We start from the raw sequence: 1153433 nt of genomic DNA, 5'->3' as shown, positions 1-1153433 counted from the left end.
TTCTATTACAGAAGCAATGAAGAGAAGAAAATGGGATACTAGTGGGGAGAGGCTGTAGTGAGGAAGAACACATAGATGGTGAAAAGATTGGAATTTTGGGGTTTCCTTTCTTTATACAACTCAAGCTGAAGATATTGAATGGGTAAGAATGAGTTTTGTCATCAGCTGCCAATGAGATGAAGATGCCTGATTTGATCATAGTGTTTTTAAAAATCTAATAACACGGTAGAAAAATTATACTTTTGAAGCATTGATTTGCAAGTGTATGAATTTTAACTAGAAATGTCCTTCTGAATGAGAAATAACTAGCCACCTCCCTTTGTGAGACAGTTCTGCTCGTTCCACAGAGAAGCACAGCTGCAATTGTGGTCCATTAGGGCATTTCCAGTTTAATAGCTCTGTCTTCCCTAATAAAGTTCAAATACCTGTCCTTGATAGCTGCTGTTCACAAACTTTTTGGGTGTGTAGGCAGAACATCCTCACAAGACTTAAACGTAAACTCCTATATGCTGCTATAGGAAATCTGTAGCAATTTTAGACTTCAGAGTCATCTCTCTCTGTTGCACACCTGTAGCTGCGCAGACCTCCATACTGTGAGCAGGGATGACACTGCTGTTTTAAAGGCTAGTGTCTGCTCCTCTGTTATTTACACTGCAGGTTAAATATTTTTCAGTTCAGCAGAATACTGCCAATATCACATACAGGAGTAATAAAATAAGGTGAATAGCTTATGTGTCAATCACTGTGAGTGTCTGGGGGGCAGATATGTGTCTGACTATCTCCCTCAGTAAGCATTAGGAAAATTAGCTTATTTTCTTGTAGTTCCTTCCTAAATAGATAAATATGTATGCTCACACTGTTTAGCATTTCTGAGTTTCTCTCTGCTGTCTGCCCAATTCTTTCTGAAATTATTGGTGAGCTTGCACCCCAACTGACAGAACAGTGTCAAATATGAATCAGTTTCTTTGAAGTTCAAGTATATTATGAAACGACACTTTAAAAGAAAAAAAGTCCAGTAAATGGAAAGCCTTTTCTGTTTGTTTGTTTCAAGACAAATAACATTATTACTGCAATAGTTATTTTTAAAGGACATCTTGCATTTTTACTCTAAATTTCTCTCAGTGTCTCAAGCTGTAATTAGTGCTAATCATCCTCTACTCCTGGTAAAATAACTGAGCAAAATTCCATTACCTTTCCAGCCAAAAAGGGTTTCTGCTTGCCAGCTTCTTTATACTAATGCTTTCAGCCTTGTAAATGGAATGGAAGGCACATAAATAAAGTGGAAATCTGAAGAGAGCACTTCTGGAAATTAAGGGTGGTTTGAAGCAGTTCCATAAATGTTGGGGCATGTCTCCATGGGCAAAGGCCCTACTCGAAACTTAAAAGACATAAACCATCACAGGTACAGAAGCTGTGTAGTTGCATTAACACACTGCAGTAACCAAGATACTATGTAATTTTCTAGGTACCAAGCTATTGCAGTGAGGAGGTTTTGAGTCAGATTTGGCTTCGAGCCAGTCATCTGGGACCAAAACCAGCTACTGCACAAAGACTTTCTGCAGCAAGCCATGGAGCCATGGTCTTTGTGGTTGGTTTTTCTCATGAGAATATGCAGGAAAAATAAGGAAAATGAACAATGTCTATCAGGGTAAAGCACATAAATCATGGTAGAGAGTTGCTTGGCTTTGCAAAGATGCTTGTATTCACACAAAGCTTCCATTTCCAGTGGTATCTTACCCTGCTAATAGAGAGTTTTTTCAGCAAAGTAGAACCTTCTGAACTTGTTTCCATGTCTGCCTGGCAGTTTAGTTCAACACAAATTGCAGCAATTGTTAAGGCCATTAAAATGTCTGATGATCATCACAGCTCTGAGTGCTGTATCTTAGTTTGAATCCTTCCATTTTCTTTAATCTCCCTTATTGCCTTTTGATTTCTAAGAAATGCCATTGATTTAAAACCAAATAAAGCAAGTGGAAAAGTTAAAGTAGGCTTTCATAACAGTTGGATTAGGTTCTTATTTCAAATTTACCAGCAGCATTCTGCAAGTTTACATTAGAGAATGAGAATATATCTCTTTGGACAGCTCCAGGAACAGTGCTGAAAACTTATCTGAATGGAAAATGTTAGATTTTGTCCAAGGCAGGACTAGACAAACCTTGTTTTTAATCCAGTTTGCAAATTCCCATGTTCCAAAGAGCGTGAAGAATTCCTTAAACATACAATAAATAATTCCTATTTTCTTTTTTCCTCTTTAAGTACTATCTTTCCTGAGATCAAATATTCACTGCTATAGAATCCTGAAAATCGAAATCTACATTGCCACGTCTGTGTCCTTGTATAAATCCCCACTTAAAACTTAACTTTTTTTTGTGATGCCTACAAATCACCACCATCTAGTATTGTTTAGAGATCAATAGAACTGTGGCAGTTTAAGGAGTTATTGCTTGTCAGCTGAGCAAAGTAACTGTTTGTTCATATATTCTTAGCCTGCTCCAAATGAAAAGTGAGTTAACATAACTTTCTTTGGTGAAATGAAAATTAATTGATGTTACCTAGCAATTTGAGTGCACAAAGAATACAAATTTTAGGTACTTACCAGAAATAACAATGTTACTTTACCTTTGGTGACTCAAACTGCTGAATAAATCCACCTATATTGGATTCCTAAATCTGGTGCTATTTACAACCACTTAGACAAGCAAAGAATTTAAATTAGCCAAATCCTTTTTCTTATTGTAACGTATTTTCCTCTCTCTGGACCTCATTTGATGCTTTACTTACTTGTTTGATATTATTGAAAACTTAACTTAAGAATTTTAACAGAGCAAGGATCGGTTTTGTGTTTGCTGCTTTGTTTGGTAATTATGCTTCAAATCATTAGCAAGGTAAAGAAATTTCCTAGTAATGCACAATTAAGAGGGAATGCCAAAGCAGAAAAGTCACTATTTACCATCCAAAAAGAAAGAGATGGCCTCAGAAACTGAAGTAATAGAAATAACACAGGATTGGACATTTCATGCTGAAGGATTAAAAAACCAAAACTTTACAAAATGCCAGGAATTTACTTATTTGCTAAAGTACAAAGGAAGAGAAAGACTTGCTTGTCTCACTTGATTACAGCTTGACTTCAAAGCATCCATGTGGCTATGGAAAAAGTAAATGCAGTCCTAACAGATGTGAAATGAATTTTCTGTAGTAGTGGTAAGGAAGAGCTAATGTTGTTATACAAGTCATTTATGTGGTCTCCCCTAGAATATTGAATTCCATCCTCGCCACTTTTACTAAGTAAAAGACTGGGATACAGAAAGAGGATCACTAGTGCAACAGGAAGAGTGTTTAAATAAGGAAAGAGAAGTTTTTGAGATTGGAAAGGAAATCTCTGAAGGGACCACAGAACATAATGGGCATCACTAAATGCTCTGTACCTCTACTTCCAGTTTCTGGAATTAAAAATTAACATGTTGATTCCATCCTGGATATTCAGCACCCAGGTAGGTAATTCAGCTCACAGAAGATACTTAAATCTCTGGGAGGATGCTTTGATGGAGACTACTGGGCCAATGGTTCTCCAGTAGACACTGCCCAAACATAGCTCTCCTGTAATCTGGATTCTAGCTTCTATTCCAAAATACTATGCAGCACAGCTGAATGTTGTTGAGTAGCTGCAATATTAACCTTTCAGAAAACTCAGCCTATTCACTAGGTGAATAGAGGTGCACACATAAACTAGAAATCTTTCCACGGAAACCAATTAAATTACATCAGTGCAAGACGAGGAGAGAGGCATTCTGAGGCTTTGTGCATCCTCTTTGTATGCAAAATTTCAAATATCGGCTAAAGGGAACATGATGAATCTGATCCTGTCATATAATTCTAGAAGCCAGGGCCTTAATCACAAACTGACATTCTTTGTACCTGTATCCAACTGAAAACTCAATGCAAGGGAAAGCTCCAGAAGTACTCTCGTGATGTGCGAGGCTCCTCTTCCCTGCAGCTGTGACAGTGTTAATAGCCATGCCGCTAATCCTTTCTTGGGCTGCCACGGCACAGACCCTGACTTCGCACTCGCCTGTTTCTTCCTTTGTCTTTTTTAATTAATAATCATCAAAATGCGTCCGGATGGTTGTCCCCTCTCTTTGCCACTCTCCCAACACCCACACTCACTCACTCAGCAAGGGGGAGGGAAGAAAGAAAGGTGGGATGGGGGTGGGGGGCGGGGGAGATGCCAGCTTGAAATTAACGGAGACAATTGCAGTTGACATAATGATACCACATAATCCTAGCAATTAAGTCACAGAGCAGCACAGCGAGTTCATTCTCAATGCTCACGGCACTGCTTCCCTCTTCCCCTCCCCGCCTTCCACTGCGGGTAGGAAACAAGGGATTACAGAAGGTGCCGTTCTCTTTAAGGAGATCGTTGGTAAAGACTTTAGCCGTCCTGGCTGTCATGTATGGATGTGCAAGCTAGATGCAGCCATCCATCCATTCAGTCCATTGGCTGACAGCGGATGACTTTGCACAGGAGTGGCACTTGGATTTACCCCGGGGGGGAGGGCTGAGGGGGAGGCTGCACACAGCTGTGCCATCTGTTCCAATAATACCACATTACTCTCTAAACTCAGTAATGAAGGCTCTTGAGTAATCTTTCATCAGAATGACTTCACGGCATTAAAAATGCATTTCAATACATAGCTTGTTTAAATATTTAACCCTCTTTGGCTTTGAGAGATTGATTCAGATCCATGGTGTTTATATGTGTAAGAAACATTGATTTTCATATGTAGGCCTGCATTAATTCATGAAGACATAAGCATGCACAGAGAAAGTGAGCTGTGATAAATGGACTCTCAAACTTTGGAATGTGATTGGGGACAATTGGTCTTCTGGCTTTGATTTTCCTCAGTGTGAACTTTTCCTTCGGAAGAGATTTAGGTTGGACTAAATAAGCCAAGCACACCATGGACTGGTATCCAATTAGCTTTCATGGGAGTAGTGTCATTCTCATTTACCTGCCACCTCCTTTTTCTTTCATTCGCTGTCTGTCCCTTGTCCTGATTTTTGACCCATCTGGCATTGTCAGTTCAAGCAGTGTAGTTTTATTAATACTTTTTTCCTTTCTTTTTTTTTTTAAAGTGCTTTCCTGCCAAAAAAAAAAAAAAAAAAGGGGGGGGGGGAAGGGGGGTTCACAATTTCCTTTTAGGTTCTGACATATTTAGCCAGCAGAAATGCACGCTGTTCTAAAACTGTCAGGCTTTATTATGGCATGAAGGACCTAACGCATACAGGGCTGTCATCTCTGCTATTGCTGTGCAATGATCTGATGCTGTGCACAATGCTAAGGCTTCCCCCACTTGTTAGTAAGTTGAGGGTGAGAGGTTCTTGGTACTGTCCATGGCTAGGCTAGCAGTGATTATGTATGATACATTGCTCTAATCATCCCTTTGGCTCTTTGGCAAACAAGTTTTGGAAAGATAAAGCACTGATATTTGTGGGGAACACTGTGACAAAGATACAGTGGAAACATGAGCTGTGACAAAGATGAGATATTCTCTGAGATATGCTCTGATTAAATAGGCATTATGAGGATCAGTGAAGAGAAAGCTGGTCAAAATTATGGAAGTACTTGCCATATAGTTACTAAGATTAAACAGGATGTATCCAAAATAATTTTACTTAGATGTCATCATCAGTGTCAGTACTCATTTATCACTTAAAAGTTTCTTGCATTTGAGTAGTGGTACATTGCACTGGTTTTGACTGGGATAGAGTTAATTTTTTCCATAGTAGCTGGTATGGGGCTATGTGTTTGGATTTGTGCTGAAAACAGTGTTGATAACCCTGGGATGTTTCAGTTACTGCTGAGCAGTGTTTACACAGAGCCAAGGTCTTTTCTGCGACCAAGCAGTCTGGGGGGGGGGGGGCACAAGAAGTTGGGAGGGGACACAGCTGGGACAGCTGACCCCAACTGACCCAAGGGATATTCCAGACCATATGATGTCATGCTCAGCATATAAACCTGGGGGAAGAAGGAGGAAGGGGGGATGTTCAGAGTGATGGCATTTTTCTTCCCAAGTAACCGTTATGCGTGATGGAGCCCTGCTTTCCTAGAGATGGCTGAACGCCTGCCTGCCCATGGGAAGTGGGGAAATAATTCCTTATTTTGCTTTCCTTGTGTGTGTGCCTTTTGCTTTACTATTAAACTGTCTTTATCTCAGCCCATGTGTTTTCTTACTTTTACCCTTCTGGTCCTCTTCCCCATCCCACCACGGGGGAGTGAGCAAGTTTCTGTGTCGGGCTCAGTTGCCAGCTGGTGTTAAACCATGACATACATTCATTGTATTTTTAGGAAACTGTATGAACTCTTTGTTCCCAGAATTTGTGAGTATGTTAACCTGTATGAATTTGTGTACCAATTATATACCAATACACTCTGCATGAACTTAGAGCAAAAAGCTTGAGCTTTATGTTCTCTGCTTTTACCAAACATGAGCCAGCTCCAGAAAGGAAGGTAGGAGCTATGATTAGTATGACTTTAAGTCCAAACTAAACCCTGAAGTCAGTTAAGAAGAGTCTGGAAAAGCCCACCTAAAGGGCAATGACGGGCTTGGAGAGGTACACATATTACTGTATTAGATATGTCATTGTCTTGCAACAACAGCTGCCACCATCTACTGTATATAGAGACATAATGGTTGCAGAGACTTCTCTTTTCACTGCTACTCCATCAATGCTATCCTATGTTCCACTCCCATGACATGCAGTTTGGAATGTTATCTTCTGGTGTACATGTTATCAATGCTCATCAAAGACATTGTGAACGGTAGATCCCTTCCTCTGCCCTTTCTTCATCTGAAACATAAGTGATAAAAAGCATCAAAAAGATAAAAATCATGGGCCAAACAGCTCAGATTAAAGAGTGAAAAAGACGTGGGAAATGACAAGTAAAGATGTAATATCTTAAGGTTATTGCATGACTGTTTCTGATAGAAACAGTGGGCTTGCTATTTAATAGAGTGTATTTATCCTTTAACAAATCCAAGCAGAGGTTTTCTTTCATAGGTATATATATATATTTCCTCCTATGTGCTCACAGACACACACACATATATATGCATACACATGCACTCAGACACACATGTAGGAGATACAGATATATGCATGTGTATCTATCTATATATAAAAATCTAGATATAGCATTATCTATCTCCATGAACCGTCTACCACAATTGCCCTATATCGGCAAGTGCCTGCTGACTCCCATTAAACATTCTTCAGTGGGACACATACCGTAGCTTCCAGCTACAAGGGGTTAAGAAGGCATTTGTGGGAAGGCAGGCTGCTGCATAATTTGGTGGACCAGCACTGATTTTTAACAGATATTAAGGCAGATTCTGCAGGAGGTATCAAGATTATCTGACATGCTGGTGTTTTCCTCAACTTTTTTTTTTTTTTTTTTAAGTGTACATTACATATATATTTCTAATTACAAAGTGTTGGCAGTTTTCTTACAATATTTGCTGTGCTGCATTTTAATTTCACTTTTGCTCATGTGTAGTTTTTTTCTCTTCTTTTGCTCATCCGTTTCCTATGTTGTACAAGTGCTAATAATAATAATTCAATTTAATAACATCAATCCTTGCAGAGCACTTGAGACCATCCGCTCCTCAAGGGCACCTAACCCTTCACGTCCTCAACTTGCAGCTGCTTTATCACACTTGAACCACCCTCATAAACTACATCTTCTTCAGACCTTGTCAGGGAGGGCGAGTCCAACATCATGGAAATGAACTGAGAAAAATACAACCTTCAAATATGTCATCTCTTGATATTACAATTTCCCTTCTTTTTTGCTGTGGGGACTGAAACAGGTGTTCTTGTCTTTCCAGTCAGGCTCTCAGGATCTCAATTTTACTGTCACTCTTCTACCACAGTTCGAGCTAGGAAAATGTCCTTTCTTTCTGGAGTTAGGGGAATTCTTTGAAAGCATTTCACTTTGCCCAAACTTCTGATATGAATCTGATCAAGTTGCTGATATGAATCATGTGACTTTAGTGATTTTAGATCAGAGAAGCGGCTGAGGGCTTTGTTGTTGTTTTTTGGGGTTTTGTCTCTATTTTGTCTTCATGTAAGAGAAGCTTGTGTGCAGACAAAGACTGGGACTGTCCATGGTACAGATCTAAAAGAATTAAATTTTGTGCCAAGCCTTACACTTTTTCCACTTCACTCAAAAAAAATTTTTGGATACTTCATTAATGTAGGCAGTACATGAATCTATTAAGTCTGGAGAAGAACAAAACTGAATGGATCCCAACTTGTCCTGCATTTTTTGTCTTTCTTGTCTGTTTTGGCAAATGTGTGAAATAACCTTATGGTGTAAAGTTAAAGGCAAAGGAGCTTTACAGTAAGAACAATTTGGACAACCTTCATTTTGCCTACAAGTGTAAGCTGCCTGAAAAGAAACACTTGCTCTACCATTATCACTAGCCCCTTTTAAAGAACCCCATCTTTTCCATTAAGAAAAATAATCAGTCAAAGGCTCTAATTTACTTCCAAAATCCTGGTCCGAGGAAGATCCTTATTATTTATGGCTAATTGGGATACTAAGGTATGACTCAGGTAGCATTGTACTACTATTTAAACCTCTTGCTGCAGCATGGTTGGACCATTTCTGAGGATGGCAAGTGTGCAATCCCGTAGTAAATTGTGTTCAGCCTGGACAACGATGTTAGGATAAAAAAGGTCTAAGAGAAAGGGGCAACATCAAAATCTTTTGGAGTAGCCACAGCAACCTAAAGGTAAATATTTATTTTAAATTGTATATGGATCTACCTGTCTACTGTATATAAAAAATAGTAAGAACTCCTCCCAAAAGTAAAAATTTCTCCATATCTGTGGATGGTAATGTTCTAGTTCATTCATTTTAACTGATGGGTGATATTCCAGCTAGACTCCTTGAGTTTAGTATTATTCTCTGTTTGGTTTGGACTTCCCTAGGGATTTTATTTTTTTGGTTGGTTCAATTCCTGATTTTTTCTTTCTTTCTTTTTTTCTTTTTTCTTTCTTTCTCTCTCTTTCTTCTTTCTTTCTTTCTCACTTTCTCTCTCTTTCTCTTTTCCAAATTAGACAATATTCACACTGAAATCTAGAAAAAAGGATTTAAGGTGATGAATTACTGTGTCTTAATGCAAATATCCTTTTTGAAATATACAGTTAGCACTGTTGATTTAATTTAAGTGTCTAAAAGTTAGATGTGTAAGTCTGACCAGCAGTCTATGCTCCTGTTACATTCGATGGAGAGAAACCTTCACTTTTCAAGGGTAATAGTGACTGGATGCACATGACAACTGTCATCCACCTACCTCAGAGAATAACCCAAAGTTATGCAAGTTCTCATTGTAAGAGAGTGACTTGTTAAAAAATTGTGCATTGAATTAATGAAAGAATAAAACCCAGGTTCCTTGAATTCTACAGCTGTATCATAGTCATTAGGGCAGGCAGCCTAATGACTACTTAGTAGAATAGAATGCATTACCAAACAGTCTTATGCAGACAAATCTGTTGTTCAATTAAATTATTAAGATATGTTCAAGAGTAAGGATCTGGAGCAGAAAATTCAAATAAAATTCATAAGCGCCATTTTGCTTGCCTGAATGAACTCAGGGTTCTGCTATATGTAGCTGGTTTAATCAGGTGGAAGATACGGCAGTGTTGTTAATTGTGTACATTTGGATATGTCTCACCAGCAAAATTTCTGAGTGTATCAGCTACTTCACAATGTGTAAACATATATCCATTCTGTCAAGGAGATGTTTGGGTTTCTTATTTGTTTGTTGTAATGGTATATATCACTATAATGAATAAGAACACACATGATGGAAAGAGATCTCTATCACAGAATCCAGTCGCCTGTTGTCATAGGAGACTGAGGTATATAATGTCATCAACAAACTGGTCACAATTAATCTTGGGGGTAAAAAAAAAAAGCCAGCAAGCAAAGAAGAGCAAAGAAACCTCTGATTACCTAGATCATTTGCGCTCACTCTTCCTGCTGGAAGGCTCTTCCAAAATAACACTTCTCTGATGGTTAGCAATTTCTTTAACTTCCAGTAGAATTATCTTTGTTTAGTCATTTGTATTAAAGAACTCAGTTTACCAGGACATTAGTAAAATTAAGTGAACTACTATGATAGTGTTTATTCCTTGAACAGTTTATTCCCTCTCTGCCTTCATTTTGCTAATCTAAACAAATCAAATTAATTTCATAAAATAAGTTCTCATTTCCTAGATCATTCCTGGAGCTTTTCAACAGCTTGATCTAATCTGGTATATATGTTCCTTGGACAAGTGGGGTCACATTTGTGGGCAGTTGTCCTAAATGCTGTATGTGTTGCATTAGTATTCTCTCCACTTTGATTTCACTTCTTTGATTACAAAAGTGTCAGCTCAGCCTCTGTCTTTGTCTTTTCAGAACTGCCTAACACTGTTTTGGGATTGTTGTAGATATCTTCTCAGCCCCTGGATGGATGTGACCTTAGACCATACTGGTCTTTCCTTCTTCCCTAAAAGAAGTCTGGTTTAGACCATACGTGATGCAAACCAATAAAAGAAACCCATTTTGATCTCAGTGAAGGAAGTAAGTTTATTGGGAATATGGGGTAAATTTTTAGGACCAGGCAGAACGATATTAATGAGTTTCAGTAAGAGAGTTTGGGGGTTTTCAGAACATCAGTTGAGGGCTAGAAAGACAGCTGTGACTGGAGAGGCAGTTCTTCCAGCATTGGTGGAGCCAGTCAATACAAAGTTCCTGAGGCTACCTAAAACTTTGTTTCTATCACCAGCATGGTTATCACTTCCTCCTTCAGTTTAGGCATTTGCAGACTTGTGTGAGGGTAGCCAACATCTTGTGGGTGAAGCCAATATCCTCCTCCCTATAATCATGAGCTCTTTTTTGCTGGTGCTAAAGGACATTAAAGACAAAGTTTTGTCAAAAAAAAAAAAAAAAAAAAAAAAAAAGTAAGTTTTTATTCCCTTATTAGAAACTAAGACATACAAACCTTACAGTAGGATGAAGTAAGGAGGAAAAGGGATAAAGCAAGCCCTTTAAAGTTTCCTTGTGCCTTAGACAAGCTTGAAATCTTGACAGGCCTCCTCCACTCCTGACTGCACAGGGATGGAACACCTAAACACTAAGTGAAACCCTACACATGTTGGATTTTTGCAGGGGATGTCTGCTATTTGCAGGTACCTGATTGAATTTCCAGTGGATGCCTAGCAGGTCATTTCAGTTGTCAGCCCCAAGCAGGTAATGAGAATTTATCAGCTCCTCGTTCACATTCACAGCTGATCTCTCACCAATGCATTTCTATAAATATTGCTCTTATTTATCCGGATGTATTTTGAATTAGCAGCTTATTTTATTTCATAGTATTTGTATTTCTATTTTTTTATTTACTTGGTTTACACAGGCAGGCTAAATAACAAGATAGTGTTTATAACACTGTCCTCACAAGTGACACCATGAATGGAGACCTCAGCATAGCCAATGCTTCCATTGACGTCAACAGTGATAATAGCATTAATAGCGAGTCATGGCAGTCTCATCTGAAATTTGCCCAGGAAATATAACACAGGAGCTGAGAGCCATTGTTTCATAAAAAATAAAGAAACCTATAATTTTATTGAAAGCAGAAGGGCACAAAAATGATATTGTTTAGAAACTACTTGAAATAATAGCCATTATGTCACCAGGCTTGTCAACCTTTATGTCAGCTGAAGAAAGCTGCAAAGAAAAAAAGATCTATACATGCTCAGACAATTATAACATTGGACTTGAGAGGTTACACGGGGTCTTAGGAAAAATCTTAAAGCTGCTGTGTTTTTGTAACACTTCTTCCAACTAAGTTTCATTTTAGAGCTGGGCTAGGGAGGAAGTAAGAAGGTTGTTAAACGGTACAGATTGGCTTACCAAATAAAATTAAATAAAATTAAATAAAATTAAATATTTTAGATTGGTGTTTCTATGCTAAGGAACAATTTTAATTCTCAAGTCTGCAATTCTGTTTCTTGGCCAATCTGGAAGCATATTCAGTTTGCCAAAAGAAGGATCATTTCACTTAATTCTGCTCAGCGAGAATTTACTTCCTGTGAGAGAGGTAGGTTTTCCAGGCTATTTCACATGAAGAATATGGCTTGTGCACAATGAATTCTCCAAACATTTCAAAGGTCACATTTGATTCTGTTCTTCAGAGTGTGATATAAAATGCCTGGGATATCTAATAGATTTTTCCGCTCTCCTGTATGCTGCGCTGATATTTTGAATCTAGAGATTAACAGAAGGGAAGAATCTACTTTCAAATGAGTGAAGAAACAAAACAGGAATAGAGGTAGGTAGGAAGAATTGGAAGTATTGCTTAGTTTTAATTCAAATCACATTAGAAAAGAAGAAATGATGCCTTTTAGTCTTCATGCTCATTTGTTTTCTTTCTTTGTTGGCATTAGATACATTTTAATTGGAGCTTTAGAATCTTTCTGTCTGTTGACATGGATACCAGCCACAGGTTTTGGCTCTATCAACACAATCTTTACCTGTTTCTTAGCTGCTGCAATGACTGGATGGGTGTTTACATTGTGTTGGGGAAATGAAATCAGTGTTTGTACTGTTTCTATCTAAGCCAAAAGATTAGCTAGAGTGCACTTCAGGTTCACTATGAACTTGGCCTTGAATTGCATCAAAAAAGTATTTTGTTGTGACTTACACTAAATCTGATGGATTTTATGGTTTGGGATATCAAAAAAAAGACATAGGGGATCTGCTAAATTTCTAATACTTCCCATCACCAAAAAAAGAGGAAATAAAAAAATAAGAGGGTCAGTTTATGACTGACCCACTTTAATAAAGCAGAAATGAAAGTGTGGCGTGTCTTCTCAGAAACACAGAAACTAGAAGAGGACTCAGAATCATCAAGTACTATCTCTTCCCACTATAAATGTAACATTACACAATCCTTTTAAACCAGGTTTACTTTTCTTTTAAATGTGTTTAGGTTTTTTGTCATTGTCTTCTATCCTCATATCTCCTATTTGAAAGCTGATTGTCAAAAACCTTCTTTTAATGTCCAATTTCAGTGGATTATTGCCCTTACAAAATGATGGATCTCTCTCTGTGACCCACCAGCACATCCCAAAGCCTTGGTAACATTTACATACCCAGAAATGCTTGCCAGGAAATCAGCATAAAACTGAATGATGGCTGCCATGGAACTGTTGCATTGATGTAAATCAACAGCAGCACCAACAGTAATTGTGATATGTCATTCTCAGCCCTTGTTATTAGAGTGGTGTCGCCGTATCTGCTGAAACTACCTCCAGGCTACTGTGGCTCCATGAATTGCTACTAATTCCATTTTGTAATGATACTGGGACAAATTTAATCACTTCAGAGGCTGAGGATGACAAAACTTTATTTAACCTAGAGGCACAGGGATCTGCATGTCGCAACCTCTGGCTCTCAGAAGAAGCCACATAGCTTTTTCCCAGCTTTGAGACATCCATCTGCCTACATGTCTTGCTTTTGTGTGCAAACAAGAATTAGCACCCAAGGGTCCCACTCTCCTACTGCCCTCTCGTCAGTGATGGTCAGTGTTTGATACTTGAGAGCAACAGACTCTGACATGCAGCCAGAAGAACCAATTGTTCAGTATTATACTTCAGGGAAAAAGGGGTGAAAATGCCTTTCATCTTTCTTAAACAATTCATGCCCTGAAGCAGGAGGGTTGAGGTCCCCTGTTGTTTTATCCTTGCTTGTGTCACTCATTCATAACTACTGGATTTTTCATGATGCTTCACCCTGTGAGATTACACTTTGGCTTCCTAGAATACACATCCTATTCTGGCAGAGTCAAGTGTTTACTTTGAGCACTCAGGCAATGGCTTTACTGCAGATGACCCAGGCTCTCACTCAAGTATTGATCCAAATACCCCTTATTCCAATCACACACAGACATTTCTCATGCAACTTAAACTGCGAAAGTTTTATTCTTTCAACCTTACTCTGTGTATCAGTTTGGTCTATGGCTTGCTTTAACTTGCATGTTAGATCTTGGAAAATTCACATGTTCTCATCTATCAAACTTGATCTGCATCTAGAATTGTTTCTTTGTGTATGTTCCAGCCTGGTTGTCTAAGTAAATGAACCTGATAAAAAACACTCCGTATTTATGTCAATGTGTGCACATTTGTTTGTTCCTCTATGTGTCAGTCTTCCCTCTTCAACGGCTTGTGAACCTGTTACTTTGTTTTGTGCACAACTAATAGAGAAGACATATACAACTATTGAGTTCTAATATGTTCCATGAAAATAATGATTAAAAAAAGAAAAGACATCTTATTAATTCATATCATCATCTGAGGGGTAGGATAATGAAATCTTTCCTTAATAGTCACAGCAGAGCTTACATGAGAAAGAGGAGCTATGAGACTTTTTTTCCAAATTTCAAAGAGTTTTCTTCCAACCCGTAGCAATAAAACCCAGCAACAGGAAATACTGCAATCAATGTTCATACTTTACAAGACATCAGAAAGTCCAGCCATGAAATACAAAGCCATAATTCACAAGGCTCTATTACTTATGCTGCTCACGTTTCCTCTGTATTAATTGATGCAGGATTCAAGACCAGATCTTCGCACTCTTCCTTCAGAGATCAAGAAACAGGAGTGTGGTTGGTACTTTCATAGCTGTGTAAAGGGAAATGAGCAAGTTATCTGAGCTGTCATCCTTTTTTAGCCTGGTTGAGAACAGACCCATTATAGTCTTGGTCTTTATATAGCACTTTTCACTCTTAAATTTCACAGCACTTTTCAAGGAAGTAGAAGAGTCTTTGACAAAACCATATTCCCATCAGGTATCCACAGTTCACTCAGAAATTAGACACTTCAGAAAATTGGGTCAGATTCAATATAATATTGTTCTGAAGAAAAATGGAATAAAAGCTCTCACAATACAAAATACTACATTTTGACATTGTTGAAATAAGCTATTTCTTTCTTTTTGGCTCTTTCTTCTGAAATTACTTTCCATTTCTGTGTTTTAATATTGCATAACACACCATACAATACCATTCCATAACATACTACATCATAATACAAATGATAAAAAGTCAATTGAAATGTTTCAAATGTGTCGTAACGATCTAAACCAGATTTTTTTCTTGATGAGATATTAACAATTTCAGTTCTCCTTTCAAGCCATGTGCAGCTGAAATTGGCAATTCTGTCAGTTTTCATTAAGTTGTAATTACATCTTCTGTATAACCAGAGCAAATATACTTATTCCTGTTTTACAAATGAGAAATTTGAGTCATGGAGAAGAAAAGAACTGAAGCTCAGAAAATAGTTATTGGCAGAGCTGGAGGTAGAAATTCTAGTTCTGCATAGAACTAAACATCCAGGGGTTATCTGTGCAGACAGACTTTTTTTCCAAATGTTGAACATTTTTCTTGGAACCCATAGCAACAAAAGCAATATTTATTTCTTTCTTTTTTTTACTCAATGCCTCGCTAAATGGATCAAATCCAGAACCTCTAGGAGCCCAAAATTTGGAAAATTGATCTAATAAGTCAAAGAATAAAAGTCCACAGAAATTCTGTCTGGAACAAAGAGGATTTGCCCAAAAGAAACTTTACAATAACGCCAAGGTTTTTAACTTGATGTATCAGCATTTTCAAGTGAAAAACAATTTAATCTGAATATTTCCAGCTATATTCCTATGTCTTAGTACTTTGTTCCCTGAAGGATTTAAAATCATGACTTCTCTACACATTCATGGAAAGCAATAAGGTCATTGAGTGAAATATGCAGTAGAAGCTGATTTGAGGGTGGTATAGCAATTTCCAAGAGCAGAATTCTAATCCATGTTGATCTGATATGATAAGTTACTTACATTTTAAGAAAATCCAGGAAAGTAAATCAAGAACAATAAAGAGGGGTCATCAATATTCAAGAGGTGTGGCTGAGAAGCCTGCTGGTTAAACCTTGGTGAACTTTTTGAACTCATATGTTAAGAAGAGGATTCAGACTGTCAGTAGTAAACTGCATTGCCATCATTTCACTTCAGCTTCCTCACTTTGTTATTTCCTTTTTTTTGGAGAAAATCTAAACCTTTTTCTTGATTTTTTTTTTTTTTTTTTTTTTTTTATATCAATGTTTTGGATTTTCCTTTTCAAAAAGCCTATTCAAATAAAAAACATATTTCTAAATAATTTGTTTAAAATTTTATTGTTGAAAAGTGTTGAAAAGGTGGATAAAAAGCAACATTTACTTAAAATTAAAAATATATTCTTAACATTTCAATGTGCCAAAATTTTCAAGCAAAAGCTATATCTGGCTTACCAAATACATTTTCTTTTCACAAGCTTTGTGGAAATATTATCCAAGCTAAAAATAAATCCATTGCTTCCATTCTCTTTTCAATAAGTTCATTCCATCTTTCTATACTTGCATGTTGTCTAGAATGTCTAAATTGCAGAGGAACAAATCTCTCACTTTTTAAATTTTAAATGATATATAGTTTGAGCTCTTTAAGCATATTTCTGCACTGTGAGTCTATGTTCAATACATGGAAAGTTTATATGGATGTTTTACTGAATGTCTCTGACCGTGTGTAAAGTCTAGGTGCAAGGGTGCAGATGTGGATGTCAGTTTGCTTTTTGTCCATCCCATATCTAGATGCAGTTCCTAAGGTGGAGGCTGCTATGTGCTTACACAATGTATAGAGAAAGACCTCTAAGAGTCTAAGGGTAGTGTCTCATCATGTATAATTTCTGGTGAATAGACTACATGTTTGTGGAGGTGTTTGGGTGTGAGGTGTAAGGGGACAGGTTTCATTCTGAATTCTGTGTATGCAAGCAAGATTTTCCAGCAATTATTTTTAATTCATCTACATGTGATGTGTAAAGGCTATTGGCAAAGTTTTGCTTTACACCTACATTTTTCATTGCAGCATAAGGAAAAAGAAAAAAAAAAGAGATGTTGTCCTTTAGATGATAATAAACTCCCTGTGTTAGAAAGGAGCGTTAAATCTGTCCATTTTAAGACATAACCTTACACGTGATGTAGATGGTATTTACAGACCAAAGAATGGTGACATTTACAGAAGAAAGATGTTTTAGCCATAGATCAAAGCCTTATGTTGGAAGACATTTCTCCATTCTGAAGTCACTATGGACCGTATCCAGACTGCCTAAATTCAATTTCAGTCCCAGTCTTCTTCTTTTCTCCACAATAGGCATACAGCCTTGGAAACAGATGTAGCCTTCTGAATACTGAAAAGATAGTGGTGCCTACAGGGAAGACTTAATTCACCCTCTGGTTCAGACACTCTCAGGCCTTAAGTATCTTCCTATGTAGCGTTCAGGAGCCTAGAACTGTCTGCACTCCTTACATAGTCAATAAAAAGAAGCGAATATCTCAGCCAAGAGTTTTGAATTACTTGTATGATGTCTGCTTTTTAAAGGCTGCAGAGTCTGAATAGGCAGCTAATATTTTCCCTCCTAATCATAACTTATCTTGCAGACTCCCTCATGAAAACAAGATTTTTTCATGTCAAAATGTCTATACAAAGTAAAAGAGTCCCATATATTAAGCCAGTAATTACTTCTAATACATGGTCTAGGAGCCCAATTGAAATTTCATTTTTGGCATCTGTCAGATTTTTCTCTTTCTTCTGCCCAGCCCGTGGAATCAGATTTGATTCAACACAGATTGATACAGAGGCTTAATTTTAAGGTTTTCTGCAATGCCATTCCTACTCTGCTTAGCTTGTTAAGAGCTGAATATGTAAACTTCAGCTGAGTGTACACAAAACTTAGAGTTGTTGAGTCCTCTAAAGTCTGAAAACCCACATTGTGCCAGGTCTCTGTGCTGGTTACCCTTGGACATTAATGTGTTTAGGAGAAAACACTTGCCTTTACATTTTCACTAAATGACTTTGTTGCATGATTGCTTTGCTACTCAGGAGCACAAGGCACTCTGCTTATGCGATCTGTCAAAGCGAAGGGCTGAGCTTGGGTGAGAGTTTCCTCACTGAACACTGTTCTGAGGCAAGAAGGATCTCAACATAGAAAAGCCACTGCTGATAGGCTCCTAAATTTAAGTTTCTTAAGAGAGGAGAATAGGATCAATCTGTGTCATTCTTTAAAACACTTTTAAAATGGTGTATAGGACAAGATGAAGCTCCATGATCTTTCACTAAGGTAATTCCTTATCATTGCCTTGTTACTTTATCATCTTTTCTTAGCTAGCCATATGGTCTTCCTATATAAGATACGTCGTATAAAACCTTACAAACTGAAAGCTAGGTGAGTAAGACAAGCCAAGGGTCTTTCAATTGTTGGAGGAGAGTGATAGTGACATCCAGAAAGCCATTCATCCATGTTAAAATAAATTTCTAAATTATATCATTTTCTGGAGGCATCTGGTTAGCTCCACTGATCACATGCGTAAATGGTCTTCTATTTGCTAATACTAGATATATAACTCTGATGACTAAATTTAGGTGAGATGAAACATGCCTCCGAGAAACTCTATGATAATTCTGTAAACCATATCCTTTTGTGCTCCCTCTCTCCCCTGCTGTTTCTTTTGTTCACTTGTCACTTCTCATTTCCCTGTCATGTATCTAAACTTAGAAAGTAAGCTCTTTGAAGCAGAAACCAGGCCTGAATATTTGTCTTACATTGAATAACCGGCTTAATCTACTACTAGGATAGGCTGTAGAGTGCCTAAGACACTCTAAACAAATTAACCATGTATGGTTAGAATTTTATTAGAAAATATGCTCCCCCTTTCCAATACACCAGAGGAAATTCCACTAAGACCAGTAGGATGTACTGAGCTTTAGTTTTTAAAACTGAGTACAGTTTTAACTGTTTAGTTTTTTATCCGAGGTGTTATAAAACCATAGTTTTATATCGATGACAGTAATAAGCAACAAAGGACTCCTGATCCTTACAACTCAACATAACACCCCACTGCAACTGAATGAAACCAGTGACCTTGAGACCATGAGGAACAGTAAAAGGGTTAACATAACACCATGAAAAGAAGTAAAACCTAAGTGTTTTACAACATTGTAACTCTATTGTCATTATTGCTGAAACTTTTTCTGCACAAAGTTACTCTTTTTCTGTAATAATTAGATCTGAACTAATAATTAGAATACTAATAAGCTTTCAATTATACTAACAATAAATTCTTGGCTTTATATATAGATAGATGTAAAGAAGACATGACCTTCTCAGTGTTCAGATTTTCTTTAGTTAACTGAAAGTGTTGCTATAAACAAAACTGTGACTCTAACCTAGCTAATCACTGGAGTATTTACCTGCAAATTCTCAGAACATCCAGCAAGTAACATCCAAAAATACTGAAACTTGACCTAAGTGCAAGGTCTCACAGTGTGTTTAGGCATTTCCCCCCCCCCCCCCTCCACCCCAGTATTATTTTTACTGTAAGATTTATCAGAGACCTGTAAAGACCTGCCCTTGGTTCAGGTAACATCTGAATATGAATGTAAATGTCTTCTTTTTATCTGTCAGGTATCTTTATGTCAACATTTTATACCCAGAAAATCCCTTCAGGACATACACTTTGTTTAAAGAGCAAATGAAGAAACAACACTACCTTTCTAGAGAAAGTTTTGTCATTTTTCCTCTGAATACAGAACTTTTAAATCATCAAGACTGTTGTGTCTCTGCTAAACAGTTGTAATATTCTTATTCATGGGAAAGAAGTCCTACACAGTCTTCTGAATCCATCCCCCCCATACCATAATCAGGGCCAGGCAATGTATTTTATATCGTGATTAGAAGGGGAGTCTAGGATGATTAGTTCAGCATTAGCCAGCACGCTTACGTGCCTACATTTAGGTGAAAGGAACTCTAACTGAAGTTTATGAGGCTTTTTCGCATTGTTCCATCTGTCCTGGATTCTCAGTTGGACTAGAGGGGCAAAGAAAACTACCTCAACTATAAATGGGCCTAGATAATGGTAACTGCTCTAGAGATCAGCAATAATATTTCCACCAGAGCACAGAAACTTTGTGACCTTCTGTGAGATTTAGATTCCAGACATAACTTCAGGTATGTAGTTAAACTTTGTGTGCTTCTTAGGAATAGGTACATGTTCCTTCCACCATAGTTGTGTTCATGCTTTCTCTCTCGAAATACCCTGTTGGCATTTCTTGCTGCCAGGGACCACAGATAAATAGAGAGATATTTTGTTAAGGCTCAAAAAGCCCATAATAAGCATCCAATCTGACCTCCTATGTAACATAAACCAAAAAAATTTACCAAGTAATTCTTGCATGAGGCCTTATTCCTCAATGTGCTAGAGGCAGTCTTTTAAAAAGACATCCAGGTCACATTGTCACCAGTATTCCCTGAGGCTTCTCACTGAGTTTCACATATCTGACTCCCCAGAACATCAGCAGGGGCTTTGCAAAATCATCAGAGAGTGCTTTCAAACCTAGATGCTTGCAGTGTGATTATAGCTTCCAAAAACAGCGACGGAGACAGCAAGCAAGGGGAGCGGATCCACCCTTATTGTCTGAAAGTCTTGCAACAGAAATATTAAGTCTTACAGAGTCCCTTCATTGAAGAACAAGGGATATAATTTAGCATGTAACATTCCCAGGAAGGCAAATGACTGAAAACTAATTGGTTTTCCCATTACAGAGAACATCAGTGATTGTACCATTGTCAGTCTCTTTCAGAAAACATTTTAGACAAACATTATTTGTAATGTACAGCAATAATAATAGTAATGATACATCGCATTTGTACAATGACATCCATCTTGATGGATACCAAAGCGCTCTAGAATCTTGGTGACCTGTTTCTTTCATGTGGCTGACCCAGACTGGGTATTTGGATAACAAATTGTGATCACAGCTAGCAAAGAACTGAACAAATCTCCGTAACTTTCCTGACTTGTGTCCAAAAACTTACCAAGGCTCACTTGTTTATCTTCTTCTGTCAAGTATTTCCCCTGGTGAAAGCATTAATACTTAAAAACATTCAGTATCCAAATCTTCCAGGATTGGAGAAGAGACAGTTTGATTAGTACCGCCTGGGTTCAGCTCTAAGTTTTAGCATAGCATGATTATTTTAATTACTACTGTCAGTGGTTACTCACAGCTTTGCTACTATGATATACAAAGATCTTTGTTATTATTTTGACAATTATTATTGCTATTACTTGACTTAGTGTTTTAATTCTTGCGGCTGTAGTGTGAATGTTAAAACTAAAATTATGATAAAGCTAATGGTAACATTAAAGATGAAGATGATGATAAGGATGATAATAATAATAAAATAATAATAATATATGGAGGAACATGCTTCATTAAAGAATCCTACTGTACTCTGTTTTAATAAGGGTTCCTAGCAATCCAAGAGGTAAGCATGCCCTCAGCTTATGATAAAGAGATACCTAGATTTGGGCAGAAATATAATAAGTTTTCAAATGCCAGTGACAAACTCCTACTAATTTTAATGTAACACTATTCTTTAATAATGTCAATCACCAATTATATTTGGAAAAGGAAAGGAATAACAAATCAGTTAATACATAAGGTGGTATGTACCTTCTGTAGGTGAACCAAAGAAGTCAATTATGTGTTTCATCTCACCTACTTAACTGTGTAAATGCTAGATGTTGAGTCTAAGTTGGTCATATAGGCTCTCTATTTGCCATGGAGACATCCCCTCCTAAGAAAGCTCCTTAAGATATGTGAGCTGAAGCATCTCTGAAGGTTCCTGCCTCTATCAATTTGCTATGGACAGAGCCTATGTATACATGCCTCACTTCTGCAGAAGGAAAGTTACAGAAAACAGTTTGAAAGTCTTCTCCTGAGTGACTGTGTTCTTTCATGTAGATTTAACAAGTGTGTCTATAATTTTCCTTTTTACCCCATTTTTGGTTTACTACCTAGCGGCAAATTACTATGAGAAGGTACATGTTCCTTATGCATCTCAGAGGTCCAAAATATTTTATGGGATGAGGTAATGGATTGCAGGGTTTCCAGTTAAAGACAATGGAGTCACTAATCAAGGAAGAGATCTCTAGAGGATATCGCCATCTGAAACATCCAATACCACATGGTCCTTAATTTTTTTTCCATTAAAGTACTGCTCCCACCCACATTTGAGAATGAAAAGGACCAGAAAATGTAGCAACATGACCTCAGTTCAAGGAATGAGTACATTTCAGATTTTGTAGCATTTGAGCTTAGAGGGTATGATCACCGCAAGAACCACTTTGAAATAAATTTTATACGTGCACATTGATATATCTGCATTAGACAATGTTAAACAGAAGAGAAATTGTTGAGATAAAACTCAGTGGGTGTCTCAGGTGGCTTGACATAGGACAGACCCAGAGAGTTTCATAAGACTGGGTCCAGATGCAAAGCTGCTCTGTTCATTTGATGTTGCAGTCTTTCTTTTCAATTTAAGATGGTTAATAAAGACCCAGTTTTGTTTTACCTTCAGTGAGCTTTCATATCCAGGAAGGACTACACCTAATTTTGCTAGGGAAGGGCTATACCAATTTGCAGTTTTGCAGTACTTAGGAACCCATCCTACCAGGAGCACCAAGTAGCATGAACCACTATCTACCCATCACCCTACCAGCACTCAACCTCCTGTTTCACTTGTTCCATGTGCTTAAATTTTAGAGTTGTCAGGATCACAGTAGAAATCACTTGTTCCCAGGTAGTTAAGAAGTCTGTAGCTGAAATGGAGGCTGAAATTTGCCCTATATGTCATTCCAGCCACAGCCCTTCTGCTGTGCATTAGAGCAAGATGGGCAGGAAGAAAGACAGAAGTTGCAAAATAGGCAAAAGAGAAGGAATAATTATTTCTTGAGATTTAAAAATGAAAAAAATATGAAAAGCTAAGTGAAGAAATATTGTGGGTTTATACCTATACTAACTAGGTTTTAGAAACAGTGGAGAACAAAAACAAAAAAAAAATTATTAAAAAAAATATAATTTCATTAGACAGTCTTTGCTTTTCTGCTAACATTTCTGGATTTTAAATTTTAGTTAAATGTGTTATTGTTTCAGTTTAAGTCTTGAATGTGAAATGTACAATTTAGGTTAGTTAAATGCACTGAAGCCTCCAAAACATCACTGCCAGAGCTTTGAATGGAATTAACAAGTGCATGTACAAATTACATCTTATTATTCAGCAGATGAATTTTTGCAAGGTTGAATTTTCAGTTATCAAGGTTATCCATCTTCCTGCCTAGACTATTTGTGAGGGAGATATAGAGCCCCTATTCTCCAGGGATTAAAACTTTTCTGATGAAAGGAACATCACCTCTAAACTCAACTAACATAAGAATGTTGTGGTCTCAGGTTATCTTGATGCACAGATGAGACTGAGATTACAAAACAGAATATGATTAGGAAAACCTCTTTTTTTTGGCTGCATACAAGCACAAGGAATAAACCAATGATGTCTGAAACTCACAACTTCATCTTGGAAGAAAATATGAGTTTAAAAAAAAGAAGAAAAAGTTTACATGTTGGTTTGAAGGCAACGAGTTTCAGCACTTCCTGCAGAAAGGACTATTCTACTTTAGCAATTGATACTCTGCCCTCCTAAGGTGGCTAGCTTAAAACTAGAAGCTTAAAAGTTTTGAGACCCCGGGATTAATTTGGATCTCCCAGACACATAGTTACCCAATGGGAAGCCTTGAAAAACTGAATAGCTATCCAAAACTGTCAGTAAGAAACAATCACAATACCCTACACTTAATTTAGTTTCCTGTTATGTTTATGTGTTACAGATTCTTAAGGAGAAATTGAATTGAGTGAGACTACTGTGATTTTATGCAATTATTTTTAAACTACATAATTGGTACAACTAGATAAGCTGAACTGTGGATTGTCTTAGGATGCACCAGAGAGATGGGAGAAACCAAGCCTTTCAATTAGAGTGTAAGAATCAAACAAATAGCCCAAGCTAAGATATTTGCATAGCCACTGAGTTCTGTGAGTAAACAGGTTCCTTGGCTTGCTTTGATGATTAGTTTTAATTAGGTAAGTTTGAAATCTGATTACTGTGAGTGCCACTGAAGTTACGAGTGAAATAATAGAAAGCAAAGGGGCATTTTTTGGTCACTCAGCCCTGAGAGGAAAGAAAGTTGTATGTTAGAAAGTCCTATTTAGAGTTCTGATGCATGTAAGCAGGGCTCTGAGGGATGTAGTGACCATAATACAGTTTAGAAAAGCATGCTTCTGACAGAAGTAGTGGTTGTTAGCATTGCCATCAAATTTAATGGATGAAACACACTTTTAAGCTGCAGGCTCAGTTGTCAACCTCCAAACAGAAGTCTGTCCTTGTGCAGCATAGCAAAAGAATTTGGGGAAACTTTGTGAATGGAGCTTGTGTCCTCTGCTGGGTGACATCCCACTGAAGGAGATCGTCTCTGACAAGAGCGTTATGAAGGAGATTGAGTCATTCCTCAGTGAGAGGGGCCTCAAAGAAATTAATGACAACAGGCCTCACTAATGTTGTGCAATCAGTGTAATTATCAGATTTACTTTTGAAACCATCTCAACAAACATTCAAATCTTCCTTTAACCTTTACTGCAGACAGAATCAAATTAATTAATCATTTTTTAACCATGGCTGGTGATAAGCATGAACTTACACAAAACTGACATATGAGGAAAATTAGGTAGTAGACAGTCTGACATCCTTCCTGCATGCCTTCCCCACAGCAAAGTTCATTAGGATTGGGCAGACATTTTAAATGTCACTACACTTTTGGGGACTGCGACAAGAATATCTGTACAGACTGGTCTTCATGATTGGATCCTCTACCACATCCTTGAATGGACACCGAGAAGAGTATGAAATAGCCTATGACTTAAAAATTAATTTTTCTTCTCATACCTGTGTTCTTTGCTCCTGGGAATCCTATTTACGATCATAGTAACAGAACAGGTCTGCAGGTAGTAAAAGTCTGATGAAGAGAGGTTTCCATTAAAAATTTTCTGGAATGACGTGACTCCAGAAATTGGTGCCCAGCATATTGATAGAGCTAAGAGCAACACTTCGTTTTAAATATTCCCTAGAAGCCGGAGACAATCCAGACCAGTTGTACTATGAATTGTCACATAAACATGTGGTAATATAGAGAACTTCAAAAGATAGGAAGGTCTTCAACAAAATAGATTTGTTCAGAGAGATCCAGAGCTGCTTATCATTCAGCTAACTAAAAAGGCAATGCCCTAGCAAATAAAGTGAGGACACAGGTCTAAGGAGCTATTGCTTCCTTTGACAGCTTGAGGGAGGTTATTAACAGAGGAAATTGATACATTCTTTGTTGAAAGAATCCTGCACATTGGAAGTTAACCTGAAGAAAATATTCTTACCTTTTCCTCCAAAAAAGGATTCAAATGCATACCCATTTTGCCCCAGATTTACTTTTAGGCATATAACTTATATGCTTACGTTTTGGGTTTGTATGGTGGAAGTTTTGTAGCAGGCAAGGGGGCTACAGGGCCAGCTCCTGTGAGAAGCTGCCAGAAGCTTCCCCGGCTCCAAGTCAGACCCGTCTCTGACTAAAGCCAAGTCCGTCAGCGATGGTGGTTGTGCCTCTGGGAGAACGGATTTAAGAGGAGGGACCTGCAGTGAGTAGGGGATTGGGATGTGAGAGGAACCCCTCTGCAGATCCCGAGGTCAGTGAGGAAGGAGGGGAGGAGGAGCGGGGGAGCAGGGGGATGGATGCCCCCCAAGATGGCCGCCGCTCCCTGGGAGAGCCCGCGCTGGAGCAGGCCGTGACTGGAGGACTGCGGCCTGCGGGAAGGCCCCACGCCAGGGAAGCTCATGGAGGACTGTCTCCCGTGGGACACCCCCCACAGTGGAGCAGGGCCTGAGTGCGGAGTCCTCCTGCCCTGAGGAGGAAGAAGTGGCAGAGACAAGGGGTGAGGAACCGACCCCAGCCCCCGTTCCCCGTCCCCCTGCACTGCCACGGGGAGAAGGGAGAGAGAACCGGCAGTGGGGGTGAGCAGGGAAGGAAGGGAAGGTGTTCTAAGATTTGGGTTTACTTCCCTTTATCCTTGTTTTCGTTTGATTGGTAGTAATTAAATTGATTTCATTCTTTCCCCAAGTTGAGTCTGCTTTTTGCCTATGACCATAAGTGGTGAGTGATCCCTCCTGTCCTTGTGGTGACCCACGAGCTTTTTGTTTTATTTTCTCCTCCCCGTCCCACCGGGGTTGGGGGAGGAGTGAGCGAGCAGCCTCATGGTGCTTTGCTGCTGGCTGGGCCTAAACCACGACAACTTAGCAAAGTATAAAATCATCTAAGTTCCTTTAAAAAGAAGATATTTCAGGGGAAGTTTAGTGTACCGAATCATCTTCTACAGGTCTTTTCCTTTCTGTCTCTGTAGAAAGAACTTAGATGACTTATTTAGATTAGACACCACTAGACAGATCTTGTTCAGACTTGACTAAACAAAGTCATCAGTCTACAACATTAAATACAGATGGAGGCCAGAGTAACAGTGTGTCTCTGTTAAACACTTAAATTCAAACTCTGAACTTTATGTTGATTGAAAAAGTCAGCTTGGAGACCATGGTGAAAACAGACATCCCCCGAACTGGCAAAACATGCCCATCAAAAATGCGGTGCAGGTACCAGCATATAGGTCATTCCCGCATATTAATATGCTTATACATATGTAGGTACTTAGATAAGAGGGTTATGAGCATGGGATATAATCATACCCAGATGCACTCATAACACTATTCCTCCTAGGCAGTGAGTATATATATTAGTCAGAAATATGCCTTTTGTTTCTCCACTAAATTGGTAAAGCTTTATCTACATTTAGGCAAGCATAATGAGTTTATAGGAGCTATAGTGAGTGTAGAAGAGTGAGTGTGTGAGAAGACAAAGTCAGTGTGTTGCATTGTCAGTGTGCATGTGTCAAGCACACCAACACTTGTAAAACAGAGAAAGTTTTTGTGTGTCAGTGTAGGAGAGGGATAGGTAGTTCCTAGAACTACATATGTGGAAGGAAGTCTGTGATGAGCTAATGTGTAAAACCTGAGGGGCAAGTTGTTTGTGTTTGACAGTTTGCTCATGCATAAAAAACCAGTTTTTTTAGGGGGTTTCTTGTTGCAAACAAAAGCAAGAGCTTCTGTATTAGTCTGTGAGCACGAGAGAGTGTGATCATACATGTGTACTCTACAGAAGGAAGAAACAGCACATGTGAAGGAAGGAGAATCTGTGTATTTCTATGTGCACATGCACATCTTTGCCCTAGGCAAGTTCAGCTCTTAGTTGGAAACTTGAGAAATTGACTTTACTGGGATTTGAAAGAGATCTCAGGTGAACTAAATTTGTCTGCTTTCTTTTCCCACTAGTGCAGCCGAAATGGATTCTCAGTCTAATAAGGTTTGACAAGACCTGGCACTGGCGGCAGGTGCCAAGGAATCCAACTAGTCGAAAGCATTAGAGACACCATGGGCACCAGAGGATAGAGGTGTTGCCATGGGAACAGAGCGAAAGATGCTCCATGGTGGCTGGTTAGGAGGTTTGTTTAAGAGGGAGCCAAGCAGCTGCAGCATTGCTATCACCCTATGCTTGAACAACGGTAGGTAAATTCCAGCCTCCTCCCTGCTCTGCCAGGAGCAGAGGAATTTAATTCTGCCTCCTTACGTGAACAATGCTGAAATTGCTGACATCTCTGGCACCTCCTGAAAGGTATCTGCTGCAAAAGAAGATGGCTGGTTCGGTACTCAAGGCTGTGAATGTCTGACCTGCAATAGGCCCTTGAGGGCATGAAAGATATTTTTTAAAAGGATTTGAGGACATCATTCTTAGTTACAAAGCTATCAGCTTCCCTTCCTTTGCCTTCGTCTCCCTCTTTCCCCTGCAACCTCTCCCCTCGGTCCCTGAAACATGTGTGGCCCCTGCCGAGGAGCACTGCCAGAGAAAGAAAAACTTATTACAAAATCAAGTACTGCTTCAAGGGGGATTTATAAAAGTATCGTCCCTTCCAGAAAACAATCACAAAGGCTTTTTATTGTTGTTTTCATCTCTTCTTTACATCTGCAAATCTATAAAGATGGAAATAGGGTGTGAAGAAAGGAGAGGAGAACTTTTTTGGCTCCAAACTAAATTACCATCTGAGCAGCTGCAGTACTGTAATTATCATAATTTGTGTTTCAGTAATGTCTAGAATCCCCTGATAATACCACATATCCATGGTGCTAGGTGCAGTACATAATGTAATAGGAGACAATGGGTAGCCTGCAATGCTTGAAAGGAAGATTAAGAAGAAAACAGCAACATAAAACTAAAAACTAAATCTGAAAAAAATTCATCCTTATACAAGCTAAGAAAAAGGAGGCAGGGAATTTATAGGGAAGGGATTGAAATTATTTATTAAAGAGCACTTAAAGATCATGTAGCAATGTTAAGCAAAAACCAGGCTCTGGATACAACATCTCATCCAAGTTGTCTCTGTTTGCCAGCAGCTAGAGGTGTCTCAGGTTAATGATCATGATACACATACATATATAACCACATCTCTATCCCTCTGTGAATGTGTGTGTGTGTTTCTGTCTATCTGCCCATTTAGTTTCTGATAAACGCTGCCTCAGTACTGACTACTGCCAAAGACAAGATAACTTGTGTCCAAACTAATGCAAATATTCTTAAATGGTTGTAGCTTCTGTTGAGGAAGCCCTACTCAGTACATCATGTTGCCATCCTCATTTAAACAGATGTTTCTAAGTGGGCATAGGACCTAGAAAGGCGTGACTTCAGTAACAAGTAAACCATACAATAAAAGCATGATGTTGATCTATCTATACATTTAAACATAAAACTGAAAAGTTGCTCTGAAGAGAAAAGGGTGCATGCACTCATAAATTAAAAGCATTTGCCCCTCAACACAGTTTATCTGGTCAAGAGGTTTAAGCATATTTTTGGGTTTTTTTAACCATTTATAGGTCCTGAAGCCTTACGTGATTTCTATTGCCTTGTTCTCTTTAGGTCTGCTGTTAATGGTCTTTACAAACCTAGCTTTCTCATGGGTTTCAGTTGTCTGACCATAGGGAGAATTTTTTGCATTAATATTACCTTTAGGAATGACATTTCCAACGGTGTTTAAGGCAGGTAAATGTCCGGTATCTCTTAAATGTCAAAGAAATTTCTTTTTTTTTTTTTTTTTTGTTTTTTTTTTTGTTTTTTTTTGTTTAACCTAAGCAATAAACTGTAAATTAAACTCTATTAATAAAGGTAGCCAAGTTTGCATATGTTGGCCACATCAAGTAAGTTGCCACTGTAGTGCCAGTACATACAAGACAGACTAAAAAAACCCATCAGTGACATAGAGAAGGTGAATAGAAAATAATTTCTCATAGTCTTTCTAGCTTACCACACCTCATATTAAAGTCTCAATTATATTTTACATAATACAAACCTGAGAATTTTTCTTCACATGATATGCATGTAAGAAGGAATTAATTAACAATAAAATTTTACATGGTTTCAAAAGACAAAGAAATTAATGAAAGAATAATATTTTTTCAGGGTATGAAATACAAAGATACAACCTCTCTCAAAAAAAATCCTGTAGTCCCCAGTTTTTGGAGGCCAGAAGAGTACTGTGGTAAAGTGCCGTTCAATGACTGACTTATTCTTATACTCCTTATCAGCCATCTACGGTTCACTGCTGTTGGAGACAGTACAAATGGATTGTCTGACTTGGTAGAGCTGTCTTTATGTTCATTTTGTTTGTATGACCTCCTAATATATATTGATTCAGACCTTACATACAGTTACTGTGATTATGCATGGCTGCAAGGAAGTAATAGATCTCACTGCAGACCCATCTTTATGAGCTTGGCAGTGGACAGCAATTTCAGGATTTTCTAAAGATTGGTTCTTCCACAGGAAATGCAGACAGATTCAGTCCCTTGTCTTGAAGAGTCCACGTCACTGTTTTTTCTTGAAGAAACCTAAATGTAATCCATTTGCTGACATAGGATAGGGTCATTTTTGATCCATGAAGTTCTCTCCATAAACATTAGGCAACATCTCCCTAAAGGGCCAAATGGCCCAGGCTCCTCTTTTATGTCTCTGAGTGAACTTCTTTGATAAAATTCAAAGTTGGCAAAATAAAGAAAACCTCCCCAGTATCAAAACTTGTAAAATAGTTTTAAATAAAAGCAAGCTGTTTGCAAGTCATTTCCTGTATGTGTTTGGGGAGAAGGGGTGGGAGGAGTGATCCAGAATTAGGTTTATAATGAACGACTAGTTGCACTTTGGTAGTGGAGTCACTACTTCATCTCCATCCTAATGTGGTGACTCAGTGTCTGGGTTACATTATTTACTGCTAAATAATGAATATGCCTGTATCTGTGATAACATGGAAAGGGTCCGGTTTCCATTTGCATTTTTTTTTTTTCTGGTTTTGGAAGCCTGATTCATTAAAATTTCATATGTCCTTTATGTAGCCAGTATTCCATAAATAACAGAGAATTCATATCTCTAAAAAAAACAAAAACAAAGAAAAAAAGCTGATGCACTAAAATAACAATTTAAATTCATTTTTGTTCCAAAACAAGTTCCAGCTCATTCATGTACCACCCTCACCCTTTTCTCATTATTAGTCACTAAGGCTCAGTGCAGGATGGTATGCAAGCTCTGAACTTCAGTAACGGGTGCCTTTTAGTCACCAGACTGAAGAGAGTATGAAAGGGATGTAAGCACATCATTTGCAGGAATAAAACACGGGTAACATTGCCTACGAGTAGTTCAAACAGCTTGCCAATGGACCCCAGGTCTCAGAAAAGAGGTTAAGGGATACGTATAGGATTTTTAAGTTCTGGGTCAGAGAGAGAGAGATAACTGTACAGTTAGTTATTTGTCCTTTGAAATAAGTGAATATAACCACTGGCATCAATATCTACTCTATTTATCCATTCTATCCAGTCTATTTGTTTCATAGAAGTAATTAAAGAGTTCATTTAAATTAACCTACCACAAATATTTAGCTAAATATACTCTCAAAATCTCTTTTCTAAGTATTTTTTTCCTTTTTAAAGGACTTATAATTTCTTATCTGTAAACCATTGATAATAATGTATTGATAATATTTCTTTGCACAGCTAGATCTCTTTATGAATATGTAAATACAGCCTATTTTCAGGCTGAGTAGGTAGTTATAATAGTTGTCACTATTTCATCTCTCCTGGCTCTTCTGCAGCTTCAGTCACCACTGTACTGGACGCCCTCTCAGATGCTATTTCATCAGCATCTTTATGGCCTGACAAACCAGGGAATTTGTATTATTTTATGAAGCTGAGGTATGAAAAGATGAAAGATAATTGGTGCAGGACACACAAAGTCTGGGAAGAGATGGAGATTGAATTCTTATTATGAATGCTCACATTTGTGCCTTTATCCCCAAATGTTTCTTCATAGGATCACAGCAGAACATGGCTCGCAATGATGTCGCAAGGTCAGACTGGCTGACTCTCTGGCCCAGGCATGTGCCAAATCTGACCCCACCTCTACTGTTTTGAGTTAATAGTTGTCTAAACTATTCCGAAAGTCATTCAAAGTTGGAACCCCCACCATTTCCTTGTGAAACTATATTCTGGCCCCTAACTAGCCTCACCATTGGAAAAGTTTCTTCACTCACAGTTGGTACCTCCCCTGCAGCAATTTAAATGAGCAATTCTTGTCCTGTCTGTCATAACAGGAAGAAGGGATTATTTCCATCTTTTGTAGGACTTGACAGTGCTATCACACCCAAAAGACATATTTCTAAGCTCTCCAATAATTTCTTCTTCCAAAATCTGTGCAGATGGTGGACATATTTCCTGAAGTATGTTACTCAAAACAAGGTGAAAGATTCAGCTAAACTGCAAACTCCAGCATTACAGAGAGAACATCATCTACGTATCTGAAGTTTCCCTGATACATGGCATTATGAGCAGGTGTGGAAATCACGAGATTCATACATTCTTTTTTTCACAGCATTGGCACAAGCATTAATTCTAATACATTTTCTATTTTTTTAGAGCTTCGTTTTTCCTATTTCATACAATTTCTTGCCAGAGTACTAACTAAAAATGGGGTGTATTTTCCTACATGGAACTCATCAAGTATTTTGACTTTCTATTAAGGAAAAAAAAAATAATAATAAAAAAAAAAATAGATTGAAGCAATCAAATCCCATTGTTAAACTTTTATCCAGGCACAACAATTAGGTAGATGGAAAGGATGGAAACGGCCTTAACATTTTGTTTCATTGTGGTTTTGTGGTTTGTTTTTTTTTTTTCCCTACTAGAAAGAGTGGATCACTGAACATATTATTGCAAACTCTTTAAAACGAAAACAGAAAAGACCTACCTCATAACAGACAAAATGCTTAACCAAAGCCTTCATTTTTTTTAACAATTACTGTATTTTGCCTTTCCATAAATGTATGTTCTAGGTAAAAATGTTTATCACCTTCAACAGTATATTTGAAAATGTGATTAAAATATTTTGTAAAAACAGATTTCTGAGAACAGAGCTTACCACTGGCTTGCTTTGGCATTCTACTTCACCTTGTTTATTTCTGTTCTTAAAAGAAAAATCAACAAATACAAAGTTTTCTGGTGTTAATTTTTATGTGTTTTAACGAAACCCTGGGAGCCAAGCAGGTATTGAAGGAACTTCTTGTGCAGTAGTTCAGGGTCACAGCAGATAAATTCATTTGAAATTAAATTCTAGGCATCCATTCACAGCAACACTGTAAAATGTACACAAGATTTCTTAGTCTTTTCCCTCAGTCACCATTCATTGCAGAGCTGGTCCATCGAACCCAGAAAGGCTCTCTGCAGAGGGACCTGCATGCCAGGGACACGTTACAGAGGTTATTTCTGGAGCTACGCTTTGTGCATTTTCTCCTTGTTTTCAGCAGTCTCCATGCAGAACAGCTGGAGTGCTCCGGAGAAAGCTCACACTGAAGGAAGGCTCCCAGTTTATGTGGTTATCAGAGGAAGGGAGGAGAGAGGCAGAGACTGGGAATTATTTTTTTTTTCATTCCAAAAGTCTGACACATATTTTGCTATTGCTATTGATTTTGGCTTGGATTCATCCTAGTTAGCTATGGGAACCTAACTGAGATGCCTACGTTAGAAGCACAGCCACAGTAGGCTCCCTCCATAATCAATGGAAAGAAATAGGTGCCTCTGGAGGGTAGACTGGCTCACCCAGGAACTGAGAAGCATTTCTTTCTCTCCAGTGACAGTAGGAAGAACCTAAAGTAATTACATTCTGAGTTTAAATTCCTCAGACATTTTATGTTACGTCAGTCAAAGCTGGGTCTTTATATACAAGTTGCTCAGACAGCAAAATAATGATGAGCTAAATAAGAATCAAGGCAGTGTTTGAAGCATAATTTAACACAGAACTGTGGAGTTTTGAGCTTCACTTTCCTCTTTTTTTTGTTGTTGTTTTTTGTTTGCAGGTTACATTTCTCACCCAGAAATGATTAGTTTTTTTGCTATTCCCTCATAGCTTAAATAAAAGATTGGACAACTTGTTCAATTATATTTGCATGCCAATTGAAAAGAAAAGCTATAGAACCAAGGTCTCCTTGAGTCTGCTGGGTTTGATTTGCCTACTCTAGCACTTTTTAGGTGACAAATGAGAGTCAATGAGGTTCCCTGCCCCACCCCCCCAAAAAAAAGTCAATTTTCAATATGAACTTACAGGAATCCAAGTGACCTCCGCAGGTTTTTGCTGGTCAAGCACGTGATGGAATCAGAACCTCCTACTTAATGTTTTATTTTTCTAGTTTTATACTTATCATCACACTGCCCCTATCTTCTTCAGGCTTTTGGACATTGCTGGAAAACTATGTCACAAATGGCTGAAAAAAATTGTCACAAAGTTTTTCTCCAGGATTCCAGGGGGGAAAACCAACCAAATAAAAAAAAAACAGAGAAAACATATCCTATCTTTGTCCTTCTCCAAACTTTATACTTTTATAAAATTTAGACAATTTTCCTTCTGTTTGTTTGCTAATTCACTCCTTTTATTGAAAGGATAAAAAAACCTCAGTGAAAATGATGTTTTAAGAGATTTTTGATTTCTATATAAAAATCAATAACGAAAAAATGTATACTCATATTACAAATTTGACTTTAGATAAAGAGAAATCACTGTTGAATTCTGGGTCTTGAAACTTTTGCAACCTTCTGTGAGAATTTTATGAGTCTCTTCTACTGGAAATTCAACAGGCTTGTGTCTGCAGGGGTGTATCCCTGACCCTGATCCATTAGGAAGCTGTACGTTTACACATTTAAAATCAGAGCCCAAAGTAAGTCCCCAGAAGCAAATGCAAGAAATGAGAACCAAAAAGCTGAAAAGGTCACTACTTTTCTCTCCAACACCCTCACAAGGAGCAGAGTATACCAAAGACTCGTTTTCTTTGTGGAGAGCCCCATGTCTCGGTGCAAGTCATACTGTACTCGGGATGCATTCACATATCGTTAACGATAGGCTTAGTGCGGACTGAATGAAGTGAGACAGAGAGGAAGGGGAGAGAGAGGATCTCAAGGTGGGAGGGGGGCTTTACCATTTGTTTCACATACTCTAGGCTCAATTAACACATCTTGAGGATTCTTATGACACTGCCAACAAGAATTAATGCAGAAGTTATGCATTTTACCTTTTATCTCAATTGCGTTGCACGAGTCTGGCAAAGTTGAAAAGCTGCTAATTTAGTAGTCAGCAGTGTCAAATAAAATTTCTAAACTGTATGTCTATAAAAGAACATCTTTGCAATAAGGCATAGCAAATATGCTTGCAAAACAGTTCAGTCAGCAAACCTGTTTTAGGTTTTGAAATATTTGGCAATGACATTTATTAGAACGAAACTATAATATATCAGTGATATAAAGAGCTGTCTCTTCATCACTGGCGCTTTATTGTAGGCACTAATTTTGTGCAAAATCCTTTAGATTCTTTGCAAAACACCTGCTGAACTTAAAGAAATATGGTTACTGCTTGTGCTGAGACAGATGTAGCTTAATCACATAATACTGAATTTGACTTTTCAGTGCCTCACAATAAATGAACTGAACATACCAGTGCAGGAGATTTAAATCTTCTTCTGATTCAGATATTGTGTTTGCTGACTGGAGAGCCTGAGCTACAGCCAGCTTCCCCAGGTCTCTGACACAACATGAAGCAATTTTGTTTAAGCCCCTGTAAGTCTACTTCAACTAAAAAAAAAAAAAAAAAAAAAAAAAAAAATTAGCTCAAACTGAATGTCAAACATCTCCTTTTCAGATTATTTTTCTTTTCTTCTCTGTTATTTATTTGCCTGTTTCAATCCAGCCAGGTATTGAGCTTTCTTCTAGCTGTACTCTTTCCTTTAGGCACTGTTTGTCAGAGCTTTTTTATTTTTCTGGGATTTTTGGAGATTCCATGTTTAAAAGGGATTTTGCTTCGGAGTCAGCTGCGATGGACATCTTTAGCCAAGAATGGAGTAAGACAGGCCATTTTCTTACTCTGTCATCAACTACACATGATTAGTTTTATATGTTGATTGATTTTTGGTGGTAGGATAGGTCGATTTCTATAAATTTCAGTCACCAGGTAGTGCCCAGATTGAGATCCAAACTTGTTTAGTCTTTTCTAATTCGCTGTTGTATTTATGATTGATGGAGATTCTGGGCATATGTGCACATGTGCTTTTGAGTGCGACAGTTTCATATGTTGTGACTCCGTATATACTTGTAAAAGCATGTCTAATAATCCAACTATAAAATGTCTGTACATAATATAAAGAAGTACATAATACAGCATACAGCACACACATTTAAATGCACAAATACCCATGAACATATTTACAGAATATGTATGTTACATTTTACTGTGCATATATTTTTGTCTCTCTCTATTGAGTCTTATTTACACTGTAATGTTAAATAATAGTACTTTAATTTTACTTCTTCAGATAAGCTGTGTGCTTCATAAAAAAACATAAAACAATGAAACCTCATGAATATTTATATCAGTGGCTACATAGCATTATAGTCATAATCTCTGGAACTGGTTCTCACCGGTTCAGAATTAATTATCAAGTTCAGTTTTAATTGCATTCTTCTAAATTACAACCAAAAAAAAAAAAAAAAGGAAAAACCACCCATAATGAATTAGCTCACAAGTACTCTGCTGGGCCTGGTGAGTCTGAGACTGCTTTCTGCAATCCCATTCTTAATGTGTAATGATGAGCCAAAGCCATGTGATTCAGAGGCTCCTCTTGAAACCAACTTACTTAAATGTTAATGTTTCTCCCACTTTAAAGATAAAATAAAAATCCTATTTCTAGTTGCTGCAGCAGACATGTTGAACTGGCTATTCCTTTAGATAGCCTCTTTTTTTTCTTTTTAGCTAGTTTTGAATTATGATTGCATGCTACCTACACACAAAATATATGGCTGAAAAAAATCTGGGGCAAAAGCATCTTTCTGGAGACAATCAGCTTGAGCTCTGTGCATCACTTGTCTTCTGTATAAAACTCCATAGGATCTCTTCACTCAAATATCTGAGATGTTAGTTTTTCTTTAGATTTAATTCATAATGAAACAGTGAGCAAAAATGTCTATCAAATCCTTTGGTACAAAAGACAAAATATACTGACTTCCAAGATTTTGGGAGATTCCCAGACAGAGGAGGAATCTGTAAACATGCGCCCCCCCCAGCTCCTGACCACCCCTCCAGGACATATTCTATCTGATAAACCTGGGAGTCATGTGTCCTCACCACTCCTTTTTCTTTCCCTTGCCCCATCCACCCACAACCAGTGATTACCCCATCCTCAAACAAGACTACTAAGCAGCCTATAGCAATGTCACAGCCTGAATTAGCTGAATTTCAGCCCTGCACTTTATCTTCTCATCTTCCTGCTGTCCAGAGAAGGAATATAAAGTCTTTCTTCCTTTAATTTATCAGCTGCAGTGTGCACACATGTAAGCATCAGTAAAAATCAAATGCTTTTTTAGTTCTCCATGGTTCAGTCATCCAAAGATCCTGTGGCCTGTTCCCCAGCTGTGTAATCACAGAAAGTTTGCTACTCTCATCATTTCTTGCAGATGAAGGTCCTGACAGCACCTCAAGCTATTACCCTGTTCAGGCAGAGTGTGAAATGGAAGATTCAAGATTCATACTCTCTGTGTATAGTTGCTGATCTGTATCCAAAAGTCTTGCAAATGATCTATGCTCAAGTCCATCATTTAAAGAAAAGGGGCGGGCGGCAGAGGGGGAGGAAAAAGAAAAAGAAAAAAAAAAAAAGAGTATAAAATAAAACCAGGAAACATTCTGGATCTTTCCTCTCAAGTATCTATTTACTTTCTAAAGTCAAATCCTACCCCAGAGGAGTCACACTCCCTCCTGACTGAATACAGGGAAATTATATTTTTTTAAGCATTAGCAAATATTTTTGGAGATAAATCTGGAGATCTGTTCTCAGGATGTTCATGAGCCATTTCACTTAGCTGCTCACTAGGCAGACAGTGTAACCAGGTGCCTAATTCTAAGCATATGAGTAACACGCTGATTTGATCAGGGCTGCTCTGGCACCCAGGATACCTGTTCAATCCCTGCATGGAAAAAGGATGTAAATTATAAACAGTGGAGCAAGCACTAGTCAGTTTTAATTTTAAGAAAATTTGAAGGAAGCTGAACATGAGTTTATATATTAAAATTCAGACCCATATAGGAATACCCAAAATAACGCTAATGCTGAAAGAAGTATCACCACTGAAATTGTAGAGTTAAGGAAGGACAAAAGTAACTCAGAGAAATAACTGAGTAGTTGTTGGCAGGTTCTGCTGATCAGAAAAAGAACTTAGGGTAAAGCCCCAAACCATTGGTCTACTTGTCTCAGTGAAGTACCATAAGAGATAGCCAAAAGACTCCTTATCGTGGAAGAAGTCTGGCAAAAGACAGGTAGAAACAGCATCAATATCTAGATTCTACTGCAGTCTAATGATCCGAAACAGAAAGGGCTATGAGTCTTACTTACTTATTTCCAGCAATAGCACAGCAACACTTGTTTCAAACTTCCCTTTAATAAATTCACTTTTCTTCACTAGCGTAGTTTCTATTTTTTTCCCCAATTTTAGATTGCTCAGGCTGCTTATTTTTTTCAGGTTTATTGGCTGTTATTACAATGTAAGGTACTTTTCAGAGCAAGACAGAGGTATTCTTTACATTCTTGGAAAAACACTTGTTGCACATATAACATAACAGGACTTTTTCTAACTGCCTGAAATTCCCAGGTACTACCACAGTAAAAGGAATAATCATAAAAATGGAAGGACAGGAAAAGAAACTATTAGAGAAAGAGTGGAAGAAAAGTCCAGAGTAAAACTATATATGAAGTTGGATACAGGCAAGTTGTGTCCCAGGAAGAATCAATAAAGGCAATCATGTACAATCAACACTTATGTGGATTTAAGTCACATGACTCTAAAGCTTAAAATAGAGATGCATTACAGCAGATGGCAGCTTGTGGAGGAAAAGCATAGGTGCAAGGAGTGCTGTCCTTTGAGGAGATTTCACAGAGGTGTTATTGGCAGGGAGAACAATTTTTTTTCTCTCCTCCAGAAGTGAAAGAGGCAGGTTTCTGAAAAAATCATAGTCCAAGACAGAAGTTGTAGGGGGGTTTATGAGCAAGGCATTTCAGAGATGTTTAAGTGCATTTATATGCAGTATGGCTGAATGAGGAGAAAAAAAAAGGGGGCTGAAGGCCTTCTGTCAAGCAGTTCTCCTTCCTTTCTTTCTCTTTCTTCTTTTTTTCCGCCTTCCTTTCACAGTCAATTTGCTGCAAGTTGGATCTTGAAAAGCACACGCTGACATCTAGCAGTGTGGCTAACCTGTTAGGGAGGTTTTCAATATTTATATACTATAACCCCTGATAAGACTGTCTTCTTCTGAATAAAGTCCTGTGTCTCTCCTTGGGGACCTTTTAGAACATTTTTATAACTCAAATCTGCATTTACCTTTACATTTTTGTTTCTATTCAGTAGTCACTTTCTCTCACTTTCTATCTCCTTTTTTAATGCTTGATATTTCACTCCCACCATGGAGTTTCATTTACCCAAATAGATTTAGCCTGTTGTTCTCTTGCATTTTAAATTTGAAGAAAATAACAAAATAACTTCATCATGGTGGGGGAAACTCAGGGCAGTGCGTGTGCGCCTCACAACCACCTTCTCTTAGAGCTAAATGAGGGAACAATTACATGGTCTTTTGTTTAGAAGCAGCTGAAACAATGGGAGCCACTGCCCCAAATAGAGGTCACACATAAAATAAATCAGGGATCTGGTCTACGTGGGTGAAAAAATTCACAGTGGTCTGAATCAGACTATAACAGTGGCGGGGAAGGAGGGAGGGAGAGTGGATTTGTTTACAGCTGTGCAGAGAAGGGGCGAGAAGAAAAGGGTGAAGGGGCAGAAGCAGAAATAGAAGTAAGATAAAAGGGCCAGACAGCCAGAAAAGACCTGAAAACATAGCTAAGAAAAAAGCGGAAACAAAGGTGGAAGAATGGGAGGAAGAATACGACCATGCCCTGGTGAAAGAGAAGAACTATCAAAGTTTTTTCTGTGACTTAAGTCTTCCTGTGTTCCGAAGTCAAGTTTGTGCATGTGTTCAAGTCAATAAACAGGAAAAAATTAACATCTTATTCCTTTTCCTCTCTGGAGTTATGCAAGATCCAGACCCACTCTGTTTCTTTCCATGCATGTCCTCATGAATAGTTTGGGTGAGAGGAATTATCTTTTTGATGTCTTTGCAGAGGAGGGATATGTGGGCTCTGTCTATAGTGTAGTTCAGTAACCTGCAGAGACCCAGCATAGGCTAACACATTGGGCTCCTTCCATCCCTGAGATGGCTCCGAAGGAAAACCAAATATCAGCATTATGTGGTGAAATTCTCATCCCGGGTAGGTCTGTCTGAGTTTGCCTGTTAACAATGGACATTGAAAGATTTACCCCAAACCAACAAAAGCAGCTCTTTATTCATTAAAGTCATAAAATTGGAGAGGACCTTCTTGGCCACTAAGGTCAATTCCTTACTTTCCTTTGTTTTTTTTCTTAATTAAATTGTTAAAAATCCTCATGACCTGCTAAACATGGTTGTCTGGGCTTGTTTGCTGCACTGGTCTGGCTGTGACACAATTTCCCTGCTTTGATGGTTTGATACTGTTCATTTTTGAACCTTGTTAATTTTTCAAGGTTTATCAGTAAAACAAATGGAAGCGTTAGCTATTTACTTCTCCCAATGAGTTTTCCAGAGATGAACGGAATCTTTTCATTTGGAGTCTGAATGTAATTATGCCATTTTATGGATATCACTTTTCATTCTTCTGTCCTTAGATCTGATGATAGTTTCTTTTTCCCTCTTTTTTTTATGTTAAATGAGAAATTGCTCACTTTTGTCACTGGGAAAGAAACTGCCTCTGTGTTAGTTTCTGACAACCAGCTGGTATTTAGTTTTGGCTGACATGCACTGTATTCCTTTTGCTCTACTGAAATTTAAATTGCATTAGAAACAAAGAAGGAAAAAAAAAAAAAGGAAAAACAAAAGTAAAATAATGCCCCAGAAAGTTTCCAGCAAATTATAAAGGAGAGTTTCAATATTGCATGGCATCATTGACAATATCTGAGAGTTACTTGTAGTCTTCTTTTAAGCAGTTAGCATTTGATATTGAAAAGCAAATGTCAACCTAGAACACTGAGAACTGAGCAAAACTTCCTATTCATCCTACCTTCAACTTGAGTTGCTTGGTTTTTCTGTGATATTTTTGAGATCTTTATTCCTCAAATAGACACCACCCCCCCACCCCCCACCCCCCCGCATTTTTTCCGTCTGCATTCTTTCAGTCTTTTTTTCTTCCTGTTTCCCACTTTCCTCTTAATTGTATTGCTATGGGGGATGGAAAGTGAGGAAGAGTAAATATTAGGAAAGCACAAGTGGAAAGAAATAAAAGAAAGTTGTTCATACGCTTGTTTATTTGTCTTTCAGCAACACCTCAGATGTCACACTCTTCACATCACATAGCTCAAAACCACAAGCAAGTCCCAAACCATTCCTTTAAACACTAAAGAGATACCAAAGGTGAAGAAACAGACGCAGTATTCCATTTAATCGTCACAAAATGCTCAAATACCAGAGAGCTGTAGGTTAACAACAGTATGGCTGGTAGAGGAGATACCGCACACTGAGCACCAGCTCAGGACACTCTCCGGCTGGGTTTTCAGGGCAAAGAGTGGATACATGTGACGAAGAGCCCTTACAGGAGGGTTGCTTCTTTCATATTTAAACAGCTACTTCTTAATAGCCCCCTCTGTGTAACGTGGAATCAATGCCTCAATCTCCTTTGAACCTTCAGGCAAGCACTTGCGGTGCTACATTGGCTATCGTCTTCCTCACGGGAGCAGGAGCGAAGAGCACAGGGAGTCCTCAGGGATATGCTTTCTCTTCAAAGGAAGCATTTTCCACGGCTAGCCCTCTGCAACAAGCAGGAGCTGTGTTTCTGTTTCACTGCCTAGTTGAGCAGACACTAATTCATAGTACATTTCCCCTCCCCACTCACCCCTTTATCCAGAGCATGATAGATTTATTGGGCCAGGTCGTCATCTGGTGTAAATTGGCATTGCTGCATTGATTCCTGTGGGTCTGTGTTGATTTATGCCAGCTGAGGATCTGGTCCATTTTCATGATATTTGAACATCAATCCTTGCATCCCCTTTTCCCATCCATAGGCTTTTTCTGTCGTGCCTCTGAGAAGAAAACGCAAATGAGTTAAGGGGCTGTCACCAGCCCAGGGAAGAATTTGCTTTTCTTTCTTTGTGACTAGGGTCTCTCCTGTTAATTTCCATGGCAGGTCCCTCACAAGTTTCTCCAAAACTTGTTACCATGTCCTCCTGAGGATGTCAGCTCCTGTTGCAGACTGAAACATTAACAGGGGAAGTTATTAGCTATTCTCTTTACATACTGTCTTTCTTTATATCTGAATTATTAGAAGGATGAATGCTGGTCATCAAAAGAAATAATGAGTTTTAGAAAGTGAAAATGAAACTGACAAAAACAAAAGAAATCTGATCTCAACAGAGGGGTCCACAGAGAAGAGGAACAAAGAGGTAGAAGATAAAAAAGAAAAATTGAGAACCTAAAAGGAAAAGAAAAGAAAGAAAGGAGGAAAAAAAGAAGAACAGAAAAGTAAAGGAAGGTTTGGACTGAGAAAGAGAAAACTAGTTCCTCAGCAGAATTGAAAGCAATCATGGTACAGGCAGAAGGAAGAGAACTTATCATCAGACCTTGAAAGACTTTTTTTTTTTTTCCCCCTCCCCTTTGACTGAATAATATTAATATCTGTCATTAAATCTCAATACTGGATAGTCTCTTTGCACATGTGGCTTTGGTGGTTCCAGGCTGGACATAGGACTTTGCACTCAGAGGCAAAAGGCCATAGAAGCACAATGTCCTATAGCCACACAGAGCCTCGACAGCCCCCTTCCTTTCTTCCTGCCCCCCCCGCAACAAAAAAAAACACCAAACCCTGCAGAGAACAGCTGTCAAAATTGTCTAACCATGAAACAGTGCTGTACATCAGGTGTGCATTTGCTGTGGCAGAACTGCTCCTGGTTGAGGAAGGAGCATAAGAGCAAAGAGAGCGAAGGAAGAGTGAAGGGGGCGGGGGGAACAACAAAAAACCAACCTGCCAAGTGTTCTTCTTGCCCCTGTCTTTCTTGGTTTATAATTGATGAAGCCTTGTTACAGCTTTTTTGGGAAAAAAAATCTTTTTGATCACTCCTAATACAGAGACATCTTTTTCTTCCCCCCCCCCCCCCCCCTCCTTTTCCTCCACTCTGCTGATAAAATAAAAAGCTGAAAGGAGTTAATAATTAATGTGAATATTTTACCTATACTTATCCATTTGCTTTCAACAGTTTCAGTAATTGATTTCCTCACCTTGAGCCCATGCAGACTCCTCTTAATGCATTATGTCTCTAGTTTACTTGGTTGATACCTGTCTGTCTGCTGTTACAGGCAGCAGAGCCAGTTAGATTAGCAATGCTGTAATGGTGAGATCCTCATCCAGGTTCCTGCTTTGCCACATATCTTCTGTATGGTAGTGGCTATGTCACTTATTCTCTCTGTTTTGAGTTTCTTTTTATTCAAAACATCATGGTACTTTGCTACCTTCTAGGGAAGTGGTATGGAGGGTACATGTACCACAGGGGCATTCGAGTTAAGACCGCTTTATAGAACCTGCACTGACCATTGCACTTCTGAACAGGCAGGTGTAATTTGATATTCCTCTGGCAGACTTTTTTTTTTCCTCCTCCTTTTCTGCAGTGTTCAGAAAGGACATGTCTAACCTATATCATAGTATATGACTATTAACATTTGAATGGTTAATGTGGAGACCAGATACGATAATGGAAGACTTTCAGTGAAAATGGCAATGCAAAACTGAAAAAAAAAGTGTACTATTTTTTGCATGAACTTGCTGTGTTACACTCCCTGTCTTAAACTTTTACACCTTTACTCACCTTAGCTTGGCACTAGGGACATTTCAAGCAGTGGAGCATGAAATTTCTTGTTCTTCCCTACTTTGGGATGACAGAAATTCCTCCTGGAGGGCTACCCATGTGTAGCTATCTCTGTCTATGCTACCTTTGATTGCTTCTACGCAGTCTTCAGCTTAAAATATCAAGCTATTAAACTGTAAATCAGAGACTATACATTTTTAAATCTTGGGTTGCTTGTTTGCCTTAGAGAGATAGGAATACACTGCACTTTGTCTAAATATCTGGACCTTGAACCAAGCTTATGGAAATATCCCTCAGCGGCATCAGAGACACTCAGAGGCACCAGTGCTGTCTCTTGCATGGTCATGGTTCTCCATTACAGCTTCATAGTTCTGCAGGGTAATTCAAAGAGGACACTAATGAATCTTGAGGAGGGGTCATTTTGGGTGGTTTTTTTACTCCCCTTCACAAGCTACCAGATAGTTCTGGTGTCTGAACATGCTAATTGATGTAAATTTGTGTGACATCCTCCTAGGAATCACTTACCTTGTATCACAGATGGTCTCCTGGGAGATGTGGATCTCAGCTGCAGTCCTGTGAAGAAGAGCTAAGTGATCCTCTACCTTAGATGAACTGTGATCAAGACACTCTATAATACAAAGAGAAAGAATCTCAGGACAGCCTGATACAAGCTGCATAGAAAAATGAAATATGGAATTGCAAAGTAACTAATGTAAATGATAAAAAATACACTCTTAAGACTGTTTGATACCTCCCTTTGAAGGTTTCAAATGAATGGAGATAAAAGCTTGTTGGGAAAGTCTGCATTTCAATATGACTGATTTTGAAAAATAGATATTTTATTATACTTTTCATCAAAAATCTTCTTCAGAATTGTTGTCTGCAGTATGTTATGAAAAAAAATCCATAAACCTGCAGTCTTTTTGAATGATCAGGAACTGAACAGGTAAAAATAGCTGGGGTTTTGGCAACCAAAAATCATTATTTTGACAAAAAAAGGACTAGTGTTCTTTTTATAAGTATTGAACTTGTAAGTAACATTTTCAGAATTTTAATATTTTAGAAAAAAATAGTTTTGACAGAAAGGGATTTTTCTTCATTAAATACATCTTAATAACCTTAAACAATATTGTGAATAAAGAAAAAAAAAAAAAAAAAAAAAGTCTATCTCTTGTTGGGTCTATTTCAAATCATAGTAAACATATTTGCATAATCATAGGTCAGTTTGGCTACCTTCTTCCCATCATAAGGCAATGACCATCAGCCATTTGGAATTCAGACCTTTTGACTCTATATTACCCTTTTCCATCCCCAAGCTAAATGACCTATATGCAAAACCTATCAATGCATTTCAGAGCAATGTGTACTGCACAAACAAGAATTATGTTGATGGCTGCACAGTTCTCCTTTGCCTTTGATAGGGCTATTTCCATTTCATTTTAATTATTACTGAAGAAGTCTTTCACTGGATGTCTTACTGAGATTTTGGCTCTTAGCTTGCAAACAATGTATAATTTTTTTTCATGTTTGGTAGGAGCTGAGATCATCAAATGAGGCCAGCACTGACTTCTGACTTACTTACTTCAAGATATATGATAAGTTATTATGATGTGTCACTTACTTAATCATACTCAAGGGTGTTAATATTCTGTGACATGCCATGAATGATAAGGTGCTGTAAGTCAGAAGTTACCTTCTGTCACAACTGTCAAGCAGGACATGAAATCTGGTCCCACTGGTAAAATTTACTTATCTACCTACCTAATTTAGGACCAAGACTTCAATATGCCATTGCTGTACTATCCCAGGGAAGTATCATGTTAATGGAGCAGAAGTTAAGGAAATCTTGTTCAATTTCTTTACACATCACTTGTGAGTTTAACCACTGAATTTGAGTGTGCTGTTCTATGCATCAAATTTTTTTTTTCTTCACCATTTAAAGAAAAAAAAAAAACCAAACATTTGTCAGAGCAAGAAAGGTCTGCTTCCACACACTCCTCTTGAAATCAATGAGTTACAGATTTCACTGACACCAACAATGTCAATGTGGCAGAGAAGTACAGACAAATGTGATAATATTAGATCTACACAGATAAGGGTGAAGCAGCAGATGTCTTTAAAACAAAAGTGTTACAGAGGGGTATAAAAAAAATAGTATTCATCCCCACAGTACAAGAACAGTGGAGCAAACAATGATGTTATTAGGCACTGGGGTAAATATATTTTTTTTTGTCCATGAGTAATATACCTATCTTGTGTAACTCTTTGCCACAGAGTGTAATAGAAAACAAAAGTATACATTAGCTACAGAATAATTTTATTCATTCCTAAAAAATACATTTTTTTGATAATGTTAAATTGTTGATGAATATTGTTATAAGTCCTATTAAGAAGACCTAATTTCTACACCATTTCAAAGCAACTCTGGACAGTGCCAATGGCTGATCTAATGATTGGGTGCTAATCCAATAAAAGCAAGACAGAATCTCCTTTTCCGCTAAAATCATCATATTTTCTGGATGGGAAGGATGAGGGTATGTGACGTACTAATACTCTGCATTAAGAGGTTACCAAAGTTTCTATGATCTCAGGGTGATGAGTATCTTTTGGATATAAGTTCCTTGGTTCAGCTCATGGCATTGGCAAATAGCATTAAGTACATGCCAGTCTGTATGGAACAGAAATTAAAAACTCTGTGGGAAAGAAATGGATTCTTCTGAGCATCCTTCCAAGATCCACCCTAATACGACAACATATATAGTAAAAGTGTAAAATAATTTCATGAAAAATTACTCTTTTAAACAGTCAGTTGTCACTACCCAGACCAATGACTGCTATAGAAAAGGCAAATATTTTGAATCGGAGCAAGCCTTAATCTCAGAATTAAGGGGTCCAATAGAACAACCTATACCTGTGACTGTGGAGAAGATCCTGACTTCTAAACTCAATAGATAAGTTTCAGAGGGAGGGGGAAGGTGTGATTGACATAAAAAATATGTATCTTAGAGAGTCATGGATTCTGTTTCTCTGCCAAAACCAGTAAGAATATCTGCTCAAATATCTTTGAGCATCTAACCTGCTCTTCTCTGTTCTTCCTCCATAAAGCAGGGATGGTGACAAATCCCAGCCTTCTTGGATGGATCTGCTAAGGTTTGGCAGCGTTCAGGTACTATAGCAGTGAATTCCAGGTAAGTTCCTCTGATGGAAATCTCTGTACTGCTCTGAGCTACTAATGTCTCACTATTACCTTTGTGGCTAAGGGGAGACCTCACTTCAGTAACCAAGTAGTTGTGGCCAGGTAAATTCAGTCCAGTTCAGCCAATCCTTTTTGGCTTGCTAATGTAGACAATTTGATCAACCTACATAACAATTCTAGTATAAGGGAGCTTCTTTAAAGATGGAATGCTGTTCTAACTTCTACATGTGGCTTTTAACCTTACTGTAGGTCAAACAGAAGTCCCAAGGCTTTATGTTTTCCTGAGGCTGTCAGGACATTAGGTTATGGTTCCACATTTTCTAGTCTACACCCATCTCTCTTCCAAATACATAAAGAATAATAGAAGGAGGTCAGGGGCCAATTATTCTAATTAGTCACCAAGGTCAGAACAAGAAGTAATGGGATGAAGCTGCAACAAAGGGGAAATTTAAGTTAATGATTAAGACAAACTTTATAACTATTAGGATAGCTAAAGCCATGGAACAAACTGCCAAGGGAGGTCACAGAACCACTTTCACTTAGAAGCTTTCAAGGGCGGACTTATAATCAGTCTAACAGTAATGGCTTAAGGAAAATGAATTCAGTCTTGCTGTGAAGCACAAGCACAAGATATGCCACCCACTAGGGTCCCTATTCCAGCCCTAATGATTCAGAGCTGAATCTATAGGAAAAAAAAAAATAATTCTCTGTTCTTATAGAAAAGAAGGTTGAAGAGAAAAGGTGCTGATGTATATCTTGACTAATACTCTATTAATGTTCTCAGTATGTCTCACTGGGTGCCACTATACCTGAGAGGTTTTAAAGAACATTAACAGTGATTTCACCCAATACTTACCACTTTTATCCAAGCACCTCAAACCCCATTGCAAGTTTTGTGAAGCTCGATTAACCTATCAAGTTTCACAACAGGAACATGTTGTGCTCAGGTGATTATTGTGACAAAAGCAGCTGTGTCATGAGACTTGAGGATTTATTTCTAAATCATAATAAATAGCTTGAAGCAGTGCCAAATTCAGGATTGAATTGAAAAGATTGAGTGTATCAGGGAAAATAGGTGCTACCTTAAAGGCAGATAGACAATTAATAGTGCACCCTCGGTCCTCTGGGCCATGTCCACAGAGCTAGGTGAATTGGGCTTGGTGTAAAGTACATGTGGGTAAATGCCTCACGGTCACTTTTCCAGTCGGGTAAATCTTGGGCCAAACAAGGCATTGCTGACAGTATCATTTCTTTCGCACTCTGGATAAAGGAAAACCTCTTTCCAAAAAACAAGCCCTGGGAGTTCCTTATATTAATTCCTACACTGAGTCCAAAATCCATGTTTGAAGTAGGAAAAGAATAGCAAACCCATTTTAAGAACACCCAGAGATGGAAAATCTATCATCATCAGTGGTAAATAGTTTCTGTAGTTAATCATCTTATCGTTTAAATCTATGCTTTATTTTCAGTTTGAATTTCTGTAGCTTAAACAACCAGCCTTTGAACATTGTTACAACTTTGTCCACAATGTTCTTTACGGAGATCCTTACAGACTAATCAAATCTCCACGTTTTACCTCTGCCAAGTCAAATCATATGAAATATTGAATTCATATGGAGACACATAAGAAAAAATTATGTCTGAACCCTGATGTGAAAAAGATTTTACAAAGGGAATCGGAAAGAGCAGCAGTTATAGCCGTGTTTAAAAAATGGGTCACTACTTCCTTGCATTATCCTTCTGTTTGTATAGTCAGCTTTAATTCTTTTTCTTCCCTGGATTTGTAATGGCACACTTGGTCCCAATTGTTTGCTTACACCCAGCTTACCAAGCAATCTAGAGAGCTCCAACTAAGTCATCTATTTTGCTCATTATTTACTGCTATACCCAAATTTATGTCATCTCAAAATACTCTCAATAATGATTTTCTGTTTGTTTTTCTTTTTTTTTTCCCCAGGTCCTTGTTAAAACTATTTAATAATGATAGGTATGAACCATGACCTCTCTGGAATTCCACTGAAAGGAGTTTTTGAGGGCTGAGTGCTCATTTTATGTGATATTTTGGGATCCAATGCTCAGGGTTTTTTTTGTCTGTGCAAAGTAAGCTATATTAATTATTAAAACCCACACTACCAACTCCCTCTTCCCCTTCTTCTTAGAGAACTGTTCTAACTTCTTGTTGCAAGAATGTTCTTATAATCAGGCAACCCTTGTCCAGGACCTTGAAGTTTTCATTTGCGTATCATAACATCAGTCTTTCCAAGCTATAATGACTGATGCATTAAAAATGAATTTAGTCTACTTCACAATGTCTGATCATAAAAATTCAGTTATTAGTTTATTTTATATGGAAAAAAGAAAAGGCTATTTGGCACCTATTTTATATGATTTTTAGCTTTCTTCAAATGCCTTTAGTTTTCCAGAACAAGTCAAATGCAGATGAGAATTATGAAAAGTGTCAAAGGACACTTTTATCCTGGCTATTTCATAGCAGGAGCAAAAAACAGGGAGGGAGTATCCAGAAACAACAGTTCTGGTAAGCATTGATGGTAGCCCATACAAAGACAAGGCCTGGAAAATATAGGCCATCCTTAGACCAGAAGAGGCAGAAATTACTTCCTTCCCTGTCACTGTAAAAGTTTTTATCTTCTTACGGTCAGTTCAATCACACCAAAAAGGTGCTGCAGCTCCAGGTCAGGGGGAAAAAAAAAAAAAAAGAAATTACATTAAAAAGATAGCTACAGCAACCCTTTGAACAGAACAATTATGTCAAACTTGAGAGACTGGGCACCAATCAGCAATGTGACAATTGAATCCATTGCTGCAGACAAAATGCTGTAGTAAACGTTCAAGAGGCAGGGAAGGGAGAGGGGAGGAGGAAAAGAAAGAGGGAGATATTCAATTTGATCACATTAGGATTGATTTAAAGATTGTTTGGGAGCTACTTTCATTTTCATTTTAATATTATTAGGAGATAGCAGCATGTAACAGGCTTTGACACTGAATGCTGTGCTTTGCATCGGTTGCAGAAGTTGCCTGGGGAAGCAGGGGGGAGCGGGAAGGAATTGATCAGATTCTTCCTTTTTTCATATGGGAGGGAAAAAGTTGTGTGACATTTACAAAGTCATCTGTCACCTGAACAATGGGCTGGAAGACAAGTTCCTACGTTTCATGCTTTATATCTTTTTTTAACCCATACACATCCACTTTCATTGGCCTGAATTTAAAGGGAACACTCTATTTACTTCCAGTGATGAAAATCAGTTCCTTCTACTTACCCATCCACTGTTTGTCTCTCTCACCATTCATTCATTCATTCATTCATTCATTCCTCTTGTGTATTGTTCTCTCTCCACCTCAAACCCATTGTCTGTAGGTTTTCAGATGAAAACATGGAATTCATACTATTACTAACCTACCAGCCTCTAATAAAACCTTGTCAATAGATGTTAAAGCATTTTATAAATCATTCTAATAATGGGATTTGAGATTTACGACCTGTCCTTTTTTGGGGGTTAGATTTTCCTTTTGATGAAGAATCTGACAGAAAAAGTCATGGAGTGTGTTAACTGTTGTTAAATGGTGAAATAACAGTCAAACAGGAACTGCTGTATCCCAGGTCTGTGCTCTGCGTCAGAGTTCATGAACAGACGTGTAAAAGTTATCTAACAGTACTATGGTTTGACTATATGTTTTCAAGAAGGCTTCCATTAATTTTTTTTTTTTTTTTTTTTTTTACTTTTTTTTTTTACTAGTTCCTGATCTTTTTTCTTTCATTTCATCCCAAATCGCAGGACAGACTGTCTAGTGATTCAGCATTAAAGGCTGATCAGGGTTACACTGCTGGAGGAGGAAAGGAGGTGACTAAGAATGTTGGTCAATATGTGAGAAGGTTCTATCAGAGCAGAGTATTACAGGAGAACCTAAAACATTGGGGGACCAGCCCAGGTGTGAGACATGTGTCACTATGCAGTACTTCAGGTTCTCCACTATGTTTTAATTAGCTGTTCTTCATGTCTTCTTAATGTAGAGGGTTGTCAAACTTTCCCTGATTATTCACCTGGACATAATTTTAGGCTTTACTGTTTGGACTGAGGAGTGAAAATTTCACTTCTTCCTCCATTTGGACGCTACAGGGAGTAGAGACGGGATGGAGAAGAGGATCTGGGATGGAACAGCCCTTCCTCTGCTTCTCTTCATAGCTGTCGAATAGTTGGGAGAGGGCATAGAATTGATGGACCCCACAAAAATATTGCAATGAGAACAGCATAAGCAGCTGAAGTTTCTGAAAGGCATTAATCTTCTCTCCTTTCCTCAAATTTGGCATCTAGGATATCAGATACACTCATGACCCCCCACAAGAGCTGGTCGGCAGTGGCTTCTTGCTCTAAATGCGGAACAGCTTCTTCAGCGATAACACTGTGCATGGCAAGCAGGATAAGAAATCAGTCAGTTTACGGATCGATGGTACATTGCCAGTCGCATCCCAGCCTGGGGGAACATGCATGTTTCTGTTAAAGTCAAACACCTTCCCAGAGGGAGCCTACATGTCTCATTTTCTTGTGGAAATCATAGGTCTCATCAGTGCAGTAATTCAGTATGTCTCAAATATTTCAGATTAGACAGGACAGCTATAATCTTTTTCTTTTTCTTCTTTCCCAGAGGAGGGAAATTGCTTGATTCGCTGAGCTGTATCTGTGGCTGTTTCTCTATAGGTACTTACGTGAAGAAATTATTGAGGTAGAGTTGAGTTTTGCACTTGACTTTGAAAGTGGTCTGTCTGAAAGTGTTGGCCAGCATAGAAAAAACGCATAATTTGAAGGAATTCACTGGTCAGACAAGATATGAATAGAGGCACTTTTTATGTTATTATTGCAATGACTGGTGGAGAGAAGGTTCACTTCTTAATTATTTCTGCATAACCCCAATGCCTGGGGATCACAGAGAACACAACTCAAGACCCAATCTATTGCTTTCTGTTGCTGACAAGATATACTTTTCCTGGGTGGATGACATTGTTACCAGGTTGAATATTCATGTCTAGTTTCAGCTTTCTCCCACTTAGTTTAACTAAGAATAGACAAGCATTTATCTATCATCTGGTAAATAATGTCAAGTCTGGTATTGCCAATCAACTGATAGGGTGGACTTCTTCATGTAAGTAGGATTTGCTTTGAAAGTGTCATTGGAAGAAGGAAGTATGGTGGGAGCTATGCAGGTCTAACCACTGCAGTAGAGGGGAATGCAGCCTGCACTGGTTGACTTCTGAATAAACAGGTTTTCCCTATTCTGACTTTGAAACAAGTGTTGATGCCTTACCTGCCTGCCTATAGCAAAGACTACGGCATTCAAGTCCTGGCTGGGAGGACCCCTGCCCTTAGCAGTTTTTCAGGTAGTTAATGTGTTTTATTATTCTGGGTGGTGCTGGTACCTGGTGCTGAAGGTACTTAGTTTTCTATGCCAGATGTAATACCAGGGATCATAGCTCTGGGCTGTGCTTCCACTGCAAAGGACAGGCACCTAATTCTAATTCCACTGGATCTGTTAGGATAAACCATGCTGCCCTGCTAGCTACTGCATACTGCACTAGTTTGAAATCTCTGGCCTAGGTAACGTGAGTAATTTGGTGTTAACTATTGTATCTTTAGAGCAGCTCTGTGATCAGTATAAAACTGAGCAAGTGGTAAGAATCATACCCTGGTCTTGAATGAGATCTAACATCTGGCTGAGCCACAGTGAGCTCTGATTCAAGCTCTACCAATGCACAAATAGTTACATCAAATTTATGCTCTTGTAACTCAAACTGCAGTCTATCCATCTGACTTTATTCTTACAAGACTCAATCCTCTTTATGTTTACATTTCAGATGACATCTTCCCCACCTGACACCTTTGTTTCTGCACTGAATTATTGCCTTTCAGTAGAACAGAATTAGCCAAGATTCTCTCTGTCAAAGCTCATTGCAATTGTTACAAACCTTATCTGCAAACACATCCAAGTAAATGTAATCATTTATGCTTCTAACACTTGGAATTTAAAACCGCTATAAATAATTATCATTGCACTAAATAACTAGAGCAAAGGCTCTTCAAGCTAAGTTTTTACAGTGTCGGGTCAAATCTGTTGTAGGTGTAAATTGATGAATAGAATAAGAATTACACTAGCTAAATAGTGGACCCAACCTTGCCAGTGAGCCTCGTTCCTAAGAGCAGCCACAAAAGCCTCAAGCCAGCTGTTCTGTCTGGTTGATCATGAACCACTGCCTTTGATCAGAAAAGAAGGGCTGAGATGTGCTGAGGTTTATTTACTGCAGGTGTAACATCCAAGTGTGCTCTCCCCAGAGGAACTTCACAGTCTGTGGTGACACCAGTGGGATTATAGCAGCGATCCGTGTGGCCCACCACCTTTCAGAGCCATCATGTAAATACCAAATTTCATTTCCACTAATGACACTGCAGGTAGATTGCTAAAATGGTTTACCCACACGGGAGGACCAGGAGATGTTTATAACTTCACATCTCTGCTTCTAGCCCATGTTTTTCATGCTCTTTTATCATGGCTACACACTTTCCATTTGCTGCTTCTCCCTGTAGTACAAATCTCTTCCCTCAATTTACTCCCTTGAACCTCATTTTCTGCTATTTTAACTTCTACTCTTAGCACTATCTATGCTTCATCAATAAATCTCTCCTCCTCATTTATCTCCCTGAGAATCTCAGTTCCTATTTCTATCACTTTTGCTCTCTACCAAGAAGTCCTTTTCTAGTTTGACATCCCAGCCCACTTAATCACAATGTGGAATAGGGAGATGCCTTCCTTCAGCGTGGTTGGCACAGCACAGAGAAAAATTTGTTGCCAACAATGGCGATGAATAAACCTTTCCAATGATCATTATCATGATGAAGTGATATATTTAACACATCCCAGAGGCTTTAACCCACTTCAGAACACTATTAAGGAACTGGTGAAATTGGAGGTGGCACTTGGGTTGTCAGACTCAGGTTCTCTCTGCTCTGGGGGGAATTTTTTTAGAAAAGTAAACAGCTAAACCTGCTGATTTCTACAAAGTGCCAACCCTGTCTCCTTCCTATTCCGGATATCACTTCCCATTTGGACCCATAGGGGACACAAAAAGACAGCTACAGATTGAATAGCTCCTGAAGTAAACGTGCCATTTTATTCAGCATACTGTTCAGGTTTTCCTTTTGTTTTAAATTGTATGGCTGTATCTAGCTCAGGTCCAGAGTAATTCCATTTTATACACAGTTTGAAACTCACTGTAGATGGTTTTGCAAGAAAAAAAGCAGCAAAGAGCTAGCCCTTCTATTTACACACTTACACAAAAAATAAACACTTCGAGATCTGCATGCATGTGTGTATAAGTGCATTTTGCTTATCATCAGCACTCTGGGCTGGAAAGGCTTGGCCTATAACATCATGTACCCCATTTAGGAAAAATATGTTGTATATTGTCTTTTCTGTCAAAAGCTCCAGGAGAGTTTAGACGGGTGCTGCACTCTATGCCTTCAACTGAATTTGGCCAGTACGTCGTTCTCAACTGTTTGTTGCACATGCATGAAAACTACCTAGGCATTTTCAGTGAACACAATTAGTATTTATTAAAGACATTTCATTAATTAGCTGGCACATTTGTAAAGAAATAGTGTGGGTTTGGGACAACACAGTGTTGTGTTTTGTTAAATTGATACAATAGCTACCATGTGGAGTCTCAGACTTGTTGTCATTTACTGTAAAAAATAACAAAATACTTATTTACACAATCTGGAAGTCACAAGAAAGAGGAGAAACACACCTGGATCTTTTGTCATAAAAGGAAGTTTGTATATCTGAAAAATTGATATGGCTGTAATATGCAGGATCATGGATGTTTTAAAAGAACGATATTTATCTAACACAGCAAATGCAAGTTGAGATCGACATAAAAAGCCTTCCACACCTCTTTAGATCCACTTTTGTCTCCTTTGTTTACCAGAGACTGGATCGGCCTGAAACTGTGTGCAATAATCAGAGACATCTAGTGGCTGACTGATAAATTGCAAATAAACACATAATTACATGCAGTTCTTTCGTAGGTGCTCAAGACACATAAAGAGCTGTCTTGAGGTTTTAAGGATCCCTTTCTCCCAGTCCTTTCAAGTGGGATACTAGGGATTCGTCTCGTTGCAAGAAACCTTTCCCCACTCACTGAACTACAGGTGATGCTTCAGAGCTCCCTTCCTTTAATTCTCTCCTGTGAGAAAGTTTAGGGATCCTCTTTTGCCTCCTCTGTCTGTGCTTTGCTTAATGTATTCCTGTCTAATCACTCCCAATGCATTTCAACAAACAAACAATTAAAAAGAAAAAGGCTGCACTGAAGAAATTGATGCTTCTTTTCTCTGACCCTGAAAGAACAGTGGAAGTTTCTCACTGTGGAGAAGTCATAGGGCTAAGGTTAGTCCCATAACAATAAAAATATCTTTGGTTTCCTATTCTGTTTTACTTTGGTTTCTATTACTTTGAAACTTCCCTGGCATTTTACTGCTGATGAGAAGAGCTAATAGAAACAGTGAGATTTTTTTTCTTCTTCTTCTTTTCCTTCCTCCTCCCCAACCACATGCCCCCCCCCCCCACCTCCCCCCCCCAAAATGTCCAGCTTGTGTGTCTGGGTTTTGTTAGGTTCTGAGTTTTTGTTTGTCGTTTTGTTTGGTTGGGTTTTTTAATAAGGAAATTTGCTCGTTACAAAATAGGGTCTTCCCTACCCTTGGCAGGCTAGCTGCTGATATAAACCTTTAGTGTATATATAATTAACCCTAAATATTCTGTTTTTCTGTTCTAATTTGCATGTTCCTCCCAGGAAATAAATTTGTGGCTGTTTGTTCAGTTTTAGAGCTGCTGTGCTTATATCTAAAATTATCAAATTAATGTATCCAGTTGTTGTTTTGGAAAAAACATCACCGAGTTGTTTAGAAATGATCTTAAAGGGAATTTTCTCCTTCCATCCCGAAGAATTCCTTTTGCAGTGGCCCTGAAACAGGGAATAAAGTGGTGACCCCTTTTTGCCCGAGATACCCCTGCTTGCACAGAGCAAAAATAAGGGCAAAGCTCCAGAGAAAGTGCTGCCCCAAGGGAAGAGAAACTCCTTGTGCAAAGCAGCTGGCGCAGGCACACTGCAAGCTTCAGTCTAGATAAATCCCCACTTTCCTTTAAAGCAAACAAACTCCAAAATCACTCAGAACAAACACACTCCAGTCCAAACCAAGTCAAGACAGCAAGCAAATACACTCCAGAAAACACCAGGCAATTAGACTCGTAAAGTCAGTTTAAACACAGGCACAGCAGATCAGCAAACACTCCCTTCCCTTTGTGGAAAACAAACACAGGAGTCAGCCCCGCTGCTCTCGCCGGTAGTCCTGGCCCCCGATTCCCTGGAGGAAGGAGGACCACGTCTCTCCCCTGCTGTATCGCGCTCAGTGCGTCTGGCTTCCTGACTGGGAAAGGCAATGTTGATATAACTTTGCTAATTAGAGTGGTCTGTATGCTTTTCCTATTATTATAATTGCTATTTTATTTGAAGGGGGTGGGCTGGGTAGGAAGCGGCTTTGCCAAAGAAGGACCTGGGGTGGTCCTGTTCGACTAGTTGACCATGAGACAACAACGTGCCCTTGCAGCAAAGAAGGCCAACGGCCTCCTGGGCTGCATCAGGCAGAGCATTGCCAGCAGGTTGAGGGAGGCAATCCTTCCCCTCCACTCAGCGCTGGTGTGACACATCTGGAGCGCTCTGCTCCCCACGACTCGAGAGGCATGGATGGATTGGAGAGACTCCAGCAAAAGACTGTCAAGATGGTCCAGGATCTGGAGAACAAGATAAACACAGAAAGGCTGATGGAGATGAGTCTGTTCACCCTGGAGAGGGTGACATTTTTTTGTGTGTCTTTGACTGCCTCATAGGTACTTGTAGAAATATGGAGTCAGATTAGTCTTGGAGAGGTCCAATGAAAAAAAAGAGAGATTACAGGCAGAAGTTAAACATCGCGCTCTCAATTTCTCATCAGGGTAGAGTATTCATCTTGACTTTCAGACTCTCTCCTTTCTCCATGCTGAATAACTGCTGAGCTAAATAGATGGGGAAGGCAAGGGCCAGGAGCAAAAGATGGGCCCCAAACTAGGAAGTGCAAAGTTAGCAATGTGGGTTTCCTCAGTCTGTCTAGTGCTTTGCCTGCTACAATTCCATCTTCGTGTTCCAGATTAAACTTTCTGAAGAAAAATGTGTTGTGTGCAGACACCACCAGCAACATGAGAGCTTCTGTACTGGATGTAACAGGCTTCACTTTCTAATAGCATGTCACGCGCAACAGTACCACTTATTTACAATGGAAGCTTCAAAAAATCTTGCATGAGCTAACTGAAATATTCCTGCTGTCCTACAAGAAGCAAAAGTGTGTCTTATAAGCAGGCAGGGCAGGGCTCCGTTTTATTTAACACATTGCAGTCCCAAACGTCTACTGAAGTTGCTAAAACCTCTTTTTTTCCAGAATGAGCACTGTAGGGTCAGCCATTAAGGCTGAGGAAGAAACCTTGTGTCTTTATTTTCCAAATTCCTTTTCTCTGTCCTTTTCACAGGCTTCTAAAGATCTGCGCTGTGGCAGAACTCAGTTAAGTGAACATTCGCAGAGCTTTTGTACTAGATTTAGACCATACTTGTCTCATCTAAGGCTATTTGTAGGAATAATGTAGCTGTGAGTAAACATGTAACAGGAGTTTGCATTTGTGGGACTACTTCTAGAGATACTTCTTCATTATAATTTGGAAATCATACTCGAGCCAGAGGACACAGGCCATCTCTAAACTAGGAGAAAGGAAACCATCTTAGTTATTACGGTCCCATAAAGATCTTATAAACTTGAGCTCAGAAGCGTGCATGCTTAATACAGCTTCCTGCCATCTCGCCTTGCTTGTCTGTAACTTCCAGAAGACAATCGTGTGAATAAATCTATGATGCATTTACATCCTCATCCAACCAGACAAGGTGCTTCACTATATTGAGCATTAAGCATGAAAGCAGATTTTGCATGTATGTTTTGTCCTTCAACGTTGCAATATCCTGTTTTCAGCAGAGGAAAATTCACATTAATTTTAAGCATGAGCTGAATTATCTGTCCAAATGAGATCTTCCTTTACATGTCCTGGATGGTGTGGTGGTTCTGATGGTCACAGACAGCAAATATGGACACTCATGTTGTAATGAAAATAGCCAGGTTTCCTAAGAGTGCAAACCAATACCTGCAGTGAATTTATTGGTTCCTTCTTGTCTTTTGTTTTTTTTAACAGATAAACTAATTTCTCCAACAAAAATACCAAAGAAAACTTTGGAAAGAGGTATTGTGGTGTGGTTTATGCAGGAGTAAGCCTTTCATGCTTGCCAGCTACAAAGGGATAAACAGTAGAAAATGTGAGTTGCAGTTATGATGCATATTATTTCCTTAAACAAATTCAGATGACTTGTGTGTAGAAATTACTCTCAGGTACTAGCCTGATAACAGTGTCCTTTTCCCTGCCATTTAAATCACTTAATGTGGAAGGTGCTGGAAAAAAAGAGGTGGTAACTTAATAGTCCTTGCCTCAAAGAACAGACTATCAGACCTCTAGGGCACCTCAGCTGTTCTGTACGATGAAATAAAAGTATAAGGCACCTCAAAGAGTGTTTTCACAAAGAAAAGTCAAGGGATGAGAAAGAAGAAAAAAACCCCACACTGAATACCGGGGTTTGTCAGAAAATCTTGGTCATATGTTGAGCTCAACCTCCTGATCAAGACTGCAGGTAGCAGCCTTCAATCATTTGGTATCTAGTAGCCAGGACCCCTCGTCAGGGGCCGTCTCATACATCTCGTCTTTGAATTAAATGCATATGGCTCGCTTCTTTTAAGGGAGGCGAGAGGTGTTTTACCACACACCTGTCTTCTGATCTCTCACTGTCTATGACATTCTCCAGGAGCCTAAAATCTCTGTTCCTGTACCCTGACGGAGTGCAGGTCCCTGCCCCTCGGGCTGTGCTGGGTGGACTGTGAGGGTCCCGGGGCAGGAGGTGTGGGGTCTGCAGGATGCTTCTGGGGGGAGAGCTCTGGAGCTTAAGGCTGTACACTTATTTTCTAATTTGAATGGGAAACCGAGGCAGTTCTGGGGTAGAGACTGGAGCCACAAACCACCACACGGATTTATGCAAGGTGAGCTCCCCGAGAGAAGTGACAGCACTACAGCTGTGTCCTTTGCGGAAGAGCGGGATGGGGGGGGGGGGGGAGGGGGGGTCAGATATTTCCAGCATTGCTTCAGGAGGATGAACAATCTGTCTGCCTAATGTCCTGGCCGTGTCTGTTGTGGAAGAGGAGAACGCAACTATGGGTGATCCTTCTGGTCAGAGAGGAAGGTTCTGTGATTTTACACATTTGAAGGCAGTCTTCTACCGCTGGGTAACAGCACCAATGCTTCTCCATCCCTTCTGCACAAGTTGCTCCATTTTGGTGAAGCTAATTGGTTTAATGTATGAGCAGAATCCTCTGGTCCAGAGACTGAGATTAATGTCAGAGTTTTCAATGATTTCAGGGATGTCCAGGGCAGAAACCAAGGCTAGATTCCCTCCTCTTTTCATCAGTCTGTTTTAGGGACCTGTCCAACATGCACTGAAGTCAATAGCAGGCATTTCATTAATTTCAGTAGGGAGTAGTTTGAATCTCACATGTTTCAAGAACATTAATTAGCATTGTATCCATCACCCTATGAAGCAAGTAGGGATGGTTTGGTGTTATACTGAAAAGTTATTTACATAGAAAACTTTCCCTTTGAGTGAAAATGTTCACTTTTATACAACTTTCCTGGTTTTCTGTAGGGGAAAGGGGAGACAAATAAAAATAAAACTTTAAAAAAATAAGAACTTTTATGAAATTTAATGAAACTTAAAAACCAAAACAATATACAGCAAATTAACTTACTTGTTTTCCTGTTCCAAACATTTTTTTTTGTTTTGTTTTGAAAGCTGTGTATTATTCGTATTTTAGGTTTAGATGAAAGTAAAATGGGATTTTAGTATACAAAACATTTTTACCAAAATCCAAGGGCCCGAAGAAAGAGGTCTCTATGCATTTTGGTTTAGAAGAGAATGCCTATGTCAGGAATTTACAGGAAAATTTTAAACAAAATCCCATGAAAATCAATGGTGGTTTTGATTAGCTTTAGCAGCAAGACAGATGTGTATATCTTTTTTTCTTTTTTCTTGTTTCATTTTTTTTCTTCTTTTTTTTTTCTTTTTTTAAAATATGGTTTGTTAATGAACTGTGTTTTTTGTCTTTACTATTTGGGGCAATTTTTGCTTAATGTTTCACTCTTTTTTGTTCTACCTGATGTGTCTGTGGTCTGCAGTGGCAGTGACTTTCTTGGTTTGTCTGCAGCTGTTAGTGCCGTTACTGTAATATTTCCAAATGACGTATCAGAACCCCACTGTGCTACATGATGTACAACTATTGAATCAAAACATGGCCCCTGAAATATGAGGCAGGAGAATACAGAGAGGGGAGCACAAAAAGAAAGCAGAAAAACCCAAACCAAACCACAGCAAAAAGAACAACGTTGGTTGATATGATAGACTGCAACCTCATTTAGCTCTCATGCAATTCATTCCCAGTATTAAAAATAGAATGTAAAGCACTAAGTTCTAGGAGAAATGTTACACAGCATGATAAAAGCAAATCAAAATGCTACTTTTGATTAACAAACACTTTTGCTACATTTCATGGGCCACATTCATGCAAAGAATGGATTGTTGTGGCACTAACGGGATAGCACCCATTGATGCCTCAGTAGGATCTGGCTGTCAGGTGTTTCTATTAGAACATACATTAGCCTTGTGGCATGCTATTTAACTCAAACTCGGTGTTTTGACAATCAGAGTTGTATTGCCAGCGAATCACATAAATTTGATTCTCAGCAAGAACAAATAGTTCAAGCACCACTACCATAGTGAGCTATAAGATAGATTTACACCAATCTATATCTAGTTCGACTTGCCTTCCTTCAGCAAAGACTGTAGTTAACTCTCCATGCCAAATTCATGGGCTTGCCTTTCCCCTTCTTTTTTGTTCTGATATTAAAATGGATTCAGAGAAGAAGTTCTACCTTAAAATTACAAAATAAAAGGATATCTTACAATGGATTCTGTACTGATGTCTTTTATGTCTTACTGGGGGAAAAAAAAAAGAAAGAAAAAAATATTTCTGGGCCTTTTCTTGTTTTGTTATTCTCTTTCCTTTCTTTTCTTTTGCTTTGAGTATCAGCCCAAACCAGTGATAGTGCTCTGCTTCCAGGGGCCAGAAGGGTTAAATTCCTCCCACTTCGCTCAGTCTCTGTTGAAGCTGGAGTTACACTCATCAAGGATCTAGCATGGGGAGGGATGGATTTCTTAAGACAGCCTGAGGGCTCCAACAGCAGCCTTCGCTTTCAATCAATGTCGAGAGGCACGAGTGGAAATTCATTCAGTGAACAGTCGGAGGTCTTCGCCTGTCCATACAGCCGCCTGGCACACAATCCCAAGCACAAACTGGTGGCGTCTCAGCTGGAGATCTGACATTTTGCCGAACCACCGTTTGCTTGAGAACTGATAATTAAACACTCCTTCTCCTTTAAAAAAATAATAAAAAGGTAGATAAAAACCTAAGTCAACTCTGCTGGTAACCTTGGAGGCTTCCTTTTGTCAAGGTCTCAATACATGCCAAAATGTATTCTGTTCAGGATCGGTCCTGGCCGTACAATTGCCTTTTCTGTTACCTGAGCGTATTATTCTGACTGTTTTCATTTGACTTGCCTCTGGGATGCTGTGCTGCTCTGGCAGAGAGATCTGCGTGCTGGCAGAGTTCATGAACTCACGCTTGCAAACTGATCTTTGCCCTGTGTGTTTCTAAATATTTTGGTGTGTATGTAACATGACAGAATGTGACTTTGCACTGAAAAGCCGAAAAGACACGAAGAGGAAGAAACATCTCACATCCTCTCCTTCCTCCGCATCTCCCCCCTCCTCCAATCCTGTCAAGTTTTATTATGCTCAGAAGGCAACCAGGTGAGTCATAATATTTAGCCAATACTGGGGGAAGGGAAAGGGTTTAATTAATTTCATTACACATTAACAAAGTCCAGCTCATGACTCAGTGGAAGTCTATACAGTCTTTTGCAGACAGATGGGAGCTTACCCTCTCTGTCCTCTGAGCTTCCTGGATGAGGTGCAGATGCATTAACACAGCTTATTAGCTGTTCTGCAGTGCTGCTTAAAGTCTAATGCCACTGTAAAACAGCCAGGCAACCCGTTGCTTGAAGTTGGCTTGGGCTTGGTCAACTCATATTGAAGGCACTGGTTTTTTCACTTCTACCCACAGAAAAAAAAAAAAAAAAAAAAAAAAACCGTAAGCATATCCGGAGGTGTAACTTAAAGCATCAGAGAAACAGCCCTGGTGTCCCGTACAATCAGATGTCAGCTGGTATCATTCACCTATGGTCAGACGAGGCATGAACTCTGGTTCTAGTGCAGAAAAGTAATCAAGCCTAGGTACTAAAAGGGCAGGGGGCAACTGATATACTCCATAGCTTCATGTCAGGCAAGGAATAGATCACAGTCAGAGCAGAGGACTGGAGAAGAGATTCTGCCCTCTGAATACACCTCTCATTTGTGTCATAGTGGACATCCTTACCTAAAGGTGGTCTTGGTCCACTGATTCCAGCCTTTGTTCTAACACCAGTTTTTGTTTGGGTTTTTTGTTGTTTTTTTAGTTGGTTGGTTAGCTGTATTTTTTTCTTTTTTCTTTTCTTTCTAAATTTGTGCAAAAAGAGCAAAAGATCTAGTTCCAACAAAGTCACCTCATAAGCAGCAGGCCTTATACCTGCACTCCAAGTTTCTTAGAGGTGCCAGGTGAGGGATAGCTCAGTTTTACTTTCTCATGATACGGAATTTTTATACAGCACATATGCAGCTGAATCCCAGTTTGCAAGAAGGAATTGCACTGATATTGCAGTGGGATATAAACAGAAGCAAGGACAGACTAAGCAGAGGGGCTGGCCTAAAAGTTTTGACAGAAAAGAGTTTTAAGGTGTATAGTCCAGTCGTCCCCTTTTATGTAAGAAAATATTTGTAGGTAAATGAGCACTGAACTGAGATTCCTGTTACTGTTTCCACATCCCGCCTAATATTCCTGTGTGCTTCAATGTCTCTTGTTGCATGAACAAGCCCAAGGCCAGGCTAAGTATTTCTAGGCCTCTGCACTACCTCTGTAAAACTCACCGCACAAAAAACTTCAGAGTCAAGCAATGGAGTCCAGCTTTACAGTCCAATCTCATACCAGGAGTCATATTAAAATAAATAATGAAATTAAAATAAATAATTAAATTAAATTAAATTACATTAAATCCTGCTTAAAGGTTCCTCTCTCACTGTCTTGATTCTCAACTGGCAGAGACAGGAGGAAGGGGCATGGTTTCAGACCTGTCCAACCTTTGAACCCAGGCTGCTGCAAAATCTCTGCTGTTGCTCTCTGAGACATCCAGAGGCAGCAGTAAAACTGAGCGAGCAGAGAGAAATGGGAGTATTCATCCACACTGCCAGTTTGGGGTTGAACTAGGTGGGTGGTGGGCTTTGCTTTTCCAGATAGGAAGTTTCTCCTCTTCCATTTACTCTTCCACTTGGCAGATGAAGCAGGAAGCATTGGAGAGACAGTGCTTCAGGGAAATGTCTCTGGGGGTCGGTGTCTCCTGGGTCAGGAAAGCTTGTCCACACAGCATTTTCCAGGGCAAGGCCCTGAGGTGTTTAGTCAGCAGTCAGATCCCCTCCCCTATAGTTTTCCAAGACTGCAATCTACTCCCTAACCCTTTATTTGGGAGACCTGGAGGCTCTTATTAAGGAAAAAAGGGTTAACGAAGGTGAACAAATAAAGCCAAAAGCACATCATCAAGGAGCAAAACAAAGAGTAGTATTTACGAAAGATACAATGACCTGAGAAGTGACTACCTCTATTTATTTTTGGTTTAAACCAGCATTGGGTACCTTCAGTATGTCACAGAGCACTAAGGGCAATGGAGTCCTTCCCCACTTCACCACCCCGTTGCGCAGCCTGCTCTCTCTGTCCGTTGTGCATACCAACGAGCTCCTCTGTTCCGTTTTCTTACACATCACATCCCTATGTGATGCTGCACACAGAACAAATAGCAGCAGTGCACTAAGCCAAACATATCTTGTCAAGTGAGTGCCATTACAATGTAAGGATTGATTTGCTGGCGGAGATCTTGCATATAAGCAGACATAGAAGCAACAGCCAGGGTTAACAAGTTTCCATGTGGAGAATTTATTAAGAGCACAATAACAAAAGGACAAGCCTGTTGTTGCCTTTTTAGATCCCAGCTACTGCAGATTTGGGTTGGCCTCAGAACTTTCTGGGATGAGACAAGGAGAGTCTTACATTTATACAGGCATTCCCCTCAGTCCCTGCACCTCTTCCAGGCAAGTGCTTCCAGCAGGTAGCTGTCTTTTGGGATATTAACGTTCACATACCCTCATTTTTGTTGTCAGCTGGGGCCTCTAGCAACCTGCCGCTGGTGCTAACCTTGTCAGTTCTCCCGGGATAAGCTGGGAGGGTCGTTTTTTGACTAAGAGCTACAGTGACATCCCCCAACTTTGTGGGAAATGCTGCTGGTGACGCACATGTGGAATCCACTTCTCCCCTGCCAAATACGTCTGGCACCAGCGCCAGAATCTTGAGCTTTGAAGAAACACCACCTTCTAGATAAGACATTGAATAATTACTTGTGTTAGCAACAGGTTTTCTGGCTCTGGCAAAAGTAGAACGTCGTTAGGCACTTGACCAGCTTCTTGTAATTCCATCTGAATGCAAAGCTGACTTGAGATCTTTGCCACATAGTCCGTATCTCTCAGCACGGAGACTGCCTTTTTTTCTCCCTTTCCAGAAGCAAATGGAAGTTCACATGAGTATTTGACCAAGTTTGCATAAGGTATTGTGTAATGGGCTCATATTGGATATCGACGGTACATTTGCAGGGAGATGGATTGAACTGACATGACAAACCATTTGCAGCCTTCATAGCTATTATTCTAGAAGACACCTTATGGTTAAGTGGAAGCTGAATTGACTCAAGACTGGGACAACCCAAAAATATATTATTATTTTCTTCTTATTATTTTTTGGAAAGAAAAAATAGGATCTTGAATTATTATGTTTTTCTTTTGCTTTTTTGAAAAAGGCACATGACATTTGAATTCCAAAGGGCCCCACGTCCTTGGGGAAATATTTCCAAGTTGATATATTCAGTTTTAAATGAAAACCAAAAAAAAAAAAAAAAAAAAAAAAAAAAAAAAAGTTGATTGATATTTTTCAGAAATTCTACTTCTTAGGAAAGTATAGGATTAATAAACTTTTTCTTTTCTATTTGGCTCCTTACAGATAGGAAGCCTTCATATTAATGCCAATGTGATAAAAAAAGTAGCATTTATGAGACACTGATCTTGGTGCTGTAAAAAGGGGTAGGAGTAAAGAGTTGTAATGTAAGACTTGAACTGAAGAAACAAGCACATTTTGTCAGTAGTGGTCAAAACAAAAATCACATTTTTTAATGTAAAATCACAGTGTTAATTTTCTTATCATGGCTACACTAATTTCTTTGGGAATTCTGTACTTATTAGATAGAAAACTCTCCCATAACTTTCATCTGTCTGCAATCCTCTTCATCTGCCTCTGAACAAACATGCTACATAGCCATGCATTGGACTCTGTGGGTAAATATTTGTCACGGTCCATCTTATAGCAGGCTTCAAATCAGAGCCAGGTTAAACAGCATTATTCACTGTGGTCCAATTCTGCAAAATACTCAAGACACAGTAAACATGCTTCCCTGATCAACAAAGTGTTTAAACCTGGTTTACAATTTTATAGGTGCTCAAGACTCTTGAAGCTAAAGGCACCCCAGAATTTTTTTGTGCATAAGTATAAGCTTAGACACTTCATTGAAAAGGCAGTGCAGAAGAATTGCCATCACAGCATAAGGCTTTGTGAAAACATTAAACAATTTACAGTCATTACTTTGCAAACAAATTGTAGGTCATTCATGGGGATTAAAGGCTATTTCAGATATTATTATTTTTCTCCATATTTATTTATTTTTGTCATTTTTCTGAAAGCTCAAACTAACTAGAGATCATTTAGTCTTCCAGGCCTGGGGGGAAATATTCATAGGACATCCCTTTCAAAATATTAAGAGCAAAATTGTATGAAACCATTTTAATGCAAGGGAAAAATAATCATTTCTGAGAAGAAGTAATGTTGAATGTTGAAAATTATAACAATGTTCATTATTCTGTTGGGTTTCAGAATGAGTAGCCCCTTTGCACATATTTACCATTAAGATATAACCATGTTGTTTGTTCTTTAATTAGTTTTCTAAACACATAACAAACTAAACTGAATAAATCAAAATGACCTTTAAATTCCCAGAATTACAGCCTATTTAAATGGCCATAATAAGGTAATAATAACCCAAGCTAATAGCAGTTCTACTTCCCATACTCTATGACCGGCCATGTGATATGCGACATTACTAATTTCAGTGTGATTACAAATTATTCCCATAGTTCAGGTTTAATACAGTATTGATGTTGTTATTAATATTGATTTGTCAGTAAAGATACAAAGAAAAGCCAGTCCACTTAATGTCAGTTGACAAAGTCAAAACAACTAAAATAAAAAAAAAGGGGGAAAAAAACCCCAAACACACCACCTTACAGCTTAATCCACACAGGGAGAAGGAAGTACAAGTGAAAGATAGTGATTTAATTTCATTAAAGGTGTACTTAATCTGAATTAAAGAAGATAAAGGGGAAGAAATGATACACACAGCAAGTATCCGCTATTAGGGCATTTCTAGAATGAAAACAAGTATTTGCTGTTCCTGCTAAGCACTTGTGGTTGATGTTACACAATCAACAATTTTGCCTGTGTGAATCCAATAAAATTTAATATACTTCTCTTGATTTATATCATCTACTCAAGAGCAGAATTTGATGCAGAGGTATCAGATTATATGGTTACTTAATCTACTAATTATATAGAAAACCACAGCAGTTCTGTATACTTTGTGTTTGTCCTGGGCTTGCCTGGCCCTTGGTCTAACTAGTCTTGTTACCTGCTATATGTACAGCACACACGTCTCTAAACTGAAATACAGCTGGCACCATAATCTCTAGAAAATGATGGTTTTTGTTGCTGGATCTCAGCTGAGATGTAGCCGGATGTGAAAGCTTGACTCTCCTGTCCCATTCTAATTTGAAGACAAACAAGTTAATGCAAAGCACAGATGGTTTGAGATAACCTGCTTGACTTTGCTCTGGATCGGAAGATAAATGTACACACATCCATTTACCAGTGCAGAAAAAGTAGTCATTGTACTGATTGTCAGCTCTTACTTCCCCAAATTTCTGCCTATTCCATCAACATTCAATTGATCAGAGAGCAAAAGCTCCTCTGGAGGAACTGAGTTTCCTGCAATTTCCTTATCCCTGAAGTATTCCAGGGGCAATAACAGACATTGCTTAAGCATGAGTGAGGAGCTTTAATTATCCTCCAAAGTCAAGTCTAGTACAACTAACACTGTAAACATGCCTTACTTTACTAAGAGCATTATAATCAGGTGTGTAAGGGCTCAAACATGTGAACAAGAAGAAGCAACAAATGAACCTGTGTCAGCTCCTCTGGGACAACTCACGTGTATTTAGCCTGCAGCAAATATGAGGTAATACGTACTAAGCCTTTAAAAGAAAGAGAATTTACTCTACTTACCTTATATTCATCCTGGACTAAGAGTGTCTACATGGATTTGTTATCACAGTTTAGCTCACGTTTTAACTGATTACATAAATAAATGATTTGTGCACCTGGCACACTAGGCCAGATGTTGTTCATATGCATAATAAAGAATCCTGTCTTGCCTGCAGAACTTGCTGTTTAAGCAAACAAGGCGAAGGGTAGTTTTTATTCCCTATTTTGGAACAGGGAGAACAGAGATGCCATATGATTGGAAAGCTGACTTGTCCCAAGTAACACAACTAATCTGTGGGAAGATGCAGGACTGAACTCAGATATGAAATAAGCTAGCTGTGAAATCATCTTTCTGATCAATAAGTATCTTTTCCCACCAGACTAACTGCCTGTAGTACTTTTCTCACACATACATCCCTGAGCCCATAGAAAGATTTCAGTCCTGATGTCTCACAACAGTCCTCTCTGAGATACATCATTCAAGCTCAATTTAGGGATACATCATTCAATGGGGTGTATGGACCCTCTTTTGCAAATGATGGGTCTTATGTCAAAGGGAAAGGAAACTCTCTGTTAGCAGTAATCACAGCACAGCTCTCCTTACAGGTGTGCTCAGCACCTGCTAGAAAAGTGCTTTAGGGACAACACTCTGAAGTATGTCTACTCTCATTCAGGCTTCTGCTTACACAGAATTCAGAAGAACTCAAGGAAAATGTCAAAAAAGGATCTTGTTTTTATTGTACATATTAAAAATGCAACCATAAACATCCTCTGCAAACATCACCAACAAAGCCTTTTCCAGTAAGGAGAATCCAAGAAGCCTGATTTCCAGCCCTCTGTGCTCACTAGTGTACAAGATCCCCAGTTTATAAAACAACTGTGCATTAATGTGATTTTTATTTACACTCACGTAGATCACTAAATAAGCAGAAAAGGCATGGGAGGAATGCCCAGTAGTTGAGCATGTGTCAAGTGACCCAGAAATTTTACCTAAGGTTGTTTGAATCTTCACCTTGTTTTGAAAAAATTAAATAAAAAAAAAAATAAAATAAAATCTTCCAACAGAGTTTAAGAGCAATACCAGGAGATGTCTGGGGACACCATGCCAATTAGCTTTGAACTTAAGGGAAATTCTTTGAATTGATGTTGAACATGCACTGGATTTAAAAGACATGAGAAATATTGAATGACTTTTTTTTTCTCCTCCTCCCACCCCAATGCCACTCTTTTCCTTTATCCCACACATGACAAGTCCCTAATAAACATGCACACGTGTACAAAACAGGCCAAGCTGCATGTCATCTTAAACCTACCACTCCTTCGAAGACTACAAATAAAAGTACATTCAAATTCCCTATACAAATATCCCATAGGCGAAGTCATGAACGTTGCTACTCCCTCATTCAAAGAGCACTGTAACAAAACTTTAGAATGGGTATTTTTCCAGAGGGTAGGTTTTTATGGGGCTTTTCCCCCTTACCTGAACATCTATTTGCACATAGAAACCTATGCTGATGAATCCTATCCATTAGAATAAAGAGAAGGAGAAGGGAATTAAATGAAGGGAGACAACATGGCCTAGTGAATAAAGTGACAGACTTGAGGGGATGAGGAGACCTAGATACTCTTCCCTGCTGTGTGACTTTAGCCAAGTCTCTGAGCAAGCTTTACCTCCCCACTCTGTTGACTGTTTATATTTGTGGTGGGTTGACCTTGGCTGGATGCTGGGTGCCCACCAAAGCTGCTCTATCACTCCCCATCTTCAGATGGACAGAGGAGAGAAAATATAATGAAAGGCTTGTGGCTCAAGATAAGGACAGTTTAATAAAGCAAAAGCAAAGGAAAACAAAAAATTATATTCTCTACTTCCCATTGGCAGGCGACGTCTGGCCCCTTCCTGGGAAGCAGGGCTTCAGTACACATAGTGGTTGCTCCAGAAGACAAATGTAAAATAACGAATGCCCCTCCTTCCATCTCCCTTTACTTAGCTTTTATAACTGAGCTGACGTCATATGGTATGGAATATCTGTTTGGTCAGCTTAGGTCAGCTGTCCTGGTTATGTCCCCTCCCAAGATTTTGCCCTGCCCCAGCCTGCCTGTGAAGGGGGAGAAAATGTTGGAGAGACAGCCTTGATGCTGTGCCAGCACTGCTCAGCAGTAACCAAAACACTGGTGTGCTATCAACACCTTTCTAGCTACCAATACAGACCACAGCACTAGGAGGGCTGCTATGGGGAGAATTAACTCCATCTCAGTCAGACCCAACACAATATTGTAGACTTTTCAGAGTAAGTACCATCCCTCGCTGCATGTTTATACAGCCCCAAGTGCAAAGGGTCTCTGTTCTCTGTTGGAACATCTGACAAATAATAATTGAAACAAACCTCCAAGATCCACATCAGAGATAATGTTAATCTACCTTTCTGCAGCCAGTGTGGCTGCAGATGATTCTGGGTTATATGCAGTATCTAGATCATAGAAATAAACAAAACTATTCTCTGGCAACACAGGATTCAAGTGGCATCAGCAGTTCCAGTGCAATGCAGCACTGCAAAAACCTGGGTCCTGAATAAAATATCAATATAAGCTTTAATAAGAGTACAAGCGCATGGGCTTTTATCTAGAGGTAAAATACATATGAGTTCCAAGAAAAAAAAAATTAAATAGAGCAGACTGGTATTCAAAAAGCACAGTATGCCTGAAAGATAGGAATGGATTTCTTCTGTGAAAAGAGTTGAAGGGAAGGAGGGGATCGAGATCCCTTCTGTTAGCACCTCCCTATGTACTCTGCATGCTTTTGCCTCAGATAATGCAGTGGTAGCTGTGTTCACCCTACTACTTCATCCTTCCCTAAAGGAAATTACTACAGCCAGAGAGTGTGAAATTGTGTATTTACTCCTCACAGAAACGGCTGAAAATAAAAGAAGATGGAACCTGGAAAGAGAGAGCTATCTACACAACTCTAACGTCCAGCACAAGGACAGGAGGTTAGACTCTTCTGGCACAGCACTTCAAGTTGAAATGTGGGAGTTTTCATACACAGGACACAGTTGCAGATGTTCTCTGCTGAACTCTCAGAGAAGTACAGGGCTTGAACTTCACACAGCAGTGCAGATAGAAAGTTAAGCAATCCTGAAATACTGTCTTAAGGGTTTGTCTTTAACACAGTCACTTCTGACATCTACCTCTGTAGACGATTCTAGTTTTAAATTAAAGGTAAAGACTACATTGTAATTTAAGTACAGATCTGAACTTATTCTTAATTCAGAGTTCAATCACCATTGACATAGAATTTTTTTCTCACCTTAGTGAGAGTGGGGCATCTCAGTGTAAGTTTTGGAACTTGGGTGGAGCGAATACTGGATGATCTGAAACCCTAAGATCACACCCACGCATGCACCATGAACTCTGACCAGAGCAGGCATGCATGGAGCCCAACATATGGCAGCTTAGCCCTACAACAAGCGTTGCCATCGTTGCTCTTTCTAGGAGCAACGTGGATTTATCAAACCCAGGCTGCAGATTGGTGACAGCCAGCATGTGTCCGAAAACAAAAGGGTCCTGAGACTCGATATTTATAACTCAATGTTGATGCTGTAGGTAGACATAGCCCAATGGACTCAGGTACTTAGAGTACTTTTATAATAGCATTGAAATCAGCCCGGGCTAGTCATCAAGCACTGACTCCCTTCCCAGCTGGATTTTGCAGCCCTTGCTGCACCTGATGAACATCCATGGTGGGTGGACCATGGTCAGCAAGTAAGCACCCACCAAGAATCTTGCTCGCTCCTGTCCCCAGCAGGATGGGGAAGAAAATAGGAGTAGCAAAAGCAAGAAAAACTGATGGTTCAAGAGAAGGACAGAGGGGAAAACCCAAGTGATACAAAGGCAATTGCCACCTCCCATGATGCCCTGCCAGTCTCCAAGCAAAAGCTAACTTGGAAGACAACCCACACACGCACTCCAGTTTTATTGCTGAGCATGATGTTATATGGTCTGGAATATCCCTTTGGTTAGTTTGGGTCAGCTGCCCCAGCTGTGTTCCTCTGAACTTCTTGCCCACACCCAACCGACTCACTGCAAAAGTCAGAGTAAGAATCAGAGAAAACCTTAGCACAGAAAACACTGTTGCTGTGTCAAGGTTGGTGTGTTACCAACACTGGTTTAGTCACAAATCCAAAACACAACCCTATACAGGCTGGTGTGAAGAAAGTTATTTCCATCCCAGCCAGATCCAGTACAACAGCCGAAGTTAAATTTCAGTTTGATATATTTGCCCTCATCACCCATTCTCAGACTGACCCTTCAAATACCTTGTGCTTGAAAGAGAGTCAAATACAATCTTGTGACTAACTCACAGTAAGTTTGACATAATTGTTGAATTTCTTTGAGATGCCTTTAATACAAGTGTAATTCAGGAAAATACATAAAACAGTGACTTTCAATGTAGGATCTAAGAATGGATTTCAGAGGAGTCAACAAAGTCTGAGGAAAACAAACTTGCATAACTTTTACAAAAATCTAATCATGCCTCAAAAAACTTCAGGAGTCTGAAAACGGGGAGTGGGGAGGGGGAGAAACACTGACTTTAGGAGTATTTCAGAATCATGCTGATAATGAAAACTATTTTGAATTAGGATAAGACTTTCAGTTTAATGTCAGAAAGAAAACAATCAAGGACATTAACAATGCAGATGCACAAAAAGTTCTTACATTCCCAGTGAAGCATCTTGTCAGCTTCATTTAAAATTATTTCTTTCCATCCTTTGACATATTTATTTGTCTTTGCAATTTTTTTAATTTACTTGTTTAAAAGTTTTCTGCCTTCAATAGCAGCTGGAATCCCAAAATGAAATTAAAACCATGTAGGTGCCAATATATATATTCAATAGATATGAGACTAAATTAAACTAATTGACATTTTATTAATATTCTGCTGTTTGTTCCCGCAGAGTTAAAACCGTACTCAAGATCCTATTATATGAAGATATACTCTGGACCATCTGGTAGCCAAACATTTCTGATTATAAATAAGTCATTTTTTTTGTTAATTATTTATTTGGGAGTTTTTGGTTTTTATATAAAAATCTGGAAAGAGAGAAGAAGTAGGAAAATGTGCTGGAGTTTATATTACATTTTTCATAACAAAAATATTGTTTGCAGAAAAATCTGGTTGAGACAAGAGAGGACCCTGAATATCCATTTGAATTAGAAAGCAATTTCTGAAGTGATTCTTTTTTGCAGCCCTTTTGGCTTCACTTTGTGTGAACATACAAGCGCTTAGTCTTAGCAGAGAAGACACTCAGAAGTAGTAAATGTTTAGCGGTAATTTTAAACTCTAAAAAGAAAGGAAATTATCAGTTCATCACAGAGGGAACACAAGAGGACTGAGACACTTTATGAAAAAGAAGAGGAAGAAAAGAAATCCCTGAGATAAAGATAGTGAAGTTCTGGGATTATTAGTGAAGCAAAGCTGTAGGTTCTTCATCACTGGAGATCTTCAAGAAATTATTAACTTCAATCAGTAATTATGTGGATAGAATCGATCTTTTCTTGAGGAAGTAGACTTGAGTCCTTGTGATGGACTGCTTGGTTTGCCAACATACCTTCCAGCTTTGTTTTCTGTATTAGAGATTACTGTCCATACATTACTGATTACTGGTATAATTTTTAAGCTTAGCCTTCAAGCACAATCCTTAACACTGCAAGACATAAAAAATCATGAGATTTGACTAGTCATCAGTTTCAAAAGAAATTAGAAAGCGACTATCAGATAAATAAAGACCAAAGTTCCTTGGGTTCATTTAAAACACTGAATTATTTGCTTTGTCAGATAGCCTATATGCCCATCAACTTCAAAAATATACATGCTGGAGGAAAAGAAAAGACTACAATGTCCAAGAGACCTTAATAAATTGGACAGTTATTTATCATTGGTGTTTGCAGCAAAGGGAATACTCATTTCTAAGCATTTGATAAAACCTAGATCAACCATAACCATCCAGGTATGGATGCTTTGATTTTAGAGCCTTTGGATCTAGGTAAATCCCCAACTGGTTGCAAGGTTAACTCTATCCCAGCTGAAACCAGGACAGGTCAACATGTTACAGGTTTAAAAAATTGTTTAGTCATTGAAGCCAAGTCATTGAAGACACTTTTGAAGGAAAAGCACAAGATACAATGGTAAAACTGAAGAGGACCTTTGTAGGCAGAGACAGAAAGCTTAGCAGAAGTGCTGTAAGAGTCATAAAGTTTAAAAGATAGTATTCCTCTTAGCAAGTAGGAATGGCAAGCAAGTAAACTTTTTTTTTAACGAAGGTTTCTATTCACTACTTGGTAAAACAGACTGTCAGAAATAACCCATGCTATCACTGACGATCCTCAACCACATAGACTAGAGGAAACGAATATCTGCTAAGTTGCTCCCAGTCCTGTTGGGAATTGGCTTGATGAGAAAGGACATGGGTCTATGGAAAAGTTGTGCGAGCAGAGTTGTGTGTGAAGGAATGTCAGCGTGGGCAGCAAGACTAGGCCTTGGCCGAAGACTGCTGGCCTTGCTGATATCAGGAGAAAAACAACAGCTGGTCTCGCTGTTATCAGGAGAAAGACAGGGACGGTGTGACCTTGGCATAGTTTCATAAGCAACTTTTGAATAAGTTCCCATGAGAAAGTTACGGAACACGCATAGCTGCAAATCACAAGTGGGTGTGTTTTAGTAATGAATAAACATTAGCAATGTACCAATCATATTAGGACTAGTAGGCATAATTATCGCAAACTGTATAAATATGAGCTATCTGTGCAAATAAAGTTGAATCACTTCTATCACTCATATTGGGTCGACTTACGCGCATCCCTCCGCTGCTCCAACACAGTCCTTCATCAGGGTGGTGGTCTTCCTTTAGGCTGTTCTTCTGGGCTTCTTCCATCTCAGTTTTGATCTCCCTACATGGGACGGATTTCATAGTATTGTTTGTCTAACTACTTTTAATCCTAATGGAGCTTACTATCAGGAAATTACTGTTCTTACTCCAAATGAAAAGATTTTCTTCCACTTATTTCTCACATTGCTCAGAGTTATGAATACAGGTGGCTTCTTTTGCTTCAGTGGGGGTAGCATACAAAAAGTGCCTGATGGACTGAACAGTGTACTGTACTCTAGATGTACATACATCTGATCCTGATGTATGACTGAGGTTCCCAAGCAATACTGAAGTATAATGCTATTTATCATTAATAAAACATTCATAAAAATAAACATGAACAGAAGTTTAGATATTTTTTCCCACTGTTTGGATTACATAGGATATCCTAGAAAACAGGATACCAAGATTAGTAGAAAAAGGGAAAGAGAAGGAAGTCTGCTTCAGTTTAGGGTTTTTTGCCATTTGGTCTGGCTTGTCAATGGGCTTTGGGGAAAAGCTGTACTTTGGTTGAGGGACACAAAGAATCTCACATCACTTTAGTAGGTCCCCAGCTTCAACGGTCTTGTAACAGTCAAAGAAACCAGTCATGGCAGCCATTAAAATCACCCTCTGTTATAAACCTTTACATGGTTTATAATGTAAGCAGGCTATTGTAGTCATGCAGCACAATCTTCTATAGAACATAGAATCCGCTCATGAAGCTTTGAGTTAATTCGTCACAGAATTAGAATAGATAGTAAATGAAGAAGAAGAAGAAAGAGAAGGAGGAGGAGAAGGAGGAAAGAAAAAGGAGAAGGGAATCATATATTTCCAAATTGCCAGCACTACAGAGTTTACTACTGCCACTATAATTCTATTTTTAATGCTTTGGGTTTTTTTCTTCAAATTTGTTACTGTTCAAGTGGTAGCCACTGGATATTGCCAGTCCTGTGTTTGTTAAATGGAAGAATCATCTATTTCAAATTTTCCTGTGAATGCTTACAGACTCAGTTGTATTCTTCTTCCTAGTATCATCTAAAATTCTTCATTATTTCCTGCAGAATTTGAAAATAAATAAAAAATTGTGGTAGGGACTGGAATAAAAATGCGACTGCAAACATGGAGCGGTTTAGGGGCAATATGAATTGGTAATATGAGGACTGGGAACCCTGGCAGAGAAATAGTTGCCCTCCCCAGGGAGGTGAAAAGGGGAATAGCTGATATGTACATTTTCCCTGGGAAGAAGTAAAGGACAAGAGAGGAAAGCAGGAATGAGGGAACAGAGATTTGAAGTCATCTGAGTGGCAGAGCATCCTTGCTTGAGGGGGAAAATAGAAGAAAATGAGATGTGAGAGTGGAGAATTAGAGACACACAGAAACCCTGATGCAAAGGAGTATGAAAAGATTTCCATGCACTAAAAGAGAAAAAGGAGCTGCTGCAGTGCAATGCACTAAGCCAACAGGAGACATGCCAGTTGTAATGCTGGCTCCAATGGCAGAAACATCCCAGTGGGCAGGAGTGAGTTGTGTGAACCACGAAAAGAAAAAAAATCCTAAACAAAGGAAAGCCTGTGGAAACGCTCATTGTTTTGCACCATTGCATGTTCCAAAAGTTTTTTAGAGCAGTCTGACAACCCAGCTAACCCATTTCATGGGTGTGTGTGTGGGTGTGTGTGCGTGTAAAATAAGCTGCTAGCTCTTCATTACAGGGGTGGTAGTTTTCATAGAATAACGTACTAAGTGCAGAACTGGGGACAGCCAATATTATAGATCTCCCCCAAACAGCTGGGGATAAAGTGACCTGCTCTTTATCTACCAGCGATGAAGCTTTTTCAGATAACATTTTCATCTATTTCGTCCCACATTTTTTCAAATTCTGAACTAGATCTACCAGTCCAGCCAATATCACAGGGAGGTATTGTTTAGGATTTAGGAGTATTATTCTTCTCCCACAGACTGCAGAGCTGGTTCTGCTTCCTCCCTACAGAGCTAAGAAACTAATTTGCATGATGTTGAAAAAGAGAAACCTTTTCTGATGGTTTTTCCCTTGAATGCTTTATGTGTAGAGCTGTGTTCATTCCCTCCATGGGGGTGATTATTCAGGAAATCTGAGCGACTAACTGTGCCTAAGTATTTACATTTCAATATTTTATTAAATGATCACTTAGTATTATCCACTCAGTACAACAGGAGCCAACTATGAGCCTCCCTTAAGACTAGGAGAGGCAAATCCACAGAAGGCTGAATCCCTTTCTTTAGGACAACATCTAACCATTTAAGTGCATAAACAGACATGGGCCAGTTATGTTATATGAGCCTTGGAGTAAAAACAAAACTAACCTTCCTGTTTCAGCAGAGCTGAAGGATAATGCTGCTGGCGTTTGGGTCTGGCACAATTTTGAGCGATGCTGTTGCTAACTCAGGGGAAGGAGAAATAGCAGATAGGAATTTGGAAGCATTTTTGTCTCACCATATTCGGTTTCTGCATTGCTGGTATAGTTTGGTGTGACTGTGGTTACAGACAACGAAGTGGGTATACGTGTCAGTTTTTTAAACACTGCATGAGGCCAAACATATTTCCATTGCCTGCCTTCAGACATCTAACAGTTCAGCTCATGGATTTCCTTGTATCTGAGGTGTGTACAGTGCCACATATACTATGGGGCTAGCCTTTGGCTGCAATATGTATTTTAGAAGCCCTAATGTTCATTTCTCCTAATCTCATCCTGGTCAACAAGAACTGCCTGTCCTTGACAGGGCTGGACTGGTTTGGTGAGTTATTTTATACTTTCAAAGAGCTGTGTGCATAGTGGATGTCATTACAAAGACTGTATGCTTGATCATACAGAATAGGAAATAGTAACCAGAGCTAGAATGAAAACCTGGTCCTATCACTTCAAAGGAAAAAAGAAGAAAAGAAAAATAAAGTTACCTTCAGAGAAGCTTTTGTACCTGCACACACTAAGGTTAATCAAATCTTATGCTTCGGAGTATATGGTTGATTAGCTTGTGTATCTGGAAGCGCTTCCCCTTATTTGCCATTCTACTCTTAGCTGCAGAAAGAACAGAGTTCATGTTGGTTCTAGCATATTTTTGTTATTTTTTCCATTATTCACTTGACACAGAAATTTCAAAATCTAGTGGTAGTACTGAGAAGTTCTCTATGCAGAACAGCTCTATTTTGACAGAGAGATTGGGAACCCTGCAAGTTTTGATATGTATTAGAAAATAAAATTCTTTTCTCCTTATTACTCTGAAGTGCCTGCTTTGTCATGAAGCTTTATAACTGAAAATGGATTATTCTTCTATGAAAACTTGAGGTAGAGAAGTTCTCTCCCTCCTTCCACCTATGGAATGTGACTATTAAGGTATCTTTGCGTTGTGATTTAACTCATGGAGAAACTCAACTGAGGCAAGTGTCACATGTTTTGTTTTGGTTTTTTTAACCTTAATAGTTAATTAAGAACAGCCAGAAGGAAGTCCAGGTTCTCAGGACTCCCAATCCTGGGCCTTCTTCCCTCCCTCCTTCCCTCTTTCTCTCTCTTATTTCCATGTGAGAACCTCTTCTTTCTGTTAATCTTCAAAGTCCGACGTTAACCTACCAATTCATTTTGGCATTCATTTTCTCTTCTTTTTAGTTATTTTGACTTGCAGATTCTGAGAGGCACTAACTCTGTGCATTCAGTATAGCTCCATCAACCTCATTAGTGTTCTGACAATTTACTCTTGGTCAAGACTTGGTCATGGGGCCCGTAAGAATTTATGATGGAAAGGTCATGGAATTACAGGCATTTGTAATTTCATGAAGAGTTTAGGGGGCGAGTAATCTGCAATGTAATTATTAAAGATATAAGCACCTGTGTGCATGCCTGGCCTTACTGACTGTCACAGGGGTGAAGCACATACCTGCGCTGTCCATCACGTCAAACAACATGTCATTCCGCATCATCGGCAAGACATGATCTGTTGAGAGCTCTTCTTCACTCTCCTTCTCATGTTGTGACCTGTGTCCAGCCTATTTCAGGTGATTCAGGTTTTGAAAAATTTTGGAAAGTAGATTTTTCACTCCAGAATAATATCAAACAGGAGACTGAGTTGTAACATAACCTTAAAAATGAAATGGGCAAAACTAACCTTGAATTGAGGGCATGGGGAAAGTGAGGTTCATGTGTCAGAGAGAATATTAGGCTGTGTGTGTTTTGTAGCTGTGGATATCAAGCAATCTTGAACTATATCATGGATTAATTATACTGGCCTGATAGTCATGGGAAGGGAAATGTATTCTGGCTTTCTGAAGGGCACTGTGGAATATAGAGGGAGAAGCATTAGGCAAGGTACAGTTTTCCCCACTCAGGTAAACTTCCATATTAAACGTCTTGAGGAAAACAAGTTTTAGGTAATGCCTGACCCTTGTCATTTGCTTCCCATCTGCTTAATAAGAAGCAGAAATTAAATGTCACGTTGCAAAGGCCAAGTCCTAGTGAATTTACAGGGAATTTTGGCAAAGGATTGTTGGATTTGTATCCTAAACTACTAACCTCAAAGGATCTAAAAGACCTGTAGCCCAAAGTGACTTTGTACAAAAATTACACAGGTGTGGTACCTGCTCGATGTGTTGCCATCACACACACACAAATAACAGTCATTAGCTTTATATTTCTTGATGAAGTACCTAGAAAAAAAAAAAAATGCTGAAATTGTGAAGAAAATTAGTCAATGAAAAGTAACTACTCAGATAGCAATACGTGTCATCTTCTCAGGCTGACCTTACTGCTTTGCTAAAAAATATATACAGATCATAGGCATTTTCTGGTTATAGTTTGTCATGATTTTATAGCTTTATTCTTATACCTTGTGGAATAGAAAACAACTATTTCATCTAACTTGTACAAAGCAACACAGAGAACCTTTTTAGTTCATTTTCCTTGGTAAAAATGTCAGTCATAATTCTCTCCGTTATGAACTATAAGTTTATTTGGATTAAAGAATTGGCCTTAATCAAATTACATTTCCAGGTTTTAATATGCTTAAATTTTTATTGCAGTGACAAAAACAGCAGTTCACTCTCAACTTATGTGTCTGCTTGCAACACTTTCTCAGCTACCAGAAAGATGAAATTTGGTAGAGCATAGGCATTTATTTTATGTTACACCAGATTTTCAGAATAGCTTTTTGTATTTATTTATAATGTTTATCAGCACTCTAATGCTAATTTAATCTCTTTGAAGAAAAAAGTGTCATCAGGCTTGTAATGAATGATACATTGGGAAATAGGGAATTGATAATGTTTTGCCATTTCAATATGGTCTGAAATTCTAGTTTAGATCTACACTTAGGAATTATTTATATCCTCTTATGTCATATCAATTTAAATAATATTCCACTCATCGAGGCATAAAGAATAATGTTAATATTAAAGTTTCTATTTAAAATTTGCTAATTGCACATGAAGGGGTTATATCTGCTGCATTCAGGGTTTTTTAAATTTAATTTTATTGTATTAGAAAATCTATGAGGTTAAATCTGCAGAAATTATTGCTTTTAAATGTTGTATAATAAGAATCTTGCTGCTGTTATGAGCACTGAAAAATGTGCCTTCATCTCAAATAAGCCTTGTTAAAGCTACAGTTCTGGAACTGCCAGGATTTAATACTAAATTTGGGCCCGATCCAAATCAGCTTTACTCATGTGAGTAGCTCCGTCTCCCCTGAAGAAGTCTGTGCCTGAGCAGGGGTTTCTGCAGATGTGTCTGAACAGTTATTGATCTGGGGCAAGGCTTGGAATGGGGAAGAGAAAGGGGTGAATGTGCAATCCCCATCTCTTTCGGCATTGGCCCCCAAAAGTTTTATGTCTCCGAGACGCCCCTTTTAGAGGTGATCTTGGTCAGGACTGGAATAACAACCTGAAGTCTCTGCCAAGCTGTTGAAGGAAGCTGAAGGCATATTTTGTGCCTTCTCCCCACACCTGGATCAAGCAGACAGTATCGCAGGCTTGCGAGAGGGGAGAGGACTCTGCAGCTCCACACAGGCGAGAGGAGACTCCTTTGCCCTCCAGCCACTCTCACCTCCTGCTCCGTGCTGCTGAGGGCCAAACTTGGGAAAGCACATTGTCGATAACAGTTTGCTTGATTAGATTCCTTAGGGGAAGTCACCAGAAGCAGTCTGGTCCCCTGGGAAAGAAAAATATTAAAGCAAATATGAGCCTATTGACTACTGAAGTCATGTGGAAAACACTCATTGACTTCAACTTCAGCAGGAAATGGCCCAATATTACTGTAAAACTTATGGACTTAAGGGAGTGACACTTTGCTAGTTGCAATGCCAAACAACAAATCAAATTATCTTGCTTTTTGCTCTAAACACAGCAAGAGTGTGTTTAGAGACTGATTCTCTTCCCACTTTCATACAGTGACATAAATCTGGAAGAAAGCTCTTGATGACAGCAGGATTACATCATCAGTGAACTGATGAGGGAGCAGAATCAGTCCCATTTTTTTGCGACTAATATTTTAAAAATACAGAAGCTGAAATTTTTCAGATTCACAGTGTACAGGTCCACCTTTTACCAATGCATGCTTTTAATTCTCAGACCTAGATGAATCTGAACAAATTTAATAATTCATTTTAGATAAACATCAAAAAGTTAGGTTTCTTATCCTAATTTGAAGGTCCTGAGTTTGAGCCATCTGGCTGGGAATCTTCCCAGAACAACCTACCACAACAGATCAGTTTTGTGCCATGAAAAGAAACAACAATGAATTAAGTTGTCAATTAAGTAACAAACAATTGCTCAGTTTCCAGAGAGGATTTCTTAAAACATGAAGTGGGATATTTTACATAATTTCCAAACAACAGATACATTTTTGTGTATACATGTGTATATGCATGCACACACACACACGTATAATTTAAGGTTCTCCTTAATGATATTGCAGTTATTTCCCTCCAATCTTTAGTACTCCTTCGGAAGTAACACTACTGAGCTCCAACGATGACACTGATAGCTGAGAGGCATTTGTTTTGCACTGGCTAATTAAGCATGTGAAGGCCATGTAGAGGATTGGTTCTATCAGCACACACTCACCATCAACAGCCTGTCCCCTGCAGGGTTAAGAAGAAGACGTTAAACAATCACCTGTCCCAAACACCAAGTGACAGTTTCAAGGTAGTAGACGAAGCCTGAGGTTATTGAGGGATAAACTTCATTTTTAGCTTTGCAATCAAAGGAAGAAAATAGTTGAGGAAAATCACCTTTTGAAAGCTTGGAGAGGTCTAAACAGAATTTTGCATTGCCCCTTTTTATGTGTTTGCCATAGATGCTCCTTGGGAGAAATTCTCATTTCGATGAATGTTCAGGCTATGCAAATCTTGAGCTCACAGCTGACACCCCTTGCAAGCCCCGCCTGCCCTCCTCTAGGGATGAATTACCCCTCCGGTACAAATTACACATGCACACCAGATGGGGTGAATTGAATGCTCTAACTAGAAACAGAGGGAGGATGATCTTGTGTTTAATATGAAGGTCAGGGACTCAAGAGACTTTGATTCTATTCCTGGCTCTGCCCCAGACCTTGTATAACTTTGGGTGACTTGTTTAATCGTTCTGCCTTGGTTCTTCTCATCTATAAAATGGGAATGGTAATATTGTACTACGTTGTCAGGGTATTACAAAACTAAATGACTGCTTATAAGATGTACTGCAATCTATAGCTGAACGAGAATGCAGACAGGCCATTTGTTACTGCTAATAATCATTTGGGGCAGGAACTTCAAGTTTCTTTATGTCTTCTAAAATATATATATATATATTCAGGCTTATGAGTTTATTTTTAGGGGTGCTTTAGGGTAATTTCTCTCTAAGTCTGAAAATGAGATAGAAAAGCTGTGAGAATATCTATGTGTATAGGTACATGGGTGTGAATATAAATATATACAAGGAAATACTAGTTGATTAACTTTAAACATCTAGGTGGGGTTGTGAGGAGGGGAGAGTTGCTTTGTGGTACTGAAAGTTATTTTTCTCTTTAAACATTACCAAAACCACAAGACAAGGAAGAAAATACTATCTTTTGGAATATTTTGTCTGTGGTGGTAGTATGCTTTTTGCCTTTTGAAGACTGTACTATGTGTAGTTCAATTCCAGAAAGAAATATCTTACTGATCAAGTAGGGATATTCCATACACACACACCCCCTTTTTAAGAGAATGTCTCAGCAAAGTATTTGACTGTTTCAGCATATTTATGTCACATTTTGTTTCTAGACAGACCCATCGACCAAATTTTTTACTGGTTTCATTCCCTCCCCTGTTCCCAGACTTCTGCTTCTATTGTTGGAGAGTTTAAACCCTAAAAATATCTCTCTGCCCTAATGGAAGGAAACGAGCAGATTTACTAAATTATAATGATTGCATTCTGGTATGGATGAATGACAGCTCTCTAAATATCTCTCTGGATTATAATGCCTCTTTGCCATTATATAGGATCTTTACATCAGACGATCTCAAAGTGTTTTCTGGAAAGTAATTAATTAATTAACCCTAACTATCCTGTCTTGTCTCTGCTGGAGTCAAAGGAAAAAATTTTTCACTGATTTCAATGGCAGCTGGAGGTCAGGCTATATGATTAGTACTCTTGTAATTTGTCCACTGCCAACTCTCACCAGAACAAAGAAGAGACACAGCTCTCTCTTTCATAGACTCCACTGTCTAACAGCCTTATCCAGGTAACTTTCTGCATACTGATCTGCTCCTGAATTCAGTAAGACACCTCTGAGGGAGGCTTAGCAGGATCTGGTCCTGCGTAATCAAATGCCCTCTCTGGCTTGCTCTTGTTGGTAAAGTTTCGATTATCAAATATTCTGATACAAATTCTCGCCTGGATTGAGAAGTGATTTATTTTAATGGAACAGTATCAAAGCCCCCTTTTGTTCCTCCCCCCGTATACCTAGGAAAGAAAGGACATCCTTTTTCTCCCTCAATGAGCCTGCAAATCACTATTCCCCCTGGAGTCTGAATATCTATTCAAAAAAAGTAGCTAACTCAGAATCTGTTCTCATCTTCTCGTTCCTATAATTAAAGTTTTAAATCCTCAACTGTAGAGGTCAAATAGCACATGTAGAACATTTGCACTCCAGCTTACTGACTGTCAGCACAGGGCCAAATCCTTAAGTTTTTGTGCAGTCAATGGAGTTGACAAAATTTTTCTGGAGTTAGGGCCAGGTTCAGCCTATTCCCATTTTGCAGATCAGTAAACTAAGGCACAGAATTGTTAGATATCTACTTGTGGCATAAGAATGAGCTTCCTAGACAGGCCCTTTGAAACTTCTGGGTGTAAAATCTGGGGTTTCAAGTACTGAAACCACCATCGTTGTTTCCAAACTGATGTGTGCAAAGGTAAAATAATTCACTTTGTGGCAGCAAAAAACCTGTGACTGAAGAGACCTGGGTTTACTTTGTTGATTCTGCCAAAGATTTTTGATCCTGATGAACTCAGCTACTTGTCTGGTGCTTTAGACTCCCAGTATGCAGCAGGATAAAAAAATGGATCTCCATAAATATTCGCTGAAGACAGGCTCTTCAAGTCAAAATGAACTTGCCATGAAGAATGCCATTTTTATGCATGTGCACATACGTATAGACATGTATCTTTCTACGGCCTCAGAGAGAACTCGAATATATGCGAGTTTACACGCTTGAGTTAGTTCAGCAAATTGTGCCCCACTCATGCCTGCTGAGGTATGCAGCCTGCGGATTATGAGCCTGCCATGTGATTGGGAGTGGTAGGGGTTTGTGTGTAAAACTGCTCCTACACCCACCCATCAGCTACGGTGTAGAGCCAGTCAGTGCTTTGCATCCTCTGCCTGTCACCTCTGTAGACCATAAAATGTGAAAAAGTTTTTTATTCTGTATATTTACAGCACAATGAGAAACAGAGGGGTTCTGAACATTGGGAGCTATTGCATATTGTAAACTGCAGACAAAAAAGTAGATTGAAATAGAGCGAAGTTTGAACCTGGGTATCAGTATAACAGGATGCGTCACAGCTTGGTCATTGTTACTCCTAAAAATTCCCTTTTAAACCTAGAAGTTAAAAACTGGAGAATCATAAATAAATCAGATTAAAACTTTTAGGTTAAAGCCCCGACACCACTTCAACCCTTATCTCTACTAACAGTGAGAACAACATATTTAATTATTGTTGACATATATTACATTGTTACCAAATGAAATTGACTTTGAAATGTTATGTTAGAGGTTTTATTTTGTTTTCTTTTCCCCATGGTCTATACGGAGTTTCCACGTCTACATAAACTAACTCTTCTAAAACCTGACTTTCTACTGGCAGAGCCTTGTGGTGAACCAGATGTTGTACCTGTTGCACATTATCATTAATGTTGCAGCTACTGAGCATAATCTGCTAGTTGATGTTGAACCTCACATAATCTTCTCAATGTATCTTCTGCTGCTTCTCTCTCTCTTGAATACGGATATGTTTTCTGGGCTAACAGCCTCTCCCTGAATATTTGCTGGAAACGCTGGTCCAAATTCTTTCCATTTGTCTTCATTTAACTACCTAAGGATCTGAGTAAGGGATACTTTGCAAAGTCAACTGAGAGGAAGTCAGGCAGCCTTGAAGGTGCTGAAGATTTTAAGTGGCCATCACTGTCTTAATATGATTATGCTTGTAACGAAGCTCTCCTGTGAGGAGATATATAACCTTGTATGTGAGGAAGACAGGTGATTGCAGCAAGAGACAAAAAATAAACAATATGCCATCACCTCAGTTGAGTAGTATAGGAGTAATTTAACTTTACTCACATGAGAATGTGGGCTAATGCAATTTGGGTTTTAGTTTCTTTTGCACTTCATTTTGTCCTTCCACATCATTATTAACAAATACTGATGTGCTTGATCAGCATAAGACAATCAATATTTAGCAAAATTCTCCAAACAGAAGTGGGGGGGGGGGGGGGGGGGTGTGGAAGAGATGTTTTCTTTGCTAGCTTAGGTATAGATGAAATCAAAAATACAATTTCTGCAGACTTCTGAGGAACAGGAACAGGCTTCAACAATTGTTCTGCCTTTCATATTGCAGTTTATTTAAGTGCAAAAATGCAGGCAGGATTGTAGAGACAATCTACAAAAAAACAGCCCAGGATTATACTAAGTCTTACTATTAAAAAAAAAAAGAAAAAAAGACAAATAATCCCCCCCACTGCCACCACCTTACTGGGAATCAGAACACAAATCTCTGAAGAATAAAAGCTTTTCAGTTCACTGTTAAGTAAAATATGCAATGCCGAAATTCATTATACACATCTTTTTTTCAGCCAAGTGGTAACACTTGTGTTATACAAACAAGGGAATTTGTAAGGAGGAGGTTTCAGTCAATACAATCAATATCCATAAGAAAAATTTAGTTTAGCCATATATTTTATTCGGAATTCATATGGAATAATCTATTTATTTTCACACAGATGCACAACAAACATCATAAATAGGACAATCCTGTCACTTTTCTGCTTTGTAAAGCCCCTGGAAAGGAAAGGAAACTTTGACTCATCGCACACCAAAAAAAGCACATCAGGTCATTTTCCATTTCTTCCTCCTTCAGAGCTTGGCTGTTGGCACTACTTACAAATGGCCAAAATAAATCTCAAAAGTTTCCCCATAAACAGAAGTCTCAGTTTCTACTACCTGCTTGAGTTCATTGATTAAACTGTTTTATAAGATAATAAAATAAAATAAAACCCCCCACAAATAGAAAACATCGCTTGCCCCAAGGCATTCCAGTGCTTCACTCTCCTGCAGAAGTCCATAAGTCATAAGTAGGGGCGCATAAAAGGTGCTGGGCTCAGGCTACACTAGGATTAGCAAAGTCTGACTGGGGTGAGAGGAGGAGGGTGTATGTAGCTCCGTCCCAGACAGATCTGCATTACATTAGGCAGACGCAGAAGCACCCTGCAGATCATGAGATACACTAACAGGACCACAACCTAGGTATCACAACTCGCATTGCACCTGCATTCAAGTCTGAGCTGCGAGAAAACGTATCTCCATGCCTCCTGTGGAAAGCAGTAGTAGAAACCTGGATTACATCACCAGAACAGCGTGAGGACAACATGTTGAGGGCAGAAAAGTTCTATTCATAAGCCTTTTGGGAAAGTGTCTGCACCTGTAGTGACAGCTGAGTTGGATGAAGAGAGGAAAATTCCCTCATCAGTTATGTCAAGAGCAAGAAGAGATCCCCACTGAGAGAGACTGGATGGACAGTGGCAGTGTCTAAACCATGATCCACCCAACCGTCCTGCTCAAGGATGTATACTGGTAGGTATTTCAGGAGGGATGCTAAGACTCAGGATCTCAGCTAAGGCTGATGGCAACATTTTGGGTTAAATTTCCCTTATTATAGGCACAATATGATCAATATCTAGGAGTGCCTGATTTCTCATGCAAATCACCCTTTTTTTTTTTTTTTTTTTATCATTATCTTTTATACTTTGGTCTTTAAATAGCATATGATGGCCCATAAATACGAATATATGGCAAATACCACACTGATCTCCAAATGTGACAGAAGATCTGCTTACAAGTCAAAAACCCCCCACATACCTACTTCTCTGAAGTATCAAAGCTTACATGGACAAACTACAAAAAAGAACATACAGATAAAATTAACACCATTTATAGATAGAGTGTAGATCAGGACCTCTTCTCAAAAATAATTTCCCAGCTTATCAGCAAAACCCACTCAGATATTGAAATTAATATTTTAACATGAAAGATTCTGCTTATATTAATTTTTCATTCAAAAAGTTTATGTACCTTTATGTAGTTTATATATTAGTTTTAACATATATATACAGTAGATTGAAAATTAAAAAGTAAAGTTTTTTGAACTGGGCAAAATACACTGGGTCTTAAAATATTATTTTTTTTTTTAGATAAAAATGTGTGCTTACAGTAATATATCTATTTAACCACTTTGTAATAGTTAACTAAAATTAATAAAGCCTTTTCTCTTTCATCCCACCAAGGATTGTAGGCTCTCACAGGTGTTTACAGCAGGAGAATGTTTCAGGCCCAATGCTAGAACTGCAGTACAGAGAAATCTGGCAACTTTTCCAAGGTCATTCATGAAATGCAAACACTTTGTTTTCCCATTATCTATTATGACTTTTGAATTGCTGTGAAAGCACAAAGAAGGAGATAGCCCAAGACAAATGATTTTTCTTATTTGCAAAAGGTGTGTGCATATGTTTGTACTTTTATTATCACATAAACCAGTGTAATCAATAAGCTTTAGTATGTATTAGAGACTGAGACTTCTGCTTACTGAAAACTTTGGTATTCTATATTTTATTATCATAACCAATGGCCTGAAATCATAATAGCTCAGCACTAATACTCTGCCTTGCTATTAGTTAAACTCTTCTACTGCATTAAGTATATTGTAATATTTACCTAAAAAGGAATGCTGGTGGTGGGGATGTGAGAAAAGGAAAAGGAAGAGTTTTTTTCTTGTTTTTCATCCTCCTTGGCAAGGTTTTCACTGGTACCATGCTTTACATTTTTAACATTATTACACTTCCAACTGATATGAGGACCACTAAGTATTCCTGATCAAATCTTGTTCTGTGCTGCTGCTCCTTTTGTATTTGCATAGAAACCTTGCCTTGATGGATACATTTGCCATTCTCAGGGTGTAAACACAGTCAAGTCCCTGCAGCTCATCAGATAACCGAGCATCAGCTGCGATTCAGTTGTGTTCAATGTGCACATTATGAGTCTGTAGCAGATGAGTCATAATGGAAGTTATCTTAAAGCCCTTTCATTATCTCACCTTTGCTAAGGACTTGCATAAACAGAGATACAATGTGTGTTAACTTGTTAAACTTTGGTAACTTGATTATTGGTCTGAGCCTACAAACCTTTCCATTCCTCTCATACGCACCATGCTTGCAGCCCAAACTTCTTCAGGTATGGAAAAGCATATAAATAACTGATATAGGCTTACAATGACTCTATACATAACATTTTTCTCAGGTCATAATCAGGTCATGGACTGTTTGAAATAGAGATTGACTGTAGTGATGCAGGTTTAAACAAGGAGCAAGTCTCAATGCTGTTGTTTTATTTCCACTGCTCTAGTGTCTTGGTTTAAGCCCAGCTGGCAACAAAGCACGACGAAGCCTGTTGCTCTTCCCCTGCTCCAGCGTGGGGTCCCCCCACGGGAGACAGTCCTCCACGAACTTCTCCAGTGTGAGTCCTTCCCATGGGCTGCAGTCCTGCACAAACTGCGACAGCGTGGGGCCTTCCCGCAGGCCGCAGTCCTCCAGTCACGGCCTGCTCCAGCGCGGGCTCTCCCAGGGAGCGGCGGCCATCTTGGGGGGTATCCATCCCCCTGCTCCCCCGCTCCTCCTCCCCTCCTTCCTCACTGACCTCGGGATCCACAGAGGGGTTTCTCCTTCATTCCAACTTCCTCCTCCACTCCTCCTCCCTCTTAAATCTGTTCTCTCAGAGGTGGTACCACCATCACTGACGGGCTCAGCCTTGGCCAGAGGCAGGTCCGACTTGGAGCCGGGGAAGTTTCTAGCAGCTTCTCACAGGAGCCACTCCTGCAGCCCCTCCCCGGCTACCAAAATCCTGCTACACAAATCTAAAACATCTAGGAAGCTGCCTGAAAGGCTGATAAGCCTCTTAGCTATTCAAATCTAAATGATAGGGAGTCCAAGCAGAGGTGTAGACCTATTTTTAAAAGTAATTTTGGCAATTAAAGAAGTTAAGGTTACACAGTAATGTGATAGGAAATTTGTCCAAGTCCCCTTTGAAATTAGCATTTGAACTCCTATATTTTCAGTTACTTCTTTACATGTGACTTTATTCCAGGAGTTTTGCAAACTTGAAAGGGGTGTACTGCAGTAACTGCAGTTTAGTGCTTTAGTGGCAGTCTAAATATTGACTGACAAAACTGGTTCATCATCTCCCCAAAGTCCAGTCACAGTGTTTTGGGATCTTCAGAAATTTCCCCTGCTTTGAGAAGCAATGTCAGGGCCTCTAGAATAAAGACCCAGAAAATCCAGCAGTTTTTGACCGGACATGGGAAATCACATGGCTGTTGTTAATATCATTCTGCAAATACACACACAGACCTCCTCTTTTTAAGAGACTGACACACAGAAGAAGACTTGATCCTTTCATTCAAGCACCTTTCCCTATAATTCAGAGGACTGCAGTATTGGTGGCAAAACATCACAACGAAAGGCAGGGGGAGCGTTTCATCTCTGGAATTTCAGTGGGTGATTTTGCAACATGGAGGGAAGGAAGAAAGGATGTGCCAAGCATAAGTAAAGAAAAACAAACCAACCAACCAACCAACCAAATCCTCTTTAGGCAACATATGAAGGAAAGAGAAGGCAAAGAGGTTTTGAGGAGACTCAGAAAAATGGGAGGAAGGCTTCAGATCAACTTCTGGGACCAGAATTTTCAGCAGTATGCCTCAGCTACTATGCAAGCATCTCTGTCTCCCTGTTGACTTTAAAAGGAGCTGAAAGGGTCTAATTCAGACTTAGACATTTAACTTATAGCTGCCTAAGTTCAGGCAGATATCTTATGGACAGAGATAGCTTACTACAGTTTTACTGACAGAGATGCCCTTTTTGAGAAGCAGTAACAAAAAATGTTCTTCAGCTTTGAAGACTCATTATTCCCCCTTACTGCTGGGACATTCGTGTGTGCATCACAACAACGTTCATATAGCTGTAATTGGAAAGGAGTAAGTCTTAAGCATGGGCCATTAAAGTTCATGGACTGGCATGGAGGCCTTGTCCACTTTGTCCTACCCAGTAGCATCCTTTCTGTCTTCTGTCAGAATTTTGTCCACTTTCAACTCCCAAGTAAGTGTGGTCTCGTGTACACATATGAATAAAATACTGGGCAATATTATCTGCTCAGCATAGTTGACATAATTGGAAATATATTGATTTACACCAGAAACTGGGCCATTAAATCTGTGAGAAATGTTAGGGAGGTAAAGGAATGATAAAATAGCCAAAAGAAGTTTTCTGGCTTTTAAAAATGAAAGGTAATCTTCTTAAGTTACTAATTTAAAATTGATATTTCATGTAGAAAGATCTTAACAAGTCAAAAAGATGCATATTTGCTTTTACCTTTACTCTGCATCAACATTTCACAAGGGAAACAACTTTGTTTTATTTTATGGCATTTTTTTCTTCTTGAGATCTGTAAGTTACCCAGCAATATTTAGTGAGGAGGAAAGATATTGCAGACATAGTGTGTCAATTTTTTTTTTTTTTCCCTTGGTTAGCTACCTTCACCTTTTCAACAAATTAGTGTCTTGGAATTTAACCTTCGTCTCTAATCCATCTGAGGCTTCTTCTCATAACTCACTTCTGGAGGAACATTAGCGGATTCAAGTTTTCTCCCAGGGAGGGATATGCCATCCTTCTATTTTAAATCAAAAACAGTTTTTGCAAATTAGCCAAAGGAGACTGGCTTTAAGTGTCCTGCAAAAATCCTTCAGTATACTTTCTGGATCTTTTGCTCTGCTTGCTTTAAGGTAGGTAGGGTAGAAGTGGACTTAAAGGGAAAGGAAATAGCAAAAGGAACAGAATACCTATTGTGGTGGGTTGACCCTGGTTGGATGCCAGGTGCCCACCAATGCTGCTCTATCACTCCCCCTCCTCAGCTGGATGGGGGGGGAGAAAATATAACAAAAGGCTCGTGGGTCAAGATAAGAACAGTTTAATAAAGTGATAACAAAGGTCGCACGTGCGAAAGCAAAGAAAAACAAATTATGTTATTCTCTACTTCCCATCAGCAGGCGACGTCTAGCTGCTTCTCGGGAAGCAGGGCTTCAGTACGTGTGTGTAGTGGTTGCTCCGGAAGACAAAATGCCCCCCTTCCATCTCCCTTTACTTAGCTTTTTTATCTGAGCTGATGTCATATGGTATGGAATATCTGTTTGGTTAGTTTAGGTCAGCTGTCCTGGTTATGTCCCCTCCCAAGATCTTCCCCTGCCCCAGCCTGCCATTGAGGGGGGGGGGAGCAAAAATGTTGGAGGGACAGCCTTGATGCTGTGCCAGCACTGCTCAGCAGTAGCCAAAACACTGGTGTGCTATCAACACCTTTCTAGCTACTGATGCAGAGCACAGTGCTATGAGGGCTGCTATGGGGAGTATTAACTCCATCTCAGCCAGACCCAATACACCTATGTGTTTCAGATCTTTCAGTCGCAACAGAGTTGGACAACAGGCATAGCCCACTCTTCACTGAAATTATTATTTTGACCTTACAATAAAATGAGCTGGATATAGATAGGAGCAAAATTAATTGACCAAGCCAATATCCAATAATGGCAATAATGACCAGTAACTCCGCTACACATAGAATTATATATTGTCATCTTTCTATCAGACCCATTTGAACTGAAAGTTGTAATTTCTAATTCTACATCTAGATTAAGCCTATACAGACTGAGTTTATGGCCTGTTTTCAAAGTCTCAAACTTCTTCCTGGAAAAAAAAAAAGAATAGTCTAACTATGTGTAGGGAAAAAAATAAGAGTTACAGACAGAACTGACATGCCCACAATTAGAAGAGCAGAGTGTGACAGACTAGGTGTGAGCACTATGCTTGGAACATTTTCAAGTCCTTGTCTACAAGTCACCATTGCTAAACCATCATTGCCAAGCAAAGATATCTTTCGTTGCTACCACCAAGAAACTGCATTGGGTATAAGTCACTTTTAGAAGTGCTGGGGAAGCTACAAAAATGGGAGATGAGGATGGTAGGATGCCTGGTAGGACTTTTCAGATAAGTAGACATGAAACCATGTGGAAATCTTCAGGCTAAAGAGTGGACAGATGGAAAGACATATGCTTGTTCTTTACTATTCACATATAATCATGAATGGCAGAGAAACTAAAATCAGGAAGATCATTCCTCACATGAAAAATAATAAAAGGTACCCGGTAAAATAACCTGACATCACAAACAACTTTCTCGTACAAGACACTTTTTTGTGAAACTCATTGTGAGAATGTCATGGTGCATCCAAAATTGTAAATTATAAATCACAAATAGATTGGACAAACTTATGGATGATAGGTCCCATCACTGACTATCGTCTCATGCAACCTGAGGTTCATGAGCATTCTACACATTGATAGTGGGAAACTACAAGAACATATTGAAAAGCAAAACACTCTGTATGTCTTTGCTTCCTGTATTCTTGCCTTAAGCATCTTATTTCTGGAGTAAAAGTTGAGCCAATTGTTTGGAAGTGGCACACATGGTACAGATGATAGTAGCCTTTTTTTTTCTCTACTTGCACTGTTAATTAAATAGAGGACTTCCATCTGAAAGACAATCAGATAAGTCCACAGGCTGATCAATATGACACTTTAAGCCAAGCCAAAAATATCTGAAAGAAAATATACTACAGATAAAAAATAAAACCAGTCTAACAAAAAGTCACAACTACCAGGAGGTATGTGGAAATGGAATGAAACAAATTGCATGAAATTTCTTGATTGTTCAGTCCAGTTGATTACAATTTAGGAAACGTCCACTGTATGCAATTGTGCATAAAATATTTCTTCCATTTCTACATAAAACTAAGAACTTTGTTACTTTTAGTTATTTTATCAAACACACTTAAAATAGAAAAGAGCATATTTTTTTTATTTTTTTTTTTTTCTATTTAAATACCATCTTGAATGTGAAATGAAGGCCTTTACTTGAAAGTAGGTGAATTTATCTCTTGAGGCTGAAGGCTGGCTTCTTAACTTTGACAACATCCAAACTCTTTTGTTGGTGTTTTACAATGGAAATAAATCTTACTCAACTTAACTGCCTATTTGCATAAGTGGGAAATCTGTGGGTTTTTTTATTTGAAGTTACTGACTGGACTTTCAATTTTGATGGGATGCATTCTTTCCTACCATCTCATCTATTCTATAGTGAAAGTTAATATAGATATATAGGCTGATGGATGGACTGATGACTAGATGAATATTTTAGATAGATGAATTAAAGTATTGAAAGTTAGATACTGTAGATAATTTTTTTTAATTTGTTTTAATTTTTTCTCTTTTCTACCCTCTCTCAAATATTTTTGTGATGATGAGAAGTGGATTTCTGCTAAATTTTAGCAGTGGAAATATATGAGACCAATACAGAAGAGGAGAGGGCCAACTCCTTAATTATAATGCAGAACTCTACAAAATATTATAAGTGGAAAGGAAGGGCTAACCACAGTCCCAAGTGAAAGGTGAGGGATTTGATTAAATATTTAACAAAAAACTCTTCATGAGAAACTGTTGGCAGAGAAATGGGAAGTTGTTTTGCTTTCAGCTGACTTTCAGCTGGTAGTGGACAACTCTGTGAAAAGTGCTTTTCTAAGAACGGCATTAGTTATCAAAACTCTGATTATCACAGTGTCCTAAAAGAAAACTGAATCAGCTCTTCATAGGGAATAAAAATGAAGTATAATAGTGGTGTTAAAGGTAAATAGAATATTTGTCTGTAGGGGATATGAAATACAGAAATCCGGGTAAGGAAATGCAGTGAAAAAACAACCATGTCTACAAGATTACTTCTTTTCTTATCACTTCCATGGGAGAAACAACCAGGGACTTTCCACACTGAAAATTCTTCAGTCACTATTCCCATTAAATAATTCTCAGTTTTGAATGAAGACATGATTTGGATCATAATATGAAGCGGGCTAATTTTCTCCAGAAACTGAGACTAGAGAAATTCTTTATTTTATCTACAACAGTTACACCTTGCACTGTTTGAAATCCCAGTATTCCTTTCTGTTTCTAACACACAAGAAATGAAACTTATTCTTTCTGACCCCTGTTAATTATAAAGGATCTCCTCAAGACCAGATCTGGTCTCTGCAGTACACCATGCTTCATGGTGCTCCAAAACTCGATCAGCAGCTGTCATAGCCCATGCAAAATGGAATACAGTCATTTTTATTTTAAAATGTATGCATATATAAATGATAGTGGAAAGCTCAAGTATGTTTAGCTGTAACTTCTAAACACTTTTCAGTCTTAACTTCTAAAAATTGTTATAACAAGCAAGGATAGACTTCATCTACAGTTTATTTCTGATGACTTGGAACTAGCTATCTTTCAGTTTCAAGTGTCCCTCACCCCTTTTATTTTGTCTTCCTCCTAATAGCTAGTTAACAAATTGAGGAAGGAAGGAAAGAGACAGTGAGGGGAGAAAATTAGATTTCATTTCTCTAACCAACATTCTGCTACTTTGCACAAACTGCTGGTGGCCATGCTATGCAGATTTTTGTAGCAGCTCTAATGGACAGTAGGTTAATGTTCAGAATTCTGCTCATTTATTATGTATTGCTGTTTATCCTTTGTCTAATAATAGCAAAAATAGAAAGGATGCTTATCATGATGACTGTGGATAAAAAAAAAAGAGAGAAAATAGAAAGGTAATTAATCTCTTCTTATTTCTCTTTGCCTGGGTAATTTTTTCACTTCTAACTTTGCACTGTGTTTCTGGTTAAGTAGAAACTCGATCAGGGAAAAAAAAAAAAAAAAAAGAAAGAAATTCATCATTAAAAAGTATATATAGGTAACCTGAGAATATAGGCTTATGTTTCAGCTGGCTCAAATTATAGTTGGTGGGAGTATACATGCCTTCAGTCCTCACTTGCTCCAGTTTCAACATACCAATAAAGAAAAGTAGTAAATTTTTAATCTGCTGTAATAAACCGTGTTTGAGTGTGTATCCATATCCTACCTAGATTTGAGGCCAGGCGTTGGTATTAGATTACTCAAGTATTCAGATGCTCAAAAGAGAACACACAGATACAAGATGTTCTACAAAACCCAGAGACTCTTCAGCATATTTCTGAGTGTCTTGTGTATGAATCAGCTCTTTACAAACATATATTAATTCAAAGCACACTTGCAATATTATTTTTTTCTGCAATCACAGTAGAAACCATAGAGGAACGAGCAGAATCAGACATACTCAGTTTGTTCAGCTGAAAAATAAAAACATAGTTCTCAGCTCTAATACAATAGGAAAGAAACCCAGAAGAAAAGGGAAAAGTGGCACTGGTGTTTGAAGGGCTGATTATTAAAGATTTTTTTCTTTCTTTCAGTTACAGATTTTAGCCCCTTAGGAAAGCCAGTTTATTTTTCCCTTAATTCACTGGTCCCAAAACGATAGGCTACAACTTTTGACAGGCCAGGAGCTATGGTCAGGAATCTCTGGTCACTACACAGAACAATAGTATCCTTAAGAGCATTCTAAATTGAATGCTCACTTGAATGAAGGTAAGCATCCATGCTGATGTGTAACAAAAGTTGCAAACAGCATCCAAAGTACTTGATAACCTATTTTGGAGGTATACAGTGAAGGCAGTAATGTCCTGCTACTGCAAAGAGGAGATGAAAATGTAAGTGTATATTTTTGTGCTTGCATTCCAGGGCAGATCAAGCTTAAGTGTCTCATGCAGTTCTGGTTCCTGGATTGAATCCTGCTGAAGTCCTATTTCTATTAAAGAATATTATATCTTTCTTGTTTGGAAGGAAACTTGGGTGACAGCATAAGAAAAAAATTGCAGCAGTTTCTCTGGTCAGGAGCTTTCGCAGACCAGGACTTAAGTTCACCCAATGGGAAGAACCTCTCTCAAAGACAGTCAAAGCCAGTAGTGATACACTATATTGACCTAATTTTCAGAGAAGCTTAGCTTTCATATACATTGCCCTAAACAGGATAAGATGTTTGTACATTTCGTCTTTAGAATATAATTAAAGATGCATGCAGGGCACAAAACTCCAAATCCTTCCCTACCACTACATTCTTTTGAGCGTCATTCAAACCCATCCCTGAAGTATATGTTTGTATGGTGGTTTTGTTCTGTGCGAGCATATTGTACATCAATTTTATTTCATTATCGCACTACAACCTGTACTGACTGTAAAGTCACAGATGCTTGTCTAATCATACCAAAACTTTTTACTGTTCAGATTATGAGTACTTTTCTAGTTTTTTAAATATCTCCCCACTATCTAAGCCTCCTTTTTTATATAAACTCTGCCATTTTATTGTATATTACAGAAATCTTTCTCTAATTTGATGTCATTCATTTTTTTATTTTTATTTTTTTTCAGTTTAACTATTGTGGCTAATTATACAGCAGATCCAAATCTGCATGAATTTTGCAGGCTGCTGCTTGCCTCTCCAGTTCTTTAATTTTCTATTATCAGGCAAATTACTCTAGTGTTGATTGTTAGTCCCTTTCTCCCCTGCCTTGGCCTCATATGCAGATTACAATCAGCCAAGGTCCATCCACTGGGTCATTCTATAAATCCTTTCTCAAAAGACATTTCTTTATGCTTGATGGCTTCCCATTTAACTCTTCCTTCAATGTCCACTGTGACCCATGCTACAAAAATCATTAAGAACAGTCCAACTTCTCTCACTAGCTATCAGGCAAGTCTCTACATATTCTGCAGCTTTAGAGTTACCCAGCACTCTAAACTGGGGAGACTGGATCTGCTTAGTACAATTTCAATATTGTCATGCACCTGAATCACTTGGCATCTGAATCATAGCCATATGATCTTCTATCTTTATAGTTCTATATATTTATATAGGGAGAGATAGACTTGTTTGGTGGAGTGCAAATTTGCTGATCCACAAGACAACAGGAAAGCACTTTATCTTTTGGAAGAGTGATTCAGCCTCTCTATAAACTCAGGCAAATGTTACCAGAAGTTATAACTATTTTACATTTCTAAGATCTTTGTAGAAAAATAAAAACCTTGACAATTCTGCAGTATTAATATGCCTCAAAAGCCATATGATCTCTCTCCCACACTATCCCTCTGTCATTATCACTTGGATCATAACTTTGAGTTCTTAAAAGAAATACATAGCAGGAAAGAAGCAACAGTGCCATGAAGAATTTGAGCACTATGTAAAGCTTTCCATAAGGTCTCTTCCTTTCAGTGTTACTGGGGTTTGCTCTTTATGTCTGATGCACTTGATTCTTTATAATCAAGAGCTCTTGGTGGAGAACCAGCAAAGGGCAAAGCACATCCTAGCAGCTCTTCCACTCGCTATTCAGACTGTTGGTTTGATAGTAGATTTAAGTCAAAGTAGGTATGTTGTCTTACGTGCTCTTGGAAACCTGACCATCAGCTCTAGTGGCATGCTGAGAGCTGTGTGTGCATGCATGCTGAGTTTCTGGTCACAATAGCTGATTCTTTGACAGGTGCACCCATCCAGCAGCAACAGGACTGAGACCTGCAATTAAAACTGATAAAAAAGCTGAATACTCATTTTTCTCATTTCAGTGTGGGAAATTCTCAAATAAACAAATTGTAGCTTCTGGATCAATGCAAGGATCTATTATCCTTGAAGGCAGAGCAGTTGCCTCGAGCCAATAAATTTTGGACCCACTCAGAACTCAAATTACTGTAAATGAGAGGAAAAAAAATATACCATGATGATATTTTACAGCTAATTCTGGGCTTGGCTATATAAAGTTCACAAATGTTGAAATAAACCCAATGTACAAAGCTAAAATGAATCTTGCAGTGGTTCATTTTTCTTCCAACCCAAAATATATTATTGTCAAGGAAGCCAAATGTGTTTTGATGTGCACATGTTATACAAAGCCCTACAGGATGTAACTGCATCACACTGAGAAAAATGAGAAGCATGTTTTTCCCCCCATAAAGTCCTCACTGAAAGAAAATTGACCAAAGTGCATATAATCAATATGAAGGCATAGTTTACATTGGCTGTTAAACATGTCAAGCTCTATTAAAACTGATGCTTGTTTTGCAAAGTTAATGGAAAGACCAACTTACAGTGCCATTCTTGAAAGAAGGAAAGAAAATAAAATAAACAAAAGAAAACATGTATTTAGGCAGGCTCTGTCCAGATCCATCTTGTCTCAGGGTAGCATCAGACTTGTGGGACACTGGGCTGTGCTCTCCCGCATGAGGGAGCATAGTGAAGGTGCTTTGCCAAGCTGGGTTGTCTTCCAGCAGTGCGCCTGCTTAGTTAAACTTTACCACGTTTCGGTTCTGTCATCACTGAAAGAAAGACAAAAACACCTAGTGCTGAGCAAATCTTGTTTTCTGCTGAGCTCATCACTTGAGACTCCTTTGTAGTCAATGGAGGGAAATAGGCACTCCTGGGAGGTGATTTGTTAACTTTGCATTAGGTCTCTGAAATTGCTCGCGTGAGTTATGCCATAAAAATTCTATTTATTTCCACTACTGTCTTTGGGTATGAGCTGTGATATCCACGAACAGGCTAGTGCCTGCGTTATGCTCTTTGAGTGTAGCATCTACACTGGGCTAAAATATTTTGATGAGGCATCACTGGGCCAAATCTCCATCTGGGGCAAGCTGGATTGTTCACAAACTTCAGTGCTTTTAGCAGAGGAAAATCTGTCCCATTTTTCTCAAAGTCACTGGCTTTACTTCTCCACTTCTCTTATTTTAACGGTAGAGATGGTTTGAAATGTAAAGGTACTGTTGGGCCTATGTTTGTTTAAAGAGCACTCCAAACTGTTTTCGAATTATTTTGAGAGTTGCTAGTTTATAGTTGGAATATGAACTCTTTGTTTCTGCACTCCATGTAACGTAGAGGTGTATGTCTTCCTCTTTCCTAGATCTGCAGAAGTTTGGCTTTTCAGATCTGCAACCAGATATTGGAGAAGCTTAACCTGTAGCTCTGCTTTGGAACATTGGAGTTTCTTGCTCTTCCAGATTTGCCTGTTTCATTCTCTATGGCACTGACAATGATGCTCACCACCTTAGAAGAGCAAAAGCACATTATTCTTTGCCACAGCTGTTTTGAACGCTAAATGCTGACAAGGTACACATTTTCAAGGGAGACTGGAAAAGTTCCTGACAGAAATCCTTCTCAGACTGCTGAATACTGAGACATTGCCCCAGTTCAGGAATGTCTTGAGCCCCAAGTGGGAAGGAGCTCAGAAAGGACTTAAGGACAGTTTCCTTTACTTCATCCACTTGTCCTGATCTTTTACCCTCCACAAGACATTTGCTTTACACCTCTGTCAGAGACAGGAGACTGAGCTGGGCAGACCTCTAGTCTGATTTATTTTAGCTCCTCTGATGTTCATAAGTATTCAGGTCACAGGTTGTGTTTGTATGTAAGCACTGACAAACATGACTATTGTCTCTGAAGTCTGGAGAGAACATCTCCAGCCTTTTTGAGCTGCTTTGTCTTTTTAGAAAGGCTATAACTTTGGGAACATACAGAGTACCCATGTCTACCTGCATTTTGACAGTGCAGAAATATTAAATAAAGAATTTGGTTGCTAGTATAAGAGTTATTTGTATACTATGAACTTCAAATCTTAATCAGAAGATTAAACTCAGCTATCCTGATGTAAAATTGGTGTAATTCCATTTCACCAGTTTCTCCTTTCAATTACACTGTTTCAAAGCTGGTGAGTTGGACTATTTTGTCGCCACAGTTTTATACTACAGAATTAAACTAACTGTGAAAAAATAGACCATACCTCAGTTAATACTCTATCAGGAAGAATGGATTTTTGACGTAATTTAAAGCAGTACTTCTGCATTGCAAGAAAAATGTTCAAGGGTGGTTACACGCATAGGGATTCATAAACACAGACAGAATGGAGGAAGGGAAAGAAAGGAGGAAAAATTCGGGTTCAGGGGTTATTGACAATTACAGGTATTTGATGGGAAAACAATACGTGAAAACTGCTTTGAGATAGCATTTTCACTATCAATGTCACTAGTGAATCTTCAAGGCCACTGGATTAAGGGGTCTAAATTTTTGTACACAATCTGGAGAAGAAAGTGATCCTCTCTGACACTGAGGATTCAAGAGTCAGAGCTCTGAATGACATGAGTCCATGAAGATCCACTGAAAACAAAGAGGCTCCTCTGGTTACCTCTGAGTAAGATTTCTTTCAGCAGTGTTAAAAATTCATTAATCTAGACGTTAATTTTATTAGCAAATTGCAAATAATTCTATGGGAAAATATTTCACCAGAGTGGTATGGAATTGGACTTATGAAGGGGATTTTAGTATGTTCAGAGTACCAGGAAACTAGAATCACTGGATCATCAGGGGGTCCATTCAATGTCATATTTCTGCAGAAATGAAACATAAGAATGTATGTAATGCAATTCATGCAAAGTACTGAACCATATTTCTATAACTATCCCCTTTTCTCTGGGGAAAAAAAGAAAAAAAATCAAATCAATGCCAGTGTTTCAGCAACAAAACAAGCTGTATGTGTATATGAGCAGTACAAAGGAAGATTTACCCCCTATTCTTTCTCCCGTCATCACTTCCTTGTCTTTGATTCCCCCCACCTCCAGAGCCTTATTTCAGTTTCCATAAAGCTCAGCTTCTTCTGATTTCAATCTCCCTGCCTTGCTTTTGCTGATGTTATTTTAAAACTTATTTACAAGGTCCTCTATACAGCTTTTTTTTTTTAATGAAGCAGAAGTTATATATTTGTAAATATAGTACTTTTGCTGAGAAACATTGAGTATTTTCTTACTAACTCAAAGCAATTCTTTGACGTGAAAATAATACCTAGGGACCAGAAATGACAGGATTAAAGTTCATTGTGGAACATGCCAACATATTCAGACTGTTCCAATAACTTATTGGGAGAAGAGACCCTTCTTTGGACACATAAAATGAGACAAGATCTTGGTACCTTCACCCACATTGTTTCCTTTACTACTGTCATTATGTTCATTCAGATATGGATCTGCCTTTGATTGCAAGATTTTTGGAATAGCTTCTATCAAGCAGAACTGCAATAGATACTTTTTTTTTTTTTTTTTTTTTTTTAATTAGGGTTTCCATCTTATGTTTGCTTATTTTTTGCTCTAGTCTTTCTGTATCTTTGACTGCACTGGTGAGGGAGGGAAGTTGTGGTGTGCATACCATGTAATACAGTTAGTGGTAAATTACAGAATAGTAAACTTCACTTATATGTGACAGGAGTGAGGTCATTGTGGTGACTTGACTGCTACACAGGGGTTTATTTGCTTTTTTCTGCCTCCTGAAATACTCCAAGGGACTTGTCTTTCACTACCACTGGATAATGGCCAGTTCTGGAGAAATAAACCCTAGACGGGGAGATGTTCCATATTGATTCTACTAGAATTGAGACCTAAATCAGATTCTTGCATATAGTTGCTATGAAATGCTGCAAATATTCCCTGTTTTAGCAACATTTCAGTGATAAGTGAGTAACAGTAAATTACTTCACCAAACCTGAATCTGAACTATCTATAACTCTCCTTGTAATTCATAAAGAAAACAAGGAATTTTTACTTTGAGATTATCTAGACCTATGTAAATTGCGTATTATTGGATGACACTTATGCACACGATAACTGAGAGAAATGTAGTTTATAAGAACTAATTTTAATTTTGTCCAGAATCCTCCGTCCAACACAAACCATAAATAGATGACTAGGGTCTTCACTATGGTGCACTTGACCCTATGGACTTCTCTATGTTAAGCTATGCAAGTAAGCATGATAATTTCTTTCAGTACTTCTTTGACCTCCAAATACTTTAAGCTCAGGCAGTTCCTCAGCAAGAAGTGCTTTTGAGGTACTTAGTCTGTCTCCTTTTTCCCTTTTATCTTTTTTTTCTTTTCTCTTTTTTTTCTTTTATTTTTTTCTTTTATTTCTTCTTTTATTTCTTTTTATCTTTTTTCTTTTTTTTATTTTCTTTTTCCTTTTTCTTTCTTCTTTCTTCTTTTTTCTTTCTTTTCTACTTTTAATTTTTTTTCTTATTTTCTTTCTTAATTATCTTGTCTCATTTTTTTATTCTTTGTTTTTTTTTTTGTAAACCTGTCCAGTCTTCCCCATGAACTTACATCAGCTTTTATGAATTACAGCTGCTCTGGTTTGGTTAGAGGATACTTCAGTTGAAATACAATGCATCTACCCAGATGTATCTCACTACCTACACTAGATGAAGTTCTCTAATGCCTCTTTGTCTCTAATGTCCCTAATTCTTAGAAGCATGAAAAAAGATTATACAATGTGTCAATAGATCCTTTTAGCAAGAAAGCACCTATCAGCTAATGCTTTTACAGCAATTTTGGATAGTGTCATTCCACCAAACCCAGTACAGTTATCTCATTTTATACTTACTGAGGGTTCATCTGTATTCTAATCAGGAGATAGTTAAATCTGCTCACCCATAGCCATGTCTGTGTCTCAGGAACCAGGAGGTGAAAATCTACCTAGGGCCTCAACAGTTTGAAGCAACCAGAGTGTTTAATTGCTTAATGTCTTTTACACCAGTGATTAAACACTACACACCAAACCTTTAAAGGTAATTAAGAGCATTAGTGTAATCATAGAAACTCATTCTGGTGTCTATATTCAGTAAGAAGCATCTAGTAGCCAAGACTACATTGGTGGTAAATGGATGCAGGGACATATTCAGCCCACTTAAAGCATCAATATCTAAAATTTTAGGTTGTCTGACTTTCTTACCTGGAGTAGAGATTGCTTTTATGAACCATAGTCAGTGCACTGAATTTAGCTTCAGGTTCTGTTGACTCAATGTGAACTAGGTTCCAAAACACTTTTTGAAAAAAATGGATATACCCAGTCAATGGGCCATGTCTTTAATTATATTTTTTCCCAAACCAAAGGAAAGATTGCATTTACAAACAAAATTGACGTCAAGGTGATCTCACTGCAAAATTACTTGTGCTGCTCTAAGATGCATTGATCCACATACGAGCACTGTGATTAGACTCCATACAACTATATAAATTTGTAAAATTCAAAACAGAAATAGCTTGTGAAGGAAGATATTTTTTAAAGTTTGTAATCAAACATCCCCATGAATTGAAAGCAAATTACATAGAAGTTACATGTGATTTTATGATTTTCATCTTGTTTGAGCCTATCATTGAAGCCTCACTGCTACTTCCTTCTGGTATCCCATAAAATCAAGCCCAGTTCACATTTCTGTTGTCCACAATCAATTTGCTGTCTCTCAGTGATCTTGCTTTAATATTTGCATGCAGCTGTTGTTCAGTCTTCATTCTATTAAGCTGATACATATTGACTTGTTATCACAGAGACAATAGCAATAAGATCTTATGCAAACAGAGTTCTTGGACCTTTCATGATAGCATCTATTAGCAAAAACAAAAGTTTTAGTCTTAAAGTAGGAAGTGATTTTTTCTCCCTGTTACTGTAACATCTCTAATTTGTCCTTGTGGATACTTCATTTCCTCTAAGGAAATCTGAAAAAAAACCCAACCCAAACCCTTTCAGTGTGGTGTATTTTTGTTTGTAAATGCAAAGAATTAGATTGTATACTATTTCTTTTGTTCTGTTTTGCCTTGCCCTCTTGACCTTGATTGCCGTGGCACAGGCTGCAGGATCAAGGCCCTGGCTTCCATTTGTCTGGAATTATTCTTGACTTTGAACAACATGGGTTTGAAATAGGAAGAAATTATGGTCAGTTTGAGGCAGTAGAAGTCTTGCACAAGACGTGGGTCCACCCAAGATATATCAATATTTTGGAAAATCACTTTCAGCAATCTTCCCCCCTCCTGTCCCCAGTTGCCTTGAAGGGTGCATTTAAATTTTCAGACTGTCCTAAAATAACTTGTGCTATGTCTGCCTAATTTACTTCCTTCCATACACAAACAGACACACAGACACAAACATATCACTTTTTTTTTTTTTTCATGCTTAGAGAAAACAAACCAGTGTAAGCTGTAATAGAACTGCTAATGAGCTGATGTTATCTACCAACCTATTTAAAATTCTGTTCTCTTTCTGGTTTGCATTTGGTGGGGTTGTAATTTTAATTTTTAAGTGCAGTCTCTTTCATTCTCCTTAGTCTTTCTTCAGGTTTCCTATACCACCGTACGCAACCCACACACCCATATATACACACAAATCACAGTGCCCTGACTGGAAAGAATCATTTATGCTTCAGTGCTCTGTCTTGAGTTGCTTCCATTTGATGGTACCTGGTGTATGTTTGTTTTTCAGAGGACAGAGACTGTAATGTCTTCTAGAAGCCTAGATATGGCATAGAGACATGAAAAACCAAGAGATTTGCTGAGGTAAATGTTGTAAGGATATGCTACGTGGAGAAAGACAATGTGAAGTGGGCAGGTGAAATAATTCCTCTATTTCACTTTGTGTATATATATACACATATATATTTATAAAACGTTCAGTATAAAGGTGATTGACACCAGTGAACTATGTCACAATCTGGACAATGAACTCATCATAGTACTGGTTTAATAATTCTTAGTTAAACATCCAAAAAGTATCATCTACTGACAAATTTGAATTAAATCCACATTCCTACTACTTATCCCATTTGGTAATGTCTGAAGAACATACAAACAAGTTACAAAGAATTATAGGGTACGTTAGGATCATAGCAATAAAATATTTAATATTTAATAAGGCACATGGAATCAGTTCATCTGTTCCAATGGCAATCTCATCCATTTTTTGAACGATTATTCACTGCACTTGCTTTTCTATTGCTTTTCCTAATCTAGTTTTAAATGTCTGAACAATGAAACATCTGCTGGAGAATATCCCAACATTCCCTGGGAGAATCATACAAGCCAACCAAATATTTTCACAGTATACATTTCAGCTGATTATTTTCTCTGTGTAATGCTCTGTGTCTTCCATCATGACTACACTTCTTTATCTACCTTAATCTTTTTGACTTTTTTGGCATTGCTCTTATTTGGCCAAAAATTTTGTTCTTCGGTAATATAGGTAACCATTTTCTGTAAAGGTTTCCTTCTGGTTTTGGATTGGAGCAAAAAATTTAAAATTTTCTATGATTTCTAATGCTTATAGTTCTTAAAAAAAATTATCATTTACTCTAAACAAAACACTACTAGAGAGACTTTGGAAACCTTCCTCACCCTCATAGACACAAAGACTGGCTTTCTTTAATAAAACAGCAAGTGAAATGAATTCTCCCTGAGATGGGATTTGTTTGAGTATTTTGCAATAACTCTAATTATAGATGTGCTTTCATGAGAGCTACACACAAATGAGGGATCATTTCAGTGCATTGCAACCAAAGTCAACGACTGATGTTGGAATTCAGGAATCTGGTAGAAAGCTGGGTGTAGCTGCAAAAGGACTTTAATTAAAGTAACGGATTCAGCTTTATTTAAGTAATAGATTTTCTTCTGTGTACCAAAAGGTAGCTATGGTGCGGAGAGCATGAATATAATCTTTTCATGTGTGTGTGTGTATATCACTTTCTTAAATTCTTCTGCATAGGTGATTAAAAGATAGGACTATAATCTCAATCTCATGCAAACCTTTGGATGAAAAAAAAGTAACTGCAATGCAGAGCCTAGAAACTGAGAAGGTCAAACACGGAAGGGAAAAAACAGGTGAGTGATGGTGGTGAAATAATCAATTTGCAGTGAAACATATGGAAAATTAAACAAAATGGCCTGACTAAATCTATCAAAAAGATAAATATTGAGTGCTTGGCACTCAATCTATAGTAACTTCAATAAGTCCTTATGGAAAAGACTTGGCTTTTGAAGGAGACGGATGGAGATGAAAAGAAAGTCCATCTCATTATAATGATCTTAATGGTTAATATTCTCTTAAGCTGACAAAATTTCTGCTTTAATGCTTTCCTCAGAGAGTGAATCCAGTCTGTACACAGCAGTCCCCTCGACAGCAATGCCTGTCATATGAAGATACTTCAAAATGTGGGACTTTGGAGATTTACCAACACTATAGTCTAGTCAGGGAACCACAGCTTCATTTCCACCCTAAACCACAAGGTGCAGCATCAAACACCTTGGTTCATGAGCAGGCCATTTGTTTCCAGTTAGTGGACAGGGAGGATGGGTAAAGTTCAGAAACTGAAGGCCATAGGCAGGGTCAGTACCTTAACTGCTGATTTACTGAAGGACTACTTGATCCTGGGAAAGGTCTTAGAATAATAGGAATGATTAAACTTCTTTCCAGCTAACCAAGGGATAAAACAGAAAAGAGAAATCCCCTTGTGTAGAACATCAGGTAAGGTTGTTGTCTGTCATTATTGCCTTTCCTGTTCTTATATTACTTCAGCACAAATGCATGTTCTTGTCAGGGAAATGTTGCTGCTGCACACACTCATTCCATCATATCCCGAGTGAGACTTAATTCGCTTCGATATATGGGGTGGGATTCAACTCACAGACTGAAAAGCTAAATGTAGATATTTAGATGTAAAGGTCTACCTCTAAAATAGGTTTTTAAACTCCTGTTACAGTCAAAGGAAATAAGAGATTTGACTAAGCTGTTTAAGAGACATGTCTAATGCCATTCAATATGCTCTAGATTATTGCTTCTGGCTTCCAAATTCCAGTCCAGAGGGGTATAGGCATTGTGTAGTCCTGCCAGACCCATGTGGATGTTTCATACTCTCTCATCATCTCAAATGACAGTAGATGTTTCATTTTAGACAGCTGAATCAAACCGCTAGTTTAAAAACATAATAAAGCCTACAGAGCTATTCAGCTTAAGGAACTTAGATGCATGTTTTAGGACTACATACATAGCTTTCTGGACTACCCGTATTTAGATCAACATCTGTTGACTACTATGGAAACTTAAATGCCTACTTTCTATGGGGACAGCTTAACACCAATGTCTTCATCATTTCTGTGGTCCTTCACTGAACTTTATCCAGTATGCCCATATCTCTCTTGTACTGCAGAGCCCAGAAACAGACACCATACTTCAGATATCTCACCAGTGCTTAGTGGAGGGGCAGGATCACCTCCCTCGACCTGCTGGCAATGTTCTCCCTAATAGAGTCCAGGATATTATTGGCCCTCTTTACTGCAAGGGCACATTGCTGGCACATATTCAATTACTTGTCCACCAAGACCCCTAGATCCTTCTCTGTCAGAGCTGCTTTCCAGCCAGTTGGCCCCCAAGCATATATTGGTACCTAGGGTTATTTTTCCCCAAGTGCAAGACTTTACCTTTTCCTTTGTTGAACTACTCATGCTGTCTCATGATGCCTTCTGCTTATTCTGGAAATATTTATTTTTCTGAACTTCAAGGTGGCTATCTTCCTAACTCGAATACCTTTGTGAACAGCCTACACATCATCAGGCTCATTTGAGGGATCAGAGTTCTCTTGCTGCTTGTGCCAGGAAATGTACCAGTCTTACAGGCTCTTTACCTTTTTCATACTTCATAGAAGCAATATCCCTTCCATAAGTCCTTTGAAGAGTTTGATGTGTTAAAAGTACTCCTGTAGTCTATTGAATGGAAAAAGAATCAAATATCTCGAAGCGTTCAATTACAGTTACAGAATACCAGTTTTATAGCAGCATAATGACCCAGAGGAATTTCTCAAGATATGGGAGACCTTGATAAAATTTCTTCTTCACCTAAGCTCCCTCTTTCCAGGAAAGTGCTCCAGATGCTTCAGTTCAGGGCTCTGCATTCCACAGGGTGGTCTGATGGGGAAAAGCTGGGTGATGTGGCACCAAGTTACAGAGATTTTCATCCTTTATAAGCTCTAGCCTGTTCATTCTCTCCCTTAGGAATAGCAAAAGTTATTGAATAATGATGTATGCATTTCCTGTGTTCTGAACTGTGCATGTCCTCATCAATTATCTTCTTATGACAATACACAGATGTAGTTGGTAGCCTGTTAAAGCGGGTTTTTTTCTCCCTTTTTCCCCTTTCATTCACTCTCACCTTCTGCTGCTGCCTCTGCACATGCTTGTTTCCTTCTCCTTGTCTCCTCTCAAGGCATTAGAGCCAAGAAAGTCTTAGATTTATAACAACAGTTTGATACCTACTCTACCACCATGTCAATTTAATTTGAACCAATTTGACAACCCTGATACTAACGCAGGATTGGAGACCACAATGATAGTACAACATCCGTCTCTTGTTAAGCTTCCTGCACCTGCTATTGCTTCTCTCTGTAATTGCCCTAGATCAAGAGACCAATTGTAAATGCGTTAAGTTTTGCTGACAACACAAAGCTGGGGAGACGCAAGAACTCAGGCTTAAGAGGCAAGGAAAATTCAACAAGATTTGCTGGGCTCTGAGCTGTTATGCAGCAAATGAAATTCAGTATTGACAAACACACATTAATGTAATTGGCCAAGGGAAGTGTGGGACTAAAAGAGAAAAACTGCTGACTAGGAAAAGGAACGGTTTAAAAGGGACACTAATATAGCGTTTATCTCAAGAGCCCGCACCAAAATCGCTGTGCAAGTGTAGAGAAAGTCTATGAATGTAGAATAGCTCTTTACCAGCCTGAGAGTTCTACATATTCCCCATTTCTGAAGTATTTCACAACATTTCAGTAGGTAAAGCTGTTGCCTAAATGGGAAACTGAGGCCACATCACCTAAATCTTATAAAAACTCACAGAATGTTTGCAACAAATAACTTTGGTCACTTGCAACCTGAGCACCACTGCTTTCTGTGGGATTTATGCTTATCAAATCAGCATCCATAATGGTAATTAATTATTAGATACTCTGTCGAGCAGCAAAACAGTTCAATATATTTCTCTTTTTGATAGAGTAACCCCCATACCCTTGATTGTGCTATTACCTGAATGGGCTGTGTGTGTCCCTTTGAGCTGGATTATTTGAGGACTAGTTTATTACAAATAAGTGGGGATGTGATTCATCTCCCCTAACTTTGGTTGTCTGAAATTTAGAGGCCTAAGTCTGATCTCATTACCTGAGACTTCCTTCATGAGAGTCCAGAATAGAGAGAAAAAGACATTTCCAGAGATTGATTCATATTAATCTAGCTTTGATGTATACCTTAAAGTGAGCCAATCATTCCTAGAAGCATTTATTGATCAGTTCATCTATGTTCGGACAAACGAGTCCCACCTAGTAATCCAAACTGTTCCATCAGAAACATAGCTTTTTAATTATTCATTTTTGCATCCTTTCTCTTTCTTCTTTCCCAGCATTCACTCACATCAAATTGCCATTTTTCTTCTAACATGTATATGTCAGGTGAATTTCAGTGCCATGAATCCATTGGATTGAAAACATGAAGCCATGCATATCACCTAAAATGTAAGAAAAATTACTTATTTTCAATAGTGGGCTGCAGTTCATAAGGATTAGTGACTCTCATTCTCTTTTTGAACTGGCTCACTTTTCTTGCCACTTTGAAAACTTCAGATTTTTGACAGTACTTTGCTATGATATCACAAGCCCTATCATGTAGCTGTTTTTTATTTCTTTTCTAGTCCAGTGCCTGGACTAATCTTCTCCTGCATGCTCACATGAGTGTGTTGAGTTCAGTTTATGTTTTGCTAAGGGTTTGTATGTTCACTGCAATGTTTCATACTTGCTTGCAGGGATGGTCATGCTCTCCTTTACATGTGTGTTTGCAGTATTGGTCCTGAGGTTCATGTATTATTTCATTTCCCTCGTGCCCTTGAACAAGGGCATGTATATGAAATGAAAAGGAGATGATTATTTTAGCCTGAGTGCAGCACAGGGATATGAGAAAATGTTGAAAAGTACAAAATAAGCTGTGATCCTACAGTCTATGAATGAAATCTCTACAAGCAGAGAAAGTTTTTGTTCTTTAAATTCAAATCTAAGGGACTGAATTTGGGCCATCATTAAAAGTTAGCTATGCAAGCCGACTTCTGTTACTCAATCATGTTTGCATGCTCACAGTGCAGCTCTGTTTTTATGCTTTCTTGGTACTCAGGCTCACCCTCTAGACTATACTTATTAGTTATTCACACTGACAATGACTTGATTCACATCTAGAATAAGCTAGGAGGTCAGCCAGATAGGAAAATTCAGGCACAAGAATCAACCCAGATCATGGAATCATAGCATCGTAGAATGGTTTGGGTTGGAAGGGACCTTTAAAGGTCACCTAGTTCCAACCCCCCTGCCCTGGGCAGGCACAACTTCCACTAAACCAGGTTGCTCAAAGCCCCATCCAACCTGGCCTTGAACACTGCCAGGGATGGGGCATCCACAACCTCTCCAGGCAACCTGTTCCAGTGCCTCACCACCCTCACTGTAAGGAAGGACTTCTTGCTTACACCTAATCTAAATCTAGCCAATCTGCCCTCTTTCAGTCTAAAGCCATTACCCCTTGTCCTACCACTACATGCCCTTGTAAAAAGTCCCTCTCCGGCTTTCTTGTAGGCCCCCTTCAGGTACTGGAAGGCTGCTAGAAGGCCTTCCTGGAGCCTTCTCTTCTCCAGGCTGAACAACCCCAACTCTCTCAGTTTGAGATGCTGGGTATCTGGATGCAAACTCTTACCCCTGTTGGAAGTATGGACATGACTGATGAGAGTTGAGTTAGTCTGCAGATCAAGCTCAAGCCTCAGACCAGCATTACAGTTGGGTAAGCATAAAGGAACCTGGTGCATCTCTCCAGTAACATTAACATCATGGCCTTAATCGTCTTGCACTTCAGACCTTTTCTATAAAGCATGGCCAAAGCCCCATGATATGAATGACAGGATGGCTTGATATGGCCTGGCAATTCTTCCCTCATATGAATAATGGAGCACCTAAGGATGATGTTAGTAAAGGGAAAGTAGAGAGAAGTTTCCTCCTTCTCCTGACTGCTCAAAATTACTCCATAATGGTAATACTTGTTTCAGACCTCAATGTTTTATAAGGCCATCTTTAAGGGTGTGCAAAATAAGCTTCTTCCTACTTCATGGAAAAGTTAAAGGTGAAAAAATAAAGTAATTTAATAAGCATGAAACATTCATTGTTCACAAATGGTCATTTTTTGCTGAAAACACTAGCAACTTATCAAGGCTGGAGATTGTCATTTTCTTGGCATTTTAAATGGGAATGATGAAGTTAACAGGGGAAGTGACAAAATATACTTCTATGTGCCTCTAGCAATTAGACTCAAGACTGATGGGTTGGTATAATTTGAAGGTAAACTCTTATATCATAATCTTTTTGAGGACTGTAATCCTAACTCTGACAGGTTTTATTAACCCTATCATGATAGATTGGGAGAATAACTGAAATGCAAACATAAAATTGAGTATTACAGGGATTCTGCATGCCTGCATGGTATCTTCTGTTTCATATTCTCAAAACCTTTTACAGAAATAAACCTCAAAGTCTCCACTCACTCCTAATCCATTAATCAGTACTTTTGCTCCACTTACTAATTTGGTCAGTTTTGGTTTCAGAATAAACAGCAGCAGCACAGGCAAGAGTTTAGGACAGGAAGTGCACTCCTTGGAACACATTAGCAAGCTGTGAAAATCAACTTTTTGGCCTCAAGTAAGAGTTTACTTTTCTAATTCTCATTTTATATCACGGAGGGAGGTGAGGCAGCATTTCCCCCAGAACAGAAGAAGATAATTTATCAGCTGGATTCCTACCGACTCTTCAAACAGCCTATTGTGACCTTTGGTTATTAAACCTTTTGACTGTTAGTTAATTTCAGCAGTGGGGAAGCTATTAGCTGACCGGCTAGATTCCCTGCCCAGCATCTGCTAACCAATGACCTGTGATCTGGGCAATAAAACTGAAATTACATCTGGACAATAAATATATTTTGGCTTCTAACACAATGAGAGGTCTCATCCTGCCTTGATTTCTTGATTTTTTAAAGGTATGCCAGAAGACATTTTGCTGTGTCCTAATGAAATAACCTGATCTTGGCCTTTATCCATCCATGAAATATCTTTTCACACAGGTAATTGATGTCAGGGATTTGTGGTGGTCTTGGGAATAGAAAGGAGGGAGGTGGGAAGAAATAAATAGCAGCAGCAACACAATGTGCAAGCCAAAAGAATAAAAATTATAATTTCAACCTTGTTACTAAAAGAAGAAAACTTAGCTTTGGAAACAACATGTGTTTATCAACAACTATCTTAATGATTATGCCCTGAATGTGCACTTGTGTATAAAAAAGTGGGTGTAACTTGGTCATCAGAAGGGACTCAAACCATCTGTTCAATACTGAAAGAATAGTCCTTGAGCAGTAGAACTAGAAATTATTCCAGTAAACTGCAAGAGACTCATAAACTGTGATATCTCTTCTAGTGATGCTGGTGGCTATCAGGAAGAAGAATAGGGGGCGAGATACAACTACTTCCTAGGACTGGTGCGGGAGCATTCTTGTAGGAAGAACGCCTCAGGTGGTTGCTCACATGGGTTTGATTTTAAGATGCAAATACTTATTCAACAGTCTGACGTGTTCATAGATCTGTAAGGAGAGCTCAGAAATTTAAAGAAATCTACAGAAGTGTAGTGATCTAAATCCTTTTGAAATCCAATGTGATTTAGCAGCCCATTTTCTTAAAACTCTTCCTGCATGCTTAACTACTATAAAATGTGCCCACAATTATCTCTAAGTACTCAAAACTGACAACATTTTCTGGTACCGTCCGGATGACGAAATTACTTCAAGGAAATTTTTGGCAAAATTTACACCCTCAAATGAACACCAAAAGCACCCAAACCAGAAAGACCCAAAGGAGAATCAATGTAGACTGAACTGAAATAGAAAGGCTCTTTTTCTCTTTTTTGCTTTGTAAGAAAAATGAGATATGCACACAAAAGTTATTTAGGCCAACTTGTTATTATCCCTAAACTAAGTATTCCGTTCTTCCTGCAATCATTTGGCCAATTTTCTCCTATCTCTGAATTTAGTATTGTTAATTTTTATTACTACTTCAAAATCAAAACTCAAAACTTGAGTTTTGAGACAGCTAAGAAGCCTACATTAAAAAGAAAAAAAAAACAAAAAAGCCATAAAATTTCAAGGATCTCCTATGACTAACTCTTGACTCTAGATTTATGAATGTTCGAGGTTTTCAAACTGTACCTTTGTTTAAGAAAAGACAAGGTAAAAGCTGGTTTTGAGTATTATAATGTATTTGCTCAACCATCTCAGATAAACCAAACTTTTCTAAGACTTATTCAGAATGCAAATGCCACAGAGGAATTGAGCAGCTCAAGACTTTAAATCAGGGCCCTCCAAAATAAGTCTGACTTTAGAAAAAGAAAAAAGAAAAGTGACTGCAGGTTTCCATTCTACATTTAATAATCAGTGCTTAAAACTCTGCAGTCTGGTTCCTCTTGTCTAATCTGTTTGTCAAAGTTCTCCTGGCATTTACAGGGCACAGAACGAGATAGCCTTCAGTCTAACGAGTTTGTGGTTAAACTTAGAGGTAATGTATTTTCTTTTCATTATAGGAAGTAAGATTGGATTCAAACACAATAGTGACAGGCATGGGCACTGTAGTCCAAAGTTTTTATAACCCTTCACTCTTAAGGTTTTAAGGAGCTGGGGGAAAAAAGCCAACAACAATCTAATCCAAACCAAATCAAACCAAACCAAACCACACCAAACCAAAATAAAACAAAACAAAGAAAGAAAAAAAAAAAGAGAGAGAAAAAAAGATGTTACAATGCTTTCTCTATGCACTTTATGATTCAGCTCTGCCAATACTGTGGTTTAAAGTCAAGAGCTCAGTATAAGTAGCAGGCTCTGAAGATGAATAAGCCTTCACTGCGTTTCAACATTTCAGAGAAATGCCTAAGACCTTGCTATGTGGTTCTTTGTTTGCGGTACGTGCCTAGCTATACATCTTCCACTGAGACCTTCTTGTGGTATGTTTAAAGTGTGTTTATTTAGCTGATTTCATTAGAGTTGACTCCTATGTGTGACAGCAGGATGAAGCTGTAACCTAAATTCAGGCCATGTAAGTTCAGGCTTTTAAAGACATGGTCTAAAGTAAAAGCCCAAACTACTGAAACTCCTTCAATCCATGCTGGAGGAAAGTCGGAAGCTCAACCAGTTCAGCCAACCTAAGATCTCTGTGATGCAGCAAGAGTACAGATTTGTCTTTCTATAACGAGAGCCAAGATTGCTGGCGCTTTTGATTAAAGTGTTTCAGGTAGGCAGATGGATATCTCAAGTTAGAGGACATGATTTTGGGCCCCAGTATAAAACCAAACTAAACCAAACAAACCGAAACAAAACCAAAGAAAGCCTCCGAAACTAGGAGTTGGATTTTATCTATTGTATTTCTCATAGAGAACTTTTCCCCTCCCCATTCTTTCTCTGGTTCATATTTTGCAGACTTTCCCCTAAGTTGAAGGTTGATGATGTAATTGTGACTAAAGGAATTGCAGCATTTAGCTTCTCTTTAGAGGCTTTTTTGGTAACACACCACATTACATTCTTTGCTTGTCATTACGTCCTGCCAGATTTTTGGCACCTTTTTTTTTTTTTCTTCAAATTTACTGGTATGCATTATTCATTGGAGGGGAAAAAAAAAAAAAAAAAGGTAAAAAAAAAAGAGGGAAAAAAAAAGAAAGGGAAGAATAATTTGCATTTCCTGATTGGAAGCCAGGGATTATTCATCATTGCCCTGTACATCTCTTATAAAGATGATAAATGAATGTATATTAACTGAACCCTAAACCAAAATAATGTGTTTTTCTAAAAGTTTTGCAGAGCTGCATTTCCATTGTAATTAGTTTACTTTTTTTAATCAAATGCAGTTAAACCACCATCAAAATGAAAGCTGAATTCTGAACTGCTTAAAGGAGGTGGGAGAAAGTAATGGACTATTCAGTGGGGTTTTCCTTCCTCTTTTAGTACTGCAGAAAATAAATAAATTTAACCTCTATGTTTAAAATGAAAAAAACCCCAACAAACCAAACAAAGAAACCGACCCAAAACCAAACACACAAAACTCCCCCCCAAACCCTCAAACCCGACACACGTAAACCAAAACAAACCAAAGCCAAGAACAATAACAACAAAAGCTTATGGAAGGAAATAAAAGGCTTTGTTGATGAAGAGTTATGAAAAAAATTCCTTACTCTGGGACAACTGGATGACCTCAGTGGCTAGAAACTTGCTACACAGATTTCCTTCACAGGGGGCTTCATCATCATTTATACTCCTCAGAACAGAAGTGAGGACGAGATTGGTCTTATAATTTTTTCGTTGCCTTGATTTACTGAGCCTGGTCAAGGTTCAAACAAGACACTTGGCCTCCAGCACAGGCAGGACCCCACAGTGCTGTTGTTCCCAGCCACCCCTTCTCCTCCACTGTGCCTCCCCTACCATGCTCTTGAAGGTCTTTTCCAACCTAAATGATTCTATGATTCTATGCTGTAGAGCTGATTTTTGCTTTAAGCTAAACAGGTAACTATCCCATAGGAGATGTGATCTTCAGTGAAGTAAAGCCCCTTTGTGGTGCTGAAATTTTGATGGAGAAAATTGGACCAAGTGAGACCCCAGGGGCAAAAAAAAAATAATGATTTTTTTGTGTGTGTAAATGTTTTGAAGAGATATGGCTGGTTTACTCTTCAAAAAAATGTGTTTCCCATATAAAATTTAATGTTTCCTAAATGTTCTCATTTTCAGCAAACCACAACTAAAGAGATCAAAGAAACTAATCAAAACAGGGCCACCGAAATGTCTTCAGTTTATATTTTCTGAAAGTACTCTCTTGTCTGTCTTTGCATTCCCTTTTTTTCAAATCTTTCCTGTTCTTACCTTCCTTTTTCTGTAACACTTCTTTTTTAAAAGGGAGAAAGTAAAGGAGAATATCTAGTTTTTAAATGTCTTAATAATTGATTTTTTTAAAAAATGAAAAATATTTTTATTATAAAAACTACGTCAGAATTTTCATTGATATTTTTTATCAGTCAGTACAGATCCTGAATTACTTCTTCTCAAATCGTTATGGCCAACTGCTGTCATTTATTTTTCTTACCATGATACAGCAATTGCATCCTTGAAAGGAAGAATTGCTGAGAACTTTCAGTGTCATTGACAGAATTTTGCTATTTTCATTGTTTTGCAAAGGATAAAAGGGGACTCAAAAGACTGGGTTCCCAGCACCCAGAGAGAAAAATCTCACTTGCTATAAATGGTTCCTTGAAGAAGCTCAGCTCAGTGCTCTCACAAAGCAGGACACTGGAAGACTATTATTTCCATTAAACACCAAATTAACTGCCTGTAAACTTGTTCAGTTATTTGTTTTTACTGGCCTGTAAAAGCATAAAATATAAATACATAAATAAATATTTATAATGCATGGATAACAGTGCTAACACATGCCATAAGCCACACCAGGAAAAAGGAAATAAATCAAGCTTCGTGGCTGAGAGATGTCATTTGGCTTGATTTGTCATAAACAACTTCACTTATCATTATGCAGCTTATTACAGTGTATTATTTTGTATTACAATTTTACTCAGCCCTTTTCATTGTGCTAGCCACTCTTCAAGGGACAATCACAATCTTTAAAGACTAGATTCATGCCATCCATCCTAATTTAGGCACTTAACCGAAGCCCCTAAATAAGGCTTTCTCTGTGGCCATTGCAAGTCATTTAAAGAAGCCAAAGGCAACTATGCTCCCAGACATCAGTCAAATCTGGAGTTGAAGTCTTAATGTTTAGATGGACAAGATGTCAGCAGGAAGGTAAAACAGGAACCATCCTCTTATCATGATAATGCCAGAACTAGTCACCTCTTCAATTAGTCAGAAACCCAATTAGTTTGGATAGATCATATAGACTGGAAGACCAATGTAAACAGTTGTGTTTCTCAAGATGGGTATGAGCTTATTCTCATATCTTGTGTGGGACAGCTAGACTACATGTTGCCATGACCAAAATATCTTTAACAAAATGAACCTTTTCTAAGTATACAAATGGAACTTTCTAATTATAATTCCACTTTTGAAACTATCTGGACCCTTCTAAAGGAGAGACTTCTAGATTGCTTGAATCTTTCATTTCCCCAGCAACTCAATTTAACATTTTTTCCTCTTTGGTAGGCTCTCCTTCAAATATGAAGCCTTCTCATAAGAAATTGCAGTCACAATCCTGCTAAGGAAATACCTAGCCAAGACAAACCTGGAATAACATGCCATGCTGCTCTCAAGGGGTAACAGGGCTGCAATAAGCAGGGAGTGTCAGCTCAAGAAATGTGGTATCGAGCTTGCCTTTCTGAGAAGACTGTCTCTGGAGAACACCTAAAGGCACTCTGTGGACTAACATTTGAAAAGCCATGGTTCAGAGGAACCCTCAAAAGAAAGCAATTATTAAACCATTGAGCTCTGTTGCCAACTCATTGTATGACCTTCAGTAACTCCTCCTCCACTGTTCGGTTTACTTCATCTCTTCCCTCTTCTCTTCCTAATTCCCTAGGGCTCAGTTTGCAGCATACATCTTCTCTTACATCTGTAATCAAGGAGTGGGCAACGCATTGGAAGGCATTCCTTCTTCCTCGCAACCTTTCAGCCAGGAAAACCTGAGTCCAGCCCTGGATTGTGATCAGTATGGCTGACACTCACGGCAATTTAGCCTTTGTGTGCAGTAATGTTTGCAAGAGGTGGATACACTATTTTCCTGCAGGGGCATTTGCAATGATTCATTCCTTCGTAAGTGTGGCACGTTAGGTAATATAGCCTGAGTACTTTTATTATTACTTCCATGGGAAAACATCAACTGATTTATCTGATTAAAATTTGAGGTGGCAGCCATAAATAAACAAAATACTCAATAAAGTCTCATTAATTTGGACACTTGTTTCTTGTGTTAATTTTAAAGCATTTCTTGACATTGTGTAATGTCATTGCAAGTAACACATGAGAGCTTTGAAACATTTTTTTTTTTACTGCTGCTTAGTTCAGAATAATTTACTTTGTCCCATAGCTAGCAAGTTTCTTCCAGTATTATTCCACACAACTTGCAGAGGTCTCTAAGCATCACCTGTGGTCATTAGGTCATTTCTTCCACAGCTTTTCTGGTAGTTACTCACAAACTGATAATTGCTACCAAATAGATGCACTGCAGTGTTGGGCTGTCATTTGTTTGTACTTCCCTTCGGCTTATAGCCCTGTGGTCCTCTCTTGGGCTCTGTCTACATGCCAGAATGCTGTAATGATAAATAACATTATCGACCTATAGGTATGCATAAAACATTAGATGGATCATATGTTTTCTGGACTGCTCAACTTTCATGAACTGCATTTCAAGTTACTCTGATCAGGTGCCTTAGCTCTGACACCATAGGTTTGGAGTGGGTAGAGGAGTGCCATGGACAGAAGTAACTCAGGAAAAAAAATAATAAATCTCTCCTGTTTCAACACATTATAAACTGAACAGTTATTTCAATTAAATTCTTGGACAGCAGTTAGAAAACTGAATTAAAAACTTGTCTTTAAAAATCAATGTATTTTGACCAGTTTAAAATGTAAAATGCTTTTTTTTTTTTTTCCTCCTCATTTCATTAAACAGGTATAGTCAAAGCATTTAAGTTTAATAATGGAAGAGCTTCATTTTAAATCTTTTCAACTTGTATAAACATATGCACATTTTAAAGGATTGAAGGGTTTTTTGGTTTTCAAAATGCATAAATGATTTAGGAGCCTAAATTTAATTTTCAGTAGTAGCCTAGTAATCAGAAGTATAAATCCCTTGTATTTCAATTAAAATGAGACTTTTAAGCATGAAAGACACAAACGAAAATTAAATTGGTCCCTAAAGCCTTTAAGTACCTGACTTTTTAAACATATAAGTTCTTTGCACCTAAAATGTGTTTGTTTTATCTCAGGCTGGGGGCTTGTATGTATTTCTCTGTGTATGTGTGTGTATATATGTATGTGTATATATATGTAAACCATATATATCTGTAAGGGGGTGTGTGCGTGCATAAAGTTATTAGAGGGATTTTTTTTTATTTTTTTTTTTTTTGAGGGAGAAACAAAATGTTAAGTTATGCTTTAGTTTTACAAAAGGTGGAAAATGCAATATAGAAAAAATGTCCAATTTATTTTTGTCCAGTTGCAACTCAAATCAATTCCTCTCATGCACAATGCAAAAATCATTCAAAATTTAATGATTCAGGATCAGGCCCTTATTTCTTCCCAGAATGCTGCTACTGATGATAATGAAATTAAAGGAAAAGAAGTAATAAAATGAAAGAAAATAGGTGACAAGGCTTTAGATGAAAAATCTGCCAAACAGGTAGAATAATTTATGTTGGAGGGGTGGGAGGTCATCTGGCCCAACCCTTCACTCACAGCAGGACCTTAACATATTATGAGTTCAATATAACATGAGGTCAGTAACATAATTTTGTATTAATTCCTTTTGAAAAATAAATTAGATTGGTCTAGGAAAGAGATCTGCACAGAGCAAGTCTTGCATTTGCAACTGCAGATAGCTAAACTTAGTCCTAAACTGACATAATAACCATTCAGAAATTAACCAAAAATCTTATTTGTGTAGTTTTCTACCTTAAAAAAAAACATTAGATTAAAAACTTATAATCAATTCCTATGGCAAAAATATTGTTAAGAGATAATTAAGGTGGAGAACAGACACACAATTTCTTATTTAAAATTTCAACACCAACCCCAGCAATATCTTCCTTGGGTATGAATTGAAAAGGCTTTGTTCATCACAAATTCATTAAGGAACTCACATTCAGCTACTCATTCTTTGGAGATATATTCCCTGTCCCTCATGCAGTAAAGGAATTAAATCTTCTTACTTTTTTACAACTCTGGAAGTATTTTGTGTGGAATCTGAGCCCTTCTCCTCTAATCAAAGGATTTCTTTTTTAAGTTTTTGTTTCCCTGAAACCAGGAAAATTGTGTAGCTCACGTTGAATTTGGAATTCATTCAAATACCACCTTATTCCCCTCTGTAGCCTCCTTGCTAATCAAAAATACTATATGACTCCTTTTCAACTGAAGAATCCATCAGATTATATATATATTCAAGCCTAAATGAATGAAAAGAGACTTATGCCTCACATTGGTATATTAGGTAAATAGGAACAAATGTTGTTTTTTAGCTTTGTTGTTTTCCTTCTCTTCCTCTCTCTCTTTTACTGCCAAAGCCCCAGTAGAGTATGAACACAGAATATCAGCCCATCTTCTAATATATGCAGCATAATCTTCTTAAAATGAGTTTTCACTTCAAGGAACAGAAGGGCTTAGAGATGAGCAGCATGGCTTTTTTGTATTTGGCATCTCATTATACTTAGTACCATTTTTTTCTTCACAGAACAATTGAATATCATTAGTGAAGGAAAATCCTCCTTATATATTAATATTTTTTTTGTTTGTTTCATTTTGTTTTGGGGAGCATGAAGAAGGAAGTGAGAAGCAGAGTAAGGCTTTTTGTTCATTCATGGGGAAGTTGGTTTTGTATTTCACATTGCTTCCTCCCAACATAATGCTTCCTTATTACTCAGCACCCAACCCCAAATAATTCTATTAAAACATTAACAAATGGACATTTCCATGAATTCAGGGTGTGGAAATAGGGAAGTAAAAATATTTTTGTAGCAAATTTATTTATTTATTTGTTTATTTATTTAAGGCAAATGGCCTGAAATGCACAGACATATGAAGAACTGAGAAAATCCTCAGTATGTTTGAGTATAGATTTAATTCATCATGGCTTCTTGGCCAAACTCAAACACAGCATCAGTTTAAAATCCAACACCTTCCCTTGGGAAACCTCAGCTGAGTTCTTTACTGATTAAAGCCAATGAAGCTGGACCAGCAGACAATTTGCCCAAATAACTATTTGCATGGATAGTTTGTACTACATTAGTGCCTAGTGGAAATTCAGTGATCTAACATGTTTCTTACATGTTTAATTATTTCTTTTAAATAGGTTGGTTGGAGAAGGTAGGAAGTGTACTCATGTCCAGCATGGTATTGTTTGATTGCAACCACTATAAATGTAAGGAGTTGATACTGGTAGAGCAATAATGAATTCTTTCATCCAATGTACAGTGTCATAATCTATATCATGAGTGCTCCAGGCCATTGACCATCAATTAACTTGTGTCGTACCTAAAAGAGATACAAGGAATAAGGAACAAGATATAAGAGGAGAATGCTTAGGAAAAAAGCTAATTCTCAAATCCAAGGCTGTACCTTTGGGTTACAAACTATCATTGTAAGAATGGCCACACAGTTTTTCTCATTTTCTGTTGTGTCTCTGATAAAGATGGCATTAAGACACAACGCTGAAAGACTTTAGCACCGACATATTTTAAAAATAAGATGACACCGGAAAGAATGGGAGCATTGGCATGATTGTAGAGATCAGCACAGAAAGATCTCCTTGCTAACAGATTTAGCTAGCGGAACACTCCATTTTTGTGCTTAATCCCTTCAACCAAATGCATAGCCTTCCTGTACTTTGGAGATCTGCAAGCTGTGTGAGACCTACTGCCATCAACCACCACCAGATGCTAGGTTGTGCTAGATTCCAGTTCAGCTCGGCTTGATTCAAATGGGCAGCTAGCCAAAAATGGCCCCAGCTTCATTTTAGAGCCTGAACTGCATTACTCACTGGTCTTGGCACTTGCTTTACAGTCAGCGAACATGTGCTCAGATGGTAACGGAAACCATCTCTGAACTAACCAGTTTCGGTTTAGTTGTTTTTCCCAGCCACAATCGCCTGTGTTCCTCCCTTCAAAATGCTGACATCTAGCAAGTTTGCTAAGCTAAAACCTGGTTACCTAGGCAGCTTCCTAAAGAACATTACCTCCAGGGAACGATTCTTTAGTCTTAGTTTTGATTCGCCATTGAAAAATGTGTAAATTCCCCAGTGATTATAAACACGGCATGCTTCTTTTATAGGGGTGAGATTCAATTCACAGCTTAAACCAAATTAAGACAGTGCATAAGTGCCTACATGTGAACTAGAGTTTTCAGTGGAGCTCTAAATAGTACATTCAGCGAGTCTTGCTTCGACTTTTAAAACACAGGGCATAGAAACTACCATGGTGCCCTAAGGCACCCTTATCTGGTCTCCAGCTAATGGTCTGGAAAGCCAAGCGTATTCCATAGTCCGACAACATATCTACCAGTCCCATGTGGATAGCTCTGATTCCCTAACACATCTCAAATGCTACTAGATACACATGTGTAGTTAAACAAAATTGATGCCTGTGTTGAACAGACCTTCCAGGGACTGTAACAAACGCATAGACACCTACGTTCCATCTAGACAACTGAGCTTGAATATCTTAGTCTGGAAGCCCAATCTCACTCCAAAGAATAACTGGGGGTTTTTTGTTTGTTTGTTTGTTTTTCCCAATGGAAGATAAATCTTATTTGGGAAATAAATTTTAATTTTTCCTTCCAATTCTTGCACTATTTAGACGTCCAGATCAACAATACACAAGTTTCTCATTTCTTCATCTTGTGTGCTAAATAAGGACCATCAGAAACAAACTGCAGTACTGCAGTCAGAGATTATTGTATCTGATTTAATCCATTCCACTGTTGGAGGCCATTTCCATCACATACCATTCAGTGGGGCATGCCCCATTATCTGTTGCATAGGGCAGAAAGGGAGAGCTCAGCTTCTCCTTCACTGGAGAGTGGGAGAAGGCTGCAGAGGTTGATTTCTGCAGTATAAGGTAAAGAAGATAATGTTTTTAAAATATCCCTCTATCTCCAAGAATTCTCTGCATGCAGCAGAAAGGAGGAAATTACACTCAGGAGCTGACAGTTGGATTGCAGTAAAAACTCCAGTAATGATGCGCTGTCCATGGAGACTTTACCAGCCTTTGCTGTAATTGAATGTTCTGACCTTCTCAAGCCCCATTCTATAAAATAAATAAATAACAAAATAAATAATCCTTCTATTTTGACTTTACGAACATACTGAAAACAATATCAGTTAAAATAAAAAAGGCATAATTTAAAGAATACATTAATTGGAGAATGTTTCTCTCTTGCCAGTCAAAGTAAGCTGCATGAAAATAAGAGATGGAAAAGAACAAAAGAAGTAAAACAAAATGGCAATACAAAACTATCTCTTTTTACTTCATATTTTTCCCCTTTGGTGAAATTCTAGGGGAAAGAGAACTGACTAGTTGTATGTGATTAATTTAGAGAACTGCTTACTAAAAATTAGTGTTTGACAGGTTTCATAAGAGGCTACAAGAGTAGCAAATTACATGGAAGCAGAAGGAGGACTAGAAGGAACAATGAAGAGAGTAAGAGGCACAGTAATTTCTGTATGTAAATCTTCCTGGACTTGTTTCAGTAGTTGCTTTATACAGTCAAGAAACACTGCTTGAAAATACTGGCCTGGAATAACAACAACAAAAAAAGATGCATACATCTGGAAGACAAGACTGAAGTAAGATCAGAATATCTTCTTTGCAAGAAATACCACTATTTTCATATATTTCTACTCGTTCCAGATTGGAAAAAAAAAAAAAAAAAAAAAAAAAAAAAAATTACTTGATGTTTTACTTGAAACATTTTTCCTGCAATTAGTTTCAAAAATATTTAGTTTCCAGCCAAACTGTAAGCTCTGTTTTGATTAAGGCAAAGTGATTCCTTTTTTGTTTAACTTTTCTCTTTCAGTAAATAACACTAAAAACCCTTTAAGAAAACCCTGAACATTCAATGTCATATTCTGAGTTTTTTTAAATACTTCAGCATTGCATCCTTCTGTGTGTTTTGATATCAACAGAAATTTGCAAGAAAAATGCCCAGTATTAATTTTTAATGTATATGAGCATAGATATAAAAACATTCTCTTTTTTAATGAAAGACAAAATCCAACCTATGTTGACATTAGTCGAGATCTACCACTGCTTTCAACAATATCAAGTTACTCCAGGCTAGAGCAAGTCCAGCTGTTAATAGACTTACCTGTAGTGAGCCTGTTGGCAACTTAGTTTCTAGATGTCACATGCAGTTTTAGAGGCCGGGAATGGCATTTTATTCTGGAAAATGAGACCTTCTAGAGGGCTAAATTGCCATCCAGTGATGCCCTTCTCTGCTTGTGTTGAACAGGTAGTCTAGAACAGCTATCTCCTAACATAGGCGCTGCAGGTCCACGTGTAAAAAGGTTTGGTGGAGCGAATGAACGTCTCTAGGATGGGTTTAGATGGTCAAGCCAGTTCATTCCTGCGTTACCCAGGGTCCTCGTTCTGTGTGTATGTCAGCTTGCTCTCAGGCTGGGATCTGCAGAGAATTAGTTTCTCGAGTGCTAAAACTGCTCAGAGGACTAGAAAAGGTGAGTGGTAGAGTCAAGAACATGTGCTCAACGTCACCCACCCCACTTGGTCTGGGAAGTCAGCCACTCTTGTTTAAAAACAAAGAAAATGCTAATGAAGTCTCATTTCTTAATTTATCCTTAAGTACTGAGCTGTGGTCTTAGGCCTGAAGACTGTACCAAGGAAAGTAAACCTCCATTTTCCCCTTGGTGGTTCCAAAGATCTTCTGTGCAGCTGTGAGAATATCAGTTCACTTTTTGTACATTTTTCATTGGTCTTAATTTTTCCTTTTTTTTTTTTTTTCCCCCTTTCCCCCCCCCCCCCCCCCTCCCTATGCACACAGTAAACTTTTCAGGATGAGGACTGACTGTATTTTTATGTGCCCTTCTAGACTATGTAACATAATGGAGCCTCTGGGGCTTACAGTAGAATGAACAATAATTGCTTTAATTCATTGTGCAAATAGAAAAGAGCTTCTCAAAATGGCTGTCAGAATAGGATGAAGTCTATTATGCATATTTATTTCTGCTAAGATTTGTAAATATTTTAATAGGCTTGGGTTTTATGTGGGCAAAATTTAGTTATCAATTACTATAGTTCATGTGCAAAATATTGTCCACAATATGTGTGTAGGGCACTATTAGGCCCTCTTATGAAGAATGTAAGCAAAGCAGTTGGAAAAAAGGATAAACAGGAGTAAGGGTTATTTTTTTATTTTATTTTTCTGTACTATATAGTATATAATTTCTCCAGTTATATCATTTGCAACTAAGACTGTGACCTAAAGTTAATCCTATTTTAGAGTCATTGCTATTGGAAGATGAGCAAATTGGTTTCGCTAATAACAAAAATAATTCCTACTGGTTCTGCTCAGATAAATATGTTTGATAACATTGGTTTTCTTTTTAATTTGTTATTTTCAAAGTGTGTTTATTTTGTTGGGGAACTCCTACATGAAACTGCTCTTTAAAAAAGTTAATTACAAATTGGAAAATAAGATTGAAACCTTATGGTTAAAGAAAAAAAAAAAAGTAACAAAAATATCTTTTCCATCTTTCTAAAAAACCCAGTCCAAACTGCAAGTAGAATTGTAAGGAATTTTAAAAAATACCGATTGTAATGTCATTCAGATTTCAATAGGTACATAAATAAGGTTAATACTAAAATTTACAGCTTCTTTACTTCTAATTCAATCCTAACTATTTACATTTTCTAGTTTATAAGTTATACAAAGAATTCGGTCCATTATAATAATTATACTTATTTAAAAAAGAATTTAAAGGACTTTTTCATAGTGTTTTAGGATCATGTAGACATCTAAGACCCACTTCATCATGATGTGTCTAACTTCTGTAGAAACCTGTCCAATTTATTCAGTGATCATCAAAGGGAAATTACACATTACGTTAGGAATTGTAGTTATATTAAAGTATTTTTTGAACATTCCAAACTTCTCTTCAGAATTTTATAAGAATTTCATTCATTTAATTTTAAGAATAAATTGAATAAGTTAAAATAACATTTCTGTGTATTTGAAAACTCTATTGCAGCTATTTTTTGATACATACACCAGGTTAGAATGATAAAAAACTAAGTTTCAGAAAGAAATTGATACAGAAGTGTGAAGTAGCTTTATTTTTTTCAATTAAAACAAAATATTTTGACAGGTGAAAATGAAACATTGAATAAAAATGTAGATTGAAAAGAAATGTTTCATTTTGAAAAGTTGATGTGAAGCATAAATTCTGTATCAAATTGGCATTATAAATTGAAATGCCACTCAAATTCTACTTTAATTCAAATGCCAATTCAAAAGGAAAGGGTTAGGTCTGAACTGAGATTTTAAAAGAAATATATTATTCTGTTCCAAACTATTGCTTTCCAAAATCAGAAGGATCATGAAAATGGACAGTCCCTACATACAAGTTTGAATATAATGAACACTCATTTTTCAAAGGGAAAACATACAAGCAAGCAAACATTTTTCATCAGAACATTTTATCTCTAGCCTGATTCCTTACATATCCATCTTGGATGTGTCTGAACTAGGCTCTCTGGAGCAGAGATGTATTTTTACCAGAGTTCATATGATAATAACACTCCACAGAGCTCTGTTTCATAAACAGCTGCCTCGTTAAGGAGATTGTTCTTAGAATGTCACGAACAGGATCAGACACCTAAATACCAGGAGGAAAAAAAAAAAAAAAAAAAGATAAAAGAAAAAAAAAAATAAAAGAAAGAAAGAAAAAAGTGGACAATAAGCAATTAAAGAAAAATGCTAGAAATTGTTTGGTGTTGGAAAAAAAAAGGATGGACTCTAATAAAAAATTGCAAGTGTACAAAAGAAGAATTATTAGACCGATCTTAAGTGACTGTAAAGCACTCGTACAGAGGAAGGAATATTTGGGCTGCATTTCAATAATGATTATTTAGGTAGACTAGTTTGAGAAATCTCAGAAACATCATTGCCTATTAAACATTTAATTAAACAAGCACTTGGGTGGCATTTGTAAACTGACTCTTCCTAGTGTGTCAAGAAGGAAAAGGAAATAATGGTAGACTAGATTATATTTGGGAGGTTCTGTATGATGCTATTGTAGGGTGCTTTCACTTGTTCTACACATTTGAACATTTAAGAGCTGTTTCCTGTGGAAATGCTCACAGTCAGCAGTACTGCTACTTTTTTTTAAAGAAGTTACACATATCATCAGAAATATTTGTATTTTCCTAAATCTCTCTCTGATTGAATATCATTCTAAAATCCAAAGCTGTTTTGAATGAAGCTTAAAAAAAAAATTAAAATAAAATAAAATAAAACCAAAATACCAGCCCTCTCTGTCATAACATTACAGATAGTATTTAGTCAATCTTTTCCTTTGCTAAGTACTATGATGGTATGATAAATAGGAAATCTACTATGATGAAGAGGAAAATGTGATCAGTAAAGGCTGGTATATTTGTATATAGCACACACATCCATTTTTCTAATGTGCACTGCTCTGTTTATATATTATCCAGTTATGTCTAAGATTATTAGTTACAAATAAAGAGAGTATTTCTTCAGATAAAAGGAACCTAGTTTCAGAGAGTTCTCTCTTCACATCAACTTAAATCTGTGCTGCTTTCAAATAAAATTACGGCGGGAAATGCAGGAAAAATGACTTGCCTATTGCTAGCTCTGTTACAAAATGAGTCAGGTATGTGGTGGTGGAGATAAATGCCTAAATGGAAGTATAAGGCAGACAATTTAACCTCTTTCACTGACAGCTGAGCAGTTAATGACTATAATAAGTACATTTTCCCAAGTACCCTATAGAAGCAGTGTTAGAAGTAAAAGAAGATTCCTTGATCTTTAGGGATCCACCTGGAAATCAGCACAGAACTTGTAACTTTTAAGTTTATTTTTAAAGTTGTTTTTCCTTTTTCCTAGGGCCATTTTCTGTACATTACTAATGTGTAAATCAAGAATTTGTTTCTTTTCTTTTTCTCTCCACTTTCTTCTTTGGTTTTGTTTTTGTTTTAATTGGAAGATAAGGATTTCCTCTCCAAGCATGTCTATATTGTATTACAATGGGGCATCTCAACCATGCAGATCTACATGAGGTGGGTTTAAACTACATAATTCAGACAGTAACAATAATACAGGCACAAAGCCGTGGAGATGCTTGGCCTAAACACATTTATCTTCACTTGAGTTCCTGGCCACATTTTCACATTCTGCACTGAAACCTTGGCTCCTATGTGTTATTTTTTCAAAGTAATTAATTGAGAAGTACGCTGACTATGTCTATGCAATCTTCCACTGCAACTTAGCTGAGCTGTTGTTGAAGATGAGTGTTTTCAGTGCACTGAATTTGGCCCCTATTTATTTGCAAGAACCCTCTACTCTCCAATGTGAGAGGAGTATAGAAGAAATACCACACTATGAAAGACAGGAATCCATTGATCACCCTAGACTGACAGTTACCAAGAAGAAAATGCATGTAAGGTAGTCCCTTATACATGTTGGAAAAAAAGAATGAGAGCAAGAGAGGCAAAGAGGGAAACAGAACAACTTAGAGTGTTAGTAAAAAGAGACACAAGCAACTTTTAATATATTGTTGGAGAGACACTACTTTTAAATACTAAAATATTAAAATTTATTGAGGTTGTACTAGAAGTGTATGAGTTAGTCCTCTGTGCATTAAAATTAAGTTTTCATCTTCTTATCTAAGCAGCTTCCCTATTGGCTTTTGCTGAGCATTCTTAATATTTTATATGCTTAAGGGAAAAAAGCTGCACTTTGACATCTCAACATTCCTGAGAATGTTTAACTTTATTTTTTCTCCTCTCCCATGCAAACGATTTTCAAATCATGCATGAACAAGGGGAAAGAGAAAAAAAATAAGCATAGTTTTTCTGCACCATTCTGGGCTTTATTTCCCATATGATTGTGTATGCAAGTGCTAAGAGCTCTATTCTTTTCTACATTATTATTTTTCTCTTCTTTGTTTCCCACTATCTCACTCATGTGGCTTGCATCATGCAGTAGCCCCAGCAACGTTGAGAACATCAATGATTTGATTGTAACTGAACAATAATAAATGATGAAGCAACTTCATCTGAGCTGGAAGATCTGGCCTTAACCTTTCTCTATTTACAGCTCTGGAAGGCTTGTATTCAGGAGAATTTAAATCAGCAGAGACATGCCAGTCCTCATGTACTGCAGCACTGACATAAACATAGCAAAACTGCTGCTATTAGGAGATAAGTTCTTATTTTGTACCCCCACAAACAAAAGGTTTTAGTATATCATCATTGGTGCTAAAAGCAGCATAGGCAAATGGCCCTGGATAAGGCAAACAAGTGCTTAAATCACTGCAGCTTGGTCTCTGCCAGGAAATTAAGTATGTAAAACCTTCAATATTATGGTCCTTATATTCACATGCTGAGGCTGTATCATTTGATACAGCAGTGTTCTATGCCCTAAGGGCTACTCTAGCCATGGCTGTTCTTCCAGTGAAGCTATAATTTTGTACCTTTCAGCACAAAGTTATACGCAGATCTGTGTATTCTCCTGAAATTGTACCAGTCCCAGTGCCTTGGTCCTTACCTTAAGACTGACGTGGGTGAATCCTCACATGGATACAGATAACTAGGTATGGACTCAGAGACATATGTGCATAGTCTTTCTTGCAAAGATTAGAGATCTTGAATTGGCTGTCACAACTCTGCTGAAGAAAAATTTTGAAATAATATTGTCTGCTCCCTTCCCAGGGAAATTTAAAAAAAAAAAAAAAAAAAGAAAAGAGAGAGAGAAAAAACCTGAAGATTCATTTTGCCCATTGGATCTTTCATCAGCAGTAATTCCCCCTTGTAAGCACTCAGTTCTGTGTGGGAAACTCAGAGCGGCTGGGAGCTGTGGCAGGGTGAACTGAGGTTAGTAGAGTTAACCTAATTTTAATAGACCAATATTTATATGAATAAAGTTTTGGATTCTTCTCACCTGATTTTAAGTGCAGAACTGAGTCTTTGAGGTAGAAAATGGATATCCTAAGCTCCCTCTGTAACTGATGGAGAGGGACGGGCATCTCCGTATCTTTGGAACCATAGGCCACTGCTTAAAGGGAGGTGAATCCAGCTTAGCTATCGACTGGTTCTTCTCCTTTGTTCTCTAATTACTTCACAAGACTTGCATGTGTCCCCTTGTTCTACTTGCTTCCTTGCCCCCTTCTCCCCATGTCAAAATGTAACTGTCCTGCAGACTGCTGCAGGAACTGACATACAGATGAGTCCTTGGCCATTTTGTCACTTTTTTCTCCTTGGCCAACTGTCAACAGTGGAGAACTTTTTCTACGGGGGTTTTGGTTCACCTGGAGTAATGGGTGTCAGTAGATGGAGTCAATTATATGACACTTACAAGATCTCAGGATTTCTTGGAGGGTTGGGGACTCCTCTGGTCCATTTTTAAATATGCTCAGAAGATGCGTGGACACATTTTGTTGCCATTATTGACTGTTCAAACTTAGATTGCTTGCATACCCTTCTTTATCTGGCAGCAGACAAAGTTGAGATCTTGCTAAAAAAGGTACCATACTATCAATCCATGCTCAAGATTAAGTGCTACTTAAGTTTGCTTTTGAAAACCACAGCTGATATATAGAAAAGGGCTATCATTACAACTTAGGGCAAAGCTGTGCATATATTGTGAAATCTAGTGAAATACTGTAAAATCCACTGAATTACTGTAAAATCTGTTGAAATCATATTGCGCCTAAGATCTCTAAATCTACCCTCACAAGCTCAAACAACTCACAAAAAATTAAACAAACCTACTTTCTTAGCCTAACCAGTAACAGATTCCTACTGTTCTATGTGGCCTATTTAGGTATGAAGAGGAGGAATGGTTTCAATCTGCTCCTAAAATGTGTCTCTGAGTCTGTGGCTCAAGTGCAGTACTTCTCTACAGCTAGAATCTCTTGATTTATCCAGCTAAGTTGCCAAGCTAGAATCCTTATGATCCCTTTATAATGAATGAAAAATTGTCAATTTAGAGACCAGAGATCCAGAAAGGATTTAGACTAAAGTCTGGCTGTAAACTGGTCTCCAAACAAATGTGTCTTTCAACAATGACCACAGAATAGACGAGGGAGATTAGCCTCATTTATGAATGAAGTATAAAAAATCAAGGCTGGTGGAAAATGATGGCTTTTCCTTCCTTATTCTAGTACTCAGAGCTCTGTGAATTCAATAGCCTGCCTCACTCTTGCTTCTGTTTATAATTTGTCTTCCTTTTCTTTCAGTGGCTTTTAAGTTACACATTTTGACCCACTTCTCTTTTTAAGAGCTGTTTCTGAAGGCATTTTTACTCTTTGGGTATCCTCAACCTCTCTTTGTTCCTCTGGAGGAGCAAATAAACGGATGGCACAAAGTAATCCCATTTTCCCTTTCCTCTGCTTTACAACTGTCCCATGCAAATTTAGATCCCTCTCCTAATGCTGAAAAGACTGCTGGATCCCCTAAAACTGAAAGGGACTGTAGAATTGTGTAAGTTATTAAGGTGGTCTCCATATGATCCCAAATAAATCCTGAAATTACAGCATGAAAAATAGAAGGGATAGAAGCCTCAGTGAGCACATCATCCAAAAAACCCTGATACCAGCCACATGCCTCCAACTATGGACACTTGATGGGTAAAGTCATTTTTCCCCAGAGTCTTCCTGGGCTACATTGATTGTATCACTTTCAATATCTCTTCTTTGGTTACAGGCGACTCAAGAGATTTCTCTCTCTAAGTTGCCTAGCTTTGTCAATTCCAATTTATCTAGATATTCTTTTACCTTTTTCCTCGACAACAAAGGTTTGTGATCGATAGTAAGCCTCATAAAAGCCCTGGAAGGTATTGCTAACCCTTCTTTCTTGCATTACCAATTCTCCCCTCGGGTCTACATAGGAGTGCTATCAAACAGCTTGACTTGTTGGCAGGTACCATCTATACCCACCATTTACTTGGCATTCTTATTTCCCTCCTAGCACTGGCTTTGTTTAACGTAGGTTTCCTTTTTTGTTTTTTCCCCTTCTCGTCCTCTTTACGCATTTGGGAAAATTAAAAAGTCTGTCTTGGTGTCTGGGGAACAGGCCAGTGGCATTTTAACCCTTAGACAATACCTTTATTTTTTATTCCCACAGAAATTCATATATGAACCCTGCCTGCTGCACCCATTTGGTTTCAAAAACTGCTTTCTTTTTGTTCCTTTTAGACTGAAATACTCAAAACCCCTATGGATAATCAACAGATAAATTATCCCCTTGAATTCTGTCTGAGTTTGGAATTGCTATGGCTAGCAAATCTTTTCATTAGCCACATTTATGTTCAATGGTCCCCAGTGCATTCAGTTATTCAAGAAGTTCCAATTTTGGATCAGTTGTAATAAGAATAAGCCAGGAAAATCAAAAAGATGAACTCCCTGTGGTATACACTAGCTTTCATGCACACAAATTCAATTGAGCAGCTCAAACACTGTTCTGCAAAATTTGGTGCTCCAGAAGTTATATGCAGGTTAAATGAAGTTTACACTTCTTAAACCTATGATCTGTAGTTGTTATTTTGGCATTAGTGAATGGTTTACTTTACGTGACAACACCAGCATGCCAGAAAATCCCCTTTCTACATTATGGCCTGAGAAAGAGCTAAAAATCTAAGTTTGGAGGAGAGCCAAAAAAATGTTTTGGATTGGTATTCCCCTGGCAGAAAAAAAAACAAATTAAGTTATTTCAGATCAAGAGCTCATAAAACTATTGAGATTTGACCAAAATTTTGTTAATTTAACTTCTTAAAGTGAACTAAATCAAAAAAAGAGAAGTTTGTTTTGAAATGGAGGGAAATGAAACAAATATTACCCTCTTTGTCTTGGGCCAGAAAAAAAAAAAAAACAAAACAAAACATGGAATTTCTACTTCACACCTACTTCCTATGCACATGCACATTATGCTCCTAGTCCTGTCCTCATTTCATATAAGGCAAACATTTAAGGCAACAAAATTTGTTGTGTTTTATTATTATTGCAGAGATATAATTGTGAGGCTAGGGGAGCAGTGGGAAAGAGCAGGGGCTATCACCCACTGTGGTTTGGAGATCCAGTTGCTAGGTTTCCTTTGGGAAATGTATAGTACTCAACCACATATGAGGCAAGAAAGGAAATGCAAGTGAGAGGGAGCTGCTGGCCAGCACTGGTTGTTAGGTTATTTAGTCTTCGCACATTTAAAATGGAAAGTGTAAACCGTTTTCTTTCTGTCGGCCTTAACCACTGATCAATACCGACAGCTTCTTATAAACAATGCAGTTGTCGAAGAAATGCAATCTTCCTTCTCCCAGAGCAGTTACATCTTAGGAAGAAAAAAGAAAAAAGAGTGAAGGTATGTGTGCATGCATGAGTGTGGGTAAGACAGAGAGACATTCATTGTGTTCCAGTCATCCAAGGATTTAGGTTATATAAATTTTCCACCATAAAACTGGGGCTAATAAGCCTGTTTGTTCTTTCTCCAGTCATTGGCAATCAGTGCAATAAGTTGACGTCTTCTCCCACTTTTCTTCCTGTGACCGATAGGTCTGATCCTGTAAGATTCTTGCTCCTCTCCAGTTAGAAATGACAGTCCTTTCAATCTCCAGCGAAGTTCTTAGTGCCTGGTGTACTCAACTTTTGTTTACCAGCTTCTGCTTTATTACTATCTCTGGGAATGGAGACTAAGAGCTGTCAAGTGCTGACACCTTCATCAGCAAGACACAGATAGGCTGAAAGTCATCAGATGACAAGAACATGTACACATATGTACAAGCACTTGTCATGATTTCCAATTATGTTTTTATTCCATGCAAACTGAGACCTTTTGAATTTGTCCTTTAATGAAAAATCTTTGGAAAAGGAGACAGACAAGGGTTCTGTGTAAGGAATGCCCAGTAAGTTCAGCCCCTGAGTTGCTTAGGCTAGCTCTGTGTTAATAAACCCCACTAAGGGTGAGTACAGCCTCATGATTGCCCATTCAGGTCATCTGTCAGCGTGCTCCCTGGTACTTGGCCCCTGAGACATAGTGCTCTTCCAGACAGAGCTCAGGAGCATGTCAGGGAGAGCATGACAGTAACCGGTACTCATAGCAGGCATGAAACTTAGAAGACTGAACCTCTGTTTGTTGTATGCAGCAATTCATCATATGGATATCTTAAAGCTGCATTTTTCTCAATGTTTTTTCCGAGTCTAACCTGACAAAGTGTTTTAGCCAAAGTTCCCAAGTGACTTCAGCGTGTATTCCCAGCAGTCTGAAGGTAAAGCTACCAATTTTGGCCTGTAGTTATCCAGAAAGCATAAAAAGTTAGATGCTTTCAGGAGCTCTGTAGCCATTTTAAGCATTTCTACATGGATGGGAATTTTGGACAAAAGGTGAAAACTCTGAGACATTACTCAACAAACATTCTTGAAAAAAAGGACAGATAGAAAAAAACACATCAGTCTCTGGGACAGCCCTGAGTAAAACAACTGATACATGACTTAAAGCTTTTGTAGCCTTCAGAAAAGCATATTCTGTGGTAAAGGTTGTTGTTTAAGAAGTCTTTCACTGAATTCACAAAGTATGTTAGTGTTCATGCCACTTTGTTGCTGCTGTTTCAGCTGGGATGACTCATGGGTCATTTTGCACAAATGTAATTACACACCTTATAGAAGAGTTAAGAATTAGGAATTCATTTTCAAGTTCTATATGGATTTTCATTCTGTTAATTATACTATTAACTAAGGTTAAAATTATAAACCAAATTAGTATCATTTTTTGCTTTAGGAGTTAAAAGTGGAGCATAGGAATATGATATCTGGAGATGATTATTTCTTTCCACCAACTATAGTAAAAGCCAGAGGGCAAATATGTTGATAATTTAGGTAGCTCAGCTAGCTGCCAAAAGTCAGATGGAAGGAATTGTTATTCAGCTGTGGCTAGAGTCTGCTGGGAAAAGAGCATCTAATACCTTTCAGGGTCACTCTCATAAGTCCTGAGAAGGGAGATGAAGCCAAGGAAGTTGGGTTTCTTCACTCCAAGCCACTTTTGCTGCTCCCCAGTGGGAAAAGAAATAGCCTTTGCATGCCATTGAAGAGCTTGAGGCTAACTTTTTTCTTTTTTTTTTCACCCTCCAGTTAAAGCACAAATAAAATATCCAGGATAACTGGTTGTGTTCTGTTATCAGTGGAAAATTTCAATAACTGGTAAGCTGTCCAGTGAAACATGAATTTGCCACAGGGAAAAGCTGCTGATCACTAACTGGCTATAGCTGTCACTCAACAAAAATCTTCTAGAAGGATCCCAGTGAACTCTGAGCATGCAATAATATTAGAGTTTTGATTTTGTTAGGTTATTTCCCCCCCCCTCAAATTTCACTCAAGACTCAAATCTGAAATATATTCTTCCTCCTCAAACAGAAGATAACCAGAGCAGATGCATTAAGAGGGACAGTATTCTCAAAAGTTAACACTCCATCTTCACTGACTGAACTGTGTATACACATCAGGATGTCTGGTATTCTGAACACTTGTCATGATGCTACAGGTCCCGGTTTTTGGATATGTGAAAGTGCAGTTCCAAACTGAAAGCTCCTGCTTTTCACCAAATAAAATTACATTGGTTCTGATTCAGATGTTCTTCTTTGGCCTTTGAGTGAAGCCAATTTCATTAGCCACTTTTAGACAGACAGTTCTGGCTCCAGATTCAGAGATAAAAGTAGCAAGAAAAAATCCACCTTGGGGGTCATATCGGTGTTTACGCAGGTTCTAAACATCAGGAAGCGTCACAAAATAGATATCTTGAGCTAGGTGTGGCAAAGAAGACTACCTAAAGACATGAGACTCAAACCAGAAAAGACAGCTACTGGTCTTTTAGGATCCCAGCAAAAGCTAAGGACTACTGCATACCTAAATTTCACCTGGGAGATAGCCCTTGGTATTAGTATGCTTTAGATATGCAAATGAATGAAAAATACTTAGTGGCAAATAGTTTGGTAAGGGGAGTGAAAAATGCAACATGAGATTGTGATTTATAGGAAAACAATTTTTTTTTCCCCCCCTGATTGGAGGATGTCTACTTGCCATTTGTGATTTTTTCTTAATTTATTGTGATAGCTAGAAGTGGAGATAACAGAAAAACATTTGGGCTTGTTCACTAACTAATGAAAAATACAATTCAGTATAAAGCTGGTTCATTGTACTTTTGGATAAACCAGGACTCTCGCTCTCTTCCCCCCCTTCCTTCCTTCCTTCCTTCCTTCCTTCCTTCCTTCCTTCCTTCCTTCTTTCCTTCTTTCCCTGATAATTTAAAGAGCAATAATATAGATGTATCAAGTATTCTTCAAAGTTGGAGAGAGTTCTATTGATGGTGAGGTGAAAAAAAGTATGAGCCAAGGGAATCTTCACTGTCGGGTTAGGTTCTCTGGAAAAATGGGGATTCTTGGATCCAAACGTGTATTTATTCATTGAATAAAATTGTCAGTATGTTTTTCCTTCTTGGGAGTCTTCAATTACCATCAGTGGACCCCCCATCTACGTTCCTATTAGTGTTACTTAGTAACAATGAAAGAAAACTTTAGCTTCCTTCAGATTTTTGAATTGAAATGCAAGCCACAGATTTTAACCTTCCACTGTATTGTCATTGGATGAAACTCACTGATAGCACGAGGATTTGGGACCATGGCTGTCCTCCAGAGAAACACTGAGTTGAGTGAAGATGGTGGTATATCTGATAGGTAACCTAAAAGCTTAACAATTTTCTGATTAAATTTCAGAATTGATCAATCATACTTAAGTAGCTCAGGAACAGGAGAAACAGACGGGAAGAGGGTTTGCATACTGCTTTTTTAGACCTAGATGGCTTTCATGTTGCTCTGTTGGAACTAGTTGTCTAATATATGATATAGGTGCCCAAGTGCCTTTATGAGCCAAGTTCTCAACTGAGTACGGAGTATTGAAGTACTTGTGCTACACAGCAAAGGGTACTGAGTTGTGCTGCAGCCATACGCATGGATTTCTTCCCAAATGTGTTACACCATTTCTAAAATTTAAGGATTGCATCTGGAAAAGCACACTCAAGGAACTTATCTAGGGCATCATCCTCTTAAAAGTTAACTTTACTGTGTCCAATGAATGAAATACTGAACAGCAGGTATATTATTTTTAAAAGGGATATAAAACAATAGCGAAGCACTGCCTGATTATATTACAGTGTCTATCTTCTCATGTATCAGCAAAAACTAGCACTGAAGTATACCTAATTATCATATTTACAGTGGTACAGGTAGTAAAACAGTTATGTTTTGCATTGCTCAGGATGTTCAGGGCTGAAATAGATAAACTATGTGGGAGATTAGTAATAGGTAATTATTCTCTACTTACATATTCAGCTTCATATTTCTAAATTAAGGTAAGTGGAAAAAGCTTATAAAATATTCAGGGCTCTTTTATCTTTCCTCCTCCCTCTTATTAGAAACTGTGCATGAATTTGCATAGAATAAACTGAGCCCATAAATCATAGCAGAAACTGCAAGAACGCTCTTTGTAAGTTATAATTTAAGGTTAACTGTAGCACATTTTGCTTACTGTATTATTAATGACTTTAGTTCACTCATGACAAGATTACATATTAAAAACTGTTGGTAGACAAAACTCCAGTTCATAATCAATTTGCTTGCTAACCTTAGAAAGCCACTCACCATGTTTTCATACTTCCAAAGAAGAGACCATCAGGAAGAAATGTTACATTGGCCCTGTTCTTCAGTAGCTCTCATGCATTTGGTCAATATGTTTAGGTGCAAGTCCTTGCATGGAGCTTGAACTGTGGCCACGTGCCACACGGCAGGCTTGGAAATGACATATTCTCTTCTGTGCTTCGGAACTTATAGCTATACCCACAAGGCAAAATATCAGCAGAAACACCTGGAGAACTTGGGAACAGAAACTGTGATACCTGAAGAATACCTGCATGATTCTCTGCTTTGGCTAACGTGAAGCACTGAATGATGACATGCCCATAGTGAATTAGCACCTTTGTATGACGCTAACCCTGTTATACATTTTCAGATGGTCAATGTTAAAGGAAATCCAAATTTGCTGGGCACCAGGACTCCCATGGGAGGCTGGGACTCCTTCCCAGCCTGCTACAGCCAGGCTGCTGCCATCCCCAGACCCTCTGTCCAGCCAAGAGCAAGGCTGAGCGTGCCTGTAGTCAAACAGGAACTAATCAACACAAACACAAGGAGAACACCCTTATGGGCACCACACAGAGACAAACGACGCTCACACAAACATGAATAATACATATGGTTTGATCCTGTTTGTGTTTGCTCAATCAGGCTCAATGTTTGCTATCAGATTTTGCACCCAACGCAAAGAAATCTCTGCCATTGCTGTGGGAGAGACCCGTGGTGCCTCCAGTAGCTGACTCTCAGACCCCTGATCTCTCTGGTAGCTGCTCTGGTAGCAGAACTCCTATTATTCTAGCTACTCCCCCTTGAGATTCACTATCCTCACACACACACAACAGCAAGCACTCTCACCAGGATAAACCAGTAGGAGTAGGGTTAGATAAGAAGATATTAAGACCAGACTGGTTATCAGGTGGAGGGATTAGCTAGGCAAGAACACACTGATCTGTATACCTTCTTTATGTAACATTTTTATCCCCCATCTTGTCCATTTTCCATGTTTTCTCCCTGAGCCACCTTGCTCATTCTCTTTGCCTACCCTTTGCCCTTTCACTAAACATCGCACATTAAGTCTTGCGCAACACCGCAAGCCTTTTCAAATATCCCACAATAAATTTGCTCTTTCCCCTGAAATTCCTGATAATCTTGTTTCCCTCTTCTTATCAGTTGCTGATGGTTCTGACTGAACTTCCTCAGGGCTTCAAGCAGCCCCTTCAACGGTCCATCAGCCAGTGAACTGAGAGCTGTGGTTGTTGGTAGTGCCTCCTTTAACTCCTTTTTTAGGATTTGCATATCTGGGTGTTTAATGTGTTACTTCTCCTTCTCATTCTAATCCTCTGTGCTGAACAGGCATTCTCAGAAACTACGTATATTTACATTCCATATATTCTCACAGTAGGTTCTGTACTATCTGCTAAGGGAAATCACTGGTACCTAGGCAATAATTAGTACCATTAAATGTCCTGCTGAAAGCCAGGAGCTGTTGGGTTCAACACTTCTTATGCTTCAACATTATTAATAACTGTTAGACATTCAAAAGACTTGGACCACCAGCAGCACATATGTCTAAGTTTGAAGCCTACATAACAGCATGTTTTTCCTTTCTGCATATTGTAGAATCATTTTAAAGGAATTCTGTAACATTAATTTGGTAGTTTAGTACATCATCATAGGTTCTTCTTCATGGCTGGTTACTTTGCTTACAACTGATGATTCTGAAGATCTTGGATTTGACTTTCAGGGAGTCAAAGGGGTAGTTTCTAATGTCTAGATCCACGTCCCAGCACATGGTCTTCCAAGACCCACAGTGGAATAGCAGGCTACCAGGTAGACTAAAAGAAACATTCCAATGAGCACGGGCAAAGAGTTTACTACATGTAATCCTGTTAAGCTGATTTAGCACTAACTTTCAGATAACAAGATCTTCGCCATAGTACATTTTGTCTCATTTTTTTTGATTTGTTGTTGTTGTTGTTGTTGTTTTTATTATTTACTATGCCTTCCTAAGCAAACCATTTAGTGACTTAATACTTGAGTCATGAGAATAGTCTAACCAAGCTTTTAGCAATGCAAGAATTTGTTCTTGATACTGTCCAGAACAGCTTCCTGACGTCAATCAAAATACTATTTTCTCCTTTGAATTTTACGGGAACTCTCCAGTTTGTTTGATAAACCTGAAAGGAAAGAAAATATGTGATTTTCCTTTTGGAGATACTTTCATTATCAAATAGATATTAACACTTTATGTCCTTGAACCCAAATTTTTTACTTACCAAATTTATTTTAAATACAATATCAGAAAATTATCTTCTTTGGAAAATACATACTCTAATAATGATTTACTTGATGCTTATCGTACCAAGATGTTTTTTTTTAAAATCCTTTTTTTCCTATAGATACCAGAGATCCAGAAACAGTCTTAAAAAAAAAAAAAATAAAAAAAAAAAAGGAAAGAAAGAAATGAGTGTTTAAACTTTCTTCCCTTCATTTTGTTCTCCTTCTCAATTTTTATAGGGAACAGTCAGGATTCAGATGAAATTTCTTGGTTAAGTACATTTTTGAAAACAAATGTTTCAAATGTACCATTTTGATGTTGCCAAACTGGAAAATTCTTTGTTCCAGATAAGAAATTGCTTTTATTCAAAAATTAAGTGAAATATTACAGAAAAGAACTGAAGGTCAAGACAAAGCATTAATGTTTAAATAGTTTGATAGACACAAGACCTTTTTATCTGCACATTTTAAATTAGGAAAAGAGCTCTCAAAATGATGACTTCTTAGTATTATTCAGGACAGGAAATGTTTCAATATTTTTCATTTTTTATAGAATACAAAAAAATGTTGATCATCTCTTGTTTATCCAGACTAATCTTTCCTTCTAAAAATCTGTATGTATATTTCGATTGTTTTAGTTTCTCAATGCCTTTAATTATACATTCCTGCAATTTTTCTGTATCTTTCTGATGTCAGGAAAGCACAGAGTAACCTATCCAAGTCAGGTGCCTTCAAAAGTCTTATTCCTTTATAGGGAACATAGGATTTTAAGTCATACACTGTGGTCTCAAGAAAATAAATAAATAACTGAAAGCTTTCATCAGTTACACAGAAAAAAATAATATAACCACCCACTAAAATAAAAATCATCACTGACCTGCAGACAAGTTGTTTAATGTTTGTAACACAGAAAACGGACATCAAAGAATCAATTACACTGCAAGTAGATTGGAAATTGTAATATCTTTAATGTCTACATTCCAGACGAAAAAAATGGTCTCGTGAATAAGATAAGTGTCCTTCATACTACACAAACAGAGTTGCAAGACTTTTTTTTTTTTAAGTGCCTTTTTTTTTTTCAGAAAACAGATTTATTTTACAGACGTGTGCTTGCTTACTTAATAAGACAACATATTTTTATATGTATTTTTTTTCACGCCAAAAGGGTGATGAAAGTGGTTATTCAATTGCATTCTGATAGTAAATCATCATTGCTCTTGTAAGGTGACACATTGTTTTACTTGTTCCTGATTAGCCCTTGTTGTATCTCACATTAATGGTAACCTCTTCAGCAATCACTGCTCTGTAGAGTCAAGCCAGGTAAAGAATCTTTCATATTACTAATTAGAATGTGGTAGCTTTTAAAATATTCCAGCTCTAATATACAGGCAATCACCGGTGCATTTTGAACTACACATTAATCCCAGAATGTGGTAGGTTCTTTACAGGCAGATAGTGGTCTTTGAGGGGGCATTTGAACAAAATTAGCATAAAATAAGAATAAGGCAAACCACATTCTTTCATACAAAGTGTTACCCATTACTAAAGAGTAAAGTGAGAAAGGATTGCATTTATAATGGAATGTGTGCATAAGAGTAATGTTGATTTATGTCAAATAAAAACACAGAACATGGTAGAAATTTGATTTCCAGCCCTATTTATTAAATTGCTCCATAAACTGAACTCTCCTGCATCTGTGGCAAGACAACAAGTTTATTACAGAAACAAATACATTGCCAAAGCTTTCTTAGTACTGTGAAGAATGAATGACTTCTTTTTTTCCCCTTTTTTTTTCCCTTAGGGAAATACCCACCTTAGTCAAAATTTTCAATATTTTAATTAGCAATCCAAAAATAATATTATATTGCATTTTCTATGATCTTGCTGTTCTTTCAAATAAAAACAATTGTTGAAGATATTTTTTTACTGAAAAATGTTGATAATAATAAAAAATTGGTTTTAATGTACAAATAATATTTTGAAGCAGGTCTATTCAGAACTTCTTCAGTTCTCTATCTTACTCACTATCGCCACTATGATTAATTGTGTAATAATAATGCATCATAATATAAGCACAAATCATACAGTGAATAATAAAGATGCTATGTTATTGAATAGCTGAAGGCTTACAGTCTGGGGAAAAAGAAAGAGCTGTATTTTCTTTTCTTATTTTAATAAAGCGTTCAATGATTGAGTTTCTGGACAGAGATCTAGATAGACAGACATGTAGAGTGAACTGGCAGAGCTTCAGCAGTCGAAAAAGGCCACATTGTTTTATTCTTGCATTAATAATTAAAAGGTACAAGTGGACCTGAGAGTTAATAAGCTGAGGAAACTTTGGAACTAGGCATTACTAAATGGATTGGTTAATATAAGAAATATTTCAACCTTTCCTCCAGCACTGAATGTAACTTGCGATCAATCTTTCGATTCTGAGGTGTGTCTCCCCACTATTCTCATGAATATGGGCCTCTGCATGTTTTAGTATATCAGGAAAAAGCAATACTGAAATAAGGTAACTAAGTCAGCTGTCAGGAGCCTTACCAAAAAGAATGGCACATTACCAGTCACGGTTTGTGAAAGGTCCATGACGGGACACCAGTAGGCTATACACATATCAGCAGTTTCCCTGTATATGAGGAATATTTATTAAATCTATATTTCATGTACATACACTCGCCTCCTTGTTTGTCATAGTGAATTTATGAGTGATGGTTTATTCAGTCTGGAGAATTTAGGCTTTGGAAAGGAAAATGAGTTGAAAAACCTCTTTAGCATTACAGGAAAATATAAATTTAGGACCCTCAGAGCTATTTCTGTGGTATATATCCTGTCTTTGGTCTTCTTTTCTCAAGTGAATTTACTGTGGCCCATTAGATGACAGTCGTACCAACTAAATTATGGTAGCTCTCCATTAAATAACAAAGATATGATTGGTAGTGTACTTTACATTCTCAAGGCAGTTTTCTAACCCCCTAAGTGGATAATTGCCAGTTATTGCTTTTAAACAGTAAGCCTTGCCTGACTTTATTAAAAGTTTCTGAGATCCAAAACATTAATAAGGTAATAGCAATATATGCAGGAGTGGTATACATACCACTCTGGTACAGGGAGGAACAAAATCCAGAAAATGTTTGGAACATGCGTCAGGCTTTTAATAGGGTCATACACATACCTTCTTTTTCAAGTGTTTCAGCTTTCAGATGTCTGTGGAAGGGGCAGAATTTTAGTTGAAAAATCCTGTTTATATTACTCCTCTCTTTCCTCACTAGATTCCTCCAAAAATGTTGACTACAAGCAAATAATACCATCTATTCTTAAGTAGCTGTTTTAAACTGAACATACATATAGTTGATTGGAACACAAGAGACCTGAAGACAAGAAGCAAAGAGGGCAATTCATAAGATAACTTTATCCTAAGAAGGGAAATTATCAATGGTCCCTTACAAGAGCACAGCTGACACTCTGTTGTAGGTGTTAGCCATTCAGGGACTCAACAAAACCAGAAGGACATAACCTGCTGCTGTAAATTCAGCTACTTAAAGGAGATTTCCTGTTGACTATTCATGTCAAAACTACTCTGAACTATCCCTCTCTGTGTCTTAACTCACTCATTTAAATAAAAAGAGCTGCTCTTCCCTCAATCCCTTCGTTACTTGTTGGACCTCTTTGGAAATCTGTGTTAAAGTCTAATTACCAGTGTTTATACTTTTCTTCTCCCAGATGTAATGAGAGGAGGGGGTCATCTTGATTCCTTTAACTTTTTTTGTAAGAAACAGTCTGTTGTGCATTATAGAAATTATTATTCCTCAACTGTAAGAAACTATCACCACCTGCTGTTACATATGAATATGTGGAACTCATTTAAGGCTCAGCTGTGGGCAGAAGTTGCATCAGGGAGATATGCACAATCATAAAATGACATAACCATAGAGGTTGGAAGTGATCTGAACAGGTCAGCTCAAAGCAAGTCCAATTAAAGCAAGTATACAAGCAATTGTTTGTCAAAGTTTTGAGTGTCGTCAAGTATGAAGCCCTGTGGGCATCTCTTAATAGGGAAGAAAAAAAAATTATCCTTACATCTAGTCAGAATTTCCCATGCTCCTGCTTGTGTCCATTGCCCCTCATCCTTCCACTGTGTACCTCCAAGAAGTGTCTGGCTCCGTTTTCTCTACAGCCGCCCACTAGGTAGTTGTAGAAGGCCTAGTCTACATATCTCTCCTTAAGCCTTCTCTTAAGGCTGGAAAAATGCAGTTCCTTCAGCCTCCCATCCCCATGAGGTTACTATTCATCAGTAAAATCAGAATAGGCACAATAGGAGGAAGCCAGCAAGAAAGGTAGGAGAAAGGCTATTTTTTTTCAGAAATCCAAGTTTTTTTCATGTAAGGTAGTCATAAAAAGAGGTGATGATATATATCATTTGGGTTGTAGAGTTGTAATCAATACCTGACTATGCAAGAATGTGACAAGGGGCAAATGCGATTATTTTGGAGTCCTATATAACAAATTTGAACAGTAAAATGACTGCTTTCACTAATGCAATATCCTCTGTAGCAAAAATTTTTATTCAAGAGAACTGTTTTGGCATGGTGAGATCATATAATTTTAGACATGTATTGAGGAACAGTGGCTTCAGAATACCCAATTACGGAGACTATCCTTAACAGACTTGCAAAGAACATTCTCCATTTAAGAAAACCAGCAGATCTACAGAATTGATAGAGAATTAATTTTTCTCTGAAAATTACTATCTTAATGTGTTAAAAGTCCAGACTTTGCCAATATTTCTCCGGAAAATCTTCTAGAAAAAGATATTTGTGTATAAAAGTATTTTAAAAGTTATTTGTTTGCCAGCCAAAAGAGAGAAAGACAGGATGAAGGGAGGATGTGAATATTATCATGTAGGCAACAATGCAGGGAAACAATGATTCTATATTTCTCACAATGTAAAAATGAACCAATGAAATAATTTTGAAGCCAACTGAAAACAAATAAAAATAAGCATGTCATTAGAGTATGAAAATCATTGCCATATGATGCTGTGGTAGCTAAAGCCAAAAAAAGTATGGAACAAATTTGTAGAGGATGGAGACATTAGGGGCTATTAAGTTAGTCAACTTGTGTAGTTTGTCAGAAGAATGATAGCAGCTGAAGTGTTATGGCAAGAAAATAATAATTCTGAACTTGCCCTGTCTTTTATCTCTTTCCATTTATACTGTTTCTGCTGGTCACTTTCAGAGACCAGATACCAGGCTAGAAGGGATTTCATGCAGGGATCAGAATTATTCCAGAGATATCATTGAAAGATTACCACCTCCAGGCTTGGCTAGGGCAATGTGTCCCTAGTTTGCAGTCTGTGGCTGTGTAGGCCAAAGACTACTATTTGTTCTTCTGAAGACTACTAAGGATGCCAAGGCATGGCTATGAACAGCAGTGCATCCTGGCAGGAGACACTGCACAGCATAAGTATTCTACTAACAATCACTGACAGACTTGGACAAGCATTTGCCTTATTCGCTCCCAGTGGTGTTGTCATCAAATTGAGTGAATTCTTGTTTATATTGCCCGTAGATGATGGTGAAAAAACATTCAACTATATTTTATGCTGTGTCACCTGTGTGTGTGTCCAGGTAAATACAGAAGAAAGAGGACAAAAATGCAGAGCTCACCTTTTGAAGAATGAGCATGTTGACATTAGAAAACCATGGCTTCTTTTACTCCTTTACCTCATACATGCAGCTAACAGATTGGTGTGTATTTTGTACACCCATTCTAAGCCTCATGCATGTATAAAACCCTTACACCTGGTGAGCCTAATGAAAACATGCAGAAAACTCTGGAAAGTCATGATTTGGTCCCTGACAGCCACCACAACCACATGTTGCCTCAGTTCTCTTCGTAGTAGCCAACATCAAGATCTACCTGACTTTGAATGCTACTGGTTTCCTATCTAAAATGTGGATCTTTAAAAAAAAAAGGAAAATTAACCTTGCCAAGCATCATTACATGACAGAGTTACTAAGAAACCCTCCAGAGTCCAACATGCATGATTTATGAATCTAGCTGAGTTCAGACACCTGGAAAATAAAAAGCATCGTGGTTAGGTCTTGTACAGTTTGCTAGTACATTAGTTATAATATTGTTGTCATTGAGAACCACATGTGTAGTTATGCTGTGGAAATGATACTTATTTCTACCAGCCAATTTAATTCAAATCCTAAATATCAATAAAACCTTATGAATTATATTATAGATAAAGGTGGGACAAAATTGTGCTGTAACTCTTTGGCCAGAAAAGATTGCCTATAAACATGTGAAATTTAAGTCGACAGCAAACCAGAAATCTACCAAATCCAGCATGCTGGTTCTTTTCTATTCACTTTAATTTCTCTTATCATTGTCATCACAGCTGTATCCAAGATCCTTCCAGTAAAACATTAAGTACATCTTGTCACCTTCTTTTTCTCATTTTATATCTGTGCAATGTTTATGGTAAATTATATGGCACACTTTGATCTGAGAAGTGGTAGACAACCTAAGATAAAATCATGTCAAGGAGTAGGCTCACAACCAAACAGGCTGGACAAGTGTGTGCAGTGTTCCTGCCTATATCATGACCATGCATTTAGTGAAAACTGCCTCTTGCAAATAATAGCTAAACCCTTAGATTTTGTCTGTACACTACTTACCATATTACAGAAAGCCAGGCTGTATGACAGGTCATGTTTCTGTGCAGACATGCTTCAGATAAATGGGCGATGCAGAGTCTTCTAAGCATTGATGTTGTCATTCCCAGATTCATAGCATTGTTATTTATAATCTGTTTAAGAAAGAGAAGATTTTAAACTTCTAGAACAGGATGGGCTATTTTAAACAAACAGATTAGAGAAAGTTATTCATAAATGCTGGAAAGAAACGAGACTTTTGCGTGTCTGAAGGACCTAGCAGAAATACTGAACTATCGACTTACCTTACATGACTGGCTGCCAAAGGGGACTTTCCTGAGACAATTCTCTCTTCAAAGTATTTTCTTCTAATACCTACATGTGTTCTAGCATTCAGTCATCAGAGTAGCCGCATTTCAAACAGTGACCACAATGAACTCCAGTAGAGAAAAAATGCTCGAGTCAGCTTTTACAGGTCACTTCAGTACTCTAAGTTCTGTGGGAGATCAAAATGGATAATGAGAACACTGTACTATGATAAAAAATGTTTATAAGTTTTTTTCAAATGGAGAAAAATAAGAATAATAATTCTTTGAATAAGAATATGTTCAGGTCTGGATATTATTTGAAACTATTTTTTCAAGTTCTTTGTCCATTTACATTTGGACATAATTAATTCTACCATCTCTTCTGTGAAAATATTTCATAGAAAAATTATTGTGATGCAGTTAAACCTCACTGACATTTTTCATTCTATTTAATTTCAGTTTATATGGATCAGTTCTGTACCAATCTTCATTTTCCCTATAGCTTTTCAACCTTGCTATATGGTGATACTTTCAGTCTTTCCTCAGAGGCTCAACTTGCAACCCTTGGTGACAAAGAAATGTTGCCCTTGATTTCTCTGGTTGAGAAGGGTTTGTGTAAATCTATAAAAGTACCCTTTTTTGCTATGTAGAAATTTTAGAAATTGCACAATATATAAATTTGGGAATTTTACTCATTTACAGGCTAGCACCTGCTGCGTTTTCAATATACAAGTCATGAGTTCCCAGCAAACTCCACAGAATTACTTAGTACTCGAGCTTTTGAATCTCATCAGAGCACACAAGCACCTAAGTGATCATTGATGCTTTAAAGAGTTGATCACAAAACATTGCAAAGATGATTCATATTTTTGCAAAAGCAGTACATTCATTGATTGTCCATCATTTGCATTACAGTCATGGGCAAATTTCACACCTCCATCCACCTTTGACTTTCAGTTTAATATTTTGCACCAGATATTTAAGTTCTGGGAATACTATCTGGGAGATGAATTTGCCCTACAAACAATTACTGTAAAAAAAAAAAAAAAAGTTGGCGATATTCCTTCTGATTTTCTGAAACAATTATTATGCTTTTCTTATATCTGTGCAAGCCAATAGGAGCTGTGAATGTGTATAGTGTGTTAAACCATGCTCCAGCAAAATTCATGCTCAGAGGACTCATAGTACATTCGAGATTGTGTGCTACAGGCCTCCTTGTGTGCTCAATCTGCAGATGTTCTGAGCCTATTCCAGCCCTAACAAAAGAACCCTGGAACTTGTGCTCAAGCTGTAACAGTTTACACTTTCAGCTTGACTATATCTAGTTCAAGCCTTAAATGTCAGCCAAGATGGCAGCTATTATGTAAGTGGGGATTGAAACAAAGACCTTTTACAATCAAAAGCATAGGCTTTACAATTCTGAATAAATCAAGCTTTTTAGGAGAACCTTGAATGTACGTAATTATACAGTGATACATATAATTATTTGGCACCATGCTAGAGGGGAGAATTGCATTCCCATTTGCAAGTTTGTCCCTTTATAACAAGGTGGAGATGAAACTTAAAAAAAAAAATAAATCTCTGCTCTTTCTTTTCTTCATTAAAGCTATCGCTTTTATGATTCACCTTGGCTATATCTCCCCACTTTATCTACAAATAATCCCTCAGAGTTTTCAGTCTTTTCAGAAAATATTCTTCCCATTCAATATGGAAAATTTTGTCCAAATATTTTCCATTCCAAATGCCTTTGTCTAGCACTTAACTAATTTTACTTGAAAAATACAATTCACATCCAGAGGTATAGCCTTAGAAGACTGGAAGCTTGCACTGTGATAGGTTTCTTGTGCAAAAGAGATCAGTTCTCAATAGAACATGGCTCTGGATGAGATGATCCGTTTAAGCCAGTTCATAACAGAGAAACATAAACCTATGCAGACTGATTAATTTCCAGTCAAATTACAAATTTCAGTCAAGGTCTGTAACAAAGGTTCAATTAACTAATTGATTTGGTGTGTGTGAGCACTTCCAAATTGGGTCGCCATACATTTAAGACAGCAAAAGTTGGCATGAATGAGTCCTTCACAGTTTCCTTTCTGAGGTAAAAAATATTTATTTGGGTGGGTTTTTTTAATTATTTTGTTTAGCATCTACCATAGAGAGTCATTGAATTCTAAATGAGCCATTTTGGGTACCATCACAATCCATATATATGGGGGGTTTTTCCTATGTAATATTCTGTTTAGATCTAACTCAAATTTCTGTACATATGTAGACAAATTAAGACAGATCATAGAATCATAGAATAGTTCGGGTTGGAAGGGACCTCAAAGATCACCTAGTTCCAACCCCCCTGCCATGGGCAGGGACACCTTTCACTAAACCAAATTGCTCAAAGCCCCATCCAGCCTGGCCTTGAACACTGCCAGGGATGCGGCATCCCCAACCTCTCTGGGCAACCTGGTCCAGTGCCTCAACACCCTCACAGTGAAGAACTTCTTCCTTACATCTAATCTAAAACTGTTACCCCTCGTCCTGTAACTACACTCCCTGATAAGGAGTCCCTCCTCATCTTTCCTGTTGGCCCCCTTTAAGTACTGGAAGGCTGCTGGAAGGTCTCCGTGGAGCCTTCTCTTCTCCAGGCTGAACAACCCCATATCTCTCAACCTGGCTTCCTATTGGAGGTGCTTCATCCCCCTGATCATCTTTGTGGCCCTCCTCTGGACCCGCTTGAGCAGGTCCATGTCTTTCTTACGCTGGGGGCCCCAGAGCTGAATGCAGTACTCCAGGTGGGGTCTTATGTGAGCAGAGTAGAGGGGGAGAAACACCTCCTTGACCTGCTGGCTACACTTCTTTTGATGCAGCCCAGGACACAGTTGGCTTTCTGAGGTGTTAGCACACTTTATCAGCTCATATTCAGTTTTTCACCCAAGTCCTTCTCCGCAGGGCTGCTCTCAATCCATTCTCTGCCCAGCCTGTATCTGTGCTTGGAGTTGCCCTGACCCGTGTGCAGGACCTTGCACTTGGCCTTGTTGAACTTCATGAGGTTTGCACAGGCCCACCTCTCAAGCTTGTCAAGGTCCCTCTGGATGGCATCCCTTCCCTCCAGAGCACACCACTCAGCTTGGTGTCATTGGCAAACTTGCTGGGAGTGAACTCAATCCGACTGCCCATATCCCTGACGAACTTGTTAAATAATACTGGTCCCAGTACGGACCCCTGAGGGATACCACTCATCACTAGTCTCCACCATCAAGCTGTTGGCTGCAACCCTTTGAGTGCAACCATCCATCCAATTCCTTACCCACCGAGTGGTCAACCCATCAAATCCATATCTCTCCATTTTAGAGACAAGGATGTAGGACATTATCAAATTTTTTGCACAAGTCCAGGTAGATGATGTCAGTTGCTCTTCCCTTATCTACCAACGCTGTAACTCTGTCGTAGAAGGCCACTAAATGTCAGGCACAATTTGTCCTTCATGAAGTCATGTTGGTTGTAATCAGTAACCTGCTTTCCATGTGTCTTAGTGTAGCTTCCAGGAGGATCAAGACTCTGTGAATTGCCTCACAGCTCAGGATTTGATGATTTCCTTAAAAGCCATGAGAGAAGATTGTTCCTGTATTAAAACAAACAAACAAACAAATAAACAAACAAAACCCAAACAAACTATTATTCTCCCCTTTATGGCAGAGAAGATTTTGTTCAGTCCCTGTGCACTCCTTAAACTGAAATGTTCCACCAAAGCTCAACACCAAGTCCTAGTTTGTCTGCTAGTGGTAACAGATTTGTTGACCTTTTAAATTCCAAAATTAGATGACCTAAAACAGTAGATGAAGGAATGAACAAATATCTTTCTTATCCCTTTTTACAGAAGAAACAAGAAAGGTTAGCTGGATAATAGAAGGTCTGCTTTCAGCAGCTTTGAATGTTTTTCAACATCAGCTCCTCACATAAACACCTCTATAAATTCCAAAATGCCTCTCATCACCTGTCCTCATACCTCTATCACATCAGTATCTCTTGAATATCCACTGCAAGGTGGAAGAAGAGATTTCTGAAGAATCACAGCTATTCACAGTTCTTCCAGCTTGATCTCAGTTACTTCGTCATTGCTAGGGAACATCATGAGTTACAAATTGAGAGAAATGTTTACTCAGTCCTAATCATGAGTGTAGGTCAATGACTGAGGTCCTCAGACAAATCAATAGCACTGGAATAGGGCAAGCACCCCCTTCTGGGCTGCACATACTTCAGGACAGTGAAAGCAAGGATGAAGGAGCTCTTATTGGTTATCTTTCCAGCATGAAAAATCAAATGCAATTTGTCCATATTAGTGGGCTTAGTCTCTTTCTGATTATCTGGTGCCACAAAGATGTGACCCATGCCTATGCCTCTGATTTTTAATAAACACATTTGCTGGGTCCAATAGTTCGGCAATTTGTACAGAAAATTAGATGTAATTTGCCCTGAATGCCACTGGTTTCTCATATAGTTCAAAACAATGCCAGGCAGCTGAGCAAATAACTGCAGCATCTCTGCAACTGAATCAGGATGGAGACCTGATTTCCTTGCTGAAGCCCTCTGCTGCCTGCTTAAAATCCAGGCTCTCCACCATCTCCAAATTCCATAGCCTCCTACTCACCCTTTTCAGCCCTCCTCCACATTCCTCTTCCCTTTCCTAATACTCCCTTTCTCCCTTCTCACTAGTCCTTTGAAACGTTTGGTACAAAGGGTTTGATGCAATGATAATTGGGCTTGTTTTTCCCATTGAAGTCAAGGATGTCAGTGCAGACTTTCCAACGAGAAGCCTTGCCATGAAGGCCTACACCTGCTCTCTCAGACCTACACCTATCCTTCCTTGCATCTCCCCTAGCATTTCCAGAGGTGCCAATGGACTTAGGATACCTGTGACTTTTAGTGATCTGTCCTGAAAGCCTAATAAAGAGATGGAAGTTGTGCTTTTTTTGCTGTTTGCCATTTGGCAATCTCCTCCTCCCCCTTGCTGTCCAGCAAAGGACCCAGATGGCTGCTGCCTGTTCCAGTTAGCTTGAATAGCCAGTGCGAGCCTTTGGGGCTCTTAAGTAGCCACCTTCTAGGCTGCACTTCGTCCCATCCCTAAATAAAATTAAATAAAATTTTGAGATATCATAGAGAAAGGTTTCTCTGAGGCATCCCAAGTTCATGCAGGACATTTGTGACCTTGTTCTCCCACTCCTGTCTCTACTCTTTTTCTTCCTCTTTTTCTTCCTCCTCCCTCCTCACCTCCTTTTTACCCCCCTTTCTTTCCTTTCAGTTTCTCTTATTCCTCTGCCATCTGCTCCTGGCTTTCAGTTTTGTGTTACCCCTTCTCTAGCAGCAGGGATATCTCCCCACCCCCTCTGAGAGCAATGCACTGTTGTGTAATATGGGTTTTAGTTCTCTGGGAAGTGTTGTAGCAGCTTTCTGCAGCAGCTTAAAGAGAAATTATGAGAATAATATAAACATTAATATTAAAAAAATAAAAAGAGCATCTCACAGAACAGGCATCTTTTAGGGGTAAAGTTTCGTCGAAGTGGCACTTCATGGTATAGGAGCCCCACAACATTTCCGTAGACCTGAATAGATGGGGAAGAAGTAAAAAAGGCATCCCACCCTTTTTCTAGGTTATTTTTTTTCCTATAATTACCAATAACCCACTATTAGGCTTCAAGGACAAAAATAACTCTTACACTGTCTAGATATCAGATCAGAACTAGTCTTTTTCCCCCTGGCAGCAGTTTGGAAAGATGATTCCTCACAGCACCTGAAGTCTATAATTGTCAGATCACTCATTCCCATGGAGAAGTCCAGGCAGGTGGTATCTGCCCTGTGATTATTTCTTTTCTTTTTTTTACCTGTTTTCTACACCATCCCCAAATGTCAGATGTGGTACAGAGGAATATCTGTATTTTGGGGAGGGAAGAAGAAGAGTATTGGAAGGGGTTAACTCTATCTACGCTGGTGCAAGCAATGCCAACTTCTGTGTTTAAACTCTCATTTCCAAACGGTTGCGGTGTGGTTTTTGTGATGTATAGAGGCCCCAGGTGGGAGAGGGGTCCCCATGTGAGAGGTGCTGTACAAACACATTAAATTCCCTGACTTGAAGATCTTACAGTGTAAGTAGAGAAGACCAGGGAGAGGCTGGAGGGTAGAGGCAGAATGAGCACAATCTTTGTTTTACAGCAAACAGCTAAATTAAATGGTGTCCCCAGTGGGCTGAAAGAAATCTGAGGTAGAAATGGACATTGAACATCGATTACCTGAACCTCAGTGTTTTGCTCATAAAGCAGTTTAGTCTTCAGGCAAAATCTGGCCTCAGGTTTGATCTTTCAATAACATTCTTTACTTTCTTATCATTTTCAGAAGCAATGGGCTTTCACACAGATGCATTGTAAGGTAGACCAGGCACAAAGGAAGAGCAATTCGCTGCCCATTCATATGCAGCCGTCTCTTGTGCAGAGCACAGCAGGTATATAACAGCTACCTAGCCATACTACTGAGAATAAAGAAGACAGTGTTTAGCAGATACCTGGGCAGAATGACTAGCAGGTGGGGTCTAACCTTCATTCTTGAACAGAAGTGTTATCAGATTTTTAATGATCACAGAGTAGGCAAAGGACATACACAGATTCCCTCTCTCTTTTTCTCTGTGTGCATCTGTGTATGGGTATAAGATCACGGCTGCCTCTTGCAGCTGGGCCATGCCTAGGAGAGTAGAATAAGTTATCTGCTAATAGAGGATAGTAAAAAGCTCCTTAAGATCAAAAGATAACAGTCTGTGCCTTTTCTTTCTCTCTCTCTTTTTTTTTTTTTTTTTTTTTTTTTTTTCCCCCAAAAAAAGACCCGGGGTTCTATTCTCAGCTTTACCGTTGAAGATGGGTGATTTGTCTCGTAATTGTGTTCGCTGACTGCAGCAGATGGATTCATTATTAGGGCTGGTCAGAAATCTTTCAACACAATGTGTTTTTTTGTGTGTGTGTGTGAAAATGATGAATCATCAAAACTGAAACTTTTCATGAAGATATGGCAGTGCAGAGGAAACTTTAGTCACTGAAGTTTTCTCAGCTCCCCACTGGGGCTTGTGATTAAAACCAGATAAAGGAAAAGCTGCTCATCTTGGGGTAGCCCAGAAGGTAGAATACATGGGCATTGATGATTTGAGTTTCTTTTCTGCTTATTCTGAACTGTTTCGTTTCTGAAGGAAGTGTGTTAGTTACTTTACTATCAAATTGTTCGGCACATTTCCTTATATATGTATGTGTACATAGAGAAATGTAAACAGAGTAGAAGAGCTTTAACAAGAAGAATTGAGAGAAAGATGATGGTATGCTGAACACTGTTAAGTGAATGCAGGTCATGTCCCCTATTAAAGCCACCATATGCCTTTTTGGAGTGAGAAAAGCATTTGTGATCTCCAGAGGGAACAGCTTGCTCATTACGGACCCTTCCACCCAAATCCACCAGATTCCATTCCTTTTGTTTCAACAGAAATTACCAAAAGAATCCAGAGGGACTAATGCTCAAGGAAAAGTCTTGAAGGCAAAGTCACTTAGCTCATGACCACAGCTGAAGAGTAACATTTTACAAGGAAAGGAGGTCATGAGCCTAGTTATCTGCTCATGTTTATACCCCGTAAAGCCTTTTCCCCTCTGAGTGTTTATTTAACTTGTATATAAACTATTGCTGATTGTACTGCTGCCTTTGGGATCCAATCTTATGCATGACTTACCCTGTGCATAAAGAAGTTTGTCTTGGACCTCCTTAGCAAATGTTCAGTCTAGGCTCTAATCAGCACAGAGAGAGACACTTCCAACAGGAGCTACAGCCAGCAAGAGGCCTATTTAAAAGACAGGCAGGACACCAAACGCCTTTTTTAAATAGGGCAAGGCAGCTTGCTAATGGGCAGGAATTTGGCCCTGAGGTTTCGGCGTATGACAGTCATGTAAATGACAATCTTGCTGTAGCAATGGGAGGAGAAAATCAACAAGACTGTCCCATCAGTGGGAACAATAATAGGGAACAAATAAAGGACCACCGAGCAGTAAAACATTAGACCGGGATTTATGTGGAGCAGAGCAGAAAGGAAGAGAAGGGAATGATGTCAAAACTTCTTTCCTAAAAATAGCATGGGAGTCAGTAAAAAGGCATCTCAGTAATAGAATAAGAGCAAGAACACTTAGACGTAGTTGGCAGCAAAGGTGAGATAAATCTCACCAAAGCAAAAATACAAACAGTCCCAAACTACTGCAAAGGTCCATTCTATCTATTAGCAGCCCTACCTCTTCCTTTGAGTTTTTCTTCCATGCCAGCCCTAGTGCAGGTGAGGATTTTACATTTCTAGAGTCTTTCACTCCTTCTGCAGTGACTTGCTTCTGATTTAGAAATATTTTCTCTTTAAGGAAAGTTAACCCTGAAATACATAGTCAAGAAATCTCCTTGCAGGACATTTGACAAATAAGCATTTCTTTTCTAGACAAATTTATGACGTGCAAATTGTAGTAAGCCTGTTGTCTAAGTCAATTACCATATTGCAGTCCACAAAGGTCCTCATGTCTGTAACATTGTCTAAGGTGAATAAAATTAAACTAATAATTCTTAATTTGAATTGCAAATAATATTTGCCTCCCATCCAGTTAACTTCTGCTCCTTCCTACTGTTTTTTTTGAGACACTGAAGAAAAGTATTATCACTGCATCGTGAAAGTTATAGGTCCACTTTTTAGGTCATTTACACCAGCTTTTTCAACATTTCTTTAATTTAAAGACCATTCATCCTAAAATTGTGAGACAATTTATGCAGAGTTGCTACAATGGTTTTCATCTTACAAATAAAAAATGGGTTAAATTGTGAATGTTTGATTATTGTTCCCTCACAGCACCTTGTTTCTTACTTACATGTGTGTACATGTTTATATGATGCAATGATAAAAAATGTGAGGTTTTCGTGGCCCATCCTTTTGATGTTTTATGAATCAGCTCAGATCACAGACAAACACTGACTTACTGTTGTTCTTTATCTTTTACCATAAAGTCAGTGCAGGATTCCCACCTACACACCCCTTCTCCCCCAAGGTATATTTTTATAGCTATGTCCAAATTTAAGTGTCACAAGGTATTTGGCTTTCATCTATGTTATCTTTGTGCTATCCTCTATACAGTTAAGGGTGCCATCTAAAGCCTGATTCTCTTCCATAATTTTATGTATTTATTTTGGCAGAAACTTATTAGTATACTCTGTCAGGACAAAACTTTGCAGTATTTGATCACTCCTTATTTGCATTTTTAATAGTCCCCATTAGACAGACTCTGAACTAATTAGCCAAGCATCTGTAGTAGAAAACTCCTGTTTCCTATTTTCAAAACTAAGAAACTAATGGCTAAAGCACTACTACAACACTTAAGTAATAAGAAAAATACTGTGTTAAGATTGGCAATAGAGCAGCTGCCATAAATCACTGCAATAATGACTTACAGCTCAAAATGTTGAAGTAGATAAAAAATTAACCTACACACTATTTCTGTGGTCTACAAAATAGAGATGTCCCAGATTAAAAAAAGAAAAGAAGAAAAAAGAAGTATATATAATGTATATGAGTTTATTCCACTTTTGTTGGTTTGGGGCTTTTTTTTAGTATTTAATGGGACAAAAACTGTCCTGAGGACAAATAAACCAAAATTCCAGCCACCAAATTTTCACTGTATTTATATAACTTATAAATGTATGGGTTAAATATCAGTGAAAAATTATGAAATATAGGTTTGTTAGACTGATCTTTAAAATCCTTTAAGTGCTGTGTTCCCTTTGATTTCAACACAGACATTTGGTGCCTAAGTCACTTCAAAGTCCTGCATCTTAGGACTGTGATTCAGTTGCCCAAACACTAATCTATTACTTTTGATATCCTAAATTATCCCTCCTCCATCCACCTACTGATGGAAAATAGATTAAAGGGCATTAGACATCCATATTCAGGCAACTGATTCTTGCCCCAAGTAATTTCCATTACCTCTCAGAACTTTATTCGGCATTTACTTTTAATTCTTCTGTCATCCAGAATGACAGAAGTCAAAAAAGATTGTTTTTTTAAGCATCGATATCACTTTTTTTCTTTGACAAGTTGAATACATGATACATTAATTGGCCAGCACAGTCTTTTGCAAACATATCCATTCTGAGACACTACTTCAGTAAGACTATCATTGGAATGGAGAAATTCCATATAATGGATTGAGTGATTAATGATGGCAAGTAGCCAAATGGAAAGTCAAAGTAATTTTGTTGCAAATTTTCAAATAATTTTTTTCTTTTTCACTGGAACTTCAAAATTCCCAAACAGTGAAAAATTAACAAAAATAAAATCCACACTTTCTATTGAACAATAACAGATGGTCTAAATTCCTAATCAGTTTGCGAAAACATTAATAGTTGAAATGGGTTTTTCTGGCTATAAAGGTTTCTGTAGGAGTAATTTCCATAGCAGAATTAAAGTAACAAGCTAACACTGGCAAATATGAATGAAAAATGGCCTTCTTTGAAAGGCTTCGGAAAGTAAATCATAGAGTCACAGAATATCTCAAGTTGGAAGGGATCCATAAGGATCATCAAGTCCAACTCCCTGCTCCATGCGATTCCTCTAGGGAGGCAGCAGAGGGGGAGGTGCTCATCTCCTCTCTCTGGTGACCAGTGATAGGAGAAGAGGAAAAGGAATGAAGCTGCATCAGGGGAAGTGCAGATTGGATATTAGGAAAAGGTTCTTCACTGAAAGGGTGGTCAGTCACTGGAGCAGGCTCTCCAGGGAAGAGGTCATGGCACCAAGCCTGTCAGAGTTCAAGGAGTGTCTGATTTTTCATTTTTCAATCTAGCCCCCTCAAAAGTGTTGTTGCTATTTTAATGTATTTGCTTTTTCTTGCTATCTTAATGACCTCCAAAATTCATTACCACTACCCAACGAAGTCACATATTTACTTATAATATTAAAATTTAAACCAAAGTTCATACTTTTTGTTTTCAGTTTTTAGAAAATAAATTGAAAAAAAAAAAAAATGTCCTCTACAAAAATAAGTTTAACTACTGAAACAATCTTTCAGTTTTTATTTTTAACTTCTACTAACTGAATTACTAATTTACCCAAGCCATCTAAGATTACTTTTTTGTACAATGAGCATGGGAATTTGGTTCCTAAAAAGATGTAATATCTTGCTTTACTTATGTCCATTACTACTATGAATTTAGTTAACATTGTAATAAAACTAGTAATATGCTTAAAGCTATGGAACTAAATAATGATATATTTATAAAAATAATGGAACTACCTAATTACTTGATGCTAAGAACATGTACAAGTGGTTTAAAAATGTGGTCCTATTATCTATCTAAGTACCAGCAAGAGATATAATATCTTTAAATACCCTTTACTCTAGAAATAGTATCATCATACTAACTACATGTCTATATAACTTCCCACTAAAAGTACTCTAGGACTTATTTTGCACCTAAGTTTTCTTTAAATTGTTTTGTTTTTCTTCCTTGTCTCTTTGTAAATTACAAGATTCTTCAAAAGAAGCATGAAAAATCCTTTAAAGAAATTCAGGTTTCAGGGTACATGATAACATAGCTAATCCCCTGATATTCAAAAACATTCTCTGAAGGACAGACCACAGCTCTGTGCTACAGTAAAAAGAAGAGAGAATAATTGTTTGTTTGTAATTAAGGAAGACTTTTGTTTCTGACCAAGCTGTAAAACATTCTGCCCATTCTGAAAATCATATTGGAGAGATAATACACTTCAGTCCTGATTTATAACTCTCTGCTACGCCAGGACTGCACACTTGCATATATATTGTTTTTTATACTCAAAACTTGCCCGTTGGTCTCTTAGTCTGGCCTTTGCCTCTTCACACACTGTGCTCTTGATACACCTCTGTCCTGGCCTTCAGCACATTGTTATTCTGAGACTCTTTTTGAGTACCTCAGCAGCAACCTGAGGCAAACTTCACCTGCCTGCGCCAGCCACTGTGGCATTGAAATAAGTATAAATGGGGATGTACTGAAGTCATTCTGAAGAGTGACTAGAGCCAGAATTTGAGCTTGGGTTTGGAGATGAAAGGCTGGTGAACTAGCACATTGTGCTTGCCTATTATACCGCCTGCTAGGAGACAATAACTTTCCCCAAAACTTGCCTGATGCAGCCAAAAAAACAATGACACAGAAGCAGTCATGTTTGTTTCTTATCAGCAGGGATCCTATTGCTGCAAGCTCCACAGTGTTTTGGACTCTAGCTCTACTCATCAAACCATTCCTCTTGCTCTACTCGCCAAGCAGCTTACAGAAGGCAATTAACTATTGCATAGGCATTTGACTGTAAACAATTATGGAACTCAATGTCCTGTAGCTTGGAGGGGGAAAAAAGCCTCCTACACTGGCTGAGCTGATAATCAGTGACTTTGACAGTGGAAAACTCTGGCTCTGAAAGACTAATGGAGCTGTTTGAACAATTACCCCATCACCATATTCCACCACAAACCGTCTTCAATTGGGAGATTATTTCTTTTACAGGGTCTGGCAGACAATGAGATCCAAATGCCAGAGAAGAACTGGCACAGACTTTTCACTGTTCAGCTTGACCACTGCAGTCTAAGCAAATGCAAAAAAGCACGTCGTGCTGTGTGCTTTTTTGAAGCTGACGATGAGAGCTGAACCACGGTGGGAGGCGAGCGAATGAGCGATGCGGCATTATTCAGATAGCCCATGTGGTTGCATTGTACTACACAGTGTACCAAAGATGGAGTCCAGGCAGTTAAGCTTTGGGCAACATGGAAGCCTCATATCAAGAAATAGGAGTCTCAAAAAGCAGGCCAACAGTCTGCTGAGTTTTAATAACAGCACAAACTTTATGCTCATAGCTTTGTGGAGGAAAGTGATGATGCATCATTTGATGCAAGAGATTCAGGCAAAACTTAAAAATCTCTCAATTAAATGTCATGATGCCTTTGGAGCTCACATCAGAGGATTCTTTGCTGTGACAAGAAGTGATCTCCTGGGTCAGAGCAGCTGCATTATTTAGTCTTTTTCAAAAACCTAACATTGTTTATAGGTACCAGTTATTAATTTGTATGGGCATTGTTTATTGCATTTCAAAATGTTATTCTTATTACGTGGCCACCAATACCCATCTTTCACTTAAACTAAGTGATCAAGTGTAATCTCTGGGGAGAAAAAGAAGCTCCATCATCACCTTAGTGGTGAAAAATATTATGTTGCTTTTACTTAGAAATCATAAATCAAGCCTTAGTATGGGGTAGATGGTGTTATTCCTTCCTTCAGATGAGTAAAGGAAACTAGAGATGGTATCTCAGACTTTCATTTTGGTCCAGATTTGCCTTTAACCACCTAAATTTCCATGGCTACTATGGTAATATAAATTCTTTCTGTGAAGAAATACTTCCACAGGGTGATCCATTCCATCCTAAGATAGGTATGTACCTAAAACAGAACGAATCACTCTTTTGTCATTTATTCTCATCACCTATAAAGGAATCTAAAAACAAACAAACAAACAAACAAACAGGCTAGATGCCTGAAGCTGGGGGAGACACATATACTCCATAGTGACTAATCCAGTCCAGTGAGATCATTGAACAAATAAATATTAACAACGGGGACCTCTGGATTAGCAGAAAGTTAAGCCAATGCCAGTGCCTGAACAGAAGCTTAGGATGAGATATTGGCTTCTGATGAGATCTGAGCTCTCCAGAAGTCAACAACACTCTGCCATTTACTTCAGCAAGGACATGTTTTCATGCAGACCTCTCATCTTCCAGACCTAATCTGTTAAAAACTAGACAGATATGCACACCAAATCACCAAGGCTAGGGAAGGAGCTCTCCTTGGGGTCAGAATGTGGGGTGTCTGTTGTGAAACATGTCCCTTCAATGCCCCCTTCCTCTCCAGAGACACCAAGTGTCCTTCCCACAGCTCCAGACCAGCCCAGCAAGATGTGAACAAAGCAAGTTCTTTTGGGGAAAATCCCTCAAAAGCACTTTCCCAGGTCTCTGAAATATGCTCAGAGTTTGTGTCATTTTCTCTCCCTTTCCAGTGTGCATGCTGTGTCACCAGGCAGAGCATGACCCGGACATTTACAGGTAGAAAGGACAGGAGGACTGTCTGTGTCCATAAGAATTTCCTGATGAGCTTCCCTGCGGCTGCCTCCAGCTTTACCCTAGAACGCAGCCCAGCAGAGCCTGGTCTCTCCAACCCCAGCCAGGCAGGGTCAGGGTGCAGGGCTACAGTGGGTCCTGTAGGAAATCACATCCCAAGAGCTCCATGGCTGTCAACTCCTTTTCCAAACACCACCAGAACACCCCTTGAAATCCCTCCCCTGAGCTGTGCTTTAGCTCTCCTTGTCTACACCAGCTTGGTGTCTGCTCAGCTCTGCCAGGCTGGCCAGCTCTTTAGAAGCTGCAGATGAAAAAACTGCAAACAGTCAGTAAAAACTGTTCCAGCAGATGCAGAAATGGTCTTGCAGGGTAGTCTTCTGTACATATTTAAGAAAGTTAGGAGAAATGTACATAGTATCAGGAGTGATGGATCTTGAATGGTCACACAGTGACATTGTGGGTGTTAGTCTCTTCTCCCAAGTAACAAGCGAGAGGACCAGAGGAAATGGTCTCAAGTTGCACCAGGGGAGGTTTAGATTGGATATTAGCAAAACTTTTTTCACTGAAATGGTTGCCAAGCCTTAGAACAGGCTGCCTACGGAAGTGGTGGAGTCACCATCCCTGGAGGTATTTAAAAGGAATGTAATGTGACACTTAGGGACATGGTTTAGCAGTAGACTTGGCAGTACTAGGTTAACTGCTGGACTCGATGATGTTAAAGGTCTTTTCCAACATAAACTATTCTATGATTCTAAGGCAGCACAGGTCAGCTGGATATGGGATTTCATCTTAACAGTCTTAAATAATAGTAACAAAATGGTGAACATTATATTGCTTTAACAGCTTATTTAAATGATAGTTTACAAATTCTTTTTTTCCCAGTCAGTCTGTAATATCTGAAGGCATGCACCACCTGCTAAAAATTGTTTTAAAAATCCTAGACATTTCAGAACCTGTTTTGTCTTTTAGAGCAATGGTCTAGGTACACTTGCGTGATGTCTATTGCTTTTAGGATGAACTTACATTGTGTATTTGGAAAACTATTATGCATCCACCAAGTTTGACTGCCATTGTACATCCACCCCTGGTTGAGGGAACACACACAGCATCAGCCTTGGCCACCTTCTAGGACAGATCTGTAGCTCTTAGGCATGTTCCAGCATGTTCATGTCCCGCCTGTCAAATGACTCATCCACACCTCTGTGAACTCCCACCCCAAACATGGCAGGGTTTGTTTAGGAGACTTGCAAACCGGTGGGCCTCAAACCTGCTTTTTACTTTTGATTAATTGTTTTCTATTTACATTTAAACTTTAATTATTAATTTCACTGGCTTTTATTAAAGAAGGTTTTATACGTTATGTTGCTACATTTTTACTGATATATATATATTTAATTTACAAATCTTTATGCATGTATCTACACATATAGGCTATATATACACAAATATAAATATATTAAAAGTATAACTATGTATAAATAAATTATATGCATTTATGTATATTTGCATACACACACACACATATATGTGTGTGTAAAATGTATATGGTTTTATATATGAGCATTTCATGGTCCAAAAGAAGTGGGAGGCTAATCAAATGGTGCTCTGAGAGCATGTGACTATGGCATCTTCAAGAAAGGCCAACCAGCCAATGATGGTGCAGTATGAAAACACATGGGGGTATGATGTAAAAAAATGGCAGCCTCCGTGTATGTAGTGGGCAGGAGCTTCCTGCTTTGATGCACTGCTAGGGAAAGTGGAAAGGAGTGCCTGGTCCTGCCAGCCAATCACAAGGCAGTATGAAAACATGTGTGTCATGACCTTTTCAAAAATGGTGGCTCCTTGCCATAAAATGGCAGCTGAAACAAAATGGTGGAAAGGGGTGGAGTGCAGAGACCATGTGACTAGAGGGTTGGAGGACACTTCTGGGGCAAGTGGGATAAGTGGCTGCTGGAAGGGGCCAAAAGTTGGGGACCAGGTACGTGTTTTTACCTATCTTGAATTAATATTGTTCTCATAGTCCTGAAGTGCTTATGAGAGCTACCACCAAAAGTAGGAGAAGTCTAACGTATTTAGAGACTGGCCACACAGTCTAGGAAAGGAAGAGTGGAGATTACAGGGAAATAAGGCTTTTTTTGAGAGAGATCTGCTGGTAGAGCAGAGACAACAACGTTAAGATGGACTGGAAAAGAGGAGTCCCCTTAGGGGGACTAAGTCTTTGCTGAATAATTATTAGGATTTTCTGAGAATCAGGAATAGGTTAAGGGAGAGACTGGGTTTTCTGGATGACAAGAGAGAAAACTGTTGTGAAGAGGGAAGGTTATACTTTTTCAGCAGTTGGTAGGAAAATACCATTCTGATATTCTTGGTTCTGGATGATTGTGACTTGTTCATGGGCTGAGGGGAGGCTGAAGAAAAAAAAAACTGTGATGCACTGAAAGTCTGACGGAGCAATAATAAAAACAGGAAGAAACATGCTGTCTTCATTAATCCTTTATTAAGATTCACCTAGTACACCTGATAACATTAAGTAGCTGCCAATAAGACGTGAACTAGCATCCACATCCCTGGAAACTGTAGTATCTCCTTCAAGTGCTCTGTGTTCAAAATGGAGGAAGCAGCATGCATACCATTTTCAGAATGCTGTAAATCTGTTAAAGCAGCTGCACAAGGCAAGCCCGGTACTTGGAGATAATTCCTGGTTCAGATCACTGTGAATCCTTAGTCATCCTTTAGCCCTGCAATCACGTTGTGTAATGGGAAGTTATCATTAAAAAACTAAAGCTTAGAGAGATACCATGTAAGTCTACATTGATATACAAAATTAATTCTATGATTGCCTCTAAAGGATTGAAGCTACATGAACTACTCTTCCTAGTCCTGTAGTCAGGACTTACCCTTTCCCAACCAATTTACAGGCAAACCAATCTTACCCACACTGTGGTTCTTATTTGTGAAGGGAAACATTTCTGGAAATTAGTCAATAGCTTTTTGTTAAAATTGTTTTATTAGCTTTTTTTAGATAGACAAATTGGAAAGCAGAGGAGACATAGAGGAGGAAAGGAAATTAGGAGTAGAAAAATATATATTGTTGATGAAGGGCTCTCTGCTTTCTAAGATTGTTGTGAAGAGGAAGGTCACAAGCACAGTTCAGACAGGGAAGAACTAGAAGAAATATGGGAATAGGACCAGCAAAGTAAAGCAGCATTTCCAAGATCATCAAGGACGGTTCCTGAAGATAAAAGTTGAACATACAGTTTAGATGTTCAGGAGGAATGATTTTAGGATCATATTAAGGTTAGCTTTAATTTCTGGTGTAAAATTAAGCAAAGGACCTTATCAAGTTCATCTAACAAGTTCATGAAATAAAATCCTTGCTCAGATCCTGATCTAGCAGAAAATGGCATAGAACAGAATTACACTGACCTCAGTCAGCTACATTTCTGCCCCAAAATCAGAAAATCAAACTTACATTTACTGGATGGAAAATTCTATCTTGAGAAGTTGTGATCTTGTAAAAGACTTGAAGGAGAAAACGAGAATCAGTTGTAGCTCATTAGCAGAAAATAGTATCCAATTAGATGTTATGTTGCAGAGGACCAATATGATCTTTAAACACATAAATGAAAATGTATCAAATAGGAGAAAGGAATCTTTTTATTAGTTTGTACTTGGCATTGATATGGCCATTATGGGAAAACTGTCCAGTCTTGGTACCTGCAGATGAGAAAAGATACTGAAAAAGATTGGAAAGGGTTCAGAAAAGTTCCGTAGGAATGATTACGGGTTTGAAAAAACTGTGCAATGAAGTACTCCATGCTCTATTTAATTTTTCAAAAAGAAGATAAAGGCGTGACTAGACATGGTCTATAAATATCCACTGAAGGAATAAAAATGTGATAACACAAGTTTTTTTTTGTCTCAGAAGGAAAAACTTAACAAAATCCAGTGGTCAGGAATTGAAACTTGGCAAACTGGTTCTGCAAAGAAATATCCATTTTCAGCGAAAATGATAGAGAAGAGTAGAATGACTGGTGAAGAGCTATGGTAGGTTTTTCATCATCTGGCACTTTCAAATAAGGAAATAAAGTTTTTGTTTGTTTATAGAATTTACTGTACAAGCATAGATCCTAGAATTAAAACTGGAATTTCTTCATGGAAGTCATGTCTTTATCCGAAGTGCAGTTAAAGTTCAAACGCAATTAACTTATTTGACTATCAACTGGAAATTCTAAGATGGTTATGTAAAAAGAGTTTTCTGCATATTCAGTAGAGAAACAACTAACACCTTCACGTGGCTATTCACTCCTCCTTTCTTAGACATGGATCCTCTGAATGTACCTATTTCTGTTGATTGTACAGGGAGGTTAAGGGTAAGAGTTTTCTGAACAAACATAGGTATCTACAGTTAGTCTTACCCTTAGTCCGTCTTGTAGTCAAAACCAGAAATTGGTATTTCTAGTGCATAACTTAGCTCATCCTAAGGTGAACTTCTAAATAGGGCCTAAGCAGGAATCTTTCCCTAAAAATGCCTGTTTATTGTACTGAATTGAAAGTGCTATTATCCCAGTTGCCGAAGTTGTAGTCTTTTGAAGCTGTATGAGATTAATCCCATCCTAAATTAATACAATAATTTCTCATGCCTTTAGGGTAACAGGAAATTCTATGAGTAATTAAGAGTTTAGGTATCACAATGACAGTCAATTTTACAATATCCATGAAGATTCCTAGCTGGAACTGAAAGAAAAAGTTGGTCTTTCTGCCTCATTTAAATTTTGCTGAGTAACTGACGTCTTCCTACAGCAGTTCTATTTTGTCATTGAGTGGAGCTTTATTTTAAAGGACCAGGTCGTGACTTTGGGTTATAATACCTTATAGTAGGCAATCTCAGTTCTACCCAGAATGCTTTATGTGTCTGAGGTCAGACTCGTAGACACTTCATTAGCATCTTCTTAATTTAAAGATGCAAAAATCCCATAGGTAAGGTGAGACTCAGCATGGGTGAAAGGTGGGAAATCAGGAAACTTAATAAAGATTTAGCAATCATGTTACTGTCTCACGCCTTGCATTCTATTACCCTAACAGCTGCCTTTGGTACCATAAATTATATACCTATTTTGACTAAAAGGAACTGCATGATGCGTTGTGAGGCTTATAAAAATCTAGTCAACATTAGAGGAAGTGTCTGAATGATAGACAGAGAGACAAAGTATAATCTCCGTGATTCCCTGATGAAACATACACTGAGGCTTAACCTAATCCCTGAAGGAATGACAGCAAAAATAAGGTGAAAGACCAATTAGCCTTCTCCCATACTAATCCTGGTTAGAGCAGCTTATTCTTTTTTATGCTTGTAGAGACATTCCTAGCACTGTGGAAAATCAAAATTGTACTGGCCATACCTTTTCTTCAGAATAATTTCACTGTGATAGCATATCGGTCCGAGCTACCTACAGGTTTGTCACATGCCAGAGTTGAAAGATTTCTGATCCCACTGTAAGATTTGGTAGTGGTAAGTCAGGAAGATAAGACAGGCATGAAAATTAATGTTGGGTACAATGATTTTAAGTCGATTCTATTCAAATTAAATGAAAGGATGAAAGTAGGTCTGTAACTAAGGTTTTCATTGATAAAGGACAAAAGGAAATTAGGCAGAGAAGTCAGCTGGGTAGAACAGATCCAGAACATGAATATAAATAAGGCCTGTATATTTTCTTTTTCCAACATAGGAAAACTACTGAAAAGTTCTATCTATCATCTCAAGCAAAAGTTAAACTTGAATAAAATGTTGCTAGACTATACTGAATGAAAAAGGATAACAAAAATCAGTAAGGGAAGAAGAACCACTACTAAGCAATAGAAGCCAATAAAATCTATAGATATAGTAAAACTGTGTTGGACATCGAAAGGCTGACAAAAGAAGTATTCTTGAAGTTGTTCAAGACTCATTAGCAAGAGAACAATAGGTATGAAGTGAAAGAGATAAAGGTTAAGGCAAAAATTTATCAGGCTTCAGTAGTAAATATATACTTTAGTTTTCAAGGGAAATTAAAATACTCAAGCAGCACTGAGGAAAAGAAGTAGAATAAATATAAACCCAGAATTGTTTTGATATATTTCAGCTATACATTTTACCAATTCAGCCTTACTCTGTGGAGAGAATACTATTTCCTGACTTCAAAAATAGTGAAACGGCAGAGGATAAAAACCAACCAAACAAACACAAAAACTACTTCAATAAATTCCAGCTGATATCAGTACAAAGATTTGGGGAAAAGAGGACAATCAAGTGTATGTATCTGAATCTTCAAAAACTTGTGATGGATTTGATTTATGATTGACATGAAGTCTGACAGAAGTAATTTTGATATGAGTCATTTGCTTATTTGTCAGTGAAAATCTATAAAAGGTGGTGTAATATTTACATCATCTCTTGAAGTCTGACAGCCATCTTTTTTTAACTATATGTTTGCCATACCACCATTTGCTACCACGACAGCGCACCGACGGCAATATCGCACCAACCGAGACTCTCTGATTCCCATCCACAAGTTGATTCACCAACTGGAGAGCCAAGGAGTGATCAGCAAAACTCGCTCACCCTTTAATAGTCCCACATGGCCAGTGCAAAAGTCTAAGGGAGAGTAAAGACTAACAGTTGACTATCGTGGCCTGAATAAAGTTACGCCACCGCTGAGTGCTGCTGTTCCAGATATGCTAGAACTTCAATACGAACTAGAGTCAAAGGCAGCCAAGTGTTATGCCACAATTGACATTGCTAATGCATTTTTCTCAATCCCTCTGGCAGCAGAGTGTCGTCCGCAATTTGCCTTTACTTGGAGGGGTGTCCAGTACACTTGGAATCGATTGCCCCAGGGTGGAAACACAGCCCCACCATTTGCCATGGACTGATCCAGACTGCACTGGAAAAAGGTGAAGCTCCAGAGCACCTGCAATACATTGATGACATCATTGTATGGGACAACACAGCAGAAGAAGTCTTTGAGAAAGGGAAGAAAATAATCCAAATACTTCTGAAAGCCGGTTTTGCCATAAAAGAAAGGTCAAGGGACCTGCACAGGAGATCCAGTTTTTAGGAATAAAATGGCAAGATGGACGTCGTCAGATCCCAATGGATGTGATCAACAAAATAGCAGCTATATCTCCACCAACTAATGAAAACGAAACACAGGCTTTCTTAGGTGTTGTGGGTTTTTGGGTTGTGGGCACCTCCTTGTAATGAAACTTTATCTAAAAAATCTGCTTTAAACAGAAAAGTTCATTAACAATGGATCCTAGGAAGCTTGTTATTCAGAGTTTCAACGTCTACACTGATGAGAAGCAATAGTCTACATAGGACTCTTTAATCTTTTGCATGTGTTGAATACTGTAACAAAGTTGAAACTGCCTTGGTCAAACAATGCAATATATTTCAGTTAATAAATGCATTTAAATTAATTATGTAGTCATAACTCTATAATCCATTATTCCTCACAGGCCAAAATAAACAAGACATATCATAGCATGCCCTTTTTTGTGAGAAGAACCAGTGCATCATGGCATTCATGTGATCACAAGAATGTCTTCAAGCTGGGGACAGAATAGAAAAGACTCAGAGTATGCAGCATCCAAACAATAATGCCTGTAGTAATAAGAATAACATTATGGAATTGGATTGTTTAGAGTTTGGAGTAAAAAATATGTCAATGGCTTGCTGACATTTTTAGCATAAAATATTCACTCCTATGAAAAATTTTGTGTAATCAAGATATTTGCAAGGAAATTTTTCAGCTGGAGCAGTTAATTATTCCGTCTTCAAAGAAGAAATCAATATGATTCTGGAAGTGAAAAAGAAATAGAAAACTCATCCCACCCTAAAGCAGATGCCTAAGACTGATAGAACAAGTCACCTCTCAAAATATATATCACAGTCATTAACTGTACTCAAAGTCTAGAGGACTGGTGTGCACTAGATGTTAAACCTCCAGATGGGTAAAGGCAGTTGAGCTGAATACCCCTCCTATCTTCTGATTTTGAGCAATAAATCTATAAATAATTTTTTTTAAAGTTAAAATGAAAGAATTACAGAAACTGTTAAAGTCACAAGGAAACTAAGCAAGCTGTTTCGTTGTATGTCATTGCTGCTTGAAAGATACTGTTCAGCCCTTGAAAAAGTTCTACATTTATTTGTGATACTAGAGTAGTGTCAAGAGAGTGTCTTTTTGGTGCCCTGTGCTTACTACTGCAGAAAATATAAAGACCTTAAAGATTTCTATAATAAAGAGTATATGCTGGAAAATTCTTCCAGATTTGCTTCTTTAGGTTTCAACAACATACTTAAGCACATACAATTTACTATCCTGCCTGACTAGTACCTTAGGTATCAGTCTCAGAAAGTAAAATTCCATGAAGCAAATTTAGTAGGTGTTAGACTTGTTCAGCACTTCCCAAAGTCCACATGTGAAGACAGCCTTACTGCAAGGCTCACTGCTATCGTTCAATACAACAGCAAAAGTCAGGCATCTGCATGAGTTTTAACACACTTTGCTATTTGCGTCTGTTTTCCCACAGTAATTGCCACTAGATCAGAGTCACAGAATTGAGATGGCAGTGAGAACATCAACACAGACAGGATACCCACTCATTGAGAGTCAGGGTATTTGTGGATAACACAAAATAACATGGATGAAATGGGGATCTAAATGGTGGTAGCTGTGTATAGTATTGCTGGCACTGGTAGAAGTGAACTGGTGTGAAGCCACAGAGCAGAACAATGTGGTATCCGTCGGGAGGGACCTCTGGTAGTCCCTTGCTCCAACCCTCTGCTCAAAGCCAAGCCAATTTAGAATCAGGTTGCTCAGCATCTTGTCTGCAAAGCTTTGAATATCTACAAGGATGGAGATTCTAAAACCTCTTTGAGCTTGCAATGAGAAATGGAAAAAAACCACAAGTTAGAAGAAAATTAATAGAAGAAAAAAACCCAACAACAACAACAACAACAACAAAACAGAGTGAAGAGGAAGGGCATTAGAACCAAATCAGAAAGTGCATGAAGGAAAAAGGCATACCCAGCTTGGTTACAGCACTCTTACTGGCTCTAGGGTGGCTGAATGGCTGTAGCAGATCTTGATCCCAATATGATCTTTGGTTTAATACACCATTTTATTTTATTTGAATTGAAGCATACAAGACCTGCTTCAAATGTCTAGAGATTCACTCCCCAGAGTACACATATCAGTTTTGTCTCACTATATACGTGCTCTTTAGTCAAAATGGGTCACTGTTTTGACACCAGCACGTATAACGGTGTACTGAGTCTGGCAGGAATGGAGTTTAACTTTCTTCATGGGAGTCCATATGATGCTGTGTTAAGGATTTGTGACCAAAACAGTCTTGATTACCCACTAATGATTTGTCTATTGATGAACAGTGCTTGCACAGCATCAAGGCTTTCTGTTTCTCACTCTGCCCCCCTACAGCAAGTAGGCTAGCGGTGAGCAAGTGGGGAGGGTAAAGAAGCAGGACAGTTGACCTGAATTGACCAAAGGGATATTCCATACTATGCAATGTCATGCTCCACAATTAAAAATTGAAGTGGGGAGGGAAGTGTCTTCCAAGGTTGCTGTTGCTCAGAGATGGGCAGGGAATTAGTCTGGTTGTGGGAGGTGGTGACTGATTGCTTTTGCATCACTTGTGGTTGGGTTTTATTGCCCTCTTTTCTTCATTAATTAAAGTGCCTTTATCTTGATCCATGAATTTTCTCACTCTTGCTCTTTCAGTTTTCTCCCTTGTCCTACTACAGGAGTAGGAGAGAGTGAGCTCCTGTGTGGGTACTTATTGCTGTCTGGGTTCAACCCACCACAAATAGCCAGAAAATTGGACAGAACAACAGCATGAAAAATTGTCTTTTTTTTTTTCTTTATCTTCCCCTTCTATATAAATATTTCTGAACAGTCATAGCCCCACTTCTCCAGCTGAGTTTTACCACTCCCTCCGTATAATATTATTTCTTTTCCTTCACTGACACTCAGAGACCTTAATTATAAGATCTCAAAAACAGGCATACTTTATTCTATTGATATGTGTACTGTTTGAGTTTGTACATTTACTTCTTTGTGTCTAAGTCTTGCACAGCAATTTCTTTACAGGAGAAAAAGTGAAGAGCTGGTGTTATATATGAATCAGACAGGTAGTGTTTCACTCAAGGGAACACCTCCTCTAACGATTATAATTTATAAAACAAAATATCCTGAGTATGACACTAGTCAATTTAGTCTGATATAAAACAGGGCCTATGTTTTCTTTCATTTATATTTTTATGATACGTAATGTCTTTATAATTTCCACCACTCACATCAAAGCTGCCAACTGCTGAGTGTCTAAATAAGTAGCATGTGAAGAAAATGAATGAATTGCTAAATGTCCCATTACGTCCATGGAGAATACACTTGCATTTGGAGTCAGGAATCTTAAAATTGAGACAACAAATGAATGGTTTTCACTCCAGTGGAGTGAGGGTTTTGGCAGTGGCAATTCTATTATGCTCTGTTTCTGAATGGAAAGAGAAAAACAGAGACAGAGAGAGGAATGAATAAAATACCAAACCTATGCAAACCTATTGCAATACCTCAGCTCCAGGACTGAATGACAATTACTTCAAGAGAAAGAGAAAAATAAATCTGGTAGAACTTAATGCATCTAGAGGTATGTTATCTCAAAAGGCTGAAATTATGTTGGATATACTGGGGTGCAGATAGGAGTGGGGAGATGGGAAGATGAGAATTTTTACCATTTCTATTGTCTAAACCAGGAATGTTTATCTGTTAATGCCTACACATGGCTGGATTCCTAGGCACTTCAGCTATGACTGTTAAATGAAATAATGCCCAGAAGGACTCTCAGGCATGTCTGACCATATTAGTGAGATATTAGGACTGTCTCTGGTCCAGTTTTAGTTCATAACAGCTGACACACTGCCAACACCTGGGAGCATTTTAGGAGTTAGAACTACCTACTCCCAATAACTACTCCAGGTGCACTCACCCTTTGTGGAAGCTTAGAGAATTCACCAGCAGAGATGCAAATATATTTTGCTGCTTGACCCCAATGACCATAAATGTTCCTGGTCCCATTTAATTTCTCAGTATAGATATATCCTTAATGATTGTCATAAATTACACACTAAGAATAAAGTAAAATTGCCTAGACATAATTATCTAGCGTCATTTGAGATGCCCTTGGGTGTCCCTTTTGGTTGCCACTCCAAAAGAATGGAAGGATTTTACCCAGGTATAGGTTATGTCACATCTGCCAACCCCACACAAATGTTTTAGATACGCTGCAGCATGTCTAATGCCATTACACACTTAAATGTCTAGCCAACTAGATTGAGTAGCAAGCTACACATGGCAGATAGCTCACACATGACACTTGCAATGCAGACACCTACTTTTAAGTAACGGAATTCTATGTGGCTAAGACAACACCATCTTGGCTCACCCTGTAATGCTGTCACTACTAATCAAAGGCCAAACAGGTAGTGGGTGAAATAGTTTGTATAGCAAGAAAACAACACCAGAACTCCACGAAAAGGAAAACCTGACTTAGCGAAGCTCTCAAAACTCTCCCATCTTATGCTCTAGTTCGGAAGACTTTCCTCCTTGTGAGAAGACAACATTAAGCTGTCACACTATGATTGAAATTATTTAGTCCTGTTACACAGTATCACAGTTGTGATGAATGCTACCAAAAAAAGTCAATAGGAAAGAACTGCTTTTTCTCCTAAGACATAGGCAAGTGAGTATCTTGCCAAGAAACCTGGAGAAAATCCCTGAACATACTATGTTATAGTAAGTAACTATCTGATGGCTGAGAAAAGTCAAGTCTTAAATAATAATTCATGAAGTAAAACCAGGATGTCATGTTGTGTTAGGATACTCTGGGTTATTATGTCTTATACAGTGTATCTTAATGTGAATTGACACAAGGAAGCACTCATTGATTTATGTCACTAATTTCAGGACATGATGGTTTTTGGTTTAGCTGCTGCTCTTGTTTTTACTATTATTGTTACTGTTATTGTTATATTATCCTTGATCTATTACTGCTTTTTTTCACACCAAGATTTGACAGGTGGATAATGAATATTGTCTATTGTGCCCTTACTATGATTAGAAGTGGATAGCAATTGTTCTGCTATTGACTCATTTCTGCTATTGACAAGCTAATTCTGATTTTTTTTTTAGCTTATCAAGATCTATTGTCAACTGAAGTGTATGCGTCTTATGGTTAGCAAGCTGATCTTTTACTAAAACTGTAGGATCCGGCCCATTAGTTCATCAGTCAATGCATATGGTACTTTTTATTCTATGCAACTATTTACCTGTACTGTGGTAGCATTCTAAGTCATCAGTTGTGATCAAGGATGAGTGAGGCCCACACAAAGAAAACATCTTGGAATAATCATGTGATCTTCAACTAATCAGTAGCTGGTGTAGTCAAGGTGAAGTGCCTCACCATACCACCATTTTTAGTCATCTGTTAATTACCTAATCCAGGCTAATCTTCTGCGTTCCCTCTATAGTGGCTCCAGAGTGCATTTCTTCCCACTTGTAACTGACATTTATCTTTTACTGATGTAACCTAACTTCTGTAACTGTCTCTGTCTCTCTGAATGCAGAAAGAGCCTGTATAAACTTTTAGAGTGATTGAGTTCATAGGATCATAGGAGAATTCAGGTTGGATCTCAGGTGGCCATCTTGTCCGATTTCTTGCTCAGAGTAGAATCAGACCAGGTTACTTAGGGCTTCCATGAAAATCTTTGAGGATGAGAACTGCACAACCTCTCTGCGCAACCTGTTTGGCTGATTGGAACAGGCAGAGCTAGCCAAGATAAATACCAAGGATCCCAATCCCACACTAAGGATGCATAAATGAGTAGTAGTCAATTTAAGATTTAAAGTCAACCTCAAGACTGCTGGCAATGTCATACAGTATGATAGATATGTAGGTGGTATCCCTTTACATCTATATCCAAATGTGTTATTGACCATTTCTAAAATTAAGAAATTTTACTGAGCCACTCAAGTTTTTTTGTGTTTTTTTTTTAGTATCAGCTATGGTAACATAGGATATACTACTGCTGAAGTTCCAGCTTCTGTTTAAAGCACATTTAGGGCAAAAAAGTCTTATTAAAGTGCATAGTAAAATATATAGTGAGCCTAGAGTTTTCAGTTTACAGGGCAAATTATTGTCCCTGTAAATGAAAAAGTAACCTCCAGTGGGCAATAATGCCTGAAGCTGAATTATATCCACTTTTTCATCCCATAAGTCAATAGCTTTCCACTATAAACATCAGCTCTAGTCAATATGATATGCTGCATACTGATATATTGACTAATGGTACTATTAAAAGCTCACAAAATGTCAGCAGCTGGGAATTTCTCATGCATATACTTCTGCATTTCAGTAAATAAGGGTGCTCTGTGAAACTTATAAATCCATGCCCAGTTGGGAATGGTCTTTGTAATGCTCCCCTTTTTGTTATCCTAAAGGATGCAAAAGTTCCCCAATGCCTCCACTCTCCCAAAGTTTTTTTTTGCTTCTTTTTGTAAAGCAGACTTTCTCATTCTGTAAAAGAAGTCATCCAGAAAATTCCCTGTTGCAAGGTAACCATAAGAGGTAACATGCAATTATTCTTTCTCTTCTTATAAAACATGCCATAGAGTGAGGTTTTTCTTTTTTTCTTTTATAGTGAAGACACTGACTCATATCTCCTTTGCTGACAGAGTGTCTCTGAAGAATGAATTTAGATGGCAGGTAAATGAAAAGTAACCTCCTAAGTTTTCAAGATGTGTTTGTTTAAGCAATAATGATCAAGGCCAAAGGTAACTTCTGGGGATTAGTGAAGAGCTGAGACAAGCTGGTGGCTTGGTGAACACCTAGAGAGCATTATCACCAACCAGTCATTAATTCCAAATAGATGTGCTATGTCAAGGTGATCTCTTCTGTCTAAGGCAGAACAGAAACAAACCAGCTATTCTTTATGGTCAAATAATTTACAATTAGTTTGTTCTGAAAATTTCTAGGGAAGTAAAACGTTTTGGGCATTTTTGGTTGCTTGGTTGGTTGGGGTTTTTAAATGTTTACCCAACTAAGAAAAAATAGGGGTGCGTAGGAGCCCATTGAATTGACAAAAGAATTCACATACGTGTGTGAATCAGGTGTTTCCAGCTCTTAGTACACTTTTGGCGTGCAAGTGTCTCATTTTCACCTACAATTGTATTAACAGCATGTGTAAATTAGGAATGAAAATGTACATGCATTTGTGAACCTGGCCTGAAGTGCCTGACAGTTTGTCAATCACTACTTCAACATCTTGCAGTCTTGTTAGTCAGACAGATCATTTGAATTTTGTTCAGCTATACAGATGTCACTTTCCATCCCACTAGTGGCTGCTCACTATGCATGTCATGTGACATCATTTGTTGATAGTCTGAAAAGTCCTTCAGGATTAAGAACAGCAACCAAAGGAATAGTGATGTAGGTTTTATTATTAACCAGATTTGCTTTTCAGAAATAACTAAAAAGTGTAAACCAAGAATAGCATTCTCATGAAAAAATGAGTTCATTTCTCATTTATTAGAATTGTGTTTTTTTCTCCAGTTATTTCTGTTGCAGATTGGAAAACATCTCTCTGTGTGTTTTTAGCTCTGTCACTTTTCCTACAAGCAGATCATTTTTCCCTTTCATGGAAAACATCTGGGTTTTAATAGCATTTATTTATTAGAGTACAAGATTTTCATGCAAACCTTGGACCTAAGACCATGTACCATTTCAGAAACCTACATACACCATGTCAATTCTGACAAACCTGTGTTAGAAAATCTTTATCCTGTGCTTTTTGTGCATTGACAAATTAACTTTAACAGACACACAAGAGGGAATAGCAGTTCACCACAGAAGTTTTAAATTGGATGATCAGTGTCTTGGAATGTTTAACAGAAATAGCAGCAGTCAGGAAAAAAGTGTTTTATCCCTATGACACATTCAGAATTTTTGACACCCCACTTGCTGAGCATGGTTCTTCATGGGAATGCATAAGTATTGAGGATTTTGGGAAATACCATCCATTTTCAGTACTCAGCTGGCAGAGAATAATGAAAAGGTGAAGAATATGAACTGTAAATCCTACTAGGTGATGCGCAGATTTTTTCTAAATGCAAATTCTTTCAGGTTTAGCTGAACATTTTTTAAGCATTAATTTTTGCTTTTTTTGTTTTGATTTGAAATGTACCCTTTTCACTTCTAAAAGTTAAAATGTTTATGAAAGGAGGATCAGCTCAATTTCTTTCAAAAAAACAGCTTAATTAAAAGTCCAGTTTTCTATCAAAAGGAGATTAGATAGAAATTTTTCAATCTAACCTATAAATAGCCATGATTTATCCTGATGCATTTAACCTCACTTTATTAGTTGAGAAAATATATATAATGATAATTATTGCTATTCTCATAGGAGCTGTGAGCATGAATGGGCATTCTTTAAGTACGCTAAGATGTGAAATGACAGATAATGGATATGTCCAAAGTATGCTTGCTTTGGGTTATACCTGCCAAAGGCAAAGGCAGCTATGGGAATTATTATACACAATATCTCACTTTGGTATCAAACTTTTCTTATCAGCATGGTTTATAAAATAATTATCATAGACTTTAATTTTATTAAGCAAGAAATATATTAAAAATGTAGATCTTTTATAATTTCTTCAATTAACAGTAGACACTTCTTGATTACTTTCTAATTAAATCATTTCACTCCAAGACTTGGTAATTACAACAAGAAGTTATTAAAATTAGAAAACATTTGCTAACTCAGTACTTTTGATTATTAAGCCTTTATCGCTTAATATCGCCAAACAGTCTATGAAGATATATGAGGTTGGAAACTGATTTTAATGTATGCAGCTATGGTAATTAACCACAGGTGTTCCAAACAATGCAATGCCTCTTTTCTGTCACATAGTTTCCTATGAAATCTATTGTTCCTGTCATTGAACGGATTTTTTGTCTTATTAAGGTATCTTTCTATCGACAATATATTATTGTTCCTACTACAGGGAAGAATACTCTTGATACTACTCCATTCATCTGGTAGAAATAGCAATTAATAATATAATCTGTATTAATGGGTCTCTATATAGGAGAAGATACTTTCGATGTATTTACATACAGCATCTAACTATGGTGTGTCCCTGCACGTACATGAAAAGGACTCAGGTAGAGTCAATAAACAATGTGCTTAATAACAATAAGGTCAAGGACAGTATCACAGAAAATGCTGTATTGAAGTAGGAGTACTATCCAGTATTCAGTGTGCTCAGAGAACAGAAGGGTCAGCAGTTTTCCAAAACCTCACAGTAAAAAGAAAGGGAAAGAAAGAAAACCTACAAAATAAACTGCTGGTGTACAATTTAACAATCTCTTCACTTGGGCTGAAGAGCTGAAGAGACCCAGGCCTGTTTGAAATGGGAGTCTCCACTAATAAATGAGGTCAAATCTTGGCTCTACAACAATTGATAAAATTTCCTACTGGAAACAGAGTAGCCACGTTAACATCTTAGGTTTTTAATGCTACTGTCATCTTTCTAGGTAAATTCTACTCAATCAGAGTTTCCATTGAGAGAACTGTTATTTTGACCATCACTCAAGTTGTTTTCAATTAGATACTTACACTTTCAAGCTGGTTTTCTGAAGGAAATTTTATATGAATGAGTCATCCACACATAAAGACTTAGACTTGGATTAATCCTGCTAATTTGTGAAGCATCTGAGGGCTTTTAAGTTGGAATATAGTTGCCTTCAGATCCCTGTCTAGTCAATGAAGAGAGATAAGTCCCTTCACCAGATAACTGAGATCAGAGGGAGGTGGAATTGACCTCTGGATTAATTAAGCTCCTGGTTTTAACATCATGGAGTATTTTGTATAATTGCAACCAGTCAGGTGCTTAGGGAACAATTAATCTAGGCCTTTGTGAGTGTGCTTCTCAGTGTTTCGTTACACAGCCTGGACAGGTACTTCATTTTTACAGCTTTTTTTTTTTTTTTTTTTTTTTTTTTTTTTTTTCATTTTTCCACCCATGGACAATGAAAATTAGAATTTGCTTGTGTTCAAAATGAAGAATCCTGTAGGATCTCAGGTAGCTTATCTTTCCCTTTCTATCATCCATTGTCTGATAAAATAGTCCCAGAAATTAAGGAACAGCAATTTTGGAAACAGTCATTTAACAAAAAAAAAAAAAACCAAAGGGGGGAGGGATAAAATTCATAGATACTTTGTTTGCTAGAAATTTGATACAAACCTCTGGGTGGGTACAATCTAATCAACTCACCTTTTTAAAACTATCTCAGAATCTTAGAGTCATTGATTTAACTTCCTAACATTCAGAGACTGTCAGCAAGTATTATCTGCCTTTTCTTATGGACCTTAACAAAGAGTCGTAAGGCTTAATTAATGTGGATCATTTTAAGAACCTTAGATTAAAAGTCATATGCAAGTGCAAAAGCACTGCCATTAATGTTTATGTCCAATACTCTGCAAGCTTGCCAGATGGCTTTATTTATTTATTTAGTTAGTTATTTTTATAGGAAATTAGTCATAGCAAAGAAAGTAAATAAATGCTACCATCATGGTTCATTTCTATATGTCACAGATTTCACATTGCTTCACCTGGTGATCAGAATACCTAAATGACCTGACTATTATGCACCATCCTTATGATGCCTGTTTTCCAACAATCATCTTTACAGTCCCACCCCTGCAACATGAGTCTGCAAATATAGTTGAGTAGTTTCTCTTGTTTATTGTCCAGTATTAATTCCAGATCATTTATAAGCTGTTCTGCAGCAGAGCTTTGATAACTTCAGCAGAGCTATGTGATACTGTGGCTGAGAAAGTAACTGGTTGTTTCTGACATCTACTCATCAGAACCCACAGAAAATCACGTCCTGCTTTTTGCTTACTTGTGCATTGTCATCAGCAATCTTGTCCTAAGCAATAAAACAATAAAAATCTTTCAAAGTGTGAAAAATGTGAGACAAAACCTTATATGTGAACTTTCTTTAGAAGAAAATCCAGTGTTGCATTTGGGTTTTATCTTTTTTTTCCCTAAAACCATCCATTTTGCCATACATTTTGTGCTTTCTTCATCATGAGGAAATGCAGAGCTTCCCCTGCCCCCCACATTTTAGAGGTTACCCATAACAGCAAGATACTGCCAAACAAAAAATGGCAATTAATAAATTCCTTATTTGCATCTCTCTGACCACAAGACACGTAACTAAATGCTTCTTTTTTGAACAAAAATATTGGTGAATTCACAGGATGAACTTTTCCTGTTCTGACATCATTTAGCTGATAATATTTGTGCACTTGCTACCTGAAAATTCAGAAGGCAATTGGTATTTCTGAAAGAAGCTACAGACTCCTGCTTGATGGTGAACCCTCACTTGCCTACACGTGGGCATCCAGGACTTCCCCTTCCTTTCCTCTTAGCTGAAATTTGTTGTGGAAGAGTTAGATAATCACACTCACTTTTAGTATGATCCAGCAATCTCATTGGGTCCCATAGGTCAGATCTCTACAGCTACTTCAAGAGAACGGCTTCTGGATCACCTAGTAGAGCACCAAATCTTGCCTTCTACCTGCCATCTCTCTGCTTTGACGATCTCACTACTAATAGGCAACCTCTTTGGGAATGGCTTGAGTGGGCCACGACTGTAGTCTTACTGAGATCCACCTTTGTCTTGCAGACAGATGCCCTCATTGATTTCAACATAACCAGACATTTTGGAAGGTCTTGCTGGGCATGCATGTTCATAACACCTGTTTGAATTAAGGCTTTGTAGTTTCACCAGAAGGTTGAGATTTCAGTTCAGGAAACAGTACTAGACACTGATGAGATGCTTTTTATATGTCACTGAACTCGCAGCAGCGCTTAACACTGAATTCAGAAATTCTAGGGGAGGGGTGGGGGAAAGCAAACTGAAACCAGATCTAGAACAGGGGAAAATTAGGGTGCTTATGTGTGTGACATCCATTCTCAACAACCATCTGTATACACAGAAGTACACCATGTTACCCTTGTTTCTAAGATAACATTGCCTTTAAAAATCTTAAGTGTGGACTAAATTTCTCATTTTCTCCCTCCCATAACAGTCTCTTGCTTAAAAAAGTGTCAAAACCCTGCTGAGTTGCACTTGATGCCTCTCACCTGTCTATAAAATACTCTGCCCTGCTCACCAGTTTTTTGCAGCCAGATGCTCCCTTGTGTGATTATTGGAGCTGATAGGAAATTTTCCAGCATTTGTTGTCATTGCTGTCAGAAAAGACTGATTCATTGAAATGAAAACTTTTCACAGGAACTCAGCATATTTAGTGAATCTTACCTACGTCAGGATAGAGTCCCAGCTGCCCCATAAAATTCAATATCCCAGTAATGATGGGAGACTCAGATTCAAATGCCTGGTCTGGTTATTTCCCACAAGAGACTGTTTCTCCCACATCAGAGAAGGACTTCATACACAGTAAGATCCTTATAGTTGAGTGTACTTTAGAAACTGAAAATATGCATCAGCTAGGATGGTTGGTTGCTTTCTATCCAGCTCTTGTCATGAGTGACTCTCAGGACAGAACTTCTACACCTTTTATATTTTGCAGTCAATTTTTCTGATACGACATTCTTGAAAAAAAGGAGCAAGTAAAACCGTGGGCTAGATCCTGACCTCAGGCTATACCTTAAACAATACCAGTAAAATCAATAGAATTTCTCCAAATTTACGCGAATGTAATTGACAACAGAACTCAGCCTGTTATCTCTCCATGTATCATCACTCTCGGCACCCCCCAAGTGCTAGTGCCACCACACTGCTACTGAGGCTAGATCATTGGGGTGAAATGAATTTCCCCGCGACTTATTACATGATCCCAGCTGAAATACAGCTCTCTGGTAGAAGAATGGAGCTTCCTTTCAGAGCCACAGATCTCGGCTGTGGTGCTGTGTCCTCCAGACTTTCATCAGTCTAAATTATTTGATACAATTTAATTAGTCCAATCAAAAGGCCCAGCAGTTCTTATAACTCTGCTCAGGAAAGAGGAGAGGGAAAAAATCAGTGCTTTGTTTACTTACAATGTTGCTCCTGACGCATGAAGACACACCAAAATAACTGCTGTTTATTTTACAAGATGGAAAAAATATTGAACGCCCTCTGGTCATAGAAGCCATTTTCTTTTGGGATTACAAGTGCAGAGATGAATTAGGTACACTTAGGATCAATATCTGTTTCTCTTCTCGGCTCAAGATGGGATTTGTCAAAATTCGAGAGCAGCTTCTATTGAGTGTCAGCTACAAATCCTTCCAGTACTGAGTCATATACTCATTGAAAGTTGAAATATAAATGGCAAAGGGCTTTTTCAGCTACAATATCCGAGGTCAGAATGGTAGATCACCTTTCTTCCTTCTTTTTAATGAGCTTTGGTTTGATGAAGTGACCTTGCAGGTCTGGAATCTAAGGACGTAAAGGGTCTTTACAAGCTCTGGCTATGTAAGGTTCTGTGTAGCACAGCTCCAGGAAGCAAAAAGCACCACGGAGTATAATGGAGGTTTCAGGACCTGGTTATTAGCGTTGATAAGTGAAAGATACAGCACATGCTGAGAAGATTTTAATTGAATTTTGAATGTGGTCTGAATACAAGGGGAGGAATTAACTATGGCTACCAGGTTTCAGCATGGTCAACAAGTGTTAATCAGCTGCATGCCATTCCTAGACATTGCATATGAAAAATGAGGGTGTGTTGCAATGTTGAGAATGTTAATGTCTATGTGAATATCTTCATCTTTGGATGAGGTGGGGTCCTAGTCCACAGTCCAGAAATCCAGGAATCTTGAAAGCAGATCATGCTCCATCACCTATTTGGAAACTGAAACAACCTCTGAAGACAGAATCAGGATGGAGAATCAAAGAGGTTCATCCTTCAAGATTGGATTTTGCTGTGTAGTTTGGAAAAAAAAATAATCTTTTCTAGAAGAACAAACTACTCCCAGATTCCAGCTGACAGTAGAAGCTAGGTCTTGACATTTGACTTCTTGGCCAGGGTAAAAGCAATAAAAACAAGTACATATCATCTAGACCCAAGATTTTAAAAAAAAAAACAAAAACAAAAACAACAGAAGAATTAAAATTACTCAATTCCTTAGGAGTTTGAAAGGTTTCAAATTTATTTTACTTTCTTTGGGATGCATGTTCAGTACTGGCTTTATAAGAATGCCTTCTGGCTTTAAATATCTTAGTTTGAGGGCAATCAGATGCTATAGTGAGGGTGAATATGCAGAAGAATAGGTCATTACATAGAATGATGGACAGACAGACAGTTTTTTAAGGGCACATGTGACCATCAAGTTATGTAGTCTGATGTTCTGTGTAATACCATAAATTCACCCAGTTCTGCCTGCAGATGAAGAGACAGAAAGATACTTCCCTGTAGAGCACTTTGCATGATTGAAGCAAATGCTGAATTGCCTTTTCCATTTAGGAAGATAGGATTCATACCTGGGCTATCTGTGTGTCATGAGGCACTCAATTTTCAGAGGAGACTAAATTTTCAGCAAGTGTTCTAGGTTGGCATACCTCTAATTGGCAAAAACATCGAGTCTGTGTCTTATGTATGCTTTATTACCTTAAAGAAATTAACTAGGGAATTTGGATTGAAGGAGCTGATTCTTTTTGCTAAGTGGAAAAAATACTGTATAATTAATATTGAAGCCAATAACAAAGCAAAACTAGGCTTCTCATCCTTGAAACTTCACTGACTGGAAAAATTAGCCTACTCTCCCTCTCTCTCTCTGTTTCTTCCTCTCTCACTCTTTTTTTTTTTTTTTTTTTTTTTAATTATAACTTGCTGAAGCACTCAATAATACCCTTTAATCTCCTTTAATAACTACCCTATCCTAGATTTTCCTAAGCATCCTTTTGCACAGCATCCACAAATCCAAGAATGAATTGCTCTTAAGATTGACTGACTGGCTGATCTCTGAGTTCTGCCAATTTACTGATCCATGGCTTGTTCCTGCGGTTCCTCAGGTTCCGTGTAGACTGAAGGGTGGGAGGGGAATGGGGAAAGGCAGTTACTCTCTCCTGTAGAGCCGCCACCTGTACTCAGCTTATCTGACTCAGCCTTGTGACTTGACAATAGCACTTTAAGGAGTCCACTGAACTGAAAAGCAGGCTGACCTTGCAATGTCCAGAGGTAGTGGAAGATTTTTGCATCTTCATAAAGGTGTAGAGTAAGATAATGGAGGCAGAATGATGAAATAACTGACTTTATGGCCCTGGAGTCCGCTGACTGCAATTTACCTCCCTACATTTCAAGAGGTGCTTGAAGAAAGAAAGAAAGAATTGATATTTTTCATTATTTTCTGTCTTAACTCATCAGATAATGGTCAGATAACATTACTTAAACAGCCCTCAAAAACATCATTCCTGATGACTTTCATTCTTTCTGATTACTCATATTAGCTAAGGTGTCTCTGCATATGCAATGACTAAGATATGCAGTACTGGTTTTGCTGTATTTTGACTCCACATTGTGTTGATCAGGATGTGTCTATATTTATTGTTGGTCAAAATTTCCTTTTCACTTACATTTCTTGTATCGTTTTCTTGGTGGTTTTGTAAGAGAGACATTTTCTAGCAAGGATCTCACTGAGTTTTCCTCATCCATTTCTAGCTACTATGTTTACTAGGTAGAGCCTGCTTATGAAATGAGCTGAAACAGAACCCTACCAAAAATGATCCATATACAAACTTCTGTCCATAGCTGTACTAGAGTTATTAGTTGCCAGTAAACCTGTAATCTTCAACATTTTTGGATCTGATTCAATACTGAGTTCTGCCGGAAAATGCAGCAGTAAAATGGTAGCATATTGAATGTTAAGTAGTTAATACTTGCCATAAAGTTTTCTTTGCAAAAATGTAGATGACAGGTGGCTCAAGACAGTAGAGAAGCAAGCATGCTAAAATCAAGATATATAGCCAGAAATTACGGTATATGCAGACAGTCCAAATAGGTGGCCTTTTTTCAATTTCTTGCTTATGGTCTCTGATAAAAAGAGCTTTATTTAAAGCATTGAGTGAGTAAGGAAAACACAGCATAAAGAAGTAGGAGGGGATATCTGAGCTGACAAATCCTGTCCTCTGATACTAAATGCAATTACACCTTATAATCCAATCTATACAATTATCAGGTCCCATTTTAAAATTAGTCCATTTTCCACCCCCATTCCTTATATTGTTAACATTCTATTCCAGAATAATTTTTTTTTCTTATTGTTAGAGTATTTTAATAGCCAGATTAAAGGGATCCATGGTCAGTAGATCCATTTTTTTTTTTAAAAATCTTTATTTTTTCCTAAGCAAAGGAAATGTGATGCTTTGTTCAGCTAGGAGTTTCAAATTTTGCTCTTGTCATAACAGTCAGTTGACATTTACCCATGGAAAGGTAAAAAAATAAATAAAAATGTACACAGGACAGAACAACAACAACAACAAAACAAACCAAACAACCTGTTCCCCTATTGTCTTAAAATATTACAATAGTTGTGGGTAGAACATGAGGTTTACAAATCACAACTTTGGTCATGTGTCATTTCATTCTCTGCCAGATTTCTTGTCTGGTTAAGCCAAAGGATATTTGGCACTGGGGTATTCAGTGCCTGTACTTTTGATTATGTTATGAAGTAAAGTTAGTTGCCAGACAATTACAAATTTTTTTTCTGTAGTCCATGAAATATTAAAATCTTGTCCAGAAATTATATCCGGATGCATAGCTGCAAGGTGAAAAGTAAACCTCATGAGAATGTGAACAGTTATCTAGTAAATAGACAAAGTTGCATGCTTGGTAATCAGAACCAAAAATGAAGAAAAAAAAAAAAAATATTGCTCTCAGACCAAATCGAATTGGTATATCATCTCAAGTATTTGACCAACCCCAACACTGCCTCAGGAGTAAGTTAGATAGTGTAGTTCTGGCTTGAGCTGTGTCCAGGTTTTTAAAACAGTAAGTTTAAGCCAGTCACACAGCTGACAAAGAATTATGCTGCCCATTTAGAGATATTTAACAGGGATGCCAAATTAGGAGGTTCCAAATTAGGAACTTCATCAGGTTAGGTTTTCTCTGTAGTTGACGGAAGAAGAAAAGCAGCTTCATAGACTCACTGAGCACACCTGAGATTTGAGGGACCTGCACCTGGTGGTTATTTTTTTCCATTTTGACCAGAACAGGAAACAAAAGCAACTGTTCTTCTAATTTCACCATCTAAAATGAAGTGAGAGGAAACCAAAGCATACAGGGTTTTTTAGTTTACTTTTGGGGTTTTTTTAGGAAATACTATTTTTAAAGCAGTGTGAGATATGGATATGTGCAAATGTTTAAGGGCAAAAAAAACCCACAGAATACAAGCTTATTAATAAATAAAGAAATCCTTTTCCTTTTCAATAACAACTGAAAAACTGGAGTTCTTAATTTAGAAAAAAATTAGTCCATATGTTGCTGAAACTTTGTATTAGAAGTGTACAGGAATAATGATGATTTCAATCACCAAATCTGTTTCTGATCATGGACTGAAAGTAAAAAAAAAAACAACAAACATTAAAAAATCAAAGAATTTCAGGGCCTTTTCAGAAGTTTACAAAGGGTTGGGTCAAACTGACATTAATTTCCAGACATAGTCTGAAAATTCAGGGAACCAGGCAAAGAGGAATGGTATTTTCAGAGGAAGAGATAAATAAACTTAATCAAACAACAAAAAAAAAAAAAACAAAAAACACCGTCTTAATGTATTAAACAAAATCCTGAGCATTAATTAAAGAACAATGCAGTACAACTAAGAGATGACGAATTTGTATGCAACTGCTTCAAGACTTTTGTGATTGATTATATGGATAATTAATGACAAAGAAAATTGATGTTCAGTTTATATATACTTGAGAAGTACATTTCAAGGGAGGTTTTTGGGACATCTACACGTGTAAACCACAGTGCGAACAGAGGTTCAGTGTTAAAGAAACACCATTTCAAAGCAGAAAACTTAAAGAAACCCTACAAAATTTTTAGCATGAAGAAAAATAATTTATTTTTTTTACTAATTCTAAACTATCTTAATGAAAATGTCTAACAAACTATCTTAAAATGTGTGTAACTGTTGCTAGTACAAGATTGTCTTATTAAACAGAAGGCAAAATATGGTTTGTCTTTAAGCACACTTTCTGGTCACAGCCCACGGAAATTTTCTAGTCCATTTCTCAGTTCTGAGAAATTTCTCTGCTGAATTTTCTTATCTTAAAAAGCAGTCTTCTTATTTTACATTACTATGACTAAAACCAAGCAGGCCATATGCTGCCTGTAGTTTTACTCTCACTTTGCTAATCTATCGTCTATATTGTTGGCTTCAAATAGTTTTAATATTTTCTAATATTGGATAATTGAATATCACCACTACAGTAAGTGGCTTAAAACAAAAGAGTAGATCAATAATAAAGGTGGGGATTTCTTTAAAAAGTGTTAAGTCTAGCATAAAACAATAACATTTGAGAAATAGTGGAATTACGTGAGTCAAAAAAAACTGAATTAAAGTTTTACATAGGTGGAGGGCATGGGATCCATTGACTTGCATCCTAGACTAAAAGAAAGGAGACAGATTTATTTCCTTACTTTTATTGTTGGGTGTTAATGGACAAGCTGCTTCACTGGCTCAGTTGTCTCTCTGTTTGACTATATTCAGACTGGCATTCTTCAAGGACATGCATCAATTCTGTATCTCTATAATGGCACCCTGAAACCAGTCAGGGGCTTTTAGAAATGACTGAAATACAGATAATAAGAAAAAAAGGAGACTTACATCTGAGCTGTAGTGGAGTGGGTTTAGTGTTCTGCAATGCTTGGCTGCCTTATTATTAATTAACAAACAGCAGCACTATGTTCCTTCTTTCTTTTCCCCTCCTTGATATGAGCTGCAGCATGAAGGCAGCTCCTACCAATACCACTTTTTAATTTCATGGTATAAATTGGGGTTTTTACGCTAGTTAGCAATAAATAAACAAAGACTTTCTGAATGATTGAAATGGAATTTCTGAAGGAAAGAGCAACAAATAATTAGACTTCTATATCACTAATTATTATTGGAGGCTTGAACAAAATTATGTTTCTGGCCTATAGAATTTCTAATCAGTAAAGTCAGAGCATCATAATATGATCTCTTCAAACAGATTTATTTTTCAGATGACTGGTTCCTAATGCCATTTTGACATTGCACAATTCTGCTATTGGTTATATTTGTCTCCTGCCTTTAAATATATTGTTTACTACTACTACAAATTATTATTTGGAGCATGGTAATGACTAGAAACTATAGTCGTGGGTTAAGGCTGCACTGTGCCCAGAATTGTACTAAAGTGGAGTCAAAGCCTGTCCCAGAGAAAATTTCATAACATTTAGATATATTACAAGCCCTCATGTCTAGCTATCCTCACCTATTGCACTGATTCCATTTATTTGTAAATGTTTATGGAAAACAATCAAAGCAAGAAGCTTGTTCTTGGGGGCATTTTTCCACTCAACAACAAAGTAAAGAAATTGCATCTGGGGGGTCACTAGTATAATTAATGATATAAGCCTGGTTTCATCACAGTTAGCTTTAGACAGTTAAGACATCTAATTTAAAAGCCTCGTTACCACAGGTCATGAATCAACCTTAAGGAGTGTCCATGGACTGTTAGGTCTTTTCTAAACATGAGTGATTCAACATTAAAGGTTTCACTTAGATGTAAACATGGAAAAGCTTCAGGGATTCATATCAAAATCATCCTTCATATTAAAGATTAATGGAATTTAGAAAGGTCAGTCAAAAAGCTAAATGTGGTTTGTCTCCCTTGATAATGTGGTTCAGCCCATTTTAGTTGCAACTGGAAACTCAAGAGTTTTTCCTTGATTCTACTGAAACAAAAAGCTGTGTATCTTGAGTCTGGGCCTCTTATGAATGTGGAGATCAGTGCAACCAGAGACCATTGAAGCAAATAAATAAGAAAACAGATTTTGAGATGGTGAATGATGATATGTCTTGGGATGAAAAAACCCAAATATTTTAAATGTAAAGCTTGTGTGCTTAGACATTTATAGAAATTACAAGGGACCCTTTTATTCACCTTCATCCAGGACTGTTCAAGAAAGGGACATCAAACACTAAATTAGGGTGAAGTGATGAGTGACAGATAGGTGGCAAGACACGGGCATATTAGCAGGTTGTGTCCTTTCAAAAGCATGTAATGAAGCTATGGTATTCCTCACTGAAAGATGATACAAAGGCAAAAAGATGACACAGATTGAAAGACTCATTAGACCAATTATAGAAAATATTCATTAAAGTCTATCAACTAAAGGCCATATCTGTGGATGAGGAATTCCCTCAAAATGTTGGCGAGTAGGAGACTTTTGCACAAGTTTTGCTACATGCTCGGAGAATACTTGAGAGAGTATCAAATGTAGTTGTCCTGTTGCTGTGTTCTTCCCTAGGCATTTGCTTTTGGTAACTCTCAGAGAAAACGTACTGGCCAAGCTGGATACTGGTTGAATCCAGTCCTGTTATTTCACGTTTCTGTGGTCTGGGGATGCATGGGGTGGAAGAGTAGAGCCGAAGAAAGCTGAATGCACATGGGGTCATGAATAAACCCTTTTACTCAGAGGTCCTACTAAGGAGGTGGAGATGGGGCCACATGGGAGTGCACTGCTATGCTGTCCTGGTTTCAGCTGGGACAGAGTTAATTTTCTTCCTAGTAGCTGGTACAGTGCTGTAGTTTTGATTTAGTATGAGAATAATGTTGATATTGCACTGATGTTTTAGTTGTTGTTAAGTAGTGCTTAAGTCAAGGCTTTTTCAGTTTCCCATGCTCTGCCAGCAAGCAGCTGCACAAGAAGCTGCGAGGGAGCATGGCCGGGACAGCTGACCAGAACTAGCCAAAGGGATATTCCATACCATAGGATGTCACGCTCAGTGTGTAAACTGGGGGGAGCTGGCCGGGGGGTACCAATCACTGCTCAGGGACTGGCTGGGCGTCGGTCAGTGAGTGGTGAGCAATTGCACTGTGCATCACTTGTTTTTTTCTCGGGTTTTATTTCTCTTTTTGTTATCCTTATTATTATTGTTATTATTACAATACTCCATTTTATTTCAATTATTAAACTATTCTAATCTCAGCCCACAAATTTTACTTTTTTTTGATTCTCTTCCCTATCCCACTGGGGCAGCAGGGGAGGAGTGAGCGAGCAGCTGCGTAGTGCTTAGTTGCTGGCCAGGGTTAAACCATGACATATGCCCAACATGGAAGGAACAGCACAGAGGGCTTCATGTCTCAAAACGTGTGGTACGGAGGTCCCACCAGGTGGAAAAGCCAGCACTTGCACCAGTGCAGTGGGTGCTATAAATACAGATTGCAAACTCAGAATCCTTTCTGAAGAGCCTCCTCGGAAAGGAAGCAAATGCTTCCAGCCATTCCCATACAAATGACTGTACCTGGCTGGGCTACAGTATACTAAACAACTGCAGAAAGCAACAAATCACCAGTCTGTTTATGACAGGCCATCCCAGCTAAATCAAGTTGTCATTTATTTTTGACTTGCTCTTGCCCCAGGATCAGTAGCTGTTTCTTTCAGGTTGAGAATGGAGCAATCTGAAAGTGCAAAAGCCTATTAGAAAAAATGGCATGAAGGGTTAGTTATAGCAGTGACGGTTGCACTTTGTCATCTGTAGTTAACCCTTTTGCCCCAGGGCTTCAGAGACTTTCTGTATAGTTCACAGGTCACTCAGAATCTATGCTGCAAGTAAGCATTTAAAGGTGAAGCCTGGGAGCAAAAGTGCCATGAAGGCTTGTGTGTGCATGTGTGTGGCAAAAGGGAGTTGCTAATCCAGCTAATATTTTAAATGCAAAGCAGCTACCTAGAAAAAAACCCCAACAAAACCCAGAGCAAATTTGCTTCTTGTGTTTGGTAGTAACGAAATACCAATCAGTTAGGGAAACTAGATGCTTTCAAACAGTAAGTTTCAGATTCCCTGCATCATTGCTGCCCTTTGTAGTCTTATACAAACCAGAGACCTCTGCTGAATCCTGAACTCAGTTGTATCAGGGTCTATGATTAAAAAAAAGCCACAAAAATTATTTGTATGAACTTCTCCCCATTTCTTCAGAAACAAGAGGAGGCAAGAGGAAGTGAAAATAATTGCTCTGTAAGGAAACCCAACAACTCTTCTATTCATCCAGACTCGTATCCAGAAAACCAGTATCTGATGTCTGTGTATAGAGCCAAGTGTTTAAGGGAAAGGTTACTGAAACTATGGCTGAACTGTTTTGATTCAAACTAGGCTTTCTGCAGAAGATGCTGTTATCTGTTATGTTTCTTGTTCTGCTAACTGCTTGTCTCAATACTTTGTAGCTTGACTATATTTGCCTCATACCAATGGCAATATTAGGAGAAAGATTTTCATCAATTTCTCATTATTCTACTGAAGAATGGCCAGCCAGACATAGTTGTGCATTTGGATGGGTGTGGGTGAAAAGCAGTATTTAGGAAGGAATGAGGTCTTTCCTTCATGTGATCTGTTAGCCACTGAGCTGGCATAGATATATACAACTGTAATGCCAGCCTCAAGAAAAAAAAAAAAAAGGGGGGGGGGGGGGGGGGGGGAAGGCTTTTCTGCATTTGCTCAGACCTGTCAAGATGGTATGTGTATCTGAGATGCATATTAAGACTGAATAAAGCAGTTCCAACTATTACACTATTTGTTTATTCAAACATTTCTGCAAAAGCACATGTCAGAAGGGCTTACCTTAACAGTGCTAGTATGCTATTCCCTGTTAAGGGATGCAGCTATTCCAAAAGACTGCATGGCAGTAATCACTAAGAGTGTCAGAATAATTACAAATTTGCCCATGATCAGTGTTGTGGGCTTTTTTGCTTTTTTTTTCTTTTCCCCCAGGCTTCTTTGGTCTGCATAAGCGTGCAATTCTGCCTCTTACTCTGCTAGCCTGGGATACTGGTAATGTCTTGGATATCCTAATCTGAAGAACTAAAACAGTTCCTTTTCTCTCTCCTACTATTCCCATGAGAACATGAATGCCTACACTGTGACAGTCCAAGTGTCTATACTGTCCATTTATGGTCTCCATACAAGTTTGCTGTAGCTTTTCTCATCCCTTTAAACTTGGCTTTTCTAAAATTCCTTAGGCATCTTGAATTTACTTTCAAAATAAAACAAGGCTGACAGATTTGGACTTATCTCTGATATTGTGAGGAAGCAATAGGAGATAGAAAAGAACCTCTGACAATTCAGAACAAAGACATTTTTTGTTGCAAGCTTGGTAATGGTGTGAGCTCAACTTTAGTCTCTGCTGAATTGTTAAAATGTAAAAAGCAACTTACCTAAATGGGCAGTGAATGAGGGGAGCTGGATGCACCGTGCAAGCAAAGTGAAAACTATCAATCACCATCTATTACTCCGCTCTTGGTATTTGAGCAGTGTTTCAGATGTTCTGGAGAGATTAGCTCAGAATGAGTAAATGCCAAAATGGAAGCTGTCTACACATATCCATCCAGTGTGTCAGCCAAGCTAATCACACTGTGCTTTATAGACTGACCAGTTCAGTCCCAGCTCTATCAGGGATCTCTCAGACATAAATTTAGCAAGGTAGATGAATCTGATGTGTCTATGTAGAAAGTTCCATATCCTTCAAGCAAGTTGTCATGCAGATACAGAATGAAGATATCTGACTTGGAGATTTGACCTTCTAAATAGGCAAAGTAAATGAGAAGCTATGATGATTTCCTGTAATCATTCCACAGATTGTGTTTTGATTTCTAATTCTTCATGGATCACAGGTTGAGAAGGACTGAGCTAGCTTAACATGATAGCTATCATCTGTAAGCAAAACATGGGCCATGAGCCCATTCTCTGGATTTCACACATGATTAGAGGGGATATCCTCAGGCCATAAAGTCAATTCCCAGTCATTTTACAGAACCCCTTTAGTAAACAATTCCGGATTCCTCATATTATATTATAGCTTTGAAGCAAATGGGACCTCCCTTCAGGACAAATCATTGCAATGTTCCAGCTTGACTCAAAAGGTTCTCACCCCACCCAGTTCCCAAGGATTGAAATGATACCTGGTTGCTCTGAGCTCTTCCAAAGCAATGCTCCTTTGGATATCTCATTCAATGAGGAAAGCTTGGTCACTGTAATCACCCAAATGTAAAACAGAAGCAGCATGAAAACTATGAGTTCTCCGATCTTGACAAAGGTGCAACTGGCACATAGTAGGCGGAGGAGTCACAAAAGGTCAAAGGCAAATGTCACTTGCTAGGGCATGTTTTCTCATGCTGAAGAGATGCCACGTACAAGCAATCACAGTGACAACTCTTAGCAGGGAAAATGTCAGTGACTAAACAGCATCCCCGGGAGTGCAGAAGAGACCCTCAGGGCTCAGGTGAGATTCACTTCCCATTCTGAAACAGAAGAGAAAACAGCAGCAGTAGAAGAGAGACCATCAATTGAAGCAGATGTTGCAAAAATAGTCCTGGAGGCAGAAAGCAGGAGCAATGGTGGTGGAAGCTAAGACCTGAGAGGGTACCAGGGTTAGAGGAGTCATAACGTGATAGCAGAAGTGGTAAAGGGTAGGCAATATCCACTTACTAGGAGAAGAATGACACAGTTTTATAGGGAGAGGTGTAAGAGAAGCTGAAGTGAGGTAGTACTTTTAGCTGTAAGTACTCAAAAGAAAGAAAAGAGAAAAAAAAATCATAGAAAGCAGCAAGCTACAGCCATGAAAAGGGGGGAGATTTTCTTCCTCAGAAAGGATAAAAGTATTCTGAGGTGTGCAAGATGGAGGAACTGAACTAGAAGAGGAGCAAAAGAAAAAGGCAGTGAAAAAGCAGGACCAAACCTGCACAGGCATCCACTTCAGGGAATTGTTCATGTTCTTCTTTTTCTCCAAATTATCATAACAACCACATTTATGATGTGAAGCATGAGTTCATAATTACTATCCAGCAACTTCTATAAAGTAATATGTGACAGCTAGGAGAACCCCAAGCTGTATTTTAGCAACACATGTACTTGAGTCTTCCAGCCTTTATCAAACTTCCTTTGCAAATGACTCTGACATCACTCATTCCTTTAAAAGATGGGGAAGTGGAAGAATGAGAAGCAGGAATATACCTTGCTCAAAATCAGAAGTTTTAGAGTAAAGACAAGAAAAAAAAAGATTATGTAAACCCAAAATCTACAGAAAACCTATATGCATCTCACAAGAGAAGCAGCAAAGAACAGAATGCAAAGAGGAAAAAATGTGTTCTTTAAAATATTGCTCACAGCCTATCTTTGGTTATGGGTTAATAGTTTGTCAGTATTTCCCCACAATGGGTTTTGTTGTCTGAGCCTTTAAAATATAGAACTTTGAAAAGCTAAGGGCAAGCAATGGTGACACAAGCATAGCTGTGAAATGTAACTGGAGATCTGAGGCCATGATGAGGCCAGTCTCTGGATATTCGGTGCACTGCAAAAATAATTTAGTGACTTCGTTTTCCATTTCAAGTTGGTCTTATTCACTGAATGTTGACACTTGACAATCACTCTGCATGATTTCTGCACTGCACCGTTATGTGAAATATCACATTTCATTACCTTCCTCCCAGCCAGTCACTCTCCATAAATGTAAGCATTTTTACCAGGTGAATACCACTCTGGAGCAGTGTCCTTACCTGCAGGAGGATTTTGGAGAGTCAGTGGGGGGGAGATTCAAGGGTGGGTGACTCAGTCCTGATGCAGCCAGAGCTTCCCTTTGTGTCTTTTCTGCTTTTTCTATTCTGTGCCGCTCTGATCCCAAAGATTCCAAACTGGTAGTTACATCACATTACATACATGTATAGCACATGCATGCATTCTCATATGCGTGTACAGGCACACACAGACACACGCACATGTTCACATACAGGGTTAAAAAGCATCTGAATTAGCAAGGTGATGAACTGGAATGCGTAACATGAGGCAACAAGAAATGAGAGGCTATGCTTGCATTAGTCTTGCACTACTGAGCCAGCTGCCTTTTGTACTACACTGGTTTTTAGATTTTTAAATACTATTGCTCACAATGTAGTCATGCTTATTATAGCTGACTAGTCAAAATTAGTGGGGAACTAGGCACATCAGCATTAGAGATGTTTAAAAAAATATAAGGTAATAATTTTTTGAAAGAAAGTTGAAGTTTTAATAATGTAGAGATTTATACTTATTTTTTCCCCCGTTGGTTTTTAATATCTTTTCCTTTTCAGTTTTCTAATATATTTTTTCTTTAGTGTTGTTTACACTTCCTGGAAACTGTTTTTCTCACTGGTGTCATTTGTTTGTTGACTTCTCAGTAAGAAACCTAAAACCTATTGAGTGGTAAAGACAACCCTGTGTTGTCAGCTTGCAGTGTCCTGTGGCTCAAATCCTTTTAAAAGAAGAGGACTACATAATAGGGAGCAAAGCTGCCATTTGCCTAGTTTCATCTCTTATGGTGGAACATAGTGAAGAAATAACTCATTCCTGAAATCTAATTGATTATGTTAATCTGGAGAAGCTTCTAAAGCACAGGCTAGCCATTTAGAAGAAGCCTTGAGACAGGCAGCTCTGGAGATTAAGAGGGTATATAGACACAGCCAGGCCTAAGAAGAAACAGAAGGATACTTTCCTGAGGATCCTGATACAACTACATAGAGATTGTTGAAATCCAAGAAACCACAAACAATTGAAGAACTGGAAAGGTTTCCATCCTTCTTGAGAAAAAAACACTCATCCTACAAAGAAACAGGTTTGCTTGCACACTGTTTGGTTTTTAAGCAGCCTCACATTGAGATTTCTTTTTTTAAATGACATATAACTCTAGTATGTGCCCAGCTAAGGCTTAAATCAGAACTGAAAAGCTTTTGTGTGTTTCTCTGCCCACTTTAAGAGCCCCCCTTCCCACAATTTAGATGAGGGATACAGGGAGATGGGAACTTCTTGCTCAATCTTGTGCTTCAGGACTCTTTTCTCATGTTTAGATGATATATTTTTTGCCTATTATTTGGACAAACTATATTATTTCTCCACCTCTAATCTGTGTGAGGCAAATCTGGGAGTCAATAGAAACATCCTGCATTTCTCAAGAAATCATGTGCACATGAAATCTCTTGGTCAGTTTTACAGAGCAGTGATGTTTGAAAGAGAGATTTCACTTGTGCATTCAGATCTTTACAGATTTGTGTTTAAGTCAAAGTTAGATTGGTTTTGAGTCCTACACACATACAAATCCCTACATAGCCTCTTTCCCTCTCTCAGGCACATGTGAGTGTATGCATGGTGTTTGTATGCCTAACTGTGGGCACAAACAGACACAGATTCATATGTCATTTCTTTGGCAAACGCATAGACTTTATATACAAATGTCGTAGCATACAGGATGTGACAATAGTTCTAGCTGGAACCAAGCCAGATTTTTTTTTTTTTTTTTTTTTTTTAATCTGTGTCAGCTGTGAATATATGAAAAGGCAATCTTATCCCAGATAAGGAAAACGGGATTTTTAAAAATTGATGCTCAAAAAATTGATTGAATCCCAGTTTGTCCTTTTAGTTCCAATTCTTTTTCAGTTCATATTTAAAATATGTTCTAATGCATTAACTTATGTCCTGAAAAGCAAACCACTTAAACCAGCTCCCCCAACTTGGGGTTTTTCTTTTGTTTTGGTTTTGCTTGTTTGCTTATTTGTTTGGTTTGAAAATCAACATGTTTTGGCAGTTATGCATTTTTCTCCACTTTGGCTTTCAAGCTGATAGGCTTCTATGTTTGGAATGAACTCTTTTTTATGGACAACTTTAGTTATGACAAACTGGTATTTGCAGAAAACAACTTTTTAAAATTGACCGTTCTCTGAGCCTTACTTCTAACTGACAACTTTCAGGACTCTATGAATAAAGTTAAATAACTTTTGTTATTATATTTATAGCTAAGAATATCAGAATATTTGTTTTCTAATATGCAGCTGCTCTAGGAAAACACACTATTTTGTGACCATATTTCCAAATCTAAGCAATGCAAATGTTTGCAAGATTGTTTTCAAAACTGATAGAAGATGAGTAAAGATCTTCAGGGCACAATTAACCGGTTGAAACAGTTGGCATTTCTTTCAGTAAATTTCTCTGAAATGGAAAACACTGATTTGTCCAAAACAAAACTTACTGTGCAAACATATCACTACAAGAGAACTTCAGCCCGGTCCAGGATGAAGTCTGCAACACTGAGTGACAGCTCTTTGCATAGATGGTTCAGTGCATCACCTTTCTGGAATTAATAAAATCAATTTCAAGTCCCTGATCATATACCAAGACAGACTGGAATATGGGTCCCTTTCTTCTCAGGCAGATACGCTACCTGTTATGACATAGAGTCTCATTGCCATAATAAGTTAAAATGTATTCTGAATTCTCAAAGGATCGGAGATACAGCTGGGATGTAGAATGTCTTTCTTTCAGGCAGTGAGCGGGGTGCCCCACTGCCAACCTACTGGCTGCAAGAGGTAGGCATCTAGTCTGTGCTAGTTCCCTGGGCTCCCTTGGGCATCAAGGGGGAGAGCACCTGTAGCACAAGTGGGCACCTCTCAGGGTTCAAAAATCCCACCTAACAGAGGTGACTAAAAGTACTAGCCTACTTGAGAAAAGATGCCTCATTTAGCTAATGATAGCTGAGTTTAATCCCATGCTATGTTTTCTCTATTCTGAAGACAGTCCCCCCAAATCCTTGGTTGGAGGTTCAGAAGGTTAAGGGTTTTTCTTCCTCATCTTAAACTGAAAGAGGGTGGATTTCTTTCTTAAACTGAAAGAGGGTAGGTCAAACTGACAGACATGTTTGGGGTTTCCCTTCTGGAGCCCTAGTAGATACTACAAAAAAATTCTTCAGTGAGGGTGGTGAGGCACTGGAAGAGGTTGCCCAGAGAAGCTGTGGATGCCCCATCCCTGGCAGTGTTCAAGGCCAGGCTGGATGGGGCTTTGAGCAACACGGTCTAGTAGAAGGTGTCCCTGCCCATAGCAGGGGGGTTGGAACTAGAGGATCTTTGAGGTCCCTTCCTACCCAAACCATTCTATGATTCTATGATCTTCTTCATGTATCACCTCATTTTCCAGCAGTAGTGAATATACAGAAAGGCTTAGCACACTAGAAAGTACAACTCCGTGCCTCTTGCTCCTCAGCAACCATCATGTTGCCCTATGAGATATAAATATGTGACCTTATTTTGAAAGGAAAAACCTTCCTAGCTGCTTTGCAGCTCCATCACTTATGCATTATAGACTTTCTACTCAATTGCAGCATAATCTCATAGGAATTTATTATGCATCCTGTATATAAAACAGTATGTACCCTCTACAGAGAACATCAAAAGGTAGTTAATAGAGATGTTAAATTATTATTGGTTGAAAGGAGCCGATGCCCTAGAGTAATCAGATTCTCTCTTTCTCTCTCTCGCTTCATATACTATATATAATATATACAATTAATAGTGCACATATATCAGTCTCTGAATAGATCTCTATAAAGTCTGCTTGAATGTTAGAGGAACTGATGTATAAAACATGTGGAACCAAGCAAAGATGTCACAATAGGGCACATTACAAATACTAGCAAAAGAGTTGATGGATAAGGCAAAGGAGACACTGCGAGTCCCAAGGAAAAAAAAAAAAAAAAAGCTTTATGTTATTTCCTGCTCTCACCATTTATTTGTGGGGGAAGACAGTCAAGGTGCTACTGACTGGAATGAATGGCTGCGCTGTTTTTTATTAATGGTCAGGAGAAAATGTCAGATGCTTATACTAAACTAATTACTTATTGCTAAGGATCAGGAAAAGGTGTAATATGGAACTTACTACCCAATGATTAGATTAATTGAGATGAGATTGAATTAGAATTGTGGACTCTCCAATAAAGCTCTGAACTAGGAACCAGGAAATTTGTTCCCTGCTATGGGTATATTATGAATTGTTGCTTAAATCCATTCATCCCAGTTTATGATATTCTCCACAAAGTCTAGTCTCACCTTTTAGAGAGATGACTCTTTCCATGTGTTTATTCAAAACACAGTGACATCTCAAACAAGGCTAGTACCCTAAAATAATATTTGCATTAGTAGTAAATATCACTAATAACAATAATAAAACTCAGAGCAACTGGTGAAATCTAAATACTTAATACAGATTTTTAAGTGTTTCTCTAGGAGGTAATTTAAAATTTGAGAATGAGATTAGCTTAATCCAAAATGTAAGATGTGTGACAGTGGGAAATGGAAGATAATATGTTAAATATGTATATTCCTATATACACTTAATGTAGAGAAAATACTGCAACCCAGTATTTGGATCCCGGTATTTTGGAGCCATCTGGCTCCCCTAATCGTGCACTGGTCTATAGGAAGATGTACATTTGCCTGGGGTGTTGCACTGTTCCCTTCTAAATCAGCTGGGGATATCTCATACCTGAAGGCTCATTCCCATGTAAATCACATTGCTGTAGTGAAGAAACATGCCCACAAGAAGGAAGACAATCTTGCAAAAGATTTCCTGCCTGCTTTACTCATGTCCGAACACAAACATCAGGCTTGGACTCAAATGACATCTCTCTGTTAACAAGGCCTGCCACAATATATCATGATAAATGACCAGAAGCTATGTCCTACATCGAGACTTGAAGTGGAAAAGGTGTATTTGAACTACCATCTTAGATGACAGTGATCGACTGTCAGTGAGTCTCTAAAGCAGGAGACATTGAATATTAGAAGATGAGCTGGCAATGACTCACAATACACACAATGCCTCTTCTTACTAAGAGAGTCCAGCAATACAATTTCACCTTTGATTTGGACTGAAGGTCCCAGTTCAAACCCTATTAATAATCCATGTTGAAGACTGATGGAAGGTGGGTTGATCTCATCTAGCTTAAGACTTACACAATGCAGATGTCTATATTTGACTGCATATAAAGAAGTAGGCATTGGCTTATCTGTTCACTTTTTTTGAAATCTGGGTTAGAATAAAATGAAACACAGTCAGTAGAAGCTTATCTCCAGCTACTAAGATGGACAATAAGGTTAGACAATAAATTCAGCTGCAGATGTCTACCTTGCAAACTTCTAAATGATTCTTGTCTTCTGTATCAAATAAGAGCGTGTTCAAATGACTTTGTCCAAAAGCAGCTGAAGTATGTTTAATTGGTGTTAGTTCCACCGACCTTCATTTTGTGTTATATTAATTAAAAAAGCAAAATAAAATCAACTCTTGAAGATCTGAGAATTGCTAAAACTTCTGAATCATATTGGAGTTCTGTTTTGTTGTGGTTTTTCTCTTGTATATGTAACATATGTTTGGTGTCTTTAAACACAATTACTTTTGTATAATAAAAGTGTTGATTTGATGATGCAACATTTTCTGCAAGTGTGTTTAAGACAGTTTATGTTTTCATAAGTTGCAATGAAACTCAATTATGTATGTGTAATAAGGCTCTTGATTGTTACACTTCTACTTTTCTGTATAATGAAGCCAGCAATTAGAATTTGGTTGCTCTATGGCATAGGAAAACATACTTGTTTTGTAGACAAAAGATCTTAATGAGCATCTTAAAAAAAAAATAAAAAAAGTGTTCCAAAAAAAAAAAAAAAGGTCAATAACTCAAACATGTAATCAGATTTCTTAACAAAAAGGATTTGTTTCCTGACAATACAGTAACATAACTTCAAGGGACAAATGGTCCAGATTACATAAATGTACTTTTTACTATGGACAGAGAAATGAGTAAGAAAATATTTCACCATTAAGGTTATGAGGTTATGGCCTTTACATTGTTAAATTACATCTGTAAAATATGTCTTCTTGACTGCAGGTAACTGCACACAGCTTGTATAATAATAAGCCCTAATCACACTTATTAGCGGATGCATCTACATCAGTGTTTTACTTTGGACCAGAAGTGTGCTTCTGAAGCAAATTTTCCAATTGTCTTCATTTACCATGCCTTGGTTTGCGTTACATGGCAGTCTCAGAGCATGCAAACTGTATTCCTTTTAGATTAAGTTAAACCAGAAGATATATTCCAGGAGTTCTTCAGATGCATTACATCTGCTAATGGGACTGCAGTCTGTGGGTTCAGACTATGGCTAGTCCCAAGCAAATACTCTTGAAGTGTCTATAGTGTGGCCATCAAGTGCTTAGCACCAGCTGTTTTGCTTATACAGTTACATTTCTTTCATACAGCCCTATTAGACAGTATAGATAAAGATAATGCCTCATCAGGGAGCCGATTTACAATTTACCAGCAGCTCTCCCCAAGAGAGGTTTATTTTTAATTCTTAGCCTTTTAGGTGCAGGGCTATGGAGTCAAACTGAGTCCAAACCAATCTGCTGAAATCATTCGGGTTTCTTGTACTGTAAGCCATACCTGTGCCCATTTATTGACTCTGTGTTAGACATGAACAACCAAAGCAAAGCAAGTTTCAATCACTTCTGAAGACTGGCACAGATGAAACAGGTCTGGGAAAAGAGACTAGTCATCTTGGAGTGAGGTGGCTGAGACAACAGAAGAGTAGGGCTCACTGAATGTAATTATAGTTTTCTGAAACTGGTAAACAAACACTGTTCCAATTCTCCTAGGGTCTTGTACAGTCAAGTAGAGAAATGAGCAATTTTAGGGTATGGTTCATCTGAGAAATTTTAGACAGCTACTTCAGGATGAGACGGACTGTGGCCAAAGAGTTTTTCTTTCTGTCCATTGACTGCAAGGGAGCGTAGATGACTAGCTCACATGGAGATGTATACATTTAGTCCTATGAACGATATCCAAATGTTCTCATCCTTAGCAAACTAGAAAAAGCCACGAAGATTTCCACCCTCCGGTGATTGAAAGGGAACCTTAAATTGAGAAGTCTGACAGGTAAGCATCCACTCGAAAGACTGAAGGCAGAAAGAGTCAATGGCAAATCTTCCTTTGGTTTTAAAGGAACTGATGTTTTACTATTAAAATTAACACAGAAAGTACAGATAAAATGCTGGCAATGCACATCGTTGCAGTATCACAGTCACACACAGCAGCCAATGTGAATTCAGATGAACCTACAACAACAGGGTCTCAAGGGCTATACCCAGGCGTTTGGATCCATTCATAGCAGTTAGAAATTACCAGGCATTTTACAGGTGGAATACTTATGTCAAAAATCTGCTTTAAAATGTTTTTATTTCTTCAAATACTAAAAATAAATAAATAAATAAATAATAATAAAAAAAAATCAGTGCTGCTGATATCATAAGGCTTTTTGTTTGATAGTTTTGACATCCATACAACTTTTTTTTAGAACTTAGTAAAAATACCAACAAAAATATACCCCAGCTTAGGGTTGTCTTTGGGGCTTTTTTTCAGTCTGTGAAATGCAAAGTACTTCCAAATCCTGAATTAACTGGTTTTAAGTAATTTTCCCTATTTTTAAGTAGTTTTATAATTGTGCTTGCATTTAATTATGGTCCAAGAGGAACAAGCTTTTTTAATTATCTTATTTTTCTTAAAAACATTGCTGAACCCACTCTTTTTCTGTAAAGGCCAAGTGCTTTGATCTTTTTTTTTTTTTTCTTTTCATATCACGCTACAGTGCCTGACATAACCATCCAGGGTGGGAGTGTGTCATCACACTCTGGTTCCTTTGTGCTTGGTAAAACACCCAAAACAGTGCAAAGGAAACCCCAAACCCTGTCAATTGTGATGTGCTTCTTCTACCTGTTCGGGTTTTATGAACTTGCGTCTGAGATTACACCAAGTAGCACCCTGCAAGTATTGGTGGAGTTGTGCATTGGGATGGAGGGAGAGGTGAGGCTGGAGGAGTGGAAGGTGAGTTTTTTGCCCCCCTTCTTGCTGAGATTTGTGGCAGCACGAGGCAGCTCTCAGGTATTTCCACAAAGCAAGGTGTTACTGTATCATGGGCAGATAGCCCAAGATAGCTGTAGGCTAGCTACCTCAGGGAAGCATCGCTGTGAAACTTATGCATCTCATGCACCCAAAACATGCTCTGGGTCCCGGATAGGTGTCTGGGTTATTATTGCTTGAACTGACCAAATAAACCTGATCATGTCTGCATGTGTGCAGCAACTGACCCACCATATGGCAGTGTCATCTCAGTCTTAAACAGGTGTTTGGGCCTGACTAAATTTAATTTGGGTCCAATCCAAAAGATATTTTGGAAGCATAAGCATGTGTTAAACTGCTTAGTCCCTTTACACACATCCACACACATGAAGAACGTTGTTTTCTTCGCTGTGGCTTTTACATGATGAGCGCGGAACTTTACACGCTGGTTTTAAATACAGTGTCTGCCTGCTCTTTCTCGAAGAAACACAAGAAACATATTTTAGGTGGTGTTGTTGTTTTGTTTCTCTTGTTTCATCTTCTTTTTTTTTTCTTTTTTTTTTTCCTCCCCTGCCATCTGGGTTTCCACAATTAGAGATAGGATTCATCTCAACTAACCTTCGCTGTCTGAAAGGTGAATGGCCTAAAATAATCACCTAGGGTCTCTCTGCAGTCAGCAGAGAAAAACAGACAACTCCAAATAGTGATTTGTCCCAACTTAAGCCAGATGTCTGACACAGGCAGGACAAATCAGTCTCTGAGGGTGCCCATTTCTCTCCACTGAATATAAAGAGTGTCCAGCTATCTAGCTTAGAACAAGTACCTATTTTTTAGGCAACTAAAGGTAGGTGAGATAAATCCTGTCCTTAGCATCTTATGATACTATAGCATGTTATTCTTTATACACCAGAGTAAAGTACTTACGTGAAAAGCACTACTTATAAAGGGACTGTTCTAAGAATGAAATACAACATTCAGTAATAGAGAAAATGGAACAGTAAATGCAGAGATTTAGAATGAAATTGCAAGATTAATTATCAATGACTGTAAGACTGCCTGTTTGGCTCGGCAATACAATTACACAGCTGCAGATTAATACAGTTAAATACTTTACACCTGGAAACATACACGGTTTTTGTCAGCTTACAGAAAAATTCCATTTTCCATTTCTGTGCACTTGTCCAATTAGATATATAATGATAGTAACATACAGTATAAATTTTGCACGCAGATTCTCATTAAAGAAACATCTTAACAATATATTTTAAAGAAATTGCATACATACTTTGTAAAAGTAATATTTTCTAAAGACAGTTTGAGGTTAGGTCACATGAAAAAATAAAGTAATTATGCTTTTCCATACTGGAAGGGACATGGTCAAACAAGAATTAATATGAAAAATTATTCCTTTTTAAAATTGCTCTGTATTTCTGAGAAACAGCTTCTGAGGTACTGTAATAATAAATTACTGTTCAGAGCAGTATCTGTTTTAAAAAAGGCCTTCTAAATGTACAATAAGTGAACACAGAGGACATCATTGAAATTGCATACATATTACGCTAAGAGAATATTATCAACCTGCAAACTCAAGTACTCAAAAGTTAGTACTCTGGAAAGTATCTGAACAACAAGGATTCAGCCCCCTTGTGGGGACTCAGAAAGCTAATGTTTAATTAGGCGGTCAGCTAAAATTATTTTTTACAAAATCAACACTTTTACATACCTAAGTAGCAGAAACTCACATTCAGAGGAATGCTGAAAACAAAGGCTTACCTTTAGGAACATGCTTAAATATCAGTAAGTTCAGTGGATTTTTACGACATGCAGAAAAAAGTTTAATATAGCCTAACCCATTTTCTAATAAGAAATGCTCAGTCAGTCCTGAAACAATGGCAGAGCTTGTCCCTCTTGTATCAATATATAAACTGATCAATCATGTGATAAGCAACACAGTTGCTCAAAATGTTCATCACAATCTTCCCTTAATATAAGAAATTTTCCCTTATAGTAAGAAGAATTTTGGGTGTGTAAAGGGATAGGGTAGGAGGGAAAGGAGGCTTAAGGGAAACATAATTAATTTGTATTCCTCCCAACAAGTTTTCATTGAAAAATTAACTCTGGCCCTTTCCTTCCAAAGTGTCTGTCATCTTTCTGGTTTGGGTTTTGGGTTTTTTTTTGTTTGTTTGGTTTGGTTTGGTTTTTTTTGCATTAGTTTAAAGAAATCAGGTTTTAAAAAAGCACATTTCTACTACACCATTTTATACATCTACATGATCTAAATGTGTTTCCGTTCATTGCCTGTAAGGAAATCCTGAACTGACCACCTCATGTATAAACATCTACATTTTGTGAAATGAATTACACCCTCTCTCCTGGCACTAATGATATTGTGATGTGGCTATTTGATTAATTAATGGTTGCAAAGGACTAAGTCACTGCAGTGAGCTGGAAGTTACAAAAGTCTGCAGGTATTTCCAGTGCTGAGAGCCAGCCTGAGGAGGATTTAGGAACTCTGCCCAATACATGGACATGTATGATCGTCCATTCGCAACAACCTCAAATAAGACACCAGCTGCCTTGAACAGCTATCAGCAGCAGCTTCCTTTCTATAAGGTATAAAAATGAAATGAACAGCTGGGGTAAGTTTCTGTTTAATGAAACATTTTACATTTTTTCAGTATCCTTCCCCAAACGTACGTATAAATTGCCCTCTTATTGCATCTAGAAAAAGGGCAAATGCTCCTCAATCCTCTGCGTCCCTAGTGCGACACTTCAGAAATTAAATAATAATACCCTCCAATAAGTAAGTGAATGAATAAACAAGCTTCCAAATCTTATTCTAACAAGCAGTTGCACCATTAAGTGAAGGCCAAATGCTCCTTAAGGAATAATTTCAGGTAAAACAGTGTCATATCGTATGTATTTTACCTTTTCATTCGTTATCCGATGTTACAGAGAAGCTGTTTTGTTTCCTGATGCCTTGATTTTTCAAGGCACGATAAAGTGGTGAAATGTTTTGTGGGATTTTTAGGTCAGTTAAAGGGGTCTATGTGCTTGTATCTGAATCAGCCTCAGAACACGACAGATCCTCAGGTTTTATCTCCGCAGAGCACGCAGGCATGTGCTTCAGAGCCATTGGCTTCAATAAGAGCCGAGAACAAGTGGGCAGTTCTTATTGAAGTCGGTGGCTCTGAAGCACATGCCTGCGTGTTTGGGGAATCAATGTCTCCCGGGCACCCAGCCCTGCCCCCGAGCTGCTGGATATTTCACCTCCTATGGACTCTAGTGGGAGCAGAATGGTAATTTACCATGGGAAACATGTGGAAGATGAAAGGACATTTTTACCTCTCCAGACCCTGTTAAGCAACTTGAATTGTATCTCTGGAAACTATGGTTCCTTCAGACATCTGCCAGTTTGCGGCAACTGAATTTAGACTGTGCATGCATTTCCCTTATGGCCCCATGACCTGTAAAATATGACATGCGATGAAACCATCAAGAATACAAAACCTCCGGAGAGCTTCTGCATGCTTGTGTGTACGGACGTTTATTTTGTATGTATATATGCGTGTGTACGTGTGTGTGCACATTTTTATTCATGTCTGTGGTTTAGTGTTCTCTAGCACCTGCCTTCTTGGGCTGTTTTAATTAGTATCTGATTTTCAAGAGCACTGAATTTATTGAAAAGAACTGTTAAAGAAGAAAGCTGGAAAAATAGTGCTGAGAACACTAACAGCAGAAATTACCTAGTCTCGCTTAAGGATATAATGGCCGCAGGGAGCATTATTTTATAATTATTTCAGACTAATGTTAATGTTTAAAAGTTAGTATTTTAATGAAAATGTTTGATCCTGATGAAGCACAGAAATTGGCTGTGGCTTTTAAGTTGCCTTGCTCATACACCTCACATACAGACAGTAGACAGGCAGCATAATCCTCTCTGGGGCTTCAGGTACAAAACAAATCATTATAGTTTTCCCATGTATGCCAAGGTTAAATAAACACCTGTAATGCTCAGTAACTTCAGCTCCTCCATACACTGTATTAGTGGCAGCTTTCCTTAAGGATTTGACTAAGCATATGTCTACCCAACAAAACGGAGACATGATTTCAGAACAGATTGCCTTTAGCCTACTTGATACAGGTAAAGATAATAGCAAAGACATGTTGACACAGGCTAGAAAAACTCAGATGCACCCACCAAAGGCCCTGGGTAAATATTCAGGTTCCTAGTCCTCACTTAGGGACAGGATCAGCGACGACTGACAGTGAACAATTGACACAGGTTAATGAAAGGCAATCTAGCGAGTCCTGCGTTACAGGACTATGAAGGTTTGTGACCAAGTAAGGACAGCGTGATTCAATGGCTTTGATACTGTCTTCCACTCGTGCCTCGATTTGGCCACATAATCCCTTTGTATCTTTTCATCCTTTCACCTGAGCTGTCTAGCAGACTGCAAACTCTCCGGGGCAGCGGCTGCCTCTTATGGTGCGGGGTCATGTTCACTTTGCAGCCATTGTTAACAGGTCGGATCTATCTTTGAAATTAGCAGTAAAGGTTGATATATTTACTAACAATACTACCTGTAAGCCTTTCCTGCTATACAAGGCCTGATATCTTCTTATCTATATTTATGATTTTCTCTTCATTGCAATATCCAAGGACCTTCTAATCGCCATCCAGACACTCCACCCTACAACAGGTTGTCTGATTAGACAGGCTAAAATTTATCAGCCAGGCCTGCCTGGACTGTCCCTTCTCCTGTTCAAATCAATAGCAAACTTTCTGTACATTTCCAGGAATCACCACCTCAGGGTTACTGCCTTTTTCTTCATATTCAGTTCTTTCTTTCCCCTTATACCTTTTAGCCCTTTGTACCCATCTGTAGCAGCTACACCGAACCGCCCTGCAGACTCACCTGGTTCAAAGTTGGCAGAAAACATTTGAGTGTGAAGGCTGATCTTTTGCATAGCTCTGGTGGAAGATTTTTACATTGAATTTTGTACATCCACCGCTTTTTACTTTTTTTTTTTTTTTAACAGAAAATTATTTGGGGAAAGGCACAAAAGAGCACTACTACACAAGTAAGAACTAAACTTCAACTCCTTGCTTACCTTCATAGTGCCTATCACAGTAGGCTCCTGATGGGGGTTGGTAGCAGTATCAGTGATAATCAGCGTACAAAGGAACTAACGTTCTATAAAGAAAGAGTCATGCCACAATTGTTGTACCAGGTATTTACTTTAGAAGAACAGCTCCAGCTCCAGTGACTTCATTAAAGCAATAATCGTTTACATCACCTAAAGGTCTGGTCCCCTGGCAGACTGACCTATTTATTATCCAATGGTGTCTTTCAGTCTCGCTCTCACTGTTCTAGCCTGAAAAGATCAGCCCGCACAGTTTATCTCCTTTTTATTTACCTTGGTTCTGGTAGTGTTGTCTAATTTAATGATCGAGTTGTTAAATTTTCCTGATTGGGCTGTATCTTCCCCTGATTTAGTGACGCCCTTCTTGAGTACAGTTGTTGCACACTTTGCTGATTGAGATGCATAATTTAATTTAATAAATGGAGAGAGTTTACTATCATTTTTGCATATTTTATTATTAGGGAAGATTCATATTTTTCAGTGCTGGTTTATTCATTCCCCTTATTTATTTATTTTTGGCAAAGCCAGCTGCACAGACAACGCTTGTTCAGCTGCAAAACTCCGCTGACCAAGCTGTACAATTCAGGCATTGAACTTTTGAATCTTTTCCTTATTAAGGTGCATATTCTAGCAGTAGAAATTCCAGATGCTTTTTGCTTCAGCAGCCTGGGCTTATGTGCTAAGCTGTTGACAAATCTGTTTGGGATATCATTTGTTTTAAGACCACTAAAGTGCATTTTCTATAGTTTCAGCTATGGTTTTAGATTCTTTGATAAAGCAAATAAAGATGCAATCAGTTTCTTTGTAAATCTCCCTATTTTGCATATAGTAAGTGGCACAAGCTTTCCATAACCAGCAGCTTCAATCTTTGGAGAAGCATTTATCCCACTATTTGAAAGAAAACCTAAGCATTTTGCTATCTTAGATTCTGAAGACACAGCAGGTTGGAAATACTGTAATTCCTGTTCAGTTTATTTTGCATAATATATTGGGGGAAAAACAAGCTTGAAACTGGACTGGCAAACGCAGAATGTAATAGCTATATAAACAGTGATAATAGGCGGCTCAATCAGCAAAGAATGCAGCGTGATTATGTATAAAATTTCATCCACTAAAGTTCACAGCGTGATCAGGAAAGGAGGCAGCCAATCAACAGAGCATAGAGCTCTACTGGGAATGAATATGTTTTGAAAACTCAGCTACCCAGAATATTCAACGGGATCAGCAAAGTTCTAAAAGGGGCATTTGAAGATAATAATGGATATGGCATTATTAGTGAGTAGAATGACAACCCCTTAGCATGTCCTGTTTCCAGTAGTGTGTTCAAAAGAATTTAAGTATTAGGTTCCTGGGAATACGAGTTAATGTTGTGCACGTCATTCATGGTGAGAGCCCTTGGCAGGACGTGTATAAAAATCTGTTACTGTTACATGCCGAAGAATTCGCTTCATTACATCCCTACTGTGTTTTTCCTCTGTTCATATTCGCAAAAGCTGCCATCTTGACCAGCACCCTGAGAATCAAGTGAAGAACTAAAAAAGGAGTATATGAGACCTAAATTTTTCTCTGTGAAGCAATAACAAGTTCATCGTCCTTGAGGAAAGGGCACTCAGAAAAATTGCTGGCAGTTATCTGTATGTTACACAAGGTACATCAGTCCCACTGAATGCTTAAAGCCTTGGCTGTCTCACAAAGCGCATTTCTCACAGCATCAAAATTTCCATCTATGTCTTCCTAGCCTCTAGTGTATGTAGTTTGTTCAGTATACACGCCCAGATGATCTGGAGATGAACTGATGGGACCACCAACCAGGATATCAGCTTGGATGCATATCCCAATATCCTAAAAAATAGAGTCAAGAAGCACACTCCCTATCGACCACTCACTGACCACTGAAATCATGGCTTTAAGATACCATGAGATTGAAAATCTCATTCTTTTCTGGGTTTCTAAGACACCTAACCTTTCATCTTTCACTTTTTTAATGTAAAAAGCAGATATTAGAAACAAATTTCTGAGTACCCCAGGACACTGCTAGTCAGTGCCATCAGGTTTTAATCTGGAAAAACAACTTCACACCCTCTAGATGTGTGTCTTCATGCACAAGATAAGTGGAAGTACCTAGCTTCCAGTCTGTGACACAGCAATGGTGAAGACATCGAAAAGCTGAGGGTAGAAAGGTACCACAGCAAAAAATTCAGCTTTCATTTACTGATGAGATAATTATTCAGACTGTAGATAAACCATGCCCTGTGGCTGACTTCAAAGCACGTTCCTCCCAGTGCAGGCTGAGACCAACAAAGCCTACTGGCTTATAGATAAAGTTAAAGGAGCAATTCTGGATCGGGGCTGACTCTCACTGTTTGCAAAGCAGTATGCTTAGCCTTAGAGCCGTTGCACAGGGTGGGGTGATGTGGAGATATCTGAGGATGCATATACATTGGCAAGCACAGTGATGCGACTTCAGTAGACATACAGAATCAGCTGCTGCTGAGGGCCCGGTGTCCACACTGTACATCTTTTAGTTTTTTGGGGTTTTTTATTCAGACTAGCCCTAGGCTGGTCCCAGAAATACAAGCTACAGGAGCACATCAGCTGTTCTATTAAAGCTCATCACTGGAATCAGTTCTGTCCCAAAAGGATCCCGTTCACACTCCAAACTCACTCTGTGCAAAGTGCAATAATTGGGGAAGATCCAGAAGGTCATTTCAGAAATATACTCCTGATCCAAACTGAATTGTCAAGGTAGACATACACTGAGCCATGCCAAGTCCTCAGGCTTTTCAGTCAGCTAGAGCATGGAGCACACTATCTCTCCAGAACACAGGAATTGTAATGTAGAAGATAAGAAAAAAAAAAGAAATACAAAACAAATGTAAGACTTAAAAACCATAAGTGTCCTGGGATGACATAACCAAAGAGCCGAGTACAGGCTAGGATTTGTGTGGCTGGGGAACAACGTTGCTGAAAGGGGTCTGGGGGTTCTGGTGGACAACAAGCTGAACGTGAGTCAGCGGTGTGCTGCTGCAGCAACAAAGGCAAATCTAATCCTGGGTTTCATCTGCAGGTCCATTACTAGCAGAGATAAAGATGTGATCATCCCACTTTACTCAGCTCTTGTAAGGTTGCACCTGGTCCAGTTTTGGTCCCCACAGTTCAAAAAAGATATGGACAGATTGGAAAGGGTCCAAAGGAGGGCCACGAAGATGACCGAAAGGAATGGAGAAGCTACTCTATGAGGAAGGACTGAAAGATGTCTGTTCACCTTGGAGAAGAGAAGACTCAGAGGGGACCTCATCACCATATTCCTGTACTTAAAGGGTAGCTACAAGAGGACAGAGGCTCTCTTTTCACAAGGAGCCACATGGAGAAGACAAGGGACAATGGGAACAAGTTGCACCAGGAGTAAATTCATCTTGAGATAAATTTTTTACAGTGAGAGCAACCATTCACTGGAACAACCTCCCCAGGGACATGGTAGAGTCCCCATTGCTGGAGGTTTTCAAGATGCAGTTGGACAGGGTGCTAGATAATCTTGTCTAGGCTCCCTTTCCCACAAAAGGTGGAACCAGATGATCTTTGGAGGTCCCTTCAAACCTGGCCTGTTCTATGATTCTATGTAATATATATATATATAAGGAATATGAAATATTTGACCTTCCCTTAAAAAAGAAATGCTAAAATATATGTTATTTCACAGCCATTTCGATAACCACTCCCAAGTTACCCCCAAACTGATACTGAAAACAGTTGACTCATGTAGGCAGCACCAAAGAAGTCTAGCACTTTTAGTAATGGGCTGTTATGCATCTCAAGATATTGAGCCCCAGGCAAGAATTACTGGCTAAAATTCCATGACTGGCGCTATGCAAGAGTTCAGAGCACATAATCATAATATTTCCTTCCAGCCTTAAAATCTATTAATCTAAGGATTTTGTTCTACTGGGCATTGAACACAATTTGCTACAACAAATACTGAATTCAATTCACCCAGGTCACACAGAAAAACAGTTGGTTTTAAGATCACACTTAGAAAATTTCGCTCATGGTATCAGATGAGTTCATGTACCAAAGGAAGGACAACAGCAATCTTCTCTTACCTTTTGGTTGGATCAGCCTACTTTCCAAAATCTCTGACAAGTTCCAGTGACTTCAAAAGCTTGATGTTTTAGAAGGAAAAGCCACTTGTTAAAGCAAAGAAATGTAGATGGACCCTTTTAGGTTGATTTTTTGTGTTGTTTTTGTTTTTTTTTCTGGATGGCTGAAAGGGCCAGTAAAACGTAAGACTCATTTCATCCCATCTTTTTTTAAAATATGTTTGGATGTATCTAACTTAGTACTGAAAAACAGCCTAATTTTAAAATTATCACCATACAATATGAATAAAACATATGCTAAATGGATTAACAACTGGCTAACTGTCAGATCTCAAAATGCAGTACTTAATGTTGTATGATCCCAGGATTTAGAAGGGAGCCCTTTCTAATGTGGCCTGGTAATTGGTGCAGCATTATTCAATCTTTTCATCAATAAGTAAATAAGAAATCACTACATCTAAAATCTGCAGATGGCGCAGAGATTGACAGGCTGGTAAGTAATGCTGGGGACAGGAAAATCATCTGGCTGTCTCAAAAAATGGCAGGCGTATAAAAATAAATTTAATTGCAACACATGCCAAGGTCATACCTTGAAAAGGAAGGTCCAAAACCTCTTTGCCTCCTTTAGAAAGAAGACCCTGAACACTTTTGAAAACCAGAAACTCATCATGGATTCCCATGTTGATTTTTTTAAACACAACTGTTAATATGTCTACCTAAACTTTCATTCAGTGTCTAAACTGCAGAATGAGGAGTAGGGATTGGGAAATGATGATATTTTCCGTAAATGGTACCGATGAGATTAGAGTCATGACAGTCCTGGAAATGAAGGTTGCTGACATAAAGCAATGGATAAAGAAGTCTTAAAAGTTGTCGTAAGTATTAAAAAAATGTTCTTAATGAAGGATTAAAAGAACTCAACTCACTTAATTTTCTGAAATGAAAGCCAGGAGGTGACTTGATTACAACATACGTGGGACAAGGTAGGATAGGTACTTTAATCTAATGCAATATGACAGAACAAGCACAAGTGATTGGACACATTGAATCTGGCAGACAATCAAATTTGGAGCAAGGCACAACTTTTTAATAGTAAGGGTCATAAACTATTGGAACAAATTACCCAAGTAAGTAATAGATACGGTGTGTTTTGAGGTCTTCAGAAGTAGTAGGGGTGCCTTTTGGGAAGGTATGTATTCAAATAGGTTGAATCAAATGCTGAGTAACTCAGTGACATTTAATAAATTGTGATATGGAACTATCCACAGTAAGAGTAAATGTGAGTGTCCCTTCTGGCTTTGTCATCTCTGCATGTATTATTTCAGATTATAATGGACTTCCCACAGGATTATTGGCTGGAATCCGACCCTCCTTTTAATGACAGAAGGACATGCTGCAGACTAACTTAAAATAATAATGACAATAAAAGGAATCTAAGTTCAAGGATTCCTTTTATTTCCATTTCCTCCATCCCTATCCTTCACAGCCAAAATGGGACACATCTAGGTGTGTGTTACCACAAGATAACTCTCATCTTGGGTCATTGAAGGTGCTCCTCTTTGCCTTGTGTTTCACACTTCCCCAAAGGTATGTGTTATCTCAGCATAACACACGCCTTGTCGTGTCTTATTTCTCAGCTCCAGGAGAAACCTTGAAAATAAATAAATAAGTCACCAAAGAGTACGGGAGGAATTGAAGGGTATTTTTCCCCCAGTGTTTCTTTGTGTTTGTGTGTGCATGTGTGTGTGCGTGCACATGTGTGTATGTGGTGTATGCCTTTTGGGCTTCTTCAGGGGAGAGGAAGGAAGAGAGGAATGTTTTGGAGAAAAAGAGAGAGAATTAAGAACTGAAAGAAGAACAGAGATAAAGAAAAAAAAAAAGCCGTTGAAACAACAGCACGGCTTCGTTACATAGCAACAACATAGGTTTGGGATAATAGGTTCTGATGAAAGAGTCCGAAGGAAATTATAGACACGTTTGCACATGCACACAAACTAACAAAAAATATTCTAAGATAACAAAACATACACAAAGAAGAAAAAAAGAACAAGAAAGCAAAGTGAGAACAACCAACACCTACATAGAAAAAGAGTGCATATAAAACCCGGAAGCAGAAGAAAATAGAGATTTTGGAAAAAGCATGATTAGAAACCGCAAGCAGAGAACACTGGCATCACATATTCAAGGAATGCCCTCTTTTTCCCTCTTTTCATATGCTGTGTTTCAGTTGTGACAATGAGGCAGACTGGATCATACAGGTGAGCGAGAACAGGAGTAGGAGGGAGGTACTGCAGTGACAGATTAATTTACATGGCTAAAATAATGAAGGCCAGAAGTGTACCTGCAGTTCATTTCTTAACAGGCCTTATTTCTTAAGCTGGTTAGAGATGCCTTGAAAGGTCCCGATTAGCAAAGAATAGTTGGCAGAAGCAAATGCTATCTAGGAAGAAACTGTCTATCAAAATCATTAATTGGTTTTGAAAATACCAGTACTGTTTTCACAGTTGGTTTTTGTGGGGTTTTTTTCATCTTTGACTCAGCCACTAACACTCTCCATGTCAGTAAATCAAGCTCTCTGTATCAGAGGGCTCATCAGCACTCACCAATAGGGCATGATGAGGAGAGCCTTGGGCTACTGGTGGCCACATCAGCTCCAGATCTGGGACTAATCTGGCTGTATGAACACATGTCTGCCTTCAAACTGCAAAGCTGAGCAGCAGAACATGTTGATTGGGATACAAAGCCATGCTGACACAGTGAGCCTGTTTCTGGATCCACTTGAGCATCTGCACGTGTTCCTAGGATGCACAATGTAAAGAAATCAGTTTGGGGGTGAATGCTGGTTTTGCTCTGAATAGATAGTTGCTCCAGCTACTAAAACCTTGTGAACTACAAAAGACAGAGTTTTTCTGGAGGAGTTGAAGCTACCATTTGTGTCCTAACAAGAAGTGCAAGCAGATTTGAAAGATCACCGAGTTGGACCTTTGAGTGCACAGTCCTGTTCTTCTCTTCAGACTGGCAAACACAGGAGCCAGTCCCATGTTTACAATGCATCTTAGCTGACCCTAGAATACCAGTTTGGAGCAAAGCCCATTGCTTCGTTCAATGCTTGCAAAATGCCTAGAACAAAGCAGTCCTGGCCCATAAGTATTATTTCTTGAGAATTGGTGATAGCTTACATACATCTCTTTAAAACTAGTCCACTCAGAAACCATTTCTTCCCTTTTAGAAGCATAAACAGGAGAGCATGATGAAGAAAAAAGGGCTATTCTCTTGCTTGAAAGGCTGATCCCCATTTCAGACTGGTGGCAATGACGAAGCCCTTTCTCCCCTGTTTCATCTGAGAGCAAATGACAAGTTGGTGTCAGGGTCCTGAGGCACCCACAGGCCTTAATGTCCTTGACTAGCCTCCCCTGGGTGTCCCAGAGAGAGTGACCTAGGTCACTTCCAAAAGGTAAATGCATGGCAAAACTTATGAGCAACCATTTGTCTGCAGGACTTCCAAGCCTTTTGCTTACATCACTCAGTGTGACTTGCTCCAGCATTAATTTCATGCATGATTTAAGTCAACATAAGCTACTGCTTTCACAAAGAAGCCCCATGGCATGCTCACCCAGCCCCTCCTTCCACCTCCTGTAGCATATCGTCCCCATCCTATACTGAAACAAACCTTGGTGTGGCCACACTGGGAATCAATTCAAGCAGCTGTTTTGGTTTAAGATAAGAAATGCATATACTTTATCGAGTAGATCTATCTCTCTATAGCACTATAGGAATATTTTCTCCAGAGCTAAAGAGGGGAAGACAAGGGAGCGGGAAAGAAAGGCTTAGAAGAGTGTGTCTTCTTTTTTCCACATTAATGTTGTCCTGACAGCATCTTAAATTATAAATGAATCTGCAGCTTAAGTCAGCCCTGGCGTCCACATACAGCTAACAGCAGCTTCATGTGTGACCAAACATACAATCACGTTCCTATAGACCAGCTGTATGTCTGTCAAAGCTGTGGTCAACAAGAATTTGCTGAAGCCACAGGGGAAAACATAATCGTATTTGTCAGCTAGATCCACCAGAAAAACAGGATAGCAAATGGCTGTGCTCGATGCAATATTTGGAAGTAGAAAGTGATAATGGATAATGAGATCCAATGCAAAGCTTACTAGAGATAATAAGGTGTCTTTCCACATGTCTCTGTTGGCTTTTGATTGTGAGCAAGCATATCCCCTGCGTATTAACTGTTCTTTTCTAACTAGCACATAGCCGCACAGATCAGCTCACAGATGAGTTCATTTTCTGGGTCTTGGCAGCAGGTATAGTACTTCTGGGTACGAATCACCTGGTTTCTGCAGACAAAGAGTTCAGATGTTAAGGCTGTAGAGGAAAATGTCATCCGTTTCAGGCTCCTCACAAGTTTCCATAAGTGCAAGAACTGGAGGCTCAGAAAAAAAAAATAAAAAATTACTTGCAGTCTGGGAGATTTCCTAGCACTGGTGGAAAAGCGCTCGCTTCGGGCCATTGTAGACCAATAAACAGTTCATTTTTTCATTGTTCTAATTAATTTAATTAAGTTAACTTCCAAGGTGTGTTAAGAAGCAATGCCTTGGGTGATTAACTGTTCCCATATCAAGGTGTTTTCACAAACACATTTACCTTGATTAGTGTACACATTATTATGTAATTAAATACCTCACACAGAGGAATTTATTAGTGCCTCCTTGTCTCCTAACAAATAAAGCAGCCCTTGAAATTCTCTCTGAAAAGAGCTCTCCTAAGCTAGGTGAGAAGGACAAGCAGAAATGTGTGGAGAGAAAGATAATCATGGATTCATCATGCAAGCAGGTCCCTCATTGTCTCAGCAAGACTCTGCATCTCTGTTATTGCAAGGACTGTGAATGTCTGCCTGGGTCTCCAGGAAACTTTCTGGCTAATTAAACCACTTTTTATAGATCTAATGTACATTTCTTTGGCCAGCAGAACCTCCTGTTCACTTGCCTATCATCGCTGTCCCAGTCCTGTGGGTCAAATTTTCTATTCAAAACTTAATTCAGCTAAATGAAAAACCTTAATTTAAAACATATACTTAAGAACATTTCAAATCTGAAAAAAAATTCTTATGAAGGAGACTTAAACAGTGTTTAAGAGCACTTGCTATGGGCTTTAGTAAAAGGAGTGAAATGGGCCATCTTGTCCAGTTTCACTGAGAGTTTGCTCCTACTTTCTTTCATTTGTAGCCTGTAGTCACTCTAACCACAGTTCTGGACTTAAGCATGTGCTTAAATATTTTGTTGAACTGAGGCCAAGGTTACTCCCATTGGCTTCAGTAAAGATTAGTGCATGAAGCTGAGATTAGTCTTTGCCCTATCTGCAGACTGTACCTGCTATTTTATTAGGCGTGACCACAATATTTCAGCATTCTCTGCTGGGTTTGTCAGTAGATCATAAATTGCACTCACCATCTGATGAAGCAATAAGATTTGCTTTATGCCTCATTGGTCACTTTCCCAAGCATTAAAGCTTAGAATGAACAAAACTCGGATGGTTCAGAGGTTTGGTTTAGAGACTTGCCCAAACTTTATATAAATGTATTTTGAAACTCTTGTGTCCATAAAGATAAACCTGAATTTTTCATTAAATTCTGGTATTACTAATTATTTATTCCAGATCAGCAAAACAATTGGAACCAAAATTCTTCTAGGCAAGTGAAATGTGATTATCAAGTTCCCTGTAGACCAGAAATTTAGTGCCGGAGTAACAAGGTGCAAATTCACCATCATTACTCCAGTTTATCTGTGAGAAGGGAATTTCAGACCTATATGAACAGCGCACACAATTTTCCCATGCTGTGAAAGTCCCACTTAGGCTAAATTTTGAAGGCTAAGTTGCTGCCATTATATTCCTTGGGTGAATTTCATCTAGATTGAATATGACCTCTTTAATACTGCCCCCCCCCCCCCAAAAAAAAAAAAAAAAAAAAAAAAAAAAGAGATATTCTAGCTCCACTTCAGTATATCTTACCTTGAGAAATGACAGCAATGGAATCTGGGTTCTTTCCAGTGCTTAAATGCTCAAACTTATTATTATTTATTTGGCTTATTCCCCATCATTCCTTTAAATAGTAAAAATAAATAAATAAATAAATAAATAAAAAGATTTTCCACAAAGTGGAAAATGGAAGAAATGGGCAGCAGGGTTAGACATCTGGCCAACTGTCCAGTAAAGAACAGTTTGGAGAACTGTCTAAAAAAACTTTACATTGCTTTGTACTTCCAGCAGTGTTTGAAGTTGTCAAGACCTCTGATCATTCCCACATCCTCTTACACAACCCACTTCTAAACGCATGACTTTGCCAGTCTTGGTTAGACAGTAACTCAAGTGTGGGCACTGTCATTTCATGATCTAAGGCAGGCTGTGCCCGAAAGAAGTCAGCCATCCTTCCCCTCCATCCCCATTCCTGACCTCATGTCAGATTTAGCAGGTTGGTGACTACAAAGTGAGTCTCACCAGTTTGCTTCTCTGACTGAAAATCAAACATTTAGAGGGTTTTTTTTCCCCTGAATTCATTTTCAGCCAGAGCATTGAACTGCATCATCTCACTCCATGGTTGCATGGTTTCTGGAACTCATGTAAGGTAGCAGCAGGAGATCAGAGTCAGGAGACGAGGATGGCTGAGATAACCCTTTCAGCCTGTAGCACAATGTTAGATCAGTTCAGGCCAAGTGGAAAGGCACATTTGAGGAGAGGAATGTAAGCTCCTGAAGGACTGTGTGCACTGGTGATTGAGACCGGTTTTCATAGTGGAGGAGATGTGAGTCCCTACAGCCCCTAGCGTGGCAGGAACATTGAGAAAATCTTCCGTTTTCTAGAAAAGTGCTCTCCCTAGCAGGTTTTGAGTACCAGCTCCGCTTCTAATGAGAAAAATGTGATGCAGATTCCTAATTACTAGTGCATTTCTAAGCTCCAAACACCAGCTTTTAAAGAGGTCCTAAATTATAATAAGAACTTATGCAGAAGAGAGCACTGTAAATGCACTCCTTTCTTTCACATATAATTAGCTAGTTACATATTCTGGTGCTTGGAGCTGGCTATTCTGTCACCTTGTCTAGGACTAAGAACAATTTAAGGGGAAAAAAAAGAAGAAGAAGAAGAAAAAAAGATGTTTTTTTCCTTTGTCCAACAAGTACAGCAACTATGCTCCTGAGTCAGCACTCCAAATTCCTGGAACTCAGTGGGCTTACTTACCTTGATGTTTTTCAGAACATTTTGGGCCATTAAAAAAAAAAAAAAAAAAAAAGGGAAAATAAAAAAGAAATTATTGAATCTAAAAGTTAGGGTATAAGCTTTAAGTATGTATGGCCCAGCCTTCATTCTGTGGTTAGTATTCATCCTGGCTCCAATGGTGTCATGGTCCAGAATGATGCTTTTGAGTTACTATTGGAATACAAGTAATAAGGCTCACTGATTAACCTACCTGCTGACAGACACAAAAAGCTTGACTGAGTTAAAAGCACTCAAAAGCTTTTAACAGCCCTCCTTGTGTGTCCACCGTTCCCCTTTCTCAAATCACATGCACAAAAGGCAATACGGGAACCAACAGGATCTTGTTTTCCATTCTGCTCTTAGAGTGTAATATACTACTGGGAAAACAGGTATTAGGATACTCTAATATACAAGCATCACCACCCCTTTTAGAGACGATGAATTAGGTGACATTTTCTGGGAATCTGGAAAATACTCCTGAATGCCAAGTGAATCAATGTTGAAATAAGAACAAATACACTCCCTACAAATGGGACAAGAGCTATCAGGTCTGTGGCAGTGAGAGAGAATTATGTTTGCCTGGGGCCAGCTCCTCAGGGAGTGAAGATTGATTCTTTATGATTGATGACTCGGCACTTGAATGCCAAGTCATCAATTCCCTGTGTTCATGGCATTGACTGCATCAAGATAACTTTTCCCTTGTGCCTAAGCATGGATATGGTCCTTGCCTGGAGTGCAGCCTCGGAGGACTCAGGTACAGAACCTGAGTCAGTTGCTTTAAATAAGAGCCAGACACGACGTCCACGTGTCTGGATGCAAAGAATAGGCAATACTGAAAAATGAAGTGGGAATGGTGTATGGAGGGCTTGGTTTCCTTTTTGCTGTAACAGGTTCAGATTGCATTTCCTAAAATGAATGGGCTTACATTATGAGGTTATGTACTCGGAAACACAAACCAAGTTTTGGGGGGTTTGTTGACTATATATCACCAAGGTTTTGTCTGGGAGAACTGTGTGACAACTCAACACTCATGTCACTGTGACACTGTAAGCTGTGCAGCTCAAACTATAGGTGAGAGTGGCAACCAGAAATATGTACCTTTATCTGTATGTCTGATGGGGCATTGTTAAAATGCACTTTTCCTATGGGTCTTGACACCTACTGACAAGCTTTGAAAAGCATGCGCAAAATAACCTGCCACTGTTAAAGGAGGGACTCTAAATTCATTGTCAAAAAGAATCTAAAAGGAACAGCATCAAAACGACACTTCATGTTTGAATGGAAGTCCGTTCATTGTCCCATTTGCTCTGTCCGTAAAGTCCAAGCAAACAAGCTAAGTTTTCCAAGTAAAATTTAGGACAGCCTTGATTAACCCCCCCTTTCCAACTGCTGTAGTGTTTTAAAGGATATCTCCAGCTGCTTTAAACTGGCCACAAAGGATTTCCCCATAAGGGAAGGCTCCCCAGCTGACATAAAGTCCCCTCAGGCTGGGGGACATGTCAGCGGTGTAGAAAGGAGGAGGAAGTAGAACAGGACTGCGATGCTTCTTAGTTGAATCCAGGCTGACAGAAATGTTCAATCAATCAGTGTACGTTAGAGGAACTGTGTGGCTGTTCTTTCACAGGCTGCAAAATGTTAAAGCCTGGATAAGCCACCACCGGTGGCAGGGGAAAGAACTCCTCTGCTATAAAGTCACTGTTCGGTCTCTCTTCAGGAGGAACCATCCCACTTTTTTTTTCTTTTTTCTTTCTTTTTTTTTGACTTGCTTACCTTTAATCCTGAAGAAACATAATGTATTTTTACTAGGTGCATGGAAAGTGTTGTGGGGTTTTTTTAAGTAACTTAGAGAGTTTGCTGAACTCAAACTTTGAAACCACTTATTCCAAGTTCAGATGGAGTTTTGCAAATGTTAACATGAAAAAATAGAAAAAAATTCTTATTCAGAACATTTTTCCATCCCTTTTCATTCTTTACTTCTAGCACGACTAATATGTGATGCCTTTAAAGAAGGTGTTAAAAATTTTGCAAGAAATAATTACGAACTTCTAAACCTCACAAATCTTACTAGTAACGTTTTCATTTTGCTCTAATACAAAGCAAAATTTAAGCAGAAAACCCAATTCTGTCTTCCACTTCCCCCAATCAAAATTAGAAAAAAAAGCTCCCAGAATGCCCGGTGATGCAAGCCAGTCAGAGAGGCAGAGAAGTAATAACAATAATAAAGAAATATGATGCAGATTCCAGCTCTAGCCACGTGTGAGAACACGCTGTTCTCTCCCATGTTTACTAACACTCCATGATCACTATTGCTTAATGTTTATCTAGTGATTCCTCTTCCTTGATTAACATTTAATAATGCTGATGTCAAAACCGGTTACCAGGGAGCATTTGTAATGCCAGCTTATTAATGTTTTGGGACATACAATATTACAATCATCCTTTTAATCACATCACGTTGCATTTGTCCTATTCAAAAGCACGAGTTATTTCACACCTCGTGCTAGAATCTTTTTGACTCAGAGGTTATGTGCCATATGCAAAAGGGTCTAGCTATAGAAATAGATGTGGGCTATTTCCAGCCTTCCCTCAAGCCTAGGCTGTTTGATTTCTGCTCCTGGCTTATAAATATATGATGTGTTGTACGTTTAAGTTGCTTTCAAACTTGTTTTTAAGTGGTAAATACTTGAGGATGAAAGGCTGAGAGTTACACAGTGTGTTTTGCTCTACAGTGGAATGAAAGGGGTGATACCTTTTGAAGGTTGTGAAACTGCTGCTAATGATTTTCCATGAACTTTTGATGTAACGATAGAAGGAAAAATATATAACATTATACTAAGAAGAGATGACCTGGTTCAGAAAAACTGCAGCCAGGCAACCGAATCTCCTCTATAGTCATCCAAAGCCTGGCCTTGCATACTAGCCAAACCCAGTCCAATTCCTTGTGAAATGTACTAATTCCATAGTTTCCCTGGGTTGGACTCTTGCTGCAAATAAATCACCATAGATTTTTTTTTTTATTGGATTACACTTTTTTACAGAGCCTTTAAAAGACTTTGAGATCCCTTCCGCTCCCATTGCGTGAATGTAATTTTTATCTTATATATACACAACATTGATGTTACACATCAGAACTTGTGTTTGCTAAAGCGAGACATGTACATAATGAGCTTTGTATTGGTAGACTGAGATATGGAGGTGCTTAGGTATCTATACAAACATACACAGTGGTGTTTCAGCCCAGAGAAAGTTCAGTTCCTTTGTAGGTCAAAAAGTATCCAGAAGTTTTAAAAGCTCGGACACTTGCACAAAGTCTTGATCAGCAAGTCCTGAAGCTGTGTATTGCCAGGGGAAGCAAAGAGGCAACGCATCACTCTGTGCTTGCCTAACTTCTTATATGCTTTCACAAAACAGATGCAGTTGGCCTGAGGTAGACTTAATGCTTTAGGCTAGCAGGACCTTTAGCTTGACCCTGTATATGGGAAATATCCTAAGGGAAAGGTCATCCTGAAAGGAGGCAATGCTTCTGCTAGTGGCCTTGGTGTACACACAGACGCTCCCAGCTCCAGTTTCCTAGCAGTCGTAGTACAAGTCACTCAGAGTCTTTGTCAATTTGTTGACAATTTTAATTACAACAAGACCTGATTATAACTACTTTGCAGACTCTATTCAGCACTTTTCTTCATTAACATCTTATCAGCAGCATAATTGCAGTCTGGAGTGAACTCACATTGTTTTTTACCTCCTTCAAAGCTTCATTCAAAATGTGGAGATGACTTCCAATTCAGCTTTGTGAGGCTCAAGCAGGTACGTTTCTTCAAACATTTCTTCAAGCTGTTGTCAAAGCAACAAAACCAGAGCAAGCACCCTTTGAAATGCCAGGTTCATTTAAGAATTGTACTGGTGAAAGCACTGCACTGATTTAGAGAATGAGAATTTTTCCAGCACTTTAGCAACTGTTTTTGCAATGGGAAATGGGACTGAGTTTTGTTTCCTAGAAGAGGACACAGTTCAAAATTTTACTGTTCCAATTGGAGTGGAGACCAAATAGAGCAAAAGATTACAAATCAAAAAGTTCATTTTCTTTTCTGAAAATGAATAGTAATGATTTTTTAAAAATCCTTGAACCAGTCAGCTCCTTTTTTTTCCCTCCATTTAAAGCAAATTGCTTCACTCTTAATGGCAATACATATTACCCTGGTGTCCTTGGAGCAAACACATAATGTTCTTCAAAATTACATTGGAGGATACCAAGCCTAGCTTGTTCTGAGTGCATAGAACAGGACTGAGTCTCACAAGCACACTTTCTCTCTGAATCCCATGATGGTTAGTGACAGCATAATCTGTAGCCCTTGTATGTTACCTTCATGGTGGAAACATCTCTCATCGTGTCTGGAGGTGTGTGCCATCCTGAAGGATGTGGAAGAAGACATTCCCTTTAGTTTCTATCAGCCACAGGGAAGGTCCCAGGAAAAGAAGAAAATAAGTGGATGTCCCCTGCTACAGCTTCCCTGAGAAGACATACAGACCCACCCTGATGAGTATCCAGATGCTGTCTCAGTACAGTTCACCCTACTTGACTAAGCAGGGAGATGCTGTGATGATGACAATTTAACAACAAATAGTCAAGTTATAACCTGGGATTTTTCTATTCGAATGCAAAGAGCTCTAGTTAGAGCAAAGGAGCCAAGCCACACTCTTCCATCTCCTTCTACCACTTTGTCTACCTAGGTCTGCTATTCCTCTACCAAGAAGTCAGATTCTGATTCAGGATATTTATTTATAATATAGTAATTAAGTATATGCCTAGCTAACTGCACTTTAGGTCACTTCTTAGCAATTTAATTACAAAAGGAAGTTAATCAGATTTAGGCAGGCTCTCCCAAGCTTTTTTTTTACTTTTTTTTTTTTTACGTAAATCATTTTTCATCTGTGTTCAAAATTAATTAGTGCTAGTAAAAAAAAAAAAAAAGGTACTAGATTGACACCACAGTTTGTTATTCTTCCTCTATTCATTGAACAGGCACAGTGTGTGCAAGGCAAACTTTTTCACCCAGGCATTCATTGTTATTGACATTCTTTTTGGAAGTTTATTTGTGAAGATGTATTTTATGTGTACAGATTTTGAGGCCATTAGATATTGTTGTGCTTATCGACACTGCTCCCAGATTCAGGAATATGAATACCAAAACTCAGCCCTTCCTCCTAGCAAATCATGAAACACATGGATAATAGTGAGGGTGTGCTGACAAACACTTTCCTGGTTCTCTCTGGTTGACTCAGGGTGTTTTTAGGATTCTTCTCATGTCATGTCCATGAACTTCATTTTGCGGCCACAGGGACTACAAATTACTTAAGAAAAGACAGGCATAAAACCAGATATTTTCCAAAACACATACCTCTAGAAAGTAGGTGTTTGAAGAAAAATGAAATAATTAAATAATTTAAAAATTATCATGGGAAACAAATGGAAATTTTGCGAGTTAGCAATCGGTTTGCAGAGTACAGCCAGGGGAACTTCACCCAGTAATTCATGTACAACACCCAATAACCTGTGGTAAACATGTCTTCTAAGACAAATGCCTTATTCTGACTGAACAGCGGGTTTGCCCGCAGATAAATCCCCTGGAATCCGTAGCCCTGATTCACGCCAGTGGGAGACAGGGGGATCAGACCTTTCAGATCACTGCCATTTTTCACAGCTTCTGGGATTGTTACTGAGGGTGCCAGTCAGAAAGGTTTTGTTTCTTGTTTCTGCTTCAGATGCCTTCCCCTCTAGAAGGACAGGCACTTGCAATCTGTTTTCATGCAGGTGCCCCTTTTAAAGAGGAAATTTCCCAGCAAGGTACCTCTGTTTTCTGTTTCTTACAGGGATTTTTATTTATTTATTTATTTTTATCACCTATCTTAAATTCCTGCCAGATTTCTCATGTTAATTCAAAGATGTTTGAATCAAACCTTTTTTCTTTTTTTTTTTTCTGCATAAGAAGGATGTAAAAATATTGCTGAAAATATACTTAGAAAGTCTTCCTCCCCTTCTCCTCCGAAAGCTGCTCTAAGTCTTTTCCTCCGCTACAGAGCATTGTGTGTGAAGGTGAGAAAACACCACTTTTAAGTCTTCCCTCCAGGGTCCTTTTGTCCTTTGTGTTCAAACAATAAACACATAGAAGAAAAAAAAAAAAATAAAGGAAAAGAAAAGATGAACAAGAAAAAAACCAAAACAGTACACTTATTTAGAAAACACTCTCTAAAAAGCCTTTAAATTGTATAAGGAAATTCTGTTTCATATAAGCTGTTTTGACACAAATGCACTGCAAAGTCACTGATACCTTTTAAACACCCTGCCTTTCTTTAGTAGATAAATGGTTCTGGTTAAAATTGTAACACTTGTCAATTATTTGGGTAAGAAAATAACTCACCAATATTCACCTTTATATTTTTCATTAGTACAGTAACTTGACCAGTTGTTAGTTCCCTATTAGTCAGATAATAACAAGATTATGAATATCCTTAATAAATGTTCTACTCAGTTATGGCAATTCTGACTAAAATATCTAAGGAAAAAAAATCCAGTGAAAGGAAAGACAAAAAAAACCTAGTTGCTATGAGTGTGTGCTGTGCATCTGAAACTTCATCAAAAAGCAACAGGCACAGATCCAGAAAAAAAAAAAAAAAAAAAAAAAAAGTTATAAAAGCTATAAGAAATATCAAAGGACACCTTTGTTGGTGGAAGATTTTTCATTATATCTTGACATTACAGAAGGCAGGACGATGATCAGTAAAAATGAGTACAAGTATGAAACAAATAGAAAAGTCAATGAACACATAGAATGCATCAGGTATATTCAATAGATCATCAGCAAAGGAAATCAAAATGCATTCCAGAGTATTTCAAACTCTCTGTCAGTCCATTTATGTATATATTTATCCAAACATTATTCAACCAGAACAGGAAGGTCAAGAAGCCCAACGGATTTAAAAGGAAACCCGTTGGATGTACAGGGGTGCGTTAGTGATATGTATGCCAGCAGTGGCAGACAGATAGATTCAGTGAATCAGTTGGTCCCTTCACTTCCTTTTGTCTCTGTTTCCCCAGGTACATATAAGATCCTGAGAAATGCCTGGTAACACTAAACTCATTTTGCTCAAGAGATCCAAACGCATTAGTCCATATCAGGATGTAACATCCAATCACTACTAGCAATAATGAGTTTCTTAGACTGTAGGCTCTTAAATGATCAAACACACCACTGATTATAGAATTAACCAAAGGGATAAAATCCCAATGAAATCCCAAATGTCTCAAAAAAAAAAAAAAAGTTTTAAAAAGTAGAATAAAAAAATTAAATTTGTAAATTGTGGGAAAGCAAATGGAAAAACAGGTCTGTACTCTAAAAAAATGTCCTCAGATCCCCACAATGAATGTTGATTTTTGGCAGACTAACTATTTCAAATTGGGAAATATTTCATGAGAAATCTTCGGGTTTACTCTGCTCTTTTGTATTTGTGCCACAGACAGCATAACAAATGGAGTAGGGTCTTAACCAATGAACAAAGGGTGAATAAAGTCTCCTGAGATAACCATTCATTTCTGAAAGCCATTCATAATGGTGAATGTCTGTGAAGTGCACTGTAAGGGGAAAATTTCTCATTTAATCTCCACCCCTGCTTTAGACAACATTCTTGTTGATGGCAACAATAAAGAGATAGTAGGGAAAATTGAAACGCATGGAGAACTTGAAAGTCTTTTTCAAGGTTCCTCAAATGTTTGCTACATTGTTTTGGGTTAGTCTTTGCCTATTACTATGCAACTGGTAAAAAGAGAAAAGAAAGGTGGTTACTTTCTCCTTTTCTAAAGAGTAAGAAAATGTCCTGTCCTTATGATGGAAGAGAGAACATGTAAATATAATCTGCAGTCATAACTATATAAATTCAGATCAGTGATGAGGTGGAGCCTATCCCTCACTGAAGAAGTGTCTTTGCCTGTTTCTCTGATGCCGTTGTTAACCACTCCTTAGTGTGGGCTTGAATTTTCTGTTACAGGTTTCCTGGGTCAGTTAAATCCATCTTGCCTGCATGGGAGTTAAGAGTTCAAACCATTCTCCGTGTCCTCTTCTTTTCCTGTGCTTGATGTCTCTTGCCTGGAAAGCCTTCATTTACTGATTCCCAGTTGGTATCAGAGCTGGAGCAGAACAATGTGACCTCAGGGACCATCAGTCAGCCCTGGTTAATGCTGAAGCCCTGACATGATAGGCCTTGAGGTTTTTTCTCATTTTCCTTTTAGTTTATCATGCTGAGTATGGCTTAATCTTTGCTGCTGCTGGTTCCTTCTTGTCCTTCTGCCACATCAGGGAGATTTTCCTATCCATCTATCTCTAAAAACAAACACCTGTTTAACACCTTTGTCAGCGACAGTGGGAGCAAGGGCACCCTCAGCAAGTTTGCCGATGACACCAAGCTGCGTGGTGTGGTCGACACACTGGAGGGAAGAGATGCCATCCAGAAGGACCTTGACAGGCTTGAGAAGTGGGCTCGTGCCAGCCTCGTGAAGTTCAACAAGGCCAAGTGCAAGGTCCTGCACATGGGTTGGGGCAATCCCAAGCACAAATACAGGCTGGGCAGAGAATGGATTGAGAGCAGCCCCGAGGAGAAGCACTTGGGGGTGTTGGTTGATGAGAAGCTCAACATGACCCGACAATGTGAATTTGCAGCCCAGAAAGCCAAGCCAAGCCATGGCAGGGGGTTTGGAACTAGATGATCTTCAAGGTGCCTTCCAACCCAAACCACTCTATGATAAAGAGAAAAGCATCAGGATGCACATGATCCACACATTCAAGCCATTCAGCACCCCAGCCAGAGATACTTGTGAGGGGTTGGCTGTGCTAATTATTGTTGTTTCCAGCACCAAGGAATGAACCAGGTACCATCCAACCTGTGATGGAGGTGTCTTCAACAGCTAGAGCAAAAGAAACAGTCACTTGACATAACCAGGGATACATAATACCTGCTGCATGATGGGAAATCCTAGTAAATGTCACAGTACAATGCTAGTGCATGAGAAAACAAACAGGTTAAACAAACCAACTTGTCTGATTTGATAAATAATGAAAAAATTGTTTTCTTTCCAAAGCTTTCCAAGTATATTTATCTAAGAGATTATTAATAATTTAATGGACTCTCATCTCCCTCCTGTCTCAGATCAAAATTTCAGGTTTTATAATCAGGGCAGTTCTAGTCACCTTAAAACTACCCATCAGTTGGAGAGTCTGACACCTCCAGACAAAAACCAGCATGACTTTATCTTTAAAAAAAACAACCCACATACGTACATATCAAGCTTTCCTCTTTCACTTTCCTGTGAATTAGTAGTGGCAAATTAATAATCTTTTTTAAATTCTAGATTACTCCAGCTTTAATCTAGTGCTTTGTACCATTTTGTCCCAATATACCAAGACCTCCTTAGGAGACTCAGTAGTGATGGCTGTAACAAGAAGCTTCATTGATCATACCTGGACTGTGTGAGAATTCACGAAACATGAAACAAACTACTCTAGACCTTTGCCAACACACACTAGTCAATGAAAAGTCTTGACTAGCTCATGAAAAGTAGTCTTCTGGGAGGTTATTTCCTTCCCATTTTTGGCCAGATATTTAGGAGAGTTATTTCTGTGATATTGTTTTGATAGTGTTTGGTACAGACATCTAAGATTACCATTCTCCTATATGTTTTATTAGTAGATGTTGTATTCAGTTAGTTGAAGTGTTAGAGAAAAATATATCATGCTGGATCCAACAGCCCGAGAGACGTGAGACTGCTACAGCTCCTCATCCCCTAGTCCAGCCAGTAGCAAGGATGGGGATGTATTCCCAGTGGGCAGCACACACACACAGCACACACATACACCACATATATATACATATATAAAAATATGTGTGTGTGTGTATATATATATCTGTCTGGCCACACAGATCACAGGCAGGGACTCAGAGCACTCACTCAAACACAGACAGCACCAACAGCCTCGTGCTGCTCCCCTCTCTGCCTGAGAAGAATGGAGGTTCACTAGTGAGAAGAAACGTTTGTGTATACGTACATATATGTACAGGGTAGATCTCTCCAGCAACTGGCCTCAGACACTCAATCTGCCCAGTAGCTGTCCCTGGATCCCAGTCTTCCCAACTGCTGGCACCTGGACATATGAGCCCCCGAGGCCACAGCCCTACTCCAGGTACTGATACAAACCATCTCACACACAGAGCTGGCTGGGATTCCCCTGGTCCCATAGCTGACCCCCCTGTGCAACTTCACCTACTCACCGTCCCATCCAGGTTGATCGTTCGGCATTCACCACCTCAACCGCACACCCACACTTGCTCCAGTTGCTGTCCAACTGGCAGAGGGGGCCACCAGTGGTCTGACTCCAGTTGCTGGGCTCAGAGCCCATACACACATGCACACACAGTACAGACGGCCTTCACCCAGGAAAGAGAAAGGAATTTAACCAGACAACAGGACACATTGTGCTGTAAGTGCCGGGCACAGCCAGACAAGTGTACCGGCCAGCAAATTAGTTACATCTGACCAGCCATTTGTAGCCTTTTATCCCTCTATTTTCCTGCACTTGTTCCTTCCCAGATCACCTAAAACCTTCCTTTTTCCTTCCTTTGGTTCCTCCCCTAAATATCTCATAATAAGCCCAGTGCAGTACCAAAATATTTTTCGTCTGCATTCTGTACCATGTCCCACGCTGCTGGGCAAGAACTCCACCTTCATCCGAAAGGTGATCTCAGGAGCTGCTCCTGATGGTTTGTGGTGATGGGTGTTACACTTGTAGAGTGGGGTGAAGCCTTTGCTGGACAGCTTGGGGTTGGAGGGGGGGATTGGTGTTTCTTTCTTAGGAGTCCTTGACTTGTGTCCCTGTCTGGCATTGTATCCCTGTGCTCCTCTGGGCTTCTGGACTTGGGCCTTTGATGGGTTGATGGCCCCTGTGGTGGGCATGGAAGTAACCTGGCAGTGTATTATTTGGGTTCCCCCACCTGCTATTTTCTCTCCATGCTCCTGTGTGGGTGTGCAAATGAGCTTTTGTCATATAAAATAACAATAAGTGCTAAACTTAAGCCTCTGTAACTGTAATTGTCCCAGCAGTGTGTGTGCCTCCAGTTGTGGGTGAGATCTGTTTGGTTTTTCTTCTCCTTTTTTGAACTCAGCCAACATGGTTCATTATTCCATGAATGAAGATAGGAAACAAAAATACAGCATGCCTTTTTTTTTTTTTTTTTTTTTTTTCCCTGAATGATCAGTTGATCTGTTTTAGAAAAGATTAAATGCCCCCCTGCTTTGGTAAAAGCATGGCCAAAGCATCCCCATAACAGTGATAGATCTTCTTCTGGACAGCAAAAAAATTCCCCAATGTGGCAAATTCACATGCTTTTGAAAACATCAGGTTTTATGTATTACATGGGAACAGGAACATGATATGTTTTGGCAAACAGAATGAATGGGATAAACCTGAACCAACTTTCGAATACCAAGTGGACGGGGATTTGGAACTGATAGGGCACGGCATCCCTTTGTATGGACTGGGACCAGGAATGAGGCAGACAAACATCACTAAAGCTTTAACATGACTGAAGAAAACAAATGAAACAAATGATTGGGGATGTGAGTTGTAAAAGATACTGTGAGAATGCAGAAGAAACAGAAGACAGGGATAGACACACACACACAAAAAAAAAAAAAAAAAAAGCTGCCAGGACATGGAGGATACAACTATATTGTCATTTCTACTTGTGTCTGAGTTTGTGCTGCATTCAACTTACGTCCATTCTTCTCAGACACTTGCTCACCCTCAGCTGTAAGCTTCAGACTGGGACAGTCTGAGCCTGTGGGCAAAAGAGAAAACCAACAGGTTGACAGCATTACAGGGGCCACAGATCTGCTTATGCTATACCCGACAGAATAAGAAGGGAAGTTGGCATTCTTTTTATCAGTTTTTTTTAGCTTAAAAAGTCTGCATGGATGTCATAAGAAGGCCAAGGGAGAGAATTTCTCTTTGGTTTGAGGCCTTAAACATCTCTGCTTCATTCTGTTCAAAAGGATGGATATATCCTGATGGTTAGACAAGATTGTGAAATAAAAAAAAAAAATCTCATCCTCATCTGTTGTAAAAGGACATATGGAGTTAAAAGACAAGACGCTGACCTGTTTTAGAGATCAGGATTATACTTTGTGTGTGCTGCAAATGAAGATCTGAACTTCTCAGCTGTGGTCACTAATGGCTTCTTCCTCATCTTCTGGTGCCTGACTTCAGGCTCTGGGCTCTGATTTGTGAAGGTGTGTGCTGGGCCACAGCCATAATGAAAGGGAAGAGGGACTGTGCACTCAGCATGTAAAAAGTTACGTGAAGTAGTCTAACAAAGGAAGTCCTGGGTGAAAGACTTATTCAGTTCACTCAACTTTAAGCACAGAATACATCCCCGTACCCTCTCTCATGAGCCGATGGAGATTTTTTCTCTGGAGAGGACTCTCTCCTTCCTTCCATTGATTATCGATGGCATGAGGTTAGATGGTCTCGATAGCTCTGCTAAGCAAACACTAGTGCTGGAAGCTGGGTGACTGGACCCCTTTCGCCTACAGTGTGAATGTGTTACAGGAATCATTCGGGTGGTGTTACAGGGACCACCAGATTACCCATAAGGCTGATAATATCTCTTCGTTTGGAACAGGGTTTAAAGACTACGTGCTAGATAACAGCTGGGGTCACATGCATTGGGATGCATCAACAGTGCAGAGGGCTCTATCTGAGGTAGTCAAAGTCTCTTTATAGTCAAGGGAGAGAAGTGCTTCTCCTTAGGGGGTGATTCATTTCACTCTAAAACACACATTTAAAATGGGTCAGCTCTTAAAATGCCTCTTTCTTCCTCCTGTTTAGAGGGGGAGCCTGGAGCAGCTGGCTTAGATATAAACATCTACTTGTGGGATCTCTGTAAGGAGGTGAGGTGAATCCCATGGTTGGTAATCAACGGTGGGAAAGCACGTACAGGATCATTATGTACAAAATGAGGCCTATTCAACCTGAGTGTTGAATGAGGTAGGACACCCATGGAGTGAACAACATGTCTTCATGTAATTAAAAGTGGCTTCATAATCAACAGCCACAATGAGAGAAAAGGCAAATAGCACTGGCAACCTTATTTCTGATGTTTACTAATGCCTGAGTGCTCGACTTTATAAACTCAATAAGCAATGTCTAGGTGTACATGTATATATATGTAAATAGATGCAAATATCTGAGATTTTTGTTCAGCTTTTTCTCTGCATTTATCATTAGCCAGGCCTTTCACTGATGTAAACAAGGGTAGTTCTATTTTCTTCCATACATCTGTGACAGTTTCCCCTAACTGAAGATCTGGCCTAGTTTATGCTGTATGTCTTCTTTTTTTAAGTACCACAGACAGAAAAAGTGAATCAATATTTGTGCAGTTATGCTGATGCACCTCCACTTATAATTGCTGACAAGATCCAAAACTAAGTGGCAATCTCCTGGTGAATTAGATTATTTATTTTTTTTTTTCTGTTTTGCCTAAGCCTGTGTGGCTCAAAAATAAGTTCAGACTGAATATAGTAAAACCAACTCTCACTTGTATTGGAGAGCTGACTGACTATAAGCGGTGCAACTTCTGCATAGGAGATATTGTAGTTAATACTATTTTGAGAGGAAGGAAGGAATTTTCTTGCCAAAGGACTAAGAGAGTTGGATACCATCATGAAACAACTGTTTGGTACATCTGTCTTGCTGAGTTTCAGAAAGTAAAACCTGGAAGTTCTTTAAAGCCCCCAAAACTGAAGGAATGTTATTTAATGCTTCCAAGCAGCCCTAGGCAGAAAATAGAGTTGGACACTTAAATGTTTCCCTGGAGGACATTATGTGATGTATTTTACATGCTGTTTCTCAAAGTCATGAATCTCATGGACCTAGAGACAGACTGCTTGGTTCCCGGCTTTCATCGGACTTCTGTACAGAGAGGACTACACAGTGCCAATTTACTTTTTGGTGGCTTTATTTAGTATATTCTTGTACTCTTAAATGTGACAGAGCCTTAGTTTAAAAGAGGAGCACTAACCTGCCCTGTAGCTACACGCTTTATGTGGCTTTATGGTTCTATTCCTAATTTTGTCTCTAATTTTTTTTTTTTTTTTTAAAAGGGATTTGCTCATTTCAGCCCAAGGTCCAAATACTGTCATTGCTCAAGGGTCTAACACAAACAAATTAATGCTAGAGATTTCTTTGAAAGCTTCTGGCTGCAGAAAAATCAAACCTCTAGCAGAACCAGGTCATGCCACTGCTAATAGACGCATCCTGAGTTTGTACGGGTGAATATCTAATAGTGGGTGGGAGAGACAGGGAATACTGTCTGTCTTACATGTCCTAAAGGTTGTTCCCAGCAAAGGGATAATGACGGGCAGTGTTGCTAGTGACTAGAATCAAGTGCAAACCTGATTCCCAGTGAAGCTTCAGTCTTCCATTTCTAATCACAAGGTAATAACCACAAAGGATATGGTAGGAAGAATATTTACTCAACTTGGAGAAGGAGGAGGGAATAGTAGCAGTATGGTGGTCAGGGGAGTACTTTGCTTTCTCCAGTTCACATAGGGAAGGGAAGTCAAATCTTTAATAATACTTGAAATACATTGTCATCCTTCATGAGCAATGCTTGTAGAAAACAGCAACAAGATCCTGTTGGAAATATCTAGCCTCACTCTGCCTTCTCCACATGTGAGACAGATCCTTGGAAGACAAACCCCCTTATAACTCAGCCTGGACATGCTGGTTTTAATCACTGAAGTATTCCAATGAGTTCAGTCTAGAGAGCTTCCGTCTTGAAGAATCAGTGTGATTTTGTCCACTGGCATCACATCTGCTCCAGTATGGAACTGCACTCCTCCAAGTATGGCCTTTAAAGGCAACTCACAGTACTACTCCTGCTCAGAGAGTGTGCTAGTGCTATATAAGACAAAAACTCTCCTAGCTTCTTGGTCCAGTGCCAATCTACTTCAAAGTGCCACTTTATTTCTTGCACTCATAATGTACATTCAGCAGGTCTTTGCATTTTGTTCCAAATAATTTCTCCAAATCCTCTATTATGATTTATTTTCCCTTTAAAAAAACCCTAAAAAGCAGAAAAAGAAAATACCAAAGCCCAACTGTTTTCTTTCCCAGGGGCTCCATTGAAGTTATATTTTCAAATGCACTTTTCCTTCCCCCCCCCCCCCCCCCCCCCAACAAAAACAGGTTTTTTTGCCTTTGATCTGAAGCTTTAGCCCTCTTCAGCTTCTCCTGGGAAACTTTCTGCTGTGCTGGGAAACTTTCTGCTCTGCTGGGAAAGTGCTGAAAATTAATGAAGATTTATAGGTTCAGTTTTGTTAAATATGGTCACACCTAGGTCTGTCTTATTCTGTACAAGAAAGAATTGGAAAACAAGAAGTTTGGGGGCTTTTGTAAAGGGTGCCATAATAATCTGTGTTTCTTCATATGGAGTCTTCCTTCTCTGATGAATGGTGGAATATTTTGAGAAAGGAGCAAGAAAATCTGCAGTAGTAAGACAGGAAAAGAAAAGTTCCCTAACAGCCTTCAGAGTTTAAGTTTAAAAAGAATAGTCTGACCATTTGCTCTTCTTTCCACTTTCATTCTTGCTGGAATTGGTGCCACTGTATATCTGTGGTATCTCATTAATGGAAATGAAAAATGACAAGTTTTGATCCCAGTAAGGTCCAGGGAAAAATCATTCATCTAATTCAATTAGCTCAGGAATTCAAGTTACACCTTTTGAGTATGAGATCCAAAACTATCTTTTGCTCTGAATATAGCGTTCTTAACAAAGCACACTCTGGGTGATTGAGGACAGGAGAAAATAAGCTTCACGCTGCCTGTTTTGAAAGTGATAGGTTAAATACTCAAAGATGCTGCACACCTACAACTCCCATTGAGGTCTCCATAGCAAAAAGTTTTTTCTACTAAATGCTTAGCTTCTTCTAGTTTCCGGGGTTTGGACCTTTCCTTCTATTTTAGAGAATCCATGCTGGTAATGCTAGCTTTAATTCTACTGAAAGGAAGGCAGGCACTGTTTAAGCCTGGAGGCCTGAATACAGGATGTTTTTCTGTGTTTCGGTGTATGCAAAATAAGGATGATAATACCTGTGAGATTTTGTGAGGATGGGTGCCTGAGATTGAGGTGTAAAAATGTTATGAACAATGGGTTCAGTATACACTCAGATCCCATTCATTTTGTGTAATTTGTTTATCATATCCATCTATGTAGGTTTTTAGCTACATCCAGTCTATTATACATTTACCAATGGGTTGGGTTTTTTTTCCCTTTCCACTAGCAGATTTAACATCAACTGCTGTGTTGGATACATCTTGGTGTTATGGTTTTCATTGAAGTTCTCTTAGTGTGAATTCTTATTCCCTTATCTGGGATAGGATTTGCCCAAGAAGGACTTCTCTGAAGCACTTTTCAGTGATTTGCTCTCACATTCTATATCGGCAGTTTATCCAGTTTCCAGAAATGTTGGGCGGAGAAGTGGAACCATGAAAATTCACTAGTGGACAATTTGTTGCTGTTGCTGTTGTTATTTTTGCCTAAGATCCTATTAGAGTTAAATTTGCTATGACAGCTGGAGGTCTAATCTTTTGGCTAGAAACTGCCAGATTTGAATATAACTACTGTAAAGAGGGAGACGAAAATACAAATCTGAGGGTTAAATCTCTGATGCTGTATCTTATCAGTGGCTGAAGGTGTCCATAGTAGCCTTGTGAAAATTGCTTCACTTTTCTTGTTAATCAAAAAACAAACAAACGAAAAACAGTGATGACGGGGAATTGAATGCTGAAATGATTGCCTTATAATAATAAAAAAGTAAGGAAAAAAGCTCCAAGCTCCTATTAAAATCACAGGTTTAAAACAAGGCTAGGATTTCATGAGGGCAATCAGATCTGAAACTCCAGTTTGTGACTGGTATGCCAATATGACAAGCTCACTGTTGAATGGACCTTCCTATTGTTAAGTTCTACATGCTTAATTAGAAAGGTCTATTATGGTACCTAAAGCCTCTTGTTAATTTGTAAATTAATTTCACTGATGAAAGTCCAGTAGAATTATTCAGTTCTTTACAAGGAACAGAGAATACAGCATCAGCATCCCATGCTTTTCAAGGAATCTGAGTGGCTGTTTTTAAATAGCCATGCCAGCTCAACACTGGCATTAAGTGTGATTAGAGGAAAAAAGAAAGAAAAAAATATATTTTTTCCCTCCGTCCTTTTCCTTAAGGGTCTGGATAGATCACAGCAGCAGCTTTCCCCTTGTACTTCTTCATGACAGGGCAAGGATGGAGGGCTCTTTAAATCCTCCAACTGCTGGAAGAAAAGAAGATAGTCAAACAATAAGATAAATAGAAGCCACCTAAGCTAAAATATCCAAAAAATGAAAGAAATAATTTTTTTATATTTATTACACTTAACAAAGATCAAATTAGAAGAGTAATTGATGGATTGAAATTACCAGTATTTTATACCATGATGCATCAAACTATTTAGGATGTGTGAGATCATTAAACATAGCTAGTTTTAGTGAAGTCAATGGAACTATTCAGATAGTCCTGCTAGTTCAGATAGTTGAAAATATGTGGCACAGTGGTTTGCTAGACTGAGTGGTGCATGTTATGATAAATGGAAGAAAATGTCTAGTGAGTGGAAGATATCAATAAGGCATAAAATGCAGATATAAACCCAATAAAATATATATACATATTGGAATTTTATCTGAGCCCAAATCTTCCCCTGTGGTTTTAGGCAGTCATTTCAATTACCCAGCCTCTCATGTGAAAACAGGGATAATAATTTTCCCATAATCTTACAATGTTCTCAGGATAAAATCCCTTGATGTCCAGATGCCATGTCGATAAGAGACCATGTGTCTATTGTATTTGTGATTTTCTTTTCACCTGACAATGTTCTCTTTCATTATGTTTTTCCTTTTAAAGTGAAACATTCCCAAAACAGTCAGCATTACCTCATATATGTTTCTTTTTGACATTTTTAAAGTTCTTCAAATTCTGAGTTTTGTGTGACTATAAAATAAAAGTGATCCATTTAATTTTCTTTGTAAACCCCTTTCTTTTGTATCATGTTCCAAATATAATGAATGGTGCATTCTGAGTTTCAAAGGTTCTGCTTTTAAATGTAGTACTTTAGGTTAGTAATCAGAGTCTATTTTGAATATGTGGTGCCTACAGTACATATGAATATGCTAATCAGCTAAACTTAATAGTTCTCATTTGTATTAATGCAAATTAGGTGGCTGTACTTTCCACCAAATATTTTCCTCGGTATTTATTAGAGAAATCAAAATCTCTTTCCGCCCATAATAAGTTCTAATATTTCATCTTAACACTTTAAAGGGCGTGTTTTATTTTAGCTTAATCTAATTTCATTGAACAAAATTGCATCTAAAGGCAATATAAAGTTACAATTTGTTCCATGTCAAATAATAAAAATGGCCTTTAAATTTTACATGAATTTGACCTTTTGGTTTGTGCGTTTCAATTAAACCTCCCTTGTAATCCAAACGATATAACGTACTTTGTGTGCATTTGGCCTTGTATAGAGGTATCCAGCTGTATTCCCGTTGCCTTCTTCCATGTAGCGGTTGGCCTTTCTTGACGCTCAGTCTCATCCTACTGTCATTAGTTGGGAATTTTTTCTGTTTACTACAAACAAGTCTGCTGTGCATCTTGCCCTAGCTGGAGTCAGAAATGAAACCATGTGCGATCAGATATGTCCATCTTTTCAAAAGAAGTAAGGAATAGTAAACGCTCCAAAAAATCTGGGCTTTTTCTTTGCAAGGTGGCCTGTGGACCCTGAATCAGTAGCTGTTAATCCTTCAAGTTACCTTATTGAACTCCAGGAGGGCCCTAGAGTTGAGGTGAAGCCCAAAAAGGCAAATTATAACAACTGTGCAAGCGCAACCATCTCTGTTGTTCTGAGCACAGAAGCATGTCAGACCATGCCAAGGTCTCTTATCATCTTTGGCCATATAAATAATGTTTATTATTAATAGCAAAAATATTTTTGGTGTTAGTAACTTTCATTTCTTCATGGAAGAACTATAGGAAGGCACCTTACTATATCATCCTTCAGAATTAGACTAATTTTATTTCAGGGTCACACCCCAGCCATTCTTTTCCGAAGGAGAAAAGTAAAAGGAACTTCACCATCCAATATGCAGAATGTTTCCAGCATACTAATGCCCTGTATGATGAAAGGAAGGATCTGAGTTGAGGGTAGCTACCTCCATCCTCAACACAGATGAGATACAACTTGCTGGGGACGCCACCGCTGCCACATCCAACTCCGCGTTTTCCAACCTCTCCCCATCCTCATATGTGACCTGTCTGATAAGACTAAGAAGATCTCCAGGGCTAGGACCAGCTACTATTCAGTGTTTATTCAGTGTCTAATTGCACAGTGGAGCCCCATACCTGATTGGCCCACAGGCACTGATGTAATTAACATGATTAATAATATGCATTCTGTAAAGAAATAGCTGAGAGTAGTTTCCAAGGCTTGAAGCCTTCAACTTCTGTTGCAGCTTTAAATGTACTTTGAGACTCAATGGCTTAAAACCAACTCATTCTGTGCTCAGTGGAACTAATGAAGCCTGGGTTTCGCTGGCTTTGTGTCTCGTGGCTAGACTGTCCATGTCAGGGAAGGTGCAAACCCAGATCCTGTGGCTGAGATGTTCAAAACCGCTGCCTTCTCTGTGGGCTCTTTTCTGTCAGAGTGGGCTTACACTGCAGCCTGCCTTTAACGGCCATGCTCATAGAGCGTTTCTCTGCTCCTCAGATGCCTCTTCTCTGAAGCTTGTAGTAATTTAATATCCTTGACATCTCCAACCCTCAGCTAAATTTGATTGAAATGAGCTAATCAGTCTGTAAAGTGAGATAGACAGACAAATAGGCAGAGGCACGTGCGCTCTTTGACCATAAGCCTCATTTCCTTCAGAAACCAGGGTGAAAAGGAATAAAAGCCATGATGCTTTTGGTTTAATTTTCCTTTGTTGTTTTTTTTTTTTTTTTTTTCCAGGGCAAACTAACCCAGCATTAAAAGCAGTGCAACCCCCAAGTCAGAGTTCGGGGGAAAGAAAGGGGCAAGTTATTCCAGGGGAAAAAAAAAAAAAAAGAAAGGAGATTTTGTTCTAGTTTTTGTTTTGGTTTGTTTTTTTGTGTTTTTTTTTTAACTGCAGTAGAAATCAAACTCCAGAGCTTTAATGGAAAAATGTTATATTTTTCTGGGAAGAAGGAGAAGATGGGAGAGAGGAGGGAGGGGGAAAAAAGCTAAGTGACTGTCAGATCAGCTCAGGATCTCCATTAGAATGCAGAGTGCTCCAGAGTAATTACAAAACAGCTGTAATGGAAAATTGGTAGTCAAACCCATTTTCCACCAACTAGAACGGTGAATGGGCTCCATTATGTTCCTAATTCTCATTAACTTAATTTGCATAGGAAACAATGAAGGAATACCTAATGAGTTAGACTCAGCTAGCAGCAGATCGATACCCCTGTGAACAGGGGTTCGACCCATAATTACAGGACATGTGGCAAAGCCAGAATGTTTCTCCTCTTGCATAGGGGAGATAGAAAGGTTGGCCTTGCTGTTGTTATTTATTTAAAGGCTGAAAATGTGGCGCCTACAGAGGTGGGAGTTTGTTGCTATTTGGAGGTGGTGGGGAGGGAGGTTTAGTTTTTTTCTTTGTCACTTTGTTCTGTGGCTTTTAGGAAGAAATGCATTCTTCCACTTTCTCTTCTACGGTAAAGAAGCAAATTCTTAAAAGCTGTTCTTGTGGCCAAAGTTTAAGAGTTGGGATGGGCTGATCCTGTACGCTGAGGGCTGCGGCAAGTGCTCTTGCTGCATATATTCCGGGCCAACTAAAACCTGTATAAATACACGTCGTGTGTCAGCATGCCTGAGCCTCCGAGCCCAGCCAAGAGGCACAGCCTATTCACCTGGGCTCAGCTCTGTGCAAACACAATCACATGGTATTAGAGGACCAACAGATGTAAATACCGCTGGCTCAGAGCGCGTGTGTGTCCTTTTGCAGTGTAATCCGGGGAAGGTCTGGGTTCAATTCCCATTCTTGGCAGCATGACTGTATTTGCGCTCTTGGGCATGTGCTTTCAATTCTCTGGCCTTTACCTTCTGTCTGTGGAACAAGGCTAGCAAACCCCTGCTCTGGTTTAGACACTAAGCTTTCTGGGGAAGGTTTTGGATGATCCAAAAATTAAGGTAATCTGAACGAGGAATATTTTCTCCGACAAGTAAAGACTGTGAGCAAGGTCAGATGCTACTGCTTCTGTAAGTTAGGACAATTTTTCTGTTTTTCCTGATTTGCCAATCCTGTACCACTGTAGCTAGATCATGCATATAGATATCAATACTGTTACTCGAAATGGTTGAATCTCTCCCAATGGTCTTGCAGTTTAATTTAGTCTCTATTGTTCTTTCTGAGTGAAATTTCCCCTGTGAAGATGACTTCCAAAAAAAAAAAGAAAAAATCCAAAACCAGCATTATGCAAGTCCTCAAAAGAGTTTTAAATTAATGTTACCGTATTTTTGTACGTACTGCGGTTGTGCAGTCCTCACAATGCCAGAAGGAACATGCTGTGGCAGATTCTGTAAGAAATGCATGAAAAGAAATAGTGCTTGCCTTAATGAGTTCACAATCCTCCCAGATCAGGCAAATAGAGGAAATATTCTTATCCCCCTTCTACAGACAGTGACCTGAGTTACTGGGTGATTCAGTGACAAGCCCAATGTCACACAAGCAACCTGTGGCAAAGCTAGGACATACAGAGCATGTAGTTCAATCCCAGGTTGAAGCATTTATTACTGTAACATCATTCATATATTATATAAGCAAAATTTAAAAGATGCATAGATTTTGGTGCCCCACCGTGCCAAATTTTTTTCCAAATTGACAAAGAGAAGAGGTGGTACTAGGAAGGTATACCCTAGCTGCAGGAAGCTCTAGGAGACATTGTGTTCATAGGAGCTAAAGAAATCTTCAGGCTCATGTCAAGACAGTAAGAAAAGCTTGGGTGTTGGAATAGACTTTTAGATTAAAAAACAATTGCAGCATAGAGTGGGTGCATGATTGTATAGTTGTGAGGTCTTAATAGGTGGGAATAACTGGGAAAGCAGCTGCCTTAGAAAACGTATCACATTATGGGGAAGGGTAACAGGTTTGCTCTCAACGTGGTGGAGAGCATTTGCAGACCCAAAGGAACAGTGAGGAGACCAGTGGGGTTTTGCTTTGTTTTCCCATGGCAGGGGTCAGCAGATGGCACTCACACACAGCCTCAGGAGTTGCCAACACCACTGGAGTAGTGGCAAGTTTCTCTTTTTAGAAATGCTGCATCATCCTTAGATCTTTGCTGCAGTTCCTTTGTGGGGAGCTGTGGCAAACAGCTCAGGAAGGGTTTTCTCCGGCATAGCTTTTCTAACTTAACACAGAACTGCATACAGGGAAGAGGGTTGAAGTTTCTGAAAGTGCGATAGTCCAAATTCTGATTTGATCAGTTCTGTTAAACAATTAACATATATAATATCAATGCATTACACAAGCTGAATCCTTATATGGAGTCATTGATTTCTCCTTCAGCAGAAGACTACCTAGAAGACTACCTAGAAGACCAAGATATCAGCCTGCAAGGGGAAAAGAAGTGGCACTGTTTAATCAATAACTTCAAAAAACTTTATATTTTTTCTTTGCAAATACATATTATTGTCCAATTTCTCAGCTGTTTTGAAACAGAGAATCCTCCTGGAAGTCAACAGTATTTTTCTTCCCCCCCCCCCCCCCAGTTGATGAGCTGGTCCTACGTGATTATTGTAAGTTTATAGCTTGGTCAAGAGGGTAAAACACTACTCCGGGCCTCTAGAGAACTGAGGTCCACCTCCAATGTAACTGACTTAGTGAAGGTCCTTGAGCAACCAATTTTGTCATTCTTTGCTCCTTTTCTCCTTTCCAATTGTTTTTCATCTTCTCAGTTCGGATGTCCCTGCTTTGTGTTTTTATTCATCCTTACTTCATCTATTTTCACCACTGCAAATAGAAAAATAATAATGATAATTTTAAATACATTATTCTAGACTTTACCTCGGGGCAAAAATTTTTTATCTGGCTTTAGACTGTTGGCTTTGATTTGAAGAAACTCCAAGCAATCACCGCTGCTAAAAAGTTTATGAAAACTGAAAGACCAATTTTTTCTGTAAAACTAAGCCTTGAATTCACCCTTCACTCATTAAACTCAAGTCAGGATCAATGGCCAGTGCTTGAGAATTTTGTTCCAAATAAACATTGCTCTGTATGACTAGCTGCATTTGTTTAATTAAAGTAACACATCTGTACAGTAAATAGCCTGTGATCGGGCAGTAACATAATACTGTACAAGCACAGCAGTAATTGGATAATGTAATGAAATGCATGGTGGGTTTTTTAAAGAAAATATAATGAGATTTCATCATTTTATACACACAGGTAATTAGTTCTTAGAAATACTGGGAGACTAAATTATCTGCAGATTTGAACTATCAGCAAGTATTTTAAATGGCCCAGCTGAAGAGGTAAAAACGTTCTAGTTTAAGTCTCTTTAAATGCAAACCAAAATGAGGCCAGTACAAAACTAAGGTACTAATAAGAACTGAAAGGATTTTGGGAAATTAAGACCACCAGGCCATCTGCTACAATGACTGCCAAGCTTATCAGTGAATCTGTGTAGGAGTAAGCATGTTTCCCACTGCTTGAGTGGCACTGCACATGACTGTAAGCCATCACCCATCCACATCACTGTGTACAAACTTCCTTTGCTTCGGACTTTCCAGGCTATCCTTTTTTTAAGACCATTCACCAAATGTGCCACAGTTTGGAGTAACCTCCCATAACCAGATTTTTCAAAACCTGATGTATGTGGCAATATGTATATGGTGGAGGAGTACAACTACCTAAAGTGCTTGTGTTAGCTGATCATGGGTTTATCTATGCGTTATCTAACACATAACAGCTAAACTAAGCTGCGTAATTAGAACAGTTAAATGGAGGAGCTCCTTGTCACAGGGTGTCATGGAAGTCAGAAGTTCACATGCATTCAAGAAAAAGCAAGTTCATAGAAAATAAATCAATTAAGAGTTACTAAAAACATAGAAAACACTTTACATTCAGAACATAAAAGAACAATAAGTGTGTGTATATATATATGAAAAAATATTTGTAAGAAATAAATAAGTGTGTGTGTGTGTGTATATATATATTCTTTTTTTACACCTACCCCTAGGCATCCATTATTGGCAGCACTCAGAATTTGGGGCTGATGGATCATAACTCTGATCCAGTATGTTATTACTGTAAGTAATAGTAGGTAGAAAAAGTCTTCCAGTTCTGACTGATCAGAGGTTACTTCCTGGCTTTGGCACAGGTTTCCTTTGCCACACAACGAAGGCAGGATCCTCAGCAACTATCAGGTTGTTTAATTTGCACTCATGAAGACTTATTTCGTGTGTCTCTTCTACTTTGTGCAAAACACCTGACAGCTCAGGTGGAGACCCTGTAGAAGAAAGGAGCCAGATTCTGGTCTGGAGCTGCAATCAACTCAAGTCTGCTTCTGGCCTAATGTCGTGGTTTAACCCCAGCCAGTAACTAAGCACCACGCAGCTGCTCACTCACTGCCCACAACCCCCCCCAGTGGGATGGGGGAGAGAATCAGAAGGGTAGAAGTCAGAAAACTTGTGGGCTGGGATAAAAACAGTTTAATAGGACAGAAAGGAAGAAACTAATAATGATAATAATAACAATAATAAAATGACAATAATAATAATAAAAAATGGAATATACAAAACAAGTGATGCACAATGCAATTGCTCCCCACTTGCAGACTCATGTCCAGTTAGTTCCCAAACAGCGATCCCCCCCCAGGCCAACTCCCCTCAGTTTATACACTGGGCACGACACCATATGGTATGGAATACCCCGTTGGCCAGTTTGGGTCAGCTGTCCTGGCTGTGTCCCCTCCAACTTCTTGTGCCCCTCCAGCCTTCTTGCTGGCTGGGCATGAGAAGCTGAAAAATCGTTGACTTAGTCTAAACACTACTCAGCAACAACTGAAAACATCAGTGTTATCAACATTCTTCTCATACTGAACCCAAAACATAGCACTGTTCCAGCTATTAGGAAGAAAGTTAACTCTATCCCAGCCAAAACCAGGACACCTACTATTGAATCGCTATTCCTCACTTTTGGAAAATGAACATTGTTCCCTTTATGTGTCGTAAGCATGTCCTCATAGGGAAGGGTGGGGAGGGAGGGAAGACATGTTAACACAGGTTAACACTCGGAGGGTTAAGCAGCCAGGAACAGAAGCCACGGTACGCGACTGCCTGCATTGTGTCACGAAAACAATCCATCTCCCTGCTCAGACACTCCTGATGTTTAATTGATACATTTCTGCCTCCCCCCTCGTTGTTAATATTTAAGCAGGTGAGCACAGCGGGCAATGGGCTGCTTGCAGTAGCCAGGTGGCCCTGCCAGCAGCCTGCCGCACTAAACACCTCCCCTGAAATTTGCATTGCTTTTGTTCTTCTCCTCTGAATCTGCACAAAGAGCCCCAATTTGAAAATGCAAACAAACAAACATATATCTAAACTTTCTCTGAAGGAAGACTAACTCCCTTGAAGAAAGTTCCCCAGGGCCATCACTATCTTCTTTTCTTTTTCTTTTTTTTTTTTTCCCCTCTGTCTTTTTGTTTGGCTTTTACTCTTATTCTCAGTATTGCTTTCTTTCCTTTGTACTTTGATGTTTCTTTGGGGACTTGAGGAAGAAAAGCAACAACAAAACAAAACAACAACAAAAATGAACAAACTCTAAGGCATTTACAGTTTGTTTTCACATGGACTAGACCTGCCAACAGTCATGGGGGAGTGTGGAAAATGAAAGGAAGAAATAAAACCAAGAAATCTAGAGACAGGAAGACGGGAACAGGGAAGCATTATCCTTCCCTAGGGCCTCCGCCCTGGGAGCACAGCCTTCCAATCTACCCAGAGTGAAAGACACCCTGCCTGACTTAGTGGCTGGATCATTTGCTCTGCCCCATCCCACTCTGGCTCTCTTCCAGAGCAGCAGCCAGGTTGCAGGCAAATGATATATTTGCTCTTGTCTAAGGGACAGCTAGTTCAGGCTAAGAGCCTCCAGCACTCAACGGTCAGCTGCTTGATGCAGAGTTAGATTAATGAAAGGAGTTTGTGATTAGTCTTTGCCCAGTTATCACTTAAGTCACCTGGGTCCAAACTCACTGTCATACAACACTTAGACCCATAAGTTAAGAATACGTCCTATGCTTATCTCCTAGGACTATAGCCCAACCGCAGTGGCTTTGGGCACTCTGAGCAGGCTTGAGCTCAGGTCCTCTGCTAGAAACCGTTTCATTTTGTACATATTTTTTTAAATATTGAAGGGGCTAAGAAGGTACCAAAAAGGGCAGTGGAACTACTGTTTATCCAGGGATTTTCATTAATGTCTCTTCTTTGCCAGCCTACATAAAAATGAAAAGACTGGCCTGAAGCTTTCTCAGATCATTGGACTTTTTCAGTTCATTCATGAACACCTCTGAGAAATTCTGGGCACAAATATAACATTTCCATGCATGAAACAATGTATTGTCTTGAAGCTAGTGCAGTCATCCACAACTGAGAAGGTCTGAATTTAAATCACTATAAACACAGAGGGAAGCTAAACTGTGATCCAACTACTGAAGTGATGGTAAACTTATAGTTACCAACTCAGCTAGACTTGAAAGAGCGTTTGTGGCTATGAATGCCAAATAGAAGGTGGCAATTATTCTGGCAACCCAGAATTAGGCACCTGTCTTCGTGAGAACAACAACTTTAAATCTACCAACTAGTTTATATGCGTCCTGCTCTGAGAACACGAACTCAAATATTCATCTTTCTTCACATATTCATTTAAACTTATTAAACCCTGTACCCTCAATGCATGCTGCAGTTTCATGTAAAAGCTATGTCCTGCTGTGCTCATCGCTCCAGCAATTGTATCCTTTGAAGCTCCAGAGCCCTGCAGAAAGCTAGAATTAGTTTTGAAGAGTCCCAGAGCCTGAGATCTCCTGGTATGAGGGCAAGGATCATCCAAAGACCTGTGCATACCCTGGGTTACAGACAGCTAGGTCTATTTCTTTTTCTGCTGTGATATATCAAGTATCCTGGTGAGTCCTTGTCCTGAATTATCTATTGATGTGAAAGTATTATTCTACTGGTTGGTTTGTTGTGGTTTTTTTGTGATGACATATAGCTTATTATTTAGCAAAACATGTCCCAGATTTCCTGTCCTTGTTTGATATAAGACACAGTTTGTACAATATTGTCCTACCCAGTTCTGGGCACCTACAAGGAGACAAAGACAGTTACACTCACCCATCTGTTCTTGTGGCATGCCAGAGCATGACAAAGATGTTCCCATGGGTGTATGAAAGTATATAAACCTTGATCAACTTAACTGTGGGAGGTTCTCGCTTGAAACAATGTTAGCTGGAAAAATCCCAAGTTTTAATCTTCTAAAATATTTCTTTGCTGTGGGACGCAGAGCTCATACTGTTAAGGAGTTGGGGAGTACTAACAGATTTGCTCTGACCTCTGTGTTTCCCTTGATGGGGCCACACATGGTTGAGAAGCAGATGAGCTTGGGGAATTAACTTTCAGAAAAGGTGATTGATCAATCCCCACACACCCCCCCACACTTTTGAATTTTCATAAGAAAACTAGAAACATTTGGGATGAGAATTTGGAAACATTTTTATGAAAAGCAGACACCATCTAACTAAGAATGTCCACTGAACTGGACATTCCCAACCTTCTTACATATTAGCCAGTGATGACAACTGCCTCTCAAGCCCTTCTATACAACAGTTATGATTTTATGTGTTCACTGATCTTATACCAAAGAGCTCATGATTTTATGTGTTCACTGATCTTATACCAAAGTGCTCCACACCTGAATCTCAAAACATCACTTTCACCGCAGATCCATTTTACAAATCAGGCACTGGACAATCAAAGGTTCTTTTGTATTCACTTTATTGCATCTTTTGTATTCTGTAGTTCTTTGTGTGATGGTAATTTTGCCTGCACTGTGTGCTTTGTCTACAGTGAAGCGTCTTCCCCCATTCTTATGTTGGGCTACAGAAGGCATTTTAGTAGCCCCATTTCATCCACAAACAAAGAAAAGAAATAATAAATGGCAAGTGATTTATTTATATGGACAAAATGATTTGATGTTGTTCCTTGTTGACAGACTGATCTGGCCAGAATTACATTCTATTGATAAAACTGTGAAGGAATGCCATTCATCGACCACATGAAGTTAAGGGGTGGGGGAAAATGAATTTGTCCATAGAATTTTCTTTCCCAAGCTGTCAGTTGTTTCTAGAGATTTGAACAACCTCATGCTCACAGTTGCATTCACATCTATTTTATCTTTCCTTTATTTATTTAACCATTTTGTTGTTGCTGGCACACATTTCTATAAATGTAACAAAATTTGAACAGTCTTTTTTAGCAGCCAAAATCTAATATTTGAGTTTTTTATCTCTGTGGGTCTCCAGAATGTTTTGCACTTTCCCTGTTACTAAATAAGTAAATCCCTGGAGAATATAGTAGTGATTTTTTGAAACTATGCAAGCCGTCCTTTTCCGTGCACCAGAATACACAGTTTAAAGATTTCTGACCAGTTGCTTCTACAATAAATTCTTTCCATGCATACCATCATTCTCCATATCCCGTGTGATTCTTATAGTTACTCTTCACTATTCTCCAAAGCAGACTGAAAGGTAAAAGACATCCTCCCACAGAACAAGAGGGACAGATGCATTTCAAAAGAGTGGGAAACTAAAACAAGACTTAGTATCTGAAACCATCCATTACATCTTTTTGTTACTATTCTCTACTTCTCTCTTGGGCTCAGTTCATGATCCTTCAGTAAAACATTTAGTCTCACAAACACACATACTCAGGAAACTGTCATCTTTAAATAAAGGGTCCACAGGGAAAGGAAAGTAGTTTTAATTTAGATCTGTCTTAACAAGAATTAAACTGAGCTTTAGATCCCATGTGATGATGTAAGCTTGACATTTGCTTCTTGCTTTTTTTTTTCCAAACTAGCAAGCACAAATGTGCTTCCTCTATAAAGTAACAGAAAAACTAAGATTGAATGTAATTAAAATAAAATACAACAATATTAAAATAATATTAAAGGAAGGAAATGTAGTGCATAAACTAGTCATTAACCCCAGCATCCTCAATAGATTTAAATTTGAGTAACTGCTGGTTGATTTGCCTACTCATAATTCCCACTCTAGTTTTAGCTGGATATTATATTCTTTTTCATTCATTAAAGCTTTGCAGCTGCTTCCCACTCCAGTGAGGGGTGCACTGTCATGCCGAAGGGAATGATTCTTAGACAGAAAGAAGTTTTCAGTCCTTTGGGAATTTCTACATTGATTCCAAAGGGGCCTAGGATTTTACCCATAGGCTCATATCTGTGCTATAGATTAACCTGATACATTGCATCTAAATTCCTCTGAATCCTAATGAAGTCAGTTAAGTGAACTGTTAGTGTAAATAAGTGCACAGAGTATCAGAATACCCTGAAGCTGGGTCTTTTACAGATATGACCCAAATTTGGATCGAAACAGTGCATTACTGGCCTTTCTTCTCTCTCTTATTGTGTGTGTATATACATAAATGTATATATGTGTATGTACATATACATACAGCCTAGCAAGACATCCTAAAACGTTTCAGGATGAAAGGTTCTGGATAACATGTAGTCATAAGATCTTATTTATGCAGTTTCCTTGGAGGAAGATTAATTGGGCTGAGATACGTACACTAATGCATGAGTCAGCTGTGGTACCATCACTGCAGATACACGGCTGATTCAGATGATTTAAAACACACAGCAATACTACTACAAAGCAGCTCAGAACGGGAAGTTAAGAATGATATCAAAGCCAGCAGATACTGCAGGAGAAATCTGAGCTGGTAGAATATAATTACACCAGTCAGCATGTTGTCCAGACAAGTGAATGAATATTCTTCTTTCTGTGTGAGAGCCAGAGGCTTCTTTCAAATATCCATAACTTCAAGTTTAGACGCAATTATGAGGATACTTTGGATTTAATATTGATTTAGAGAGCACAAGATACTGGACGGAGTCCTGCAAAGTAAATCTAAGGATCTGACAATCCTGGTGAAAGCTCTAGTCACTTGAATGAGCTCTGAAATCTAGTCCTGGAGCTGCCCTCCTGGTCTATAGGCTGTGCACCTGCAGTCAGGCACTTGTCACAGTTACAGCACTTCCAGAAACACAGCTGTAGCCCAGCAACATCCAGAAGCTCAAGGGCAGAGCTGTATGAAGTGTCTTAATCACTGTTCCTTATCATAAAAACTGTACTCTTTAACGGACAAGGCAGACAAAGAATTTGTAGCCCCACCTTCGAGAATGAAGGTCGTACAAAGGGACCATACAGTACTGTCAGCGATCTGGAAACATGCTTCTGGATTCATCAGCCACTGGTAGAGCAGAGAGAAAACCTGGGGCTCCTGACTCCCTAGTGGTTTAGTCATGAAAACATCCTTCTTCCATGGTTTAACACAGAAGTACATTTAACGAACTCAGGCTGAAAATCCTCTCTCACAAGTTTACAGCCTGAATAGATAGGAGAAACCACCATGGGAGAGGGGGGACAGAGGGACAGGGAGGGAGGACAGTTTGTGCAGGGGTGCAAAGTTCATTAAGGAGATCAAAGCCCAGCCTGAGGATCCAGCCCTCTCAGCTACTTGACCTATCAAGTTGTTGCATCCTTTTTATTTATTCCTTTAGTTAACAGGAAGGCACCCATACTCTTCTCCCCTCCCATCACACACCTTGCTGCCAGCCCCTTCTTGCTTCATTTCATACCCAATCAATATTATTTGACAACATACAGGTCAGCAATGATGGCAGTTATATCAGCAGCATGGAAATTACAAAAGAAACTATTGTTTGTCTTGAAATTAAGGGCTAGTGAAATCAATAGTACATTTGAAAATTGATATCGATCACTCTGCGTGTGTGTGTGTGTGTATGTTTGTATGTGTGTGCGTGTATTTGCATGTTTATGTACAAGAAGAATTTGGGGGGTTAATTCCTCTTTCAGCTACATAATTTCTGTTTCTTTTTGACAAAGCCAATGAAATCAACCTAAAAATTATACACATATGAATCTTTTTGAAGCAATTGAAAGGAGAACAATATTGACATCTCATAATTGGATTTCCCCACCTACAACAGTAACAGCCATTGTTTTTGTGATTATTTTCCAGGGCTTGGATGTTGGTTTATTGTTTTCAAGGTTTGCTCTGGGTTTTGTTTTATTTATTTAAAGGTTTCTGCTCAAGTCATATCAAGGAGAGGGGAGGAATAATGTCTGCAAATGCCATTTGGATCAAACAAGCCAAGAATAGTAATAGTTATTGTTTGGCATGTTTGAGAGCTATTGTGTGACAAATAGATTTGGAGTCATCATTTGTTTAAAAAGGCAGTAAATGAAATTTTATGAGATGGGGACAGAGTAACGACACAAAATTACCCATCCAGAACTCCTGATGGTGATCAGTAAAATGAAATAGATTAACTGTTTGTTTTTCCCCCCCCCTCCAAGACACCAAGAAAATAAGATGCAATCAAAAATATTTGTTATCCTTGACCCACAGTGAACCAAAAAATTGCATGGTAGTGGCTCATGACAGCGGAGTTTGATGGCTAATGACTGGATAACCAGAAGCAGATGAGAATGTAACAAAAGGCCAACCAAGTATTGTCACAGTCAGAACAACAAGGGTTTTTTGATGAGAAAAATGATACTGGCAGAAGGTATGGCAGTTGTCTCCTAGTATATGATAATCCCATGCTTCATGGTTTCTTCTCGCTACCTGAATGAGTAAGGAAGGATTTTTCCCTTCACCTTTTTCTCTACTCTTGCTTGATGAACAATTTAGTTTGCTCACCTTCTTCAAACATCAGCTACAAATCATGAGTGAGAACATTTGTATGAAAACTGTGGGGGGTGCTGAAGTACCTCTTGGCTGGTTTACTCTTCTTACAAGCTGGGTGTCAAACTCAGCACCAGATCTGGAGCCAGGAACCTTTCCCCCGGAAGGTTGCCAGGGGCCACAGAAGTTCTGGGTTTTTTTCTCATCTGTTTCTTGTCTCCATTGGTTTTTGCTTAATTAGGGGAAGAAGATGGAACAAAGGGTGAGTTTTAGAAGTCCTTGGAGAGGAGTTGGCCTGTCTCAATTTCCTCCGTCGATGAAAATTGAAAGATAATATCAGTTGAAACTCACACAACGGCTTGGGGATCAGGTCATTTAAGATGATCAAAGTGTTCCAGAGACAGTGGGCAGAACTTCTGTACTTTCAGCAGTGGGTCAAATATTGCACTGTGTTGTGCAAAGGATCTGCAGACAAATTCATTAAAGGGGAGATTATGGCAAATTAAGATGTTTCCCCTTCTCTTTTCTTAGTCTGTGTTTTTTGTTCATTTCTCTGATTTGCTTGTATTAACTTTCACTGGATGGAATTTCTAGAACTTGGTTATTTCTCCTGGAAATTCCACAAATGCCACTTTCAGACTGTTATCCCTCCCCCCTCACCCTTTCACCCACCGTCCCCACCCACCCCCCCAAAAAAAGAAGCTACATTCAATCATTAATACTGGTGCAACTGATCTGTTAAACCTGACTTAGGAGAAATGTTTCTACTTATATCTTAATTATAAGGCAATTCTTTTCACAGATGTTGTAAATATGGTTATTTATTGATTACATAGCATGTGTCACCAGGCTAGAAGCACTTTTCCCTGAATTATAAACTACCTGGCCAAATTTTGATGTCTCTTACACCTTGATGTTACAAATCCCCAGATGGAAGACACTATAAAAAGAGTGCTAAGTTTGAAGAATATTCGTTTGAACATTGACAGACAGCAAGAAGACTCTTTTCCAGGCCGTGGGCCAAACTGTGCTGTGAGACTCACTGCTCCAAGTCTAGTGTAACTCCCCTGAGTCATCACCACTCGCAATGTTTTGAGTCTTGAGTTTTTCCCTGCAGGTCTATCTGCTGCTTCAGCCTAATGAAACCTTTTCTAGCTTTTCTTTGCCTTCCTTGGTAATCCCAAATCCTCATCCTTTCCCTTCAGGTTAAAAGAAAACCACACAAAATATTCCCTAATCTGAACAAATATCCATCCCCCCAAAAAATGAGATCCTCATTTAATTATATAAATATAATGATTTCAGTTCACTAAAATTTATGTAACTATTCCAGTTTGCACCAATAAGAAATCTGGCCCATAAACAAATCTAATAATGCTGCAGACCTATTTTACTGAAACACCAAGGAAATGCTTTTTCAGTAATCTACTTCAAATATGTTTATGTATCATATGGGCCTGCTTAATTCAGCAATTCAGTATTTGCATCTTTCTGCTCCTCTATGGTTTTTCTACAAAACAACTTGGTTCATCTTGAAGCTACACATTTATTCTAAAATTTCTGCTGAAAGCCATGTGGACATTCCTAAAGTCTACTTTTTAGTTAAACTGTGATTGAAATATGAAGATGTACCGATCATTGCAAATCTGGAATATGAAGTAGGACACATATTCTAAGAAAAACTTTTGTAGCTGTAGGAAATAAAACACGTTTCCCCCCCCCCCCCCCCCCCCCCCCCTTCCCTATTCAGGACCTCTTTTTCCATTCAGGATCTATTGTCCTGTTTGAAGGAAATTGAATCTGTATCTTGGAATATGAGGCCACAATTTTCAAGCTTTCCCCTTTCAAGCCCCTAACCTAACAGATTTAGGAACCTGGCACTCCTGATGTGACTTAGGAATAGATATGTCTGCTCTAACATTTAGAGTCTAAAAGGTGGAGCTCTACCCTGAAGTGGTTGTATAAGTCCTCCTGGTTGTCAGTGAGAAACGGTAAGTTCTTCTTTTTTAGTGTCCTCCCTGTGGAGCATACAATGGAGGCAGGGATCTCCTGAGATAGGAAATCAGCTGAGAATTGGTATCCACATATCACACAGCTGGGCCAGCTGGGTTAAGTAAATCCCACATCTAGGCCTAGTATAGCAAGGAATTCCTGTCTTTTTGATTTGCAATCGTACCTTCTGACAGAGACATTTTCCTGCTGTATCCTGAAGAAATACTTTCCCTAACAGGAGATATAAACTGCTTACATAAATTTCATACATATTGCCTTATGGATTTTAACGTAAGTAAAAAATAATGTTACATTATTGTTCATTATGACACATTTCATTTAATATTGTATCCCAAACAATATTGGCTTGGGAAAGCCTAATCACCTTAAAAAGTATGCCTAAATGACATCTGGAAAAATCAGAAAGAAAGATCAAGCCAGGTAATGGAGGCAGTCTAGGATTTTTTGGTCGATTGTTCTTTTTATCTTTATTATTATTATTTTATTTTTAGCTTGAAGAATTCAAGCTATAGAAAAATAATGGAACATGATCCAACTTCCAAATAATAATAATAATGATAAAAATAAAAATTACGTGGGAGAATTGGAGAACAAAAATGTTCAGCAGAAATGAGCGAGCAGCAGATTGGAAGTATGAACAAACCTGTCCAATGTCATAGCATGCCAATTTCTTGAAGATGACAGATGGTAGAATTTTCTTTTACTGCACTCCACAGAAATACACAATAAAGCAAAACACACCTTCTTCTCCTCCATACTCTAGCAGGTCATTACTAGATTTCTTGAGACATTACACCCATCCTCCCTTAGTTTTCCTTGACTTATTTTATTTTGCATCATTTCTCTTATCAATGATTCTGTATTTCTTTTTTCTCCTCCTTCATTTAATGCCAAAATGTTGATGTTTTGATTTTGTTCCCTGTTATGAGAGGTTATTTAATATATTCAAAAAAATTAGGTTTTTAATGAAAACTTTCATCAAAATGGTAAAGTCAACAGCTAAGGGAAAGTGCTTTAATTTTTAATGTGGTCCATACTAATATTTTCATATTCCAGAGGCTACAGAATCTCTTTGGCAATAACTACCTTAGTCACATCCCCCCACTACCAATCTTTTATTATCTTTCTTCTCAGATGGTCTTACTCATATGCATTTAATAAAACTCACCTGTGTGTTGATGCTTTTTCACTGGCCATCATGCAGCTCCCCTGAGGGGACAGATAGGGAATGGCTATGTTAATGAATAAAACACTGTCTGGGAACATTCACGAGCACTAGAAAATGATTACTGATATTACTAAATAGTTAGAACAGTTCCTGCTATGGTTTTGGCTTATGACAATTATTGGTCTCCAAAGCTATTTGTTGGCATGGTTTGGGTCATGGTTTGGGCACCTTGTATGGGTCAGGGAGCATTCTTAATAGGCAGTTAAAATATTGTTTTAGAAGCTAAGAAAGTGTTATAGTATGGATGAGGGCCATTTCATGACATTCAGACTCAGTACCAAAGAATGCATGAATAAATGTTTAATATACTTGTATTGACATGGCCACAGAGTCTATTAGAAGACAATTGACTAAGAAGCATTCCGGAAGTGTTCCACATAGAAAACTATGGGATATACCCACAAACACACAGGGGTGAGAGCAGAGAATAAGAAAACGGTTGCATGTCTGTTCAGAACCAGTTCATATCCTCCAATGACTATTTTATTGAGTGGAAAACACCCTTTCTTTTTGCTCTTCATGCTGTTTCTCAATTTTGTCTTTTTTTCTGCCTTTGAAAAGTAAGCTGTTCAGGTCAGGGACTATCTTTCACTATGTTTATGACTAACTCTTAACACAAAGCACCATACCTCTACTGCGGTTAATGGAGCTATGACAATTCTCATTAACTTACAGACCTTGATCTTGACCTCTCATTGCCAAAATAATGCAAGTATTAATACAAATAAAATGATCCTTCTGAAGATATTTATGGAAAAGTCTACATTAAGACTCATCTTACAGTTCTTTGTCTTGTTTAGTAAGAAAACACCACCCTTCTCAAAAATATTTGTTAGATTTTACACAATGACTAATTTGAAGAGCTCTATAACTCCTCCTAATAACAAATAGCTCTTCAGGATGGATTGCCAGCTCTTTCTTTCAGTCAAATAACAAAAGCCTAATAAAAAAAATCAGGGAAAAGGGGGAGAGAGAACACTTTTGCTGAAGGATTTCCAAAAATATAATCCTGGTAAACTTGTTTTGGGAGAACGAATGAAGCATAGTGGTACGACAAACACATTAAAAAGTTGCCACATAAACAGAGATATTTTTTATTTGTTTGTTTCTCTCCTTCTTGTGTCATCCGTGGCCTGTCCGGAGGCAAAGAGACTGACACTTGTAATATCCTCCCTCTCAAGCCGTCTGTCGGCTGGGAAATAATGAAGGGAATTGAGCTTGTTTCAGCAGAGATCAAGATTTCTAATGGGAAACTGGTGATGGAGATTGTCTGAGTGCTTGTGCCCTGAGCATGGATGAGTTAGTCAATGTCAAAACATAAACCATCGCTCAGGGAATGTGGATAAGCTTGTTTGGCTCCACAGCTGCATGCTGTGTTGGGAAAACTCCATCATGTGCTATGCTTTTTTTTTGCTATTATTTATTTTTAAAGGCATCATTTTCTTTTGTAAATATGCAGTGAGACAAAACTTTCATGTTAGGCATAGAAATCTTTGTCACCATTTTGAGATGTGAGGTCTGGTTTATATAGGAGTCCCACATGGACTTTTTTTCTTTTCTGCATATTCTTTGTGCAATCTGTGGTGCCTTTTGTTAACTCCAGTTGTGGTCAGCTGGAGGTTTACTATTAGCCTCAAGAAAAGATGGATTGGGCTAACGCTAAAAATTTAGAAATTCCATATAAAATAATGACATATTATTTCTCCTTCCCTTGGCTGCTTTGTCTACTGAGACGGAAAGGTGTTTGGAACTGGAATTGCTGCTTCTTATATGTTTGCACACTGTCAGCAAGTAAGACTTTAATCTGACCTGTACTCTCCAAATTCTGGTGTAATATATATAAGTACCTGGTTTGCAATACATCACTGGTCATTATTGAGAACAAGTGATAGACAATCTTCTCTTGCAAATGGCTTAAGTAGTTGATCCTGCCTTGGAGAAAGAACTGCATGGATTATACACCCTCTTAAGACCCTTTGCAATGCTATTTTCTGTGATTATATCTAACACATACTCCACTGGCATTAAGTCATTTGGAATCTAAAGTAGGACTCCTCCTTCAGCATAGGGGAGTGGGGGTAGGTCCACGTGAAAAAATAAAATAACCCTCTGTTTACGGATTGGTATTATTAAAAAAGAAAGAAAAAGGTTCCTGAGTCACACGTTGTTCAGAAGCAGCCTTTTGGATTGGATCCGTTTCCAATTGTACATCTGTTGTTCTTTATTCCATAGAATATGTTTCAGATAGATATAAAAATTACTTGCTGTGCATTTGGGTCGGAAGGCATGTGTCAGAAAGAAAAGCACAGGGGAAGCACACTTGTCTTTTGAAGGGAGTAATAATACCTAAAATCATCTGTAAGTCACTAACGTCACTGTCATCGTTACAGAGATGATTTTGTCTGTGTTCTGTCTCTGGTCTCCTCACATGCTTTCCTTCAGTGTACTGCATGTGTTCTGTAGTTTCCAAGTGGAATTTTGTCTTTTTCCAGCTTTAGACCAAGCTGAAGACACAATATTTGATTTCTGTCAACTACCTGTTGCTTTCCAGTTCTGTGTGGAGACCAATACATTTTCTTTTAAATTATCTAATCAGAGTTATATAGTGATGAACAGGTATCTTCTGAACAGGTAGAAGGAAGAATTAGAAAAATAAATATAAAAACTTACAGGTATGTCTAGATCTGCTTAAGCTCTTGTGTTACCACTTATCTGTAAGTTACTAACTTATAGATAAGTTAGAGGCCACCACTTTTAAGTTATAGGAAAAAAATAGATGTCCTTCTCTATTCCTTGAAAAAAAACAGGAGCTGTGGTGGACCAGCCTTCCAGAGATCATGCTCCCTCCTTAACATCAGACTCCCTAAAGATAATTTTTCTCAAAGCGCCTTCCTCCATTTTTGAGCTTTCATTATCCTACTTAACAACAAAAGGCTTTGTTGCAAGTCTAAGATGCAAAATTGTCTTTTTGACGAGGACAGTCTGTTGTGCCGGTCAGACTATGCTATGACCTTGCATTGTCTTGGGTCATTATTTTAAGCTGTTTGGTATCTGAACTCAGTCTTCTCCTACTGGCTTGTGAGCTCCGATTCTGCATCTGCAGATATAACGTCTCTCTCTTATCTTTGCTCTAGCTCAGAAAACTTGCATAACAGTGCACACTATGAGCTATGGTTATTCATTCAGTACACCTGCATCTTTGTGACCAGGCATTTCTCTGTCCTCCAGAAGAGATAAAGGACATCTTCTGCAAAAAATTAAAGTGTATCTCATGAAATTATCAGATGTTAATCAACCTCTGTATTCTGGATTATTATACCACCTACTATACTGTTGTTTTTTTTTTATCAGCCCCCCTGGTGTGACCTTTTGTGTAAGACTTCCAGCAAGGTACGAGATCTTTATATTTATTTATTTATTTTCTGTGTCCATTTAGCAGCTGCTCTTGCTAAGTACAATTCCTCTCTGTCAGGGGCTTCTCACTACACAGAGGTCTGAAAGTTCAACCACAACCCCTGCAGGATAAGGCTTACATCGTCTTCTGTGCTTTGTGAATTGCTGGAAACTCTCTCATCCTTCATCTAATAATAAATAATTGCAATAATTAGTGTTATTAATAATGCAAGATCTCAGAGGGCATAAGCACTGGTAAAACAGAGCATCCAAAAGATTTCTGTGAGCATAGAGACACCCCCCCAAGGAAATAAAATAATCAGAAGGAAATATCTTGAAACCAATGTAACTTTGGGAGAAATGTGATGTTTCTAATAGGCTTTTGTTGCTCTATGGAACAACAAAAAAAATCACATTAATTATTATAATTGTTGATTATTTGTTAGGCACTAAAACTACAGTCAGGTTAATTAATGATTTTTAATTTTCAAAGCTTTAGGATACCTAGGTGAAAAGAGTTTGCTGGATTTCAGTCAGTCGCAGACTGGAGAGGTCACAGAGCACAAACCCAGCACAGTGAACACTTCTTTCCACAGTGCTATCTATAAACTGTAGGCGAAATAAGACTGAGCAATTAATTTTCTCTATTTTGTTGCCTGCCAGGAATACTTCAGCGTGGAACTCATTCTGTCCAGACTATCACTGTCCAGACTATTTTGAGCATCTGAGTATAATTGGTAAGCTTTGGGCATCTATTCCTTGAATAGATGTATTTCATCCAATAGAAGCAGGTACAAAATTTTACTTTCAAGGTCAAACCAATCATTTTTAGAAAATATCCCACAGGATGTTTCTCTCCTGAGGGAGACAGCAACCCTCTGGATTTTGGTGAGGAGCACAAGTGTGTTGCTCCTCCTGCTGAGCAAGTCACCATCATGGCTCACGAATCAAGGAAAACTCCACAGCAAATGAAAATCCTATCTTTTGGGGTAAATATCCCAATTTCTTCATGTACTTATCGAGTCACCTCCCAACCTCTTCCAAACAGCACAAGGAGAACATTTTCATACACAAACGTGCATTTTCCATTCAGTGATGAATTGTACCCTTAGTTCCTCAGCCTCTTTATGCTTTGATATCATGCTGCATCCATGAATCCTAACCCCATGCTGCTTCTCCCCTCTTCTGACCTCCTGGGAAGAGGTTTTTTACAGTAGAAACTCCTGTTTCAGCTGGCAAAGTGGTAACACTGGCCCTGATTGTCAGCCTTTCTGGGCTGGTGAGGTTTTTATGAAATTAGACATATTTGTCTTGATGTTTAGTAGAGAGCATGAAATTCAAATCTGTGTGTTTGGCATTCCGCAGGCCAGTGCTTTAATATTCAATGACATAACTTCATTGCGGTTTTGACAACACTATATAGGAGTTGTGCTTACCATTGAAAATTAAAGCCACTGAAAGAGTTGACAACAGCAGAATTGTGAATGCTTCCAGGCTCCTGAAGTGATTGTTATTCCAGTTTGTCTAGAAGTGCTTATTGTGTTTGTAATACCGTCAGTTCCACTTAAGGGCTACTTGAAGTCAATGCAATACAGGTAAGTATTACAGAAATCTTTCTTTCTTCCTGAACATTTATATCTCTGTGGCTCATTTGCATTTTCATTTGCCCATATGTTTATTGATTAGATTATTGCTTTAAATCTTATCCAGGGTTAGTGTTTATATCTGTCTATCCTATCTACCAAGATTCTTATCTGGTCATATTTTTCTCCCTCATATTTTAGCACCTCAGAATCACTCACAGGCTTTTATCTTCAGCTCTGAGGGAGGGAAGTGCTGTCTGTGTTCCAGAAATTGGAGATTTGTATGCAAGCCCACGAATTATGAAAACTCTCTATCCTAATTTCCTGTACATGATAGTTACACAGACTGATCTTGCTATGGTTTCTGGAGTGAAAAGGGATTGTGTACTGAGCATCCAAACTGTGGTCTAAAACTAACAGCAGTTGAAAACATTATAAAAATCAACCTTCAAATCATAATAAATTCAAAATAATGCAACTATAGAGCTACAAAATTGATATACATAGAAGTCAGGCAATTAAGAATTTTGCTTTTCCCAGTGACTTTAACATGCACATCACAAAGCAAAATTGCTCAGCTCTACTCTGCTGATCTCATTTCTTCATATTGCATCATGTAAGATCTCTACACTGATATGTAGAGACCAAGCTTAAATTTATCCTTATCCAATTTGAGGCATGTGAAACACCCCACCTTATCTCCATCACACATGCAGTTCAATGCAAAGCTTTCTTGACAGAGCTTGTTTCTCAAGAGTGGCATTAAGATATAACCCATGATCCTTTGAGTCATACAAGCCTAAAACTTTTTAGAAATGAATCTGCAGCTTGATTTTCTTATTTTCATTAAATCTTCTCCCTGCAGGCCTGGAGACCCTCAAGGGCAATGGTGTGATGGCATATAGTAAGACAGTTATCCAGAGCCTTCTATTAGGAAAGGTGGAGCTTTCAGTTGGCTTGGCAGCCCTGATGGCTTGTACACACTGAGGCTCCTGATTTTGAATGCTAAAGTTCTCACTAACTTAATTTAAACTCTTAAAAAATTTAGTGAAAATTTTTACTTCAGTTAATGTAATATGGTACTCTGCCTGACTTTGTTGCCATTATATAAACATTTAAACAGTGAAATAAAAGCAATATATAGTGAATATTCACTCTAATGAAGAAAAAAAGAATTAATTCCTGTAAGATGTGTGAAACACATAGAAATAAATTTATCTGAACCAAGTTCCACTTGCACTATCAGTGCCACAGGAAAGTAGGGACTTTCTTGTCATAAAGTGCAGGCACTACCTCAGAAAATTGCTTTCATTATATATTGAGTTAAAAAAGAATTAGGTTTCCTTTTCCTGATTCTTGTATTACAAAGCTGGAAGATCCATGTTCTGAACATCATTTAAAAATAATTTTTTTTAGGTTAGGAATTTTCTTTCCTTTTCCTCATTTACTCATTGCCAATTTACCTCCAGATACTCTTGCGTCAATGTTATCCTTTAACCTAGTGATTTTTTATTCCTCCCTGGTGCTTATTTCCCTTTCCTTTCACACCCAGGCATTCCAGAAAGCAGCTAGGTCTCTTATTGCCCTCCAAAATGAAGTCATTCTTGGTTATACACTTATGCAAGTTTTGGGGTGGATTTCATGTCACTAGCAGTTTAGCCTGTGCTAAATTTAGTCTGTGTCACTTAAGCAGTGATGATATCAATGGAAGGAACAGGGCAAAAGCGATAGAGGATTCAACCTAGGTTGACACCACTGCCCACAATTGAAACTGCAGATCACCGCCTACATCCCTGTATTGGGTACTAGCAGAACCTAGGTGAGCCATCTTAGAGATGGAATTTAAATGTGAAAAGGTTAAGTGACCTGAATCCAATTCTGAAAATATGCCCTGTTCCACTTGCAGAGCACAGATGATTGTACATGCTTTTCCATGCATTGACTTTATTTTGATGATCCATATGAGCAAAAATAGATAACGCATAATAGAGGAACACAGGACTCATTCTGCTGGGTCAGAACAAGATTTGATGGGTTCAGTGTCCTGTCTCCCATAACGAGAAGCTTGCCTGCCTCAAAGAAAAAAATATAAGCATCAACACAAGACAGAAAAGAAAAAAAAACACAACAATGAACAAAGAAAAATAAACCTAAATCCAAATAAAAAAGGCTATTGCAGGTTACTGAATAGCCCCCTCCCAAGAAAATATTCTTTCTTAAACCCTCAAAGATGGTAGTTGGCAAATACTTATTATAAGTCCTGGTATTCCTCTTATCTGAGTATGTGTCTCATCTTTTGAGTTATGACATCCTCTAGGAGAAACAGGCTATCCAGCCCTGTGGACTTAATATTTCCATTTTTGTTATTTCTAGTCCTTTTGTTCCTTTCCTGAAGAAGCTGGTCTCTTGCTCCTTGCTGCGGATGATCTCCATGCCAACTTTTTGCTTTCCCAAACATTGAATTATTTGTGCAGAAGCAAAGCATCTGAAATGGTCTTCAGGCATGAAAAGTACTTGCAATTCCCCAGCCACAGAAAACTCAAACCTAGAGATTTTAAAGCATTGGGGGGGGGGGGGGGGGGGGGGGGGGGGGGAAGAAAACAAAAGAAAACAAAACCATTGAGCTCAGAGAGCAAGATACATTTCAGCCTAGAGAAATCTTCCCCATCCCCAAAAGTTTTTTAGACTGCCAAAGGTGCTAAGGCCACCCTGTAAGAGTCTTATTCAGAGTTTACCCAGACAATACTCTCATGAAAGGCACTGGAGCTCTCTGCAGCAAATGATCAAGTTCACAGCAGCTGAACTCTAGGTTTACTGCTCATGAACGTTCCTCTGCAGACTTCAAAAACCTGGAAGCCTCAGATATCTTGTGTTTTCAATCAACTTCTTTCCAAAAACATTTTAACAGAAAGTGGACACTGTTTCCCCTTGTTGATGTAAGAGTTGCTCACATGGCTTTCACTTTCTCTGTCAATCTCTTCCCAGTGGTTCTATTGAATTATTTTAAATCACCCTGATAAAAGCCTATGAAATCTCGCTCCACAGTTTTTTTCCTGTTCAGAGACCTAATGTGGTTCTAGTGCAGAAAAAGGAAGCAGACTCACATCTGGAGTGCTGGGTCCAGTTCTGGGCTTCCCAATGCAGAGACATGGACATAATGGAGCAAGTCCAGCAAAGGGCCACAAAGATGATGATGGCTCTGGAGCATTTGGCATACAAAGAGAAGCTAAGAGACCTGGGACTGCTCAGCCTGGAGAAGGGAAGGCTCAGGGGGATCTTTTATCGTTGTTTGTAAATAGCTTAGGAGGGGTAGCAAAGAAGGCCCAGTGACAGGACAAGAGGCAGTGGACACAAATGGCAACACAGGAAATTCTATTTAAACACAAGAAGAAACTTTTTAACTGTGAGGGTTGTCAAAGACTGCGACAAGTTACCCAGAGAGGTTGTAGACTATCCATCATTGAAGGTGCTTGAATCCCAAACGGACAGGGACCTGAGCAACCTGCTCAAAGTGACCCTGCTCTGAGCTGAGGATTGGACTAGGCGAACTCCAGAGGTGCCTTCCAATCTCACCGATTCTGTGACTTTATGATTATTCCCTGCTTTGAATCCCTAACACACATGCAGAGAGGAAATAGGTTTCAGCCTGCATTTCTTTCTTGGCATCATGCTATTATTCGTCCAGAATGGTTGATCCTGTCCTTGGCCATTCATCCCAGTTGCCATACTGTTCAGAAATATGGTAGCCCCCAGCTGTCAAATCCCAACTAGTCAACTTTTTCCTATGTGACTTTGCTGACAGTTTTTCTTTCTCAAAATCAGTGTCAACACACTTTTCCTGTTGGTTTTGTTGTTTTGTTTTTAATTATTCTTTCAATCAGTTTTAGATCCCACTAATGCTATCAGAATTTTAGTCTTGGTACTTGTGCAGGGCTTGATCCTGTCTGTTGCCTTTAATCCTGTGAGTCATTCTCTCAGCATTAATGATTCCTTCTCATTAGTTCACACAAGGTATGAAGGATTCAACTCAATTTGAAACTCAGAAAGAAATCCTGAATTGTTCAGAAAAGAGTCCTATGAATTAGCAGAATGTATTTCACGAGTAAAGGCTGAGTAAATGCTTAGTGAATATATGAGAAGTCTTCCAGGAATATCTGAGCAGTCTTACTGGTTTCAGACTGTTCTCACAGGAGCTACTTGTCATGAATTCTAGTCAGCAAGATTGCATTTGTATTTCATGTTGGTACATGCATGGTGCTTATGGAAGAAAAAGATCCCTCTTCTGACACCAATCTCCAAGGCTTTGGTTTCCTGTCCAAACACTGACATGTTGACAGATATAAAGCTCCCCATTTCTCAGGCAATATTGTTCTGATCATGATGGTTTTGACGAAATTCCAGCTTTATCCCCAATCCGTTTTATTTTTTATCATGGCGATCGCTTCCTAGTTTCCCTCAGATTACTTAGTAGCTCAGCATCAATAGACAGTGGTACTAAAGGGAATACACTTTAGTGCTTGTACAAAGACCATCCATCATGGGGAGATGGATTTGGGTATTTTTATAGGATTCTCCTCCATGGTTGACTGAGTGCTGTTCTGCTGCTGTCTAACATGGGGGGATTATAGGTGTCTCACTTTTGTACCTGCTGCTTTCATATTGCAAAGCAGGGGGTTATTAATAGCGATTGTTTTCAGCTGGAGCTTTTAAAGCTTGTAATACCAAGACATAGGCTTGAAAGTTATTAAATGAACTGCCAGTTCTGCAGCAGACATGACAATGTCTAGCTCTGGGCACTTTTTTTTTTTTTGCCTCAGTTTCTTCTTTTTCCCTGGGTAAGCAGACTTTATGTTGAAAGCTTTTTCACCATAGTACTCTCCTTTAGCAGACTGCTTTCTAGACATATGATTCCAAATAATGCTCACCTTTCTTTAATTCCTTTTTTAACCTTTCCCCATCATTTATTCTCTGACAATTTATACCCTTGGCATCAGGCTCTTCATCATCTTTCAGCTCACTCAGCCTTTCTTGTAGATAAGAGCTTTCTATGAGGGTCTTCACCCTGAACCTCTTGCCTTGGGTTTTTTCTGGAGGTGTTACTATATCCTAGAACTTCTTGTTCCTTCTTTTCCTTTTTCCTCACATAAAGAACTCAGTCCCAGGTTTCACTGATGAACATGCGAACAGAAATCTTCACTTTATTTGTGCTACGATGGGCTCAGAACTGTTTAGAAATGAGGTCTAGGGATGATAAAAGATAGTGCTAAGAAAATACCAGTTCACCCATAGTTAAATTTAGGAATGCAAGAGAGAGAAAAGCACTGCAAATCTGCAGTGCCCCTGCACACAATGCTGTGTGCAGTTCTACTTTTCCTCATCTCTTAAAGCAAGTAAGAGAACTGGAGAAGGTACAGAAAAAAAAGCAAAAAGAAAGATCACAGGTATAAAATAGCATCCATACATGAAACTCCGAAGCCTAAAAAAAGAGATGACTGAGAGACCATATGATAAGAGTATGAAATCATTGTTCACTGGATCTTTCAAAATATGAACTAAGGCATGAAATGAAACTGGCAGATGGGAATTTAGAAATGAACAAAAGGAAGTACTTCTTGGAACTCCTTGCCACAGAATGTTGTGTATGCTAAAATTCCTATGGGTTTAAAAAAGAGATGGAATGAGATAAAATCCATTGAGAGTTATTATGCCAGAAGATACTGTCTTTGGACCAGGAACAGCCTGAAACAAGAAATCCTTAGGGAATATTCTGGAGAAATAGCAAATAGCACTACATGCTTACCCTCTTCTCATGCAACATTTCTCACCTTCTAGCTCTTCAGAAAAAAATGTTGAAAACTGATTTCCATCAGAAAAGTTATTTCAATAGAAATACTCTTGTGTGTTTCTGTGTATGCGGGCACATCTGGATTAAATACTACTGAAAATTTTTGCTTGAAGTACATTAGGACAAACTTTGAGCACAACATGTAATGTTTGAACATCTTAATGGAATATTTAAATTTAACATTTCAAAATACAGTTGAACAAATAAAATGGCTATATTTCATATGAAATACATGAATGAGTGCATAAACAGAATGATATTTTTTTTTTAAACAAAATGTTTTGACAGACTTGAATAAAGTATGTTTATGGATATTTGTAGTGGGGCATTCCTAAATGTTTTTTTCAGGTCTTGTATTGCTATTATATGGCACCGTTTCTCCACCATGACATTTTGTATAGTAAAGACTTTGCACTTGTTTCTGCATCAGAAAATATTATTACCATATAATCTTAGCAGGCAGAGATCATAAGGACCTCACATGATTAAAATATTCCATTTCTCTCCCGGGGTAGGATTATTATCCACACTTACATTGTCTAGTGATTTTCTTCTATCTCTAGTTTTAAAAATCCAAGCAAATGGGTTTACTGAAAAAAAAAAAAAAAAAAACCAACACAAAACCCCCAAAATGAAATAAGCCATACAACTGCTCAAACTATTTTTATATAACTTTTTGCTGCTTGAAAATGCCATTTAAGCAAAACCAAAATGTTTCTGGAATGTGCTAATTTTGATAAAATTCTCCATAGAAATTTTTCTAAACAGTTCCAGGTGGTAGTGATAGCTGTGTTTACTGAGCTTCTGACATTTTCCTCTGCAAATACTCTCTTTTGCATGAAATTCCAGACTACATTTCATTCTAAATTAAAACTAAAAAAAAAAAAAAAAAAGTGTTTTAAGACTTGGAATCTTTCTGAAAATTCCATTTTCTGGCCAGCTCTATATATCACTTAAAGAATAAAGGATGTTTATTAAAGCTTTCCTTTTCCTTGATTATAAAGCATGGTGGGAAGATGAACTGGTCAACTGGTACAAATATGGGCAACACCTCCACTTGATACCCATGAAAATTCCTTTCCAGAAGGTTTCATCTTCTTATCATTACCAATGCTGTGTAGAAGCCAATTCCTTTCTTATTTCTATTTATGTGTTTGTTCTTATTCTTTTTAAGCAAATCCATTCCACCTTTGCCACTCAAGCAATTTGCCGTGCTGTGCAACAAGTTCACCGGGATTGTGGAGCTGTGCTGAGCCAGACCAGAGACCCAGGTTACAGGACATTGCTCAGTGAGGTTTCAAGACAACAACACTCCAGTATCTCACTGACCTCTGAGCCTTGAATAGAAATATTCCGGTACTGTGAGAGACTGAAGGAGTTAATGTCTCAAACATTGTGGTGGGGCATGTTCTGCTTAACGATGAGCTCTGCATAGCAACAAACTCTGCCTAGCAAGGAACCCCAGGTGAAAAGAAGCCGAAGGGGATCAGCACCCATCAGCAACAGGACTGGAGGGTGCACAGCTCCCTGTTCTGCTATGCTGAGTAGGGCAGCTCACAGTGCATGACAAAAGATCACGTCTGCAGGGAAGGGAAAGTTATTCCCCAAATGACCCCCATTTCCCAAAGGCTCACAAACCACTCATGATACCTAATTGGCCTAATGAGTTTGAGTGCCCACCCAAAGGAGGGAGCAGGGATGATAAAAGGACACAAACTGAAGCCCCAGGTGTGTGTACCCACTGGAACCAGACCCCTCGGCTGACTGGACCAGCGCTGGACCCAGGACCGGTGAAATCGTTCTCTCTTCCTTTTTCTCTCTCTGTCTTGTCTTCTCTTTATTTTTCCATAATCCCTACACCTCATCCCTTTAAGACATAAAACCGTTGACTAAGTCTGGGACTAAGAGTGGAGCCTAGAAAGGAGCGGGTCTGCTCTGACCCTCCTGACCCAACGAGAGGGATCTCCTTATTCCCTGAATTGATGTATATGGTTACCATAGGTTACAATGTTTACAGAGGTAGTCTCATGCTAATTCCTGTTGTGAGAGACCCTGCCACCTGCTGTTATGCCTCCCAAGTTCAGTTGGCTTCTGTCATAAATAAAATGTTTAACTGATTGTTTGGTGTTGTTTCACCTTAATTTAGCCTGAGGGAATTCCTAATTGAACACGACTCCCTGGTCTGTCCAGCCCGGGTCATGACAGGTACTCAGGCAAGATCAAGAAAAAACAACAGGGTGGCACAAATTATATGGGTACAGACTATAGGTTGTGCTAGGAGAGAGGATACAGTCATAGACTCAGATCCCAGAGATCCTGGCCCAATGCCTATAACATGAGGTGGTTCTTCCATGGAAATTAAACCTCTCTCAGAAAACAAAGAAAGAAAGAAGGAAAAAAAAAAAGAAACGAGGGTGTTGAGAGGGGAAGTTAAAGCTTAAACAAAGGTGTACCTGCAGCTACAGAATCACAGGACACAAACCTAGCTGCACCCAAGGGAGGATAAGCAATGCAGTCTGGTGCTGACACTGTCTAATCTCTTCTTAAAAAGTTCCAGAGCAACAAAGTTTCACAACATTACGTCTCCATCACAATAAATAATGACCTGACATTCACTGAATGATTGTATCCCCGTTCCCTTTCCCTTCCGATCCTTCATGTGAGATAGGGAAATGCTGTTAGCCTTGCTTTAGAGGGGGCACTGAAAAAATAAATGTCTTGGCCAACATCACACAGGAAGGTAGAGCAGAAAGCTGAAGCCATTTCACCTGAGTCCTACCCTCTGACGCTCCTGCCCCTTCACAGCTCTCTGCCTCTGAAACAAGACTATTATTATTACATTTTCTTCTTCCCTGCTGTTATCAGTCGCTGCCACAAAAGGAAGCATTCATTTGGGCATCCTCACCACATTCCAGTCCGAGTGCCCAACGCCACAGCCCAGAGGGACCCAGCAGAGCAGGAGTTCAGTCCTGGGATCGGCTGGGAGACACCAGCCGCATACAGCGGCATCGGGTCTCGGGCAACAGCTTCAGAATTAACTCGAATTCCTTTCCAATCTTCAGCTGAGGAATTCAGTGAAAGATGAAGTATCAGGATAGGGGGAGGGGAAAGGTGAGGCATTTTGTCATTAACAATATAGCTTCACTTATCACTTACAACTGGAAGTGCAGATAGCAGTTATTAAAAGATGTACCATTAGTACAAAAGCTCATTACCACGCTGTAATCCTTGTAAGTATTTGTGACTGATACCAATGGGGTTGGCAGTGTGTAGAGGTTTTTCTTTTTCTCCCCCCCCCCCCCCCCCCCCCCTCCCCCTTTTAATTTTTTGTTAAATATGTCTGGGATTGAAAAATGAACCAGAGATTCAGGGATTGAAATATGCTTAAAGAAAATCCTGGTTTCAGCCTAATTAAAAAGAATGTTTATGTGTCTATAAAGGGTCTGAAGAGTAATGTGTGAATATTTTTCCCCATCCTCCAAAAAATGGGACTGAATTCCCCTTTCTAATAAGAGGTAACATCACCTAGAATGGTGCTTCTCAGATTTTTTTGTTTCTATATCTGAGTTAATTTCTCCAACCATTTTTGTCTTTCCCTTGGGTCCAGAGTCTTTTCTCTTCCTGCCTGTTTATATGATACTTCCCCTTCACCCATAGCCCCATATTCTTTCTTTTCACCTGAAACAGAGATTTTTGGTTTAAAGAACAATTCCCAATATAAAATGGGGCACTTTTCCAGACATTTGACAAGCTTGCCCTGGAAACTGCTTTTTTACCATGTTGACCATTGAACTATTCCTCATCTGACCTATGGTTTGTTTCCAGCCACACCACTGATCTCCATTTTAACTGTTGGCGAAGTATTTCATTTTTCTGTGTGTTTCAGTGCCTCAGGAAAGCCAGGATAAGAACATTTCCTTGTTTTATGAAGTTCTTTAAGAAATATACAAGAAAAAAGAGCTATAAAAAGCTAAGTAGTACTACTGGTAGTAATAATAACAATCATAATGGAGCCAAAATGAGCCTGTGTTCCAAACTTGGATGCTTTTTTTTTTCCCTTTAAAATATCATTACAGAAATGGAAGGAGAAATAATGACAGAAAGGAAGATGGAAAAACAGCACGGAATTGTATATTTCCTTCTCTTAACCCAGAAAAGTAGATCACCATGAGACTGGCTGCCCAAAGTAACATTTTGTTCAGTCCAAGAGAGTATAGGTGGCAGTTAGTCTCAGTATTCAGACACCTAGATTTAGGTGTTACAAAATGAACAGAAACATCTTATATGTAAGTTTTATCTGCACATAAGTCACTTAGAAAACAGAGATTTCTTGGTTTCAAGGGTTCCTCTGCACTTCAATTTAAGATCAATGGGTCAATTGAGTAAAATCATCTTGATTCAGGATTAAAAAAAAAAAAAAAAAAAGCTGTTCTTTTTTCCATTCTGAAGCCACAAATAGGACCAAGAAGAGAGATACTGTATGACTGATAACCAACTACTTGCTGCCGGTTGTTTCTCTTGTCTTCAGGAAAAGAAAAAAAAAAAAAAAAAGCATTTTCTTGGTTATATACAAGTGAACTCCAAGGGAATATTTAATTCATGTCACCTTAATGGGTAGAAACACTCTTTACGAGCTTGAATTTCAAACAAACAGTCAAGAGCACAAGGCTGCCAACACCTGACTGAAAGGCTGAAAGGCCACCACGGGTGAATTTTGGATGCAGATATAAATCTCATTAAATGTATTGATGTATTAAAGCTAATGTTTTGGCCAAAAAATATCCTTCAGGCTCAGCAAAAAGAGGAAACAAGCTGTTCTTTGCAGTATAACAGCTGGATTGTGTCAAAGCCCTGAAACTAGATTACTTGACAGGTTAGGAATATGTAAAATGGAGGCTTCCCTGTAAGTAAAAAGAGTACCAAGAGTGGCAATCTGTAGTGCTCTTAAAACAGAAAGGAATAAGCCAAGAGGCTGTGAAAGTGAGTCCAAGAAAAGGCAGAGAGACAGTGCTTCTTGCACAGAGGGCTTCCCAGAGTGCTGGACATACAGTATTGACTAAGGCAACTGACTTTTATTTTTAGCCCTATACTGCTTTAGGAAAAGCCTGTGGGTATTGCATGTAAATAGTCTGCTCCAAGAGTTTACCTGGCTGTGATCGCTGAGGTCTCAGCTCGGTCCTGAAAAACACTGCAAGGCCCCAAAGGCTGTCTAATCCCAGAGGAAGGGTGTGAGAGGTGAGACTCATGCTCTGCTCTGATGTGGCCCTGACTGGCAGTAATGAGAGGTTCACCATGGAGATGGACCCACCATGGGGAAAAGACTCCAGGGCTCCAATGACATCAGCAGTGGTCACTGCTGAAGGAAAATAAATGGCTTCAAAGACACAGCATTGGGCAGGTATTCAAATAGTCCTTGACAGAGAGCAAAGCCCAGGGGCAAGCCACTGGATGCTCCTCATCACCCAGCCTGCTAGGTGTGCTCACAGATCCCCAAGAGCTGTCACGTAGCATCCTACCTTCCCTACACAGATGGCTCAGCAGCTCTTTCTGCCTTATCATCAGATCCTGCAGCTCACACTTCTAATAATTCTTATGAGAGTCCTTCTCTTTCCCTCCCTTCAGTCTTTCCCTTCCTCCCCTCATTCCTCTGAATGATTCATGTTGAAGTTAGAAGGATTAAACAATATGTTATCTCAAATGCTGGTAATAGCTTCAGGTTAAAACCATGCAGTCTGCAAGAGGCACCTTGTTGCTTAAGTTATGCAGAGACCAGAGGCTGCAGAGCAATAGAATCTTTTTGCAGACTTTTATCATGCCCACTCTTATAATGTATTATAAATCATTACCTTCCCACTCAGCATCCTGGAGCCACCAATATTCAACAGCATGCTTTTCTTTTCCTAAAAATAAATTAATATATGTTTAAAAAAAAAAAAAAAAAAAAAAAAAAAAAAAAAAAGCTGAGTGAATTTACTGCTCAGAAAAGTGAGCGTCTGAGAAATGGTGTGAATGGATGTTGTGTGAACTCACACACAGAGCTCTGCAGCCACCTCACAGCCCTGCTGCCTGCTAGAGCCCAACTTCCTTCCTATTATTTCTTGCTATTGGAGTCTACGTCATTCACCCCAGTACTGCTTTATTCTTTATTATTCTGTTCTTTTTCATCCTTTCCCCGCAGCCCTGTCAAAGCACTTGAACTCAAAGCCTAATTCGAAGCCCACTGAAGTTAATAGCAGTTTTTTCATTGACTTCAGTGGACTTTTGATGAGGTCTTTGGGGCTGATTGCCCCAACTCTTTTGCCAGCACCCCCTATAACCTGTTTGCTCCTTATCTCCTAGGAACTACAACAGCTTTTAGAGTGGTAACAAAGTCTGTTCCCCATTGCTGTTTCCAGTTCTCACTTTTTTTTAGTGTTTCATGAATCTATAAGACATGGAATCTTGGCAACATCTATTTATGTTTTTATTATTAACTTAAATACTTAATGATTGTGCAAAAAGCAAAAACTCTATAGATTTCTCTTTTCAAACAAGAAGAAAATAGTTTGTTGGGGTTTTTTTAATTCAATCTCATAATAATTTGAAGAGTACTGTTTGGCATTCCAATATCAATGTTTACTTGTGTTTTTTTGTCTTATAGATCCAATTAGTTTTGAGATTTTTGTGTGGTTCAGATATGTTAGGTCAACTTTTTGTCTTCCCCCCGCCCCTCTTCTGTCAGAACTGAAAAGAGAAATAATGGTTACACACAAGGAAAATAATTCTTAGATCTTACATTACTATAATTTCAAAACGCTTGGGAATCTCATGAGGTAGTGCTGTTATTAAACTGCCAAAATTCAGTCCAGGTAAAGGAAGTTCAGCAAGTTTGGATATAGACTGCTTAATAAATCCAAGCTGTGAAACATTTTAAGCACGCACACACGCACACACAAAATTTTCCATATTTGAAATACTGACTAGCACTTGGTGGTACACAGTCTTAGTCCATGACCAGTTTTTCTACCTGCTATGGTCAGAGATGTAACACATTGATAGTGGACACATTGAATGTGCTGTGCTAAGCATTAGTGAAAGAGTGAGGAATTGGAGGTTTTCTGTCTCAGACAGATTCACTGGTGTGTGGGCTATCACAAAAGTCTTTAGACTGCGGGGGGGGGGGGGGGGGGGGGGTTAGAAGAGCCTATGAGCTAGTCCTGTTTATTCCAGACAAATTCAGCATACAAGGACTGTTTAATGAGCCACACACAGTGGAAGGAGCAGCACTTCTTAACCATTCCTCAGTGAAAATCAATTGTTTCCAATATCTGAGACAGGTGTCTATAGGAGGCATAAACCTAGCTCTATCTGTCTTAAACTGCTTCAGGATTCCTTTACACAAGGCAACTTTCCAGTCACCTTGCTATGTCCCAAGATCCAGTGACATTACTGGGTTTTCTTATTTCTCTGTTACAACACAGAAGAGGAGAAAGACATGAGGAGGCAAGCAGCTGAAACCAAAAAAGAGAATTAAGGTCCACTCCAGAGACTGAGAAATTGTGGCATAACTTGAGGCTCATCATAGTTTTTCTTTTTAATTTTGGGTAATGCCCTTGGGCCTAACTCATCCTGTTTAGTTTTAAATATTTGTCTTCTTTAGTTGATGTACTACCTGTAACTACTATTTCCCCCGAAACCTAACAGAGAGAGACAAACCTCTGGAACATGGTCCAGATCTGGGCTGGACTCTCAAGTCCCACCATTATCTCTAAAGAAAACGAAGGACAATCCCACTCCTCATGTGGGCACATTCTCAGATGAAGTGGATGGCTCCCACCCGCTGCCCCGCAGTGCTTCCATTCCCCTTCTGTGAAAGGGACTGCCGGGCTCCTGCCTGTGCTCAGGCTCCCTGACAGCACTGGGGGTAGGAGGATTATAACACCATTCTGCGGTCCCCCTGTGGTTCTGCCTTGCCCCAGTGTTTTCTACAGTGTTTTCTTATTTTTTTTTAAAGTGCTGTTGCATACAACGCTGAGAAAGGATTATTCCTTGTTATGAATTCATACAGCGCCCTAAGGGTCCCTTGATTTGTACTGTAGAGCGTCTCATGAATAGATCTCAGCTGGGACCTGAGAGCTATGAAGCGAGGCTGAGCAGTTCACTCTCTTCTAGATGAACTGTGAACAGGGGACTCCAGTGTTATACAGAGAGAAAGGCTCACTGCTGAGGGGAAGACTTGCAGGAGTCTCTTCTTAAGAGACCAGCCGAGAAAGTGTTCAAAAAATAATGTGCGTTTCTAACCTTTTCCTTGAGCAAATAACCCCCCCCCCCAAAAAAGACATAATTCTCTGCAAACTAGCCTGTAAAGTTAAGGAAATAGAGACCTACCACAGAGAGCTCAAATGGTGGTCAGCCGTTCCCATTCCATACGTACATGCTCACCAGCATATAACCAAGGACTATGGCTGAGAGGGTGCCCTCAGAGATCAGAGAGAGCTTGTGGCTGGGAAGATGATACAACAGTTGATGGCAGAGGCTTGTATTTGCTTCCTTCCTGTGTGACAAACCAAAAAAGAATAAACCCACTCTGCTGAGCCACAGCCTAACACTGACTGCAAGATAGCAAGCCCTGAAAAGTAAAGCTTATCTATTTGGACTCTTTCACACAAAGTTTAAGTTACACAGCTTCTGAATACAAACTAATGGAAGTTTATTCTCTGAAGACATGCCCTAAGTACTATATACAAAAGCAGTCTTGCAGTGGGAGTCAGGCAAGTGAGTTCTTCTTCCTGAGTCTCCTCTGTGTGTAACATTATGTCCTTATTTACTCTCTGTCTCCACTGTCTAACGGGTCTCTAAACCCTTGAGGACATGGGCTGTCTGCCTTGCAGCTGAGCTTGGTTGTCTTCTTTGGATATTGATTTTCCTGTAGGCATTCCTTGCTAACATCTCACAGACAAATGAAGATGCAGAAGGCCAAAATAGGTATATAATTCCCTGAAAAATTACTGTTTGGTGAGACTAAAGTCATGCTCTCTTCCACAGCTGTTAGGTAGCATAGGAAAGGTGGTGGCACCTCTCAGCAAAGTGTTCCCGGTTATGGATTTTGTTACTTTGAAAAGCTGAGACTTAGATTCACATATTGTAATCGCCACCCCTGAGTGCAAAAAGCTTTGCTAATAAAAGGACCAGGTTAAACAGGACAGATAACAAGACAAACAGATAGTGGAATTTAGGGGGTTTTAAAATTTGTTTGTTTGGGGTTTTTTGGCTGTTTGTTTATGTCATTTTTAATTATAGTAGAGGTTTCTGCCAGCACTTGGAGGGAGAGCATATTTCATCATACTGGTAGTCAGCATAGCTGGCATAGACCAAGTTCCCTCCTTCTCCAGGGAGAAAGGAATTCACAAAGCAGTTAGGAGAAAAAGCAAGAAACTGAATTAAAGTCTCTGATATTTCAGATGCAACCAGCCTGGGCAAATACCAATCTACCAATCCCACTACATGGAAAGGTAAAGGGGAAGTATGTCGCATCCTCCCCTCTAAAAGATGGCAGAAGGGTAACCCAGGGTTTCTGTTTCTGAAAGGGCTTTTGATGAATACCAGGAAACTTAAAAAGGGGAAAAAAAGATGTTCTTGGTGATACATTAGAATGAGAGTGTCAGGCCCATGTGTTGAATATATTCTGGCACAACTATTATCCTCACTAATGATGTTTCCATGAAAACATAAAGATCAAGGAAAGGAAAAGGAATAACAACAACATCTTTCATTGTGTTGCTGTGTGTCTGATAAAGTCATTAGGGAAAACAAGAAAATGGCTTTTTGATGCTGATGCTGCATAAACATGTTTTCTGAAGGAAAATGTTTTCACATTATCCTAAGAGGTGAAAAAGAGGAGAGATTAAAGTCCCAGGCCTCCTACACTGAGGGGTGATTTCCCTTAGCCCCATTGACAGAGGGGCGAATGGTTTGGATAAATGACAATAGAGGTGGGTAAAAGGGTAAAATAATCCTCTCTGTCTGGAGGATGTACAGAACAGGGCAGGGAATGACTTCGAAGGCCAGGGAAAAGCAGAGTTTATGAAAGTTGCTACAGAGAACCCAGACAGCTGAGCATTTCACCTGGAGTGATTATTTGAACAAGAAAGATTGTCTTATCATCATGAGACTGGTACATCAGAGAGTTTGCTTCAGTTCCTGAGACTCACACAAAGATACCTATAGTCCTCTGCTGGGAAAGGCTGGGTTCTAGCCCAGACTTTCCATTTTACATACAGACTCCATGCAGTCATGGACTGAGGCCAAGGTTTGCAGTTCCCATGCTAGGGAGCATCCAAGAATGTTTTGCTCTCTCAAACCAAGCTCTCAGAAGACACACTGGCTGAACAGAAAAGATGCAGTTGGAACCAAATGCCCTGCAACCCATCCCTTCCGTGCATGTCCTGAGTTCAGACCTTTTTAGTCAGTTTATATTCTTTGAGCTCAAGCTACAGATACAAACCAGTTGTAGGAAGACCAACTGTCCCAGTGATCAGTGTGATACAGGACACTACTGAGACAGCAGTTCTACGTGAGACCAATTTTAAGGTTATGTAGACTCCTTCCAGCTTTATATATCTGATCTTTTGTTATTCTGTGACAGAGACCAGTATCGTGGCCTTCGGAATGTGGAATAAATTTGCTGAATAGTTACCTTGTACGTTTTTTATGTGCAGAGACTACTGTTTGATGCATGTACTACAAAAAGGGTATCTTGGCACATCTCCAAGCAATGCAGTCATCCCCTTTTTTAACTCCATAGCTTGCATGTTTAATACATTTTGGACGTAAGAGTTGACTCCTATAACACTGAAGCTGTGTCTCTTACATACATAAATGAGATCATACCACATCGTGAAACAGACGTGCCACTTCTCATTCTATGTCTGCTTTGCTTAGAGCTGCCTTGGAGAACCTTTGGACCTCACTAGGAATGATGGGACTTCACACTAAGAAAGCTGATAGATTTGAAAGGTTTGCTATTTATGGAAATTTATTACCAAACCTAGATTTTGAATAGCAATTAAAATGCACACACCCCCTCCAAAACAAAACAAAGAAATGGATGAAAATTGACCTTCATGTTTCAACAAGTTGGCCTAATTCTGCTACACTGAGTAATCCCAAGGGCAAGGAAAAAAACCCAGCTATCAAAGCATTGGTTGGCCAATTAAACTCAACCAGACATTTTTTGTTTGGCTGGAAGAATGAGGTGTGGATGGGGTGAGGTTGAAGGAACTCTTTTAGGAGATCCTAAAAGAGTTGATCTCATTAACTTTTCCATGGGGGACAGAAGTTTTCTGTGTTATGTTATCTGATGCCTACAGTCCATGCCAGAAGTAACCTCTTTGCCACCTGCAGCTAGTAGGCTCTTTAGATCTTTGAAGGCACAAATTAGCTCTGTCACATTATAGGGGGCTCTAGGAACAAATTTTCTTTAAAGGTATTTTACCTTTCACTTTCTTTTTTACTCTCCCCCACCCCCTCCCCCCCAAATCAAGCCTTACTTTCCTTTCTTTTCTTCCTTTTTTTTCTTCATCTTTAACCCCTTTCTTTTGCCTCTTCTTTCTTTTTTTTTTTTTTTTCTTCAACCTCATTTCGAAGGTCTGGCAGCTGAGATCTGTAATGGGTTTTCCTGCTGGACAGCTTTATAATTGGGACTGCAGAGTTCTGAAAGCATGCCAGATATGTCGTCATCAAACAGTAAAGCCCTCATTAGAGCCCAAGTTGTAAGTGCATGTGTATGTTTTCAGAGGAACTTTCCCATTAATGGCTAGTAGGTGTCCAGGAGCAAAGATCATTGTCTCTTTTGTAGCTGGCCTTTAAATAAAGGTTTTTACCTCGTGAAGCGAAATATTTTCCTTTGTCCCACTGTGTTTTCCATTGTAATAGGGACTTGTCTATATCATTTGGCTTCTGAAGTGGTGCTTGATATGACAAGAAAACACTTTCTAAATCCTAATTGTCCTTGGGTTGCATTATTTATGCAGGAGAAGCAAAAGTGGGATGTTCCACTATTTTTTTTTCCTCATGAGTGTTTCTTTGATTCTCAACATGATAGAGCCACCTCTCCCTTCACACTGCACATGGTTGAGCTTTTACCTTTATCCACAAAAGATTAATTTTCTTTTATTTTATTTTTAAATAAGAGAGGGAGGGGTGCCTAATGGTGTTTAATGTGGCAATACCTCAACCTGGACCCTGCAAAAGTTTCATTTTTGCAAATCATTTAAAATCTCTATATCTTAGCATGAGAATCGGAAAATAAGAACAGCTATATTAGACCACCCTTTGGAGCTGTTTTGAGAATAAAAGTTTGTATGTAAGTTAAAGAACCTTGAATTAAAAAAATATTCTTTAGGTACAAAGAAATTAAATCTTTCCATGGAAGAACCATAGTAGACAACTCTCTAGAGAGAACACAAGTGAACTGATTAGCTATTTTATGGTGCGGTTGCTTTTTTTTTTTTTTTTTTTTTTTAATATAATACAAAGATTTTTAAATAAAGCCAGCAGGATGTCCTCTACCAACCTTTTTTTCTTTCTTTCAGAAAATGCTTGTCAAAACTGCATGCTTGTGTGAAAATCTATCAATTTTAATAAAATTTCATTATGAAGACATCTGAGAAGATTGTTCTGATGAGCTTGTAATGGAACAGAATGTTCAGATATTTCCATTTCAGTACAACCTTTTTTGTATCATTTTAAAGCTGCTTATAGTGTATAAAATCAAACAAGAGCCTTGCAATGAATCATTTCACTTTCTTTGAAAAAGCAAGTTTCAAATAAAAATCATTATTGTTTTATTTCAGACTCTCATTCCCGAGTAAATTTCACATTTGTTCTATTATTATTATCCAGTTAAAAAAAGTGAAAACTATGGAAATAATGTAATTTCCTGTGAAACAGAAAATACATTCGCAGCCAGGCTCTACTTTTAGAAGTAGATTGGTCAAAATGTAAGTGGACAGTTTTGTAGATATATGAAGTGGGGTTCATGTCATCTACTGTTAGACATGAATAGTTCTAAGAAAGTAGCTAGACTATCTCTGTGATCCGTGGAGAAAAATAGGTGCCACCAGAGGATTCATCTCAGAAGTCTTAGAATAGAATGAAGTTCTGGTGAAAGGAAGCTCACCATCCTGCTACCAGGTATATATTCTGTTTCTTCAGCACAGAAATGCATAGAAAGGATAGAAGTGAGGAAGATTTTGTTTTAATAAGAATATAGGACAGGAAAGGTTCTGGGTATTTTATTTTGGTTGTTTTCTTGTTATAATCCTTCTCAAACCCCAACAAGCTTTACATTATTTGTATTCCTGTGTATCCAGTGCTGCTGTTCTGGACCAGACCCCTCACTCTGCTTGGTGCTGTATAACAGAAATCAGACTGCTGTTACCCTGTCACTAAAAGTGTACAATGCCAGATGACAACTGCATGAATTGCCAGGTAGTAGTGTCAGTTTCAGAAACCTCAGCTAGATTTAGTTTTACCATTTAGTACATATTAAATACAAATGAAAATGTCACTCCTACCCTCATCCAACAAAGCAGGCAGAACAAGAAAGAGTCTCAGTGTACAAGAGGACATGTGTCATTCACTCCTCCCACATGATCCTGATTCTGACCTCAGTTGTAATAATACAAAACTACTCTGTAATGATTTTGGATTCACACAATAGCAAATAGGACCAGAAACTAGTCTATATTGGTTAATAAAATCATATGTATAATTCACAGCACTGAAAGGTACAGTCCATTGCTTTTGTTGTCATTGTCCTTTATCTCTTTTCTTCTCTTTTCTGTCCTTTCTCTCTCCTCTTTCTCTTCCTCAATCCAGCTGTGATTTACATCATTATAATTGCATGTTGTCTCCTGGCTACTAATAATTCCAATAACCTGTCCAGCAATACAACAAAAATTATTAGCTGTAAAATGTTGCTCAATACAAGGAGAAACACTCTTTATTTGATTTTTTTTATTTTTTTTTTAAACCTGGTTTTTTGAAGGCTTTCTTGGTAATGATGCCTTTGCCACATCCCCTGAGGAAACTAACAGAAAAAAAAAAAAAAACAGAAGCAAAAAACAAATGCCTACACAAAGGAAGAATGAAAATACAAAGAGGAAATCCAATACTGTGTATTAACTCACAAAGAGAAACAGTGAGTAAAGTGCTGGTCTTATCATTGACTGGAATGAAGATTACCCAACAAATCTATCCCTTCTGTTGATGCAGAGCTTTTCATAGACTTGCACCAGAAATTAATCTGGACCTGCAAAATTACTTGTATAAAAGACACACTAACAGGAAAACCAACGAACCACTTCAGGATGGGATTGTTTCTTTATTTTATACCTACATAAGTGCCAAGATTAAACTTCTTGCATTGTATTTACTCTTGGCATTTTTTGTAAGGAGTAGCACTTTTTACCTTTCTTTTCTGTTGAGAAGTTCAGATTTTAATGATGGGAGAGGTGTCCAAAAAGCATCCCAGATTTCATTCTTTTTAGAAAAGTAGGTTCTTTTAACAAGCGTAAAACACTGCAAATTTGGCCCACAGTGCCATAATGGATTGATCCACAGGTCTTTGGTTTATACATCAAAGTATAAGAGATTTCCTAAAATGAATTTGTGAGAGCGGAATCCCAACTCCCTTGAAAACAATGGCAAATCTCCCAGTCATTTCAGATATTTCCCCCCAAGCACCTTAGAAGTTTACATCAGGACTCTGTGTGACAATATTTTGGCATACTGGAATCCTCCAAACTGAGTATTCTCTCTCTAATACTGACAATTTGTGGATGCCCACGTAAGGTAAACATAGTGGCATTTTTTCAGAATACTCTTTCAGTCTCCAATGCTAACTGCAATTTGCAGTGCATATTTCTAAGATAAGGAGTGGCCTTTTTATGTGTTAGCCTTGATGGCTTTTTCATGAAGGGCTTTTTATGAACCTATACATACATTTTATCTCCAAATCTTCCTGCAGCAAGGAGTTCAACAACTCATCAAGCTTTTAGTCTTTATAATCAGAAGAATACCCTTCATTTGTTAGATTTGCGTTTCCCTTTTACTGATTAAATTTGATGTCCTCTATTTTTTGTGTTGAAAAAATGGTCATCAAATGTAATCCATAGAGCATAAAGTCTGAAAATCTTCTTGTTGACCTCCGTGTCCTTTGGATCAGACTCATAATAATTTCTGCTATAGTATCTCAGGAGAGGTCCAGCATTAATATACAAAAGAAAGCTCAGTACTTGTCATTCATTGTTGCTAAGACTGACTCTTCAATTATTAGAGAGAGGTAGACACTAGCTGAGGAATAGTACTACACTTAAACAAGTGAAGGTTGGGGGGAGATTGACTGCAGTGACTATGCGATGGTGGAGTTCAGGACCACAAGAGGAGGTAACAAAGCGAACAGCAGGATCACGAGCCTGGACTTCAGGTCAGCTGACTTTGACCTGTTTGGGGACCTGCTTGGAATAATCCCGTGGGATACAACCCTGGAGAGAAGATGGGTCCAGGAGAGCTGGTTGATTTTCAAAGACCACCTCCTTCAAGCACTAGAATAGTGCATCACAACTAGCAGGAAATCAAGTAAAGGCGGCAGGAGGCCTGCACAGCTGGACAAGAACCTTCTGACAAAACTCAGATATGAAAAGCAGGTGTACAAGTGGTTGATGCAGGGTCAGGTGACTTGGGAGGAATATAGGGACTGAGTGTGTAGTGATGGTGTTAGGAAAGCCCACTTGGAGTTGACTGGCAAGAGACACAAAGAGCAACAAGATGGCCTTTTTCATCAATGAAAGGAAAACAGAAAATTTAGGCCTACTTCTGAATGGGGCAGGAGACTTGTAGCGTCGTAAAGGCTGATGTACTCAATAATTTATTTGCCTTGGTGAGATTCAACACCAGGAATCCCAAGGCCCTTGAGGAATCCCCAGAAACAGTGGGAAAGTCTGGGCAAGGAAGATTTGCTCTTGGTGGAAGAGGATCAGGTTAGAGAACATTTTAGTAGACTGGACATACACAAGAACATTGGACCTGATTGGATACACCCACAAATGTTGAGGGTCCTGGTCAATGTCATTGTTAGACCACTCCCAAATAATCTTTGAAAGGTCATGGCAATTGGGGGAGGTTCCTGAGGAAGCAAACATCACTTCTGTCTTCAAGAAGGGCAATCAGGAGGATTTGGGGAACTGTAAGATGGTCAACGTTACATCTATCTTTAGGGAAATGATGGAGCAAATAATCACGGAAACTAAACACATAGAGGCCAGGAAGGTGATTGGGAGTAGTCAGTGTGGATTTACAAAGGGGAAATCATGCCTGACAAACCTGATAACCTTCTATGATGAAAAGACTGTCTTGGTGGACAAAGTAAGAGCTTGCTTCTCTTGATTGTAGCAAGGCTTATGACATTGTCTCCCATTGACAAGATGATGAAATATGGGCTGGTTAAATAGACAAAGAAGTGGTCTGAAAACTGCCTAACTGGTGTTCTTAAAGGGTTTGTGATCAGCAAAGTCCATGGAGGCCAGTTACTAGTGGTGTATAGCAAGGGTCTATAAGGAGGGTCAATACTGTTTAAAATCTGTACTAATTAATTGACTAATGGGACAATGCACCCTCAGCAAGTTTTTACATGATAAGCAATGGGCACAAATGGAAATACAGGAAATTCCATTTAAACATAAGAAGAAACTTTTTAACTGTGAGGGTGATCAAACACTGCAGCTGCCCAGAGAGGTTGCATAGTTTCAATCCATGGACATACTGAAACCCCCTCTGGACATGATTCTAAGAAACTTGCTATAAATGACCCTTATTTGATCAGGGGAGTTGAACTGGTCAATCTCTAGAGAGCCCTTCCAACCTCAGCTACTTTGTGATTCAGTTAAGTTTCCAAGTGAGTAGGGGCTTGTGCTACCAATTTTTTTCTACCTATCTATCTCAGACATAGGTTAAGGGGTTGGGCAGGGGATAAACAGACCACATAATACGCTCTGGAGTGTTATTAATCCCCAGTTCATAAATGTTAATGACTTTCCTGCTCATGGCTAATCCAGACAGAGAAAAGTGGTTCTGAGATTAGAAGATAAATTCTTACCTTCATGGCAAGCCCAAAGGACTCTGAAGCATTTGGGAAAATGACATGTTAGCATCAATACCAATTCTGCATCACGATGCACCAGCACAGATTTATGTTCCTGAGAGGCATCCCATTTATCACATGATCTGTGCTGCAAGATCCCACTTTGCATAGGTTTTTCCACAAAAGTTCAAGCCATGTTAAGGTTGAGAATGTAAAAAGAAAAAATATTGAGAGACTCTGTAAGGCAAAATGACAGATACCTCCTGTACCTGTTCTCTCACCGCCCATTTCATAACCTTTCATTTGCTACTTTGCCAATCTGGACCATGTTCTTGCAGTCCCTCAGCCAGCCCTTCATATGGACCAAGACTGTTTGGAAGACACCCAGATCTTTTAGTCGTCCCTGAGCAATCTGAGAAACCTAACTGATAAAAGTTCATTGAGGAAAACAGATGTGTGTCTACTCATATCTGAATACACATTTCAGTAATAAATAAATAAATAGAGGTAATTTTAACCAAGAAAAGTTAAAATTTCCCAACAAATCATTGAGAAAAAGGAAGAGAAGGAGACAGAGATGAGAATGATGCACATTCAATCGGTACTTATTTACATGTGTGTACATATTTTTCTATGTATAAAAATACATGCAGATACATATAAATGTGCACATGTATGCACATAATGAATGAAGAAATATGCTGGTTTGTGTTTGTGTGGTGGGGTTTTGGTAGCAGGGGAGGGGCCGCAGGGCTGGCTCCTGTGAGAAGCTGCCAGAAGCTTCTCCGGCTCCAAGTCGGACCCGCTGCTGGTCAAGGCCGGGCTCATCAGCCACGGTGGTTGCGCCTCAGGGGGAACAGATTTCAGAAGGGGAACCTGCAGTGGAGAAAGGATTGGAATGTGAGAGGAACCCCTGTGTGGATCCCGAGAGATCAGTGAGGAAGGAGGGGAGGAGGAGCGGGGGAGCAGGGGGATGGATGCCCCCCAAGATGGCCGCCGCTCCCTGGGAGAGCCCGCGCTGGAGCAGGCCGTGACTGGAGGACTGCGGCCTGCGGGAAGGCCCCACGCCAGGGAAGCTCATGGAGGACTGTCTCCCGTGGGAGGGACCCCGCGGTGGAGCAGGGGCCGAGTGAGGAGTCCTCCCCCCGAGGAGAGGAGGAAGGAGCGGCAGAGACAAGGGGTGAGGAACCGACCCCAACCCCCATTCCCCATCCCCCTGTGCCACTGGGGGAGGAGGGAGAGAGAACCGGGAGTGGGGGTGAGCAGGGAAGGAGGGAGGGGTGGGGGTGTGGTGGTTTAACCCCAGCCGGCAACTAAGCACCACGCAGCCGCTCAGTCACTTACTTCCCCCCCACCCAGTGGGATGGGGGAGAAAATCGGGAAAAGAAGTAAAACTTGTGGGTTGAGATAAGAACAGTTTAATAGAACCAAAAAGAGGAAACTAATAATGATAATGATAACACTAATAAAATGACAATAGTAGTAATAAAAGGATTGGAATATACAGGTGATGCACAGTGCAATTTCTCACTACCCACAGATCAACGCCCCGTTAGTCCCTGAGCCACTATCTCCCTGCCCCCACCTCCCAGTTCCTATACTAGATGGGATGTCCCATGGTATGGAATACACCGTTGGCCACTATGGGTCAGGTGCCCTGGCTGTGTCCTGTGCCAACCTCTTGTGCCCCTCCAGCCTTCTCGCTGGCTGGGCATGAGAAGGTGAAAAATCCTTGACTTTAGACTAAACACTACTTAGCAACAACTGACAACATCAGTGTTATCAACATTCTTCTCATACCTAACTCAAAAACATAGCACTGTACCAGCTACTAGGAAGACAATTAACTCTATCCCAGCTGAAACCAGGACAGATGGGAAGGTGTTTTAAGATTCAGTTTTACTTCACACTATCCTTGTTTTGATTTGATTGGTAGTAAATGAAATTGATGTTGTTTCTTCCCCAAGTTGAGCCTGTCTTTTGCCCATGACCATAAGTGGTGAGTGATCCCTCCCAGCCCTTGTCTTGACTCACGAGCTTTTCTGTATATTTTCTCTTTATCTCACTAGGGCCAGGGGGGAGGAGTGAGCAAGTAGCTTTGTGGTGCGTTGTTAGTGGCTGGGCTTAAACCACGATGTATGCCATGCAAACATTTCCAAGAGTTATAATTAATGCCTATTCAGACTACTACTTATGTGGTTTTATGCATGTTTGAGCATGAAGGATAGGGGGTTTCAGTACTTTCATATTTTACCTTCTCCAGTCAGAATCATGAACATTTTGTTGGGACAAAAAAAAGAAGTATAAGAAATTACCACAGCAAAATAAAGGCATCACAAAAATCTTAAATGCCCAGGTCCAAGAACTGTTAACATAGGACAGGATTTGGTTCACCACACTGCAATTTTATGGAAACATACTGTGATAATAATAAGAAAAGAGGTCAAATTCTTGTGCGAATGGCTGTATTTTCAACATGTTTATCAATGCGATGTTCATGCAATGTTCAGAGTTGTTTCTGCTTTTGGGCTGCCAGCTAATGCCAATATTTCCTTTTTTTTATTATTTATACATGAGCCTTAAGGGAAGCTGGGATGATGAAGACTAAGCATCAAGTAGGGATCTAGAGACATTTCTGATTTAACCAAACTGACTTAGCATCGGGGACAGAAACTGAGACTGCTTCCTGCAAAATGCCATGAGTAGATCAGTTACAGGTTTCCACATAGCCTTATAAATGGCTGTTTCCAGCAACCCAAGGCCATTGCACCCCATCAGTAAATGTTAATTCCCTAAATCTTTTGTCTTTGTTGTTTTAAGCAGGAAAAATTTGCCAGCTATAAGATGAAAGGTTGGTAAAAAATAGAAATAAAAAGAGATTTGTTAGCCATAAAATGTCCATATCATTTTTTAATTTTAGAACATGGTTTGCACTATAGAAGCATCACAGTCAAAATCCATACCCTTCTGCACGTTACAATATTTATTAAAAGAAGTGATATATTAGCAATTGAAAAGCTTGAAAGCAGCATATCGGGAATGGCTTAATCCTGGAGTCATTCCCAGTGCTTGTAGAAAACTGAAGTTCATCTGAAACAGGTAAAGCCAACACTAACAGTATGTTAACTCAATATCCCAATTATAAGTATTCTGGTTTGTCTGGAATAGAAGCTAAAATGTAAAGAAAATTCATAAAGGCCTCAAGGAAAAATTATATTGCTTGCAGGGCTCAGAACAATAAAAAAGAATTTTTCAAGTGTAGTAGGAGTAAAAGAGATCCTAAGAGTGGAATATTTCCATTACTAAATGGTAATAGACAAAATGATAATAAGGATGCCCAAAAAGAGACATTTTCTGTGAAAAGTTAGCTTTCATATTTGAAAGAGGCAATATGAAGCACTTGTATCAGATGAGGTCAATGAAGTACTTTTCAGTCCCATAGTAACTAATAAAGATAGAGAAATATTATTCCTAGACATAGACATCTACAAATCAGGGGGGCTGAAGTCCTCATCTCAAGAACCTGAGCGTCAGCCTTAAGTGCCCATCTTCTTGCTAATGTGAATTTGTAATAGGGTTTTTTGGAAAAAAAAAAAACCCACCCTAATGTTCTAGAAAGTTAACACTATTGCTCTATTATTAAAAAAAAAAAAAGTTAGATGTCAGTTTGGGGTAAGACAATGGAAAATTTTACAAGACACTCAGCAAATAAAAAAATTACAGTGGGACAACATAATCAAAACCAGTAATAATAATGATTAAAAAAAGGTTTTATGGAAAATAGGTCCCATACAGCAAACCTGGTTTTATGTTTGGAGGTGGTTAGAAGTTGCTTGGTAAAAAAAATTCTACTACTATGCTATACATTATAGTATTCCTTATTTTAGCACACAATTTTGATTAAAAATATGTGCTTCAGAGTATCAATAAAGCACACACAGTTCTCTCTACTAGCCTAAGAGCTGGTTAACTGACAGCTGTGAAAAAAAATGTTATCAATAGACAATCACTAGTGAATACTAGAAGTTTAGAGAAAGGCTTAATGCTCATCAACATTTTAAACAGGGAGCTGGAAGGAAATATAAAATCATTACTGATAAAATTTGCAGATGACACAATATTTATCCTTCCATTAGCTGGTAGAGGGATAAATATTAATGATATCCAAGCAGCCATGCAAAGGCATCTGGGTTGCTTGGTAAACAAGTCTCTGCCACCCATGATATTTCGTTTTTCTGTGTTTGGTTCTCCAAATGCAATTATGTATATGGGAACAACATATGCACCCCAGACACAGGATGAAGCACAGGATGCTGGAAAGTTTGAAAAGGGTAAGTGTAATGATGGGTTTAGGAGTGGCACTGATAGAAAAGAAGCATGTGTGATCCTGGGCTTCATAACTAGGGAAGAAGGGGGAAGGAGCGAAGAAAATATTTTATTTCAGCATTCAGCGTTCATAGGACTGATAGCAGAATATAATTGTGGCATCGGCATGAATAAAAATAAGGAGTTTATTAAAAAAAATGAGCTGGGTGCAGAAAAGAGCCGTGGAAATGATTTCAGGTCCAGAGAAAATGCTTCACAGAGAGAGACTTAAAGAGCTCAATCTGTTTAGCCTATTAAAATAAAGACTGAGAGGTGTCTGCAGTACAGCGTATCAGTACCTTCACAGGGGAAGAATGCTGGGTATTAATGGGCTCTTTAATCTAGCGGGGAAAGGCACATCAAGAACTAATGGCTGGGAGCTGAAGCCAGACAAATTCAAATTAGAAATTAGGCACAACGGAGGAGATGATTAACCAGCGGCACAAACTACTGAGGGAAACAGTGTTTTCTGCATCTCTTGATATCTTCAAAATCAGAAAAGACTTTTTTTCAGATGTGTTTTGGCTGAAGTTTTATTTCTTAGGGAAAAGGCATAGCTCAGCATAGGTTTGTGCATGGTTGAGGTGGTACAGGTGGTTGAGAGATCTCTCTTGACACACACTGAGATCACCAAAAGCTGCATGAACGTAGTCAGCGCAGTGACAACTAAGCTAATGAATCTGGCCCCTTTATTACTGCATCAGTCTCAATAGCTTCATTTTTGTGCTTTCCAGTTGGCACAAGGAAACGCAGCTTGTCTTTTTTTCTGTGAAGCACCCTACAGAAATAGCGTTTCTTGTAAATGAGGAGATGTTTTATACCCCTAAAGAGATACAATATTAACATAACTTTGTCCTGGTACAGCATCAAAAATTTTGTTTCAGGGTTTACAGTTCACAGAGCTCAGCCTGCCAATTTTAAGAGCAAATATTCTACTTAAAAAAAACCCCACAAACAAGCACCCAAAACCCATGTGGCATTAAGTAACTGAGTTCTAGATCTCTTTTCTGAGTTTTGGTTTTTTTTTTTTTGCTTTGTTTTTCTATTTTTTTTTTAATGAAATTCAGAGAAAGTTGGGAGACAAAACACAAAAGAACTAGAAAATGAAAGTGTTACAGGTGAACGTTTCTTAAAATTCATCAAAGACCATAACAGACAGAGCTGCCTCCTTTATGAAAAGCTTGACTAGATGGATAAAATGTTAGCTGTGTTGCTAGAGTTTTGAATTTGTAAACCCCAGCTTCCTAAATAAAAGGACTATGGCCATTTTCTCAACCAGTTATTATATAGGAAACCTATATAGTCCCATGCACAAGTGTGGCATGAGTTTTAATATGCTACTAGATACCTGCTACATTTCTCTTTACAAGCAGACACTTCACAGAAGCTAAGACATGCACTCAGCATACCAGCCTGGAAGCTATCAGAGATGATGCTGATTACCTACAGACTATGCCAGATGCAAGGTTAACGAGGAGTTGAAGAGAACTTCAATTCAACATAAATGACATAGTGAACTCATCAGTCACAGCTCTTCATTGTCAATAAACGAACAGTAGCTGCAGTCCCTTCCTTTAAAACTGGTGGTCTATATGGACTGCATCTTGTGAGGTTTTGTAGTTGCTGTAGTTATTCTATGTAATGTCTTCTCTTACTGTTATTTCCAGGTGTTTTGTTTTTTGTTTTTTTTTTTTTTCTTAAAATGATGATGGAGATTAGGGTATTTACCATGCCAGATAAGAACCATAGTCCACATATATCAAGCACTTCATACCTATCTTTTAGAAAAAGTCCCTTATTCCAGAGATCCTGCAACTGGTAGCGGAAAACAACAGGTTATTACCTGTTGAAGAAATGAAATGTGCAGAAGGAACCAATGGGATTATTTTGATTAATGTAAACAAAAGTGGGAAAGCATCGTTTGGCCTTTGTTCAGGCCATATCAAATTTTATTTATTAGTAATGTGTGCTTTTTTTTTTTCTTTAAGCACAGCCCCCTTAGTATCTGGATTTGCTATTGTTGGAGTTGATGACTATACTGCATCTTCCAGCAGATCTGATTCGTTTTAAAAAGGACAATATAAAGAAGTAGAAATACACAAACATGTATGTCAAGTTTACATGTATTTCTTTGTGCAAATTTAAAGAAGAAATGTACTCCTGTTTGAAAGTTGCTTAAAAATTCATTCAGTGTATTTGTGATTTAGTCCAGCTGTTTAATTAGTTTTTTAGAACTGTTCACTGTTTACGGTTACCATTTCAATGAATGGCAGTATTTGTTACATTTCAGATTTGTGGACAAGCAAAGTGTAAATGAATCTGACCTCTCACTTCATTAGAAGGGATTCTGTCTTGCAGAATGGCCTTTTAAGATAAATAATGTGTTTTCCCCATTTTTTTCCAGTATTCATGGTAAGCCATTTGAAACAATTGATGTCAAGGTTATAAAGAAATGGTAAACATCAGATCATGATGGCAATATAACTTTGTCTGGAGAACCTAGTTTGGTCTCTGTCTCCTCTGAGCTGTACCCAGACCAAACACATAATGCGATGGTGGCACCAGAGAGTTTACAGCTGAAGTAGAATTTACTATAAGACCTTATCAAAAGGCCAGCAATTTCTGCAGGAACAAATCTTTGATATAAAAGGGTTTGGATCAGGATTTCAATAAGAATTTACAATTACAAACTTTACTTTTGTGAAAAGTCTTTGTACCACATGGACCCTCAAGAATATATTTTCAAAGGACTAAAGCTTAGACTGAAGAAGTGAAAAAAATGTAAAGGGTGATAAATGTTATCAACATTTTTTTGTTCAGTTGTCTTGAAACGTCTCAGGATTTTCAGTTACACTGGAAAACACTTAAATCAGTTTCTCCTTGTTTCTAGCCTGTTTCACTTTATAAGCTCTCAGGAGGTACATTTTCCAAGGACTAAGGTGCACCCAATGTATTCCTGAAAAATGAACAACTGGTTTAATTCTGAGAACTTCTGCCTGAGATTACCTATGCTACACCAATCTGATATAAAACCCTTTGAATTGCCCCCCAAAAAGGTGACAAAACCATATACACTTCAGTAAAAATTTGCCAAGAATGCTCAATTTTACATGCTTTCCAATCAAATAAGAGAAAATTTTATAATAGCATTATGATTTTATTCTTAATTTATTTTATTTTATTTTAACATAGCATTCACTGTATAAAATGCAAGAGCATTGAAGAACAGTCTGTATAGGGGATTATGGAACTACGTCTATTAACCTTAAATTTTATTTTTAAAAATATTAGAAAATATTAACAAAGTAAATTAATTACAGTAATTTGACAAAGTTTCTTTTACAAAGATGAATTTTTACTGGAAGTAGCAGATATTATAACAAGCAGAACAGCTGCACTGTACAGCTTGGGCAGTTCAGGCTAGACAGCGGGCAAATGTTCACTATTGGGGATTGTGCAGCCCTGGAGCAAATCACCCAGGAAATTGGAGGGGTGTCCATCCTTGAATGCTTTCAAGACCAGGTAGATAAAGCCATACCTGATCTAATACAATGCTGGCAACTGTCCTACTTCAAATAGGCAGCTGGACTAGAGACCTCAAATGCTGTCTCACAAACAATATTTTTATGATTCTATAGGTAGCTAAATAATTGCAACATGTAATGGATCACTTCTTTTTTCAAACTAAATCTGTTAATCAAGGCCTACTAAGTGATCCAAAATGTTACATAAGAACACTATAATTTGTGCATCGAAGACTCTAAGCCCTTTCAATTCAGTACTCCATCTCTTATATTGCTTCACAGAAAGCATCAGTATTTTTTCTGAACAATTACTAAATAATCTGGATTGACAAGAAATTTCTAAGACCAGTAAAAAAACTTTTTATAGAATCATAGAGTCATTTAGGTTGGAAAAGACCCTTAAGATCATCAAGTCCAACCGTAAACCGAACACTGCCAAGTCTACCACTAAGCCATGAACGCAAGCACCACATCTACACGTCTTTTAAACACCTCCAGGGATGGTGCCTCAACCACTTCCCTGGGCAGCCTGTTCCAATGCTTGATAACCCTTCTGGTGAAGAAATTTTTTCCTAATATCCAAGCTAAACCTCCCCTGGCACAACTTGAGGCCATTTCCTCTCATCCTATCACTTGTTACTTTTACATGTGCTTGTTTTATTTTATTTTGGTTTTACAAAAAAAAAAAAAATTGTCATCTGAATAAAAATAAAGTTTTAGTGTCAATTTTATTATGATACCATATTTTGACATATTTGAGAATGAAACATTATGGCTTTCCATTTCCAAAATATCATTTTCTGTAATTCCCTTCGAAGATTAATCCTCTCCTTCCTGCTGCGTCTTCAAATGAAAGAAAAAGTTTAACTTTTTTATTTGAATATTTTTTTCAATCTTCAGTTTGTGGTTCTTTTCATTTTGTGTATGTATATATGAATGAAAATAAATGAAAATAATGAAACAGTTTCACACTGATACTTTTTCCTCCTTTCCAACTCTGTAGTTTTCTATTTCAACCTTCAAGTAAAAAACAAATAAAGAATAATGGGTATTCTTACTCTTTTACCAATCAGTTACTGATTGCATTAATCCAAAATACTACTTATTGACCTAGATTTCACAAAGACTAGTTTTTTTTACCAGACTGACTCAGAATGTGACCTTAAAGCATCTGTATCCATATTTAAAAAAAAAAAAAAGAAAAAAAAAGATGGTACTTTCCTAGTACAACCTTTCAAAATTTACACATATAGAATGCTTAATGCTATATAGAGTTATTTCTAATTTACAGCAGTAAGACTCTCCTAAATACAGTGCTTTTACTGTGATTTACACCACTATTGCTGAGCTCTGAATCACAACCGCGTCTATATTTATGGCTTACACAGTCCCTGTGGTTGTATGTAATTTTTACAGTTGAATAAAAATAGCAGATCCCTACTTAAGGACCTTATCATCATAGATCCTTAATTACAGCTATGTTAAAGTAACCTCCATGGTGGCCCATGAGCCAAAGTAACAATAAATAAAAGGGACTGTAAAGTGAGGAGTTCTTCCAAAGGGAAATGTCAACCTGCACATGGAAATGTCACCAGTGTAATAACATTTCCTGCTGCAGCACAGGGCACTGAGTGGGAACCGAGCAGAAAGAAGAGCTGGTGTCTTTGTGAAGGGTGCGCGTGGTGTTAGGCTGTGGACAGACAGAGCTGTCTGTCCTCTGGGCAAAGGAGGAGAAGCTGCCAGGTGGGTCATCAGAGCTACCCACGGAGGAAGGGGACTTTCCGAGTGAGCCGAACTGCAGACCCTGGGCTTGACCGCTGGAATAAGGCTATTGCATTGCTTTGACGTCGGTGCCCCTTTTAGGAAGTATTTATTTTAATTTAGAGCCGGCACATGCTTCTCTGGAAGCAGGAGAGCTTTTCTTTCCCCAAATGAGTTCCCGTTTCTGCAGCAGTTGCCTCAGTGCTGTCAATCAAAAGTGGACTTACAAGAACTTCACATCCCTCTGTCTTCTGGTTTAGGTGGTCTCAGGTGGTTTTGTCTGGTAGGATTAGAACACAGTGCCAGAAACCAGTTATCCTGAAGTGGAAGTCTTGTACAAAAAAAAGGAGCAGGAAACCTCACTTTCCTGCCGGCAGTGAGTGCATCTGCAGTATTTTGTTTCTTTCTAAAACCCTGCTTGCATCTCCTATGAACCCTAAACTCTGGGTTTGATTTTGCTCTGGATCCAGTTTGATTTTTCCAGCCTCCAGCCACATGGGCTGCACCCACAACCCTTTGGTCCTGGGTTTGCAGTAGAACATCATCCTAGGCCAGTCAGCTTCCCCCTTTTGCCTCTCATGCATCCAACTCTTGGGACTTTAGATCTCTAATCCTTTGTTATTTTTATTGCAGAAAGAGGTCTTCTTGCTTCATTTGTTGAATCTGAAAGACCATGCCTAACACAGTGTCTGGCTTTAATGAACTCGGTGATTATCTCTGTTCTGAGAGCAGCTGTAAGAGCTCTTGGTGTAGTAATGCCAACGTACAAACCACTCAAACCTCAAAGAAAAAGGCAATCTGCTGATTCTAAGCATTCATTAAACTTAATACCTGTAAAAAGCAGTAACAAGGCAGGTGAAATTTAGAGAACCATCTATGACATGGACTGAAACATGCTCAGCCACAACCCTAGGGATGTCTGTTAGTTTAGCTAGTATGGGGGAGTGGGGCTTACACAGGGATTTCCAGGCTGAAGATATGAATCTGCATAGTGAAACCTAAACAGTATTGCATTATACACCACACATAAATGACAAATAACACAACCCAACCTCTGAGGAACTGCATATGATTCCCTCTGCAGGTGGCTTTAGCAGCAAGTGTGAAAAGGTTTGCTGGGCCTTCCTTTCCTTTCCCTCCACTAGCCGAACTGGTTCAAAGGTGCAGTGAGAATCAGACCCTGTGCTTAAGGGGAAGTCAAAGGGGAAATCAAATCCAGCAAATGCCTCCAGCCCTACCCCTCCAGTCTGTACCACATCATATTACTAAAAGATCTCACATTATATCTGAGAAAAACTAACCTTTTGATGTTGCTCACAGATATCTGCTACCAATGTCTTTTGCTAATTTTTACTACCAGACTGCTAACCCAGAAAAAAAGGCTTCATTTTCCCAGCAGAGGTGAAACTCTTTTTTCTGCCTCGTCCTCCCTCCCCCACCCCAGCTCCTTTGCATCTTTTCAATTTACAAAATGCTTTGGGATCATTCTGGGAGAAAAGCTCCATGCAGTATAACCACATTAGCTTGTAAAGCAAACATAGAGAAAAATGGCCTGTTGGTCATAAACAAGCTGTCTGCAAATTTGTCATGTGCAATCTATGCACTGGATCTTATTCAGGACTGCAAGATGTGGTGGTTTGTTTTATACTGATGGGCACTGTTGCCAGGGATTCCATCCCAATATAGATGTTTGTAATACATATCGTGTGTCAGTCTCTTCAGTCAGTTGTCGGTAATAGAGTTTGAAAGGCATATAGTGACAGTATAAATGCATATGGTATATCTGAGTATTTTGTTAGAAGGCTGATGGGTCCTGGCTGCTTAGGATGCTACATGGACTCCCATGCAACCTGCACTTTTACCAACTCTTTCTCCCAAACTGGAAACAGAGACTAATCATACTGGGCACCCTTTATTGTCAGCTGAGAGAAATCTGGAGGGCAATTCACTTTCTCTCCACTGGCTGTGAAAACAAGCCTCAGGCAATTAGCTTAACACTTAGAGCTCAATTCAATTGCTTAAACAGAGGCCGTAGGCTATTCTGGCCGACCTCTAGCTTCTGGATGCAGCATCCCTTTGAACCTACCTGGTATCTGCCAGCCCTTTTTAGCTGTCACAGATACTCTAGAACATCTCAAGTGGCACTAGACACTTGTGCATTGGTGGCTGAAAGTCCTAGGACTCCTCTAGGCTAAGCTCAGTGGCTGGCGGACTTTTTCAGTAGACCACAAAGAGGCAAATAGTGTCACTTGAATTGTGGTAGGGCATGACATATGGCCTCCAGTGGCTGATGTGAAAAAGCAGGCATCTCCCTAAAGTCCTGTGCTGCACGGGCCAGCTGTGTGTGGATGTCTCCAAAATGCAAGGACACTTCAAGTGTTGTCAGACTTCTATTTTCAGGCAACTGACTCAAGCCACTATATGTCTAAATTTAGGTGTTTATATATGAGCTAGGTGTCTAAGCTTGGAGAGCTATTGGTTGACCAGATATAGACATTTTCTTCATCTCTTTCTAAACCACTAATTGTATTGACTAGACCTCTACTCTCTATAATGGGAACTTGGGCATTTATCTCACATGCTGACATCTAAAATTAGATGTCTTAATCCCTGAGCCAAATCACACCGCTAACTTCTAGATTCCTAATTAGGATAAATTAATTGAAGACTACAGGACCTTTGTACCATTTTTGAGCCTTTTTATGCTTTCATCTACCCTTAGTTGGAAAGGGTAGATGACCATACTGCTTTCTTCTGCCCAGAACTTTGATGAATTGCAGGAATTATAAAAAAAAATCAGGAACTGTTCCTGGGCTTCCTTGAAAAAACAGCAGTTTCATATACATGGAGATTTGCTTTGCCTTTCTGAATGGTCATGAAATACCAAACAAAACTTCAAAATGTGGATTGCTCTGTTTCCTTGTCAACGGTGGCTAAGTAACCGAAGTATTAAGACATAGCTGCAGAATAATAGCAATGGTGGCTCATTTACTTCACTCAGCTAACAGTACTGGCCAGACCTGGCTGAGGATTTGGGTAACCTTACTACCAGAGGTTCATGCCAACATTTAGAAATTCTGCCAAGCTTGAGCAATAGCATCTGAATCAGATCTGCTTTGGCTGATCTGGCACGGAGGGTGAGCAAATGTAATTTCCAGCTCTTTGCAGTTACCTGTGTGGATTTTGACTTGTTGAAAATGTTTGCTAATGCTTTGGGGTTTTGGTTGGGGTTTTTTTAAGAAATACCAGGAGATCATTTGTTTTCTTATTAAATAAGGGAGATACTATTGGATAAGGATTGATTACCAGCTACAGATAAGCCTGGTGAAGTTGAAAGACTGTAACTGCCACATGAATACTAAAAATGTGCAGAAAGCAGAACATGCATGGGACAAGATAGGATGGAAGTGGCAAAAAGTTTTCAAAAGATTGTATAAGAACTGAAAATGCTCATTCTTGCTTGATTTGAGGTAAATTTTATCTCCATCCAGAAGTCCTCTGGAAATTGGTGGTGTAAAATTGGAACAGTGTTTATCTGTGTAGGTTCTTTATGTTCTCAAAAGTATATGATCTGATTTCTTCAAAGTGTCACATATTTTTCATTTCAACAGCTATGGAAGGTAGTGAAAGTACATCTGTCTGCATTTTACATGAAAGAAACTGAGACAGAGAGGGCCAAACCAAAAAGGTATTTAACCTTCTACTTCCTTTTGAAATCATCATATAGTGGTATCTTTGGAGACATAGCTATAAAGTTTAAAAGCTTTCACTTTTGCATCATAATGGCCAAAAATCAATTTAATTGATTCTATGCTGGTCGTTGAGCAGGAAGAGCTCCTGATTCTCATGTCAGAGGCTCTGTGGGAACTGTTCAGTAGTCACCTACCACCTGTAGACTTTTTTAAGGATACATCTGCATTGTAAAAATGGCTTACTCCTTGCATTGGGACCTAGTCCCCCATTCATCACACTGAGTATACGATAGTTTGGTCCTACCTGGAGGGAGGTGAAAGGCCTGTCTCCAAGATACCAAAAATATTACTGAGAGGACAGTCCATTCACAGGCCCAGTTCTTAAAAGCAGAATGATGCCGAACCTTCGAGGTTTCATTCCAGGTGATAAACTTAGTGGCCACAGCCAGACCTCTCCAGAAAATAGAGGCACAAGCCAGTCTGCACCAATTAGCTGAGGACCTGGTTTTGTGGTTTTTTTGTTGTTTTTTTTTTTTTTTTTCCTGTGATATGGACAATAACTACACTTCAAGTTGTAACTTGAATAATGGAGTGGTGAGAGACATTTCATGTTTACCAATTTTTTGATGAAATCTGTGTAAGTGATGGGCCTGACTGCACTCTAATGCCTCAGGCCAGGCAACTCAAGATTGTCCTGTACTTTCTGAGTTCAGGCATCATGGAAATTTGCAGTGAGATTTGTGTGGCTCTAAGCTTAGACAATCCCTTGAAAACAGCTTCCTGGAATTTAAGGTTTTAAGTTCATTCAAAGCCCCATTTGGACACTGAAATAAACACTCTGGACCACATCTCAAGTGCTTTGCTCAAGGTCATCTGAGAAGAGTTCAGTGGAGCTTGGAAATGAGCCCAGATCTCTGCTTAACTCTAGCCATAGATCCATCTATTTTCATTCCATAGCAGCATAATAGGGATTTGGAAAACTATTCTAAAACCTTGAGAACTGAATAGATATCAAAATCCTTCTGTATGTATTTGGAACCATCCCACAGATTTCAGTGGAGGAATATATTCTTTCTTATAACAAATTGAATTATTAAAAACCTATAGAAATCTCTCATTACTTGTTAAAGTAAGTACAGCTTTCTCATAAATATTGTACAGATACATGCAGAGGGTTAAAAGTGACAGCTCAGTGGTCTGGAATTAAATCTGTTGCAGGTATATAATTTAGTGTGACGTTAATTGGGTAGTGGGGAAGCATAAATGAGGAACACAATACATATACATTGGAATTTTTTGTTAAAGAAGGAACACTGCAAATGCTAACCTCAGCAACCCAAAATCAAAAAGGGCGGGGAGAAGCGGGAGGAAGGAAAAAAACCCCAACAAACACCACCACCACCACCACCACCACCCCCCCCACCCCCCCCCCTCCGCAACAACATACAAAACACAGGACAGCCAAACAATTGTGTCTCATTTCTTCAGGAAGAAGTTTAAATTAGTTACCAGGGATTAAGATTTTCAGTGAAAAGAGATCAGCTTAGTTCTGAAGCTGTAAGTTTACCTCATGCTAAGTTGCTGCAAATGAGGTCATCTTTATTACTGTCTGTGTGCTCTTCTGATCGGGGGAAGTAGAAGGCAATTGAACTTTATGTGCATCAGTTGTGGTCTTCTGCTACTCACCAGCCAGGGAAGATGACTGTGGGAAAACCTGCGCAGACCAGTTGGTACTTACATGAGGTGGGCGAGGGACTCTGCACAACCAATATTCAGATAGATACTCCAGCCTACCATGACACTTCAAGGAACAAATAGTGATACACTATGTCACAAGTCACCCACTGTTTGACTTTATTCTCAGTGTGACTGTATTATCAAAAACTACATGACATGCTGAAATATCTCAGCATCTGTTACAAATAAGCAATGTTGTAGATTGTGAACATGCAAGGTATGATTTTCATGCCATCTCAGGGGACCCCAGGCCCTCCTGTCCTTTCTTGATGGTATGCTGGATGTTGTTCTTTGATGATGTTAGGTCAGGTTCCATTTGTTTTCCTTTCCACACCCCTACTCCCATCAGACATCCATTGTAGGCTATGGATGCTAACATGAACTACTTCATTCCATCCAGTTACAGGTTTTATCAGGGTCACCACAGACAAAAAGCCTTCATTTCATATTTCTTCCTATTTGTTGCAGTCTTCAAGCTTGCCTAATTTTGTTTGCATTACCAATTAATTAGTTAAAATGCAAGTAACCATTTTTTGTTACAAGATCCACTTCTTTTTCCTAGTTTGCTGCCCATCAGCTCTCTGTTCAGGTTGTTTTGAGGCCTAGAAATGCCTTCCAGTGGTTATGCAAAGTCCTTTTCAACAAATGTGCTGCAAAAGACCTTGGGGAAACTCTACCTGTGCTTGGGTTTCTGAGCTTAGGTTTCTGTACAAGATTGTATCACCGATTCACACCTGCTTTCATTTGCCATTGTGTAAGCTCATGTGGCAACAATCAGTTACTGAAGTTTAGGCATCTTGTGGTTAAGTCTTAACATTTTGTCCATGGAGACTGAATCCACTGGTGATCAACATGAGTAACAGAGCGGTCTATGCCAATTCACAGTCACTGAGAGTCCAGATACACCTTACATGACTCGGTGAGGTGTTGCTGGTGCACCAGGAACATCTCTCATGATATTCAGCAATCAGCACTCTTTAATTTTCCCATTCTCTGTTTCATATTCACTGGCTAACCAATATTGACTTGCAGTAAATATATGATGCATAGATAAGAGTTAGCAGAGTGGGTGAGATCTTATGGGAATTGAAGTGTCAACAGGAACACAGTAACTGGGGAGCACAGGCCACACGAGGACCATGAGAGACATATACTTCAGTCACAGATATACACTTCGTATACTTGTTTCAGGAAACCTTGTTCTAGCCACTTACATCACAAGAATTAACAAAACATCTACTTCAAATGGAAAAAAAGGTACCAAAACCTTCCCAGCACTGCACAACATCCTTATGTAGCTAACTGGATCCCTGCACCACAAGAAACCAAAAGATACAAATCATGGAATTTTCCACCAGAAAAGAGCAGAAGATATTAAGAATACTGCCAGTGCCATAAGTCTCTTCTGCCCTAATTGTATGTTATCCCTGGCTTAGGATAGGGCTTGCTGTGCTGTTTGTGCTTCTCTCTCTTTTCCTCTCTTACTCTGTTTTTTAAGGTGTTAGAGATAGAATGCTCTGGTTTGAGTATTCAATAGGATATTCAGCCACTGACCTGGGTGATTAAGTCATTTCACCCATCTGCTATGCCTCTGGGTTCTTTCTTGACTGTTATGTTTGGGATAGGGTCTGGCTCATAGGTAATAGACACTGCTATGGGACCTTGGTCTCTGCTATGGATACTAAATCCTGCTACAATACAGGCATTAAGTTTGCCTGCAGTTAGGTATGGGTAATCTTACACTGAAAAGTAGGAAAAAGAATAAATTCAATGCCCTACCATATTAATTTGCACAGTTGCAGTTTTGGAGATTAGTCTTAAATTATTTTGAATTGCAAATTCAACTGTACTTTAATTATGATTATGACCTCTACTTTATGGCACACAATTCAATCTATACATCCACAGTCTATGGTAAATTACTGCAATGGTGCTGTAGATGATGCACCATAGCACAGATCCTTGCTCTATATCTGTAGACAAAGACATGCAGGCACATGCACGTTTTGACTTGCAACAACCTCCTAATAATACAGATTTATTCTCCTTTGGTTTTGCTTTTTTGGCTTCCCTTCTCTCTCCAGATAGGGAAGCAAGGACTCAGTGACTTGCTGGAAGAAATCTGTAGAGTATGTTAATTTCTGTGGAACTTAGGCAGCCTCATAAGTCTTAGAGATTAATAAGAATCTGGGAAGTATCTATCTTCTGGTGATGCTTTCATTTGCGCAGTAATAAAGCTCGCCTTTCTTGTTTAATAAAAACAATGAGGAAACAAATGGGTGTGCAGGCATTGGAACTTTTGAGGAATTAATTCAAAAGCACGGAGGAAAGTTTTTTATCATGCTGTAAGCACCAGAAAGGTGAAAATTACTCTTCCCTGGAGCGCTTACCCTCTGTGTGCCTTATCTCCGAGATACACCAAACTTAAGGCAAAATACTTACAAGGTGCTAAGTGTCTCTTGGAAAGTGCTGATCATTATCCTGAAAGGTGATGGGCATGTTTCACTGAGACCATCAGAAGCTTGGGAGAGTTCTGCATGATTCATTTTCTTCCCTTGCCCATTGAAATGATTTCCTGGTTGAACATGCTCTCTTCATCCAAATGAAATTTCTGTGGAAATTTTCAATGTCAGTGACAATTTTGAGTCTTTCCCCCCCACCCCCCCCTTTTTTTTTTTTTTTTTTTAAATCTTTTTTTGGTTTTAGAGAGATGGCACTGATTTTCCCTGGCTGTTCCCTTTATCGTCCCCCCCTCCCAAAGGTTCTTGTCAATTTAACTTTCGATGCACAGACAGGCAATTGACAAAAGTGGGAGCCTTGCAGCAGGCAGGAGGCCAGCGGCTGAGCACCCAGCTCCCGCCCGGCTACCAGCCTCCCTACAGCTCCAGCTGCCAGGGAGGCACAAGCCCAAGTTGCTTAGCATCCCCACATCTCCTGCAACTCTGGCTGCCAGAGAGCTGGAGCAGAGTGAGAACTTGTAAAAGCAAGTTCTTACCCCTTAAAAAAATAACTGTGGAAGTTAGCACAGTTTAATTTCGTTTAGGCATCAGGATTTGGAAAAAAACTGTTTCAAAACTTTGTTTTCCCTAATATCCATTAATGCACTTATTGTATAAAAAAAATGGCTTTGATTACTCAATCCAGAGAGAAGAGGAAAATGACACAGATCTTCATTCAATACTAGACTGTCGTTATATCTAGGCAGGTATAAACAGGCTGTGTTCTCAATTTCCCTGTCTTCCAGTGGATGTATTCCTATGGCTGCCATAAGGACTGTGCACCTCTGACAACTGGCGATACACACTGAGACAGTCCTCTGCCTGTGGCCAAGAACTGCCCAAGTGTCTCTGCAGCCACCAGTTCCCAAGCTCAGTTTCAGGATGAACACAGCTGCCTACAGTGGCCGTACGCAGTGCCAGGAATGAAAAGATGGTGCAGCAGTTACTTACTGAGGGTCCTGAGCCTCCTTGCGTTGCTGCAGTGGCACTTGGCTGTCTCAGGAAATGCAACTGCTCTTGGGTTCCTACAGGGGGAATTTTTCTTAGAGAATACTTTCCAATCTGGTATTTACCCTTCTTCAAGCAGTCCGTTATTTTCACCACTTATTACCCACATAGATGGGACTATAATATACAGAAGGTTGTTGCTTGATTTGTGCTGTATGCAGACATTGCTGTCTTTCTGGTTCAAGGACGGCCTGGATGCTTGGGTTCGGCTTCTCTCAGTGGCAGGTCATCTAAGCTCCCTGTCCCTGAACTGAAATTTCTCTAAGTGACAGTAAAAATTCCTGTTTATTTCGTTGTGGGTAACACACTGACAACCTGAGAAGTTAATTCACTGGGATATTAGTCTTCCCTGCAGCAGCTTCATCCAGCCTTGCTTTGTATACCTAGAAAAGATATCTGATGGCGAGGCCTATCCTGTGCGTTGCTGAGATTTGTTCTCATTTCTTTGTTTTTGCAACTGGATCCCATGTTACCTGCAGTGTTTATCCTCCCAAGTAATTCCTTTTGTGGCACCTCTAAGGATGCTCCAGCTTTGTGTGGGTGGAGAACATGCAGAACTCTTTACACTGGTAAGAACACAGTTACAATCAGGAAGCATTGTCTCTGCTTTTGTTTTGGAGCTGATACCATGACACAGGTCTGGGTCAGGATATTGTGTTTGTAAGCATATTGCAGTGGATCTGTTTTGGCCCTGACTTTAACCTTCATTTAATAAAAATGTGTTCTAGCCACAGGCTACGAGTTCTCATGACTAGTAAAGGTAGGGACCTTTGCAATGCAATAAAACAGGGAGGAAATATTGTGATAGATATAGCACAGCTTCTGCTTTCCCTCTCCCATCTTCTTGCACCCTGAAGTGAAACCTTTATTTTAAAAATAAACACTTTGAAACTTAAATCAGTTTTTCTTTAATCAAGGCCACTTTTAAAATATTCTTAAATAAAATACTACTTAAAATGGGTAATTTTACATGAAGTGGGAGAGAGAGAGTGCAAGAACCTACAGTATATCAGACTGAATTAGTTTTTCATGCTACGAGATGTAAACAAATCTATTTAATTAGAACACCTTGTTCTTACTGCATCCAGAGTCATTTTTTATACAGGCAGAAAGAAAAAAAAAAAAAAAGTTTTGGCAGTAAATTTCTACAATACTACAAAAAAAGATCTAAACTGTGTGTTTCCCTCATTAAATTGGATATTTTTTTTTTTTTCTTCTTATTCTTGTTTGAACTGGGATCCCAAAGTCAGGCCCCCCCATCACAAAGATGATCTGTGGGCCAAGTAAGCACATTCCTAGATATCAGTTTTGATTTGAAACCCTTCCTTTCTACTTCATCAGTGGAGATAACAGATGTGTAGTCATACAGGGGGAAGCTGGTCCTTGAAGTAACATGTTTAGGTCATGCATACCAAGACCAGAAGTCCTGCCCCAGGATCTCTTGCCTACACCAAGGCCATGAGATCCCCATTCTTGCTCAACTCTGGTGCACTCTGTCAAAGTTTCACCGTCATACCGTCTGTGTAACCCAGAGACATTAATAAATTTCACCTCTTTGCTGTTGTTTTCTCTCCTTTATAAGGTAGAATGAAATCTGGAGTACCGACAGGAGGAAAAAGTGAGGCTGTGTGCTCAAGGGCTTTATTCAACCCCATAAACTCTAAGATCACCTTTCTCTTTCCTCTCTGGTAGCCATGCAAGGAGCCCACTTGGCTCTACAGGCTTATTAGTCACAACAGTAAGGCAGCACAAGGTCCCACAGTGCCAAGCTGCCACCTCAATCTAGGTAATGTGCCGTGCTAAAGTGCTGTACACTAGCTTGCAGTGGGATCTCAGATCCTTGCTAAGGTGATGTTTCCATTTCTTTCTGAATTCTAGACCTGGATTTACCACCTTTGTGGGCCATCCCTTCCTGGATCTGCATTTTAAAATGTGTAGTTTCCTTGCCACACATATCCAAAGCCTCAAATGGGCAGTAGAGGCACACAAATGGTACCTGGGGATATTATCCATAATGCCAGACCTCTAGATCCAGTCACCACATGGAGACTCTCAGGCCAACATTCAGGTAGGTTGAGCTATTAAACACCAATGTGGGCACCTCTCCTCTCCTCTGTGCATAGTAACCAGTTCTGTCCCACCAGACTACTGCTAAGAGCAAGATTCCTTGACTGTGTGGTGGTGGAAAGGACTCATGATAGGATTTGGGCAAAGAAAGGGAAGAGCTTCACTTCCTGAAGAATAGGAGCTCCAAAACAGAGTTCATCTTGGAGTGTCCCTGAGCTGCAGAAATGGCAGCTGTACGCATGAATTTGGGCTATTCTTAAAACAGTGTCATGTTTCCTCTGATAATCCAGCTGCCCAGTAAAGACCCCAGATGCTGCATACTGTGGCTCTGATTAGTGGTGGGCAATGTCAACATTCTTCAAAAGGGAAGATGATAATTTTGAATTCAGACAAGGACTGGCATCTGACCTTGGTAAAGTGCAACCAGATGAGACCAGTGAAATAACCATTTTTACTGGAACTGACCAGGGCTACAGGATCCGTCTTGTCATTTTAATCAGATCCCTCAAGTCATTCTTGTGCCCTGTATTTTCCTATAAAGCATGCAGGTTTTCCCAGTCCTTCCCTCTCACATGATGACCACCCAAACTTACCCTCTAGCAGAAGAGCCCGAAGAGAAGAAGTAATCTGACCAAGTGTCTGCATGAGGCCGCACAATGCAGTCGAGGAAGTATGTCTTCATCCCATAATGCAGTCCTGATTTTTTCCTAGTATGCTAGACAGTCATGCCAATGCCAGAAGTCTGTGGAAGTAGATTAAATAGCAGTTTAGTAATCAGGAGATTTGAATATTGTTCCTCTCTTGGCCAGAGACCTGCTGTGCCTCCTGGAATGAATCTCTTCTCTGCATTTCTTTTTTTCTCCTCCCACCTTTCCTTTGCCCTGCCCATTTATATGACCGGCTCTTCGAGGCAGTCTGTTTTATTCCATACTGATCACCAACGGACCCCAGTCTCATCTGAGCTGTCTAGACACAATCGTTGCCGAAATAATAATAATCACGCTGAAAGCAAAATGCCAATATTTTTGTACGGATGTGATGCCTGTTCTGTATTCCTCTGGCTTTGTCCCCTACATTAGTGATGCTTAGAGGCAAAACAAAAAGCTGATCATCTTACCACCGTTAAATGTTATTAACGACTTTTAAACAATTGTCAGCGAACTTAAGTGCTTGTGTAAGTGAGGGATTAATAGTGCCAACCTAATAAATATCTCAGACGCTGGCACACCACTTATGGGCAAACTGTCAGTGACGCCTGGCCTCAAAAGTCTCCATCTGGAGAAGCAGCCAAGCAGCACACAATGACACTCCTGTCTGAGCTATCCTCCCCGCTTCCACCCAGGACCCACAGCTCATTTTGTCAGTCCTCCAGTCTACCCTCTGTAATGCAGCCTTCTCTCCTCCCCCATTCCTATCCCACTAATGTTTTTCCCCTGGTTGCCTCATATGCTTCCCAAAATATGCTGTCCACATCCTGCCTAACACCTGCCCTTTTTTTCCTGCCTCCTCTATCGGATACATTTTCCAGGGAACACAACCATAGCACTGCTCTGTGCATCAAGGACAGAAGAGACTTAAGGATCAGTATGATATGGTCAAACAACACATTATGCCCAACTGCAGTCCTGGTAGAAATAGAAACCAGCATGAGCTTATGGTGAAATCTGGGGCCTGAACAGCACACTCTATTATTCATGTGACCCAGCATAATAAGGCAATGATGCCAGTAGAAAAGTGATGCCCCTATATTAGATTTTTCACATTTGTGTGCCCTTTCTGAACTCTGGAAAGGTAAATGAGTGTTGTTACACCCATTTCACAGGTCTCTACCTGTGAAAATTTGGTGTAGAAGGTTGAGTTATTTTGTCCAGATTTTAAAAAGATGCTTGTAGCAGAACAGAGACATTAATTCAGGTCTTTTTCCATCTTGATCAGTGGTCTTTATTACCTTGCTCTCTGTGATTGCTAGTCTCTAAATTTTCATTAATTCCCAGGAGGTAAGATTTTTCTGTGAGAAAAAAGCTCAGTGTTTTTACTGGCTGCGTGAGGAACATGGTTTAATCAGATGATTTTCAAAACAAATCCCAAATGCCTTCCAGATACTTATTACCTTCCCTATGGTCTTACTTCTGAGTATTTGCCTCAGAAAAAAACCTCATTTGCTCTTTTCACTGGTATCTCCAAACCTTGGCCCGTGCTGCCCCTTCTGCTTGGACCACATCCCTGAAACGTTTCTGTTGTCCCTGAACTACCTACCCATACAATGAACTCACTTCTGCATTACCCCCAAGGAAGAAAATTTCCTTTCTTATAAGCACAGCAAGAAATAAAACCCAAATCTGAACAAAAACAATGGCCCTTTCCTACTGTGATGTGCAAAATACTTTTCCCCAGGCTGGTATCGCCTCCCTCCATTTAAGTGAACCTCATTTGCAGGCGCTCGTATATTCATAGTGGATGGGCAGTGAGCAGAGCCAGGGCTGCCTGTCACCAAGATGAATAGACAGATGGCAGGGACAAAAATGGTCACATTTGGTCCGAGCCAGGGGTGCCATTTTTAAGGTCAGGCCTTCATCTTGTACTGGCCAGGAGGAGGCCTGTGATGATGATGATGATGATGACAGTGCATTTGGAATGATACTGCTATTTGTTTATCATGGCTTTTGCACAGGAGGTACCAATTTTAGCAAACACAGGAGGAAAGCAATTGAGTTATCCCCGCAGCAGCATCTGAGGATCTTCTTATCTGCATGGATGACTCTCTTTTTACCCACTGCACATCAGAGTTTAGATACTGAAACAAAAGCTGTTTTCTTTCCTGGGGAAACAATGAATACTACTTAGACATTGCTGAATTTCTTTCCATCTCTTGTTGGAAAGAAGAACTACCCATAACTCCATCAGAGATTTACCTGCAAGTTTAAGCCATGCATTAATGACAATGTCTGGATCCTTCCCTGGTGCTTATCCCAGTGTCAGAGATCTTTTATGGAAGTAGACTTATTTGGAAGTTTTGCAAGCGTCACTATCCTCAGATGACTGGACTTAGTTTTCCCTAGTTAAACTGAACACATCACAAAAATGGCCTCCTCCCTCTTCTTCCCCATTTACAGCCCTGTGCAGACAGATGTTAGACCACTAACACATTCTTCAGGTGTTGAAAGTTGATGCAGGCTCTCAAAACATAAACATGATATGTCGGTTTACCTTGACTTGAGACTCTGGTATAAACAAGTTCTAAACTTCTCCAGCAAGTGCAAAGACCAGAATATAATTAGATTTCACTATATCAACAAGCCTAGAACAGTGCATGGGTGTTCAACACATTTTCCTCATTAATTGGAGACTAAAACTTGACTTGAACAACAACAACAACAAATATTTACAAGTTGGAGATATGCTTTAAATAGGAAATTAAAAGCAGATAGCTGTATAATCTTATAAGAATAAATGAGGAGGAAGGCTGATAAAAAAGAGAAAAAAAAATTTCTCGCAGGTGTGTTTCACATATGACCTCTTCAGAATGTGATTAAGAAACAAAAACAAACAAAGAAACCCTTCCTTTTCATATATGTAATGTAGTTCTACTCATAAATAAAGAATAATTTGGATTAGTGCTATGTTAGCCCATTGCAAAATGCAGTTCTGCGTGCATGTGTGTTTGGTTTTGAGTATCAGAAGTTAAGGTCAGGAGCGTGATGTCAGGAAAAGTCTCTTTCCAGAATGGGAAATAAATTGAGTTATTGTGGTTCTGATGTGATCCTGGTGCTGTGGCAGGATAGAATTCGAGGCTAGAAAGAGCCAAAAGGTTGTGTGACCATTTATACTTTATAACACAGAGTAAAGAAGGGAAAATAAAACATACTGCCTCTACCTCATCATATGCATATGCATCCCAATGACTTGTTTTACTGGACAGGTACCTACAGTCTGTCTTTCTGTCTGTCATGACCAGAAGAGGAAAGAGGAACACCAGCCTGCCCAGATAATACTTAAACTCATTTCTGGAGCTCATGGGAAGTGGAATAAAAGCGAGAACACACTTCTTGTGCCTTACGGAGGACCTAGGGATTCATTTCCTCACTCTTCTGCAGACACAAGATGTAAATAGGAGAGTGGACTGAGTCCATCTCTGCCTCCTCCATGTGGAGCAGGGAAATACATTTCCTTTCTTCTAGTACAAATCTATTCCCTTTGTTTGTGAGCTCCTTCTCATGAGAACTCCCTCTACCTGTGCCACACTGCGTTTAGCCCAATGGGCAGATACTGATGGAAACCTAGAGTGATGGGAAGCAGGGGCACCCGCTCCCTGTTTAACCGTTCACTTCCCAAATCGTTAGATATTGCATTTCCTTCCCTTCATCCTTCCTCTCTAGTGAATGACTTCTCTCAGTGATTTCCACTACAGTTCTTCCTACGGTTTTGGGCCGCTTCGGGCGTCGTGACAGCTTCTCCAAGGCAGGATGAGACTCTCTGGCTGATGTTGTCACGACAACGAGAGGAAGACCACGAGGAGACCATCACCTCTGCTCTGGTTGCTAAGGAAAGGATGGTGTCACCAGTGAGGTCAGCCTCACCTGATGCTCCGTGGCACCCATCCCCATGTGCATCTTGGCTACCACCTCCTGGTGGGAAAATGTTTTTATACGGAGTATAAACCGCTTCCTGGGGAGAGCATTATTGTCTCGTTGGACAGAGTCCAGTACCGGAGGAGGCTGCAGTTTATCAGCTCTGTCCTCACCACTCCACTCAAAGTGTCTGTGCCGTCAAGGGGATTGATGGAGTTGGGAAAGCCCCCAAAACCATATAACTTGACATTAAAGAGAGGCTGTGAAGCTCTCACAACCAAGAGTACCTTTCAGGGAGACATGCAGAGAAAACTGCTCTGTCTCTTTGGTGGATGACTTTTATCCTGAAGCTGCACAAAGCCATTACTGAAGAAAGGCACAAATTTGCTGGAGCTTGGAGGGGGGAGGAAAGGGGAAAGAACCAACAACAATAAAAATAAGACACATGCTGCTCTCTTTTCTCTTTAGAGGCTTTTGGAGAATCTCCTAGGGCCTGGAGGCAGCTGCAGAGGTGTTGTGAGGAAGGGACAGTGCACAGGACCCACCTATAAATTGACCCAGAGTGAACACCGCAATGGACGGTACTCCTGGGGTAGCACTACACATCCCACCCTGATAAATTCACCTGCGTATATCTTCCAAGAGTCCCTATATTACGAAGCAGTTTATTCTGTGAGGCTCAGGGCAAGACAGCAAGGAGTAGGGACAGCTGGGATCTCATGTAGCTCAGCTAGCGAGCTGCAGCATGAACTCCTTTCTGGCCTCTGAAATTATAAGCAGAGCAGAGCAGGAACCAGCTCGCACTGCAGAGATGACAGAAGTAACGTGGACGGAGCTATACTGGCAGTCTAGGTTGTTCCTCGGTGAGGTTGGGAGTGCTGTGGCTGGCTTGCTAACCCTGTAAGAGCTTGCAGCCTTCTCAGTTATATCTACATGGGAGTGCTGCAACTGCAGCAGGTGGATCTCGTGGCTTTGCAAAGTGCCCTGCGCCATGGGCAGCCTCACATGGAAATACTCACTGTCAATAACATTGTGGTGCAGTGGTGTAGGTGAGCAAGGGGGACTGAAGGATTTCTTTTTTTTTTTTTTTTTTTTTTTTTTTTTTTTTTTTTTTTTTTTTCCCCCGCTGCATAAATAGAATCAAGGAAAATATAATGTAATATAAATAAAAACAAATGGCTCAGTCAACTCATCTTTAATGCTTTGCAGTGTGACATCTATTTTGTCTAATGGAATACGACTTTCATACACCAACTGGATATTTAACCTTGGCCAAAAGTTATGATGTACATTACAATACACTTTTATTATGTTACACTGTATTGTTGTTGTTTTTTTAATCTATTGCTAAGCCCCTAACAGTATGTCTGTGTCGATGAAACCCATCTGTCAAAAGCACAGTAGGGACATTATTATGTAAATGTAGCTGGGTCTTCCTTTTGTGGAATTGGGGGCGGGAATTTAATATACTGTCCTAATATTCCAGCCAGAGGGAAAAAAATGTTTATGAAAAATCTTTTTTTTTTTTTGAAGTAAGAAAAAGAAGTCTAGCTGAATTTGGCTTTTAAAAAGTCAGATCTTTCTCCCTGCCCTTCCCAGTAAGATCCTTTAGAGCTAATGATACAGTTTCTAATAAAAAAATAAAATAAAATACATAAGAGACTTTTTTAAGTGCACCAGGAGACAGATAGGTCATTAATATCAGCACTGCTATCTTTTCTATATTACACTCATATTTCAATAACCTACATTTTTGGGTTATTCTTTTTTTTTTTAACAGGTGCCATTTTGGATTATTTCTTTATTAAGGTTTGTTATAAAATATGCACAAAGGTATGTAGATTTCTGGGGGAGGCGTGAGTGAGGAGGAGATTATTTATTACAGTTCTTAAATATCAGCCAAAATCTATCCATCTAAATTGTCTTGGCTTAGATGCATTCTGCCATTATTTGCAAAATTAAGCCATTTGTCCCTGTGCAGGAAGGGGCTAAAATTGAAATAGCCACTATATGAAATGAAGTATCTGCACAGCCCTCCCCTGGGCAAGCTCCCAACCTGAGGAACAAGCATCAGGAGGTTTGTCCCAATGTGATGCATGAAATGAAGTGTGTGTAGGTCTCTAAATCCAGATTACCAGCTGATTTCCTCCCTTAAATTCCAAGGCACCATCTGTTGAAATCACGAAGGCCTCCACTATCAGGCTCTCAGAGATGGGAAAGCGTCGTCATCTCCATCTCTGCAGATGGGGTGCTGAGGAGCAGAACAGCTGAGGGTGTGTTTGCACAAAAAAATTAAGGTATATTCACAGCATAAGGAGAGGCACACACATGCTGGCTACATTTCCTGAGCACAGGTAATGGTAACAAGGAGCATATGACAGCAGAAGGTTTAACATGGACAACAAGTATTTATGGCCCCCTCACAGTCTGGATCATCCTTTGGATCCTGAGTCTTTCCTCCTGTTTCAGTGAGGTTCGGTGAAAGCTCCTCCTGTTTGGGAATCCCTTCTAATTTCTTTGCAAGGAAAACCATGCAAATGGCATGGTTTTGTTGAGAGACCTTACCAAAGCACATAGATATGAAAAAAGGAAGACCCGTGGAACTACAGGCCAGCCAGTCTCACCTCTGTGCCTGCCAAGATCATGGAGTGGATCCTCCTAGAAACTATGCTAAGGCACATGGAAAATAAGGAGGTGACTGGTGACAGCCAATATGGCTTCATGGAGGACAAATCATACCTGACAAATTTGGTGGCCTTCTGCAGTGGGGTTACAGCATTGGTGGATAAGGGAAGGGCAACTGACATCATCTACCTGGACTTGTGCAAAGCATTTCACACTGTCCTGCACTGTCTTTAAATTGGAGACACATGGATTAGATGGATGGACCACTCACTGGATAAGGAATTGGCTGGATGGTCACACTCAAAGAGTTGTGGTCAAGGGCTCAATGTCCAAGTGGAGAGCAGTGATGAGTGACGTTCCTCAGGAGTCAGTATTGGGACTGGTGCTGTTTAACATCTTTGACAGTGACACGGACAGTGGGATTGAGTGCATCCTCAGCAAGTTTGCCAATGACACCAAGCTGCGTGGTGTGGTCAACATGCTGGAGGGAAGGGATGCCATCCAGAGGGACCTTGACAGGCTTGAGAGGTGGGTCTGTCCAAACCTCATGAAGTTCAACAAGGCCAAGTGCAAGGTCCTGCACATCGGTTGGGGCAATCCCAAGCACAAATACAGGCTGGGCAGAGAATGGGTTGAGAGCAGCCCCGAGGAGAAGGACTTGGGGGTGTTGGTTGATGAGAAGCTCAACATGACCCGACAATGTGTGTTTGTAGCCCAGAAAGCCAACCGTATCTGGGGCTGCATCAAAAGGACCATAACCAGCAGGTCGAGGGAAATGATTCTCCCCCTCTACTCTGCTCTCATGAGACCCCACCTGCAGTATTGCTTTCAGCTCTGGGCCCCCCAACGTAAGAAGGACATCGATCTGTTGGATCAAGTGCAGAGGAGGGCCATGAAGGTGATCAGGGGCTGGAGCACCTCTCCTATGGAGACAGGCTGAGAGAGTTGGGGTTGTTCAGCCTGGAGAAGAGAAGGCTTCAGAGAGACCTTCTAGCAGCCTTCCAATACCTAAAGGGGGGCCTACAAGAAAGCCTGAGAGGGACTTTTTACAAGGACATGTAGTGATAGGGCAATGGGTAATGGCTTTAAACTTTAAAGAGGGTAGATTTAGATTAGATATAAGGAAGAAGTTCTTTACTGTGAGAGTGGTGAGGCACTGGAACAGGTTGCCCAGAGAGGCTGTGGATGCCCCATCCCTGGCAGTGTTCAAGGCCAGGTTGGATGGGGCTTTGAGCAGCCTGGTCTAGTGGAAGGTGTGCAGGCCCATGGCAGGGGGGTTGGAACTAGAGGATCTTTAAGGTCCCTTCCAACCCAAACCATTCTCTGATTCTATGACTCTATGATTCTATGATATCATTGTTGGCCAGAACCTTTCTAAGGAAGTAATAGCCAGCACCAATAACAGATGCGGGCATGCCCCATAGGACTTACAAGGAATTTAGGTGTCTAATTCCAAAACTGCCAACAAAAAGCATGACTCCACAGCATCTTTCTTGTACAATCTGTTTCCTTGTTTGATGAGAAAGTTATTAAAGTATGTGATGAAAAACCTTTTATTTGATGCATTCACATGGGCACCAGGAAATACCATGTTTTCTTCATCCAGAGTGGACTCAAGGCCTCAGCTACCACCCAAGACAAAAGCACCCTTATCCCCAGGCAAGCTTAGTGGAGGAAACATCCATCTCTGGTCCCAGATGCACAAAAAGGAGTGTAACAAACACAGGTGATGTTAGTACCTATTGTCATTTTTGGTAGAAAAGGGAAAACATTTAACTTTGGAAACTATTCTCTCAGACCTGGAGATCTTGGAAGTCTTGGAAGGATCCCGTTCACTAATGTAAAGGGTCACTGGATATCTATATATGTTCCTAGACTTGGCCCAAAATGTCTAGTTCCTATGGATACTAAGCAGCTGAATGTCTGTTTCATATCTAGGTCACCTTCAACAGACATCCTCAAAGCATTTGACAAATTCTCATGCAGTAGCATAGGGTAATTGGAGATAGATGGGACACCTGGTGTCCATGATGGAAATATTCTGTACTCTAGGGACTGAGAAAAAAAATGAGAAAAATGGAAACACTACTTTGTAGCCCTTGTCTCTATTTATTAAGTTATTGTGTGGGCAAGGATTTTATCTCAGTATTTGCATATTATGGTGCAAAGAAATGGCAAAATCTTTATGTCCAGGTCTCAGGTCTTGAGTGTAAGTTCAGCCTTTCTCTTATTTAAAATGTGTTATGGTGAAACAGCCTTCAGGTGAGTGACAACTTACACCTGTTTTCCCCATGTTGACAGTGCTTGCTAGCCTGACTGTATCTGATAGTGAACATCAAGGTTCTGGTTTAGACTGATGACATCATAAAATCATAGAATGGGTTGGGTTGGAAGGGACCTTGAAAGGTCATATAGTCCAACAAGATACCAGGAAGGTGTTTCCTATGAAATAGACTTTCAAAGCATTGTCAGCCAGTCCTCTCCGCTAGGCGCTTCTGCTGTGTGTCATACTCTCTGCCAAGGGAAGGTGAAGCATAGTGCTGAATTAGGATAAACGTAATGACTGGGCTTAATTGGGCAGCATAGAGTGGAGACACACATCATGACTTTTCCTCATCCATAGCTAAGTCTCGCTGCACTCAGCCAGTAACGTACTCAACTTGGTCTGTACATCAGCAGAGCTAATTTTCATTAGCTGATTGAGCAGACTTACAGCATCCTCCAGCTTCTAATGCTCCCAGCTCCCTGCTGAAGGAAGCGCAGTGTGTACATGTCCCGTCTCAGAAGGTTCAGCTCAGAGGGGAGCTGTCTCAAGAGAAGGCCAGATAACCAGTGTTGTTCCTTGTGCGTGCCTTTCTCCCCTGCTTTCCGCAGACACCTGCTTCTGCAGATATTTCTTAATTTAAAGTTTAATCAAAATTTCTTTTAAAATCTAAGCCCTTATGTGACATTAATATCTCTAAAGACCAAAATCCAGATCTATAGATATCTCCAGGTCTAAAAATACTTAACCGTTGTTAGTCCAAAAAGTTAAGTAACTATTAATCCTCCTTCAGGGCCAAGTATTAAGCCAGGCTGTAGAGAAGCATTGTGTGAAGGAGGATGTGAAATACTGTCACATGCCTCTCATGGACATGGCACAACGCAGAGAAGATAAAGCATGCTATTTAGTAGTGGGAATACTCTGAACACTGACTTGTGAATCTTTTAAAACTCCCCACTAATTGACTGGGAGCCATTTGGCAGATGACAGTGACAGAAATAGCAGAGATGGCAAGATCCCTTTGCTACTACTGAAGCTGGTAAGAAAAATAGTTCATATTCTGGGCTTTGTGGTTTTGCTTTGTTAGGGGTTTTTTTCTGCAAAAGTTTTACGACTTTTTAAAAATAAAGATTTGAAATATTTTGATTAGACTGCCCCCTGGGTGTTTCATGGAAGTCACAGGTTTCACGGAAGTCACAGGTTTCACGGGGTTTATGAGTTGCTTCATGCTTTCATTTTCCTTCATTGGTTGAATTGTCTGGTAGAACTACATTTCCTATTGTACCTTAGAGCTTCTACATGCTGAGAGAGGAGATACTAAGGGACAAGACTCTCTGAACACAGCTAACCATGGCGGACACAGCCCAAGAGAAAGATTTGTGAATGAAGGTGTTTATGTTTGTTGATATAATAGCTGGGGGAGGAGGGAGGGGAAAGGAGTTATTCCAGCGAATTATTCTTGATGAATGAAAATTCAATATTTTCTTTGGAAAAAAGACTGCTTTTATAAAATATTATGATACTCCATTAATTGATAGTTTATTATTAATATTAAAATTAATATTTAGTAGTAATAGTAGTAGTAGTATATCAATTTTTTAACCACTGCCAGACAGCAACTTTACTGCTACTCCTGTACTTCAGATGGGAAATAAAATCTAAAGCCTTGCTTATAGAAGCCATTAGAGATCCCTGGGTGAAAAAATCACCCTGGTGCCCAGCTGAACTTTTCAGTGGGTTGCTTCTCCATTTAAATGCGTTTTGCACACCCAGGTAAGTGCCACCCATCCACAGGTCGTTGTGTGATGCCATCCTGTGGTGCCCAGTGATGCTTGCCCAGTGGTGACGGGTAGGGAGGGATGGTGGAGAAAGGTTTCATCCCAAAGTGTGTGAAGTTTTCTGGGCTGCAAAGGGTGCCTCAAGCACTTTTGTATTTACACGTGGGAGAGGAAGGATTGTGCTGTCTCGGTCTGGGGAGAGGGGACAGCTGCTGTGGGTTGGCAGGGGAGAGGTGGCAGATTGAGAGGCTGGTCGGTTTGTGGGGGAAGCAGTGCCTCTCCAGTGGTCCTGCCTTGCAGACTTAGGAAGATTTTTCTGTACCCAAGCAAGCTGCAGCAACCAGCGGCTGCTGAGTGCCCCGGTAGCCCCCTGTCAGAGCAGATCCTGATGACAGCATCTGCACATCTTTTTAAGCACTTCTGAGGCACGTAGGCCATAAGGAGGTGGTACAGGGACAGCGCTAGAAGCAGAGATCAGCTTTCATAAGGTCAGCTGTGCTCCGTGATTGGCAGGGCAGCAGTTTCTGATCAATAACTGCATGGGGTTATTGATTCAGCCACCAATCTGAACTCTTAATTACTGATATTAAATGTCAGAAACTTTCAGAGTTTAAGTCATATGACTGTAATCTCTTCTTCCAGAAGCTCTGTGGTGGCAAACTCTCATCAAACTTCATGTGGCAAGGGTCTGCTCTCAGCTTGGCTGTTGTACACAGAATGATGTGGCTGGCTTTGGTCTGTCAGCTCTGGGTTTTCTTGCGGGGAGGGAGATTGCAGTCTGGCTCATTGCATCTTTCTCCTGCGTGTCACTCAAAACTAAAGAAGAATAAAAAAGAAGAGCCCTTTTCTCCCAGTAGCAGAAGCTGGAGTTCTCTATCCAGTGAAATCCCTGCATTACATACCTCAGAGGGTTGCTGAAGTTAGGAACTGAATCTTTCCTTGGTAGACCCAATATAAATACATGCATGTACAAACAAAGACACCCAGCAAGTGTGCATTTCAATAGATAGATATTATTCTTATGTACGTATTATAAGCATTTGTGCAGAAAAGGAAAATATGTCACCATCATACTTTATAGGGACAGGTGCATGTACGTTTGCATGGGTTAGATGCAAGGATTTATAGCTCCATACTGTTATAGTCTCTAGTAACTGCTTAACTAACTTGTATTTCTGATGCTTAGTAAAGGTTTGAATCTTTTTTCCTGATCATATAATTTATTGCCCTCTATTTTTTCCTGATCATCTAATTTATTGCCCTCTATGTCCAATATTATGAGAAACATTGAGAATTCATGCTCATTTTCCATTCTCTATGCCACTCAGGGTTTTCACCCTGAATCTTAGAATCATTTAGGTTAGAAAAGACCATTAAGATCAATGAGTCCAACTGTAAACCTAACACTGCCAAGTCCACCAACTAAACTATGTCCCCAAGAAGAACATCTACACAACTTTTAAATAGCTCCAGGGATGGTGACTCAACCACTTCCCTGGGCAGCCTCTTCCAATGCCTGACAACCCGTTCAGTAAAGAAATTTTTCCTAATGTCCAACCTAAACTTCCCCTGCCGCAACTTGAGGCCGTTTTCTCTTGTCCTATCTCCAGTCACCTGACAGAAGAGACCAGCACCCAGGTAGTTGTAATGCGATCAGGTCTCCCCTCAGCCTCCTTTGCTCCAGTTCCCTCAGCCACTCCTCAGAAGACTTGTGCACTAGACCCTTCACTAGATTCATTGCTCTTCTTAGCATGTGCTCCAGCACCTCAATGTCTGTCTTGTCATGAGGGGCCCCAAGAGTGAGCACAGTATTCAAGGGACAGCCTCACCAGTGCCAAGAACAGGGGAACAATCACTGCCCTGCTCCTGCTGGCCAAACTATTTCTGATACAGGCCAGGATGCAAGTGGCCTTCTTGGCCACCTGGGCACACTGCTGGATCATATTAAGCTGGCTGTCCACCAGCATCCTCAGGTCCTTTTCTGCCAGGCTGCTTTCCAGCCACTCTTCCTCAAGCCTGTAGCGCTGCATGGGTTTGTTGAGACTCAAGTGCAGGACCCAGCACTTGGCCTTGTTGAACTTCATACAATTGGCCTCAACCCATTGATCCAGCCTGTCCAGATCCCTCTGTAGAGCCTTCCTGCACTCCATCAAATCAATACTCCCACCCAACTTGGTGTTGTCTGCAGGTACTGAGGGTGCCCTCAATCCCCTCATCCAGATCATTGATAAAGATATTAAACGGAACTGGCCCCAGTACTAAACCCTGGGGAACACCACTTGTAACCGACTGCCAACTACATTTAGCTCCATTCACCACCACTCTTCAGGCCCGGCAATCCAGTCAGTTTTTTACCCAGCTGTCCTGGTTTCATCTGCGGATAGAGTTAACTGTCTTCCTAGTAGCTGGTACAGTGCTATGTTTTGAGTTCAGTATGCGAAGAATGTTGATAACACTGATGTTGTCAGTTGGTGCTCAGTAGTGTTTAGTCTAAAGTCAAGGATTTTTCACCTTCTCATGCCCAGCCAGCGAAAAAGCTGGAGGGGCACAAGAAGTTGGCACAGGACACAGCCAGGGCACCTGACCCAAACTGGGTATTCCATACCATGGGACGTCCCATCTAGTATAGGAACTGGGGGGAGTGGGAGCAGGTGATCGCCACTCGGGGACTAGCTGGATGTCGAACAGTGGGTGGTGAGCAATTGCACTGCACATCATTTGTATATTCCAATCTTTTTGTCATTTTGTTAGTGTTATCACTATCATTACTAGTTTCTTCTTCTCTGTTCTATTAAACCGTTCTTATCTCAACCCACAAGTTTTACTTCTTTTCCCTATTTTCTCCCCCATCCCACTGGGTGCGGGGGAGTGAATGAGCAGCTGTGTGGTGCTTAGTTGCTGGCTGGGGTTAAACCACGACACCAACAAAGAGTACGCCCATCCAAGCCATGAGCAGCCAGTTTCTCCAGGAGAATGCTGTGGGAAACGGTGTCAAAGGCTTCACTAAAGTCTAAGTAGACAACATCCACAGCATTTCCCTCATCCACTGAGCAGGTCATCTTGTCATAGAAGGAGTTCAGGTTAGTCAAGCAGGACCTACCTTTCACAAACCCATCCTGACTGGGCCTGAGCACCTGGTTGTCATGTATGTGCCACGTGATGGCACTCAAGATGATCTGCTTCATACCTGTCCCCAGCACCGAGGTCAGACTGACAGGTCAGTAGTTCCCTGGATCTTCCTTCTCGCCCTTCTTGTAGATAGGTGTCACATTTGCTAACCTCCAGTCAACTGGGACCTCCCATCTGTGCATGGTACATCTGTACCATAACTGCCTTATCAGAAGGGAGAAACCCAAAACTTCTTTCACAGCTTTTACCATTTCTAGTTGCCCATCTCTTTCCCTTCTTTATTTACTACATCCTTTCTTAGCCTGGAGTGGAGAGGAGACAGAAATATGCACAGGACTCAGAACATAGGTGCACTTTATATTGATAATGCCATAATGACGTTTTCTTTTTATTTGTTTTTTTTTTTTATCCTCTGCCGAGCAATATGCTGATGTTCTGGTGGTACTTTTTGCTGTGCTTCCCAGAACACTTTTCTGAGAGATGACGGCCTAGTGCAGTGTCTGTATAGTTAGGGTTTTCCTCCCCCTTTTTCATTATTTTGCATTGAATTTCACCTGCCATTTTGTTGCCTGATCATTCAGCATCATGAGGTCCGTGCTCTTTGCTGTCAGATTTATTTTTATTACCCTGACTACCTCAAAGCCATCAACAGATTTTGTTTCCACTGCAACAGAAAGGATCTCTGTGGGGTTCCCTTGATCACCTCCCATCCAATAAGAAAACTGACCATTTATTCCTACACTTCACATCTACTTCTTTAAGCAGTTATTAATCGCCAAAAAAGTCTTTCCTATTTCTTTCTGCAATACCCTACTTTCTTTCCAAGCCTTTGGTAAGAGACTTTCTGAAAATCCAAGTGCGCTTTCATCCATATGCTTGCTGACTCTTTAAAAGCACTCTAATAAATATTGTAAGGGATAACTACCTCCTATAAAAGTTGTGTTGCCTCTTTCACATTAAATTATATCAATCTACTTGTCTGCCAGTTGTGTTCTTGATTACAGTTCCTTCCAATTTGCTTGATATTGTGCCACACATGCTAGTTTACAGTTCTCCATTTCTCAAACTGAAAAGAAATCCCTGATTAAAAAAGCTCCTGTTTAGCAAGAACTAATAATCAAATTAAAGATGACCACAAAGTACTCTTAGTCGCTAATAATATCGTGAGGCTAGAAGGAGTTATTTCAAGTTACTGAGTGCCATTTCATTTTATTTAAAAACTTGTAGTCTATTTATAATCTGAAGAAATTATAAAAGGTAGAAGCTAAATCTTAATATCTGACTGTCTGGATGGTGAATCAGGGTTGATTCTCTTTATTTAGTCTCTTAAACTGAGTTCTTTGTCATGTCATAATTAAAGGCAAAAAAAAGAAGAAATGGATGATTCTTTGCTATGATCATTTTATTGTCAGAAAAAGGGAACTAAATTAAAAGCAAAACAGTACACAAACAGTGATTACTTCAGTCTCCTGCATATTTCTCTTTAAAGGGTTTTTGAAAGATATTACACCTTGGAGAGTCAGCTGACTCTTGAGGGAACCAAGTACTCTATTATCAAAATTAGTAGCAGACAAGTAATACTGTATCACAGGTAATTAAAATAATTTATAGATGGGCAAAATTCATTAAAGAGTTGGTGAATCCTATTTGGTATATCATGGAGAAGCTAAGCAATTTATAAGTGGGCAAATGTGACTAATCTTAAATAAATCCTATGAAACCAAAGAAAGCCTTTAAGTCAGTTAATCAAAAGAAGCCAGTCACGCAGTTGTCTTGAGACAGGCAAATCAATGAATATCAAGAACCTTAAATCTGTATTAAATCCCATTACTTATCTTTGTTTACCAAATTTTAGCCTCAGTGTCCTCTCCAGGAATATATATTCTAAAAAAGCTGGCATTCAAGAGTAGAAGCCCTCAGCCATTTACAGGACAATAGCATTTCAACACCCTGGTAAAATTGTTCAAAGATCATTTAAATTAAGTTGTGTGGCAAAGCTTCCCAGCTGCACATCACCTCTTTTAATGTCATCTCAGTGATGTCATCACATGGTAGGAATAATGCTGAGTTATTGAATACTGCTGTTTTATGTCAAGTTGTACAGTCTTTTGTTCTCAGTCCTTCTTCTTAGGCCTCTGGCTGCTGCAAACTCCCAGGAGTAAACTGGAAGAGCTGCTGGCCATACTGTAAAGCTGAGCAGAAGGAGAGCTGCCTCTTTATTTCAGAGGTTTTTGTAACCTTCTCTCTTACTTTAGGCAAGGAAAAACGTGCATCTCTTTCAGGCTTGGCTGGATTCATAATTAGCTCTTCTCATCCACTCCTTAACACCTCCATGGACTTAGAAACATAGCTCAGGACTATGCAGTCAATTTAATGCGTATGTGGTACACTTCTAACTGGCTTTTGTATGTATGTGTAGCTGGTAAGAATGACTCAGAGTTCTTTTCAAGGCAAGGTTTTAACTTTTTGCATTTATTCAGGCCATTTAGTTTCATAAGCCTTAATACAAGTTGAAATTCTGCTTCAAGTAAATTGCAGTGAAATTCCCTTGTATAAAAGAGTAAGGAACAGTCTTCCATTTCTCACAAAAGTATTTTTAAGAGTTGGTCTTTAAGAGGGCTTTCCAAACTGAATGACCAGGAAAAAAACATTGCTGTTCTCCTTCATAAGCTGTATGCATGAGATTTAGCTTCTTTTTTTTTTTTTTTTTTTTAATTCATAAGAAAAGCTATAGGTATAACATAAGTCACAAGCAAGAAGAATAATTCAACTTTTCTGCTAAGTTGATCAGAACATGTAATAATTTGGTTATAAGCCACAAAGCCTAAATAAATAAGCAGTACTGAGAAGGAAAGTTAAATTTTGTTCAGTAGTTCAACTTTGCGATACATTGCTGCTATGCCTCAGCAATGGGTACAACAAGCTCTCATCAGCCTGATCTTCAGCATAGATATACCTTAATTGGTACCTCCAGTGTTAAACAACTACAGGCATACACTATGTAGACACTATATAACAGTATACGGTCTTATATTTCTAAGGTTTCCTGTTGTTAATGACCAGTCAAACTACACTATTAGAGTCCATTTTTGTCCATGAGGCCAGACAAGGCTTCATAAGTAAAGATGATGCAACTAAACTTTACATGTCCCTAAATTTGTTTGCCTCCTGAAGCAACACACTGAACAGTCTCTCATTTCTCTATTCAAAAGAAAGAAATAAGCCTCTGAAGGCTGTCAGGGAAAGGTAATGTCTATGGCAGTTTAGGTGTTTAAGTTAGCTGGAGACAATCTCTGCTCAGAAAGAACCCTATGAAGATATCAACTTTTTCCTATTGACTTGCTGGAAGATTCATCTCTCTTGTCTTCAGCTGTGTAAATTTTGCATCTCATTTGAATTGGTCAGTTAAGATGTCCTCCTTGTCAGATAGGTAGTTGCAGAAGATCGTGCTTTGGTTGGCTTCATTTTATATGCCACACATCTTAAATGACAAACATAAGGGATGAAAGCATCAGTATTCCTGTACTCACTACAGGGGGAGCCTATGAGGCTAGTTGAGATTAGACTCCTTTCTGCTAAGTAGTAAAATGTGGTAAAATGAATCACATATTTATTTTACAATGACTGCCTCAGTTACTGCTACAGGTTAGGCTCATATCATGTACAAACTAAAATCTAATATTTACAGACAGATATCTCAGAAGAATTTTACTCTTTCATGGTTATCAGGAGATCAAAAAAAAAGCATCTATAAGATTAAGAGAAAACACAAGTAGTACAGAAGTAATCACCTTCTCCTCCAGAGCCCTTTCAAGCCATAAATATACGTTTCTTCAAGTTCAAAAGCTTAGAGCACTTTTAGAAGAAAATGTGTTCAATAAGAAATCATCAGGAAGTTTTGATTTGATTTCAACAAGAAGTTCTTTTAGAATGTGAAATGAGAGCTGTTTATGATATATTCTGTTAACATACCCCTACATTCCTCTTTGCTCTTTACATTTTTGAAAGTCAGGATTCTTTCTAAAGCATATTTTATAAAATCTGTTTTTGTGAGATTATGATAATGTCTATACCAGCTGGATGTCTAGTACAAGGAGTCTTGTTCTTTGAGGAGACATTCATGTTAGTTGCTTGATTCTTGACCAAATGGTTCCTAGCTTTACAACTGCATTGCATTTACAACTTTCCAATTACAGGCTCTTATAAAATACTCTATGCAAAGCACAAAATGTAATACTTACATTATTTCTAGTTTAAGCTCTAGTTTAAATCTACTAAAAGATGTTAATGATTTTCTTATTGAAAGTGTTTTCTTCCATAAGTGCTATAAAATATTCAATGTTTATAAATATATTGCCAAGTATAGCTGAAGACAGTGAAAGCTAAAACATGTTATAATTATAAAAGCTGATTTTTAGACTTCATATAATACTGGCTGTTCTATAGCCCGTGGTATTATCTCCTTTAACATGTACAGCTGATTCTTGGATGAAAGAAATAGGACCAGTGTGGACTATTTTTAATTAGCTTGAATATTTGAATAGCCAGAATATTTTAGTAAAATACACACCCAGATACTTTTAAACCCATTTTAAACATAGGAGATTTAAAACAATTACAAAGCTATCTTAAAATTTCCCAGCAAACTACTAACCACCCAGAGTAAATTCTGCTAAGAATATGTTCCAATGCTATCTATAGGTATTCAAGGATAAGTAGTGATTGCACTCCCCCTCTAGCATTCTGCTGGAGGCTTGTATATCTCAATGCCCTTTAGTACTGTTTTCAGATTTATTAGGCACAGCTGGGAAAACAAAAACACAAGGAGAGAAATGACTTGCCAAATGGAAACCAGAGGCAAACCTAGAAATTTCCTCAAGACTACCCCCATGTCTTGATGACAAAGATAGATTAAACTGTTTGCATGGGGTCACAAAAGAAGTCCATGGTGGATTTAAACATTACAGTGAAGTCTGTAGGAAGGCAGAAGTAGTGGTTTAACAACATGGCTGTTGGTTTCCCCAGTGCTGGGTAAGGAACTGGAAGTGTCATTCAGGGTTGTGCAACAACAGTAAAACAGTGGTACCCAGAGAGTAAGATTTTACTTATTTAAATATCTATTAAAAGACAAGAAAAAGTTACATTTTTTTTTTATTTCCTGACAGTTCAAAATTTTTATGCATTCCTCCTCTTGGATGGGATTAAAAGTATACTAAAGTAATAGAGTAACTTGGAGATCTAGAGGTGATTATTCTGTTTCTGGAGAGAAAGAAGGAAACACAGTAGCTAAGGGGGATGCAGAATAGTAAAACTTTGTGTTTGTGTGTTTGTTTGTTTAAAAAAGAATGTCAGTTCAAAAAATCAAATGTATGTTTTGATGTTTTTAGTGTCTGCCTCAAAGAAAAAGCCACTAGTGCATATGGAAACTTAAACAGATATGCCACCAATAATGGTATTCCTAGAAATACCTTTTCCTCTTGTATATATGTACCTGATATTATCTGAAGCATCCAAAAATGTGTTTGTGTACAGCAGCACTATAATAGGATTTTGTGAATTGTTCTTATCTAAGCGTTATGTATGCATCCAGAGGGAAAACTTTACTTTAACCAGGTACATTATCAGAAAATAACAATCTGGGGCATAAACATCCCAAGTGTGCACCTTTTTTATGATGTCAAACAGAGCAAACAATACACATATTTTCCCATTATTTTATGTTTGATTTTTTTCATTATTATTATTATGTTAAGCTGCCTGTGTTGGATTTGTAAATGGGCTATGACTGTTACATTGTGGCATCTGCTTATCCAAACAAGTCTCTCCTGAAAATAGTGCCCAGCACTGCAGGGCAGGCAGTGGCAATGGGAGATGAAACAGAGGGTATGTCTCTGCCAGTGTCCACACGTTTCACCTCTGGCTGATTTACATGAATGTAATAAGCAACTCAGCACTGAGTTTTTCAAAAAGCCATTTCCAATGGGAGAGCATGAATACAGTCCCCCAAAGTGTCCAAAATTAAGGCCAGAGAGAATACTCAAGACTCTAATGGCAGTGGTTCCCTCTGTTAAAATTCACAGTCCTGTGAGAGCAACTGACTGGAAAAAAGGAGCAGCAGGAATCAGCAATGCGAGTAGGCAAAGGTAACGTTCTTCATATTCTTGCTATGTTCAGTAAACTTTTTTTTTCCTCTGACTTCACTCCACTGCAGTGTTACGTGTATATCCCCAGCTGTAGAAGACAAGCAGTCAAGATGAGCTGAGCGAGTTTTCATCAAAAGAAAGTTTGCAGGACTGCAGTTGCAAAGAATTGAAAAATGGATCTAACTACTAAGATGAAAGACACATTTTTTTAGAGCATTTATGGATAAGCAATTATCATTTTCTCAGTGACCATGTCTGTGTTTATCTCTTTTCCATCTGATCTTGGATTAGAGGTAGACTGGTCAATAGCTTACCTAAATACCCCTTAAAAAAAAAAGTGATTTATGTGAGTTCCAGTAAGAAGACGCTGGAATCTGCTTGATCCAGATCGTGACAGAAAAGAAATATAAGGAGATGTGAATGGTCAAAAGTGGAAAGGAAGACCCTCAAGATCATGATAAGCATTGTTTCTCATTTAACATTCTTGCTAGAAAAACTTTATGCTTGGCTTCAACCAGACCTGGCAGAGCACCACTGTGGCATTTCTTTTCATTAGTTGTAGGGGAAAGTTCCCCACTTTTCAGACTGAAAGTAGGTTGAACCCTTCTGCAACCCCAAGGGGTAAGTTTAGTGTAAGAAATAAAATAAAGATAAGATTCCCCACATTCGAGAAAGCATCTTTTTTTTCAGTTAGCTGAAAAGCAAGGAATACAGTAGAATAACTAGACAGCCCATGTCACAGCTTCAAAAAGTACCTATTTCAATGCATGATAAGGGTGTTTATAGTCGTCCATTCTTGAGACTCATGAAAATTAACAAGTATTACTGGAAAATTCTGCAGTCCAGCCTTTTCTGAATTTGTAGAAAACCACACAGCATAAAGGTTTGCTACCTGGATTGATTATTTTCTTTCTCTGCCAAAGAATACTTCTGCATATAACTACCACTGGGTTAAGTGCATGGACATTTGCAGTGTAATGCTACCTGGGAAATGATTTAGGCAGTGCCATCAGCTATGACATAATAACTTTATAATGGCCTGATCTTCAAAGGTGCTGAACTACCTTCACTTTCATTGAATTTGATTTTCATTATGGCAATTAAAACCTTTTTAAAATCAGTCCTCAACTACAGTAAGAGCAGTGAAGATATAAGCTGCAGACTATTTGCAGAAACTAAGTATTGATGAAATGATCATGATAATTTAAAGACCAGATGATGACAATACCAATTTTTTTCTCTATTTTTTTGTTTTGTTGGTTTTGGGTTTTTTTTTTGTTTGGTTGGTTGGTTGGAGGTTTTTGTTTCTTTGTTTGTTTTGTCTTCTGAAATACTCTAAAAATGAAGAATCAATTAATTGAGGAAACCTTTAATTTCTTGTCCAACTCACTGTACAACCTCAGTTGCAGCTGGTGTTTCCTTCAGAGTCCACTTGTCATGGCAACTTCATGGTAAATTCATCACCTTACCACAGCAGTTGCCATGATAGGGAGCATCACTTGGGAGAAGATGCTTCATATTCCTCCTCTCCCTTTGCAGTGGAACACTTGGGAAGCGCTGTGAAGCAGCTGCACATGGACTGTTGAGCAGGAATTTGCCACCTTTGCACAGTAACTCAGAGCACTACACAAATGCAAGGGTAGCTGGAACCTGCTTTTTCAAGCCCCCATGATTGTTCAGTCCTGAGGCTGAGGAAAAATGTGAAGGTATTTTATTATTTCTCATAGTTTTCTTTTTCGTGAAGGGGAACTTTTACTCCCTCACACTGGTTTAAGGTACCTACCACTTCTGCCTGTCCAAAAGCAGAGTTAAAACTTATGTGGTGCTATCCAGAAATGAAATCCTTTGCATCTAATAAGAGGGACTGCAGTTGAACAGCACTCAAAGCATGATGATAATACCTGGCATGAATCATTAGCTCTGGAGTGTAGGACCACCTTGAGATCTTCCACTGCATGTTAATAAGTCCTCTGGAGTCAGTAAAGTAGTTTGGCTACCACAGGTTTTGATTCCACGAGCCATATTCATGGCATAGCAGCATCGATGCCTCTGTCCATTGACTTCAGTAATGCTGCTTTCCCAAGTAATTGTTATCCAAGCTGAATAAAATCTGCAGAATGTGATCAGTGGTTTGTGAAGCTACTAAATGCTTTGCAGTGGAGTTTTAATATAGCTAAGACAAATAATGTAACAAAGTTATCTATTTATATTTTAAAGTGAAACTGTAAATAGTTAGGTTTCCATTTAATGCATTGCAAAGTTAGGTAACATGGAGAACAACCTGATAACAGGCAGGCTTTCAAATCCATTAAGTGTGTTTGAATATTGCATCCTAAATGTCCATGTCTATTACAGGATTTTATGTGAGAGCACAAGTATATAGGACTTAAAAGAACCCTACGCTGAATAAAAAGACAGTAATAAAATGGAAGCTTAGTGAGTTTCTTCTTTGACTACTCTTTCTTCTTCCTTTTAATCTTTATTTGACACTTTATTAAAAGTCCAGAGCTCAGAATTTCAACCCCTGGTTAATCACCACTTAATCACTTGGCATACGTTAAATACACATCTCTTCTGCATTGGTTTTCCCCCTATAATACTCTCCTGATTAAGCATCAGGCATTACTGTTCATTAACATTGGCTAAATCGGTTCTTTGAGAGGTGTCCCAATAAGGCATCTGTCTTGACTTTAACATATCTCAGTTAAGTGAAGAACAGCCCCTAACAAAACCTGCTTTAAAAAGAAGCCATAGCAAACTTGTTTGGTGGACAATGATTACTCCACAGTCCAGATACTGAAAAGGGCACTGCTTTATTTCCGTCACGAATGAGAACACTTTTTTTCCTAAGCTCCCAGATCCGTTGATGTAAATCTGCATATTTTTTTAATTGGTATCTCTTCTGCTGCTCTGCCTTTTTCCCAATCATGTGTCTAACTTAGATGTGGGCAATCTACCTTCTGAAATAATGCCAAGCATAGGTGTGAAAAAAATGACATGGAAACATGGGTCACCCTTGAAACAGAAGTCACCCTAAACTGTTCTGTGAGCTCCAGAGCAAGCATACAGGGATGGACTGTGGATAACTCAGTGTCTAATCTTGCTCACAGCACCACTACATGACTAAAAGGCTAAACTTTAAGGAGCTGCTTTGTACCATGATCTGTCTGGTGACTGAGCTGGAGAAATTGGGAAGCTGTGTGAGACTGTGTGGTGTTTCAAAACTGCACAATTACATCTTGGAGTAAGTTTTCAGAGATATGTATTTGGTGCCGACCACAATTAATAGATGGATGTAAAGAATCGTGTTTTCCCACAGCACTGCAGAAGTAGTGCTGGAACCAGTTTTCCTTCCACCTAACTTTTATTGCCTTCTCTACCCAGCACTTCCTCTTCCTGTGAATTACAGAATTAATCACAGCAGCGATATGCAGGCAGAGACGTACGAAATCTTTGAGCCAAGATGGATGCTTGGCATAACGAGTCATACAGCGACACCATGGAACCCGTCAACCACGATCATTGCCTGGGCGCTGAGAGCAGCCTGAGAGTTTGGGATATTTTCTGTAAACACGCACATCTTTATTTTTCCATGTGTTTTGCAAACCCGTATGGTGGAAGGCTTTTCGCACTTTTAGCCTGCAGACTTTTATTGAGTGTGGAAGCAGAGTTTATAAATAGGCCTTTTTTTTTCTTTTAATGCCATTTAGATCTCATGTTTGCAGAGTTTATAAACAAACTACATTTGTTCTTTTTATTGGCTCAAGAGGACAGCTGTCTATCAAGTGTTCCTGTTTACATGATCTTCTATAGTAAGCCATGCTTAGAGACCTTCTGTGGGTTATCAGTAACTGTTATATAAATCACAGTGTATTGGACAAAATCTGTGATATTATTTCATGTGCATTTTCTTGCCCTGCACTGAAGTTCTCTTGTAGGCAGTGGTCCAGAACAAGATCCATTCACCTCTAAAATGTCTCCCAAGTCCTCTTTGAAGGCCCTGTGTTAGATCCTGGCAGACAGTGCCCTAGGGTTGCACAGATCATATGCCGGCAATCTGTAGAGGACTGTATTTCAGCCATAATGAATTAAGTGATTTCTTTCCTCAAAAAGCCGGAGATGTTTGACAGAAAAGCTAAGAAACACAGTGCCAAAGAGGGAGGTCTGTTCTGTCAAAAGGTGTCAAACTGACAGAGCTGGAGACCCAAACCTTCTGTTCCCCAATAGGGAAAAACAGATTTCAAACCACGTCACACACTAGAAGCACTGGCAGTGGAAGCATTCATGTATGTTAGCCACGATATAGAGGCACCAGATGTAGAGATGTGAGGAGATTTTAGCTGCCATCGCAATTCCAGCCTCAACTTTAGAGGTCTGGAATTTAGTTCCCCAGAATTCCGTAACGCTCTCCAACACTCATCCCCAGAGCTCATTCCAATACACGATTTTGGTTCCAAAGCAGTTGAAGATTCACCTGTCCATTGCCCAAACATCCCCCAATTATACAAATGAAGGAAAGCTTTCAGGACATGTTTAACTCCATCTTTTATAAGTAGTAAATGCTTAAATTCTTATGGGCACAGTCCAAGTGAAACATATGTTTAACTGATGTCCTGACTCAGTTGTTGCCCTGTGTGTGGGGGCTCTATGAAAAATAAAAAAAGAAATCCTGATTGTAATCCGGAATTTGGGCCAGGATTTTATTGCAATATTTATAAATAAAGACGTGATGGCATTTAATTATTTAAGAAACAAGCTGGTTGTGGAAATTTCACAGAGATGTAAGGTCCTTGGGCTTGTACATGAGATAAACTTGGCCCACTTTCCTGTGACTAATATATATAGTACAGAAAGAGAGAAGGGTGAAGGAAAAGCCATTTTCTTTCATAACAGGAACATACAATATTAAGGAAACTGAAAACTACATTTCTAAAATTGTTTCCATTTCAGAGTCCTTCTGCCTATGGAGAATCAATACGCCAGAAGAGCATAGCCTTAAACGTTAATATTACAGAATAAAATTCGTTTTTGATGGATTGATGGGCACATTTTCTTAAGGCCAAGAAATAATGAATACAAACTTTTTTTCCTGATAGTCTATCTTTCCCCTCTCCCTGCACAGAGGATGTAGAGAATAATAGGATACCACTTGCCTGTATATAGAAACATCCATTATTAGGCACCAAGAGGTTTCACTAGGATGCGTGTCCTCACCCCCCTATATCCATTTGTAACTGCAAGGGGAAATCAGAATACAGGAAAATGCTGTTGTTTGCTCTGCTGCAGCCTCAGAAACCCAGTCAATCAAGAAAAGGTTGGCTATTGTGATGTTGGCTAATAATTCCCAGAGGATTTTCCTCTGCCCTAACTACAGAGTTCCTAAGTATGCTGAGCTTAAAAGCAAATCCATGTACACCTTAATTTCAACAGGCAGTTTTACATCATGTCACACTTGCTTTTCTTTCTGAATCAGCAATAACTAGCAAATGCTTTCCTAGTAATTCTGATGTTACATATGGACTGAGTTTGAAAAATAATCATTTAGTTATTGTCCTGACATTCAGTGATTCTTTGCAGGGAGGCAGCATGGGCCCATTTTTCTGGGGTATCGCTAAATTCCTATGGCTCTAAGAGGTGCTACTAAGATCACAGGGTAAGTATTTAAGCTAAATTTCAAATTGAGTGTGTTTCACTGTGAGATACTTTTTTATTCACTTTTATACTTACAGAGGGGTAATTCTGATTCCACAAATTCCCCCTTTTCCTCCCTGTCTCTTTCCCACTTATCAGTGATGTATTTAGCACCTGAGGTTAAATCCCAGTATCCTTTAAAAGAGGGAGAAAACACTACTGGACCTAAGTAAAAAGAGTTTGTCTTGAGGCTGTTTACCTACTCAAAATATTTGTACAGAGGGACTTGGTTATGTGGAAAAGCAATTCTGCCCTATTTTGGATAAGCCAAGTAGGTAAAAGACATGATGTTTGTATGCTTGATCATACCCAGTTTTACTCTGTCATGACAAGGTTATGCAGAATTTAGAGAAAAGATTGACCTTTCATTGGATGTCACATTGTCACAACCCACAGTTCAACCTAATCAGATTTTTAAATGAAGAGCAGGGAAGAGTATTGTCAGTCTGACTCAGTAGAAAAATATGGAGGCTCTGTCTCAACTCCCTTCAGCATCCTTAGTTTCATACAGCCACTCCTCTGACAGAGCCAAAATCAGTGGAAGAAAAAAAATGGAAGAAAAACCTTCTAAAAGCAAAGGTTAAAATCAGTGTAAGAGTTCAGTTAGAAATCAGAATTGTACAAAGTCTGGAGCAACTTTGCCATCCCCTGAGATTCTTGCCAGCTTATCTAGCATCTCCCAGGATTCATGCTTGCAAGTACCAAGCAGAATATTGTGGTCATTGATTGTATTTTATTACTATGTTCTGAGTGCTGGCTGAGGGACTGCATTAGTGCGGCAATGAAACCTGACTTATCCAAAACTTATAATTGTCTTGGATGGGGCTAAAGATGTCACCCCAAAACTGTTTGTGGTATGCTACTGCTGAAAAGCCCCAAGCCTTTGGCAAACTCCAGTGTGCTGGCTTGTGCACACAACAGAGTAAGAACTTGCTCCCCTGAGCTCCAAAGAGCTTACAACCTTAAGATTCCTTACAGAACCTACAAGCTAAAACTTAATGCTACAGTATTACATGTTGATTTGCAATAATATCAGCATTTGCACATTCTAATATGACTTAGGGATATGTTATTGATTTTCTTTCCTAACCATCCAGTGATCAACGTTTCTACTAAGGCTCCTCCATCTTCCATATGTTGTATGGTAAGTCAGTGTGCCTCTACAGAACTGATGCTTTCTTACTTCTTTTTTAGGTTATTGCAGCCCCCAGACTGTGCCAGGTGCTTCCCAAAGAACAAAGCTTAGGAAATAGCTTTGAGATCTCTATAAAAGCTCATTATCATTATATTTTTTTCATTCTGTTTATATCGAACTGTGTCTTTCAACTAGTGTAAATCAGCAGAGTTAGCAACTTACACCAAAGACTGGTCCTTTGTTAAACTTTGTCAAGCTTTCTTTCCTCCTTGTTTTGAGTGGAGGAGGATAGAGGTTCATTCATTGGTTGGTTAATGAAATTCTCTTCATTCTTTTTTCTTTTCTTTTTTTTTTTTTTCCCTGAGAAGAAACAGATGTCTTTGTAACTAAAATTAAAGTGTAACACACCTCTTGTCAAAGTCTTCTGAAACATATTTTCTTTTTTTTTTTTTTTTTTTTTTTGTACAACCATAAAGATTCCAAATACTTTACAGGAATCATAGCTAACTTACACCTGGAAAAGGGAAATGAGATTTAACTGGATGTCTTTGTAGGTCTTTCTATTCCTATCTATTTTGACTTTGAAGTTCAGAAACTCAAAACTAAAATGTCTCCTACTCTCTCTGAGCTCCTTCCTTTGAGACGTTTGTTGCCAGATCTTTTAGCTAAATGGCTATTTATGTTCATGAAAGAGTAATTTTCACTTTCAGTCCATCTTAGACCAAACAGTTTATCTATTGTTAGCAGTTGCTTATTTTCCATCCAGCTTGTAATGCATTTCCTGTACCCCATAGGCCCATCATACACTGAAATGCAGCTAACCATCCAAGTGGAGTTTCTTATGACCTTGAAAATTAATTGAAAAGTAAATGATTACTTTTTTCTTACCCACAAACACATAGGAACAGAGTACATCTTAATCAAAAAGACCTTTCAACCAAGTACGTTCCCACTGTTAGCCAGTTAGCGTGGATGGAGTTAAAGCAGTAGAGAAACCTCTGCTTTGGAAACCCCAAAATCACATATATCCATATGTACAGTTAGTTATTTATTTACTTATTACTATATTCCTAAGAATCTTTGCATGCACATAAATTTCTTACATTGGGAAATGTTAATCTTATGTTTAAAGAAAAGGGCTGGAAATCATTTCATCTAGCTTCTGCAACCAGGATGTATTCTATGACCTTTAATAAATCAATTCCTGATGGCTCAGTTTCCCCATTTGTGAGATTTTGATTAATAATGACCCTTAATAACACTTCTGTAGTTCAGAGCAAGGTGGTGAAAGTGAAGGCCTAGTCCTGACCACTTTTACTTCAGTAGGTAGCACTTAATCCTGAGAATAATTTTATCAACCTCAGTAGAATTACTCAGCTGAGACGTTTACATGATTAAGGATGGCTTGTTTAATATCTGTAAAGCTTTTCAATTCTTGAGGTTTAAGATGGCATTTAAGTGAAAATTGTTTTTTTCTTTATGAAGGTCTCATTTTAGGCCAGACTGCTTCTTGCCAACCCAAATAATTAAGCACTCTCTATGAAGATGGAAGAGTTGCAAAAGTTTGATGCCACTTGGCTATGGTTAAGGTATTTTTTCATTTGGAGGTAGAGTGGAGAAGAACTTGTTGTATATGTGTCGTTTTTGCCAGCATGGGTTTACACCTTCAGGCAAAGACTCAGGTTGACTGATGACGTTCTCAGCTAAGGTGGACAGCAAAAGCCTCTCTAAAATCTGGCTCCTATACAGTCATATACATCCAATGTGACTCATTCTTTATTGTAGTGGCATGCAATAATGTTACAAGAGCTATGGCAGTGTCCAAAACTGATGATGCACTCCAAATGAATTTCTTGGTGAGCGCAAAACAACATTCTGGTGAAAATTAAAAGTCTGAGAAACATTTGTACAATCTCCTGGCTGTTTTCAGCACTTCAGATCTCCCTTTTTATACCAGGAACCCAAGACATTTTTCTTTAGCATCTGAACAATGACACGCCTCAGAAATTGTGACACACAAGTGCTCTATCAAAATGCATAGCAGAGGAATTTTCATGTAGGTTCCTCCCACAGCTTCAGGACACTTCCTGTGGATGGCTCAATAGGCAATTTAGAGAAAACTCTTGACTTACTAGTGGCAGAAATCTGTTTTTCTCTATCTTTGTGTAGATACTGGAAGCTATATTAGGTGCAATGCAGTGAGGATTCAAGCTATGAGTCTCTCCAGTATTTTTCTTTGATAAGCCCACAGTGCTTATTGTGTTCATAACATTATCTAGAAGTTCCCTAATTAGTATTTTGTACCACTTGATCCATTATTTCAGTGCAGTTTTCAGCTGGGCCTAGGAAGTGATAACTACCGTGATCATTCTTTTGCTTTTTTATTTTAAAAAATCAATACTATAGTCATTTTCTGCCCTTTCTGTTACCTCCTCAGATTTTCAGTTACTTTTCCAAAGTATTTTTCTTGTATAAAATTAAATCAATTACTGTTGATCTTGACAAGTAATGACACATGCCCTATGAACTAGTAGTTCTTTTTGTGCTCTGAAAGCAGTCTTTCATGGAGCAACTGTGTTTATTTGTTCTTTTAATACTGCTTTCTCCAGGAAATAGTAAATGTAACTACCATGCCTTTTGATATACCAGAAACCTCTTCTGCTGAGCTTTCAGTACAACTTTCTATCAGATTGTGCTCATTACTATTACATTATACTACTAGATATTTTTTTTAATTCCACCTTTTTTTTTTTTCCCCTAAAATTCTTTACCCAGCAAAGATCTTAAGCACTCCCTTAACTTAAATCATATAAATGCTAGTACTGGTAATACTATCTCACAGGCTTTGTATTATACATATATGTAGATGCTTTCTGAAGCTGAAGTTAGTGTCTTTGTCATGTTGCAATCAGTTAACCCAATATATACCATCATAAAATCACCTACCAGCTCTTTTTTTTGTTTTTCGCCATGATCTGGTCCGTGGTGACAGGGCTAGGGTGAGCTTATAGGTGGGGGGAAGGATGAGGCTCAGAGGGAGTAGCCAGTGTCAGACACAGCCCCAGGATGTCTGGGCAGGACCCTGGGGACAGGATGGGATGTCAGCCCATGGGCTGAGATGCTGCGGTACATGAACTGTTTGCACGCTGAATCATAATGAACCAAAAGAATTTCATGCCTCCTGAACGGTCAAAGTCAAGTTATTTCCTTTCTGTATTTACAAACAAAACTGAAACTTTCATTTTTTCAAAAACTCCTTCATTAATTTCAAACAAGTTAAGAGAGATGAAAACAAAACAAATTGGTCTTTTGCTTCTCTCCAAGTTTTTGTTTCTGTATTTTTCCAGTGAGGAAAAGAAAAATCTTTTTGGGTCTACCAGCCAAGTGAAAAATCAATTAGTGTCTATTTGTTAGGATTAGCTGTCAAAGAATGTATGCATTTGGGTGTTATTTCTTCCCCAAAATAGGACATACCATGGACTACAATGCCACTGGATTTTTGTTTACACTTCTCCAATCAAGGTAGCATTTTTAGCACAATTTCTCAAGATGCGGGGGGGGGGGAGAAGAAAAAGAAAAAGGAGAACTAAGTCCATCTACATTTAAAGGAACATACATATAGCTTTGAAAAAAATAGTGATTTGAAGATAATCCTACAAAATCCAGGACTTAGAGTTCTTTTTACATGAAACCTCAAAGTGAAACTTCATTTGACCCCCTCATTTAGTGGAATTCTGTTTGGCCACTATCAAATTCAACTGCTCACACATAAGTTGGACTGGATTTATTCCCCCCTCCCCCACCCCAGATAAGAAGCTAATTAGAGGGTAAAGAATATCATATTGTCTCCAGACAGAGCTTGGCTAAGCATTGTGCATGATCTTTCTCTGCCCCTCTTTTTGTAATAGCTATAAATTCCCTCTCAAAACCTTTTGTGGTTTTTTTTCTTCTAGTATACCTTTAAGCTGCAGCCTGTTAAACATTTTAGTGTCAATACATTCAAGTAAACACTAAACAAGGAATTAGTCCCAGTTACAAATAGGAGTTTGCTAGGTGAAGAAGTAATAACATGTGGCCAAACCATGAGCTGCTATGAAGTAGTCCAGCTCTACTGAGTTTCTGCTTATAACAGAGAAGACACTGATGCAAAACCTTCTCTGTTGGGAGCCACTCAAGAAAAGAAACCTGAGAAAAAAATGCATATTCAAGAGTAGCCTAAGGAAGGCAGCTTACAGGTAAAGGATCAGATAAAAACCCCATCATCTCACTGCTGCCACCTGAGCTGTTCACTATGGAAAAATAACAACTGATGCACAGGAAAGTTGCCAAGGAAGACAGGAAAGCACAGCTTCTTATGAACACTGCCTTGGACTAGTTAATATTCATCAGCAAAGGTCAAGGCCTTAAACAGAATGCATACTTCAGGAAATTGTATGGAATACCAAGAATCAGAATAGCCCAGAAGTGTTGAACTTGGAATTCAAGGGTCGAGGTTTCTAACACCTGAAATTTCATCTGTGACTGGATGTTCAGGTGTTAGATTGGTTTCTAATTGCTCTAAATTTTCTGGGTTTTTAATCTGTGCACATAAACCTAAGAAGCTGCATGTCTGAAAAGCATAATTATTAATTACCAGGAATCCAATGTATTATTATTTTGTTTAATGCTGATGGACTGAATTGTTTGATGGGTAAAGACAGTCAAGTAGCAGTGATTGGCAGGATTAAACCAGTTTCACTGAATGGGGACAGGAAGGATTTTACTCAAGGAAATGGCAGTGAAACCCATTCTAATAAATAACTGAGCTGAGTTGACTTAAGCACTTATAATGCCAGTGTCTGTGATAAGCAATGGAAACATTAATATAAAATGCTTCACCATAAACGAATACGGTAGGGTTCAGAATGATATATTGCAGCACAGCCATCCCTAGCATGGCATGCTTTTAAAGTGATGTTTATAATCATTATTATTTTGGTAACAATAGGGGGAAAAAAGAACAGAACAGCAAAAATTGTTATCTGCTAAAGAGGAACTGCAATAGCAAAGTTTCCTGATAAGAACCTACATAAGGATTTAGCCACAGTAAGAGAACAACTGTGCTCAGATACAAATGCAGTAACTAAGAACGTGGTTGTAGCTTGTTCATTTCTAATTCGAGCTGTATGATACAGTCAGATGGTGAAAGCAGTCATTTCATGAAATAACTGAAATTTTCAGACATTTTGAGAAATGACCAGCATTATGGCTGTTCTATTACACTCTTTGACTCTTTCACTCCATCATTAAGTTAAATGACTGGTGTTATTGTGAGAGTCATATTGGTGTGATTTTTATCACTTACATTTAGGCATCTGAACTTAGACGTACGGGTCAGTTTAGGCTTTCACAGTCACTGAAGGAAGGGTGACATGTCCAGATGGCAATCCAGCTGATCTACCTTAGCTACCTGGTTTTGGATGAGATGAACCATCCTTTGGATATACTGATCTCTCTTTCCCTTAATTATAAAAGGAGTCTAAGGTGATAGGTTTGGATAAAGATGCTTACCCATTGATTAATCCTCATGACTCCTATTTACTGTGTTGCTTAGCACTATGGATGCTCACAACTGCGGTGAAAAGTATTTCTATTATGACATACTCTTGGAGACATTCACCATCTGCACCCTGGGCCCTTTGCCACAGAACACCTAAATGCATTGGAGCCATTTGCGCCTTCATTTTGGCTTGCATTTCCCTTTCCCAGTGTGCCATGTGGCCTACAGGGTAGAATTAGTATTATATTCATTTTTTTTTGTTTTGATCAGAACTAATAACTTGACACATCTTTCTTTACCCAGTCTGGGACATTTATTAAACATCTCCACAGTCAGGGCTTTCCTAAAATCCCTAGACTTAAAAATTTGCCCCTGTTGTGACAGTCAAATTCTAGTGACAGATGAGCATGTTAAATGCCTTTACTGCCTTGAAGAAATTCTGTCTCATAGTCCTAGTAAATGCAGCATTTGTTGGTCCTTCCCCTTCCAGGCCAAAAAAGACTAAGAACCTGTCTTTATAACTGCCTCCCTGGGAAGTAAAAAGTTCTGTCTTCAGACAGCCATGATAAAGTGGTATCATTCACAGGGAAGACAATATTAGTTGAAGTATGGATGTGGTGAATGTCCATGAAGCTATCTGACAGGTTCACTCTTTCCTAACGAGAATCTGAGAGCTGCCAAGGGATTCCGCACATCAGATTAGCAAAGTCCAATATGGTTCTGATAGAACTGAGAGGCTGGAAACTACATCTCAAAACGAGTTCCCTGGATGTGAGTACATATGATAGCAGGGGAGGTGCAGTTGTGGATTTTTCCGGGTCCTAGGAGGAAGGCAAAGCAGGCACATGCAACAGAAAGCAGAGCCTGTTTCTCCCAGAGACTTACCATATCCCCTGAAATTATTAAAAAAGCTGTCCTCGTCCCAGGGAAAAGCATCATTTAAATGGATAGGGTTGAAGTTCTGCATGGGGTTGAAGATCACCTGCCAGTCTTGGCCTTTCAGCCTTACTAGGCTGCGATATATGGATAGGGTAAATATTAGTTCCTATTTCATCTGCATATAAAACCCAGAGCACGTCAGAAGGCACTGACCTTCACATCTGTTCACACAACTGGGTGCTCTGAATTTCTTAGGAACAGGCTTTTTAGTATGTACTCCTGTCTGTTCTTTTGGCTCTGAGATATTACACTGAAGAACAGCTGAGAAGATAAGCAGGACTCAGCTGTAGAGATCTATTGCTCTTCCTGTATAAAACCTTCACAAAGTCATACTCCAGAGGGGAGTGGGGAAGAGCTGTAGTGACATAATGAGAGCCCAAATGAGACTATTAGAGCATTTCATGACTTCTTAATGGAAACTCTGGACACTGAGACCTAGAGAGTACTGGTCACTGGGTGACAATGTTTCTCATTCACCTTACTTCACACTCTGTTTTGCAAGATACAGGTTGCTATTGTGAATATGTGCAGGTATCCCAGAACATTTTTTAACCAGTGAAATATGTATCCATGTCAGCAAATGTTATACAAGCAGTAGAGCTTTGCAACCGAATGGTCCCACTGAACACACTGCCCACTAGACAGTGCAGAAACAAGTCAAAGTCACTTGGGAGAAGTCACATAATTCTGAGGCAAAACACAACCCCTTTGTGTTCTTTCCTGGTCCTGGTCCCCAAAATCTCCAGAGGTTCCCCCTTTCCATAGTCTAAAAATGTAAAAAGAAATTTCCTTCTGATTTGGGTCCTCTATTCTTTTACAGTCTGCCTTGAGAGATAAATGATAAGCTGAAATATCCTTTACAGGCTTCATGGTTTTTTATTTATTTGACTATTGCTTTAATTTTATTCTGATATGGATGGAATTTATCCATACGGGGTTTATGGTTATTTTTATGGTTATTATGGTTTTCAACAGAGCATCTACAATTAGACCTTTGAATCAGTACCTGTGAGGCTAGATAACTTGATTTTTTAACTCCAGCTTCCCACATTTAAGATCAGAGAATCATAGAATAATCTCAGTTGTGAGGAATTCCTGAAGGGCTAGCATAGCTCAAGGCTGGGCCAATTTAAAAGTTATATCATTTGTCTTAGGCCCTTGTTCAGCCAAGTTTTGAGCATCTCCAGGAATGGAGATTTCACCTCCGGTCTGGGCCTCTGCTTTAAAGTTTGACCACCGTGACTGTGAGATTTTTTTTCCTAATTTCTAATCAGAATTTCACTTTCTGTAACCTGTGCCCATTGCCTCTTGTCCTTTCTGTGACTACCTCCAAAACAGTCTGGCTCCACCGTCTCTTTAACTACCTAATACATATTTAATGACATTTACTTATTCTGCTTTTCTTAAGACTGAATAAAACCAGCTCGCTCAGTTTCTCCTTGTATGTCTTATGCTCTGGGCATGAATACATCTTGGTAGCTGGACAAGCTTAAGTTTTTCAATATCTTTCTCATATAGAGGAGATGCAGTGCTCCAGGTTTGGTTTCACTAGTGTTGAATGGGATATAATAATCACCACCCTCAGCCTGCTGCCAATGCACTTGCTAATGTAGCCCAGTATGTGGTTAGTCACCATCTCCGCCAGGGTGCATTACCGGCTCATGTTCAACTTGGTGTCTATGAAGGTCCCCCAAGTCCTTTTCTGCAAAGCTGTTCCCCAGGCAGTCAGTGCCCAGCTGGTGGGACAATGCAGAATTGCCTCCCCTTTCATTGTTAACAGTGACTAGGAGCAGAAAGCTCTTGACCTGCACAAAACCCTTCCAGTCTTGACAGCATTCGGTGTCCCTGCACACCAAAGCCCAGAAACACCCTGTAAATAGAAGTGGCTACACCTCTTTCAGCCTAATGAGCAAGGCACATCCACCAGATCAGGGGCCAAGACAAGGCAGTGGAAGTTTTATTCCTTCAAGGTACAGCTGCCTCGGGATGAGATGAATTGAGGATGACGATTTTCTTCACAAGAATTTAAAGCTTTAATATTGAGCTTCACTCACAATGAGAGATTGAGTGAACTGGGATTGGGAGAAAGATTTGCGTCAAAATAAACTGAAAGTGTGACAAAACAGTTGTGCATTTCCAGATGGTAATGAAATGCAATTATAGATTTGTACTGAACGGATGTATTACGCAGGAATTGTTTTTAATATATTAGAAATTTTTCAAGGTAGTAAGATGAGCTTAAGCCCCAACTTGTTTTGCCCAAGTGCTCAATAGTAACATCACCAAAAACATTAGCTCTCCTTGGCTATCCTCAATGGGTGGAAAAATAAACTTTCACTAACAGGTAGTTAAATTATCTTGGAAATTAATTCCAAAGGTAGGATGTATATATTTTATGAATGTTGGTATAGTTTTGCTAACTTCCAAATAACCCAGGAATTCCATGATAACACTCTCTGCAGCTAAATTGATGACCTTCAATACTGATCCAAACCCAGAATAAATCACTGGGAATCTTTAAAACATGATATAAGGATCTTATATTCTTCTTACCAAAGGTTGAAGCCTAAGCAAGGTTTTAAATTAGGAGACTAGATGGTCAAAGTTCCACCTAGAGTCAACACAGAGAGAGTGATCTTACCTTGTATCATGTGAATTGCTGAATGATGGTCTCAGTGTGTCCAGTGAGAGAGCAGGCATGGGTGAAAGAGCCTCTAACTGAGACATGTCATTTACCTGCAGTAATGTCAGATGAAGTAAAATCTTAGCTTCTGTAGCTGGCAGAAACAGGACATATTGAGTATGTGTTATGACTGCATCTGGTCAGAAATTTGTTGACAAATTGTACAAAGTGAGGGTACAGGGTTCCACTGAAATTGAAAAGCTTTAGGAAATAAGATTGATTTAATTTACAGTTCAATTTAAAGTACTATGGGAAGGATTCTGATGGCCTTGTAAAGTCTCTTTTCAATATTTGTGGAACAAAACTTGATATTTGTGTTGTAATATAATTTTTATGTTGCTATAACATTTTGTCTTAGATTCTAATATATAGGCAAGTTTTTAATGACTTGAATAAAGATAGAACTTCATTATTTTGTTAAAGGAAAGTACTCTGAGATGAAATATTATTTTTTTCCTGATAAATATTTTTTGGTATATTTTATCCAGTTCAGAAAAAAAGCCAAACTTAATCATCTCTGAAGTTGTTGATGAAATGGAATTTGCTTATTTTTTTGCACCTTTAGGTTAATATTATCCATTTATTGCACTATTATTCATTTAGCATCTGGTACCCATTTTCAGTTGAAAATTTCATTGTTGTGATGGTTGATTACTCATACCAATTATTGCTGTTCTTCTGGTTGTACTCCATTTCAAAGAACAGGCACAGCAAACAAATGCATTATTACCTATTGCAAAATTTATTATGATTATTTATATGAGTAGGGAATATATGCAGATCATTATTCATATGGCAGTTAGATGGTTCCAGAATCTTGAAATTTGCTATCTTTGTTAGCAGGCTACACCAGTTTCCCCATTTTATGTATTAGAGATAGAAGGAAATAATGATTAAATATCTCTCCCAAAGTTAGGGAGAGAAAATGAGTTGGAGCAGGGACAAAGTCTTCTGGCTCTAATTGTTTCTAGAGCAATATGTTTCATTGGATTAATGAAACTAAACAGAACTAAGAGTGATAGAAGAAAAAGTCTCAATGGTAGAAATTTGGCTTAGTCCTGCAGACATGTCACCAAAATAGGTTGTTTTCCAGATCACCAGAGTTGATTTAGGTAATATTTGCCTGAAATCCAGAAAGCCTGAATACATCAATAAATACAGAATAAGCCAGTTCTCAGGGAATTCAACAGGAGCTTTCCAGACAATTTCTTTGGGTTGCAGGGTTGGTGATTTTGCTTTCTCTTCAACTAAATTAAAATTGTTGAATCTGAGGGCAATGAAAGAGACTTGCTAATATTGAAGATGAGGGGGAAAGACTGTGTAAACTGCAGCAACATTTTTCATATAAATTTCCCATATTTTCTTAGTAATCTGGGATCCACATTACCACAATGAAAGCACAGGGGACTGATGGGATAGTCATGCCATTACATGTTAAACATTGCACTGAAGAAAGGAGTATAAGCTCCCTCTGTAGCTGATGCCAAAGGAAGGGGTTATAACTCTTAGGAAGTAAGAAAGACACCCTCAGCAACTAAGAAAAACAAGAGTCTCTAGTATGTAATTCAATCCATACAACTTAGGCTCCTTTTTGGACCTTTGGAAGTGCTTCTCCCCCCGCCCCTCTCCCTCCCTCTCTCTCTCCTCAATCAAAGATTGGGTTTAACTTTTAATAGGTTAAGTTAGGAGAAATGGATCCCGCTCTACAGTCTAGTTCTGGATGCGAAGGCTCTAAGCAGGTCACCAATGGTGAAAGAAACAAAGACTTGGAACTGGGTGAAATCGGGTTTAGGGGTAACAAAGACAGCAAAGACCAAATATCTAACATATGTAGGACACACTATCTATAGTAAACTGGGATGTAATATGAAGCTGCAAACAAGGAAGAAAGAGCAAGGTGTATAAGGATGATAGAAAATTCAGAAATAGCCCGTGACACTCCCCCCAGAAAGGAGGAAGAAAAAAGAAACCCTGTTAACATCATTTTTTCCCATTGGAGAGTTTGGAACACTGATGACCTGGTCCAGATGTTCCTTTGCTTGAGGAAGACTGGTGTCGTAGGATCCAGAGGGACAGTGGAAGGGTGACCATAATGCTCTTAAAAGCGATAGGTACTACTGTGTGTATAACAATTCTAACTGCTTTGCTATATTACTGAGAAATTCTTTTCTTGGTAAAAGTATTATTTATTTTCTTTTTCTGTAATAAATAAATCTGAACTAAAAATATTTGTCTAGTTATACTGTTAAGATTTCAATTTTATTAATAATAAATTCTTGACTTCACATATTTACTACATTTCCCTTTAGCCCATAACAAGATTTTAAGCATAATAAAAGGCTTAAAATTTTAACAGAAGAACAAGTTCCCACTTGACTAGCTTTCATACAATAACTTCAAGAAGCAGCTAAGACAACCAGTAATGTTTGTTTTGTCTCATTTTTATTTCTTAGTGGAATTTACTGCTAGCTAGCTAGAAGAGTTTCTGATCATAGTCAGTTACCCTGGAAAATATGTTTCATTACTTTCAAAAAAACCCCAAACACTTAAATGAAGGGAATTATAAAATCATTTTTACAATAGTCTTTGGATAATAAATTGTCAAGTCTTAAATATCAGCAGATTCTTTTATCTGAGTTTATCTTGTTGAGATGGATCAGAATGCTGTAATCAATCACTCAGCCATAAAATGGCTTCATCATACATGTGTATTCTCTTCAAAATCAAGTTGTAACATTTGCACATAATAACTTATTGGGTTGCAAGGTTAGTCCAAGCCTGTGTTCAATAATATCTGACATTTTATTGGCTACTACACAAACTTTTGCCTAATACAGTCATTTTACTTAGAAAAGTTAATTGAAAGGTTGCTTCTAATAAAGCTTTTTTTTTTTTTTTTTTTTTTTAATGTAGAAAGAGTAAGATAAAAGTACTTGATGCACGGAAGGAAGAGGGGAGACAGTAAAATGTAGGAGAGAATGAAGGAGAAAAAGAAAACATTCTAATGAGAAATGGAGTTGGAAGAGGAAGTTTCGTAAGGGTGAATTCATTCCCTAAGGGAGGTTAGTCTGCATTCGGTGCCTGGATCAGCACACATTCCTAGATGAAAAGTATAAATCACACAGTTATGTGATGGATGATGTTTATTTAGAACGAGGCTTGTTAAAGAGGTGCTTAGCAGGAAACAGGCATTTTTTGTTCTTTCAAGGAATGAGGCCTTGATGCAGGCTTTTAGAGAGATAGACGAGAAGGCAGAAAGTCTTGGGCTGGCAGGGGAAAACCTCAGCAGAGTGGAAAAAGGGCCAGCCTCAATTTCTGAGTATCTGGGCTTTGTCAGAGGGATATGACAGCTACAGACAGGCCTCCACAGGAGGTTTCAGGCAGGGTATGGATCTAGTTTACATGTGGAACTTATATTGACTTGTTTCATTTCAAAGGAATGGGGCTTTCCAAAAAGTAAAATAAGTCTTGGTCTGCCTGGAGCTGCTTAAAAATCTGATTGATGAGTTGGCTGATAGACATGAAAGAGGCAACAATCTAAACAGAAATATAATAACAACTAAACCCTATTTTTCCTCATGTAGGTGTACTTTTTCCTTTTTTTTTCTTCCTGTGTCTTTAGACGTCTATCATTCTGGCAAAGAAACCTTTATAAAGCCTATTTTTAGAAATCCTTTTCTATCTATTCCCAGTTGTACATCTAGCATAGAAGGGAGCCACACTCCCTTCCCAGTTCTGAAAAAAAAAAAAGTCATCGTCTGAGTCTGCCTCGTATTGACATTGAATGTATATGCTAATACACGTAGATGCTAGTAAAAAATTGTGAAAAACACACTAAAGAATGAATAAGCATGGAAAGTATTATTAAAGCTGGGTCTCCTTACCTCAGGTGGCCCCTAAATTTATGTTTAGGCAGTTTACATAGAATAATAAAATAAATAAAATAAAATGAAATAAAATAAATAATAAAATAAAATAACATAAAATAAAATAAAATACAATAAAAGCCTAACCTCTGGAAGTGCTGTATCCTCATTATTTCTCATTGGAAACTCCCCAAGGAATGTTATTTCCTCAGGAGGTGATGATTCATAGAAATATAAATGTCTTATGACAACTGTCGAAAGTTGACAGAGTTGTCTTGGAATCTATGACTGGGTTTCATTAAAACAGTTGTCTTCTCTTTGGTCGCTGCCTCTCTCCATTTTCTCCATTAGTTGACTATGACGATTGCTTGGGATCCCACTGTCCCTCTTTACATGGAAGGGGAGATGAAAGCTCTGAAGCTAGCTGAGCTTCAGTTCCTAAACACCTTAACCCCTCCTCATTTTGCTACTCATCAAAGTGACTTTCCATTTTAATGTGTAGGATAAGAGAAACAGAAAATTTGTGGAACCTCTGTACAACCACCCTCCAAGAGCTTCCAGTATTCATACCTTCAGGATGGCTCTTCTTGTGGGTTTCCTGAGGACCATGACATTTTTTCTTTTACACAAAGAATTTGAAATGTGAGGTTCTCCTTCAGTTCATAAGAAAGTCAGCTATTCTGAAATATCAAAGCCCTTTGTGAATTGGAATGACCTTTCCCTGGTTAGCTCCTGCCCTTTAGCAATGGGTGTTGCTGGTTGCTCGAAATTCACATACATGGCCACTTTTTGCAAAAAGGCTATGAGAGGGCAAACTTTCTCCAAAAGGCCTTTAACTTAAAAAAAAGTCAATCCCAGGCATGAAAAAAAGAGAACAAGTTCTGCAGGTTATTCACCTCTTGGCCTCTTTACTGAAATTGCCAACAAGGAGAGGAGCTGCGATGAAGACTATTCATTTATCTCTGAAAATAATGTTGAATATCTGTCACTGCTTTGGGAAATGATTGACCTGATAATGATAGGTTTTATATCAGCAGGTCCTCGAGTGCCATTCTCAAAGTCACTATATGGGGTTTGAAAATTGACTGCTTAATGGTGACAATCCTGTGGAACAGAAAGGGATTGCATTGCAGATGAATTTTCTGATACAAGTGCATTGACTTTCCTCTACCCAGACGGATGCCTATGTGCTAAGTATGTTGCCAAGAGCAAAACTTAAGGGAATTATAGTGCTATAACATTACATTGAGCCATATACATTTCATGTCATGCAATAATTTACTCTTAAACTTTTTCTTATGATGGCGAATATAGTTCTCACTGAAAAAAAACTCTAAAACATGCTTACAGAAGAGTTATATTTAAACTTACGAGTATATGGCTTGGCCTTAAGAAAAATATATCTTAATTTACCTCTTGTTTTCAAGTTTCATTACAGTCAAAGTTTCCTTCCAGAGAGGCTTCTCCCAAAGGTCAATAGAAATTATTGGAGATTAAGGATGGAATTTTCAAAAGTGATTACTGCTGGCCTAAGTCTGATCTCACTGGCTTCAATGAACTACCGTTGACTTTAGTGTGAATAGAGCTAGTCAAATGTCAAGAGCTTTTTGGAAATCCAGTATAAGTGATGTGGCTATTCAGCTGACAGTGAGATAAAAATAGAATACAGGACCCTCAAAGTGGGTTATTTCCCTCTCCTGTCCTCTTTCTTTTCTATGAAGTAGGGATATTCATTTCTTGGAAGCTTATAAATGCAATCATACCAAACAAATAAGCAAATAAAGAAAGAGAGAAAAAACAAAATTATTGAAATTGAATGGCCAGGAAAAAAGGGGTTAACAAGGATAAATATAGATAAAAGTAAACAAATACAAATCCAATGAGATATTGCCTTGGAAAATTGCTACCTAATTTATTTCCTCATTAGCATTTTTGAAACTTAACTAGGCCCAATTTCATAGTAAACAAGAAAAATGAATTGCAGATCCCAACTCTGTTTATGTTCAATTTCTATGCTGTGCTTTGTTTCCCCTGAATTAAAGAAAAAAATCTATCTTGTTGGTTCTTGAATTAATATTATAATCAATGCAACTTTCCATGGTGTTTGCAGTTTGTCACTATTATTTATTAGATACAGTATGATAACACCTAAAGAACAACCTAGAGAGGTATTCCATTATGATAGGCAAGACTGAGACACTACCCATTCCCATTTTTGCCTGTTTAAATGATTCACTTTTAATGAGCAAAGCAGGCAACAGATTTAGGGGGCAGGGGAGAAGAATACATATGACACACATGTGAAGAAATCAATGTCATTATTTGTAGGCTTCAAACTATTCTTACATTTTGGGGAAACTTTGAGGGATAGCTGCAGCTTTTCAGCAATATTCTAAGGAAATTCAATGCTTATGATCACAAAGCGTAAGTGTCAGATTTTCAGTCTCTGTTTCAGTAGTTTTTGAATCCATTAGCTAATTTCAACCAATTTTGCCAGAGGCATAGAAGTAACAAAAATTATTAGTTTTCTGTACATTTAAAGAAATTGTTGGCCCAAAACCAAGAAGGAGGCACTGCAAGTGAAAACTTAGTAATGCCACCTCTCATTAAACACCAGGGAATCCACACCAAACAAGATACAGAGCAGCGGCCTTTATCAGATCTAGTCCTCTTGAAAAAGCTTTAGTTGACCAATGTATTTATTCAATGATGGTAATTAAAGAAATATAAACTTTTTCAGTCAATGGCTTTATCACATATCACATATTGCATAGAGATTTAATAGAAATGAAGGTGGGACTTTCCCATGGAGAGGTAGATACCTCCGTCTCTGTAGGTCACAGGACCACTGTCAGTGCCCAGATATAGGCAATTATAGGATGTTCCTAACATCTAAAATATGACAAAGTAATCACACCGTCAGCATACTGCTGTCTGTTGACTATACAGTCTGTTTACATGAGTGGTTCAGATGGAGTAGCCCATATTGTAGACACTAGCAGTTCAGTGAAATAAATCCTACTTGCTGATTCTTTTTTGCCCTGTAAAGCAGGGTTAGTATATGAACTTAGTGTGATTGGTTATACTAATACATGGTGTTGTGCAAAAAAAAAGGTATTATTTAGTTTTAGCAAGTATGCATTACATTGGGGGTATACGCAGTTGTCTTTGCAAAGTGAGCCAGGTAGAGGAATGGCTGCATCTTTATGCAATAGGAACTCCCTGTAAGAGAGAACCAGCTCAGCAATCCAAACTGGAAAAGTCAGGCTGTGCTTTGTAAATATCCCAAATCTCTTTTGTTCCCGCATCAGCCATATACATTTTTCATTTAGCTGGATACTTCACTTATGGACTACAGGGTACAAACTGAAGTTTGTGTAGTACAGAAGATCCTACAACAGTTGGACTTTATGTTCTAGTTAGGACAGCATGTAAATATGATCCTGCTCTTAAGTGCTTGAGTCTATTACACTTGTCTTGTGGTTTTAGGTCACAGTCCTGCATAGGTGAGTACGTATGTATACATGTAAATTAGTAAATTACATTACATTGCCCAATTAAATCAGCTACATCAGCTCCCGATGAAAAAACTCAAGCACCTATCTAATCTTTTCAGCATCAAAGCTTTGGGCTGAGATTCACCCCAGCTATGCTGCAAATAATTCTCAGTAGATGACTCTTGTTCTCTGATAGCTGTGGATGTTGTCTAGGATAATGGCACTGCTAGCATGGATGCCTTAGTACCTAACGCATGACAGCATGACACTGTTCTAGAGAGACGGTTGTGTGTTAAATTGTTGTAGACTTCTGTGTATGTTTTGTTTGTTTGTCTTAGTCTAGCATATTCCCTCTCCTGCACAGCTAATCTGTTTTTTCTGTCATGGTATATTTTTTCTCCAATCAAATCCATTAGACCAAACTTACTATAAGCACTGCAAAAATATGTTTCATTTAAAAAAAATCAAAATAGGGTCATAATCTTTTTGCTGAACTGTTGCACATTAAATTTAAAGTAATTCATTTCCATAACAATGACTTTTACTAAATATAAATGGAATTCTGTTCCAAAGATTTCAAAGCAAATGTGTTTGTGATTTTTTTTTTTTTTTTTTTTTTTTTGCATAACACAAACATTTATTCTCCCAAATATAGCAAGTCTGCTTACAAGCACTCATCCCCTGTATGATTCACTTACACTGGCATTAGCCTGTCTAGAGTCTGTCATCCAAACATGTTAAAGCACTGAAAAATACCAGGTAATGACTTATAATTGCCACTGCTGACTGGCTATGGATTTTGTACAATTCATTTTGTTCCTCCTTACTAACCTCACCTCTTTATTAGGACACTTTTGTTACATATTTTCTTTCAGGCTTCAAATTCTGTGGAATAGAAATTGTACCATTTGATTTATTTTTACAGCATCTAACATGATGTGATTCTAAATATGTTTGTATATAATCAGTGCTATATCAGTGTTAATAATAAATAATAAAATCCTTGTGAGATTATTACCCACTTCTCAGGCAACGAAACATTGAAACAAGTAAGTAGGCAACTGCCCTAGGATCCTCTGCAAATCAACCAAGGCCAGAAACAACCTTCCAAACCAAAGCAGATTAAGATTTACTTTCAAGACATGACAGAAGGATGTCTTTCTTTAAAAGCACTGTTAAGAGGTTGACATCATCCCACATATGCAAGCAAGGGTGGGTTTCACAGCAGACCACTTCAGCTGTCTTAAAAGTTAGGCATGCAATTTTCCTTTAAAGCGAAGGATGAGCAATACTCACCTCCCAAAGCCAATTCCTCCCAGCTCGCTCTCCTTGCTGACTCCAGAGGGAACCAAAACAGCTCAGAAATTTCTGGACACGTAGGACTTAGTTACATGGACTGACAACCGGCAATCCAAGGCATCCTCGCTGGACCAACAGATAGGATACAGGACTTCCAAGTGCCTTCTGTCCTGCAATATGAGCTTAGCGCTTAGGATCTTTTTCCAGGTACAGCCACTGTATTCTGGAGAATAATCGAGCTCTGCCTGAAGCAGGCAGAGCATTTGATCAGAGGAATCCCTCTGTGGAGTCCCCTGATCTTAGCAACTAGAGCTCAGAAAACCAGCTCATACGTAGACACCCTGCAGATAACTAAAATCAGGTGAAATGAATCCCGAATTCATAATTTTTAAAAAGCTATATTAAGTGCAAATGAGCCACTGAGCTAGGATCTGCAGTAATTTCTGATCAAAGATTCCAGAGTTAGGCTGGAAGATGATGGCTGCTAAAGTTCAGGAACAGGCTATAAGAGGAGATTGGGGACCTCATACAGGACTTAAAATGGTACAAGCAGACACTTGCAATAGATGTGCTTCAAATCTATGTGAAGGAAGGTATTTGGGGAGTATAAAAACTTTATGTTAGCACCAGGATTATGCAAACAGGACTGTTTGATATTTTGCATATTTTCAGCTTTTTTGGAGCACTGTGTATCAGATTTCCACCCTTGAAAATGCTTTTACTAATTGTAGAAAGGAACTCTTTGTACTTAAAAATCAGATATGTTCCTTGCTCCAAAGAGCATAAGGCAGAGATCTGGATCAAGAAATACTTAAAGAGATTATTTTTAAAGAAGACTGAGAAAGACTGTCAGGCTGACAGGGCCTTGCATGTGTTCCATCCGTATGGAATAAAGTATTGAGCAGCAAAAAATATAATACGCATACATGAGGAAAAAAAACACATACATAATAAAAAGACATAATGAGGAGCATTAGAAAGAGCCATGGTGCCATTCAGAATGCTAGTCTGATGCAGTCAAATAAAGAAGAGAGGAAGACAGCATTTGGATGTGCCTCAAGGAAGAAATTTTTGCTTTAAGCTAGTTGCTTGTCAGCAAAAATATTTTTTTTCAGTTATAACTGGCTGAAAAATGAATAAGCACTGTTTACAAGCAATGTAAAATGGCGGGGGGGGGCTGTGTGTATGTGTGTTTCTATTTTTTCTTGGTAAGCGTAACTAAGATAAAAATGTTGAGTGTACATTTGCAGGTAATGGGTTTGAGTAATAAAAGAAAAACCCAACAGACAAACCCACAGACATTACTTAAAAAAAAATAATAATTGGAGGTCATTTGCACCCCAAAACATCTGTGGGTTGGTTGGGGTTTTTTTCCAAATAAAACTTGCCTGGAATTGTAAAGTACAACAAATGGCGACTACCTATAAATAACCTAGATTTTTGATTTCAACACAAACAATGAGAACTCGTGACTTCCTCCTGTATTATTCACTCTAACTGTGAATACCCTGAAAAGGAACAATCGCTTTCAAGAAAGCCATAAAAGCTACAGGTCTAGTTTTCTTACTTATGTAAATCACTGTGACACTTACTGACTTTAGTGGAATTACAGCAATCAACATCAGCTGAAGATTTGGCTAAACTGAATCTGCAGTATATCTGCTTGGTAATCCAAAGATGTGGCTGCCTTTCCATGCATGTAAAGTTAAACAGCTTTGTGCTAAAAAGGATCACTAGAGGCTCTGAAACCTAGTCCAAACCTGGATAACTAAATATTTGAATGGCTAGTCTACTGGAGATGTATGCTGTTGTTGTTCAATGTCAGTAAAGTAGTTGCCTATAACTGCAAAACTAACTAATGTCACGCCTTGGTGTTACAGAGAAAATATAAACCTATAGGTGAACTTCTACAGATATTTCCAAGATGCAAAGAGTAGAAAACTGCACTACACGCAATAGCTACTACACTTGGCCCCATGTACTGCTGTGACTGCTGCTATACATAATAAAAAAAGGCAAATGAGAAATGAGATAAAGTCATAAGAACAGATGTAGCCAAAAAAAGAGATATTTCACAAGTCTTAATTACAGTTAAAAATATTTCTATGATCCCTGAGTGAAGAATTTCTGCATCACTAAGATATAATTTTAGTCATCTTATACCTACACTAACAGAACAGCAGTTCCTGACTATCTAAAGGTAGCAGAAGCCATGCTTTCCTAATCCTGGAGTTGTTTTTTCCCCCAGCAAATACAGTTGAAATAATAACAAAGCAGCCTCATTCCACCCCTACAACCCAGCAGCAAATGTAAATCCATCAGGGTGACAATAGGATTAAACTGTGGGCACTGTTTGCTTGTTAGTCTTCTCCCTTAAATAACTTCCACGTGAGATGGGAAATTAATGTTGCAATAAGTTGGTTCCTGTTGTGGGCCCAACAATAGAGCCGGCAATCCTCTTACCGTGGAGCATTACTTTTGCCTGTATGTCAGCTGGCTAAACTGTTCAGTCACCTTTTGTCTCCACAGGAGTACAATGTGCTTGTTGATTTGCCAAGTCCCAAATCCTCTATTTAATACAATGCCTTGATGTCATGTGGAAAATAAAGAGTATGACTCTCCCTGAATACCATTAAGAAAACTGAAGGGGAGGGGGGAGAAGTAGGAGCTGGAGGTTATATATAAAGATTTCCACATCCAAATCCCAGACAAAGACCCAAGCTGTGTCTCTAGGAGGAGGGAGGTGTGAACAAAAGGTAATGTATTAATTGCACCATCTCAGGAATAGGTCTTAAGTTATCATGGCTCACCTTCTTACACTGCTTTTTCCTTGCTTTAATGTAAGACCCTTTATTTGCTGCCAAGCTACATCAGCTCTGAAGGCCAGTGGAGAAAGAGGACAGAGCCAAGACTGTATCTTTTCCTAACTAAGCAAACTTTCCTATACCTAAATGCAACTGTGTTGGGTTTTACTTGTCCTAGTTATTGAATCCAAGCCTGAGAACATCCAACATATTTAAGTCCATAAGGACTATCTCTCCTAAGTCTTCACGAAGCAAAGGGCCATACTGACAGAGTAGCCTAGAGTCTTCGCTGTGACTTGAGCAGCCAAACCTTTGTTGGTCTTCACCTGGTTGGCCAAAACAGTGGTAGTTGTGGAGTTCACATGGGCTCCACGTGTCTACCACATCCAGTAGATGTGTGTGTGGTAACCGAAGCTTGTATTACTATAGCTTCAATTCTGCCGGTGTGACCGGAGGAGACTGGAGAGTCAGATCCTCCAGTATGAAGGTCCTCCATATGGAAGGTCCTCCATTGCTTTTTGGAGATGTCTCTTTCTCTCCCTTGACAACAGAATCCGCAGCAACTTCACTCCTAGTTTAGATGCCTTAAATTGGGCAGTGTTTCAGAGCCAGAGTCACTGCCATTTAAAGCTGTTCAAAGCAATGCTGTCCGAATGCCTGCCTGGTTATGGAAATGACATCTTTCAAAATGCCTAAAAATGTATTGTTTTCAAGCAAATTTCATGAGAGGAGGAAAACAAATGAAACACAATGATGGTGACAGAGTATTCTGTAGCAATACTTTCCACATGGGATACTTCTTTTAAAATTTCAAAATAGCTTAAAAAATAATTTGTTTAGTGCATTAAAAAAAGTCATATATAGGTTTACTCTGAATAAAATGCTCTGAATTTATCACAGCAGAATGTTTGGTCTGACCTTCACCTCGCTCAATTTTTTTTTTTCCTCCAGGGAATTTTGCTTTGCAGTAAGAGGTTTATTTGTTTGTTCTCCAGGTTTGTTTGTATTTTATGAATGGACAAAGAAAAATCACAGTTTTAGACTTTCCTATCATACAGGAAAATCTGTGTCCTCCCTCCCCAGGTCTATCACCATCTCACAGCTTTTCTGTGGGAAATTATTCTGGTGCCCTCAGTTTGTGTCCCATGGGGCAAAAGTAATGGTCAGAAGTGTCCCAGCATGCAATAACGAGGAAAGATGGGGTTTTCAGTTGTGTAATTGTGAGGTTTACCTATGTTCCAGTAAACTCCTTGAAATGTCCATACACAGAACTGGGCTCCATGGGTATGTTACTGCTCAAAAATTCCCCTGAATTTAGAGTCTAGATGCCAAAGAGAAAAGAGCAGGACAGGTGGGCAAGTCAGGAACGAGGGTAAGAGAGAAAAAAGTCACACTCCAGCTGGAAAATGGTGAGCTTTTGTTGATGATTGCATGACCAGTAGAGTTACAGATACTGCGCCCTCATCTGAGGCCATCCCTTCAAGTTAGAGCTCCTGGGACAGGAGGGAATCTTGGGCTGTCACTGCCCCATGCTAGAGATAAATACATGAGTTCAATTACCAGGGCTGTCAATCTGCTGCATCTCATCAACACTAAATTTACTTTAAAGAGAGAGAAAAAAAATTGCATGTAATTTATTATACAGAGGGGGTGAGGAATGCAAGCAGCATGAATCTCAGCCCAAAGCGCAGGAGATAATTTCCAATGTGAATAAACAGAAGGTTTCTGGAGCAGAGGTTCATTCTCAAAGTGACTTTATAAAAGCTTTCTCCTCACTCCAGCCTTCTCCCCCGCTCAGCAGCCTCCTTGAGATCTCATGTATCATTGTTTTGTGCACACCGCTTTCCATGAGATGAGTTTAATAGCATTATAAAAGTCACATTGTGCACAAATTGGGAACTTCAGCGCCTCGGTAACTGCTCTGATGCATACACACTTGCAAAGTTTTCAAAGCAGAAATGTTGAAGGCACTTCAAGGCACAAAAACATCCTTGGGTAAATTACTTCCTATTAGTATGTCACATATATCTTATATATGACTCTGGTTTCATGAAGTGACAGCCGCGCTTGACAATAAAACTTTGCACTCTTTTTTATTTATATTTTTCCTGATTTTTTTTATTTCTTCCAAGTATATAATGTCTGATGCTAAACCACTCATCTTCCTGCTACCAGTGAGAGCAGTGCTGCCGACTTTGCTTACCAATAAGCTAGAGCATTTCCACCCCACACCTCTGCCTGAAATATTAAGCAATTCTAATCACTGCTGGTTATCTCAGGCAGCAGAAGGAAGCAAGGATAGTTTTAAAACCGGGGTAGGTTGTAAGTCCTGTGACCCATTTAACATTAAAGGGGAAGAACATGAAAGTAAAGCCGAGTATCTAAAAAAGAGATGTTTCCTTGTCTGGATAAATTCCACCTTAGATCACAGAATCTCACCCTTTTTCCAATATCATGAAGCTATACAGCAAGAAAAAAAAAACACCAAGCCTTCTCTCTCACCTATAAAAAGGAAAAATAGGTATAGCTTCTCCCTAGATTAATCCTCCAAGTTGTCTGCAACATTCCCCCTTGCCAGATAGTGACTCCAGGGTGAGTAATTTTTTTCTCAATTTCTTAATGAAGAATCTGATCTTCTTTTTTGTTGTGTTTTATGCTTCTGCATAATGGGACACTGAAATTGGAAAATCAGTTTCAGTTCAGGTTTACAATCTATTTCACTTCCTCATTTCCAATGACAATTTTGGAATATTTTGTTGTTTGCATTTAAGACATCATATGGAGATATTTAACACCTTTTATCTAGTAGGTTAAATGAAACTTTTAATGTACTGTTAGGAAAGTTCAGAAATATATAAAAACTAAGGGAAAAAAAATCTGGGTTTTTTCCACTTTTCTGCCCCACATCTCATTTATATATCACTTTGAAACAGAGAAATCACATCTCCTTAACAAGTTCTGATCATTTTGATAGCCCCTGTTTAATTTCCGCTAGAGAATATTTCTCAAATTTTATGGCTGAGAGAAAGATGGATTAGATATAGCTAAATTACAGAAAATAGCAAGTGTATCAAACCTACATATTAATCCTGAATTAAATTTACAGTGTCCATTCAATGGAGCTACAAATACTGTTTTTAAAGCTATGGGAAATGTTTTCTAAATGGATGTTTCCAGTTAAACATCTAAAAATGGTCACATCTGGTCAGAGGAGAGTATGGGAGGGGAAGCTCAGTACTTAGTAAGTTTTTTTTTTTAAATGTAGCTGCAAAATCTTATGTTTCAGACCTTCAGAAAAGCATTCAAATTTTAATCAAGGACTGAACTTCACAATTATGTTTCAATTCCAAATGCACCTTTTCCATAAAAAAACTGTAATTTGGACACCACTCAAAAACTCATACTTATTCACATTAATCTTAAAAAAAAAATTTCACCACCTTCAATACTATCACAAATAGAAATTGCAAAGAGATTTATTTTAGGCACACAGTGCTCTGTGTTTATACTGGCTACAGAAGAAGTAAAGTATATTATTTATATATGCTTTATATTTTGAACGGACAGTTTTAATATTTTAACATACTAACAAAATTTAAGACCATTAGTACTCAGTCAAGTAAAGAGTTCAATTTAGAATTAATGAGTTACAATTTTTTAAACTATTAATTTATTTTATTTTTAAAAAATAATCTTTTTTTAGGAAGTAAACAGCTATTTATTTTCAGATCTTGCCCTGTTAGAATCTTATTTTTTCAAGATTATATGACATCATAAATCATATATAAATGAAATATCTGAAGCATAAATCTCCTCATAGTTATACTGGACAATATAACTTCCTTCATTTAAGCTTCAAAGATTTAATCATGACACTTTTACTAGAATTTTAGTTCTGATTTAGATAGTAGATGTCTAAATAAATCTTCAATAAATTTTTTGAAAAATCTTGTTTTGAATGAAGGTAGGAAGACAAAGAAAGAAGAAAAGAAAAAGTGAAAGAGAAAGAATAAGAGAAAGAAAGAGAAAGAAGGAAGGAAGGAAGAAAAGAAAGAAAGAAAGAAAGAAAGAAAGAAAGAGAAGGAAAGAAGGAAAGAAAAAAGAAAGAAAGAAAAAAGAAAGAAAGAAAGAAAGAAAGAAAGAAAGAAAGAAAGAAAGAAAGAAAGAAAGAAAGAAAGAAAGAAAGAAAGAAAGAAAGAAAGAAAGAAAATCTCAGAGGCAAGATTGAATCCATGGGGACTGCAGTGAACTATAAGGCTAAACCTCATCAGAGAAAGCTTTATTCCCAATGGAAGTTGCATTGAAAGGGAATAATTGACTACAGAATAGAAAGAACTGGTTCATGTTCTTTGAAGTCAAATCAAACTCCTCATCCTGAAAACTTCCCTTCACAGATTAAGGGCCAAGTTTTCTTCTGCATTCTGTGGAGTACAATAAATTACCCTGGTATGAATGAGAGGAAAACCTGTCTACAGGCATTTGATTCTTAAATCAAGGAAGCAGTATATTTTTATATGCATTGATTATTCTGCTCACCCTTTCACTGTAGCAAATCCGTATGTCACAATTCCTAATCTCTATTTTTCAGCATATTTATACTTATATTCCCCCCTCCTCTCCCCATAAGCATTTTTGTTCATTCCAGTAGAAGCTCAAGGAATGTGGCCACCAGGGTTAGTTATCTCTGGGTCTTTCTTACTGTCTCTCCTGATAAGGAAATTCTAATTTTTTAAGTGACTATCTTATATCAAGGCAGTGTGAGCTGTTTGTAAGAACAGCAGAAGGAATCCAGAAGTGCACTTGACACCCAGAGTGGAAAGTGTTATGATTTATACAATGGCTCTTTCTTCTTACAGAAATTTGTTCCGCAACCACAGTGTGGTTTTCTAAAGTCCTGTCTTCAGTACAATAAACACCTCGCAGTATGAAGTGTCTGTCTTCACTGAGGACAGTTCCTTCTTTCACGAGGAGAGAAGTTTTTCCACTAATTGGCTCAGGGTGTTTGTTAGTGCCCAGTTTACCTTTCCAGAATTTATAAAGTTCAAGACTCTGAAGTTGACGTGGTGTGTGTAAGAAAGCAGAGTAAAGAAGAGAGGACGGAACAGATTTACTTTCCTTCTCTATGAGTGTAGGCAGTAACATCAAAAAGGAGTAGCTTATAGATTCTTGAAACGAGGCAGAGTCTCACCCACTTTAACCTGGCACAATTTCCTGCATTGACTTCATCTGGGCATCCAGTGGTATGGGACGCTGCTCTCTGTGCAAGCACGTCAAAATCTGGGCCAACACATCACAAGGAAAGAAAGGGGAGACAGCTATCTTGAGTAAAGCCAGAACAACATTACCAAGCTCTTGTCTTTGGGCAGTTCAGTCCTTTTCCTACTGTTTGTGTGGCCTTTGATGATACAGGCTCACCTTGCAAAAGACATTTTGCAGCAGACACTTCAGATCGCTGTCCTTTAAATCCAGACATTACAACCAGCTGGAAGTCTGCAGTGACCTCTTCCATGGCAGAGCAGAATAAATCAGTGACAAAGTGCTAGAATCATTGCAAGAACAAAAGAAATCCCTCCCTCCTGGAGCCTATGAGAATTTTAACCTCTTTAGATGAGACTCTTGTTTCCTTATGTGGTCATGTAGAAGTTAGACATCTAAGTCTAAGCTAACCATTCAGGATTCCTTAAGAGTCAACAGAAGGAAACACATACCTCTAAAATGGCAGTTCACCTCGTCCTAAAATAGGCTTCAGGAATGAGTCAGCAGTACTGGCCTCTCCATTACCCATATCTGTCCTTTGACTGTAATGGATGGTGAGGACACCTCACACCTGTGAATTTTAGACACTGAATTTATATGCGAGGACTCCCACTTTCTTTATGGTATTCCAGTTTTCATTCCTGCAGAATTATGCATCAAAGAGAGGGAATGATGAAGGCCACATATTCAAGTCTTACCTCTTCTAAGTACTTGGCTAGGTAACATAATCACAATATGAGTTGAGGACTGATTTGAATGGAAAAAAGACTTATGTTGGTCACCTTAGTTATTATGGAAAAAAATGTACCATAAACATAAAGCAATAATATCAATCTCACTTTTATGTTCACACACACACAAAGAAAAGGAAACAAGGTAAATTTGGTCTCAATTTACGTAGATGGATAATAAGACTTTCAATTATTGTTGCATTATTTGTTAGTATGTGGATGAAAGATTAGGTGACAATATGCAAAATATATTTTCTGCATATTATAATATTTAGTAATGTCATTTGATTTTTTATATGTTTCATTAAATTGTTTTGTGGCTTTATTATCTACCCAGATGCACAGCTCAGAAATACAATTATTCAGATTTAGAAGCAATAAAATTTGGCATGCATTTACTTGTATTCAGAATTCCTGCACGTTAAAGAGAAATTACTGCATTCTCCCCACATAGCTCTGTTCTCATGCCTTCGCCGAACCATTCATTAGATGGAGCACATTATAGAAAATACACCATTTATGTTAAGGAACCCTCTGATAACAGATGTATTTGTACAAAGCAAATATTTCAATATATCATAGCCTTTTGATCATGACTATAATAGAAGCAAACCTATACACATTTTCTGTAATGCATATCTCTGTTATATGGTTATTGGGGGGGGGGGGGGGGGGGGAAATGAGTGCTATAGATTATATGTTGTAAGAAAAGGTACCTGCAACCTGCAGACAGAGGTTGACAATCCTTTGAAAACATTATTGAATACAATACAAATTGTTCCGTTTTATAATAAACGTTTTGAGGTAGCATTTAAAGGCATGTCTCCTAGCTGAAGCACAGGGAGTTTTCCTATGGACAAGTTGTTCCAGCTTTGCTTTGCCTTTGCTATGTTTCATAAATCAAGCACTCAAATATACGACACAATGTCCCGAAGTCGTCCCCTGTCCCCTGTAGTTGCGACGGAGTCTGTTGCTGATGGATAGCAGGGCAGAGAGTAAGTCAGCGGTCGTGTCCTAGCAGGGGAGGTTTCCGCAATGGTGTCTGCTGTGCTCTGTGAGGCCACCCCTGGACCTCGGGTCCCTGTTTGGACCACAAACAGTGATCCTGGGCAAAAGCATCCCAGACTGCGTAGTATAGACCTACTGGGCTGAACTGAGCCCTAACTACTTATGAACACACAAGTAAAGACGCTAAGGGGAGGGCATTATTATTCCACGTGCATCCCGTTCCTTTCAGTCCACCTGCCAGCAGGAACAGCAATACCAGTGTTGAGTAAGCACTTTCCTTCACCAATGCATTGGTCCTCACAACATCCCCGCAACCTGGCAGAAGAGCATCAATGATCTCCCATTTTCTGCCCGGGAGTTAGGGCTTGGGATGCTTTTCCATTGCCTCAGTCCCCGACCATTACCTCCATACTGGGTCAGGTCACACTGCCTACTCCCTGTTCTCTCTCTGTGGTCAGCTCCACTCTGAGGGGAAAACCCAACATTTTGTATTTTAGGCAGTCCCCAAAGGCACTCTCGTGGACTACGCTGAAGAGCCCCAGGTCTTTGGTCCTTCCTTCATGCTAGCAGGACCGTAACATGCCTGGTGTTACTGCAGAGGGATGCCTCGAAGTTACATGTCTCTCACGGACTCAGCTGTCTGCCGTCTCTACCTACTCATCATATACATAGACAAACTGTACATTGTAAGTATATATATAAGAGTAGAGACAACGTATGCATGTGTAATTTAAGTTTCTAGTAACTGAGGCACAACATGGCCATCCCCAAGAGACTATCCCTAGTGATGTGAGAAGTCTACAGAGCATCAGCAACTGAGGATAAAGGAACTGTTTGTTTTTTCTACCACTTCCTCCGAAAAGAAGAGGGGCCTGCAACCAACAAAATTGGTCTGAATATCTCTACTTTGCAAAAGCCACAGAGCTGGTCCTTCCTTTTCTTTTTCTGCTAGAAGTATTAAAATGTAGAATAGCAATTTTTATTTTTTTTTAAATGAATAACTTCTGCTTCAAGGTTTCTGATTAAGGTATAAGAGCTTTATTACATGAATGAAATCAGTATAAGCTTTTTTTGCCTGAATTTACACACATAATACAGATCACTTTACTCCTATTTCTGCACAGGTATAGAATTTGTATTCCTTTATCCAAATGGATAGAATTTCAGGCAATTATGTTGTTTATATTTCATAGGCCAAATTCTATTTATTTTTTTATGTTAATTTCGAATAGCTCTATTGACTTGAACACAGTTACACTGGATTTACATTACTATAAATGGCAGTACATGTTGGTCCTTAAATGACTATGGGGGTTTTGGATTACCCACTGGATTTGGAAAACCACACTCAATAATTCTGCTAAAAATGTCTTTATTCCTGAGGCCATTTAATATTTATGCACTTGTTTCAAGCTTGTTTCTAAAGAGTACAATGATTTATTATGAACCAACACACTTACACAATAAACTATAATAAAGCAACTATATAGGTTTGCTCATGTTTACCACAGAATCAGTTCAAGGTATCTGAGAACCTTCCTCAGTTAAAATCAAGTATGTCCAATATAATGGAGAAATCTGACTTGATATAACCCACAAGTTTGCAGGACTGACAAGCTGCCCTGGTTTGACAGATGCCAGTGGATATTCTTTGCCCATCATATTTTCCCTCCTTAGTACTTCCTCTTTGCTCTTCTCCCTCCAAATACATTAGCTTTTGAAAGTGGGGATAAGTCCTACCCACAGTGAAGAGGAAGCGATCTCCCTCTGTCTTGGCACACAGCTGAGTTAATTTATTCAAGGGGGAATGTTCTGGGTGTTTCTAAATTGTAAGAGAAACAGATGCCTGTCATTTTTGTAAGCTTTTCAGTTCCTACATTATAGTCTTTCTATTATTAATTGAAAAAAAAAAAAATTCTGAATAGCTCTCAACTTCTTCATGAATCACCTCTTTCAATGTCTCTGCAGCTTTCCTTGGACAAGTACATTGTCTCAAGGGAGAAGAAGCCTTGCTCTTCACACATGCATCGACCCTCCACTTACGTCACTGAACATTTACACTGGATAACTGAGTGAAGGTTGAATGAGACCCTTAACACAGGGAACACAAAGTTTTAGAGATCTTTGTCTTTTTTTTTAAAGAAAATTCTGAACCTAAATTCTATAGGTTCAGAAAAACATCATATTGATGCTTGATATTTAAACTGAAGGCACTAAAATCCAAGAGCTCCCAGATTCCCAATGTCTGTCCCTACTGATGAATGCTGGTTTTCAGTAACCACAGATGCCTTTGATTTAACTTTTCACTGTTTTACCCACCCTATTTTGTTCTCCATCAAGAAAGAAATGTTAGTCATCACTCTATCAACAACAGAAAGAAATGGCTAAAAGAAGTAGAGGCCTTGATATATATCAGCTGGTGTTATTTTTGTTGCAAGTCAAAAGAATACCATTTCCACAAGTTTGCTCAGACTCATAACATCTCAGGGATACAGCTGGGGTTTTCAAAGCCACATCATGGCATAAGCCCTGTCACTGCCATGAGAGGAAAAACATAGCACGAATCATCAGCACCTGCATCATGTGTACCCACCTCCCTCCCTTTGACGGCAGCAACAAGATCAAAACTGATTCAGCTTTCAGAAAGAACTGTTGTGGTTCAGCCGTAGGTGTTTGAGCCAGGTAGAGCAGTCATGGGGAGAAACTCTCCGGCTTCAGGCTATGCAATAAGGCCACATGGCCAAAACTGAGTTTGCAGCTTTTATATATGTAAATTAGTATTTCTGAATTTCTATACTGCTGAGAGGGAAGAATTAGCAGGGGCTTATATGTGTGGTTAACCAACAGGACTTGCAAGATTCTTACTTATTGACATATACCTGTATGAACCACACTTTTTGTTTTACACCATTTACAATGATCAAGGAGGGAAAAAAAAACCCAACACCCAAACAATAAAAAGCAAGTATTGCTTCATCTTTTCTTTAACGTTTTCTGCTTTCCATGAAGTCACACAAGCAAAAGATTTCTCATTTAGCAGAAATCCCTGATGTATGGGAATTGTCATATCCCCAGAAAATAAAAAAAAGCCCACTCACTATTGGGCTTAAAATTCAACAAGATTTTAAAGTCATCAAGGAAGTATATAGAGCACAGAAGTAGCAGACTGGAACGACTTTGGAAATGTGTGCAGGAACAGAGAAGTTCTCAGAAGACAGCTGAACTTCAGGGCCCCTACAGGCCTCAGGAAACAGAGTTTTTTGTTAATGAAGAGGCTAAAAGAAAAGCTGAGGCAGCCTTATTGCCATGAGACTCCTTGAGTAAATAAAGGGCCAAATGGGGATACTGGGGAGAATTAAATCTTTCCTGTTTATAGATGTTTCCAAACTGAACAGAAATGTGAAAAGAAGATGTCTCCTACTATCCTTAAAGAGAAAAATAGCAGTGTTTAGGGCCAATGTTAAATATTTTCTGCTTGAGAAGTCAGAACTTGGGCATGTGACTATACAAGAAATGCCATACATCTCTGCACATTCAGCATATCTTTTTTGGAAGGAGCATTCCCACACTCTGCCATTTAGGTTGGTTCCAACAACTGACCCAGCTCACTACAGACAAGCCTCTGTGGACAGCAGAGAGGTCTGCATAGCTGGCAGTGATAGCTCTGGGATAGGACACTAGAACAGCATAACTAAAGGCTTTGGGCAGCCTCAAAAGATTGTGAACACAAACCCAAATATATGATTTGATTCAACATGGTGTTTAAGTCAATCACGTCAGTCATCAGCAGTCATCCTGCTGCAAAAGAAAGGGAAAATGCAGAGACGAACAATATAGAAAAGTACCCACCAGTCTAACTAGCCAAACCAGTGACAGGCAGAGATGCCCCCTGGATGCAAATGTGATGCAAATCTCAGTAAAGAACTGCAAACACAACACATACATTTAAAAGGGCCCAGCCAGAAGGTGCTATTACAGTAACTGTAAAATGCAGTTGCTCAGGGAGGGCACCACTAATATCTTTTACAGCAGCATAGTGAAAACCAAAGGTGAGCGGCACAGGGTTCATCACACTGATGCACTTAAATGGAGAATAAGGCTTTAGTCTTTGCATACAGATGTAGTAAATAACATGTACTTATTTATAAGAGGCAGTTACTCTCCATCTTGACCGTAAACCACATGTAACCATCTCATGGCCTCCCACCACCATGCTGAAAATAGGGGTTTTTTTGGTTTTGATATGATTTGCAAGCTAAACCCAAACTTTGCAGACAGCTAAAACTTCAGTCCCTCTCTCTAGAACATCTACTGGAAGTGCAAAGGAGTACAGTGCAGTGATTTAGCACAAACAAATGCCTGACAAAATTCATACTGTACTTGCTAAAGCAACAACTCAGAAAAAGAACCTGCACATCTGTGGAGGTTTAACATAATATCCCAGTCCTGAGGAGACACCACCAGGGTGACCAAGGTAGGTGAGCTGCCTGGTGATGAGCATGTAGGATAAAAGTAACCAGCCAGACCACTTTCCATTCATCCCAGTTCATGGCTGCACCCAGACATTGCAATTAATTCTAGGGAACTACTAAGGCCAGTTAAGAACTGAAAAACCTAAGGAAAAGCTCAAAGACCTATAAAAAAAAAAGCTAGACAAATATAAATTGACATTTAAGAAGTTGTCAAGACTTGCTATACATGCCAAAAATATAAGCCCGGTCCAAGTCAAAAAAATCTGATGTCAGTGACTCAGGAAAAAAAAAAAAAGAAAAGGGTCTCTGGAGCAAAGCTGACATAGGTCTGATTATGCTGACAGGAAAAAAATGTACTTGTTCTAGAATATTATTCTCACTTCTCTGAGAGCTTACTAGGAGACACTATGGCTAAACAGGTAATCAGGCATGCCAAATCTATTTTGGCTAAATATAGTACACCTGCCAACAAAAAAGTCTGACAGTGGGCTATAGTTTAGTAATTTACTGATGGGAATTAGTTGTCTCAAACAGTAAAGATTCCCCAAGTGTCCATCCTGTGGTTTAATGAAGCTGCCACCTTGGGAAGTCTGAGCAGGAGACATTGGCAGATGAAGGGGACAGGGGAGAGAGAGGAAAGAAAAGGGACATTTTGCCAAAGAAAGCATCACAAAAGCACCAAGCAGCAAAGCAACGTGAACCCAAAAAGGCATCTCTCCCAGGCCAGCTGGATCAGGTATCTCACAGTAACGATAGCACATGTTAAGGGAGTCAGTCCTGGTAATGAAGAAAGACTGGCAAAAATAGCACTAGTGAACAAACATACTTTCTAACTCCTGATGAATGTCCCAATAGCACTGATATCTCAGGAGAAACTCAGTAATTTAAGCAACTAGAGAGGAACCCATTAATTTAAAATTGTTAATAAACTGAATATGATGGTTACAGATATTTGTGACTGCATGTCTTGTGCGTACATTTTATAGTTTGTCTTATTTTTTTGCTAGGACAGGAAAGGAGAATGAGTGTTGGGAACTGTGCCCTGCAATGGCACTCACGGGAATTGATTTATACCACCTTAGTTGCTTAAAATTAGGGCCAAAATCTAAGCGAGTCAAACAAGAACCAGTTTTGGTTAGTAGGTAGAAATGGCCACCTTCACAGGCTGCTTTGTCACACCCCAGGTCAGGAACCTAAGCCTGGGCAACGTATTTTCTCTCTCTCGAGGTCTCTGTCTCCCCACAGTCTATACAGCAAATGCAGATGGGAAATCAGGCTTGGGTGTCTAACTTTTTGACATTTAAAGTCAGGGGCATTGAAACCTGGTCTCAGCTTCCAGGATGATCCTCGACTAACAGTATCCATAGTACAGGACTGTTCTCGGTGACCTTAGGCCAAGCCTTCAATAAGAAAGCTTTTTATCACTTCACCAAGGACTCTTGCATGCTACAGGGGTCCGCTCTATCACCCTTCTGCCACATCGGATCAATTTCTCCGAGAGTCTCTACCACAGTTAGTTTCAAGGTCTCAAGTTAATTTTCTTGCTACTTTTATTTCCGCACCCCTTAGAGTCCTTCTTTGCAGCAAACCAAAACCTAGAGAACAAAACGAGGGACAGGACATCTGCATTTCCCTTGGGTTTCATCTGTTCCCTCATGCATGTGGCTATTGGCTACAACTCTGTGCATATAAGATCAGATTGCTTTACATAGTGTCTACCTCAGCATTAACACTCAGATCTGCGGCTTTCGTGTCCTCCGAAATGCTAACATCAGGGCACTCTCGAAAGGCGACTGGGTGGCTGCAGGGACTGGCAATAACGGCCTTGATTTCTGCATCCCAGTTTGAATCTAGTCCATGGTAGACAGCAAACAAGCATTGCTACCATCTGATGGTTGCTTGGGGAAGTGAGTTTAGATGCTGCAAATGTTCATCTCAGAAAAACCACCACTCCCATTGCATCAAGAAGCACCGTGCTGGCAGCTTTCTGGCTTGTAACGGAAAAGCTTCACAGACTTAGGTTTTATTTCTAGCTCCTCTCACATGACTCTAAGGAAAACAGGCAGCATATAAGAGTAGAACTGAAAACTGGAGTCTTTTATATAATAAAATACTTGTGTGAAGGACAGAGGTGTATTTTTTAACTTAGTCAGATATTTTTCTCCTGGGGAATTAAAAAAAAAAACACATTATATTAAAACTTTATATTAATAACAAAGTTAAAAGGTCATTATTTTCATAAAACAACTTAATTGGGGGGAAAAAAAAAACACAAAAAAACCCTTTTCTTTCTTTTAAAAAGTTGGTTTTGTTTTGTTTTTTAAATTGCCTTCTTTTTCAGTGCCTGGGTAGAATAGTATTTCCTTTACAACTTCAGTGTTTTGATTGCATGTCCTACATAGTGAGAAACTGAGGCACTGAGACATTAAAGTTTAAAATCACAGGTACTTTATGGAGATGGCTAGTACCTGACTTTCCAGTGTGGCTCACTTTATACTGCATTTTGCATGTTCAAAATCCAACCTGTAGTGAATTCATCTGTCACTAAAGACTCAGCATTTTTGTCAATGAAAATAATTACCCTCCTTGCATATCTTCTCTGCCTGCAATGGTTTCTGCCTCCAGCACAGCATCCATCCTCAGACCCTTCTTGTCTTCCTGTCCCACACTTTTTTTTTTTTTTTTATTAGAGCCATCTTCCTATTTCCCTCAACTGTGCAGTCCATTTTAGTTTCCCTCCAATCAGTGCCTAACTGCAGTTTCTTTTTCCTTTTTTGTTCCTTCTCCTCCTCTCTTCCTCCTTCCTTAAAAATTCCTTGTCCTGAGCTGCTTTTACCATTCTCAAGCCAAATCTCTTTTCCACATTTGCACCCAGCAATTTCCTCATGTCTTCCAACAAGAACTACCTGAGGAGAGGAGAAAGGAGGGATACCCGGGAAAGCACGGGAGAGACATTGCATTCAGGTACTGAAATGGTGAAAGTGTCACAGCCCACAACGCTGAACTGCAATTGGAGCTGAAATTGAATTTAGCAGCTGAAATTTAAGATAACTCTAAGAGCTTAGCGTGCTTGTGAATTTGAGAGGCCTGTACATCAGTCAAGTTCTGGTCACAGCAAGGGACACATCTCCAAACCAAAGGCCATCGTCTGAGATGTTGAATCTTTACTACAGCTTATCAGAGCTTTAGAGCTTAATTAACAACATATTACCAGAAATTTGTAGATAGGACAAGCAATGTATTTTTGTCAAGTCTTGTTGTCCAGAAAAGCTAGTGGTTTAGGTTTTGGGGGGTTTGTGTTGGTTTGTTGGTTGGGGTTTTTTTTTTCCCCTACAAAGACAAGCAAGCACCCAAGATGTCAAAACTGTAAGAAATTGGATTGAGGGCCTTATAATGGGAAGTACCATGAATCTTACGAGGAAACAGAGCAACCAGAGCTGCTTATCTGGGAGGAATGACCTATTTTATAGAGGTGACAAGATCCAACAACATCTAATGAATCCATTATCTGGGACTATTATCTGCTTTACAAAATGCCAAACTCTCCACTTAAGGAACATTTAAAGTCGCAAATTGCCATCGTTTGCATAGTTTACAAATCACATAGTTTAAAAATCCTCCTTATTGAAAGCACTGAGACTTCCACATTGCCGACAAAATAGACAAAACGTATGAGTCATGTTAGTTATCAAGAAAGACATTGAAAGTAGTGCTACAATAAGAACCCTTTTTTTTTTTTATTTAGTTCTCATCCTGATTTTAATACCTAAGTATACTCTTTACAAAATAAGAAATGTGTACTGTATAAATTCATCATAAAATTAATAGGTATGTGAAATATCATTTAAGGTAATCTGGCATGTATTTTTTATACATATAATGATTCATTCCTGGAGCAAAGGCCTTTGTTTATGAGTTAAACAGTAAAAGGGACAGTCATTGTAATGTATTCCTTTGCTTTTGTATATCTAGATCTTTGTGCATAATCTGAAAGGTGTCACTGCTTCACAGTTTGTTACAGAGTGGTTGTTCTTACTGTAATGGTACTTATGCATCTTCTCTTTTTTTTAGTACCATTATACAGTTTTAAATTCTTTTCTTCTCATGAGGTCAAGAAACCTTTTTCTCCATGTTCAAGAGAGAGGAAATCTAGACAAGAGAAAACTTAGGGACTTACCCACAGTCATACAGGTAGCACAAAAGGTAGCTGAACAGGGTTTTCTGTGTAATCTGTCCATGGCAATGCAGACAATAATTGTTCTCTGCTCCATAAGTCCTAGAAATAAAGTGTTTGCCCACTGGCAGGTCTCGACACTTTTCAGGGATGCAGCAACGTCCTCACTTACTGGGTGCCATAGCTTGGGGTCTTAGACTGTAGCTCTGTCATGGAAAAGCTACAGTCACTGTGCTGAAACCTACAATTATTACACACAGACTAATGCACAGCTCCTAAAGTCCTCACATCTGCTAGTGCTGGAGTTACAGAAAGAGCCATCACTACAGATATCATATGCTGTAATGTCTTCTCTAAACTATGGTCAGATGGCAGAGAGAGACAATACAGTTATAAGCAATCAAGGCAAAATATAAAATCATTCCTATTTACATTGATATGTGAAAAAGGAATTAACAAAAATATCATCCTACTCAGAAAAGAATAGAATGGAATATTAAAACGAGGCCCATGGACATAAATATGTTGCTACGTGGTTAAAATATACCTGTCCTGTTTGTCTGCAAAGAAAGATCAAAGGAACTGGTAAAGTTTGTCTAGAAAAGAGAAGACTAGTTGGAGGTAAGGTAATGGTTCTTCAGTTCAAGAGCTGCAAAGGCAAGTGTGATGAATTATTCTTCAGAGTCACTATGGATAAGAAAAGAAGGCATGGACTTAAATTACAGCAAAGAAGATTTAAATTAGACACCAGGAAAATGTTCTCCTGATGGAGAATAGTTAAGCAGCTAAGTAAATAGTTTGGAAAACATGTAACATCTCCATTGCCGTGTTCTTTAAAACACAGTGAACAACTATCAGGCCTGAAACAGGCAGAAAATCTGCCTCAGAAGGACAAAGGAATAGGTTATTTCATGACTCTACATTGACTAGTCTAACTCTGAGTTAGCTCCCATGTGTTACGAACCAAAATCAACTTTTTGTTTCTTCTTAAATAGAAAAGCTTCATAATATACAAAACCAGGACATAAGTGTATTCCAGAAAGCAGAAAGAATGACTACACTTCATCAAAGAATAGCTAGTTGCTTGATTGTTCTGCCTCCAAGTTATCATTCTCCAAAGTAAGGACTAGCAAAAAAACCCCACCCAAAACCCAAACCAGACAGTTCCAAGTAATAAAATGATCTAGTAAACTGAAGACCTAATTTGGAAAATATTCATAAGATTTCAAGGCTAGGGTATTTGAGGAAAAAATAGAACCATTCTCTTCAATGATTTATAAGATTGCTTTAGAGAGACAGGGTAGAACATATACAGTGATGTAGTGAGTGAGAACAGAAGTAATTGTTAACATGTTGCATTTTAAAGAGTAGCGGCACCATTTGCCCTCCTGAATTTTGTATCAAGTACTTCCATGAGCACTTCTGATCAGCACAGATGTGACTTTGGTGGGCATGGGAAAGGCATGACCTCAGTTCTTCCCTTGACCTAGAAATGTCAGGGTTAATCTGATCTTCCACTTAATATCTAGGTTGCCTGCCCTCCTTCCTGGGAGTACAGCTTTGAAGACAAACACTAAGTAACCATGATCTAACCACTAAGCTTTCAAATCAAAACTCTCAGCTGCTGTCTTATCCTCTATTTGCCAAACTCATGAGTTTTTTATGAATGTAAGTTTTACTTTGATTTTTGCCTACTGCATCAAGTCCCTCAAATTAAGGGTTACTATTTCATGAGACTAAAATAGCCCCATAGGATATAGGTCTCCAGTAGCACAACACAATCAAAATGGCAACCCTCTTCCACATGTCCAGTAGAAGAAATAGGCTTGCCTCAGCACATTACTGTGAGATGATTATGAACTACTAGGTAATAAAATTAGATGATGCCTCACACTACCTAAAGCAGTTAAAAAATTTGAGGATTTTTCATCTTAAATTAATGGTCTTAACTTCCACCTAAGTCTCTCCTTTGCCATTTGAACAGTAGTTTGGTATTATCCCAAGTGAGAACACAAGTGTCACTGGAAGTCAATAGCTTTGTGTTTTGAAAGCAATTGGAACCATCTGAATATTCGAACAACTAGTAATCAAATTTCCTCATTGTAGATACACAAAGGAGACCTCTAAGATTTCTGAAACTCTTTGCCAAAGGGCCTTCAGCATTTTGGGAGGACTTTAGGCCAGCTGTAAGTATGTGGGAACTTTTCTTCCATAGGTCCAAGCAACATTACAATAAGCCATACAGTCCCTACTACAACCTTGAGAAGGAAACGGAAATTTGGCCAAATGTTGTTTCCACTGGTTTGAAAAGCAAGACTGGAAGAAAATGTTTTCTGCTGGTTCTGTCCCCCAGAATTTCACATGTTTCTTCTTGAGCCTATTTTCTCTACAAAAATCTATGACTTTCTAAGACTCAGAATAGGCCCATTTCTAAACAGACATTTGAAAGAATTGTTGGCAAGGACTAGGAAGGAGAGAAACATCAGGGGCTGTTTGGTTACTTTCTTATAAATGTTAAATCTTAGTGCCAGTTGGGAGTCTGCAGCACTTACTTAGAGTCTCATGTCTTGCCCATTTTTCTTCAGTGGTCAGTTAGCTGTGTTGTCCCTTTACCCTTCTTTATCTTTCCCTGAATTTTCTTACTTGCCCTACATCAGCCGTACAGTAGTATCCAGCACCTCAGATGGCTCAATCACTTTGGAAACCCTGTCTCATGCTCCCTCACAGCTCTCTGTGAGGGAGACCGAAAACATCTGTCTTCGGTCAACAGTTCTTCACTGTTGAGTTCCTTCTTATCTCGTCTTCTACAACCTTGTAATTCATCAAACGTTATTTATTCCTTTCACTGTTGTAGGGTTCAACCAAGAGAAGAACTTCACTGAGCTGTCTGAAGAGTGTAGGAGAGTTTCTGTTGCTGAAAAAGTTTATCATCGACAAGAGACAAATAGTGGGGGAAACTCAGTATTTTTGTCATATTTTACTGAGGTTGAGTGGGAACATCAAACTATTGCCTTCTGTTCACACAAGAAATCTCTGGTATATTTAAAATACTCTGAGTCCCTGCCTAGACTCTAAAATCACCTTTCATTTCATCAAGGTTTTGTATTATGCAAATTACACATATTTAGAAGACAGTCATATTTTAGAAGTTCAATTTCATTCCCAACCTTTAACTTTAAACAGATTTATTTGTTGGGTGGGTTTTTCTGCTTTCCAAAATGGTTTGCTTTGATTTCATGTTGTCAATAAATAAATAAATAAATCCATGATCACCTTTGCATGTGCTCTTAATTTGGCTGTATCCTTTGTGTTTTCACCACTAGAGGGTAGCACAAACAGCCTCCTGGAGAGAAGGTCCAAGTACCCCCAGGAAGACTGTGGGGGACAGATGAGGCATAGCAGGGTGGCAAAGCAGCAGTGTGGGGCTGTGAACAAGAGATCAAAGTTCACTTCTTGCCTCTGTGCAACTCAACAGTGAAGACACCTCTGAACTGATTGGATCTAGACATGGCTGATAATGCCCATTAACCAAGCATAAGTGTGGTTTGGGAGAGCTAAAGAAGGGTACATAAAAATTTGTATTAATGATTTGCAGTAGAGGTTGGTTTTGTTTAAATATGCAACTGTATATGTTTAACCCTTTGAGCAGCATACATGTGGACCTGCATGAAAGTGCACAAAATACCAATCATAAAGTTTACAGGAACAGACACTGGATAAAATCAAAGATGGTGGAATTAATCAGTGGTATATTGAAAAATAAACAAAACAAAACAAAACAAAACAAAAAAAAAACCACACATGAAAGAAGTAGGTGTAACAACGGCGTACCTCTGTAAATTCACAAGTACAATAGCCTGGATCCTCAGAATTGTTGAGAAACCTTACTCCCACTGCTAACCCTTTGGCTTATAAGTCATATAACTGCCACTTGACTTTGCCTTGAGAAATCCATTAAATTTCAATCCAAGAGTTTCACTGGATGAAAGGTTTACTAGCCTACCTAATCCAGACCTGGAACATAACCCAAGACTGAGAACAAAGACAGGAGATAGATGTTCTGTAGATAGAGTAAATTTCATGTGCAGATGCTAAGAAATAGATCAGACCTGGTGTAATAATTTCCTACATCCTAAGGAAAATGAAAGGCAATAAACTGTAACATCCGAGCTAGGATTCTAGCTACATTGACTGTCCAGAGCAGAAAAGAGGGTGGAGAAGCCAAATCAAAGAGGGTGAAAACGCAGCAGAGCTATTGTGCCCGCTGACCTCCAGCTAACGTGTAAACTGTAACTGCTGTACAGAAGTATAGAACACAGCAGCAAAATATTTAAGGAGTGATCCAGTACAGAACAGGATGCAACAGCTGAGGAAGGCCTATTATAAAGCAATTTTCATAAAGCCTCTACAGTAGGCCAAGGAACTGGAAAAAAAAAGATAAGAACGACAGACGGGAAAATTATATAACAGGTTGTAGATCATCAGTGATTTTTTTTTCTTCTCAGCAGCAATGAATCTGGTAGTAAAATCAGCAGAAAAGCAGTGTACAGGTCCACTGATGGCAGGAATAAAGCAGACCCAGGGGAAAGCCTAAATGGACAATAATTGCAGGTTATTATATATTGTGCTACAGTACAGTGGAAAGCTGGTCAGCTATTAGCAAGGTTGGAAAGAATAACCAAGAGGACAGAGAAGAAAGTTTATAATCTTTCAGGTACAGCAAGGCAGAGGCAAGGCTCTGGACCTGAGAGGTGGGGAAAGAAGCCAGTGCTATGGAGAGGGAATGGCATTATACACCAGGGTTGTATCTCCACCGGTGAGGAAAGAATTGGTTGGAGTTTCAAAATATTTTTTGTTTTTATAAGCCACTGTGGCCTGCACAGCTGAAACTGAGCTGGGGTAGCTAGGTTGGGTGCAGAGATGTTGTACGCTGATGGAGGCAGCATCTCAGGAAAAGAATTCAACCCACTTTAGATCTGAATCACTGGCTGGGTCTTTGTGTCTCTCTCCATTGACTTTGCAGGGACCATATAGCAACCAACCTATTAATTTAAATTTCTTAAGACCTGCAACCATCTGAGATGAGGGGGGATGTTCAGAGGCTAGAGCAGTGAGGGCCATAGATACACCTACAGGGAGACTAAGGTGATGAATGTCATGCTCAGGAAATGTTGGTAAGGAGCACCTCCGTGGCATTTCCAGGGAAGGTCTTTTCTACATGGTGTCTTTGCTACCTGTTAACAGCTGCAAGATCACCCTTACTTTCACCAGCACAGTAAAACCTGCTCAGGGACAAAGCTATGCCCATGCACACACAGAGCAGCCACCAGTCTGATAACAGAGGTATAGAATACACCTCCTTCCAGGTTAGTTGGAAAATATCACTTCTCTAGCACCCCATTAAAAAATCACATGTAATGTAACATAGTGTCACTCATTTAATCTTTTAACTGTCCTTATTCTTAACTAAACTTATAGCTAACAAACAGTTTAGGTGAAACTGGAAGCTGAAAGAAGAGGAGAAACAGAACAGGAAAGGTACCTTTGAGGCTCAACACGCTTTCAGAGGTAGTCACAATATTCTCTCAGCAGAAGTTTTCAACTGGGTGTTTCTACATCTAACAGAGTTTCCCTTTTTAACTCCTAAATGGCTTTCACTGGTATTGTCCTGGAGGCCCAATTTATTTACCTATGTTAAACACTTTGAGCAAAATTCACTTGGTTCAGCATAGACATCCACTGTCATGGAAAGAGCTGTAGGATATCCCACCCTGTCCTGGAAGTCCTGTGTCATATCTATCTGCCACAAACACGTGTCTTAGCTTCTGTAGGGCATTTGAGAGATCACCAGATACCTGTGTTCAGACAACTGCATCCCATCCCTAGATACATAGTTGCTGTGGGTTCAACCAGAAAATGATAAACAGTTCCTGAAGGTGACTCACATCTCCAGCAGGCTGAATCGCCTTCCGCAGATGTCCATCTTTCTGCCTCAACTTTATATATCCTTGAATAAGTAAACTTCTTGGTTTCCTCAGACAGGTGTCAGAGTTAAGTGGGATGAGTCTGGACCTGAGTGCCTCCCAGTCCTCAATGTATTTATCCTACCAACGTTCCTGTGAAGGAAAGAGATGCTATAATTCTTCCCTGACATATGGGCAACAGAAACAGTCACGCAGAGAGTTCGTGCTTGAGGAGGAAATTGATTCTCCATCTCCTAGATCATAGCTGTTGAATTATCCCCTCTTATGTTGTTAGAATTGGTTGCATCTGCAAGAGCCAAAGGTTTAAAAACAATATTACTATTAATTTCATTCTGCTGCATTCATTTAGTGTAACACTGTAGCTTATTTGTAACGGGTTTTTTTAATGCATCTTTGTCAAGTCCCTCATTTTTCCTTGGCATATCTTGATTCAGTTATGACATTAGGGGGAAAAAAAATTAAAAAGAGACAAGAGCTCAACTTTTCTGCTGATTATTTCAACTCCCACTACACAGCAGATGACTGAGAAATCCTAAAGATGAGTCAGAGGGTGAAATAGGAAACATGGAGAGTTTGTCTTAAATTAATGGGGGCGCTGAAAAAATATCTGAAAAAAACAAAATTATATATATTCACATTTTTAGATAAGTTGTCTTTAAAGGTTTTCTCAGTAAAAGCATCATTATATTTTAATGGGGAAGAGAAAAATATGTCAGAAAATTTATTTTTCTTTTGATGAATTTGAGCCAAAAACTGGATCACTAAAGTGTAATGCAGGAGAAATTTACATTATAAGGTATCACAACTCAGTTTTAATTACGGCATTGCCAGTAATGCAACCTTAGAATAATGCTTAGTTGGAGACCTGCAAGGGAAACTCGAGTGACTCAGGAAATGGGAATGAGTCAGTACAGTAAGAGACCTCTTTCCTTTTCCACTTCATGCCAGTTACCAAGCAGGGCTCTGCTGAGGTCATGAAGGATATTGTGATCTTGCAGATACCTTCCTTCAAACAAGATATCAAATCCAGTCCTGCCTACTGATAGTTATTGAAGATCCCACAGCCTGTCCTACCCCAAATCCAAACAGAATAATCACAGTGACACTGTGTATCGATGCTGCATTATCAGTGAAGGAGAGATTTTTCCTTCACTTCCCAATCTAAAACCTTGCCGGGATGCTAGCTGCTGTTAAACAGACACTGTTCTCAACAGTCTCTAGCCTCTTAGGACCACAATTTTACATCTCATCTGAGAAAGACATGTCTAGCATTGCACTGCCATCTTAACATACTTCTGGGTTATTGATTCAACACAGGGAGCTGCTGAGGAGATTTTCCAAAGGGCCTGGCGTGTGAAAGGTGGTGGTTTGCATATGAAATTCAAACATTTCAAGATGTTCCTTTTAGATAATCAGAAGCAATAGTTCAGTACAGAATTTTAGTCCAGGCTCAGATGCACGTAACAGTGGATGAGGGTGGATGAGAAACATTGTATTATTCATGGGAAATAGGGATACGGTGTGTAGTTTGCCAAAATACTCTCTGCCAAGAGAGTGTTTTTCATCAGTGAGTACCTGGAAGAGTCTGGGAGAGGCTAGGAAGTGGGCAAGTATAGAAATATACTGCTGCCAGTTGTGGGAGGAGTGGAGGATTTTGTAGGCTATGTAGTGTGATGTTACGGAGCAAAGTCTCAGAAATCTTGCTCCCAGGTGATTGCTTGTTGCATGGCTTGGGTGGAATCATTTAGCCTACCTGGCCTCTGAGGAGAATCACTGTCCTGAGCTATTTTGCCTGGATGTTTTCGAAGTCTTCTTTCAGAACTGCCTTGTCACACGCTTTGAGTTTTTGAATTATCCACTCTGAAGTGGACAGCCTTTGCCTGCTACTGGATTCAAAGGAGTTTTGCTTGGGTGGGGGCTGGTAAGATAAGCTGATAAAAAGACTAGATAACTAGATTAGGGCAAATAGGATATAGCTGATAATGACAGTGAGAGAGAAGGCTGGCAACTGGGCAGGGATAACAGGATTTATTGGGGAAGTCAAATGTGAATTGAAATGGGTTTTGGCTACCAAATGAGCTAAAACAATAAAACAAGAAACACCAAACTAGGCCTTCAGACAACTGAACTACTGGGCCCAAGGTAAAAGAAAAGAGGAGAAAGAGAAGAAGGAAAGATTGGAAAAAGACTTAGCATAACAGAGGAAAAAAAGAGAGGAAAAAAAAATCAAACCAAAACCAACCTACACCTTAGCAGGGGATCGGGAAGATAAGATGAAATGATGAATGCTGAGCAGGAAAGGAAGAAGTGGAGCAAATCCTTTTGCTTGGGTTTGAGGCCAGGCTATGGGAAACAGGTAAACACCATATTGCTTAAACCTGAACTAGCCATGCTTCATTATCTGCAATTTTTCTTGACCACAGTCATGCTGAAAGTAAGGGATGTGTATGAGAATACTATTCATGTATTCATTTAATGAGAAACCCAAAGAATAAAATCCAGTTTTCTTCTTCAGCTTTGCACAAATAATTCTTCCTTGGGGGTCACCTCAGTCCACTGGTTCTGGAGCAAGAACAGTTGATGTCATTTTCCTTAGCACAGAGAGAAGATGGCAGGCTGCAACATGTGCTTTATATGTGTTTGTCATTTTGTAGGTTGAGAAAGGAAAAGTTCAGTTTCTTATAGACTGTTTTACAGAGGTGAGTATTGCTAGTTTCTTCTTCCAGAGGCGCAATGTATTATGGTGGTACTGTTTGGGTAACGAGGGTGATTTAAGAAGAAATAAGGTGAATTGGAGTAGAAAGCAGATAAATATTTTTGTTAATCCAGCCATACTGCTGAGTAAACAAACAAAACAAAAACCTAACGTTAGATACTTCCTCACCCATCAGATTTCTTCAGGGCCTTCTTCAAGCTCATACAACTGCGGTTTTTTGGTTTGGATTATGGTGGTTGGTTCGTGGGGGTTTTTTCCAGCTACATCCGTTGGTGTAATATAACTTCCTCTGATTCCAATGTTACAGGGAAGACCACAAAACTGGAATCCAAAATAAGCCATCACATTCAGAGAGAGATTTTTCATGCTGTGTGTGTAGGGCAGCAGATCACAGTCTGGAGACAATCAGTGATATTCCATGGGCAAGTATTTGGCCTTGAAAAAGACAATTGTTTTCTATTAAGATTTCTTGAAAGACTCTGTGTGTGGGAGTGAGGTAAGGAGGAAATAATGCTGTTCCCATTTTAGAGCACATGAAACACAAAGTGGCCCATAGCCACGCCAGAGATCAGAACCAAGGAGCCAGTCCAAATCATCAGACTCCAGGTGTGAGACAACAGGCTGTATTGCCTTGTCCTTTTACTGAGACTGTTTCTCTGGCATCTCTCACCAGTGCTAAATGCATAAGGAGAAGGATAATAAAGAGCCTAAGTGGAGGGAAATAATGAAGACTTGTGAGGTTTTGTTCAGTTGTAACAATCTCACATGTTTATTAATAGAAGATCGCCATGTATAAATATATAATTTTAGCTGGATATGGGCAGCATCTCTTTAATTATCTGAAGAAAGAGGGTACTCATTATGTAGATAGTACAGGAACATCATTCAGCAGAAAAGCAATAGAAAATTTCAAGCAAAGAAAGGCATGAACTGATATTTTTTTCCCATCTCTTGCTTTTCATTATGAGTCATTTCTACAGAGTCTGTGTATGTGTAAGCATGTATATATTTTTACACATAAAAACATAATATCTGTATGACTTACATAAAATCATGTGTGTGCTTCCTCGGTAACTCTGAAGGCAGGCAGGAGCTGTAAATTCTGAAAAAAAGAAGTTAAATGAATGCAGAGCTGACCCGGCTCAGTGTGCAGTGACTGAGGGTAGAATAGAATTTGGTTTCACAAATTGAACTTCCTTTCACAGCCAATGTGTCCCAAAGTGCTTTACATACAGTACAATGAGAGTGATGCCGGGAGTGGAGGCAAACACAGCAGTCATTGTAGGCACAAAAATAGCTCACATGTAGCCTTCTGTATTAGAATCTGTTTCAGCAGGAGAATGCTGGCCTTGGGAACATTATTAACTCTATATTCATCTGTTTCCTTGTTGCCAAGGGATGCTGAACTTCCCCCTGGACAGTCTCTGAGAAGGTGGTTTCAAGAGTGTCATACCTTCCATCCTTCTTAAATACCCCTGCTGTCATCATGTCCAAGCCCTCATATTGCACAATGCATTTCTGACTGTATTGGTCTTTTCTTTCTTTTCCTCTATTTGGGAACTTGGCTGATTGATTAAGTGTGTACTGGATTCCAGACTGTTCTTCAATCAGAAAACTGGATAAGGGGCAACAACAGCATTACATTCAGCCCTTTGCATTCATCGTATCTACAAGCATTGAGTTGCATTGCGGAAGAGTGTTTCATTGTTGCCAAGATTCCCAGGCACCTCAGTCCATCATCATGCAAATTATCTCCAAGGAAATTATTGTGTCCAGGGAAACTGCTATATGTCATATGGTATGTACACACCACATGGACCTTTCCTCTGTGCACTCATGGACCACGTATGAACTTAGGACTGAAGCTTTCCCACCTAGTTTTAGGAGTTCAGTTGAGTTAGTGACTAGTTGTGAGTCTTGCCATGTGACAGTCTGTGTTTGTTGAATAGACAAAAGCATCTCCACCAGTTAATTTTGACTTGTCAGGAGTGAAAATGCCATCCAGAGATTCAATTGGAGGTTCACCTTCTGTTTTCTGGAGTCTTGTATAAGCCAAAATCTAAATTTGTCAATATTAAAAACACAGAATGACTCTTCATTGCTGAGTCCATTACTCAGTTCAAATGGGAAACTGGAGGTCATCATAGGTACATGATGTACCTATTGAGAGCAGTGTTAGACTCAGGAATGAAACTCAGTTCTTAACATTCACATGCCTCACTTCCAGCACAATGCAAATGTGGGGAACCTTGGAAAGACTACTGAGTGCTTTAGGGTTCAGATTAGGCTAACTGACCTAGGTTAGGCCCAAATTGACCAGAAAATACTTTTTCTTCTTTCTTTTTTTGTTTTTTTTTTTTTTCTTTGTTGTTAATTCATCATTGTTCTAATCCCCTGATTGCCCAAACCAGAGGGATCTGAAAAAAAGCACGCAATAGTTCCCATCCAGACTGCATGTCTCACTTTCCTTTCCATGGAAACCATGGCACAGGAGTCTTGATACAGACCTGAATCTCATCCTGATATGAGCTCAAGAACACACAGAAATCCTGTTGGATCTACAAACTCTTCTGTACTCAGTTAAGTTTGGGAACTAATACTGCTCAGCCTGCCCCCAACTCACATGTAAATCCATTGATAACAGTGTCTTTCAGTTTACACAAGCTTAAGTACAAGAATAATATGATCCCACTAATGTCACAACAGAAATTAAAACCATTGAAAGCCGTATGTAACAGTAATGTCCCAGAATATTAAGGTCAGTATTAGGGTGCACGTTGAGATTGTTCAGCTGATGAATTGATTTATCAGAAGGCACATTGCCCTCCCAAGCTCACCTGACATTATTGAGTTCTGATTTTCAAACCTTCAATATGCTCTATAGCAAGTATAGAAAAATCACTGAGATTTGATAACTGGGGATGATTTGGTATATAATCTCGTGCTGACCAAGTTGAGTGCTTTGAAAGAAGGAAAAGGGGATATGACAGCCGAAAGAGTTCTTTAAAAATGTATACTTATATATTTGAAGTGTATATTTGAGAGATAGTAATAAAGAATTTCTTGCCATTTTCAATGCTTAGAAACACATGTGGTGAATCTTAGTGTTTTGAAACGGAGGTGCATGCTGGGGGCTATGGTGGCTTTCAGTCTTATAGGCTTAGGCAGAGGTTTCCCCCTCACACAGTTCTTTTATTTTCAAAAAAAAAAATGGAATAGAGGAATTGAACAACAGCAAGGTTTCTTATTGAATTGTTTGGCATGAAAGAGCAGATCCTTACCCAATAGAGACAAAGATATTTTATACCAATCATTGAGAAAGAATTCACATTTGCTTGAAAGAGATCTTGCTTTCAGATCAAAAAGCTGAGGTTTTCTGGGACAGGCTGTGAAACCTGATCTAGGTTTTCTGCAAAGCTCAGGAGAGGCAAAGATAGAGGGAAATGATGGCCTTTGGACAGCAGAATTTGCTCCCTTGGGAAGCAAATTCCCTGCAGAATACAGTCAGCAAAAATTGTACCTACATCTTCAGTTAAGCATGAACTCCTATATGTTCTGAAGCCCAGGGCAGTCCATTTTCTGTAATGGAAACTCACAAGCCACCAGCAAGGCTCATGCTTTAATTTGACCTCTTGAGATGATTGTGGAAGACAACCAAGCTTTCAGGCTCTTACAGCTTGACTGGACCACATGTCAGTAGGACAAGCTTGCTCACGCCTGAGGCTCACAGGCCATATGGAATTACAGAACTTCAACTGATTCAGCTGTGTGGATGGAAAAAAGATCACCTAGAGACAGACACCTCTTTGTTAAAAATGTTCCATTTCATAACAACGGAACCCCAAAAATACTGAATATGCTGATATGTACAAGGGCATAATCTCATTGCATAACGTTTTTCAGCCATGTAAAATCTTTAAGCTAGCTGGTTTCCCCGTGGCCTGATCCTGGTTCTTCAATTCTCCCTCAGGTGCATTGCTAAGGAAGCCTCTCTCCCCATTGATTTCATAGGCAATAGTAATAACACATACGGCTGCCATTTGCTATGCATTTCTCTCTCTGATGAAAGAATGGTGTAGCCTCACCTTCATGTCCCACTCTGTGGGGTCTTGGTTCTCTTCAAGTTGCATTGCAAGCAGACAGATGCCATGCACCCCTTTGCTTAGTCAGTCGGACATTTCCTGCTGTTAAAACCAAGAAGAAAGATAGTATTGTCTTTCCTCTGCACAGACTGGGAAGAAGACAAAGCCTTTTCTCTTCAAAATCAATTGCCCCTGCAAAGCAAGGTGTGATTCTGTCAGTCTGGGACTCAGCAGGGCTCTGCTCGGTCTCTTCTTACTGCCTCTCTGGCTGCACACCAGCATGAGCCAACACATGGAAGCAGAACTACAGGACAGGAACTCTCCCGTTTTGACTCTGAGTCCTCAACTGATCTTACTTTAGATACCAGGATTTCTTTTGACTTCTTCCATGTACTTGAGATGACTTGTTGTTTATATTGATGGAAGACCTTCCAGTCAGTCCAGTGCAAGGAAGTTTAAACTCGTATTTAAACTTGCTCCATGATTTCACAAAAAAAAGCTGACTTCCAACTGTTTGTGAAGCTAATACTGAAGCTAATGTCAAAATATGTGTGTAAATGAATGTACAAATTTCTCTGTTCATCTTATGTACTTTTGTGTGTGTGTGTGTGTGTGTGTAAATACACAAAGGTCATGACGTCTTTACACTCATTGCATTATTTCCTGTCACAACATGATAGTGATAGAAGGTTTCCATGAGAAGCCACTGTGGATGGAACTGCAACATTTTGTCAGTCTCCTAGATGAATCTGAAGACTGTGGAAGTATGGCAAGATTCAGAGACCTCTTATTCCATTATGAACTCTGGAAGAGCCTACACTTCTTTGCCATTTCTTCCCATGCTCAACCTCTTTGACTTTATGCCTTTACCCCTCCAAGCTGTTGCATCTGTTTTCCTTAAGTGCCTGTTCAGACGTTCCTCAGCAAGGCCTCAGTTTCCTTACCTACCCAGTTCTTTTCTGATAATCTCTAGATTTCTTACCCCAACCCATTTCCTCACCAAGGCTTTTCTAGTTATTCCAGGAAACTGTAGCTCTTTTGCCTTCTTCTGTCTTCCCTGTGACTTACAGTTTTGTCTTCACCTCTGCATTCCCTCTCAATTTGTCTCTCTCCCTCTTTTCCAGTTTCTCTTTTGACCTTCTCTAAGCATTTTTCTCATCTGCTGCCTCCTAGAGATCTGGCACTTCTGCTTTCTAAATTCAAATCTACCATTTCTTCTTCAGCTAAAGGTCTGGAGGGATGAACAGCCCTCAATAACACCTACCTTTCAGCATCAACTACAGAGGTAACTGGGGCTCCTAAATTAAATGGATACATGCAGAAAGCACAAAGGATGAAAAATTGCCTGTTCTAATTTCAGGCCCAGCACAACCCACCAGCTGAAAATACAGGAAAAGACCTCTTCACCCTCCTATTGCAGTCAACAGAACAAATGGAGCCTGAATCTTTGTATTACACTGTCACTTGTACTATAACTATTACTTTAAGATCATGAGGAGGTACATGCAATGTGCAGCCTTCCTGAGATGCTGGAAGGGTATCTGAGACAAAAACAGCTCCCAGGTGGAAACGTGATTCTGAAGTGACCAAGACCCCATGCTTTCCTAGAGAATACACACCTGTGTGCACCCACAGCAGCCAGATCATCTCTTGTATTTGTTCCATAAGCTTATTAAAGTGGGCTTGGCTAAACAGTTATCTAGAACCATGAGTAGTCTCTCCCTTTGCTGTTGAAGCCCTGGACAGTTTATGTATCCTTGTTTATTTCCTTTACAGCCTCCATCTGCATGTCTGGCCTTTAAAAGAAAGCCCACGGTATAGGTGATTTTCTATCCTGGACAAAAACAGACAAAAATAATAAGAAACAGAAGTTTAAAAAGGTATAAGACCACATCTAAAGTTTATTACATTCATAAATTCTAGGATGGATTTAGAAAATTGACCATTAAGGAAACTGAGCATATTTGCAACACCAGTAACAAATAATGCAGGTAGAGATATCGTCTATCAGACAGCAAAGAACTGATAGATTTGTAGATATATAGATAGACAGATAGGAAGATAGTGAAATAGGCAGAGAGACAGAGGGAGAGAGAGGTAATTTAAAATAAGAAAAAAATATATTTTCTTTAAGGATACTATGAAATTCTAACAGAAAGTCGATGAGGAGTATTTTTTGCACATTTGGCTGTAGAGTACCCTCCTTCTCAGTCTACAGCATTTCCATACATGTGTATGTGTGGATGCACACATGCATGTGCGCACCACACCCTCACCCCCCCCCACGCTGTCAACACTTGGTCATCTGCCATGCATCTGCATTAGAATGAGGTACGTGAAATCAGCAGCGTTGATGCTGGACCCTGACTGACATTCCCTCCGGCTACTTGGAGAATAAAATAGAAGCAAGAACGGGTTTTGTAAAACAAGTATTCATTCATGCAAACAAATCCAATATTGAGACTGTGCCTACAACATACATCGTTCGAAGTGAGACTGGGCATAGCTTCAGAAGTAAAACATGCCACGGGATATCAGGGTGTTCCGAATCTGAGCACTGACTTTCTCATTTTTTCCCCTGAGTCTGTAAAGCTCCCTTTGGAAAATGACCACTGACTTGTGATGCTAACGTCACACACCTAATCTCCACACTTGGTTCTCTCTAAAGTTCAGCAAGCAGCTGGGTGCCCAAATATGAATTAGCTGCTTAAAGTCCTTTTCAGAGTTAGACCTGATTTTCAGGAATGTGCGCTGACTGTGACTACAGTTCTGGGAGGATAACACTCCCAAAAAGCTAGCTTAAAATCCATCTTTAACATAAATTATGTTTAAGTCCCCAAATCCCAAACTGGAGATAAAAAAAAAAAAAAAAAAAGAAGAGTTAATTTTTTTCCTTACATCTCTTTGCCTCATGTTCATCATCTTAATTAGTAAACATAATTGTGAGCACACATATGCACACACATATATGCAAGTCCACATACACACACACACACACACACACACACAAACGTGCACACAAGCCCTAATTAAAAGGAAATTATTCTGGTTGCAAAGACAAGCACTTAAATATTAAGAGCCCCCAGAATTGAGGTTACGTGCACAACCTGGATTTTCCTTTGTTGTACAGATGCATTCTAATTCAGCCTTTAATTACATGATCACTCACAGAGTAGATGGCACGTGCAGTGCCGTTTGTTGACTGCAGAGGACCGGGGGATTCTGCCTCCCATTTCAAGCACATAGGAGAGTGGGCTTTGAGGGGTAAATATTCTCCTCCAGGCAAGACCTCTTGTTCTTTTAACTCATCCCTGTCTCAGATCTACCCCTTCTCACTCTCACTCCCTATTCCCCCTCCCAGTTCCAGTCCCGTATCCAGTTTCACTTTTTGGCTCTTTCTCAATCTGTCTCTTTTTCCTGCCTTAGCTTTCGAGCACCCTGTCCCTGAGTTTACCAGTTCCATGAGCTCTCAGATCCTCTATGCTTTCCCACAGTTTATTCTCCAATGTTTTCTTTACATTGCATTCTGTATATTAATCCCTCCCTTTTCCCCATTGTATTTATCTCCCCTCCCATTTCTCTCCATTTTCCCAGATTCTTCCTACTGAGAAGCAGACCACTGTGTCTCAGCACAACCTTTCCTCCCAGGCTCTCTGTGGCTAACTGGGTCAATGCAAATAAATAACTGGAGAACTCTTTAATCCTGGGTCCAAATGGCATGACACCATACACCTGTATGGCTAAACTCTCTTTTTCCAAAAAACACATTATTCTTCCTTGTCTGTAGTGCCTACTGGAAACACCTTACTGGTCTGTGATGACCTCCAGACTGCACCCAGAAGGTGCCTGGGGGGCTGGTATGGGCCAAACCCATGACAAAGACTGTGCTAAGATAAAGGCAATTAATAAATTTCTCAAAGCTATGCTCTGAACCTGGTCCATTTTCTAGAACAGATACTACCTTTGAGTCTAACCCCGGTCTGTTCCCTATTTACGTCTTTTCTCAATCCATCCCAGTGTACTCCAATTTCCTTTGTCTTTCCAGCTTTCCTGAATTCCGCCCCCCCGCCCCCCCCCCCCCCCCCCCCCAGCTGTCTCTTTTTTAGTTTCTGCTCTAGTCTCACTGTTGGATCTCCCTGTCAGTCCCCGAAAGCAGAGGGAAGACAGCCTCCCTGCTTTTGTCTCAGGTGTCCAGACTCCAATTTTTCCTGGCCTGTCCCAGGCCAGTGCTGCAATGACAGGAATAACTCTTGTCTCTGCTGGAGCGTACCCAGTGAGAGCAAGTCACTGGGGAATCTGGCTTTGGAAATCTGCATCTCTAGTGATCGTGTGAGAACTGCCATTTTCCCAAAGCTTTTAATTGGCCACTTTGGGGCAGATTTTCCCCGAGATAGCAAAAAGACTTGAGAAAGAGCTTCACCTCCTGTCAGCTCTTAGTATCATGCTGTAAAGCATGGGGACAGGAGAGCTTTACAAAGCATCTCATTTGACTTAGTTCAAACCAGCCCAGTTCTCCTCTGGGTTGTTCTCAGGGATAGACAAATAGCTCTGGCTGAAATTTTCCAGAAATAATTAAAGAATCTGAAAGGAATGCAGGCACCCAACTTAAAGTTTCAGCCAAAATACATGAAGTTTATCAAATCTGAACAGGATTTTATTATAGGAAGTCTCAGGCAACTTTTGTAATTGGCGATGCTACCAGATCTTATTAAACTGAAATGTCCCTTCCTCACAGGGGCGCTCTGAGCATTAATTTGTTAATGATTGTGCAATGAGTTGATGATGAAAAGGACCGTATTAACAAGAAGCATTATTGTCCCTTCAATACAAGCTTGCCTGCTTTCATTACTCATTATGTACAGGGACATACATATTATGGAAAAGGGATGGGGAGATAATAAACATGATATTCTTTTCAAAAGACTGATACAACACATTGACAGTGGTCACAGCACAGTAATAGGAATATTCTGGAGAGCTGTGTTTAAACAGCAGAATCCTTTGGGTGGAATGTAATGCTGTGTATGTATGTGTCTGCACCAATCCTGTGTCTGAACATACATGCGAACACATGCATACACGTTCTCTTCTATTTTGCTGTCCTCTGTTAACCCCCAGGTTCTATGCAGCCTTCACTTTAACACCTGAAACTCACGAGTGCTACTTTAATAACAAAAGGCCCCCATAAACAAAGCTCCCTTTTTATTACAGTGATACCTTTTGTTGCCTACATTGACTACAATCCTGTACTAAGCTCCTTTGGATGCAAATAGTTTTTCATTTTTCTCCTCAATCAACCTTCTTGATTCTAACTAAGGCAGAGGAAAAAAAAAAAAAAAAAAAGAACAAAAAAACCCAACCCAACCCACACTGATTCACGCATTAATTCAGGGACCAATCTTGCAAATGTTCACATGAGTAATCCTTTCTGAGATGAATAATCCCTCTGACCACAGCAGATTGATTAACAACAATGCAGATTAAGGTTTTCAGGATCGGGCCCATCCCCTGATGCTTGGGTACTCAACCGAAGTTTAGTGGATGATGGTCCTTCTCCTTTTGTTAGATGTATTAGAGGCCCACATGCAGCTCTCAATTATTTTATTTGATTACGTAGCTAATAGGCCCTGATCTTGTCAGCACTCCCTAGAAAGCCGAACAAGCTGAAGTAAACAATCCCAGCTGAGTTAGAAGACTTGGCAGGATTGGGCCCTATAATAGTAGCTGAATCGTGACCAGAACGTCTATCTTTGCTACAAACAGTCTCATGTTTTATTTGGAAAAATCTCAATAAACTAAGCTAGCAGAGAATCTGGGAGTATATGGGCTCATATAGCTACTTAGATCTAAAGAAGGATAAATTACTGTTTAAAAACAAAATTGACACATATTGTTTATTTATTTGGAACAAAACTATTTTCTGTCATTCAGTGAATGATGGTTCTGTGTGCTATGGATCCAGGGTTTTGAAGTCCAGCAGAAGAATCCCCCTCCAGCAACCTTTCAGCCTGTTCCTGCCTTTCTGTCCTGGTTTTGGCTGGGATAGAGTTAATTTTCTTTCTAGTAGCTGGTACAGTGTTATGTTTTGGATTTAGTATGAGAATAATGTTGATAACACTGACGTTTTCAGTCGTTGCTAAGTAGTGTTTATCCGAAGTCAAGGATTTTTCAGCTTCTCCTGCCCAGCCAGCGAGAAGGCTGGAGGGGCACAAGAAGTTGGGAGGGGACACAGCCAGGGCAGTGACCCAAACTGGCCAAAGGGGTATTCCATACCGTGTGACGTTATGCCCAGTATATAAACTTGGGGGGAATTGGCTGGGGGGGGGGAAGGGGGTGAGGGCAGATCGCTGCTTGGGACCTAACTGGGCATTGGTCCTTGAGTGGTGAGCAGTTGCATTGCGCGTCACTTGTTTTGTACATTCCAATTCTTTTATTATTATTATTGTCATTTTATTATCATCATTATTATTTTATTCCTTTCTGTCCTGTTAAACTGTTCTTATCGCAACCCATGAGTTTTCCTTTTTTCCCAATTCTCTCCCCATCCCACGGGGGGAGGGGGGTGGAAGTGAGCGAGTGGCTGCGTGGTGCTTAGTCGCCGGCTGGGGTTAAACCACGACACTTTCTTCTTTACTTGCTCGTTTCCTAGAGAATGAAGATAGTGAGGAGTGATGTACCACTGTGCCCCCCTTCCCTGCACCACACGGTGTTCATTAAAAACTTGCTGCTAGCAAGGGCCTGATCCAGCCCTCCTGGAAGTCATTGGAAAGCTGTCTATTGACGTCATGGGGACGAGGAGCATACTAATGCATGCAAGTACCTTTACTAATGCGGGCAGTCCTGTTAACAACACCGAAGTTGTTCACAGGATTAACAGCAATCAATCAAGCCCTTTGAAAGGCACATTAAAAGCCAAAGCCTGGTCTGCAAACCCTTTCTCACAGGAGGTGTGTGTATACCTGTGGCTGGTCCCACTGCATCTCTCTGCTCCCGGCCTAGAAACGTCAGTGTATCTTTCTAGCTGTACTTGATTTGGGGTAGCATTTCTTCTGAGGAGGTAAAAACTGCTGGCAATCTACCCCAAAATAAATATGTTTGTGTTCCCAAAAAAAGACACTAACCAGACTGAGGAGCAGGAGCAAACAGGGTTATAAAAGGGGTTGGGAGGGGGTTGCTTTTTCCCTGCAAGCAGACACATTAAAAAAAAAAGGGAGCAGGGGGGAATTTCAAGTGCTTTCTTTTAGTTCCAAGCAGATAAATAATTTTTACTCTCTAGGAGAAACTAGAGCCTGTTACAAAAGACCTTATTCTTACAAAATTCCTGTGGCCTCCCCTGCTTATGGATTGCTGAACTGGACCCACTGTGATTACACTGGGAACATTTCTCACTTGGGAACTGTTCAGCAAAGGCTGGTTTATAGATAACAATTTCACTCCTCCTTTGCCTGTATCTGTTTAAAATCCAGTACAGCCCCTTGTACATGTGTAAAGGTGCTTATGGGGTATTGCCTATTTCCATCCACAGCAGCAGCTGTGTTCATCTCAGAGCCCTTGTAGCAATATTTGTGTCCGTATTATTTCATCCTGCCACCCCTCACAGCTGTGCCTGTGCACCAGGGGGCTGTACTTGAACAGCATCCATTTCTAAATGACTATACTTACGGCTCTGTGAAAACGGGGCGTGGACCAGCTCAAAGTTTCAAAAAATATATATTGTTATAAAAGGGACACCCTCGCTCAGCAACAAAATGACTCTTTTCACTGCCCTGTTCTTTTAATTGGCTTTCTTTTGGGATAAGCTGTGACTGCAGGCGGAGCGGCCTGCTCACGGACAAGGTGTTAACAGAGCTATCCCTGGGATGGATCGGTGCCGGATGCTGTTTCACTTTTCGCTGTAGTGGCTATTCCTTCCTGAAAAAAGGTTTAACAAGTCTTCTTTCAGTGCGCTTTCCTAGCTCTGTCACGGGTGAGGTTTTAAGGTTCAGAAAGAGCGGATATTAAGATTTTTAATGTCCTGGTTCAGGGCGGGGAGGGGGGGGGGGGGGGTGCCAGGAGATTTTGTTTCATGCGGGTTTTGTTGTTGTTGTCATTCTTTTATCACAGTCCAAGGCACAAGGCAGGATTTGAAAGCAGGTGAGTCACGGGGCTGTGATTTGGGAGAGGGGCTGTCTGAGGGTTTTACCCTCCCTGCAGCTCGTAGGCTGTCAGATCTCCGTGTCTTTAGCCTTTAAACGTTGTAAGTGCGTGCTCGGGAAGGGAAGACGGGCAGATTCCCCCCCTTAGACCCCAAGAAATAGCATGCCCGGTCAGACAGCAGACAATGCGCGGTGCCTGCCACCAGCCCGGCATTAGGCGGCTGACAGCAGCTGCCTCCCCATTAGCGGCGAAAAAGATTTTAAAGAGCCGGGAAAGGCAGCGAAGGCTGCCGGGGGCTCTGCCCGGGTCTCGCCCCCAGGTGCGGACCCCGGGGGAAGGAGAAAGGGGGGGGGGGTTGGAGGTGGGGGATCCGGCGGCGGGGCGGCTCCGCGGGGTCGGGCCCCTCCGCGCCCCACCGCCCGCCGCGCTCCCCTCCGCGGGGACCGTGGGTAGCCCAAGGGGAGGGGAGCGGTCCTGTCGCCCCCATCCCCGCCCCGGACCCCCGTCCCAGGATCGGGCCCCTCCGCCCTCTCGGCTGGTGGCGGGGGAGCTCGTTTAAGGCACGGGAGGACTCGGAGTCGCGGGAGTAGTTGTACGAGCTGAGCCACCTGCATTGGGTTGATTTTTTTTTTTTTTTTTTTTTAAATAATTATTTTTATTTTTTAAGGTGGGGTGGCAGGACACTGCCTTGCTGCTCTGCTATGAAAACAAAAGCCAAATAAAGTGAAAACTGCTGCAAAGGTGTAGCGGGTTTGTTCTTTTGGGGTTTTTTTTTGTTGTTTTTCTTTTTTAAAAAAAGAGAAATAAAAATAAATTCCGGTCAATAAAACATGCAGGAACGTTGCAAATTTAAACTAATAACCTCCCTCCTCCACGGCTGCCCCTTCCGTCTACAGTCACACGTGTTACCGGCGCCCAGCCCGGCGTTCCCGGGGGACGGGCTGCCGGTGGCGGGGTGGGGGGTGGGGGGGGTCCCGTTCCCAGCCCGCCCCCCCCCCCCCCCCCCACCCGGGGCACCGCCGCCGTCTCCGCCGCGGGGAGCAGCCGGCGGCGCCGGGAACAATGGCTGGGAGCCCCCGCGGTCCTGGGGGCGGCCCGGGCCGGGAGGGGGGTAAGGCGGCGGGAGGGGGACGCTGGCAGCGCCCCCTGGGGTAGGGGAGATTGTCGGGCGTCGTGTGGTTGCAGCCTGACCCGGGGGGTGTTTGGGGGGGGGGGGGGGGGGGGGTTCAGGCCAGGTAACTCGCAGGCTGCTCCCAGCTCGCCTGCTGGTGTTTCGCCGAGCTTCCTCCCCGCACAGCTTGCACGGGAACCAGGGGAAAGGAGGCGGGGGGGGGGGGGGGGGGGAGGAAAAAAAAGAGAGAAAAAAATTGCTCTGAGTACACGCAGAGCCTTGTTTTGTTACTGTCCGGATTACTGTTATCGTTATTTGGGGGACAAGGGGGAGTTGTGTCCTTAATCCGAGGCTCCCTGCCCTCCCCACCCCCAGATGCTATGAAAGGAGAGCTGATTTCATTTCCACCATACAGTACACTTTGTCTAGAGAGCATTGTTCGGACAAGCAACTCCCGATCCCTGATGACTACAAAATACGATTTATGTTTCCATCAGAGAGAGACAGAATATACTGATGGCTTGAAAGTCGGGAAGAAAATCTTATCTAATCAATCCCTTTCCAATACGCACACACACACGCACACACACACGCACACACACCACACGCAGCTAGTATAGGAGATAACGCCCGCACTGATTGTACGTAAAATAAATATCGGCAGCATGAAAATTAACAATAGTCATCTCCGTATTTTTCGTCTCCCTCCAAAGAGCTACAATAACACAGCTTGCGCCTTTCCTAGTTTGATGTCATCATCGGCAGCATAATTAAAAAAAGAGCTTAAAGAGCATGCATGTTTTTTTTAGATGCAACAAGAACAGATATAGTAAAGAGAGCCTGTAACATCACAACCACAACAACAACAGCAAAAGCAACCTCTGAGCCCGAGGATTCGTCCGTATCTGAACTGCTTTTATTATCAATTGCGAAATCATAATAAGAGTAAATAATAAATAAGAGACATCATCATAATAGGAAGAAGTCAGAACACCTTGGGATTGTTTTTTTTCCCCCTCTCAAACAAAAAGGCAGATTTCCCGATGATCACTGAAATTATAACGACAGCGATTGATCGGAGGGCTTGCAAAGGAAAAGGAAGAAAAAAAAAAAAATCATCATCATTGGTCCTAAAAACGCAACCGTTCCCCTTTGCTCACTTGGCACAATAGAAATTGACTGTCTCTCAAAGAGCCATGCGCCTAGTGCTATTTATAGCCAGGGGCTGTGTTGGAAGATACCATTAAGCTTCTCCCGGGCAGACAGACAGGGGGGTGGTTGGATGGGAGGAGGGGGTTTAGCCAGAGTAGAGGCAAAAGCAATCCCCCACCCCCAGCCTCCCTTCCCCGCACACACACACATCCCCACACTCACACCCCACCCCCTAGTCTGGCTGGGAATTTGAACCGATCCAGCCTGTTTAAACGGAAAGGACACAGATCTTCAATGTAAAAAAAAAATCAGATCAGACCCAGAGAGAGAGAGAGACGGAGAGGGAGGAGTGTGTGTGTGTGTGAGTGTGTGTGTGTGTGTGTGTGAAAGAGGGAGAGGGAGCGAGAGAGCGAGAGAGAGGGAGAGAGGGAGAGGGAGAGAGGGAGGGAGAGAGAAAAGAAGAGGGGGAAAAAAAGGAAAGAAGATTTTCTCTATGTATATAAAGATGGCCACGTTAGCAAACGGACAACCAGACAATACCAGCCTGAGTAGCAATCACAGCAACCCCAGCACCAACGGGCATATGAACGGATTAAACCATAGTCCCGGAAACCCATCCACCATCCCAATGAAGGACCACGATGCCATTAAGCTCTTTATTGGGCAGATCCCCCGTAACCTGGACGAGAAAGACCTCAAACCGCTCTTCGAGGAGTTCGGGAAGATCTATGAACTGACGGTGCTGAAGGACAGGTTCACTGGCATGCACAAAGGTGAGTTACCTCCTGAACTTTCCCGGGAGAGATCGGGAGAGGAAGGCAGGCTCCCTCTCCCTCTCTGGGTCTCTCTTTCTCTCTTTCCTTTCGATTTCATTTCATTTTATTTCATCTTTGCTTGGCTCGGGGGCAGAGGCGGCAGGCTGGGGGGGCAGGGAAAGAAATAATAGACCCTCCTGGAGAGAGAAGAGAAAGAGGCAGGCAAAGGAGTCAGCTCCGTCTGGTTTATTTAGTAGTATTTTTATTTCTTTCCCCCCCCCTTTTTTTTTGGGGGGGGGGGGGGAGATGCAGCCACTTGCGAAAGCCGGGGCGCCCAGGCGGGCGGCGGGGCGGGCGGCGGGGCTGGCAGGCAGCTGTCCGCACGCCGGTGGTGCTGAAAACGAGGAAGAGGATTTCTTTATTTATCTTTGGGAGCCGCACATTTTCCACCCAGGGGTGTGTGTGTGTGTGTGTGTGTGTGTCTGCCCGTGTGTTTGCGCGGAGCTGGGAAGCCCCTATTTTACAACTGTTGTGTATCTGGCACGGCGCCTTTTCTTTTTCTTTCTTTTTTTTTTTTTTTTTAAATTTATTTTTTATTTTTTTTATTTTTACGGCTGTTACAGTTATTATTTGTAGTCCACTCCGAAGCCAGAGGTGGAGGAGAGTGACTTTCTCCCGGGGGGGGGGTGGGTGGGTGTATTTCATTTTGGTTTTGTTCAGCGTGGGAACAGGGATATAAACAACAATAAAAAAGCCTACCTCAAGCGGGGCGGGGGGGTGGGGGTACGAAATCACAATGTGTCTGTCTGTGTGTGTGTGTTCGAGAGGGCGAGCCAGGAGGGACGGGTGGCAGTTTAGTTCCAGAGGGGAGAAGTCTCTGAGCAGGCATATTCCAAGCAGTACTTTAATGTGCCCAAAGTCCATCCCAGGAACTTTTTAGGTTTTCTTTAAAGGCAGTGGAGATGTACTCCCCATGCGACGCCTCGCTCACTCCATCTCTGCCCGCTCCTTTCCCTGCTTAGCTTAGGCTCTCCGGAGGTGCATTTCAGATTAGATGATGCTACGTTTTGGGGGTGGGGGAGGGTGTGTGTAGTGGGGGAGAGATGCTCGGATCCTCGGGTAGGAAAGTAGGACTTGCAGGGAGGAAGTTGAAGATAATTTGCATGGTAGCCCCACTTTGGAGCAGGAGAGACCCAGGAGCGAAGCAAGCCACTTTATTAACTCAGGTTCTGTATATATGTGTTTGTGTGTGTTTATTTCATTAGATATGTAGTTATAAAAAAAAAAAAAAAAAAAAAAAAAGAAAGGAAAAAGATTAGATCAGAAGTGATTGGGGTGTGACTCCAGATTTGGTGCAGGAGGAGAAAGGGTCTTGCACGGGGCCATGGGGGGGAGTGGAAGTTGCATCTGTTACAAGAGAGGTTCAGTAGCAGTGTCTACTCCAGCTTGGTGGACTCCTGGCAGGGAAAGTCACTGGTAATGGCATTACTGGCTTCCCAGCTTTCCAGATGCCTTGGCGAGTTGTAAATCTTGAACTTAACGGCATGTTTCGCAGGCATCTCTTCCCCCTTCCCACTCACTCCCATCCTCTCTTCCACCCTCAGGAAATGCGAATGAAAATATACCCTGACAGTGCAAAGTACCAGTTTTGCACAGGCTAGAGAAAATGTTCAGGGCTCAGGGACTGGGGACTCAGTCCAAGTTATAGGATATTTCTTCCTTTCTTGCCGGTCGCTCCAAACACACTTCTCGTATTTACAATGACCAGTGTAGCCCTTTCGAACCTTGCTTTCTTTTCAGACTAGCTTCCTAGAAACCACATCAAGGTCTGTTGGGCATCATTTAAACATGGCATCCATACTATAATAATTATTAATAATAACAATAAAAATAATAGTAAGAAGCACAGGGAAAGAAAGGTCCTGGGAGGTTTTGTCTGATAGATGAGGCATAGTGAGAGTAGCCACTGAGCTCATGTGTGCACGCGTGTGTTTGCAAAAATTATCTAAGGTTTCTGTAAAATAAAAATAACAACAGTAAAAGCTACACTGAAGAGAATCACTCAACATAGTGTAGAGGAAATCTTTGAGCTAACACCTTAATAAAGGATTTTTGTGGTGGTGGGAGGTTATTTTCATTTGTTGATGAGATTTTATTCTTTTGTTATGTTCCTTCTTAAACCTGTAACTAATCAATCTACACGTTAAATTTAATTTCTATTTCATAGATGTGAATTATTCGTCTTTCAGTTCAGTTTTGCTTTTACTGTATGCCTGTATTCACAGAGACAAACTCCGGAAGGGGGGGAGGGAGGCAGAGAGAGAGAGGGATCATTTATCTTGCTTGGATGTGTTTAACACATATTCCTGAATTAAGCAAGATACTAACTTCATTTCCCTTCATTTCATTTCTGTTCTAAAGCTGAAACCTAGGAAAAAAGCCAGGTGGGAAATCTTGTCACCTCATCAAACCAAATTGCATGAGTTCATCTTGAAAGAAACAGTCATTTTTAACCTCCTAGAAGTTTTGGACTTTGGAAGGAAAAATGATGATGATGATTGTTATTTCTCAGGTTAGGGTTTGAGTGAAGCTTCAATAGACACCGAGTTGCCAGCGTTTCAGAGATCGGTTTTATTTAGTACATCCGAGAAGAGTTTGAACTCCTTTCTAGCGATGCCGCTGATTTATTAGCTAATCCTGATAAAAATGTGCCTCTGGCTACCTGGAAAAAAATTACTTTCTTGCCAGTAGTGATTAATTACTATTAAGTCAAAAAGCATGATAGGGCTTTGAAGGATGAGGATTGTGTTTGGCTTTTTTTTTTCCATTATTTTATTTCATTTTCTTTCATTTTTAATTTATTTTTTTCTTTTCCCTTCCCTAAATGCAGTCATGTGAAGCATAGTATTCACTCAGATCTCCTTATTTTGGCTTTGCTTTGCAGGAATAGGTGAAGAATTGCATAAAGATAGCCCAAGTTGGCTCTCAGGGGTAGGTTGGCAATATGAAACCCCAAGATGCTTTCCATAAGTGATGCATAATGCTTATACATTAATTGATCCATCACTCTCAGTTGATTTCATTCCTAATCCAGGGGATGAGCCTGTGGCTGTAGTATACCCTGAAGGGTTAATAGTGGGCTGTAGTTTATTTAAGTGTACGGAGAGCAAACCTTGGGTGTGGAGGGGGAGAAGGTGGGTTTGTGTTGGGAGGAGGGAAGGGAGACGGAATTAGCTTAAAGTAAAAATGTAGAAACCAGAGTAATTTTGGGTGTAAATTCATTGAAATGAGAGCACAGGATGTGTATTCTTGAAAATATTATGAAGAGATCCTATTGTGGTGCTCCTGTATAGCAGGAGGAAATAGAAAATTAAGAACCTAGAGTACAGGACTATGCCCCTCTCCCCAAAAAACTATCACAAAAGGAGAGTGAAGTCCCAGGTTCTCTCAGCAGCAGCCCTGGCTGATACCAGGCCAGATACCAGGGAAGAGACAGGGGAGCACAATTCTCTTGCAGACACGCGAAGAGAGAAAAGGGTACGGGGGAAGCATCGTGTGAGGGAAGGCGGGAAAGGCTTGCCAGATCCCCAAGAAAACAAGCTTTCATGGCACGAGCGTAGCTGCTGCATATTTCCCCCGTCCTCGCTTCTCTCCACACGGGGCAGGAACAGGCTCCTGCTGTGGTACTTTGCTGTAGGGCTGGGAAGAGGCTGTGTGCTGAGATCCACGGGTCGAAATCTACGGGGGCTGAGCCGACCCACCCATGCGCTCACACATACACACACACACACACACACACACACACGCACAGAGTTAACTAATCACACTTGAACAATTTAGCAAGCCATTCATTCATAACTTCCCCCCTTCTTATCTAGCAGTGGAGTATGCTTAAAGGCTGAGTTACTGGGAGACATAAAGGTTAGTGCTCTCAGGACAGCCATATTATAATGCATTATCTTTGAAGTCATTTAAGGCCAATTTAAGTGGTATTTAGTATAATATTTATGAATTAATGTAATCTAAATATAGGACTGTCCCCATAGGTTTAAACAGCCTTTTCTATCGAAGCTTGCTTGTACCCAAGGCCTGGAATGTGTTTTAATTTAAAACACACAGGTCTCCATAATATTCTATTTAAGAAGTCAGAAGAAATCAGCATTCCACACTTAACTGAGATTTACTGAAATACATGCGGGTGAGTGCACTTAAAGAGTGGAGATAGCGTGCAGTGGGAAAGCAAGAGTCTTCCATAGACCTGAGAGCTACAACATTCTTTCAGCCCTTATTTGGGGGGAGGGGGGGAGGAAGCACAAAGCCCCCAAAACCTCCTTGAAATCCACCATTGCAGTCCTGTGGTTAGGTTGGTGTTCCTACCTGACCCGAACCTCACTCGATAAGCATTCAATGCAGCTAGAAAAATGCAGTATGAAAAGAATAGTTCAGTTCTTTTGCTGCTTTACCTTCTCAAAAGTAGAGATAATTTTGAAATTTAAGACACCTCGGGGGTAGGTAAACAAGGCTTCCATTCATTATATTCTGTTCTGTTTGATTACAAAGATAGATGATAGAAAAATTAAAACCTTGTTAAGTCTAAGGATGTTTATGAAGGCTTCGGATATCTGAGAAATTCAAAGGTGCAATGAAAATGAGCATTCAGTTAAGATGATTTATTTCTATATATGTATAAATGTATAGATTTGTGTGTGTGTATACATACAGAAAAAAGAGATGTATACACATTCATGCATATAGCCTTTGGGAAATGGAAATTTAGTTGAAAAGAAGCACAACGCAATACAGGTGCTGAATAAACTCCTCCATAATTGAAACATAAGGCTTGCCTGGCTGAAAGCAACACATACAGCATTTAGTGTGGTAGTAAACCAAACAAGTTTTAGGGAGGTAAATGCACAAATAAACTGGAATAAAACAGAGGAGGCTTTATGCCTTAGGTCTAAAGAACAACCCCTTAAAACAATCAAAATGCAATTGGATAGCTTGATGGAAGAGAGAGGAAAAAAGCAACCCCCTGTACATTATAATCTCCCGTACAGATGAGCATGTATGTGTTTTGATAATGTCAAACAGATAGCCCAGATTGCTTCATAAATTAGAAGGCTATATGTTAACTCTTTTTTTCAGGGGTCTGGACATGGATTCTGGTTTATAAAAGCAGCTGCAGCCAGTTATGATGCTGTTGTTACGGTTGTGTCAGCATTTCCAATACAAACTCCAATTTTCTGGGATCTCTCGCTTGGCTGTTAAGTTTTGCACTGAAAGCTGTTCTTCAGCTAGCCCCACTACCATATCAACTAATCATCCTTACAAGAATGGATTTGTTTTAAAGTTACGTAATGCAGAGGAAAGAAAGAAATTAAAGTTTGTGTTTCTAGAGCTTTTGTTTCTGCTCTTACCTTTCCCCAGGTTAGACTTAGATCTCCTTCGTATTTATGGATTACTACTGTCTTTGTCCCTCAATATCTACATATACCAGTGCCTTTGGGCTTTTTAGGGAAGGAAAAAAAGGTACTTCTTTTTTTCTTAAAAAAACCCCAATATATTAGCGACAACAACAAAATTTCATAGTATTAACTTGGCCAAACCAAGGTTTTAATTAAAGGTGAATCAGAAACTTACTACTCTCTGAAGTATAACAACAGAAACAGGGGCCAGGGTTTTTTTTGTTTCATTTTATTTTTTTCCTGTATTCAGCCAGAAGAGATTGGGAACATCAGCACTCAAGTAGGGGGAAAAATTGAGGATCCTTGTCACCTTGGATGAAAAGCGTGGTTCATCTGGTCCTGTATCCTGCATCGGCCAGTGGCCAGTGCCACAGACAGGGCTTTCTTTAACAGAGGATTCAAATTGCATAGTATAATAAAAGCCAGGCAGCTGATGGAATAGTCTTTTGAAGAAAGTTGTCAGAGAGTATCTGGAAATTTTGCCTGGGTAAAGAGTGAGTGAGATTGCAGAAAGTGTCTTGTGCTCAACCGAAAAGTGGATTGTACCTGTCAAGGAGGGCAGGCAGAGGACTTTCTGTGCACGGTGGTCAAGAGCAAGGGACAGAGGGGGCTGGATGATCGAGGAGGGCCTCCCTTAGCCTTAAGAGCTGGAAATATGCAGCCACATTTTTCAGCAAGACGTCAGGGTGTTTTTTATCATGCATACCCTGTGCGCATGCATACCAGCCGCACTGACCCGACAGACCATAACGACACTAAAGGAGCTGTTACCGTCCCTCCCGTCAATCAAGTGTGAACCGAGGCGGGTTTATGCGACAGGCAGTAATGGTTCCAAGGGAAAAAAAGTGGGGGAGATGATCTAGGCTGTTGGGCCTCTTACCTGAATTTAAAACAGAGAGAAAGCATCAGATGCCCAAAGGCTCAGGTAGGTGTTGGCTATATCCTTAAAATAATATTCCATAAAAGCAGGAGGCTGCAGAGCTCAACATGACCTGCCCATCAAGTGCTGTCTGGTTTCTGCCCCACAAGAGTTTGCACTGGGCAGGTGAGGTGTTAAGTGAGCTAAGTTGAATCCTGTCCTTAACAACTAGTCTGGTATTTCATATATCCTAGCATCATCTTTACTTAGGGAGCGAAGGCCTGTTGCCTGCTTGTTGGGCAGAAGTCAGTGAGATTTTTGCCATCACGTCGGTGGGTTCATGTTTGGAAATCCTGGCACAGGCTTGAACTTATTCAGTGTTTCACATTCCCTTTCAAATTCTGGATTGTGGGTTTACATAACAAACCACAACACTTGGAGTTAATGCTACCGGCTTCTGCGCTTACTGGCTTGTCCCTTAACTTAGCTTTCCTTCTGTAAGTGAAACTAAAACTAAAACAAAGCTGAGGAACTGACAAAAGCCTGACCTCTGCCACATTTCTCACTCACTTAACTGCTCCACCGATGCCCGTATGACTGTTGCCGGGGTTTGTCATGGCGGACTGACCCTTATGTATTAAAATCTGCAGCGGAAAAAGGGAAAAATAATAACCATGGCGAGTTAAAGTTATGGCTTTTCTCCCACCGTCGCTTCCCTGACTGAGCTGGGGTATATATTATAGGGGCCTCTCGCTCTCTTTAACTCCTTGAGATGCATCGTTGCATTTTGGGGATCGCAGGATCTATTGAATCACTTTGTCTGTGCTGCATCGCTTGGTGTGGGTTGGAGTCAGGATGTCACCACAGATATTGCATTTGTTTGCTTTTGTCACCGTAAGCCACAGCCTGAATGAACACACAGGTGAATGCAGCTTTTAATGTGCATTCATTATATCCAACTGACATCCCCTCGAAGGAAGAGAGGGCTTATTATTGTCGCTCCTTAAAATAAAGATGGATGAGAGCTCTAAACCTCTCAAATAAAGTGCCTGACCATACGTAGTAGCTAAAAATAAATCATATACGGCCATCTATTCCATGTAAATGAATGGCAAGACATATAGATATAGACATTGTGTTAAGTTTGTCAAGCAGAAGCAGCCAAAAATATTGATCAAGGCAAGGGGGGAAAATTGATAATGAACTGGACTCCAAGAAGACTTTAATTGACAGTGACTTCTGTGAACCAGCTTTGGACAGTATATATAAACTGACCACGATGTAACTTTATTGCAATGCACTCTCCTTTAATTAATTGTCACCTTTGTTAAGACTGGCTACAGATCAAAGGTTTAGAGATACTTAACAGGTTCTTAGTAACAAACCCTTCAGATGCATTAGAAATATCCGACAGTTCAGCCAATGAGGCATGCAGATTTCGATCTACCTCACCCTTATCTGTTTATTTCTCCCTCCTTTGTTGAACATGAACAATCATTGTTTAACATTAACTATTTCATAGACGGCTTTGTTGGCAACGTTGATGCCTCCAGGGATATATCGTTGCGGGTGACAGGGACCGTCACTGTTAGGTGTCTCAAAGTATTTTGCTGCCACAAAGTTGCTTATGGTTTGATAGACCAAGATGCAGTGCAGACGCAGTTTGTAACACAGGCTATTCTTTCCCCTTTATATGGCTGAGGTCTGTAATTCCCTTATTTAAATCTGGAAAACATAAACCCACAAAGTCTGCATGAAAGGTGCAGCCGAGAATGAACTTTTCTGTGAGAAGTGCATACGCAGAGAGATAGAAGTGTGCCTGCCATGTTTGTATATCACACACACATGCAACCATTTATTATATGTGCATATTAATGAAAACATGCATTCAGTACAGACAGGCTGATATAGGTTTCCAGATAATTCCTTTCGAAAAGACAGTACAGAGATCATAGTCTTGCGTGAAAGTGGCAGGTGACTTAACAGGCTATTCCTGGAATTATATGCAGAGTTTAATAGGATACATAGCTGTTTGTTCATTATACTAATTTAATGATACAGTCACAGTTAATTAATCTATCTCTGGTTTATTTGTACATTGTGTCTGAGTCTCCAAAATATTTTAGAGGCAGCCCGGCTGACTTCCCAGTGCGCTGGGGCAGATAACTCTGGACATGAAGCTTCTTCAAACAGAATAAAAATGGAGCTTTGCAGATAGAGTTGGTCTGATGAGATCTGACTGCATATTTGGCCTGTTTCTAATTCAAATGCCTGTGTATATAATACACAGAGACTGTGTATGCACGCATGTATCGAAAGGGCAGACTTACATTTGCACATAGTTCCTCTCCTTTTCAGTCCCTAAGGATAGATTCGCATCACATAATATGCATCACTCACTGCAAATGTACACAAATATCTTTGTTGGATTCGGTAGCTTCTTGCAGGTAGATGTATAAAGCAGCATCAGCCTAATAATATCCCTATAAAACAGTGCTTCTTTCCTAGGATCCAGAGGGATGAAGGTTGTCAGAAGATCAAAAGATATATCACAGTGTGCTTGTAGAAATCCCCTGATTATGTTTCCTCTCTATAATGCTCTAATTCACTATTTGATCAATTGTAAAAGGGCCAATGCTTTAGGAGGAAAAAAAAAAAAGTATTCGGTTACTAGATGCTTGAGGGTGAGTGAAAATCACACCTAAAATTATATGTAGCAATACAGTAATGAGCTTATCAATACTTCTTTAAGGAATCTGACAGCCCTATAGGAGAGATTCAGTTCTGTGAGCAAAGGTCACAATATAGATATTGCTTATTAAGACTGTCGATAGCCTGGTTGACCAATCTAACCAGAGACTGTATAATGTACCTGTTGTTAACAGGCAGGGAGGAGAACTATGAAGAATTTACAGAATTGCCCACATGTAATATTAATAATATTGATTGATTCTAATAATATAATAAGGTAAAGATGCACTTCTTTGAAATGGTGCGGGGGGCGGGGGGGGGGAGAGAGGGAGATATCTTTGCTGAGTAGATTGAACTGGCTTGCACCTCTTTGAAAGCTAACCCAGAGAAAACTCAGTTTTCTTGCCTCTTGCAGGCAGGGGTCTGTTTCTGGCCCACTATTTCACCCGACCCAGACAGGAACGGAATACCTCTTTCTCTAGGATCGGGTCTTTGCCTGGCAGCTGTAGAGAAGCCCGGGACCTGAGAAACTCAGAGCAGCCAGGACCATTTTGGTCAACCAGTTCAGTCCCTGTCAGAACAGGCTTAATCCCAGAGAGCTCTTTTTCAACACAGCAGTGCAAGGGAAGTGCTTGATTTATTTTATTTTTTCACACCTTTAGCAGCATTTAAGAAACAGGGGGAAAAAGACGGTGGAAGTAACGTATATTCTACGATATGCATAATCTATAATTGACAGGTAAGGACTTTGCAGAGCAGCTACAGACCTGCTCCAAAGCCTGCTGAAGTCTTCAGGAAAACTCTACCTTGACTGCAGCAGTGTTTGGATTGGGCCCTAAGTTACGGGCAGTTCTGCAAGATACCGCTTGTTGAAGCAGGAATGACCGATAATACGTAATGTGACTGCCTTAAGGTTGTTACTCATCTAAATCCAGATACACAGACCTGCTTGCTTCTGAATTTCCTAACTACTCCCTCTTCAGCAATAGGCTGCCTTATCTAGGTATGCTAGTTCACTCCTTCCACTATACGATTCAGCTTGAAGTGTCTCGTTCCAGTTTCCGTATGGTAGTTTCGAGATGGTTTGCATTTCATTATGCCTTCTCTCAGTTTACAGGGCAAGTGTTTTTCTTTTGTGAGCATTTAATTGCTTTTAAAAGCGATTTATTTGATCGTATTCCATCTTCAATAATACATGGATGAGGATGCAATTTTTCACCCTCTTTTATAAAGATATATTGTTATTCAGTTATGCTATTCTGCGGGTTTTGTTCTGTTTTGTGCATGTGGAGGGAGTCTGGTCATTTTTTTGCTTTGTTTTCCTTCTTCCTATCTTTTTTTTTTTTTTTGGATTATGGATTTTTTTTTTTCTTTTAAGAAAAAGAAATCTCATTCAAGATACTGGCAATAAATGAGAAAAGTAGGAGTGGAAGTGAGGAATGGGCAAGACAACCAACAAAAATCCTTTGGCAAAGTCTTTAAAAGCATACCATTGCTGCATTTTTATTTGCAACAGTCTGGATCCAGCCAATTTTGATACCAAAGAAAAGAGTATCTTACAAATGATTTAACTCCAAGTTTAGTCATTGACAGAGAAGGGGGAAAAAAAGCAAGCTAACCCATAGAAACATTGGAATGAAATGCACATAAAGATCTTGCAGGAGATAAGGGTGATGATAGAGTGGTGCTCGGTTTTACATTCTACTATTGGGTTAGTAAAAGTTAACACCAAATTAAACAAAGAAATAAGTAAAAAGAAAAGCAAGCACTGCCATTCCTTCTGGGTTATTTGCTAGTGTCTAATACACCTCCGAGCTGCCCCTTTTAAATTGCTGCCTGTGCCTGCAGCTTCATTCAGAGGAAGGGCATTATCCAGTGGGTGAGGGCGGGCAGTGAGGACGCCTAGGCTCTAATCACGGCGTGGATAATTACTCACCAACAGTCTCTGATGGAGTCACTTAAGCTCAGTGCCTTCAGGCCTGATCTGAAACCTGTTGAATCAATGGAAAGATTCCCATTGGCTCCAGTGAGCTATTGATCTTTCATTTCCCCATCTTCAATATTAGGCCAGTTGGATCTAATTTTTTTTTTTTTTTAGAAGGGAGAAGTTAATGGCATAAATATGACATTTATTTTTTCTCAGTAAAGGTTTTGGTGCATCTCTGATGACAAATGTGTTACATCAGAGCCCCTTTCAGCACAGATCAGGAAAACATGCTTTCAAAAAACATGCAGCGGGGAGGTGGAAAATTAGCTTTGCTCATTTCACTTGTAAATACATATTTGTTCCTGCTTTTCCAAGAAAGGGTCAATGGCAATTTTGCCAGTTTTCTTTCTGTGAGTAGGATTCAGCCTTTGTAATTTCTCTGTCTACAGGAATATCATCATTCACTGATTCAGGATCTCGATTTTTTTTTTTCTTCTTTTAGTGAATCACATATATACTCTTCATTGTTATGGCAACTGAGGGAGCTGCAAAGCTCAAGGATTTGACGAAGGGCTGCATCCCACCTTTCTTCTCTAAGGGCCTGATCCAAACCTATTGTTCGCAATATGATTTGGATCAAGCCGAAGGTATCTGTCTTCACCGGGTCAGTAAAAAGAGCAAGTTCCCTCTAGACAAGTGTACTCCTGCCCTCAGTATGGGCAGATGGAATTGGCAGTCGTTGTCCATTTGCTGAGGACCGACCCAACACTCTCTGAAGTCAATAGTTAGACTCTGACCCAGACTCACAAACAACAGACAGACACCATGTGAATCCTTAAGCAGCGATGTGAACGTCCCTGACTTTGGCAGAGCAAGGTAGCCCAGAAGGGAGTTTTCACTGCTGCTACCCAAGAAGTAGCTTATTGTGGGAAATAAACAAGATTCCAGTAACCTTAATTATCCAGCCACAGCAAAATTAATTTAGAAACCTTCTCATTTAAAAGGGGGGTTTCCGGTGATCTCCTGCAGCGAAGATCTGACAAGCAAATGAAGCACCCTCCCTGTTTTGTTTATTTTATTATTTCAGTTGCAGTTTTAGTTAGTTCATCAATAGCAACGTATGGGGGGGGACGCTGTGTGTTGTGTGTCCATCCCATCTGTACTTATGTCTTTCATGAAATAAACGGAGGAGCTGGAGTGTGCATGTGTGTACGTGTGTGTGTGTGTAGAGTCGATTATCTAACCCCTAGTCTATTTGAAATCATCACAGTGCACTCAAGTCAATGATATTCTGTCAAAGGTGGAGAGGAAGCGTGCGTGCCGTGTGAGTGTGTGAACGTGATGCTGTTTGATTGCCTGAAATCCAACTAAGTCTCAGTTTCAAAGGCCTGGGGGCGGCAGGGAAAGTATTTGTTTGTTTAATTATTTATATATTTACTCAGCTTTACTGACAGTGTTTGCAGATGGGGAAAAAAAAAAAAAAATGAAGAAGGAATGTTGGGTTCTTGTTTGGAGGGGAACGTGTGTTGTATTAGCCTCAATCTGTTCTCCCATATAACGGCTGCTTTGTGCTGTTAAATGATCATTTGTTACTGACCGGCTCATTGAAAAAGGCCAGAGAGGTGCTGGTAGAATTAGATTTTACGAGTTTATTTATAAAAGGAGTTGCACAATAGGTGTGTCATTCCCCTGTCTTCTCCCCAATGCTGATCCAGGGACAGGACTTCTGGCAGCAGCTTCCTAAGCGAAAAAGAAATAGCCGAGCCACCAGCGAGCCCAGAGACCATGCTCCGTGCTATCCGGCAAAAGACATCGGTCCGATTGTCGGGCGAGCAGCTCGCTCCCCAGGCTCAGTTCTCCATCGCTGGCCCCTGCGTTTGCTTTCCAAGTGCTGCGCCTGGGATCTTGCTGGTTGGCTTTGCGTCCAAGACCAGCTCCTCATCCTCCCTTCCTGAGCTTCCTTCCCTGGTTGCAGGAGCAAACGTGTGTGTGTGGACCACAAGCTCCGACCTCTCCCAACAGTCAGGTCCCTTCCCCAGGTGCCGCTCTAGGCTCACTGCCCATTCCCCACAACGTCCTTCTCAGCCTACCTGTTCTAATGAGTCGTTTATTTTCCATAGCCAACCTCTGCTGCCACAGACCTATTTCCCCGGCTCTCACCATCGCTGTTCACACTCCTCTTCCCCGGTTCAGCTCTGCACCACCGTTTTGCCCTCGTGCTGTTGCTGGCTGTCACCCCTGTAGAGAGCACTTCACCGGTTCATATCGCGAGTCACCACTCTGATTCTCTCAGACCACATTAACTATCTCTCCTCTCCTTTCTCAGCTCTTCCCTGAACAGGGTTTAGGAAAAGGGAGCCATACCGCCCAAGTATTTTCAAAAAGAAAAAAGCCATGGGTGGTAGCAGAAAGACCCACACCCACAAAGTATACACGCATACACAGATACACAAACATACGTCTTTCTGTACATAAACTACTGAGAAGGTGGCTTTTTTTCTTTTGAGGTTCAAAGCTCGATGTCTTTTTTCAAAGACTAAAAAAATAAAACAGTGCAGTAAGTCTATAATTTCACCAAGGCAATTGCACCTTTTTTTTTAACTTTTCTTGTTTCATTAAATCAGCAGCAGATTTCTCACACCTGAACAAAAATCCTGCATACATTTTCCTCTGAATTCTTAAAATCGTGATCTTATTCTTAACTATTCCTGGCAGTCCCTTCTGGGACTACAGTTCAGCTTCTTGCAAAAATATTTTCCCCTGCTGTTTTGAAACATAACTACCCCTCAGCTCCATGACCCTTCTCTAGCAACCCCAAATTAAAGGAAGAAGGCAAAATAAGCCTTTGATGTAGTGTTGCACCAGAGTCTTCTTCATTCAGAGGCAGGTAGGAAGGGATTAGGAGCCTATTTCTAGCCCAACCCTCTTACTAACCTTTGTGTCCTGACAGATCCCGTTCCTGGACCTTGCTCTTCCTCAGTTTGCTATGTGTAAAGAGGAATTTATGATAACCAGCTTTGCAAAGAGCTTTGTGTGTATTTAAGGTAGAAGTCGTGCTGTAGCTTTAGCGATGATGGTCTAAGGTTATAAATGAGACAACATTTGTAAGGAGAGGTAATATCTTTTATTAGTCCAGCTGATATAGCTGGGAAAAAAACGACAGACTTCCTTGTGTGCCTGAAAGCTTGTCTATTTTTTCCAACTATATCAGTTGGTCTAATAAAAGATATTACCTCTCCCGGCAAGCCTTGTCTCATTTGAGGTGTAAAGCATGTAGGCTGATTATCTAGGCCTGTTTTTTGTCTGTGTTGAGGTATTAGACGTTTCCTCACCTAGGTGGCCAGCGGAAAAGCAGCCCGGGTTGGTGTCGCCTTCTCTCACCTTCTGTCATCAGCAGCAGTGGCCGTCTCGTAGGCATTAAGAGGCACAGAGAAGCTCTGACAGTCCCTATTTTCTGATCCTGGAGATGTCCATCCTTTTTTGCTGTTCTGCTCCCTTATGAAGCACCACATGCCCTCTCCTCACCTCTGTGACTGTGATTTATTTATAAAATTGCTGCGCGTATGTGTGTGTGCATGTGTGTGTGGGCAACCACACAAACATCCCCAAGCTGCCGAGCAAGCTGATGAGCATTTTCTAATGTATTTAGCAAGTAATAATGCAAACCACAGGCAAAAAGTACAACAAGAAGAACAGGTAAAATACTTAAGCCAGGGAAGACTTAGGAAGGAAGGGATTTTTCCCTCAGGTACAAATAAATTGCAGCCCCCTCCATGTCTGGGAGAAGCATTTGGGGGTTTTTCATTTGATTTCATAAAACACAGCTGAAAATACTGAGCAGCTGAAAAGAATCCAGAAGCAGGTAGAAGCTTTTCAGACGCGGCAAAATCCTACTCGTATGCATAAGACAGCAGTAGTCAGAGGACAGCTATTACTTATGCTTGGCTTTACTACCAGGGAAAGCATCGGATCATCTATTCAGATCAGGATAGTCAGCTATGCCAAAGGTTTAATCAAATATTAAACATGGTCAGTAAACTTAAACCAACGTTGGATGTGCAGGAGTTCTGCACCTTTTCAAGCAAGCACTCTTAAGAGGAGAAACTTTTCTCCCATCTCTCTCTGTTTGGGATTTTTCGTGTCTGGAGGGATCCTTTTTTCAGACAGGGATCCACACTGGTCTATGTCTTGGTAAATACATGTGCATGTGGGTGTTTGCATGTGTGTCTCCTACCTTGTCAAGTAGAGACTGAGTTGTTTTCTTCCTGCAAGTTCACATCTTTCTCTCTCAGATCATTTCCCGTACGCTTCTAATCGTTCACCCCATACACTTTTCTGTGTCCATCTGTCACTCTCCAGATACAATCCTTTCTCTCTCTTGGTCCCTCTCATATTGATTCAACACACCTAGAAAGGCGAGTGCATGTAGATGTGTATATGTACGTATTTGTAAACCCATGCAGGTAGCTGTGCCTATCTGGTTGCTTATTGCTAAATAATATCCCTACAAAGCCACATCTGTCTCCTTCCTATATACGTTTGGGCTGTATTTACACCATCCAGCCCTTATTTTTTCTGACCGGGGCCGCTCAGAGGTAGAACATTTTGCAGGACTTATGGTTTACGATGTTACCTCTCCCTTCTATTATTCATTCTCTCTGATTTTTATCTAATCTCCCTTTGATTGTCCTGGTGCAGCTTAAGAGACAAAGTGAATTTTTATTACATCATCAATATAATCTCCAGCTAATCAGCATCTGTGTGCATTACCATGCCCCCTTTGGCTTTTCATCTGTGTCCATAAATAATAAGAATAATAATCGGGCCTGGTTTTGTGTGCGTGTGTTTATGTGTGTGTGTGTCGGTATCAGGCGGAGAGTCACAGCTGCACTTTTTCATTTCAGCCAGCTTGTTTTAGCAACATTGGACCCAGCTTTGTGCAGATTGTCTTGACTATTGCCCAGATTAATTTCCTGGTGCCCAACGCTTAAATCATGGAAACAATTAAAGCCGATGAATCCATACACATCTTCTCGCAGCGATTGAACTTTGCTGTTAACTTGTACACACATTTCCATGGTGTTACAGGCAACATGCCCAGTGCCAGCGGAGTGTGGAGCAGTTAACATACCTCCCTATACGGGTGTTTAACCTCTAAATTTTTAGTGCGCACTTGCTACTCTTTCTTGGTTAGGATGATAGTACATCGCATGTCTTTGAATGGGAAGCTCGGAGACCAGATTTTTGGCTTTTGGTTGCTGATGTTTTTCCACAGCTTGCTGTGTAGCACTTAGCCTGCCACACAGATCCACAAATTTTGCAGAGTTGAGCTCCTATACATTTTTTTTCTCCTCCCTTTCCATCTCCGGAAGAACAATGACAATAATACTTCCCCATAAAGTAAGACTTGTGCTGTACTTTGAAATTCTCATCCTCTGTACAGATGTCTTGTGCATTTTAAACAGAATTGCTCTGCTTTGTCTTTAAAATACCCTGCTTTGGCAGAGCAAGGCAATGGCAGTGGCTCTCTGTTAAGCAGGCAGACTTCAGGTTGCCTTCCCAGCGGCTCAGGGTGAGGCTCGCATCCGATACACAAACTGTAACGCTCGGGTCCCATCCTGCAATGCCAGGATTAGTCCTTTCCGAGTTGTCCAAGACTGATCACAAACACTGTGCCAGAGTTCAATCCGATACGACAAAGTCTTCAATAAAGAAGTCACATACACTCATGGACAAATTTTAGACCGATGAACTAAACAGCAGCGAACCCCTTGGGAAAGGGCCTGTATCTCTTCCAGATGAAATGTAGTTATGGTATAGAGCCGTCCATCCAGCAAAGTGTGCACTTAATTCATATCGTGGAAAGCCTCCCAGAACGCAATAGATTCTTAAAGTTGAGCAGGTGCTTAAATGCTTTGCTGGATCCGTGGAAATCTGCAGTTCAGATGAAATAATTAAGCGTAGGGGTGTTACAGAAGCCAAGTGAAAAGCATAATTCTGTGACTCAGAAATAACATTCTATAGCTGTGGCAGAACACTGAAATCATGAAAGAAACACCATGTACCTTGAACACCGTGCAGCGTGGCTCGGGCTGAGACCCTTCCTATATTTTGAAATATTTCCTTCCTGATTTTTTTTTATGGACAGTTTCTGATTAGATTTGGCCTGGGAATGGGATTTGCTCCAAGCAAAGAGAAACACAGAATATTTTCAGTTCTCATCTTCAGTTTTCTTTTTTTATACCAAACCCTTTACCCTGGCCCCTCCAGCTCACTCCCTGTTTTGACAAACCAGCTCATTCATCAGATGGGAAAAGAGGAAGGGGTGAACAGGAATATTTCTGGTTGCTTCTGTTTTGCATGATATAATCCCCCTCTCCGCTTCGCACCTCCGTAAATAGGAGCTCCGATCTGAAATTGGTCACAGTTTATCGCACTCAGGACTAGACCAGATTGGGTCCTGAGTCTCTGTCAACCATGTAATAAAGAGACCAGAGTTTTACACTTTAGACAGATAAAGTTGACACTTTATAAACCACCTCTTGATCTTCCTGGACCCATTATTGTTTTGCCTTTTAATTTTGGAGGTTTATTTGCATGTGTATTACTAGGCCTCTCTTTATTGTTTCACTAGTTATTTACGCCCTCTTGCCCCTCCTTACACCCATTTTTGCCCAGCTTCCACAAACCCAGCAGCTAAATGCCGTGGGCAGGTATGAAACCAACATCATTCCCGGATAAAAATCTACGTTGAAGGATGAAGAGCATCCCCCGTTTGTAACTGGAAGGCATGAAAAAGAACACATCACTTATCTGAATTTGCTGTTCATCCAAGCACTGTTTATGGAGATTTACAGTACCTTGCCTGTGCAAAGAGCTCTATTGCATGGTGACTGCTGGAGGATTTTAGGTGGCGGTATTAGCTGAGGTATTAAAAATGCATCGGAAGGCACGGGGTGGGAGATTAGTTGGATAGAAAGACCCATGAATGAAGGGTTAATTACATTCAAAGAGGCCATCGTATGGAGCAGAAGAGGCAATAGGTTTCTTTTCTTCAAAATTTACTAAATAGCTGGAAACATGGTTTAATGAATTTTAATGGGATCTTTCTGAATCCTATGCATATTGCATCTGCTGACTGTAGGAAGTCAAAGTATTGTTGAAAGGGAGGGTATTGCCCTACTTTAGGTTTCACAGTTCAGTATTTAAAAAATATTCTGCAACAAGCACTTTATTCAATATATATTTTTCAGCTTATTTAATTCCCCCCCTTGCAAGCGGAAAAGACTTTCAGGATCTGTGAGCCCTCAATACCATAGATTATTCTACTGTTATATAACACGTGCTTTACATTTATTGAGCCATCTTGTGCCGTCAAGATAAAGGAGGCCTTAGTATTTTTCCCTGCTTAGGAGCCATCTACGAAGACGTGGTGATGAATTGTGCTCTCAGTTATACCCATGTAAATCTAGAGAAACTGACTCCTGTGAATTTCTTCCAGGATTACTGTGATATGAATGAGATCAAGGTTTGGCCCAGTATGGTGGGAGAAAGAAAGGAGAGAAAGACCCATAGTTCTCTTTTTGTCTTTGCACTGTGTATGGGCTGGGCTGGGATCGTGTGGGGTCCAGCAGGGGCAGCAGAAAAGCCAATCTGTTTGACTCCGATGCAACACAAACGAAATATTTGCACTTCAGAGGGAGCGGGTCATTTAGCAGCACGTCAGAAATCTTGACTGCAACATCTTCATCATGTTGATTAGCGGTGAGCCAGCATCATCTTCTGCCTCAAAATCAAAGGGAAACTGAGGCAGGGCATGTAGTGAGCCTGTCTCAGAGCAGCTGTGCCTGGCTCCTGCCCATATTTTTATGTCTACAATCACCATGTTGAGGTTGCCCATTGCCTTGGTAACTTGAATTTTCTATGTCGCTCTTTCTCAAAATGCCAGGCACCCTCTCAGACAGCTGATAGTATAAGGCTGCCCTACTTTTCATTAACCTGGGGCCCAGTTCTCCTCTGGGGTACAGACAGAGTTGCTGAGACCCTCTCAAAAGAGGCTTTGAGGTTCCCTTGAAGCCAGCAGGAACTGACAGGGCTTAACACTTTGCAGAACTGTGTTTAGGTCTGTTGAAGGAGAAAAACTGCCCTGTTTTAACTGCAGCAGCATGACCAGGATGGCAAAACATCTCTATTAGAGGCATTACGATACCTGTGTAGAAATGCTTACACCGACATGTAAATACACACATGCACACACAAATAGCAGAAGGGAAGAAAAGCATGCGGGCATCAGGCATTTTTACACCTGTATGGCTGTGCCCACCCGCCAGGGTCTACTGGGATAATGTTTTCCATGATAAGGTAGCGTTACACTGGCTCAGGGCTGCGCACCTGGAGGTTATCCCAACGCAGGAGTCAGAGCTTCCTAAAAGCAGAGACAACCTCAGATCTGGATTTGGAGTGAGACTTTCCAGACTGAGAAAAGCAGGAGGACTTTGCACCCAGACTTTTGTAAAGAAGCCAGACAGGTATTTAAATGCACTTCTGCAGGACTCGAGACTGCACCTTTCCCCGTATGGAGTTGGTGTTGCTTTTCCCCCTTGTCTCCCCGTCCCTCCCTCATGTGTTTCAGATCTTTCTCTCCTTACAAGCAGACAATGTGATGCCTGCTTGAATGGCACAGATAAGTTAGCCATGCAGCTCGGAGCACCAGCCCTAAACCACCTAGCCTCCCTTTGATCTGAAATCAAAACAAAAGACGTCGGCATCAAAACGATCCTTTGCCAGGTAACGGTTACTTTGTACGTGTTGCCTTAATTCAGCTGCAAGGAGCTCTCATCTCTTTGTATCGTGCCCAGATCTGCGCTCGTCTTAATACTTTATCAATGTGCCAGCAGGCTGCTTCTATCGTGGATACAGCTGTGCAGAAGCTGTCAGCATTTTTAAGTAAAGCGTTAAACAATACTTCAGGTGACAGCAAATTGTTATTTCCTTACCCCCCCCTCCAATTCTTCCCTCTTCCCCTCCCTCGCCAAGCCCAGATGCTGAAGCCCTTATTTTTATGTCAGCTTCGTGCTCAAATTATACAACCCAAATGCGTTTTCCCTTTTTTTTTTTTTTTTCCTCCTGATGGGAGCCGTTCTCTCTCTAAGGGGTGGAGAAAGAAAGGCACAGAAATCCTTCTGAGGAGCTGCAGACAAAATGAACCTGATGATCAAGCAGCCTGTCTTGGTGGCTCATTCCCTTTCTGTTTCAGGTGAGCTGCTGGGGTGAGCCCAGAAAAGCCACCCACCTCGCCTGGGTACTGCCATGAGGACAGGCTTTGATTCGTAGCCCTATCTAGGCTTTTAACATACCGTTACGGTGTTGTTGAGAGCTGGGAGTTAGGAGAGATGCCTTTTTTTTTCCTAGCTCAGCTGTTGGTTTACTCCGTAGACGCTGAGCAAGTAATTTCTAGAGAAAAATTAAAACTGGCTGTCACTTTTTTTAGTGCCTACTTGTTTTGCATGCTTGTTGTGTACATGCTTTGGGGAGGGGGGGTCCCTACTGCAATTGGCATTTCAAGCTGGACACTGTAAATTAGGGATTAATTTCAAAAAATCAAGATTCTTAACTTGTCGGCATTGCGTTTCTGATGCTAGCTCTACAAAAGTGGATAAATAAAACTTACCGGTGAAGAACTTACTTTGAGATCTTTCAGAAAGTTAACAAATTGACATTCACTTGAAGTATCAGGGATCAGACCTTGTTGGACTTGCACATACTGTGTTAACAGATATTTCCTAACAGGCAGAGCTTTACCAGATCCTTGCTCAAGGGAATCCAGCCTGTTTTGGTGAATAATAATCAAGCCACCCCAATTTTTTTCTTCTTTTTTCTCTTCTCCGGAGAGGGGCAGTTACTGAGGCACCGGTACCTGAGAACAAACTTTACTCCTCCTCTGACTCCTTCAGCACTGACCCTCTCCTAATAAATCAGCTTGGATTTGATATAGGCAGGACCAAGGTCAGCCTAGCTTGACTCTCGCTGTCTCTTCAACACACCAGATACAATGCTGCCACATTGTGGCTCGTTCCTATCTGTTCTGCCGCACACACTCGCCCGGCGCTCGGATCTTGCCGGAGAGCATCCTGGCTTTCTCTCCAGGGAGGACTCATGGCACTCCCAACTCCCACACTGCACGGTCGGGGATGTCACCCAGCCCCACTTGCCTCCCCAATAGGCAGAGACCAAAAAAAGACCCCCCTGCCAGTGGTTATAAATTACAAGCCCCTTGCGCGCTCCCGTAGGTTGTCTCGCGTAGCTGCTGGGGCTTTGTACAAAGACGCTCCGAGTTGGAAGGGAGGTTGTAGGAATGCCAAACTTCATTCCTCTGATAGACACCTCCTGCTTTATGTTTTAACCCCCTTGCCGGATCCTTAGAGAGGTGGCTGATCTTTTTGGTGCAAGGAAAATATACTCATGAAAATGCAGGCAGGATCAGGCCGCTCTTTCCCTAAACATCCCTTCTCTTTATTGGCTGTCAAGTTTTTGATTCTCTTTATTTTTTCTCCTACTGCTTTTTTCTTTATTTCCTTCCTTCCTTTGGGGAAAAGAAAAACACACACACACAAAACCACAGCAGGGCAGGAAATTAAACCTTTCCACAAAGATGCTTTGGTAAGATGCCGGCTTTTCACTCATTTATTTTGCACTGATTATTTTTTATAGGGGAGAAAGGAAGGAGTGAAAGCAAGGGATGTGACAGAGAGGGCAACTGAGTAGAGAAAAGCAAGTCCTTTAATTTATTTGGAGAGCTCTGCCGTAGGTTGTTTTTTCCCCACACACATGAGAAAACCAGAAGAGCTTTAAAACCATCAGCAACACTCACATGAATTAAACGCCAGGTGGAACTGCTCCCATTTTCCTGGATACGATAAGGATAATGGCTTCCTCCTGGTGTGATTCTCCCCATTTCCTCCTGGTTATGCAAGTCTTAGGTGTACTGCAACACCACTAGGCGTTCCAAGGCTCCTTTTAATTCAGGAAATCAATTAATTGCTTTATACCGAAAGGTTGTTTCAAAATAAGGCCATAACATCCCCCTCAAATCCCTCTTGCTCTTTTAGGGTGATATGAACCATTACAGCCAGGAAGCACTGGATGTCTCTGGTTCCCCGTTCATCCTCAGTGCCCCCCAGACTGCGTGGTTTGCCTCCGTGCAGTGAATCCTCAGAGACGAGCTGGCCCTTGGGGATATTGATATCCAAAGAGCAGGAGGGCAGTGCCAAGAGTTTAGGAACTTGCACTTTAAAATAATGCAAGAATATCAAGGATTCCAGTCGCTATTTCTGGGAAAATATGCCTCAGACAAGAAGAATCCAGTGCTCGTCAATGGAAGTGTCTTACCCTTCCTGGAAACAGGCTTAGATATTGAGGTTGGCTTTTCATGTTCAAGTGCGGTAACACACAGCTATGCCTGAGTCCCTGCAAACCCCAACCATCGAAGGCAGGCAGGGAACTTCCCCACATCTCCTGCACAGCATGGGGTAGCCCAAGGGAATGAGAATGGAGAAAACTCTCTGTCATTTCTCCATCTCTCCCTGGTGGCTATTAGCAAAGGATACACCTGCAGTCCTCGTGCTGCGCAAACACTGCCAGACACCTCATGGTGTATCTGGTACAAGGTTTAAAGCTTCTTATTCAGAAAGACTCCACAACCCTGAAAATAGTATGTTGTCTGCGGTGGCTTGGTTTTGTGTTCCTACTGGCATAAGATCACAAGCAGGATTACACGTTGCCTGCTCTTACTGAGGGAGAGGGACAACCTTAGAGTGAAGAATGTTGTTATTAGAAGAACAAACCTAGTGAGGAGCAGGAGAATGTGGCAGAAAAAGAGTCGTTTAGTAACTAGAGGAGTGGAACTGGGACTCCCATCCCCAGATACCTGGTTAAAGTCAGGCTACTTGTAACTCTGATTGAAACAAATGACTGTGGGTCTGTTCCAGGGAAGCATTTACTTGGACGTTTTGCTGTTTCAAGACCTAATTGCTTATTTACGTACCTTTTGTTTGGGGCAAAGTTCTGTGACTCAGTTTCCTGAGCTGCAAAGTAAGCAAGGTAATAAAGCCATGTCTGGAAGGGTAGGATGCAAAGTGTAATTCACATTTGTAAAATAATTTAGGTGTTTTGAGGAAGGGTCACTAGAAGGGCTGAATAATTTAAAAGGCCATGGGAGATCAATGCACAGCAAAAGACATGGGGTTTGCTAATATTTTTTAAAGCACAAGAGAACATTAGAAAACAGACTGTAATTTTAAGGTCCTTAGATTATTTTCTTGCAGTTTAGCTCTCGATGCTTTTTTTTTTTTTTTTTTCTTTTTTCTTTTTTTGGTAATTGTGATCACATTTGTATTATATTTTTCCAGCAAAACCTGAGATGAGATCAGGACCCCACTGTGCTAGATGCTGTATAGACACATATAGATCTACTATATTCCAAATGCACACAAACAAGCACACATCCAGTAGGAGAAAAGAAGTGCCAGACTCTGATCTAATAGGTTTGGTTCCTAACCCTGAGTTGCATTGAGATTAAGACTCAGATCCTTAAAGGCACTTAGAGCCCAACTCCCATTGAAATCAATGGGTGTTAGATACCTAAATAGCTTTATGGATCTGAGCATAAGTGACATATCCAAGGGCAGAGCAGCAATCTACAACTGGGTTGGGAATTAAACACAGATTATACAAGTCCCAGTCTGATTTCTTAATCACAAAATCATCTTTCCTCTCCATATTTTGTGCAATAAATCCCTGGCATTCACATCACAACATGGATACCTAAAGCCCATCCCATAAAATCACTGGAAACCTGCAGTGACAAAAATGTTTTTCCTCAGACCATGTCCAGCTACAGACACACCAGTACACTTTGCCTGCACTTGGGGTTGGCTTCTGCTCTCCCTTACACCATGGAAACTGCTATGGCCTTCACAGTTCCCTCCCTAGGTTTACACCCAGGTGACAGAAAGCAGAATCCAACCCAGAGCTACAAGTTCAAACATTTTTCACCTGGCTCCAGGGAGGGGATGGATTAGACAAACTGAACTTTCTGAAAAGATCAATATGGAACATCTCTTTCAATTACTCTCCAAGGTACTAAGCCTGTGAAGTCGGTTATGGTGCATTTATAAATCTTTCCAGGAGGGGCTGTCTGACATCCTCCTCTTCCACCTTTACTCCTCTCGAGCAATCCCTTATTGCCTGGGATGGGCTGGCAGGGAAACCTTACTCATAGCGACTGGCAGGGAAGGATGAGGCCCGAGCCTCTCAGAATCAGGACAGATGGGGACCTTTTTGATCTCCCTTCCCCAGACACTAACATTCACGTAATCAGAGACGCAGCTACAGAACAACAGGAGGGGCCAGATCCAAATCTTGAGAAAGCCACTGCAAAGTCATCAGGGCCAGAACACATTTCAGAAGCTGAACATGTGCATTTTGCACTCCAAAACGATCACAGCCCGGACAGATTGCTAGTTTAGATGCAGTTATATAGGGGGATGTGGTGGGGGAGCCCTTATGCCGATACAGCTCCTTCAATTCATGGAACAGGTTTAAAGCCTACCCAAAAAATTATGCTGAAGATGTTGATTTAAGTTCAGTCATCTCCTACAAGCCTGCTGGCTCCTCTCTGATACTGCGGGGTTGAAGTGAGAATTTGGAGCATGCAGGGAGAGTTTTCTATAGGACCATGAGTCACTGTATCGTAGCTGTGTTTTTCTGTGCATTTACCTGCCAGGACGATAGGAAACCTGCCAGTTAAAAGAACATCAGGGTCACTTGAGGTGTAATCTGTGCCCCTAACTCTCCCTTTCCGAACACCCCTGCTTAAGATCAGGCTGTCTAGAGTTTTGTTTTGTTTTCTGTCTTGGTGTCTGGTTAGGACCTTCTCTAGAAGCATTAGCTGAAAGGCAGTAACAGGCTCGGGCAGCAAATGCTGTGAGTGTTTAATACGTATAAGCTATTTAGACGTTGCTTCAACAAGGCTGCAGGATTAATGCATGTTAATTCCCATCTTCCAAATCCTACCGCGGACCAAGCCGAAAGACACCACTGCCGGGGGAACTGGCTCCATTTCTATGAGGCTGTTTCTTTCCTGTAGGGTGCAGTGAGCCAGCTTTTGGGGTGCACCCCAATGCCCAGGGTGAGCCCACGGCTCCCCTTAGGGTGAAAGAAAATCCATGCAATGGTGTAAAGAGACCAAACAGAGGCAGGGCAGCTCAGCCTCCTCTCTGCACTAAATGCACCCTCCTGCTTCAAGCGGCGTGGTCGCATCTTGGGATTGCTTTGGCTCTGGGCTAGAGCCGTCCCCCACGTCACCCCTGTTGGGGCTGGGAGCCCCCCCCTGTGCTGGGTGCTGCACAGATGGGGGACAAAAAGATGCCTCCTGCCTCAAGGCGCTGGGACACCGAGCAGGGGACGAGAGACAGCAGATGGATACCGGCAGACGGGGGAAGTGTGAGGAGACGCTGAGACGTTATTCGGCACCGTGGCTGGCAGCCATCTCAGCGGCCCAACTGCTCCAGGTGCCCGGGCAAGAGCCAGGGGTGAGGAAGGGCTCGGCGGCAGCCGGGGGGATGGCTTTCAGTCTTGGCTAATTAACCCGGCAAACGTGACAGCCACCCTGGGATGGCTCCCACCGGGTCCCTTCTTGCCTTTCCAGCTCTTCTTTACGCCAGTCTGAGAAAGGGCAGGAGGGAGAGGTGTCCTTGGGTCTTGGCCACTCGGACAGGAGGGTGGGGGAGATACGTGGGTGGGAGGATCTGCTTTACCCACCTATCTTCACACGGTAGACACCTCTGCAGCCCTTTGCCTTTGTTTTTAAGGAATCAGGAGTTACAGATGTACACCAAGAGGATGGGGCAGGGAAGAGGAGGGAGAGGGTAGTGTGTGAGCAAGGCTGCAAATACAGCTGGGGAAAGCGTTTTTCCTCCATTTCTTTGCTTCAAGATGACCAAACCCTCAGCAGGTAGAAGGGTGAAGCTCTCGCTTCTCCACCCACTGAGGATTTGGCCCCGTGAGGATAGCCAGAAGGGACATTTAAGCACCGAGGTGTCATCCTTTCCCCACCAAGCCTGGAAGCCGTGGCAGCCCAGAAGACATCCTCTGTGCCTCCAGGTGGAAATAACACTGCGGGGCGGCAGCGGGGAAGGCACTTCAGAAGCAGCTGCTGATTACGGCGAGTAAAACTGTCCATAACCTGATCCTAACTGCAGGATCAGTCTGCAGCGTGGTTGAAAAGGATTTGGCATCCCCGGTGACAGCATTCGGTATAAGTGCCAGCCTTATTTTAACCCAAATGGTGCTGTTAATGAGGGGATGTATAGGAACCGAGGAATATTTGCATGCAGTGACTGTGTAAGGATTGAATCGTTCGGAGTGAAATTCCTAGTGTGAGACAGCTTTGGTACATGTTATGAAGAATTAATATTTATAGACAGTCTTAGCTGGGAATTTCTATATGGAGGTACATTTGCATTTTTGGAAAAAAACTTTTTATGAACTTTTTTTTTTTTCTGACTAAGTAGAAATAACTTGTTGATATACAGCATATCAGACAAAAGCGTGTTACTGTCACATTTACAGATATTTGAGCAAAGGGCATCTGAGAGATGTATTTTTACATCATAGCGGTAACATTATCTAGAAAAAACAGAGACATGCACATGACTACATTAAAGATTTAGGGCTCTATCCCGATCCGTTTAAGTCAATGGGAGTTTGTCACTGATTTTAATGGAAGCTAGATAGGGGCTTATATGCCAATGTAATGCAGCTGCTAAGGAATAAATATCGACACAAATGGGTCAATACATTGGTGTCTTTTAAGTGCTAGACCTGTACTTTGTGATACCTATTGTAATTTTTTTAAATGTTCATTGCAACTGCAGTGCAGCCATCCTGCTGCTAAAGAACAGGCCGTGGAGGGGACCAGTATTCATTGTGTAGTAGTGACACCTTCAGGTCGCTACCAAAACCAGTCCCCTCTGTGCAAGGTGCTGCACATGCATGTGTGGAGAAAGAGAGCTCTAGTGAGAGATTTGATGACTTGACCAAGGACATAGGGCACATCAGTGACAGAGGTGGCTGTGAAAGCCAGGGACTGCAGCGCCAAGGAAAAATCAGATCTACGGACCCGCAAACAGTTAATGAAGTCTGGCTTGGGACGTTTGGCATACTTTTTACCTGTGGGGCAAGAAAAAGAAAAAGAAAGAAAACCAGAAGTTTAGATTAAGCTCAAATATTAATTTGTTTTATTTTCTAAGTAAAAAACCCCAAAATCTCGAGGTATTTTACTTTTGGGAACTTTCATGCTGGGGCATCTTCTATACTTTTCTTAAAAAAATAATAAGAAAAGCAAGTCCTGGCTATTTAAGAAAAGAAATTATTCCCACAGATAAACTTTTTTTTTAGATAATCAAAGAAAATGTTTTGACTTTATCCTTTTTATGTCCTGCTTGAAACAACTTGCCAAATTTCCTCCAAATCTGTGAACAGCTTTCCTTCCTGCCAAGCTATTTTTCCTCTACAAATATCAGCTGACAAAAAAATCGTGCAAGTCTAGTCATCAAGCTAACTGTCTGCTCTCAGTCTCTCCAAACTAAGCAAAAAGTAGACAAAATAGAAAAGAAATTAGGAAAGAGCCAAAGAGGCCAGAACAAAAGCAAAAGGATTTTGTCTTCTCTTAAAGCGGCAGCCTGGAGTAAGGGGATATTACTCCGAGATGCACAAGAACCACTAGAAACAGGCACCTCCATACGAACAGAGAGAGTGCTGTACTCTGCCTCCATCTAATACAGGAGATTTATAAGTGCTTCAGCTCCCCAGAGGCACTCAGGCATATTGCTATATATAGGACTGTTCCCAGATTACAGAATGCCTTCCCTTGACTGTAGCGTTATCAGACCACGGGGATTTTTTTCTTCTTTCTTTATTTATTTATTTTTTTAAACCAGCTCACTCCAAGCTATTTCCCTTTGTTTGCTCCACCACCAGTGTTAATCATTGCATGGAAATGGGTTCAATGTCCAGTTCAAAAGCAATCCTATGCAAATACAGATAAATAGCTCCTCCTAGGAAGCAACAATATTTGTGGGACACGTAACGCGGACAATAGATTTGTTATCTGAATGAGTTATGTGGAAAACCAGTTAGGGCTCTACCTTGCATTGACCTGTGCCTCCAGTGGGGCCAGGGCTGAGCAGCAGCGGGGACTGCAGATGCCCAGCTCGGAACTGGTGGAGATCCCTTCAGGTGGCCGGCATCACCCGTAGCTTGGGGTATGCTGCGTGCGTTCCGTCTGCACCAGATCCAGGGAGGATGCCAGTCTGTCACGGCTCCCAGCTCCCACTCAGGCTGTTTAGCTCAGGAGGTCATTGTTTGAATCTGAAGCATTCCCAGGGACACAGCAACCGTCATCACCCCTGCAGGAACAGTGAAGAGGGGAACTGGGTATGGCCTGCTACTACTCCCATCTAGGATGTGGGTTTACACCTTTTGGGGAAAGCACGGACAGATACTGTAAGGGTGCTGAGTCCCCTCTGTGCGGAGCTGGTTTCTCTTTCCCTTTGACCTGTAGGGAAATTAGGGTCTTTGCCCTCCTTTACTCTTAAACCAGTGAGCGATTTCATATGCCTCTGCTTCTACCATCACTGGCCCCTCCTCCAGTTCTTACTTCTTTTTTTTTGTGTGCTTTCCTTCCCTGTCATTATTTTTGTCCAACAGCTATTTGTTCAGTAATCTCCCCCAAGAGATTAGCACACTAATAGGCAGTCAACAAAACAAGAAAGAAAGAAAGACACAGTACTTAAAGGATGAATACTTGGGAGAGAGCATCAGTCTTTTGATGTCCTGATTCCAGTCGGGTTTATTTGCTATATATATGTCTATAATAACTATACATCTTCGTACAGCTGTCCTACTGCTCAAACAGAGATTTCCGACTGCTTTGCAAACCTTATACCTGTCCTTCGCTTGCAGAGAGGAAGAGAGGAGAAATTCCCAGTACCCAAAGGGGTACCCCAGGGCACAGAGCAGCACACGTATTTTGGGCAGTAGGATGGCTTAGCTGCAGAGTCAGTCCACCCATTACACACATTTTCCTGCCCTCTACGCCAGCAGCTCCCATCCTGAAAACATCTCCACACCTTCCACTTTAACCCTACGGTTGTTCCCGTTCGAGGCAACAGGAGTCCGTGTCTCCTGATGGTTGGATAAATAACACGGTGCAGAACAGGGGCCCCGTCTCCAAACGCAGATGCTGTATTTCGCTCAGTCATGGCTGGCTAAAAGAATATCATCTGATCTTTAGTGACCCTACTGCGCTGAGTGGATAACAGCCAGGCATTTAATACACACACAGAAAAAGGGAGGGGAATTCAAGGGGGAAAAGATGGCTGTGACTGTGTCGCATTTTGCAGCGTGGTCTGGCAACAGCTGCAAGTACGCTTTTTAAAGAAAGTTTGGGTTTGCAGGCATGCTCCTTCTTTGGTGGCTGCTTTTGCTTTCTTTTTCCTCAGACAAATTCTTCTTTTAAACTGGCAGCAAAGACTTACTTAGGACTGCATTAGGGGCTCTTGAAAACACCCTTTTTTTGTTCCCTGGAAATTGATACCACACACTTGGGCGATTTTATTTTTTTTAACAGATTGGTAGGCATTCTTTTCATTTCCCCCTTGTGATTTTGTACAGAACACTTTTTCAGGCAGATCTTTTCACACCCCTCCAAAGTAGTCAATGAAACCATTCGCGTGCATACAATTAAGCACAAAGGGTGGGGGGAAGAAAAAGCTACAACAGCCTAATAATTTCATCTGAAAAATCCTCCAGATTGTTAATATTCTGAAGTAACAAATCCTTTTGAACAGAGTTTCAGAAAGTCATGCATGCCTCTAACAGTCATTTTAAATACCTACAAATTTGGGAACATATGGAAACTAATAATTTTAAGGTGATAATAACATGATACATTCTTCCCCCAGTTCGGCCCTGATCCTGCACAGTTGAAGCCAGTAGGAGCTTTATTATTGACTTTGTTGAGCATATGATTAAGTACTTAATGGGGTGCAGCATCACTCAAGTCAAATTGATTGCATGGGTGCAGCAGAATTTGCCCCCGCATTTCTGATAAAGTGTAACATAAAAAACACCTAGCACACTCCAATATCCAGAATCCATAGAAGGGCGATAGGGGGAACTGTACTTGGGGAGTGAAAATGCAGGAGGGTGGATCAGCAGGAGTAAAACTTAAATCCTCACAGTAATATAGGTATCTTAGTTATCCAATACCCTAGGATTCCTGCCAAAAGATTGGGGTAGCATAGTTATACCCTGTGATTCCCAGTGTACACAGAAGAGGGAGTTGCTCTTAGAGTTTGGAAGGCCACGAAGGCGCTACTTTTGATTTCAAAGAAAACAATAAATTGGAGTTTAAAGGTTAATAGAGCTTTATTGCCAGCTCTGATGCCTTCAGAAAAATGGAAAAGACCCTCCAAAATTATAATATTGGATTAAAAATCTTAAGACAAAAGACATTCAATCATTTTAGCTCAAAACAGTACATTTTGAGATTTCTAATTGTTATTTTGCAATATTTCAAACTTTCAGATTTTCTCAGTTAACACACAGGCTAGAAAATGTACCTAAAAAAAAAAAAAAAAGTTGAGATTCTCATATATTCTCACACATTCTGGAGCTGGTTGTGAGGAAGCACAGCAAAGCACACCATGCTTGTAGAAACTGGAAGAGATAGCAATACCAAAAAAAGAATACCAAATTGGTTCTTTGAGTATGCACATGGTGCATTTAGTTATTTTGAGGGTCAGGTCTCAATATTATTCTTTAAATTTTGCTTTGCTTGCTATTCATTCTCATTCACCTTCTCCTAGAGTCCAGTGAACACAGGTACCAGCAACATTAAAGATGTAAAGGGAAGAAGAAAATAAAAGGAAAGAAAGATGTTGATTTCTTAAGAACATAAGTACAACCGTACTGTTTCAGAGGGATCGAGAACACAAGGCCACTCTGCACCCAGCAGTGGCCATAAAGACATGCCGAGAACAGTAAGAACAGGGCAAGTGTACAAAATACCTCCCTCAAACATTCTCCCAGCGTCTCCCCATTTTCAACCCAAGGGATTTCCAAAGCCTAGTGGTGTTCATTGCTTCATGTCATGACCTATAATGAGCAATTGCATCATTGTGTGGTTCTGATCCACAATTCTTGAAAACTTAGTACTGTATGTGTACTATATATTCCACCTAAGTCCATGCATCTGATCAATAAAGAGGAGAAAAGTAATTCAGAGGGCACAATAAATCCTTGAGCAGAGTCTTTTGGAAGCACCCAAGAGGAAATACCAGCCCAGAGACCTAGCTGGAGCATACGACATTTGAATGTGCCTTTTAGGACTGGCCATAAGGATATATACCCCTAGTATAAGAAAAAAAACCTATCGCATAATTCTTTGGAGAAACGGTACGTCTGGAACCAGATCAAATGCCTGCAATAAAAGCTGAATCCATGTAAAATTCACCCCTGTTTAACGTTTCACTCTAAGCTTCAGGCTCAGCTAGATTAGATTTGAAGTCCATCCAACCTTTCAGATGAGTCTGGAGGTTGAGAGAAACAGGGAAGACACTTGCTTTTGCAACATTATCCTGTGGATGAAACACTGGCGAGTCTTTCACTTGGAACCAGCTGCCAGTGCTGAAAACAAAGCTTGAGCAAGTGTGACTGGAGAGAACAGACAAGGATTTCTTTTCTTCATATTTTTGTCATGACTGTACAACATTTCCCAAATGAAAGGTTGGGGTATTAAAAGTAGTGACCATATTTACCAGCACTTTTGTAGCAAGATCTTTACACCATTTAATATCTGACAAGGAAAGATTCATTTCTATCGTTGCCTTCCACAAACTGCTTGTTTAAAAGTTTAATTCCCACTTTGTGCCTGTGAACGAAGCAATAACGTCCTCTTGCTATTTGTGTTTTCTGGCCCAGGCCAACATCAAAGGCAGCAGTAGGAAATTAAGGAGTGCTTTGGATTTCTATTCAAACCACTCTGTATTCCAAACCTGAGCCCCTGCCTCCCCTCGTCCCAGGTAGACATTTGCATCCTTTAAATGATCTTGTTTATTCTATGTGTCGGAATATAGTTATCTGAATATTAATTATGGTTTTAGTGAAGTTCATCGGTTGAGTACAGGAATTGAGAATTCTTCCTTCAGTTGCAGCCACCTGCTTAGATTTCTGTGTTTATCTGCTTCACTGAGTTTAAATCAGTTTCTGTAAGTGAAAGTCTGTTGCTTTGAGCAGATGTTAATGCTCAGAAATAGTGTACAGTCTGCCATTAGCATATGTAGCATAATGCTAATAAATAGAGGCATGTACCACCCTTGAAGGTGATTCTGATTTCGATGGAAGATCTCCCCCCCCATCCTGCTAGCCCCTTTCCTTAGGGAAGCCTCCGGCATATACAGCTGTTATAAGTGAGGGACCTTCCTCCCACCCCCGGCAAGACCTTAGCAAATGGTCCATTCTGTTTATGCTACATTTGGATGATTAATGATATTGTATATTGTAACTAAATTGTACTGCTATTATCATCAGGTCACTGCTGACAATTAGATATATCATCTCTGGGGTTCATATACAGATAACAATTTCAACTACGTGGATAAGTAAAGGCTTGATGGTGTCCTAATGTTAATGTAAATATTACCGCATATTGGAAGTCGGTAATGCACCGTATATGGGGATTGCATTACACAATAGCAGCCATCGGGTAGCTGAAGCTGGGGTGATTGTTGCAACAGTGGTTTTCTACTTTATCCTCCTTGTTCATTTTTTTTCCTCCCTAAGGATTTGGAATAATCCATCTGTAAAACATGACAACCATTTAGGCTCAAAGGGACCGAGCAGCTTTCAAGCAAAACTGTAATCAAACTGATTTGGGATGTCTTGGGTGTTGGGAGGAGGGAGTTCAGTTGCCTCGGTGCTCTCCTGGCTCCCTGCTCAATGCGGTGCTTTGAGCTCCAGCACTAAAGCAGAGTCACTGGAAGAAAAGTTCTTGTTAGAGCATGGCCAGCTTAGCCACGCTAAGCTGAGAAAACCAGGTCCTGAAAGTGTCTTCATGTTTTGTCTCGAGAGCAGATCAATGTTCCTAATCCTGACAGCTACAGGTAACCATTTGAGAGAGAGGTCATATTGAGTCAAGATGAAAAATTTGAGAAAGAACTTATTGCAGAAGTGCAACATTACCGCTCTTGGCTAAAGTTGAGAGTCTGTTGAAAAGGTTTGGAGGAGCAAGAATTTAAATTGAGCAAAGCCTCTGCCCCTTTTACTATTCATCCATCAATAACTGGCACATGCCATGTTAGGGCTCAGACTAGAAATTAATTATGTTCGCTAATATTGAGGAACCTTATTGCACCAACCCTTATCTTCATAAATCCCGATATATACCGGGAGCAAAGAACACGGAAGTCATTGCAATAATACCAGCAGAAAACTGGAGTGTGATAAGAATCAGCTTTACAGGCCTTGCATTTCCATGAGTCTAATTCCCATTTCATAGGGAGGAAAACATAGCAATCTGCACTCAAAAAGAGACGAGAATAGCTGGATCAGAGCCCCCAACTGATTTATACTCACAATTTCCTTCTGAGATAGCAGCAGCAGATGTGAAAAGCAAAGTCTACCAATAATCCTGTTCCCCCACCAGCATGAGAAGGGAAAGATTTTCCTAAACCCAAGAAATTACTAGAGTCAGATTTCATTGGACAGTGGTTATTCTTAAGTGGTCTGAGCTCCCCAATTCCATCATTTCAGGTGGGTGATGTTTCCTATTTTCCACAGAGGAATGTGTTAAAAAGGAGAAAGTTTTTGCGCAGAAATAAAGGTACAAACCTGAGTTCCCAGCTCAGTGATTATAGCACACCTTCTCTGCTAATTAAATGATATTTTTTTAAAAGAATAAAACACAAAAACCAAAACCAAAAACCAAGCCAAGAAACAATAAAAAAATGCAAGGCAATGATAGTTCATCTTCTTAGAAAGCCGAGTTCATGATGCAGGAGCAGATCTCTTGTTGGCAGATTTTTACAGATACCCAGGACCTGAAAAGAAAACCCCAAAGCAGATCCCAAAGTACCCAGGTCTGTGCTATATGAACAGAGAGGTAGTGGCAAATGGAGTCTTGTGATATTAGCTCAGTACTAATCATTACAGATCAGAGCATCATTTCACTCAACAGCCTGCGCCTTCTGGGCAAGGGATTCATCTTCAAGACAGCATTTGGGTCTCTGAGCTGGAGCACCCAATATCTGCGGGCCCCAGAGCAAAAAAGCAGAATTGCTCCCTCCGCTCTAAGCGCACCTCTGCTGTAAAATCAGCCCATTCAACAATTTAAGAGACATAAAATAGGGACTGAGCTGTATCAATTCATTTTTATTCCACTGATGTTCCTTTGCCCACTGTTTGCACTTATTGATCTGCAACTAAGGGAGAAGGCCAGAAACAGGAAAGAATAAAGGTAAGCCCGAAAAGTGCTGCTGTTCTAGAGCAACATAAAACACCACTTGAAGCTGGAGGGCAGAGGAGGGACAAGGAAGCAGAGCAGCAAGAGAAAAGGAGAATAGAGAAAGGAAGAGAGAATTAGAGACAAAGCAAACAAGATTAAGTTTCATCTGACTTATTGGATGTACACTCAGAAAGCAAAAGGCAGGGAGAGGAAGGGCAGAGGGAGAGAACATGAACTGCAGCAAGTTCTGTCCTCAGGCTCCATGCAATGGTTTTGTCAGAGACTCTCTGAGCTGGTGCCACTTCGTATGATGTGTAGCTTTAATGAAAGAAGGAGGGGGGCAGGAGCAAAGGGAAAAAGAAAAAGCGACTGAGACTCTCTGTCTCTTCCTCAGTCTCCGTTTGCAGAGACCTATTGGCCATAACTCTTGCAGGGCAAATAACAAGCGTTCCCCATCCAAATGTAAGCACATTGGCACTTAATCCTATTTTATAAAGGTTATAGTTTTACATAAATCACTCGCTCTAAATGCACTTTAGTCATCCTCCTCGTGTTAAGTTTCCCTTTAAGCCTAACTAGGCAAGGAGGATTTCTCCCACTGGCCCTCTGGACATGACGCCACCAAGATTGAACTATGCTCTCCATCTTTAATATCCCTGGAGGGATTCGTCTATAATGATGTCAGGGGCTAAGCATATTCCCTTGCCAGGGTGGGGGAATTAAATCCGTCCTTCCCCTGTCTCACTCAGGTCCAGCAGAGCTAAAAACAAGTTGTTCGGAGAGCACAGAAAACTGGTGATGCTTCACTTTTGATGTCTCGCTCTCCATGCAGATTCCCTAATGTCTACTAAAGGGTGAGCTTAGTAGCCTTTTCTTCAGTGATTTCACTATCAGTCATCCCTTTAATGAAGTTTATAATAGTCTCTGAGACCTCTCCTCTCTATCATATTGTGCTGAATTTGCCCAGTGAGTTTCAGGGTGACACAGGAAGGACAGACTGACAGACAGAGCCACCCCTAGGTAAGAAGACAGCATAGGTGCTTGAAAAAACACATTTCCTTAAGAAAACAGCTTAAAAGGTACTCACTGCCATAATTGCTGCAAGTCATCTTTTGTGCGTTTTCATGTAGATGCATCCCTGATGGAAGGCAAATTCCAGCTCCCGTGCAGAGTTCAGTGTTTGTCTCCTAGCAGGGTATGCGAGGCGTTGAACTATCAAGCATCCAAGGAACTTCATGAGCTTGGACCAAGTTAGATACAATGATTTTAGGAAACTCAGGGCAGAGATACACTGCTCCGGCTGCTGCCTTTGTTTTTTAGAGAGGCCAGCAGGATGAACTACCGTGCCACTGACACTGGAGCTTCATGTGGTAATTTGGAGTCAGAGGAAGAATTTAAAACAATAGGCATGAGAGAGTGAAGGAAATAAAAGCAGAGCTTGTGCTAGGCAGGGGGTGACAGTGAAACATTCACACGCCCAGGAGGAGAATGTAGGCCATAGGGTGCTTTTTTGTTTCTGTAGATGAAATCCATGCTAGTCTCTCCAAGCTCACACACAATCTCATCTGGCCACCGGCCCAGCCATTCCCAGAAATGTCTAAGTTAAGAGTGAAACCATGACTCTTGCTGCGCTAGGAGGTACTTGAAACAGAATGAGTTGAAGCACTGTAAGAGTACATGGCACACTGTCACGTAGACAATCCCTACCCACGCCTGGTCTGACCTATAAAGGGTATGAATTTGACCCCTAAGTATGCAGTATGGACAACCAGGGGCCTGGCAGAAAGCAGGGCTGGCTGCACAGACTTGTCACTGGAGTCACCCAAAAGCACCAAACTGTCTCCTTTCTTATTCTTCGGAGCCCTTGGTATGAAATGCCTCACTAAGAGCATTCCTTCAACAGATGCTATCTGAGACAGCTAAATGTGCTGGGAAACACATAAAACCTGAAAGGTTTTTCCACCAATAGAACTTGAGTTCTTTCAGCTAATATGGTTAATCCATGCCTGTGGTCTCTGTCTAGGGCATCTTTAATTTAAATAACTTTTCTTTACCCAGACACCCATTTTCATAAAATTCCTTCCAGTTTAGTCACTCAGATTTTTCACTTAGTCACGTTATCTGAGGTTGGATAATAGGTTCAGAAATCATTAGAGTGGAGAAGTGGAGAGTCAGAGGCAGTGACACCACCATCACATAGGCCTTGTCTTCTGAAAACTAAGCTAAAAATACACCCTTGTTCCATGGAGAGAAGGTGAGTAACACCAGCTGGCAGGTAGGTTGCCCCATTCAAGCTGTCTTAATCCCTCTCCACAGAACAGTTTCTGGTAGTCTGCAAGGATACACAGTACCCTGAATTTCCTGTGAGCAATCCAGAAATCTTTTTCAGTTTTGCACTAGCACAGAGTTAATCTAGCCTTTGGGTTTAGGATAGGACTAATGAGGTCTGGTTCTAAATGAGTGCCTCTGTCTGGCACTAGAAGAGAAGCTGATATGCAAAGGGAAACAGGTCTTTTGGTCTGTCTGGCCCTACAGCAGGCAGGAAACAGTATGTGACTTCCAGTCATCCAATGCAAAACCAAAAGTCATTGAACTAAATTCCCAGTGTCTTATTCAGGACACTACAGTAAATTGACGATGCTCCGCTGAAATTCAGTGTTGTTTAACTCTTCACATCAACTCTGATTCTAGCTCCAAACTCCAGATGATTTGAAGAGACTCCAACATCCTCAACACATAACCCATCTTAAAGGAAAGCTAAGAGCAGATAGGAGATGAAAAACTTGAACCCCTCTGTAGAGAGCAATTGCACACCTATGCAATCCATAAGCCCTCTACATCAGCCTCAGCTTAAATAGCTATATAAGCCTAAATAGAGAGGAATGAATTTCACCCACAAACAAGCATGAAGGAAAATTCTACTTGCCAGTCAGTGACGATTCATGCATTAGCAAATTCACGGGAAGTTCAAAGCTCCCTAGTTCTGTCACCAGCTTTGCACAGCTGGGAGAAACTCCATTTCCTTGCAGTAGTAATGACATTCTACTACAAGAGTAAGAATAAATTTGTTTTCTATTAGACAACCAATAGAAATAATTCATAAGTTTGCCTTATGCGATATGGTTGTGTTTGGAAAGCTCAGCTGCAATCAGTGCCCCACCGTGCAAGGTGCTGTTCATGCTTTAACAAAAATGCAAGCCAAAAGAAACAGAAGAGAGGAAGTCATACACTCAAGACCATGCAGCAACTCAGCAGCCAAGGGAAAAAATGAACTTTTTGACCACCAGCCCAGTGTTCCTTATGCTGCACCATGCACCGTGCCATCAGTGAGGTCAGCAAGAGTTTTATATACTTATACACTTCCCATCATCATCATGCAAGAGCACTTCACAACCTATATTCTTATCTTGCCCCTAGAAAGTAAAAACTGCTTCTGTTCCCAGTTATGTAAGAGGAATTGAGATATAGGAAAAAGCTGGAGCTACAGCCACAAACAAATAAATAAGTAAAAATGTCTAGACCAAAATTTGTGGTGCTTATGTCCCAGCCTCAAATGCCCTGCTTAGTTGCTGCTCAACCCCAAAAGCACCTATTCCATCAGCATAAATACGCCTTCTCTAACAAATCCATATTTTGGAACAGGGCCCAGATCTGAGGTCTCCTCTGAGTCGCATAAATGCCCTTACCATACCAGAGCATCATTTTCTCAAACTCTCTCTGGTCCAGAATTAAGATACAAGAAGCAGCAAAACAACTTTATCCCCTGCTAATGCAGCATCCAAAGCACCATCTTGATTCTTTTTGGTGCACATCGTTTGCTTTGGGAACAGTGGTAGCTGTCACAACAAATCACTGCCATGTACTTGGTGGGGTACTCACTCACCTGTATCGGTCCAGAGAGCCATCTCCAGCACCAACATCTCCTAGCTATGCTTAGCACTCCCAGGTCAGCTGCCTGCCCTCCTTATGCCTGAGATCCCCAACCAAAACCACTCTCTCTCCACATACATCCATGAGATAAATGTTCACCTGAAACATTTAGGGCATTGAGTTTTTTGAGGATTTTCAGTTAAAATCTCCTTGGCACTAAAAACCAGGCTAGGTCATGGAAACACAAAGCTTGTAGTTTCTCTAACAGTTGACAGAAAAAACATTGCTTCTTTTCAGAGGAAAACAGGCTGAGGTCAAGGACAGAGAAGCAAGGTGCTATTTTCTAAAACATTGATTTGAACCTGCCTTACACTTAAAGCAAAAAAGAAAGACAATAAATCCTATGAAGGAATCAGCAAAAACACACACCTATCATCTTAAAACTTTTTTTTTTTTTTTTTACAGTAAATCTAAACTGCTCACATTAAGGTCCTCCTTCTGCTGAACCAGCCTGGGAGGACTTTTCTCCTTGAGGGAATGCCAGAGTCACCAAGGTTAGTTTATCACCCTCCTGCAAACATCTCTGCAAAGCATCACAGCTGGAAGGTTGTCTTAGATTTGAGACAGATACACACACTGGACTGCTCATGCAAGAGACCCCACGCAGTTTTAGTGACATGTCACACCTGCTCCATCTTTGCACGTGCACGTCCCAGACTGCACCTGAGCCACATGGAGCCACTTCCATGTTCTGCTCCCATTTGGCTGTACAGCTACAGCTCAGAGCCACAAGGCAGGGCAGAGCAGTACATATGCTGTTTGGAAAACAAAGCAACAAACCCACAATGTCATCAGTGAAAAGCAGAACATTCTTCAACACTACTGAAAGGTGAGTGATAAGAGAGTCTTCTTCCTTCACTCTGTGCCAAAACAGCACTGGTGCCCTCCACTGCCACCACAGCAACCCAAGAACAGGGAATATCAGTTTTATGCAGTCATAGAATAAACACCGGGTTTAGAAGGCATTGTCCACACGCTGTCAACAGATGCTCCATGTCCATGCTCCTTAACACTAAACACCTGCACAGGCCTCTCCCATCAGATATCTCCTCCAAGCCAGGTGTACCCAACATTTAGAGTCAACTCCTTTTTTTTTTTTTTTTCTTTAAAATCTCCTGGTAACCTCATCTCACTTCTGGGAAGGTACCAAGGTGTCAGTCAGGCAATTGCTGTTTTGGCTACCCAAGACTGTTTCCCCTAAAACCCACCAAGTTATTTCCTCAAAATTTCACTTCTCTCTACTAAGATTACCTAAAGAAGGTTATCAGTATGGGGTTTGGACAAAAAGGGTTTCTTGCACATAGTTAGAAGAGGGGTTACACTTTTTTTTTGCTGAGAAATGAAAGCAGACAAGCCAGACTCCTTTGCAAAGCTCTGCTCCTGTCCCTGACAGGTCTGCAGGCTGAAGTGGGTCCACCTGGGGGCAGGTGCTAAAGATCAGACCTGGCTCCCACTTATTTCATTTGTCATGCAGGTTCTCAGCTGGTGTAAATTAGCATTACTTTACCAAAGTCAATAAAGCTACAGAGCTCTCATACAGCTGATGTGTTGGTTATAAGGCTATTTTCTCTTTCCTCAGCTGTTTCTCTCTAGAGCTGTCCTATGTTAATGGATGATCTGTACACAATGAGGGTGATGTAGAGTTGCATCTATAAAGTTATTTAGGTAGTAGACCTGTTACTAAAAATCCCTTTGGAGATATGCACCTGACTCTGGTTTTAGATTTAGCTCTTAGTCACTAAGAAGCAAGTACTTTCTGTTTCTTCATTTATAAATGTAAGCTTATATACCAAATATGCTACCTAGAATGTAGTATTCTAACTTCTTTCTTTCAGGAAGAATAGGAGCTTCCCTTGGTAAGTTAGAGCTATCGGGTAGTAGTTATTTTAACTGCTATGGATTGTATAAGCTTTGAAATTCATTTTCAACAGAAGCAAACAAAACATCAGAAAAGTTAGCAAGTGGAAAAAGTATTTGCTATTTTACTGGCAGTAGTATTTAAAAAGCTTGGTTCCTAGAATAGCCCATACCTGCTTACAAGCCTTTAACTCTCTCTATGTAAGAAGTTAGCAGAAGTTTTAGAAAACTGTACCAAGCAAGCTATTGCTGTAAGCCTTGCTTATAAGCTTAACAGACTTGTTTGTTCTTTGAGTCTTTCTTAGCTTTGTCACTACTGAAGTATCTATTTGTATTTCATTGGAAAAAAAAAAAAAAAAAAAATTTAGCAAGGCCCAATTAGGGGAAAAAAAAAACCCAGAACCAAATCCTCCCCCTTTATTTTTTTTATTAGAAGTAATAGCAATCATAGCAAATGCATACTGAGAACACTTAAAAATAATCTTTGCAGTACTTACTAATTGTTTATAGTTAATTTCCCCTAAAGACACTTGGAAAAAGAATTTACTCAAAAAGCAGGAGCACACAAGTTCAGGACAACCCCAGTAGCATCATGTAATAGCATCTAAACAAGCCCCCAGTGTTCTCTTTTTTTTTTTTTTTAATCATTTCTTTCCCCCAAGCTGTACGTTGTTAAAGTTGCCCTTCAATGAGAGTACTTTCTAGGCTGCTTTTTGGGGGGATGACCCTTTAAAATAAGGGGCAGAAGCATGGCAAAGGCCCTAAAGGGTCCATTTTGCAGTAGGTAGTAGACTGCTAAATCTCTTTGTTCCAGATGGTGAGTATCCTTAATTCTTGTTTGTGAGCTTTGAGTTGGATTGTGTGTTCTCAAACAAAGCTAGTTATGGCTTTTTTTCCCCCTTCTTTAAAGCTTAGAAGTTCTGTTTTTCTTTCCTAGCTGAATTTTTTTCTCCTGAAAATTGTTCCTACCCACCTCTCTAACAAATCATCTCTGAGCAGACTTCAAACATGGAATTTTTTTGTTTTCTGAAAGCTATAGATAGACCTGCTCTTGCAGAGTGGCTTGAAAGTAATTCTCATTAATACAATATGTTAAATCCTGATCTTGTGAAGACTTTGATGTGTGGGCTTAGGAGCTCTTCAGGATGGGATCCATCCATTAAGAAGGGCTTGCCTGGGACAATGAGTTTGTGTATTAGGGCCTAGAGCTGTTAGTTTAAACACAAGTAATAAGATGAGGTTATTCCCATATGTAAGTTTCTATATAGGACCACATTTTCAGGCTTATGCCTTTACCTATGCAACTGTTTTACTCCTAAATCCCTATGCCCCGTTCCTGCACAGTTCTGGGGCACTGTTTTATCCCTCTAGGATGTTAATAAGCCTCACTGGCAAGGAACAGAGCATTAGTCTTTGATGGGTAGGTAGATTAAATATGCACACATAATAGTAAATATTTATTTAGGTACCTGAGCTATTCTGATTAATGGCTGCATTTTTCTTTTAAACGATTTGAGTACTTTTTAATGGCAATTAATTAGTATTTATGGCATGATTATATAATTTATTTCACTCTTCTGCTGCTAGTACTGTCAGAGAAGCTGGAAACTCCAGTTTTTTACAGTTTTCTCAGGTTGGTAAATATTAGAGTTTGCTTCTGTCTTCTGTGTGCCTGGGGATGCACAAACCAGCATGTCTCTGCCCTATTTCCTGGCACTTATTTACCAGCAGCAGAACTACCATCCAGGGAAATAGGACTCTGATCCTGCAAGCACTTCATGAAGTTTTTTAACTTTAAGTACACAAATAAACTTGTTGTGGTCAGCAGTGCCATAAGGATTACATGCATAAGTTTCCAGAATTGGGACCTCTAGGTCTCTCTAGTGACCTGCTTAGCTTGCAGTAATAACGGGGCAGCTCTCAATGGACTATGCATACAGATACCTAATGCCATAGTCTGGCTTTGTAGGTCCTATGTAAATAGTGGCAATACGATTTATTTTTGTCCCCGATTGTTGAAGTGCAAGGAAAATAAACAAGGCTTTCATGAAAAAGGAAACAAAAAAAAGCCCCTCTGTATCAACTGTGGTAGGTATGTCCACTGCAGAAAGTATAAAAGAAGAGGATATGGCAATAGGTACCTCCTTTTGGCCTGAAAGGTCAGCTGTGATGATTGCTGGCATCCATCTCTTGGTCCTGCCACCATTGTGCAGGGACCTTGTCTTGACCATTGAGCCTGGAAAGAACCTCCAGTGTTGTTATCCTCACAAAAACCTACTGAGTTCAAAAACTATTACCATTTCTACTTTGGGTGAGGATCTGCAAGACAGATGGGATTTGCTGTTGGTCACATAAACAGTTTGAGTTCTCCCTTGGCTTGAGGCGTGCTTTGGCAGTTTGACTTTTTTTTACTTTTTTTCTGAGGCATGTGCGTTTGCAAATGAGACTAATACAGTAGGAGGTCAAAAATTTGTAGAGCCAAGTCCTGTTCCAGATTTTGCTGAGGCAACTTCAGAGATGTAGGGCTCCTGAGCTTATCAGGCTACAGAAACTGCTAGCAGCTGTGGGAAAAATTTGTTTCCCTACAAACAGTAAGGAGGAGCTCAGCACCTTGCCTGGATCAGGCAGAGTTGGAGGCTATCAACCGGGAATGAGTTGATGGGAGAGTTCCTAATGAAAGAGTGGGTAAGACAATTAGTGCCAAGGGATAAATCTTACACAGACAGATCTCTTATTCTCTCGTTCCCTACACTCCCCTCCCTCGACAGCCCCGAGTCAAAGCAAAGTAAACAGATGGGGAAAAATACGATTAGTTGCAGAGCCACCAGAAATCCAAACAATATTCCATCACGGGTTCTAGGCCAGCACACTAATTTATCGAGTGCGCAGTGCTATTGGAAGTGGCCCGGTGTGCTAACTCGGCAATAGATCATGATAAAAAATGTAAGTGATCCGTTATCGCCAGGTTAATGCGCTTTACTATGCAACTCTGCCAGCTCGACAAAAACATCATTACATAATGATAATGATGCTCTGCAAACAGAAGCCAGAGGAGGGGAGGAGGGAATGAGACCTCAGGCTCTGGGATATTGCAGAAATTCCTGGGCAAAAAGGGCTAGGTTTTCAATTCATTGAAAAATAAAAATAGGAAACTGAAGCGAGTCAAGTCTCGAAAAGCAAAGATGTTAAGGAATCATTAGTTCAAAGTAATGAATGCTTTTTTTTCCAGTTCATCTGCCTGATTAGGAGTGTTGATAACCATGAAATTCACCAGATACTTGCTATTGTTTCATTTCTCAAGAGCTGACAGGGCTGTTCAGATCTGGATGCACTTTGCTGATAATGTGGATGAATCAAAAAAACGTCTTCTAGCCTGGCACATGGGCTCTTGGAAGAGAGACTGATGTTGGCAGGCAGGAGGAAGGGAGAGGAAGCGCAAATCGCACACAGCGCCTGGGACACGGATGCAGGGAGAACACATCGGCGTGTACAAGTGTGACAGGCAGAGTCAGGAGGGGTGTTGGACACCAAGACGGTGACACAAACGGGGAGAGAGACAAGAATAGAGTATGGGAGCGTGGTGCTGATGGAGCGTGTGCGAGCTGAGGGTGAGGGAGTATGCCCAGGCAGTGCCCTGGGTGAGATGACGTGCCTCTGCATGGAGTCCCTGCGTGTCAGGAGGAATACATGCGTGACGGAAAGCAAGCCCACCACCTGCTCTGAGGGACTGTGCAGGTGTGGTGTGGCGAGTGACGTGGGTGATGCTCACGTGTGAGATGGCACAACCATGGTGCCAGGGGAAGGGAGTGTGAAAAATCATTGCATGAGCAGAGGCCAAGAAGGAAGTTCTCCTGCCTCTGCCTTCTCCTTCCTTAGGTCCTGGGTGCAGTATAGAGACCCTGGTCTCTCATAAGCTGCATTGCTTTACCCCCATCTTGCTTTGAATTTTCTGGGTGCGACATGTTTGTCTCTGGTACTGTAGAAAGCTCTTGCAGTTGATATGCTTGCCTGGGTATTTTTAGCAGGTGCTTTGCATTATAAATCCTGCCGGCTTTAACATTGCTGGGTAGACTTGGTATAATTTACCTTTGGTTTAGCAAGAAATAGGAGCTGACTCAGGGATTAAGGCGTGTCAAGTCAACACAAATAAAAAATAAAGCAGGGGAGGATTAGTCAGAGATGAATGCGACACAAGAGCTGAGTGTTAATTGTGAGAATGGTGCAGGGGAAGAAGAAATAAAACCTCCTTTATTTGCCCCCTCCTTCTCTGAAGACACAGCCTGCCTTGGGGTCAGCATTGGCAACGTGTCCTATGGATATGCGTCTCTGTAGTTTGCAGAGATCGCAGCCCTTCCTGCAGAGCTCACTTTCTTCATGCCTCAGGTTTTGGAGTTGTATCTCGTAGCTTAGGAAGTTTCTGCTTTGGTTCCTAGCTGGCAGGCAAGGTGGCAGCCCTCAACCGCATCTCGTGGTTTGCAGCTGCTGCGTGTGGTGTGGCTGTGAGCAGAGGCTGGCTGCTGACAGGATGAATTGGGAGATGCCTTATTTGACACAGATTTCCTTCTCTGGCAGCAGGATTTCCCTTACAGGCTCAAAAAAATGTAGCCATACTAGGAATTGGAGTTTCTGAAGTACCAAAACTCTCCACGCAAGCCTGTCGTGGGAGGGAGGATGCTGTTAAGTAAATCTAGATGCTTTTTAAATATAGGTTCCTGTGACTCTAGTGAAAGGTGAGTAGTGGTGGCTGCAAGGCAATAGTGATGTGGCAGCACTGAAAAATCTCTGGAAAAAGGGGCTGGTCTTCCCTGGCTAATCCCTACTCCTTTTTTTGACAATAAAAGACCCTGAAGGTTTCAACACCTGAACAAATTATAAATCTTCTGTCTTCCCTGAGGGTGAAGGGGGTTATTCTCTTCAAACTGCTGGGGTTCATGCTTTTGCTATATAGTAAAGTCTCAGCATTTAATCCTTCCGTGAGTGTAGGGTAAGCTGCCTTGAATTATTATCTCCTGTTCAGCACAACCATCCATATACACGTATGGACTCTACAGCAAAGCCCCTATCGCACACTTCAGGCTTTCATGTTGCCCGGTTCATATCCCACATTTCATGGCCAGTGTCAGGCTTTGGCCAGAAGATAACAGGAGTAAAGATGGCTCAGTGTTTTTGATCTTTTTTTTCCTGTTCTACCTGTGCCCTGCCCTTGTCAGGAATAAAAGGGTATAACAGACCTTGAAACAATAAATTCCATAGCCTCGGGTTGGTTTCTTATGAATTATTGTCCTCATTGAAAATCTCTTTATATTTCCTTTCAATTCTTTTTCTACTGACAAGAAGATGAGAGAACTAATTTAGAAGGAGATAATGAGAGCAGTTGTATGTGCACATGGACATGTACACATTCTCTCTCAAGGTAGTGTAAAAATTGTGATTAGTTGTTTAGATTAGTCATGCTTCAAATTCCCAATCAAAATTAGATGTTTGTTGTGCTAGTCACAGCAATTTCACGTAACAAAACGCTGTTCCTGCCACTGTTTTCTGGCAGCAGCCTCTGATAAGGAGCGTGGAGGTAGGAAAGGGCTGAGGGCTCCAAAATGCATTAAAGTCAGTACAGGACAGTTGGTCTGGATCTCTTCACTGTAAGTATTGTATTGCAGCCCAGGAGTTGCAAGGCCTCACGCTGCATGTGCAGAGTCCTAGCAAGCAACAGGGTGGAAATGAAGAAAGATCTTGGTGCCAGAATACAGAAGCATGAGATGCTGTATACCAGGTTATATGATGGAGTGGATGTCTGTGGGTTGGGATTGTGTGACTATTAGGCAGGAACAGGCAGGGTACCTCTCCGAAATACTGTTTCTAAATTCTCTGTGCTGTGTATTTGAGTGGGGCGGCACTGTACAAGTCTGAGGTGCCCTCACAGAGTTAAGGACAGATGGCATCCTCTCTATTAACTCATTTAATTCCTTTCCTGGGTTAAATCCAACCCTCCTCTGTGGAACCATTTCTTCTAGTAGTATATGTGAGCCTAAGGGAAGGCATTGCTAAGATTCCTTCAGAGAATATGTTGGGGTTTTTTTTAAAGTCATTTTCTGTAAGAAGAGCAAAGAAAGAGTGGAAACACTTGAATTTTTTTCCCCTACTGTGGTGTCATGAAGAGTAGACAGGAGGGAGGCATGATGCTGGTGCCAATGGAATATGAAGCCCCTATCATTGTGCTTGAAGACTAAACCAATGAAAATCTCAGTCATACAAAATGCTTTATATCTGATCTTTCACTGTAAATGTCATATAAAGAAAGGATCTCTCTGATATTTCAAGGAGCAGCAAAGTCTGTGATGACACGCTGGTATCAAGTTTTGCATATTTATTATAGATAAGCTGTCAAAATGTATGTTGTCAATTTCACCTTATACTCAGAATTTAATGATGCACATAAAGGACAGAAAATCTTTAATATTAATATTAATATGATTTTAGATTATAAGACTTCATTGTGGATATCAATCACCTAACCCTTAAGGACATGTCACTCAAGTTGATATAGTTTATAGAAAATTAATGTAATCCATTCTGTATGATCTATTGCAGGATCGGGGGGCTCAGGAGGCGGTACGGGGAATAGGTAGGGGGTTGGCCGTTCTGAGGTACGTTAAGTTCTTTGAGTAGATTAACTCTCACTGACCTGGGACTTGTTTGCTGTCTTTCATGGAACTGTTGAGGTGTTTTGCAACCTCTAACCTGAAGGAGAGTTTGCAGCTTGGCTGATGGCCCTGTGTTGTGCCAGTGTTTGCATAAGCAGATTGTATTGCATCAACAAGAGGTGCTCTTGGAGAAATCATTTTACTTCTACTTGCTATTTAATAGCTTTAAAGGGGATAGGCATTACAGCTTCCAAGTGTCTAAAGGGGAAGAGAATGCAGGAAAGTAGCTGAGAAGTGTAACTCCTGTGATTGATATGGCTGGAGGTAGCTGCAAGGATGGGAGCTGTAAAAAGAGAGCCGAGTCCATCAAGTTTCTTAAATGTGATTATTGTTATATTATGCAAAAATCACCCTGATAGTTGCAGGAAAGCTTTAAAAAGCAGGAAAAGGCCTTGTCTTTTTTCATATCTTCTTTGTCAAGAAGCCTTGTTGAAAAAGGCTCATTCATCCAAAGCATTGCCAAATCAACCTCCTTACACTTCCTTTGCAAGGGCAGAAGTTTCCAGATAGTGTTCAGATAGGAAGATCAAGGTTTGGATCTTTTACTAGTATGTGGGGTATTAGTTGCTGCAGTTCATAACCTATGGCAGTTGAAACCAGCAGTTCCAGTAGAGCTGACATGCAGGACCCTTAGGAAAAGACAAAACTTGGACCAGGCTGCAAAAACTAAATCTGTTTTCCTTTGAGCAGGGGGACTGAACAAGATCATTGCCAGCTCTCCCTTGCAACTCTTGTACGACTAGAAGAAATAATTTGTGGCTGAACAGATCTAGGACCAGTTTCAATCTCTGTCACAGATTGGGTAAAAGTTTAATAGCGTAACAATTGTGTTCCTCTCTGTGTGCAGCTCTGCTATCCTGACCTTTATTTGCAAGCCTTATGTTCAGACTGTAATTGTGCTGGGACATGGCTATCTTTCATGGCAAGTATTCACAACACCTAAGTATAGCCCCTTGATCTTATTTCAACTTGCTAGTGATTGTGTAGCATGTTTGATCATCTCCCCTGATATCGGTTCACAGGCAGGAGAGTGTTAAACCTGCTGATGAAACCATGTCTTCAGCTTTTTTTAGTGTTGCTGGGTTGATTTTTCTATAGGCCGAGAAGAAGCTGCCCAACATTAGATACGATCTTTCATTTGGATCCCTGTGTTGCATTAAGTAACTGATGCTAACTGTGTTTGGGACTTCAGGAAGAAAAACACCCATCACCCACCTTTTGTGTTATGTTGTAAGCTGCAGGTTCTCTAAGGGACACCTAAATTTGTAGAAGGCATCTGGGCTCTGACACCATGGTGGGATGGGGGAGAAGGAACTGGAAACTACCACGCTAATATTCCCACCAGCAGAGAATCAAAATGTGAAAATTCAAGCATGAAATGAAGACAATGTGAATCTCTCTCCTTTTTCCACTTCATAATACCTGCAGCAAACAGGTAGGGGAGCTCTTATATTTAGCACGTGAAAGTACCAGAAAACCCTGGCAATGGGGACTGGATCGATGTAGCTAGTTACTGCTGGAGTTTATACACATACATACTCCTCTTATCTCTGAAAAAGACAGCATGCACAGGCTCAATAAATAAAAATAATAAAAAAAGGCAGGTGGGAATGAGGAGGGAGGCAAGGATGGTCTGAAAGAAGTGTAGTGGCAGTGCTTTAAAAAAAAACCCCTCCCTTTCATCATGGCTTTTAAAGGTGCTGAGTTTCCACAGATCTTGTGTTAGCAGCTTGGTTTCTGTCTGATATAGGGGTGGGGATGGAGGGATTGCATTGCATCTTGTTTATATAAATTAGTTAATGGTGAACACCCTGAGCATGCTTCATTCTTTTAAATAGTACTAAAGCTTCACTAGTACAACCTTCTCTGCACGTTGTCGAAATGCTGAATAGGGAGATCTTTCTCAACACGTTCATGTCTCTAGAGCAACTACGAAAACAATAAATTCCAAATTCTGTCCTATTTTGACTGCTGTTTACCTCTTCTTTTTTCTCCCCCTCCCCCTCCTTACCACTTCTCTCCTGCTTGCATATTTAGGACACTTAGTCATCTGTATAACTGTTTCATCTATTTCCTGCAGGCCTCTGTCCTGGTTTTGGCTGGGACAGAGTTAATTTTCTTTCTAGTAGCTGATATAGTGTTATGTTTGGGATTTAGTATGAGAAGAACGTTGATAACACACTGACGTTTTCAGTCGTTGCTAAGTAGTGCTTATCCCAAGTCAAGGATTTTTCAGCTTCTCATGCCCAGCCAGCAAGAAGGCTGGAGGGGCACAAGAAATTGGGAGGGGACACAGCCAGGGCAATGACCCAAACTGGCCAAAGGGGTATTCCATACAATGTGATTCATGCCCAGTATATAAACTAGGGGGAGTTGGCTGGGGGGGGGGGAGGAAAAGGGGGTGAGGGCAGATCGCTGCTTGGGACCTAACTGGGCATTGGTCCTTGAGTGGTGAGCAGTTGCATTGCGCGTCACTTGTTTTGTACATTCCAATTCTTTTATTATTATTATCGTCATTTTATTATCATCATTATTATTTTATTCCTTTCTGTCCTGTTAAACTGTTCTTATCTCAACCCATGAGTTTTACTTTTTCTTTTCCCCAATTCTCTCCCCATCCCACTGGGTGGGGGACAAGTGAGCGAGCGGCTGCGTGATGCTTAGTTGCCGGCTGGGGTTAAACCACGACAGCCTCCTGCGTAGTAGTATAAGCAATGAAATAACCTAATCAGCCAAACACGTGTGCTCTTTCTTGCCTTGTGCATTTTCTCCTAGTTGTATCTGTTTATCTCCTTGTCTCCAATATCTGCTTTTATCTATTAGTATGTCTTCTTTCCCATGTTTTATCCGTTAATACCTCTTGTTCAGCTGAGGATAAACTCAGTAATAATTGCACTATAAAATGAAGAGTACACTACATGTCTCTTATTGCTCAGGGGTCTGTTAATTGGAATTTATAAAGTTCAATAAACAGTAATCCAATAAGACCTAAACTCTTATTCATTTATCTTAGAGGTAATATCCAGGCTGCCAGCAGCAAGCTGGAAGTGGCTGAGCCACAAGCCTCGGTCGCACATGCAGAATGGATTTGTCTTTTTACCTCTCTGTAGTAGGTATCTGCAACTGTGAGTCTCCCAGCAACCGTGTCACCTTGGTGGAGCCTGGTGGTGGGAGATGTTTTTCTCTCTGTCTGGGAGGCTTTGGAGGAACATGGTAATAAGCAACTAACGCAAAGCAGAAGATGATAATGTTTTCCTTCATGTCTGGGCCTGGCTAGCAGATCCATGCAGAGGTAGTCTGTCCTGTGACTCCAGGCATTTTCCCTTTTTTCAGTTGGACACTGCTAACTTAGGGCTAATTTAAAACACTATTTCCCCCTCCACACACACCCACACCCCCCCACACCACCCTGTCCCCCCCAGTTCTGCCTTTTAAACATTAGTCGTCTACTAGTGGATTCTGGTCTCCTCTCACTCTGGTCTAAAGCACTACCTATGAACCACACGAGCCATCGCTCTGATTTTTGACTCAGCCTGCATTTAGTGGAGGGTGAGGACATGGAGCAGCTCTGTGATATTTTTTCAGTACTGTACTGTGAGGCCTGCGCGTACAAGCACTAGGTTTTCTGCAGTCTGCTGAAGTTGCAGCTAGTACTGGAGACCAGAAGACACACTGCTCAGGTCCTGGCCCTAAAGCTGCCTGGGAAAGCAGTGCAGATGTGGGGGGAGATAGGGTCATGTTTCAAGGCCTCTTGTTGACTAGCTTGGGGCAGATTGAATAGCCCTGCATTTTGGTAGCAAACAATTAAGTGTCCTGTAATGGAATCCCTGCGGATGTTGTACCAAATATATCTTGGTGATAATGCAACTTAAATAGCAATGTATTGACTGGACGGGCCAAACAGATAACATGATACCTGATTATTGGATCAGTGTATCAGTTTGGGAGCAAAAAGCTGTAGGACCTGAAAGTGTTTTACATGGGATGCTGGGAATTGTAGGCAGCACACAGGAGGTGTCTGGTTGACTCACTACAAGCCTTTTGAAGAGCAGCACAACTCTGTGTTTGCTGCTAGCTGAAAGACAGACTGTGGAAAAAAGATTTGTAAAACAACTCTTTCTGAAAGTATTCTGGGGGCTTTTTAACCTTATCATAACTTTGGGCTTTTAAGCTGAGTTTATAAAGCTAACTATATAGCTTAGAAAATCCCTTTGAAAATAGCATTTCAATATCTCAAAGTGTTTCCCAGGAAGCCCCACAGAAACCTTTCCAGCATGCAGCAGTGTCTTTGCTCCTGATAAATAGTTGCTGTAGGTCTGACAGAAGATGCCTGGACTGGGGATTACACAGCTGAGCTGAGGGTCAGGAGTCGCATTGTTTCCTAACTGTTCTGCAACTTGAAGCAAGACACGCTGTCAGTCCCTCACTAGCAAAATGAGACCAATGCTGATGGCTTCTCTTATTAGAAGTGCCTGTAGTGCTTCTGCATTGCTGGGTTACCTGGATGCTCAAAAAGTAGTTTGATCTTGGTTCTGTGGCATTTCTACCTCTGCTTCCAGAGGCTGGAATTCCCCTGGATGTTTTTTACTGATGCCTACTTGTATCTTGCAATGGGATAAGAGCATCCTCCTAAGATTCTGAAGCAGTGATTTCTACATCATTGCATATGCACTGAAGAGCTCTTTGCAGCATGATGGGGTTGGCAGAAGTATTCCCCAACTCGAAGTGACTAGGCAAATGTTCAGACAACCCCACTCAAGGGTTTTTTTAGTCTAAGGTTGCTACCTTGGGGTCAGCAAGTCTTTGAGATACAGATAGCAGAGGTTAAGAGAGTATACTAGAGAAAGCACACATATTTGTCCTGTTCTTGTGCTTTTTCACTTAATAGCCATTACTGATCACTGCCAGAGGTAGGATACTGGGATAAATGGATATTGGGCCTGACCCAGCAGGTTGTGGTTATAAACAGCCCTCCCGAGACCCCTCTCTCTGCATTCACTGGCTGCATAAATAACTTTGGGCCATCACACTCTGTTCTGAAAGCCTCAGCCATGTATCTAAAGTGAGGTGGGAGGAACCTCTGTCTCCAGGTCTATTCTAGTCCAGTAAAAACTAAAACCTTAATGGTGAATGGCAGATGCTCTCCAAAATCCAGAAGTGACGTTGGGCAAGGCAGTATATTTAGTGGTCTTTTTCTTTGGTTTTTCATTACCAAAAGGGAGCATTTACTGAAGAAAATCAGACTTGCATAAACCCTTAGTTCATCAGTGTGGCAACTGCAGCAATATATTCATTACTTTTGTACTTCAGTGTCGTACAGCTTGATATTAGGTGTTAGAACAACGTATGTGTCTGATTTAGGAGTACTCGCTTTTTTAGGGCTGTGGAAAAAATGCAGGCTCGGTGGTGAGGAGAGAAAAGGGACCTCAATTTTAGCAGCTTTAGTACAGAAATGGACAAAAATCCTCCCCTTGATTCAAAGCTTCAAAGGTGTAAAGTGAAGGCTCGTTATGACCTGTTCTGTCAAATGAAGCACGGTAGTTGTTCAGAGGTAATATCCTCATATATTATCATGCTTAAAAACAGGCAATGTCATAAACTTTTTGAAGCACCTAACATACTACAGAAGCTGTGCAGGCTGGTAAAGTCACTAGTTAACATCTCTAAATCATGTAAAGCTGCCAGTGCTATATCCTTATGTTTTCAAGGTGACCTGCCATTCTCACTATAAACTGAATTTTTTATTTTTTTAGGAAGGGAAATGCATTTACTCTGGGGTGGTGCATAACAGCTTTTTAACCATGTTGGGGCACTGTTCCTTAGCTAGTAGCTGAGGTCGTATGGCCTGACCAGAATAAAGGACTGAAGAATTTGTTGTTGACCATCATCTCAATATTGACACTTTTTTCAGTAATACAGGCGGGGGCCTTTGTTTCCTCGTTCCTTCATAACCATGAAGCATTTGTTCAGCCTAAACACAGGTAGGCCCGTGGTATCTTTCCACAGTTTTTACAGCCAGAGCAAGAGATTGAATGCTATACTTTTGAGGAGGGTGGTAGGATTTGAAATGCCAGGGGCAATGCTGGCCCCCATGGGCTTCACTTCTTTTCTCAAAGATAATACTTCCAGGAATAAAGGTTGAAATTTCTGTAACTTATTTTTAAATAGGTGCTTAAAGTTAGACTTTTAATGCTATATATAGGCACCTAAGTGTGTGGCCTAGCTTTCAGAGATACCGAATCCACAGCAGATCCCACTGAAATCAATGGGGGCATCTCCGTGCTCAGCAGTTCTGAAAAATCATGCTGCTGTTTTAGTGGGAGCATTGATTTCTAGTTCCCATAATGTGTCATGGTAAGATAGACCTAGGCCAGGGACATACAGAGCTCAGTGTTTCAAACAGGAGCTTCTCTCCTGTTTGTTTTATACTCAGCATGCTGTGGTTTGCACCAATCCATCCCCCAGACCTCCCTCCCGCTCTAAATCGCAGTACTGCTTCACTGACCATGTCAAAGGTTCACTTTGTTCCTGTAGAAGTCTTTTGCAGCCTGGTTAATGTCACTTAGCGTTTGGCTACAGTGTTTGTTTTGAATCAGATTAATTAGGTTTTCCATGACTGGTGTTTTAAGAGCTTCTTGATACATGTGTTCTGAATATTGTCTCTGGACGTGTTTTGTGGACAGTCTTTAGAAATGTTTGTGCTGTGGTGGTGTTTGTTGCTAATTGCTGTGATTTGTTGAGGCATGGGACAGCTGACTGATTTCACTGGGAGCTAGGGCAGGCAGGAAAATAGTAAATTTTATTCTGAGGGGAAAAAAAAAAGTAGGAAACAAATGCATTGCAAGTTCTAATGAGATTTTCTTTGTTAAATAACAAATAATTATTTTGAAAGGCAACTAAACAAAAGAAACTGTTTGAAAACCAAACAAAAATCATGTCATATTTTAGAAATAATGAAAGAACGTCTCAAAGAAACATAGTTGTTCCCTGCAGCTATGTTAAGCATGAAGGGTGCCTTTATAAGGAACTTGGAATGCTTAAACAGGGGTGTCCAATATTTGACAATGTTATTGTCTTCCACACTCCCTAAAAAAACCCAAATCTTCTTGACAATTCATTTTTACTAAGCACAATATAATTTCTAAAAACTCCAATGACTTCGAAAACTGTGTAGCTAAAAATGTAGATCATAGCAACCCTGTTGCTCTTTGCTAAACTTAAATGAATCTGTGAGAAGTCATCTATTCCGTCTCCTATTGAGAATGCCTTCCCTTAAAGATTCTGCATGTATTTAGTGGCGACTTTTCCTTGTACTGATCAGACTGTCAAAACTGTGCCTGAAGCTGGGTTTTATATCCAAAAATGTGTTCTTTTCCATCAGTAAAAGGAATCTAGTTCTCTGACATGATTTCTCTCCATGGATTTCCTTAATACCTGAAAGCTGATGGCTTGTGACTGAAGGTTTGGGATATAATCTGGATTACAGTGCAGAGAAATTGGCGGGAAAAGTGCTATTTATGGAGCACTGGGATAAAGAGTGAGGCTTTCTTCCAAATACTGAGGAAAGCAAACCTTGTATGTTCCAGCTGCTGATAGTCATAGAGATCATGTTCATAATATAATAGATACAGACATGGAGTTGAATATCCGAAGAGTCCAGAATTTCAATTTGGCAGATTGCTCTGTATTAGTAGCTTTTTAATTTTGGTCATATTGTTGTCTGCTTGATGTATGTAAATTTGATAGCATGCATCTTTCACACTCTCTGCTAGCTCAGGGCTGCTGCCAGTGTGGTCAGGGTGATATAGTGCAACAATGTTCTGGGATAGATGCTCTTCTGGAGTTGGTGCTTTTTTAGCCTGTCAGCAATTCTTGGGGTTCCTGGTCTTGGCGTCTTGCCTAGGCTCCGTCTTTTTGACTGTTGAAATATCAACTTTGTTCAGAGATGTGTTCATATACCAGCCGTTGTCTGGAGACTGTTTTGTCTGAATTGCATTGCATGAGCACTGCTCAATTTTGAGCAAGCTTAAGCTGTTTTATGGGTGTCCCTTCTCACAATGTGAAAGAGGCTTTTCTCTTCCCTTTGGTGGCAAGAACAAAAGATGTTTAATGGTTAGGGACTTTCACACCAGCTAATACACATCAAGAGAAGGAAAGGAAAGCGGGAATCCTGTCCTTTACGTGAATAAGCTTTTTGCCATATTATAAAAGGTACGCTAGCTTGCAAGTTGACTGCTTTCAGCAAAAATGTAACTGCTCTTCCTCTTCCTCCTCATCTTCTACACGCTCCCTCTAGTGTTATCAGGTACGTATGGCATATACTGTCCGCTGCTCAGGTAAGGGTTGTTACACTAGAATAAGCAGTAAATGTCACCTGGGTTTTGTCTCTGGAAGAAATTCCAACGGTAGGATTTGCAAGTGTGCTGGGAATATGGTGCCAGCCATCTTTCCCTTGCCTTTGCTGCACACCTGCATGAAACTCACCCTACCCATACCCAGATAATCTGCAACTCAAATCTCTTTTGTGTATCTGGAACAAATTGTGCTGGCCGTTTGCCATGCAGTGAAATCACACAGTTTTTCATTACACTCTCAGAAGCCTTAATTAGTGAATAAGGCAGCTGTATGCTCTCAAAAATACATCTATCAGTACAAACTGCTGCCTGATGGTCCAAAATAAAACATGCCAAAATTTTTTCATGCTTTCCGTTCTCTTAGAGCTCATGGGCAGGTAATTGGGGGGGAGGGGGAGCACCAAGGATTCTGTTACCTTTGTGATTTATGTTCATTTCCAATAAAGAAGAAAAGACAAAATGCATCTTTAAATTGTCTGATTAGAATGATCTGTCTCTGTATGAAATTACACTCCTTTCTGTCTCCTTTAGTTATTCACCTAGTATCTTGTAATTCCTGGTTTCATGGGACCTTCCTGTTTAGAGGAAAAGTTTTTTGATCTTCACCCATTAGTTCCATGTTTCTGTTTGTCAGTGGAGTGGAAAAAGAATGCTTGTCTCAAGATATCTCTAAAGAAAGGAAGGTTCTAGGGTGGTCCTTACCTGTCTTAGGGAATTGACCAGAATGTACCGGTTTTCTAAAAAGGGACAAGATTTAAAAAAAAAAAAAAAAAAAAAAAGAAAGAAAGAAAAAGAAAAAAGTGTTAGTATGTGTCTCTTCAAATGGCTCTTGGTCTTTTTTGTTGAACAAATTGGCCTGGGGACACACACACAGGTGATAGTGTTTCTTTGCCTGGAACTTTTGCTGGAATCTTTCTTTCTCTTTTACTGAAACCTTAGAAATGAGCATATGGAGCTTTTTTACTACTTTGGGGGGCAAAATAACTCCCTTGCCCCAGTCCCACAGTATTTCTAATAAAAAATTTCTACTAGCTTTGAATTTGAGCTGCTGAAACATCACTGGGCTTTTATCCTCACAAATTCCATGTGGGGTAATGAAATGCAATGCTTGTTTTACAAAGGAAAATAACACACGCCTGTTATCTAGGAAGCTTGTGGTGAAGATGGGAATTGAACCCACATCTTCCACATCAGCAGGCAGCATGGTGTTGGTCTTCTCATGCAGTGTTTGACTGGCACAGCTTCCAGGCAGGAGAGTGTTGGTTTAAGATGACATCAAGGGGATGCAAATTTACATTTATTCCTCTCATGTCCCTTAGCAAGGAAACTACCTAATGATGTGAACTCACAGAAAGTGACAGAAAGCCCGAGGGAGGGGTCTAGATTCAGTAGAAATATTTCAAAGTTTTATATAAAGAACTGGAAGAGTGTGAAGACATCAGTTGTATTGTGTTTTGTCTTGTTTGTACTGTTTTCTACAGCAGAGGCTGAAACATCCTGCTTGAAACTCGGGGAGAAGGTTTCTTCTGGGGACAGGGGATGATGTGTGGTGGGATGATGGAGTCTGACCTTGCTGCCTGTCTGCATCTATCATGTACTTGTTCACTATCTTATCCCCCTCTGCACCCTCAGAAGATCCATGTACCTCTGCTCCCTGGCTCTTCCAGATCACTTCTGATCCATCTTCAACAAAGTTCTAGTACAAATCTTGGCCTCCTGTGACGGTCTCAATGTAAGATTCAAGGGTGAGGCAGACATCCATCTGGTCACTGTCTGGATCATCTGGAGAAGACTCAGGGTTCAGCATATGAGTCTTACTAGCCTGAGCTGGTGGTATGCCTCTTAGCTAGTCTACACCTCGGATTTCCTGATCCTTTTGGAGATTTGTAGTTGGAAAAATGTTCACTGAAAGAGTGCTAGTAACAAAAGAAAGTTCAGCCCTCTTTCTTTCTTTCCACCTGTAATAAGTGTATATTTCTAGCAACTTCTGAGTTGCAGATGCTGGGAAATCTAGTGTTCTTTTGTAGTACCGTGCAGGTAGAAAGACATCAAGTATCCAGGTGAACAAAACATCCCAAAGAAGGCTAGACCTTGACTTCCCCCACGTCCATTTCTCATCTTTCTCCTTTCTTCCCGCTTTATCCGGTACTGTGAGATTTTAGCTATGGTTATATGATATGAAGATAGAGATTTGGTAGTCAACAGGGCTGATAGAAGGCACTGATAATTGGAAAGTTCTTACCATTGAATTAAATAGTAAATTCGGCTCATCTGAACTTCTCAATGTGAAAGAAAAACAGCTGTCTATTCTGGTTTTCTGTCCCTTGGCAGACTGGTGTTATGCTCAGGTGTTATGTTCCTGCTCAGAGGTCTTCAGTGATGCTGGGAGGAGATATGCAAGTAGACTTCTCAGACTTTTATTTTGCCTGCAAATTTGATCCTCCTCATGCCTGAAAAAAAGGCAACATATAAAATCAGGGTTATTCATGATGGCAGTAATACTATTAATTGCTGCGTTAATAGCCTACAGGAAATGAGTGGGAGTATGTAATCTTACTATTTATGGTGAGCAGAGGGACACCATGAAGAAGCCTTTGACAGCTCCAGTGGTTTCTGCGGTTTGTGTTGTCCATGGTGTTCATCTGACCTCAAAAGGCACTTTGGCTGGGGTAAAAGCTGAAGGAAATGTGCTATCTTCTGTGATGAAGGGGAAGGGTGGGCGAGCTGGGCAGAGGGCTGACCCTGAGGGAGTTAGATTGCATACACAGCTTTGCTATGGCTCTCTTGGTTGACTTTGGCCAAGTCAGTTCACATTCCTCCAAACCTCCGTCTTCTCAGTGGCAAGTGGAATAAAGATACCGACCTCCTTAAGTGCTTTGAGATTTACCCACGAAAAATCCTTTCCAAGGGCGCAGTAGGATTAACGTGGTAGGTAGAGAGCTATGGCTTCCTGTACCCCTCTTCTGGATAAATAGGATGTCATTCTCTCAGGTTGTCAATCCAGTAGCTGCTGCTTGTCAGAAGCACTAAATTCAGATGCGAAATGTATAATTGTAGAAAAAGTTAAATGTACCAGGGTCAAAAGAAGGGGGTGGTGGGAAAACGAGAGAAGTTGTTTATGTGGAGAAGTGTTTGGTGAACTTCATAGACCACTTCTTCCCTATTTCTGAGGGATGGAATTGCTTTGCATGAAGATTTCAACTGCTAGCTTCTAGCAAAAAGCATTAGCTGCAAAAGAAGCAAAAACATATATTATGGAGCAGCACTTTCTGTAATTTTTTTTGAGGCACTCATTTGTAAACACATCTAAAATTAGAGTTCAGCATCAGAACAATGAGTACTAGCTCTTCATATTCTCTGCTCTCAGGGATTTTGATGTTTTTTTTCCCCTCTCTGGATCATAATATAAGTGTGTGTGTGTATGTAATTTATTTATTTTTAAAAGGAACTTTCTATATTTCCATCTGTTCCAATTAAACTGAATGGAACAGCTTTTGTAAGTAAATGGAGGGAGGGGAGGAAGAGAAGGGAGTAAAGAGGAGAAAATGGCTTAAAACACAAACCTTGAATGGAAGAGGAGGAAACATTTGTTGCTTAGCACCAAGATGAAAAATATTATCTTCACTGTACTAAAATCAAGAAGCAAAATTCTTGTTCCACCTCCTCCGCCTTCCTTTCTCCCTTAAAGCACTTCCAGCCATTAGCAAAGAATTTGGTTTAAGAGACTTGAGTACACAGTGTCACTTAGGACCTGAACATAGCATTGCTTCTGTGGCAGACAGCATTTTCCTAAATGGAGAATGTCTTTGGAGTTAGAACAGACCCTACATCACCTCTCCATGTTTTGAATGAGCTGATGCAGACCAAAGAGAGGGAAAATCTTGGTCATCTTGGACAAGTTGACCTCCAGAGGTCCCTTCCAACCTCAACTATTCTGTGATTCTCTGAAGATGGTCATCAATGTGCGCACTTCTTCAGTTCTGAGAAGGTTTAGTTTTCCTTCCTGCCTCGGTGACTTGCTGAATTCCCTCTGCTCTGTGGAAATTCCCGGCCAGAAACTCTAATGGTGAAACATCTAAAAATCAGTCAGTCCACTTGGCTTGTTAAATGATGATGAGGCAGGCCAGCAGTACTCTGAAAGGAAGTCTGTTTTTTCTAGCTTTTTCTTCTGTGGATTTATTTTTCTTTCCTCTAAATGGAATGCTTTTGAGTAGTTCTGATTAAAAACTTGTAGTTGTTTGTCTCCAGGTTTTTTGGCTGCTTTGTAGCTCCACTTGTAGGTGAACTGAGGTTTCTAGAGCTGGTAGCAGCTTCTCCGCATTTGTCCCTTTTTACCCTTTGAGGGCCTCAGCAGAAAGCTGAGCAATAAGCCGGGGTGGAGACTGCTGTCATCCTGTTTCTCTCCTGGGGTCCTGCCTTGCAGTATGGTACCCTGAAGACGGAGCCATGCTAGATTCCCCGTTCAGCCAAGGGAGAAGCCTGTCTGGGCTGTCCAAGCCCCTCGGTCACTCCAGGAGAGTGACTCAGGCCTCTTTAATGGCTGGAAGTTGTATGTAGGTGGGAACCTGTGTGCTTTTTAGGTCCGTAACCCCCTTCTTCCCCCCACCCCCCCTTCCCATGGCAGTGTTTTGTTGCCATGGAGACAGTAATTACTCCAGGAGGTTTCTAGACTCTGCTGAAGCTCCCATCAGTCTCGCCTCCCACCTGGGGAGCTTCTGACATTGAGTTAAAGGTCAAGTCCTCATGTAAATGTTTTCCTTTCTGAAATGAAATATTTTACCTATTTTGGGTGACTGTGGCGGCAGCACAGAAAACAATTTGTCAAATCACTTACAAAGCCAGAGCTGGGACACTTAAATTCTATTCCCTTCAGGTACGTGGGAGTAGGGGTGGAAATGAACAGCCTTGTAAGTCATATTTTAGTCCAAGTTGAACGCTTGCTTTCCCCGCACCGAACATCACGCGTGTGCTTTGTCGTTCTCTTCCACCCCCCTCCCTCCAGCTTTTCAGAGCTTCTTGTTCTCATTAATTTGTTGTTTGCTCTCCTGCCTACACGTAAAAGCTGGGATGAAATCATTTTTATTGACGTTAGTCATAGGCTGACACAGTCCTAGAAAGGAACCCCTGGGTCACTGAGTCTGCCCCCCTGCTATTGCAGGCGACCACCTCATTTAATTCTTTTCATAAACTACCTGTTAAAAGCCAGAACAATCTCTTTTTAAGTGACTGTGAGGAAGGAGGGGGGAGGGAAAAAAACCCTCAACCCCTGATGTTTCTTACACAGAGTGCAAAGAAATGGAAATGTATTGTTAGAGTGCTTAGAATAAGAAGCTGGAAGATATGGCTCTCTTGGTTTCCTTTCCTCAATTAACCCATGCAGTCACCTGCTTGGAGGTGTTACATATGGATCAAAGGACATCTGGTGCTGAAATACCAGTCCTTTCTCAAGAGAAGGCCAGTGTTATAATCTAAGATGGTGCGCTGAGACTCACATGATCAAGTTCTGATTCTGGCTTTGTCCTGGACTCTTCCTGAGTAACCCCAGTCAAATCATTTTCTTGTCAAGGTCTACACTGTCAGTCCATCCATGCTGCAGATTACCTGCAGCTTTTCAGGGAAAGCAAGGCAGACGGAAGCAAGTTTGTGATGACTCCTTCAGAAGGAAAAGCTTTGCTGAGCAGTCCTCCATCCAAGCTGCTGCCTGTGCTCTGCGCCGCTGGCACGAGTGACACTGAGGTCGACTGCACTCTCGTCAGAGGCAGACTGGAAAGCAGCAAGTGTAATTTATGAAGGCTTGGCATGCAGTTAAGTGTAAAGTGATGGAAAGTGTGGTGGATCACTGCACTGGTGCACTTGACTTGTGCATCAGGCACATATCTATGCAAGTTCATGTCCAGTTCAAAGCCCGTCCTGAAAGCATAAAAAATGGCAGCACTCCCAGCTACAGCATTGTCAGTGTCAGATGATGCCATGGGGTTCTGCTCTTGATACCTTTCAGAGCTTCTCAGCAAAGCACACAACTGTAATTAGTTGACAAGCTGGCCGAAAGGAAACTCTGGGCTTTTATAATACCCTTGCCTTTCATTTGCACCTTTGATCCTGAAGTGCTTTACAAAACTGTGCATACGCACAGAGGAAACCTTTAGCCTTGGCACTGACATTCAGCCACTGCTGGGGTGATGTGCAGTAGGTGGGTAAAAAAAACCCAGCAGGGCTGCCCAGCAGCTGTGGTGGGTGCTGGAGAAAACAGCAGCAATGCACTGAAGGATAGAGGAGTTTTGGGTAGGCAACTCAGGTGAGTTTGAGTAGCATGCCTGAGTGAATGCCTTTCACTCGGAAAAATCTGAAAGGGCTTTCAAAGTATGTTAGTGCGTTGTTTCTTAACCAGTGTGTTGAGCTAGGAAGCTTACGATCAGGAAAGGTAATTCTGGAGGATCAAGTGTACTTTGCTAGTTTCTTTGAGACAGTGACTCAAAGAACAGAAGGCTTTTTTTAACAGCTAAAGCTCAGGATACAGTGTAAGCTCAGCCAGTGAAGTTAAGCTGCTGGAGAAAACAGTCTGCAAGCAGATCTAGGCCGGGCTGCATAGACAGTCAGCAACTTGAGCATTGTTTGAGTTTAAAATGTATAGGACCAGACCTCTAAAATGGTAGCTGTTTCACTTTTTTGGTGTCTCTTTTCGCCTAAGGCCCAAACTGTGTTTTATAGGATTGTGTAGTTGTGTGTTGTGGCTTGTTTTATTTTTATTTTTTTTTTCTTTTATTTGGTTGTAGCTCACCTCTAAACAGAGCCTCCTCATGGGGGAGTGTTTACCCTGGAACATAGCAGCTTCCAGAACAGTTGTGACCAGTTTAGACCCCTGTTCATATCTGCAGACCCACATCTTGCATCCATTTGTTCTGGGCACAAATAGACATGGTACAAAGCAATGTTAAAGAGTGTGCAAATGTCCATCTTGAAGTCAAGATGTGGCCTGGCCTACAGATGACCTGCTGTCATGAAGAGCTTATGTTGCCAGGGGTCAGGGTTTGCTGGTCCAGTCAAGCAGACTTCATGCGTAGCAGTCAGGGACAGACTATCTGACCTCAGGCTTCTGACTTTTTCTCCCTGGTTTTTGAAGTTCTTTGAGCTGTCAAGGTAGGACATGAGTACAGTAGCTATGGATTCACCTCCCCACAACCTCAGCCCCTTGTGTGATCTTCGGTGAGCTTTCCAGTTAACACAATACCTTGGTTTCCCCATTTAGCAAGCTAAGATAACCTCTTGTCTTGCCAGCATGCTCTGAGAAAAGAAAAAGGACCTTAGGTATGAACAAATGTTTCCATTGACTTGTATTGCTAATGGAGAGCATCCTTTAGCTCAGTTGAGAAGGCCTGCATTTTGGAGTTTAATCCCTGAAGGCTGAGCCATAAGATTAGTTAAAGGCCTGAGCAGTGCTGCTGCAGGGTAATGCCACTTATTGGTACGTGGATCTAACGCTTTGGGGAGGTGGGCGCTGAGGTAGATTGCAACTTGCCTGGATTCGGAGGATGTAATCAGCAGCATTGCTGGCTTGGAGATTTTTGGGTTCCCAGAGCTGCACTCTGAAACCTTGGTCTCTCCCTAAACACAGTGTAAAGTCATTGGACTGGACACAATATTAAACTCTCCTGCTTCACAAACCGTGATCTTCTCCGTGGTGTGGAGCCACAGTGCACCACAGCAGCAGGCTGCTGTGTTGTAAATTCATTGTGTATTGTGCAAGGGACCATTAGTTAGCTTATTATTAATACATGTGTGGGCTTTAATATACCGGTACTGTATCTGTCAGCATCTCTACCAGGTTTGCTTTTGTCCTTTGTGTTTTCCCCAAACAAGCTTATACAATTAGTTTCTTCTTGTTTCCTAAATTATTTTTGCTGCTCCTAATTATTTCACACTCCATATAAAAGAATTATTGGGGTGGGTAATGGGAGGCGAGGGATCACCTTGCCATTGCACTGCAGGCAGTGTGACGTTAAGGCAATTTGGATTTGGTTTTGTACTTGTTTATATTTGGTTGGCTGCTTAAGAAATAGGAGATATTTGGGATCTGATTTTGGAGGTCAGGATGTGGGCTTTTCAGTAGAGAACTAGAGTTCTATCAGGTTCCTATTGGTCTTTATGCCTAAGGAGGACATTTGTTGAAATAGGCTTAGACTAAATCACTGGCAATTCATTCAGAGATTAATGTTCTTGTCTGAGAATGTGGAGTTATTGGATATTTCCCTAATTTCTCTTCCTGTATAGACCATCCTGCTCTCTCCCCATCTACAGATATGTGTAAGTAGCATCTCCAAACATCCATGGCTATTTTCATCATGGACAGAAGAAAAGACAGGCTTCTGTTGAGGACCGTCTTCTCAGCCTCATGTAGATATTTAGTGGAGAAGAAATGTGTGAGGAGGGTGTGGGTAGGATGAAGTTTACAGCTGGGCAGTTAAAACACATCTACATTCCTGGTTGCTGAGAAGACAGTCAGCCCCTCAAGTACTGGTTGGTAGAGCTTGTACGGGCCAAATATTACTTAGATGCTGATGCACCCATTGGTTGGTTAGGATTCGGTGTGCACACCAGCAATCGAGAGTGTCTGGTGAGCTTGTGTACAGAGTGCACTGCCGAATTTGAGCCAGTGCCTCTGGCCCATCTAGGGTAGTGATCCCTGCCCCTCACCAAGCATACCTGTGCTTGAAAATTTATACCAGAACTGGAGTAGCAGCTGCACTGTCCAAAGCTCTAGGGTAAACAAGGCCTCTAGTATATTCATTGCCAAGTCATGCTTGGATTGCGGTGGTTAAATGCTCAAACACCATCTGCTTATATACTCTTGCTGCCTTCCACAGAGCAGCACCCTTGCTAACGTTTGCTTTCTGGTAGAGATAAAGCTATGAAGTGCGGCATGTTTGCCTGTTCTTCCCAGGTTGAGCTAGATCAAATACATCCATTTCTTTTCCAACAGCCATTGGTGTCACACAGATCCTTCCTTAAAATTTGAGGGGTTCTTCCCTCAATGGACCCTTCCCTTCCAGTGATCATATCCTGTCTTCCTCCTGCCTAACCTCATGCAAGACGTTTGAAAAAAATCTAGTTACTGGGAGGTAGGTTCTGAATTAGGGTTCGTTGAAGAACAGGGGGATGAAACTAAACAGGGGAAAAACTGTGTTGAACATTATAGAGGTCGGGGAGAACATACTAAATAAATCTGATAAATGTATTACTCTTAGGAAAAAAGCATGGCAAGATTTTTTTTGTGGTAGGTAGGGATGTCTTGAGAAAGGGGGATGTAGTTTACGTGACTATTCATACCACATTTGAGGGCTGTGGGGAACAGTTCCCCACTAGAAGGGGGGTGGTTTGTGCTGGGTGGCAGAGCCCTTCCTCAGCAAATGTCAATAAAACTCTCATGTCCCCAATGTGAATGAGCCCTTGCTGCGGGGGAAGGGAACACCACAGGAAAAACAAGGGCATAAGCAGCCAAAATCTCTCTAAATAGAATATTTGTCAGTTTTCCATGAGGCACTGGTGGGTTTTTAAGCTCTTCCAAGCTTTGAACAAATTAAGACTGAGTGTAAAGTGTAGATATATTTATATTTGTTCCATCTCTTTTGGGTAAGTTGAGGGGCTGGAGGAAGACTCATCAATTCAATACATGTTCCATTAGAAACTTCTTGGTATTAGACCAGGTTAATGAAAGGAATAAATAGGGCTTTGACATGTTGTTTGGTTTTACAGGACTGTATTGTTTTATGATGTTTTATGAGAAGCACTTATACTACTCTTCAGGCGAGAGATTATTGCACCTTTTATAAAAACTAAAAGAAAACCCACTTCTCTTTCTTTTTCTTTCTGTTGCTAAGTAGATGCTATGTTTGTTTGCAGTCGTCATTTCCCAGTAGAAATGCTATGTTCTGGAGCACTGCCTAGAAAGAAATGGCTTCAGATAACAGATTACAGAAGCAAAAGTGGTGGGGGGGTGGGAGGTACCCAAATCATGAGCACCCAACAAAATCTTGAAGTCAGTAAGTTGTCTTGGAGAGATGATGAATGACCAGAGTCCCAGAGGAATACACCCCCCCCCTCCCCCAAAAAGTCCCCTCAGGCCCATTCTGATATATTGCTCTGATAATACTTTCTGCTTCTTTAGAACTCTAGTATCTCAACAAACAATTGAAAACATTATTCTAGCACCAAACCTCTGGCCCTGCAGAGCACATCTGTAGTGATATCAGTGTTCAATTTGAATAGGTTAAGCTTAAGCACTGAAAGGTTAGAATGGCTACTTTCAGAGCTGGTCCTTAGTCTTTTAGTATCCTGGTTAAAATGGGACAATTGACCTTTTGATTCATTTTAAGGGTTTGGAGATCATCATCTCGAATCAACAGAGTACTCGTTAAGCTGTTTTGCCTCTGACATCGTACTGTTCTGTTAGGGTTTTAGTCTTTTCTGTTAGGATTTTAAATGAAAACACAGTGAAAGTGTAAAACTGCATCCTAAGCTCCATCTTCTCATGCTACTTTACTCTCCAGCTCAGCTGCTGCATCCCAGTTTTCATACACAGTGACATCAGTATTTTAGATAGTGTCATTTCCACTTGTAATATCCTCTCCCTTCCCCCATACTGACAATCCCCAAGCATTTGGTTTAACTTGCTAATCCTTCCAGCACTATGGAGATGCACAGGAATTACTACTCCCTTGCAGATGGGAGGCAGAGCTAAAGAAAGCAGCGTGCTCAGTACCACACAGGGTTTGGGGCATGCACAGAATTGAACAGGGTCCTTTCATAACTTCACCTTTATCTGAGGCTCTAGGTTGTGCTTGCAGACTGTCACTGGTTTTGTGATATGGACAAATGTCTGTTAGGCCTGTGTGACCCACTTATGCTTGTAACCTAATGAAGCTTTGAGTACAGACCTTTCCTCAGAGGCAAAAGGCCAATGCACTCGCCCATGGAGTCTCTTCTCACTCTCCCATTCACCTTTAATATTTTGTTGTTAATGGATCATGCTAAAAAGGATTAGCCATTTCAATTTACATTCTGCTGCTTTCTGCATTTAACATTCTCACTGTAAGTGATGAATTATTGACTATTTAAATGTGACTACAAACAGCCTGAAAGAGAAGGTCTGCTTTATCATTTGCAATGCTGAACTCATGTCGAGGTTCTCTTTTCTCTTTTTAGTTACCCATCGGTGGGTTGCCTTCCCAGCTTTCACCTCCTATCCCAGTACCCTGGGCTGGTGTACTGTCTGGTGTTTAACAGCCCAAGAAGAGGCCCCAGGGTTAAATATTGTTAAGCATGTGAAATTTAACCTATATTATTGATATTGGGTTCAGACCAAAGTGTCTGCAGAGTGGCTTAAAAGGAAGAGTTCATTATAGAATAAAGCACTTTGGCAGAAGACCAGATCCACATGGCCTTAAAATTGCTCTTGATTCCCCCTTCATATTTAAATGTACATAATTACAGAATTTGCCACTGTTCAGAACCCAAGATCTGTCCTTTGGAAATAAGTCAGAAGAGATCTAGGTGCAAGACGGGGTACCGTTATTTGGGTCTTGACACGCTGTCTCCTGAGAAGCTATAGCAATGCAATGGGGCTCAGAGCTAGCCGTTTCTCTGGGGCTGGAGTAGTCTGGTAGTGACACAGAAGGTACCCATGAAAGCAATGGTGAGTGCACAGGCTTCAGGCAACAGCTTTTATAGACCATTCAAGCCACTTGAAATTAAATTTTTGCCTTCCCCAGATCTGCTCCCATAATTGTCCTCTAGGCTCTGCACCATGGGAGACTGCCCATATCTTGAAAGCAGCCACTGAGAAGAAGCCCCAGCTCAGGTGGGCAAAAACTGAAACATTTTTACAAAATAAGCTGCAGAAGCCCCAAGGTAACAGTAAGAGAGAGGAGTGTGTTGGTGGCGTAGGCAAGTATTTACCCTCCAGTGTATTCAGCCATTTAAAAATAAAACAACTTTCCCAGAGCAAATCCCCGTGTTGCATTATGGCACTTATACATCTGCTGCTTTTGGAATATCTGTGTAAGGGGTGCAGGGAGCGTGGAAAGAAGGCACACATCAGTATGTCAAATGAACTTTTTTCATTTCTTCATGGCCTTGGAAAAGGAGCAATGCATAAATGCATGCTTTAGTTTTTAGACTGGTTTTATAAGACCCCTTCTGAGTGAATTGGGCAGGCTGGGGATGTGAGAATAATGGGAGGGAAGGGGGAAAAAGAGCATTGTATTGGTCAGAAGAGCACGAAGTGGTTACGTACTTGGTGAACTCTCTAAGTGCTCACCCTTGTCTGTTCTCATCCTCACACATGTACTTGAGAAACAAAAACTCCTGGTTAGAGAAGGTGACTGGTGGACTGGTGTGCACACAACCGTACCCATCAGATGGTTGAGCATGACCTAGCAGTTAGCACTGAGCATGGGACTTTCGGCTCCTCTTTCTACCTGTGATATTTATGCTCTGATGTTTTCTTTAGCTTTGGAGAGCTATTCAAAATTTTTGACTAAAAGGCACTACGTAAGTGCTAAGCATTAGTGGTTTTGTACAGTATTGCATATCTGTGTTTCTGCACGCATTCATATGCCTGGAGTGTCATGCGTATAAATTCACAGGCATGCAACATTACACAGTACTGTTAATAGTAATCATGCAGATTTGTGCAGGGTCTTTTGTCTAAGGAAATCAGAACACTTAAAGCTTCTCTCACACACATAGAAACCTGACATAGGAAGTTACAAAAGTGTTGATGGAGTTTGAAATAACTGGATCCTGTCTCTGGCAAAGTTTCTTTTAAATTAAAGAAATAATCTCCCATGAAAGCTAATAATGTTTCTTGAAACCCAATGTAATCAGATGTTCTGAATACAACAAAATATAGGGAAGGATTTGAGAGACTGTGCTTTTGTGTTTGGATTTTCTTAATGTATTAATTTACCACTTGATGTAGTAGTGCACAATCTGAAATCAGTGTGTCCATTGTACTAGCTACTAAAAATAGTTGTGTAAAGGGAAGAGGCAAGGAAAGACTGGTCAGAGACATTGCTCAAAATGTAAAGTGATGTGGGAGTGCTTATTGTAATAGGTTAATGGCAGAAACTGCTCTTGTTGCTGCAGGTTTGTTTTTAGTCCCAACTGTAACAAACAGTAGTTAAAAATGAAGGTGAGAATTATCTACATGGATAGACTATTTTTTCTGGAAGAGGAAGTGGATCTGCTGGAGGAGGGAGATCATTATTTTCAAGAAACATGCTGGCAGAAATGACTCAGTTCTGCAAATTTCCTTTTATTGCTTGCTTTTGAAAAATCTAAGTTCTTTGGGTAACGGGGAACTTATTTTAAGAATTTTTACAGTTGTGAGAAAGGAAAAATGACAGACCTTCAAATCGTTTTGGGCCTTTCAGACTATGAAGCGTGATTTTTTAGCATATGGCTACAGGAAGAGGGTCTGGATGTGCTCTGGAAAATAATTTTCCACAAGCGATTGCCAACTCTGCAGAAGGACTTCCTGAACGGAGACTGAAAAGATGCTTCTGATTCCACTCAGGGTGTTCTCTTTAATGGAAATGTCTAACTTGCTGCAGTAAACCTTGAAGTCCCCATGAAAAATTCATGGAGGAGAGAAAGAAAGACTAAGAACTTGCGTAGTGCTGCAGGAAGAGACTGGCACTCAGGCTAGGTGACATAAGTCCTGTGGTTCTGCCAGGTGGTGCCCTGGAAATAGCGAGGAGTCCAATTCCCATCATGCTCTTGAGCACTGCTGAGTTGGGAGCGAAGTATTGCAGATGAGCCTAACCAGGCCTTGCAATTTAACTGCCTTCCCTTTCTTTCAGCCTTGCTCTCTGTCTTAAAGTTCAACAACGAGTAGAGCTCTGACAGTTGATGTGAGTAGTTTCTTCTCCTTTTGGAAGATGGACAACAGTAGCTCCTAGCTTCTAACCACAGACACTTCTTGTGCCTTGGAAAGAAAATTGTCTTCCCTTTCTTCCTAGACAAAATCTCAGTTCTGGATCTGCATTCAGTTGAATTTACTCCTGATGGAGGTGAAGGGGAGACACATCTTTGTATTGGAGGAAAAGACAGGCAGTAGTTGAATTTTAGCTGTTCTTTTCCTTATGTAGAGTGACTATAGCTTGCTCTTTTTCTTAGAGATGGAGTTGTGAAAACAAAGTAATGATGCTGCAAGGGCCACTGGGTAATGGTATGCAAACGGCAATAAGGCAATAAAATTGCTGGAGTAGCAATTTGAGCAGTATGACCCTTACATTAAGGAATTTGCCTTTAAAACTTAACCTAAAGAAAATAAATCTAGTTGTCAGACGAGGAGTGGAGTGAGATTTGAGAAGAAGTTTAAAATAAGTAAAATATTTGCCTTCCATCTTCATTTATGGGCAGTTGTGGGGCCTGTGTAGGGCTTGCTTAGGAACAACGCGGTTGGTATGGACACTGGTATCCAGAAGCAGGAGGAGACAGGTTTTGTTTGTGGTGTTCTGGCACATGAGAAGTTAAGAATATCCCTGAGGTCTAGTGATTGACATCATCAAATGCACTTGCTGTTCCTAAGCTCTTGTCTGTCTCAGGCCTGTTTGACAGCATAGCCAAAGGTCAGAGAGAAATTAATCTGCTGTAAATGAAACTAAATGGATTGCACGGTGCTGTTTATGACAAGAGTAAGTGGTGGAAGACTTCAGCATGCAAAGGGCTGCAATTTAGACCTTGCCAGTGGACTGGGTCATTCATCTTTCCCATGTAAAATGAGATGAGCCTAATCCTTCCAACAAAATAAGGATAACAAGCAAGAAGGGTGTTTTTAGCAATTTAACCCTGGGGCAGCTACTGTCTAAATAACTAACTACTAATGTGCCTCTCCTGCCCCCTACCAAAAGGAAGAAGAAGAATGCTCATATGAAAAAAAAATAATAAAAAAAAAAAAGTAATTGTTGTCATTTTAGATACCTCGGTTCTAACTGAACCCCTGGTAATCTGTTCTTTGTTCTCCAAGAAGATTGATGCTTGAGTGGCAATAATACTTGAGGGGTACTGTGGATCAGTGCTGGGTAACAGAAAACCCAGGTGCTGTTTCCCTGATGGGTGACTTTGGGTGAGGCATCCTGTTTCTCTCATTACAGGACCTGGTGCAGGGATTCCTCAAGTTTTTGGCGATGGTCTAAGGTCACACCGTGTATGACTCAAGCCTTCTTGTGTCCTAAGTGCTTCTTATTCAATGTCTCCCCTTCAGTATTTTATTTAGACCTCTGAAAAGCAACTGAGACACACATAGATATAGGAACAAGCTTTGTGTTTGACCTATCTGAATGTGGTCCCAGGTATGTATATGCCTCTTAACGTGAAGAAAGTACTGATTCTGGTTGGGATTTCTAGGTATTAGAAGGCATAAATAAGCTCTTCTTGCAATGAAGTGAAATAAATGGGTGTACTTGTAGGGGAGCTAGCTTTCTATTGAGAAACGTATAATGATCTCAGCTTCTGTGGCAGCTGAGCCAAAATGTGTGTGTATATAAATGAATGTATATCTCAGTGCTTAGATACTTGTGTGATGAATGCTCCGGGAGAAGGTAAACTGGCCAGAAAGGTATGAATAAATGTCTTGCTGGTGCCTATCAATAGGCAGCGACTGCTGCTGACATGCTGTGTCTCAGTGGGCAAACTGTAAGGGCTTTAAGTAAAAACAATTATTGAATGTATGATGTCTAAGTCTATTAGTTGTATACTATTATTGACTGACGTTAGATTAAAAAGCATGTCCTCATTACTCTCTCCTGTCATTAATTTACCAGAAAAGGTCAGTCAAGAAGTATATTATTACTAAATTGTAGACTCACACATTTGTAGCTGCAGCAGGAATAAAGCCACGGAGGACTAGAGCCAAACTTTGGGCAGGCCCAGAGCCTGGATTTGTTCTCACTCCCTACACTTTGTAACAAGGCCAACTGCTCCCTATCCAGATCCACTGTCGCTTTGTCTATATTCTGTGCTGGAAGCAAGAGGATTTGTCTTACTGTAGCTTTTCCTCAAATGCCTCAGGGTACCTTTACACTGTGTAAGGAAGCTGGATCTAAGCCTGCACTCGAGTCCCAACCTGCTGGCCATCAATACTAGGCATATGCAAGCCCATGGTGTGCTTGATCTAAGGGACAGAGGGAAAAGAGAGGGAATAAAGGCTTTGTGCTCAAAGTCCACATTTACCTGTGTCATGCATGGAGGGACTGGTCTGCTGTGTCTGGCCTGTCTGTCTCTGTTATTTAATGTTTCCTGCAGCCATGCTGGTTGATCAACACCAAACAGTGGAGAAGATGCTGCCAAATCCTTCCTGAAAGAGCCTGACATCTGCTGTTGCAAAGCAGATAGGATCTGTAAGCAACTGTCCTAAAGCATATCTCTGTCAGTGGACATCAGGAGTCAGCCCCAAGCAAGAACATAGAAGGGCAGAGAGTGGGCAGGGAAGGAATTGGCCATCAACCTCTTTGCTGACCCAGACATCATAAAGGCAAACCCATAATTTCAGTGACAGAAGATCCTTGTATCTTCACTGATTTCAGTGGGAGTTAGTCTGAAATGCCTAAATGTAAGTGCATGAACTCCTTTCACAGAAACAGTATTGAACTACATAGAATGCCACTGTGCAGTGACTTAAGTATTTTGGAATTCTTTATTTGATGTTTCGTGTCATTGGCATAAAATTGTAAGATTGGCGATGGGTTAGACTCCACTTTTTCCTTTTCCAGAGCTTTCTTGGAATGGCCCCTCAGCTGCTCTAAACTTAACACTAAGATTTCAGCACAGATCAAGCTCAAAGGTGAAAATGGGAATTATTCTTTGACCCACCATTGTAGAGTTACAGATGCAGCAATAGGTTACTGACACACACAGAAAAATGACGTGCACTATAATGAAGCTTTGTTTAGAATTTTCTTGGTCCCTCTGCCTCCTGCCTTGGAAAAAAAGGCTCATCACAGTCTTTTGAATCAGAACAAAGCTCCTTATGAACTTCAAATTTGGGACTTTTCTTTCAGGAATAATGTCATTGTTTTGGCCTTGTACCTTCTTCCACCCTTTTTTCCCCATTCCCAAATAACCTCTCTGAAATTGTCTAGGTTAGCATATGTTTTTATTCTTTGACCCTTGCATGCCTAAGGGAATTGAGTCACAAATGGCTTATGCTCACAAAATTGGTGGAATAAAGCCCAAGCTTTAAAGATGCAACTTGGCAGCTTTTAAAAGGGCATAAGTAAAGGAATAAAACATTGGGTGACGTTTCCAGAGTGATTTGAGAAAGTGATTCCTAAGTGAGTTAGGAGAATTTAAAGAAGGTTCTGACATTCATTGTTTGTGTCTTTAAGATACATAATGATGAGCCATTGCGTATACATTTAAGCATCTTTGTAAGCGTGCTTCAGAATATATGTTATTCTGTTCCTGCAAGAATGGGGGGTGGGTGTGTGTGATTCCAGAACAGGCTCATCTTCAAAGTAAATCTCAGGAGTATTGTGTAGCAGAAGTAAGAGGGAGCTAGGAAAACACTTTGACGTTGCAGTGGGAGGGAAGGAAGGAGCTGTTTACCTTTCACGAAGGAGTTTAAATGTTCAAGAACTGTTTAGGTATTTGGAAGTATCAGCCCTGTTGCACAGGTCAAAATCAGAGAGACTCGGTTGATCTGCTGAATGAGGGCTGGTCATGCATCGTGAACGTGAGCTGGAGGACCGGGTTTACAGAGGAACCCACTTCTCTTTCTTAATATGTAAAACTAAAGCAGGGGAGACAAGGTGGGAAGACGTTAGTGTCTGCCACTAGATCATTCTGGCTACTTTACATCCTTCCTACTGTCTGTGTTTCTTTCCAACATATCTGTATTTCTTTTGGTCTCAAAACTCCTCTTCCTAACAACTTTGAAAAGTTAAGTTTTTGAAGCTACTCTTAAGGATTTTTATCTCTTTTAAATATCCTATCTCTAGTCTGCTGTGTTTCAGAAGTGTCGCACCAAATCCTGAAGCAAAGACTGAGAACACCAAGCTCTGCATAATGCAGGTGCCCAGGAGAGCAGTAGGCAGGCTGGTTGCTATAACAGCTTGTAGCTGTAGAACATCTTCCATTCCAGAAAAGATCCCAAATCTCTTTATGGACTAAGTCGAGAGAAGGTAAAATGCACTATGGACAAGTTGGGAAAAGCTGAAAGAGGTAAAATACTGGTTTTAACTTGGTATCCTAGGATAAACAGCCCTGACCTACTAAGTATTCTGTATGCATAGATGGGAAAGGTAGTCAGTTTTTCTGCTTTTTTTAAACATTCTTTCAACATCTGTGAAATGCGGATAGCAATTTTTACCTTTTCTGTAGCATTGGTTCAGAAAAGGAATCAAAATTGCAAAAGAGGCTTGCAACATGGCTAGAAAACCCTATGGTTTGGGAAGTTTAATACACTACTCATCATCTATTGTGTTTCTGTATAGAGGACAGTTATGTTAGGTGAAGGCTGAGATGAGAACTGACACCCTGGACCGTGACTGTGCAGCCTGGTTTCCTTCTGGTAATGATAGAAACGGGGAGGTCTGTCCCTATGGCTTTAATAGCCACAATTGCAGTGATCTAATTCAGGAAACATTTAAGTGTTGGAGTGGTCAGGCAAAAAAAAAAGCCCTGTGAATTGTTTGGTGAATCTAAGACACCGGTGAGATCTCTCAAGAGTCCAGAGGTACTTGCTCTATATTCTTATCAGAAAATAATTTCCCTTGCAGTGTAAGACTGCTTTGCATATCAAGACTGATCTTTCCTGGGAACCTTATCGTTATCTTAAGGAAAAATAATGGCTAATATCAAGACTACTGTTGGGGTAATCCCGGGACAGCCTTAACTTTGCAGAAGTACAGCATAAGGTTTTTTATTGAAAAAGGAGGAATGGTTATATTTGAAATCTCCTCCAGCTGCCACCTTAATGCTCAATAGGATTCAGACTGAGGCAATGTATATTGCATTATGACTCCAAAATACAGATACTTTTTTTTGAAGGCTTCTAGGAATGGATTGGACAAAAAATGTTAAATGGTTTACATATGCGTTTTGGTAGCTGGTTGGATGAGCTGACCTCCCAAGCTCCATTTCATAGTAATTGGTGTGAATTGACAGTTCTGTGATTCACCTACTACTGCTATGCAGCCAAGAGTGCTGCTCTCAATTTGTAGAGTTGAGCAGAAAATATGGTTTGCATGACTAATATGCTTATCTAGATATGCTCTCTCTTGCTACACAAATTACAAATATATGGACTGATTTTTATTAAATATCAAAATAGTTTTCTGCTTATATGATTATTTCTCAAAATAATGGAGTACTTTGCCTGAGTTTCCAGTAGAAATAATCTTTCCCTTCTTCCCCCACCTTAATTTCAATGACAGGTTTCCAAGTTTCTCATTTCATACCTTCTATAGCGCTTTCTAGGAGTGTCCTTGTGTGTCGTTCCCCCCCCCCCCCCCCCCCCCCCCCCCGCTTTTTTTTCTTGCATTTTCACCCTAGTAGTAAATGTTCCTTTTCAATGTAAATTGAAACCTATGCTTTTTGGAAAACAGAAGCCCGTCCTGGTTTAGAATAGGGTAGTCTCTGTGATGCCTGGTAAATCACTGTGCTGCAGCTGAGAATTTAGGTTGACAGGATGTGGCCTGGAACACAGGAGTGGGGGGAAATCCTGGCTCACCAGGATCTGTTCCCTACTATTGCAGGCAACCGCATTGTATAATCCCTTTCATAAGTTTATCGAGCCTCATCTTTAAAGTAATTAGGTCATTTTCTCTCACTATCCTTCTTGGAAAGCTGTTCCAGAGCATCACTCCTCTGATGGTTAGAAAGCTTTTTCTAATTCCCAAATCAAATTTATTCATGGTCAATTTATACTTATTTGTCCTCGTGCAACATTGTCCTTTATTTTAAATGCTGCTTCTTTTCTCCTTGATATTTACTGCGGAGATGTAGCTAGCAATCCTATCTATGCTGAGCTTTTTTCCATTTTGCTAGACAGGCAGAGAAAGCTCTTAGTTCTTGCATAAAACACAAACTTGGTAATACCTTTCTGGCTCCAAGTTTTGTATTCCACCTCTTGGAACACAGGTGTGGGGAATGGTACCCCCTCTTCATGCTGAGGCCTCTCAACAGCCTTGCTAATGGCAGTGGTACTCTTTTCCCTGATCTTGAATATTCCTCTTGGCACAGGCTTTGGTTTTAACTGCTGGAGGCAGCATTAGAGCAACGCACTGACATGAAGCCACTGTCTTTTCCTTTTTGCACTTGAAGGAACGAATGCTATGCGATCTTAAATGACCAGTTTGGAATAGTGACACCCCTGGACGTGCATTTCGAAGTGTCATAACGTGTCCCGTCACGTATTGCTCGCTGGATGACCACTGACTTGCTACCTTTGCAGGCAGTCTCTGACCTTGCAGAGACCTACATGGATCTTGAATGCTGACCAAAACCAGAAGAAAGAGTAGCTGTGAGTTGCTCTGGCTTGTCCTCTCATTCACAAAAAGTAACACACAGTGCAAAACCATGTGTGAGTGGAAAGACCCATGTCCTGTAGTCCTTCCTGGTGTGGGATATGAGCTGTGAGTAAAGGCTTTACAAGTGGAGTTCTTCTGGGGACACAGAGTTTCATGAGTTCTGCAGGAATCATAGCCAAAGGGGCGGTGATATGGCTGCAGGGCATTCGCTCAGGAACTGTGAAAGTCTTAGACATGGTAATGCAGAGCAGATGAGAGACTTTGTGGATACCTGGCTGTATTCCATGGAGGGCAAAGACAAGAGGTAGAGTAACACGGTCATTATCTATAAAGATCAGCCCCTAGTCCAGTGTGTCAGTGGGTTGTCACTGAAGAATGCTTTTCAGCTGGACAGACCTAAGCATGAATTGTCAAATGTCGTGTTATCACACTGCTGTGTTACATCATAATATACGGATATCAAAGCAATATAGATACCGCATGAGCTATAAATGCTAAATTTTGTTTATTTAGCTGTTAAATTTATTAAGACACTTAAAATTGAAGCAAGCATCTACAAAACATGTCCTTGTCATCTTTGGGTATGAAATTCTCACAGGATGCATTCTTGGTAATGCATCTCTGAAATCTCTTTGTAGAGAGAGGAGAGGAAAAAACCAAAGTACTGCATGAGCAGAGTCTGAGTGATGTGAAGAAGTGTCCTACTCATGTCAGGGCTTGGGAGGAAAAGGTGGGCCTTTCAGAGACGTCCAGTATTGGGGCACTTTAATAGTAGCCTGGGACAAGACGTTTCTGCTTTTCAGTCTTTTGCCCCTTTCCCAAGGTAAGGAATCCTGCCTTCTTAGCTAGAGCGTAACATTCTACGTATCCTGATAAACCTAATCTGTTGCAATTAAATCATGTGGTGATCGTATCACATGTTTCAATTCAGGCAGTGAAATACTTAAGTTATACTGGAGAAAGTGGCTGCATGCATTTATTTTGATGGGGATGCTGATCTGCTAGGATCTGTACAAGCACAGAACAAAGACAGTCTAGTGACAGAAGCTAGAGTACAGACAATGGAATAATATTGTGTAATCATATAACTGACAACTCTTATAAAGCATATATATATTAGGGTAGTCTTGCTATAGGGACAATTTAAGTTCTAATGTTTCCTGACTTCTGATTTGAATTTAAAGAAAAATAACTCAAAATCTTGTATTTTCACTCATAAAAATGTAAGGACAATGCAATGATTTTATAGCATTGGAGGTGGGGGTGGGAGGGTGATGTTATATATAATCTTTTTTTTTTCCTTTTTTTTTCCTGGGGACTGGGGGAATATTATTTAATATTCCTGTGGGTATTCTATTATTATCATGCAGAAGGTATCATCATGAGAAATCTGGTTTATCAGCAGAGGTAGAACTAAAGAAGAAATCCTGTGATAAATTAGTTCCATATTGAGCAATGTTGACTTACTGGAACCAAAATATTTAACTAAAGCTTCAACTCAAGGCTTCTGCCAGCTGATCTACTCGGGTCTTGAAAGGTTCCCTGGCTGTCTGTAAATGGGTTGGTAAGATGCTGGGAGCCCTGTGGGTCACACTTCTAAAGCTGTAACCTCTTGATTTGCCTTTTGGACTGCTCAGTGAGATCAGATTATAGATGGTCTTGGAAACAGGCTCTTGTGGTGCCTGTTTTTAAGACTGCAGCTTGCTAGGTAGGAATCTACTACTTTTCCTGGAAAACTCTTTCACTGTAAGTGATAAAAAAAACCACAAAACAAACAAACCAACCCCCTTAAATCTGTTTACAGGCAAAACAACAACTGAAATGTTAAAATGTAATAAATGGCTGTGGAAAATGAGAGATTCGGTTTCATCAAGTGATTACTGTATACACAGGGATCGCATTTGGCCCAGAAGTCCCTGAGCTACAAGGCTGGAGACTGAGAATACCCAGAGGAGGTATTATGCACATCCTCTCCTTATACTCTTCTTGAGGCATCTGCTTCTGACCACCATTGGAGACAGGATATTGTATGAAATGGACTTTGTCTGACCTAGTACCATCATCCTTATATAATTTTCTAATCCACCCCTTTTGAAGACAACACTATTTGTTTGGGTTTTTGTAAACTCATTAAACTCTACTCTCCTACTTTCTGACATCAGCAGGGATTCTCCAGTGAGTTTCAGCCTTCCAGAGATGCTCAGCAGCTGACTTACTATTTTTAGGTTTCCTGATGGACAAAATAATAAAGTGAAACAACATCATTAATGTGTGTTTGTTTCCAGGCATTCACTAGCCAGTGATTCATAGGCTGGTAACAGGGAAAGTTTTGGCAGGCCACTGTATTCAGGAGGTATCCTAGAAAGTTTCTTTCATGCACCTTTTCATGTCTTGGGCAAAATGGCTTCCACTAGTCCCTTTTAAGGAGATTGCTCTACAGTCTGAATACTTTCCCATTGGGAACTGTTTGCTGGTACTATGTTGGTACAGACATGCCTTTTTGTTCATTCTTGGTTTAGAGCTTCTCTCATCTATATTAAATCAGTGGAAAAATAAATATCAAGCAAGATGTCATATTATATCTTAAAACAAACAAACAACTCCCCCCCCCCCCCCCCCAGCTAGTAGAATTCTAATTGCTTTTTTTATAATTGACTCTCTCCCCCCCCCCCCCCCCGAAATTGATCTTTATAAAATAAATAAAATACACCACTCAGAAAAACTTGGTGGGTGGCTGGGTGCTCAGCTCTGTCCAACCCCTTAATGATTGCAGGCAATTGCCCAGCTGACCATGAAGGGATCGCATTTTAATACAACTTTCCATCCCAGTCAGTTGACGTTCTGATTTCTTTTCACAAAGAATAGTTATTGAAACAGGTTTCTTATAATAATGGGCTTTCTTTTGGGTTAGACAATGTGTTAAACTGTTGGATAGAATCATAAAAGTTAGAAGTAGGGAGAAGGAAGGAAATGGATGCCCTCTGAATGCATTTGCTCTTGGATCAGTATTAACTTTTGTTTATGGTTTCAAGTAACTTGAGTAATAAAAGTTCCATGAAGGACTGATTTTCTCTAATGGCTGGGACACGCAGTAATGTTTACCTTTACCTTCTGTAGGGTTGTAAATTTCCATCTTATAACTTACAATTGTCCTAAATCGCATAAGAATCTGTGGTCGTGATTCTGTTCTAGGGTTGCAAGCATTTCTCACTCTTTATGCCTCACAGTGGCATAGGGAGACAAAAAGCTTACAGAACTGTCAGATTGAAGGGACATGAAAGATGTTGGAAAATTGATGAGTTAAAAATTTGTTCTAAGAGGCACCCCCCATGTTGATTTGACTCTTCTTTCTGCCTTGTCCCTCCCTGCATTTTCTGCAGCCCTGCCTCCAACGCTCACACCTACACACCCCTCAACCATGCTTAAAGGATTATTCCACTATTGTCCCTGAACTTGTAAGATCTGGAAAACCTTAGATTATGTGGTCTTTCACTACACCCATGCATGTAAACTTAAATAAAAATGAAATTAAATGACTTGACTAACAGATCAGTTAGATGTAAAAGCCACCTTGGGTGCTGTGCAGGGGGAGCGAACACCAATATTCCCAACAATTAGGAAGCATTCCTGATGCTCAGCCTAAATGTTCCGTTGTTGAATTTTGTGTTGTTATCCCTAGTTATTATTCTCTGGCATCATCCTGCCCAACCTTTCTCCATACTTTGTGTTTACACCTTCAAGGCTTGTAGCTGGTTATCGTCTATCCCCCTGAGTCACCATTTACCCAAGTTGTACATATTCAGTTCTCTTAATCTTCCCTCATAAGTGAGTCCTCACAGTCCATTAAGTATTTCTACTACTCATCTCTGCATTCCATTTTTATTTTTTCCTTTTTTCCCTTCCATGTGTTTCTGAAAACTTCCAGGTGATCATAGGTGACAGGATCATTTTTAGATGTGGATTTTCTATTGGCACCAAAGGAAGGAGATGTCTTTGATCTGGAAGTGACATACATACTATTGTATGTGTTATTGTCCACTATCATCTGAAAGTGTCTTTTGACATTACTTCCTTTCAGCTTCATATGTCCTATTGAACATTCAGATGTTTGCCTCTGTGGCTATTCTCTATCTGTATTTTAAGAGCTGAATCATGTAAGGTGCTAGGCATGGCTAATCCTCCCCAGCAGGGATTCAGCTGACTGGGCACATTATTAAGGGGCTCAGCACCCTCTAGGATCTATCGCAATTTATTCTCCATTCCTTTTCATGTGTGAAATCTTCATTGCTGTGCTGTTTAAATTTAAGATCAGATCTTCTACTTTGTTAGATAGCTCTTCCATCTTGATGTAACTGGCGTTTATCATGCACATTCCGCCTGCCAGTTCTCGGTGCTTTGAGGGCTACACTGTTCATCCAATCTAATATGAATTCAATTTTCAAAGCAAAAATTTCTGCTAGAAGCTCTTTCAAATGTTTAACTGATACAATCTACTATACACTCATTGTTCACTAATTTTTATGTTGATCAACAAAAAAAAGTGATCAAAATATCTCTCTGGTAGTGATTGCTACACACTTTACCTTGAGTTCTTTATTCATCAGGAAATTGTACTTCCTTCACTTCACACTGACAAGAGCCCTTTTAAACCCAGTGCACTGAAGCCTTGTAAATTACACAGATCTTGCTGCAATTAATTTCACTGTTTCTTTTTCACTTCAAAGATTACATCCTTATACCTTTTGTAAAAATTGGAAGTTTTAGACTTAAATTCACACATTGTTTGTTTTTAACCTTCTTATCCAGGAACTCATTCCCACAGCAGTGGATGGAAAAGTGTACCTGGATGCAAGGGACAATAGTGTTTCCAGTTTCCTTTTTTGAGAGAATCTACTTGGGACATAACATATTTGAGTCTATGCGGGAATTTGTCCATGTTTAAGAAAAGCAGACTGATAGGTGTTTATAGCTCTGTGTAGAGTCTTGGGAGGTTTAGGTTCAAGGCTGACCTTTACTACAAACTATTTGTGTGGCTTTGGACAGGTGGTTAAATCTTCTTCCAGTCTTTTTGTGCCTTGTCTTGCTCCTAAATAATTTATGCTTGAGCCAGGTTCTTAAGGCAAGCTTGTACAACGTATTGATGTGTCAACTTAGAGTTTTTTGCCAGAGAAGCAGTGGAGGCCCTTGTCCTTGGGACCTACCTCTCTTCCGTTGTGCTATAACAGATAGGATGTTTGAGAAGCCTTTGCCATCTTTCTCCTGCCATAATCACAGAGAACCTCATTTCACTTTGCTTTTCCTCTCATGCACACGCACCCAGAGTATATGTCTTGTGAGTGACATCCCTAAGTAGATAGTGGTCTGTTGATTAAGAAGATTACTTCATCTCTGGCTGCTTACAGAAGAACTTGATCCTACTTCATGCTATTCCACTGCCTATAGCTACTGAACAAGTCAAACCAAGAAAGAAGGGTAAGGAGAAAGAAATAGGAGATAAGAGGCAATACTTGTTTGCTCCGAACATCACTTAGAGGATAGAAGAAACTGTTCAAAGTCAAAACATATGGAAAACAGCATCTGGTTATGGGAGCCTGGATGTTAATTGTTCTGACAGCTGAAATTTGTCTCCAGAAATCTCATGAAGCCAGCTGGTATTGTAGAGTTTTCTCTGGCTCATATTGTGACTCCTACAAGTTTCTGGAGACTTCCAGTCTCAGGATGATCATCTTGCAGGAGCAGCTGCTGCTTAAATTTTTTCATTTCTGTATCAGATAGAATCAGGAAATACATTCTTTGTGCGTTTGGATTTGATTTGTAACATAAAAGTCCTAAGGTGGTTTCAGGTGCACTTACCTGAATTTGAATTTAACAAAACCCTGTAGAACTTAGCAAAGAGATTCTAATGTTGTCCCCTCTACAGTTCTTGTATACGAGGTGAGGAGAAAAACTTGATTATAAGTAACAGAAAGGTATTGAGGTTCATTTTGAGATGTCTTAAAGGTTCCACTCTGAATCTGAACTTCTTGAATTGGAAAAACGTGGGCTGGCAAACTTGGTAAGAACAATAACTCTAGAGAGATAATTACAATTGTCTGTTTCTGAATGGGTTAGAAGTTGTCTAATAATAGCTCTTTTCTGCAGTTGTTTTAGTGCCTTTTGCTTTCAACCTTGAGCTGGAAATGTCAGAAGTCTGTATTGACACATGTGCCTCGTCTCAGACAAGAAAGAATATGAAGCTGTTTGGAGCGCATACAAGTTTGTATTTAGAACAGGCTACTTGCATGTTTCTGAGAAAAAAACATAACTAACTAATCATTTGACAGTGCTATCAACAAGATGTTCACTGCATGGCCCTGGCATTTTTTTTAAGGGTGAAAATACCAACTTCTCTTATGTTTTTAAGTACAAACACATTTCCTGCACCCAGAGTTTATGTTATTTTCCAAGAAATGTCTGTTCCTCATCCTGGTGAAAGATAATGAGCAGTAAAAAAACAAAAAACAAACAAAACCACCCCACCCCACCCCAACCCTATGTGGATGCAGAAAGGCAAGGTTTGGAAAAAGTTGTATGTGGCAGAACAGTCTAATTTCTTTAGAGACGATTTTGCTATAAGTTTATTTTGTTAAGATTCAAGGCATTCAAAGTGAATGTTGTTTAACAGTAGCATAACCTCTGGAGCCTAAGTGAGAATTCTTGAGAAGTCTCCCCAAAAGAAGATCCAAAAATCAAAATAAAATGAAGAGGAGGGGGAAAAGTTTCTGAAACACCAAAGTGTTTTAGAAAATCCACTGAGTTATTCATATGCTGCTAACAATAGAAAGAACTTGAAAGGCAGGACCCAGAACAGCAGGTACAGAGTCTAATTAATGCATGTACTCTAAGGAGGCTTAACCCATAACTGTCTAAATGCAAGCAGGAGTGTTTCAACAGCAGGATTGTTTCTAGCAATATTCCTGAGTTTCACCAATGAATCACAAGGCAAAACCCCCACCTTCTATATTTCCTTTGTTTATCACCACACTGGAAACAAGAAATCTTAAAGATTTCATGATATTTTTTTTTAATTATTGTTAATTTTTTTCTGAGGCTGCAATATAAAATGGATAACACAAATACGTTGGATTTTTCTTTGAAGTAATAGGTAAGTTGACATGAGCCAAGCTTAGAGATGATCAGGATTTTGACTTAAACTGGTGTTTCCTTACTAAGGAGAAGCTGGAGCCTACTTGTTCTCATCCTCACTTGGGTGATCCTTAGAGTTTGGCCATGGCTTCCTCATTAGTGACTGAGTTCTGAAATACTGGGAACACTGCTGCTTGGTCCAGGAAAACACTTGATCATGAGTTTCACTTTAGAGTCAGCCTTTTTATACTTTAAAATCAAAAGCATGCCCTAATTGTTTGATGGATAGGGCCTGAGGGCATGCATCTCTCCTTACAACATGGAGTCCACAGTTATTAGGCAACAAATGAGAAGCTGAAGTGAGGCTGGTCTGTTTAACAATAAGCTTTCTATTGTAATTCAAAGCATCAAATATTTGCAGGCCCTATTAGGCACACAAGCACTCTTTGGTAGACAACTACCTTAACCAGTAATCTACATTCTTTTTTCTCTAATGGGGAGGCTGTTCATTGATGGTTTGCTGTGTGTATGGAAATTAGACACCTGTTCTGGAAAGTAAAATGTTCTGGATGGCTAGACTTGCAGAAACTTGAGCAGTGAATCTTGGGCTGACTTGGGCTCAGGTGATCAAAAGTATCTCAGAAGTTTCAGGATGAAATTTAAAGCTAAAATGTTGGCAGTTATAGGAAAACAGGACCTGGTATATGCTATGTCATATCAATGGTTCATTCTGTACTTCATCTTGAGTGTACCAGTCAGCAAAGGATGGTTCAAAGCAACTTCCTTGTGTGGATTTAGCCAGAAACTGTTCCTTCAACATAGGGGAAAAAAGTTTGAGACATCAAAATCTTTCCAGTTCTGCAGTGGGATGGAGGCAAGGTAGCTATGGAGTTACTTAAGAAGAAATAGAGATGGGCCCTCAGGGGTGTGCCAGTGGCAATGCACTCTGCTCAGATGTGCAGAAGCCCTGGGCTCAAGACCCTGCTTTCCTGATTCAGATTAGAGTCTGGACTACTGACTGTCCTGGAATAAGTTTCTCTTGTTTTAGGTTTTGATCAGAAAATGTATCACAGGACTGAGAAACACTTCTTGCTGAAATATTTCATTGAAACTTCCTATGAGAAATTTTGGCTTTTTAAAACTTCTGTTTTCATTAAAATCCTTCTTGTTATCAAAAACCAAGATGAAACCATTGTTTGTGTTTTGTTGAAGTGCTTACATACACTAACAGTTACTCAAGTCTCTCTGCTGTCTGCCTGGATATGGCTAAATGTAATTAAGCACTGCTTAGTCTGAGGAAGGACTCTGATTTGGATTGTGAATATCCATGTCTCATTTTGAAATATCATAAATGCATTTTAAGTGAGCTAATATTCCGTAAACATGGTTAACTTCTGCATTTCCAGATTTGGACTCTGAGTTTGTTTTTTTAATGTTGTTCATGGTGCTATATGAGTGTGCCTTATGCATTCTTTTACATACAGACCCCTATCAAGTTATCTATAGTAGGAAAATGACAGCATCATAATAGTTAATGGAAAAATAACATAAGAGGAAAAAGAAAATTAGCATTCCACACAGCAGGGCATTTCGGATGTTAATCTGCCTTGCAATATAATTGACAGGGAAGCTGATATCTGAGAAGATTTTTATTCCTATCTTTTTCTCTAAACAGTTAGTGTTCAGTAGTTGTGCAGCAGGGGAGATGGAGAAAAAGAAAGTTCTAGCCGAGTGAATGTTCTTTACCAGCAAAAGATGTTAACTTTCGTCAGAAGGTAGTTAATCACTGAGAGAGAAACAGATGAAGAAATTGGATAAAACATTTCCAGTTCCAAAAGTCTTTATTGATTGTGTCCCCCTCAAGAAAATTCAGCTCAATCTCTGAAACCCTCAAGTGATTAAACCTTGGGCAGTCCACTGTAGACAGAGCAAATGAGAATTGTTTCAAAACCAGACATGTAGAGCTAGGATAGTTAAAGGGAAAAAAGATTTCTTTTTCACTTTGAAATCCTAGCTGGGAGACGTAATCTGAGATGTTGATTTTAAGGCAGGAGCTTTCTTAAGTGTTACAATCTTTCTCTGCGTAACAGATCCCTGAACCTTGAAACAAGGAACTGTTTTATTTTCAGAGGAAGAGCTCTCTTAAGCAGAAACCTAGAGCTTGGAAGATGGAGGACAGATCTCTGGTCCATCACAGATAACTTGCACACATTGGTCTAAATGTTTTAAAGGCAATTAGGGCACAGAGAGACTGAAGCATGGCTAAATGAGATGGTCAGACCTGTGACCAGTTGAGAGTTCCTATTACCCAGAGATGCAAGTTTTTTTGATCTCAAAGCAGCTCCTCTACAAGACTAGCTATTTTTAAGTGGCAACATGACGACTAGTATGTGGTCTAAGGCATGCAGTATTATTATTCTCCTCCATTTTCTGTATACAGCATGAAGGTCTTGAAGAGCTGTGCTTGAATTGCCGTGCTTGAATTGCCGTTTGCTTTCTTGAACTCCATAGCATACTGCTGGAGTAAAGCCCTTGGCTTGTCTGTCTTGGGGTTTTGGGAAGTTAGGTACATTAAAGGTGCTAGGGGAAAAAGTTCTGCAGCAGTAGACGCTATGAATTGATTTCTTTCTTCTTTCTTGCATAACCGTTAACAGAACAGTATCTTGTACACCAGTTCATGCACTATACAGGAGTCTAACATAAAATAACATAGGAAGGCCAATTTAGGAAACCTCACTGTTAAAGTAACTAAAAGCATGAAGCTAATTGACTTGAAGAAAAAACAACAAAAACCTGACAGCCTTGTGATAGTTTTATCTCTTCTTGGGTAGAGATCCAGATTTTGGTTACATGTACAGGTATCAGACGGTCTGTAGTTTCAGTAGTTATTGCCTGTCAGCTTAGCTGTAACAACTGGTTGAGTGCATGCTCTACAATCACAAATATTTGTGAAAAAAACCTGGCTTAGACCACTTGAGCTAGCCTTCTCAAAACCTAGGGTTATCCTAACTGTTCTAGATTATCACCAATTTAGCTGAAATCAGTGACTGAACCAAGGATTCTTCCAAGAGAGACCATAGATGATAGGTCAAATCCTGAACCTAATTTTATGTTGGTGTAATTGCATAGTTCTGCTGAGTTGCGTGCAAGTTGTCCCCTTGACTGGATGTACACCCCTGAGCTCACGGAATCTGCTTTAGCTCTTGGCTTTCATCTAAGAGTCTTAAAACACCTAACAAACTTTATAATTTTCCCTCATAATGCCACAGAGTAAACAGGCCCAGAAAGATTAAGGGTCCCATTTTGGATTTGTGTGGTGGGGTCTTGGCAGCAAAGGAGGGCCTGCAGGGCCGGCTCCTGTGAGAAGCTGCTAGAAGCTTCCCTGGCTTCAAGTCAGACCCGTCTCTGGGCAAGGCCGAGCCCATCAGTGACGGTGGTAGCAACTCTGGGAGAACGGATTTCAGAAGGGGAACCTGCAGTGAATAGGGGATTGGGATGTGAGAGGAACCCCTCTGCGGATCCTGAGGTCAGTGAGGAAGAAGGGGAGGAGGAGTGGGGGAGCAGGGGGATGGATGCCTCCCAAGATGGCCGCCGCTCCCTGGGAGAGCCCGCGCTGGAGCAGGCCGTGACTGGAGGACTGCGGCCTGCGGGAAGGCCCCACGCCAGGGAAGCTCATGGAGGACTGTCTCCCGTGGGAGGGACCCCACGGTGGAGCAGGGGCCGAGTGAGGAGTCCTCCCCCCGAGGAGAGGAGGAAGGAGCGGCAGAGACAAGGGGTGAGGAACCGACCCCAACCCCCATTCCCCGGGGAGGAGGGAGAGAGAACCGGGAGTGGGGCTGAGCCGGGAAGGAGGGAGGGGTGGGGGGAAGGTATTCTAAGATTTGGGTTTACTTCCCTTTATCTTTGTTTTAATTTGATTTGTAGTAAATTAAATTGATTTTGTTTTCTTCCCCAAGTTGAGCCTGTCTTTTGCCTGTGACAATAAGTGGTGAGTGATCCCTCCCTGTCCTTGTCTCGAACCACAAGCTTTTCTTTATATTTTCTCTTCATCCCACTGGGGCCAGGGTGGGGAGGAGTGAGCCAGTGGCTTCATGGTGCTTTGTTACCAACTGGGCTTAAACCTCCACAGGCCCCTTCCCCAAATCCTGTTGAAGAGTGTAAGTATCTTTTCATTAGATTTTGACAGGACCTTTAGCATCTTGTTCAGACAGACAGCAAATACCTGGAAGTTATCATGGTTATAGTCTAGCTTTTAGACAACATCTCTGGATCTAGGTATATGCAAAAGCTAAAGGCATGTTTTCTGTGAGGTTATGTAGTTCTAATAAAATCATAAGATGTCACCAAAATACATCATGCAAAGAAAGGGTCATAAGTCACTAAGCACTTGTTCTTTGATTTAAACAATGGGCAAAGAGGAGAAACTATACCAGGATACCTGTGGCTGCCTGCCAGAATAAAACAAGAAAGGGGGAAAAAGCCCTTAATTACAGTTATTAATAGATCTCCAGTACGCATCACCTTCATTTCCCACCTTATATAACAAGGATTAATTGGGGTACAGATAATGCATATACTTGAGGTAACTGGGAGGTTAGAGGTGGCAGGTGGAATCTGATGCTGTGAACATGCAACCTTGAAGCTAAAAGCCTGCACCTGAGATAGCTGTGCGTGCTTTTTATACCTCATATAGAGGATAGGCCTCTCCAGAGGTTTACTATTCTCCTGTATGCTAGGTCAAATTAGTATCTTGTCATTGATGGTAAACCCTAAGATAACTAATTTTAAATAGGTAAATTTGAGTTAGGTGACCAGTGCTTTTCAGGTGGTCAGAAGTACTTATCTGGTTTAAAGTGGCTGAGAGTCACCTGATTCACTGAAGCAATAAGCACTGAGTTGTCAAGTGAGAAGACTCTGTTTTCATTTGTCCCAGGATGAACTGGTGGGGTAAAATAGTTCTTTGTTTCCAGAATTATTCTGTTCAGCTCAGAATGTGTTTCTGGACTGTTTTGCCTCTCAGGCCTGTGCAAAATCTTCAGGAGGCTTACTGTGGGGTTGAAGCTGCTGTAAGTGTGATCATTATCCATCTGTATTCCATGCAATTATTATTTATGTTATTGAATTCCCTGGAGGTAAAATTAAAATAGAGCTTTTATTTTTATTTTTTTAAAAATCTCAAGCTCTTGTTTTTGTTTCCCCCTTCTCTTTAACAACCTTGTTTCCCAGGAGACCACTTGATATGTCCTCGTGTTTCCAAGAGACTGAAGTTCAATAGGTTGAGAGTTAATTGCCAGCTGGGAGTTTCCAGATGTTTATGCGGTAGCCCAAAGAGCTGTCCACTGGTAGCAAATGAACAGCTGGAAAGACACAATCCAAACAAAGCATCTTTTAGCTGATTGACATATGTCTGGAAAACTTGGCATGTTTGAGACCAATGGAATTGAAATTAGGAACAGCTAGGAGCAAGTGCTTCATTATCAATAATTAGTCAATTAGATATTTTTTTGTTCAAATTCAGATATAATTCTCAAGCATTGTACTCACTCAGTCATTATCACCCATGCAAGTAAACGACAGAAATAATGCATAGCCTTCACTCTATCTTTCCTGGAGATGTGTTCAGAAATATTCATTATACTGTTGAACATAGGCCATTCCAGGGGGCTGAATCGTGCAAATGATTTGTAATGGAATATGAAGCCTTTCACCCAGAAATCAGATTCACATCCAGTCCAAACAGCTGATAGCAAGTGAACAGTTAAGTTGAGCTACTTAAGAGTTTACTATCAAAATGCTGGGGTTTGGTTTGTTTGGGGTTTGGTTTGTTTGTTTTTTTGTTTTTTTTTGTTTTTTTTTTTTTTTCAATGAAATAATTGGTTCTGTACACATTCAAAATTTTCAGTGGGGAAAATTTATTATTCTGAAATTGTTTTCCATCTGGGAAACAAAAGTGGGAAAAAAAAAACTTTTTTCACCAGCTTGACTTTTCTCTGTAAAACCTATAATAGCTGTTTCATATGACATTATTTCAAGACTCAGTTGTTTAGGGTGTTGTATCCTGTAGTGTTAACCTGAGTGTTCAGTGTTCTGTTCTTTAAGCAACGCTCTCCAGGAAGGAAGAATCCTTTGGAGGGGTCATATGGATGCACATTGGAAGATGTAGCCTAAGAAAAGTAACACCTGAAAGAGGTGATACAGTTGTAATTCCTTTAAGCATCACAAAACAAAGGACAGATCAAGTATTTTGATGTTCCTAAGGAAGGGGGCAGGAGGGGCAAGAAATCTTACTGCCTTTTGTCCTAATGCACAAGGAGCTGAAATGGGGAAAATTTTTCAGGATGGAATAATAGATATGTATTGTTACATGACAAGACACATGTTCATGTTTTTGAAAAATAATACTCTAGCTGATGCTGGCTTTGTGCCTTTTAGAGTGGTCTTGTAATAAGTAAAGGCAAGACAAAAAAAACCATGAACTAGCCTTTTGAAGTTCAAGTTTAAGGCCTATTATGAATATTAAGCTCTACTTTATATCAGCTGGCCATTGCAGGGGTGGAACTTCTTACCAGGTTTTACTTAAAATAAATGAGGTATTATTTTTCCTAAATAAATTACTTTTTGCCCGACAATAGTGGAATAGAGTGTCATTCATGTGCATGACATTTTTAAGGAGCAAGAGAAAAAGAATTACCTCCACAAAACATTTTTTTTGTCCCTGAAAAACACGTTTTTTCTTTTCCTGGCCATATGAGAGACTAGATTTCTTCTGTTCTGTTCGAAGTCTTTCTGTCCTTAACACCTTGTTTGGGAAATCAGTGATGTTTGGATGCATTCTACTAAGTAGCGTTTCTGGGAATTTGGTACTTCTACCACTTTCACAAACACGTCTGGAGAGGACTTAACAGAGGTTTCTCCCTGATGAGAACCTGTCCCCCACTTTATGTGGATCTTGGAAGGAAACTTTGCTCCTTCAGAGAGAAGTAGTCTTCTGTCTACTCAGTCTGAATTACAGTCATATGGTAGGAGTTGCAGGACATTGTTACCCTGAACTGTCATCATGGCCATCACAAGGAGGAGAAAAATATAGCTATCATTATGGGAGCTTTACACTGCATAGTTTATCTCTATAACAGTGCACTATGATGTGCCTAATTAGACTGTATCAGCTGCTCCATGTCTGCTGCTGAAGGAAGACTTTCTTATTGTGTCTAGTCAACAGAGAGCTCTCAGCCTGTGATTTAGCACTCAAATTAAATTTAAGCATAGTTTCCCATTTGATTATCAAGCTATGGGTGACTTTTAAGGATCCTTTTCAATCCATTACTTCTCCTAGCTGTAAACTGTCTGTCACAATTTTTTTTCTCCTCTCTGGTAGATGCAGACTGACTGAAAACTCATCCATTTAAAGTTAGAGGGGAATGAATCCAAATAATTCCAATTAGAGTATGCAAACTTTTGCTGTTGTTCAGTCTCCTTCCTTGCTTGTCAACTTCTGCTTCTGAGTCTCAATTATTGAGACATAATAAATGTAATTGGTTTGAATAAACTGAAAGGAACAAGACCTTCAGAAAGCAATATAGGGTAAGAAATAGGGCAAAAAATAGGTTTTCTTTCCATGCCAAATTGGAACATTCATCCAGCTTGTGGCTTCATTGTGAGAGGCGTAGGGTAACTTCAACAAGGCAGTCTTTAAGAAAATATATATATGTGTGTTTATAGAAAAAAAAATCTCCCTAGTCTCTTGTGCGTACTAATCTGTTAAAAACATTGTAAAGAAGAAGAGAACAAGTGTCTATTTCTTCTGTAATATTGTCTAAGGAACCAAATTGGATAAAACAGTGAACCCTGTATGGACAAAAAGACCGCAGTGGTGATCAGAGCTGAAAGAAAAAGTTCAAAGTCTACTGTTTACTCACCTGTTGCACACTTTTTTTATATGCATGGGGTGAAGGTGGGTTGGTCAAGATGAGGTTATGGGACATGTTTGTTTCTTCAGCAGTCTCTCTGTACTTGTGCTGCTCTTGGAAGATGCCTACAGTTTGATGGACATGCTGCCTGAACCTTGAAAGATATGATACCTCCATTTCAAGGAGCTGGCAAGGTTGCAGACATTCTGTAGTAACTTCAGAGAAAATGTCCTCTGCATAACAAGCACTTCTTTTGCTGCAGGAACTGGCAGGTTTTCAGTATACTGCAGTAAGAAGGAATAACCTGATCATATCAGACACGCACACAACTGGTGTAAGACGTTGCAACATTGACCAGTTTTACCAGAAGGTGAGCATGGAGGTAGGGAGAGAAGGCAGAGCAGGGTTTTTGCTCTGCTTTACCATGACAGGGCTTTAGTCTTTGTAGTTAAGACAACTTTTTGGAAGAATCAAAGACATGATCCATTGGTGCATTGCTGGAGTTCTAATGATCTGTAAAGCAACATGGATGTTTTGGATTGATTGTTTGGGCTTTGCTGTGATTGTCTTTGTATGCATGGCGGGAAGCCAATGACCCCTTGCAGCAGCAAGTGCAGGGTGGTGGCTTTCTGGTGTGATGCAAACAGGGAGACTACTTGTGGATGCAAGTCAGGCTAAACAATAGGCGTAGTCCTCTGCAGTAGGAAGTCCCAAGTCCTTGTATACCCTTTACTTGAAGTACTTGGTACAAAAGAAGGGCATGAGACCTTCAGTGTGATATGGCAGTAAGGGGCTTGTTCCCAGTGCTACTGCTGGAGCAGGATTGGGAGCTCATGCCCCACCTTGCCACTATGTGGGTTCATTGAGGTCACTAATCCTGTACAACACTCTGTATCTGACACTTAAGCATGTATTCAAACAAACATAAACACTCATAGCCACACTGTTGTTCACTCTTCACCAGGGCTCAGAGGAAGTGTTGCTAGCTTCATTTCCTGACTCTTTGCTACTGACCTACTAAGGAGAGATTTTTATGATTGTTTTACACAGAATGGGGTGATGATGGGAAAGTGGTTTGCTCTGTCTCAATTTTAAACAGATCCCCTCTGAAGTGCTGCTCTTACTGAGGTTTTGCCTTTTGTTTACAGGCTGTGCCTTCCTAACATACTGCGAAAGGGAGTCTGCTCTAAAGGCCCAGAGTGCACTGCATGAACAGAAGACACTGCCAGGGGTGAGTCCAGATTGCTAACTTTTTTCTTTTTTTTTTTTCTTTTTTTTTTTTTTTTTACATCTAAAATGGGTTACATATGGACTTCTCATCTTCGGTTTGGAGCATAATGTCTCTGGTTGCTTGGATGATTCACTATTTGCATTGTGCTAATAAAACGAAGACACTACCAACCCACCCAAACAGTTTCCAGGCACAAAATGAAAAGCTTTTTGCTCTTATCAGGAGTCAGGAAAACAGTAATTAACTGGTTATGGGCTGGGTTCTACCAGCCTCACTCAGCTGAGGAAAGGTTTTAGGATTCTGACTATTATAATGAAATATTTGAAGTGCTTACCAGGTGCTACCTCTTACTATTTTTCTTTTCTGAAGCAAGGTGTGGCAGCAAGAAATCAAGGGACAGATCATATTATTGAGTTATCACAGAATGAAAACATATTCCTGATGACAAAGTGGTTTGACTCAGTTACTTTAGTATTCAAGCAGCTGTAGCAGATTGGAAAGGCGGTGAGACAAGGAGAAAAGAGAGAGAGGAGAGACGAACACAAGATAATGAGGAAAATTATTCACATGAGCAAGATCTAAGGTTCAGACAACACAAGCAGAACTAAAAATAGAATCAGCATTATGTGGGGAAGACCTGCCCTGCTGGGACGGGTTTCCAGTTTAGCAGTAACCGGGAGGAGGGAGAGAGAGAGACACTATTTAGATTCAGCCAGGGTACATGGATTGGAAACAGCCGAGTGCAGTACTCCTGTGGCTAGAATAGGGCTAGTTTCACAATGACACAAAAGTCAGTGATCAAGTAATTACAAGTGGGATCCTGAGGGTTCCAGGCTGCATCTAAACTGAGAGGAAATTGATCCAAAAGTCTGCCTTTATTAGTTGTTGTTGACTGACTGAGTCCTGTGTACCCATAACCTACCTTTCTACAAAACCTAAGACACGTCAGTTGCTCTATGTTGCTGAAGGAAGTGTTCATTCTGCTCTGCTTGTTTCCATCATCCTGGGTCTATTTACCTATCTTTATGCCACCTTGCCAGTATGGAGATGCCCACGCAGTTGTTCATCTACATCTATCTTTGCTTTAAAGGCCATACCTTATGTAAAGATATACATACTTCATTCCCTAAAAATACATTTCTGTCAGCTGACAACTCCCTCTGAATTATTTTTTTTTCTAGAAAATCGTTAGCCACAGATTGAGACTAACTTGAGTCTTGTTGGGGTTTAGGTTTTTCTTCCCCCCACCCCCACCCCACCCCACCCCACCCCCGACAGGTGTTGTTTACTTTTTACTTCTCTCTCCTTGGAATGATAGAAGTGGATGTACAATAATTGAAAATATTTCAAATAAGGATGTTTTGGGTAACATTTTACCTGAAATTTTCTGAAATATGCTTGAAATCAAATATGTATTTATCAAAACTAGAGATATGCTTGTGATGAATAGGGTGTTTGTGTATTTAAAAGATACTAACTGGAATTCCAGGATTTTTCAGTGAGACTGTTTGCTCTCTTCATTAGGAACCAGACCACTCACTTGCATATGGAACTCATATCTACTCTATAGGGTTAAAATCTCATCCTGAGGTTGTATGATGGGAATATCTTCATGAAGACAGTGGGTCAGTGAGACTGAGGACTCAGAGCTGGGGAGGGAGGGCAAGTGACAATTTAGGATTTCTTTTTTTTTTTTTTTAATTACTTCTTTATATGTCTACAGTTCTGAATCTCAGTCTGCTTTTTAAAGATTTTAAATCACAAAACTCTTGAAGGCAAAACTGTTGTCTTGGACAGTGACAAAATTCAACCGGCTTTTGCATTAAGATCAAGACTTCCTTCAGAGGTTATACTGACTGGTTCTAGACCACAGGCAAAACATTCCTTCCTTGGTTTACGTCATTTCTATCACATATAGCCCATACTGACCATGCTGACTTCAGAAGGCTTTTTTGTTTTGTTTTACACTTTGAGGTGACACATCAGGATCTGATTGAATTGGGAACAGTGAATCCTCTGTCTAAAATAGCTATGAGGTTTTTTGAGAGTTCTGAGCACTGACTTCTCCCATGCCTTTCATTTTCAGTTCTGTTTGTCTCAGGATAAAGGTTTACTTTCCACCAGCAAACCCTCTGCATACAGCTTTCTGCCAAGTTTCTGAACTCATCTTCTGAATGATGTCACTGTAGTTTATTTAAGGAAACCAGCCTTGCCTCTTGATAAACTATTATGCCTGGATACTGTTTTATGGTTCCTATGTGAGTAGCAGAGAATTATTTATGACTTACCTGACTGTTCTTGATAACATGCACCAACAATACCAAGCATAGTTCATCACCATAAAATAAAAAGCACTCATAAGGTCAGGGGTCTAAGTCCTCATCCACATGAGTTCACAAATGACACATATATAACACCTTCTCTTGACCGTCCACTGTCTGTGACACAAACAGTGCTACGGAGGAGGTATCAAAAATAATTAACAATGCTGGTATAGAAAAAAAGAAAATATTACTACGGTGAGCCATTGAATCAAGACACTTCTTTCCCATCCCCCAGTAAACTGTGTATTTGCCTGTTCTTGCAATATTACTGTTTGTGTTCTTTGTATTATAAAACACAGAGTTGAGTCATTTTTAATAATATGCACATGAATGCTAATGTATTGAAATAGTGAGGCATGAGGAGTTTGTGTCCAGATTCAGACACCTTGCCTCTTAGCTATGTATCACTTTGGTTTTAGTGGAGTGGCTACATGCACATATTTTACAGTAATTACTTTCTGGATGTGCTTTGTAAGATGACAGAAATATGTTTCACATATTTCTATGTTATATGTGGGACATAAAGTCATCTTGTGGAATAATCAAAAGACTTCCAAGCAAGTATGTGTTGATTAATAAAGTCTTTACAGCACTTTGTTTTGGGGCGGGAAGGAATCATGATAGATATTTTGAAGTAACTAGAATGGAATGTAAAATATAAAATTATTAGTTGGATCCTCTTCATCTAAATGAATTAGGCTGTTTTGGACAGTTTGAAATTGTCTTGCCTAAAACAGAAGGTTAACGTAGCAGGGTGTGTATGTATGTGTAAAAAGCACTTTGTGAGTGTCGGACAATTCAAATTCTAGCATTTACTTGTGATTGTTTATTTTACATATAATAGAGTAGCTGGATGATGAAGTATATTAGTTCTTTAATAATTTATAGAAATGCTTTGATGTTGCAGTAATTACATTAAAGGTCACATATCAAAGGTAATTTGGTTGAGCAGCTGTGATGGTTTCTCAGAAGCAATCAATATTGCTGTCCGTGGTGCTGATTTCACCAAGGGGACTGCCAGATTAAAGGAGGCTTATTACCAGCCAGCCAGACACGGGGGAAATCAAGAACAGATTGGAGAGATGCACTATTCTCTTTCCCTACCTATAATTAACACTGTTCACCATAATCTGCGCTAATCCTTCATAGTGGGAAACCACTTCCCCCCCCCCCCCCCCTCCCCCCCCAAACATTATAAAAAGCAAATTAGGCAAGGAAGAGTAATTTGGGGGAGCAGGAGAGATAAAGTAGAGAAAGGAAAAGTTGGTTCACCCTTGGGATTTCTGATGCCAATATATCTCTCAATGATAATGTAATATCAAAAAAACCAGCCCAAGGTCTTGGGGAAAGCATGGGGAGGGGGGGAAAGTGATCTAGACAATGACAGCGCAGGGGATGTGAGAATTATCTGCCTGAAGATTTGGTATAATATTATCTATTTGCCCCACAAAGCTCCACAGGAAATGAAATCAGAGAAATAAAATTATGTTTTAAGCGTAGTCATTTTGATTACAAATTATAGTGAACGCAACTTTTTCTCCCCTTTCTTTTTTCTTTCTGAAGCAAATGGCAGAGGATAATGCTGAGAAATGTAATTACACTATCAAGATCTACTTTTATTTATAGCACAAATAAACTGAGCTCATGTATGATAAGCACAGAGGCATTTTTTTCCTCTAGTTCTTTGTGGCTTTCTCAGGCAATGGGAATGAATAGTCCATGTATACTTGGTTGGAGGCACTGCCTCTTTGCATAATGTTAAAACCTCCCTGTAAGACTTGCAAAGAATAACTATGAAATTAAGTAGCTAAGAAACTGTTAACCTCAGCAATCTGCAGGGCTTATTCAGGCTGGGAAATAGACTGGGTTTTCTTACTGTATGTGTTCCTCTTGAAAGTGGTACTACTGGTATGCTAAATTTCTCAGTCCATAACATAATTAGTTTTCTTCCTAACTGTTCTGATATCCTTTGTCTCTTCTGCCATCTAGAAAAAATGCATTCTGTTTTATTCATTGTATGCAAAAATATGCATCTGTAACATTAGAAGACAGGTGAGCTCATAAAACTCATATTAAACCCAGTTTTAAACAAACAAAAAAACCTTCTCTAATGCAAATAAAGTTATGCTTAGTTAAAAAAAAAAAAAAAAAAAAAAAAAAAAAAAGACTTTTTCAATGTTATTGGTCTTATCTGGCTCAAATTTGTATGTATATGTGAGGAAAGACACCTGAGCATGCCAGGGGAGGGGAGAAGGGTGTCTTGCAAAATCTAGCCCATCTTGAATCCTTGTAATAAGTCTTAAATAAGATGTAAGTGTCATGTGGACTTCAGAAGTTCTGCACATGTAGCATAGATTTCACTATTCAAGCAGACCTTGCTGTAATTTTACAGTATTATTGTCTTTTTTTTTTTTTTTTTTTTAATGTTTCAAAGCTTTTTCCAAAAGCTTGTTAGAAAACCATTAAACCACCTATCAGCCTGCACACTGTTATGCCAAAAATGGTATTATATTCCCACACCTTCCCATTTCAAAAGTTTTCTCTGCCAATGTAAATTGCAATTTGGTCAGCAGTGGCAGGCTGGATGGGTTCCATTGATTAAAGTAGCCTGCTTGAACACACAGCCTGCTCACCATGCCCTTTAGATTTTGAAAGAAAACACATTTAATTGTTCCCTTGGGAGAAACATGTCTGTTTTCTGAAGTTAAAAATGAAGATGAAAAGGAATAAAAACAGATTTGAGGTAAGAGACTTGCAAAAACCAGTCCTGTAGAAATTCTTCAGTGCTTTAAAATCTTTGGGTGTCAATGTCATGGTTAAAAAGATTTATTATGTTTTTTAAAACCCCTTGTTTCCTCCTTCTGGCTGACCAGCCCGTAAGAGGACTTTTGAATCTTGCTTTAGGGAAAGGAGGGGACAAGAGAGGGAGGGAAACTATATGCGCTTTCCATTTGCTAAAAACCCCTGTAGTTTGACAGTGCTGTTCTGTTCACCAGATGAGATGAAACACCTGGGTCCTATCTGCTTGGTAAACATTAAAGTTCCATTTCACTAGTTAAAGATTGGCTTCTGTATCCCTATACAGCAGCCTCTAGAATACAAAGTAAACTCTTTCTGTGCCACCCAGTCCAAAGAGCTTTGGAGGAAAAGGATACAGTGCAAGCATTCTGATAGCACCAGTGTGTTGGATGCATGCTGTTATCTCAGCTGAGACTGGTGTATTCATCACATTTGTGGTGGCTAACCAAGCTTGGCTTGATATGCAAAATGGGAACAAGGCTTTTCAGTTGTGTTTCAGACTTGGTGGCAATTAAAAAATGGTGTGCAAAAAAAAATAAATATTAAGGTAGCATTATCTTGTCTTTCTAATTTGACACCTTTTGGCTCTCAAAGGACGATATCCAAGTTATTCAACAAAAGCTTTTGCTGGACCTTCATTTGCTTTATGTGTTATTCAATGACAACTTTTCTCTCTGACGTGTCTGCCATAGGAGGATCAATCTAATTTTATGTACAACTGTAAAGATGAATGATAAGTAGAAAGGATTCAGGCAAGTACAAGCTGAATAAATTATAAAGGGCAAATGATGACAGGACTGGGGGTCCCAAGAGACAGTGATATGATAACAGAAACTAAAGACGAATTTATGATGGATGTAGTTAGCATGTACTGAGGCTGTTAATTCTTCAGGGTAGTTTTACAACTTCTTGTGATTGGAGCAATCAAAGTATTTCATTTTAAAGAGATGCTGTATATTTTCACTTGTCTGTTCTGCATATTTGTATGTATGGCCTCATTTATATGCATAGCAGTAAACTCCCATAGGCTAGTCAAGCTTACCTCCCATCAAAGGGCCCCTATTCTCCAAACCATAATGCCACTGTTTATGCATAAATAAATAGATAATGTGTAACGATTTGAGGGCAAACCTGGATCTCGGAGAAAAAAAAAAGTTTCCATTTTCACAGAACACAGCAATCAAACCTTTTCAGATCCTGCAAGTAGCTGAGCACCTTCAGCTATCTTCAAAGCCAAGCCTAGGGATTGAGTTAGCTCACAGATCCCTGATGAAAAATTATATATAACAAGTTTCAGGTAGGTCAAATTTGGGGCTTAAGCTACTTTAAGAGCAGCTGATGCAGCATCATAAAGTTAGAAGCAAATCTGATCTCAGAGCAGTTCTTGATTGCATTTCATTCATACTCTTATTTCTATCTCTTGTTCCTTATTATTAAGGATATTTGCATGAAAATGATCTTTTTTTCCTTCCTCTGAAGGGTTGTCTCTTGTCTGTGAGTAATGCTTACTCTGGCCTACATTTGTGAATGCCATGGGTTTGATTCTGACTTCATTTACACAAGTGTAAATCAGCAGTGATCTGATTGAGGTCAAGGGATTTATGTGGCATAGGAAAAAGCAGACTCAGCTATATTTGTCACTGCTGAAATGATGTCATCGTGAACAGTACCATAGCTCTAAATGAGGAAACATATTTCTACCAAGAATCTTTGCATCCAAATATCTGATCTCACAAAACGCTGAGCATCCCTGACACCTGCTGGGCCATTCAGTAGCTCCCACAGGCTTTTTACTAGAGAGAGGTCCCAGCTCCTAACTACAGGAAAGAAAGATGGTTGGTGTCTTGGTGTTTCAACAGTGTTGGCCATTAAATACTAACTAACCCTAAACACTGGGGTTTCTAGTTGCATCACCCTACTGATTCAAGTGGTGATGGGATATGCCCAGGAATAATTTGCAAGCAGTAAACCTTCATTTCGTATCCCATGTCCTCAGTCACAGAACAGAGGAAGAGAAGAACAGGTACCCTTTAACAGTCAATTTACTTGTCATCTGTCCAGTCATATGGATGATACCATGTGACATTACCTAGTTCAGGGGTCATTGTTCATAGGCTAACCTTTCCATAAACACCCAATTCCCGTATTTGCACTGTATAATAATGGAGAAGCATGTGCTGATTGTGATCTGTAATGCAAGTATAATGTAAGCTTTCAATAAAGCACTTAGATGAAAATGCTGTATAGTTATATGATTTAAACTTCCACCTTTGGCAATATGCCCACCTATACTATAGGTTTACCCGTGGCAGCTGGACTACTCATAGCTTACACTGGGGTAAGCTGTCTGCCCTGTGTTTCTTTGTGTAGTGTGTACATGTCTTTAAATCCTTCAGATACTCAGTGAGACAAAAGTAGTTTGGGTGGGTTTTTTTAAAGTACAAGGGTTGAAGACCATACACAAGAGTGATGGATCAGGTATGTATGTCTGCCACCAAAATTATTGTCATTGAAGCCCATAGAGGTGTGTCTTGGTCTAGTTTAATTTAAATAGCATGTATAATAGAAACATAAACATGAAACCACAGGCTTGAATGCTGTGCAGCAACTGTATTCCATGACTGTAATTCCTTAGGGGGTGATTATACAATAAGGACTTGAATCTTGCCTGAAAGAAACATTATTTCTGTTAGTGCTACTTATGCTATGTAGGTTAGGAACATCTATGCATGTTGAAAACAGACTTTCAGTTGCAGTGTAGACAAGACTGCAAGCCTTACCATGTGTAATCTAGCCACTGGCTGCAGATATTTTAAAAAAGCTGTGTATCCTGTATTAAATAGTCTAAGAGCATGATTCGTGCATTAAGCTTAATTCTGTGCTTAAAGTTAAGAACACCTTTTAAAGAACTAGCTGAGCTGGAATGCTTTTGGGAGTGGCAGAAGATGTCCCACCTCTCCACTTACAGATAACTTTTGATAGGACTTGACATGATGTAACCCATTTAGCTTCTGTACTTCACTTCTGCTGTGCTCTTACTTTGGCAGGCAGAAAGTAGTGGGGAATGACTGACCATGAGATTGCACTATCAGTTCAGGCAAGTAGGTATCTGAAGTGACTTTGCTCTGTTGAGTAGCTGCAGTGAGAGACTTACAGTGGCACTGCATGTACGAGTTGCTGCACTTGGCAGGTTCCCAGCAATGTCAAATCTCTCTGATTAGTTTCTGTAAGTACAAGGACAAAATTAAGCCTAACCTATTTTTCAAAGAAGAAATGTGCATTTCCCATTTTTCTCTTTAATGGGAACTTCTTATATCTTGTTTCCCATACTTTTTCTCCCCTCCCCTTTCCACCATGTCACCCTTTAAAAAAAAAAAAAAAAAAAAAAAAAAAAAAATCATCTTTTTAAAATACAGTTCCTTTTAAAAACCTGTGCCTTCAAAATCCTTTGAGTTCTGTACCATATTTTGACCTTGATATGCATACATTTTCAACACCAAATTAATCCTATGGTGCTAGAATGAAGCTGTTCCTTTCCTTTCCCCTTAGGTATGGTAAATTACAATCCTCAATGCCTCTGCTACTTTCTAGTGCATGTTTTCTTTGGCATGTTGCAAAAAATTACTGTTTTGATCACTGGCTTTGTAGGCAGGTTTTGGCAGAGCAAGTCTTGTCCAGCTATAACTAATCCATTCCAAGCTCAGGTTGTTCCTTCAAACAGATGGAGTGAATTTATTTTTCTCTTGTTCTGTGAATGGCTCAGTCATTTCTATGCTACTATAGTGACTTTGCATGGTAAATAAGTAACTTATAAGACATGCTGGCATGAGGTTCTGATTTCATTTATAGCTTTGGTCAATGGAATAGCATTCTGGGTCTTTTTATTTATGGCTGACTTACTGTCAAGATCTTCCTTGGTAAACATCTGAGAAATTGCTTCTGTCTTTTGCACTACTTTGTGGTGTCCTTTCTCAATAAAGTCACACTAGTGCCTCATTTCTGGCCAAACAGCATTTTCTCCTTTTCTCCTCCATCCCATCTCACTCTGTGCATCTGTCCTTGTCATCTCTTATCTCCTTTGTAGATTTGCTGGAAACATTACCCTGTGTTCATGTAATGCCTGCCTGGTGAAATGAGTTGAGATTACAGCTGCTGAGGAGGAACACTGTGCTTCCCAACTACTTCTGCCTGGGAGATCACATATTTTTTCCAGACAAAGAGAGAGACCTGGGTTACTGTTCCTTTTCATGTTTTGTGACACTACACATACATAGGTAGCATAGTTGGCTTGTTGTAAATCTGATGTTTCTTGAAATTAGGAGGCTTAGTGTATGTAAGCTTTTCAGTGTATGTTCCTGTTGTCCAAGAGAAACAAGGCAGCCAGGAAAGGGCTGTTCATGCAGTGTTATCTTGCCAGTTCTTCCTTAGAGCAACTAGGGAGTGTCTAGGGGTTGATTTCTGTGCCCATGCTTATCCTGCACAGGGGAAGGGAAGTGAGGGCTCTGTGTGGGAGGGTGAGGCTTGCAGGCTACCTGTTTTGGTGGTAGCAGCCTGCTGCTCCCAGCTTGTTATTTTTTCTACCACTGCACCTTCACATTGCTTGATATTACACATATTTTCACCTGGGAGGGTAGAGGCTAAGACACTCCTGGGGAAGCTGGGCACAACATGTCACTAGCATCCAACAAGCAGATTGCTGCTGAGGGGATCCTGAGAAAATACATATATTTGGGGGGCTCTGTACGGTTTTTGGAAACTGTAGTACAGGCTCTACAAATGTGGATACACTACAAAGAGTAAAATACAGATGTGGCACCCTTCAAAGACAGCACCTCATGTCCCAGTGGAGGTCCCAAATTTATCTATATTGCTATGTGTTTCTCTTTTATTTTATTCTATTGAGCCTTAAACCTTTTCCATCAGCACTCTGAACCCAAGCTGCCTTAGCACAGTGGTAATGCCTCTAAAGTGAGCCTGTCCAAACTAATTTCATTGTCCTTGTTGAGTGAAGTGCAACAATTAAGCAGACAGCACAAATGGGTCCAGATAAATCGGGTATTTACAATTATTTCAGTTTGGATAATCTAATGTGATGTTCATTGTGCAGCTAAGAAATATGCTTCCAAGTGAGGGGGAGCTCTCATTCTGTACTCTTGTCTGTTGGGTGTAAATTCAGAGTAACTCTGTGGACTCTTGCAGAGTTTAAGCTTCTTTACATCAGTGCAGCTCAAATGAGAATCTTAGCCTCTTTCTTTAGATGCCCTGTAGAGCTGCCTCCCTTCAGCTGTGCTTGCACTTTAGAGATACAGCCAGGGGAGCTGGAAGGTCTCTTTTTTTTTTTTTTTTTTTTTTTGGCCAGGGTTGTGTTGTTGAACTCGTTCACTTTGGGGAATCCAGTTTTCTTTGAGTGCCTCTTTGCTCTCCAGCACTGAAACTCTGACTGACAACTCAAGTTTCTCTCCAGATCTGGCAATGCTGCTGACTTTCTGGATAGCATTCCAATCAGATCCCCTCATTACCAATGCCTCTCTTTCTTGGTATTAGTACCTTGAGGCTGTATTCTGGCTTTCCACAAATTCCAGCCAAAAACTCAGCAATACCAGTTGAAAGGCACAGGATTTATGCCAGCAGATCAACACCAAAAGGCAGATCTCTGCCACTTTCTGCTTCATTTCTTTGCAGGATACATTGCTTTTCTTTCCCTCCTCCTGGTCCCCTCCCCAAGCTCAGCAACACACTGTGTTGCTGGGCAGTCTTCACCAACTTAATCATATTTGGGCCCAGTGTTTTTTCTGCAGACCCTGGAGTGTGCAGTGCTTAGGCCTTGGTTATTAGTTTACACAATAAATGAAGCCCATTAGAAGAGGATAATCAGGGCTCGGAGAAGGCCACCTCACTCGTTATCTGAGGAGGTTATGTTAAGCCTCTGTAGTTATTAATCATACTTTCCCATGCAGATAGCTGAAGATTAAGAGTCACATTTATCCTCTTTGCTCCTCATTCTTTCGCACTGATGTGCAAACACTCTTTATAATCGTTGTTATTATGGTTATTCATAGCCCATCCAGTCAGCCAGGACTGCATCTGAGAAGTTGCTTGAAGTCTTGCACCTATCCGTGGTGGCTTGATGATACAGATCAGAGCCACTGGAGGTCTCTCCGTTTATGTCTCGGAAAACATCCTTGAGAGTCCTAGAAAGTCTCTGCTAGCTGTTATTGAATTGCAGTATCTTGTCCAGAGGCCAAGAGAGTTCTGAACAGAAGCCGACACTATTATAAGAGCCAACTTTAACAGCAACCTTCTTGATTTCACTTGCTTTGGCTTTTAATACCAGCTCTAACCTTGAACTTAGACTAAGATGATATGCTACCCTGTGGCTTTTTGAAATCTAGCCTAATGCCCTTTTAATTGAAGTGAATGACCCTTTTTTTCTTACTTCATTTTTTAAGCACTTAATTCAACCGGGATAAAATCAGATCTGTACCAGGTGGACTCAACAGCGTTTAAAAAAATAGTTTAAAAATGGATGTATTTATTCCATTAGAGAAAATTATCTTTTTAATTTTTTTCCCCTCAAAATATTTCTGTTTTCTATCATCCTCTAGAAAGTAGCCTGTGCATGCTTGCGTACACTCACACACAAACAAAACAACTCCCCAGAAAAATTTCATCAAAACCCAGGTACTTGGGCAAGACAGCTGGAGATTTTTCTCCACAGAAAAACTTTAGTCATGGAGTATTTGCTTCAATAAAATTACGATTAAAGCAACAGTTAGCAACTAACTTCATTTAGTGTATAGTGACTGTGCAGCCATCCATTTGCAGATCACATCAATGTACAACTACTTTAATCTGCTTGCACACCCATTCCTTTTCTTTCTGTCCACTATCAGATTTATAGAAGCTGTGTTCCAATTTTCTTCTTGTTCCACTTAAAGAAAACTGCTTTTCTGTAAGTGGGTTTAGCTTCTGAAGCAGGGGCCAGGTCAGTGATATACAACAATCCTAAACCAGTAAGTCCATAGTATCTATCACACAAACTTAAAATCACTAGTTCATCCAGTTGTGAAAACCTGGATTCACTTTTGAACTTGGAGTGTGAGTTACCACGTATATCAGTTTGTCCATCCTAAAATTACTTTTCAACCTGTAAGGAAAGGCACATTTTCCGAATGAAGAGTTCATACCATTTCTCTTTTGACTGAAGCAAATAAAACTCCTAACCCTGATTTCTCCTTAAGAAGTCTTAAGTGCTCTTGGGTCAGTTTCCCTCACACTTGCAATGATAACACTAATATGCAATGCTTCTGCTTCCCAAATGCTGTGCTTATATACTGATTCTGCATATCTAGAGGAAAACAGCATTGCTGTCTTGGCTCAGAGGTCTACTAGTCTCCGTCATCTCATGACCTGGCTTCTCTTTTCTCTTTTCTTTTCTTTTCTTTTCTTTTCTTTTCTTTTCTTTTCTTTTCTTTTCTTTTCTTTTCTTTTCTTTTCTTTTCTTTTCTTTTCTTTTCTTTTCTTTTCTTTTCTTCCTAGCCTAGACAGTGTGTTTGATAATGCATAAGAGTCTTTCTAGGGCCTTATGTTTGATTTTTTTCTTTTTAATGAAAGTATTTTCTCTAGAAAATGTCAATTCAAGACCTTTCCATTTGAGGGTTCATGGTGGTTTTGGTCATGCATTTATTTGAGACTGAGTTTTTGGAGGGCCAGTAAAGCAGAAATCAACCCAAACAGGCAGGCATGACATTTGCTTGACATATGGAGCTTCCCTGATACAAATTCCCTGCCTTACCTAATTCAAACCAAGAAGAGAACAGATACTGGCTTTCCTCTTCCCACCCCAATTAAGTTTCCTACTCACCTGATTCTTGGCTATTTGAAGACAACATTTGCACATGTGCTTCCTTTATTTTCTCCTCCCCTCTATTTTTACAGATATTACTAGGTAATTTACCTGAAATACTGAGGATTTTTTTTTAAGTGGGTGAAGATTTTTATATGGATCCTTGAGGCAAAATACCAGACTTGATTGATTTTAAGATGAATATATAGGGTCTTGACATGCTGTAACAAGAGGGGACTAGGCATACAGACTGGGAGTTTACTGTAGCTGACCTCAGATTTCATTAAGAAGTTGGCAGCTCCTCAGTTATCTATCTCAAAACTGGCCTCCTTTGTCGTCCTTTAGATGGGAAAGTGAGGCTGTGAGAAAGTGTAGAGAGAAAATACCTACAATAAAATGCGGTTTTGAGGGCCGAATCAGAACCAGGATTTAAGAAATCTAGATTCAATACTTGCCTATGTGACAGAAGTCAATGAACCCACCTTTGCCTTGATATCCTACCTACAAAATGGAGCTAATTACACACACACACACACACACATACACACGCTGTTATCTCTTTGATTAGTAGACATTTAGAGTTCTCCAGAGTAGGATTTTTCTTTTCATATGCATCTGTGTTTGTGTACACTGCTTAGCAGTGACAGCTCCTGCTTTTGACTACAGTGTCCTAGACGTTCCTGTGATGCTGACAAAGGATGATAACTGTTGGGAGGGAAAATCTTTCTTCCAATATAAGGTGATGGCTCAGGATGATTCTTGCCTTTCAGAAAGGGGCTGTCTCTTTTCTCTTTCTCATGATTGACCTGAAAATAAATAAGGGAAGAGTGACATTCTTACTATTGCTTTCTTTTAAAAAAAAAAAAAGAAAGAAAGGAGAATTTCTCTTAGACTCATGCTGTACTTGTCTATACTGTATTTGACATCTGTAATAAAATTTGGGTCAGATATACTTTTCAATAAAAAGAGGCATCCTACAAACAGCCCCATGCTTCTATTAGGGTCATGTCAAGAATAATAGAGACTATTGTCACTGCACTGAACCTCTGCATTGTATTAAGTATTCCCCATTTCTCTCTTCTCTGCTTCTCTCCAAGACATAATACAAGATGCCTATCATGTTCCACCACATGTCACCAAAGGGCACAGAAAGGGAAACTGGTTAACAGGGAGCAAGGCTCCTCAAAGTTACTCTAGCATCAATGAGCACAGGGAAAAGGTGGAACATTCACATTGTCTTGCTTGATCATATGTGTCATCTTCCCTATCTGGATGAGAAGGGAAGGAGGGTTTTTGTCAAGGGGAATTTTATTTTTTTTCTTCCTATTACTTCATTGGGAGGTTGCATGTTGGGGTTTTCTTGAAGGAACAGTGTCCTGGGGAGAGATGAGGGAATGGCACATTTGCATATGAAAGAGGTGGATCTAGGTAACTTCCTTTCAGTGCTGTCTGCTCAAGGCCTCTCATGCTGCTGTCTGCTCAAGGCCTCTCATGCTGCTCACAGGTGCAGATTTTAGGCACCTGCTTGTATGCAGAATAGGTCCTATCTGCATTGTCTTAGCACTGAGATTCCCTGCCATGTCTGTACCCTGTCCACCCACACCAGAAAAGTTCATGTGCTGTCACAGACCTGCACCCACCCCTGACGTGTTCACACTTGGGGATGGCTCTTGGCCTTGACTGCCTCATGAATCTTGCCCTACCAGTTCTGGATCAGTGCCCAGAGCAGTGTGGTGGCCCAGGAGTCCTGATGTGCCTACCCTTTTATAGATCAGCATCTGTTTCTAGCCCTCAAGTATAGTTTCAGCACTGAGCCTCAGTCAAGTCTCAGTCGCTTCTGGTGAGACAACTGGAAACAAGGAGGAGACACCCCAATTTCATTTCACTTATGCCTCACAACAGGCTTTAAAGTCAGGTCATGTAGGTAAAGGAATTATTTGCTCCAAATTCCATGCCCAGAGCTGCTCTGAGATGCTCTCACTGAATCTTTTCTGTTCTGAATGGTGTTTTCTGGGGTAGATGGTGAAATCTACTTCTCTCCAGAAGTGTGACACCTGCTTTCCTCTGTCTGAAGCCCAGCTTCAGTTGACCAATGCATCAAGAATTCAATTTCCTTCCCTTTCCTTCTCTCCTCTCCCTTCTTTTTCCAAAGCCTAGTGACATCCTTTGCTATATTTGAGGTGCTAGCGTAGATCAAAGTCCTCCCAGGATCAAACAACATGCTGCATGCAATCCTTATGGTTACAAACAAGGTCTTTCACTGACAGAAACACGTTTCTGTGCTGCATTTTCAGCAGCCTATCAGACTTGATTCAAGGGTAGCTTTTGATTTCACAAGGAAACTCTCTTCTGCCCTTCCCCCAATTCTTCACAAGGAGGGGGAGGGGGAAAAAAGGCTCAGTTGCACTGAAAGAAAAGGAAGAACAGCTTTCTTGAAACTTTGGAGAAAGATTTAATATTCCTATGCTGTACATTTTGTTTGTTGTATCAAGTAGAAGAAGATAGAGAACTTCAATGGTGGATAAATGTATCCAATGTAAAAAGGAAGAAAGAGATGACTGAGAAACTTGCCTGAGTGTGTATTACATCATTCTGATTGTATTTTACAATATCTTGTCGCCCTCACTCTCCTATGAGATTCTTGCTGTTCAAATAGCCCTTCAATATAACCTTTGTTGTTTGAAGTGATAGGTAGGTCCAGAATGTGTTTTGGAAGTTGGATAAATGGTTTTCAATACAGGACACTGATTACTATGGGCAACTATTTCCTATGGGTCTTTTGTTCGTTCAGCTTCAAGCAGACCTTCAAAGGAGATGCATTGAAAATATAAGTATTAATGTACAGTTTTCTGACTAGCTTGGATCTTTTGTATTCTATCTCTTGGGGCTTCTGAAAAGCTTTCTGAAAATTTAAGTGACGTAGACACTGAAAATTGAATGCAAATAATAATTTTGCAAATCCCTTTAGTAGAGGTTTACATTGGTTTCCAGTAGTCTGAAAACACTATTTGCTGCACAACTTGGGGTTTTGTTGTGTTTTATTTTTCAGAACATTCGATAAAAATCCTTTTTCAATTATCTTCAAAAGACAATTCTGCTTGGACCTTGGAAAAAGAACCCGACATTTTTTCTTAGCCACTTTCTTCTTATATAGGCAGGAAAATGCAAAAGTAAAGTGTAAACAACAAGTAATACCCATCTCCACATTAATGAAAGGAAAAAAAATCTATATTTTTGCTAGGGAAAATAATTGCTGATTAATATTTCTGAACAAATAACCCTTATACCCCATAATTCACATTCTGTTGTTAAAAATTAGTCAATAAAAAGATCTTTTTAATAATTAAGATCAGGGATGTTGCTATTTACTCATAGCGTTACTGGATTTGGTACTGTTCTGGTTCATCCTGATACACAGAGATGGAAAGAAGCACTTACTTATAAGTGGCATACAGATGAAACATATTGCTTTCAAGAAGAAAATTAGAAATCCTCCCTTGATGCCCACTTCATCAGGGTCTGTTTATTTGCCAGAAGAGTCTTAGTTTCATTCCTAGCTGGTATTTCTTCTCTAATTTTGAGCATCCACTCTTCTTAGGGTACAAGTAGTTGGCACACAGGTCCTCAGAATTTAAGAAAAAATGCAGATGATATACTCTGAAAAACTGTTTGTCAGGAAGTAAAAGACACAAACCCATCTCAGTCTGTGATTACTCGTTATGGGATCACACACTTGCTGGCTTGCCTCAATGGCCTCTCTTCTAGAGTGCGTGCAGGGTAAATAACTGTTAATTTCCCTGCTGCATAAAGTGTATTTTATATCTTGTCTGAAGTGAGGAGATGCTAGTCCCCCTCTGAAGAGTTGTTTTGTTTATTGGTTTGGATGAAACGTTCAGGAGACAAAGTTCTGTGATCAGCACATACTGGAAGTGAGAGAGCAGCATGCCTTTCCCTCCCACAGTTAATTCCTTCAAATTCTTTCCTCATGTGTCTTGCAAAGTAAACTACGCTAGGGTCTAAGTTTCTTTCACAAGAAAAATCCCCACTGGTCATTACAGATAGCAAATGTGGTAACTCAGATTTGCAGCAGCACAGGATAAAAAAATGTTAAAATAATTATGAATTTACATTCTTGACTAAAAGCCCAAACTTTCACAAGGTATGAAATGGTTGCACAAAACAAATAGGACTGTGGACATATGCACTTTAATATGAGCAAATGTGTGTAATACTCGGGAAGCACAGAGGGATTTGATGTGAACTCAAATAAGTTTATCTAAATTTTAACAAATTTTCAAATCTGTTCTATAGATGACTATCCACCTCTGGATCACAATCTCACCTCCTTGCCTACCCTCAAAGAAATACATTTAACAGGAAATATGAAAGCTGGTATGGTTAAATGGAGTTAAAATTTGTCTTTTTTTGAAAGAAAAGCATTCATAGTTTTTCAGATTCTCTGTGAAAATGAGCATTATAGAAACCTCCTTCAAAAGTACACTGAAGCAATTTCATGTAATGAAAACAGCTTAATTTAAATGAAAATACTGCTTGTAATTATGATTAAGATTTAAATTTACAAAAAATAAGTAAAAGAATGATTTAAAAGTGATTTAAAAGAAAAGGAGGGCCCTTGCTAAACTGGAATACATCAGGAAGTGCTGAAACATCTTTCAGTGGGGAAGGGGAAGACTCTAACAGGAAGAGATTGGTAAAATCCTGTTATATTAAGCTCTCTAGATTATGACCTGGACTGTGTGGATGAGCTCAGCATAGTCCTCAAAGGGCTGGCACAGTAAGCACTGACTATTTTCCACCACACACTTATTCATCACCACAGGCAAATCTTTCCACTGGTCAGACCTAAAACTGCTCTGCACAACTGAGGTTGCTGAGGCATCTTTCTCACTAGCTGCCAATTTCCTTGCTGAAGCTCAGGATGCTGGGCTGGGTGAATGGTTTCATAACGCTTGGCACTGTTCCCTCGGCATTCAGCGCAGGTTTCAGGTGATTCAGGACTGAGATTACTCTGCTTGGCCTGGTAGTGAAACCAGCCTTGGGTATGGCTGTAATGATGTAAGGGACCACTTCTCTCTGGGGTGGGTGGGGAGCTCCGTGAACATGTCAGAGCCTGCGAGATCTACTAGAGGAAGATGATACATCCAGTAGCATATGGCCTGTGTGTACACATAGTATATCTGCTCACTGCTGACTCACTGGTGCCTCCGCAACCAACGCTCACGTGTCTAGGAGAGGTCGCCTCTCCACATGGTGAAGACCTGCTGGTGTCTGTTTGATGTCATCTTGGGAGTCCACAGGATTAAGCAGTTGTGTAGAAAACTAGAGGCTTTCTGAAGTCGGAATTAAAGCACAATTTTACTTTTCCACAGAGAAGACAATGAGGAGGCTCTTCAGGCTTTGTCTGTTGCTGGTTTTGATATCTCTCTGTGGATTAGTCAATTACAAATGACTCACTTCTGTGCAGAGAACCAACTTAGTACTGGGGGAAGGGATGAAGTAGATTGGATTTTCTGGCAATAGGTGGGTAGGTTTTTCTTAAATATATGTTCAGTATCTGTTTTGTTCTGCTCCCATTGCAACCAGTGAAAAAACTTCATCTGAATTCCCTGGCAGTAAATCTAAGTCAATGGCATGATAAACCCCTCTTTTTATGTGAGCTATCCCTAGTGTCCATTCTCAGTTCATGTGGGAGGAAGTGGAACAGGGTTTAGTGAGCTTTCTCCAAGTCTCACTAATGATAGTGCTCTTTTATTTCCAAGGAAGCTGTTTTTCTTATACTGGGAAGCTGGTGGGAGTTGTGCAGTGAGTTGGTGAATACAATTCTCAGAAGCTGGCTTGGTGGTGGCAGACATGCAAGTTAAACTGGAAAATGCAGTCATGTGATTTAACTTTTAGACTAAGCCAAAGCGGGTGTGATATTCTGGCATTGCAGTGTTTTTGTGTGAGCTCACTGATCTCAGCCTTTTTATCCAGCTATTACCCTTCCCTCTCTCAAAACCTCTTTCCCTGGGATTTAGTACTTTAACTCTAAAATAGCTGGTTTGGCTGTCAAAGGCCAGAGCGAGTGCAAAGTAAATTATAGACATACAAGGCCATCCTACAGTTTCCTGGGTGTATTCAGCGTTGGCTTTTTCCCATGGTTCATTGACTCTTTTATAATGTAGAGAGCCCTGACGTGATCTTATAGGTTATGGCCAGTTGTCCTCTGTTGGACTTGAGTGGAAAGGGTGAATGAGATCATTGCCCATTGGTTCTGCAGTCTCACCTGAATGTTCCCAAACTTGCTTTGTGCACCATTATCTGGGTGGTTGAAGCTATTTGAATTGCTGATTAGTACAAACCTGATTAATCTGAGCCTGAAAGCAAGAATACTGCCTCACTGTGCTGTAGAAAGATGCACAGGTGACTCCGGCATTGCTCCTGTAAGCTGGGTAGGGCTTTGTAGTTTAGATGCTCACCTGTAGCTAGGCTGGCTAGATGTGTCTCACCTCAGGTACTGCAGACATTTGGGTAGGCTTTTACTATTCTCTACATCTACAGAGCAGGTATTAACACTTTGAACTCCTATTCTCACACCTAATAATCCACCTTGACATATGACAGTTTTTCTTTTGTCAACGTTCATCTTATTTCCCAGGTGGCCTTCTGCAGGGATGGGAAAGCAGGGAGCAACGTGGACGTAGTATCCGTTTGCAGCACCTATACACGGGCTGCTGCGTGCTATCTGGAAAAGAAAGATTTAAGCCAGACTTTCAGACAAACACTCCATGGGAGATGGAAATAAAGCACTGGGAATTCAGCATTTCGCCTTGTGCTTAGCAACTTAAACCTCTGACCATTCCCGTTTTGCAGTAAACAGAAGCAGTAAACCCATCCGCTAATTTGGTTCCCAGTGATCCTGGGAGGAAATACAGCCCCATCCCGGAACTTGAGGTTTCAAGTTTGTTCCTAGGTTAACCATTAGAAATATGAATGATACTGGGCAAATCACTTTGCCTTTCTGAGGCTTGGGCTTCCACCTATAAAAGGAAGACAAAGCTCTTGAACAATTTTGTAAAGTGGCATAGAAAGATCAAGTATTTGTTACCAGGTCCACTGCCCCTCCTGCACAAGAGAAATCATGGGTTTCTGCTTAACCATTTCACTATTGTCAGCTACTGGCAAGAACTGCTAAAACACCAACTGTTTTCCCACCTCTTGGCTTTTAAAAACTGTAAGCCCTTAAAATAAATTTGAAAAACACCAACCAAGCAAAAACCTGAATTTATCATCACCTGGTAGGTCTGGATAGGGCTATTCATGAAAACAATCCAAAGGCCTTCACCTTGACTTCCCAACAGAGTTTGATGTGATTTTAATCTGATTATTAGACTCTTGGTACATCTTGCAAGCTTGTAAAAGATACATTGCTGGCAGAAACATTTTCGTTACTGGGGAAACTTTTTGTTGCTGTTGATGTATGTGTTGCCTGCCATAAATACTCATCTGAGAGGCAAAGGTCATTTGGTAGCTGCTTAGCAGCTTTACTTTCTGAAATGAAACTCGTGTGTTGGATCTGCAGCAGAAAGCAGGGGGTGTAAAATAGATGAGGGAAAATCTGTTCCTTAGCATTGCAGCAGCCAGATTATTTTCTGGCTTTTTTTTTATCTTGGTGTGGTGTTTCATTGTTTTTCACCTTGTTTTGTTTTTTTTTGCTCTTAATGTTCAAGTTCCAGTAAGAGGTGCAGAAGGGATAGCCTTGGTAACTAAGCCCCCTGTGTTTATTTACAGGGCTGCATAGTACAGCCTGTGGCATTAAGGGATGCACTCCCAATGCCATGACCTTCTCCTGTGCCAGCCCAGGGGATTTATCTGCAGAGCAGCAGATGCAAATTTGGGCTTGTTTGCTAGGCTAACCAGAACAATGTGGTAACCAAGGGCAGTGGGTAATCAGGCCTTGACTTAGGAATTTCATTATGTGTACGGAAACGAGCCTGAAGATCAAACTGAGATTCTGGGATATGCTTGGTGTGCAACCTCAATGCACCCTGAACAAAAAAAATCAGTTCAGCCCCCGTGATCTGTTCAGTTTTCACTCTACTTCTGTGAAGTCTGCTTGCCTAGGTACCGATTTCTGCTAGGGCTTGTAATATCTTTACAAACCTCAGTGGCCTATGTGACACAGTAAAACAGATTGTGTGATTTGGCAGCAAGTGCTTGCTCTAAACTTCTTTATATATTTTATTTGTGGCACCAGCTTATTTCTCTGTAGATCTCCTAACTAACCTCACTATAGGATCAGATCATCTTGTTTCCAAATCTTCTACAAACTTGTTTTGGGGTCAATATTGGGGCAAAACAATTGCCATTGTTGTAGCCAACAGACCTGTTTTGTCCTTGGTGCTTGAATGGCATTCACTTCAACTGTATAGGGATTCATTCAGACATATATATACACACACTCCCAAACAAACAACAAGAACAACAACAACAAAACAGAAGAGCCTTAAGTCTGCCATTTAGAGCAGGTTTTCATGAAACATTTTTGAGAATTTAGCAGTTTTGGTCATGAAAACAGGTGCCATCAGCAGCAGTGACAGAACTGCCAGAGTAGTAAGAGCACCTGGCTACAGGACCAACCATCTACCGCCTTCCAGCAGTAAGCAGCAAGTGGCCTGTGACAGGTGATTGCAGGAGCTACCTGTGTGCAGGATCTGTAGTGAAGTCCAGTTCACTGCTAAAATTGTGACTATTTCCTTTCCTGTTTAAAGCATAGGTTGCTGCCAAATCTTACAAGCAGAGATGATGGAAAAATAAGCAAACAAAACTTTTTCTTCTCCTGGAAAGCACTGAAATGTTTTCTGAAACAATATTGCTTTCAGCGTATTTCTTATTGTGATGGTGTCTCAGATCCAGGACAGTATTTTGACCAAGCTGTTCTGTTTATCCTGTTTTGATGACATCTGGGATTAAAAACCAATAAGTAAACCTGCTTTGAAACTGGTAGAAAACTCTCCTTTAAAATCACATCTAATCACTGGATAATATGCAGTGATATTTCTTCTCTTAAAATGTCGGTCTCTTCACAGGAGAGAAATACACCTCAAAGCCTTGAAATGTTTGTTAAATGGAGTGGTGTTTTTCTGGCCAGCCCTGGTCATGAGTGGTCACACAGATGATCTGTAGCAGACTGACACTGGTAGGAAATTGTTGGTGCAGCTCCTGTGCTGCACACCTAAGCTGCTGACCACAAGGAAAACTCTGCGTGTAGGTGACCTACCATGACCCAAGCTGGCATTCTGATGCCAATGGACAATTGGTGCCAGCCAGCTGCTAGAGCAACTCTCCATCTAGACTTTTTTCTCTATGGCACAACTAATGAGCTGTGCCTAACTTTCTGGTTGCGTAAGGAAGTTTACCCCATCTACAATTACTACTTTACAAAAGGAAGTGGATGCCTGAGTCATAAAGTGACATTTTGTGACTGTGGGTATGATTCATCTGCCCTGACTTTGGCCTAATGAAGGTTAAATGTTTGGCTTTCTTCTACAGCTGTTGGAGAGCAGTCGTTGAACGTGGCCAGTCATCCCACCTGTTCTTTTCCATTGAATAGAGAGTGACCCAAGACCAATGGCTTAGGCTGCCTGAGTGATGTTAGGTGAAACTGCTCTGACAACGTGGCTTGTGAATTAAATCTGATCCCCTGGTCTCATGCAAACCAGTAGCCAGTTCTCCAAAATGAAGCTAGTCAGAAAGTGGGCTTTCATCCTATTAACCCACATGCTTAGAAGACTTAGCATTATGCTGCTTGTATAAGCTCTTCACTGTCTTTATTAAACTATTTATCTGAGGCAACTTCATATTTTCTTTTAGGATAAACTGGAGATAATGCAATGTGCTTGTTTTAATCTGCAAGGTTAACTGATCTAATTATCTGTGTGTGTTTATTTAAATCCTTTCGAGCACTAGGCCCTTGCAGGTGGCTGCTTTGTTTTCCACCAACAGGAAATCTCTTAAAATGAGATGATATAGCTCAGTGGGTCTTCTTGTATAAAGGATTTTCTAATAATGTATGAATTTATTAAAGACAAAGATAAATAGAGGGTTTATTTACATTAAACAAATTCACAAGGAACTATTTTTTCCTTAAACTGAGAAGGCCAAATGACATCTACTTTTACTATGTTAAAGAATTATCCATATTCTACAAAGACGTTACACGCCAGCATGTTGGGTCAGAGCTTTTGACAGACATTTCCATTCTTGTGTCAGGCAAGTTGTTTAGTGTTTATGAGTTAATATTTATGCAAAGCCTCTGAGATGTGAAGACCTGGAGACTTCAATGGTGCAACAAGCAGCATCATAGCACTAAACTTCTGCTTCTGGTTGAATGGGTGCAAACTTTCTGTTGCTATATGCCTAGTAATTTGAAGAAAAGAAACATGTGCTCCTACAGATGTCTAGATAACATTTAAGCAAAACTGAAAGAAGGGGGTTATTTTTTCTCCTCCATTCCTTACTCAGGTGGTGGTGATAATATCCTCTTCTAGCTTTTACATAGTTTGATGAAACCACAAGCCTGGTGGCTAAGTTCTCACCTTGTTTTCTTGCCTTTCACAGACCTGAGTTCTTAATGCTGAAGAGACTCCTACAATAGTTAACCTAGGCATTCTACTTACAAAAGCTGGTTTACTCTCTGGTATTTAGACCAGGTAGTTGCAAAACAGAATACCATCCAGCGATCCAGCTGACAGAGTTAAACTGCATGGAGTGTTATCTGGGGAGAAGGGGGGCTTATTAGCTCAGGTGCTGCATAAACATGGCCAGACTGCCTCCAGATCAGGGCACGCTTTACATCCATGCTTCTTGCCCTGGGACCCCTTGATCTTTCAGCTCTAGGATTAGTTTGAACAGAGCCAGCTTGTGCCTGTCTGCTCCTGACATTGTAGCGTCACCCAGGTCCCCAGATTTTGCAGGGCCAGTAAATTTCTTTTGTTTGTGCTGCAGAAGGCTTTCTCCTAGTAACTGTACACCGACTCTTAATACTTACCATATTAACGAATTACCACGTTCCTCCTATCAGTTCACAAAGCCACCTTTGCTAAACAGATGGAGACTCATTTGCTCTGTTTCCTGAGTGAGCGTTAGCTCAGTGGCCCAGCACATCCATCTTATCTTTTGGGAGCTTTGTTCACTTTAGCAGAGCTGATATCTTGCTTCACTTAAGCACCTGCCAGTGATAAACAGAAGAGAGACAGGTGTTAATCTCCTTGGGTCTGCCACTCCCCAGGGAAAGAGCCCATTTGACCACAGATATGAATTGTTGATGGATCACTCTATTGGTGCCACATCTCACCATAAAGGGAATTGGCAGAAGCCCTTTCCCAATTTGGGATGTTTTTAAAGCTTGGCTGGCTGGGGCACTGCAGACCATGCTGCAGCAAACAGTCATGTTTTGGCTAGCGTGAAAAACAGCACTGGTTTCAGAGTTGTGTGTGTGGAAGGGCTTACTTTTGCTGATCCTGCTTGTGCTCCAGCCAGTCTTCTACAGGCTGTCAAAACACAGAGCCAAACTCTGAAGTCTTTCCTTGGATTATATGTGGTCTTTACTTGAGCAGAGCCTGCACTAAGTGCGCAAAATCTAAATAAGGCTGTCAAGGCTTTGACCTAGAGTATTTACTCACACCAGTCCCGGTGAGAATTGCAGACTTAATACTATGTTGCAAATGTAAGCGTTTCAGCGCGTTCTCCTGTGCTCTGACAAAGTTAATTGTCTAATCTTGACACCAAGTGCCCTGTACTTTTTTAAGAGGTTTATGCATGAGACTAATTATGTGCTGTTAATTTGGCTGCTAGCAGCTTTCTGCTTTTAACATCCATTGGATTCGGGAACCGTACAGTGTGGCATTTTCATGTAACTAGTACAAGGGCTGTGAACTGGATGCTAAAAGACAAAGGCAGCAAATACCAGTGGAATACTCTGAAAGGGAGGGAAAGCGTTGATTCCCTCAACCTTTGTCCTGGTGACCAGAAATACCAGGAGGCATGATCCACAAGTGTGCTGCATAGAGATATTTTGCCAGTATGTAGATGCTCTCTTCATGTAGATAGAGTGTACAAACGAAGATTACCATTTCTGGTAAGAATGTGCAAGTGCAAGAAGAGAGTACCTGGGTATGGGGGGAGGGGTAGGGAGGTGTAAGTTGGGACAGGCTAGTCCCATTAGCATACTTGAAATTTCAGTTGTCTCTATGCATTGGATGCATCTTTAAAATTACTGATATCTTGACATTTAAGCTTTGAAATGAGGCAGACTAGTAAGTTATCTAAATTCTTGAGGCCATACTAGTCTGTCTCAGCCAAGGTGCCTCAAAATCTGAGCAAAGCCCTTGAACAGCTTCTGGAGATGCTCAGCTGTATTCTTCACTTTCCCAGTTTTCATCAGATCTTTCAGTGTCTGCAACTGGCAGGGAGAAAAGGGGCTTTGCACAGAATGTGCTTTTGTTGTCTCTTTCTAAAGTGCTGTGGAAAGCTAATCAACTTTCTGCCAGAGGACCTTTACTGTACTGTTTCCCCAAAGTACCAATTTCTCAATGGTATAATGAAGAATGTCTGGGCACTTACCTGAATTTCCTAAATTAAAAAAAAAGGGAGGCGGGGAGGAAACTGTTGAGGGAATCAGATTAATATGTTTATCATGTCGTTCCTATCTTACGTGAAATGGGTGTCAAAGATTTGAAGACGACATTGAACTAATACAATGCTTTGTGAGTAGCGGAAGGTGGCTGTCCAGATGCTTTTAGTTCAAAAGTGTATAAGTAGATCAGAGCATCTGTAATTGTTTTCAATTAGTAGCCACAAAAATATACATTAGGATTTTGCCAGGACAATCTCTGATTTGTAGTTCAGGAACTGGAAGACCATAGGCTGTCCCATCACATAACATTGATGGGATGTTTAATTCTGGGTTTGGGAATGATGAACCCTGGTCTTGGGTTTTCAGCTGAAGTTCCCTGGGACTCAAAATTCAGCTTCGAAACTAGCATTGATCTCAGCATGATGTAGCTCTGAGGCAGCTGGTCTTTGTTATCAACCTCAGACCTTCACACAGCAGGCCAAGACCTTTCTGAAATCCAAAGCAACCCAAAGAAAGCAGACTTCTCTGCAAAGAAAAGTGTAAAAAATTTCTTAGGTGCTCCTCTGACACTGTAGGCCTGATTGTTAAAAGGATCTGTGACTGTGGAGTCTCTGAAATGACTGCTTTTTATATGGCAATTTCCCAGCTGGCATAGAAATCAGGCTGTCAACAGAACTGTTTTGATTAGAATGAAAAAAAAAAAAAAAAAAGAAAACCAGGTGCCATTAGTAAGGTATTAGGATCTCAGATGTTTATTAAAATCTAGGGGATGAAAGGTGAAGAATATTTTTTTCCCTCTGAGACACTGTACTGTCTTAAGTCTGACGAGTTATCACCAAGCACCTGTGAGCTCTTTAGAGGCTGTAGGTGCAGCTTTACCTGAGCAGGGAGGTAAAATAAATGCATATGTTGATGGATGCATAGCCAGTGAGTTTCTTTAACGGAGCAGGTTCTGCATGAAGTTAGAAAGCAACAACTGAGGAGGCTTGGTTTCTGAAGATGGCTCTGCTGGGCGGGCGAGAAGCGTGAGCACGGGGGTGGCTGGTACCCCGTGCTGAGAGGAAGAATAGAGAGGAGCCTCCGAAGAGGACAGGGGAGTAAGTGAGCCTGCTCGAGCTGAGCAGGAGACAGCAGGAGGAGGAAAGTTCATTGCCTGCTTAATTGCAGGGGGTGCCACAGTCCCACTGTGTACACAAAACCCTGTCAATAGCACTGAGGCGCCAGCGTGTTAATTAATGATTTACTTACACTGACCCTTGACCCTGAGGCAAATAAGGGGGATTTGTTTTGCTTCTATTAACTCCTCAGCTTGCTGAGCAGAAGCCCTGTAGTCCCCAGCATCACATGGCCACACAGGAGCTACGTGTGTCCTCTATTGTGCGAGGGTCCAGCTTGTGACGGAGGGGAATTCGCTTCTGCTCCATCTCCTCATCCCTTTTCCCGTGGAGCAGCAGCTCCACCTGTTTGGCAGGAGTTGCTCTGGGTTACACCACAAGAAGGGAATCGGGCTTGTTCTTAAGTTACAGTTGCAGGGTGGGTGGTTCCCTTGGACCACCTATCTCCTTGCACAATTGCATATACCTATGGGCTTCCATCCGTCTGTGTGTCTCCCTGCCTGTTTGCACTGTGAGAAATCAAAATCTGCCTCTTTCTTTCCATGCACCCCACGTCTTTTCCTGAACCACCTCTTCTTATTGAATCTGAACTGCCCAGGGCTATCCAGAAAGGCAAGCTTGAATCCATATGTGTGCCCGCTGTCCTGGTCCTTGCTTTAAAATGGGCCCAGTGAGCGTAAAGGCAGGGCTGCAGAGAGTGCGAGGAGGATGGGGAATGGGAGGGGGTCACCACAGTTCCTCTCCAGGCATCCTTTGGTGACAGAGACTCCTAGGTCTAAGCCTAAACACTGGAAGAGGCGGAGAATGACAGGGCAAGGGACTTCTCACAGGGTTCAGCATGAGAACAGGGGGGTCTGGGCCTCCTTTCCCCCATGTTTAGCCTCAAAGTGCTTGCTGATGTGGCAGTGAGGGTGGTGGAAGAGAAATGTGTACAACAGCATCTGCGGAGAGCTGGATGTCATTTCCTAGCAGTAGAAATGGAGATAGAAGTCCCGATACACCCTCGGGGACACCTGCTGTAATTATCACACTCCGTTTGACCAAATGGCTTCCAGCCGAGCCTGGAGTCTGACCTGTGACTGGTGTGAAAGCCAGCTTTCAGCCACAGCAATGTCTTCCCACATGACCATGACCAAGCCTTTTAGCCTCAAGCCCACACTGAGATTCAGGTCTCCAACTCCCATGCAATAGGAAATTAAGATCTAAGTAAACGTTGGGAAAGCAAGAGGAGCAGCACTGACCTCTCCTTCCCCTGGGTAGTAGGAGGATAAATACATTACAGAATGTAAAGAGCTTGATACTATGGAAATAGGAACTCTGTAAGTTACTTAGTTCACACACATGCAACTCCCAGAGGGCGTGACTAGGGTTGTTCTGGTTTTTTAGTATTATTGCTTCAGGCATTACACCTGAAAATGCCAGATGTACTTAAATCAAGTGTGATGGTGTCACTGCATAGTAATAGTGTTTTATCAGGGGGATGGACTGGTCTGCTTTCTCTCTCAAGAGCGTTTGGAAGAGTATGATGCAGAGTGGATTGGAAGGCAGATGGGTTCCTCTCTACTGGAGGATTACATTTTTATTAAAGTAGCTGGTTGTTGCTTCAGTGGAAGGCCAGTGGCGGCTGCTGTGATCAATAGAACCGTGCTTTTTATGTAAGATTTACTCTTGCTCATCCCGGTTTTGCCGAGAATGTTCAGCTTGCAATCGATAACGAGCCATGATGACAAAGTAGCTCGTTTCAGTTGAATTTGATATCATTAAAAATGTTAAAAAAAACCATTGTCTTTTCTACCTTTTTATAGAGAAAAGCTTTTTGATGAGAAAATTTGGTGCTGCCCTAGCAACCCAGCAGGGTGAGAACGACTGCCTGTCTCAATCCTGCCAGTGCTGGTCTAGGGTTAGCATGGCTAAATTCAGCATCTTGTAGCACTGTAATTAGGCTGGCCACCGGGCTGGGTTGTGGGCATAATTTCCCAGGGCCTGGTACATCCCAAGCACTGACCTGTGCAGCAACCTCTCTGTATTGCTCAAATTTCCTTTGAAGAAGAAAAAGGCATTCTATTTTCAAATGAAAAATATTGCTAGAGGGGAGGGGGAAAAAAAAAACCAAACAAAAAATCTCTCCTTGGTTGCAGATGTTCTTCCTCTGTCCACACAGAATTTGTAATTGAAAATTATTTCCTACAAGTTTCAAAATGTGAAAAAATACTTTTTACTTTGAAAAAGGAGCCTGATGTTGAGGGGAAAGAATTCCTGATGGTGGGCTGGGTTGAGATACCAGGCAGCTCCCAAGGTAAGCTTACCTGATACACGCTGCTCTTACCTCTAGGATTTAGCTCCTTTTGGCCCTTGCTCTTAAGAGTCTGATTTGTAATTAGAAGAATGGCATTATGATAACTTTAAGCTCTGGAAGGTAACTGCTGCCATATATCTCGTAATTTTCCATTTTCAAAGTCAGAACACACTAAGTAAATATCCCTCTGGTGCCTGAAATGGGCGATTATCTTCCATTCTGATTTGAAGCAACCCTGATGCGGGGACTAACTTGCTTCAACTTTTGGAGACCAGCCATCCCTTCTGATGCTGACTGGAACGCAATTGTGTTTACTGGGCTTGTCTTGTGCATTTCAGCTTGTTTAATTTCCTAATAAGTTCCTTTCTTGGGCAAGGGGGTGAAATGACTTCTTGCTGTTCCAGGAAGCAGTATCATCCCTGGCCCATTGTGGTTCAGGTCAGAGTGACGCAGTGTGGCGGGATCCCAGCAGTAACTTTTACCGTCAAAATAAGTGGCTGCAGAATTTAATTTAACTGGGAAGTGTTCCGAGTTGTAGATTTGCCTTTTCCCCTCCAGTCTGCAGAATTGTTTCTGCATTTACAGCACCTGATATGTACCAGGGAGAGCAGTCCTTAGAAATTAGCCTCCAACTGTGTTTTTCTTTTCGCTTTTTCCCACATCCTGCTTTGAAAACATCTTTGCACCCAGAATGTGTTTCTGCCAGCAGAAACAGACATTTTAACATCACAGCCAGGCAGAAAGAGATGTGTGTGCTTGCAGGAGTGCCCAGCACCGCCTCCTAGGTGAATCCATTGGGTTAAGTATCTTCTCAAAGCAGGTGGTCCCTCCTCCGAGGGCTTCCCAATGAGGGGCTGCAAAAGCAGAATAAGGTGAAGTGGGACGGGATGAACAACCCGAAGCTGCAAACCATCACGCTACCTGCAGTCGGTACGGGAGCAGCGTGTTCTTCGGATGGGCTTAGAGGTGGATGGAGCTGAAGTCTGACAAACGAGCTCAGAGACCCTGCACCGCGCGTGGAGAAGAGGGGAAGGCGGGATGAAGCGACTGTAGGCCAAGCTGACAGACGGACTTTGCACTGGTTGCTAGGCAAAGGCAACTCGTGCCTGAGCCAGCAATCCCCAGCCTCTCCCGAGGTGCACCAGGGCTGGAGACGAAGGTTGCTGCTATTCCAGTGTCAAGGAGTGACGCTTGCTTTTGTTAAGAGCGTGGTCCCATTTTATTTGTTTCCCCTCCAGCTGCTGGGCATCGGTGGCAAGGTTAACTCCGCCATGCGTGTAGAGAATTCTTCGCCACGCCCTGCTTCACATCTTTTGTTTTCTTCTGTTATAATTTCATAACCTCAGCAACAAACTTCTCCCCCTCCTCTCTCCTTATTCCCCCTCTCTCCTCCTCCCCTTACTCTAGTGGTTTATGAGTTTTGTGCTCTGTGGCCTATTAAGGTTCAGTTCCCAGCCAGTAAAAATGAGGAATTGGTTCCTGCCATTCCACGCAAGGAGTTTTAATGCACTCGGTCGCCTGGAAGCCTAAATGCAATAGTTTTGTATTGGTGATAGTTGTGTAACATAAAGCCTTAATAAAGGTTTATAAGGGAAGGGATATGAAATGGAGCATACGGAGTTCAGCTCCATGTGCAGCTCTGTCGGGGAGTTAAACAAGGGAGAATGTTTTTGCAAAGGAGCTGGGGAACTGCACTGTGCAGGGACACCCACTGCTGTGACCTCCCCCCATCCCAGCTGTACGGCTCCTCCCTGTGAGAAAACACTCCCTGTCCTCTGGACCCTGCACAAGGGAACTGCAAAACACTGGCCCAAAGAGCAACAGTTGTGGTAGTCGGGTGGGTTTCCAGGGAGGATGCCTGTGTGTCTCATCCTGAAGCTGGAGAACAGCCTTTTGCTGTTCATGTCTCCAGAGTACCCAGGGCAGCGCTTCCCTCTGCAGGTTCTCCCCAAACCTGTGTGTGCAGGGAAGGTGCCCATGTGTAGAGTTAGCAGCTAGAGAGGCACCGTCTCTCTCTCTACCTTACTCAAGGGCTCCCTTGGACTGAGAAGTTGGATTTTGCTTCCACTTCCTCTTTTGCTTGACCTTTTGTGTGTGATCCTCGAAAGGCCGCTTGCTGTCACGTCCTTTTGCTGTCTTACGTCTTTGGGTTGTGAGCTCTTAAAGATGCTGTCTGCCTCTGTGCAGCGCCTAGCACAATCTTTCTTCAGTGGTCAGTGAGGCATTTAATACATGTATTTAATAGTCTTGTGGGACTCAGATGGGAAATACAGAGCCAGCCTCATACCTATTTCTAATCCTTTCTCCTGTTTTGGGGATGGTGGCACATGCAGTTATAACTGGCCTGCCTCTCTCAGCTGATACCGTACAAACTTTTTATGAGTTTTTCCATCAAAAGTCTTGAAAATAGGTGCGTGGTAATGCATATAATAGGGTTTGAGGGGTGCCATTTAGCTTCCTTATGGTATGTATACCTGAAGGTGTTTTTTGTGGTTTTATTCTTCAGCAAAGTATCAAATCTTTTCCTCTTGGTTTTACTGAAATGTCTCATAAACATGAGCTTTTAAAGGGGTAGAGATGATAGGTTTTTGACACATGGGGGGTTTGGGTTTTTCCCCCCAGTTCTTTAAACAAATAGAAACAAACCCATGAGAATGTATTTACTTCTCAGTCAGACTTCTGTTCTTAGTGTTTTAAAGCTTAGCTTTCCAGAAGACTTAGGGGACAGGAAAGGCACAGGAATTTATTTTGCTGTTTCTGTTGTTTTCTATCTTCTGACCTCTAGACCCAGTCCCTGTCCCAGTCATTCCCAAATTCAAATCTTAGTATGGCTTCAATTTTTTCTGAAAAGGAGGAGACAGAGGTATCTTACTTGAAAGACAGGAAGAAAAGTTTTGATGATTTTGGAGAAAGTTTATTGTCTGTTCCTAGGGTTGGTTTCTTTTTTCTGCAATATTGTTTTCACAAATGTTTCACAACTTCAGAAATTTAAATTCAGATCTAATTAGAACTGCTTTTATTGTCAATTTTTAATATACACATTTTCAGGCTTAGATTGCAAAACCAATAAGGTTTAAATATAAGTATGGTGATTTTATTTGTTGGGTTTTTTTTAACAGGGTGGGTGAAGTAAATATCTGCAAACTGTTCATAAGGATTCTCCACTATTTCCAGTCTAGTTCTTAATATTGCAAGAAAAATGCAGGAAGAGTTTAACTGAGAAAGACAGTGAACTGTCCTAAGTGATTAGAAATGGTGCTTCTGCAAGGTGTGAATTCCCCATAAATGCATTAAAGGATATTAACCATAAAGCCTAAAAATGATGGATGAATATTGCAATGAACTTTTTCATTGCTGATCAGGTTAATAGATGGGGTGAAGAGGAAGGCTAGTATGAGGCCTTCTAAAGGTCCTCAGGAGTTATTGCAGAGGACAAAAAGTAGAGAGATGAAATACAGAAAATAGATATGGATAATAACTGTGCTTCTGAACAGGTGCAGTTTTCTCCTGTGCTACAGAGGTGACAGAGTAATAGCAAGTGATAACTAAATTGGTGTTTCAGTAATTGCAAAGTCTTGGTCCATGCCTTAGCATCCCGCTGCTGTCCTTGGGTTTCTCTGATGAGAGGACGAAGTAGTCTTAAATGAATATACTTGTCTAATGATCAAACCCATGAAAAGAACCTGGGGTTTTGTGAATGTTGATAGGCTGCCTCGTGCTGCAACAAGCACAGGACAGTTTTAGCTCATCCAGTTTCATCTCTGGAGCTGTCCTAAATTATGCCACTTGTCTTACTGTGCTTCTCAGTATTGAGGTTGATGTCCAAAAAAGTTTCAACTGTTCATTGACCAGTTTTCTCTGTTGGACATGTTTCTTTGGTTTGCTATAAACAAGGACACCGTACCATAGGTTGGGTTGTATTTTGGTAGAAAGGATGGTGACCTTAAATACCATACCCAAGTTCACTTCCACTCCTCCAGCAAACTTCCTGTTCGACCTTGAGTAAATCACTTAAGGTTACATTCAGGAGAGTATTTTAGATGTGTAGCTCATATTGAAATCAATATGGATCAATTGTAGATATGAGCTCTAGTTCCCTCTTTGCTTCATTTCCGTGTATGTAAAATGGTGAGAATAGCAACTTCTACATCACAGAGCAGGACAAAATACATTAAATACTGAAAGGAGCTCAAATGCCATGGTGATGGGGAGGAACATAAGTACCAAGTTGCGAATGGTTCAGGCTCAAATGCCAGCAGGAAGAACAACTTCAGCACTGGAAGTAAGTCATCAGGGTATCTGCAAAGGGAAAAAAAAAAAGTGCTTGAAAGAATCCCCTGAACAAATTAAATCTTGAAGCCTAAAGACAAAGGGAGAGAGAATTAATTTTTCTACAGATATGAAATGTTCTGAATCAGATAAGTCTTGTCATTAGAAAAGGCACTAAGCAGCAAACGTCTGGATAATACCGCCAGCTCCAAGCTTCTCTTGGAACCTCTAAATACATTAAATCCATAAAACTAAATGAAAGCAGCTGCAGTTTTATAGAAATAAAAGGCTCTCATATTAAAAAGCTGAGAGCTTATGAAATGAAAGAAAAAAATAATAATAAAATTAAAGGAGGGGGGGAGGAGGGGAGAGAGGAGTAGAAATTAGAAACATAGGTTCCTAGGAAAGGATGATGCAAAAAGCTCTAAGTTAATATGTGAGAAGCTTTCTGAGACAAAGTAACACATTCCATGCTCAGTAAAAAAGAATAATATTTTTTTTCTGAAAATAATTTTTGGTTTTAAAGGGTGGTTTTAATGCAAAAAAATGTCATCTTACAATAAAACCTTTTAGAGAGCGTTGTGTCCTCTGAAATTTTGGGGGAGGCCCAGAGGGTTTATCTCTTTTCTCATTTCTGCTTCAGTTCTCTTCACTATGAGAGTGGTGAGGCACTGAAACAGGTTGCCCAGAAGTTGTGGATGCCCCATCCCTGGCAGTGTTCAAGGCCAGGTTGGATGGGGCTTTGAGAACAACCTAGTGAAAGGTGTCCCTGCCCATGACAGGGGGGTTGGAACTCGACGATCTTTAAGGTTCCTTCCAACCCAAACCATTCTATGATTCTATGAAATGAAGCATTTTGACTTTCCACTTTGAAATACTATTCTTTCTACTTTTTAAGTTACAAAAAAAGGATAGGTCTTTTTGTCCTCCTTACTTAAACACATCTATGCATAGAAATAGCCAAGTATGTTTTGTGAGAAATTCTGCTTTTTTTTTTTCCTCTCTGTGGGAAATGGAAACAAGGTTTCTGTCCAGCAGTAATTCCTCGTGTCTTATGCATCCTTGAGGTTCTGAGAAGAGAATGAAACTGGAGGTGGGGGAATAGTGTATACAAAAATAACTTTCATTTGTATGCAAATTTGCTTTCATTAGGATTTTCAGTTCTTCTTTCTTAGATGTATTACAGTAGTGTTTGGAGGCCTGCTGTACAAACACATGAATTCTGTATTGCTAACATCCTTTTGTGCAAGAGCAAAGTAAGGCTGTTGAGCCACATCTGTGTGATTTAAGCAGACCTGCCACTGACACGCTTAATTCTATGTTGGCTTTCGTAGACATGCTGGAGGAGATTCATCTTGCTCAGTCTCCAATGTCTGAAAGTCAACTGTCCATGCCTGAGTGGGCTCTCCTGGGCCTATTTTTATAGCCAGGAAAAGGACGGGCACCTTCAGAGACACATTCCCCTGTGCCTGTTGTTCTGCATTACGTATAGAAGAAGTCTAGATTGACTAACTCAAACCTGAAGTCACCTTAGCTTCAGAAGTCAAAGTTCAGATCATTGACTCCCAATCTGTGCTTCCTGAACACGTTGAAACCACTCTCACCAGCTGGATGCTTAGTGCTGAAGTAGCGCACCATGGTGCTGCTTTTTTGCCAACTAGTGGAAAATGAATGTGCATGTAAGCGAGATGAATTAAAGATGTCTTGATGTGTGGTGCTTTAGATATATGATATTTTCTTCCCTTCCCCTCCCCCCCCCATTTTTAAGACATGGGAAGGAAGGAGGAGGGGAAGCTTGTTGAGCATCCTATTCATAGGAATTATTACTTTGCAATTCGTTTGAAGGGGAAACAAAGAATTATTTGATTCTGAGAGAGGGAAAGGCAAGAGTTTTGCTTTGCCACTTGCTTTCCAGGTCTCTGCTCTAAAAGGTTTTGTCCTTAATATTTAGTATTTCCTCAGCAAACTACTACTAAAATAAACAGTCCAAGTGAATTCTTGTTTTTTCCCGAATCAGATCCATTACTGTTGGGTTATTTTTTTTTCCCTAGCTTTGAATGTTTTCAAATGCTATTCTCCTGAAAAGCAGAATTTATTCAGAAATGCTGTGAGACATCAATGAATGCATATTACAACAGCTGCCCTTAAGTAGAGAGCATGGACTTGTCATTAGAACAGACTTAAGTTCCCTTCTTGGCTGTGTCACTGGTTTGATACAAGATGATGGGTGAAATGAGTAACATCCTCCTTCTTCTTTGAATAACAGCAATAAAAGCTCAGGTGTTACCACTGTTGTACAACACTTATTGACATTAATGATGTCTTATATGTGTTAAAAAATAACAATGATAATGCTTTGAGATCTTAGGCTGGATGTTAGCTCTCAGCAAAACGAAATATTTGAAGTGCCAACATCCTTTAAATTCCTGTATCATTTTACTCTTGCCTTGTTCTGATGTGTCTGGCCTGTGGAGCAATATTATTTCCCAGCCCTTTTGCCTTGGCAGGAGGACTCAAAGGCCAGGGAAAGTTGTGTGATTTATTCTAATTTTCCTTAGAACCTCTCTCTTGGTACACTGAAACTCCAAGAGGCCAAACGTTCCCATCCAGGAAGGCAAAGCTTGTCAGATGTTACCATGACAACCTGAGTGTAATTAAGGCCCGCTTCAGCTGCTAACAGCTGTGTGCATTTTATCTGTCTTGAAGATTTTATATATACATACATAGATAAATATATATCTATATGCAAGTGTACTGTGAGGATATCTGCATGTATCTATCTAGCTGTACAGAAACCCACACCTAAATTGCTGCCCCTCTGTACGTCCATATTGAGTTGGATATGACGATTTCCAAAGCTCTTGCTGTACTGAAGGATGCTGAAGCACCGGAGCTTCTCTATTGCCGTTCCTTTCACAACCACACATTTTAATGAAGTATGGAAAAAAAACCATCCAAAACCAGAAAAGGAACCCCTGCTCCAGGGTTAGAGTTTCCAGCATCTTTTCAGGTTACTGATACAGACTGTAATTTTCCTTCCTATTAAGGAGGAAATAGGAGCTGTTTCCTAGCGTTAAATGTCTCTTGCGAATGCATCAAGTTCTGAAATAAGTCACTTAACCTTTAGGTAACTCTTCCTGTCTTCCTGCAGGCAGCCATCCTCACTCACACATTGCTTCTGGACTCAAAATAGTAAGCGTGTACTGTGGTGGGTCTTGACACAGCACTCCTTGGAGTGTCACGTCTTCAGACTGGATGTGGACTTTTGCATCTCGGAGCAAAGTCAGTGCTGCTCTGCCTGGTAAAGAACCAGGAGCCTCAGTGCAGTGGGCAGGAGTGCTCATAAATAGCTGCAGATAGTTCACCGGAGAGGGAATGGGAGCTGGGTGAATGGATACTCAGACCGCTCAAATATAGGTGCTAGTCTGTGGTTGATGTCTCTTAGTAGTTAACAGGGACAGGACCCTTTCAAGAGCTATTCAGAGCAGATATGTTCACTCTCAGCTTTGAAATCACTCGTTTGAGCTAACTAGTTTTCTCTGCCAATGCAAGAAGTTGCATTGGGTCTACTTGGATGGTGTGAAGACCTTTCACTGTGTCCATGTAGGTTACAGAATTATCACCTAATAAATGCTGCTTTGGTTCAGTTGGTTGTGCTGAAAGTAAACATGTTTGCTGCAAGTTTGATTCTTAAAGAATGTGGGTTTTTTTGAGATACCACACATAACTTGTCTGAGGCTGTGAATATACTAGACTCCCACACAAGTTTAGCTACACATCATTTCTAGCCGAGGAGTTTAACTCTTCATGGAGCGTGTAGTAAAAGAAGTCTAATTAATATCATTCTTATCTGATATCTGTGTAAAGTCCCACAGATTACACTAGTTTTGGTGGGAACCAATGCTAAGGGGCTTAAGCCTCCCATTTGTGGAAAAAAGAAGAAATACGAGAAGGTAAAAATGAAGAACTGCTCTTCGGAAAGATGATTCACAAAGTAAATGCAGTGTAATGAAGGCAATGATGTTACTCAAAAGACACTAAACTGTGGACATATCTTCTAAAAGCTAGATTTCTTTTTTTTTTTAATGGCCTCCAGCTTTGCATCTGCCATAAACCATATAAATGTGGATGTCCAGAGAGTGTTTGGCTGGCCTTTGTTTTTTTTATTTGAAATTATAATAATCTGTGCTGGTGAATACAGCTGTGTTCTCCTGCTCTTTCCCTTTGTGTGTGTAAAATTATAGGTGCCAGGGGACCCTGTGAACTTTCTGGTTTGGGAAGGAATTTCATTGTGATCTGCATTTTTGGGAATGCAAAATTTCTCCTGAGTAAGTGAATGGGGTTAGGTCTCTGAACGCTTTTTGCCTGGGGGAGAGGGTAGATGGAGGCTGCAGGCAGAGAAACCAGCAGTATGTGATTATGTCCATAAGCTCTCATGTCTAAGGCATGGTTCTCAGAGGCCAGATAACTCTCTGCAGCTCTGTTTCTGAGCGCCTGACTGCTGAAAGGCAAGTCACCTGGCATTACTTTGCCTGAAATTCTTTATTTCAATCCTGCCCTCTCTACTGGTCTCCTTGGTCATAGTGTTCCTGTTTCCACTGTAAGTGATCATGTCAGGCAACCCCGTTCTTTCTATAGGAAGTTATTCTGAGGTGATCATAAGATGGCATAGAATAAGATAGGGACTTTGATTAAAAGATATTTAATAATCCACTTAGAATGTGTTGTGTATGTGTGAATACATGGGCATACACCCACAGGCATATGTAACTTGGTATGTGTTCAGGCTTCTATACCATAGTGCCTGCATCCCGGGTGTAGGTATCCTACACTGAGCACTGATAGGAGTCTAGCTAAAGCTACGAGGTAAATTTGGGAATGGTGTGCCATGAGTTAGCCTGAATCCAGAGAAACTAAAACCACCTGAATGCCATGCTGTACCTTTAGCAATGGTCTAAAGGATTCCTCAGAGAAAAATATGTTCAGCACTTTGTGGTATTTATGTGAGGGAAGTACTGCTCAGGGAGAGGGGTGAGATGAAGGTTTTGAAAAAAATAAATGGAATTTCCTAGGGTCATTTAATGTAAAAAATAAATGGAGTTTCCTGGAGTCATTCAAGAATGTGGGAAGATTGGGGTGACAGGGAGTAGGAAATCTTTGTGGAGGGTGGAGCTTGCTGTTAGAGGGATTTATATTGTTTGTGTTTTAAGGAGCTCTGTGAATGATCAAAACACACTCCTGCCACCCTTCCCCTCACACTTCCCCTCCCCCCCCCCCCAAAACAACAAAAACAAACAAACAAACAAACAAAAACTGATTATGACAACTGTGTTCATTTTTGTTGAAATAATTCCAAACTCAAGATATCAAAGAATAATTTTTGGATCCAAATCTTACATGTGAATAGCCCCAATTCCTAATTTCAAGTTGGCATATGCTTTATCAGACTGGAAAATCCATCTCTGAATGGAAGCAGAAAAAATAATAAACTGGTAATTAGGATGATATGACAGCAAGATTAGCTTCCTACATAGCTGCAATGCCTGGAGTCGTTTACTTGGGACTATGATATACCCAGCTATATCCAAGTTTATTTTGTCTTGATATATATATATTATGCGTTTAAAACCTTCACTGATGTTTTTTATAGCTGAGTAGCCATTTTGTGAACTAAAGCAAGTACCCTCAGAGGAAAACATCAGCACCACTACTTTTTGTGTACAATTTTTGGTTTTGTGCTGCCCTTCTACCCCACAAGAGATGACGTCATCAGGAAGGTGTTTTGCTGGCATTTTGTGTGGGGAGACGGAGGAAGGTGAGGATGGGATGTGCAAGGGATAGAGAGGTCAAATATTTACAGAACTGGGTCACATTTTCCAAGCTCAACTTCTGGATAGCAATCACAAAGAAAAAACTCATTCCTTCAGAAACCAGGATGTGCCCTGAATAAGGAGGAGTTGGTAAGAAAATGAAAAACATGCTCATCACACAGTCAAAGGATCTACTTGGAACTGGGAGATTCAGCAGTTTAAATGTGCCTTTGGACTGTAAATAGACCCAAAACCCTATCTACCAGTCAAACAGACTCCAGTCCTTTTTAACATAAGATTTGCTTTAATTACGAAAGCATATTATCATTTATCATCGCACTTTAATCCCTAACCATACACCTCCTTAGCCTCTCTTATCCGGTAACTTTACTTAGCCTATCTTAACTGATATAAATCTACATCTACATATCAAACATATTCATGAACCTCTGACAAAAAAAAAAAAAAAAAAGCAAACACCCCCGCCCCCCTCAAGCGCAGGCTTAAGCTAGTAGCCCTGTGTCTGTGCTTTTAATGCTCAGCCTTACTTTGCTGCTGCTGCAGCTGTAGCTCACCAAAGGTGCCTCTGTCCCACAATAAGGGACAGTCTCCCTGCCAGTCTTGCATGCTAGCCCATAAATCTCTTTTTTCAGTGTGTAGGTGTTTGGTGTCACGGTGCTTTACGCATCTCCTCAGTTGCTGCTGAAGCTGCCTGAGGTCTGCCGCGATGGATCAGGGTTTTGATGTTGGTTTGCCTGTCTGTACACTTCGCTAATTAGAATAACAAAACTGGTAGCAAATCTTCAGGCATCAGCCATGCATGCATCAATTAAAAACATCAAAAACAGAGTCTCTCCTGGTTCCTCTCCTTTCCACTTGATCTCTTACTCCATGGGATGGTGTAACTGTTTCCCTAAGTCCTTCTCCTAATTACTGTGTTCCTTCATTTCTCCGTGAGCTTCCTTGCAGCCCCAATTCTCTCCTGACATTTTATTTGCTTGCCCTTTCTTTCACTGCTAGGGGACACTGCTACTGTAATAGGGGAAAACAAGCATTTGCTGAGCTTATGTACTCTGACAGAAATGTAAGCGTATGATTTTTAACTAAATTTGTCTTCTTGTTTAATTTGATGCTGACTTTTTATTTTCTTTAAAGTACCAATTTTTGCAGCATTTCTTCCAAAGGATAGATAAGTATTGTTATCTTAGTTGCATGTGGGGTAATTGAGACATATGAGTTTGAGTTAGATGAGCTCATATGTTCTATTGGATAAACCCTAAAACACTGAGCAAGTAGGCTTACATCTTAGGTCATTGACAAAACATGATTGTATGGAATTTGGATAAAAAACCCTGACTATGAATTTTGACAGAGCTTGGATTCAGTTTTGAACTGTGCGCATCTAAACTCACTTCTCTTGTTTAACTGATGCAGAGATATAAAATACGTGGAGGAATACAAAGACACTGCCCTAAATTTCTTCTTAGGCAGTTTAGTATGTGCAAAACAAAAAGCAGAGGGAGATGTCTCACTCTAAAGATAATTCTGTGTGCAGAGTCTGAAAAATGAGATCATGGTATAAAGAGGCTACTTCCGTACTGATGTAATTTCCTTATGCCCTTCTAATATAATTGTTTATTTTGCTTAGATTAATGTAAAAATAGAAAGAGTGTACTGAATATTTCAGATGATCCATAATACACACTGTGGCTATTTTGGTCTTGTCACCTCATTTTGTCCAGCTTGAATTATATTGTGACATGCAGTGGAAAAAAAACCACCTCAGTGGGATTCAAGACCCAATGTGCAGGCATGAATATAATCCCCCACACATTCTGATATGTGATGACCCAAAACTCAGACTGTTAATATTTTGTCTTTTTTTCCCCTCCTCATTTAATCTCTCTTTTATTTTTATTTTGTGTATGAGTTTATGCTTTTGCAAATGCAAACTGGAATAGAAAATCTCATGATAGAGGCCACTGCCTCCCTGCCGTCATCTCCCTTTTGCTGATTCAGGCAGTTCAGAGAAGCATCTCAAACACCGGGATGTTTCTGAACCTGAACTCTCAGCCTTTTGTGCCTTACTTTTCAGTCTCCTTGCTCTGCTTTCACAATGTTTGTTTGCTTGGCACCATCTTAAAACCTACCTTCAGTGGGATTTCTTCTTAAATTTCCCTGTCCAACGATACCGATGCACCTACTTCCCTTTCCTCCTTCCTTTCCCTGTCTTTATTTGTGAATACTTGGAGCTGCTGTTGGGGGAGTGACTTGTACCAGGGCAAACTGCATTTAATTCAAGTCATTCCTTACACCTACAGAGCTGCCTTCCTGCTGTTCAGCATATGTTATGCGTCCCCTCTCCGTGCCTGGTCCGTCCGCCTTGGCAATTTAATTCAAGTTGCGCAGCGTCATGCTTAGAGTCTCCAGTTTAGTCTCAAGTGTCAGCCAAGATGGCTGCTGTCATATTCACTTAAACATCCCATGTAGATGAGCCCTTCGTATGACAGGAGAAGAGATTTGGTGGGTCAAAACCAGCACAGACCAGGAGATGCAGCATTTCCTATTTCTAACTGAGTTATCCTGACATTTCTGACTGGGCTTCACATGCCACAAAGGATTGACTGCAACATGCACTTTCATGATGAGTGTCTCTCTTTTTAATGAATTATTTCTCCTCAAAGAAGTTGTGGGGTTTTGGTATATTGACACATGGTACTTGCAGTTGGCCCAAAGTAGTGCTCTGTCCTGAAAAATTTGTGAATGTGTTATTCAAAATGGCTGGAAGCAAAGGAAAAGCCCCAAAAGGTTGCAGGCCCTATAAGCAAAGCACTAGGAACCAGAAAAGGCAAAATGTGAGCAGCGTTAATTCATCTGACAATGTGTGGCAGGATGCCTGTTCTTCCAGTCCTTTGGTTAAATCAACCCAAACTTACTGTCTAGAAGAAAAAGAAAAGAAAGGGGGAGGCGGGGGGAGGGTGGGGGGGAGAGACAGAGGATGAAGGCAGATGGGGAACAGGGGGAAAGAAAGAAAAAGAAAAATCAATTGAAGCTGAGTGAGATTTTGTTTGCCAAGTTTCCAGCTGCTGCTCAGAGTGAATTTTTATGGCCAAGTTATAAACCTTTGAAAATAGGAGTTTCTAATGGAAATGCTGACAGACCCTTTATATGGTGACATTAACACTGGCCGCTCTGCAATTGTCCTTGCCTGCTTTTATTTATTTATTTTCCTCTCTTTGTCCTTAAGGTCCTATCACACTTACTGTGATCCTGGTGAGGAAGCAAGGGGAGTGAGGTCAAAATCCTTTAGAAACAGGAACTCTTTCTAAGCTGATGAAGCAGGTTGGGAAGGGCGGTTTGGCTGTGGGGGGACAGAAATGCTGAAAGTTAATGTACCCTCCCACCCCCAAGCTTGTTGTGATGCAAAATAGTGTTCAAGCTCTCAATAAATATTGCTTTATCTTTCTTTTTTTTTTTTTCTTACCCCCAGTAGCTAAATGTCTTGTGAATGGTGTTCCTCCTTGCAACCAATTAATGAGGTAATTTTTTAAGCTAATAACAAAAGTTAGCTTGAGAGGAGGAAAAAAAAAGCGAATTGTACATTGAGTTTTCCTTTAGGTATTTTGTGTGTGTTTCAAATATTCAGGTCTCTTTTTCAGCTGAAATGAAAGTGGTCTTTTAGGGGAAAAACAGTCTTTCCTGCCTGTTTATTAAGAGACTTGAATATATTCCTATAGGCTTTGGATTTACTTGGGAATTTTAAATTTCCTTGTGTCTGAATGGCCTAAAAATGAGTCTCAAGCTGTATTACTAAAGGAGGCAGTCACCTCTGGGTTGCTGAGATTGGAGTGGTCAGGAAGATGACCTTGTCCATATTTGCTGCCACAAGCTCTTCCTTTGCATGTGCAGGTTGGGATGTGGAGAATCCAGTGACCTGCAGGAAACACAGTGAGCTCTGTGTGGAGCCAGCAAAGGGGTTAACAGCACTGGGGGCACTTGGGGACTTTGCAAAAGATGTGAAACTCCCCCTCAGGAAAGGGAGGAGGGGATGTGCAAGGAGGGAAATGAGAGAGTCAGTCTTGGCCCTCTCGTTGCCTCTTTCTGCGCCTTTGACTTGTCAGACAAAAAAGAAGTTTCTACATCACCTGAGATTTAGCCTGGCCTTATCATTCTTAAAGAAGTTAAGCACAAAAAAGATCTTTAATTAGAGAGGATAAAAAGCATCTCTATTCTTGCTTTTTACATCCTGATACTTTTTCTGGGCCTTGCTGATTGCACTTCTCCATCAGCAAGCTGTTGTATACGCCAGTGCATTACAGGCTATGAGGAATTGGGATGTCACATTTGTGAAGAGAGCTTTCTTACAAACTTTGGGTCTTATGTGACTTCCTTGCCTGCAAAGGCACTTCCCTGCTGTGGTGGATGGGACCTAGGCTAGTCCCAGAGTGAGAGAGACAAAGGTGTCCGGTCGAAGGATGAGCACATGTAGCATCTCTAAGCATCCTCACCGAGAAAGGTTATGACACCTTCTCCCAAGAGATGATGGATACTTCTCTCCAGAGGAAAAGAAGGCAGAGTGTTTGCCTGGTGGGACGACGCTTCAAAGTCTGTGTGTCTGAACTTCAGGGTTTGTGCCCTGACGGGAACTGTATGCACCTGCGGAGCATTCGGCCATCACTGGATTTAACAGATCTCAGTCATGCCTCCCTGCACTCCCCAGAAGGTGGAAGTCAAATACATGCCGCATGCTTCAGTGCTTCTCAAACACATGTTTAGCATCTTAACTTTATTTCTTGGTTTCCATTTTGATGGTACACAAAGGGTTTGATGTTTTCATTGTTATACACAGTAGCTTAATTTTTTCCTTGTAGCCTCTGGGCTGTTGCACCACTGTTATGAGATCCCTCCTAGGAACAGCAGGCCAGGAATGTTTTTTATTATGTGCTTGAATTTACCTTCCCCCTCCCCCCCCCTTCACTCCCCCCACAGTTTCTTTTGCCTCTCTGGTTTTAATTAGCATTGCTTTTCCAATTAACATCCTGGTCTGCTGCAGTGAGGCCAAAGGAGGGAACCAGAAAGGCATGGCAAGAACCCTCTTTTCTGAGAAAGACTCGTGGCTGAGGCTTGGAGACTGATTTTCCCAAGGTGCATCTGCATTGACTGATTCTTAATAAAAGGAGAATTTGGGGCCCAGCGGCACTGTGGGTTTGTAACGGGCATTGTTCCTTGAAAATATTAAGCTTGGTAGGAAGTACGTTCCCCCTTGGCCTCTCCTAGTCTCAGGTAGTGATATGGAAACTATCATCACATTTGGACCCCTTGCAACCTGTCCCTAGGTGGTAAGGCTTTATGAATAGCACTGAGCAAGCAAAAAGAAGAAAGGGAAAAAAAAAAAAGAAAAAGAAAAGATTAAAAGCAAAACCTTTTGGCTTGTCCGCCAGCACAATCATCTCGGCATTTTCAATAAACTGAAAAAAAAAAATAATAATTCCTTAATTATTCCTTAGTATTCCTTAATAACTCCTAAAAAATAAAAATTCCTTAACTGGGACTTAAAGATTTTTTCAGACATTTGCTAAAAGTGTCAGACTGTTGTTTAGTGTGTCATCTAATGTGATAACTTCATCTTCTCTAGCCTGGCACTGGCTTTTTATGAAGGAAGTCTGGATTCACCTCCCTGGTGGCCCTTCTCTTGCACATGTCCGGCAATTGGTGGGGCATAAGCATTGTTGCAGCTTGGTCCCCTTAACCATCAGGCTTCCCAACAAACTGGTTCTACTGGTCCCAGACCTTCCATGATGGGCCACAGCAGGTCACAGTCAGGGAAAAAGAGGCCTGGATCTGGCTTGTTCCCTGGAGTGAAGAGTAGGGAAAGACAGTAATGGTGACTTCCAGCAGGTGACCCTCTGTCCAGCTTTCCTTTCTCTATCCAGCCTACAATCCCAGCTTTTTCAGGAAGGAGATCTGGGGACAGATCTGCAGTCACCAAGCCTTTGATCCTAGTGCAACTTAGCAGGAATCAAAGCTACTGGTGGTGGCTTTTTAGAAAAGAATTGTGGCCAGAAATTATATACATGAGTGTTTGTATTCAGACTGGGTATATTTGTGTGCATGTGACACTTCTAGATAAATACCATAATGAAAGAGTATCGCTTTCTAGAGAATATCTTTGGTCTGATGCAGCCAATATCTACTCATTGGCACAACCAAAGTGGTGAAAAATGGCTTTGATCAGGGTAGAGAATCTACCTAAATCAGGACAAATTAACATTGCAGAGAACATTTTTCCACTGGTGTTCCTGGGCAGTTTAAACTATCAGAGCTTTAATTTTTTCTCCCTGTCCCTCTTCCTGTCTCTGCTCATTTTGCTAGCTGTGATCATGCATCCTTAATTCCATTCAGATTTCTTTCCTCTGAGAAGATGAGATATTAAATAGCTTTGCTGGAAATAGAAAAAAAAAAAAAGTAGCCAATAGGTAAAGCACCTGAAGATTTAACACTTTACTGAAGAAATTAATAATTACAACAATATGAATCTTATTGCTTTGCCCAGCCCTCCAAAAAATTAACAAGTCTTTCTCCCTCTAGAGGTAAAAATCTTATTTTGATCTGTCAGGAATATACTTTTGTTGCTCTTGCAATATCGTTGTCAATGCGGAAGGGGGAAGGGGAAAGACCCTACTTAATGTAATAGATTTTGAATCTAAATCTTTAATCACATCATTCTCTGCTGGGATTTTTTTTTCCTTTATGTTACTTCTAACAGTTTATTTTTCCCTCTTCCCACTAGGATGGTGTAGCTTTAGTCACACTTCCAGAACAGCTCTGTGTTAGACCCTGGATTCAGCCCTGGAAGTGTTATTATTAATAGTGCTGTTTCTCAGTAAACTTGCCTCCCAAGGTTGCTCTAGCCAAGATTGTTTAGGAAACTCCACTGGGATACTTGTAAGGGACACCTTGGGTCTAATGTACTAGCGTTTAATGGACAAATCTATTTAGGTCCCTGTGTTAATATAAAACTGTTTTGTTAGTTGTGAAGTAGACACAAAGCACTACTAATAACATCTGTGAAACAGAGCTAATTTGGGCATCAGTGGCCACCTGAATACAGGAAATTCAGGGCACTCTTAAAGCCTCTCTGTTCTTGATGAGTAAAATTGTATTGATGTACATTTCATTATTAAAACAGAAATGTTGTCTTCCCATGAAATTTCTTTTTCACTTCTTTGAAAGCAAAAATTACATTTTGCTTGAAAGAAGAGCACAATTTGACGGCTAGGGAGAAGTATATTCCCTGCTTTTTCATGACTTGTTTGAGAAGGCTGATCCCAGGCTGGTCTTGTAATTCAAAAGGATTTGGAGCCTGTGCTAATGTGATAATAAAAACATTGGTGCTATTAATTTTGTGTTTCACTCTACCTTGTCCTGCCATGTTCTGGTTGTACAGACGTTGCTGCTGCTCTGTGAGGAGAAGGAGAAGTCACTGAGACGATGTCCCCATCTCATGGTGGTACTTATTTTCCCTACCAAAGTGCTGCAGTGACCATACCTGCAACAGAAGTGAGGAGTTGATGGAGAATTTCTGAGTAGAGAGAGGCATTTTGTACCTTCAGTGCTGCAGCTCCCAATGTGGGATGAAATCGTCGTGGAGTGCAGCCAGGTCCCCAGCTTGCCTTGGGGTGACAGAAAGAAAGCAGGTTGCTGAGAGGAGGGAGGAAGAGAAAAGAGAGACCCTCAACCCATGAACCAGCCACTTCCTTCCCATCACCTGTCTCCTGACTTTGTTTCCACCTATCCTACTCCTTTTAAAATCACCTTTCCCACAACAGGTCACAAAGGTGGTCTTTGTGTCTATCTTTTTCTTCCCACATTGTACAGTGTAGCAGTTCCAGATTACCTACTTGCAAGACTAAAACCTCAAATGCTGTAGTTGGTTCTGGTTCAGGATCTGGCCCAAGAGTTGGTTTGTATTCACTATGGGAGGGGAAGTATTTGGAGAGAAAGTGTGTGTGTGGGGAAATAGAGGGCCTTTTTCTGAAATATTTCTAAAAGAAACCTTGTAGAAGGGTAGCAAATTTTAGGAGGCTTAGTATTTTTCTCTGGGACAACTGGCTGGAGGAATGTTTTTGGATAACAGGGAGCTAGAGACTATTAGGATGTTGATGGTATATAGGTGTTGGACAGCAATGCAGCAAGAAACAACAAAAGGAGCAAAAGGTCAGTTGACCAGTGCATCTCCTGTTTCTGCACTGCTGTGCTTTTAAATGATGCATTGCTTTGGTTTTTCTTTCTGGGGTCTGTGGTGGATAGTACCTATTGGTTGCGTGCTGCCCTGGTAACCTGTGTGCATCAGCGTAGCTCGCTCTCGCCATGACCCTGTGAATATCACTTTCAGTGGCACAGATCCATCCTGTTGCTTTTGCCTCTGCAGTGCCACGTAGGCTCTCCTATAACTGACAGGTGCATTTCTCCCGGGACCTATTTGTCAACCTGGAATTCCCCTTCCTCTGCTTTAGCAAAATCTGTCGACGCGATTAGCATGGGGACTGCTGATTCACCAAGTGGGAAACAAGAGGAGATTGTCTATTTGCTAATGTCAGACATCAGTTCAAGGTAATTGCTGACCCTTGGTCTGGTCTCAGGAAATGAAGCTAAGTGATACCTCGGCCAGTTTACTTTGACAGAAGAAGCAAAAAATAATTATAAACTATATAGAGGTTTTAAAAAAAAAAAAGAATATGGAAAATCCACCCACCTAGGGACAACTGTTAGCAAGGAATCTCAAGTGTATTATCTCTTTGAAAGTCTCTTCATCCATCTTTGTGACTTTTCGCTTAAAACACTAACCTAATCCTAACCTAATCCCTTTCAATTTTCAAGGAGAATTGGAAGAGGAGATAAAAAAATCCCACCACCAAAACAACAGAAAGCCTTAATGCTAACAGATGGGTAAAAAGTATGTATAAATTACACTGCCAAAAGACCCTACTGATGGCAAGTTGGTATTTCCCTGACAAAATAATATGAAAGGTGTTTCATTTGTGGGAGAAATTAATTGTTGGCAGCATGAAAAATCCATACTGTATACAATATCCACCAACCCTTTCCTCTGTTGGATTTGATGCCACATATTGATAATGAACAAAAGTGTTGTGCGCTTTTAACAGTGTCTAATACTAAGCTTTTACTGAGCTGATTACATTTTTCATGCTGTCTGCTCTTTACATAAACTGGATGAGACTGGATATATTCTAAAGTCTAAGCCAGAAGATGACTGAAGTATCTCCTTAAAACCCTCTGACTTTTGTGGATACATTAAATTGTTTCCTAACATAGGGTCCTGATAAGTCATTGGTGCAAATGCCTAGTGAGCAGATGCCTGCCTGATCCAAACCTCACTGATGTTAGCAGGAATCCTTCTATTACCTTCAGTGGGTTTGGATCCAGACCCCACTTTTGTTCCTCCCCAAGATGTTTTTGGAAGATCTGAACAGCTCCTTTCATGGTTTGATGACAGCCTCCCAGGGAAAAATCTGTTTGGCCCTAATAGATTTCCTTCTTAAAGTTTTTGAAATATTGTTGGTCTTGTGAGTTGTATTTTGCCTTCTGCTTCCACTCTTATCTCCCTGGACACCTGGCACCTACAAACAGTTACAGCAGAGGCTCCAAACAACTGTGAACGGCCTATGAAAGCAAGTAGCCTGGGATTTTCCTTCCCAGCCTGAAACCCACATGAAGGGGCTAGTGAAAAATATCTCAGAGTGAGTTTCCAACTGAAGACAGTGTTCCTTTCTTAGAGAGGGTTACTCCCATCTCATTTTTCGTGTCTCTGGTCATCCATGTATACTTCTGACTTATTGCCTTCCTATGCTACCCGTGAATGTTCAGACCCTAATGGGACCTCAGTCTCAGAGCAGAATCTCTCACTGTAGCAGGTAGGAGTAGAAAAGGTCTTGGGCAGAAAGACAGTGGCAGAATTTGAGATAAATGAATCCTTGTCCACTACAGTTCCCTCCTAAATTTCCTTACTAAGCATCCTGGTGAGATGAGTCTCTGCTTCTGGTCCGATGATAGAAACAGATGATCTTTTAATAGTTCCAGTGGTGGGAATGCTGTTCCCTTGCCTTCCGATGAGGAGTTTAGAAACCGACAGGTAATTAGCAGGAGCAGCTGTTCATATGAATAGGCCTATGTCCAGGTTTCCCCTCTTCAACTGTTATGCTCTGTGAAAACAGGGGGAAAAAGGATAGATCGGTGCAAGGGCAACTTCATTTCATGTTCTTTTTTCCCTTCCCCGTCACTTACAGTAGTCCCAGTTCCGGCAATACCGCTGTGGTGGCCCTCCTGTTTAAAGCTGAAACGTGCAAAAGAATAAGACCTTTGACATTTGTGTCAATGTACACAGAAGTTGCCCTTTTGTTGTACTATAAGGCACATAAATGCTTTTTGATCTATTACTTGAAATCTAGAATTATGACATTTTAGTCTGCAATGATTTTTTAGTCCGGAAAGTGCAACTAAACAGGTTAAAACAATCTGTTGCACAGACAGCTCCAAGAAGAAGATGAAAGCAACTCTTTAAGAGTTTTTTGGGGGGATTTTCTGCTTTGCTGTCTTCTATGTCAATGTTTTGTGAGGCGGGTGGGAAAGGAAAGAAATACACTAGAGGATTCAGTGTAAATTAAGACGTGCTTTCCAAATCATTAAGGGGAACTGTTAATATTCACAGACACTTCCAGGGGTCAATTCAGCCTACCTACGATCTGAATTGCCATCTGGCTATGCCAATCTCTGTTCATTCAATATATAGTGAACTTAGGGACTAGACTCCTAGCACTAAAATGCTGTTTCCAATTCTACATTAATATTCTACTCAGATGTAGAAGATTGTACTTCCATTAGAATCATCTAATTCGGAGGGTGGTTTTTTTTAATGTGTACTGTTGCCTTGTCAAAGAGGTTCTGCTGGTGATGTAGTAATACAGATTGTAAAGTTATGCATCAATAATTGCTGCAGGTCCTGGTGAAAGTCAGGACCCTGCAGGGTTTAGTGTCTCACAAATGTGCAGAGATGTCCTTTGCCTTTGGGAGCTTTCCAGTCTAGGGAAGGAGCAGAGAGGGATGGCAGAGAAGTAAAGGAAGGCTTGTTCACCATTAGCCAGCAGCACAGCTGTGAAGAGAACTGGCAATTCAGTCTTGTGTCTTTGACTGCTGGTCTCCGATTCACTTCAGCTGAGGTGTCAAGTTAAGAGCTAATCTCCTTCAGTTCACTCTGCAGTCAATGAAATCTCTTGAAGCATTTCTGAAGGACAGGTTACTTAAGAACCTGAAGTTAATGAGATAAATTGAACAGTTGGTGCCCCTTTAAGTTGCTGTCAGTTTTGTCCATTGAAATCTCCAACATGTATTTGATGTGCCCACATGACAAATCCTAAACAACGGTGATGGTAACTTTAGTCTCACCAGTACCAGTTAGCCACTATAATATAAATGTGTTAGTAGTATGGGTTGTATTTTGGGTTAGATATGCTATTTCTCTAGCTGGGTGAAGTGCTCCATGCAGAGCTCCATCAATAGCTCTGGAAACCCTACTCAATGTTGCTAATTGGATCCTCTGCATTTTCTAAATTGAGGGAGAAATACTGGAGCTGAGGAAAAGGCTGGAGCACCTCTTTTCCCTGTTCACCCTGTAGCACTTCTGCAGCTGCACACCGTTGTTTTTACAAGTAATTTCCAGGAACCCAGACAAATGAGATTATGTGAGCACTACAGTGGCCTCTCTGAAGAGACAGCGTGATTAAATGTGTTGATTAGAAATTTGCTGCTCACCTCTGATAGCAGTTGCAGGGACCAAAAAAAAGAAAGGCATAGGTGAAAAAAAGCCACCTTTTAAGAAGAACTGTAAGTACATTTCTGTCAATTGCTTACAAGAATATAGCATAACTAACAAGTAAAGCAATGAGTTAATAAGTTGTCTAGAGAAGTTATTTAACATATAAAAAACATATGAATTTACATGTTCCATGTCTATCCTGTGCCTGGACATTGTGGTAGCCACTGCCTACTGTGCTGCTGGCTACAGATGCTTAGGTACATCAGCCGTCCTAGCCCTGAGCAAATTTTTGACCTTCATCTGTTCTGCCCCACCTAGCAATATGGTCATTCTGGCAAAGTGTGAAGTAGCTTAGTTTTTCCTTAAAGAGGAATGTCTTTTTTACACTAAAGTGCATATTTAGGTTTTTATACTGTCTAGAGCAGCAACATGGCTTAGGTGTGACAGAGAACTGAGATGAAAACTAAAGGTCCCTGTAGCAGCTGCAGAACACAAGAATTAGATGCCCAACATGGAAGGGCTACTCTCTTTGCAACTTATAAGGGATGGTGGAGTAAGAGGACTGGCTGCTGTGTTCAAAGCTTGTACCTTTGGTCTTACGATGCACAGTACTTGGTGTGTTTTCCAGAATTTGCAAAATCTAGAAACAGATACATCTTTTCAAACACCTCATTAGCAAGAGTTGAAACTATTTGTATTGCTTAGGTGTTGTGATCTGTTGTGCTTGTGGCTCTGTAAGCATTCAGTAAGAGATAATGTCTGCTCTGAAGCCTTCTTTTTTTTTTTTTTTTTAATATATATGACACTTACAGCAGCATGGGAAGGGAAATGTTGTATACATAATGTGCTCTTCTGGCATTGTTTCATGGTTTTTCCTTACTGTTTATCTTCTCCTGGTTTTGTATCTTGGACTCAATTTGTAAACTGTTCAGGGATTGCAAGTATGTTTGCATAGTGGAGTTCCAGAATGAGCCAGAGGGCTGGACAAGCTAGCATATGATGAACAATAAATTACCTCACATTATTTACAGAAAACTTGTGATGAAGCCAAGATTTTTAACCATATTTTCCCATGTCCCAGTGATTTAAGGGCAGAGTTGGACATTTTTGTTAAATCTTTAGCTCAACAAGAAGTGTGTTCGGGCTTAACTAATTTGGGTCAAATCTGATGGCTACTTCAGATAATAACATGATGTGAAATGTGATAAAAGGCTGCACTTTGAAGGTGACAAAATTATTGCTTTCTCCCTTTTTAAAAGTTAAGTTTATAATTTTATTTCCAAAAGGTTCTTTTTCATTTTTTAAAAAACAGTTACAATTACAAGATAACTTGAAAATAAGTCAATACTTTAGATTTCTGGCTGAATCAAAATGAGTAATTTTGCTACAACAGAAGGGTCTAAAATAATGTTTTTACTTTTTCTTTTTTTTCATTGTCAGCTGCTCTTCTTTCCACACTGCCTAGGAAACTCAGCCTGGTACTAGGGTGTCCATCTTGCAGAATATCATAATTTTTTGGCACTAGGTGGCCTCTGTCTCAACAGAAACTTTGCTGTTCAACTACCTGTGAATAAAAGAGTCTTCTCGAGATCAGCCGCTCAGACCATGAGCTTTTGAACAAGACCATACTAAACTCAGTCCCTTGGGCCACTGAATAATTGAGCAGACAGGAGATGTCACAAAAGGTGACAAAACATAACTTTTGAGACAGCTGTCATTTTTGTTACACTGCACAGGAAAACAGTTTTACTTGAAGAGTTTTACTGAGAGAAGACAGGTACAGATAATTTTTATTTCTTCACATGCTGCATTAGAAACAGCGGTTTTGCTTCCAATTCAGTGTGAAGCACCTATAGGCTCAATCCTTCCCTAATGTGTCCCCACCGAAACTGGGAATTAAGCTGTCTTCAACAAGTTAAACCCCATTTGGCATGGCAGGTCTATACATAGCACTTTGAACTCACTGTGTATGGCCAGAGGCTCTTCTGTCTTGAAAGGAGCTGGACTTCCATCTTAGGTATACAGGGCCTTTTTCATCCTAGGCAGGACACAGACCTCCTTGCTTTAGGGATGTCTTGACTTTTCCTGTTGCTCTGTGTCTACACTCCTGATGCTGTTTTCTTGTGTTTCACAATCAAGGGCAGGAATAGCCATGGTTACCTATAATACTGCTAGTGGTTGCAACCAAGGCTCAAGAGCTTCAAAGGTGTTTCAAAAATATGCCAGACCTGGAAGATCAGTGTGTACCATAACAAAATAGGTGGACAAATACATAAGAGAGGGTATAGGAGACCGAAGACTTCAGTGTCAGGATTCAGGAGCTGGCAATGCATGCAGTTTAACCAGCCAAAGAGTGTAACCAGATTTATTGTTTCAACTTGCCATCCATTTTTCTTGCCCATGGTTTTAATCTATTTGCTTTCCCTATTGTTTATTTTTTTTAATCAAAAATGAGAGCCAACATTATTAGTAGTAAGTATGTGAAGAAGCTGCATCTTTGAAATCACCAGAATACTTTTCAATTCTTTCCTAAGCTTGCATTTCTAAGAACACAAGTTTTAAACTTTTGTATTGAAGCTTTATTTTCCATTCTTGCCTTTTTTTAAACTTTTGAACTGAGTGGCCAAGTTGCATGTGTGCTTGCTCTCTCTCTCTCTTTTTTCCTTCTTCTTTTTTTTGGTGTGTGTGGAATAAGCCCTCTCAAAGTTATTCAGTTCCTACAAATTTAATGAAAATAGGACTGTGGATAGAGGAGGGAAAGCCTAATTCCCACTGAGTGAAAAGCCTCAGCTGAGATTAAGCATATTATTTTGACACCAGAGAATCCAAATAGGGAGGAAGACGGGGAAAATTAATGTACATTAGTTCCACCATTTGTGCACTTACTTGCAGAATTCTTAGCAATCAGCTTCTTCAGAGAAGTAATATAATTTAAATAATAAATAAATAAATAAATAAATAAATAAAAAGCCATGGGAGAGATGAGTAAAAACTGTGCACTAATTATAGACAGAATTTCACATTTTTCACCTGGATGTCCAGTTTAGCCTTGCAAACACAATCACAACGTGGTTTTAAACCAGGACTTTATGCAAGCATTTCTACGAGGGCAGGTCACTGCACCTTTCCTCAAAACTCTCTGGGGCTCCACAAGATGGAGAGCAGGGACAAGCAATTTACCAGTACAGAAAAACACTACTATGAAATGCATTCTTCCTTAAAAAAAAAATGGGGCTTTGTCGCTCACTTGAGTGGTTGCAAGAGTGTTTCCCACAGGAGCTGACTCTGCAGGGGAGCCTGTCAGCTGTGAGACCAGCACCCAGTAATCTGCACAGAGGTGTAGGACAGACACCCAGGAGCCCACCCAAAGCTGTGGGTAAGGGAACTTGTGGAGACGTGATGTACCTACCATAAAGGGGACAAACTTGGATATGTAACATGAAGGCAGTTCACTGAGGTCCCATGCACTCAATGTGCCCTTCTCAAGCAATACTCATCCAAACAAAAAAAATAGCTTTTCTGTAGGAGTTGCTTGGCCCTCTTGCATCCTAAAACTTCACAGAGAGCAGATCTGCTGATCCGATCTGAGTACAAAGATACCCTTCACTGCTGCTGCAGCAGGGCTGCCAGGATATAGCTGCTTTCAACAGAGCCATCTATCCAGTCCTTACCGGTAAATTGGAGCGCAGATCACAAGTTTTTTGAGGCTAATGATGATATAAGGGAGTACGATCCATGGGTTGCCACTGCAGCAGCTCCAGGCAAACACAGCCTCTGTTATTCAAACAAGAGGGAGGAGGGAAATTTCCAAAGCTCACCTAGTCTTTGCCCATCACAAGTGATCTGTCTCCTCCTGTGGCTTCATATGTAATATGAGAGCCAGGTACTGCTGCCACCGAGACTTGGTAAATCTGGTGTAGCACAGCTCAGCTTTCATTTAGTATCTTGGGACCCTCATTGGTATAGCAAAAGGTGGGAAACTGTCTCACATTAGTCTGGATGTCTCTTTGTCCCTCAGCAATCTGTCCAAGCAATGTAGCATCAGCCCGTCCAGGCAGGGAAAGAGCAGTGCAGGATTTTGTGACTGGTTGAGAGGTACATTGTGAATTTGAGTCCCTCTTGTGCTCCTGTTGAAGCTAATGGGAGTTTTGCCTTTAATTTCATGGAAAGCACAGTTGGGGTCCTGGCTGATAGAAAATCAACCTTTTAAACAAAAAGGAGTAAGAAGTGAAGAGGGATTTCTTTTCAACAATGTTCTTGCAACTTGGAGGAAAAGTATTCATCTGAATTATGGAACTGAAAGTCATCTTTTCAAGGAGTTCTCTAAATAGATTTGTGTTTTCCTTTCAAAAGATCATTGCTGAAAGTTAAGGATTCCCCATAAACATTAAAATTTATTTACTAAGTTATAAGTGTTAATGTGAAACATAAAATGAATATTTAATATACGAGAGCCCTTACTTAATATGTGCAATTGATTCTTTTTTATTATTCTTGTCATACTGATCATTGCTTATTTCACACTGAAATGTGTTTCTGATGATTAGTTCTAAACAGACACTTTTTCTGCGATTAGCATCATTGGACATCTCATTACAGGCAATCAAAGATTTTGATCTTAAATACTTTTTGATAATTAATTTGATGTTTTATTGAGAGTTATTGGCAATGTGATAGATGCAGGAGACAAATTCTGCATTGTACGACACCAGGGAAAACTTGGACTAAATGACTTAGTACAAAGAATATTTACCATTTGGAAAAAAACAGCTATCTTTACAGGAAAAGTCTCTCTAACTAAAGGTTTTTCTGTAATGTGCAATTTAGGATTGACATGCCATCTAATCTATAACAGTGGATTACACCACCTTCCTTACTGCTGCATTCAAATATTGAACCTAGTTTGAAGTATTGATTCAGCTGCCTTCAGTCACTAGAAATATGACAGTTTATACCAGCTATCTGGTTAGTAATATCTCCATAAAGTGATACATTTAAAAAAATACACACTTAAAAATAGTACTTTAATTTTTGCTTGCTGCTTAAAAAGACCATCATAGTTGTCATTAAATGAAAATAAAGTGCTCTAGTTCTGAAGGACAATGTTTATAATTTTTTCCACTGCAGTTGATTGGGTCAGGTGTAGAGTCCTTGTGCAGCTGATACTCTTGTAACAACAAGCGTTGTGGACATCTTCATTTTATTTTCATTTTTAAACAATTTTGCTCAAGGAAGCTTTGCATAATTGGACCTATATCCCATCACTGTGCTAGTTGAGATCTGTGCTCTCACATCCAAGGGGCTGATCTGTTTAAAAGCTCCTGTATGTCAAAGCAGAGGAGAGAAATAGAACCGTTAGGAATTATTCATACAGTGACAATGAGATTTCAAGGCGAAAAAAAATCCTATCTTAATTTTTGCACTGTGAGGTGGAGGCCAAGCTGACCTTCCCACCAACGGACATGCTGCCTGCTCATATCTTGTTTCTGCTGTAGTTCTTCTGGCATCATGTCTTGCTTCAAGCTTCGCTCTGTCCCACCCCACAGAAGATAACCCAGAGGATACTCCATCGCTGAAGGGAAAATCTCCTGGGGGTGACACTATGCTAATACCAAATAAATAACAAAATCAAACCCAAACTTGTTAGTGGGTAGGTCACCCAGCCAACCCTTTTAAGATGACTTCTTGATGCTAGGGGGAAAAGAATATGAATCAACAGGCAGGACAGAGACCTTGCTGCTGCTGAATGACTCATCCTGGGAGTGAATTGTCTTCATTAACATAGTGTCACCCATTTATTTTCCTCTGTGGAGGGAAAGGGCTCCAGTTTCCTCTCTTTTTCACATGACCTTCTTCAAAGTTATTGTAGAAAATCTTTTGGAGATCCAGCACCAGCTCTGTTGCTTGGCTGCTTTTTTCTTTTCTTTTTCTTTTTTTTTTACCCCTTCTTTTTTTGTTTTTTTTTAGGGTGACAATAAATGTTATTTCAAAGCAAAAGCTTTGTAGGCTGCTTACTCTATTCTATTTAGCTTCCCGTATCAGGGCTACATTATGACATTCTAATCAGGTTCCCACATCACACCCATCGCTGCTGAATCCAAGTGATTTTTATTTACTGTTTTTTCCCTTCTCTCTTGTGCCCTCCTTCATAAGAAGGACATAGGGGCTCTCTGGGAAATGAAATGACTCACTCAGCGAGAAATCCATTTGTATCATACAGGAGGGGCAAAACAGATTTGCTCACAGAACATGAGGGCAAACCTTGGTGGCTTTCCACTGTCTTCTCTTGTGTTTCTAGCCTGGGAAACAAATAATCTCAGAAATTGCCTTTTCTAACTTGGTTTAGGTGTTTTCTCTCACATCCGTTTCTAGGAGGTTACTTCCTAGAGAGGGAGCAGAGGGAGAGGGAGGTAGCCAAGGGGGAGATGATAGAAGAGTAGGATATAGCCTTGGACAGAACCTGATGAGGTTATCCAGCCCGTCTTTCTTATGCCAAAGAGGGATCAACTGTTCATTTCTGACTAAAGAATTTGAACGGGAGGTTTTGTTGAATTCTGTAGAGCTGAATTCCTGGTCTGTTTATTATCTAATCCCAACACATGAGATTAAAATTGATAGTCTAAAACTGAGAAATACATATGTGAGGAATGCAACTTTTAGCTGTATTGATCAAACTACCAGTTTTATATGAGAATTAGTTGGTATTTAATCTATCTAACAGCATATATCAAAATTACAACGTAAGGTTTGTAATACTTACAAAAAATTGGGAGGGGAGGCTTGGGGAGTAACAAATCAATGGGATAAACTGTAATTAGCTTTTTTTCTGATAGATTACAGTTCCTTTCCCAAATGAGAACTTAGTACAGTCACTATATATATATTTAAATTGCATTAACTATCCTAAGAGCTGTAAAACACCTGGAGCATGGGAGATGTCTAATATAATAAAGTAAATAGTAAGTAACAATATATAAGTAGAAGCCAGTGTTGAATTTTTATGGGTCGGGTTGTTTATAGGTTTATAACAGTGGCACTTGTTTGGAGCACGCACTAAGGGATACCTAACTAACAATCAAGGAAAGTACTCTTTCAGAATATTTGCATGAGTCTTTTTCTTTTATAAACTCTATGTATTAAGCATGCACTAATGGTAGCCTGCTCATGGAATTTCAGGTCCAAAAAAAAAATTGTCAAAATATAAATATATTTTATTTTCCTTTGGTTTAATAGCTTTCATTACCGAGTTATACAAAGATTTGAGAGAATTGGTTCAATTAAAAAAAATCCAGAAACTTTGCATTTTAATTTTTCATGAATATTCTGCAGAACATGCAAGTTCTCACAGATGAATTTTGTTGTAAGAGAACCTGCATTTTACTGGCAACAGAAGTTGTGGCCAAAGAGAATGCAAACACATGACTGGAGAATCAGGTTTTGAAGAAACTTTTTGGCATCAATCAAGCTGACATCTTTAGGATTTTCTTTCATACATTTTCTCCATCACTAACATTCTCAAGGCTGTACTGGAGATAGTTCAGGCTAGTTCAGTAAAACTAGTCGATAGCAATCACTTATGGCATACACTTCACCATGCTCAGTAGTTTTATAACTGGTGGTTGACTTACCGGGTTGTCCCTCCTCTTCATTGCCGAGTTTATTTGGCTTTGGATCCTGAAAACCTTGTTCCCTAGTTCAAAGTGACTGTGTCAGGGTACTTATATGTGACTTGGTCTCACACCTGGACCTATTTGAGGTGCATTTAGTAACACCTCTTTAAATCCTGGTACAGTCATAAAACCTTCCAAGAAGATTGCAGTTAGCTCATCACCTTCTAATGGATGTCTTATCCTGTCCCTGAAGCAAAGAAAGCACACATACTGTTCTGAAATACACCTTGGCTTTGCTGTGCTTCTAGTCATCAAACATTAACACCAAATGTTTGCAATTAGACCGCCTATTGTAGAAACTCAGGAGTTCTTTGAATATAGAGCAGCAAATTGCTCTGAGATGATGGTAGGTATTATCCCCCATAGGAGAAATCCTATTTTCAATGACATGCTAACTTAATTCTGCTTTACAGCTGCTATGCAGAAGAATATGATGCTGGGTTTCAGTGGAACTCTGGACATTTGGCTTTTGGTCTGAACCATGATAGTTTTCTTTCCCCCCATTGCTGCCTTCTTTTCTTGTAATGATGCATCTAACAGGATTCTTTAGCGAATTTAGTGATCTGCCTGCTTACATGATTGTTATGAGTCTCAGTCAAGCCATCAAGTCTGCTTCAAATGTAGAGAAAGCCTGGGAGCATGTGGGATGTAACGAAAATAAGCAGCTTTGTGACCAAAATGGAGGAGGGAAAGGGTGGATGGCAGACAATAATAGGCAGAGGGAAGTTTATATCTTTGTACTTTTTTTTGCAGTCCAATGAACAGAACTTCAATTCCACAAAGACTTGCGTCAACTCTGTTGAATTCCCTGGCGACAGTAGACATCCTACATGACTTTAGAAGTTACTTAGCTTCTCTATGCCTCAGTTCCCCTTCCTTCTCACTTGCTTTTAGGGAGCACATTGCTGATGGTAAGATACTTATCATTAGTGCCAAGGTGATGGTAATAAATAGGAGTTGAACAGAGGATCTGAGAGTGGTGACTTACCCCAGGGCCATATGCCAAGCCCTGGACAGTGCAGGGATGGAATCCAAGTCCTGTGAAGGTTGGTGGCTTCCTAGTAAGCCCTTCTGCTTTCTGATTGGCAGGAGAAAGGGGCCATATTGGTTTATGTGTTTCTGAAACTTGCTTCAGGATTGACTAGTTTATGTACATACACTCACCCCCACAAATCAGTTTAAAACATATCTTGTTATTTTCATCACGTGGGTCTTGATGCAACAGTGGGTGAAGGCATTGACTAAAAACATTGGATGAAGCATGCTGGACCAGAATTTCTGATCTGAAAACTGACCTTGGTCTTGGAGGCTAATCCTGTTTGGTGCTCAGTGTGTTCATCTCCCCACCAACTTCACCAGAATATGAGCAAGCTGTGTACCTCTAAGGATCAGTCTCCTTTAGTTTGTATTTTAGCCTTTGGCAATGCATTAATTAAATGAGGATAATGCTTACTTTTCCCCTGAGGATATTGTGAGACTTGGTGTAGAGAGATATTTTGAGCCCTTCTCATGAAAGACACTGCACAGCGTAAATGCCAAGCATTATACACCTCTTGAGAATCAAAAGGTCACCCACTGAAGACCAGGCTAAATTCCCATTGATTTTGATGAGAAAACATGGAGGAGCCCAGAAAAACAATCCCAAAGGCATGGACTGATCCTTCTGGCCTAGTTCATGCTGGGCTCACGTAAGCTTTGATACTTTCTGGAATTAAATAATTCAATTCTTCCTTAGTTTCATCATCATTAATTTAGCCTATCTTGAAGAGAAGTGATAGGTCAGTTGGATGGGGGGTGAGGAAGCCACATGGAACAGGCGAGGAGGAATTAATTAGGTATGCTGCTGGCAATGCACTGCTACCCTCTGTGGAAACCACAATGCTTAGAGCTATGGAACTATCAGGCAATGAAAAATAAAATAAAATAAAAGGCTTTAGATTTACAATTCCCGCTCTTATGTGTTCTTGCTGTCGTTCATATGGATTAGGACTTAAGTTCAAACATTCCCTGTGGAAACTAGGGCTTGCTGACTTAGAACAAACAGCATTAGAAATACAGGTTAGGCAAACCCAGAAATATTCAGGTTCAGCTTAAGTTTCAACTGGAGTTGGGCAGAAATGCTATGTTTAATTTTTGACTCTGGTGCAGCAATATTTCTGGATAAACAGAAACTGTGGTATCTATATCAGCCTGTGTTTTTCAATGCTGTAATGGGAGAGCTATTTAAACTAATCATAAGACTCCGAATATTTTTATAATCCCTCTTCCTTGTCTGTTTTTGTTTCTAGCTTCTTCCAGGACCTTTTTCTACTGTCTCCTTTTGGTGTTGATCTCTAGGTTATTTCATTATCACCCACTGGCCAGTGTTAATGTTGAGAAGTCCAGGTGTACCAGAGTGACCAATTCCTTCTTGAACATCCATCTGACTTAGATGATAAACCCAATATGTTGGTGTCCAGCACTGAGGCAGTGCACAGAGGTCAAGAATCATGGCATCCCCATGAAAATCAGGCATTATATAAAAACAGAAGGTGACAGTAGAAATTGTACGAGTTAGTCAGATGAGGGAAAACAGAATCATTAAATATAAGGGTAGAGTTAAGAACTGAAAAAAAAAAAGGATGATGGAGAAACAGACTGGTGGCCTCTATAGCGTAGAAGTCAGGCAGATGTGCTTCTATGGAGCTGGTTAACTTCTGTGTTTGGACAGTTACAGCTACCACTGGGAACAGTAAGTTTCAATATATAGAAATATATATTCAATATATAGAAAAAGAGCTGCAGAAAGCTATGATGATGTGGAACTGGCCAGCAAAGATGTTAAGCACGAGGGTGTTGTTTAGGGTTGTTGTGTTGTCTCAGTCCATAGAGGTTGTGAAGATGATATTAGACAATCATCCATGAACAGTTGGATGTTAAATCTTTCCTTTTGGATCAGCTGATCTTTCGGGATTCCTCACAGCTCTGTTTACTAGCTTTAGAAAGAGCAACACTGATTTGAGACCTGAACTTTGAAGAAAAGGAGAAGGAATTTTTCTGTACCTAGTAACACCATTATGATTTTTGATCTGGGCTGGAACCAAAGTCCAGACTTAAAATCCTTTAACAACTCAGAACTTGACTCTTAGCCTAGGTGCAGAGTTCAAATTTCCTTCTTGTCTGAGGCTGAGACCATCCCCAGGGCTATTTGATTTTTGTTCTGCTTGATCCTGAGCATCTCTTCCACATTCTTCATAAATCTAGAAAGCAGAAGAACAGATTATAATGAAAGTGAGTCCCATGTTCCAGAAAGCTAAAGGGCTAGAAGGGATCATAAATTGTAAAACTGCTCTCTAGCTGCCCCGCTACTTAGGTGGCTCCTCCTTTCCCCTTCTCACTCTGCCTTGCACCCATTCTGACCATAGGTTTTGGGCCAGTCCCAGCCTGTGTTGATAAAAAGTCAGCAGGAGGCAGTTTCTTTGTCTCCACATCAGGCAAAACATTCACTGGTGTCATTAAACAGGGAGCCTCTTTCTACAGCTTAGCTCCTCTGGAAAGAGCCTTCTGATTTCTGCTTTGGGGAATGCATTAATGATGCCGATAGGGAACTCACTTGCAGGTTGTTTCTTGCAGCGTATCAGGATTTTGCTCTATCAAAGAGTTTCTGACTGTCTCTTAGGGCCCAGGCAGCATTGCTGCTCTAATTCCTGGGCCTGGTTTTCATCTAGTTTTGTACTACTTCTACCCTGGTGTGACTCCACTGACCTGCAGAACCTTTTTCTCTGATTCATGCTAGTGTAGCAGATTGTAGTTAAGTCAGAGATCCAGAATTCACTCTTTCCTATCCTACCTCTCTGTTTCAGTCCTAATGGCTAGATCCTGATCTTAGTTTCAACACCAGCCTGAAATAACTCTTAATGTACACCTGTTGAATATATTTGGGGAGAGGCCACCTTGGACCCTGTCCGTGTGAAGGGGCTCAAACGTCACCATCAAGCAGGTCTGGTTGGGAAGACTTCTGCATAAATTTTCAGTTGTGTTCTGTTTTCAATTTCATCACCTCAGTTGCAAAACCTTTCCTCCAGGGTCCTGGTTTAAAAGTTTCTACCACAAAAGAAGGTCAAAATGATGATTTGTGCATATGTGCAAACCACCAGATTTTGTCTGAGAATCTTGATACCAGGGACATCACCTTAAATCACTTCCTCCTTTGTACAAGACTCCTAATCCCTCTTTTACCTGACACAACACAACCAAAATGTTTTTCTAGCACATGCTATTTGATGTGAGGAACTCCATCCTAAGCACTTATTTGCTCAGATGCTGATTTAGAAGTTGTGATACCTGGCACCTAATCCCACCTCCAAAGTGCTGTTACATGGACAAGGTTATTGGAACTCTGTGCCTCAGTTTCCCTGGTTATAAATGGGAATAGTTGCCATTTTCCTATGCAAAATACATTGAGGATTGGGCAAATTACATAAAACAAAAGACCTGAAACCCAAATGCTGTTAATAAGAGATTATTCTGTGTACTGCTTCAAACTCTCAGAAGCTAATACAAAGTAGTAGGTGTATTTGTATGTGTGTGTGTGTTAAGAAGGGAAGTAGTAACAGCATTTATGGAAAAGATGAGCAGGCTTAAGGTGACTTTACCTGAAAAGCTGTCATAAGCATAAGGGGTGGCTTGAATTGAATGACAGAACTGTGAGTATGTTTATTTGTAGAAGTAAATGTAAAACATCTGTTGGACCCGTGTATTTAATCCTCCTGGGAGCAGCTTTGAAGCTATATCCCTCTGTGTCTACATATTTCCTTTTTCCAGGTTGGTGACTAAAGATGAAAAGAAATCAAAATATGCCTAAAACAATCTCACATGCTGATCAGACTGTGGTGTTTCAGGCTTGTACAGATTGTAAGACTTATTTATGGTTTATGTTGTCACCAGTGATCTCCAATAAAAACCCTGGCCTTTTATCGTACATTTGGTTCTTGTTATATACTAGGCAATTAGACAGCAGATCCAGGTATTGAACACACATTCCTTCACTAGCTATCTAAAATTAAAGGTAATCATAAAGACATTACAGAACACATCGAGATTTCCTTTATTACGACATTAATGTGACATTATGCATTGCACCCCATTTGATTAGCATATGGTGCCTCAGAGCAAATCAGTTAACACTGATGCATCTATTAAAGTGTCCAAGCAATATTCTGCATCTCCTAAGTGATACACGATAAATATTCTGCTGTGCGACTGCCCTCACCCAGCCTCCTTTAGTCTGACACAGCTGTAAATCTCTTGTGATGAGCTGGGTGTGTTGCTGATCCAACACTGGGATGCCATCACAGGGGTTGGAGGTCCCCTGCCAGAAAGAGGGGACAGAAACTTAAGGGCAGATTTAAAGCCTGTGTTACCTAGCTAAGCTCTACCGGTTTTCAGAGCAAGGTTCTTTTAAACTGTGTTATGGAGCGATGAAGGCTTTAGCCCCTCAAGACACTGCTGTTAATTACCTGATTCTGCTGCATCCCAGTAACCATCTAAGTATAGTTCTCTCCTGAAGTTAGCTATGTAGCTCGGTGCCTTCCTCTGCTACTGTACAAGTGAAACAGTTCCTAACCACTCCTCATACCTTTTGTAAGGGAAAGATGGCACACTTAGTAGCGCACATTTTGTCCTGACCCTTGTTGCAGGCTATAAAGGCTGGAATAAATATATTCATTTTATGGTTTGATAAAATTGAGTTTTGCTTTGTGGCTCAGTGGTCAGGTTTCCATCTGAGATTTGGACTCACTTCTTCTCCTGCTCTTGGAGTAGAATTCTTATTGCCTAATTCTGTCCTTTTACATTTTTAATTATGCCTTTATTTAGAATTTATTTCTCTGTTTTGTAATTCACAACTTCTATTATTAATTCTGTGCAATATTGGAGACATATGCGGAGTACTATATAAAATTCAATTTTCCTTTAAAAATATACATTGTTGTGGTGATAAAAGAAACAGGAGTACTAGTCCTTGTTTGTAGAGTTCAATGCATTTAAAGATATTCAAGTATCAGAATAAAGGCTGGGGTGTTTTTCAGAAATCAACCACAGTTCTCAGCAAATTCTACTAGATTGTATCCACATAAATTTATTGTGAGACTCAACCAAAACTAAATGCATTAGCCCTGTTTCCAGGATGGGAAAACTGCATCACAGGATAAGTTATATGACATAACAGAATAACGGTAATAGCCTGGATATTAAATGCATAGTCTTGTTTGCCCTAGATACGGTCCCTGTACATCTCTTTTTAAAGATTGTCTCTTACTGAGCAACTCCTATTGTTCACATGGATATTCTGCCTGCAAGACTTCAACAACTTGTCACTTACTCTAGATAGTAAAGTAGGAGCTAAATGCTTAAAACATTTGCTCTTTTACCTGTATCAGTAGGGCACTTCAGGAACCTAAGGGACCATTTATAAGCATGGCACATCCTATTTCTTTAAAAGAACAAATCAAAACCTCTCGTGCTTTTGAACTTTTCCAAATTTCACACTGCACTTTCTTTACTTGATGATTCTTAAGCTGTGACAAGTTGGGGGAAGGTTGCCTGAGGTCAGCTGAATCAGACAGGAGTGAGCAAAACTATTCATTGGCTAGTCTAGAGAGAGAGATCACCCCGATAAAAGAATGTGTTAGTCATGTGTGACCACTGGGCTATTCTGTTCTGACTTGACAACTGCCTGTCTTCCTCAAAATCAGCTTCTGTAGATTTTTTTTTTTTTTTAAGCAATAATAACCCTTCCTGCAGTGCTAACATGAATTTTTTTTTTTTTTTAATGAAATCCCTATTGGCAAGCAAGAAGGATTATCTGGGAAAAGTTCAGTAAACTGAATGCTGCAAATACTAGAGATACCTGTGAGTGTGGAGGCCACAGCCAAATGGGGAAGAAAGAGGAAGGTGAGAGTGGAGAACAGAGGAAGAAAAAGTAGGTACTTCAGTTTGATGAGAAAGATTTGAGTTTTTCTTGATGACCCTGCAGTTCTGCCTTCCACTGGTGTCTTTCATCTACGAAGCTCCTTGAACTGCGAGCATGTACCTAAGTGTTTAGGGCAGGGACAGTCTCAGTGTGTGGCACATGCTGTACATGCGTTTTTCTTAAATCCAGTCTAAAAATGCACATATTCAGACACACATACGGGCAGCCCATTCTTCAGCTTATCAAACTCCTTGTTCTTTTACAGCTTAAAGCTTGTGTGTAGCTTGAAGAAAGATGGAGAAAAGAAAATACCTTTTTTTATAGAAAGCTGTAAACTGCAAAGTATTTATTCAAGAGACAAGAGCTGTTCCCAAGAGCTATTCCAGTTGCTTTTAGAGCTCTCTCTATCTTTTTATTTGTGTGGAAACATTTTAATATTTGTCCCCTTCTTTTTACTTTTAAATATAATCTAAGTGGATCTGTAGACAGTTTGAACTCTCTACTTATATTTTCCCTGACTGAAAGGGTTGCAGGAAGATAGGATAAAATTTAGAGGCATGGGTCACGGCTTTGATAAACATGCTTCAAGAATTGCTGCTACAAGAATGCTATCTGTTACGGCTGAGATTCTCACAGCTAGTAAAATTTAATCTCAAATGCTTTTGCTTGCTCTGTCCAATATGAAATTCATCAAAACGGGCTGAGATCTTAATCTAAAAACAAGGAAAAAAAGATGATTGTCAGAAGTGGGTACAAGATGGGATGAGTTGATGGGGCAATCCCAAGCACAATTACAGGCTGGGCAATGAGTGAATTGAGAGCAGCCCTGTGGAGAAGGGCTTGGGGGTGGTGCTTGACAAGAAGCTCAACGTGACCCAATAATGTGTGCTTGCAGCCCAGAAAGGCAACCATATCCTGGGCTGCGTCAAGAGGAGTGTGCCCAGCAGCCCAAGGGAAGTGATTCTCCCCCTTTACTCTGCTCTCGTGAGACCCCACCTGGAGTACTGTGTTCAGCTCTGGGGCCCCCAACATAAGAAAGACATGGACCTGTTGGATCAAGCCCAGAGGAGGGCCACAAAGATGATCAGGGGGCTGGAACACCTCTCCTATGAAGACAGGCTGAGAGAGTTGGGGTTCAGCCTGGAGAAGAGAAGGTTCCAGGGACACCTTATAGCTGCCTTCCAGTACCTAAAGGGGGCCTACAAGAGCGCTGGAGAGGGAGTTTTTACAAGGGCATGTAGTGATAGGACAAGGGGTAATGGCTTCAAACAGAAAGAGGGTAGATTGGGTAGATTTAGATTAGATGTAAGAAAGAAGTTCTTTACTGTGAGGGTGGTGAGGTACTGCAACAGGTTGCCCAGAGAAGCTGTGGATGCCCCATCCCTGGCAGTGTTCAAGGCCAGGTTGGATGGGGCTTTGAGCAGCCTGGTCTAGTGGAAGGTGTGCCTGCCCATGGCAGGGAGGTTAGAACTAGATGATCTTTATGGTTCCTTCCAACCCAAACCATTCTATGATTCTATGAGTTAGTTATTTCCCCACCCCACAGACTCTCCTGTAACATCTTTAACATGAGACCGAGTGGAGCATCCTAGTTACCCACTCCTCTTCCCTCCTAGTTCTGCTACCACATCACAGCCCTTGATAAAGCTGTGTATTAATTAACTCATATTCTTCAAGAATTTTACTCCTCTGTGAGTCACAAACCTTCAGGTTTAAAAATGTTTGCAACCCATTTACACCTATTAGTTTTTTTCTGATGTATGGTATTATGCATGACCAGCCCCATGAACAGCAGCACCCACCTGCTTTACTGTGTCTGTTTAAACAGCCAGGGTCTCTTCTGATGAGGCTATTTATGTTTGTGTGTAACTACTCCAGCTATAGAGGTTTCACTGCCATCAAGGTTGCAAAATGCACATTAATGGTGGGGAATAATGCTCTAATGGTAGGGAACAGTAGCCAAGACTTTAGCTGCAGGGTGGTTTATTATACAGGATGCGAGCTTGGACCTCTGATTCTTTGCTCTGGCACTGATTTCTCTGAAACTATGAGCAATTTGTTTTACCTCTGAATCCTCCTTCCTCTGTATCACAGTGCTTACCTGCTTTGAGGTTTAATCAAGGAAGCTGTGCAAGTGCCAGATACTGTATAAAAGCAAGAGGCAATTATTAAAAGTGGGCTTTGACTTTTTAAAGGTAGGATAACAGATGCTGGGTAATAAATCTCATTAACAATGATAGGAAAATTATCTTATTTTTGAACTCTGATGGTATTTTTTTCCTAACTTTTGTTACTGGTTTCACTGTTTGTTTTCCAAAAGTGCTGGAAACAATTAGATGACACAAAGAGCTATTTTTTTTCTGTAGGGTGTCCCACCACTTTCAGATCTCTGTTTATGTTTACAAATTAGTGAAGCATATTGTTTTGATATGGCTTAAGCAAAATGCTTGACTTTCAGATTTTAAACAACGTTGACATTTGAAATCTGTTAAGTGAATAAAGTTGAAGTTTTTTTAACATAATTTTACATTTTGAAATTTATACAAGAGAGTTCACCAGCCTAACGTATTTGTCATTATGTGTGTGTGTCTATTGACATACAAATTATTGACTTAATAGGTTCTGATTTCTCTCTCTTGATTTGGGATGGGGAAAAAATGTCTCCTGTTTGCTCATGATGGGAAATCTGCTTCCTGTCCACTTATATCAACAGCTCTGAACATGGAGCTGCAAATCCAGTCTGAACTTGATTGCTGTCAGAAGCGTTTTCGCAGCTAAGAAGCTTCAGCGTAGCACTCTGTTCCACATGAGGAGAATCAGATGTGCTTTAGGATTTACTTTGCTCTGCTGTTGAATGTGCCTCAATTCTGCTAGTTCAAAATAACGATACATTTAAAGTTAGCTGCTGCATTTTACTCATCTGCTGTTCTTGGATGTAGTCTGTCTAGCAAGAAGCAAAGGCACAGAAAATAAAGATCTAAGTTTGGGACATTATTCGTTTTGGGATGATGGGTAAGACATTCACACTGAGGTTTTCAGAAAAGCAGAGCACAAAACTATTGCTTGAGTAGGAGGAGCCAAAAGTCTCAGTGATAAATTAAGCCGCTACCTCAGTTTCCCTTTCCTACACAGTTATGAATTTCATAGAAATGCCTTCATGACGTGCTTGAAAGAAAGAAGACAGCTCTATACAGAAGGGAAATACCCTTAAAAAGGGTCATGAGAAATACTAAAAGTCCAGTGAAACAGAGGTTTGGGAGCATCTTTTTTTTTTTCTTTTTTTTTTTTTTCAAAACAGATGTTGCCATTTCCTGCAGAGGGAAAACTGTGATAGATATAGGTGCAGATTGTGTACTCGTGTAGTCTTCGGCTTGTTGGAGATTCTGACCCACCCAGACGTGGGCACATCTATCTGTCAGGCAGCTCCTCTCTGAGAACTGTCCTGTGCTGATTCCCTGACTCATATTGTAAAGAGAGAGACCGACCAGCCTCGTGCTTAGGATTTTATGATGGAGCGTAAATCAGGTCTGCCTGTACTTGACCAAGGTTGAAACCCACAGTGCTGCATGGTAATTAGATTTTTAAAAGATTTTTTTTTTCCTCTGGTTTATTTATATAGCAGTAATTACCTCCAGCACACAGTCGCAGTGACTGCTTGTCTTTCATGACCATACTTTTACCCTTTCATTTGACTGTCCTGTGCTTCTGTGGCTAATATAGAGCTTCATTCATTATCCCTGAGCCCCTTCCCCTGCCAGCCCTTGCGCAGTGGCACAGCGGGGAGCACAAGGTTATTCTGTGGCAGCTTAAGTGGGAGTGGACGTGAAATGCAGAGCAGGAGACATGTCCCTTAGCACTGAGCCGGCAAGATTGCTCCCACACCTTCCTCAGAGTCATGGCGTACATGGGGGGAACAGGGCTTACCTGGGGCTTTGAGACTGTATTTCCTCTTCTTACTGATGTTTCCATCTTCTGGTGATTCTTCCAGCCCTGGCACTTTCTGGGATAACCTAGCAGTTGTGCAGAAATGCTTCTTAATAAACATCTCATTTTCCAGCACTCCTTATGTCTCTCTTTGCCTCTCCCCTCTTTCCATCTCTTCTCACCCCCCCCTTCCCATGCAATAGCTTTTGAACTTGTTGCTGGGTTTGAAATGAATTTGAGAGGACTTGCTTTATTGGTTTAAAAGATGTTTAGTTCCTACACATTTCATCTTGGTATGAGAAAGGGACCATCAGTTAGTTTTCTGAAGAAAAAAACAAGCCCCAGCTTGACCTCATTGTTTCAGACATGTAGGAAAGCAACTTTTTACATTGTCAAACTCCTGGAGCTTTGGTTGCTGCTGCTGTTATCTTTGGTAGACATCAAGAAATCCAATGATTAAATGCATGGGTACCAGGAATCAGGATTTGTTAGTTCAAACCTTGTGGAGATATTTGTTTGTACCTTGAGGCCATCATGCAGAGACCAACTCTTTTGGCCTTGCATTTGGGCCATGGAGAGTCCAAGATGTGCTGCATGGTCAGAACCATGCAAAATGCACTGGTCAGAGAGTGGTGAGTGGACCAATGGAAATGAGGCCAGGTTTTGGGCCTAGAAGTCTAAGTGTGGATAGGCAGTGACCCTTGTTCAGATGAAGTTATGACAGCAATGAAGACAAGACCAAGACGTTTGCCTCATTGTCCTTCAGCCTCACATAGACATTGAGGAGATGGAAGAAAGAACAGGGTGTCATGCCCAGAGTCTCTGTAGTAAGTCATCCTTCACATTACTCCTGTTTGCCCACAGGCAGCTTTACAAGGTGTTTGGGGGTGTATTCATCATATTCTTTCCTTTAGCTCTAGCAGTAATTTCCTCTGCCTGCCATGGACACCTAGCCACCTCTAAGGATCTAAGTTTCAGGGCTATATTTTCACTACATCAACTGAACTGAAGCAAGTGTGTGGGGATAAGAGCTCTCTGAGTGGGGAAGTGAACCACAGAGACTTGGGGTGCAGGATTCACCTCCTTGAGCTCTAACCCCCTAAAAGCTGGGATGTTATCTAGTCTAAGTTAGTCATCTAGACTGCTCTGTTGTCTATGGGGAGAAACACATGGAGTGCAGTCCATTCTATCCAGAAGTGGAGCAAAACATCTCTTGAGGTGGCTGTCTGTCTGTATTAACTTCTGAAAACAGTTAGATGACTGCCTTAGAGCAGAGCCTAACTTCTAGCTGCCTGCAGTTAGGGAAGGTGATTCCCAGGTGAGTCAGTTTGCCTGAGGTCATACAAGGATCTTAAACCCAGAGTCACTCCCTGTAAGACCAGTGTTTGAGGTAGGAAGAGCTTAAGTGGATGCCTGCTGCAGCTCTCTGTGGCCGTGCTCAGCAGGACAGGCTGCAGAGGGACACTGTCTACTCTCCAGAGGCTCCCAAGAGTGCTGGGTGTTCCCAGTTACTATTGCTCAATGTACAACAGCCTGCTCCGGGGCCAGCAGAAGCATGGGGTTTCCAGGAGATGACTTTATAGGGGATGTCAGAAGGCTTCAAGTAAAACACCTGTGCAAGGGAGCGTTTTCAGTACCCAGACAAGGGAGAAGGAGCATGAGTAGCCACACAAGTGTTGATGCTGGCTACATCAGACCAGTGCAGCCAGCCAAACAAATGCAACTCCCTATACAGTGTGAAGAAAAATAGGTTTTAAAAGCATCACCAGCCTCCCCAAAAGCAAACAATGTTGGTGAGTCAATAAATGATGGAGTTCATAAAGCACCATTTACTTCCCCCTCTGTCTGCAGCTGTAAATTCAGATCAGACTCTCAGTAGCTGTCTGGGCTCACAAGGGTCTTGATTTCTTTTTGAAAACCATGGATTACAGTCACTTGTCTTCCCCAAGTTGTCAAGAAAGAGTTGATATGACTGTCAGAGGCACAGTGCACCTGATGTAAGCAGTGGTTCTGTTTCCACCTTGCAACTGTAGACATACTTGCTAATGTTTGAATTCAATTCATTTCTAATGATTACAGTAACACTGAGCTGGCTTCCTCTTTTTATGGAAAGTGCCACTTATATTTCATCATTTACAGAGTTTCCTGTCAGGATCTTGAGTGAACAGGGTCTGTCTGTAGATATTATACAAGTCCTAGCTTCTGGTAGAGAAGGCCAATGAGAAGGAGGAAAGATACTGATGTTTTACATCTAGGGGTGGGAGGCAGAGAAAGCACCTCTACAGGGTGTTGGTGTCAGCATCTAGACCTGTGATCATCAAACATACTGCCCAGCTGCTGCCAAATCTTGATGTCACTTGTTTGACCCATGAGCTCAGCTGCTCCAGAACCATCACACCCACCTGGACCCTGTCAAGGCTTGTGGCTCTTGTGCCTCTGCTGGCTGAGTTACAGCACTCAGAACTCAGGAGGAACCAGGTCTAGTTCCTTCTCTTACTCAAACTTATCTGTTTCATCACCTTGCCATGGACCTGACCACCACACTGCACGTGCACTGTGCGGTACAGATTGATCTGGGTCTGAGCAGCGATACACAACTTCTAACCAAGGTATAGCTGTCAGGTTATCTGAGGAGCAGACAGACGCATGGCTCTCAGCACACCACTGACCTGTTCCAATGCTACTTTCTGATAGTGATTACAGGCTGTGCTGGGGTTTTTGTTTTGTTTTGTTTTTCAAGGTGCTAAAAGTACACACAATTTGAGTTCCCAGTGTCATTTTCTTACCCTCTGTAAAACCATTTTTAACAACTGCAGATCAGGAGTCTGTTTTTCCTTCCCAGCTTCAGCCCACAGGGATTTTCATGGTAACATTTTGTTTCAGAGCTGTGTGCTCTATGGAGAAATGTGATTCAACAGCTGCCCTTCTTGAACTGTGCCCTTAAAGTAGAAGCAAACCTTTTATAAAGCCAGGGGTGGAGGGGAACAGGTTTGTGTGTATGTGGATGGGTTTATGTGTATGAATAGGTGTCACACATACAAACAAAGTTTTGCTCTGTTTCCTCAGCTGGCTTCTGATTTCCAAGTACCGTACAAATCTTGGTCTCTGGTCCTTTTTCTGCAGAACCAAGCTGTAAGTGGTGAGGGTAAGCAATGACACTTTGATAGCTGCAGGCATTGAGAGTCAAGGTGCGGGTGAGGAGAAGGGTGAAGCACATCCTATTCTGCATGAGACTGGAGATCATTTCACATTCCCACACCCCAGTGGACTTCTGCCTGTTTCAATGCCAGGGTCCAACCTGGTACCTGCCCTGGCAAGACTACTTAAGTGTGAAGGCACTGAGGATGGAAAGCAGGTGGCTCCTAGATAAGCTGAGGTACTGCCTAAGTCATGCAACCTGGGCTGTTATTCAGCCAGTTTTCTTTGTCTTTTTGCTCTCTCAGTCCAAATGTGTGCTGTCCCTCTTCTGTTTGGGTTGGGGGGGGGAGGGGGGAAGAGGCGTTCCTAGCGTCGTCCTTTCCACAGATTTTCCTTGTATGTGGTTTTTTTTAAAGCTAATTTGTTTCCTGTGCATCCTCCATCTGCCCCCCTAGGGAGGAGTTGGACCTATTCCCTTTTCACCCACAGACTCCACTTCCCCTCATCATTTGGTATATGAGCGTGTTTAGGGTTCTTTTTAATTATCATTATCGTCCTGAAATGACCTACACACAAAAGCTGCTTTGCATTCCTGAAGGCTGGCGTGCAGTAATGCCTGGTCGGCTCCTCTCGGGCTGGGTGGGAGCTCCGTGACTGATCACAGCTCAGCTCCTCGCCTCCCTCTCTGCCCTCCACCCACATGCCTGTGCCCCGGGGAGCCCAGTTAGAGCTGCCTTCCCCTGTCCCGTCCCCCCCCCCCCCCCCCAGCTGATTGAAAACCTTGCTCCGTGGATTAAGACACAAAGGTCCTAAGCGAATTAAATTGCTTGATCTCAGCTCTTTCCTTCAATGAGAGATTCTGGAGGACAAAAACCTCCGCAGGTTTTTTTCACGTGGTTCAGCACAATTGGGACATCTTGCTCTGAACAAAAGAGATGTGAGGCTGAAGGGAAATTGCAGGGTTGGTTGTTGGACCCTGTCCTCCACCCTCCCCTCCCTGCTCCTCACCAAGTGCAAAGAGCTGAGGAGATGCTCTAGTAGTAGAAATGGAGTGGGTCTGCATGGGAGCTTTTTTTCCTGCACCTTGGACTGAATGTACAGAGGGGCCAGAACTGCCCTGGCCCCACATGTGTATTCCCTGTCCCTACTGTCACTTGCATTAAAGATGGATGATTTTCACATCATTCCTGCCCTGGCAACGTTAATCTGATGTGGCTTTCACAGCTTTAGTTGCAAATCCAATCACTTGATGGATGGGAATGTTTACCCACCCCAAATCTCAACTTTCCTGCCTTCCCCGCCTCCTAGCTAGTGTCAGCCAAGTCAGCAAGATCTCTGTCTATAAAATATACCAAGCAAGCTGCAACTTTGCAGTCTTACTGAGATTTATGGGCAGGCTTAAATGATAGGGGATTTTTTTTTTTTTTTTTTTTTTTATTTTTGTCCTTTTAGGCTTTTATAAACAAACGTTTTCCATGAGTAGCTTTGTTTTCCTGAGGTCCATGTCAAGCCAGCTCAGCTGGTGCAGAGACCTTGCCTGTCTTTCTCAACCACTTTAATTATAATGAGAATTGTGGAAAAAGGAGAGGTGAATTCAGTTTCTGAAGCAGGGAATAAAACTCTTGCAAATGATTTTCAAGACTGATATCACCTTTTCCTTGTCAAAATGAGAGAGAACTGAATATTTGAGAATATTGAAGCAGGTGTGCGGAGGCCAAGCATGAGACGAAACTTCGACAAAAAATTGACAAAATAGGCAGCCAGATCTTGATCAGTTTGGCCTGGAATAAGACTGTAGAGGGTTGAGCATTATTTCTTTTACCATTGACTTCCTCATGTGACTGTAGCAAGTACACTCTTTCTCTGAGCAAAGCAGGCAGTGCAATGTGTATTTGTGTTTCCATGTGAATGTTAACCTGTGTACCACCTTGTACAACTGCAGGACATGTGGGACAGAAGTCATTGGTTGTGACTGCTTGAGAAGATTGATGCCACACAGAGTAATTAATCAAGGCCCTTTTAAGATCCTCTTATTAGACAGAATGGCTCATATTGTCATGACCGGTCCCTTTCTCCAACAACTACAGTGGCTTGGTGGCATCCTCCCTTTGCTACATAACCGTTAACCATAAACCATTTGCTTTTCAATACATTAGTATCCTCTTTATAATCTCTGTCTATTCCCCTCTCTGACTTTCCTTTAAAGGACAATGTCAAGATAAAAATCAAATATTTACTCTTGTGCGTGTAGACAAATCCTTTCTGTGTTACTTATAATGCTTCAGATTATGAAATCGGACAGGATTTCAATCCTCTAATTGACCTGTCATCATTTAGGCTATTTACTTTAGTTCTTGTGGCACTCCCAGCTTGGGCAGTGAAATTGCACGGAGGATGGGGGAAGAGAGATTTTGTTCGTAAGTTAGATGCTTTTACTCCTTTCATGGCAGTAGAAACTTTTATATCTGCTGATAACACTGAAAGGAACAACCTGACACCATCAGGTACCAGCTGTGAGTAAGCATGATGTAGAATCACCTCCCTAAAAATGTTATCTTGTTTCTCTGGTCTCTCATTAAAGAACTACAAAACATAATTTGAGGACATTTTTCACTTAAATACTATCCTTGCAAACCTGGCTGGTAAGGTTTTGTAGTGACCCCTGATGTACTCTGTACTGTGAGAGAAAGGCTATTTGGTAGTAAGGATGTGAGTCATGATCCCCGAAAGCTTCATTTGTGGTAGCAATAAAGTCAATTGGAAGATCTCTGTTGATTTCAGTGTTATCTTTCTAGCTTTATACTGATCTGTGTTACTGGGTAATTCTGCTAATCCAAAAGATACTAGGATGTTATTAAACAGAGGCTGAGTCCTTTTGTGACAGATATTGGAAAACCCTCCATTTTCAGTCACCACTGCTGGAGGATGGCCTTATGTTGATGTGCTTCAAACTTGTGATATGGAAACTACTATTCTTCTACCTTCTGAAAACCAAGTTCTACTAAACATACCCAAGTGCCTTTGAGAGGTCTTGGCTTAGGTTTTACACCAAATCATTTTTCCTTGCCTTGAAACTTATTGCTGCTGAAACTTTACTGGGAAAGACTGAGAAGGGCAGAGTAATAAAAAACTAAAACCCTTCATCCTTTCCCAAAGGTTTGGGAGGTGAAAGCCACTTCCCTATCAAACAAAACCAGCAAGTTTCAGCAGGCATGTTGGTATGGGGTCCAGGGTACTTGGTGACCATGCACATCCTTTATAGCACTATCTGCAAATTGTGCTGTTGGAGCCTTCTAGGAGATCCATGAAGAACACTCTTGGGATACTGCAACATTTTCCTTCCCTTAGGGCTGGACATTGCTGTTTGTTACAACGGGCAGGTGGCTACATTTGCATCACTCGCATGTATGATAGCCATTTCTTTGGTCAACACTAGGGGCTGGCTTATTGCCACCCCGAGCTGACACAGTCTGATCTGGAAGACCAGGAACGCAGCTAGGGATGCACCTTGCCTGCATCAGGCAGAGATCAGCTGCTTAGAGCTTGCTCCAGTGGACTGTATGAGAAATTCGGATAAGCACTAGTCCTGGCCTGGAGCTAGGTAGCTTACATTCTTCTGTCACTGTACACATGGGGTTTAAGCACAGCTTAGAGCTTAATCACAATATATTTCATTGACAGTAGTTACTGTTAAAATGATTGTTTTTACCTTCTGCCTAATGACCATTGATAGGTAGGCTGTGCTTTGCACACGGCAAGGAGTAACGACTGTCATTTCAATTGCTTATAATGGATATTGTGAAGATTTTAGTATGTTCCTTTTTCTTTCTAATGGTTTTTTTCAAAGGCAGTGGGGTGACAAAATTCAAATGTGACCGTCACTGCCCATAGCAGTTAATCAGTGACGGAGCCTTGATTACAATCCAGTTCTTCAAATTTGTTGCCTGGTTCTCTAACTAGCTGACAGACAGAAGTTTAATAGCTGCAAGTGTGAGATTGGATAGTGTGGGTATGACTTGTATCTTTGGTTCTCCTTTGGCTGATGGCCTTGATTGAGTCCATGAGCTCGTCTGTTCCTGTATCTCACCGTTGAAGAATAAAACCTGCCATCCGCATGTTTTGTGTAGCATGCTTTATATCTTAGTGACCAAACACCTTGAACCATTTAAAAGTCTTGCTCCTGCAACTTCAGTGATGGGAACCTCAGAAGCTTTTGAGGGAAGATGTCTTCATTTGACTGATCTTTTTAACCAGTTTCTTTCACAGATCAAGTCTTGCCCAATCAGTTTCTGAGACTGCCTCCTTGGCCATTTGGCTACAAAGTTGGTGTTTCAAAAGAGGAGCTTTGCAGGGGAGAGATTCACAATTAAAAGGAAAACAGGGGCTTTTGTCAAATGGCTTTCTGAAACGGAAAGCATCATTTTGTTTCACTATGGATGTGCAGGGAGGGGAAAGATAAGAAGGATCACTGAAGGGGAGAGAAAACAGAGTTAAAAATCGCAATCAGTATATAATGGGCACGGCCAGCTGAAGAGTTAAGTGACAGAGCCTTATTCACTCATATGAATTAATAATTGATTCAGTAACAAATCACTAATGTTGCAGTAGTCATGGTGAATAAGATAATAAATGTGTCCTGTCCAGGGAATGCAATGTTGTTAGAATTCAGCTGAAATTATTCATAAATGTGCTACTTTTCCTCATCTCCAACTAGTGCTAGTTTAGCTTTTCTTTTTAATCTTCCTAAGCTGTCACATTAGATGGTGGAGCTAGTCACATTCTATATACAGTGGAATATTAAGGGGAACTGTGGAGACATTATGTCAAATTTCAATAGATAATAGACACAAATTGAGAAACAAAGTACCTCCATCCCTTTTTGCACTCCTCGTCTAGCTTAATAAATAAATAAAATAGAAGCCAAAAGGCTATTTAATAGGATTCACGTGTGACCCCTGCAGATTTTCTGCCCCCTCCCTCTCTTTCTGCTTGCACATGAGGCCTCAGAGCTGGGTGAGATATGGAAGGAGCTCCATGGACTTCTGTAACCTTTTGGTGAGATGTGCAGGCTCCTGTCTGAAGGGGCTCCGAGATGCCTGGTATCTGGCTTGCAGAGGGGATTCACAGCCCCTACACACCAGTCTGAAAAACCACCATAGGTCCTTATGTATGTAAACCAGGGCACCTGGGTGATGGGGGACAGCAAGTGAGGGTCTGTGGTGGTATCTCGGACATCAGGAAAAAGGTGTTAAGAATGGAGAATCACTCAGTGAGCCATGAAGGAGAAGGTGAGGCAGATGGAGCAGGCTTGCAGAAGATGAATAGTGTTTAGGAGTATCATAACTTAGATGATGTGAACAACAAAATTACTCTAGCTTATCAGGGCAAGTGACACCAACAACTAACACCTGTGAAAGGAAGCCAGACAAAAATTATAAGTAAGGTATGCTTTTTTTGTAATCAGTGAATGTAATTGCACTTTGTCATAACTTCAGATTGGTGAATTTGTCATTGCTTGAAGTTTTCAAATCAACATTTGGATGCCTTCCTAGAAAAGATGCTTTAGCCAAGAGCAAGGTGTTCAGTAAGTGAGTGGAAATTGTGGTGTGTGATGTCAAGGAGGCAAGATAGAGAAAACTGGCCTTTAAACTCTTTGAACACAGTCTTTGAATACATCTGGAAAATGACAATGGTACAAAACAAAACCCATCAATGTCAGAATGAAAAATGCTGGGGAAATTATCAAAGTAGTCAAAGACTGCAAAGGAAGATAGGAAAGGCAGTGCAGAACTGAGGGCTAATGGTAAGCTATCTAGAAGAAAGGATAGGAGGATAATTTGCAGGACAACAGAGGGATAAGCTGTAGAGCACAGGAGATCTCATGTTAAAATGAGGAAAACCTGAAGAATTCACATGCCTGCAATGTTTAGAGCTTAGTTGGAATTGCAGTGGACATCTCTGAACAGGAATGTAGGTCAGGAAGTCTTCAGTTCTGTTTGGTTCAGGTTCTTGGTACACAGACAAGCACGTCCCCCTGAGCCAGACAGATGACTACGGCTGAGCTACAGACCAGAGGCATCACCAGAGGACTGCTCAGTACTCTAGGAATACTGTGCTGAGAAAGTGAAGGGAGCATGGGAGAAACAACTGAGCTCTTATGAAACTGATTTCAGCTCTCCCTTGTTAGACAGGCATACTTTGCTTATCTATAGCAATTCCATCCAAAGATCTCAAAGCTTGTTGCAAATTTGTCTTTCCGTGCTCCCCCCCAAAAATGATTAGTCTTGACTTTTGTCTTCTGCTGAGATGTAGTTTGCACCAGGAGACTACTGTGCAGCAACAGAGCGACCGGTCTCCGCCTGGAGACGCAGCAGCCAGAGCGGGTTTATCCATGCAGTGTGTGATTTCCCAAGCTGGATGCCAGCCAAGATGACGTTGTCAGATTGCTTGCTTTCAAAAAACACTGCCGTGGGGTCCACAGTGATCACACAGTAAGAGGACCTCCCACCTTTGCTTCCCCTTCCCTGGCTCCCTGGGTGCTAGCAGAGAACACTGAAACCCAGCAGAATGAGCATCACTTCTCCTGTAATCACAGAAGAGAAGACATGCTGTCTCTGCCTCCCCCCCCAGGTTACTTAACCAGCGTGGTGGAAGGAGCAAGGGAGCTGTACGTGCCTCTCTGGGAATGACGTCAGAGCGAGGCGTAGGGGGCTGGGGTTGGTGCCACATGGCAAGTCACATGCAGCGTGGCTGTCTTCACATCCTCCTCCAAAAGGCTCTGTGTTTACTCACGCTCTGCAGCATGCTGCTTCTCTGTACAAATAAAACACATCTCACTGGGATGCTCGGGGCTTAGGGACCACGGTTTACACATGTGTGTGCACATGCCTGTGGATGGGTATGCATGTATGTATAAGTACAGGCTGCACTAGACAATGCTTTTCTCCCTCCTTCGTTGTTTTAGTATCCAATTATGGACATGCTCTGCTGCTGAGGCTATGAGGTCCCTTTAAGTGAAGCCTGGGCTCTTTTCCATGCAGCAAGAGGGACAAATAAAATGAGAGTGGAGCTGGAGGGAAGTGGAGAGGACCAGAGTCCTTGGCTGGCTATTCACCCTATCCACTCATCCCTCCACTTCTATGTTCCCTCTTTCTCCTGCCGCCCAGCCCTCCCCCTTCCTCCATACACATACACTCCTTTTATTCTCAGTAAGTTATTAAAAATGTAGACATCACCGGCTCCCAGGGTCAATATGTTGTTTTTAAATTTAAACATGAATTTCCATTTCATTGAGCCTTCAGGCCTAATGAGATGTGCTTTGACAGGAGCAGCTAGCTGGAAAAGGCATGATTGAGGGGCGAGCCAATAATATTAACTCACAGCAGAGTGTGCACACACAGCGTTGGAGCCACGAGCCTTGATTCGCTACTATCCGGGGCTCCAGATACAGCAGGCAAGGATTTCTGCTGCAGGCCCTGCAGTGAAATGTCAAATGCATTTAACCATCTGTGAGCTCTGCTTGCTCGGGCTGGCCCAAGTTGGACAGCCTGAATGGAGTTTCTTTCAGCTGGGATGACAGACGGGGCCAGGAGGGCTCTGGAAGTTGGGCTTGTCAGTTTAGAGGGCATCAGCTAAAACAAAGGGAAAAGCACAAAGCTGTGGAGAAGGCACTGGGATGGGACTCAGAAGACATAGGCTTCCATTGACTTACTGCATGACCTGGGCAGATAGCTTCACCTTTCAAGGAGGATCAGGAAGGGGTGTTTGCATAGCCTGGCATTAGAGGTCCCTCCTTTCCCTGCACGGTCAGTGGAGAGTGTGAAGTTCTCCTGGGGAATGCTTTCAGTGCACAAACTTGATGATGTTTCCTAAGGAGAACATGATTTGTCCAACTGAGTTTGTATAAAGTGTGTGTGGGAGTGTCTGTCTGGATTGCACAGTGGGAAGAGGCAGTAACCCCAACTGCTTACTCACACGGAAGACCTACTCCTTGCTGATTATAAGGTGGCCCATCTCACCAGTGCGTTCTGAATGTTGACAAAGGTCCATAGGATCCTCAGCCTGGCACTGCAAATGACATTTTCCTCTATTTCTGAAAGAAGTCTTGTTTGAGAGTATCCATTACAGATAGTACCCCTTCCCCCCGCCCCAAACCTGTGTTCTACTATTTCTAAGCTGTGTAAGACCATAGATCAGCTGTGGCAGAGCAAGAAGGCATGCTTGAGAAAACAATGAGCACCTGTCCTGGTTTAAGGCCAGCTGGCAACAAAGCACCGTGAGAACGCTCGCTCACTTCTAGCCACCCCTGGTGGGATGGGAAGGAGAAAATATAAAGAAACACTTGTGGGTCGAGACAAGGACAGGAAAGAATCACTCACCACTTATGGTCACAGGCAAAAAAAAAAGGCTCAATTTGGGGGAGAAGACAAAATCAATTTAATTTACTATGAATCAAATGAAATCAAGGATATTAGGAAGTAAACCCAAACCTTAGCACACCTTCCCCCCACCCCTCCCTCCTTCCCGGCTCAGCCTCACTCCCGGTTCTCTCTCCCTCCTCCCCGGGGAATGGGGGTTGGGGTCGGTTCCTCACCCCTTGTCTCTGCCGCTCCTTCCTCCTCTCCTCGGGGGGAGGACTCCTCACTCGTCCCTGCTCCACTGTGGGGTCCCTCCCACGGGAGACAGTCCTCCATGAGCTTCCCTGGCGTGGGGCCTTCCCGCAGGCCGCAGTCCTCCAGTCACGGCCTGCTCCAGCGCGGGCTCTCCCAGGGAGCGGCGGCCATCTTGGGGGGCATCCATCCCCCTGCTCCCCCGCTCCTCCTCCCCTCCTTCCTCACTGACCTCAGGATCTGCAGAGGGGTTCCTCTCGCATCCTAATCTCCTTCTCCCCTGCTGTGGGTTCCCCTTCTTAAATCTGTTCTCCCAGAGGCACGACCACCATCACTAACAAGCTCAGCCATGGCCAGCGGCAGGTCCGACTTGGAGCCGGGGAAGCTTCCAGCAGCTACTCACAGGAGCCAGCCCTGCGGCCCCTCCCGCACTACCAAAATCCCACCACACAAACCCAAACCAGCACCCATGCAACATAAATGAGGTAGGTCTGATTTTTCCAGCTTTCTATTAGAAAAGGCATCAGCTGGAAAGAGTGAGAAGAGGACCTCAAAAAGGAAGCAGAGAATTATTTGTAAGTTGTGTCCAAATAAGGATTATGTTGTGGTTTAACCCCAGCCAGCAACTAAGCACCACGCAGCCGCTCACTCACTTCCCCCATCCAGTGGGATGGGGGAGGAAATCGGGGAAAAAAAAGTAAAACTTCTGGGTTGAGATAAGAACGGTTTAATAGAACAGAAAAGAAGAAACTATAATGATAATGATAACACTAATAAAATGACAACAGTAGTAATAAAAGGATTGGAATGTACAAATGATGCACAGGGCAATAGCTCACCACCCACCGACCGACACCCCGCCAGTCCCCGAGCGGCGATTCCCTGCCCCCCCCCCCCCCCACTTCCCAGTTCCTAAACTAGATGGGACGTCACATGGTATGGAATACACCGTTGGCCAGTTTGGGTCAGGTGCCTTGGTTGTGTCCTGTGCCAATTTCTTGTGCCCTGGCTGGCCATGAGAAGCTGAAAAATCCTTGACTGTAGTCTAAACAATACTGAGCAACAACCGAAAACATCAGTGTTATCAACATTCTTCGCATGCTGAACTCAAAACATAGCACTGTATCAGCTACTAGGAAGACAGTTAGCTCTATCCCAGCTGAAACCAGGACAGATTAGTAAAAATGTTCTGTCAGGGCTGTGTTTGGGAATAACAAGGTATTTGACCTAGCTAGGTTTTTATGAAAAGATTTTTTTTTTTCCTGAAAATAGTGATTTAGCATTGATAAATTAAAAAGGGGAGGTGGAGAAGAAAATCAAGTTTGGCCAAAATATTATTTTGATTTTCAATGAAAAATTGATGTTTCCCGTAGACTGAATCCAATTAAAATGCTATTTTTTTCAGCATTTCTTTATCTGAGTATGTAGGAAAATCCATTTCCCAGCCAGACCTAATCCAGACCCCTGGTGACTAAAAGTCACTCAGAAGGCTGGTCTCAGGTGTGATCTGTAGGGCTTCCTGGATTTTGTTGATCCAGACTTAAAATGGAGAAGAGTCTTTCTCATGATAGTTTATTGGGTTTGCTCCTGCTGAAATCCACAATGGCAGATGCTGATCTCTGTGTGTGTGTGTGTTTATAAAATACGAAGAAGAAATGCAGCATGATATTAAATGAAAAGTAAATCGGAGTGATAATTAATAATAAAGGCTGCTGAATATTCTGAATCTTTGAAAAGGGTTGCTTTTTTCCCCCCTGGATCCAGTGAGCACTCACTCGTATGAATAGCATTACATGCATGACTAATCCCTTTGAACTCAATGAAACCCAAGTTGAGTATGTGCAGGAGGCCCATGCAGGATTGGGACCAGGAGCTTTAGCACTGAGTTAAGGGAAGCTGTAGTATTATGTTTGTACTGTTGCTTAATTGTAAAGTAGATGTAAATAGTAAGTCTTCCCAGTTCTAGTCTGTCTGGGCTTGGCTGGAAGAGATACCCTCTTGGTGTCTAAACCCTTCTGGACTTGTGCATTTCTGGCCTTTAAAATGTGATATTTAGCTTTCAGAAAGCAAATAACAACCATTGTACTCTTTTTTACACCTTTCTCCTGAGATTCTTCCAAAGCACTTTTGACAACATTAACTGTTGAGACCTGACAACTCCTCTGCTGAGGACAGACTTTCAGATTTGCCATTTCTCCTTCTCCCTCTCTCTGCTTCTGTATATATTTTTCACCTGCATGATGACATTTGGACCTTCCATAAAGCGTCACCTGCTAGAAACATGATTATATAAGAAGCTGAGTTACCATTTCACATCTTTTCTAGAAATAAATTTCTAACCTGTACGGTCTTAAAATTAAGGAAAAAAATATAATTTATAAAAATCTTATGGGTTTTGAGAGAAGCAGTTCAGTATGTCTCAATGTTTGTTTTTGAGAGTACTAGGTGCTCAATTCTCATTTTATAGACAACTGGGTAGATAAAGAGGAAGTCTAATTTAGAGTATTGTGCCCAATATCACATAAATCATCAGTGTTAGAAGCAAGAGTAAGAAACCAGGAGTACCAAATCCCTTGCTTTATGTCCTGGCTGACACTTGTAGTAAGAGAGACACGAACATCAGCAGCAGAGATGGTGTGAGGATTTGCTGCCTTAACATATAGAACGTTTTCCATAAGCTGAGTTTCATGAGTCAGCATTTCAGAGGGCAATAACTTACAGTAATAAACAGGGAAAGAACACCAAGTTTGTGTGGGTAAATTTGGTTCTAAAGTGAGTGATGTACTTCGTGGTAATCAGGTACAGTTGTGATTTGAACCCTTTAAAGTCAGTGAAATATGTTCCCTGTAGGATGATTCAAGCTCCACCCCCCCCACCCCCACCCCGCCTTTTATTTTCAGGGTTTTTTTCTTTCCCCCCTCCCCTTCCCTCTACCTTTAGCTGTCTTTAAGGACAGGTACCTCAGTGGGGTATTTTGCATTGCCACTACAGAAAAAGAGAACAGGGAGTGCAGCATGGAGAGGAAGAATACAAATTTCCACATTCAATATTTATTTTTGTGAGCTGCAGAGGGAAGCTGCTGTGGCCTCTATAAGGAGGCTGTAGGTAGGGAAGAGGGGGGAAATGATAAAGCAGATTCAGGAACAGCAGTTCTATGTAAATTTTTTCCCATCCCGGTGTCTTTCTGCTCAGTGGAGTCTTGGATCGGATTCAGGCTTTTCATGTTCACAGAGAATTGGAAGCTTAGATCTCTGACCTTTTTAAAATCCATTGCGAGTCTCATCTTTCAGAGATTTAAACAAAAGATTTTGACCTAAAGGGCCATTGTTTTACACTTTCTGATAGAGGGGATAAGAAAGACTGAGAGGAAGGAGGGCAGAAACAGATATTATCTGAAATGGGACCTGCCGATTCTGGTGGTAATTTTGCAAGTGGGAGAGCGAGGGAGAGACCCGTAAAGGATGCAAGCTGCTGCTTAAAACCTTAGCAGCAAACGAGGCAAGAAAATTTGGGGTACAGACAGAACCACTGTTAGAATAATACTGCTTTCCTTACTGTAGTCAAGCTCAGTGTTAGAGGAGAAGGATCCTCCTGATTCATCTTTGCCACCATAATCAACTACTTTTATTGTTTTCATATTTAGATTCTGAAGAAAATTCTTAAATAGCAGAACGTCGGAGAAGGACGGGTCGTGTAATCCTACTGTTGGGCATGGTTGGGGCTCAGACCACTCAGTATCTTGGCTTGAATTTGTGACTCTTGATGGTGATTTTCTTTTTCTTGCAGTCCTTTCATCTTGAACATTAGTAATAGCTATGAAAAAGATCCATGCACAAACACACCCCAAGCCTTCTTTACTTTCCTTCTCTCTCTCCCCCCCCGCCCCCCAAATATGTCTGTTTCTGTTTGGAGGAGATTTAGTGTCACTTTTTGGCAAACAGACAAGATTAAATTCTTCACACCCCTTCTTTTCCCTACTTGACCCACCCAAATATCAACCCACTCAAAGAATTAAAAATGGAAATACACTGATAGGGAATCCTCTGTAGTTGGGAACATTTGAAGGGGATGTGTCCTTTCCCTGCCCACTCTAGATGGACCTTCGTGATGAGGATATGTGCTATCATTGGAGTTTTATCGCTGCTCTCCTCTTCAATAGGAAACATCAGTGGGTGTAGAGAGAGGAGACATCTGACATACCAGATGCATAAGGGGGAGGAAGGATTTTCTCCTCAGTGAGGCCATGTGTGAGGGGCTCACCCCAGGCTGCCGAAAAGGCTGGAGCTCTGCTCCCTCTTGCTCGCACTTGCCCAGCTGCAGTAGCCTCTAATACCTAGGAGTGCATTCAGTAAACACTCAGACTGGCTCCAATTGGAGCGGTCTGGTTGGAGGAATGGAGTGAGGCAAACCTTCATTTTGCTTGGATTTGAGCAACGCTTTTGGTCTTGTTTCCAAAGAAAACAGAGCTTATTCAGTCACACAGTCCACCCACATCTGTTTGTTCACCTGCTTCTGTGCTGCTCCCGTTTCCTTCTACACTCCCCAATGATATTTTTGAAGCTATCAATTGGTTTTGACCACGTTTAAAAAAAACCCTAAAAGTTTTGACAATAATTGCAATTCCACTAGTTGTGCAAAAACTGGTGGACAAAAGGGATACAAATGCATTTCCCTGCTGAGGAGGTGGCGGGCAGAGTTCAGCCAGGGCAGCAGCTGTCCCATCTGCACCCACGTACCGGCCAACGCAACTGGCACACACAGTACCCTGCGTTAGCTACAGAGCTCTCAGTCTTTTGGACATAGTGGAACCCATGGAAAATAGTGGTTTATTGAGATGGGAGAACATGGGAGGCCTAAGATACAAATCTGTAGCAAGCCAAGCTTTATTAGTTTGGCTTCATACTTTGCAAAAGCAATTATTATATCCAAAGCTTTCACAGTATATGAAAGATGTGCCACTTAGCTTAGAAAAATGCCATGTTCCTGAAAAATACCAGTGTCATTGAAAGACTCAGGATATGCTGTCAGTCCTGAGTGCATTGAGGCAAATGGAAGAAAAGTTAGCTGGGCTCCAGCAAAGCAGCAACTTTGGGATAGTTTGGAGTAGAGACATTAAGTTCTAAATATAAGGGAGACGTTGCTCTATTGAAAAGAAGAAATCTTCCCCAAGCAATAACCAAAATATGGAACTAGTTGTTGCAGGACATTGTGAAGATCAAAAAATATTCCTGGAGTGGGAGGTTTAAATAAATAAAAAAATAAGCGTACTAGGCAAATTTCCAGAGAAGGAATCTATGGTGACTCTTAGACATGATTCCCCACATAACCTATTTCTGAGAAATTACCATAATTGCTCATATCCAGAGGATAAGAGTCTCTGGCTAGGAGGGATTGACTTGTGCTCTTTCTTATCCTCCATCCATAAACATCTCCTGATTACAGTCTGAAATAGGTGTTGGATTTGAGGAATTGTTAGCTGGGTTTAGCACTGCTGTTTTCATTATTTCATCCTCCTTTGTCGGGTATTCTGAGTGCTACTAAGGCAAGGAATGAAGCTTGAACCAGGATTCATTGGGAGGGAGCCATGGACAGATTGACAAAGCTGCTGCGGGACAAGAAACTGATAATTGTAGCAGATTTATGATGACCTTTATAAACGGGCATTGGAACCTTGAATTCAAGGAGGAAGCCATTAACCCTTTTGCAGAGATTAAAAATAATTTCATAGGGTATTTTGAAGTATGCAAAAATTTTCCCCCTGTTGACATACTTTCCTTTGGGTGTGATTCGAAAAGCTGTGCATTCTCTCAGGGGCTAAGCTTCACATAATAGAGAAGCGTGCAGGGGAAGAAGCTGCTTTCACACTTCATAAAAGCAGGACAACATTCCACCAGGGAGACAGCAAGCAGGGTCCCTACAGGACCTGCAAAGGTGTGTTTAAAACAAAAGTGAGGTGGGTTAAGAGAAAACTGCAGTGATTAGATCCAAGGGGCCAAGCATTTCCTATGTATAATAATTTGTTTATTGCAACAGTGTCATCAGCAGAGTTTTGCTGATTTATTCTGTCTGTGGTTCCACCCAGCCTTTTCTTTGTGAAAACAAAAAAAACTTGGTAATAAGGTATTCTCACATCATAAAATATTTCAGAACTGCAAAGCTATCTGAACATCTCAAAGGTTTTGGAAAATATGGAGTATTTTGCTTAAGAGAGTCAAAAATACACAACTTCATGAGAAGAGTAGCAGATTTCCTTAGGGTCTGATGGCAGTTGTAGTCTTTGGTGTACTGAAGCTGCTAAGATTTTGGGGAGAGAGTGGAAATTGTTACTTTCTTAGTGTGTGAGTGGGGAAACTGAAGCAAGGAAGGTTGAAAGAACCTCCTGGAAGAAGTCTGTGGTGAACTTCTGAGCTTGCCTTTAAAAAAAAAAACAAAAACAAACAAACCCCAAACTTTTACTGTGTTTAGAGTTCCCTCTATCAGTGCTGTGCCTAAATATATTTTTCTTTTCACATTCAAGATGAAATTATTTTGCTAAGAACTCAGTGGGAGTGTCTTACCACTTGCTGCACACAGTGATGAGGAACTTCCAAGTAACTGATCAGTGGTATCCTTAGAGGCTTTGTATCACCCAAAGTAAAAGTTCCACCCACTGTGTTGCATTTGTGCAGGATGGTGGTCACAACTCCCTATAAGCTTTGAAATTAGCCTCCCTTAAAATCCGATGGTCCCAGCCCACAGATTCACCAGGTACCATTTATAGTCAGGATGACTCGTGTTCCTGTGGCGCAGCATACTTCATCCCACCTTTCAGCACACAGTGCTGGTGTGAAAAGTGCAGATATTGCCTGGACAAGATGAAGGAAGGATGATAAACCCTGTACCAGACAACACAGATTATATGACCTAATATGAACAGATAGGTAGATGTACCTGCTACAAGGGTCTGTGTTGGTCAGATGTCTGATATGAAGAATAGAGGCTGGCTCATCTCCATTGCTCTCTTTCTGAGCAACAACTTCTACTTGACCGCAATGGACCTAGTGTTCTCTCTTGTCTCAGCATCCAGGGCACAAAAATTGTACTTTGCCCTTGCAGGTAGGAGCAGGAGAGCTGATTTTCCCCACTAAGGTTCTGGAGTCTGGATAACTGCTTTACCCCGGGATGGCTGATCAGTTAGTAGGATATTTTTTCTTCCACAGCTGGCCATGGAGGTGGTGGGGGAAGAGGAGAGAACACCAGAGAGTAAGCTCCTGCCATCTCCCTGTCCTTTCCTTGCTTTCCCCAGATACCACCCAAGGCACCTCGATGTAGCTGCTGGAAGATGTGCAGAGGGACAGGGAGGGGTCCAGGCACAGAGGGGGCTGCCCAGAGCTCCCCCAGACTATGTCAGAAGAGCCATGTCTTTTCTTGTCCCAGCCTAGATCCAAACACAGCTTGTGCATGGCAAGCGGAACCTGTGGCGCTGGGGTAGAGGGGATTTTGAGAACAGTACTTTTTCTGGGTTTAAAGTGAAAAATAAGCCATTAGTGTGGGACACTGGAGTTTGAAACAAGAGCTTATCATGAACACAAAATGAAAGTGGATGACAGTTACTTTTATCTATTTGTCTTCATTTCAGTGGATTCCCCCTTCACCCACTCCCACCCTCCTCCCATCCCTTTCTTTTTGGGTGAATAGCAGGTTTTGAACAATCTGTTAGTAGTTGCCAGCTCAGCTCCTTTGCTTTTGAGCCATATTTATCACTTGTTTCCTGACTTCTTACAAAAGAGTTCTGCTGCCTTTGAGTTTTACAGAGGGGTCTCTCTTTTCTGCAAGAAAAGGAAGAAACACAGGGAAGCTGTTTGCTCAAAATCTGGAAGAGGAAAGAGCTTCCCCTCACCTTGTTGCTCCCACTGACCTTTTTCCAGTTCTCATTTAAATTAAAATAATTTTTTTCTGTCTGTCCAACCCTTCCTGCTCTGTATATCAGCTCTACATCACAGATAATCATTATCGAGAAAATCTTAACACAGTGCACTGCTTGGAAGGGATCTTGAAAGGGCGTCTGTTCAGCTGCAAGGCAGGACCAGACATATTTAATTGATGGATAATTAGAATCCAGCAGACTATGAGTGGGTCCATCAGGAGATTTGGGTTTCCAAACTGCTGATGCTGATGCTGAGCTGTCCTTAAGAAGGACTGGCTTCAGCTACTGCAGCTGCCACCTCAAGGAATGCCTTGTCCAGACCCACAGTCTCTGGCTCAGGCTAATAGTTGTTAACCCAATTGCTCTGGGTTTTATTTCCAAAACATGCCACGTTTGTTTTTGACAGTTGGCCTGCCCTAAGAGGACCAGGCAGTGCCTATTAGTGGAGCGAGCCATGGGATTCAAGAGAGCACAGTGCACAGCGGGTTCTTCTGCTGGCTGTTGTAGTATGGAAGCTTTTATCCACCATGACACAAATGCTAGAGCAGCAGTTCCCAAATGACAGTTTTTGGGGCCACAGCTAAGGAGGACATCAGTGGAAATATGTAGTGACTTCTGATCTAAAGAGTAGTGTGAACTGTGGGTGTAAGTCCACGATGACAGCGTGGGAGAGGGTAGAAACATGCAGACCCCAAAAGGGACCTGGCCATCCCTGTCAGTGGGAAATTTAACCCAGGTGCAGAAATAAGCCCTCTCCTTGTTCTGTGGCAGGTGTTTCTGAATGCATCTGAGTCCCTAAAAAGTCCTCATCTGGGCCAAGGAAGAAGACAGAGAGGCAGGGAAACACAGGTCATTCATTTTCCTTTCATCCTACTTTCTCTAATACGTGTGATTTACCTCCCCAAAATTCTGTAGAGGGAAGATCTGGCTCTTTAGGTGCAGAAGACCTGCGTCCCAAAGATGGTAAATGACTTAATATTATCACACAGTGACTCAAAGATGGTAAATGACTTAATATTATCACACAGTGACTCAGACGTGAAAGAACCCAGGTGTCCTGACTTTCCCCAACTTTTCATGCTTTTCACCCTGTTCTCTCCATTTCTGCAAAGCAGTTGTGCACTAAACTGTGCGGGAACTGCCACACTTTGTATGCACTGAATCCAGCTTTTACATTTGGGCCTGGCTGGTAGACCTTCCTCTTGAGTCCCTGCAATTTACAGTCCCTCCTCTCCACATTGAATTGTGTTTGTAAATAACCAGTATATCTTTTGGTGGAAAAATAAAAATGCAAAGGATCTGTTACAGGATAGATTTGTAAACTAAATCTTTCTTCTGCAAAATAGGGATAGAGGGGAGGAGTCCTTTGGTGGTTTATTTCCTGCACAATTAAAAAGCTCTCATACTGCTGTAAATAAAACTCCAGTAACCATAGTCAGCTGGAACCATGCGGAAATCACTGATTTTCAGGCTGAACAAAACTGTCCTTTTGTACACCTCTGCCATGTATTGGCACTGAGCCAAAACAGACTTTGAGTATGTGTGAGGTGGCAGCTGGCTGTTTGCTCTGTGCCTTGCCTATACAGCACCCAGCACATACATTTTCTGATTCAATAGGAATATTTTGAGGACATTGCAATGATAAAAATATACAATTATGTGTTGGTGGTAGGTGATTACTGTGCTGACTGCATTTGTTCTTTAAGTAGCCAGAGAGAAGCCAGTATATCCCAATAGCTAAGAAAGGATTTGCACGCCTGGCTGGGGATCTCGGTGCTTTATCTGCTCTAGTGAACCAAGTCTCCAACTCCCTAAAATGCAGAGAAATGTAGTCACTCAGAACCTTTTCCTTTGTCACTGAGTTGCACGGTCCTGGACCAAAAGGGAATTTACGGGTAGAAGGGAGAAACAGAGCCTAGGTCTGGTTGTTCCCTAAGACGACAAGCTCTTTAGTTCCTATTCCTAACACTAGATCACCCTTTTTTGATTGAGTCAGATATTGATGAAAGTATTTTGTTCTCTGTTACATCAATGTTTTCAGATTTTGATTAGAAACGTAGAAAACATTTTTTTTCCAGCCACGTTTTTTTTGTGGCTGAAAACAGGAAAAAAGTAATGGGAGGGGAAAAAAGTTATCCATGACTGGTATAAGGCTAGGATATCTTTATTTTAGCAAGTTTCAGAGCACCATTTCCCATCAGCTGAATATCATGATGGAGGAACCAGCCTCCAGGATACTTGCTGTGTGGGCTATGGAGGGATCTTTGCACAGTGTCAGTAGCAAGTTTGCGACACGTATAGTGGAAAGTGGCTTATTCCATTTTTTCCATTTTGGCATGTTCTCACCAGTAAGATGTGGCAAGTAGGAGGCAGTTCAGACAAGAGCCACAAAAATGATGAAGGACCTGTGAAGAGTTGACTTACGAGAAGAGATTAAAAGAACCAAATATGTGTAGCTTGGCTCAGGAGTGACTGAGAGGAGGGGGAGGAAGGGAATGTGATATTTATCTCTATATATTTGCAAGGATGTAAATTCCAAGGCAGGAGATGAACTGCTTATGATGGTACAAAGGGAGATTTACTAGAAGTTGTAGTAGGAAATTAAGCAAAGGAAATTTTCAGCTGAACGTCAGGAGAATTTTGTTAAGGGTAAGATAACGATGATAAATATTTATATAGCATTTTGATAGTGTGAAGGGGAAAATGGTGGCACACTGATTCCTGCATCAAATGTTTCTAGGCAATAGGGAAGGATTGCTTTCTACCCTGTCTTGCTACTTGAGAAAAGGCTTAGTGCAGAGAAGGGAAAGTTCTCCCTCCAATACATGAAGTAGAGATGGGTAAAAGTCTTTGTCTAAGCGTAAGTGGCTTTGGTACTCTAGCAGTAGCTTGGCTAGACCTTGACCAAGTTGCCTGGACACGTGTTGAGTAAGTCAATTGTTGGTCATCTATTGCTGACTTTTCTAAAGACAAATAGATTGGTAGGGCTTTTTCCTAGGCAGCTCAAGCACAACATGTGGCTGTCTTCTCGTGGCAGTGGTTTATATTCAGAATAACATCAGAAAACTTGCCTTTTAGTTGCTAAATAAACTGAAGCCAACATCTCTGCTTTCCAGCCTGGGATCAATTCACTACACAGCTTCATATTAGTGCTCGCTGTAGTTAACAGGAATTTTCCAACATCAGCCCAAGGAAAGACATCTTCTTAATAGCGTGGTGGAAAGCCAGTAGTTGAGGACCTGGAGGCCTGATGTTGGAATGCCACTATTCTGCTGAGAACACCAGAATGTGCTTTGCAAGGGACAATCCCATACGCGTCTGGTGGGAGTACATAGGATAGGAAGCATTGGTGTCTTCTGTCTCTTATATAAATTACAGTGACCCTCATTTGATGCCCACAAAAGCCACATTGGAGTCTTTCAATTGACTTTGTCAAGTAATGGGGAATCCCAAAGATCTTCTGACCTTTACGCACTCTGCCAGAAAAATATTTCACATGACTCAAGATGAAAACGGGGTGGGTTTCTCTTTATCTTTTTCTTTTTTTTTTTTTAATGCAGTGTTCAGTGTCTGGGACCAAAAAAAAAAGTATTGTCAGATGTGTAAATGCAAATTTAATGAGTGCTTAAAAAAATCCCTTCAAATCAATGCAAAAATATTCCACTGTGGAGTCATTTTGATTAAAAAAAAAGGGGGGGGAGGGGAGGAAGAGGTTGCCTGAAATAAGCAAAATTTCAAGCTAATGGGAATCTCATTCATTATTTAATCCACTCCTTATCTGAAATGTACAAAAAATGGAATCTAATGTGGCGTATGTATGTTGTTGTCTTAGCGAAAAGACAGGGGCAAAGGCCTGCAATTTCACTTAATATATTAAATCCTACTGCAGGCTTTGAGCCAGATTAATAACTCTAGCGAGCTAGAAAATCCCAATATATATTTTTTCTAGCTCCATGCATGATGCGGCTTGATTCATAAGCAGCTCTACCGCTGGGCTTTATTAAATACAAATAAAATATCTCTTCTATTGCAAAAGCCCACAAGGTGACAGAAAGAGGAGAAGCAACTGTCCTTGCTAGTTAAAATGTATTTTCTTTGGCTTCCTCCTCCTTACCTCAGCCCCCAAGTCCCAGGTCCCTAGAATATTTATACAGTCATAACCCTGTACATAGAATCCAGGGGGATAGACTGAAAGGAAAGAATTTGTTCCCGATCACTGGGGCATGCTTGTGAAAAAGACCCTGCAGTATTCCTACCCTCAAGTGGACACGACTCAATTTTATGCCTGCTCAGGAGAAGAGTTTCAGCAGCCCAGCACGCTCCCTTACAGTCTGGGACAGCTGGTTTGTGGCTGATTTAAGTGTACTACTGAACGACTCGCTGGCAGCTCTGCCACAAAACCTAGGCTGGTGCTTTGTTTGCCAGGCAGCATATTTGAACCCCAGGCTTGGAAAGCAAAAATGGTGTCAGGGAACTCAGAATCACCAGGCTGGTTTAAAAATCATGAGGTTGAAACTGGAAAGTACTGGAGAAAGACTCTATATATTTTTAAAGCTACTTTGGAAGCCTTTCCTTGTACATGAAGTGACAGTAAAACAAATGATTTCGGAGAAAAAAGAAAATCAAAATTACATGGACAGCATAGTCCTGCCTATAAATTGCAGCACTAATTTGGGAAATCAATCCTATTTTGGACAACGCTGAAACGCGTGCTGTATGCATAGCTAAGGATATGCTTAAGCGTTGTCCTGAAAGGAAAGGTTTACTCAGGTACTTACCACCTTTTCCTAAATCTGGGCTGCTGTGTACACAATATTCAAGGCCAAGTTTTTGGGGTCCATACAGGGACAGGGCTTCCTAGAGAGTCAAATTAGATCCCATTGCAACCCATTGCTTCAGTATCTTACAGTGCCGTAAAAAACATGAATATGCCTTGAGTTTTACAGTGGTAATCCCTGCATGGGACACCAGTAAAATTCTGGGAACACGAAACTCTTGAAGGTAGATCTGCTGGGGTAGATACAGTACAAATACGTAGGAGATGGATCCTGCTCCGGAGAGATTAAGATCAAAGTAGGCAAGTGAAGTAGTGGAGAAAGGTATTACCTGTTCTCAGTAGGCAAACAGAGCTGGCCTGATGTAGAACAGGAGCGAGGATACCAGTTAAAGCACTTTGGGGGAAAATGGTGCCCTCTTAAGGTCTGATTTAAGCCATCACTTGAACTTTCTAAAGCAAACAGAAGAATTATATCTTATTTGTTTTATTTCTCTGGAGAAAATGGAGCTTTAAGTGTACTGGAACAGGATAAAATAACCTTCCCAATGTAATTTCCTAACTATTTTTTTTTCTTTTTTTGGTTTTCCTTTTTTTTTTTTTTTTTAAATCATGGATGACCAAAGAGAGTTGTTTTGTTTTAATTAAAAGGAGAAGAAAAATGGGGACTTAAGCTAGTACTGCAGGTTATCAGATATCTGGCAGTGAAATAAGAAAATAGCAGGGTTTATTGCTGCTGTTGGTTTTTTGTTTGTTTGGGTTTTTTTTTGGGGGGGGGGAAATACATGTAAAGTTATTTTTAAATCCACATTAGTAACTTGATGGATTTTTCCACTTGCTCCTGGCACAAACCCAAGGATTCCAGTCCTGGTTGCGGTGAGCTGATGGAAGCAGTGTCCAAAGGGACCAAGGACAAGGGCATGGTGCAGAAGGAGGGACGGTTTTCTTTGTGTGTCTGCAAGGCGTCTGTCATGCTTCTGGTTGGGGGCTGCCCATGGAACTGCTCTGGTGTCACTGCAGCATCTCTGCCGTGCGGTGAGCAACAAGTGAGGAGTGGATAACCTGAAGGGGTTTGAGGCTGACACAGGCTACTCCAGTCCTACTCCATAGCTGGGCCAGTCCTTGGGACTGTTGTTGGTGATTTATTATAACGTGCATTGCTACCATTTGAAGGTAAAAGACCTGGAGTACTTAGTGCTTACCACATGCGAAATGAAAAGATGGTCCTTGACCCGAACTGCTCGGAGATGTGAACGCCTGAGAGAGGCCACAGCAAACAGATGGAGGGAGAGCAAGGTAATATAGAGCGGATTATGATTTGGTTGGGAAGTTGCAGTGATAGCACACCAGCTGCCTCGTGGGTGTTGAGTGGTTTGGAAGTGTCACCGCAAAGGTGAGTTTCAAGGAGGGATGGCAAGGCGGACTCTGTAGTAGACACCTCTGTTGTTGGCAGGACTATCACATCCCTGGTACACAAAGGTCTCTGGACAGTAGAAACAGCTGACATGGCGTTGGGGTTAAGCCAACACTATCATGCTGTTAGGATGTTTATCTGAACCAACCGTTGCAAAAGGCTCTCCCATGCCTACCTCAATATTAAGGACTCAGAGGCTTTTGAGGACAGAAGGCATCATTTCTCCTGACCTTCTGGATATAATAGAGGCCATGGGATTACAGTGATTCCTGTACCAGACCCCTGTCACTTGAGCTGAATCACAGCAGCTCTCTCGGAAGGGCATGCAAGCCTAATAAAGAGCCTTCAAGGGAGCTGGTGTCTCACTTTTGTAAGGCCTGTGTATGTGGTTGCACAGCATGTGAAATATAGTAAGTATGTATTCTTGCATTGTTTTTTGATTGTTAAGTGGGTATAAGGGCCTTTCTGAAAAGCTCAGGGTTTTTGAGCACAATCATGTGTACTGCAGAGGCAGCAACTGAAGGCTAATTTGAAAAATTCATGCTGGACACTGGGCTGAGATGTGCCCTTTAAATGATGGTCAGTGACCCAGGAAGAATTTCCTGAGTGCAGAAGGACCTCAGTGGAATTGTTTCATGTCTGCAAGTGTGTGGCTAAGCAGTTTAAATGGAAATAGTACTAAGGGTATATTGCTTTCCTTTGGCTTGCATTTAAAGTGCTTATCCTGTGCTTCAAACGCTCATGATTTTACAGAAACTTAAGTTCAGCAGAGACATTTCCAAACTTTAAAAATAAAAAGTCAGTAAAATTCTAAATCCTTATTTTAATTTATGGTTTTGTCCTCTTGGTGCCCCAAATGCCGTGTTACCTCTTCCTCTTTCATTTGCCTTATATAGTCCACTACATTCGAAGGGTCCACAGATGTTAAAGCTGGCTGGGAGCATAAGCAATGAGATTTTAGATAAAGAAATAGCATTCAGGAGCTGAGTTTTGTTTGTGCCAGAGAGTTGCTTTAGGAGCCCTGAGTGGGACATGAGAACTTTATGAAAAGGATGAGTTAGAGAGAGGGATGCTATTTGGTTTCACAAATTGATTAGCGATCTTGTCTAGCTATATACTAATGAATGGGAGGAAATATGCTTTCTTCTGGAAACAGTGTTGAACACACCACCGTCCTGATAATTTTTAGGCACTCTAAATGGAACTGGAAAATAAAAAAAAAAAACAACAAACATAAATAATAGGAAAGTTTAAATTATCCCCAGAAATGATGGGATGAACTGAGCCTGCAATTGTTGTCAACATTCTTTTAAACTTTCCCGATCCATTACAACCCCTTTTCTCTGTTGAGAACATGCCTATCTAGTTTGTAAACTCTGAGTATGCAGCCCAAACCCACACTATTTCAGACACTGCTAAGATATCGTGGTAGGACTAGGACTGAAAATGGATTAGTCCATTTTCTCTGTTCCAACTTAAGAGTGAAGGAGTAAATAGCGTTAATGCTGAAAAGTGAATTAGATTTCTAACACTGTTTCTGATTGAATAGTTTTTTCCATTTGCTAATAGCCCAGATAATAGCACATGCCCTTCAGTAACATGCGGTGTTTTGTTTGTATCTTTCTTCTGACAGCATCTTTTTAAAACACCATGTTACAGCTCATTCATGAAATAGTTATCAATTCTGTGCTTGTTTGTTTCTTCAGGCAAGCTAAGTATGTCCTTGTTAACACTGGCTGTCAGGCATTGTGCACCCGCAGGTTGTGCTTAGCTCCCTCCTTTTAAGGGTCTCTCAGTCAATTAAAATGGTAGATACAAATTTCAGGTCCTTTGGAATAGGGCTTTCAAATCCAAATGCTGATTTCATACTTTGTCGGAAAGCAGAGCCGCACGGGACCGGGGATGATGGCTGCTTTTTCCATGTGCTAGCTGAGCTGCAGGCAGGAGCAGGAGTGTCTCTTGAACACTGAGGATGCTGAGCCAGGTTGGAGTTTGAACTCTACAAGCAGGATTATTTTGGTATCTCCTTTTCTAAAGCTGCTATCTTACTTATCTCAGAAATACCTCCTTAAGCGTACTTTTACCCTCCACGCTGTTCTTGTCAATTCTAGTTTTCTTAGGTCCTCATTGCTGTATCTAAACACTTTCCAATAGTGTCCTAACCAGCTGGGCTATTATGTCACCTCTAGCTAATTTTTTTTTATCATCATGCCCCCTGCAGAGTGAGTGGGGTAGTGTTTTGATAGTGTTTCATTTGTTTCTGCTGTTGCAATGCATGTGCTGCTACATGTGAGTATAAGAGGGAGCAGGTTAAACTGGCTACAATAAATTGGTGTGTCCAGAATGCTTCTTTGCCCCTGTGTTAGTTCCAAAATACTATATTTGTCTTGAAAATTATCGTTCCCAGTTAAGCTATACGTATGGAAGAAAAGTCTGTCAGGTTTTCAGAGCTTGTCAAATACAGTCCATAATGTACAACATTAGGTCTCTTCCATATGCATCATCCATGCCTTTGAGGTGTTTCCCATGTGTCCTTTGATGATTAAGTGACAATCTGTGATTTGGGATTGCCTAGCAAATTCCTTTTCTTTCACTGTGCCAATCTTCCTAGCCTACCCCATCAGTCTGCTTTATCCAAGTATTTCAATGTCTAAATTATTAGCAAACTAGGGCAGAGATCATTTACTTTGGGGTGTCTATTCAGTACTTTTCCCAAGTATTTAATCTCAGATTGGTGACTGTAAAGCTACAGTAATTTGTAATTGCAATTACTGAGTGGTGACAGTTAAATGGTATGTAATAAGAGCCTTTTAGCTACATACTGAGTTTTATCCTAGTTTATCACTGACATTTCATTCAAAGAATAAATCTCATAAAGTTTTAGTTTTGTAGATATAGTCAGCTAGACCAGAAATGTTTGCAGATGAGTGCTACTCAGCTACTTCTGGCATGGTATCCTTGGAAAAATGCACGTTTAATTGTAATATGTTCCTTTAATGTATTTGGGTAGTTCAAAGACCTGTGAACTGTTTTTTTCAATTGCTCTAATTCATTTAAGATAAGTGAATGTAACTTGGAATTGTTACTTATTTGGATCTCAAAATATCCATCTAGGTTTTTGTTAAATGCAATGTACTAGTTTGAATTTGTATCTTTAAAAAAGAAACTGATGAAATTGATGTGGAATAATTATTTGATTAGTGTGTCCTCAAATCCATTCGAATAACCAAATTCCTTGTTCTGCAACAGTGTGCAAAGCCTCTACTTAAGCCCTGGGTGACAGAACTCACAATTGTCTAAGTGGAAAAGATCCCTTGCCAGGTATCCCTGGGAAGCACTCCTCTCCCCTTCGCTGTAAAGACAGTTATGATTGTTCAGTATTTTTGTAAGACTGGCTTACACTACCAGTGCACACAATTCTCACTTAACAGATGCTTTGACTTTCTGGTACTTTCACCCTTTTCAGGTCTGAATCTCTTCCTTTGATTGAAACTTTTCTGAGTTGGGAAGCAAAGACTGCTGCTGCAGAAAGGCCTGCTTCTCCTATCCTCAAGCAAGCCATCCCTTCCACATACTGCAGGGAAGCGAATAGAGCTTGGCAAGGAGATGAGCATGGGAAAAAGTTACTGGAGTGCAAGTGGGATGTTTGATAAATTACTGTCGAGAGTATTATTTGCTGTACTGTGATTGTGATTAGTCCAGACACCACCCTGGTTTCTTCTGAGGTTATTTCCTTGAGATTAAGCAAAGCATAATAGTGTGATGGAGTTGAAGTTTATAGGGAAAGAGATTAGAACATTCATTAAACTTTTCTGTATTTATCTCACTCTTCTTGCAAGACAATTTCTTTTAAAGCCAAAGCCAGATACTTGAATGAAAAATGACCCATCTCTTTAACTCTCCTATCCACCACATTTCATGAAAATTGACCTCTCCATTAGATCAACTGATCGGTGGAGCATAACCCAGGTTTAATGGCCATCAAAGAGAAAACCAATTTAGTTTCGGATGCTTTGACAGGATTGCATCTGCAGGACTTTGAGCAGACTGGTCAGATGGGTTTTTTTCCTAGTTGTTGTGCCAAGTCTTTGCTAAACTTCAAGTAATGATCTCTCACAACTGTTCCTTTACTACTGGTGATTTGTGCTAAAAATAAGTTACTGGGTGTTTCACAGGCAGTGCTGTCAAAGCCTGGACTTATATGTATGCATGAGGACTATCATGTCACCCTCTTGTGGTACAGATAAGGGATCTATCCTTTCTTCAACCTGCTGAAAGTCTTGCATTTGTTTTCAAGTGCCAAAGAGGCATCACCGATTGAAATATGACAATTTTCTCAAACTATTGTCTTCTGGATATATAATCTGTTTCTATCACAGAGTGAATTCTAGAGTTAAATAAGATGTTTCACATGCAGTAATTTATTTATTATTATTATTATTATTTTAGCTAGCTCTATGTGGTTCTGCTTCTTTCTGAAGTTGATCTTTGCTAATGGGATCCAGTCTTGACTGTATGTGAGAGTGACAGTAATATGTTTGGGAGGTAGGTTGGTGGGTTTCTTTTTTGGTAGAGTGAAATACTTATACGTGGATTCAAGAGGAAGGTTTTAGAGCCTCCAGACTGGTATGATATGGATAGATCAAGCTGTTAAGGATTCCATTTCCCTGTGGGGTTTTCATCAGCATTTCTCAGGAGTAATCTGAATATACCCTGACCTAGAATTCCAAGCCAGTGTAAGGTAAGGTTCAAAGTACTTGTTAATTCACATTAACCTCAATTCATAAGAGCTCCTCTTTGTTTTTTTTTTTTTTTCTCCTTTGTTCCTTCTACTGTTACATCTCTTTCAAATTTCCAGATGTATTCTGCAACTTCTGTGGCTTTGGGACAGGGTACAGGTTAAAAAAAGAAAAATTAATAAATTGGTATAATTCATTTGGAACCTAGCATAAACATGTTCCCCATTCTTGTTCCAGGGATATTTGTGTCTTTCCAGACTCTGATCCAGTGGAACTCATTGCCATATGAGTATCACTGATGAGAATAATTTTTATAGGCTTTAAACACAGAAAATAAGAGAAAAATGCCTAGTAAATAAAAGAAGGAAACATTTTAAGACAGAGTAATGCAAAGCTTCTGAATGCATGACTTAAACCAACCTTTTAATGATTAGGTGTTAGGAGGAAAGTTTCCATGGGAACATATTATCAGTCTCTATCTAATTCAGTGTTCCTTGTGTCCTCAATTGAAACAGCTGGAACTAGCTAAATTATGCCATTTTGTTTGTTTTCCACTGTATGAAACTTTTTTCTGTGTATGTTTCAACTGCAACACCAAAAAGTCAGTCTCTCTCTCTCCCCTCCTCCTTCTTTCTTGGCCCAATGAATGTTTAATTATTTATACAAGTGGAATATCTCCAAGAGAAGAGAGGGAGAGAAAGAGGGAAGGAGTAAAATGGAGAGAAATTGTTTGAGCTTTGCTGGTGTGGAGTTGATCCCAGTCTTGAAATAAAGATCAGCCTTTTTGGACTTGATTATTTACCAGTTAGGAAAAAAAAAAAAAAAAAAAAAAAAAAAGAAGAGAAAAATCATGAACCTCTGATAAATAATTCAGGCTCCTCCATCTGTGAAAATGTTGGATTTGGCCTAATTTTCCTTATAAACAAAGACCATCATCTGCTCCAGAAAATAAAATCTGCAAAATTTAGGTTCTGAAGGGGCATTTTTTCCCTGCCAAGATCTGATATATTTTTTCCCCACACGCATGCAATTAAAAAGCCAAACCAGGAAATTATAACAGAAGATCAGGCAAGCTACCTTTCATCTCTGTTTCTGGTAAAATGTCATCTGCTTAGGGCTATGTTGTTGAAACACAGGTCGACAAGAAAGGAATTGTTGAGCTTTGCCAGGTCCTGCTATTCAGTGCCTAAATCCTTTCAGCAGCAAATGTTAGATAGCTGGTACTGACCTGGGAAGGAGACTCCATCATCAAGGGTTGTGATGGAGCTTGAAGAAGGACAAGAAGAAACTCCACTTTGGTCTGTATCTTGTGTTGCACAGAATGAGAATCTCTTTCAAATTTAAAATCTTTATGATTAATAGTTTTGGCAATTCCGCCCCTCCCTGGGCATTTTGTCTTCAGAACTGTAGAGAGATCCCTGGGTGCAAATATGTGTTATTATTTGCAGGCCACCTGAAATTAATGAATTCATAGAGACTAGCTGCAGCCCTGAGACAGAGGTTTCAGGTGGTAAAGGTCTGAGGATTAGGAGAGCCTGAAGTTCGAGTGAAATGGGACCTCACCATGGGTCAGACTATGACCATGAAATGGATAGTCTCATCTTCTGTCTTCTACGTCTGAAATAGAAGTGGGAGGGCAATGACATGCAGCTGACTTCTCAAAGTTTTAAGAGATTTATATGCTCAAGGGTGTTTAGATAACAGGGGAAAGGCCTGTGGGAAGCTGAGGTGGGAATGGAAGGAAGGTCTGCCAGGCCACAGACCTTGATATATAGTCTAGGAAATAGTTTTCAGACCTAAATTTATAGAGATTGGAAAGACAGGGAAGTTGCAAGGAAGTGTGTCTTTATCCACAACTTAGCAAAATGCAGCAAGAAAAAATTGTGGAGGGAACTCTGAGAGGCCTTGGGTAGAAAATGTAGTGTGATGCTGGTGAGCACATCAGAACCATGGCAGATGTTTCTTTGCATTTGGCTTGTTCCTTTGATTTCACAGAGGTTCAGGAAAGAAAAAAACAAACAAAAAAAAAACCCCCAAAACACAAACCAAATTTGATCACAGCTTGTTTGGCAATTATTGTATTCATGTATGCATGAAATTTCTGGTGGGAACTTCTTAGGGAGAGTTTGTGGCTAAATTATCATCATTTCTCTCCTAAAACTCTAAAAATGTTAATGAGGGTTGGTGCAAAAACTTGTAACTTTAAAATTAGATAGTCCAATGGAGATGTCCTGAAAGTGAGGTCCTTCTGAAAAACAAACCAAAAAGCTCATGAGAGCAGAATGGCAGTTTTCCTTCAACAGTTACAGTGATGAACTCAGCTTTGCAACATCTGAATCAAATCCAGCTATCTAGCTCTGTCAAACAAGTGGGATATCTATCTGCCTGCCACACGTACACATGTTTCTACTCAATAATAAACACAAAAGACATAGAGGAAGAATCTATCATAAAGTGTTTGGGGAAAAAAAAGAAACAAAACCAAAACAACAGGCGTTAGTGGTTTTCTTTTGGGTTCCAATAAAAAAAATAGCCACATTATGAAATGAAATTAAATAGATGTGGACTCTTGGAGTATATCCAGCTTGCTGGACACTGCTTACAAGGCTGTGCTGAGCTGCGACATTACTTTGGAGAAAAAAGAAAAAGTCCATGTTACCATTTCTGATATGTTTTTGATGCCTTTACGAAGTGGCCTTTCCAGTACAGGGTGGACACAAGCTGTGATGCCCAAAGGCCATGCAGCATTTCTAAGGCTGCTGTGGTTAGATGGAGTAAAGTTGTTGTGACTGAGCACCAGGGTGCTGGAGGGTGTGCACAAGTCATGAGGCTCACCCAGAGGAGCAATGTCAGGGCTGAGATGGATAAAGTGAAACCAAGAAGTGGAGATAGGGGAGGATAATCAGGATTTTTTGGTGGAGTTCAGCCAGGCCTGCAGTTTCGACAGCTCTCCCTAGCTAGCAGGTTAGCCTCTGCACACCCCTCCTGCTCTGTGGAGGTACAGTGAGCACTGTCTGGAGCTGTTGTACCATGAGAAGAAAGTATTTATATCATGTGGGTTAGAGCAACAAACCTGACCGAATTCCCTGAAGGGAACCGTGCTTTCTGAGGCTTTCAAAACTGTGTTTGGATTTTTTTTTTCTTTCTCTTTTCTTCCAATATTCCTCACAATCTGAACAGCATTTTAAAGATCATTACACAGACTGCACAGAAAAGAGGAGAGGCTTTCCTCAGGGTGCACCTTCCACCACAGCAGAGCAGCCACTGTGCTGGTTTCTTTGATGGGGCAAGAGGAGCGGATGGCGACCTGCCTTTCCCCTTCCCTCACCAAGCCAGACCCAGTCTTGCAGGGAAGAAAGAAGATGAAACTCGCTTTTGGGGTCAGGGGAGTGAGATGGGTATAACTCTTCTTTGCAGTTATTTCCAGCCCGAGATTAGCTAATTTCTGAGTGATGATGCTCCGTTAGGCATTGGGGAATCGGGCTGTCCAGCCCCACACTGCCAGAGAATCAACCCTTTCACAAGGATCAACCTATTTTTATTTCATCAGCAGCCAAATCCTGGGGAACAGCTCTGTGTGTGCGTGTATACGTGTTTGCGAGATAGTTATGAAAGACCTGTCTTTGACCTCCTCACTTTCAGCAGAAGGTTATTGTCTTAAATAGCACATCCAGCTCTCAATTCCCTTTGATCCTCTGAAACTTCAGCTCAGCCACCTGATATAATTTTCATCCCCCTCTCCAACTCCTTGCAATCCCTCCTCCCCATCCGCCTCCCCCCAAACATTCGAAGACATTATAGCAGGAACTAATTTTGTCTGGACTATTATTAGATCATGAGATCAGGGCAACATAGAGGTCGTAAAATGTTTCATTCTCTCTGAATGGCCATCGTGCCCCTATCAGGTACCATAACGTTAGGTTTGCTTATTGTGCAGATTGCTTGAGTTGCAAATTGCACATTATCCAGCTTAAACACCTGGCATTTACATTCATTATAACCCTGACACCCCCCCTTTATGGCCTCCCGTGAGGACCTTCCAATTGGTCAGAAGCGCAAATGAATGTTTTATGATTATGATGAATAATGTGAGGGGCTGTGGAGGGAAAAAAAAAAAAAGAGAGAGAGAGAAAGGAAAAAACAAGAAGGAGATGGAGACAGAGGGAGGACTTTATAGAGCACTTTGACGTCGCGGGGCTTTTTGTTGGAGGTGTGCAGTGATCTCTGTGGCTGGAAAAGGACTCAACAAAGCCGACTGGAGCTAAACCAGAAAAAAAAATAGCTTTCAGGAAGGGATAAAGATGTGTCCTGGCTGAAGGAAGGGGAAGGTGTTGGCGTCCAGGCACTGAACAAAGAGTTGGAAAGAGGGGTTAGGTTCCTGGTGGTGTTTTTTGTTTCTCAGTGATTTCAGGCCAATACCTGCACATATTTCCATGCCTCAGTTTCCCCATAAGAACACATCAGGAGTGGATTTGGCACCTGCTACTCCTCCTCTTCTGCCCCATCCCGCACCAGCTCAGGGCCTTTGCACTGAAACAGTCTCTTCCCCCAGCCCTTCCAGACCTCATGCTTTCCCTGACATAAGGGACTTGGAGACTTGCTGGTAACTTCAGGTAGAGCTAGATGCTGTTTTGGAGCAGGTGACTGTAACATCCAAATCAAGAGCTGTTCTCTCAGTGTTTTCCTGCCTCGTTTGCTGGCATGAAGAAGGGTCATAGCTTTGAATTAGGAAGCTGCAAACTAAATGTATGAAGCCATTTACTGCACTACTCCTTGGGTCTTTGGCTTTTTATCGGCTCCTTCGTTTCTGCTGTCAGTGGCTGCTGGGCCAACTCTATCTCAAGAAGTCACGCTGTATTTTGAACCTGGGTGTTATATTTTCTATTTTATTTCTCAGCCAAGACCTAGTTCCACTACCCTAATGCTGTTATGCCTCAAGATTGTTTTTCAAGGGGCAGCAGAAGGTGGACAGAGTTTATCTCTTGCTTCTGAGGCCATCTTTGAAGCTGAGGAGCACTGACTATAATTTTTTTTTTTTTCAGGGAAGCTGTAGCTATTTTGCCATTGACTTCAGCAGAGCCAGAACTTCAGGGCTTATTTCATAGGCCGTGGTCAGACAGAAAAGTTGAAAAAAACAGACGCTCTCTTGTGGGTCTTTCATGGCCTAACAAGAGCCTGAAAATTGCCTCTGTCTTTGCAAGTGCCACGTCTCCCCTCAGGAGGCATGCAGAGATCATTCCAGGATGCTCCAAGCAGGCGGGGGGTGGGGGGGGAGTCTAAATGAGACTCCACGTCTCCAGAGATTGTTTCCGTGGCTTAAATGATTTTAATTAATAAATAAATAAATGGGATTGAAAGTTGCCTGGGAGAGAGGCTGAGGTTCTGAGATATTTTTAACCCTTCATTCCTTCTTCCCCTGATTTATTTTGCTTCATGTCTAAGCAGGATCTGCTGGCTGCTGGGTGCTGTTGTGTGCATCTCAGTCTGGACTAATGAGACTTTACTGTGATGGAAAGCCCACGGCGAGGGCAGAGATGGATTTGGCTGTTGCATTCAGGGCTTCTGTACATCGTAGGGTACCAGCTGGGCAAGGGAGGGCAATTTTAAAGGCCAGTTTTGTTACAGCCTCACAATTTAGAAATAATCAAGTAGCATACTGATAATGAGAGTTTTTAAACACAGTCTTGGGGGCTGCGCAAAACTGAGCTGGTGGAATGGCAAATTGCTCTGTGTTGCTTTCTCTCACTTTGTCTGCTATGGTTCACTTATTTACAACATGCACTGAGCTCAGGGAAGCCACAAAGCCGCAGTGCTGGGTCCTACCTAAATCCATAAAGAAAAAGCAAGTCAGTCTTAGAAGACGCAAGCAGAAAAGACAGGAATACATGCCAAAGATTAGCATGACATTCAGTATGGATAGAAAAGACATTGCTGGGGACTATTCTGCCTGAGCTCTTTAAAGCAACATAGAAGAGAGCAACACGTAGGAGGACAATGGGATAGATGTGGTCTATTGTCCTGTAGAAGGACACGTATTTGTCAGTAGCCTTGTAATCTACTGGTATGTAACCTAGGATCTCCCTGCCTAAAAGCATAAATCTTGCTTGATTGCAGTGTGTATTTATCTCATTAACAAAATCAGAAGTGAACTCATAAACCTAGTGGCTGGTCCTCAAAGAAGAGAAGGAGATTGAATCAGCAAGGAAGCCCAGTGAAAAGTCTTACATGGTTGTCAGCATGTTACAGCCTTCAAATCTATTCATGGTTTAATTTTTCAGAATAGTCCTTTAATTGAATTATCAGCCATTGATGAAAATATACCCTTTGCCTACTACAGGCATAATGAGACCAATTCAACAGTACTCTTGACATATCACTTTCTTATGGCAAAATCCTACAAAACTCAATAGGAATGAAATCATCAAGATTTTATAGAAACAATTCTGAGAGGGCATATAATCTATTTGATAATGTTTTGATCTATGGATAGCTATGAATGTTTTGATACATCCTAAAGATTTTTCTTAGATCATACTCAATTCAATTGTACAGATGTGTATACAACCAAGTTACCTCTCTCACGTATCTGTGGAGAGTATGGATATCTGTTATACACAAGATAGCTATGTAAGTGAAAAAGATTAATCCAAGTAAGCAGGGGACCTTGTGTGTTCACCAGTGGCTTGAAAATTATACTTGTATAATTGAATTTTGCTAGAACTGCTTGACTGAACCAATGGTCTGTATCTACCTCCAGATAATGCTCAGCTTTGGGTGTTACAGAACAAGTGCCAAAATCCACATAAGGGATAAGTACAGAATAAACTGAGTTTCCTCTCAACTTTGTTCCTATGCATTGACTTATGCCTAGAAACATGAAGGTTATTTCCCTATTATTTCTTATCCAAGACAGTGCAACTGTGGACGTTCTCATTATGCATATAAATGTCTAATCCTATTTGGACTTACGGTAAGGTCTTGGCTTTTGTGGAACCTTGTGGCAATTTGTTGTACAGTGTAATTATGCAGTGTAGTTAAAAAATAAATAAAAATCTTTTGTCTGCTTTAAATGCATTCTCCCATTCAGTTTACTAAGACTCTCCCTCAAACTGGTAATATATGCATATATATTTCATGCAGGGATTTCACAGAAAGCCTGCTGATCAGGATAATGGTTTCCTGGAAGAAAGAAGACTGTGCTTTCTGATCTCAGGAATTTCTTTCTGGGTACCTGTTTCTGCAAATTTTGAGCATATGTGTTTGCCTGAATATTGCTACCACACGAAAAAAAAATAGATGTAGATACACATTCAGTTTATGTAACAGGATTCTGGAGTTGCAGGTTGTGATTAAACAAAAAAAAAAAAAAAAAAAAAGAATTTGAAAGAATATGCAAAAGGGGATGCTGCTGGGCAGCATATCTGGGAACATGATGGATCTTCCATCAGTAGGGGATCTTCACATGAAAACTGGGTTGTTTTTTAAGAGGTGCTGTAAACTAGACAAAATAGAGGGACCCAATGCAGAAACTATTGTGTGAGATTCTATGAGAATGTTTTGTATATGAGGTCAGACTAGAAATCACAGTCTCTCCTTGTATTCCTAGAGTCTCTGAATCTAGAAGAAATGGTGAAATATTTTTTGTTACTGTTGTTAATGAATTTTGTTAGACCAATTTTATGTTCATCTCACGTTCCATGTTGCTGAGTTGGTTTTGTCCTAGTTGTTAGAAATTTATTGGTTGATTTGTTTGGGTCATATAATGGTATTTTAAATAAAAGTGTTGCAGAAGTTGTTGTTTGGAATAAATTCCCTTTGAACTGAGTAGGATGTTATCAAATTGTAAGTGTTCTATAGAAAATGAGTCAATAAAACTGATGCCATAAAATAGAAAGTAAGATCTTTTCAGGGGGAGTTTTCACTATTCTTATAGGACATGAGAAACTGGGTGTGAATCTCTCTTGAATTTTACTATGTGGATCAAAATATTTAGGGATGGCTGATAGTTTTCTGTTAAATTCTAACAGGTTGACAAATGAGACAAAGATGGGGCTAGTGGAAGGAAGTGGAGGTCTTTTTCCCTTGATGATTTATGCTAGCTGATATTTTGGTCTAGAGTCTTTAATTATAATTTGAATTTGCCATTTCCTCTTAGCTGTTTCATAGAATCATTAACTTCAGAGTAACTTTTGCGTGACCACGTATAGGGCAGTTCTCTGACTCAAATCCTTTTTTAAAGTTTGCTCTTCCTTAGCTATATTTTTCCCCCACTATCAGATTTCCCCCTTGGTATCTGCAAGGGGCTAATGTTGTGTGAAGCTACAGGAACAGCACAAAATTGCCACTCATAAAACAATTTTCAAACATGAGAAACAGAGCATTCAATTTCCCTGTCCAGAGCTGCATCCTTAAGATGGCATTGATAAATCTGCTCTTTTTTTGGTGTCACAAAAGCCAAGTCCAGAAAGATTTCCCAATGCTTCTGGATCTCTCCCTTTCAATCTGCATGGTGGTCAGATCCCTTCGTGCTCTGAACCATGAAAAGGTTCTGCCACAGATGCTGGGGACTGGCACGCAGCTGGTCATATAAACCAGTTCAAGTTGGTGGAACCATACCACTTTATGCCAGTTGAGGGTCAGCAGGGAATGGTGGACCCTTGATGGGATTTGCACTTTGGAGAGGCTCAGCTCTTTTCTCCCAGACTTTCTTGGCATCCTTTTATTTCCTTCTCCCTTCCAAAAAAAATATCCCAAACTACCAGAGTGATGGTCCGTCTCACCCCTTCCTCCTCCTCCTTTCCCAACTAGATCATGCTGTGAGTCTGCAAAAGTTTAGCAATAATTAGTGCCGACCTCTAGCTGCTCACTGCTTGCTAGGAATCCAGGTTGTCAGCTCCTCCTGTCAGAGGGCTGCGAGGAAATGAAGCATTTGGAGGCACAGAGACGTGGGAAGGAGGAGGAGAGATGTCCCCGCGCTACAAAGCACATTGCTATTAAAGTGTCAGTTTTTTGGTTTACTGTTGCAGTTTGTGTGAAGAGTTTATGGATCAGCAGATAACAGTAATTATCACAGAGACTTTTCTGCTAAAGTCTAATCTAACCTTTTATAGTTTTGTACCACAGGGCCTCCTTCTCCTCACCCCCCTCCCCTTATTTTTTAAGAGCTTATTGGGTGATTTTATTATTTTATTTTTATTTTTTATGGTCACTAAATCATCAAAGTTGACATCAGACACCTTCACACAAAAAAAGGATGCATAGATTAATTGAATGAGGGGGTGGATGGTAGGGTTTTATTAATAATACTAATCTAGAGAGTTTATTGTAGCAAAACCCAGGAACAGATTAACTGTATTAAAAGGAAAGTGAGGGAGGAGGAGGGAAGAGTGAAAAAGCCTCAGAAACGTTAGCCAAGGTGAGATGTTGTCCTCAGATTTAAAGCACTTGAAAATTTATTGAATCACATTCAAGCCTGGCAAATACTGGTCCCAATCCAGAGTCATTCTGTCAAAGGCAATGCCTTTACTCTCAGCTGGGGAACAGAATGGGAGGGCTTATCCAGAACGTGGCAGAGCGAAGAAAAATTAAAAATATATCATCACCATCGCTACTACAAGGGATTGAAAATAAACCACCAGGCAACTTTTTAACAGTTCTAGTTTTTTAAAAAAAGAAATTGTTTGGAATGGAAGTGTTGCAAACCTTGTTGAGGTGTCTTTTGCTTTTCTTTTGTTGAAATACAATTTTTCAATGAAAATGTTTGAAATGCTTATAAAACATGGTGTGTCATTTCAACAGAGAGACAAAGCTTTTCATTATTTTTATTGCTGCTGCCACAGAGTTTGCTGTGCAAGCATTATAAAGAGGTCTTGATGGGGTTAAACTCTCACTTTATAATACTTTCTTTTCCCTCTCTCTCCCCACTTCCATTCCTCCAGCAGAAAAACAAGAAAGAAGAAGTAGCTCTAGAAACTAATAATGCAAGAGCAGGGGCGTATTTTCCTTCCTCTGCCCCTTGTGTTTTCCTTCAAAACACTTCAGAACTGTCAGCACAGGATTTTATTTTCTTTGTTCACAATTTCATAATATGGTAAAAATCATCCCAAAAAGGAGTATTTACTTCTGTTTGTTTCAAGTACATGTGTATGTTTTTGACAACCTCTTGATTCACAATTGTAATGAGGTGGTTTGTAGAGAACATGCCAATGATCAGAGCCTCAATACAGTGAGTGCTATTCATACGTCTAGGATGAGCTGGGAACTGCTCTAAAGAGCTTTCAAATTCAATGCAGAAGGCTGGAAAATCTTTGTTTCCAGGTAGAAAGTTGAGACACAATGGGCGAGACATCTGATCAACTGTTGAAGCTTGGAGCATGGATTGCACTGACTATCCTAAAGATGGTCAGTGCACAACATGGTTGTAACTATCTGAAGCTCTTTAGATGTCACAGTAAACCACAGCCCAGCTCTGCCAAGTCTTTGGGACCCTTGAGTCTCTGGACTTTTGGAAAACCATCTCACTCAGCTTCATTTCTGATCACATTTCTAAATAGGCAGTTGATGATCCTAAGGATGAATAGGGTAGGAATTGGAGTAGTATCTTTTGCATGTAGGATTTCAAGGTCTTCTAGTCATGTGTAAGTTTTCTTGCTGTGATTCTGCCAACATAGACTACTTGGGGCTGGGGGCAATTGCTCGTTATTTCAGTGGGGAAAAGGAGAGATAACCCAGTTAGAGGTACACAGTTATTGTCCCCCTGTAAGAAGTTAGTTAATTATACAGAGGGAACTAAGAGTGCAAGGGTGCTTGGTGTGACAGTAAAGCAGTCTTAGCTAATGCTTTCCACATGCAACAGAAGGAAATAAATCTCTTAGCCATCCCCATCCACCAGCACAAATGCTGGAAGTGAAGTTGCTTAAAGAGAAGATAAAGCCAAACCAAAGTATTATTAAGACATCTGTGTATCTAATGAAAAGTTACTAGGCAGGAGAGAGGCACAAATCATTATGAATCAATTTAACCTCAGCCAAAAGTATGCAATGTATTTCATACCAGAGTTTGAGTTAACCATGAGCATTTAAAATATAGTGGAGCACTAGGGATGTCTTCTCACTGGGCTAGCCTTTAAAGAGTTACCGTATTTCATCTGCCAGTCTAAGAAGCATTCATAGCAGAGAATCCATGCAGTCTATAGCTCTGTATATTCAGATTTACCATGGATGACTGAGGCAGTGGTGAGATATGTGTGTGTGTGTGTGTGTGTCTTCTCCTGAATCGGTAGTTCTGCTAGTGATGAACAATGTGGTTGGGTGAGCTTCTGTCTCTGTTGTGCCATGTGTTTGAATCACAGCTGGCTTAATTCAGGGTTTTACTATTCTAAATCAAGTTCCAAGAGCTTTCCTCTATGGAAATGCCAAAACTCCCATGAGGGTTAGATGGTTTTGCAGTTAAGGTACCAACCTGAGATTTGGGAGATCTGGTCCCCCTTCACCTTTGTGCTTGGTTCTTATAAAATAAGGAGATGTTTCACCACAGACATATTTTGATGTTAATGCACTAAAGAGCAAGGTTTGTCTGGACACAGTAAGTCCATATGGCCAACTCAGGGAGCTTCTCTATTTTGTGTTTTGTCTTGTCTCCATGCTAGGCAGGTAGGATTGCAGGTCTCCAAAGCTGTTGAGGTACAAAGTACCAACTGAAATGTAACTGCCTGCAGGAACATGAAGGAACAATCATGAAAAGGAAAATGTGGTTAAGCAATACCGAAACAAACAATAGGCTCTGGAAAACTATGTGGGGAAAAAATTTTTTTGTTTTTAAAGAAATAGAATGGCATTGGACAACAGTCACTTTTCAGGATATAAAACATGCCTGGGGGACAAGGTGGGTGTTATTGTTCCTGCCTGATCAGCAGTGCAGGTATGTACAGCCTTGGTGCAGAAACCCATCACTGGTGCAATCCACCTGCCATGTCGTGCTCACAATCTAATTGATGGAAAATGTCCTCAACATACAGGCCTGTTTCTGGTGCTCAGCCCAGGGATAAACTCACCTTGGAGGGATATTAGATGCCTAAGTGTAATATCTTCCTGGATGCCAGGCATATTGCTTCTTTACTTGTTTGTATCCTATTCATTCAGAAAATTCTGGTTCAGCAAAAATAATTTTAAAAAAACACACAACAATATAGCCCCCAAACTCTAACCGTCCTCTTTAAAGTCTATGAGCCTGGGCCTCTTCAGTCTAAAACGACAGAGGAATGGCACAAACCGTGAACATGAAATGTAACAGTTCACTTAGCAGGAGAGCAGACTCCTAGTGTTTGAGGTCTCTGAGAAGCCTGTGTCAAATGGCAGATGTGGCACTGGTGATCAGGCTTTGTTCTTGCTGGATTTAGCACAGTTAGAGGATTTGGACTGTTCTAGTCAACTGCAAAAACAAAGTTTCCTTTTTTTGTTTTGTTCTGAATCTGGGAGAGAGAGGAAAAGAAAATGTCCATTTTCCAAATACACTGAAAGGCAGTTTTATTTATGTCGTAATAGGAAATATTTTCATCTCGCAGAAAAAAATTTTAAAAAGGTTTTCTCGTCTTCCCCAGACACTTAAGATTACTTGTCTTTTCTCTTCTCTGAGTGCCTCAAATTTTGACATTGTTTTAATAATCTCTGTCCCCTGTCTTTGGCCCCCAGCAATATTCACTACTGTTTATTTAAGGCCTTCCTCATGCACCTGAATATATGTTTTAAAGATTGAATTTCTTCCCCAGAAGTAGCCCTATTCTATTTTCTCCAAAAACTGGAAGGAAATTGTTTCCAAGAGGGTATATGGCAGCTTGGATTGCAAAGGCTACCAGCATCTTTCTCAAGCTCCACACCACATAGCCAGCAACGCTGTTACTGCTACTGGTCTTTTCATTTCTGAAATTAACTATGTAACCAAAGGCAGCAGCTTATTTCATGGCTTTGCTGGAAAGTGAAGAAGCCAGGGACAGACACCCAGGCCTTTTTACTTTGGCTGCAAATTGATTTTAGCTCTTGCTGTGGAGTTTGCAGCTGGCCTTTGGCATCTGAAATAGCATTTGCTGAGGAGTATCCAGCACAAATTAAGGCCTGTAAAAACTTTGCTTTGGACACTCTCTTTGCAGAAGTGAATTTTACTCCCAGAGAGTGCAAAGGAAGGGAGGGAGGTTGACTTCTCAGACCTCTTGGCACTTCCTCCAAAGTCCCTTGTGAGCATCTTAGCTCTGTGCAGTAGCCCTTTGGGAGTACGTACTTTTAGCCTCCTTTTAGAGCTGTGGAAGACAGAGCTGTCTAGAGGTGGTATCAGAGACATGGCATAAATGCCTTTATTCATGGTTTGACACTCACAGGGCAGCTAAAGGCCTTATGTTTGATTATTTCAGACCTTGGAAGACCTATGGAGGTGTCTGAGTTTAAGCACTCTGGTTTTGAAAGTTTTGTCCTAAGAGATTTGACAAAAGTGGTGCTGCCATGTTGGTGATGGAAGAACACACAAAACCTAGGAGTGTGGCTCTCCAGATGCCTCCCTTAAACATCAGTTACATACATTCCCTCTCTTCTATAGTACAGCAGAGTATGGCAGCCTACAGGGTTATGGAAAAGTGCAGAGATTTCTGCTGATTTTGGTTAAGAGGAATTACATCTTTGGAAATCCAGTAGATTAAGCAGGTCTTTTTCCCCTTTTTAAAGATCATGATATCTGCTAACATCAAAGAAGTCAAAATCACTATTTTTTCCCAGGGAAATTGGTTTCTTTGAATGTCGAGATGGGACAGTCGAAATGGAAAAAAACCTGAAAGTCTGAAGATTTTGCTCCAGAAATATTTTTAAATAAAAAAACTCCATCACCAAAAGGTCCACTTCAGCTCTGTTTCCCAGAGCTCTGGGGAATCTTTGACGTGAGCTCAGCTGAGTAACATTAAAAGCAGGGAGAGGTAAGCCCTATAGTATGAGTCTCCCCTCTCATTGTCAACTCTCTTCTCTTGCAAAAGCAGAAAGCCATACAGCATCTTTCTGGGGAGGAGGGAGTATAGTTTTCTATATATAAACACAGTGGTTCAGGAACCTCCCTCTGCAGTGGTACTAAGGAGCTGGAAGCCCCTTTAAATACCAGTGCCTCTGGGGACCATTCAGTCTGCAAGCAGCAGACAAACTAGTTAACTCTTTGCTTTGTATTCACATGCATCCCATTTAACACTCCTTTGCACCTGCAGCTAGGAAAGCACTGAGAAATGCTTAGCTTCACCCTGCTTTTTCTGCCATTGCTCATACATGAATCATCCTTCCTAAATCTGGGATGAACCACAATTTACTCAGTCACAGTGTCCAAAAAGCTCATTGGGTTCTCCAAGGCTGGTTAAATTCATTCTGGCATTGTTGGGTGCAGATTCAATGCTTCCCACCTGACTACACCTTAAACGTTTTATCTAACTCTGATGTCACCCTTCTGTCACCATCTCCACTAGTTCCTCCTGCAAATTTCCACTGCGAAACAGAGAATTCTTGCTGTTAATGTTATTTACTGTTGAGGCCAATAGGCTGGTTAATTAACTTCTGGCTGCAGGTCCTTATTTCAGTTTAAAGACCACTGGAAAATACTACAGACTATGGGGAAGTCTTGGAAAGGAACAGGACTGTTCCAGTTTGATTAGATAAAAAAAGATCTTTCAATCCTTTTCTGTCATGCTAAAATTTTCTGGAGACAGATTTCATTCAGCAAAACAAAAAAAGAGGAGGAAAATTCTTGTTTGATTCTTTCAAATGTGTCTGTTGTAACAATAGTGCACTGGGGGAAAAGGCTTTTCCATCTCTCCACACCTCTTGATTACTTTGGATTATCAATACATCCTGATTATCTACATGGAATTGCTTCAAGAATTATCAGAGGTGGCATTAAATTGATTAATCTAGTAAAGCTTTTCTTGCAATTAGATACATTCTCTTTCCAATTACCTAAGTACTTGTCCACTCTTTCCTGTGGTGGAAGAGGAATCACTGACATGTTCTCATGTGCTGGGGGGAATTTTTCCCCCTTTGCAGAGGAGTTTATTTCAGAAATAGAAAAATCACAATTCAGTGCTGTGTCTCCAACAGTGAGAGGTCACCGCTTCCAGACCTTTCAATTAGAGGGGCAGAGAGTTGAAAAAAGTACCAGCTCCAAGTCAAAGTTGTAGAACAGTCAAAGTTATCTTTTGACAAATCTGCTTATGTTACCTTGGTACAGCTGGTCCTTTTCTTATCTTGGGGGGGGTTGTTACTGATAGTATGTATTTTAAAGATGGTCTTTTTGGTAATTTCCTCTTGGAAATTGGACCAGGCTCTGGGCTTTCCAGAGCACTGTTTGTAAGATGGTCACTGTTGCTTCATACCAGAGAGGTTCTGCGTTTCATTCACTGGTTTATGATGCAGAAGATTTCTGTCTGCTCCCAGGACAGTGATTCCATGTGAATCACCCTTTTCTGACTCTGCTGTGCCATCTGTAAAATATGGATAACAACTTTTCCAATGTTTGCATGCTTTAATCTGGTCCCTCTTGACAGTAAATTCTTTAACTTCAGAGGAGTGGTACTAATTTACACCAACAGAAAGTCTGCTTTTGAAATGTTATTGACCTGTTCTCCATCTCTGTGGGTGAAGAACATGCTAAGTTTCCCTGAAATTAGAGATGAGGGTGACTACTTGGCTTGGTAAGAGCGGACTTTTTGTGAGATGCCCATCTCTAAGGGAGAAGAGCAAGCTGTTTTGCCACAACCCCATGCTGTGTGTCTCTTGTATAAAACAGGACCTGATAAAGTGAGATGCTTATCAGCTGCAGTGAAAGAAGAGGAAGAGCAGTGGAAGCAGTAGGAGGGAATCTTCACAACAGCTTTAAAGGAAACATGTTTGAAATATAATGAAAGGTCTCATTGGGCTGTAGAAAAAAAAAAAAAAAAAAAGAGTGAGAGAAAAAAACAGCAACCAACCCTGGCTGTTGTATTGTCTTGTTAACAGAGTGTCAATGAATTTAGCAGAAGGAAGCTTCTCCCACACATCTCCCCTCTCACAAATGCAACTGTCACAACCTCCTGAGCTCTGAAGCACGGCTTTGATCCTGTGCAGCTCTGCCCCAGTTCTGAAATGCACATGAAGGAGAGGAAAGAGGAATTACCTAGCAGATTTTCTGGGGGAATGAAGGACACCGTTGCCAAGACAGGGTTAATTGCCATGACGACAGCACTTCCCCACAATCTTTCCTTTCTCTGTTAGAAGGCCCCCCCTCCTCGTGTCCTCCTCCCCTCACTGCATGTGTTGTGTTAATCTAATTTGTTCAGCTCAGTGGCTAAACAAATAACTGCAAACCTGGTGCTTATTCAGATGCATGGCAAAAGGGGGCAGCTCTCTGAAATGATATTTACTTGGTTATCTGATGATACACAAGTTGTGTAAGAAAGGACAAGGCCTGGGAAGGGAGCAGACGGAGAGCAAGGTGAGATAAAAGAGAAAGGACTCCCTAAGTGCTGACTGATTTTTGACTGCGTCCTGCTGCAGTCGGGCAGATTGTGCTGAGCAAAGTTGGTCATTGGAGTGTGATGTGGAAAGGCTGTAGAGGAAATCTACTTCCAAGGATTTCCACCGAAGTTCCAGCAGTGACTGGCAAAATTGCTAGGGAAAAGGAAGAAGTTGCCTGGGACCACTGGGTCCCAGAATAAGGTCTTATAACAAAATCTTCTCCAGGCAAGAGCTGGGCCCCTGAGCAACTTTGCGAGATGTCTGACCCAATGAGGTATTTGGCCTCTTCAATTTATTTCCCGACCTAGTAATGCCACTTGTGCCTATGAATCCTGTTTCCCTCTTTTTATGTGATTTTTGAGTTCTCAGAAATCCTCAGGGTTGCTTAGTCTTTCACAGCTAGGTCATTTGGTTGGCCTAAAAATTGAGAATTGCCAATGAAAGGAAAAGGGAATTTCTTCCCACAAAGTGTTTTTTACCTTGATTTCCAGAGAACATACACTCTCAGATTTAGCTCAGAAAATCAGAAGTAAGCTGTTGGAGCCCAGCCTACACATGGTCCAAACAGTCTGTGGCCATATGCCTTCCCCTATGTGCATCTTTTCTAAAGCATTAATGTTGCCTTTTGGATAGAGCAGATTCCTCCTGGGAAGCGAGGCAGAGAGAGTACAAGGGGGGAGTTCTGGGCATGGAATGGGGCACCTACATGCAAAAGTTGTCTTGCAAGTTGGTGAGGACCTTGAGCATCTGTTGCTAGTGGGGAATGTGCAGGTAGATCCTCATGTCTCAAAGTCACTTCTTTGTATTTATTTGGTACAAGGACTTTCCCAATGAACCTGAATTTCCTTATAGATTCAATAGCACCAGTTATATTTCCAACCAGACTGACAAGCCATGTTTGTAACCAATCCATCCTTAGCATTCGAATAAGTCTCCCAGTATGTTTGTGCTCCCTGGATGCAGTGCAATCTGAGGGACAGGGCTCAAAACCCTGCGAGTGACCTACTCTACAACCTCAGCCTCCCCTACCTGCATTTTCTGTGTATCTGTTTCTCCTTCTAGCAATGCCTGCTTGACTGTTACACTCAGGGTGTGCGTACACTGGGGTCCCAACAGGTGTTATAGCACAGGGTTATGTATTACTAGCAATAAATAGCAGATCACTGCTGCAAAATGCTAAATATGCTTTGTTTCCCTTAGCTTCACTGAGGACAAGGAACACCTATCAGCTCAGGACTGTTCAAATCTGTAAGCAAGGATTTTCTTAATTTTACGTTAATCTGAAGTCTTCTTCAGTTAAAAAAGCTGGCTTGTTAGAAACACTGCACATGCAAGATTCAATGCCTCTCTAAGGACTAGCATGTCCACACAGTTACACCAGTCTTACATTTAAACAAGATTATCCCCTCTGTGTCATTTTTGAGAGAAATGAACAAGTGGTAAAGCTTTTGGCCTTGGGATGGTTGTTTGTTAGTGCTTGCGTGGGGTTTTTTTCTGCCAGAATTACAGCTGTCCTCTCTGAGACCCTACTTTGGAGCTAGGTCTCTTTTCTGGGGGAAGAACCTTGAGATGATACTTCAGCAGTCCTCCTTCCTTTCAGCTCTGTTTCATGTTGTGCTTTCATTCTCTCTGCTTCCAGAGTTTCTCCAGTTATGACACATTTTGGGAAGATATAAAAACTTCCTCTTCAAACCTCCTGCTCCCCTCCCTCCTTTGCAGCATGGGATTCTGCCATCTCTGGCTTCATATGGAGAGTGGTGACCAAAACATCAACATGCTAATCTCAGAGCCCCGGGCCATTTTTCTTACTGTTGCTAAAGAACACAGCCCCACTGGCTGTGCCCTGAAGCTCTTATAGCGAGGAACTGAATTCTGATACTCTCTTTCCTCTCTTGCCCTTTTTTTTCCTGCCTTATTTTATAATTATATTTATTTGAAATTGAATTTTAAAGGTTTAGTCCCTAAAGGCAGTGAGATGTAATTTCTGGTGGATATTAAAACTGTATAAAACTGCTCATATATCCCCCTGTGAAGAACAGCTGGTACTCAGAGAGGAGGAGAGAGAAAGAGACTGACTCTAACCTTCTTGCCAGCTATGCAAAAAAACAATAATAATAAATAAAAAGTTATTCTTTTCCCTTGAAAAAATAAAGCTGAAGTTACATGAAGCATAAATGTTTGCTGTATAGATTATAAAAAGGTATTCAACCATAAAATTTAAAGTAGTGCCATTGATTTTGGTGCCATTACAGTGCCTTGTGCTGGTAAAAGGTCTGGCATGGAAAAGCTCAAGCTGCTATCGTCTGAGTGTGCAGGCTAAGGGACAGCCGTGAAAACAGGGGCCTCACTGTGTTTTGTACAGTGGAATCAAAGACAATATTTCTATCCAGGGTCCAGATTCCGATGCCTGTATTTTTAGTTCAGCTTCTTTCTCAGAGAAATACTGAAACAAAAGGATGCAGATAAAACTGTATAGTGTTAACGTGCATGGATGTGGCAATAAGGCCTGAGGATTTACATAGAGCCACAGAGACAAAATAGACAAGAACGCGAAAGACTGGGTACCATTTACAGCTGGAGAACTGGGACACAGATAGATCAGTGGTGGTATTCATTTGATCTACCTTTAGGGCCATACAGTGTAGGCTTCCACTTCTCAGTTCACTTCATAGTTAACGGAGAGGTACAAGAGACAGATGGTGTGTTTTAGGGCATGACTCACATTGGCCTTGAGCAGATACCTGTGTTTAGTTGGATGAATTGCACTCTAGACTGGTGGGGCTCTTGGTCCTGTCCCTAATGGTTGTGAAAAGAGACGTGGATGATACCTGCACAGGCTGTACACTCTTATTGCTGACAGTTAATTACATTGGCTAATACAGTCAGTGACCTGTTCAGTGCTTCAGTGGCAGAGACAAGAAAGGAGCTCAGGTCTTCTGAATTTGACTCTTGTGTTTCTCCTTCACCCACTTCAATAATGGGGACAATATTTTTCTGCTTTGGAGCAGTGGATGTAATATTTATCCTATACAGATGCATAGCTTTGGCTTTTTTCCCCATTTCTGTTGCTTTCCACCTAAATTAATGAGGTTTAATTTGCAGGAAGGCACTGAGAAAGCAATAGAAAAACAACAGTGGCCTCAGCAGCCAGGTACCCCATTACCGTAAAGGCTGGAACATCTCCACTAGCCCTACTGGGCCAGGGGGGAGTGAACGTGACTTAGAAAGGACAGATTCCTAGAGGGTTGTGCAGAGGGCTAGTCACCTGATCAATAATTCATTAGGTACAATTTGTAAATAACCGAGTGGAAAATATCCTTTCTTTTCTTGTAATCACTCCAGCTAATCTGCTGATCCAGAGAACAGACAGCTTGCCAGGGAATGTTATCTCACACTCCTCATGTGTAGGAAGAAGAGGTAAGGCTTCTTTTTCCAGTCTCACCTCACAGCCTTTGGATGGATTTTGGTCCAGGAGGTGTTGCCTAAGCCAATCACTTGTCTCCAACCACAGCCTGATCTCCTTGACAAACTGCTCCCAAATCACTGTCCTGAGTGTCGTGCATCTTTTTTATATCTCAGCTCTTAACTCTTGCATAGAGGCCTGTAGATACATTATATTCAATCCAGTGCAACCATGGTTGAGGTATTAACAGGTACAAAATTCAAATATGGTGAAGGAAAAGTCTGTTTAGTGTAGTGGGTGAGGGTGTACTCTGCCACCGATCCACTTTATGGCCATAGTCACATCTCTTAGCTCCTGTTTCAGCTTTCCCTTGCCTCATCTATTTCAGCTATCCATTCTTGGACACCACAGCTCAGCTACCACTACTGGCACGATACTGAAAACACGATCTGCCCCATGCTACCCAGAAATAGTATGAGTCTCTTCCTCCTCCACATATGCATGCCTTTTCTGCTTAAAATGTTGATATTCTGCAGAAACCCATCTGTTTTCAGACCAGTCTTGTAGGATTTCATTACTGTAGGACAAAAGGGGGGGGGGGGGGGGGGGAAGGAACCTTTTGACTCTCCAGCCAATAACCTCTAGAAGGAAAGTAGGGATGGGGATTTTGTAGCTCAGTGTTGAAGACAAATGCTCACCTTTTGGCCATTAAGGTAATAGTCCCAACTTAGATCAGAGGAGAGCAGTAGGATCTTCTGGGGAAGATGTCTTTCCTGACATTTATGTGGTTACTTGTTGCCACAAAAGCTCTATAACAGAGCACAACCCAGTTTTTTGGCATGTTAATACTTCTGGCCCACCAGTGTTACTTCTTACCCTGTCTTATAAGGAGGGAGATAATTTAAATTTGTGTGTGGTAGTGTCTTTCTAACCTGACATGGCTATAAATAGCAGCCTGTGACATTCTTCACAACTTCCAAGTCCCCTGGGAGAACTGGTTTCCTCCTCCATCTTTGAGGTCAGACTGGGAGATGCAAGGCAGTGTGAAATCTTGTGTCTCATCCTCTGCTACCAAACAGTAAGACTGAACAGTATACGATGTACTTGTGCTTAAATATCTGTGTGTATTTCCATACACATGAGCGAGTGTATAGTGATACAGATAAGGCACTGTTTGCCCTTTGGATTCTGGTCCTCTGACCTTCTTTTCCATTCCATTGACCTATAAACACATAATATTATTTAATGAGAAATACACAGGGAGAAGACCATTTTCAGCATCAACAATAATACTAACAATATCAACTTGCTTCTTTATTCCCTTTGTTTTCTTGAAGAAGTTAAACTGTAAATTAAGTCTGATTTAGCTTTTCTGAGAAATCTTGCCCCGATGCAGATCTCGCAGTGACCTAAAGCAGCTCACATTGGTTTGAACTCTGCAGTCCCCGGTAGAAAATGTTTAATTACCTTTATTTTGCCAAAAGCTGACTGGTTTATCCTGCAGTTCTTGGGGATCTCTTGGACTCCCTCTGGTGGCTAATCTACCACAATGTGAAAGGAAGGAAAAAAAAAGTGGTTTACTCGGTGCATTACATCTGGGTGCTGTTTGTGCTGCCGCTGTGGTTTGCATTAATCTCTCTTACTATTTCCTAGGGCTGTGTCATCCTCTCTCTGCCTAGTGCTTTTCAGTTGAAACTCAGTAAGGGCATGATTGGCTCAAGGTATTTTAATGCCTGGTTAGTGGAAATAACAAACCTAATCCTCAATTCCCTATGGCATTAAAAAATAAAGAAATAAATGTCAACATGCACACAAACACCCAGATGTTTGCATCAGTGCCTGGGGAAATCAGCTGGGTAGCAAAGCTGTAAGGTGGGACTCCAGGTTATTCTTGCACTACACGATCTCTCTCACTGCCATTGTCCACAGCAAGATACTCTTGTGGCTCTAAGGTTTAAAACCCAAATGGAGAGTGTTATCCAGGTACTTGGAGAAGCTAGGAATTCATCTTGAATAAGGATACAGACAAATACATATTTTTTTTCTTGTTTTCTTGTTTTTATTTTATTTTGCTGAAAGAAACTTTCTGCATGAAAATGAAAAACACTGTGTTACTTGCAGCACAGCTGTTTTGCTTTGTTTGATATTTTTCCTTCCTAGTTTTTAAGTCAGCTTTTTTTGTCATTTGTTTGCTTGGTTCGTTGTTTTTGTGATTTTTGTTTTTCTTCTGGCTGGTTTTACTTGAAATTGGATGCAGTTTTCTGTCAAACCCATCCTGCATTGTGTGCCTGAGCTCAGATGCTGGAGAACTTAGCTTGAACCTGGACTCAAAGCCGGTGTATTCAGAGACAGATTTAAATATTCTAGTGATAACTTCTTTTCTTCAGATCTATGAATGCCAGTTCAATCTCATCCATGATAGGAGCCTTTACACATCTCAGAAACTAGGATAAGTTTTCCTGGCGCAGACACAGATGCAACAGTAAATCTGTTCACGGTACAGGGACAGCCAAAGACTCCCTCCATGAGCACAGCGAGCTCTCAAGCTGGCTGGAGTAGCTTCATCTGCGTCACACTGAGGATTGGGGATCTTCTACTGGTAGCGTTGTCCAGAGAAGTCTGCAGCACAAGTCAAGCCTTTTCCACCTGCACTCAAGCTGAGTTTCAGGGATCAGATTTATTTAAATGTCTAAAAGATAGATGTTTAAATCTGAGCTGATTATCTCCACTCCTGTGGTCAACGGGGGGCGGGGGGGAGCAAACAGCCTGTCTGTCCTTAAAATAATCATCTTAAGTTCTTGGGTCCAGTAACAATTTATTCAAAATTAATTGTCTGTAATGGGATGACTCTCAAATTCAGATGGCAAAAGTTTAGATGCCTTCAGCAGAGTATCTCAGATGGGTCTGATGCTTGTATTTAGGAAAAAAACGTTACTTTTGCTTTTTGGTTCAGGATGAAGTAGAATGTGTAAAATGCATTTTTCATTAAATCTGCTCTTTCTTGCCAGAATTTGGCATTATGTGATCCACCCTTCCTTCACAGCATGAGATGGTAAAATAGCATGGGTTCCTGCACAACAGTGTGGAAAAAGGGACCTGCTCAGAGTGCAGTTTCCTTGATGATCCATTTAGCAAGTCTGACAACACCTTAAGTGCAGAGGAAGGATAGCAATCTGATATCAGGGCCTGTGATAACCCACAGAGGACTCTACAGGGGACTTGGGTCTAGGCACCAGAGTAACTCACCCAGTAACTGACATTTGCAGCACCTTGAATCAGTGCTATAAAAAAGGTCAGACTAGGCAGTTAAAAAATGTTTAGAGGTGTGGCTTTTGCATATCAACATCTGTATACATGTCCATCTGACTTGAGCAATTTGTAACATATTTTGTTATATTAGTGCAACAATTGCTTTCTTTTTTTTCTTTCTTTTTTTTTTTTTCTTTTCCAAAAGCAGAGAAATAAGCACTTTACAAGTGAAGTTCACATATATCTTAAATGATCCTTTTTGAGATCAAAATTGCACAAAGAACTTCCTGGAAGGTATTGGGAGATACAGCAATGGCTTGACAGAACTTGCAGTCCAGGTACTGCATCTTGTTGCATTGTTACAGGGAATACTGTTTTCCTCCATTAATGGAATCCTGAAATAGGTCTCCCTTAATGTACTTTGGCCTCGCTTCGTGACAGTCGGTGCCATTGCACTGATTCGTACCATCAAATGATCCAGTCTACTGGCTGTGCTGAAGATGACTCTTTATGGGCCTGATCCGAAGCTCCTGAAGACAGAAGGAGTCTCTCCATTGGCTTCAGTGGATTTTGAATCAGGTCCTCGTTAAGGTGCAGCTCATGATAAGCAGAGCTGGAAATACCCAGCCAGGTTCAGCTCTCACTTCATGTGAGCAGGAGCATGTGCAGGATGGGAGGTTGGGACAAGGGTTGAGGTTCGTGCCCTCGATTACTAACACAGATGATCTGGTGTCCCTTTCTGCTGTCACAGCAAACTCTACAACAGGGTGTCTCCTCTCGGAGGGAGTACACTCCCCCAGGTCAAGGAAAAAATGCTGAAGGGAGGGTGGAGGAGCAAGCCCCGCATTTGTAATCTCTAGACAGAGAAATGCATTTCTGTTTAACACAGAGTGAACAATTAAAGCGTTGGAGTCAGCTGGAAATGCTGCTTGCAGCGGTTCCTGGTCGCTGGCCAGTTGGTGGATTACTAATAGCCGGTGCGGCGTGCTGTTTACCACTCACAAGGCTCCCTCCCTCACAGAGGGAGGGCTGAGAAGGGCCAGGGAACAAACCCAGCTCCCCATACCAAAGATCTGCATAACAATCGTCCAGATATATGGAAATGCCAAAATTGCACATGCAGATGCGATCCCTGGGAGCGGGCCTGGGGAGGGGAGGAAGCGGTACAGAGCAGCCACCCTCTCCGCCCCACTGTCTGCTACATGGCAGACCTTGCCTGGTGAATTTTAAAGCATCTGCTGCCTTCGGAGAGGGAGACGTGAGGGGATTATTTTTCTCTGTTTTCATTTGCTTTTTGGTTTCTCTTGAAGGCACTGAAAAAGGTTTGCCTTGATACTCGCTGTCGAGGTGTTCCCAGTGGATTTCTTCCATGGCACGTACCAGTGAGGTGACTTTACATACCTCCCTATTACCACAACACAGGGCATCTCTTTGGTGGCTGAGGCTAAATCAAGAATAAGGAGCCCAGTCTTTTCCTGCATAGTTATCAGAAAAAAAGATGGTGGGCAAAATGTCTGTATTTGCAGAGGCATTGGGTGATGCTTGGCCTGTTCTGCTGAGTGAGGGATACAGAGGACACTTATTCAGTCTGGGAATTGCTGACTTAAATTCTGCTATTAGGGAGTCCAAATAATAATCAGAATGGTCCATTCTGGCTTGAAACACAACACCCAGGACTCATAGCTTGTGCATATTAGAGATGTAAGATCATAGCATACCGTCTGTGCAAGGCTCTTAGGATCATTCAACATCAGATTTTCTATGTGTGGTTTTGCATCCTTACTCTAACTGAGGTTGAAATGATCCCTCTATCCCTTCTCTTTTCAGTCACCAAAAGGCTTACATCTTCACCAGTCTGGTCAGATGTCACTGGAAATACTTGTCAGTCTTTTAACATATCTGACTTAATTACAAATCTTTAAGAACCCCCCCAAAGTGAGAAGGTCATGGTCTTAAGCTATCCTGCGTGCATTTCATTATGCTTCTTGTTATGAAAAGAATTGCAAGGGTCTTTAGATACCTTTATGATGAGCATCGGTACTGATTCAGACATGCACTTAATGTGGGATATTTAGAGGTATTTAATTGCATCTTTGGAGAACTGTTTATGTGTATCCCATATACTCCCAGCCAAAGCAGGATTCGCCAAGCCAACCTTCTTGTCCCTCTGAGTTGTGCTCGTGTGCCAAGAGCCTCCAGCCATTCAGCATCTCAGATAGTTCAGGTGAATGAAAACTACAAGTACGATTCAGCCTCAGGTGATGGAAGGGTCAGGACCTTCCCGAGGATCCCTGTACACTGGTAAATTATAGGCACAGGCTTGAGCACTGACAAGTAGGTGACCCTGCTTGAACAGAGGGGTTGGGCAAGATGATCTCCAGGGGTCTCTTCCAACCTCAGTCATTCTGTGATTATGTGGCAAGGGTCTGTCTCTTATTTTGTTGTTAGCACACTCCCTGCCGTGTTTTGGGCCCATGTTAGTAGCAGTCTGCCATGGTCCCCAGGTACAGTCTAGGGGATAGCATGGACTGTTTCAGGCAAGTGGGACTCAGTCCACCCAGTTTTGGGGAGAAGGTACAGAATTTAACTACACATGTGCAAGGTTTTCATGCCTGCAAGGGTCAATGAACAGGCCATGGCCTGGTTTAGTTTATTAGCATAGATATATGGGAGCCCAGAAAAGCAGTTTTGAATGGTTTCTGCTGGCTCATTTCTTCCTAAAGCCAGGAATTCAGATTGCAAAGAGGTACAGGTGGGGGCACAGCCTCGCGGTCAGGACCATGAAGATACGGAATGTGGCATGTGGGATGTGTCACCTCGAGGGGTGTAGAGAAATTACAGCTCAAGACAGACAGTTTTTCACCATTGTTAAAGCCCATTTCAGGGTATCTGGGGAAAAAGAAACTGTCCTGTAACATACCTTGCAAGGGCAGTGGGAAGCTGGAGACCTCCCGTGTGCCTCTGCACAGAGGAGGGCAAAGGAGGGGCTTATCAAGTGCTTGGATTTCTGCTCCTGAAGCGTGTCTCCATAACTCAGCTCCTCTCCCCTGAGGAACTCTGTCACTGTATACATGCAGATAGAAGCCTGTTTATCCACTGCGTGCCCTTCTTTCCCTCTTTCTGGGACAAACATATGTGCATTTACATGCTCTGCTTTCCTGCATCCTCCTCACAGCCCCTGCCCTCTCTCACACCCACACACTATAAAAATCTGCCTCGGATCCAGTTAGTAAAAGGTGACTTTTTCCTGCCATCTGGGTGTTCGGTGGCACAGATTCTCTTGGCCTGCCTACACACACTCGCAAACGCGTTACGCCCTCCTCTTTCCCCTTCCTCCTTCTCTCCCCCTCCCACGAGCTGGCAGCAAAAACAAAAAGGAAATCTTCAAAACCACAATGTCAGCTGCCTGTGTCAGTGTGGGTTGAGAGGACGGATCACAGCGCACTCATCTCCCAGTAGGCAAAGGGGACTGTATTTCAATAAATTTACATACTACAGAAGACTGTGTAAGAGATTGCTTTGGGGAGCTCTCTGCCGAGTTGCTTTGGGGACGCTGAGCCCTTGACTTGCTCGGGAAGGGTTTGATGCCACCTGCTCTAAAACTCTCATGTTCTCCATATCCTTTCCATTTCAATACCGAAGTCCGTTGTTTGCTTCACAGTACGGTTTTGTTTTCTCCCAGTTTGAACAAAGGGCTGTTGATTAATAGATCTGGAAATGTTGGCTGTGGGCTTACTCTCAGGGAAGAGCAATGTGAGCTTTCCTCTGTGTAACTCCTGTACACTCCTTGCTCCTGACCTGCTTGGGTCTCACAAATCGTGACCTGTCTTGAGTGAATCACTGAACCTCTCTGCCTTTCTTTAATCTTTTGCTTCTTTTCTGATTAAATCCATTGGAAATATTCTAACTTAGGAAAACAATCTGTGAAAAATATAAGGTTTCACTGAAAAGAGCATTTATGTGTTCATTTCACTTTTCTTGAAGATTATGTATAATTTTTCCCTGTGAAAAGATAATATTGAAACACTTTTTGCAACTGGCTGTTCAGCACAGATTACATCTTTTTGTTCAGAAGGGAAGTAGAAATTTCCTTTAGACATTTCTTCATTTAAACATTTCTGAATTGCATATTTCCACAAGACATGAGTTGTTGCCTTTTTTTTTTTTTTTTTTTTCCTGGCTTCAAGAGAAGGGGTAGATGTAGAAATAGCAGAATTTCCTGTGTTTTTTGAATCCCTGTACCCCTCATGAAAGGTCGCCTCCACTAGGAACTTAGCTGGACTGATCATTGGCCTAAATCCCAGCCCAGAGCAGTGCAAAGCATCGGGGCTGCCTTCCAAATGGCTGCTGCTATTCCTTATTGAAGGGGGTCCATGTGGTTCCCAGAGTTATTGTGGTTAACACCTCCAGGTAGCTCAGAAAAGACCATGACTATGCAGTTTGCTGAAGGGTAAGTCACCTCTAGGCATAAGATAGTCCTTCTCGGGGTTATTGTGAGCTCAGACTGATGTCATGAAAGAGCCATCCTGCCATACACTTCAAGCAGATGAAGAGATCTTTTTCACCTAGTGACTGTCTTGGAATTTAGAGCTGAGAGAAGAAGGTTGGTTTGAGGAACATAAGGAGAGAGGAGCTAGTCAACATTTCATACGCCTGCTGTTGACATGAAAGAAGTGCCTTCAAACTCCCTCTTATTCATGAGCTTTCTGTGTGACAAGTCAATTAGCCTCCCTGTGGCTTCATTCCCAGTCTATACAATAAGGATATAGCACGCACAGCAACGCACTGAAGCAAAAGTGCACAAATATGTGTGAGATGTGCCATGGGAAAGGGGATGGATGCATTGCTAAGAGCGGGTAAAACAGGGGTGAATGGCAAAGAACCATGTGAAATCATCCTCCAAACAGAAATAGTGACCTGCTGCTTCGGTGCTTATGTGGCTCTGGAAGTGCATCTCGCTCCCAATCCATGAGAGGCCAAGGCCTGGAGCAGGAGGGTCTGAACCGGGTCATTTTAACACTTCCTGACAGAGGAACATTCATTTAATGCAGAGAGGGAACAGCTGAGCAGCCGCATTCAGAGAGAAACACCGTAATCTATTACAGGGCTTGGGCCACCATTGATCAATATGGCAAAGTCAATAATAGCTTTTGATTCCAGCATATTAGGCTGACTGTCAGATTCATGTTTATTGGAAGTTTTTACAAATAAGTCAGGCATGTGACTTGAAGGAAGGAGAATATGAGTCAAAACTCCAGGTGGAAGGATGATTTTTTTTTTCCTCAGGGTTGTATTTAAAGAACTGCACAGCTTTTTAAGGAGGGAAAAAACCCTCACCTTTCCTTATACAGAATGAAATGGAAATGAAATCCATTAAATTTGGGGTTTTTTTCAGTAAAGGAGAATGAGGATTATCTGAGGGTTAAACTTGTAATGACCGAAGCCTCACAATATATCTAATTTTTTTCCCCTGAAACTTCCATCTCTGTAAATCAGACGATTCCATCAGTATCTCAAACTCTGCTTGAAAAGAGATACAAACCGAAAAATACTTTAGGCATTCCACATAACATCAAAGAAATCTTGTAACTTTGACATGAATTTATTTAAAATTTTGGGAAAACATGAGGACTGTTATATAAATAATAATCCAATTAAAAAACTAAAATATGTTTTAAAAGAAGAAATTTAGAATGCTTTTTAGATCCATCATTTAAGTTTCTATCTCTTAGATTTAAAACAATGAAGTTAGAATATTTGGACTGAAAAAAATATTGTTAAAATACTAAATACATAAATACTTCAGTTATTACAGATATTATACTATTATACTGACAGAGAAAAGTGGAAGTACCAAGATAAAAATACAGAACTGCTTGAATTTAATCTTCTCTATGTTTTTTAATCAAGCATGTCCCAAAATACTTCCTGAGAGTTAAGCGACACCGGTACAGAGCCAGTGAATTAAAGAGAAAGGAGAATTAAAAAATATAAGGAAAGGAAAGAAAAAAGCTATAATAGAAACTAATTGGAGTAGACAAGAAAAAAGGGAGAGTTTGCCTGGTGTCAGGAAATATAGAATATAGAAACAAGGTCTGAACATAGCAGTGGCAAGAGTGTTTTGGAAACATACACAAAAGGTCTGTCCTGGATGAAACTAGAGCGATAAGAGCAGAGGCAAGTGATATTTGTATGATTGGTGGAGAAATGCACACAGCAGCATTTTGATTTTTAGTTCTTATTTTTTAATAATCAGTGGAGCTCAGCAAAATGAAATCTCTCCATTAGAAGATAAAGGCTCTTGAATGAACAAAGAGGTGAGCAGACCTGTTGGAGAATTGGTGAGGCTGTGCGTCAAAGTTCAGGCTCAAAGGAATATGTAAGAAGAGTTACTTGTGTCCTTATCTGAGTCTCCTCTGAGATGTTAGTGCATCCGATGCATTTTAAAATTTGATGGATTTCTGTGGGCCTTATCTTCTTTGTTCTGCTGGCGCTTTGCCCTTCTGCTTTCCTTTGATCACTGCTTAGGATCAGTTTTGTGTAATGCTAGTGGGGTAGAGTGCATTGGCCGCCTTGCTAGTCGATGACCCAGCAAGAGTGGTACAAGGACAATTACATGGGCAAGAGTTTTTCAAGAGATGCTGGATGAACAGGTTTATCATACTTTATGAACTTTCAGAGAGCCTTGAAATCTTCCTGCTCCAGTACTGTACCCAGCCTTTCAGCATGTAATCTGCTAGGTTCGTGATTTTGGTATGATCTGATGCGCATGGAGCTTGAATGGCATCCCAGAGAAAAATGACATGCTCTCCCTATATGCCAAATATGGTTTTAGTCAAGGACCTAAGCCTGTTTGGAGTAATATTATCAAGCTGTCCATTCTTCATTTATTCTTATGACAGAGAATGGTTTTCACCAGTGTGCATCAGCAATGCCTGACTTTACTGGTGTATTTTATAACTTTTTACATGCAAACCTTCTGAAAGCTTTGGAAACAAAAACCTGCAAAGTTTCTAAACTGCTGATTGCAGACACGAGAGTGTGGTCAGGGGAAAGATCACTCTGTAATTGCCATGGTTTTTATACACTTTCCCCAAACATCTGTTACAGGTCACTGTCAGAAACAGGTTATTTTGTTACAGACTTTTAGTCTGACCCAGGATGACAGTTTTTACGTTCTGATTAATAGCATTAATCCAACATCACCCACACAAGTCCTATAAATCCTCTTACTTGTTCTTCAGCTTTTACCTACCAGAATCCCAAGACCGGGGATGCTACAGAGAAAATTCTCCTTTCACTTGTGGTCAGTATCTTCAAATCCAACCCAGTCTACCAGGTTTATTATTCATTCTCCTTTAAGCCTAACCATATATGTTGTCATTCCCCCTCTCTGATCCAGAGACTTTTTCTAAAAGGATAGCTGTTTGAAACCTAGAGTGAGGACCAAGATGGTTGTCATTCCATCAACAGAGGAGTACGGAGAGACTTGCATAGCAATACGGCACATAGTGTTTTCATTCCCATGCTGTTGTCATAGCACTGTTCAACAGAAGATAAATTCTTTTTTTTTTTTTTTTTAAAGAAAACAGAGAAATGCATTATTTTTCAGCCTGCCAAACACATGTACTGAAGACAGGAAAGAGAACACATTCATAACCTTACAATGCTTATGAGGGTACAACACATATTTTAATACCGGAATAAAAGTTACGTTTGCATCCAAGGCTTAGCCGAATCTCTGTCAGGAAGTTTTGAAGCACGTGTCTTCTGGGCATAAAACTGTGTTCTGTAAAATTGGTGAGGCAAAGTGGGTTTAGTGTGGTTTTGTCTCTTGTGACTCAAAATTGTTCTCTACATTTGATGGACATGCATGAACTTGAAGAGAAATCCTTTCTGTGTTAGTCTTTCAAAATGATTAACGGGAATAGCCTAGGTTCCACACTGTGCTGCAAAACAAGATCTGGGCTTCTTTTGTTTGCTTTAGTTGAAATTCTTTTCTAATATTTTAGTAGAAAGAAGGAATATGATGTTTTCAATGGTTTTCTTCATGATGTTCATGAGTTTGATTGGTATATGTTCATATGCCCTTTCTTCTTTTCTCCAAGTTCTCTAACCATCTACATGCAGAACTTTTGTTTTTAGAGCATTTTTCATGTGTTTAGCATGACCTAGTCTCTGTTTAAGGTCCCCAACTACCAGCCTTCAGGCAAGAATGAGAGAGAGAGAGTGAGTCCTTCTTTGTGGTAACTAACTCTCTACATAATGAGCCCCTTGCAAATTCTCCTTGCATACTTACTGACACCCCCGCAGTTACTTAAATGGGCATTATTGGTCACTGGGTCCCAAGGTCATCCAACAGAATGGGGTTGTTAAAAATAGGAATGAGGGTTCAAGGCATAGGGTCAAGAGAGATTAATTGAAAAATCTTCCGCACGCCTGACATCATCTGTGGAATGGCAGTGCCCAGACACCTCCGGCTGCTGTTGGGTTCCTTGCGAATGTAAATGAATGTCTTCCTTTGTGGCAGTGGGGTGGTTTGCAGGCTAGGTTGTTGATTTTCTTTATGTTCTGTTCCTTTTTTTTCCCCTCTCCTGATCATCTTCTTAAGAAATCTTTCTCTCAGTATTTGTTACTCTTCCTTTCTGCCTTGTCACCAGCTGTAACCTTTGAACTTGTTGGACAGTTTCAATTAAATGTGAAGTTCTGACCAGCTTTGTGAAACCAGGCTCCTGAGTAGTGTTTCTTTTATTACCCCACTTTGTGAAAGGGGTGCCTTAGTAAACCATGGAGAATGCCCACCTTTGCTCACATTTGAAACAAGATATCACAAGAAGTCAGAGTGCATTGCTTCCCTTGCAGACAAAATTACTCATATTTAGAGGTGGGTGGGTGTTGCTTTTCTTTATCCTATGGAAGAAATTAAAAATTGTTGCCTAAAAGCATCTGTAAATCTACTCCTCATTTCATCAGTGCTCATCTTATTCCTATTCTAATCCTCTGAGTTCTAGCAGATCATGGCAAAAACTGGGCTCTCAGGGGAGTCTCCATAGATCAGTAAGGATCCCATGCTTGAGAACTAACCACAAGCCCAATCATAGAAATTCTAGGTCCTTTGAGGAGGGTGTCTTCTGCAGGTGGTCACAACTTGGGATTAATTGATAAATATAGATAATGAATACGCATCTGATCTAATAGCCTAGACTCTATACACAGTCAGTGGAGAGAAATAGGCAATTCCAGAGAGTGATTCTTCTGACATCTACATTTGAATTAAATGGATTGTGCTCTAGAATTGACTATTTCTTGTGAGTTGTGAAGGTGACCTAGATGGCTATCTCAGATGTAAATGCCAATACGGTAGATGACTAAATCCGTACTGATGAATCTAGTCCCAGTGTTCTGATGAAGATAGGCCAGTACTGAATTACTTCTGGCTATTTATGCTTTAGAAGAGCCTAAGACCATGGGCTTACATGTCAGGAAAACCTCCCTTCCCAAAAATTGTTTTTGTCTGAAGAAACAAGACAAGCAAAAGAACATGCCCATTCAACAAATGTGGCTTAGGTTATGTGACTTGCCCAGTGTGACTTTGAAATTTTGGTACAGAATTGGTAACAAGCCTGAAGTGTCCTTAATCTCATTCCAGTACCTTACCCCTAAAATTTGCTCTTTTCTATAGTTCACAACATGTTATTTTAGGAATTTGAAGTCAGGATCCTAAAAATTTGAGGTTGCTCACAGAGTTGGATGGATTTTAGACATTGATAGCTTTGAGAGGTGCTGAATTTATGCCCTCATCTAGTCAGATAAGAACTTTACCAGGGCAGAAGTCATACTGCAAATGCCAAGTTCCCATCTAATTAGGGTTATGGTGCTGAATCTGCCAGTCCCAACTTTTATCAGTCACTTCCTCCTGCTACGATCTGCTGTGGATGATCACTTTTCTCTCTCTCTTTCTTCTTTAAAGGAAAATATTATTAGGCTTTGAGGGCCTAAAACTGTTGCTGCCTGCACATCGCTAAAAATAATATAAATCAGTGCCGAGGGACCACTTGTATTTTGGCTGCATGAGGAAGTTTAGCAGCAAAAGAAAAAGGGGAAAACTCATCAGTGCATAGATGTCAAAAACTAGGATGCTGTGTCTGCAGCCTCCCAGAAAGTTCAGAAACCCATTAAAAACTTTACTTCTTATTTTCTTTCCTTTGGCTTTTTCTCTCTGGTAGATTATTCTGCCTTAACACAGCTTTCATTCACACTTTTCGCCAGGCTTGTACTATAGCAAAGAGGACTGCCTCATTGTGACTCCTCCTCTAGAAATAGACATGAGGCAATTGTAGGAACAGAGATACAGAATTTTAATTCTTCTTTGAACTCTGGTTTCACACTCATAGCTTACAATTTAGATATAGATGGCAGTGATACACCAGGTAGCAATAAGTGTGGGAAGGATAAATTGTGGTTATTGGCATGTGAAGAGGAATACCAGAGAGGCTTGTTGAGGAGTGGTGGAGAGGCAGAAGAAAGTATACCACCATCACCAGGACTTGAAGTGTTAAAAAGAGGTCCATTCATTTCAGTCTTGACCTCTTCAGCCTTCTGCATTTTATCCATAGCTGATGTGGCCATTGAAATTCACATGGAAGAGCTGAAAGGCTCTTCCAGACATCTTCTTCATAGAATCATTTGTAAACACACATTTAAAAATTTCATGCTGTTAATGATTCCCTTGATGAGCTGCTTGCTGAGGCAGCAGAGGATATTTAATAAATTAGAAATATCCCTTTATCCAACTCCATCCTCAGATGAAATTATTGGCATTCAGGATCAAATGTGACCCATGATCAGGGTCTATTAAATCCAACTGTTGAAACAAGTTCTCTGCTGCTGCCATACCAACTGAATCAGAGGAATGAATATGTTTAGCATGTACAAGTCCATCTAGCCATTAAAGGCACAGAAGATGCTCTCTGACGTGCAAGCTGATGATGCAGAAACAGTGATACTGAAAAGCTAAACAATCCCTGAAGGTCAGATAGCCAAAAAATGGAAGGAGCAAGAACAATACCCAAGTTGTCCCAACTGCCTGCCCTGTGTCTTACCTGCAAGACAGACTTACTGACTTGATTTAGAAAGCAAAGCCATTCACAGAGCTTCTTAGGGTTGTCTTAACCACACTTCTTGAATATCTTTTCTCATGGCTCCTTGAACATCCCCCCTTCGTCCTTTTTTTATTCAAACACATGGACCGTAAATCTGTTTAAGTAACATGATAATGACCAACGGAATGGTTATGATGTCACTAAAATGAGCTATATATAACCAACCTAGTGTATTAGTGGGAGCAGACAAGACAAGGAGATGGGAGAAAAGAGAGGGAGGAAAAGTGCTTGGAGTTAAATACAGATGTTTATTAGCTACCTGCTCAGAGGCGCTACTTGAAAGATAGCTGATCTGTTCCCTTGCAGTTCTGCTGCCCCTTCACCTTCTGTTGCTGATGTATTAGAGGTTTAATTTTGATAGCAGAAGTGTTCCCCCCCACCCCCCCACCCCCCCGCCTTCTTGGTTTACACTAGAGACCTACACTGTCTGATCTGTTTCACTGACATAGCACAATGGAGATGCTGCTAACAGATATTAAAGTCAGGTATTATCAGCTCAGTAGCGTAATATTATTTCCATCTCATCCTCAATAGATTGTCCGCGTAGTGACATGCTGCCAAAGTGAAAATGAATGAATGAACCTGGAGAGGTTCATTGCATTCTGAGCACAGGAAATGAAATAAATAAAGAAGAGAGAGATCCAATGTCAAGTAGGAAAAGGGACATGGGATTTGGGAGGGCTGTCTTCTCTCTTCTGCTGGAGATTGTCCTAGTGATGGCATGGGGTTGGGTTTGTGTCTAGAGGGCACAGGGCAGAAGTTGAAATTTTTCTTACACGGTGGAAGTGGTCCTGTTACGTGGGTGAATTAATGAGAGAAAAGTAATAGCACCGCTCCTGCTGTAAACCATCACTTGAAAGATCCTAATGTGGTTCAAGGGAAACAAAACCATACCAAACACTAGACTCAGCCCTGGCTGAAGTACTGCAAGATTGTACCAAATACCAAATCACAAACGTTTAAAAGATGGGATATCATTGCAAGTACTAAGCTGATATGTGGGAGATAAAGGTAGTTTTATGCCACAGCTTTTCTTCATTCCTTGAACAATTCATGTAACCCATTTTTCCCTTTTCCTTCATTTTACTGTCTGCCAGTTGGGGTTAAAAACTAGTTCCTTCCCTGGTGCGACTGTGAAATTTCTTAATGTTTGCCAGACACTTCCAAACATTATAGGGGACTACTCCCTTATACACATGGGCAGGGTCTGACTGCATGGTGGGATCAGACCCCCAGAGAGGGACAGTTGTTGGAGAGGCACCAGGTAATCAGTTCAACTGAGGAGTGGTCATGATAATTTTATCTCAATCTGCTCACTGGACAGATGGTATCATACTGTTATGGAGATCCTTAAACAGCTCTGACAATCTAAAATTATAAATCTGGCTTCAAGGGGAAGGAAGACTATATGATCACAGCCTGTGTCTGTCTTTCAGCTTTTGAAATCTGAGCTTGTTTAGCATAAATTAAGCAGTGGGGGTAAAAAGGCTCAAATATATTCCGTTCTAAGATGAATTTTGGAAACAGGTAGAATGGTGGGGAAAATGCACTATCACTGTTTTCACCGAAGGAACTAATTGATCTTATCCTTTATTAGACATCAGAGAATCCAGTCATGAGCAAGCCATTGGCAAACAGGCCTCATTAATTTCACAAAGTCTGAAATTACTTGTCCCTGTTTAGGAACTAGGTTAAAATATTGAGGAAGGAGCTTCCAGCTCTGTCTGTCATATCAGTAAACTAAAGTACACTACAGAAAATTAACAGCATTAACAGTCAACCTTTTGCTAATGACCAGCACTGTAGACAACTGATTTTATGGGCCTCTAGGCAGCACCTGAAGACCAGCTTTGCATATGTACTTGATTATGCTTTGTGATGGATTTAGGCTGAAGATTCTCACTTCAAAGCTTTTCCAACATTTTCTCTGCCTGACTCCCTCTTCATCACTCTCGGTACAACTCCCACAGCCCATTAGAGAGAGTTGTCCCTGGTTCAGGTTGCTGCACTCAGCCGGGATCGATGCAAGCCAGTCCCATTTCCCTCTTGTTTTCACAGTCCAGTCTGTGCACCTGCTGTCCTCAGCTGGAAAAACTCATCTATCTGCAGACCCTGGGCTTGCTGCTTCAACTGAAACCTGGCAGGAGTAACCCATTAAAGATGCATCTAGTGGAACCTGCACCCAGAGAGGTGCCAATTGGTGTTTCATCCATTGCCTACAGGTCTTGAACTTCATCAGCCAGGCAGAGAAACCAGCAGAGAAAGGACCCACTTATCTGATTAAGTCTTCATGAGCTGCTCTACAAGCTTCAGACAAGAAAGCCTTGCTCTTGTAATCCATCCAAAAAAAAAGTAAACAAACAGCAAAGTGTTCAACTCCACAGTCGTACACACTTTTGCATCCTGGGTTCCTTTGTGATAACTCAGATTCATATTTTCATTTTGTCACAGATGTAGAACCGGTGAATATCTCAGACTGCTCCCCAGTCCCATGAGATACTGGTCTCTACTTCATTTTCATTTGATTGTTGGAGATGAAGCAGAGGCAAAAGCAAAGCTGCCTGTGCTCTATAGCATGAGTATGATGGTCCTGGGTTGCAAATGTCTGAGCTTGTTAGAGGAGCTGTTAGATGTAAAGTTTTCTTTTGTCTTATAGTGACCTCCTACAGTTGCTTTCAAATTAAGTGTGTTTAGAAAGTAAAATGAGAGGCCTTTTAAACAGGAGTCTGCAGATAGCTAGAGGATCCATCAGCTGTCCCATATAGGTGTTTATTCCTCTCCTGGTCAGGTAATCCTCTATTCCTACAGCAGTTCAGTGTTGTTTCTTAAAGCCTAATTTTGACTGCAAAGAAACAGTTCTGTTCAGGGTTGTTTCTTAGAGCCTAATTTTGATTGCCAAGAAAGAGTTCTACCTAATGACAGATTTTTGAGGACTCAACATGTTTTAACTATTGTTTAGAATAATGCTAAGATCTCTCATATTTACTGGCCTCTGGGGGGTGAGGTGGAGAAGATAAATCCACCCACATGAGAGAGATCGAATATAGTCCAGTGGCTCACTGCATTTGTCTAGGTGATAGGAAAGACTTTTACCTGCTCTTTTCTTCATTTGGTGAAGAAGGATTTGAATCTGTGCCTTCAGTTCTTCCTAAATGAGTCCCCCAATGACAGAGCTTTCATGCTGCACCCCCTTTCCCTACAAATGTTTCATTATTTATACAAGATGAAACTCTTCCGACTGTAAGGACTGACAGGTTAAGGAACATAGGATGTTAAAGCCTCAGGCAAAAGTTTGTTTTGTCTGCTATCGAGGCTTGAACCCAGGGATCTCATGTGAGTACCTTAACCGTCTGTCTGTTCAAGGTCTCTCTGACTGCTATCCATTTATTCTGGAATGAATAAAAGCAAACTAGACATCAGACACCAAATACAAAAATCCCAGGAGATTTAAAAACAAAACAATACCTGACTGATTTTAGACATTTGTGTTTTTCTTCTCTACGTTATTGAGGGGGGTAGAAGTAGGAGCTGTTTGCTTTTCAATTGATCCTATTGACCATGACAGAAAATTAAAACTGCTGCTGAATTCTATAACAAAGACTTTAAAATACATGCACACATCTTGCCTTATAGATTATACATTGACTTTAATAATTTATAACTCTAGAATTGTTTTTTAATTGTGTTAAACTCTTCAAACTCTGAAAGGACTTTTTCTTAAATCAAATGGTTGAAACTCTTTTAAATTTTGTAGATCTTCTCCATAAGGTTAAAGGACAGATTTCACAGGTTTAAACCTCTTAAGAGTGTGGAGACTTGCCAGTGGGAGCTATTTTTGTGCTACTAGAGCTTGTCCTAGAATAAGAAGCACTAGAATAAGACTCTGTGACTTCATTCATTTTCGTTGCCTGCTGCATTATTGATGCAGGGATGGGAAATAGTAAGGAAGAAGTGGGGAGTTAAATAGGGATGTATCAGTTGGTCCTGATCTCTTACAGCCTGTCTTTCTGTCTAGGACTTTCAGCACCAGTCACATACTTTCAAAGGTTTTCAGAGCTCTTTTCAAGGACACTCTACCACAGGATAATTAAAAAAAAAAAAAAATACAACCACTATTCAGCACTTTTAGTAGACTTCTGGAGTCACAGTACTTCTAGGAAGTCATGGGATAAATTGAATTATGTTTCGTCTTGCAGACGAAGCAAATACTTATTTTCATGCTGACAAAACCAGTTACAATTGGTGATCCGCTGGTGCCGAGAGAAGTACCTCTTTCTCCAGAGCAGAAACTCTTCTAGGACTTGGGAACTTCAGTGGAGGTAGTGATTGCAAATACCTTGCCCTTGATCCCAGTAAGGTGAGGTGTCCAGATAAATGCCTTGGGAAAATTGAGGATCATTACTTGAGGCCATGCTGTGCAGAAACAGGAGAGACTCCCACATTTCACAGGGCTTGAAGAATTCAAATTCAGTGCAACTCTGAAAGAAAACGTCAACAGAGAAGCAAATAATAATTTTAAACAAAACAAAACAAAAACCCAGAACCCCCTCAGAAATCCCTTCTCCAAACAGACTTTGTTGATGAGGTGAGTTGGACGGTGGTAGGCTGGATGAGGGTGGTTTAAAGAAGAGTCTGCTGCCAGTTGTTGATCATCTGATGGAGTTGATGGGAACATTGGCTGAGCCTCTGCCCTCATTGTGTTCATTAGCATTCACACCATTCACTGGCCACCCCCTTGCACCAAAGACATTTTCTGAGCTTGCTAATTTTCATGAAAGCAAGTGGGGTCACTTTCCACCTTTTTTCCTCATCTCAACAAGGCTCGTCCCCTAGAGAGCTGAGAAGAAAGGCGCTTTCTTGTTGTCATCTGTGCAATTATCAGCTTTGAACACGATGGCAATTTGTTGTTGTTGTTGATTTCCTTTGTTATGCAAATGTAACAGCTCATTCTCTGAGTGCTTTTTTTCCCCCACACAGCATAAAAAGGAATATTACACATTTAATTTCATGTTATCATTTGTTTCCCTCTGAGATTTCCTCCAGCCATTTTTTGGTCTTCTTCAGGCTAGTGGGAGCTAAGCAGTGGCATTTTGAATTCTGACTTTGTCACTTCTATTTACTTTTTATCATAAAGGGGTATTGTCAATAGGTCTTATGTGGCTCCTATAAAACCCATTTAGGAATTTAAATCTCCACTAAAACACAGAATTTATGCTTCCTTTTATGATTTATGAGTCTAGAAGCCTAAATTCTACTTTTAATAGTCTACCCATTTATATTCAAAGCAATCAGCTTACATGCTGCACGAACCTTAAAGTTGTTAGTGCACAACTAAAAAGAATAAAAGCAAGAGGATGTAGACAGAGGTCTAAGCCAGGAAGTACAGAATAGAATTCAAATGAGGACTTCTCCAGGGATTTAAGATACCGTATCTCTCTGGCTCTTATTATGGTCCACCTCCTGTATGCATCCTGTATTTCACCTTTTGGGAAGAAAAACAGTATTTGAAATCAAGAAGAAGGAATCTCTTTTTTGATCACATAACCAAACCTCAGCTGGTTCTCTCACAGGTTTAAATCACTCAGGAACTCCAACACTTCTCTGACTGAATTGTTCAAAATTTACCTGTCTGTACAGCTGAGTTGGAAACTGGTCAAAACCAGACTCATTTATGATTTCTGTTCTTATCCATTTTCGGCCAAATTGAATGGGTTTAACATCTAATTTTTTATTTCTTATTATTTAAAAAATCAAAGTGAACAATAACACTGGTAAGACTTGTCTGTAATAATGCTTAGGATAAATGAAAGAGACTGATGAGTCTTTGGTGTTTTCAGTTTTTTTTGATTCATTGCATTTCTTTGCTCTGAATTTTGAGGAAGAGTAAGTGGAACAGGACAAAACTCTTACCTCGTCTGGCCAATTACTGGTAATTTGTACCTATCAATAACTGCAGATTTGTATCATCTCTTGATGTACGTATTTGGAAGGCTATTTGTTGGATGTCAGTTTAATTTGTCTTCCTTTTGATCTCATTGGGATAAATCTAAAAGTCTTCAGATAAATGAATGACTCTGGAATCACACTATCATAACAAAAATTAAAGTATGTGTAAGACATGCATAAAACAAACCATACCCCTGAAGGGTTAAAGTTTTAACTCAATTTTTCCCCACAACATGACATCTTTTGCTCTGATGCTATCATCATTGCATGCAGAGGCAATCTCACAGATTGTACATCAAAAATGGGACCCAGAAGTTATCTACTTATTACAGAATACTTTTTGCTGACAAACTCTGTTGCAAATGGGTTTATGCCTGGTAGGTTTTAAAGGAGTTCTCACAGATCATTATTGAGGTTCTGAGGAATGAATATGAGAGAGGATGCATCAGAACGTGGCCAGTTTAAAAATATCTTCTACTATAAGTATTACTACTATCTATTGATGAGCATTGTAGTGTGTATAGCAAGGTTTGTCCTCACTATAGATTTAGCAACATGCTATACTGGAGTTGAAATAGGTTTCTTGGTGCAACTGTAGTGTATTCAGTTGGCACAGGTAGTAGTCTGGTCTGTCTCCTGATGTTAAATATTTAGAGTAGAAGCATGTAGCAAGTTAGTCTCCTAAGTTCCTTTCAAACTCTCTGCATTTCAGGCCCTTCTGAGAAACTATTCAAAAACTGCATATGGAACTATCATGTGGGCAGCCAGGTACCCTTGTGCTGTTTACTGCTAATGACACCATTCTATTTGTGTTTTATTTTGGGGAGTGAGCAACAAGGTCTATGGGGAAACAAATGTATTGTTTCATTCATGCCCTTTGATGCCTTTGTTTAAAGTGGGGGTTTTGACTGTCTGCTCGGGAAGAGATGATAGAATTCAGAGATGTACCTATTTCTTTCCATACAGAACTGCCAGTGCTGTGAATGTGGACCACAAAGGGCTTTGAGGTATTCTCATTCCTTAGGCATAGTAATGGTGCATGAACCAGGTGAAAAGTTGTACTTCTGGACAGACAAATGCAAGGCACAGAGGGAGCACAGTGGCCAGCCTAAATCCTTGAGGGGAGCTTATAATGAAGTTGTTTCGTAAAAAGAGGGTAATGGGGAGCCCACCTATAATTTGGCTAGCAGAAGCTCAGAGCAGTTCTTTTCAGTGGATTACAAGACTGCAGTTATGGACAAGCTTCCACCTGAGGGACAGGTGTTTTGGGTCATTCAACTTCATTAGCAGTAACAGATGGCAGAGTCTGTTCCTTTCTGGATTTAAAAGGGAAGTACAGTTACTATGTACAGCCAAATGGGCTGACTGTGTAACTCTGTTCTCTGCTGAATGTCTTTTACTGGGATCATGCCAATGATGACTTTGACCCAAGTGCAAAGCTTGAATAGATCCTAACTTACTGCGTCCATTGCTCTTCACACCCAAGCTACACCCTTCCCCACACCTGCAATAGAACAAGGATGGGGCTCACTATTTCCAGGACTCATGAAGGAGTAGACGAGGTCAGGATTTTACTCATTCCTCATTCCCAGTCATGTACTGGTTACCAAAAATAGGTCATAACTGCTACCTTATTTTTAGAAAGAGGATTTTTCTAACAGCATAACCAGGACTTCCCTGGTGAATCCCTGTTTTGGATCTATACGCTTACTCTTCCAATTATGAGTGCTATGATAAAATGTCTTCACAAAGGACAAGCTATTTCCATAACATCAGTCAGTATCATTTAGACTCCAGTGCCCTTGCTGACTATGTTTATAAAAATGACAGCTACAGGTCATCCCAAACTCTTGGATCAGAAGAAGCAGCTGCCTCTGAGAAGGGCCATTTTTTTTCTTATATTATGTACAGAGTGATAAACAAAGCCTCTTTTGAAATATTCATGCCACTGGCCCACCTGGGGTATAAAAGATCCAGAAGATAAATAATGAGCTAATGTTTCACAAAATATCTCCTCAGTCAGAAGCCAGTATGGATCATACTGATTTCTTACAAAGTCCCAGAAGAATATCTTCCTTAAACTTCCTCCTACCATGGTTAACAAGGTGTTTGCAGGAGCAGGGGATTTGACTCAGTGTCCCAGGAGATAGTTAGTAGACCTTTGACCCTCGAGACATGAGATTGTAATAAGATAGACCCATGAAATATTTTCCAGATAGATGTTAGTTCTCACACAGCTTTGAGCTGGCCAAGTGCAAGTCATCTCTAGGCTGCAATTGCATTAGCATGGTACTGAGTTTGGCCTTGTATTCCCTAATTTTCAGTATAGCTGTTTAGCTTGGAGTAAACTCCTGATCAGCCATGGCTACATGGCTTTTGATTCAGAACTGGCATGTAGGCTCTGCCTTAGAATATGGGCATAGAAATCATGTCTGTCATCAAAGTAGGACATAGATGTAAGAAAATAAGAAATGCCCATTGAATCAGACCAATTGTACATCTACCCCGGTGTTTAGTCTGCAGCAGAAGCAGTAAGAGATGCTATTCAAGGAGACTATGCAAAACCTGCCACTGCCTGCAGACTATTCCTTTTGTACTCCCATGCCTCGTCTCCATTTTACAGACATACCATTTACAAATGTCTAGTGCTTTTATAAACCAGCTGATACTGTCCTTCCACACAATCTGCCATGGTAGCAAGTTCCAGAGGTTCACCATTTACTGCATAAAGAAGCTTTTTCTTTTTTCTGTTTTAAACCAACCTACTGCCACTTTCATTGTTCCCTTACTTCTTTTATTGCATGATGTGTTGAACATTTCCACATTCAGCTCATCCAGTGCTTTCACCTTTTGTAAATCTTCGTGATACCTCACCTCAGATTCCTGAGTTGTCCCAGTCTTTCAATTTCCCCTCAGGAGGCAGCTGCCCCATCACCCTGATCATTATATTTGCCCTTCATTTGTGCCTTCCCTAACTTCAGTATGTCTATCAATATGTGGAAGCCAGAAAAGAACACAGTGCTCAAGATGTGGGTGCACCACACCTTTTAGGAAGAGGCAAAATTATGTATCCTGTCTCATTACCAACACCTTCATGATGGTCCCCAGTATCTCATTGGCTTTTTCAACTGCCACTGCACATTGAGCCAAAGATTTCAGACACCTGTCAACACAAAGCCGAGGTTTCTTACCTGAGCTATAACTGTCAGTTTGGTGTTCAGCATTGTGAACCATCAGTGGTGGTTTAGGTGTGGGGTTGTTTTTTTTCTTAGTTGCATTATCTTAGGTTTATCCACATCAGAATTAATTTGTCAACCATTTCTATAGTTTTATGAGATCTGTCTGCAATTCCTTGACAACAGGAAAGCATTTTGACATTCTAGAAGTGATTATCATATCTATAAATTTGGATATTCTTTTGCTTATTTCTTCTCCAGGTCATGGACAAAGACATTGAATAGAATTGCTTCCAGGACCAATCCCTCTTGACTTTTCTCTTGAAAAGCCTCTTCTCTCGAATCTTGCTAGTCTTTTATCCATGTTTTTACCATCACCCTGCTAGAACTCCAGTTAGCTGCTGAGGTAGGGTTTCCCTTTGCAGGAGCCATGCTGACTATTTCCCAACAGAAAATATGTTTCATGTACTGTATGATTTTATTGTTTATTATAGACTCTGTCATCTTACCAGGGATGGAAGTCAGACTCACCAGTCTGTAGTTCCCAAGATTCTCCCTAGAGTCCTATACAACCTGAATGAGGTCAGTCTTTGATTACAAGTTACAGCCTGTCAGTATTGGTTTTGATGGCTAGGTTAGGAATCTTCTCCCATGGACTTTCTTGCACAGTTAGCAGCAGAAGTAGAGTGAGAGAAATGTACTTACATTTGGAGAAAACTGACATTTCACTCTTCCCCAGTTTTTTTGAATGAGTGAAATAATATACTAGCACTGATTTTATCATTAAAATAGAGTGAAACAAATGTAGCTTTGTTCCATGTAAAAGGCGGGGGGGACATACCACAAAAAATATGCAAAAAGTCCCCTCGTAGAATATCATGCAAGAATTTGCTCCCGGGTTTTTTTTTTTTTAGCTTTGTAGAATAAGGATGTCATTCCTTATTCTGTTTCTGCTTTAGAAATAGCATATCTAGGACTTTCAGGCTCTTAACACAAAAACCATCTCTGTAATAAGCAGACGTGAAATATGAATGAGTCTTTTTAGTTGATTACTACTACAGGGATGAAGAGCTAGGACAGTCCAGAAAGACTGAGATGTACCAGTCCCTTGCTAAGTATCTCATTTTGCTGATTCAAATGTCTCTGTAGTCAGGGTTGTTTGAACAGAATCAAATTTACTTGTAATGAGCCATATAGTGATTCTCTTGTCTTTTTTTTTCCTTTTCTTTTCCTCTTGTCTTCACATTAATTTCCGCAAAAAAGCACATCTGATTTTGTAATGAGCTAAGCAACTGTTTCTCAATTACACCAAATTTTACTGCTCCTCAGTTGAAGTTTAAAGGCATGGCAACTTCAATATTATCAAAGGTTCTCCTCACAATAAAATCTTCAGTAATTCTTCACCAGTTTCATAAAACTTTCAGTACCAAATTACTCAAGGAATACTTGAGTAAGGAATACTTTCTACCAAATTCTTAGAGTTGTTTCTAGAACATCATAGATCCATGGCGATGAAATCTAAATTGCCCACAATGGTAAGCTGCTAATTGCTGAAAACATGTAAGTTCTGTTTTATAAGTTTGCTTTTTCCAATGCATCTTTGTTAATGTATGCCTTGGAAAGTGTGCTACAACTAGCAAGTGGCACATGTATCTTTGGACTTAACTAGATCAATAGTAAGATATGGGAGGTCTGAGGAGAGGAATGCTAAAATAGGAACTACTTTATTTCCAAATGTTAAAAAAAAAAAAAAGGCGAGTGATATTTTGTTCTTTCTTTTGGTTTTCCTGTAACCTGTGTCCTTTCTAAAGCAGCTGTTTTGGGTCTCTCCTTTTCTTAGCCCCTCTCTGTCTGTCCATCACTCAGTATGTGTTTTTTCCAGCCAGCTCGTTCCAGTTTCTAAATCTCTCTCTGTCCTGTCCTTAACCCCCTGCCGCGATATTTCCATATGTATGAAGGACACAACTTTATTCCTATGGTTTCGGTCTTTCTTGTGCTTTTTGAGAATCTGGACTGGGAACTTTTTTCCTTGCTGAGGGACAAAGAAGCCTTTAAAGCACCGTGAGATGTTTATATATGAACCAACATTTGTGCTTAAATACTTGAGAAATGTGTATGACAGGGATGATGGAAGGAAATCCCATACAGTCATAGACCAGAAAGAAAATGTCGTCATGTGTGAAAAGATCTCAGCATGTCCTTGATTCATGTCAAGGTCAACAGAGACAACTGATATTGTCTAGTTAGGTTTCTGTGCATCAGAGGCTATAGAGATTGAGTTCCTTGTTCCTGCAGCAGGTGGACAATCCACATGGAGCAGTCTCTGCATTTAGGAACGGTTCCATCATTGTACTGATGACCATCAATGGTAACAGCCACAGATTACTTTCTTCTCCTCTCTCCAGAAGGTATCTATCCTGAGTAAAATGAGTTTTCCTCTTGAAGCCAAAGTGAGATGTGTTACTTATAGGCAGGGTTGTCTTGCACCTTTGAATTTCCTGTTTAAGCTGGAAGGGAACATTGCCAGCAACCCTGGCACCTTATGCTTGTAATTTTTCATAGCCACCCACCTTCAAACCTTACACTGTCCTTCCCTTCTGCTTTTCCTAATATTAAGCCTCTATTTGCTATGATAAAAAGAGGAGGTATAAGAACCAGGCATTCCTGTTATTGCTAGCAGTATGATGACCTGTTCTCTGACATTCAAGATCAAGGCAATATGCTCTGGGCTGCAGAATCTTCCCAAACACCACCAGCCATTCATCAAATGTCCTGTGGCAGAAGCACTGGCATGAATCTCCACAGCTGGCTGAATGTAGTGCCGTATTCAGTTATGCTGGGTCTTAAATTGGTTTTCAAAACATCTCTGTGAATCATGGGCAACTGGAGAATCAAAAGTTTCTGTTGGAAACACCAAGGCAAAGAAACCTGAGTTTCACATCATTTTTGTTATTTATTGGAGGACTAAATTCAGCAGAGACCCAAGTTCTCTAAATTACAGCCTGAGACATGTTTGGAAATAGTTTACACTACCTCCCTCATGACTTCTCCCCTTTCTGGGACTAAAAGGGACTTGGTGGCCAACATCAGTACCTGTTTTACTCTAGGCGGAAATTAAAATCCTGTGAAGCTGCCAGAGTGGGAGGCATTTGTCAGTGGATATACGGTATAAGAATACAGCATTTTGCTGTTCCTGGACACATAGCCCCACTCAGCTGTCACAGGAGTAACCAATGCAATGAGGTGAAATTCATATCTCTCACCATAAGCTGAATAATGAGAGAGCAGATTCCTGTGAATTCTTTACATTAAGAGTTAGGTATGACCTGTCAGAGCTTAGATGGTACTTTCAGTGCAGATGAGTTCACCTGGTTTTCAGTGCTGAGACACTTTCTAGAATATGACAGGAACTTTCACCATCACAGCCTGGTTTCAGACCTTCCCTGTAGATGTCTGTCAACTCCCTCTATGGCCATGCAGGCTCTGTCTAAGACTTTTGCAGTCATGACAGTGTTGACCATTTTGACCTTTCTTAAGTTATTCATTCTTCCTTTCAGAGTTCCTTTCTTCCAGTTTACTGGATTGGTTGCTCTTTTGGTTTAATTATATTAATGCTGTGCAGTGCATCAGTTGAATAGAGAATGGGTCCTTCTGAGAACAACACAAGAACAAGAGCTTGCAGCAAATCCTTCACTGTAGAAATAGATACAAAATTCCAAACCTTGCCCAGAGGAACTGTCAATGTGACAATTTTCACTTCCCCTACAACTCATGAAGAAGGTGTCTTCCTGATGCAGTTGATGGCTAGAGGAGCTGTGATCTTTGAGTGCAGTTTCTCTGCCAAATACATGTAGGGAGACACTCCTTATAGCAGAAAATACAGTGTGGTTTATAAGCAATGCAGTAAGGGAAGCGATCAGGAAGCGACAAGAGTGTGGACCTTGTGTAAGCTCCTATCTGACTTGTCAAAATGTGAGAGAAGAAATGAGATGCAGTTGTGGCTGAACCTTAACTAACATAGGAGGAGAAGATGGTAGCACCTCCAACTTTTTTAATTGTTTGGATTTTTACAGCTGGGACAGAGACCCAGTTAGGAGAAAGTTTCTGAGGAGATTTTCAGCATTTTAAACACCTCATCAAGCTGAAAGCAATGTGAAAGCAGTGAATTCTTCTGGCGGTCTGGTGTTTGGTTGCAAAGAATAGTCAGGAGAGATAAAGTTGATCCCAAAAAATTACATGTAATGGGGGGCAAGAGGAGAGGTTGGGAAGTCAGAGCTAGTACAGGGGCCTCAGAGCTGAGTATGAAAGTGCTTGTTGTGAGTGTGAAGTGAAGGTCTTCTCTGATGTTCTTTAGTCCAAGACGACTTCTTTTTTTAACCTCCTCTGCTCCTCCTCTGCTCTCCTATTTACTGCTTGAAATTTCTCATGGGAAACGACTTCCCTGGTTGCAGCAATGTCATAGCAGCATAGCTGGGTAAAAAAGGATGGGAGTACAGGAAGAATGAAGGCGGTCTTTTTCTATCCCCTTTCTTCCCTCACCTCTATATTCCTGTAAGTATTTGTTCAGGTCTAGTGATAGTTATGCTAGGGCTTATGTAGGACAGCTTTTTAGAAGTCGAAAGGATGTTGCCCATTTACAGCAGTGCAAACACAGTGAATGTCTGCTCCCATACATGCAGTCTTTCTAGGAGTTCAGGGTTTCTTTTAAGCTAGTAAATTTTCAAGAGAAATGCAGAAGTATACAGAAAGCCTCTTCAAGGGGTATGTGTCACAGAAAATACTGAGTCTCAGACTTCTCTGCCTCATGTCCTACTCTTCTGTGCAAAGCAGAGGGTAAATGATAAAAGGCTAATGATGATCAATTTGGATGGGGATGTGTAGGATGGGGAGTGGAACAAAACCTTCTGTTAATTTGAGGAAAAATTGCAAGGCCTCACCTAGCAAAGTTCCCATTTACTTCACTGACTCCAGCAAGTACCTCCCTATGTTCAAATCTTAGATCTTCTGAGCAGACCAGACACCTTTCAAGCCTTAAACCAATCTTCTTCATATAGCAAAAAATTGTATGGCAGCTTAAAGCATTCACATGCACCCTGAGAGTGCCCCAATGTTTTCTGACAGCTGACAAACTAAAAAGGACGAGGCTGTCAAATGCAAAGAATGGGTCCCCTCCTTTTGGCTGCTGTCCCTCTGGTCTATTCAATTAGGATTGATCAAGCTGTGTCAAAGGTCCCTCCTCTGTTTCAGTGGTCACCGAGAGCTTTCATGATGACTAATGATAGGCTATCCTTAAAAAGAAAGGGGGAAGAAATAGAAAGAATAATACAAGGGTTTCTTTTTTCCTTTTTTTCTTCTATCCTTATGTTCCAATTAGGCACATTACCTTTATGACCTACTAAATGAAATTCATTTAATTGTCATTGTTCAATGATACATCAGCCCCCTCTGCCTTCTAACATCTGCCCCTCAAACAAAAAACACAACTTACTCAAGCAAAAAGATTTAATCGTGTTTTGGTGAAAAACTACATGGAGGAGAAATGTTTTTCTTCCTCTGGAAAATATCTAAAATATTTGAATTCAAATATGGATAGTAAAGGGAAACTGGATAATAAAGGCAAACTGGATAGAAATGCTGATAAGAAACATACACATTTCTTGGGTATCTTGCATAAATTTAAAAACTGCTGGACTGTTCCATTTCAGGTACTAGAATTGAGCTAGTAGTAGATGAGCCAATCATTCTCTAGAAGTTCCCAGACCTGTTCAGATCTCTCCTAAAGACAATATCTCTGCCCTATTTGGCTGTTTAATACTGACATTCAGGTACAATTTACGCTTCAAGGTATATGCCATAATTTTCTTTTGGAGTATATGTCAAGTTTTTGGACCATGGCAGCCATTTCCAGATTTTTGTCATCTGTCAGTCCTAAAATTGGGTGTGAGTTGTAACAGATATTTCCCAGATGTTAAATTAGACCAGCACCAGAAAGACAGAACGGTCTGTGCCAAACAGTTTAGATGAAGGTGATGGGATGACACCATGAGCAGAATATAAATTTATGAAGATAATTATTATTATTGCAATAGCAATATAAAAATTGTATCTATCTCTTTATCCTAGAAACTAGACAAAGACTGCCAAAGGCTTCACGCAAGCATCAGTTACATACAGAATTTAGGCCTCTATCTAGTTATAAACCCTTTATTTATTTTTAAGGGTGAATTTTCTCCTAAACATAAAATACATGAAAGAAAGGAATGGGTAGATCTTGAGAGATTTGAAAACAAATAAAGCCTGTGAGCCAGAATCTGTCAGAGTAACACAGGTCCAGCGATTTTCCTTTCAAGATCATACAGAACTTCCTGATTTTCCCAATGCCAACTCCTATCTAGAATAGATCCTTGGCAATTTCTGCTTGGTCGTAAGAATGAATTATTAGCCTGGCCATCTGAGTGAGTTTCAGTCACAACATGCCAGAAGTTAATCAGGAATGAGTGTCACTACTCTAAAGATGCCTGAGCCAGTGTTTGCATCCTGTTACTTAAATCGTTCCTTGGGATTGGATAAAAGAGTGCATTTTTTAATATGGTCATGTTTAAATTGTAGCAAAGCAATTTTGTGAAATTCAGCTGTTTCATTTCACAAAGGGTTATGACACTTGCTGCTAGGATTTTGTCCCTTCTCTGACCTGAAGGAAAAAATCACTCATTTATTGCCAGAAAGTTTTATCTGATTTACCAGTCCTTTTGTAATACTTAATAGCTTTCCAAAAGGACAAAAGGTGATTGACTTCCCATCTTCCAATGAAACTCAGTGGCAACCCCCTCTCCACCTTTCCTTGGAGCATTGAAAATAGGCTCCTAGATGCAAAAGAATCCACTAATGTTGGAAACATAAGTGAAATTAAAATAATGAGGTTGTGCAGTATTCTAATTCTGTAACAACATGACACTGCATTTATCCTGAGCTTTTGTACTGAAGGATCCTAAAGCATGATACAAACACTACAACTTCAGTCTTCATAGCCTTGAGGTATGAACTATTATAATTGTTCAGCCCATGAGAAACTGAGGCAGACATGGACAGAATTAATCCAGGTTCACAGACAGTCAGGAAGGGTCCTGACAATTTTGATAATCAAAGGCTACTGGGATCATGTGCAGAGACGTCCTCAGAAGGTGAGGGAGAGAGACAGCTACCTAATTACTTACACAGATCATCACTTAAATCACTTATTAGAATTGTTACTAGGCCCCCAGAAGTCATAAGAACCACCGTCAGTGAGAAGATGTCATTGCTGTGCATAACCAGAGTAAAGACTCTGTCTCACAGAGCTTGTAGTCTAAATCACTGGCTCCTGATGTTGAAATGTAGCTCACTGACATTAAAATGAAGTCACAGAATCCAAGCTAATGAGATTTTCTGGCATTATTAATATTGACTCCTCAAGGAAACAGAACTGCCAGCCCCACGAGCAGGAGCTGAGGAGGTGGTGTTGCAAGGCAAGCAGGTTTTGGGAGCAGAGAGAAGTCAGGGAGTAAGGAAAAGGGGGAGGAGGAGAAGACAGTGGCAGGGAGGTCCAACTTAGAAAAAAGTGGGGAACAACATGTCCAAATGCACAAACAGATGAGGAGTGGGAGGGGTAACAGAGACAGAGGGGAAGAAGTTGAGCGCAATTACATGATCACAAACAGTATTTTTGCCACTGAAGAAGCCACCACGACCCTGGTGAGACACAGCAGACAGACAGCCATACTATTATTACACAGCAGTCACCAGCTCAGGTCTGAGCTGAAGGCACATGCACAACCCAGTGATGACTTGATACGTAATGCACTGACTTCTTAGCTCATGACCATGTGGCCAGCACTCAGAAGGAAGAAAATACCAGGTAATAAAAGACTCTTCAATCTAAAGGAGCAAACATTGCAAGAAACAAAGATCAGAAGTTGAAAATAGAGAAACTGATTTTTTTTTTTACATAGTGAGTAGAACTGGCTATTGAAAAAAAGTGGTGTCTCTTCTATTAGTTTCTTCAAAGAGACTAGAGGGCTCTTTCAGAAGATAAATTTCAACTTAAAGAGTCATTGTACTTAATAAAAAGCTAATGGGAAAATTCAGTGCCCTATGCTATGTAGAGGGTCAGACAAAAGCAGTGATGGAGAACCGTTGGCATTGGTGCTATGGCTGGCACTGATGAAGACCTGGGCTGACACCAACAAGTCTGTGCTGCCATGTTTTAAGTAAATTTGGCAAGATGGTCCTGAAAAAATTGCAGTTGCAGTTGAAGGATCGAGAGGTTTCAGAATTTCTGAATGAATGCACTTATTTCTGGAAACATAACTATGGTGTTTTGGTCAGGGTTACTTTGGAAGGGTGTGGGAAGAGCAGCAGGCCTTAATGACAGTCCAACATCTTGTAAACCGTATATCCAAACCCAATTCATTTGCAATTATAGGGGAGACATCCCATCTGAAGATTTAAGTTATATTTATGTGTCTGTTGCATGACTGTCTAGAAAGATTCATTTCTAGCTACCGCCAGTATTGTGGGGTAATTCTAGGGTTCACTGTTCCTAAATAAATAAATAAAGAAAGAACTTTTACTAGCTTTTGTGGCAGCTAACGCTTCTTGGCTATGCTTAGCTTTCCATTTCTGTGTGTCATGGTTTTGCACTCTGTATAATGTCAAATGCCTCTAAAATATACATCAGAAAACTGCAGATCTGTTAAGATTTCTAATCTTTACTGGTGAGAATCAACTTTTCATCACACACAGAGAAACCAATTCCCGTCTCCTCTCCCTCCAGAAATTAAACTGTACAGTGGAAAGGCTCCAAGTCTCTGCTGTTTAATGGTAAATTGGCTTGGGGCACCAGCAGTACTAGTTCTAAAATCATTAAGCGAACTGCCACCAATACATCTTTCACAGTCAAGCTGTAGATAAATGGATGGTGAGGTTGTCAAAGATGGGATTCAACTTTACCAACGAGTCCTATCCTCATCTTCTTATTTTTTGGAAACTAATATTATTTCCTTCAAGTACGATGTATTTTTTCCAAGTGTAAAACAAGGGGCTGTGATGGGAGAAAGCAGAGAATAATTTTCCTCTCTAAAACAATCAACTTCTCTCCCTACTCCCCCTTCTTCAAGACCAAACTCCATTAGGAGTTTGCTTTGATGGGAAGGGGTAAGATATGTAAAAGCTTCTGGGATGAGCAGGAAGGAGACCTGAAAGGAAAAAAAATGATGTGTGATTTTGTTGAGGGGAGGGCAGGATGGCAGAGACATTTGTGGCACCAGCAATATTGATCCTGAGGCAAAGGTACCCCTCATAATTCCCAGGTTACAAATTAACATGTCTTTCCCCATCCTCACACCCCATTAATCGAAATAAGCACTCTCCTTGAATCACAGGCTTGCTTCTGCTGCAGGTCAGTAAAAAAACAGTGACAGAGGGTTCGAAAAAAATCCTTCCATGGGAGGTGTGACATGTGCTCACCTCTCTGTGGCCGCTGTGGGTCACAGTCTGAGTGAGAAAGATGAACAGATTTTGTGAATGGGTGGTACATGAAATGATGATTCTCCGTGTCTATGATGGCATGGTTTGGTGGCAATAGCTGTTGGAGGGTTTTCATGCAAATTTTGTGCTTGACATTGTGCAAATCACATGAAATCTCTTGTCCTGAAGAGGTTGTTTCCTACAAGACACAGTGGAATGAAAGAGAGACATTCATGGAAAGCATTGTTGTAGGTGCCTTTCTGTTTCCCTATGGCAACTAACCTAGGTTTTCTGCTTACTAAAGAGGCCAAGATGATCATGTTCTGGTTACTTGCTATAGATGCCTAACATTAACACTATGGCTTATGCAACATCTGAGTTCAAAGGAGCATTGAACAGTTGAATCTTTGAACATTGGACTGCCAGATTCATGGTGCCTCTGCTGACAGGAGATAGTAGGTTCTCTTTAACCATCTGAAACCACCTAAACCATCTCTAACCATATACCTAATATTAGCTATATTTCTAAGATACCATCAATTTTAGGATGGAATGAGTGTCTTTCATGGAGGTACAGATCACTCTTTATTGATTAAAGTATTGGCTTAAATGACTAGCTTAGAGGCTAGGCTTAAAATCTGGATAGCTTAGATGAGACACTCTTCCCTGTCTTCTCTGAATCTTGTAAGAGGAAAAAACCCCACCCCTCTGCTTCCCCCCAGGGAGGTTCATAGCAAGAGAGTAATTGGTGATTTTATGCAAAAAATAACTGTACCTATGGCATTTTGTTACTCAATGAGGGAATTTCATAGCCAAACATATGGGTGAAATTGTCACTCTGCATTAGTCACAGGCATAGAAGATAAATATCTGAGACTGTCAACAGAGTGGTCATTTCATGTTCTTACAAATATTAACTCCCACCATAGTTAAAGTCATCGCCTGTATAGAAACACTGTTTATTGGCAGGAAGCATGTGGAAAGTCTGAGTCATTGTACAGACTCCCAACATATGTAAGGTCCATGAGGGATAGCAGAGTTATAAAAGATGATCCACTTCCAGCACAAGACATTTTTTATACCATGCATTGCATATCACAGGTTCTCAGCACCATCCAGAAGTCTTCAATGGTGATTTGTGACTTTTTTGAAAGGGATTCTTATTTACTGCAGCAAAAAGTTTTTCAACTTTCTGTAAACTACAATACATTTCTGATCTAAACTGCTCCAAAGAGGTAACCAGCTTTTCAGGAATATGACATTAAACTGTCAGGTGTCTTTTTGCATGATCTTTTCTTATAAGCCTTTGGGATATTTAGTATTTACTCCACATGTTTTTATTCTGTTTTATTTTGTTGTTAACAGTTGGACTTGATGATCTTAAGGGTCTTTTCCAACTTGAATGATTCTATGATTCTATGATTTTATTTTAAAACTGTCCTTATGCTTAATTGCAAAAGGATGTTAGAGTACAGATTCTTCCCTTCCTTCATTAGTCAACTCTACCTATGTCAGGGAAACAAGTGACTCTTCTTTTACAAGAAGATAAAATTATGATGGATGAAATATAAGGAATAATTAAATTAGTGTCATAACAGCAGCATAGATTTCAATTAGGAAAAAATATTTCCATTGTGATAAAGTTCTGGCTGTAAATTTCAGAAATCATACATTTTGTAGCCTTATATTTCTTTGCTCATGGACTGTGTCACTGAGAACCTGAGTGTGACTGTAGAAATGAAAGGTCTCTCTTCATAGAAGAGCAAAGGGAGGAAAAAACCTGTCCTGTAAATGGGATACCATTTTTAGCAATCAAGTTAAAAGGTAAATGATACCTTGCTTCCCAAGCATGTGACTGTTAAGTCAAGGTGGTTAGTTTCACATGACAAAGAACAAAGCATGATTCTATAGCTCTGTCCCATGTACAGTGCATCTATGCCATCCTAACTAGATTAAAGCATTTTCTCCCATAATCCAAAAAGGAGGAAGAGGCTAGAAATGAACAAATTTTGAAGGGACCAAATAGTGTAACATCTGAACTTGTTTAGATCATTGCTTAAAATGTAACAAAGCAGTGGGTATGGGTTTGTGCTGAAGGTTATCAGTATCATGTAGTACACTTTTCAGCAAGGTCCCTATTATTACCTGGTTTTATCTGTCCGACAAATAAAAAGGGGAATGAGCTTTTCTGATGGCAATGTGGTGTTCTACACATAATCCAAAGTCCAAAGAGATTGGTATAAGAGTGGACTAAGCTGCAGCTAACCAGAGTTCAGTGAAGCCTTAAAAAACTTTTGCAAGTGTTTATGTGCACATACCTGTGCATTTTGGGACCAGAAAGTCGCAGTGGTTAACTGCAGTGTCAGCTGATCATGGAAAATTAGTTGCAGTCAAAGATGGCTGACCTAAGTGGTAAGAAAAAAAAAACCAAAACATTTTCACTCTGTTAGTGTTTCCTTTTCTTGTACATACTAAAGTGCATTTACAAACAGAACAGCTTAAATTACTTCAGGCAGCAGCCAAGTCTGTAGCTATTGGGATGGGCCAGTGTATTTCACAAATTTACTCAACAGCATTATTCCCCTTGTCTCCATGTTCCTTTCTCAAATTCTTTCACTGAAAAAAAAAAAAAAAAAAAGTCCATTTGTGATGTTTCGGTCCTGTTTCATCATGTACAATAGCAATTATTTATATTTTTGTCACTTTCAGCTGGCAGATATGGAACAGATGCTCTGGGTAGCTACTGAGAGAGGACCTGAAAGGACTGTACCCCCTTTTTGTCATACCATTGCCACTGTGCAAGCACACCATGCAGCCCTGGCATTGCTAGGAATAAGTGTCGCTAGTACCTCTTATTAGTGTTTATTATCATAACTGCTCATTGTATTGCCCATTATGTTAATGAATTAGAACAACAGACCTAAATGTTTGTTGTTGTATAAAGCTCATTAGTCTCTGAGAGGAACTCAATGCAACATGAAGGTTGAGGAGCTGGGTTGCAGGAATATTACCAATTAAGTCCTATATGAACATGCAATTAGGTAGGATGACATGCTTGATTTACGTTGCTTTATGGCTAAGCTGGATAAACAGCGTATCGCTGAAGACTAGCAACCTGCTCCCCCTTTGCTCATCCCCACCCTGCTGGAACCTATTCTAATGTTCCCAGTGGGAGCACAGCGCACAAGAATGGCTGGGCAAGGTTATTGGTGCCATCCTGAAGCATATTTAACTCTCCACCGAGCTAAAAGGATGGGGGCAGCGTGTGTTCATGTTATGACACTTGTTAGTTTAATTGCTCATCCCTTTCTCACTGATTTTTGGTCTTCATGGGGCATCTTTCTTCAGTACCGCATGCAGGTCTGCAGTGATGGTCAGTTTACAAAAGGCTTTACATTGCATCATGCTTCTTCATATAGAGAATTGGACTTAATTTAGATTTCTCTATCAGTCCTTTTCTTCTCTGAGAACACATGAATTATTTCACTCTATTATGCTGCACATAATACAGCATACACCATTGTACATCAGCATGCACCATTTGTTGTGATTCTTGTGTAACAGCACTCTTCCTTAAGTTTTTTTTTCCTAAATACATGTTTACATCATTACATACATTTATCACAACTGAGGGGAGATGCAATTGAAAGGCACTTTCAGAAGTTGTCACCTCCAGCTTCTCAGCCATAAATTGTTACCTCCCAACTGAGACTTGGTAACTGATCATATGAGCGCTCCTAATTGTTTCAGAGCAAGGTGAAACTTCAATAATGGATTAAACTATAGAATCAGCAACCATTAAATAGCGACATGTTGATTTTTTCTTTTTTTTTTCAGTGTAAGGCATTTTATTTCCAAAATTAGAGGTTACATATACAGGTAGAAACCCAACGGGAGCCAGGAGACTGCCACTGAAAGACACACGCAGCTGATCAGCAGTATCTTGCTTCTGTGTGAGGCACCTGTCTCTCACAAATGTGTCTTTCAAAAAGCCATGTCTCCCCACTCTTATGGCTTACTCTGTGCCATCTTTGGCACCTGCACAATCAGTTGTTGACCTCTGTTTTCAATGACGCTGGCTTGGCACTGAAATAAAGCAGGAGGGATGGTGAGGTACAACTGAGATACAGTTTAAGATGCTGTCTCTTACTGCCTGAAATGCTGCACACAGAAAGCCTAAATAGTGGAGCTATACCGAGGGCTTGAGTTTGCATCACTTTTTTCTAGCTGATCTAAGCAAATAAGGTGTTGCTACATACCAGGACGTTTGTTGTGTGGATATCCAGTGCCTCAGAAATCTAGTTTGCTCTTGGCTTTGTATTGACCAGAACAATATAAACACGTTAGGAGGCAGCTTTGGGTATGGGAGTAGGTGACTACACACTTTTTGCCCCTAACTGTTCATGCATACACAGTAGTAATGCACCATTCGCCGCTTCAGCTGCATGTTGGGCTTTTCCATCCTTTTTGTTAAAATTGGGATGGAGGAGTCAAAGTCCTGTCCTGTTCTAAATCACTGATGAATATCATAGCTCTCTCATACTCTTTTCCCCAATTCAGCACTTAGAAATGTGGAGCTTCCCCCATTGCATTGTTTTAAAGTGTAAAGTTTTGACATTTCTGCTGAAAAAATACTTAAAATAACAACAACAGACTTGGATTCATAAGTGGAGAAAAGAGTCTGCTTTAGAAACAAAGGTAGCAACCAGCTTGGAAATAGAGTGAATACTTTAAAAGAAACCCGAGAGGCACAATATGTCAGTCTTGAATGTAAGGGAGAAGTGAGTCTTAAGGAGACATCAGAAGTATGTTTCATTATTGGGAGAAAAAAACCCCAAACCCACAATCAAACCACACAGCAAGAACCAAAACCAACACCTTAAATGTAGAAGTGGGGGGACACCTGCATTTGGAGTAAAGGGGAAAGCATTGAAGAGAAGCAGAGAGTGACAGGTAGCCCTGATGTGATGGCGTGTTCGGAGAGTCCCCTCCAGGATCTTTCACGGTGCTAGCTTGGAGGCAGGAGACGAGGGCCTCACAGGAGGCGGCTGTACAAACTTCACCTAAGTTTGACACAAAGAGTATTGCTGGGGCGATTTCTAAAGAATATTTTTTACCGTCCCACCTTTTGCTTTCCCAAATATCCTACCTGAGCATGTCCTTGTTGATGAATGGTTTGGGATCATCAGGTTTGGAGACTGGTGTTCTCACCAGGCTGGATTTCTCCAGCCAGTCTCATTCAGGATGTCTCAGCCCCATCCTGAAGGACCTATTTTTAAGATTATGATTATCTAGTTGTCTTCTCTCCCACAGTTCTCATGCAGCTGTAACAAGAATGCAAAGTGATGTGAATTGTTAGTAGAGGTGACTTAAGGGCTCTCCATTAGAAATCTTTTGCCCACTTTACTCCAGATAGGTCACCTCAACGTTCCTCTAGGCTTTGTTGGTCACTTTACACTGGATTCAAACAAGTAATGCATGATTTTAAGCTTCCTAACAAGTGTGAAATATTCCAAGATCCCCTGCACTTTCCTCCATTTTATAAAGAAGTTTTCTAATGCCAAAAGACAGAAATGGAGACACTGTTCTCTGATACTTCATGCAAAAGATGTGAAGAAAGGTGAGAGAGAGGGTTATTAGTGGGAATGAAGAAGGACCTCTATTTAATTTAATTTTATTTTATTTTATTTTATTTTATTTTATTTTCCATCTCCACTGAGGCTTTGCTAGAAGGATTGTTCCAATCTGACTCTGTAGATGCTAGATCAACTGTCCTATTCCATCTGCCTGCACTGTTTTCCCTTGATTGAATGGACTGAAGGTGAGAAACCTCTAATGTGGGCTGATGAAAGTGGAGCTGGCACTCCACAGCAATGGGATAAAGCTGGCAGGTCTGATTTTTTAAACTTGTCTGAGAACATCGTTCCACTTTGTCTCATTTTTAACCTTCAGTTTCAAAGACGGGGAAAAGGCAAAAAGGAAGGGGTAAAGATGCTTAAGGGCTAATTCTGCAACAGCGATCTTCACAAGCATAAACTCTGTGGAGGTCATTTACTGTTAGGCAAGTTTAAAAATCAAACTTTGTCTTCTACACTGTTGCATGCAGATAAAGAAAGAAGATATCTTAAAAAAAAATAATAAATCATTTTCCCCCACCCCTGGCGCTTCTGAAAGACACCACACTGTGGCTCTGTCAAGGGAGGGATATTTACCTGTTCCGGTTCATCTGGGTTTGGGATCAGTGTATTTGTTGTGCATCTTTCATTTCAGACATCATTCATGGGAGCTTGCTGTGAACCGCTTTGAACCTCGCTTTTGTCAGCTGTAATTTTTTGTCGTCTTTTCTTTGAGGTTGTCATTTGCTTGATGCTTTTGCAAAGTTTAGGTCTTACTTTTTTGTCGTGCTAAAGATCCTAAACCAATAGCTGATGCACAAGGACCTCTCTGTTGAGGGAGCTGCCCCCAGTTTTCTAGCACAAGGACTCTAAGGAAGGTATGAGTAAGACCAATCTGGATTGGAGTCAAGCTATTGGCAAAGTCTGGTTAATTATTGTGGGGGAGGAGGAGCAAGGTAATCATTGCTGTGTGCTTCCTAGTGAATTTGATGTGAAAGAGGAGTGAATGAATAAGAGTGTCAAGAGAGTCCTGAATATTAAAACCAATGCTGCAGCCTTTGAACTCTAGGATTTCCTATTTCCTGGAGATCAGGATCATTTGAGCTAAAGGTGGATCCCAGATAGACTTGTGGCTTAGACTCAACCCACCTAGCTTTAGACAATTACCTGAGAAACTTATACTGGTTGTCTAATAACCATAGTCTGTTAAAGGTGGAAGGGGATAATTTCCAGAGGGAATACAACCACTTAATATTTGAATTGCTTATTTTTTTCTCTACTGACTACAGTGAGAGCTTAGGATGGCTGAATTCCAAGCTTTAGCATCTTAGTTAAATACCTGAAGTTACATGGAAGGATCTGGGCCACTGTGTCCAATTAAATCACTCTTGAACCTAGATGGATTTTACCCTATTTGTAATTCAGAACCAAGACCATTTCCAAATCACAAATCTGTATGAACTGCATGGCAAAGCACAGGGTGTTATTTCTGAGCTGATGTGAACAGCAGGATCTTCTGTGATATCTACCAGTGAGTTGAGAATACCTTTTAGTCACGGGACAAATACACTGGCGGTGAAGTAGAACAGCTTAGAAAGGAAAGGTCGTCTTCTTCAAAACCAAACTAACGGCGAACAAACTCACTGCCCTAATGCATACCGATTAAAAGGAAATCAGGATGGGTAATTAACTCCTCTCTCAAGTGTTTGTACAATTCACTTTCCCTCTGCTACATTTCCTGAGCACTCCTGGTGCTAAGCTCTGAAGATGTTGAATAATGACTTAGACCACTGAGTTAAAAGTTTATTTTCTTAAAAGATCTGTTCTCCCATTCAACCCATTTCACACACTGCCCTGCACCAAGCAGCACAATAAAATGAACTATAACCATAAATCCACGGGTGTTTTGAGGTACCCCATTCACAGTTTCTCAGACTAACGATATGAGTCAGCCTGCAGCACCAGGGGAGATGTTAAATTTATGTTGTTAAATTTTCAGTCTTACCTCTATGGCTTCTCTGAATCCTCCATTCTCTATATAACACAGCCTGCTAATCTGTTTTCTGTTTACTTTTCAAACAGGGGCCTTCTGCCTCCTACACCATTCAGCATCCCGCCCACCTCCCCTCCCCCTCTGACTTTCCCAAAGCAAGCAGCGCATTCAGATCGAACCAGATTGACAGGTGTGTGACAGATGGATGGACAGAAAACTGGATCGGTCCAAACTCCTTGGCACTTGAAAAATTGACAACACAACCAAAGCAGCGTAACAGGGAGAGATAGATTGGCAAATGGAATAAATGGTCCCCGGAAAGTTTGCGATTAATCTTTGCCCTGTCAAGTAATGGCCTGATAATGCAGGAATTTAATGGGAACGACTTCTGCTAGTTCAGAGGCATCCATTAGTGTGGAGTAAAGCAGGAGACAGTAATAGGCATTGTTCCTTTTCTTAGCCTTTGCAAATGAGAGGAGACTATTAAAGTTGTACCATCTGCACCCCAGCTCCATTCTCCCAAATGACAAGTTCACACCTTTCTACTCTTCTGTTCATAACGAATAACACTTATGAGTTTGCAACTCCTCTCCTAGAAATAGGAAGTTTTGTTTGATCAGTTGCACACTTCTCTCCAACATGAAGACTGAGCTACCTAATGAAGTTGGCAATGGAAGAGAGAGATTGTGTTAACTAAAAGGCGTACACTTTTCAGAAAGTGATGTTCTCTCACGCCTGCCTTGAAAAAGATAGGTTTTCCTATCTTTGTGCATCAGTTAGCTCTGCCTCAGTTTCCCTATGTATAGTAAGGCTGTTCTCCAGCAACAGGGCACAGTGGAGGATTCTGCTAGGCAAGTCCTGAAGAGACATTTTGGGGAAGGGCAAATGCTGGTGTCATCTCAGGTCTAAATTGCAGTTTGCATGCTATGGCTGCTGGTTTGTAGCAGGCAAGATTAAGAATAGGTCTGATTTGGGTGAGATCACAGGTCCATCTACCCTAGTACTATGTTTTTCAAACCAGTTAGTTGTCAGTGACTGGGGACGTAATATAAGAGTAGGCAATGATTTTTCCCCTGAAATTAATGTTGAAAGGATTTCCTGCTCTGAAGTCATTGTGTTCCGTAGATACTGATAGACCTCTGAATTTGTTTAGTCTGTCTTTCTGAGGTTTGTTTCTGTTGTTCGTTGCCTCAGCATCTCCTGCAACAAGTGGTTTAATTCTGTACCACTTGGGGTGGGGGGTGAGGGGGGGGGAAGGCAGCCCTTACCTTCAACATGCTTGTCTGCTTACTTCATTAGCTTCAAGTAGTCAGAGTAGGTGGTGGCACTTTTGTCTTCAGCCCTCCAATTCCAGCCAGGGGCTTATTGCACAAGATGTCAAGAGGGGAAGAAAAGGAGCTGTTGGGCAAAGGAGCCCAAGGAAAGAGCAGGCAGATGTGTTGCATCAGTGGGGTGATGTTTACCCTCCAAGCAGCCTGGTACAGACTGAGATACCCCAGGCCTAGCTGACATGAGTAACTGAGTCACCTTCACGTTGGCAAGGAGGGCACTGGCTGGGGAGTGGAGAGGGGAGCCCAAGTGCTCAGTCACATCAGTGCAGATGCAGCACTGGGGGAGGGAGGATGCAGGGGGGCGGAAGAAGCTCATTATGACTGATAAATAGAGGGCTCCTGTTGTCAGCAATGTCATTGTGTTCACCTTTTTTTACAGTCCCCTCTTTCCAGCTGTGTAATTAATTAATGGATTGGAAGTGCTTAGTTTCCAGTGATCTACAGGTTGACCTTGCACCTTCCCCTGCCTGTCTGGGATTATTGTCAGTGGGTCCAGCCTTCACCAGAGGCATCTCCCTCTCTAACCATCTCTGCATCGGTCCCCGTGATAGCAATAGTGGATCCTGTACTGTTCTCCACATGCTTGTTTTCATAGTGCTAAGTAGTATCAAGCACCACCCTTCTTTTTTGTTAGCATTTTTACACTGACATTGTGCTAGGATAAATGTTGGCAGAAGGGGCAGGTCTCCATAAATGTGGGCCCAGTATGGGCCAAAGGGTAGAATTAAGATCACAGCCATTTTATGTCCTGGGAAGAAGGATGGTCATATCATCAGATTTCAGACTATTCAAAATTATGCATGCAATCCAAACTAGCTGTTCTAGTTCTTCCGCAGACAGTGATGAGAAGGGTGCCTCCACTCTCACACCCGCTACAGGTAACTGTCTCAGAATGGGATAAATCTCTTCCAGGAGAGACGTCTCTCATTATTTAAGGTAGAAAGACTGTGGACAACTAGGTTAAAGTAGCTATTTCATGTTCAAGGTAGCTAAAATTAGGTAAGACATGTTTCATCCTCATTATCTCTGCCTTGCACTTATAAATGAGATGAATAGATCCATTTCTTCACCTCTCATTTATATCTTTATGCATATGTGTAAAGTAAAGGCAGATAATGTTGCAGCAGTTTACCAGAAAATTACAGTTGGTAATGGGGACTGAAGAACCTGTACCAATAGGGACTTTATGGCTTGAGCCCATAACAGAACTCTTTCTTTTTGCAGTGTGTGAATAAAATATCATTAGCTTTACAGTCAACATCATGAGTGAAAGTCCGGGTAAGTACACTTGGTGACCTGGCTGGTAAATCTGCCTGACAATTTTGCAAAACAGACTTAGGCTATTGATCAAGTTGGCTGGAAATGATCCTTTCACCTCAGGGTTGCTGGACTACATTTGACTTAGGGCAGTCAGGAGCAAAAGTGGCTGTTATCAAATGATAAGAGCAAGTTGAAGGTCTCAACTCAGTCTCTAGAGAAAGAAGTCCAGGGTATGGAGATCTCAATCAATTTGAGTTATACTAGGGATGGCTGACTAGGTTCACATCACAAAACCACTCTTTTCTTGGTTTAGGCCTGAAGATATAAGAATACAATCATTTTATCTCTCAGTCTGACATAAGATTGGAAGGGAAAATTCTGAAAGACCATCAAAGAATCTGCCAGTCTTTTGCTTCAATGTTTCAGTTTCCCTGTAAAAACAAATGTTTTTTCAACTAAACATTCCCCAACCCTGCTGGTCTAAGGCATTCAGTTGCCTTAATAAAGTATAGTACCTAATTCCCCAGCCTCGCCTTCCCCAAGAGGAAATACACCATACATAGGAGCAGGATTTATCTAAGCAAGTTGCAGGAATGTGCCCATAATTACAGGGTCAGCCACTTTATTACTCTAGTGTTCAGCTCTCATGATTACTTACAGGTTTTGTCTCATATTTATTCACCTAAGCAAAAGCCCAGCTTTTCTAAGAAGAGCTTTACTGGCTCAGACCAAAAATCCATCTTGACCAGCAGCTTCATCTCCAACCTTGGCTGTAAATAGATGCTCAAATAAAGGTGTAAGAGGAAGGAAAAAACATTTTGCTAGGTCCTGACAGCACTCTTTCAGCAAATTCAGGCTCAGGCATTTTCTGAGGTGAGCTTTTTACAGTTAGGAACATTGGGTAAACTTTTCTTTCTTGAATTCTCTAATAGCTTTTGGACTTACACAGATCTTTTGTACCTACACAGATCTTTTGTACCTGTATCTAGAAGCAAGGTGTTTCATAAGTTAAGTACTGTGTGAAAAATCAACTCACTTTCTGTATTTTGAACCCAGTACATGCTAATTTCACATGATAGTCCCTGATTCCTATGCTGGAAGGACATCAACCTGTCATTCACCGATCATCTGCTCCATATCATTCAGTTTCTTCATGCTACTGAGAGTTTTATAGACCTCTATTACCTCCTGCCTCAGCTATGTCTCTTCCAGGTTGAAGAGGGGATCATTCTGCTATAACCAAATTTTAAAGAGAAAGCTAACTTTTTAAGGAAGATGTCTCTCCTCTCCTCTCCTCTCCTCTCCTCTCCTCTCCTCTCCTCTCCTCTCCTCTCCTCTCCTCTCCTCTCCTCTCCTCTCCGTTTTCTTGGAGAGATGGCCTTTTTTTCCTTCCTCCCTCCTTCCCACCCCTGCCACCCCACCCCACATCTCACGCCCCCCCAGTCTATGAGCTACAGGGAAAACTGCCCAGGAGGCAACCATGCCATAGAAAACACAAATCAGTCCACAAGAGAAAACAATCAGAACTCCAAAGCCAGTTTCTGAGACCAATTTCATGATGGCGCTGCCTTCTTTGCAGCCTGCAATTATGATGCAATTATGGGATTTGGGGGGAAAGCATCTGGCAGTGGTTTCTGTCATACCCACTCCATTCCATCTCTCTGCCCTGTTCTCTGCATCTGAGTTAGATGCTGTTTGTGTTTCTCCTCTTCAAATGCGCATCAGCATTTCAAATGAAACTTTGGACCACCGCCGTGGCAGCTTTTTAAAAGGATACAGCACGAGATTCCTCTGTCTCCTTTCCTCCGTTGGAGAGCAAAGGCAAACCAGAAGAGGGATATTAATGTGCAAATTAGCGCAACCTGACTGGCTCCAGATTGCTACTTAGAATTTGCATATTAATAAATGTTTTTGTGACAGCATTTAGCAGATCAAGAAGGGCAGAGATTAAAAAAAGTCAACAAGATTTTTAAGCTTTTCCCTTATATTTCCTTCTCCTCACACTCCCAGCCTCCTGTATATATCTATATCTCCTTATACCATATCCATATGTGCTTAGGTTGCATATCTATAGGTCAATGCATGTAAATCTGCCCAGCTCTTGACAGATGTGAGATTTGCAGAACTGCCCTGTGTGAAGATAGACAAACAGTTCTGTGCTGGTAGGAGTGCAGACAGCTTTGCTTGTGTGTATATTTGAATGAGCATGTTTTATACACACACACATACACACAGTTAGAAAGATAGATAGATGTAGGAACTGGACACTCTCCCTCCCCCACCCCCTTTCAAATCTTTTTCCAACAGGCGCTTTTATCCCATTCAGCTGAATAAATTGGGACTCTTGAAACTGTGATCTTGACAGATGTGAGCTTTTTTTTCGAGCTGCATTGGAAAAAGATAGATAGTGAAAACCTCCAGGGCATTTGGGCTTAGTGGAGCCAGTGAAAAGGGTTATTTCCAAGCGTGCTGAATAATGCATCCCTCTGAATTCCTTAGTTCTCTCTTTCTGTCCTCCTTTCTGTCTTTCTCTCTCTCTTCCTTTAAATGCTTTGAGGATGAAATGCTGAATGCCCTCCCAGAGTTCTTCCACCACCACAGGAAAGTTGCGATCAAAATCTTCCCAAGCAACGGGCTTTCAAAGTGTCTCATGCAAGTAGTCTGGTGGTCAGAAAAAGAGGGGGGAGAAAAGGAACAGATACCTAAACAGAGCAACTTATACATAACTGGTGCATTAAAGATATATTCCCCATCTCAGTTAATTACTTGTCACATCAGTCTTAAGCAGAGAAACTGGCTGATAGCCAGACTATTTTATTTCAGAAATCTCTGCGTCAAGAACATATGTTCAGAGAGACTCTCACCCCTATTAGATTTGTCTTCCTGGCTTACTTTTGTTTATCTGTGATTGAAAAAACAACTGCGAAATGAGAAGCAACTTGAAATTAGCTCATTGTCAACCCTTTCCTTTGTTGTCCTCCATTTCCTTTATACATTTCCAGTTGGAGCTTGAATTTCGTGTTGGATGGTCAAAGCAGAATTACAGTTTGGAGTGAGGAGAAACCCGCTTTCAGTCTGAGTTGAATAAAAATGTACAATTTTTGTGTGAAACAAAGAAAAAATGTAAACCCTTTCAGGGGAAGCCTGAAATGCTTTGTTCTTGCCTCGTTTCATATGGGGCAGATGATAGAAAATTATGTAATTACTGGGTTTTTTTTCTAAATGCCCCCATTTTTACCCCCTATTTAAAAGGTTCTTTTTTTTTTTTTTTTTTTAACAGAGGCATTTTGAAAAGAAAAGCCCAATTTCCAAACACAAAGGGGATTTTTTGTTGATTGTTTTTTCCTTTGGCATTTCCACCATGAAACACGTTTTCTCTGACTGTGTTGAAATGCAGTGTTTTGACATTTTCCTATGTGGATGTCGGGCTAAGTGTCTTGCCTGAAAACACAGAGGGAATTAAAACTGCATCTCTTGAGCCTTTGGTTAGCCCTTAACCACTGGACCATCTTTCCTCCTAATAACCTTTAGGAGTTTTTGAGCAAAAGTGAACCCATGGACAACAACATGGAGAGGGACACGTCCTTTTATCAGAGGCTCATGAACAGAGAGGACCTCAAGTGAGTTGTAGAGGGAAGAGGGGCAGGCAACTACCCCTGTGCTGGAGTTGGCATCATCTGTCTTTTCGTTATGCCTCAACTAAAAAAACAAAGATTTAAGTGAAGCACAACAGTGGCACACAGACCCTTGGGCCACACATCAGTGAGTTTGCTGGCGAGAGCAAAGCCGCCGTGTCTATGCAATGTTTTTGTCAGGATTATCTGACTCCCAGTCAAGGTGCAAACAAACCTGAGGTCTTCTGTCAATAGCAGAGTGTGAGCTGAGAATCCCAATGTCTTCTGAAAGAAAGTTTGGAAACTCTTCCGGAAAAAAAGGGGGGAAGGAAGCTGGGTTTCTACACCTACAGTTAGAAAGTTGCTTGGACAGTCATAGTGAAGTGAGGACAATGTGAGAGTATCTCCTGATGTGTATTTTCTAGTGGTTTATTTGTCTAGGGTTTTAACATCTCAAGTAAAGTAGCCTTCACTACTTCCCTCAGGAGCTGACTGCATCATCTCATTGCCATGAATCTTCCCCCAGGTATTCAGCCTGAATTTTTCCCTTTTTTAATGTCACCTGATTACTCCTTGCAATAATCCATTATTGGTGTAAATTACTTAAGAACACCCTGGTTCTAGGTCTCTTTCTGAGTGACATTTCTGGCTGGGGCACCCTACTATCTCAGGGCTTCTCTCCTCCAGTCCAAAATCCCTCTCCACCTATCTGAAATAGAGTTACATGTTTTTTCCACTTCCACATATCCATACTAAGCCTGTGACAGAACTGCAGGTTCCGATGTCCTAATGCCAATCCTGATTTCACTGATCCTGAAAGTCCATTTATTTGACCCAAACAGAATTCCTTTATCAACCTTGCCACCTTTTCCCTTCCTGATTCCCTGTTTCTTGCTTCACCCCAGTTTCTACATCCCTTTCTACTTTTCCTCTTTCCAGAGTATCCTGGAGTGTTTTCTTCCAGCTGCCCTTCATCAGCCCATCTTCTACAGCAACCCACAGAAAACATTTACCATAAAATCTTCAGAGCAAAGTCTTTGCTCTTGACACAGGCTTCTCCCTCGGGTGGGTGTGGTAGAAGAGAGAGGGCACAAAACATTTTTGACAGACATCAGTTATGTCACTTTATTTATGGTTGGAAGGCAGCTAAGTGCTGGTGACAAAAATAACTTATCTTTGTGCAGCTGAAGGAATGGAGCCCAGTTTCCAGTGTTATCCAGTCTCCCTTCTTTTTCCCATCACATCCTTTTTTTGTGGGTTCTCCAATGTCTCATATAAAGAGGTGAACATACTTCAGCTTTCTCTCAAAAGAGGTTTACAAAGCTTTCCTTCACTCAGCTGTCTAGTCTCATAAATGTCTATGGAAAGCAATGTCTTTTTTTGTCTTGAAGAATTTTCTTTCTCTCACTCCATCAAATTTGGTTAAAATTGCCCAGTTGCTGTAAGAAATATTGACAGAGAAAGAATGGGACAAGGCGATAGGTAATAAACATAGCATGGCTCTGTAAGCCCTGTTTCCTTAGGACAACTGGGTAGAACAGGTTGTTCAGGATTCAACCTGGTCCTGTGGCGGGCTTGTTCACTGCCTCTGCTGATCCCTTGTGTGGAGGGCAGATGGCAGAGGTTGCCCTTGGAATTGATCGTGTGTCCTGAACAGGTTCATTCTTTCTGGATGTGCTGAGGGCAACAGCACAAAGTATTGTGTAGCCTTTCTCTTCAGGTCCTTTTTTAAAGTCGTAACATTTCAGTTGTCCTGCCTAGAGTAAGGTCTTGCTGAGAAGCAGAAACTCACTGCACTCATTTTATTCCTTTGCTATCATATGGTGCATGAATATAGCAGGAGGGAGACCAGTAAGGGCCATCTACAAAAGGAACAGCTGCATAATCATTCCATTCCCCCTTTTCCAACCGCACTTTCACCTCTTTTTGTCTCCTTCCATCCTCACTCAGTCAGCCTCTCTTTCTCGCTTCTCTCTGGTGTTCGTCAATAAATATTCAATTAATGTTTTCCTATGATAAAGATCTATGGGTGTCAGATAAGAACATCTTCACAGGATGAATGGTGCTGCTAAGTCTTGCGGCTAATTCTATGCAGATGCAGAAAGTCTGCTGGAAGTGACTTTACAAAATGGAGTGCTCGAGCATCCCTGTTTTATTTTTTAATGCAGATGAGAATTTAAAAGCCTGTGTTTTCTACAATTAATTTTATGTACTATTCTTTTCAATTATTTATGTTCCCTGAATGATAAATGGGCGGGTAGAGAGGGAAAGAAGACTAAAGGTAGTGGGAATCTGAAGAAAGAATCCTTTTTCCTCATTAGTTATTTATTTTAGACTGGAATATGAGCTCAGCTGATAATTAAGAGAATGTGGGCCCTGGATCAACTGGTGGTAGGAGATTGGTTTATCACCTAGCAAGGCTCAGAGGAAAAAGACAATAACAGAGTATGGAGGTTTAGTCCTAATTCTGCCACAGATTTATTTAATGTACTTTGGCAAATCCCTTAACTGCCCCACTTGCAAATAGGAGGATGTAGCTGCTTTTTGCAAAATAGTGATGGATAGCACAAGTAAGGACAAATTCTGTAGCTGATGTAAAAGCAAAACTTTCTTGGATTCAGCTAAACTTTTGTCACGTATATCAATGTTGATCCTGGCCCAGGTGAAAGCTGCATTCATTAGAGTCATGTTCGTGCAAAGCCAGAAAAGCAAACCATTTTTTAGGGCTGGAGGCAGGAGAGAAGTGTTATATTTTATGCCTTCATGCAACTTCTTGGGGTAACACTTAAGCAGAAATACAAATGTGCTAAGGAGAACAGCTTTCCTCAATAAAGCAATGCCTGCTTGAATCATTGGGCATTTGAAACCTCTGGAGAGAGAGCCTGACCCTCTCTGGTTTCCAGTCCATTTCCAAGGGTTTTGGAGGAGCAACAGGATGGCATTTGGGGCCTTTGAGAAATTGATTCTAAAGATGTAAAGGGATTATTTTAGAGCAAAAGGGAGGAGACCCCATTAAAATAGCACTGAAATGGAAAGGAAGCTGAACAAATGGAGATGTGTTAGGCTGAGCGTTGTTTGAAGTGAGACATTTTCCTTGAGATATTGATTGGTTTTTATACCGTACTTAACCTAAATCAGATCCTTAAAAACAAACAAAGTCAACCTCTTGAAAAGAAAACCACCAAACCCAAATAAAAAATATATAAAGGGTTATTTTAGGACTGAGAATAACAGCCAGGATTTTCCTTCCGCACATTCTGCTTCCCCAAAATAGTAGCGCTTGCTTGTAAGAGAGACATCTTGGCAGTAACAGATATTATTTTCTTTCAAGTTCATTTATAAGGTTAAAATCAGAAGGTTTGTGAGTTTTGGATATTTTTTTTTTCCTACTTCCTAAATTTGTTTTAGCACAAAAGAGATGTGTTGGAGAGAAAACAATGGAGGTAAAAATTATGTGTTGGAAAAGTTTAGGGATGGAGCCACTTGAAAAATTGCCAACTTTCAGAGACAATTTCATACCCATTTTAGAAATTTCAAACACTTACATAAACATAATTTTATTCACAGTCATCCCATTGTGCTTTCATGGTCCTCCAAGGAAGCAGGGCAGGAGGGTGAGAAGGTGGTGGGTCAGAGACCTTTTCCCAGTTTGAGAAAAATAAGGTAATCAATTTGGTCAATTTTATAGAGATTAGAAACTCACAGAGAGATTTATGAAACTCACAATTAGAAAAGTCAGTTATCAACTAAGCACCACAATGTAAATATAAACTGGTTAGTCCTTTGCAGGGTGTAGCCACAAGAGCTGTTTCTATAGGGACATCTGGAATAAGCCCTTCCACTCCTCCAGAGGTGCAAGGCCTCAATCATGACCTTCAGAGCTGACTGAACTTTGATATACCAGAACTGTTCTCAGGAAAAAAAAGACAAGAGAGAGTAACAGAAAAAAAAAAAAAAAAAAAAAAGTGATCCATCAGACTTAAAGCATGAATGTTTGTCTTTGTCATAGAAGCTGTTAGATTAGTTCAGCTTCCATAATCTATTTAATTATTGTCTTTAATGGGACAGCCATTAAGCTAACTAGTTACTTTCTGTAAACATGACGAGATCGATCTGCACTGTTTGCACCAGCCTGCCACCTTCTGAACCAAAATCATGTACCCATCTCAGTGATGTTCCTCTCTTTGCAGAAGAGATGATGTTATGAGGTGGAGGATGGGAATGATTCCACCACTACTATCTATTCCACTACTGTGCTCCATTATCAGTGGGAGATAACAGCTGGAAAGAAACCGGTGTCTTTGCCCCAGTTTTCCCTCTTTTTGAGCCTCCTGGCACCACTGTCAGTGCAATTTGTGAGTTCTGTGTTGGGGAACACTCGGAAGGTTGGGATCAAGCTGAAGCTGTAGGTTCATTTTTAGAATGGCAAAGAAGATGTGTTAATGAAGTCCTGTTTCCCTGCTTGTCTCTGTGGCTGAAGAGGGACCTATTCTACTGAACCACCCAAAGAACTCATGCTGTTTGGAGGTGTTGTCACTTTCTAGAGAAATAATAATTTGGCAGAGTAAAATATTACCAAAAGGGAACTGGGAAATGTAACCAACTTCTGAATCAAAAGCCAAATCCATAAAGCTCCTTTGAAACACTTTTTTTGCTTAGAATTGCTTTTTTGATTTTAAACCTTAAGGAAGCGGAGACTCTAGATCTCAGCAGAACCTGGACCTGACCTAAATCCCAGTACACCACTCAAATGACTTATGACTTGTGGCACTTAGTTTTTCCTTCACTCCCTTTCTCCTTGTTTGTTCTTTTCTTTTCTGGCAGAATTTTTTCCGTTTATTGTGCTCCTAGAATAAGAAGGGATGAGAAAATTTGCAACTCCTATAAAGGGTTTTGACCCAGCGGTTGCTAAGTGATTAGATGTTTTGATGATGGGAAGTCATATAAACTGATAGTGAAAGCAGTATCCAAAATACAGCACAAGCAAGTGTGAAAATATGTGGGTGATAAGCCTCTAATTTTATTCTCTTCATCTTTCCACATGAGGCTGTGAGTTTACAGCTTGCATGGATACTATTTAGATGCCTGTTGTATGAGGATGAGAGGTGCTGGAAAAACGTAAGACTATCTTCAAAAATAATTCCTTAAATTCCCCTTAGCTACCAGTTACAGCAAGAAACCAACCATCAGAGCTCCTAATGAGGGTGGTGACAATTGGAGAAAATGAGCTTCTTGAAATGATGCCCCATGCCCCAACATGGTTTCAAACACACTGGTAGAAAACAACTTTCCAGAAATCTCTCTCTTGTTTTTTCCACGCATGATTTGTTCATCCTTAATTCACCATTTAGGAAGCAGGAAGCCATAAGGCAGAAGGAACACTACAATGCAAGTCTGCTATTTCCTGCTGAGTAGCAACAGGCTGTGGAATGGACATACAGCATTTTCTGGATGTGGCAAAAGGTTTCTTTCAGGCCCTAATTTGCAGTGTCAGAGTAACCCATTATCAAGACGATTAAATTTAAAGAGACTGCAGTAAATGCTAGCATACAGAAGACATCAAGCATCATTAAAATGTAATTGGAAGCAAAGCTTAATGAGGTAAAAGGAAAAAAATACCCAGAATCCTTTTCGATTTTCTGCCCCCCCCTCCCCTTACTTGCTTTGCCTGAGCCAGCAACTACTGTATTGAAAATTATAATTTGCAAGCTGCATTATTATTTGGTGTTCCTTGCAGCAGCTAAAAAGACATGATGCTTTAGTGAAGCTTTGCAATGAGTGTATAAAGTTATACTCGCTGTAATTTTAGACTAAAGGTGGGGATGCTTTTGCATCTCAGGGTCTAAAGTTTCTGGTAGGAGTAAAGCTAATCTGGTTTTGCTCATCCAGAGCAGACAGTAAGGGCCAAATGGAAACATGTGTCTACAGCTTTGCACTGATCAGTAGACAGCAGTGGGCTTTGAAGCAGCAATGTCCCAGATTCCCTCCTTCCTGAGGGTACCAAGGACAATGAAGCAGGGAAGCACATAAAAAGGAAAAGGACTGAGAGGGGAGCAGCAGCCATTGTGCTTAGCAAGCCAGGATGAAACCGCAGTGCCTCTGGTAGGGATGTGGATAGTAAATGTAATGTTTGTATAGGAGGTAATAGCTCAATAAGGCAGTGGGCTGGCTTGCCAGGTCCTTAAAGGCTACCTGCTACAAAGCATCTGCAGTTCAGCTGGTACCATTGTGATACCCACTGGTAGTGTCCCCTGGAGAGGGAGCTGCTCTGCTCATCTCTGTCTTGCGGCAAAGTTGAGGCCAAACCTGGGTTTTGCAAAGGCTAAGCTAGTGTGGGTCCAGCTTCCTTTTACTTTTTTTTATTTTTTTTTTTTTCTTTTCTCCCTGAGTCATCAAGTCAACACATTGTTTCTGGAGGAGAAAATGCACCCGTTCGGTTCATTGCATATCTCCATCCTGGGCTTGAGTTAGTGATTCCTCCCCTTGCACACAGCTGCAGCTTTTCTGGAATCATCATCACTCCAAGTCAAGGCCCACACAGAAGTAGCAAAACAGCACAAATATCCTTCCAAAGCCATCTGATCCAGTTAAGGTGCCAGGACCTGGCCCTTAAACTAGCCAAATATATTAGTCTTGGTCAGATCCGTTATGGATTTTTTTTGCTTTGTGTTGTCATTTAAAATTAGAAGTCTTTGTTCTCCAATGGTGACTCTAGATGTGAATTCTGTACCTTTGCTAGAGAGCAGAAAAACTCGACCCCCAGAGAAAGCCGTCTGAGCTACAAATATAGCTCCAAACCTGCAGTGCAGGTTGCAGTTCAGCCCTACCTAACTCCTTTCACCATCCATAGTCTTAGTGACAAAAATTACACTTTAAAAACCACAATGATTTTAGAGGGATTTTCCCCCTTCTCTCTCCTCTGATGTGGACCTTGGCCTACCATGTTGGAAACCTCTATTCTGATCTGAGTTCTGATGGGATTTTCATAGACAACCTTGTGCATTTTTTTCTTAATAAGGCTTTCAAAAGCAACAAAGTGACCTCAGAGCTTCAGAGTGATTTCCAAGCAATGTCTGCACCAGAGGGGAGCTCTGAGGTACAAATGCCTGAGCTCATTTGGAGCCAAGAGTTATGTCCACACAGCAGCAAACCCAGCTGTCCTGTCCCCTCATCCAGAATTGGTGTTTGCACCACACTCTACTGTACTCTGCCCAACAATCAAAAGAACTGGGCTTTGAAAGCTTCTAGTATCTAAGCCTGCTCTGAAAATGATGCCCTTCAACTTTTGCCTTTGCTTTTATTACTGTGCCCATTCTCTGTCATGTCTGTTTTAATTTAAGTCCTCTAGGGACCAGGCACTGTTCCTTATTAGGAGCTTGTACAATGTATAAAACAGCAGGCCTCTAATCTTATGCACTCTAGGATCAAGCAAACAACCTGAAGAAAGGAATTTTGTCAAAACATGTCAACAGAAGCTTGACTGAGTAGCACCTCTCACTACTGTAAAGGTAGTGTGCCTGACATGAGATTACAAATGAATCTTTGGTTGTTTTTGTAGAATAGGTTCCTCTTGTTTCCTTGCTCTCTCTCATTTATTTTTAATGGCAGATACAGTGACAATTTAATTCGATATGGGGAAGGATTAGTAGAGTATAACCTGCAACAAGAAGACAGGTAGAGTGTTCTTAAGGATCGTTAGCTGAGCTGCAGTTAAATGGAGGCCAAGATTTGAATAAGCTCCAGATTGAATTTTCCTTTCACCTTTAAAGTTGTTCTCATTGGCAAACTATTCTACACTGACTAAAAATGTGAATCTTTAGGTCTCCAGCTGCTCAAACAAGACTGACACAGTGTTGTCTTTAGATTGACAAAAATGCTAAGTTACAGGATGCTGGTCAGTGAATTTTTCATTTTCCTGGAATGAAGAATACCAGTAGAATATTTGCCTTTGAATATAGAAGTACAGGGAAAAGAAGTAAAAATCTACATTGCTACATGGTTGTGTTGTAACAGTGACTATAACTTTTCTTGTATCCCAAAAGCCTTTGAGTAAGATCTCCAAACTTTTCTTCAGTGAACATAAGTGAAGTGCTGTTGCCCTTTTTAGACGCAATGAACCAATAAGAGACCGAGTCAAGGTTTCTGTTATCTGACCCTTCTGTGACAGTATCATCTAAATAATTACTGGGGAGTGGGGATGGGGGGAAGGTAGAGCAATAATCTGGTTTATAGCATGGTGGAGAACAAAAAGGAAATGGTTTGATTTTTCACTGTGTTTTGGCTGCACCCTTCACCAAGGTTGAGACTGTGATGCCAACACTTTAAAAAAGGTTGTGATTTGGATGGTTTGGTTTTGTCCAATATTAAAAAGTAAAAGAGGAAGAGTTGAGTTCGTTACTGCTTCTCCATTGCCTGCACAGGTGTCGCTGGTTTTAAGGAAAATATTGTGTGCTACAGTCTTTGAATTGAATGTGCTTTTGATGCATATAACCGAAGGAAGTGTCTCCTTTCTTATACAAATGAGATCCAAAGGATCTCTACAGATAATACGGCAAAATTCTGTGTCCTGATGTGTTAATTATTTTCACGTCATGCTTAGCTTTGCAGGGCAATCCTCGCTCTACTACACTTCTTGCTAAAAATAGGAATATTGGGTACTAGAAAACTAGCTAGTGTACTTAATCTTTTTTCCTATCAAAATTTGTTTGACCTTTTAAAGGGGGAAATTGAGGGATAGAGCGGGGGTTTATTGTCTTTTGAGGGGCATCTGAGTCATTTTGGAAGATTTCCGCTTCGTGTTTCATGTTAATTTTTAAAACTTTCATCAGAAAGAGGAATGGAAGGGAAAAAAGAACATACTTTTTTGACCAACCTGTGTGGCAGGGAAATGACCACTAAATCTAACTATGTAAACATCAATTATAATAGGTTTCCATGTGGTACTACAACACATAGATGTCTCAAGCACAGATGCTGGCAGTTTTGGATGAAGCTGCAAAATGATTTGGTTTCATGTTGTAACATTTTACAATTTTATAGGGTGAAACTCCAGATTTCAATTTCAATCACTGTATATCTGTGGGAACTCTTGGAGGGTGAAATCATTTTACTCCTGGAATTCAGAACCAGAGGTTTTGCTGCAGTTTGAAAGCACTTTGGGATAGCTTGGGATTTTCATTTTACCAGGCTAGTTCTTTATAGAGATTAAGCATTGTACACTCATGATTTTGCAGTGGCAACACTGAGCCTTATACAACTCAGTTATAGATAAAGTCTCAGCCCCTAACAGTGGCCTATCAAAATTGAAGTTGTATAGTAACACCTGGGGCTGTGGGTAGACCCTCTGGAAATATTTAGGAGAAAGATCAGAGGTGAAGGAGAGGAAAGGGGATAACAGTTAAGCATCACTCTCCTCTCCCCACTCCCCCCAACCCCCACCCCTGAAAAAAAGATAAAAGCTCTGTATACACATTATCATAGAAATAGGTTGCCCTGCAGCTGCTCCACTCCAGATATATTAACAGCTCTGGGATTCAAGAAACCATTGGACAAGCATAAGCTTAAAGCCAGCAGAATGACCGCAGTGGACTTTTTCATTAACAACAGGATCACAGAGGAAGGATTTACTCAGGCGGAAAAATTAAAAAGCATGGGGCTGCAATAAAAGGGAATGAGACTTCAACTCTTTCTCTGTCTCTGTCTTTAGGACTCTTTCTCCCTTCCTGTCTCTCTCTTTTTTCCTCCTTCTCTCTTTTGTGGTGTTGTTCTAATCCAGGGCTCCCAACGGGCTAGCATTATATCTTCCCTTGAATTAGCATTCCCATTCCCCGGGGAGGGCTGCTGTGGTGATGACGAAGGGAAGGGGTGATAAATGTTAACAGAAACACTTTTGCAGAGTGCTGATTTTTCTGTTTGTAAAGCACGCACCTGCACAAAAGATGCCGAGTGAGAGAAAATAGCTCCATCTCGATGGGAGACAAGCGCACCCGGAGACACACACTTACTTAACATACATTACAGGGATGCCCTGTAGTAGTATCACACTGGGAGTTGCATGGCAGAGCAGGAAGGGGGAGAGAGGGGAGGAACAGTGCAGGGCAGATAGGATGTTTGATTTGAGGTTAAGGCTATAGATCATGTTTTGGAGCGTTGGCACACAACCCCATTATCCTTTCCTTTCATGACCTTGTGCATCTTACTTTCTTGCTTTGTGCCTCAGTTTGCCAGCTTTGGTGTGGTTCATCAAGTGGGGATAGACAGCTGAGGCAGAGGGATTTTGAGTCCCTGCATATCAGTCACAATTCAATGATGCATTCGTCTTTACAAAGCAGTTTAGCACATTTCTGAATCCCCAGACTGTTACACATGGGTTTTAAGGAGATGTAGGGTGCCCATAGGTGATAAAATAGAAGCTGGAGTGGTGCCAGCGCTGTGGGGTCTATATGTGGAGATCGATATGAGCAAACTAGAGCCTTGTCCCATCTGAAACTCCACAGGGTGTTCCTGCCCCACACCATGAGCCCTAACAGAGATGTGTCAGGACATGTGTATCCCAATCATACAGCTTGAGTGAAGAAGACAAGGAGAGTGGGATTTTGGCCTCACACTGGGGTATGCTCAACTTCAGGGAACTACTTTGCTGCAGAGGCTGTTACTTTTTTAATAAATACAGTAGATTCTGCTTTGGTATTGGAATAAAAATGATAAATATGAGCAACGCATCCACATTTGATAAATTGCAGGTCTAAATGTTCTCATGCATATGTCTGAACCACTTCCTGAGTCACCCATTCTTGGCAACATCAACTTTTGGGCTCTCTATTATTCATGGCCATGCTGTATTTGCAGCATTTTTAGCTGAATGGACAAAGTAAAGCCATGGACATTTTCTGGGAGAAAGGTCAGTACACTCCCCATATTGTAGATTCAGAAAACAGTAACAAACATGTTCATGCCAGTGATGGATGCGCAGAAAGTTGGGAGAGGTCTAGTTTGCTTATGCTTATAACCATGCTAAGGATTTGATCCAAGGATATTGCATTACAAGAGCATACCAGGCTGCCACAAAATTTGGATGAGTTTGAAAGCCTGTGACCGATTTTTTTATAGAAATACAGAATTTTTGTCTTTTTCTGGAGTTACTATTGCAAACCAAAATATTATGTAATGGGGAAAATACTGATTTTTTTATTTATTTTTTTTCTGTGTATGAGTCACCCGCAGTAAAAACAAACCATGGAGGAAAACAGTGGCTTTACCAATTAATAGATTACAAAAGTAGAAATACAGGAAAAGGGTAGATCTTGCCTTCTTCAGTAGGATGTAGTCTGGGTTTACTTCTTCACTGTTTTTAGGAGAGGGTGGGTATGACCTTGTTCTGGTCTGCTTTCACGAGGCAGAGACTAAGATCCTCAACATTGTTGTACGTGCCTGGAGAAGGAAGGAAAGAAAATATTTTTTGATCTGCTTCCATCTCCTCAGACAATCAGGCTGGTTCTTCAGCAGTGATGTGCATGGAGTAACAAGGAGAGAACAGGACAACAAAGAGCCAATCTCCTGCTATGTAGCAAGGCAGGCTCAGCACTCAGTTTGGGTTGTACAGCCCAAAGTTATGGCAGGTGTTCTGACTTTTCTTTATATGAAAAGTTGGGGTGAAAGAACAAACTCAGATCAAGTACTATATCATTGAAATGTCCCAGCCAGCAAATCTGCTTTAGGATCCTTAATGGCTATACACAGCACATTTCTTCAGAGGTTCTTGCAGAACGTTACATAGGCAGGTGTTTGAAAGGAGATGGGTATGTCTGAGAATCAAAGAGTCCTTTGGCTTTCAAGGTGCCCTGAAAAGAGAAGCCAGGGTGCCAGACTCTGGGCTTCAAACTGCAGATCATGTTGTTGTGAGATACTGGAAAAGACATCTAGCTACCCTGCTCAGAAGGAGTTTCAAGCCTTGACAAATAGCAAGCACTCAGAGCCAGCAAAGCCACTGACTTCATCCAGAGAGGGGAGGGGAAGAGAGGCAAAGGCAATGTTTAATTAGGAAGCTAATTTCATGACATCATGCCTCCTGGCCTTTATTCCATTAATGAAGCTGAAAGTAGGCCACAAACTACAGGGATTTATTCTTCCCTGTTGGGACCGTGTTATATCTGTCTGTCTGCTTGCATGGAAAATGCAACATCATTCCCAGTTGTTAACTTATTCCATAAACATTCACCATCCACTCTGCTCTTCCTGTAGCCTCATTTATACTGCATGCCTAATGCCCTGTATAAATTGGCCTTCTCTGCATACTAATGTGGGCATCTTTTTATTATATTTTTTTTAAAGCAATGGGCATACAAAGCGTAGTTACAGCCACCTCTGTGGATTTACCTGTGGGCTAAACTCAGAGTATAAGGGCTGCATCCCAAGGTACCAAGAGCTTCTGAAATAGAAGTGGTGAGATGGGAGAGCAAAGAATTAAAGTTGGTTTTACCTGTACTGTGGGATGAATACTGAGGTCCTGATAACTCAGTCCCTATGTGGAGGGGAAGGAGGGAGAAGAGGACCCTGAAGATTAGCTGGACCCATGCTTGGAAGACTGCAGATTAAAATGCCTGGAGGCCTTGGCCCCTGCTCTGACTCAGGGCTCCTGGTGTTTTATGATAAGGAATCTGTAGCAGTGCCTGTCTCCCTCTCTCCCCAGCGTCTGCTGCTCCCCACAGACAAGGCGGCAGAGCAGAAGGCACGTCTGCTCCATGCTGCTACAGCTCACAGCCCGGGGTCCTAAAGCAACATGCAACAGATGCCAGGTCTGGTTCCTGCCGCAGCCATCCTCTGCCGAGACGCCGGGAACGAAGGAGGCTTTGGTTCTTCTGCCGTCGCTATTGAAGCACTTAGCTGGGTTAGAGGGGAGTGATGTCTGAAGTCAGCCCTGCATAAATCACTAGAGCTCCTAAGTCAGTACAGCAAAGGATGTGTTTTGATGATATAAGTAAATAGCTCCAATGGCGAGCTGCCACAAAAAGGGGCAGTGTTGTCTCCTGCCCTTAGCTGTGTGTTCCTGCTCTCTCTGCTGCACCACCATAGCACTCATCAGGCTTGAAGTGAACCAGCTCATGCAGCTGGTCTGACCAGGCCTGGTGTAGGACCCATGTGGAGTCAGACAAGCACAAGTGCCATCCTGAGAAAAGGGTAGGAAAAGAGATTTTAACTCCTGCTGCCAAGAAAAGCTGTCCTGTGGATCTGCAGTGACAGCTCAAGTCCCATATCCCTTTCCCAGACTGCACAGAAACCAAAGTGAAGGCTGGGAAAGTGAAGTGGGATGTGAATCCAGCATCTCAGTGCTGAAAATTGTGAGTTATAACTAAAATATACAGTCCTCTTAGCTCAGGCTTGCACCCACCCTCTGTGTCTGAACAGTATCAGCACACGTTACGTTGAGCCACTCCAAAGGCCTGCTCAGCAATCAGCTGGGTATATTCATAGATGTTAAAGCCCCGAGGACTACTGTGATAATCTGCTTTGACCTACATAACATGGGCTGGAGAAATTCACCCAGTAATTCCTGGAGTGAAAGGAATTGTTCTTCCCGGAGTAATTCCATTCAAACTAGGACTGAGTTGATTGTGTGTGTGTTTGTGTATGCTTGTGTTTAGCTATGCATTATGTTGTGGCTCCCTTTAATTCTTTCTCCATCTCCCATTAGTGGCCTTTTCCCTTCCTCTGAACACTTAAGCTCTTGAGGATTTAACAGTACTCAGAGAATGCAAAATTCAAAGCTGTGAGCATGACAACTTGAAATATCACCACAAAAATGTATTTCATTCACCCCGGAAGACAGAACCATAATAGCATGTGTCATAATCTGACCAACCACAGTGAAAAGCTGTAGTTCAAATTTCAGATCTGCACCTTTGAAACTGGTTGAGCAAACATCACTGTTGTTTGGTGCTTGCCTGCTTAGAAATGCCTTCTAGTGGCAAAGTCAGCACTGATGCTCCCTGCCATGGGTTCACTTTATGCAGTGAAAAGGTACGGTCCCAGATAGCTTCTGAACACAGTGCAACCATTTTTATCATAAGGTTCCTTTATGGTTGGTATCTACGTACCCAAAGCAAGGCACCTTTCTTCATCTGTCCTGCTCTGATTGTGGGCTCAGCTGTCCCACTTCTGCATGCAGGGTGCAATCCAGCAGCCCCAGATTTGGGAAACCTCTGCGTCTTCTGAGCTGGCAGGCACCGAGGGTTGTGTTTAGGCTGTGATGAAAAATGTAACAGTTTGTTCAGGCTCTGACCACAGAGATTGTGTGAGGGATGTTTGCAAGTTGTACTTGATGTTCATGTGGAGAAGGCTCCTTCCTTTGCAGGGATATATCTTGCCTTGAGAGATGATGAGTTAGTGGGGCTATCACTTGCTGCAGGCCACAGATAAAATCCCAATGGTATGGAAACCTCTAGGTAGAAGGATTAGCTCCTCGGTACCAAGGCGCCTCCTTGCATTGACTATTCTGGGGAAAAGTCCTCTTTAATCTGTAGCATAGGACTCTATTGTTCTTTCTTTCATGAGGTCTAAGCTGCCTTTTGGCTTATGATTACAAACAGTCCTTCCTGTAGATATTACCCTACTGCTTCCTGGACCAAGTATATCTACAGTACAGTGCTGTTGCGCTTCTTCCTTATTCTTGGACTTTCTCTGTCAGATGGAGGTGTCTGGTGAACATGTAGTCCACTGAGCAGCAGCTGAAGTCCCAGAGCAGGAAAGATGACATGGTGCTGTGCAGGTTTTCTGGTGAGGGATCTTGAGCTGAAGAATTCTTTTTACCTGGTCCCTACCTCACACCAGCCCTGAGACGGAGGTCCTTCCTCTCGTGTGACCCCAGGGATGCCCTCTGCCCATGACTGGGTGCAGAATTCAACAGCTACCTCACGTATATCTCTTTCCATCTTCCTTATAGACCTTCATCCCACAGCACATCCCCAACACTGAGTGTTTGCCCCTTCCCATCCCTGACTCCAAGCTCTGCAGCAGCCTCCTCCTACCCCGCTCCCGTCTTTGGGTGAGAGCAGCGAGAACCAGGAATCCAGCCCAGGCCCTCCTGCTCATCAATGCAGAGTGTTACGACAGGGTCAACCAGCCTGGCCCTTGTGTGTTGTTTTATAAATACATCCTCCAGTCACCAGGTCAGCCGCATAAAGACTTCTTTCTGAAATATGGGAGCCTGACAAGTGCTTAGCAGACGGCCCGACATCCTGAATCCGGTCTCTGTGAGATTCTCCTCTCAGCAGCGCCGGCACACGCTGTTCTGATGGTGCGGTGCCAAGTGACTTCTGGGTCAGTGCTGATCTTTGGAAATAAGTCTCAGTGGGGGATTGATGACAGAGTTCTTCTGACCTGAGGGAAATCGGTAGGAGGAAGGCACCAGACGTGGAGTTGGACTGCAGGGGGGGGGAGAGGGGAAGGGGGTGGGGAAGGATGGAAGACAAGCGACTTGAATATTAAAACCTCTTAAGCCAGGGAGCACAGTGAGGCAGACGAGCCTTTAGCTCTCTTCCTCACAGGCTGTTTTCCAGGGAAGGAAAACAGCTTTAATCTGCTAGAAGAATCCCAATTTGTGTTTGAAAGCATATGTTTGCGCTGGGAATCCAGCAAACGGCACTGCAGTGCTTAACTAGTAGGTCAATGCTGTGGACTGGGAATTCAGCTCTGCCTTCGGTGTGGAGAGTTTATCTACACAGATTTATGCTGTCATAGCGGTACCAAGGAGCAGTATTTGCACAGGGAAGGCCCAGAGGACGCTGGCTCTCCATAAGGCTTACCCAGACCTGCCCCTTGCTCTGAAAGCTGACGGGGTTTGTGGGAACCACTCTGCCTCTTGCTGCTTTTACTGGGGAACTGCGCTCACCCAAAATGAGGGACTCTCCTGCCTGGCCTGAGGACACTGGCTGGATTCAGCTCTACCATTAAAAGAGCTGTTGGTCAGAACAGGCGAAAGGGAAGCAGCCCAATGGCAATATTAGCAGCTGTGCCTTCAGGCAGGAGCCCACACTCCCTCCTCCCAAACTATTGAGGGTATGTAGATGAAAGTCTCAGGGGTCTTGTTATGACTGATCTGGATCTTGTACAGGTTTTGTTGCTGAAGACCTGTGGTGTCTTCAGGAGGGACTAGCACACAACAGCTTCTGGTACGGGACACTGTGTGTGTATGCTATAGGCGAACTAATGTTGCAATCATGGTGTACAGAGCAAATTCATCCTTCAACCCACTGCTTCTTCCCTGCCCCTGGCATGATTTCTGAAGAATTGCCTTCTTTCCTACAAACCAGAGCAATTCTTTACCCCAATTTCTCATTTGGATCAGAATGGCTTTCCAAATGGTTTCTCCAAATGGAGAAACAAGAAATGGAAGGGACTAATCTAAGGTGTGAATTACGTTAGCCCAACTAACAACACAACCTCTAGTGTTGACCTTATTGATTATTTTTAACTAGGCTCATTTTGGTTTAGTCACTTAAGGACAGCCTCATTTGTGACGATGAGCAAATGTTTACATAGGGCATTTTTAACAAGCAGGCAAAAACTAGGTGTTTTTTTTCTTAAAAAAACCAAACAAACAAACGAAAAAAAAAACCAAAACCCAAAGAATATGAATTATATCCTTGTATCTTTACTCTTGAAAGAAAAAGCTGAAGTTATGCTTCCCTCCACATTCTATGTGGGAAGATAGTACAACACCATATGCAGAAGCACAGTAAAGTAGTAACTCTTTATTACTCGTCTACTCTCCAAATTATGTCTAACTTTGTCCCATAATACCATACTTTATATTTAAAAGCATGGGTATGGTAACAGATTCTCAGAATTTCCATAAAAATTGCAGCAGGTGCAATCTGCTGCAGGCAAGACAAGGAATAGGTTGTTCTCTCATTCTTTATCTGATTTGCCCAGCTACTTCTCTGTATAAGATAAGACAAGACAGGAGTTTCCTTCACGTCTCAAGGTATTGAGCAAGCATGCATCGCCTAAAGAAGACTTTATGACCATCTCCAGCTTTTCCTCTCATGAACACTCCCTGAGTATGTGCTGGGGAAGACCTCTGGGGGAAACATCATCCACTGGCAGGAGGGAGATTTGCACTGCTGCTTGGTTGCTTCAGCAGAGGCAGAAAACAGAATGTCAGAGATGGAGTAAGATGTTATGTCTGAAATCTAAAGTGATGCTGTTGCATCTCTCTTGGCAAGACCTCTCCGCAGAGGTCAGGGCAGTTGTGTTACTTTGGGTTACTTGGAAGCCAAAATTGTACCTTAGGCTTCAAGTAACTGATAAGTTCACATCTAGCATACTAAGTCTCCTTAGCTGCATGGTGGGTTTTCGAAAGTCCAGGCCAAGTCCTGTGATATCATGGGAATACATTAGTTGACAGCTAGGGAGAGAGGATTAATCCCAAGGCTTGAAGGCCTGATGGTGTCTACTCCCGAACTTATTAATCAGACTTGGAGTTACTTGTGTTCAACATTAGGAAAGGTGCACTGAGACCTAATCGGCTTCTTCTCGCTCCATCCCATAATGGGAGAACAAGGGGTGACTTGGTGAAATTAATGGCTGGTAAATTTAGAATAAATAAAAAGAACCGCTATGCCGTGTGCCAGTCCCCTGTGGGATTTACAGCCACAGGAGGTCATCGAGACAAATACTGTGGCTGTATTATTAAAACAGGCTAGATAATTTTATTACCATTAATAACGTTTACAGTTATGTAAGCTGAGATAATGAGGCTAATCAAATCTCATGCTTCAGGGCGTAAACTGATTGCCTGCAGGGGTCAGGAAGAAGTTTCTTTTTCCCCACACGCAGCACTGCACAATTGGCTAAGTGCCGTGTGCGGGGGGGTTGCCTTTGCTGGGACACTGGCACGTTGGCTACCACTGGAGTGGGTGACTAAGCTCAGCATCATGGCAGCCTCCTGATCCACACCTTGCTGCCATCTCCTCTTCCTCCATGTGCTCCTTCTGCCTTGGTGCTGGCCCTATCTCCTGGCACACCTCTCCTCCTCGTTCCTGAGCATCCTCTGTGTCCTCACCCTGTGCCCCAGGTTCCTGCCACTGCCTCCACCTTCCTCTTTCCACACTATCTGCACTTTCCCACCTCCTACACCACCTACACCTTGCCTCTGCTCCCTGCCACAAGCTCCAACACGCTGGCTGGAAGCCCAGGCTAATAAGCCTCACTCAATTTGTCTGAGTCTGTCCAAAGCTGACCCTTCATGGAGAAAGAAAATGTGTTGGGGGGGGAGGAGGCGGTTCATGATACAGGTTGTGAACCTGTGATATTTCCTGCAGTTTCTTTGCAGCTTTATTTTAATCACTTAGTGCGTTCCCTGGTAACATTCAGCATCCTCTGCTGAAAAGTTTTTTGTAAGCAACCTCACGAAAGCGAGGGCATATTCAGTGAATGTCCAGCAAAAAACATTTCTTTCTTGGTGAGTAGAGAGACTCTGAGGAGAAAGGAGAGGTGATAAGTAGACAGGGAAGTGCTTTTCGATGTCTCTTCTGGGGCACAGGTGAAAATAACAGTCATGTCATTGTTATTATGGGTGAGATGGGGAAAGCAGAAACAAGGGAGAAAGTGGCATCTAAGTCACATGCAGTGTTTTGGATCTGCAGTGATTATTCATGCAGATATCTGGGCTAGCGTCTGACAGGCAGATGAACAGGCTTTGGGCTTGCAGAGCTGTGAGTAGGTAAGATCAAACTCCAGGTGAAGAGGTCTGAGGTCTTCACTGCACTGTTACCAATTTTGCCAAAGCAGCTCGGTGCCTTCCTTCCCTCGGTACCTCTTCCTTCCCTGTTGCAGGTGAAGAGGGGTGTGATGGACTTGAGGGCTGGGGCTGGCTGTGTCCAGGGCTGCTTCTGCAGCACAATGGTCCAAATTCTTCAGCTGCCCAACACCACGAGTAGCTATCAGGCCCATCTTCTCACAAATTCAATGACTTTTCCACTTCAAATGTATAAACAGGCCAGATGACAGCTTGAAAGACTGCTAGGGAAAGACTTGTAAAAAGTGCATTTGCTCCAGTTGCCTGAGTTGAGGTAACTCCAGAGCATACACAGAGCTGTGAGCAGAGCTGGTGCACGCTCGCTCTCCCCAGCCAGAACCACGATGATACATTTTCTTCCTGAAGCATCCTTCCTGATTAACTCAATTTGGTGGGAAAACCACCCCATGCTAAATCCCCCGCTCAGATTTTGCCCCTGAAAGTACACGAGAGATGACTGTGAGAAGCACGTTTTCCTTCTCAGCTGCGGGCACATCCCCCTCACCTCCAGGATTCATATTCACCTCAAACAAATTGGGAAGCTGCCAGGCTTCGTCGAACCCTGTCCTTGACGTAGCAGAACAACCTGTCGTATGCGCTTTTAAAGGGTCTCTAATATAGGCACAACATGGGGTGACCTCGTCACTGAGAAAGTCTCTTACTGAACCGCTATTTATTAATGTAGACAGATGCAGAATGCACCTTCCCATACCCCTTTCTAGCTGAATGCACTGAAAATTACTAGTGCTTTATGTAACTCCATTGGGGGCCACTGAGATTTCAGTTTTGCAATTAGCTGCTATAATATATATGAATAAAAATATATTATGGAGATGGATTTTTTTCCCCCCCTCCTCTTTAATTAATCCTTGTTCCCTTAGATTTCTCTTGCTCACCTGCCTCCATAGCACATTGCCCTCATGTCTGGGCTCACCCGAGTTGTGCACCTCCCAGAAGTGGCACTGCTAGTCCCAAAAATGTGAATTCCCAGAATCATTTGCTGGGACTGTAGATGTGAGACACCTTCTTTGGAAAGGGAGTGATGGTCCTAAACATTATTATCACTCACCTGGTAGCATGCTTTCCTTCCTTCTGTCTGGATATATCCTTGGGATAGAGATTGTTCTGACAGCTGGTATACCTTGGAGGATTTTGTGGAAGATCACCATGTGAGAAACAACTATTTGATTTTGTATCTAAAGTTTCCCAATTAACAGAGACATGAGGTTCAATCTTGATGCAGTGGGGCTAATTCTTAAATATTTTAAAACCAAGTTTGGTTGTAAGAGGCCTTGATTTAAATTTATGGTCCCCTTTCACACATAAAATGGTGGATATGGGATTTTGTACACTAAAAATTAGACTGAAAAGCAGCAGGGCTTGCTTTTGAGTTAGAAATTGAGAAATTGAGAAATTGAGAGTGAGCTGGAGGGGAAGGTTATCCTCTCTTTAATAAAAAAGAAAAAAAGTTTTTTCCTAGAGCCAGGGTAGACTAGAGACTTACCATAAGCAGCAGTAGGGTGTAATTGCCCCACTGCAACCCCTAGGTAGGCAGGCTAAACAGCTCTTCACAACAGCGGTGTTTACTCCAATTTTCAGCTCCACTGGTGCAAATACACTAGAGGTGGCACTGTTACAGCTATCCTGGTGGCTGCTGAACAGATAACCTTCCTCCCCCTGTCCTCCCCAGGTCAGAAAATACTCTTCACATCCAACCATACTGAAAGCTCTTTTTCTTGCAAAACTATCTTTTGAGAAGTTCACTGGAAGATTAAGTACCTCCTTCTGCTCCCACCCTCCCCTCTTTATATTTTTATCACTCTGGATGGCCCAACCTTTCCCTCTTAAAGCTGTGCTCGGTGGTAATATAAAACCCAGACGAAAGCACAGAAGCACCGAAGACAGCAGCCAAGTTAGAATTTAGGTTGCGTCCTCTGAGCTCTTTTTCGGAATACTGCAGGCTTAATTTGTTGTTTGAGCATCTCCCATATTTATAATAATACTCTCTATTAAACAACATGCCGTTAGCCATAATTTCCTGTGTGATTTACATATTTATTATTTTTATTTTTATATATATACGGAGGGTGATTTTGTCTCTCAGAATCTACCGCTCTCAGATGGCTGTGGTTGTTGCGTTGGTTTTTTTTTTCCCATCCTTTACCAAGTGATTAGAGACAGATTGCAGGTTTTTTCATTGCTACTTTTTTAATAGGGTGGCCTGGCTAAAGATGGGTAGAGTGAAAATGGGTGCAATGCAGTAAACCTGGAATTGACACAAGGAACCCAGAAGGTCTGCTAGGTTCTTGCCTCATTAAGAACTCCATATCTGCTCACTGACTAACCTTGCAAATGAGTTCACGCTCAGTAAAGGAAATTGATTACTTTCCATTGCAATTAACATCTGGTCCTGGGTCAGATCATTAGGATAATTTGTTATAGAAAAAACCAAAGAAGCTAGCTACAGGGTAATAAAGTTTCTTCTGGACCCAATTAAAGATGCATTCTCTGGTTATTTTGTGGGACATCAGCCATCTCTTGGGGGTATTACCAGGGAGAAGGAAGCATACGGAGTGGACAATAGGTGGTGGAATGCCATATACGAGAAAGAGATGTCAGGGGAATCATTTACTCCTGCCTCTAGGAGCTGCACATTCTCAGCTCCCATTTGCAGTCAGAGTTTCAGAAATGATGTATGACATCTATTTGGTGAGGAATACAGGGCTGAAGGCTTAGAAGGGACTGTGAATCTCTAGGGATTCTATTCAGAGGAGGCTATGTTCCAGTTTTGGACAGGTCCGTAGATTAAAAAAAAAAAAAAAGCCAAAACCAACTCCTTTTGAATTTCACATCCCTGTTTACTCTGAGACTCATAAAGATGTTGGGTCACTGGCAGAGTTTTCCCAATTTGAAGCAAAACTCTGAATCTTGCCCAAGAACTAATAAATGGTTTGCTTGGATCTGAGATGAACTTTTTTATATCAAACTCAGAAGGCTCTAAACATACAGGAGCCAAATTTCAGCCCTATGTGTTGATCAGGGAAAAAAACAAAACAAAACAAAACAAAAAAACCCCACCACCTAAGAAGCCTAGTTTCCATTCATTTTCTTGCCACAACAGGTTTGCATGGCTCTAGGGAAAACATTTTAGGAACTGTGCTGCAGTTAGAAATAGAAACAATGCTGTTCATATTCCTAGCAGCAAATGCTTTTGTAACAGACCCGTTGGCATTTGGGACTTTGTGGTGTTTCTTATGCTTCTTTCTGTGGCCACTTAGAATTCTATGGTGACAGGGAGGCTCGAAAAATAGGTCTTCCTGCGGCACAAACACTACCCCCTACCACCAAGTTCAAGGAGAATCTTCATTGGCACCGGAATGGCTAAATAATGTTATTCTAATTATATATCCAAAACTAGGCAGTGGCATGTCAGAGCTGGACAGGAATTGTTTCTTCTCATTGGAGAAGAGTTTTTGTGATTTCTTTTTATATTATACTTTCTGTTTCAGTTGTGATGGAAAGTAAAATTTGGAAAAATGTGGCGATCATTTTAGAAAATCAGATTATATCAGGTGAATATATTTTAAGGTTGTGATTTTAAACTGTTTAATTTTTTTTTTTTTTTTATCTTACTATGTATATTAGTCCTTTAGGTATAAACTGTAATTTCAAAGCAAAAAAAGTAATTTTATGGTGACATTTACCCAACACTTCCTGTCTTGAAATCATTGAATCATGATTATTTTAAAATTTTAGATGTGTGGGAGGTTTATAATTTTGTTGTTGGGGTTTTTTTTCCTTTCCAATTTTTTCTGCACAGGTTGGGAGATTTTCTTTTTTGGCAGATTTTTCCTGCAAGTCTTTTCAGTTCTTTCCAACCAATAAAACCCCCAAAAGTGATGGGAGGAAAAATCAGATCATCAATCTAATAATTACCCAATGAGAGAATATAGGGTTGAGATATAAGACTCTGTTATATGCCACTGGTTTTATTTACTTAGTTATCATAAGAAATAAGCAAACTCTTAACCATAAAATAAGAACCAATGTTCAAATTCTTCCTGAAAATTTGAGCCAGATATCACTGATGTTTACAATAGTTTGGGTTGATCTCATTGCAGCACAGGATACGAGAGAGCAGAGCCCAGCTGAGTGCTTAGCTAGGACTCAAGTGATGCATTGACTTCATGATGGCTCTGTGCAGGAGATGTAAATATTGGACTCCAGTGGCTTCGAAGCATCTTGCTGATAATTCATACGGCTACAGATCTATAAACCTGCTGGTTCTCATGCACCTTTGCCACAGCTATCCATGTTAATGGGAATGGGAAATGAAGCATATATTTTTCTAGTAATGGATAAACATCAGGAGGTCCAGGGAGTTTGAAATCTTATTAGAGAAGACTACTCTACTTGTGAAAAGCCCTTCCAACTCTGGAGGAGTTTAGATCTAGATTCATTGAAACCTTTGTAGCTGGTACCTGTTTTTCTGATGGGTTGGATCTCAGATTTCTAAGCTTCTGAAAGCTGGAAGAAGCTTGCATTTTTAAGATCTGGCTCTGGAACTCAATATTGCAGTCTGACATGAGCTGCTGTCATGAATACCTTATATTTCATAGATTGTGCTAAGATCAGCCTAAGCCTGTGGTCATTCATGATGTGATCTCAGTCTCAGCACAGTGAAACAGTCTAATAGAAGTAGTTTTCAAGCACATTAGATGTCCAGTCTATTCCTTTAAAGAAACTGTGGCATTGAGGCAGACAGTAGCCAGAGCATCTATGCTGGGATTCGTCTGAGCAAACAGACAACACGTGGTGTAACCACCTATTTCTCTAAACAACCTTTGTGGTCTATGAAGAGGAGTTAGCACTCGCAAGATGATTCTCACACTGAAACAGACATCTAAAACGTGGCATCCTTCCCATCCTGGAAGGTGCCTGTTTTCCTCTACTGCCTCTAAAGGAAGTCTAACACCACCAGCACAGCAGAAAATGTTTAGATATGGTAAAAGGGTCAAGCTGAACGCTATCCAAAAAGAGAGGTTTGCCTAGAATATGTGTGTCTTCATCCGAACAAGTGACCTGAGGTTGCTTTTAGAGTCAGTGGGTAGGTAGACAGGACAGTTATTGAAGTTTAGGCCACAGTTCATCTCACCCCAAAGTGGACACTCACATTTCATTGTGTGAATAGACTGAAGAGATTTCCACTGATTACAAGAGGAGCTTAGACATCTACCTTCCAGATACCTAAACTTAAGTGACAGGATCTGCCCAAGATAATTAAAAAGCTTGGCTAATTTCAGTGGAAAGTGAGGTAGGTTGCATTTAAATCCCCCACCGGAAGGAGGAGCGAGTGAATTTTCTGTTTCAGAGGGATTTGAACATGGGTGGGCTAAGGAGGCTTGTAAATGAGCTTAGAACAGTTTTATCACTATCTGGTAATTCCTCAATAAATAAAATTAATGAGTTCCGTTGTCATCCACATTCCCACTGAAGAGAATTCAGACAATTCTCCTATCTCTGGAACTGCGCTAAGAGTGTTGCTCCTCATCTGCTTTCTGATGATATTTTCTTTTAAAGAAAGGTTCATTTAATATGTTCCTCCCCAAAAAGTATTTGCAATTAATTCTTATCAAGGGCAACAGCTGATTTGTAAGATTACTTCTAAATTGGTAATTAATTAACCTATTACCAAAGGAAGGAGGGGTGCCCTGATTGTCAAGAGGTTAGAGCTGATAAGTGATGAATGGTTGGGTTATATCAGGACCTTGGCTCCCCTCTCTGATCAGTTTGGATGTTACCTAACCATGCATTATATTTGAACATGAATCACAGCTCCTCAGTCTTTATATTTCCTAAGCCAAAGCCTGACACACAGAACTATGGGTAGATCTCATTTATTATCGCTTAATTAAAGGCTCAATGCACAAAGAGACGCCTCTCGCTTCACTTTAGCTAGCCAGCAAGATCATAATTGTACTGATGTCAAGGCCAGCTTTCTAAGTAGCTATTGGAAGTCACAGTGAGGAAGATCTGAGCTATTCTGTAGGGAATTCTACACAACAAAAGTTACATTCATAATTTTTAATTAAGAAATTACTTTTTTTTTTTTCCACCAGGCTGCAACATTCATTCCTTCTCCTTCCTCATTCACATGGTTCCAAACTGGAGCATTACAGGTAGCAAGGGACAATTAGTTATTTTTTTCTTGTGGTTTTTTTTGTTTGTTTTTTTGTGGCTAAGCAAGTATGTTTTTAAAAATGTTTGGATTGACCCAAATGATATCTTTTAGCCCTGCTATCACAGCAGTTGTATGTTTCCTCAGCACAATAAAATAAATCTTTCGGTTTACCTGTGTTATATCCTTACAGTTTTCAGATTTAAATAATTTTAGTTACTGTGTTAGAGAGCTGTTTACAATAAAAAAATTCAAAATGGCAGGTTTATGTGACTCAGCTGTAAAACATTTGCAAAAAAATTTCCAATTCTTCTGTTTTGTTGTCTACCTTTTTAGTTAAAATAATTTTCCCTGGGTGAAGTAGGTTCAAAGGAGTATTGGTGTATTTAGCCACACGTTGCTCTCTGAAAGAAATTCCACAGGTTTGCAAGGTGACAGACAATGTGTAAGGATGAAAACAATCAAACTGCCTTTTTTTGGCAGAATCTTTCTCCTCTAAGATGATGTAAGAGCTAGATAATACATGACCCATCCTTAGGGGAGTGTGCCAGAGCTGAGTTGGAAGTGAAAAAAAATTATTTTTGACTTCACAAACTCAACCTGGAAACATTATGAGAGAGAGAGAGAGAGAGAAAATAAAATATGGAAACCCCAGATGGCATTTTATACAGAGTCACTTTCCTGACTGTGAGTGTGTTTTAAGGAATTGTCCTGCACTCTGGGATGTCATAAATCCAGCTTGATATAGTGCTGCACTACTCGGTTGCTGTCTGAAAACTTGCATCCTCGGTTTTTGGGTGTTGTTTTTTTTTTTTTTTTTTTTTTGTGGCGGGGCTTGAGGTTTGGTTTTGTTTTCCACCATAAAGAAATAGGAGCATTTTGTGTGTAAGATGGGAAGAGTGCAGGCAGGAAGCATCCTCTCCTTACTTTCCTGACTCTGCTACGCTCCTCAATAAGCGAGATATCTCCGTCGTGCAAATAATGAAAGGCCAATTATGCCCAAGGAAGGCAGGCAGGCGATAGGGGTGTAGTGAATAGTAAGCAAGACTGACTTACATGGAAATCAAGCCAGAAGCTGCTTTCAGCTTTAGAAGTTATTCTCTAGCGCTGCTAAGTGTGACCAGCCATCCCTGTGTGAGGCATCACACAGCAGTGCCATGGGAAGCAGGCTCTGCTCAGCCAGGCAGTCCAAGCGGGGAGGAAAGGTGCTTATTCCCTGCAAGCCCAAGTGGAGAGCAGCATCACAGTCCCAGAGGCTTCTGCCATTCCCCTGCTATCTGTCCCTGATGGCTGCGTTTTGGTTTAGCAGATATCGCAGGCGAACTTGGTTCCTGGTGTGTGAACCTGTCACCAACTCAGGAAGCTGCTGGGAGAAAAAGGTGAAGATTTGCCACGTCCTTGAGCTTATCATTTTTTTATCCCGCTCCCTACCAGAGGGAAGGCTCTCACTAGCTACAAACAATTCTCCAGCCCACCAAAGCCTTTTCCTCAGATTTAAAATCATAGAAATATGCTTCTTTCTGTGTGTAGGTGTGTACATATATGAGTGAATGAATATAGATGTATATACAGTTACAGCTCCATACATTTGTATATACAAATATGTATAAATATATTGAGAGCTAACAACTTAGTTTCATGATTTCTTTTTTGCTACCCAATGACAAGACATTAAGAAGAATATGTACTTAAAAATAAATAAATTGATGTAGTGCCTGAAAGAAAAAGTGAAGCTGTCTGTGACACACTGCAGTCCTTAGTCTTCAGTGAAGACATGAAACAGGAGTCCTACTGAATACCTAATAAAAGTAATAATAATAATAGAAGGGAAATTAATTAACTACATGGAAATGAAAGCTTGCCTATTATATTTAAATGTTATGACAGCTGTATCCGCAGCATTGCAGAGGTCTCCCCAAGACACAGAAGTGTCTCTGGAGAGGTAAGTCCCTGCACTGTCTCTCAGGGTGCAAACACCTTGCACATGCCTGTGCTAATCTGCAAATCCTAGAGGATATGCTCCAAATTTTTACCAACTCCTCTCCTATCCAGACAGGGCCTGTGGCTCTGTGTGCTTGCTGTTGAACCAAGTGTCATAAAATAACCCAACACCATCTGTGTTGGCAGATTTTAAGGGCGTGCTTCTCAGGATAGTACACTGGAAGTGTAAGCACATCTTTTAATTTATTTTTTTTAATTTTAAAAATTGACATATTTAATTTTCCCTCACAGAATGCACAAGGATTTTTATTAATTATTTTTCAAGCCAGTAATCAGTGGAAGACTAAGACTTATGAGCATTCCCACATTTAAGAAACTACTGTGTACCCCAAAATAATGAACCACATATCTTGTAACTCTCTGCTTTCAAAGTACTATCAGAGATCACCCATGTAGCTTGGAGGTAGCAGCAGCTGGTGGCACCAAACCAGAGCTTGGATCTCTACTTATTTGATCAAATCCAGCGGCAAACAGGTATGCCAAACTTGTAACATGAGCTCAGCCTACAATAACAAACCACCCTGTGCATGGACATGGCAGAAGGGTTTGTCTCCACTGGGAATCTGGGAAGGCAGGGGAAGCTAGACTCAGAATTAGAGGGAATGCTAGTGTATTCAAAAATTTAAAGTTATTTTCTGAACTTCTTTTTATGTGAGCCAGCAGAGGCCAGTGGGCCACAGGTGAAAAAACACTGCCCAGCTTGCTCTGGACTTTCCTGTATAAACAAGCCCTAAGGAAAAGGCGGTTTCAGTTTTTGATAACATCTCTGCAATATCAAACCACTGCACTTCTTCCTTTAATTAAAACTAGCAAAGCTGACTGCATAACCAAGTGCCTCTAAATAACTGTACAATGACAAAAGATTACTTGCCTATATGCAAGTGAGGTTTCAATTTAAAAAGCATTTCTGTTTGAAGGATAATTTTGCAAGTTGCCACACATTCAAACACCAACTGAAAATCCTGTTGGCTCTTCCAAAAGCAATCCTAGTGTAGCGCAAGAGGACAACAGCCTTTGGTTTCTAAGTGTGACTGCCCCGTGATCCCCAGCAGTACACAGCACACTGACCTAGTACTCTGATTTAGTTTTAGTCAAAATATTAAGCTTTTGGCAAATCTAGTGCACCTAAACTGTGTCCGTGGTCGCTAACATGCTGTTTCATTTTCTGAAACTTGGGATAACTAACTTTATGATAGTGAAGTTGAGTAGCCATTAATTCTCATTTCTTTCAGCTATTCCTCAACTCCAGCTTATGAGTTCTTCAATAAAAATCTCCCAAAGTTACCTTGGCGACTCATATGTTTGCCAAGCTGACAGATTTATGACAGTTACATATATAAATATTTATATGCTGCGGCAATGCAATTTTTAAAGGCAGATCTATACACTCTCACCGAGACTTTCAAACAAGGCAAAACACACTCGCACAATGTGACATATCCATATACAAGTCAGTGTGTATCAATACGTGCCTGAATACACGGGTACGCACGCTAATGATCATACAGACGTTCTGACAAGCATGTAGCCCTTGTACTCACAGGCAGCACTCAAAGACTTTTCAGCAAGTCAGAACATGCTAACGGATGTGTAGCTGTAATACACATCCATACATTCTTCAGACACCAGAATAAAACCTCCTACTCCCTGCACATTGCTGGACAAGGCAGCACGGGAACACACCTCCCACAGGAACTGCATGCAGTTTTTATACTTAAACCTGACTTTTACATGCAGGCACATTTGCTATTTCACAAGAAAGTTGGATATAGGACATCGAAGAATCTCCTACTCAACAAAACCAAATTCAGTTGTATATACATGACCATACACATACAAGCCATATATCTGGTAACGATTGTAGAAGAATTATCACTGGAAATAATTCTCTTTATTTTTTCCCTGTCACATGCTCATGTACACATGCTACTACCTTCTCTTTAGACCTGAGTGAACCTCTTTGTGTTGCATTGCCCTAGGCTGGTGACCAGAGCAAATCCTTAGCCTATAAATTCTGGTGATGAGTTCAGCTGTTTTATTGTCTGGCAGAATAGACGGAGATGATACAAAGTCCAAAGGAAAAGAAGAGGAGGGGGCTAAATAGAGGGGGAGTCATTTATATGTAAACGACACAGCAATTTATAGGAGAAGCCAGGGATCTTTTATTTTTGTTAAGGCTGAGGGTTTGCGTTATCAGCACCCCATTAACACAAAACCTACTTTGAAGGTACCATTTTACTAGCTCCATCTTCCCTTTCTTTGTCTGAAAGTCTAAATATAAAATCACTTCCCCTCCCCCTCACCCCCCCCCCCCCGCCCCGCTTTAAAAATAGAACTGAGATAAAGTCTTCCTCCTCCCTTGCTTTTGATGGGGAAATCTCAGTGGCTGTTTAGATTTTGCTTATACATTAATAAAACATTACAGGGAAGTAGTAGGAGAGAGACCAAAAATCTTTCCTGTGACAACAAAATGCCTTTCTGTTCTGCTGTTTCCACTTGAATTCACCGCTGCTACTTCTAATGTCCAAAACTTTGGCTTAGGGTGTAATGTGCAATAAAGGGAGAGGTTATGGATGTGCATATATATAGGGTATGTGTTGTGTCTCCCAATCCCTTACATGCACTATGGGTGAAGTGATGTGACAAAGGATTCAAGAGAGCCTATCCTCATATCAGGTCTCATCTTGCTACATCTGTCACATCTAGGCAGCTGTGGATGATAGCACAACAAAAGTTGGCAGGTTCCTAATTAAAATCCTAGACCTGGAACTTTTTCCTTGTGTTTATGGCAGACTCAAAACTTTGAGCAATATCTGTCAGGGTGGGCTCTGATTTTGTGTGCTTTAAAGTGGGATGCTTGAGGTGAAAAGAACAGAACATAAACCACTGCAGAGTAAAGACAGTGTGAGATTCTGAGAAGCAACAGGAATCTGAGCTCAGAGAGAAGTCAGGACAACCAGTGGCTTTACCCTAGAAGTCTCAAACGGGGCATCCAAAACTGCAATCAAAACCTGGAGGACTAACTCTCTTGGCCTCATCTTCCCATCTGCAGTCTCAAAAGCAGACTTCTGAAATGCACTTACGTACCATGCCTTTCACCCTGTGAGCATGAGTAGTGCTAGTAAAATGTGCTATTCGCTATCCTGACTACTGACAACAAGCAAAGAGCCATGTCAGTCTGACTGCAAGTTCAGTTAGCTGGCTAATCTTCAACCTAAGCCAAATCACATGGGGTAAGAGCTAGACAGTGCTGACATTAAATATTTGTGCCATTTTGCTCTCACCTGCATGTATCTTTCCAGATATTACAGGACTTCCCAACATCACAGGCAAAACTACTGTTGCCAGCTAATAAAAACTTCTGTCGTATTTTTAGCTTGCCTTTTTTTAGCATCCTAGCCTTCAGGTATGCAAAGTCAACTCCTCACTCTCACTCTTTTGAAGGTCTGAGGTTCATTCATCAGTCTTCCAACTCATTTCCCAGTTCTGCAGCCAGAGGTTTCCTTAGGATCTGGTCCAAAATCCTTTAACCCCAAGGAATAGCTTCATTAGAAATGGTTTGTACACTCTGTCCAGACATCTAAGTAAGTTCTCCAGTTTTTCTTCCTTTTCTGTATAACATTAGGAAGTATAACACTGTATCTCTTCTTTCATATTTTGCTTCGCTTTCGTATTTAAGGGAAACCGTATTTATCACTTGTCTTTTCCATCACTGCAGTATTATACAGCATGTGTGTATATATATACACATATATGCGGTCAGAGATTTACAGTTCAGCTACTAACTTTTCCTGACTTCATGGAAAAGAATAGTTTTAAAAGTTTAATTCTACTTCATATTAAATATGAAGCATCAATAAGGCTACAAGCCTTACCAGAGTGTTCAAATCTAGGAACAGGGCCATGTTTGAATGTTTTGTTGGAAGTCATCGTTAGGAATGTTCCCATCTTAAATCACTTTCTAGGAATTAAAAATGATCATGTACTGTAAGTGCCCATTGTGCTTTTGAGGTTTGGAAATTAAGGAAGTACAATAAATTTGCTGAATGGGGTCTACTGTTTCTTGTCTTATTTTCTTCAGGGTAGTGAATCTTAAAATATACTGCCATGTTTGCTGAATCTGTTTGTGTGTGTGTGTGTGTGTATAGCCATTTTGAAGTAGGAACAGAAGTACAGAGAATCCTTTAGGAATTTACTGTAAGTCAGTAATGGATTTTGCTTGTTTTCAGGCCTGGTTTTAAAACGTCTTGTAAAAAAATAATATCCCCAATGCATATTGTGCAGGAATTAATGTGGAACAAGAGCAAAATTACTCTGCCTCTTATGCATTAAAAAATCCCAGTGACACTAGGTTCAAAACATTGCAAAAATGTGTTTCTCCCTCCTTCTCTTTCTCTAATATTTTAGCAACTCAGTATAATTCTTCATTATTGTGTTGTCTGATATATAGGAAAGGGGACCTTGAACATAGAATAAGTGCTTCTAGTATAGCTGTAAGATATGTGATCTGCAAAGCATAATATTACGTAATTCTGATAAAGCAGAATGTTTTTAAGCCATTAGCCAAAGCAGGTTTTGTAACAATGGGGATTTAACTCAGTGGTGTACCATGACTCTATACTGGTTTAGCACCATCATCCAAATAAGGAAAAGCCATACATAAACCTCATCTTTGTAGCTAGACAAGATTTTTACCTTTAAAGGCTTTAATTTTTCCACTTTTGTCATGGCACAGCTGCATTAAGAAAATAAGCATTCCATACTTACAGAAAACACATTTATCAAAGGATTGAAACTATACAAAAATCATCTCTGTACTATATAAATATACGTGTTAAGCAAGGGACCCTGATCTAAGCTGGCGCTGCTTCAAGTGGAGCCTGGACCAGATGACCCCCTTCCAATCTAAATGCCTCTGTGATTTTGCAACGCTGAGGGATGAATTGTACTATTCTAAGGACTCCTGCACTGAATTCAGAGATCCATCCACTGTTTCTGGACACAGCCTAAGCTTGCAGTGACCTACCAGTGTAGGTCCAGCCCCTACTAGGGCTTTGGATATGATTTTTTGGACAATCTTTCCACTTACTGGATTTTGTTGCTGGCCTTGATCTCAGGAGATCTGGACTTTACCCTTGCTCAGTTACTGATTTACAGTGAGATGTTATGGTAGACGCTTCTTCCTCTTCTTTGCTTTACTTTATCCATAGGAAAGGGTCTATCTGAGCCTGGCTTTGAGATGAACTGAGGAAAAGCGTAGGGTATTATTATACAAGGTCTAGTGAGTACCACGCAAGGTCTACTTTTACTAGAACAGCACACTATCAAGAGTTGTCAAAATAGGCCTCTTGCCACCAGCGAGACCCATAGAAAAGGATCCCCCTTCTATATCCCTTGATCTCCTGTTTTCTTCACACAGATATAATTAATTTCCTAGAAATCTTGTAATTGAGTTAAGCAAACACAGCAGCCACTTTATGATTCTGTGGGAGATGGTGTTTAGAGTGGGAGGATGACTAGAGGAAATAAGATTAAGTTAAGTGAGGAAAAAATTAGAGTGAACATCAGGAGAAATGTTTTTCCCATGTTTAAGGTTTGATAGGCTGTGATTGTGATTTCATAATCCAAGGGAAGTAGTGGGGAGTTCGTGGTGTCTTTGAATGACATAGCATATCAGAAAATATGTTTTTGTTTTTATTTACTGGACTTCTAAGTACATTGTGATTAGGTCTGGCTTGAATTACACAGTCTAATTAAAACAGTCCCTGATTTAATGGACTAGATACACAGACATTTAGGTACACAAATGCTGGTGTAAGCTTTGCATGCAGTTGCATTAATTTGCATGCCCAGTTACAAGAGCTCTGCGTAGAAATTGGTTAACTGCACCAGTTGAGTCGCTGATTGGGCATAATACCTTGCACAATAGCCTGATTTGCATATGTGTTGATGCAGACTTGCATGTATAGTTATGTGAGCAATGGTGATCATGTTTTGTATATATAAGAGTGCATGTAAATTGCTTGAAAACCTGTTCCAGTAGATCTTGTCCATCTCTACTTTAGATCATTCTGTTTGCTAAGTAATAGATCATCCCACTCTGTTACGAAAATACGTCAGCTCAGAGAGTGAATATTAATTAAATGAGTAACTAAAATGCTGCCAAAGGTGTATTTTTTTTCTTTTACCGAAAGACCTCCTTTTTTGTAGCTATTATAACTAAAATTCTGGATTGTTTTAGGGCTGTTTTCTGTCTGTGAAAGGCAGCTTGTTCTTTCAGTAATTCTCTTATTTATTAGCCCCCTTTCACCTGGATTTGTTTATTAAACTATAAGCCTGATTGAATGCCATGTAAGGCACACCCATGCTATTCCCACCAAATTCCATAGGATATGGGTTTAATTGAGGTCAAGGCCTCATAGTATTGTGAGCTATCGAACTGATGATATGCACCTCAAGACTAGGATCTGGTTTGAGGCAATTATATTGTCCAGTAAGCAAGTTCCAAACTGCAGGCTCCAAAGGAAGTCAATATTATCTTTCTTGAAGCAGCAAAACCATCTCAATTTATCTTTGCTTTGATTGGTTTTTTTAGGCAGGGCAACTGAGTCACAAAGTGCAAAGGTCACCTAGAATACTATTAACTAAACCAGATCTCCTGGTGAACTAGATCTTGGTTCGCTGGTGAGTCTCTTGTCTCTCCTCGCCCTCTCTTGTCTCCAGACAACAGCCAGCTGGCCTGCTCGGTCTCTTCTGTTCAGCTCTTCTCTGGCAGTAGAAAGCAACGAGCCCTCCTGCGGCTTTCTGTTGTTGTGTGTCATTCTTTGGCAAAGTAAAACATGCTGTCCAATAAAAAGGGATGGGAAGAGTTATCCAAAACTTTTAACTTAACACAGTAGGTGTACAGGATGATCTAAAAGAGTATATTGGAGTATTCACCAATTCATTCTCCTCTTTGATTAGGAGTACAGACAGGACTTTGGGAGACTCTTGAGGAAAACAGAGTTGAAGCTTTTGGACAAGTGATTCCCAAAGGTTTGGTATTATGGGCTTTAGTCTCAGCACACAAATTGAAAGCCCTGGTTCTTGTTTTTTTCCCTATTCTCATGTTAAGAGAGACTATAAAGAGTGAGGAGTATAGGATAAAAGCTATCTTTCTTTGTGTGTCCAGCTGCTTGGGACTAGGCTGGAGCATGCCTGGACAAATCTAGAGAAACCTCCCATTGCTTGTAACTTGGGTTCTACTGCCTGCACTTCCATCAGAAGCTGCATGAAGAATTGCTGCATGGCCACACTACATTCCTCCTCCTATCAGAGGGCTGAGGGATCTCTCCAGCAGGGATTTCCACCCATTGTAAAGTTATTTCAGGCTGCTAGAGTGGATCAATACAATCGGCAGGAGTTGGACCTGATGGACTTACTGCAGTAAACCAAGACTGCAGTCTTTACGAGTAGAATGATCTCATTTAAGGGGCCTGATGCTCTTACAAGGGAATCTTTAATCTGCATTTTAAAATGCAAAACACTTTGCAGAACAGCTTCCAAGCAATGAGTGTCCCAGAATAGCTAAAAATTGTCATACTTCAGGTGAGTGAAATAGCAGGTCCCTCAAGATGGGGGCAGTGAGCAAGTGGAGCATCCTTAACAGATTAAGCATAAATTGAGTCTCAGGACCTCCAGGTATAGTTCCATTTTTGTAGGGAAAAACCAGAAATTCAAGTGCGATTTGAAGGGAATCCATGAGGCAGAAAGTAAGACAAACTCCGCTGTTAAGAGAACAAGAGCCAAAGTGAGAAAGGCTCCCTTGCCAGTAGAGAAAATCAGTTAGTGTTTGATAAACAGACAAGTGAAAAAAAAAGAAGGGAGTAAACTGGGGCCCAGCCCTTGGTACATGCTTTAACCAAGCAAAGCTCTTTAAATGGAAAGCTGAGATCCAGGGACTGTGGGGAAAGAGCATCTGCTAAGCACTGGTATCACCAGAAAAGGAAAGGAGATGCCACCATTTTCTTTTCATTGGAGTTGATGTGTCTAAGGCAGGAAACACCATTTCCCACTAGAGTTTGTTATGCTCCCTGCCATGAAAAACAAATCTACTCCAGCAATGGCCCTCTGTCCTGTAAAAAGTCAAGTCCTGCCATCCAAGTGCATGTCTTTGGATAATGAATCCTGAAAGCAGCCAAGAAACAATTCATAGTAAAGCCTACCTAGCTTTCCCAGATGCCAGGCTGCCAAGTTCAGATTTAGTCAAGAGTTTTGAGAAGCTCAGGTAAAGAAATAAGAAGTGGAAAGCTTCATTATTATTGCTTGTTGTGGCTAGAGGTACAGAGAACTAGTCAGCTAGCAGCAGAAAATTGACAGCTTTTCAAATCCCCTCTAAAAAAATTGAAGGTGCTTTGCAGGATTTTTTTGTTCATTCCAGTGTTGTCTTCTCTGTTTCTCTGTGTGTTTTGCTATTTCCACTTTGGCTGGTGCTGTAGTAATAGGAACGATTATTCTTGAAGGCCAAACCTTCAAATAATGACAAAGTAGTGGAGAGAATATTTCCATCAAGAAAACAGGGAAAAAGGAAATACCTTCATCTCCCAAGATAATGCCAGACATGATGAATACATCTCTTGATCACATTAAAGTGTTTAATTCATGTAAAATTACAAAGGCATGAAAATGAGCAGGATTCCTTTTGAAGTCAAGACAGCTGATGTCATCTTGGTGGTCATTTTTCAGGGAGGCAACTCTAGGCTTATTAATAATGAAACAGAATTGGGAGGGAAGGTGCTTTTGTATATTTGTGGTTTGGGGTTTTTTTTTCCATTTCTTAGGAGAAACAAACTAAGTCACTTGGAGTATGGAGTATTCTGGCATCTAGAAACACTGGCACCCCTTGAAATACCCCTAGAATTCCTATCTGCTCAAAGAAATTCTTGTCTCAGTCATTTGCTGTAATCACCAGGATAATTTGCTCTCAGCCTACAACACTCTCCTCTTTCAGGTGATCAGGCAGGAGGTTATAACCCTGTCCCTGCTATGGTCCAGGAGTTTCCACATAGCCTTTACCCACTGCTGCAGTAGCCATATACAACACTGATAGTTTGGGTACCTCTGTTGTAGACTATTCTATGCTATTGGGTCCTTTCTGAAACAATATTGTGGCAATAGTAGGATGTGAGGGTCTAAGACACCAGATGCTAAGATCTCGGTCTGTGCTCTGCATGGCTGCGGAAGGAGGGTCTGAGTTCAGTGTAGGACAGCTCAGCTTGGCACAAGTGGTGTCAAGGTGAGATTTGCATTAAGAGAAATAACAGTATATAGTATGCTGTTTAAAGACATGAAAAGTAAATGGGAAGATGTATTCATTCATTGAAAAGAGAACTCAAACATAGAGTTTCCTTGGAACTTGGACATCTGTTCTCAACTTGCTTTGTTTAAGGATTGTATGTCAGCTCATGACAGGTAGTTCAACAAACATAAAATAGCACCCAGTATATGGGTTAAAGGATATTCTAGCATTAGGACCAAATACCTTAGACTCAATTCCTCCATTAATGGTACAGTGACCGGAGCAGTAGTGGTCCAGTGGTTAAATTAACAAAGCTTTTTCTCTGGAAGTCTTCAGTGGCACTCGGCAGACCCATTGGTAAAGTAGGAAACTGATGGATATATTTAGAAATAACTCAATTATTTCAGTGCCTAAGTTGAGTGAATGAGATTCCACACCATTCTGATAAGTTTACAGAACACCACTACAGCTCTTCATTAGAGAACTAGGAAGAAATTGCAGTCATCCTTGGTCCTATACTCTCCTTTTCCCACTGTATTAAAGATCTATAATCTTTCCCTACTAAAGAAAATATATAACCTGGGGTGAGATCCATCTGTCCTAGCCTTGAAGGCCAAAAGAGAGACATCTAAGTCTGGACTAGTTATGCTAGATTCCCTTTATGGTCAGTGGAGAGAAATAGTCTTCTCCCAAGAATGATTCATCACAACCTGAGATACACATCTCAGATAACTCAACTGTGTGTTTCCAGGGCTTGCTTGTTTCTTTCCATTGACTACAAACAAAACGTCCTGGCTGTCTGACTGCAGATGTCTAAGTACAGGTGAGATTCTTGTTATCATGCACCTGCCCGCAAAGTCCCAAAACTTGCCCCCTTCAGATACTGTATCTATTTAGACACTTTAGGCTTCTCCACCAACCACCCATCCCAAATAGTACCAGCATTTATGCTTGGAAAAAGCATTTGAGTGAGGCAACCTATATATAAGCTGAAACATATTTAAAAATTGTCTCACCAACTGACACAGCGCTTCTGAGGAGTCTTAGCTGCAGATGTCCTTAGATGGAAGTTCACACTGGACGTTTAGGTGAAGCTAATTCTAATTTCTGTGCATGTGTTTGTATGTGAGTGAGTGTGTAACAGCACATATGACAATGTAGTGTGTATGGGAAGAATAGGTGAACTTTACCATTTCATCCCAGAATTGTATGCTACAGTAAATATCAGAGATAATGATATTGACTTTAAGGTATTGCAGCTTCAAATGTCAGTTCTACTCTATCTAACACTCCGTTGGATTTGATTTACATCTCTTCCTCCCACTTCAAAAGCTGAAAAAGGAGGATGTTGGGAAGAGGGTCTTGACACAGAGGCACTTTGTCTCTGTTTTCTTCCTCCTCTTTTGGTAATTTTTGTGCTGCAGATTTTTGGCCAGGACTGAAGAACTAACACAACAGCCCTTGTCCCATGCTTTAATTCTGATTGTAAATAAGAGTGCTTCAGGCTCAGGGGCAAATCAAATGGATGAAATAGCAGCAGCCTCGAAAGGGAGTTCTCTTGCCAAAGGTGCTGCAGCTGAATCAAAAGGTCAGGGAAGTATTAGTGACAGTTTCAACAGAAATAAAACCAGCCCCAAAAACCAAAGAGCTCATAAGAATAACATTTAAACAGCACTTCCTAGCCCTTTACAGACATTACCTAAGTAATCCTCATTGCACCCTGGTGGTATAAGGAGAAGTACGATTCTGGTATTGATACTGAAGTGTAGCACTAACATGCACTTTGCAACTGAATCTGCACCCTATAATTGAATTGAAATCCTGTATTTTAGATCCTTAGAAATTACAAAATGCAGACTTAAAACTCAAAGTGGGCGGGAAACAGATTTTTTATCCAGCAAGAATTTTGCTTGTTTCTGAGTCTATATAAAAGAAGTTTATGAACTGTTAATTTGGGGGCGGGGGACAGCACTGAAAGAGCCAAACCACTGGATTCACTCCAGGTATTTTGCTTTGATACTCCTGAAATGATGCATTTTCTTTTCAGGTCTTTGGCTTTATTTTATCTTTTAGAGCAGCGTTGCAATATATCATTCACCATTCAGGATAAAGTAAAGGTTACTAAGGAGGCCATTTCAATGCGGGTCACTTTTCCTAAGATTCCACAAGGAAACAATATCAGAGAACTCACTCCTTTATGGTTTTAAGATTACTAGATGGATTTGGTCACTTTAGTGTAAATCCCTTTTCCTCCAGCTCTTTCTTCTAACACTCTCACCCTTCCACTATATGGTAAAGCTTATCCATTTTCTCTTAACTATCCTTTTTGTTTAGAAACAGAGGAAATTACCTAGATATCTCTGTGATTTTCAGAACAGGAAGAATGACCTTAAAAATTGGAGGTAGAGACATCTCCTCTGTATCTCAAGGACGAAGGTGCTGAAAGATTGTGTTTTTCTTAAAGGGTGATTAACAGGACAAGAAATAAATACACAAACTTGAAGGGGAAAGATGCCAATGATGGAAGGAATTATTTAAGATGGTCCATGGGGATATAACTAAGAATAATGGGATACAATTAAGCAAAGAAAAACTCACAATAAATATCAGAAATAAAATGCTTACTGGCAGTGAAGTATATCAAGCCATGGTCTCCCAAAGGAAAGGGTGGAAAATCCATTGCTGAGGACACTTACATGCACATTGAGCAAAACAGAGGAACATATGCAGGAAGGAACATTCAGACACTGGCAAGGGAAATGGCTGGATGACCTACAAAAAAATAGGTCTTTTTTCTGTTTCTTACTTCTGGTCCTGGCAATTACTATCCTATAAATCTAACTTCTCTCCCCATTAAAATAATGGAATGTAAAGACGGAGAAAATATCATGAAACTTCTAGAGGACAATGGGATCATGAGCCGTGAGCAAGATGGGGTTGAGAATTATTAACATCAGAGTGTAAAGGGAAAGCAGAGGGAAGGTTATGTGATAAGATTTTAGTAATAAGTTTGATACAGTGCATGTGAAAATCTTGAACCCAAAAGGTCATTTAGAGACCCAAGATGCTGCCACTTCCTTGTTAGGACTGTTTGTGAAGGAAGGTGATGATAAACAGCAGAGTTTCTAACACTGGTGACTGGTCTGAAAGTATATTGCAGTGCCTTTTCCCCTGTGGTGTCTTCATTCCTGATGCAGAAAAGAACCAGCACAATAATGATGTTTCCTACTAACAAGAAGTTAATCTTAGTCCTAAACGCCTGTCATGGCAAAGAAATGTTTCCAAGGGATGTACCCAGATCTGCAGTACCATTTGCTTGAAGGAATGTTATTTCAAAATTGTTCATTTTCAGGCTTCTCACACTTTCAATTATTCTAGACAGTGCTAGTCATAGCTGGTGGTAATACACTACTGTAATTTAGAGGAACATAGTTTTTCATATTATTGTTACACTGTCTTCTTTTTTTTATTATTAGAAAAAATGAAGCACAAAGAGGTCATTTCACTTGAACATACTGAGGTTGGTATAGCTGGGAACAGACAGTCTGACTTTCAGGGCCCTAAAGGACCTTCGAGATCCCCTTATATCACTGCAGTGGTGTTCACTGGTCAGTGTGTAAATGAAGAAGTTGGGATTGGATTTCTCTAACTGATCTTTATAAATCTAAATGGTTGAAACCTCTGCCCAGTGTAGCTGTCCAGGCTGGTCAGCTGTGTGGAATTTTCAGTTTCTCTCCTTTGACTACAAAGTAAAACTAGAAGACTAGTTCAAATGTAGATACAGATGAATGAAGATAGGTGAGTTGACTCTCAGTCTTGTAGCCAAGTCTTGTGCAACAGCAGCTTGCTTTTGTAGTCCTTCCAGAATGGCATCTGCAACCTCCAAAAAAATGTCTTTAGATAGCCAGTATTGCCGGATAGATTTTTTATTTTTTTCCAAAGCAGCTGTATTTCTAAACATACTCCTTATGACACCATATCATTATATTTTCCCACAGCTTCCTACAAGCAGAAGTCCTGCTTTTTAAGCAAACTCCTATGGGCTAGAGGAGGTTCTTGTAGCTAGTTCTTGGACTCTTAATCTGGCCATTGCCCATCTACTCCCACCTTCATGACCCAGAGTTATCATGCTGTCTCATAGATGACTAGATCAACCCAGGCCAGGAAGAACATGTGTAACCTTGGGAGGGCCCTACCGTGAAGAGCCTTCATCCTTCCAAAGATGGTTGTTCAGATCAGGAACTCCTTAGAGAAGGACCTGGTCTTCCCACATACTTAAGAGTTTTGCCCATTGGATTCTCATCATGGCTGGGACCCGGAGGTGTCTTATGTCCAAGGGGGAGCTGAAGTGTTACTGAGGAGCAAAGCTGCCTTCCTACTCTTCTGCCATGACTGCTGCTCCTGAGTCAACATGGAACATGCAGCGCAGTGCAGGCTCCGCCAGCCCAAGTGGAAGGGGAAGCAAGGAGCGTGTTTTAATCTGAGCAGACATGCCTTGCTTTATTGTGCAGCGCTCCAGTACTAGCCATTTCCCGGCCTTGGTGGTCTGTGCTGGATTCAATCTGAAAGGTCAGTCGAAGAGGAGAGGCCAGACGGCCACAGAGACCCGGCATGTCGGAACACTATGTTTAATTACACACAAATTTACTGCAGCATGTCAGGAAGGAGGCAGGGAGCTTGTCCCATGGAAAGGTCAGGCATTGTGTGGTGGCTTTACCTAAATTACACTAGGAGGAATGGAAGTGAGACCTTGACCTTGTATAATGAATATACAGACAGACCCCAGCGGGCACAGCACATTCATGTGTTCAGTTCATCTTAACTTTAACTCCTTCTCTTGCTTCCCCAGACAAAGCAAAAGTAATTTTTTTTCCACACTTAGTGAAATGCTCTAGATTTTGCTTTTCCCAAGAAACGATAATAGTTCAGGTTACAAGACACTACATAGATTAGGATGCTCAAAAAAAAAAAACCAAACAGGGCAGTTTTTGGCCACACAATACTCTCTCTGTATATGAAATGGGCATCTGAAAGAAGCCAGGAAACCAAACTCCAGAGAAGACCTTAAACAGTCAAGATGTAGAATTTCTTCTTTCAGGGTAATTTGATGGGTTTTGTCTCTCTTTGAATTTTAAATTCTGCAACTTTAGTATCTGAGAAGCTTCCATAATGTCTTTTTTTATCCTTTTCTTGGTATAATAATCTGAACAAGGAATGGATTTCTGTTTTACTTATGCATTTATTTAGCCTGGTTTGGGTTTTATTTATTTGTTTGTTTATTTCTGGTGGAGGAGAAGGTGGAATGAGGGAGGCAGGGTAGTTGCTTTGAATGTTACTATTGATCCGTATTTCAGTAGCACCCAGCGGTCACCACCAAGATCAAGATTTCACTGTGCCAAGGGCTGCGCATGCACTCATTCAGGTATAGTCCCCACCGAAAGACTGTCCATATCCAAGTAAAGCTAACAAGGATTAAGACAGGGAATAAAAGCAGAAGCTGGGAGAAATTAAATTTGTTTCCCAAGATTACAGTTGATTACGGACAAACTGGATGGGAATTTAGTTCTCCTGATTTCCAGTCTAGTTCTAGTCTTGACGTAGAGTTATTCAAAGAGACAATAATGCTGTGCACACTTATGTGGGGAAGGTGCCAATTACAAATTCTTGTAGGTAACTCACAGCAGTTGGGTTGCAGATTACATTGATAGCTTGACATGACTTAACTGCTTCTGTAACTAACCAAATCTGATGCAGCCTATAGATTTCCTTTTCCTTGGAATGGAAAATCATAGGCTGATCTCATTTTATTCAAAGCAGTTGTTCTACTACTGCCTTAAACAATGAGTTTTATATTATTATTTGGCAGCTTGGCCTCCTGGGATATGCTTTTGGTTTCCTTAAATGAGAAATGAAGAAGATAGCAGTGGTGACACTTACTAGTGCCATATTTCTGTATCCTACCATCTTACTGGTATTTACTCTGCAGAAAAAGTAAGTGACCTGTCACTTATACATGAAAGTATTCAGGACCAGTAAGGAATTTATTTCTGTGTGTTTGAACTTACTCATTGCATAAACAAATGCAAAGATGACTCATTTCATCAATCTCTTTCCTGATTAACTATGAGAATGTAGGTAACTCCGTAAAGAGAAGTGATGGCATGAGAAGGAAAAATTGCACAAGGAGTTCAGAACAAATTACACAGTAAGGAAAAATAAAACAAATAGTAATAAATAAATAAATAAAATCCAATAACTGGGGACTTTATATCCACAATTATATAGAAAGTTCTCCCTAAACACCATCATACAGGCCAGGAACTATCAAAGCTGAGACTCGAAGATTTTTGGTTGCTTTGAAATAACAGCAAATTAAGCAGTATATTTTTGGGGAACAGTCCTGCATTAGCTGAAGGCTGGACTACGTGGCTTCATAAGGTGGATCTGTTTCTTTTTCTTGAGATTAGTTGTGACTCCATGTTCTCAATTTTGTTTAGTTTTATGGGCTTTTAGCATTCTCCTCCTCGGCAGATTTGAAGGGGCCTGGGAGATAGTCAGCAACTCAGTTCATTACAATTGCATGCCAACTCAGTGAGAGAAAGTATGTTTTCCAGTGTAATCGCAAAAAAGGGCATGTGCCTATGGTGATGGCATATCAATGAGCCAGCCATGTGTGTTATGGGTTTGTGAAATGTTATTGAAACATGTAGAGGTCAAGAGAGAGAAATAAGTCACTCTGAGTGACATTCATATGGCCTCTTTCATTTATGAGATCCATATGTCCTCCCTCATCTACCACTGCGTGCACTGTACCCTAGAAACACTATTTCTCTGCTGAACACAACTAGAGTTTAACTTCACCCCCTTTCTACAGGGCATCTACAAAACTTTTGGTATCTGTCTCAGTGATTGCACTGATCACACACAGCCCTTCTCATTCCCTTTTAATCCCACTTCTCTCAGCAAGGAAATCAGCAGAAGTAGTCCTTGTATCTTCTTCCCTGGCTCAGGTCACAAGTCTGAGTTAGTGGCAATCTGAATCCATCACCCCCTGCAAGGCTGCCTGGGAAATACGACAGTCTGTCATGTACCTGTGGGGTGGTGGCGAGAACTGCCTGAGATGGATGTCAGCCCTAGCCCCAGCTTGCAACAGCCAGGGGTAAATAAGGCAAAGCTCTCTGGTTCTTCTGGGGGGCTGACACGTTTAGAAAAAAAGGCAGGAAGAGATCAGGGGTTCCTTATACTATTTAAAAGTTTCACTCTGAAGGTTAAAAAAACAAACCAAACCAAAACAACCCCCAAATCTATCAAAGAATGTAAAGCACAGAAACAACAAAACCAAACAAGTGCACAGACATGCACACAAAATGTTCCTCCAGCACAGAGTCAAAGCTGAATTTAATATCAAGAACTTTTTTTTTTTTTTTTCCCTTTTATACTGAAACCTCCAATAATTGCCTAGTGTTCATAGGCATGTAAATTACTCTTGTTGGTCTCGATGTGGGGAGCAAGGAGATGAATGGGAGTCTAAATTGGTTTTGCTTCCTGTTCCCTGTAGTGGATGCAGGATTAGTCCACTGTGCCTCTTTGCCCTTCCATTTCCTTGAAGACATGGGGAAACCTTCGTTTTGCCAGGAGTTACTTACTCATTAAAATGAATCAAACAAGCCAGATTGTAGCAGGCATTTGAAAACCTGCTATCTGTCAAGAATTTTAAATTTAAAATTAACATTGAGTCCTCCTTTAAGACAAAAACCTTGACCTTAAGTTGCGTAGTGATTGGCAAGCACTCCCCATCCCCTGACTCGATTAACATTTAAATGCCATTTTGTGTGAATATGAGTGGCGCCTTTGGAACAAACAAATTACTAATGTCTTCCTGCAGGAATGGAGCATCCGAAGTGCCTTATTAATTTGATGTCTAATTGAAAATCCCTTCCTTATTCCAGAGAGGTCTATGTGGCCTAGGAAAAGTAGCCAAGGGGTACTTCTTGGCCCCTACAGATGATATCCCTGTTAGCCTGTTCTTCCTTTATTTGTGTTTCTGGGCATGCTCTGCAGTGGGAGGAAAAGGAATACAGGGGATAACTGGTCTTATATAAGAAAACATATATATTTTGCGTTTGATTCTTCTGGGAACGAGCAGTAAGGAACAATTTATGACCATTAAGCTTTACAGCCTGTAGTACAGTACACAATTGCTGTACCAATGAATAAACAGAGCCATTGCGAAATCCAGGTCTTTCATGCAAATTAACAGAACAGGTCAAAGCTGGAAGCAGAACTCGGAAGTTCTGATTTTTGGACTATGGAGCAGTTGGAGTGTTGATGTTTTAGGAGATGAGCACTTCGCAGCACTAACCACTATCCATACCACATGTTCAGCTCATCCTAAATAGTGTTTTCTGGACCTCACACATCTCTTTGTAGCTCATGCAAGTTATAGCCTATATATCCACCTTATTGGCACATACACATTAGGGGTCCCCCCATTCTACATTACCCACAGAGCATTATTTCACACTGGATTAAGATCTGAAGGTTGCAGGTTAGCCTATCAGTGATATGCTCCTGTTTTGCCTTTCAACAAGATATCTGAGGGCCTGTGCACTTGGCAGGGGAGAGGATAGAAAAGAATGCTTCACCAGCCAGCACATTTATCTGCCAGCACTAATTGTGCAAATGGGGAGAAATTTGTAAGATGCAAAGGTGCCACTCAGAGAACAGCAGAATTTGCTGCTATATCGAATAAATAAATATGCATATGCAAATTACAAATGGGTTGCTTTTTCTTTTTTTTCTAGGATAATGCCCGCCATCTCCTTCAAATTATGTCAATTTGACATTGTAAATTTGCAAGGTACACACAGGAATCCTGATACACCAAACCTGGTGCTCATTCCATTTGGAGTGTTTTTCCCCCCATCTCATTAACTCTGTCAGTTAATTGTTGTTCAGCCACTTTACCATATTCTATATTTAAATTTTGAATAAAAAAAGATGAGATTTTATTTAATTACTCCCTAGTCCCACCTTTTCTTACTAGAACTCCCATTACAGTCTGTCTATACAGACATGCTACACATCATCTGTAGCTGCAGAGATTTTTAGGTATATACATTTGAGCTAATCAGCATGAGCTTCTGCTACAGTCAGTACAGAGAAGTACATTCTTTTATGATGTGATTCCTCTCATCCTAATGTTGAAATGTAAAATCAGCCAAATGAATTGTGTCCCAAAAGCACCCATTTCTCTTTGTTGATTATAGAGAAAATCAAAAGTGACTGGCTCAGATGGAGCCATCTATGTTCAATGACCACATCTGGCTGCATAAACTTAAACTCACTCTGGCCTCCTGAAGGAGAAATGTCCTAGAGGCACCAAAACCAAACTATTATCTCCTACTCCTCAGCAGTGCTCCTTAGCTCATTGCAACACTGTGATATTCATGGTGTCAAAGGTTCCTGTGTGCTTAGAGCTTAGCGAAGGTGCAGTTGCATCCACGTGTGAAAAATCATGTAGACATGTCCTAGGTACTTCTCTGGCTTCAGCTTTACCAAAAGGGGTTGGAGGTGTTTTGTTTGAGTGTGCCTTCCTCTTTGAAAGATATAAATCAGACTGTGTGGTAACAGTCTGATTGTCATTTTAGTGTTCAACCCACCGCCCCCTGCCAGGTCAAGGATGCTTGCTCCAAAGAATATTTAATCTCCAGCTATCTTCTTCATACCTTTCAGTAGTAGTGTGATGAAAAGCTTCTCCTGACCTGAGTGTTATGCAAAAGACTTAGGGGAAATATGTTCTTACAAGATTTCTGGCTCAGTCAGATGAAAAAATTCGTTTTTGTACGAAGTAAGCATCACAACTTTATAGGTGTTCAGTCTTTTAAACTGTCTCAGATTTTTACTCATGTTAAAAAAAAAAAAAAAAGCATGAACTGTACCTGTGTCGATCTATGTCCAGCTGGACCATGTGATGTTAAAGTGTAATAAGAGTTCATCTGCCTGACTTCAGCATATGACTCTTACTCATAAGTGCTGAAGAAAATACTAGTATCTGAGCACTTTGGGGGTTGACCTGTCAGCAGTTCTACTGTTCTCTTGAAATCCTGGGTCTGGTTTTCTTGCACAGACATGATAAATCAGTGGACAGTGCAGGTGACCTGGTCAAAGGTGTGGTTAATGCAGTTAATCGCCTGTTCTGGCTTCATCATGTGGTTGTGTAATTTGTAAGATCACTGCAGTAAATCTATTGACAAACATGCATGTCTGCTGCTAAAGGCCCACTAAATGTGGGTAACAGAAACGTAAAAAAGGTGTTCCTATAAAGTTGTCTTTTTATAAGCTGGATATAGATTATACAGCTTATCATGCTAAGGGATGTTGACTTAAACGTTTAAGTAAAATATAAACATAAAGGGATTCTTTTATCTCTAAGCAGGATGATCTGGCATAAAGGGGCAATTGTGTGGAGAGGCTCATCATGAGTAAATATCCAATAACATGGCTGTGGACAGCCACATTCAGGAGATAACTACAATCTCAACATTCCTGAAAAAAGAGTAGGGAGGACAGATTAAAAGATGTAGTATGTGATTTTGGCAATTGTTTTCTGTTATGTGTTTCCTCTTGATCTGTCTGATTGAGTATTCAAGATCCCAAATAAAAGGGCTTGCTTTATTTCCCATGGTGGTTACAACCTAATATACTTTTCATTTAAGAAAATTCTCCTTGGTATTCATCTATGTCTTTCATTTTTCTTTCTATATTTGTGTGTAACTCTATCAACAGTTGTTCTGTTCAAAACCGATGGCATTCTGGAATCTGGGACAGCATTTTCCTCCTGCAGCATGGTCAGCCAGTAGTAAAAAGCTCTTGAACAGATCACTGGCTTCCTTTAAGATTTTATCTTTCATCAGTTTCCAAAGGAAAGTGAGAGTAGGCCAGAAGTGTGAATGGGAAGTTTCTTTATGGACTTGGATGCTGTGACTTCATCTGTCTGTGGAATAGCCCATTTTGAAGGATTGCCAGTATATGGGGAACAGCACAGGAAAATAAAAAGCAAATCAGAAAACAGCACATACTGTTCTTTCATTCTCTTTTCAAGAAACATGTATTTTTCCCACACAAAAAAAATGGTAATGATAGTAAGAAATCCTTTTTACAAAAGAAGGGAGAAAGAATGATCTCAAAATTATTATCTTTGAAAATGAAAACTTTCCAAAAATTCCGTACATTATATTTAACTTCGTTTTTTATGAAACTACTTTCACAAAGAGAAACCTGATGGGGAAAAAAACCCATAAACTTTTAGGAAAATGAGGAGGATCCTTTGTTTCTGAAGGTTTACTTCAAAATAAATGAAATTACTGCACTTTGTATCACATCTATTAGCATTCTGATGCTGGTTGTTCTTAGAAACAGCACAAATGGTTCAGGTTTTTGTAGAAGATGAAAATAAAAGGAAGTACTGCTGAGTGCTATGAAATAGAGGGCAGAAGTCTGGGTGTGTGCATATCTGCAGTGGGAAGAGGCAGAAAGAGCAGGGAGGGGTTTTGAAATGAGTTTGCTTTTATTCAATCACTTGCCCAGCATCTTTCTTAGTGCTTCAGAAAGCTTTCAATAAAAAACAAATAAAATGCATAATAAAATACGGACTCACAACAAAAATTCAAATGACCATCCCAGTACAAGCCCATAAATAAAAGATTCAGCTAGTGAGACACCCACAAAATACATTTTCAAAAGGCTTTTAAACTGATTAAGGAAGTTGACTTCATGTATATTGATAGTGGAGAGTACATTTTCCTACAAAGAGCAGGCAGGCAAGGAATGGTATACCAAGGGTAACCCAGACTGCAGTTTTGTGAGGCTATAAAACCAGCCCTCCCAACAGGTTGTTCTTAGAAGTAGACTGTCATTAAATCTTAAAGAAAGATTTAGGTATGTGTTCTTTTTCTTCCTTCCTCCTCTATCTATTTTAATTCCAAAAAGTTTTACAGTCCTCAGTGTAATAGCTCATCTATCTGCAAAATAAAATAAAATTTGTTCTGTAAGCCATGCACGTGTGAACCTGGAATTCCTCTGACTTTGTGTCTGATTAGATTTTCAGATGTCTAAAAAGGTGCATGCAGTAGCTGAATCATTGCTTGTGGCCAAGATGTTCATGATGACTCTCACTATTGTGGATTCTCTGGTGTCTAATGAGTGAGCTACTAGCATAACCCTTTCCCTCATTGACAGTGCTAACTCGTGTTCTGTTGTTTGAGGCTTTATTTTTTTTCCTATCCTGATGTGTGTTCAGCTGAACCATGCAATAGTGTAATCAGGAAATAGTCATAGATTAACACACAGGCAATGTGATCCCATCAGCTTTATTTCTTTAGAACACCAAACTCTACTTACAAAAAAGAACTCTAGCACTCATCTCAAACTACAGTTGTGTCCAAGAACCAAAGATTTTATTCCATCTTGGCTTTAAATCTGTCTCATGTTTTCAGGAAGATTGATTAGACATTTTAAAATCCTTTAAAATGAAAATGTTGCATTTTTAATGAAGAATAAGGATAGCATTAGAGTATTTCTTGACACTGTTATCAAAAAGTGTCACAATACCGCCAAACATAATAGATTCATACCACCAGTATAAAAGTATTACTTGTATACATAGGTGGGGAGGGATTAGGTGAGCTGTCGATCTCTGTCTTTATCCCCTTTCTTAAATTGTTGCTCCTATCCCATCTGATCTTGCTTTGGTGCCAAGTATAGGCTCCATATTAGTAAAAATGAGATTTTTGGAAATCATATGGCTATACCGTGAGGTGGGGTTGGCTTTCTTTCCTTGCTTTTCATGGGTCCAGCATGCAGGATGGATATGGGAATGCAGTGAAGCTTACTGACTCTACAGATACTACATCCCAGGAATCCCCTTAACTGAAAATGATTGGAGTTTAGGACAGTATTCAGAGTAAATATAATCTTTGTTACCTACATTTGCCCTAAGCACCAACTATTGGGGATGGCTGATGAGAGGAACTTTAGCTGGATGAACCTATTCTCTGATCCAGTAGAGTTGCTCTTATTTGTTAAAAGTATCTAATAACATTTAGTATCGTGAGTCTCCTATGATAGGAAAATTGCATCCATCAGCATAGGAAATGAGTGGAAGGGAAACCTCAGGATGCTTCATGCCAAACACACCCGCACAGTAGAGTGGCATGCAGTGGGAAGGTTCAGGATTGCTGAATGCCCCAAAATAAATGGCCCAAGTCCTCTAATGCAATGTGTCTACAATGATGTGGTAGAAACAGATGTATGCTGGAGATGTGATAACTTTTCTTTACTTACTGGCTTTTGTTTATCTAATGGGAGAGTGTGGTTTTGCTATTTTGATGTAGCTGTAGGTCCAGCTCTTATCTGATTGCGCTATAGCACACAACACTCTTGCACCCCAAAGCACTCAGAATATGAAATAAAACAGGCACAGAGTGGAGAATTTAAGCATACAAAGATTAAGTGACTTGCCCACAAGCATCCCAGGAGTCTGTAGCAGAGCCATAGACTAACCCCTGATTTCTAGCCCTACCTCTTGCATCAGTCCATCACTTGCTTTGTTTTCATGTTTTTATCTGGCCCTTCTTTCCCTGAGGGCAGAGAAATTTCCCAAGTCACTGGATCATTTTGTCAAGGGAGATAGATAACTTTCCAGTTCCTCCTTCTCCCCACCCTCTTCCCCCCATTAACCAATCCAATTATAGAAAATCAAATATCTTGCTAGAGCCAGCCAAATTCAATTACACAGGTACTTCTGGGTAAATTTTGGCAGTGAGTAGTTTGCTGGCTCTACCCAGACTTTTCTCTTTAATAAAATGCTCCCAGTTAGTCAATACATCTTGTTATAAAATAAAACCCCACATACACATGCAAGCATAGATAAGCGGAGACGTACTCTTCAGACCCTTTCTGGGTATAGATTTTACAGCTATCTCCCAGGACCCCTACACCACTTTGGATTTGAGCTGTTAAATCCTGTCCACCTCCTCATGATTGGGTAGCAGGATGGGAAGTCCTGCCTTTCGAAGCTGGAACTTGGCAGGCAAATACTAAAAATGCATCTGCTCAAAATATGTTCCCGTTTCACCTGGAAAAATATAACATTTTATGGACAAGTACATTTTAAAAATAAGGTATTTCATCTGAAAGCTGCAATTTTTCATTAAAGAATGTCGGAGAAACACTTGGTGGGAGTTGGAATGACTCATACTCTCATTTACCTCTGTAGGCTCAACTCTGTCTTTAGGTTGCATCTCTTGTCTCCTCTGCTCTAAAAGGAGCAGTTCATCACCAGACATGAAGTCTATCTGGGGATCACTACCTAAAGAGGGGAGAGGAGACCTCTGGCAATTGCCTACCAGCTCATGTGGCCACATGGGAAAAGACCTTTATCACAGTATTTGGGCTGTTCTGTAAAAACTCTGGGGTGCAAAACCAAAATAATATTTTCCTTAGGAGTCAAATTGTTGTTTATAAGATTTTATAGATGGCCAAATTAATGGCTGGACAAGTTAAAAGACATACATACCACAGTAATAGTGAACCAACTGAAATTATAGTACAATAAGAACAGTACCTCATATGATTTCTTTAGAGGTCCATGCAGCAATAATCAAACCTCCACACACGCTTCAAAGATTTTGAGAAATGCAAACAGGGAACACTGGCCAAACTAACAAAACCTCTACTGTCTGACAGTTATAAGATATTGCCTAAAAAAATGTTTTGTTGTGTCCTTAAAACTTTTTGAAGCTTCATGAAGAAAAATACTACCAGTACCCTCTCTCCCTGAGCCTTGTGGTCATATTCTTGACCTTACACAACTCATCCGGTAAAATGAGACACTGGGCTGGCATTTGAAATGAGGCAGAGCTGATATCTCTCCTTATTCTCTTGGATAATACTTCTTCCTCTTCCTCTCAGTAAAACCTTATGTTATTCAAATGGGGTGTAAAGACAGTGGCCCAGCCAAGAAGCATGCACTTAAGATGTCTAAAATACAGGATGCTAACCATGTCCCCTGGATCCCTTCCAAGCTGGTTTAGTTACTAGACTTGTTTCATAAAGGAAATGGGTGCTAAATGTGAAAAGTGAAAATACATGGAAGGGCATTTTTCAGGCTGCTTTAACAGTTACAGCCAGATAACACAAAATCTGTCATTTCTGATTTCAGTGACTGAAGTCGTTCTTCTCCCTTGTTTCTTCAAGGCTGAGCAGAGCTGCTGTGAGCTGTTACACAGGTTTCTCAGTCCTGCCCAAGCAAAAGTTGCAATTCAGTTATTTAAAAAAAAGATGTGGTTTCTAGTCTATGAAACCAAAATTTTGACAGTTTAGGAGGAGGAGGGGAAGAGGGAGAATGGGATTAGACTTCTATTAGGTAGCAAGAACTCCCAGATTTACAATTGTGAGGATTAAAAAAAAAAAAAAAAAAAAAAATCCCAGAGCTTCAGAGTGGATAAAAGCTTTCTTGCTTCAGTGCCTAAACCAAGTTCTAATTAATGGGGTTTAGGAAGACATTGTCCTTCTGAGTATGTTATCCCCATAGCTGCCCACTGAAGGGTGCCCTGCCTGTTGCAGAGGAGCAGATGGTCTTGACCACTGTCTGAGATAGGCTATTGAGCTAAGACTGACTGTTGATCTGGTCCACTATGTCTGTGCTTTATTAATCTAATCTCATCTAATCTAATCCCAATGCATTTTTCTTGTGTGTCTCAAAAAATCCGAGGAATATACATAAAAAAAATTTAAATAAATTCCTCAATCCCATCTGAAAGTGGCCTTCTGGTTTGAGACACCCACCCATCTTATCAATCCAGATATGAAATCTTCACCCTGCACAGTGATGTCATCCCTTACGAGCATGACATTCCCATTCAGAACAGCCAGCTGTCCAATGTAGGGATCAATTACAAATGCTTCCATTTGGAGGAAAACCTCCTACAGGTTGGGGACCAAAAGCATGTGGTTTGTCCAGGAAAGGTGCAGGGTGACACACAAGCATGTTTCAATGTTATGAGTCAAGATGAGCCATCTGTGACGAGCTGTTTGAGGACACTGCAGACTGTAGATGAGTGATCATTCCTTGGACACAAGATATAGAGGAGAGCCTGTGACTCGTACAGCCGGGTATAAATCATGCCATGATTTTTTTTTTTTTTCTCCCACCAGTCAAACAGTCAGTGTTTTAAAGAAGACTTTGTCATATTTAATAGTGCTGTCAACCTTGCAGTTTTGCTGGCCTGTTAATAAGAAATTCCAAAATGACACTATTAACCACTCTTGTCCCAGACCTGAGCAAAGCTAGCCTTTACAGTCTTACCCAAGGTGGGATGAAAGCCTTCCTGGTGCAAAAATGAAAAGCTAGTCACCCCCAGGGTAACTGCAAGAAATTTGGGAAGCCACTATACCACCTACCTTGACAGCAGCAGTTACAAGGGAGTAAATTTTAACCCTTGTGAGCTGATATGGATGTTGAGGCAAACACAGGTTGAAGTCCTTCTCAAAGTAAATCATTTATATTCCATATATTGCTGCTGCTTTTTTTTTTTTTTTTTTTTTTTCATCTGGGTGCCATCACTATGTGAAGATACACAGAGCTGGCAGGAAATATCCTCTCAAAACAGAGCAAGAAAAGCCTTGAGGAACTTGATAAATAAAATTGTACCTATTTTTCCCCACTCTGCTGTTTTCCCTGCAATAAAAGGTAAGCTCAGACAGAGCTCAGACAGACAAGTCCGAACTAATGCCAAACCCCTGCCAGAACAACTAAGTGATCTGCATAGTCAGAATCTATTTCCCATTTTGTGAGAAAAGACTGCCCTAACAGGTAACTTAGCTTTAATATTTGCTTTTAAGAAGCTATTGCGATGAGATGATGGGTGTTTGCCCTGTGCATACAGTCAGTTTCTATTGTGTTTGTGTATGCACTTTTGCCCTGTCCACCAGGCTATCTTGCAATAGAGAAAAAAGGAAAAATAAAAAAAAATCCCTCTCTGTCCAGATGGTACAAAAAGCAACTCACAGCTGGTTGGAGTCAAAAGGGTTGGGGCTGTTGTTTTTGTTAAACGGTTCACTCTCTAACATAGATTCCTCTCCTTCAAACTCTTCTGCTTCAGTCTTTGACGCAGGAGATTTGATCTTACGTGGAAAAAAAAAAAGTGTCTGTTGAGAGATAAGAATGTTTTGGGAGTCACAAGCACCTAAACAACTGATTTCAACTTCCATGGGGTCCTCTCTGATGCCAGCTTTATTTTTTATTCATCACGGTGTTGACCTGGTTAATTGTGCATTGAAAACAGCACCGTTTGCACCATTAACATTGGGCTCATCTGTTCTATCAACAGAGGAACATAGCTCAAATGGATGTAAAACGCCTTTCAGCTGAAACTTCCCATGTGAGATCTGGTTCCAAAATAGATTATCCTCCCCGTAGTTTGAAGAATAAAGGGGTGAAAAAGAAAAGAATAGTTTCCCCTTTGCGAAAACATAGAACTACTCGCAATATCAATAATAAGTAGAAGAAAGGGAAAGAGTGAAATTTTGCTACTGTTCAGATAATTCAACAAAGGTTTGATCCAGCATTCACTGAAGTCAGCAGGATTCTTTCCATTCCCTCCCTTGTCCAATTGCAGCATCATTAGCCACATTACTTCTAACTGTTGGGCATCTACATCTAGTATTGCCCTCTCAATTGCGGCAAATAAAAATAGAAAATTAGAGAACTCAGCTTTCCACATCAGCACCTGAGGAAGGGGACCGAGTGAAATTTCCACCTCACTCACCCAATTACCTTCATGCCCAGATGCACAAAGTTTTGAGCACCTTTCCTTCAGTTTGGGAAGTATTATTTGCTGCACAGCATTTGCCGGGTGATGTTGTGAATGGTAAACCTTCACAGGCAAGATGCACGGCATGTTGTTCCTGCAGCCGTAACCTTTGCATTTCCTGTCTTTTTTGCTGCTTTACATTTGCAACATTAACATTACATTAACATAGGGACGGGGTGTTTAATATGGGTATGCGGTCGTTTGCAAATCAGTTTGCAAAGCACTTTGGGATCCTTCTGGATGAAAGGTACTATACAAGTGTCAGTCATTATTACTATCATTATTATCATTATTATCATTATAAGTTCAAAAGGAGACAAACAGCTGCATTAGAATAACACTGGGGGTAGATTTTTCAAAGCCACAATGGAGATTTGAGCTGCATATGAGTGCCATGAACACGCAGTTAGTGGCAGTACTAATGGATTACTCAGCATGGAGTGCTTTGGCCTTGTGCAAAGAAGGGTAGTTTCAGAACTACAGCTCCAGTCCTTAAACCAGTGTATTTGGGTATTGCCACATGATTTCAGTATCTTCCCTTCCTACTGTGAAGGATGATTCATACCAGGGCACGTGCTGGGGGAAGTGATGGGAGGAAGATTTGTGGAAGCCCTGGAAGGCTGCAACTGCATGAGGATTTGCAGCAGGTTTTGACCCTGTTGCATGGCATGCGTATTCCAGGACAGCACTGGAGATGCTCACTTTCTCCGTAATTCTGCACAAATTCATCACAGGGCAAAACCTTTCCTCTGGGTAGGTGAGAAAAGGAAATCAGGGAGTGTCTCTGGCATTTTGAGAGATAGGGTGTGTGTCAGAGTAGGCAATCACTTGCTGGCCTTTCAGAAAGAGGTTATATACATTACCATTATACATTACCAGTCTTCTGTGTTAGAGTCTCCTGTCCTTACCACCGTTGTACAAGGGGTTACTGCCGTTCTCATCTATACCAAGAAAATTGCTTGTTTGGATGAACTTTAAATCAAATCCATTGCTGGTGACATTCCTATTTAGGATTGGGAGTTTAGGAGGTGTGGTTTTTTGTTGTTTGAATTCTTATTTTTTAATACTTATAATTTTGCCAGTGGATCATTCCACAAACAGTTAAGTCGAAACCTTTTCCGAGGGCTCTGTGATGGAAGGATCTCTATTGTGGAACCACGTCCCAAGTAATGCATAGAAATATAGCCCTGAATTGTGAGTACTTCTATAGATGGCACAGGTTTTGCTTTTAATATTGCAATTTCATGCCACAGTCTTTCTTTCTCTTGGCAAGGCTAAAAGCCAAGTGTTTGGCTCAAATCAGACACGACATTTTAAAACATAATTATAAAGTAATTGACTGAAACCAGAAGTTATTGTTAGGAGGTTGCATAGCTGAAGTGGAAATGACCATAAAGCATACTTACCTAACTACCTGGATATACATGGGTCTAGGGCTCGTTTTATGACATAACAGTCTGTAATGATATACCCAAACTGAATTTGGTATATCAGAACCTGTTTTTGACAACAGTAACAGAAACAGCTACTGTCCTAGCCATATGCATTGGTATTCAGGCACCTACTTTCAAAGAAAATTAACCCTCGATCTAGATTTTTAAACACCTAATTTTAGTCTAGTCTCTTAAGAAACAGGATTTATGCAATCAGCCTCTTTGTGTTCCTGTCCATCTGTTCCTCCTCCTCAGGAACTGTGGAACCACTGAAATTTGACTGATCTGTGGCATATTTGGGGTCTCCAGTTAGGTCTTGGATTTTGAAGTCAGTGGAGTTAAAGCAGCGTGAAATTTGGCCCTTCTGAGTGACTTGGCTTGCTTCTTAGTTTAAAGGAAAGACAGATCATGTCATATTCTATGTGCTAATGAAAAGGCAGATGGTACCAAGTTTCTGCTGCTTTGCTGGGCAGGAGCATCCCAGACTACATTCCTCGTAGCCTACTCTAAAGAAAGACAATTTGGGGTGAGGGGTGCCTGTGGCATTAGCCACATTGAAGTAAGTCAAGGCTAAACTGAGGGCATACACCCATTTCCTCAGTTTACCAGGAAATTCCTGCCCTTTTCACTAAATCGGGAAAGATTAACACCCACATGAATAACATACAGTGAAAAGAAGGGGAAAGAACAAAGCAACTTTTAATCTTGTTATTTTTTGTGATAATCTACCTGTCCATACACTCTTGTCTTATAATTAAGGTGAAAGCCACTTGAGACAGGAATTCTCTTTTCTTTGTTTTCTTTACAGTGCTGATTATAAAGGGATTTTGGTTCATGTCTGTCTGGAGCTCTATGTGTTCTTTGATACAAATAATTTAGCATGATTTGTTTTTTTTGTTTGTTGGGTTTTTTTTAGCTCAATCAACCCTCTGTCCCTTAGTTTTCCAATCTGTAAGATAGGGCTAATAAATATCTCCCACTTACAGAATTGCTATTCAAAATTAACACTTGTACCAGTACTTTGCAAAGAGAAAAGCCCTTTGCAAGTGCAAAGCTATTATTGAAGATGCATTTACAGATGTATGATGATAGACAACTGTACATGAAAATCCAGCTGCAAATCCTAAACACAACTATTTAGCAATAGCATACTTCTTCACTAAGATTTACGGATTAAGGGACCAAAAGAGATTTGGATTTGGAATGGATCAAGCCCCTCCAAGGTTCCTATTGGCCCTGTATTTCCAATATAATCCGACTATCATCACTGTATTTTCACGTTCAGCTTGAAAAACAACCTTCATTTTCCTATCTCTTCCAAGATTCCTGGACTGCAAAGTTGTTGATTACAATTCAGATGTTAATTGAAGAACTGGAGGATGAGTGTGGGGTTTTTTGCAGTGGAATTTTTTGCCGGGGAAAAGAGGTTGCAAAGGATGTTTTTGACAAATAGATGCCAATTTAATGCTGCCACGTACGCTATTCCTACTCTCCCCTGCAGGGGCTTCCTTTTACAGTCCCACAATGTGCTAGTTTCCAGAGGCTATGCCTCTGATTATCTCAAAGTTGACAGCATTTCAAACAGTCAGCAACCCTGTTTTAAACTAAGCTGTGGTGATTGGTTGAAAAAGACAGCCTGAAGGCCTCCTGATCCAGGAAGCCACTTACACATATGACATCTTCCCCATACCCTCACATCTTCAGATCCACTCAATACCAGTTTCTACCATGATAGTGCCCTCGGGAAATTAAACAATTAATAATGGCTGAGAAAAATGCGAAGTTAATTGATGCTTGTTTTATTATTCAATGAAAACTGTAGTTGCCTGTGATAGATCTGCAGTAGTATTTCTCTTCCTGTGTCTTGCCTTTTGGCACTGCAAAAATCTTTGGGTCAGAGAAAGTGATTCTTCTATGTATTTGGTAAGTTTCTGGTCTAAATTAACACTCCAGTTGGGAAAACAAGAGCTTACCCCTAATACGTAATTCTTTTTTTGCTTCATATCTTGAACATGCCTTGCAGAAAACTAAAGTTGATTTAAAGATTTTAAGACTTAGAAAGTCGACTCACAGTTAAAATAAACTGTACTGTAATTTTAGACTTAGTTTGTCTAATGTAATATTTTGTGATGTCTTTACTTCCTAAACTAAATGCCCTCTGCCATCAAAATTGTTTTCCTCTAATAGGTAATAATGAAGGGCAACGGACTTTTCCTAATGTTCCTTTGTAGAAGCTACATATGTAAAATATCTAAATCCATTCCTGAAATAAGGGTTTCAAGTGCCCAACTCATTTTTTTTTAACTGTTGTAGAGCCATGACTTTTTACCAGTACTCAGTTTGGAAACTGGGCAGTAGGAAAAAGCACTGTTTTGAAGTAACACCCTCAGTAAAGCCATATGGATAAGTCACATTTGTTGCTTTTTCCTCATTAAGCTTTCACTCCTGCAACTCACAATCCTCTTGGTCCAGGGAATCACTGAGGGAATTTGCCATGCTGGAAGTAGGACTTGAATTCTTCCGGTGTGCTGTTGCCGTTGTGTTCTGAATATATAGTCTTGCTTGTTTTCTGTTATAGTTGTGAGACTGCACTTGGGGAAGGGAGGGAAGGTGAACGCAGGACCTTCAGGAAGAAAGGAGCATTTGAAGGAGCAGGATGTGGAGACAGGATGTTCCAAGCATAACAGGGACATAAAAAGGAATGAAACATCATTTTGGACAAGCAGAAAGGGGGAGAGAAGACAAAAAATGTTGAGTCGTTGGCAAGCACTAAATCAAGGAGGGGGCCTTGAAGTCAAGGGCAATGCCTTCCATTATATCAATACAATTAATGGCATCCTTATGTTCAGTTATTTGCATTAACAGCAAAGTTAATGCCGGCAGAGATCAATGCCGAGATTAGTGATGTCCAAATCAACATGCTTTTAAGCAAATTATTTCCACTGTCTGGGTCCCTCCCCTAGTTAGTAGCATGAATCTTTGGTGGTGTCTGCAGCTCCATCATCAGATGCCTTATAAGGGCTGCTGTCTCTTAAATATAGTCATCCTAACATTAGTAACACTTGCACAGTAAGCAGGAATATCAGGTCAATAGATCTACTCACTGTGCGTGTCTTGTACATCAGCAATGATGTCCAGAAGCAAAAACTTCCTTTTGCATTAGTTATTAATATTACTATTATTATTGAGAATATTTTCATTTCCATTTCTCTTCTTTCCTCTGTCACACAATCTGATCTGCTTTTTTCTTCTACCAAAATGACACTGCTGTCTCGGAGCATCAAACCTAAATAACTAAATCACACAAAATCCCATGAGCCACCTCTATCATGTTGCAAAGGCAAAGCAATCAGGCAGTTGTGGTCAGTAGTAGCTCCATAATATGATGACAACGTGCTTCAGATGACAATGTGCTTCCTGCCAACAGGAGGCCTGGGAGCTTAAGGCCTTCAGGAGCAACTTTGAAAAGATGCCTTTGGAGGGAAGCTGGTGAGAATAAAGCTAAATCCATCTGTCTCAAAGTACACCAAAAACTTCTTAAGGAAAATATCCTTGACAGCAGTGACCCAAAGTGTTCTGCATCCAGCCCACAGTGAAAATTATTACTTAGTCCTGTGTACCTGGCTGGGTATTGATCCCCACTCAGATATTCCTATATATTCTTCTCTGCTTTGGGCCCTCTTATAGGACTTAGAAATTCCTCAGGTTTTCTTCTGCCCCTTCAAACGTTTGGACTTGACACACTTCAAGTGCCTTTTGGCATTTCGAACATGTGCAATCACCAGCGATGGTGCTTTCTACAGCTCCACAGAGACTGCACCCAGCTTACTTGATGTAGCCGCTGGCAACTCAGGGCTAGAAAGATGTTGGCAAGGGCTGATCAAAGTAATTTAGACAAAGTTTTTCTACTGAAAAATCACATTTTCAAAAAAATGCATCATTTTTCAGAAAGAAACCATCAGGGATGTCTCTTAGATTCAGGCTTGAATTTCTTTTGAAAATTAGTGGCAGTAGGAGAGAGAGAACTGTGGAATAGCAGACATTCAGGAAAATATCCAAACAATTCCCTTTTTGATGATCAATCAGATATTCTCTAGCATTTCCTTCTCTCTCTCTTTTTTAATCATTCCAATAAATCTGTATACTTTGTGAACCAAATTTTCAGTTTACTAGCAACACTGAAGTTAGAAAATTGGAGGGGATTCATTAAGAAATACCTTCTTAAATACCATTCTCTTAGAAGACATGAAAACAATTAATCTGACATGCAGATCATTGGCAAGATAGTTTTGCTGGGAATAATAGAATAAAGTCTTGGTGATATAGCAAAGAAACCAAACAGATGTCCAGAGACCTGGGCTTGCATATGAATTGAGCAGCAGTGATATCAGTACACTTTCTGATGGCTGGATAGGCAGGTGGACCGTGACGTGTAATATTCTTGGTTATCTGGTAGTATTGGACAAGCATTTCACAAAGAAATCTCTACTGTAATCAAACACTGTAGCTTTGGCACCTTGAGGAACTGTATAACCTACTTGGATTCCAATTTCTCTAATTCCTAGAGGCTCTATCACCTTCCTCACAACCCAGCAAACATTCCCCCCCTATACATGATATTTCATGGTGCCAAGACATAGTGTCAGATAAGCAGAGCGCTTTCTTTCAACCCTTTTCTTTCCTGATGATAGCCCCCAATCCTTGCTAGACTGCTAAGGAAAGCCAGAGGAAGGTGAAGAGAAAGTCTTTGGATTCTGGTTTAATTCAGAGCACCTGCTGTCTTCCTGGGTGCCAGAATTGTATAGCCTTGTTGGGAGCCAGGATGTAATAGCTGTGTCTGATAAATAGCAGCACTAAACGTGCTACAGCAAAGGTTTTCTGTACTATAATAATTGTAGGTGCTGACTTGGTGCAATATATCTTTGCCAGCATGTAGTGATAGAATAAATAGCTGGTTTTAACTATAGGATCAGGACAAGCTAATGCAGTGATTGAGGGAAAGTATCCAGCTAAATGCAGTCTGTCTGTGATGTGCCGTCCTTCCAGCCCAGTCCTACCTGTGCTGGGTGGATGAATGATGGACTCTGGCCGCATTAATATCCAGTGCTCCTCCTGCACCTCAGTGGGGCACGTTTGCCACAGAGGTGCATTTTCAGGGCTGTATCTGCCCCCATGATGGCTCCTAGGCAAAGAGGAGGAGGCAGAGAGGAGGCTGAGAAACCAAACATTCCAGGGAGCTGTTGGAGTGGAAACAACTCAAGGTCGTGAGTTCACGGTCTTTGCAATCTGGTCAGTCTTTGTTGGCCAGGAGAAAATTAATGTGACTCCAGCGCAGGTCCTGGCAGGATTTCCCTCCCACAGAAGGGTGCCAGAATGGTTGGTCACCATGTTGACAGTCCTGCAGGGGCCAGGATTGAGAGGGGTCTGGTATCTAAGCTAATGTCAACCATTTTTTTCCTGCCCACACCTTGGATATTTTATCTCGCTCAGGTGGTTGTAGGATATTTCACACTGTCACTTTCTTCCCTACTGTATTTTTTTTCTGGAAATAAAATAAGCACAACCCCAGAGAAGAGCTCACATTGATACCGTGCTTCAAGGGGCAGCCATCAGGAAAAAAATCAGGCTCTGCAAAGTGGTGTCAGGGAAGAGGCTCCCTTGTGGAGGGACTGCTTGGGATATAAGTGATAAAGGTTTTCCTTCTCAGGCTCCAGAGTTTTACATAACTCAATTTCTTAAGAAAGTCTTAGGTACATTAAGAGTAACTAGGAAGGGACCTTTGGAGCACAGGCAAGTGTACGAGGGGAGAGTCCTTGCTTCAGCGTGACTGTCACTGCAGCTAGGCAGGCTGAAATGGGAGCCAAGGAAAATCAAGTCTTTTGTTCCCAGCCATGTTGCCAGCCAGGTGCTGACCCAGGATGAGGGTTCCCTCCTACCACCATATTGCATTTACTCTGCCCTGCTTTTCAGACTATTTTTCCTTCCGTCTCTCTCTTTTCCATGGCTTTGTCAGCTCTTGCCGCTCATACTGAGACTACACTTTGCATAATTTATCTCTTTCCTAATGAGGAGATGAAGGCCTGGCTGCAGCTAATGGCATCAAATTAGCTCACCTGCAGTCTGAGCACTGGATCTCATGTACCAAATCTGCTCTGAGCATGTCGGAGCTCCTGCCAGCCTTTGAGGTAGATGTGGCTGGGTGGTCCAGAGAGTGTTCAGGAGGGAAGAATCTTTAGTCATCTGAGAGTCAGGGTGTTTGAATTTTAAGTTGATTCCTCTGCTCCAGTTAATGTCATGCTCTTCTGAGCCTGCCTAAGGTGGAGTTAAAAAACAAACTACCTTCATCCAGGACTAGTAGGCCTAGAGAGAAAAGGTCTGCTTGAACAGCAGATCTGGTAATCACTGTATGTGTGTCCTTTTCATGCACACAAGCAGCATGTTTCAGACAGGCCAAGGAAACCGGTACTTTGTTAGAGCTTTAGTTAGTTTTAGTGACCTGTAAATGTGTTTCTCATGCAGCAAGGAAAAAGAGGTAACCAAAAAAACCTCACTGAGGAGAGGTGGGGGTTTGGAACTTTCATGGGGAAAAAAACCCAACAAAACAAACAAAAAAACCTAAAATGCAACCAAATCCTTCCAGCAGAGTTTCCTCTGTAAGGAATCAAAGCCTATGGATGATCCTAGGAACATTTTAAAAGGTAGGAAATTACTCTGTGTCAGACTTGGGCACTGTCACTTTACCCAAGAAGTCAAACTTTTTCATAAATTTGATAAAAGAGTGCAGGAATTGCAGGAATTTGCAGGTTATTTAAAATGTGCCTGTTGATTCTTGGATATGAATTCTATCCTTACATATGGTCTGTGGGGCGAGGGATCTTAAATGAAATATATTTCCATGTTCACGCTGCGCACATCAGTCCAAATTAAATTCAGTGGTATTCTGGTAGGGCTTTTTATCTAAGAACATATGTACTATCCTGTTGAGTCAGATTAAAGATGCACGGACTAGAGTCCTGTCTAACGGCGGCAAGTGGCACATACTCAGGGAAAAGGTATCAAAAAGAAAGTGTAGCCTGCCAGTGATGGCACTGATTCATGAAATATCTGTATCTTGGACAGTGCTGTCACACGTCAAAAGGGTTCTCATCATCACACACAAAAATTAGGTGTGTATTGGCTAGGCTTGCTCCACAGGCAGTGGAGAGAAAATGACATCTCTGGAAGATACGAGTTATCTTACCCTAAGACATGCAACTTTTCCAGGCAAAAAAAGCCTCATTTAATTGAAACTTCTTCATAACTTTTTTCTGAGCAAAGTGCTTTACATATTTTCATATCCTTACTCATTCTTTTCTTCTGCATTCTAAGCAGGCTCAATTCTTTTGACTGTTTCTTGTGGCTGGTGTTTTCTCAGCCTCTAACCCTCCCTCCTCTGAATTCACTGATCAATCCACATATTTCTTCAAGTACAGTGCCCAAACCTCGGTTCAGCTGAGGCTTTTTCAGTGCAAAAGGACTGTAAAAACTGTTCACTTTTTGACTCCCATAGCTGAGTTCTAGCCACTTGAGTTAAGAGGCATAGGGAACAGTGTTAATGCACTGCCCTGTGCTTAAAGATTGTGTCAATGCCGTCAGAGGAAACTAAATATTTCATTGTTTGTTCTTGGTTTTCCCATCATACTGTATAATTTCAGCATGTTATGTAGCCTAACAGAGCTTGCTTTAGGTAATAAAGACTGGTTAATGCAAGGCAGAAAACCTCTTGGATTGTTCCAGCGGTCTTTTCTGGCCTTAGATTTTTTTGAATCTTTTAATGTATTTGCTTGCCTTTCTAATCCATACATATGTGTCCACGTGTATGATGCATGTTGATATACACACCTACCTGTATATTTATCCTTAGAGCAATCATCACAGAAGTTTATGTGATTGTATTTACACATAAATCCGTGTGTGTGTCTGGGTGGATGAAAACCATCTGTAGAGAAAACACTTGGAAGCATTCAAGTGTTTTCCACTCCTAGGATGAGGGACTGGGTTTGGCCAGGCTGCTTCTGTCACAGGAGGGAAGGAGTGGAGCATGGGTAGAGCCCTGAAAAACTGATCTTTCTCTTGACCTTTGCAGTAAACAGACAGAGAGTGGTGGCTGCAGGATGAGTGTAACATTTTCCCAACACAACCTCCCTAGATGAGAGCAGGCAAGCTGAGGGGCAGAGCCATTTTGTTGCCCCTAACAACGTGCTGCGCTGGGCAAGCGACCAAGCTTATGGCTAGAGCTATCCTTACAAATACCTGCGGGTGTTTAGATATGAATTTCAACACACCATATCGGTGAGAACAATCCTCCAGGACAAACATGTGCAGGAGAGCAGCAGTCCCAAAAGCAGCCTAAGTAGCAGGAAAATGGCCAGAGCCTGCTGCACACCAGCCATACCCTGAAAGCATCTCTAGCCCGTGACGAGATCCATGAATCTCTGGGCTTCATGTAATTCCGTGCCCCCTGTTCATATTCATGAGTTCAGTGGCTTTCAGCATAGGTCTAGTTCTCCCTCTTCTGTTCTCCTTTCCAAGGCTAGCTAACCGCAGGTGTTCTGAATTCACAGATTTCTGTTTATTCATGAGCTTGAAAGAAAATGTTGGAAAACAAAAGCTGTTTCTGGCTCAGGATGGTCTCTCTGGTTGCTTGTTTTTTTTGGATTCCCTATCACCACCTCCACCCTGCTACTCCCCCCCTTCTCCCCCCGTGTTGGGAGTAAAATCTCTAAACATGGAAACAAAAAAATATACTGGAAATCAGTAACTGGGCACTTTCTCTCCAAATTTCACATGCTGATGCAGTTCTGTGTTAGCCAAAAATAGCAACAAAAACAACAACAACAAAAAGAAAAAAATGTTTAATGCAAATTACTTGCCACTGATTCTTTTCCAAAGCAGTAGCATTTACTCTATAGTGTAGTGCAGCTGGCTGCTGGTCCCCTGTGGAGATCTCTGACTAAGGTACCATTTAGAAACAATTTGGCTGATCCATCATATATATTTTTGGCAGATCTTTTCCCTCATTTCTTCTTTACTAAGAAATTATGACAGATGAGCCTCAGATACAGAGATCTGCTGCTGGTAATCATCTCCTAGAGGATTATTTGAAGCCTAGACCACCACTGTAGCTGTCCTATTCATCCTTTGGATGCCTGTCCCAAGCTCAGACAACCTGTGGCAGTCCTATCTGTAAACTGAGCTCCTCCTCTGGGCTTCTGCGATATGGGTAAAATCCAGGCTCTGAGGAAATCAGTGGCAAAGCTCTGGCAACACTTTATGCCCAGTCAAACCCTGCTCATCCACAGGATGATTCTCAAATTATCCAGATCTGTGTTATATGATTTGTTCATCCATTCATCTGATCTTCGTGGGTACTTTCTTCCCATCAAACTTGAGACGTGTGGTCAATATTAGGTTTCCTTACAGTCCATGCATAGAAAGGGCACTCCAAGTGGCAATTCAGTCCCTTGACAATTTGACTCATTCTCCAGAGGTGCAGTTATTTTTTCAGATGACTGCAGAGGGAACCTGATACAACTAACTTAGATGCCTGATGAAAACTGGGATTAAATTCAAATCCTTGGGTAAACATGGGGCTGTGTCCAACACTCTCCATTTCCTCTCCAGCTACCTGTTGCTGTACTGTCTCTATCTATACCTTCATAGTACTAAGGTGGAAAATCATCTGAAGGACTAGGTCTGCTGACTTAGGAGCTGATGTTCTTCCCATTTGAGGAAGTTTTCTTGTTCTGATTTCACTTTCAGGCTTGCGCGTTCACTGTGGGTCTCAGCCGCAGTATGATTATTTTTTTTTTTTAGGGTTTCGATCATTCTTACAAGTGTTTTGATGCCACTTTCATTCACAATTCATACATGAGCAACTGCTGTTCTGCCTTAAGCAGTTTAGCACAGTTTTAAGAGGGAAGAATAGTTTTGCAGGTAGGTCCCTGAGCTAAGTTTCAGGAAATCCAGCTCCACTTCCTATCTTTCCCATAGAGAAGATAGCTGTTAAGACCTTCAGTAAGTCACTTAATTTCAGTGCTAGAGTTCCTGTAACTTTCCATCCTTTCCTAGCCATCATCTCTGCTTACACTGTAAAGTCTTTAGGCAGCTTAAGCTTCCTGGTAGCACTAAAATACACTCATAAATTATAATCAGGTCATCTATGTTCTCCAATATTGCATTTAAACAACAACAACAAAAAAACATCTACAGCTTTTCAGCTGCTTTTCAACCACTGTTATCTTAGCCACTTCAGGCTGAAATGAGAGATCTTACTGGGTTGGATTCAACACACGCAACCTTTAGATGTCTGGAAGTCAGGTGTGGAGGCTAACCTGGTCATCTAGAACATTTCTATAGTCAATGGAGAAAGAGGACCATCACAAAAGACAGTTTGTTTTCTATATCTTCGAGCTATGCCTAAGAACAAAAGAAATCTCTGTTTGGAGGTATGTGCTTGTCTTTATTTGATCATGGAAGGAGCTGGAATGATTAGGTCAAACTAAATGCAATACTATTAAAGTTAGGATTGACTGAGATTAAATGAATCATATGCTAAATACATATACCTTTTATTGTGTATACTGTGTATACTTTTTACTTTTTATCCGAAGCCCTGGATAAGCATGTTACTTCTGGATTTTTTGCTGATTCAGAAGGATGTAATTTTCTTATTGATTGTCTTCTCTTTCCCATACAAGCACAGGACAGCATTGTTGGAGGTATCATTTTTTAAATGAGACTCTCTGAACAGGTGTCATAACAGATCCTAAGATACAAAATGCAGCAGTAAAGATGTCATGGAAGGGTGGAACTGCCTGTGACTGTGCAATCATGAAACATTTCTTCTCATCCTGAGCCTACCATACATTTCAGGTGTGGTGATAGCCCAAAATTTCTTTGTGCTAACTTTCCTGTTAAATGAAACAGCTTACTGGTATATCTCGGTTTCCCCCTTGAAGATATTTTTGTTGATGTGTTTGAAACTTTAAGATTACATTGATCTATCTGAAGGTTGAGAAATTAGCACTGCCATACCAAAGTCAATCTAAGGATATCCGCTATTTTTGCTTCATTTCACACATCATGTGGTGATTCTTGAAGGTGTAGTCTATGAAATATAGTGACATGATTATGCAAAGATTGCAGAATGTGTTTTAAACAAAAATTCATTACGAAGCTTGAATAGCCATCCATGATAGAAAGTGAGATAAATTATTTCTAAGATTTTGATTTAAAACAATTGTATTTTAAAGGTGGCTGCATATACATAAACACACGCATAGCATTTTATATAGAATTCTTTCAATGAACTCAGAAAGAACAAGAAATGTATTGTCCAAAACCCACTGACATTAAAAAGAAGCCATCTTACTTGAAACCTACCTGCCTTAATGAGAATGAGCTCAGAGTTGCCAATTTTACATTTTAATCTTCTGTTTTCTTTCTTTCTTCTCACATGTGCTCTTTCTCTCTCATATTCTAGTTAAAAACAGTACAGTCTTACAAGATTTACAATGATGTTTTTTTTTTTTTTTTCTTCTGTTAACTTATTGGCTCTTCTGTTAACTTATTGGCTGGCTATAAACTCATGATAAATTTGAGACATAAAATGTGCCAAAGTCTACAAACCCAGTGGATCACCACATGGGACAAATAAAAAGCATAGCTGCTATTTATCTGCCCTTGGAAATAATTAGTAACTGCAGCTTATGACTCCCTTGTACTCTAGATACTCAGGCACGATCAGAAGCCAGTTACATTTCAGGGTGTCTACTTATGTCCCACTTATTATATGTTTCTTTCTAAGAAGCTTCTCTTTGCTCCAAACTGTGGATCAAAGCGATTCAGATGTTACCTGGATCCTCCCAAGTTCCAGGTAGCTGATATGGGAAGAGTTAACTGCATACTTACACAAGATATAGACCAATCTCCTGCCCACCAGCAGAGAAAACATGCATATTTACCAGAGTAGCTTGAGTAGATCCTGCCTTGTAGTGGGGGAAACTGACCTTTGGAGTTCCCTTCCAGCCCTGTTCTCTCTGATTTCCCTCAGGGAAAAGGAAGCTATGCAAAGCAATTTAGGGTGGGGTCTCTGGAGAATGCAATATACTTTCTGCAAAGGGCAAAGCAAAGAAGAACTCATTCTGCTAAAGTTATTCAATGCTATCCCCTGCCGACATTTACTTAATTATCTTTCTGTTCTATAATGGCAATTGAGTTATGGCTCTTTCCTGGAACTTCTATATCCTTCCCTGGTGAATGTATTTGTGTGTATGTGTGTGTTTTAAAAAAGAATAAATTGAGTCCAATCAGTTCTGCTTTGCTCAAGGCAGAATTTATGATGGACTTGTTGGAAAAAGAAGCCATGAGGCAGGACAGGACAGTACTGCTGCTACATTTTAGCTGTTAAATATGCATTATAAACTGAAGGGTCTTCTCTCCATACTCTTCAAAAACCTGTCTAAGGGATATTTTTGCCACTTGTCAGGATCATGCACTGCCTAAATGTTTTGCTCCTCCATACTTGCTCAGCTTTTCCACATTACCTTAGTGCTTGTGGACTGCATTCACCCAAACCTCAGGTGCATAGAATTGATGTTTCAAACCCATCCCCTTACTGCAGAGATGGTTTGATGGCCATATAAAAAGGAAGGGTGATCCTCTGCACAGTATGTATGCTTGGTGAACTGAAGGCATAATTTTCTCTGCTATCTACTTTCTCTTGTGTTACTTTGGAGAAGACGGCTAGATGGGAACCTTCTCAGATAATTTTAGCTCCGTAAAAAGGAAGCTGTTCAGTCGAAGCTGCTATTCTTAGCTCTCTCTATAGTCAATAGGGAGAGACAGGCACCTTTGTAAGGCAATGGATGCCATCTCTTGCAGAACAGGATGGTTGACTGCATGGGGCCCCTGACTCCCTGTTGATGACACAGCAAGTGTCATCAAGTGGAGATGCCTGGAATGAACCTGCTGTCCAACTCTGGATAGTTAAATTTAAGTGACGTGAATTTATCTCTCGGCTTCAGTTTTGTACCTGGCAAATGAGAATAACCTGACTTCTCCAGAGGTGTCTCAAGGATAGGTACCCTAAAAGCTGTTGCTCATTTGGTATTTCAATGGGACCATAGTAGATGCTGAGGAATAATGCTTTTTTTTTCCTCTAAGAGCTTTTCTCAACAGCTCCTAGTTAGCAGTACAAGTTGCCATCAAAGTCAGTTTAGTCCTCATTTTCATAGCCCACACTGATATAATTACAGAAATACTGCTCCTGCATCAACCCCAGGAAGGCCAGCGACCGTCAGCTGCATGTACAAGTAACAGCATAAAAGAACAAAAATGCTAGGCTCTTTCCTTGCAAGAGATTTTTGATACTTAGGCCACAAGGGCACCTTAAGTTTCAAGATTTAAAGGGTTCTCCCTCTGCTAATTTTTCAATCCAATTTTCATATATTATTGTTACATCTCTCTCCAGCATGAGGAGACCCCAGGTTGGGATCAAGGTCTGCTGTGCTGCCCTTTACCAGAAGAGAGTACAGTCATGGCAACATGATGCAAGTAGAGAGAGAAAAGATGATGAAATATTTTGCCAGTGACTAATGGTGTGATAAGGAGAAAAACTGCCACTTAAAGAAACACTTGACAACCTTCCCTCCAACTCCCTAGTAGTGAATAGTTTCCAGCTCCAAAACAAGAAGAGACAGGACAGAGTGTGACTGAGTGGAGGCCCAAGGTGCCTTTGCACTAATCCTCATGTCCTAGGGTTATTTGACTTTAGTTTTATTTAGCGTCAAGTTTTACTTCTATAAGGAGAAAAGAAAAAAAGAAAAGAAAAAAAAAAAAAGGAGCTGATGAATTTTCCTCTTCCTATGGAATGAAATGCCAGCACTTGTTGCATTGCATCTTCATCGCTGCCTTGGGGGTATTTGATTTCATGAATCTGATTAAATTATTCTGCTCTCAGTATTTCTTTAATATTGCTTTATAAAATATACTCCTAGTGGCTTCAGTAGTGAGAGCACTTGCTGTACTTTCTTTAAAGCTTGCACGGTCCCTCCTGGGGCTGGGGGAAGAGCCCTTATTAAAGAGTTCAGTGATAAAAGCTTCTTCCTCTAGGAGAATTACTTTGAAACAACTGAAACCCACACATACTTTTTCATAATGATTACGGAGGCACCCATACTAATGCCTTTCAGCGTAAGATATGGCTATCTCTGATTTCATTGGCAGAAAACCTCTATCTGCAGAAATTTCAGAACATTGTCATCTGATCAGAGATACTATCTGATGGGAGCTGATAATAAACCCACAGTGGTGAATACCTGGAATTTGCTCTGTGGTGAAATATTGGTTTTTTATATAACGGGGTTTTCTGAGGCCCTGACCTTAGGTAGGGTAAATCACTGCATAAACATTCAGGGAGGGACTGTCCTTGTGGCAAGGACCACATAGACCTAATGAGCAGTGTGGATAAAATCAAAGTGGATGGAAAAAAAGCAGAGAGGAGGTTAAGTAAGGCCACGCCAAAGGTGAGTGGCAGAGCTGAGGGGAAAAAAAAAACAACACCTCATCTCTCTACCCCTTGCCCAGTACTGCTGCACTGTCACTCATCAAGTGTCCTGTTTTAATAGGAAATAGCTGCCCTGCTGCTATACTGTGCCTCTTGATCTGCTATCAGCTCTGGCCATGGGGGCTTAGGACACTGGGCTTTCAAAATTATGTAGGAGTTATAGGAGCATAAATCCCAAGTCACGTCTTTGAACCTGAAACTGAAGAATCCAGCCATTTTTAGTCTGTGCATTACCCACAGGGCACGTAAAGCGTGAGCAAAGGTACTATATACCAGGCCAATGTACCGAAAGGCATATGCAGACGGTAGGCAAAAGTCAAAAAAGACAGACTCTAAGGCTTCTGGTCAGGCTCTTTCCTTCTCAGTCTGATCACCAGTTCTTAAAAATTTCTGTTAATTTTATCATTTGGATGCATGCAGGGTAATGTGCAAGGAAATTTGGCCTCATCCTCTACTTGGTTCGTAATTGGCAAATCGTCCATCTTGTTGCAGCTGCTGAAAGATCTTTATTGTTATTAAATGTCTGCAAATAACTCATAAGTTGCATTGCTTCTCTGAGAGTGACACTTAACGTATATAAACGTATATAATAATTGTTAGGAGCAACTCAGGCATCTACTGCTGGTTTGCAAGATAAATGACATTAATCAACAGGATGCCTACAGAACTTTTGGTGAGTCATTTGTTATGCTAATTGAGCCACTTAAAGTAAACTGTCAATGAATAGAGATTTTTGACAGCTGAGATGAGACGTGGGGCTAATTAGTCAGCCACCATAAAAACCCCTGCCCGATTTTAATAATGTAATATTTAAGAGAGAAGATAATGTTAATCATCTGACCAGACCTCTCTCCCAGAGGATATAGTAGCAAAAGCCATAGCCCATCACAAAAATCAAGTTTCTCTAGGAAGAAAGCAAAACAAATGGCTGGCTGCGCAGAGATGACAACCTTTGCGAGAGAGTTGATGTGTCCCATAGGTTACAGCGAACTTTTTAATTAATACACAAAGCCCAACTTTTGCTCTAAATTACCTGTGTCCTTTTAGATCAATCCCCTTGTTTTCACTCAAAGTATTTTGCATTCATGCTAGCAGCAATGAGATCATTGGGTCTGACTGTAAGACTTAGTCCTAACCTACAAATCAAATGGATTGATCGGATAGACACGCTGAGCGTCTAGAAGGCCTGAGCAGCATTTTGGCAAGCCCTTTGGAGCTGGGTTGTAGAAGACGTAACAGTATAAAGTTATGACCGAGATCACAAGAGAAACTTCAGAATGTTACATCTCTCTTTTTGTAATAATTTCAAGAGCTTGTAATTATTTCCATTGTTCCATGGTGCTGCCACTTTCACTCTTGAAATTGTGCCAGCCGGAGGGAGTGAGCTTGGTCTTGGGAATGTCCAACGCAGCAGCCGAAGGCTTTTGGAGCGGCAGCCTTTTAGTCTTAGAGCAAACCAGGAACTTTCCAAGCCTAACAGACTTAGAAATACTTTAAAAGAAATTACTGTTTCTCCTGTGTTCAGCTGCTATATAGTATAAGTAACTAATCTTGATTCCACTGAGGACATGCCAAAACTCCTGTTGTCTTAAATGACAGGACTGGGACTTACAGCTGCTAGTGCATTCCACCCCGAGGTCGTTGCAATTCTGTAGTAGGTAAGCAATGACTACAGTACTATAGCAAGTGTCAGTAGCAATCACCAGTTACCAAATTCCCTCTAAAATTCTCCCTTTAATGCTTGCCGAAAACTTCCTCAAAACAGTTTCCCTTTTATTGCAAATTTCCATTCTTAATGTCAGCCAGAAAGATGGTGTGGAATCAGACCTGCCTCATTTGCTCAGTACAAGCTTTGGAAGGAAAATAAAATGAACAAACCAGCCACTCTTCTTAGATGTTGCCATCCAAATTTTGCTTAGAACAATAGGGTGAAATAAGGGCAGATGTTCAAATATGGTGAAGAAAAGCATTTCCATTACTACTGGTGCTAATTGCTATCAAAGGCAAGTGTGAGCCAGAAACTTTATCCTTGCTTTCTTTCTGTTTTTTCCTTTTTTTGGAACTTACTAGACTTCACAAAGCTCATTTGGGAGAAAATTGATTTTTGTAATTTTAAATTTTCAAGCTTTTAAAGGTAGCAGTGTGGTACAGATACCTGAAGTTAATACTTTCCAATAACCTAAGGAAAATGTTCAAAGCAGCCTTTCAAAGTGCTAAGAAACAAGAAAGGTACCAGTTAATGCATCACCTAAAAATGTCAGCACTACTGGTCAATGGCCACATCTGTTTATCTGACTTTTTCTTAGTCTATGTGTATATACACCTACGTCTCTACCATGATAATATCTATATTTTAATGTGCCATAACAATATTAAAAAATTAAAACATTTCTTTCTCTGGGTTGACTTTTACCTTTCTTTTTTCTGTCACTCTGATGTCCCGCTTTGACACATTCACACACAAAGTCATGCATATGCACGATATTCAATGGACTTTGAATAAAATCTGTAGAATGAACTGCATTTCCAGGAGCACTAGAATCAACAGCACCCATTTTTAGCATCTACCCAGGTTAACCTGAAACCCTATGACGTGGATGTCACAAATGTCACAAGTTAGGAGCTGGTATTGTCACAAGCCCGAAGTGCTGAGACCCTTTTTGCTGCTGCTTATAGGAGGAGCTAGGGTGACACAGACTTCACCATGAAGGAAAGTCAAGCATGATAAGGACAGAAGTAGAAATAGGCTTTCCCTCTGGTAAAATAGACTGTATCAGTGAGCCTGGATCTCGCTTCTTCCACCCTAAGTAGCAAAGGGATGCCTCCATCTACCGGCTAGCTAAAGGCAGACCAGTCTTCTTGCTGGGGCTGGACCAAAAAGCTCCCTATATGACTTGTAAACACTACTAATAATTGGGGTGGGGAGAAGGATTCAGCAAGGCTGACCTAACCTGGTTCCACTGAATTCCTTCCATCAACCACGGAGAAAGCTCAGCTTTCTCCAAGGCAATTCAGCTTAAGCAAGCATGAAGCACAAGTGCCATCACACAAACCTCCAGACCTGCTTAATCTGACAGGTCTGAAATAGATCAAAGTGCTCCCAGCTCTTTCCTTTCTCTCTGCTTTCTGGTGTCCTGGCATTCAGTGTCTTGCCCTGTCTGGAGCAGTGTCTGAGTTGGAGTGGGTGATGTCCCATAAATTGAAGTGTTAGTGAGGGCTGGGAAAGGTGAAGTGGACATGGCAAGTCTTTAGATTGAGTTAACAAACTGAACAGTCTGTGAGGCAAGGAAAACCAAAAAAGTGGTAGTTTCAGAAACACTGAAGCCTCTGCCTTGAGTTGTGAGCAGCTAGCAAGCCTGTTTCCCCCCTGTGTCCAAGCTAAAGAGATGAGAAACCACCGTTCAATGGGGCTCAGGCAGACAGTCAGACACAGGTTCAAAATCTGTCCTGGGTCCAGCTGATTTGTCAAGTGTGTCCTATGCTGGGGCTTGCTCAGAGCTCAGACATGGGTTTCAATTGCTTAGGACAGGTTTTTTGCCCAGAACCCAGCTGATTTCTCAAGGACCTTTCAAAGCCAATTTTACGTGCCTCTGTACAGAAGATTTATCTCAGTCAGTGGTCAGTGACTCTCGTATGTTCCCCTTTTAATCAACAGAAGATACAAATCTTTCAAGGCCTCCTCTGGCCATTTGTCTTTGGTTTTAGGAACATATATTTTCAGCTTTTGACATCTGCATTGTGCTTTTCCAAATGATAGCTATTGGAAGAACAAAGACAAAATGTGTCTGTTTTAAGCTCTCCTTAAAGACATGCTTCCTTTATGCTACCACAACTTCACACAATGTTGGCTCTTGAGCAATTTGTTGTTTTAAGGAGAGATTAAATTTCACACTTTTTCTTTTCCATCTAAAGAAAAAGATCTCACACAGTTTTAGTGCAGAATTTTGATTCAGAAATCTACTAATTTCTGTTAAAAAAAGACCAATTTGGCTGATCCTTGTTCACAACTGCAAACCCTAACGCTCATCTACAATTTCAGTTTTCTTGCTTTTCCAAGCAAGCTACTGAGCAACTTTCAAAGAGACTTCTGAATAGAGAGTGCTGGGGTATAGAAAACCCAGGGCAGAAGGCAGAGATTTTCATGTGTGGAGCAGGAAATGAAATTTCCTTCACCTTTACCAAGTATAAGGATTTTAAATCCAGAGGCTGGCTTCTGCGTGTGTTAGGAGGATCCTGCCTAAGAATATTCTCCTAGAAAACTCCAAATACTTCTTTAACTGGACTCCATACTGATAATGCATGCATCAGAAGTGAGCCTATGCCTCAAATTCTGGGTGAGGTCAAAATCTAAACTCACATTTTGCCTCTATACTTAATCTCTATAATGACCTAAACCCTCCCAAATTTTGCTGAGAAAAAAAAAGGGGTGTGAAGAAAAGATCCAACTTTACAGCCTTGACCTATTTCTAATCCTGTTCTGATTGCTAGTTACTGGGCTCCCTTCCAAACATACTGTTTACTTTAGGGCTGATTTTTCTCCATCCAGATTAAAATTCCAGTGAGTTTCTTTCATTCCTTTAGACTGTAACCCCAAATGGGCCGTGATATTTTATTTGGAATATAGTAGCTGGATAATGATGCTCTCAGCAACCCACAGAAACCAGGCAATTTGTATATGAGGAGCTCGTATGCACACAGAAACATGCAGGAGCTCATGCATATGATTCTGCGCATTGCCTCATATACACACATACAGATAAATGTGCTCCATGAACATGCTTATGGCTACTGCTATGCTATGCACATATGGACTAAACAATTACACTCACCTATGAGCCTGTCATAAGGCAACAGAAATGCCAGCTGCCTTTGAAGTTTCCCGAAGAGCAGGAAAACGAGTCAACAGTGCTGGCCAACATCACATCATTAATCATCTATTAGCCGAGGTTGTGTGCTCCTGTCACCTGTCACTTTGTAATGCATGCAAATCACTCCAAGAGTAACATTTTCAGCCTGACATTTCCAGGGCCAGATCTGGGATCAACCTGCTCTTTGTATTCAAGATGAAAAGGAAGTAAAGAAACGAGTAGTGAGACTGTTGGAAGGAGACAGGGAAAACTAAAGAAATAAGAAAAGAAATGAAAAATTGGTCAGGAGAGCTGAATTCAAAAAATAGAGTTAAAATTGTGAGGTTTTCCCTATTACCAGGAAATATTCAGTTTAAATTCATATCTCTGCTCTATAATTCTTAAAGAGAGGGAACCATAGAGATGACGCTATTTTCCTGCTAAACTCCGTAGAAAGGAGAATACTGTCTATAAATTTTTGTATTTGGAATTCAAAAATTAGAAATCCCACCTACCTTTAGAAATCTGCATCTGAACCGTTTCCTGGAAGTTCCCGTTATGGTCAATGGATGGAAATAAGATTTATTTTTTTTTAATACATTCCTCTGATATCTGGTTTAGATATTTACCTTAGGAGAAAATGAATTGCTGAAGTGCATGGAAGTGTCTAATTCTCTCATTTGATTAACAAGGGAGTTGAGAGTGACTAGCTCAGATGTACACAGCTACTGTAGGTATCTATGTTTAGTGAGTCGAATCTCACCCCTGTTAATTTTTAACTCAGTTTGAATTCTGATGATTCAGAAGAGACAGAAAGTGTGATGCCAAACTAATTTCCTCTATTATTTTTGTCATGACTATTGAAAGGGTAGGCTAATATAAACTCCTCGTAGTCTAGACCTGGCCAGCCTAAAAATGCAAGATCAAGTCTTTAATATTTTTATTATGCATTGTGCTCATTAACCAGGCACCTTTACAAGTAAATTAGTGTTGCATGACCAGCTTCTCCAGGAAGACCCACTCTTCTACATGCAAGCCTTCCCTGCCACGGTGAAGACTCGGCTTAAATTCTTTTTTGATAGGTTATATATGACCAAATGTCAGTACTACAGTGATCTCCACTTGAGCTGGTCCACAATAGCCTGTGAAGAGAAAAAGATGACTTCAGGGTTAAATGTATCTCACTGTTAAATAAACACCTGGAATAAATCAGCTGGAGATGTCTAGTAGTTCAGGTGGAGATGTTCAGGTGGAGATGTTCACAACTGTATCTCCTCGGATAGGTAAGAGTTCCCAGCCGTCATATCTGTCTTTCATAAGATATTCATGTTAGATTTCTGTCCAACCCTCTCCTTCATTGTCATCTTTCCTTTCCTTGTCACTATTTTCCCTTCTTCTCCTTTTGGCCCATTTTGGCAAAATATGTCTGCCCTTTTCCATGTTCATCCTTACACGGACGAACATTGCTTCAGTGTGAAGGAAAGGACACCTTCTGACTGAAGGGAGGACGGGTCACAGGCTTCTCTCCTGTGGCTCCCTGCTGGCAGGGATGGTGGTGCTCTGTGCCACACCACATCTCATTACCCCAGGAAGGCAGCCACGAATTAATGTTGCTTATACTGGAGGGGAGGCAGTACTGGGAAACCAGAATATGCCATCAGCAGCCCTCGCCAAGATTCAGTTGCCTGTCACTGTCTTCAGGGGAAACAGTATAGAAATTTTCTTTCCCGTTTAGGGGCTGAATTTCCTTTCTTTTCTCTACTGAGATAAATCAGCTTTATTCTTTAATTCCTTTGCTATTAGAGGATGTGAAAGGGGCTATATTTCTGCAGGGATCAGCAGGGAGACATCCCCTCTGTGGAGTCTAAATTAGGGTGCAGCACTCCAGGGACAGAGGGGCAATATCCTTAGGCAGCCCACAGGATATGTATTTGCAGGAGATTTTGAGGCTCATTTCTTTGGATAGATAAACTGCAGATCATGAAGGTAATTAATCACGGACTCATGGACGAGTACATCTGGAAGGGACCTCAAAAGGTCATCTTGTCCATCCCCCAGCACGGAGGCAGGATAAATGTACACAGACCATCCCTGACAGATGTGTGTCTGCTTCTCTCTGCTTCCACTCTGGATGCTTTCACACCATTATCCATCTAGTGAAGAAGCTGAATTGAGGTTATGAGGAGAAGCAGAAAATATAACTTTTTAAGCCTGAAGATTTCCCCCTTACTCTCTCTTGGGGCCTGAAACCGGTTTTTGGCAAGTGGAAGATCCGATCTTCACTGTAAAATCTAACGAAGGGAAGGCAGTAGGAGCAATTTGTTCATTTGGTAGACCAGGTTCTGTTCCTCTATGTAAGACCTTTTTGATTGCTTCTTCAGCAGCAAAGCTCAAAATTAAATCTTATCTGGATGTGTGCATGTGTAAAAAATAAGAACAAAAGAAGAGGAGGAAAAATTAAGTAAAAGAAGAATGAAAAGAGAGAAGGGACAGAGAGGGAGATAAAGTGTGTAAGATGAAGGGGAAAAGGCAGAGAGGGGCAGGGACTGACTTGAAAGGAGGAATGAAGAAACAGGAGGAACAGGAGGAGGACATACAGGCTGAAGTGAGAACGTGAAGAGCTGCTGTTTCTTAAGCTGGCCATTACTAACAGAGAGATCAGAAAGACTTTTTGTTGTTGTTGTCCTTAAGTGACTTCTCCCACTGGCCTACATCTCATTTTATGGCAGGTAAATAAGCCTGCCTAATTGGTCCCTTGTTCAAGAATGAAAATATCGAGCTGAGCCTGCTCCTTCTGAAGTGGGATCTTGTCCAATTTATGGTCTTAGCAGATGTGATCTCTTCAGGGTTCCACTGTAATGATAAATTGAAACATTTGAATGCTGCGTTCCCAGGTCTGGGCATCCAGCTTTGTGAGTGGGGAGAGAGGATCTGATCAAGTTTCCTTCTGAAATGACAAATTGTGGTTTCCAGAAACATGACTTAGTCCCATTTGCAAGCCTAACAGTTGTGGAGGCCTAGAGTGGGTTGGGCAAAGAAGGATGTACCAAGGTCACTTGAGTCTGAAGGACTCAGGTCTGGGAGTCAAGATCTCCTTCAAGAACGAAAGTCTGGAAGTGCACCTTGAGTCAGAAGCACTTTAAATTAAGGTGACACTTACAAACACTTTATTAATAATTAATAAGTGATTAATGAAAATTACTTTTTAGCTGATAAATTGCTCGAAGACACATTAGAGCATGTTTCAGAAAGACGTGGATAAATATTTTTATGCATTCCCGTTTATAAATGCTTAGTAATGGGCTCTCAACTTTCAGGTGCCTCGGCATCATTTATCCCCATCATCCTGGTGGCATGCTATAGAGACATCTTATAATAATTTATTTTCAGAATTTGTTCCTATTAATCATGTATTAATTATTATTAAGAAAACATTTGTGCACACTCCTCTTAATCTGAATTCTTGCTTGACTGGTTTTCCTAGGAGTGTGGAGGAGCACCCAGCTTACACAGCTCATCATGTTACTCTAGAGCCAGGCAGGTGGCATTCTGGCTGCTGCAAAATGGTAGTTCATTAGACTACCTCAATTTACTCTAGCTAAGGATTGAGCCTAGCCTGCTCTGTCCTTGCTGAATTTTGCCCTATGGAGCAAAGAGAGGATCTATAAGGATGCATGGGCACTGCTACCAGTGCTAAGTAGCACTGCCATTTCTGTCATGTGTGGGCACTATAGGATGGGAATTCATTACTGAAATCTGTCCTCCTGTGAAAGAGATCAGTGGGTTTTCCTCCTATCTGGTAGGTGGCAAGCCAAGGCACAGAAGTCCGGATCTTGGAAATTTGTTAGGCACCTATGGAAGTTGATGAGCTTGCAGCTGAAAATGGCTAATGACTTGCCCGCAGCTCAGTCACATGCTGTTTTTTTACCCACTGGGTCTTTCTGCTGCAAGGTCAGGCCTGATCTGTCAGTGAAGACTATACAGAGACAGGGAGGAGATGGGCTGTGTAGATGCTTTACACTAGGCTTTGGCTGAATCTGTTCCTCCATGAAAGTCAGAACAGCATGAAGGCTACTGTTATTTATATTAACCTTAAGGACTGACAAGAAATAGGGAAACCTAAGGCAGTTATGAGGATAGCTGAAAAATTGCCCCTAAATCACAGAATAAATTTCTGGAGCCAGACTGATTTTTTCCCTGACTAGCATTAGAGCAGTAGATATGACTGCCTGACTGGTGATTTTCGGATGAGTTTAGGCCACCGGTTCCTAAGCCTGCGTTCAGAGTCCGTTGCCTTCCAGACCGCTCAACATCAGTCTGAGCAATGAGAGATTAAAGGAGTAACCTGTTAAGGCCAAGTACTGGAGACAACACTTGCTTGATACTTTGGTCTTCCATCAGCAAAGGGCTGGATGACCTCTGCTCTGTCCTATGTAAACAAGGTAAATCACAAACAGCAGCTGTCTCAGCTTAGAAATTACTTCAAATAAGGATCTCAATTTATTCACTACATTTTTAATGGTGAGAGAGGACAATATTCCAAAACAACTCCACTTCCCCTGGAAAGTTTTTAAAAAACATGCATTCCTTGGAGAGTGAAAAAATAACAGAGCCTATTTCCCTACAGCATTTCATCTTATGATTACTTACTCTCTTATCTATCAAGCTGCAAATGAAACCTCCTGTGCCAATTGGTTCAAAGTTATTGAGGGGAGAGGAAAAGAGAGAGACAGATGTAATTAGACATTAAGATACAGAATAATCACAAAATCCCCCATTTCTTTATGAAACCAAACTAAAAATAATTTGGAAATTGAGTCAAAGTTTCCTACGTCTGTCTCTGGATCCCATGCAGAGCTCTGTGACAACAGACCATTGTGCAGGACACAATAGCCCTGTGACTCCCGAATTGAATTTGTTCTGCCTGTTCATGGCCAGTTTGCGCTCAATTTTTATGCCTGTTGCAGCACACACGTTAACCAGAAGCATTACTCACAGACAATGATTTCTCCATGAGCAGCTGTGGAATATGCACAGCGCAGTGACTTGCTGAATTCATAATTATGAATGCTCCTACTGGAAACACACAACTGCAAAAGTTATGCTCTTCCAGGCAGAGAACAGAAACAATTTATCTGCCTGCCTAGGTGCTTGTACTCCCCGTGTCAGACTGCAGAGTGCCTCTCGATCATTACTTGACTTACTGCCTCAAAAACTTTGGAAAACCAGGAAAATACTAACATACTAACTCAGTGGCCAGATGTGGGGAATTAGAGACAGGACAAGCAACATGGCTCAGTTGGGAATTGAACTAAGGTCTAAAATCAAGTATCCATCCTTCCAGCTAAACTCCTTGTCTGATCAAAACCATCCACTACAACTGGGTATTGAGTGTCTGGCCTTGCTGATGAATGGCTTCAATCCAGCTGTAGTGCAAGAAATGTCTCTCCCATGCACCTTTGTGAATAGTTCTTAAAAAAAAGAGTCAGTGGCTACTCAAAAATAATTTGGCAAGAGCATATGTATCAGACAAAAAAAATAAATCTCAAAAAGCCTCTCAGACCTTTTCTCAGCCCCACAGTTCTGACTGATTTTTAAAATGATACCAGCATTAGAGGACATGGTGATGCCTAGAGAGTAGAGGAAAAATCTAAGAAAAAAGAAAGGTGGATTCTGTTCCCATATTTTTTCCATTGGGCATGCCGCATGACTTAGGTTATTCATTTTCCCTCTGCCTACCTGTAAGATTAAGGCAGTTTGGGGAAATGTGCTGAAAACTTCTTCCCACAGGTGGTGTGTAAGGCCTATGTGTTTTAGTCACACCCCTCTGGAGCTGCTCAGAAAGCATAAGGAAAGGGCAGGTGTGCAGAGATAAAGAAATGCACGTGGTGCATACATGTGGAGAGCTTGGAAGGCACAGGAGACTGGGGTTTGTCTCAGTGCAGGAGCTGCAAAGAGCAAGTGTGGATCATGAGACAAGAGCTGGAGATTCCGAGGTCTCTTAGTCACACAGCTCAGTCAGACCACGGCTGCTAACACTGTGATCCCTCTCATAGAGCAGCCATCACGCGTTCCCTCTCCGGGCAAACGCTGCAAGCACCTGGTCTGAACTGATCTCTTCCCTCTTGCCTCATTGGGGCTGACGCGTCCTCCGGTCCAACACCACCTGAATACCAGACTCTGGGAAACCCTTGCATTCTTTATAAGATGCTTCAGGGGTAGCTAGCAGTATGTCATGTCTCCGCAGGTATTATGAGAACAGAAGCAGAGACACAGGTGATTACAAATAGATTCGGAGATATAACTTTCCGTCTAATTCCATCAGCCCTGGCCCTCTTTAATATTTAGCTGTTTCTCAATAAACTAACATGACAGCAGAGTCTCTCCTGCTGAGCCTTTAAAATATATGTGTATACATTATATACAGATCGCTCCTTATTTCTTTCCCTCCTTATATCATTAAACTGGTGTTGTGTCTACTGCTCTGTAAATGTGTAAATGGCAGCTTCTCTTACTGATAGTGGAAAAGTTTGAGTAGTGTGGTTTTACTGTAGCTGGAGGAAGGGAGAGGGAAGAGGAGGACTGTCTGCATGTCTACTGGGTGACGAATGCGTGGTTGGGGGTGTTAAAGCAGAAACTATTTCCTCAGTGTCTTGGAGGTATGTTCCTAGCCAGACTCCTACACCCATGAAAATGTTTATGTGTTTAAATTCTTCTTTAGGACCCTAATCTTCCTCCCTTATATTAGGCATAAAATACCTAAATAGAAGTTAGGTACGTTGATGTCTTTGCAGATCACTGAAGTTTCTCCATTCCCAGTGCATTAATTTTTATACATGGGGTCTTATCACGGGTCAGGAGTGCAGAACAACTGCCTGAGGAGCACACAAATGTACAGAGGGATGTGTGATTGTTCTGCTAAGGCACATCACAAGAGCAATAGCCTGTGCACAGCATCGTTACTGGGCAATATGCCTATCACAGGAGCTTCTCCGAGCAAGGGCTCAGGCTAGGAGATACACCACCTTGCAGTGGTTCTGTGGCACATCACACAGATAGAGACACACACCCCAGGGTCCACAGTAGGTCAGTCTACCCCAGAGCACACAGGCACACAGAGCAGAAAAGGGTTTGTGGCACTTCAGTGTACAGGCATAATGTTGCATGCAGCAGGAGAGCACCCCTTACAAGTGAGATGGATCAGGACCTGGGCAGTGATTGAGAACGAGTTTGTCTACCCTTTGGGAGTCTGGGCATGGCTCTACTTCATAAAAGCTGTAGGACCCTCCTAAATCTGGGGGATATTGCCTGTATACCTGGAATGCTGTAATTCTGCATAGATATGTATATCTAATGGAAAGAAAACAGCATACAGATAAAAGCTTCCCAAATGATAAAGTCCACAATGATCTATCAATCAATACAGAAAACCACACCTGGTTAGCCTCCTTGGGAGAGACATACCCAAGACCCATCTGTTCAATGATCTAAAAAGGAACGCTTAGAAGAAGCGTTTAAGAAACAAATGTAGCATGGAGTGATGTTTGCCTGCATCAACCCACTCCAAGGTTCTGGCAATCACTAAACCAAAGGGCGTCCAAAACTGTTCCTGTCTAAGGTGTCCCAGAAAGCAAAACACTTCTTGTGACATCACCAAGAAACACTACTTACACCTTTTAAGCTTCATAGCCTTTGTTCTTTAAAACTTTGAGCATGGACTAAAGCTTGCATTTAAAATTGGACTTGAAGTAGGCTTGATTTGTCCATGCAGGTATATACTCAGTGTCATGACAGAGCTGCTCAGCTTCTACTAAAAGCGTATGGTGGGCAAAAGTAATGAAGAGCATTCGGGTGGTAGGAAGAGCTTTTGCAGAGGGAGATGCTCTAAAGAGAAGCTGGAAGAAGGCACTCTGTCCTGGGGCCAAATTCCAAGGCTGGAGTGACTCTCGCTTAATCCGCACTCTGAAGGTGCATTTCTGCTTCTAGGAGACTTTCCTAGTGTTTCACCTTTGCCTGTTCATTATGGTAGCTCTGTTTATAATTAAACTCTTCTTTTTGCAAGACACCAATTTCATCCTGCAAGAAATGTTCATCAAAGTTTTCCATCTGTGTTAGGGGACCTTTCCATTCACTTTGACTCCTGCCTCACCCCATCCCCTCTGGACAAGAGGTGTCTTTTGGCAGCCATCAGTGTATTCACAAGGAGACTTCATCTTCCTCTGCCTAGATGTACTTTTAGCCTCATGGCAGCTGGGAACCATGAAGACTGAAGGGGCTGGTGCTTCTGGGACTGGTGTTGAGGCAGAAGCCTGATATTGGCCAGAGAAGAGCTGTGTGCCAGGTGGTCTCGTGATTTAATCCTTTCACATGCACAATCATGAAGTGTTTGCAAAGCCTTTCAGACCAAGAGGCCTCTGGCACTGCTCTACTGAAATCCTTTTTTCGGCTAAAGGCAAAGCTGAGGGGCAGCCTTACTGATCAGTAGTTTTCTAGGCATGGACTGCCCGGCTGCAGTTGGGAAGGTGGCCAGGGATGTGGGGAGAGTGCAAATAGGGCAACTATTAGCCCTTTTACCTCGAAGCCAAATACGCTTATCCTTGTGTCAGCCTTGTCCGTCATGCAGTTGGCAGTAATGGTCCCAAAGGCTTGCATTCAAAACACCTGATCCTCAGCTGGAGACAAAAACGAACAGCAGAATAACTCCACTGACTTCAACAGAGCTGTGCCATTTTATGCCAAATGAGCATCTACATCAAGGCATCTTAGGGTAGCTTGAGAGGCTGGAAAATCATGAACTCTTAATTCTGTCCAAATAGCTCACTGACCTAAGAGAGAGGCTGGATGTCATTGTCTTTAGAGTCACGATATTTACCCATTTCCAAGGATAAGCAGTACTGCCTATATCAGGACAAACGCATTACACTGTAGTATTGCCATCCATTGCAGGAGACGTGGGTCTTATTACTTTGACCAGGGTGGGTTAGGCAGTAGGCTATGTGTTAGTATCCCAGGCTGTATGATGGGAGTTACGCTCAATGTCCACATGACCTATACGTGCATGTTCTTGTTTCTGTGTGTGTGTGGAGGCTGTCTCTCTGGGAAGGGATTGCTCCTTCTGCCCAGTAGGGAGAAGCGAGAAACAATAAGGAGAGCAAGAAACAAAAGTCCATCAAATAAATTGTGCTTCTATCTCTATTGTCAAATGGCTATAGGACAGGCCTAATCTGCCTCTCTTCGTCTAGCAATCTGTGATTCTTTGCTCCTGTATCATTGCCTTTAAAAGCACTTTTTACACTGTTTTCATAAATTTCTTAAGGTTTTCTTAGAGCTATTTATAATTTTGGTCCCCACAAGATTCTGTGGCAAAGAGTTCCTCCAGTAAAACATATGCTGCATAACTAAACTTCCCTACTTTGATTTCAAACTTGCTCCCAGATAGTTTAACTACTTCTTTTTTTTAAATACAATAAATGACTCTTAACTGTCCATTTAAAAATCCCTTTGACATTTCATTCATGGTTTTTGTATACATCAATCTGATTTCCACTCTGTTGTTTCATTTCAGCTGCTGTATCTAGACCATTTCTTCTTCTCCATCCTATGGAAACTATTCCTTCCCTCTGATCTTTACAGCCATTGTTTGCTCTGCCCTTTCTAGTCCTACTTGATTCTTTTCCCAGCAATCTGGTGAATTCCATGCACCATCATAGGAGACAGATCCAAACTCATTTAAGGATCAGGACTTTGGAATATAATATTTTTGCCTTTTTAATTCTATTGAAGGACTCTGTGCTCATAGTTTACCTTCCAGAAGGAGGAAAAAGAAACCCCAAAACCAAAGATTTGGGGTTTATTATTATTTTTAACTAATTATTTAAAAGCAAAAAAACCCCACCCAAACACCCAAAAAAACTAACCCCAACTTCTGTCTCGGCTGGATGGGTGTTTTTGCTGTCAGGCTAAAGCTGAATGCACAGCTCCAGGGCATCGCTCCAATATTTCAGTTCTTCAGCTAGGTGATACTTCTCGAGTGTTTGCACAAGAGATGCATCACAGAGTGGGGGAAGGAGGGGTGGAGAGGGAAGAGTCTGTCAGCAAGAGGCCCCATGCTAATCTTCTCCTTCAAGACGGGGCCCTTTTGGAAACCTGTTTTAATATTCATGGTCTTTAGGTAAATAGTCTCTGAGTCAGGCTGTCAGTTTCTGCAAATGTGGCTGTCTTGCTGAAGCTACTGCACATTTATCAGTGAGTAAACAGTGACAGGAGTAGGGGGATTAGAGAATTAAATTAGTGTGTAACCACTCTCCTTCTCAAGTTTTTGGCATTGCCTCATGTGTGTTTTGTTCCAAGAAGTTTTTTGCATTTTTTTTTTAAATCTCTGTCTCTCCCTTCCTCTCTCTCTTCCTCTCACACACTCCCATATCACATACTTATTTGAAATCTCTGTGATTTTCCTCATTTTTCTTTTATTTAAATTGGGGGGGGGGGGGGAGTAATTTATTTTCCTATTGAAATGAGATCTTTAAAATAACAATGAAGCAGGCTGTAGGAAAGGATCAGGAGATGCTTGCTGACACTGACCAGCTCTGCTCTTTCCCTCCTGGTCCTTTGAAGTTTCTCTGGCTGGATTTCCCAATTGAACAGCTCTGTTCCAGTGAGAAGAGCTGGCACTTCCCATCTGCACCAGTCTTATTTTTTCCTCCTTTCTTTCCCTTCCCTCCCCACTCCCCACAGGGCATGACATAGACTCTGCCACCTGCCTTGCACTCATCAGGTTAGAAGCCAAATATGCAAGTGCCTTGGCAGCACCATGTTCTTGACATCCTTTGTTGCCATCCCCTGACACCGACACACAGACACGCAGTGGTCACCCCTTCCCCCATCCCATCTGTGAAAGGAGGAGACGATTTACTCTCTTCTGGCAGCTGAAGCCAGACCGATTGCAGAGGATGCCAATTAGGCCTCAGAGACACTAACCAGGTCATGTCCAGCGAATTTCCCACCGGCCGTTGCAGGGGTGTTCGTCCCGGTGTGGGTGCTGGGGGCTCCTGGGGAAAATGCCCTCCTGATGTTTAAACAGCGAGAGCCCAATTAATCAGTGTCTTAAGGCACGGTGAACAATTTGGGGTGTCAGCATCGCAGGTAGCGCTTGCATCGGTCCCATAACGTCTGTCCCTGTGTCGTAGCACAAACAGAGCATATGTTGAGCATCCTCTTCTGTTTGCCATATCAAAGCCAGTCTATTGGGAGCACCACGGACATGGCACCGACTTCCAGGCTCCCTTCCCAGCTCAGAGCAGAAAAAAAAGTGGGAAGGAAGGAGAAAAGCAACCGCTTCCCCATGTATCTCCTTGCCTTGTGTTAGGCTGATACCCACTGGCATGTACGCTGCTACAGATGGGACAACAGTATCTTGTTGTGTATCCAGACTACAGAGTTTGACTTGTATTTGCGTCTGCTAGGTTCAGCCGGGTTCGCCGAGGTGGGTGGCGGGGAGCCAGTGCTGTAGCTCTTCGGATTTATTATTAACACCCAGCTCGAATCGATGCAGGCTCCTCTTACAAACCTCATAGTAAGCTTTGTCAGGCAAAGATTTCTTTACAAAGCTGAAACTCTTGCCCATTCTTTGACAGCTCTTACTTCAAACTTGGGGATTGACCATGCTAGGACTGCTCTTGCATGCAAGTCATTTGGACTAAACCCTGTAAAAGCCGCCGCATATGGTAGTTTGTGTATGATCTGTCCTTTAGCTGTAAGGGTTGGTCCATTTTATGTTCTGTTGGAGGGCTGGGGTGGAAGATGGGGCAGTTAAATTTGCTGCCGATGGGCAGAGGGGAGAGGGTGCTGCAGGTTTCCATGGGACCCCTGAAGTCCTTTACAAGGGGTAGGATGAGATGAACCTCTTCATCTGCCCCCACTTACCCTATAAATGTGTATAAATTTCAAAAACTGCTGGTGGACGTTTCTGCAGGGAAAGGGCATAGGTGGAATAAAAACACAGGGCAAATAAATAGGTTTGCTTTGGCATTTCCATCCCTGTGAACACCTACCAAAGTGTTAAGAGATGTGTAACAAGCCTCTGAACTAGACAGAAATCCCATTTTGGCAAATTTGCTATTGACCATGTGGACATCCCTGTGACATTTCCTACACCCGCTCTCCATCACCATCAATCTCCTGCAGGGCAGGTCATCACTGAGGGGGAGGAAAAGATGGTCCCACAGATGGCCTGAGTTCAGAGGGTCTGTAGGAGCGAGACGATCCTCATTTCCAGATGTCAGTGGAAGAAATAAAATAAAATAAAATAAATTTAAATAAAATAAGATAAAGTGGAAGTCGCCAAGGAAGCCCCCTCCCTCCACACCCTTGCTTGCACACACATTACCCTGATAATGACATCCACCCTTGGGGGCTTTACCATTTGGAAATTCCACAGTAGATGGAGAATGCAGCTGCTGCCCCCAAGCAAGCACCCAGGCCAAACAAATGGACCTGCTGCCATGGTGTAAAGGCCTCTAAGCTGTGCATGTGCTCCCTGCCCAGGATACGCTCCTCCTCATGACACATGGCACATCTCGCTAACAGCAAACATGCATAGATGCCATCCAGCTGGGACGGGAACAAGAGCAGATGCTCCTATTAAAAAGGCCGTAAGACTCAGTGCCCCTGTGCCCTGTTCAAAGGGAAAGTCCAAAGTGGCTTGTACAAACAGAGGCTCTTTTCCTTCTGTCACTTCTGCACTTTCTGCACTCAACCCCTCCCTGGGGTTGAGTGCAATAATCAGCCATCCCCAAAGATATTTCTGCTTAGTTTCATGCTTTGTGGGACTTCGTTCTTTGTCACGAGCCTTGTCTATGTGTTTGTAATGGTTGAAGCTGCTGCCAGGATTTCCCGTGCTGGGAAGTGGGTTTTTTTATTTGGTTGTTAGATCTCTGAAAATGTCTTAGTTGGGCAAGGGTGGGTTGGTGTTTTGTTTTTTTGTTTTGGGGGGGGGATCCCTGCTTTTACAGGAGATCAGTCATGGGTGCAAATTTGAACCTCAGCTATGGGCTTGATGCAGAACAAGAACTTTCCAGTGGTATCAGAAGGAAATCCTTTATTCCTTGGCACAGGGAAGTGTCTCTCTGCGGGTGTTTCTGGAGAGGGAACTGAGATCAGGTGCATGGTGTGTCATCCCAGAAGACGTCTGCATTTCTCATGCACTCCCCTGGGCTTCCTAGGGAGGGACTCTGTCAACAAGACAGTGTTTTTTCTTTCCCTATCCACTCCCATAACGGCCCTAGGGAGGAATTACAGACTCCCAAAGCTCCAGATCTCCCAAGTGAGTATGGTCTCAGAGAGTCTGTTTTCCTCTTGTTAATGACCAGCCTTGCTACACTGGGAAGGAATGAGGTTGGGAGGATGCCTGGTCAGCTAGCATGTACCTAATCAGGATTGAACTGTGCCCTCAAAAAAGGCTGAAGGTGCAGACAGCAGTCCTCCCCGTGAAATTCTTACCTCTCTTCGGGTCAGGGTGGAAGAGGAGGGTAGAAGAGGAGAGAGACAGAGCATCACTTCCCATTCTGCGTCTGGCATTAGTTCTTCCACCCCCCTGCTTTTGGAGCAAGCAGCAAAGGAAGATTAGGAGCAAGGCTCTTCTTTGCAAATCGGTCTTTCTTTTGAAGATGGGAGGTGATAAAATCCCATCTTCTTCTCCCCTCAAAAACTTCCTCCTCACTGCTCATGGTTATCTGAAGGTTAACCACAGCCCAGCCAGTCAGCCACTAAAACAAAACCAGAATGAAAAAGCCTGTGCGTAGTGCTGCAACCTGAAAAATAGTCTGGGACAGTGCTATAGCCCAGGGATGGATCTTAATGTGATGCACTTGAGAGAAAACAGACCTCTGGCATAACCAGCAATATGATTAAGGGGGTTCTTTGCTTCCAGTAATGCAATATTCCAGCCTAACACATGCAGGATTAATCAGCCTCTTCCTGTAGACTGGGAGTGGGACATGTGTGAGAAGTTACAGCCCTCGTTTAAACCCAACTGCAGAGGATTTTGCGTGGTTTTTGCTCGTTCTTCTCATCTGCAAAATGCCACTTTGGTGGTTTATATCAGTCGTAACAGCACCACATAATGTTTTCGGAGCCCAACTGGCCCTTATTTAGAGATCAGGAGGTAATGAAGGCACAGCGGAACGATGTTGACGCGGCTGCTGAAAAATTTCAGCGCTGGATTGCAATTTGCCGGAGTGGGGGCCCCGGGGAGGCGATAACGGTGGGTTAACCCTTTCCTCCTCCTCCTCCTCCTCCTCCTCACCCCAGCTACTCTCCAGTCCCTGGCACTCAGAGTGAGCTAGTGAGAAGCTTGGTGGTGGTATTGCAAAGAGAGTGTAAGGGGTGCCTTGCCTTTTGGCTTGTCGCTCTTTCGCCAAGCGGATCCAAGGCCAGTTTGCAGGTGATGCTCTCGGCACCGGGGCTGAACTTGCCGAGTGCACCGGGCCAGCTCGGCTTGCCTTTAGTCCTCACTTAACTTCCTGGGATAGATGTTAGAGAGAGCAAAATGACCACCCTTGCAAAGCGACGACTCCAGCTACTCAGGCTGATTGGATTAGCAGAAGCGATTGGATTAGCTGCTAATGAGTAGTTGTCACTTGAGCTGCTGCATACCTCACCGCATTACTAAGCCAACATCAACTGCCCTCTCTCTGCACACCTTCCCCTGCTTAAGCTCCATTTACATCCTAAAGCACAGTTTAGCCAAAGCTAGCGGGTTTTGCGGTAGAGGGGGGATAAATATGGGTGCAAAACTCAGTGCAGCTTTAGAGGGGTGCAGAACACTGTACAGAACCGCAGGCTGAATGAAAGCTTTAGTAAGGAAAGGTAAAGCAGAGCATGCCGTTGCATATTGCTGCGTATTGGACATTAATATGTTAGGAAGGAAACAATGTAATACGCAGGAACTAGCACATTTCCTGGAGTTCTGGGGTTTGGGGAATCCTTTGGATTTTTTTATTGGATTTCTCAAAAGCTACATGAGCTGCCTAACCTCGTCTTTCCTGTAATTCAGCTCATTCTGACGGTTATTCAATTGAAAAAAAAAAAAAAAAAAAAAAAAAAAAAAAAAAAATCTTTCCTCTAGCTAAAGGGGGAAATCAGCGGGTTGTATGTGTGAATTGTCAGAAGCCACGCACATGCGCTCACACACCCCCTCGTCTTTGCATAACGTACAAACACCTAAATCTGGTAATTAGCATGACAGATAAGATTAGGGGGAGCTGTTAGGTAGATACAGTAGATAGATTCTTTTTTTCTTCTATAACTTTTTGCTCTTTCCACATTTCTAACGCTTTTTTTTTTCACAGTTTCAATATATTTTTTCACTCTGCCTCATTTTTCACCGTGCTAGTTTTTACTCTTTTACCTCCTTCCCCCACACACTCTCTGCTCCTTTGTTCACCGGCTGTCTTAATCAGAACATGAACTCAGTAGCTTTAGAGATTGAACCAAAATGTTCAAACTCATGATGTTTTAGTAGCTTTGAAACTAAGGAAAAAAAAAAAAAAAAATTGCCTCCACCTCCCCAGCTCATGAGGAAGTCTGGTAGATTTTGTAGCATAGCAAGCCACAAAGCTCTTTTCCCAGCATTGTTCTGAGTCGGTATTTATTAGGAAAAAAGGTTGCTTTTAATGTTTCTGTGCTGGCTCCACCCATAGAACTGAAATTCCACTATCCTATCCCTTTCCTCATGGTGAAAGTTGTACATAGAAAACTCTTGGATTTGTAGGTGTCCAGATGCCAAGTGATCAGGAGAAATACTAAGATAGGCAAATGGTGTGAGATTCCATCAACTTCCAGAAAAAAAACCCTGGCCTCCCATCTCCTTTCTGAAATGAAGGACCACAGCTATAGAAAAACATCTTGCAAGGCAAACAGGTGGCCAATGTGTTGGCTGGACCAAAAAGGAGCGTAGGAAGTGTTGCAAGCCTGGTTATAATTATTTCCTTGCTCTTTCCTGCTTACCCTGTTTCACTTACGTGTGGTTTGGTTTTCCAACTCTCCCTCTACCTGCTCAGCCTTGCACATTCATTTGGACCTTACATGTAGAGTATGATAACGCAATCCTACTTACAAACGCAGGACCCCTAGAAAGTGCAGGAACTTCTCCCTGGGGATCTGGGTGCTCAGTTGCTTTGTCATCTTGAGCCACTAATCTCTCCCACTTCTTGTTAAACTAAAGGAAAAAAGTCACATTTCAGTCATATCTTTTCCTTATCGGATTCATGCACAAATTCCAGGTTTGCATGATTGTGGTGTTGAGGAAGAGACCTTTGGTGCAAAGTGATAAGGGTTTGGCCCATATAGAGGGGAGCAAGGGAGGCAAGATAAGGTCAGGAGGGGGAACTGAGCATAAACACCACGGTTACTGTTTCTGAAGCACTATTTGCCTAGATTAATACAATTTGTGAAATGACAATCCCTGTGGTGGCTTTGTCCCTGCAAACGTTTGCTTTTCGGATTAAGCTTCATTTGATTTTATTTTCTATTTCCTTCCCTGAGAGCCCCGTGCCTGTCTCTGAGTCCTGCCGACAGAGACGGGGACTCTTTGTGCTGCTTATTCCTCACTGAGGTGGAACAGGGAGAATTGCATTTCTCTGCTTTTCCTCCTGCTGTCCTGTAAGAGAGGAGCAGATGGAGGGGGCTGGGGACAAGCCTTTTCTCACACAGGTATCAGTGGTCTTTACAGTCCTTTCTAGGTTGTGGGAATTTGAAGAAAAGACCCTTATACCTATTGATTCTCTTTTTCCTGTATGCATATGTGTACACATACACACTAGATATATATATTTAAATGAAGCACCTCTAGGAAAGATAACTATATAAATATAAAAACATTTTAATCTCAGTCTGATAAAGTGACACTGGGAATTTGTTCTTACAAAGCAGCAGCCCAAATGAGTTCTTTGAAACTGTAAAAATATTCCTATGCCCCTCTCTTATATCACTGTCTTTGTAAGATCCCCCTTCCCTTCTTATTTCCCTATACAAACTCCTAGCCTGGCCATACCCCATCTTGTGAAATAAGTTCATCCCTCTATATGTATGTGTCGTGGTTTAACCCCAGCCAGCAACTAAGCACCAGACAGCCACTCGCTCACTTCCCCTCCACCCAGTGAGATGGGGGAGAGAAGTGAAAAAAAAAATAAATAGAACTCGTGGGTTAAGATAAAAGCAATTTAATAGGACAGAAAGGAAGAAAATAATAATAATAAAGATGGTTATAATAATAATAATAATAATAATAGAACTGGAATATACAAAACAAGTGATGCACAATGCAATTGCTCACCACTTACCAACTGATGCCCAGTTAGTTCCCGAGCAGTGATCTGCCCCCCTGCCCATTTCCCCCCCCGGCCAACTCCCCCCAGTTTATATACTGGGCATGACATCACATGGCATGGAATACCGCTTTGGCCAGTCTGGGTCAGCTGCCCTGGCTGTGTCCCCTCCCAATTTCTTGTGCCCCTCCAGCCTTCTTGCTGGCTGGGCATGAGAAGCTGAGAAGTCCATGACTTAGGATAAGCATTACTTACTTTGCAACAACTAAAAACATGGGTGTGTTATCAACATTATTCTCATACTAAATCCAAAACTTAACACTATACCAGCTACTAGAAAGAAAATTAACTCTATCCCAGCCGAAACCAGGACAGTATGCTTCCTATCCATACCTATGCGTTTTCTTCTGCTTCATCTTTTGGGTGTCCCAAGTCTGACACACCATTTAAGACCAGTACCTATCCCTTTATTCCTATTTTATTCCCCTGGCTAGCTAGATTTATCTTAGCTCAGGTCTCTTCCCATCAGGTTACCTCGCTTTCAGGCTGGAAGCCCTACAGTAGTAGGTAGTCAGAGAATCGCAGGGGATGACAGGGAAAGAAAAGGGGGGTTGCAGCCCTAGCGAGGCTGTGCTGCTTGGTACGAATCAGGGGGGAGGAGATACATAATAAAACTTCTAATCCGTCCCCAAGTAGATGTTTTTTCCTCTAGGAAGGACTTCAGGGACACTCATTCCTCTTGCCTTGGCTTTACCCGTGCCTGGAGGCTGATGCCACCTCCCTGCAGCCAGCGCTGTTTGGCAGAGCTGTCTCAGGGAAGGAAGGCATCATGCTGCTGTACCGGCGAGGCCGCTCGCCCCGAAACCTCTGCCCCAGCGAAGCTGCTGGGAGCTGGCATCCAGGGCACAGGGCTCCAAGGCAGGGAGGAGAGAGCTGGGCGGCGATTTCTGCCCCATTAACTCCCCTCTCCCCGCAGTGAGGGTTTACATAAGAGGGGATGGCGTGTGCCTGCGCAGGGCGCAGGATGGGGAGGACATCTGGACTCCTCTGCCTCTCGAGCGGTATTGTTTTGAACAATGTAACCAGGTAAATGCCTTGATAGACTAGACCACATCGCCAAGATAGCATTACTAATTTGATTATGTCGCTGTGACATTATTAACCCACTCAACCATCCTTTGGATGCTTCGCTGCATCCTGAACTTGTGCTACTTTTCCTTCCCCATGACAGGCTAAGGGTTCTTTCTCCCTCATCTATTGTTCTACACGACTACTACTTTACACAATAAGTTCTCATAATACTCAACTTCCCTAACAGCTAGCTAGCTCTCTGGCTTTTTCTTTGCTATTTCTGGCCGTCTGCCTCTTTCTGTCTTTCTCTGCCTGTCTAATCATACTCTCTTCTGTAATAATTACATAAAACATTTCTTTCTTATTTTGTAACCACATACATAGTGTATGTTCTTGAGGAATAGCCCAGTGCCTCTTCCACTCTTTTTTTTAAAAAAAATAAACCTCTGAATGTATTTTACTTGAAATTAGCATTGGATAAAACACAAATGCTTTAACTTTCCCACTCAAATGTGTGCTCTCTAATCTCTGAGCTGTGGAGATATACCTGTGTCGCTCCCCTTTCTTCTGCTCCATATATTCTTTCTGTCTTTTCTCACCAATTTGACAGTGTTAGGAAGTAGAGGGTGTGACTCTCTCCCCTCTCCTACAGGGTAGCTTATAGCCTGGTGGCAAGGAACTTTTCCCAGAGGTAGAGTTTTGAGTCCCTTCGAGCCAAGAAAGGGACTCAGCAGAAATCTCCCATACAAGGGTGATCATCTCATCCTTGTAATGGCTAAGCTGTTTCAGCCTGAAGCAGATGATACCCTACCAGAAAGGTCTCCCCACTCTGTGTGTAGCAAAGGGGTAGCCACTAAAGAGAAGGCTCTCAGGCAGCCTGGATCCGCAGCCGCAGTAATTGTGTTGTGCCTACGTCTGCTTTCTCTTCGGGTGTAAGCTGTTATGTGCCCTGGTGCAGTTTTTGAAAGCCGTGGTGTACACATAGAAGTAAGCGTCGCTCGAGATAGTGAGACTCAAAAGCATTTTTAAGTCTGTGCTAAATCAGGACCTCACAGTGTTCCTGGGAGGGGATTTCTTCTCTAAGGCGTTGAGCAGAGCTGTCTCTTCGTATCACATGAATAACCGTGATATTGGGCTCTTAGTGTTAGAAATGCCTTCCTCTTTTAGTTATGCCAAGGAATCATTTTACTGGGATCTCAGCTCCCCAGACATCTCCCTTTTTGCACTGTTTCTCTACTTCACATCTATGTTTTGCAGCAGCAGTAGCAATGCTGTAGCAATAGCAGTAGTAGCACAGGGTCTGGGATTCCACAGAAGGACCTGGATTCTCCTGCATTTGGGGGGGAGGGGGTGTCACAGACTAAACAATACACTCCCTCTGCAGTAGTTCCCTATGGCTTTTTGTATTGCAGTTGGTCTTCTGGTGTCTTGCAGTATGTTCTCCCTGTGCTTGAGTGTTTCTTTTCTCTTGCCCATCCTGTGTTGTCTCTGTAGTGCCCTAGTGCCCTCATGCCTATGGCATGAGATCTCAGTGCCTTTCCCTTAACAGGGGCCTTGGCACGCTCCCTCTGCTCAACCTCAGCCACCTATTCTCATGACCCATATCACGAACCAGTCTCTTGGAAGCTGGTGCCACTTCGCTGCGTCTGGTTGGGACTGGGCAGGAGGTTCGAGGGAGGCTGAAGGGAGGGCGAGAGAGCAGGGCATGCTCGCACGCTTGGCAGATGGGCAGATTATGCTGCTTTTCTGTATGGACTAAGGATAACCTCACCCCAAAGTGTTTACAGCTTTCCTGTAAGGGCAAAACTCTGTGTTACTGCTTGAGCAGAACAGCTTAGTACCGTTAAAAGGTGGCAGAGGCTGGGACCTCTATGGAGACACATGCTATGTCCCCTGCATGGCATTATCTCTGCTGCTTATCTGGGCAAAATCAGCTCACTGAATTGACAGAAATTAACAGGACAACTGGAGGGAAAATAAAAGGAAAAAGAAGGAATAGCTCTTTATAGGACTAACAAGTTGAACCATCTCTGTGTCTTACAAGCACCAAAACTGATTTAGGTGAGGGTGGCAGGACCACATAGCCACGGGGAGGTTGGCGGGGATGGGAACTGGCCTTGCTCGGTGGCAGCAGGGAGCTGTTACACAGGCTGAGCCCCAGTGCACAGCTGCACTCTAAGACAGAGAGGTTCAGGCATGAGAAAGCAAGCAAAGGAACAACACTGTGGCACAGGCTGCTATGAAAAATAGCACCTCGGTACACAGAGAGCCTCAACCCTGCGCTCTTTTCTGCCTTTAAGCTTTCGGGAGCTTTATGTTTAAGGAAATGCAGCGCTGAAATGATCCCTGACTGGAGCACAATGCAAATATGAAACAAGGGTGACTAATATTAAAATGAAGCTGGACAAAGCACCGAGAAAGTAATCCAAGAGGGAATAATCTCACATCAATTCCTTGGAGCCCCAATGCGGCAACTTATTAGCTCTTTTATAGCCAGGATAAAAAAAAAAAAAAAAAAAGGAAAAAAAAAATCAAAGATTCCCTTAGCCAATTTGACTAAGAAATAATTTAATAATAGTAAAAAATATATAAACATAGTGGTAGGAGTAATAAAAATAACAATACTAAGATGACTTCTAATAAAAATGGGAAATAGTTTCTTCACACACTCGTTGAAACAGCATTGCATATAAACCAGCAACATTTGTACCTTTGCATCTCTTTGTTCACTAGCAGCCACCAAGAAAAGTACCTGCCCTCACTGACCATAAGGAAGAGAAAGGAGACGCTGGAGAGGTCTGGTGATCCCAGCTGTTATTTCAAATCGCTGATTTCTGAAGCGTGTTCAGCCTGAGCTCTGTCTCATTTGCAGGATGCTCTGAGGAATCAGCCCTAATGCATTCCTTGGCCTGGCCCGTAACAATGCACGATGTGAAATAAAGGGGACTTTATATTATTTACAAAAATAAGCTAGTCTGTCTCAGGTATTGGTGAGCACCTCAGTCGTTTTTGCGGGTGCTGCATTCTCTGCTGAGATGCGGGGGAAGTCAGCAACAGAGGTTGGATTTTTTTCACCCTTATTTTTCCCCCTCAGTGATGACAAGTGCTACAGGATCAGGCTGAATGTTACTTGTTCCCCCTCCCCATTCTCTCTGCTGCAGTGGACTGTGACTGTCCAAAACCAGCTGTATGTGCCACCACCACCACCCCCCCCCAATGTTCATGCACACGTAAATCACACGCTCCACAGAAACATGAAACATGGGAGCGCTGATGCACACACGCTGCCTGCTGCAGCGCAGAGCCAAGGCAGCACGGCTGTGTCCAGGCTGGCCACGCATGCAGGGGCTGTTTGCCTGAATAATTCACACCCCGCCACAACACAGACACACTCCTGCTTCGTGCCATGAAGCCCGCAAGCCATGAGGGATGCCCACGCACACGCAATGCACTTTGATAGCTACGCAGCTTCCCACAGCACAACAAAAATAATACACGCTGCACCGACAACCCTTTCCCGAGACAACTTTCCATTGAAAGCGTTTGCTGTTTCACAGACAGGCAGCCACAGTACAGACATACCACCGCACCATGCACACGTGTACTTCAGCCGTGTAACCTTGAGATGTTCATGTAACCTGTGTGTGTACACGCTATTTGCACAGCATGCACATGTCTCCACACCCTACACATCCCTTGCTTATCTTTTCCTTTAGTCCATCAAGCCCCACACTAATCCACAACATGCCTGCACATACTTATATCTGCAGCACACGCTGTGGTCAAACCGGCGGTTTATATCATACCCACAACCTCAAGGGACTGATGTACCACACACCCCCTCAAAACCAACACAAGCACAACCACATACACCTATGAATAAGGGAAGAAAAGAAAAAGAAAAGAAAAAAGTGGTGCATTCAGAGGAAAATAACACTAACAAAGCCTAGATGAAGAGGTACGTGCTCTCCTCTGCTTCCTGAAGGGCTTTCATCTGAAATCTTGGAAATGTTAATAAGAGTTAACCAGGTGAGACCGTCAACAGAAGGGACAGTGGCTGTGTTGGAAGCTGCTCCGAAACACCTGTCCCCTCTTACAGTGAGCACCGTTCGGCTGCTCGTAATTCCTCCTCCACCGGCGAGGAGAAAAACAGATTCCAGCACAGATTTTCCGTTTAATTGCTCTATAATGCCATCTTGTGGCTTTTTGACTCATGAAGTCGGTTGTTACAGTCCTCCCCAAATGAGGGGATTACCCTGTAAAGACTGAGATGTAGAGGGGAAGAGGGAAAGGGAAAAGGAAAAGGAGAAAGTTATGAGCATCTACCCATGTATCAGGGGCAAGGATGGCTATGGGTGGTGGGTTTCTCCCCCTACAATAATTTAAACTGTGAAGGGACCCAAGTAATGGTCTGAAACCACCTGCATTCAGCTAAGCTCAGCACACTTCTCCAAAACATTTTTCACACCACTTCTAGTACCAGGTGATATGTTTAAAAAAAAAAAAAAAACAAACACAACTATTATTTAGCAGAAGATCAAGCTCAGATAATTCAACTCTTTAGTGAGATGCGAGTGTAGAGAGATCCCTCTCTCTAAGAAGAAATGGAAGCGGTGGTGTTTGATTTTATCTCGTATGTGGCAGGACTGGTGCTATCGTGGGAGTTTCAAAACAGACAGCAGTTGGAGAGGAACCATGCTCAGAGCGTGCTGGCCGCCGTTGTGAAAGATGAAAGAGTTGGGGGGGGGCCTGCAGGAGATCTGAAATGCTGGACAAGCCAGACAGCACACACAGATTTCTTTGTTAGTGCTAGGTATGCAGTGAAGTGAGGAAAAAAATACAAGTAAGGAAATGAACATGGCAAGAAATCACTCCAGTCATTGGCTTCAGGATCTGTTCAGCTGACTGATGAGGCCAAATGCTTAACAGAAGCACTCAGCTATAGGGAGGTTTGTGCCAGGGGCCCTCTACGTGCGACTGTGGTGTGTTTTGTGAATCAAGGTAAAGGTACCCCAGAATTACATTTTTCATGCTGTTTCAAAAATTCACCCCTCACTTCCAAACTAAAAGCAAGAACCAGAGTTTGTTGTCAGATTCAACACAAGGACACCAAGAGGGGAATACACGTGCCGGATCTGAGATGCTTCCTTACCCTAAAAAAACTCCACTACTGTCAGAAGTGTGATTTAATCCTGTTAACTCCTAGCAAAAGCAGGAAGGCGGGACTTCATCCTGGGTTGGAGGAGGTACCAATACCTTTGGGACCAAGTGTGCTGGCTCCCTTTATGCCTCAGTTAACTTGTGCATGTGCTGGGATGCACTGCTGGGATCCATCACTGTCTGCACCATGGATCCAACCTGTGCCAAAGGCACACGCAGGTTTTTGTAAAAACAGTTGCTGTGCTTTTGTTAAAGAGAGGTACACAGAACACAAAAGCTTCTCCATCTTTCCTCTCCATCACCTAGCACCATTTCCCATTAGTTTTGGCAAGTGAAACCTGACATAAGCAATGGGGTTTTTATGAGATTTAAGGCTGCAATGATAGCAGAAATAACCATGTAGAAAGTTGGTTTTATTCAAGGGGAAAGGAGTCTTGAAAGGTGGCATCTGAGACAAATTCAAGGAAAAGAGTATCAAGAGAACCTTCCTGAATAAGTCTCTGCTTTTCCCTTATTTAAACCAACCCCTTGATTCACCTCTGTTAATTACAGGAATATTGGATGAAAATAGATTAATTAAAGAGAGAAGAGAAACACTGTAGTCTTTAGGCTTTAAGTTCAAATTAACAGGGAAGACGCAGTTCTTCGCTATCATGACATAAACTAGGAAGTGCTGCATTAGTTTCAAAGGAAAGTATCTGGATTTTTATGGCAGTGGTTGAGAGCAGTTTTCATCAAGGTAATTTTTTATTAACTGATTGTTGCAAGAAACGTCCCATTTGACCTGCAGTGGAGTCCGTGCATCTTCTCATTCAGTCATATCTGTTTGTGTCCGATAACCTTCATACTAGTGTCCTGTTGCACCTAAAAACAGTTAGGGTTTTGCTGTTGATAATTTTTTTATTTATATATTTTTTTAATTCATCTCACCTAACTTTAACCGCCCACAGTGTAAATGTCTCTGTTTCAGATAGTTACCTTGGGCTTTTACAGCAAGGGGAGAAAAATAGGTGTTTCTGGACTGTGATTCATCTAGTCTATTTTGGATGCCTCGTTAGGGTGAGATGATTCATAAGTGATGCTTAATTCTCTCCATTGAGTAGAAGGGGCCTGGCTCAGTTATAGGCATCTGCATTTGTTCAGATCACTCCCATTCTTTGTTCTGTTTTGGAAGGCTTTTCGACATCTCTGTCTCCTCTTCATTTCTAGCCTAAATTTAATCAACGCCAGTCCATACCCATTAGTTTAAAGAGAGATATTCTCATTCATTTGGGGCAGCCAAGGAGCTCCAGGCTGCTGTCAGCCTTTGTCAGCTTTGGGGCAGGTCAAGAAAGAAATGTTAGCAAGCACTTGTGAGAGGCAACGGCAAACGATAGGTGTAGTTTCCTGTGTGCTATGTGTCAATATAACCTCATGCAACGTTTTATTGCCCAGGTTAGGTGATTTGCTGTAAAAAAGACCATGAGGTGGGGGACGTCATCCACTGTGTCTAAATGGGGAAAAAAAGTGATGAGCCTCATACAGAAGCGTTAACTTCAGGACACAGGGTTTTTTTTAAAACAGTTCTGTTTTCTCATTGGGTGCAAACCTGGCTTTCCTTAGCAAGCTACCTGTGAATTGCCTATGAACCAGCCAAAAAGCCTATTTACCACCTGTACCTAAACATGTGGCAGGGAGTTTGGCACCTCTCCAGTGAGAACAAACATGAAGGACAAAATCATTTATAGGGTAGCTCTAGTCAGAGCTGTCTTGGTCTCTTGTTTGCAGCTGAGAGATTATACGGTGTTGAAACCAAACACAGGCTGGGAAGTAATAGGCCTTGTTATCAGCAGCAGCAGAAGAAAGGGTTTTGTTGTTGTTGTTGTTGGGTTGGGGTTTTTTTAAATGTATTTCTCAAGTAGATCTTACTATAGGATTTATTGGGAAACTGCTCAATCCTTCAAATTAAACGCAAGATAAACCAAAACACTGTTCAACTGGAATAAAATAAAATACCATCCATTAAATAGTCCGAATCTAGTTTAGTATTTCTTTTCATTCAAAACCAGGCCTAGCATCACAGCCCAGCACACTGAAGCTGTCTGGTAGAGCCACAGTAACTATAAATGCTCCATTGCACTGGGTTATAAATGCTCCTTTACAAGGTGGAAGATGGGGTTGTTCTCTGTGCTTTATCTAATCCTTCTCCCTGTGATGTGCCTGCCAGCTGCAATAATGCTTGTTAGTAAATATGGGAGTGACTTTGTCCTCTTAGGTACCCTGTCCGTGAGGTCCTAGGAATGGCAATCAAACTCCTGCCTTTGCTACTGCAGAGTTATCAGGCAATGCAAAAATGGTGCCTTTATTTTGGATCAATTTGTGGAGGCAGAAGAGGGAGAACTGTGCGGAAGAAGCCTTTCTTGGCACAAGAAGCTTCTGGACACTTGGCTCCAGGCTATTCTTGACCACCATAGGGTGATCATTTCTGGTATTTGTAGGTGCATAGTTTTCTGTCCTGAAGCCTAAGTGCTGCTTGCCTTTATGGCTGCTTCAGTTTGTACAGCTACAGCTGTCACCCAGTCCACCTTGCCGATGTCCCGTGCAGTCAATCCATTCATTGAAAGGAGTCTTACATTGTAAGCTGTGCATTACTGCACTTAAATTCCACATTTCTGTTGTGGTTCCTTCTTTCCTGCAATGAGCAGGGTGAAAAAGGAGGCACTCCACAGGTGAAAGGACACACATAAGGCCTTTGCTGATTTTTTTAAACTGTGAGATAGAAAGGGATAGAAGAAAGTGTATCACTTAGCCCTGCCCTATGTGTTCGCACCTTGCTGCATTCCCAAATACTTTTGGACTTGGTACTAGGAATATAGATTCAAAGTGGAGGTCTAATTCGGTTAGTCAGCACTACGAGGAAGCAGTTAGCCTTGAGGAATGATGGAGGACAGCACAGATTTCTGATGGGTCTGGCTGCAGCAGCAGAGTATCAGGTAGGTTTTTATTGTAGGATGCTGGTAGGATTGCCAGACAGACTGATTAAGTCAGACTGATCCCAATTTGATTCATCCAGGTGAGCAAGTAAAATGGTTTAGCCCAATTTTAAGGACATATCATCCGGCACGCTTAGCCCAGGACACGCTGTCTGTGCCAACCTGGACTTGCAGAAGGGACACGGTAGGGCTGCTGGCTTTCCCGGATGACTCATGTTCTCAGAGAGAGCACCTCTTTAGGGGCTGATATGAATAATAAAGACGTGGACCCTGCAAAGGCAGCATCCTGAGGGTGTTTTCCTTTTTTGAGACTGCTCTGGAAGTGCAGGATGTTCCCTTCATACCCTGAAGAACACTGACTGTTTCACCCCCTCCTTCTTCCCTCTTAAATTTGTTCTCCTCCCCACTTACTGCATTTAGCATCCTGTGAAGTAGGTACTCCAGCACTGCCAATGAAATAAACTGCCTGCCACCTGCCTACCTATCTGCAGGTCCATTTTTTTTCCCTTCTCCCTGCTGTAAATATGTTGGCCAGAATCAGAGCTGCCCCCTACCATCTGCATCAGGTTGTAATTCAGCATTGCCCAGGCTTGTGGCAGTGAGGGCTTCTGGCTTAGGGCTGAGAAGAACAATAACTCTGAGCTCCAGAAGAAGAAATGTGAATCAGGGTATCAGATATTCCTCTGCTTTTCTGGAACCTGGGGCATGAAGAAAAAAGTTGGCAGGAGGTAGCTGGCTTGACTGGACAGAATTAGTAAAGCAACAGCTACACAGCTAAATCAAACAGGCCAGGACCTGTTCTCTAGATCCAAGGGCAAGTGGCACAAAACAAAGCTCATCCATGTGGCTAAACTCTCTCCCTCCCAAAACAAAGCGGCCTCATCCACTCATCCAGACTTCATCTGGAACCATTTCCAGTCTGAGTTATCCCCCGTATCAAAGCATTGTGTGGGAGATGACTAGTTGGCATCAACTGAAATCATGCCAAGGATCATGCTAACAATAAAACTGGTTGGGTGCTCTCAGTGCAGTGCCTAAACCCATGCCCAGACCTATTTAGTCTACTGCTGGAGCTGTGGCATCGGATACCAGACACCTTGGGAGAGGCTTTGTCTTAGAGCCAACATCACCAGCTTTGCTACTGTTCTACTGAGAGTAAAGTCCAGACTACTCAAATGTCTGTGCAGTGCCAGAATGCCCAGACAAAAATCTTGTGAGTCTGACATTTCCCCTTAGCTCGTTAGATTGTTTTGAAATGCTTGTGTGGGTTCAGAGTGAAGAGCTATTGGGGTAAAGTTTGAAGACCCATCAACTTGTCCAGGACTGAGAGGCAAAGTCTGCAGGGACCTGTGACTCCACACTTCTCTGGAGCTTAAAACCGTCAGCGCTGCTCTGTCCTTTTCAGGAGAATTTAGCCCAGAGGCTTGTCATGCTAAGTCAGCCTTTGTCTGTGAGATCATGCCTCCTTTTAGAGCACAACAAGGAATATCTTTAGCAAACCACGTGGGATTCACTTTTTCTCCACCTTCATTTCATATTCCAGCACTGTGATTAAATTAATTTTCCTATGACAGACACCTCTTGCTTCTTCTGTGCAGTACACCTATTTCATTGTACGGTAATATTATTTGCTAGTTTGAATCACACTGGGGTTGCTTATGTAAGCCACACAAATACAGGGCAAATCCGTTGTCTATTTGTAAGCAGCTGGACCAGTAAGAAGTAAGGTCCAGCTGCATGCAATTCACCTGATCTTAGATGCAGGCTGTTATATCTAAGCAAGTCACCCCACACTCCCTTTAGAGCTAGTGGGGGATTCATCTGACTTAGATGTCCACCATAAGATGAGACAAATCACAAGCTAGAACTGCGTGTTTGCATCCATTGACTCCAAAAGGAGTCTTGGGTGTCTCTTTCTGATGGAGAAGTTTGTGTCGCAGATACCTCCTTTCATTCAGATGAATCCCACTATCACAGTGTAAGCTAATAAGATGCAATTTTACAGCTCAAGATGAACGAAGGATCTGACACTGTTCTTCCCCTGCATGCAGAAATGGTGGCAGATGCCAAGCAACTTCCGCAGAAAGTCTTACTGGCAGGACAAACCACGAGAAAAATAGAGTAGGAATCAAGGTGAGCTTTTTTGTGTGTGTAAGTGATTTCCCCAACCAGAGTTCCTCAGAACTCCTGTGTTGCTCTGAGCCAGCCTGATTTCCAAGGGCTGCCTGCTGCCGAAGCAGACATCTCTGCCTGTTGTCCCCCGTGGGGGACTTCACTCATTCAGTAGAGTAACAAGCAAAAAAAACACTCAAGTAGGAATGGTCTAGTGAATGTGAGCAGAGCAGAGGGGTACTTAGGTGCTTACAAGCCACACAGGGAGCATAGGATTTATTGAGCTGTGCTTCAAATCAGGGGTGGAGCTCCAGTGAGGGATACAGGGTTATACAGGGTTACCCCTGTAAGGTGCCGCAGTGACATGTTGAACTGCCTCCCTTTATAGTGGCTGAAGAACAAGTAATGGGTTTGGCCTCCCTCAGCCGCTCTGCTGAAGGTCACCATGCCTAGAATCTATACTCTGCTGAGCATGGGACACTGTCCTTCAGGCCTGATTACACAGACTGAATTCCCCTCAGAGAAAAGCTTCAAGATGACCTGCTTTGCAGTAGCTTCAGAAAAATGAGAATAACCTTAGGCCGGTAAGACACCACCTGAGACTGAGGCCGTAGTACAGATACTAATATTGAGTCAAGCTTAGCTCAGTTTCGTCCTAGTCCATTGTGGGGACAGCTGAGATTTTGCAGGAATGTTACATTAGTCCGTCCAACACCTTTCTGAGATGAGATGCCAGGGAATGGTCATCTTAGAAGGCAGGGCTGAAATGTGAAACACATAGCTGGGGATCTGCATGCTTTTGCGGCACTTGTGCTTCTCTGTAGGGCCGCCTTTGCTCCTTCCCAGAGACACACACAGAGCTAGCAGCATGCTTGCTAGTACTTTGCTGTGTGCATTATCTCATTTTTCTCCTTATTTGCTTTTCCCCCGTTGCTCTATTTCTTTTCCCTTATTTTTCTTCTTCTTCCTTTTTCCGTTTTTCCCCCTTTCCTTCTTTTTCTCCTTCTTCTGGTTGGTTCTCCCTGTCCATTCCTTCATTCATTCTTTCCTCACTTCTCTCATTTATTTGTTTAGAGCAAATTTTCAAATCTATAAACCCATTACAGCAAAGAGACTATGTTGAGGCAGCCTCTGAGCCTGCAGATGTGGTGGGTCCTGGATTCCAATAACAGAACTTATTTGGAAAAAAACATTATCTGTAATGTGGAAATGGTTTGGCTTGAGGGTAAAATTTATCATCATTACCCTAATATCATCTCAAGCCTCAGCTCTGGCAGCAGCTAAAGAAAACACCAAGGCTTAATTCAGTCAGTGCAAGGAAAGAGAGACAGAGGATGGAAAATATGATTTATGATGGAAATCAATGCAATCATAATACTTTATGCTTGTAAAATTGGGCTGTTCCAACAGTGCTCACGGATTGCATAGGCAGCTTTCCACCAAAAAAATCATGGCAAGATAGAACGCAGTAGTATGACGGTGCAGCTGGAACAAAAGGGACCATATTCAGGGTTTGGGGTGTGATGGGAACAGGTTTTGTTTTGCTGGGGTTTTGTTTTCCTTCCTTCTCCAGGGATCAGGCAACATCATTTACCCGAGGTCTATCTTCATAGGACAATAGAAAGACGCTGTCCTGCAGCTCCCAGAGGGTGGAGGAAGGGGGAAAGGGACGGGAAGGATGGCAATCTGGAATACGAAAGGAACGCTGACTAGTTCTCCAAGTAAATGGCAAGATCCTGGCAGGAGCAGTATCCCCAGTGTAAAAGTGAAAGCAACAACGTGACTCATTCCTCTGCAGTGCGGAGTACCTCTCAGAGACCAGCTGAAGTATATTTACAAAAATTTGAATCAGGATATTCACCTCAGCTAAAGACAGGCAACAGTGATAAGGCTTGGGAGGTTTGTTTCTAACGCAGAAAACTTAAAAGCATCTGAACTTTCAGATTTGACCAAATCATGACTCCTTTCATCCAATAAATAAAATAAAAAATGCAGAGATCATGAACAAACTGCTGATGTAAAGTTGAGTTAGTTCATCTGTAGTGTAAAGAACATGCCTTGTCAAAATGCTATATGCAATTTCCCTGAACAATGCTTGAAGGATGTTTTGCACTTTGATTGTATGGGTGAAAATATACCCCTGCAGCATTGCCTGCCTCTGGAGAAGCAGGACAGGTTAGCATCCTCAGCAGCCAGGATGAGGAAATACAGTTATTCTTAGGGAATGCAAAGAAAACCACTTATTTATTCATATCATTCCATCAAAGGTGAAGTACATGTTACCCAGGACTTGGAATTCGATGTAAGCTATGTCCAAAAGGTGATCAAAAGTAAGCATTTGCAATATTCTTTTTTTAATGGAAAATATCTTTCCAAACAAACCTCTCTTTAGTAAGATGCTTTTGAAATTCTTTTGATATCTCCTGATTTCCGGAGAAAGCTGTGTGTCTAAACTTGGAAAAATACTTTTTGTGCATTCCTCCTTAAAAATAATAAAAATTTCCAGTTATCAATTTATGATTCCTCCCCTCTTCCTCTCCCACTCCTCGGGGATAGTGGATGCATACAGTGATTTATATCTATAGCCCATGCAGATTATGAACCTATGACATGACAGATTTTGACCCTGGCAGTCCTGGGCTGGAGAATTGTATCTCACAGTGCCGATATCCCTCAAGAAGTGAGCAGATACATAAAGCAAGCTCCTTCTTCCTCTTAGCCCAGCTACCCTTTTTCCCAAAGAAGATGCTGTTGAGGGCTGCCACAGAGGCATATTCTGTACTATGCAGTTCTGAGCACCACACTTATACAGAAGGAGGGGACACGCTAGAGCACACCCCTCACTAGACACCAGAAAATCCAAATGAGCTCGGGGCTCATGGTACAAACCCTTAGGAACCCAGGCTACATTGTCTTCAGAGCTCACAGAAAGTTTTTTCTGTAAGTGCCGTGGCTGGCCAGAAAAGGCAGAATCTCCCTGCTCCTTTCCAGCTCTGAGTAACTCCAGGAGGGTTACATGGTGCCTACCAACACTTCCTACCTAGAACCAGCCGAGAGGAGACTCCGTCCCTGAATTTTCATCAGGCAAGCTGAAGTGTAGGTATTGTCACAGGGGGCTCCCAAAATACTCAGCTGCAGGCAGGTTTGCATTCTCAGGACCATCGCTATGAAAGGTGAGCAGTGCACAGGAGTCATACAGTGCATCTCCCCCTTCCAGGGCCAGAGCTAGGCTTACCAAGGACTTTGCCTTGTGCTGGCAGAGGCATCCCTATCTGTAACTTCAAATGCTTAAAGCTTCCAAGCACTACACGCTTTGCAGGAATGGATAAAGAAATAAAAGAATGAGGGAGCTTTTACTCTATTCTCCATCTCATCCCCCTGGTACCTACAAGGACATTGACAGATGAGGCTCTATGGTGCCAGAGAACTTGTGTCCCTTTCTAAGATGAGGCTTTCAAATGAGACCAATAGGAGGCCGGTTTATGGCAGACATTGTGTCTTACTCTTTTGGACACCCTGTTACACCCTGTCAGGATCTGGCTGTCATTTTCCTCACCTCCCACCCTAAAGCTCACTAACTAGTCCTCTTCTATGTCCCCTCCCCTGCATCCACAACTTTCCACCACTACCCCACACATATGTACATACACACACACTACAAACACCCATTTCCCAGAGATCTAGTTTGTGAAGCAGGGTGTTATCTGATGAACTAATTTACCTCATGGATTAACAAATGGCTCTACCACCTTCTCTAATTCCATCACATTGTCTCCGCACTCCTTCTTGCTTCGGGAAAAGTTTGACAGCAGTAGCAAGGAACTGGAGAGCAAAAAGTCCACTGAATGAAACCGAATTAAAAGTCTTAGACATTTGTGGTGTCAGTGTTGGACAGATGGCTGTCCCTCATTTGAAAGCGCTGTTACTGTCTGCCATACCTAAAGTTGCTTGTCCCAGACAAATGTTAAGATGCTCTGTGGACTAGGTTGATGTACAGGGCCTTGCTTTGCAAACCTGCCCTTTATTTTAAAGACACAAGGAAAGATATTCTTCTGGTTTGTCTTCCAGTATCTTACTGAGATCAGAAGAGTTACACCTGACATTAACTCCTTTTGCTGTCTAGGACTGTTACCACACACCACTCTCTATCTGCATACTGCCTAAAGTACAGAAACATCCAGACCAGATATGACAGTATTCCCTATTCACACATACATGTCCTCTCTACAAATATGTATATATATACATATGTATATAAAATGACTTAAAATATGCTAGACTGATACATATGCATGCTCTCACACATGCACACACATCCTTCACACGCATATGTGATGAAATTTTTCATGAGACCAATGTGCTGGGAGCAAAAAAAGAACAAGAAAAATCTTGTTTGCTGCTAAATTCCTAAGCGTACTATCCATCCAAAAGTAGAAGAAATAGGTCTTTAAGGACCTGATAGGTCTGAAAATTTCCTCCACTGACAATGAAATATCAATTTAGAAGGAGAAAATCTGTAAGGGCCAGTAAGGGAAGCACAAAGGGATATCATTTACGTTCTCTAATATCTTCCTCATTTTAAAAAAAACTGATTATCCATCTCCTTCCAGACTTATTTTTCTATATGATCACTGAATTGGCAGAAGAACCACAGGTTTTGTGCAGGAGATGTGGAAAAGCAGATTGTCTTTGCTGGTGTGCTTGAGAACTGTGTTCTGCTACTCATGATAATGTTTCTTGGTCTATGACAATATTGAAACCAAGAGATATCAAAAGCTAAGAGAAATGGCTATAATCAACCCAGCTGGAAATACTGTAGGGCTGTTGCTGGAAACTGGAAAATACATGTTGCAGAGCCATTTACTAGCAGTCATTGTTTTTTTCTTCAGAGGACTTACTATACTTCTAAAAACTTGTCCAGACACAAATCAGAATCAGGGCAGGAATTGGCGGGGATGTTTTATGGTCTTTAGTTTGTAAAAAGTCAAACTATGTAGCTCCAGTTAATTTGACAAGTCAGTGCCATTGGTCAAACCACATTCTTGATAAATAAATGCCCACATCATATAACCATCACCACATTCAGCCTTCAACAGTGAGTCTTGTTTACTTCTAAGCACAATGGTTAGGACTGAATGTTCAGAGAAACTGTTACATCTTTACGTCTTTGGAAGTTAATATTCAGTTATGCCAGAAAGGGGAGAAACATGAAGGTCTTATTGGTCAATAGAAGACCACAGATGCTGTCAGTCTAACATGTTTCTCTGCTGAAGTCATAAAAATAGAGCTGATTTGAGTGGTTAATATTTCATTTTATATCACTTCAGTTTTTAAAATCATTTTACAGCAGCTCAGGAATGGCTATCAGTGAAACCAGAGATAAGGTGCCTCTTGCTACCACTACTGCTCTCGCAGGAACCTCTGGGGGAGGAAGCATCAGCGGCGACATGGCTGAGCAAAGTGGGGAGTGACAATGTTTGGAGGAGATTTTCTCGGGAGGGGGTGTTTGTTTTTTTGTTGGTATAGACAGGAAGCTTAAGATGTTATCTGCAGGCTACATTGTGTGCCATTTTAAACACAGTGCTCTTAATAAATACCGACAGCAAATCAGGACAAGAACAGACGCAAGTTGTTTCAGGCGACTTCTGTCAAGTGAACAGTAATGCGCCAGGATTAGTGGCAATCCTCTCCATATTGCAGAGAGCAAGTCGCCTGCAGATGAAGTGCTCCAGGCATTGCAGTGGGTTTATCAAGGGGTCCTTGATATTCTGGAGCAGACGTGCAGCCTGCAACATTATCAGTAGCTTTTCAATTCAGCCATCTCCTGCTGAAAATTGGGTGGCAGTAGTGGTGGGAGTGGGAGGCAGTTGATTTTAATTCCAGAAGCATCCTAAGGAACCCACATCCTAGTGGTTCCCAGACTGCTCCCTTCACCCCTGTGACGTTGCTCTTAATAACCAAAATGTTAATAGCACAGTATCAGCAGGGCAACAGTTTGAGCCGGTGAACCGTTAACTTCCATTCCATCGAGTGCAATCAAAGTCAAAGTTCAGTGGGGCTCAAAAAGGCAATGGCAACTATCCCCAGTGTCAACATCCTCCCTTATACCGGGTGTTTCTTGAAAATGCCAGCTTAGTGAAGAACGCTTTCCCGTATAATTTTGTTAAATGAGCGCCAACATCTTAAGGTACATTATTCTTCTCTCCATCCTGAGAAAGGGAATAAGTGTGTTACTGGGAGTGGGTTAGCTCTTTATATATAAAGAAGACACCTCTTGCATAATCCTGAATAAGGACCTTTTTGGACTGACAATGCCGAAGGGCTACCAGGCCCATCCTTCCTTTACTTTTCAGCAGCTTTATGTCATCCCTCTAGCTTAAGACTGCCTAAAAGCTAGAATTAACAAATATTATTGAGTTACCAAGTTCAGGAAACCCTCATAACAGAGCCAGCTGTGCTTTTTTTCTAATAGCACCATCAAGGCTGGTTGCCAGAAGAACCTATCTGGTCACTGGCGTCTGGTTGGAATTACTTTGCACATTAGCACTGAGAGCTGACTCAGTCCCTGGGCACCTGAAAGGTTTCTTTCAGGCACAGATTGGATTGCTTGTTAGATTCTTGTCCATAGCTGAGCATCTAAATTTGTATTTCGAATTCAGTTTAAAGGAAACATCCTGAGTAGAGTCTGTCCCTGTAAGACCTGTAGCCTGGGAAATACTGAAAAGCCAGGAAATTAAGTTAAAAGCGGCATCTCACCTTCCATAGAAGCCATTTCTAAAAAACTGTCACCACTTCTTCTGGGATTTAGCTGCGCAGCACTTCTTGCTAAGAGTTTTAAAAGAGGTAATTAGCAAAATATATATTATGGTCTCTTTAAAGTTGCATGGTGGGGTCTTGCTCTGATAACTTTTGCTGTGGAGCTCCCATCTCGCCCCACCTCCATCTTGAGCTGAGGAAACATAAGTAAGGGGAAGCCAGTTTGGAAGTCCTCCCTAAGTGAACTTCTAGCACAGCAAGAGTGTTCATATGGACTTGTAAGTTTTTCCCATGCTTGTTCTGCATTTATATGTTTTATACCTTACAGGAACTTCTCTTGCCTTTTTTTTTTTTTTTTTTTTTACCCTTTTTTGGCCTTGTTAGCCTTCCAGGAAAAATGCTATATTACACATGATTCTGAAACAGTCTGTATTCTCCACGCAGTTTTTATGCAGTATATAAAATAGCTTAATCAGACACATACTGAAAGAGGCATACACACACATAGTGAGAGACAGCAGGCGCACCTGAGACTGAAGTGCATCCTGTTCATAAATGGAGATATAGTGCTGATGGCATTTCACACTGAGGTATCCAGGGACCATCACATGGCTTGATGAGACCAAGGAAGCTCAATAGACTTTCCAAACCTAATTAGTACTTAATGATCTGGAGAGACATGGATGTCCATCACCTCTGCTTCAGCCCCTCTGTTCTTCCTCAAATTCTTAATTAACCTTTAAGGAGATGATGTGCTGATGAGTTTCCTAGGATATTGCATTGATTTTTTTCACACACGCACACATACACGCTCGTGCACATGATCACCCACACCACACACTCCAGCACACATATTAAAGAAGCTCTGGTACAAATTCTCAGCTCCAATGCACTCCACACAAGGGCTCTGCTGATCAATGTTTATTAATGAAGTGCTGCCTCAAAAATTGTTAATTGATGGCAATGTACAGAACGTTGTCTGGAATTTAACCTTATTCATCATTTAAGTATGTTGGAAACTAGAGCGTGGTGTTAATTAATACCATAAGAACAAAGTTGGATCGTTCTGCTGTGGATTTGAAAAACAAAATCATATGTGCAAAGAGAGGGAGAAAAAAGCTGTGATTAAATATAAAACCAGAGCAAAAAAGTGAGAGAAAATGGAGCCAAAGCCAGTGTCATATTCAAGATGACTCACTTTGTGCTGATAATGAAATAAAAATTTTCTCGTGGCTTATGTAATATTTTACTGTTGTGTCATATTTAATCAACTCTGAGTTTTAACAAGCTAAGTAGAAGGTGGGGGGAAGCTGCTACCAATGGAGTGAAAACAGATTAATAAGTTTTGAAAAGTTAATAGCCAAGTTTTCAGATTAAAAAAAAAAAAAAAAAAAGGAAATCAATGTTGGTAGCTGAATTCACCAGGGGGAAAATGACAAATGGAGAATGCCTTACTTAAAGTTCACTTAATAACAATCTAAATATGTGGTGATAATGTAGTATGCAATGCTAACAGCTGCACTCTTCCAGGCTTGTCTAGATGTTTTCAATGACCGTTTGTTCTCCAAGTCATAGACTTGATTAATGAAAACCTATCTACCCAGATATTCATTTAACTGACTTATTACCATGGGATCAGCACTCTGGTTCGAGTGCATGCAGCCCCTTAGTGACATTGCGCTCAAAATTTCAGTGTACAGGCTTGAGCCAGCTGTATCCAGGGAAGTGGACCACTGCTACGGACCAGTCTTTTGGTCCATGCAGGAGTTTCTCTGCCTGGAAAGGCGTTTGGCTTGCCCCAGATCATACCCAGCCTACAGGATAACAGGCGGACACCGTGGACATCCCTGGCTATGCTGAAGCACCATGGTACTCTGCCCTTTTAGACTAAAGCCCAGTTTCTGTCCGTGATCACACAAAAAGTCTGTGTAGAGCAGAGACTGAAGCCATGCATCTCATTGGATCTGCCTTCTTGTGCAATTTCTGTGTTTACACCAACATGGGGTCTTATTCCTAAAGAGATATTTCAGTGACTCCCAGGTTCAAAAATGCTGAGGATGGTGTGAACACGCAGTGTGCTCCCTGCTCCAGAAATCTCATTGTCTAAAGAGAGATGATGGTCTGGGGAAACAGAGGAAATGAAAGACAAAGAAAAAAAATTTTTTTTTTTAAGAAAAAAACATACCAAGATAAAAACAGAGGCAGAAGTACTGCCAGGTTTCCCTGAATTTCAGTGAAATGCTCTTCGGGGCTTAGTCCTGTCCTCTCCTTTCAGTTTGGGGAAAAAAAACCCCAAAACATGCCATGTTGAAACAAGGAAATCTTCCATCCATTTTCTGTATTTCCAAAGCTCTTTTCTCTCTTATTTTCACAGACAGCATTCTGGATGTTGACCAAATTTCTGACTTATTCAGATCCCCTTAAAAGTTAATTTTCACTTGACTTTTCTGTTTATTGGGAACATATTCCTTAATTTCTGTTTGGGAGGATAAGGCATGAAGTGATAAAACACGGAGCCACCCAGAGGTTGTCTAATCTATCTTCAGGCCCCAAGGCAGGATTAGTTCTGTCTATGTCATTCCTTGAGCCTGTAACCCTTGAGTCCCTCAGCTATTGTTGTGATGGGGCTGGATAAACACATAAACCACAGACGAGAATGGGAAATGGACAGGATGGAAGGTACAGCACAAGAGAGGACAATTCAGAGCATAGCATCAGGGACCACGGAGGATGTCAGTGACTACCAGATGCCATGAGAAAGCAGAGATACTGGCTTGCCTAGATCTCTGAAAATGAGAAGAAAGGACCTGGCATTGCATGTACAATTTGATTTAAACTCAGATTTCCTCTGATGCAGTCAGTGACTGCTGGTGTGCAGCACACCCTAATGGTTGGTTGTGGGAAGGTATCCAAAGGGCACAGAAAGTTCCTGAGGTATCTGCACTATGTCAGTAGCAGGATGGTGTTTTGCAGAAAGCACAAGAGAAAATTTCCTGTTCTGCACTTCATGATCTCTAGCTGAGGTCTGGTTTTCCTGATATCACTCTACTGTGCGGTTTCCCTGAACGCTGATTCATGCTTTGGCCCATCTTCTTCCATCACATACTTGGTGGAGAAAGGAGGGTGTAAAGGATCCCCCACTAATCATAAAAGCTGACACATAAATCAAGTCATATAAAAGCAAACATCCTGGCTCTCAGTCAGGAAAGGTCTGTTGTGGATCACAAGAATGCTCTCTTATTAGTGGCTATTAAGTGAGCCATTTATAATTTCAAAGTCATGTGACTTAATTGTTCTCCTGAGAGCAAAAAACAAACAAATGTCCAAGAGACCAAGCTCCTTCCATTTCCTATCTTATGGGAAACCTTGACTACAGAACCTGGCAGCATTTGGACAAGTAGAGGAGATCTATTTTCTCCATTTCTCTCAATTCCCTTCCTTCTACTGCTTACTGAGAAGAAAGTTTTTCTCCAGGCTGCGAAAATTTGTTTAGATGCACAACGAAAGGGAAAATATATTGTCTATATCTAGGATAATAAGTGATTAATTAAAAAGAACGATAGTGTTATATTTAGGAAGACTGCTCAATGGCAGACCAGAGCAGCTTTTAGGTCGGGAAAATCAGATAAACAAACAAACAAACAAATAAATAAAATAAAAGGAAAGAAACCCACTTCCCTACTCTCTAGAAGCTCAGGGTTATTGCAGAGTCAGGTGTGGCCCTCTAGATCACCAAAGGCAACCCAAAGCAGGCAGCTTAGTGACTGTGTTCTCAGCCATGCTTACACCCAGCCCTGGACATTAGAATCTGTTTAACTGAGCAAAATAAACATGTTAATCATGATCCTAGGGATTAGCGTGTAGTCTGCTTCAAAATCGCTGCAGCATTTTTGGCCACCAGAGTTACTCATTATCAGAGCTAGTTTCACGCAGAGATTAGGCATCAGCAGGGCTCTCCAAAGTGTATCCAGCATACTCCCAAGGGCTTTCGGGGTCAGTGGTGAAGTCCCTTACAAACAAGCTCCTGGCATGGGTCTCTCAAAGAGGCCCACCCTGATCTAGCAGGAAGAGTGTTAAATTGGGAATTGCTGTCCTTGGTTCAGTTCCTTTCTTCACCCCTATGAGTGATATGAGCGTGAAGGGGTCTATTGTATTCCCCATGCTTCTTCCCCTTCTCCCAACTATTGCCTATGTAGGTTACAGACTTTTTACATCAATGTTTGTCTCTTGCATTTGACATACAGGCCTTGGCATGGAGAAGGCACTACCTTGGTGGGAGATTGTTCTTGGGGCACAAGCATAATGCAGAGGCAGTCCACTCTCTTACCTCCAGCATTGGTCAGCCCCACCAGAAAGGCCCTTCAGAAGACAGTGCTCAGCATCTGCCAGGAGCCAGAGGGTTACAGGCTAGCACAGTGGGATATTCCTTGCATTCTTAACCCTGAGAGAGAAGTCCTCCCTATCTGTCCTAGTTAACTTCTGCACTGCTAACCCTTGCTTTCCATGGGAGAGAGAAGTTCCTTTTGATTCTGAAACCAAGTGAATTATCAATGATGATATCAACGTTCAGCTTTTACACTGGCTTGACTAGAGACCACACCTTTATGTGGCATGAGGTCAGCATCTATTCCCAAGTGACTTGAAGTAAGCAGCTAGTCTTGGAAAGACAGGACACTGAGGGTTTTGTTTGTCTCCTAGACCTAGGAAAGCTGTGCACAGGGGGATCAGAGTGGAATCATAAAGCAGATGATTGCAGCTCCTGTTCTGTTTGCTAACAAATACACTTTAATGAGGTAGCACCAGTGGTGGTGAGTGTGGCACTAACTGTTCCGGGCACAGTAGGATGCACTCAGCTCTCTGGGTGACATTCACATACTATTTTGAGTATCTCACTTGCCACTAGCAGATATTTGTTGGGAAACAGGGCTTATTCCACACATTTTACTTAGCTTTGCTAGAACACTGTCACACACATAAGACATTCACGCCATCCTTCCTATTTGTTGGTGTCTTCCTCCAGTGACTAAACTTCTGCATGCTTATTAGCAAACAGCCTCAGCATCCCACTGTGCCACTTGAATGACACCCCTCTAAAAAAAAAAAAAAAAAAAAAAAAAAAAGACCAAAACCTGACTGGGGAATCTGTCTCTTTAGGGAACTTTTCTCAGTCTTTCTGCCTTGACATGAATGTGTTGATTTCATTCCTTTCCTCCTCCTGCCGTTTCCATGCCTGCTTCCCCGTTTCTCCCTCCTTCCCTCCCCACTCATCCCTACAGGTATAAATAACCAAAAAAACATGTAGCTAACCATGCTGTGTCAGTCCCTGCTGTGCCAATTTCCCATCTGCTGCCTCCTTGCCCCATGCTGCAGATTCAACGCACACTACAGTCCTGCTGAGTTGAATAGGTTGTATGCCTGTGTCTGAAATTAAGAACATGCTGAAGCCTTCTGCTGAATCTGGGACCTAGGTTGTGGCATTGATGGTGTACAGGCAATTGCCCCTTTACAAGTGGGGACCAGAATCCATTTCACAATGCAAATGTTGAGTATTAATAAGACTAATAGACACAGGTGTGAAAGTCATTTAAATAGCAATGTTGAGAGCTGGCTGGTGACAATGTAGAAAGGGGTCTCTGTTTGATCTTCCTGTGACCAAGCTAAAGGCTGCTGGCTTGTATGAGCCCAAAATGCATGTTAATTCAATTCCCCATCCTTATCCTGGGGCTCCTTTGGAAATGGAGTATTTGCTGAAATGAAATAAAGCAGTCATTACAAATGCTAGTCATTAACGGCGTGAACCTTCATATTCACCTGCCAAGACATCAGTAGCAACTCAGCAATGTTGTTCCCTGAGCGCTGACTGTTGGGTTTTAATGACATTGTTCTATTAGAGCTGTTCAAATCAACCATTTGAGAGCCTTCTGGCTGCTGTAGTCAAAAAAATAATAATAATTTGACCTTGACATCCTCTTCCATCTCTTTGCCCTAGTCCTCTTTGGAGGCAATTATTCATACGGTATATATCCTGTACATAGTCTGTGACTCTTCCTCCTGTAGTTCTTGTGGGATCAATATAACTTTCCTGGTAGTGGAAACTCCTTTATGCTGCACTGACTAGTAACTTTACTCAGCACCTAAATACTGCTATTGTTATCGGTGCTTTGAAAATGCTTACATGATGGTGGTTCCTACTGTGGCTCTACACCTGTGAGCATTAGGCCATCATGTGTGTTACCTCCTTTGTGCTTTATTACTTTGACTATGTATGTCTTTGGTAGCATGCAACTAATAACACTTAAAATCTGTCTGCTCACCCATCTACTTGCTTGTAATCCAGTCTCCTAGTTGTCAAATGTAGAGCTCTTCAAAAATGTCAGGATTAGTACAACAGGACTGTGTAGCTCACTGTTATCAGAATAGGTCTGCTTTTCCCCTTTCCATCCCTAAGTCAGGGCTAATGAAAGGCAGAGGGATAGGTTTTTAGAATTCAAAAGACAAGTTCATGGTGGTCTCTTACAGCAGACCTCCCTGAGAAGTTACCATCTTCATCTTGGTTGACCATGATCTTGACAGTTAATGATAATGTCAAAGTTTTGAAAATGAAATGAAGATTTGAGTGGACTGATCCCCAAGCCCAAAAAGATGGTTTTATAACTAGCAGCCAATTCTGTCATCAGTCTTCCAATCTGCACTGGAAATTAAGTTCAAGTAAAGAAACAGCTTATTCCAACATTATCTCTTAACAAGGGTTTAAATACCACATCAGTAGCGACAAAAATAGAGAGAAATTAGGTCTGTAGTAAAAATGTAAACAATTCCATTTATGCTCCCTTTCCTCCTAAGAAGAAAGTTGACAAAAACAATTATATGAGGTCCTTAAAATTGTCCATGGAATATTTTGATTCCATGGACAAATAGTAAGTGAATGCATAAATAAATATTTATCTTTGAAAAGGCCACCATGCTGTGAATAGCAATTTGGGTAACTCATGCTTACATGTTCCATAAACTGTAATCCTAAATTAGACTGCATGGCTATGGTACGTATAAGAGTCTCTAGTCTTAGTGGAAAAAGATAGCTCATCCTGGGAACTTTTTGCCTATAAAGTATCCTGAGAGGTTTGGTGCAGCTGGGGGAGCCATCTCACAACAGAGAATGACGGCAGCATAGGAAATGAAAACACTTCCTCTGGCAGCATCTCCAGACTGAAATCTTTGGGGTATTCAGGATTTGAAGGGGGGGGGGGGGGGGGGGGAGATTCTCCATAGGCACCACATTTGTTTCATGAAAAAAACAGAGCTCATACCCTAAATTTCTCTGAAAATACAGCCTGATTTCACACTAAATGGTGATTAAACCCAAGAGGAGGGACTTCCTCCAGACTGCAGCCACCCACCTCTCTCCCACATTTCTTTAGCCAAAGAAGTGCTATGAGGAATAAGATTGTCCCAGCCTTGTGGAAGACTCTCAGTGAGATCCTTGGAATCTTTCTGTTCATCTCCACGTCATATCCAGGAGCAGTATCTTCCAGTTTCTTCCCCAGCCATACTCCCAAGGACCATCAGGGAGACCACAGGGAAAATGTGCATTTTGTACAATTTCTGCTGATGTCCAACATTTGCACATGGCATCCCCTTGTCACCAGAAAGGCGATCTATTTTTTCAATCATTACCAACTTGAATTTAATTCTGAGCAGTGCCCCTGAGGAGAGGAAAACAAAAAAATAAAATCCAACAACAAAAACCCCTATGCCTCTCCCATCACTATCCCTTTAGTTATCCTGTCCGCTACTGCAGCAAGAGACCTGCCACTAGCAAATTCCCAAACCACTCATTTATTTCCAGGGCTGTGTTGTGAAGCCTCATTCTTCAAACATAACAAATCCAGCAACTTCATGAGTTGAGCTATTGCGGATTTTTCCCTGTGACTGCAAATGGGAATGGTCTGTACAAATGAAAGCTCAGATCTCTGCTATTGCAAGTAAAAGAGTCTGGGTGAAATATCTACCGAGGAATATATTTTATGTGTTTTCTTTAACTGTCCATCCAAAAAGTGCTGAGTGATAGCTGGGTGCTGTTAGGAGGCACTGGTAACGGCCTTACACTTATAAAGTACCATCCGTCCAGATGGACCCCCAAAGTACTTTATAAACTTTACTAACTGGTTGTTCCAGCTCCACACATCACCTTATATCTATCCATCTGTTTACAGCTATAGCCATATAGAAAGCATTTCTCTCACCACTAAAGGGTGGCTATTTTGGATTTGGGATGTAACAGATGTTTAAGAGCTCACATCAACTTCATGGCTTAGGCCTCCTCTTCCATAGCTATGTTGACTTCGGCATGAATTAAAACTAGGGAGCATCGAACAAAGCTGCTAAGGAAAGAGGTCAAAAAAAGACAAGGGGTGATTTTCAGGTAGCAAAGCAGACTTAGGCATCTCATTGGCACCAGCTGCTGTAGGTGTTAAAAGCGTACATAGATATGTGGGGAAGTTCTCAAATACATTGGAAATCTTGGTTCCACACCCAGCTCTTCCACAGAGATTTGCAATGGCTCAGGGGAGATTCCTTTCGGCAGACCTAGTCCCCCTTACATCACAGCTGGGGTTTGGGTGTCTGTGGAAGCTTTCCTATTGCAAAGTCTGCACAGAGGCCCCAGCAGAAGGGCTTCTTGGTTGGGCAGTGGCATGCAACTGGACATCAGGGGATGTGGGTTCTGTAATCTCTCACTGGCTCATTACAAGGCTAATTTGCCCCTTTTTTAATCCCTCTTTATTACCTACACTGCTCTAAAATCCTGAGTTGAAGCTACCGTTGCACTGGTACAGAATCAGGAGACTATATTTGGGGCAACCAGTTTGCAGTTAAAATACCTAACCAGGGACTAGTGATGATAAAGACATGCTGAAGGGAGAAGACAGTGGCGAGGGGCGTGCTGTGAGCCCCCAGGGACAGGCGTACTGCTCCCCTCCCCAGGTGAAATGGAAAAGGTTTACTCAGTGGTTCCTCATCCCAAAAATTTTTTAAACAAGAAACACATGTGTCACTTTAAACAGTCATTTGACAGCTTGGTTTACATTTGTTTTGGTTTAGATCAAAATTAGATTCTGTTAAGTTCCAGTTTGTGTTTTGCTGTAGGAGGCATTTAGATTAGACAGCCTCTGCTCTCCTGAAATATACACAAAGATCTGACATGATTGTTCGTGGTCAGACTATGACTTTTTTTTTTTCTTTTTTGTCCAGAGGATATGTCCAGACAGCAATCTATAATTGTGTGAAATTAGGATCCATTCAGCACCCTGTAAAAAATCTAAACTAAAAGATTAATTGTTAGCCATGATTACCATATTATTTATTATTATTGTGTGATGTTGAGATTATGTTTGGAACAGATGGGAATCCAATTAGCTTAGTTCTGCCTTTGTCCGTTGGATGAGACATTAATTTCAGGGCCACTCTCCACCTTGTCTGAATAGCTATGAGAAAAGAAATATGCTCATGGTACTTCGTGTTTTTGAGACGATTTGTCACATATATTTTGTTTTCTCATGAAAGGACACTACTGGCTGCTAAGCAACAGAGTAGCTGTGTTTACGTGTACATCTATCTATATATATGCACATATACATACATACGCAGACACACAGAGTATTTATTCAAGGACAAGAGTCCTCATCAGACTGGCTTTCAACTGAGAGTAATTCTATTAATTAGGGCTGCAGTTACCGTCCCTGTTCAGCTTCCCCCACCTTACCCCTCCTCTTCTTTCTTCTGTTGCAACTATTACTATTTTTAATTAGTGTGCCAAAATGTTCACTCCTAACTATAACAAGAAAAGAGAAAAACAAAAGGGCAGAAGAGAGGAGAGGAGCTCTGGCGAGAAAGACAATTTGTTTGTCTAATCCTTTTAGAAAAAGACAGGCTTGTCAATGATTTCTCTTCAGGATGGTGTCCCATGACCAGGGGAGGGAGCAGAAATGCTTTTTAATGGGGCTTTTCTCCCAGCCAGGAATAATCATGCCTACAGAGAAGTCTTAGAACAGCCTTCTGCTTGGAGGCAGTTCTGTTGAACATCTCAGTGGTACTTCTTTTTCTCCTTTCTAATGTCTCCTCTTTTTTTTTTTTTTTTTTTTTAAGGTGTTATGAAACCTTAGACTAAGAATTATTTCTCAATCTATCTATATTTTTTTGTACTGTACTGATCATTAGGTTATTTCTCCACCATAAATCTCTACCCCTGGATTTTAAATGTTGCTTAGACCATTTGATGTTATCCCCACACTTCAAAACTGAGATCCAGACCCCAAAGTTAATAGATGTAAATATTCAGGGTTCAAGGTTGCCTCTCTGTTCTTCATCTTTAAAGCAGTTAAAAATGATTAATTGAATACCTGTGAAGGGGGAAGGTGATTAAGATGTTCATTGTAGGGAAACTTAGGTATAAAAGACAATACTGGGACTGAGATATAAACACAGGAGCAACACTGGCAAAAGTGTTGATTGAATTTGTGCGTGTATGGGTATGAAAACTGGCTTTTCAGCCAAATAAACACTATGAAATGCATGCCTTTGTTGTTGCTGTTTCATTTAAGTTGAAGTTGTCTGGGTGTTGATGAAATACCAGGGGAGGGGAGTTCAGGAAAGAAAACCAGCTTTCAACTGAAAGAATAATGGCTTTGCATTTTCAAATGTTATCATTCTTTATGGTTAATAATAATCTAAATGTTTGCCAGAAACTGGAAAAAAATAATTTACGCATTTTAGTTTTTTGTTGAATCCTTCTTCTCCTCAGCCTCCTCCCTGTCCCTTCCCAAAATGTGTGCGAGAAATTAAAAGCATCAGAAACTCGTGTGTTATGAGCCCCGTCCTTTCTGGCTCGGAGAAGATATGAGTTTTTAAAGCCTCCAGCTGGCATCTGCCAGCTTTTCAAGACAAGCTGTGGAGCTGGAGCCCACCGCTCCAGAGGTCCCTGATTCAAACTCAGTGGCTTTGTCAAGAGGGTGGTGACTACTTTTGCACACACACAAATTGGCAGTTTTCTGAACCACTCTGCGCAGAAATCCTTGACTCCCATTCACATGCGTCAGGCAGTGTCTCTCATTTCAAATGACATTGGCTTATTTGACTTTCAAATGAGAAAACTAAGTATCATGAACAGATGAAGAGATAATCAAAACATCTTTGTCCAGGTTTTTGGAAACTGGTTTTGAAAACTGAAACTCCTGAGCCGTTCTGCCAGTTCTCACAATATTTTTATCATTAAAAAACAACAACAACAACATTTGCTAATCTGTTTCCTAAATCTCTTGCCTTTGGAGGCATGTGAATTGGTGCTGACTCACCTTAATAATAATTAAATGTAACTTAAGTTTCTATCTACCAGTGTTTGTAGAAAAGGTTGAACAACATTTACTTTCAAATGAAGAAAAATTCAAAACCTGAGCAATTTCTAAGCCAAGCTTCAGAGCTGATAACAGTATTGCAGGAGGCACCCTTGCTTTGATAGCAGTGGTGTAAAATCAAAAGTAAAATAAAAAGGGGAAAACACATGATAGTGAAAAGCATTCCTGGATCAGCAAGTTTGATTCCTTGCCACTGCATGAACTCATCGAGGTCCCTCTTGAACTTGTTCTTGTACTTTGCTCCTTATTTTTCCTCCTGGGCTACTGGTCTAGGACTTCACATTGTTGATGGGAGATAATCCTTTTCCTAATTTCTAGGCTAAATATATTCACAGCTGATCAATGTATTTCCTCATCCCAAAGAATTTATATTAATGACCAATTGTTAATTCACGCTTTGTAATTATTCTTAACTATAAGTTGCATTTTCTCTCTCTTTTTGCATATTTGGATTGTTATTTATGAATATTCACTCTTCAGGCTGTGTTGGTGAGTTGGGATTGATCGGCAAAATCATATGATGTGGTTTCATATTCCTGATTGAATAAGCAGACACATATCTGTGTGAAAATGGAGCAGTCAGCTTTCTTCAATATTTGTATATATGTCTTGGCAATTGGGGTTTTTTTGAATATTCATTGCTATACAATGCAAGTGTTTGAATGTTCATAGGAAGTACACAAAATAGGTAAAGAAAAAAATTATAAGCAATTTGCTCCTGTCCTTTGAAGAGGGAATTTACCTTCTCCCATTGCTTTTACTGTCTTGCATAGTTGAGTGGTGCGTGGTTAAACAGCATCTGTGTTACCTCCTAGAAATGACTGTATTTCAGCAATGTCACACAGGAATTTCTGTATGAATTCAGTGTACTGTAAAGTACCACAGGACATTTTGGGATGTGGCTGTGGGTGTAGTTTGGTCGTGTCTAGACTGGTATTTTTTAAGCGGACACCAGGGAACAGAATATCCCCAAGATAATGGCATTTCATAAGGATGGGTGGATGCTGTCGAGATGAGGTCCAGCAGCATTTCTTCAGGGATTTCAGGGACTTTGCCAGGCAATTCCAGAACTTTAGGCCTTGTTTGCTTATGTTTTTGGTTTAATTATCTGGAGTGAAAGGACATCTTTGCTTTGTATTTGAACAGCGACTCATCACCTGCCCTCTCTAACCTCAGCTTACAGCATTATCTCCTCAGGTCAAGTGAGAAAAGCCAGTGCTCTTGTTGCTGTAGGTGACAGGTTCAAACCCTTATAATCATCCATGACAGCACTTGTTATACTTATTTTTAATGAGACTTTTTCAACCTCTTGCTTTCAGCTCCTTTATACCACCGGTCTTTTGTTTTTACTCTTCATCACTTCCAGTTTTGACATCACTTGCCTTATTCTCCATCAGCAGTTTTGCATTTCAGTTTGTTTGTCTGCCTTGAAAAGTTTTCTCTAAGCATTTAACTCACATGTTCATGGTCAAACTTTTGTATCCATGGTGTTAATCTGGGTTTGAAGTCAAGCCAGAAGCATGTCACAATCAAGTGCAAGCACACACAGATCTCTCCTGCTTGGCCTCTTTCTCTCCAGCCTGGGAGCTGGAGAAACAAACACACACAAAGACAAACGCACACCACCACCCCACCCACCCCCCCCCCCAGGACACAGCCATATCCTGTTCTTTTAGTTTAATAGGTATCTCCAGCACTATCAAAATTAACAAGAAGCCACCTTAATCCTGCTCACTCATCACAAAGCCCTTTCTTTCCTGGGGATCAGCAGTTACTGGCCTCTTGTCTTAGAGAGGAAGTAAATGAAAGAAAGGGAAAGGAAAAAAAGACACCTTTCCCCTCTTGCATAAGCTGCACACTGACCTTCTTGTTATTGTTATGTGGCTTAAAGTGCTGTCTGGCAATGAAAACATCACAGTGATAATAAGATAACCTCTGGCTTTGGCAATTCCTGGTGAACTGTTGTACACCTCTAGCTGGACGCAGCTTCCCTCACTTTCTGCTTAGACTGGGGGATGCTGACACCCTGGATCAGAGGGTGAGGTACCCCAGAGTAATCCCTTGCCCTCACTAGTAGTGTTTTATGAGTGAATATTGGGTCTTCTCCCCCAGTTTCTCTCCCACCATCACGGCTGCTTTGACTGGGGTTTGCTCTGCAAGGAGCAGAGGGAGGCGTAAGGAAGAAGAGTCATAAACTGTGAGATTTGACATTTACTGGCCAGGAAAGAAAGGATATCAACAGGAGCTGCACTAGCTGGCAGAGAGCTCCACTGGCTGGTACCTAATCTGAGCTGTTGGACGGAGGCACATCAGGGAGGATCGCAGTGCAGAACAGACTGGTGATACTGGAGGGGAGGAGAGCAGTGGAAAGATGTCATGCTTTGGTGGAGGCAGGCTTTCCTTTGTTTGCATACACTTACATGCTCATTACTGTTTAGGCTCTAGCGTACATCAGTAGTGTGCTTGCTACCATACACTTAACTGTGTTTGGTCTCTGAGCAAAGCCAATTCTTTGTTCCTGTGGGGTGGATTGGGAAAAGGTGAGGACAACTGAGCAGCAGCCTTGAGCACCAGGAGATATGTATGGTGGATCACAACACTCAGAGGGCATCAACCCATGCTGGAGCCTTGTTTTTACCACACAGAAGTGCAGTCACAACTTCTGTGTCCTGTCCCAAGCCACCTGGAACTTGTAAAAAACTCTGATGTCATTTGATAAAGTAATATATATTAGTTCTTCCCAGGATGGGGTGACAGCACTGGTCCTTTTGGGAATGAATGTGATCCAACCTTCCTGTAGAATGAGAAGTGCGGCCACATGAATTGACTTAGGTCTGCCACTTTGCAGTGGGTGATGAGATTCTGTTGCCTATGCCACCACCTCGTTGTTTTCCTCAGGAGGTAGTTTGTTGCATTATTGTTGTTCCTGCTGCTGTTGTTTCAATCTTTCACAGGAGATTATATAAAACAGCCTCTCCATGAACCAGAACACATCTCTGGGGAATATGATGACAGCATCCATATCTTAAAAAGCCATAAAGTAGAGACGCACTGTAGAAAGTAGTCGTTCCCAGTAATAAGTGCAGTATGACTTCCAGGAAAGGTATCCTATTGCGACAAGCTTGCACACTAGTGCAAATCTGAAGAAAAGTATCTCTAAACCCACAGATTTTGCCATGCTTATTATTTTAAAGAATTTTCCTTCCCTAAATTACTTCTGCAGCCAGAACAAAGGCCCTTAACCCTCAACAGACTGTAGCCAGTTCCTGATGCTTCCCAGGTGTGAATCTTAAACTGATTTCTCTTGAAGTCTCCATCACAGAGAACTACTTAGCAACAACTGAAAACATCAGTTACCAACATTCTTCTCATACCAAACTCAAAAACACAGCACTATACCAGCTACTAGGAAGACAATTAGCTAGCTCTATCCCAGCTGAAACCAGGACATCCTTTAAAACAGCAGCTCCCTGGAATTTTGCAGGGTTTGTACCTTGGTGCACTCCAGCCCATGTGGACCCTGACCTTGATGGGTGAACAAGCTGCTAAGGGGTTTTCTTCCTCCCTGATCTCACGCAAAGATTACTTTCTGGGCTATATATAGTAGATGGGAGGCCTGATAACAGGCTTTTTTCAGGTCTGGCAGGAGCTGAAGGCAAGAAGGGAGGCTTACCAGAGCTCTGTGACTGCTCAGTTACACAGGGACAGAAACAATCTCCAACTGTATATTTGCAAAGCATGCTGCACCACGGAGCAGGGCTCTCATTAGAAATAGCTGTATTTGTACCTGGAGCAAAGAGCACTGAGGACCATCCTGCTGCTTCGTCCATAGTGCAGCCCAGGGGATGGAGGTGGAAAGAGTTTCCTTTCTCTGCTCCTCGACTAATCTGCTAGGAGAATTCAGGCCACTGAGCTGTAACTACCTTGGGCCACACTGAGAGAGCTGAAATGTCACCTACATCCCTGCAGCTAGTTAGTCAAAGAACAAGAGACTCCCAAGTGTTATTGAGAGTGCCTAAGCAAGGTGACTCATAGGGTCCTGTTTAGAGCCAGTGAATGAAAAGCCCTGGGCACAGTGCAGGTCAGCCTTTCCAAATATGTCCTTGTGTGCCTCAGTTTCCCCACACTGATCAGTGGGCAAATGATGCCAACAGCCACTGCCCTCAGTTAGGTTTTATTAATGAACTCCAGGACCATTAAGTCAATAGATCCTGGAGAAGTGTCACTATTACAACCATCCATGGCAAGGGAAAGCACATTCCCAAGCAGGGAGAGTGTGGAAGGCCTAATGAACACTGAGCAGAGCACTTGCTCTGCACTCGCTTTGTCACTGCTGGGCAGCCTTGCCCTGACAGAGCTCCTGTCCAACCAGGGACGTACATCCATTCATCATTAGTCCTAATGCAAGCTTGGGAGTTTTAAAGCCAGGGCTAAATCAGACCATCTTAATTTGCAGGCTTAATGCATTGCATATTATCCATATCCTTCCTATGGGATTTATCTTGATTAAGTGCTAATTTGTAACTGGTGGTATACCCAGTGAAGTGACTGATGAGAAGGGTGCCTGGGCAGAGAGTCTGTGTTTTGGCAGCGGTGCAGCCTGAGGATGGGAAAGTGCTGTTCCCACTGCAGACACACAGGCAGGCAGCACATTTTATGCACATCTCCCTCAGCCTAATAGGCGAACTGTCCAGAAAGGTTTAGCTTGGGTTATTCTTCAGCTGCGACAGAAGCCAGAGGTCTGCTGTGAGAGAGAGGACCAGATTTATAAAGGGTTTTGACCATACTTAAAAAGTCTACCCCTGGGCTGTTGTGCAGCCCTGTCTGTGCAGAACAGCACAGGTCAGAAAAGGTGTAGCTGCTTCAGATAATCAACCGTAGGCAGCAGTTTATATGTCCCAGCTTGCACATCTTCAGTTGCATATTGAATCTGTCCTGTACGTGCCCATAGCTGAGCTGCCTGCCCCATCCCCTGCAGTGACACCAGCCCCTGCCCAGCATCTCCCTCTGTCTCACTGCTTCCACTCTGTGAGCACCAAGAAGGAGCTGGGGTGAATGTTGAGTGGGTGAGACCATTTTAGACATGATCACAATCCCGATTTGACTACAGAACAGCTTGGAGATCCTGTCAGCAATATGAAAAAGCCTCTTTGAGATGGGCAGGCCTTTTCCAAGGAGCTAGGAAGCTGTATTTCAGGATACTTTCACTCTGCTGACCTTCACTTTGGAATGAGAAACAAACCTTCCCCTCCACCGGACACACCAAATCTTGGATCAATCTACATCAGCATATAGATTTTACAGGGTTTGAGGAGAAGCGACCTTTAAGTAAAGAGGGGTTCTCAACTTTTGCTATCGCAGCACTGGCATTTCACTAAAATAAAAGCCTTTATTTCAGCTGCTGTTTTGGTATCTGAAACTGTGACTGGTTCTGTAACCACCTGTCCCCCACAATTCATAAAAGCACACTGAATATATGCATTAAACAAGTCTTACACCCAGAAACACACACACACACAGAAGTCGGGTCAAGCCATTTCATAGTCTTATTTTACAGAAAGGTGAAATAAAACTTTATTCAACTTTCTCTGGCATGGTAATATTAAACCCAAGGAAGGCATCTAAAAGTCTTAATTTCTGTTGTATGCTGTACAGAGGTGTTCTGCATTAGCAGCATTTCTCCTTTTGACTGTTTTTCCTAACACTGAAAATAGTGGACAGTTTCTCAGCTGATGGGTACTGCTTCCTTTTACTTGGGTAACTAATGACAGCACTTGAGAGGGAAGGGGGGTGTTGGGTGGAAGGAAGTTAATTAATTTCAGGGTTTTTAATCTCTTTTCTTTTGTACCAAACCATAAAACAAAAATTCTTCGGGAGCCAGAACATGTACCTCCAGTAATCGAAAGAGAGGCAAGGATCTGACTAATAGATATTACGTTCCATTATATGGTCTTGAAGTCAATAAACATTAGGTTACCTTCATGCAGTGAAAAAAGACCAGATTTATTAAAAAATCTTATCTGGAGGGTTTGCATTTCAATAGGATGTGAATTTGCATATTTTAACAATAACCTCCCATCATTCTGTCTGATCTGTGCTCAGTTGGCCATACAGATCACTTTATCTTGAATAGATTATCACCGGTTTAATAAACCCTTCATAATATGCAGGTATAACAATGGTACTTCATTGGATAAAGGAGGTATTAAAGTTCTTTTTCTGGAAATAGGGGTGGCCCAGCTAGTGATTAACTTTATACCTCTGTACATCCCTGTGCTGAATACACGATTGAAGGAGAGTATTCCCATTATTCACATTCAAAACGGACCGGCTCTTCAGTGCTCCTGTTAACTCCTCATTGCCCAAGGCAGCTGTGCAAACATGGGAGTCAACAAAACCAAGGCTGTTAGGGATGTTATCTCCAGCAGTGACCACTACCTGAGATGTCAGGAAAAGGAGACAATTTTCCCCCAAGCCAAGTCCCTCTCCACATACAGAGTGTCATCAGTGCCGAGCTGTTTCATGGAGGAGGCACCTTCTCAGTGCTAGGTGGAAGCAGGGTCAACACACTGCTCAGCAAAGAGCCAAAAAGGCTTCTAGGCAGATAGCTTAGATACCTGGTTTTCAACCAAAAAAAGCAGAATTATTCTTCCTTGTCTCTTGTCCCAGGCTTTGACTTACTCTCTGCTTCCACTTTCTGCACAGAAGCTCATTTTCCACTGGTCGCCCTTTGTAAGAGACCAGTCCATCTCATAACTCCTGCGTCCTGTCTTGTCATCTCATAACGTTTGGTTGGGAGCAGCACTCTCACACCCTCTACAGGAGCAAAACGAGTCACTGCCAAATCGGAGGGCTGGCTTTTGCCTCCTGCAGTCTCCACAGGGACAGACTATTATTTACACATGCCTGCTGTTCAAGGCTCCTGACCACTTTTCTCATGAGACACAGGACAGAGCATTAGGGCCAGTGCACTAGTGATGTGGGCAAATATAATTTTCATGTTGTCCTGCAATTTTTGATTTCTTCATTTTTGTTTCTTTATTGATATTTGCATCCTGACTTCAAAAAAACCTGGTATTCTTCCTCTCTTGGGTATCCAGTACAGAGCAGGCAGCTGTGAGCATTAACTGTCCACACACAAAGCTTAGACAACCCGCAGGCTACTGTGGCATTAAGCCCAAGCTTGTAGACCTTAATGAGAGATAATGTTCTCTCAGGACCAGCTCTGTGGTCACGCAGCCCTGGGATCTGGGCTGCCTCACATCTGACCAGCTGGGAGCACAGGAATAATGAATTTTGGGGCTGAGTGTGCATGCATGTGTGAGAAAGAGAGAATATGTCACATACACGTTCCCCAAGATACTCTTGAGAGCAACTAGAACTTTTCACACTCTCTCCCTCCTCTGTTTTCTTTTTCGCTGCTCAAGCTGTGTTCGTGCTTGCTTTTCCAAAGCTCCCATCATGAGCTTTTTGCTTCTCAAGAGCCGACATGCCGGTGTGCTGCCTGACAGTGGGAGCACAGCAAGGCTAGTGAATAATTGAAAGTTATTGACCTATAATAACCTGGCATTATTGACCATAAATGATTTAGTTAAAGCACACACACACGCACACACACCATCTCACGTGAAGGAGCTGAATTTTGAATTGCTTTTGTCCAGCAATGGCTCAGTGGAGCTTGTCACAGGGGGGAGAGGGCCATTTTGGCCCAGCATGAAATTAATGTTTATCAAAACAACATTTCTGATGATGGTCTAATAAGATTCTTGTGAAGAATGAGCACAATACCTGGAGCCACAAGCAAATTGTCCTGAGACTTTACTCAAAGCTCCATGATGGCACAAACCTTTCCTGAACTTCAGCAAAGTTCACAGATTTTAAGGCCGAGAAGGACAATTTTCATCAAGCAGCCTGACCCCTGCAGTAAGGTAGGCTAGAGACTAATGAATACCAGGACCAATAACCTGTCATCAAACAGGAGCACAACATTTAGGGAGAAGGAAAAACATCAAGTTTTGATGTCAGACTTCCCACTCTCCTATTATTTTTCATTTCTGCTGAGCCAGCTCTTTCCCTCCAAAGTGGAAGCACTGACATCAGCTCCTTTGGAGCCACAAAATGTTGGTCACCCTGCCCGAAAGCCTGCTCAGGGCTCATGCCTGGCCTCAGGTCCCCATCGCCTGGTTGGATCTGCAGGGTCAGGGATCCCCATCTCCAATGAAACCTTAATACCTTTGGGTGTCTGAATGCGACCCTGTAAAAGTACTGGTATCTGGGCTGGTGAGTTTGGCTGGGTCAGATGAAGATGTGAGCGAGTAACTGTTTAACTGAGCCAGATACCTGAACGAGATATAATCCCAGACACTAGTACAACTGCCATATGCCCTCTTAAGATGGCTGCGTTTGTGTCAAGATCTGAATTTTGTGGCTGGCCCCTGTTATGGAAAGTTTCTGCCTAGTTTTTGACAGATGAAACTTTGCAGCTTGGACGTGTTCCTGATTATCTATCAGTGTCAACAAACAGCTGTAAAAGCTTCTCATTAGCTTTGTGGGTGCTGTTCTTTATATACAAAATAGCCAGGCTAGCTGTGCCTGGCTTACTTTGTTTTTCAGGGTCAGATGGATGAAAGAAAGGATCTCTTTTGTTTCAGATTTGCCTGACTTGGAGCTCTTGAGAGAGGATGTAAGAACAAAACTTTTAACTCTTAGTGGTGCTGACCCATGGTAAGGAAGCAGCTATGAATTGGCATTTACAGCACAGAAAAGTGTCAAGATGGGGGGATTCTTTCCTTTGCTTTTCCAAGTTCAGGGCAGATTTTTCCTACTGACTCCAGCAGGCAGTGAAAGCGCATGGAGCCTCTCCCACAGTCCAAAATCACTGCAGACAGGCAGTCGCTGGAGTCAAAGGTGCGATCCAGTCTGTGTACTGAAGTAACTAACTTTTGAGAACATTTTAAGTACCTAATGAAGCAGGCTTCCCGGAGTAAATCCTTAATTTCTCCATCTAGGAAATTGGGTCTGCATAATTTAGTTGTCTAAATTTAGGCAGCCAAGAGCTCCCTCTGGAGGTCTTCAAGCAGCCCGTTTCTCTGCATGGGCAAGGCCAGGCGCTTACTTCAGGAAGGCATTTCGTGAGATATCTATAGTTTAAGTACAAGCTAAGTCTTTTCATTAAGCACATAGGGTCTCTCCCAAAATTTCAAATTTTCCTTCCAGTACTAGAGCTAAATTAGGGGGTAAGGCCAGCTGCAAAGAAACAATTGAGTTCTCTCTAAGGTCAGGTAAGGGGCATGATAACCTAGGATATAGCCTCCTTGTCTCTAAAAAATCACTGGGAGCAGCGGGACAAGTGCAGTGTCTCATCTGTATGTGCACACCATTGCTTACTTGGGCATACTCCTGAGAGTAGCCCAAAATACCTGACTACAGCGGTACATGACACCAATGTCCAAAATGGCTTCCAGCTCTGTCCTTCCTTCTTTGCTGTATAATTGACTATTATACCACCATTATCTGTGCCTTGATACCTTGGATTTATGGAGCTTCTAACAAATATAAATTCCCCTTTGCACACACCCCATTTAATCAAAACCTTGCTGGTTTAAGCAGTCTGTTTTATTAAATTACCAACCTATGAAGCCATTAACTCAATTAGAAGCAGCAGTTCTGTAGTCTTGAACAACCAACGGGTAATATCGCAATGGTATACGTTATGCAGAGTATAGCACATTATAATAACACTGAGCGCTTATATAGCATTTTAGAAATTTACAATTTTGTAGGAATAATATCTAATTAATCCTCACAATGGGCCCTGAAGGTAAAGATTACTGTCTAACCCCCTTTTCCATGGAGGAAACTAAGTGGGGAAGAAGATGATAGGTAATAGACTTCTAAAAAGAGTTCAAGGCAGTATCTTTCCACACCATACGTTCACAGTAAGTAGACTTCAGACTTTCCAAATTGCTCCTTTCCTTCTGAGAAAATCAACATCAAGTGACCATTATCTCCCTTTCCTGTCTCCATATTGGAGTGTGTAATGGGCTGAGTTTATTTTAAAACATCTTTTCCTTTTTTGGGGTGCAGGAGGGGACAAGGAGGGAGACCCCAAAGGCATATTAAAATCTCACAGGAGTAAGTTACACCGGTTACACATAAGCACCTTTGGTAACTGCCTTTAGTGGTTGCTGTGGTTGTCTTGTGCTTCTGGGTGCTTTCTGGAATCAAACTGGCATGGTTTCAAAATTCAGCGCCAATTCATGACCATCATTTCCCACAACTGTGTTAACCCAAGAAATTTTACTTTTCAGGGTAGAAACACCCACAAGTTCACCTGTGTCACCTCAGTTATGTGATCTGACAGCAAATAACGAGGATGGTCACAGGAGCTCTTCTAACTAGGCCTGGGTACCGGTGGTCTTTCATGCAGAGGCTGCAAAGATAAAAGGGTTCAGATGGGAAAAGTCATATATAGGGCACAAAAATGATGGTTAGAAGTATCTTGGTAACAAAGTAAATGTCAAAGATCTTGGAGAGCAGTATCCAACACTAAAAACAGACCTGTTGATCTCAAATGACTGTTACCATGAGGTATTATGTTTCCTTGCTAAGTAAAGTAAACAAGGTGCCAGGTCCTTCATATAGAAGCCACAATGAGCTCCTGACAATAACAGCCGATCCTAAATGTAAGGATTTTGTCTAAAGATTTATGTATGTACATTTTTGTTCTATAACATTTAATAAAAGATTTCTTTTTTTCCTTTAGTTCTCAGCAAAAAAAGTTTTTTGGGACAGATTTGTATATTTTTACTAGATTTTGAAAAGTAAACAATGGAGAAGTAGACATGATGAATAGGAACAGGACTTGGACTTGATTTGAATTTGAAAAAAGAAAGTGACAGATTTAGGATCAGTATCTGCTTTAAGCAAAGTACAGAGAGGAAAGAAACAGCTTAAAACAGTGAAAAGCAAATAAAGCTTCTAATAATTAACATTGCCTACTGTAAAGATGCATCATTCATAAATTAACTCGAGCAATCATGTGTGATATGATAATGTAAATAAGAGAGATTTTATTTTCATGTATTCATTTTCTTTGAGATATATTTTGAGCATTAAGAATTCTCTTCTATTCTTTAATTAAAATTCTTGTTAAAAAGTTGCCCGGGTCCAGAAGTTGAGGATTTAAGGAAAACATTGTACGTCAGGAGACTGGTGGTAAAGCCCCAAAAGCTAGAAACGCTGGCAGTGCTTGTAAGCAGGGCTAGATCAGTTACCTTTAAATACAGAGAGGTTTGCATTATAACCTAATTCAAATAATTAATGGGTAATTTATTTAAAGTAGATGATCTAAAAAAAAAAAACAAACCCATGATTGTTCTCAGTGGTCATGGCTCCAATTTATCTCATTTCATATTTACACCATGTAGCACCCAATTCACACTGCCGAGAGAGAAAGTACAATCTGGCCCAAATTTTCAAACATGCTCAGCACCCAGTGGACCAAAATCTTTTAATTATCTCTCTGTGTATTTGAGAACAACCTGCGTTTGAAACAGAAGGTTCCTTAAGTAGTGTGATTTCTTGCTTCGTTTCCCTCCCTATGTTTTTTTTTACTCTCAGCGTCACATCTTGAGAATATTTCTCTGCAGTGATTTTGGAAGGACACTGCTAGAAAGCAGCAAGCCTTGTTCTCCTCCGCTCGGGTTCAAACATGTCAATGCTGCTTAGGCTTGCTACGGATCCACACAGAAGAATCAGACCCTGGGAGTTCAGACACATACTGTAAAAAGGTTAATGGCTAATACCGCCGGAAAGTTTATAGCTGAACTTCTAGTGGCTCTGATCAACGCTCCGTCTTTAATCAAATGCCACAGCATGAGAAGGGGATGGAGGGAGGAAAATGCAGTTGGACGAGTTGTCTCTTCTTGATGAGGGCTCTCTGGTTTGCCTCTTCCAACTTTATCCAAGCTGAACACGCTATGCAAGCAAGCGAGGGGGTCAAGCTTGCAAGCAAGTGAAAAGCAAATGGGGGTGAGGAGGAAGGGAGTAAATAACTTGGAGCTACGGGCTCCAGGTGCCAGAGGTGGCATGCTGCTTCTGGCCACTAACAGATGTGGACAGGTGAACCTTTACACCAAATCAATCATCATATTTATTCTAATTGTATCGTAATATTCCCCCAGGAGCTCAGTTCAAATGAGCTTGACATTATTAAAATTTTAATGCCCAGTTTTCATAGCTGAATGAATATTTAAAGGGTATGTCCCAGGCTTAAGTTATGATGATGAAGAAATTAATGGAATGTCTTGTTTAATGCTTTGGTACATGTTGATGCAAAAAAAAAAAAGAAAAAAAAAGTGATCGTTCAGGGCAGAAAAGAAAGAAAGGCAATGTTTAGGCATAATTAGAGGAGGAAAGCATCAGCGATGCATTAGTATCAGACATCGCTCTTGTTGGATAGCTCTCAGCGGAGAGGAAATATTTATCATTTGGGAGGGGGAAAACCAGGGTGCGGTCAGGGACCAGAAAAGAAGCAGCTCCACATGAATGACAGACAGATCAGAAACGAATCCCTGGGAGTCTCTGACCTCATCCCTACGTGGTAGAATGAGATTGCTAGCCTTTGCTGTCTGGAACAGACACAGAAAATCATCTTTGTTACCCAACCAGGGTGTTTGTTTATTGTAAGTACCCAGATCAACTTTGAAGGATGACATAATTAATCAGCGATACTCATCAGTCTGGTAATTATGTTATAAATAATTGTCAAAACATAGGACTAGATGATAGCAGTTACACATAGATGAGGGTGAGGGGTAGCTCCTTTTGCATTGGAGGGCCTGATTCTGTACAGGCTGAAACAAGCACAGGGAATTGCATTGACTTTGAGGGTCTGGAATCTGGAAAGATTGTGGGGTTTTGTTTTGTTTTTTTTTAAGACTTCCATGCTTTTCCCAATTCAGGAAATGTTTGGGAAGCTAAGGATTTTTGTTTTCTTCTCTTTTTGAAGGCTATATCAATATCTGCGAGGTTCCTGCTTGTGCTTATTCATATGCTGTTAGGAACAAAGAACTAACTTCGGTGGCTGGATGGGCTTAAACCCCCCCCCCCTAATATGCCTGCCTTAGTTGTGAAAGAGGACTGACGAAAAAGTTAATGCTCTAAGTCCTTTCACAGAAGATTTTCTTTAAAGGGGCACTGTCAAGATTAAGATAATCTTATTCGTTCCTTAAGTCTTCCCTTGTTTGTTTGGGGTTTTTTAAAATTAAGTTTTCATTGAGGTGCTGGAGCATGTCCAGAGAAGGGCAATGAAGCCGGTGAAGGGTCTAGAGCACAAGTCTTGTGAGGAGCAGCTGAAGGATCTGGGGCTGTTTAGCCTGGAGAAAAGGAGGCTGAGGGGAGACCTTATCACTGTCTACAACTGCCTGAAAGGAGGTTGTAGTGAGGTGGGGGTCAGTTTCTTCTCCCAAGTAACAAGCAATAGAACAAGAGGAAGTGGCCTTAAGTTGACCCAGGGGAGGTTTAGATTGGATATTAGGAAAAATTTCTTCACCAAAAGGGTTGTCAAGCATTGGAACAGGCTGCCCAGGGAAGTGGTTGAGTGACCATCCCTGGAGGTATTTAAAAGATGTGTAGATGTGGCACTAAGGGACATGGCTTAGTGGTGGATTTAGTAGTACTAGGTTAATGGCTGGACTCAATAATCTTAAAGGTCTTTTCCAACCTGAATGATTCTATGATTTTTTGTTATTTTCCTTTTGTCAGCTCCTTTACCTTTAGGGAAGGTTTTCACACACTTAATTTGAGGTGTGATTTCAAATCAGTTTAGTCAAACCAGTGGAGAAGGTGGAATGGCTGCTGGATTTTTTCTGTTCAAACGGGGCTTATTTCAGGTTATCTTAAAATAATTAGTCTATGTTTGTTCATTAATAGAACTGAAAGGAGAGTACAACCATAACACATGTAAAATGATAGGGATATACCTTGAGAAGGAAGCCCCTATGCTTCAGAAATGCCATAGTGTCCTACCTGGAATAAGTTTAGGTCTGGTCCTCCTGGGTTGCAGGACTGAGGTAATGGCCTGCTATCTGTTATACTGCAGCAAGCTTGCCCCACAGATGATCTTAAGCCTTGGGAGAAGGGAAATTAGGGTAGGAGGAAGAGACTGAACACCCTTGAAAGCAGGACCAGTGTTGAGGGAAAATCACTTTCTGGCTCAGAGTGGATCTAGTCCAGTACCAAGGAAAACCCTGCTTGCAACCTTAACCCTGTGATAGCCTCTTCTAGTTCCTGGGGAGGCTATGCTTTAATTCAGGCCCTGAGGCTACCTATACATTTGTATCAGCGAGAGAGCCTTTATTTCATGATTCTGGCAGTGGGTGAAAGCAGCTAGTTAATTTACACTGCTTACTCAGTTGTTTGTTAAATGGCAGTGCTGTGGAAAGCATTTCTCCATGGGCAAAAGGGCTGGCTGTGGTTCTTATCTTTGTGGCTAGGCATACAAAGCCACAAGCACAGAAGGTCTAATCTTCTTGGATGGACGGTGGCCAAGCTCCTTTTGCACTCAAAGCACTGAAGTCAATGGGAGGTTGGCCTCGCCTAAAGTCTGCAGAGTCAAGCCAAGCAACCATTAGTGGCAAAGGCGGCATTTGGGTCTTGCTTCAGAAGCAGACATAAAGCCTAGAGAATGAAGAGCACAGCAGGGAAGTGCCAACAGCCAGAGGTCATGGGCTCAGGATAAGGAAAAGATGAGAACAGATGTTCATGTCTAAGTGAGGAGGCAGGGGTTATGTCTATAATGCCTTGAGTAATACATCTGTCTCTCTGGCCTGCTTGCCTGCCCTGCTCACATCCATGCTGAAGAGGCTTCTGGCCTCTACGCAGTGAACCCAACACGCACAAAGCCATGACATGCCCCATATGCAGCGAACACCCTACTTTTCCCCTTATCTGCACTTCCTCACCAAGGCAGCTCCTGAGCATCCTCCAAACTGTGCCTCTGCCTGGGTGAGTACCAGCTGCAGGCAGGGTTGGGCAACCTCAGAGCAAACCAACACGGAGAGCATCCGTGAGACAACTCAGATACAAGGTCTGAGAGCAAGATTTCAACCAAGCAGTGCAGGCACAGATAAACCTACAGCCACAAACACTCAAGCTAAGTACACATTGCAAAACTGATCTAGGACCCTGGCACATATTTGCATCACTCATTTAAGTTCTATGTTGCCACCTAGATACAGTTATTCGTTAGCCATGCTGGATAGTTTAAGGCTATCTTGGTTGTATCTATATGGACTACCTTCATATGTGTGGATTATGCTGTTGCTCTGCCCTGAAAGAGTTTGGGATCACAACATCTAGGCTAAAAGAGAAGTGGTTGCTTTCTACTAAATGCATGCAGAATTGGCTAATAGAAAATGGCAGGGATAGAAAAGAATGATTTTAGATAAAAGGTGGTTTGGGCACATTTTAAAATTGGCTGTAAATTATCTTGAAATAAACTCAAGTGGGAAATTAGAAGAGAGGTGAGATTGTGGAAAAGCTTATCCCTACTGATATTAGGGAAAAGGGAGGAAAGGACAGCAAAAGACTTACTTAGTTTTATAGTAGAATTTGATGTACATGAAGAGAATTTCACATTGTGTCTGCTGACAGTAACAGCAGGGAACTAGATTTAATGAGCAGGGTGTCCCTTCAAAACTTACACCTCTGCTGTCAGGATACACAGACAAATAGACCCTTTCATACAGCTTAGCATCACCTGTGGGCCAATCCTGGGACTCTCTACATGCTTGAGTATACTCACTACATGTCCAGGGACTTCTCACATACGCAAGGGGTCTGGGACTACAGACACATTTCCCAAGCTGAAGTCAGCATCCACTAGGCCCCCTTCTTTCCCAGGAAAGAAAGGTCAAGTGCACAAGCCAAGCAAGATCCATGCGTGCAAATAAATACCCATCTGGATGATCAGGGCACCAATACCTTAGGGCACACTCTGTGTGTGGTGGCACAGTCTAGCAGGTGAAAGCAGACCTATCGAACTTACTTTTTACTGTGTGACTGCCCAAAGCTGTAAGGGGATCTCCCACTGCCTCTTTCACATGCAGATTTGCATACGAAACAATACTTAGAAGATATAAATACTCAAAGAAAAAGCATTGCTGTCTCTCTTGTTTTGGAAAAGAAGGCTTTGTTGTTCCAAGCATCCTCTGCTTTGTTCCTCTTACTGTCCTCAAACCTGCTGAGGACTGAGTTCCCCTTTTACCTTTCTCCACTTCGTTTAAAACCAGAGGCACCATGAGGTTGAGCAGTACCCACTCAGCTTCCCCAAGTACAAATCAAAGGATTTGTTGTATTGGAAAGATTTTATTTTGCTATTAACAAGATCAGAAGTTTCTTCAAACTCAAGCCCAAACCGTTCTGGGCGGAGAAAGTTTTGGATTTGAAGCCATAGGTTTCTGCACGTGAGCCTGAACTGAACTTAAGCCCCCTCTAGGTTCATCTATATACACGAGACAACTGGAAAGATGAATCGATAGTTAGATGGATGGATTATAATGTGTTTTATATGATATATAGAAAATACTCTCAGAGTGCAGGGATGGCCGGTAGCAATCATTCTCAGGGGTAGGCACCAGAGCATTGACTGATTTGTAAAGGTCAGACCCTTCAAGATTTTTTTTTCATATCTCATACATTCCCATTTCAGGTCTTCTCATCTATTTGTGTACACGACTATGACACACATCTCGTCAGGCAGGGAAGAGGCTGGTAGGGTGGAATTAAGAGTCCACAACACAGATAAGGTTTGGGATAGAGTAATTTCAGATGCAATGCATTACTAGTGAGTGCTTCCCACAAGGAAAGCCAATGTGATTTTTTTCACCAAACTTTCTGAAACATTTCCTCTCCCTACTCTTTTATTAATCCAACACTCTATCAGTTTGCACTGCCCACACAAAAGTATGCTTAATGTGTAATCACACAGCCATTCATGCAACCACAGCACTTACCTCCATTCCCATGGGGGCAGGTTTTTGCTCCATGCCTTACAGCTGCAATATACAAATACAGAAGGCTGGTTGTGTAGCTAACCTATGTTGAAGCAGCTTTCCCGATTCTGTAACATACACATAAATTTCCCTGAGCTGAGGACCTGGGCCCTGACTTTGTTTTTTTCTTCAGAGAGGAGATTGCTTTGGATTCACTCTTATGGCTATCTAGTTTATATCACTGTAATTCAATTATGTCACTCAGAATCAGGTACACAGTGATTTACGTGAACTTTGCAATTACACACATGCAATTCAATTGTAGGTGATTTTCTTGGCCTTTCCAACTTTGACACTAATATACTTTGCATTTCCTTAGGGCCTTCAATCAAGGCAGATTTTGCTCAATGCTTTAAAAATTATGACCCACTCCTGCAAACACATTCCTGCCACTACCTTTACTCACATAAATAGCTGTGCTGGCTTCAGAGGAATTGCTATTGTGTACATGGCAGACCCCACAAAAGTTGGCAGAATAGGTAAAACAGAATTCCTCTTAGTGTTTTGGGGGGAAATTTTGAACAGAAAAACCTTTCCCACTGAATAAATAAAGAGTAACCATATTTTCTAGAATTTTCAGGGCAGTTATTAAACTGTTCATACTTCCAGTTAACATCTGAGCTATGTCATGTTCACCAAGAACTACATGGCATCTTCAGGAACCAAGTTGTTACGGGATGGAATTTTCTTCCATGAGGCTAGCCAGCATCTACAGAGATGCAGTAGTGCCCAATAAGCATTTGCTAGACCTGCTAGCTCACATCAACATCCTATCCTTTGTGATTAGGTCACAGCAGTGTTTCATCATTGATTTAGAGGCCTGATGCCTGAACAATACCAAACACAACAGAACATGACTGAGCAAGAAGACTTTATTTGCCATTATATCTGTCCACATAATTCAGGCATAGAAATGACTGGATGTTTGTTTGTTTGTTTTGTTTGTTTTACACCAACATTTAGATATATTTTTTTCATCTGCCACTTTCATGGTACATTAAGGTAACTTCATCTTCACTGTACAGAAAAGAAAGCAGAGAAAGAGGCAGATGTGAAAGCTGAGAAAGAGACAGATGTAATGATATGACCAAATTCATCCAGAAGGCCACTGTAGAGCTGGAAACAGGCCTTGTCAGAGGTTTAACACCTCAACTTTCTACACTGTACCAGACTGGTTCTTTGGGAACTTCAAGAAACATGGACAACAGAATGCCTTTCCTCACAGTTTTTGATACAAAGCCTTAATCAAACCCCTCAGTCTGTTCTCAGGGAGTATTCAATTTCCTTAAGCCCTCTGAGGAGGGGTGGAAAGATTAGATAGATGATCACTAGGTCATCTTCCACGGTCTTAAAGATCACACAAGCTCTAGAATCACTTTTTGTCTCCTGAAATGACTTCTTCCTTAAGCACAACCAGCAGATTATCTCCAACACGGCTCTCTTCTGCCTTAGACATGATCTTCCTAACCATTACTGGCATTTCAGTGATCTTCAGTAGTCTCCTCCTCTTCTCACTTTTCCTTCCTGTCCCAGATCACATTTGAAGCTATTCAGGGTTTCTTCATCCTTTTTTATTGTCTTTGCTTTCTTCTTCTTTTTATGTCTGCATTTGCCCATTCTTAAGCCTGGTAGACCCCTAGTCCTGGCTAGAAACACCAGGTATATTAATGAAAAAATGAGTGAGAAGGGTAGTAGGAACAGTGAGAGGAAGAAAGATGGAGACAGTGAGAAATCAGCTGTCTCTGCTTCCTACTCTTCTTTCCCAGGTGATCCTTCTACCTGCTCTAAATTAATATCAAAGCCAGAGGGAGCAGAAAAAGGTTGGTGGCAGAGAAAACGACAACCTTAGGAAAAGAAAAATCATGATGCAGAAAAGCGTCTGTCCCCTGTCTAATTCCTGCAGTGGCCTGTAGCTGATGGTGCTGAGAAAAATACAGCAGCAAGCTCTGACATTTCATTTCTGTGGAGAATTGAAAAAGGGCTTGCTGTAATTCATCGCTTCTTGTAACTCAAACCCTTTTTGACAGGAGTACCTGCGCTGTCTTTTAACAGTGGCACCACGGTGGCTGTAATTGGACATGAAAAATGATGTCGTGTTTCTACTTGCAGGGAGGATTGGGGTGGGGGTAGGTGGGGCAAGTGGCAAGTTGGTGTGAGAGGATGACATCTGGCATTCTTTAAATGGGTTGTGTTTAGGCAAAAGGAAGGAAAAGCCAAAAGGAAGGGTATGAAGTGTAACAAATACAATCATCTTGTCTAAGGTGGGCAAAGGTGATAGTAAAGGTGGTATTAAGCAGAGATGAAAGTGTAAAGGATCAAAGGAAAATAAGAAGTGTGATGCTCCTGAAGTTCTAACTCCTCCATCAACTCAAGCACTTACGGCATTTGTGGAAAAAGGACATGCAGCCTCTCTTCCTGAAAATGGGTCCAATTCACAGCTGTAGTGGCATGCAGTGCCCATAGTTCTCAATACAGACAGGGAATCTGAGACACAGGCTTTGCCTGAGGCCACACTGGGAATAAAGTTGTGAATAAAACTCTGGTTTGCCATCCACCTGCCACCCCTTTGAAAATTGGGTCTGTCATATGTAACCAAAATTAATTTTTTTGGCTCTTGCCTGAATCCCTTTGTGCCTCAGTGGTCTTCAGCACACCTCTGTTATGGCATTGCTGTTGAATGGGGCACTTCAAAGTAAATTTGTGGCCAAATTGGACTCTGAATCATGAATGAGGACAAACATATTGTCCTGAATTATGATGGGTTTATGACTATTAGGCATTCTGGTACCATCAGGTCAGGAATTTTCATAGTTTATGTAGAGAATAAAAATTTGTAGTCAGGTCCTAAAGGACAGGAGGGAGGCTAAAGAGTAGATAAACTCTCTCTGGGTTAACTAATGGTAAAATAGTATACTTCTTTCACTGTGGCAGCCCAACAGGGATAATATAGAATAAGGAACCATGATCATATTTCAAAGGAGAGCACAAAGAGGATTCATGGCCAGAGAAGGACCATTGCAATGGACAGAAGTGTAGCACATCCTAGTGGAGAGCCTAAAAGGGTTCATCCAGCCTGTCTGTCAGTTCACATATTGGTTCAGCCTACCTAGGTCTTTTCCCATGTTGCCAGATCTCTTTTGAAGTCTTCTAGTGATAAGGATCAATAAAACTTCAAGCCACATCTGTAGTTCCTATGATCCCATGTGGATACCCATGGTATGAATCAGATTTGCTGACAGGCAGATCTTCTTTCTCCTATCACACTCTCAGGGTTCACCAAGACACGACAGATATTTAAAGATGTCCGTATCAATATTCCACCAATTACTATTGAGATAACTGCAGTTTGGAGTATAAACTTTGGTTTCTTTGCATTAAACCCATGATAATTCCCAGCTGAAGAATAAGCAGAGAGCTTGAACCTCTGAATTCCCTTCTCCCCAAGAAGGCATTTTCCAAGGCTGTGGAAGCTACATCTGTCTGCCATTTTATTCCCCACTTAGCCCTTTTCTGCTCCCCATGCCAGCTCCTTGCTCCCAGAATGTCTGTATTTTTTTTAAAAAAAGAAAATTTCCATAGACAGAGAGAGGAAACTTAATTATTTTCCTCTCAATGTTTCTCCCTATAATTGGTGTCTTTCATGTCAAGATGATCTCAATTTGTATTATGGGCTCCGTGCAGGCAGCACTTTCTCTTTGGTCTATAAAGAAATTGTCAAGTGTATAAATCATAGTGTACATTAAATTACACTAGCTTTTTAGTTATTAATTTCCGCAGTTTTTTCTTCCTCTGTTGGATGCTCATTCCCTCCCTCTTTTTCTCCCCTTTCTTGGGGATTGTCTTCTTTTTCACATGCCCCAAACTGAAAAAAAAACCAACCCCAAAACAAAACCAAACAAATATTAGTCTCCTCTCATTTTTGCTAAAGAGTCTGATGATCTCCTCTGCCTTTTGCAAACTGACAACATCCAACTCAACAACAAGTAGGAAGAGCTCTGTCTAGTTTTTCTAAAGCTTACTCGAGTTCAGTGGGGATTTTCATGGCCTTTAGCAGGCTTCAGATCAGTACCTACATTGGTAGATTTATGGAGTGTTCTGCATTGCAAGGCTGTGTCCATTTTGGACTCCAGACATTGCGCCTCAGGGCTGTATGCAGCACACCTCCTATACATTCCTGGCTACTGTGACTATTTCTCTTCCTGACTGCTTGGGATGCAGGTTCTGGCTGTCTTGGAGTGAGCACCAGGGACCTCTGACCACCCTATTCTGACCACTGGGGTTAGACTAGCCATTGTGTCCACATTCGGAAGCCATAATATATAGCGTGAGTGCAGCTGTCAAAAGTTAACAGCTCTCAAGTCAGACCTTGGCACATGGATGGTGTCAAGACTAACCTGCTGTAAATGCAAACCAATCGCAGTCGTTAAGAAGCTGGGGGAAGTTAAAGCACAGTAACTGGGTAGTTTGGCTTCATTATCCCGTGCATGAGAATCAAGATGGGGTTCATCTCACCTAACTCTAACTGCATAGACTACATTCATGATCAGTGGAGAGGAACAGGCACTGCAGAAGATCATTCATCCTTTTCATCTCAGACACCAAACTTGAGTGGCTTAAAATTACACTTTTTACACATTTGGAGTTATATGACATAGATTACCCTCTTTATCTGTATGGTGTCAGATCTTTAAATGTTTCTAACAGCTAGCTGCACACATGTGGTTGCAGGAACCCTATGGCAGGATGTTCATCCTGCTGCTGCTGTTGCATATCACCTCTGGCCCTGCTAATATCTTGTATTATATGTGTGAGCAACAGGTCTTTACAGTTGCAGAAGCAGGGGCTGATACAAGGTTTATCCAGTACCAGATTCTTTGTTGGTTTTAGCACTTCAACTGCCGGGAGTTTGTTGGATGATACAGGCATACAGGAGAGCAGAAATTGCTCAGTAGCATCTGGAGCCATTGATCCTTCTCTTCGCGAGTGTGAGTCTAACTGTAGTCAGTTTATGGCTAAGTACATTTTCCTCTTGAGACAACAATGCAGCAGGATCTGCTAGGCTCTCCATCATCTTAACCTACTTGTCAGCCAGCTTGATAACTTTTTATTACTAAATATGTGTGCAGAGCAATTAGAATAAATCTAAATGATTATGAACTAGTTTCAAAATAAAGGGGAATTAGGAAGAAAACAAAAAAAGGAAACTTACAGCCTTGCTGCCCAACTGTGATCAGCCACGAATAAGGGAGGGACAGTATCACTTGCAGGCACCCTGTGACACTCATCAGCCAATTTATGGTCTGACTTTATTAGGAAGCAGTATGTTGGGAGATTCCATTGCCTGATGACTTCCTGTTCCTTGTGTTGCCTGTTTGAACTTGCACTTTGGTTGCCGAATCTAAATGATAATTTCATTCCACTCAGGGGTAGTCACACACAGAAAGTTATTTTGAATAGTCCATCTGCATAGTGTATGGATTACTTTAAGTGACATGGAGGAAGAGGCAAGGAAGGGCCTTCAGATGAAAATCACAGCTGGTTCTGATCCAATCTGCATCTCCAGCTATTAACTAGAGGAGGGGTATACCCTCACCCCTGTCCATCAGACACCCACATCATGTTAGGCACTACCAGTGAAGATGATTGTGGACATCTGTTGCGCTGTCTCCTGAGATTGAGTAGCTCTGGGGATGATGATGGTCCAATGCTTTTGTTGAGAGGGCTAAGTTGGAGAACAGAAATGCTACTCACAGCACAATGGCAAGGTTTTTATACTTGCTTATGTTCTGATGTACGAAAGGAACAAGATGTTTGAAAAAGCAACAGAGGGAGATGGTTTGACTCCTATCCTACCCTCTCCCCCCCTCCCCCCCCAAAAAAAATCTCAATAGCCAGCACTCCTGCAGCATGTGGACAAACCAGATCCAAATCTCATTCCACAAATATGAAATGGAGTCTGCTATGTTACAGATGACTATCCTACAGATCTAACAGTGGAGGTGGAATTCACTTTTCCATTTTCTTTTCATTGTGCCAATCTCAAGAAATCTTTGCAATTAAAGTTTCACTGATCCTGATGCTCTGACAAAGCATTTCTACTCTGACACAGTAGTGTTTCCAGAGAAAACTATTAGAAATTTAAAAAGTTATGTTTAAAATTTCATGACCTGTGTGAAATGAGTCAGATCCCTCTCCCAATGTGATTCAACAGAGCTCCTGTCAGGTAAATGGGGTGACACTGATTTACCTCAGACCAAGAAGGAGCCTGTACTCTGTGGTTACTTCTTTGCTTACTAATTGCTTTTTCCCCCCCTCATAGAGTAAGTTCTGGTGCTGACTATGATGCATGGCTAAAAAACAAAGCAAGCCTTGTATATGAAGGTATGATGCCACCATTAATTATATGTCTCTCTTTGCTCTTTCTTACAGATGAACAGACCGATCCAGGTGAAACCAGCGGACAGCGAAAGCCGAGGAGGTAGTTGACTGCATTGCTTTCAGCCACAGTGCTAAGTATAATTGTTGTCTCTGGCTTCTCTCAGGCAATGTGCTGATCAATTAGTAACGTAATCACTGCCAAAGAAATTCCCTCTGCAGCAAAGATTCTCTTTATTAAATCTCCTTTACTTCGTCTCGCTTTCCTCATATTCAATTATTATTTGATTTTAAAAGGCAGGCAGGTGCCAGCAATTGCCTGGGAAACAAATAACTGCCTCGTTAAGAAGTGAAGCATCAGGCGCTGACTTAACAAAGTTTAACAGCAGTGACGACAATGTAGGTTTTTCAGACCTATGTTGTGCTGAGCTGCAGAGGTGTTTAATTTGGTTAGGATAAAGAAGATATTTTATGGTTTCTCTGACCACGTTGTTTCTGCTTGGACTGAAGCAACTCTACTTTTGGAAAAAGCAAATTCTCAGGTAGCAGAGTTTTCTGCACCTGTATCAGCTTATCTAGATAAACCTGTTGTGCAAACTGAAGACTTGTCTCAGTCCTAGGGAGTTATTCAGGATTTGCACAGGTGTAGCTGAAATCAGGAGCTGGTCTTTTGCTTTTCCATTCTGCACAGTGGATTTGGAAGGCTTTGCTAAGTGACTGTTCAATAGATCACCAGTGATAAGGTGTTTCCTGTAAAAGGTTTTCTACCAGAACTGATGTGGTGATACTTCACCGTACTCTTCTAATAGGGGCCTGTTTGTCAGATCAAACACAGAGCTCACTGAGAAAGTGTGAGATGGTCTGTTATGCTGGATAAATTACCATTTTGCTTTTTTTTTCTTGTATGTGCACATTTTTATATATATATACATGCATATATATAATGACATGGTGCTTCCTTCCTCTTTATCCCTAACTCTTTGGGAAAAAATAGAGAAGCTTTTGCCCATATATGCAGTAAAAACACTTGTGCTTATGTATCATATAAATGTGGGAGTAGATTTTGTCATTTTGTAATGATGTGGCTCTTAGATGTGTGAAAACTCTTTAATTTCCACCATAGACATAAACTCTTACTCATTTTTGGGATGACTATCTTTGTGCTGGCATTAGTGGAAATCTCCAGCAACAACTACTTAAAAGGAGTAAAATGCCTCGCAGACAAAAGGCACTGAAATTATGTTCTTTTTTCAGTTGAAAGCTTTGGATTCCAGAGGCTTTGACTGCGTCAGTGTGAGGCTGAAACTCTCCAGTGACTCAAGTCATTGGAAGACTTTGTATGTAGCTTGTAGTTAAAGGGCTGGTGTTATGGAGTGGTGAAATCGGCAGGTTGACAGAGACTCTGTAAGGAAAGGCTGTGGTGCCGTGTAATTGCAGAGCAGGAGAAGAGCTGAGCGCTGGAAAAACGCCAGAAAGCTCGGGGATAAATATTGCACTTTTAGAGTCCCTGTAAAGTAAATTCGAGGGAATTTGGCCAACACTGGGCAGAAAGTATTGGATGGGCTCTGCGATGGCAAATTCTGCTATCAAGGGCCACGGTACCTTTCTAACCTGCAACAAAGTCATGACACATCATAGAGCATCGTCCAGTGGTTTTTAACAGAACCAGGTCAATTTACCCTCTTTCCCTTCCTGTCTGACTATCTGGCTCCGTGTCTGAGTAGGACTGGGTAAGCCATGGGCAGTTGTCAACGCTGATCTCCTAGGGGAAAAGGGAAAGGCTCAGCTGCTTGGACAAATGAGGGGACATTATGCACGTTCCAGTGGAGCTCGTGCCGACAGCGAGAGTGAAGGGAGGGCCTTTTGTCTATTTAATTAGACATACCAAAAAATAATAATTAGGCTGACCAAATTGCTTAGTGCGCCTACAGGGTATGTAGCTCCCAGTGGCTTTTTTTTTTTTTTTTTTTTTATGCAAATCACTATTAGAGAACACATGCCTGGCTTTCTGGGAAGGGTTTTCAAACTCTTTTGCTAAAACCAGCTGTTTTCAGGAGGGGTGGTTTGAACTGCAAAGAGCTCCAGCGGTGGTTTGATTTCACATTATCCGTCACACCAGTGGTTCCCTCCCCATTGTAGTTTGACTAATTATCTCCCCAACACACACAAACCTCATCTTTTCTCATACACTCCGCTCCCATATTGCTCCTATCGGTCGTGATCATAATGCAGGGGCCAAGCGGGTGCACTCATCATTGGCGTGAAAGACGCGTTGTCCTAATTCCCCACTGACAAGCTGCTTCTGGACCGGTGATGTTTCAGGACGGCATGACTCAAGGGCAACTGTGGGAGAAAAGAACAATTGGCACCCAAGGGAGGCATTGTATGAAAACTTACGTTCTTTGCAAGCCCACTGGTTAAAGCAGGCACGGCAAACGGAATGCTAAAAAGGAGGCCGTGTATCTTAGGAGCACATCAAAAGACTTCATTAGGGCTGCAAGATAAAGGTCAACTTCAACAACAAAGAAACTTAAGTTGTAGCTTATTATACCCCATCCATGTATCAGGATGGGACGTGAGGGAAGAGGGGGGCTTGGAAGATGAAGCAGCTCTTTTGCACAGCGCAAGTCTTTGGTCTGCCCAAAGCCCACACTCTGAATACACCTCTATCTTCTGGCTTATGGGGAATTTTAGTGCCAGTCAAGGTATTAAAGAAAGAATGCAGTGCTCTTTGAAACTATAGTTTGCAAGGAGGTTTTTACTGGAAATGATAAGCACTATTCTTGAGGAAGTGAGATTGTGTTTTATATAGGCGCAAATACCTGCATTTTGCTAAAACACATATCTTTGACTTTTCCAGCAAGTTCTTCCACAAGCCAAAGCTGATGGGAGTCCAAAATTTATTCTCCCCCCCAACCAGATTCTGCTTAGCATTTTTTCCTGTTGTTCTGGAGTCTGGATTTTGTTGGTCTTTAACCCTTCCTGTGTCTTGATTCTCAGCTGAACTGAAAGTGGGTGTGTTAGTATTTAGTATGTGTGAGTGAGAATTTAGACTATCAGACCATCTAGGTTTGGGCAAGAATTCAAAATGTTGTTTGGCACAAATTACACTCAACCCAACAAAATGGAAATGCTGAGTGACCCTTATTAATTTTGCTGGTTTTATTATTTTGTTTGTTAATCCCCATATTGGACTAGGAGTAAGACAAAGCGTGCAATCCTTTTCAATAAAAACTGGCATTATTTACATTTGTCTGATCTCACAGGAACTAGAAATGAATGTATCCTCAGTGCATTTCTCTAGGGAAACAGTCTAAATTAATGGGAAAATTCTGCATTTTGCATTCCTGCCTGTTTGCGCGTGTGTATATAGTCAAACTACAAAATGTTATGTAGGGGTATTCCTTCTACAAAATACTTCATGAAGCTTCAAATCCCTGATCAGAAGGTCAGAGTCCTTTGACTTTTTATAGAGACTTTAGCAGTGATGATATTGATAGAATGCGATAAAAAGGCAACAATTCCGTATTTCGTTCTGAAAAATCAGGGTGTAACTCTAGCTCTGTTAAGGGTGTATTAAAAACTCTCATTGGCCTTTATGTTGCCTAAATTTTAGCTTGACTACACAGAAACTGCTTTGCCATAGATTAGGTAGTCCAGTATGTTTTTAGGGATGTAAGCTATAACTCCATGTTAAATTCTAAACATGAGAAATCCCAATTAAACTATTGGAATTTTCTATTATTTTCTCACTGTTATTGATGATTTTTTCTTGGTTCCTTGTCTCATATTCAGCTCTAAAAATAGTCTATAGATATCAGTGACTTAAAGTTTTGCAAACTTAGGGAAAGATTTCAAGTCTGTTTTGTGGTTTGAGACAAAAGTTTGGAGCCATTTCTTATTTTATCCACAATATCTCTAGCTCTCACTAGACAACTCTCACTGCAGCTGGCAGGGTTAACCTATGAAAAATGCAGCCCCGAGGTCCCACTAGGTTGTACAGAGAGTAACATTTTTTAAAAGGAAAGGACTCTTCTGCTACTCTAGTTGCGCTCCGTTAGTGATGCTTAGATGCTCCATTGCTCCTACATTCCTCTCAAAGGACAGAGGAAGGTCTGTAAAAGAAAGCATGCGAAGATGCACAGTGTGCTACCCAGGCCCAGTGTTAATGACTCTACCAAGAAACAGTTCACAGCAGTTTTGGGGTTCTCCTGCATTTTATGGAAGTGATACAGAAAGTTCCTGGCCTAAAGAAAATAAAAAGGCGAAGACCAAAGTGGTTTAGAGTTGAAAGGGTGCAATGTCCTGCAGAGAGAGTGTTGAGAGATTGTGGTTCATCACATTGGAGTGTTTTCTGCATGCAAGACTTCACAAATCTACTAAAGCTTCTGTCTGTGTTTGTGCTTTCAAGCAAATTTTTTGTGTATATTTGAGGGAGGCATGTGCAGTGTGTCTTTTTTTTGTCTGCTGTTTGGGGGACATGATAGCAGCAGCTGGAAGGCTTGGACTTCATATTTCAACTGACTTGCATTGTTTCTCTACCCGTTACTCAATGTGCAGGCTCTGAAATTATCTGCTTGGTTACGGTTTATTCCAGCTTCAGAGCAAAATGTCCAAGCACTCATTTACAGCAAACAGCAAAACCGTGGTGCCTTGCTCATGCACTATGATCTGTTTCTTTTTATTCTCTTCCATCAGCTCAGCAATGATGATGGGGCCAGAATGGCCTCTCCACAATTACTAAGTGTTATTTTCCTTTGGGACAAAAGTCTGGATCCATTTCTTATTTCATCCAGGCCATTTCTAACTCTCACTAGCTCTCTGCTGCAGCTGGCAGGGTTTATGTGTGACAAACACAGCCCAAGGTCCCAGTAACTATTTGGCATTTAGCTGGTTTCCATTTAACTGATCAGAATTCTGTGGCTTATGCAGATGGCCAAAACCTGTCGGGAAGCTTCCCATCCAGGTACTAGCCAGATCCAGGCCTGTTCAGGTGCTGCAATCAAGGAAGACTGGTTGCCTTCAGCTTAGTTTGGCTTCACACTGTATAACAGTGCTACGTGGAATGATTTCCTTCTTCCTTGGAAGCACTTTGCTGAGCAGTTGCTCAGACCTTCGGACTGGAAAGGTCTGAGAAAAGAGTTAAGGATGGGTAAGGAGATGGATCTTAACAGAGCTCAGCATCTCCTCTTCTGCACTGCTGGAGGTTAGGCTATGCCTGCGTGCAAGAACTCCTGAAGTCTGGCACTATGCATGCATCAGAGTTGTAACTTTGTAATTCTCATCTCTTCTCTTCCTTATCTCTGAGCCACCTGTGTTGCCTGGCTCATCAAGCTCCATGGAAGCCACTTTACCAGCAGTTCTCTACCTTGCACCTTTGGTGGGCTTCTTTAAAAGACTTCGCAACCCAGAAGCTGGAGAGCAGGCTGAGGCAATGTCCTGTTTCCAGGTGGTAATACATACAACCTACCTTCATGTGGCCTGCCACAGCTTTTTCTTCAACTAATCATCTCTTTTTCTTTTATGGTCCCCACACCCATTCAGCAGGAACGGGCAGGTGGCACTGGCAAACACCCCAGGGACACAAATAGTGTTCTCCCTTCTCACAGTTGAGGGAAAAGGTCCGAGCTTACTTCTCCATGAACGCATCCCCATTAAACCTTTCAGCACCGCCATGAGCACGGTATGACTCACCCTAATCTTTTATAGCTCAGGTAGAGCAAGGGACAGACATGACTTCCAAAGGACACACAACACACATGTGCCAACCTTTGCTGCGATCATTGCACTTCCAAGGCTAAGACTGTTAGTTGGACAGTAACAGCTCCTTTCTTCACATTTTATGAGGTCTGGACTCAGGACCTCTGGACAAATCATTTACCACATCTGGGGCCTCATATTCCCTTTTCTTTCCCCCAGTGACCACAACAGTTCAAACAACATCTCTTCCTCTTTATCTTCCCTTGCAGTTTGAAAGCAGATTTGCAACTCCATGCCGAATCCTCCTCCTGAGTCTGATATGTCTCCTCGTCCTAAGATTTGCCCCAAACATGATGAATCAGCTGGTTTTGACTTTTCTTGCAGGAGGAATTAAAACAAAACAAAACAAAAAAACCCCAACGTACCCTCACACCAAATCTAAATATCTTGTCTCTATTAATTATATATCCAATATTAAACAGCACACTGGTGCTAAGTTGCAGTATCTCTGTGCGAAGGGTAAAGACAAGGAATGACTGTTTAAAAATATTCTAATAGTCTGTTAAAAAATCCATTGGGAGAGGAGATAAGTTCATGAGTAAAAGGAAAAAAAGAAAAATCAAGAACCTAATCAAAAGATCTTGGTATGAAACTGGGAGGCAGCTTTCTTGCCTCAAAGGCTGGGGAAGTGTCAGGACCAACAGAAAACCATGGTGTCAACAACAGGGTGGGCTCCTGAGGAATGGCCATCGGAGATAATGTAGTATTGGGAGGGAGAGATGTCAGTGCCTTGAAGTGTGTTTGCCTCTCTGTCTATCTAGTCAAGGGCTGGCGAAGGAGCTGGGACTAGGACCACGAAGGCCACCTTAGATGTCCCACAGTCTTGAGTGTTGCTCTGGCCCCTTCTGGCCTATATGTCCTGGTTTTCTCCCCATGTGAACAGAGATGCATCAAGTCCAGGGCAGAATCAAGAAACTCACCCAGATTTGGACATTCCTCCTTTCTCTCAGTTCAGGTGAAGCTACTGTCTTTGAAAGGCAGAGCCGAGCTTTAGGTCCCATTGTGTGTGATGGAGCCTTCTACAGAGATGCTCAAAGCCACTGGGTTCAAAGGGAACCTGTCCATTGGATTTTATTCCAGGTCTGAATATCTGTTAAAATCTGTAGTGTTTTTCCTTTAGCCCTAAGATAAACCTGATATAGAAAGAGCATTTTTGAAAGAGCATCATGTAAATATTCTCTTTCTAGCTGTGGCTTGTTGTGGGACTGATTACAGTCAATGGGAAATGAAAATGTCCTGGTTTATTTGGAAATTCAGGATTGCATGACCCTACTGACAGCTGACACCCTCTTGTCCTCACAAGGCTGTATTTTCAAGCAGGCAGAATGTACCAGAATGCAAATGGATCAGTTAATTCAAAGTGGTCCTGGATGACCCCATTCGTGCTCTCCACTGTCTGGTAAAACTTAATTCTGGGGGAGAAAAAAGGCTCCAGCAGATTCTCATGTATAGTGTTTTATATTCGATGACTCTGCTGAAGGCTGATGTGCTCCATTCCACACTCACCAGCTGAAAGAATATAAGGGACATCAAACTTTTGTTCACGTCTGCCCTTTCCATAGTGATTGAAATCGATGGAAGTGTAGCCATCAATAGGAACTGGAAAAGATCCACAGGACATTGTGTTCTAGCACATGTCCTAAGGACAACCTTTTAAAATCAAGCATTAAGGGAATAAAAGGAAAAAACAAAACATATTGCGCATTTTTCATAAAGCATCTGTAACTTAATACTTTACTGACAAGAAGAAGGAGAGTCCAGAGCAGAGCCTGGGGAAAGGCTGGGGAGCTGATCGCCTTCAGGTTTTGGTATTGGTTCTGTTCTCTGTTACCACACGACTTTTGATCAATTACGTAACTTCAATTCTATTCTCCTTCTCAACCTTCCTGCATTGCCTGCTTAGGTTTTGATATGCTTTTATTTCCTCATTTCTTGTGGCTAGTGCCTTTGGCATTCATGCATGTCAGGCTGTCAGTGTCATAGGTTTAAGACACCAGTGAAAGCCGGTAGCTGTGTCCAAAACAATGTGTACAGGACCAAAAATCAAGTATGGTAGATGACCGAGGGCCCTCACACTGCAGAGTGATATTTGGAGTTTTTTTCAATAACAGGGCAAAAATGGAAGAAGTGGTGGGAGGAGGAGAGTGGAGGAAATAAAAAATGTAATCCCATAAAAAATTCCACCTTTGTAAATACAGCTCAACCTCCTAGGTGAACTCAGGGACACATTACAATCCTAGTATCTTTTTTTAATGTAAAGGTTGCTTGTCAATGGGTTTTTATACAGCATTAATAATACATTTATAGATACGCTCCACAATTAATTGCAAAGCATTTATGGCACTGAACAGTTAGAATGCATTATGATAATCACTCCTCGTGCATCGACTTTATTGTAAAGGTTTTGCTGATCATTATAATTGGCTTGTTATTACACAGGGATATAATAACACCTCTCTGTGTAGTAGTTTATAGCACATCAATAGCAAATGCATTCCCTTTATTGGAAGCAATGTGCATTTTATTAGAATATAGCTGAATAAGTGCAATCCGTGTAGACAAATGAAGTTTCTAATGAACTGTCTCACAAAAGAGTCGAAATAACAAGCCATTTATTATGCATTTTTCTATTGACGAACTTGTAGTTATGGTTACATGGGCATTTCTTTAAAAAAATGGAAGGCATGTTTTGCTGCTCTTTCAGAGGAGCATTTGGGAGAAAGGGAACATATAGGCCATTTTTCTGCCTGAAGTTGGATAAAGTAAGGGTGACTGATGCTCACACCTTACAGATTTCATTTGCTTGTTGAGATTTTCCAAGCTTCTTCCTTGTGTGTTTAGTCTGACATTCACAAAGGATCAAAATGTTCTCACACTGAGTCCAAGCCCAGCTCCTGGAGCAGTGATGCACAAACATCCCCTATACAGTTAGCAATGAGTTAGGTATGAGGGGCTTGGTGTTGTCCTTACTGCTGTTGTGTGGGTTCTTTTTCTGTATTTTACCAAGTGATACTTTAATGAAAATGCACAAGCAATCTCTGGGCAAGGCCTGTAATGTGTAACATCCAGTATCTCTCCCCATGTGAAAATGCTGTTGTTGCTGATTACTGTACCACGAAGGCAGAGGTCTTAGAAGAGGCCTGGTGCAAAATGTGATGCAAGGAGGAATGACAAAGAGAAGAATTAGTACACTGGAAACTGAGGCATCTGGCAGAAAATCCACTGGTCACAGGTCACTTACTTAGAATCGGGATAAGAAGAGGCATGTTTTAGAGTTAGCAAGAAAAAATGCTGTAAGATATGCAAAGTTATTCCCCTGCCTGCTATCATTACTCTTAATTCTGAATTTCAGTCTTTCTGGCAACTTACAGTTGCATGCATCTAGCATACATATGTAATTAATGTGTATTTGTTTATTCATCTAACCCCAACCATAATCGATGTCAAGCAAGTACCTAAACACTCTTAAAACCCTGATAAATAAGTTTGTTGTTTCCATATGTGGTACAGTTCACACAGTTATACTGCTGCCTAAAGTATTGCCAGGGTATAAACTGAGTCCAGTGTTCAGCACATAATGCTGTGTGCCTGTTTATTCATGACTGTCACTTGTTTATTGCATGCTTGCAAAGACCTTTGACTCTAGAGTAATCCAGGGTCTTTCTGGAAAGTGAGTTTTAATGTGATGTAGGAGCTTGGAAATGTCTGGACTATAGTCAGAAGCCTCAGCTGTTGGCACACAGAGGTTACAACTGAGCAATTTAAAATAAGACTGGCTCAACCTTGCAGTTTCGATGCAGACTGAACTCTTTCTTCTCTGAGTGGGAATTTCAGTGAGAAGGGTTTTGCCCCTTGCCTGCTAAGATCCCAGATTATAGTAACACAGCTTGCAAGAAGTTTCAAGACTCTGGAGATGCTGGAGGTCAATAAAACTTTTCTCCGTGGCATACATACCATTTTCCAATTACTATATATATATATTTTCCAGTATGTATGTGAAATCAGTTCGGGAGGTAGAAAATCCCTATGTAAATAATTTAGCTCTCTGGGTAAACTGTATCTAGTGCTTTTACCCAGAAACTGGGCCTCTTAGGAGCCTTGAACTTAGGGACAGAAGAAATTTTAAATAGGGTTTCTATGTCACTGTCCTTAAAACGCTATTTCAGGCATGATTCTCTTTACCTAGCTTTAGCACCTAAATATTAGGCATATAGTCCAAGTTAGTCATCTAGGCTCCTCCAGTAGACAGTGGAGGGAGAGAGGTGCTTCCAGACTGTGATTCACCCCATCCTAAGACAGATGGGATAAATGGTGCTTGGAAGTTTCCCTTCTCTCTCTCTCTCTCTCCACTAAATCTGGAATGAACCTATGGCAATTAAGTCAGATTTAGATATCTCACTTTTAGACACCTGAAGAGAGGTAAGATTAATCACAACTTTCACCTTTTCATGCCAGTTTTCCATCTGTATCATATGAATGATGACACTTGACTTTTCTGAAACCCTAGTTAAGATCTATGAATAAAAATTGCTATACAAAATCTATGGATTGTAGGAGATCCTGGTGTTTTGTCCTAAAAAGGGAAGGCACCTTTCTCTATTAATGTGTTTGCTTCATAATGTCAGGGGAAGAATAGGAGGGGTTGCATCACAATCAACCTGAGCAACAGAGATAATCATCTGATCAATTTTAATTCCTCTTTAAAGTCAATTTCCATTTTCATTTTTGTATTTGGGTTTGCTACCACTCCCATTCTCATGGCAGAAAGTGAACTCCCCCCCTCCCAAAAAAAAGCTTCAAATTAAAAGCAGTGCCTAACATCAGTGTCTTTAAAATGTGTTTTCATAATTAAGAAAAATATTTTTATCTTTAAAACCAGCTTGTTTTGGAATCTGTGATGGAAAATGAATATGGCCCCTTGTAATATCATTTGTAGAGAGGTAATTTTCAAGGCAGCACTGTACTGAAACATTTTCCCCCAGGGAGGATAAACAGTTGGCTTCAATTAGTGAGGGACTGTTTCCTTTCTTTTCAATTTTAAGGGCAGTCTTGCAGACTGATCCTGCACAGTGGAAGAGAAAGCTCTACAGAGGCCAATAGACTGAAGCTTGGAAGATTGAGGCTTAACTTCTTGCCTTGCCACAGATTTTCTCCTTGACCTTGAAGAGGTTACTTAGGGTCAGGCTATTATTCTCACTCCATTTCTATATGGTGACTAATATTACCTTTGACTGAATATACACATAAAATTGGCCGAACGTCTTGCTCTGATTCCAGTTCCCTCCTATAAAATAGTATCAGTGCTGCAAGGATACATACATTAAAGATTATTAGGTGCTCAGGTTCTCTAATCATTAGTTCCACAGAAGTAACTTGGTTAGATAAATAGAGATGTTCAAAAGTGTCAAATGTGTTTCACTGCTCAAATCTCACATAAAGTCAATGGGCCTTGGGTGTCTAAATATTCCCTTTGAAAATCTCCCCAAATAATGATGTTCTTCCAAATAGTTGGAGCCAACTTTGTGGGGCTGATTCCTCGCACTTTTACAGTGAGTCAACTCAGACTCACTCCTGTAGGAGACGCTGCCTGCTCATGCTTGTGGGAACTGCAGCAGGATATGTCCTGTGCCAGGGCAGGTTGGTTTCATAACACAAATTGAGCTTGGCCAATGAACCGGACTAGAAGAGTGTTAAAAATAAGGGATAAGTAACTCAAATATATTAGGACTGGCCTTAGTGGAGGGATGGTTTCCTGTAGCATCAAACCTAGTATGCAGGAGCTCATAGCTACTAAAATACCTCCTGCCCATGAACTGCCATATGAATGGTAATTAATTCCCCCAAATCTTTATTTTATCCATCTCTTGAGTCTCTGATGAATGGCCAGATGCACTGGTTATAAACCACGAAATACTGACACTTCCAAGCAGCCATCCAATTAACATGAAATTATGTTGCCACAATGTAAGGTACATTGGATGAGTTGCTTTCTTGGATTTTATTTTTTTTCCAAAATGAATATGACTATTATTGTTATGAATAGCTAATGAAGAAGAGGTGTGGGAGAGTGGGCCAGAACCTCAGGCAAGGGGGAATGAAGATAGTATGAGTTTAATGACTTTAGAGATTGGACTGAACCAAAGCAGTCTCTCCACTCCCTAGCTCAGAAATCTAATTATTTACTATCTATCTTGCGACAGTGCCTGGGAGACCAGTTATGAACCATGACACCAGGTTCATTGTACAATACAGAACAGACAGAGGCCCTCTTTTCCTTAAGAGCTTACGCTCTAAAGACCAGATACAGTGTCTGGATACACACCTGTCATATAGTGTCTTTCCAGATGCGAGAAAAAGCATTGTGCTGGGTTGCACAACTGGGAGTGAAAATAACACATCAGGTCAGGGGCTGTGGAGTTAAGGTCTACCTGGGGAAAAGAGACATTAAGGATGACCTTCAAGCAAAGCTCCTTTTGGGGACATATCCTCTGAAACAAAGCAAGTGGCATCCTGAATAACACACACGAGACCTTAACGTAGTAGCATGGCCTCCTTGATAAGGACCGTCCTCCTGCACACTCACACCTCGTGGTCCTGGCTGGCATATTTGGTCACAGCTAAGGCCAAGTAGCTGTCTTTGGTGTACAAGTTTGTGAGTGGAAAAGAAACTGAGGTTCAGCAGATGCCTGAGGGACACAGTGCACTGCCAGGGAGCCCGTGTTCTGCCACCATGCCACTCGCTGTAGGAGAGGCAGGTCCATGGGTACTGTGTGAGAAACAAGGGTGCAGGAGGAAACTGGGATATATTAGTCCCTGAATACCAACTGCCTCTTTACAGGGAACTCTTCAAAGGGACCAGAGCCACCCAGGACAAAACAGGGGTCAAACATCATGTCTCACAACAGAAATTCAAATCCTGATGCAAGTATATTTTGCAGTGTTTGCAATGAGCTGAATTTATCCCTGTCCCTGCTTGATCTCTGTGTGTGATCCAGCACTCTTCCCTAGTATTATGGGCAACATGGTTTTTATTAGAGCCTGTAATGTTCCCTTATTGAAGTTTGGACTTTGAGAGGAAAGGCCAAAACACTGGAGCACTAGCCATTCTTCCGGTGTTTCTGGCTAGATTAAAAGGAAATGAATAGGTTTTAGATGTAGAAGGAATCGTTAGATCTCATTTAACCTCTTGCATAAACTGACTGTAAAATTTCACCCAGATGTTCTGTGCTGAGACTTCTGACTTGCATTTGACTGAAGAATAAAGAAATTTAGCCAGAGAATGACTCTTTTGAGGCTTCAGCACAACTTTGATATCAAACAGGTTAGAATTGTGGAGTTGAACTTTCTGAAAGCTTTTAATCATTTTGAAAATCAATTCAATTAGTAAGGATACATTTTGCAATCAATTATGTGTAACAACTAGAGATGGTAGGATATATTTTCCAATCAAAATAATTTGGATGGAAACTTGCTTTTTGACCTAAATACACATGCCTTCCCCCACCTCTCACACACAAAACCACAAGGGGCAATGTTTTCCTGGGGCAAAGTTTTCCAGGTTTTTCTTGAAAGACCCTAGAAAAGGCACAGCAGGGTGATAATCCTGAAGCATTTGAACAGGTGAAAATCTTTATTGTGTCTATGGACACAATGGAGTTCATTCAGAGCACTGAGAGGGAAGCTTCCTGGAAAGTGGATATTCACATGCAGAGGAAGCAATTTGCATGACTCCTATATGGTCCCAGATGAGTAGGCTCTCATTCCCCTCTTACTACATTTCCATATCAACACAAATGTTTCTTCTCCTTGAGTTTCTAGCTTCCTCGACTCACCATGTGCCAAACAGGTGAGAGATTTCCAGTGCTTTTCAGAAAGTTATGCTGTCCCCATCTCAAAAGGAATTTCTCACTTGCCTTATCTGGTGCCCACAGAAATAGGTCTTATTGCATTTCGACAGACATTGTAGAGTGACAGAATTTCCATGGGCAAATAATCAGGGAAAAAATCCCCCTTTTTGCAGACATTAGTAACACGCTGACCTTTAACAACATCGCAAGCCTTCAGTCTCTCTTTAAAGTATTATATCCGTCCTTAGGGGGAAAAACTTGTAGCTAAGGATTGAAATCAGCAGTGGATCATAATGCTGGCTGTGCCATTCAATTGCCCTGCTGTATTTAGGATCCATTTATTTCTAGCTATTTTTTTTCTGTCTTGAATCTAAAAAAAGAAGTGACCAGGCTGGCAGTGACATGTGATTAATAGATTGCACCTTTAGAAAAGAGTTAGCAGAAGGAGATTAGCATTGCAGCCTATTATTTATTAATTAAATGCAGACACCCTATTTATACCAATGCTGATGACATTAGTTCACGTCCATGCTTTGGGACTGCATTATCCATCCGGTCTCCTGGCATAGTAATGATTGTTACTAAGCCGGTGGATGTTGCTGGGCTCCTTCTGTCACTTGCTTCTGTTACGAGCAGAAAAGGACAGCCCAGAAGTTTAAGGGCCAACCCAAACTTTTCGTTCAAGTGTCTGCTCTGTCTCTAACAGCCTGGGTTACCTTGGCTATCTCTCTTGGCTTCTTTGGGACATCACTGCTTCCTTTGGAGCAAGGGAGATCTGTACCTCCCTATAGCCAGGGTGCAGTGAAGATTAAGTATGCAAGGCAATATGCTGTGTGAGACTTTCTCCATTGCTTACAGGAGAAAGGATTACATTAGTGGGCATATATGTACCTGCTGCTGCTATTTCAATTAGCAGAATGGGAAAGGGCTATCACAAGTGTTGTCATTTAGCAGTGCCAGGGTAGAATATTATACTTCATATGACCCTTGATTTGATAAGCTGGTCCTCCTGCCTGCAAAGTCTTCCAAGGAAAGTCCTGAAGCCAATCCAACCCAGATGTCTCCATTATTCCTAGTAGCTGGTTTCAAGATCCTGCCATTAAATGCAGGAAAACCAGCAATGAGGTTGCAGGACTCTGATCCCACCTCACAGTGGCTCAGGCAAACCCATGGGCTGCTCTACCAGACATGACGCTTGGGACAAGGAGATTGCTGTAAGACTGGCCTCTCCTGCACCCTAAAGACATGTTGGTCCAGGACACAGTTCTGCTGGTTTTATATCAGGGAATAGTTCTTTACCAGCTCCAGGCAAATCATAAACAAATGTATGGCCTTCCGTTGAACCCACTGTGATCACTTGAGCCAGCAGAGCTCATAGACAACATACGTTTTGCCTTCAGAGTAAAGATGCAAATACAGGGAAATCCTCACATTCATCAGTTGATGTCCTTGAAAAATTACAGTTCGGGTATCCACAATCCAAATGCTCAATTACCCCTGCAGAAGCATGTCATAAATGCTTAGATTTGGTAGGGTGTCTTGACAGGGTGTAATGTGCACTCTCCTCTGTGATTGTGTCTGGCTCTTTTTCCACACATTAAAGGACAGGTAAAATGCATGAACTAGTGTCTTAATGGTATCTTCTCCACATAAGCAACTGCTTTCACTGTCAACAGGACTTTTTGCAGCCAGGGCAAGCAGCCTGTTCCTGAATGGGGGTAAGGATTTTGCTCTACTCTGTGAAAATTCATAAGTCTCCAGAGATACGCAGATGAGGTCTGAAACCAGTGTGTACTCATGAAACTATTTAGGATTTAGTCCAAAGCCTACTCAGACACCAGAGGTCTTTGGGCCAAGGCCTTCATGGAAGGTTTCCTTGAGAACAGTCCAAGTACCTGAGCCTTAAACATTCTTTTATCATCAATTTGGTGTCTGCTTATTTGAATTTTGGTCAGCGATCACGTTCCCTCTCTGAAAGCTGAATAATGTAACAGCCAACAATTAAAGGCGAATATTGAAGAGTCTTTCAGCTTTATCTACACCATGATACAATCTGAACACATGCAAAAGACATTCAAAAGATGAATGAAGAGAGTGAATGGGCTGATTTATCCTGAACTGTTTCTCACGGTGTGAAGTCTGCCTTTCACAGCCTGATGAAGTGCAGAGACAGTTAGTGGATTTGCTACCAGGAAGGGCACACATTTGTTTCCCCTCCTGCAAGTGTATTTAGAGCTGAGATGTGAGCATAGGAAAAATTACAGCCAAAAAAGCAACCACGGAATATGCAAACTATAGTTTATTTTGGCAAGTTGGTGTTAAAAAGAATAGGTTGAGGGTTGCAGAAACTGGCATAGAAATTTGGCAGAAGGGTTTCTCCCTGTGTGTATATGCTTCCGACTGTTTTTTCTTCTTCTTTTCTTTTTTCTTTTTCTGTCCTCCAGTTCTTGTAGTTTTCCACAGTTAAACGTTGCTTCCTACGGACATGCCTCAAATACTAAGTCAGTTGTGAACACATCCATTCCTGACCACAAAAGAGAACAGAGTGGGGTGGAAAGTCAAACTGCAGTTCCTTCCTGTCCCCACTGCTGTACCAGCAATGTAAAGCTCCTCACCTTTACCCACCAAGGAAAGAAGGGCAGAAAGATGGCTTTAAAATGGATGCTGCTCTGCTGGGTGATGTAGGTAATAGCCCTTCTGCAGCTCTGTCAGTGGCTCTTAAAGCCTCTTTCAGATGAAACCGACTTCTTTGTCTCACTCAGTGTATAGGCAAGGAAACTGAGGAACAGTGAGACATCGTGGTTTGGGAGCAGCACCTCATTACACAGCTTGGAGCAGAAGTCATGTTTTCTAAATCTTATTCAGTGCCTTACTTAAATTTGGCCGCTTTCTTTATTCATTTTGTCCTCTTTCCCCACCTCAGCTTTGCATGAGTCTTCTGGCTTTTGTAAATGTGCTAGGAAGTGAATAAGAGAGCACAGGGGTGCATCTGTGGGGAGTTTGGAGGGGAGTTCCCTCTGGGCCCAGCCTGTCAGCACTTTAGCACCCACCCATGTGCATCTTTGTTGTGGATGGGGAACATCTTGTTGCTGGCATTGCAGGGAAAAAAAAAAAAGGAAAAGGTGGTCCTATCATACTGGAGAGGATGTAGCCCCATTCCTGACCTCCCTGCATCCTCTGTGCTGTAGGAATCCATCACCACTAGCCTGTCAGTTATATTATCTCCTGCGTGCAGCAGTGCAAACATGCAGTAAAACACGTACAAATGTCTGGTCACAAAAGGCTCAGCAACAGCTCTGTCCAAATAAAATCCCCCAAACAGACAGTGGGTTGGGATATTGTCCTTTTAAAGCTCCTTTGAAGGTTTGATTTTTTTTTTCCCCCTTTTTATGTAAATCTGTTCTACCTACACCACCCAAATGCCAGGAAATCTTAGAACAATAAATACCCCTGCAGCACAAACAAAATCGTGCTTCAGAGAAATTGTTCAGCTTCTCAAACCCACAGACTTGCCCTTTAAAATGAAGGGCATGCTTCTGAAAAGCTCTCCTCCTCTTCCAGACCTTTGCTTTCCGGACACTTGCAGCTGTACCACATTCACCAGTGATGGTATCATAGCTTCTCAAGCTCAGCAAGGACACTTGGCCCAGGGAGGCATTAAAGTGACATCTTCAAAATCCAGAAGGTGCTTTGCCATTGAGTTGTCATTAAAGCAACATCTTAAGAAGGCAATAGGAGGCAATTTGCTATAAGTTATCCGATCTATTGGCTGGGACCAATAAAACTCCTGATCCTTCTTTCCAAAGGAAATCAGACTTGTACAATCAAGCTGTTTGTAAGTGTGTGCCTGGGCCCATCTATCAGTCAATCTGTCAAGGGCTCCTCCTTTGAGCTTTGAACCCACTGGGTAATTTAACCTATCGTTGATGGGGTGGAAGAGGTCCCAAAGCTATTGTTTTCCTATAAATTTCATGAAAATAGGCAGCCAGGCAGAGCAGAGAGTTCTCATTAGTGCTCATAAGCCCATCTTTTATGAGACATCAACGAACTCATGGGGGTAGGGACATTGGAAGAGGGTTTACACATTCGGCTGCCCATGAAGCAACTTGTTTCAGTGTGTGCACTCTGATACCCTGTCAAGAGGCCTCCTGTAGTAACAGCTTCTTGGTTTTAACAGGATGTCAGACAGATTTCTTAGCTTCTTTCTGCTGATTTCAACAGTGCTTCACACAGCAGAAAAGTCAGCCTGCTTGTTGCATTTCCCTTCCTTCCCCAGCCAAAGCCACCAGGGAGAGTTCCTGCACATTGTTTAACAACTAGCACAACATCAGAGGTGGCTGCTTTTCAGTGAGGAGTACCTGAAGGTAACAGGAAAAACAGCACAGGCTTATGAAATGGTTCTGGTATGTCAGCTTAAAAAGTACTGTTCAAACATAAACTGGTATCTTCTATTCAATCACATCTTCAGGTGGTCTAGACAAACTTTAGGGTTAAGAAAGGTGTGTGAACAAGTCTTATTTTCTTTTGACATGGTCCAGCCTGTATCAGTTCTTCTTCCAAACCATTTTGCATTAGTAGTGTTGAATTTTGTCTGTCATGTGGAAGAAACAAATCTGATCTGTTACTCAAAGCCTCTCTGTTCACCACGAAGTGCAGGAAAGCACACTCTGAAGCAGACCTCTAAAGCGCCAGATGTATGGCAGTATATCTAGCCCCAGGAGAGCCAGTGCTTCAACTTTGGTTCTGAAAACCCCATCATTTCCTGGGTGGAAGTCAAATCTCTGGGCATTACCCAAGCATACCTCTAGACACAGGTATGCAGATGGGGGTGTTCACAGTATATGGTGTAATATACTACAGGCAACCTATAGGTGAAGCTATCTAGCAAAGAATTCTCATGTAGAGTTGATATGCGTTGGCTACAAAGTGCAAGGAATCAGTGGAATTAAAAAACACACACAGAAATACACAAACATTTTATATATATATATAAAACTTTTATGGCAAGGACAGCATTGAACGACAACAGGAATATACCCCTAGCTGGTACCAGTCCTATGGCAACCTGTATTTCAAAGAAAGGCTACTTGAAATCAACATCATGTCAGAGTTACTGCTTTTCATGAGCATCAGAAAAATGTTCCCTCTCCTTATTTCTTTAGATCAAGATTTTTTAAAGTGCATACTTACATTATTTGTTCTTACTGTAACATTCTGGGTAAAAGAAAAGTCAGTTTAATTCCTCCTTTCAAAGAAAATCACACTAATTTGAATATGTGGATTTGCACATAACTAGGTACTATGTGGGCTGTGTGTGCACATGCATTGTTCAGGTTCTATGTCTTTTTAGGTTTTTTAAAAGTCAGTGGCAATTTTACAGAAAAAAATATTGGGGTTTTTTCAGTTTGTCAAAGTATGTTTATTTTTTTTTAGAATTCATTCCTATATTCTTTTTACTGGAACTAGAAATGTCTTATTTTCTTTCTTTCTTACCTTCTTTATTTCTTTTTTTTTTTTTTTTTCTTTCCTCCTTTCTTTCTTCCACCTGCCTGCCTGCTTCTCTCTTAGGTAATATCACTATGATTTCTAGAAGCTATAACAAGCAGGTGAAAGAATAGGACCAGGTTTTCTTCTTTTTAAATGGCAGTGACTAAGCAGTAACTCCACAAAAGTTCTTAAAAGTCAGTTTGATTTACTGTGGGGTACATTAGAACAGGCTTTGGTATACATTATCCTGCCAGAGAAGTTGTTTATATGTATGGAAGACCAACAGGACGAAACTGCAAAAAAAGCTGGTTTCTATCCCTTCGCAATGAATGGAAACAGAAAACAGGAGAAGAGAGGAGATAGGGAGAGGGAAGGGAAGGCAATTCCACCAAGTGTCAAGGAGGACATTTCTGGTGGCAAGGACTCTGTGCGGTGCTCTTGCACGCCATGGACCACCCTCTTTAGAGCTGGATGTGTGCAAGTGATGAACCAGACAAGAGCAGGCTGCTTGGCAGCAGGAGGTGTTGCCAACATGTCCTTTCACAGAAGCTGAGGTTTATTTGCTGAAGGTAGGCCACTTTCTGTGGCCATCACTCACTCCCACCCTCGCAATTAGATTATTTAGTCCAGATGATTTCATTTTCCTCACTCAAAACATCAAGCTAGGAATTAGGTGAGGAATGTCTGTCTCAAGTATCTCTAGTGCTTCCTGACTGTGTGAAGAGACAAGTCAAGAGGAGGACAGAGGTTTGCAGTTAGTTACCTAAACCTTATGATTATCCCTTTTAGCATAGCCTCACTGGAGGGAGAACAGCCTCGGAGCAATATCCCAGCCAAGCAGGATTGGAGTATAGCCTTTGCCATGTAGCAGCACAGCCAACACAAGGGAAAATCACCTTTGCTCTCAGCTGATGTTAAAACAGTAATATTACTTGTCATGTTCTTTGATATGCTGCAAGGATAATGTCCGCTAACCCCTGTGAGGTGTTCTGTGGTACAGAACCATAAATGCACATGGGTCCATGCAGCAGATGAAATCTCTATGCCATCCAGTACTTGGCAGAGCTCTCTGAAATAACAGGGGGAAAAAATGGCTGAGGGCTTGGGAGAGTTTTGTAGAATTTCTTTCCACATTTCATGCAAGTCCCTCTTCCCAGTTCCTGATCTTACAGTGAACCTTTGAACACACCACTGAGCTAGGAAACCAGGGACAATACTCCAGCAAGCAGATTCCCTCAGGCCGTGCCTGGCTGTACCTGTTTGAGGATGGATTGAGCACATAATTTTTTAGTGGGAATATGTATTTCCCAAGACTAATTGACCCTTACAGTAATTGAGACTAGATTTTTACAGGTCAGACTTTAACTCAGACTGTGCATGGTCTTAGTCTCCAAGAAATTTTATTGAGATTGCTTGAACAACTCCATAGTTATTATTTTTCACTCCTGGCAGTAGCCCTGCAGAAGTACTTTGTTCTTTAACTTGAGGGGTGGAAGTCCTGGCTTGCAATCCCAGAGCCTCTGTACTCCCCCATGGTGACCTGTAACAGGCATCTTTGCACTTGAAGATTATGCCCATCTCCAGGTCTCTTGCTTCCTTAAGGATGAAATTCAGCTGGGACTTGGAAGCAATTCTTTCTCTCACCTGGCTTTTGTTGGGTTTGCTCAGACTCACTAATAAGGTCTGGAACCAGTGAGCACTTTGAATCTGGGATGGGCAACACTCCTTGATTTGGATGGCTCATTTGCTTTTTATCTTCTGGAGATGTAAGCCATGAGTTAAACAGGCACAGAAATTTCTATCCTAGTGATGATCTTTATTTCCCTATTTTTTAATGTAAAAGCCACAGTTCCCTCCCTCCCCCAAATTGTACAATTTCTATAATTCACTAAAAAAAGTTTCCATCCGTGGGCTGAAGATTTTTCCCACTTGCCAGAATCAGGCTTCAACATTTAATATTCTTTTTTTTTCATGAGTGAGGATGAAAAACAAACCTGAACATCTCATCTGACACCCAGTACAGTTCATGTTAACACCACTGTAGATATCAGTAAGCTCTATATCAAGCCCGAAAAGTTTTACAAAATGTCTGGGTGCACACATGCCTGTTGGAGTTGAAGGGATTCTCCTGGGCAATTTTGATCTTGTTATTGATAAAATGCAATAAATTCTTATTACTGAAGTGGAACTTTCTCAACTGTCAGAGAAGTTGTTAATAAAGAGGTTGCTAAAGATTATTGTCTATGTGTGTGGGGGGTGTATCAAGGTGAATAATAATAACTACTTTAGTCAGGTGCTCTCTTCAGCCCTTTTCTTTATGTCAGCTGTTTTGTAGGTTTTAATATTTTTTTTTTCCTTCAGGGGATATTTAAGTATGAGGCACTGTTAGCTAAAAAGAAGGAAAACAAATGCAAAAACAAATATAACTTGAAAACGACATTCATTCTCAATGGATTGTGGTGCTGAAATTTACCTAGCTTTTCTGTGTGTCTTCAATTATTATGATTTTGTAGAATTTAAACAGACACATTCAATCCAAGTAAAAATAATAACAAAGATGATCCTCTGACTCAGCTGTTCATAGGAAATATCTTAATCCTCATTTCCTGCAAGGAGGAAATAAGGGTTGAGAGCCACTGAGTTTGGATGATCTGGATCAACATATTGAATCATTTCTCCTTCCATTCTCCTCTGCTCCTTTCCCTTCTTCCCTTCCCACACACTCAACTAAAGCAATCCGTAAAAAAACATTGAAAGTATGAATCTGTCTAGGTTTTGAGCCACACTCAGCCCTGAACCAAGCTTAATCTTGCTGTGGAACATCATCAGGACTGTGTATTTCTGTTCTCTGCAGACTTTCCCCCCTCCACACCCCCAGGACCATTTCTTTTTTTTTTAAACAAAACAGCTACAACTGAACAGGTTTCCAACAATGTGAATTTCAGTTTTGCCTCTGCGGTTCACTAGAAGTTGCATCCCAGATGTGGAGGTGTTCACTGGACACAAAACATACCCCACAGGAGAAATAGAGACTGCTGGTCAATATATGATTGCTGGCTGGAGGGCTAATCCATGCTCAGAAGAGCTGTCTGGAGAATGCTTTAAAAGGGGAGTGTTTCAGTTTCACCTCTTCCCCAAATAAATTTTATTCTTTCACGTATAGGAGATAATCAGTTTGAGAGAGAGAGAGACATTAGTCAATGAAACAGCTTTCTGAAGGAATCCTCATTGTTCGAGTCGTTTAAAAATTGGCTGGACAATGAACTGCACGAATACAGGGATTCATTTCTTTCCGTCCAAGGAGAAGAGCGAGCGTGTGGGATAGATGAACTAATAAGTCTTTTCTGTTCCTAATTGCTGTAATTCTGAGAAAGAAAATGGGATGAGACCACTGCAGCTGGAGAGCTGGGAGACCCCCGGACCAGAGGGGTTAACACTTGTCATTCTTAATCATACAGTTATGGTCTCATGACAAGACGACAGCACAGGGTACGAACACAGACAGCTCACACAGCTCCATTTTCCCCACTGGCACCGCCACTTTATGACTTATTGTGTTAATTAGCTCTCCTGCTCCGTTCCACGGCGGAGCTAAATGCGCAGTGATTGTCACCGGAGGAAGAGAGAAGGGACTTTGTGCCCAGCACCAGTGACTTTGCTGTTCTGCAGAAGAGTGGTTGTCAAGGAGGCAGCTTTCTAGTCATCCCCAGGGGAGCAGAGCCTTCACGACTGGCAAACAGGAGGGTCCTCCCCTTCCCTCTGGTTTTCTGGGACCGTTCCTGGGGCTTGCTGAAGTCTGGGGAGCTGCAGTCCCGTCTGGGAAATCGTCCCTGCAGCCACCTGGGCTCTGGTCCCCCAGAGATACTGTCATCAGCTTCAAATTGATGTGCTATAGGCCTGGAGGGTGGGGGTTGTTTCTTTGTTTATTTTTAAAGTAAAGCTAATTGCATGAAAATCAGTGTTTCCTGATTAAAATAAAATTAAAAAAAACCACCTTGCCTCTTCCCCCCAGCTTTTCCAAAAAAAGCATCTCAGGCTCAGCCAAACTGAGTCCTGTCCTAAGGAGAGAGGATGTGTCAGTCTAGTACAGGTATAAGTGTGGCTCAGGGGAAGGAGTGTCCCAGCCAGAGGATTGAAGGTTGTTATACAAATTAATGTGGTAATTACAGTATCATCTGGAGAAAGCAACTGTGACTGTGTCCCTGTTCTGCTAAGTACTGTACACACTGTAATAAAAGAGAAGTCCTGGCATGGTTATAATCTCAGCAGACAATTCAGTAAAAAAGGTCCATTATTACTGTGTCATAGATAAGGAGCCAAGGCCCAGAGACATTTTAAAGGTGTAATAATCACCATCACCCCTGGTGCTGTTTGGTTATACTATGGGCAAGAGTAAATTGAAATTCTTGACAGAGGAAAGGGTCGTCCACAAATGCTGTCAGTCAAAGCCAGAGAATTTTTATAAATGCAAATTTTTTCAAAATTGCTTTCTTTTAATTTTCTAATAATTATTGAAAAGGAAAAGGGAAAAGAAAAACTCTACCTTCTTTATTTATCCTTTGTTTTGGAGAGGAGGAGGGATTTTATCTTGAATTTTAGAAGAAAGTGAGAATGGATAGGAAGGATTCTTTCTAACGACAAACAGAAATCATAATGCAAAAATAATCAGGGTTAAGAAAAGACAAAAAAATAATCATATTTTTTGGTTAATGAGCTATATGTGTTGGTTAGGTCCAAATATGTCCTTCCAAAAATCTGCTTAAAAGTAACTGGCAGAAGGTCACATAAAGAGGCTTTGGCAGAGTAGTCTTGTTTCAGTTAATAAGATATCAAGTGAGCAGCCATAAAAAAGTATAAGCAGAGAGACAAAACAGGTAAGTATGTGAGGAAGGGGAGGATCAAAAGCAACTTCCACCCATGCCAAAACAACCCTATTACAAGAGAAAAGGACATTAGGCAGAGATTATTAAAAAATAATCCATTGTTCAGTAATGGCAAACATTTCACACCTCACATGGCAGCAGCAATAAATCCCATTGATTCCTCCAAGACAATTTACAATTAAACACAGATTTGCAAATAAATAAATAAATAAATAAATAAAGGCAGAATTCATTGTGGCACCTTACGCCGCCAAATCAAAGCAATTGGAGTGGAATTGAGAATAATTACCAGATGTGTTGCTTTGTGCTCAAAACGGCATCCGTTATTTACAACTACCAATAATGTTCCTTATTTATTCCTCCTGCTGGTCTAATGACTATTGCCATTCAGCGTTCTTTTATTTAATCATCAACATCCAAAAAAAGAAGTATCTTTTTTCTCTTTTTTTTTTTTTTTTTTTTTTTTCTTTTTCCTTTTGGCAGCAGCAGGAAGGGAGAAGTTTCCTAAACCCCAACAATAGCAAATTGCTCTGGAGGAATGCATCATTTTTTCAGCCTGGCCTGCAATGTAATTATGAGCATTGCCTTCAATTTATTGGCCTTTTACAGATGTGCAATCCAAATGGATGCTACTTTAACTCCTGGAGTAATGAATATTTGTTTTCTCCTTGCCTATTTCTTGTCTTTTCTATGGAGGATATTTCTGGATGGCAATTGACTGGCGGTCATAAGCATTAAGAGAGTTTGAAGCTCCCCAGGGGAACCCAGTGCAGTCATAAAGTTGCAGTACATGTAGCCATGCACACACAGAAAGAAAAGTGTTTGCAGGTGAAGAGACTCCAGGGATAAGGATTTTTTTTTTCTTTATTCTTCTGTTAGTTTCAATCCTATTTGCAGGCAGGGTGCTCTCCAGGATCATTCTACATAAGGACAAAGGGAAAATATTCCTTGAGGAATGAAGAAATGAAAAGATAGATATTAGCAAACAATTATATAATCTGGCCCTTCATATACTATGTCCTGAATGGGCCATTTCATGGGTTTCTCCACACTTTTTCTAGGATGTATTTATGTGGACCTCTCTATCGACATAAAGAAGGAATTCTGAAGGACTAGAAGAAGCTGTGCTGAATTGTCCCAGCTGCAGGCTGTCCTATAAAATGTCCCTCTTTTATTGTTATCTCATCATTTCTAGAGGTAAAACTTTTGGGACACCCCTTCTGCCCCCCCCCCCCCAGTTTACTGACTGAGCATTATTTCTTCCTATTTTTCTCTCTCTTTTTGGCTATTCAGAATGGATCCTAGTGATTATATAGGGGTTGGTATACTTGCTGGCCCTTATACACATTTAGATCAAATCACATCTTAAATGATGATGGGCTTTTATCACTGTTAGTCATCTCTGGGGAGCTCCCCAGGAGAAGCAAGTCCAGGCAGGTCTGACTCGACAAGGAGAGTGGATGAATACGTAGCACAAGGGCACATGAGGAAAACCCTTTGCCATTCATTTCAGGTGGAATCTGATAGGTTCTCCCCTCTCCATGCATCCCTCGGGTCTGTCAGTGCACTTCCACTGTAAAGCAAGTATTACCAAAATACACCTGCAAAGACTTTCACCCAGTACTGCAGCAAAAGGGTTAACCTCATACAGGGTAAACTGGAAGCCAGACCATGCTGGAAAAAGACACCAAGTTGTAGAAACTAATGGTTCTTTTGCCAGTTCCAGTTTTCTGCCAGAACACTGGAAGTGTAAAGAGCATGAAAGGTATTTTGTAAGTACTAGGGATTACAAGCCACAGAAAAGCACATGCTTGAGCAGCACTGATACATCCCTGCCAGTGTCCAAATTCTGCATGACGGGCTCTCTGAAGAGCTAAGGGTGCAGACCATAAGATCTGTGCCTTTGATGGTCTGTTAGACGTGTAAAGGTTATGGAAGTAGGGCATTCACTGTCTAAGAAATGTACAGTAAGTTTCAGTTCGCACACACACACACACAGATTCCTGAATGACTCAAAATTTGCTGTCAGTTGGGTACTCCCAGCCAAGGCAGACATTTCTGCTCCTTGTTCTATGCCTTGAGTCTTCAGTTTTGCTCATTCTGCTCTTTAATCATCAGACGACTCATGACAGTAATTGTGGATGTCCCTGGATAGCTCAGTAATAAATGTATCCTGAACAAACATACCTGTCAGACTCTATTTAGCCTGGAGCATCAAGTTTATGACCTCAAGAAAGAGAATCTTTCTTAAGTTCTCTAAACAACTCTCAAAGTTAATCTCTACTTGTTATAAACATTAACTATTTTTTGCTATTTTCCTCAAGAATTCAAGGTAGGACCCTGAAAATTATGTATGTGCCAAACTCTCTAGGTTTATGTAGGACTTTGGATCCCAGACAACACCTCTGGGTTCAGGTCTTAATGTCTGGACCATTGCATTCTGCCTCTTGAAATCCGCCTTTTCAGCACAGCAATTGCAGCAGAACAATATTGCAGGGTATTATTAATAAAAGTATACTTCTCCCCCTAAAGAATACTGCAGCGGCATGGAGGACAAGCTCTATTTCTTTATTCAGCTTTGAGCATAGTACATTTGCTGTAAGAGTTTCCTGGAGTAAAGAAGTGGAGTGGGAAAGGGGTTTCTCTCATTGTTAATTATTTGTGCTTCTGGTCTAGTGACCCAAACTATATTTAGCTCCCCATCAAAACCAAAACCTGAAAATTAAATGGACTGGAATGGAAAGGTGGTCTCTGTGTCACTCTCTGGATTCTGTTTCACAAGATGCAATCTTCCTCGATTTCCAAAACCAATTTTCTCCCATCATCTTATGAAAGTAGAGGTCATCCTGTGAAATGTGATATCTCACCAGTTTTTATAAAGGAATGTGCCCTTCCCCACGAAAGGAGGGTTCATTAAATCATGCAGCTGATCAGATTGCTGAAGCCTTGATTGGCTGACAGCCAGAGCGAAGAAATCCATGGGGAAGAGGCACATGGCACCATCCAAATAGGCTGGACCTGAACTAGGGTATTTTAATCACACTGTTATAGGGAAGAAGGGGAATCTCAATGAAGGGCAGTATGGGAGCTTTATTGACTTTTAGGGTCAGGAGAAGATGGGAAATAATCAGCCATTCACACCTGAATTCCACAGTTTAGAGTTTATTCCCAGACACTACTTTACTGGCAATCAGAGTTCAAAAATAATTCATGACCCACCTCTGCTCTTGTTGCATGCCTTCTCTCCACAGTGTCCTTACAGAAGTCGGCAGACTGCTGCTTGTAGCCAGTACCAAAAGGCAGCTACTGCTGCAGTAGGTCACAGCAACGATGCGAAACATTTGCTGCAGGAAGAAAACCCAATAAGTTCTGAGAGTGGGTCCATGGTCTGAGACAAGCTTCAGGGAAAATGATGCCTTGGACTAGTAGATGAGATAAAAAACCCTGTGTGTGCTAGGTAGAACATGAAAAAGTGTGCAGGAACAAATGCAGTTAGGAAGGTATAGCTTATGTTCAAGCTGGATGTCAGGTGTTTTTAAAGACTTAGAGGAAGTGTTGTCTTGAGTTATGGGGTCCATTTGTTCCCCAAACTCCATGTGGAATGAAAATGGACCAGATGTAGGCAACACCCTATTTTCCTTTGCAAGGTCATCAAACTCTTCTGACAGTTGTGCTTTAAAGGATCACAAGGCTCCAGGTTCTACAAATGTAGATAGCACTTTATGAAGGCAAACACTTCACTGGGGACAGGCAAGCTAAGATGGTGCAGCACCACAAACTACTTGAGATACAGCAAACTCACTGGAAGGGCTATAACCTTGCCTACCTCACTGGGACTTTCTGATGAGTCTTGCACTGCAGTCTTACAAGAAATGGCTGGATTAGTTTATTCCTCCCTTATCATCAGTGCACATGTTCACCCCAGGCCTTACAGGAAGAATGTGGTTGCAGAATTACAGATAACATATTTTCAGTGGCAAAGATCTCCACCATAAAGTGCAAAAGATCACTTTTGTATTTTATCTCAAAGTTGGTGGGAGGGATCTGAAAGACCACATCGGTAAAACCTTGCAGGCAGAGCCCTCGGTTTTGTGTATTTGGGAAAGTCAGCACTTGTGTCTGTCTGACATGTAGTTAGGTGGATGTATGCTTGGATGATGGTCCTTCCACACAATGTGCCAAAAAAATACAGAACCATAGCTGGTGACTCAAAGAGTAGTCAGGTCTGAATCAAAAGCAAAAGAGCCTACATATTTTGGATTTGCAAGGCATACCTAACCTGCATCTAGGACAGGATGAGGAGAGCATAAGAAACTGTCCCATTATTCATCACAGTCCCCGGGGCTCTGAGACAGAATATGCTGGGGACTTTCTTTTTATCAGCAAAGAAGAGGGGAGTTGACAGGGCATCCTCGATTCAGACACCCATTCCTCAGGCTTGAGGGTTTTGTATAGTTCAGATAAGCAACCTCACTTCTGGCTTTTGATCTGAGTCAAACCTTTTGATGTGAATGAATTCCCCTCTGGCCAGGCTGGCCTGCCCAATTTTCCTTCCCAGAGTGTTGTTAGAAACAGCCCCAGGCTGAGTGGGCTTGCAGGTCCCTTCCAGCTTCCACTGCCAGGAGAGAGAAAGGGATAGTTCCTTTAACGTAACTGGTCTGGGGAATGTGCTTTACTGGTGTGTGGAGATAGAGAGGTGCTTTGCATCTCAGCCACATTAAACCTCTCAGGAGAAAAAGTCTTCCCTGGGAGATTGTCTTTCTCTTCAGTGATACCTAGACAAGGTGAATACCTTAAACCAACCCCCAAAAAGAGCAGCAAAATCCTCCACTGGTGGTGGTTCCACATCAGAGAAACATCTACTACTGCAATGCAGTATTAAGACCCCTGGCTGAAGGGGTTCTCTGATCCTAAGGGCTGCAGCCCCAACACAAAGTTTTGTAGGGAAGCTATTACATACACTATTAATGCCTTGGGGTTTTGTTATTGCCAGAAGACACTTCCTGTTGATTTCGTGGGAAAAGTGTATGTGCAGGTCCTCTGAAAATCAAACCTTTCATTCTGAGACTTAAAATTTGAAAATATATATGGATTAATCAACTAATATCTATAACCAACCAATGCATTCTTTTACATACATCCCGTTTTGCAAGTGGGAAACTGAGGCACAGAAAGGCATAGGACTTGGCCTAAGATGTCCAAGCATAGTAGGACTGAAAAATAATGCTATCAGAATTGACAAAGGTTTTCCTCTTATGTTGCTACAGGGCACCAAGCTCTATCAAAGAGGGGATGAATGATTTACTTCTTCCCAAAGGGAGCACTGAGCAATACTGCGTGCTCTCTCTTGCTTTCTCAGCTGCTCCCAGGAACCAAGGTATCAGTCAACAGCAACAGGGCGACCAGCAAGTTGTGGTAGGAGCCAAAAAGTCTGAATTTGCAGAGGGAAGGGCACGCTGGGGCTCCTTCACAGGAGTATTTTCTGATTTTCCAGTCAGTCCCTGTTATCTGGTAAAAGTTAATTCTACCAAATGGTCCTGTTCAACTAAGCTAACTGAGAACTGTATATTCAGTGCATGAGTAGCTGACCCTTCATTCGTTGGAATCGGCACACTTCTACCCTAGGGTGAAGCATTCAAAGGCCATGTGCCTTGCTCACCAGCTGTTGTCTGAGCAGTTTTTCAACTCTTTGGAGCATATTGATATTGATTCCGGGAAACAAGAGTTAATCTGGAGAGACAGACAAACACACACAAATAAAGTGCATTTGAGTTTAAAGAAAAAGTTAGCGTCGTGCCATTGAACTATTGACAAGGCTGTCACAAATATCATCTCGTCTCAGTGTAAATAAACAAGCTTAGTGCTGTTATTTTAGAATAAAAGGCCGGAATAGGTTTTGTATTGACTTTCTAATACCCACTCAAGAGTTGGAAGAAGAAAATTAAAGATAATAAAGTAAAAGTGCAAACCATAAAAGTGGAGACAGACGGTGCATAGTAAACCGTGAATCTGAGTCCTCTTCGGTGCAGGAAACCAATTGTGTAACTCAGTAAAGGTCAGCAGCAAAGATAAGAAGTTGAGGTTGTCAGTGAATCCCCTTCTATATTTGGAAGGATGATGGCTGCAGGATGATACGATCTTGGTCCGCAGTGATTCAAAGGCTGTTGCTTATGTCCTGCCCTTTCTGCATGCACTTGAGAGCTGGGTGGTGTTTCTGGGCCCTGTCACATTAGTTTGAAGTTGAAATACTCCTGTGTAGCTTATTCAATCCACTGGGCAATGATGGTAATGTAAACTGGTAATCGCATCTTAACTCTGTCGGTGACAGGGACATTTATAACTCCCTGCAATAGATTCAGGTGTGATCCCAAGCTCTCTGAATTTGCCTTTCTTAGAAAAAACATGCACTTGATGCTACAGAAACTACTTGGTATCTTTTCTGGGGCTCGTTCCTCTGTGTCTTGGCACAATTCAGCCCTTACTTTGGGTGGTTTCCTGTGCTAACCCCATCATCCTTATCAGGGTCCTCTTAGAGCTCCTTTCCCTGGGAACTTTTCAAGCTTCGCTGCTGCTTTTGCGGACTTTCTCACTTCCTTTTGTCATCTTAAGTGGAAGAGGATAGAAGGATTAAAAAAGATGGGAAAGGACTGGAAAGGGAAATCTGTTCCGCTTAGACCAGCAGCCCTCTCAGAAAATACAACTGGTTTATCCGTTGTCCCTTCTGAGGGTGCCTTGCGCAAAATATGAATGAGATGTTAGACCTGCCAGCACAAGATGCTTCCCTTCAGGACAGCAAATAATGTGTGGGAGCCCACACACCCCTTTTGGCAAGTAATGTGCTTCTAAATGAGCTGAGGTGCTTATAGAGTGGGTGCTATCAGATGCATGTGCTGGTTCAGAACATCTTGTAAAAAAACCCTAACAACATGTATGTGCTCTGGCGCAAACCTTCAGCAGCTGCAGATAAGAGAAAAAATGCCTCATATAGAAAGACTGAGGGAGATTTTGAGGACTGCAGAAAAACATGGTCAGAGATGAGGAGCTAAAGGGAAAGTTTCAAGCTGAGAGAGACCAGGTTGATAGTGAAATTAAAGAGGAGGAAGGGATGGTAATTGGGGGGGAAACAGACTACATGAGGGACTGACAAGATGATGATGATTTTGGGCATGTGGTCCAAAGATGGAACAGGAGAGAGAACCAGTGAAGAGATTTGTTCTGACCCCTTACAAGCAGCAGATGTGGAAGACATTGACTGGAATCAAACAGCACTAATGATTGTAGAGTCCTGCTCCAAGGGCATAAAAGCCATCTCTGCCTGAATATCCCTTCATCCGTGTGACTAAGGGATGAACGAGGCTTTCCTTGAACATGACTGGTATGCATGATTTTGAATCAAATCAAAATATCCTCTAGATCTGAAGTGTTTCAGACCTCAGGTTTTGCCTTGTTCAGCTCCATGAGTTTTCAGTGATGTTGCCTCATAACATCCAGCACGCCAAACTCATACAATTAGAGGGTGTAATGGCCCGTGAGTTGTTGGATGCATGCAAAGCGTTCATGCAATCATTTAATTTTAATCAGACTGGTTACCATGTCCAAATAATGCCATTTAAATATGTTTCTTTGACATTCCTTTGTGAATTCCTTTGAGATGGAGAGTTAAATGTGAGGCAAGCAGAGAGGAGTTACTGTTTTGTTTTCTATTTTAAGGGAGAAACTTTGGATGGAAAACTCAGATATTCTAGATCTGTGTAGAAGCTGCAATTCCTTAATTAGAGAAGAGATGGAGCTGCTATTGTATGGATAAGCCTGGACACTCATATTGGGAGTATAAAGCACAGGGCTGGTACAAATCATGATAGCACTTCCAAATTTTGTGCTTCTTCAGTGGAGGCTTGAAGGCCAGGAGTAGCCTTTGACACATCTGCCTGGCCTCACGCACAGTGCAGAATCTGAGTTAGTGACTCTTGCATCTGTCCCGCAGCCTTTGGCTCAGTCAGAGATATCTAATTGCCTTGAAAAGTCTCAAAGCAATGGAGAGGTTGCCACATCCCTAGTCTCAATGGTTAATTACCCTCACTGGTTAATTATGTTCATTAATTCCCTTCAGTTACAACAAGATGGCTATGGGTTTTTTTTCCTGCTGGATTTAGTTTCTCTGAGCCTCAGTTTTACCTTGCTTAAAATGGAAGTGATAAACAAAGAGCCAGATCATCCACTGATGTAAATTAACACCACTGAGCACAAAAACTCCTTTCTTACCTGCTTCAGAACAGCCTTTGCACAGTGAATTTAATTGCCTTCCTGGGCTTTCCAACTCCTGCTTAAATCTATTTGGTTTGGAGTTAGACACCTTTGAAAATCCTGTCTGTGTCCCTCTGTACTTTTGGTAGATGGGATGCAAAAGTCCTGAACATGACATTGCCTGTGAAATGATGCAAGCCCACTATCTCTGCAGCATTGTTCTTACAAGCGTGTATCATATCAATAAAAGATTATCTGAGTGCAGGAATGAAAAAATAAAAATGAAGGAGAAAAGGATTGGGAATCATTCACAGCAGGTCATTTTGGTTGGGCTGCAATCAACATGCCAGGCTTGATAAGACAGGTATTTGAGAGACTATTGATCTCAGATCTTTTTTCTTTTTAATTTCATTTTTGTATTTGTTTATACTTAACGCTTAATAAGCTCCTCACATCTTGCTTGCTGGTTACACGCAGTCTCTGGCCTGTATTTGTTGCTCCTTGAAAGTTGTGTAAAATTTCTGCAGCTACTGGGCCAACCTCGATTTTCATATCACAGATAAGGGTTCAGGTCTCTGAGTTCCTCCTCCTCCCTCTCCTTCCAGTTTGTTTTGGCTTGATTAAGTAAATCCTGATGTTCTCAAGTAAGACCAATGTGATTCCCTCACTGCATTGTCATTCTGAAATATTTTTGCAATGGGAAACATGCATTGGTACTGTGGTTTCTCCGCCAATTTGTGCAGCTCACATCGCCATTTACCTTCTGGTAGCAACTCCAGATGCCCTCTTCGAGTGGTTTGAGGGTCCCAAGTGACATATTTACACCGAATAAGATGAAGTAGTTCTTGATCTGCAGATTTTGTCGGGCCATACAGAGAAGATAAGAGGGGAAACAAAGGCACAGAGGTGAGAATGACTTTTCCAAGGTCATATTGCTGACTGTGTCAGAGCCTGCCTAGACCCCAGCTCTCTCAGTCTCTCTCTAGTGAGTTATCCCCTGCACCAGAAAACCTCTCCAGGGTGATTTAAAAGGGTGCGATTTTAACCAAGCTCAAGGCCCAGTGGTCTAATGAATCTTCTCCCAACGACTGGCATGCACATAATTCACCCCATTCTTCAGGCTTTTGTGACTAATACAAGAGCTGTTCACCCTAACCTGCCTGCATGATTCATCTGTGTTTTGTACAGGCTTTGTTACTCAAACTGTAACTCTCAAGTGCAAGGGGTAAAAACAAAATTAAAGAGTGATATCTGACAGCAGATGGAGATTTAATAATATGAAGAGTAAAGGTTGTTCCAGGATCTTGTTCCAAGTTGTGCCAGTATTTAGGATGCCTAGACTCGGGCCAAAAATAGCAAAAAAGATTGAAATGAGAACTCAGATCTGAACCTTTTTTGCTGGGTTTGTATCCAGGGTTTTTTTCCAGGGTCAATCTCTGTTAGGGTGGTATTGTGCTAGGATAGGAGGCAGATGGTTCATTTACACTGTGAGTTAAACCTTGTTTCATTTGCAAGTTTGGTGTCTGTTTACAATAATGAGCTACAGGTGATCTGGTAACCAGGTAGTCCAAAGGAAAGACTATTTTAGAGCTGTACCTCCTTCTCTAACTGACTTCTGGTTTGACACCACATCTGATCCTTGAATGCATTCAAAGTTTCCCTGTCACCTTCTTCCCTCAGTCAAATAAATCTCCATTTTCTTTGTTTATTTAATCAGCTTGATAGGATGATTAAGAGATAAAATATATGACAAGTCTGTTCTGCTTTAATGTTTTGCATTTTTTCGTTTATAGCCTGCTTTGGAAGGTGTTAGCTTAAAGGAATGTAATAGCTCCTGCATGAAATTGAGTGCTTCCTTTTGTTAAAGAGATGCCCATGAATGCTATATCTTTTTTTCATTGTTATTACTATTAACCAAAGAAGGTCAGTTTGGTTTTGAATCAGCTGTTTCACTCTAGAGGAGAGTCAAACTCTGATCAGGCTGCATGCTAAGAGATGAAGGAAAACAGAGTTTAAACACTCAGTGACTTTTTTTTATTATTAAGTACAAAGCTGTCCATTCCAAATAGCAGCATTGAGCTCAGCTTTGCTATCTTCCCCCAGCTGCCCTTTCCAATAATGACTTCATGACTGGTAGTTAGCAGGAGGAATTTTATTTAGGACTCAATGTTTTGATAAGATTTAGGACTATTAAAAAAACCAAAATCCCAAATGACAAGCACTGCTAAGTAGGTGGTTAACCGATTACAAAGCACAGATCTAAAGCAATACACATTTTCAGAGAAACTGCACAATGTAAGCCCTTGGGGGACAGGCTCGAGTAAAACGAAATGGGGTTTGCAAATTCATTGAAATTAGGTGAAGCATTAGAGAGCCATCACCATTTAAAGAAATTGATGAGCCCCTGTCTGTATGTGCAAGGCCATAACATTAATCATTCACACAGGCAGGAATGTACTGTAGTTTTCAAACAGGATTTGCTGAGAGGTGTTGGGTGGTTTGGGAGATCTGTTGTTATAGCTGGTGTTGCCTATAGTTAGGTAAAGGTACAGGTTTACAGCTCTCACAGCTCTCCCTACACCCAATTACTGCAATGAATCCACCTCATCCCACAGGCAGTCCTGTTTTCAGCTGACACTGACCAGCTCTCAAGACCTCAGTCAGTTCATCTAGAATCTTCCTGGGCCAAGGTTGAGGTTAACATGGCAGTCTGAATCCAAGCTGTCCAGAGCAAGTCATGTCCCTCTCCTTCCTGCCCATGCCTCAGTTTCCTGATCTATGCAAAGTACAAGAGATATGTATAGATCTGTCTTGTAGAGTTGTCATGAGAGAGAGGAAAAGAAACATTTGCAAGATGAAATGAATGAAAACCCATTGGATTTCACTTACGATTGGATTTGGGGGAAGTCCAGACTAGTTGCTATTTTTGTGGCTTTCAACTCCGGCATGCATTTCTTGGCTCCTTCCTCTCCCAGCGCTAAGGTCTGATCCTGCCACCTTTCACTGGCAAGAGTAAATGCTGCCCTTGGAAACTGTGTCATTGATTGCCATGTAAAAAACTCATGTTACATAGGGTATTGGGAGTGAATAAAGATTTTGGGCTCAGATTTACAAAGGCTGCAGTTAACATGGCTCAGTGAGAGGTGTCTGTTCCCATCCCTCAACCCTGGGCTGCCCCAGAGTGCAGGTCTGCATGCTCAGGACTGGTGTCCTTCAGATAAGCCGTTCACCGGAGCTCCTTTGTCCTGCCCATCTTTAGTGGCTGCTGTCCAAAAAGAGCTTAAAAAGATCCCAGTGTAACTTTCCCAGAAGAGATGTCACCTCAATGTCTTTGCCAGTGTTTCCCTCTCCCTGTAACACAAGGCCCGTGTGTGAGCTGAGTGCATGATGACTTCCAGGGTTTAACAATGCAGGGCCAGATTGTGTCCTTGGCTTACAGGCTCTGCAGAGATAACCCTCCTCACTGCCATCAAACACCACTCCACACAGTGTCTGGGTGGTGATCTGTGGGATGAAGCCCACTCTCAAAGGCAGGCTTCTCTGGTGCTCATTTGCAGATCCTCTGCATTGAGTCTGCATTAAAATGTTGCCTGATTCTGAAGTCCGGACTTCTTCCTGCCCGTTGAGAAAAAATAAAGAAAAATGACATGCTGGGATATATACCAGGTAACTCAGCACTGGTCTAAATCCTCGCCTTTGTGGCTGCTGTTGTGCTGCACTTGCTCCATCCCATGCTTCTCACTCATCCAGCTCTTTGTCAGCATGGGTGAGATCTGTAACACAAAAACAAAGATATGGGAGATCCCATGCTCAGATATCTCCTTCACCATGCAACACTTGTATAGCCTATCAGTATTGGAGGTAGGCTATTAAATTTGCAGCTCTATAGCTGCAAATTTGAACTGCTTTGGTGTAGCAGTTCTCTAGAACTAGTGAAAGGCAGGAGGGCATCTTAGAGACAGTCACCAATTCCCCCTATTCTCCCACAAATCATAAGATCCTCTCCCTCTCCCTCCTCCTCCTCCCTCAGTCAAGGGAGACACCATCTCTACAACCACAGTAGTTGGCTGTTCATTCACAGACTAACTGCTCCAGCTCTCTGCCTTATTGCTATTCAGATTTATTTCCCCATCCCATCAGGCACTAATCCAGCAAAAGATGTCGACTGTTTCGCAGAATCTTCTGGGAAAAGTTGAGAGACCCTTAACAGATTTCCCCTTCCCATTGCCAGCCCCCTGTTACTAATTCAGATAGTCCCCAAAGCACTGGAGGTTTATTTTAGTTTTCTTTCTCTTTGTCTGTTTTCTTCTTGGTTTGGTTTTGTTTTGTTTTGTTTTGTTTTGTTTTGTTTTGTTTTTATCCTGGACCCAGCTTGCATCTCTGCAAATTTGATCTCCAAAATGGAAGCTTGGCTGAGCTGGAAGCTGTCAGCACCAATGGTTAGTAGCTGGCTGCGGCCACTTGCCAGGGAAGGGGGAAGATGAGTCCCTAGGCATCAAGGCAGCATGAAAAGTGACTACATCTAAATACTTCAGCACAAGATTTCTTTCCCATTACTTTGATTCAAATCTCCCTTAATCCTCAGCTGTGTTAATGCAGTTAGTAGGTTATGAGTGCCGCATGTGGATGCCACTGGATTTGATTCCTTCACACAATTGGTTGGTAAATAATTTAGTACCAGTTTTGCCTGGAACGGGACCTGAAAATAGCCAGGCTGCTTATAGCTTCTGCTTTCTCTCTTCCCGCGTTTTTCTGACTCACAAGCACCAGGGGGTTGTTTGTGCAAGTACAGCCTGGCAAAGACTGCCATTTTATGTCACAGCTTCCTCCTGTCCCTGCTCATCAGAATCCCTCTTCATTTATTTTCTAGAAGAGAGGGGAGGGGAGGAGTGGGGTCAGGCTGGAGAGCTGGAGCTACAGACAAGAAAGCACCTGAACATTCCTGAATCAGAGTCTGCAAAGAGTAAAAATTTGCCCCAGATTCTGCCACCAAACCCAGTTTTTCCTTTACATCTCACACTTTTGAAATAATGGTGTATTTGTTTATTTGGGATTCCTGCACTTCTTAAACTCAGTCGAAGGTAGACACATCAAAGGCAGACAGAAAATGGTAATAACAAGGAAGGAATTTCCAAATTTGGGAAAAAGTCTTGGATAAGCAAGGAAACAAGAATTCCACTGAAATGGCCAGGACTATCTGGGATGGACCAAATTCCAAGTGTTGTGAGTTTCCTTTGGGCACAGCCATAATAGTATCCTTAATAAAGTCCCTCATCCCCTTTTATTTCTTGCCACAAAGCTTTCTCTTCTCACCTGCCACTGACCATGATGCACTACACTGTGTGTGTTTCCCACCCTACCGCTTCATACCAGACACCCCCCTCCTCATCCATGCAGGACTGAGTTTCACCCACCAGAGATGTGCTGTGCAGGAGATTATGAATCCCTACATCTCATTCATTGCTCCTGGTTCTGCTGAGGTTCCACTTGATCTGAACCGTGGGGGATATTCCCTCTCCTAACCCTACAAAATGCTTATAAAGACAGATGACCTCATGGGTGTTTTTGTGAGACTCACTTGACTAATATGTATGAAAAATACAGATGAAAGATGTCGAGATTCTTGATTTTCTTGTGACTGTTAAAGTAAATGTTGTTGGGACCTCTCAATCACTGAGGCCAACCAACAGGGAGCACCTTGTGTTATCAGCCTCCTAGCTTCCAAAACAGGGTGTTCATATCCATACTGCACATTGAGGATGGTCTTTGGCCTATCTTAATTCCCTAACCATCCAGGAGATTGTTTAGGAGAATACTAGGTAGTGTAGACACAGATACACTCCATGGACAATTGTAACAGTATAAGAATATGAATTACCAATCTTCGATAGCAGGGACAATTTCTGGCCACTATCTAATATACTTCAATAGACCAGGACCACTTTGATCCTGAGTCAGGTATTCAGGGTGCCAGACCAACGCGTTCGTGTTTGCACAGGCCTCGTCTTGATCTGATACATCCCACAGAAGCAGGCTAGGGGCCATGCTCCCCTCCTCAGGCACAACCTGTCCTAGCACATTGCGTTTCAGCTGGTCTGCCAGCCGGTCTGCCTGCCCAGCTGCAAATAAACTTGACTGTTAGCTAGATTCCAGGACCAGGCTGCCCATCCTTACACCAGATGGTTTTTGGAGTCTCTTTGAACTTCATAGCTGCTTGCAAGCCCCCACCTCCCCACCCCAGCCTCCAAGCATGGCTTTCCAAATGCCTATTATAGGACTCTGCATGGGCATATGAAGTTAGCAGGGCTTTGTCTGTGAGGTGTCATTTATTAATATGAGGATTTAATTATACAGCACAGCAGCAGAAAAATGAAAGCTGCTTATGCCCTGTACCGCCCCAATGCCACATCATTGTGTGTCAGGGCTTTCACTTGCTTTTATCTGCTTTGCCCTCCTGCTTTGCCCCTTTCCTGCTTGCAATTTCTTTCACCCAAGCAGTCTGAGGTGTTTTGCAGACATGCTGCAGGAGAGATCCCCATGCTTAGTGAAGTGCAATAACCATTTCATAGAAGGCAACACTGAGGCACAAAGAAATTAAGGTCAGAAAGTTCATCCTCAGGTGCTTAAATGCATCAACGTTCTTCAGCATTTAGGGACCAGAAGAGTGACCTGCTTGTTGGAGATGGTGCCGCTGCGTGTTTGCAGATCCCGTTGGTTCCTGCGTGAGCAATGGTTGCTTAGCAACTTTGAGATGAAGGCCACCTATTTTGATGTCTGAATAAGGATTCAAACATTTAATTTCAGGGACCCACATTTGAAAACACTGGCGTAGGAGACTAGATGAAGGTCGCATGCAGAGATGGTGACTGAGTGGTAGGGGCACAACCGAGGTTGCTCCTCAACACCTGATCGAACCAGGAGCACCCACTCACTCCCTCTCTAGAGATGTTTTGGACCTTCAGTGGTAGGAATCACACTTTCTGTCCTGGCATAGCTAAAGCTGGTTCCCGGGAACAGAGTATTTGTGGAAACGGGTCAGGTGCTTTCAAAAGTGAGTGTTTGAAATGGCTCTCCACCCCAAGTACCTGCAGCCAAAGCTGGTTTCCCCACTGATGTCTTTGGTGACATGGGCAGCAGAGGGGCTCATGGGCCAGCGATGGGGCACGGAACTGCTCATTAGAAGACTCCCAGACCCTTCTTGAGGGTCTTGGTTTTGCCCCGTCTGCAAAATGGGGATAGTGATGCTTCAACTGCCTTTGCCAAGAGTTTCAAGAGGCTTGTTTCCCTCCTACAAACGCTACGCGAGATCTAAATAGCGGTGTTATTTCTAGTGTGTTATCCTGATAGCGTGAGAGGCATAAACAAGATCCGCGTTTGCTGATGGTGACTCACTGTGAGCCTTTGAGGGTTGTGTAGAAGGGCTTGCTCTGATGTTTTTTGCTGCTCTGAGATAGATTATTGATTCTCTTTATCTGGTGTTCGTCTTACAAACCCAAGGTGATGAGCATCCTGTTAGTTTCAAGAGCACTGGTGCTATTTTTCTACCGCTTCAAGGGACACAGAATATGATCCAAGTACCCTCAAATGAGCAAAAAACCAGGTCAACCTGGTTCATATCAATTAAACTGCCAACTCCAGGGGAAGGCTAAAAAGTAAGATTGGATAACAAAAGCAGACCTTGTCCAGTGAGAGGGTTGGGAATTTTCCACTAAATTGTATTTTGCTTGGCTTTGATGGCTTCTCTTGTTGCTAAGTTTATTAGGAAATGCCAGATCATTGAAAATGGTGTCTTTCACCCAGAAAAAAAAAAATAATCTGGAGAGAAATCTCAGAAAATTGTCAAAATATTGTATTTTGACATTGCTGCCAAGAAAAAAAATCTGATCTTTCCACTTATAAAAAAATTTGTCATTTCAGAAATGTAAGCTTATTCCCAGGTAATTAATGTAAGAAAATGTTTGGAGTCTAACAGATCTATATGTACAGCTATCAAGGTACAAAAATAAGGATTTGGCTTTAACACAATAGGGATTTCATCATTCTTCTCAAGCCGTAGCAGAAAAGGTCTCTCCAGCAGCAGCTGCAACATCAACATTCCTTTCTTTGTAGCAAACCCTGCAGCCAAAAAATGCTAGACGCAAAATTTACCACACCTCTTTACAAAAAGCCTGGCTCAGCTCTCCCCCTCACCCCACCTTCTGCCTTTCTTGAAAGCCATAAATACGAAGAGGCCAGCTGAAGTTAACTGCAAAATACGCACTTGCAAACAGGTGTAACAAAAGAGTGAGTCTGAAACGAACCCTCTGCAGAAAGGAGAGGGAGAGAGGAGGTGGGGTGGGGGGTGGGAAGGTGGGAAAGGGAAAAAAAAACAACACATGATTGAAGGCCTTATAAATGTAAATGGTTTGGCAGAAAGGGTTTAGCAGCCCTGGGTAGAAGATTGCACTTGGTGTTCCAAGGCCCTTATTTTCAAAATCGCAGCACTGGAGCCTTTTCGAAGCTGGTCCCTGTGTTTGCTTTTTCAATCAGTGAATATCAGGTTGTCTCTTTTTTTTTTTTTTTTTTTCCTAATCTCTGCACTCAGATGTGCCAGGCTTAAATGAAACCTTGGAGAGGGAGAGAATGTGAGCTGTGCTCCGGACCTTTGAAAGAGCTCGTCCCCACTGCCTTTATCGCTACTTATTTATGAATCTCTCCCTCCTGACCCCCCTTCCTCACCAAGCCCTGTCTCTTGTTTTCCTGAAGCAAATCCCGCCTTCCCTTTTGGATGTTTTTTATTTATTTTTTTCCTCTACATTTATCTATATATTTTGCACCCAGTAAGTCAATCAGTTTCAAATTATTGGTCCCTGAGACAGATGTTTGGTGAGTCATTTAGCTGCACGAAGTTCTTCAGACAGTTTGCTCTTCCACCTCCTGTTCATTTAAAGCATCTTTTGAGGCTGATTTTTCCTTTTCAAAATGTCTTTAACTGCCGAACGTTTGCTCCCACCGGGCAGTCTAATGATGTTGGACACAATATGTGTGAACATCTCTTTAGAGGCCATCTCCCCTAGGCTACATTCTTGCCTATAAAATCATTGTTTATTTAGTCCTTAGGCCTAGGAACCATCTGCAGTCCCCATGGCTCCTGTTGTTTTTAAAGTCTTATTAAGTTTCTGCACTTCTCCTCAGAGCATTATTTTATTTCTAAACAACCACAGACAACTTCCTGTCAACGCAGCTTCTGCCAGGCAAATTAGAGATGACAGTTTCATTCTTCTGACTATGGCGAGCTCTCATCTGATGTTATTTAATGTGAAAAACAACTGTTAGGTAGAGAGTGATTTAAAAACAATGAGGAGAAAAATAATAATCATAATTTAAAAAGAGAAGATGGGAGAGGGTGGCCCAGAGACTCTAGGTTAAGGTGCTCAGACAGCGTTTGCCAGTCAGGAAAACATAAGGGATTGGAAGGCTCTATATAATGGTTATAACAAAAGAGAATCAATGAGTGTTGACTTGATGTCATGTCCAATCTTTCTTTTCCTGACAGGAACTGAAAACATTTTTGTTTCATTTGGTAGGGTTTATTTTTGCTTTCTTTCATCACTGTCTTTCCCCACCTCCCATTCCTCCCCTTTGCTGAGTAAGCACTTAGAGCCAGGGAGAGTGGCTGAGCCCTGTCCCCCGAGGGAGAGCCTGTCCTGCTCAGCCGCTCTTGGCCTCAGCACCCAGGAGCTATGAGTTGACATCAGGGACACCAAAATCAACCCCTGGTTGACCAGCATCTCAGAAGCGGGATGGTCTCAGCATTGAGAGGCATCTCCCCCTTGCAAAGCACTCTGTGTAGGACGCCACCCCTGTGCCTTAATAGAGGTGCCTCACTTAAACAGCTCTGGGGAGAACAAGGTGAAGTCACTGTGCTAATGCTAGTGCCAGGAGAGGCATAATCTGAGCAGCTACCTCTGCTCTAGCCCTAGACTTCCCCTTGCTCTGCAGGCAAGTGAACTAGCATAACCCATGCCCCCACATGCAGAAATACTCTTCTCCCTAAGTCCAGATGGCATCATCCATTCTTCCTACTGGGAAAGGTTCCTGGTTTGTGGTACCCAACAAACTGTGCCCAGGTATTGCCTGTGAGCGTGCTAGCTGGTCAGGGCTAGCACTGTGCTAGTCCATACACTAGTAGCAAAACAATAGGGACAACCAGAGCATAACACCTGAGCCCAAACTCCCTCCTTGGACAACGAGACATCCATGGTGTTTTGACCTTCCCAGCTTCTAGAACTACCCCTAGGAACAATAAGCTGCTGGCTATGGCTTCATGCTGACTGCTGCTGATAAAAGTATAATCAGGGAGAAAGTGAAAAATCAGTAAGAAAAAGGCAACCTGTGTGACCTCTGTGAACCAGCCAGCATCTTACTGCATCAGTTTTGCCACCTGCAGATCAGCTGTGATAGTTGGGTAGGGAGGCTGCATTCGGTGCGTTCATAAGGCTCTTCAAGACATGCAGGGAGAGGACTGTAAATAGAAGTGGTTAGAAGGGGCTGATGTGTTTGGGGAGGAAAGCACAGTACAGTAATGCTGTGGCTCTGCAGTTGAGCACTCAGATGTCGGGAAAAGAGGTTAAGGTTGCTTCTGTAATCTTAACTCTGCTTTCTTCTGAATGTGCATCATCAGATTGTCAACCAAACCCTCACTTGGTGGAAGTCTGTGTAACTCCATTGAAGTTTAAAAAAGTGTGAAATTATATTGCATTATATTAGCAAAGAAACAGCACATTACACTACCGAGAAAAGAGGCTGACATCAATGGAGCTATGCTGATTGACACCAGGTGAATAGCTGCCTTTTACAGGAATCACAGGTTGGGTTTTCAGCTAGTATGATATTGCTTCAGGTGAGTGTTTCTGCAACCTTAGCTGTAACACTGCCATATTTCCACAACCTGTTTGTCTCCTTGAATGCTCACACTGTTTTTGCTCTGTCAGAGCAGTCCAAGCTATCCTTATCAACTTAGATGGTTTATCTTCTCCCTGTGGCTTCTATTCTAATCACCTGGGCTCCTACCCTCTAGTCTGAATTTGCTTTTGAAACAGCAGGGTAGCCTTACTGAGGTACAATTCAGGGGGGATATGGCAATTCCATTACTATGAAGCTCATTTAGCGGCACACTTGGGTGGTCTATATACTCCAGTAAATTCTCACTGTTTATACTGTGGCTGTGAATAATCTCTTGAGTGCTGTTCTGTTCCAGATAGGTTTTCATTCCATCCTCAGCACTGGCGTAGTAGAGTGCCTTCCAGTCACGCATTAAGTGATATGACCAGTTTCTCTCCAGTGCAGCCTCTTCTGTCATTTTCTTCTCGGGGGGGGAAATTTAGGTACGTGATCACTTTGGTTTTGTTGGTTTTGTTTTTGAAGGCTATCTCAATGTCTACGCTTGAGATAAGCAGTTGAGAAGGCTAGCCGAGGAAGCGTCCATAGTTCTACAACTGAAAGATGGCTGCAGTCTGTGATGGCTGTAGTTTTGTGGGAGCTGCTTCTACAGAGCCCTTGAGAAACCTTTGACTGTGCTGCAAGCCTTTGGTGTTTCAGAGCTGACACTGTCATTCAGAGACTCTTACTCCAGTGGGAAGTTGTCGTTCAGATGGCTCCAGGTGAAAATGTAGGTTATTTAGAGAGGCCAAATGCCTACAGGGTAAGGAGTGCAATAATGGGGCTCTTCTCCAGTGCTCCTCAGAAGAGTTGGGGGCCTCTGGTCCGAGGGGACAAGCTCAGAAGAAGTTAGTCATTCCACAGGAAGAGATAGTGGAATGGAGGGGCTTTGCAGAACTAACTCTCTGTCTCTACTCCTTCTTCCTCCATCCCAAAGGTGCAGGAACCCTTCACAAATGCAGAGTTGCCTCAGCAACATTGGTTTCACTCCCTGAGGTGTACTCGCATTCAGTCCTTCTCTCTGCAACAACCTCCTCAAATGACCCTGGCAAGTCTGTTAGGGGTAGGGTTCACCTGGTTTGATTTAGGTATCATGAAAGTTTATTTGTGACTGAGCTAGTCACCTATGGCTCCCTTTAAAGCCAGCAGAGAGGAAAAGGTGATTCCAGGTGGCAATTCATCTCCCCCTAAAAAACAAGACTGGGCAATTGACTTCTGGAGGAGTCTGTTTCACTCCACAGAGCCGTGGGACACCAGCTGTGACTGGGTGATGAAGGGCTGAATCTCAGCCATGGCCCCTCTTGTGAGACCTACGACATGGAGAGTAGATCACAGAGTCCCGCCTCACACAGGGTTAAGGAGGAGAAACCCTTCAGAGAGAGAAGGGGTGCATTCCCAGCCTGGGAAGGAGCTGTGGAAGGGATAAATTAGTGTATCAGTATCCAAGAAAGATGGGATATATTGAAAGGATGGGGTGGGAATGCTGTGATGTGTAGTCGCATGGATCTGTTCCACTGCACTGCCGAACGATGAGTGCATCCTCAAACAAGCTTTTCCAGGTATCAGTGACGTCTCCACACATGACATCCAGTTGTTCCTTTTATACAGGGGGGAAGAGAGGGGGGAAAAGTGGGAGAAATGGGGTGGGAAGATTAGTTTAAACCATCACAGTTGAACCCAGACTGTATTTGGATGTGACTGCAATTAAAACGGAAGGTCTTTTAGAGGTAGGAAAGAAATCCTGGCTCATAGAGTCCGTGGAGAATGCAGTATTCAGTAACCACTGAGGAAGGCATACATTATAAATACATCTGTAACTACTAGGATAGGTGTGAAAATGTAATTAACTGGAAACCTACTGAGTTTAAATGGACTTTTAGTTGTTTCAGGGTTTTTTTCTTCTCCTTTAGTCCTCCCCCCTCCCATTCTTAAGTTAAGTTTAGACTTGTGGGTCCTCTAACTCCCACTGGCACAGTGTAATTTAGCAAAGGTTGTTCCAGCCGAATTTGAAATTAATAATTTCAAATAGGCAAATCAATGATATTTAAAAGCTCCCTCCTGTGTGTTTGTACAATCTGCACAGGTATAAAAGCTAATCACATCTTGCTGGGGAAGAACATTTGTTATCGGTTTTAAGTAGAGCTTGGCAGTTTGGGGGGATCAAACACCATGTTTCTTTCCAAAGTGTGCGTGTGCCTCTGTAATTTAATATTTCTCATTAACTTAGTGCTGGGGAAAGGTGTCAGTGCCGACAGGGAGGAGCCAGCCAGCCCCCAGAGAAACCATTCATTTTGTATCACCCTGAGGTTTGCAAATAGAAGGAAGGGGACATAGAAGGGATCATGCAGGATCAGAAACAGACAGTTAAAAATAAGGTTTCTGAGGGTATTGCTTGGCTGGACAGTGAAGGGCTAGGTTTGGCTCGCCCAGCAGCCATCCAGAAGGGTGTCAAAACACAGATTTCCTTCAAATATCCCTGCAAATGCCATGTTAGATCAGCTCCAGCAGTCCTTGTTGTCCTTTGTCGTGGTCATAGCACTTTCAAATATCACATACCTCATGAAAAAGCATCAGAAAAATTGTGGGCTCTGCATTTTTCATAAGAGCATTTCTTTCTAACACCATTAATTTATTTTTAGCATCCACCTGGAACTGAGATATTGTAAAACCACTATCCACATTTGTTCTCTTTAATATACTTTTGAATGGTATTACTATCTGCAAATACTACCCCCTTTCTAAGTCCTTGAAGAACTTCAGCTGCAACAATTTCTTGCGGCAAGGAGTTCCATAGGTCAACTCTGCAAGAGGCAAAATATATTCTACTTCTATGCCAACTCCAATGTATAATTTATTTTCTGGATTAGTATTTTGCCTGTGCTTCTACATGAAAAGATCCCATTCAGCCCAGTGCTGTCTCATATGGAGAAGAAAAGCCAGCTGGCTGTGCTGAAATACTCTTTCAAAAAGTTCCAAGAAGGAGGAAGACTCTCACATTTGTATTCTCCTTGCAACATCTCTTAATAATTTAATTCCCATTAGAAGTGCCTGTGTTGTAGGGGGGGAAAGATTTATAGAGAGATTTCACTCCAGGTTGGGTTTTTGTCTTTCTGTGTTTTCTTGGCATTTATCATGCATGTTTTAATTTGGATCTGAGTCTTGCTACCATCTGGTCATTATTGCAAAGAAATATTCATTTTCTCTGAGTGACATGGGCTTCATTCATCATGGAACTAGCTGATTGCCCCTCAGTTTTTTTTCCCATTACTTGGAATGAAGTCTGAAGATACTTAGCACCAGACAGAGCAGTAGTCAATAAAGTTTGCAAAGTTAGTGGCAGCTGGTAACTGGGCAGAGGAAAGATTAAGAGACACTTTTTAGGCCCTGATCCTTCCACTCTTTTCCACATATCATGCATGGGAAGTGCAGCATCGGATGCCAAGGCAGCACTGCAAAGGCTGGGAAGTGAGCTAATGACTCCATTCCCCTTCTACTACCCAACTGTGAAGTGCTGTCACCTTCAGAGTGAAACTTGGAGGTTTTTGCTCTCACCTAAACACAGGGAAGACAAAAGGGAGACAATTTGTTCCAGAGGAATGTTGCGACACCTACGCCCTGTTTCTCCCGCAAAGGGAACAGATCTCCAAGCAAGACAGCCTCAGAAACAGTGGGAATTCTTCATGAAGAGGTCTCGAAAGCCATACTTCAAGCTTTGGGGGGAAATTAGGCACAATCAGTTTTAGCCTCCTACCATGCAAGAGCCTTCCTTGGATGCCTGTCATTAGAGACAATGAGCACAGGGCAGTGGGGAGCAAACAGAAGGACTCTTAACTAGTTTGGGGATTATTCAGTGGGTGCAGTGACCCACAACTGCATCTGCACACCCTTTGCAAATAAATTGCTTGTGCTATTCTTTCCCTTCCCTGGTGCTTCCCATGTCCTGTTTTCTAGTTCCCTGGACTAATCCATCTTTGGTTCCCTTTGTTTGCAAACAATCCTTTGTAGCATTTTCTGCAAAGGGGCAGGCTGCTTTGGGGGGGGGGGGGGGAGGGGACGTCGGGTGGTCAAGAGGGTGTCCCTCAGTCTCTGCATGCTGTGAAAGCCCAGTGTCAGTCAGAGGCTTAGACTATCCAATCTGAAGGACTGAAAGCCCTGAGCATCATCGTTTAGGTACCTCTCCAAATGGGTTATAGCTAAAAAAGGCTGGCCAGGGGCAGATGGCAACTTGGGATCAGTCAGGAGCAGAGACAGATGGCAACGTGCAACTGGTTGGAAGACAAGTTATTGCATGAAATTAGCTGGAAATGGATGGGAATTGTAAAATGGGACTGGTTATGAATGTAAGTCTGTACAGCCATTTGTAAACTGCTGAAAATTAGACCAGCATCTTAGCTCCCTTGGCAGTCTTGGACCTACCTACCTTTCCAAGCAGTGCAGAACTACACAGATCTGTAGAAAGCAAAGTGACCTCCCAGGGACAAGATCTGGCCAACGTGATCTCACTACAACCTCTGGACTTGGTCCTAGAGGTTAGCTTCTTTTTTTGGAGAGAATAGGACCACTGGTAGCAAGCATTGCAGTTCAGTGTTCATCAGCAGTTGTCACTGTGCCCAAGGAAATATGTTTAACAGTTTTTTGGACACACAACACATTCTGTTGCACCATGTCTAGGATGGTTTCAAATGGAGCAGCCAACAACTGGAGAAGATGATAGAACAGCTTGCTTCAATTTGGAGCATCTGTGCCAGTGAGATTTGGGGGTTATGAATACCCAGTCTTCTTCCAGCCTAGCAAGGCAGAGAGAGAGACAGAGAGAGAAAGGGAGAACATCTGTGAATTTGCTAGAGGGTAAAACTAAGCCCTATATTGGGTAGAGCAGCCTCAAAACATTGAAATGACTAGAGGAATTTGTTCTGGATCAAAATTAATTTCTACTGTTCCTAATAGGGGGCTTGTTTGGAGGCTTTGCTCCTGCTCAAAGTGATTTGAAGTTGCTCAGTTCCTATTACTCCTAGTGAACTCAGTCATGATATATTCTAACACAAGCAGGAAACTAAACAGAGTATTTATTTATTTATTTAACATCAAAGAAGAGCAACAGAATCATCCAGTGGTAAGGTTGGATGGGTAGGAGAGAACCAGGGGCGAGAGAGGCAATAAAAATAGAAGGCAGTCCAGATGTTTACTGCACACTAAAATACTGCCTTTCCTCTCTACTGATAGCACCGAATGTTATTTTGTTTCTTTGGAATTCATTTTCTGAAAGTGTCTGCATGAGGAACATCTGCTCCCTCAAATCCAGACCTACAATTTGAATAAATTATCAATATCTGGCAGCAGCCCGTTATTAATGGCTAGAGTTTTATAAGATTCTCCAGTATAATAATAGCAAAGCTAGCGGCTGGCATTCCTCCCAGAGAGTTGTATTTGTCCCATTTTATTCTCTTTTCTTTTCTTTTCTTTTCTTTTCTGTTTTTCTCTCTGAATCTGAGCGTCATCACTTGATTTTTACTATGGCTTTTGGCTCAAAAAAAAAAAAAAAAAAAGAGAGAAAAGCCATTAGTATCCTATAAATCAAAAAGAAAAATGACATCCTCAAACACAAAAGACTCCCCTGAGTGTTTTGCTATTATTACCTGTACAAGGTTGCACATGTGGCTTCAGAAACATCTTCTTCCATCAGGAATCATCAGGTAGTAAGATTTCTCACTTCCATGCAAGAGACAAGTTTTATTAACTTCCTCTTCAGCATATACCCTGGTAATTAATGATGCAGTGCACCTTTGAGGTGTCCTAATGTAGGCCGTTTATCAAAAACTGCAACTGCGTAGAAAGAGTACTATGTTCTTTCAATATGATAAATCCAAGCGTGCGCTGGGATGTTCTACATCTCTCTTTTGGAGTACAGCCGCTCCCTCTAATTGCAGGGTTTGACTTTCATTGCAAGTTTTGACAAATCACCTTCTGGCAGAGAGCCCCTCCCATGCACGTGCGAATGGCCATGCACCAAGAAGAAAGCTAATCGCTTCCCACATTCAGCAGAGCACATGCTTAAACCTGCAGGAAGATCACGCAGCCTAATTTTTGGTGCCATGCTAGGGAGCCTGCGACAAAAGTCTGAGCTTTCTACATCAATGGGGAAGAAGGAGAAAGCAGCAGGGTGCCTGCATGGGCTTTTTGCCCTGTGTTGTCCCCTCATACTAGCTTCTACTGTTTTGCTCTGGTTTTTCCCCAGAGCTTGGCACTGGGAGATGCCTGTTATGATCTCTAGCGTATGGGCAGGACCTATGCCACTGAAGTCATCATTGCATGTCTGGGTTTTTGGCAGGATTAAAACAGTTCTCCCAAGCTGGTTGCAGGGACGGTGGAGGTATCTGTGTTTGGCCCACAGATGTGACCAGACCATTGAAAAAAGAGCAGAAAAGTAGACTTCCAAGTGCTTTGGGTTGGGTCGTGATGCAAAAGTTCTATCATACCATCAAGAAAAAAAATATAGAAGAAAATAATATGATTATGTCAGCAAATACAGTTGCTGAGCAAAGAGCCTCCAGCCAAGACTGCAGGGTGCCCTTTGCCACTGCTGTGATTTCCTTAGAAATGCCGGTGCCAACCTAAATATGAGGAAAGTCAGATTTCACAGGAGATTTCCTCACATGCGGTTTCTGCCAACAGACCTGGCCCAAGCAGCACCCTGTGTCCACTGGCTCCCGCTGAAGGCAGAGGATGGCTCTGAATGGATATGTAGGTCCGATAGGTGTGGAGACACTGATGAGACGGGCAACCCATCCCCAGTATCTTCCAGGTACCCAGAGGGCCAGGGAGTCACCAGGACACAGGGACAGCCCTGGAGAGCGGAGTCACTAGAACAGGCTCCGCACAGCATCCCTCTCCTCATGGGTATGCAGAGCTTTGGGGTGGGTACTGGGGAACTGCCTGCCAGCATTTTCAGAGTAAATACTCCTTTAGCACATATCCAGGCACTATGTCCTTAGGACAGGTCAGCTCTTTTTCACCCCAAAGTGGACCCATCTGGGTAGCCTGATTGCTCTACGAACAGTGTCAGTCGTGAATGCATGAGCTCCTGTGCTGCCTCAGTGAAAAGCTCCATCTCATGCAGCGATGGTGAAGATGAATTAGTTAATTATGTAAAGTGCTTTGGAGATGAAAAGTGACATCTGAGTGCCAAGTATTACTATTAATAACAAAACATATACCACCTACCAGATATTATTTCTTCTTTTTTCCCTAGATAATACACTTCTGAAGTTCAGATAACACCAGCACAAGTCAGTAGGAAAGCATAAGACTTCCAGCGAAGAAGTATTTTGATCTAATCAATCCAAAATTTCAGAGGAGCCCATTTTCTCTAGGACTGACTGTATTTTACCACCTCTATACCACAGTGTCCCAGTACCAATATCAAATCCTAACAGACTGCAAGTCTTGCATAGAAATCTGCCCTTCCTTCTTCTGCTCTTTTGTGTAGACACCTGAAGCATCTCTGTTCAAAGTCAAAGAAAACATCTCTGTAAGGGTAACAATATGCTTGGTTCCTCTTCAGCAAAACACTTATGCACATAGTTAAATTAAAGTACATGCTTTAGGCTTGAGGAAGCTGGGTGCCAAATTCTCAATGGAGCCCCAGTTTTACTGAAAGCCAGTGGGAATGGGAAGGAGAAGGAGAGGAGAAATTTTCTCCAAAAATTAAAGCTCGCATGAAAAGCTGGGTTGTGGCATATCGAATGAGAGGAAAAGACTGAAAAATAGGAATTTTTGTACTGTACCAAGCAGGGTATAAAACTACATTTCAGACCTGTGTTGATATTTAAACCCATTTAGTATGTTCTTGCTGGGTCACTTCAAAGCTGGACCTCGGTGGCAAAAGCATCTGGTCTGTATTGATTTTGGTCTATTACAATATTTCAACAGAAAGGCTACAAAAGTGTTCTGTGAGACAACAGGTAAGCTGCAAATTCTGCTGTAGCAATGTATCTTACTAAAAAGGATGTAGATAATCCAGTCACATATGACAATCAAGGCCAATATTAATTAAACAACTCCAAACAATAGAGTGTGTTTCTTCAAGGGGGGAGGAGTTTACTCTGTATGTACCATACAGCAAGCCACTTTTAATGTAATTTGAGAATAAAGCAATTTGTTGAATACACATCTTTGTCCTCTTCTCTTCCCTGCCCCCCCCTTTTCCTCTTTCTCCTTGCACAAAATTTGAAGGAGTTCATGTAAAATGGCTCTTAGGAATATCACACACAGTTTTATTTATGGTAAATTTATTATAATAAGGATGTTCTCTGTCATTGTCTGAGAGATTTATTTATTGTATCACACTTTTGAAACTGCTGATATTGATTGTTTCAAGAGGTTGCCTTAAAGGAAGAGGGGGAGAAAAACAACAACAAAAAACCCCTCACAAATTAAAAGAAATGGCCATGTTACTATTAATTATTTCATAATGAGATATGAGGGGAGAATTTTAAACATTATCCCTAGCATTACAGTTGAACAAACAATATATTTACTGGAAATTATACTGTGATGATGAATGGCTTGTTTTAAAATAGAGGCTTCTCTAATGGGGGCCTTTCTGAGCAGCAGTGACACACGGTCCAACTCACGATTATTATTGCATTTTAATCGAAACTGAATTCCGTATTTCTGCCAGAGAGTGAGAAGAGTGAATCCTATTTGCAAATATCTCTACCCCGATGATCCCAAACAATAACAAATTCTGAGCTGTCCAAAAATATTCTAGCAATAATGCCATTTGCTACTAATTTATCCTTTTCCTCCTGCTAAAATCCCTCTTTTGCTTTCTTTCTTGGTGTTCAGGTACATTTTCAACTGCAAGGATTCAATAAAAAGGAATGTAACACTAGCTTTTCCCACCACCACCAAACGAGCGCACACACAACCCCCCCCCACCTCATCTTATGTAGAATAGGGAATTGGATATTAGTCACTGCAGTTTCTAGCTATGACAGACAGTAATTTACCATTTTATTGTGATTCAGTGCCTTGGACAGAGGCACACATTGCCTGTCATGCTGTGTTCATCACCAACTGTAGAGACAAGCGTTGCTTGTCAAATAGTAGAGCCCTTATAATGAGGACACCTAGGTGTAACATAAAAGATTCACAGGCAAAAGGACTTCTTATGGAGGGCTTAAAACCTCTAAAGCAGTGTGAGCTAGTTAGATAATACACAAACTTTAGAAGTGATACAGACAGATATTTCCCCCTTACATCTATTAGGCATACCAAAGACGTTATCAACAGAACAATATGTAAACCTCTGTGCAAAGTAGGCAGAGCAATTTAATTCACTGCCCCATAGATGAAGGAGGGGGAGTGTGTGTGGGGATGACACACGCAACAAAACCCCACAACCTAAAACAGGTGTGTGCAAGGGAAAGCAAAAACCTTCTACCTTTCAGCGAAGCTGTTGGATGGTCACTAATGAGATTTCTGATGATTTTCATTTGTCTTCATTTTTAGCGAGCTTGACTCTGCATGGCATTTTTTCATAAAGGGAAAGGTAAGGTGGGCCAGCAGGTTATACAGCACGCGCGTCATGCCATAAGCAGCTGTCAGGGGGGCAGAAAACTGACACTTGAGATTGGATTAATCCTCCATCAAGCCTAACTGGAAATAATGGACTGGACCCTCAACTGGGGTAAATGGACACAAACCCAGTGTTTTCAGTGAGGCTGTCCCCTTTTACTTCCCTCACAAAGCTGCCTTACCCATGCTTTGGCAGTGTGATTGCCTGTCTGTCATTGCCCATGTGCCTCCCAGGGCTGGAGTTGGTCCTCCAAAGTTGCATCCCTTTGAGGTGTCAGCATCCTCTTGGTCAGTTAGGGAAGGATCTGGCCAAAACATGAGCAAAGGTTTGCAGAGCATGCAGGCAATATCTTGGCTCATCTGCTAGGTGCTCTTCCAGCCCAGTATTTTGCTTGAGGATGCAGGCAGCTCTGCCAATAGGAACGAGCTGAGACCGTGCAAGGAGCATGAGAAGGTGAGCGTAAAGCCACAGCTGTGCTTGGCTTCAGACACTCGGCACCGGTGGGTGCTCAAAGCAACCTCTGAAGAAGTGCTGCATGTGCTTCACAGCTTGGAGGCCTCTGTGGGTGCTGTTCCCTCTCCCTTTTTACCCCTCTCCCTCCCACCCCAGCCTAAGTGGGCTTTGTTAGCGTAAGACTGCAAAGCGTCCTTCGAGTGTATACTTCCAAGGGTGAGCAGAGTCGTATGTGCATAAGTGGTCCCTGCATGCAGACCATTCACTTGCCTGTGTGGGAGAAGACAGAGCGAGAGGTCCATGAACCATCTTTTCCAGCTGGGATTTCCCTAGGATAGCCCACAACTGGAAACCATGTGAAGAAACCCATGCCAGCTTTTCACTGGCCAAAGGGACAGCACCCTTCACGAGCAGTCCTTCCCCTGGATGCCCCAGACCAGGGCAGGGACCCACCGCGGCAGTGGAGAGCTCCTGCGGGAGACGGGAGTTCCCTCCTGTCCTCCAGGTCCTCTGCCCTCCCTTTCCTCAGGGTAGGGAGATGGAAGGAATTAAGCTGGATGCAAATGCTGCTGGGTGGAAGTAGTACCATGTGCATTTATACTTTCTTATTTGCACAGCAATGTGAGCATACACAAGTTCATCTGTGCGTTGTAATATGCACATTTTCAGTCTTAGATGCTGTGTTACAGAAATCTGCCTCCACACACAGTTCAGCATCTCATTTGTAGGCAAGGTTATCTTTTCCTTTAAGGATAGTTAAAAACACAACCAATTTTAGGTACTAATACAAATTTAGGAAAGTGCATGTTCTAATAAAGGTAGTTTAAATGTATTTAGAGGTTGAGGAGTACTTGAACTTTTATATTGCCAGTATCAGATATACATTTGAATATTAGTGAAGCTAAACTGATTGATTGAATTACTTTAGGGAAGGGTGAGACACAAATGCAACATTTTAGTTAGTCTTATTACATTTTCATTTACCTTAAGGGAAATCGTAACTGCTTGAAGACTGGATATTAAAAGTGCCCAGGTAAATTTTTGCAAGATTTTGTTTTATCACTGTATGCATATGTTACATGCTGACATTCATTTGCTAATGCTCTTTCCCATCTTTTGTCCCGCCTCTACTAAAAAAGAAAACAATATGTGAAATTGAAAAATGGTGCTCACTGAGGGGTTTAAAGACATTTGAAATTTGGAATATATTTTAAAGGTCAATTTCAGCAGTAATTATGTTATAATGGTGAAGCTTTTAGAGAATGCGAAACACAAGATTAATATGTTGCCAGATAGAAAGTGGCAGAAGACTCTATCTTGTGTGTGTGTGTGAGTGAGTGAGTACGTGTGTACACGCGCATGTTGTATGTGTTGAAGCTTATAGGCTCCAGCAATACATCAGAACAGCTTTCACAAATACAGGGAACACTGATACACTTCATACATGTATAAAACGTCCACTGATATCAAGGACACTTACACACTTGCCTAAACACAAGCTCGTACTTTTAGTCCCAGAAAGGAATTCCTTATCACAAATTTGCTGTTCCAGTTAATGGCAACAACAGTAGCATCAGCTGTTCCTCACTGGAACTGACAATCCAGTGTGCAAGGTGTTGTAAGGTCAGAGAATAAAACTGATAAACCTGCTCATGCACATTTACGTAGTCAAGACAAAGCGAGCCTTTTCATGCATTTTGAGGGGAACTAGAGATGAGGTTAGATCAAATGAAATATTCTGGTTTATGATGGGTGTCTGTGTAAAAAACAAACATTTCTTTTTTAATCCTTGTATGGGTGCTAAAGCACACCACAGGATCATCTATGCAACTTTATATTTTGTCAGATGAGTTATTGGCTTATTGTGCTCTCCGTGTTGCCTGATAACTTAATGTGCCTCAGTTTACTCAATCAAAGCAAGAAAACCACAAGTCATGACAATGTCAAACATCATATGAGTTTTGAACTCTTCTAGAGTGAGTTGTGTAAGATGTTTCAGATCCTCTGATGGAAATCACTGCATAAAGCATGGAGACAACTTACTCAAAGTAGGCAACAACCTTTTTTCTTATGAAAAACACACTGCTGGAGGCAACCCTACCACTCCATGAATAGCATTATTCTGAAAACTCAGTCTAGGCTTTTCACTGGGACCTGGTACAGATGGGCACTTTCACCTCATCAAAGTTTCTCAGTCCTCTGGCTTCTTTTTGGAAATCCAAGCCTGACAGCACATTTCTAAGATGGAAACAGCCACAGGGATGGATCAGAGCCTAAGCAAGGAAGGGAGTGTTAATACTGTCTAGCTGTAGCTATCTGAAGCAAATCCTGTGAAATCTGGAGCCCCCTGTGTCTTTATTCATTATATAGGGGTGGGATTAATCTCCTTTATTTTTAGCGTTTAGAAGTCAGGGGAGGAAGTCTGAGCTGGTTTTCTTTTAGGACCAGTAGAGAAAAATGGACAGGCAGAGTGTGGATCACCCAATTGGTCCTAGGCAGGTATCCAAATTGTTGCTGCTGTCCTCCAACTACACCGGGAGGCTGTGACAAGCTTAGGGTAGGCATCTAACTCTTAGACACTTAATCCTCAGATGAATCTCACCTGTATGCTACTAAGTCCAGATGCTGTTATTTGCATTTAAGTTAGATGCCTAAAGACCCCAAGAAGATGATAAGCTCCTGTCTCCCCAGCAAAGGAGTGATTATGAAGGCAGATCCCCCCTAGCACAGGCTGTGATTTCTCAGGAACATGCAAGGCACCACTGCAGTAAGGCAAAGTAAAACAATAAACTAAAACATGATGTATACTGAAAGAACTAATCATTTCCCAAAGTACATAATAAATAGTATATTTATAACATTAATTAAATGTCTGCAACTAAAATTATTTATAATAAAGGTGTGAGAGTCAATAGACTATTAGTGAAGTCAGCTTGTTTCATTCCAGAAGGACTGGAGAAAGACTTATTACACTGTATATGAAAGTCTTAAAGAGTTGCTGGCTTAGAAAAGTTTCTTTCCAAGATGTCTACGTAACACGAATGAATGTGCTATAGAGTACAGCTTATGAGAGGAAACCTAGTTTGTCTTGACTCCTCTCTGACATATTCCCCGTATAAACAAGAAGAAAAATATTTACTTTTATCCTAATTAAATTATAACATACAATGTTAAATAGAGCTCCAGAAAACCTACATCTTAGTATATTTGGGGCTGAGTTTCTTAACAGAGTGTAAAGCAAAGAACAACTGCAGAACTGAAAGCCAACAGGTTGCTGTCTTTATGGACAACAATGCCTACATCTCTACCTGTAAAGAAAACAGTCTAGGATGTTGGCATGAGCCCTGCCCTACAGTTTCCCACACTACTGAACCATTAGCACATCCCTTGGCAGTTTTGGCCTGTATGCAAACTGTTCACCAGTCCCTACATGAGAACATTCGTCATGCCAAGGACCATTCCCAAAAGCGGTGTGAATGAATTTCTACCAGCTTTGTCTCCTTCCACCCTACTCTGTCCTGCACTGTGTTTCCAGTGGGCTTTGCACGCTCATGGGTGCTGATACATCCTTATGTCACACTTCATGGCATTAGTACATCCCCTCATTTTCAGGCTTTGAAACCCCTGGTCTGTGACATGGGGTTTGTCTCTCATGATTCTGAGCAAAGCCCACACAAAATAACAGACCTATTTACCGTTGAGTGTGGTCGGACTATGTCATCTGGCCTTGGTGCTGGAGAATGATCCCTAATCCTGTTTTATTTAATTATGCAAGACATACCAAGTGCCTCTGCTGACTTTGGGGGGGGGGGGGGGGGGGGAATGGGCTAGTTTCCAGCAGCTGAAAAGCTATCTTTGAGCATGGGGAAGCTTTTCTGTTCCTTCTCTAACTGTGATCTTGAGCCTGGAGGCTCAAGAGCTCGTCACCCAGAGCTGGATAGATCATACTCTTTTCATACAGCAACCATTTACTCACAGGCCACTCAGCTGGACCAGCCTGAAAATGACCAGGGACAGAAAAAGATGGTAAGAGCAGTTATTATTCCCTGTTGTTTTTGTGATTTGGAACCCATTTTATGAGGTTCACCCACCAGCCAGCTAGAATTAATAATATAGCAGGTCATTGCCAAACTCCATTGTTATTATGTTCAATTTTGATTTTCTTTTCCTCTTCTTTTACCCTCCTTTATGAGTTTTCTTTGAGGTGTCCATGCCCACCCCTTCTTGCTTCTTTGTCCTCAAGGTCAGGCATCATGAAGATTTCTTTTCACCCAATAGACTGAAGGGTAAATAAATCAGGAGAAATCAAGTCCCTCCCTCCATTCCCCATGAGTAAGGATTCCCCCTGCCACTTCTTCTGGTCCTCTTAGTAGCTGTTGTCCATTTAATAAACATCATAGCAAGGCAGTGTCTCTTCATCATCTCTCTTCAGATTCCAAGTCTCTGTGTTGTGCATTAAAAGTTTGGAGCCACAGGATATGCCAAAAGCTGGGTCATATGTTTTGCTATGATGTTCCTACTATTTCAGCTTTGTCTATAAAGGGCAAGTGGTAAATCATCTTCCTGAGAGTTAATGGAGCATTTCTGCAGCAGGAGAAAAAAGTGAAAAAGTTTCAAAAGAGTAGCTTATTATCTCAGTCAGCCAAAATTCGCCTTGCCCATCACTTGCCTAGGAGTCTTCATTTTCCTTTCTTTATTCTTCAAGTTATTTTTTTTTTTCCTTAGTTTTCCTTCACTTTACAAGCTTTCCTGTAATTCTGTTGCTTCAGTTTCAGATCTACTCCCCTCTTCAGCTCTCCAATTATAATATTTTGAACTTTAACATTAAAACCAGGGTACCTGTCTAGCATCTTTCCTGTGTAGGTTTCTAAGCTCTTTGCAGACAGCAATTAACTGAACCTGACAACAATCTTGGAAGTTTAGGTTAGTGGAGGCACAGAGCGCCTGAATGGTCACATATTTAATTAGTGGCAGAACTAGAAAGAGAGCCTGGGAGTCCTGAATCTTCATTCCTTGATTTGACCATCTGATGTTGTCTCACACAAAGCACAGTAAAATACAGAACAGGCTATCCCTCTCCCCATCCCTCCTCATCTCATTGTAATTATCCATCCATATTTAATCTACTTTATCAAGCCAGATATGCTACCAATCTTTTCTGGTTAATGCTCTGTGATACTCTGATTACTCTGTAATACTCTGTCTTCTGGTCTTATCCTTTCCCTTGAGATATTCATCCGTGGGGCCATCTTTGCATGGGAGGTAGCTTGTTGAGCATTGCAGGACTCCTTGCTTGTGGTGAGGTTTACAAGCACAGCCAAGCTGATTTTCCCTCCAACATGTGCCCAAAGTTTACACCCTTCCTAAATCACTGCTAAGCACACTCTCCTTTCTCAGACATCTTGACAAGCTTAAATTTATCTCTGACTTCAGGTAGGGACAATACCTTATGACAGGGAACATGTACATCCCTTCCCTATCTATCCCACATACTTGTAAGGCTCCTGACACGTTGCTTTCTAGATTCAGCTCTTGTGCTCCCTTGTGTGTGTTTGGGACGGACTGGGGACCAGGTGGAGGGATGGGGAGATGGTGCTGCAGTGATGGGAAGAGCATAGGTCAGTGGGCTCAGAACACTTGCACCCATTCTTCACGTCTTCACAAAGACACGTTACAAATTCCTTCGTCCACAGTTGCAAAGGAAGCTGTAGCAGAACTCATGACTGTCTCCCTGCTACTGCTTCACGATGTGTCTCCTTAGCAGTGGGGCCAACCTTCACTGGCCCCATACAGGTATCTCGGTAGAGCTGGGGGCAGCCAACCCTTGCACATACTGGATCTGCTTGTTGCAGTTTCTGCACCGTTTCTAGTGTTCATCATCCCTCCCCATGCTGCCATCTCCCTCACTAATTAATAAGTGAGTCATCTTCTCCTGTGGCCTCGAAATGCATTCAAACTGTCAGTGGGGCATTTATTTATTTATTTTGTTGTGGTTAAAGGCCTACTCTTCTAAACAATGAAAGGATAAATAAAATCAACTCAGACAAGGTTATTTCACATTCCTAATTTCCAACACCTTTTTTTTTGCTAAAGCCCCATGATGCTTGTTCGTGTTCTCCCCCCCTTCCCTCTCCCACCTGCTAACAAAAAACAAAATACATTTTCAAATCAAGATAAAGCCATCAAAGAACTAACTAAACATGATTAGAAAGGACCTCTCCTTAATGGGAAAAAAAATCATGATTTAGACCTGGCTGCTTTCCAAATATCCCTGTGCAATCAACCAAAGAAACACATTTTAGAAAACAGAATTGTAAAAGTAACTTTGAAGAATCGGTTGCCATGGAAACAGATCTGTAAATACTTAACTGCAAACATTAAGTGACACAGTGATATTCCAGAGCCCAGGATGCCTTAAAAGGATGGCAAATTTCACCCAGCTCTTTAAATAATCAACTCGGCTGTGCTTTGATTTTTCTTCTTTTTTTTCCCCCTCTTCTTTTCTTTTTTTCACACTATTCAGTGCAATTGCATCCCTGTTCTCAGGCATGTGTGATAATAGAAATGCCAGAACTATTTTATAAAAGTGAGTCCTGATCTTTTATAACATGGAGGCAGAGAGGGAGGAGGGGGCACCAAATACAGAGTCAGAGCAACCTGTGGAGTCTGAAAATATAGCCCAGAGTCATTCTGTTTCCCTGTAACTGCAGGGTCAGAAGAAAGCGTGATTGATTGTGGCTTTTCACTGCAAGAAAAAAACCGCAAACGACCAGCAATTTCTTGTCATCTGCCAGGGAAGAATCAGATGCAAGGAAATAAAAGGGTTATGGGCAATTTTAATTTAAACAAGTGGGTGCATTTATGTTGTGCCTTAGCCTTAAATCTTTGCTCAGAGTTAACTCACTCCTGGGTTCCCCAATACATTTCAGGACCCAACTCCTGTTGCCTCCAGTGGAGTAAGAGTGCCCTGCTCCCCTGGGGAGTCGGGGCCCCTCTCCTTTCTTGTTGTGGAGCATCCATGCCCCACAGACTTATCTGGTTTAGTCAAGAGGGTGACTTCATCTGAAAGCCTCAGGTGTTTGAAGGACAAAACCGCTCTCCCATGCTGAGATCTGAAAAGTCACCAGCACTGGTGTTTCCTCCTCGGAGAACAGTGAGGGGTGGCGGCTGATAGACCTTTCCCTGGCTGCAGACACTGATTACGGAAAGCATCTGCAAGCCTGTTTTTCCAAGATTTTGCATGTGGTGAATTTTCAGACATAATTCAAAAGGTCTACATGTTGTCCCCAGCCTAAAGGGAGGTGAGATGCGTCATCAGTACTGTAGTGTGAAGGACAGCTTAAGGGATGGCCATCATCCAGTGCATGAGAAGACAGTGGACTATGGTTAAATATCTAGTCCTGTCAGATGCCTCTTAATAGCCTTGCTCATCTGTTTGAAGTTTGGGCAATATAGGTTTTACTGCAGTTTTAAACCTAACATGGGCAGAAGCTGACTGCAGGTTAATTTAACAAGTAGAAATCTTCTGGGCAAGGTGATTCCTCTTTGGCTTCTGACAGATTATGCTCAGAGCCTATGAGCATCCCTACACTGCTAAAATAGCATATGGCTTTTCCAGAGTAAGGGGCTAGGAGAGAAGAGAGGATTTTTTTCCCACTACAACCCGGCTGTTGGCAAGCACTTGGATTTGAACCAGAGATCCTCACTGCTGAGCAACAGCCTGTGAGTATCTGCAAACACGAGTTTAGCTGTCGCTTTAGGAGGACCTTTAATAACCTGCTTGTTTTCATCGTTCTGGTTGGGTTTGAGGTTTTCTCTTCCCTGTGGGCTGGCTATGTTATCCTACTGAAAGCTGAGCAGTATTATCCTTTAAGCTGATTTTTCTGCCCAGCTTAGAAAAAGAAGGGATGGGCAGAAGAAGAAAAAAAATGTAGAGGCCAAGGATGCAAGAAAAAACAGGAGGGGGCAGAGAAATGCAGTTTGAAAGGAGCCCTGATCTCTAGAGTGATCACCTTTTACTTACATATTTCGTTTGCTGGAAGTCTGTACAGCTGTAAAAGATTCATCTCTCCTCTGTCTAGTCTTCGGGGTTACTGAAATGAACAGCAAAACACAGATAGAGGGATAAACCTAGATACAGATAAGTTAGCAATCGATTTATATAGAAAGATACTTTTTTTTTTAAAGAGGTGTCTTTATCTCAGGTAGCTGAAAAGTTCCCACCTGGATGCCTCCTCTGCCCAGCCTGCCTATCTCTGTCTCTCACACATGTCATCTGTCTGGAAACCTCTGAGAGGAACCTGTGTGATCTTTGTGGAAGGAAAGTGAGGAAAAGAACATTTTCCTTTGCCTTCCTCCACTCCCACCTGCCCCCTCCTTGGGGTGCATGCTTCAAGGAGATGTGTGTGTGGCAGGCAGAGCCCAGCACAGGGCAGGGAGAGGAGAGTTGGCTCTCATTTGCAAAATCCACGGTGTTTTCATCCTTGGCATGGTGGTGATGGGGTGGGGGAGACGAAGGGGGTATGGCATGTCACTTCACTTTATCACTGCCTGGGCTCTTGCCTTGTCATTCGGCACTTGCCATGAATCTAAAGAGAGTTTGGCCTTAATAACTTCACACAAGTACCGCATTGCCAGTGACTTTAGAGACGGGTGACAGCAAGCAAGGAATTATAATGAATTGCTGCAAATGCCTTCTTCACACAAATTACAGTTATTTTCCTCTGAGCCTGCACGCCTTCCAACATCAGGATTTTGGTTCAGAAGATAGGGCTGGGTGTTTATGTGTCTAGGGAGAGAGATACATTTTACCATCACACTGGGACCCCTTTGCCCCTTTCTTTCCCCACTGCCTCCCTGGGTTTTATTTATTTGTTTGTTTGTTTCAGATTTTTTTTTTCTCATATGCAGTCAGAAAACTGATTTTCCTGCTGAAACCAATACGCTGCTCACAAGCCATTCTGCACTTCGACAGGGAGTGGAAAGAAGTTTGGCTTTTGTTGTGACTGCAACAATTTAATTTAGGGTTAACATCTTCCTCTGTCACCATAGTTATCCAGACTGGGCTGTGAAGGTCCCCTTCTCCACTAAGTACGATGCCACGTGACTGTTTGGCCATCCTGATAGGTGTGCCCTGGTGAAGGTGCTCTCAAACATCACGCCTGCCTTCATCAGGGCAGCTGGTTTGGTCTCAGCAGGGTGGGCAACCGTTCCTGCAAGCACAGCTTGGCTGCTCAGCACCCAGAGTGCCCATAACTGCGGCTCCAGGAAAGCAGGTTCAGGTCAGCTGTCACTGTTGCCTGTAGGTACAGTTAGCTTAGTCAGTCTGTGGTGCATTTGGGATCCGGTTATTGCAGGGAAGATGGTAAAGGTCTCCCAAATACAGCATGACTTCCTTTAGGCTGGTGCTCATGGCCAGTACATGGTCAGTACATGGCTCACGGCCATTTCTCACTTCTCCATTACGGTCACCGTTGTTTTCTTTAACAGATATTTTGAGACGTGGTGAAGCTAGGCAGTCCTTGCATTTCTAAGAAGGAATTGTCCAAAGTCTCCACAGATAAGTAAATTGCCCTAAAATCTCCTTGGTGCTAACACATAGCCAAACTCTCTATCTTTATGCTCGTCCTGGATCAGAAGAGATCTCTTTACCAGGGTTCAGTGCATAGCTATCCTTGCGTTGAGGGCAAGAGAGTGCCTTGCTTTGTCACTCCCCATGCTGAACAGAATACTGGAGGTGGCACTGTCTCGATGTCTTCTTCTCTGTGCATGGGTTCAGGTGATTTCAGTGGTGGTCTGCAGAGAGGAGAGGATACACATCACACAAAATCGAGAATTACCTTCAGTGAGGTGCGAAAGGAGAACTGTTAGGCAGTTACTTTGCGCAGTGCTGCAAAGGTCACTTCTGTTCTTGCTGAGCATCTTCCAAAAGCACTGGAGTAAATGGGAAGATTTATTTTGACTGCCTTGGTTTTCATTGCAATTTGGGAACATGAGCTAGTTTCTCCACGTGAGTCAGAAGTATAACTCTAAGTGCAGGATAACCTCATCAGCTTTAGGTATTTAAAAGAATTGCTGAAGAGTTTTGATTGAGACCACAGGTCAGCTGAGATTTTGGACAGTTCACCAGCTCCTACCTGATTCACTCTGCCTCAGTGTAATCATCCACACAACGAGCCCTTGCTTCAACTGTTCAATTCCTAGATTAGTTTTAACAGACATTATTTGTGTTATTGCCCGTGTTACTTGTTTATTTAGCAGCTGTCATATGTCAGGATCAACTAAGTGATGATAATGCATGGCAGAATTATTTAAATTATACATGGGGTTATTCTTAAGTGGTTAAAAAAAAGAATGTGTCTGTCATTCAAGCCCATGTTATCCCAGAGGTGTACACCTGCTGCTGCTGGGTCTCAGGTGCATTCAGTACAGGCATTTGATCTCCTCCTGCTTTCATTCCTCCACCTGGCAATGGGTTAGTCGTTGTGAGGGCTGTTGTGAGACAAGACAAAGTCCAGTTACAAAGAGCCCTGAGAAGCAGGGGACTGAAGAGGAATGTTATTAAAGACTGAGCTATTTCAGTAAAGGCACTGAAAGCAGCATGCTTGCATTTGCCGTAGTCCGGTGTGTCTTTGAATAACCACTGACTTGGTTACTGGCAGGGAGAATCTGTTGATGCTGCCGACTCTGCGGTGTCAATGCAGTTAAAGGGACACTGCCAACATGCGCTACCTCCTCAGGAACAAAATGTGAATTACAAGTAGTTTCAGGTGCTATGTTTGCCCTTGAGTATCCTTTGCTGATTTCTGTTGTCTCACAAACATGTTTTGAAATGCCTTTCCTTCCCTTGCTGCAATGTGAAAGCCCAACAACTGACTGTCAGTCGCTGAATGAGTGTTGCAAAGTCCATCGTTGGTAGAAGGGTGATAGTTTCACTTCGGCAGTCTCCCTGTAAGGAAGTGCATGACGATGGTATTCTACATCATGTGCCTTGTCAATAAATTTATCAATTAAGTTTCAAGGCAAGGAAGACATCCGCAGGCAGTATCAGTACCTGCTCTTACAGAGTTTTCCCACTGCTGGCCTTTGTCAGAGATGAGATGTGCTAGCCTGGATCCATGGTCTCTCCCTGTGCAGCCATTTGCAGGTTATGAAGTATGGCAACTTTATTTCTTTACAGTTATGTCAAAAGCTGAGCCAGGAACTTTAGTGTTCAGATCACAATTGGGTTGGGCAGGGTTAGCAGTTAAGAAAATTTATATTAAACTTGGAGGTGACTAAACATTACTGGTGCCGTCTCACAGGTATATGATATTGTAGTTGCTTTTGTCCATGGCTCTAAAAACAGCAATGAACCTCAATTTTCATCACACCAGGCTTGTACTAGTGTAACCTCACTGGATTGAAATGTGGTCAGGTGGTGTAAAGTTATCGAGCTACCAATGCTTATGAGTTGCCGTCCACCCCTTGGGCTTCTCATGGGGTTTTTTGCATGCAGAGGCAGCAGAGCTAAGGACACTTTTTTGATGAGTTATATCAGGCCAGCTGACAGAGGGCAATTGATTATGTATGGCACCAAAATTTCTAATACAGGAGCTATGCACTAAGCACTGCGGTGTTAATTTATCCAGATCAGGCGTGAGCACACAATCACGTTTATATCAGTGAGCTAGCTAGCACTGCCACAAACTTCAAGTTTTAACACTGGTTCTATGTAAAAGAATAGAAAATAGCTTTTTCTACAACCAAGCATTAATCCTAGATTCTATCTGAACCTTAGGTTCAATCTGAAACTTTTTGAGACACAGTTAAAGCATCAAAAACACCGAAGATTTGAACCAGCAGTATGCAAGATCAGCATTTTGTTTCATGTGCCCGATGCTTTTGTAATCCTTTAGCTGGTGCCATATACCTGGTTTACTGTACCATTTAACCAGGGCCTTACTTAAAATAATTAAACCAAACACTGTTATTCTTTTAAGAGGGCAACTGCTTCCACCTTATTTTAAAACTTCCTAAATGAACTAAGCAGAAGTAGAAATGTCCTCACAGTCTTCTGCCTTGCTCTAACAAAACGAACCTAAATAGGAAAGCTGACTTAAGCAATTACAGTTTTGTCAACATTTGGTTTTGTCCTGAATTGGAATGAAAAGGAAGAATATCAAACCCCATCTTGGCACAAGGAGTTCCAGAAATGCTGAAACTTTTTAGTCTGACATCTTTGATTGAAGAAGAACATTTAGACTTTTCTCAAATTGAAATTCAATTTCCAGGCGGCCAGACCTGAGCTGTCGCAGTGCCTCAGGCAAATGCTGTGGACGGGGGGCACCATGGGATTTGTAGCCTGGCAGGAGAGCCCAGCCCTGTGAAGGATGGGGATGTGAGACAGCTAAACTATTGCTCTCACAAGAAATGGCTCTCAGCACTATTATTTGAATTGTGAGAAGATTCCACTTTCATCAGAAGTCCTTCAATTATCTTTTTTCAAACAACAGAAAATTATCCCCATTTAAAGGAGAAAATGATTTGTGGGTTTAGCAGAGAAAAGGGGACATTTGACCTAAAACACATTCTTGAAAGGTAGAATTAAGTGTTTTGTGCATAATTTTGAAGGGGGGGGGGGGGGGGGGGGCGGCAAAAAAAAAAAAACAAAACAAAACAAAAAGCCTTGTTTGCTGTATTTGATGTGATGTTTATGTTTTCAGTCAGTTTGACCACAGCTCTTCCATAAAGCATCTTGTCTACTAGATTTTGAGACATTAATGGCTCACAAACTTATTAAGTGAACTTGTTAAGTTCCTTATTAAAGGAACACAACTCATTTTCTGTTGCATAATTTATGGTGATGTGTTATTACTAATTAAATGCAATAATAATAATGAATGCAGTCCTCAGGCTTGAGCAAACTCAGACTTGAGCAATTGCTCAGACTTGAGCAATTCAGGTTGCTTTGTTTATACTCCCCATGTAAGTCTTTGTCTTCAATAAAAAAAAAAAAAACAAAAAACAACCCTGATATTTCACAGATGTTTTTTTCCAAAGTGTTTTGAGTTACATCTCACAAGTAAGGTGGGCAGGAGTAGTCCAGGAGAGGGAAGACATGAGTATTCTTTACAAAGTGAGGAGCTTCAGAGTTGTAGATGTACGTCATACACAATTACATATCCCAAATTTGTTAGTTCAGGAGAGGGGAAGGAGCTATATTTAATGTCTGTGAGGTCCTTGAATCTAACAAAAAAGCAGTAATTGCAAGTGGATTACACCAGCTGCCTACCTAAATGCCTGTCTTCTTTATAGAACATTTTTCTATGCCTCCTTTTAATTCCTTCTCTATTTCTTTTTCATTTGCTATTTCCAATATTGGGAGGAAGTGGCAAAAAAAACCTGCCATGGTGACTTTAAGCTCTTCATTGTCCTCTTCTACCTTCTCCATGCTGGCTCAGCCAAGATTTTAACACCACACAGCCAGATTGGTTGTGATGGTGGTGCTAGTGGTGGTGGGAAATGTGGTTAGAAGGAAGAAAAAGAATTAAACATATAACTTGGTGAACTCAACCTCATTCGTCTAGTCTCTCAGAGCAAGTGAGGGAATAAAAGGCTGTGTGAAAGGATTCTAAGGAAATGGGAAAGGCAAGCAAGGAAAGGGCTGGGTGGGTCGGAAAACATTTTTAGGATTAGTGGAAACACAGATTTGCAAAAGAAAGTGAGAGGTGTATTGTGTGGTGCCATGTGGATTTTCAAGAGAGAGAGACATAAGATCAGCTTCCCCTCCATCTTCTCTTCCTACAGTTTTGCTCAAGTCCCATCATCAGTGAGGAACAGGGAAAGATGAGCCTGCTGTTGGGAGGGCAGAGCAGGGATGCTCAGTCTTAGATGGAAATCAGGGAGAGGGAATGCTTGGTCAACTTTGCTTTAAATGAGAGAGAAAGAAGCCAAGAGACATAGAGGAGGAGAGAGAGGAGGAGAGACAATCTTGGATGCTTTGTTAATTTAAAAGTGCAGTAGCACAGCAAACCCTGTACTTGATGTCACCGATATGAATTTCAGGCCTTCCCTTCTCAGAGATCAACAAGGAAGGAAACAAGAAAGGCAGAGGTGACATTTAACCTTTCCCTCCCTAAAGAGCAGAGGGAAAGGGCTGTCAGATGCAAGGAGGTCAAAGGAGCTCTGACCATTACCACCCACCACCGGGAGAAAGGCTCATCCCTGCTTGTGTTTTCAACACGACAAAGAGATCTTGATGGAAAGAAAACCCATTACGTATCTTGCTGTAATGTTTTTTTAAATGCTTTTATTTACCAGCAGTGGCAATAACTTCCTGTTGTTATCAAGGCATCACCAGCTAAAGATAAAGGAATCTCTCAACTGATGTTGCATGGGGTTAGGAAATAATTCTCCTGCTCTCTCTGTCTAGCTTTGCATAATTGATCCTGTGAATTATGGGGGTGAAATGAGGAGATCACCATCTTCCAAGGCAGCAAGCACCATCTGGGCAAAAGAGAGCTCAGTACAGAAAATTCTGTTGTCTCTTTTAATACTTACAATATTTCACCTGCAGACACATCAACCAAAACCCAAAATGCTTAATGCTAATGTAGGTAAGTCCACTGTTCTTTGCCAGGCTTTATCTCAGCCTTGGCTAGGTTGAAATCTGGACAGTAGTGTAAATCTACACTCCCTGTCTTGAGAATGCTTGCTGGCAAATTGGAGAAGAAATTAACTGAATGGATAAGGTTTTTTCCTAGCCACCTTTACATGCTGAAATGTTATGAAACATACCTAGCATGGCCAGTTCCTGGTCCCCCCTCTCCCCCTTTAGTTTCTAAAGGTAGTTCAACTAGGCTTCCAGAAGGGTTGGAGTTGGAATTGATCTCTGGAGATCATCTAGTTCAGCACCAGGAGGAGTTGGAGCTATTTTTGATGTATAAGATAAACTACCAGAACTAAGCAGCCAGCTACACTTTGCTTCTTTTGTTTGTGGTTAGTAAAGAGCAGGTCTCCTTGTCACATATCCCACACTTTGTTTAGAAAAGAAAAATGCTGGCTTTACCAAAATAAAATTTCTGTCTTTCAGTGGCAGACAGCAGTGGAATGATTGCTTCGGGTACTGAAGTACATGCCTTTCCAAGCAAAGCGTAGAGGGTTCCATGAGAAAGATTATGTGTGGACATCAGGAGCTAGTTTCTGAATACACACCCTTCATTTTGGCTTTGCTTAAGCCAAGTATTGACTAAAATACAAGAAGATGCACATCTTGGCAGTTAGCAAAACCTGGACCCAGAGATGATGACCCCAGCTTCCCAAAACCTTTCTTATTTTTAGGAATGCTGCTAGGTCCTTCACCTGAGGTAGCTATTCCCTCACCTGAGGTAGCTATTCCCTCAGCCACATCTTCTGTACTTGTATGATCTTTTCCAACTCCACATGTGGGGCACAAAAAGAGCCTGGGCTCCCTTTTTCTTCCTTGGCAGTCTGAGGAGGAGGAGGAGGAGGATGACCTCTGGACCTACTCACATTAAGCTTTTGTCTTTAACGGCCTTGGAATCCTGGAAAGCCCCTGAAACAATTTCTGTGCTCCACCATTAGTATTGTTTTCACTGGGCATGTGAATTCCCTAACTATTGTACAACTGACAAGAGGAAATGACACAAACCTTGGCATTTTACAAGGAAAAAAACTCCAAAGCCTTTCACAGTTTCACAACTGTCCCGAACTGCAGATTTTCAAAACTGATGAATAAGACCCCCTAAAAATCATAACACTGATCAGCTTAAGAAACATATGTGGTTTTTTTTAATTTTTCAAGAGAAATTTGTGGTTAAATTTGTGGCTTCTTTTCACTTCTCTTGTGATTTTCAAGTCTTCAGGGCTCAGGACTTGTTTCACATTTCCAAGCTTTTGTTGTTCACAGCAATTCATGTCTGGTAAGGTATTTATTTTTTAACTGAAAGCTGTGATTTGTACACATAACAGCAGAACTCTGGGAGGAGTCATGAAGCAACAAAAAATATCCTGACACTCAAAGCAATCGCTGGAGTTGGTAGTATGGATTCATTACTGCTGTTCTAGTGGCTTCTTTGAAAACAGTAAGTATGTTTTTAAGGATGTTAGAAATTCAAACAGAAAAAAAAATAATCTTGATAAAAGAAGCCAGTAGCAAATAACTGGTCTACTATGACAAAGATGGTTCTTAAACTGTGTAAAGATTTGTGGGAAATTATTTTTCATGAGGTATGTGCTAGTGATCTCTTTGATGCTTGCATCCCTAAGGAGGATATGTACATCCTCTAAAGTGTTCCTGGAGATATTCACTGTGAATTCATGCAAGAATTCACAAAGTTTAGCATCAATTTTCTTTAGCTCTAAGCAACCTCTCAGATGTATTTCACTTGCATTATAAGTGTAAAAGCAGTGGCCATTCAATGAACCTGGAGGGTGGGGGGGCTTGGATATATATATATAATTATTTTTTTTCCCCCACTGCTAAACAGAAGGACTTCTTCATGTAAAAGGGCCAAAAAACAGCTAAAGAAGAAAAGACAAAGCCTATGGGACATGCAGCAAAGAGTCCTCTGAGAGGACTCAGTGGCTTAAGAAAGACCCTTTGAATGATCAATTCCCTTATGTTGTTCATTGATTTTCTCCTGGTTTTCCCTTATCTTTCCTTTCCTGCTGATATCTCTTTAATTGATTCCTGATTACAGATTACACCAGTTACAAACTGTTATTTGTCAAACAATGGAGCCAGGCTTCTCTCTGTGGCTTGGGGAAACGCATGCAGCTCTTGATAATTTCAGGAGGTTCAAACTGAACAAGCTGTAGAGAACGTAAGGTGATCTGGTGGTAATTGGTAAAGAAGGAGTCTGTACAGACTCTTTTTCAAGCAACTACCTTGTTTACACTCCCCGGCCTTTATACTGCTAGGAAATCCTGTATCCTGCAAGAATTATAATGCAGTAGAATCTGCAACTGAGTTCAAAATGTGCTTCTCGGACTCATTATCAACTCCAGTTCTGTTTGCAATGCTTAGCATATAAATTATTTAAATTAAACTAACTACATAAATTATTCAAGTTTTCTTTCCCCCCTTATCTTTAACAGACACTACAGAAAGTTCAGTGCTAGTGGTGTCACACTTCACTGCCAATCAGATAGGAGTGCTAAAGGTATCTCAAAACATTGGCAGTGTCCAAATGACCATGAGGCTCTTAGGAGGCAACTACCAAAAGCTGGATGATAGTGACACTGGAACAGCTCGTCACCAGTGATGGGCTGCATTCGGGCTGCATGGGCAAACAAGGAGGGAGTTACAAAGGGAATTACAAGAGGGATGGTTGTTCTGGAATTTCTACAAGCTAACCCTGTTAAATGCTTTCTGTTTTGCTTTTGGATGAACCCAGGGCTTGTTGGTCCTGCTATGGGGAACCTGAAGTGGTCAACAGCCACGCTGTTAACAAGGCTAGTGCAGTGTCAAGGGACTCCCCCCTTATGAGGCATCATCCTGACCCAAATGCCTTCTCCCTGGTGAAGTACAAGGACGAACAGGAATGCGGTCTTGATCTCTACTGTCTTCTCCTTTCCTGTATTCTGCTGTATCAGCTTCATAGCCAATGTCCACAGTGGCTAGAATGAAGCTCTGACTTGAAGGCATGTGCAAGAGAGTTTCTTTAGGGCCTCAGCCAGATGTCTGGTTTAGGTGCCTGGAGTAGACAGGTATGGCTTCCAGCTCCAAAAGAGCAATAAACTAGAGAGCCTGCTTTAGAGGGAGGGCTGTCAAGGCTGGTTCCTAGGCAGTCGTCAGAGGGAGGCAGCAATAAAGTGCAATTATAATACGAAACCTGAACAGAGTCCTTAGTTTCAGTGGAACCTGTCTCAATTATTCTTTACACACAGATCTTTTCTTTCATGTTTTATTCTTGCTATTCTCTTAATTTCACATTTCAGATATGATTTAAGAAAGCAGCCTCTACCAGGTCTCCTGATTTTGCTCTGATTGATTTGTAAGTCTGTGAGGACATGGTTGAGTTAGGTTTCTGACTATGCCCAGACATTGTGATACATCACAGCTGTGGGGTTTGTAGGGGCCATATTTCAGCTGTAGGGAAACAAATTATTTTGTTCATCACAGTCCCCATGGACCATCCATGTGATGGTTCAATACTGATCTAAACAATACCAGGTAAAATCCAAGATATTGATGGCTACCTGTTTAGTCTTATAGTGTAGCTATCAAGGACTGATAGCAAACCAGGGTGCAGGGGAGTAAGATAGAGAAATATATAATTAACATATTAATACATGGGTGGCCATGGCATGATCCTTCTTGAAGGCAAAGTGGAGTACAGATAATATGGCAGGAGGACATGATGCTAAGAGACCTGCTGAGACATGTTGTGAAGTATCAGAGCAGCACCCCTTTCATTGCATGGCTCGAAGCATCCTACAGACCAGGCAGCAGTACCCCAGGGGAAGAGGTATGGCCTGGTTTGCTACTTCAGTAAATCTGAACCTTCTAGAAAGGCAGGCCCAAGTCTCGAATGATGTGAGTGTGATGGAGGGAGCAGACGGCCACCCTTGTGATTTCACAGGGAGTCTCACGATACTTGGTGTTTTCCAGTTACCCGCTGCCTTTACAAGTATTTGCGTGTATGACAGCCTGTTTTGTTTCATTTAAAAACAATAAAAGATTATGTCTTGATTACAGAGTTGTGGAGAATGGCTGGCAAACCTGAACCCTTAAAGCACAAAACAGCAGAAAGAAAACAAAATTACCCAAAGTAATCTTTAAAACACAAAGCAGAACAAAGACCATTTTAATCCATCCTCGTGGTTCAGGGCAAACAGGGAGAACAGACTCTCCTATCTCATTTTTCAGCAGTTTGGGGTTGCTGAAATACAAGCGGGTGAGAGATATGTCATATTCATTAAAGATGGATGTGGCATGCTTCTTTCTTTTTAGGCCACCAAGAGATGACATTCTGTGTGTGGTGATAACTAAGAGGATAAGACGGTGTTTCTATTGGTTTCATGCTTGCCTGTATTGGACTAGATAGACGTAATCACCCTGGAGATACTGTATTTACTTCTGCTTCCTTATTTACTTTGTTTCTTTTATTTCACTTTAGGGGACTAGGCTGGAATTGACATTTCTTTCTCTTCAGCAGCTGACTCCTCTCTCAATGCAGGGTCTCTGGGCACTGAGTTAAGCCAGACAGTGGAATGGACCTGCTGTAAATAGTGTTGATAAATTGGGTAGATAACACAGCATGGCCTGGTTTACCCCAGTGCACAGAGTAATAAAAAGGAGCTTCTGCCTCTGAAAGGTCATCGTATCGACAAGGGGAACGATTGTGGGAATGGCAGTTGTGAGACACTTGTCGCTAAAGCCACTTTTCCACAGGAGATGCTGAAGGGATTATGCCTAGGCCTTTTCCTCCCTACCCTCACCCCTGAGGTCATCTGATTAAATGGTCCTGAGTGTGACCACAGAGCTGAGGATCCCTGGTGCAAAACAGGTCTGAGCAGCAAGGCTCCCAAAAACTCTCATGAACCAGCTAAGCGCAAAATGGCCAACTATTTTTCCAACTTAGCCAGATGGGGTAGACTCCCCAGACCTACCCCAGCGGTCTTTAAATGCTTTGTCACCTCATCATGTGTAGCCAGGAGGCCTTAGTGAGAGGGATGGGATAGGGCTACCAATTAGCCACAATTCTCCCAAATAGTTCAGTGGTTTCATGTGGTAATTAAAAAATGGTCCCTTTTTATTCTGTGTTTCCATATCTCAGTTCATTCAGGGGAAAGAAGTGTAATAGCCAACAGACAATCCACCCAATAGACATCACTGAAACATCATTTCTGAGGTGCCAGATCACTTGTGGATGGCAAACTTTGAGAAGAACTTGTGTCACGTGCATCCATCACTCAGCAGGTGCAATGGAGATCAGCCAAAGGAATAGCTTCAATGGATAATTAGAAGTCTCAGACTGCTTTGAGGAAACCTACACCAAAAAAAGCTGGTCCTGAAAAACCATGCCTTCCACTTTGAGCAGTCAGAGCAAATATGGTGTATTCAAAAGCACCAAATCAGAGATGACAGATCAGAGAGCACAGTGGGGTTGACATATGTCCACAAATAACAGCAAATGGAATAATCTCTGAGGCCTTGCCTAGACCTGCAGTCTTCTTCTTGTCACGACATTTTTAAACAGCTTTCTAATTAACATACCCAATATCAGGACTGGAAATTCAAGTCTAATAAGGTCTCATTGAAGAGCAACACATACAACGTACTGACAATGCAATGAACCATGCCAATTGGCACCAGGATGTGATATGACTATACAGTAACTGCCAGTCTGTATCATATCAAAGGTCTATGTAGACCAATAGCCTTCCCTGACATTGGCCAGTAGAGCACGCGTAGGAAAAACTATTAGAACAAAGTGCCTGCACAATGTTTTTTGCCCCAGTTGCTCTTCCAGCCTCCAGCACTCCAGAGCTTATGGGATTCCTAAACCAAACTTGTACATAAAGCACTTTGTACATCAATAAGAAAGTATCCATAAAGTGAAGGCATTGCTACTTGGTGGGGAAAAACATTTGTTCTCCCCAAAGAAGCTAAACAAGTATGACAAAGTATTGATTCTATCATTTTCTTCCAAGAATGATGTCCGTGGTGTATTAGGAAAGGGAGTATTTCTACAGTAGAGTGAGTTTCTTAGCTCTGTAAATATATTGTACTCCCCTAAACATATTATTACACTGGAGGTGGTTTTCTGAATGGGGGAAAAATGGGGCTTTCCACTTTCCCTGCCTTTTGACTGTTTACTTGGCTACAATATTGGCTTAGTAGTAGATTCCAGCAGCACTCATGGCCTGCTCCCAGCTAAATGTTGAACTCTCTGCTGAGTTTTTTATAAATGAGAATGCGGTTTTGGGGACATTCCTATTTTGCATTGAGAATTGGCCCATACAGAAGACCAGAGTTTGATGGATCATCAATTTGTGTCATTTACTGCCATTGCAAATGCAAAGTGACATGGATTTGGAAACCTCAGCTAGATGGGGAACCGTGGGGTAAGGACCGAGTGTGGCAGGAGTGGGAAATTGTAATGACTTGGGAAAGTGACAGCAAACCGGCTCCAGGGGTGTCTAATCAAGACCCAAATGATGCCCTTTGAAAAGGTGATCCAATTATTTAATACTCTTGTTCCTGGATAGTGGTGTCATGAAGCCCAGAACAGCAATCCTTGCTTTGGCCGCACAGCACAGTCTTCCAGGGAGCCAAGACCAGCTCATTAGATGGCAAGATTTGTGCTCCTTGCAAGAAGCTGGCTCCCACCCAGTTCTGAAAGTCTCAGCCAGCCTGTGCCATCTGGCCGGGAGAGCCCCCAAACACACAGCAAAGCCTTTCTGAGAACCCCAGCCACATTGAGGGAATATTTCAGAGGGCTGGAAACAGTGGTCACTGTAAAGTGTAGTAGCAGTTGGCTTCAGCGGCCACTTTGTCACAGATGTTGCTGAGGTCTGTTGTGATTTCCAGGCACTTCTGGAAAGCACAAAATGATTCAGTAATCACAAAATAAGAGCAGAAGTAGAAAACTAGAATTGGTAACCAACCCCCTAATGATTAATGTTCTTCCCCTTCCCTGCCCTTAAATGCAAAACACTCCCCTGTATTGGCAGGATGACCTGGACCTGAGCTCCTCTGAAGTGAAGTTAGTTCAGTTCAGTCTTGCAGGAGGCTCTGGGCTCTGACTGATGGTGGGAAGTGAGATAATAGGGCCCTCAGCAACTCACCCTCACCTTAGCCTTGTCCACTGGGCAGGTATGGGCTAATGCATTCGGCTCCTATTGCTAAGCAAGTCGGGGTTATAAACATGATTTTCATAATTGGGTTTTAACATACGTAGAAACCACCCAGCAGCGATAATAGTTTTGCACCAGAAGAGCCTTAAGACAGAGGAGAACAGCTTCTCTGAAGTGTTAAGAATCCCAGCACATTTATCTTAATAAGTTTTATTACAGCCTGCCAGTTTAAACCTAATGACTAATTTATCGTATAAAATACCAGCAATATATTTTTTGATTTTGCTAATTAATTATCTCAAACAAAGGTGATATTTATAAAACTGTCCAGAAATGGTATGTGCATTAAAATTGCCTTGCAGCAGGAGATGAAATTATTACTAATATGGGATCAAATTATTACTGTATTGACTTAGTTACTTTATTACCTCATAATGGATTTCTTCATTATTTTCCCCGGGATTGTAGCATTCATGATTGCATTAAAGTCTGTTAATCTATGCAAATATCATTAGGAGGTACTAATAACCACGGCAACTTTCTTCAATTTCAAGGAATGTGGTAAGTACTCTCAACACATTGTTATGTTCTGTTAGTGTGATGGGATTAACTCAGCCCCTGAGTCCTTGGGACAGTGGGTGGGCAGCAGATCCCTTTGAGTCTTTTCTTCCTTAAGGATAGATAAGGTGGAAGGTGGGAATTTGTTCTTCTGCCTAGGAGGAGGGACAAGGGGCACCATTTTCAGCTCCACCACTCTAACCCTGCCTGATGTCAACCGAGTCACCGGTTAGTTTGCAAAAAGGTCACATCATATACCTTCCCTCTTTTTTTTCCAGCCCTGCTATTTATCCTCAAAAGCAATAGCCCCCACATGAGCACACATGTCTTCAAACTACAGTGTGGACCAGCTGTTTTCTAAAGGTCAGGCGATGGGGTGGTGGCTTTTCTACACGGAGGAAAAGGCAGAAGCAAATAGGGTAGGTGAAATTTCAACATTGGGCACAGCTTTTGAGCATCCCATGTGTGATCTAATGCCTTCACACTGATGTTTGAAAGGTGCCCAGTGAATCATTTTCAAGAGGGCTGAGTTTGTTGCAGAGCTGTAAGTGTGTGTGTCTGTGTTTGTATTGACCGGTTTAAAAAAAAAAAAAAAAAAAAAAAAGCAGACAAATATTAAGCCTTGAATGTTTCCTTTTCCAACAGCATTAAAAACTGAGATACATGCATAAGTAGAAGAATAGGTAAGGGGAGTTAGGTATGCAGTAATAAATACACATCTGTTGAATGGTATAACTATTTATCTCTATTACCTATTAGTCCAATTTCACATTTCCCATGCTTAGATAATGAGGTTACAGACACCTTTGTAGTAAGGCACGCAAAATCAAATAGGAGAAAATCAGGTTAAATTAGATCGCTGAGTGACAAGGATGGAATTTCACCTCCTTACCCATATCTGTCTGTCTTTCTGTCAATATGATCTAGAGCCATAGATTACATGCAAGCAAGACAATCCCAACAGTAACTTTCCAGCAATGATTTCTAACTGATCAGTGCTATATTATTCCTGCAATATTAGGGCTTACATCGGTCTCTCCTGTCATTTCTGAATGGCATCTGAAGCTTCCTCTTCAAATTGACCTTAGACTGAAATCAGTTTAGGTCCAATTATAAGAGCTACTGAACTCTGGGTGCCCTTGTTTTGCTCCATCAGCATGTGCACCACAGCTGAGAGGAAGACAGGCTTTGAAAATGTTAAAGGCTTCAGTTTTTGACACAAAAGCTGCATTCTGAACTATAAACAAGCAAAACAGGCTTGAGATGGTGGTGAGCAATCCCACAGCTCCAGGGGTTCCTAGGATCCCTCTTTTCTCCCTTAAACAGTAACAAGAGTCTCCCTCCCAAAATCTCTTGTTGGGTTTTTTGGTAGCGGTGGTGGTGGTTTTTGTTGTTTGGTTTTTTTAAGATAAAACCCCACAACACTGCTGTGGTGTCAGAGCAAACTGGTGTTGGATTAGGCATTTGCACCTCTGTAAATGGATTAACAAAATGTGATTGTTTGGTGTTTGGCTGTCAATCTGCATTTGGCTCAGAGGGGATAATTTTAACTCAGAATGTGTAAAAAAGTAATTCCGTAGATGGAAGCTGTCTTGGACCCCGTGAAACTTTCCGCTTTTTTGCTGATGAGCTGACCTTGTTTTGTTAAATAAAAGAGTCCCCAAACAGTGTTCAGGAAGGGAAAAAGCAGGGTGAATCCAGAAAAAAACATGTATTTCTTGTGTATTCTTTCCTTTTTTTTTTTGAGTGGCTATCCTTCATGGTGAGAGGAAAAAATAAAGGGGAAAGCAAGCCCAGGAGAAATGCAGGCAGTAAATTAGATGGATTGGTTGAAGCTGTTATGCATTAATTGCATTTCAGGATCACCTGGGCCCTCTCTCCACCAGGCAGCAGAGCCCCTGTCTGCTGGGCACTATACAAAAGCTGAACAAAGGACGGTAACAAAGCAACATTAACGGTTGTATCGAGGGTCTCTCTGGCTGGTTTTCTTTCCCAGTCCATTGCAGAATAGAAGCTCATTAATTCTCTGAGTTTAGACAGGTTCTGTCAGTCAAGACTCTTTCACAAAACTGCTGAACGAGCCTCTCAACTCAAACTGGTTGGGAGGTTTGAGACTTGAAACAAAGGGGGGTTGTTTGCTCATTTTTTCACCGGACAAGGGTCTTAAATCGGCAAAAAACATAGGTCAGCCCTACTAGCAGGTTACAGTAGATTCAGACGTGAGCAGCCAGAAATGGTAGGCCCGTAAATATCTACCAATTGTTACCTGAAGCATTAACTTGGAAGCAGATGGGTCCCACCAGAAAGTAATTCAGCTCTCCTATGCATAACATTCCTTTTATGCCGGGCAGAGAGTGCAGCAGTTTAACTCAAAATGGGATATAAAAGCATCTGCATTGGACAGATGGGGAAGTGGGAGGCAAGGCTCTCTCCTTATTACTTAAATCGGGCTGAGTTGGAGTGGCTGACATTGGGTTTGAATAGCTTGATACCTGCTAATAAAAGGCTTGCTTGGGTTTCTAGCTCTCAGTCTAACGGGATGGCTTTAATGTAATTTGGAACTTAGAAAAAGTCTGTATTCTTGTGATGATCGCAATGCTGTCATCGTGAGCCCATCTCAAATAGCAATGGGGGACATAATTATCTGGTGTAAATCAGAGCGGTTCCATTGACGGTGCTGATTTACACTGTCTGAGGACCTGGCTTAGCTGTGTTATGGCAGTGGTCTGCACTGTCTAACCTCCCCGAATCCCTTCCATGGATTGTACACATCAGTTAACTTCAGGCAAGACTTTCTCACATTGCCTGAATGCTAATTGCACTTCTGTGCTGCAGCTTGTATCAAAATTAATATATAATTCCAAAAAAATAGAGATAATTGAACTGACCCAAAATATAACCCCTTTCCTTATTTCTTAAGCACTTGAGTTTTAGCACAAATCTCTTTTACTGCAGGGGCTTATGTTATGCCATCAGCAAATGCAAAGAGCAATTAAACATTTAACATGATCACAAGGAGAAGAGAAAAGCTGCTGTTTAAATGCAGGGAAAGTTGGGTGGTGTTTTTTTTTTTAAAAAAAAAGAAAAAAGAAAAGCCCAGGAAAACAGCCCATTGGCTCTAACGTAAGACTAAGAAAAATTTGCACTGTGGTCAGTTCAATCCAACAGCTTTGTTTATTGGGAACCTAGTGTATTATTTTTAAAAGCAAAATCCCTACTTTACTGAACTCCTTAGAAGGAATTTCCAACAATCCTGATGCCACAGAGATGTCAGGTAGATGCAAATGCTTTTTAGGGAGTAAGAATTATGGTTTTCACCTTCTTTTTGTTGTCCTTACTTGGGAGGGTTAATTGGAGCTTGGAGAATATATGCTTCTGGAAAGGACTGTACTGCATTTCCTCAAAAGGAAAAGAAACAACAGACTTCAAAACTCTGCATTCCTACTGATATTCCTCATTTTTCTGTTTCACACATTTTCCTATTCTGCTAAAAGCATGTAATCCAACCTATGAGTCATCTTGGTCAGAGTTGCCACCTATACTCTATTAATAAGAGGAATTAGTCCTGTTTGTCAGTCTGTCTGTGAATGAGAGACGTGGGATTAAGTCGCTAGATATTTGTTTCCCATAGCTTATAGAGAAAGTTTATTCAGTTGTCATAAGGACATCAGGGTCATGCAGCCCTGTACACAGCTTGAGCAGACAACCGCATTATACAGTCCCTTTCATGGGGGCGTTGAGTCCCTATCACAGAGAGGGATCCTGTTTTGACATTCTGGTTGCCCTAGGAGCCTGCCTTAAAAATGCCCTCGGAGTCTGTTTCACCAGTACAAAGGCAAGGATAGCAACACAAGCTCAAAGAGGTCTCGCTCCCTGATAAGGGGTAGATGGGAGAACAGGTCAGTTCAGGCGAATGGGACTCCAGGACTGATGTCAATTTGACAGTCTTAACAAAGATACAGAGAAATTTGGGGCCCCTTAATTTAATAGGATTTTTCAGGTCTTTTCATGGGACACTACGGTTTTCAATTAAGCTTTTATCAGGACAGGCTTCTCAATTCTGGTGGGAGGTATAGAAAGTGGACCAATGCCAGAAAACCAGATAAAGAGGTAGTCAGGTCACTCATCCACATTGTGGGGTATTGTGGTACAAGCTGCTGAGATGATCTTTTTGGTAGTGTTTGACACAGGGGAGCTCTGCAAGAGGGTGCTGGTCACCAGGGCGGCCACCATGTCCCTAGAACAGGCATTCCCCAGGATGTGAAACTGTGGGAGAGCAAAGATCTGAACTCAGTTCCCTACATTTTAGGAAGGTATCTGAATGCCAGAAAAGGGACTGTCTCCTGCTGCTCCGAGATTCTTGAGGGTTTAGGATTTAGAGCACTGCAATTCTTCATATTTTAATGGAAACAGCTTGAAAAGTTTTCTCAAAAGGTTGAATTCAGAGAAAGTGGGAAAACTATCAACCGCTTTCTGCCCGCAAAAGCGTTTTCTTCTCAGCTCTTGCATTAACACCTAGACTCAGGCATGCTTGTGACACAGAGAGGCTCACTATTTGCCATCTCAATTTTTTCTTGGATTGCAATATCAGACACAAAGCAACATTTTCTCTAGTAGATTGTGCCACTAATACAATAAGGGTCTAATATATTAATGAATAAGGATCTGTAATATGCTAATATTTCTGCATCACATTAATATTCTATTAGACTAATGCATTATTATGCTAATAAGTCTATTAAAAATGCAAAATATAATTATACGTTCTGTATGGCTCCACTGTTGAAATCTGATTCCTGCCCTAGACACACTTGTGTATTTCTAGAAATTGTATTACCTGCTGTGAAAAGTTAACTTGATCTACACCTGATGTATTTCATCACACACACCAAGCAGCCCAGTCAGGATTTCTGTACCTCCAAAACCATTACCACGTGAAACAGATTGAGTGCTTTAGCAGGTCTGCATTTCAGCTGTAGAGAGACAAGCTTACAGCCATGCTTTACACACACCTCTTTCTCTCTTGCTTTAGAGCCTGGTATTTATCTTTCCTTTCACGGAACAGCTGGTTGAGAGGGGGCCCTCCTCTGGGTGGGCATGTTGCGCAAGAAGGGTCTCATGCACCTAAATCCCAGCAAGTCGATCCCCTGATGAAGGGTGGTATCTGAGGCCTGTTGAGGGATGGGGTTTAAGAGATCCCTTTCTCTGTAGTGTTTCGTTTTGGCAGGTTTCGGCAGCTGCCTATCCAGTGTGCTGTTTATACAGTTTATTCTTTACTGCCTAATTTCCCCTGACACTATCAAGGGAGGCTAAGCCACAGGCATAGCTGTGGCTGTGACTTCCCCCAGACAGCTCGTCCCTGACCCTGGGTCGCTGCGATGCCGACGTCCCCCCGTGGTCCCAGCCTTGGGTGTCCTCCTGCTCCTCTGTCACTGTTGAGAGAGAATTTGCAGAGTGCCTCCCACTCTCCATAAACATATCCACACTCCTGTGCACTCCTGAATAATGGCATTTGGAGGAGAGGTCTCCTGCAGTTCTTTCTACCACAGCTAAATGTTCACTTGATTGCTTTTAGATGGGCCAATTAAGAATGAAAAGGGAAAGTGAACAGCATGGTTTTGTTTTGTTTTAAAAATGTCAGGTTTGCCAAGTTTATTAAGCAGGAGCTCAGAATGAATATTGAATTTTCAAAGAGTGGCTCTGATAAAGTTTGGGAAAAGAAAGTGGAAGGACATGTCCTTCCCCTTGTCCCTGTCAGGGTAACTCGCTGCCCTGTATCAATGTCTGCATCTCGTGGCACCAGTCATTTAACAGACGTTACAACGGACATCTTTAATGAGAGAGCAGGGTTTCTGTTGTTTGTCTGAAGATCTATTCACTTCCCTATTGCCACTGGAAATTGAATGGGGAAAGATTCTGACTAAAAGAAATCCTTTCTAATGATGAGGAAAGAAAAGATGTAGAACTGGTTGTCTAGGGAGGCTGAGGCTCTCCCTCACTAGAGGTAGATTAAAAAATGAGGGAAAGGGAACTGTCAGTAATAGCATAGTTGAAGCTGGTCCTGCATTGTGCTACTTGAGCTAGACAGCTTCTCCAGGGTCCAGCCAAACCTTTGCTATGGTTCTGGCCCTCCTTTCACAGGCAACAGACCCAAGGCTTTGTGAGGAGTTTCATAACCTCATAGCCCTCAGGGTTTGTTGGGTATCTAAAATGCAAAGAGGCTGGGATGGCATTAAATTGTCCTTAAAGGCAGTGAAGAATAGGAGGAACAGTTTACAAGTGCTTCATAAGACTGGGAAGTGTGCTCAATTTCACAAGATTTAAGGCCACCATAACCATCTCCACGCTTCATGCAACCCACTTGTATCGCATTGCCTTGTGTGTGAGTAACCTTGTTCTGTGGTGGCTGTCCTTCCTTCACAGTAAAGATCCTGCTATCATTAACAGTGACTGGATTCCCCATTCAGGGCAAGGGGAAGAAATCCAGGTCTGCAGAAATGAAAATCCAACCATTTCAGAATTGTCTTCTATGGGTATTCAATATGATTTATATGCATGGGTGATACTTTATATATGTGACTCCCCGACTTGAATTTGTCATAGCAGACACGGTGAATGAGTTTGGGACTCAATTACACAAGATTTCAAATAGTTTTATTTTTACTGTATCATCTAACTCAACTTACTGCCAAATTTCACTGTTATCAAAGCAGCAGTGGAATGATTATTTACTCAGTGAAGATACACAAAGCATTGAATTCCCAAGTTTGGTCTACAGAACAGAAAGCTCATATTCCAATGTTTATACTGTCCATATTTTCAACTTGATGTTGGTGTTCCAGCGGCCCCATAGCAAATTCCATTTATGTCATTGTCATTATTACCATTATTATTGTAATACATAGCCTGTGTGCCAACATCTCCTGTGGATTCTCCAAGATGAACATCAGGTGGTTTCAAGCTGCTTCATCAACTTGAGGTTCAGTGGAGCTACACTGATTTACATCAGCTGAGAATTTAGCCCAAAGTCCCTATTGAAAGTGACAGAAAGCTTTTTTGCTGGGCTGTCTCTCTCTTGAAAAGATATCGCTTTTCACAGGAAAGCTGCTGTTTGGTATGTTCCCTTATGTAACAGCACTGTTAGCAAAGTAGAGAGACCAAAAAAGATGAGGACACTAATACGCATGGAAAGGTTCATGGTGCTGAAGTGAGCAACCTCTCCGCAGCATGATGTTGTGTTGTTGTTGAACAAGTCCACAAAAATAATGGGGTTTTAGGAAAATCTGTTCTTCAGTTTCTGCAAATATCTTCAATCTCAATTTATGTGGAACAAAGGTTTAAATGTAAATTATGACTCCAGCCTTTGACTATGCCTGTGTTAATCTGCCTAGCAAAAATCTCCCTGTCCTGCCCCTGCCTATATTTCTGTTTCAATATATATATGAAATATTCCTTTTTCTTCTGTAATCACAATCAGACTAGGAGTTAGTCAAGCTGATTCTCTTCCTGTTAAAGTGACATATTGGATATTTTATACCTTTCTTTGACCTCTAGTAGGCCCATCCACAAACTGGCATTTGGATTTTTCCCATATTTCAGAAAGTAACTCCACTGGAATGTGCATGACTGGAAACCTAGAGCTCAGTTCACTCTTGGGGATTAAGGCACATGAAATCTGAACTGTAATTGTGCTTCATGTCTCCAGCGATCCCAAGAACTCCTTTTTAGACAGTTCAATGAAGACAGTGGCTCCCCTTCTTCTAGCCTCTACTTTGCAATGATGTGCCACTTCTGCACTGCCACTACCCTGTTAAATATCCTGACCCTCCTGCTACCTTAAGACCTCTCACGACATTCTGTGTATCTTCTCATGCTGTCTTGTCACAGGCCATGAGCACAGATGGACAAAAGCACCCCTTTGTGCTTCAGATATAACCATAGCTCTGTTAGATTAGTTCACAGCTGTTTCAATATTAGTATTTGTTGAACCATCACCAACTTGAAGAAGTGTGTGGGCTAAAGAGCAAGAAAAGCCTTTGCGGGGGGTGGGTTATGTTGCACACCTCTCTCTTAGAGCCCAGCCCAGATATTCCTGTGCAAAACCCTGAAATGAGAGTTCGCCACAGGAATCCTGAGCTGCAGAAGCCTGGTAGCTCACTATCAATCTGCGAGTGGTTTTGGCCTCTTGGGCTTGCTTCACACCAGGATTAATAAGCAAAGATTGGTCTGTAAAGCTTACACAGATTGCAATTCCCTCTCCATATAATGTTCTTCCTTTTGATGGAGAAGCACTTTTTTTCCTCCAACTTTCTCAGTTTTTCTCTCTCTAGATCTAACTTTTCTGCAGCCTGGATGCAGGCATGTCTAAAAAATCAGGGTTAGAGGATTTGGTCTCTAGGCAAAGAAAACACCGGAGGTTAATTAAAAACAAAAGGAAGCATAACAAACAACCCCCACCTTCTCCTCCTCTCTACCCACATGGACCCTTCAGACCCAGGGGTTCATGCAGGAGTGGAGTTAGTCAGGACCAGGATGGAGGCAAGAGCCCTGGAGGAGAAAAGGGGTTTGTAATCTTTGAACAAAAGAAAGGGTGGGGGGACACCATCCTATCAGTGTAATCCTAGCGGCGATTTCAGCTAGGCCTGTTGTTTCTCAATGCGTTTTTAAACATCTTTAATTTCATGGGTCTTCTTTCCCAAATGAGGGCCAAGATGGCAAGGGAGTAGGGGAAACAGAATAGTAGGGCAGAGACCCAACCCTCTGACAGTGTTTCTTTTTTTTCTTTGTTTCTTTCTTTCTTAACTGATTGCTAAAATCTCTTTCTCACACTTTTCTCTGTCCTTTCGCTAATATTACGTTTTTGTTTCAAAATACATGTTCTACACGAACACAGGGAAATAAGAACAGCAGCATCAAGCCAGGCTATTTAGCCCAGTACCATCTATCCACTAGGAGTATAAGAATGAGAAAGACATACTGCACTCCTTTCCAGTGATGTAGGCTCAGGATTTCCTTGCAGTTAGTTTCCCAGGGTGGGTTTTTCACCCATGAATTTCTCTAGTTATTTTTTTGCACCATGTAAACTTTTAGCATTTGCAGTTCCCTGTAGCAAGGAGTTGCATGGATCAGTTACACTTTAGGTGAACAGTGTTTTCCAGGTGTTCATTAGTATGTCCACATGCCACCAGCCATTTGTGGGTTAATTTAGAGGTGACTACAGTCAGTAGGCAACGAGCAACCATTGACCATGGACAGCTGAATTAATAACTATTTTTATGTCACATTGTGACTTTCTATTATTTTACCTTTTCTTTGTAGAGTAGTTTTGGGATGTGTTTTTTTTACTCTTCCCCAGTCTCCCCCGTTTGTGTTTGACCTCCCTCGTTTCCTGTGCATTGCTTAGACATGGAAGCAGCAGACTACAGTCTTGAATGGAAAGGGACTATTTAGCAGAAGTCTCCAAATACCAAATTAATTTAAGCAAGCAGATTACAAACATTTGATACAGTGCCCAAAGTCATGTTCTGTATGTGAAGGAGACAGGAAGCCCAGAGCTGGCCAGTCCAACCCAGGTAGCAAGCAACTTCAAAACACTTGTTTAAGTAAAAAGATTAGGAGAAAAAGAAAGCAAGAAATCCTTTCTTTCCTTTTTTTTTTTTTTTTTTTTTTTTCCCCTTCTGGGAGCTGGGAAGCTCAGCAAGAACAGAAAGCTATCTTGTTTTTCTGGCTTACATTTCTTGGACCACATCTAACTGGTTACATCAAGTCTTAACAGTATTTAAAGGGAAAAGTTACAGACTTCTTACGTCAAGGAACAGGCATGTCAGGAGCAGGATGAGCTTGGAGGATATCCAGCCTTAGTGGCATGGTTTAGGTACGATCTAGTCCTTATGATAAAGACTGGGGGCATCTCTCCACCAAAGCATTCATCACGGATTGAAGTCCAGTCCAAGCTGAAGAGCAGGCTTATCTATTTTAGTTGCTGGGGTTTCACACGTCTCTTCCTCTCCCTCTTTCAACCACATGCATGCCTCCCATTAGAGGAGTAAACTTTGAATGAAATATTTTGCATATCTCTACCACTGCATTACATCCCGCTGGCCATGTCTTGACAGGCTGCATCAGTCAATAATGATGCAATATTAAAGGGTAATGACACAACCATGCAGAGTAATGAGAGAAAGAAATTTCTATCACTATTTAGCCATTTACCAATCGATTGAATTCAAAACCATCAAGTCAAAAACACAGAGAGCGTGCTAAGTCCAACAGGGGCCAACATGCATCCCTATAATGTAGTAGTTCTGCTCAGCTGGCTGACAAAAAAATGTCTAAGCAAACACATTGAGTTAAATGCTGCTCAGGGTCTGAAGACAGAGCAGAGCAAAGGAAACAAACCTGGACATAGACTTACAGAGTAAAAAAAAATGAGTAAGGTGTAAGGAGATGGAAGAAGGTAAGAGAGTGCTGTTTGGGTCCACGCAGTGAGCATCAGTTGAGGCATGTGTGCTGTTTCAGCAGAGTAATTAATACAGGTGTGCCTATTTCTATAGACTCTGTCTGAATAGTGCAACTTCACTTTGCAATCCTTCCTCTGAGAATCTCTATAGGCTCAGAAAACATCTGTGGTTCTCATGAGCTGCCCCCAGAGAAGATTAGGGTGGACAAACTTCATTTATAATCAGGCAGAAAGTGAAACCCAGATAAATCCTTAGATTAAGCAGCAGAATGAGAACAGGAGCCTACCTGTATTCCCTCCTTGTGAAACAGGGGAAGGGCTTGGATCTGCCACAAGGGAAGCTTGAAGACCAGATGTTGGCAGGAAAATGACATTTGGAGAAAGTGGGAGATAGCTTTTACGCATTCTTTTTTAAATTGGAAATAAGGGTGAAATTTCTAAAATGGTGCTTAAAAAGCAAGAGGATAAAGTTGGTGAGGAATTCCCAGGAAGCAGAGAGGCTTCCAGCAGTTGGGGGGGTCACTATTTTAGCTTCTTCCACCAGGCAACATCAGGCTGATGTGACAGGACCCTTCTACACCTTCATTGCCTCCTGTTTCTAATGGAGGTATCGATATTCCCTCCTCTAAAAAGCAATGAGGATGTCCCTTTCTAGCACAGCTCCTAGGATCTTGCAATTTTGCAAATATATTTCCATAATGGACCCTGCAAATGGTATATAGACCTTGGAGCAGCCCATCAGAAAGAAAGGTGGAAAACTGTGTCTGGCTGATTGTCACAGGACAAAGTGTTTGGCTTTTTACTAAACCATAGGCATCCTGCACAAACTGCACCCATGCGGCGAAAAGGCAAATACACACCCTATCCTGAGAGCAGTCCTGTGTGAGGTGCTGCCCTAAAAAACTGTGCTCAAGTAGATAAGCAAGGCTGTGGGAGGACAGGGTAGAGAGAGGAAGGAAAGTCACTGGTACTCCAGCAGAGATGGGTGGTCACATGCCCTGGACCAGGGAGGCATGGAACTCAGAGCGTGGAGAAAGGAGAAGGATGAGGAGATGGCAATTTTTTTTTTCTTTTGATTTTCTTTTCTTAGAGCTGTTTATAGGTGTAATCCTACAACTGCAGTGTAAATCCTGCAGAAGCCTTAGTGATTATTGCAGCTGGAGGTCTCTGGGTGGTTTTGTAACCTCTCTGCTCTGCTTCAGCTGCTGAAAACCGGGAGGGGAGGGAAGGGAAGCAAAGGAGAGGAAGGGGGAGAACTGACGTCTAGCAAAAATCCCGATCCAAAAGCCCAAAGATTTTCCCAGCATTTGGTGCTTCATGAGCACTGTCCAAAATAAGGGGGAAGGATGCACTGGCTTCCTCTAAAACACCTCTCCTCTCACGACGTCTCCCTGTAATGGGTGTGTGTAGGGGAATGAGGTGTGCTATGATCCAGCACCCAGAGCTGGTGTAATGGCCCAGGTTGTTGTGAGCAGGAGCTGGCTACAGATTTTAACTCCAGCTGTCCTGGTACGCAAGCAGGTCCACCTGGCACATAGCAGCAAACTTGCCCACAGCACAGCAGCCACAGGCAATGGGGGGGACCAGCTTGTGCCTTGCCTTGCAGCCCTAAATACTTCAGTGAACTGGCTTAGGGCTCACATGGGGAGTTTGCCCATGTAGATTGACCAGGCTGTCAGTACAGGAGGCCACATTCAAGGGTCAAATGGTCCTTTCTGGCCTGATAGTTCAAACCTCAGTAAAACCCCAAACCGTCATATGCATGTTTAAAAATATTTTATTTCCATTTTCCTTTTTTTTTTTTTTTTTTTTTTTTTACATTGAACCCAATTAATGGTGGAAGAGGGCAGCAATCTGTCCCTTCATTTTGGAGTTTGGGAATTGTTAGTAGAGTGTCCCTAAATGCTTGACCACACCAGGGTACCTCTGCTGCTCTTTCTGGCTGTTTTGGTGGAGCTTCCAAAAGGAGACATGGGATATGTGAGCAGAGGGCAGGCAATTTTTTAGCTGGTGGAGTGTGATGATTTCTTTAAGTGATGCAAATGAAGAACGCAGAAGCAGTCTTCTGCCAGCATTGGTGCATGCAGGGCATGGTTTTGCCCATGGAGTCGTGCCAGCTCAGAAGGGAAGGGACATGAGCGCATCCCTGCAGTCTCCTTAGCTAAAGTGCTGCTCACGCCTTGGGATGCATCTGTGCAGCACCTAACCCAATGGGGCTTCTAACTGCGACCATAATAGAAATAACATGTAGTAATAAAGTAAATAGACAGTAAAACTGTCTTCTATAATGTTATTCTCCAGGCTAAATGAGATGCCAAAAATGAACAAACAGCCTCCAAGTGATATTAAAATGTCTTTCACTTTTAATAATTTAAGGGACATACTAGCGAAAAAGATAAGGAAACTTTAAAATATATTATTTTTCAGCCTGATGGTCTCTTCCTCAGACTCTCTCCTGTCTGATCCACTGAGGACTCGTTGATATATCCTAGGCTGAAGCAGAGCATTTTAATAAGTTATTGGGACAAAAAGTTGCCCTCTTTATTTTATTTTATTTTATTTAGTAAGTTTGCCTTTAGAAAAACTGGTTTAGTTTGGGGGGTTTTGCTTCTGTAAATAAATTTCCTTCCTCCCTCCCTCCTTCCTTTTTTTCTTCATCCCTCCCTCCCCACCCTCTGTCCTCTCATCTCTCTTTCTCCCTCTCTCTCTTTCCTTCTTTCGCTCATTCTTTTTCCTGGTTCGAAAAGCCCTAGACTGTCTCCTTGAGTGTTAAGGACAAACTGGCAATAATTTATGTTATAGCGTGATATGAAAAAAATTACATTACACTATAAATTATAATATGAAGGGTGAAATGCCAGGAAGGATGCCAAATGCCGGTGGAAGTCCCATTAGACAACAGAGTTCTATTGCCTACCGCTCCCTACAGAAATCTTAGAAGGTTTGCATGAAACTGTTTGCTATGAGGGGGGAGAGGCTGGAAGGGGGAAGAAGAAGAAATATAACAGATAAAATATGTAATCAGTCAACTGGAGATAGGAAATTTTTACTAATGTCTAAAAAGAAAGGTGACTTTTGTATAGAGCTATAGCAATTTTGAATTTGGCCACCTGGGATATTGTAATGCTGCCTCAAGCTGGAACGGGGGCTGTGGGGAGTGTTGTGTGCGTGTACTGCTGTTATTTGAGGGGCTCTTGGATTTCATCCTCCCAGAGAAGTCCCTGTAGGAGTCACAGAGGTTCCTTGGGGTTTCAGGTAGCCCTGCTCGTTGCTGTAGACCACGGGGGCTGTTTGAGGCTATGCCAGGGGCTGTCTGAAGCTATGCCACACTCTGGTGGTTCTTCTCTAGGAACAGGACTAATTAGGGGTGGAAATTAAGGGCTCTCAGTGGAAAATGGCACCAAGGGGCAGATGGGAGTCTAGAGCCCATCTCTGACCTTGTGGTGTGGACTATTGTTCGTGAAGTCAAATGGCTGGAGAGGCACAGGAGAAGGGTCATTTCGTACTTGCTGCCCAACACTTCTCTAAACACTCACCACTAGCCAGCACCTGAGATGATCCGGGAGACTCGTAGACCATGAAGCAGACCTGTGCAGTCATCCTCATCTACCAGTGTTGGGTCTGATACATTTGTGTTATCTGTCCCCTGACTATTATTTGATTCAGGCTGCCTAAAAATCTTCACATGCTGTCCCTTCCACCCAATCTCAGCCTGTGTCCATCTCTTCCTTAGATATGATGACACTAAAAATAGAAGCTGGGACAAATAAACTATTGTGTGCAACAGGCTACAGATTGTCGATACAAAGAGGGTTGATTTACCCTGGGGTGGAACGGCTGGTGAAGCTGCTTTTTCATTCCTATCTCACATCTGGTGAAAAAACTGTTTGAATCCAAAACTGTAAGCCAAATTTTATAACGCTGCAGTGTTAGTGGAGAGTCCTTTCTGGATATCAAGTAATGAAATGGGATGAGTTCCTTGTAAGAGAGGGAATATTTTTGTGATGGACTGAGAATGAGAATATGTCTATTTTCCTTTACGGATAAAATAAATAAAAAAACAGAAAAATGATTATTATTTTACTTTCAAGAAAACTAGAAAACCCAAAAACATACCCAACATCCCAATCAATGGAAAGAAAAGGAGCTTTGAGTGCCTTATTGAACTGACCTACAGAAAAAGCTTCAGAGCTTCAAGCCCAAACAAGTCCCTGATAAGATGTGAAATGCAATGGAAAAATCATTTAGAGAGAACAACAGAGAAGCTGATTTTGCTCTAGTTTTACAGGTTGGTTCAATAAAGGTTCCTGAACTGTCTTTTCTGTGTAATTCTAAAGAAGGGTCATTTAATTAATATATTTATCTGGAGGAAGAAAAAAGAAGAGAAAGGGGGGAGGAAAACAAACTTAAAACAAAGATTGTATTTCACATTGAGCATTGCAGGTCTTGGTTGTGTCTGTCTAGCACATGAGCTCTCTGGGCACCCGCAACCCTTCCTTCCACACAGTTGCTCTCTTAGCTTCATCCTTTAATTTGGTGTATAAATTATCACAAAAAATGATGGAATCCGGAGAGAAAAAACACATCCAAGCACATTTCTTACTCATGTTTTCTTTCTTTAGCGCTTTGTGATTCATTTACTGCATTTTCAACCAGCCCTCCTGGTTTTATGAGAAGTTGAAAGACAGCGCAAACATTTTATTATCTCACTGCCAGGCTCCAGAATGGTATCTGGCAGTGTTCAGGATACCCCCTGCTGTGGGACTTGTAGATGTAAAACTGTGGGGCTGGGTCCTCAGCTCTGCGACATCACTTATCCCTGCTCCCTGTTTCTGCCTTTGCTGTGCATCCCCCCAGGAATGGCACCGCTGTGCAAACCTCAGCACACCTCAGACTCCCGAGTCCGGAGCATCTCCACGGCCTCTGACGGAGGGACCTTGGGCTGAAGCTGTGTCTCCATCTCTTGACAGCTCTATTTCTCATGCAGGCAGGGCTGCTAAGGGGACATGCAGAAAAACAGTTCATCTGCCTCTATGTTTGAGCAGGGGAGGCTATGCCCATCTCTTAGTGCCCAGCCTTGGACACTACATGAGTGAGTTTGGTGATAAAGACCTGGTGTCTCTGCAAGACCCTTCTTAACCTGGGCACTAAAGCCTTTTCACACCACTGTAGGTCTAGTCCTGCCTCAAAGCGACAAAAACTTTCCGCAGCCCCAAGCAACCTGAGAGAGTCCCCTGTGCAGTACCCTGTAAGCTGTCTTGGACCTCAGACCACTGTTTAGGAACTACAGTAATAATCATGATAGTAAGGTTTTGTGTGCAAGAATAGGGTAAAACCACTTTAAATAGCGTGTGGGCCCTCTGGTGGTGCTCCCCGTTTAAACGCCACGATGGTGAAGGCAACAGTAAGTCTGGAGCTGGGCCTGGCATGTTTGTATGCATGTTATAAATGGAGTTATTGGTGCCATCTGTGTTCCCATAGCTTTTCCATGTTATTTTTCTATTGCTGAAAGACGGAGAGCATTTCCCCCTGCCCTCTTCCTAACAACACATTTATAAAAAGGGTGTTCTGCACAGAGGGAGGGGAAGGGTTAACAGAAAAACTTTTCAAGGTGAGAGGGAGAGCTAAGCCTTCATGATCTCAGGGAAATTGAACTGTGGAGAAGTGGGGAAAAAGGCTTTTTTCCCCCGCCCCTCCACAATGCGGTCTGTCTCAAAAAAAACTGAAAGATTTTTTTTTTTTATGTTCTTCCAAATATCACTTCTGCTTGTCACAATATTTATAAAAACCCTCTTGCTATCTCAAGCTGCACAGCCTTTGGCTCAGGTTCCTGCTTATGCAAAACAGGGTCATAAACATGTCACTGTGTATTTGATAAATCCATCTTCCTCTTGTCATTGTCACCAAGAAGCTGAGATGACGGGAGATTACTCCGTCAAATCGCCGTGGAAACGCCTGCAAAGTTTATGAATTTTCATAGGATGTAAGTCCTCTTTAATGGGAAGTGGGGCCCAGTGAAAGCTTCCTATTTTTGAGGAAAAGCACATGCATCTGTGTGTCTGCATCTGCGTGTCTGCATCTGTGTGGGGGAATATACAGTATGGCCAAATCTTTACCTAATATACATTAAGAGTTCCACCAGTGCATCCCAGTCGAGAGCATCGCTGTGAGTTTGTGCCCATTTCCTTGTATCTATTTCTCTTTCTATGACCTCAACTCACATTTATATTAAGGTTCCCTTAAGCCATACTGGATGTGTAAAAGGGATGTTAAATAAGTGCAAATGCCATTAGAGTGTATTTACTGATCTAACACATTTCCAGTGAGCATTTTCATTACCACGTTTTGAAATGCTTGTCTCTGCCTGCCCCCCCCCTTCCTTTTTCTGCAGTCTAGTGAAGATACCAACCCATCTTCAGTGGGAATTGCCTCTATGTCAGGGTTCAAAGGCCAGCTGGCTTTCTCTTTCTGTAGCAAAGCTTAAAAGCAAACACAATTCACAGTTTTCCAAATAGGAAAAGTGTCCTTCTCTCACTCCTCACTAGACGAAAAAATGGCTGAAGGGATTATCTTCAAACTTTATTAAAATAAGAGAAAATGGATAAATACGGATGTTAATCATCAGGTAGGAAACTCAGTTGTGCCAGGAGCTGAACACTGCTGAGGAACTGCGATGCTTTGGTGTGGCAGCACAATGCTCAGTGCAGGACCGCGCTCCTCTCTGGAGGACGTCAGTGCGTCATGGTGAATGGGCAGCTCACGGAGGCAAACCAGAGCAGATCTGGCCGCTGCTTGCTTTGTGGGCCAAGGAGATATCAGCTAAAATACCGTGGGGAAGTCGCTGGAGTGTTGGTGGGAATGGGCCTCCAAAGGTCTCTGGTCCAGCCTCTCTTTCAAAGCATGGCTGTCACCTACACGCGGTCAGGTTAGCGGTGCCTTGGTCTAGCCATGTCTCAAAAGTACGTGGATGGGATTTACAGAATTCACGTGTGTCTTGCAGAAATTCAGTAAGGTCAGGTACCTGACACCTCTTCCTCTTGCCCCCCCTTGGCAAGCTGCAGATGAGGCGCACGTCTGTTCACAAGGCGCAGGGGATCTCGTGCTTTAGGGTCACGCATGGAAACCGTGCTTAAAGCACCACACAGGTCAGGCGTAAGCTGAGTTCTTGCCTACAATGCAGGGATGCAGCCTATGTGGCTCACCTGAGCTTACTCTCCACCACATTGCACAGGTACTGCTGGCAGCTGAGCTCTGCAGAAACACTGAGCTCAGGACAGACTAACACTGGTGACATCTTCAGCAGTTCAGTGGGATTTTTTGCAACTTTCCATTGCCATCCATGCTGCTGCAACTGCACAGCTAACACCCAACCTGGGGAGCTTAGAGCTAGCTCTGCTATGTACACTCATCTTTTGGAATTTAGTTTTCACTTCTGACCTATTGTAATGTGTCCTATGATCCCAGAGCCTTCTCTTTGCCTTAAAGTTGTTTTGCCCTCATTTTCCAGCATGTTCAAGTACTGCAACCTCCTGCTGGGGCAAGAGTATGGCAGGCTTCTAAGCCAGTACCTCTGTGTTACACTACTATTGCTGCAGTGCTAACAAAATCAGAACCCTCCCCAGACAGCTGCCCAAGTATGTAACTGCAAAACAGGGAGGAAATAGCTGTTCTTTAGTATCCCAAGGCTTCAAGGAAGCTAACCATACACCTTTGATCCTCATTGCAGCAGTTGCTGCAGTAGGTACAGCCTCTATCTGTTGGTGTGTTTACCCAAATAGGGAGCTAAGTAGTAACTCTGGCTCAGTCTTAACCAAAGTAACCACTATTTATAACTTGTCTGCGCTGTGTATATCTGTGTATGCGTGTAAACTAGTATGGTGTCCAGGAGAGCCGGACTTCAATGGGATTCTCATCCAAGCAATCGCACAAGGAGAGGGCTGCGGATTTTTCTTCCTCATGCGGTGATACCAGGGGATGATGATACCTCTGCTAGGGCTTGTATTACCACTATTTGGGCTTCTGTGACTAACACATTTGCTTTCTAACTCCTGCATACTTTACACTCCCATCCCTTTACCTCCACAAATGTCCTGCCAAAACCCAGAGTCTTGATCATTAGAAATAAACTCCATTGCATGCATTGGATGAGATCCCTTCCCTGGTATCTTAAGATAGTGCCATGCATTTCATCAGTCCTCAAAGTGTTTTAGAGATTGTGCACACTGAACTGCACTAACAAGCCATTGCAAAGTGGAGCAAGACTAAGAGGAAAAGAAGAAATATCTGCAAAGCATACCTAATATCACAATTCCATGTATTTTCTAGAAGTTCTTGACAGTCTTATATTTTTCATTTGGGGTGAGGGCATACAGTATAAGGAAGTCTAATAAAGGCAGGAATATAGCCTTGATTTGGTAATTTAAAATTTTCTGCTTTGCAGTGAGGGCTGGGATTCTGTCTCATTGTTTTGCAAGCAAACAGCAGCTTATCCTTCTCAAACTTAGGGTTCTTACTTCTGAAGGACAGAAGTAATTTTCAGAGAATTTACAAAAGAAACCTATTCATTAGCTTATAAGTTAAAATTAATTAAAAATTAGATGCTTTAAGAAATGTAACATCTGTGCTCACATTCCCTTCATCCAAATGATGTCAATAAGAATAGCTCAGACTTCAAACTTTCTGTATAGTTGCAGTTAATTGAATTCTTATGCTTGGGGTATTCTTGAAGAAATTAGGAAGTAATTAGGCTATGCTATTAACAATTGTATCTAATTGATCTGATGGTATAGCCAACAAACAGGCCAAGGTCAACAGCTTATTCAGCTCTTAAGCTTGATGTGATCTCAGAGGTGATGCAATGGACTCCATCCCCTCCTCTGTCATGAATTCACTTGCTGCAGTTCTGCTGGCTGTACCGGGAGTTATGTCACTTTCTTTGGGCCCAATCTACCTCCTACCATACAAAGTCCACCACTGCGTGCCTGGTTAGGCATCTAAGCTTGGGAGACTTTGCACGGCCTTGCACCTCACGCTGCTAAGCAGCACTGCGGCAGCTTCTCAACTCTACCACAGCAGGGTACCCTACAACCTCTCTGGGTGGCTCTGAACCAGGTCCCTACTTGTAGGGCTAAACCAAGTGGGCAACTCTCAATGCATAATCCAACTCTCTGAGCGGAAAGGGATGCCCCAGACCTTCACTCTCCACTAACCCACGTTACCCAGTCACTAAAAAGGCAGTCAAAAAGTAAAGGCTGAATTCAGCGGTACGGTTTGGCTGCTTGCATGGTGTAGCTCTGAGCAGCAGTTACAAATCCAGTTTAACAGGCCAGCGCTCTGACTCTTTGCATTGATCCAGCACACCAGTGGATTTGTTCTTAAAGAATGAAGTCAAAACTCCCTTTGGCTTTGCCAGGGTCTGGCTTTCACCCTGCAGAGCTACAAATCAATAGAAACATTGGAAGGCAGAACTCACTGTAAATGCCTCTGAGGGGGGAGGTATGGAAAATGCAATTACCCAGAGAAGGAAATAACAAGGCAAGCTTTTTTACTTGTCTTTTTTTTTTTTTTTTTTTTTTCTGGAGGAGAGTAGTATCCTAGGCATAGACAAGAAAAAGCATTTGGTGCATTTTACAATTCTTCCAAACTGAAGTAATAAGGATGCAAGAAATTTTCTTACAGACGGAATTACAAAAATGTGGATGTGTGACTCCTTAGTATTTTTCAGTCTGTTCAGCAATGCCATCATTAGAAAAAAAAATGCTTATCTGTAAAAACTGTTGCATTGTGGGATTAGAAGAACATGACTCAGTTATTTCATGGTGTCACTGATAACCAAGCATCAGTGTTAGTAGTGCTAGTAGTGGGTATGGCACAATAGTTTTCTTCAGGTGACTTAAAAATGAATTGCTATTAGGATTATGATGGAACCCCTTTAAGAATATTAACATTGAGTTTCTCGTACATATTCTTAACCTTTAAGATCATTTTAATAGGGAGCTTGGGTTCCTGTTCTGCCTTTGTACATACATTGCAATGAGCTGCTTTGGTGTTGCTGTTCTTCACCCAGAGGTAGACCTACTTTAGTCCCTCTGAAAAAGGAAAGAACACAGGACGTGGTTTTCTGTACATACATAGCTCAGCTCCTTTGTTTTAAATGCAGTTACATCTGGGGTTAAACACGACAGCTTTTTAACAACTTTCAGTAGTGAAGGATAGCTTCTGCAAGTCAAACTGATTGAGGGCTATCTGACAAGGGGAAGGGGGAAGAAAACACCATGAATTATAGATGGCAACCTGTCTATTTTACCATTACATATCCACAGTTGGAGCAGATTCATTCCTCTTGCACCTCCCATTGTTCAGTCGTCCCCATTGTACACTCGTTTCCATTGTTTCTCCTTGCATGTATTGTACATTCAGACACTGTCTCAACTGTACATTCAGGCTCCGTTTGCAGGAGATCCATCCATGGGCTCAGCTGTTTCACAAACAGATCTAATAGCTGTAGTGTGCTCAGATGAGCATGATGGGTAATAGCAGAGCAGATTGAACTATATTGTCCCAGGAGTTCATATATTTTTATACACTCGTAGGGTACACATCATCTTGCTATGACAATGAGGCTAAGTCAAGCATCTCGGGAATGCAATAAAGCAGATTACAATACTGTTCTTTCACTCATTTTCAGTACACTTCCCCTCCCACTTTCTTTTAACAACATTAATCAATGCCAGGCTACTTTACACCCAATTCCCAAATGGTGGCTTGTTCTACGCTCTCCCCCCCCCCGCCGCCACACACACATGCAGACATTTAGCTCTTATCCCTCCTGTAACAGGCTTCCATGGAGATAAAACTGGGAATTTGTTAAATATCAAAGAAAGTTAAGGACATGAATTTCAGCAGAAAAAACTCCCAGCAATTCAGGCTTAAAAATGGTAAGGTTAATCATTTTTTCCCTCCCCAAGCCATGTCACATTATTAAGTGAAATAAAGCTGACAAAGGATGTCATATTCAAATAGCCGGCTTTCTCATTTGCTGCATTATTATTACCGTACACCTTTCTTGTGCAGCCATGCTAGGCAATTAAGAGCCCAATTCTCCCCTCAGACACAGGTGAGGGGCTCCCCAGGATCTCAGTATGAGCTATGGATGTTCCTCCAGAAAGTAAAGATGCGACCCCAGATGGGTGAATCACAGACTTAGCCAAAAACTGGAGGAGAGCACTTGTGTCCTCTCCCCAGTCTGTGCCCGTTTAACCAAGTGACAGCTGCATTCATCTCTTGTCATCTGATACTTCGTGCAGCTTGTCCACTTCCAGTTTGGACAGAGTAATACTCAGTTCTCATGTGCATCAAGCTGGTAAATTGGTCCGTGCTTTTTTTTTTGCTGGTTCCCACTGTAGTATTCCCAATCCCAAACATTTAAAATCAGGAGTCAAGCTTTACAGAAGCACAAAAGCTGATTAAAATCTTGAGGTGTTTTTTAACAGACACATATGGCATTCTTTGAGTTTGCATCGTGTCTTGCCTTATCTGTTCATTTTTTTCATTCCTCCAAGTGCTGAGGAACGGGGTGGGGGGAGGTCCAGTGATTATGACACTCTGAAATTTACTGTAAAAATAAGCATATAATGCTCACTTCATTACAGGATTGCAGGTGCTAGTTTTAAAAAATTTCACTAAAAGTGATAAAATTTATGGAAAGGTAAAATTTACTACTGCAAATCACACATTGTACAGTGGCAAAGTAAATGAAAAGCTGAAATCCTTTGTTCACACAGGGGCACAGCGTTTCCAGGACTACAGACCTGCAAGAGCAGGATAGACAAACTTTTGTCCAGAACAACACAGATATAGCTGATCCTGTCTTCTCACAAAAAAAAATGAGTTCTTTCTAGGTGCCTTCTAGACCAACAGCTGTGACAGTCTGTGCACTCAATTCCACTTTGCATTCAGATAGTCTTTCCCACCTTGAAAGATCCCACTGAGTGCAGCAAACCATATATAAGGAAACACATCTTCCCAACACTGACATCTGCCCGTCCCGAGGTAGCCACAAGCATCTATCTTAATGACCCGCAACACCACCAGACAACAAATATCAGAGAGAGTCTGAGATGATGAGCTGGTGTAAAATGAACCGGAGCAGGCTCTGTATAGATTTACACCAACAGAAAGTCAGGACCAGGTACAGAAAATCGTTACTGCATGTGATGCAAAGTAAATGTGTACCTTGGAAGGCCAAATACTGGATTGGAATTGGAGATTAATTGTAACATAGATGGAGCTTTAGAAAATGTATCGTAACGTACAATCATCCTTAATGATATTGACTCCTCTCACAAGGGTGCTGTGAAGCTTTGTGTGGTCATATCAGTGAGGCATTCAGAGATGCTCTGCAAGCAAGAGCCATAGGAGGGCAACTTAGAAAGGACAGTGCCTTCATGTTAATGTCCCTAGCAATAAAGAGAAAGAGAGAAAAAAAATCTGGGAATGATGGAGAAATAGGCTAGTTTAACAAATTTGCTGTGATTTCCTCTCTTTTTTTTTCTACCCTCTCTCTACTCCACCACTCAACTTTTCCCTTCTGGACCCAACAGGGCAAACACAGAAGTATCAATTCCCCTGCTACATCTGTCTTTTCCTCCCTTTATTAAAAAAATGGTTGTTGTGTTCAGGGTAAAACATATGTAAAATAGACACCAGCTATGAATTGAACCATATCCAGATTTAGGAGGTCTCAGGGTCAAAGCTGAGCCTGAACTTAGCAGATATACTTCTGAGAAGGACACTGCATTTCCAGAATCTTATAAATTGGGCTCCAAAGCGACAGAAACTTCCCAACACCTTAAGGGTAATAATGGTTACCCATGGAGGTTAGCATTTTCTGTGAGATTTTTACCTGTTATGGGGCAAGTGGATACAAACAGACCATTGCTCCTTTGCACATCTTTGATTCAGGTCACATATTTTTAACACTCACAATGGACTTGGAGCACTTCTTTAGCCCAACCACCAGGGTGAATCACTCTGAGATAAGTAAATGCAAATACTTTCAGTCTTGTTTCCGTCTCCTTCCCCTCCCATTAGTGAGCCCTCCCTTCATGTTATTATAGTTTCTTTCATTAACAGTAAGAAATATATCAGAGTTCTGGAAAAAAGGTCTTGATTCATTTAGTGGTAAATTCAGTGTATGTTCAAGAAGATCTGCATTTCCTAATCCCTTGTGCATTGTTCAGCTAAGCCAGTCCTGAATCCCACCGCCTGGTCAGGGCTGCCTTCATCACATTCTACACACCAGATTTATGACCCCAGTACTGTACCTCACCAGCTTCCCTGTAATCAGGCTGAGTCTATCTTACCGACACCAAGGTATTTAGACTTCTTGTATCTATCGGCCATGGATTTCCATTTGGTCTGATGTGCCTAAGATGGATGCGCTGGCTGCACTGCTTCAATACTGTCCTCTGATTGTTAATGTTTCAGTTCCAACAGAGAAGCACTGGTTATGCTTATTTTTCTTTTTTTTTGTAAGACCATCTGACTTTGTTTGCTAAATCAGATGTGACAGGCAGGGATTGCATCATGGTTTTACAACCGCTCATTCACTCACTTGCTGTGCTGCTGAACATTTAGTTAGGCTGGAGCAGAGTCAGCGCTGAATATGTCTAAGTAAGTCCCACAGTTCCTCTAAGCAAAGAACCTGGCTCTTTTCAAACCCTCTTTTCCAGGCATCCAGTAAGAAATTAGACAATGCATGTTGGCTGGGTTTTGGGAAGGAGGGAAGATAGGGGAAAGAAATAAGAAAATGAACTGTAAGGTATAGAAGAGTCACAGTGAGCTGTTAGTGGGACTGAGGAAGATACTGTTATCTTTAAACTTTCGTGTTTCGCTGTCCTGTTATCATTACTACATGATGCAATCTTAAAATATATATCTACACTAAAAATTAAACCAGCCAAGGCCCATTTTCTAGCCCAAGGAACAAGTGATACAGTACTGCTTTTATCCACCTACCTAAAATCTCTTCCACCCAGAACAGGGTGAGTGAATCTAAATTTCTTCCTGGAAAGGATACCTGGCCCATAACAATCTATATGGCCACAGCACAGTGCCTGTGTCTGTGCCTTGACTTGGTTTAGCTGACAGATATCGACAAAGCCACAGTGTTAAGTCTTTGCTCCCATTTCAAAATTTGGAGAAGGAGGAAAAGCCCATCCAGCTAGCTTTCATATCTGCTAACTCCCCTCCAACTTATACTCCAGTACCGAGCTGTAAATTCAAGAAAAACGCAAACTTCATAAGAAGACAGTTCCAAGAGGATGAGGTTGTCATGGAAGGACAGGATTTGTGTTGTGCTTGACGCCTGATTATTAAAAGCAGAGCGGAGCCTAAGTCATATCCGGATAGAGATTTGAAGTCCCTACACATGGGTATCCTGGGCTTTATGGTTTATCCTGTTATAAAGAACTGAGAGCAGAATGGGACTGCAGCCCAGAAATATGCATATCTAGGGAAGATCAGAGACATCTGAGCCTGAAAAATGGCTCCAGATTCATCTCTTATCGAGATCACCCTGTATAAAAAAACACTGTGTGTGAATATCAGGCTATGTCTCACTCCTGGGCAGAAGAGTGCTAGAAAAAGGGCAGATACCCGCAAATCTGTCAATGGGCAGAAAAGAATGAATAGTAGTGAGAGGCTGAGGTAGCTGTAAATTCAGAACAACGGAAAACGTTATTATGGTAAGAGCAATTCAGGCAATGGAGTGAAGTGCGTGGGAATGGGGGAACCTCTTGGCAGCAGTGCTGCTCAAGACTGGACAAGACACTAGTTTATCAGCAGAGGCTGGTCATGTCAACGTAAATTGTGCCACTGCAGAGAAGTGAGGTGCTCTGCTACCACCTAACCCTGCAAGCCCTGAACTTTGCCTAAGCCCCTCCCGGGTGCCGGATCTTTGCATCTGTGTGAAGCTGTCCATTTCCAAAAAAGTGCAGAATTTACTACGTGGAGAAAAAAATGGAGCCCGAGTGCCATTAATAGGATCTATGGCAGCATTCTGTAATACATCAGTCCTACTTATAACATAATAGCCGTATAACTCATACAAGGCTCTGGCTCATGTGAGGCATGGAGGTCTACATTACACAGGGGAGGAATAAGCAACACAGTCACATATCCGGTAGCTGGGTAAGATTACAACACAAGCAGCAAGCTTTCCAGGCCTTAAATGCTGGAGGAAAGGACGAGGCATAGGAACAGTTCCATCTCTGATTTTTATGAAAGCTAGAGCATTTTCTTTGCAGAAGAACTGCAGCAATTCTCTGCAAAGCTCTGTGTATGTGTGTGTGATCAGCAATAATTGTTAGTTGCCTTAGCAGTGAAAGCAAGGAATGAATTAGTGATGGGAATTAAATTTGCCTTTTTCTTCTCTCAAGAGGTGATGCCATCGGTGAATGAAGAGGTGAAATGAGACATATTGTCAGATGTGGTAAATTGCTACAGCTCAGCTGAAGTTAAGGGAGCTCTGTTCCTTTATACCAGCTGAGGATACATTAAAGAATAAAAATATGAGGAAAATTTTATTGTTACAGACCAGGTTTCTTTAAGGAAATAGAGAGCTCTGAACTTGCAGTGTGACAGCTTTTTTGCAGCCCTCAATTCACATGGCTAGGCATAGTGGGGTGACCAACTACAGATCAGCCACAAAACACATAGCGTCTGAATCCAGTCCTTGATTTTTTTTTCTTTAAGACCTGAATTCAAAGCTTTAGGCTTCCACTACAGCAGGTGATGAACATTACAAGAAGCTACAAGTGAACCTTTAAAGGCTTGAGCCTTTCAGAGAAAGCAACCTTTGCCGTGGAGACTCAGTATCAGACCTCAATAATTCATGCATTTTAAGCCCAGAAGAGAGTGGTGTGACAATCTAAGCTAGCCTGCTACATAAAATAGGCCTTCAGACTTCTCTGAATTATTTCCCATTTCAAGTCCAAGAGCTATTGTCAAAGTAAAATATATACTTTAGAAAAACATCCGATCCCATTTCAAAGTAGTTAGTGACAGGTTATCTTCTATAGACCTTGGTAAAGCCTTCTAGTAGTTAATTACTCTTAAAAAAGGGCACCTTATTTCCTCTTTGCATGTCAGGCTTCATATTCTAGGATTTGGTTCTTTCTTCATCCCCATCTGCTAAAGTGAAGAGCCTTGTATTCTCACATTTCTGTTCCACAGAAAGTGATTAAATCAACACTTAATTTTCTCTTTGAGGAGCTATCTGGTGCCTTTAGTCTTATGATAAAACTGGCACATGACAGATATATGTAAAACTGAGTGTCTCAGGGAAGATGAACAGAGAATAGTCATTCACTGCTTCTCCCAGTGTAACAGCTGGGGGCCATGGAACAAAATTGTCAGGCAGCACACTTATAATGGATCCAGGGAAGTTAATTTTTAATGGGACCCAGTCAGGTGGTGAAACTCCTTTCTGCAAAACATATAAGTAGGCCCAAAATTCATTAGATGTGTTCTCCTTGCCCTGTTTTCTTCCCTTTCCCCAAGTATCTGTTCCTGCCAGTCCCATGGTATTGCCGCATGTGCATTGTCGCATTTATCTGTAGGTTTAGATGTTCTGTGGGTCAGGTCCAAGCTTCAAATTGGGAAATGATTCAATAATAGGTAATGAAGAAAAGGGTATGTGTCTTTAACAGGATTAGTTCTAGTATTTGCCAAACATTCAAAGCAGCACAAATAGCAATGAGGAGGCTCCTTTCCATGCTCAAAATTTCATGGCTCAGGGCCAACCCTGGAGATCTGAGTAGAGGCTACAGCTTCAGTGGGAAGTTTGAGGTCCTGAGTAGGAGGTGAGAATTACGTGCTTTTGTGGACGTGAACTGCAGAGCCAACCCAAAAAGATAGTGTTCGTGGATTTTCTTCTGCAGCACAGGGCTTCCCCTGAGTGTCCTCACTGGCAACCTGGATCTGTGCACAGGGACGCAAATATGAACACACCTGCATTGCAGCTGGCCAGAGTGAACATGCACACAAGGAGGAGAATTAGTCTTATCGTTCTTCATCCTCAGCCTGGATCATGGGGAGGGTGGCTTAGAGCAACAGAGGTTAGAAACTAGAAAGCCTAGTTTGGAATTAAGCCATAAGGTCTGGCTGGACAGGGAGAGGAAGAAGGGGGTATGGATAATTGCACCCATAGGGCAATTAGAGTTACAAGGAGCAGTGGAGCTCGTCTTCAGTCCCAAGAGTGAGATTAATTGGCAATAACAACCCCCCCCGGAGTTGCCTTATTGCTATTATGAAGCCAAGTCTTTATTTTTTATTTTATTATTTTTTATTTATAAATGAAATATTTAAGTGCATGACTTTGATCGCCAGGATCTGCTAGTTAGTGCCGGCTTCAGCCACAAGGTGCCAAGATTAAAGATTCATCAAAGGCAAAGGATTAACCCACCCTGCTGGAATGCCAAGTAGCTGTTCGCGGAGAGGATGCTGCACTAAAGGCCTGAGCAAGTCCCTCTTCGCTTAGCTTGTTCTCTAGGGCTGTGGATTTGGTGTCTATGCCTTCACTCCACTACCGCTTAGATCATTTACCCTTCTGTATCTGTAACTTCCCTAAGAGGAAAAGGATGAAGTCAACATTAAAAAAAATACAAATACTTTCCTAGGATGGAGCATTCTCCTCTTAAAGAGAGATGGTTGCAAAGATGACATCTCCAATGTCTAGGGTTGGGGACACAACCTCCTCTGTCTCATTGTGTCTTATGGATAATGGGCTCAGATGTCACCTCATGTACAGACCACACAGGTCCAGGTTTCCAAAGGGAGTGAGGCTCCTAATCAGGAGCATAGATGTCTGCTGGTCCTTTCAAAAGCAGTCAAAAAGGAGAAAGCAGAAACCCCATCATCCCTCCTTAGGCAGGATCATCATACATCCACATTTTCCCTTAGAAACCTCCTTTGTTTCTGTGTGGAAATAGAATTTGAAGCTCCTGGACCTTTGTCTGAGATTTCTGGGTGCTTGGTAGTATGGACATGTGTAGTTACATGGTCATGCCAATTGTACCTATGCAGATCGACACAAAGGTTAACACCCAAGCTCCATGGTTGTCCAGCAATCCATGACAGGGGAATGGTAATCCCTTCAGCAGTCTAAATTTCTTTGAAATCCCTCTTCCTAACTCAGGACTGATGGTTTACAGAACACACATTCACATGCCAAGATTTACAAAAGCAGTTGGTAACTTTTTTAGTTCCTTTTATTCTCAGGCATATTAAAGCAGCATCACTATTAGGGGAGTACGTTTTGTGGCTTTTGAAAGTCCAAAACCATCGCCAGGGTCTTAAGCTGCAAATCTGAAATTGTTCTCACTCCTTTAAGTCTCCACCTGCTAAGTCCTTGCAAACACTATATTGTTTCAACAACCCACCCACACACACACCCCAGAAGGGACCACAAGAAAGCAGAGCTTTGTAAGCATCCACTCCTTTGCAACAGCCCACAGGGCTCTGCAAACCAGTTAGCTCACTGTTCTGCTTAATGGGATCTGTCAAGAAATGGAACAAATGGGGCAGGAGAGGAGCTGCCTTGGATGTACACAAGTTCATTCCAATAAGCTCTGTCTGTCTGACTACTGCCTGCCTGTCACCCCGCACCGCTAGGGCTCATTCCAGGAGGAGGATAAATACATCTACTACTTGCTTCTCACATGACAGTGCTTTTTCTTTCCTTTTTCTTTCCTCTTTCCTTTTCTTTTCTTTTTTGTTTTCTTTTCTTTCTTTTCTTTTCTTTTCTTTTCTTTTCTTTTCTTTTCTTTTCTTTTCTTTTCTTTTCTTTTCTCTTTTCTTTTCTTTTCTTTTCTTTTCTTTTCTTTTCTCTTCTCTTCTCTTCTCGTCTCTTCTCTCTCTTCTCTTCTCTTCTCTCTCTTCTCTTCTCTATTTTTCCTCTTTGTTGCTGCCAAAATAAAATAATTGGCAGGGGTTTGGGAAGACTTGAAATTTTGCTGGCATCTGGTTAGGTAAGGTTTCCTTCTCTATTGCTCTTCCCATCTCTCTTCTATGATGTAGCTAAGGAGCCCAACAATCTGCCTTCCCTGCCAGATACCATCATGCAATTGGAAATACTATTGTTTTCTTTAGGCAGATGGTGATTTTCATCCTTTGATCCTTTCACTAAACTCATTAGAAAACCTGGCCTCAGATCAAACCTTGAAAAGAAGAAAAAATCAGAGAGAGAAATAAATGCCACAGTGATGAAGGTAGTATGCAAGATCCTGGATAGAGCAGAGTAGAAACACCTATTTTCTCTCTGCTTTTGTAACAGGGATTTTTACTCTCTGAGGTCTGCAACTTTTTCTAATACGAATCAGATCACACTGGTCTTCATACACACATGCACACACACAGACATATATTTGTGTGTGTGAATGTGTGTGTGTGTGGTTTTGTGTGTAAAAGTAATCAAAAGCATCTCCACTTGTCTCAGCTCATGCGTGGAATATGAGAGCCTGGTATGGGACTTGCTACACTGAAGTGTGTGCTCCTCTGGTACATTTTGCTGTATGTTGATAAGGGCTCTGCTGTATTTCTCGTTTCAAAAATAAAGGGTATTTTCAGCGGTTTGGGCCATAAGAAGTAGGATGAATCACAGGGAAGTGACGGCTGACATGGCCTCTGTGCTTATCAACCTGAGTCCAACCCCTCTACACTTGGCAATGTAAAGTGAGCACAAAGACTGTGCCCAGCCATGAGTTATCAGCATAGCTCAATGCCCCTCTGTTGTGTAGAGGCAGATTTATCGCGCTGTGCAGGGAAAACATCCCAGGTGAGTATCTGAGAGAGGAGGACGGAGACAGGAGGAAGCCAAGCAGCACACTCCTGCTCTCCATTTTGGCTGCTGGTATAAACCCAAAGATCCACCTATAGAACAGGACCACTGTGAGGTGACAGCAATGCACAACAGTCTTCCTCTAGTGCCTGAATTAAGGTGGCATAAGGGGCCACAGATATGTCCAAGCAGGAGGTGTTGCAAAACAGCCTACTTTGAACAGAGCCCATTGGCACAAAGCTGAAGTGGATTTGTGTGACTTAAAACATTTGAGATATGTGAAAGTGGTGGTCTCCACACCTTCTCTTCTCTGCTGGGGTAGGGGGAGGAATGTGGAGGAATAACCTCAGATTCCCCAAGACCAAATGAAGCTATCCTTCCCAGAGGCAATGAGAGACTACCTGTATGGTACTCCATCTCCCAGGCTGAATTAGAAGGTGCTGGACACCCCCAGATCCCATCAGTGGGGGCACAGGTGTGTCATTCATCCCAAATACCAACCTAGTGGGGTTTTCTCTGTAGCACAGGGCTGGAGTCAGATACTGTGACTGGACTTTTTTTTTTTTTTTTAATGGATTGTATAATTTTATGACTGTCAAGATGAACAAATAATTTGCAATGAATAATTTATCCAACAGATTTTGATTCTTTTGCAGCTTACTGAATATCCATGAGCAGACCTCGATTTCAGCTGGCTTATTTATTGTTTGAATTTATTTGATGTGTTCCCCCGTCTTTTTTTTTTTTTTTTAAACACTATCTACTGATCAGAGACAGCTCCTGAAAAAGTTGGATAGTCTGCAGTTGAAATTAGTTGTAGCAGCCATGAATCAGGGGGTGGACAGTCCAATGTGTAGAAATTTCACTTAAGCAATTTGGAATTAATTCTCATACCTTTTACAGACTTCCAATGTGACCTTAGTCAAGGAAGTTGGTAACAATGTCACTACTAAAAATCTGTCCCTAAGTGATTAATCCAAGGTCTGAGATAGAGAGGAACACAAGAATGGCAAGGCTGGGGCAGCCCAAACATCTGCCTTGCCTGGCATCTTGTCTTTGATTATGGCCAAGAGTATATGCTTAAGAAAAAAAACAAAATCAGGGCAAGCAAGCAGTTATTCTTCCCTAAAATATTCATCCTGTCTCCCATGATCTGTAGTTCAAAAGGTCCCTGAGCCAAAGGTGGTGTCTTTCTATTTGGTAGCCCTTGCTGTATTTTATTTCACATTAGGAGCACGAACCTGAGGCTGAGGAGGACATTGTCCTCTGGTGTAAATTCTGTGGTTCATTCTATCACACACTACCTGGGTTACCTTGATCCAGTCAATTAGGATGAGATTTATTTACTTTACCTAACGTTAGCTATTTAAAAGAGAGAGCTCAGTACGAGCTAGCTGGCTAGCTAGAGATGGGGAAGTGTTCAGATGCTGTGGGAAGGGGACCACCACAAACCCATCAGCCAGATGAGACTGATGACTGCCTAGAGGCATCAGGGTGCAGGCAGACCTCTGCTCACTACAGCAGGGAGGCTGCTCCCCTCCACCAGAAATTTTGATTGTCCTCATGTCAAGGGTACAGAACAAGTAAGTGGAACAAACAACCAAGGCAAGATAACAAAGTGAACAGTACTGAGAGTGAACACTGAATCCAGGATTATGTCTGGCTTTGCCCATGAGAGGCAGCAGTGTTTTGAAGGCACCGAAGAAAAAGGTAGATTTTCATTCAGGTTCTTTCCATACACAGGCTCTCTGCTGAGATGAAGGAGGTATTTTAATCCCCTGGGAGCAGAACTATCAAATTAGCTGGATGGCTCCCTCTGTCACAAACAGCATATTTTATGCAATGTACCAACAGTCTGATCTGTTATGGTAAATCAGCTTTTCCTTCTCTGATGTTGCGTGCGGTTTTGCATAGTTGGGTGGAGGGAAAGAAGGAGGAACGACCCAGGTGGACAGAGATGTAAAATGCTTCCTTGTCCAAAAGAGGGAGAGAACGGCTTGTGAACAGGTGGAATTGAATAACGCTTGATGTTAGATGTCTACGCTGGCTGTTAAGGGTAGCCCTGAGAGCTCAAGACCAGGAAATCACCCTCTGTGCAGATAATGAGCCTGCAAGAATGGCCTAAGGTGTGTCAACTATACTCCGCTCGCACTGCACAAGACCTCACATGCCCAGGGATACCTAGAGGGTTAGTGTGCTACCAGGCAGGCCCAAACAAACTCTCCACAGGCAGGCGGTCTGCAGGAGGTGGAGTATGCCATGTGTCCTGCTGCTCCAGATGGTGCCCTTTCAGAGTAATGTAGATGTAGCCACCGAGGTCCTGCCGAGAGACAGCCCGTTCCTGCTGGGCAGCTGTACATAAGATCGGCAGCGCTTTCCAAAGAGCTTGAGTGCTGGCCAGTCTGTCCTCGCTCTGGTCAGGAGGGATTGTTATCAGCCCTCTCCCTGGGATCAGGTCAGCACAGGGTGCTTTGGGGAAAGAAAATGGCCCCGTAGGTCTCAAAGCATGAGATCCATTCCTTTAGGGGTCTGTTTCCACAAGGTCACTCCTCCCTTTCTGCAGAAGGAGGAGGGAAATAGCAGATTTTATTGTTGTCTTGCTGCAGAAGGGTTGGGGTTTTGAGGAGTAAACTCAGGGGTGGAAATACCAGCCATTGCTCTTTCTGTCCTTTCTCCACTGACGGCAAGGGGGACCATCTGTGCCAGAGTCACAGCTGAAGATCTCCGGCCTGGGGTCATTTGCAGACTCACTGCAGGCTGAGCTGAGATCAGAGATGCCAAACTCACTGCATTTTCTGCTCTCTTCCCTCATCTTTCTGGACTCCCGTTTAGTTTTCATTTAAGATCTCAACAGGCTAGAATAACTTAAGTTTCCTTGGCACTTCCCTCTATACCGTTCTTCTCCCTAGACCACATAAGAGCTCCCTTGTTATCCTTCCTCTTACGCTTTTCTATCTGTAATGAGTACTGCTATGCTCAGTGACACAATCATCCCTCCAGTACAAGAAGGCTCTTTTCTTCCAGGCTTGTGTATTTGTTTTGGAGGTTGTCTTGACTCAGGTGAAAGTGTTTGTGGCCTGAATCTATCAGCTACTCAGTGTTGCTCAAATTACTTTCAAAAAGTAATTTGTTGCTGATTCCCACATCCAAAAACTTATTGTCAATCTCATGTTCTTGGTGACCGTCTCGGTAAAAGATAGTCACGTATCCAGAATTAGAACCTGGCTGTTGCAAACTCTGGGGAAATAAACCTGAGGTGCAAATGAAAAAGAGGTTTTTAGAGACAAATATAGTCTGTTTCCAGTGCTCTCTTCGATGACCTGGTAGAAAGCAGTCTCCAAACTTTCCGGCCCTTCAGCAGTACTTCTAAGCAAGTTATGCACTGCAAGTGACTACCTTTGGTTTTCTCTCCACTGCTCTTAAAGATATGGTCTCATTTGCCCATGTACAATGTCCAGGAGTCAGCAGATACCAGGGGATCTGACACAGGGATGATCATAGGTATGCCAATAACAGGGCTTGGGGCCATTTTCTGCCAATCCAGTTGGAGCAAGGTTCATCTTCCCTGATTTAGGTGTCCTAAAAGCCAGATGTCTAATCCAAGTGAGTCATGCCAGGCTTTCCTTATAATCAATACAGAAGAACAGGCACCTCCAGAGGACGTTTCATTGCAGCCAAAGGTAAGTTGTAAGAAAAGCCAGATGCATCGCCCTCAGGAGGTGTTCATATATCCAAAATAACAATAAAGAAACCCTAGGATGACCAGCTTAGACATCTAACTTTTAAACACCCTCAGTTGGAGAAGATGGATCCCACACTTTATTGGAAAGCTAGTTGTCAAAAGGTCCTGGTTTCAGCTGGGATAGAGTTAATTGTCTTCCTAGTAGCTGGTACAGTGCTATGTTTTGAGTTCAGTATGCGAAAAATGTTGATAACACTGATGTTTTCAGTTGTTGCTCAGTAGTGTTTAGTCTAAAGTCAAGGATTTTTCAGCTTCTGATGCCCAGACAGCAAGAAAGCTGGAGGGGCACAAGAATTTGGGAGGGGACACAACTAGGACAGCTGACCCAAAGTGGCCAACAGGGTATTCCATACCATGGGACATCACATCTAGTATAGGAACTGGGGGGAGTGGGGGTGGGGGGGTCACCACTCAGGGATTAACTAGGCGTCGATCGGCGGGATGGTGAGCAATTGCATTGTGCATCACTTTTATATTCCAATCCTTTTATCATTACTGCTCTCACTTTATTAGTGTTATCATTATCATTATTAGTTTCTTTTTTAATATATATTCTATTAAACCATTCTTGTCTCAACCCACAAGTTTTACTTCTTTTCCCGATTTTCTCCCCCATCCCACTGGGTGGGGGGGAGCGAGTGAGCAGCTGCGTGGTGCTTAGTCGCTGGCTGGGGTTAAACCATGACACAAAACCAAAGCAGTTCAAGGCAAAATGTTGCCTTCAACACATCTCCCAATGCAAGAAGTTGAAACTACTCAAATTTCTCGTCTCAGTATTAAAAATTATATATATATATTTATGTTTGAATTGGCTTTGGTTGTTGAAGAAAGCACAGGTAATTGCACTAGAAATGTGTGAAATGCAGGCAAAGCTGCAGGGAAGAAAGGGTTATCATAAAAAGGGTAAAATATGTAAAAGGTTAAAATCAGCACAGCATTCTGGTATTCACATAATTATGGAGATGGAAAGTCTCAGTGAGCTTAAGCTGACAAAGAGTTATTTCTTGTTCCTTAGTTTTGTTCTTAGAGGAGAAGTTTAGCAAAAATATTACACCTTTGACCCCAATTCAGAAAAGGGAAAATTTTTTCAAATTTCTAGAATTTACCCCATTCCTAATTTTCCTGATTTTCTTTGAAAGTTACCTATATTCACACAGGGTAGCAGTCTGACTGCCTTACAGAACATTTTTGGATAGATAGCTTAGGTGGACATTACAGATAGTTGGTGAGTATTACGCTTTTCATTGGTGGTACAAGTTTTCAATTAAATCAAGGTCTTTTTGACAGCACAAGATTAAGAGGTTTTTCTGAAAATCACACTTCTTTTCTGGAGGAAGGGAAATGTCTCTCCAACAACATTTAGGCACTTTGCTGGAAAAAACTTGTCCATTAAAAAGCTGGGCTTTCATTGAAAAAAACATGAGTGAAAATGGCAAAAACATGTACATGGAGTCTGAGCTGAGGGAATTGCAACAGTGAACTGCGGAGCTGAAGCAACGTAGGCCCAAGGTCCATCACTTGTGCTTACCTGTGATGCTGGCATGCTGGAGGTATTTAAAAACATCACCGGAGCAAATATGGAGAGGGGCAAATGCCTTCCTTTCTTCTTTCATCTTAAAAACCAGCAGGTCATTTTTGCTCCTGCTGACATCAGTGCTGGGAGGAGGGAGAATGAAAAACCCACTCAAGGGCATTGCTAAGCTCTCTCTGCCACAGTCAAAGTCCAGCTCTGTCTGTCCTCCCAGAAAGGATCCTCCTCATCATTTAAAAATCACAAGTATAAAAATGCACCTGAAGCATTTACACTGCTGTATCCGTCCATCACAGGGAGTCAGGAGCCATCGACAGTACTGATTGGCTTAATCTCTCTGGTAATGCAGAGCAGAGCTGTGAGCCGGTACCAAAAATAAGGATGGTTCTTGTTTAAAGAGAAGCAGTTAAATTTGCAGGGTGAAAAGTGAATTGGGTGAAAAGTAGAGCAGAATTCTCCATTGAGGAGTCATCCAGTTTGTTGTCAGCTACGTCTGCTCTTTTGCAGGTGAAGGAGGTGCTGAGATGGATGGACGTTCCCATTATCAGCTGCACACCTGCAGCTCCTGTAAATGTCAGTGCACCCTGCAGAAAATAACCACTGCATTAGGCCCTCCAGGAGAGATATCAACAGATCCCCTTGCCCCAAATGTCAAGATAGTGAATACAGGCAGAATATGCACTGGGTTTTGGTCTGATCCAATATATTGACCCAAACTTACTATTGCTATTTTCATTTGCTGCAGGCTTCTTGCCCCAGAAGAATCCCCACTCCCTGCAGCCCTAGCTCCACGGTTGCACATTTCTGCTGCCAGCCCATGTTAAAAAGGCAAGCAAGGAGGTATAGCATCTGGGAGGGAACCAAAGTAGCTTTGAGGCTAAACAGAATTTATGTGAGTGAAATTAAAGAGCAGTAGGAAACTGTGCCACCTCCTGACCCCTTACAAACACTCCTATAGCAAAAACTGCCCTTCATTTTCTTCTTACTGATCAGAAAAGGTGGTACCCATCTCGGACGGGGCAATGTTGTCATCCTCACAAGAAAACCACCCTTCCTCTGAGTTGTGCTTTACTTGCACACTTAAGGAAACATGCTATTTATGTTTCCAAAAATGTGGAGTGATGTACATATATGTACCTTGCACAGTATCATCTCCCCTCTATAGGAGGAAGCGTAAGATTGGCCTTGTTCCAAATCATGTTGAACACGCCACCTGGAAGGAACAGAGACATCTGGAAAATCATTCCACCATCTCTGAGGAAATTACAGGAGAAATACCGGATGATTGGAAGAACAGCCCTTGGTGGGATTCTTACTTTATCAGCCAATTTCACTTAGATTTTTTTTTTTCCTAAGTAGCATATGTTCAGAACTTTAATAAGAAATCTTTGGGTTCTGGGGGTTTATTTATTTGTTTATTTAATTTTCCTCAAAAATGAAAAAAGTTTTAGCAATTTCACAGGTGGCAGGGCAGGGGGTAGGGAAAACAAAAGAAAAGAAGTATCTGATAGCTCACACATTACGGTGCAATAGTGGGAAAGATTGCTCCCTCGCCTGGCATGTGGAGCAGAATCACTGAGCCCACAACAAGGCTCAGTGTTCCTGGACTGCAGCAGATCTGGCTGCAGAAGAAACACTCCTTGGTCAGTGCTTCCCAAAGTCCTCCTGCAGACAAGCAGGGTTGTTTCAAAAACCAGGCAAAGACACCTCTGATGGGAATGAAGTTGTAGGTAAAGCTGAGTCTCTGTGTGCCCATGCAGAGCATTGACTGCAGTGTCCTCTAAATATGGGGGAATGAGGGGAAGAGAGCATCGCTACATGAACGGTACTTCTAGTTTCCATGTAATGCCTCTGATGCAGAGCTGCTCTATCCTCTTCTGTTGCGTTGTAGTTCTTATACTTTAGGCTATTGGTCTTATATACCCCTACTGGCTCAATTTCCCCTCTAAATCACCTTCTAAAATGTAGAAAGTGCCACAAAGTACACATGGACAGCACTGGATGAGATCCCAGACTATGTAAGCCCAAACTACTCTCTCCTATCACTAGATTCGATAGCATAGCAGAAAGCAGGCAGGGACAAATCCAGACGCCCAGCTTCATCTGAATGCACTTGCTATTCAGCGTTTCATTTTTTTGTAATTAGAGGAGGTGTGCAGGAGTGTGGAGGATGGAGGATGACAAGACATAGATCCAAGTTCATAAACATCTTGAGCATTTGGAAGCTTTTAAGCAGCTGCTATGCTGGCAAAGTATTTCTGAACCAGCCACCTGCATATGTTTTCTGTTTTTATTAAACTAAGCTCCAAAGATGAGAAGATACAGGTGGAAGCTTTGAGCTCCATCCTTTTCCCCACCTCCCCTTGTGTGTTTTAATCCTAATCTGTATCAACAAAGATGAGTCGCTTCTTTAACACATGCAGAAATTACATTGAGGCCCACTGAGGACAGACGACGAGCTTTGATTCCATAATCAATCGCTAAGAAACTCATTAGTGCCAGCACAGATCTTTCGTGTGGGAGGAGCTCTCCCAATGGACCTGCCTGCATCAGAAGAGCTCGTGAGCAGCCGTTCTCTTCGTTACGCTGGGCTCATTCCTGTGCTGGAGAATAGCCCCTTCCCCGCCTTCATCTCAAGGAAGAAAAGCTCAGGAGCTCCAAGACTGAAAACTTGTCTTCACTACTGACTGCCCTTCACAGCCCCTCTCTCTCCTGCTGTCTTTCAGCTCAAATATGAACAGACATCCCAACCACTCTGAGGTCCTTAGAGACTTGTAAAACAAGTGTAAGGATGATGCTCAGGAATAAGTGCCTTTACAAAGTATTCAAAACTAAGTACCTACTTTTCTCTATTTGTGTTAAGGGCCAAAAGAAATTACCAAATTTTCAGAGTGTTGTGAGCACCCATCACTTTCCAGGGATTTCTTGGAAAATAGATGGGGATGCAGCACTGTTAAAAATCAGGGACTAGCCTTTCAGAAATACTTGTGATTTCAATATATGCACCCTGGGTTCATCTGTAAAATTTATGTTATTTTTTTTGTTTGCAATCCTCCTTTGGTTATGTGGATTTTATACTAAAAAGAAAGAAAGAAAGAAAGAAAGAAAGAAAGAAAGAAAGAAAAAAAAAAAACAACCAAAACCCAACCAAAACCAAAAACAGAAAGAGAGAGCAAACACACGTCCCACCCAAACTCACCTGACACTTATCTACTTAAACCACTTAAGCACTTTATCCTAGAAATCTCTAATGGATTAGGTATCCTCTCTGTTAAAAATATTGGTAAAGATAGATGTGTTATGCCTCCTCAGCCACTTAGTTAAATATGTAGAATTGCCCAGTATTTACTTTAAATGTCCCCTGGCAATAACAGTTAAACTCTACTCTTCCCATTGCTGTTGTGTGGTGAATAGCAAAGGAAGCATTAGCTGGGATCATGGAAACATCTGAGGAAGCCAAGCTATATAAAATGTAAGAATTCACAGGAATCTTCACCTGAGAGGCCTTACTTTTAGATTTAATTCTGCACTTAACAGTAATACTTATATTTTAGCAGACTTTCTGCATTATGTATATTCACCTCACCTCAAGGTTTACTTGAATATGCCGGTATCTGCTGGTGCTGTTTCTGACAAACTGACGCTGATGTTCTGGTTTGTGCATTTTTCTTCCAGTAACCTGAATCAATTTCTGGCATGAAGTTTGTGTTATACCTCCATATCTGGGGCAGAAGTCACCCTCCAGAGTGAGGAGTCTAGATCTTTCCATTGGTAATAGAGAGAGCTGGATGGTTCAGTTTGTCTTTGCTCCAAATTTTCAGATATTTGGTACCAGGTGAAATGAGTTCCAGAGATTCTCACCTAAAGAATTTGGAGATTTCTTTAAAGCCCAGTGAGGATGAGGGAAAAACTCATCAGACTTTGAGCTAAGCCCTCAACAAATTTAAGCTTCAGTTTCCTTCTCCAAGTTGTCCATCACTCTCACAAACAGCTCCTCAAACCTGAACCATGTTCATGGCACAACAAAGCCACCAGGTGCCATACCTAACCCCAGTGCTTTCAGGGGACACATTTGTACCAGCATGCAGCACAGACACCTCCTCCGAGAGAAGAGACGATCCCTTGGTTTGCAGCTCTGCTTGCTGGTGTGTCCATGTGTTCCTTGCAAACTCTGAAACCTAGAAGAGCAGTATGTAGACTGGGACAAATGTTAATCTCTGTGCCATATAGCTGCCCACGCACAGCCTTGGAGAGGGGAATCTGCTGTGCGGAGCTAGGGAATGGTGGCACAATGGTAGGGCTAAGTCCTTTGGACAAGGAAAATGCACTGGGATACTTTATCCCCTGTCAGGAGAGCCAAGAGAAGCAAGAGCAAGGATGCTAGCTGAACAACTCATTCAAAGGACAGGCTTTCTCAGTGCACAGGGACTCTGCCAGTGCCATAGGTGTGAGCCCATTTAAGATAATCCCGACCACTGAGGTACACACTCCTTTTGACAAAGCTCTTTTCATCCTTTCCTCTTCCTTGACCTTGTCATTCATTTCCTTGTGAAGTAATGTGAAAACATCTGTTGTCTCTTTTATTTAATTTGTAAATACACTCCCAAAGGGCTGGCAGAGCACATGCAAGCCGGAGAGGCTACCATGGTGTCAGTCATCACTACCAAAGGCAGGAATGCAGGCTCCTGATCTTCGCGAAATGCTCTCCATCGTCACAGGAGCCTACCCACTGTACATCTGCAAGAAAGACATTTAAAAGGGGGCTTGGGAGATTTCTCCACATACCTGGTGTGCGGAGGGGCAGTGGGGAGCTGTACACCTGCCTCAGACACCCCTTGCATAGCTGGACACCGTGGTTAACATGGATCTCTACTGTGCTCAAAGGCGTTACAGCAGAGCCATATTTGGCCCAACAAGCTTTTATGTTTTCTACAAAGCACAGTCACATCTGTCTTTTAGACAAAGTTAGTAAGCAAAAAAACCCCACCTATCTGTTCTTATTAGACTGCATGTTAAAGATTGCTATGTATGGAGGGAGGGGAGAAGACAAAATTTAGGTGGACAAAACCCCTTCCTCAGGTGTATTGGCTAAAGCAAGGAGGGTCTTTGCATTCACTTTGCCATATTATTACTGAGAGAGTCCTTGGACTGCAGTTCAGTCATTTACTCAGTCCTTGAGACAGCAAACTTGTCACCAGCTTATGTGGCCATTCTGCCCCACAAAAGACTGTTAAAAGCCTCAAGGTTTCACCCATGATTGTTATGATTACTATAAATTATCTTTTTATTGCACATTGAAATCCCTAGACACCAAGCACCTACAAAAGTGTGTTTCTTTCAGCAGCAGGTGCAGGCTTTCAGTTCCTGAACTGCCTCTTATGGCTGCGGAGACAGCTGAGACAGCCATCCGGAGATGCGGGAAGGAATGTACCTGGTTCCCCAGCTCCTCGGCTCTCTCACTGTCTTCACGCCTGACAGAAACAAGTCTTTCCTCTGCCTGGCAGCACACAGACTTCGTGGGTGATGCGGATTGTTCTGCTGGGTGCATCCCCCGCCAAAAATCCAGAGGCAGCATCTTTTCTGTGTGCACTGAGCTGACCACAAACGGGGCCAGAATTCTGGTTTCCCAGTCTTACACTGACAAGTGGGTAACACTAATTAGCAAATGCTTGGAAAATGTGCGTCTCTCTTTGGAAGTAGGGGAAATATCAAATCAGTATAGACTCTGTCAGTTAGCTCTTGATCATTTTTCCTGGCTATAATTGCATTTAATTGAGAGTATGTAGTGCTGATGGGGCATTTTAAAAGAACCATGTTCATCCCCTATGTGACAATGTTGTAACACGTTTCATATCATCTTGATGTGTTTTGTCTGCTCTGGGATTAATCTTCATTCCTCAGTCCTAGCACTGCCTTCTCCTCCCGGTCTTACAAAGGGGGAGACCGAGGTGCAGAAGCATGGGGCAGCTTGTCCAAGCTGAGTCAGCGGGAAGGTGGCAGAGACAGTTTTAAAAGTCAGGAGTTCAAACCCCTCAACTCTGTCAAGTACTTTGGTCCCCCCCACCTCTCTCTTTGTGGTGTTTATTTTAGTCTCTTTCCAGATGCAACCCACCTGCCAGTCCCACCAAACCCAGAAGCCCAGTGGGGGTAGGAGGAAACTTGTGCAAGCAGCAGCATGTTGACTACCGTCTCCCTCCTTACACCTGCCAAACATACTGTAATAAATACATAGTCACAATTAACACCTTTACAGACAGGCCTCCATACCAAGAGGGATTTCATCCTTGCCTGCCACTCTAGATTGGGCTGATTGGCAAAGGCAGGTAAATCCGTATCCTTTGTTTAACAAGATGGGAGAATGATGTGGAAAGCAAGAAACGCCCACAGCCCTCCCAGGTATGAATGCTCAGGCTGATTCAAGCCCTTTCAAGTGGTTTTGTCTCCAGCAATTTGCACTTTCCTGCCTCCCAGCCCATCCCCACGTTCCTGTTCCTGCCCCCAACTCCGTCTTGCCAAGTCCTTCCACCGCTGTTATTATTTGTGAAGCGTGAGGAGAGTTATGACAAGGGAGGGATGTCATTAAACCACGCCGGGAGGAGATGTCAGCCGCCATGCAAACATCTTCCTGACACTCCACTTTCAAACGATTTCAGAAACTGCACTCAGATGATTTCAGGTTGGGTAGGCCTGTCAACTTGGATGGACGCCACGCATTGCTTTGGTGCCAGAGACAGCTCCGAAGCCTCTCAGCCGGCTGTTGCGCACACGCGTACGCAGCCCCGTCCCCACACACACAACTACACATCATTATTTTTATGCCACTCCAAGACAGATATCCTTGAATGCTGTTGGAAGCGTCAAACTTTCACTGCAAGTGAAAGCTTTAACATTTAGAGGGTTCTTGTGTAATGCAAATGAACCGGAAAGGTAGGAAGGCATCCCAAATGCCACTCAATGCATTTATAAAAAGATAAGGTGACTGTGTCCTACCCTACCATATCACTTCATTACCAAGTGTCAGCGACGAGCCTGGCAGCTCGATTGGTTGATGAAATCACATGACCTAAGTGTTATCTTGCAAAAACACATGAAATTACTAAGCTTGAACAGCAAAGATGTATAAATATCCTCACAGTTTATTCTCATCAGCCAATCAAAGACTATGTATCTCTTTATTTCCTTTCATTTTTTCCTCCCAGTGGGGGAAAAAAAAAGAATTTCCCCATCTAATTTATAATTCAAGCTATTTTGCTATCTAATATATTTATATTATTTTCTTCAATATCTAATTGAAGTGCTTTGTTCATGCATTATTCATTTGATCTTTGTTTTCCGTCCTCATTGTTAACTTCCAATGCAATTTTAATAGGCTCATGGTCAGGGATCAGGGTGGCAGACACTTTGATGCTGTGTTAATTCACTGACGAAAGGGCAGGAAGAAAGTGTGAGTAAGGAAGCCTTTAAAGCCATTGTTTCTGATCCAGATCTGAGCTGTCCCATGTTGGTATGTGCCTAATTTTCACAGGGACAGATTTCCTAGCTTTGCTGCTGTGGTAGTCAGTTAGGTGTTTGGGTGGCGTGCTAACTGCAAGCAAGAAGAAAAATGTAATTGCCTGAGCTTCTGCAGATGTGGGACATTAGCCAGTGCCTGCTGAGGTCTGTAGAAATAACACACTGCTGCTCTTCATCCTTTCAACATCTCTGCTGAACTGCTTGTACAAGTAAACGGAGGTGAAGGTGATGGATGTGGCATGTTAGACAGGAAAATGGGTTGGTTTTCAAGATTTTCTAGTACCTGGGGCGGTGCTGCGCAAGAAGGAGTGTATACTAGACTCAAGTAACACAGCATTCTGTAGGCTGTGACTTGGGACTAGACAGCACAGGCTTCCATGTGCTTAACCCGGAACGGGGTATGGTTTTTCAACTCAAGGCGCTGAGGTCTCAGATAGGTCTCCACCTTTTGAATGTCTCATTAGCACAAATTTTATTATGCAGTCACTCATTGACTCACTGCTAAGCTGTATTCCATGATCAAAAATACTGAACTTCTCTTTTAGCTAAAATGTTGCAGCCCATCCCAGTAGAGATATGAAAGATTCAGGTTCAGTGCTCACTCCAGCCAAAAGCTTACTTTCAGTTTTATTCTTTTCTTCCCAGCTGATCTCAATAAAGGCATTTTGCAGTAGCCAAAGAGTTAATTACAGTGCAGGAACTATAATTCAGCCTAGGAAAATCATTTATGGATATTCTTGGCATTTCTGGATATCAGCACAGCTGTAGCTCTGTCTTACCCATGAACAAATATTCTTGGCCAAGACATCAGCTCACAGAGCCCATTAAAGGCGGCTTCTGTAGGAAGGAGTGCACGCAGCAAGCAATGCTAACTTGAGTTTACAACTGCTGCCCACTGAAAGTTGGCATGGACAGGTAGTGGAAGTATTAAGTGATAAAAGGTGTAGAGCATTGAAAGTGACAGGCAGCAGATGTAAATAGAGGTAATTTTGTGCAATAACCCACCAAATTCCATTTTAATGAACTTAGCTCTCCAGTCTCCATGAGACGAGACATTGCTAGACAAGAGAGAGTGAGAGGGAGGTCCAAAAATAGTGTCATGAAGACAGAGGCTGCTAAGAAGTTGCAGCAGCAATCCCGCAGAGTGCACACTCATATAAGTAAACCCACCAGCCAGCTTCACTTTGCACCAGTGACAGGAACGGCAGTAACACCAAGGATGCCTATGGAAGAATCTGTACTCACAGGATGATGAAAGGAAAGACATGAGAAGTAAATTATGCATTGCACATTCTAACAAGAAACCCGGCAGCGGATGGTGGAAATAAGGGAGATTTGTGGGAGTGGTGTTTGTCTGGCACCATTGTGCCTTTGCCTTCCTTCTTTCTTTTGTTTTGCACATTTATTCCCCTTGAATTAACTCATGGAAGAGGAACAGATGTCATCAGGATTTAAAACAACATTTTCAGTAGCTTGAAACTAGTGCTTGAATGGACGATGTCAGCATTTCCTCTGAATTGTACAAATCAGTGTCATTGTTAATGGGACTATTGTTTATACATGATGCTTTTTTATTAGAGATTCTTCAGGTCAGTTGCTTACAAATATATTTTCAGAAAGATCTGGGAATGATTTAGGAATTCTCTCTGTCTAATGATACATCATTTTCAAAAGTTGAAAATAAGGTATTTCAGGTGTTGTGGAGTTTCTCACTGAAATAAAGCTCTATGTTTTCTGGAGCAGAAATTCCTGACTTTGATTCCCTCTTCCTCATGTTTGACTGACAGCCATTGACATAGAGTTGTGAATGAAGATTCACTGTCTATCTGAACTCAATGGCCTCAGATTTTCCCCTAGATGAATATTCAAGTGATCAGAAATCTGTAAATCTCAGAATGGAAATGTACAGAAATGGCAGCTTCATTATTCTTCTGGTTCTTTTTTCTCATCAAGAATATAAGTGTCAGGTTTTTCTATGTAGTTGCTGTTTCAGACTCAGCATTCTCATCCTCAGTGTTGGAAATTACCTCAGTTAAGTCTTTGCATGTGTTTAGAAGAGATGATCATGAAATCTCTGTTAGAAACTATTTTTGTACAAAATGCATAAAATGCACATAAAATATTCTCATATAAAGTATTGCTGGATACTTTAGAACCATGTTGGCAAGTCTCGTTCTGAACACAGGAAGGAAACACAGTATAGCTGATGGGCTGATGGGGAAAAAAAGCAAACAAAATGAAAACACCAGTGAAAATATTACCCTTCTCTGTGGAAAATGTAATTTTATCTCAACTCTTCTCATCTTCTATCTTTTGTAAAATCAACTGCTTTAATAAGGCCAGGTCCGTCCAAAACCTAGACAGCACTGGAAATTTAATTTTCTATCTTGGAAAAGTTTTGATGGGAAATTTTCAACCTGCCCTGAAACAGCAAGTGTGGTACGACAGCTGTCTTAGTCAAGCCCCTAGTTGTGCTTGGTTGTTCTTAAATGCTGTTAATGGGAAAGTGAAACAGTCGTATGCTTGATGTGTAAAAAGGGAAAAATCATCAGAGACTTCATGTGTGAACAGAAAAGGGATTTTCTCCTTTTCCCCATGGATCTGGCCCTTTCCCAGGGTTCAAAAGAATTTGACTGCATGGTGGGGAATCTATCTTTCTAGCATGAGAGAAGGAGTAAAATGGGGAACAAAAAGAGAAAGAAAAGGAAAAGAAAATTCCACTCGATTAGCTTCTTAGCATCAGTTGGATGTGACAACTCTCTGAATATGGATGAAGTCTACAAGAGGGATCATCTGCCAGCAGTAGTTGTTACCAAGGAAGTAAGTGATGCTGGAGGTCGGAGGGCACCTGTCTCGCCAGCTAATGAAAGAATTGTGGGAGACAATTAATATAAGGGCTGTAATTCCTGCCCTTCCCACCCCCACATCTTCTCTGCTCTCTCTTTTAAAATGCTACCAAGGCTATTGTTATTGTAAGTGGTATGTGAAAGAGGCTGTCCTAGGAAAAGCTTTGCCACTCATAAGTGATATTTTGGCCAGTAACTTGTGCCAATCTCATCCTCCCACACAGCTTCTGGAAGGGAAAAGCAACTCTTTGCTTTACTCTGTGCCAGACTTTTTTTTTTCCCAATACGCTGGGAGCTGAAAGTCACCCTTGATTTGCAAGGGGGAGAAATGCAGTGGTTAGAATGGGCTGATTAAGCGGGAACATATATATGGGGGTGGGACAGTTAGAAGAAATAAATTAGGATTTTTTTTATCCTTACAGGCAACAAAGATATTTTAGGATATGAATATTGATATAGTGCTCTGATCAGAGAGAAAGGTAATCCAATATCCTTTTGCAAGCAGTAACAAGCAGTATAAGTTTAGCAAAAATATATTAAAATCAGGGAAAATACAATGAGTGTTCTGAAGTATGTCTTCTCTGTTTAGGGGGGGTTTAATATGGGTACTGCATCCATAACACAGATAAAGTTTGAGTCCCCAGCTAATATATATCAATGTAGGGAAGAACTACACCCGTATCACTGTAGGTGCATTCCCTGTACCTAAGGACAAATGGTTGTATGCTCACACTTACAGTGCTAAGATCTTCTTCATCACAGAAAAGGGTGCCCATACCCATACTGCAGACGGGGAACAGTTTCTGGCCTGTGCTATCTCCCAAACCATACCTGGATGAAGTTCAGAAGAGTAGTGACCAACACTGTGCTAACAACAACAGATTTTTGACAATCATGGGACATTGCTTCAGCCCATTTTCTGGCCCAGTTTACTGCAGAGGTAACCTAAATAATCATATAGGTATAGTTCTCCTTTCAGTTGCCCTAAGATGTCTATCCTCATCCCTGTGAAATCCACACAGGCAAAAGCAGACCTTTAGGCAGAACCATGGACACAGGCCAAGAACTGGCAATTTGAGGGTAAAGTCTCTGAAAGTCTGACTTGCAAGCATATTTAGGCATGTAGCATTGTACACCATACGGTGCATGGTAAACATTGCTGCAGGAAGGCAGAACACATAAAGAAAAAGGTGCAGAGACCAAAATGGACCCCGGACTCATAGGGATCAGTCCATGTTATCCAAAGCAAGGCATAAACCAGAACCTTCTGGTCCCCAGGCAGAAGGTCCCTCTGGTTATCTCAACAGTAGTCACTCTCTGGGCCAGTCTTTTTCTCAGCGGCAATTCCTTTACAGAAGCTCAACCTTTCATGGCATAAATCAGTAGGCTTCAGCACGGCTTTGGTGGTTTTCAAGAGCAGATGACTTGTCCCGTGTATTTCACAGACAGACCAAAGATTTTGCTTGACCTCTCTATAGTAGTGCTGGGTTGATCCTCTTATTTATTTACCTAGTAAATGCCAGTCAGAGAATTTAAGATGTTGTCAGAGAGTCTGAATCTACACACAGGTCTTCCATAGCAAGATCAGGTTTCACAGAGTTTAATTAATGCTGAGGATAAGACATTTTCCCCTCCACTGACAGAGGAAGAGAGAGGGAGTCTGGAACTTCTCCATTGTTGAGCTATCACTCAAAAACTTTGTTACACCATCAATCAATACTGTGCAATTGAGAAAAGATGCGTATAGCAAGGCAGCTACTCCCATGATAACACCCAAATACAGACAGCTATAAGGAGCTGTAGCGAAAGATACATCTATCCCAAGGTACTGTGACTGAAGTGTCCTTCTTCAGCTCACTTTGAAAAATACAGAGATGCTTAAAAACCCCTTACCCTAACCCAGGTCCACCAAAAAGATGTTACTGCTGTTGTACTCAGACTGGATATAATTCAATCTCTAGGTATAACTTTTTATTGGATCACACTTTCAAAGATATTGTAGCAGAATTTAATAACAGAATTTACACTCCACTGGTGTGAAAGTCTTTACTTGCCACCTGATAAAGGCAAAAGCTGGAACAAGGTTACAGATTGCATTTTTAAGTGGATTTTATCTTTTGCAGATATATATATATATATGTATAGTTTATCTCTTTTGAATGTGTGTGCTTATGTAAGTGTGGGTGGTTGGGGGAAGGGGAGCTGTTTATATCTCACTTCTAATTTTTCTGTGCATTTTAAGGTCTTGATAATATTAAGAAAAAGAAGAGTTCAGCAGAGAAGGGATACAGCTAATAGTGTTTCCCCTACAGAGTGAATATTTGCACTTGCAAACAACAAGTAGTGCACTGTTGTGCACATTTGGTGCCTCTGCCCATAGGCATTCAATCTGAAATTAGATGCATTTATTTCCATGTGCTGTTGAACAGCCAGCTTTAGGGAAACCATAGCCCTGTTAGGATCTGCATAATCCTGTTAGTGTCCTGCGCAGCTTTAAAGAAGGCACTCACTTTTAGACTAGTTGGGCAGGATTCCTGAATTCCCTAAATTTACCCACATATAAAACATCTAATTAAAATGTAGATCCTTCCATCTGAGCAAGTCAGTCAAGAGTTGCAATATAGAACACGGAGAGAAAAGTGGTTTTTTGGGGCACATGTGGTTTGTCTGGAAGTAGATGTCTATCTTAGGATGAGAGTTTTGTCCTCAACTATGCAGACCAGATCCCTGTTGACTACAGAAGAAAGCTGAGGGTCATTATCACTGATGGAGGTATGCCTTGTTCTAAACACATTAGTTTCTCCAAATGGATCCCACTCTTTCAAAAGCAAATCTCTAAATCTGCAGATTCTTGAAGTCAATATTTAGTTTTCTTTGTAGTCATAATGGAAGATGCTATTCCAGATTACAAGTGACGAAGGATTTTGGTCAAATATTTTATTCATAGGGGAAAAAAAAAAAAGTAGTTAAGCATTGAATGGAAATATATGCAAGCTCCTATCAAATAATAAGGTACCACAATCAATTCACTTGAGCGAAAATGCGAAACTTCTATTTTGCTGTTGAGGCATTTTTTAAAGAAAACTTTTTCTTCTCTTTTTTTTTTTTTTTTTTTTTTCAATTTCCTTTATTAATTCACTTGCTTTTAATGAAAAGGAAACAAAATGTAGCAAAATGAAAAAGAAGCTCCATTTTGGTTCAGGAGAGTCACTCTTGCAAAGTGGAAAATAATTTTTTTTAAATTCTTTTGTTGATGTGTATTTTGGTCAGTGAAGTAAACCATTAGGTATTCAGACACATCTCTCTATCTGTGTGTACAGCTGCCATCACCTACCCACAGACCTGGCAAAGAACTGCATGCCCAGGGCAGCCTTTAAGATCAGTGAAGGTCAGGGGTGTGCAAAGCCTGGGAAGTCAGGCTCAAGCAGACATATAGATGCTACATGGATACATAGAAGATGGAAAGAAAAAGCACTCTCTGGGCATTTTTAACTATCAGTTTCCTTCTACATATAAAGGTATAGTTTGCTATACCAGATGGGACTAGCGATCCATCCAGTCAGGTACTGTGCCTCCAGCAGTGGTCTGTGCTTGGTGCCTGTGAAGCCCTCCCTCTTGGCAGCACCTGGCCAACGGCATGGTGGGGACAGAAAGGACAGATTTCTCCCGAGGCCCTGCAGCACTGATATTATGTCCTATTGACACACATAAAGACAAATGCTCTGGCCAAATCTTTGGCTGATGCAGGTCACCTTTGCGCCTGGAGAGTCAAGAGAGCCCCTTAGGTTATTTCTAGGCATAACCCATGAACGCAGGGAGGGAGTCCCATAGGCAAAAAGCATCTGTGGGGACGGAAATATGGCCTTCAGGAAGGGCCTGCAGCAGAGGACACTCCAGGCCCAGGACATGTCCCTCCATCAGGGCCTGATCACAGCTCATAGCAAGAGCTCTTGAAAGGGAGGATGAACCTATCCTTGATTTAGATTCTCTGGAGCTTCATCTTTCTGCTTTAGATTTTAGAGTGATTGAACCAGGTGAGTACCGCCAGTCATCTTCAGCAAAAGAACCCCCACCTCTATGCACTTGCCTGAATTTGAAGAGCAAAAGATCAGGGACCCTTGTAGACATCAGGCAGAGCACCAGTGAGGGAGAGGAGATGGACCATATGCTCGGTCCTGCCCAGCCCCACAAAGTCCAGTGTTAGGTTCAGCTGCGGCATGCATGGAACAAACATGTTTGTCTTGGACATTTATTATGAAAACCTTGTTGGGAACCTTTTGATCTCACGTGTAACGGGAGCTGTTGAGGGAGGGTTTGAAGGAGAGAGGAAGGAAACTGCAGATTCAGATCTGCTGGATGAAGAAGAAGGGTAAGTGGTTTAGAGTTGGTTTTCTTGATCATTTCATCAGAGACCTAAATTGTTTTCTTCGGGGGGGGGGGAGGAAAAAGTGGTATTAAAAAAAGGAAAGAAAAACTAGCCATTCAGCAGTTCAGCTCCAGACCTCCATCACCTTCAAATGAAGGTGTTTCCACAGAGCACTTTTTATTCCCAGAGACACTCTTGAGCTTGAGCAGAGGGGATTTGCATCTGTAAAAAGGATGGAGAGAAGGAGACAGCAAGGCTTAGCCTTTGTAACCATTGCCAGAGCTGGAGGAGGGGAAAGCCTGAGGAAGGGGGTGTTTGACCCTCACCTGGGTAGCAAAGAGATTGGAGACAAAACAAAAACATTTTCCTCCGACAGGCCCACCTCCTTTCTGTTCTCCCAAGTCTAACAGGGAAATCAGAGCTACAATCTCCCATTGTCAGAGGTTAATAAATAAATAAATAAAGGCCCAGATTAGATAACAACAGCCACAACAACAACAAAACATGTAGCAGCATCAGGGGCAGGCAGGATCAGCATCTGCTTTAATTAAAAAATCTGCCTCCATTGATTTTTTTTTAAAAGAAACACATTTGTAGGGAGATGAAGAAAATGTGTGTCCCCCCCCCCATCTTAGTTCAATGACTGGTGTATGTCTGCTGTTAGCTACAAATAAGCCTTTGATCATTTTATTGCTGTCTATAAAACTAAAATAATTTTTCTGTGTATTTTCCTTTTTTTTTTTTTTCCTTTAAATTGGGAGCGTTATAAGGGGAGTGGCAATAGACAGATCTGCTTGGGAAACATCCAAATGAGGGTGGGGGAGAGACCAGGGAGAGGAGAAATGAGAATAAATACACAGTACCGTAGCTAGCGAGGTGGGATTAGACAGCCAGCCCCCAGGGGCTGAAACAACCAAGTGTACCAGCCCCAGTTAAGAAAACCCAAAATACTGTGCCTACTGCTCCCAGGTGCCTACACACCTCTCCAAACATTTATGACAATTAGAAGCACGTTGGTGTATTAAACTTGCAGGAAAGCACACATTTGAGCCCAAATTCGGCTGGAGTGCTTCATCGTGCTCATCTGTGAGGATGAGGAGGACCGGCGGATGAGGGAGGTGGTGTGGAAATCGCTGGTCCCTGAGGAGGGGGGACAGGCACAACAGAGTTTTCCTTGCACGAGATGACACCTGGCAGTGCAAAGCCAAGCATGCAGAGATGGAGGTGGGAGGCAGAGAGCTGCCCTCCTGCCCAGAGCAAGAGCCTAGGTCCAACCTCTACTGCCAACTTGCTCGGTATTTGTATGGAAATCACTTGTGTTTCGTGCTGTAAAATAAGCTTAACACCACTTTGCCTGCCTCCCAGGGCCTCCTGGGGGTAAGCAGATTAAAGGTTTGGAAGTGTGTGGGCACCGTGGCAGTGGGGACCAGAGGCCAGCACAGCCGGGGCTTGGGGGGGACATGAGGCTTATTGCAGCCACGTGGGGTTGGGTCCTGCTGCCTCCAAAGTGGCCACATTTCACAGCAGCGTGAGAAGTGCTTTGCAGGTGGTGGCACTGAGGCAAAGCAGATTTGTTGCCTGGCCAAGAAGGGGATTTTAAAGCAGCCTCCATCCACCTCCCTCCTCCCAGACCAGTAACAGCAGCCGGCTTGGCATGTTGGGGATGTCTCTGCTGTTCTGTGTAAAATCCTTCCCCACCCTCCTGATACCATCAGTGACCCATCCTAGGGCTGGCCCCGCTCCCTTATCTTAAGGGGATGGAAGAAAAAAAAAAAAATCAGTTTGTCCTACAGTGCTGAGGAGTCTGGAGCTGGCCTTAGTGGGAAGGCATGGGGAACAGTAGGGAGGCAGGAAAGTCCGAAGGGGGACATCTCTGCTGGGGATAGTGGGGTGGCACGAACTGCTCCAAGATTCCCAGGAGTACATGTCTTGTGACCGTTTTGGCTATGTCTTTTTGGACAGCCTCTGAGAAGCCTTATTCCATGGATGTATATCATCACGACTGCCAGTCCACGACTTCCCAAGGGCTTGGGAGGTACACAGAGTAAGACATGGTGTGTCACCAAACAGTTACAGCTTCCTAACTCAAAATGCCAACCAACACCACCCTTAACCTGTGCATCTCAGAGCACAGCTTTTCCTCGTGGTTCCTGCCAGGGAAAGGAGCAGGGAGGCTTTTCTTTCCTGAGGGACACCATGACACGGGACACACAATACAGGGTCAGAACACCAGAGCTTGCTCCTACGTGGCCTCATCTCCATTGGCTCCACATCTCCCATTGACAGGCAGCAAGGACAGCGTGAGAGGGTGCATGCATGTGCATGTGTACCCACTATATTAATACATATGTATGTGTATTTTTACATATCAGTTCTATAGGGCTCAGCAACATCAAAAGGAACCTGGATAATCAGAGCAGAAGATATAAAAGATCAAACAGAATATCTTTTAAACAGATCTGAGAAGCTTAATTTTCATCCAATGTTACTGCAGGAGCTTTTCCTTTTTTTTTTCCTCTCTCTGTTTTTTTTTTTTCCCACTTCCATGAGTTTCTTTGATCTGTTTTGATGTCTTTTTCAGCTCCTCTTTCAAAAAAATTCTTTTAAAACCTTTTTTTTTTTTTTTTCTTTTCCTTTCCCCCAAAGTCATGAAGGCTTCTAAGAGTAAGAAACTAGCTACATGCAGCATCTCCCCACACACTTTCCTCCCCACAATGCACATGCCCTCCACAGTCCCTGTTCTGCTCAGAAACCTCTGACTCCAGGGCAGAGGGATGAAATTAAAACTGCACCGAGTGAAATGTTATTTTCTTCATGTCAAGGGTTTTCAACTCGGTCACTTTTGAGTCCTGTTCAGGGTTTGAATTGGACTACATTTGTGGCAAAAGCTGTTCCCTTAGTTGTATGTCTAGCAAAAGGCCAACTTCACAGAGAGAAACCCGGCAGGCTTCATTTCAGACCTGTGCTATCAGTTCGCATTGACAAGGATGTGAGCGTAGGGTCAGGTCACCTGGGTTTTTCCTTTGATTTCCTTAAGGCCTGGACAGAGTTACTTAACTTCCCAGCCTAACTGCTGCGGAAGTTACTAACTTCTGCAAATCTGCTATGCCTATAGGCAACAAGGAAAAATTAAATTTCATCCATGGATGAAAGTCACCAGAGAGGAACTGCTCTTTCTTCACAGCTCTGTGGCACATTTTCTGCTCTGGTTGTGGGCACCCCAGAACTTCCCCACCGTGTTCTCCTAGGTGGTTTGAGGTCTGGGGTCCCTTTTAGTTCAATTCCTCTGACACCCTGTAGTACCAAGCTCCCACGCACAGCATTGCCCCATGCCACGCTCAGATGTGCCACTTCAAACTCGACACTCCAGCATTGTGTCCCAGCATTTCTCTACATGTCCCCCAGCCACATATGGGGGAGCTGACACTCCCCACATGCTCCCAACAGCCTTCCCTCTCCCAGCTGCCTTTCCCATTCCTGCTTTTGCTCCCCTTGCTGTAGCAGACACACTTGCAAAAAGCCCTTCTCCGATGAAGGGAGCGCTCAGCAGCACTTCAGAGCAGGCTCTCTGCAGCATGCACCGAGCACAGGCAAGAGCTAAACAGTATCAGTTGAGTGAAGCCAGGTTGAATTTATGTGGCAGGGCACTGTAGGGGATGGCTGTCTGCTGGGGACAGGACAGATGATAAAGCCCAAACCCTTTTACACTGCCCTTAAGCAGGCTGCAAGCAAAGTCTCCTGGATGCCAAGGCTCACGCTTCCTGCATTAAGGCTCTCCCTCCCTCAACAGATAGTGCCAGAGCAGTAGGAGTGCTGGTCCTGTGCTTCTAATTAATATGATTTCAGTCTCCCAGAGTGTCCTCAGAGCCCAGATGAAATGTGGAAAGTGTAAATACTGTACACAGACAGACTCACCAGACTGCCTCGTCTTTCAAGCCGAGTTAGTCTTTCTTGCAGCAAGCAGATGAGCTCAGAGGAACTGGAGAAAAAGACTGAGCTATTACAGCAGAAGTTTTGTGTGAAACCAAAACTGCCCTGCAGATTGGAAATCTATTTTCAGTCATTCCAGTTCCTTCCAAATACTAATAATAATAATTGAAGTTCTGAGGCTTTTCAAGTAATTTTTATCCACCAGCCTCCTCTGAAGTACAAAGCCAGCTCATGCCTGTCAGGCCAGCTGGGCTGAGCTCAATCCGAGACACGGGGTGCCAGAAATTTAATCCTGAATTTCCCAAATCTAATCGAAACAGCACAAGCCGTGATTAATAATTCACTACTTTATTACTGATACGATGCCTCAGACTATCACAGCGTCTAAATAATTGATTTGCCAAGAGGGGCGACATGTCCTTTCCTAAAGCAGAGAAAGTTTGACCGAAGAGTTGCCGTGTAAAGCTGGCTAAATGTATTTAAATAGTTTGAATCTAGATCTCTGACATTCACTTGGTGTCTAAGGACAAGCTGAGAAGAGGCTGCCAGGGAAGTTTTATACTATCCGCTACAGTACAGGTCATATGTCTAGAAACATGGTCAAAGAGATTGTGTATAAAACACTGCCTTATACATAGGGGAAAATGATGAGAAAAGACCAGAAGAGAAGGAAATAAAGTTACTAGAAGGAGAAAAACCTTACCTTTACAAGCCTATGCATAGTAGGAATATTAACTACCTTTAGACTTGATTCATTAGGTTTATGTCCCCTTCCTCCCACCCTGATCCCCACTTTGACTCATGCTGGCTCAGATCTGCTGAGTCTAGTAGATGGTGAATGCCAGTAGAAGAGCTGAGAAAAACTTGGTGTAACACAGCCAGATTTTGTATTTTCTCAGCCTGGAAAGCTGACAAAAATCTGGGTGACAGTCCTACTGTGCCTTAGGATTAGAGGCAAATTTGGGCTAGAAATGGTGTTTCAAAGCTCTCCAGAATGGACAGCCCCAGATCTGAGCCTTGACAAACCCTAGATGTGACCAGTCAGTATTTTAGCTTGAACAGTGAACCAACTTTCCATCTCCCATCAAAAACAGACCTCAGTTTTGACAGGTTTCCCCATTTGTAAAATAGAGGTATTGAGAGCTGGTGCACTGATTTCCACCCATTGCTCTGGATGGAGAAGACCTCAGAGCACTTTAAACTACTATTATCATCTCGATTGATGTGGGATGATGACAATACCATGGAGGTAGATTTCTGAAGCATCAGAGACCTTGGTGAGAGCCCCATCGGGGCACACTATGGTTCTGCATTTGTAAAGTAGGATTTTAACTGTTTATCTCCTGCCAAATATGCAAGATGATAACTCTACCAGGAACCAGTACCACCTCCATGCAGTTTTACTGAAATTTTCAGAGCAAAATGGCAGCCTCTGGCACTTTCAGGGAGCAAAACACAACAAAACAAAGCATTTTAGCTGCTAGCTGAAAAAGCACTCCTCTGTCTTTCTTCTCAGTTTATTTTAACATGGAAGTCTGTACCTATAAAGCGAGTCATCTACTGAGCTAGTAGAGAAGGGGTTAACATAATTGGGTCTGTTTTCTCCCCCTCTCCACTTTGCCTTTGGTAGTTAAATCGAAAGCAAGTGGTACTGCCTTATTACTATCATTGTGCTGAGATATTGCATTAAAGGAGTTTAGGGTTTCAAATTGAATGTCAAATATAATATCACAGTGGAAACTTGAAGTGCGCAGCTGAGCTGCTCAGCTCCAGAGGGCTAACACTGCCAGCCTATCTGCCCAATAGCACACTGAGCAAGTGATCTCCATTTCAGCCCACTGAGCTATCTTCAGATGCTCACCAGGACTTGCAGGCAGGAGAAGGGGGCCCTGATGGATGTCAGGCAGCTGCAGATGGGGGGAAAGAGAGTTTGGTGTAACAAATTGATTGCTGGGGAATTGATTGGAGTTCTGTATTGCCTCAGCTGTCGCAGCTGATCATAACTAATCAACCCTTTGTCATTTCAAACTGGAGCAGTGTCATGCGTGGACCAGGGGCGGAGAGAATGTCTTTCATTTTCCTTGGTAGAGAAGGTCCTTGTTGGAAAAAAACCATGGCTATCGCTGTATGATTTTTCTACCTCAGTACTCAGAAGCTGAATAGTTTCAGGTTTGGAGTCATTTGCTAGGGGCATAGACACAATATTGTCAATGCCTTCCCCCAGTTCTTTGGGTTTTTTTCCCTTTCTTGGTCTGATTTATCCATTTTCTGCAGGGAACATTAATGATGTATGCTAGATGATGGAAAAAGTGCATAGTACTACATACAGGCTTAATACCGCACACATGTTTTTATCTTCTTGTAAACGTGAACTAAAGTGTATTAAATTAAATCACTGAGAAAAGCAGATTAGGCCTATTCAAAGTTTGGAGGAATCTATAGGTAGCTCAGAGAACAAATTCCCATTGAAGCAAATATTCGTTCAGTGCAACGAGTCGTCAAAATAAAGAGTTCCTGGGGTAAATCCTTTATTCTGGTACCTTTTCCTAAGTGGTTGGAGGACTGCTAGTGTTGTTCATCTTCTCCAGCCTCAATGACATCAGTGCTGTTGTCTCCTCCTTATACCAAAACTAAAGTTGTTTAGAAAACTCACCTGACAGCAAAACTGTCCTTCAAGTGCTGTGATAATCCTAGGCTTAGCCTATGCTTTTAGTCTGCTGAAATGATTTGAAAGTGCCCCAGAAATGTTCATAGTCTCTGGGTATGAACAATTTGAGGATCAAGAAAACTCTTTTCTCACCTCCTTCTCCCCCTTCTTTCCTCATAAATCCTCCCTGAATATAGCCCATGTAGGACTAAAAGGTGCCTCACCTTCTCTGTTCGCTAAAGGACTGTGTCCTGGGGTGTCAGGGTCAGTCTCAAACTGCCATCTCAGACTGCCTAGAGGGACTGGTCCACCATTTAGTGTGAGTAGGATCTCATCAGCAACCTTGTCCTGATAGCTGAGACAATTACACAGGACACACCCCACAAAGCACATCCATCCACCATATAATTCTGGTGTACGAAAACTGCATAACTGCCTGCTATGCCTGGCCACTAATTCGCAGACAGGACAGGGGACACCATCTCTCCAAATTCACTGTTCAGCAAAGAAGTTGCATGTGTCCCTGTGGTGGGTTGACCCTGGCTGAACGCCAGGTGCCCACCAAAGCCGTTCTTTCACTCCCCCTCCTCAGCTGGACAGGGGAGAGAAAATATAACAAAGGGCTCGTGGGTCGAGATAAAGACAGGAGAGATCACTCACCCGTTACTGTCGTGGGCAAAACAGACTCAGCTTGGGGAAAATTAACTCAATTTATTACAAATCAACCAGAGTAGGGTAATGAGAAATAAAACCAAATCTCAGAACACCTTCCCTCCACCCCTCCCTTCTTCCCAGGCACAACTTCACTCCTGGATTCTCTACCTACCCCCCCCCCCCCCAGCGGCACAGGGGGACAGGGAATGGGATTTACGGTCAGTTCACCACATGTTATTTCTGCCGCTTCATCCTCCTCAGAGGCAGGACTCATCACACTCTTCCCCTGGTCCAGCGTGGGGTCCCTCCCATGGGAGACAGTCCTCCACGAACTTCTCCAGCGTGGGTCCTTCCCACGGGCTGCAGTTCTTCACAAACTGCTCCAGCGTGGGTCCCTTCCATGGCGTGCAGTCCTTCAGGAGCACACTGCTCCAGTGCTGGCTTCCCACAGGGTCACAAGTCCTGCCAGCAAACCTGCTCCGTGAGCTCCTCTCTCCACAGATCCACAGGTCCTGCCAGGAGCCTGCTCCAGCGTGGGCTTCCCACGGGGTCACAGCCTCCTTTGGGCACCCACCCACTCTGGCGTGGGGTCCTCCCCGGGCTGCAGGTGGATATCTGCTCCACCGTGGACCTCCCTGGGCTTCAGGGACACAGCCTGCCTCACCATGGTCTTCCCCACTGGCTGCAGGGGAATCTCTGCTCCGGCACCAGGAGCATCTCCTCCCCCTCCTTCTGCACTGACCTGGGGGTCTGCAGGGCTGTTTCTCTTACATGTTCTCACTCCTCTCTCCGGCTGCTGTTTCCGTCTGTCCCAGCAACTTTTTTCCTTCTTAAAAGTGTTATCACAGAGGCGTTACCACTGTTGTTGATGGGCTCGGCCTTGGCCGGCGGTGGGTCCGACTTGGAGCCGGCTGGCACTGGCTCTGTCAGACACAGGGGAAGCTTCCAGCAGCTTCTTACAGAAGCCACCCCTGTAAAGCCCCCCACTACCAAAACCTTGCCACACAAAGCCATTACATTCCCTAAGACCATCTCTGCTCCACAGTGAACTTTAACACATGCTGGACATAAAGTATATGCTACTTCAAACTCAACTTTAAGACAGGCTTCAAGACAGCCATGTGTCTCAACGCTTTGCTGAACAGCAATGGACAAAGTCAGGCTTCCCCTGGGAAGAAACACTGTTAATTACTAAAGACTACTTTTGCAGTCAGCATCATCTTTTGATTATGAAAAGACCTATAACAAACAATGATCAAAATAAAGTCCACTCGTCACATGAATTGTGGTATACATACTGTTAACCAATTACAAATGAAAAGAAAATTTTATTAATCCAAACATCTGAAAGAGATATATCATACCCAAAGTAGGTGGAAATGTATAGATTTAGCTATAGTGCAAGTCTACTGAAAGTGAGAACACCTTGTGCAGGAAAATCTTGGATCAATTCCACAAGTGTGATACCATTTTTACCCTTTACTATTCTGTGTCCTTGGAGTACAGTGAAGAAAGAAGGTAACTTTAGTTGATGCTGTGTCTTTGTGTTTGTTTACTGTGTTACACATTATATTGTAAAAGATTAAAAACAAAAGAAACCAGAAAACCTGCAGGGTTAAGTTAGAATTTTATAGCCCTGTTGGGAAATAACATGGCAGGAGCAGCAGGCTCATCCTACAGATGCATTATATTTTGTGACAAACTCTGGTGCATGCAGAACATCCATCAATCATCGAGATAATTTTCCATCTCATCAATTATGCAAATTAAACCACAAAAACTATGTTCAAATAACGCTAAGGGCCTGACATAAACCCAGGAAAGCGAGGCAACTTGGAGCGAAGGTTGAAATCCTACCCTCCCTTTGCCCTGCCATGCACTGGCTTTTCAGGAGACACACTGTGCACGACTACTGTGGTGCAGCAGTGGTTTTGTTCCTGCCAGCAGCTCAAGTATCAGCAAACCATGGTACAGCTGCTAACAGGACCTTGAGGGACAGAGCTTGGGATTTCTTTGACTGATATTCAATGTCCACTCTTTCCACCCTGATCAAGGCCAGGACCTACCTCACATGTTTGTGAGGGTGTACCATGCCCATTAGCACCATGATCCTGAATACTCTGATGCAGATGGACAGACTGAGCTATGACCCACTCACTGGGTGTGTGGGTTCAGAGTGTGGGGGGAGAAGCCTCAGCTCTCAGTGGCTGAGTTTATCACCCAGATATCACCCAACAGAATAAAACTCCTCCTAGTATGGTGGTCCCCTACCTCTCATATGACTTACTTCTACTGTTCTTCTTTTTCTCTACAATGGCGTGACTTAATGAATGGAGTCACACCTGGGGAGAGGACATTCATCCATTTGTGGGTCTCACACAGGTGGCAGCCATTGCCCATGTGAAGATATTGTCATTCTCCCAGCAGATCTTCTGCAAAGGCAGAACAGCACAGTGGGAGTTAAATATCTCAGAGCTCAAAGCTCAAAGTGACAAGAATGACAGTGGATAAGACATTTGTTAGCTTTTCAGGGCTTTGGAGCAATCTTGCAATCAAAGCTGCCGTCTTCTCACTGATGCCGTGTTGTCACCATGAGGCCTAGAGAAACTACAAACACCAATGCAAATAGTGTAAAGTAACTGCTACGTCATGGAATAAGGAAGACTCCCCAATATGCTGGCTATTGGATAATAATAATTAATAACAATCATAATAATAGTAATAATAATAATAGTAATAATAATAATAAGCACATAGTAAGGCTTCATGTTCCTCAGTTTTGCTTATTTCAAAATCAGGGCAGTGATTCACTCAACAGAATATTTGACCAAATATGTGCATCCAGAGTGTATGCATGTATATCTGAGCAAATCTCTCTTGGCTGCCTCTATAGTCAACAGTGAGTTAGGCAATATGGTCAGTGGAGTTTGATCAAGATTCACTTCAGCTCAAAGTAGTTTCCGTCATTTGGTCACAAGAATTGTATCCTAAATAATACTGACTGTATTGATGAGATCTCAGTTTCTTGTCAGGGCATCTGGACACCTGCCTCAACATTCACACTCACGCTGTAAAATCTACTGTTAGTTGGGATCCATTTTGTGATTGTCCCATGCCTGGAGCACCTAGTTTTAAGCATTCTCAGAGTTTTTTCAAACTACAGAAAGAGCAAGTCAGTGATTGTAGGATACCTTTGGTTCTACAGCACTCTGCTCTTGGTCATTTGAAATTTCTTCCAGTTTCCAGAAAACTTACCAGTTTTCAGCAACAGTAGAATAATACCATCTCAGCTGGTACATAGAGCAGTTTTACTGCAAGAGTAGTCAAAAGAAAATGTACAGAGAATTAAATTCTACCCAGTCAAAAAGAAAAGATCTGCAGACAGAAGGAAAAAACAGTGTACTTTTCTTGCCAAAAGACAAGGTGTTTTTCAATTCCAAATGCAAGCATCATAAGACAAAAAGCCCATTAAAGAAAAAAAAAAAAAAAAAAAAAAAAAAAACCAAAAACACATCTTTCTATCTATCTATCAATGCACCAGAAAGTTTGGGAAAAAATACAGACATTCAGAAAGATTGCTTTTATCAGTACACCCACACCACAAAACAGATTTTCCCCTCCAAATTATTACTAGTGAAGCTGTTTCATTGTTTTTTTCCTTCTGCCCCTCCAGTTCTGATCACAAATGCATTGCTTGTACTCCCTGTTGGTTAAACTCCCCATTTGGTATGCGACCACCAGCTCTTAAATGTAAGTGAAGAACTATACTCCACTGATTTGTGTCAGTGAAGCTGTATTTGGGAGATAATTGTTCACTGGGTTTATTTATTACAGTCACTCTCACAGGATCTGCATCACAGTATGGTCACAGCATGTCTCTGGAAATAAAGCAAAATGAATTGTATAAATAAATCGGGTACATTAACTCAACATGAGCTTTGCAAGCAGCAATATAGTCAATAGAACATACTACTGAAAGTGACAGGACATTATATATTCAATGACACATGCTAACGAAGGTAACAAGAAGCATTTATTCCATAAAGCATACAAATATCATGTAGAGACAGAAGAAGTTTGAGTCACATCCAACTAAAATGGCTTGTTTCTGGCAGGTGAACTGCACTTGACAGATGTCCTCATATACAGCAGTACCTTGCAATGATCTTTGTACCCAGCCCAACTCATCTCTCATTAGCAAGACATTTCATTACCAGTCTGTGGGACCATCCTCTCAGCATTGCTGATTTCTGTCTGCCCAGCAGAAATAGCCTTAGCCAAGAGCTTCCTGTAGGTGACTGTCTAGCCAGAAAGGGAACTTGGCACTCAGTAAAACCCACCAACTCAGGAGGCACCTGAGGCATTTGCAGTCAGGTTTTCCAAATATTACTTACTGCTCTCTTTTCTGAGAAGGTAGCTCTACACCTTGTAAAAGAATAATTTTTCTTATCTATTCTTCAACTTTCGTCCCTCCTTCCCCTACTCTCCACCTCAGGTAAAATTCCTAGTAGGAATATGATATCTATTTCTCCTTGTGGAGAATATCCACTGACAGCGAGATCTTCTGGGCTGACTGGAGATCATGAAAATAGGGAGAGGACGATGTTATAAAGGTTCTGCTTGTCTCTCTTGGAAAAAATCCATGTCCTACTCTGTCCAGTTATGTAAAGAGTTACCACAGAAACAAGGGGAACTTCTCAAGTGTTTGTCAGTTAGAAGTGAACATTAACTCTGCAATGACTTGTGACTACGTTCAAAAAGACAGGCAGTTCCATACTGGAGCCTGCCTTTAATCTGGGAGAGATCTTTGATCACTTTGGGTATTTTGACTTTCAGTCCATTGATGGTCTGTCATACTTCACACTGTGTTGGTAAATTCAGTCATGACGTTTGACTTGGCTTTTCTGCTCTACTTGTTTGGGACAACCACCTTCAAGACAACTTGCCAAGGTATCTCCTGCGTTGGATAAATGTCTTCTGGTTTTCACATCTGCTCCACAGTCGCTGATGCAGAGTGCATTGATATTAATGGGCATCCTCCCACAGCCCCATCCTAGACATAGGTCAAGCCTCACTTGCATTAAATCTTAACCCACCTTCTTAACCCACAGCCTGGACTTCATCCTTAATGCAAGCCAACTGAAAGTGTCCTTTTTAGGACACTGCAGCATGCAGAACAGATCTACTTGTGAAATGAGTTTAATGAGGCTCTGGCAAGGAAAGAGTTATGTGAGGTCCACAACTTAGAGAACATTATGCACTGATGATTGTTCCTGTCTCAGGAAAGAGATTAACATTGAAATGGTCATGGAGAAAGGTGACATTTCTTCACATTCATATTCTTGCATACCAAGAAGAGAACTATCAATTTATTTACCTGTCTCTGCCTTCTGTCCTTGTTCCCTGCCTCTCGTCTATGTTCATGCACTAAGCCAGACACTGTGGCATACTGAGGTGGTTCTTTGCCTCTGCAGGATTTATTCAGATAACTTAGTCCACGGAGAGCTGCCAGAGTGACCACAGTAGCACCCGCACATGCACCAGTAAGTTAAATAAGAAAAGAGCTGATTTGTGCATTGATTTTTGCCAGAATGCTGGAGGGACAGTGTAGTTTAGCTAGTAGACCATAAAAGGTACTTTACAATTCTTTCATTCTCTTTCTTCACACTCAGCTTGATTCTCTCAGCTACAGGTTTTAATTAGACAAAAATTTTGTTTTGACTATTTTCAGGTCATGAAAATTTTGTAGACGTAGAACAGAAGTGATTATGGACTCAATGAAGGAATGGATGGTTGTACAAAAAAGGAAGTATGTGTGTGCATGCACCTATGAACTAATGTAGTTGACGTAACTCAGATGGAAACAAAAGCATCAGAAACATCCTGGTGCAGCCCCAACCTACCAGGAAAAAGTATGATTTTATGTAACTGAGAAAATACACAAATTATGTATAGCTTGGTTTAATAGCATTCATCCCCCTTCCTTCCCTTTTCTCATACCTATTATTCCTTTTAAGTAGTGGTTTACCTTTGAACCATTTTCTCTTCAAGATCCACAGACTGATGAACAAACACAAGTTCAATGACTACATTTCCATTTTTACTTAATGTAAACCAAAGAATTAAACCCAGGGAAATCTTTATCCCATCAATTATTGAACAGCTTATGTAGGCACTTTCTAGGTAGATGACCATGACTGTGCTAGAGGCGGTTCAGCTGATTCTGGTCAAAACAGATTGAAATCCATGCGTTCAAAGCTCCCAAAATCAAAGGCAGTTCTTAACTCTCTTATTACAGCTTGCCTTCATCCTGTTCTGTCCCATGTCCCTGCTACCCTTGCTCCTCAGCTCAGCACATTCCCCATTCACCATCACTGTTACCTCCATCACTCTTTCCTCACTCATCCACTTCAGCCAAGACCAGAAGCACCTGCTCTTCAGCACATCATGAAAGAAGAAAGTTGATTCCTGTCCTCTGAGTCTATGTCTTCTGAACCAAATGATACCAAAAGCACAACACATCCCTTTAGCTAACGAAAGCCTTCCCGGAGCCACTACAGTTGGCCAAATCACCCTGTGATTTATGTTCATTAACATCATGAACATTACGGTGAAATTTTTCACCCTGGCACTGTCTTCTTCAAGCAATAAAAAGTGAATGACTTCCACCAAAAACTCTTTTGTCACAGCAACAGGAAAGCCATTTTCTGAAAATGTGGTTACTCTGCCTCAGCTTGGAGCAGAAGTCAATGGGTGCAGCTCTCTAGATTTATAAAAATTTCTTAGAATTAATTTATCTGTGAAGTCTAACATCTTCCATGTAGTTGTACCTGTCAGATACAAATGATTCAGCTATGCAAGATGAAATCCCAATATGTCAATATGATCTACTGTAGAAACAGGTTATTTTTCTTTCCCCTTTTTCCAATATTAGATAATTAAGTCTCCATCCAGAAACAAAGAAACAAAAGAAACCACACAATATACCCAATAGCATTCAAATGCGATGTTTAATAGTAGCCTAACTAATGGGATGAGAAATTCTTGATGAAAGCAATGCTGTTTTACAGCATCTCAGCTCTGCATGCTTTTCCAGACAACCATAAATTTCTTTGTTCCTGCCATGTGGATTTTTTTCCCAGAGATTATTGTCCTGGCGACGTTTGTATCTATCTGGCCCAAACTGAGATAAGTTCATCCTGGGGTTCTGTTCCTTTGTCACACTTTTCACTTGGGGTTTTTTTTTTTGCACAGTACAGCTGTGGTTACTGGAGGATTATAGCAGATATGGCTTGATCTTACAGGGCTTTTTTATCAATTTACAGCAGCAAAGTTAAGATCTCATATTCCGATTTGTGGAAGGTAATCTTCAGAAATGAAATTTGTTGAACGTTCATTTTGTATCCCTCTTATGTCAGATGCAAGAAGGAGATGAAGCACCTTGTTTCCACTTCTGTAAGAGTCTAAGATTAGAAGGAGAAGATACTGCTCATATTTCATTTTCATGTGGTCCAGCCTTTGAGGTCAGTTTGTCTTCTGTCATACCATAAACACATCAGCTGTGAACCATGGAGCAATGAAATGGTTTTGAAAAAGCTGCCCCCAGATTTTAACATCTTTTTAATAAATGTGTAGCATATGCAGAATAAAGGTCCAGCTATGTGTAGCTGTGATATTACTTACTATGTAGAAGATTGTTCTCTTTTGGGGCCCAAAAAAAGAAGTGTAACTGAACAGGCAAGTCAGAGAAAGGTATAGCAAAAATATTCAAGGAGAGGTACTTATCACTTCAAGCACTGAAGGCATGATAACTCTATATGAATATGAGGGGGCATATTGAAACTGTGGCGTTCTCGTGAGGTCCAAACGAATTACAATTAGGAGAAGGCTGAAAATGAAGAAAACCTCAGAGAGAGTATGAGAATGATGAGATTTTTTTTTTGATAGTGGAAGTATGGGCCTTCCAGTGAAGTGGCAGAGGCTCTTCTGATTACGTTGTCTAATTTGAAATTGGATCGGACAAAGTAGCTAATTTCCAGTAACAACAAGCTGTACTGAAACTTGAGGTGAGTTAAATTATTCTAATGGGCTTTGGGAACAGAAAGAGGGAAGAGTCGACTGTGATGATCAAAGAGTTTTAGTTTGGTCATCACTGTGCAACAAATTGTTCATTAAAACAGTAATAACTTCTGTCTAATGATTGTACTTAAACATTTTTGAGCACAAACAAGAAAAAGTCCTGTTAGCAGCATTAGCCTACCTCTGTCCTTTGCATTTTATACCCTGACCACCTGCAATGGAAAGTGAAGTCTGATCTCAATAATGTCATTATCTATCTTAAAATTAACCCATACTTCTCACTCAGTATTTACACAGTCATACCCTGTCTGAGGGAAGTCTGGTGCCATCACCAGCCCATCACTTACTGGGTAAATAATTAGGAAAGTGAGGGAAAAACACATGATCAGTGGAGTTGAAACCATAATATTAATGTCAATTCCCTTGCCCATTATTTTTTTAAGATCAAAAAGTACTTTACAAACATTCAACTATTAAAGTCTGCACAGGCTTTGATAACATGTGTTCCCAGGATTTGCATTCTGTACTGCTTATTACTAACACTATTAATAATACTGGTTTGCATTAGAGCGGCAAATAGAGATCTTAATCAGGGCCCCGAGGCCTCTTTCACTAGATCCCACAAACCTATATAATTAAAACAATGACTAGTTTCAGACCTACAGCTATACAGGGTTTGGGTGGGTTTTATCTCACCTAACTTTCACTATCTAAAAGCAGGCATCACAAGCAGCAGACGAGCTGTGTTTCAGTCAGCCACAACTTACTGGCCTTCTGCAAGGACATGTGCATGTAGTAGTTTGGGATATCCAGGGAGTGACATAATATGCTCTTATGGGTCTACAGATTTTAAATGTCGTAAATCCTTGAAATACAGCAGTTTGATTTGTGTGTGTGTATATTCTTGAAATGGTTTGTGTGTCCATCTGCATACAGAGAGAAATATATACACAGATAGATGGATATTTTTATATGACTCATTCCTATATTGCCATTCCTTAATGGATGCTATTTGCTTCTTTTGAAACCATCCCTGACTAGCGTATCAATCCATATTATGTAGACATCATTGAAAGAGGCATAACAAGAAGCAATGGCTTGAATCCTAAAAAGGAAACATTTAGCTTAGACATTAGTTAAAAAAAAAATCTTAATGATAAGGCCAATTAGGCACCAGAATGAGGCACTAGAGGTGTTTTCATAGGAGGTTAATAAAAGGACTTGCATCAGGGGTAAGGAAGAAAATTATGCTTGTAATACAAGTGTTTCAGGAAGATAGACAGATAGATAGACAGACAGACAGACAGAGGTGTGTGTGGGGGGGTGTGTGTGTGCGTACATATAGTATATGTGACATGCATAAACAACATTCTGTACTTTGTATATGTGTTTACATACAGATGTGCATATATGATAGGGTCTGTGTGTATTTAAAAAGGCAAAAGTGCATTTATACGTAGGCATCACAGACATAAATTGGCCCACTAAATATTTATAAAATGCACCCTACAAAATCAAGTAAAGTAGAAGGGTTTATATGTCTGCCAATCTGACTCTTCCAGAGCTTTTTTGTACTCTATGAAAAGCAAAAAGTATGGAGTTCGATTAAAGTATGGTGAAGAAGCATCTGTACCTCTCAGCTCCCAATGACTTCTTTAGTGGTTAATGTTGTCTGTAAGGCCACTCAGAGTCCATATCTACCAAGCAACTATGTTAGAAATCCCTCAGCTTGACCTTCAGCAGTTGTCCTCATCAACGCTGTAAGCCCTGCTTGGTTGCCATCCCTGAGATAGCCCTCTGTTACTTGACTTCCTAGTCCAGATTCCTCTCTGTGTTTGCCCTCTTCAAGAACTGGGTTCTCTCTCTTTTCTGCCCTCTTTCCACTATCACCTGGGATAGAGACAAGTGTAGACAGAGAAACATTTTATCCACAATTCAGAAGCACTTATTGGATGACTAGCTCAGGAAGTGTGATGAAGCACACCACACTGCTTAACTTTACAGTAGAAAGCAACTTTCATATAGATTTTATGTATCTGTGAAGACAACGACCCTTTGGGTCCAAGTTTCACTGTGGTCTTTGAGATTAACTTTGGCGTGTTTAGTGATACCAAGATGGGGAAGAAAGGTGTTGCAATGTGTGAAAGCAATGCCTTTGTGCACCCACTTCAGTACAACTTCCATCTGAAACAGTTATACCTAAATGGGACCTACTCCAAAATCACCTGCTTCTAACTCAGCTTCAAGGCTACAGGATGCTGAGCAAATCTCCCCTGGCCTAGCCAAGCATGTATGCATATGCTTCACTTCAGGGCTAGACTAAATCCTGTTGATTGCCAAGGAAAAGTAAGCAAAGCTTGTCACAAAGATTTTATTGCTGAAGCAAAAAGTGGTTTGCCCCAGGCCACAGAAATTTGTGGCAGAGCCAGAGACTAATTCCAGGCCTCCCAAATCCCAAAATATTGCCATAACTGCTGGAAAACACGAATTATGCAACAGGAAAGGGCCATGCTGTTTGACTGTGACCAACACTGAGCGTGTCCAAAAGTCATAGTCTGCAATAGCATAGGGGGAAGGGGGAAGAAGAAAGTTATGTTCTGCTCACTCTAAATCAACCCCTTTCCCTGAAAATGAGATGGGCTATGGAGATGCTCATGGCAATCCTAGACATCTTTCCCGAGCAGCCAGCCCTTCTGTGCCAAGGGAATCTGACGCCCAGTGCTGGCACACTGCTTCACTCTGGTTTTCTTGGAAAGGGAAAGCCAAAAGAAATCTCTGGATGGCAGCCTCTGGCACTCAGTTCTTCATATTTCCCTTACTTACTCTTCCCATATCTCTTTTCTCGTTTTTATTTCTTTTGGACTGTAAGTTTCATTCCAGCTGAAAAAAACCAAAATATAACTGTCGGATATGCACAGAAAAAGCCCCCATTGTGGAGGAAAAACCCCACAGAAATAGAGACACACCTCTGGGCTCTGCCAAACTAAACACTGGGGGTGTTTCTGCATGCATTTGCATACAGAACATGCATACACGTGTGCATGTGTGCACAGATACCATTTAATTTCCCAAAGTAGAAACAAACAGGCTTCAAATTGCCCTTTCCTGTTGTGGGGAAAAGCCAGGCTGCGAACATCCAGTCCCAGCAGACTGGTGTCCTCCATCAGTAACCTGAACAAGCAGTAAGAGTGGCTCCTTTACACTATTTCCCACCAATTTACCTGTACTTCTTGGTGGCGTAGAGGAATAAGAAGAGACATGGACAAAGCCCAGTCTTAGCTCTTGGCCTCTTTGCTGCTGATAAAAAGGATGCTAATATGCTGGGGAAGTTTTGGGAATGCTATTGTTCTGAAAGTTAAATGGAGTTATAGGTAAGCAAGCCTAGTACCATCTTTGGGTTAACACAAGTTCTCCATTAGGCCAGTGCTTTGTGCCACCCAGTTCAAGCAGTGGGTGCTCTACCAGAGAACGGAGCTGTGCAGTCTTGGTCCCTGAGCTTCCCTGCACTGAGGCAGTCTGAGAACCTGGCGGATCCCTCTGCCCTGAACAGATATCATGCTTATCTAATTAACTAGGCAACGTGATGGAAAATATGCTTTTAGATAGCATAGAAGTGCCTCTGAAAGATACATTCTTCCTTGAACAGTTTGTTTAGGCTGGTATAGGTCCAGCCCTGAAATCAGCAGTGGTGTTTTAGATTTACACCAGCATAACTCCCAGCAGCACTTAGTCCCGTCATGGGAAATGAAATTCAGGGCTGGATTCAAATAGTGTATGGGTAGCCTAGGAAGCCTTAGAAAGGATGGATTTGGTCAGGCTGACAAGTTTGTCTATGCCTGCTTCTTACCTGTAATATCCAGACAACAAATACATTTCAGAGGGAAGCTGTGGGGTTACTTCCATTACCACATTGTCTATAATTCCCTGACGGGGCTGAACAGTTCTATATATTTATTAGTAAAAGTGATGGAGACAGGTGACTTTGGGGCAGCGTAAAAGCTAGGAGCAGAGGTCCGATACACCTTTGCATGGTGACACCATTGCTTGGTTTGCTCCTGCAAATCACTGTTGTGGTTCAAGTAGTCCCAGCTTGCAAGGCATGACATCTGCTGCAGTCACACTAACCCACAGGAGGTCAACTCCAGCAAGACACTTCTTTTTTTCATTCTCCCAAAATCACATAGTGAAGACCCCATGAGAAACCACAGTGAAAGCTGCAAAACTGCCCAGTGCTTTGCTATGCAGGCAGCAGTTCACCTTAAAATCTTTCTTTTCAGCACAATGTAAGACTTCTTAGTCACCTAAATATAAAATGACCTAAAAAAAATTTTCTTCCCCTCCCTGCCCATTTGGGTTTCTGTGGGCTCAAAAGAGGAGCACTTCTCTCTGACAGAGCTTTGCCATTAACTAATTACAACCCACTGCCCAGCACTGTAGTCCTTCTGGTGTAGGTCTATTTTCCATAGGTGGAGAATAATAGGCAAACCCTGTCTCAGTTGGCTTCCTTTCCTTCTGTGTTTAATGATATTTTCTGTAATAGAAGTTTTAAATTATTTGGGAACTTGGTAAATTAGATTCATTTCTAGTGCCATTTAAAATAACTAAATAATTGTGCTTAACGCTGCTTAAGAAAGAGTTAGACCTTGTCTTCCCAAACTCTGACAGTGCTAAGCTCTGTGAAACTCAGATGAGCTCATGCTTTAGTTAATGGCAGAGCTGGGGTTTCTAGATACAGATTTTTTCAAGTAATAGTTATGATACTCTACATTTGCCTAGTCCTTTCCACTCCAGCATTCCCTATAGCACATCCCAAATGTCTTGTCAACCTCCAAAGCACAATGCTTTATTTGCACTCAGCTAAATCTTTCTTCCCTGCCATGGGCTTTTGCTTGAGTTAGAACTTCAAGCCATACTCCTATGTACACTCTAGTGTTGCTTTATAAGGTACTCAGAGGCAGTTTCCTCTAGGGTAAAATACATCAGCTGTTTCAGCAAGGGAAAGCCACATATCTGCCCAGGGGTCTGCTCTCCAGCTGCTATAAGTCAATGGAGATGCTCCACTGGGCAGAAGAGGAATCCCTTAAAAATGACATGACGAACAAAGCAGAGAAGCCTTTGCAGCCTGCATAGTAAGGGCATTTTCGTGTTACTTTTTTTTTCCTGGCCAATGAGCCACCTGCCTTGCAGATGAGCCAAAAAGCCTGAGGGGATTTGTGTGATTCAATTTGGACAGTATCTTCCACCTTGGCTAGAGCTGGTAGGAAAACTTTCACAATTTTGATTAATTTTTTCCCTTCTCAAAAGCTTGTGTTCCAATTAGAAATTGCAGAAATATTCTCACCGTTGTTCTCGCAAGCATAAACTTGGCTCGTTTTTTGATCTCCCTGCTCACAGCCTGAGAAATAGTGTCACTCAGTCTTTCCCTCTCCCTCAGCCATCTTAAGACCCTTTGTTTAAGGGCAAGTGTCCTCCAAGGAGAGAATGCAAAACCCAAGAAGACTGATGAGCAGCATTTGGCTGTTTGCAGAGCAGTGTCAGGCATCAATAACATCTGCATGGGGCAACAGGCAAGATCAGTGCTGAAAGAAGCTTGCTCTCTGTCTCTCTCCAGTGTCTCACTTCTCTCCCTCTGCTTTCACCCATATCTCAGTAAAACCTTTTTTTTAATACAAATTAATTGCTACTGCAGAAAGCACTGTTGGAGACAGTTGACTCCAGTGTGCAGCATCACTGTGATGGAAAGGAAATAAAAAAATAAAAGCCTAAGAAGGGTGATCTTACACAGTGTCTGCCAGAAAATCCCTGGGACAGCGGCTTTTTGGCATATCCCTGTTGCACCAAGGGCCTGCACCAATTTGGAAAGGAGGGCAGGCTGTGCTGTACCCACATCTGCACAGTGAACCGGTGAGGATGTGATGCTGTGGGTGGAAGAACAAAATAAAATTCTGTTTCTCGTCTTCCTCTCACTATCCTCACTCTCACAGACAACAAGGAAACCCTGTGACAGGTCCAATAGAAAAGCTTCCTTGCATCTTTTTCAGGTGTTAGGATGGGCAACCTCTTCTGAAATATCCCTCTGAATGGGTCTGTCCATCGGCCCAATAAGAGATGTCACATTGCCTGCCCTGTCCCCCGTTTCTTAAGGGCCAATACAGCTACAAACATTTCCTGCTGTCATGTCACCTCAAATTGTCACCCTGCTCAGCTCAGAAATGCAAATCACTGCAAACCCAAGTGCTGACCTGTCATTCCCCTGATATACTGGGGAGCAAATGACATGGACATCTGCATTCTTGTCTGCAGCCGCCTCTGCCACAGTTTGCTGCAGAGGGGAAAAAATAGATATATATCTTGTTTATAACCCTCCTTCTAACCCTCCTTTCATCTTGCAGCTTGGGTGAATCTGGAGCCTCTCAGAAGCTCTTTGGTTACTAACTGAACTGAGCAAACTTCAGAGGAAATAAAAGGGGTCGTGAAGGATTTCAAGAGTGTCTCCACACCTTTACTGAACCAAAGCTCACCCTTCCACTATACCTTGGGTCCTGGGTTTTGATGTAGCTTTGCACAGAGTGCCAAGCAATTTAGTCTCAAATTCAAAGTTTAGGGCATTTCTAAAGGTATAAGAAACCAGTAGAGGAACTTAAATACACAGATAGATAGACCCTTGTGCGAATAAAACTAGCTTACAGCTAGTGAAATAATACCCCTGACTGCCTGTGCTTCCCTTAGGTTTCCTTTGTGCTGCTGGGAATATGTAACATATTAGTTATGTTCTCATTAGTATAGCTTGGAGATGTGTTTGTATTCTCCATTTAGCTCAATCTTTTTTATCTGATCCTCTGTAGCTCCACACTCACACTGGGCAGGCTCAAACCCTTCATTGTTGGGCAGGAATGGGGGAGAGGAATTACAACTGTCTTTTGTAGGAGCACGACTGTTCTTATCAGGAATCCCCCTGCTGGGGAAGCGAATGAAAGGACTGGGTATATGCTCCATTTGAATATGTCTTTGCCCTCATTTGCCCTTTTCCATGTGCTGATGTGGTACTATCTCAATGGGCTTTGGAAACTGGAGTCAGGGGACAAGTGATGCAAGCAGATGCCCAGTATGCTGAAAGCTAAGGAACGTAATTTTTTCGTCATTATTTTTGGTTTTTTTAAATGAAAGTTGGGTTGGGAATCCAGCAATGCTTGTTTCCAAGTCAGGGCCTGACAGAAGCGGCAGTTTCTAGTTTCTCCAAGACATAGCTTGACACTTCTGATCTGTTCACATCTTATCAGCAAAGCAGTGTTAAATCTGGCCAATGCAGCACTGGGAGTGCTCCAGGGGGAGAAACACTGCTGCTGTAGAAATCAGAGCTGGTGAATGACTGTACACCACTTCCCTGGCACACTTCTCCAGAGCAGCACTGGGAACATTGCTGGGGTGTAAAACAGAAGTCCTGAGTAGTGCTTCAAAGGCTTCTCTTTTCACATGTACAGTCTATTCTTTATGATCTGAGCTATACTCCAGCTTGGGCTATTGTGTTTTGCCAATCATAGGTACAATGGGATTGAATATTTTTCTTTACTTTCCTGCAAAACCATACAGAACTACGATACTTTTTAGTGCATCCCCTGATGCCCTGCCATAGAAGCAGCTCCATTTTGCAGGAGGTGGCAAAACAGCTCCTCTGAGTAAAGGGCTACAGTCTGAAGGAAAGAAAAAGTTCTGGGACTGCCTCTACCCATGTAATATGTGAATGCAGCCACGAGGAACTCTTGCACCTCAGAAATTCTGTACGTTTGATCTATGTGAGGAATGTGCGCATCTGTTTCCACTACCGAACATTTTGATGTTTGGGAGTTTATTTCTGCTCCAGAGATGTTAGCTCACATCTCCACGTGGACAGCCTGCACACCCAGGACACAACATCATGCTACAAACACAGGGAAAGAGAGAAGCCAACACTGGAGATCAGCAGGACAAAGTGGCCCATTTCCTTCCCTTTTCCAAGCACTTGGCAGCCTCACCTGCCACCCTAAGTTTGCCTGTTGCTATCCTGAGACCGGCCTCTGTGGGTGCTCCAGTCTTTCCTGTGTAGTAAAAAATACAATGGGAAATGATGCCCAAGACTAAGTCCCTCTTCTTAACACAAGATTGGCAGAAGGACTCTCCCAGCCTTGCTCCTTCGGAACCCTGTGCAAAAATGATCCTACTATGAAGCGTAAACTTCTTTCTCTCCAACATCAAGATGGTAACCGCAAGGTCTAGGCATTTATTTATCAAAATCACTGTAGATATTTTCTTCACTGGGAGGCTCAGTACTTTAGGCTGAAATCATCCATCACAACTGGGGAAAGAAAAAAAAAAGGCTCTTCACCTTCATGGATTTTCCCCCTCCCTTCATCTCACCTTATTCATGTTTAAATGGGTAGAAATTCATCTTTTTCTCCAAAGATCCAGCCGGCTGCAACACGCTCTGTGCTTAAACAAGCCGCCTGCATCGGAAGCATTTTTCAGGATCTCTGTCTCCCCCTCCCCATCCCCCTGGGCCCCAATTGACGTCTCATCTCATTTTTATGTTTGACACCTCAAAAAACAGCTTAAACGAATAGCCCCTATTTGTAAAAGAAAAGCAACTTTTCTCAAAGACAAAACAGGCTTCTCACTAGAAGGTATTCAAACTCCTTGGAAAATGGTCTTTGCTACCTGCTTTGGCAAGGTGGACTGGGTGCACGTATGTGTGTGTGTAGCTATTTTTGCATGCAGCATGTATATCTCTGAGCATGTCTCCATCTTTGCATCTTGTGTTATGTTTAATTTTGCCCTTCCTTAAAGCTGATATGGAAAAGCAAGCATACAGCAAAGCTGCATGACAGACTGCTCTGCGGCTCAGAGTGAGATGTCTTTTTTATGGTAACAACTTTGATATAGCTTCTAGCAGCTTCTCCTGTAGTGTCCATGAATGCATCTGTGTGCTTAGAGCAGGAGGCATTGGTTTCAGGACAGGTCACCCCAAATATGCTGAGATTGCCTGGCAAAACCACTCTGAACTGGGAAAAATGAGTTTTTCTCAGCTTGCTTCTGTTATAGAGTGAGTGGAAACCACTGAGGGATGTGGGGTTATGCTGACAAGCCTGATGGTGCGATTGGATCACTGAGGCTTCAGCTGTTTCTGCGGGGAGAGTGGGGCAGAGCAATGCCACTGTTTTTACTTCAGCAGCCACGAAATGGAGCCTGTAGACTTGATCGGTCGTGAAAGGTGATTGCATCCACATTTATTGCACTAGGAGGGAAATTACCACTCAGCAAGGGAAAAGGAGAAGAAAAGGATTGACATCCTTCTCCCAGAGAACATGGGATGTGCGTTCAGAAAGGAGGCCATTGCAAAGCATCTCTGTTCCCACCTTTCTTCATGCCTGCTTCAGTTTTGAGGGGTTAGTCAGCCTGGAGTGAGATTGTGCTCCTCACATTTGTATAGGTCCTGGGGAAAGGAGTCCTGGGAGCTTCACAGCTTCTCCCAACAAAAAAGTTATTCTTCCTTCTTTCCTTCCTTCCTTCCTTCCTTCCTTCCTTCCTTCCTTCCTTTCGGGAGCAGTTGTTTTTTAGAGCTCTGGATGGAGCAAGGAGGTTTTGATTCTCATAGATCTACGTTAATAAGTGTTGCATTTCCTCTTCCATCCCCAATCCACTACCTGTGAGAGAGGTGCTGGGGCTGGAATAGGGATATTCAGACACGCTGGGCTTTCTCACCTGGGCAGAAGTTCCCTGTATTGTCCCTTCATTCATTTACACAGTGTCGTACTGGTGCTGATGAGCTGTTTACATGTCAGCAGAGACTGACAAATCAGCCTATCTCAATAAAATGCCAGGACTCTCCAAGACACCAAAAAGCAACAACAAACACATCTTCTCTATCTTTGGTCTCAGATGATTACAAACAATGAAGCTTCCAACTTTGTAGAAAGCAGTTTTCATAGCTCCAGCGAAACAGCTCAGTGCCTAATTCCTTGGCACAGCCTACAGCCTATAACAATAAGCGTGTGGCCATTAAAGATAACATGGCACTTTGGGGAAGGCTACAATAGTTAATGCATTTTCCAGAGCCAAATTCCAATTTGAAGGGTCCGTTATGCCTATCAACATACCCATTCGGCACCAGCAAACACAGCAACTGGCTACAAAACCACACTTTGCATCCTGCTCTAAACGCTTGGTTATGCTGGTATGAAGTGTTGCCCCAACTCCCCCAGAAGGAGCTGAGTTTTTAGGCAAGAGCGATTAATCCTGAAAGAAGAATAAGGCATCTACTGGATAGATAGCAAAGCGACCTACAGCTTTTGGGGATATAGATGTCTTCTCTGCTTTCCTCCAGTGCAATTCTGCACAAATTCATGTGATCCCAGCAGCCTGTATGGGGAACATCACATTAGATGGAACTAATAATGAGGAGAAGAGGTGGAACCTCAGACATCCATATACTAATCGCTATCAAATGTATAGTCTTTAATGGGGCATTTCAGGGGATTTTACACTTTTCTTTAAGGCATTGATCTCTGCTGGATACATAATAATGCTGGATCAGAAGGCCTGAAAGTCTTTGTGGTTTACATCTCTCTGCTTATTTCTGCTAAAATGATATGAATCCCCTGAACATTAGAGAGTGCTCTCTAGAGCAAGTCTATCTTTTTCCTTTTTTTTTTTTTTTTTAATTTTCAGTCAACCCAAAACATACTTTTTACATGAAATATACATTTGTGTTTAACGTGAGGGTTATTTAGCCTGTTTATGCGCTTTTAGAAATCAGGTCAAGATTTAGATAAAAAATTAAATATTACTTCAAAACAAGAATTCACCAACAATTGCGCTTTGACCCAGGATCAAACATTAGCTCCAAGAAGGGCAACATTTTTAGTTAAGACTAGTCAGCGTTCCTTGACCCAAAATCACACATAATTTAAATTTTCACACAAAGTTCTCCTCTCCATTGATTGTAGTAACTGACCAAAAAAAGCCCACAAATGCTCAGCCAGCTATGTGCTCTGTATCCTTGGGTTTGCCTATCTTACTAAAGTGCTCTTATTGTATAATGACTACTGAGAGGCAATGGAGTCCAACTTCACAATGTTCCCAGACCCAGTACCAATGTTCTGGTAAACCATGTGCACTGAGGTGTGCTGGCTATTTTACATGAAGATCTGAGGATATACGCAGCAATCACGGTGAATGCTTCACAATAACTCAGTTTAATAACCTAATATTAGGGTGTAATTTTCTAGTGGTGTAATTCTTCGGGTAACCTTTAAGTGTGCAAGATTTCCAGCCATTCAAATTAGCTGAGGATCTTGACTCTGACTGTGGTTTATCTGCTTGGTCATTAAATGAGAAGCTTTCCAGCCTGGATGCAACTTGTATATGCAGTACTAATCCCTAGTCATTCATATAGGCCACCTGAGCTCTCTGACTTCAAAAGGTTCCTCATGCAAACTGCACTGTGAAATGCCCAAATTGCACTATGTAAATTCTGTAAACTGAGAGCAAATGTCTTTGGTAAGACCATGAGGAAGTGCAAGAAAATCCTATTTGCTGACGTGCAAAGGCTTTGTATGGCAGAGCCCCCAGCCTGAAATCGCTTGATTTGTGGATCCTTGCGATTAAGTTGAACTGAATGACATGCAAAGCTGGCAATTGAGATAAAGAATCACTCCAGGCCAGGGAACGGAGGCAGCTAAGATCTGAAAACAAAGGCTGTTAATCTCATGCTCATCATCTTTAAACAGCGCACGTTAAAAGTGCAGGTAAAACTCAGCTGATGCCTTCAGATTATTGGACGGGATGTTGCCTTTTGTCTTGGCAAAACTCATTTTGATCCAGATGCTGACAACTCCCCCTCCCCCTTTCCTCCTCCACTTCCATCCCCTCAGGCGGAACATCTCATCCCAGCGGAGTCTCTGCCTCAGCCCTCTTGGCCAGCTCACAGGCAGGAGAGAAATCCTATCCACATCACGGAGAGTTTTCTCACAGTTCCCAGCCTCTCCCAGGAGTGCTGCTTCTTTGTCTTTCTGCCCTTTCGTCTGCCTGGGCTCAAGGGGTCCTGTCCAGACAACAGTTTGCAGGCAAACATGACACCTTGCTGTAGGACATGCGGCTAATCTGTCTGTCAAAACCTAGAGACAGCCAGCCATATAAAACCAAAGACATTGGTCCGAAGTAGATGTGCACAGGCTGGAGCCGAATCCCATTCCCAGAGTTAGGTGAGATGAGTTTTATCTCCACAAGTCAAAGACCTGAAATTGTGTTGCAGGCTCATACTTCAGCATCCCTATCAAATACCCGGGATCTCAGGGTCCAGCACTTAGCATAGGTTGGCACTGAGGGTCCCAGAAGTCTGTGGACAACAAACAAGTAGTGTCTTTGTGCAAATTAAGACCATAGTAAGCTTTGGCAGCATCCAGCCACAGCAGGGTAATCGGCAAAGGGAGATGCATTTAAGCAGCATTGGAAGCATTAGAAACATTCCAGCGCTGCAGGTTAAAAACTGCTCCAGGATTGCAACTTCGGCATTTTAGGGATCAGTGGGAGATTTCTCTGGAGATTAAGAGCAATTGAAAAGATCGACTTCCTCTCTATAGAGAAGTTTTAATAAGGCTGAGAATAAAATGCTCTCTCCCTCAGCTTTCCTGGCAGAAGAGATCCAAAGAGCCCCCCTGTTGTTTCAATAATTCAAACTTCAGCTTTAGCCAGCCAAATAGGCCTGAAATTCACCTGCGAAAGTTCACAAGGCTAAGTGGGATTCAGAACAAACTCCTCTTGTTCCCAAACTCATGTATAATGCAGTGAGGAACTTTGCTCAAAAACAGCTCTGGCTTGCTGTTATATTTACAATGCTCCAAAGGAAAGAACAGGAGGCAAACTGATAACACCACATCACAGGCAGCAGAGTGGGAGGGGAAGGAAAGAGCACAGCCACCGACTTATAATATAAGTTGACATTCCTCTGTAGCCGGGCAGCACCTAAATCTGCCTCTTCTCCCTCCTCAAACTGAGATCGCGGCATTGCCCGAATACAGAGAAGAGGTTTGTGTCCTCCAGCAGGGAACAAAATAAATAGACAGGGCAAGCACCAAAGGAAGAAGCAACACAATAAGGAGGGTTGTTTCATTAGCCAGTTGTAAGAGGAAACTGAAGCTGAACATAAGCAGTGCAAGCCTATCATTTTCGTTTGCAACATTTTTGTTGACACAGATGTAGACTCGAAGGTGTGTTGAAGTCAAGCTCTCCATCTGTCAAAGCTGCTGGTCTGCTGGAGAGTCCTGGGGCTGGCTCTGGGGTGACCCAGTTACCCTTGGCAGACTGCAATTGCTGAGTGTGACCTCAAGCACCACTGCCAGATGATGTTGGGCTGCCAATGCCACTGGATGCCCGGACAAGGTGGAAACTTCAGCTTCAGCAGGCTCTGCTGGTTTGTTTCACAAAGAGCGATTCAGATAGTCCAACACGTACCCCACTGCTTTTTTCTGCCAGAAACCCCATTCAGCACACTGAGAGCAGGTCACAGCTAAATCCACTTCTCTGTTGGCTAGCGGGGGTGGATCACCCTGTTTCTTTTAAAACCCTACCCTCAGGCTGTAAATAGATTTCGGGAAACCTACAGCTATTGCCTATAGACAGAATAGACTGCAAGTTTTAGGTAGCTAGCATTAAGTGAGCTAAATCCATGACAGGGTATTAGGAATCAGATTCTCACATCTATCTGGGTTATCATTGTTTCACTGAGGAAATATATACAATGGTTATGGCTAATCATGAATTCCAGTGCTGATCCGAGATCCTCTTTTCTTCCTTCCCTTCCCTCTTTAATTACCTCACTAATGTGGTAAGATATTTTTTGTTGTTGTTTTCTTTCAAGTATATGATTTTTGCAGTTTTCTGGGACAGGAGTAACTGAAGTGCAATGAGTGAGTCATTTGAAATAGTAAATATTTAACAACTAAATGGCACTCTTTTTTTGCAGATCCCTGGGTTCTTGCTAGCTCTATTCATGCTATATATAATACTATACTGTTTCTGTGTATATACTATACCACATACATGCTGGATAGTATATTTTTTTATATTTGTCTTAGAAGTACAAAAAGGCTTTAAAAGAAGGTAAATATTACAAAATTGTCTCTGAAGACATTTGACAATGTCAATATTAGGCTGACCCAGGCAAATTTAATTCTGCTTAATTGTATTTCTGTTTCATGATTCCATGACTCACTTCTTAATTGCATAATTGCACAGGGTTTTTTGAGGGCTGTTAAACTTAAAAGTACAAAAGCCAAAGCTGGAGTGAATCAAGTTGGTGTGCTCATTCTGAATAGCACAGGCATCTCAGGTTGTGCTGGACACCCTCTTCCAAATAAAAACAGCAATCGCTTTTCAAAATTATGCTATTCTTGATGCCTTGTAGACTGCAGTACATCAGTGTAACAACCTCTGCAGGTCTAGGGACCATGATCAGCTGGATGGGTTTGGGGAAATGTTTGCCTCCTTTACACCAGGCTGTTTGTTGCTACTTAAGGATTTGGCTGGGTGTTTTGAATGCTGATCATATTTGCAAGTTTGTTAAGTGTATCAGGGAAAAGGAGTGAAAAACTATACTTCATAATATATAGGAGCTAAAAGCTGAAGACATACAGCAGAATTAGTTTTGGTGTAAATTTGTGAGAAGTAGGAATGTTGCATTTATGTTTCTTGATGAAACTCTGTTTCCTGCAACATTTGCTGCATTACAGTTAATGGAATTTATGAGAACGGCTTGTAATTCTCCAAAACTGCCTGGTACGGTCATTTCAGCCAGCGCAATGTGAATTATGCAATAAGCCATCGCCTTAATTAAAACAAATTGCGTTTACCGTATCAGTCCGTACTATAAATCATTCCCTAGGGCCCCTCTTCAAGGTTTGCGCTTGGCCTATTCTTGAGAAATGTTGACAGCAGCCTCCATTACCAAAAACATTTTTGAGTATTTTGTTCTAATATCCTTCTCCAGGATCCAGCCTTTGAGCTCACTGCCCTGATATAGAAAACAAATCTTATCCAAAAAGCAAGGCAGAAGTCACGTGAAAAAGACAGAACACCACATTTCCTTTTTCTCTCCTGTTTTGCAGTGTGCATTTCGATAGACTGTGGCAGTGGAAGATGAAGTTTATTAATTGCAATAATGATAATAATAAAAGCCAAAAAAGGAAACCTGCAGACTAATTGTTTTCATCCAAAGTTAGGAGGCACATGGGATTCCTCACACTCTCTACTATAATTAGACTGAACAACAAGACAACCAGATTATTAGTCCTTTGTGTAGCTCCAGTTTAATAAAGAGAATGACCATTGGGTATTTATATTCATTTGAGCTCAAAGCAGCTTAAAATGAAGCGTTAAATACAGCATATCATACTGCAGGGTGAAGTAACTTGCCTTTTAAGGAGGAACTGTCATCTTATTTGTGACCTCTGATGGGGGGGGAAAGATTTTTTTCTTCATTTGGTTTGGATCAGGCTGTTGAGACGATTCAGCTCTACCTAATATTTAAGCGAGTGTTTGCTCAGGTTTCATTGCATTGAAAATTAAAATAAGGCAATTAAGTACTTTGCTCAAAAGGGGTATAGGTAAGGGTTCCCTGAATTAGAATACTAGACTCAAAGTGATGATTTCTAGGTTTAGTCGTATTACAGAGATACTATTGCAAGTCTGGAAGAGATGCTGTTTAAGACAGTCCTGCACAGGTTAAAATGCACAGGGGAATCCTAACAGAAGGCTAATGCAAATTTAAAAAGTTCCAGCAAGGCTTCATAGCCCATTCTGCAGGAGTTGCTTAACTCTCTCTAATTTTGGGGATCCTGTAGGTGGAGCTGCTTTTGCAAAATTTATGAAGGAAGTGAACCATTTATTTCTAAAACTGTTTGGCAACTCCAGTTACTTTGAAATTGCTGAAACCTCATCATGAACAACCGGGTCATTGAACATAAAATCAGACCCTAGCGCCTGATGGGAAAGGCATTAAAGCCAATGAAAACGCACCCACTGGCTGGAGCCAACATTGGAGCAGATCCATGGAGATTAATCTAAACTGAATCTGTCTCCATATTTATTTATTTATTTTCCTCTTGATATATACCTAAAAGAAGCCCAGGTAGATTTGCAGCAGCCATAAAATCTACCTGTTTGTTGTGAAGATTATTTCACTTTACATCAAAGTAGGTGTCCATCTTGCCCAGCAGCCTCACTCTGACGGTGTTTAGGTCTTCACATGAAAGCCTCTGTCACACAAACAAGTAAACATATCCAAAGAACAGGTTTAAGCACTGAGAAGGAAGCAAGTCAATATGCATTTTCTTTTCCTGAAAAGGAAGGTAGACACAATTGAAAGCAGCATATGCCCAGACTGTGACTACTGTTCTTCAGTCAAAATGAAGTCTGAAAATAATTGGCATCAACAAGTATTATCAAGGACCAGCTGGAACACACATGTGCTGAAAAGCGAGCAAATACCTTCAGAACAGTGGATAAATACCTTAGCTGCATTTGCCTGTATATTTGTTGAGTGGCTGAGACTCTTTGGCTTATGAATTCAAAAGGCATTTATTGATGCTGTAGTAAGGGACCACTGCACAAAGCTCAGGAAACTCAAAATGCTGAAGCCAGCAAAAAAGGTCCTTCAACCTCCAATAGCCAGAAGTACATTTTCCATCTCTTACTATTAGGATTGCACTGTATCTGAGTGGTTTACAATTTCTCATTGTGTATAATTTTTTTCTTTGCCCACATTTAATCACAATAAACAGGTGTCTCATGGAGCCTGCATTCACTGTAGTTTTTTGTTACAGGATACTGAAAGTACGTGGCTACTTTTTCTTTTTAATGATCAAAAATAGGATTTTTAAAAATTTTTCTTTGGGGTTTTTTTCCCTAAGTTTTGATAACTCCAAAATAGCTGTGGAGATTATCTTCCAACTTTCTAAATAAATTCACTGCTGGCCTGTGAATAAGAAAGCGTGAGAAAATTTCAACCCCCAAAGGTAATTTTGGGGGAAAGTTATAAACCACTGAAAACAGCAGCTTATAATGAAAGTGTCATCTCAACCATAAAAACTACCTCAATGCACTGAACAGGCACCGTAAAACATGATTGAAAGGGAGTTTAGAGATATTGCTAATGGCTCCGACATAAGGAGTGTAGCTATAAAAGACGAAAAGATGCATGCCTAAAACTGCCCACTGCAAATCTTTGAAGAGCGTCTAACTACCCAGGCGTGCCAGAGATGCGCAATTGCTAACAGAACTGGTCATGCAAATCTGCTCAGACAGAGAGACCTTCAAACACTTCATGCTTTTACTTCCTCTGAAAGTAATGCAATTGTTCAGTGGAGAGACAGCTCGTGTCCCCAGGCTCGTGTTGGGGGCACTGTCTGGCATTTGAACGATGGGGACGGACGACAGTGAGGCAGGACTGTTGCTAGCTCTTGAGGAGTAACGTGGCCTGTGGTTAGAAACTCCCAATGTCTCTTTCTGTCTCAGCAATCGACTTTCCAGGTTACAATAGTTTTGTGCCGTTTTCATGAAATTGTGTAATTTTGGTTGGAATGGACCTCTGGAGGACATGCAGTCCAGCCTCCTGCTCACAGCAGGCAAACTTCAAAGTTAGTTTTGAAGTAGTTCTGCTATTCTGATTTAAGCCAGGTGATCTAAAGTTTAATTAATATGTGCAAAATACTTCAACAAGCTGAAAGTCATTTCATGGACTTTCAGAGTTTGCATTTAGCTATGATTACTTTACAACATGCTCCTTATGATATCTGTAGTGAAACTGGTGTTGGTCTGTGTTGCGATTTGGTCAGGAGGACTGCTTGGTTAAATTTATCTACCCTTCAGGGAGTAAATTCTGACTAGGAGCTATATTTTGAATATCTGTAGGTCAAGGTTATATACGACCATGACTGTGCATTTTATTTAGGCCATTTCAAAAAGTGGTAAAGGTGCAAGGTAAAGCAGTGTTGAAGACTATGGGGAAGAATTCTTTTTTAATCTCTGGTCAATAGCTGAAATAATAACAATAAGGAGAGCTGTGTTTTGAGGAAAAGCTACTCTTTCACTTCAATGCAAGCTTTCTGCCTAAGACTCCTCTCTTTTTCTTTCTGACTGACTCCATGTTACAGATGTGAAAAACAATACTTGCATCTAAGCCTGTGAGGTGGGTTGACCCTGGCTGGATGCCAGGTGCCCACCAAGGCGCTCTATCACTCCCCCTCCTCAGCTGGACAGGGGAGAGAAAAAATACGACAAAAGGCTTGTGAGTCAAGATAAGGACAGGGAGAGATCACTCACCAATTACCATCATGGGCAAAACAGACTCAACTCAGGGAAATTTATTTAATTTATTACCAAACAAAACAGAGTAGGGTAGTGAGAAAAAAAAACAAAATTTTTAAACACTTTCCCCACACCTCTCCCTTCTTCCTGGGCTCAACTTCACTCCTGATTTTTTCTACCTCCTCCACCTCAGCAGTGCAGGGGGACAGGGAATGGGGGTTGTGGTCAGTTCATCACACGTTGTCTCTGCTGCTCCTTTGTCCTCACGCTCTTCCCTTCTCCATGTTGGGTCTCTCCCACAGGAGACAGTCCTCCATGAAATTCTCCAATGTGGGTCCTTCCCACAGGCTGCAGTTCTTCATGAACTGCTCCAGCATGGGTCCCTTCCACAGCGTGCAGTCCTTCAGGAGCACACTGCTCCAGCATAGGTCCCCCGCAGGCTCACAAGTCCTGCCAGAAAACCTGCTCTGTGGGTTCCTCTCTCCACGGGGCCACAGGTCCTGCCGGGAACATGCTCCAGCGTAGGCTTCCCACAGGATCACAGCCTCTTTCAGGCATCCCCCTGCTCTGGCGTGGGGTCCTCCCCAGGCTGCAGGTGGAGACCTGCTCCACTGTGGACCTCCCTGGGCTGCAGGGACACAGCCTGCCTCAACATGGTCTTCCCCACGGGCTGCAGGGGAATCTCTGCTCCGGTGCCTGGATCCCCTCCTCCCCCTCCTTCTGCACCGACCTGGGGGTCTGCGGGGTTGTTTCTCTTACATGTTCTCACTCCTCTCTGCGGCTGCATTTCTGTGCTGCAGCAACTTTTTTTTCACTTCTTAAAGCTGTTCTCCCAGAGGCACTACCACCGTCACTGATGGGCTCGGCCTTGGGCAGCTGTGGGTCCATCTTGGAGCCGACTGGCATTGACTCTGTCAGACACAGGGAAAGCTTCCAGCAGCTTCTCACAGAAACCACCCCTGCAGTCCCCCTGCTACCAAATTCTTGCCACACAAACCCAATATAGTCTGACTTTGCAAAACCCTTCATGTATACAAGCTTGCCAAAACTTGAAAATGTGGAGAATTTTCCAAAGTCTTCAAATGTTGATGAGTCTATTTCTGAATATTTTCCCAAGAATTATCAGAGCTGAGGATCAAAGCTCCAGCCATTTGCTTGGTATTTATTAGCAACTTCAAGGACTCAGAAAATGTAAGCCAGACCTAAAGATGTCGTGAGGTTTTACTTATTTAATAATAGATTTGAGGTTCCTTTATTTGTCTCCCGCTGAGCCTTTAGCTTGAACTTGGGTCACTTTCAAACTTTGGTACACTCCTGAGGTCTAGGAAATTGGGGATTTATTGAACAAGAAAGAAAAAAAGATCTCAAGTGTGCACATGACAGCAGAGGGCAAGGCCTCAAACAGCTTGAGATTGCTGTGAAAATCCTGATTGGTTTCTAAGCCCTATCATTGCTGCAACCCTCTAGCAGGCACTACCACTCATAGCTGGTTTCATTCCTTGTGGAAGGCTGCAGAGCACACAGCCTTTCCCCAGGGCCAAGTGGCGAGTGTCTCAGGCAAGATGCTAGCTTGACTATTTTAGAACAATTTAATATAAATTCTTTAAAGACAAAAAGAAATAAAGAAGACCAACTAAATACTAAACTGATTCTCTCTGCTTTTCAAACAGTTTCTGAGTTTACCCTAGCTCTTTGCAGTTAACATCTCCTCTTCTTCCTCTCTCTCCTGGGCAAGGATGGTGTTTATCTTGGAGGGTGATCTTCACTATTTCCCTCCAGCTTAGTGAGGGAGATGGAGGAGTAGGGCAGGGAGAAGACTCTTGCTTCAGTAACAAGAGCACCTCTGAAGAACTGTGGAAGTGGTTTCGGGTTTTAGGTGATTGTGTACTTCTTGTGTTGAGCTGGGTGCTTCTGAGACACCTTACAGGATACAAGGATCTCCTAAGGATGAGATTGTCGTGAATAAGCATGCCCATCAAGGGTTGCTCAGCTGTCAGGCATCACCTACTGCCCTCCCAGCCCTTTCCCATCTCCTCTGTAGCAGCAGGAGGTTCTGGGCGGCCAAATTAGCTTCTACCCAGTACCACACCAGAAGCCTGATGTACCTAGGCTGGGAAAATGTTGCCTAGGGGCTGGAGCAGGATAACTGGGAGACCCTACTTTCCTGCAGGCCTTAGGAGGATGCTCTTCACTGCCATAGGGTCACCTCCTCCCCAGCCCCAGGGCTGAGCCGTTCACAGAGGTGACCTCATCATTGCAACAGCCGTGCTCCAGCCTGCACCAAGTTATCCACAGTTACCAGGGTGGGGTGACCTGGAGGTGAGAAACACTGCCATTCCAGCATCACTTCCTCTCAGAGGTGCCCTTCACCCCCTGGGTGTTGTCCCCAAATCCTTCTGCTGGGAGAACTCACTGCAAAGGTGTGGGGATGGATTTTGCCAGTATGCAACCATTTTGTGTCAATATAACCAGTGTGAAGGGGTAGTGATGCACTTTGAGCACACTCTGTACTCCCCCATCAGATAAGGGAGGGGAGCAGAACCACTGACTGCTTGCCAGGTGCTTGGAGGTGCTCAGGAGAAACAGGCAGCTCAGTGCAACTCTTTTTTTCTATGTGTTAAGACTCAAAAGGAAACCCATGCATCCTCCTTGAAAGCCTCCTCTGCAAACCCATGTGTCTTTCTTAATTGAAACAGGGCAGGGTCTGAAACCATAGGAGTCCACAGCTGCTATTTCTATTGTGCATGTCTGAGTCAAGGTGAAGAGAAAAGTCAGCAAAGTATCCCACAGGGTGAATCCTCCATGTGCCAAGAAAGCTGACTCCACATTAAAGGTGAGAGCCAGAGCTTGCAAAGCAGTGATGGCCTGGGAAGACAGAGGCCTTGATTCCCTCCAGCAGCCTCCGAGTGTTATTCCCATTAACATTGGCACTAGCCATCACCCTGAATACCCCATGCACCAAAGGAGGAGAGAAAGCAGGAGGGAGGGAGGGAGGTGATAAAGTTGTCAGGCTGTAGGCAAGGCTACGGCCGCTGAGGACTGGCAAGGACTGCGTCATTTAGAGATACATCCTGGGACATATTTTAAGGGCAGAGCTGAGACACTCAGGATAGGGTGGGTTTGCTGATCTTGCAGAGACTTCATCTTGGGTCAGTCTTCAGTTCACAGTGCCAGATAGTCAGAGCTCTGCATTTCTCTTCTCCTTCATCTGCATTACCAGGGGAAAAAAAGCTCTCCGTGGCACAAAGACTTTTGAGGTGGCAGAGCCACTTACATTAACTTCCCACACCTGACAAATTTCAGCACTCAGTGATTGCTGCTACTAACCCTGCAGCTGATGTCTGGTTCACAAGACATCTGCCCTGCATACCACCATGGGTCAAAAACATTTACAGTCCGCCGCCAGCAAACCAAGTCTGTTCTTAAAGAGCACAGCCCCCAGTTAGGCCATGCCATGGGGAGACAGAGGGGAGTGTCACTTCTGCACTGGACCTCTGCTTTGGCGGTGAAAGAGCAGTACTTAAATAAACCCCAAAGCAGCAGACAAGACCGTGTGTTTCTCCTGCAAACAAGTCTGCAAGCCACACAGAAATCAAAAGGATCCTTGTTACCAAAGACAAGATCCGACTTCTTTTAAGAGCAGTGCAGCCTTTCTGCAGAAAGTTTAGCAACTGATGCAGAATTGACAAGTGAGTCATTCCTCTTTTTTCTCCTCTTCCTCCTGCCTGGGCACCGACGTGCGTTAAGAAAGCGAGATGTCTGGAAGACGTCTCCTGGATCACTGCTGCTCCTGCAGCACCTTGTCTGCCTTCAGGCTCTGGCGTCAAGTAGTGATCAGCCTCCTACCTCCAGCCCCCTGCCCTGGAGTAGCAGTTTTTAGACGTGACCTTCCACCTCTTCACGGCTCCCTGTGTCTCTGAAATGTCCAGAGGTCAGCCCCTCGCTGCCTCCACAAGGAGACCTGTTATGGAGATTCCTGCCTCACATCAGCCCCATCTCATGTCCTTGTCATCTCCCATCATGTTACCGAACTGAAGGGGATACCAGGAGTTTAGATGGTGTCCTCCACTGTGACATGGTCTCATCATTTCACTATTTGTTTGGGAATGGCAGCTGTGTGCTGCTCGTGGAAAGGTAGCCTTGACTGACTAGCTAAAAATTGGAGGTGACCTAGCTGTACAACTTACTGCTCGGGAACAATGTGACAAACTTCATCTTTCTTCACTGCAAGCCTCTAAGGTTAGAGAGGGCCATTACCTGTCATGGTGGGGAGGAGAGAGACAGGTCTATGGATGTGTCTGTCTGTGTGTGTGGAGCGGGTGAGATGAGTGGGTATGCTCTTATTCTTTCTTTCCTACTTTGGTATATTGATTTTCAGTGGCTTGCACGCTTGGAATGCAATAAGGGAGCAATTCCCTTCTATGCTGGCTAGTAAACATTGCCTGTAACTTTATTCTGGGTCAGGAAAGTCAGCACTTAAAATTAAAAGTGGTTTCAGAGGAGGAAAGCCATATTTTAGGAAATTCCAGCTGGGGGTTCCTTGCTACTGTACTTAATTTTAGAATCCAGTGTGTCGTGTCATGTCATATATGCCTTTAAAAAAGCATCTAACTGATATATATTCTCATCTGCTCTTTACTTGCAGTATTTCAAGCAGAAAGTATTTTTTAAAAATCAGTTCCCTGGCTCTCTGAATTTACAGCAGAGGCCACAGACTATAAAGCGGAAGGAGTCGAAATTAAGCCCAGGGGAGAGAGAAGTGCACTAGAGAGAAAGGCTTGTATGCCAGGTGCTTAAACACATGCATAGTTTAAATCCTGTGCTGTCTCCCTGAAGCCAATGGAGCTGCTCTTGTATTTAAGACTAACACCTGGCTTAAGCGTTGGGACCTTAATCTCTAAAAGGACGTGTATAATGCTGGGGTACAGGATGCCCGTAAGCTGCTCCACGTCCAAGGTACGATCTGCTATGGCTGTTCCTCTCCCCAGTGCAGAGCTCCCGTGCTCAGGTCTTGGAAAGCCAAAAGGGTTGCCTGAGACAGAAAAACATCTCTCCCAGACAGTCAGTTCGGGGAATGAGTGCCTTTGCCGACATGCGGCTTCCAGATGTGGATCCAAGCCAGGTTCCGGGTGCTTGGGATGAGCCTTTTGCTCATGCAGTTTCACCCAACAAAGGCTCGTTCCTTGAGTGCTGGGGATTTTAGCTTGAAAGTTTCCTTCCCGTGGAGCTGGCACTCACAGCAGGTGTTTCACATGTAGTTAGACATCAGCACTGAAAACATAGTGCATTACTTTTTAGATGGATGGACAGGTATTTTACAGAGCTCCGCTCCTGGCACTGTAAAAGCAAAGTGCTCTTGGAAAACACCCAGCGTAGGAAGCAGGACCGGTGGCGCGGGATGCTACCGTACGGGGTGTCACTCGCTTTGCCAAAGCAAGCCTGTGCCAGCACCCCCGGTCCGTTATTTTCATCCTGTCCTGCTGCAAAAAACGTCCCTGCAAATCCCCTCTCCGCTCCACCGTGTGTATCCACCCACCCCCCCCCCCCCCCCCACCTCCCCGCAGCAGGGCTGTCACCGCTTTGTCAGGTCTCGGGGACGTCTGTGGCTGGAAACCCCGCTGGGGAGATGAAGGAAGCCTGGACAGGTTACGAGACGGCAGGAGGCAGAGTACAGCTACCTGGCCCTGAACTCTGACGCGTGGCCTCCCTGCTCTCTGCTTGACATTTACAAACGGTGACAAGCCCTGTCACCTGCCACCCGATGCGACCACCCCGAAAGCTGGGAAAGCCAGACGTGCTATTAACAACTCCAGCTTCCCAAAAGAAAGCCCCAGAGACTTACGACAAGGAACTGCCTTGACTCAGGCCAAATGCATTCGTGTTAGGAAACCTCCGCAGATGGCTCCCTGGGTGACACAGCCTGATGAAAGGAAAGCGGAAAGGCGAGCAGACAAAGGGAAAGGCAGACGGTGCTGGCGTCTCATCCCAGCTCTCCTACTTGTCCCTTCGCTTCCTATGAGAGGAAAAAACCCTGGCTGGGGGACCCTGGACTCTGGGAGCAGCATGAGCCCTCACAATTCTTTGCATCATCCCTGGCCGTGGCTCCCTGCGTGCTGCTTTTCCTGATTTGCCTGGGCTGCCTCCTCTAACCACAACGAGGGCCAGTGGAAGCACAGACATCAGCACAAGTGGAGCATCTGAGCACTTCCCTGGGGTCCCAGCCTGCTGGGTCTTCGTTGCTCTCAGTACCCAAATCGCTGTTTCCTGCTGACAAATCACAAACTGGAATTTAGGGGCTAGAGAAGGTTGGGAGTTGCCTTCTCTAGGAGAGCAAATCTGTAGATTTGAAAATCTTTGCCATCAGCAAAAGACTTTCTAAATCTCCTAGATTTCATGATTCCCAGACTCTCACAGAGTAGCTATGTTCAGGGGACAACATTTTTCAGGTTGCTGCTGTTACTCAAGTCTCCATCTAAGCATTCATGCAAACAAGCAACGGTTTCAAACAATGGTCTATTGATTACTTGCTTCGTTAACAATGATGCAATTCCCTGGAGAGGTTTATTACTCTTGTTTTGTATTATTTTGTGCCTTATGATTTGGTCATTAATAGGTACGCTTGCATTTCATTTCATTGTGACTGACTTTCCTGGGAGGAATTCTTGATGCAGTCCAAAAGTGTTCATGAATAAATGTTTACTGGCAGGAGATGTGAGTGTGTTGCAGGGCCGTATGGATGTTTTCATCCTGATGATGCAGCAGTAAATCAATTAAAAACATGATTGATTGTAAAATTGGAGCAAACTTGCTTTCGCCTCTGGATTTCACATTACCTAAGTTAGGCTGTATAAATCTAACTATATATAACTCATGCAGTGATTGTCTTGCTGGTATCTACAGTGAGAACTGCTATGCACACAGCTAAGGCAAGAGCAAGGGCTAAACCCGGCACTGGCATATCCTGCAGCTCTGCTCCCACACAGAGCACAGAGCCCTTGTCCCACTGGTGATTTAACTCCTTTTGGCAACATTTGAATAGAAATCCCTTTACCAGAAGATAAAATAAATCGAAAGGGCTCTCTACACAGATACGTTCATTCAGATTAAAGTATAGTGTACATTTAACATGGAATAGCTTTTCTTAATTAATTCCCTGTCTGGGTGCTTTTTTTTTTTTTTCAGTCAGACTGCCCAAATTAGATTAATCGACTTTGGATATTCTTGCTAGCTATTACTTTCTCTTATTATTAAGCATTATTAATATTAGTTATTAGAAATTAATGATTCCAGAATAACTCCCCACATTTACTTGTATCCCAGCGTCTCCAGTGGCATACGATGGCCAGTGTTCTCTGACTTCAGTGAAAGTCCCCACACTGCCAGTTTAAAGTTTGCCAGCAGCACTGGGTTGTGTCTCCTGAGCAGAGGTAATAATTTCAGTTTTAAAATCTTCTGTCTTAACCTTCTGTCAGTTTAAAAATCTTCTGCAATGGAAGTAAACCTCTTTGTAACAGGGCCATATCCAGAAGCCACTGCTCAGCTCGCAGCAAGGCAGGGAAAATGTAGTGCAATGAATTAGAGTCTGAAAAAACACAAGCTAAGGACAGGAAACCGCATCCCTGTCTCCCACATACCCATCCAGAGCTTCATCCAAAACCCAGAAATGTTGATGTAAGTCCTTCTGTGGGCTCTGAGTTCAGACAAGAACTGCACTGTGCCATCTCAAGGATCCTGCTGCATCTCCATGTGTGCAAGTCTGCAGATATAGGCAGCGAAACAACGTACCTGACTGTGTGCTTGAATATAGATTTACAGAGACAGTGTGCATAAATCTAGATAATTTATACAGTGCCACAAATGCAAACAACAACTGCCACCCCTCTCCCTTCACAAACTCATATACACAAATGCACCTCAAGTATGAATAATGCAATGACAAAGTGAGCTGCATTTGTATGGGTATCAGCAGTTAGGAATAATAGTTGTCTAATTGTAGTCTTTCATTGTGTGCTATGTCAAAGCGTGGGTGAGTAATTGCAATCATCAAAACCCTTTCAGAGTGTGAGCAAAGCCCTGACCCTCATCACCTGCCGTCAAGCCTATCTGATCCACCACACACATGCACTTACTGGGCAGATGAATTAGCTAGATGGGCTGTTCTCTTTTTTATTATTATTTTCTCTTTCATTTTGTGTTTTCCTTCCCTCAAGGTTGTGTCTGGGTTGTGAAGGGTTGTTAGACTTTTTTATTATTATTATTGTTATTCTTATTTTTCGACATGTGTGTGATAGCTTTTTGGGTGAGATAATTTAGACGACAGACATCAACAATTATACAAAATAATATGGTAACCAGCAACTGAAAAAAAAATAATAATTGATTCTCATGGGCTGCTGAGTGTTACAATTTGAATGTCTTTCTATTAAAATCCTTGTAATAGACACAGGGAGAAAGCAGGGAGGAGGGGAGAGAGAAAGAGGGAGAGGGAAATCAGTTCTTTTTCAAATATCACTCATAAGATGGAAGAGTAGAAATTTTCAGAATGCAAATGGGACTGATTTCCATTAACATAATCCCATGTCTAGTATTATCTTATTAATATAAACATCTTGGCTCTGGGAATGCCTCCTGGATCATATACACGTACTGTATTTTGCATTGGGTTTAGGGGAAAATCAAGGAGAGCGTTAAAAAAAAAATTGAAGCTATTTGTCATATTCATTCTGAATTGTCAGCTGTACAGTACCTGAGTGGAGCAGCAGATTTGATTATCAAATACAATTAAGGCCTGTTTCTGTTGGAGTACCATGTAAGTGCATATTGTAAATATCTGTCTAGAAGACAGCAACAGCACAATCGTATGGGCTACATACTCTGTCTTGCTGCTGGAGAGGACTTGCAGTGATTTTCTCTGGTTCAGCCTCCCACAATAAGGCAACCATCTCAGTGCTGTGACAACAACTATTACAGAGACCACATCTTGCTCAAAGAGCACATAGGTTTACAGGTGGATACCTGCTTTAAACCTTTAGAGGGTCTCAGCTCTGAGTTTTCTTGTGTCTACCTTTGTGTGATAGATCATCTCTATTTATTAGTAGTATATAGTACCTTCAGAGACTCAGCAGGGTATGTTCTTTTTGCTGCAAGTATCTTCTATTGCTTAAGGACATATGTGGTTTTCATGGCTGGCAAACATGAGATTGGATTGGATGTGTGTGTGCACTCAAACTTCTGCAGTGAGGCAATTGAGAGGTTTGTAATCAAACTCTCCCAGGAGGAAGTAGAAGCCCTATTTTGTGTGCAAAATTCAAGGGGAATTTCATAAAATCATAGAATCATTCAGGTTGGAGAAGACCTTTAATATCATTGAGTCCAACCTTATTCATACAATTTATACAAGGTTCAAGGAAGAAAGTCCTCATTGTGAATTTTCTTAGATTGTGGATGGGGACCCCAAGGGAGGATATGTAACCTGCTATTTGGACTACTTAAAATGAGGACAGGCAAAACGTTTTTGAACGTTCAGTGGGGACATGTCCCATGTCATCAGAGGGCCACATAACCTAAGAAGTCTTTTTCATTTCTGATTACTATAAGTCATCTTCAAAGTGTTGTCTGACACTACTGTCACCCTACTCACTTCGAACTTGCTTCTCTCTCTAGACGAAACAAATTCAGATGTACTAAAATACACATATTTTATAAGACCTTAAAGCAATGAGAAACGGTGGTGGTATTGAACAGAAAATGCTGCAAAATATGTGATTGTAAATGTTATAGACTGTGGGGTTTTTCTCAGGGAAAAATATTGCCACTGCAGAGGCCACCACTGGTCACACAGCAGAGAACAAGTCTGGGAATAAGAAGAGCAGAATTCTGGTCTTATTCTTGCTGTATTGTTTGGGGCAAGTCATTTGCAGGGGGAGTGTGTTCATCTCCAATAAATTCTGTCTTATGAAGGTTAGGTGGTTATTCTTAGCTGTTCTTCTGAGATGCTTCAACAATCAATAAAGAAGCAAAGGGGTACTCCCACAAGGTCATACATTCAGTCTTAAGACAGGTGAGGATGAATCACTTTATGGAATTTCACTTGTATCTCCACATCTCCTGTAGAGTCTGGCCAGCTAGTTTAAAGTAAATTCCTAGATGACAAAGTTAGAGGAGAATAATACCTCCCTTAATATCCATTTCTATTCCATGTTGACGAAATGGAGAAATTCCCTTTAACAGAAAAGTTGGATTTGAAGGCCTGTAACTAGCTTTTTCTCATCTGTAAATGTTTAGAATTATGCTTCCTGCCACAAGAACTGGGTTCATCTCTTCTGATGAAGTTTCATAATGACCTTACAGTAAGGATTTGTTTCCTTATTATAATCCTTCTTAAGAGTTAACTAGACTAGACCTTCATCCTGGAAATGCTTTTTTTCTTAATCAGAAAGAGCTGTTACTAATTTCCAGTTCCATTACCCACTGTTCTCTGCCAGCAAAATTTGGTCTGGATGTATTGAAACATTCTGCTAGAAAACTACTTTCTTAAATACTTATTATCCACATGATAATTAGTGCTGAGGGAGATAATTTTTCAGGCAAAGATGTTAATTTTTGATGATTTGGACTTTAGGGACAAAACCAGCGGATTTGATAAAGCTTTTATTGGACAGGTTTCTGAGGTTCAGGATGGACTTTCTGCAGTAGCAAGTGCTCCAACATGTAAGCCATACTCTGATAGCATGGGAGACACCTGTGCTGCTGAGTTATCCTACTGTCTGTGCTCATGGCTGTTGGGGGGGAAGAGGGATGATGTCAGCCTGAGCATTTTTTAAAGGTCATGGTCCAGAACAAAAATTATGTATAAAAACTTGACATTTTCTGCTAAATGGAATTCTTGTTTTCTACCTCACCCTACTTAAGATAGTGCTGAGAAATGCTTGTCGTGGGGAAGGACTGTACTTTCCCAGTGCCTTTACAGAGACCAGTAAAAGGCACACCCAGCTCCAAACTTTCTATAATGCAAGGCTAGTAAAAGAGAAGTTAGAGACAAAACCAGAAAATAGAGTAGAGAAAACAATGAGACAAGTTTCATAGCAAGATGAGAAGTGGTTTCCACACCCTTATGGTCTCAGTGTTGTCAGTCATATGTGAGCACCATAGCAAGCGGGACAGGTTTTGGAGAAACTTCAGGGAACGTACTGAGATGGGATTGCAGTTCTCTTTAAGGAGTAACTACCATGCATGGAGGGGCGGCATGGGAGAAAACAATGAGATACTTGTCTGAAAAATTCAATTACTTACTGATAGAGGATGTTATCACAGGATAACCAAAGACGGGAGCTGGCATTTCAATAGCAAATTAGAGATGTTAGGTAGAGGGGAGATAGGCTGTGAAGAGCCTTTCAGAGCTCCCTGTATGGACATTGAACCATAACAGCCACTCATCAGTGTTATAAAACTACCAGGAACAGTATCCCCAAGCTGGGAAAGACTCTTCTTGGCAAGCTTGTGTGCCACACTGTGCCATCGCATTGAGCCCTTCCTATTGAAAACTGAATTCCTTCGAGTTCCCTGGAACAGCAGCAGCTGGAGGGGAAATAACAGTAAAATTCTATGGCCATAATAAAACGCATTAGCCATCTGAACACTCATTTCAATCAAATAATGCAGCCTATTCATATTTAAACAGGAAATATTGTTTAATGTTTATGGTAATGATCAAATCAAATTTTAAAAATTAAACATGAAATTAAACATTAAAGTGAGGTTCCAACATTCGGCATTTGGGACACCGTTTCCAACCCACAGCTGATGGCTGTAATCAGCAGGGTCTACCCTCTTAACTTTTCTTAGTACAACTTCTTAAGGAGGATGCTAGAAGGAGGCTTTGGTGTCACACGAATGACCACAATTGGTGTAGAGTAGCTGATCTGAAGTCAGTTGTTCCAGCCTCCCCTTCCATCCATTAGGCTTTCCATGATGATGAGAGTTAATGGCTGTTGAAGGGGAACTGGAAACCCAAAGGAAAAATACTTTCATCTGGAACAAGCTAAATGGGAGTTGTTTTTCATCCAAGTGGAAGACAGTCATGTGTTCCTACTGAAATATTTTGGACTCTTAACTTTTTCCCAAAAAGAAGAGGAAGAAGAAAAGTTGCAGAAGTTTTTCTAAAGCACCACTGGAACAGGAGTAGAAAATGCTACCGTGAAGCAGCAAGTCCTCAGATGTACATAATGGTCATAGGAGAAAAAAATGCAAAATAACATCTAATTGCTCTTAAAATACTGTCCCTCTGGGGTACAGCACAGCAACTGGTATGCACCAGTTAACATGCATCCATTTCTGTAGTGGTAGCAAGTGGTGTAGAGCTCCTGATTTTGAAAAAAAAAAAAAATAATATGCTACTTTACACCAGTAGAGGCATGAGCTCAGCCAATTAATTTAAGGTTTTGACAGAGCTGGCCAAGTTTGTGTTTAATGAAGACCTTGGAGTGATGGCTAGCAGCTAGGGTATTGCTTTTAGACCATATCTTGTGTTACAGCAAACTCGGAGCCAGGAAACAACATTCTCCCATACCAAATCTGGACTGATTTTATTGATACTAAGCCTAGCAGTTCTTTCCAAACTCTCTCCACTTGAAGTCAGCAGAAAAGCAAAGTTTGAAACAAAAAAGATTTGAAACAAAGCCGTTGTCTCTAATATCCCTATGCATTTCAGCCATGGACCTTATGTGTGCTGTGAGCCTGTGCTTCAGTTTCTTGAGCTGTGCAGCGAGGTTAACCTTTTGCTCTAACAGTTGCATCTTTCAAGGGACTATATCCTCAGTGTAAATTAATATCAAATTAGTATAAATTAATATCAAATTAGCAATGCTTTGGAGTACCAGCGAATTGCATGTTGTTCCTTAGTGTAAAAAAGCTCATCACAAAAGCCAGAATCAATCTGTCAACCCCCATTCTTATGTCGACTGCTTGCCCAAATTTATTATTGAAGGAGCATGTACAGAAATTTTCTTAGTATGAAAAAATAAATAAAAAGACTGAATAAATTATCTGGGAAAGTACAGCAAATTGGCAAGATTTATCTTAACCTGTGTCTATTGCTCTCATCCCTGTACCATGCACTTTAAATTGGATTGGTATCCTATAAGAGACTGTCAAGGATTTCATTTGTTCTGCTTGACATACAGATGTACAATTGGTAAAACTGCATCTTATCTTAGTAATTGTCTACAGTGCTAAGTCTGTACCTAGTTATTGACTTCAAAAGTCAGGTTTCATCTATGCAGTTCCCTGATCCAACATCAGCCCAACCACCTCCAGCTCTATCTGTTCATCTTTCAGTTCACCTTCCTCAGTTAAACCACCTTCCTCTTTGCAAATGCTGGGTTTCAGCTTTTTGTAATCAATCAAGACTGGGTTTGGGGGGTAGAGGAGTGAAGAGGCCAGTTCTTTGTTTCTGGTAGCATCTTTGTATCCAGTGTGTCTAAAAAATTCATTGTGAGCTGGTGCTTGAGAACTTGGTGAATATTTCAAGGGCTTTTAAAGCAAGAAGTTTTTCTAGGGTTTGGAGGGGGGTGTTAACTAGCTCTAATAACATTTCTGTTTACTAATGGAACTGTAGAGTTTAGTGACCACATTGAGAAATTTCTGTCTGTCTGGTGGTCTTTGAGCACATTCTGGTACAAACCCACATTAGTATGCTGACATTCTAATGATTCAACAAAGTGCTTTTCCAAACTTGCAGCAACCTTTCCTGTTCACAGACACATGCTGCAAATAGACGTGCTTCTAAAATGGGATATTTTTTCCTGCCCACCCAAAGAATTCCTATAAAACTAGTTATTTGTTTTCCACTTCCAACTGAAAAGAGCTTTGGCTTTTGAGTTTTCATGTTTTTTAAACCAAATAAACCTCCACATTTCTTCTGGGAAGCAGACACTTCTGTGACATATTGTGTGTTAGTCTAAATGCCTGGTGCTTTCTCCGCAAATAGTCTTCATGGTAACTTTTTGAGCAACTGTTGAGAGGAGAAGGTCAGAAAGAAACCCCTGTTTTCTTCTAATTCTTCCCCCTGCCCCCTTCCCTGATACATATGAGTGCCATCCTGGGGACCAGCCTTATCTTGCACCTGACTTAGCCCAACAAGTGGATGGCTCATTCCCATTCCCTGTTCCTGGCAATGTGAGAAATGACAGTCGTAGGAGGCAGCTACAAATTTGCCATGGTGAAACACTCTGCTGGGGACAGCTCTCCATGGGGTGCTGCAGTAATCCCCCATTCCCAACAGTGCCGATTCACTCCTCCCAGGGAACATGGTAATATAATGTAAGAACAATTATAGTCAGTCAGACCCACAGTCATTCTCACACATAACGCATCTCTTGGAGTAGTCAATCATAAAGCGGAGGGAAAATTACAAGAGCAATACTTTCCTAGCTTCCTGCAATTGGCAGCTCAGGGATTTCCTGAGCCAGAGGTACTTTCTTTGTATCAGTAGTTTTCAATGGATTTTTCTTCCATGAGTCGTCCTGTTGTTTTTGAGTTCGTGGGGATGTTTTAGATGCTGGCTTTGCATCACTGCCATTTCTTATTGTTTAAGCAGGACCATTTGTCCCTGGAGAAGGCAGAAGTTAGTCAAAGAACCTCGACACTGGCAACTTGTTCAATCATAAAACAATGCATTGAAGTGTCTTTTCAGTTTCCAAAATGCTGCCAGCTAAAGGGTAGATGTATAGCATGGCAGTTTCAGAGAGAAGAGCCACGGGTCCTGGCCACACAGGCTGATGTTGCTTACCAGATGTCATTACCCAAGGTGGAATCCCAAATCAGTGGTGGTTTAAACTCTGTAGGAGAGCTGTAAACTGCAGGAGTTCAGCAGCTGTTGTATGAACAACAGTAATAGCCCTGCAGCAGGGGAGAACTTCCAAGGCAAGGTTGGGTGGATGTACAGGTGAACCAGTTTCATCCTCCAGAGTTAAAGCCACCTCCAGTCATAAATGAGAGCCACAGACAAAGAGCATGAGGTTTTCAGAAGGTCCTGTGGCACCTTTGCCATGTGCAAGCCATCCAGAAGCAGAGTTTTCTAACAGCTGGCGAGCAATGCCGGTTACATGGATCGCGGGATGTGCCGATGCCTCCTGAACAGCGTGCCAGCTCACAGCGAGGAAATTGCTCTGCTCTTAAGAAGGGGTAGATAGTTGTCATGTTTTGTTGGGAGATGAGGCGGGTTTTTTTCCCTATTTCTCTTCCCTTGTTCAGTTTTCAAGCTGCTTTAGGTGATCGGTATTTGCACTATAATGAAACGATATTAAGGTAGTTGGAAGGATCCACACAAGCAGATACGCTTGTAAACAAAGATGGTAATTAGAATAGGATGCAGGTCTGGGGTTGTCTCTTACGTCAAGAGCTGTGTTTGTGTGTCAGCTTTACTCCTGTGCCTCCTCTCTGAGGCATAGTTATTTCAGGGCTTCCTGGGAAATGCAATATGGCTTTTGTTGTTTTCAATTTTTTTACCTTTTTTTTTTTTGAGTCTTTGATTTCTTTATGGACTCCCCAGGTGCCCATAACAATGTGGCAATCAACGGCGATATGCGCAGTAGCAGAATTTTCCCTTTACAAGTAAATCTATGCAAATATGGCAACCTACCTCAGGGCATCTTTCAAACCTGGGGAAGAAATGGCAGAGAAGGAATCACATGATGCTTCACACAGAGCTTGCAGACATCCCTCACCTGACTTTGGAGGCTTCTCTTGCTTTTCCTCTCTCTTCTCTCTTACCTTCTCCCCTAAATATACTTCCAGAAAGATAAGTGAGTAAAAATGGCATGTGCTGTCTTCAGGGAGCCTGTGTGATTCCCAGTAGTTGAGGTCCATCCCTAGAGGGGTGAAGTACAGGAGGGAGCTCAGGGACATGTCCTGCTTTCAGATGTGTGCACACATCTGCTACTGGCCTCAGCTGGGAACTCCCTGCAAGGCACAGCTACGAGGTGAATTTGAAACTAACTCTATATTAAAATAAAAAAGGAAGTGTGATATCTTTGGAAGAACACAGAGCCTGGGACTGCACACGTTCAAGGGGGTGGCACAGTCCAAAGCCCATGGCAGGATTTGGCTTTGAATGACTCTCACAACCTTCTGTCCTCAGGGCTTGCCACCCACACAACTGATTTCCTCAGCCAAGAATTTGCAAGGAAGAAGGACACATCCTAACCTTCACAGTAAAACTGAGTATCTCCTCCGTTAGACTTAGATACCCAGGAGGAAACGCAGGCAGACAGGTTCTGCCCCACTGACTTCCACAACAAGTGCCAAGTGTCTGCATGGGGGCTAGGGGGTCGTCACAGACCCCTGCAGAAGTGGCCTTGGGGGACATCGGGCATCCAGATCTCTCTGAGCTGCAGGGGAGATGCCTTCCTGAAGTGAAGTGGGAACTAGCTGTGGCCTTTGACATCAGCCCAAAATGCCTCTATGTGATGACCCTTACAAGATCCAATTACCTTCTCAGTGGCTTGTGGGATGCTTCTTTTTCTTGTTCTCTGCCACATCAGAAAGGAGAATATTAAAACATTCTTATGGAGGTTGAGCTACCATGTACTGAGAGAAATGGGTGAAGTTTAATACCATTTGACATGAATATATTGGAAATAGTCTGAAAGAGTATGAACCTCCAGGATTTGCAGACAGATACCCAGATCCAGTGCAGCTCTGCAGGAGCACAGCTGGAATCTTACCAGGTGAAAATATCTTTCCAAATCCCAGGGCAGTAGAACACAATATTATAATAGATAAATATAGATAATTTTGACCAAAAATAAAAATCAAGACACTCTGTTGGAGCACAGATTGCCCTAAACAAAGGTAGCCCATGGAGATGGGCTCTATGTAAGAAACAGAGCAGAACAGAACAGAATCGAATGGAGTAATCTGAAGGAATTCAGTTTAGGTGAAAATAGTAAAGCAGTTCTTCTTTAAATGCTTTCAAAATGCATCACCCACTCTGTGAAGTACCTTTATTACTTTAAGGAGAAAGGAGACCACCAGGTGCCCCTGCAGAAACCCCTTGGGTCTGACAGCCCAAGTGCCTCCACCATACACAAGCGTTACCACTGACTACTGCCTGTGTTTGCCATATGTCATCCCTTTTTGTTCCCTGCCATTTACATGCTGTCAGGTTGACTTTTTATTAAGGTAAGAGTAGGTTGAAGATTTCAGATGTGGGCGCTTGAGAGACCCTCCCCTTCACGGCAAGCTCAGATTTCTCAGTTTCAGCTCAGGCTGACATTATATCAAACTGTGTTTCTCCCCAGTGGGGACAACCACAGATTATTTACAAGATAAAACAAGAATGTCACACTAAATGAAGACGAAAGATGTGCAGGAAGCGTGATTGCTGTCTGAGCCTTCTTAAGAACTCCTTATTAAGGAAATCGTCCTTTTAAGCAGCAAACAGCCACCAGAATTGGCCATGCTCGATACCGGGGACAGGATCTGAACTGCTAACCAACACCATCTATTGATAACGGTCCTCCAGTGGTAATGATGCAGATGCTAATGAGCGTAATAATAATAACACTGTGTGCATTTATCATGTCCCCTATTCAAAGAGTGGAAAATGCTTTACCAACAAGAAAGTGTGAAGTCCCAGAGCAGCTCTTTTCTCCATGTGGAGTCTATTGTTACCGTAAGCAAAGGCACTTTTGTCATCTGGGTTAGCAAAGAGAAGTGCAGTGGAACCGCTGGATTCCAGTCACTACGGTGCTGCTGATTCACAGTGTGAACTTGGGGGAGTTATTTCAGTGCTCTGAGTCTCAAGTTCACCATCTGTAAAATCACGATAATTATATTTACAGTGCTTACCTCATAGAGATGCTGTGAAGATTAATTAACGCGTATATATTTACAAAGTGCTTGGAGATCTTCAGGTGAAACCTGCTGCATATGTGCAAAACATTATTTCTCTAAAATATCTTGAAACCTGAGGAGCTGCAGAATCTTGCCGGCTATCACCACATTTTTGACTGCTTTTGTTCTCTGTCTAAGGAAGTTGCTTTGCAGGTAGCAGTCATATATTGTGTTAATGGTGGAATACTTTGCAAATAATAGTTTTTCCAGATTCCTTTTGACTTGGTTTTCTCCCCATGCACTATGTGCAAGCAGATTATGTGTTCATCAAGCAATAATTTTAGATTGTTATTAAGACACATATTTTGAGTGGGTTTTTTACCTCTGTAGATTTTATCACAAAGAAAATCCCTGTGTTTATTTGATATTGGCTATTCCAGCTGTATTGGTTGTTTGTGATCAGTCAGGTAAGCTAGTAAGCTATGATATATATCTGCACCATTTCCAGCAAGAACATACCTGGAGGCACAGTTGGGGACTGAAGATTATATGTCTTTAATTTATGTGCTATGGGAAGGATTGATCTTGCCTAAATTTAGCCATCTGAATATTAACCATTAAGTCTAAAGTAGTTGTTTGAACCTGCTTCAGAGTTAGTTGAAAGAGATGGGCACTTGCCCAGAGCAGTTTGCCCAACCTTTCTTAGATAACAGTGTTGATAGGATGAATCAGCCTTTGGAGGCACAAATACCTCTGTTGACTGTGAAGGGATGTGGGAGTGATGTACTCAGATTTAGATGTCTGATGTGATAATAAAAGACTGAATCCTGTTCTTCAGACCCTATCGACACTGCTTGCCGTGGCAGAAGAAGCAGCATTACACTGAAATAGAGGATGGCTTATTTGAGCCATAACGCAGCTCTAGATTGAGACACCTAACCTGTCAGTTTGCAGATGTGGATGTTTACATGAGGGTGAGGAGCCAATGTTTCCATTGCAGTAAATGGAGATCTTGGCAGTGCAGCATGGGGTCTGGAGGTTGATGCATCTGACCAAATGTAGGTGTCTACCACCGGGTAAGGGGAATAGCATACTGAGCTCCCCTAACTGCACAACTATCTCTCCACTGGCTACGGGAATCTAAATGGCAAATCTGTAGATACAAAATGTGGGTATTTTAACCTGCAGTTTAAATCTCACCCCAGAAGTGTGGCTTCATTAAGAGGATGAATACTGAGTTATTAGATGTAGGCAGATATGCTGAGGGTGCCACGCTCCTTACAGCTAAACAACAGTGGCTTCTGCAATACTAAGTAGTCTGTAAGAATCTTCAGTGTTTGTAAATTGACTTCAAAGAACAGCAGGAATTGATAAAATGAAACCCATATACATCCACCTTTTCTTATCTCTGCCTATTTCAGCTATTCCATAATAGTACATGTTACTTATATTGTGTCTGAGGTTCTCAGACTGTGGTATTTCCACCTCCTTTCTTTTAAGACAGTTCTTCAGTTTTAGTAATTCAATGCCAAGAAGCCATTCAGTGGAATTTTTCTTCCTTAATTTCTCTCTTACATACAGTCAAAACCTTATGAATCACATAATTCAATTCTTCCATCTCTTGACGCTTATAGATACGTCTTCAGGTAGCTGCCACATCCGTACACACAAGCTTTCTTCCTAATCTTTGCCCATTCTAGTCACCTTTGAAAAATTTCTGTATCCTAGATCTATGAGAGAGTGAAAAGACTCTTTACCCATGCACACACCTATATACGCACTTGACTTGTAGTCAATGCGTTCAACTTAGAGATGCAGGAAGCAAACATGTAAGGAATGATTAAGCATCTTCATATACCCTTCCTACTTCAGTGGACCTTTACCATTGAGTACCAGCTGACAATCTGCCTTTATATGCACATGCACATACAGATGTATGTATGTATGTTTAGATATAGATATAGATAAATTTTCATTGGAGTCTTTGGGAGAAGAATTCTTTTGATTTTCCCTGGACATCTGATGTTCCTTAAGGCAGTTGTCATCCTACATCAATTGGTCTTGTTCTGCCTCAGCTCACTCTTTTTTGTCTTAAATGCCATATTAGAAAATGTTACAAGCCCCCCACCTCCTTTGGCATACCCACAATCCACCTGGGCATGTAGGGAAGCATGCCATGATCCTTCCTGACACATGTCAGCAAACATCTCATCAGGGGCTCAGCTGTGTCACCCCCAATGATATTGCGTAGCAAGATCAGTCCTTGGTTACATTACAACCTATCCTGCCCTCAAGGAAGGTAGGAAGGACTATGCTAATTGGTTCTGACCCTCCAAGATCGAGGGGAGAAATTGCCTTCATCCAGTGCAATGTGCCAGATCTGTTCTGTAGAAACCAGGGTGCTGCAATGCACACAAACCCTTTCAGTGCCTTTACAAGATGGCAGAAGCCTGTGTCTGTGCACTTGTGGTGAGATGATATGGTACAAGAGTTACATGAGCGGTTCACCTGAATTTATTCCCAATAAATACAAGAGCATCTTCCCACTCACAGCACTTGAGCATTTCTCAGACTTGCTGTGTGGTTATACAAATATGTGCTTGGTCCTGCTGCACAGCTGTTGCCTCTGTGTTCTTCAAGGCTCCCTCAAAAGGCCTGGCTTCTCTGCAGATTCTTACTCCCCAGGGACCCTAGGAGTCAGTGGGGCTGACTATGAAATTGAAGAAAAACACAGAAAATTGGTAAATTTCAAAATACCCTGCCTATTCTTTACTTTCTGGAAATCAGGGAGGCTTTCTAGTTTGCTAGAAGTTATCACCTATTCTGCACAGTGAACAGAATACTAAATGTAGGGAGACCCAGGAGTTCCTGCTCTTGCCCAGGACTTGCCCTCAACCTCTGCAGAGCCTGACCCTGAATCACTGGACCAGCAGACCAGCAAGGGGATTAAAGAATCTGTTTCCTGACCTGGCACTATATGTCCACTTTATCAGACACAGACATCTTCCTGCTGCTTGTCACAGTACTAAAAGAGAAATGCAGGATTGAGTGCTGCAAGCTTTCCCCCATCTCATTCATTCTTTTCTTTTTTTCTCTCTGTCTTTCTTTCCAGTACTCCTTTTCCTGCTTTAATCACGCCTCACTAAACTCTGTGGTTTTGTGCATCTAACGCCAGATGATGTGCACAGGTCTGTGGCTTTACGTTTCCCTAGCACGCAGATATTGCTTCCTTGTCCTTTGCTGGGCCAAAACCCCAGAGTCATCATTTCCAACAGAACCAGACCCCTTTTCAGATCATACATGCTTACTTGGGTTGCAGAAACATCTCGGAGGAGAAATGAAGGTGGGCATACTATGTGAAATAGTTAAAGCAACACTGGATAAAGAAGGTAGAAATTGAATCTGGTAGATCAAGCTTTCAGAAGCACCAGGTGCTCTAGAAACAGCAGAAGGCAGTTTTAAGACAGCCTTGTACCAAACCAGTTCCTTGCCAGTTCTCCTGAATTAGACGTTGGCTTTCATCCCATGCGATAGATATTTTGTCTCTTCCCAAGTCTCAGAAAGAGCTAGTCCTTGTGGAACAAAACCTAGGAGAGAAAACTCCTTTGCACTGCATGCCAAGGCAAATAACTTGTTCTGCAATGCAAGGTGGGGAAGTAGGGCGTTGGTAGGACCTTAATACAAGGTGGGGGGAGGTTGTTTTTTTTAATTTGGTTATCAAAGGGATGCTGAGTAGGTGGCGCCAGATTTTGCTTGAACTGCTTGGGTTTAAATGCGCGCACACACACACACAGAAACACATGCAGTCGGATGCTTCAATGCTGGGGGAGTGCAGAGCTGTCAGGACTCTGTCAAGGCAAAGGCGTCCCATCAGCTAGAGGGGGAGATTTTCTGGGCCTTGGTTTGAGAAGCAGACAGTTGACTGACAGGGGTTAAAAGCTTCCTGCTTTCTTTTCCACATTGCCTCCTTGATGGTAAAGAGTTCCCTGTCCCTCACACAGAAGGTGCTCTATGATTTCAAAGCATTTTGCTGGAAATACTGTACAGACTATAATAAGCTATTGTAGCCCTTGGCAGAGATGCCCAGCTGAGCCTAATTCCCCATATCCTTAACTCATCAGCCTCTGATCATAATGCAGGTTCAGTGTCCTAGAGGACCATTAAATAAAAAAATACACACAGAAAAACCCAATTAGTACATTTCATGATGGTGAGAGATGTCAGACTGAGCGCCCTGGGCATAGCAGTACTCTGCTTAGTCACAGGACGGGCAGTCCAATCTACCCCCCCAGTCTCCTATGAGTCTAACCCAGAGGACCTGAAACTGGAGGGTAGAAAGGAGCTCAGGCTCGCTTTTTCACTCTTTCATTTTTCAGCTGCTTGGCTGAGGCCGTCACAGGTGAACATGGTCAGTTGTGACATTCAGGGCATCGTCATGTGTGCTTGTGTGCACGGAACTGAGCGCAGCCATCACAACCTCAAACACTGGCGGCAAGGAGGGAAAATGTGCTGGTGGTGCAGGTTACCAAGGGAAATTAGGAGAAGGATATCCAAATGAAAAGAAAGAGAAACATGATTCTAAGTGGCTGTGGCACTCCTCAAGATCATCATTGGAGCCAATGAAAAAAATATGGTGGCACTCAGCTCTGAGACTGTGATCAATATTACATGAGAACAATAATAAAAAGCATCTGAGATTTCCCACACAGCCGGAGAGACTTTGGTACTCAACTATTCCTGCAATAGCCCACATTCCCTATAGGCTCCTTAGCAAATCCCCTATGGGGAAATTAATTGTCTGCCTCACATTTAACCAGTTCCTTCTACAGAAAAAGTATGGCCTTGCTCCATCCATGCCTCATTTTAGCACGGAGCTGTAACGTCTAATGAGAAGAAGATGGGACCTATGGTCCTGTTGTCCAGCACCACTTTCCTTAGAAAAGACTTCATCAAGCTTTCTAGAAGAAGGTGCAGGAAACCTCACAGGTTTCACAGACATGGGAGAATATGACCTCTTAAAGGTCTCATTGGCTCATTGAGCCTGAAGCTGAGACATCATCATGACACATGTGCTGTAAACACCTAAATAGATGAGATCTCAGCTCAAAAATCACACCTTCTGAGCTTCATTATTTAAATGTTTCTATGCCTGAAAATAATTATGCCAGACAAGTATCGTGAAAACAACTTCTCCTTAGCCACGAGACAGTCTAATGGGCAGCAGTAAATTAGCAGCCGTAACTTCTTAGCTCCCAAGTCTCATTGTGAGGTTCCTGCCTAGTTGTTGCCTTAACTGTGGCCATTTCCAGGCGAGGGTGGGGTGGTTTATACATGCCTCTCCGTCTTTAGCAACGTTGGGATAAGCTTTGCCAGCTAATGATGCCTTTGCCAGGGGAATACAGGTGCAGCTCAACAGCGCATAGCTTAATGTAGACTCTGACCCATTGAGTGTGATTAAATGGGTCTCGCTTGGCTACAGCATAATATTAGACCTATTTTTTTGCATTTTGCACAGCAAAATATTCAATTAAGAAAACAGAAACAGGAAATGAATACACATTATATTTCTGTGTTTTTCTTCTATCAGTTCGTTCAGTTGGCTCTTCCTAAAAAACAAGATTCATCCAGGATCAACAGGTCTCAGGACTGATTTTCTCTTATTATCATCAAGGGGAGTCGGCTTTGTTGTTAACCTTTCCATTTATTTAAAATGCCCTGGATTTCATATTCAATTTTTATGCTCCCTGTTTCTGATTGTTTCCTTGAAATGGGAACTTCAAGGACTTTGATAAATGGATTGAAAGGTTGCCTTATTTCTCTGTCACGTCTGCCTTTGCGTCCTCTGCAAAATGCTGTTTTGCAAATCATAAAGCTGGGGATTGCAGTAAGTATTCATCAGAGTAAGGCACAGAGGTCTGTAGGGGCATAACAGATTAGATAGTCCCAGTGAGGGGCCAGGAGCAAGAGCTGATGGGAAATAGTTGTGAACTAAAATTAAGACAAAAGGACATAGGCTGGATATCAGTGCAGTCTTTTTTGCAGTGGTATCTATTATCTGAAAGCAGTTTTCCACTGCTGTGGTCTGTGGTGGTCTGGAAGCCATGGAGAAGGGCCTTCAGTGGGTTTTTGAATCTCTGCTGAAGAATTCATTTACTTATTTGGAACTCATTTACACTTTTTTTCTAGTAACTCCAGTTGAAATAATGCTGATACAGGTATGTGTGAGACTGTGAGAGAGGCTGATAATTATCCATGGCTGCACAAATTGTCATCTAAAATGCATATGACAACACCAGCCCCCACACACACACCCCCGCCCTGCCCCAGAGCCCCCAACTCCCTAAGATAAGATCACCATTGCTGGGGTTTTCCGTACTCCTTTGAGTGATGCATTGCAAATAAGTGTCTTCCTTGGAACAGGTTTTCATGAAATGAGTCACAGCTAGTAGATTTAAGCACCTAGTCCCTCTACTTTCCTCATTCAAGACAGTGGCATACCCAAACAGCACCTCCGTCTAAACAAACTCAGGGCAGAATGAGAAGCCTTAAGCACTAAATAGGTTATTTCCCTCCTGGATAAACTGAAATTGGGCTTCCGTCCCTCCTGCGTCGTTGTAGTCATTGCACCAGAGCCCACACTGGGAGCACTCGGCGATCTTGTTGAACACCACAGTGGCTGGCCGTTTCATGGTGGAGTCAGTCAATGAGCAACATCCTTGTGTCACCGTGCAGGAGGTCTCCCTGCAGGGCAAACACCTGGGACTGCTGGCTCTCTTGCCCTCCCCATGCTCAGCTTGAGCAAGGCCCCCAGAGCCCCTCGCTCCTCTTTCCACCTTCTGAGCTCGCCGAGCCCCACCACGAAGGGCATCTCACAGGGACCGCTGAGCTGAGAGGTGACTAAATCCACAGCCCACGGCACTTCACAGGGAGCTGCTTTCTCAGAGGGATGTGACCACCCTTCAGCACCAGAGTTAACACAGCCGGTAACGAGAGCGCAAAGATCTTTCAGATGATTCAAATGTGTGATTATCGCACTCATCCCTTCACACACCTCCATAAGGGCAGCCAGGACCCATGTTCCTTCTGGCTCCGTGCTTTTCACTCCCTTTCACTGTGTTACTATGGCAAACGAGGGAAATGTTCAGCTCTCAGCTCTGAGTCATTGCCGCCTTCCCAAAAACAAACTTGTCCTGGACTGCTCTTTCACAGGAGCTGTGAAGCACGCAGCCCAATATTCACCCGAGCTTCTTAGGCTGCTAGAGACTACAACTTGTAGCAGGAACCATTAATACTATTAATAACCCCTTTTTACATGAGACCTTTTCAAACTGCAGGATCCAGAAGAGCTTGACGCATTTTATTACCTACATGTTGCAAATCCACATCCTCCTAGGAATTTCACAGGTGTCGCTGATGCAGGCTGAGCTCCTTGTAACTGCAGACCAACAGCACAGACAGACCTCAGGTTGTCCTGTCCCCAACTCATAAATGCGACACCATACAAAAGAACGACAAGTCTCCTCCAGCACCCCAGCTACCTACCGTGCTTTGATGCACCACCAAACAACTCCAGACCTGTGCAGACAGGGCAGTGCTGAGCATTCCTGTTCACCAGAGCATTGCAAGTGGCGTGCAAACTTCCATCTTCCTGGATCATTTCTCCTAGCAGCAAAATGCTGGTAGCTGTTCAGCTGAGACTGGCAGACTTTACATGCAGGCTAGCATTGCATCCAAATGGAATTATCTGCAAGAGATTTCAAACAGGCAAGGTGTAATCCCTTTAAGAACGTGACTACCTTCTGGAGCTATGACCTCCTGTCTAGTCTGTTTGCCATTATATGCAACGGTCCGTCTATCCATCTATCCATCCCTCTATTCACATAGTCACCTTTATTCTCACTATAGGTGAGCACCTACACTTTCATGGAAAGAGCAGTGCACATTTGTTCATCAATGGCCATCTCATCTCATTTTGATTTATTTAGAAGGCAGGCTGATTCTTTTTGCTTGCTTTTACTTTGGATGCTGCAGCCATCACCAACTTTACCTGAGCATCTCTGCCCCTTACTGCCTATGACCATTTTCTGGCAAACACCTCCTCTGAAAGACCTCGATTTTGCAAAGATGCCACTTGCCGCAGGGAACAATGAATTTCTTTGCCTTTGCTTTCCCTGCTTCTGTGCTGGGTAGAGGCAGTGTTGGGAGGACCAGTCTGCCACACTCTGGGGTCTGAGACCGAGTTGAGCTGATCTGCATCGGGGCAAGACTGCTTGTAAGGGAGGGAGGGAATGGAGAGACAGAGATGCGAGAAACTGCGTCACTTCCACAACTGCTACTGCTCAGGAGAAAGGAGCAAAAGAAATATATATCTGCCTGCCTATTAATTTAAATCTAGACCCAGGAAGAAGTCAACGAACTGTAATTTATGAGCTGTCAAAGCCTGAAAAATTCCTTTTGACACTGTATTTTCAGTTATTACATGCTTTCCTGCAAGACGACAGCATAATTCTGTAGGGAGCCTTCTAGTGAACAGCACAATGGCAGAGGGCAGTGGGGGCTTTCTTATTATCTTTTCTTCCCCTTTTCTTCTTCTCTCCCCACTCCTTTCAATCATCCCCCCTTTCCTACCTTGCCGCTGCCCAAACAGTAGTGAGGAAGTAAATCAGCAGCAGTCACCATCCTGCCAGACCTTCAGCACCTCCAAGGCAGCACTCAGTGCCAGGCTGGATCCAGCACCATGCAGAGATTTCTGAGGACTCGCTGGGTGATGTTAATGGAGATGAGGCAGTGACCTCAGCTCCACCAAAGGCAAGGAAAAAATACTCTCTCGCACTCTCACTGTCATTCTAAATACTTCAGCTGCTTTCCCTCTGCCCATGCTAGGCACCCACCACTCTTGCTGGTGCACCTTTTGGTTGGGTCTCTCTCACTTGTATTAGCATTGATTGGCAATTGTCAGCTGCCTCAGATCCCCAGAAGTTGGCAGCACTGCCTGCCTGGATCCCTGCTCCTTCATAAAGTGAACCAGAGCAGTGGAGAGTCCTGGCAGCATCCTGGGACACATGTGCTCTCCTGGGAAGGAGTGGTTTCTCCTTTTTCCCAAGCCTTCCTGCAGGTTCGCTCCCTGGAAAGCAGTGCCAGGCTCTCAGGATGGACAGGCCATCGCACACCTGGACCTCAAGTAAAGCAGACGGCTGGGTGGCATTTTGGCAGTGGTGTTTGCTGGAGGGCAAGGCATGAAAAGGCTGCCTGCCTGTGGGCACCTATCCGCATCTCCATCAAGTTCTGGGGACATGCAGGGTTGGAGAGTGATGGCAGTGGCACCATTGCCCAATGCCAGTTAATGGGGAAACTCAAGCTAACATCAAATTAAGCTTGACCTGAAAATGTTTCTGTTGCCTGAATCCAACCTGAAGTTCCCCTGGCATACAGCTTATTTCCTTATCACTTGGGCACAGGAGTGGGGGAGGCATTTCACAACAAATGTCATTTATCCACGTATTTCCAAAGCTTTCTTTTTCTTACACACACAATTGCTTTTTAATTTGAGTTGCTGGTGGTGATGGGAATGTTGCCTTTTTGCTTTATTTTTTTCTTCCCAGCTTTGGTTTCTCACTTACAGCTTAGAAACCCCTTTTAAGGTCTATTCTCTGTGATAGGCACTTCGCCTCATATTTAGGGAATCACACCCACACGCTGCACGCATCCATATGCAAACACACAGACATGCATACACATTTTCTGAGTGAACTGAACTCTGAATCTTGTGCTTTAATATAATTTAAGCAGCCTGTGCAGAGCTCTCTGGAGTCAGGATTATGGAATAGTGCTTCAAAAGCACTGTAGAAAAGTCCAGATCCAGAGAAAAGGACTGTGCTTTCTGCTGGGTTCTGCTGCAAAGCAAACCATCGCAATTCCCAGAGTCTATTCCAGGCTATATTCCCCTTTAACTTCACTGTGCCTCAGTTTCCCCAAACCTGAATTATGGCTAACACCACCACCTACTATTACTTAGGCAATATTTGAATGAATATGTTAGAGCAGTGTTATGGTTCTGCTATCATTACTGTGATAGCATGTTCTTTCAGAATTAGATATCAAAACAACCAAGGCCCAGATTCCCCTGGACTGCAGATGGAGAGATGAAAAAATGGAAACAATGAGATTTGCCCAGGACTACTCTCACATTTAACAGCAGAAACAGGGAGATAAAGGCCTTCTCTTGAATGTAAGACCACCACCTAGGGAGCTGGGGACAAACTGTTGTATCTTACCTTGTGACTGGGTTATTGATGGGCAAACTTTCAGCATTTTTGTTAAAATTCAGGAAAGCCTACACCAAATTCTTCAAGCCTCTGGTCTCAGGGTCCTAGCTTCCACTCAGACAAGGTGCATGCTGCTACCTGAAAGGAAGACAGAGCCAGTAGCTGCCTGTTAGACCAAGGACCACTATATCACCCAGGGCCAGATCTCCCTAAGTCCGGGACAAAGTGGCTGGAATAGGCCAAAAATGAGTCAGGGCAAGCCAATAGTTAAACAGTGGAAGAGTCAAAGCAGGGTTCAGTGCATGTTCCCTGACTTTCTTTCGGTTAACATTACATATTCTAAATAAATGTCATCCCAACTGGGACCTGGGCTTTGTTTCTAGCTCAGGGAAATGTTCAGGGAAGCTGAATGATAAGAATCCTATTGCCTTACATTGCTTCACTGTGCAGGGAAATCTCTGAGTGCATTCAATACAATTACTTCTGCTCCCACGAAAAAGATCTTGAGGTGAGGAAAGGAAAAAACTGTCCTGCATTTCCCCTTGCATGAAACACTCTTCAGAATTGTGACTTTGTTTTACTTTAGTTGCTAGTCTCTCCAGCTCTCACACTCTCTGTGGGACTAGCTTGTAGAGGCTATTTCGTCCCAGGGTCCTGCCGACATAATAATGGCAAGGGCATAATAAAGAATAGGGTCTTCCTTGTGGTAGTTGAGTCACTGTATTTGCAAAGATAATGTCTACACCTGCACAGCAAACACAACCTGTGAGTGAACCAGCCATTAGCTATAAGTTGCAATAACTGAGAGCAAAGAACAAAAATAACTAAGGTCTATGCTCCGCTTTTGTGACAATATCTGGAGAACGTGGCCTGTTCTTAGGAAAATACAATATTCCTTAAATGTTAGTGTTAGAGAACTGTGCTGCAACACAGGTAAAGGCTTGCTGTTCAAGCTGGTGAGAAGGAACAATGCCAGAGGCAAGGGAAGGGAGGAGAGGGGCTATGCGTCTTTGAGATCCTATCTTCCCCTTGGAAAAACTGACTGATTGAGTTTTCTTTATCAGTAGAAGTTATCGTGAGCTGCAAAGGTTGGATCTCTAGAATTGGAACTTCCTTGTAGTTCCTGCTGAGTACAGCGTTCAAGAGGCCAGACATTAAATGGATTAAGAAGTGGGTAATGGACAAATCTCAAAATGCAGTTGTCAAAAAGAAAGCATGATAGAGTGAGGGTATTTGTAGCAGGGTTCTGCACGGATCAGTACCAGCTCTGATGCTAGTCAGCATTGTCATGAATGATGTGGAATTAAATATCCAGGCTGATACAATCTGTGGATAGCACAAAATGGAAAATTGTAAGGACAGGACTCTGATATAGAGTCATCTGAGTCACTTAGGTCACGCTGAATGAGCTTTGGCTGGCTGAAGTGTTATGCGCGTGTTTCTGCAGAACCAAATCTAAGCTGACTTATGGAGGAATAAGGCTAAAAACCAGGCCTAAAGAATGAGGGGCTGTATTTCATAAGACAGTGACCTAGAAAAGTACCTAGGCAATGACCTAAAAAAGTGGTTAGCACAGCTGAGGAAGTCAACATTACCTCCCAGCCTGGTTGTGGGCATAACCGCCAAATGGGACCTTTTGGTGTATAAACAAGGAAACTGGAGGACAAAGACAATTTTTTAGTAGGCAGCATTGGTGGGGGAAGTACTCTGGCAAACAGATCCCAGCCTGGTGTTCACTTTTTAAAAACTGTAAAAGATTTTGAAAAGACCTGTGTAAATGAAACAGATGCTTCCAAGTGTCAGGCTTAAAAAGTTGTGCTCATCCTTGCCTGAGAGAGCTCCAAGAGACTTGAGTCTTTATGGAAGTATCTTTTCTGGGAAAAAAGCCTATATACTAAAGAGCGCTTTAATCAGCTGGAGAGAGGCTGAACTTTTCTCCAAAACTTTTCTAATTTGAACACAATGCCAAACACATTAAAGTGAGAATTCAGAGACAGGCTCTTGTCACAATAGGATGCACATCAAAGCAAACTGTGATGCTGACGGTTGCTCTGCCTGTTGTCCTTGTAGTAAGACTTGACCCCTCTCCAGGACACACATTTTAGCCAAAACACAACCTATGGGGATAGCTGCAGGGCAGCAGCAGAATGGCTTAGGCATGGCAGTTCAGCCATGGGATGGGAAGCTCCTGGGGGCAGCTCTGTGGGCATTTCCAGTACAGAGCAGGAGAGACCGGATCACTGAAAATCCCTTTTTGACGATAAGCCATGTGAGCCTCTGACTAGCCTGGGGTTAAGGGGGTTTTGGAAGGAAGAAGGAGTCATTGCTACTATATTTTTCCCTGTATGATACCCATCTTTGCTTCCTGACTGATGCTGCAGATCACTGGAGAGGGTCTTTAGCATGGGGAGCGTGCTGAGACCACGCGCTGGCTCTCTGTGTCAATGTTATCGCTCGCTGTCACATTTCGAAAGAGGAAGCGAGTCTGTGCCACGCACGCAGAGAACAAAGCCCTCGCAGAGCCGTGTGAGAGTTACAACTTGTCAGCACGTCTCTCAGCCTGCCGAGGGCCAAACATGAAACACAAAAAAGGCCTGAAATGAGGGAAAAAGGGGGAAATAATAGCACAGTGAGCTCTCAAGCTTAGAAAAGGCTTGCTATAAAACAGCACCTTCGCTCTCTGTCTCTCTCTGTGTCTCTGAGTCCTGGCTACTGATGAAGGGAAGAGATGACTCCCCTTAGCACAGTTACAGTACTGTTGCAGTAATAGGGACTGGAGCCAGGTTCAGATCTGGCTTGCACAGCCCTGCTTTCTCCACATACCCCAAAAAGCATTGTTAGCCAAAAAAGCATTATTAATGGTGATGAAATCTGAGGTAGAAAGAGCCTACTGAGGGTTATGTTTTCCCACATGCACAGTGAAGCTCTAGTAGCTGGAAATTTGCCTTTCTGAGACTTGGATTTTACCCTGAATCGGGGAATTAATTTCTCCAGGTACTAACTTTGGGTAGGAATGGGATGAACACTTTTTATATTTGCTGATCTGGCCATAGCTGTGTTGGTGGGAGAAATAGTTGTATCATTGCATGGTGTACGTCTGCATTGTTGATTTATACCTACTAAAGACCTTGTTTCAGGAAGCTTTGTAGATTTATGCTTAGTGATCATTTGGTCCAGGTGTATAATTTTCTGTTTCAAGTACTTTTGGCACGGATAATATACCATGGCAAGAGAAAGACAGTAGTATAGTCAGCACCGTGCAGCGGTAAGACAAAGGACCAACTTCAGTCCACTTCCGTAAGAAGAGAGATGCATCTATACAAAGGGAGTGGAGAAAACTGGCTGAAAACAGGAGACCAACATCCCCACTTCATATGGACTCCATCCTATACCACCTGTTAATATAGTTGGTAGTATATGCATCCTTCAGGCTCTCTGGTCTGATTAAAATTAGATGAAGCAGAGCACTTACAATAGAAAATTACTTAACAAATATTTGTCTTGTTCCCATCATGGCATTGCGCTACATCTCCTTCTTCTGGTATCCAAACTGGTAAGGTATTGAGTTCCCTCCTGTAAGACTCACCTGCTGTTAATCTTCTGTGCAGACTAAGAGATGCCCCTCCTCTTGCAACTGTTGTATGGAGGTTCATGGTCTCTGGTGCTCAGCTTTTCCTGTTTGCTGTCCTTCACAAGTTGCATAGCACAGGGTCTCAGGTATGAGCCTGGGAATGGCACGTGTAGAATCAAGTTGTGGTTTAAAGCCAAGATTTTATCTAACTCTTCAGTGAGCAAGGATACAAGTTCATTAAGCCTGAAGGAAAACAAAAAGACAATAATGGTCCTTCAGAGAGTGCAGGACCACCCAGCAATACCACTTTTACACAAGCAGAGCTCTGAGTCAGTCAGTAAGAGTTAAAAAGTAGTGTTGGGCTGATCTGTGAAGGATTTAAAAAGACCAGTGGAAAGAAGGAACTCAGCAAGGAGACAGGCAATGCAAGATTTGTCCCTGAGCACTCCCATGTCCCTGCATGCTAGGGAAGAAAATGGTGGAGAAAAGCTCTGCTCGTGCAAGCCACTGATACGTCTTACAAGTCCACTACAGCCAATGCACGTTTGCTGTGAGTTCAGACAACAGTAGCGAAGATCAGAGTCGTGGGACTGTCCCCAAAGGCCTGTCAGGCAAGGGCTGACTAAACCATGTGAGCTGAGAGGTCCCGTGCCTTCTTCTGGCCAAGCTCCCCTCTGAAACCTACCTCTAAATGGAGCTAACAGCAATGCCAGTGCCTGGAGTAAACTGCCTCTGCAGCAGGAGGCTGTTTATGAACTATTCTTTACTGCTGGCATAGCACCCAGCTCGTTTTCACCTTTCTTAAAGGTTAACCTCATTTCCCTCTATTAGTTGGTTTTAGCGAATGCCATTTGGCGCGGCAGTTAAAGAGCTCTGTCAGCGGATGGAAATGACAGTGGCATTTAAAGCCAGTCGGAGTTGAGAGTTGGGGGGGTGGGAGGGTGGGTGGAAGAAATAATCTTCAATAAAACGTTTGCAGGGGGATGCTAAGTGACATCAAAGGAGTCTCACTTTCCCCAGTGAGAGGAGAGATCTTCAGCTCAATGCACTGATTAGGACAGGTCTCCACTGAGTTTGAAACCAGCCCAAAGCCAGGGAGACCAAGTGCTTGGGGTGCTCCAGAGCAGGGCACAGGACATCCCATGTCTATGGGTACCTTCTTGCTGGGTCCAGAAGGCCTTGCTTTCAGCCAAGTGTGTGCTGAATATTGCTTTCACTAAAAGAAGGTTCCTCTGTGAGTGTGTTGGTTATAAATTTTATTGCAACCCCTGTGTCACGTGCTGCCATTGCTGCCTGGCATATCAGGCCACACCGCCTGGTTACAGTTTTCCTGCCTTCCCTCACTGCTCTGTGCTTCTGTTTTACAACCTGGGGTCAGTCTTGCAGGAAAGCCTTCACCTCAGAAGAAGGCTGAGTTTTGCCTGTGCTGGAGATTCCACAGGGGTTTGTTTTTCTTTTCCTTATTGCAACAGAGTGGTGAAAGGAGGTTAAGAAAACAGGCCGAATCAGGGAAATACATACAGACCCCCAAACCTTAGCACACAAAAGTTTTGGCGGGCATTGATAAAGGCTCTGCTGTCCTGCTCCGCCCTCACCAGACCTCCCCTGGCATGGGTGTAATACGCCGCTCTGCATCAGGGAGAATCTGCAATACCCAGCAGCAGTAGTGACACGCTGAGCAGCAGTTCAGCAAGCCAAGGGTCTGATCCAAAGCCTGTAAGGCTCTGTGGCACTCTTTTTCATTAACTTCAATAAGCTTCAGCTCTAACCCTGAATCCCCAGTGTTTATTTCAAGCACTGGTGTAGCATCACTGGAATATAATATTCTTTTGCATACGCACCTTAGGGTAACAGTTTAAATGAGTATGTGGATAAAGTCAAGCCAGATCCTGCCAGGCGGCATCCTGAAGCAGACCCATTCAGTTCCTGGGTCATTTGTTGAGCTGGCCAAAGCATTTCAAAGGAACGGTTATCTAGCCAAACGTGTAGTTTTGTAAAAGGCAAAGTGTTCCCCTGGAACAGGTCTGTTTCAATGAGGTTTTTGCTAGAGGACTTTTTTTTTTAAATTAATGCATCGAGTTCTCATTTCAGGAGGTACAAACCTGTGATTTTAACAGGATCTTTTTGATTAATTTTGTTTCAAGTCTGTATTGTATTAAACCATTAAGAACATAAGAGCTTCCGTTTTGGGTTAGACCAAAGGTTTGTCCAGTCCAGCATCCTCTGCTCCAGCAGTGCCCATTAGAAAGAGTAAGAACAGGGCTTTTCTAAAGAGTGACCACTCCCTTAATAGCCTCTGGCTTCCAGCAGACAGAGTTTTAGTGACTAAGATAGATTTTGCGACTGGATCTTCATGTTTAATAGGAGTGAGTGGACACAACCACCACTGATCTGTCTCATTCTCCTTGGAGCTAATTTATGACTTTTGCATTCAGCAACATCCCATGGCAGAAACATCTTTCATTTATTCAGGTAGTGTGTGAAAATGTACTCTTTTGTCTGGCTGAAAACCACAGCCATTCTGCTTTATATATTTTATGTTTTGAGGTTATTAAGACAAAGTCTTTTTATTCCTCTGAGACAATACCCTGTAACATTTCACAACTGAAGAATTTCCATTTCACAAGAACTTTGGCCTCTCCAATTCAAAGTGGAAGCACATTTTTTGAGACATCAGTATTTCCCATAGAAAGAAAATTCCATTTTTCATCCCATTTCAGTCATTTCACTATATCACTGTAATTGAGGGTGACAGCAACAAAAATAATAATAATAAAAAACCCCAAACACCAAAACCAACAAAAAACCTACTTAGGCACCCTGGGAAGAACTGGTGAGAATGAATGAAAGTTTCGCAACCGCAGTTTCTTCCTCTCAGCTGGGCTAGGGGAGTCACAAGGACAGCTTAGGGGGATCTGTCATGCCAGCCTCATCACACCGGCACTATGTCATGCCCCCACCTTATAGTTTAAATGCCTACAAGGCAGATGGTATTCCACATAGGATAGGAGTCCAATTCTCACCTTCATTTTTATCTATAAAATCCCCAGACTGGGACTTCTACCTAGGTAAAGTGGGACTAGTTTAAGCAAAGATACACCTTCTTTTTAGGTGATCTGTCTTGTGGGGGAAAACCCATCACTTTTAAGGTCTCTTTGCAGTCACTGGGATGTCTGAAGGGTTAAACAGGTGGATCCCGTTTAAGTTCAGATCTTGAACTAATCACCTGTAAGTGGGCATAGGCACTGCATGCCCAGCTCCACTGCTCACATCCATAGGCAAGTCCTTACAAGATTTAAGCTCTTGCTCTATAAAGCACAGTGAAATTATGTTTTTATTTCCAAGCTCCTTATTTTTCTGCTTACAGTTATAGGCAAGGCTGTCTCTTTCTACGCTTACATACACAGCCTGGCACATTCCACTTTTGATTTTAGCTGAGGATTCCAGGTACAAGCATCAAACAAATAATACACAAAACTTCTGTGTGAAATACGGCTTCGTAACTGAAGTAAGCATTAGGCCCGGAGCTGTATGATGTAGGAAAGGTGTTATTGAGACCTATGAGACATGCTGCTTGGATTCCTTTATTATTATTGTATTCTTTTGCCTCTCCTTCATTTTCTTTGTTTGTAGACAAGGGGATGGAGAGGGAGAAAGCCAGCAAGTTTATAAAAGCAAGAGAGAAAGGAGTTGAGGCATTTTGTGGAGATCTTTAATGACATTCTGTATAATTTGAAAGTGGGGAGGGAAGGGGGGAGAGAAAAAAGGAATTAGCAAAAAAACTGGCAAAAGAAAAGTGGAATGTGGAGAGAAGCGTGTGGATGAATTTTAATGCAATCAGAAAGCTGTAATAATGGTAATAAAGGAATATATTCAGACGTCAAGAGAGGGAGAAGGGAACAGGACCCGCGACGCCAGAATTTAAATTAGACATAGGCGTATAATTCTTTTTTCTTACCCCCCTTTCTTCAAATGAAGGAAATGGAATTTTTAAGCACAGCGAAAGAGGGATTAACAATTGGCAGGTTTTCAGCCCTTTGTCTTTTGGCGAATCCCATTTAATCACCGTCTTTAATATTAAGGAGGCTGTGGCCATGCGGGGCTGTCTCAGGCTTGGGGGAAAAGGGATGATATACAGAGGAAAAGAGAGATAACACTTAGGTTCAGGCAATTGTGAGGAAGTGTTTCAATTACCTCCACTGAAGTCTTTAAAAACTGAAGTTTAATTTGATCTGAAATGTCGTCACAGCTCCTGCAAGAGAAAATATGTCCTTCCCACCCCCCTTCCTGCCCATGTCATTGCTGTTTCAATAGTCCTCAGTGCTCAAGGCTGGAGTGCTACCACAGATTAATGTCCTGGCCTTCTAGGCTTCTGGAAAGGGTTTCAAAGCCCCGACAGGTCACCAGTGAGATGAGTTTAGGAACTGAAACTTATTTTCCTGACATACCAGCCTTGACACCACTGACCCTGCGGAGTTTGTCAAGAAGCTTCTAAGCTTTGCTCTGAATGAGCATGAAAACCAAATGGCCCTTCAGGCTCAGCCTTAGCCTTATGTGGCCACAGAGTAAAAAGGGGATGTTACACATAGGAATTAAGTTGTGTTAAATTCCCCAGAACTAAAGGCTGTAGGAGTTGTTTTCAAATCTGAGCTGCCTCTGAAAGATGAGTGTAAAAGCGTGATTCAGTGTTCGTTTGAGGTGTCATTTGGTAGTACAAGACAGTCTTCTTCACCTCCTTCTTCTTTGGGAAATCCACCAAGCTGGGCCAGGGAAACAACTGTAGATTTGCAGGAGGAAGAAGCCCAAACAGTCATGAAAAACCCTGCAAAGTTTAGTTACAGCACAGCTCCACACCTCTGCACTTTGACGCAGGGTCTCCTTATGTGCTTTTCTCCCATGAACATTTCCAGGGGTGTTCCTGGGAAATGGGAGCTGTAAGCACAGGCTGCTAGTATCTAGGGAAAGAGTCGTGATTTCTTTTCATGATTGGAAGGCTGACTTGAATTCAGATATTCTTCCTATTGTGGAGGGATGGTGAAGAGAAAGTGGGTGTTTGGGCTATATGTTGAATTTAGAAAGATCAGATTTTGACTCCTGAGTCTTTTCTTAAAAAGCATCACCTCATGAATCGTCCTCAGAAATATTCCAGTCGGGTGTTTCAGATAATGAATAAACTTGGAAGAATCATGATCTGCCAGGCAGAAATCAGGCAGAGTCTTTGTGCTTTGCATGCCAGCAGGTTTTAGACTGCTCTCACCACCAGCTTTCCTAAGCAAGGGCTACTAATAAAGTGGGTCATTGCAAATTGTTTTCCCAGCTCAATATCAAACACCATAAAACCTGTCATTTAAGATCTGCAAAGGGAATAGCATCTCTTGGCAATGGACAGTTGTGACGGCGCTGTTCAGCAAGTCAGAACTACTGATATTTGTCTTGGGGTTATAATATTCTCAGCTGTACAAGAAGAGTCTGCTGTTAAAAGAATCATTTAGGCTATGTCTTCATGGCAGGGTTTGCTTGGCCTGTTGCCCAAGTTTTGTCCATAACCTATCTGCACAGAGGAAGCCTGAATGTGCTTTCATCTTAACTGTCTAGATGAGGCTGTAGGTTTAAGGTTGGATTTCACATCAGTACAGGTAGACAGCAGGTCTTGCCACAGGAGCACAGGCCAGCCAAGCCCAAACAGCATTCATGCTCCTGGTTTGAACTGTCTTCTCCATCTCCTTCCATTTTTTGTCCTAGCTCTGCACCTTATCCATCCTGCTCATATGCTGGCTCTCCCAAACCATTTCTGGATATGGTTTAGCTAGCAGCCGAGGAACTTCCAGTTCCCTGTCAAGCAGCTCTCTCTGCTCAGGAGGATAAGACTGTTGTATGGATGAGAACCCCAAAAGTAGAGAACAGGCCCAGACATATTTAATTTAAAAACATAATCTTAGACTTTGGGTTCACCAGTTGGCAACATGTTAAATTTCTTTCCAGTTGCTCATAGGGCCAACAGCAGATCACTGTGGCACTGTCTTTAGGGTTCACACTGCTGCAGGACATGAAAATGTCTCCCTGTAAGATGACTCCAAGATCCACAGTCATTGTCATTTGCAAAAGCAGGGCTTTTCATTCAGAACCAAACCCTGCCTTGATTTACTCCCCACCATGGACTCCTCTTTCATGCAAAACAGGTCAGGGAAGCTCCAGCCACTTAAATCTCATAGAATCCATCAGAGGGTTCAGCCACAGATCTGAGTGCCAGCCTGCCAGGTGCCTTTCATTATTACTGCCAGAGCTCCTGTATTCCTGGCTTTTGGTAAACCCTGAGGGAGCTCAGCAATGCCTGATTTTGCCTGGCACAAGAACCAATTATTTGTTTTGCATATGGGAAACTGAGGCTGCCTTTTGCACTGGGTAATTTATGTAGCCCACATTTCCACTGAGGCTTCTGTCCTCAGCAGAGATGTATTGTAAGTATCTACACTCTTATGAGACCCCACCTGGAGTACTACATCCAGCTTTGAGACCCCCAGCATAAGAATGATATGGACCTGTTGGATTGAGTCCAGAGGAGGGCCATGAAGGTGATCAAGGGGCTGGAGGACCTCTCCTGTGAAGACAGGCTGAGAGAGTTGGGGCTGTTCAGCCTGGAGAAGAGACAGTTCCAGGGAGACCTTCTAGCAGCCTTCCAGTACCTAAAGGGGGCCTACAGGAAAGCTGGAGAGGGACTTTTTACAAGGACATGTAGTGATAGGACAAGGGGTAATGGCTTTAAACTGAAAGAAGGTAGACTTAGGTTAGATGTAGGGAAGAAATTCTTCACCGTGAGGATGGTGAGGCACTGGAACAGGTTGCCCAGAGAGGCTGTGGATGCCCCATCCCTGGAAGTGTTCAAGGCCAGGTGGGATGGGGCTTTGAGCCACCTGGTCTAGTGGAAGGTGTCCCTGCCCATGGCAGGGGGTTGGAACTAGATGATGTTTAAGGTTCCTTCCAACCCAAACCATTCTATGATTCTATGGTTTAGTAACAGTAACTACACAGTCATCCATCTCTCTGGTACCAGAAATAACAAATCACTCTAAGGGAAAAATCATTTTGCCTTCTACAATATCTCAAGCATGGCTTGAGGTGGGACCCAGGAGTCCCAAATACCAGTTTGAAATCTACAGACAGGAGCTTTGGCCAAGCTCTTGCATATCCTCATCGGTCCACTCTTACGTAACTGGATGAGAAGTGATTTCCACTCTTTTCTAAAACAAGATCTAGGGCCTTCCTATTGAAAATAGTTTGTGGCATGTTCAGAATAAACAGAAGGAAGAGGTTCCTAACACAATGTATGATTAAGCTGCAGAACATCTTGCTGCAGGATGTGGTGGATGCTTACAGTTTGCACAGGTTCAAAAGCCCACTGAACAATTACATCAAAGAAAGACACTTCAAAAACTATTGCATATGGAAAAAAACACTGCAGACTCCAGAAGTCCCTAAACTGCAGAACACTGAAGTCTAGGAGAATATTTGGGGGGATTAACAAAATTGTTCCCCCTGTTCTTGTACTCTTTCCTAGACATCCACAACTGACTATTGCCGGAGGTAGCACACCAAGTCAGACAGACCTGCTGTCTCTCGTACAGCTGTTCTTTCACTCTGTATACAGGATCCATCACCAAGTCAAGGCTCAGAGTGCAGCCAAGCAATTAAATAAGAGAAATCCTCCCAAATAAGTTTTTCAGATGCAACAGTGAAGAGTAACGCACCTGAGGGATGAAGATTCCTTCTTTGTGCAGGAGAATTATGCTCCCACACCTGGGCTTATATTAATTTGTGCTTGTCCCCATCACACAGCTGTTCAGATTAGATGTTATTCTCTCTAGCCTGGGTGTCTCAAAGCCTCTGTCTCCAGCAGTCAGAGACCAGCAGCTGTGCAATCATATCTGCTAACGTATGGGATATAAAGAATCTGTTAAGTAAAACCAAACCAGGGAGGGAGGAGGGGAAGAGATCAGCACAAAGAAATCACTCCTGCTAAGATGTGATTAGGGATGCCCCACAACACCCAGCTGCAAGGAACAGGTGAACTCAGCAAACATTTTAAAGCCTGCAGCAGAATTAGCCCCTTGTGGGTGTTGTTTGATGTGGGGAGGAGGAGTGAAAAGGGGGGAAATAGGAGTCTGTGCAGGTGGAAGGAGGGTTTGGTTGTTATTGTTTGGAGTTAGGTAGCGGTAGGTTTCTGTTGTTTCCAGAGTGGGTTGGGCTTTTGGTTGTTGTTGTTGGTTTTTTCCCCCATCCTAATTTTTGAAACACCTCCATTTTGCAAGGTTCATGTATTTTCCAGCAAGGTACCATGGAGAAGATAATTAGCTAATTTACAATTAGCTACAACAGAATTCGTAATCGCTTCCCCTGTGGAAAGGGCTGTAATCATCATCACAGAGCTGTAGGACTGCTGTGAAAATGGCAATAGGAGTGTGCAGCCCAGGCCTCAGGAAATGCCCTGCTTTTAGCCTATTGATCCACCTGATTAGCACAGGTTGAGGGGAGTGATGGGGCACTCCAGCTCGAGAGGGGAGCTGATTTGAGCTTGCAGATTTAAGTTCAGAGCTCAGTCCAAACTTCCATAATGTTCAGGGCCCCTGTGGCTCACCCCTTTGCTCTATAGCTCCTCCTTTCTTCTTTGGCCTGAGGAGGATCCCTTGTCCATGATTGTCTTTAAAAAAACCCCAGATTTATAGCTCTTTTTCACCACTGTGATGTTGGCAGATTCTTGATGCCACTGCATGGACTTGGGGCTACTGGTGGATGGAAAGATGGACAAGAGCCAGCAATGAGCACTCGCAGCCCAGAAGGCCAGCCATGTCCTGGGCTGTATCAAAAGAAGCGTAGCCAGCAGATCAAGGGAGGTGATTCTCCCCCTCTATTCTACTCTTGTAAGACCCCACCTGGAGTACTGCATCCAGCTTTGGGACCCCCAACATATGAAGGACATAGACCTGTTGGACCGAGTCCAGAGGAGGGCCATGAAGATGATCAGAGGGCTGGAACACCTCTCCTATAAGGAAAGGCTGAGAGAGTTGGGGTTGTTCAGCCTGGAGAAGAGACAGTTCCAGGGAGACCTTCTAGCAGCCTTCCAGTACGTAAAGGGGGCCTACAGGAAAGATGGGGACAGACTGTTTAGTAGGGCCTGTTGCAATAAGACAAGGGGTAATGGTTTCAAACTAAAAGAGGGTAGATTCAAACTACATATAAGGAAGAAATTCTTTACCGTGAGGGTGGCAAAACACTGGAACAGGCTGTCCAGACAGATGGTAGGTGCCCCATCCCTGCAAGCATTCAAGGTCAGGTCATACCGGGCTATGAGCAACCTGATCTAGTTGAAGATCTCCCTGCTCATTGCAGGGTGGTTGGACTAGATAGCATTTAAAGGTCCCTTCCAACCAAAACCATTCTATGATTCTGTATGATTTTATGATGGACACCCTCAACATCGCCTCCTCTCCCCTCTCTGCCGAGGATCAGTCAGCAGAGTGGGCAAGGAAGATCTGCCCTGCCTCTTGCATCCTCTCTGGTAGATGTGCCACTTGGTCCTATGCACTGGCATTTTCTTCTTACCCACACCTGCACAGAAAACTTCTCTGGGCTGCTCGTTTGTTCTGTCATGGTGCCAAGGAGATAAGCTTAAAGGCCTTCCTGGAGCCTTGACTGAGGCACTGCAGCTGGTCCCTCGCTGTGTGTGCAAGCAATGTTTGGGGAGAAGGGGAATAACAGCAGGGACAAATAATTATTAGCTATATAAATAATGGAATTAATTAGCATCTGGTTTCTGAAACAAAGCCGTACAGCAACCTGGTCCTGATGCTTAGAAAGCCAAAGACATTGAGTAACATCAGAGAGCTGCTCTGGTGAATACCATGCACATACAGAAGATGGTTGTTCCCATACAGAAATATGCAAATGTTAGTTTTGTCCTTGCATGAAGAAGCACATACTCTATCCGTGTGTGATGCCCTGGCAATGAACTCGTGATGAAACAGGGAGGCTCATAGGTTTTAGAATAAGGGGTTTCATGGCTAGAAGGGACCATAGTGATCTTCTGGTTCACCCTCCTGATTAGCCTGGGCCACGAAGGTGGTAGATCTGTCCGTCTTTATTTCCAAGGCCTTGGGTGTGATGTTCTAGATGGTAAAGCTGGCTTACGCTTTCCTGATACAGGGATTCAACCTCTTTGTTTTGCATGAGGAATACGAGAACACAAGTGTATTTATATACTCTTATCTAAATGTACCCCCACGCACGCACATACATTAGCAAGAGCTATCTGGATAAACACAAACCTGTGTCATGTCTCTCTGTGAGTGACCCTAATTTTCCCCCAGTCCCTCCACAATTGCTGTGATTCTTGTTCTTGTCCTCTTGCTTCACAGAGGGTCAAACATCCTGCATCTCATTGTCTCTTCTGTCTCTTTAATTAGTGCCCGTCCTCCCCCTACTCCCCCTCACTCCCATGTCCCCCCTTCCCATCTCCTCTCACCACTTGGTTTGCAATGCTCTATTATTTCACCTTTCACACGTGTCGTCTCTTTCGCCCAGGCCCGTCTGACACCTCTGCCTTACACTTATCATAGAAACATAACATTTAAATACAAATAGAACAGGGAATAATTTAACCCCTATTTGCACTGGAGAAGGTGCCAAGGCTCTGTATAAACACAGCCGGGGAGATTTATAGATGCTGTATATTTATCTGACAACTTACGTTTCTTTACCACTGTGCCTTGCAGCCAGCTTTTCCTAACAGACACAAGCCTCTGTTGCTGGCAGAGTGGTCAGGAAGAGGGAAGCCTGGTTTCACAGGGATATTGGAAATGTCACCAAGGGGATATCTCAGGGAATTCTGTTTTGCCATTGCTGTGGCCTTTCTCTCCCTACCAGTCCTCCTGCGAGGAATAGGGGGTGCTGGCTCCTGTTGTTGCTGTGGTTGTTTTTTTAATGGCAAAATGGGGTAGGCTCAGGGTGAACTTAATTTTCAGTATTATCAGAGTGCCTCAGGGTGCTCATGGCAAGGACCTCGTGGTGCACCAGCAAAAACCTCCTCTGCTCTCCTGGGCACCACAGCACAGAGAAATAGCTATCCATGGTTATTTCCATGGGCCTAGCAGGCATGATGGACTCAGGTTTTGGGAAAGACTGATAATGGGGTGAACACTAATGAGGGAAAACAAATATGTGGGGAGAAGAGGCTTACATGGACACCACATTCAGCCCCCACACTGCGGGGCAGTGTCACTGCTCAGACTGCTGTTGTTAAGAGCTGCCTCCACAGTGAGGTTAGTGAGGTTTATTCACTAACCTGTAGTATTTGGGTATGAGAGAGAAAGGGAAACTGTCACTTTGGTGTGTTAATAGACAGAAATTTGGACGGGCTGTTCCTGACCAAAGCAAAGAGGAGATGCTCAGATGTGCATCAGTACTTGGTGCACGGCCATGTGTGGCCTTGAGGAAGCTGCATAGAATAGGTTTTCATCACACCTATCCTTAGATCTGTTAAGTAAGCTCACTGTCTTGATTTGCCTCATAGGGAGGAGATAGAGGCTGCTCCTCATGGCTGCCCACCTCTGTTGTGTAAGACAGGATGGTACCACTCACCTCCCATGGCTATGGCCCAGCTTAGGCTGGAGAACATGGTCATGCCCACAGCTCATGTTGGGGGCATCCCAGATGATGGGCTCGTGCCCAGCCTCTTTTTGTCCATCTCTTCTGGCCCTTGACAGTGGTATTTCTGTCTTGCTTGACTGTTCATTCACCTTGCCCTGGGGCCCAGTGCGGCGACTGAATTAAGCGCTCAAGCTCTCTGTGCAAGATTCCCTTTATTTCACAAAAGGATCAAACTTATATATGTTTCATCAAAGATCTAGAAAGAACTAACGGCATACAGCCAATACTACTAACACAGGAGCACATATCTGGCTCAGCTGGGATGTTTGCCAGTCCTCAAATCAGTTAAAGATAAAAACATTCCATACACATACTTGTGACTGTCTTCAGCCACATCTTCCCAGGCCTACACAAGGCCATCCTCCAACCTGACCTTGTAAAACTAGTTCTTCAAAGGCTTGGCAAACATGCAGCACAGCAAATTCTAACATTCACTCTTGAAAACAAACAGCCAGGTGTTCCAAGCTGCTCCCACATCCCAGGTCTTAGGGGACCTGGTTTGAAGGGGATTTTACCCCTCAGTCCCACAATCTGAAATGCGGGTGAGAGCATTGAGCTTGATAATGGAGGTCACGGGGGACTGAGTTTACCCAGTGCTCTGAAATTCAGATGTGGGTCCTGAAATGCCTAGATTTGGGATAGCATCTCTCTGAAAAAGGAGGAAGCATGGGACTCAGCGGGGTGGTATGGGTGTTAGGGATGGACCCTACACACCCACAGACAGGCAGAGCTTAGGGACAGCTTGATCTGGGGACTGCTCCAGGTTTGTGTACAGCCTAAACCTCTGGTTCTGTAGGATGTAGAGTGGCCTGAGTAATGGTACAGCAAGGTACTGCCCTCCATTCTCATTTAAGGGCAGTGGCAAAGCCTGGTGGGGAGCACCTGCAGTGTGCACACATGCTCAGACACATCCCACTGACACCAGTACATCCTCTCTTCATTTTATTCTGGTAGTCTCATGGCCTTGTTCAGACATATTTATAAAGCAGAAGTATTTGCCCCTGTGTGTCATGTCAGCTTTTTGTCTGGGACCTGGAAAAGCAGTGTATGGGAGCACTCAGAGTGTAAGAAAGAGGCTCATACAAGCCCATTACAGGATAAACTCATTAGTGAAGACCTGGAACATACTTAATGGTCCCAGCTGCTGGACCCTTCCCTTTTTCTTCCCAGCTGAGATGTGCGAGGGGCATTGCTAAAACACACTGCTGAGCTCCCTGTCAGGGCTGGGACATGAAAGGTAAATGCAGCACTTTGTTAGAAGAACCTCTCAGAGAAAAAAGCTTGTTAAACTGACTCATTTTTTTATCAGCTGAGTGTGTGATTGTGTAGATTTCTGAGGCGGCAGATGTGACAAATGACTCCCTTGACAACCCAAGGCACAGTTTTTCAGGAGGTAGACAGGGCGCTGATTTGAAGACAGGGCTGAAGGTGATGTCCAGGCAGTGCTGAGCTCTGGCTGGCTATGGGGAGCCCCTTCATGCCACCTGCCCTGGAGCAGCTGGACCAGCAGCTCCTGGGAAAGGCGGTCCTCACCTTTGGCAGAGCTTGTTCCTGGTGGTCTGATGGCCACCTTGTGGGCAGCTCACCAAAGCACCACTTCTGCCAGCCAGTCAGCTCTAGGGACAGGCATCACTACACCTAGTGTCCTGCAGAGATACAGAAAGGGGGGCTAAAATAAATAAATAAATAAAAATTAAAATAAAATAAAATAGAATATAAAATCAAGTGGTTCCTAAAACACCTGCTTTTAGCTTTTCATAAACTAAACCAGACAAGGCAGTTTCAGGCCAGTTCCACACTAGAGAGTTTTGCTGACAGAGGAGGGATGTGATTTTTTTTTAATGATATATTTATATTAGCAAAAAGCCTGGTGAAAATACAGTTACACAGCTATAGGAGCACTTTTGCTGATGCAGCTTATTTGAAACAGGGGAAACTGTGTAAAGTACAATATAACAGATGCTTCCTCTGTGCTGGAAGAATTTACTAGACACAAAGCTTTTTGCCAGTGGTGTTCCCAGTTCATTCCCACTGCTCTGCCCCTTTCCTAAAATATCTGCCATCTTCCAGGACAGCTGGTCTCATTCACTGGGTGGGTTTTCCTCCAATATCTGGACAACCATTGGAGCTTGGACTGGGCTCTTTCACCAAGGCTTTGTCTAGCCCTAGACTGAAAGATGCCCTACAGAGCACACACTCAACTTCAGTAGCTGCCTCTCTAAGGCTTACCTCACCTCTGAGAGTCTCTTTTGCGGGTCAGTTTGGCCATCAAGAAAACAAACCTTTTCAGATGTCCAAAGCACCTTCTCTTGACATGGGCACAACCTACACGGTGTTAGTTAGGGCTTTGTGCATCATTAAAGCCTGAACTTTGTGTTGCCAGCAAAGACCTCCAAAAGTCCCTTTGCTTATTCAATTTCAGTATAAAGTAGGCATATTTCTTGCTTTAACATGTCTACCAGAAAGATATTCCTGTTTTTCTCCCCTATCAGAAATCCACATGTACCCTCCTCAACTTACTTTTCCTGCCATTTCAGCAGCCTAACTGAAGGCAACATAACTCCTCGTTTTCTGTGGGCAGTACATTTTTCATTCATGTGGATAACTTGACTGCAGGATTGAAAGCTCCTAATATCCTCACTCAATATCCACTGCCTGAAAAATTATTTACATCCAAGGCTAATTTGCCAATTTGCAGGTGCATCTTGGAGAGGGGAATTTTGATCAAACACTGGTTGAAGCAGAACAGGTTGCCTACACCAATGACTTCTTGGTGAATGAAAGTGACATAAATCTTCCAATTAGGCAGCCAGAAAGGGGTTGTTGCAAACCAATATTTTGTTCAGTTTTACGTTAACATGTGCATTAAAAATAAATAAATTAAAACCCAAACTATTTATTTATTTATTAACATATATTTATTCAAATTGGTTACATCTGCTCTGTAAACTTCTCTGAAAAAACTTCTTGGTTCACACATTTACATAGTGTTTAATGCATAAGACATTTATGAATCACGTGCAAATGGCCTGTTTATATACCCAATGTAAACTATGTACATTTCTTTTTTTCTTGGTATAATGGTGCTGGCCTCTGAACATAAACCTGATCTAGCGGCATCACTCAATGCCCTCTGAGATCTTTCTACCAACTCAGCAATCATTAGTTTGGTCTGTTTTCACCACCATTTTCTGCAGGTGTTTCATTCTGGAATGAAGATCCCCATACTTGGTGTAAGGCCAAGTATAAATAGCCTTCCTCATTCAAAATACAATTTTCTACTAGCAGACCATGTCCTGCTTTGACATGAAATACCACCTGCTTGAGCTATCATCTCAGATATTAGTAATCATACAAGTTAACCTTATGTTTCAAAAACTTTGGGCTTATTTCAAATGAACTTTAAAAATATATTTAAAAACTCATCCAAACTTGTAGGTTTGTGTTTGTGAGTGGGTATGAATAACAAATCTCCATTTACAGGCTGTGGCTTCCATTATAGCTTGATTTAAAACAACTTACGATGTTAAACATTTTTTTCCTGCAACTTGTTTAGGATTGCAAGGGCTACTAACTTATGTTATTTTTCATCTGGACTTTATTTCTATACGCTCTCTTTATCCATATTCCTCTTGGATAGCAGTCTAAGCAATGTTGTCATTTCAGTCACTGCAAGCTGACTGCAAAACTTGATCAAAAAAAGCTGATTTGGAAGACTTCGGTGCCTAGATTTTGAGAAGCAGTTAAAGATTTTATACATAGCCAAACCTTCTGGGTTTTTGGTTGGTTGGTTGGTTAGTTTTTTAAATTGCCAAATTATTTTCAAGTACTCATTGAAAGTCAGATACTATTAAGGTTTTTCGAGCCAGCCACCTGAGAAGACTAGCAGCTTCTGAAATATGTCACCTCAATGAAATCACCGTTTGTTTTGCATGTGATACTGAGCCATCTTGGCTTTCACATTCCTCCCGAAATATGGTAAGCATCTCTTTATTTTGTTCCAGAAGACAGAAAACTCTTTGTGGGCATGCTCAATAAGCAGCAGTCAGAAGATGATGTGCGCAGGCTATTCGAGGCATTTGGCAACATCGAGGAGTGCACAATCCTACGGGGACCTGATGGCAACAGCAAAGGTAAAGTAATGGCTTGTGCCAAGCTAGATCCAGTCTCAGTGTATATATCATCTTCTGGTGTGACAAAGTCACTATGTAGCCGCCAGGACAGCCTCTCTTACATTAGGAGGGGTCACATTTGCCAAGGGAGGCCATTACTTTGCTGGTCACTGTCTGGTTACGCATGACAGGAAAAAGCTGATTGCAGTTAAAAACACATGCCCCTGATGAGCTTTGTCTTGCCACGTGCAAACTGGTGCCTACTGTTGTTTGCTTGCAGGGCAGAGCTTCCCCTCTGAACGCTGGGCCTTTACATTCACTCATGATGTGTTCTCCCAACCCAGCTGAACAGGCCAATTCTTTCTTTAAACAAAGACAAGGTTGCTACTTTACATCTTGACTCACCGGCTTCACCATCATCTCTGCTTATTTCTCACCCACCAGCCCCAGGTCTTCCTCTTTTTCACTTGGTGTTTGCATAGATACACACTGGCCAGCGATCGCAATTGCAAGGGTACAGGTGCTGATTTAAATATTACACTCAGTGGACATTTACTGTTTGAAACGTACAAATGCTTCATTGCAAAACTAGGTGTCTTACCTCCTTCTGCCACTTTTTGGCATCACTTGTTACCTGGACAGCACAAAGGATCCTCTGCCACAGCTCAGGTGTAAGAATGAGGCTTCTCTCTTCAATAGGAGGGTCATTTTTTTCCCTGTCAGTCTCTAGACAAAGTAACTTCAATTTGAATAGGAAGCCCTCTTCTCTTGACAGTATAATGCGTCCATTAAATATTGATCTGCGTATAATATATCATAAATTGTGCTGGAATGTGCAGCACCAGAGAAGAGACCAGTCCTGCTGACACAGTTCATATCTCATTGGATATTTTGACATGTGACAACATCAACCAGCATATTTTTGCAACAGGGAGGCAAAAAATCCAAATCACAGTGATACACTGGAGAAAGATATTGCTATTCCATAAGATCACTGGCAGCCAAAAAAGACTTCACACCAGCATTACAGGGCAGCTGTTTGATATACGTCAGCAAAGTTCAGCCTTCCTGATATAGATGACTGAAAATAAACTGTGGGCACCTTTCTTCAATTGTATGGCCGCTTTAGTTTCATGACGCCCAAAGACGGGGGCTGCCCCACTGGAAAGTGGTAGGCTAGGTTAGCCTAGAAGAGTTCCAACCTTCATAACAGTAGGCAGTTAAGCACTCCATTCACTGAACAAATCAGCAAATTGGCAAAAAGCAAAAACATATGTCTGTCTGCCTCCACCTGGAATTGTACAGAACAAAATCTAATGACAAAGGAGTTAAAGTAATAATAAAAGCAATAATGTCTGAGATCTGTAAGAAACAGATTCCAAAGGAGATCCAACCCATGGACTTGTATTCATACTTGCTCTATCTTTTTTTTTTTTTTTTTTAAACAATTTCATTATAAGTCTGAATCTGAGTGGCAGCTCCATATTGCTAACCAGTTTAATTATTAGTGCTAGCGGGCTGCAGTCGCAGGCTTGCATTTCACTGAGCTGTTCAGGATCAATACTGAGCCTTGACAGAGTTAATATTACCAGCTTCCATTTGCTGGTGCTATTTACTGAGAATGTGAATCTCCTAATTTACACACACGCAGTTACATACACGCATACACGCACACAGTCAATCCAACAGAAAACTTAAGGCTAGTGCCCTTATCTTAGGAGTCAGTCAGGCAAGCCACAGCTCCCACAAAGTTGTTCCCAGTCTGTAATGTCTTCCATCTGCTAGAAACCAATATGTGACACACATTGCTTGTGAGCTACTTATTTTGGGTAAAACCCATAAGGCTTTAATTCTACCTAAATTGAGATTTCAGCAGATGGTCTAAGTGCCAGATAGCAATCAGATCCCATAGACTTCAATCCTACCCAACCCATCACGTGAAGCCCCAGCAGGCATCCCTATGGTGAGCTTCTAAGTCCTCCAGGTACCTCGATGCAAGCAATGCTCTCAGAAGGTACATCCCAGCTTCTGACTTTAATGCTACCACAGGCCAGTCACAGCCAGAAAGCTGCCTGAACCTTGCCTGAAGCCATGGGTGATGTCCTGAGCCATGAGGCATGCCCTTCAGGGGGGCTACAGAAATACCTCCTGCATGAGTCACTCAGGGGTAGGCATGGTGGCTGGAGCATGTAACCAGGTGGCAGAAGAGCTGGGACTGAAGCATTTCTCTCCCAGAAGGGGAAAACACAGAGCCTGTCTCTCCTGAGAGAGGTGGGAGAGGAAGGACCCTTCCTGCACCACTCCTGGTAAAGCTCACCGGTGCGCAGCCAGGAGTCCTCAGAAGGAGTCCTCATGTAAGGAAGATGAAGTGGATCCAGTTCAGCAAGCTATCAGGACCGACAGGGTCTACATTGCTGCTCTCTGGAAAGCTTCTTCCCCCCACCGCCCCGGCCCCTATTCAGCAACTGTCTACTTCAGTAACTTAGAAAGTAAAGATTTCCCATGGTACCAGAAATTCCACAAGAGGAGTCTTAACACCATCTGCAATTATAACCATAGGCCCTGACTCTACAGTCACCTCCAAGCTGGCGAGATAGTAAGAGCAGCCCTTGCAGCTCTATAATCTGGAAGTAAGGAAAAAGAAAAACAAAAACCTTAAGCACGTGTATCAGCACAGGTTATATATCTCTCTGTGTGTCAAAATCCCTTCAAACTCCAGATTTGCTCCTATCAAAGGGACACCATCCTTCTGAGGAGAGTGGCATGACTCACATCCTGAGCTTGTGAGGTCCTGGAGTCAGTTCTGGTGACAACGGGAAGGAAGGAGGTTATATGCACATTTAGTCTTATGTACAGAAGCCATCCCATTGAACACACAAACAAAAGGGCTAAAATGTTGGGATCTCTGCTATTGCCTTGCCACCACGCACCAGTAAAAGCTGAGTTTTCACTTGTCATGCTACCTCAAAACCTACTGGAAGGAGTAAGAAGCAGTAGGAGGGATCCCATTAGCATCTTAGGCATTGAACAACATAAATGGCTGCAACTCCTTTCATTCCCACCTTTATCCAGCTCCACTGATCCGTCAGAATCCTCAGCACAGGGATGAATTTCACCTGAAGAGAGTGAAGCCTCCAACATGACAACAACACTGCAGCCAAAAATCCTGCTCTAAATGCAATGGGTGACTGGAGCTGGAAAGCTTTTGTATATTTGCTAATCAGCATCTTCTTTTTAGAGGTAGAAAGTACAAAAGAATCTCTGCAAATAATTAAACACCCTAATTCTGGATTATCTCTGATTAATGAAGAGGAAGGCGCAGCATCTCAGGAGCCTGGGAATGCTGGGCTGTGATTATGTCATAATTGATCCCTATTGTTTCCAGCTGAAGTTTATCTATCTCATTTTCTCACGATTGTCTCCTCTCAGCTCCTTATAAATTAGATCCAACTATTAGCAACAATCGTTGTGCTTTTCCTGAAATACAGTCTGAGCACAGTGCTGAAAGGGTAATGCAAAGTGAAGGGCTCCTAATGTAAGTTAATTTCATATGTGTGTATTATTTTTAGAAGGGGCTATCACTGTTGTTTTTTTTTTTTTTTTGTCTCAATTCTATCAGCTTACAGTGATGATTTTGGGGACCTTTGGGGCTCGTTCTTCTAGCTTGCAAGTGGGGTGTTCTAATGATTCAGTTTTCACCCTGCACTGTATGGATCCATAAGGGTATGTGGACTTTCTAAAGATTCTACAAAGGGAATAAAGAAGACCTGTCCTATTGCCAGGACTGGCATCCCCTGCACAGTGATCTGCAGCCCTTCAGGGAAACAGCTAGGGCTTTGCAAATTGATTAAAAACTCAAAAGTCTTTGGTAGTAATAGAAGGGGATGGAAGCCAGAACTTCTCAGATCTCTCCCAATCTGTTCCAAAAACTGCCTTAGCATATGGAAATTACTCTTCCTCTCTCTGAGTCAGTTTGCTTGTAGCTAAAGAGTGTTAGCAATACCTTCCCCCACTCTAGTGGTGTATGTGACCCTTTGAAGTGTTGATCACTTCTGCACTCTAGCATATATTCATGACTGCACCTTTCGGCCCCGAAACCTTACGTAAGAGTTCAGTGCGAGATTCCTTGCATGGCAATGCAGGCCAGAGAAGCACTGCCTACATTTCTCTGATGTCCAGAGGAGAACACCTATACAGGTACTGGCTGTGCAGCTATGAAAGACTAAGATTCAAATTTTGGTGGTGGCAAGATGGTAACCATCACATGCAGATCTCTCCCATCCCTGTTTCTTCATCAGAAACTGCCTCGTGCTTTGTCAGACCAAAGCTGCTTGGAGCCAAGACAAGCTCTGAGCAGTCTGTCGTGGAGCCCTACCAGTGATGCAATAAGGTACCTTGTGGGTTTGGACTAACCTGAATGCCTTCTGTACATTTGGCCTGTGGTTACTTGTAACAAGTATGTGTAGCTTTCTGATAACTTTCACACGCTTCCTTACTGTTTCTCATAGCCCCAAAGGGAGGAGCATTCAGCATTAAGTCCAATACAAATAAAAGAAAATTCATTTTCACCCAATAAATTGTAAAGTTGTGCAACACTCTGCCCTGGAAAGCTGTGGAGGTCAAAACATAAGTGGATTCAAAAAGTACTTGCTAAGTTTGTGTCCTTCAGTGCCCATTACAAGCAGTGTGGTAATTCTGAATGCAGCTTTGCTTTAAGAGCTCCTCAGGCCACTGATGACTGGACTTTGGAAAGCAATAACCAGGAGCTCATTTCCTTGTTACACTTTCTCCACAACCATATTTATGGGCCAGTTCTGAGGACAGGGTACTCGGCTAGATGGACTTTCATGGTAGCCATGTAACTTTTCTTACATTCTTCTTTTTCCTCTTCCAGGGTGTGCATTTGTGAAATACTCTTCACATGCGGAGGCCCAAGCAGCCATCAATGCCTTACATGGCAGCCAGACAATGCCGGTGAGTAGCTCTGTAACACAGGCAAGTGAGGATCGGTCCAGCCTTTGCCGCCCTGTGGCCTGACTGAGGAGGAGGGATGATTTATCTACACTCTGCAACTCATCTTCCAGGAAGGATGGATAACAACTCAGGCATGCAGGGCCTTGGGTGTGCTTAACTCATCAGTGGAAAGGCCAGGATGACACTGTCATTTCACACAGGTGCAGAACCCCAAAGGGTGTTGCGTTCTGTCACCAGCAGTTTTGAAGACCTGAAAAAAAGACACATCATTCACAGATGCCAAAAACATAGGGTCAAACTCACCATGAGTGCAACCTTTCTAGTTTCAGAGGGATGAATCCAGTAGAAACTTGTGTCTAAAGGCTTCTTTGTTTTCTCTCCCCAAAAAGTCCCTGCCTGTAGGTGAAGAACTTTTTGCCAGCATTCAGCAGAAAGTGGCATGTTTGCATGATGGCACTAGAGGCTGGAGACAAATCACACGGTGATGGGTGCCTCTCACTGCTACTACAAAAGTGCCTACCTAGGCATAAATGTGGTCCCCTACATTCAACTTTTGAAAGACAGTCAGACCAAATACTGGATCTTCCAGGAAACATTTGAGGCATCATTCCACTTGGACAAATATCTAGTAATATGGGAGTTTGAGCTTGATAGATCAGGAAAGTAGAAATGGAGATGTATTTTCTGTGCAAAATGGTATGTGTACACCATCACACAGATCCAGAGGAATGTAAGGCATTCCGCTGTCAGCAAGTAAAGACAATCTGGTCCAACATGTTTTGGTTTATTATAATGGTATATTATTTTTATTACTAATTATTCACAGTGTAAATCATGAAAGGCTAAGAAGCATGCCGACAACTTGGAAAGGATACAGGAAAGCTCAATAAAAAATATTTAAGAGTGTAAAATCTCCCTCTCAGTAAGAGACTCTAATGTAAATTCATGACTTCATCCAAATAAGTTTAAAGTAGGCCTGGCAGATTGTCTCTAGATCTTTGCAGGGACAAAAATGGAAAATTCTTTACAGGGGAGAAGGTTTCTAAAAGTAGCAAATCATCAAGATCTCATTTTTTGGAACCCCTTCTTAGACAAATTAGTTTAAAAATGGTACATATTTACCAGTGATACTACTGAAAAAAAATCTCCTTAAAGATGGGGAGGGGTGGGGGGCGTGCGTGTCAGTTTTTTGAAGTATTACAATACTTTTAAGAGTATCTTCCTAAAAGATTCCTTCTAAGAAAACCAGATGTTGGGCTGGATGCTGACATCCCCTAGTGGAATATTACAGGCATCTTTCCTGAGACAGGTCAAAGAGGTACTTTTAATGACTTTTTTTCAAACTTTGGCCCAAAGTGATAGCGTCTATAAACTGATGTCAGGAATTGCAGTTCCATAGGGTGTGGTACCACAAAAAGGTGTAATAAAAAGTCAGCCCTTGTCCCAGAAATCTTGCAAGCTCATGTGACAGAGGTGAGAGGAAGACAGGAGAAAACAGACAAAACCCAAGGAGAGTTGAAGATTTTCATCTAGATCTAGTAAACCCAAAATATGCTTATCCTTCCCCAGTCCTTTTCCTTCCTGCTTTCAGCACACTTTAGATAAGAAACACCCACTCATTTCTCGACCACACGGGAGCAAATTTCTGTTCCATCCTGCTGACGTTAACTGACTTTAGAATGTGCAAAACGATAAAGAATTTAGCCACTTCATGGGTCAGTTTTTTATGGGACCATTTTTCCTGTTTACTTATTTGACTGAAATACCTGTTATAGAAATGTTCTTGAATAACCAGATCTGGGCATCTGAAAAAGCATCACAATTTAACCCTTGCTAGATGCACATCCCAGGCTCACAATCAAGTTTCCACTGTTGACAAGTTTCCGTGAACTGGCTGAACCTCAGCAGCAGTCCGTGTACTTACTCTTAGCTCACAGTAAAAGCAAGTAGAAAATTATTAATTTCATCCTCTTCATTATAAGGTAAGTTATGTGACGTCGTCTTGTATCTGCCACGAGCTACGAGCAGGCACACAGGCAGTTCCCATGGCTCAGCAGACTAGTGAGGACCTGTCGAGTGACTGCCAATTGATCAAGACATGGAGCACACAGTTTTTTCCCACAGGGCCTCAAAATTTCTAAGGCTCTTTGAAAGAGATGGGCCAAATCCTGCAAGTGATCTCTGTTCCCTTTCTCGTTTTCATGGTGCTTCAGGGTGTGCAGCTTCTTTCAGGGCTTGGATGTTCACAGAGAAATGCAGCCACCTCGTGGTGAGATGGCGATGTAGCCCTTGTCCTTGGAAAGGAGTGGTGCATTGCTGCCATCTTCCTCCAGTCCCCCCTCCTATTTCTCTCACCATTAGAACTGGCCTCATTTGTCCGGCTGTGATGCCAACTCAAAGTTGTTCCTGTGGTTCAGCCAATTTAAACGTCTCTTGCCTTGTCCTCGTGTACTACCAACGGGGCATCCATCATCATTCTTGTCAGGTCTCGAGCCGTTCGTTCCTGCGGCAGACTCCTGTTTCTCCACAGCTGTCAGGATTATTGCTCTACTGTGACTTCCTGTTCACACAACATATGTTGCCTAATAGTTTCAAAAGGCAACTTTCTTTTATGAAAGTTTTTTTCTTTTTTTTTTTTTTTTTTAACCTTTCCTTGGACAGGTGCCTGACCACCATCGTCACAAGCCCCCTTCTTTATGTGAGGCACTTGTTTCTCCTAAGGGCCCACCAAACTGGTTTACAGCTTTCCAATTTTCACAAAATCAATTGCTTTTTAAAAATAACATTCCCAAAATCCCCTACTTTTGATCAGGCCCAAAGTTCCTTCTGACTCTACCTACCAAGAGACCTTTTTGGGGTCTTTTAAAATCATATTGCCTATCAACTCATCAGCTTACAACAGTGTTTTACTTCACCTCCATGTCCTCCTTTATGAGACATCGTATTTGGCGTGTATTTAGAATGTATTTATAACAATTATATGCCCTGTACTTTTAGCTTTGGTTACTTTGTCCTCCTGTGTGTCTTACCGATCCATATGGGTACATAAGCAGGTCTCTTCACATGATTCGCACCCATTCCTCATCCAAGCCTTGTCACTAGCAGCCTTATCCACCAACACAACAAATTCAGCTAGTACTTCTATAGTGACAGCTTGCAGATCTAACTTCTCTACTGCAGGACTGACTCTTGTCCAGACTAAAATCTTGGCCTGTCTTTCCAGCATCTCCTCGTGGATGTCTAGCTGTCAGATCAAGCTCAATCTGTATAAAACAGAGCTCTTGAACTTTTCCTCCCAAACCCTGTCTCCTCTCTCCTCCGCCTCCATTCTCATTCACTGTGGACAACATTATCATTCTACCTGTCGGTCATGCTCCTACCTAGGCATCATCTTCAGCTTGGTTTTCTCCTTCTCTCTATGTCTTCACATCTGGGCAACAGCCAAATGTTGAAGAGTCGTTCTGCACAACACATCTAAGATACAGCCTCGTCCATCCACCCACGCAGAATAAACTCTCCTCCACACTTCATCATGCATACCAAAATCGCAGCAGCCTTTATACTACTCAGAAGGTACACAGGATTAAAAGCTATACTTCTGTTGCACCTTTTTCACCATCATCTCACCCACTGGGGCACCTCAGAATTTCTGTTATGAATTAATTCCTGGAAGGGGTAGAACAGTACTGTTATCTGTTTTCCGCACAGAGGCGAGAAGAAGTGAAGAGTGTGATTCATTTGATTTAGCTTTAACAGTCTAAAAGTTTGTAAACCATTCTAAACATCTTCTAGGATTCCTACAGAAAGGAGAGGGAGAGAGATTTCTAGAGATTTGCGCATTCTTCCCTTCATCTATGTGTGCTAGGATGGGCTAAATCACCTTCTGGGCATGCATGTCCCTTTCATTAATTATAATGGAGATCTCCATAATGGCATTAGACTGAATACCTGAGGTGGGACTCATCTCACTTAATTTGAGACATCCAGAAACTAAGGAACTATGTCTGAGGTTGTCATCTAAGTGTTTGTCATCTAAGCTTCTGTTATAATCAATAAAGAGAAATAGATACCTCTGGAGGAATTTTATTTTACAGAAATAAATTTTGAAACCTGTCAAACCAAAACCCAAATAGAAGTGTGCTTTTTAGCTAATTTTAGGTATTGGATTCCTATGGTCTGCCAGTTCCAAAATAGTGGTTCTTCACCTGAAGTGCAACTCAGGATGAAAAAGGACCCATAATGCCTAAAAACAAAAGCTAAAAACATCTTGCTTCCTGCAGATGCCTCAGAGTCTACAATTGCCTTTTCTCACCAGTGATACATCCCTGCCACCCTGAAATCCTTCTGCTGCACTTGTTGCTGCCACAGTAATCTTGCTGGAGCTAAAGATCTAGAGTGACTCTACACCAGCTGACGTTAGCCACCTACAAGTCAAATACTAAAGCTGTTCACTTGGCCTCTTGTCTGATGGTGATTTCTCCCACATAATTCAGACATGTAATTTAAGATTGCCTGAACGAGCCATGGAGGCATCTGCCTCCCTGATGAGTGTGCAGCTTAGATTGGACACAACTTCATGTCCAATGCAAGGGGACCTGAATCCTGTTCTGGGTGTTGGTGCCCAACTAAAGCAATCTGGGATGCAGAAACCAGGCATCCTGCATCTGAGTCCTCTGACTCCTGAACCATTAGGTGTACTGTGAACTTTCCTAACACATTAATTGTCAGCACTGCATTCATTCTATCTCTTTCTTTAATTAATAAAATGTAAGGCCATTACGACTTTCAGAACACTGTAAGGTGGCTTCCCCCACCACACATGCCAAGTCCTCTTTTGTTTTACTATAGAAGTCTGCAGTAGCTCAGTCAAACCACAGGATTTCTTCTGTATCCAGGCAATAGCATCCCAAGTCTGTCTATGCCTGGCTGAACATCTTCCGTGAAAATTACTTTTCAGATGGAATCCTTGGTTTTGTGAAAAGAAAGGAAAATGTGAGACTTGGATACAAATACTGAACAGATGTCTTCCTTTCAGAGAAAGACTCAACTTAGTTGAACTTCAAAAAAAAAAAAAAAAATGTACTGCAACCCAAAACTTTGTTAACTTGGGGGCTTTCTTTTCAACATTTTCTGTGTAGCTCTTATCAATACAAATGACAAAACCAACTTCAAATCTCTGCTCACGAGCCACCTGTAGCAAATTATGCAATTACTGCTCAATGTTGTTAGGCGACAGACCGATTAGATCTCTAATTGTTGTATTTAATGATTTTTTATTAATCAAGAAAATATGAATGACACAACACCTTCAACAAGGTTGACTTTCAGCTTCCACCCACTATGTTCTTTGGAAGTCCACCCATAGCACTGAAATTCCCAGCCAAACACAGTTAATAGTCAGCTGAAGGGATTCTCTTCCTGCCTTATACAATGTACTATCTACCCACTCACACCATAAGAGATTTTTGTCATTAATTAAGTTGGAGGAATTTTTCACCTGTTTAGCCTGCCAAGTAAGAGTGACTTAAATATGAGATTGTCAAAAATCACCTCAAGAAACAAGTATCATTGTCAGTACATCATGTGCAGTGGCCCTCTCTCAAACTGATGGCAAATGGGGCACCAGTTCTCATTTTCCTGGCTTTGGATGCTCAGGCACCCCATCGAAGAAACCAATCCCTGCTCACATTTATGACTGCTATTATTATTGCTGTGCATTCCTACGGTGCAGTTATGACTTTGCAAAGCACTGTGAAGTTGCCTTCAGACACAGTCCCATTACAGAAACTGGCCGAGCAGCTGTTCTCACCCCCTGTCAACACAGCAGAGGAATATTTAGGTGAATTAGGGATGGAAGGGAAAGCAGTGAGAGTCTGCAGAAGGAGCTCTGAGCAGGTGGAGGAAAGAAGGAAAATAGGCCTTTGTGGGCATGATGAAGTTGTAGCCCAGGCGCCTCGTTTGCAGAGCGGCAGGGAAGCGGCTGTTATTATGTGTGCACGCTGGCACCAAAGTGCTGAGTCGGCAGAAACTCCCTGGGAGGAGCAGCGTGGCGGCTCCGGTGAGTGGGGGGCCACAATGCTGTAGATCAGCTGAGGTATTTTTAACAATTATTTTGATATAAACAGCTCTGAACTTGAGGAGCTCCATGTAAATGGGAAGCAGTGGGGCTTGTAATTAGATTTGTGTACACTTTCATAAATTGCCGGGAAACATCAAAGCCGTGATAGAAGGCTGTGGTGCACTTTATTTCCTTCTTCTGTTCTTCTGTTAATTGAATGGTTGATGTGTGGATAGGAAGTGTTGGCTTCGCGGAGTACTATTTACAGACCCGCTGACAGCTGCACTGTGAAAATTAACAGGAACAGAGCAGCCTCTGTCACAGCTCTTCCCATGAGGGACTTGCTTCAAATTGGATCATTTCTTTCATAGGAGAAACTTTCCTCATCTCTCCTCCCTTCTTCACAAATGTGCACACACATCCAGCTGCACGCTCCCCTTCTCCCTTCAGGCTCATCGCAGCCTTTAGTACTCAGAAGGAGGGTTTGTCATTTCCACAAAGTTGTGGGAGTTCGACTGCAGTTCAAAACTTGTAGCATATTCCTCTTCCAGCAAGACACATCTTCAGGAAGTCAACCAAATCTGTGAGCTGGGTGTGTGGAGCCACAGCTTCATGTTTGCAGGTCTCACCTCAACAGCAACATGCTCTTCACCCTCTTAGAAACTCTAGCAGATTTCCTCTCAGACTACTACTGTTGGAAATGTGGCTATTGTTGATGTTACATGGAATTGCTGTGTGCTAAGCAGCATACAAACCTCTTACAGGAAAGTTCCCACCCTCAGCAGCTTACCAACTAAAGGCTAGGGTTGACCTGGCTGAATTACATCAAAGTGTTGGTCAAAGTATAAAACTTTGAGGTGCTCTGTAGTCTTATATCTACACCTCTCTTACAGTTCGTGGAGAGAGACTAGCTCCTCAGGGAGACATCTGTCTGTCTTAAGTAATGATGGTTTAGAACAGATACCCCAAATGGCTGCAATTAGGTCATCCGAATGTCCCTCTCAGGGACAAGACACAAGAGATAAGCCAAAGGAGCAACAATGCAATTAATCAGTATATTTAGCCAGTTCGTAGCCAAAGTCACAGCAATCCTTGTTCCTGGTTCCAGTAGAGAAGTAATAACCTGTGAATACTTGAGCATCTAAATCTTAATATCTACTTAAATCTGGAAAACACAGAATTAAGAAGGTCAAACTTGAAGCCATCAGTCCACCACCCCACTTCCCAAGGGTGTCTTCAAGATATCCAGGTAACATAAACAGGAACTTAGACAAACCCATAGTACAAATAGATAACAATTAAACAGACTATAATTCAGAGTATCAATTAACCAACAAAATTTACTCTCATTGAGATTCCAGCATGAGCTCAAGTTCTCAGTTAATAAAAGACGCCTTGTGACAGTCAGTAAAGAGATAGAGAGTCGCTGTCCCCCTCAGGCTGTCAGGGTAAATAGGAAATGGGAAAGTCATTAGACTTAAGTTTTAGATGCACACAAAAACATAAAAGGGGGATTTTCAAAGGCAATTCCTGGTGAAAGTTGATGACAGTCCAGCATCTAAGTGCCCTTCACGCCTCACAGCTGAATTTGCCCTAAAGTTACTTGCCCAAAGTCACAAAGTTTAGGGCAGAGTGGAGCATCATCAATGCAAGTCCATCTGCTCAAATTAATGCAGAAGGCTGAGGCCTTGTTTTACACTTCTGATGTTGGAGACGCTGATGTAAGAGAATGGAGGTGCCAACTCAGACCCATTTTTTTTCTCTTCACTGTTGATCTGCTCTCTAAAAAACATGCACTCCATGCAATGTCTTTGTGTAACACACAGACCAGCTTGTTTAACTCAGGGCAAGGCACAGCATACCCATTCCTTCTATTAAAAAACAGTAATGCGTTAGGAACACATTCATAACTCACCAGCAGCAGGCCTGGGCCACCTTCCAGTATATGAATGATTTTTCTAAATATGCTACCTAAACACCATTTATAAAGTCATGTGTTGTCCTTTGGGATGAAAGAAGCAATGGGTGTGTAATACCTAGATGTTAATTTGCAGTCATTTCTTCCATCAAAATCCAATGGCTCTTGATAGCTCAGACTCTCTTTCCTTTGGGCAACAAGTTCTGGCAAGAGGGGGACTAAGGTTTGTAGATGATCCCACCCCACTGCTGCCACCAAGACAGGTGAATCTACAACCTTTGGGCCAGGAGTTTCCCACTGTTACCATCATTTTCCTTAATTCTTTCTATAAAAAAAAAATAAAAAATCATAAGACCATGTTCCCTGCCTCTCCCCTTGTTCCATAAAAGAAATAATAAATCACACTTCTGGGTCCCAGAATAGAAATCCAGGCAGCCCGGCTGCCTGACAGAGGTATGAATCATACTGGCGCCAAAGATGGCCTTTACTTCTCAAGTCACATCTCCGTAGCCGTGCAAGCATCTGGCAGGACAGTGAAGAGACCCATGGGATGTGACAGTGTTCAGTCACCATCTTCCTCGGGCTTCCTTGCTCTCTCCAAACCCCAGCATTCATTGCCTCCAAATGGGATAAGAGGCATAACTGTTTGGGAGCCACACAGCCTTGCTCTAGACAAAAGGATTTAACTGGCACCATAACATCTCTTTATGGGTCCAAGGGGAGCTGGGAACTAAACCAACAGCCGTGGAGGCAGGTGGGGGAAAGTGGGAGTGGGACCATGCCACTGCCGAGCATTGCCCAAGTCCTTGTGCTGGCAGCAGGCCCTGCGAGGCTCGTTGTGCCCAATACTTGTCTCATCTGGATGACATTAGGACTTGCAGGGGATAAAATGATTCACAAGCACTGGCCTTTCTGGGATATCAGAGACATTGATGAGCCTCCAGCCTGGGAGGCATAAAATGCTGCCTGCCTGGCAGGTGTGTTCCCAGCCTACTGGAGGGAGGTCCACGGGGCATCGCCACCTTCCTCTAATAAGAAGGTGGTCTTCCAACCACAGACAGGAATGAAGATGTCAGCATTAGGTCTTTCCCTCTCTGCTTGCTTTGGGGGTGTTTCTTTCTTCCCCCCTCTTCCCTTCTTTCTTTTGTTCCAAACCTCATTTACAACAGTAGGATCTTCCCTTTGATTTAAATGGGCTCTGGATCAACATTAAATTACTCTGGATGCTTCTGCTTGTTTCCTGTTAATCCACTCCTTCCCAGCCCTGCTCAGGTGTGTGGTCTAAATTGATAACACACATTCTTGTAAGGAAAAGAGAAAGACTTTAGTAACTGGTAGATTGCTATCCCTATCGAAAACATAGCCAACAATAGGTGATTCAGTAGCTGTTATCCAAATGGGTTTTGCAAAGATGAAAATGAATTTTTAAAAGGCAAAGATGTATGTAGATCAAAACAATAACTTTCAGATAAGACCCTCAATTGAAGCCCGCACAAATTCACAAATGCGAAGCATTCTACTGCACTGTCTTTGCCTCAGATGTCTCCTGGCAAGTGAAATCAAGTATGGGAATATGCTTGACTTCCCATCCTGAAGGTCTGTGTGGTACTTTCAGGAACAGTGGATGTGAAGTCTCACCTGGCAGCAAGGAGACATGTTTCAGTCATGGTGGAGTGGAATTCAGTGAGGGCAGATCCTTCAGCATAAACCAACTTCTTATTCCACCAAAACCAGCAGAGCTTCACTGAGTTTACACTATCTCATGCTTCAGTTGACCACCTGTTTCACCCTACTAAAGCACAGGTGATACATCCCTGCAAGCAGAATCATTTATCACTTGATGACCCTGTGGTTGTACAGTGCTTGGAGATCTTCAGTTTAAAAATGCTGCAAAAATGCAAATACTTCTTACTATCCCGGTCAAGCAACGTGCTTTACACCATGATAGCCTAGAGTCATACAGCATGATAGTGATCTGGAGTGCCTAGTCATGTGCAGCGTATTTGCAAATCTGTGCCACTGAAATGTTCTTTTATGTCACATGCACAGTTGAAATGTATCTGCCCAGCTTGCCAGCCCTTCTTCAACATCTGTTTCTTTCCAAGTCATCTTAGGATGTTCACATCCTCATCCTGAACTGCCAAGGAAGAGTGGAGCTCATGTGAGCACAGTCCCAAAGCATCAGGGGCTCCATACCTGTTTGTGATGCTGCCTTGCTGTGACAATAGACAATTCACTTTATGGCTCTGGAATTATTCCACTTACCTTATTTTCATCCTTGCCTATTTAGCTGGAGGTAGAGATCATTCAGATATTAACTTTCATGGGGCTGTACGCTGCAGCTACCAAACAATTTCTTAATAGTAATAATAACTTATAAAAAAATTATGTCTAGTCATCATTTGTTGCTGTAAGAATATATTCGGGGAAAGTATATTTTTAGTAAATACAGAACTAAACATACCTTATCTTCCAAACCATGTTACTCTTATTGGGAAAGGGAAACCTGTAACATTTTCTTTTGAATTTTGGATTTTAAGTTTTTCTTCAAATAGACAAAAAATAATTATTTATTGCTTTCATAATCCTAAATAGCGGGTAAGAATTTCCAGTCTATTGGTATAACAACACTTTCCACTTCATACTGCATTAAGGACAGTGGATGATTCTGTGAGGACTTTTATCATCTGTAGACTGAGCTGAAAAACACAGAGCTGCTTGCAGAACTCTGCTTTGAAGTTTAGGTAGTTTGGATATCTGGCTTTGATTTGAGGGGCATACTAATACCCAGGTTACATATCGAGTTCTTTTTAATTAGAATTGGGTACAGTGCCACCAGAAGTCAACAATTCTGTTGCCCTGTGGAAAGCAATAACTTTAGCTCAGAGAGACACCTGCTAAGTAGTGTATGGGCAAGTAAAACCTAAATCAAGCTTCCACTCCAAATAAATTACTGCTCTGGAGACCTGTGAAGGGAAATACCTGCAGCAACTCTCTCTGCTTAGACACTGCATGAAGAATCCCCTCTACCGAGGGAGCAGCATTATCAAAGGGTCTGCCACTCCAGCCCTGGATGAATGCTTCCTTTCCCCGCTCCATCTCTGTCACTCTCATCTCAAGTGTGTCTAAACCAGCTCTCAGGACTGTACAGTGGAAATCGCTCCTAGTTACTGCCGTCCTACTCGTCTTTCAGATGGGACATGAAATTGAAGTCCCGAGCACAGAAAAACATAGCGTATTTCACAAGAGGGGAGGAATGTTAGTCCTGGTCATCTGGCCATCTTCCAGCATGGGTAATTACATTTCTACCTAGCTAAAATTCCCTCTGCTCTACAGTTTTAATTGGACAGTAGTTCCTTCTTTGCTTGTCTAAAATCCCAGGTTGCGGTCAAACCCCCACTGGCTAATTCAGCAGCCCTATTTTCAGAAGAGCTACACAGGCATTTCCAAAGAAAATCTGGTTTTGTTTTTAAAGTTAGGAGGCATCACACCAAATGGCCTGATCTGACAGAGCCCAAAGCAAAGAAATTCTCCACTGGCTTTCAGGCCCTAATGTCAAGGATCCTTGTGTGGAAATACTAGCCTGAATGGCTTGCTGAAGGTCAGCATCCTGCCAGCTCCGCTTTGAGGTCACAAAGCAAGTGCTAAGGTAAAATTTCCAGCACAAGCAACCCCATTCACATGCTGACACTTAGGAAGGTAGTCTGACTGCCCAAACAAGAAGTATCCAGCAGCACCTATTCATTTAAGCATCTTAGCTGGTGTGCATGGCTGACATTTTGGAAGGTACTTAATAGGATCTGTACATTCAGATCTCATAGTCAAGAGCTTTAGTCACTGGAACTTTAATGTAACAAGCCCTTTTTCAATATTTTGGCTCAGAACTTTTAACTGGCTCCATTTGAGCTAACCAAGACATAAAAGTCCACCTATATGAGAGAGACACTGTTGCAGTAAAGTACGTGAGTGTATGCTTACCTCCAATAAGACATTCACTAAGCTTAAAGTGAAACATGACTTAATGGCCTTGGCAAATTAGGCCCAAATTCATCAGTTTTGCAAGAAAAAGATGCCTAACTATCTGTAGAGATTGGTAACCTACTGAATCCAAGGAGACTTGCAGGGCTGACAGGAAAAGAAAATTCAGGTTTTTATTCTGCAAGGAAACATCTTCACAAAACTTTTCCTATGAATATTGTTCCAGGGAGAAGCAACTTTCCCTGATGCCGTGCAGTACTATTTGGTCTCCTGAAAAGCTTTTGCTTAATTCGTATATAGACTCCATTTGGAGGGCCATAACTAATGGGAAACAGTCCCAAAAAACAGGCAAAAGATTTGTTTTCCTTTATCTTTAAATGAAATATCAATGGATGGATATTTTATTTTTAGTTGAATATGAAATTTCACAAGTGACCTGTCAAGCTCCCATTTTCAAGAATGACTTTATTTCACATGTCAAGACAGGCTGGGAAATTAGTTTTTCCCAGAGAGGGCTCTGATTAGGAATTACAAAGTGAGTGTGGTGCAGAGTGATTTTTCCTCCATCTTTTCCCTCGCCCTGCCAGGCTAGAGAGCATCTGACTCTGCTGACTAAGGGGAGCAATTCATTACCACGCAAGGGAGGGGGACGGGAAGCAAGATAGTCATATTAAGTAGACTTGCTGGCCCAAGAGAGAATAGGGAAAGCATAATACTTAGTCCTTATATTATTCTTTTCATCAGTAGATATCAAAGCACTTGAAAAAGGAGGTTGATTTGATGGGAAAGGAGATAAATGCCAATTCCATGTAGCCTATTGCAGAGGCACCAGCAGGAATGCTTACTTTCATGGTAGGGTCTCTTGACTGTGGATCTGCAGGTTAGAGAAATAAACAGGTCCTTCCCTCAACAAAATGCAGAATTAACACACAGATCTCAAAGTACATTTCAAACATTATTGACTTACCCACTGTAACTCTCTTGGGTGTTGGTGAAATATAAAGTCCAGTCCAATAACCAGAGAGAGCAAGAGGGAGATTATGTATTACTAATAAATGACCGAGCAGACAGGACCTATTGCCTTTGTCAGCAGACAATGGCTGATTTACACCATGGTTTAACTGCTTTTGGAAGCAATAAATATTCCAGATGAAGGACTCTGCAGTTTTTACCCCATGGAAAATCTGGCCCATTCTGGGGCATTTCTAATGTTATCCAGTGGATTAGTAGGAGTCACTGGAGTAGAAAGTAGTCTTGTTCTGCTGTAGATGAACAGCACTGTTTGGCTCCTCTGCTAAAAATCCTGCACTGATGGTGATCTGATAGAGTTTACTGCCTGATTTCCTTTAGGCCACGTGAAAGGGCTGCACATGAGGAACCACATACAGAAAACATCAATCCCAAGGTCAATCTTCATATTCAAGAGCAATGCAGCATCTCTACTGGCTACATATCTTTAACTGCTTACATGCGTATCTCATAGCAGAGCACTCTTAAAAACCGCTGCTTTTTCTCCTCTTTCTTTGTAGTGTGTGCTCTAACTTGCTTCTATTTGCTAATAGCCTTTCTGCCCTGTGTATATGATAGTGATGTTCAAAGAGTCCTGAAGTCCTGCTGTGACAAGCAACCCAGAAAAACATCTCATAAGAGGCGGTCTTAGATCCCATTGGGTCAAATGGCTGCTGTGCAGTCACTATGACTCACATCAGGAGGAAAGAACACTCGAGGGGCAAGAGATTCATGTGGAGGTTACCCATGTCTTCATGATCCCATCTACAATAATAGCTTGGTTTTCAACAGTGTGAGGCATCAGCAATTTCCTAAGGCAGTTCTCTGGCCCTAAGACTTACAGGGCAAATAGAGATAGAAAGAAAAGGGGAAGGAAGAAGACACAAACTTATTTACACTTCTCTGTCCTGCTAACTAGAGCAGGTCACATCTTCAAAACCCATCTGCAAAACGAATACTCATTCCCCCTGTTCACTTTCAAAATCCTCCATGCTGCATTGTACCCACCATGCTGCAGCCTCTGCTCTGCAAATCACAACAGCAGCTCTGAACAGCCCAGTCTGCTGCGGACCAGTACCTCCCTCCCTCCAATACAGCTGCAAATAGGTTTAAATCATTAGATTCAGGTTACCAAACAGTCTCTTGGATCAGGGTTAATTAAATGAGTGTTGAAATCTAATTAAGGACTGGTCCAGGTGATAATTAGCAGGAAATGTATGCATTAAAATATTCATTTGTCGATGAGCTGCAATTAAGAGTGTGATTTGGGGAAGGATCAATAACTACATCATGTGATTAAAAAAAATGAAAAGTCGCCCAGCCTTGAGCAGAAATGCAGGGGTATTTTGGCTAGATTTTTTTTTCTCCCCGCCCTGCTTTCTGTTTTGCTGTTATAATAACTTCTGAAGACTGCTCTCCACCTTTGAATAGAGCATTCATCTCTCCATCCCTTTGTCTTCTTGAAGCACTTCTTTCAACCCCTTGCTCTTCACCACATTGTTTGAGTGGGTTATAGATTTATTAGAGAGAGACTAACAGGTCAAAAAGAAAGATTCTTTGCCAATGAAAATCACTTCCTCCCAGAACAGGCTGCTAATCCAGGGGAACATCGCTCATTGTGTGGCCTTAGATTGTTTTGGGGGTTTTTTCAGCAAGTTAATTCCTCAAGTCTTTATTCATAACTGAGGATCTGGAGAGGCTATTGAATATGCATAGCTTGGGCTTATATATATGTATGTCCATAGTTGTTGTTCACTATGCTATTCCCAATTTGTAGCAGAGCAAATCTGCTTTCACCGAGACTATTTTTTTTCTGATTACAGGCACATAGGGATGTGTGTAAGCCAGTTAATAACATTTCCCCTGTGCAATCCCAGGCAATCCCACCTCTGCTAGAAAAACAGGGGCCTCGCAACAGCCCAGATCCTCTGGCATGGAGCTGGTCTTCCTCTACCGCCACAGCCAGAGGCTGAACTGGCAATTTCCCCGCTGACTGTATTTCCATCAGCAACTACCAGTGTGTCAAATGGGAAGCGTACCATGGGAGCACAATGACTTCAGCTGCTCTTTGTCAGTCTCTTGACAGCTCACCTGTCCATCTCCCCAGGCTCGGTGGCAGCCCAGCTCCCGAGGCAACTGTCTGCCTGCTGTCGGGGCTGCTGCCAGAACCCCCCTTCCCTGCACCCCTCTTCCCCTGGGAAGGCTGCACTGTGGGGAATCAAACAAGCCATGAAGTTAGGCCACCCTTGGAGCCAGCCAAAAAAAAATCAATGCTTTCCTTCCTAAGCAGATCTGTTTCTTCCCATCTCCGCCTCCTGTCAGAAATTTAAGAATCACAGTTACTGACCTTTCATCTCATTTTGGGGTGAAAAGGGATTTCTTTCATTCCCAAAAGTTCTACATTTTTCCACAGACTTCTGAAGGTAGCTCGGATGATCATCTGTAGTTCTGCACCGGTGTTGACTGCAGACATAACCCAAACATTGTAAAGCTTTCCTGAAAAAGTGTAGCATTAAATGTGGGCTCTTTTGTGGTAGCCTCTATTGCCTACTATTTCATACTGTTCATGGAGAGGAAACTTAGGTCCATCAGGTACTATTTTTGCCCCCCCTAGTATAACAGTTCTGAAAAGATGCTGCTTCGTGATGAGATACACAGTCTGCTCAGCATACTTAATCCTACCTCCAAGGCTGGCACAGATTTCTCACTGGGCATGGGGGTTACGAGACATGGCAGTGTGAAAGGGTGATGCAGCTCAGGGGGTGTAGCATGCACAGAGCTAACACATTCCATCAAAATAAATCAGTTCACAAATCCTACCACATTCATCCAGCAAAAGGTCTTCTGTATGTTGAAAGAATAAGGCAACAACTTTTGCAGAGAGAACATTAATGACAGGCTGGGAAGTTTGAATTTCAGAGGAAACTAGGAACCAGGCTGCTGGCCTCCATCATTCACCCTCCAGGGTACTTTACTTCCTTCCTGATGCTCTCAGCCTCTTGCAAAGGTCAAATTCAAAAGGCCTGAGAGGCTGCATGGCCAAAATCATCACCAGCCGGATCCCATGCTACAAAATCTGTGTTAGATGTACGGATTGCATGAGCCAACCATATATCAGGCTAATTACCTTGTCTGTCTCCCTTTGTCTCCTGTCCTGCAGGGAGCCTCTTCAAGCCTGGTGGTGAAGTTTGCAGATACAGACAAGGAGCGTACAATGAGACGCATGCAGCAAATGGCAGGACAAATGGGCATGTTCAACCCCATGGCCATCCAGTTTGGAGCATATGGCGCTTATGCACAGGCAGTAAGTATAGACACGGGTTCTATGCATTTTCATGGCAGCAGGAATAGCTCCTAGAACTGCACAAAGGCACACATGAGCAGAGGAACAACTGGGCAGAGAAGGAACCGGTGATTTCTCCATTATACTAGTTACATGATGAGAGCAAACTAAGCCATGCCATCCACGGTAGATTAGGGCATCTCCCAGGCAAGTCTCACAGGTGCAATAGCCAATTCTAGCAGTAACCACACTGTGATCATGGGTGCACCTATGAAAAACACTTCCTATGGGGTCTAAGCCATTGCTGTCAAATCCAAACACAACTAGCCTTTGAGGATTTGGATAAAATAGGCCTGAATTCAGCTTATACTAGTTCTCTGCCCCACGTCAGCACCATCTGGTGCCAAAGAAGGTTTGTGAGAGCACAGATACCTTTCTGGCCCTCCTCTCCTATCAGGCCACACAGACTGAGCCGAATGGAGGAGACGGCTCTGCTCCATTTGGCCAGGCCCCTGCTGCACCATGCAACATTGTGGGTACCTTTGGAGTGACCACAGGATAAAAAGGCAGCTGTTGACAGAAGTGCTTTTAGATTCATAAAAGCATACTAAATAATACTAAAATGGACAAGCAGACATACACACACATACAGTCCTGGCTCCCCAAAACAGTATGGTTTAAGAACACTGGGAAAAAGCATCAGCTATTTAAAGCACTGTTGCACTAACTTCAGGTATCCTACTTACATACCAAACCTGGACACTGGGCCCCTGAGGAAATGTGACTGTACAGGGACCTGGGCTCTTGACAAAGCTCTGGCATAACTACCTTTCCTTAGGCTATAATTAACAAGGACCTGCAAGACAAGATCGAGTTCAGGTAACTCGGCCTCTCTGCCAGAAATTTCAGAGGAAGGTAGAGGTGATCCCTGCAGCAGGCAGACAGAATACTGCCAGGTGACGTTGGCTGCCTTCCCTGGAGCAGATCTGCAGGCCGTGACAGTGCACCACCTAGGTGCTTCATCCATTTGGTGGTAAAATGTGGCCCTCTTGTACTCTGTGCTAGATTTGTGTACGGGAGTGTCGTGGTTTAAGCCCAGATAGCAACTAAGCACCATGGAGCTGCTCGCTCACTTCCCCCCGCCCAGTGGGATAGGGGAGAGAGTTGGAGAAAAAAAAACTCATGTGCTGAGATAAAGACAGTTTAATAGGACAGAAATAAAGAAACTGATAATGATATTAGTAATAATAAAAACAATATGACAACAATAATAATAATAAAAGAATTGGAATAGACAAAACAAATTATGCACAATGCAATTGCTCCCCACTTGCTGACTGATGCCCAGTTAGTTCCCAAGCAGTGATCCGCCCCCTGCCCCCAGCCAACTCCCCCCTGTTTATATACTGGCCATGACATCACACGGTATGGAATACCCCTCTGGCCAGTTCGGGTCAGCTGCCCTGGCTGTGTCCCCTCCCAGCTTCTTGTGCCCCTCCAGCCTTCTTGCTGGCTGGGCATGAGAAGCTGAAAAGTTCTTGACTTAGTATAAACACTATTTAGCAACAACTGAAAATGTCAGTGTGTTCTCAACATTATTCTCATACTAAATCCAAAACATAACACTATATCAGCTACTAGAAAGAAAATTAACTCTATCCCAGCCAAAACCAGGGCAAGGAGGGAAGTCCCATTAATCCCATTTTCCAGAGTAACATCTTTCTGAATGAGAGACACCAAATGCCTTGCCTTAGGTATATAGGGCCGACTCAGGAATCACACTCCAGTGTACTCATACTCCCTCCAGCACACTGACCACAGGGCTTTGCTTTCTTCCCTGCCTATTTCTTTCTCATGCGTTGGCACCATGGATTTCCCATCGCATCCATATGTTCTTTCTTTAACTTGAGGGCCTTGAAATTTCTGCCCTCCACTGAGTGTCCTGTGCCTCACTGAACACTTCCATATAGAGTCATGAGGATGTGCTGTAGAGCTCCACAGAAGTTTCCCCTCTCCTCCCAACTCCTGGTGGTAATCTGGACTTTTTTTACTCTCTCCCCATTAGACAAATTCTATTTTTCCTTCCATTTTGCACTGTTAATTTTTAATCCCAGTCAAAAACAATCTTTGTCTCTTCCTTTGTCCCCTGCTCCCCTCCTCACATGATGGAAGAGCTGTCCCATCCCCAGCCTGGCTGTGCTTAACTGTCCTCATGGCCAGGGTAGGCTGCAGGAAGAGGAAAAGAGACAGTAAATCACAGCTGAGCCCAGGTCAGTGGCCAGCAGCCTGGCAGAAGGATGCAGCATCTGTGCTCCCAAGTACCACGGGAATTAATGGGAGGCAACCCATGGACAGCTCAGGACAAACATCAGCAGATGTTGTCAGGCAGGAGATGTGGCTCCAATGTTACACAACAGGCATTGATCAGGCAGCTGGAGAGGTGGTAAAGAGAACACTGTCTCGATGCTCTCATCCAAAAACTCTTCTGACACAATCTTTAATCTAGAGTAATTTTTCTAATTCCAGCCTAGCTTTATAGTGACATAAAAGAGGATACAGTCTGCACCTCTACCCACCAAAAGTTCCCTCCATCTATTTCTCACCAGATAATACAGGACATATATGAGGGTACGTGCTTGAGTGAGGATTTATTGCTGAAGGAAGAGTGAAAACAATTCCTGGGTCTGCTCCTGTTCCACCTGAAACACATGAATATTTTTCCTAATGATTTCTGTGAAAGCAGAATTGGACCCACCCTCTTTTTTTTCCTGGCAAATATGCTAATAAAGGGGAAAGAATGAGTTTTAGATCTTGACCCATTGGATATGACAAGCTGGCGACACCAATTACCCTGAGGACTTCAGAGCTGTCTAAATGATGGGATCACATTTCCGTGAGGTGCCTGTACACCCAGAGCGTGCTCAGATGCTGTCTCTCAATCAGCCTCCCTATCTGTGTCTCTCCCTATCTGCTTCATCTCACAGTCTCACACAAAAGGGAAAGAAGGGAGCGTTGGGGCTCTGTGATGTTCCCTCGGTCCCGATTAATCCACCTTGGACTGCTGGCTCTTAGATATCAGGGTGATTGGCACCTCGCAAATGCCAGCAGGAGATGGAGGGATCGATAGGAGGAGAGGGAAAGAGGGGGCAGTTTTATTCAGCCCGAACTGAAGTTGAAGAGCTAAGGCAAGTCAAGAGAAGGGAAGGTGAAACAGTGAAAATGCCAGAGTAGGACAGTGAAGACAGCTGATGCCATTGCCACCAGCAACTCATGTGACCTTGGGTGAATCATTTGACCCCCTGGTCTTATTTCCCCATGTACCGATAAAGCTGATGATCAGATTTATTTATCTTTCCCTTCTCCCTCAGGGACATGGCTCTCTCTTGTGCTCTCAACGGGTTTTCACACGGGAGGTATGATGGTAACACAAGTTTAAGAACTGCCTCAGTGCTTAGTAGTAAGGCCAGGCCTAGCATGAGACACTAGGCTCTCTGATTTGTACTCGTAACCTGTCCTCCCAGCTATTCCACTGCAGTCCGAGCTTGACTGATGTCTTCATATAAGGGTTCACAAGCAATCCCACGAGTGCTGGTTAATCAATAATTTATCAGGGTGCCTCCCCATGGAGGAGGTTGCCAGGTCCCCTAGGCAGCGGTTTGTTGCTGAATCTCCCCCAGAGAGGCATCATGCACATCACCAGGACTGGATTAGCTCCTGCAAGAAGGTCTCCATGCATCAGGGTGGCCAGTGCAGCAGAAACCCACAGTGCAGCCATTTGAGAGATCAGTGGGCAGCCGTGGAGTTGCAAACCCAGCAGTACCACTGAGGAGTGGCGATGAGGGTCTCAGTCCATCAGTGTTTGACTGATAGTCGTTAGTGTTGCCACCAGGACTGCTTCGGGCCCCAGCTCCTCTTTAAGTTACCTCCTTTGCAGCTCAGCAAATGGCCATGTCACAGTTCACTCATGCTGCTGCTCACTGCCAAGCCACTCAACCTCAGCTTAAACAACTTTAACCTTGATAGCAGCAATGGCCTCACATCAGCTAAGCAACTAGTCCTTGGCTTCAGCAGCCATATGGCCTCAGATCCAGAGTTAAAAAAATCAGGGAGCAAAGGGAGTTCTCCTCTGTGTCTGGTTTTGCCTCCCCTCCTCATGTGTCACCTGCAAGTGGACCAGACAAAGCTTGCCACTCTGTGTGCTGTTTCAGTGACACAGAAAGTCTCATCATCAGACCCACTTCACCTCTTTTGTATGCAGCTCAAACCAAGTCAGGTTTCACGGCTCCCTGAAGCTCCAGAGCCCCTATACTGATTTGTTTCAGGGTTTTTGGGTTGGTTTTTTGTTTTGTTTTTTTTTCTTTTCAGCAATATCTTCCCATACTCATTTAAGTTCCCCTTTTATGGGGCAATTATTTATTTTAGTTCACACATGTATAGGGCACCAGCCTTTTTTGTTGTCAGGTTACTGTGGATCTACATCAGCTGGGTATTGATAGCTCTTTCTGCAGTCTCAGTTAAGGCCAGCTTGAGGTATAGATCTGAACTCAGCCTGGAGAGAAGGAGACCGATGCTAGGTGGCACCACCTTTGATTTGCTGCCAGTTGAGAATGAACCTGCAGGCACACACTCCAGCTCAGAGCAGCACAGCACACCTTTTTAGACCCTGGTAAGTGGTGGGGTGGCCAAGCTCCAAGTCGCAAGCAGCAAAAATCAAACCAGACTATGAATGGTGGTAGTATAGTTCTGGCCCAAATAAGCAACAGTGGGAAAAGTTCCTGCAGGTCTTCTCCCTGTGAAGAAAGTATCAAGTAGTTATCAGCTGTCTCATGTCACTGCTGGCCCACCATGCAGAAAAGGAAATGTGCACAGATTGAAAAGGGTTGGGAAGATGGGAAAATGCAGAAAAGCAAAGCGAGAACAAAGGAAGGAGCCTTAGAAAGTGACAGATACTGTATAAATTATTTAATTTTTAAATAATTTAAAATAAGATCAAAGTCATCAATCAAGTTTGCATAAAAAATGGGGTGGGAGTGTTAGCCATGGTCTCCTGGCCAAATTCCAGCTGTGGGACTGATTGCATCCTGCAGCAGGGGACAGGCATAGAGTTAGTGAGTAAAAACAGACAGATGGGCACAGAGGCAACATAGGCAGTGGTAACATTTGCTCTCCGGCCTGCACCAAGTCCTTTCCCATCAGTAAATCCCATCTCCCCTCATTCTGAAAAAGTACAAATGGCTGCAGCTCTGACCTGCAGACAATAACTGCAACAAATCTGGGAACATCCCGCACAGCAAAGCTCTCACTCATCATCATAAGTGGTCACCTTGGGAAGTTAGGACAGCAGTGACTACCATGCTTACCTTAAAAGCCTAGGTCCCAGCTCCTGTGGAGATGAAAGGATATTTCTGCTAAATTATCTGAGGTAGTGCTGAAGGGAAGAATTGCTTCTTCCAATATTTATTCAATTCATACTGTGAAATTATTTTGGAAAGATACTTAAAAAAAAAATCAGCTAGCCCTATGGAATCAGGGAAAATTACTGAATATTGACTATTTTCTGCATATAATAGTTATTATATTTAAATGACCAAAATGGGACAGTATATTTGGTAAATACTACCTGTTATGCAAATCACTTGTTCTGATCCATTCCAGAAGAGGAAGCTATTTTGAAGCCATAATACTTTGAAGAAGGGTTAATACCATATTTGTGATCATCAGCTCCTTGGTAATTCAGAAATAATGAACACTCAGATTTGGGCTTTATATGCATTTTTAGTTTTAGATTTGGGGTTTTTTCCACAGTTCTCAGGAAGTTAGAAATCCAAACTATTGCGTATCAGGCTTCAGAAAGACACTAAGACACATGAATCCAGGTGTTGCACATTTGTTTAGGTTTTTTGAAATCTGAATTAAATTTAAATTTTATTTTCAAAGCAGAAATTTCTGTTCCCAAAAAGACATTAAAAGATGTCTGAAGGACCATTCTGATTTTTTACAGAATACCTTCTGTTTGTTTGAAGGCTTGGAAGGTATTTTTTATTTTATTTCCCAATGGTCAGTTAGGTAAAACAGATGCAAATCTGTCAGTTATGTGATTTTACCAAATATGAGTCCTCTTCCTGTTTGATTGATCACTTTACCTACGTATTTCTATCACAGGGGTACCATGAGTATTAATTAGCTAAGTGTTTGTATAGATCATTAGAGGTGGGAAGAGTGGGATGCTGTTATTATTTTTATTTTTATTACTGAATGAAGAATATGAAAAGTCAAACAAAACATCATGTGATTCAGAGACAAGGATAGAAAATAACACTGGAAAAAAACCCGAGAAGGTCATCAGATAGTTCAGAGTAAACCTTTTCCAAGGGCAATGATCATGCTATTTCAAAAAGAGTTCATCAGAAATAATCCATCTATCTCCTCTTCCCCTTCTTCAGTTTCACATGTATTTCTTTTGGGGGCTGGGGGAGGCAGGCTGTAGCAACCTTGTCCTATTTCTAGCAGAACATTTTGGCCTTGAGAAAGTTCTTTCATCTCTCCGTGCATCTGTTTGTCCTGTAAGAGAAGGACAGTATTTCCTTTCCTTGAGTGTGGTTGCACAACCCTGCTGTCTAACAGCCACCTGACGCCAGAGGCAGCCATCCCATTCCCAACCCCACCTCTGGCCACATGTCCTCACTCCACACCACTAGACTGACAGTGACCACACAGGGACCCAATTCTGGGATGAAAACTGCAGTAAGCACCGTGTTTGTGCTGTATGGTTAATGCTCTGCTGGTGTTGTTCCTGAGCTGGTGCTCGGCAGTGTCGGACATGCATCTGTCCTGGTGCAAAGGTAGCAGCAAGCCAGCTCTTGCTTTGGTGCAGCTGTGCTGCAAAACTTCACCCTTTGCTGGTTTTTACCTTAATCTCCCATGCTAGGATAGGATGGATAAGCCTGTGGAGGTGTCTATCTATCCACTGATGACAGAGTTGGTTGGAGTATAGCCACCTTAACTTGAGGTAGCAAAAGGGTGTGTGAGAGAAATTCTCCCATCTCTCTCTGTTGACCAGCCACCACTACCACCCCTTCCAGTGCTTTGGATGGCCTTTGAAGTGCTTTCCTGCTGCCCCATCAGTTCTCAAGCATTGGGATAGGGACTGCAGGCTCTTAGCTCTTGAGGTGCTGTACACAGGCATGAACCAGTTTGGCAGCATCTCCTGGTCTCCTCAGAAGATAAATATTTGAGCAATACTAAAGGCCAGGTTGGAGGAAAGAGGGTACAAATCTTTAAGATACAAAAAAGCTTTAAATGATGAGGCAAAGATCATGCCAAGGAAGTAAAAGAAGCAAAAGGAAAAATGTCCTTTCAGCTGAGGAAGGGAAAAGCTCCTCTCCATCCCCTTGGATCAGTCTGAGATAATAAGGCGGCTGCCTTTCTGATTACTGCTCTGTGGCCCCAGCCCAGGCAGGGAAAATCTGCATTTCAAATGGCATATTTTAAAGTACACAATACCCAGGGGCCCTGCTGCTATTGATTTGCCTCTGGTGGGGTCACTGCCTCACTTTCTACAGCTTTATTAACTGGGACCATACACTGGGCCTCTTTCAAAGTGAAAGAAGAGTGGATGGGACAATTGTCTTCAGGGAAAGCTGGGGAAGGAGTGGGGTGACTTTTATTGGGAATGCCCCAGAGGTTTTATAAGGGAGACTGGTGACCCTTACAGGACTTGCCCTCCTTTTGCAAATTACCCTGGAGCCACCCTGGGGAAAGGAGGTAGGACTATGCTGTCAGCTTCTTTCAAGGTGACAGAGTTCCCATCCTCTTACCCTCATGGTGCTGCTGCATTCAGCAGGGCTGTGACCACCAGCCCCTGCGCTGGGAAGGAGCCCCCTCCTCTTCCTCCTTAACCTGTGCCCCTGAGCATGTCCAACCAGAGAGAGAGAGAGGGGCACGAATGGGAAACATGGCTGCAGAAGGGTGACAGGAGTGTTGTCAAGGGCTGAGATGTCCAGACATGGTTGGGACATGGTTGGGGTCCCCTCTCTAGCCAAGTAAGCAAAGCCAGTTAGCTGGGGTACATGGCTGTGTTCGGGTACGGGATGCTATACTCCTTCTACCAGGTTACCCCACAGCCTGGTCTGAAGGCTGCAGAAAAGTGTACATCCTCTGGCTCATAAGATACCGGGCTCCAGCTTATTTCACCATGCCAGGAAGGGTTCCAGATCTCCAGGGCATCTTGGGTATCCACGGAGCACTGAGCTTAACAGAAATGTGGTGGCTGATCCCTGCAGGATGCGTGCTGTAGCAGAAGCAGCAGAACCTACTTTCCCAAATCACAGGTTGGGGCCTTATTTTTACTGCATTAGCTTTTTAACCTTAAGCTAAATTTAACCTCTTTGTTCCTCAAGATCCCAATTCAGTCTCTGTGGGAGGACAGCCAGTTTTAAGTGACTGTTTCCCTGAAACCCACCAGGCTTTAGGCTGCAGACCCTGCACCTACAGCACGAATCAGCAGATTAGGATCATCTAGTTCTTTTCATAAGGAGAGAGAAAATACCTTCTTCTTTCTGAAGGTCTGTGACAGAAATGCATGAATGACATTACACTGCAAATAGAAGTATGCATGTAGCCAAGGTATACTCCACAAATATGCATCTTCCAGTGCCCTATGAATACACAAGAAGCTGCACATTCAGGTTACTAGGTCTGCAATCCAGAAGGAGCACCTGCCATTGTGGAGTTAACTCTGAACAGCTTAGAGACATCCATAAGCAGGAGAAGGAGTTGCATAAGCCAGAAATAATGTCACAAGTGATTGCCTAGCTTTGCTACGTGCAAAATGGCATTGTCTTTGGAGCAGCACAATCATTTGTACTACCATTGGCAAAACGGTATCTTTTATATAGAGCCCTGTTTCTCTTGCAGCACAGGTGAAATATAAATGAAAAAAGGATTAACACCTTTCTTTAAAATGTTTGGGAACCAAGTTCCAAATATATCTGCTGAGGGCCAGGTAAGGGGTGGGAGTGATTTTATCTGAGTGTGTTGATACACGAAGCTGAACTGATCACCTCGGGCTCCACATATAGTCAATGGGGAGAAACGAAGCTGCAATTCATCTGCCCCGAGGCATTCAGGTACAGAAGGGAGAGAGAAATCTTGGCCTAGACTCCTCTGCCTGTTATCAGGTCAACTGTAATAGGTGACCAGCTCAGAGGAAACTCCATCTGTATTTAGTTTACTGAATCTGACAATGGGAAATGCCAAAAACGTAGTCCTCTGCCTGCCCAGAAGGTCTCTGGTACAAATACCAGGCTGTTACCTGCCAGCCAGACTGACCATGACACACAGGTGACCAGTCATATGTCGCTCTGTATTTTGAGGGGGGTTTGCTCATGCAGCTGTTGTCAGCTTTGCAGAAACAGAGAAGAGTCAGCAAAGGGCAAACTGGGACTGTCCCCAGCCCTTGCAACTGCATCCATCTCAGAGAGATGCTTCTTTGATCAGCAGCACTGAACAGATCCTATAGGCACAGATCTCGGCCATCATTTCTTCAACTGGCCAGTTACATCCTCAACTGTCCCCAGGTGAAAATACCCAGCACAGAAAATGAAATACGAGTCAGCACACCCAGCATTGGAGTTAATCCAGTGTTAAAGATGGATGGATTGCCCCTTCCTCATGCACTTCATTGGCATACTTACTAAAATCACCTGCTCAGTGCTTCCTCTGGAGAATAAACTCAAATGGTGCCTAGAAATAAATGTACTCCTTAAAGGGGAATCAGCATTGTGCTATAATAGAAAACATTGTCTAATCGCTCTATCAGCAATTACAAAGAACAGGATATCACTAATTAAAATGTGAAAGTGTCTTATGCAGGGTATAATAAAAAAGGGTAATTAACAATCAAAGGGAAAGCCACCACCTTGTCACCAATCTGCATTAGGCTTCAAAAAATAACAGTACTCAACTCTAGTAGAGCACTTTTCATCTGTAGATCTGAAGGCACTCATGTGGGGAGGCAGGTGTCCTGTGTTCCATTCTATCTCTGGAGAAACCAAGGCAAATTTATACAACTTGTGCACGGTTATACAGCAGGTCAGTGGCAGAGCATCCTTTACTTTGGTCTCTTTACTTTTGGTGACAACGAAAGTTTCAGCATTTGAATGAGTACAGTGATTTCAAGGATTTGTTTTAGTGTATGTGTGTACGAACAGCTAATTTAGCTGATATTTCAATATTGAAGGGAACAATAGGGAACAGTCTGTTCCTTGCCATGACTTTTGAGGTCTGTTTAATGCTGAGAAGCATGTCTCTTGTGCTTAAACAACATCACACGATGATTTCCTGATGGGAGAGTGAAATCACAGAGGGCAGCAAAACACAGGTAGTCCAGTTCTGGAGACAGCAAAGACATGAGTCCCTTCTAAAATCACTACAGAAAAACAGTTTCCTTCTCCACTATTATCATCAAGTCACACATTACCAGAGACACGGGAATGAACGGAGTGAGGTTTCACTCTCTGCTCATACTCTTTCCGCCACTTTCTCTAAGCATCCACCATTGGTCACTAGTGGGGTTTGGTTACAGACTCAGATTTACCTCGTCTGGCTCCTTGTGCAGGCCCAGGGAAGGGGACAAGAGGTAACTTCATCCAGACTGTCTTCTCCTTCACAGCAGGAGCATTTTACAAGCCCACAGCAGCCATACTGCACACGTGAAATGCACTGACTGTGTACTAGGTTCAAGAGTGTAAAATAATGATAGCAAAGTCTGGTTTTAATGTAAGAAACACTTCCAGAATGCATAACTATTCACCACCCTTCTGCTCTGAAATTTTTACTCCAAAATGCCTGAAAATATAGCCTGGGTTCCTTATTTCTGCCTCTTGTAGGTGCCCTAAAAGAGGCAACATTTTGATCACTTTCTGGAAAAAAATAATTAAGTAAGTCATCCCAAATCAAAACCACAGGGGAGGGATTGCCCCACTACACAATATTAATCTTGCTAACGTAAGAGAGGTCCTTTCTCTTGTACAGCTCTTCCAGGAGTTTCTCCTTGGTTGTGTTGGAAATAGGTGCTATAATCTGGTTAGAAAGTTTGGTCATGATTTTAGTCAGTGTCCACCAGAAGTCTCCCAGCAGCACAAGAAAAAACGATTTTTGTCACTGACATTTGGAAACAAATCAGCTTATCTGCAGAGAACTGGCTAAGCTTGCTGCTCTGGAGAACGGATCCCCTCTCCCCGCCACTCCACAGACACTTTCCCCAATCAGCAGCCACCAGTGCTTTCCCAGAGCTTTGATACAAGAAATTTGAGCCACAAAACCTCTCTGCTCAGGATTGTATAAAGTCTTTTCTCTGCCTTTCTCATCAGGGAAGTACCAGGGAGTCAGAGGGCTCAGTCCAACTCATGGGAGACCTCCACACAGTGGAACACGTTTGTGGGGGTGGGGACCATAAAGAACCCAAGATGCAAAGGTGCACTTTGCCTCCGGCCCCTATAGCGAGAAGGAAGGCCAAGGCCGAGGGGTACCTCAGGCGTGGTGAGCTGACATCTCAAAAGAGAGGGATGCCTCACCCCCTCACTGGTTCCCCATCCTTTCGCCAGTGCTGGGGGCTGCCCTGCTGGTGACTGCGTGATATTTTTTCCCTGCTCTCTTTGTTCCAGCTGATGCAGCAGCAAGCCGCGATCATGGCGTCGGTGGCGCAGGGCGGCTACCTGAACCCCATGGCAGCCTTTGCTGCAGCCCAGATGCAGCAGATGGCGGCTCTGAACATGAATGGCCTGGCAGCCACCCCCATGACACCAACCTCAGGTAAGGAGCCAGGGGGGGTGGAGAGGGCAAAGGGCAGGAAAAGCTGGCCACATCCCACAGGTGACCTGGCAGGACATGTTAGCTGACACATTCTCCCCCAGTGGGAGTTTACTGAAATGTCGGTCTTGTTGGTGAAGGTCACCAGAAAGAGAGAAGTGGAGCTGACCAGATCCTTTTGTGGTCTGGGAGTGGGAGAAAGGGCAGAGAAAGGCTGTCGCCACCTCTTCCAGGGCTGGGGCCAGCTGCAGGTCAGCTTCTATATCATGAAATATTTGTAAGGGCAAAGCCAAAGGGCTTGCCAGAAGTGGGCTGTTGGGCTAGCTGTGCCCTGTGCTGAATGGTGTTCACTGGTGGGTGAGGAGAGCAAGAGGGTTGAGACCCACCAGAGCTGTGAAGCAATTGGTCTTGTTGGGAAGGAGGAAGGGTGCTGGCAGGGAAGGCATTGGAAAGGGCTCTCAGCCATGACTCTTCCTTCTCAGCCTTATCCCTTACAGAGCTTTCCTTTAGCTCTGAGCACTCTCCAAATGGCACAAAACATCCCCCAGTGACCTACACTGGTTTATTGGTGGTGCATATGGATGTCCAAGGGGGTCAGTGCTGGTGCTGTCACAGCCACGCTGGTCCAAAGACAAACAAGATAAGATTTGTGGTGAGATGCAATTATTATTATCAAGACGAGCTGTCTTTGGGATACAAGCTTTTCCCCTACCATGAAATAGGACAGGAGGTACTCAGGGAAGACCTCTGGTGCATACCGGGAATGCAAGTGTTTGGTGAGATGGTTTCTGGCTGCTGGCGTGGAGACAGGTAGTCAGTGGAGGGCTGCCAGGATCTGGCTATGCTGTGAGGTGTCACAAGAAGCCCATGCTAGGAGCTGCAGTATATGGTTCACTGCGCAGAGAATTAAGCTGAGATGGAAACAGGATTGTCTTTGCTGGGGCTTGAAGCACAAGGAAATCATTTGGGCAGGAACAGGCAGGGAACAGGTCAAGGAACCGGCAGGGCTAGTAGTCATGGAGTGGCACGTGGCCTAACAGCAGGGAAGCAGGGCAGCAGGGAAAGTGGGGCCAAACCACGAGGGGAAAGAAGTGAGAATTTGGAGAGCTTCACAATATACCACAGAGTCTGGTAGGGGAGCAGAGGACTTAAAGGTCGATCTTCAGAGGACCATTTCTAAGGGACAGGTTGGGATAAAAGTGTCCCTGGGGTGATGCAGGTTGTTCCTAGGAGAGGCACTGGGGATGGGACTGTGTTTAGAGAGATGTGGCATACCAGTGCCCTTGTGTGAACCTTGAAGCATCAAGCTGGCCAGGAGGGGACCAGCCTGACAAAGGTTTGGGGTGAGATATGGGAGTGAGCTCCGCCTGAGCCAGCTGTGGCACAGGCAGCATTGGGCAGAACAGGATCTGGGACTCCAGAGCAGAGCAGTAAGAGAGGAAAGAAACAGCTTCATTGCCGAACATGAAGAGGTCTGCACCAGCAGCAAAGCAAAGGGCCGTCTGACAAAACAGCCAGGAAAGATGCCTCGTGGCTGAGAAACACCACACAACAGGGAGATAAGGCACCACAGCAATGCAGGCTCGGGGACCATTCCTAATGAACTGAGTTCTGCTAACCTGCCCGCCAAAGAAAAGCTCCCCGTTCGCACACAGCTTAGCATCTCTTTGCAGTCTGCAACTGGGAACAATGTCAGCAGCTACTGGATCAGATACTTATCTTTTCCTTTGCTTCTATTAGAATATGAAGGGGAAAAGAGGGGAGAGAAAGAAAGACAGATCTCATTCCATGCGAACTTATGGAGACCCAAGGAAAAGCACTTGACTCAAAAAATTTTATACCACACATTCCAAAATATATGTTTACACAACGATAAATGTATAAACAACAAGTCAATGGAGCTACTGCAAATCCAAATAGAAAAGTGGCTTAATTATATGTGCACCCTTTAAACCCACTGCTGGAAAGATTATCATATTTGCACTAGCTAGATTTGTTTTGTGTTGATGGGAGCAGAGAGAACGTCAAACAAAGACTGCCTGGAATTCAAATGCTCTCGGGGCCTGGAAAGCTGAATCCAGGCCATGGTTTGTGACGGCCCCACCACAAAAGAGCACAAGCTCTTTTGCATATAAATAAGTCTTGAGAATGAGTGAGTTCCGTTATATAGGTGTGTAAATACCAGTACAACAGCCCAATTCTGTGCCTGCAGTGATATCTAGCACATGAAAAATATCCCAGCCCTTCTTTGGTGTAAACTCTGCTCCTCTTCTGGTGTGCCCAGTGCCCTCTGGGGACTGTTAAGCTCTTATTGTCAGAATATAGGAGAGGAAAGCTCAAGATTTTAACATGCTTTCAAGAGCACCCATGACTGGTCATTACTGAAAATAAGATGCTGGTTTAGATGATCCTTTGATCTTTTTCATGAAAGGTGGAAGATTTTGCACTCTCCTTATGACATATTTTCAATCATGGAGCCTATGCACTTTGCCGTTATTGCAGATTTACCTTGAATGGGTAGCTTCCTTCATGAAAAGCCTCTGTAATGGGTTGTGGAAATGTCCATTGACAATTATTCCTTGGGTGAAATGTTTAGACTTTGAAATGACTCCTTGTATTACTACAACACTCACAAAGCTTGTGATAAAATGCATAGAAAATGTTTCACATAACGTCTGAGCAAGCAAGCCTACAACACTAGCAACGATTTCTGAGTAGCCAGGAGATATCTGAAGCCTAACGTGAATTCTCCTGCTGGCTTTTGTTAGCATTCAGAAAGCCAAATAGAAAATGATCATTCTGCTTCATAGCAGGATTTCTAGTCATTGAAGTATATCTTTGTTCTGACTTGGAATGAAAATGAAACATTTCAAAGTTCTCTGAAAAACAGGCATTAGAAAAAGTGTTTGGAACATTGAAAAAAAAAGAAGTGTTTTGATCTTTCCTAAGCAAAAGAAAAATTGTGCTAGAGAAAGAGCACTGGTAACCCAGAAGTCCTAGAGATTTTGGAGGTATTGACTAAGCACAGTGCTTCTGTGCTGCTATCTTCAGGCCTCCTAATCTGGCTGGTTCTCCGTGCATCCCACCCCTAGGAGAGTGGGCTCCTTGGGACATGGCCATGAGTTCATTCAGGCTCACAAGTTCCCATGGAGCCTAGGAACTTAGAGGTTTGGATCCAGGCAAATCTAACAGACTAGAGACAGGATCCATCTCAACTGGCTTTAACTATACAAAAGGTAGACATTTAGTTTAAACTAGTCACCCGGCTTGCCTGCAGTCGATGGAGTACAGTAGGCAGTCCCAGTAGGTAATTCAGACCTTGAAAATTTTATGCTGTTTGCTGGCATTTTGATGGTTCCCCATCAAGAGTCGGGTTTCTCTCACACAACAGTCCATAATTGTGAGGCAATTAAATTGACATCTCTGAAGGTTTGGTTTGAGTTTTGCATTTCTCCCATCATTGGTATAATCTGGGTGAATAGTGAATCTGCAGTGGGTCAGCCACTCTGTTAACTGCACAGAGGGGTTAAAACTGAAATTTCATTTAGGCTTCCTTCCTTCTCTTCTCCCTCCCTCCCTCCCTCCCTCCCTCCATGTTGTAAATATGCACCTGGTATAGCTGCAGCAAGAGATCTGAAATAAGGGATGAAATCCACAACTGGCATGCACCACCGCCATTTGTTCTTTGCAGTGGCATTATGCCAGTTTTGCTCCAACTACAGATATGACCTCTCCAGGGGGGTTCTTTACAAGAAGAAAATTAAAGAATTGCAATGAATATGCCTAAACTTCCTTAGACATGCACAAAATAGCAAGCACAAATCCCTTGCTGCAATTTTAGAAAAAAATTACTTACATTGTCTATGCAAATAAGGGAGAGATCCAGAAAAGCAACTGAAATTTTAACTAGACTTGGTGATTTGCAAGCTGATGGCATATGCTAAGAGCATTGCCTTTGGACTTCAGTTGCCATTGCTGGCTCCCTGTACCTCCACAGAGGACATTTTTAAAGGCCAACACCATTTAAATAAGCAAAGGGGAAACAGCAGCTTGTCTGCTCATGGTATAAGAAAACAGCTGAAATATTGCCTGCTTTTTGGGCTACTCAAATCAGAACATATTAAAATACCTCATGCATCTGTGTTGGCTTTCTTAAAGCACCAACACAGATTTAAGTAGGCATGAAAGTGTGTTATTGGACTAACTCATCATGGAATGCTGCTATGGTGAAGAAAATTTCTGCAATTGTTTTAAAAAAGAGGTTACCACAAAAAATGGTGCTTTCCATCAGTAGTATACCCTGACAAAGAAAGATATCACTTAAGATAAGATAGTTTAACTTCCCACTCACAGCTAGAAAGAGAAAAACATGATATCATACTCATTGAAAGCTCATTTTTGGTCCCTTAAAACATACCGAAAATGTTGCAAGAAGCACAGACCGCCCAGTCATTTATAAATATACAGAGGAGCAGTCAATGAGGTAGCAGAGGGATTTAATTCTTCCTTCAGAAATTTAAGAATTCTCTAACAGTGGGTGACAGGGTACCACCCAAAATGTAAAGACTAAATTGTTCTTCTGAAGTATGAGTCCATGAAAGAAACAAATCTAGCCCAAATTTTGCCTCTGTTGAGTGGGAGATCTCTGCTAAAACTCTACGAAGTCAAGTTTGAGCCAAACAGTGACACTAAAAAAAGTATCACTGGCTGCTTTTAGGCTATAAATCCACTTGCCAAACCTTTTAAGGATCCCTGGTGCTGAAAAAGTTCAGGATGAGTTTGTACATGAAATGTGTATTCATGCGAGAGTGCAGAGTAGTCCTGGAAATCGGTACACCCACAAAGCTGACATCTCCAAAGAGAAACTGAGAGGAACTGCTGTAGAAAGGTGGGGCTGAGAATTTGCTTCTGGTGCTAAATGATATCTAGGAAAGAAACATCTGCTTATTTAGCAATTTAAACAGGTAACACTCCAAGGAGAAAGTTGAGGAGGAAGGGTGATATTTCTATAGTTTTCTATTGCTTGATATATAGCCATAGAGACCATGAGCATCAAGCAAAAGCTTCATTCTGTTGAAGAAAGTTTTGCAAGCCTTTCTTAAACACTTTCCAAACAAAGGAGCAATGGCAAGCTGTCCCTTTCTTTGCACAACAGCTCAGGAGATTTTTCACTTCTTGGATTATCAGAAGGTTTCTGTGTGGTGGTCACAGCTGTTGTGTCAGCAGTTTTCTCCATGTAGCTATTGCTTCCAGTACTCACCAGCTCTGATTTTGTGTCTTCCCCACTTGCAGGTGGAAGCACGCCTCCTGGCATAACTGCACCAGCTGTGCCTAGCATCCCATCTCCAATTGGGGTGAATGGTTTCACTGGCCTCCCGCCGCAGGCTAATGGGCAGCCCGCCGCAGAAGCCGTGTTTGCTAATGGCATCCACCCTTACCCAGGTAAGCCAGACCAATGCTGTGCCCACAAACTGCTCCTTCAGTCTCAGGGAGATTGTCCACATCCACAGACTTTGTCTACCATGAGCCACCTTTGAAGGTTTATACCCCATACGATCAGGGCTCCCTCTAGCATTGGTATAGTTAGGTCTTACCCGCTACAGTGATTACACACTTAAATCTGGATGGTAGACATCAAGGGTGTATTGGAGGTGAAAAATTTTTATGCTGAAGAATTGAGTGCTCATCTGCTGGATGACTTGTCTGGTGAATACAATCAGGACACCCATCGTGTTTTGCTCTAGTTAAAATTTGATCTGACGCCTGACCAGTTCATGCTGGCAGATCTCCTAGCAGTACTCCCAAGGGTCTTGTTCCTGGCTAGCCTTGAAGGAGCTGTGCTAAGCCCTTTTGCATCTCCTAGCACCCACTGTTGGTATCTCCTACGGGGATTCCATTGCAGCCGAATGGCTTTGGGAGATTCAGGCCAAAGAGTCCACATGGCTGCTGACACAAACTGATCCATTCCTCACACCGTGTGTGCAGACAGCGAGTGTTGGTCTCCGAAATGCAGACCTGGAGACTGAAGCTCCTTTAATATAGCCACAGAACGGGTTCAGCCACCCTTTTGTGGAACACCACCAGAGAACTGCTGCTGGGATTCAGACTGTGACTAGTTCAAAAGATGCCAGCACTGAAGGGGTGATTTTGCAAGCCCTGGCAGCCAGGGATGAATGAGGGAAGTTAAAGGATACATACCTGCCTCTGTACCTGCACTTGCAAATATATGGACACTCTGAGGCTTGAATCACCAAGAACTCAGGACTACACAAGTCCTCAATGTGCACCTACATTTTTTCAGCATCCTCAAGATTTGAAATAGCCCTCTCCACCAAGCTGTACTTCTGCTAGGAAGACATTCCTTACTATTGTTGTATACATACCAATAATAACAATCATAACAATAAAAATGTAAGTAAATGTTACTAATTGATCCTAGCCACCAGCTGGCAAAGGAGTATTTTACCCTGGGGGACTCACAGATTGATCTAGCCTGTTAGGAAATCAAAGGCTGAGTCAGATGCTCCAGCCAAAAAGCCCACAAAACCCCTAAGAAAAAAAATTATTTTGATATCTGCCAGTCCTGAAAACTCAGAAGGTTCAACATCACAGGGGACTTTATGAGCTATAAGGCAAAATATCACATAACGTAGAAATACAAAACTCTTACCTAGTCACAGTTCAGACATTGTCACTGAAAAAAAGCCACCCTGTGAATGCAGCACAGAAATACCAAGAGTACTGAAAAATAATTATCATCCTACACACACACACTTTGTAAACATCTAGCCATGAGTTCAACTTTAAGCGGGACTGAAATCAAGGGACTTACTGTGCTAAAAGTTAGGCATGTATATACATGTTTGTAGCAGCTTAGAGGGATAGGGAGCTCTTGGAGGCTTATGGAGGCATCAGAAAATTGCAGGGAGCCCTTAGCGTGCTTAGTGTGATCAACCACAGCACCAAGAAAGCACCCTGTCTTTAAGGTTATATAAACACAGCCATCTTTTCAACTATCCACCTATCTAAGTATCTACCTGTTTGCCAGTCTATCATCTCTCCGTTTTTTCATCCATTTCTACGTCTATCTTTTTTTTTCTAGTTTATCTAGCTCCTTTTAGCTAATTTTCCATGATCCATTACTGCAGATACCAGAGAAAAGATGATCTTTCTAGATGAATCTTAATGACTTGAGCTTTTGTTACTATCTCCAACTATCCCCATAATTAAAGAAAGCTTTCAGTTAGGTATTTCATCCATGATTACATAAAAGTCGATGGCCTTATTCTGATTTTCCCTACGTTTTGGAGAGACTTGCTCAGCCAGCAATTCACAGCAAGTCACTTCACAAACACCAGCAGCCTAACACACTGAGAGATGACAGTCATCCTTGCTCTACTTTGTTGCAGGCAGAGAGGCTCCTTTCTGCCGGTAAAGCTGACATCCAAATAGTCTGCTTTGTGTAAAGTTTGGATACATCTCGGTGTGCCTACAGCAACATATTAATCTGTCTTGGTGCTCAAATTCTCCATAACAATGTGACATCTTAACTTGTAGCAGAGGTGTAAAGGGAACAGTGGCAGGCCAAACCCTCACCTCTCATTTTGCTTCTCCCTGTCCCCATTACCAACGAAACCCTCAAAGCAAGGCCCTTTGTAGCAGTTTGGGTGTAGGACACATCAAGTGTTTGCTCTGTCTTGTTTTCTTCTTTCTCATGAGCATTTATGCACTCTCCAAAACTTTACTCCTTGCTGCAGGCTTTACTGAGGCCTGGAGCTTAGCAGTATAAAAAAAAAAAGGATTAGACATTTATATGGGTAATGAGAACATCCACAGCCATATCTGAGTGGATAAAAGTGTAGAAAGGACACAAACCTTCATGCTTTATGATATAAGCCAGCCACTAATTGCTTGGGGTTAGAAAGAAATTTTCGTCACTAGGCAGCTTATTCCATCATTGTTTATTATGGGATTTTTCACACTTTCCTGTGTAGCATTTGTTACTGGCACTGCCCTGTGTTTCGGCATGTCTGTGCTTCTAAATGCAAGGGTAGAAATAAAACATTAAAGCTGAGTATGCAATTGCACTAACATTATAGAGAAGAAAAGAACATGCCAGTCCCCATCCAAAGTCAGCATCTTCCAAACAACTTTCTTTTATGGTATATCTCTCATTCTGAAAGTGGTTAGGAGTGCTGCAGTATTAGGTACATAACCATAGTCTTGCTACGATTATGACTTGCCATATATTGTTTAAAGCCTGAATTTTGCTCTCAGATACTCTTTCATACTCCACAAAAAACTCAAATGTGGGTTCACACCATTAGATCCTGTAGCAGAATGATCTTTGTTGTCTGAAAATAGCAAAACGGGACAATCAAAATCTATAGAGGCATGAAATCCACATCATTCAGACACAAATAAATCCCATTAATTGTGCAGTTTGTCTACATGTCCACTTTTGTGTCTAGCTATAATATTTTTGATGATGCATCTAAAAGACACCAGAACTCCACAGTCTTTGCACTGTAAAAACGGGTCCATACCATGTAATTGTATTTACTCTGTAGTTTCACTCTTTTTTTTTTCCTGTCTTCCCCTGTGCTCTTTCTTTAAGATTCCCTTTGTCTGAAGCAGGGACACACACAGTATGATTTGAGTCAGACTACTGAACCATCGCATGGCTTTGGGGCAAAGGCAAGAGTAGGTTGAACAACCCTACTGACTAGGTCGAACAACCCTACTGACTAGGTCTCTGATCACAGCCCCAGTCCCTGCAGGAATTAGCTTTTTCTATGGCTCTGGCCAGGATATGGATCCATGCAGTAGAACTAGAAAACCATTCCTTGCAGGCATACTCTTTGCAAGCCATGCTTTTACCATCTCCAAACTCAGCCAGCACATAATGCCTCACAATGCACTTTTTGGCATGGACAGAATAACAAGGGAGTAAATATTTCCCCTTCCACTAGTCTAAGCCCCTCTGGAGATCTGACCTTTTTATGTATTAATGCCTGCCCTTCAGTCTTTCAGCTTGCAGAGCTATTGAACATGGCAATGTGTCACAACCTATAGTGGGGACAAGGAGCATAATCTGTTATGCCATGATCTTGTGAGTCACTTTGCAGCAGCGCAAAAGCATTTGCCATTTCCACATTAGCCATAGTAACAGGGATTGTGCTCTTCTGCCAAAGCTTCTTAGCCACCCAGAGCCCAGTGCCTCTCTTGTAACAGTGTGTGATGTACAATAACAGCGGAGACCATCTGCACTGGTTTCTGCTGTGTCTTACACCATCAGCACATCTGTTACTCTGGTAACAGGTCCTGCCCTACTGGATTGCATTGTGAAGGACTGGACAAAATGCTTGCTCCACAAATAAAGCCTTCTTGGGGAGAGAAGGGGAGGGAGAGATGAGAAAATAGGGAGAGCTAAAGGGCAGCAAACAAGAGAGAGAGGGGATTGGCTGTCAAAGGATCAGTGAAATGAAAGAACTGGACGGAAGCACAGAGCAGAGCCCCCAGAAAAGAGTGAGGATGGCTGTGTGGTCCTCTGCCCAGTGACGTGCCCAGGAAGAAGCAGAAATACACCCCATAGAGTCCAACAGCTCCCAAACAAACTTATTCCTCCTGGGCCAAGGGATGTCCAGCTTGACCAGAGCCAGGGATAGATCCAGTGGTATGGCAGCTTTGTGGAACCTCAGATGGGGGATGGTTTCCAGGATGCTGTTTTCTTCAGTGCATTTGGTCTGGGCTTAGGTTGCTGAGGAACACAAAAGCAAAGTTCCCTCGGTTGCTCATAATGCATTAAAAACATGTCATCTCTTTTACTGTTCTCAGGCACACAGTGGTTCTGTTTCTGACTGCCCACCACCGCCAGGACTAGCTCTCTCTCTCCTCTCTGCAGACACAGGAGAGGTCCCCCCATTCCCCTTCGGTTACACTGTGCATACATCTGGGCTAGCAAGACAGCAAGCTCCACTTCATACCCTATTTGGGGCCCAACCCTCTCCGGTGAGGATTAGCTGTCTGTACAAATGTGCAGCCAAGCCTTTATGCTCACATGTTTCCAAGCCACTGCTGAGATTGGCAGTAAAGTTGTCCCCCATGGGTGAATTCCTGTGCGGTAGAAACTCTTGTCTTATGAACTGAACTGAGACCATCAATTCATTTTCTTTGGCTCAAGAGCTATCAGGCAGTAACCAGTTTCACCCATTGCCAGCAGAAAGAGGATTCAAACTCCATCTGTAATTATTACCGTTACCCAAGCTAATTTTGTAGAGGAGGAGTTACCGGCATGCTAATATGACAGCCTTATCTATTAGCCTGTCAATTAGCTAGCAGGGCTGCTGATGGGCAGGCTGCTGCTCTGGACCAGTCAGTCCAGGATCAGTCCTGATCACGACAGACACCATCCAAGTGGCATTGGGCAAGGTCAGGGCTTCACTTGTGCAGGAAGAGAAAGGGACTGGCTTCCCCCACCCCAGTGCCCACCCTGACATTTCAGTCCTGAAAGATGTCAGACCAGAAGAGTTTAGAGAGGAGGTGAATCAGGAGAACAGAAAAAGAGTGACCTGCCTGCACCTGTAGAAGGTCCAGGATGAAAACCAAGTCCCAAAGCATTCAGTCCAGACATACACCGTGCCCTAGAAATGTGCCTGGCTCAGAGGCCTGGAGGCTAAGTTATTACAGGAAATCTTTGGCTGTGTTCTGTTTGTCCACCCTAAATCTCCAGGTGAGAGCTTTCCTGTTCGTGTTTTGTATCAGCAGTTCCAAAACTGCAACAGTGAGCAACAGAAACATCATTATGACTAGGAAGTACTTATTTGACCCATTTGTAACAATCTGCCATGTGCCATAAACCACGCTTTACTGGTAAAATAAATAAGTGAAGGAATGCACTCATTAAAAATATAATAACAAGTTGCCATCTTCAATTGTAGTCTAAGCTCCTTTAATGATGCCATGTACTTCCAACGATCATGCTGCAGCCATAACGAATGAGGTTGTTTAAGGCAGTTGTGGGAGCCTTTCCAAAGCCAAAGTATTTTCTCCTCTGATCTGGAAGAAGGTGTAAATACAAATCAGGCTCTGTGCTAATGTTTTCAGAGGCATCTAAGTGAGTTAAGACCTTGAGCTTTATTTTTAAAGATGACTTAAACTAAGCTCCCCCAAAATATGGAGTTAGAGTGCCTTAATAGCTTTTAAAACCTGACCCTGACATATGTGCTTATGGCCTTAGGCAAAGGGAGGGAAGTCTGATCCTAACTCCGATGTTGACTTAGTTTGTCATCTTGGCCAGCTACCTCCACTTATCTGTATTTCTGAGTCTTCTGTGTCTTTCTTGCTTTGTCCACTGGAAGCTCTTCATTGCCAGACACAACTCCTGTCACATTTTTGCACAACACCCATCTCAGCAGGGGCCTGATTAGAGATGGGGCTTGGAAGTGGGACTATTAAGAAAATAATGAAGAGAATCCTGTTTTACAGGGATGAACTATATGAGGTTTATAGTAGGCCCATATGTTGTCCCATACAAGCATCTACAATACCTGGGGATGCTACCAAAAGGGTTTTTCCAACTAACAGGATGGAGCACAGGGCACAAATGCCCTGGATTTCTTGGCTCCTTTGACATGTAGGGGAAGAGACAGTGAGACATGTCTTTGGCTGAGGGGTGTCCAGACCCTAAATAGCAAAACTAAACTAAAATACAGAATCAGTCTCTGTTTTCTGCCGGATCAGCACATTCTTTCTATTATTGCAGTTATTGTTGTGTCTGAATACCTAATTAATTACAACAGTAAATGCTGGCTTCTTTAATCACAGCATCAGCTGTCCTAATCAATCTTAATAATATGGAATCTGTACTATGGCACCCATGAATTTTAATCTACATAAATTTCTTAAGACCTCTCGCAAGCTTGTTGTATGAAATGATATAATTATGGATATAGATTAGGGCTGTAGAGAGTGATTTAAATTGGATTTAAGGAGAAGGTGAATAGAGCCCTCCCACTCATTTATTTATTTATTTATTTATTTTAATCCTGGCCTTCATGTAGATTTTTTTTTTTTCCTATCATTATTTTATTTCCTCCCCACTGACTGAACAGCACTGCCTCTCTTTGATCACTTTCCTCCCCCAACCACCATCGCAGATGTGATAGTGGACAAGCTGCAGCTCCTGGGAGAGGTGTAAAATACCTCCAGGACAGTGAGAGGAATGAATAGATGGGGCAGAGCACAAAGCTGTGGATCCAGGTGGTAACATGTTTTTGTAGACCCGTGCGGGGAGCAGCACTGCCAAATAGAGTGAAATAGATGGAATAAAGCATGTCTGTCACTAAATGCATAGGCGATCAGAAACAGGGGATGAAGAGCATATCATACAGGTGTAAGGTTTGTTGACTCCTTCCACCAAGTGAAATCCCAGGGTGCCTTAGGGGCCCAAAATGTGCCAGATGCTGCTTTTGTCTCTCAGAAGCACTGGGCCCCTCTGATTTCAGAGAGCAGATTTCCTTGGCTTTCTCTTACCTTGAGCTGGAACAGAGAGACTGTCCCATACCTCAGTGAGGGGAATGGAGGGCCCACTTTTGATGGGGGGGCCATCATCCTTTTTCCTCACCACACTCACTGGCTTCAGTGCAGCTCCTCCTGATTTATACCCCTGACTATCACAGCAGACTCCAGCCCTCTGTCCCCTACAACCACTTTCGTGTGGGGCACCCATATAACAGCTCATCTTGGCCAGACACTGTAGCTGGGTTACTGACATCTCAGGAGGGATTCTTTATAGAACATCATTTAAACCAATTTTATTTATTTTTAACAACGTGCTTCAATCTGCCACCTCCATCCCTTCATTGTCTGACAAAAGCTAAATGTCAGGCCTAACACTGGCTGAACGCCCCTTTAAAAAGTTGGATTGCAATCTAGAGATATATCAGTAGTAAGAAAGCTTCCTGGTGTTAATTTTAAAGCACTGGTATTTCATGCTGACTTGGGAAATCATCCTTGGTTTTTGGCATCAGGCAGAGGATTTGGAATGTGACATTAATGGATCTACTTTCTTTGAAGGACTTGGGAGTCATTTCTTGACTTCTGCCTAATGAATAAGTGCTGCCTTCGTTAAATTTATATTTATGGCCATATAGTAGGTCATTGGCTTGTTTTATGTCTCCAGGTTTATGGAAGGTTATCTGCCATGGTCACCTTGTGGCATCTTGGCCAGGATCATCTTACAAAGAGACAATTGTATCTAAGCAGGATTTTTCCCATGGAGATATGGAAATGATCAAATTAATATAGAGGCAACGTCCAGGGATAAGGCTCTTGCCCTGAGCTGCCAAATGAAGTTACTACTAGCATCTGTTTTCACAGTACACCTTTAGTTTGCCCTGGCAAGGCCAAATCCTCAGCTTCAGCAAAGCAGCAAGGCTACCTGGACTTCAGAGGGGCTGACGTGATTGATAGTTGTTCTCTGGCTTCTCAGGAGCCTCTCTGCTTCTTTGACTTCACCAGTGGATCCTAAGTTTGTACATTACATCACGTATAATCTATTAAATGTCTGTATGTTGGACTAAGATCTCCATGAATCTGACCACAAGAAAAGGTATTTCAAATGTTATCTATTGTCACACCAGCACATCCAAGGTCTTTTGGGTAATGTTACGACTTAGAGATGTGCTAGTTCCAGTCCAACAGCCCCTTTAAGTTGCTTTATGATATCCATGTCCCTCATCTAGTGTATCCTATATTCCTATAGCTCTTACCAGGCCTTACTCAGCTATTTACCTTCTGGGCCACAGTAGCCTTACACCCTGGCACAGACAGCACACATGCCTGTGATCAACTATTTGCCGTAACAGAAAAGACTAGCCATCTGGATGGGGACAAAAGGTGGCTGAGACAGGGTAACCCTCCTACCTTAGCAGAGCATGATGTATGTGAAGGCCACAGGGGTGCACACCTTAATAAGCTATGTGTATCTTATGGAGGAATAAAGCAACCTTCCCTTATGGCGTCCTTGTGCTGAGACACAGAAGTGATTCATGCCTCCCCAACACTTTGAATTTTAGCACATGGTGTGCTCCAGCCTACAGTCACACATAACCCCTGGGGCGAGTTGGCTCTGGATCGTGAGCCCCTCGTACATCTGAGCCCTTGCTGAACTTCTCATGGGTCATTAGCATGTATGAGGGCAGTCACTTTACTGAACACGGCATGGCTACAACTTCCTCAAATGTCTAATCTGTGTCTTGAGATTTCTGGATCAATACCAGCCATTGGCTTCATCCACACTACAGCTGGGAATGTAGGCAGTTATGTCCTTTACTAGGTTTAATTCCTCTGGCAGAGTGAGCAGCAGCATGAAGATATGCTCACAGCTGCCCAAGCTACCTTGGCTTTGTGCCGGGGTACTCAGCCAGCCCTGGACTCTGTGTCCCTGCATCTTCATAGGCCATGTTGGCCAGCATGGACCCATCCACTGTACTGAAGTCACATCTTCATTTGCTGAGTAAACACTCTTTGAGCTAAGGAAGACAAGCTCTTCAGCAAGCAAAGGCTTTGTTTTAAAGAGCTGCCAAGTTAAATTCCTGCAAGTGGTGATTCACCACAACTGCCTTTCCCTAACAGCCAAGGTAGGGTATGACACAAGTAAAACACAGAGCCCCAAGCCAGGGGTTGCTGCCTCCTTGTGCTGTCTGGTCCTACATCCCAGGGATGCTTTCAACTCGCTCCTTTTCAAGAGCATCCAGGGATGGTTGGGTCAGTGTTAGGGTCCTGTATCATCCAGCCACCCTGTATCATCTTTACCTATGAGTAAGTGATTGCCAGCTTGGAGCAAATCTGACTGAAGACAAGGGACAGTCTTCCCAATGGCTTGCATGTGCTGTGAACTAGGAGGAAATTCCCTGAGTGATTTGGGACACAAGGCAGCCTCCTAAGCAACAAAGACCCGGTTAGATACTATGCTTGTGAAAAAGTCATTAAGACTCAGGATAATAAACTCTAAAAGCTTTGTGTGGGAGGGAAAAAGCCTGCATTTAAAGGCTTGTTGTCCCAAACCCTTTAAATAAAGCATTTGTCCAGTTTTGATGTTTAATATTAAAGGTCTTAAATTATTGTCAGTGTATGTTCTTAAGCAGAATGGGTTAGTTGCAATGGGCAGAGTATGGCTCTGAAGGCGGGTGAGATGTCCACAGATGGGGCAAGGAGAGCAGCTCTGCACTGAGCCAGGTAGTTCCGTTCAGGACAGAGACTCAGCTATAGCTGGGAGAGTGGGCAGTTCCCATGTGTGCCCAGCTAAGGCAAGGAATAAAGGAGAGGACCACAGTCAGACAGGTAGTGCTCAGTGGCTCCTCCTGTTATAAATGAAGAGGCAGTCATTGCTAATTGTCAGCATGTCAGAGAAAGAATGAGCATGCCTGAGTCCAGCCTCAGCTGGAAGGAAGGAAATGCTGTGGATGTATCTCCTGAGCAGGGGAGACAACTTTTTCTTCTAGCTTTATAAACAGATGAGTGCAACCAAGGAAGGGCAGTTGCCTTTGGGGCAGACACAGTGGATCATTTCCTTTACTGCAGACTGCAAAACCATAGTTGTCTTATACAGATTTGCTCCCTTTACCACCTGTCCCCTCACCTTCCTCAGGAGGTAGCTTCTACCTGACAGGACTTGGTCATTTTGGGGAGGTCCGAGTTATTATGATCCATTCTCCTAAAGGAGTGAGGGAACGGGTGTATCACTCAACTTTTCACAACCATTCAGTTTTCTTCTGGAGCAATATGTTCAACATGCTGTTTTTAGAGGAAAACAGTTTTGAGCAGAGGTTAAAAACAATAGACTTTAGTTGCTTCCTTCTTCAAGAAGGCAGGAATCAATGGAAACGGATCTTATACTTTCCAAGCATTTCTTCCAGTTTCCTGGAGCATCTACTCTCTAAAAATATAGCTTTGAATCTCTACTATGCCTTCCATTGATGTTCCACAGGTTTTAATATATTCTTCTCACACCCCTTTTCAAGGGGTGAAAATCCTTACAGTCAGGCAATGCTTTCCTATTTCACATACATACATATTGAGGGATGTGTCAAAAGTCAGCTAGAAAATCAACCAAAGAAATTCCAACGTAACATTGTAATCCCACTTATTTCTCCCTGGGAATACCCCATCCTCATACTCCTTGTGATCTAATAATGCCCATAATGAACAGGAGCATCTAAGACTTAGCCAGCTAATAGGGTTTGTCCTCTCCAAATTTGGTCTTCTCACCTTTCCTCCTTGTATTTTGGGAGAAAAGTGCAAGATCTTGCAAGCTTCCCTCATGATCAATGGTGATCTTTGAAGTTAAGGTTCAAGCTGGTATTTGCATCTGTAAGAAAGCACTTTGTCCGTGTTCCTTGGGTCTGTAACACTCACATTTGCCAACCTCCCCCACAGTTTGGCATACAGTCAATGTCTCTCCTGGGACAGGCCAGTGGCACCAGATTTCCTTCCAAGAGTCCCACACCTTTGCGTCCTCCAAGCCCTTGCCTCCAGCCTCCTACTCTGTGCTTGTAGGAATGAAGAAGGTGGGATGGAGGGAGGAAAGTGGCAGCTCCCTAAGGGATCATCCTACACATAAGAAGCCAGAGGGACTGTGTAAATGTAGAACTGTGCAGCACCAATAAATACAAATTAAACTCATAACAAGAAGTGAAATATTAGGGCCAAGGTGACATTTGGACTGCAGGTTCAGCCAAGCTTTGCTTTAAATTTTTTATTGCTGCAGATAAAGAAAGAGCTTATCCCACACGTTTCTCTCACTCTCTCTCTCTGTTTTTCTCTCCCTATTGACCAAAGGGGAAAAAAGAAAAAAAAATAATCTTAACTAGCTTTGGTTGTATTTGAACTAGACTTCAAATTTTCACAAAAATAAACAGTTTTATGGGTGAGGAATGCACACTTGTAAAGAGAGAAAATGCACTTTGAAGCCAGCAAGGGATTGCATGCCTTACGCAGAGATTCACAGCATCCTCCCTGGAGCAGACAAGCAGTGTCCCCCTCCCCTCCAAGCAGCATCTCCTCTCTCACAGAGGGCTGCCTGGCAGCATCACAGTCCTTCGAAGGGATGTCGGTATGGCAGGAGCCACTGCTTTGTTCTCTTCTCCTTCCTCCTGCTATGCTCCTGTTGTTTTCTGCTCTGACTGAAAAGTTCCATGCAACTGTAGCTGTCATTGAGATCTGACTCTGCACAGCGCTTAGCACAGTGTCAGTCCTGGCTTAAGATGAGGGCTCTTTGGGGTTGATTACTGCAGTGCCAAAAATCTGCATGATCAGAGGTGGGCTCCATAATTGAAGCTTGGGAAAGAAGGGAAGAGGTTTGTTTGCCCTCTGCTCCGAAGTCTCACAGGGGCTGGGGGACAGAGCCCTCCTGGCCATCATGGAGGACTCTGTTCAGCCCTGTCTGTAGAGTGAGTGAGCTGCTCCTCTCGGACCATCTGCTTCTGGGAACTTCAGACCCTGGGTCTGTCTGTCTCACACCACATGTTGATGAGAGAAGAGAAAAGAAGAGTGCCTGTCATGTTTTAACCCCTTAATTCCTTCTCTCTCTTGTGTCTCCACAGCACAGAGCCCCACTGCAGCAGACCCCTTGCAGCAAGCCTACGCTGGAGTGCAGCAGTACGCAGGTCGTTAGTATTAACACTTTCTCCCAATAAACCTTTCTCTTCTCTAAAGCCTTTAATTTCTGAATACACCAGAGGGTGCTGGGGGAAGGGAGGTGTTCACTGATACAGAAGTGAGCGGAGGGCCACAAAGTCTCAGATAAAATTTGCACTTCTTGTGAAAACAAACATAAAGCCCAGGGTCTTCTCTCCCTAAGGAGGCAACCTCCTCCCTTTCCCCAAGGAAAGGTTCTCACTGACCTGTACCTTGGTGCAGCTTCATCAGCAGGACCAGGTCCAGTCTGCCTAACAGAGTGCACAAGTACAAAATCAGGCCGCTGATCTGGAGGCCACTTTCTATAACAGGCATCCTGAGTGCTGCAGAGAGGAGGTGAGATGGGCAACCAGACCCTGCAGAACCATTGCTCCTGTGTCTGGCAGGGTATGGTATATCTGCACATACCCTGATTTTAGGGTATGTCTACACTGGCCACAGCCCAGCTAGTTAGTTTGAGGCTTGCTTAGGAGCTACGCAGACATACTTCTGGCTTCCCAGCAGCTTTCTCCACGGCTCCCAACAGGTCAGCCTCCACTCGCGTCACCCTGTATGCTGAGCAGCTCCTTTGCAGTTGATGGACTGACACCAGCCAAAGTGACCTGGTGCAGGCCACGACCCCGCCGTGTTCAGCCTCCCCTCGCGAGGTGTCCATGGCCAACGTTGCGAGGAAGCTGCCACCCCAAAGTCATTATTTCCTGTGGTAACTGGAGCAATCACAGGCTCCCGCTGAGGAATGGCTATTATCTCATGTCAGCACTGTATCTGGAAACTTAATTTAATTCTCCATGTAGGGCTTCATTTGCCGGTGTTTTAGTTATTGTCATTTATTGCTTGTGAGGTTTGATAGATGGGAAGCAGCTCAACCCTTTGAGCTGTTAATTAACCCCTCTGCACACACATGGCCCCTATCCCCCTCTCTCTGGGCTCACAGGCGACCCGTACTCTGTATTTTTAGCAGCAAGGCACATCATCTACCATCTGTGGTACTGAATGGCTCCCCTTGTCTGCTTGGTGGGGGAGCTGAGGTGGGGAAAATTGTTTAATTGCTGCACACTGCTTCCACTGTGTTTGTGTGAAAGAGAGGAAGTCTCTATGGACATGAAAGAAAATGTATATCCGAGAGTGTATGTGCAACTGTGCCTGTACAGTGTGTGGGCATACGAAGGTTAGAGTAAGGGAGGAAACACATGTGTGAACTGTTTTTATGATCATGTGAATTAATCAGGGTGCCAGAGAGATTACACAGGGAAATGTGTGCATGTGCTCTGCACGTGGCTGTCAGCACGGGCACCAAAGCACTGAGATCATGAATGACTGTGTTCGTGGTACCATCTGGGATGGTTATGCACTTCTGCTGGGACAGGTCTCAGCAGAGACCCCCCATTTACACTGGGTTGCTGTCCCCGGTGTTATTGATGATGAAGCTGAAGGGAGGTTGGGTGCTCAGGACAACGTAGCACCTCCTGGAGTACGACCATGGTGCTTCCACCACATCTCAGGCTGCATGAGAAGGCCGTTCACAGAGCCAAAATGCAGGGGGAAAGCCCACCTCTAGCTTGGTGTGGTGGTTTGAAGTGAAAGCTCCTTGCTTCCCAGCACTGAAATCTGTCCCTCTTTCTTCTCTCCCTTTCTCTCCCCCATAGCTGCTTATCCTGCTGCTTATGGCCAGATTAGCCAAGCGTTCCCACAGCCGCCTCCTATGATCCCACAGCAACAGAGAGAAGGTGAGTAAATGGGCTGTCCTCCTTTCTGGCCCCAGCATGGCATCCCTACCACATTGGTTCCCCTCCTCATACACCTAGCGAGTATCCATTAAATGCCCAATTGCTTTGAATCCTTGGTCCCTCCACTTCCATGTGCAGCACAGCATCATTGGCACTAACAGTAGTATGCAGGAACATCCTCATGGGGAATCACTGCTGAGATCTCCTCAGTTCCCAAGGAGGGGAACTTGCTGATGTGCACGGCCCACGGAAAGACCTGCTAGCAACATAGGCAATGGCCAGTGGGGGGGGTCTGTGTTCGAGACAAGGAACAAGAATGCTGATAAAAATGCAATTGCATTGGAATAAAGAATTTAATAGGAAACAAAGCACTAGTGGCCCTTCATTAGAAACCAATAACATGATTTCAGGCACCTACTAATAAGAGAAAGAGGACCTGCTATTTAGAGGAGCTGACCTAGTGCTTTCAGCTTCCTTTGATAATCTGGAAACAGAAATCAGCCGTTTTAGAGTACAATCTCTGTATCAGGATGAGATGAATCATGTAGAAAGAATACCTATTTCTTTACATTGACTATGAGAGGAGCCTGGGTTATCTAGTCCACAGGACTGAATGGTTTCACCGGAGACAGGAAAAGTAAGGAGAGGTGAATCTCCCACCATTGCATGTAAATGTTTTGGGAGGGAACCGTGCCATGTAATATTCCCTTTACAGTCAGTGCGGAGCAGTGGGATTCTCAGAGGCACTCGGGTGGTCCCAACCGTCCTCCAGGGAGTCCACTGCTCCCTTTTGACAAGAAGAGGGAACTGCTTGCCTAAGTGAGGCATTTAACTCAGGTGCTTCAGCTTAATGTAGACAATCTCATTTTAAATAATTACATTTCAACTTTTATCCTCTATTAGATCACTAATTCAGATATATTCTATGTTATACGTGTTATTATATATATATAATGACATTTAATATTTTAATATAGTGTAACAGTCAGAATGAAATGAATCAAGATTACACTATCAAACTAAAACATTCTGATGGCCTAGAACTACTTTGGGGGAGAAATCTCATTTTGTAAGAAAATTAGAAATGTCAGCATTTCGATCTAATTTGGAATTAATTTTTTTCCGATGTCAGAATTTCCTGGGGAACACAACTTCCAGCTCCTGATTAGCTCTAGTACATGTCCCTGCTGTGAGAACAGATGCACAGACCTAACGTATCATTACAGAGATGTTTCCCCCATGCTGAAGGACTTTGCTTTTTTATTACTTACTGGGGCTAGATTAAGCATAGGACAAAATGGCGAGCAGATCATTGCTCAGCAAAACATTTTGCCAGGAATCATCAGAAACAAGGGGTAGCTGTGGTGCACATTTTGAAGACCCGCTGCCCAAAGACCCTTGTGTTCATAAGGCATGACAGGTCTCTGTGGGTTGAGGGTGAGTGTCACCCAGTGGACAAGTAATCTCATAACTCCTCGCTCCTTCCTGTAAGCAGCTGGTATTGAGGATGGTTGGGGGCCACATATATAAGATGAATCACCAGTCCAATGCAGGTTGCTGTTCCCAGTGTCCTCCGTTTTCCTGCAGTGTTTAGATGCTGTGGCTTTCTCTGCTGCTTGCTAGAGAGAGAATCTCTAAGGCACGACACTTCCTTTTAGTAGAGGGTCAGGATCTTTAAGCGTCTCTAGCCTTTAACAGGAAAACACAGCAAGAGGGAACTCTGATAATAATAATGCTCAGTGCTAAGAAGATATGTTTGCAAGGATGTGCACAAACATTGATTCGTTAATGAAGCAGCCCTACCACAACAATAACATTGATGATGACATTGTTAATAACAATGCTAACTCTCTGCTCCTGGATCCCGGTTGGATAACAAGCCCAGAGCCGCTTGGCTGCTGCAATGTTCCTACAGAGATTAGTTATTACTTCCACATGAGGGCTGAGGCTGCTGGCAGATGATGGGGTGGATAGAGTGGAACACATCCAAAATCATCAAACCTAGAGATGAAGTCTTGATTCAGGCCATGTCAACCAGGCAAAACTTGGGGGTAATTCTAAATTTTTATGGTATTACTCATCTTGACGTAGTTTCTGAAACTCAGAAGTACACTTGGATATTAAAATAAAGTGGTGCAGGCTTGTGACTCTTATCTTCCCTGTGCTCAAACATGCTGGGGACTGAATAGCAAGCAGATGCAGAAGCAGCAATGAAATTCCAGCCTCTGAGTATTTGCTGTAGGGGTGAGGTGTGCAGCTGACCAAAGGGCTACAGGCTAACTTCATAGAACCTTATGGGACAACCCATTTTTAATTACTGTTGTAAGACCAGTGTAGTCACAGCCTTTCCTTATGACACTGATTCCTGGTGTTGGGGATGCAATGACAGCTGATATCAGCACAGGTATATGGAGTTTACTCATGTTGACAGTGGACACCAGGGATAGGTTGGTCTGCGGCTGCCCCATGCGAAAAAACTAACAATGAGCTGGAGGGTGAGCATGGGCAGAGCAATGGCATAGCAGCTCAGGTCTAACTGAGCCAAATCAACATGGACACACCACAGAGTTCTCTAGCATGTGTTTCTGTGCCCTCAGTCAAGGGTTTTTCCACTATCCAGTATGGTATGCCTGTAATTTACAGACTATTCATAAACTATGCCTTATTTAAAACTTTTCTTTCCTTTTTGTTCAAATCAAGGCTATCTGTGCTTCTTGTGTATCAATGAACAGAAAGATCTGTAACTTAAAGCCATAAAACCAAGGGCCATGGTAGATGTCAGGATAGAAATGAACCTTGATTCTCTTCTCATAATGTGTCATGAGGGCTAGATTTCAAGCTGACTTACGGGCCTTTTGAAAACCAAAACAAACTGTGTGGTAAATAATTATAGTACTGTATTCAGCCCTGAAATGTCAAGTATACTGATCTCCAATGATCCATTAACTCAGTCCAAAATAAGACCTTTCTCTCCAACAAGTCAGTTGGAGTCTTCACTAAGGTTTTGCCATTACAGCTGTGATCTTCCTCTTGCTCCAGTCATCCTAAGTCCTTTGAAACTCATTGCATGTGTGCACTGAAAACTAACTTACCTTTTCATAGCATTCTGAGCTGAACAGCTCATGCCTTTGATTTCTTAAAAATATATACATGTACACGAAGAGGCGGCCATACACATAAACACATAATCTTCCATGGAGTGCCCAAATTATCCTGACTCAGGCAAAAAAAAAAACAAAACACAACAAGGTAGGAGGGCTGAGGCAGACAGATCTTGTTTTGTGAATTCTTTACCAAGGAGTCTAACTGCGATGGGTAACTTACAGATGGATGGATTTAACAAGAAATTGCTTGTTAAATTCTAATGGCAGAATTTTCATGTGTGAGGATGGTAAAACAAATCAAACTACCCCAGGTTATTTCTCAGTAGCAGGTGCAGTTTTCAGCACTGGAAATTAGCAAAACCCCTCTGTAGCTGGGAACAGAATGAATTTGGCCTTGAATGTCTGAGTTGGTATGGGAAGCCACAGCATGGGTTTCCCAGCCACATTACAGAGCTGAACTGGGCTTTGAGGACAGTCTCTGCTTTTTCACATCTTCCTTGGTCTCTTCCTCTCAGTCTCTGAGCAGTGTGAGGCAAAGCTGATTTCAAGGTGAACTAAGGGTTGTTCTCTCCTTGAGCCCAACCTCTAAACCCGGTGTAGATGAAGTTGTGTGCCTCCTGGTCTGCCTTATGCCTTAGTAGGTGTTTCTCAGCACAGGCAAGCAGAATCCCTACTCATTGACAACACATCCAAGACCCCAGGAAATGCAGCTGGTATTTTTGAAAGAATTTGCCAGTTTTAACAGAGCAAACTGCTGGCTTTGGTGATGTCAGTGGGAATTTTGCCACTAATTGCAGCAAAGCCAAGATTTTACCCATTCCATTATAATGTGGATCTCAAATCCCACAGCAGAAGTGCTCTGGGGCACATTCAGATGAAGGAATGAATTGTTCCCTGCTATTCTGGACTGTGGTCTTCTCCTGGGCAGAATTTTCTCAATTCTAACAGACACCTAAGGGGGTCGGTGTTTGTTTAACACTTTCAGACTGTTTCATATCCAGTTTATCATGCCAATAACTCCACATTGTGTGGAAATGAACTGCAGCAAGCGCAGAAGAAGGGATAGTTGCTCAGAGAGGATACTAAGGAAGAGGCAGACGGGAGGTGGGGGGAAGATGGAAAAGCTTGGCATGAAATAGGGGAGCCTGATTGTGGGCCACTGAGGTTCAAAAGTAATTTAGCTAAGCAGATGACCGGGTGCCTAATTAGTTAATTATCCCACTGTACCACTATCCCTCTATTTGGAAGAAACCCTGTTACCATTCTCATGACCTCTAGGAAATGCACAAGATGATGCAAAGGATCAGCTGTTCCTTCGTGACAGTCCTTTTAGCAAATTAGTGGGGAAAATTGTGCTTAGCAAATATTCATTAGGGCTTCATTTTCCATTAATCCAAAAGGAAATGTGGAGAGTCTGTGACTTCAATCACGCTGAGGCCCAGGAATTTTAATGAGCTTTAAATGGGCATCTGTCAGAATCCTGACTTTGCCGTACTTCTCCCGCCAGCCGGGGTGATGAGTAATGGCTAATAAAAGGTGGGAGCATTTAGGAGAACTCCTCTCCCTAACAGGAAAGGCACAGTTGTAATTTTCTGTGTTATGAGACCATAATTATGCCCTGATGAAGAAAACGAGAGTATTAAAAAAAACCTTCCTTCCCCACATTGTGTCCCAGATGTAAATGGGGGAAAGTTGGCTGAGTCGGGTCACAGCTTTGTAGATACATGGGCTGGGTGGAAGGAGGATGCCCTCCTTCCCTCTGTCCTCTTACCCTTGCGGTGAGGAGCATGCACCGTACCCCCTTCATCTCAACCCCCCTGAGCAAAGCATATCTGGATATACCTGTTGAGGTCAGTGCAGATCTGAGCAGCACCGTGAAGTACCTTTGGAAATAAGACTATGAAAAAAACAATCCGTGCCTCCTCAAACTACAGAGTTTTCTGCTAGTGCACACTGCAAGGGGTTTAAATGCTTGGGGGGTTGTTTGTTTGCTGTTGTTCTTTTTTTTTTTCCTTTCCAAAAACCACTTAGACATACCTGTTCCCTTTTGACTTTTGCTCATGTTCAGCATCCTTGAAAATAAAAGTCACATTGAAAAGTTTCATTCTAGGCTATTTGACCAGAGGCAGATTCTCCCTCTTCTGCTCCAAAATACAATATCAATAGAACATTTTTAAAGGGTATCTACTTTAATAAAACTGCATATTCCAACTAAAGACTCCTCTCTGATATTTTTCCAAGCACCCTCTGAAGTCTGTAAGAGTATATGTAACAGCACTGAGGCAAAAAAGGCAGTTCCTCTTGTCCAGTAATTTGGATTTAAATCCATCTGTAATCTCTCTTGCAGAACCCTCTAGAATGGAGGACATGGCCAAACTGTCCAGATCTGGGGGAGTCTTCAGGCTAAGTCAAGCTGGGGGGTTGAATGTAAAATTCCACAAAACAAAATAAGCCTGGGGGTTTGTGCATATCTTTCTACTTGTTATCACAGTCCACACAGATACAAGAAAGATAATGAAAACTCTGCATGCAGACACTGAGAAGAGGCAAGGGTTAATGTGGGTCGCCCAAAACTCTACAGATTAAATGAGATTATGAGGAGCAAAGAAAAACTATGAACCACATTCTTTCATTCTTTTTGTTCTTATTCCTCCATTCTATCTTTCCATGGCCACATGTGCTGCTGCACTCCTCTGTCTCTAGATTTTGCCCTGGTGTCTGTCCTGGGAAGGTTAATGAAGTCAGTACAGCCTCTAGGTGACTTTACGAGTTCTTGGTCTTCTGCTTTGTCCGTTCCTCGGAAAGTCTACAGACTGCTTCCTAGAGGTGACCCCTCGCTAGTCAGAGAGAGGAGATGCCAAAGTAAATCTCCACCATGTGCTTCCTCATATCCTATTTCTCTCCATTCATGGGTCTTCTTTTTCTCTTGATAGGACCAGAGGGCTGTAACCTGTTTATCTACCATCTGCCCCAGGAGTTTGGGGATGCTGAGCTGATGCAGATGTTCCTGCCTTTCGGTAATGTCATCTCCTCGAAAGTGTTTGTGGATCGGGCGACAAACCAAAGTAAATGCTTTGGTGGGTAAAGATAACAAAACAATTAGATTCATCCAGGAAAGGGCTTTCTCTGAATACTTTACCTTTCAAACTGCTTTCTTTCTGCTTAAGCTTTATGATTTCTCTCAATTTACTCCTGTCGATACTTTCCCCCTTCCCTCTTTCTCTCCTACTTGTCTCATGCTCAGAGTTGTGTGCACTGCTTAGAGGTGAAGGTTTGGCATCTCACCAGCAGCAGGGTGCTGTGGCTACTCACCAGCAGCAGGGTGCTGTGGCTACTGGTGGTGGGGTGGAAAATACCCTCCCTTGGAAGGGGAGGTGGGGAGGGTAACAGAAAGGCCTAAAGCACCTGGAGCAAAATGGAGGTGGCTGTGGGGGTAGGTGAAATGCTGACAGGGTCAGCAGTGGGAGCTTGTGGCAGAAGGGGAATTTCTGTACCAAAGCAAAAGGAAAAACAGGTCATGGGGCTGAAGGGAAGACAGAGCTGCGGGGGGGCAGCTTGCCAGCAGCTGTGGTGCATTAGACTGCAAGGTCACAAGGGCTGTACATCAGTTGAAAGCCTGGTCTTCCAGGGGGATAACTGCTCAGCGGACCGCAGGCAGCCATGCTCCGAGCCCGCTGGACCCGAGCCAGCAGCAGAGCAGATAGAGATAGACTGAGCAAACCCTCTGCCTCAGCTGACAGGCCATGCTAAGAGGCTGGGTTTGAAAGCTGCACCATGCCCACAGAGCTCTGGCCTCACTGCTGGCTCAACCCCACCAGCTGGAGCATGAAAAGAGCACAGCCTCAGCTGCCTGTGAGCCACAATCTAGGGACTCCCTGAGCTGCACCCACAAGGGGAAGGCTTAGCCAGCCAACAGCCAGGTGGTGATGTGTGCATGGTGTCTCAGTGGGATCCTGCAGTTTGCAAAGGTGTTGCTGTGAAGGGTCCCTTCTGGCAGTGCAGCAGCATGGGGACCCTGTCACGTTTGATCCTATCCCACCTGATGGACAGGGGATCTGCCTCATCCATGTGCCCACCACTGGGATGTGTAATTTCTGGTTCTCCACCTTCCTGCATTCTCTGCAGACCTTCCCTGAGAAGCGCAATGGGACAAACTATTGCTTTTCTTTTCTTGCTACTTGCAGCTGATCTGGACTCTGTCTCTCAGGCAAAATTCCAGAGTTAAGACTTACTGGACTTTCATTTGATTTTAAAGCCACTCTCAGTCTCCACACTATGCTTCCCTTCCATCCTGCCTTTCCCTTTTCCCTCCTGGACAGCCCACCTCAGAAAACTCTTACCTCATCCCTTGCTAGCTATGGTACATGTCAGACAATAGTACTTCCAAGAGTTTCATGCCCCTTCTCTATACACAGTTCCTCCTACCCATCCATAGAGGCTGGTTTCCCCTTTGATTGAAGGACCTCTGTCCCCTGAAGTGAGGGGACACAGCATTACCCTTCACCAGTAGTCATTGGGTTGCTGCACTTTCAAGCGCTAGAGGAATGAAGGACAAAGACATTGGTATGAAGAGGTAGTTGGGAAATTCAAATGAGGAACTATGAATTAGCCCCATTCTTTCCAGAGCCCACCTCCTTTTTTAGACCTTTAACCATCTAAAAGCTCATAACAAGATGAGCAGACCAGCACAGCTCTAGGTGACATTGAAAACTAATGCTTCAGGGATATCCACCAGTTAGAAATGGACCTTTGGCAATGAAATTGCTATTCCTATCACAAATATTTAGGGGACTATTGAGCCTCGTTTTCCCCATATTGACAAGTGAGAAGACCAAAGGTAAATGGAGAAATGAGGTGAGAGCCAAGTCCAATAACTGAGAGTATCTTCTGGACAGGTATTCACCTTATCTCCTCTTAGATCAAAGGCTTTCTGGCTAGAAGGCTTCATGACGATAGCAAAACATACCTAGCTTGTGGGGCAGGGTTGTGGGGCTGGCTTTATTGTTGCTTCCAAGGTACTGTGAGCTTGTGGCTGAGAGCTGAGCAGGAATTGGGGCATCTTAGCAGAAATTTTTCTTAACATTGAGTCTTACTAGGAGAAACTAAACGTCAGCTTGTTTGATGAAGTAACCTTCAAAACTAATAGTGGGATATTCCACCCTGAAAGCAGGAAAGTATCCTTTGCATGTATTGATTCAAGCACACAGACAAGCAAAAGCAGGAATTAGAGATTGTTAGTGGATCTTAGTCACCTTATACTAGTTTCTGGGACACAAATATCCAAGCCCAGTCAGTTTTGCATCCCAGGGCTCAAGTCCTAGTTTTCTCTGGCTTTGATTTACTTTCCCATGAACCTGAGTGCCTGCTGTGATTGTTGGTCTCAGACAAACATGTTGACTATGCTGCCATGTCCACCACCTCCAGAAGGATAGAAATAGCAGAAGTACAGGTAGCTAATTAACACAAGTTTGTCACTCTGCTCTTCAAAATCTCCCACCCTGCTGACTTTCAACTTTAAAGCAATGTAAAAATGTAGAGGCTGTTTCAGAAAATCAGGCCTTTGTCCACTGAAGGTAGCACTGATTATGATTTTTTGTTCAGAAAGTCAATTTAAAAAAAAATAAAATTACTTTTTCCTAAATGAAAAGAAGGGATTTTGTTAACTTTGAAAGTAAGAAACCTCTTTCCTTCTCTGCTTAACCATTTCCCAAAATTCAACATGTAAAAACATAGCATTTGGATTCTGTTTCACTTTTTTTTAACCCAGCTAGAGCTCTCCAACTCATAGCCTGGGGGGACAACTCTGTCTGGCCCCAGAAAGATATTCCACCATTATATGACCTTTTAAAATGTATCTGCTATGCAGATCCCAAGTAAATTGCTGTAACAGAGTCTAGGCCCAGGTTGTCGACAAATTGTCAAGAATTCCTGCTTTTGACAAACTTAAGAAATTCTATGAAGAAAAATGTCACCATGTTTTCTTCCACAAGAACAGAAAATACTTCAGTTGTTGCTTTTGTCTCACTGTGGAACAATCTGTAAGCAGAGGGCCCAAACTGAGTGAGTCAGTAGAGCAGTATCTCAAAATAGGACTTTTATTCCTTCCCATTTGACTCTGAATTGGCCCCTGCATTTCCAGCACAGTTGTCTACTTTGGACACTACTGGCCAGATAGTGCAGGGAGAGCCATGGTAGTGTTAGGAAGAAAGCGAGATCACCCACAAGCCTGTCTCCTGGTTTCTGGAATCCATGAGTCTGCAGGGAACCAATAGCATCCACATGTGCTGAAGAAACTACATTGGAGTCATAAAGCATTTGACTTTCCCAATGCAGAGACTGCTGCCTCCTGGCTAACAATGAGCAGCAAGGTGTGTAAGCTACAGCAAACACCAATCTCATGTATAAAATGTGAAAGTGCTCAAACTTTGTCTATTGTTTTCCATAGCAGGACTGCTTGTTGTAGTGTGTAAGACTGCCTGAGAAACAGCCCTGACTTCTCACTGAAAAAAAGTGATTTAAATTGGGAGGCTTCTTAGCCTTCGCCTTTTCTTCTGCTGCACACATCCAGGCTAGACCCAAATCCTTCATTTTCTCTTACATCATTTCAAACCTCTGGCTTTTATTTTCCCCCCTTATCCTGGTGCAGCTGTAACATGGCCAAGTGCAGACCACACTTCTCCCTCCCACTCACCAACACCCTCTATATCCCTATGGCCTGAGCCTCCACCACACCAACCATATCAGCATCTCCTTGGGTTTCTCCTCAGGCACTGCCTTGTCCACCCTCTCTTACTCAGACTTATTGATTTCACCTTCATAGCTCTTCACTGTTCTGCCCTTTTCTCTCCTCTTTCACTAGTCCTTCGCTCATTGTCCATCTGATACCTGTAGCCTCTTCCCATGCGTATCTTTTACAGCCAGCATGTTTCTCCTACTGGGCCATGCTGTCCATTCCCAGAGAAATGGCAGGGCCACAGCAGGAATCATTGTCTCACTCAGGAAAAAATTACACTTAGTCAGATACTCCTTTAAGCCAGTGACTCCCATTCTCACAGCAGGCTGATCTAGGAAGTCTTGCACAGAGGTACAGAGTGCCACAGCCTGAACATCAACTTCTGCAGGACCCTGGAGCTTGTCTCTGTGCAAGGCAGAGACTGCACTGGGTCTCTCACCTTCCCACTGCATGTGTGTAAGTTCTTCTCTGTGTAGGTATGTGAAATGCCAGAGGGCATGAAATACATCTAGCTGCTGGTCTCAACGGTTCTGGTGATAATTCCCCTCTCAGTTGTGCAGAAAATTTAAATATGACCAATTTGTGTACAAGGCAAAAAGAAAACTCCTGTAAAATTACACTATTAAGGCTGCTAAGGCAAGTAGTCGATGTGAGAAGAGCCATTCTTCATGCTGCCCACACATGGCTAACTACTCTGTCGTAGGGTGATGCTACAATACAGTCCTAATTTCAGGAGCTCTTACTGTTGTCATACAAGACACATTTTAAGAAGGCATTTGAAGACATTAAACTAGTGAAATACAGAGACAGACGTGCTCTAGGAAAATGTTTTAACAGAGAAGAGAGAGAAAAGGATAGGTTTGGGCAATATTAATTAGGACTACATGACAGAAATTAGAAATATGAGGACGTGGATGGAGCAGCAGAGGCCAAATGATTACCCCAAAGTGTCAAATAAGATGTAGATAAATTAAAGCTGGAGGAATTGCTTTACTGGTGTACTTGGAAAATCATTCCTTCAGTCACCTCTTTCTGAGAGCAGTGAGAGCCTGTATCTGCCAGCTTTTTGCACACCATCAAGGAATGGACACTCTCAGGCCAGTTCTGCTCCATGTCCCTTTCTTGTCCCCAACATACGTCTCCTTGGCACGTGCCTGTTCCCCATACCTACTGGTGTGGCAGCTTCAGTTTGTCCCCATGAGACAATGACTCCAGGAGGCTGTGAAGAACTGCTCTTAAGTTCACAGAGACACCATGGGTTCCCTCCACTCAGCTCAACATGGTTTGACACACCAGGTGCGAACAACCACAACTGCTGGATATTTTTCTCCTTTTCTATGCATTCCAGATGGACTTTCACATTGGCAGAAGGGATGTCACACTCCTTTTTTAAATGCCCCATGTTAAACATAGCAAGGAGCATTCTATCTTTGACTATAAACTGTGAGGGCTTTTTAGAAACACAGATTTACATGGCCTAAAGGAAACATTTTGTTTGACTCTTGATGTATCATGGACATGGAGTTTCATTCCAGATTCCTCCAGGGAGTCCACTTGAAAGTTGCTAGTGGGCCACCCCATTTGGAAAAATATCCAGTCTTCTCTGAAGATGCCAAAAGAGAGAAAATAGCATCACTTGATGAGGGTCATAGTGGTTAATTACCTTTGCTGTTAAATATTTCTATTCCCTACTAAACTTCTTCTGGGTCCTAGCTTATGAAAAGTAACAGGGGAACCAAAGGAGAGAGATTAAAGGTGAGAAAAGCAGTGAGGAATGAGGACTGGACACAGGAGAGGGTGAAGCTCAGAAGGGCTGAGGGATGGGTAGAGCTTGTGTCATGTTATTAAAAACACACTGTGGCAGTTCAAGACTCCAGTCTAGTGGCAGAAAGGTGGAGTGCAAGATTCAAGGCAGGTCGTGACGGCCTACAGAGTTTCAGCCTGGAAGCTGAAACAGAAAAAAAAGAAAGAAGTGTCAAGAGACTAGGACACTGGCAAAGCTATGCAGGGCCCTGGGACCAGGGGCATTGCAGATCAAGTCTAAAGCGCATTGGCAGCACTCCATAAGACATAGGAGTGGAACAACAGACCCTGAGGTACATCAGAAAAATATTGTTCGGCACCTGCTCACATTGTGCCTCCAACATGCCCTGCCAAATCTGGCAGTTTCTCATTTAATAAAAGAAACCCCTAATTCTCCTTAAGTTCATCAAAGGAAATAAGCAGGTCTCGGAGTAAGGTGGTATAAGAGTAAGAAATTTGAGTCACATGATCTGGCCCCATATGGGCAATCTAGCTGTGTGCCTTGGGTTCCCCTACTTGTAGCAGGACACTATGACTCCTTTGCACAGGACTTTAGGATACATGGATGGAGAGAGTTATTTATTGGCTCAAAGTTTTGGGAGGTTTCTTTTCTGATTCTTCATTTGGTAAATAAGAAGATTCTCACCAGAAAGAGAAATTATTAGGAAGCACTTAGGAGAGAGGTGGAGCTGTGCTTGCTGCTGTTACCAGTTCTATGATTAAATTTGGGTTTTTTCACTATTTACTTTTAACCTGATTTCAAATTTCCTAAGAAAATCTCTATCCAAGCCTTTCTCCCTATAGCCCATGGAATTAGGCTATGTCCTTTACTTTGTGTGATCTAGTGGCAATACATTTTGTTTCAAGTCCCTGGACAGTATCAGATTGTCATTCCATATAGCTACGGGCTATGGACCAAAGCTCAGAGTATAATGGAAGAAGCCACTAATTTGAGTGCCTGTATCGAGACTCTGTGGGAATGATTTTCCAGGCACATTAAGCATGCCTGACCCCGGGATGTTTCAGTTCAGATCAGCACTAGTTTGTTGTGGTCCACTCCGCTCTGAAGACCTGGCACAGCCAGCCAGCCAAGGAGAGATTCATGAAGTCTCCAGCTTAGTTGGAAAGTAAGCCAAGGGGAGGAGGACACCATTGGAGAGGTGCTTAGGGCTCCCAGAGGAAAGGGGAAGGAGATATAAAAGTTTATTATTTACTAGCTACTCTCTGTTACACTCCAAAGCAGCCAGGCTCTGAGACTTCAGATCCGCAGAGTAAGGATGGGACTCTCCTCCAGCTGATAAGAAATGAGTTGTGTGAGTAAGAAAGAGAAGGAGCTGTTCGTCAAACTCACTGCACAGCACCTCCAGCCATTGCAGTTGGTTGGGGGAGGCTTTAGGGGGAGGAGGAGGAGCAGAAGTATTAGGGCTGTGAGCCACTATTCATTTACAAACTATAATTAATTTGATGTTTAGATTAATTTCTGATGCACTCTCAAAGGTGCACTGAAAGCATTTTTCCTTTATTATAATGTTGATTGCTTATTGGGGAGATAAATCTAACTGTCAGTTATGCACTGACTTACCAAAACTTTCAGACCAAGCAAGCATGTATGCATAAGGAACAACTGTTTGCAGCTCTCCAGTTAAAGGGACAGCTCTGTCTTTTCTCAATAACTCACTTTAAAGAAAATCTATACATTGTACACAGGGACTTCTGTTTTCTTTTGTAGCTTAACAATTTATTAGACAAGGATATGTTAGCAGAATCTGTCTTCTATTTATTTGTCTGTCCATTGTCTATCATTGTTGTACCTGCCTCTCAACAGAAGTAATAGAGTCCATCCAGAATATTTTTGTTATGGACATGTTTGCACATACCTACTCACATACACACTTACACAATCATTTAAAACGTTTTTACTCATGGGGTAATCAGATGTAGATCTCTTTACTGCAGGGTCTTTGTGGCTACTCATTTAATGACCTTCAAAGGGAAATAGCCATTTATATGACTAATAAAAATGGCCGATGTTAAGAGTTAACACCAGAAGAAAGAAAAGGAAAAAAAAAAAGACTTTTTAAAGAAATTAAAAACCTAGTGCTCTGGGCTTCAAATCAGTCCATTAGCACTGGGACCTAGGAAAAGAACCTGACTGGACTTTTGTGTGCCTGCACAGTGTGCTATCTATTCCGACCTCCTCTAAAAACCCTTTGACATTAGATAGAGCAGATGAACCCAAATCATATATGGTCCTACATGTGCTCCAAGGATACTATAGTTTCAAATGCAATCATCCTTATGTGTAGAAATGCCAGAGGAGGATCTCTAGTGCTACTTACATTCAGGCTAGAAGTTTCTGTTCGGAAGTCAGAAATAATGACCCTTCCCTTGGGCAGGCCCATGGTGATTGATCTGCAGAGCGCAGACTTACCACATACCACTCTTGTGAGATTGCAGACCCACCACAGCATTTTGGCTACCCATTACATCTGTTTTTATTTTTGTTTTCCCAAGATGTCTCTGATGGAAGGTAAATTCAAGCTGTAGAATGGACGACTCTCTATCAACCCATCCAACTATCCATCCGTCCCCCCATATATCTACCTTCAATTTCTTTATGTCTGTCTATTCTGCCTCATTCACTGCACAGGTCTGCTCTTCAGCATTTTGAAGTCTATGAGCTAGCTAGTTACCGAGCAGCTGTTCAATAGATCCTCACAGCTCTGTGCTTGGCCTCAGGCCCTCCTTCCCGCACAATATTCAAACCCTGCTATGAATATGTATTTATTATTATTTCCTCATCTGTTTTCCTAAGGCCCTTCCCAGCAGAGCATTTGAGAGGTTTACAGAGCTAAGTAACAGCATTTTCACAGTGATCATGGTGTCTTCACTTCACCAAGGGGCTGATGAGGCACAGGAAGATATTCAAAACTATTTATTAATCTTGGATGCCTAATCTGAGATGCCATGAGCCTGATCAATCTGTTCGCTTGTTTTCGAAAAGTATTCAGCACAATGCAGGATGTGCTATGTTTATGTTCACTTCAGATGCAGGAACCGGCAGCAGCCTTTCTGCCAGTGAAATCTCAGGTCATGCACCAAGCACCAAGAGAAGAGGAATACTCAGTAAATCTTCATCTTCACTGGCAAACTAAAGAGGCATCGTGTCTGTTCAAATACTGTGCCATAACTAACCATATCTTTTTAAAATTTGTGTGCCATCCACTCTATTTGGCCTATGACAATTAACTCATAGCTGGATGTTGCTTGGGCATGGGTCAGCAGTGACAAGGGCCAAGGACTGTCCCTAGACAGCAGTAAAGACAAGGTCACCCTCTTTGAGGGGTAAGAGAGTTTAGTCATGTAGTACAAGGCATGATATACCATTTGCACTCAGATCCTGCCCTATTTCATTTACTGGTAAAAAAGTAGCCTAGAAGATCTTATTAAAGGAATTTCATTATATATGGTATACACAGCATAACTGGGATGTCATGGCAGAAACAGGGATCAGTTCCAGTTCTCCAAGGCAGTATTTGGTTGTACAGCTAGAAAACCATCCTTTCCCTGCCTTATTTACTGTCTACATTCCAACACTTGCAATAATGAGTCTGATACATTGCCACTTTCCTCACCCTGGTATGTTATTCATTCTCTACAGTAATTAAAACAAGAATACCATGAAAAATACAGAAATGTGTGGTTAGAAGCAATGCCTTAATGCATATACAAAACAATACAGAATTAAAATTTTATAGGTAACATCATTTCTTGCATTTCTAACTCAAGTGCTTCATTTTGCAACCTTATCATTGTTTTAATGTGTTGGTGCATGTGATATCTTCCCTTTTCACGTAAGCAAACCAAAATTAAAAAAATCCCCAGATGAGATTAACATCTTCAGATAGTATATATTGACATCTTCAAAGGTTGTCATCAAGGTAACAACTTGCAAATCCTCCTAAAAATAACTATACCTTTCTTAACCATTTCTGGTTTCATCTATCTCAAATCCCCAACCAAATTCAACATCATTTCCACTCTCCTCAGTCTTGATCTGTAATATATCACATATGCATAGGTATGTACTTTATATATGTACTATATATATATTTCTGCAACAGCAAATATGTCTGCAGGTTATTAAAAACAATGAAAACCACTGAACAAGTTTGAATTTGGACAACCTGCTCCAATGTTTGCTGGCCTTCAAGGTGAAAAAGCTTTTCCTTATATCCAGTATAGCCCTCTCACATTTCAATTTATGTCCCTTGTCTTTCATTCTCCCACCATGCACTACTGTGAATCATAGAATCATAGAATATCTCAAGTTGGAAGGGACCCATAAGGATCATCGAGTCCAACTCCCTGCTCCTTGCAGGATTACCTAAAAATAACCCATATAACTAAGATCATCGTCCAGATGCTCCTTGAACTCTGACAGGCTTGGTCCCATGAACACTTCCCTGTGGAGTTTGTTCCCCAGACTGACCATCCTCTCAGGGAAGAACCTTTTCCTAATGTCCAATCTGAACTTCCCTTGTTGTGAAGAAACTATGTCTATCTTTTTGCTCTCACTGGGCAAGTGCTCTAGCCCTTGTCCATCCTGATGGCCTTATGATGAACTCATTTCACTTTGTCACTGTCTTTCCTATGTTGGGGGGAAAGGGTGCCCAAAACTAGATGTCCAGGCATGATCTAATGAGTGCTGAGTAGAGAAGGGTAATTGCATCCCTAATTGACTGGCTGTGCTCTTGTTAATAGAGCTCAGGGTGCTGTTGGTATTCCTTGCAGGCCAGGGCACATCTCTGATGAGATCCTCAGTGATGTAACCATGGAAAACCCAGACAGTGAGACTATGCCCCTTTCACCAGCTGAGCTTCAGTGCCCTTGATATTTAGTCAGGTGTGTTTATTGTCATAAAGGGGAGGAGGTGCATCTAGTGGCTAAGAGCAGCTGCTGTCTTTGGCTACTTCACAGGCAACAGGTTTTCTCCTTTTTGGCAACAGGACCTACAAGTCTGATTGTGTTCTGACTATTTAAAGGTGAATTTATATGATTGTCTCTAATGGCCCTTTAAAATCCTTCTCTAAAAGGTTTTCCAGAAATTGTAAAGTATTTACCCTGGTAATTGTGCATCTCCTGACATAGCTGAACAGGTTCCAGAAGGATTATTGTGTTATTTGGCTTCTAAAAATGCTTATGAGAGAAGAATTTTTGCTACTTGATTTTAGGAGTCAATGAAAGAGCCACTTTTTTTAGGGGTGACTCATATTTTTACCCCATCAAATTTATCCCATTCCCTTCAAATTAAAAACCCTGTCCAAATTATCAATAACCATCCTGCCTTTCTCAGGTCTTCAGGTTTTCTAATCAAAGGCATATTCATCAATATGTTTTCCAGCAATATTTCTACTTCCCTTATTTCAGTAATTAAAACACAAGCTTATTTTTCCATCTCCCACCCAACGATGGATCAAGAGTTCAGACGGGTCATTGGGTAAGGGGCCTCAGAAGCTGGAATTAGATCAGGTTTTAGTCAAACCTTGATATGATTCAAGTCCCACAGGCTGAATGTAACTCTTCTGAGGGACTGCAGAAGGCTCTTCATGGACATCTCCAGGATTCAGGGTACTCTTTGAAGGCCATTAATGGTGAACGTTCTGCTGGCAGACCCACAGGAATTTATCAGCATCTACACTATAATATGCAGGTGTTTCATTCCCACTGATGTTGATGATAGAAGAAGCCAGCTGATCATTTCCCTGTCCATTGTGGGTAGTTGAGAACACAGAGGTCTTACATTGACACTGAAAGGACCACAGATGTAACAGCTTGTTGGATCTAGAACAGTGTTTTCTTCCAGCTTAAAATGTAATTGTATAGCTCTTTCCTTTCTCCTTTTGGTAGCCAGCATAGTTCAGTGCCAGTTCACAAGCTCCTGGTCTAGATACTAAGACATTTTATCTTTTCTTTCTCTTTCCCAATGACTCACTGCATATGAGGAGTTATTTTCCTGTTGATTTCACTTTTAGTTTTGTTAGCTGGTTTTCACACAGTGGCCTCCATGGAAAGTAAAGTATTAGTTTGAAAAGCATGGCCAAAAACTATTCATCACTACTTCTGGCTTCTGAACAGGAACTTCCAGACTGTGCCACAACAGAAGCTTCAAGTCTTTTTGTATCTATTGTGTTGCCCCAACCTACCCATAATGAGGCATCAGCTGTGCAACAACATAAAGGGGAGAGATGGTTAGTTGTCCATCTAAGTATTGATCAGCAGAAGCGAAGTGGGGGAGTCTGTACATTGCTACACCAAGAATGGATCTATTTCAGAGACTCCCTGGGACATGAGAGAACTGATGAAAAGTAGTCACTAGCCACTAGTTCACAAGTACAATTCACAGTGCACCTTCCTGATTAGTTTTCCCGTGTTTTGCTTTGTTTTTTTTTTTACCTTGATTAAGCCAGGAAGGAATTTATTTCCCTATTATGAAATATTATCAAAAGGAAGGTCACCTTTTATGATGCTTGTCTCTTGTAGGCCAAGAAGAATGACTGGTGATTTCAGTAGCCACGGTGTTCATACATGGTTTCTTTATCAAGAACCCACAAATTGAGTGTGATCAAAGACAGAATCTGGGAGCAAAGAAATTGAGATTAAGATAAGAAATGGATTGTGACATGGCTGGTGGGAGCTTCATTAGTTATTTTCATCTTGTTTATATTGTACAACTCCAACAAAACAAATGTAAAAAAGGCCTTCATCTTGATTCAGCAACACTCTCAGTGCATCATTAACTAAGACCGTATTTAGATTCCACTCATAATTTGTATAAAACCTACACTAAACTCATTCTTTGCTTCTGGTTTTACACTGGCCGAAGAACTTGTTTCCTCAAAAGTTTATCTTCTATTTCCAACCACATACTTTCCCCATAAACCTTATATTGACACATCATGACATCAAACATTTACAAGGAAGGCTCAGAAAACAAGTCAAGAGGGGTTATTTCCATTTCTGAAAGCAGTTAGGAAATTGCTGCAGTTCTAATCATCACTCAAAAAAAGACCAAATAACATTCACTTATCTATGGGTGATTCCTCACTGGCTAGTTTGTTCCTTGTGTGGAAGATCATCATCACCACCTGAGTTGGAACATTATGCTTCTTTTAGAAGAACCACAATGGTTCTTGTCCACAGCAGCCATGTATGTATACTGGTCCCATATTTGATTCATGGAGTCTTCAAAGTATGGCTGAAACCTGAATCCTTCACTTCTTTCATTCATTCATTGGATGTCTTCAACTTCTACTTAGTAGAATGGGTAGAACCACAGTCCAAAGCATCAGACAAATAGTTGCTCATCCTTTAGACAAGGTCTGTTTACAGGAAAAAGAAAAGTTTTTAGTGTTATTTCGATTCTTAGGATGAGAAATCTGTTGTAGTTTTCTATATCCGATTTTTACTTTTTTCAGTTTTTAGAAAAAGCTGGTCCTGATCAGGTGCCTTGGTTCCAGGTGTATGTTTGAGTCAAAACTCTAGATCTGACCATGCAGTAATTTAAACTATCCAAATTCTAGTCTAATCTTGAATCTTAACCTTGTCCTTTCAATGTAAGTCATGACAATAATTTCTGTATGAAAAAAAAAAAACCCAAACCGATTGTGAAAGAGAAGACTCATAGAAGGAAAAGTCCTTCTTGGCTTGAACCACCATATTCAGGGTCAGCATCTACAGCTCTCAACTTTCTTCAGAGAAGATACTGTTTCTCTAAGGCACTATCTGGAGAACATCCAGCTGACAGTGCACAGTAACAGGGACCACTTCTCTGCACATTCCAGCTTACACCGCCTCAATGTTTAGAAGTAGTTTCATGCACAGGAAGACGGGAAGGTGACATAAGGAAGATGCTTGTGTGTTTCAAGATGCCTTCTGCACTGGGTGTTCTGACCTTTAGAGAAAGTTAATCATGCCATCTACTTTCACTCTTCATTTAATCTCCCCTTCCCATCTGTTCAGTTTCTCTCAGCTGGAAGCAAGATGAAGAATGAGTACCAGTCAGCTGTCTCAGTGGTCCGCAGCCCACACTTTGGGGCCATTTATTATAAGGCATTAACATCAGTTGTCACCTCTATCATGACTGCTACCACAATCCATGCCAGATCAGTAGGCAAGAACAGATTTTCTAAATATCTGATATGTGAAATGAACAATAGACAGGCAAACAGACAGATACGCAGTATTAGAAGGGACCATTCTGATCCTTTGGACTGAACTCTGAAATAACATATGCCAGATACCTCAGCCCATGTGACAGGTTCAAACCTTCTGCTTGAGTCATAGCATCCCTTTTAGAAAATCTCTTAATCAAGATTTCATTTGATAGGTGCTCCACCCCTATTGCTAAACAAGATGTTCCAAAATAGTTAATTACCTTCACTATTTAAAAAATGCAGACTCGGGGTCTTATTTCTATTTTAAGTTTGTCAAATGTCTGCTTCCATCCAGAAGAAATCATCAAGCTCCTTTTTTTTTTCTATATTAAAAAAACCCGTGTTCTATTAGAAATTATTTATAGACTATGGTCAGAAGACTGTTTAACCTTCTCTTCGATAAACTGTGGCAACTCTCATTACTTTATCAGACCTAGAAATGTTTTTTGTAGTTTTGAATAATTCTTAAAACTTATTTTTTGTAGATAAATTGTCAGAACTAAATGCAGAATCCCAGTAAGGATCTTTCCTGAGCCATACTCAGAGGAACCATCACCTTGCTACTTCTAGAGGATATTCCCCAGAGACGGGCTTCATCCCAAGACTGGTACTGAGTCTTGGGACTTTGAGTATTTCAGCATAAACCTGAGAACTCATGTATTTGGCTGTTATCATAGCACCTGTGTTCTTCTCAGAAGCACTGTTTTCTAGTGAAGATTTTCCCTTTTTATGAGTGACCCACTTGCTTTTTCCTGTGGATACTTATTTTCACATTTGGTTGGATTAAAATGAACACTCTTTAACTGAGTCCAGCCTACGCAGTGACCTAGGTCAACATACTTACTTCTGTCATTATTTACCACTTAATCATTTTTGTATGATTGGCAAATTTTACCAGTAATTACTTTAGATGTCTTCCAGATAATGTTAGAGAAACTGAATAGCACAGAGCTTTCACCATGCTCCTGGAGGAGCCTACTAGAAAATCCTCAATATTTTAAGTCACAATTTACAATTTTTTTGGTGGTCTACCTATTATCTAATTTTTAAGAAGTTTGATATGGGCTGCTTTCATTTTCTATAAAGGGCTCTTTCAAATACTCTAGAAAAGTTCAAGTATACTCTGTGAAAACTTACTTTATTAACCAAACTTGCAATTTCATGCAATTGGGTTCATTTGATTGATGCTATTTTCCATGAAACCATGATGATCGGTATTAATTGTATAACTTTTAATTCTTTGCCATATCATCTCATATGAAAATCTTCATAATTTTACTTAGGCTTATGAAAGATTAACTAAGTTTACCAGGTCATCTAGTTTACATACTTAAAAATTAATACTAGATAATTTTTTTAACACTTTGAAGGTTTTTTAATATTCCATAAATTTCTAAAATGAACATTAATGGTTCAGCAAATTTCTGAGCCAATTCTTCGAATATTCTGAGGTTCCAATTATCTCATCCCACAGATGTGAAATATTTAATAGTAGTTGTTTAGCATAGTTGTCAGTTACTGACTGTTCATACATCAAAAAAAATGGGTAAATGGGTGGATGGATAGATGGACGGGATGGGATGAATGGGATGGATAAGTGGATAGACAGATTTCACTTGAACATGATTAAACATCAGTGAAAGGTTAAATATTCCAAAAAGTCATCCAACCCTATTAGAGAGTGGAAAACAGCTGAAGTGCTATGCCCTTGATCTGCAGACGTACTCCTTTATTGAGTATTCCAGTACCCATAAATCACCTTACAATACAATACCTTCCAATGCACACATACATTATAGAGCTACTTACATACAGATTGTATCCTGAAGTTCTTTACAGCACTGAAAAATTGCAAGACAGCAGCTTAGTACGTCGTGTAAAGAACACAGCAAGGTAAAGACCTTGCAAGGCAATTGAAGGAAAACCTCCATTCTCTGATAAGACTAATAAACATGGAGAAAGAGAAACTGAGCAGTCTTAGGAATAAAATGGACTGAAATATCAGGGAAGTGCAGAGGGGTAGGTGGCCAGGTCCCAATGCGGGTAGAAGGGCAGGAGCTCCTCTCCAGCACCCTTCCCGCAGAGAAGTCTCCTGTGATTTGAACAACTTATCATTGCCTTCCCAACAGAAAATGCCTCCCTGAAGTTCCTAGATCTCACCCTTCACTGGTTAGTAACAAAAGCAAGGAAACCAGGTGCTAAGGGGACAGTTATATTAATAACCAATTATATTAATAACTAATTCCATATTTACAAACTCAGAAAAGGAGAGGGGCCTCTGGTCTAACCAATTGCCAGTGTATTTTGCAGCTTCCTCCATCTTAGTAGTCTGGTCAAGGCCTCCTCATATCCTGGGTAGCAGCACTTTGGAAGCAAGTGAAGCAAGGGACATGGACTTCTCCTGTGCTAGTACCCAGCCCAGGTGCACGGTGTTTTCTCTTTTACCACATGGGAATTTGCCTTCCACAGGCTGAGAGGCAGACCCTTGCTCTTCTGTTATTCATATTTCCCTCTAGTGGGAGGAACATGGGTTGAATGACAAGAGGAAAAGGTTCAGAAGAGCGAGATCCTCTCCTTAGCTGGTGCCTTTCATAACTGGAGGAACAAGAAGTGCCAAGAAAGATCCCTCATGGCAGTCAGACAACTACACTGACAGCCAGAACCAGAAAAAAATGTATCTCTGGCCTAAAAAAGCTAATAAGCACCAGTGTCTATTTGTTTCTGTTGCAATCTCTTGCAAAGTGCATCTCTGAGATGGTAGTTTTGTGCAGCAAGTATTTAGAACATAGATCAAATAACGCTTAGTTTTAAGACAAGTTAAAAATTTGTTTCTTTGAGGTTCCTCTTTTCCTTTCCATTTCCTGAGACCAGACCAGTTACATGAGTGGACCTGCTGTAGGACCATCTGCCCCCAGATCAGGAGTCTGGATCAAAAGCTTGCATCTGGACCTGCCATTCACTGTGGTCTTGACTTCTGATTTAGTGCATGTTCAGTGTAGTTACCAAGCATTGGGTTCCATCCAGTGGAAAGATTCTACTGAAGAGAGGCAACATGTTATTCCAACCAGGTAGCAGATCATCAAAAAGCTGTTTTGCACATTAACCGCTAATTCTCCTTGCAGCATGCAAAGAGAAACAGAAAACTCAGAAAGACCAATTAGGGATCCATAGGAACCTAACGATGTGCTCATTCAGGACTGCATTTAGTGCACAAACTAATTCATGGACATGCAGAGACACTACTCACTGTGATCGAAAAGTTTACAGTTGCGAAACAGTCTTCAAATGCACTCCGAGATAGATTGCTATTTCCCTTCCTTATCATGTCAGCTGACTAAAACAGAAAAACAGCCCTTGAGTAATATCAGTTACATAAAACCATTGCTGGCGTCATGAGAAGGGCATGAAGCTCCCCCAGCATGCCCCACTACCAAGACTTCCTGTGGAAGAAATGGGGAGAAACCACAGCACCCTCCAAGCTGCTACCCCAGTTTCTGCCCACTAATCATTTACACAGTCATGCAGGAAAAGAGCAGGCCAGGAGAAGTCATGGACTCCAATGTCAGTACCTTCCTAGAAGATGCTGTGCAGAATCAGGAAGATTAGATGCCCTGAGCTGCAGTCCTAGCAGATTTCTTCATTCTTTGTTGCTTTGATAAATCATTTATTAGAACAGCCTTTTTACATAATATCTGGGGAAAAAAAAAAAAATCCCCCCTTAAAATAGATTTATCACAAAATCCTGTCCTCCTACCAACCGTCTTCAGACCAGAACATATATTTCTCTGATTATTAATTAACTGATGCACAGAAAAGGCTTCAAGCTTTTTAACCTCTCCCATTCTCTTTTGCCCTTCAAGAGTGTAGATGACAATGCAGGGGTGGTGTTCAAAACACAGATAGCTTCCTGAGCAACTGTACTACTATCATCATGCTTTGAATCCTATAGTCATGGGCTCAAACTTTAAAGCCATTCAGAAAGTAGGCATTTAAGCTGTTTTCCTAGTACATACATTCTGTTCCCAGTCATACATGCTTAAATCTGGCATAGCACCATTAACACTGCTGACACTGACGTGGAGAAACAAAGATCTGCCAATAGTGTACATAACAACAACAAAAAAGTCATATAATCTACCAGTAGTTATTTGACCCGAAAAGAGAAAGGAATATGATATTGTTAGCACAGCTTGTCTGCCAATCTGCCTATCCCTTAGCACTGTGACATCTCAACTCTCAGGATAAGCTATAGCTTTTCTTCTTTTTGGACTCCATCCAAATATGTTCAACAATACGAAATACAACTGCACATAAATAACAGGAAGGGGGAGAGCCGAATGCACCAACAATTTCTGAGCATATCAAGCCCCCTTAAACTAAAACAGTGAAATGAAGATAGAGGAATGAGCTGCTCTGTCCCTAGGATGTGCTCACAAGGAAAACGCATAATTATTGGCGTTCGCCCTCTTCCTTCTCTCTCCCCAGCACCCCCACCCTCAGCAGCTAGCCAGTGGAGATTTTTGTATTACAGCAGTGGATTTCAGGACAACAGAGAAGAAAAAAATAAACAATCCAAATCCAGTCCAGATCTGTAGGCAGCTAATACCAATAACATCAGAGTACAACTCCCAATTTCATTATCTAGTCTAAGTGAAATACAGTGTGCAAATGCACTTCTGATCTCTCTTATTATTCCCATTTGTTAAAATGCTGTATTATTTACAGCTTTGCACAGAATGAGGAAATGGCATTAGAATTCCATCTCAAAAGCAAAGTGATGATTAAAACTAGCGTAGCTTTGTGAACTTACCTAAATGAAAGGTTCTTGCAGATGTACAACTGTATCAGCATCCCAGCACCAGGGCTTATCACCCAACTAAAGGTCTAGTCTTGGCAAAAGTGGACAAATAGTAGATGTCCATCATACTTGGCAGCATTTCTGGTGGCGTTTACATTCATTAGGAGTTTGGCTCAGCAATTAACATGGCTTTGGGGAGTGACTCACCCAGGCACTAGCCATTTAACAACATCTTACCTTGAGATGACAGTCCCAACTATGGAACCAGGTAAATTCCACAATAGAGGTACCTTGATTTAAGCTAGGTGCCTGTCTTCATTGCAGTCAGCACTGGTCCCTGCTACACAGCCAGTGGGATTTGACTCATCTGAGCACAGCTAGGAGTGTCCTGAAAAAAGAGATAAATGATGTCCTACATTCCATTGACTATATTGTCTAGCTCTCCACTGATTATAAGTTCCCAAGGTGATTTTCTCACAAAAAGATACACATGTAAACATACTTTAGATGTGCACATCTGGTCAGTAGGAGGCACATTGCAACAAGACCAGTAACAAGAGTGGAAATCAAAGTTCCCAGGCAAGCTAGGTTCTCTAAAGACATGATATAAGCAATTATCCAGCTGCAGCCAACTCAGCTTTGATATTTGGTAGCTGTGTATATGTTAGTAAAGTAAATATACCTGGCACTTCCTCCTACTACTGGGGCCAGCTGGCACAAAATGACCCACACCCAAACTATTAAATTCTCTTACTTTCCAGAATATCATGGCCACATCAAGCTAACTACTGAAAACAACCTCTGTTCTGTGCTAATACTCAGACTTTGTCCAGGAATTGTTTGGAGTTAGGCACAAGTCAAAACTATGTCAAGGACCTTTCTAAAAATTCAGTGGTACAGATGATTGGGTTCCATTTTCTCTGAACTTCCCTGGCACAGTTTTAGTTTACTGTTATAGATGTGGCTGATGGGTCTTGGACAGGAGTATTAGCAATCCAGAGGTGATCTTAAAAAAAACTGGCTTTCACTACATCATATATTCAAAGATGTGAGGTAGCTAGACAAATTTCAAGTTGAAGCTCATGTAAAGCATTTCCAAGGAAGCTTCCAGCAGTATTTAAAGACTGAATCAAGTCAGGCAAAATCAGGAGGTGTATAGTTTGCTCCATTGCGGGGATCAAATCATAGGACATCATTGTTGACTGATATATTATTCAAGTAGTCAAATGTAAACTGGGAACATTAGCAGGTGCTTATTGTCTAATAAGTGACTGCAAAATCAGACCCATTGCCATTGAATAATATCCCAGCTCATTACTCACCATAACTCTCCAGATTCCTGTCTAGAGTTTGATGACTGCTGTGAGGCTTGAGCAACACTTTTGCTCACATCTTCAGAGCTCCAGTGTTGGTACCTCCTCATCCAGGTAGTTGGCAGGAAAACTGCACAGCCAGCCAGTTACTTGGAGCCTTGGCTTCAAGAGGAGAGGATGAAGAGGGATGCCTGTTTATTCCATGGGTCTCCCTCTTAAAACCACATCTGACATACTCAGTAAACTCATCTCACTTTGAGGCTAAGACCATAGGTTTTATGACCTCTCATAAACTTCTACATTATTAGCCGAAGGCAGGGAGTACAGCTTTAATGCAAGAGTGAGAAGGTGTGCTTGCATGCATGTGTATGTGTGTCTTATTCAAATGCAAGCCACCCTCTGTCATCTGGGAGACTTGCTTTCGAGGAGGAACTAGACCAGGGAGGAGGTGCTGCTGAATGCATTCACAGTACAGCCCAAGGCTGTAAGCCATGCATGGTACTGTTGTCAGGAGCAGGTGTATACCTGGCAGCAAATGCTCAGCATTAGCTTTTTGAGGGGCACTCAAACTGTCTTTTCATTTCAGCCTTTGTTTGTTGAGAGGCACTGGGTTCCTAGGGTTGATTTGTGCTGCCAAAGCTTTGCAGGGGAGGGAAAACAGATGGCTTTGTCTGGAGTGCAGACTGGTCCAGGCTAGTCTTACCCAGGGTTTGTGCTCAGAAATGTTTTTGGCACACAGGGACATTTCTGACAAAGGTAGCAGAGGCAATTCTTATACAATGTGATGGCCCCCTGCCTCACTAATATCTCAGACCCATGGTCAATCCAGCTAAAGTCACACACAGTCTGGGTAAGTGAAGCCTTTTCCTGCAGCTAACATAAAAAAAAAAAGAAGGAAAAAAAAAACCCACCCACACCAAAAACTCTCCCCAGAGCTGAATGCATTAGATGCATTGCATCCTGTGTGGTTCTGTCCTATCTTGGCTCTTCTGATCCCCACAGAGCAAGTCTTCCATTGAGACAAAGAATGTCATTTTAGGTGGCCTGTAGATAAAATATTCAGTCACTATAGGTGCTTCTACTGCTGGATGCGCTCCATGGCTGATTGGATGATTTGCTGGCAAGGTATGAAACTACTTACGGAAACCATGTTAGGAAAGCACTAGTGTTCATCTTTCTTAACTGCAGAGTCAACATAAAGTCTGCAGAAATTGCCAGTTAATAAAGCTCCTCATATTGCTCAAGTGGCCAACAATCAAACTATTCATGCCAATGAATACCATAATGGAGAACTTATTAAAATCACATTTTACTTTTATTGCCATAATAGGGAAGTAGCAGTGGGTATACCAGGTTCCCTTCACCATGAATATTGGAAAGCAAAGGAAAAGTTATGCTGGTGAGTGAAGGAAGGTCTAGAGATTTACCCCAGTATTGATGGAGGGAAAGAGAGCAAGACAGAGTGCCTTGAGACCATGCATCACATCTGCTGACACCCAGCTCAAAGGTGACCCAAATCTTGTGCGTGCTGGTACTGTGGCACCACCATTTGGATCCCTGTGCTTCACATAACCTTATGTCCAAACTGGCACTCAAACCAGGCACTGCGTCCTGGGACACTGATCTGTAACAACCCCTCCTACCCTTCGTCCCCCATTGGCAAGCATCCTCTCCTCACTCTCCTGCCCACCCGCCCACCCTCCTACCTGCTCACTCCCTCCCACCCACCACCCTTACCCCCTTCCCCATGTTCATTCTCAGTGGTCGTTGCATGTATGTACGTTGGCCCCCTTCAGCTCATTAAGCCCCCTGCCTTGCCTCATGTTTTGACAGGTTTTGTGAGTTTTGACAATCCTGCCAGTGCCCAAGCTGCTATCCAGGCTATGAATGGCTTCCAGATTGGCATGAAGAGGCTGAAGGTGCAGCTGAAGAGGCCAAAGGATGCTAATCGTCCCTACTGAAGAGTTATGGGAACCACTGGATACAAAGCACTAGCACAGGTAACTGCATGGGGAAGAGGGTGTCAGCTGTGGTTGTAGACTCTCTTTGTGTTGTAGACCCTCAAAAAGTTTCAGCTCTGAGACTCTCTAGCTTCTGCCTTTTTCATTTAGGCCTCTGGCTAGAGCCACACTGCACAAATATGCACCCACACATAAACCAGGAACTGTTTGTGTGTGCACCTCTTTAGAAAAAGACGTGGAAGGATGCTTAATGAGGGATGAGCCAAGTTCCCCACCCCAGGGGCAACCTGCATCTCTAGAAAATCTTCCTGGTCACTAGAGGAGAGCCAGCAGCTGTCCTGATTCCCCTTGCTCAGCCAAACAGAATATTATTGGTGGCTGAAGAAAATCTGCAATTAAGAGATGGGACTGGGCTGCAGTTTTATCCCAGGTGACTGGACTGGGACAGTGTCTGTCTCAATAGATCTGTCTTGCAAATGTTTCAAAGCATTCTTCATTCTTCATACACTATAGTCTGTATCCAATTTCATCCAAACATAATAACTTTATGTAAATATGTCTCCCTGACAACTAAATAACCCCTAATTTCTTTCTTCCCAAGCCCAAGAAATTAATAGAAGGATCCATGCTCACTTCTTGCTCAGTTACTGTTAACTTCTGTGTGTAGACAAAACCCAACCAAAGCCAAGGAAGCTTTGCTTGAGTGAGGACCTAGACAAATCTCAATGAGCTTCTCATTGTTAGACTCATGTACTTCATGTTGTTGGAAAGGAGCCAGCTTGGTGCTCCAAGGGAACTTCTAACACATGTAAGAGTGTCAAAAATATCAGAAGCAGCAGCTTGTTTCGTTGGAATCCCAGCCTATCACCAATAACAAAAATGGAGATTTTTCCAAAAACGGAAATATTTTCCACCACTGGCTGGCTTTTCCATTAGATAATTCTTTGAGAAACAGAAATGTAAAACCATATGTGTTTGTTACAGAGACAGGAAGTCTCCCTGTTGTTAAAACTGTTCCACACCAGATTTTTCCCAATAAACCCAGCACCCAGCGTGGCTCTAAGCTGCAACAAGCAGTTTGCACTCCTGAATTAGTGACAGAGAGACAGGTTAGGTGGCCTTTTCAGGCCATTACAGCCGTAATGTCTAAGATTCAGTGATATTGATTCAGGCCTTTTTTGACTCATCTAAGGTACACGCAGGAAATCCCTACCTTCAACCTTCCCAAAGAACTATTAAGTGTTCTAATTTTTCACTGGTATCTCTAATATCATTGAAAAATGTATTGTTCCAATCTTCAGAGCAGTATCCTTTCCACTGAGAATTAAGGAATGGGATCAGAATGTCTTTGAAAGAAGTACTGCACTGAAGACAATATGAAGTGGATTAAGAAACCTTTCAATAAACATGTTAGGTGCATATGCAACATAAAGCCTTCATAGCTTAGACCCTCCTTTATATGTAACTATATGAAGATAACTGTCAATGCACTTTCAAATACCTCTCTTCAAATACCTCTTTTCTTTTCCTTGTTTATGACAAGGCCCCTTGGAAGCTTGAAACCAAAATATGTTTCCATATCCAAGTGCTTTTTTCTTCATGACACTGTTTTTTTACTGCAGGTTTTGCTGAGGGAGAGCAGGCAAAGTATGCATGAATTTTGTTAAAGCAGGGACTGCCTTTGTCAGGGAGATTTTTCAATAACACCTGCAAGGGGATTGAAGAACACAAGTGTCTCCCTAGTTTGGCACCAAGCAATAGCTTTATACCATAGAGTAGCTGTGATCACTGAGGATATGCTTGTTTCTTATGGTCATGTAACAAAGCGCAGGGCTGTAGACACCTGTGTTGTTAAGGATTCACCGGCATGAGTCTATGGTGTTTTCATTATCACAGGTCATTTAGAAGTGCTCTGCCTCTACCTTTTCCCAATCAGGATGATGTTGAGGTCTCAGCCTGTTTTCTATACAAAGATTACTCAGCAGTAGGACTAAGATTTGTTGTTTGGGTTTTTTTTTCCCCCAATAAATTATATAAAAAGGAATCAGCTGGTAAAATGGCAATAAAATTCCATCTCTCTCTCTTAGAGCACTTTTTTCTTTCCTTTGCTTCTGCAAAGCAGGAGAACAGTCTTGGAATTGTTGCATCTAAATAGGAAGCCCTTTAGCCATCCTGGCTTTAGCTTTGATTTTAATGCTCTGCTGTCCAGCAAAATCAGGTCAGTTGTTACCACCAGATCACTTCCATCCTCTGCTTATAGAAGCCTTTATTGAGGTACAGGCAGTCCCTATCAAAATGGAGTAAATGGACTAAATACAGCTCAGAGGCCCTTATTCTCTTGTAGACTCCCACCTTGGTGAGCCCATTGCAGGAGCTGAAGATGTCCCTGCCTTTTAGCAGGAGAGATTTCTCGATGAAAAAATTTGTGTGTGTGGTTTTTTGCACCTAACAAAAGGAATTGGCCAAGTGCCTGTGCTCCCAGGAGGACACTGAAGGAGTGTATCCCAGGGAAGGATCAGATTTAGCACAAGGGAGTACCATGACAGGTTAGACTGGAGAGGACACTTGGTGACAGCAAGGATACCCAGAAGCTCAGAAGGGGTTAGATCCAGCTCTTTCTTCAGCTCATCTGCTTTCCAGTGCTCAGAAGCATCCATAACAGCACCCTAGAAGCAGACAGAGGATTTTTAGCCATGATGGCCACAAGTCGGCTTCCAGCCAGGGCTGTGCAATAGCAATCAGCACAGGGCTAAGCCCTCAGAAGTAAGCCTTACTTAGAGATAGGTCAGTTGTTCTTGGCTCAGCGCGGTGTTATTGTGCCTCATGGCTGCTTTGATGTGCAACTTCCAGTCAGCCTCCAAAATACCACTCGAATTCTCTGACTTGCCTACTCAGTAGACAGTGTTGTTACTGCAACAAGAAGTTTTCTAAAAAACAGTAAGACAGAAGCCAGCTAGGCCCATGGGTACAGCACAGATAGCTATTGCAAAGCGTGAGAGCAGGCAGCTCCCTTAACTGACAAAAAACACAATAACTCCTGTATGTTTCTATCTAGTTTTACTTTGGTCACAGCTCTTCAGGGCCCTTAATTCCAATTTGAAGCATGTGAATAACCATATTGACATCAGGGCAATTACTCATGTGCTTCAAGAGGATATTCAAGAAACTTTTTAATTGGGATTTTTCTAAGGAAGAGCTTTGTTTTATTGAACTCCTTTCCAAAAATAAGAAGCTGCCAACAAGAAACACAAGCAGCACCCAGTTTGATGTAATCCACCAGAGTGTTTTTTCCTAACCAAGAAAGATCTTCACTCAATTTTAATTCTGGATGCACTTTTTTTAAAACTTATAGATCTCCCTTTTGGGACACAAGCAGTCTAGGCCACAGTGATTTGAAGTCCTTTGTTTTCCTTGCAAGTTCTCTAAAGTTGTTGTCAAACACTGAAAGGGTCTCTGATGTGGCAGATAAGCCCACAAGCTGTGGCAAGCAAAGCCCTGAAGAATTCAGATGGCAAAATGTTTCTAAAATGGCTGCCTCTGTTCTCTTTTTTCTTTATAATTAAAGAGGTGGTTGTAGAAAAAAAAAGGGGTGGGGGGGGGCAGGGAGAAATCAAAAGTAAGAGAAGAGGATCATTTGAGGCAACTCTGCCAAAATCAATATATTCTATTACAAATCCCCCCTGAGGACTAGAAAGCAAGGATTCGGAGGCACTTCATGTGTCTTTCAGATAGTAAATGCACAAAATAATGAAGAAAAAAACACCCTGGAAGCCAGAGCTCCCTTGGGTGGCCATTCCCAGGAGCCATCAAGTATCCTGTGAAACAGCAAAGTTGCAGGCAGAACCTGCAGTGCCTGGGGGTGCCCTCTGCATGGCCAGCACCATGGAGGACTGCTAGGACAGGCAGAAAGACGAGCTCCTCTGATCCTTCCTGTGGGAGCAGAAGCAACCAGCGGGATTCCAGACCTCTGCACTGGGTTTTGAAGCTCATTCCCCAGTGCCCCATCCATGCTAAGTCAGTAGTAGCCATGAAAGGACAATAGTGCCTAGAAAACCCCATAATTTATAGTTCTTCCAGTATTAAGGACTTAACAGAGCAACACAAAAGCATCCAGCTGGTAGATCAATAAAAGACATTGTACAGAAAAGCAGTTAAAATCTTGTCCATTCCCCTTCTGTGGCTTCATTGCAGTGACTGATCATTAGCAAAGTGTTATTTACCACCTCAGATAGATACTCTGCTGTTTTGATTCAAGCTAAAGATGGAGAGCCATTTGGGTGCAACTAACCTGGAGCACTGACTGGCATGAAACAGCGTGAGACAAAGTGAGTGTGAGTGAGACAAACTGAGTGAGGTGACACTGAAGCAGAAGAGTGAAAAAAAAGGTCAACAGTAAGAAATTTTTTTCAGCTGTACTCCTAAGAGTAGTGGCAAAAGAATGCATTGTCTAGGCACCCTGCTTCTCCAAAATGCCAAGGGAAATAACATAGGCCAAAGTTTGAATGCAAAAAAAAAGATGCTCAGGTCCTCCTTCACAGCCTCCTGAACATGTGCTGATGTGTGGTGTATTGTAGAAGATGTGAGATGCTTGTTTTTGCAGCTGGCTGGAATAGGTGATATTTTTTCCCAGAGGAAATGTCTGTCTTTTTTTTTTTTTTTGTTTTTTTCATTAGAATGTATAGGTTATCAAGCTGGAAAACTTTGCATTTTCCATTTTCCTTTTCCTGTGCTCTGATAAGAGGAAAAAATGAAAACATCTCATTTTAAAGTAAGCAGACATTACCAGCCAAAAATAAAACAAACAAGCAAAATTCCAAGTGTCTATAAACAAAAACATGTGAATGTAAAATTTCTGGCTGTCTCTTGGCATTTCAGATTGCTTCAATGCAAAGCCTAATGAAAGTGTACTTTTTACTGAATTTTTGGTTGCTTATACCTCTCAGATAGGCTTCTATTACCTCCAGTGAAAGGCCATTCTGCAGTTACATTGATCTCACTGGTGTCTATTAGGCTGTTCATCTTGAGATTCGAACTAAATATCCTTTATCACGTTCTAATCCCATTTCTTGAATTTATGCCTCCTACAATCATGCTAACCAATTCCTCTTCCTGCACATTGTCATTTCCCTTCTTTAGTTGTCGCTTAGATCATTTAGGACTTGCTTACATTATGGAAATTTGCACTAGTATAATTACATCAAAACAGTACTCCAGCACAAACTTTAATATGAGTGAATAAAGTGTGAACAAAATCAGCACAGCTTCATTTGGGAAAGTGTTTAGGTACTGGAAAAACAACAGCTCAGCCAATATTTTTTTCTTTTCTTTGGATTACTTTTGCTTTTAATTTCCACTGACAGCTGTGATTAAATTAAATGTCTCTCACTGGGGTTTTAACCCAAACTTTGCACTGTTGTGCTTGTACAAGAGAGAATGGAATTGAATGTTACTGGGGGAGGTGGAAACAGAACTACTGAAGGTGTTTGCAAAACTGAGAAGGCAACCCTTTTCTTTTCTGGGTGATCATTTTAAACCTCTCTGCCCATTTAAATTACTAATAACTTTATTATTGTAAAATTCTCATGTCTGTACTATAAACCACAGTTTCAATACCAGACCATACAAAATCCCATTTGCTAATTATTGTAGTTATTCTAAGATTGGCACACAATATAACGCACTGATGGAAAACGACAATAATTAATTACTGCATTTACTCCAAAATTACAATCAGTAATTACTGCTCTGAGACTGAACTCCATTCAGCAATATTTGGAACTTGTTCCTTCTCAAAGCAGGGCAGCTTTTCGGGAGTATTGCTGTGTTTGCATCTAAATGAGTCCATGTAGGTCACTAACAGATCCACACTATTTGTCATGGGAGTGATAGAGCAGCACAATGCAATACCATAACACTTTCCTTCCGTTCAGAGCATGAATTCTTCGTTAAAACACATGTCCCCATTTTTTTTCAAAATGTTAGATAATGCAATTATTTCAGAATTAAATACTAGATATGAAAGCAGTGTCCCATTTCTCATCCCACTGTGATGCTGTTGGTCCTGATCCTCTAAAGTAAACTTTGGGAGGCTTGTGAGAACTTTTTCCAATGACTCAGTCAGCACAGAGCCTGCTGAGTTGTCCCTACTGTGAAAAGACCAAGAGCTTAGTATGGCTGTGCCACCTTCAAGGTTTCTAACAGCAAAACCACCAAAGCCCCAGGGTTGACTGGAGGGCTGTAGATTTATATTGAGCCACTTGACCAACAGGTTTATTATGGCATCTCATATGGACCTTGTTATGCAAATTACCTGAGTAGGTCAGGTTTAGAGACTTTCTGAGCTAAACCGTGTGAGCTTTGATTACGTCAGTTAATGGGCAGCTGCAGTAACCTGAAAACACTACCCTTTGAAGGAACCTATTTATTAGGTTCACCCAGCACAGACATTTGCTGGGCCAGTGCACGATGGACTACAACTTCAAGAAAAACTGGGAAGTGTAAGAAAAGGAAAGGGTAATGTTTTAAGCAGCCGTGATCTGAAACGAGAGCCAAAGAGATGGAAAAACACAGGAGACACCCATAGCCAAAATGTTTCTTCCAGCAGCAGCAAATGCTGATGGAATGCAATCCTCTGCTAAATAAAATAGGTACAAAGAGAATGAGAGAGGAGAAAGACCCACAAAGAAAGAGTCTTGTGAAAATCCAGGATGAGGATTAAAAAGAAGTGTGGTCACTCTCCTACAGGAACTTCAAATAAGTGACAAGTCAGCAAAATCTTTTGATACTGGGGCACTGGGGAGAGCAGTACCCACTAATGAGAGGACAGGAAAGAGGCATGTTATCAATTTGCAAATGCAAGTACTTGGGGAGAGAGCAAAGGACAAGTTGTTTGAAGCTCGGTATATGAGACCATACAGGTATAGGACTTCAGGCAAGAGGTGTTCTTCTTAGATGGTCCTATGCCTCATATGCTTGAAGGCTGATAGATCTGTCTCTGGTGTGTTTAGTCAAAAGAAAACATCAGCACCATGAGCATGCTTTTTTGTCCAGATAAAGATGATATGGACAGTATAGGCCAAAGGCAGGGCACAGCCCTCTGGTCCTAAGGAAAAGTGAATTAGCAGAGAAGGTTAATGCCAGAAACAGGAAACTCCCATTAAAGTCAAAGTTACAAGTCAGCTCCACATGTGGTTCACAGGACTCAGGTCACTTGTGTAGCATTGATCAGTACCCTGAAAATGATCTGACCTTTTTGCCACTGACCTTTGAAAGCTACAGCAGAGTCATGAATTGAAGCTGTATGGGGTACTGTTGGGCACTGATATTGTAGGTATAAAGAAAAGGGAGGCTAAAAATCTCCGTGAAATTTACTCTGCAGGGGAAAACCACTACCGGAGTTGGCAAGAATCTTAATAAGGGGTTGTAGAGTGCTCCATCAATGTGAGCACCTTAAATTGATGTCCTTATGGTTTGGAAGGCATATACAATCAGCTGCACTAGTACACTGTTTCTCATTCCCACAGTTATACCCAGTGATATATCAAATGCAATAATTGCATATATGAATAATTCATGGATATGGTAACTTTGGCCAGATACAAGTGAATATCAGAACTCTAGTCTCTGAAGTGTATGATTCAGCTGTAGCAGAGAAGGTTTACGGTGCATACCCTGTTTCTCAGGTGTCTTTCATCCTGCCTGGTGACTGCAGTTCGAGAAAAGACAGCTTTTATTTCAAATGGTTCATTTTTCCACTTAGCTAAGCTTTACCCAACCTTTTTGAAATATTGGGTAGAAGACTAAGCTGGAGGGGAAAGGAGAACAGCAGTCAAGTCATTTCCCAACCAAGCAGCACAGTAAATGAAAACTCAATGTTCTGTCTGGAAAGGTACTAACCACAAGCATGTTCAGGTGAAGTTCTCAGGCAGTGTCAATTACCAGCTTCTCTGAAGTCAGTGAAGTGACACTGATTTATGGCAGCCAAGGATTCAGGCCACTTATTACTTATTTAACTCTAAATGTTCTCCTAGCAGAGATGTTTAAATTATTTGCAATTCTAGAGCAAGATGCAATGCCACCATTCTGGCCACTCTGGTCTTTTTAGAGTAAAGAGACTAGGGAATGAACATGCCTACCTCCATACAGACCCCTATGGCTTATTTTAAAAATCTCTTTATACAACAATGACTTACAACAGGAGAAATCCTCTTGCATCCCTGGAAAGCTGCAGTTGAACACTCAAGTGATTCTCTTTACCCAGCAGATTTCTCCCATTATTGGCAGAGATATCCTCCTACCCTGCCTCTTCAGATGTCCCCTTTTTCCTGTGTAGGACAGATCCAGCAGCTGCTTTGTCTGAAGCACCCATTCTGTGCAGAGTAGGGTAACTGTTTAAAATCCTCACAGCAATGACATGTCCACCTTTGAGATTTCCGGCTATACAATGCCCAGTCCTTGAAGCCAACAGACATCTTTTGGTTGATTTGGATGTGCTGTAGACCAGGGCTCTGGCTGTCATGATAGAGTGCTGTAATACAATATCTGCCTTAAAAAACAGTTGTTCTGAAAGAAAATAGGTTTTCATTACTTTGATTTTTAAGGATTTGGAAATGATTGGGCCATGAAACCCATGGGCTGTGCAGTCAGCTACAAATTTTTCTTTGCTGGATAAGATTCTCTTTTTTTCTCCTCTCTTGAAGCATCTGCACTCATCAGTAGAGGTTGCATCCCATCTCCTATGATATGATAATGAATGCTTTCCATGTTCTTTATTTTCCTCTGTGCATTCCCCTTGCATGGCACACATTGCTCCATCATGGCAGACTGGGCACTGGGAAAGGGAGCCAGGCAGGCAGCTCAACAACATCTTTAGGAAACCAGGGTCTTACATGTCAGTTCTTAAGAGATTTGCTGCTTTTGGAAAGGAGTCTATTTGAGGGTTTTCTGTCTTCTGCTCTTAGCTTACAAGGACATTATTTGTTACAAACCCTGCAGACCTTGTTAGAGAAAAATCCCATCAGGAATTCCCATAGGTCTTTTTCCTGTTCCCCAGGAAGGCCAGTGTAATGCAATTTAGAGAAAGGTGTACAGATCCTGATCAGGAGAAAAGGAATACCTCGCTCCTGGAGAAGCGTTCCTTAAGCTTGAACCTCAATGTAGGAACTAACTTCTCAGTAGATGGCTTTGTTGAGGAGCACGCTAAAGTGCTGTCAGTAAAGGCATGCAGACTGGCACCATGGTTGGCTTTGGGGTCTTTTCTCTCTCAGCACAGCCCCACTTCCTGACAGTCTGGCTTTTGGTACTGACCAGTGATTCCTGGAAGTAACTCTGGGGTGCTGCTTAAGGTTAAAAAGAAAATTATTTCTTCCTTCAGAAATGCTCTAGAATGAGTTTTCCTGAGGATCACAGGTAGCTGGAGAAGTGCTGGGCCTGCCCTTCACCTGGCAAAAAAATAAGCTTCAACAGAGCGATGATGATTTGTGCCAGCTAAAGACTTGTTGTGGGATTTGGGCACTTACGCTCAGGGAACAGAAATCTGCTTTTTCTCTTCTGATCTTTCAAATTGCCTCTGTAATTTTTCCCCAAGTTATGTGTGCTCAGTGTGTTCTGTCGATGTGAGAAGTGGTAATGTCACTCTGCTAGGAGTTTTATGGTTCACAGAAGGTAGGATTTGTATTGAGAGAGACAGATAGATGGATATCTGGTGCCTGAACACAATATATTACAGCGATTGACCCAAAATTTTCAACACTAAAATCCCAAATGATAGACCGAGGGGATCTCTGTCTGGGAGATTTCAGATGGATTTTATCTCTTTTCTCTGATTAATACAAGACTTTAAAAGCATATCATCCCTGTCCCTTTGCCCAAATAATTGGAGAAGATCAGAGTAAAGAAGGATCAATAGCAAATAAGTAGTCTACATTTTCTCAGGTGTCAATGTGAAGGAGGTCAGACACGGCGTGCTGGGAAGGGAAGGATACACAGTTAAGGGGTTTCTGTTTTGTATTCAGATAAGGACCATTCATCGTGACAAAGGAGAAGGTGAATCCTGTTGCCCATGAAGCTGGTAAACACAGGAAAGGTAGCGGTGATGCTCATGTCCCACCAACAAGGCAGGCTCAGAGCCACACTGAGGTCTGGAAATGGTCCCCACACGTGAGGGGGAAATGGCAAGGAGCAGAAGCGCTGGCTGGTGGGAGCGGTAGGGACACCACCCTGCCAAGCTGCCTGCGGAGCCTGGAGCTGCCTCCTCAGGAACGCGAGCAGCTGGTCACAACCGGAGGCGAGCTGTTCCCCATTTGTTTGTGCTCCTCAGAGTGGCGGGGATCCACTCTCCATCAGAATAATCCAATTGAACAAAATGATTCATATTAGCAGGCACATCTGTCTGAGGCCAGAGCAGAACCCTAGTGTTAGTTTAATAAATGGTGTTCATTAAACTCAGCTGAAAATATAATCTGGAGAGACTGATGGGGTGAACAGAGCAAAGAATAAGCAAAAGGAGTTAGCAATTATCAGATGTCATTGTCCTACTGGTACCATGGAATTGGGGCTTGTTTGCTGAAATCTTAATTTCATTTTGCTGAGGCAGAATCCATCAGAGAAGCTTATGCTGCAGTTATGGTTCCTGCTTGTCAGACCTTGGTAGGAAACGGGTCATTCTTCTTTCCCCTTTTTCTACCAAACAGAGCACTGGAGGAGCACAGAGCCCAACAGAGAGCCCAAAGACAAGAAAGATGGAGAGAGCAGCCTTGCTTTTCTCATGAAAAGACTTCTGAGGCAAGTTCCCTGCGCTGCAGTGCAGAGACCATGGGCAGCACCTTAGGACAGGGACCTTTGATATTTCCAATGCAGCAGCAGTCGTAGATATTCCTAGATCTTCTGCCATTTTCCCTCCACACCAAGGGGGTTTATATATACTCCTCAGTTGGCTTCAGGAGCATTTTACACTCTATAGGTGGCAGTGGAAAAGACTGTACAAAGGCTGGGACCTTCTTGGTGGACAGGTCAGGGAAACTCCTGTCAGCTGTGCACTGATGGCCACCCAAGATGGCTCAGTGGCATTTCACGGAGCACAGGGGAGGAGACACAGATACTGAGATGCTCCAGGCAGCTCAGACTGTCAGAGCTCAACCCTGATGGTCCCAGGTTGCCTCTTCAGGCACAGCTCACACCCCGTTGCCAGCTCAGCCGGTTCCTTGGCATTAGCATTCCTGGCCATAAGTCTTCACACAAAACACTGAATCCAGAGGGCTTGCTCTTAGGAGGGTGAGCTGTCTTTCCCATTTCCCACTGAGCAGAGACAAGCTTCCTGGGCCTGACTTACAGAAATTTATGGTCAGCACCTGAAGATTGGCTAGACAAGCTGTTTTTTGAGAGTTGTTTTGGTTTCGCTTAGTTTTAACTTCTCCCTACAGGTATTCAAATGGTCTTTGGTGTGCTCCAGAGGAAGTCAAGAAAGGTTTTTGTATTTATAGACTTGCCAGGGCAGCACTCAAGTCCCAGCCAGTCAGAAAGAATCAAAAGAATAATGGAGGAGAAGGGAAACCTTGACCTCATAAGCTTTCAGCGTTGATTAGTTTGCTGGTGTCGGGAACCTTTTCTTGTTCGGGGCAGACTAGCCGTGAAATGATTTTTTTTCTCCCTTTCTCTTTATTCTGTCTTCCGCATTCATGTGGGGAAGGAGGAGCCAGTACCTGCCTTCCTGGAGTTCTGCTTCAGAGGAAGCAAGTGAATGGACTTGCACATTAGCAGTGAGGGCTGGGTGGGGGTTTTTTTCAGAGACTCCTCTTCTCAATGTGCCCTTTACCAAGTGGCTGAGCACCTTCAATATCCCTTGAAATTGTGTAAAAATCAGTTGCAGACTTGAGCTGCTCTGGAGATGGTCAGAATCAGTTGCAGAGCTGCTCTGGAGATGGTCAGAGGATGTTCTTGCCCTGCAGAGTACAGGAGAGGCAGAGAGAATTACAGAGATGAGCAGCATCTTTCTGATACTTTCCATGGACTCCACCATCACCAGCAGGCTTCGTTCACAGCCATGGAAGTGAGTGAGACATGCATTCAATCCCACCTTTACCTCACCACCATTCCTCACTCAGGTAAATCTCTAGCCCTTAGGCACAGGGAGGAACATAAAGGCTTAGGCTAACATGAGCCTATCATTTGTACGAGAAACTTGCTGAATTCACTGCAGCACAGAAAGCCTCATCTGACATCTTACTGATGGTCCCTGCGAAAAGAGCTCTTGGGTCTCACCTTCATTCCTCCTAAACACATCTCTATAATATGCAAGCCCTAATTGCTACCCAAGTTGGCAAGTGCACTTGAGACCTGAGGAGTAGAAGAGGCAAGAGAGGTGAGAACCTGTTGCACCGCTGGGGATAGCCTCTCTAGGCACATTGGCCCATGAAAGCTCTCATTGCCAAAGTCTATTCATGGACACCTTTCACAATGTCTTTGTCATGTTGGTAGTAAAAATGTAAAACAAATCAAAATAAAACAAATCAAATTTAGACCTATAGATAATAGTCTTAGGAATAATGAGTATAGGTATTAATCCTTTTTTCATTTCTTTTGAGGTCCTTTGACAAAATTTCAGGACATCAGATGACTGCAATATTTTTCTGAGTCTCAGACCAATGAGACCATTAATATTAGCACTAGGGAATGAAATTACAGGGCTAGGATACGAGGCTGGAATGTCAGACACTTCTCTACAGCTTATGGTCAGACACACTTCAACTTTTAGCTGCAGCAGGAGCAGCTGGCAGGGTTTCCATTTCCAGATGCTCATTGTCTCCTCCACCACCTCACTTCTGCCAGCTGAACAGCTTCTGTGATAGTTTCCTGACATGTTTGAAGTCAGCTAGACCAGCAGTGACCTGCTGTCTCAGTCATTTAAGGTGAGCAAGTTGGTTTAGAATAAAATGGGTTACAAAGCAAAGCTCAGCGGCGGAGGTGAAGGGGTCCAGCCTTGGGTTCAGCTCTGTGGTGTTGTTGATGATAGCAGTTCCAGCCAGCACAGCTGCAGGCACACAGGGAAAGGCTTCATAAGCACAGGCTGGCTGAGGTGACAATGAACCAGAAACCCAAGGGGCTGAGACTGATCAGACTCTTCACTGGATGCAAATGGAATTCGGGGTTTATTTTCAATAGTTTTTCAAAGTATGCTTAAGTAATCTTATGAACTAGCCATCATGTGAATGAAAAAAACAGGACATTCATTTTCAGTGCTTTCAAAAAAAATAATTTTGTTTTGGATTTCTTTTTAAATTCTCAGACAAAAAGTTTTGATTATTTTTTAAGCAATCATAATGTTTGACTGATCACCATTTTCCACCAAGAAAGACTTTGAACAAAAACGTGATCCAGCTCTAAATTAGAACCATATAAATACCTCAGTTATAGCAGTGAAATGAGTCACATACATAAGTCACATACATAAGTGTTTTCAGAATCAAATTCTGAGATACTAAAATTTGCCAAGAGCTGTGAATTCTTCACATGGAAACTGCTCCAACTATATGGAGGAATTCTTGTCTCTCTCAAACTCAGAAAGTTATCGTGTCCTTAGTGGATGTATCTTGTTTCAGAAACATCATACAGAATGTGGCTTCAGGAAGGTGTTGGGTTTTTTTCTTTTTTTTTTTTTTTCCAACAAAAAATTAGTAACATTTAATAATTAATAGAACTATGTAAGCTTATTGAATCAACCTGGGCTTTAATCAATCTGAAATATTTGGGGCACCATTTTCCACCTTACTGCTCCTTGCTGGAGGTACATTAGAGTTTTAGTGCAATTAAAATGAAGCAGGAAATATTTTTAGCTAATTGCCCTGTGCACCTTGAAGGTAATTTGAAGCTGCAGGCAAAAAAAAATAAAATATCAGAAGGAGTAATTGAGTGTTGCAAGCTGGGAGTATGTGTTCCTGGCTGCATTCTGATTTAGAGGGTTAGAGAGGCTGGGCAAGGTGCTGAACAGTCTTGGGAGAGGAAGGGTGAAGTCTCACTCCTGGGGCACGGTCCCATTATATATCACAGGGAAGCAGACCCACAAATGCGAGGCTTAATGTGGGTGATCCTGCAAGGCACAAGTCCTGACGTGCAGGACAGTAATGTGCATGCATGAGTATTTGCTGCACTTGGGAAGTCTTGCGTGGTCATGGGGCACAGGGTGCCCCCACCACTCCAACTATGGGCAGGCCAGGTAGCTCCTGAGTCCAGCCCTGCCTCCTGCCACTGGCACAGGAGCAGGATCGGGGGAGTCACTGGGGGGAGTGGGAGGAGAGCTGGGGTCTCCTCTTTGCCTGGATGCAACCCCACACAAGCACCACCCCAAAAACTCCTTCCTTCTCCCACTGAGCAATTAGAGATGAGGTTCTTCATCCCCAGCCTAGCAGACAGCTGTGAGCTGTCACATCTTGTGGCAGGCACTTGAGCCCCAGGTGAGGTGTTCTCAGGCAACCTACTTGGAGGTCACAGGCAGCGTAACCCTACCTGCTGAGATCCGTGACCTGGGCTTGATTGATTAGGGGTCCTGAGATCATCCTAGGAGGTGCCATTCTCTGGTGGAGAAAAGGAAGGGGGGAATGGGCATAGCATCTCTATCTAACCCTCAGCAACAAGCACAGGAGTGTGAACCACTGGGTTCATCAGAATTTTTATAAGCTCTCGTCAATCTACAAAGAGAAAAAAGCAGAACCAGCGGAGATTGGGCACAGAGGCTTGCTTACAGATTCCCAATTAGACTTGGTTCTCAACCATGTACATTTTTTTAATTAAACTGTTGGTACAATGCTCAGGAGATAGCAAACTCCTCGAGGCCCCCTTGTAATAAAGAACCTTTCATTATGTGCAGAAAGGTAGCTACTACACAGCTTAATTTCCTCTCCCACCTAATGTTCACCAGCAGCAAAAGCAGGAGTGAGCACTCTGTATGGGGCAGGACAAATGTTCCTTGGGGCATAGGACCCACTGAGCTGGCCGTTGGGAGTGGGAAATGCTACAGTCTTTGCTGGAAAAGTAGCCACATAACATACGTTTGACCTTCACCATCACTACCAGCCTGCTTCCCAAAATGACCTGAGTTCATTGCACTGACCTTTGCCTGCAAAACTCTTGGTTGGTAAAATATAGCTGAGAGAGGAATAGGGAGTCATGGCTATCTTTGCATGAGCAAGTAAATTCTGGATGTTGCTGAGGAAGGCGACCAGGGCTGTGACCGCTCAGCCCTTACCCATTGCTCCCTACCACAATCTGGGTACTGGGCAATCAGAGCTGTCTCTTGCACCAGCATACCCTGCATCCCTGCTTTGTCCCAGCCCAGCCCAGCCCTTCCTTTTGCCACACACCTCCACGTCTCTTCTGGGTTGTCTCCACCACCCTGTGATCTCCATCATGCTGTGACCAACTCTCCTGCCACCACTCAGGGACAGGCTGAGAAAAGGCAACGCCGCACAGGGAACCAGTGACATTTTCTGACCATCTGGGCTGGCTTCTCCAGAAGCGGCCACTCTGTTGCGGTGCTGTTTTATCATCTGCTTGAGACTAATGGTTCTAGAAAAATAGATAAATCAGAGGTGACACAGCTATTGCTGTTTGACATTTTTTCATCAAACTGGCTGGGGGAGAGGGGGGTGACCAAAAATTGACATTTTGACCAAACTGGATATTTCCACAGCAAATTTTCATTCTAGTAGATTAAAAAAGAAATGCCAACAGCACAAAAAACAAAACTGTCTTGATTAAAAATGTTGGCCTTCAAAACACTAAATTCCTGTTAAAAATGGACTGGTTTTCAGATTGAATAAAAAAAAAGACAAAAATTAATCTATTACTCATGCCACCTCCCCCACCCCAGATTTGTTTTGTTTTTTTAACTAAAATATTCACAGGAAAGCAAACCAAAATAATGACAATTTTCCCCTGAAAAATAATTGTCATTTTTCAACCAGCTCTTAATGTAACATAGTCAAATGAGAGCAATCCTACTAACAACACTGCACAGCAAATAAGTCATACGATTACCTGAAAGAAGGTCATTACAATTTAAGAGCTAATTTTTATCATCACCTTTAATTTATAAATGGGAAAAATGAGGCAGTGTCATGAAGTATCTTAAAAGTAAAAAAAAACCACAGAAAACATTAGCATTCAAAATGCTGGACTCCCATATCCCTGTTAGATCACATTAGTTTCTCTGTCTGTATATGTGCAATTGTCTCTGTTGATACGTATGTATATATAGTACGTCTGTATGTATACATATGTATGATATGTATGTGTGCATATTCATGTATATAAAGATTCATATATACTATCTGCGTCCTTTTTAACTTTCAGATGTTAAAACTGAAGCATCTGACAAAAAACATTCTTTTTTTTTCTTTTCTTTGTTTTTTTTTCTTCCTAAAAATAGCACCCCAAGAGTCCAGGTAAATGGATTGATTTCTAGTGTAAACGATCAGGATTCACTTAATCCCAGCATGGATGCAAAGTCCCCTTCACCACACTGCCCTTCCCAAACTAAGACATTTGGGCTCCCCATGACAGCCTTAGCAGCAGTTGTTGCAGGGATGGAGCCCATTTTGGAGAACTCTGCCTCCTTCCTCCACCTCTGCCGGCAGTCCAGGCCAGAGTTAGGGAAGGGAAGATCTGTGTGGGTTGGTATCAGGGTACAGTGAAGAGGAGGGCTGAAGCAGAGGGAAAGCAGAGCTATCCAGCATTGGAAGAAGGTTGGACCAGAGGCATAAAACAGAGAGAAATTGCTAGAGAAATAAGAAGAAAGGCAAGGGATAAAAACACGGGTTGGAATTTTAATAATATTGATCAGCCTCAGAGGCAATAGCTGTAAAGATCTGTCACCCATAGGAGAAATATCTCCACTGCCTTGCTATAGGTGTGCTTGGACACAGGCTCCAGCAGATAGAAGGATAGGATCCTGACTGCGGTTTTGGATGAGCTTGCAAACACACACACGTGTGTGAGTGCATGCATGTGTGTGTAAACAGAGACTAATATGTATTGCATAAAGGTAACAAAGTCTACGTATGTGGTGGGTACATGAGCAATGGTCAGTCATGAGCAGAGACTTAGGTGTGAGCATAGGAGGTAGCCACTTTGGTGCTGGAAGAAGTGATGGCTTTTGAGCTCCTTTGGTGAGAGGTTCCCTGCCTTCTAGACAGCACAAAAAAAGGGATAGAGAAGATGATCCATGGAGATTTGGCTAGGAAGGACTAGGGGGAAAGACACATTAGAAATAATGAGGAATAGGAGGCAGTAGATTTATGAAGAACTTCATAAGTTAAGGAAGAAGAACTTCAAACTCGTAGCCCACCATGATGGAGGCAGTGTTGGACCAATTCTGTGGTCCTGCAAAGACACAGAGCAATCTTGCACCTGTAGCTGGTTGCATTTGTACCTTAGGAGATACATTCATACCCTGAAAGCAGGTAGATGGCCTGAGAGCATGTGCAAGATGCTGCACAAGCCTAGCAGTCCCTAGACTATATGGTGAATGTCACAGAGCATAGGAGGTATGTACTTTTAAAGAATATCATCTGCACCATCTTAGTTCATGAAGTCTTTGGGAAAGGCCTGTCCTTCTACACTTGCTTTCAAAAGTTTTTGTATGGATGGACACAAATCTTGCTCCACATAACAGCTTGATTTTGTCACACTAGCAAGCGTAGCGATCCTTCTCCCATTGAAGCCAGGGCGGTTTGCCATTCGCATCAGCAAGAGACAGGGCAGAATCCTTCCTGCTATGCACAGACCTGGATTCAGGCCATACCTACCCAGCAGGCTGGTGGTGTAAATGGGACCAAAGCTGCCTCAGCATTGTCTTTTTGGTCCCTCTGCTAAATCAATCCTTGGAAGATGATCCAGTGGTCTTGGTGGTACAGCCTAGTCTATCTCCAGAGCCCCACATTATGGCTGTCAGGTCTCAACAATGACTTAGCCCTATGTGGAGCAAAAGAAACACAGATGAAGAGGTGAAAAATTAGAGTCAGTTGCAAAGTACATCATTGCTCTTTAGCAGGGCCATGTGCATAGAAAATAGGGATGGAAGGTATGAACAGATTGGCATTAAGTGTCTCTTCTGGGTTAACCACACATGTAATTACTTATGTGGAAACAGTGAAAAAAGCAGCCTCCACAGAGAAATTTTGCATGGATTGCTCATTTGGCCTAACCTACTGAGTGGACTTTGATTTCCTTTCTAGTCTTTGGAGAGTAAAAGAGACACCTTCAAGTCCCATTCACACCCCAGCTAAGCAGAATCAGTGTTCCTCTTCACCTCCAGGGACATTGCAGTGTTTAGGGTAAATGGGCTCCTAAGTTGAGTGCTTATATCTGGCTGGGATAAGTCCAAGCCAAAGACTCCTGGGGGAAGTAAATCTTGCTCTGGCTTAAACATGGGCAATGAATGTCTCTCACAATACAGACCTGATCCTTCCAGTGTGGTCAGAAACTGCTGTTAAAAGCTTTCCTGTGACAGAGGTGTTTGTAGCATTAGGACTACTGTTCTGGCAGTACAGGTTACAAGGACATGACTAAAGTTATGTTTGCTCTAACCAAGGCTTTGGCTGAGATTCATTTCCCCTGGCGTTATAGACTTACACACTATCTCCTGCACAGCTAGTCATTCAAGGTCCTCATTATAACCACAAGAGAGATATGGGCTCCTTTTAGCAGTGGTTCACAGTCTCATCTGGAACGGTCCCTTAGGACAAGTGAATTGGGACCTACAACCACTGTCTGTCCCCACTAAAACTTGCCTAGAGTGATTTGCTCAGATGGAGATGTCTGCATCCTGAATCCCATCATTAGGACTTTAAGCCATTATCTCTATCCAGTGTTCAAGGAGAACAGTCTCAGGCTCCACTTAGATGCTTCAAAGAAGAAGCTGGGTTGGAGGAATACTGGCATTTACCAGATGTATTTGGCTATGGTTTGCTCAGTGGAGCAAGTTCTTGGTCAGTGTTACCTGCAGCAAAGATACTTTGCATAATCTGTCTTTGTGCACAGATCCTAACTGCTTGGGAAGTATGCTCCTTCCTTATCTCCAAGGCACCAATTCTGAACTAGGTCGTATATACTTGTCTTCATAACCTTAACACTTTTACTCACAAATTTACTTTAGCAATACCTGAAGTTTATACTTGTTCCCAGCAAAGTGAATTGCTTTTCTTAAACAGATGACTTTGGCTGGTGTCCAGCCTATCTAACACTGACGCCTAACTTGCCTCTCAATTTCATGCCGCTGATGAAGCAGTCTTCATAAGATAGGTATCTAACTCCTCTGCCTAGTCAACAGAGAAAGGCATTTGCCTTTGTAGCCCTCCAGAGGGAAAGTCTGTCTGCCCAAGTTTAAGATCTGAAAAAGGGATTGTGCATTTGAAAGCCTGTTTCACCCAACTCACTCAACTGGCCTATATGTATTACTGTTTCTTACAAATGTTGCCTAAACTCAGGTACATCAGCTGTGTAGGCAGGATATGTCCCTAAAGACTGTCAAAAGGTCTTCTCCTTTCCACTGACTAGGTAGGTGCTGTAGAACCCTGCTTTAGAAGGACAGCTTCATCTGATGCTTGAAATACAGACCCAAGTTAGGCAGACAGGATGACCACATGTGACTTTCATGTGAAAATACATTTTCTGGGTTTGTTTGTTTTGGTTTGGTTTGGTTTGTTATTTTAGCCTCAGCAAGTCCTGATCCTTCACCTGTACATATATATGTTTGTGTGTGTGTGCGTGCATGTGTATGTCGCATCCACAGTGTCTGAGGGTGTGTAGAGGACAGGCAGAGGGATGGTAGTACCTGCTTCAAAGCCAGTGGTCACTGGCAGACCAGCCTAGTCCTTCCTGCTCCACCCGTAAGGGAAAATGTTCTCTCCAGACAGGATTATGTCAAAGAACCTCTCTTCAGCATGGGAGTTGCCTGGGTCTAGCATCTACATGCATACACATTGCCCATGGTGATGCCATCCCTGACCCTGCAGCCAGTGCCATCCCATAATCCAACCCCAGACAGGAGAGGTGTGTTGCTGCCACTTCCTAGGGATAGAGCAGGATATTATTTGTTCACCAGATCTGTCCCATTCCAGCTTCCTCATTGCTCCATTCAGGGAAGCAAAGCCTGTTAGCCCTTTTCCTTGTAAAGCCTAACCCATGCTGCTGGCACAGCTGAGGTATGGAAAGAGCCAGGTCTTGCTATGATGGTGCTGCCAGCTGTCCTTCCTCCCCACCTGCTCTTTCTCTTGTGGTATGACATAGTCAGAAAGCCCTGAGGGGTAAGAGGGATGCTAGAGGCCTTTTTCTCTTTCTCACGCACAGCCTAGGCCTGTACAGCTGATGCTAGTTGTCCTTTGGTACCCGGGGACACAAGTGACAACAGCTCTACCCTGGGCCATCTTCAAAAAAGACACTTTTCTCCCTCTTGGCTTGCGAAATAACTGTAGACCCACATCTTGCATCTGCCTTGGGGGTACCAGCCTATTGTCTTCACTTAAACTCCAGGAAGCTCAGGTTGACGCTTCCAGCTCATCAAAGGGCAGAGCATTGGGGCCAGGCCATCAAGAAGATGTCAGTTCCAACCAAGACAGCAGCCAACTGTGGGAAAAGTGTGGAGCTGAAGCCAGTGCTCAGATCAGCGGCTAGTTCAGCATCATTTCTTGTCAGCTGAGCATAACTGCTGTAGCCAGAAAGCATGTTTCAGCTCAGAAAAAATACAGAAACAGTAAAAAAAAAAAAAAAAAAAAAAAAAGAACGTTCTCTAGCAGCATACATGACTTCAGGATGAGAACTGCCAACAATATTCTTGTGACACCCAAATGCAAGGTGAAATTTCAGTTGTGTGCAGTGACTTTTCAGAAATAGGTTGGGAGGAGATATGAGCCCTGCCAAGGGGACGGGAAGGCAATACCTGAAGATCAGGGTGCAGAGCTGCTGACTGAGACAAGTGTATTGTTGTGTGCAGTGATTTTTGGTGTTTACTGAGGCAAAACTCCCTGCGCCAATAAAGGGACATTTTCCTTTGTAGGAGAGGAACAGGATGTTTCTGAAGATTGTAGCAACCAGCCCTTGGCAGTTTCTTTTTTGTTTTTCTTTTTCTTTTCCATTTCCTTTTTCTTTTCCTTTCCCTTTTTTGTTTTTCTTTTTCTTTCTTTTCTTTCTCTTTCTCTTTTCTTTTCCTTTCTTTTTTCTTTTTTTCTTCTTCTTTCCCTTTCCCTTCCTCTCCTGCTCTCTTCTTCTCTCTTCTCTTCTCTTCTCTTCTCTTCTCTTCCCTTCTCTTCTCTTCTCTCCTCTCCTCTCCCTCTTCCTCTTCTTCTTCCTCTTCCTCTCATTTTTTTCCCATTATTTTTGAAATTCAAGCCACAGCCAATGCCAAAGGAGTAAATGTCCTTCTTTTAATGATGCTGATTTAGGGCCCATCGTATCATCTGAGTCCTCCTACAAGTCTGCTTCCCACACCATACCAGCATTGCTGTGTTTTGGAGCCCACCGTCCTGTGAACCGCTAAATGGACATGCAGCAACCAGCAATAGTTGCTTTTCTTTCTCTTTTTCTCTTTTTCTTTTTCTTTTTCTTTTTCTTTTTCTTTTTCTTTTTCTTTTTCTTTTTCTTTTTTCTTTTCCTATTCTTTTTTATTTTCCTTTTCCTTTTCCTTTCCCTTTTTCAGTAGCCAAAGCAGCTCTTGGTCTATTACTCCCCCATGATTTTAAACGGGATGTAATTGAATTAGAGCGGTACCTGCTCCGGAGTCCATCCAAGGAAATGGAAAGGCTCCCGGAGGACTTTGGCTAGCCATCCAGCAAAGCCCAGGATGCTGGGGGTGGTGCGGGAAAGGCCAATGCTAACAAAAGCATTCTGGTTGGCAGCAAATGTATTTATTTTCCAGACTGCAAACCGATCTGTGTCTGCGCTCATTCATTCAGTGCATGCTCTCCTCAACAGCTGCTGCATAACGTTCTGTTACTGTTCACTGTTGACTGTGTGTCTACATTTAAGTGTGTGTTTTATGTGTGTGTCTCTGGCTAGGCCTTCTCCATCCTTTTTTTTCTTCCTTCCTTTCTTTTCTTCTTCCTTTCTTTCTTTTCTTTCCATTCAGTTAGTTTGTTTTGCTCTCCTTCCTGTTTCATTTTCTATAGTTCAATGGCAAGTATTTCCATTAGATCCTTTTGACTGATGCTGTGTTTGTAACTTTTTTTAAATTATTATTTTTATATATATCTTCTTTCCCCACCTTTCCCTTTTTCCACACTATATATAAATATATATATATATAAAAAAAATCTTTTCTTCTTTTGTCATTCAATCAAATTCCAACAAAACCAACCAAGAGCCAGTCAAATCCACCACAGTCTCGCGCTGAGCTAGGAAAAAAGTTCACGTAATGACATGAAAGTGGAGAATACAGTCCCCCAGGCCGTAAGTTCAAATCAACTCGAAGTTGAAAGTGTGACATGATGGCGTCATGTAACAAGCTAAGAATTGGTTGCATGACATGCCGTCAAGTTTCGTGCAGGTGCCGTGATTGAAGCATTTTTCTTGGATGTTGTATCAGTTGATGATTGGCCAGTCATGATCACATGTGCCTTTTTTGACTTTGTGCTGCCACAATTTTTTGCTGTGCTCATTTTCGTTTCGTTTTTGGTGCTTGCAGTGGTTTCTTTATTTGTTGTTTGATTTCTCGTCAGCGTTTTATGCTTCTTTAGATGTCACATAGAAGGAAAAAAAAAAAGATGGATTCCTAATTCTTTAGAAAAAATGGGATTGTTATAACTACAGAAAATTTGGAAAAAAAAAGAGAGAGAAAAAAATGCGTGGTTAATTTTTTTGCACTGAAAATCTTGTGATTTTATTTTTTTTCCGGAGAATTGGGGGCCTTTTTCAATTGACACCTTTTTTTCCCCTTAGGATGTTTCAAATCACTCTCTAAAAAATTAAAAAAAAAAACAAAAAACAAACAAAACCAAAAAACAAAACAAAAAAAAAAAAAAAAAAACCAAAAAGAGTAATGATAGTAACAGTAGTTTGAAAACTATAGCAATCCAAAAAAAGCAACCCCAAGAAAAGCCTTATTGTATGTCTTTTCAAGAATTCCTAATTCTAAGGTTCCATATTGCAGCAACTCCAGCCAAAATTAATTGCTTAGGGGGAGGGAGGGATTGTTTTGAGTGGGAAAAAACCCCATCCAGATCAAAAAGCAAAATGCATCTTTTTGTTTACAACTGAAAAAGGGTCCTTGACGAGTGTTTTTTATTTTTTTATTCTATTATTATTTTTGGTGTTGTAATTGTTTAGACTGCTGTGTACGGTTTGCTGTTTGTTGAACCAACAGTGTGAAAACCTGCCAGCATGGATTGATATTCCGCATGACACTTTTCCACCAGAGTGGACCTTTTGCAGTTTCTAAGTTTCTTGATGTAATAAATCACCAAGTGTATAAGAAGAACCTGCTTGCTAGAAAGAGATAAGAGCTAATCCTTAATGATTAAGCATCCTACTTAAATGTCAAGCCTAGTCGGATCATGATTATATTTTTTTTAAATAACTTTTTTATTTAAGAAATGTTAGCTTTACATTTTTTTTTTTCAAAAAAAAGTTTATTCCAACAGTCTTTTTTTTTTATTTAACCTCCTATAAATTGCCTGTTCAAAGTCCTACTTTCTGACATTCACAAAGGAGTAGATGTTATTGGCAGCTATGTCTCCACAGAAAGCTCATACACTGTCATAGATGGCACCCCATTAAAATGTAGAACAATTCTTTCTCGATGCCTTTCACACTACAAAAGCCCGCCAAGCAAGATTGTGATCTGGCATTGTAAAGTGGCACTTAAAAATAATTAAAATGCAGCTATCTGCACATACATAATGATATAGATTTATGTAGACATGCCCTACTATTATTTTGATTTATTATTATTATTATTACTATTAGGAGCAATTGTCTTTTTCTCTATCATGATCGTGACTACCTTGCTCACTTTGGGTTTGATCCGGTTCTCACTGAAGTCAAGGGGAATATTTCTGTTGACATTGAGTGGGAGCAGAATCAGAGCCAATGCCTCCAAAAGCAAAACACCAGACCAGAAGCCCCATCCTGTCCTAATTGAAGGGAGAAGAAAACACCCGTTACTTTCAACAGGAGCAGGATTGGGCCCAAAAGAACAGGCTTGGTTTTAATTTCATTTTCATTTTTTAGGTCTTTTTTCCCCCTGTCCCAAATACCCCCCCACCTTCCTTACTTCCCCCTCCCCTTTTTGATTTAATTTGCAATGATCTTCTTCATTTTTTTAGGGCAGCAGCTGAATGGGCCACATTTAGAAAAAAAAAAAAAAGTATATATATATTAAAAAAACGGGAACTGTTGGATTACACCTTTGACATATCAGCAAATATCAATCAAGCTGAAGACTTCAGACTTATTCTCTCTTTGATTGTTTAGACTGTAACATTTCTTCAAGAAAAGTATCACATCTGCTGACTTCGAAGGACATGCGCTTGAAAACAAACAAACAAACACATAAGTAAAATCAGAACAGGAACAAGATCAACCAGGATTTCTGAAGAGACACTGATATCACCACAGCGGCTTTTCTTCAAACAGGAGATGCAAACCTGGATACTGACAAAGGAGTGCCTGTTTGCCACCAAGGATGCGGTTACCATGCGTGACCCATGGTAACAGTCACTGAGCATCTTTATCTGTCATTCCTTAGCTATATAGGGACCAAAGGACAAAACTTTTTACCGCAGACTTGTAGCTGTATGTAAAATATGGAAGTTCTTTCCTTTTCTCTGAGCTGTTCCTAAAACAGTTTTTGAGAGCAATTATATGAAATATGTAAAAATTAAAAAAAAAAATGCTTAAATGCTTTTAAAACGGCAAGATAATAGTTCTTTGATACTTTGGGAGGTTCTTTGGTTATACATTAATTAGAGTCTATGAAGCTTTCATATGGTTTTCTGTATAATACGTAAGGATTGCGCTGTAAAAGGCAGGTAAGATGGATATCTATGAAAAGCAAAAAAGTAAATAAATAAATACATAAATAAATACATAAAAAGGCATAGAGAAGAGAAAGGAAAGATGGTTGATATTAAATGGAAAACAAAAAGGGTTTGTAAATGCTTCTAACTCTCCCCATTTAAAATCCTAATAGTTGTACAGAATTTAAAAAAAGAAAGTTTAAAATACCTATATAATAGAAAAAATTAGACAACATAAAAAAAAAAAAACAAAAAAAAGCAAAAAAAAATAATACTACATAGAAGTTAGCGTTAATGCTAAAAACAAAGATGTTGTAGAACTGTAATTTTTGTAGAGTTTAGACTGAGCATAAATTCCTACTCTCTGCCAATTGCTGTTGGATGCTGTTATTTATCGAGGAGAAAAAGGAGAGAAATGGCTATTTTGGCAGCTTTTTTAACTGCAAGCATTCCAGCTATTAAAAAAAAAAAAATAAACAAAACAAAACTCGATTCTGTAGACAATGCAAATGGGAAACAAAACAGCTGTCTTTTTATCAGACGTTAGTTCTAACTTGAACAACAAAACACAGCTAAATGCTTCATGTCTTCATGATCTGCTGTCCGCAAAATTCCCATCATCCTATGCTTCAGTAGCTTCCATATTTGCTCTAGAAACCTTCAGGGCAAGGGGTTAGCCTAGAACCTTAATCTTAAAAAAGAAAAAAAAAATAACATAAAAAAAATAAAAACAAAAAATAAAATAAAAAAACAATCTCTTTGAAGAATTTCTGAAACTGTTTACAAGGAATTTTGAAAAACAGGGGGATGTTTAAAAAAAAAAAAAAGATGCTGGCTCTGTTTTTCTGTAAATAAATTTGCATATTTTGTAGGACTTTTAATTGTAATGATAGAGAAAAAACAAGGAAAACTATTTAATGAAAGCACGATATTTATCTTTGGTAAATGACTTTAGAGCAGTTAAAAAATAAGACATTGCTTTAAAAAATCTGACTCAGAAAAAACAATGAATTATTTAAGAACACATATATTTTAAAGTATATCATATTTATTATAATTTATTTTCACAGTCTTAAAACTTGATTTACATCATTCTCACACTTGTTTGCATCAACTGAGCAGTGTGATAATTGTTTCTGATTCTTGATTTGGTTTTACTCTGGTTTAATGTTCTCATTTGTTTTTCTTAGTATTTTTTATCTGGATCTCGAACTTTCTTCCTTTCTCTCTTTTTTTTTTTTTTTTTTTTTTAATTTTATTTTAATTTTAATTCCCTATTGGGCCTGATCTTACAGTCCTTACTCTGTCAGAACTCCCACTGGGATGTAGTGAGTGTTTTGCTCGAGTAAGGACAGCCAGACTGAGCCCACAGCTAGGAAGTACAGATGTGTAACGCAGCTGCAGTTCCATACAACTGCTCTTTCACTCTCAATTCCCTAAAACTCCTTGTAATCTTCTGTAATTATTGAATGACGCTTTCCAGCTTAGCCCTAAATAAAGCACAGTTTAAAAAAAAATGCCATGTTCTTTACTTCTTGTTGGCTTCCCTTAATGTGTTTGCTTTAAGAACAAAATGAATCTATTTCAACTCTTTCATTAATATACATTGTTTGAGTATCAGAACAAATCCCTTTGTTATATAAAATGTATCTCATTGGATTGAATTAATGACACTGTTTCATTTAATGTCTGCTTGATATTCCACTGTGGTTTACCTTAAACCTAGTAGGTTAGAAGATCAAATAATGGTACATACAAATTAGAGTCATTGTAGCTCCCATTTGAAGCCTGTTGTTTGATTTCACGCTCATGGTTTTTTCATGCTGATAAGTATAGAGGCCAAAGCTCAGGACATTGCTTCTTTTGCTGCTTTGGGAAAACCCTGTGAAATTCAGCAGTCTCCAGAGAGGAGGTTCAATTTCTTCCTGAGCATCCTTCACATCTTGTCTTTTGAATGATTATATTTTCCCCCAAAAAATGGCTGTACCAAATCAGCTGAGCTGAGGCTGGGGCTGAAATCAGGAGCCTTTGCATTTTCTTCCTGATTCTTGCAGCCGCATCTGCATTTGGACAAGTTGCACCAGCTAAATCCATCTCTAAATGGGACTAATGGTGCTTGTCCATAATTTGAACTCCACAGATGGAAGGAGTTCTATTAGTAGAAACTCCTATTATTACTATTATGAGTTACTAATGTCTGTTCAGGGCTATAGAAATAAATGAAATGTAAATCAGGTGATGAATACAAGGAGGGAATAGAATATGGTCAGTATTTTCTTTTCACCTGAAGGTAAAAGCAAATACAGAAGAGCACATACACCAACCCCATCTCTGCCTTTGGGCAGAAAAGATGCTCTGTAGGGGGCTGAGTAGGCTAAAGATGTGGGAATTGGCCTCAGATATCACTGAGCTAGAAAACGATGACTATGTATCTAGTAAGAAGAGGTTTCTGCTCCAAAGGCCATTCAGCATCTTGCCCTGACCTGTGGCAATGACGAAGACAAGCAGAGACACATCCTCTGACCCGAGCCAGTTTGGAATTAAGGGGGCGCTGGTGAAGGCCTTTGAAGAAGGAAAACCCCACAACAAATAGGGAAGGCTCAATTTCCCACAGTGGCACAGGAAAGGTAGCACTAAATGGTGTCACCTGATTCTCTCCCCATTTCTCAGGCTGCCCTCCCCACTCTCCCTTGTGACCCTCAAGCTTCCCAGAGCCCTTCCTTCCCCCCCCCCCCCCCCCTTGATGTAGATGCTATGTCTCTGCAGTGGATTTGGGACTGCGAGGTACATCCTGATGTATCTGCAAGTACACTGCCATGTGGTCTGAGTAGGATGGGCTGCATCCCTGGGGCATCCACCTGGGGACACCTCTGGCCACTGAGACACAGCTGAAGGCTGTTGCCTGAATATTGTGAGACAAGATTTCAGTCTTGTTTCAGATACCCTGCAATACATGGAAGGTAAAATAACTGGTGCTGGGGAGCAACTAGCTCCCAAGGGGAGTCTTGAAAACACTATTAAAGCTGCCTCTATGGCCCAGGTCAACACCCCTAAAAATATTTGACTTTGCAGAGACACCATGGGGGTTACTGAATCGTGGAACCTGGCTGTGAGGACCAGCAGGGACAACCAGAAGAACAGGAGGGACCATGCATGGTCCTTACCTTTTTCCCAGCAGTTCCCCATGCATTATACTGCAAGCTCTAAAAGTGGGCAAATCTCCAAGTCCAGTCCCCAAAAAGGATGGAGGCCCCACAGTGCTGTCAGACCACTGGAGGTTCATTTACATTGGTGTGCTGGGGAATAAAGCACTGCTGTGACCACACTGCTGCTTGAATTAAGCGATGTTTACTTGCCACATTCAACTCTCTGGTTATGGTAGAGAAATGGACTAAAATAGGATGGGCCGAAGCACAAATGCAGATATGATCTTATGGTTGATTTAAATACCCTTCTCTGGGCTACACAAACATACCGGTCCTGTTTTAAGATTTAACTGCTCATCATACAGACAATCCATGCTTGTTTCCAAGGGAAGTTCACCCCTTTACACTGTAGGTTTTGTGAAGCAAAACAAATAAAGCTTTGCAGTGTGGGCCTGTTTCAGCACGGGACTGTATTGCTGGGTCTGTCAAAGAAAAGCCCCGCTCTGAAGCAATGAAAATGAAGATAGAGGCCAAGCCAACCTAAAAGCCTGTAGCTGCCTGCCCATGTACACCAGGATACACCAGATCAGGAACACTCTATTTCAGAGGTTCAAAAGCCACTGGCTATTTATTGCTGGCTCCTCTCTCTTATTCGTAGCTCCTACACAGCTAAATCACATTACATGAAACTAAAGGTTTATTAAAGGTCAAACATCCATCCTTCTCCAAGGTGCTCCTGGGCACCAGTGTGATTATAGTAAACTGCAATCCCATCCCCATGAATAGCCCAGGGCAACCTTTGGTAAAAGTACAAGGCATGGTTTGCAGTCATTCTTTCTGGAGTCCCATGGAGACACCTCAACCACTAATTACATTTTTGTGTCTCTAAGAAAGCGGTAAACCCATTTCTGGAGTGACTTTTCCATATCAGCATTTCCTGACGTAGCCACAGAGCCACTCTTCCTTTGCACACACAAAAGGAAATTATTCCTCTCCCCACTTCCACCACATCGCCAATCCAGGCAGGTGTCCATTAGACAACTTTCTTTTATTAAAAGATGATCTGAGCATTGAATGAGGTCACAGAGCTCTGCCTGTTTTCCCTTTATGTAACTAACATTGTGACACCATTTGGAAATGTCCTTGCAAAGCAAGTTGAAGACTTTTCCACCTTGACTATTTCCATTTCCAACAGCACATTTCCCTCAGTCCCAAATATACCGGGGCAGCAACTGCCCCATAGGTCTAGAAGCATGTGAGGTGTTCACATTTGTGGTCCCAGGAAGAAATCACACATACAGAGGTCTGGCAGATGGGAAACATATATCACTGGGTGCTTCAGTGCAATGTGCAAACACTGCTCAAGCAACTTGTGCAAGCTTCTGTACGGCATCACTTGGAGAAGGAAGTTGCTGATGCTGTTGCCTAAGAAGGTCCCTTTGCAAACTTCTTTTGAAACTACCTTGCTTGTCCTACCACTGCAGAGATAATGAAATAGGAATACGCCACGGTCACAAGTTAGCCAGCTGTGAAGTCTGAAAATGCCTTTTGGAATAGCACTGCTGTGCTACTTGTTGCGGAAACCCTTAAAAGAGGTTTCAGCCCCATAACTTTCCTCTTACTACAGTACAGAGCAAACACATCCCTGAAAAACATTTGGAAGGTACCAATTCAGAGCCCTTCTGCTCCATTTATTAAGTGAATGAAGTCACTGTATGGTGTCTCAAAGAATCATAGAATAGTTTGGGTTGGAAGGGACCTTTAAAGGTCATCTAGTCCAATCCCCCAGCAATAAGCACGGACACCTTCAACTAGATCAGGTTGCTCAGAGTCCCATCTCTTTGCACACCTGCACTCACGACTGGTATTGCACAAGCTTTTGCTAGTGCCCACCCAACCTTAAACATTCCTATGTTGCTGTTGAGGAACCTGTGTAGCACTATTATGATAAACACACAATAGGTTCTGGTGGCAGGAAACACCGTGGTAGCAAACATTCTCTCACCACGGCATTCATAAACCATCCTGAATTCTGGGTCTGAACCTGGTAAGCTCTGAACTTGGCATGGACTACTTCCAGCAAGCACAGGCCGAGGAAGGAGATTCTTTGCGCAAATACAGGTAAGCATGTCCTTTTCCTGTAAGAAGCAGCCTCACAGCGTGCAGTGCATTCACATGAGATATGATAAGCACAGGTTCAGATTCTTACTCAGTCTAGCTGGAGGCTGGGATTTGTCCCCTGAGACTACCATGACACAGAATCTGGCCCTGATTATACAATTGTAGAGCAGTCCAGGGAGGTGTTCACAACTCCTCTCACTGATCTGCCTCATTTTGTTTAAAAGGTGGAAATAGAAATGGAAACGGGGAGCAAATGACTCCATAACCTCTCCTAGGAGACCCTAACACTGCTGCCATGAATGTGATGTGCATTGTACAGCACACAGGACACCTCACCAGGAGAAAGGGACACAGCATCCCCCTTGGTACACCTCTAGTCTGCTGCTCGGGGCACGCTCCTGGGGCTTATGCATTGCTGGGTCACAGCTATTGCTTTCAGTTCTTAAAAAGAAGAGATACAAACATGCAAGTTTGCAGGCAGCTGGTGAGTGGGTGGGTTAACCCTCCCAGTGGGGAGCCACAGCATGACATCCCAAAAATGGGGACCTTTCCTCCTCAGAGAGACAGAGGCCCTAAACTTCTCACCCTTTCAGGCAGATAGGATCACATGTTTTACTTTTGCCATAGCAGCACAGAGGCAATTGCCTAATTCAGTGTTGTGAGCCCTACAAGACAGCAAGGCACCCACAAATTAAGCACCATGACTGTGATGCCTCCTTTGTGAGTCCCTCCTCCAGAGGGTAAGAGAGATGATTCCACTTCAGTGAGCTACAGAACAGGCTCCAAAACTGGAACAGTTGTCAGAAGGCACATTGTGCACAGATCCTCCTACCAACTCCTACAAAAAAAGATTACCTTCTTTCAGCTAGAACAAAGAGCTATTAAGTGAGACAATGTGCCTAGCAGTATTGGCGAACCATCTGTCATCAAGTGTTAGACATTACCAATATCTTTTTTAAGCTAAGCCAATAGAAGCTCCCAGCCACTGTTAAATGGTATATAAGCACAGATGAAAAGTGTCAGCCCAATTTTTCCTTGTTTTAACTCCTTCCACTCAGTCTGTTCTATTATTGGTGCTTTCTGCAGCAACCCCAGAGCATGACGGACTACATGAATTTCATGCAATAATCATCAGACTAACACTTTGCATCACACTTCACGCAAGTGCACTGGAGTTGGCTCTGGGGAGCAGCCTGGTTTGGTTTGAGGGCAGGCAACTAGGAGACTGATGACAAAGAGATACTTGCCCCTCTGGACGCAACTCTCCCAAACCAAAGGGACAGCTACCCAGAACATCTGCATTAAAGTTCCACAGCCCGAATGCCCAAGATAGAGGAGGTCTGTGTCCCTATGCATACCTCTGCTAGCTGATAAGCAGCAAGCAGCCAAGTTTAGGATACAAGAAGAAACATGAGATCAGACTGAGACACATAGCAACCTGAGAAGAGCAGGCTGGACCTATGCGTGGGATCAGTTATTAGCCTCCTCTGCCCAGTATGAGCACCCTACTGAGGAGATGGTTTGGTGGGTGAATGTCAAAACCCCTGTTCTGATGACTGGGTTGCACAGAGCAGTCCAAGCCAAAACAGCATAAAGAGCTAGAGAGCTACCTGGCTCTGCAGATTAAGCTCTGCAGTTTAAGCAGGAGTTGTCCTATATCTGGCTTATTTATACCTTTCAGTTTCCAGCCCAAAAGCCTGATCTTAAAGCTTTACTAAGTAAGTATTTTCTCTCCCTGACTACCAAGCCTTTTCAGTGCTAGAAGAGAGCTGATTTGGGGTGAAATACTGGACATTTAAGGTGTTTTATTTTCCTAGAGTTAGGGTATCCACATAAAGCAACACACTTGCCTGAAAGACTTACAGCCCAGACCCAGTTTAATCAGAGACTGAGGAATTTTTCCTTCCATGAAGGGGCTGGTACCACCAATGCCAAATTTTAGGAAGGGTTTTCATCCATCAAATTTAATCAGCGCTCCCTCCCTGCTAACTGCAAATGGTGAAGAAAAGTGGGCAGAGGTCTGTGCAGCTGAGTTGAGAGGACAAACTTGGCCTGACTGGACCTCACTTTGCCTCTATACCAGGTTACGAGTGATAGCTACTTGCCATCCAGCTGGTCAGTAATCCTTCCTATGTGAAAACTTTTGACGGTCCTAGTTCAGAGGTGTCTGTATCGCTGCTCATGAGCCCAGCTGGTGCTTTTGTTGCTCTTTTAGCAGAGAAGCCAAGGAATGAGTGAGATCTACCTTCTCAGGGATTAGTCCTCCAGGGCTTGAGCATGCAGATTCCCCTTGTCTGTCCCACAGGTGATGGATGGATGGTCGTGGCCAAGCATTACACCTGGCTGAATTAGGTAACATTCTCAGTGCAGATGGAAACCACTACCATCTCAGCTGGGAGACAGTAACTGAGAGAAGCCAAGTGCAGCAGGAAATAAAACAGCTTAGCCATGGTTTGTACTTACCATTTGAAATAGCCTCAGAGAGTGGACCCATGGTCAGGTTCTGCATACTGAAGAGAAGTGAAGGAGTATCTGTGCACCTCTTCCCTGAGCTGAGCAGCAGTGACTTCCAGCCAACAGGCTTGAGGTATGTTAAGGCAAAGAGACCATAGGTTTACAGAAAGCATGTTTCAGGGCTATCAGTCCAGCTTCTCTCACTGTCTGGAAATGTAAATTCAAAGACAGAGACAAATATAGATTAGTTCAGTAAAACAAAACTGGAATACAGGACAGAGGGGCAGTTAGAGGTTGTCATCCCCTGGCAGAAACAGAAATCATATGGAACAGGGACTTTTTGAATTTTAGCCATTGGACTGCATGACTAAACCGTACAACGTGACTGATGTGGAGACTGAGTAGGTGTGACGGTGGCATGGATCATTGTGTGTGCAAAATAGACAACGAAGCTTTTATGTGACCTGCCCTGTTAACTGTGAAGTTGCACAATTTTCATGGTAAATAGCAATCCAAATGAAGAAGGCACTCTCCTCCTCAAATTTTCCAGTGGCTGGTCCTTTGCAAAGCTCCTCCCAGATTTTTGCAAGTGAGGTTGTCAAAAGCATTCAGCAATAGCCTCTTTCCACAGCAAAAAAGTTAATAGGAACATTTACAACTGCTTTCAGTGAACACCTTACAAAAGCCAACATGAAACTGCAATTTCTTTCTAACATAAAGGTCATTTAGCATTGGATACAGGCATTTTAGTGTGTCAAAGAAGCCAGAATATCCTGTCGCAACATGCCCATCTTTTACCCAATAAAAACCATGATTGGTGTGACAAGTTGCAATAGACAAACAGCTATGCTCTGCCATTCTTCTCTGTGAAAGACCCTTTAGCCCCTTACTTTATCAGGCCTAAAGTCATTCCTTTGGCAATAAGATCAAGAGAAACCTCTGCATTTTTCCTCCAACAGTTAAATTATTTATGAGTTTTGAAAATAATCCCACTTTGTCTTCTAACCCTAGTTTTGCATATATACATGTCTTTTTCCATGTCAAACCCTGTGAATTCCTTAGCTAAAATATGCATTCATTAGAAAAACATTTGAGGGTATTTTCTTCTCTCTTCTTTATCTACTTGTTTGAATATGTTGTAAACTTGATTAATGTTGCTTTCTAATCTCTTTTTTTCTAGAGAGAACACCTGGAGCTCTTTTAACCTGTCTCAAATAAAAAATAAAACCCAAAAGCCAAACAAACCAACTTGCAATGTCATACCTTCAAAACCCTTTCCTTTCTCTGGCCATCCATTGCTCCTCTTCTAAGAGAATGGACACATGGATAAAACTTGTGTCAATGAACCTACAGACACATGGGTTTCTTCTAAAGCCCCCTTGCTTATGCTCCCAGTAACATGCTGCTTAGTTTTTAGCCTTTTTCTGACTAGAATAGTTTGGGGAGATTTATGACAGCAATTCTTCTGGTTCCTTTCACAATGTGTTTTCCGCTATTCTCATCTATCGCTCTGCCAACATGCATCATTTATTTAATAACAGTCAGCCACATTAAACCTTTTTTTTTTTTTTTTTTTTTTTTTTTTTGAGGACATCTCCTCCTGTACCTGGAGAAATTGTGCAGGTAAATAAAGTCTGAGCCAACAGTTTTGGACCTGCCTTTTCTGCCTCCATCCAAAGCTTTCCATGGGCATCAATCATCCTTGAACAGGATTCTTCTCATTTTAATTATGCTAATATCACCATAATTTCATTCTCGTTAACAGCAATTGAGTTTCAGTCTCTGCAGATGGTGGAGCTGGACAGTTACCAAGCAACATGCCATCTTGAGAGAAGTGTATGGACCAGTGCTTAGCCTGTGGCAGTGTTACTTATCATTGTTTCTGGGTTGCATCACTTAATTTTACCCATTTGTGAAATGACATATGCCTTTGCCTCATATTGGTTTTGAGGTTTACAAAGGAGATTTTTGAAAATACAAAAGAGAGTCCATTGCCCAACTAGTTCATTATTGTAAAAATACAACCTTGCCTGCCTTGATAACTTCAGGTGAAGGCTATAGAGGAAATATGTTATCTATTTAAAGTGCAGCTACAAAGAGGACAGACGCTATCTCTTCAGAAGGAGCCACATGGAGAAAACAAAGGACAAGTACAAGTTGCACTGAGAGAGGTTTCATCTCCTTATAAGAAAGAAATTTTTTTACAGTGAGAACAATCAGTCACTGGAACAACCTCCCCATGGACATGGTAGAGTCCCCATTGCTAGAGGTTTTCAAGATGCAGTTGGACAGGGTGCTAGATAATCTTGTCTAGGCTCCCTTTCCCGTGAAAGGTTGGACCAGGTGATCTTTCAACATCCCTTCCAATGTGGAATGTTCCATGATTCTATGGTTCTATGATGGCTGTAGATGGACATAGATCTATGGGTATGTGACTACTATAGACACCACCCCTCCCCAACAGAGCAGGTATAAAACCCAAATCACAACAAAACTGATGGGAAGGGACTTTTGTGGTTTTCTACTCTAAGCAGGTCTGCCCTCTGGACATGTCCTTTGTGATTTTCATGAAATAAAACTATCAAAGCCTATACAGGTAGATTTGCACAACCGCAATTATACCTATGTTGCAGGACAGGCACCAAGTGCAGCCTTCTCCTCACCATTGTCCAACATGGTATATCTACCAGGGTTTACTGCATCTCCTTTTCAGACTGGGTTTCTTGTCAAGGAAAACCAATGTGGGTAGGGAGGGTAGTGAGAACAAAAGCATTTACCCAAAGATATGTTGGGGTGTACAGAGGGATAAGGACTTCAGTGAACATTGTGGGGAATTACTCTGCCCCACACAGTAGTTCCAGTTCCGTCCAGTGAATAGGTGGTTTCCCACATGCGCACTGGATAGCTTATCACTGGCTGACCTCATCAGGCCAGGTCCAGCCTTACTACCTGTGAACTGAAGCCAGGACATGTTACATGTTCAGCCCCAATACTAGAACGCATCTCTAAGATGAGAGAAGGGTGACTTGAGAAATTGTTGCTATGCATTGGCTCATACACAGAGGAAGATTCAACTTAGACCTGGCTACAGGTCAGAAATTAATACAGCATAAACCAAACTGCACCAGTCCTTGCAGGAAGGGCCTGACATTGTGACTGCAAGTGTGAAGAATGGTATTACATAGATTAGAAGTTTTTTTACACTGAGTACAAAGTCTGGTACAGCTGCTAGAAATTATGATGGACTATTGCAGCCTTCTGGGCTGGAGAACACATTAAAATCTCTTCAGGAGATGATATCTGACCAGCTTCTGATGCAAATGTTGCCTCCTCCTATTCCAGTTGACAGCTGACCTCCCTGATAATCCAGTAAGACACAGATGGTGGCTGCACAGCTGAGGTAAACATCAAATGGTCACTGTGACAGCCCAGAAGAGTCACTGTTTTCCCATCCCTCTGTGCTTAGAACTCCCTAAATCAGATGGCAGTCTAGGATCCCAGCCAGACCTATCTTCCCCAAGCATTTAAAGCATGCAAGGAACAAAGGGGCACCATAGTTGGAAGGGTGAGAAAGTTTCACTCAGATTTTGTGTTGCAGCAGATCTTCTGCAGACACCTTTAGGATATATTTTTAATCCATAGCAAGGACTTTGATTTTCTTTAATAATTTCATATATTTTGTAAATGGAAAGAACTAATTCAGGTACAACCATTGGCAATAATAGAGAATAATTGATCTACTAGCGCTCAAAAGCTGGGAAAGGTGTGACATGAAGAGCAGCACAAAACCAACTGTTTTTATGTCAAGTATAAACCAGTGGAATGCCTGCATCTTGGGGTAGTGAATTTGGTGGAAAATGAATTAAAACATGAGAGAGAGTCCCCTTTTAAGGGCAAGAGGTCTTGAATTCTGCTTGCTGATCAGGATGACACCAGTATTTATGCTGATATCCAATAAGGGCATTTCTCACTCCAATTTCATTTCCAGAAAACATTAATGTTACCTCACGGTGCATTATTTGAATCAGCACATGTCGCCAGAGGTTGAATAAGATGGTTTCTCCACACTCTGCAACAGAGTACTGACACTTACTAAATTATGCTGTTAAATACTGTAGTATGGCTATAAAATACAATGAAGGCCCATGGAAAGATGCCAGCCCTTTTCTGAGAAAGAGAGAGCACTTTTTGGAACCCTGCCTGTGGCCCGTAATTTTCACTTCCTCCCACTACAGTCTGAAGTGACATGAAAGGACTTGTAAAGTCAAGTCCAGGAGACTGGTGGGGATTTGAACAAGTATGCTAAAGTTAGATCATTGATGGTGGTGTTTGACCTACTTGAACTTTGTGGGGAAAGAAGGAGGGAGCCAAATCTCCCACACATCTCCCTAGCAGACCTCACTGGAAAAAAAAAATTGAATTCCAGCCTGAAAAATGTACTTTTTTTCAGCCCAGATGGGGCCAAAACATTCAAAATATAGAAACTTTTAATGGAGAGAACTGTTGATTCACAAGCAGTAAAACTTAGCAGAGAAGTTGCCAATTAGCCAGATATTTCAGTATTTCATGGGAAATAGCGTTCAGTGAAGGAGAAGGACCAGTGGCAGGGGATGGAAGTAGTTACACAAACTGAGTCTCCTGTCAGGTAGTACAGTAATTCACATGGGCTCTGACACATGCAACCAATAACGAAGTCCTTTAAGTCCAGCAGACTCAAAATGAAATTTTTTTTCATGTTAGTAATTACCAAGGAGGTGAAGGATGGAGGAGGAGTTAAGACTGACCTTTCTTTGTGGAAAATATTTCAGCAAGAAATATTTGTCATTCTCCAGTTGCCATAATCTGACTTGTTACATTATATGGGTGCCTAAAACCCTTCACTGCAGGAACACAGACCAAATGATGGTGCCTGACCCACAAAGCTTAAAATCTAACTGAAGAACAACAACAAAACCAAAAGATGCCAAGTATTCAGGTCAACAGAGAAAAAAACCTATGGCAGTGCCTGATAAACAAGAGATACAATACGCTGCCCGCCTGTTTGCTACCGCATTTCTACAGAGGAGGATGGTTAGTTTATTAAAGGAAGGATGAATCAGACTAACAGAATTACAAGGTGGAGATGGATGAACAAAATTCCACAGGACTTGTCTTCCTAGGTCCACATGTTATCTTCATGTATTTCTTATATCCCTGTATCTACAAATTTATACACAAATCCAGCATCTGGTCAATCTCTGGAAATAGAACAACTCAGCTTAAAATGTGTGTCCTTAGTTGTCTTGGGCATACCCTTCTTGCAGATGGTCAAAACTGGAGAGCAGCAGAATTTTCTTAGTGACAATGTTTAAACAGAGAACTTGGACTTACCGAAAGTGTCCTATATTCATTTGCTGGGCCTGGTCTTAGCTGGAGTTGATTCTTCATTAAACACTGTCTCTAAAGCAGACCATGCTTGAGGCATGATTTTCAAATCCAATGCAAATTCAGAACAGCTCTGGTGGCTGCAGAAACTCTTCACAGTGTTCCTAGGGATAACTCTGTCAGCAAAGTACAGAGCTACCTTATTCCAGCCAATCTACTTCCTAAGACTGTCTAGTCCAGGCATATGCGGACAGTGATTGGCAGAAGTACTTCTTAGGAAAAGGATTTGAAAGGAGTTATTAAGGTTACTGATACAGGGCAGCCTGAAGAGCTCATGACCAGCACCCCCCCCCCCCCCCCCCCCCCCCCCCGCCATTAAGATGAAGGAAAATAACACTAGAAAGTGTTTGCCTTAGTGCCAGGATCCCCGACACATTCACAAAACATGCACATACCATGCAGGGAAACACCACCAGCTTTCAGAGAGTACAGGCTCTGATGGGTGGACCTGAAATGCAGGAAATGGCATTAAGGAAGATGTTAAGCCTTGTCATCTGAAATAAAGGTTATGTCAAACAAAATCCCCCATGCTAGCAGCATAAGAGTCACTGTCCCTCTCTCTCTTTAGCTTTTTCCTCATCTCCACTGCACTTGTGGAGCAAAATTCTCAGAGCAATTGGTCACAGCAGTTCAGCTGGGGACAGAGGCGAGTATCAGGAGAGGAACAAGGTAGGCGGGAGGGTCCCTTTTACATATTCAGAGACACAGACTGTATTTTCCCCTTTCCCTCAGGCTTTGTCACTTCACTTTCCACTCCTACAAGTAGCACTTGGAGAGCAAAGAAAGTGAGGGAGAGGTGTGAGAAAGCTGAGCCGTACGTGTGGAGGAGAACAGGGATTTGGGGCACTGGCAGATGAGCTCTGCAAACATTGTCATGGCACCCTCAGGTCCTGCCATGTGTTCCTGTATCCTCAGCCCCTGCCATGGGGTCCCTCACACATCAAGGGTGGCAGAGGAGAGTTCTGGGGTGCTGACCAAGGCAAATCAGTAAGATGCCAGACTGCCAGAAATAGGCAGAGCTTTCCCTCTCTACTGCAGAAATGAAGGTTTGGTAATAAACTGCTGGGGATAAATAGCAGCACCTTCCATCACTGCTGCTGTCTACTCCATGAGCAGCTGTTGGACCGTGACAGCGAGGGCAAAGAGAGGGATTTAGTGAACAGCTATGGCCTCTCTGACAGCATGCATCAAAAACAGTCCCCGACGCCAGCTGTCTCTGGACAGGACTGGTCTTGGTCTGTGGTTTGCTGGTTGTAGGATGTCATTTATTTCTCTACCTCATACTTCCCAACTCGACAATTTCCTTTTAGCACGAATCTCTTTCCTCCACCTCCTTCTCCCCATTATAAATATATGAGTATGTGTGTTTCTTATTTTTTATGTGATCTCTCAAAACTGCCAAAAAAAAAAAAATAATCTCTTGACATAAATCCTTTTGGCTCCGGCTTCCTGACAAATATGTGCTAGTTTTTCTTTATCCCTCACACCTCTCTCCTCTCCACAAACTCTCAGCAAGAGTTTCTGCAAACTCTCAGCTCTCAAGTCCTCTTCTGGAAGCACCTCTGGAGAAGTGACTGTGCTGAAGCTAGCACAGGGGAACCCTTCCTTTGCCTGTGGTGAGTGCATAGGACACGGAGTGGGCATCTGCACAGGTCACTGCTGCATAGTCTGACTCTGTAGACACTCTTGTTTTCCTCCACTGCATGCATCCCTCCAAGCATATTTATGGTGGAAACGGTCCCATATAGCTTGAGTGCCTACATCTGAGCCTGAGGTCTACACCACTATTTGGGTCAGCAGAGCTTTAGTCAGCAGACCTAGCTGTCTCATCCAATAGCATGCACAAAACCTGTGGCAAGGAGCAGAACCAAGCCCCAAACCTTCACATTCTCCTTGAGAGCTGCAGCCATGAGGCTGCTCCTTTCCATTCTTCTTGGCTGCAGGCTGAGATGCAATGTTGAACTGTCCATCTGAACTGACCCTTTCTCATAGGATTTAAGACCAAGCTGGCCCATGTAAGTCTGTTTAAGTCTGCATCCAAGCACTTCCCTCTACATGCTAGAGTTGGCAGTAAAGCAGAGGAGAGGCAGAACAAGTACAACATACAGAGAGAGAAAAGGAGGTCTTTGCCCCTGGCATCAAGGGCTTAACAGAATTGCTTGGCATCCCAGTAGATCCAGTCAACAGTTTTAAATCCACTACTGAGATTCAGACTGAACTTACAGACCTCACTGGTGCAGAGGAAGGAAGCAGAGGAAGGGCTTTGCCAGGACTCACCTGTACCTGAGTTCTGTGCAGTGAATGAAGGAAATGCCTAAATTTCCTGTCTAGTCAATGGGGAGGGACAGGTGTTTTCCACGGCCTCAGAGAGACTTCTGCTACTTAAGCTGGCAGACAGAATCTTGAAAAAACACCCTCTCAGATGGCTGCCTAGCAAACGTCAATGCCTCAATGACAGCAACAGCTTCACTAGCTACCTAAAATACAGATGTAAGCCTGGTGTCTAAGCCAAGCAGACCTGTTAATACTAAGCTTTTGTATTTTAACCTTACTAGAAGCTCCTCTTATAGTGAAATATATGGGGCAGCAGAGTACAGCAGCAGAGTTAAAGCCCATAGATCATGGAGTTAAATATCCTACCGTGGGCTAAAAGTGAGTGCACACAGTTTCAGCCCATGTGTTGGCTGAAGTTATGAGCATGCAAGAAAAGGGGATTTATAATGAGAATGGCGATTCAACCTCAATTACAGCACGCAACTGTCTCCACACTATAAACTGGAGTTTTAATAATGAGGCATGTAGGCTGAGGGAAAGAATTTCATTGTGTCTGTTTCACAGCCTAAATTCTTACTAAATTCATCAGATCACTTGAGTTCTCCTGACAACTGTAGCAGTATAACTAATTTTAAAGGGGTTTATTGTACATTAAGACTGCAACAAAAGATACAGGCAGAGAAAACCTCATAGCGAAATGGAACTCCAGATTGAGGACAATAATGTATATGAGATTTGAAAGAAGTAAGTGCTAAAAGATGTAGACAGCAGTTTTTCAGGGTCCTTAACCTTGATGAATAAATGAATAAAATCCCTTAAAAAATTGCAGTGTTTCTTTCAAGTGATTTCCAGCATGTTAATGATCAAGAGAAGCTGAGAAAATTGCTGGGAAAGGAGATGACTTTCCTCAATATGCTCTTACACAGAGACTATGAGACAGACCTGAATTGTAAGCAAATAATATGCATTGCAAAATATGGCAGAGGAAGAGAAGAACAGAGGCTCTTTAGCTGTCCATAATGCATTTGCATACAGGTGTGTTGACTGCAGGACTTTGTGATGTTGCCAAATCAAGGCTTTAATGGAGTCTTGGAGCCTTCCATATCCAGGTACTTCGACAGGGCTCTCCTGTATCATATTTGCTTACCTTACTACATCAAAAGACAGAGAAAAGGACCTAGATTGAAAAAAGATCACAGAGAATACACAGAAGCCTTTATCTACCACCATGTACAACACCCCACTAGCTAATACTGAATGCCAAAGGGGCCTGAGTTTCTCACCTCACTCATTTCTATCAGCAGTCTCCCAGGTATTGCTGGAAAAGTTAAAGACACACAAGTAGAAAGCACAGTAGCTCACCCCTCAATGCAGTCCACAAGGAGGCATCTCCCCATCTTCTGCAAGACAAGAAGGGAACATCTTTTTGGTGTCCTGGCATGGCTTTGCCCCAGGAGGCACCGAGGACTGGAGGAAGGTGCAGCTGAGACAGGGAGCATCAAGCACTGATGGGCAACTTGACTGAAAATGTGGGTGCTCCCAGATTTAAGCTACCAAAGGAAATGGCAAATGAGAAAGGGGTGCTGAAGATTGAAATTTTGAAGGTATGATCTCCAGCAATGTTTTCACCTGCCAATTTTACTGGCTGACAGTGGTTGCAGACAATGCTCTTGTCTCTCCCTGTCTTTGAACCCTCCACAGCACCCACAGCACCCACCCAGCCCTTTTCTCTCCTAGCCCCACCAACCTCCAGCTAATAATGCAGCTGATTAGATCTTTCATCATTTTTATTGTTATCTACCCGCAGATTAATAAAACAGCACTCCGGCTGTTTCTGGCTGACCACATTCCCTAATTTATCATAAAGGCTTCGCCTGAAATACTTCTGTGTGACATGCAGGGAGAGTTGCAGTCCCTCCCAGCCAAGCATATCTGCAAAAGAGTGCAGCACAATGGTCCGCAGTGATATCACCTGTATTCTCACCACACAGAGCAGAAGTTAACACTCCGCAACCAAGCTGCTAAAGCAAAATTACCAGAGATTGGTACCAGAGGCACAGAGGTGGAAAAACGGGGAGTTAACTCCAGCTCACTGGAGCACACTGCTTCATACCTGTACCGTCTCTTAATACAAGGGAATCTGCTTTTAAAGCACTCCAAATTTTCTTTTTAAAGACAGTAATTACAAGGGTGACTTAACATGGCCTCAGGGACTATCCTGCAAGAATTGGAAGACTTGATCCCTTAAAAGTCAAAAAGCTGGAGGAATCATGAAACCAACAATGGATTTTCCCCACCACCACTTTCTTCCTTTCCTTTCCTTTCCTTTCCTTTCCTTTCCTTTCCTTTCCTTTCCTTTCCTTTCCTTTCCTTTCCTTTCCTTTCCTTTCCTTTCCTTTCCTTTCCTTTCCTTTCCTTTCCCTTTCCCTTTCCCTTTCCCTTTCCCTTTCCCTTTCCCTTTCCCTTTCCCTTTCCCTTTCCCTTTCCCTTTCCTTTCTCCCTTCCCACTTCCCCCTTTTCAGGGTACTGATTTAAACTGAGAAGAAATGCAAAGCTCAAATGTCTTGCAGTCTGAAGGAGGATTTGAGCCCACAAATTCAAAACCAATCCCCTTAAAATCACACAGAGCTATTGAACTAGTGGTTTCATCCATTTACTTCGAGTGCATGACATTCACTTGATGAAGATGAGTTCATCTTTGTGTGGCCAGTGTTATGCTGGGGGCAACAGAGACTTATTCACTATTTACCAACCCAAAGTAAGAAAAAAGTGAAAAACTTCTGTCAGCTAGACATTTTTGTAGGATTTTTCCTGTTTTAAACTGAACAACATAAACCATTTTCAAAAAAACAACAGAGGAAAGAAAACCAAAAATGTAAGCACCTTTTTATTAAATAAAAAAAGGTAAATATCTACAGAATGGGTAATGTTTTATAGCAAGTTTCCATTTAAAGAAAAAGTCCATTTTCTCCTGAGAAATATTTTCAGGGGATAATCAATTCAGTCAGGACTGTCACCTGTTACTTGCCTTTCAATCACCAAATGATGCCCTAGCTCACAACCCCCGTGCTAGATGCTGTGCAAAGACACAATAGGCAATCTTTGGCTTACAGAGCTGGGGTCTCATTTTGGGAAGAGCTGAGTGTAACAAGTAATGAGGTGGAGGTGCAATAAGAAGATCCCACAGATACAGCAGTCAAGATGGGAGAACAACCCAAGGGTAGAGCACTGTTTGAAAACAAATAACTGCCTCCCAACCAGCTATGCCTTGACTGACGCCATGCAGGTAACTCAAAGATATCTGGTACAGTCTTCAGTGGGATCTTAAGAAAAGATTGAACCAACAAAGGGTCTGTGACCTTTCAAAGCAGTGCAGTGCCAGCAATGTAGATAAGGATGTAGCAGGATATAGGCAGACAGGGGAGACGTGAGCTGCCTCCTCCTCCCAGACAGACATCCAGTTGACTTGCAGTGCTCCTTGGTAAAGCCAAGCATCTTTATCCCCTGTAACACAAGGCCATGGAGAACTGCCATGATTGCTATGCTTATTAGGAAAAGGTAAATGTATGTCTGTGTAAGCTGAGAACAAGTAGGAAAAACCTAGAGCTGTCAGTCCCTTCCAAGGAAAAACATTTTTCCTACTCCAATATGCAAAATACTCTCTTCACTTGGATCAGTTTCTGGTGCAGTTACACATTCCTTCCTTCCCTCTTTCATTTTTCCCTATTCCTGTGTCTCCTTCTCATTTTCATCTGAACCACCAAACCCAAGATTTTCTGTGAACTGAGGAACAAAGACTGATTTCCCATGACTCAAGGCAAAGTCCCTTTTGTGTGTGTGTGTGTGGTTTTGTGTGTCTTTCATTGTCTTACAGGAATTCTGCGCTTACCATGGCCTACCCATCAGCAGGAGGAGACAGAGGGGATAATACTTGTGAACATCCGTAGCAGTTTAGAGGACACTTTTCCTCCATGCAGATGCCTATCTTCACAAAACACGCAGGAGCTTAGTAATTTTGAGATTTCTTTCTCCTGTACCTAAAACTTCTTCAAGGGGGTTAAAAGTCAACATGAGAGGGGCACCAAGCAGCAGACCAGCATATGCAGTACAATTGCATTAACCCTTCCATCCTTAAGAAGCCAAACCTCGGTGACACACATCCCCTCCTCTGTCTGCCTGACAGTCAGTTCATGCATCCTACCTGGCTGCCTCCAGACCTGGGTTATCGACACCCTCTGTCAGCCTCACCTCTTCCTCCCTTCCCCTTTGCCCCTCCAAAAGCCGCCTGAGACAGAAAACAGCAGTTAAAAGATTATCAGGAGACAGTTTCTGGAACAGACACCTAACCAACAAGTCCCTCATGAACAAGTGATACTCCATCCAACCAAGACCAAAGGAAACCCTGACAAAGTCATTCTGCAATGAACAAAATGCAGCTCCGCTTAGCTTCCCCGGGCCAGGGAGGACATGGGTCTAATTTGCAGCTCACAGCCCAGCTCTGCAGTGACAGATGCTGCCTGGAACTGAAGAAGAAATGATGATGCAGGGCTGTTTCCTTCAAGACGCCGTTCTGTCACCATGGAGGCAAACAGTGCGCTCTCAACAAGTTTATCTGCAAAGTAACATGAAAATTCCTCACAGCAGGAGAGATTTGATGGGACGTGCCTAGCACAGCTTTATAAAAAGGTTTCTTCAAATGCTTCCAAATCCCATGCATCTTTTTCTTGCTTTTTCATCCTTTTCAACATCCTTCTTTCTCTCTTTTTCTTTTTTCTAACGCCTCCACAAGGCACGTTTAACAACATCAAAGAACATTCTCACACAGCTCAGGTTTTTTTCCTCTGAATCCACTCTTGCAAAGTCCAAACCTACTAGTACTCTTCACATCCAGCGGTTTCACCAGGAGCAAAACTTGCCTCTGTGCATGAAATCTCCCTCAAAGTCTGGGCAGTATCAACGTCCTAATGTAGGGACCAAGATCCTTTACACCTAGGTGAATTCCTCTGAGACAGAGCATTTGGTTTTGATACTCCTGCAGACTCCACTGTGCCTGGGCTAAATATTGATAACTGCCCCCTCCATGCAGTTTTCCTTCCTTCCCAACCAAACCAGAAGTGCATATCAGATTATATTTGTAGGCTGCATTCAGGATGCTCAGCCCAGACAAACAAGTGCTTTAGCTCTGTGGTGTTGTCACCAGACAGATGCCTAAGGCTTGATCCTGTGGCCACCACACTGCCCTATAGGCAGCCTGAGTTCAGGTAACCTGCTGTAATGGCAAGCAATGGTCAAGTCCTTCCAGACCAGTTTGATGACCCAGCAAAGCACACCCAGCCTACACACATGCCAGGGCATGGCTGAGTGAGTCCTGAAGGTGTTGCAACCATGTGTTTCCTTCCCATGTGGTCCTCAGGCTTCCTTGGGTGACAGTTACTCTAGGAATATGTGTCTACACAGCTGATGTAAAGGCAAACTTGGACACAAGGACAGGTCTAAGCCTCTAGTCCCACGCCCTCAAAGCTGAATATCTGCTGTTAAAACGACTCTTATTCTCCCTGATTTCTTCCATTTTAAGGAAGACCTCAGCCATGCTCTGTCAAGCTCTAGAAACATGACTGTGTTTGCATGGCATAGGTAGGAAGATTTTTGAAGCCCAGTGCTGATCTGCAACTGTATTCCAGACAAAACTGCTTCATACAGCTTTGCTTTCCTAGTGTGTTGCTATTATTAAAAACATCAAGGCAAGACCTACAGGATCTTTTCACTGTCTTTAAAATCCAAACTTGGATCCCAGCTGGATGGTAAAAGAGCCTTCATGCCCAAACCCTTCTCCTCTGTCCTGCTTACAGCACATGACTTGGCTTTGTCACTCTGGTGTCTTCATCCCAGGAACACAGGTTTCTCCTCCTGTCATCCTCACTTAGCAGAGCCATACATCTCCTCTCCTTGGCACTGGCACTGCCAGGGGGGCAGGCTGGGCACAGGAGCAGCCTTGACCGAGGTCTCTCCAACTTTTGGCAAATTCCAATTGGCAATTGGCAGGGTAAAGATGGAAAATGAGCTAAAGGATGTATATTCACTTTCCTCAGCGTGTAAAGGGCTGTGTGTGTTGGGGTGGTGATGGGAGGAGAGAAGGTGAAAGGGGAGTTGGAACTGTGAAGTTTGAAGGTGAAAAAAGTCTTTATATCTGGATTAGTGGAGTCCTGGGGCCTTCAAAAATAGTTAAAATTCCCTTTTTTGAGTAATGGAGAAGTAGTTTGCATTGATCTTAAGAATTTGCTTATAGTTTTCCCTGGAGTTCAATATACTGGGGAGTGCAAAGCTGACACAGCTCAAAAGTTTTATGAACCTCAGGTAACAGCGTGAAAGGAAATTTTAATAAATATTACATTTATTTAAATTTAATTTTTTTTCCTTGTTAATAATAAAAGCCAACCTTGGTCTTCTGGGCTTTTCTCATATGCCTGCTTAATACAGCAGCTGAATCGTGGAATTATTTATATTTTAACTTCGTTTTCAGTAAATCGTCAATCATTCACCTTTCAAAAGCATTAAATTCAGAGATGAACAGCAGGGGAGAGGGAGCCTGAAAAATAAATATTGACTTTCAGGGGTTTGTTTTGTGTTTTTTTTAAACACAGGGTTAGAAATAGAAGCTGTTGTGGGTGATGAGTAAAAGCACAGAAAAAGGAAAAGACATTTGTGCCTATAGATTTCTTCCCATCATAGAACTTCAGCTCTATTTTTGCTTCATTTCCAGGAATCCACAGCAGTACCAATGGGTACTGGCCCTTGTTGGCTTAAAGAGGCACTTGGCTTAAAATCTGGGGTCTGGTCATCATTGAGTGAATGGTCTTCCTTACAGAGGACAGCTACTACTAGCCATGGATGCTGGTATTGTGAGCAATAGCTGAGATCCCAGGAAAACCCAAGCAAAAGAGGCATGATGGAGTTGAGAAAGCCATCAGGATTGCCATATAGTGTCGCTTACGCTATGCAAAGGCTCCAAAGATTCTTCCTTCTAAGTTCAGCAGCCCAATCAATGCCTAAAGATGAGGGGCTCTTGCTACCGGTCTCTCCTGTACCCTGGGACAGGACTACAGCTAGCCAGCTGTCCCGCGGGGTGTTCTAGAAGGCTTCTGTAGGGTTCTTGCCTTCCTGTGAATGAAAACACCTCTTCAATCACCAAGTAACATCTGCGATATCCACCTTCCGCACCAATGTCCCCCGTTATTCCACCTTCTGACCTACCTGAAATCCTAGCCCATGCAGGCTAAAACGCAGCAAGGGAGGCTACCCACAGCCTGTCAGCTACACAGAGAGCAGGCATGTATCTTACATCATGTGTTGTGCCCATGGCCACTCTAGTCAGAGCTAAAGACTACAGCAAGAGGAGCCCAGTCTGCAGTCTTAGGTCACAACACCACAGCGAGTCACCTGACGAGGCTGGGTCAACTGCAGTTGCACAGTCTTGATTCAAAGACGTCAGATGAAATCTCTACCCAGACCTTTGGCAATTTGTTCCCAGAGATAATGACCAACAAAACAGGCACCTAGATTCCAGCTCCTGTCTACATGTGTTCGGTTTGCAGGCACTGGTCTGTCTTGTGCCTTTCTCTCTTTTTTAGATTTAAGAGTCCTTTTATAGCAGGTGCATACACACAGCGAGCTGCCACTTGAGCTTCTTGATGAGCTGAACAAATTGGTCTCTTGGAAGCATTTTCTCCAGCCCAGATTTGTGTGGGCTTCTGCATCCTCTCTGATTTCTCATTGCCCCTGACAAAGCACAAGTCCCCAGACTGGAGATGGGTTTCTGTCATCTGTCCCCTTGTGACTTACACTGAGCTAAACTTAGTCCCATCCCTTCACCAGTCTCCTTCAAGGTGGGTGTCGTGGTTTCAGCCCAGCCGGTAACAAAGGACCACGCAGCCGCTCGCTCACTTCTCCGCCCCCCTCCGGTGGGATGGGGAGGAGACGGAGGAGAGAAAAGAAAAAGAAACTGGAGCCTCGAGGGTTGAGATAAAGGCAGTTTACTGGGACAAACACAAAGAGATTACAATAACAACAACGACTGTAATGAAAAAAAGTATACAAAAAGAGTGATGCACAGTGCAACTGCTCACCACCCGGGACCTGACGCTCCGCCACTTCCCCCACCGAAAACCGAGCCCACCCCTTGGCCCGCTCCCCATTTATATACTGAGCATGATGGCACATGGTATGGAATAGCTCCTTGGCTAGTTCAGGTCAGCTGCCCCGGCTATGCCCCCCACCTCCCAGGTTCCTGTAAAAATTAACTCTATCCCAGCTGAACCCAGGACAGTGGCATTAGTTGGTCCCACAACCATATGGAGAATACAGGTCCAGGTGAAGAACCTTCCTTTAGGACCTCTCAATCTTCTTCAGAGTCATTGCCTTCCAGAGGGACTCCCACAACCCACTGCACAGTGGGGGCTGGCCAGCTGGAAAGCAGTTTTGCTGGGAAGGACCTGAGGGTCCTGGTGGACACCAAGTTTACCATGAGCCAGCAATGTGCATTGTCACAAACAAGGCCAACTTCTTCCTGGGCTGCATTAGGCAGATCATTGACAGCAGGTGGAGAGAGGTGATCCTTCTCCTCTAGTCAGCACTGGTGAGACACATCTGGAGTGCTGTGTCCAATTCTGGGCTCCCCAGTACAAGACATATTGGAGCAAGTCCAACAAAGGGCCACAAAGATAAATGAACCAGAGCATCTGACATGTGAGGAAAGACTGAGAGCTGTGACTGGCCAGCATGTTGAAGGGAAGGCTCAAGGGGATCTTATCAATATGTATAAATACCTGGTGCAGGGTCTAAGGAAGACAGAACCAGATTCTTCTCAGTGATGCCAGTGAAAAGACAAGAAGAACAAACTGAAATACAGGAAACTCTATTTAAATGTAAGAAAAAGCTTTTTTTACTATGAGGGCGCTAAAACACTGCAACAAATTGCCCAGAGTGGTGTGGAGTCTCCATCCTTAGAAATATTCAAAATACAACTGGATATATACTTGAGCAAGCTGCTCTGGTTGAACCTATCCTGAGCAGAAGGGGTTGGAGTAGATGATTTCCAGAGATGCCTTCCCACTTTGGTTGTTCTGTGATTCTGTTGTTCACCACTCCATAGCTTCAACCTGTCCTCCTGGTTCCTATTCTGTCTCCCAGTTTGATGCTGTGAAAATGTATGCTCTCCCTGCCTGGACTACTGATGGACCCAGAGTCCTATCCATAGATTCTGAAGCCATATTAAGCACTCCTCCAAACATTAGGTTATCTGTACATTTTAGCCAGCTGCACTGTTTTTATTTATTTCCAGACCATTGATGGAAACATTAAATTTCATCTAAGCTATGACTGCCTTCTCAGAAATACCACAGAAAAGTGCTCATTAAACAGATTTCCTGCTCATAATTTCTGTCCAAGGTCTGTCAACTACCGATTATTATTGTGAATATTAGCACAAAAAAACCCATAGATTTCCAGTCCATATAGTCTCTATGTCCTTTTTCTATCCATTAACAGCAACAGATGCCTAGGAAATGCTTGCAAGAACTGCGACACATCCATGCCCCTCCCCCCAAACCCCCAACCCCCAACCCCCTCAATATTTTCCCAGCTTCTGACACCTGGAGGTTTAGGAGTTCTTGTAGCAGTGGTAGCGTCCAAACAATGGTGTCCTATGCCCCGCAGTGGACCTGAATTAGTCTACTTCTTTTTAACCTGTTTGCACTTTAGTTGTTCACTGTCACGATGAATTCTCTAACAGGATTTTATGCCCTGAGGAAGACTACTTCCCATCTTTTATTTTAAACTTGTGTGATATTTTCTCTGAATGTCCTCTCCTCCCTGTGGTATGGGAAACAGTGAGTCATGTTGCCTTCTTCATGTAATCTCTAGCACTCAAGATTTCACAGCCTTCCATTCAGGCCACCTTGCTGAGACTCGTCAGTCACCTTGTGATAGACTTGTTCCAAGAGAAGACAGTCTGTCCTTCCCACTGCATCATCAGAGCTGGTGTTAGACCTCTGCAGACAGGCAAGCAGGGCTTTGTCCTTTGTAGCCAGGGCTGCCACCCCACCCCACTGCCTTTCCAGCTCCAGCTGGTCTGAAACCACCTCTCTCTGGCTTGCATCCAGTTAGAACAACACAGTTCCTTTGGAAGCAGGACAAGGAACGTCTCTGGTTCACAAGGAAACAGGGGCTGCAGTGCTTACAAGTTTCTGCCCTTTGCCAAAAGCATTCTCCTTCCCTGCTGCCCTTCCCAGGCAGGCAGGCAGCAGCTCACTATGTGAGCAAGCAAGTGAAAGGCGAAACAAAAGTTAAACACAGGTTAAAGGAATAGGAGAAGAAAAACAGATGACCCCCCCCAGGAGTGTGGGGCCAAGCGGCACGAACACTGGGATCCCATGGAAGCCAGCTCATCCATGTGCACTGGCCTTGCTGCCTTCCAGTTCCCAGGAGGGGAGTCTAATAAATTTTACAAAAGAGCAAACAGCTGAAAAATGCTCATATTTAAAAATATATTAGAGAATTTGCATGTTGTTCCCTTTTGTGTGGGGATGGCATTTATACACCCGGCGTTTAAGCAGCACTGCATCTCAGAGCACTTTACATAGCAATTAATTACACACTGGTGGTGGAGTGACTGTCTACAGGCAACCTCATCAGCCATTATCCACTCAGCAACATCCAGCATACAGCTGTGAACATTTGCATTAGCAGAAAGTTGCCTTGGCTGCCATTAGCAGGGTGCAGGAATGTCAGGGAGGATGCTAGGGGTCAGCTCACCCCCCACTCCTTCCCAAAAAGCCTTTAACAGCTACCGTCACAGCTTGCACAGTCAAGCTTGTGACCCTTCCCTCATTTCACCCCAGCTCTGGACCAGGGAGAGGTCATCAGCTTACAGCACACTGCAGTCCAGATCCTGCACCATAATGCCATCTTTTTCTACAACATGGAAACACTCTTGGATGGGAGACTTCTGAGATAGGAATAGAAGTGCAAAAAACAAATTTGTACCATGGATAGTTTTATGGTACGAACTTTGTCCATAGCCTGTGCAAATTTCTGTTTCATATCCTTGGTGCAGCTAGCCACAGCACAGCCCCTGTGCCCCAGGATTACCTTCAGCACTTCCTAGGTCTCTCCATAAATCACCCTGGAAAGACACTGCAGACCTGAATGACCAACTTCTGACAACTCCCATGGCCTCAATGCTATTGTGAAGTACTTTGCAATGCCAGATTTTCTCCTGAGTCCCTTTTTGCCTCTGCTTTGCCCACACCACAGCAAAACCATATGTGTCACTGACATCAGGAGATTAGAGGAAGCCTGTTGGCGATGGGCAATGGGAAGAATCCCAGCAGTGCACTGACCTTCAGAGGGGACCTGAGGACAAGAGACTGATCAGCAGTATTCACAAAGAACCTTGAGGTTTTCTTGCTAGAGCTATAACATAAACTCCCAGACTGCGTCTTTACCACCACAATGAACCATTGCAAAAGTGTCCCTGGACATTAGAACTTGATTTTCTCTGTTGTAAGTTGTTAAAACACTACCTGGCATGTTTTTGGCACAGTCTAACTAGCATTTTCCCAGATGATGCCTAGACACAGCCTGGGAATAAGCACAGACTAGTGCCCATTCTCAGTAGGCAATTTGGATGCAACCCCCCTTTTTTGGAGGGTGAGAGAATTTAATAGTACAGATGCAGAATACCCTGTGCCAGCTGGCCTCTGCGCAAGAGAGCAGACCCAGTTACAGTTAATTTACAGGTATAGACGCAGCATCAGAGTCCTGGACAACATCCAGCCGATGACTACATCCTCTTTTCAATTCCACCAACCTGAAATGCAAAATAAAGCCACAATGCTTCTAATCTTTAATTGGTGCTCTGTACTGCTGAAATGTTTCTGTCTTTTGATCCTGGATAAGGTGATCTTTGAATTTCTGCAAGTTAAGGAGTGTATGAAGTCTTTGGGGTTCCTTTGAAGGGCCACAGGAGATACGATTGCAGCACAAACCACCCAGGTCTCTTTTCTTTCTATCTTGTTTTTGTTTCGTGTATGCTAAAATACTCAAAACAATACTTCATTTTGCAGGACTGGCATGCTTTTCTTGCTGAGCCCACCAAGACAGCTCCAGTCACCAGAAGACTGCAAAGAACCAACAATCAGAATCATTGCTGTCATCTGGCAAATAACAAATCTTATCCAAGCTGGAGATGCAAGAACAACCTACAGACCTGTGTCATGGCAGCACAAATCTCTTTTCAGTTTATGATTTATAAGAACACAAGTTGGGTGGATGGGAAAATAACTAATGGGCTTCTGAGGATAAATATGGTCTTCTTACAAGTGCTGTCTTCAGTGTGCAAACCCAGGTCTCCAGCTGGGTGCTGGCAGAATGGGCCCATTGCCTGAATGCAGAATAGGTCTCCCTGCTCAACCCTCCTGTCTACCGACTCCACAGCCTGCATTTGCTGTGTGGGACTGCAGGACCTGTGGCACTAAAGCTGAGCAGACACAAACTCATCCCAGACCCTTTTGCAAAGAGGAAAAGGGAATCAATGTTTCAGTGACTGGAGAGGGGGGAAATTCTTCCAAGTAGCTGGTTTACAGCAAAAGCACAAAGTCTTTGGAAACAGAACAAGATAATTTCTCTGGGGTTTCCTTTATCTTGTCTTTGCTGCCAGAGCTAATTTCCTGATTTCTAACCCCTCCTTGAGATATGCACAGAGACGTTTTAATGAGCTTTGGGGAGATAGGGTGCTTATCCCACTCTTTAGGGCAGACTGGATCCCATTCTGCGCTTGCCTGCTATTAAGTTCATCTGCCTTTAACTACTCACTGGTTTCCTGTGTGACTTCCCAACTTCTTCCCCAAACACACTCCAAACCCAAAGCCCCTTCAAAAACTCTGGCAACCCACAGAAATTGCTAACTGCCATTTGAGGTTTCAGTGGTGTGTCACTGTTCACAGACTTCAATACAGGCAGTGAATCAAGTCAGGAAAATGAAAAGGATTTTCCTGAAGACATGGAGGAAATGGGAACACTAAAGCCCATAGCTATCTGTCCTCAAATCAGATGTTCATGTAGACTTCCCCTGAGTAACCAGACACCAAGCTTGGCTTGGCAGGACTCACCTTGGCTTGTGGGGTTCGCTTCCCATGGGCTCCTGGAACAGTTTCTGTAGCCGAAGCAATGTTTTTCACGTTAGCACTATAGGGGCTTATATTACACTCATGTATTTTCCTGCTACAGCATTTATATGAGAATGAGCGTGTATCCCACAGCTGTAGGGAAGGGTGGCTGATCTCCTGGCCCTTACGTGATGGTGGTAGCCCTCTCCACAGTTGTCTTCCAGACAGAGGATGAGAGCTGAAGCTGCATTTTCTGTGATGCACGGCCATGTACTGGGAAGCAGAGCTGCAAACCACCAGGCAATTTCACAGATTCCACTAGAGACCATTTCAGAGAAGTCACTGGGCTTGATAATGCTGATTTACATAGCGGTAAAGCTTCCCCCCCAGCATGGGAATTGCCGGGTGGCGTTCTCTGGCCTGCGCAACACTGGAGGTCAGGCTGCTGATCAGAACGGTCCCATCTGGCTTGAAAATCTATAAATTCAGATCTGGATGAAATTGGGCAATTTTGGATTTGGATAAGCATTCATGAATTTAAATGAATAAATAATAATATAATAAATCATTCATCTCGCTGTCTAGCATGCGAGTCCCCTTGAAGACCTGCAGTTCAGATGCAGCCAAAGTTTGACTACCTCTGCAATTAGAGCCAATGAATTTCAAATGAGAGGGAGGGAGGGGGGGAGAAACAAGAGAAATGAAATGTTTGGGGGGAAACATTTATCCAAAATTACTCCCCCCTCCCTGCAGGCCATACAAAGACTTGATGCTAACAAACTCATCCCACTGTTGGCTCAGGGTAGTGGCACCAGTGAAAGCTTCCATCTCCCACTATGTATACTCAAGACAAGCAAAGCCCATAAACCCAGATCTGCCATGCCGATAGAAAGCTTGCTGTCTTCACAGCTAGCTTTACTGGGCTAGACTCAAGAGTCCCTGATTCAATCCCAGGCAATGATGTTGGGCAAATACATTTCCTTTTGGTTAGTTATTGTTGAAAAGAGCTTTCGGTGGTGATTTATGCTGCTGCAGAAGCTGTAACAAAAGGCTCTCCTCACCAGGCTAGAGCAACGCTATGCACTGCTTAGATTCAGGGTCTTTCCAGTGAGCCAGAGGTAAATTTATGGGCAGTTACCACAGTGGAGAGGAGAGGAAACAACAGGCTGGGCTACGCTTATCACAAACAACCTGCACTCCTGATGTCTCTCTACCAAGAGCTGTCTCTTCATTCCTACTGACAGACCTTCACCAGCTACTCACTGTAGCCCCAATGCCTGGCAGTGTTTTATCCTCCTTCTCCTCACCCCCCGACCATTATATCCCCTTGAACCCCAGCGAATTCTGTCCTAATTCTCCCTGGTGTGTTTCTGCCCTCCTCAAACCTTCGTATTTTATTTTCCCTCTAAACCAGCTCTTGCAGCTTTCCCCAGTTTAGCTCCTCCACTCGTTTCATTAACATGCTGTTTACTTCTGCTTGTAGATCATTAGCAACAATATTAAAAAACTGGCAATTTGCCCAGGAGGCTGCTATCTCTGGGGTTGATGGCTTGTTTTATTTTCCCTCCCTGACAGAGCAGCAAAAGCGGCAGAGATAGGTGGACGTGGAAAGGCCTGAGCCATGAGCAGAGATGAGAGAGGCAGCTTGCTTGCCTCTACTAGTCAATTTCCTGCTCTGCTTTGTCTTTAAACTCCTCACTCAGGTCCTCCTCTCATGGACATGTTTCTGATACCTTTATGTGGACCTTTCACTTGAAATAAGCCCCTGTCATCCCCTCAGCCCCTTAACATCCTTTGGTTTGGAGTCAATGAGTCCATATCTAGGACTGAATTTTAGGGCAATCTCTTTCCAGGCTCTTTGTATCACAAATCCCTCCTGCTTTTCAGCTGAGAGCTCAGCCAACAAACTTATTAGTCAATTTCAGCCCATCATCTAACCTGCTCTGGCTCAAGGATTTAACTCCTTGCAGGAAAACCCACCTCCACAACTCAAGACTCTTGAGGTTTTCATATCCTTCCCTCTGGTAAATTCTTCCAAGGAACTTTGTAGAGATGCAAGAAAAGTTTAGGTTCAACTCAGGAACTCAGAAAATATTTTAGTAACCCAGACTGAGTATGAAATGAACCCAAGGCAATCTGGAAAGCAAGGATGAAACTCAGACAAGGGCAAGGGGGCTTGTTATCCTGCAATGGCTCTTATGTTGTGAACAGAGCAGAGAACTGGCTGCAAATTTTCATTAAATATGCATCCTGTTCCTTTCTAGTATGATTTTTTTTTTTTTTTTTTTTTTTTTTTTTTCCAGGAAAAGCTGGAGGGAAGGAGGGGTGCAGGGAAATTGACACATTCAAAATCTTCCAAAATCTGGCAAAAATGTAAACAGAAAAGTCACTGGAAAATTCTAATTCAGATTATTTTGACCATCTCTGATCATTATATTTCCAGTGCTGCAACACTGGCCCCTTGGGCTGTTGGCCGTCTTCTCTTTGCACACCTAGACTAAAAGTACTATCCACACAGGACTTGCAAAGACCTGCTCTTGAACCCATTCAGCCCCTATTATCACTGTAATAACTTCCAATGCTAATTCTGAGCCACCTTCAGAACATGCTCCTTCTTCACCCCTTCTTTTTTCAAGATGAGGCTGTTGTCAGTCATCACCACAAAAGGGCCGGAAAACTACATCTAGGTTCCTCACTCAACTCAAGACCAGTTGGCACAAGCTTGTTTCTGCTCTAGCATTGCTATAAACATTTTCTCCTCCCCTTCGCCCACAGGGGTACTTATGGGGAACTACTGGATCTCCTCTTGGCACCCAATTAGCTAGGTTAAACAAGCCAAACTCTTTAGACTCTCTCTACCTGAAGTACCACGACTCTCCTAATAGCCCATGGTTCAGTAGATCCTGCCATTAGGAACTGGCATGGTACATTCAAGTAAAATGCCTCCTTTCCCAATTTTATGCAGCTGCTTCTAAATGTCCCTATTCTGTTCAAGTAGCTCTCCCCATGATGCGCTGCAATTTCAGACATGCTTGGCAATATTTTTCACTCAAAGGCCTTCTGTCAAAGGCCACTCATGTGGGGCACAGACCTTTTTTGCAGTGGTTTTGGCATTACATATGATTTTTCTTCTCCTCCACCTTGTTGCCAGCCTTTCCAACCCCTTCCTGGCCAAAGGCATCATGCACTATTCCAGATGTGTGCTCCTGTGCCCATCACTTTGTGGACACAGACTGCTGTGTCCCCACTTTCAGAAGTTTACAGCTGAGCTGTATGACAGATAGAAGTTGAATTTGCTCTTCATATCCACCTCTAAGCACCTAATGTCCTAACATGGCCTTTTATCTTTGCTCCCCTGACCACTTGTATTCCTTCAAATTATTCACAAGCCAAACATCAAGATGTAATTCCCTGCTTGTCTTTTCAACCTCCCCAAATCCTTTTGGTTTATTTCCTCTGTCCAAACCAGCCCCTCCCAGTTTAGCTTCACCCACACATTTCATTAGCATGCTGTTTACTTCCACTTCTAGATGATTAGCAAAGATATTAAATGACTGGCAACCTGCCCAGAGAGGCCATTACCTTTGGGATTGATGACTTGGTTTATGCTTCTCTCAGAGTGGTAAGAGCAGCAGAGATGGGCAGGTCTGGAAGGTCCCAAGTTGCAGGGGGAAGATCCAGAGGAAGCTCCACATCTTGATGTGTTCACATTTTCAGTGAACTGGTGCATTGGGGCTTTCATCCCACCACCATGCAGAGTCACTATGGGCCCTGGGAAAGACCCAAGCAGTGGTCTTTTCAGTGGGGGGCAAGCGGACATGAAGAAGAGAGCTGGGAGACAGCGCTACTCTTCGTCAGTGATTTCTCTGCTCCCCAAAATGGGGGGAAAATGAGGGTGGCAACTAAACAAACGTATACAGGACATCCTCCGGCAATGGCACCGAGTGCTCTTATCACCTGTAACAGGTGGAGAATGATGCGATAGCATGATGTTTATAAAACCAGTAAAACTCCACATTTCCCCCTGGACCCACAAAAGGGTGGCAGGATCCCACAGGAGGGTGTTTCAACTCTGAGCTGAAATCAGTTCTTTTCACAAAATACCAACAGGGCACCAATGTCTACCTGAGAACTGGGGAGTTGGGTAAAAGCCCTTTATAGTCTCTCAGCCTTCATGGGTCCAAGTTTCAGCAGGACCAAAAGCTATTACATACATATTGTGAAGGGCATGGCTCTACCAAGCATTCTGGTGGATCCTAGGACAAACATGGGAGCTGGCACCTTGACCCCTTCCAAGCTGCAACCTGGGATCTACACTTGGAGGCCACTTCTTCTCCAGAGGGAAAGACGCTTTCCTTGCCAAAGCAACTCCCAGCACAGAAAATCCTCCAGAAGGCAACTTACAGCTGGGCAACCTGTTTCCTGATGGTAACCTTACTTGACTCAGCGGTCTTTGGAGCCTTTCAGCCTGCAAGATTAGTCTGGATTGTCACTGGACTGTCTCAGAGCAATGGTTTTGATCAGCAGCTCTGAGTACAACAGTGGTTCCAGGCCAGAGCCCTTCCACACATGAATCGTCACATTTCCACCAGCCAGGCTGCTTCAGTGCAAGGAAGATACTGGCCACCCTTCCAGAAAAGCACTCTCTTCGGGGGCTTTTAGAAAAACAGATCTTGCCTGCCTTTTACACTCCTTTAAAGAATGAGATGTAAAGCGATCTCTTCCCCAATGAATAAAATCACTGAATTGAGAAAGAAAATGTACCAGGTGGCACCCACTCTTTCCCACCTTTAAAAAAAAAAAAAAGAAAAAGAAAAAAAAGAAAGAAAAAAGGCTTTGAGCTGTTCTTCAAAGGCTGTCTGATTTGCTTTGAATAATATAAAAAGATGATGGAGGGAAAAAAGAGAATATTAAAGTCAAGGCTGTAAAAGCTCTCTGCTCAGCCTCAGCCACTGAAAAAGATCCACGTACCCTTTTCATGAAATATCCACAATGATCCCTTCTTTTCTCTGTAACAGCTGGGGGATCAGCAGCAATGCAGAGCTGGGTCCAAACACGGCATGAATAACAAGAACCAAGGGTGCTTCTTCCTAGGAGATGTTTCCTCTCCCAGCTACATCTAAGTGCCCCACACCTCCCTGTGGGTTTCTCCACCAGCATCCCCATTGTGGACCCTTCCTGGGGCAGAGCTCCCAGAGATGGGAGGGCAGATGCAGAGAAGAAAGAAAGGAGAGACACACAGAAAGAAGGGGAAAATGAGCAAAAAAGTATTTTCTTCTGAGCTCCCCCGAGAAAATTAGTGCAAAGCAGGAAGGAGCTGATTGCTGTCAAGGCCTGCCAGAGCCCAGATAGTCAGCTGCAGTCCCCAGGCACAAATGTGATAATGGCCAACAAGCTAAAATCATTAACAGTAATGATTGCCTCTGAAAAGACCCCAACACCTAGGAGGAAAAAAAACAGTGACAGGAGAGGAAATAAAAAATAAAAATAAAAAGGGAAGGGAATAATTGTAATTGTCTCTTAGCATTTCTGGTTTTCCATAACCCTCTGATCCCAATAGATACTGCCTCACTCAGTTATGGCTCAGTCTAGCTTTCCTCAGCTGGACTCCTGTGACCATTTCTTCTCCCTTTATTCACTGGTGGAAAAGCAGAACGAATGAGAGTGAGGGAGGAGAGGGAAATATTTGGTGAAAATAGCCATCACCTTTAGCTGGCTCTTAAGGATACTAACTGATTTAAAAAAAGGATCTTCTAGCTCTTGGCTGGATGAGCCCAGCCCACATGATAAATATCTGGATTGTCCCCATAGCCCATGGCATATGACAGAGAGGGAAGGTGAAAAGTAGGTTCTCCAGCAGATCCCTAAAACTGCTTTGAAGGCTTTGTAGGTAGTCCTGCACAAGCCCAGATCTGCCTGCCTGGAGAGCAGATGAGCTCAAGACTCATCTCCCCTTATCAACACCAAGCTCCACCACTCAGAGAGCAGTAGATGCCATTTACCTCAATATTCTTGGATCCAGGCTAGGACATAGAGTTTGGATGGGTGCACAACCAGACAGGTAAAAAGATGGTTGAACAGCTGGGCTTAGAGTGTCACAGTGAATGAGTCATGCTCTGTGTGGAAGCCAGTGATAAATGGCATATGGCAGTTGTCTATTCTGGGACCCGTTCTGTTTCACTTCTTCAGCAATGACTTGGAGGAGGCAACAGACTTTGCAGATGATGCCAGATTAGGGTGGCCAGTCTGAGGTAAGATGAGACAAGAGAGGTTCAGGCTGGATGTAAGGAAAAACTTCTTGCCCATGAAGACAGTCAAGAATTGGAGAAGGCTGCCCAGACAGTCTATCCATCCCACAGCCTATGTCATCTCCATCCCCGGAGGTTTATAATACCCAACTGGATAAAGCCCTGAGCAACCTGGTCCAATCTCATAGCCGATCTTGCTTTTAGCAGGAGGTTGGACTGGACATATCCTGAGTGTCACTCCCAACCTCTGTTAACTGGATTAGATGCTGATGCCTTTCCTCTAGGGTAGCCTCCTGGGTCACACAGCCAGCTTCACCACTCTTGCTCAGCCAAGGCATCTCTGTCCACTCCAACATCAAAATACTCCTGGGAATGGCTCTTTCCTACTGAGGAATTCTGTGGCAACCAAAACTGGGAAGGAGGCCATAATTAGTCTGTATGCTCCTCCTGCTCTGTGTCAAACTGAAATGTCCTCAAATTAGCCCATTGTTTGCATAGTCCTCTTAAATCTTTAGCAATTCATGTACCAATCTGCAAAAGCTCAAAAAATTTCTTCTTGCTTCTCAACTCCTTACCCTGTCCAGGCCTTCTCTTTTTTCATTTTTCTCTCAAATCAAACTCCATGTGAGAAGACCTTGGTCAATCAACTGCTGCTACAAGGAAAAGAAAATAATATTAGCTTTTAAAAGCAAAACCAACAGACTTTGGCTCCAGTTGAATTTGTGAGAACATTTATCTGGCGCTGAGGTATGGGATTTCATGCTTTATCTTGGTACAGTCCTGTGTACCAAGAAGCTGTATCCCATCCAGGGGTAGATGTGCCTGCTGATGGGAAGAGAGAAAGTTATGAGGCTGCTCCTAAAGCATACGGCCCAGAGCACACTCTGCACAAGGCAGAGCTAATATTAGGGGGAGGGGAGTACATTCACCCTAAAAATCCCCAGTATAATGCAAGGCTACATTTACTATTGTCTCTTTGGACCCATTTGCCTTTTTGCAAACAACAATTCTCTTCAAAGCCATGGCCAACATTCAGGAAAGAGCAACGAAGTGGAGCACCAGGAGCTTTTTGCACCAGCCAGTGAGCCCATTGCTAAGCTGCTTTGTGCAGACATTGTAGAAATCGCATCCCATGCTGATGCTCACCTTCTTGGGGAGCTGGCAGGGAGGACTGGGTTCCCTTCCAAAGATTGTCAGGGCTCAGAAAAGCATTTATCAAAGCCACACTGAACCAGTTTGGATGCAGTTGGAGTTTGTAAAATGGGGAACCCTTCTTCCAAAATTAATTCCTGGCTTTGGATTTGCCTCATGTAAAGAGTTTAATTTTCCAGCTCAGATAACTCTGTGCTGTTTCTTTAGTGGAGGGATAGGAAAGGTCCACAGTCTCCCTGCCCAGGACCAACAAAACCTCCAATTCCCATGCTGTTCCTGGGAGGTATTCTCCTGCAGTTCGTCTGCCCCATAGAACATCTCCAAGTGTCCTTCAGTTCCAGGCTCAGTCTTGTGCTGGGAAAATATTGTACCAGTAGCAACAGGAATGACCAAGTGAGAGGTCGCATGATCTGGTAACAGAGAAAATGGGAACGACCTGCGGGATTTGTCCTAGCTCCTCCATGACCTGCTAAATGACCTTTAGCACGTCACACTGGATGACAGCCCCTCACAGAACTTGTCAGTGCAGCACACCCCATTCAGGGCTTTCAGAGACCCTGCCAGCCCCCACAATCCACATGGCTCCTCAGTGGCCTTGGTGTAGCCCACCCACCTCAGGTGCCCAAGCTCTCCAAAAAACCACAAAGGCTAGCCCAGACCCATTCTAGGCATTTTCTGGGGGGCTGCACAAGGGGCTTAGGCAGCTTTTCTGTGAGGCAACCCACCTGGTATCTTACACTGGCTTCTGGACTACTGATCAGGAGACATGCAAGTGGGTTTTAGGGTGGCATGGTGCTTTGTGGAATCTGTCCTTCCCCAGCTGGACTTTACACTGAGATCCTGGAGGCCCACTGGCAGGTTCACGACATAGGTGGTGCTTGAGCTCTGAGCCACAGGGCGTTGCTCAGACACCCCACATGCACTCGAACTCAAGAACTTAACAGCTTTGTTTGGATATTAGGAAAATCCTACAGGAAAATAAGTTGGCACAATGCTTGAAGGAACAATCTCATGAGCTTCCCCTACTCTCACTACACTCTGAACTCTTCTGCCCCAGAAAAGCGAGTTAGCCAGTTCTCCTCTTAAAAAGAAGTGTCCATGGATACTTTACAGATTGCCTTCAAGATGTTGAGAGTCAATCATGTGCCAGATCCCTAGTTTGAAGAAAACACAAAGGGGGAAATAAAAAGATAAAAGTAAACAGAAAACTTCTTGTATCTTGAAATGGGAACCGAAAGGTGAAGAAATCCCACACCAACAACTCTATTCAGAAATCTTGGCAAGGTTTCAGACATCAGACTTCACAGCCAAGTAACTGATGGAAGCGATAAGAATAAGAAACTGTCAGAAGTGTATATAGTGCACACATCACCTTGATATCTAATTAGCTAAATGACTCAGAGTCTTCACTCAAAAGTACACTTTTCCCAATATTCAAAAAAGCTGATTAAACTTTAAAAAAAAACATAAAAATTAACAAACAAGAGACTCCAATCAAAGTGATATGGGACAAAACTTGGTCAGAACAGCAAACAGTTTGGGGCTACTATCTCCAGTTTACTTTCTCTCTTCAGATTTCTCATCCTTGATGAAAAACCTGCAATTTTGACTTTTTAAGAGTTTGTCTGGGCATTTGCTCAATCTGTGAAAGCTCCATGCCATCACTGTGGCTCTGTCCAGGCTAGGATTGATCGTGTCATTTTATAAAGCAAACTCTGCTTACCTTCTTCTATTCCCTCACAAAACAGCTGGGAAGGCAGATATTCCCAGTACAATCACACCCAGTCTCATCTCAGGGCTTGTCTACACTAGGTCATTCAGTCTGAATTAAATAAGTTATAATGTAAAACGGATTAGTCAAACCACACCAGCAGCTCCTCAGACACCTTCATTTGATGTCAAAGAGGTGTCACATCTCTTTCAGTTAATTAAAGGGGTCTTACTTCAACTTATCTTAATTCTGAGTGTTGAAACAGGGTCCTGATGCAGTTTAATTAATCCCCTTTAAAAGTGAATTTGAGTTAATTCTCCCATGGGTCTCAAAGTAGACAAGTGCCCAGACATCACTACATGGCTTAATGTTTAGCATGAGATGAAATACTTTCAAGGTGAGCTACTAAACCCTACCTGAAGATTTCGTTTTCCTTATTGCTGGATGTTGGGGGAAATGTTTTAATTCAGAAAGCAATTATGGGTAGTAGTGTCATGCTCATGGTTTGATTGTAGGCTTGATGATGAAGAGGAAAGGTCACAGCTCTTGGATTCAAGTGGTAGGATGATATTCCCACCTGCCCCATAAGTTTACAGCTCTAACAAACACTGAAAAAAAGCTTTGAAGTGTGATCATAAAAGCAAAAACAAGACCTTAAATGTATTAGTATTTTTCTAAATCACACATTCTTTTCATACTTGTGGTTGGCAATGTAACACACAATAACATCTGCAAAACACTAAGTACTAGCTGAACAGACCAAATGCTTAGGAAGGCAGCCAGAAAAATGTTCATAGCAAAATTTACCAGCCCTTAAATTTAATTACAAATCCAGAACTAAAACTCTGTTCAATGAAAATTTCACTGTAGTGGGTATAGTAAAGATGGGCCTGAGCCAAAAGGTAGCAAAGAAGCAAATCCATCCCTTGGGAGCCTGGACGTTGCTCTGAAGTTCACAACTGTGTAACAAGACTGAAAAACCCAGACCTGACCACCGCCCAGTTTGGAGAACTCAAAAGGTCTGTCAGTCCTGAAGCTCCTTCGCTGAATAAACCTGACTTGCTTTCGCATGAAGAGGGGCCACAGCATGAGAATTCAGATGAGACTCATCATCTTTGGCTGCATTTCACATCATCTCTCTGCTTTCCAGAAGAATCAGTTAAATAGCAAAAACTCTTCTCTCACCCAAATTCATGAACACCACATCCATAAGTCACGCTGGTTGACAGGGGTCCGTACCATAAGATATTGACTCACCTTTAAATGGGATGGGAAAAGTGTTAATTTTTGTATGCCTGATGGAAGCAAATAGGCATCCCAGCTGTGCCTGTGTGGCCAAAGAGCATTTTCAGAGCTGAGGGACCCACTGCAAACCCAGCTGCACTATCAGCACCACCCTTCCCTCCCACACATGCCACCCCCAGCTCTGATGCGGATTGCCAGGGCCACTGCAAATTTAAAATTCGGCAGCATCACACACACAGAGTGAGCTGACAAATGAGATATGGCACATACCAACAAATCCACACTGACAAACATTTTTGAACCAGTCCTTGCCAACAATAATCTGACTTTTTTTGGCTCTGTCTTTTTCTGTCTTTCCAATTCATGCCCACCTCCCACCCATTAGCCAAATCTACAATGCCTTCAGTGACTTTAAGGAGAAGTCCCTTTCTTTTTCTTTTTCTTTTTTTTTTTTTTTTTTTTGTTATTTCTCACTCTACCAGATCTTAGGGGGGTTTGAATGCCCAGTGTTTCTGTTCAGGGAAATTAAAACAAGAAATTGAAAAATCAGGGACAGGCCTTTCTACCCATGGCAGCCAGTGAGCCTCAGCTGTAGATAACACCAGGTGCTGGGTCACGTTCAGTCCTGTTGTGGAGAAATTGTCTAGCAGAATAGATGGTCTTGTAGCTCTGCAAGACTGTCTACATTTATTAAGTGAAATCACTGCTTGTTTTCTGCAGCATTAAAAGTGAGCTGGAGTACAATATATTTATTGATCACTACTAAAGAGACCCTGGATCTTCCTCCAGCTCCCCCTCTCCTGTTTATTCAAGCAGAGCCCAGAGCACACACAGATACCTGCATCCCCAGGATGGGCTCTCCCCTGTCCATGGAGGAGGGGACTCAGAACTGTCACCCAAACCTCTGTGGTTCATCTCTCAGCAGTGGTGGACTTCCACATACAGGGACTGGGGACATGGAATCACAGTGCAGGAGAGGGAGAGATGAACTGGTGATGGGACTGCTGGGCAGGCAGGACCTATCTGCTGGAATTGGCAAGGAGGAGGCAATGAGTATTAGACCCCTGGGATTAAAAGGAGAACAAATGAGGAGGAACCAGCAGAGACGCTAATGGAGGTATCTCCACAGCTTTGCCTGGGCTGGGTATCAGGAGCAAGAGCAGGGCTGGACTGAGCCAGCAGGAGAAACAGATGCCAGGAAGGACACCCAGCATCGCACAGGGTGGAGGGGACAGAGCAGAGAAGCCCAGGTCCAGGCACAGCTCGTAAGGCAGTGATTCCCACTTTGTTACTGTTCCCTGATGCCCTGGGGACCCATGGCAGAGAAATGAGCCCCTGGATTTATCCCCCTTTTCCAATTAGCCTCATTCCCCCTCCTCCTCTCCCTCCACCCTGCTGGAATCAATCCTCGTCCTGGCATTTTAAAGGGCAATGTGCACGTTTTATGGCCATCCCCTATAAAACCATTCTACATGATAACACAGCCAGCCCTTTATTAGGGACGTTTGGCAAGTTTATTGGCCAGACATTTTTCTGCGCTGACAGATGAGGTCCTGCCATCACTTCTGGGAGCACGTGGGACCCTCTCCCATCCCCTCCTCCCCTCTCCCGTGTCCAGCCATGTGGTGCGGGCAGCCCACGGCCATCCTCTGTGGACTGCCAGCCCCATCCCTGGGCAGCTGAAGTCCCCGGGTGTCCTACATCTCACCTGCAGCCAGGTGAGGTGCAGCAGCAGGGCCATTCCCCCCAGCAGCATTTCATTACACCCTGCTGCAGCCACATCCACCAAAGGCCCATTAACTCTTTAGAGCCAGGGAAGTGCTCTTGTCTCCATGCACGGGCACCCTGGGGTGCAGATTTTCACGTCCTGGCAGGATGGCTCTGCACAACTCCTCATCTCTCTACAGCTTGGCTGTGCCTTGGGGAGCTGGAGGGCTTTTACATATCTTGGTGGGGTAATCACTCTCAATAGATAGAAGGGAACCCACTGGCATTTGCCATTTTGCGCAGTGTGAGGCTTTGCCTCACTCAACCCTGGTCCCAAGATCACCACAAACATGAGACCCCATTCCTGCAGCACTCCGTGACGAGACAAAGCAGGCTGGGACACAAGCGCTTAGCAGATGTTTACAGGGGGCAGAGGGGCTCCGCTTTCCAAGAAAGCCACAACCGCGCTGCCAAAGCGGATTTGTCTCAGACCTCAGACGCTGGCATCGCCAAGGCTGCCTCTGTGCCCAGCTCCTCCTCCAGCTGTCCATAAGGACTCCTGTGAAGCCAGGAGGACTTGATGTAAATCCAGCTGTGGCTTTTATTGTCTTGAGTTCACAGCCATCCATGTGCGTAATGGCAAGTAGCAGGGCCAGCAGAGGTTTAATGAGGGGTCAAGGATTAACGAGAGACCAAAATTAGTATCTAAGTGCTTACCTGGCACCTCCTCACTGCACTTCAGGGGCGCTGGTGGCTGCTGAGGGATCTGCTCCCTGCGCACCATCATAGCAGGGGTGGATGAAGTCCCTGGGAAAAGGCTGCAGTGGGTGCCCGAGGTCAGGAATGGGAGGGTGACCCTGGGCTGGGAAGCAAACCTCTGGCTCGGGTCCCGCTCCAGCGAGGCAGCGGTTCAGCAGCTGCCCTCCCAGGTCACGGCAGATGGTCTGCGTCACCTTTCGGGTGTTCCGATTGCACGTTGCACAGTAAAACAGAGGTGAATATAAGGCTGCGTTGTAATTCCTACCCTGCAGGGAGTTTTCCACCCAGCTATCGGTTTTGCTTGCTGATCTTGACCCATTGTCACTCGTTTAACTCTCGGCTGCGCAGTGGGAGCAGCAGTAGGCTCCCTGCGCTTTCCAGCCCCCTGCCCACTGTTGGTTCACATGTCACATTCCCAGGCTGTGTTATTCTTGAGTACTATAAATCTCTCACTATTATTCTCCTGCTTGATCTAGTGAGCTGTGTCATTTTGAAAGGAAATACATAACAGTGTATTAAAGAAATCATGGATCTCCTCATTCATGTTTAAAACAAATTTATTACAATGTAAGAAACCCTGAATAGCATGAATCTATTATAATGATTTAAGGCTCCTGGCACTTGAGTTAAAAATGTCTCTCAATAAATAATTTTCCCTTGAAAACACAGCAAATTAATATAGTTTACCATTTCCAAAGTTATGTAAATCCAAGACGCTTAAATCAACAGTATGCTGGATAAGATTACTGTTGCTCAGCCAGAGCCTGGTATTGCAGCTCAGAAGTATGGAAAAAGTAGCGAAAAATGGATGGCTTTTTTTTTTTTTGTCACCTTTCTCTCCCTTCCACCACCCTAGGCTATGTCTGTTCTGTGAAAGTCAGACTAATGTGAAATGGATGAAAACAGCTGTGGCCTTTGCACACAGGTATCATTAAAACAGAGCGGCTACTCTGCCATCAGACTCAACAAACACCGCTCTGATATTTCCCCAAAGTGCCTCTAACAGGCACCGTCCCATTGCTTTTGGAAGCAGCATTTTAATTTGACTGCAAACCCAGGAACCAAGACATCTCTAGCTTGGCTGCCTCCAACTCTGCTGCGGTCTCTCAAGTTCAGAGCAAACCTGGGGCTCTCTACTCTGCAGCACTGGGGAGCGTGCAAGACAGCCGTGGTCTCAGTCAAGGTTTTAAATAACCCTCATCATAAGGCTGCTGTGTATTCAGACAGGCACCTTCCCTTTTGTCAGGGGTCTCCAACTCAGGAAAACCAGAATGCAATGGCTGCTCATGTTTGGTAGCATATGTGTAAAAATATTTATTTAGCGGGTTTGTGCAAAACTATAGGGGAACTATATGCAAGAAAAAACCATGCGCAAACACCCACCCACATGCAGGTGCAGGAATCCCCGTGGGTGAGGCAGCGAGTTGGGCCATGTCAGGGGGAGAGCCTGCCTGTCCCCCAGGGCTGGATCCCCCTGTACACTAGGGACAGTAGGAAGGGAAGTGAAACCCCACGCATGGCCGTAGTCATCAGTGGGACCGGCAGGGTTTTGGCTGACATGGAGCTTGCCCCAAGAGCCATCCATGGAGCTCAGCAGCTCTCGGGGACAACAGCCTATGCACACCAGCGGGTACTGGAAAGTAGCAGTTTTGCTCAGCTGCGTGCACAGGTGGGTGCCACCAGCATCTGCCCTTGCAGAGAAGACGTCTCACACTTGCTCCCTCTGCATGAACCTTCCCACTTGGCAGGTCACTGTGCGGGCAGCGAGAAGGGCTCAGCACCACTGTTTGAACAACCTGGGAGCCCTTCCCAATCAGCCCTGCTCTCAGCAAGGTCTTCAATGGCTTTTTATTTTATGAAGGTCTATTTTTTCTCCCTTTACTGTCAATATGTCAGTTTTTTTCCACAGCGTGGCTGATGACTATTTTTTTAAACAAAGTACAGTACCAGTGACATTCTGACAGTGTCAATACAGCCCAAGTACACCCACCTGAGCTTTTCAACATGGGAAGTTACATCTGTTAAGAGTCAGACTGACAGCCTTGGTAAATTCAAGTCCTCTGTACAGCAGATGACGAGAAGTTATTAGAAACAGACAAGGATTTCAGGTCACTCAGTCCATCTCCCACCCCACCTTTTAATTGTCTCTCTCACCCAAGCTATAAATATCTGACTCTTCTCATCTTGTTTCCTCATTATGTCAATTCTAGCAGTCCCTGATCATTTTTATTACTCCTCACTGAAATCCCTCCAATCTGCCAGTAAACTCTCTGGTAATGAGATCCCTGTGCTGAAGGCACTAGTGCAAATAGAGGGGCACCAGACCTACTGACAAGGAGCCATTTCCACTGCAATTTGGAGATGTCATCACCTCCTCACCTGCAGCTCAAAAGTCTTCTTGTCTGTTTCTGTTGCTATCAGATATCATCGCCTCGTGCTTTGTTCACTCTTCCCCTTTTGAGGATTTCTGCTGTCTGGGTCTCCCCCATCCCATCAAGCATGTGTCTTTCAGATTGTTTTCAAGGTGGCTGAGTTCACAGATGCTGCACCCCGAGGTTCATGCTCTATCCCAAATTGAATTCTGCAATCTTTTTTTTCCCTGCTTGGTATTTCTAATTCACATTATTTCTTCCTCCTCAACTCTTCTAAATTCTAGCAGGGTCTCCCGCTTTCACTCACAGACTTTCTGCTTCCAAGAAACAGAGCCATGATGTGAAGTGCAACAAGACCAGGTACCCAGCCCAACAACTCCAAACAAGCCTCCTGAAAGCGTCAAAAGGGAAATATTGTGTAGAATGAGGCCACGCTGTCAACACTGACAGCAACAGCACTTGGAATTGGGCATTCTGCTCTAGTGTAAACCCTTCAAGATGCATAAATGCTGGAGAAAGTTCAGAAACAGGCCCCACAGATCATCCAGGTACTGGAAAACAGACATCAGGACACAAGGCATAAAGGACCCCATCTTGCCAAAGAGAAGGCTGAACCAGGAGTTTATCACTGTGTATGGGGTACTTACTGTATGACAGCAGGGGAACTTTGCAATCCTGCTTCTGAAGGCACAACTAAGTCCAGCAGCTGGAAATTAAAGTTAGACAAACTCTAAGGCAGTTTCATAGCAGCAAGGATAATTAAATACTGGAAGATTCTGACAAGGTGTTTTCAAAATCTCAATGCAATGCCCTTGCAGTCAGCTCTAGCCTGAGAAAGAAACAGCTATTGTGTCTGTGAATTCATCTTGTCCTTTCCATCCTTACAAGGTCTAGCAGAGGGGAGGAGTTCTTCTCATATTGTCCTTAATGCTCACAGCATAGACACTGTGTTTGGACAATGGCTTTAATCAAATCCACACTTCCAGATTTTAAGGCAGTTGCCAGTAAGCAACTAGGAAAAATAACTTTTTCCAATTTTTCACTTTCCTCCTGTCTGCAGACAGGAGACGAGAAGGAATGAACTTACACCCTAAGACTGGTTATTGAATGCTATGAGTGAATAAAGTGGTTTTTTCCACATACTCAGAATGACTCCTGAATTAAGGAAACTAGAAATTTATGGCTCTTGCTGTAGCTTGTGGACTGGTTTGTCTGCTGGGACTGTCTGGGCATCTCTCATCTCACGTATGTCAGGGCCTCACCTGTCGCTGACATCCAAGTTTCTCCAGTTTAGTTCCCCAGTGCCCAAAATGACCCCTTCAAGCCTCAAATTATACAAAGTCTGAGAGCTTCGGATCCTGTTAGATGGGAATGACTGGCCAATATGCTTCTGCTCTAACAGCTGACAGATCACAGACAGATTGTTGGTGGATATGTCCAGCGCCTTCTGCTGTGGGCACTAATGTAAGTCACAGCCCCTCAGAGATGTGGTAGTAAACACACTTCACCAGCAGAACCCCAAGCATGCTGTGGAGGAAGGCAAAGTGGCCTTCCCAGAGCTGGGAATCAAATCCAGTTCCACCACAGCCCCATCCTCTTGCAGGGATCTTGTTGGGATGCAGTAGCATCCCCTGTAAACAACTGTGGGAGTTGTCAAGCACCAACAGTGATCAGGCCAAGTTGGGTTTCTTGATCATTTTTAGCTGACTTCTGCTTCCAAACACTCTCCCCAAGCATCATGGTGAAAACTTTGCTACAACCATGCCGAAGATGCTCAAGGTAGCCTGTTCTCTCACAGCTACATGGAGCCACAATACTGTAAAAGGTTTATTGTCGCTGTGAGCGGATAAGACTTCAAGAGACGCAGGGAGCAGCTATGGATCGGGAGGGGCATTTTTCAGAGGAGAGCCACCCAGTCAGAGCAGAATTCTCTGCTTCTGCTGGTTTAAATCACCTCATTCAATATTCTGTGTTGTCTTATGTAGCATACAGTTATGTAAATTTATAAATCATACACTAATTAGCACACAATTTCATAAATTTAGTAACAGTGAAAAAGGAGGTTTCTAACTAATGAGGCTGAGCTCTCTCCCCCTCCGATGGTACAAATTCAAACACCACCTGGAGGTCGTATTTCAGAAAATCTCTGCTGCAACTTTTAGAGTTTAACCCCAGGGCTCTTGTGCGCTTTCAAGGGATATCTTTTAGATATCTCAGGCTCAATCTCTCTCAAGCACAGCTAAGCCCTTTCCACTCCTTTCTTAACACCAAACCTCTACAGCTCATTGGATCACTGCAAATTTTGTTTTGCTTGTTTCTCCCTTATTCATATTCTTTCTATATCCAGTCTCACATTCTTCTGTCATCTAAGTCTACACCACCACCCCTTGCTAGCAATTGAATTCTGTCTGTGCCAGAGTTATACCTGGGTTCCACCCTATTACCTTCCTTGTACTCTGGCCTCCCTGTCCAGCTACTGTAAAGGTAAGAAGCTGAAGTTAGGTCATTTCATTCTTTCCCTCATTTGCCAGGTATCCTTTGGAGAGTAGCTCCCCAAATGCAGGAACATGATCTGGAAAAGGAGTTGGGAGACACAAACCTCTTATGGGAACCAGTGCTTGAAGACATTTCTCACTCCAGGATATAAGCGCAAAATTCTCCTTCATCAACTTACCAT

The 1153433-nt window shown here is 41.4% G+C and overlaps 1 protein-coding gene across 12 annotated transcripts; it reads left to right on the top strand.

Annotated features, from left to right (window-relative positions):
• Positions 1–389881: 389881 nt before the first annotated feature.
• CELF4 (CUGBP Elav-like family member 4) lies at positions 389882–1108479 on the top strand. 12 transcript variants are annotated; one of them, XR_007505106.1, is made up of 14 exons: positions 389882–390437; positions 482481–482563; positions 794685–794733; positions 1001487–1001615; positions 1006489–1006568; positions 1022691–1022834; positions 1034480–1034627; positions 1039917–1040066; positions 1052231–1052296; positions 1053971–1054051; positions 1060089–1060232; positions 1081852–1082018; positions 1104326–1104413; positions 1106288–1108479. XR_007505106.1 is itself a non-coding variant. In XM_049795649.1 (13 exons), exons 1-12 carry the CDS (start codon positions 390158–390160, stop codon positions 1081977–1081979), a joined length of 1416 nt encoding a protein of 471 aa, XP_049651606.1. In that variant the 5' UTR covers positions 389882–390157; the 3' UTR covers positions 1081980–1082018; positions 1106288–1108479. The 12 variants fall into 12 exon arrangements, 11 of the variants coding, with proteins under 11 accessions (XP_049651606.1, XP_049651602.1, XP_049651604.1 ...); XM_049795649.1 differs by lacking the exon at positions 1104326–1104413 and having other exon boundaries at positions 1001490–1001615; positions 1052231–1052293; positions 1060089–1060172; XM_049795645.1 differs by lacking the exon at positions 1104326–1104413 and having other exon boundaries at positions 1001490–1001615; positions 1052231–1052293.
• The last annotated feature ends 44954 nt before the right edge of the window (positions 1108480–1153433 follow it).

Source organism: Accipiter gentilis, chromosome Z (genome assembly GCF_929443795.1).
Source record: "Accipiter gentilis chromosome Z, bAccGen1.1, whole genome shotgun sequence".
Lineage (NCBI taxonomy): Eukaryota > Metazoa > Chordata > Aves > Accipitriformes > Accipitridae > Astur > Astur gentilis.
This window is presented reverse-complemented; position numbering and strand designations above follow the sequence as displayed.

Excerpts from the sequence above, each read along its gene's own strand:
- CELF4 (XM_049795641.1), top strand. The coding sequence starts at position 390,158 with ATGTATATAAAGATGGCCACGTTAGCAAACGGACAACCAGACAATACC. Across the intron at positions 794,734-1,001,486 it reads GGACAGCGAAAGCCGAGGAG|AAGACAGAAAACTCTTTGTG; the intron begins GTAGTTGACTGC and ends ATTTTGTTCCAG. Across the intron at positions 1,060,233-1,081,851 it reads AAACCAAAGTAAATGCTTTG|GTTTTGTGAGTTTTGACAAT; the intron begins GTGGGTAAAGAT and ends ATGTTTTGACAG.